The 1153433-nt window shown below is 47.0% G+C and overlaps 5 protein-coding genes, 3 long non-coding RNA genes, 1 other non-coding gene and 3 pseudogenes across 25 annotated transcripts in view; 6 read left to right on the forward strand and 6 right to left on the reverse strand.

Annotated features, from left to right (window-relative positions):
- Positions 1 to 4914: 4914 nt before the first annotated feature.
- gwl (serine/threonine-protein kinase greatwall) lies at positions 4915 to 477677 on the forward strand. 11 transcript variants are annotated; one of them, XM_065444896.1, is made up of 17 exons: positions 4916 to 5185; positions 12306 to 12361; positions 51086 to 51186; positions 68667 to 68781; positions 68887 to 69035; positions 79123 to 79214; positions 98203 to 98342; positions 132576 to 132664; positions 194009 to 194115; positions 231842 to 231998; positions 258529 to 258693; positions 314970 to 315083; positions 320814 to 320927; positions 389063 to 389164; positions 393492 to 393602; positions 464127 to 464167; positions 477406 to 477677. In XM_065444896.1, the coding sequence occupies exons 1-17, from the start codon at positions 5168 to 5170 to the stop codon at positions 477616 to 477618; spliced, it is 1884 nt and encodes a 627-aa protein (XP_065300968.1). In that variant the 5' UTR covers positions 4916 to 5167; the 3' UTR covers positions 477619 to 477677. The 11 variants fall into 11 exon arrangements, with proteins under 11 accessions (XP_065300971.1, XP_065300968.1, XP_065300969.1 ...); XM_065444897.2 differs by lacking the exon at positions 389063 to 389164; XM_065444898.1 differs by lacking the exons at positions 464127 to 464167; positions 477406 to 477677 and adding an exon at positions 418608 to 418853 and having other exon boundaries at positions 4917 to 5185.
- LOC139056954 (uncharacterized) lies at positions 285544 to 290260 on the reverse strand (annotated as a pseudogene).
- LOC135912437 (uncharacterized) lies at positions 335666 to 337866 on the reverse strand. The gene is made up of 3 exons (XR_010567665.2): positions 337502 to 337866; positions 337299 to 337408; positions 335666 to 335803 (listed from the first exon to the last, which is right to left on the reverse strand). It is a non-coding gene; the product is annotated as an uncharacterized lncRNA (long non-coding RNA).
- LOC135912453 (uncharacterized) lies at positions 444937 to 458668 on the forward strand. Its single transcript, XR_010567676.2, has 5 exons — positions 444937 to 447729; positions 448640 to 448745; positions 450161 to 450278; positions 452667 to 452779; positions 458537 to 458668. It is a non-coding gene; the product is annotated as an uncharacterized lncRNA (long non-coding RNA).
- An 11988-nt stretch (positions 477678 to 489665) lies between the features above and the next one.
- LOC135912438 (uncharacterized) lies at positions 489666 to 492162 on the reverse strand. Of its 2 annotated transcripts, XR_010567666.1 has the most exons (5): positions 491986 to 492162; positions 491621 to 491712; positions 491493 to 491547; positions 490660 to 490825; positions 489666 to 489845 (listed from the first exon to the last, which is right to left on the reverse strand). XR_010567666.1 is itself a non-coding variant. In XM_065444885.1 (4 exons), the coding sequence occupies exons 1-4, from the start codon at positions 492056 to 492058 to the stop codon at positions 489775 to 489777; spliced, it is 402 nt and encodes a 133-aa protein (XP_065300957.1). In that variant the 5' UTR covers positions 492059 to 492162; the 3' UTR covers positions 489666 to 489774. The 2 variants fall into 2 exon arrangements, 1 of the variants encoding a protein (XP_065300957.1); XM_065444885.1 differs by lacking the exon at positions 491493 to 491547.
- Positions 492163 to 517539: 25377 nt separating this feature from the next.
- On the reverse strand, positions 517540 to 519010 carry LOC135912439 (uncharacterized). Its single transcript, XR_010567667.1, has 2 exons — positions 518910 to 519010; positions 517540 to 518845 (listed from the first exon to the last, which is right to left on the reverse strand). It is a non-coding gene; the product is annotated as an uncharacterized lncRNA (long non-coding RNA).
- Positions 519011 to 534122: 15112 nt separating this feature from the next.
- Positions 534123 to 536058, forward strand: LOC135912440 (uncharacterized). Its single transcript, XM_065444886.1, has 5 exons — positions 534123 to 534483; positions 534843 to 534905; positions 534993 to 535052; positions 535161 to 535363; positions 535595 to 536058. The coding sequence occupies exons 1-5, from the start codon at positions 534360 to 534362 to the stop codon at positions 535718 to 535720; spliced, it is 576 nt and encodes a 191-aa protein (XP_065300958.1). The 5' UTR covers positions 534123 to 534359; the 3' UTR covers positions 535721 to 536058.
- Positions 536059 to 543619: 7561 nt separating this feature from the next.
- Lamp1 (lysosome-associated membrane glycoprotein 1) lies at positions 543620 to 634406 on the forward strand. Its single transcript, XM_065444907.1, has 5 exons — positions 543620 to 543887; positions 576241 to 576488; positions 589416 to 589629; positions 613615 to 613797; positions 633718 to 634406. The coding sequence occupies exons 1-5, from the start codon at positions 543842 to 543844 to the stop codon at positions 633858 to 633860; spliced, it is 834 nt and encodes a 277-aa protein (XP_065300979.1). The 5' UTR covers positions 543620 to 543841; the 3' UTR covers positions 633861 to 634406.
- Positions 634407 to 797541: 163135 nt separating this feature from the next.
- On the reverse strand, positions 797542 to 803962 carry LOC135912443 (uncharacterized; annotated as a pseudogene).
- Positions 803963 to 818845: 14883 nt separating this feature from the next.
- On the forward strand, positions 818846 to 818920 carry TRNAP-GGG (transfer RNA proline (anticodon GGG)). The gene has a single exon. It is a non-coding gene; the product is annotated as a tRNA-Pro (tRNA).
- Positions 818921 to 840777: 21857 nt separating this feature from the next.
- Positions 840778 to 1153433, reverse strand: part of LOC135912444 (uncharacterized) — an 861485-nt gene continuing 548829 nt past the window's right edge. For 4 of the 6 annotated variants that reach the window (XM_070532621.1, XM_070532622.1, XM_070532626.1 and 1 more), the window contains 2 exons: positions 914463 to 914572; positions 840778 to 841037 (listed from right to left, as the gene is read on the reverse strand). In XM_070532621.1, the coding sequence (XP_070388722.1) occupies positions 840837 to 841037; positions 914463 to 914572 (311 nt within the window). In that variant the 3' untranslated portion in view covers positions 840778 to 840836. Of the gene's footprint in view, positions 841038 to 914462; positions 914573 to 1153275 lie in introns of those variants that run through there. The other 2 variants (XM_070532623.1, XM_070532625.1) reach the window with 2 other exon arrangements.
- On the forward strand, positions 1004416 to 1005423 carry LOC135912429 (uncharacterized; annotated as a pseudogene).

The following is a 1153433-nucleotide window of genomic DNA, read 5'->3' on the forward strand; positions in this document are numbered from 1 at the left end:
AGGAATGTACTTGCACTGTTTTTCTGTGTTTTGGCATACTGTGTGTAGTTTTGCAGAGATGCCTTTTACTTAGCGTCTTTCCTACCTGTTTTATTCCTTCCATTCAAATGTAGGATGTCGGTGGGTCTCATACTCACACATGGGCCTGACGTTCAGGAACACTTCATGATGTAAGTAAAAAAATCACGAATAAACTTAGGTAGTTGCTCGCTAAACAGAACGAGGGACAAATGCTTATCGCGAAAGAAGGTAAACGCCAAGCAGGGAAGCTCTTTGGCTTTGGGCTATGTACGTGCATGTTGTTTTGCTTTCTCTTCTACAACAGCGGCTGAGGAACTAAATGCTTGACGTTGGGTCGCGGATGCCGCGGCCGCTTCTTTATGAATGCGAACCGCAAAAGAAAATGTGCGCACCTGGAATCCGAGTTGGTTTAAATCAATTCGATGTCCTTTACTACGGCGTTATTTGCAGCCAACTTTTCCGTTAGAATAATTTCTGGTTACGTGGCAACGTGGCTCAAAACAACGTTAACGGCTTTACGCCATTACTTCTGTGTCTGCAAAACCTTTGCTGTCAGGTTAATAAATGCGTCTAATGGGCGTTCAAATGCGCTAGGAGTGCACATACAATTCATCTCTTATATGTAGTGAGTTTCGGGGATGCATCTTAACATCCGCCGAGCATTTGCGCGTCTATTTGATTGCAACAGAAAACGATTATCAAAATATCAGCGTGCAGCGCTGGCACTGCGCCGTGCGTTCCGTACAGCCCATTAGGGTGCCTCGATGCGGCGCGGCGGGCAGGCATCGAGGCACCCTAAGGTACCTCGATGCCTCGAGGTACAGTAATAGAGCAGCAACTCCCAGGTTTATTTTATGCAGACGACATTGTGTTGCTCGCAAACAACCAAAGTGATTTGCAACGTCTGGCTAATATTTGTGGACAGGAAGGCAACAATTTAGGTTTGAAATTTAGTGTTAGAAAATCAGGTGTTATTGTATTCAATGAAAACAGTGAACAGACAGTGGAGATACAGGGCCAAGAAATACCTCGGGTAACAGAATATAAATACCTTGGTATATGGATAAACGAAGGCAACGGATATATGGAAACACAGAAAAAAACCATAACAGTCAAGGGGAAGAGAAATGCAGCCATAATGAAGCACAGAGCGCTATGGGGATCGATACAATAGGTACGAGGTCCTCCGAGGTATGTGGAAAGGGGTAATGGTTCCAGGACTTACTTTTGCAAATGCGGTTGTTTGCTTTAAATCAGGGGTACAATCAGGACTCGACGGGAACCAAAGGTCAGTGGGTCGCCTCGCATTGGGCGCTCACGGGAAGACTACAAATGAAGCTGTGCATGCAAGGGGATATGGGCTGGACTAGTTTTGAAGTGAGGGAAGCTCGCAGTAAAATTGAGTATGAAGAACGGCTGAGGAATATGGAGGAAAGTAAATGGGCTGGGAGAGTGTTCAGGTATCTGTACAGGCAAAACATTGATTCACAGTGGAGGAAAAGAACTAGGAAGCTTACCAGCAAGTATGCGGCCTGTGGGGTGGGCAACACAGCAACAAAGAAGGTCAAGCGGAAAGTCAGAGAGGCTGAATTAATCTCATGGGTGGCGGCAATGGAAAAGAAACCTGCCATGAGTAACTACTTAAGGGGAAAAAACGAAATTAGGAAAGAAACCATTTATGATAACTCAAAGGGAAGCTCATTACTTTTCGAAGCGAGATCGGGATGCCTTAGAACACGCACGTATAAAGCGAGATATAAGAAGGAAGAAGAAGCATGTGCTTGCTGCGGTAAAGCTAGGGAAACGACGGAGCATATTTTATTAGAATGTGAAGACATCTATCCAGCGGTCGATTTAGGCACCACTGGCCTCCTTGAAGCCCTTGGGTTCAGCGGGAGCAGTGGAAAAGCAAACAGGTCCGCAATAGACATCAGTAAGAGGCGATTGGAGGATTGGTGGAAGAAAAGTAGGGAAACGACAAAGGACGGAGACGTACAAAAGCACAGTTCGCAATAGGGTATCAGAAAATTTGGACGTGGTAGTTCATAGTGTGTTTTTTTGTTCTCATGGGTTAACCTAGGTAGGATATTAGGCAGCATAGTAGCAAGAGCTTGGTGGCGCAAGCCACCGCCCCGTTCCAAAGGGGACGCTCATAACATCCATCCATCCATCCATCCGAGGCACCCTAAGCCCATAAGCCCATTAGAGTCACTAGAAGCCCATGTTCCTACAGCGCCATCTCGTGTTATCTACATGAAGCGCCTCAGCGGTGAGCGCTTCCTGAACACACTGCCCCTATCTAGTACACTGTACATATACCACGGCCGCTCAATCATTGAGCGGCCGTGCATATACCGTCATTCCCATGACTACAGTGTTTTAGCAGGGGGCAGTGCGCTCACTGTCGTATCCCTGCGCCGCTCCGCCGCGGCGCACTCAGCGTCGACTTCCTGCATGCCCGCCAGGGGCGCTGACGCATGTTTCACCTAGGGTGCCTCGATGCACGCCCGCACATCGAGGCACCCTAGTTTCACCTGAAAAACTTCTCTTGCCTCGTGTTGCGGTTGCGCTGGTGCGCTCGGTTGGTTCGGCGTTGTCGGCGCTCGACTGCAAATACCGCCGGCGTTGTATGCGTGGCAATATCTCTCTGTGCCTGTGCTGTGCTTGGTGCTTGGCTCAATGTGCAGTATGTGACTGGGCTGACTGGACTGGATTGTGACAGCGACTGGGCTGCGTGTCACAATCTCAAGCACTCTTGAGCTTCTTTCGTACCTTACAAATTTAGGTTATTCGTATTTTATGACATCCCGGCTTAGTCATGAGAATTTGTTTGGGAGTGTCAGACAAGCCTCGGGCTGTAACGATCATCCGACGCCCACCCAATTTCTCATTACGATGAACTGCATGTCTTTTTACAGTTTAGTGAAAACCGTGAGATATGGTAATGCGGATCCATGTGCGGTAGCTGCCTTGCTAAACACACAGCAGAGCAGCGCAAGTTGCTCTCCCAGCAACAACTTAATTGTGGGACCAGGTAGATGCTCTGATCATTGTTTCGGGGAATTTACCAGGCGCCTAAGTAGTGTTGTCTTTGGTCGATCACGACCAGCACATAGAGAGCAGCGACTCTCGGATATGTCGCACGAAAGTGCGTAATGAAAACCAACTGCCAGGATTGCATGAATGCGCTAACCGTGTCGTCCGAAGATGAGAATCCTGGGCTTACTGCGTTGACACTGCACAGGGATAGAGGCGGGCTTCTCTACCCACGTGGAACACTTTTTTCGTTTGTAAAAATGCTTGAAGACATGTTTACTGAATGCTTCAGCAAAAAAATGGCTGTGGCTTAGCTAAGGTTAAGCCCAGGATGCGAAGCATACTAGCCTTTATTTTAACGCGACAGCGTTAAGGAGCTCGTGTCGCAGAAAAGCCGGTGTCGTCGGCGTCGGCTCAGGCGTGCGGCGCTTGCTCAGGCGCACATTTCGTTGTCGCGCCGAACGCTGCGTTGCTCGACGCGCACCGCGTCCGATGCGGGGCGCGACGCCGCGAGCGACGGCGGGCGTTGGAGCGCCGGTTCTCCTCTGTCGTGACGTCACGGTGTCACGTGATTTCATGGTCACCGCCGCGCCTGAGGAGCTGGGTTGAGCCCTCGTAATATGCTTCGCATAAAAACAACTACATGCTGATAGCATCTTGGATGTGCTTAGTCTGGTGAAAGCAAAGTGCTCGCACAAAATTGGTTGCAGTCAGCGTTCAGCCGAACTCACCAAGAATGTAATAAGCTTTTATATTACAACGCGGCTCCATTTTTTTACAAAGGGCATTAACTCGGAAAAACACGAGAGAAGGAAAACAGTGCACAGGAAGATCGCGAAAACTTCCTGAGGCGAGTCTGCAGATGCATGTTTATATCGATTTGTAAACATCTCCACTTATAAACGTTCAGCCTTCTTGAGCCTGATTTTTCTGGTCCACATTCCTTCCTCGTTTCTTTGTAAATAAACATTGCATAAATGTACCTGAATTTTATATTTCATTTCTATATGCTGTGTCGTGTTAACAGTGCGAACGATGTCATGCATATAAATCATGAGCTTAACATTCGAAAAAGCGATTATCTAATGTTAAGTGTCGTGGAAAAAAATTTGCTTTGTAGCGTGCATTCCCGCTGCAGGCCAGCGATTACGAAAAAAAAGGCAATGCTAAAATTCTGTCCAATATGACTGCTGCATTAGCAAAGCCACATTGCACATTTTAATAGCAGGAAATAAAAGAGGATCGTCCGTTGCTTCGCGCCCTGTATATGCGTTAATAGCCAGGCGCGTTCATCCGCGCTTCCGGTACAAGACATCACCTACGCTCCGTAGATCAGCCACAGCGACGGTAATTCTTTTCTCTGTACACTGATAAGACGCACCAGAACAAGTATCGCGCATTGCACATCGTGAGTGTTGCATTTCTTTCGGGAACTGCAGCAATGCGCGGTACCCGTTCTACTCTGACATGGCAGCGAGTTTCAGGTGACGCTGCGAACCGCGCCACCTGTCGGCGGCGACACGAAGTGCATCAAGCGCCGCCACCATGTGAGCGCACTACCTCCTTCTAGAACACTGTACACGGAGCCTTTGGGGCTGTGCATAGAGTTTCTCACTATAAATGGGGCTGTGATGCGAGCGTTTTAGCTGTGATGCGAGCGTTTTATGCACGGCGGGCTTTTTTTATGCGAGCGGCGCTCGCAGCGCCCCTGTAGGTCGTTCTCGGGGCTAATAGCAGCTATCTTTTAAGCATGTTTCACGTCTTTTCTAAAACAAAAACAATATGATTTACAAGCATTCAAATTATCAACAAAAATAAGAGTAATAGTGAATAACATTATATAGTTTTATACAACTACGAAACAGCGCCAATGGCGCCAAGTTGTCATCGTCACTATTTTTTCTGCTTATCTTTGAATCCATAGATGTTTGAATCGACTTGTATCGTTCGTGTTTCGATTGAGAAAACCGTGGGATTTGCGAGTGGTGTCATGTTGTTTGTGTGTGTCGTCCAAGCTTCTTGCCGCAAACCTCCCCCGTCACCTTGGCAGCTTACGTGATACGTGAGGATTTTTGCGTTGGAAAACGGCTGCGACGAGCACTACGTACCCATGTCTGCCGTCGTCAAGGTAAGTGGGTTGTTTTGAGCTTGTTCGTTCAATGTATTCGCAGGTGGTAGCCCAGACAGCGCTCGTCTGTCGTCTCGCTTCTCCTGTGTTTTTCTGTGCTACGATTTGTCTATGTTTTACTGCCCACAACGGAACGCGGCCGCTGGAGAGAGACAACTTTATTGAAAGTCCTTGCTCCGGTTGGTGCAGGCAACTCCCTTGGTCGGCCGCTGGAGTCCAGTTATTATGTTGTCAATTGTTATTTTGTGCGAATTTCTGTACAAGAAGTTATATGGACTGTGCTCCAGGGCGCGGTTCTAGGGCAGCTTAAGGACATTACCGGTGCGTATGACAGCGTGGACAGATGGTGGGCAGATTGTTCTAGAAAAACTGGCCACCCTCTATACGCAATGCCTCATGACTTCGAGCGTACCGGAATCTTGGAAGAACGCTAACATAATCCTAATCCATAAGAAAGGGGACGCCAAAGACTTGAAAAATTATAGACCGATCAGCTTACTGTCCGTTGCCTACAAAGTATTCACTAAGGTAATCGCAAATAGAATCAAGAACACCTTAGACTTCTGTCAACCAAAGGCTACTCAACAATTGACCATATTCACACTATCAATGTGGTGATAGAGGAATGTGCGGAATATAACCAACCCTTATAGGCAGGTTGCGAACGTAGTTCCCGCGCCTACTAGGGCGCCCCTCGCGGCGGCGAGCGCGGAACCGGCAGTATACGACTGGCCCGCTTGCGTTCGGAAAGCCTGTCTGCGCACTGTTTCGCACGTAGCTGTTGCCTTTTCTGAGCAATGCCGAAGTGCCACCCGAGCTGTTTCGTAGTGGGCCCCAACAGCACGTACACCAACTGACGAGGAGCAAAGTTTTACAGGTTTCCAAGCCGACTGTATGAAGCAGAATGGCGTCAACACTGTATAGCGCTCGTCCGACGGCATAAGCTGTTTTGTGTTCCGACGTTATGCCAAGTGCGTTACCGCTGAATTCTTTGCTTTTACAGCAATGATGGCAGCAACGGGACACCTGCAGTGCGTACCAGAATATGCAGCAAACAAAGTAGTTTGTTTCCACACTGTACCGCAGTAAAACTGTGGAACTGTTTCCCAATCCTCTCCCATTCAAACAGCGCTAGAGCTTGCTGAGAGATTTGAGAAGTGGTTGCAGCTTGCTGAGTTGGCGTACACCCTTCTGCGTCCAGCATATCAACTAAGGGGCCGATGAGGTCACCAAAATTTTTGACGACGTGGTTTATAGGAACCTCCTTTGCACGCACTGAAAAATCGCAACATAAAAGTATCGCACTTTCAGTAACTTGGGCGAAAATATTTTCCCAGCGTAGCCTAACACAACTGGTAAGTCCCTCACCTTTATTTGTGTTTGGGGAGAGCAACGTTAGAATACGTCGGGTAGGCCTTATGAGTCATTCGTACGACCCACATTCTTGGAGGAGATGTTTTCAATTCGCATTTGCCGTCCTGTATGTACAGGGAAACTACCGCGGCGTCCTTGCACTTCCCTGCGATGCCAGCACGGCAATCGCAGCTCCCCATCCCCGCTAGGATTTGCCTGCTGTCGCCGACCTTCAAGAATCAATGTCACCTATAATTTCATGCGTCCACACCGTAGATAACGAAATAACTTACACTGAGCTTCACGCATCTCGCTGGTGCGTTATTTTTAGTTTGCGGAATACACCTAGCAGTCACTTCCGATCAGTGCGAGTTCAACACTTTCCTCATGTCGTAGACGTGCCCCACTTCAAATAGACGACTTCCTTTCTCTAAATTCTTTTCACGAGAAAAGCTGTCAAAATCTTGTAATTCCCGAAGCCCGGTTAAAGTTAATATCGGCACGCTGTTTCGCGCCATCGCTACCGTTTGACAGGGTGCCAAACAAGCAGCGCGAGCTGCTGACACCGTGAGTAATCCTACCGCATTCGTGCAACTATTCGTCAGATGGCGTTAGGAGTGGGAAAGACAGGGCGCCGCCTAGTTCTTGCAACGTGCCCATATGTAGCTTTCATTGATTACGAGAAAGCGTTTGATTCAGTTGAAACCTCAGCAGTCATGGAGGCATTACGGAATCGGGGTGTAGACGAGCCATATGTAAAAATACTGAAAGATATCTATAGCCGCTCCACAGCCACCGTAGTCCTCCACAAAGAAAGCAACGAAATCCCGATAAAGAAATGCGTCAGGCAGGGAGATATGATCTCTCCAATGCTATTCACAGCGTGGTTACAGGAGGTATTCATAGACCTGGATTGGGAAGAATTGGGGACAACAGTTAAATACTTTAGTAACTTGCGATTCGCTGATGATATTGCCTTGCTTAGTAACTCAGGGGACCAATTGCAATGCATGCTCACTGACCTGGAGAGTCAAAGCAGAAGGGTGGGTCTAAAAATTAATCTGCAGGAAAGTAAGGTAATGTTTAACAGTCTTAGAAGAGAGCAGCAGCTTACGATAGGTAGCGAGGCACTGGAAGTCATAAGGGAATACATCTACTTAGGACAGGTAGTGACCGCAGATCCGTGTCATGAGACTGAAATAAACGGAAGAATATGAATGGGCCTGGGTGCGTTTGGCAGGCATTCTCAGATCATAAACAGCAAGTTGCCATTATCCCTCAAGAGAAAAGTATATAATAGCTGTGTCTTACCAGTACTCACGTACAGGGTAGAAATCTGGAGGCTTACGAAAACGGCTGTACTTAAATTGAGGACGACGCAATGAGCTATGGAAAGAAGAATGATGGGTGTAACGTTAAGAGATAAGAAAAGAGCAGATTGGGTGAGGCAACAAACGCGAGTTAATGACATCTTAGTTGAAATCAAGAAAAAGAGATGGGCATGGGCAGGAGATGTAATGAGGAAGGAAGATAACCGATGGTCATTAAGGGTTACGGACTGGATTCCAGGGGAAGGGAAGCATAGAAGGGGATGGCAGAAAGTTAGGTGGGAGGATGAGATTAAGAAGTTTGCAGGGACAAAATGGCCACAATTAGTACATCACCGAGGTAGTTGGACAAGTATGGGAGAGGCCTTTGCCCTGCAGTGGCCGTAACCAGGCTGATGATGATGACAACAAGGACCGCAACATTTTGTGGGGCGTTCTGGAGCGGGAAGGCTTAGGTGACGATTGTATACAGCCTTTGAGAGCAATTTACCTTGACAATACCATTTGCGTTGAATTGGAATGGAGGAGGAGTGAGGAGAAAGTTAATATCAACAAGGTACTGAGACAGTGGTACCCTTCATCCCCACTGCTGTTTATAATGTACATACATGCTAAGCATGGAAAGGGTACTAGAAGGAATGAAGGTTGGGTTTAATCTCTCATACAAACAGGCGGGTACAATATTATAGCAGCACATTCCGTGTTTGTTTTATACGGACGACATTGTGTTGCTTGCTAACAGGCAAAGTGATATGCAACATCTGGCTGATATGTGTGGACAGAAAGGTGAAAATATAGGATTGAAATTTAGCCTGAAAAAAATCTGGTTTTATGGTATTCCATAAAAACAGTGAACAGACAGTGTCATTACAGGGCCAGGAAATACCACAGGTACAATAATTCAAATCCCTTGGTGTCTGGATAAACGAGGGCAATATATATATATATATATATATATATATATATATATATATATATATATATATATATATATATATATATATATATATATATATATATATATATATATATGGAAATACAGGACAAAACAATGACAGCAAGGGGGAAGAGAAATGTGGCCATAATGAAACTCAAAGTGCTGTACCCCACAGCACTTTGGTACGATAGGCACGAGATGCTCCAGGGTATGTGGAAAGGTATAATGGTTAGGGACTTGCATTTCTATTTACGCCTAAGCCCAGTGCCCGACTGCTATGCCGCTCGCATGTACCATGTTTCTAGGTCTTCTTTCACCAAAGCACTGCGGCACACGCCGCAGATCCTTCTAGGTATTTGGGTTTACGTCCCTTGCTGTGCCTGGGTGGGCAGTCTGGTGAGCCCAGCCCACATTTGCAGAGTTTAGGTGGTGTAGGTAAGTTTTAATTTTAAATGCGTAAGCATTTGTGTGCTTAACCAAGGAGAAAACCGTCCCTACTACCTTGCTGTAAAAAGTCGACTGCAGCAGTGAACGAATTTGCCTTTGCGCAACCTCCTGCCTCAACACCAACGAAGTGGCGAGAACACAGCACTGACGGTGCTCTCAGCACACGCCTCACTCTGCCACTTTCGCAAATTGCTTTCAAGTTATGAGTGTGCGTGTCCCTTGAGCACTAAGTGAGCGGCGAGAACATAGCGCGTGAAGCTATGAGCAATCGGCTATGAGTAGTCTCTTTATAGGTATCGCAGATTGCTTTCAAGGTGTGGCCCACGTGGCAGTGCCATATGAAACCGCCACCTGAGTACGTTTACGGTTCATAATGGTTCAACGTGGATTGATAAGGCGCTAAAGAGCGATAATGGCTTATAATGATCGGAACATTATCAGCGCACCTGGTGCCTCCACCTGCAGTACTTTGTGTCATCAGTGCTCCTTGCGCCGCTGTGAGCAGTAGTTAGTCGCCACTGCGCTGTTGTTAGCACTGGCCTAATCAAGTTACATAAAATTGGTAATGACACCGGTCTGTGTGGAGATGAGCAAGTGGCACAATGCTTATGCTTACTTAGACGACTCCCAGAGGACTTTTCGCAGGACTTTTTTTTTTGTTTTTGGATGTTGTGTGATAGTTGGTTTAATATGTGTTGTGTGTGGTGTCTCCTCCTCGCTATTGTTTCGGCTGGAAGAGAAATAGTGATGTAAGGAAGGAAAGGACGCTTGATTGCAGCGATGGTGTGGCTCATGTTGCAAGAAGCCCTCCAGGCCCTACAATTATTCCAGCTTTTATAGATCGAAGCAGCTCGCACACTGCGACCAGCTTCTTATGGTATCCCTTTATCCCCTTATCCAGACTAAAAAATTTCATCCAGTGTTACTTCAGCTTCCACACGCAACTTTTATTTCGAAATAGCCTAGGTGGCATGTTTTGAAAAACCTATTTTCTCTTAGCAACAGATGGCTGAGTGGATTCTGCACCCAGGCATATGTCCCACCATGTAAATAGAATTTAGGGCACTTGCTGCGGTGCTTCGGGGAAAAAAGTACCTAGAAACATGGTCCACATGAGCAGCGCATGGAGGTGCAGCGATTGAGCACTGGGCTTGGACGAAAATAAAAACATGCTTCTAGGACTTACATTTGGAAATGCGGTTGTTTGCGTAAAGTCAGCGGTACAATTGGGACTCGATGGCAACCAAAGGTCAGTGGGACGCCTCACATTGGGAATTCACGGGAAAAACTACAAATGAAGCTGTGCAGTGTGATATGGGCTGGACAAATTTTGAAGTGAGGGAAGCTCAGAGTGAAATTTATTACGAAGAACAACTGAGGGAATATGGAAGAAAGTAAATGGACTGCAAGAGTGTTCATATATTTGTACAGGAAAAAATTGTCTCAGCCTCTCTGACTTTGCGTATGACGTTTTGTTGCCATGTTGCTTACTATACCAGTCACATACTTGCTTGTAAGCTTCCTAGTTCTTTTCCTTCACTGTGAATCAAACTCCTAGGTGGTGGCAATGGAAACAAAAGCTGCCATGAGTAAGTACCTAATAGGAAAAAACATAATCAGGAAACAACAATTTATAACTTAAAGGGAAGCTCCTTACTTTTCGAAGCAAGATCAGGATTTCTTAGAATGCCTGATTATAAAACGAAGTACACCAAGGAAGAAGAAGTGTGTGCTTGCGGTGGTAAAGCTAGAGATACAGTGGAACATGTTTTATTAGAATGTGAAGCTATCTACCCAGCTGTCTGTTTAAGCTCTTCTGGCTTCCTTGGAGCCCTTTGGTTCAGGGGTAATAGGGAGAAAGTAAACATGTCCGCAGTAGAGATTAGCGAAGGGCGATTGGAGGTTTGGTGGCAGAAAAGCAGGGAGACCAAGAAAAACGGAAGCGTACAAATACAAAATTCCCAATAGTAGTTTGAAAGGTTTGATGCTGGGAATTATTTGTGTGTGAGTGTTTTTAAATATAGGTAGGGCCTTAGGCAAAATAAAAACAAAAGCTTGGTGGTGCAACCCACTACTCTATTTCAAAAGGGGTGCTCATAGCAGCCATCCATCCATCAATCCAAAAAGTGGGGGAGGGGGGGGGGTGCATGTACTTAGATGGTTCTAGGCTTAGACAGCTCCCCCTGCATCCGCCATTTACTTGTAAAGCACTTTGAGAAGTTGAAGTATTGACATGCCGGTACTGTTTGGAAAGTCTGCGCAGTTTTACCAACAAATAAATGCCATTGTCAAATGCTGCTGCAGCCATGCGCATGATACCATGGATCACGCAATTTATTCCAGTATTTCACACGACCACCACCTAGATTTTAATTTAATTACATTTTAGTTAGTTACTGTTAGTAATAAATTGCCAATTTTCTGTGCAATAAAGTATAGATTAATGCTTGTGATTGTGTAGAAATTAGAAGTATGCTGCCAGGGGACGGATGGCAGTCATTTTCTGCCTCGTCGTGCATGCACCCAAGGCCTATAAATGCTCTCAGGTCGTAGTCATCCTTAAAATAGCAAATGTTTGATATCAGTTCTTATGCTTTCAGTGTACTTGCCACCCATTCACTGGCACCCTGAAACTTACTGGTGTGTTTCAGCGATTATGCTGCTGGCTTTATAGGCCATTCATGTTGGCACAAGCAAATATAGGTGTGGCCATCTAGGGTGCTGTAAAGTACTTGTGAGCATGTAATAGACAGAGAATATACATTCTGATTGTGTTCACTTTGGAGATGTGCCACATCATCCACCTTACTGAACGTATAATGGTTTCCAGCAAGTATGGACGCGAGCACAAGTAAGTAGAAACGGACAGGGCAACGCTGGATTACATCTTACTGCCCTTACTTACTTAACAGTAAGTCCTTACAGACTTACTCTTCGTTTCTACTTACTTATGTTGGCGTCCATACTTGCTGGAAACCATTATACGTTCACCATGCACCAACTGGCCCAGCAAACTACTCTACTAAATCCACCTTACTATTTTTTCTCGCTGCAGCTCCCAAGTATCGATGACTTTGTAGTGCTCAAGCCAATCAGCCGAGGTGCCTTCGGGTGAGTTAGCAGTTGCAGGTGGTGTGTCAGCATCGAACATTTTCCCCATACTTGCACAATTGTGGGTTCTAGGCTGTACAGGAGAGGACAAAGACGTTGGCGACAAGATGGCATGAATGAATAAACCTTTTTATTTATTCTACTGACAGGAGGCAGTTACTTGCCTACATTATTCCTGTACCTTGTACTGTGAAACGGGCTGCTCATAATGATGCAAAATGATCATGATTGTATTGCGCTAAGTGTTGAACTGATGGAAAAACTAATGAAAGAACATAAAGAAGCACAATGCAGACGTACATTTCCTTATTTTCTTCCATTAGTTCTTCCATTAGTGTAACACTAAGCGCAATGCAATCATGGACGAATCAAGACGAATTTTTCTTCAACTGCCAAGCTTTTCTTTCGAGGAGCCCACATGGGTTTCCTTTGTACCAATTGCTACAAACAGGTGGATGTCTAACTTTCCCTTTATTAATTACCTGTCTCCACCTTGCAGGTTTCCGCAGAACTATTTCATCAACATCTTTTTTGGGATGCAACGGTGGCGTAGGGGTAGAGCATCCGCCTCGCGTGCAAGAGGACCGTGGTTCGAATCCCGGTGCTGCACAATTTTCCACCAGATTAAAAAAAGAAAAATCCACGTGTTGATAAAATTGCATAAACAGGCCTGGAGTGGGGCCTGATCCCGGTGACCAGAACCAGTAACGCACTTCCTCAGCAGAGCAGGATTGGCCACAACCTCTCTTATGAAAACAACAATCAAACCCCGGCCCTCAGTCCCCAGCAGCTGCGAAGCAACTGACCACGGCGGCGGTCAGACCTGTGACGCAGCAGAGGGTGCTAAGAATACCTGGGTCCGAACAGGCCGCCATTGGAATCAGAACCTGGCAATGTTTAATGCTAGAACGTTATCTAGTGAAGCAACTCTAGCAGTGCTATTGGAGGAATTAGAGGGCAGTAAATGGGGTATAATAAAGCTCAGTGAAGTTAGGAGGACAAAAGAAGCATATACAGTGCTAAAAAGCGGGCACGTTCTGTGCTACCGGGGCTTAGCGGACAGACGAGAACTAAAAGTCGGATTCCTGGTTAATAAAGATAAATAGCTGGTAACATACAGGAATTCTATAGCATTAACGAGAGGGTGGCAGGTCTTGTTGCGAAACTTAAGAGGTACAAATTGAAGGTTGTAGAGGTCTACGCCCCTACATCCAGTCATGATGACCAGGAAGTTGAAAGCTCTTATGAAGACGTGGAATACGCGATAGCTAAAGTAAAAACAAAATACACTATACTGACGGGAGACTTCAATGCCAGGGTAGGCAGGAAGCAGGCTGGAGACGAGGCAGTGGGGCAATATGGCATAGGCTCTAGAAATAGCAGGGAAGAGTTATTAGTAGAGTTTGCAGAACAGAATAATATACGGATAATGAATACCTTCTTCCGCAAGCGGGATAACCGAAAGTGGACGTGGAGGAGTCTGAATGGCGAGACTAGAAATTAAATAGACTTTATACTCTGAGCTAACCCTGGCATCATACAAGATGTGGATGTGCTCTGCAAGGTGCGCTGCAGTGACCATAGGATGGCAAGAACACGAATCAGCCTAGACTTGAGGAGGAAACGGAAGAAACTGGTACATCAGAAGCCGATCAATGAGTTAGCGGTAAGAGGGAAAAAAAGAAGAATTCCGGATCAAGCTACAGAACAGGTATTCGGAAGAGGACTCTAGTGTGGAAGATATGAAAACAATCTTACGGGCATCATCCAATAGAAGATGGTGGTCACTCCGTTAGACAGGATGCCAGTAAGCTGTCGCAGGAGACGAAAGATCTGATCAAGAAACGCCAATGTATGAAAGCCTCTAACCCTACAGCTAGAATAGAACTGGCAGAACATTACACGTTAATCAAGAAGCGTAAGACAGCTGACATAAGGAAGTATAATATGGATAAATTTGAACATGCTCTCAGGAATGGAGGAAGCCTAAAAACAGTGAAGAAGAAATTAGGAATAAGCAAGAATTAGATGTATGCGTTAAGAGACAAAGCCAGCAATATCGTTACTAATATGGATGAGATAGTTCAAGTGGCTGAAGAGTTCTATAGAGATTTATATGGTACCAGTGGGACCCACGACCGTAATGGAAGAGAGAATAGTCTAGAGGAATTTGAAATCCCACAAGTAATGCCGGAAGAAGTAAAGAAAGCCTTTGGAGCTATGCAAAGGGGGAAGGCAGCTGGGGAGGATCATGTTACAGCAGATTTGTTGAAGGATGGTGGGCAGATTGTTCTAGAAAAACTGGCGACCCTGTATACGCAATGCCTCATGACTTCGAGCGTACCGAAATCTTGGAAGAACGCTAACATAATCCTAATCCATAAGAAAGGGGACGCCAAAGACTTGAAAAATTATAGACTGATCAGCTTACTGTCCATTGCCTACAAAGTATTTACTAAGGTAATCCCAAATAGAATCAGGAACACCTTAGACTTCTGTCAACCAAAGGACCAGGCAGGATTTTGTAAAGGCTACTCAACAATAGACCATATTCACACTATGAATCAGGTGATAGAAAAATGTTGGGAATATAACCAACCCTTATATATATTTTTCATTGGTTACGAGAAAGCGTTTGATTCAGGCGAAACCTCAGCAGTCACGGAGGCATTACGGAATCGGGGTGTAGACGAGCCGTATGTAAAAATACTGAAAGATATCTATAGCGGCTCCACAGCCACCGTAGTCCTCCATAAAGAAAGCAACAAAATCCCGATAAAGAAAGGCGCCAGGCAGGGAGATAGGATCTCTCCAATGCTATTCACAGCGTGTTTACAGGAGGTATTCAGAGACTTGGATTGGGAAGAATTGGGGATAAGAGTTAATGGAGAATACCTTAGTAACTTGCGATTCGCTGATGATATTGCCTTGCTTAGTAACTCAGGGGACCAACTGCAATGCATGCTCACTGACCTAGAGGGGCAAAGCAGAAGGGTGGGTCTAAAGTTAACCTGCAAACTAAAGTAATGTTTAACAGTCTCGGAAGAGAACAGCAGTTTATGATAGGTAGCGAGGCACTGGAAGTGGTAAGGGAATGCATCTACTTAGGACAAATAGTGACCGCGGATCCGGATCATGAGACGGAAATAATCAGAAGAATAAGAATGGGCTGGTGTGCATTTGGCAGGCATTCTCAGATCATGAACAGCAGGTTGCCATTATCCCTCAAGAGAAAAGTGTATAACAGCTGTCTCTTACCAATACTCACCTACGGGGCAGAAACCTGGAGCCTTACGAAAAAGGTTCTTCTTAAATTGAGGACGACGCAACGAGCTATGGAAAGAAGAATGATGGGTGCAATGTTAAGGGATAAGAAAAAAGCAGATTGGGTGAGGGAACAAATGCCAGTAAATGACGGTGTAGTTGAAATCAAGAAAAAGAAATGGGCATTGGCAGGACATGTAAGGAGGAGGGAAGATAACCGATGGTCATTAAGGGTTACTGATTGGATTCCAAGGGAAGGGAAGCGTAGCAGGGGGCGGCAGAAAGTTAGGTGGGTGGATGAGATTAAGAAGTTCACAGGGACAACATGGCCACATTTAGTACATGACCGGTGTAGTTGGAGAAGTATGGGAGAGGCCTTTGCCCTGCAGTGTGCGTAATCAGGCTGCTGCTGATGATGATGGTGATGATGATTTTATCAAACCCTTGCCTTTGCTTCAAATTGTTGACAAATTCGACTTTGTCCTGCCATCTGCTAGCCGCCTGGTTAGCTCAGATGCTAGAGTGGCTGCCCTGGAAAGGTGATGGTCCCGGGTTCGAGTCCCGGACCTGGATGAATTTTTCTTCAACTGCCAGGCTTTTCTTTCGAAGAACCCGTATGGGTTTCCTTTGTAGCAATTGCTATGAACGGGTGCAAGTCTTAAGATTTCCTTTATTAATACAATCATGAACATCCACCAACTAGCCCCGTTCATTACTCAACAAAGTTATCTGTAAATTGACTATCAGATAATGTAGAAGAGGCTATCGATAGTATAGGTATTGATAGCACCATTGATGGTACAGTTAAACCTCAATGTAACAGTCAGTAAAATAGGAACTTTAGTTCATTATATTGAAATTCGACCTTTCATGCAAATAAGTGCAGTCGCCAACTGATATTTCTCACATGAAAGGGGCTTTAAAATTTTCAAAATTATTGGGCAATTGTAAAAAAGTGAATTTCAATGATAAAAGATACTGTTTGTTGAATCTGAGACTTGGCTGCTAAAGATACGGTTTCATGCCATTTCAACAATATTTTCACATCAGCGGCACAAAGCAAAGCTTGTGAAACTTTTACGTCCACTCCGCTGTTGTATCTTATAGTGTCACCCACAGTAGAACGACGCTATCGTGAAGAGCGCAGGCAAAGGGGCGCAAACACTTCTGCCTCTTGCCTCAGCGCATCTCTGAAACTCCAGGTTATGCTACTGCTGCAGTAAACACACAGGAAAATAGCACACATGAAGCCACAGCAATCTTGGATCGCCCAACCTGAACATCCACCATAGATTACCTGCAAGATATGGCACATGCTATGTGCTCAGCTGCGCTGACAGCCATGTGCAGCTACAGCAAGGATCAAAGAGGAAACACGTGCTCACCTGCGCCCGTCACATCCCTAGTGCATGCTTGATCATGTACGTCTGCATGCCAGGCTGCTGCTTGCAAGCAGCTCTTGTGCAAGCCGTTCAAGGTCACCTTGCGAAAGTTGAGTGAGAGGTTTTGTGAGCAGTAACAATCCGGACAAGTAAGGTTCAAGCATGGGACTTTGGCACATGTGCATTGGTCAAGGCATGAATGTATTTCTTGTGAATAGTGTATTTATTGACTGCCAACAGATTGTACAGTAAGATGTGAGGGAATAAAGGTGCTCTAGTTGCTTGTCTAGTTGAGCTATCCATTGTGCTTGTAGAAAAATTGAACTTGAGCCATGCTTAAAAGGCATTCTAGGGGATGATTGTCCCATGGTAAGGTGTATGTGTAGCAGGCAGCACGGCGTTTTTAGGGGGATATGAATACGTCTTGTAGTGATAACAAGCCTTATTGGCAACCATAGGCAAATTGTAATAGCTTATTCAATTTTAAGGTGCTGTTGAATTAAACAAAAATCTTAAGCAGAAATTGTGGCATAGCCACGTATAATTGCATGACTAAATCAGTGACATCAGTTTGTTTACAGAAAAAAATACTTTATTTAACGTCCATGTCAACATTATCATAGCAATGCACTCCTTGACACATCTGTTAACATACTAAGGACCAGAGCTACTTTAAAATGCTCTAAGGGCCATGTCTTTGAACACACAGCACACATAAATGCTGTATTATAAATTCTGTATGAAATTATTGCTTGTTAAAATTTGATACAGCCAAATTAGAATCGAAAGACAGCAAACTGAATATGAATTGAATTAGTAAAGGCAAGGGGCAGAAGACAAGCACTCAAGATGAAACGCCATTGACAGGACCGGCGACAAGGTTTCATCTTGAGTCCTCGTCTTCTGTGCCTTGCTTTTACTAATTCAAGCATGAACCAACTAGCCCAAGCAAGAGTTTTACTTGAGCAAACTGAATATGTTACCAGGTGAGGGGATGCTCAACTCTCACCCTCCCCCGTGACGTTTTCCCCGCATGGCTCTCGCATCTATTGTTAGCAGGCTTCTCTACATACGTAAGCGCCGGCGGTGGTTGGCGTAGTTGCAGCATATTGCAAGAGATGGTGCAAGTGTTGTGCTGCTAGCACTACCTAATGGAAGGGTTACTAAGGCGTGAAAGGGAGTTCCTCTTCAGCGAGGGGTCGGCAAGCGGTGTGGACATTTTGCGTGCCATTTGTGGGACCATCCCGCAAAAAGCTTAGGAGCAGGACACCGGAATGGATGAACATGATCGTTCGAATGTGCCACCATTTGCATGATCGTACACGCAAATGATTAGGCATTGGTGGGCAGCATGGGCCTTGCTTAGTAACTCAGGGGACCAATTGCAATGCATGCTCACTGACCTGGAGAGGCAAAGCAGAAGAGTGGGTCTAAAAATTAATCTGCAGAAAACTAAAGTAATGCTTAGCAGTCTCGGAAGAGAACAGCAATTTACAATAGGCAGCGAGGCACTGGAAGTCGTAAGGGAATACATCTACTTAGGGCAGGTAGTGACGGTGGATCCGGATCATGAGACGGAAATAATCGGAAGAATAAGAATGGGCTGGGTTGCGTTTGGCAGGCATTCTCAGATCATGAACAGCAAGTTGCCATTATCCCTCAAGAGAAAAGTATATAATAGCTGTGTCTTACCAGTACTCACCTACGGGGCAGAAACCTGGAGGCGAAAAGGGTTCTACTCAAATTGAGGACGACGCAACGAGCTATGGAAAGAAGAATGATAGGTGTAACATTAAGAAAAGAGCAGATTGGGTCAGGGAACAAACGCGAGTTAATGACATCTTAGTTGAAATCAAGAAAAATAAATAGGCATGGGCAGGACATGTAATGAGGAGAGAAGATAACCGATGCTCATTAAGGGTTACGGAATGGATTCCAAGGGAAGGGAAGCGTAGCAGAGGGCGGCAGAAAGTTAGGTGGGTGGATGAGATTAAGAAGTTTGCAGGCACGGCATGGCCACAATTAGTACATGACCAGGGTTGTTGGAGAAGTATGGGAGAGGCCTTTGCCCTGCAGTGGGCGTAACCAGGCTGATGATGATGATGATGATAAGGGCAAACACATTCGCTTGCTGTCCGTTCGCAATGAGTCTGATGTCCTTGATTTGTTGCATGCTCATTGGCATTTTCTATGGGTAGTCATTTGGCCTGCAGTATGAAAAATTTGGTCATGTATGGAAAATGCAATAAGTTCTCTTGTGATTGTTGTCGTTACTTTGTCCTAAGAGCATGTGTGAGACCCCACACAAGGGAAGGTGGTTTTAATGTTGCAAAAATCAGTGTCCTATCAGAGCACATGAATGCATCTCTTCGGTGATTTCAAGAATGTGACTTTTTTATTCTCTGAGAATGTGCAAAAGCTTAGTGATGCTTGCAGAATGTTTAATCATGTGCCATTGTGTCCAAGAACTGAAGATTGCTCGTACAGTTTGCACAGCTACCTGTATTGACCTCTTCCTTTGCTGGGTCAATTATTTTTCTGGCTATGAATATTGCCTAATTGAACTGAGTGGCTGCTTAGTACAGACTACATCTGAGAAAGTGCCATTTTCTGTGCCACTTGCTGCCTACTTGGCATTCGATTGGTGATACCGAAAGGGACACTAAAGAAAAGTACTGAGTTAGATTGACAAAGTATTCATCTCAGAGTCTATCGTCATTTTCTGTGCACCAATATATCACTTTGTTGCGTGCCGAAAGTCCTGCTGCTGCTCAGTCTAAATCTGCTAGGGTTCAGGATGCGGCCACTTGAGCCTCTGCAGCCCCAGCGGTATTAGATCTTGCCGTTGAGTGCAGTAGTTGGCCGACCTTGAGGCAGATTTTAAGAACTGAAGGTTTATTTACATTATTTACAGTAATAACACAACGTAATGAACAGTCATACAGTCATCGACAGCCGGCAGCAAATCGGACGCTGCCGCCCATGGCAAGAAGGACAAAAAAAAACTCTTCTCCCTGTCTTTTGCTTTTAACCCCTTCTGTCTCTCGGGGTCACGTCATTTTTGGCCAGTCATTGAGCCAGCTCAGGTGTCGTCATTTTTCTCCAACGGCAGGCGCCCATGCAAATGCCGTCACATTTGGCCAATGAGGACCTGCAAGGGCTCCATTGTTCGAGGGTTGACTTGCTTCCGGCATCGCCTCCTCGCCTGGAAGCGCTCAGCTGGAGGAGACTGGTTGTTCTCGAACCACCTTCCAGAGCCGCAAAATAGCTTTGCTCGGGACTAAGATCAAGTACCTGGAACTGTGCCAGCATCCCGTTGCACTTTCGGGAAGAGTCAAGCAAGGGGGAGACAATAGACAATAGCGGCGCATGAGGTGGGGGTTGCCAACCTGTCTGATGGGTCCGTTAACATGGTGGACGGGCCCCGGCACACAATAATTGGAATGTGACGGCGATTGGATGTGGTCGGGGAACTTCAGTGATGCGAGGAAAAGGGTCTGAATCTAACAGCTCCTCCACATCTCGGAAGTTCGGAATGGCCGGTGGACTCAATTCGCTGGCCATGAGGAACGCTGACGGAACATGTAGTGTACTGCTGACAAGCCTCATGTGACGAATTTCTGGATCCCGGGCCCTTGAGAACGTACGTAAAACAACAAATCAGCATAGCGCAGCACCATGTGCATGCGCAGGCTCTTCATCCTTGACTCGCCAGGCTATTAGTATGTCAAAATCAACCCTGCTTTCTTTTTCTTCCAAATTTTTTTAAAGCAGTTCCAACCACATTTATAAACAGCTTTCCATATGTCCCCAAATGCCGATAAGGCCAGAGTGGCGTTGTCGTTGCAAAAGAAATGGGAGAAACGTAAACAATTAACGAAAAAAATTTTTATAACTATACACAAGTAAAGTTTTGAAACTACAAGTATGCCTTTCAGCCCATAATAACACTTCCTACATCGTTAGAAAAAGGCAGGAAGGTAATAAGTCGGTTTACCGAAACAATGGCTCAAACCATCCGCGTTCCATTTAACTTGCCCCTTTTGTAACGGACGGTGAAGTTCTATTCCTGGAGAATAAGACTCCATCTGAGCAAGTGTCCGTTCTTAGGGGACATGTGTCTGAACCAGGTCAGAGAACAGTGGTCGGTCTCGAAAGTGAATTTCACCCCGTACAGATAACAAGATAATTTCTGGACCGCCCAAACTAAGCAGGCGCATTCTTTTTCGGAAGCACTGTACGCCTCCTCTCTGCACGTAAATTTTCGGCTAGCATACAGTGCTGTATGCTCCTCCACGTCTTCGCTCACCTGGTTGAGGATGACTCCCAGTCCTCACTCACTAGCGTCGGGCTGCACGATAAATTCCTTAGAATAATCGAGGGTCTGAAGTACTGGTCCTTAGCTCAGAACCTTTCAGGGGCTGAAATGTGCTTTCTTTGGCCTCATTCCATTGAACTTTTTCGGGATCTGCCTTTTGGAGGGTGTCTGTAAGGGGGCTTGCTACCTGTGAGAAATTTGGAATGTACCACTGGTAATATCCCACGAGTCCTAGAAAGGCTCTGACATCCATCTTAGTTCGCGGTTCAGGAAAGTTATTGATAGGCCCTATCTTTAGTTCGGAGGGCTGCTGCGTTCTTTGTTGTAAGACATGCCCTAGGACATGCCCTAGGTAGGTAACTTGCGAACACCCGAAGTTGCGCTTTTTGGCCTTTACTGTGAGACCCGCGTCTCGTAGACGTGCCAGCACGTTCCTTAATTGCTCCATGTGATCGTTCCAACTGCTAGAAAAGATGGCCGCATCATCTAAAAAGGGGATCGTGTAATCTTGTAGGTCTTTCAAAACAATATCCATCAGCTTGGAAAAGCTAAACAGTGCGTTCTTAAGCCCGAAACCTAACATTAGTGGTCGAAATAAGCCAAGCGGGGAAGTGGATGCTGCGTAGCAACTTGAGCTTTCTGACATGGGCACCAGCCAGTATTCCCTAATTAAGTAGATTGTTGAAATGTGCTGGGCTCCGCCCACCCGTTCAACTCATTCTTCTATGTTAGGTATAGGGTAAAGTTGGTCCCTCGTAATCGCATTCAGTTTCCTATAGTCCACACATGGACGTGACTCTTTCCCGCACGCCTCTACGAGAACCATCGGGGAAGTGTAGTCACTGTCTGCTGGCTCAATGATTCCCAACTCAAGCATTCGTTTGATCTCTACTTCCGTTATTTCTCATTGACAAGGTGAGACACGGTACAGTTTGGATTGGATAGGCTCGTCTGATGTCAACTCCATCTCATGAGTAATAAGCAGGGCCGACTGCTGAAGCATTGGCGAAATACCTCAGAGTTTCCGGAGGTCGCTTACTTGATCGGCCTCGAGAGCCAGTCAGTTTATAGAAGAATTCAGGTTGTCCTCTATGGAGCGTTCCGCATCTGTCACTGCTGTTAAAACTGGAAGTTCGGCCGCTACTTCTTCAGACGTGTTTACCACCATGTTCACAACGTCTTCTTTTCCACAATAAGGTTTCTTTAAATTGCAGTGGTAAATGATTCCTTTATTCCTTTTGCCGGGAACTTCTAGGGTGTAAGTGCCTCATAATCAGAAAGTGGTTTTGGCACGTAAAACCCCAAATATTATTATTATTCTAGGGTGTAATTAGTCTCCGATATCTTCTGGGTAACCTTTACGGGTCCGTCCCACTATACCTCTAGTTTGTTTTTTCGTGAAGGCCTTAGGATCATTACCCTGTCGCCTACCTTAATTGTTCGCCTACGTACATTTCTGTCATAGTATGCCTTCGTTCGGCCGCTACTTTTTCAGACGTGTTTACCACCATGTTCACAACGTCTTCTTTTCCACAATAAGGTTTCTTTAAATTGCAGTGGTAAATGATTCCTTTATTCCTTTTGCCGGGAACTTCTAAGGTGTAATTAGTCTCCGATATCTTCTGGGTAACCTTTACGGGTTCGTCCCACTATACCTCTAGTTTGTTTTTTCGTGAAGGCCTTAGGATCATTACCCTGTCGCCTACCTTAATTGTTCGCCTACGTACATTTCTGTCATAGTATGCCTTCGCGATTTCCTGGGCCTCTTTGAGGTTTTTTTCAACCAGTTCTCGCAAGACACTTAAGCGATCCAGCAATTTTAAAACGTAACCCACCACCGGTGGGATTTCACCTGTTCCTTCCCACATTTCTCTTAACATTCTGGGGGGGGGAGCGGATCATCCGACCTTACACCAGCTGGGAAGGAGTGAACCCCATTGGCTTATGTGGGACTGTTCTCAATGCGAACAGGGTTGCGGGTAAACAGTCCTCTCAGTCTGCTTTGTGTTCATGGCACAATGCACGTAACATTCCCTTAAGCACCGAGTGAATTTTTTCAACGCTGTTTGATTGTGGATGGTACACGGAGCCATGTATCAGTCGCACACCACACCTTTCTAGGAACGTCGTGGTGAAAACACTTGTAAATATTGTCCCCTGGTCAGCCTGAATCTCTGCAGGAAAACTGATTTGCACAAACGCGGACAACAGAGCATCGACTATCTCGGTGGAGCTCAGTTCCTTCAAAGGAATCGCTTCAGGAAACTTTGTCGCGGGACAGAGCATGGTCAAAAGGTACTTGCACCCTGATCAGCTCGGCGGCAAAGGCCCGACTGTGTCGATCACTAGCCGACGGAATGGCTCCGTGATTAAGGGAACCAACTTTAAAGGGAAGCTGAAGAGTCTGTTGAATTCAATAAGACGCTCATATACGGATGCGGGAACCTTATAAACCATGTAGGTAAAATTTTTTTTTTTAATTAGAGAGAGAGAGAGAGTAAACGTTTATTGGAATAGAGACTGTTTGGCTATGGTGGGTGGAGCCCCTCCTCCAGGGCCCCACTGGTTACAGCGGCTCGCCGGGCCTGGTCAAGGGTCGCCAGTTGGCTTCCCAATTCCACTTCCGCGAGTCGCGCCTCCCACGACCAGTTATGGAGAGTGTTGTCTAGCAGCGGCGAGGTGGCAGCCGCCGGACGTGACGCGCACTGGAATGTTATGTGTTCCAATGTCGGTGTTCTTTCGCACCACGGGCATGTGTTGCTGTATTTGTCTGGGTACATTTTGTGTAGCCTGTATAAATGTGGGAAAGTGTTTGTTTGCAGGCGGCGCCAGTCCCGTGCTTGCCTCCTGTCTAGGTCTAGGTGAGGAAGGGCTTTGGTTCGCCTACTTAGCCGTTGTAACTCAAGGATTTCTCTTGGCGCACCGGGTGTCGAGGTGTTCTCCCGGGCGGTGTGGCCCGCGGCTCGGCCTGTCATGCCTCGAGCCAAGCGGTCCGCCCGTTCGTTCCCCGCTATCCCTGTGTGCGCCGGGCACCAGGTCACGCAATGATCCATGGTGAGGTTCGTTCCTAGGATGCGGAAGACGCAGCCCGGCAAAGCCCCCCCAAGGAAGAGGCGGCAGGCGTCCTGCGAGTCTGTCAGCACGTAGGCCGATTGGCCCTTAGCTTCCGCGGCACGTATAGCAAGGGCTATGGCCACAGCTTCGGCCGTTGCAACCGATTTCGTGTGTATAGATGCTGCTACGGTTGTTCGTCCTTGGCTAGTCACGACTGCTGCAAATGTATTGAGGGTGCCTGTATTCTTGTGATACGAACTCGCGTCTGTAAAGTAAGTATCCGGGTCGCTTCGCCGCCTTAGTAAGGTGGCTGCCGGCGCGCGTCTCCGTGCCGCATGATGGACTGGGTGCATGTGACGGGGGATCGGCGCCACGTGGATCCGCTCTCGGATTTCAGATGGCAGTAGGATTGTTTCATCGCCACAATATTGTGGTGTCAGTGGATAGTTAAGTCTTTGTAAAACCGAGACTGCGGCTACGCTATGCGAAATTCGCAACCGGAGACTGCGCGCCGCGTGTAATTCTACTCGGAAAGCTCGTACGTGTGAAGACGTGATACGTAGACGCGTTCGCTTGGTCCTATTTAAGTTCAAGCATTGTAGGATTCATGTCTAGCCGGCGCACCCCAGGACGCTACGCTCCCCCCTTCTCTCGTGCACAGCGAGAAACCAACCGTCTCACGTAGCCGGCGGAATTCGCCGCCTTTACGACTTCGGTTACGAGTAGTGTGCGGATGGTGCACAGATGAAGGTCACCGCACGTACTGCATGAACCGGGAAGCTTTTCACGCATATAAACCATCTTTGTAGATTGCCGACAGCTTTGGACAGCGCATAAATGCCGACGATCGCATCCCCGCTTATGTTCCACGAGGAGGCATGCAGGAACACAACACTACAGTTGTTTGACCGGAAACGAGCTCACTAGATCGGTGAGAGATCGGCGAGATCACTAGATCGCTTTGCAAAAAACATACTCGCCAAAGAGCATTTCCAACACGAGGAGATCCCAAGACTGCGCTTTCATTTGCGTCGAAAGCACTGCTCGCACCAGCATCGTTTGCTTCTTCGAGAGGCCGGCTCTTCGCAATCGGCTCGTACATGTAGGGAGCAACGCCGAACTCTTCAGAAAAACGCAGTCTCTCTAAATTTTCTATTACCTCTTAATTTTCCATTACGGCACCAAACTACCTGGCACCGCTCTTCATGTGTAGCGGCAGCGGTCGGTTCGGACGAACACTAGTGTTGACGTCACGAGGCGCCCGACCAATCACAGGCGTAAACAAGACGCACGAGCTGGGCGTGTCCGCTGCTGCACTTTTCGTCGAAATAAAATATATTTGCACTTTCTTTCGCTCAATTTCGATATGATATTCGAATTCGGAGGGTTGAAAACCATTATGTACAGATGTTCACTCATTTTTTCTGGAAAACCTTTCAGCTTCCCTTTAAAGGTGCCTCCTGTTTATCTGCCGGCTTCCCAACTCGCTGACACGCGTCACAGGACCTTAGATAATTTTCCACATACTTAACCCTTTGAGGGTCGAATTATTTTGAAAAAAACTTTCCCGGATGGTCAAATTATTTTATTGCGGATATTGAATGTACAAGATGTATAACGTCGGGAATAAATAGTAAAAAAAAATTAGGAACAGTATTTTGGTGTCGGCATCACGCAGAACTGCAATATGTTCCATAGTATTTTAGAGTGTGGTACTCCTTGAAACACGAGTCTCCGCGCAGCCGCAGAGAGCGAGAATACCTCATGAGCGGCGGTGATAAACGAGCTAAGAGCCGTGCCAATCAAGATAGAAATCAACTTCCGCCGCCCCTGCGATAGCGTGCTGACAAAGATAAAAATCACGTTTCGCGCGCCTCCGTTGCGGCGGAACTGAAACCGCGAAAGCGCGCTGCCACTGAGAGCGAGAATACCTCGCGAGCGGTGGTTATAAACAAGCTAAGAGCAGCGCCAATCAAGATAGAAATCAACTTCCACAGCATTTGCAAGAGAGTGCCGACAAAGAGAAAAATGACGTTTCGCGCGCCTCCGTTGCGATTACGCGGCGAAACCGAAACCGCAAAAGGGGTGTGGCCGCTGTCTGCGCGACGCGCTGAAGCTTGAAGTCAGTTCTGTTTATCTCCCCAAGAAGGTAGCAGAAATTTCAAACGCTTCTTGTAAGTCCTAAGAGGTGGCAGCACCTCCCAGTAAGCATGCATCGTCATTATGGCGCGAAATTTCAAACGGAAGGTCGAAACCGCACCCGTACGGCGAAGACCTTGCGGGACAGAAAACCGCCGCCGTACATGTACGGCGAAAACCGTCAAAGGGTTAAGGCATCCTGGCCAGTAATATTCTAACAAGAGCCTCTCCTTCGTTTTGTTGATTCGTAGATGGCCAACCAGCCATATCCGTGACACAAAGTCAGAAGATCCGCCCGATACCTCCGGAACTATTAACTAATCGAGGATACGGCCCCTACGATCTTGGTAGTGTCTATACAACAGTCCTCTCTTTTCATGGATGGTAACGTTGCGCCTAGCGTTGCCCTCTTTTGCATTGTAGTGTAAATGTGTCAGAGTCTGGTCCCTCTGTTGTTCCGCGCTGAGCGACTCCCTGTCCACCTGGAGAAGCCTGTCAAAGCCCCCAGAGGCAGGTACAGAGCTGCTCTCCCTTTTTGTTACTTCCACTGACGACCTTGCTTCACTACGGGAGTTTTCTACGGGGATCATTTTAATTGTCATCTCTGCTGTCACACTGTTTTCTTTTTCCTCCATTGGCCAAGGTTCTACTAGGGAATGCGCTGAGCGCATCTCCCTAGTCAACTGAGTGGTGATTTGGCGTGCTCGAGAGCGGGTTAATGCCTGCACCCTTCCTTCTCCAAACTCCTGACCACGCTCCCGTAACAAACGCTCCGAATGGTTTGAAAAGAGATTCGAGTAGTCCATTGGTAGCGTCTTCAAAACGCCTGCCTCTGTTTCTAGTTCTCCGAAAGGACCGGAAATTGTCACTCATGGTATTGGCAGACACATGCTGTGTTCCTCCAGCACTGACTTGATCCAAGTTACCTTCCCTGTATAGTCTTCAGCGTTTACAAAAGAAGAGTGAACAAGGTCTATGGTTGCTCCACGTTCCCTTAATACCTCACAGGGTTTTCATAGCTCCTGGAGGTATGTACAAAGAAGCTCCAAGCTTTCTTTGCGTCCGCCCAGGTAGGAAAGCACTACCGGCTTTTTTTTTGCAATCCGAGGCATAGTGACCTAAGCCCTGGCACTGATAACATCGGTCTGGTTGCCTCTTCTCGAACTCTCGTGTATCAACTTTCTTTGTCCCCTCCTCCACAAGGCTGGTAGCTCCTTTATCGTTGTTCCCTTCCTGAGTTTTTTCATCGGCTTGGCCCTCTCAGTAGCTTTTACCTGTGTCTGTTTTTTGTGGTGGATATACCTTCTCGGATTATCCCTTCCATTTGGACGCTCGTCGCCGGTAGTGAGTTTTTGTTGCATCACGTACTCATCAGCTAGCCGAGCCGCCTTATCTACCGTGACTGTGGAATGCTGTGGTAGAATTTTTTTAGACAAATACACTCTATAATTTTGTCTCTACATTCATAGACTTCAGCACCCTTAAGCCACTCAACAAGCTTTGTTTTCAAACCGTATGAAAACTCGTGAGTAGCCCTCAACGCTCTTTTTGCTCACGTCTCTGAATCGCTGCCTAAATGCTTCCGGGGAAATTCTGTACCTCCTCAACATTGCTGCCTTTACTTGCCCGTAGTCTTCCGCATCATTTGCCATTACTCTGACGACTACGTTCGCTGCCTCACAAGGCAACAAAGACGCTAAACGCTGTGCCCTGAGCGAAATTACACCTTTCACAAGTTCTCTCGAAATGAACCAAGAATAAGGCAATGTCATCTCCAACCTTGTGCAGTTTCATCCACTGGTCCATCCGACATGGCTCGACCTCGCTTGATGTGCTACGGTTGTCCCCATCACTGCCCGCCACTGAACGCAATTTCTGAAGTTCAACCTGTAGCTCTGCCATCTTTCTTGTGCTTTTCCTGTTCTCGCTTACGCTCACACTAACTTTCACATACTTGATGCTCATGACCCCGTGTTTCTTGTATCATCTCCCAAGCAATCTTAATGCTTTCATCATCATTGCCACTATCTTGAATTGCCTTTTGGATAGCTGGCTTTTTCATCTTTTCGTCCGCCTCAACTCCCAACTTGTCGCACAATATCAAGTCTGACCTCGTCAACCTTCTAAGGTCCATGGCAGCTGCCCTGACTTGTGGTTAGAGCTGTTTTCCTTAAATAATTAATGCAAACACAAAATATGCAACAAATTCCTGATTCCTAGAACCACCAAAATAAACCCACAAAATTTGAAGTCTGGCGAATCAAAAGGAAAAAACCATGCGCTCACTCACGCACGCAGCACCACACCATCCGGTTCATCTGTCCGCTGTTTCCGGTTCCTCGGGACTCCCTGGGTTGAAGGTTCTTGCTTCTTTGCTGTTCCTAGTTCCTCAGGACTTCTTTGGACGAAGGTTCATCCTTACCGCTGCCACCAGTTATTAGATCTTGCTGGTGAGTGTGGGAGTTGGCCAACGTTGAGGAGGATTTTGAGAACTGAACGTTTGTTTACATTATTTACAGTAATAACACGAAGTAATGAACAGTCATAAAGTCATCGACGGCCGGCAGCAAATCAGACACTGAAGAATGAAAAAACTCTTCTCCCTGGTTCTCGCTTTTAACCCATTCGGTCCCTCGGGGTCATGTCATTTTCAGCCAATTGTTGAGCCAGCTCAGGTGTCGTCATTATTCTCCAATTGTACGCACCCGTGCAAGTGCCGTCACATTCAGCCAATGGGGACGCTCCAGGGGCTCCATTGTCTGAGGGTTCACTTGCCTCCGGCGTCGCCTCCTCGCCTGGAAGCACTCAGATGGAGGAGACGGGTTGTCCTCGAACGACCTTCCGGAGGTTAGATTTATCAAAAGAATAAGAATGGGCTGGGCTGCGTTTGGCAGGCATTCTCAGATCATCAACAGCAGGTTGCCATTATCCCTCAAGAGAAAAGTGTATAATAGCTGCGTCTTACCTGTACTCACCTACAGGGCAAAAACCTGGAGGCTTACGAAAAGGGTTCTACTTCAATTGAGGACGACGCAATGAGCTATGGAAAGAAGAATGATGGGTGTAACGTTAAGGGATAAGAAAAGAGCAGATTGGGTGAGGTAACAAACGCGAGTTAATGACATCTTAGTTAAATCAAGAAAAAGAAATGGGCATGGGCAGGACATGTAATGAGGAGGGAAGATAACCAATGGTCATTAAGGGTTACGGACTAAATTCCAAGGGAAGGGAAGCATAGCAGGGGGCACCGAAAAGTTAGGTGGGTGGATGAGATTAAGAAGTTTGCAGGGATGACATGGCCACAATTAGTACATGACCGGGGTTGCTGGAGAAGTTTCGGAGAGGCCTTTGCCCTGCAGTGGGCATAACCAGGCTGCTGCTGATGATGACGACCTTCCAGAGCCGCAAAACAGCTTTACTCGGAACCAAGATCAACTACCTGGAACCGTGCCAGCCTCCCGTTGCACTTTTGGGAAGAGTCAAGCAGGGAGTGAGACAATAGGTCGACATACGGTGCATGAAGTGGGGGTCGCCAACCTGACGAGTCCGGTAACGTGGTAGACGCGCATTGGTGCAACATAATTGGAATGCGATGGCGATTGGATGTGGTCGGCGAACTTGAGTGATGCCAGGAAAAGGGTCTGTATCCAACAGCGGGCAGGGCATGTTGCTGCCTCGGCAGCATTAAGCAAAGCAAAGCCATGCTGATTGCAGTGGCAGGACAGGGCTGCTCTCTGTGAATCAGAAGGGATAATATTATGCATCCTTATTTATTTTATTTGGGATCTAGGGCATTCAAAAAGATGATGCAGGTGGGGTTACATAGACACAAAAAGAATTGTCTTTGTTGTTTCATACAGCAGTATAAGCTGCTGTAATTTTACAAATTGAACAAACAACATGAGGTATCATAGTTGGCAACAAATGGTGCCACTTCTATTTTCATTTTCATCATTTTCTTGCTTACAAAAGCCCTGTTTTTATTACAAATGACAAATTCATTATTAGAAGTCTAATCATTCAATCTAGCTCTTCTTAATATTTTCCTTTAATGTCCCTTGAACAACAAAGTCAATTATGTGAAAGGTAATTGTTCAGTTGGTTGGTCTTGCATTACTGACGAGGAAAATTAGTGCAAACATAAAGAACAACTCGTATGGAAAGAAAAGATGGACAGCTTTTTGTCTTCTTTCTGTGTTGGTTGCCGTTTTCTTTGTGCTAATTTTTGTAGTGAGCAAAAGCAATTATGCGAAGCCGAGATAACCCCTTCGGTTTGCATAGGTAATAGGTGATGATTCTTCACTCCAGATTGGGGGTGTGGAGCACCTGATTGTACATGCTTGAAAGCGCCCTTGTGTCACAAGATACGTGAATCTTGGGTTAGCATGTGGAGCTTTGCAAAGTATTCTTGTTCTAGGTGTGTCTTGTTCACAAAGCGCTTCTGTAGCATACTAAAGGCATCTCAGCCCTCGGTTGTTTGAAGGCCTGCAACTCAGTATCTTCTTTTACAGTTGCTTGAAGGTAAGAAAGTTTCTCTGTGGCACTGAGACTTCTGTTATTATACACTATGTGGTCATTGTTCCAAACTTGCTCTGTTTGCATAGGTAATAAGAGAAGGGAGTCATTTTTGGCAGTTTGGGTCCATTCTTGTCTGAGGATGTGGCAACTGCCTGAGTAACCACCAAGCTGATAATCTCTGAAAAGATCAAAGTTTCAGTTGCTTCGTATTGAAACATCATGTCATATTCAGTCTGTAAGTTAATCGGGGACATTTGCAACCACATGGGGAAGGGGGGTGGAATCCAACCGAAAAGAAGCCAGGAAAATCTCGGGGGTAATTTATTGCTCTCTTTAATTTAATTGTAGAAGCAACAAGGAAAAGAAAAATGAAAGTGGATGAAAAACTTCCACAGGTGAGAGCCAAACCCACATCTTCCACATTATGCGTTCTATGATCTACCATTGAGCTTTCACTAGCTTTCTCCGACTTCACTATCTGATTGTCAACTAAAAAAAAGTTTCGCAGTCGCTTTCGCTTACGATAAATAGGATGAAGGCAAAAGCCTGCATGCTCACGAGACATTCATGTAATTACTTGACATTCTGATTAGAATGCTTTGTTACTTTCTATTGTTTCCTCCCACAAAAGGGTGTAGGTTTGGGTGCCTTAATTAACTTCACCTTAACTAACACCAGAGGTTGTGGGTCTGACTTCTACCAAGGGGTGCGAGTTCGAGTGCCTTATTTACTCTATCTTAATTAACTGTGCCTTAATTAACACCAAGGATTGTGGGCTACACACCCACCAAAGGTCGTGGGTTCGTGTGCCTAAATAACTATTTTAATTACCTGTGCCTTCAATAACCTCACTTTAATTAACCCCAAAGGTTGTGGATTTGACTCCCACCAATGGTCGTAAGTTCGACCATCAGTGGTGGCACAATAAATTTTGGTGTCATGGAATTTTAGTCCCACCAAATGTTGTGGTTTCAAGTGCCTTAGTTAACACCAAAGGTTAGGCCACTAATGGTCATGGGTACGACCATCAATGGTGGCACCGTAAAATTTGGTGCCATTGAAATTTGGTCGTGTTATTTGGCACCACCAAAGGCCATGAGTTTGACACCCACAATCGTCGTGGGTTTGACCATAAATGGTGGCACCATCCCCTACTCCTACAGCTCCACCCCTCAATTATGGCCACGTAGTACCTATGTGCAGACCACGAGTCGCCATCCCGTTTCACCTGGTGCAACGGCCACTGAGTCCTGTGATGTGGACTTGACCTGCCGTCGCAAGCTCATGGCGTACATCCGACAATCAGCCAATATTGTTACGTGGTAGTGATGGTGAAGAAAACAGCAAAACTGTCATTGTGAAACTAGTGTTTTATTGGGTGAACTTATGGCCTCAAAACAGGCTACACTTAAAGCACTACGATAACAGCGAACACAGCTGGCAATCATAGAAAATCTGACCTGCCAGTCTAGCGCGTTGGCTTTAATACAAGAGATATCGAAGGTGCCAGAGTAATCGGTGGTGCCCGTATGTCTTCGGGAAAATACTGCACAATTTGCGTCACACATGCTATCCGATTCCAGAAGGTTCGGTAACAACAAAACAATTGATAACATTCAAGAAACTTCTGGTCCATGCGGGTGCGTCCTGTGCTGAGCGATAGCATTTATTAGACGGTAAAAAGCACTCACCCGTAAAAGATAAACAAGTTCATGTGTCAATATCCTTTGCCTGTGGCTACACCGGTCGCATCGCTCGCTTTTGTTGACGTGCTCATTCGACTGCTGCTGCACCACCAGTGACGTCCTGTGATACAGGCATGCCAAGGCCATTTTGCAGCTCAATGGTGGCACCGTAAAATTTGGTGCCATTGAAATTTGGTCGTGTTATTTGGCACCACCAAAGGCCATGAGTTTGACACCCACAATCGTCGTGGGTTTGACCATAAATGGTGGCACCATCCCCTACTTGTCAGTTCTACTTGTCATCCTACTTCAGTTCTATTGTCAGTTCTACTTGTCATCCCCTACTTGTCAGCGTTCTAGTTCTGCTGTCGGCGAGGGTCTTGTTCAGGCGCTCCCCTAAGACCATTCGTCTGCGGGTGGTAGGCAGTTGTTCTCCTGTGGTTTGTCTGGCTGTATTGCAGAATGGCTTGGGTGAGTTCTGCTGTAAAGGTCGTTACTCTGTAAATGATGGACTTCAGGGGCACCATGTTGCAGCAAGATGTTCCAGACAAAGAATTTTGCCACTTCAGCTGCACTACCTTTCGGCAGAGCTTTAGTTTCAGCGCAGTGGGTGAGGTAGTCCGATGCCACGACTATCCACTTATTACTGGATGGTGACATTGGAAAGGGTCCCACTTTTAGGGCACACTTAATCTTTTAAACCTTGACACTAGACGCAAGTTCTTATGTTTGTCTTTTTTCCACTCATTATATTGTCACATGGTAGTAACGTTAAAGAACACAGTAGCAATACTGTGAAAGACAAAACTAACTTTTATTGGGCGAACCTGTGCCCACAAAAACAGGCTACACTTAAAGCACAAAGATAGTGGCGAACACAGTCGGTGATTGGCGAAAATCTGATCAGCGGGTCAAGCACATGTGTCAAGCACATGTGTCAAGCATATGTGTCAATGCCGCCTTCTTAAAAAGCATCATCCCGATGCTACAAACATAACAAGCGAGTGAAACACAAAAGGACACAACAAAGAAACAAAGTCCAAGGCTAACACACTCCAAAGGAAAAGTCCAAAGTTCAGCTATGCAAATTCTCAAAGTTCATTAGCGCTGGTAGACTGGCTTAAGTTGCACAACATGGACTATGTGAGGTCGTGAATGGTGCCACTGTGATAGTCAAATGCCGCCTGGCACGGCCTCGTAGTCGACTGCACCAATACGTCGGACGTTGTAGGATCCGAAATAGTGGCGTAAAAGCTTCTCGCTAAGTCCTCGTAGGCGTATTGGGGTCAAAACCGAAACACGGTCACCGGGCTGGTACTAGACGCAGCGTCGTCGAAGGTTGTAGTATCAGCTGTTGGTCCTCTGCTGGTTCTCGATTCGCAGTTGGGCGAGCTGTTCGGCTTCTTCAGTGCACTAGAAATAGGTGGCCGCGTCAAGATTCTTTTCATTGGCGACGTGCGGCAGCATGGCATCGAGAGTCGTCGTCAGGTTGCTGCTGTAAACCAGCTTGAACCACATGATTTATGTTTCTTGCACCACTGTGTTGAAAGCAGAGGTTACGTACGCCAGGACGGCATCCCAGGTCTTGTGTTCGACGTTGACATACATTTGGGAGTATTTTTCACATCTGACTTAGCTTGGGACATACACGTAGATTATGTAACGAAAAAAGCCTTTAAAAAGCTAGGCCCCCTTAGCACCGACTATCACTTGCAAACTTGGAAACGAAAATGCATGCATACACATCCCTGATAAGGTCTTCCTTAGAGTGCACATCAGTCATATGGCATCCAAATAACGCTAATCTTACAAAATGCCTGGAATCAGTTAAGAATAAGGCTGCTAGGTTTATTTTATCTTCTTACTCAACATACGCCAGCGTTCCCCTTTTAAAGTGCACACTTAATCTTTTAAACCTTGACACTAGACGCAAGTTCTTATGTTTGTCTTTTTTCCACTCATTATATTGTCACATGGTAGTAACGTTAAAGAACACAGTAGCAATACTGTGAAAGACAAAACTAACTTTTATTGGGCGAACCTGTGCCCACAAAAACAGGCTACACTTAAAGCACAAAGATAGTGGCGAACACAGTCGGTGATTGGCGAAAATCTGATCAGCGGGTCAAGCACATTGGCTTTTATACATCAGTTGTCGAATGTCCCAGAGTAATCGCTGGGACCCGCATGCCTTTCACAAAGCTCTACACCATTCACGTCGCGCATACATGCAATCAGATTACACAAGGTTCGGTGACAACAGACAGTGGATAGAAGCATAGATAATTCTAGAAACCTCCAATACATGTAGGCACGTCCTGCGCTGAGTGATAACATTTCTTAGACAGTAAAAGCACTCACCCATAAAAGATAGTTCACCTGTCAATATTTTGGTGACTCTGGATTCGTGGCAATATGCATTGTTCCTGCGCATCATATTTCCACACGGACCGATCACATGCACAAGGTATCGCCTACTTTTGCAAAAACAGTAAAATATCAAACTTCCCCCCTTTTGTTATCAATTAAAGAATGGAATGCGTTACCGGAAAGCGTTGTGACAATAAGAGAACCTGCTTCTTTCCAGAAAGCCTTACTTGCCCCTTTTCAACCAAGAATAGTGCAGTAATTTGAATGTGAAGACTATGACTTCATTCATGTAAGACTTCCATGTTAGCAGAGTACATACTTATCGAATTGTGTTATGCCAAGCCGAATGTTTCATTGCCGTGATGTTTTCTCCCTTTTCAAACTGTACGTTGTACTGGTTTTCTGTGCGTGCCTCTCTTTTTTCTGTTTTATGTGATGCAAATTTGGATTGTGTAAATTCCCCCCTATGTAATGCACCTAGGGACCCCTTAGGGTATGTAAATAAGTAAAAATAAGTAAATAAAATTGCTATCACGTCGGCGAGGGTCTTGTTCAGGCGCTCCCCTAAGACCATTCGTCTGCGGGTGGTAGGCAGTTGTTCTCCTGTGGTTTGTCTGGCTGTATTGCAGAATGGCTTGGGTGAGTTCTGCTGTAAAGGTCGTTACTCTGTAAATGATGGACTTCAGGGGCACCATGTTGCAGCAAGATGTTCCAGACAAAGAATTTTGCCACTTCAGCTGCACTACCTTTCGGCAGAGCTTTAGTTTCAGCGCAGTGGGTGAGGTAGTCCGATGCCACGACTATCCACTTATTACTGGATGGTGACATTGGAAAGGGTCCCAACAAATCCACCCCGCTCTTCTAAAATGGTTGGCAAGGAGATTCGATTGGCTGTAGCAATCCTGCTGGCCTTGTTAGTGGTGCCTTGCGTCGCTGACAGTCTCGGCATGTCTTGATGTAACGGGCGACGTTCGGCGGTCAGGTGCAGCAAGTAATGCCTTTCCTGTATCCTCGATAGTGTCTGGGAGAATCCAAGGTGCCCCGCGGTCGGGTTGTCATGCAGAGCGTGCAGTACTTCTGGACGGAGCTTTGAGGTAACAAGAAGATAGTTGGCGCGGACTGGTGAGAAGGTCTCCTTCATGAGTAGGGGCTTTTGAAGCGAGAACGAAGACAATCTCCACCTAAATGCCCTAGGAACAGCGTTGATGTTCCCTTCCAAATACTTGACGAGGCTTTTTAGCTATAGGTCTGCTCATTGCGGTTCAGCGAAGCCTTCCGCGCTTATATTCCAAGGAAGGCGTCGTCATCCTTGTTGTCCTGCGGCGGTGGATTAGTAGGGTGCGTGATAGGCAATCGGTATCAGTGTTTTCGTCCAGACTTGTAGATTACAGTGATGTCATACTCATGCAGTCTGCGGCTCCACTGCGCCAGATGTCCTGTAGGGTCCTTTAAGTTGGCCATTTGGACATGTCGGCATTCATTTATAAGGGCCACTTGCCCTAACAACTGCTGGTAACCGCTGGACCATTGTCGCAGTTAATCACCTCATGTAATATGCTGAAATGGCCCCCTTACCGGCAGCTACAGTGTGCAACGTTATGTTATTCCTTCTTCGCAGCTTTATTCTCTGACACGGCACACCTCAGAAACTGCTCAGTGATCGCAGGTGCGCTTTTTGTCTGAAGTCATTGAGGCCATCCTCGATCAGTGTCGTGTTCATCAGACAACTAATGCACATCATCCTCAAACCAACATACAATGAGCACCACTGTACTTGACGACATGCTTGCAATGTATGTTGCCTCTGACCATACAGATTGGGTCCCCACTCTACCCTTTGTCACCTATGCATACAATATTGCAGTACAGAGCACCACTGTTTTTTCACCATTTTTCTTATTGTATGGCCGCCATCCATCGCACACTACCGACGCAACTCTTCCATGCTGGCCTGATGCATCGAAGTGTGTGCCCATTTTGCCACTGTGAGGCATGCTGAAGAGTGCTGCGAACTCGCATGGGCCCTAACTTTATATGACCAGGAATGCTTGAAAAGCAGCCGCCCCGATAACACTAATGTGCCCACTTTCCTTCCTAGCTTGTGTGGCTGTCAATTCCTGCCAATGCAGCTGGTCTCTCTTCAAAACTACTGCCCAAGAACGAAGACCCTTACTGCATCATTGAGCACACATCTCCCATTAATTATGTAATCGAACCAGTCACACCGTCTTCAGACTTGTGCTGCCGGGAACCACATATTGTCTATGTGCGATGCCTGAAGACGTACTACTACGTGCTCATCGGGGTGAATTTTTAGGTCACCAGGATGGCTTCTTTTCCTTTCTGGGTAATTGTAGTGAACATGACAAGCGCTAGCCAATCATGATCACCAGCATTGGGAATGAGATTTGCCGCTCTTGCTGGGACTGTTGCTGCTGCTTGATCGCCGTATTAGTTGCTCTCAGTCCGTAGCCAGTAAACCTCTTCATAAAAGGTTTATTGGCTGTTCGCCTGCTGTTAAGTTCACATACTATGCTATGCTAGTGGTTTAAAGGATGTTGCACATTTGCCTTCGTGGTGTTGAGGGGCGCTTGATGTAGTACACAAGCACAAGAAAGCCGACACGAGGATGGCTGCCATGAAAGCATACTGGTAGAGTATCACATGCATAATATAGAATATGAACCCACCAGTTGCCGTTTTTGTCTGCCGTTACTTTTCCTTGTGAAAGGGAGAAGAGCACCACAGCCAGTTGAATAGACAGTGTGCAGCTCAGGAAGGAAACAGTCAGACGCTGTGCAGCTCTTATGCTTTGTACCAGTGGTTCTCCCATACAATAAACCTTATAATTGGCAGAGGTGCGGGGTACTCGCTGCAGGCACCATCCTGGAACTCCGTCCTGGCACTGCGACTACCATGCCCAGTGTCGTTCAGCAGATGTTGTTGACATAGCCCGTCATCTCTGGTGCCCTTCACAAAGAGATCCAGCCAGATTTAGCAATACAGACAGTGACTTCAAAAGCAGACTATCATCATATGGGAGGGAGAGCGCTGCAGCCAGTGGAATGATGCCATAAAGTTAAACAAAACAAACCTGGAGGACCTTGCGAACCTGCAATTTAACCATCACAAGGGAAACTTCCCCTTCAAGGCCATCTTTGCTGATGTGTTTGATTTTCCAGCTGTTTGCAAAGTATATGTTGAACAACATTTGAGTTAACGGGATCAATAGCCGGATGGGACACTGACAAGCTATATTGTCATAGAGGGCAAATGCGGCATTGTGTCGACGCAAAAGCCTGATAATGTCCAACAAGTGATTAAGGGCATTGACAGTGTTTCGCACATGATCCTTTCCAAGGGCCCAGGAACTGTTTCGGAAGTTATACAGCCGTGCCAAAGCTACGATGAGCTGTGAAAGCAACATATTTTGCTGGCAGCACTTTTCTGTATGATGGGTCACTTTCCCAACTGACTGTCACTCCAAATCGGTCTTTGCTGAAGCCAAAGCAATTGTTCAGGAGGAAGTAATATGGCCATCCTTACTGCCTTTTTGTCATTGGTAGCGGGAGAGAGAAAAGATGGCGTAAGAAGGCAAGGAAATGCTATTACTATAGACACACAGTGGTTGCGGTCAAACTGAAGGTGCAGTATGGTACGTTTCTGCTATTTCTGAAAAATAAACACCATGCAAATTTGTCAAGTGGACAACTGATGCAGGGCATGCAACTACAAAGCCTCATTAAAGCATCATAGGATCTAGGCGACACTACGGAAGTGGTCGCATGCCAAATCAACCCTTCTGTACCCACCGCAGTAGCTTTGCGGCTATGGCATTGCTCAAGGTTACGGATTCAATCCCAACCACGGCAGCTGCATTTCGACGGGAGAGAAATGCAATAACTCTTAGATTTAGGTGCACGTTAAAGAACACCAGGGTGTCAAAATTTATCCGGAGGCCATTGCTACGGTGAGCTTCATAATTTGATTGTTGTTTTGGCTCGTACAGCCCCATAATTCAATTAAAGTTTAAGGCTTCTGCCACAATTTGATGTGCCATTTGAGGCAATAACAATGCTCAGCCCTCTCAGAGGTTATGAAAAATGGCGCAGACAAACAGCAGTGGTGCAAGCAAGCTAACGTTTAACATCAACCCACCACTCTTGTATTGGACTACACGCTGAAGAAATTGCACATTCCTCATCAACATGACCTTTAATTATCGCCAATCAAAGCACACAGATCAGAAAGTTTTACTTCGTGGAATCTGCATAATTCTTTTTTCCCTGAACCACCGCTGCTGGTGCAGATCTTTGGTACATACCAGACAATCAGCCTATAGGCTTTGCTTGTGGCTGCCTGGGCATGTTGACCTTGCTTAGAATCGCCTGCTGCCACTTCCAGAATGACTTGCTGCGCTCACGAGCTACAGCCATCATTACTCTGGTGACACACTTCCGACACCTAGTTCTCCATCATCCGTCCCCTGCTGGTCATCCTTACCACATCATCATTCATTCTCTTCAATGCATTGTTGTGCTGCACCTTCCAAACGGGAAAACTAAGTGCTACAGTTTCTGTGGCCAGAGCTGGGTCACCATAAAAATTCTGAAGTCCTCACTTGTTGTCTACAAGCATTGTAAAAGTTGTTGTTGAAGATATTTCTACATTGACATGTGGACACTGTAACTGCAGTTTCATCATCATCATCATCATCATCATCGTCATCATCATTTATTGACCCTTAAGGACCCTTTTCAGGGTATTACATAGGGGGGGGGGGCAAAAGCATCAAGATACGCTATGATCATTATTATACAATGGTTAACTCATTTGTTCAACGGTAAACAAAACTTAATATCCATGCTAGTAGATGACGGGCAAGAAAAAAAAAGAAACAAAGTAAGGTACGAACCGGAAGTAGTAATGGCAACACAACCAGCAATATAACAGAAAAGTGCAAAAAAAAGAACTTAGACGTTAGAGTAACAGCATAGTACTGGTAGGTTAAGGGTTTAGAAAACATGACAAGAGGTGCCTAAATTTATCTGGATTACTTTCATTTACTATGCTGTTGGGTAGCGCGTTCCACAATTCAACAGCACTGGGTAAGAAAGAGTTGTTGAAGGCATTAGAGGAACGAACCATGGAGACGTTGTAGACTCAGGTTGTTAAAGAGATGCTTAGAAAAGCGGTTGGGTGGAAGTAAGAGAGTGTTTCTGAGGTGTGGGAAATTGTAATAGAGTTTGTGCTAAAGGGAAAGTTGTGAAATCTTCCTACGAAGTGTTAGGCTAGGGATGCTGAGGGATGATTTAATGCCGCTTATATTTGTATGTCAGTCATAGTTTGAAGCGATAAAACGTGCTGCGTGATTCTGGTGAGGGTTCCAAATCGCTGAGGCATACTCAAGTTTAGTCCAAATGAATGTGTCATAGGCGAGCTTGCGTATGGGAACAAGAGACAGAAAAATCTATCTTTTGAGTAGGCCAAGTGATTTAGAACAGTCGTTTATAAGTTGAGTTATGTGTGCAGACCACGTAAGCTGATTAGTGATAGTAACGCCTAGATAACGGTAAGTCAACTTTAGTCAAGGGTGTGGAATTAAGAAAGTACTGGTGGTTAATGATGTCCCGCTTGCAAGTTGCACACATGTACTTGCACTTGGAAACGTTGAGGGACATGAGCCAAATAGAGCACCAATTTGCTATTTTGCTTAGGTTTTCCTGGTTAAAAAGAATTACGTTACTTGGACGCGGCATCACACGACACGTAACTATGTTACATGATTTCGCACTTCCTTTCCGTGTAAGCGCATGCGCGATCTACGTGCATGCCATGTATAAAATGACGCAGTGGCACAATAAACTTAGTTGATAGTTTGCGCTTGGTGTGTCGTCTTCCTTCACGTCCGTGTCGTTTTTGTATGTCGCGCAATATCATTTAAACAATGGATTACCAACTTGCCCGGAATGCTGCTCTCATTAAGTTTTCCTGGAGTATTAGTTGGTCATTATGGGAGGATATGTGCCGATACAAGACGCAGTCATCAGCGAATAACCGAATTGATGAAAGAATGCTATTAGGGAAGTCATTTATAAAAATTAGAAACAAAAGAGATCCGAGCACAGAGCCCTGTGGTACACCGGATAAGACTGGCCTACTTGTCGACTTGAGGTTATCGATGACAGTGTGTTGTGAGCGGTTTGTGAGAAAACATTCAATCCAGGAGAATACAAGTGGGTCGAGATTAAGGCAGGCAAGTTTCGTGTTAAGACGTAGATGGGCGACACGATCAAACGCCTTTGCAAAGTCGAGATAGATAACGTCGGTTTGGAAACGGGAGTCAAGGTGGAGGTGAAGGTCTGTGGTGAATTCGAACAGCTGCGTTTCACATGAGTGGCCTCGTCTAAATCCATGTTGATTGGGAAAGAAGAAAGAGTGCTTGTCTAAATGAGTTGCAATGCTGGAGTACAATATATGCTCTGGAATATTACAAGGTATGCAAGTTAGGGAAATAGGGCGGTAATTACTTGGACAAGAACGACTAGAAGATTTATACACAGGTACAATACTGCTAATTTTCCAATAATTCGGAATAGTGGAAGAGGCAATAAACTGAGTTAAAATCAATTTCAAGAAGCGGCTAGATTGATATTTGGTGCCCTTTAAAGCTTTGGTCGTTATGCCGGCTGGGCCTGGCACACTGGAAAGTTTAAGGTTATCGATTAAATTGGAGATTCCTTGAGTATTTATAATAACAGCCGGCATTTCCGAAAAGTGAGTAGATGTCAATGTAGGAATATCACTGGGAGGTTCATTAGTGAAAACCGAGCAAAAATAAGAGTTCATAGCATCAGGACGCTGATTCACTGAAACAGGAGACCCGTCCGAGTTGATTAATGCGATACTATGACATGAAGTACGTTTAAGTGATAATGAGCTCCAGAATTTGCGAGGGTTGACACGCAGAATGCTCAACAGATCCTGGTGGAAATATTTGCGTTTAGATTGTCTCAGCAAACTTGTGTATTCCCGCAATACTGTCAAGTATCTTTCCCATTTTTGCGGATTGTTGCGTCGTTTGAGTTCGCAGAAAATGCGCTTTTTTTTCCTACATAGTTTTTTAAGGTTGTTTGAATACCAGGGTCTGCCGGCATCCCTGCGAATACATACAAGAGGAACATGGGCATCAAGAAGAGACAAAAGTTTATGTTTGTAGAGTAACCAGTTTTGCTCAACTGTTCTGGAAGGGGCTGATTGGTGGAAGTCTACAAAAAAAGATTCTAGCTTATTGTTAATTTCTGCAAAGTTTGCTTTATTGTAATCTCGGATGTATTTAGTAGACGGCTGGCGGCTAGGAAGTTCTATAGCTGTTAAAAAACAAAATGTTGGGATCGCTAACACCTTTAACATACTGTAATGAATTTATTAGTTCATTATTGGTAGTAACCACTAATTCAAGAATGTTGTTACTGCGAGTAGGTCTGGTAACTGCTTGGCTAAGGTTGTACGTAAGAACTGCTCCTAGGAAATCTTTAGACGTGCGGGTTGAAGCCATGCAGCTTTCCCAGTCAATATCCGGAAAGTTGAAGTTGCCGCATAGCATGAGACTAGCACGAGGAAAACGGGAGATTAGGTTGGATATGATGGAATTAAGTTCGTTTGTGAATGTAATGTCACAATCAGGGGGACGGTAACAAGAAATCAGTATGGTAGTGCTTGTCGGCAGTACTACCTTGAGACAAAGGATCTCGTGGTGACTTTCAGTAGATAAGCGAAAAGAGACTAGCCATTGTTTGACAAATACCAGACCCCCCCCCCCGACGACCGGTCCTATCTTGCCTATAAACGGTATACGATGGGTTGTTCAGAAGTTCGTGGTCCTCGATATCAGAGTTTAGCCATGACTCTGTGATAACAACAATGTCAGTGTCATCATCCGTGATGATCATTTCTAGTGTTTCTTTTTTCGGCATGAAGCTTCGAGCATTGGTTACTATAACTTTCATCGCGTGAAACGTGGGGCTCCTTGACGGCGCATAACTGGGTAGGGCAGAGTGGGAAAATGGAAGAAATTTCGTGCCGTAATGCACGAAAACCTTTGTCACTTATTAAGAGAGGTCACAACTTCAGTGGATGGATTGTTGCTCCAAACAGCATGCGCACAAGCCTTTTGACCTCTAGCAGCCTGCATGGCTCCCGTTATGCAGGCTTGCCGCTGTGCCGGTATGCAGGCTTGCCGCTGGCCAAGTGTGCCGCTGGCCCATACCACCTTTGCCACTCACCCTACGTCGCTGCCGCTCAGTTATGCAGCCGTGGTTGCGCGGCCACCTGCACAGACAGCTTCCTTTTCATCGCCCATGCATCTGGCTTCATTTCCAGTTGCCCGACCGTCACCACAGTTTTTGCGTCCCACCGAGATGTGGCGCACTCAAGACAACCGGCCTACCTGCTTCGCCTGAGGCATTGCTGGTCATGTAGCGCGCTTCTGTCGCCGCCGCGCCCCAACTGAGCGTACCAGCTTTGACACGCCCAGCTACGCGCCACAATACGCCGCCCCACCTCCATTTTCACCGTGACGTCTTGACACTGATCGCCGGTCGGAAACTCGGCGCTCTCCTTCTCCTCGTCGGCGTTCAATTTCGCCCCTGCGCCGTCGAGTTTCCACTGAAGAGGGAAACTGACTGCTGCAGTTCCTTAGGCAAGAACTGCAAATACATCGACGTTCTCAAGACCTCAATCTTCGCCGCAAAATGTTATTAGCGTTTTTGTAGAGGGAGTACCCGCAGTCGCACTAGTCGATACCGGAGCAGCCATTTCCATCATTCACGAGAGCCTTTGCCGCAAGCTACGAAAAGTGACTACAGTTCGCTCTGGCCTGGTGCTCGCCACTGCCAGTTCGCAGCGAATTCACCCTTCAGCTGTATGCACGGCCTGTGTCGTCATCAACAACATTCTGTACATTATCGAGTGTTTCGTGCTACCATCTTACTTTCACGACCTCATCCTTGGTTGGGATTTCCTGTCACGTCATCATGCTGTCATTGACTGTTCGCGAGCAGAAGTGTCGCTTTTACCACTATGTGAATCACTGCCGACTAGCTCTCCTCACTTTGCCGACAAACTCGCTGTTGATGCCGACACAACCATACCTCCTGAGTCGTCGACGGCTGTTGTCTTGTCGTCTGATGCCACATCTGATGCCACTGTGCTGTTCACGCCGTCCGATGTGTTTGCTCAACGCAAGGGCATTGTTTTTCCGTTTGTCGTGCTTACTGTAACATCTGGGTCAACTGTGATGCTGGTCACCAACTACTACCAGTACCCGATCGGCCTACTGCGTGGAGAGACCGTGGGATACTTCCAGGCAGTCGACGACGTCGACGACCTCTATGTTCCTACCGACTCCCTCCGTCATGTTGACGCCATCACTTCGGTGTCCGGCTCATCACCTTCAGTGGTTTTTGACAACGCCATCGACCCTGCTCTTTCCCCACCTCGTTGACGCCAACTTCTCGCTCTCCTTCACCAGTTTGTCAACTCCTTCAACTGTAATCAGACGTCACTGGGCCGTGCCACTGGTGTTTCTCACACCATCGAAACCGGTTCCCACTCCCCCTTGTGACAGCGCCCGTATCGTGTCTCCGCCGAAGAGTGCCGACTCATCACGGAGCAAGTGGATGACATGCTCAAACGTAGAGTCATCCGTCCCTTTCAAAGTCCTTGGTCTTCACCTGTCGTATTGTTGAGAAAAAAAGATGGCTCCATTCGCTTTTGTGTCGACTACAGACGCCTAAACAAGATAACGAGAAAAGACGTTTATCCACTGCCTGAAATCGATGACGCTCTCGATTGTTTACAAGGCGCAGAATACTTCAGTTCCTTGGATCTGCGCTCCGGGTACTGGCAAGTTCCAATGGCCGAGCCTGACCGTCTGAAAACCGCATTCGTTACACCCGATGGCCTCTACGAGTTTAACGTCATGCCCTTCGGGTTGTGACACGCGCCAGCTACTTTTGAGCGTATGATCGACACCATCCTTCGCGGTCACAAATGGAAGACCTGTTTATGTTACCTAGACGACATCGTCGTTTTCTCAACCGATTTTCTGACACACCTCGCTCGCCTGCATGAGATTCTGACCTGTCTCGCATCTGCTGGCCTACAGCTTAACCTCAAGAAGTGCCGTTTTGCTGCAAGAAAACTAACTATATTGGGTCACATTATTTCAAAAGACGGCGTCCTCTCGGACCCAGACAAGCTCCGTGCCGTTGCCGACTCTCCAACGCCCACCCACAAAACCCTCAGAAGTTTTATTGGATTATGTCCCTATTTTCATCGCTTCATGCGCAATTTCGCATCCATCATGGCACCTTTGACAAGTTTACTTTCCGCCAGTAACGGCATAGCAGCGTGGTCACCTGAATGTGATGCAGCGTTTCGGCAGTTACGCCACTTGTTGACCTCACCACCGATTCTTCACCACTACGACCCTGATGCTCCCACGGAAGTCCATACTGACGCCAGCGGAGTTGGCCATGGCGTGGTCTTAGCACAACGGGGCATTGTAATAAAGCAGACGCGCCCCTGCATATGTGCCGTCTGAAGAGGAAGACGAAGGGCCGTGCCGTGATCACGAGCGAGCCCCGTGCTACGGACAGCCCTTGCAGTGCTTTGATTTATCTAGCGTTCCACACCATTGTGAACGACAATAAACCTCATCGCAATAGTAAAGCTTTCTCAAAGATTTGCCACCGTGCAAGCTGCGTCGGCCATGTCTACATTTGCACCGCCTTCTGTTGGTCGGCGTTCCAAGTGCTTTTGTATCTAGTTTCCTTTCCTGCCACTCTCCTGTGGGGATGGTCGCGTTGAAACGTCACACATGTCTGCTTTGCTCCCGGGCTGTCGTTTGACCTTGGACCGTTGTTGTTGGACTTCGCTACAAAGGGGCCACTTGACCTAGTGGGAGAGGAAAAGAACTCCACAGGGAGAAACGGGTTGGAGGGACGCCTTTCTCCCTCTGAGAATGCTATCTTGTACGATAATCTTATACAGTTGTCATACAGTGCATTTTTGATGATCGAGCCAGACCGACGTAGAATTTTTCGACAATTGATTCCACCCTGCGGCAAAAAAAAAAAAAAAAACAGTTATGCTGGCGGTTTGCAGCCAATGAACAGTGCCCAGTGGTTGAAACGCGATACTAGGAGTGCATGGCTGCCGGCACTTCTAGTCCCACCAAGAAGTGCCGGCAGGCACATCAATTGTCAAACCAATCCAACCAGTTGTCAAAATGATTGCAGCGCCCGCATCTCCAGTGGTGGGCCTTGCGCCCAATATACGGAGCTTTGGATTAGTGCTTCCACACATGGTACTGTATGGCATATAGTCATTACTGGCACGCAAAAATGGGGTGGAGCAACTTGCATGCGAAAAAAAAAATGTATGGCAAAACACAAATAGAAACCTTGCACGCAAAAAAAAAAAGAAATTGGGATAACCACTGAAAAAAAAAGCACTCCTAAAGCAGGCTCACCACGTGAAGCATCCAAAGCGAAAATGAGGTGAAAGAGTGGTGAAACAAAAGATTTACAATATAGACTGCTTATGAAGTTTGACTTGCATGATGCAACACTCGGCGTAACTAACACTGCTTTGCTGTTCGACCATCTTCATGGAGTGGAAGAGGCAGTGATTTTTTTGTTTTGTGTGGTGCTGCGCTGAACTAAAACTGAACGGAAGAAAAAGGTATTCTGCAGTCCCAGGTTGCTTGACCAGCCTGGTCAGCAAATGTGGAAAGAAGTGAACTAGGGTGGTTGCTTGGGCTAGGTGGTAATTCATGATCAAAAATAACGCACTGCGCGAAGGACAAGGACTGCGAGAGACGACATACACAGCGCTGTGCTGTGTATGTCGTGTAAAGAAGACTGCAAAATTTGAGTTGAGGGCATGCGTCTTTTTTCTTGTATTTTGAAATTTCTTGGCTGGATAACTTAAACTGCATACCCCTATCACTGCCATTCCTTTTGCATAACTGTGGGTCAGCCTAGTTGGAACAGATTCATTTTTAGAGAAACTTTTTGTGTGCAAAACGAACAGGGACAAAGAAAAGGATCAACACAAGGATGAGCGCTTTCTAACAACTGGTTTTATTTCCAAAGAACCACCTGTTTAATACCCACAGATCTGTGCGATCCAGTCAACACAACACGCTAATAGCATGTATAACAACACTTGTGATAACATGTCTTGGATCAGCGCTACCCGGTCAACATAAAAACAGTAAAGCGCATAAAACAAGCACTTCAGATGAAAATGCGTTAAAGATATGATGACAAGAGTGAATTCTCTTTAACAATGAAATAGAAATAGGACTGATACATTTTCCCTTTAGTTTTGCAATACAGTGAGCTTGCACAATTTCTCTCGTGGTTTGATTTCTATGCCTAAACAATATGTCGGTGCTTCTAAGACAGGGTGAGCAAGCATGTTCTTGACAATGCATTGCCAAATGCATACTAGGACAACCTTTAAGACAAGACAAGTGTTCCCTTAGTCTCATGTTAGTGCATCTCGCAGTCTGCCCTATGTAGACACGACCACACGTCATAAGAATCTGATACACAACGTTCTTCGCGCAATCGACAAATTGGTTCTTATGCGGATGTTTAATTCTACATTCTTTCTTTGCATCATCCTTACTTTCGAACTTACTTTTTACCCTAGAACACACACTACCTATATTGTTTTTTGCCGAAAATACCACTTTTACTTCATAACTCCGAGCCACCTTTTTAAGCCTGTGTAAAAGGCCGTGCACATACGGAATCACTCAAACCTTGGAAGCTAAATTTTTCTGCCTTTGATTCTTTGTGCGTAGTTCTTTATCCTGTTTAAGTTTTTTGTTTAGTCTAGCGCATGACACCAGCGTCACAGCGAGCGGGTACCCAGCCTTTCTGAAACGATCAACTTGCTCATGAAATGCAATGTTTACAGTGTGGTAACATGACTTCAACAACACTGACTGGAAACATGAAATGACTATACCATGCTTCACAAGCCTGGATTGGTTTCAGGCATAGTTCATTAGCAGTTTTCCAGCTTTGGGTGAGAATGACCAACACACATGTTTCGGTAGAAATTCTAACTTGACATCAAGAAACTGTAGCTCATTATCTACTGGTACTTCCAAAGTAAATGTCAAGCCCTTGCCCAGAGAATTAAAGGCTTTTACTACCCTATTCCTGAAAGCATCCTTGTCTACGTGACAACCCAAAATCAAGTAGTCATCTACATATCTGTATACCTCATATACTACACCTTCTAAATCTTTTGCCAGCTTTCTGTCTATGCTTCACAGAAAAATGCTACTAAGGATGGGAGCTACCTTTGACCCGATGCACACACCCCTTGCCTTCATATACGTTTCATCACAGAATCCTACGCATGTATTTGCTAAATAAAAATGTAGAAGTTCAAGAAAAGATTCAACAGCCATCCCGCACATGTTGCAGAATGACACCTCGTCGTTCTCATTTGTTATGCAATCACTAACACTGCACATTACGGGCCCATGCCACAAGGAATAGTAGAGATCTTGAACATCTATACTGAATCCCCAGCTGCAACTTTTATGATATGATGCCAGAAAATTCACAAGGCCTTCAGAGCTTTTCAATAAGTACGGATCCTGTACTTCTAAGGGATTCAACATTTTCTGCAGGAACCCCGCGACCAGAATCTGCCAACACCCTCGCTCGGACACAATTGGCCTAAACGGCATAGAAATCAAACCGCGAGAGAAATTGTGGAAGCTCACTGGATTGTAAAACTAAAGGAAAAATGCATCAGTCATCCTTCTGTTTCATTGTTAGATAAAGGGAATTGGCTCCTGTCATCATATCTTTAATGCATTTTCATCTGAAGTGCTTGTTCTATGTGCTTTACTGTTTTTATGCTGACCGGGTAGCACTGATCCAAGACATTTTATCACAAGTGTTGTTATACGCGCTATTAGTGTGCTCTGTTGACTGGATCGCACAGATCTGTGGGTATTAAGCAGGTGGTTCTTCGAAAATAAAACTAGTTGTTATAAAGCGCTTGTCCTTGTGTTGCTCCTTTTCTTTGTCCCTGTATGTTTTGCGCACAAAAAGTTGTTCTAGAAATGGACATTCCTGTTGCATTTATCTCTCAAACCATCAATCCACGTAACCTGCCACCAAAAAACAGTGGCTGGAAAAGTGTTTGACGGGCCCTTTAATAAAGCATGCTACAGTCCCCTGTATGGCGCAGTATAGTGCATGTGCCAAGAAATAAACTGAGAAAGAACCTTGTCAAAGGGGAAGGACACCCTACCTCGATGCAATTTTTCTGGTGTTACAATTTACCATGTGCAGATTGCAAACCATCTATATCAGTGAGACTGAAAATTTAAACAGACATTTGGGAAACAACACTAGAATGAAGTCAAGAAAGGAAACATGTTGACAAATGCCTTAGTGAAGCACATTCAGGCTTCTGAACAGACCATAGATTGGGATAGTGCAAGCATATTGTTATGGGGGTGTTAGTAGTATATAAAGACTGCATTTACTCTATATATACAGGATGAGTCAGCGTAGACAAGATGGCTTACCGCCAACAACGTGCAGCAGCCAGCGTCTCGCGATCTTCTTCTTCTCTTCGTTCATCTTTCCATAACAATATTGGCAAGACCCAAATGTGTCATCACGGCTTCGTCTAGAATCGCTCATCATTCAGACTACTGACAACACAACAGAATCGATGGCAATCTCCACCTCAGCTATGCAAAGTCACTTTGGCACATATTCAAGAGTACATTACTTGTTCCAGCAATGACCATTTTGAATTTCTGTTTTGTAAACAAGGTACTGTTATAAAGAGTTGGGCTTATAAAAAGACGGACACAGGACAGAGTTTTTTTCCTGTGTTCATTCTTTCGTACGTGCACCTCTTCCTAACATAGCCGTGCACCAACACGCCGAGAAAAAGTTCTAAACAAAGTACAGGCATCAAAACTTCAATTTCGTAGTTTTACTGGTCCATAACAGTACTTATAATTCTTCTACTATGACTTTACCTGGCCAGGTTGTTTCCTGTTAAACCATTGACTCCATGTATAAAAGTACAGTTCAGTGCATTTTTGTACAAAAAAGCGTTTCACATTTAAGAACTTAGACTGGCTTGGGTAAAAAGAACCTGACTTGTGTACAACCAAAGCAGTTGAACAGGAAACCACAAAAGCATGAACTTTTTATTGAAAGGATGAATTTTTCTTCAACTGCAAAGCTTTTTTTCTGAAGAATCCGTATGGGTTTCCTCTGCAGCTTCGTGCTACAGTCGGGTGGATGACGATTTTTCCCTTTCGGAAGCTTTCTTCCATCTTGCAGGCTCTCGCAGAACTGCTTTGCCATAGCTATTATTGCCAACAACAATTCAACATTTCAGGAAGCATGAACCACATGAAAATCAGCTTGATAAAAAAAATACACATTTTTTTATGGCTAGGGTGGCACTAATCACCTGCTTCCCATAAATGCCAATGTACAATTGCTGTCGTGCCCACCTGTCACTGTTTGCAGCATCAGCCTGTTTTTGTGTCCACTGCAGGACAAAGGCCTCTCCCAGCGATCTTAAATTACCCCTGTTTTTGCGCTGATTCCAACTCACACCTGCAAATTTCCTCATTTCATCACCCCACCAAATTTTCTGCTGTCATTACAGCATAAGAATGCGTAAAAGCTATCGAGTCTACAAATTGAAAAATTTTGAACAATATTCTATGTCATTCTTCATGTTACCATGGTAGCATTGGACAGTCTGACCACTAAGCTTTCCTTTATTCTAAAAAAAAAAAATGGACATCATAAATGTTGGTTGTTGGCCCCACTAATTACTTGTTGTCTTCATATGATTGGTTGTCTCAAAATGACACATTCATTGTCTCACTCACCGATTAAATATGTTCATGCAGCAAAGTGTACCTGGCACAGAAGAAGGGCAACAAAGATCAGGTTTTTGCCATCAAGGTTGTCAAGAAGAGCGAAATTGTCCACAAGAACATGGTTGACCAAGGTGAGCCCAGTTACTTTGTCTGCTGGCTTTGCATGTCCCATTTAGAAATGAAATTATCTGGCTCTGGGTGCAAATAGATTGGTGGCATGGACAATATTGACACGTGTACTTGTTTATCTTTGCTTCAAAGTGTTGTTTACACTGGCTTTACTCAACAACAAAGTATAACAAAAACATAGACGTTTCGCCACCTATGCGGGTGGCATCGTCAGTACACAATGGCAACAAATGAGAAATACATCCTATTTATGTATGAAAGTGCCGTAAACATCCGGCAGGGGGCCACGGTTAGAGTTACATGAAGATTGATCTTTCTCGGCTGACTGCTTTTCACCGTCTAACAAGTATTGTCATTTAGTACAGGACTCGCCTCCATGTATCGGAAGTTTCTCAACTGTTATTGATGGTTCTATCCACTGTCCGTTGTTACTGAACCTTGTGTAATCTGATTCTATGTGCAATGCAAAAGGTGTGGTACTTTCTGGAAGACACGCGGGCACCAGCGATTACTCTGGAACATGCGATGATTCATGTGTAAAAGCCGACGTGTTTGACCTGCTGATCAAATTTATGGCAGTCGCCGACTGTGTTCGCTGCTATTGTTGTGCTTTGAGTGTAGTCTGTTTTTCTGAGCACAGGTTTGCCCAATAAAGAGTCGGTTTCGCCATTCACAGTTTTGCTACTGTGTTCTTGACCGTCACTACCACATGACATTTGCTACCACACGACATTGTTCAAGTACTGGATGCAACGACTGTGAAGAAAACGCCAATGTCGTCTCCACTGAGCAAGCCGCAGGCTAAAGTACCTGCTCCCTGAACATGGTCTTCTACCTGAAACAACAACAAAGAAGATTGTGGCCAAGTGGCCATGAAGATGGGGACCAAAGAACGCCAACCCCCACGTGTCGGAAGAATTGAAAGTTCGGTTCTTGGTGCGGGGTGTAAAAGAATAACTATTCGCCGGATTGATACACAACCTACCCAAGACTCTCGCAGAATTTCTTTTGAAGGGCACAACGATCGAGAAGACGCTTCAAATGCGCACCAGTCAATATAACTGCCGTGCGCTCACAACAAACTGCACTGAAGCTTAAGTGCTAGGCACTGATGACCTGCACAAGATCAAAGCAGTCATATGAGAAGAGCTGCAGAAGTTATGCCCAAGGTCACAGCCCCAAGTGGCCTCGATTGCCGACATTGTCATAGTGGCGCCTGCCACTATCAGTACGTGATTGGCGAAAGACCGGAGACGACTGTAGTCCAACCCGCAGGTAAGCGACGAAAAGCCCCGTCTTTATTTCCACAGCAGTTTAAGTAGAAGCAGTGCGACGTCAGTGACACGTGGTACTATACATGCGTCAGGCGTAGTGAATCGGCGCATCATGCGGGAGCGTGCTTTCAGCCGCAGGGAAATACATTCCAGCACATCCCCCCTTTTGCAAAATGAAAGAGTGGTTTCCGCGCGTGGCATTTAGAACACCTGCACATGAACAACAAGCAAGAACCCTCAGTGGTAATCGACCACAAACAAAACCTTATTCATCAATCCTGTACCGAACTGGTCGCTTAACCACTCTACCAGACTTGGTCACGGTCACTTAAGCAGAAGGTGCTAAAGTTGAAGTCATAGCCCCTGATGCTAAAGGTAACGAAGCTGTAAAAGTGGCGGGTGACTCCCTATTCATAGAAACCAATTCGGATGAATCACTTTCATTTGGAAACTAGTAGCTGCCTTCTGCCTTCCTCTGTTCTGGCAAGCGGTTGGGCATTCGTCGGTTACGCCGCAGCGTACTCCCTTCCTGGGTGCGTATTATGTAGAACCACAGTGTAGCGGCTGTGGCTAGCACCGTTGCCATGGCCTTCATGTCCGTTACCCAAACGGAATCACCAGCTTTTAGTTTATTCAATTCCCGGGCTCTGTGGCACCTGTTGTAGTACCGTGCTTGTAGGTTCTTGTTCGCACTGTCTTTAGCCCCAAGATTAAGCAGCGGTGGCTGCAATGGACCATGCAGCTGCAGCGCCATTGGAACTCTTGTCCTAAGACGCCAGCCCATGAGGATTTCATTGACTAGAGTCAAGAGCGTCTGGGGTCGCCCTTTAGACAAGCAGAGCTAGCTATGAGTCCTTAGATTTTTATGGATCAGGGACTTAACCTGAGGGTACCTAAGGCTAGTAGTGATGTGACCAAAGCCTAATCGTGTGTACTTATCAAACTCTGTACAAGAAAATTGTGGCCGAGTGTTTGTCACTACGGTCTCCGGGATGCGATGGTGCGCAAAAATGCTTTTTAGTCTTTCTATCATTGCACCACTTTTTGTTGAGGGAAGGAGGGCTACTTTCAGATACCGTGACAGGTAGTCGACCACGAGAAGATAATGACAGTTGTTAATAACGCACAAGTCGATCCCAACTCGTTTCCACGTGAAACTTGGCGTGGGGGTTGAAATCAATGGCTCCGAGTTCTGGGTGACAAAGCACGCACAAGTAACACATTGTTTCACTTGTCGCGCAAGTTGTTCGCCGAGGCCTGGCCACCAGACCTATTCTTTTGCCAAAGCTCTAGTCCTCGAGATGCCTTGATGTCCATCATGTAGTTTCTTTAGTACTTCCTTTCTTAGGCACTCAGGTACCACCAATCTGGTCCCCTTTAGCAGCATGCCATTGCATTTGGCAATTAGTGCTCGTTCCTGCCAGTTCGTAGCAAGGCAGGAACGTAGCAGTTAAGTAGCAAGGAAGCTTTGGTTTCTTTCAGCCAGCCTTGGCGACACGACTTAAGCAAGGCTTGACAAATGACGTCAGTATTTTGCATATCGTGTATTCTGTTAACAAAATTGTCACCCATTTGAAGCCCTTGCACAGATGTTTTGACGAAAGACGACACTTCAGACACGGTCAGTTCACCGGCTAGTTTATCTGCTTTTGTCGGTGCACTTGAAGGAGCGTTTGCCATTATCAAGCTTTTACCGGTATCATATCATTTTTTTTGGTATCCCAAGCTCGCATTCACACGTAATGAGGGCGAGAGTTGGCTCGCCTCCGCACCACAGGCTGGTGCCCACGTATGCGGTGGGGTGGATGGCATGTTTCCAGCGTAAGTGCGGGTATGCATTTGTCCTGCAGGCAGCGTCACTCATACGCTTCCTTTACACCTAACCGAGGTTGGGGTGGAGGCCAGCGCTGTCTTTCGCGAGGCTGGTGTTCTAGGATATCCCAAGGCGTGTGGGACGCTTGGGACGGGAGGAGGGTGTCCAGATGGGGACACTCGCTCGGTGAGTCACAGCTCGATCTTCACTGTCCGCTCTGTCGTTCCCTGTGGCTGTGTCCCGGGCACCACATGATTCTGTGTTTCTTATGTAATGTTGTAATCAAGAGGCAGGCGACACATTCAGGGATGTTGCCGCTGGCGATGTAACGGCATTCACGAGGCAGGGGTCTTATATCCCCACTCTAGAGGACTGGCCAAAAATGTTCGCATACCTTGTATCGCACCCCCAGTTGGGCATACCCAATGACCGAAGTTGTCTATTAAGGCACGTACCTAGTGGTACACATATGGTACACAATATGAAAGTGATACCGCATCAGTTGCATTCTGAAGTGCCGAACCCTTGGTGGCAACACATCAACAGGCATTTTACCAAGCAACGAAACAAGAGGTTTGTGGTCCATTTCAAGCATCACCTCGATACCTCTTATGTATTCGTTGAATCTTTTGGCAGCCTATGTTAACACTAGTGCCTCCTTTTCCACTTGCGCATGGCGCTGCTCAGTTTTAATTAGTGCCCTTGAAGCAAACGCTATCGTCTGGCACTCGCCATTGCGTTGTTTCTGGAAAAGGACGGCACCAAGACCATAAGGCGAGGCGTCCGCTGAAAGAATCGTGGAAAGCGTGGATCGTACATAGCCATGCACTTTGCTGAGCAGATAAGAGATTTCGAGCTTTCAAAAGCCATGTTCTGAGCAGGGCCCCAAGCCCAGTCGGTCTCTTTCTGCAAAAGCTCCTGTAGCGGTGCAGTGGTTTGCGCCAAGTTCGGAACAAAATGGCCTACGTATGCCCAGAACACTGTGTATTTGCGATATATCAGAGGGTGCTTTCAGCTCTTGAATGGCTCTGAGTTTGGCCGGATCTGGCTGTACGCCTTCCTCGCTGAGTAAGTGGCCCAGAAAGCTTATGCTTCGAACACCGAACAAACACTTTGCTTTGTTTAGGGTAACGTTAGACTAGGCTAGCTTAGCTAAGACATTCGATAGTCTAGAGTCATGTTGCTCTTTGTTGTTGCCAAATATGAGAATATCGTCCATCAGGTTAACGACGCCAGGAAGGCCTGTCAAAATTTCAGACATTCTTCTTTGAAAATACTCTGGAGCTGATGTAATCCCGAACGGCAACCTAGTGAAACAGTACCGCCCAAACAGTGTAATGAACATGGTCAGCTCTTCTGAGGCCTTGCTGAGTCGCACCTTATGGAAGCCGGAATTGGCGACCAATTTGGAAAACCATTTTGCACTGGCAAGAGAGCCCAGTGCTTGGTCGACAGGAGGCAATGTGTATCTTTCTCTTAAGACAAACTTGTTCAATTGCATAAGGTCTACACAGATCCTTACATCTCCTGAGTGCTTTTGTACAGGCACAATGCCTGCACATCACTCTGTCGGCTGTTCGACTTTACGAATAACGTCTATTTGTTCCATCTTCTCGAGTTCTCTTTTTACAGGCTCCTGAAGCGGTATAGGAATCCTGCGTGGTGCGCTTATTGTAAAAGGAATAGCATCTGGTTTTAGCCTTATTGTATACTCCCCGGGCATAGTGCCTAACTTGTTGAAAACCTGAGGGCACAAAACTTTGTTGTTGGGTTCCTTGTGAGCCACAGAGTCAACGAACTTGATGTCTCCCAACGCATCCACAGTTGGCAAACCCAGCAGTACATGGTGCAAAGGACTGACCACATAACATGTTTAGCGAGAAGTTTGTCCCTTCCAAAATATATCCGCTTGAAACTTGCCCAGAACATTAAAGTGGTCACCGCTAGTGCCAGTCAATACCTCGTCGGCCTTTTCCAAACTCGTGGAAAGTCCCGGAAATGATGCTGGAATTACGGACACTTTTGCGCCTGAGTCGACCTTTGCGAAAACAGGCACGGAGTTAATAGCTGAACTTAACGCGCCTTGGTGCCAGATGCCTCGACCGTGCCGAAAAAAGCCTCCTTATGTCCATTTGTACAGATGACACTCGTACCTTTCGCGGGTAGCCTGGAGAAGTCCCTTTGAGACACACATTGCCGAAGTGTCCCTTTAAGCCGCAGTTGAAGCACCTATGGTCCCGCGCTGGGCAGGCTGTCCTTGGGTGCGAGTTGCCTCCGCAGAAGATGCACAGTGTCTCGGAACGAGCTGATGTCGGCCGGGTTTCCTTGCTGCATTACGGTTGCCGGCGGTAGTCCACTGCGTCGACATTGACGTCCTCACATGGCTTGCACGGTGTGTATTCGTGGACTTCGTTGCAGTTTCGAAGTTCTTCTTGCTGCTACTGAACAGTCTCTTTTAGGCGGGCCCTCGTCAGAGCTGTTGCGAGAGACAGCTTGGGATCCATTTGGAGCGACTCTGAAAGTTTTTCATCCCACAGGCCCACAACGAACAGGTCCCTGATGAGGCACTGATTGAACTCTACGAATTTGCATTTGTCTGCCAAGATGTGTAGAGCAGTCATAAACTGGTCAGTTCACTCGCCAGGCATCTGGTGCCGCTTGTGAAAGCGAGCGCTGTCGTAGACAATGTTGCTCTCCTTGATGAAGTAATCGTTGAACTTCTCATTGACCAGCTCAAATTTCTTCGACTCTTCTGCAGAAAGATTGAAGGTGGCGAAGGTGTCCCTTGCTTGTCGACCCATGGTATAAAGCAGAGTGTGTACTTGTGCCTCTTCTGAGCACTCGCTCAGTCCTGATGCATAGCGATAATCGTCAAAGTGCAGTATCCACGCTGGCCACTCTGAGGTATTGTCGAAGTCCAGCGGTGGCGGCTGCTGAAGGCCCGGCAGCGATGCAGTGGTGCCTCCTTTCCTGACGTCTCAATCCTCTTTTTCCAATCGCTTTTAAAAGTGGCTAGATCGCATCACTTCTGACACCATGTCGTAGGTGGCGCCTGCTGCTATCAATGCGTGATCAGCAAAAGACCGGAGACGACTGCAGTCCAATCCGCAGGCAAGCGAAGAAAAGCCCCGTCTTTATTTCCACAGCAGTTTAAGTAGAACCAGCGTGACTTCAGCGACACGTGGTTCCATACATGCGTCAGGCACAATGAATGGCACAATGAATGAACGAGAGTTTATGCAAAAACAGGTGGTCTATGGAGTATGCCAAGCTTATCAAAAAACGATTTGGTATGTGCAAGAACAGGTAGGTTACAAACTGCCCTTACGGTTCTTTTTTGCAGCCTATATAGTGACATAAGGTTAGTTTTGGTAGTACTTCCCCAGACCAGAAGGGAATAGTGTAGACGAGAGTGAATTAGGGTGTAATAGAGCTATTTCTTTAAATTCATTGGGATAAGATGCTTTAACATGTTAATCATTCCCGTCGCTCTATGAATGTCGGCTCTGACGGTCTCTACATGAATGGACCAATATAGGTTTTCGTTAAACCTGTGGGGATGCGAGACCCTCGCGCCTCCCCTGATGTTTTTCCCGCATAGCGCATCTCCTGTGGTCCCGCTTCGCCGCGTGGCCTGCGTGACGTCAGCGCGGTCGATGTGGTTGAAGCGCACTCCGAGAGATGGCGCGAGTGTTACGCTGCTAACGCCGTGAGGTTACTTGGACGCCGAAAGGAAGGCGCTTGCTCTCTTTGGGTTCGGGAAGCGAGCGGGACGGACATGCTGTGCCGCGCGCCGACCGATGCTTCGGCGAGACCGTCTCGCGTGGCCGCCTTCGTACGCGCCACGATTCGCGTGACTATACACGCGAACGACCAGGCGTTGGGATCCAGCATGGGGCGAACATATTCGCTCGCTTCCGGTCGCGGTGAGTCGGACTTCTAGATTTGTCGCGCGCCCATCGGCATGTTTTGTGGATAGCAACTCGGCTAGCAGGCATTGATGTATGAAAGGTGCAATAAATGCCCTTGTGATTGTTTGCACTACTGCGTTGTCGTTCCTTTGTCTCAAGAGTACGGTGTGAGAATCCCACATCAGACCCCACAAACCATACACCTAAAAATTTTACGCACTTCGTATTTTCTATAATGCGCCCCCCAAACTTAACTCGTAGTGGCCCATCAGCTGCTTTCCATTAGGTCTAAATATGACATACTTTGTTTTGCGCAGTTCAACTGTATTCTATTTGAATTTAGCCAACAGTTGAGGTCCCCCATTCATCTATTGGCAGCGTTAAATGCTTCTTGAATGTTATGATCAGAGAAGAAAACGCTGGTGTCATCTGCATACAAAGTTATGCACGGTGTATTTGGGCTGTTAACAATATCATTAATATATAGAAGAAACAAAGTTGGGCCTAGGATTGAGCCCTGAGGAACACCGCAGTTTAAATCAAGAAGTTGGGACTTAGAATCTTTTAGGCAAACAAACTGCTTACGGGAGCTGAGATAGTTCTTAATTAAAGCATATGCTTCACCTTTTATGCCATACCAGAGTAATTTTCGGAGCAAAATATAGTGATTAATAGAGTCAAAAGCCTTTAGGAAATCCAAAAACACTCCAATAGTGTAAGCCTGTTTTTCAAAGTTCTTAATTAAGTGGTCTTTCGCATGCAAAAGCGCTTGCTCAGTAAACTTTTGTTTCTGAAACCCGAATTGTGCTGGTACTATTGCTTTGTTTTTTGTCAAATGCCCAAGTATTCTTTTATTTAAAATGCGTTCAGGGATTTTAGAAAAGATAGGAGGGACTGAGATGGGTCTGAAATTATTGAGGTTATCTAACGCACCCCCCTTATGCAGTGCCACTACTTGCACTTTTCATGAGCACGGGAAATTCACCAGTCGATAAGATGAGGTTGCAGATATGCAAAAGCGGGTGACATATTACTTGTGCTACACTCTTTATAGGCTTTTTACTTATTTCGTCCGCATGCGCAGTTATTCTTTAGTGTAGATATGATGTCTGCTATCTCGGCTGGGCTTCTTGGGTACAGGAATGTAGTAGGCATATCAGAACATCTATTGCATGCTTCACATTGACCTACAGGAGCGTTGCAACACTGTGCAGCAGAAACCTGGAAATGCGAGTTGAATTTGTTGGCTAGGCATTCCCCTGATAATGTTATCCCGTCGATACCTATTGACTGAGGACAGTTCGCTTTGTTGCCGGGCATTAATTCTCGAAATGTTCTCCAAAGCAGTAAAGGATTGTTTGCAGCCGCAGTAAACTTATTTTGATAGTACTCGCGTTTAGCCTTCTTCATTTTAGAGTTTGTTTTAATTCGAAGCTGCTTGTAGGCTTGCAGGACATGTGGATCTTTTGATTTAATGAATGTTTCAAATAACTTTTTATGGCATTCAATTTCTTTATATAGTTTGTAGGCGACTCAGGGCTTTCTAATTTTTCGGTGTGTTTTGCGCATTTCTAGTGGGAAACAAGTGTCGTAAATTTCTTTAAAGAGTGCTAAAAAGTTACTGTAAGCCTCGTCAACATTTTGTTCTCTCGCTATTACACTTCAATCGGTGTTAGTTACAAGCTCCTGGAACTTCGTGATGTTATTGTCACTTATTTTTCTACTTGCTCTAGCTTCTTTCCCATTCTGTGAAACACTACGATGGTTAGAGCGCGGTATAATGCAAAAGATTGGTAAGTGGTCACAGATGCCGCTAGATAATATGCCTGAGACCATTTCGTCACTTAAATGGCTCGTTATACACAAGTCTAACAGTGTACATGTTTCGACATTAATTCTTGTTGGCCCCTCAATTAAATTCCGACAGCTATAAGGGTGAATAACATATAGTAGATCATATTTATGAGAGTTCTCAAGAAGGAGGTCAATATTAAAGTCACCAATGAGTAACACTGGCACTTTTAACAACAAGTTGTGCTCCAGGATCTTTTCAAGAGTTTGCAAAAAAATATTCACACTACCTGCAGGTGGGCGGTACAGGACAGCAAGAAGCAGGCCATCACACTCAACCACAAGTGATTCGCAATCATCGTTAACCATACTATACTCTTTTAACTCGTTGTACAATACGGCATTGCGAAAATAGAATGCAACGCCACCACCTCTTCATTTACATCGCGAAATAGACACACAGCTGTAACCTTCAAGTTCGGGAATAAAATAATTAGAATTGATCCAGGTTTCTCTAAAGGCCAAGACATTGAAACTATAATGCAGAGAGTCAAGAAGCATGTTAACTTTGTCAAATTTGTTCCTGAGGCTTCTAGCATTCATGTGAAAAACTGAGAAGCATTGGCAGTGTGTTCAATGGGGCTGGTTGGTTCATATTCAGAATAAAAACAGGAACAGCACAACACAGGACGCAACACTGTCCTGTGTTGCGCTGTTCCTGTTTTTATTCTGATGAGAAGCATTGCTTGTTGTGAACATTGATTGACTATAGTATTGGTTCTCTCTTGGGCTTAAGTAGTTCAGCCATTTTACACCAGTGTCACTGACAATGTCAGCTTCTATTCTATCTTGGACAAGTTATCCTCTGATTGAATTCTAATTGCACGATCCCCATGACGTTTGCTGACAAACAGCTTTCCTTCCTTTATCCATGTAAACACGTAATCCTTCTCAGTTGCCTTTGCTTTCATTAGCCAAAATAGCCTTTTGTGTGTAACTGTAAGGTTCTCACGCAAACCCACACTTGATTTCTTCTCCCTCAAGACAGCTCTCTTTTTGAGCCATTATTCCCTAGTAGTTCGAGACTGAAACCTCACTAGTATTGGCTGTGTTTTTCCTTGTTTTGCTGGAAGTCTATGAACAGCATCGAGTTCCCTTGTAGTGACAGGCTGCAGACCGAGTTCACTAGCAAGGATGTTAACCTTGCTGAGCAAGTTCTCATTCTCGGTGAACCTTATGCCGTGTATTTCCATATTGTGTTGTCGTCCATACTGCTCAAGTTGATTAAGGTCATTTCTTAGCTTTTTTGTTCCTTCACAGTCCCCTGACGCTTCAATGGTGGCGACTCTTTTCTCTAATGTGCCAATTTTGTCTTCGCGAGCTGTCATCTTATCCAGTAGCCTATCATGCTTCTCGGAAACAAGTGTCACCAAGGACTCGATGCCGTCCACAGTGGCCTTCAGATTCAGTAACAACTCTACATTTTTTTTTTATGAAGTTTACTTCAAGCAGCTTTTGATTTATGGCAGCTAGCTCATTGAATACATCAGTGATAGTGCATGCATCTGCTGAGCTGTCAGGTTCAATCGTTGCTTTAGGTTTGCAGGCTTCACAGTTCCATTTTTTTTGCCTTTTTCGAGTCATAGTTATTTCGTTCTCCCCCGAACAACTTCCTAAGTGATACCTGCAACCACAACTCACGCATAAAGTGGAAGGTGCATCGTTGGGAAATGATAGGCTACATGAAGCACACTGAGCAGTATCGGCCATTGCAGAAGATTTGTACACATGCAGCAAGGACACTCGCGGCAGCAGCAGCAGCAGTAGCAGCAGGCGGCAATATCAAGTAGCGGCGGAGGAGGCTCAAGTTGTGGTGTATACTGACCTGTGTTTGCAGAAAGAATTCCCCGGTTAGGAATGTAGCCACAGGACTAGCGCCACGCCGTTGCTGCTGCAGAGTGCAAATGCAGTCGGTCTTCAGTTGACGTGGCCTCTGCCTGTTTGCTCATGCCTATTTGCTGAATAGCCTTTATTCTTGCGTTTACCGCTGTGCATAACATCGTGTTGACCACCGGCTTTAATAGTTGCGTAGTCACCAACCATGATCGCGTCGATAGCTGCTGTGGTTTCTCCTACAGTGGTTGCAGCAAAAAGTAGTTTTGTTTTGACTCAATATGTGTGTTGGCCGCGTGCCTAAAGAACTGCGTTGTGGCCATTCATGATCGCATAGATAGCCACCACGGTTTCGTTCTGATTCGGTGCGTGTGTCGGCCGCGTGTTTAAGCACAGCAAAGTAGCCGTTCCTAATCGCGTCGATAGCGACCGTGGTTTCCTCGGCAGCGGTTGCGGCGAACAGTTGTTGCATATTGACTCAGTACAAAGATATAGAGGATGAAGAGCACTGGCTACATCACGATGGCGTGTGATCTGTTGGTGATGAGCTCACTGGCAAAAAAGTAATTGGGATGTGCGTGCAGTAGTGCAAAGCATGTTGCAAATGAAGGCATGTGCCGCGGCCGTGCTGCGAAGGAAGTTGCAAGAGTCAATGAATCATGATACAATGAGAACTGCAGCATCCGCACTGATTTTGTGCAAACTAGCAAAAAGGACTTGCCCATCCATTCACTAATAAATGCATGTTGATATAGTAAGCATTTGCTTGTTTTCTGGATACTCTCGATAATTCAACATTCGGTTAATTCGGACATTCTTTTTTCGGTCCCCATGAAATCCGAATTAAAGAGTTTTTTTTTTTTGCTTTAATATGAGATATATTCTATTCGGTTCCAAGTTATTCGACCAAATCACTAATTGCTTCGAATTTGCTTCGAACCTCATATTCACTATTCGTCCATCCCTAACCATCAGCTGCTGTATGAATATCCATTTATATATAGAGCATATTCGCTCTGCATCAATAATACATTCTAGTAAAGGTCGCCAGAGCAAACAATGACACTTTCGTGTAGTGATGAGACCATTTCAGTTGAGCTAACAGCCAAATCTCCTTACTACGAACCCCACTATAATGAATTTCTCAAATTTACAAATATTTTAGAAATCCCCGCCACATTGCCTATATTTTCAATGTAAAAATATCTCAAAACTACGCATTTCAATACAGCGCATACTTCACAATAATGCATGCAGTTTATTTTCGCTTTTATAACCAAGGAACATCAGTATTATGAATTTGGCTAAAGGTAACAGTGCCGCAACTTTCGCGTGAAACAGAAACCGTGAGTGCAGTAGCCATCAGCACCACCATGTTGCAATAGCTATCATCATCACCATGTCAAGTGCCGACTGCTTCATCACAAACTGCACCAAGTACTTCACGACAAAGGTTTTGCGATGCACGTGTGAAATCTAACGATGAATGCAGCTAGTGACAGCGCCAAGAAGTGAAAGCATTTTTTGCTGCAGGACAAATTGAACGTATTGCAGGAAATCGTTGCAGTGAAAAAGCAAATCAACGTGTGCAGACAGCGTGACATTGCCTCATTGACCCTTGCAACCATTTTGAAAGACCGAGACAAGATTGTCAAGCTTCACCGGGAATCGCAACTCGCTCCTACGAGGAAACGGCTGCGACTGGGAAACATTCAAAATGTGAACCAAGCTGTTCTCACGTGGTTCAAAGATGCCACACTGCAAAACGTTCCTGTGTCTGGCCCAATGTTCCAAGAAGAAAGCCAGCAAATTTGCTGATGCACTTGAAATAACTGGGTTCAATGCCAGTGCAGGTTGGCTTTTTCATTTCTGCCAAAGGAACAGAATAGCTTGGCAGGTAGTCTCGGGCAAGGAAAAGACTGCTGACCGAGAAGGTGCGTGTTCCTGGCACAATGATTGTTTTCTAGAGGTGGCTGAATCGTACTCTGAAGACAATATATTCAGTGTGGATGAGGCCGCATGTCTTTATTAGCTTCTGCCAGACTGGACGATGCACTTCAAAGGGCAGCAGTCCAAAGGAGGGAAGAAGTCGCACCTTCGCGTGACAGTCCTGTTCTGCTTCAATGGAACAGGCACAAAGAAAATTAAACTGCTTGTTGTTGGCAAGTACACGAAGCCTCGCTGCATGAAAAACGTCGTGTCGTTACTTTACGACTACCGCGCCAACAAAAGAGCCTGGATGACCAGAGAACTCATTTCCTAGCGGCTCATCAAACTCGACGACCAAATAAGGAGGGATGACCTAAGAATTCTACTGGTTGTCGACACGTGCTCTGCTCACACTGTGAATGTTCGCTTGACGCACATTTACTTGGAGTTTTTGCCGCCCAGCAACACGCCCTTGCTGCAACCCCTCGACCAAGGCATTATAAAGAGTGTGAAAGCAGAATTTCGTAAGGTCCTTGTGCAGCGGTTGATCATCAACTTCTGCCTAAAGCAGCCTACTGCAATCAATATTTGTCAGGCAGCAGAAATGCTCACAGGAGCCTGGTGGAACTTAAAGGTGTCCACCCTTAGCAACTGCTGATGAAAAGCAGCGCTTGTCAAAACGCCTGTGCAGCTTGAAGATTACCTGGAGGTGACCGGCAACAACCCAGGAGACCTGTGGACTGAGGTTGTGGAACTGCTGCCCACCATCTCTTCCTTCGACGACTACATGGAGAGAGACAGCGCAGCATTAATGGCGGCGGACCTGACAACTGAAGAGATTGTTAACTGCATTCACAACGTCTACAGTGACAATGGCAACCCGAAGGAAGACAACTGTGGGTCACCGAACACAGGAGATGAGATCGTGTCGAACATCGATGTTTTAGTGCACATGAACAAAGTCCGTACTTCCATCGCTCGGTACAAGGACGTGCCGGATGAGGTGTTGCGCAAAGTGGAAGATGTAGACGCATTCCTTATCGGTCGTGCGTGCTGCACGCGCCAGAAGAAAATATCTGATTTCCTATAAATAAAGCAGCCTTGAAGTGAGTGAAACATATTCATTTGAGAGTATACTTATTTGCACACGCATCTACTGCCAAGGTACATCATTTTCATTCCTAGGTTTGTCCACTGGCTGTCCACGGTATTTATACTGTGGACAGCCATACTGTAAATACTGTCCACAGTATTTCGAAATAATGGAACAATTTTCGGCAGTCCTTATATCGAGATTTGACTATTTTGCAGATGCATCTCAGCTAGTAAACGAACTTTAAAAGCCTTCTGCAAGGGTGAGGGGTACAAAGGAAGTCGGTAGGAGGCCTAGTGCGGGCTGGCTCATTTCAGCGGTCACAGGCACATAATGCAATATTTGCTGGAAAGTTCACAGGTGTCTTAGCCATGAAGGAAGCTACTCCAGACTTTCTGCGGGCCTGTTTCAGTGGTCGCACCCAGTAAAAGTACTAAAGGATCCTCTAAGCAGTTGCAGACACAAACATTACTAGAGAGTTCACAAGTACAAAAGCAGTTACAAGACGATTGCTTCAGCACCAAACCAAATTCATGTCACAGGTGCTAGAAGTTACAAGATACTTGCTGTACTTGAATGGTCACAAACACAAGTTCACCGTATGTGTTCACATGCTCGAAGCCCTCTAAGCAAGTAAACATAAGCAGAATGCGACCTTTCTGTGGTCGCGGCCAAATATTGCTGAAGTCGTCACAGGTACCTTGGTGACTACACGATTACTAAAGGCTTGCAGCATGCTCGCTTGAGCAGTCATAAAGAGAAAAATGCATTATATGAGTTCACCTGTACCAAAAGCTAACAGAGGATTTGTGTGGGCTTGCTTCAGCGGCCACACACAAACACAAGTTCATCCTAAAAATTCACGGGTATTGGGCAGCCTTGATGGAAGTTACCAGAGGCAGAGCGTGGCTGTTATTCCATGGCAGCAGATACAAATACTTCTGAAAAGATCACAGGTATCTTGGTGACTAAGCATTTTACTAAGGCTCACTGCAGGCTGGCTCAGCAGTCGCAGACAACTACATTGCAGTTCACATGTACTAAGAAATTTAGTGGGGCATTTCTGTGGACTTGCTTGAACAGTCCCAGAGACAAAAATTAACCCACAGTTCACAGGTACATCGGCCCAAGCAGCAAGAAGCCCCACTGCTTCAAGGAAAATTGTCGGCTGCCTGTACAATACACCGCGAACCTGAAGGCATGGATGACCCGGGCCATATTTATCAGCTGGCTAGAGGCCTTCGATACCGACATGCGGGAAGGCAGGCAGGTCGGTCTGCCTTTTTTTGGACAGTTGCAGTGCCCGTCATGTTGATGTCGTGGAGCTTGGAAACGTACGCTTGGTTTTTTTACCACCAAGCTGCACTTACATGCTGCAGCCGCTCGATCAAGGCGTCATTCGTAGCGTCAAGTGCGCCTACAGGGAGAGGCTGATTCAACGTCTGCTGCTGAACCTCCAGTTGAAGCGTCCCACCGTAGTGGACATGTTCATGGTGCTTGAGATGTTGGTGGCTGCAAGGGTTGCTACGTCACCAGCCATGATAGCTAATCGTTTTATATATGCTGGCTTCATTGACACTCGGCAAGCATCATGCGCTGATACAGTGGCATCGCAGGAAGATTCGCCTGAAGGCGCACTCGATGACAGTGCTGACAGCGCAGCGCCGCCATCGCTGGCCCATGCATGGGATGAACTTTCTGCCGTGACAGACAGTGTTCCGGATGGCCTCAGCATCGATGAGTTAGTTCGTGCGGATGAAGGTCTTGTCGTGCATGAAAAGATGACCGATGAGGTCATCATAAGTAACGTTTGCGAGGGTGCCAACGACGACCATCACCACCGGATATCTAATCATGAGAAGACTGCGAACCAGCGGGATGTATTAAATGCCTTCAACGTAATTCGTTGATTTTTCAGTGAGCACGATGACAACGTGGCAATGGACCACTTTTTGCAGTGCGAATCGAAAGCAGTAAAATTGCTGCAAGGCAAGGCTCGCCAAAGTAAGCTGAATGGCTTTTGGCCATACATTTTTTTTTTTTGCACGCCAATTCCCTTCCTTGTTTTTTCTGCCTCGTTCTCGCGCAAACTAAATTCCCGCAAAATCGAAATTTCTTGCTTTCGCCGGCGATTTCGTTATTGCGTGTTTCAACTGTTCCATCTGGGCGACTAGCAAGATAGAGCTTTAGGCTTCAAGAGTGTAATATTACTGTCGTATACCGATCTGGGAGGAAACACAGCGAGTCAGACTGCTTGTCATGCGCACCAGTCAAGACAACTGTGTCGGAAGAAGAGGATTTTTCGTTCTTTGGCATTGTTGATGCGTCACAAATCACTCAACAATGAGGTTACCCAGAATTGCTTCCACTTATACAGCACCTAGAGGGACTCGATGTTCAACTCCCGCATATTTTCTCTAGAGGGCTCCCCGCAGGGGCGTCTGCGTCAGCAGGTGTTTGGTTTGTTGCGACACTACGTACCTGAGCACACGAGGGTTGGACCCTCCCGCGTGTAGCCATGCGAGGCTTAGCCGTGTCCGAGGAAAGGGGGATCCTGGGGGTTGAGCCAATGCCGGGTGTTCGGACCGTTAAGGCCCCCCGGCGGAGGCAACATGCCTCTTTGGCCTCTGCTTCACGTAGACGGCACCCCCGGACTGACCCACCCTGGGGAAATCGGCAGTCGCCGTTTCCTGTCCCCCTCTTGAATCTATTTTCTTTCCTATCATCTTTCTTTTACTGTCCTGTCATCTCTTCTCTTCCGTCACTTCCTAATTTCCTAGGGCAGCTAGGGTTAACCTTGTGTATCTGCCCTCCCTTGGGTATAATATATTAGGTTATAGTGGCAATGTACGGTTGGCGCCTGCAGCCTTATGCGTTAAGGCCTGCAGCGTCCCCATGTTGGGCTCTGTGGTGGGTGGCCGCCATTGCTGCCGAAAACGAACCGAAATACCATGGGAACACCTGCATTTCCCCGCCTACTTTATCGTCACCCTCAGAAGAGGGGACGCACCGAAGACTTCAGCAAATGTTTGACCCGCATAAAAGAGAACTACCCAAAATACCAAGTTGTACATAGTGAAAATCCTGAAAAGCAAGCCAGATTCATTTCGCCATTCACAGTAGCAAAATCTTTGACCGTAGCCTTAGGGTCAGGTTATAAGGTAACCAAAATGGCTAGCGGGGACCTTCTCCTTGAGATCCCTCAAAAACATCAGTACGAGAAGCTTGGCTGTCTCGTGACATTTGGTAATATACCAATTTCTGTTACACAACACCGAACAATGAATAGCTCACGGAGAGTCGTGTCAGAGGCAGACCTCCTAGGCTTGACAGAAGCTGAACTCCTGGAAGGGTGGAAAGAACAAAATGTTACTGACGTAAAACGTATTATACTTAGACTAGACAACAAGGAAATCCCCACTAAGCATCTTATCCTAACATTTTCATCCAGCGTACTGCCAGAAACCATCGAAACAGGATACATCAGGTTAAATGTGAGACCATATATTCCAAACCCCAGACGTTGTTTCCAATGCCAAAGATTCGGCCATGGCTTGCAGAGCTGCCGTGGTCAAATAACTTATGGAAAGTGTGGAGTTCAGGGCCACCCCTCTGACAACTGCAGTTGCACACCTCACTGTGTGAACTGCAGTGGTGACCACCCAGCTTACTCACGCTCCTGTCCGAACTGGAAGAAAGAAAAGGACATAATCACCCTCAAAGTACAAAAAAATATTTCGTTTAAGGAAGTCCGTAAGAGGTGCTCACCTTTTCACAGCACACCTTATGCTGATGTGGCGCGTCGGGGGCAGCGTCGCAGCAGCCAATGCCAAGTACCCAGCCCGCGTGCAGCGAGCAGGTACCTTTGGCTCCTGCCCCCATGGTGGAAGCAGGTAAGCCTACTCCATCCAACCAGCAACCAGGCCAGGCTACCCTTGGGTTGCCGGCCCCACAAGAGTTATCTGCAGCAACCTGCTCTACACGCAGCGATCCCGCAGGACCGATAGAGGCCACGAAGGTAGGCGCAGCCGAGGCTGCCCCGGCCTCCCCGGCACCTCCCAGCGCTGGCAACAGCCGTCGCAGCCAAATTCCACAGGGAGCCCCATCGACCTCCGGGCTGGTGGGCATAGGGGTCTTGCCTTCCGAGGTGAGACTCTCCCGAAAAACTTCTCGCTCGCAAGAGCGCGTGTCCGGCGCCTCACAAGAGGCAATGGACGCAACACCTATCCTCACGGCGCACCAAGCGCCTAAGGCGTGGCGAGGCTCCCTAGAATGCTTCAAAAAAGGCAAAACCTCGGTTACAGGGCCTCGAAAGAGCTCTGTAACCTAATGCATCACTTCTGTTTCCGTATACACTGCACCAATTTACATTAAATATGGATACAGAAATCATACAATGGAATATCGGAGGTCTTCTGAGAAACCTTGATGATGTACAAGAACTCATTTACCAACACAATCCAAAAGTGCTGTGTTTACAGGAAACACACCTAAAATCAAAACACACAAACTTTCTCCGACAGTATATAACCTTTCGTAAAGATCGCGATGATGGTGTCGCATCATCGGGTAGTGTTGCCATTGTCATCCATAAAAGCATTGCGTGTCAACATTTACAGCTACAAACTCCTTGTGAAGCAGTGGCGGTTCGAGCTGTTCTCCTAAACAAACTCATCACTTTTAGCTCTCTTTACATACCCCCACATTACAAGTTAACTAAATATGAATTCCAATCCTTTATAGATCAATTGCCAGAACCTTATGTTGTTCTGGGTGATTTCAATGCACACAGCAGCTTGTGGGGAGACTCTCGTATCGATGGGCGAGGTCGACTCATTGAACAATTCCTTTTTTCGTCTGGTGTGTGTCTGCTGAATAAGAAGGAACCCACTTATTACTGTCTCGCAAACAGAACCTTTTCTTCAATTGATCTTAGCCTAGTTTCCCCGTCAATACCGTCTGAACTCGAATGGCAAGTTAACAACAATCCTCACGGAAGCGACCACTTCCCTATACTGCTAAGAACACCTAAAGAAAAGGAATATCCTCCACAGGCTCCTAGGTGGAAGATTGACAAAGCCGACTGGGAGAAATTCCGAACTCTTTCTAGTATTTCATGAGATGACATGCCCTCGCTAGGAATTGATGCTGCTGGGGAGTATTTTACAGCCTTTATAATAGATGTTGCATCTAAATGCATATCACAAGTAAATGGCCTGTCGTGCAAACGGCGTGTCCCGTGGTGGACCGACGATTGTAAGATCGCACGTAAAAAGCAGAACAAAGCGTGGGGTTTGCTACGCGCTTCTCCCACTGCAGAAAATCTTATCAACTTCAAAAAAGTAAAGTCCGAAGGCAGGCGAACCCACCGACAGGCCAGAAGAGAAAGCTGGCAGAAGTTTTTATCGGGCATCAACTCGTACACAGATGAGGCCAAAGTCTGGAACGGGGTTATTAGGATAATAAGGCGACAAGCACAAACACTCCCTCTGGTAAACACAAAAGGCGATACCCTGCAAGACCAGGCAGACTCACCTGGGGAGCACTTTGAGAGCGTCTCGAGCTCAACCAATTATTCTCATTCCTTTCTCAAATATAAACAAACAGAAGAATGTAAGCCAATAATTAGAAAATTCAGACAGAATGAACCCTATAACCGGCCTTTCAGTATTGCCGAGCTGAGAGCTGCCTTGAACACATGCAAAAGCACTGCACCGGGACCTGACAGAGTCATGTATGAAATGATCAGAAACTTACATGCTGACACGCAAGTTACACTACTTACACTTTTCAACACTCTGTGGGCTGCGGGATACCTCCCATCTACATGGAAAGAGGCGATTGTGGTTCCTGTCCTGAAGCGGGGAAAAGAGCCCTCCTTGGCAGCAAGTTATCATCCAATAGCTCTTACCAATTGTCTGTATAAGCTTTTTGAAAAAATGATTAATCGCAGACTCGTACATTTCCTTGAACTCAACAATATACTCGATCCCTATCAGTGTGGCTTCAGACAAGGGCAGTCAACAACTGATCACCTTTTGCGCATTGAAGGATACATTCGCGATGCCTTCGTACACAAACAGTATTTCCTCTCGATATTCCTCAATATGGAGAAGGCATATGATACAACATGGCGCTACGGGATCTTGCGAGACTTGTCGGGAATGGGCATCTGTGGAAATATGTTGAAAATAATTGAAAGCTATTTGTCCAATCGTACCTTCCGTGTAAAAGTCGGCAATGCACTGTCACGTCCCTTTATGCAGGAAACTGGTGTACCCCAGGGAGGCGTGCTCAGATGCACTCTCTTTATCATTAAGATGAACACACTGCATGCCTCACTACCACCTGCCATTTTTTATCCCGTATACGTAGACAATATACAAATAGGCTTCAAATCCTGCAACCTCACAGTATGCGAAAGACAGGTACAGCAGGGCTTAAAGTGTCCAAATGGGCAGACCAAAATGGATTTAAAGTCAACCCCCCCAAAAAGTTCTTGTGTTCTCTTCACAAGAAAGAGAGGCCTGGTCCCAGATCCTTGCGTAGAACTGGGCAGACATCAAATTCCTGTAAACAAAGATCACAAATTTCTTGGTGTTATACTTGGCTCCACGCTTACTTTCATTCCTCACATAAGACATCTTAAAGAAAAATGTCTTAGAACAATGAACTTACTTAAAATCCTATCCCACACAACGTGGGGTAGCGACAAACAGTGTTTATTGAATATTTACAGGAGCCTAGTTCGATCACGGTTAGATTATGGTGCTGTAGTATACCACTCTGCCGCACCGAGTGCGCTTAAGATGTTAGACCCCGTTCACCATCTGGGTATCCGTCTCTCCACTGGCGCATTTGGGACAAGCCCTGTTGAAAGTCTATATGTAGAGTCGGATGAGTGGCCACTCCATCTTCAGCGAACCAACATCAACTTAACGTATTTTCTCAAGGTTCGCTCTAATAAGGAACGTCCATGTTTCACAACTGTTAACGACTTGAGGTGTGAAACACTTTTTCATAACAGACCGTCAATGCGACTTCCTTTCTCACTGTGTGCAAGAGAAGTTAGCAAGGAAAGGGATGTTCTAGTTCTCGCACATCACTTAATGCCTCCAGCTAAGCTAGTACCGCCCTGGGAGTGGCAGGTGATAGACTGTGATGTATCCTTTGTGGAGGTCACAAAGCATGCTCCTGACCACGAAATCGCTATGCATTTCCGTGAACTTGAATTGAAATACTGCTGTTCCAAATTTTACACAGATGCATCAAAATCACACTCTGGTGTATCTTATGCTGCTGTTGGCCCCCTTTTTCTAAATCTGATGTATTGAACCCCTTAACGAGCATCTTCACTGCAGAAACCTATGCTGTACTGTCTGCAGTAAAATATATAAATAAATTAATACTTGACAGAGCAATAGTATTTAGACTCGTTAAGCCTTGTAAAAGCGCTGAACTCTTTACAAAAGCATACAAATCCGGTTTTCATTGAACTTTACTTGCTCTTATGCAATATTTATCTATCACATAGACACATAGTAATATGCTGGGTGCCTGGCCATAGGGGCATCGAGGGTAATGTGTTAGCTGACAAAATGGCCACATCACTCACATCACTAGCCACTTTTCTTGCGGCTGCTGTCCCTGTCACAGATCTGAGGCCTTGGTTAAGAAGGAAACTGCGACAACACTGGCAGCGCATGTGGAGTGCAGAAACAAATAATAAACTGCACCTTATAAAGCCACAGTTAGGTTTTTGGCCCTCTTCAACAAAATCTCGGCAAACAGATGTTTTATTCTGTCGCCTCAGGATAGGGCACACATTTGGTATCCACAATTTTCTGCTTACTGGAGATGAACCGCCAACCTGTGGTCGATGTGGTGAGAGGCTGACTGTCCTCCACGTCCTCTTGGCGTGTCGGAAAGCCGAATCTGAAAGAAAGAAACATTTTCCACCTGCATACCGTTATTACATCCCTCTACACCCGGCTATGTTTCTCGGTAAGGAACCGCTTTGTAACACCAAGGCAGTCCTCAACTTCTTATATGATGTCGTTCTGCACGTTATAAGCCCATTAAATTCGTAGAGCATCCTCGCCCCAGAGGATGCCGCTGCGATAATTATTTTGAATAGCACATGCCTCCAGGCCCTTGTGTTTCAAGGGCTCTAAGGAGGCAGTAGTGCTCTAGCATATCTTATATCACCTGATATCTTTTTAGACATCGTATCATTCTTTTTAAAGGCGTCTTAATGTTCATAGTACACGTCATAAGTCATCGACATAATCTTATTATACAGATTTTACGCACTTTAGCGCGACCATTTTTAAGGCCCCTCTACAGCCACGTCACACCAACGTCATAGAATTCATAATTACACTGCGAACTCATTACCACGGTCATGGTGCTCTTTGGCCATACTGGCCCTTGCGCCATAAAACATCAAATATCATCATCATCATCATTATCTAGAGGGCTATCCTCGTTCTGTCTGCAAGGAAGTGTCCTCTAGAAGAGAAACTTCGAGAACAATGAGACAAAGTTATTACTTGTCGTACCCATAGCTATGTGAAAAGATATTTTGCATGCATGTCACTATGAACCGACATCTGGACGCATGGGCATGAGCCGTACATTCGCCAGGATTCATCTGAAATACTACTGGCCTGTTACTGGCATCAGTGCAGCACTATGTCAAGACTTGCCCCGAGTGTCAAAAGCGCAAAGCTCCATCCGTAAAACCGGCAGGCCTCCTCCAGCCAATAGAGCCACCAAAAGCCCCATTCCAACATATCGGTGTGGACCTCCTTGGACCCTTCCCAACATTATCTTTAGGGAAAAAAGTGGATAGTTGTGGCCATGGACTAGCTGACCTGTTTTGATTCCCTGTACAGTGCAACGGCTGTTGAAGTTGCGAAATTCTTTGTCAGTGATATCGTACTCAGGCATGGCGCTCCCACAGTTGTGATTACCGATCATGGAATAGCCTTTACTGCAGACCTAATGAAACGCTTGTTGCAAATGACACACACTGATCATAGGAGAACCACGGCGTACCACACTCGGACAAATGGTTTAACTGAACGCCTCAACAGAACACTGGCTGACATGCTTTCGATGTATGTTGACTTCGAACATAGGCTGTGGGACGAAATTTTGTCGTACATCACCTTCGCATATAATACGGCCATTCAAGAAACAACACGAGTCGCCCCGTTTGAACATGTATTCGGCCGAGCAGTAACCACAACTTTGGATGCTGTGTTGCCGTTAGATGAAGAAAACAATAACTCATCTGCCCTAGATGATTTCTTGCAAAGAGCCGAGGAGGCACGACAGATGGCAAGGTACCGAATATGCCACCAACAATGCATAGACTCCAGCCGATACAACCAGCGACGTAGTGAAGCTCATTATCAGCCCGGTAACAAGGTGTGGGTATGGACACCAGTGCGATGCCCTGGGCTGTCTGAAATGCTTCTCTGCCGATACTTCGGCTCTTATGAAATACTTTGTCGTATAAGCGACGTGACTTACGAAGTGAAATCTGCTGGACACAAGAGCCCAAGATGGCGCAACTCCACGGAAGTTGTGCGTGTCGTCCGCATGAAACCCTACCACGAGAGGTCATGAAAAAATAAAGTGTGCCCACAGGAGCCCCTACTTCCTCTTGTGCATCGGGCCGATGCGGTAAGGAGGGGGATAATGCCGCAACAACATGGTCACATTCAAGTTGCGCGTCCTTCGTATTGGACACTGTGCATGCCGTACCATGGTGTTGCTTATTTATTTATTTACTTATTTATTTTATTTATATAATAAATACTGCAGACACATAATGAGAGCGCATGCGCGGCATACACCGCTTCCCATTTATAAAATTGAAGCAGTGGCACAATAAACTTAGTTGAAAGTTTGCGCTAGGTGTGTCGTCTTCTCTCGTGCGTGTCGTTTTTTTGTTGCACAATATCATTTAAGTACTGCAGACACGTGGTCCAAGCAGGGAGGGCGGCATACGGTACATACAATGAAAATCAGATTGACAAAACAAAGAGAACCATGAAATTACAAGATTAGGAAGTGGATTCAATTATACAATTCCATTTGGTTACAGTTCGAGGAAAAGAAGAAAACTTATATGTGTTTGGAAACATTCTTTTTGCATGTTTCTCCAGGCGACCGGATGCAAGGCACTAAGAGACGACAGGAAGAAAGCTATTTTACTCAGTAACTTGAGCTTCGAGGGGCAGCGTCTCTACTACGACCTCGCATAGCAAACGGACCTGACAGCTACTACATTCGAAGACATCCTTCGCATCTTCGACCAACACTACGAAGAAAGCACCGATCCCCTGGTGCACCACATTATTTTCTGGGACAGAAAGCAACTACCTGGGGAAACCTTTCAGGACTTCGTCACCGTGCTACAAAGGCTAGTGCCTGCTTGTGTGTTAGGCGCTTGGCACGATGAGTCCCTTCGCGACCAAATCCTGCAAGGTGTCATATCAGCAAGAATACGATAAAGGCTACTCTACGAAGGATCGTCCCTCACGCTCAAGAAAACCGTGGAAATCGGATGAAGCGTGGAGCAAGTTGACAAGGACTTTCAAGTCTTCAGCAGCTCGTCTGTTCAGCACATCTCGATGCAACGCCAAGATGGCGTCGACAGCCATCACCTTTCTCGCCCGGGCGCGCAAGATGGCGGTCTCCGCCACCCTTCTCCCTCGACCTGCTGGTTTCAACATGGTGCGCCACGGCATGGAGCGCAGTCGCATTCTCCGGAGGCCAGCCAATGTGACGCCCGGCCTGAACTCTGCAAAGCCAGTCGAGACATTGCAGCCCATTGCTACTGATGTGGTTCACCTCACCACATCACATCTGATCCGGCCTGTCCGGCAAAGCACGTTACCTGCCGTGCATGCGGAAAAGTGGGACATTACGCTTTGGTTTGCCGTTCGAGGAACCGAATGCAGCGACAGTCTCCTGCTCGAACGTAGCTTGTTTTATTTCCGCTACCACTGATACAGAATCAGCCGCTAGAGTGCCGTTTGAGCTTACAATTCAAGCACCAAATTTCCGTCCTGCAACAATTCATGCCGAAGCTTTCATTGCGAATACTACACTCAAGCTGCTTGTGGATACAGGTGCTATGGTGTCGCTGATGAACAGCTCCCAATACGAAGAACATTTCAAGGTTTTTCCATTATCTCCTTCTAGTCTTAAACTCAAGAATTATTTGTAGCAAGAAATTCTGCATTCAGGACATTTCTCCGTGCTCGTCAAGTACCGCAACAAGGCCGCAGTAGTGACATTTCACATCACGAACCAAGGCACTTCTTTTCTGAGCTTAGACGCCATTCAAGCTTTGGGCATTGACATTCAAGGGTCTTCGCTCACATGTTAACAAGTGTCAGGAGTTCCAGCTGACCCAAGCGTCCAGCGTCCGTCTCTTCCACACAACACTTGAACAGAGTTCACCCATCTGTTGTCAGGACAATTGGGACTTGTAAAGGGCTTCAACCACGGCGTTCGTCTCCGAGCTTCAGTGCAACCAGTCTCAGTGAAACTGCGTCCTCTACCTTTGGTTCTCTGTGAGCTAGTCTCCGCCGAGCTGCAATGGCTGGAATCACCTGATGTCATCGAACGAGTCACTGCGTCTGAGTGGATTTCTCCGCTCGCTGTCGTTCGGAAGAAGGACAATTTCATTCGACTTTGCGTCGATCTTCGAGACCCCAACAAGGCTATCATCATCGACGCCTTGCTGCTACCGACAGCTGACAAACTGTTGCATCGACTCGCTGGTGCTACTGTCTTTAGTAAGTTGGACTTGCAGTCCGCTTATCATCAGGTTTCAACCCTCCCATGCGAATTCGACTCTGAACGCTAAAAGTCTTCCCTTACATGTTTGTTAAGTAAATAGTGCATAAGTAGTATCCTTCAAATGGGGGGATTTCTGGCAGCATAAAGGGTGCAATGGACGATGAGGTTGTGCCAGACGGTATTTGAATTTTTTTATTGCAGAAAGGGGGTGGTTTATGTGATCCCCTTCCCTTGCGGTAAAGCACATGTGGGGCAGTCCGGCAGGTGTGTTAATGATTGACTGGGAACACAGCACATCATTAAAATCCACAAGCTATACTCATCTGTCCATACACTGCAGAAACTACAGCAACGGTGGGTGTAAGCCACAGTTTAGTGACACACTTTATTTTTAAACACAAAGATCAAGCAACTCCTGAAATAGTTGAGGCATACCATATTAGGAAAAGGGGTAATGATTGCATCACTCAAACAATGATTACGCTGCGTGATAAAGAGTGTGTATCTAGGTGGACAACAATCACCATAAAATTTTGAGGGGTCTGAAGTCTTGGCGCTGGTGTCATGACTGTTTCACCTTGCTTTTCCGCACATGTGTGAGAATACTGTAACATCTTTATAAATGTATTTCTGTCCATCAATAAATTCAGTTGTGAGTTAAATGCTGTCCTGTCTACATCCCTATTTGTGTCCCCATATTATGTGCGCTCCAATCAAATTTCAAACATGAGCATCAACCAACTGGCCCAGCTCGCCATCTTGATGCTTTTCCACCTCAACTCATGCCTAGTGATGGGGGCTAATCTCTGCGCCATGATGTGACGTCATGTCTATGTCTTGAAGCGTGCGCACAAAATCTCTCGAACCTCTCCACTAGCTGCCTGGCTGTCGATCCACAGTGAGAACTGCCCAAGTAGCGTGCATTGCAAACATTTTTACGGATGGGTGGATGCGTAAATGTGAGTAGCCTGCACAGTGCAGCCACCTGGTGACACAGATCAACCAGCCAAATACAGAGCTGATATTGGCGTAACCAAGTGCAAAATATTTTGAAAAATTTTAAAAGACCTGTTCACAATTGCACTGTTGCCGAAAATTCACACTAGCAGCAAAGTAGAATACACTTGGTTACTTCTGTATTAGCTCTGTGCCACCAAGTGGCTGCACCCTGTAGGCTGTTCACCTTTGTGCCTCCCCCACTCTGGCAAAACGCCCAGTCCACCTGCATTTACTTAAATACTATGACATGCTAAAGCTCTCTATTGTAATAATCCTCTGGCGTGAAGTGACGGCCACAAACACGCAGATGCTGATGCCCGCATGTTACCTCGCAGAGGGACACAATGTTGCAGCTTGACATGTCTCCGATCACTAGATTTGCAGCTCGCAGCACAACAAGGGCAATTCATAATCCTTGTGAAAAGAAACCTTGAGAGCAACACTGGCCGCATAGCTCGCATTAGCACAGACCATGTTGTAACACAAGCGGATGACACTTGCAGTGTGCCGGAAGTGCTTGAGCGTAATGATAAATTGTCTTTGTGTATTCTCTTTTTGTTACTTTTTCTTTATAGAAAAAACTTGACTGATATTCCAGCTCTTATAAACAACATTTGTTCACCATAACGTTGGAAAAATTGTTACGCAGCATGGGTAGTGAATCGAACAGCTTGCCCGACTGATGTCACATGCAGCCACTATGTAGATGTTGACGTGGTGGCTGAAAATTCAGGGGAGCAGTGCTGCTACGATCAGCAGGGATGCATATTTTTAAAATCCTATAACAAGTTATACACTTCATGTGAAGTGCTTAAATGTGTCACCTAATGATCGGAAAGACCTAATGACCCTGTACACTTGTACAGAATCATCAAAATCATTTCAGGGTCCCTTTAAGATTGCAGGTTTGACGCTGGGTGCAGTGGCTATGTTTTGATGGTGGTGAATTGCAAGAATGCTTGTGTGCTTACATTTAGGTGCCCATTAAAGAACCCCATGTGGTCAAAATTGAGCTAAGGTCCCCCACTGGGGCTTGCCTCATAATCTGATCATGGTTTTGACACTAAAAACCCTAGGATATCTTATTTTTAAATGGCGAAGTGGCATACTTGTTGATGACCGGATGGCACCACAATTTTATCACTCATGAGATTTCGGAAGGCATCACCTGTTTTCCACATCTAATAAAATGGCTGTTGTGCTAGGTGCAGCACGATAAAATAAAATAAAGTTGACTGAAACCTGAAGAAAGGGCACGCAGTATGTTAGATTAACAATAGCCTCCACAATGTTATAGGGTTGCATGCAGAAGAATTATGCTTTACTTGGGCATTTATTGGAGCTTTGTCTAGCAATTAGGCTTGCTTCTGCACTCCTTTAATTTTGCTTAAATGTGTGGCTTTCATATGCAGTACTTGCCGAACGCAATGCCTTGGCTGTCAGTTGCAGCCCCTTTGTGGTGCGCCTGTTCTACAGCTTGCAGACACCCAGCTCCGTCCACCTGGTAAGTAATGGACCACGTGCAGCTCACAGAAACTGGGTGGAACAGGGTTCCAACAGGTCTTGCTGCACTGTGCTCAGAGAGGCAGGCTTGGAATGGATACATTTTGTTGAAAGTTTAAGAAGCTTTTCAGTCAGTAATGTTAACTTCAAATTCACACAGAAAAAATGACTTTAGCTGTCTAATGCCTTTAGTTTTTTTAATGTCATTGCTTTTATAGGTCTGATATCATCGCGCAAAAATTTTTCTATTTTTATTCCTGATGTTATTGTGTGGAAGACTTGTACACTTCAATTTTTTGTGCTTGCATTGACTATTAGTTGAATTTTTATTTGTCTCATTCGGTTCAAATTTCATACAAGATTTCTTTATTCAACTTTCTGAAGAAAAAGAAAAGACGAAAGGAAAATATCACCTCGTCAGGTTTCATTAAACAAGGTATCAGTGGCTTTTGCATGATTTAAGAAATACAGTAAGGCCAACCTCAAGGCTCTGTCTACCATAGGACAAGAGTCTTCAAGGAAGGCTTTCAGAAAAACTCCTCCAAGTGTGTCAAATTTGAAGTCTCGCAACTCTTGTTTTAAGATGGACAGCAATAAGCAACATTAAAATAGCGACACTTGTACTTCTGTACACCTGTACGTCTGTATCGGAAGTTTGTCAAATGTTATCCATCGTTCTATCCGTTGTCTCTTGTCACCGAACCTTGTATAATCTGATTGTATGCACAATGCTAATTGTGTAGTACTTTCTGGAAGACCCGTGGGCACCAGCAATTACGCTGGAACCTTCGATGACGCGTGTAAAGCTCAGCGTGCTTTACCCGCAGATCAGAGATTTCGACGTCCGCTGCTGTTGTGCTTTTAGTGTACGCTGTATTTGTGGACACAGGTTTGTTGTGTGTCACCGATCTCGGGGGCAGGCAGACGCTACGAGCGATTTGGTTGGGAGACACTGGGCAGCACAGCAAACGGATTTTAATTAGGCTCAAAACTCAATTGACTCAAAACAAAACTCAATGAAGGAATGGTAACACTTATGTAACCCAAACGTGTCCTTATCACTGTCTACGATAGTCTTAGGTGTTTTCTATACAAAAATCGAGCAACCCTGGCCTATGGCTGCAACGCTATCAGGAAGGAGCGTTCTTAGACTTTGTCGTTGCACGTTTCTTCAGAGTCCAATGCATGTTGGATTTTCATCATAGTCGGTGTTCTCACTGATGCCATAAATGTTGCTGCCTTGGTGTTAGCCAGTCAACTAGTTCGTCTCTGATGCTGGTGTCCCAAACTCTGTCGGTGACGTAGCACTCCGGCCTCACTGGTTAGGCCTAACTCTAGGTTCAGCCGCGACTTCTTCGAGTGCCGATGAGACGCCTCGGGGACTATCGTACATGCTGGTCTGCCTCTGAAGGGGGATCCTTCCTGTAGTGCCTGGTAGTGCCATGAGAGGCTGCAGCAGGTCCAAGGAGCCTCGCTTGAACGTCGCCGAGGTCGATGGCCACACCCTGGATCGCCAGCATCACGGACTTGACCAAACCTCCATGGCTCCCGTCCCCAGTGCGATGCTGACACTACAACCTTCTTGGCCCAGAGCCATGTCGATAATGCCAGCTCAGCGCTGCTTGTCTATTGATAACAGCTCGGGCCACACGCCTCGAGGGCTCGTGCCACTTGGACCGATACATGCACATCGTCCTCTTCCTTTCTTTCTGCGCTGCATGCCTCTTACATATGACATGGGTGCCGTTTTCAGGATTTTTTTTTTTTCCCAAAGAACTGCCTTCGGTCGGTTTTCTTGGTGGTGAATTTGACTCTCCCGTTGTGACTTGGGTGATTTTTCTTGCGTTGTCGTGGCTTGCAGCACATAACCACCCTGTCACACACATTTCACCACATGCACTGTTTACAACGTTTGCGAGTTCATTGCTCCCACCACTTTACATGTGTACACTTGCTCTGTTCGCGTTACACTCTTAATATTTCATCACTCCATAGCCCTACTCATGAAACTCGCTCCCAGATTCTGTCCTTTAAAGGGCCCCTGAAACGGTTCGGACAAATTTTGTAGACGCGTAGGGTACAGCTTAAGTAGAACATTCGCACCACAATTTAAGTGAAGCGTTACGTATTAATGGAGCTACAAGCGATTATAAGTTACCCTCCACCCCAGCCATGCTTTTCCTCCTCAACTCGTCCGCCGAGCGAGCGGGGCTAAGCTCCGCCTTCACTGGTCCTGCGTCACAATGCGACGTCACATCGTCGACTTCCGGGTGTTTTGGAGCCCGCCCCCGCCCGCGCGAAACCTCTCCGCTAGCTGCTTGGCTGTCGACCCCAAGCGAGAGCTATCGAAGCAGCGTGCGTTGCGAGCATTCTGTCGTCGCGCCGAACGTGTCTGGTATTCCGTTAACCACAGGCAAGCTGGTCATTTCGGCAAATGACTGGAGGCATAAACTCAAGCTGATGACGGAACTTTGGCGTAGACGTACGTGAGCGGTCTGATCGGTCTGCATGGTCCAGACACTTGTTGGCGCAGCGCTTAACCAGTCAAACAAAGCGCTAATATTGCTCTAACGAAGTGTAAAACATTTTAAACATTTATAAAAACAACGTGTTGATGATTACACTCCTGCGAAAAGTACGCACCAGCAGCAAAGAAGGAAACGCTTCGTTGCTGCTACTGTGTATGGTTGAGCTCTATGCCACCAGGTGGCTGCACCGTGCAGACCATTCACATTTGCCCTTCTGCTCATTTCGGCTCATCCCGTTACGGCACAGTCAAGCGGCCAGATCCTGTCCCCTTGCGCTTACGTTTTGCCTTAATACGGGACTCGCGAAACGCTATTGCGTTAGTAATCTTCCGGTGTAAAATGACGGCCACAAACGCGCAAATCCTGCGCAGCAGCCAGTTCGCTCGTACGCTGCTTTGCAGAGGGACACGATGTCGCAGCTTGACAGATTGCCAGTCGCTATGTTTGCAGCCCACAAGGCAACAAAGTCGAATCATAGTGCTCGCGAAAAGACTGACACCAACTCTGACCGCGGAGCTCTCGTCAAAATGGAGTACGTTGTAACACAAGCAGACGACACTTGCTGTGTGCCGGAAGTGCTTAAGTGTACTGAAAAATTGTTCTTGTGCATTCTCTTTATGCTACTTACTTTTTATAAAAACAAATTAACTAACATTCCAACTATTACGAAGATCATTTGTTTACCATAAAGTTGGAAAAATTATCGACCACGCGCCCTGGTCAGCCAATCAGATAGCTCGCCCATGTGACGTAATATGGGTTATTTGCATCATATGGGTAGGGGCGGCTTAGAATTCCGCCGAGCAGTGCGCTGCGATCGACAGCGATGTGCATTTTTAAAACCTCATAATAAATTACACGCTTTACGCAGAGCACTTAGATGTGTCAATTAATGATCAGAAGGGCCTACTCTAACGACTCAGTACGTTTGTAGAAAATCGCCAAAATCGTTTCAGGGTCCCTTTAATGTACTCTATATGGAAACAGTATTCTATATGCAAGGTGAGGCTCCATCTCATTATTCTGCCATTAGTTGGTTTAGCTTTGCTCAAAAACTATAGGGGCTGGTTGTTTGTTTGTACCCTAAATTGTTTGCCAAGTAAATAGATGTGGAATTTCTTTATTGCCCATACAAGGGCGAGACATTCCTTCTCTATGGTTGAGTAATTCCGTTCTGCATTGTTAAGTTGCCTGCTAGAAGAAAATACTGGATGGTGTCTCATCTTTCTCTTGCAGGAGTACTTCTTATGTCTTATCGGAGGCATCAGTGCACAGCACAAACTCATAGTCTGGTGCCAAGAGCACCGGTGGATATGCTAACTTTTCTTTAGCATTTTAAAAGCTCTCTGTTGATGCTCACCCCACTCCACTACATTGTTTGCCCCCTTTTTCATCAACTCTATCAATGGTCCAGCTACTTCAGCATACTTTGGGATAAATTCTCTATAAAATCCTGTAAGCCCCAAAAACAATTGTAATTGTTTCTTTGTCTTAGGCCTGCCTACTGCTTGTATCTTGTCCAGGGTATCCTCCTTGGGCTCAACTTGTCCCATTCCCAATTCGTGCCCCGCAAATTCCACGGCGTTGTACCCTAGCTCATATTTGGTTGGCTTTATCATCAATCCAGCATCCTTTACTCTCATTAGCAGCTTTTATAGGGCCTTAAGGTGTTCATCCCACGTATCAGTGACAACCAGTATCTCATAATTATAGTGTTCAACGTGTGGCATACCATGTAGAACCCGTCTCATCAATCTTGTGAACACTGCTGCTGCTGTTTTTAAACCGAATGGCATATACCTGAATTGAAATAGTTCTTTTGAGCTCGAGAAAGCATCCTTTTCTTTGGATGCTTCTTCCATAGGAATCTGCCAGTATCCTTTAGACAAATCCAGTTTTGAGAAATATCTCTTATTTGCCAATCTTGCTACTACCACGTCTATCCTGGGGATTGGTTCTGCGTCTGTTTTCAATACGTTGTTCAGACGTCTGAAAATTAACGCATGCTCTATTAGAACCGTCGACTTTCTTAACCGTCACTAATGGCATGTTATAAGGCGAATTAGCCCTTTCTATGATTCCTTGCATCAACATCTCATCTATTTCACTTTCAATCACTTCTTGCATTGCAAGGGGTAGTGGATATTGCTTTACATGCACTAATTCTTCTTTTGAACACTGTAGCTCACACCGCACTACTTCTGTCTGCTCGGGGCAATCTGAAAACACATCCTCGAACTTGTGAATCAATCCTCTCAATTTCTCTACTTGTGTTGCCGCGAGGGATTGGTTCAACCTAACACTCTCTACTCCAATGGTCTTCTTATCGACATAAGTGTGCACCTCCTCGTGGTTCTTCTTTTCGGCAATCACCATGCAAACTCTAGTCCTCTCCTCATTTCCCCCTTTTCCATCTCCTTTCTCTCTTCATACTTCAACATTATGAGGTGGAGCACATCCTTATGCTCCTGAACTTCATGAAATCTCATAGTCCAACTCCTTTTCCTTTTGGGTAATCGTAAAAGTTCCCTTCCATTGAATACCTAAGCATCCTATTATTATCTGTGGGCAGTAGTACCAACACATTGTCTCCCGGTTCAAACTTTCGGTGCATTGCTTTTCAGTCATAATATTTCTTCTCTATCTGTTTCGAGGTGCAGCGGTGGCATAGAGGTAGAACATCCACCTCGCCTGCAAGAGGTCCGTGGTTCGAATTCCGGTGCCGGCAATTTCCCACCGGATTAAAAAAAAAAAATCCGCGTGTTGATAAAATTGCATAAACAGGCCTGGAGTGTGGCCTGATCCCAGTGACCAGAACCGGTAACGCACTCCCTCACCAGAACAAAATTGGCCACCCTGGTGCAGTACTTGGCCACAACCTCCAATATGAACACAACAATCAAACCCCCGCCCTCAGTCCACACCAGCTGCGAAGCAACTGACCATGGCGGCGGTCAAACCTGCGACGCAGCAGAGGGTGCTAAGAATCCCTGGCTCCGAACAGGCCGCCATTGGAATATGAACCTGACAACGTTTAAAGCTAGAACGTTATCTAGTGAGGCGAGTCTAGCAGTGCTATTGGAGGAATTAGAGGGCAGTAAATGGGATGTAATAGGGCTCAGTGAAGTTAGGAGGCCAAAAGAAGCATATACAGTGCTAAAAAGCGGGCACGTCATGTGCTAACGGGGCTTAGTGAAGAGACGAGAACTAGGAGTCGGATTCCTGATTAATAAGAATATAGCTGGTAACATACAGGAATTCTATAGCATTAACGAGAGGGTGGCAGGTCTTGTTGTGAAACTTAATAAGAGGTACAAGATGAAGGTTGTACAGGTCTACGCCACTACATCCAGTCATGATGACCAGGAACTCGAAAGCTTCTATGAAGACGTGGAATCGGCGATGGGCAAAGTCAAAACAAAATACACTATACTGATGGGTGACTTCAATGCCAAGGTAGGCAAGAAGCAGGCTGGAGACAAGGCAGTGGGGGAATATGGCATAGGCACTAGGAATAGCAGGGGAGAGTTATTAGTAGAGTTTGCGGAACAAAATAATATGCGGATAATGAATACCTTCTTCCGCAAGCGAGATAGCCGAAAGTGGACGTGGAGGAGCCCGAACGCCGAGACTAGAAATGAAATAGACTTCATACTCTGCGCTAACGCTGGTATCATACAAGATGTGGACGTGCTCAGCAAGGTGTGCTGCAGTGACCATAGGATGGTAAGAACTCGAGTTAGCCTAGACCTGAGAAGGGAACGGAAGAAACTGGTACATAAGAAGTCAATAAATGACTTACTGGTAAGAGGGAAAATAGAGGAATTCCAGATCAAGCTACAGAATAGGTATTCGGCTTTAACTCAGGAGGAAGACCTTAGTGTTGAAGCAATGAACGACAGTCTTGTGGGCATCATTAACGCTTTTGCTGTCAGACCTTTCTGGCCGTGACGCACCCCCAGTGTCGGCTTGGTTTCAGGGAACGAGCATAACAGGGAATGAACATAGCAATTAATTTTTTATCGTAATTGGTATAGAAATAACATAGTCAATGCAATATGAACATTTCAGTGTTCTGCAGCTGTTGTTAGTAAGCATCATCATCATCATCAGCCTGACTATAAAATCCGTTCAACATCCGAATCTGACGATGCGGAACCCTCTTCCTCGCATCCGACTCTGTCCGAGTCCAAATCCGAGCTCGGCTCATATTCTGAATCGGAATTGAGCCACCGCTCCAATGAGCAGACGAAGGTCCCGCGCGCTGAGCCATCCGAAAGTAACCGCGCGCAGGGAGGATGCGCTTTCAGTCGCCCACACAACGGAGATAAACGGGACGTTGCATGATCAAGAAGACAGAGGGAGATGGAAAGAGGCTAAACAAAGTTCGAAGGGCTTTACGTTTACTGCTGCAAGTCGGAAGCGAGGGTGCAGCGAGAGAGCGAAAGCAGCAATCGAGTCACTCTTTTCGGAGAGGCAACGGCACATGCGCCTGAACTTGACGCGCCGTAGCAGGTGCACCAACAGAACAAAAATAAAAACCTTCAAACCAGCAGAGAGGGCAGAACAACCCTTGAACCCATAACCACACACGCGCGACACATGATCCAGCGAACGCGGAGCCACCGCGCCACTTAGCAAAGAGGAAGTGGGAAGTGGCAGTCGCACCGTACTCTTCAATACATAGATTAATGCAGGTCGAGGCGAATATGCGATCTTTTAGAAAGAGTTAACAGATGGCGTGGCCAATCCAGGAGCGCCAGCTTTGCGCTCAGGCGCGAAATTTTGAACGCACGATAGAGAACGTACCGGTACGTCAGTGACACTGTGGGGGGGAAGCGCGATGCCGTACCGGTACGTCCGTGACAGCGAAAGGGTTAAGGAGTGTGCAATAGAAGTCGGTGGTAGCTCCGTTAGACAGGATACCAGTAAGCTATCGCAGGAGACGAAAGATCTGATCAAGAAACGCCAATGTATGAAAGCCTCTAACCCTACAGCTAGAATAGAACTGGCAGATCTTTCAAAGTTAATCAACAAGCGTAAGACAGCTGACATAAGGAAGTATAATATGGATAGAACTGAACATGCTCTCAGGAACGGAGGAAGCCTAAAAGCAGTGAAGAAGAAACTAGGAATCGGCATGAATCAGATGTATGCGTTAAGAGACAAGGCCGGCAATATCATTAGTAGTATGGATGAGATAGTTCAAGTGGCTGAGGAGTTATATAGAGATTTATACAGTACCAGTGGCACCCACGACGATAATGGAAGAGAGAATAGTCTAGAGGAATTCGAAATCCCACAGGTAACGCCGGAAGAAGTAAAGAAAGCTTTGGGAGCTATGCAAAGGGGGAAGGCAGCTGGGGAGGATCAGGTTACAGCAGATTTGTTGAAGGATGGTGGGCAGATTGTTCTAGAGAAACTGGCCACCCTGTATACGCAATGCTTCATGACCTCGAGCATACCGGAATCTTGGAAGAATGCTAACATAACCCTAATTCATAAGAAAGGGGACGCCAAAGACTTGAAAAATTATAGACCGATCAGCTTACTGTCCGTTGCCTACAAAGTATTTACTAAGGTAATTGTAAATAGAATCAGGAACACCTTAGGCTTCCGTCAACCAAAGGACCAGGCAGGATTCCGTAAAGGCTACTCAACAATAGACCATATTCACACTATCAATCAGGGGACAGAAAAATGTGCTGAATATGACCAACCTTTATATATAGCTTTCATTGATTACGAGAAAGCGTTTGATTCAGTCGAAACCTCAGCAGTCATGGAGGCATTGCGGGATCAGGGTGTAGACGAGCCGTATGTAAAAATACTGAAAGATATATATAGCGGCTCCACAGTCACCGTAGTCCTCCATAAAGAAAGCAACAAAATCCCAATAAATAAAAACGTCAGGCAGGGAGATACGATCTCTCCAATGCTATTCACAGCGTGTTTACAGGAGGTATTCAGAGACCTGGATTGGGAAGAATTGGGGATAAGAGTTAATGGAGAATACCTTAGTAACTTGCGATTCGCTGATAATATTGCCTTGCTTAGTAACTCAGGAGACCAATTGCAATGCATGCTTACTGACCTGGAGAGGCAAAGCCAAAGGGTGGGTCTAAAAATTAATCTGCAGAAAACTAAAGTAATGTTTAACAGTCTCGGAGGAGAACAGCAATTTACTATAAGTAGTGAGGCACTGGAAGTGGTAAGGGAATACATCTACTTAGGACAGGTAGTGACTGCGGATCCGGATCATGAGACTGAAATAATCAGAAGAATAAGAATGGGCTGGGGTGCATTTGGTAGGCATTCTCAGATCATGAACAGCAGATTGCCATTATCCCTCAAGAGAAAAGTTTGTAACAGCTGTGTCTTACCAGTACTCACCTACGGGGCAGAAACCTGGAGGCTTACGAAAAGGGTTCTACTTAAATTGAGGACGACGCAACGAGCTATGGAAAGAAGAATGATAGGTGTAACGTTAAGCGATAAGAAAAGGGCAGATTGGCTGAGGGAACAAACGCGAGTTAATGATATCTTACTTGAAATCAAGAAAAAAAAAATGCGCATTAGCAGGACATGTAATGAGGAGGGAAGATAACCGATGGTCATTAAGAGTTACGGAATGGATTCCAAGGGAAGGGAAGCGTAGCAGGGGGCAGCAGAAAGGTGGGCGGATGAGATTAAGAAGTTTGCAGGGACAACATGGTCACAATTAGTACATGACCAGAGTAGTTGGAGAAGTATGGGAGAGGCCTTTGCCCTGCAGTGGGCGTAACTAGGCCGATGATTATGATGATGATGATGATGGTGGTGATGATGATGATGATGATCTGTTTCGCTTGCGCCAACTTGTCGTGGGCCAATTTGCAGGTTGCCTTCAATCGGTTTCGGAGTGCTAGTACATACCTCTCTGTGTCCTTTCCTCATTGTCCGCTTTCCTCTCTGGATTATAAGTCTTTCAGAATGGTTATTGGTCCTCTAACTGCTCTCCCACATAGCATCTCAAATGGGCAACACCCTAAGCTAGCTTGTGGCACTTCCCGGTAAGCGAAGAGTGCTGGCAGATACCTATCCCAGTCTTTTAGTCTTTTTTGACACATCCTCCTTATCATTGTCTTTCATCATCATCATCATCAGCCTGGTTACGTCCACTGCAGGGCGAAGGCCTCTCCCATACTTCTCCAACTTGTCTCCATACTTCTCCTACTTCTAATTGTCTTTAACATAGCATTAAATTTCTTTACCAAACTGCTCGCCATCGGGTGGTATGGAGTGGTTAGCTTTTGATCTATGGACAACAGTGTATTTACCTGCTTCATAACCTCCGATGTAAAATTCAAGCCTCTGTCTCTCAAAACTTCCCTGGGCACACCATACCGGGCAAACATCTCCAACAATGTTTTGGCCACCTGAGTGGTATCAACAGTTTTCAGCACTACAACATCAGGGTACCTGGTAGCTACGTCCACTAGCGTGAGCACTTGCCTATTTCCTTTTCCGGACATGGGACTCATAGGCTCTACAATATCAATCGCCACTCTGTGAAATGGCAGTTCAACAATGGGCATCTTTTCTATAGGCGCCTTTCCTACCCGTCCCTTAGCCACCGTCTTTTGGCATACATCACATGACTTCACATACCATTTCACATCACTCTGCACCCCGATCCAAAAGAACTCTTCTGTGATCCTTTCTAATGTGTTCTTTATTCTTTGGGGACCTGCCATTACACTATCGTGCCCTATCTCCAGTGCTGTATCCCCGAGTTCCTTCGGGATGATCAACTGTAGTACTTCCATTCCTGAACTAAACACAGACTTCCTGTACAATAGGTTATTCTTTTTTATAAACTCCACTACTGTCCTACTCCTTTTTCTTCTCGGCAGTTCCCCTATCTTTAGTTCACACTTTCGTATTGACTCATCCTCATTCTGTAATTCTTTAATTTCTGCAGCAGTAATATTTAATCCAATAATGGCTGTAATCTGCAATGCTGTCAGAGGTTTGGTACTACTACTACTTGCTCGTGTTTGTACTGCAGCTGCTACGTCTCTCTTGCATCCCCTCTTCTTGTGCTTTTGAGTGTTCTTTCTCTTCCATGCCCTTCCCTGTCCTCCTCCAACTTGGGTCTGGGTCGTCTGCCTTCCTCACCCCAGGTAGATTTCCCAAAATCTAATCATAAAGGGGGTCCTCCACACATCTAGCTGTGACTAGCCCTGTAAAAAAAGAGTGTCAATATTTGAATCTGTGCCTCTGGCAGGTATTTAACGGACTTATCCACCAAGATTAAGGTACACGGTCATGTTTTCTGGTGGCACTAGACTCCTCCTTACTAAAATGGTATTGACTCCCGTCTCTCTCAAGACTGTAGCTTTGCGTCCTTGTACCTCACCTTCCACTACAGGCACGTCCTGCTCTCTCCTTCCATCCTCTCTTTACCTCATGATATATGCCGTTTTATCCGCGGATCTAGTCCTGCATTCGTCTGCCTTGTGACCTTTCTTTTGGCACAACTTGCAAACCACCAGTGCTTCGTGACGATTACCTCTCACTCGGCAGTTCACCGCTAAATGACCTGACCGGTTGCGTAGAAAACATCTCTGGGGTCCCCTTTGTCTACTAATTTGCTCCTGGTTCTCCGTCTCTCCTACTGCTGTTGTGTGCGCATCTTTATCACCCTTTCCCAAATTTCTCAATCCTTGTGCCTCTATGAACTGGTCTGTTTGTTCTGCCATCTGCTCCACAGCTTGTAGTTTTCTCTCTAAGGAATATCGTCAAACTGCTGCTACACCTGGCACGACTTTGCCCCAAATCCCTTCATACGTTTTATTCGTCTCAGATAGCTCTATCCACCTCTCAAAATAATTTATCAGATGACATGCGAACTGCTTGCCTGTTTCTGAATCTTCACGCTTACATGACCTAAACTTCTCCTGGAACCCTTCAGTGGTCAACCTGAATCTATGCAATAAAGTTTTTTTTCACCTTGTCATAGTCTAATGACTCTTCTGCTGGCATACGCCTAAAAGACTCAGAACCTCGCCCACTAAACACAGGCTTAAAGCGTTAGCCCACTAGCTCCTCTCCCAGCCTTGCCCAACTGCCATTCTTTCAAACCGATGTAAATACACATCCAGGTCATCCCTCCGCTCATCAAAAGGTAAGATCGATTTCCTAGGGCAAATCTGTCTTGGCCTGGAAGAAGGTGAGTTGCATGACAGCGATCCTGCTGTACTCATGCCATCACGAGAGCCCATGCCAGTCTCTGCTAGTTTTATCTTCAGTTCTAAAATTTCTTTTTCTCTTTTGTGCTCTTCGCACATTCGTTTCTGTTGCTCTTCAAAGGACGCCATCGTCTCGTCCTTCGACAAGTTTAAATCTTTAGCTATCGCGGCCAAATGTTCCCACTCCATCTCTAAGCCACCAAGATCAGTGACAGGGCTGGAATAGAATCTTGGAACGGATCCTGGAACGAATCCTGGGACGCATCCTGGAATATCCTGGCAGGCTCGCCAATTGTGTGTCACTGATCTCGGGGTTGTGCGGATGTTATGAGAGATGGGGTTGGGAGATGCAGGGCAGCACAGCAAATGGATTTTAATTACACTCGAAACTGAAAAACTCGGAACTCATTTGACTCAAAACAAAACTCAATGAAAGAATGGTAACACTTATGTAACCCAAACATGTCCTTATCCTTTCCTAGGTATGCGTTGTGGCGCAAAATACATTTCGTGAAAAGGGACAGAAGAAAGGAAGACAGTGAAGCGCCAAACTACCAACTGTTTAATGACAGCCTGAACTAACGTATAGAAGAAAAGACAACTTCCGCTCATGCGTAGGGAGCCAAGGTGTGACCGAACATGGTTATGATAACATACTTTAGATAAAGCACATTTCTGCAGAATATAATACGATATATGTAGCACTGACGCAATCAGACTCTTTCTTTTTAATATAAAACGCTTCCAACAACTCCCTTGCAGTTTGGTCCCTACTTTTGCCATGAATCAATACTTGTTCAAAGCATGGCGTACAACGACAGGCTTTACAGTGCACAGGAAGATGCTCCTTGTCACACTTACCGATACTATTAGCGTGCTCCCTCAGTCTGTCATTAATAGAACGTCCCATTTGTCTGACATATGACTTGCCGCAATCTAGAGGTATCTCGTAGACCACCCCTTCAACACAGTCCCTGAAATGTTTGGCGTGCTGTTTCTGGCAGCCTCAAGGCCCCTTGTGTATGATCCGGGGGCACAATTGAGCGTACTTGTTGGGAGCCGAAAAGACAACCGGAATGCCATATCTGTGAGCTCTTGAGGTTATGGCTCACACGGTGCACATAAGGTACTACTTCTGCTTTTACTCACTCCCCTTCCTTCAAATGCATTTTCCCACTCGCAGCGGCAGTGTTTAGCTTCTGCAGGAGGGACTCGACCACGGCATTTAAGACAGACTGAGAATAGCCTGCTTTTAGAAGTCTCTCAAGTTGATGGCAAAAACTCGCCTGCATCACATGCACACGACTTGCGCAGAGCCGATCCCAGGCAAAGTAAGGCAGTTCCACGCTTCACAGTCTTAGAGTGCACTGAGTCATATTGTAGCAATTCTTTTTTACCTCGAGGGAGGTACGAACAGCAAACTGCTGTGTGTACCTGTGCGAAGAGATGCTGACGCTACAACCTTCTTGGCCCAGAGCCACATAGATAACGCCAGCTCAGCGTCGCTTCTCTCTTGATCGCAGCTCGGGTCACACGCCTCGAGGGCTCATGCCGTTCGGAGTGATACGTGCACATCGTCCTCTTCCTTTCTTTCTGCGCCGCATGCCTATTACATATGACAAGGTTCAACCAACAAAAACTTAGTTTCCTCGTTCATAGTTCTGCTACTGTGTTCTTCACCGTTGCTACTATGTGACATCTGGTGGAAGTGCTGGATAGGACTAGTCATGAATGGTAACTCTTGCCATGCAGATTCCAGTCAGCGTTATTAGTTGTGCTCCGGGGGTATGAATTTAAGGGCCTTTCCATGCACTCTTAACTTTCTTCAAATGGGCAGCAAGGGTTCCACTCATGGCAGAATAGTCAGCTCCTGTGTCCAATAAAGTGGTTACCTTGGGGACGTTGAGAAGCATGTAGAGGTCGGTGGTTCTTTATCTTGTGTTGCAGTTAGGTCTGGGCGTTTGATCGTGGCTACATCACGTCGACCTGTGGCCAGAATGTCACATAGTCGGGTCTTCTTTTCTTGGCGTATTCTTTGCATCCAGACTTTGTTTAGGATGGTGGCGTCTCGCTAATATGTCATCGAGCTAGTCTTTTCGGCATCTTCTTTGGTGGTGGAGGATCTTTGTCAGTTTAATGAACAGCAAGTGCACCTCCATTGGTTGCGGCTTTTAGTTTGCCGGATGTAGGCTTGCAGACCGGCCCTGGGCAGGACCAGGTATTGCAGTGTGGCCTGGTGACGGCGAACAGGGCGCTCGACAAGGGCTCCACTGAGTGGTGGCAAGGTAGTCGGTGATATCAGGTAGCTGTTCACCTTGCTGTGGGCACGATGCATTGACAACGAAGCCTCACAGTCCCAAGTCGCGGTATGGGCAACAGTGGTAGACATGTCTGGCTCCCCCGCAGTGATAGCAGAGCGAGTGATGGTTGGGGGCACACCAAATCTGTCTTCCTAGGGTAGCTGTGCTGGGCGACGGGCGAGCGTGCTGGCGGCGGTTGACAACAGAATTACGGCGTTATGGGGCCCTGGCGCAGTCGCTGAAGGCAACCTTGATGATTGGCGACAGTGGCATAGACTCATCAGTTCTGACTGGAGTTGCGGCAATGCTGGAACTTCTGGTACTTCTAGTGACCACTGAAGCTCTTCTGTAACTGTCAGCGATCAAGGCCACCTAGGGCTGCTTCCTTGGGCACAACTTCTGCAGCTCTTCCTGTACGACAACATTGATCTTCTCGCACCAGTCGTTAGCGCCTAGGGCTTGAGCTTCAGCCTAATTTGTTTTCAGCGTACGGCAGTTGTATTGCCTGATGCGCATTTCAAGCATCTTCTCAATCGTTGTGGTCTCTGAAACAAATTCAGTGACAGTCTTGGGTGGGTTTCATATCGATCCACCATATAGTTGTTCTTTCATACCACGCATCAAGAACCGAACTTTCTTTTCTTCAGACATCTCGGTGTCGGCGTGGTGGAAGAGGCTAGTCATCTCTGTGAATATTGCGATGTTCTCATTTGGCAGTTACACTCTGGTTTCTAAAGAACTTTGGCCCTTTTTTTTGTGTGACACTTGTGAAGGTCTTCACGAAGTTCTCACTAAATAGGTCCCACATCACCAAACCAGGTCCAAGCAGCATCAACCAACAAAAAATAGACATGGTGCAGCATGTCGTCTCCGCTCTAGTTATTGAACGTCACAGTCCTCTCGTATGTCTCCAGCCAGGTTTCAGAGTCTTCAGCCAATGATTCATGGAAGGTTGGTGGCTCCTGAGCTTCTTGCAGCAGGATATGGGACACTGGGTCTGCTGTTGAGGTCGTTGAATTGGCCTGGATCCCTGTGGTCTTTTCGGGATGAGATTTGTACTTCGGTAGCAGTCCTTGTTGCCTATGGTTTGGGGAGCACACATGCCCATTTCTCCCTGCATACTCGCATTGTTGTGGTCGCACCTTGTGTACCTGTCGAGAGCCAGCGTAGACATGGGAGAGAAGTACTACCTCTCCTGGTTCTCCCTTGCTCTCGTGAAGCGTGCACCTTTCTCCCCTCCAACTCGCGGGAAGCTATCCGAAGGGTAAAGAGGGTATAGGACATTCCCCTCGCAAAGGTAAAAAAGGTATAAAACAGCGTCACCGGGGGAGACTCTTTCTGGCGCCCGACCTCTAACCTGCTGCATTTACCTGCTGTAACCCGTGAGTTACCTCCTTTGCTTGATTGTCCCAGGCCATGAGGCAAGCCTACTTATTACTGCAAGGACTTCCCCCTGCCAGTGTTCTTTATTATTGCTTATAGCAATAAAAGTTGTTTAAGTTGTTGCCGCTAGTTGCCTTACTCGTTCGAACCTGACGTAGCTGCAATTACATGCGCTACGGGATGGGGAGTACCACGGAACAACTGGGTGTTTGGCGAGGTCCGCAGCTCATCTTCAGCCCTAGCCGCATGCGGAGCATACTCTCACATTTGGTGCTGCCAATGTGGACCGAATTTGACAAAACGGTGAGTCTTCTTCTAGGTGTTAACGCTAGGACTACCAATGTTTCAGCAAACAATGGCGGCTGGCTTATCTGACCTCTCAGATTTGTTCATGTCAGATGTTGCTGTGCGAATTCGGAGGCCTATTGCTAACGCAGCGACAGCTGCTGAACTAGCCGGCAGCTTTAGTTTAGAGTGTTTTACGCGGAACCGTCAGGATAACGGAAATTTCACGTTGGCAAGGGTTAGCCCTCATATGAGGTGTACCATGTTGGTCACCTCGCCGCTTTGCAATGCAGACATAAAGGCACACATGCCACTAAATAGCTCGACCCGAGCGGTGGAGGCATCCGAACCTTCGGGTTAAAGTCTGCCGTCCAGCGATACAATCTTGCAGAATGCGCTGCACATCATGCAGAGCTTAGCTGGCACCCTGCTAGGCACAATGCAGGCACCATCGCAGAGCGAGCGACCAAGGATTAAGGTAGACATGCCTACCCACATTGGGTACAATGATCGCACGAGTGTAAATGAGTACCTCAACTGTCTGCAGTATTACCAGCGATCAACAGGGCTTCGACGCCAAAGTTATTGCGTGCGAGGTCCCTTTTTCACTGACTGAGCAGGCGGCTCGATGGTTCCATCTGGGTGGACACCGAGGCCGCACGGTAGAAAAGTTCTGTATGAACCTCCGTGAGAAATTTCTTCTGGCCAACTTCGAATACTGTTTGAGGAGAAAGTTGGAGATTTGTGCCCAGCATGCGGACAAGTCCCTGCTGGAGTATGTATGAATGATGGATAAGCTTTATCATTTCTCCATCCTTCTCGCCACCAATGGAGGAAAAGTTGAGCGCGTTACGTGGCAAGCGCACCCTACTTTCGCGGCCTACTTCAGAGGATGTAGGTTTAAAGACCTAGATGAACTCTGCATGAGACCTGCATGATAGTGAATTTGAATTTTTAAGCCGCTTCATAACGTAGCATTAGATTAAATGGTTTTGCGTGTTTTTTGCCTGCGCACTGATAATGACGCCATGGACAGGAGAGCACGTGGCTATGGGTTGCGTACATAAGTGTATGTATGCCTTCGAATAAAGTTAGTTGCAAGTTCAGCGCTGTCCTGTGTGTTTCCTGCCTTCTGTCATCCTCTTTTTGTTCTGCCCCTTCACGATCTTCAAGATGGGCCCTCTGGGCTTTACTGGTTGGTGATAAGGTAGCCTCGCCCCCTACGGGATTATCTGCCTGAGCTATGTTGAATGCTCGGTTGCCATAGTCGGAAGTTCAAATCCCATTATAAAGGCATTTTTTTTTTGGTGATGGTGAGCTTGAAATTCACCTCCTTCAGTGCACATCTACAGGCTTGGAGTGGTGCCTGACACTCACAAAGGATGCCGAGAGTGAGTGGGGCTATATGTACTAATCCAGGTACAACCAAATTAGGAAGGCTGATTAAGCTTCTACAAATACATGCCCTCACCCAAAGAGGAATTGGCCTCCCTGGGGCAGTATTCGGCCACCACCTCCCAAATGTTCCCTACAATTCACCCCACGACCCTCAGTCCCCAGCAGCTGCGGAGCACCTGACCAAGGTGGTGGTCAGACCTGTAACGCAGCAGAGGGTGTTAAGAATATCTGGGTACGGACAGGCTGCCAATGGAAACTGACCCTGTCAACCTTTAATTGCCAAACACTGTCAAGTGAGGCTAGCTTAGCAGGTTTCTTTGAGGAACTATCAGACATTGTTTGGTATACCATCGGCCGTTGTGAGATTAGAACTGGTGAGGCTTATACATTGCTGAATAACGAACATGTCCTCTGCTATAGAGCTCTCCCAGATGAGAAGGAATACGAGGTAGGATTCCTAATTTATAAGGACATAGCAGGCAACATTGACGAATGCTACAGCATTATTGGGAGAGTAGCTATAGGTGTAATCAAACTTAATAAGAGGTATAGATTAAAGGTAGTACAAGCCTACGCTCCAACATGCAGTCACGATGATAATGAAGTAGATCAGAACCCTGTTAACTCAGCACAGCAGCCTGATGCACTAACCATTCGACTGCAGACTACCCAGTGACCAAGGCAGGCGTGAAAACGATTAGGTACAAACATTCATACGTATAGATAGCCCCCCAGAAAGTGTTGTTAAGCACCCAAAGAATGTTAATGCAATAAAAGGAGGCTTGTGTTATATTTGGGTAAATACCGTAATGAAACATTGTGAGCTACAATGATTGCTTGAAAATCGTCCCACGAGCCGAAAATAGGCACTTTAGACTAGAGATGACGTGACCACAGTGCATTCACTGTCCCCTAAGCTATGCTGCGATATACGCGACCACTAGAGAGGTCTCTATTGGGGTGACCATAGGGGTCAGGCTTATGCATACTGAATGGCCAAGTTTCAATTATACTTTGAATATCAATTGCAGGATTGAAATAGTGAAAGTAAAATAGTGAAAGTTTGGGTACATAGAAATGTATGGGCGCCAGCCGAGACGTTTGGCAGGGATTGAATTAACCAAAGTCTAATTAACCTGCATCAAAATAACAGAAACCTACTATATCTGGAGTTCATTTCCAAGCATGTATACATGCTTTTCAACAGTTCTCCTTAGTTGTGTTTCTTGTTATTTGACTGGCTGTTGTACACCCGTGAGCAAAATTATACAGACCACAGGGCCGCCAAAAAAACAATTTCCTTGTAATTAACACGCATAAACGGGAACTGATGAGTGCACTAGAAAATTCGTAATGCCAAGTTTGGACTGCACTTTTTAATTTCAAGTTGCATTCACAGACAGTGGAGAAAATCAGTTTTATCCCAGGTTCGTATAATTTTGATCATGGGTGTGCCTATCTGTAAATAAGTTGGATGCCAGAAGTTGCATGCAAATCTCATTAATAAGCATCTGCCCGCAATGTTCTAGTGCAATCCTTAGTGTTGCCAGCAGGCACAGTTCTTGCTTTATTTTTTGTTGCTGCATGGTGGCTGAATGACTCGTGTTAATTTTTGTTTACTTTCCATTGGATTCAATTTAATATCCTCTAGGTGTTCATTGCATTCAGGATGACATTTGCAGATTTATTTATTCTCCGAGATCACTCAAAATAAGATGAAAAAATAACCACGCATGTGTTAAATAAAAATCTATTTCAAAGCCACCTAAGGTTGGTCAGAGACTGCACTGTGCTTGTGAATCTCTGGAATGTGCTTTGAAAGGTGCGTTGTAGCCAAATCAAGTTTTCCTGTATATGTGCAGGTGATGGAGTACATGATCGGTGGCGACGTCAAGTCACTACTGCATGCGTTCGGCTTCTTTGAGGAGCCCATGGCACGTTTCTATGCAGCAGAGGCGGCCCTTGCTCTGGACTACCTTCATCGTCGAGGGATCATTCACAGGCACTGTTACGCATCTTGTTTATTGTGTAATGCAGGTGATTGACAGGGAGGTGAACTGGTCAACAGCAAGTATCAGGCAGTCAAATGCCAAGTGAGCAGAAGTTCCACCCAAGGTGTCGAACTGAAACCTTTTCCAGTTCGGTTTATGTTAGAGTTCAAATATTGGTTTAGTTCTGAATGGAAAAAAAAAAAAACATTTTTTTAGTGTTTTCAGCAGTTAAATAAAAGATCAAATTAAAAAAATGTTGCTAACCATTATTCGCTAAGGTGCATGATGATTATACGGCGTTTTTTCTTTAGACATTACAGAGTTTTCATGAGAAGGGTTTGACTGAGACACCTGTCGTCTTTGCAGATGAGCTCTGTGGCAAGCTGTCCGATTATATGGGGAATCTTTTTCAAGTTACATTAAATTCCAGAGGAGTTTCAAGTGACTGGAATAAAGCAAGAGTTGTTGCAGTTTACAAAAAAGTGACTACGCTGCTAGTTTCAAATTACAGGCCTATTTCCATTAGTTCATCCTGCTGTAAATTATTGCAGCATATTGTTGCAAGCCAAATCATATCATATCTTAGTGTTGAGAACATTTTATCACCTTATCAACATAGGTTCTAGGAAGGTGTGTCTACAGCACAGCTGTAGCATGTCTGCTACAGCCAGAACCGCAATCTCAAAATTTTAATCCATGATAATTTCCTCCGCAGCCTTTTTGACGCCTCCGGTAGCAGACGGAGCCGACTTTGAGCCGACTTTGAGCCGACTTTGTGCAGGGATTGGGAGACCTGGGTTACAAGACGAGAACAACCGGATGGCTAGCCTTGAGTTGCCATTTATTTTGACGCATGCCATGACCATTTCCACCTATTCTTTCACTGAGTAGTGTAAACTTCCAGGGACAGCCATTGCAACGCTGACTCCTGCATGCACACAGCACAACAGGTGCCTTGCACCTCTTTTTGCACTTTTGATAAGAAAGAATCAGATAGGCACCAGACATCCCATGCAAGCAGTTCACTTGTGCACTGCACATGACTTGCCTTTTCCCCGATTCTGCTGCAAGGCACCTTCATTAAAATTTTGTCACCCCTTTTGTCATGGGAAGTTTCCATCTAACGTAACAAAGAGGCCACCTTTTTGGATTTATAATTTTTTTGGATTTCTAATAAAATGGGTACGTTATAAATTGTGAAACCCTACAAGTTTTCCATATAAACTACTGCCCTCAAGTTATTATCATAAAAATGTTAACAAATTTTTGTACTTAGTCTTTTCAGAGTAACTTTAGTAGTGACAAGATATTTCCAACTCATCATAGAAGCACATCTGTGAAGATGACAGGTGTCTCAGTCACAGCCTTTTCTTAAAAAATCTGTATTGTTTAAAAAAACACGCTGTATAATAAAGTAACATTAATATTCGAGTGAACTTAAATTTTTGATGAAGAAGAGAGCAACCACCTTTAATTATGATGTACCAACAAGCCAGTTTGCCCACCCTTGTCTCAAACAGGCCCAGCAACACCAATTCTTCAGAACAGAATACAATGGGGTGAGCCTGTCAAAGAATATATTCCTGGAGTTTAAAAGAGAAAAATGATTACACCTGTGTGAGTGTAATGATGTATATTTAGAAACACTACAGTGTGCATTTCCTCTAGCCCGGCCGTCACTGCGCACAGTGTAGATGGGCACACACACTGTCTGTGCGCCTTATCTTGGAAGTGATTTATTTATTTATTTCACTACATTCAAGGCCCGAAGGCATTACAGAAAGGAGTGGAGTCGAAAACAAAAGTAATGCAGTAAAAATACAAACAAAAAGTATTAACCAAAATAATAACAAAAGGCATTCTGAACAGCGGTCTTGAAGTTGGTAGAGTCGGTGATGAGTGCGATTGATGTGGAAAGGCAATTCCAGTCCGTGCTTATCCTTGGGAAGAATGAGTCACTGTACCGGTTTGTAGGACACAATGGCACCCCCACTTTAAGGCTACGGTAGTCAGTGCGGGCCAAAATATAAGATGGAGGTGCAAGAAGGTTTCTTTTAAAAGGGGGCTGAAATGAAAAACGAAAACAAAAAACAAATAGACAGCAACGTTTCCATAGAAGAATATTGCCATGAGACAGACGTCCACAGCTTTAGGCCGGCACCTATGAAGAAGGGGTAGAGGTTGCTCCTTGCCATCTTGGCTACTGTTAGGGCTGTGCTACTCGCTTTACTTGCAAATATTTGTAAATGTATGCTTTTTGGGCAACATTTCTCATAGAGTTGCGGGGTACGCAGCCTGTTCATCACCTTTACCCAAGCACGGAACTCTAAAGTGTTAGCCGCGTTGTCCTCAGCGATGGCCACTAAAGCACATATCGCACCGAAACCTACTGGGCAGCAGCTGTTCCCGCCGTCCGTCATGTATAGTGTGGGCACGTGTGCACGTCTGCGCTAGCTGTAATACAGTCGAACACGGATATATCGAACTCGAAGGGGATCACGAATTAATTCGATATATTAAAAATTCAATATAAAAAATACAGGCCCAGAGGCGACCTGTGGCGGACGATGACCTACCGATCGGCACATTCAAAAATGACAACTATTTTTGCACACACGACGCAACGTAATGCTTTATTTGCCTAAAAAAAAAAAAATCGCTTATGTTGATCTGCTTCTTCGCCTTGCAAATGAAATTAAAGACGCCAACCGATCTTATCGAGGCTGTTCAGGTGCGAAAGCCCGGTTCCTTCCATGTCACCGCAACAACGGCGAATCAAGCTGAACGCGGCCGCCACTTCAGCGGCGGAGTACGAGCGTGTAGCCGCCCTCTCGTCCGGATGATCTTCGTCGCCACTCGAGCTGTCGGCCTGGGTCCCTCCGACTGCAGCTACAATGTTCTCGTCGGCGAGGCTCGCAACAGCCTGAACATTGCTGTCAACGTTCACATAATCGTCAGCAGACACTTCGGCTGGAACGGCAGCCGGGAAAAGGGACGACAACTCGTGAAACGCGTCGTCCATGCACTCGTCGCCGTCTTCGCAGGTTTCGGGAAGTTTGGCCGTCACAAGGCCTGCCTTCCGGAAGCAGTTGGCCACGGTATCCTGCTTCACGTCTCTCCAGGCGCCCGTCATCATTTGAATGGCCTCCAGCAGGTCAACCTTAAGCTCGGTGCCCATGCGGAGGTTCACCAAAAGCCTATCAATGAGTCCCCTCCTGTAGCCGACTTTGAACGACTTAATGATGTCCTGGTCGAGCGGCTGCAACTTCGCTGTCGTGTTCGCCGACAGAAACTTGAGCGCGATGTTTTCGAGCTCATAGGTGGTGTGATGGGCCGAGCAATTATCGACGAGAAGGCAAGCGTGACGCCCCGACTTGCCCAGTTCAGCATCCCACGCTTGCAGCCATTCTGTAAACAGCTGATGCGTCATCCACGCCTTCTTATTGAAGGCGTAGCGAACGGGGAGCTGCTTACAGTTTTTGAAGCAGCGCGGTGCCCTTGCTTTGCCGATCACAAAGGGCTGGAGCTTTTGAAAGCCATCCATGTTTGCAGCGAGCAGAACGCTCACGCGGACTTTGCTCATCTTGCCCCCGTGACTCGTGCTGCCCCGGACGTCGAGCGTCTTGCTGGGCAGCATCTGCCAAAACAACCCGGTCTCGTCGGCGTTGAAGATTTCCGCGGGTGAAAACTTCGCGCAAATTTCCGGCCATTCCTTCGAAATCCACTGCTGGATATCCTGGCTGATGACAGCTCCGCTTTCCCCAGAAATGGTTTTGCCAACTATCTTGTGGCGGTTCTTAAACCTCTGCAGCCACCCTGTGTTGTCGGCGAAGTTGTCATCACCGAGTGGAGCGGCAAACCATTTAGCTTTAGCCATTAGCATTGGGCCATGCACCGGAATGTTCTTAGCCCGCACCTCTAAACCCCACGCATAGGGGGCCTTTTCAACTTTCTCGTGGCAGGAGTGCGCACACGACAAGCTCCCGACGTTCGTTGCTCCGCCGATTTCGACTTTATGTTCGCCTTGTTTTTTAACAAGGTGCTTAGAGTGCTCCGAGGAATCCCGAAGTCGTCTGCCACCGTCGCACTTTTCTCGCCCGCCTCAACACGCTGAATGGATTTCAGTTTTGTTGCAAAGTCCAGGTTCTTCCGCTTCTTGACGATGCTTGTGCTTGCTGCGGCCATTGCTTCCGCGTCAGCCCACCACGATCCAGTCACACGTGTCGTGAGACGCACGCAAAACAATAATGAACACGAAACACAAGAATGCGCACAAAACACAAGAATGCACATGCTCAGCCTCCGCCAACAAAGCGCTCGCGATGGCCACCTCCGAGGGCGACAGCGACGTACGAAAGGCACGAGCTGTGGTTGGCTGAGCAAAACTTGTGAAAAAGCAACAGGAAAAAAAAGGCAAAAGGAGGAGGCCGTCGGCGCCTTCGTTCCTGGCTACCTTTTCCGAGCCGATCACTATGGTTACGCGGGGGAAGGATGAGACATTGGGAGAGAGAAAAAAAAGCAGTTCCGCAAGTTGGAGAGCGTGCGCAGCGGGAGTACGTCCGAGCCTCCCTCTCGCTCTCACATTTTCCGAGCCTTTCGGGGGAGGTGCGGAGCTCGCGGGTGCAGCGAGTGCCGAGATCGCGCGGTGTTCTACATATCCAATGGCGGGTAAAAATATAGTTCGATATAAACGTACGAATTTGTATACTTTAACACAGAATTTTCAAGGGGATAATTTACGAATTCGATACAGACAATAATTCGATATATGTGGGTTCGATATATCCGTGTTCGATCACCCAAAACCACGGTGCTGTCTTTATCAAGATACTCTCTCCTTTCTTCCTGTTTTCTGTGGCAGGATATTAACTGCATTCAATAAACCACGTGGTTCACTCTTCACTTGGTGTCCCAGTGTCTCACATTGGCAGCCTCGATGCCAATGCATGGTTTCAGTAGTGGGATTAATGATGACCAAGCTACAAGCGGCGAAGTACGGCAACGATCAACTGTATCAAGCCCCCAGAACCTCTGCGCTTATCCAGAGATTGTGGAAAGAACTGGAATTCGTTCATGAAATGGTTTGAGCTGTTTCTAAAGACAACCTGCCTTGACAAGCCATGGTTCGAAGAAGCAAAGACAGCAATCCTGCTCACCGTCGCCGGTGAAGATGCAATAGAAGTATGCAACAAGTTTAAGTTTGCTGGAGAAGGCGACAAGCATGACTACAAGATAGTAGTCACGAAGTTCCGGGAGTACGGCGTCGAACAAAAAAACGGAAGTGCGTGAAAGGTATGTGTTCCGAACATGCTACAGGCTGAGACTGAGCTACTCGAGTAATTCCTGTGAAAAGTCGAGAAACAGGATGCACATTGCAACTTTGGTCGTTTGACTGACAGCATAGTTAGGGATCAAGTCACCTTTGGGACGAATTCACCTTGGCTACGGGAGAAAATGCTTGGGATAAAGGCCTCACCCTCGAAAAAGCCATTAGTATGTGCAAGGCATCAGAGACAGCAGCTCGTCAGAACGAGGTATGGCAGAAGGCTAAGGAAGAGCCCAAAGTAGATGCAGTAACATCTAGATGCGCCTCGACGACGACGCGGCAACAAATCAAGACTGCATCTCATCAGAACGAGACATGCAACGAGGTGAGGGAGGAGCCTGAAATAAGCATGGTAACTCAAGGCGCGTCCCAAAATTCCACGGCAACCAGTCAAGTGTTTTCGGTGTAGCTGGCTTCACGCTCCAAGACCTTGTGCTGCGTATGGCAGGATATGTTACCATTGCAACAGACCAAATCCCTCTGCCTCGTGTTGCAGTTATAGGGTCGATATCAGTGAGGTACATGATCCCTTACAACTTCAAGGTATTGGATGTGGCTGTCAGCAGTGTCAGCCACGACCACGATTGGCTGATGAACACCAAGATTGGAGGCCAGGACATAATATTCAAGGTTGGCACAGGAGCCCAAGTGAATGTGAGACCACTATCACTCTATCACAAATTGAATGTTGGTGCTCCCCAGCCTAGTGGGGCTGTCCTATCCACGCTCCTATGGTGGAATCATCATAAAACACTACGGGACATTTTCAACACTGATGGTAATCAATAACCAGCAAAACTTATTTCGGTTCTTTGTCGTCAGAAAAGAGCACCATGCCAGATGCATCATTGGTTTGGAAGCCAGTGAGTGCTTTGGTCGAATCCAACGCATTGTCCAAGGTGTAACCGCAAGGCCTGCCAAAGAGGTGACCCAAAAGTTCCCGTGGCTCTTTCATGGAACCAGGTGCCGCCAGTGACAATGCATCATCATGCTTTGCAATGACGCCCTGCCCGTTCAACTGGCACGAAGACTGCCCCTCTCCCTCCCGCAGCCGCTGAATGCTGAGCTGAACAGGATGGAACACGAAGGCATTATCAAGGAAGTCAGCAGCTCGATGGACTGGGTAAGCCCATTGGGCTTTGTAAAAAACAAAACAAAACAAAAAAGACGAGAGGCTTAGGATATGTCTTGAATTGGGAAGGAACACGCCAACTAAGGCGATCACGAGGGAGAACAACACAGGACAAGCGCCAACCGTTGTCGTTCTCCCTCTCGTGATCATCTTAGTTGGCACTGTTCCTTCCTAATTCAAGTGTGCACCATCTAGCCCAAATGAATGTTGTCCTGAGATATGTCTTGATCCCCAAAAAATCAATGAGAGTTTGTAAAGGGAACATTTTCAAATGCCGCAGCGTGAGGACATCGAAGCAGAATTGGCAGGCGCAAATTTTTTTTTGTCTACTTGCTAATGCCGGCTTTAATCAAATTCCTCCAAGCGAGGAGTCATCAAAGCTGTGCACATTTTCGACTTTGTTTGACTGTTGCCGCTTCCTTAGGCTACCCTTCTGCTTGGCATTGGCCAGTGAGTTGTTCCAGAAAGCTCTAAATGACATATTTGATGGCCTGCCTGGTGTTTGCGTGTATGTCGGCAATGTGCTTATCTGAGAGCCAACAAGAGAAGAGCACAACCAGAGTGTACGAGGCATTCGAACACAGCCAAGATTGCGGGATTAACATTTAACTCCACAAAGTGTGTGTTTGTAGTACAAGAAATGAAGTTTTCCGGAGACATAATTAATGGTGAGGGCATCAAGCCAGACCCATCGTTACTTGCTAGTGTATTTGACTTGCCAGCACCATGAAATAAACAAGCTGTACAGAGGATGCTCAGTTCTATTAACTATTTTAACAAATTCGTATCCAGCCCGACGCAGCAAACTACGCTTTTGCCATCTCTGTAACATACACTTTGAATGGATGCACGAGCACGAAAACGAGTGGTGTACGTATGTAGGTCATTGAGTGCAGCCCCACTATTGGTGATTTTTGATCCAAACGGAACAGAGGTGACGTCGGATGTTTCACAGGATGGCCTGGGTTCAGCTGTGTTGCAGTGACATGATGATGATTGGATGCTGCTAGTCTATGCCTCTAAAGCCTTGACAGTGTTCGAACAATGGTACTCCCAAATCAAAAAAGATGTGCTCGCTTTGGTGTTTAGCTGTGAAAGATTTCACCATTTCGTTTATGGATGCTCAGTGACACTTGAAAGTGACCATTGCCCTCTTATCGACATAGCAAAAGAAAGGCAATATCGAAAATACCTCTGGGGGGTCCAGTTTTGTGAGCTTGTTGCGATGCGATTACTTACTTACATTTCGTTCCCGGCAAACAGCTGACCCTGGCGGAACCTGCCGTGGTTGCTCAGTGGCTATGGTGTGGGGCTGCTGAGCACGAGGTCGCGGGATCGAATCGCCACCACGGCGGCCACATTTTGATGGAGGCGAAATGCGAACACACCCCTGTACTTAGATTTAGATGCACGTTAAAGAACCCCAGGGGGTAAAAATTTCCGGAGTACTCCACTATGGCATGCCTCATAATCAGAAAGTGGTTTTGGCATGTAAAGCCCCATAATTTAATTTTAATGTAATTTTGACCCTGGCGGACATGCTGTCAAGATCACCTGCTCCTGGATATGGTACTGCTGTGGACACTGCCGAAGCTGAGCTACATGCTCTCAGTGTGGTGTCATCACTCGTCTCCAAGAAGACTGTTCAACGCCTTGTGCATAAAACTGCGAGTGACCAGCATCTCAAATTAGTGCTGCAAAGGGTCATGTAAGGAAAAGCGGTGGAAGGGCCGTTAGCTTCAACAACTTCTGAGCTGTCAATAGTATAGAAGAACTTGTTGGGCGAGTTGGTACATATTAGCGAACATTGTTTAACTGTGCGAACTAACGGACCACAGAGACAGCATGGGACAAGGACAAGGCATGGGACAACTGCACCCGTCCTTGTCCCATGCTGTCACTGTGGTCCATTTGTTCGCGCAGTTAAACAATGTTCGCTGTCAGTAGTAAATGGCATACTTCTGAAGAAGATAAAGGTCGTAATCTGAGCAAGAATGTGAGCAGAAATGTTACGAAGAATCCATGAAGGGCATCTAGGCATGGGAAAATTACTTGTACAAAAGTGCACTATCTGTAGGTGGCATGCCTACAGTCAAACAGCTGAGCCACTCATGCTTTGGTTGACGCCATCGCAGGCATGGTATCGAATGGGAGTTGATATTCTTCAGTATGATGGAAAACACTACCTTTGTGTTTACGATGCCATGTCCAATTTTTCAGATGTGGACCAACTGTATAACCTATCAACGACATTTGTCATCGCTAAACTCAGTGGTATGTTTGCAAGATGCGGCGGCATCCTGTCACAGGTATGCACTGACAATGTCCCGCAGTTTGCAAGCCATCAATCTGCTCCGTTCACCGCACAGTATGACTGTGAGCATGTGACGCCAAGTCCACGATGCCCGTGCTCAAACGGATTAGCCGAGAAGGGTGTGAAAGTTGTAAAAAGGACTTCAAAGAGACCACAGAAGTAAAAGAAGACTTTTGGCTAGGTCCATTGAATTATAGAGCAAGTTCTTTGGAAGATGGGTGGTCTCCTGGCAAATTGCTACAAGGAAGACACCAGCGCATCCTGCTTCCCAACTTCACGCATCATCCAGTAATTAGAGTAACGAAACACAGCCAGACCATTCAAAACCACCGGCCACTGCCACTCCTCAAGCGTGACGATATCGTGGGAGTGAAAGAAAAATTGTGGTTGCAAAAAACCGCTGTTACAACGCCAGTGGGTCCATGGTCCTTTATTGTACGAAGGGAAAACGATAGGACCATTAGATGAAATCAGTGCCACCTTCTGGCAACAAGAGAAAGCCAAAGTACCGACTTGTCACTTAGCGACACTGATGACGAGCAAGTTCTTTCATCGGCATCATCAGAGACCACAAACACAGAAGTTGCAGCAGGACAAAGCCCACCAACTTTGGTGCTTAGAAGGTCCCAACGGCAGTTGAGACCCCCCAAGCAACTAATGTATGATGCTAACTTTAAACAAATTATTATACGTTGAGCCATCTTCAGCCGCCTTCTGTAAGGAAGGAAGATGTATCGTATCGGCACATGTGCACATCTGTCTGCGCGCTAGCTATTAGTGGTAGCAGCAAAAACCACAGTGCTGTCCTTATCAAAACACTGTCTCCCTTTTTCTTGCTTACTACGACAGTATAACTTGACGCAAAGCGGAAAAAAAAAAAAAGCATGAGGACAAGAGAAGGATTTTTTTTTTTCACATTGTCTGAAGTTGTGCATTACCACTAGCCCACCAGTCTGTTCTCTTGTATGACAATGTATTAACCGCATTTAAAAAACAATGTGGTTCACTTGGTATGGCAGTGTTTCACATAGGCAACCTTGATGCTGATACAGTCTTATTGCTTCCAAAAGATCCAGGCACCTTTTGTGGCACAGATTACATGGATATTGACGATTTGATTTCATGGTATGACTGTGTCGGCAAACAGAACAGGTTGGACAATACGCTTATGCTGGCACATGTGGTATTTTTATCTTAAAGAAACCGTGCGTCTGGTACTAGATGCATGAGCACGATCTGACCAGTTGGGACCTCTGCAAAGGAAAACTGAATGACTTGTTTGGCAAGCTCTTGGGTCGTCAGCTAGCCACTAAAAAAGAACTTTACTCTCGCACGCAGTCTTCTACTGAATCACACGTTTCATATTTATTTATTTATTTATTTATTGTACCCTCAAGGCATACAAGCATTATAGAGGGGAGGGGGTCAATCATTCAATATAAGTTCAGTTATTTGCACATACACAATCAAAAATTTCAAAAAATGGGAATGAATGTAATTTCTAATAACAAAAATTCACACTGTCATGCACGGCTTTATACAATGATTACGGCAAGAACATACCATCGTAACCGATTGAGACACCAAAAGATGAAGTTTCCAACCAACATAGAGAAAAAAAAAAAAAAGTTAGAATGCGTTAAATTTCGCTGGAAAGAGCATCACGAAAATGGTCACAGTTGGTAATGTTAACTAATGAGGCGGGAAGATTGTTCCAGTCGAGGCTGGTTTTGGGCAGGAAAGAGTGCGAGTATGTTGCAGTGTTTTGGTGAGGAACGTGGACTTTATGGTTGTGATCAAGTCGAGATGAAACAAAATTAGGCGGTTTAATCAGACGCGTCCTAAGAACATGATTATGATGATAGATCTTATGAAACAATGCAAGTCGAGATAGTTTCCGTCTATTTGCAAGCGGGGGCAGATTAAGTGTTGATTTCATGTTAGTTACGCTGGAAGTTCGATGATAGTCACTTAGGATGAAATGTGCTGAGCGATTCTGCATTGCCTCCAAGTTATTGGTAAGAGTTGCAAGGCCAGGGTCCCAGATTGACGATGCATATTCAAGGTTAGATCGGACATAAGTGATATACAACTGTCGCTTGAGTGATGAAGGTGCGAGAGAGAAGTTCCTTTTCAGGTACCCAAGCATGCGATTGGCCTTTGAAGTTACGTGCTCGATGTGGTACTTCCATGAAAGGTCATTAGTAATATGTACACCGAGGTATTTATAGGTAGTTACAGATTCTAACGCCGTGCTGTGAAGAAGGTAGTTTGGGCAAGGCATGTTATTACGCGCTACTCTCATTGATTTACATTTAAGAATGTTAAGCTTCATTTTCCACGTTTGACACCAAGCAGAAATATTATTTAGGTCACTTTGAAGGATTATTGTGTCAGTGTAATTAGAAATGTTGCGGTAGATAACACAATCATCAGCAAAAAGACAGACAGAAGAAGCTATGCTAGTAGGTAAATCATTAATATAAATCAAAAATAGTAATGGGCCTAAGACTGAACCCTGTGGCACTCCGGCGGAAACAGGTGCCTCCAGGGAATCGGTTCCATTCACCGTGACGAATTGAGTCCGGTTAGAAAGAAAGTCGCGTATCCAGTTCAGTACTAAAGGGTCAATGTTTAGGCTGGTTAGTTTTAGTATAAGGAGCTCATGGTTTACACTATCAAAGGCTTTCGCAAAATCCAAGTATATGCAATCAGTAATGAGGCCGGCATCAAGGAACGCGTGAAGGTCATTAGTAAATGTTAGTAGCTGTGTTTCACAAGAAAAATGTTTACGAAAACCATGCTGGGATGGATGGAAAAAGTTATTCGACTCCAAGAAGTTAACTAAGTGAGTAAATATGACATGTTCTAATATTTTGCAGGGAACAGATGTTAGTGATATCGCACGATAATTGCTTGGGTTGTGTGCGTCACCAGACTTGTAAAAAGGCACGACCTTGGCTACTTTCCAATCCTTGGGCAAGCATCCATCGTTGAGTGATTTGGTGAAAATGTAATTCAAAATGATAGAGCTGTACTCATTAGTGTTTTGCAAGAATTTAGCATTGATGCCATCCCGACCACATGAAGATGATCGTTTTAGTCTGTTAATAATAGCACGAATGCCGGCTGGGTCAAGCATGATGGGATCCATAGCTGTAAGATGTGCTCTCGGATAAGAAGGAAGAGTGAATATTGGGTCCCAGCACAAGTTTGTGAAGGTGTCATTAAAGATTGAGGCGCAAAGATGCTTCGGAACTGGTTCACCATTGTTATTGAGAGATACGTCGTTGTTATTGCTGCTTTTCATTGTGTTCCAAAAGCGTTTAGGGTTAGTTTTGAGTAAGGACGGAAGCGTTGAATGAAAAAAGGTAAATTTCGCCGTTTTCAGAGCCTCTGAATATGCCGTAGAAGCGGCTTTGTATACAGCCCATCTCTCTGGGTTAGGCGACTTTTTCGCACTATGAAACAGCCTGCTTTTTTTGTTTGATAACCGCTTGAGATATCTGTTATACCAGGGAGCGTTAGTGTTGTCGTAAACAGCTCGTAAAGGAATAAATTTGTTAGTTAGATCGACTACTTTTGTTCTAAAAGAATTCCAAAGTTCTTCGAAGGACTGCTCATTGTAGGTTGAAATTAAGTTGTCAAGGAAGGAGGAAAGTTCAATGTTAATAGCATCGTAATTGCCACAGTTGTAGTCCCGTATTTGTTTGAGCCGTTTTTGTGCACGTGTAGATGGAATAGACAATGTAAAATGAAGAACATCATGGTCACTTAATCCAGGCACATGAGTAACTAGTGACGTCATATCAGGAGCAGATGTAAGGACGAGATCGAGTAAGGACGAAGTAGTGGGTGTTACACGCGTCGGTAGGTGAACAATCTGTGATAGGTGAAAGTCAGTACATGTGTTAAGAAATGTTACCGCGTCCACGCATGCTGGTTCTGAAAAGGGACACAACTGGGACCATCTGATCGTGGGAAAGTTAAAGTCACCTAGAATAAAAAGTGGTACACCAGGGAAACGCACAACAATCTGGTTTAAACAATCATGAAAATCTGCACAAAAAGTGTGAAAAGTGTGATATATATTCAGGATATTCTAGCGCTTTGCTGTAAAGTTGACGGTAACATGTCGGAAGTGGACAAGATTGGGCACATGTTCAAAGGTATGGCCGATGACGCATTCAACCTCTTGGTAATCAGGAACTGTACTACCGTGGATATAATTGTGGAAGAGTGTCAGCGATTCGAACACGCAAAATCCTACTGTATCGCCAAGCAATTCACCAGGCTCCTCAATACTGCTGAACCGTTGTCATGTGAAGAGCAACCACCGACTTTACAATCATCTGCTTCAGACACTTTGACACATATTGCTCATCGTGCAATACAGTGCCACTTATAACAGTATCAAGAAGAACAAAAAATCCGGTTGTTATAACCTGTCATTGCTATATCTTGACTGCCATAAAAAAAAAAAAGAAGGGTTGCTGAACATACCTTCATAGCTCCAAAACCAAAGTTGCTGCTTACGATAAGGAATCGACGTTGTAGAAAGAAGGCTGTGAAAAATGAAATGTTTATTTATACCTCTAAACAGCAGGTCAAGAGTTCAGTGCGCTGAAATAGTAAGAAAGCTGCACTTGTTTTCGCAGAAGTTTCAGGTTCACAACCACGGTGTGCATCACGTCCAGCGGCTGTGCGAACACTGGCGGCTATAATTTAGCGTACGTGAAATCAGTGAGCGACTCTATTGACGACAGTGTGCTTTGCATGAACATTGTGGTCTATGTCAAAGACGGCCCACTGTCAATCTTGTTTAGAACGACAGAAAGCTTAGCTAGTTGGTAAGGATTCATTATGCAATAAAGAGGTGAGGCGTGCAGACAGGACACAAGAGTAGAGAAGTGGACAACACGAACGCCGACTATGGTTGTCTCTAATGTCAAGAAAGCAAAATCCCTCACCTTAGAACTGTTTTTCTCAGCGAAGAACCATAAGCAAGAAATTCCTTTTTGCGCTATAGTGTCAGAGAAAGGGACGTGGCAGGTCTGTGTCGCTAGTTATCTACAGAACTGCTTAGCTTCACTAGTTTTTCCAGACCCCTTTTGCTTACGTGATTATCAGGCACTGGTTCATTATTTGAGAGAGGAAAATCCTGGTGATTGTGCAGCTTTTAGTATAAATATCGAAGACCTGTGTTATTCCTTGCCGCATGACGGGTTGCTAAATTCTGTAAATGAGTGCATTAAAGAACAAGTGCACGAGTCGGCTTTTATTGACAGATGCGGTGTTTCCATGGCAGCTTTTCTAGAAATTTTTTCAATGTACTTGAAGGCAACGCTGATTGGGTGGAGAGATGGCGTTTTTCTGCAGAAATCAGGCATTTGTATTGGCTCAAAGGTTGCCCCTATTCTTAGCAATATTTACCTGAGTAAGGTTGACAGCTGCTTAGAGAAAGCCTTAGGTGATAGCGTTATCAAGATATATTTCGTTACGTTGATAATTACCCGATTTTCTGCAATACGGAAGAATTCGTTTCTGCTGCTACCTCAATAAGTGAGCAATTTAAACTTTATGGAGGAGGATTAAAGTTTACCAAGGAATTTCCTCAGCAACGCGTAATTCAGTTTCTTGACATTTCCTTGGTCTTCGAACAAAATCACGTTTGTGGGCAGTACTCCCCAAGATCTTCGAAGCCGTTGCTAAACTTTCAATTTAAGCATTCCAAGGTAGTAAAAAACGGAATTGCCATGTGGTGCCTTAAGTCTTCTCTCACCAGATCCTGCATGCACAAAATGAGCGCCAGTTTTAATGCGCAGGTTCGGTGCCTATTTGGTGCCTAGCAGTGGCTGGTGCCTAGCAGTGGCCACTGGGGCTGAGCGCCTAAAGAAGTCGGTTTCGAGGGGGATGGACATTATTACAGAAAGCAGTAATAGCAAAAAAAGAGTAGTGGCTATTCCGTACAGTCATTCAGTGTCACACAGGCTTAAAAAAGTTGCAAGTAGATATGATGTTAATGTTTTCGCTGCTACCAATAAGCTAGGCAAGATATGCACTGCTGTACAGAGGAAAAAGGAGCAGGCAAAAGGCGAAAAAAGAACAGATATTTGTCCAGTGAAGCACAATATGAACAACAGTTTTACTGACTGTTGTATGGGTTTGGTTTATAAAATTCCCCTTAGCTGTGGCCAGTTCTACATAGGGCAAATGTGTCGGTGTATCAATCAGAGGCTAATGGAACATAAAAGGTTGTTAACCGGTGGATCGCCTTCTAATCTTTCCTTACATTGCCAAGATTGTAACAACACGCCAGAGTTCGATGAATGCGCGATATTGTACAGGCATAAGAATGAAGATACACGTCTTATGGTACCCGCCGTGGTTGCTCAGTGGCTATGGTGTTGGGCTGCTGAGCACGAGGTCGCGGGATCGAATCCCGGCCACGGCGGCCGCATTTCGATGGGGGCAAAATGCGAAAACACCCGTGTGCTTAGATTTAGGTGCACGTTAAAGAACCCCAGGTGGTCAAAATTTCCGGAGTCCTCCACTACGGCGTGCCTCATAATCAGAAAGTAGTTTTGGCACGTAAAACCCCAAATATTATTATTATTATTATTATTACACGTCTTATGGTAGAGGCATGGCATATCTATAATCTTGGAAGTGCGTGCGTGAGTCAGCCTTCAATTACTTTACATAAGGAAGAGATTAAGTGCCTTAACGGTTATCTCTCACGTATACCATCACATGTACCCGACTGACACGTGGTGATACCATTCCTGAGCTTGCGCAGATGAGTTTTGTGTCTTCTTTTTTTTTTCGCCCCAGTGCTCCCTTCAGTTCATAGTCGACGTTTGTGTTGTCCACTTCTCTACTCTTGTGTCCTGTCTGCATGCCTCATCTCTTTTTTGCATTGTCAATCTTGTCGTTGCTGCTGCTGTTGTCACTTCCATCGCACATCGCCGCCACCTGTCATGACAGCGATCGCCCTGTTGACGATTCTTTCCAAGACGAGGCAGTGCTATCTGTACTCAGAAACTCCTCCATCGAAGCACCATCTATTTTATCGCCAGTGGCAACATTCTCCCGGAATTTGGTAATGTCAGCGGCTGCTACCATGTTAGTTTCACATGTGGGGGATTCGCCCTGGCACACAAAGTCCACTGTTTTCGTTCATCGGCATGGCCACTGGTCCTAGCCTTCATGATCGTGGCGCTCGCAGTTTTCAGAATCATCGATATTATCGACTGTGGAAGCTGATACTTTGACTTGCAAGATTTGCAGCTTCGTCTCAAGCGACACAGCTTTGTGCTTTGCGGGGCACCTACCGCTGCTTCTGCGGTGCATTTCCGAGCTTGCTGAGGAAGAGAAGGAAATTGCATAGAGGGAGCACAGGCGTAGTTTGCTTCTCGCTTTTACCCCTCTCTCCTCTCTCTGGCGTACAAAGAGAGAGAGATGGGAGCGGTACATATCTGGGATAAATTCGTACAAAGACAAGGCAAAGGTGTGGAATAGGGTGAATAAACTAAAAGGCTGGGAGACGAACCCCCTGCCCTTATTAAGTACCCAAGGACATGGCCTGGAAGACCAGGCAGACTGTCTGGGTGAACACTTTGTGTATATCTCCAGTGCATCTCATTACACGCAATCATTCCTCAAGTTCAAAGAATGTGCAGAGCGACAGCCCCTTGATCGGTAATGTGGCCATTATGAAGATTACAGCCGCCCGTTCAGTTTAGCTGAGCTTAAAACTTCTCTTGCATGTTTCAACAACTCAGCACCAGGTGGTGACCATATCATATATCAAATGATCAAGTCCCTCCACCCTGAAACACAGAAAACACTCCTCTCACTTTATAATGTCATGTGGGCGGCTGGATATATCCCATCATCTTGGAAAGGAAACTATAATAATACCCATACTCAAACAAGGTAAGGACCCGTCCTTGCCTAGTAGTTGCAGACCTATCGCTTTGACAAGCTGTTTCTGCAAGCTTATTGAAAAGGTGATAAACCAGCGCCTAGTATATCTCCTTGAGAGCAACGGACAATTAGATCCTTACTGCAGACCACCTGGTCCGTATTGAGGCAAATATAAGGGATGCCTTCATACACAAACAGTTTTTCCTCTCCGTATTTCTTGATTTGGAGAAAGCATATGACACCACATGGCGGTTTGGTATTATCCGAGACCTTTTCACTATGGGTATCCGCGGCAGTATGCCGAGTATCATCGAAAGTTACTTTTCTAACCGCACATTTCGTGTAAGGGTGGGCCATGCCTTGTCAAGGTCTTTCACCCAGGAAACTGGTGTTCCACGAGGTGATGTGCCAAGCTGCACACTCTTTATTGTGAAAATGAATTCTTTGGGCATGGCTATCCCACGAACGATGTCGTACTCTGTATATGTAGATGATGTGCAGCGAGGTTTTAAATCATGCAACTTGACTATCTGCGAACGCCTTGTCCAGCATGCCTCAAATAAAGTGGCGAAATGGGCTGAAGAAAACGGTTTCAGGTTGAGCACACAGAAAAGTACATGCATTCTTTTCACGAACAAGAGAGGAACAGTACCATGTCCTGCTATTGAGCTCTCGGTTAGCAGATTACCCGTAAGTGCCGAGCACAAGTTTCTCGGCATCATATTGGACTCAAAACTCACATTCATCCTGCATATTAAATACATGAAGGCTAAAAAAACAAAAAAAAAACAATGAACTTATTGAAACTTCTATCAAGCACAACATGGGGCTATGACAGAAAATGTCTTTTGAACTTGTATAGGTGTCTTGTCGGCTCACGTCTTGACTACGGCGCTACAGTATATCAGTCTGCTACACCAAGTGCTTCAAAGATGTTGGATCCTGTCCATCATTTAGGAATCCGCTTCGCGACCGGAGCCTTCAGGACAAGCCCCATACAAAGCCTTTATGCAGAAGCAAATGTATGGTCACTCCATCTTCAGAGATCATATAGCAGTTTTACATATTTCCTTAAAATAAATTCGAACCGCGAACATCCCTCTTATTCATGCATAAACGATATGACCGCTGCCATACTCTTCAATAACCGACCTGCAGCGAGAAGGCCGTTCTCTTTGCGTGCAAGGAACCTTAGTGAGGAAAAGGGTGTTCCGGTGCTTGAATATTGTCTTATGGCTCCAGTGAAACTATTACCGCTATGGCAGTGGCAACTGATGATGTGTGACACATCCTTTGTGGAGGTCACTAAACATGCGCCAGAGACACATATTAAAATGCATTTCTTAGAACTCCAGTACAACTACTCTACACAGAGTTTTACACAGACACTTCTAAGTCGCATGCCGGGGTGTCCTACGCTGCCATTGGTCCATCTTTCTCAGAATCCGGTGTACTGCACCCTGAAACAACTATATTTACGGCTGAGGTCCATGCACTATTGTCGGCTATGAAACATATAAGGAAATCAAAACTTCAGAAAGCAATTATATTTACAGATTCCTTAAGCATCGTAACAACTTTGAAGTCACTCTGTAAACATAAAAACCCGGTACTTGCTGAGCTCTATTCCATTCTCTGTTGATCGTATATATCAAACCAGCATGTGATTATATGTTGGGTGCCTGGCCATAGGGGCGTTGAGGGTAATGTTCTAGCGCACCGGATGGCCACATCAATTGCATCACACGCTATTAATCATATCGCTGCAGTCTCTGTCACAGATCTGGAGCCCTTGTTATGAAGGAAACTGTGGAACTACTGGCAACGCTTGTGGGACCTGGAAACAAATAAGCTGCACGTAATAAAGCCACAATTAGGTTTCTGGCCTTCTGCAACAAAATCACGCCGGACAGATGTCCTATTCTGTTGTCTAAGAAAGGACACACATTTTGCACCCATAACTTTTTACTCACTGGAAATGATCCTCCAAACTGTGGCAGATGCGGGGAGAGGCTGACTGTACTCCACGTCCTCCTGGAGTGTCGGGAAGCTGAAACTGAGAGAAAGAAACATTTTCCCTTAGTATACCGGCAGCACATCCCCCTTGATCCTCTAATGTTACACTCTTAGAAAAATTTACACCATTTGTTGCATATTTTGTCCCACAACAATAATCGCCATCTGTCTTGCCCGCGTTTCCTATCTTTAATGCTGCGAGCCCGGTACTTCCCAGTCACGAACGGCATGCGCGTTATCAGTGTGACGCAGCATTCTCGACAGGAAAGTAGCGAGCGCCGAGTTTTCAAGAAAGGAAACGCAAGCAAGGCAGATGACGATTATTGTTGTGGGACAAATACACACCCCAAAGGGTGCAACCGTTTTAAGAGTGTACTCGGCCCACAACCGCTCTTTGACACAAACACAGTCCTAGCTTTCCTGAAAGATGTTGTTTTACATGTTATTAGCCCCATATATTCGTAGCGCCTCCTCTCTTCAGAGGATGCCGCTGTGATAGCTGTTTCGTATAGCACATACCTTTAAGCCCTTGCGTTTCAAGGGTTCTGGCGAGGCAGTAGTGCTCTAGACAATTTCAGCATCTCTCATATTTTGTATATTGCATCATTCTTTCCTAATACATTTTAGTGGTCATTGTACATCTCAATTATTATTGCCATTATTTTATTACGCATAGATTTTTTACACCAACTCTTTTAGGCCCCTTTACAGCCATGTCACATTAAATTCACAAAACCCATCAGACCACTATGAACTCATAAACACTAGTATGGCGCTCTTTGGCCATACCTGGCCCTTGCGCCAATAAACATCATTCATTCATTCATTCATTCATTCATTCATTCATTCCCCTCTCTCTGGGCGCTCGCCGGCAATGCGGACGCTAAGCAGCTGGCGCCATCTTGCAGCATGCTGTGCCAACTTGCGATGCCCTCCGTGGCTTTTGCAGTCGGTGCGCTGGCAGGACGCGCTGCGTGGCAATGGTGGTAGATACGAACTCGCATAGGCAAACTTTCCACCTGGTCTTGGTTAAGGGGAACTTAGCAAAGCAAATTTTACGATTATTCTGCATGGAAAACACCCCCAAAAAGGCATAATTTCAATCATTATATCCAATATGCAGTGAATAATCTATTGTTATGTATGGGTTTTTTTCTCATAGCCCTAGTGCATAAGTTGATACCCTGCAGTCAACTCATCGTTTTAAGTGGTATATTGTTACATTTGGTATCATTATAAGCGGACGGCATCGTAGAACCAATGTCACCAGCTCCTCTTGTGCCCAATGTCTCGACTGCCAACCAGCCTATGGTTTCCTTGATCCAAGCTATGTTTGAGAGGAGGTCACTAATTAAGACTCTCCTCTGTCTGCACATTGTGCGTTCCACCAGTCACACCACCAGTTCCACCTGTCGCACCAAGGAACTACCCCTTTTACTTGCGATACCGCAATCCAGCTGAGTGGAAGATGCTAGATGTTCGGCCAATATGTTTTGCGTGCTTTTGAGTTGGGCACATTGCATGGCACTGCTGGACATAGCTGACTGGTTGGAGCACCCAGACCCGCATCCTGAAGGCTACTCCCATGCAACATCGTCGCATTCACACCGACTGACACCCCCGATGTCGACACTTGCACCAATGTGTATACGCAGAGTGCACCGCCTATAGTGGTGCCACTGAAGGCCACCTAGCGGGTACTTTCGAAGACATGCCCGGGATGCAGTAGCAGACAAGAGTGCTTTTGCAGCAGATGACTGAAGTTCATGGTTTCGATTTGCCCTTTTATTTATTTATTTATTTACTTATTTATTTATTTATTTATTTATTTATTTGTGATACCCTCAAGGTACATAATTGTACATTGCAGTTCATTCGGTTGCCAGACTGCTGCTTCAGTGGTGATATCTGCAGGATAGGCTTTGGCCACTATGGGAGCGGACGTGCATGTACACAATGTTGCCAGAGTATGGGACAACCCAGTCCGCTGACGTGCTAGGTGCACCCAGCAGACAAGTGCAACGAAGCGCAGTTATATAAAGTGGAGGTTGTGTTAAGTAGCTGCTTTGTTTTGCTGAATAATGCAATGCCTTGAGATATTTTTTAAAATCTTTGCCGTAATATTGTTTCGGCACCTTGATTATAGGCACACATCATTGGTGCAAACATATTTCAAATGACTTCGCACGACACCATGCCAACACATTGTAATGATGTTACTAGCAATGAACCTACATGTCGTCACCTAATAAGTGCTATCAAGGTCACCTGAAGAAGAACAATTATGAATTTCTTAATGGAAATGTGTACGCTAGTCAATGAACTCATGAAACACACCGGTTAATAAAAGTTTGAGTTGGTGCCTGAGTGAAACGTACAAAGCTAAATTGTTACCAACTTCTGAGTATTCTTTTTCGAATGTTACGAAAGAAAGAAACAATATATCTAAAGACGAAGCAGTGCCGGTGAAGGTAGGTAGGCGCTGCTGGTGAGGCCGAGTAGGCCGGATGTAGTTTTTCACACCCTAGGCCGCAAAAGATAAGAAATAATTCAACTGAGTGCACAACGCACATGCAAAAAGGCATTCTGTGTGGTAAGGCTGCTCAGGCAGCATCATGTTGTAACAAATTCACAAACTTGGTGCAAATTTTTCAGTGAAAATCAAACAGCAGTACCATATAAAGCAGCTAACAGCAATCCTCGCCCTGAGCTACCTCTTACTTGCTGTGTTGGTGTAGTCACTTTGGCATTGTGCTGGTAAGACCAAGAGCACGGTATCAAATCCTGGCTGCGGCAGCCACATTTCGATGCACCTGAAATGCAATAACGCCTGTGTGTCGTACACTAGGTGCGCAGTAAAGAATGCCAGGTCAAAATTAACTCAAAGTCCCCCACTACAGCATGCCTCATAATTATCTCTTGTTTTTCGCACATAAACCCACAGAATTAAAAGAAAAGCTGCTTCTTTTTATCACATTTCTGAAGAAACCACAATGTCAAAGATGTCCTTGGGCGAAATGAATAAAGCTGTTAAAGAAGCATTTGCCTGTAATCATTGACAAAATACAGCATGATCTACGGCACTGACAAATGAGGTGAGGTGAAAACCCCGTAGCCCAAAAAAATAAAAAGCAGTTTTGCGTGAAGCAACTAGCAGCAGTTGAACAGGTGCATAGTCACGCATACAACAGATAGAAAAATATGAACTGCATGAGAGCTGGTGCGACGATTTAGCGGGCCATATAAAACCAACGAAATTGGTCCTTGTAAGCCACATGATGCCCTCATATAGTCGCTCACCTTAGCTCGAGCAAGACAGTAAAGAAGTGACAAATGGTAGAAGCGGCCCGTGGCACCCAAAAGCTAAGCGAAGCGCCTATAATCTGCATACTGCACTGCAGGCAAACTGAACCAAACATCATCGCGAACAGCAGCCACGAACAGCATCGTTGCTTGCTCATGTAAACTATTCCGAGTACATCACGGAAATCACAAATGAAGGAACAAGAAATTTCTCGCCAAATGGCGGCAATCCACTGCTGCTGTTGCTTCCGCTCATGAGGCCTCGTGGAGAATGATCAGAACCGTGTCGCCAGCAAGTATTTGCAGGTATTTGAGCACACCATAATGCAACAATTGTTCTTCGACCTGCCTGAAGCTTTGGGTACCATGCACATGTGACGGTGGTTGCGTATTTTGCTCCGAAAACCTGAATCAGACAGAGAAGTGCAAGTAACGATGCACAAAACTACGGTGGACGGCTGCCTCCTTTCTTGAGAGCACTTAGCATGGCTTCCACTAGCGGCAGATCGGTCGGCATGCAGGTCCTCGTTCAGTCTATAATAATGTTGCTGATCGCTGACCACCGAATTTAATGTATGCGGACGATATTGTACTGTTAGCAGACTCTGATCGTTGGCTAGCTGAAGTTCGCGATGCAACTAACGGGGGGTCAAGAAAATTCTGAAACCATATAATCTGGCTGGGTAAAGTGAATCACAGAAAGCAGAAACAGATTTATGATGCCGAGGGAAATTGTTTAGAGGGAGCTGACGCTGTGAACTACATTGGTTCAGTTATAACTGAGTCATTTAAGAAAGACGATAGGGTAATCGCCCCAAATGAGGGAGCAACACAGGATAGCACAATATAAAACAGCTTAGAACTGACCAATCTTAACTGGAAAAAGGTGGACGCAAATGTTCCAAAATGCACGTCCGCAGGGATAGACGAAATTCCAAACAAGTTAATTAATGAACTTGGCCCAAGAAGCAAGGAAACGCTGATAAAGTTACTGGCATTGGAGGCAGTCATAAGAAATAAGCAAATTCCGCACAGCTGGAAACAGAGTAGAATGAATTTGATTTATAAAGGGAAAAGCAATAAGACGAACATAAAATCCTTCCGACCAATTACGATAACATCAGTTATATATAGACTGGCGATGCAGGTGGTGAAATTAAAAATGCAATCATGGGTAGAAAGTAATAGAATACTCGAACTTCAGAATGGGTTCAGAAGTGGTAGGCGCTTAGATGATAGCCTGTTCGTGCTTACTCAGTGCATAGAAAGAGCTAAGGCGGAAAATAGACCTCTGTATTTAGCCTTCCTGGATATAAGCGGTGCATACGACAATGTGAACAAGGAACTCCTGTGGAACATATTAAAAGCTGAAGGTATCGGTCATGAGGTAATTGATTTGCTACAGGAAATATATCAAGAAAGTAATGTTCAAATAACATTGGAATGAATTAAGAAAACGACAAATATCAAGGTACACGAAGGATTAGGGCAAGGTTGTTCTCTATCACCGCTGCTGTTCATGCTTTATGTAAGTAAGGAAAGAAGGCTACAAGGAAGCAATCTAGGGTGTGACCTGTCGTACAGATTAGGCGGAAAGGTTGATGAGCAACGACCACCGGATTTAATGTGTGCGGACGATATTGTACTGTTAGCAGATAGCCAGGAAGATTTGCAAACTCTGGTTAATTATTGTGCAGACGAAGGAGACAGTTTAGGTTTCAGTTTTAGTGCAGCTAAGTCCGGTGGGGTGTTTTTCAATGATACAACTGATCAGGAGCTTACAATACAAGACCATGAAGTACCCCGAGTGGCTGAATACAAATATCTCGGGGTATGGATAAACAAAAGGCAGATGTACATAAAAAAGCACGAAAAGTCTCTTACAGCAAAAGGGCAAAGCGATGCAAGGATAGTGAAACATAGGGCATTGTGGGGGTACAACAGGTATGAGGTACTGAGAGGTATTTGGAAGGGAGTAATGGCGCCGAGGCTTACTTTCGGGAATGCGGTCTTGTGCTTAAAAACAGAAGTTCAGTCGAGACTAGAAGTAAATCAGAGAGCTGTTCGAAGATTAGCACTAGGTGCCCATGGGAAAACCACAAATGAAGCAGTACAGGGGGATAGGGCTGGGCATCGTTCGAAGCATGGGAAGCTCAGAGTAAAATCCTATATGAAAGACTCCTGAGGAAATTGGACGATAACAGGTAGGCAGCTAAGGTATTTAAATACCTATACAAAAAGAATGTTGACTCACAATGGCGGAAAAAAACTAGGAAGCTAACCAGTAAGTATGCCAGACACGAGGACGGAGAAAGACAGAGCATTATACGACAGGTTAAAAACGCAGAAGGTGAAAATTGGATAAATTCTATGGAAAAGAAACATAGTGTATAACTATATAGATACTGGAAATAGCAGATCAGGAAGGAAGCATATTATAACTCAAGAGGCAGTGCCCTACTCTTTGAAGCTAGGTCAGAATGTCTTAGAACATGGAGCTATAAAAAGAAATTTAACGAAGAAGGCACATGTACTGTGTGTGGTAAATCTGTAGAAACAATAGAACACCTCATACTAAAATGTGATGGTGTCCATTCCAATGTCGTTGCGGGCACAGTCATTCTACCTGAGGCCCTAGGGTTCAGAGATAACGATAGTCCTGTAAATAAATATGCGGTGGAAATTGGCAAACAGCGATTGGAGGATTGGTGGCTCAAAAGCAGAAAGGTGACATAAGGCTAATAGGTTAGGAAGACCTATTTAAAGAAAATGGCGAATTTTAATAACTTAAAACACAGTTAAACAAAAATAAAAAGCTGAGCATGGTGGCAACTGCCATCACCCCGTTTCGAAGGGGACGCTCCTACCTTCCATCCATCCATCCATCCTATGCATATAGCAGGTCACCACCATTGCTCGACCGCCAACCTCGCTCGCCGTAAGCCATCCGATTCCCTTCGCCGCAAGCCTGCCATTTGCCATAGCCTGCCAATGCTTTATGCTACGCATCGGAAAACTAATAAGTGCAGCACCCGGAGGTTATGCTGTATTCTTGACCCAGCTTCGAAATCCTCATCTGGCTGCCCTACCCACTCTATTTGCTCCAAGTCCAAGTCAACAGTGTTGCTGTTACGGCCCCTATCGACACCAGTGCAGAAATCTCGGTGATGAGCCCTTGTCTTTGTGAAAAGCTGACGAAAGTCCTGACACCTGCTGTGCAATGTACAGTAAGAGTTGCCGATGGAATCACACCTACCATTGTTGGAATGTGTACTGCCTACATCACTATATCTAACCATCGGACAAGTGCTCTGTTTCTTGTGCTTGAGCAGTGCCTTGGGCATTGACTTTTTGTGCACACATTCATCCCTCATTGACTGTGGCACAAGCGTCTTTCAACTGGAGCTCCCTTCTGTCCCCGAAACTTTTGCTGCTAGGCGCCTATGCAACAATGTACAGTAAAACCTCATTAAATCGTACCCGCTTAAACAGTAGTTTTGTTTTAAAAGTAGTAAAGTCAAATACCCGACTCAGCGGTCATTGAACATTATGTGTTTTGGATCCGCATAAACTGTACCAGCTTATTGCGCACGTATCGGTTAACACGTAGTGTTTCCACTTTTCGTCGCACAAACACGACGGTGAATCGTCTCCATCAGGCGGCCAGCAGAACATGCCTCAGAGATCAGAACGGCCTCCAAGCGTCCTGTGCATTTGCGCGTGAAGCCACATCAACATCAACACCATTTCACCGCCATGCCAGACAGCATTGTGGCGTCATGCAAACATTTCAAGGCTAGATGGCACGCGCCACCGTCGCCTAATTCAAAGGGTTGAGCCTCATCCATCCATCCATTCATCCAACAAGGACTCGCGTCATGCCGAAGCTCGGATATGGTGGCTAGGAGGAGAGGTGTCAGTATCGGTGCGCCGGAGAGGAAGCGAGAATTCATCCGGATGCGCCTTTCGGCTCCAAGATACACCCCCCCCCCCCACACCCACCCCCCCCTCTGCACGCGCGCGCGCGTAGCAGCCGCTGTTGTTGCAGCTAGTTCATGATACCGGGCGGATTACAACAAAAGATAGTTGGCATACTTTTCTGACGGCTCCCTGCAAAGTGTGTATTGGCACTGAAAACTATGTGTGAACTTTTTTCCCTGTATATTAGCTGTGTGCGCTGCTGACCTCCCAAAGCGCTGTAAGATAGTGAATCAAATGACTTGCCGTGAGCTTGTCACCAAAACAACGTTCATGCAGTTTTTGCTTTGATGCCGCAGTGTTCTCCATGACATCTCAATTCAGGTAAAAGCATCAGCAACCATACTTGAACGCTTTAGCTCAATGACTTGCACATCGAAAAGCAATGACTATTTCGTACAACCTTTAATAAGCTAGACATTTATTTTGACACACTCTTACAATTGAACATCAAAACACCATAAAAAAATAAACATAATATATGCATCAATTTAGGGGAGAACTGCAAGTTATGCAAAACTCAGCTAAAGAAAGTAAATAAGGCAAGTAAGAAGAACAGTCAATATGCAATTCCAAGATGGGCATACACACATGGCATTGAGATTTGATTGGCAAACACAGATGCAGTCATACGAAAATTGATTCCTACCTATGTCAAACATAGCCAGATTGTGAGATCAAATTTGCTAATGGGAGCTTTGTAACAATGTGAAAAAGACATTACTAAAGAGTCACAACAGACGACACAATGTGGGTAGTGTACAATAACATAAAAGAGAAAACCTTGTTGGCTGTGTTAACATTATGGAAGTTAAGCAGTACGTCTCAACTTCAAGAATTTCATCTTTTCTCTCTTTTTTTTGGGGGGGGGGGGGGGGGGGCTGGACACATTTTCTCCAGCTACAAGAAAATGCATCCTTGTCAGTGCAAAGAAGCGAATGATTTAATTTGTTACTTCCATTTTGTGCTGCTCACAGCCAACCATATTTAATGTATTCACAGACAGGCAAGACATGAGGTCCATGATGCTATCAGTTTTCAACTTGTTGAAACTGAAGCAATAGGTAAAAGCATCCTCCATAGCTTTGACCAGGCCTGCTAGGGACTAGACGGATACAGGAGGCCACCTCTATCTATGTAACGTGTGAGGCATGACTCTGCCGGAAGCAAGCTGGAGTCCTCTGTGTGACGCAACAGCCTGCTACATTCATTGCACTTTGTTTTTTTCAACATTTTCCGGGCCACATAGCCACTAATTTAAGTGATCCGGGAGTAAATTTTGTGTCCAGCGATTTCAGCGTGTTTAGGGCTCTTAACACCTGATGGTCGAGTTAGCAACAAATATGTAAAGGAGGCCTGCAAATGCGACACTTCAAGTTCAGTGACACTCAGGGCAATGCCGCACATTGCCATGGCTGTTTGCCAGTCTAATGGCTTCGAAAAAATGTGGGCTTGTTTTGGCAAGAGGCCGGGACGACAACCTGAGCAGCGTAGAGTGAATTGTTCTCCAGAGTGAGCTGGTGTCTATGCTCGTAAAAGGGTTTTAGGTCCACTGGTAAATCTTGCCTGAAGGGCCACTCTTATTTCTTGCTCTACCGGCGAAGTTGTGCACAAATAGGGTCTGTTTGTCGGGATGCCTTTAATCATTGAAGGCAGTGCTCCTTTATGGGAAAAGAGGTTTTCAAAGAGCATACGAAAGCTTCCACGTTTTCTTCGAGCTCTGAGACCTGCAGAACTACTGATGGGTGGTCAGCTAAGAACCAAGCTTCCTTTTAGTTCCAACAAGCTAACACCCCAACTGCCGAATCAAGAGAGCCTTTGGAAGTTCGAGGAACAGTACCGTCAAACGTCAAAGGAAAGATCTTTGACATACGTCACGAAGTGCAAGAAGGGGGATCACAGGGCATTCCCAGAACTGTTTTGACAGGTTGATGACATGCTTGTAGCCATGGACGATGATTTCTCGTCGAAATGAGCTTCGCACACAATGCAGTTCTTCTGCAATGGCTTGTCAAGACGAGGAATCGCGCACTGCCAGGCCCTGCGTCGTTCATCGTCGTTGGGAACAGTGAAGAGAGACGCCTTCTTCCCTTGTTTGCGGGCCGAAACATACCCTACTTTGCATCCAGGTGCAAAACGGTGTCTTTGCTATTTAGACATCACTATTGCATGGCCATGTCACTTCGTAGCCAATGCCAAACAAATTCAAACCAGCACACCGCAGACATTGTGAGAACACGTGCCCGTACCTGTCTTTAGGTGACGAAACGTGCGGTGACAGCGGTCGGCGAGTGCTTTTGACGGATATCTGTAGCGACGTACGCACCGCCCTGCGGCGGCATGAAACACCAGCACACCTCCGATCACGGCGCGACCGCGACGATGCTGACACCTCTCCTTCTAGCCACCATAGCTTGGAGAAAAGGCCGTTGGGTTCTCAGCATAGAAGAAAAATTAGACATTGTTCGTGCTATCAAACGTGACATGAAGTTGGCGCAGGCACTCGACAAGGATCTACTGTTGTCTGCGGTGTGTGGCATTTGGAAGGCAAAGAAGTTGCTCAGCAGTGCTGCTGCGACCGCGAAGAGATGTCTGGCTATGAGGTTCGGCTTTTTGCCATTGTTGCCTCTGTTGTTGCCAAAGTGTCGACTAGCAACAATGATGATGACAACACGGAAAGCAACAGCACGGACAATTCAGTCCCGACAGTGGCAGAAGCTGCGCATTATGTCAGCCTCATGAATGTAATCGTCGTGACGAGAACAGCACCCCGCAATAAGAAAGGCACCCCGTGACTTCTGTAGCGTTACCACCCGCATACACGGAGAACACGCATGCCAACAAGGAATCTGCCATGCGAGTGTTTGCCGAGAAGAGAGGGCTGGCTGAAAAGCTGGCTCGCTGCTTCAGTAAGTTTGAGGCTGTTGTCGCTGCTAGGCCACTGTGCCATCAAACGAACATAACACTTTTGTCGTGCGAAGTGAATAAATACTGTATGTCTTTTTGCCTTTTCATCGCACTCTCTCTGAGTTCCGTTTTTGACAGGTAACTAAGCGATTTCATGCTACTTCGGTTGAGCAGTACTACTGTGTAGTACTTACTTTTTCAGAGCTCCGGCCAACTACGGTTTAACGAGGTTTCACTGTACTCTTAGAGTTAGTGTGATTGCAGCCCCAATCCACTACTTATGTTCTTTTGGTGCCCTCTTCTTCTGCCACTGATGAGGCTTGCAACCCCTATTATTGATGTTGTCTTGGCACACAATGTGACCCTACCACACACAGTTGTCGAAATTGTCAATGCCATCATCATCATCAGCAGCAGCAGTAGCAGCAGCGGCGGCGGCGATGACACCTCGACTTATCTGTTCCTATGGAAGTTCGGACAGACGTCAGTGGGTACGAAATTGGAGTCGTCCTTGCCGAGCGCCAGCATGGTCATGACTGCGCCATAGCATATACCAGCCGCCTGCTCTCTGCCCCAGAGCACAATTGTTCAATTAGGGAACATCAATGCCTTGCCCTTCTTTGGGCCAGCTCCATATTTTGTCTGTACTTTTTTGGCTGTCCATTCACGGTAGTGACTGACCACCATGTGTTCTGCTGGCTTTCCTCGCTGAAAGATCCTACATGCCGTCTTGGACATTGGGCCTTGCACTTACAAGAGTACTCGTCTTTCCTTGTGCACAAGTCTGGCCAATTACTTAAGGAAGCGGACTGCCTGTTCCGATATCCTGTTGATCCACCTGAAAGCACCAGCCCTGACACCATTGCCTGTGTTCTTTCTATCACAGAGTTACTTCATTTTGATGATGAACAGCGGTGTGATCCGGCGTGATGTTCCGTCAACTGTCTCAACTCTCGGGGGCGTCTGACCTTACATAGTGGAACTTTTTACCGCCACAGTGCATACCCCAAACGCCCTGAGCACTTGTTGGTGGTACCCTCCCACATGCGTTCTACTGTCCTCCAGTAGCTTTACGAGCCCACAGCAGGCCATCTTGGTGTAACACGCTCTTATGGTCATGTGCGGCGGAATTTCTTTTGGCCTGGGCTTTATCACTCTGACAAAAGTGTTTTGGCAGCTGCGAACTGTGTCAGTGATGCAAGAGGCCACCAAAACTTCCCACTGGCCTTCTTCAGCCTGTTGATTCCCCAGTAGGGCTGTTCCCTACATCAGCATCATGGCACAAATGGGTCGCTGTCGTGACAGACTATGCCACGCGTTATGCTATTACGTGCGCATTTCCAACCAGCTGTGCTACTGATATTGCCGACTTCCTTCTCCATCATGTGATGTTGCATCACGGAGATCCTTGTCAGCTGCTCACTGATTGTGGTCCCTACTTCTTGCCCCGTGTCATTGATGACCTTGTCCGCTCATGTTCCACAAAACACAAGGTCACAACTGCCTATTGCCCTCAGACAAATGGTCTCACTCAATGACTGAATTGCACCATATCCGGCATGCTTTCCATGTGTGTATTTATTAAAATCTAGGTTGATAGTTTCTTTCAAATAATCATATACGAAACTTTAGGGTCAGCTCAGATTCAAGGATTTTAGGAAAATGATAGATATGGTGCATAGCTGGCACCATGTAGAAAAGGCATTGCAGCCGCTATTAGCCGCGCCAGTAGCCAACTGAAGTACACAAGCGACGTTGCTATTTTGACCTGTGTCGTATCGGCGTGCGGCATGGCCCATAGTGTGGCGTTATCGTATTGGCACCAAACAGGTGATGCCACTATAGTGCCGATTTCAAGTGAAAAGTTATGCTAGCCTCAGAGGTACCGTCACACGTACCTTTTTCTCTTTTTCTCAATACATTTTTGCATTGTCAGGGTGTATACCAACCGGGAAAAGCAGGCAGTCTCAGGAATTTTGAGTACCTTTAAAAAACTACAAGAAAACTCGGGGAACTTGTGCTTCTATCAGAGAAAACTAGCCGTAATTTTATTGAAAGGGAATGAAAGTCGCGGGAATGCTGGCTCGAGTAACAGACAGGAATCGTAACGTATCGGCTTTGACGCCCTGTCCTTGGCTGGAGGAGTTGCCAGTGTACAGTCAATGGCTGGCTTTCTGGACGCCCGATAATTCAGATGACTTCGCGGCACCACAACGTACCCATAGAGTCAATGTATGAGAACGTCTGAAATTTCGGACGCAAGAACCCTTCGCCGTCCGATTTTCGAGATTTCTTGCCTTGACCGCAAGTTCAAAACGGCACTAATCAAAGCCACCGTCACCGCCTGGAACTGGCACTTTCGCACGCAGTTCCGCTGGCAGCCGTAGCCACCACTGTGGTAACGCTAGGCCTAGCTGCTTCGACGTTCACTATTAAGCTCCTTACCATTCGGTGCCGGGTTTTTCATTGAAAGAATTCGCCGCTGTCAGCAATAGCACCGACTCTGCCTTTGAGGTCATCGCGATTTCAGGGCTTCAAAGCTCGGAAAGCACGGTGCGTTGGATAATGCCGGCTTCTGAAAGTCAGCTTCGCCTCAACACAGAAATGTTACGTGGTGAACCATATGCGAACATATTGCGGTGAAGCATAAGCGTGGGAAGGGTCAATTGTCACAGGACACAGTATGCAATGCATGCATCCCCCAGCTCATATCACAGTGCAAGCACTGATATGCCTAATAAGTGTACTGGCAGGCCTTGAGAACTTTTTCTTATGTGCGTGTGGCGATTTCAGCCCATAAGGGCAGTTAAAAGACTTGCATTCATTTTTTCGAACTGCCCAACTTTCAGTGGTTTTCGTGGTCCCTAGGTAGTCCAAAAAATCGGACGTTGACTAAGAGGATACATCAAATGGTCCATAGAGCGAACGCGCAGCAGTAGAAGGATGAGAACATAAAGGTCCTATGCATTGAGGAATGAACGAGAAAGGTAGCATGCCACCGCTTTTTTGAAGGAGATTGAGCTCAATAAACAAATTGTTGGCTGACGTGCAGGACAGGACATGAAGGAGGAGAAATTGAAAAAGAATCTATTCGCTATGATAAATTTCATGCTATAAACAACAACACTCAGTTTGGTTTCTTAGCAATTTATTTTCCTTCCTTTTTTTTCCAGCCCGCATGTCAGATGCTGTTGACATGCCGGCTAACACGCGGACGTTGACACGTGATTGTCAGACGGCCGGGTCACTGGCCTTGTGCACAGCACTCCTTTGTTCTCAATTCGAAACGCTAACATACCTTCGCTCATTGCCGCACCCACCCACCTTACACCCTCTCCCCTTTAGAACTCCACCTATGTATACTGTGGCAAAGAAAGCATATGTCGCCTTGAAGAACGCAAATCCACTTGTCGAGACGCTGGCTCCTGCTTTCACCTTGTTCTCGTTTTGTTCATTGTCTTGAATTTCCATCTCCCGTCTTCCCCGTGTTGTTACTGAATCTTGATTCTGGCAATTTATTCGTCTTTTATGAGATATATCTCATTAATAAAAATTTTATATCTGAAAAGTGCAATAATTCTGCCTTTTGTTTAAGTATTACATAAAATATTCTGGCGTAACCTACATAAAAACAATCTGGCGTAACCTAAGAAAAGTACCTATTTTTCCCGTGGTAAAGAAAGAGTTAAAACTGAAATTGGAGCCTGTTGAAGCTGAAACAGAACCAGTATTCCTTGATTCGACACACTGGAAATGTATTGTAGAAATTCATGGGATTGAAGAAAGCATATGGTATCTGTGGTAAACAATAATAATGATAAACAATAATGGGAGTGGACAGGAAGCACAATCACAATTAGTATGGTGGCACTACTGCTTTGTGACACTGGATGCCACCTGCCAGGCAAGTTGAGCACATTGCATGGTGTCACATTGTCGTGATAGTGAATAACTGCAGTGGCACAATGCAAGTCATGAAACGAACTTTATTTGCACAGGGTGAGCCTGTGCCCAGTACACTGATAGCAGTGAGCGCATTTGTCAGCCATAGAAAATATGATCTGTTGGTCAAGCATGTTGGCTTTCATACATGACTCATCGAAGGTTTCAGCATAATCGCTGGTGCCAGTGTACCTTTCAGAAATCACCACACAATTTGTGTTGTGTATACAATCTGGTTACACCCGCCGTGGTTGCTTAGTGGCTTTGGTGTAGCGCTGCTAAGTGTGAGGTAGCGGGATCAAATCCCAGCCACGGCGGCCACATTTCAATGGAGGTGAAATGCAAAAAAACCTGTGTGCTTAGATTTAGGTGCATATTAAAAAACCCCAAGTGGGTAAAATAATCCGGAGCCCACACTACAGTGTGCCTCATAATCAGATCTTAATTTTGGTGCATAAGACGGCACTACTTTTTTTAACAATCTGATTACACCAGGCTCAGTGACAATGGATAGAACCAGTGATAACATTGAAGAAACTTCCTACACAAAAATGCATGTCTTGTGCTGAGCGATAACATCATAACACTGATTGTCTTGTGAACTATGTTCTCCAATATCAAGCAATTTATATGTTTGCAAGTATGTTCTGTGTGCGGCATATGTTGTGACAGCAGCGCGAAAATGTGAGCTGCTGCCAGAACTTTGCAGCTTTAGGGAACAGAAAGCATTGGTTGGATTCTTTATCATAGCCTAACTGAATTACTGTCACCATCCTAACATTGTGTGTGCTAGCTCATTTGCGCAGCACCTATTAAAATATTCTGCGTGAATTAGTTAGTAGGTGCAAGCTGAAAGGGGCTAGTTTGTTGATGCTAATACTGTCCTGCTACGCCTAGTTCAGTAAATGCTTGACACACAGCACACTTGTGTAAGGTGCTGAACTATACTTTGATGATCACGTTCATAACTCCTTTGCAACATGTTTTCAAAGTGGTAGAGCACGTATTTGTCAGTGGATCATGCAGTGTAATGAATATGCATTCTATGGATCCGCAATTAGCCGATGGCTATGAATCTTAATCCGTCTATCACCTCTTATTTTATATTGCATTTTTCTGATGAAATAAACTTTCCATTTCATTCTATCACATGCCTAATAAGCAGGTTGTGGGTTCAGCTCCCATCTGTGATGTCCGCTGTAAATTTCCCTTCTCCTTATTGACCCTTAAATTTGAATAAAAAAGAACAGTTCATTCCTACAATGCTTTCCCTGGCTTTATTGACCGTTGGCTTCTTTACATTATGACAAGCCCTTGGTTCCCCTTATTCTTCTTGCCCACTTTTCAACATGGCTGGTCTTTCTCTTTGAATGAATGGGGGGGACCTTGGTGTGCAGGGATCTGAAGCCGGACAACATGCTCATCTCTGCCGAAGGGCATGTCAAGCTGACAGACTTTGGCCTCTCACAGGTGGAGCGGAAGCACAGTGAGTGCACACTTCTTATTGCGTGTCTGTCACTCATTCCTTTTAGGTTGAAGAAAGAAAGAAATACTTGCGTATCTTGTATGTCAAGTTAAAACATTCAAAAATAGTTTCACACTATCTCTCACGCTAGGATGAAACTCGTGAAATTTCTTGGTTAGACTGAAACAAGTGTCTTGTGTGATATATCTGTACATTTTTTACGGTTCTTTTTTTTTTTACTTGCAAGGCAAACCACCTCGCATCTTAAGAGAGCTTAGGCAGTCAGTATTGCAAGGATCTCTGTGTTAGTGTAGGCAGCCACACAAGTGCAACCTCGTTGCAAACCCTATGTTAAGAGCAATGTGATGAACCAACATTGTCCTTTCCATTTCTTTTACTTGTGCTTGCATCTGTACGTGCTAGATATACTGACACCAACATGCTTTTATTGGTCATTTACATGTGCCGTCAGAATCTAGTCTTCTCTCGTTTAAAGGGACACTAAAGGTAAATATTCAGTCAAGCTAAAGTCATAGATCAGTGCTCGAGAGCATCGATGATGTTAATATAATTGTGACCAGAGCTTTATTAATCTAGAAATTGAGGTAAATGCAGGACAGGTTTAGAGACTCCCCTGGGACATTCAAGTATTAGCCCAATGACAAAGGCGCTCCTCATTATAATTGTGTCAATAGCACTTAACCATTCTTAATAAAAAGATAATTGTTTTAAATTATAAGATAAAAGAAAATGCTACTTGTCTCTTTTTATTTTATATTTAGAAATAAAGAACTCAATGGCGTTACCCTTGGCAACGATGCAGGCGGCCAAAATGTTTCGTTTTCTCCTGTCTGCGCTGGCTGTGATTTCACATTTCAGTAATTTTGTTATCACATAGTGCTGTGCTGGTTTTGCTGACTCGCAAAACTCGCACAAACTGCAAGTAGCAGAGAATGCCACGTCTATGTGATGTCGCGGGATCCGCCGAACAGTCCAGGCTACTTGACTAAGAGCAGCTGCAGTGACCAATCCAACGCTCTATCTTAGCTTGGTTTCCCAATGACTCTGCATTTGCCTTTTGCACAGGAAGCCGTTGCATCATCAGTCAGATGTCATTTTACTCCCTTATGGCAGCAAAGAGCAGTGATGGCATATGCAACATCACCACTCCCTGCTCTGGGCCAAGCGATTTGAATCGCGCTAAAAGTATGCGAACCTTTCAGATGCAGTTTTCTCGTAAACTTTGTCTTTTCTTGGGACGAAACAAGCGCTTGCGAGGGTTCTAGAATGGTATCTTAACAGTCCACATCGACTTAGTATTTGCATTTGGTGTCCCTTTAAGCGCCTTGTGCCACTTTAAGATCTTGGAACTGCCAGGTCGCAGAATTGTGACAGTCGCCTAATACTGTCTGTTTGATGGCATAAATGTATTTGATGTCTGAAATCCTGGTCTGGCTGTTGGAGATGTTAGAGCGAGAAGGGTTTCGATATGATGTGCTGGAACAGAGCAGTGTGTCGTCCAGTGGCCATGATGGGGGACTTTATTGAGGTAATAGCCTTGGATGCTGGAGCACACCAGTTTACTGCAGCACCATCTTTTGCTGCAGCCTGTAGTCATTGATGGCAAAGGTCCTCTGGGATCAGCGTGACAGTTGCAGCAATCACAGAGGCTGTGTTCAACTAGCCTGATGTGTGTGGCAATCAAAGGTGATTGAAACCACAGTTACTGTTTGAACTGCAACTTCTGGTGTCGTCCTTGTACAGTATATATATATGTATATATAAGAAGCCCACAAACAAAGACACCAAGGATAACATAGGGAAAATTACTTTTACCTTATAACTGAAGAAATCATAAATTACTTAAAATGAAAATGGAGGAAAAACAACTTGCCACAGGTGGGGAACGATCCCACGTCTTCACATTATTTATTTATTTATTTATTTATTTATTTATTTATTTATTTCAGTACTCTCAGGGCCAGAGGCATTACAGAGAGGAGGGGCATACAAAATCGGCGGCAGATTTCTTAAATTTGTTGACGTCGGTGATGGCAGCCATGAAGGCAGGGAGGTGGTTCCAGTCATTTCCAGTTCGAGGAATAAATGAATTTATGCAAAGGCTAGTTCGGCATTGCGGTATTCCTACCTTGCAGTTGTGGTCAGTGCGGGAAGATATATAAGATGGAGAGAGGAGTAACTTATGTTTGAGAATAGGGTTGGTATAATAAATTCTGTGAAAAAGACACAAGCGAAAATATTTACGACGCAGAGAAAGAACGGGAAGACCAAGTGCAGATTTCATTGCAGATACGCTTGCTGTTCGGGAATAATTTGAAACAATAAAACGGGCGGCGCGGTTTTGAACAGATTCTAAAGCGTTAATTAAGGTTATCTGATTAGGATCCCAAATGGAGCAAGCATATTCTAGTTTAGGCCTGATTAACGTCCTATATAGATGAAGCTTAATGGTGCTGTTAGAAGCTATGAAATGCATGTGATGCTCATATATTGGCGGCGAGGAGTTACGAAGTCGCCATCTGTCAGAAACGCCTTGCTGGCGTAGTATGAGGGATCACGTGGCGTGCTCCTCATGGGCTTTGCTGTCAGCGCTCACTGAAAACACCACGCGCGAGCTCTCCCGGACATTCCTGTGAGTACTTTCGAAACGAGAGAAGTTTCTTAGTGTCTAAATAATAATCTTGGGCAAACTGAAAGCACACAATCGTTTACAGATGCTATCTCTTTACCGAATACGTACAGTGAACGCCACTGCACGCAGTCGCCGCGATGGAGTCTCCCGAACCGGCTTCTTGCGTGAAAAGTAGGTAAACGCTGAGAGCAAGCTATGTGAAATATGCTCTTATAGTGTTTCTATAACTAAATGGAGCGTAATATAATGAAGCCTCAATGCAGCGATTGCACAGATTCGCAGCGACCGACTGCGCGTCTCCATGTTTGTCCGCGCACTGTTTTGCTTTCGCCGCGTGCATGTTTTCGCACCGTGCATGTTTTCGCACCGTGCCATGAGCTTTAGGCCGCAGAATATGAGCATTTGAAAGTATACAAGCAACCATTGTTGCGTGGGCGCTACCAGAGCTAATGAAAAATAATTTCATTGTAGAGACTTCGACGCCTATGGGGACTATGATGTGCCATCGCGACGATTCATGACATGACCATATGCCATGATTTTTTTTAATGTGCTTCTTACCGCTCCCTTTCAACTCCAGTAAACTTGCCAGTATCTATAGCATCAACAGGTTCATAGACCGAACCGTCATCACATTAGTCGGGCAGCGGACTCGGGCGAGCGTCTCAGTGCGCGTTTTCCGAACTTCGCAGACCCGGCGCCGTAGCAAAAATTTTCCTCGCGGCTGTGCTTGCTGCATACTCGAGTTGTAGCCGATGACTGTTTGCCGGTTTTATGTTTCGCGAGCCAAGTTCCACGCAGTTTCTTGTCCTGCGGCTACGTGTGAATAAGGCTGATACCGGGCTCCGTTGCGTACGTCCGGCACTGCGGCACCGAGCAGTAGCCTACCATGTTGCGCGCCTTAAAAGGCAGCCACTACCTATTGTAGTGCTTTCAGGCGTTGTAACGGAGACACTCGAAGTGGGAAAATTGCGCCACTAAATGAGGACCGCAATGTACGAGGGAATTTAAACTCTCTTTTTCAGCTCGCTTCGACAATCCCGAAGCAGCCGACGCGGCCGCTATGTCCACGTGATCCCTAATAGCACGTCACGGCGACGGTGGCGCCAGCTTTTCCAGTGTTGGAGCTCGAGGCCAATACAAGGTGTGGCAAAAAAGTTACGAGACTGGCAATGCTGGGAGCAATCTGGCAGTGATGCAGGCGCCCCCTTTGCATAGTTTTGTGCATCAAACACTCCCAGATGCTCAGTGAACTTGCGACCTTAGAGAGTGTGAAAAGTGAGCTGGTTGCTACATCAAATATGCATCGGTCAGGTCAGATCATTTTATTTCCTTAAAGGCCTCTTTGTCAAGGGTGTTACCTAAGGGGAGGGGTACATCATACAACATGGAGGGGTACAAGAAACAACATAAGTGTACATTCAGGTACAGCACACATAAAAAAGAAAAAACATTTACAAGAAATTTTTACCGCTCAACAAGGCAGTGTAGTTATCATATGTGAAATTGAACCAAAAAACAAAGTGTGTAAGAATGTGAGGAGCAAGCAACAAATCACAAAGCATCAAAAATATCAATAAAACACACTTAAGAAAACACAACATTTTTAACAGCACGTCACAGTAGTGTAAATTATTTCCTTAAATTTGGCTGTGTCAGTTTCCATGGCTCATAGGGTAAATCACTCCAATCGATGATACTGCGTGGTATGATGGATTGAGCGAAAGTTGATGACCGGCACAAAATGCATTTCACTTTGTTAGGGTGATCGCTGCGAGGAAAGATAATTGGCGTTGACTGAAAAAAAATCATCTCGATGTGAGGAGTGGTGGAAAATTTTATGAAATAGTGATAAGCTAGAGTGTTTGTGACGAAGGCTCAAAGATTGCAAATCAGCACGTTTCTTTAATGATGTAACGCTGGTGAATGTTGAATAATCTGAAAAAATAAATCGAGCAGCACGGTTCTGCAGGGCTTCAAGGTTAGAAGCTAGGTATACCTGATGGGGATCCCAAATTGCCGCAGCATATTCAATTTTCGTGCGAATGATTGATTGTGATATATGCCTGTTTTCGTACGAGTGGTGGCGCTTGCTTGAGGGTTCGTTTAAGTAATCCAAGAGTGCGGTTAGCAGCTGCCAGGGTTAAATTAATATGCAGATGCCACATTAGGTGAGACTGGAAAGGAAGGCCAAGATATTTGTAGGAAGTGGAAGACTCAATCATGCTGTTATTAATGAAGTAAGTGCTTTCAATTCGAGACTTTCGGCCGTTCAATGTCATTAACTTGGTTTTAGAGATATTAAGCGACATTAGCCATTTGGAGCACCATAAGGTAATTGCATCAAGGTCAGATTGCAAGCATTGGTGATCGATATCACAGGAAATTGTGCGGTAAACTACAACAGCATCGGCAAAGAGACGAACCCGGGACATTACGCAAGAAGGAAGATCTTTAATATAGATTAAGAAAAGTAAAGGACCTAGCACGCTGCTCTGGGGGACGCCGAAAGTAACGTGGGCAAAAGAAGAATCGTAGTTGTTAGCGGAAGTAAACTGGAGCCTGGGAGTAAGAAAAGCTTTAACCCACGAGAGGACGTTTGGGTCAATGTTTAGGCATGCAAGTTTGAGAAGTAGTCTGTGGTGTGGAACGCGATGGAAAGCTTTAGATAAATCAAGGAAAACTTCATCTACTTGTAAGCCCGTGTCAACGGGCGAGTGTAGGTCATGAACAAACCCTGCAAGTTGTGTTTCACAAGAGTAGCCCTTTAGGAAACCGTGCTGATAATGTTATACGATGTTGTGCCTTTCTAAGTATTTGGCAATTTGGGAGTGAATGACGTGTTCCATGACCTTGCATATGGTACTTGTTAGCGAAATAGGTCTGTAGTCAAAGTGCAAAGGGCCGTCAGAATACTACAGATGCTGTGGGGTGTATTTTTCAGTACAGTGTTATTGATACCATTATGATCACATGCAGAAGAAATTTTCAGTTTACTTAAAATGGAAAATATGCCCGCTTTGGTTACATCGATTTCTGGCATATCAATGTCAGATATACAATCCTTCATAGGGACGGTAATAATATCCTCGCAGGTAAAGACAGCCGTGAATGTCTTATTTAGAAATTCTGCACATTGTGATACTGGAAGTGAAGTGTTGTTCTGATCATGAAGATTGATATCAGGATGTTGTCTCGGATTCACGATGTGCCAGAATCTTCTAGGGTTATTTTTAAGCATAGATGTTAGGTTATGGCAAAAGAAATGACTGCGTGTGGATTTAAATGATGATTGGTATTCTTTATCGCAGGCTTTGTAATGCAGCCAAGAAACCAAAGTAACGTTTTTATCGGCCCGCTTGTACAGTCGCGTGTTTTTATTGTTTAAATAAGCTACTGCCTGAACCAGGGAGCAGTACGGTTGCATTTTATTGTAATGGTAGGCATAAATTTTTCTATTAGTTCTTTGAGGAAGTTTTTAAACAGAAGCGAATTTTCTTCTACCGTGAATGATAGGTGCCTGTCAAAAAGGTGCTCTGAAAATCTCAATAATTTGGAATTCATACTAGCAAAGTTGGCTCTGTTGTAGCATCTGATTTTTTTGTTGGTGGCTTCTCGTGTGTTAAACGGGCGTGTGAGGTTGCCGGTAATAATAACGTGGTTAGAAAGACCATCTAAGTGGGTGATATCAGAGCAAAGGTCAGGGTTGTTTGTAAGGATCAGGTCGATAATATTTGCCGAGGTTGCAGAGGGCCGCATTGGTTGATCTACTACTTGTGTTAGCAAGTGGCCTAAGCAAGTGTTAACAAATTCGTTTGCTTCGGTATCTTTGCACACATCTGTAAGCATTGACCAGTCTACTGAAGGAAAGTTGAAGTCGGCAAAAATAATTAATACCGAGTTGGCAAATCGGATTACCGCATCATCCAAAACTCTGCAAAATTCGCTCGCAAACGTGCACGTCATATCAGGAGGGTGATAAAATACACAGATAACAAAAGAGGCCAGGCCACACTTGAGCGAAACTAACACGCATTAAAGAAAGGAATTAACAGCAACGGGAATGGCCACTACATCATTTTTTTATGGCAATAAGAACACTGCCTCCCTTTCGATGAAGCCTGTCAGTACGGAAAAAATTAAATTCTGTACTGCTGACCAAGAATACAGTTGTCAGGAACAGTATCATTCAACCAGGTTTTGGTAAGAGCCACTATGGAACCTGAACAGGAATCTATCATTAAGATAGTGGGACAGTTTTGGGGAGAATACTTCGTATATTTGTGTACAAAAAGCCAACATCACTTGAGGCCAATGGCGCGTTGTGTAAAGAAGGTACTAATGTGGTGGCGGGAAAGCATGTATTCGTGCGACATTCGGTCTGGTATTTAAAGCAGTTACATTTTCTGTGCCCCGTTCTTTGGTGTTAAGACGAACTGCGCAGTTGTCCGAGTCCCACACGTACACATCTTTATTGATAAAGAGCTTAGTGAAAATGAACTTAGTGTGATCACCTTCTTTCTTAATACATTTAGCAAACTGTAAGAGATTTTGGCGTTTTTCACGAACAGGGGCTGAGTAATCTGGAGATACTAAATGTCGTGTTCTTTAACTTTATGCCCATGTTTAAAACAGATCCAACCTTTCTCATTAAAAAACTTTGCTACACGTGGTCATTTATTATCTGCCGAAAATGCGCCTAGTCTGTGTGCTCTCACAATGGTGTTCACAGTTAGTTCGAGCTTATTGGAGCAAAATTCACGCACAAGTTTTTCAGATTGCTGCCACGTTTCTGCTTCTTCAGTATCGTCAATTCCAAAGAACCGAACATTGGCATGGCGTGAGTGGTTCTCTAAATCAACAATTTTGTCTTGCATGGCCAAAAAGGTTTTTTCGTAAGACTGGGGAACCTGTGCACAAGCTCCCACACCAGCCTGTGACTCAAACGCAAGAACTCACTTTTTAAGTCTTTCCACTTCATTTGGCACGGTAATCTGCATGGTCAAAACTTTGTTGACAGAATGCAAAAGGTGTGTGTGGCTTGATTCAATGTGGATAACTGCATCAAACACCAAGTTCAATTTCTCTTCTGGCGCTTTGGTCATTGGACCCAGGTTTTCCTCAATATCCCCACTAAGCAATAACATGCTCCAGATACACAGCACTGCTTCACGAGCACGTTTCAAATAACCAGGGGGCCACGACACTGCTATCAAGCATACATCATCACTCCAAAAGTTGCACGACGTGCAATAACTAACCTGAAGATACATAATTGATGAGTGCGCTGATACTGCAGCAGTGCCACAGCCCATTGCGCCGAGCAAGTGAGCGGGCTATTAAAGTGGTATGCCAAGTGATTTGGTGCCGGGTTGCCAGACAATGGGCGAAGGAAAGGCTATTCCTGGCGGTGAAGCACATGGAGCGTCCAAGGAAAGGCTGGACAGTGCCTGGATTCAGTCCATGTAGCATATGTTGTCCAGGGGAGGCCCCAGATTAACCGTTGAAGCTGAGTGGGAAGGCGGATGACCCAGGATAGCCAGCATCAGCACCTGAAAGCACATAATCGATGAGTGCGCTGAAACGGCAGCAGTGCCGCAGCCCCCTGTCTCCTATTCTCTTTTTTCTGGCTGTTGCTTGTTTCTCCTAGGGATTGTGTTACAGTCTTCGACACAACGCCTCAACACAAGTCCGACATTGTGCGCATTATGTCATGAAAGCCCCCCCTTTGGATAGATGCAAAACTTTAATAAGGTCCTGAGGTACGCGACTCAGCGCGCTGCGGGCCGCACCCACGTTGGAACAGTCAGGCCTTGCCCGACCGCCGCATCGTGGGCCCTCTGGACAGCCCATAGTTGCGCCCCGATGCTCTTGATAGCGGAGAGCCACTTGTCCACATTTATTTCTTCTGTGCCTCGTAACGAGGGGCAACGCCAGAGCATATGGTCTAGGCTAGCGATGTCATTGCAGTGCCTGCAAGAACTAGTGGCATAGGTGTCGGGATAAATTTTGTGGAATAAAGCCGGGCTGGGATATGAGCCTGTTTGCAATAATCTGAGGGTCAATGCCTGCGCTCTATTTAACTTCTTGTGTGGAAGGGGAAAGTCTCTCCTGCCGAGATAAAAGTGCTGCGCAATTTCGTTGTATGTGGTCGGTTGATCTCTGTTCTTCACCACTGCGGGCCGGCGTTGGAGTTCTCCATGGTCGCGGAAAGCGAGACCTCGCGCCTTGGAGTGGGCCAGCTCGTTGTGGTTTGTGCAGAAAAAAGTTTTTTCGTCACCTGAGGCCACCACAGCAAGAACTGCCGGACCATTCTTTAATAAATTTTCTTCTTCTTCTTTGCTAAAAAAAAAAAGACTCCTGGTACACACATGCGTGAGAGAAGAAAAAACGTACACATGCGCCAGAGAAGAAAGAACAAGGGTGTTCAGAGTTCAAGCAGATCCCCAATGTCCACAGAGGATAACTGCTCTGATCTGAGTACATGCATTTATAATGAAGTACTATCACACTGGCTCCTGTAGTCGGCACCAACATTTGCAGATTCTTTGATGTGTTCCACACAGAAGGAGTATTTCTGCAAGACTAAGCTCTAATGAAGTACCTTCCTAGCCTGCGAAAGATATTGCAACGGCTGGTGGTCCCTCTGCGCAACGACGTGGTGTGGTGACTCTTGTCTAGCTCATTTGAGATATTAATCGCCTCAATTCCCTTGCTCTGTTCAATTTCAAAACTCGGAAGCGGTGTTTCGCTCTCTGCCTCTTCGACGACGACAAATGCTGAAGCTTGACAAGGTAGGATAGAGCGTGCCTCGTACTGTTTTAACATATTTATGTGGAAGTGCTTCTTACAATGGCCTAAGTCCACTCAATAATCATACTCATTCTTCTTTCCAGTCACCAGGAATGGTCCCTTCCATTGCATAAGCAATTGGTTATTTGTTGGGAGCACGATCAACGCTCGATCTACGACCATCAGTTGCTGGCACTTGGAACCCCTGTCAAAATATTTCTTTTGAGTCTTTTGAGCTTGCAGCAAGTTTGGTGTGCTAGATCCAAGGTTCGTTTGAGATGCTGCCTAAGATCAACAATGTAATGTAGTCTTGATCTCGTCAACAAGGTGTTTAGTCTAAAGCTCCTTTAGAACAGCCAGTGGTCCCCGCACGTGCCTTCCATACATCGTTAAAACAGACGTTTGGGCAAGTTGGTAAGACATATTTGAAACAGAACAGTGCGGTTTTCACGGGGACAAGCAGGGAAAAACGACATGGACGAGCGCTGCTGGCATGGACAGCGCTGGTCCATGTCGTTTCTCCCCGCTTGTCCCCGTGAAAACCGCGCTGTACTGTTTCAAATATGTCCATACATCAATTCGAACGGCGAAAAGCCCAGGCTTGTTTGAGGTACTTCTCTGTAGGTAAAGAGAAGTGGTGCAAGGAAACAATCCCAGGACTTAGGCTGTTCCTGGCGTGACTTGCACAGCATCTGCTTGAGTGTACCATTAAAGCTTTCTATATAGTTGCATATAGGATGGTACGGCATAGAACTCAAGCACTTCATTGCCAGCAATTCATTCAGTTCTCTCAAGAAGTTCGACCTTAAACAAGATGCCTGGTCGCATAATATCTTTTGAGGAAAGTCACTCTGAGAGAGCATCTCCACCAATCCTTCTGCTACGGTGGCTGCATTGATGGGAGGTAGGGGCACAGCATCCGGATATCTTGTGGGAAAATCCACCAGCGTCAATATATATGTTTCCTTTGTTTGAACTAGGAGACAGATGGCCAATAATGTCGACGGCCACTCGCTCGAAAGGAGTACCCAATGGGGCTTTGGCAAATATTCCTGTAGGAGAAGTCCTTTGGCAAACATAGCATAGCGTAACATAGCACAGCATAACAAACATAGCGTATGTATCGGCGGACTTTTTCTTGCACTCCGGGCGAGTAAAAAGAGGCGAGTACTCTGTCCGCCATCTTTTTGATGCTTTGGTGTCCTGACGTTGAGTTTTCTTGTGCCAGAAATAACACCTAGGGTCTCAGACACTTCGGTACCACGGCTTGCTGCACTGATTTACCTGGGCAAAACTGATAACTCCTATACAAGACACCCTTGTTGTAAAAGAACATATGGGTTGTGTTTTTTCCTTCAAACACTTTCTTCCCATCTTTTGCTTTACACCTATCTAGAGATTTGTCCTTTTCTTGTTCGGCACAGAAAGTGGGTTTTAACACTTGTGAAGAATGGAGACCTACTTTTCGGTTTACGCTTGCTTCCGTAGCCCCAACAGAAGGAGCCGCCACCTAGGCATATTTTTCTTGTCGACATATTCGTTCTGGTCTCGGGATATCAAGGGACCTGAAGGTGTTTTCCGTAGGCCATTCGGACGCATTAGTTGACAAGAACTGGGAACGTTCCCTATGATAACATCGTACAAGCAGTTTTCCAAGCACTTATCTACCACAGTACCTGAAAAATATGGCGAACGAATTTGCACTTGAGCTTCTGGGACCTCGATGCTCCGGCCATCCACCAGTAACATTATTGCCATGGAACCCGTGAAAGCAGTATCGGGTATGAGAGCACGGCGCACCACGATGGTGTTGCTGCCAGTATCTCACAATATGGACACTACTTGGCCGTAGAGTTCACCATTACTGTACGGGCATACCGTTGACATTTAAGGGCAGGCTTTTTCCATCTCTGTCTGCGTTACTGTGGAGAGCACACAAGACCTCTTGCTTTTCTTCCTCATTTTCCAGCGACATACAGCAGGCTGAAGTCGAACTTGCGGCGCCTTTCTTCATCCTGCAGTCCCGTGTGTCACATCCTGGCCATTGGCAATAGTCGCAGTAAGGCTTCCTCGAATTGACCTGACAGTCAGAAGGCGTGTGTGCACTTTTATTACAGAGGAAGCACTTGATTGGATTTCTTTCTATGCGCGTTTTGTCCTCCTTTACTGTACTATTTACCGTTTCCTCCTTAAATGTGTGCAAATTGTCTTGCCGCTGCACTTCCAAGAAATGATCAGGGGTTTCTGTGATTGACTCCACTGTTCTGCAACTTCTTTCACGCAACAGCATTAATCGGCTGTGGCAGTTATTCATGAATGGCCCTGGAACAACTAAGTCGCGGACCGCATCGACAGACTTTCCTGCATTGGAGGGTTCAACCTACCGGTCAAATAAACTAAATAGTCTAGCAGCGTACTGCTTACCAGTCTCTCCATCTTGAGGCTTGCTGTGGTTTCGTGGTAACCATCGTGGTACCACGTTTCGTGGTAACCATCCGGCCTAAACCTGAAACGTTGTAGCAATTCTAGTTTGGTCTTGTCATAATCGAGAGAGTCTTCCGGAGACAGCCGACCAAACACTGTCAACGCTTCACCATCGAGACATAAAATAGACTGAGAGCTGTAGCCCATTTCTCATTTGGCCAAACCTGTGCGGTGGCTACTCGTTCAAACCACTTCAGATATGTGTCTAAGTCATAACGGGTTTCGTTGAACAGAGGGCTCATGTTGTGTGGCTTTACGCAAACTGAGGATTCTGCATAGTTACTTGCAAGCAACTGAAAAATATTTGCATGGTGCTCTGCTCCACCCATCTCCACTAGCCTTATGTGGAACTGCAGAATCTTTTCCTCACGCTCTAGACAATTCTTTGCCGCCTCGTGTTCTGCTACACATTCCTCACAGACCCTTCTCTGCTCCTCCTTAATCCACTCTTTCATTTCTGGACCGACAAGACCTATGCATTCAGCTAGCACTCTAAGCTCATAGGTACTCATTTTATAATTACTTGAAGCGCACTGTATCGCAACCGGTTTTGTCTTGTTGCTGATGCCAATTTGTAATGTCAGGTTCTTACGAGGATATTGTGCACGCAAGGGCAACTTTGGTGCAAATATTAAACAGAGCCGTTTGCAGATGCAATGCAATCTTTTCTCACTGCACTCTCATAAGATTGAATAAGCTATATTTACGGCACGTGCAGGAGCACTCAGAATAAAACATGGTTGCAACTGGCAAGAATCAACAGGCCGGGCACGACCACAGCTATAGAGTAACTCTGCACATTTCACTGCTTCGCCCATTAACGACGTGGTAAGTCAAAGTCACAATGATCATATAAATGTTAGTTCACTGAGAGAAATTGCATTGGCCCAGATGTCAGGGTCATTGCCGAGGATGAGGCCATGGATGAAGCACAGGGTCCCTTGTCGCCACTGGCCTCAACGCGACGCTTGGTAGTCGTGGCCAGCACGGTCGATGAACGGGTCCGAGCTGTGTTCGCCGGAAGACCTGAGTAGGTGCTCAGTAGGCCAGGTGCTCAATCAGCACTGAGGAATGATTGGCACACGGGTCATAGCTGAACTCTTGGGGAAGCGTTGGTCAGGCCAGGGCGCAGGAACAGCATTCAGCAATGGTCTTTAGGGCCAAGGTTGTGCGGCAGGCCTGGGTCCTCTTACCTGACCGGCCATTCGGCTCCATCCACCAGGCTCAGCTCGAATGCGGACCATCGTCCGTGGACATCGCCGGAACAGTCCAGTCCCTTGGAAAAGCAGGGCTTCCTCCTGGATCTGCCTAGGCTCGCTTTTCTTTTCCCCGCTCCACGAACTGGCACCGCCTCCTTGTCACCGGTCCTCCAAGCCCCGCAGCGCATGCTCTCCCGCCGCGTGATTTTTTTTCCTCCTTCTCCCTCTTCAGCTTTCTGCCACCTGTCTGCTATTTTCTTTTTCCTGGCTGTTGCTTGTTTCTCCCAGGGATTGTGTTGCAGTTGTCGACACGTCTCAACACAAGTCCGACGTCCAGCACATTATATCACAGGCCCTTAACGAAATCCATGCTGTGCAGGTGAAAGAAATGGTTGGTGTGTAAATGGTCCAGGGTGAGTGAATAAATGACGTGTTCCATTATCTTACAAGAAATCCTCATTAAGGAGATGTGGCAATGTGGTGATAAGTGGGTTATTCCTGTTGCCTGCTTTGTAAATAGGAATGACCTTTCTCATTTTTCAGTCATGAGGGATGCAGCTAGCTGGAAGTGATATAGCAAACACAAGATAAAATAATGCAGCTGATATATCTTTAGTATTTTTTAGCAGTTTCGAATTAATACCATTGATACCAGTGGAGGACGAGAGTTCGAGGTTATCAATTGCATTAAAGATACCATCTGCACAGAATGTTATGCCCAGCATTACAGGTATGTACTATGTTGCTAGACAATAATGGTAGAGGAGCACTAGTATCTTTAGTAATAACTGAGGCGAAGGCATTGTTGAAAGAAATGGCACAGTTGGTATCATTCGTAACATCTCTCAAATCGTCAGCAAGAGTTGTGACGCGAGCTTGAGTGGGGTTTATTACTTCCCAGAATTTCTTGGGGTTTTCTCTTGAGTATTTTGGTAAGTCGCTGTTAAAAAAGTATGCTTGGCACTGTGAACAGCAGATAAGTAAATTTTTTCGCAGAATAATACTTTTCCCAAGTATTAGCATTCGAACTTTGCTTAGCAGCTTGAAAAAGTATTTTTCTTATTTTCTAGTCGCTTTAGATGGTTAGGAAACCGCGGGTTCTGATGATTTGCATAGAATAAAATTTTTGGTATGTTCGTCTGCTAATTAATAATTTTACTTTTAAACACCATGCAATTATTGTGAATGGATCGTTCATAAACTCAAGATTTAAAATTTGGTAGAAAGGCAGTCATTTCATCATTAATGGCTTCGAAGTTTCCTTTTTTGTACAGACTGATAGTTTATTTATATTGACATATGTACTCATTTATCTTTTCCGGGTGACCATTTGTCACTGCCTAACAAATGTTATCGCTCAGCACAGAACGCGCCAGCATGTTTTGGAAGTTTCTGGAATATTAGCGGGTCCCAGCGATTACTCTGGAACATTCGACGACTGATGTATAAAAGCCGACGCGCTTGACTCCCTGATCAGATTTTCGATGATCGCCGACTCTGTTCGCCACTATCGTTGTGCTTTAAGTGTAGCCTGTTTTGTGGGCACCGGTTCGCCCAATAAGAGTTAGTTTTGTCTTTCAGAGTATTGCTACTGTGTTCTTTGACGTCACTGCCACGTGACATCTGGCGGAGGTGCTAGTGCGTTCATGTACCGAACACCTCCGCAAAGCCGCGATCCAAGCCTGAAACCCGAAGACAACACCAACGTCGCCAAGGACCAGCGAGCAAGCCGTAGGCAGCAAGGATTGTGACCGGAATATGGACCTCTTCCCGAGAAGACCAGAGGGATCAAGCCCAAGTCACAAACCCCGATGGCTGCCCCAGTGTTCCCCATTCTGTCGCAACAACGTCGGGACCCACCAACCTTTCATGGATCATTGTCTGAAGATCCAGAAACCTGGCTCGAGACATATGAAAGAATCACGACTTTCAACAACTGAGACTCCGACGACAAGCTGCGGCATGTATACTTCGCCTTAGAACACGCCGCCAGGACATGGTTTGAGAACCGGGAGTCGACCCTGACAACGTGGGACCTGTTCTGTAGCGCCTTCCTGCGGACCTTCACGAGTGTCGCATGTAAGGAAAGGGCTAAAGCTATGCTCAAAGCCCAAGTACAACTACCAAACGAAAACAGCGATCTTCACTGAAGAGATGACGTGCCTGTTCCTCCACGCCGACCCCGAAATGTCCGAGGACATAAAGCTTCGCCTACTCATGCGTGGTGTTAAGCGGAAGCTTTTCATCGGAATGGTACGAAGCCCACCGAAGACTGTCAACGAGTTTCTTCTCGAGGCCACCAGCATCGAAAAGACATTCGAGATACGGAACCGTCAATTCAATCACGAGATGAAACCACAATCACCGCAACCGCAGCCAGAAGTGATGACCTATGCCGCTGTAGCCTGCCTTTGAGGTCCCCCCTCCGCGACCACCCAAGAGCCCTGTAATGCCGCAATTCGGTCGTCCACCGCCGCCGCCGCCAGCATGCTCACCCGTTGCCCAGCGCAGCTACACGAGGAAGACGGACATTTGGCGAGCCCCAGACCACCGCCCACTCTACTATCACTGCAAAGAAGCCGGCCATGTGTGCCGCCAATGCCCATACTGCGATTTGCAACTGAGAGGGTTCGCCGTCAACATGCCGCGCCCACAGCTTGCAGAGCGCCCACGTGGCATCGCTTACTACCTCGTCGCTACTCAGTGGAGTCGTCGACGACCCTCCTGTTAGCCATCACCAAGCCCCTACCTGTCGCCGCCGCGCCGACCATACACTGGCCCAGCCCGCGGCCGCTGTGCGAGCCCATATCCGGAAACATAAAAGCAGCAACCGATGGAGGTGCGGTTGCTGTTTGTCGAACTGATGAAGATCCTCCGCTGGTGATGAAGACGCCGAAGAAACTATCTCGACGACATAACAATGAAATACTGCCGTCCCGACGAAGTCTGGCAGCAAAGAATACGCCTACGAAAAATGACCTGGCGACGCCACGTACCAGCCACAGGTCAACTTGTGCAGCCCCGATCGGATGCCAAGACCTAACTGTAACGCAAGACAAAGAACCACCAACCTCGACGTGTTTCTCGATGGCCACGCAGTCACCGCCTTAGTGGACACAGGGGCCGATTACTCCGTCATAAGTGGACACATCGCCGCCAAGTTGAAGAAAGTTAAGACTGCATAGAAAGGCCCTCAAATTCAGACAGCTGGAGGACTCCTCATAACGCCGATTAGAATCTGCACGGCAAGAATTACCGTTCATGACCGGACTTCAACAGTTTCACGAGACATCATTCTCGGCATGGACTTCCTGAACCAACACGGCGCAGTCATCGACCTGAAGTTGAAATCGATAATGCTGTCGGAAGATCAAGCGATACCGCCGGAGAGCTCTCGTAGTCACCACGCCTTGAGTGTGCTCGAAAGTCAAGTCACCATCCCACCTCGCTCCAGCATTATTATTTCTGTCGGCACCGAAACACCCGCTGACGTCGAAGGCGTCAGCGAGGGCGACTAACGTCTACTGCTCGACCGGGAAATTTGCATTGCAAGAGGGATCGGATCGCTCGACTCCACGGAGGGAAAGTGGAAGTGATGCTAACCAACTTCAGCCAAGAGTTCAAGCAAATCAGCAAGGGCAGGACAATCGCATACATCGAGGAAATTGTGGAAACCAGCAATGCCTTTGTCCTCTCGGATTCTGCCGCATCTACTCCGACGACCATTGTTCCTGAACCAGACTTCAACATAAATCCAAGTCTCCCCATGAGTAAGCAGCAATAGCTCGGAAGTCTTCTCTGACGATACAAAGGCTGCTTTTCGACGTCATCGAGGATTCGACAAACACCAGTCGCGAAGCATCGCATAATAACCAAAGAGTGCGCTCGACCACTCTGCCAGTGCCATTAAGAAGTTTCGACGCGAGAATGTGAAGCTATTAGTCAACAAGTCGACGAAATGCTGCGCGACATCATACAGCCGTCGAAAAGCCCGTGGGCACGTCCTGTAGTGCTGTGAAGAAAAAGACAGAACCCTTCGTTTCTGCGTCGATTATCGTTGACTGAAAAAGATCATGAAGAAGGACGTATACCCCCTTCCACGGATAGACGACGCATTGGATCGGCTCTGCAATGCTAAAAACTTCTCATCGATGGACCTCAAGTCTGGCTACTGGTAAATAGAAGTCAACGAGAGAGATCGCGAAAAGACCGCCTTCATCACGCCAGACGGCCTCTGTGAGTTCAAGGTCATACCATTCGGACTGTGCTCGGCACCTGCAATGTTTCAGCGTGTCATGGACGCGGTGTTAGCAGGACTGAAGCGGCAGACCTGTCTTGTTTACTTGAATGACGTTTTTGTCTTCGCCGGAAATTTCGACGATCACCTTAGGTGGTTTCCGACAGTATTAAACTCAATCAAGTCATCAGGGCTCACTCTGAAGCCAGAAAAGGCCCGCTTCGCATAATGAGCTTCTGTTTCTAGGGCACGTCATCAGCAAATCTGGAGTCTGCCCCGACCCGCAGAAGACAGCTGCCATCGCAAATTTCCCACCCATCGACAAGAAGGCAGTGCGCAGATTCCTTGGCATGTGTGCCTACTCTATGCGCTTTGTCAAGGAGTTTTCACGCATCGCTGAGCCGCTTACACATATAACCGAATGTGATGTCGTGTTCAACTGGGAAACGCCGCAGGCCAATGCATTTCAAGAACTCAAATGACGCATGCAGTCGCCACCAGTACTTGCGCACTTCGACGAAGACGCCGATACCAAAATCCACACTGACGCCAGTGGCCTAGGCCTCGGTGCCGTCCTAGTCCAGAGAAAAGACGGACATGAACACGTGATAGCTTACACTAGCCGGTCGTTGTCAAAAGCGGTAGGCAATTATTCTACAACCGAAAAAGAATGCCTCGCCATCGTTTGGGCTACAGCGAAATTTCGCCCTTGCCTATATGGCAGGCCATTCAAAGTCGTCAGTGACCGTCACGCGTTGTGTTGGCTAGCTAATATAAAGGACCCTTCAGGATGGCTGGCGTGGTGGAGCCTCAGACTGCAAGAATATGACGTCACGGTAATCTACAAGTCCAAACGAAAACACTCTGACGCCGATGGCCTATACGCGCATCCATCGATCCCCCGCCGCAAGATGACGAGGATGACGATGCCTTCCTTGGAATAAGTGTGAAAGACTTCAGTAAACAGCAACGAGCAGACGCGGAGCTAAAAGGCCTCATCGAGTATTTGGAAGGGAAACCCGACACTGTCCCTAGGGCATTTTAGCACGGATTGTCTTCATTCATGCTACAAAACAACCTGCTAGTGAAGAAGAACTTCTCACCAGTCTGCGCCTACTACCTTCTTATTGTTCCGTCAGAGCTGCATCCAGAAATACTGCACACTCTACGTGACGATCTGACTGCTGGACACCTTGAATTCTCCCGGACGCTGTCAAGGATACAAGAAAGGTATTACTGGCTGTGTCTGCTCGCCGACGTCGCCCGTTACATCAAGACATGCTGAGACTGTCAGCGATGCAAGACACCACCAACAAGGCTATGGGGACTACTACAGTCAGTCGAACCTCCTTGCCGACCATTTCAGCAGATTGGAATGGACTTGTTTGGACTGTTTCCGACGTCAACATCCGGAAATAAGTGGATCATCGTGGCAACGGACTATCTCACCCGCTTCGCTGAAACTAAAGCTCTACAGAAAGGCAGCGCAGCCGAAGTGGCGAAATTTTTCGGCGAGAACATCCTGCTGCGACATGGTGCTCCAGAAGTCGTCATCACCGACAGAAGAACGGCTTTTACAGCAGAGCTCACGCAAGCCATTCTGCAATACAGCCAGACAAGTCACAGGAGGACAACTATCTACCAAACACAGACGAATGATCTTAGGGAGCGCCTGAATAGGACCCTCACCGGCATGCTAGCAATGTACGTCGACATCAAACACAAGACCTGGGATGCCGTCCTGCTGTTCGTAACCTTCGCTTACAACACGGTGGGGCAAGTAACAACACAGATCACGCCGTTCAAGCTGGTTTATGGCAGGAACCCGACGACGACGCTCGATGCCATGCTGCCGCACGTCACTGACGAAGAGAATCTTGATGTTACCACCTATCTCCAGCGCACCGAAGAAACCCGACAGCTCACCCACCTATGGATCAAGAACCATCAGCGCACCGACAGCTAACACTACAACCTCCGACGATGCTACGTCAAATACCAGCCTGGCAACCGTATTTGGGTTTGGACCTCGATATGCCGATGAGGACTCAGTGAGAAACTATTGCGACGCTATTTCGGACTCTACAAGCTCATCCTACGTATTGGAGCACTGGACCATGAGGCCGTGTTGGATGGCATTTCGCATTGACAGCGGCGCCGCGCTCAATCTGAAGTGGTCCATGTGCGTCTTAAGCCCTTTTACACTCGCTGATGAGCTTCGAGATTTGTTAATTCTTTGCTACGGGTGTTTTTGTTTATTACTTTCGTTTGTTTGCAGCATCGGGTCAGTGCTTTTTTTAAGAGGGGGGTATTGACACGTGTACTTGTTTATCTTTTCCGGGTGACCTCTTGTCACCGCCTAACAAATGTTAACGCACAGCGCAGGACATGCCTGCATGTATCGGAAGTTTCTGGAATATTATCAATTGTTCTATCCGCTGTCTGTGACCGAACCTTGTGTAATATGATTGCATGTATGCGGGACACGAATAATGTAGAACTTTGTGGAATACATGTGGGTCCCAGCGATTACGCTGGAACATTCGACGAATGATGTATAAAAGATGATGCGCTTGGCCCGCTGATCAGATTTTCGCCGATTGCCGACTGTGTTCGCTGCTATTGTTGTGCTTTAAGTGTAGCCTGTTTTTGTGGGCATTGGTTCGCCCTATAAAAGTTAGTTTTGTCTTTCATAGTATTGCTCCTGTGTTCTTTAACATCTCTGCCATGTGACAATATGTTGCACGTTGCGGTGCGGAAAAGAAAAAAGTAGGGTGAAAAACTTTGTGGTCACTGGTAGCAGCAAGGAATGTTAAAAATGATAAGCTGCATGGATGATTAGTTAGTATAACGTCTAAGATGTTTGCACAGTCACATGAGACATGTGTTGGTTCAGAAACAATCATGATAAGTGAACTTGTTGCTAGCTCAACTACACAACGGTGCAACCTGCTTTTCAAAAGAGATCTGCTGTCGGCTCTCTTCTTTGTTGGGTGAAAAACGTGTGTATAACAGTGGAAGACTGCATGGCAGACAATGCACTTGTATGGCGGGAATATACGGCCTGTGGTTACCTTGAGTAATGCATTGACTCAGTAGGGTGCCAGCTGACTCAAGCAGTACCCACCCACCCAGAACCACCCAAAAAACAGGGTTTGATACCACACATCCTCGGCATAAGTGAGACCGTTGCACAAGTTCTGCAGTCATGTGATATGCAGGCTGCGCACATTCCCTTCTGGAAACGTAGACACGAGCTCATACATGTGAAAGACCCTTTAGAAACGAACAAGTTCTCAGGCGTGGTGTATGTCATTTTGTGTGGACTGTCATTATGTCTATTTCAGAGAAACTTGCAACTTCAAAACAAGGCTGAAACAGCTGAGAAATTATACCCAGAAACGACATGTTGCATCAAATTTCCTGGCCGAACACTGCGCAACTACATCACATACTGGGAAAAACCTGATGTGATTGCAACGGAACGAAACCATTCTACGCTTCTTTGTCTTGAGTCCCTAATCATCCAAATCACGGTGCGCACTCTTAATCGCAATGAAGACACTCTGCCGTCCATGTATGTCAAGTGCCTGAATCATTTCTTGAGCTGCACATAAAAAGGGCGCCAGCTCTGCTGCTTTTTCATTGTGAACAAGGCTCCCATGGGAGAGCCGAAGCATAAATAGTAAACATTTTAAACCATTTTGGTCGGTGTCCAGACCTCTTCCTTCTAAGTATGCATCATCTCGACCAGATAGACTTCTGTCATGTTCTCGAGTTCAAGTTGTGTTTTTGCACTGCGCTATGAAAATGGATCAGCTAAATTCGGAGCAGCGGTGTGGCATCAAATTCTGTGTCAAAGTTGGTGAATGCGTGAGTTTGACCTATGAAAAGTAGCAACGAGCCTTTGGGGAACATTCCTTATCAGGAGCACAAGTTTTTATGGGACACAAAGCATTTTCGGAGGGCCATGAAACAGTGGAAGACGAACCTCGCTCAGGGAAGCCTTCAACATCGAAAACTGAGGAAAATGTGGAAAAAGTGAGGGCTCTTGTGAGGTCAGACCGATGTCTAACGTTGAGACTGATGAGTAGTGTGTTAAATCTGAATTGTTTTACCCTTCATCAAATTTTGACTCAAAATTTAGGCATGAGAAAGGTATGTGCCAAGTTGGTACCAAGAAACCTCTCCATTGAACAGGACAATCAGAAGAATGTGTTCCTTGACCTTCTCAATCAGATAGGAAATGACCCAGGCTTCTTCAGTTGTGTGATCACTGGTGATGAATCATGGATCTATGAGTACAATCAAGAAACAAAATGTTAGAGTGGCCTACTCGCACTTCTCCTCGACCGAAGAAAGCTCTAATGAGCAAATAAAAAATGAAGTCTACGCTGATTTGCTTTTTAATACGGTGGGGATTGTTCACACAGAATTTGTGGCCAAAGGACAAACTGTCAACCAAGTTTTTTATAAAGAAGTCTTTGAAAGGCTCAGAAAGAGGGTGCTTCGCATCAGACTGGCCATTTCAGTCACTTGGATGCTCCACCTTGACAATGGCCCTCATCACACGGCCATCTCCATCAACCAGTCTTTGACAGAAAAAGGAATTACAGTGGCTCCTCAGCCTCCCTATTCGCCTGATCTTAGACCGTGGGATTTTTTTTGTTCCCCAAGATCAAACCCCACTTGATGAAGGGCACCATTTTGGTAGTGTCAAAAAAATTCATTGGAGCGTAACCAAGGAGCTGAAGGCAATTCCAGTTGAAGCCTTCCAGAACTGTCACAGTGACTGGAAACAACACCTCCACCCATGTACGAGGTCTGTTAGAAAAGTATCCAACCTTATTTTTTCTTTTCGTGAACCTGATGGATATAAAACAAGCGTGCTTGCATCAGCCGACCTTGAACCTTCGTGCGCATGCGCAAATTTTTTTTCGCCTACCGATAGCGTCAGTTGCTGGGATGCAGCGTTTGAGTGAGGTGGTGCGCAGTGCTCTCGTTTGTTTTTTATTTCAATGAAAATGGCGGATTGACTGGAGCAGCGATACCGCATCAAATTTTGCTAGAAACTGTGCAATAGCCAAGTGGAAACCATTTGGAAGATTCAGGCGGCTTTTGGTGACGATGCTAAGAGCAGCGCACAGATTAAGGAGTGGTACAACCGGTTTAAAGACGGCGGCCGCCCATTGGTGGAGAGCGAGCCACGCTCTGGTCGGCCATCGACATGCCGAAATGACCAGGTCATTGCCGAAGTGAACGCTGTGGTGATGTGAGACCGTCGTGTGACTATCCGAAAAATTGAGGAAGAGGTGGGCATCAGCACTTTTTCTGCACATTTCATTATGACCAAAGATTTGGCCATGAAGAAAGTTGTGGCGAAATTCGTGCTGAAGCTGTTCACAGTGGAGCAAAAGCAACTTTGTGTTGAAGTCTTACAGGACATGCTGGATTCCACAAACAGAAATTCCGACTTCATGAACATCATAACCACTGGGGACGAGTCTTGGTGCACGGGTATGACCCGGAAACCAAATCCCAGTCGTCACTGTGGAAGCATTCCACGTCACCAAGACCGAAGAAGGCCCAAGTGTGCAGTAACTTCAAAGTGATGCATACTGCTTTCTTTGACTCCCATGGTGTGGTACACGAGTTTGCACCGCAGGGTCAAACAATCACCAAAGAGTGCTAGAGGGATGTCCTTCGTTGCCTACGTGATGCTGTGCGGCGCAAGAGACCGGAGTTGTGGTCAACAGGAAATTGGCGCATCCATCACGACAATGCTCCTGCACATTCCTCGCACTTGATACAGACTTTTTTGGCAAGAAACCAGACTCCTGTAGTTCAACAGGCTCTTTACTTTCCGGATATGGCCCCCTGCAACTTCCGGCTGTTTCCCAAATTCAAGAGGCCATTGAAGGGAGTGCGATTTCAGACAAGAAAGGACATTGTGGCTGTAACGACAGCTGAGCTAAACTCCATTCTGAAAGAGGCCTTCTCAGAATGGCAGCACCGCTGTGAGAAGTGTGTGAAGTCGCAAGGAGACTATTTTGAGGGTGATTAGGTTTTCAATGCTCCAGTTATGCCAGTCTTTTTTCTTTGGCCAAAGATCGGATACTTTTCTAACAGACCTTGTATAGCTTTTTTGAACTATTTTGAAGCGGATAACATTGATGTCTAAAAATAAAACAAATGTTGTTAAAAAGTCAGTCTCATTACTTTTCTGTAATCACGCACACACACACACACTCCTAGCTCCTGTGGCAGACACTACTTTGGATACTTCTCGCTGCTGTTAACACAATCCATGTTCGTGCTTTTGGAGAGGGCACATCTTGCGCTGATTGATCAGGTAAGGTTGTGTGCAGAATTCTTGCCTGTCATTGCGGAGTGAATGCTCAGTAATAATGAAGGGAGTAATTAAACTAATCTTTTTTTTTCTCAGAGCCCTAATGTTGTTTGCATGTGTGTGTATTTGCCAGATGTAGTTGAGATAGTGTCGACTTTGTGACCTATTGTGTCTCGTGTATTTGATGTCTTTCAATTGTGCTTTTCCATTGCGATAGCAATTAAATGGGCACTCGAGGTGCAATATTGCCGTGCTGTGATGTCCCGTATAAAGTCCAAAGGACTTTTAAGTCTAATAGCACTGTCACTGTGCGCCATATGCTGTGTGTGTGGGTGAAAAGCACGTGAGGAGGGCCGACAGGAAGGAAGGAAGGAAGGAAGGAAGGAAGGAAGGAAGGAAGGAAGGAAGGAAGGAAGGAAGGAAGGAAGGAAGGAAGGAAGGAAGGAAGGAAGGAAGGAAGGAAGGAAGGAAGGAATGAATGAATGAAGGAAGGAAGGAAGGAAGGAAGGAAGGAAGGAAGGAAGGGAGGAAGGGAGGGAGGGAGGAAGGAAGGAAGGAAGGAAGGGGGGGGGGGGACAGCTTTCACTTCGCCAGGAACTGCATACATTGCATAGTGGCGTGGGGTCGCAAGCACCATATCTTGAAACCGTTCTGCAGACAGCTCATGCCTTTGTGCACGCTATTTTCTTGTTGCTGTTTGTGTTGAATGGTCAATAGCATTCGCTCGAATTTCTGATCAGCTTCTGAAAAGATGTCGCACCGAAGTAGCTTCCCAGTTCTTTTTGAAACCAAATGAAGACACATTTCTAAAATACCATGCTCTTCTTAGTGAAGGCAACACAACTGTAAGAAATCTCTCACCATTCCTAGTTTCGAAATGCCTTGCAAATACGATTGGACCTAGTTACAAAGCCTCAAAGATGGTTAGTGGAGACCTCCTCCTTGAACTAAGAAAGATCAACTAGAAAAGCTCGTTGAACTCACCAGCATCGGTGACATTAAAATGACACTCTCTCCACATTGCTCATTCAACACAAGAGGGGAGTTATATCAGAAGAAGACTTCCTGAACGTCAGTGGCGAAAAGTTCCTTTTAGGATTTCAGGAGCAAAATGTAATTAAGGTAGAAGGAATCATGCTACGACGAAATGACCAACAGATCCTGACGAAACATGTGATATTGACATTTGGTACCAGCACTGTACCTAGTTCACTTGGCACAGCATATTTGAAAATCAACATTAGACTGTACATACCAAACCCGAAACAGTGTTTCATGTGCCAGAGATTCACGCATGGTTCACAATCATGCAGAGGCAAAGAAACATGCACAAAATATAGTGCCACTGACCTTCCTTCTGATAACTGCAATGCTCCCGCACTATGTGTCAATTGCAAGGGCGATCATCCAGCTTAATTGCGGAGCTGCCCTTGCTGGAAAATGGAAAAAGAAATAATCACAATCACTGTAAATGAAAAGATTTCATTCTATGAAGTGCGAGGGAAAGGCTAGGGCACTTACCTCAAGTGAGCTATGCCAGTGTGGCGGGGCAGGGGGCAGCACCACACTGGTTTCAGGAGTCTACAGGGTCCACGTCCAGTATTCTTTCTGAATTTCAAACAAGCCAAAGCGAAAGCTCGATATATTCGGAGACAAGCCCGAAAATTGTCATGGCAGAAATACATATCTACAATTAATAGCACGATCACATCCATAAGTATGTGGGAACAGGTCGGGAAGTTTAAGGGCTACTACTAATCGTACACGATACCCTTACTTACACCTTCAGGCACTCAGGCAATGCTACAGGAACAAACGAATATACTTGGGCAGCATTTCTATAATGCCTCTAGCTCGGCAAACTATTCAAAAATTTTTTAAAATACAGACTGTCAGCAGAAAAGGAGAATTTACCAACTACTTGTATGTCAAAGGAAGAATACAAGGTTCCATTCACTTCACAGGAACTTAACAGGGTACTCTGTGCTGGCAAGAAAACTGCAGTAGGTCCTGACCGGATCCTTTATTCTGTGCTTGCACACCTGTTTCAAGCATCCATAGATGCTCTCCTTAAATTTTCCAATAAAGCATTTGAATCTGGAATCATGCCAAAAGATTGGAAAAAGCAATAGTTGTTCCTTTCATAAAAACAGGTAAATCCCCCATATCCCCAAGGAGCTTTCGACCCATTGCCCTGACAAGCTGTTAGGCTAGCTTGTACGAAAATGTCGTAAATGCGAGATTAACATTCACTCTTGATATAGGAAACTTAATTGGTTTTCATCAGTAAGGGTATAAAAAAGCTATTCAATCAATGACCACCTTGTGCGACTTGAACATAAAATACGTGAAGCATTCTTGAATAAACAGCACTGTCTGATGGTGTTCAATCTAGAAAAAGCATATGACATCACTTGGGGATTTGGAATCTTATCTGACCTCGCTGCTTTAGGAATCCGTGGCAAAATGCTAAACTGTTGCAGATTTTATGTCCAACAGAACATTCCAAATCTGTCGAGGCACTGTGCTCTCATGCATATTTATCTAGGAAAATGGCGTGCCATAAGGTTGTATAGCTAGTAAAACACTCTCTATAGTAAAACTGAACTCTATTAACAAAGTCATTAGCCCCTCTGTTATGCACTCCATGTACGTCGCTGACTCCAAATAGCGTGCCGTGCCTCAGATTTACCAACGTGTGAAAGGCAGCTCCAGATCACAATAAACAAGCTAATACAATGGGCTGAGAAAAATTACTTCCGCTTCTCTACTCAAAAAATTGTTACAGTGCTATTCTCATAGAAACGAGGATTGTGCTTAGACCTGGTTTTAAAGTTGAATGATGTGGCGCTGCTGGTAAGACAAGAATATAAATTCTTGGGAGTAATCTTCGACAAAAAAAAAAAACAAAACTTCCTGGCCTATGTAAAGACAACAAAAATTCAAGCAGATAATGCGTTAAATATTCTGAAAGTGTTATCGCATAAGCACTGGGTTTCTGACCGAACATGCCTCTTACGTATTTATCAGTCTCTGGTGCATAGCCTTCTAGACTATGGCTGTGTGGTCTACGAGTGAGCCAGGCAGTCTTATACTTGACGACTTAACCCAAGTATAGACAGCTAGGCTAGTTGGTTGTGATTGGCATTATGAAACATCGTTCCAGCGCACTGTTGAACACGGATGAGAAGAGGACAACATGAACGCCAGACTTCAACTGAATTTTATTCACTGAAAACAGAGCTCTATGTACACAGGGGGGAGGGGAGGGAGGAGAGAGAGGGGTGCTGCTATCGCACCGCACCACCCAAAAATATTTCCTTGGTCCAGGCGACAATCATCAGAGGCATCGAAACCAAAAGAAAAAATGAAAAAAATCTAAGAAATAAAAGCAAGACAATGAAAAAGGTGAGAACCCTTCTTTTTTTCACATCACTCAAGTACAATCTTGCTCATCTCCCGCCCTACCTAGCTGATTAGACACTCATGTTTGCCCTGAGATATCAAGTTCTTTTTTCCCGAGCACAACAGAAGGAGCACTGACACAGTGATCGTTTTCATTAGAGATACAAAATGCTTCGAAAATTTCCTGGTTTTTCTGAGTGCTAAATTTGCGCAACACATGTCTTCGTTCGAAAAACGTCTTGCCTTCTGGCTTGTGTGAGTAACGGCGAATGTGGTCGGCTAAATGACCAGCACTACTTAGTGAAGTAGCATTCCTGCTATGCTCTAGCAGGTGTTCACCCAGACAGCGTCCAGTTTGGCCAATATAGCATTTCCCTCAGACGAGGGGAATTGTATGCACAACACCGTCACATTCAACAAGGGCTTTGGTGTGCTTTATTTTGCAGACTGGCTTCTTCTTGGTTTCATTCACTAGGCGACACATTCATCCCAGCTTTTCTGGTGCTGAAAACACAACATGCACCCCGTACCTAACGCCAACCTTCTTGAGGCGTTGAGAAACCTGGTGCCAATAGGGCACAACGACAGGGCGCTGTAGCGGGCGTGTGTCTTTTTTCAGCCTGTGCCTCCCACCAAATTTTACTTTGTGAATCTGGCTCTTTACCACCGAGACCACACCTCTTACCACCGAGACCACCTCTTTACCTTCACCTTTACCTCTTTACCACCGAGACCACAACTTCTTCGTGGTACCCAGCCTCTTCAGACGCCTTAGCTGGGCGTCGACGCTGTCACGAACTTGATGTTCGCATGACTTCTCTAGAGCAGAGCGGATGCAGTTTTTTGCTATAGCTCTTTTTACGAGCTTGGAGTGGGCCGATTGATAATTAAGGATTTGTTTTTTCAACCGTGGCTTGTACTGCCAGCACACGTGCGCTCCGTAAAAAATAAGACGCACATCGAGGTACTGGATGAGACCATCCTGCAGCAGTTCGTACGTGAACTTCATTCCAAAGACGTTGCTAGCAAAAATATTGAGAATGTTGATCATACTATTACCTCTGTCCTGAGCATCACTCGCATTCATTACCATGAGTTAATCGTTGACACATCTAAAAATTTCAGCACGCCTGTGTTGTAAAGGGACGCTTGAATGCTCTTGCGAATACTGGATAAGAAAATATCGCTAAAAAGTGGTGCTAAGCAAGAGCCGATGCACACTCCTTCTGTTTGGATGAAACAGCTATCATGAAAAGGGATAATGGTGGATGAGAGATAAAAGGATATTAGCTCTAAAAAATTGTTGGTTGATAACCCAGTCGTGTTTTGGAAGTTCCACTGGTCCCGTGTCTTCAATGCGACTTCTAATTACGCGGAAAAGCTCAGGACGAGGCAATGAGTCGAACAAGTCTTCTACATCAATAGAAAAAGCGAACCTCATTTGACACGAGGTTCAGAGCCAGAAAAATATTTGATAACCTCGGTAGAATTTTTAACCAAAAAAGGGTCTTCTAAAGAAATGGTACTAAGGTGCTTCTGCAGATACCTTGACAAGATGCCCTGCCAGGAGCCCTCCTCAGCGACAATAGCCCTGAACGGAACAGATTCCTTCTGGGTCTTTACAGTAAAGAAAACACTCAGACACTACGTCAGCAGCGTTGATGCTCTTTCTTAATTTTTCTAGGTCAAGCTCTTCACATAAAGCAATAGCCTTCTTCTTCACCTTAGCTAACGACACATTCACAGGGACAAAGTTTTTTGTGATAGCCTCTACCTTCTGTAGGAACAGAGCTTTTGGCATCACAACAAATCCGCCCTCTTTGTCCCCAACTAATGGGGCAAGGGCCTTGCTCTTCGAGTAGTTAGCAGTGGATCTGACAGGTGATTTTCGAGCAAGAGGCGCACCTCTATGTTGCAGAGACCCTACGCCTTCAGCTATGCATCGCTCGTGTTCACCTGAACTGGCTGCCGCCGCCACATTTCTGACTATAGACAGCATTCGTACCGGTTCTTCTTTAGGCTCGATACAAAACTTAGGATCATGGCTTAGCACTGCTACAACCCTTTCAGGCAAGTCACACTCACCGATACGGGTAACTTGCTTTGGTGCAACTTGCTGTTGCACTTGCACTTTCTTCAATGCACACAGATTTGTAAGACACATGCTCCACAACAATTCGGAAGTTCTTGTAGCCTCATGGGTCAGCGCTCGGAAAAGTGGGTCACCATTCTGTCCAGGCACTAATGAAGCACAGTAAGTGCGCAGGTAGTTCTGCAGGTGCCTGATCTGTCGCCACAGCTCGGAGCACATAATCTTCATTATCCTTCTTGAATGTTGAGCAGACGGGAAGCATGGCGCATACAGGGCATGAACACCAGGTAGAAGAAGGCGATGGTCTAGAGCAGACATGAGTTCTCATGCACAGCAAGGGGTCACTGCTAAAAGGTTGACAAGGGTCGAGGAAGGGTTTGCACACTTAAGAGGAGGGGAGACAGGGCCTAATGTACTAGAAAAAGTATATCGCTAAGTATGGACAGCAGGGCTAGTTGGTTGTGATTGATATTATGAAACATCGTTCCAGCGCACAATTGAACACGGACGAGAAGAGGATAACACAAATGCTGGACTTCAACTGAATTTTATTCACGGAAATAAGGGCTTTATGTACACAGAGGGGGGGGGAGGGTTATAACCAAAGCCCTTGTTGAATATGACGTTGGTGTTGTGTATAGTATTTCCCTCGCCTGTGGGAAATGCTATATTGGCCAAACCGGGCGCTGTCTGAATGAACGCCTGCTAGAGCATCGCTGGAATGCTACTTCACTAAGTGCCGCTGGTCATTTAGCCAACCGCATTTGCCATTGCTCGCACATGCCAGCACGCAAGACGTTTTTTGAACGAACGTGTGTGTTGTGCAAATTTACTGAACATGATTAGGACGCTTGTCCTGCGATATAAGGAATATTGTCGGGATTGTGACATTCCCCCATGAAGTCCTCCAGGTTGCCAAAGAACCACAACATTCCCCACCCTACGGTATGAGTTCACACAGTTATGTGACTGGACATTAACACATCTAAAGAAAAAGACGCTTTACACCAACACATTATACAAGAGTTCCACACTCTCAGGACAAATATCAAAGTTACATGGCATTCTACACTGATGGCTCAAAAACAACAGAACACATGGGTGGGGAGGTTGTAACCGAAAATTGGTAAACAAGTATTCGATTACCAAAACATGCCTTGTCTTCACTGCAGAAGTTTATGCTATATGGGTTGTGGTTAAAAAGATTATCACTGACAAACACAAAAACACAGTCCTATACACTGATACCCTAAGCATACTGAAATCTTACTGTGAACCCCTGACAATGGACATTTTAAACATGCTGGCACTAAACAAATACGGGGGATCCATAGGTGCCGACTACTGGGGGGCTCTGGGGCCTGAGCCCCCTCCAATGTTTTCTGGGGGGGGGGGAGGTATAGGCCCCCCCTCCCCGCCACCTAATGTGTCATTGCCGGAGTTTTCTCACCCACATCATTTGCAGTTTCTTTGGCGTGCCTCGACCTTTTCACTTAACATTGATATTCACTTAATATTTCACTTAATATTGCGGTGCTACCATGTGGGCTCGGTAGCACCGCAAGGCGCACGATGCTAACTTTCGTGCTCTACTATGTACAGGCATTCCTGGGACACGGTTTGCGCGGTGATGCCTCCTTTCCGGCTCCCTTCGGACACACTGCGTCGGTGACATCGAGGGCATCGTATCAAGTTGGCCTGGCCCCTGTTGCAACCATATCGCTCTTGCGGCTTGACTCGGCAACGCCCAACGTGATCCATCTTGATAAATGTTTCGGCAATCCAGCGACTCCAGCGACCTCCGAGGAACTGCATAAATTGGGACAACGCCTGCTACCACCCTTTAGTGGGCTCGGTGGCACCGCAAGGCGCACGATGCTAACTTTCGTGCTCTACTATGTACAGGCATTCCTGGGACCCTGTTTGTGCGGTGATGCCTCCTTTCCGGCTCCCTTCGGACACACTGCGTCAGTGACATCGACGGCATCGTATCAAGTTGGCCTGGCCCCTGTTGCAACCGTATCGCTCTTGCGGCTTGACTCGGCAACGCCCAACGTGATCCATCTTGATAAATATTTCGGCAATCCAGCGACTCCAGCGACCTCCGAGGAACTGCATAAATTGGGACAACGCCTGCTACCACCCTTTAGTGGGCTCGGTGGCACTGCAAGGCGCACGATGCTAACTTTCGTGCTCTACCATGTACAGGTTGGTGAAAAATATCATCTTACGAAGTGTTTCAGAACCAGCTGTGCATGCCTGGTGGTGTTGCCGAGCCCTGCCTGTTTGTGGTCATGTTGTATGAATGTGTCTTGCATGGTTCACTTATTCCTAATTATGTGTGGCGACATAGAGGAAAACCCAGGTCCTGATTCTGATGTAAAGGGTAATCTTGATCGCGATTCTGATGTTCTGCAACAGATTTTACATACCGTCACAGAAATTAAGGCTTCCCAAACTGAACTTCAAATTGGTATGCAGGGCGTCCAAACACGGCTGTCTCTCATTGAGAACACGCTTGCAACACTCAAAGACTGCAAAGAAAAAGTTGAAAAGTGTGAAACAACTGTTAGTGCGGTTAAAAAGCAAGTCGCACATTTATGCAGTAAAATGGACGACTTGGAGAACAGAAGCCGTCGGAACAATATTGTGATATATGGTATTCCAGAAAGTAGCGATGAAGGCTCCGCATCTTTGAAGAAATATGTTGAGAACGAAATCTTCTACAATTTGCTGAAAGTAAAAGTAAAGACTGTGGAGCGCGTCCATCGCGTTGGCAAAAGATTAGCTAATCGACATCGACCCGTCATATTGCGGTTTTTTGATTTTGCCGAAAAAATGACAGTTTTGTGCAACTGTTCAAAGCTCAAAGGCACAGACTTGTCGGTGTCGGAGGATTTTTCGTTTGCAGTTCGTGAAATGCGCAGGAAGTTATGGGAGTCCTCAAAACCAAACCGAGCATGCGGTGATAAAGTTGTGCTTCTTTTCGATAAGCTGAAAATAAATGACACGCTATACGCATGGGATAAGCACGTGGAAAAAAGGATACCTCTTAAACAAGCGCGTTCTGAGATGGCTGGTCACGAGGGTAATAGTTCAAATGCATGATGCCAAGAAAGAAAACCGTTGTTTTCTTTATTGTGTTTCAACGCTCGAAGCATAGTGAACAAAACAGATAAACTAGAGGAGATTTTATTGGCTTACGAACCTGACGTTTTAGTGATTACAGAGACGTGGCTTCATCCCTCTATCCACGACTCAGAAATAATTCCAGAAAACTATAGCCTAATTCGCAGAGATCGTGATAGCCGTGGAGGCAGAGTGGCCATCGCTATAAAGAATGGTCTAAAGTTCCAAGAGGAACAAGGTATACCTAACCACGAGAGTCTCTGGTGCACAGTCACATTTCAAACCACACCTCTACTAATTGGTGGAGTATACAGACAACCTGGGGCACCTGAAACTTACGGAATTACACAACTACCTCCTCGAGAAAATGCATGATCGGACGAAGCTAGTACTTGTTGGCGACTTCAACTTGGCAGGAATTGACTGGGATAACCTGACCGTCAGCAATAGGGAAGTAAACAGCTGCGAACGACTTTTTGATACCATGTTAAGTTTTTCTTTATCCCAACGCGTAACGCAACCGACACGCGTCCAAGGGCTTGTTTCTAATATTTTAGACCTTGCTTTGATTTCCTGCACAGTAGACACTGAAGTTAAGGTGGAAGATGGAATATCTGACCATAAATTGATTCTAATTCATTTTCCTAATCTTAGCCTGGCAAAAAGTAACACTGAAAATTCACATATAGTTATTAAAATTATTGCAGGGCAAACGATGAAAGCATTATTGATTACCTGGAAATGAACTTAGACGATTTTTACGCTGAACCTTCCGATGATGTCGAGAACTTATGGCTAAAATTTAAAGCGGCAATTTTTCACTGTGAAAAAAACTTATATACCTACGAAACGTAAGAGGACAAGGCGAAGAAATCCTTGGATAACGCGAGAAATTATTCATATGAAACGGAGACTGAAAAGAATCCGGAAGCGTAAATGCGATCCAACAGTAGTAAGTAAATATTACCACGAATTTAAAAGCTTGTTACGGCAAGCAAGAAATAACTTTTTTTCACACACTTTAATAGATTTCGTGACAAAGCAACCGAAAAAATTTTGGCGTTACCTTGCTAAGCCGGACAGTCCAATCCGTAAGATGGAAATCAACACCATCATTACTGAAAATACACACACAATAGTTAACTCATTCAATTCTTTTTTCCAGTCCGTATTCACCCAAGCATGCCCAGTCCAACTACCGCTTGTTCAACGTGACTCGGCTATGCCGGAAATCGAGATAACCAAATGAGGTATCTTAAACCTGCTTCTACAACTAGATGTTAAAAAATCCCCGGGCCCAGATAAAATCCCAAATGCATTTCTTAAGCGTTATGCAGAACAACTTACCCCCTTTTTGCATAAAATATTTACACTTTCACTGAAAAATGGTGCAGTTCCGACAGACTGGCTTCGCGCTAGAATAACCCCAATTCATAAAAGTGGTAACAAACGTATCGACCCATATCACTAACATCTTGTTGTTGCAAATCGATGGAGCATATCCTCAACAAAGCCATCATGGACTACCTAGAGTCTAAGAATATACTGTACCCTAAACAGCACGGCTTCCGTAGAGGGCTGTCCACGGTAACGCAACTCGCGGAAATAACTCATGACTTCGCTGGCCTAATTGATTCTAAACTTCAAGCTGACGCAATACTCATAGACTTTGTGAAAGCATTCGATTGCGTACCTCATCCTAAATTAATAGCCAAGCTTGAATCGATTGGCATTAATAGCAAAGTAATAGGATGGATTTCGGCTTACCTTACAAATCGTACCCAGTATGTAAGTTTAGGCAACGTAGATTCTGACTGCCTAAGCGTTTTGTCTGGTGTACCCCAAAGGTCTGTTTTAGGGCCAACATTGTTTCTTATATACGTTAATGACATCTCTTCTTGTGCAGAACCAGGTGTAACATTGCGACTTTTCGCAGATGATTGTGTGATTTATACTGCAATTCGTAGTACTGACGACCAACTAAAGCTTAATTCTTTACAAAACATCGCCCAATGGTGCAATACATGGGGGATGGAAATAAATATCTCTAAAACAGCGTTCATCAGCCTAACCAAGAAAAAACGACCTTTATCATTTACGTACAATCTTAAAGGCTTGAATATTACACTAGTCGACAAAGTAAAATACTTGGGTGTCACATTCTCGCAAGACTTAAAATGGGATAAGCACATCACCGATACATGCGCCAAGGCATTCAAGCAATTAGGGTTTCTACGCAGAAGACTGAGTAAAGCACCTCAGCCCGTAAAATTAACTGCCTATAAAACTCTGGTCCGACCTCTTTTAGAATACAGAAGCATAGTGTGGGACCCTCATCAAAAGTACCTTCGCGATAAACTTGAAAGATTACAGAATAGGGCTCTTAGGTTTATCTAGTCAAAGTATTCTTGGCACGACAGTGTAACGGACATGCGCAATCAAGCGCATTTGGCAACTCTTTCCTGCCGGTGTCATGTTGCATCTATGAAGTTTATTTATCTCCTCTTTAACGGACACATCAAAATAAGAAAAGATGACTATATTCATCTGCCTGGCCGTCGGTCTAGTAGAACAAACCATGATAAGTGCATCCGGCAATTTAATACGCATTGCAATACGTTTAAGTTTTCCTACTTCCCTCGCACTGTGAACGCTTGGATGCGCTACCAAGCGAAGTTGTAAATAATCCAAATTTAGACCAGTTTTGTTCTCTAGTGGAGCAGCTAATGGACCCTGTATAACTACTTTTCCTGTTGTAAAACCCCAGAAAGTATCTTGTAGTGTTGTATTATTTTCGTGTGTACATTTTTCTCATGTATATCATACGATACATAATGCTAGATTTTCTGTTTTCGTGTACGCGAAGCGTAACCATGTAGGTAATATAATATTGATGCACTTGTTGTTGGAAAGTGTTCTGATCTGCCTCATGTTTTCCTGTTGTGTTTTTGAGAACTTGTATCTTATTACATGCCTTTGATGATGAAAGCCCGCTCCCTGTATGGGTCTGCGGAAGACCTACAGTATTGATAAATAAAAATAAATAAAAAATAAATAATATTTTATTGTGGCTAATAGCTTACTGCATCATTGTTGGCAAGGACGTGCTCAGATTTTAATCCATGCTTTGCTTTATTTCTGCTAATCCTGACAATAGGAGAGCAAGCGCATTAGAAGTATCAGCGGCGGCTGCCTCATCCGTATTTTCTCAATCAGCATTGTTTTAAATTTACGCTGCAACCCCATGTACATGCACAATATTGTAACCAATATTGTAACAATAATAACAACCAATATAACCAATAACAACCAATATTGTAACAGCAGCCGTTTCTATGAAAACTTATTTATTCTGGGCGAACCTGTGCCTGTCAACAAAAACCGACTGTACACTCAACAAAAAAGTCCCTTGAGCTTTGCTTCTTTGAACGTCATTCTCCTCTTTGTCACCTCCTGTCGCATGCCAGTCCGATTCTCACGCACGAGCCGCCGGTTTGTCAGCACTGGCCCAGCGTTGCCTTGCGCAGCTTTTCTTGACGCTTGCGATGTGGTGGCTCTTTTAAATGCAGTTGGGATGTGGCGGTCGTCTTTTGTTCGAAATGCTGGCGGCATTAGCCCCCTCCAAAGAAGCAGCGTCCCGATGCGTAGAAAAAGCCTATAGAGAGGCCAACCGCTTTAAAACGACAGTGGTCAGAGGATGGCCGGTGCTGCACTTGATCGTACGTGCAAATTCTGTTAGTCAGTGCCTTTCATGGCAAGGCTAAATTCATACTACGTGTACGACCTCTGGGTGAGTCCTGCATCGTGTGGAGCAGACTTGGCCTTCAGGAGTTACTTCGTAATTTAAGGGACTTAGCCGGCGAAGTACTCTGTAGGGGCCAAATTAATGGCGCAGTAACTTCTCCGAAAGACCGGGCGTACATATAGGCGTCCATACCCACACTTTGTCTCCGGGGTTGTACTGTACCTCTCTTCGCCCTAGGTTGTACTGGTTTACGTCGACGTATTGCTGTTGTACGATACGGTGCCTTGCCAACTGCTGTGCTTTAAATTGCCCTTACGATGTACTCACTAACGTTAGGGTCGTCTTTGGTGCTGTTGTTTACAGGTAACATTGCGTCTAGTGTTGTTGTTACTGTCCGACCGTAAAAAGTTCAAATGGTGTGAAATGTGTCTTCTCTTGTACGGCAGTATTATACGCAAAGGTCGCATATGGTAGAATACTGTCCCATGTCCGATGCTCGATGTCCACGTACATTGAGATCATGTCAACGAGTGTTCTATTGAGCCGTTCAGTCAGGCCGTTGGTTTGTGGATGGTACGCTGTGGTTTTTCTATGAGCAGTATGTGTTAGTTTCATAACAGACTGCATCAAACGGGCCACAAAAGCTGTTCCTTTGTCTGTTATGAGTACCTTAGGTGCGCCATGTTGTAACACTATGTGTGGGCCAAAAAACTGCGCCACTTCAATGGAGGTTCTTTTTTGCAAGAGAAGATGTCTCAGCATACCGAGTCAGGTAATCGGTTGCTACCACAATCCACCGCTTTCCTGAGGTTGATACGGGAAATGGTCCAAGTAAATCCACTCCTATTTGTTCAAATGGTGCTGCTGGTGGCTGTATCGGTTGCAGGAAACCTGCTGGTTTGAGTGGCGGTTTTTTGCGTCTTTGACAACCTCGACACGATTTGACATAGTGCTGCACTGAATTCATCAACTTCGGCCAGTAATATTTCTGGCGGATTGTCGCCAGAGTCCTACTAATGCCTAAGTGGCAAGCTTCAGGATCATCTTGGCAAGCTTCTAAGATCTCAGCTCGCAGCGATACGGTGGTACGAGAAGTAGAAACGTCTCACCACTGTGCTCGAAGTTTCGTTTGTAGAGGACGTTGTTCCGGGGGACATACAAACACAATCCGTGGACGAAAACTCGAGGCACTTTCACTTGTCGACCCTCCAGGTACTCGATGAGCAGGAGTAATTCCAGATCAGTGCACTGATGATGAGCCATTTCTGTCGTATTCACAGCTCCAAGAAATGGGAAATCTTGCTCGCATTCAGGTGACGTAGCTTCTATTGGTGCGTGTGATAAGCAATCAGCATCATTGTGCTTGAGATCGAACTTGTAGACGACCACGATGTCATACTCCTGTAGACGCAAACTCCATCTGGCGAAGTCTTCCAGAAGGGTCCTTGAGGTTCACCAGCCAGCACAATGAATGATGGTTGCTTATGGCTTGAAACGGTCTGCCATATAAGTATGGCTGGAACTTACTGATGGCCCATATAACCACCAGGCATTCCTTTTCTGTAGCTGAGTAATTTGTCTCGGCTTTGGATAAGGTACAGCTTGCGTACACAATAACTTTTTCTTCTCCATTCTGCCACTGAATAAGTATGGCGCCGAGACCAACGTTGCTCGCTTCGGGGTGGATGTCCGTTTCAGCATTTTCATCAAAATGGACAAGTATAGGAGGACTGTGCAAACACTGTCGTAGCTCAGAGAAGGCGTCTTCTTGTTCTTTCTCCCACACAAAAGGGACATCTTCTTTTTCAGTCGCGTGAGTGGTTCGGCAATTTTAGAAACATTTTCTACGAAACGCCTGTAGTAGGCACACAGTCCCAGGAAATGTCTAATAGCTTTTTTGTCTCTTGGATTCGGAAACATTTGTACTGCAGTTATCTTCTCAGGATCAGGGCGGACGCCTTCAGCACTGACAATTTGTTGGAGAAAGCGGAGCTCGCGAAAGCCGAAGTGGCATTTTTCGGGTTTATGGTCAATCCCGCCGTACGAATAGCATCCAGAACTGCTCTCAGTCGCTGCATGTGCTGCTCGAATGTAGTGGAGAAGACCACCACATCATCAAGGTAGACGAGGCACAACTGCCATTTCAGTTTGGAGAGAACAGTGTCCATCATTCGCTGGAAGGTGGCGGGCGCAGAACACAGACCAAATGGAAACACCGTAAACTCGTATAGACTATCCGGTGTCACAAATGCCATTTTTTCGCGATCTCTCTTGTCCACTACTATCTGCCAGTATCCGCTTTTGAGGTCCAGAGAAGAGAAGAAGTAAGCATTGTGAAGTTAGTCCAAGGTGTCGTCGATGCGTGGGAGTGGATAAACATCTCGCTTCGTGACGAGGTTGAGTTTCCTGTAATCAACACAAAATCATAGGGTGTTATCCTTTTCTTTGACCAGGACTACCGGAGATGCCCACGGGCTATTGGATGGCTGTATTACATCATCTCTCGGTCATACAGTTATTACACTCGGTATTACACAGCTCTCGGTCAATGTCAATGGAGGTAAAGACACTGCCTAAGTGACAGAAGCTGGTGATTCTGCATCGAGGGTTGACACATCCGCAAGTTGTGCATAGTCATGAAGAGACGTTGTGGCTGTTCCCTTTGCCACGTGTTGTGCCTCATTGCCAAAGTTAGTTGAGAGGACATCCGCACATCCGCTACGCAGGTGAACTAGGCCTCTTGCCATGCATATTTGCTTTTCCACTAGCAGCCGATATTTCCGTCTGCTATTCCTTCATAGTCACGAAATACGTCACTCCTTACAACAACAGTCACACTGCACCGTGCCGGCACCGTCACGGGTTCATCCACAATACGGAGAAAGGAAATACGTGGCTGTTTTGTATCAGAAATGGTAACAGCATTTTCTGCAAGTGTATTCTTGCAAGTCGACAATTGCGCCATTCGTTTGCAAAAAGTCCATGCCCAGTATCAGCTTATCGGAACATTCAGGGAGAACAATAAAGCTGCTGACGTATGTAAAGCCTCTAATTCCTATTCTTGCTGTGCACATTCCTACGGGGTCGACGAAGTGTCCCCCTGCTGTATGTATTGGAGGTCCGGTCCAATGGGTCAATACCTTTTTCAATTTTCTGGCGAGTACACTGCTAATAACTGAATAGTCCACACCAGTCAATGCTGTCACTTCGAAGTCGTCGATGATGACGCGCAACTCAGAAGTAACGGCATCGTCACTGCATTATTCGTCGTTTTGTCACTGCTGTCAACTTGTTGGATTGGCGATGGAGGGCATTCGGTGTTCCGGGCGTCAGCGGCCTTGCCGCCACAGGTCGCTGGCTCTAGTTTTCCCGTCGCAGACTTTGTGAGCGACGCCTCGGTCAAATGGAAGAGGGACGCGGACTGGACGACCTATAACGCATAGGCGCTGCTGATCGAGGTTCATGTTGCTGGGGATTCTGAATAGTTTGGTGCTTAGACAAAAATGCTTCAATTTCAGCAGGGTGCTCACCATTTTGTGGGCAAGGCGCATTCACAGAAAAGCCACGCAGTCCTATTCGGCGGTACTGGCATTCCCGGTATTAGCCCCGAGAATTAGGAGTGGCGCCCTCTCGTGAGTGACGTCACGGCCAGGACGCCGCTCGCTCGGCTGCCGCGCGCGCTCGTTCCCTTCGTGTATGCTTGGGGCATGGGTGGCTCGAGCCGTACGTATTGAAGAATACGTCGGCTTCTTTCAGCTGCCATACCTTAACCACAGTTTCTTCTTCAAAAGCGTGTGAGTCGAGAAACTTTGCGGCTTGGATATCGCAAGCTAAGTAGCGTTAAAGGGGTCTACTAGGTTTTGCAATGCATATATGCGCCGTGTCTATCGGTAAATTTTGACTAAAAAAAGAATATCTGCAACTTCAACGCGCGAAGTTGTGTATGATGCTTCGCTAAACATTTAACATTCCTTTAGTATTTAGCGACGAGAGGCATTGCATTTTACGTGGAAGAAAAATTTGGTAATTGGCGTCAACATGTTATCTGATTTTAGAAAGACACTGCCCAGCGAAGCTCTCATCATGATTCCTATTACTCTGGTGTGTTGTTCTATTCAAATATGGCCATTCATTAATGCGCAAAAAAATAGTTAGGCGCGCATTTTTTATGAAAAAGTTTGCTGCTACTTTCATCCCCCTCTGAAACAGGCCTCCAAAAAAACGAATTGCTCATGGCTGCTAACACGACGGCGCGTCAGGTAGAGTATTTACATAGTTAATTCACAAACACCATAGTAGCAATCACCTGAGAGAAAAGTTTGGTTGTTAAGATCGAGAGCCACTCAATTGAAAGTGATGAAATGTTTCATAGTGGCCCTCAGTAGCCTTTATCGACAATATCGCACACCCCTGATCACGTAACGGTAGCAATCGACTGTCCGTATGGTGAGGCACGCTATGTTCGCGAAACCCATCAGTTCACTACAACTTCGAATTAAAACCATAAAGCATTTTTTTTACTGCGCCAACTGGAATGGCTAAAGTATTCTCGAGCTACTACACCGCAGCTTAGATTTCCTGTATACAAAAGGAAAATTCAAGCAACTTCTGTCTCACCATGTCTCGATCCAGCGTTATTCAATTATACAAACGGATAACTATTCGCTACGTCGGTACATAAAAGAGAACCTTGCAGGCAAATTAAGTTTGCTCCAATCCAATCGCAAACATTCATAAAGAAAGCACCACAAGCCTTGCATATACTTTCACTTGATTTCTGACCCTCCACCGGGGGAATTTCGATATCTTCAATATGTCCCATACTACTAATCATTGACGCTTCGACTTCTTTCTGGCTGCAGCGATGCGGTCCAGCAGGCATACTTCACTAAAGAAATTGGGCCGAGCAGCCTGTGTCAGTTCGCCAAACAGATTCGTCATGTATATTCCTCAAGCAGCAAGCACCAGTAAATTTCTCAAGTGAGTTTGATTTGATTTAATAATTTCCATTTACACACACACATGTACAGAGGAGTGGTAAGTGGAGGTGGATGAGGGAAAAAAGTCGCACAGACGCGGCTTGAGGTAAAACCTCACCCCCTTAGGTACAATATGGCTGCATGGGGTAACACATCAAGCTCCGTATAAATTACATTTATATAGTGGCCATAAAACATTGCAGTTATATAATATATGAAAGAACAGTGAAATATTTCCACAATAACAATGCAAAACACACTGCGGCATTGAAATAAATAAATGATATACACTAGGTAACATAGACAAAAAAAGAGGAACATAACATACATTATTAATCATTAACAAACACGCTCTAAAGAGGTGAGTCGAACGTGTAGCACGGAAAAGGGAATATATATTGGTACATTCCTATTTGTACTCTGTAAATAGCTGTAAGCTTTCATTAACTTTACTTCAAGTTCCCGCCGTTTAAAAAAAATGAACACGTGAAGAACCGCCTAATGTTGACAAGCAGTGAGGCGTGTAGAATCTAAGCTCCAGTATTAGTCAAGTCCCCGTGCTACTGCCGAGCGTTTCTGTGAGGAAACGCGAAAATTCGATATTATACCATGAACTACTCGTGGTGAGCAAACCTGTTTTAGCGGAATAAAATCAACGTAACTGCTGTAGAAGTCATATATAGCCAGCTTTGTGACATACTTGTTGCACCGCGGCAGGTATGGTATCATAACTGGATTCCTATAGGCTATGCTCTTGCGATTGTCTATCCGCTTATGAAAAACCTGCAATGGGCTGGTCTGCGTAGCTTCGGCTGGCACTGTAGCGTTGCCTTCGAGAGCTGCATTGTTGTCTAAGAAATTAGCTCTTTGAATAAATGTTCGCAAAGGAAGACGTCGTAAAAATACATTTGAGACGACCACCATAAGTATACGAGCAGAGAGAACGAGGGCGAACAAACGAAAACACCGCAGAAAGCGCCCGGACAACGCCCGAACTGTAGCAGACGACAGGCGCGAGTCCGTGCCCTGACGTCACGCGAGCGGCGCTCGCAACGCTGCTCGTGTTCGTTCTCGGGGCTAATAGGTGACCAGCCTCTCCACAGTGGTAGCAGAGGGGATGCCGGTCTGCAGTGTGCCATACATCGCTTTTACGTGGTCTTCCTGCTGCCATGGGCGGCACATTACGAGGAAGTACCTGGGGTATTGTGGCCGTTCATCCTAGGTCCTGACTTAAACTTGGGCATACGATATCTGCGGCTGATGCTCTGGTTGTGTGCGGGGCCGTACCTGAGGCTGTGGCTCACAAATTACTTGCCGGACTTCTTCACGTATGACATCGGCAAGTGAGGACACCGTAGGAGGGCTTTGGGCCAGCTGCAGTTTCTGCAGCTCTTCCCTTACGACGGACCTCACCATTTCGCGTAGGATGTCCACGTTGTTGGGGAGGGCTTCTGACCCAACGTCAAATGATGCGATGCATACATCTCTGTTGTACTGCTGCGCACGCTGCTGCAGCGTCTTCTCCATCGTCGTCGCCTCTGATCGAAATTCGGCTACAGAGCGGGGCGAATTGCGAACCAGGCCGGCAAAAAGTTCCTGTTTCACACCGCGCATTAGGTGCCGCAATTTCTTGTCCTCAGCCATGTTTGGGTTGGTTCGGCGGAAGACGTGGGTCATGTCCTCAATGTACATGGTCACACTTTCATTGTTCCGCTGGTTCCTCGCCTGAAGAGCGGCTTCTGCCCTCTCTGCGGTCCTTGCTCGGGTACGTAGCAAGCAGCTCTTGTCGGAAGTCGTTCCACGATGATAACGGCGCTTCATGGTTTTGAAACCACGTGCATGCAGATTCCTCCAGCGCGAAGTACACATACCGGAGTTCCTTTGTTTAGTCCCAACCGTTACATCTGGCAACACGCTCGAAGTTTTCGAGCCAGTCCTTGGCATCCTTGAATCTGTCTCCGTGAAAGGATTCTGGTGTCTGGGGTGAATCAACGACGACGTGAGGAGGGGTTACTTGAGTAGCCATCGCACTGGTACCTAGGCTGTCTGCCGCCGCTGCCCTTGGTGAATCGGAGAGAGGACCAAACTCGAGGGCCTCACCTCGTATGCGGCGGCTCATGCGTTGGTGGACAGGCGTTAATTTCGTTGACTCCAAACTTCGGGGATCTGGGCTACCTTCCCTGACGCGAGTGGGGCTTGGAATCATACCCTGCACCTCCACCAGATATGTAACCTACAGTTACGACAGCCGTTTCTACGAAAACTAATTTATTCTGGGCGAACCTGTGCCCGTCAACAAAAACCGACTGTGCACTTAACAAAAACGTCCCTTGAGCTTCGCTTCTTCGAACGTCGTTCTCCTCTTTGTCACCTCCTGTCGCGTGCCAGTCCGATTCTCGCGCACAAGCCGCTGGTTTGTCAGCACTGGCCCAGCGTTGCCTTGCGCTGCTTTTCTTGACGCTTGCGGTGTGGTGGCTCTTTTAAGCGCAGTTGGGATGTGGCGGTTGTCTTTTGTTCGCAATGCTGGCGGCAATATATTTGAATATATACACAGCACAAAGTTTATTATATTTTTAAAGAGAAGGAGGTAGCCAATTAACAGTTATTTCTAAAGGTATGGATAGCTTATGCCTAGAGTATGAATATGTTGCTGTATGTTCACCTTGCTTCAATATGCTTTGCATGCTTTTCAGACCCTGGCAAAAAAATTATATAGACTTTAGTGACCCCTTCGGAAGTCTTTTATCATGGCGTGTTAAATGCACGTCAATTATATGTCTCAGTATCATTTCTCTTTCCAGTAAGCAAAGCTAACGACTCATTAAAAGAAACACTTCTAATAATTTACAACATTTATTACAGATAGAAACATCGTCACTTGTATGCAGAGTTCATAAATATATGCAGCGTGTCCCAATTAACTATCATGCACCAAGATTTTTTAAAAATGTAATGCATTATTTGAAGAAAACACAGTGCATATTATTTCCAGTGCAGTGGAGTAGCTGCCAGTGATTTTTTTGTTACTGAGATTTAATTAGGTAATTGTAGTTATCTAACTCTAGATGCACTTTCACAATTATCGAGGTGTCAATGAGCATTTGTAGGCACAGCCGAGGGACATCTAACTGCAGTATTTTCAGCACCGTACTAATCGCGCAGTAATTTTTTCTGACCGATAAGTAAACCCTGCAAAATATGGCGAATATCACATGACTTCACTCCAACCTGCATCATAAAGCAGCACCCTCGAACAGACTCTTTTTGAGTTACCTAGTACGAAACAGCAGAAATAACAAAACAAAAAATCAGCGCCCAAACATTCTGTACAGATAATTAACCAGTGAAGCGGAAATGTGCGGCCGCAGCATTTATCACTGGGTCCAACGGTTCTTTAAACAACGGCTTGGTGGGCTGCCGGATCCTCGATATGCAATTGCTGCTTGTGCTCAGCTGCACAAGCCTGTTCTTGTGCCTGGGCTGCAGCATTGGGACGGCGTAGACGAGCTTGTTCCCGGTTCTGCTGGCGGCGTTGCTGATCGAAAGCTGCCTGCTCCTCAGGAGTACGTGTGACGCGTGGCCTCTACCCATTTTGGAACTGGAGAGAAACTGCTGCACGCCCCCTCGGCTGTAACGGAAAACGACTTCACTACTGGTGCACGCCTCTTTCGCTTTTTTTTGTGTGTGTGCATTCGCATGGGGTTGCACCTCAGGAGTTTTTGGCGTACAGGGACTGATGGACAGACGAATCGGCGAGCCATATACACCTTTGCTGTAAAACATCGTGATCAAGCTAGTGCCTTATCTGCCGGGCCTCGGCCGAAGTAACACGTCGCGTTTGGCATTAGTTGGAAACAAGCTGTGATAGCTGTTGTCTTAGCATAGATAATTTGCACAAATGGTTCTTTTTTTTTTACCAGAAAACCTATCACCACAAAAGCGAATTAACAACGTCAGTGTAAATGTTAAGACTTGTTTTGTTTCGTCCCAGTTGCCATGTCTTGCTTTAATAAGCAGAAGGCAAAATTATCCTTGCCTTCGGAGCTACAAATGACAACAAGAGGAAGGCTGTAAGTATATATCAGTCATGGAAGTGTGGTGGTAGACCAAACGTGTCGACTATCATCAGAAATGATGAAAACCTGAGACAAACCGGCAGCTTCAAAAAACAGTGGTGTAGGACTCCATCTTTGAGCCCTAGCCTATGCATGGATGTTCTAGCATTTATGGCCTCAAACCCTCATGCTAGTGTGCGAGACATGGCTGCCCAGGTACCAATTTCCAAGTCATCAGTTTGGAGGATTCTAAACGACAGCCTTTCACCCATACCATGTTAACGAGTACCAATGCTTGGATGATAAGGACCTTTAGAATCATCTAGATTCCTTGAATTTCATCCTCACAAAAGCTGATGAGTCACCGGACTTCTTGAGCAACTTCATGTGCACAGATGAAGCCAATTTTCACAGAAACGCCCTAGTAAATTTGCATAATGCATACTAATTAAGGGAAAAGAGACATCCGCCCAAAGGTAGCAATTGCTACAAAGGAAACCCATACGAGTTATGCGAAGAAAAGCCTCATAGTTGAAGAAAAATTCGTCCTGGTCCGGGACTCGAACCCGGGACCACCGCCTTTGGGGGGCAGCCACTATACCATCTGAGCTAATCGGTTGGCTAGCAGATGGCAGGGCGAAGCCGAATTTGTCAACAACTCGAAGCAAAGGCAAGAGTTTGACGTAATAGTTCTGCGGAAACTCGCAAGGTGGAAACCCATACTCAGTACTGCGTAGCTGCAGAGGGAGATCTATTCGAACATGTCCTATAGGCAGCAGCTAGTGTTCAACGGCGCTTACAAATTCATAGATAATAAGGGAACATAGAAATCTGATGTATTTCTTTTTTTTGTGCAGGTGTCCCGATTGCCAATTCGGCTCATTTAAAAGTGGTTATTTACTTTCTCGAACACATCAGTTTTGCCTCGGGCTTACATGTGGGTCGCTTCCCAATCTCCTTATTTTGCTTTAGTTTTGTGACATGAACTTGTCTTTTGCAGCATGTATACACTCTCATGAAAACTAAAACCAACACTTTAATGTTTCTTTAGTCCGAAGCAAATTTCCGGCACAAAATATACATGCGTAGGCACTCTGTCGATGCGGTATGAGTAACCGGTACGAGTACAGCCAGGATTTTGAAACATGCTATGCTTATTAGATTGCTTTTCGGGTTTCTTGCGTACTCAGATTGGTGCTTCGGCTGTGTTATCAAGGGGCTTTTGTTATCAATGGGATCAGTCGGCCTTGAGAGACTGATAATAAGTGTGACGTAGAGAGGAAGGGATATCCGCAAAGCCGCAAAACCTGCTGTTGGTGCTCCTTCCGTATCGAGGTTAAGTGCTCTCTCTTTGGGTTTGCGACGGGCACTGCAGTTGCTTTAAGTCAGCTTATTTGAGGGCACTGCTTTATGATGCGGGTGAGAGCGCAGTCATGTGCTATTTTTCGTATTTCGTGAGGTTTGTTTGCCAGTTGGAAAAAATTGCACGCAATTAGTATCTAGCTTAAAACACAGCAGTTAGATGTCATTTGGGGGTGCCTGGGAGTGCTTACAAATGCCGCATTGACACTTCAATAATATAGTACTTCTCGAATTAGATAATTAATTGGAATTGTCAAATTAAATTTCAGGAACAAAAGAATTACTGGCGGCTACTCTGCTGTACTGGAAACAATATGCACTAAGTTTTCTTTGAGTAATGCAACTGCTCTTTCTTTAAGTCTTGGTGCATGATAGTTGGGGCACCATTTATAATTCTCTCAGTAACCGAAATGAGGCCAAGCTGGATTCACTCAATCACAATCAACAGCAGCCATGCACAGGTGACTGTATACTCAAACTCACAGAAAAAAAAAAGACACAGAGAGGCTGCAGTTTTGCCAGAAAGGCAAAGCAGTATTAGTGATAGCAAAGTATACAATTACACGAAGGAAAATTACACCACTGAGAGACGCCAGATTCTTGGTGGTGGGAGAGGACTCGGGCTGTGAAATTCCTACTATAAGGTCTTGTCCTACTATAAGGTCTTGTAAATTCTCATGTAAGACCATCACTTCAGTGAACAATTCTTCAAGGTCACACGAAGTTTCTTAAAGTGCAAGAAACATATATGTCCCGTATAAGTGATTTTAGAGGGAGCAGCCTTAAGGGGAATGACACAGATGGGTTCTGAAGCAACAACACAAGCCAAAGTGGCACCTTTAGGAAGAAGAATTTTCTCGGCTGTTGTGTTCCTTGCGGCGAGAAGTGCGGACCCATTGTCAAATCTAAATAGGCCTGATGCAATGGCTATCCCCCCCCCCCCCCTCCTTTGTGACCCGCCGTGGTTGCTCAGTGGCTATGTTGTTGGGCTGCTGAGCACGAGGTAGTGGGATTGAACCCCGGCCGCAGCCGCCGCATTTCGATGGGGGCGAAATGCGAAAACACCTGTGTACTTAGATTTAGGTGCACGTTAAAGAACCCCAGGTGGTCGAAATTTCCGGAGTCCTCCACTACGGCGTGCCTTATAATCAGAAAGTGGTTTTGGCACGTTAAACCCCATAATTTAATTTTTTTTATCCCCTTTGTTAAACAACATTCAGAAGGTAACACTAACGCATCTCCGTGGTTGATGATGTCGGATGTGACAATCAGAATTTGCCGACAGCCTAGAGGTGGCTTGGTATCTTCTGCAGCGAGCAGATGAAGTGGCTTGTACTTTTCATTGCAAGCAAATAATCAATGTCGGTCATATGCACGACACATTGCCCACAACATATAGCAGCAAAATCAGACGCAAGGAAATCTCGTCCTGGAATGAGCTGGTGGAAGCATGACAACAGCACAGCAAACTGTATGTGGTGCCTAATGCCGTCGATCATTACACGCACAGTACAAGATGCGGAAGGGCGGATAGAGCCCCCTTGAGCTGCAACCAGCAGTGGTCCATCATAAGGCGTTGTAACTTTAGTGAGACGCTTACACAAATCAGAATGCATAACAGATAAAGTCCACCAAAGCTTCAACTTGCACACCCTCAGTAAACACAGACATCATATTACAAGGGCTTTTTGCTAAATGCAGTTTTTCTTTGAAAAACTGTATTACTTAGTTTTCCGGGCAACGGTCAGAGGTGAACGTGGCAGGCTGGAGCAGTGACGAGGAGCGGCAGAAGGGCGAAGGTGAGCGGTGTCTGGTGCTGGGGGCTTGGAGAAGAGGCTCCGCCAGAATATGCATGGCGTTCACACATGTTGTACCGCGACACTCATCTTTTGGTGCCTATGGCAAAAACGTGCTATGTGGCCACAATAATCACAGTAATAGCATATAGGATGAGATGATCGCCAAGGCGAGTAGTAAGGGGCGCTCGATATGCTGGAAGATAGTGTGGTCACATGGGGCGATGAAGGCTCAAGTGGTATTGAGGGGACATTGGCCGGAGGAGCGACATCAACTTGCGTGTATGTGGGTAGAGGCAACGTTGAACAGACACCGTTTGGAGGCACAGTAGCAACCTGGGTGCATATGTTGGTAGGGGGTGAGGAGCAGGAGGGTCAACATGCGCAGATCAAGTCATAGACGTGAGCTCCTCCTTGATGACGTTGCGCAACGCTGCACCAGAAGGCTGAGGAGGAAGAACCATTGGAGATGGAAAGCCAAGTGATTGAAGTTTCTCGTGGATAATCACCCGAATCATTACACGCAGGTCAGGTTCCGCCGTAGAACAGTGTTCACAGTTTGGCTTCAGGCGTATGGACTCGAGCTGGTCGAGGTGCGGGCACATCAAGACAATGTCAGTGACGGTATTCGGGTTCTTCAAGGTGAGTGCGTTGAAGGCCACAGTCCCAATACCTTTAAGAATATCGTGTACTCTGTCCGACTCGGCTACAGTATCATTGGCACGGTGACAGAGTGCAAGCACATCCTCAATGTACGATTTGTAGGACTCACAAAGTGTTGTTTGTGAGCATCAAGAGTTTTCTTCGCAAAGGCGGAGCGAACCGCCAGCATTCCAAATACTTGTCGGAGTTGCCGCTTGAAGGTGGTCCAATCGGAGAAATCAATCTCGCAGTTGAAAAACCAGGCCTTTGCCCCGGACATGGCGGAGCTTCAGGAGGTCATCACACCGATTAGCAGAGCTTATGCGCTCGTAATCGTTCAACCATTCTTCACCTTCTTCACTGCAAAGACGAGCAAACAGATGGAGATCACGCTAATGGCCACTGATAGTCAGAAAAGGCTCGGCTTGCGGTGTCGAGATGGTTGCAGTAGAAGTGCCAGGCTGCTCGTCCTGCGACATGCTGGCGGACAGTCGGCACGAGCGGCGACCTGAACAAAGCTCCAGGGTGTAGGCCACGTATTGTGGCATTCTCACACCCGTCCCCTTGGGACAAAGGAATGACAACACAGTAGTGCAAACAATCACAAGGGCATTTATTGCACCTTTCGTAGATCAATGCCTGTTAGCCGAGTTGCTATCCACAAAACATGCCGATGGGCGCGCGACAAATCCGACTCACCGCGACCGGATAACGAGCGAATATGTTCGCCCCATGCTGGATCCCTATGCCTGGTCGTTCGCGTGTACGGTCACGCGAACAGTGGCGCGTTCGAAAGCGGCCACGCGAGACGGTCTCGCAGAAGCATGGATCGGCGCGCGCGCGGCACCACCGCGCTGCTTGCCCCTGCGCCTTGTATTCCCGCACCCAAGCAACCCCGCCGTGAGGCGGTGCTAGCAGCGCAACACTCGTGCCATCTCTCGCACTGTGCTTCAACCACTCCGACCGCCACGGGCGCCAGGCCACGCGGTGAAGCCGCATTGTAGGAGACGGGAGCTATGCGGGAAAACAAGATATCAGGGGACGACGCATGACAGTCACGCATCCCCACACTATGCAGAGGATGAGGGACCAACAAGCACCTCCCCCACTTGTGACGTCACAGTAACGGCCGGCTTTTATTGGGCTTGAGAGACGCGGCGAAGGACCCTCTACACAGTCCACTATGGTGATGTGCCTACCCGCACGAAGAATAAAAAGGGCACACACATGATGATGATAGTTCTGATGGTTAGGATCGTCGCACTGCAAGGCGTGTGATGCAAGGAAGATGGAGGAGACAGTGCATGATTAGGAAATGCATGACCATTATATCAGACAGCACGTGAACACAAAGAATATCTTCTACTAGAACCACGCCTGCAAGGTTGTTCGTAAACAGGAAAAAAAGGTAGTCTCACGAGGTTGCGGTTGAAGTCCGGGGTGTGGTGAGACTCGTAGAGTTTTTGAGGTAGAACACTCGCTGGTAGAGTGATGGCTGGTGTAAGTAGACACAGCAGTACGAGGCAGGAAAAGGTGGACGGCCCACAGCTCCGTAGATGGAAACAGGCCATACCGAGGTCTCTTGCAAGACTACGGCCCAAGGCGCTCTTTTCGATGACGGACGCCCGGTCTCCTAAACCTCGGGATGCGGGTTATGAGATTTCAGCTGATCGATCTGAGACCTCGTGCAAAGCGACGACCCGAGGCGCTCTTCGTCTCAATGACGGACGCCCGTTCTCCTGAACCTCGGGCGTAGGTGCGGGTTCGAAGTTGCAGTAGGCCGCTTCAAGGTCTCGTGCCGTGCAGCGACCCGAGGCGTTCTCTGTCCCAAAGACGGATGCCTGGTCTTTTGAACTTCACGTGTAGATGCAGGTTCTGTAGACCCTGCGGCCCTAGTCGTACCAGCATTCCAACGATCTGCCCTGCGCGAGCCCTTTTTTTCATTCGCTGTCTTTCTTTTCCTTGTGTTGAGCACAGCCGCACTGTCGTCTGCTCCTGCGTTCCTTACTTTGTGAGTGCTTCTTCACAATAATATGCAGATGATGAAGAAATGCACAGTAAATACCCACAATATACATTTATATATATCGGGTTTGGAAAGCTGCTTGGGCCCCCTCCCCCCCCCCCTCTCGCCCCCCTCCTGGAAAAATTATAACCTTCCGCCTATGGGTAACTCAATTTGTTTCTGCTGGATCCCAAGCCATGTTAGGATACCAGGTAATGAAGCAGCTGATAGATGTGCATCGATGGCAGCGTACAAGGGCATAACAAGCACAGCACTTCATCTGTGCAGTGGGCAGGGGACCAGCGTTGGCTGCGTTGCACATAATCGGCACGTTTTTGCAGTGCAGGCGGTACTATCGCTAGCCCTAGCTTGGCTTTTGTCAGCTCCAGAATTCTGGACTGGCCTTGCCTCACCGTTGTCGAGCTTCGAACACAACCATGGCTTCTACACCAACATATCATTCCTGAATTCAACTTCCATCACACAGCTCCCGCCAGGCTACCCAGCGCCATCGTCATCACTTCGCCCTGCGAATTTAAACAGCTGGCACTCCGACACGCTCTTCAGTGGGCACGGGACCAGCGTTGGCAGCGTTGCACTTGATCGGCATGTTTTTGCAATGCAGGTGCGTACACGGTTCCCGCTATACACTAAAAAAACTTATTAACTCTGCCTGATTGTCTTCCCGTACCCACGAGTATTGTGCGAGTCATTACACCAGTGCTACGCAATGCCTATTTTATTATTATGTGCTGATGACATTGAATCTAACCCTGGACCTAATACACATACTGTCGCTTTAACTGAACTGGATGATTTACCTGATGATCCCGCAGACCAAATGATGATCATGCTTAAGCTACTTAAGGACGCACGCTCTCGTTCACTACAGTCTTCTAAGTGTCAAACCGAACTTGTATTGGATGTCAAAGCCATTAAAAACAGACAGAAAAGTATACAAACTGAGCTAGCAAGTATCAAGAAAAAGCTTGACGATTTAGAAGAAAAACCAAAATTCCTTGACCATTTCGACACTAACCTAACACGCATGTAAGACAATGTAGACAGCCTCACTGCTCAGAACAGCTCCTTATTATTGTGCCTGGGTGATCTGAAAGACAGTCTCGTCATGATAATTGAATATTTCATGGCCTACCTGACTCGAAAGAAACCTGGTAATAGACAAAAAAAAAAAAACTAACCTCAGCACTTAATTTCGCTCTTTGAGCTTTTCCCAGCAATTTAATTCAGTGAGCACACTCGCTCGGCACTTAGCAAACAAATGTCGCCTGATAATTGCTAAATTTACTAACTACAAAGCCAAAGAATCAGTACTTTCATCATGCACGCAGTTAAGACCTAGCAACATCGCAGTTAATGAGGACTTCTCACTCGCAACTCGACTTGCCCGTAAAAAAACTAATTGAGTTTGCTAAATCACAACCAGACTCACCACAGTTTAAACTCAGGTACAAGAAACTGCTACTGAACAATAAATGCTACATGTACCATTCTCACTCGAATAATATTCGGGAGATTCCAGGACGCAGCGTCGGCCTCAACCATGTTTCGGCTGCCTCGCAACATGTTCCTACTTAGGGATGCGTGAGGGGCGGTGGGCATGCGCAAGACAATCAAGTCACCATCCTTTATACTAACATCAGAAGTGTTCTGAAAAACCATGACTCATTATCGTCCGCAATTGGCACATGTTCAGCCAATATAATAGCTTTAACTGAAATCTGGCTCTCGAATGACATTCATAACTCAGAAATGTTTGATAATAGCAAACAATTCACGATATACCGCTGTGACTGAACACAGCACCGTGGTGGCAGTGTACTTCTTGCCATTTCGAAACGCATCCCATCGCCACCCATTCACATCAGCATCTGCCTTGAATCAGTGTGGGCTACAGCAACTCTGAACCATCAAGAGGTAATTTTGTGCATTTGCTATCGTCCACCTTCCTCGTCAGCCGCATTTACCAATGAATTTCATGATGTAATTAGTTCCATTACGACAAAGTTTCCTTCTACACCTCTTTTCTTATTTTGTGACTTCAATTTTTGTAAAATAGTTTGGAACAGCGATATACCTAACTTAATGAGAGCAGCATTCCGGGCAAGTTGGTAATCCATAACTTAAATAATATTGCGCGACAAAAAAAAAAAAAAGACACGGACGTGAGAGAAGACGCTTGGTGGTGTCGTCTGGTGGAAGACGCTTGCGCTTGGTGTGTCGTCTTCTCCCACTTCCGTGTCGTTTTTTTGTCGCGCAATATCATTTAAGTAATGCATACATAACTTTTTAGCTTCTTCTGTTTCAAAAAATTTCTTGGGTATTTGTACTGCATTTTCGTTAACTCAATTAGTCACACAAACCACAAGATTAACATCCAATTCCGCAAACATTCTCGATTTGATCCTAACCAATTGTCCCGATTATGCCTCTGCCATCCATTACTTACCGGGTATCAGTGACCACTTATTGCTAAATATTCCCTTTAATGCTCCGTTTCTGAAACTACCGAAGAGTAAAAAAATAGAGACTCAACATCATCATCATCAGCCTGGTTACGCCCACTGCAGGGCAAAGGCCTCTCCCATATTTCTCCAACAACCCTGGTCATGTACTAATTGTGGCCATGCCGTCCCTGCAAACTTCTTAATCTCATCCGCCCACCTAACTTTCTGCCGTCCCCTGCTACGCTTCCCTTCCCTTGGAATCCAGTCCGTAACCCTTAATGACCATCGGTTATCTTCCCTCCTCATTACATGTCCTGCCCATGCCCATTTCTTTTTCTTGATTTCAACTAAGATGTCATTAACTCGCGTTTGTTCCCTCACTCAATCTGCTCTTTTCTTATCCCTTAACGTTACACCTATCATTCTTCTTTCCATAGCTCGTCGCATCGTCCTCAATTTGAGTAGAACCCTTTTCGTAAGCCTCCAGGTTTCTGCCCCGTAGGTGAGTACTGGTAAGACACAGCTATTATACACTTTTCTCTTGAGGGATAATGGCAACCTAGAGACTATAAGAGAGCTAACTTTGAAGCACAAATTAGTGAGCTCAGTCTATTTCTTAACATATTCTTGAGTGATTTTGAAAATCGTAGTGTTCAGTCAAACTGGAATTTGTTTTCGGCAGAGGCGAATTGCTTAATCAATAAACACATCCCAACATGTACTATAACATGCAACTCGCATGCGCCTTGGTACAATAATAATTTAAAGCGACTATTGAACAAAGAAAAAAAGACAATTTTATCTTTCCGCGAAGCAGTCACCCACTGACTCACGTTGGAAAGCCTGCACATAGCATCTAACACCTATGTAGCCGCACTCAAATACGTTAAAGCATCATTCTTATCAACCACATTACCATCTATTTTGATGACTAACATAAAAAAGTTTTGGCGCGTCATACATCCACCTTCCGTTGATTCTATCACTGTTAACAATTGCTCTGGTAACCCTGTTCCGAAAAACCTATGCGTAACTCTCCTGAATTATAACTTTGTTGAAAATTTCTCGTGCACAGCTGAAATTCAACTACCTGTCTTGAATGACTTTGACTTTTTAACTATGCTTCCAGTGACTGTTGAAGTTCCCGGAGTTATTCAACTAATAGATTCATTGAAGATATATTTGTCACCTGACTTTGATAACATCAGTGCTAAATTTCAGAAAAACACCTGCTGTTATAGTTCCATTATTCTAACCAAAATATTCCAACAATCACTCAACACATCTACTGTTCCGTCAGAATGGAAAATGGGAAAAATAATTCCTTTGCATAAATCTGGCAGCGAAACGTCGCCTACAAATTATCGCCCAATATCATTAACCAGTACCTGTTGCAAACTGCTAGAACATATTATTTTTACTAAACTTGCAGACTTTCTTGAATCTAATTCATTTTTTTCGTCATCGCAACATGGTTTTTGAAAATCATTCTCATGTGAATCACAATTATTAACATTTACTCACAAACTTCACCAAATACTTGACCGTTCTTCTCTTGCTGATTGCATCTTTTTAGATTTTTCGAAAGCCTTTGACAAAGTGTGTCATAAACTTTTACCTTATAAACTAAGCAAACTGAACCTCGATCGTAACATTCTAAAATGGATTGAGTCATTTCTCGCTTACCGTTCTCAGTTCGTAACAGCGAATGGTCATGGCTCACCTAATAGGGACGTTCAGTCTGGTGTTCCACAAGGCTCCATCCTGGGAGCTCTATTATTCCTTATCTGTATTAATGTGTAGCGGCAGCAGCATCGGCGTTGCATGAGAGACGACGTAGACGCTCACGTCTACACGAGGCACGCTCCGGCATGGAGCGTGCCCGCCACTCGTGCGGTCCGAAAGAGATTATTAAAAGAATGCTACGCTAAGAGATCGAGTGTCGGTTCTTCCTCTTCTGCGAGAGCCCGAGACTTTACCGGTCTACGTGGTCGCTCGTCGCCACAAATGACTTACCTTCAGCAATAACTTCTGATGTAGATTTACTTGCAGACGACTATGTAATCTATAGAGAAATAACTAACGAACACAATATCACCCTGCTTCAGGCCGATTTTAATAATGCCAGCAAATGGTGCTGATTGTGGCGAATGGAACTCAACATTAACAAGTGCAAATTTGTGAGAGTATCCCGATCTAACGATAACCTGCCTGTGTACTACTTGAATAATGTTGCTTTAGAATCGACAATTTAATATAAGTACTTACGCCTGCATATAACATCTAAATTAACATGAAATCATCATGTCGGATATGTAATTAACCAAGCCAACCGCTTGCTGTGATGCTTATGCCATAACTTTTCTCGTGCTCCGTCTCCTTTAAAATTACTACATTATAAAACCGTGCTACGGCCAAAATTAGAATACGCTGCAGCTATATGGGACCCTTTCCACGAAAACCTACCATACATTCCCTTGAATTAATCCGAAACAGCGCCACTCATTTTATTCTTTGGAACTAAAATCGTGCTGCGAGCGTATCTTCAATGAAATCGAATCTGGGTCTTCAACCGCTAGCAACATGTCGAAAAATTTCCTGCCTTTTATTTTTTAATAAGCTGTATCACCACCCTACACGTAATACAGAATTCATGTTGTGACCATATAACTTATCTCACCGTACTGATCATCAGCATAAAGTTCGAATTGGTGCATGTAACACGACATATTTTTTACACTCATTTTTGCCACGTACGTTGAAAGATTGGAATGAACTTCCTTCTGACATTGTTTCCATTAATAACAATGATAACTTTCGAAAAGCACGAGCTAACATTGTATAATAGCAAACATTTGTACGAACTACTGTTGGCATTTTCTTTTTTTCTTGTCTAATGTTACTTTTATATGTCACGTTCTATTACTGTATTTATCATACTTTCAGCTAACATTGTATAATTAGCAAATATTGCGTATAAGCTCGTAATTTATTTTCTTCTTATTTGTTGTATAACCTACTCCCCCCTCTAATGCTGAAAGGCCCTGAGAGTATGTAAATAAATAAATAAATAAGGATGGTATCCGCGCGATTAGGAAAGCCTTAACGTGAAAATGGCAACACGAATGGGACCATTGTGCAGACAACAAGCTACATCTTACTAAACCCGTACTTGGTGAGTGGAAGCCACGTAACCACCAGGAGCGGTTCTTCGAAGTAGTTTTATGCCAACTATGCATTGGGCACACACACCAAATGCACAATTATTTACTTAAGAGAGAAGATGCACCAGCATGCAAGAAATGCCATGAACCACTAACAGTTATGCATATATTATTGACATGTACACATGTTGATGTACACAGACAAAACATTTTGCACAACTCGTATCAGCTACACGTACCTTTACACCCTGCTTTAATTTTAGATGATCCGATAGTCCCATTATCTAATGTGCATAAATGTTTAGATGACACTGGCTTTTTACATAAAAATATAGAATAACACAGCCTTTTTCTTCCTAAATTGGATTTTAAAAAATTCGTGTTTGGCGCAGCATAGCCTCAGCTGCTTTTGCACCACTAAACCACATTTAACTAACTAAATTTCTGTCATCTACATTTCCTGATGAAGGCCGGACCCTAGCTGAAATTTTTTTTGGGCGTGCCATCGTTCAAGCACTTGACATCACTGGATGCAAGGGACATGTGACGTCGTATATGTATAAATATTGTTATGAAAGATGTTTATTTAAAGAGTGAAAGGAGGTCCAGGATGAAGTCACAGGGAAGGACCAGCTGACATTCAGTACTGCCGAGATCACGCACGCATGCCCTACTTCTTTCTCTGTCTCAGTTACACAGCACTGCGTCCTCGGAGGCAGACGAAGCTCCCCGAGCGGGCCAAAGGGTCCTGTGGTGGTACTTCTCGAGTCTGGCCACATGAACAACTTGCGTCGCTGACAAGTAAACCTGGCGGGGGTATGCCACGCATCGTAGCGAGTGTTGCTGTGGCCTTTGAGGCCAATGTTCTAAGATGTGCCAGTCAACGTGCTTCTTCAGCATGACACAGATTTTGGGTGATTGAAGGATCTTCGTGACGTGATAAAGGTAGAAAAGCGTCCAGATGACTCTGGGGAGTGCGTGGGCAAAAAGAACTGTGCGTATCCAGTAACTTCATGCATGGCAGCATTGTACGCATATGTTACAAAAGGTGAGACAGCGTCCTAGTTTTTGTGGTCAATCGCGACATTCATTGATGGCATGTTGGTCCACTCCATGAGGCCATTGGTTTGCGGGTAGTAAGGAGTGGAATGATGATATACAGAACCACAAAGCCGTAAAAGTTCTTCAATGACGTTGGCGGTGAACTGCCGCCCACGGTCACTGATGACAACCCGTGGAGTGTCGTGACATGGTATGACGTGATGCAACAAAAAGGAAGAGACATCTGCAGCAGTGGCAGCCATTTCAATGTAGTGAGTAAGATAATCGACACATACTATAATCCAGTGGTAGCCGGTTGAAGTCTTTGGAAGCGGGCCACGCAAGCTTATGCCAACTTTTTCAAAGAGGAATGACGGTGGCCTAACTGGTTGAAAATAGCCTGCTTGAGCCCTGATTGTTTGCTTGTGGAGCTGGCAAACAGTACAGCTGGCACATACTGTTTGATTGTTTTCCAGAGCTTGGGCCAGAAAAATTTTTGGCAAAGTCGGTGTAGTGTGTGTGCGAAGCCAAGGTGCTCAGACGAGATATCATCACGCCTGGAACGAAGGACACCAGGCCACTGGTTTTCTGACAACTAGAAGCAATGGAGAACCGTCAGCTGAGTCTTCTTTTTTTTTTTTGTACAGCGAACCATTACGAAAAGTGAATGGTGTTGTTATTGCTGACTCATGTGCAGCTTCTCGTAGGGATTTCAAGGTAGGGTCGCAACATTGCTCGTTCTCGAAGGTACTCAGGTCTGGAAAATTAGAAGAGATGTCAAATAGATAGTCATTGAAGTCATCATCGTGAGGCTTAGTGTGGGGCAAGGGGAGACGGGATAGGCAATCACCATCCGTGTGAAAGCGTCCACCCTTGTAATGGATAGAAAAGCTGTACTCTTGAAGGTGCAATGCCCAGCGAGCCAACCGGCCAGATGGGTCGCGCAGCCTAAGCAATCAACAGAGTGAACGATGGTCAGTCACTATCGTGAATGTGTGGCCGTGCAGATACGGACGGACTTTCTTAATGGCAAAGGCGACTGCTAGACACTCGAGTTCAGTAATGGTGTAGTTTCTCTCCGCTTTTGTAAGTGTCAACTAGCATAGGCAATGACATTCTGGCGACCACTGCAGATATGAACAAGCACAGCACCAACAGCCACACCGCTGGCGTCAGTATGCAGCTCAGTTGACACCTCCAGATCAAAATGCCGCTGAACTGGTCCAGAAGTCAACAAAAATGTCAACTGTTAAAACTGCAGTCCACAAGTATGGGGCGTCATTGTGAAGGAGCCATGTGAGGGGAGAGGCAATCTGTGCAAATTTCTTATAAAGCGCCGGAAATATGAGCAAAGGCCCCCCAAAAGTTTGCAGGTCTTTCACCATCTGCGGCAGCTGGAAGTCGCGAACTGCTGCTATGCTTTCAGGATCTGGTCGTATGCTGTTTTTGTCGACCAGAAAGCCCAGTGCGAGGGCTTGACGCTCACTGAAATTACATTTTTTGGAGTTTAAAATAAGGCCAGCTTGTTGGATACAGTCAAGACTGGTTACATTGACTGGATACAGTCAAGGTGCTAATTGTGCTCGTGAAATGTCTGGCTGTATATAATGACATTGTCTACATAGCACATGCAAAGCATAAATAGCACTCCTTTCCGTAATAATTCTTCGACCTACTCGGTGATGCCCTTTCTCTCTGGAGGTGAAACACAGTAAGGCTTCTGACAAGTTGGCGTCGCTTGCCCTGTGTGGATGCGGTGTTGCATACGAGACGCCAGTGGTGTATGGGACACTCGTTCGTCTTGTGCAAGATCTAACACTGTGGAATAGCAAGCGAGCACTCCTTGCATGAGACACTGCTCACCAGAAGACAGTGACTTGTTACTCATGCACTTAAAGTCAGCAGAACTATTATGGCTGCAATCGGGGTTGCGTTTCTTTGTGGCAGTTGTCATTTTGACTATTCCGGTCAAAATGTCAGGTCTCGCAGAACTAGCAGGCTTGTTGTAGGAGGGAGGAGCCCGCAGAACAAACCGTTCTGGTGCATCTTGCTGGCATCCTCAACTTGTCGGTTGTGGTTGCAAGTTGCTCCTTTTCGGACGATCTGCATAGGCCCTGCGAGGCTCTCGGTAACTCTGACTTGCCGAGGTGGCCGGTGGCACATTTGAGCGATCGTCCAATGCACACTGATGGCACACATTAGCATTGTCAATAACTTTAAGGCATTCGAGCTCTTCTTTCATGACTTGCCTTATCACAGAGGAGGTGTCGTCATGGGCTGGAATGGACACACTTGCAATATTGGAGACATTGTCCAGGCACCTGAACGTTGGTCCAATCTTTCTCATTTTCAGTGCTTCAAACGCCTGGCAGTGTTTCTTCAAATCAGATGGAGTCCTAAGATCTTCCTTCATTATAAGAAAATTGTAAACATTTTCAGTGATTCCTTTAAGCAGATGTCCTACTTTGTGTTCGTCTGTCATGGTGGCTCTGATGATTCCGCATAGTTTCAAAAAAGCCTCTATGCACGATGTGCAAGTTTTCCCAGGTAACTGAGCTCGTCAAGAAAGTGTCTGCTCAGCCTTCTTTTTCTTAGAGATTGGGTCCTCGAAGCACTTCATGAATTCTTCTACAAAATTATCCCAGCTTGTCAGCACGTTCTCGTGGTTTTCAAACGAGAGAAGCGCGGTTCTAGCGAGAAAGAAAACCACGTTATGGAGCTGCTTCGTCATGGTCCACTGGTTGTGGCAACTTACTCTTTTGTAGTGTTTCAGCCAGTCGTTGACATCTTCGTTTCCTTCCCCGAAAACGTGGGTGGCTCTCACAGTGGTGTCCAGTAGCCAGCCTGCCCTGCATGATTCCTGTCTGGTTCGCCGCCAGTTGGGTTGTCATTGTCTTCTCCGGACTCGGCCATGTCCGCCATTTGTGGTTGTATACTGGCCAAGCGTCTACTTCTTTGGATAGTCGGTAGAGCTGGGTCGTCCAGGATCATCCAGGATCATCCAGGATTTACCCTGCACTTCCACCAAAGATGTTACGAAAGATGTTTATTTACAGAGTGAAACGAGGTCCAGGAAGAAGCCACAGGGAAGGACCAGCCAGCATTGAGTATAGCCCAGATTAGGCGTGCGCACTCTACTTCTTTCTCGGCCTCATTCGCTCAGTGCTGCGACAATATATATACACATAAGCTCTCCCCTCTCTACGTCCACCATGTGACAAGCTTCTTGCACTTCAAACATATATTTTTTTTTCACTTTGACACTCCTGATGCTAATGCATTGAACACACACTGACTAGACTTGCTGGGCATCCAGGCAGAAATGCACTAAAGTTTAAATACACTGAATGCAGTAAAATTTAATTCTTTTACATACTTGTGTAATGGCCGCATTCCTATGTATGGGCCTCAGTTTGCTTGGTTTTTCAGCACCACAGGAACACCGAAATGGTACAGGACTCAAAGTTCACATGGCACCAGACTAGGGCCCTAACCCTAGTCAGGTGCCATGACTCAGGCCAAGGCACTCAACCCTAAGCATACCTTGCAAATACGAGTTACGTGCAGTGTTTGCAGCGGATCATGGAGAACCTTGCCCAAAGCCTCTTGTGCATCATATGTGCCTCCAAGATACGCACTCAGGTCGCACATGCTGCCATTCCTGGCCTGCCTTCATTTTGCCTTTGAGGTTGCCAGCATAGGTTGAAATGTTTCAAGAGCTGTATTTGGTAGCATCTCTGCCTGCAAAAGTGTGCATCACTTGTGCAGTTGAACTGGCTGATGTGCTGGGGACACCTGCAAGCCGTGCATCTTCACGTCCTGTACTGGGCCGCACACCAGGCCAGCTCCTGTCGCTCACGTCAGACTTGTCCTTTGTGAGTTCACTTTGAACTTATCTAAATTTTTGTTGTGGTAAGTGTATTCACCATCTTTTGCAAAAGTATAAATAATATGGCTATGTTCACCGGAGCAGGTGTGCATCTGTGCATATTGGCCTGCCACTTGCATACTAGACTTTGCATTGATCTCCCATCTCCAACGTACAGGAACTAACTCACTTCAGCTGGGATAGTGGACTTTGAACTTTTGCAACATGTTAAAACCATTATGTGACAACATTATGGGGATTTGGCAGCTGCTGAAAGAACTTATACTGATAACGGCCAGATTGTTGCATCGGCGCCAGAGTGTTCTGGCGCCGATTTCTTTTGTTGCAGCTTCTGCACGCTGTACTCGACGATCTGATCCCCTGAACATTGTGCCCTTCAGGTCGAATCTTGATTCTTTTAAGTTTTCCTTCTTTCCGCGGACGGTAGATTTATGGAATAAACTTGATGGGTCTCTGCGCAGACTCGGTACTGAGGATTTTGAAAAAGAATTGTGTAATTATGTATTCTGGTAATGTTTTCTAGTATTCTGGTGAATTTTGTTAAAAGTACTTGAAATTGTATTTTTATTATTCTGTACTCACTCCTGCTATGTCTCAGAAGCTGAGACAGCAGTATTTGTAAATAAAAAAAAAACAAGCAGAGGCAGTTGGGGTGGAAGCTTAGTGGTATGTGAAACAGGCAATCCAAAATAGAAGTGCCGGGCGCATTGCATGCTGTTTTTTGCCATGGTTTTTTAGTGATAACAGTGCTTAAGTGACCTTTTGAGCCTTAATCACTAAACGGCTGCAATGCACTGAGTGATAGTCTGGTTAAACGATCAAGCCGTGGCACTGAATATTGCATCATTGACACATTCAGAACATGAAAGCTGTAGCCCCTCATGCCACCAAGTGCTTATATTATTTACTGTATTTACTCGTTTAAGGCCCACACTTCTAATATTTTACCAAGTGTGGTCCTTGCACAAGGCAAGTGTATGGTTACTCACTAAAGTACAGAAATAAGATCACACTATGCAAATAAATGCAACTTCTGGTGGCCAGCAATGACCACATTTCCATTTTGACACTGACTAATACCATTTTGTAGTGGCTGGATACAATTAATCAGCATGCAAGTGTGCACATAAAGCTTAGTGAAAATTTTTTTTCTGAATTTTCATCTAGCAAAGTGGGGGTGCAGGCCTTATACGAATAAATACAGTATTTTATTATTGATGTACCCTCAAGGCAAAAATATTCCATTACAGAAGAGAGTGGTTTAACAATAAAATACAGTGAATTTTAAAACTTGCAACATGAGCAATAACAGCAAACTTACAACAGCAGATAAAGCATAAAAGAACAGAATAACACAAAATAATGCTAGTTCATTAGTCTATCAAATTGCAAATAGTTGAGTGAAACAATCAAACGTCATTATTTGTGGCAATGGTAGAGAAAAGCTATTCCAATAATAGCATCTGTGAAGGGTGAATGAATCGAAAAAGGTTTTGTTTTTACATTTTATGATGCCTACTTCAATTCTGTGATCGAGTTGTAAGGATATGTATGAAGGCAAACAAGCAGGTTATTACGTAATGTATCACGCTGAATAATTTTATAAGACAGACAGTTGTGCAACTTTACATCTTGCTGAGAGTGATTTAGGCTTAAGTTATATTTTATACTCATTACGCTAGCTGTACATTGATAAAGAAGGTAAATCAAGCCGATATGTTCCTGGCAATTTCTAATTGGTTTGAGAATTTCAAGACTACTACTCTGAGACTGACATTGCACATTCAATCCGTGAACAAACAACCATAATGTAGGAGAAGAGCTTGGCATAGGTAGAGGCTTATAGAAGTTACTTTTTAGATAATCTAGCATGCAATTAGGTTTGTATGTGATATAATCTACTATATTGGTGGTCCAGTTAAGGTTCGCACTGATGTATATGCCCAGATATAACAAAACAGATTCTTGTATACTGTACTGCGATTTAGTTGGTATAGTGGTAATTGAGTGGTAGTGCGTGACATGTGCATGAATACATGCTTGCATAGCATCATATGCCATGTTGATGTAATCATGTTTGTGTCAGTCTCACTTGTTACTTTCTCGTAAGAGAACGCAATCATCTGCAAAGAGATGACGAATTAAAGTTAGGTAAACTGTTTATAAAGATTAAGAGAGTGGAGGCCCAGGAACGATGCCTTGGGGAGTGCCAAGAGTACAGGTTGCAGAGCTAAATTACCTTAACATGGCTGAAATAAACTATTGACATGCAAGAAAGTGTTAGTCACTATAGTATTGTCGTGAGTGAAGAATTAAACTGCTGCACAATGGCGAGTCACAAAACTCTTTATTCGGTGAACTTGTGACCACGATAACAAGCTGTACTAAAGCAGAACAATAGTAACGAACACATGCATTGGTTGTCGAAATCTGATCTACGGATCAGATGCATCAGCTATTTATACATGACTCTGAGTACTTTCAAGCATAATCGTTGGCGCTCGCATGCGTTCTTGAATTTACACCACTATTCTCGTCGTGCATGCAGCCTGAATACATGAGGTTCGACGACAGCATAGATAATGAGTACAACCAGTGATAACACTCGAGAAGCTTCTGTGAAAGAAAGGTGCATCTTGTGCTGAGCGATAACATTGTAACAGAGATTGGTCATGGAAAAAAGATCACGGAAAACATAAAAACGAAGTATATATTGACACGTGTACATGTTTGTTTATCTTTCTCGGGTGATCATGTTTCACCACTTAAAAAATGTTATCACGCAGCGCAGGACGCGCCTGCATGTATAGGAAGTTTCTGGAATGTTACCGATGGTTCCATCCGCTGTCTGTCACCGAAACTTGTGTAATCTGATTGCATGTATGCGGGACGTGAATAGTGTAGAACTTTGTGGAAGACACGTGGGTCCCAGTGATGAGTCTGGAACATTTGACGATTGATGCATAAAAGCTGACGCGCTTGACCCGTTGATCAGATTTTTCGTCGATCGCTGACCGTGTTCGCCGCTATCGTTGTGCTATAAGTGTAGCCTGTTTTTGTGGGCACAGGTTCGCCCAATAAAAGTTAGTTTTGTCTTTCACAGTATTGCTACTGTGTTCTTCAACGTCACCACCACGTGACAATATCTGTCTGTTAGCATCTATAAAGCTTTATCAAATGAATTGGCAATAGTATCTAAAATTGTGCAATCGACTATTGCAACAGTGATAAAAAATGGTGTGAAATTCTGTGCGAACAAAAGAAGTTGTGTTTCACAGGAATATGACTTCTAAAACAATGCTGCAAGGGGTGAGAAAAAGGTAAGTTCGAAGTAATTCACAATGTTTGAAGAGTATGTGTTCTAATATCTTGTATGGAATGCTGGTGATAGATATGGACTGATACTTCAGTGGTGAATATTTATTACCTTCCGTATTTTTCATTCAGGTGGTAAGTCATCCTCATCAAATTTTTTTTCAAATAATTTTAAAGCCATTGAAAAATGTTTTATTACTGTTCAGGAACATTGAATTGATGCAGTCATCACCAGGCATAGAAGATGACTTAAGGTTCTTGATAACTTTACCGACACTGTCTGAGCCAGTCAGCATCAGATACATTGGCATATAGTTAACATTACAAGTTTCAAGCAGATCAGTCAGCAATTGTGAATTAACTTGAAAACACATGGTCAAATACATTTGCAGAATTGCTGTCATATAATAATCCATCATCAGAATTTGTTAACATAAACTTAGATATATCCACGGCATTAGCAAGATTCTAAAATTTCTTTGGGATTGTTTAAAAGTGTGTTTGGTAGTGTATTAGTAACAAAGCAACAAAGAGATTATAACATATGTAAACGATCTGTTATAACAATTAAATCTGGCTACTTGGTGTGTGTGCTGAAAAGAAAAAAACAAAATCTCCGAAGAAAGAAAAAAAAAAATGTGAGCCCCTGCTGCCACACCTTCTTCGCATCTGTCACGCATACGTTAACGCCTGGTACGCTTGCTTGAACGGGCGGAAGGAACACATTAACACAAGGTGCAGCACACACAACATTCATTTAATATGGACTTTTAACAACAGTAACACACGGTAACGTTCGACACTTATTGCACACGGAATGCGTCCTCCCTTGCCAAGCTTTACGCTCGCACTACTGTGTTTACTAATGTCTGTGCGGCGATCGTCTATTCGCTGTAGTAGAGGCGCTTACAGTACCAGTTCTGTTCGAGGCGGGTATCGGCGTCCTCCGGTCTGTGGTCCGTCGTTGCAGTCTGGTCGTCTTCAGTCGTAGCTGGCGTCCGGCGTCACCGATGCCCCGGTCAACGTGACGAAGGCACGGTCGCTGGGGAGCTGTCACACTCCGGCAGAGCAGGGCTCGTGCTGGCTGGCGCTCCCAATGCGCGCCGGCCCAGCTTAGTTCTCTAGACGGGACAGTGACTGGCTGCAGCCAGCCTCCGCGCGTCTACGTTCAGCGGCGTAAACGTTGACGTGTCCTGGCAGGTAGGTCCGGGCCAGTGGTAGTTCCGGGGATGTCGGACATCTGCTCGCCGAGCCTGGTACTCGGGCGGGACGTCGATGTGTCGCTTAGGAACTGGGGCAGGACCCAGAGAGGCGATCTCCAGCCGTCTTCTCCTGTAACGCTGCGCCCTGGCCACCACGTCCTTCCCTGCGCGCGCCCCTTCTCCAAGATGCGGGTCCACTCGCTCGCTCCACTCCTTCTTCCTCGTCTTCTTTCCTTGTTTATGCTTGTCACTCCTGACAGCATCACTTCACCTGCCTCGTGCACCTCTCTCTCTCTTCCACTCTCTGGCCAATGTCGGAGGGTTGGATGGGAGGCTGGAGAGGGCGACAGGGTACAGCTGATGCTTCATTGGTAGAGCCTCAGCAACTTGAGGCTGCGCGGCGACGGATGCGTAAGTAAGTGGTGCGGCGCCAGGGTACAGCTGATGCTTCATTGGTAGAGCCTCAGCAACTTGGTCTTCAATAACCCATCGGAGCGTAGGGGCGAGCTGTGTAGGAGGCTGTAGCGGCAGCGGCTGCTGTTGGGGTAGCTCAGCGAAGGGCAGTAGAGGAAGCTGACGTGCAATTTCCTCCCGCATGAAAGCTTGGATTTGTGTGAGCAGGGGAGAGCAATCAGGGAAGACTGTCATGGAAGAGAGGGCCTCATCAGCCACTGAGGGGCGCCTGGTCAAATCGTGCTGCCTCCTCAACTCGTCGTAGCTTTAGCACAAGTTTATGAGCTCTGCTATGGTGCGCGGACTCTTGGCGATCAACATTTGGAAAATGTCATCGGCGATGGCCTTCAAAATGTGCTTCAATTTGTCATTTTCGGGCATAGAAGCATCTACATGTTTGCATAGGTCGAGAACCTCTTCGATATAACAGGTGAATGTTTCACCGAGTTGTTGCGCTCACTCTCGTAACCGCTGCTCGGTGCACAACTTGTGGACAGCGGGGCGACCGAAAACTTCATCGAAACTGGCCTTGAATGCGGACCACAACTGAAAGTCGGCTTCGTGATTTTTAAACCACAGGTGAGCCACTCCCGCAAGGTAGATGATGACGGCATTTAACTTGGCGGTATTGTCCCATCGATTGTACAAGCTCACCCGTTCGTAGGTGGACAACCAGTCATTGGCGTCCTGCTCATCCGTACCGCTGCAAATCGCTGGTTGGCGTTGCAGGACAGCGCCAGAGCAGGCAACTGAGGGTGGCGGTGACGTCGGCTGGGGAGAGTCGGGCATGACGGGAGGCAGAGTCTGAGATCGGAGTTCCAGGGTGTAGATGTTCTTGAATACCCAGCACCTTCCACCAATCGTAATGGGGTGGGTTGAACAGTTCAGTTGGTAGCGTCTGTTCATAATCGAATACGCAGGTCACGCAGAGCAGGAACAGCTGGTTGCCCGAACGGCTCGCGCTCATGCAGAGCACTGGCGATTAGGCTGGCCCACTGGTTGCACTGCAGGCACAGAATAGACTACCTGGCTGGCCTTGTCCTTGTGCTCTTCTCCTTCATTACAAAACATTAAATGAGACCAAGGACAAAGTCTTCTCTGTAGACCTGATTACAATGCTTTCACTCAAACTCAAACAAATTCTGGCATGTCATCTCCACGAAACAACAAACTAACCAAATAAATCTTGTTGACTCGGATGATGAATTAATAAGCCCAAATAATTCTGCAGCAGTCCTAAATGAATTCCTTACGTCGGTATTTCATGTCCTTAATTCCTGCTCTATGGAACCTTTACCTAGCTTTATGGCAAAAACAATGCCTAAAGTGCAAATAAACCCGGATGGCATATCTAATCTAATTCGCTGTCTTAAAATAGCATCCTCGGCTGGCTGTGACAGCATAAACACCAAATTACTTAAAAGTACTATAACTCTCTCTACTAAATTTTTTACCTTATATTTAACCAAGCTTTAAACACAGGAAACGTGCCCGACGATTGGAAAAAAGTGAAGGTAGTTCCCATTTTTAAAGCAGGAAGGCGCGATAACCCTGCTAATTACCATCCGATCTTCCTAGCCAGTGTCCCCTATGAGCTCCTTGAGCACATTATGGCATCTAACCTAATGGACTACCTGGAATTAGTTTTTTTTACCCTTTACAACATGGTTTTCGTAATCTCTGTTTTGCGAAACTCAACCAGCCGAATTTATGCACGACCTACTACTACACATGGACGATCACCTTCAAATTGATGCAATAGTCCTAGATTTTTCAAAGACCTTTGATCGTGTGTCTCACAATCATCTCCTTGCAAAATTGTCCTCCCTTGGTATCCGCCTCAAGATCATCAAAGGGATAGAAAGTTTCTTACAGGACGCGTTCAGTTTACCTATGCTAATAATTTTCAGTCAACCCTTATCAGTGTAACTTCCGGTGTGCCCCAAGGTGCAGGTTTATCTCCACTATTGTATTTGATTTACATAAATGACCTTCCCACTAAGATATCAACGAAGCTGTGGCTTTTTGCAGACGATTGCATTCTTTATAACCCCCTTCATACATCTAACAACACAATCGGCCTACAACATGACCTTGACACTATCACTTCTTGGTGCGAAAATTTACATATGCCTCCAAACCTCACTAAATGCAAAGTAATATCCTTCACGCGCAAACACACCACCATACACCACACTTATGGCATTAACTCTGTTCCTGTTGACCACACGTGTGCTTACAAATATCTAGGAGTTCATATGACACCATCACTTTCATGGGTGAAACATATTGACACGTGTACTTGTTTGTCTTTATTGGGCGACACGTTTGACCGCCTAACGAATGTTATCGTAAAGCGCAGGACGCGCTTGCATGTATCGGAAGTTTCTGGAATGTTATTGATGCTTCCATCCGCTTTCTGTGACCGAACCTTGTGTAATCTGATCGCTTGTGTGCGCGACGCTAATGTAGAACTTTATAGAAGGCACGCTGGTCCCAGCGATTACTCTGGAACATTCGACTACTGATGTATAAAAGCGGACGCACTTGACCCGCTGATCAGATTTTTGACGATCACCAACCGTGTTCGCCGCTATCGTTGTGCTATAAGCGTAGCCTGTTCTTGTGGGGACAGGTTCGCCCAATAAAAGTTAGCTTTGTCTTTCACAGTATTGCTACTGTGTTCTTCAGTGTCACGACCAGGTGACAATACTCAAACAATTTGCTGTGAAGCTTCACGCACACTTGGGTATTTGCAACGTAACTTAATATTTTATCGTCCGAAGTAAAAAAAAAAAAAAAAAACTAGCATATTTGACATATGTGCGACCCAAACTTGAGTACGCATCATCCATCTGGCATCCCTGGCAAGCTTATCTCGCTGATGACTTAGAAGCCATACGAAACTGCGCTGCTCGCTTCATTACGTTACAATGTTCAAGACATATCAGCATAACCACTTAACCACTCTAAAACAAACTTTGTCTCTTTGTTTGCTTGCTTCACGGCGTGTAACTTCTCATCTTTGCCTTCTTCACACTTTCTTTTACTTCACCCAATCAGGACACGCCCTCTTCAAACGCCCGTTCAGAACATCATCCTGGTTATCTCATACACACCCATTGGCGGCGATAAAGTGCCAGACGACGGCAACGAGCAGCTCATTCTTCCCCTATGCCATAACACTTTGGAATGCAGTCCCAGATAATATTGTTTCGAGCAGCGACCGCAAAACATTTAGCAAAAACTAAACGATTTTGATTATGCCAACATAACTACCTAAATACCACACTTGTCTTATTAATATTTATATATTGCCTCATTGGTAATGTATATATTTACCTTTTACATGTTTTTTTTTAAATTTCTTTTGTACCTATTACATTCAATGCTTATGTTACTTTCTTATGAAGCTGTGCAACTTTGATGTACGTCCCCCCTTATGTAATGCCTTCGGGTCCTTAAGATTGAATAAATGAAATGAGAAATGTATGTCCCAAGAACGAGCCCCCAAAGTCAACGAAAAGCCTTGGCCAAGGCCTCTGCAGAAATGGCCAGGGTGAGTGCTGAATGCGTTGAGGTGAACACCGGTAAGTTTGGCATGTATCACAACCCTTTGCACTCTTAGCGATGTCACCATCGATATCTGCCCACCAGACATGGCTTCTGGTAATCGATTTGCTTTTCTCAATGCCAGGATGCCCAGCATGAAGAAGAGTAAGGACTTTGCCTTGCGTAGATTTTGGGATAACAACTCTGGAACCCCACAGCAAGCAACCTTCATGGAGGCCGAGTTCACTTCACCTTGCTGTGAATGGATTGCTGGTTCGACTGGAAGCCCTTCTCCTCACAAGAAAGCAAGAACTGTGTGACTCAGGAGTGGATCATTTTTTGCAGCCTGTGCTACAGCAGCTTGTTCAAGTATGAAGATTTCAGCAAGTGCTGGCTGATCAACGCTGTTTGTTGCCAGTGGTTGTGATAATATCTAGTACGCGGGAGTGCGAAGCATAAACATATGAAAACAGTGCGCCATGCGGTGGCGAAAAGGACAGCGACTTTTTGCAAACACCTGTGAGAGAGCCATCATCATTATTGACACTGATTTGGGAGCGTCGACAGTGGCACCTCAAAAAGCGTGGCGCGAGAGAGTGTGGCCTGTGGCGTGAGCAGTGCGCGAGGTTCGGCATTCGAGGGCAAAGAGCTTCCTCACTGGGCGTCCAGCTCATAGGAGCTATCGCCGCCTGTGTCACTACGCCACACCCGAGTCAACGCTGTTGCCGGCTGTAAGGCTACCTTGCCCCGCTCTTCCGCTGGGCAACTGGTCCAGGAGGGCTGGTGGTCCTGAACCGGGGTGATCGAGCGTTCGGGTGAGCAGCCACAGCCACAGCCACGTGACATCGTGACTGCGGCCGTGGAATCCCGAGCGCAAACCCCACCGGAGGAAAACCGGGCATGCCGAGGCTCCAGTATATCAACTGTTGCGCAGGGCGCGAGGCGGTCGGACCCTGCTGTCCGACCCTGCTGTTTGACCCTGCTGTCCGACCCTGCTGTCCGACCCTGCTGTCCGACCCTGCTGTCCGACCCGACTGTCCGACCCGGCCGTCCAACACGGCTGTCCAACCCTGCTGGCCGACACTGCTGTCCGACCCCGTGGGCCGACATCGGTTCCATGAGGTCTCCGACACGGCGACATGCGCTTCTGCCTGAACTGTAGGCCGATTATAATTGACCGATACATGTATATATATAGCTGCACGTCGTCTGAGGTATTTTGGGGAACAGTCGCGTGTGTGTGCCGTTTTCTATATGTTATGTGAGTCAATACAAGTCTGATGTGTGTTTGTGCTTCTGAGCGCTGCTTCTGTCTCTTTCTGGAGTGATCCTGCGCCCATTAACATCACAGTGGTAACGTGCTGAGGGCATCAGAATGACCTAAGTCGAGACCAGGCTTGTAGACGAGCTTGTACCTGTAAGCCGAAAGTTTGTGCTCATCTGACTAATCATGGTTAAGCTGGCACAGGGACGGGCTTATCAGCACACTACAGTCCCAGTTGTGGCTTATGATCCATGTCAGCAGTGAAAGGAATGCCCCACAGGTACTGGTGAAACATTTGAACGCCGAATACAAAGGCTACTGCCTCTTTGTCAATTTGTCTGTAGTTTTGTTCTGCATGAGAAAAACTTCTGGATGCAAAAGCACTCGGCAGTTCGTGACCATCAGGTTTTCAATGTGCCAGAAGTCCGCCAATCCCATACGGAGATGCATCAGAACTGAGACGCGTGGTTTCTCTGGATCGAAATATACTAGGACAGGAGTGGATGTTACCAACTGCTTCACTGTAGCGAGTGCATTTTCTTGCTCTTTTGCGCACACCCATTGTTTCTCGTCCATGAAAAGTGAATGCAAAGGGCAGAGGCATCCAGAAATGTTTGGTAGAAAATGTCTGTAGAAATTCCCAAGGCCCAAAAAGCTTTGGAGATTCATGACATCACAACGTGCGGGTGCATCAAGGATTGCAGATACCCTATTCAAGCTTGGAGATAGCCCATTTTTGCTTATGATGTGCCCTAGGTACTCCACCTATGGCACAAAAAAGTAACACTTGTCGAACTTCAACTTGAGTCCAACATCACGAAGTCGAGAGAAGAGCACTGAGGTTGTGAAGATTCTCTGAATCATCCAGGCCAGTGACAAGAATGTCATCAAAATATACTGAAACTTGTGGCAGTCCTCGAAGAAGGTTCTCCATTTCTCTTTGGAACAAGGCTGGCGCTGATGAAACGATAAAAGGAAGGCGTGTATACTGAAATAGCCCCATATGTGTGGAAATAGTAACATACTTCCTAGAGTCTTCATCAAGAACTATTTGCTGGTAGGCATCCCTCAAATCCAGTTTGGTTAACTTTTCACCCCCTGCCAACATGGGCCAAAGGCCCTCAATTTTCGAAATTGGCTACTTTTCTAATGTGGCCACAGGAGTAACGGTAATCTTCAAGTCTCCACAAATTCTGGTGCGGCCATCCTTCTTAGTCACTGGAACAACAGGCGCAGCCCAAGCTGAAGAGGCAACTGGCTCGAGAATGCCCTTCCTCCGTAGGCGCTGAGGCTCTTGAGACACCCCATCCTTCAGGGCAGAGGGCGGGGGACATGGCTTGAAAAACTTGGGTACCGCATCTTGCGGTACATAAATTGTGGCTTTTTGGGCTCTTGAAAGTTCCAAGGCTCTGTGCAAATACCTCAGAAAATGCTTGAATAATGTCCTTAACATCAGAAACAGCACGAACATCTGCTTCCTGGACAGGAGTGTCAATGCCCAGTTCTCAAATCCAATTGCGACCTAGCAGTGTTGGTGAACCTTCCCCAGTCAGGAACATAGGTAGGACAGCTTTTCTGTCGCGGAACTCTACTGCGACGTCTGCTTTGTCTTGAATGTGTGCGAGCTCCCCCAAAGAGCTCTATAGGAGCACATCCGATGGCATGACAGTCACCGATGTTAGTAGCTCCTAAAGGCGTTTTTTGTAACAAGGGAAACACTCGCACCAGTGTCCAGCTTCAAACGGAGCAATTTGCCGCAAACACTGACGTTCATGGTGAAGGGCAGTGAAGGCGCGACAGTGTTGACTGGCCACATGTCAAACATATTGGCAGGCGCATTGTCAACCGTGTCAAGTTGGTGCATTCCACTTGAAGTTTTACGAACTGGTGGCGCGGAACCGTGTAGTTTTGTAGACTTGCCCTTCCACGATGAAGCATGTTTTCTCTTCAAGTTGCACACTCAAGCAATGTGTCCCTGCTTTAGGCAGTAGTTGCACGTAGTGCGGAGATGTTTGTACTCAGTCACGAGGTGTTCCTTCACGCAACCCTAGCATGGGACACGCCCATTTGATGCCACAACTTTATGCATGGGTAGTGAACTTCTGCTTGAACTGGCTATCTCACCAGCATCTTTCTTCACAGCTTACATGGCAAGTGCAGTTTTCATGGCGTCTTCATATCTAAGGTCTGCTTTCTCGAACGGCCTCATCTGCTTGGCTGTGTCGTTGATGCCGCACATGATACGGTCCATCAGCGCATTGTCAAGCTCCGTTCCAAAGTTGCAATATTTTGAGAAGCTTTTAAGTGACGCCACAAAGTTACTGACGAACTTGCCCTCTATGCAAACGTGTGTTGAACCTAAAATGCTGAACAACGGCAGATGGTTTGGGGCAGTATTGGTGACCCAGAATGGAAAGAATTTCTAGCAAGGTTTTGTCATACATCTGGGCAGGTGTAACAAGATCCCACAAGAGAGCACGCATCTTCTGCCCACAGTAACCAAAGAGGACTGACTTCTTTTTCTTACATAGCAGGGCTACACATCTCCATCTCCTCTGTCCAATGCTACGAGGTTGCGGAACATTGGCGTGACGAGGTTCTGTTGCGTCAAATTCACTAGACGAACTATAAGCTCATGTGCGTAGAAGTGGGCGTGGAAGAACGACACACTTGAAAAAACTTGAGTGAGAAACTTGAATCCTTTTTCTCTCATCTCCACTTGTTACGAGTGTAGCCGAACAGTTCCGAGAGGCGGACTGACTTTGCAGGCGCTGTCAATGTTTATGTCCATGGAGGAAGGAATAATATACAAGGGAGCATTACGTCACGTAGCCAGCCTTGGCAAGCAAACGCTCCGTGTAGTCGCAGTGGTGGCCCAACTTATGACCTCCTGCATCGAGGCAATGGAACCAGAATTGAGATTTGCTGAGACGTTTGGTCCCCAGTAGCAGTGCCAGTAGTTCTTATTCAGTATGCGCTTGTTCAGGTGGCCTGCCGTGGTTCTGCCTGCAGAGCAGGAACACTAAAACCAACCATGCACTTTGATGTGCGATCACGTGTTGGGCCACCACTGGCCCAGCAGATTTCAGCTTCAATCAAGCTGCAGTATGCTCCCTCCTCTTCTTTCCTTCCTCCATGGTTACGCCCAATGAACAGAAACTGACGACATTTCGGCTGCTGTCAGGATTGGGGGCTCAATCCCATCGCTCGTGGTCTTTTGCCAAGATTGGAGTACGACATGAATTCGAAAGTAGCTGGCCCATGCCGTCGTCCAACTTATTTACGCTGAGGACGTCGATGAAGTGAAGAACTGCTTCACATCGACAACGAGGAAAATGGGTTTATTTACAGAAATTAAATCAGTCTAACATGACTGCTTGAGAAAAAGAGTATCAGCCCAACATGACTGCATGAGAGAAGTGTGTCAGTCTAACATGACTGCTCAAGAGAAGTGTGTCCAGCATTCGCACAACAACAGTTTTTATACACTCGGTCCGCCGGCCATACGAGGCGGCGACTGTTCGTTCACTCATCACCAACTTGCTGCCGCTCCGCAGAACAGTTTACGTACACAAAGGCACACACATTCCGATGCCCAAACGACGGCGTTGGAGGGGTGCCGTTCCGGGAAGTATCGGTGCCAATTGTGGGTAGCTCGTTGTCTTGCGTCACGCCGAGGCATGAGAAGCACCAAAATACGGCTTTCCCACGGCAGCTTGTCCATGCGTGTCTGATCAGGTCCGCGTTGGGGAACTCCGGAACCATTGTTCGCACACCGAACTCGTTCCGTCACAATGTCGATGGCGCTAGAGGAAGGAGGCGGTTTTCAGCACAAAGGCCGCTTGTTCGAACGCCTCCTAGCTGCAGTGACGGTGAGGGGGAGATGCGCGTCGTGTCGCCCTGTCATAACTGGGTGGCAATCTTGCCTTGCAGCTCGCCATTCTTAACACTGCATGATTGTACACTGCGGATGATGATTTTCTGTGTTGTTTTTTCCACCTTTACACGGTGGCGCAGGTAGCACCGTCTAAAATGCCATCTAATAGCCGTATAAAATGAAACGATAACATTACAATGTTCTGCCACTGTGGCCTCGTTGATAGTGTCATTTTTGGTGCAGTTTTGTAGACTTCATACAAATGTGGCACGGAGCTCCCTCAAGGAGGCAGAGCTTCATACATTGTTCGATGACACATTGTTTAGAGTAGTTGATAGTGGTGCTTTAGAGATAGCTTGTAATATGCCTACTCAAGCGCTGTCTAGGAGGAGGAAGAACGAAGTGGGGAAAGAGGGGGAGCTTAGCAATAATGACATAATGTAGTGCGAAGGCACATTTACAAAGAAGAGAGACAGAACACGCCACAGGCACTACTAACAACTTTATTTGAAAGACCAAGAAGAGTATATATACTGTTCCCAGCACGCAGGCGCACCTGCCACTACTGAGGGCAGGTGCGCCTTCCCTCAGTAGGGATTTTGGTGGGCCCTTAGAGGGCCATTACTTCCTGGTGGTGGTGGACACCTTTTCGATGTGGGTGGATGTTCTGCCTGCCACCACTCCATCAGCAGACGCGACCATTGCAGCGCTATGACAGGTCTTCACCGCCCAGAGGTTGCCGGACATCATCATGTCCGACAATGCCCCTGCTTTCGCCAGCACAGATTACTTGGCCTGACTGATGAAGAATGGAATCCACCAGGTGATGGTTCCGCCGCACCACCCTGCTTGAAACTGTGCAACCGACGGGTGGTTCAAACCGTCAAGGACAAGCTCAAGAAGAGCCAGATTTCTGGACGCAGATTGCCCAGATACTGTTTCAGTACCGGACCACACCCCACGATGTCACTGGCCATGCCCCCTGCGAGCTCCTGCTGGGTTGGATGGTCAAGACACCCATCTTGCATCCGGACCTGCGATCCACAGTGCTCCTGAAGCAGCTGAAGCAGAAGCCGGATGCTGACCAAGGGTGCCCGTCGCAGGCCTTTGCCAGAGTCGGGAGCTCCCGTTTTCACCAGGAACTTCTGTCCTGGCCCACCCTGGTCTGCTGGACAGGTGGTGTCTCCTGCCAGCACCTCATCGCTGCTCGTCCGCATGCCAGAGAGGGCCACGTGGCACAGACACGCCGACCATGTCAGGCCTCGCCTCGGGACCTAGCCAGCACCCTCGACTGCCACTTCCGAGTTCCAGCCTGCAGAAGGACTAGCAGCAGCACCAGTGGCTTTCATTGGAGCACTGCCCACCTCAAAGGTGACAAGCGTTGCAAGTGGTGTGGTGCCCGTTAGGCCGGTGTCAAGCCTCTGATCACTCACAAGGGCGACCACTGCGGATCCTCTGGATGGAGTGAGGCTGGCTCAGGCAGCACCGGGCGTTGTCACAACGCGGCCCGGCAACACTGGTGCCCAGATGGAGTACTCGACGGCGGAGGCCACCGGACTGTTACTCGCCCGGGTAGCAGGCGCTGTCGACCTGGCTAGGGTAGAGGCAGAGCCTCGTACTTTGAACTTATACGTTTTTTTGTTGTCGACAAATAAATTGGGGGAAGGGGGTGTAACAAGCATGTGACGCCCCCTCGGGCATAATCTTCGTTGGCCCGCCAGGCTCGGTGCCCTGCGATGCTCGATAGGCAACATTGGGCCTTACACCCAATAAACACCGACAAGCACAGCTGCTCAGCGGTGAGTCAGCTTTCATCATCACGTTGCAGAGCGTCCATCTAAAGGAGGGTGCCTCGAGCCCTCCCTTGTTCACAAACCCGGGCGAATCGTGACAAGGTTATTAGCATACTCCCTCATTCAGTCATTGACGCAGCGGCCTGTTTGTCCAATATAGGACTTTCCACAGGGGAGGGGGATTATCTTTATTGCAACAAGGCAACATATAGAAACCAAGCATAGCTTCCCCGCAATGCACCGAGCATATCATCAAGGATGAATCTTCAATTTATAAAGGTGATTGTTCCTCAGGAGCGGTCTAAGGAATGCAATTTATTTTTGGCTTATTTTTATTTTTTTGCCTACTTTTTGCTTCTATCCACTTTAGTACCTTGGGGTGTAAATTTAACTAAGACAATTTTAGCAGCAAATGTTTATGAGGAACTGTGTCAAATGCTTTTGCAAAATCTAGGAATATGGCATCAGTCTGAAGGTCAATGTCAAGGTTAACATGCAGGTTGTGAAGGAACATTGCAAACTGTGTTTTGCAAGAATAGCCCTTTCGAAATCCGTGCTGACAAGGGTGAAAGAAAAAAAAAGACAGATTGTGTCTAAAAAGTTGATGATGTGCAAGTATATGCCACGTTCCATGATATTTCAGGGGACACTAGTTAATGATATAGGATATATATATATATCTCTGTTGCCTGATTTGATGACTAGAATGACCTTTCTCACTTTCCAGTCGGATGGTCAGATGCCTGTGGAGAGTGACTGCAAAAACAACAAAGTTAGGTATGCAGCAGATACGTGGTTAATATCTTTTAAGAGTTTGGAATTAATATCATCTACACATGCTCACGATGAAAGCTTGATGTTATCAATGATCGAGGTGATTTCGTCTGCCGAGAATATAATTGGCGGCATACGCACAGTTGAAAATGTCTTCTCATCCACATTTCGCAAACTATGTCTTTTACGGAATAAACTTTCGAAAGCCCCCGCTCAAGTTAAACCATTGGCTTACAATTCATTAATCAGAACTAAGTTCAAGTGGCGAGCTAAGCTAAGCTCAAGCTAAGAGTGGCGCAGCGGTGGCGTAGACGTAGAACACCCGCCTCGCGTGCAAGAGGTCCGTGGTTCGAATCCCGGTGCCGGCAATTTTCCTCCGGATTAAAAAAAAAAGAATCCGCGTGTTGATAAAATTGCACAAACAGGCCTGGAGTGTGGCCTGATCCCGGTGACCAGAACCGGTAACGCACTCCCTCACCAGAGCAGGATTGGCCACCCTGGTGCAGTACTTGGCCACAACCTCCTATATGAATGCAACAATCAAACCCCGGCCCTCAGTCCCCAGCAGCTGCGCAGCAACTGACCACGGCAGCGGTCAGACCTGCGACGCAGCAGAGGGTGCTAAGAATCACTGGCTCCGGACAGGCCGCCATTGGAATATGAACCTGGCAACGTTTAACGCTAGAACGTTATCTAGTGAGGCGAGTCTAGCAGTGCTATTGGAAGAATTAGAGGGCAGTAAATGGGATGTAATAGGGCTCAGTGAAGTTAGGAGGCCAAAAGAAGCATATACAGTGCTAAAAAGCGGGCACGTCCTGTGCTACCGGGGCTTAGCGGAGAGAAGAGAACTAGGAGTCGGATTCCTGATTAATAAGAGTATAGCTGGTAACATACAGGAATTCTATAGCATTAACGAGAGGGTTGCAGGTCTTGTTATGAAACTTAATAAGAGGTACAAAATAAAGGTTGTACAGGTCTACGCCCCCACATTCAGTCATGATGACCAAGAAGTCAAAAGCTTCTATGAAGACGTGGAATCGGCAATGGGTAGAGTGAAAACTAAATACACCATACTAATGGGCGACTTCAATGCCAAGGTAGGCAAGAAGCAGGCTGGAGACAAGGCAGTCGGGGAATATGGCATAGGCACTAGGAATAGCAGGGGAGAGTTATTAGTAAAGTTTGCGGAACAGAATAATATGAGGATAATGAATACCTACTTCTGCAAGCGGGATAGCCGAAAGTGGACGTGGAGGAGCTCGAACGGCGAGGCTAGAAATGAAATAGACCTCATACTCTGCGCTAACCCTGGCATCATACAAGATGTAGACGTGCTCGGCAAGGTGCGCTCCAGTGACCACAGGATGGTAAGAACTCGAATTAGCCTAGACCTGAGGAGGGAACGGAAGAAACTGGTACATAAGAAGCCGATAAATGAGTTAGCGGTAAGAGGGAAAATAGAGGAATTCCAGATCAAGCTACAGAACAGGTATTCGGCTTTAACTCAGGAAGAGGACCTTAGTGTTGAAGCAATGAACGACAATCTCATGGGCATGATTAAGGAGTGCGCAATAGAAGTCGGTGGTAAGGCCGTTAGACAGGAAACCAGTAAGCTATCGCAGGAGACAAAAGATCTGATCAAGAAACGCCAATGTATTAAAGCCTCTAACCCTACAGCTAGAATAGAACTGGCAGAACTTTCGAAGTTAATCAACAAGCGTAAGACAGCTGACATAAGGAAGTATAACATGGATAGAATTGAACATGCTCTCAGGAACGGAGGAAGCCTAAAAACAGTGAAGAAGAAACTAGGAATTGGCAAGATTCAGATGTATGCGTTAAGAGACAATGCCGGCAATATCATTACTAATATGGATGAGATAGTTCAAGTGGCTGAGGAGTTCTATAGAGATTTATACAGTACCAGTGGCACCCACGATGGTAATGGAAGAGAAAATAGTTTAGAGGAATTCGAGATCCCAAAGGTAACGCCAGAAGAAGTAAAGAAAGCCTTGGGAGATATGCAAAGGGGGAAGGCAGCTGGGGAGGATCAGGTAACAGCAGATCTGTTGAAGGATGGTGGGCAGATTGTTCTAGAGAAACTGGCCACCCTGTATACGCAATGCCTGATAACCTCGAGCGTACCGGAATCTTGGAAGAATGCTAACATAATCCTAATCCATAAGAAAGGCGACGCCAAAGACTTGAAAAATTATAGACCGATCAGCTTACTGTCCGTTGCCTACAAAGTATTTACTAAGGTAATCGCAAGTAGAATCAGGAACACCTTAGACTTCTGTCAACCAAAGGACCAGGCAGGATTCCGTAAAGGCTACTCAACAATAGATCATATTCACACTATCAATCAGGTGATAGAGAAATGTGCGGAATATAACCAACCCTTATATATAGCTTTCATTGATTACGAGAAAGCGTTTGATTCTGTCGAAACCTCAGCAGTCATGGAGGCATTGCGGAATCAGGGTGTAGACGAGCCGTATGTAAAAATACTGGAAGATATCTATACCGGCTCCACAGCCACCGTAGCCCTCCATAAAGAAAGCAACAAAATGCCAATAAAGAAAGGCGTCAGACAGGGAGATACGATCTCTCCAATGCTATTCATAGCGTGTTTACAGGAGGTATTCAGAGACCTTTATTGGGGAGAATTGGAGATAAAAGTTAATGGAGAATACCTTAGTAACTTGAGATTTGCTGATGATATTGCCTTGCTTAGTAACTCAGGGGACCAATTGCAATGCATGCTCACTGACCTGGAGAGGCAAAGCAGAAGAGTGGGTCTACAAATTAATCTGCAGAAAACTAAAGTAATGTTTAACAGTCTCGGAAGAGAACAGCAATTTACAATAGGCAGCGAGGCACTGGAAGTAGTAAGGGAATACATCTACTTAGGGCAGGTAGTGACGGCGGATCCGGATCATGAGACGGAAATAATCAGAAAAATAAGAATGCGCTGGGGTGCGTTTGGCAGGCATTCTCAGATCATGAACAGCAGGTTGCCATTATCCCTCAAGAGAAAAGTGTATAATAGCTGTGTCTTACCAGTACTCACCTACGGGGCAGAAACCTGGAGGCTTACGAAAAGGGTTCTACTCAAATTGAGGACGACGCAACGAGCTTTGGAAAGAAGAATGATAGGTGTAACGTTAAGGGATAAGGAAAGAGCAGATTGGGTGAGGGAACAAACGCGAGTTAATGACATCTTAGTTGAAATCAAGAAAAAGAAATGGGCATGGGCAGGACGTGATGAGGAGGGAGGATAACCGATGGTCATTAAGGGTTACGGACTGGATCCCAAGGGAAGCGTAGCAGGGGGCGGCAGAAAGTTAGGTGGGCAGATGAGATTAAGAAGTTTGCAGGGACGCCATGGCCACAATTAGTACATGACCGGGGTTGTTGGAGAAGTATGGGAGAGGCCTTTGCCCTGCAGTGGGCGTAACCAGGCTGATGATGATGATGATGATGGTGATGATGATGATGAAGCTCAAGTATGCATGCGTGGTGTGGGACCCACATATGTCATCATCATCATCATCATCATCATCAGCCTATTTATTGTCCATTGCAGGGTGGAGGCCTGCAATGGTTGAGGCCGCCAATTGCCCCTGTTCTGCGCCAACTGGTTCCAAGTAGCGCCCGCAAATTTCCTAATTTCGTCAGCCCACCTAGTCTTCTGCTGTCCTTGACTGTGCTTCCCTTTTTCTGGTACCCATTCTGTAACCCTAATGGCCCAACGGTTATCTAACCTTCTCCTAAAGTCAATTTTTTCTCCTATAGTCAATTAAAATATCAGCTATACCCGTTTGCTCTCATCTAGTCCACTCTCTTTCTGTCTCAGAACGTTATGCCTAGCATTCTTCGTTCCATCACACTTTGTGCGGTCCTTAACTTGTTCTCAAGCTTCTTTGTCAGTTTCCAAGTCTCTGCCCCATATGTAAGCACTTGTAAAATGCACTGATTAGACACCTTCTTTTTCAATGATAATGGTAAGCTTCAAGTTGGAAGCTGACAATGTCTGCCATATGCAATCCTACCCATTTTGAATCTTCAACCCTACTCTTGCACTCTCTCTGTTAAGGTCCTCAATCATTTGTTGTAACTCGTCTGCAGTATTGCTGAATAGAACAATGTCACCGGCAAACCGAAGGTTGCCGTGATATTTGCCGTCGATCCTTACCCCTAAGCCTTCCTTGTTTAGTAGCTTGAATACTTCTACCATGCACGCAGTGAATAGCATTGGAGAGACTGTGTCTCCTTGTCTGACCCCTTTCTTCATAGCACAAGAAGCCAACAAATGAAGATACAAAGGACAACACAGGGGAAATTATTCATTGAAATAAATAAAAACAAAAATAATGGAATTGAAAGTGGATGAAAAAACAACTTACCGCAGGTGGGGGAATGATCCCACGTCTTTTGCATTATGCGTGCGATGCTCTGCCAATTGAGCTACTGCGGCGCCATTTCTCCATCCACTTTCCGGGGTATTTATGTGTTGCTACTGTAAGTACTATTAACGTACTTCATAGTAGTAGCCATCATCATCTTCCCTGTTCTTCTACTTCTTCGCGCATGAGCTGGGGCGTTGCCTTTTTTGGAATAAAAAGCGCTGGACAGCTTGGTCGCTCTCGGTCTTATAAAGTCGTGGAGGTATGTAGGCCCCGACGTCCTCATGTTCTCGTTCTCCCTGGAGCTACATTCCAGTCGCCGCCTGCGCCCGGCTACCCCTATAACAATAGACACTTCCAACCCTGGCTCTTCCAGTGCCTCTAACCGTACCAAACAGAGAACTCCACTTGCGGCGCCCTCCTGGACTGTGACAAGCCCTCAACGCAATCCCCCTGTCTTTGCGGGACTCCACGGTGATGACGTCGACGATTGCATCGACCAATACGACCACATGAGTTCTTGTAGTAAGTGGAACGATACCCAGAAATTGAGGCACGTCGCATTCTACTTGACCCGTCTTGCAAAGACGTGGTATTTCAGCCACGAATCCAATATGGTGGATTGGTCCACGTTTACCTCCAAACTGCGGCAAATCTTCACTTCCTCGTCTGGCCATGCAGAAGTCATCAAACAGAAGCAGCGCACGCGCCTCCAACTTCCCAAGAGTCTTACACCTCATACCTGGAGGATGTCTTGGCTTTGTGCCGCTGTGCAAACCCTAGCATGACGGAAGCCGAACGCGTTCGACACATATTAATAGGCTTTGTGTCCGTCGTGTTCAACGCCTTAATAGTGCAAAATCCGGCTTCTGTCCAAGACATCACTTCCACATGTCAGCGCCTGGACGAGCTGCAGTCTCTTCGTCTTCAACATGACAGCAGCGATCCTCAGGTTCCCATTCTTCAGATCTATGTGCTCTTATCTGCAGCATCATCCGTGAACACCTTCAAATACAAGACGTTCACCTGCTGCATGTCCCCCAACCCCCACCTTTGACTTGCGCGAGGTCGTAAAGCAAGAGTTGACAGTGATGACTACACCCACGACGCATCTTGCTCTGGTAATGTGTCCCACACCTACCTACACGGATGTTGCTTCGCCACCCACCCCCTGCGTGACCTCCTTGCCTACTGATGTTACCTATGACCATTAGGCTTTGATGGAAACCAGAGCAATAGCTGCACCATCTTACCCTCAGTGGCATCCACCTCATCTGTTTTTATTTTCTTTTACTGTGGTATATGCAGCCATATATCTCACTTCTACCGCCGTCGTCAGCAGGATGAAAGATTTATTTATTTATTTATTTATTTATTTATTTATTTATTTATTTATTTATTTATTTATTTATTTATTTATTTATTTATTATACCCTCAGGGTCAACAGACATTACAGAGGGAAGTGGTTAAAATACAAAAAACTACAAAATTTTAACTACAAGAAGAAGCAGCACAATGTTTCTAATTATCCAATAATAGTTATGAAGAGGCAGAATACATGTTACAAAAATATACTATACATACAAAGAAGTGCCCAGCACAGTACACACAGACTAACACCACGACTCTCTCATCGAGGTTGCATGAGGCTCTGCGGAGCTCCGCCCTCGACGACCAAACCTGGGTGACCCAGCACGCCCGTGAGGTGGCGGCAAGGCAAGCCCTCGACGTCCCTTCATGGGAGGCTTAGGCCCGGCCATCACAAAGTGCTAGTTGTACAATAAAACTTTATTCCTCCACCTCCTACAAAGAAGCAGTCCACTGTTTCTAATTATACAGTAATGGCTATAAAGAGGCAGAATACAACTAGATGTTACAGAGCATTGGTTAATGATGTCACAAATTTTTCATGATCTGAAATTGTTACTACCAATTTGGGAAGGCAATTCCAATCATTTGATGTGCGTGGTATGTAGGACTGTAGGAATTATTCTGTTTTTCACAATGGATTGCCAACTTTATGAGCATGATCCAGACGGCGCGAAACGTAATGGGGAGGAAGTATTAGTAAATCGCGCACGTAGGGATGATGATACAGTTTGTGAAAAAGGCTTAAGCGAAGCATCGCACGTGGAGAAGCAAGCGTAGGTAGTTTAACGTTAGCTTTCGTTATCGCGATGGTCGCATTTCAATTGTAATTAGAGAGTATAAAACGGACCGAATCATTTTGTACCATTTCAAGCGAATGTACCAAATTATTATAATGCGGATCCCAAACTGAATCGGCATATTCTAACTTAGGGTGAAAGAGTGTTTTATATAGCATTTGTTTGAGAGATGAAGGCGATTTTACAAAGTTACAACGAAGATATCCGAGCATGCGATTAGCGTTGCAGACAACATGAGAGATGTGAGTATTCCATGTTAGATTGCTACTGATGTGAACTCCAAGGTACTTATATAAAGATACGCTGTTGAGTAGTGCATCATTTAAGTGACAAAATGGGTAAACTAGTCATCTTTCTAGAGACTCGCATGAATTTGAATTTTTAGTGTTTAGTTCCATAAGCCATCTATTACACCACTCAAAGACTGCGGTAATGTCTGTTTGAAGAAGAGCGGAGTCGTTTGGACCTGGTATTTCTCGGATAATTATGCAATCATTGGCAAACAAATGAACGGATGAGGAAATGCAAGGTGGTAAATCGTTAATATAAATGAGGAAAAGAAGAGGACCAAGGACTGAGCCCTGCGGTACACCAGAATCGACTGTGCAGTCTTCAGAATTCGCTCCGTTAGGTGAAACAAACCGAGAACGATTAGCAAGAAAACTTTCAATCCAGATTAAAAGGCAGGGATCGAGCTTAAGTAGTCGTAATTTATAAATTAGCAGTTTGTGACACACTTTGTCGAAGGCTTTAGAAAAGTCAAGAAAAATGCAGTCAGCCAAGGACCTATTGTAAAGAATGGTAATTAGTTTGTGTACAAAAAGTGTTAGTTGAGTTTCACATGAGTATGATTTGCGAAATCCATGCTTTGATGGCGCAAAAAATGAATGCAACTCCAAAAACGTAGCTAGGGGAGAAGCCAAGATATGCTCTAGTATCTTATATGGTACACTTGTGAGTGATCAAGATGAGGCTGTGCTTGGCACGAGAGAGGCCACACTCGCTGACCAGACACCTACTATCTTGGATTGTACCCGTTCCCTCAGCAGCGTTCTCCGTCTCCTCCAGCTGCACCCAATCTGCCTCATAGTTCACATTCGGCCAGACGTCTTTCTCCTTCACCTTACCGGCGCTTTACATCACCGCTTCGCCCCACATCCCATCTTGCCGACCAGCACTCGGAAAACTAACTGTTGCACTTTTTGGAGGGGAAACTGCTTCCTATTGGTCTTCAAAAATCCTACCTGTTCGCCCAGCCAACATGCTTTATGTAACTGTGGGAGATGTTCCCGCGTCAGCTCTCATCGATACCAGTGCAGCCGTTTCTGTTCTTCATAGTGATCTGTGTTCACAGCTCCGGAAAGTAAAAACGCCTTATCTTGGACCTATTTTGCGTAGTTCTAATAATGCATTAATTCACCCCAACGGACAGTGTACTGCTCATGTTCTCATTGACGGCATTTGCCACCACATCAAGTTTATCATCCTTCCAAAGTGTATCCATGAACTTATACTGGGTTGGTACTTCCTACATTCTGCTTCAGCCATCATTTCATCATGAGGGGATGTTGTCCATATCATGGATACAGCACTTGCACCTGTTACAGGCTCTTCACCTTCATGCGTGAACTTGGCCATCGCTATAGTCTACCTCCTGCGTCTTGATCATGAAGACGTTGTAGCTATAACATCCTCAGATCACCGACGGAGACGCTCTAGTCACCCCTTCTTCCTGCTGTACTTGTCACGGAATTCTCATTGCCGCCGTCTCGTCCGGTTTTCACGTGGCCGCACCCTTCTGTCTGCTTGCAACCCAACCCCATATACTGTGAGGCTGCCCGAAATGATGACTGTGGCAGCCCTCGGCGACACTCAACCCATCTCTATAGTCACGCTTTGCCCTTCATCCCTAGCACCAACCTCAGGCTTGGATGATTCTTTCCTTCCGCCAGCCGTTCTTGGTTCTGACCTAAGAGCCGCGCAGTCCGAAGCCTTACTGGTGGTCATGGCGAAGCACAAAGCTTGTTTTGATAGCTGTTTCTCTTTGTTCAGCCAAACTTCTGTGGCTACACATCGCATCATAACTGAAGGCTCCGCCATAATACGATGACGCCCCTATCGTGTATCGCCGTCCGAACGAAAGGTCATTCAACAACAGGTTGCTGACATGCTTGCGCACAAGATAACACGGTCTTCTTCTAGCCCCTGGGCTTCTGCCATCGTTCTGGTAAAGAAAAAAGATGGCTCTGTTCGCTTTTGCATCGATTATCGAGCGCTCAATAAGATCACACGCAAGGACGTATATCCAACACCTCGCATTGACGATGCTTTGGACACACAACAAGGGGCGGAGTATTTCTCCAGCCTTGATCTTCGATCAGGATACTGGCAAATTCCGATGAATGAGACTGACAAAGAAAATGCCGCATTCGCTACATCAGATGGACCTTATTAATTTAATGTGATGCCTTTTGGCCTTTGTAATGCTCCCGCCACATTTGAGCATATGATAATAACGCACTTTGTGGACTAAAATCAAAGCAAGACAATGTATTGGGCCACGTCGTCTCAAAAGATGGCATCCAGCCAGACACCGAAAAGATTAGGGTTCTCCACTTTCCTCACCCCCAGCAACCGAAAGATCTGCGTAGTTTCCTTGGTTTGGCGTCATATTTTTGTCGATATATATGCACCTTCGCTGCAATAGCGGCTCGTCTACTCAAGCTACTGCTTACCGGGGCCTCTTTCACATGGACTAACGACTGCGAGTCGGCTTTGCAAGCTCTCAAGCAGCGTCTTACTTCCAGACCAGTGCTTCGCCACTTCGATGATTGAGCCCCCACCATACTCCATACTGACGCAAGCGCACAAGGTATTGGTGCAGTACTTCTGCAACCTAATGCAGCCTCTAAAGAGCAACTCATAGCATATACTAGCAGAACATTTTCTCCAACTGAGCGTAACTACACCATTACAGAAGAAGAGTGCCTGGCTATCATTTGGTTGATTCAGAAATTTCGCCCATACCTTTACAGCTCCCACTTCACCATTGTAACCAACCATTATGCTCTGTGTTGGCTGTCAATGAAAAACATGTCGGGACGCTTAGGACGCTGGATATTCTGCTTGCAGCAATATGACTTTACAATACCGTACAAGTCTGCAAAACGTCATCGTGATGCAGACACATTGTCTTGCTGACCTTTCTCGCTCTGTCCCGATAACGCGCTGTCGTCTTCCCCACCACGTCATTCCGATGCTATACCTGCTTCACACCAGCTCTTGATAACGCCCCTGGACCAAATTTCGCTTTCATCATGCTCTGATTTCGTCTTGCTTCAGCCTACTGTCGAGCTCTCATGGATCGCCTTAGTTCGTTCGCCGAATCACCCAACAGCCGCTTGGGACACCAACTTCGACAATTATGCCTTCAAGATGGCGTGCTACATCGCCACGGTTTCCACCCAACAGGTCACTGGTGAATCCCAGTTCTGCCTCGCTGTCTTCGCCTGCGGGTATTAGAGGCACTTCACGACGATGTATCGGCAGGCCACTTAAGCTTCCACAAGACTTACGATCGCATCAAGACCCGCTGCTTCTGGCCTGGCCTATCCACAACGGTGGCCAAATACATTGCCTCTTGTGCATCATGTCAGCACCGCAAACGCTCGACATCCCCTCCTGCCAATTTACTACAACCTCTCCCTTGCCCGGTCACATCTTTTGAATTTGTTGGCATTGATTTATTTAGTCCCTTGCCTTTGCCACCCACCGGTCACCGTTGGATTGTCACTTCAGTCGACCAATTAACAAGATATGCTGAGACTGCCCCTCTGCGATCGGGTATTGCTTCTGAGGTCGCGGACTTTTTGTTGTGCTCCATAGTCTTGCGCCACGGCGCTCCTCATGTTCTTCTGAGTGACCGAGGCAAGGCGTTTATTTCCCAAGTTCTCGAGGAGGTTCTTCGGGCCGCTGATTCCGTCCACAAAGCTACTTCTACCTATCATCTGCAAACCAATGTCCTTACTGAGCGCTTCCACCGTACGCTGTCTGACATGATTTCCATGTACATCCGTCCTGACCACACAAACTGGGATAAAATTCCTTTTGTGACATTCGCATATAATACTGCTACTCAACTGACTACCGGCTACAGCTCTTTCTTCCTTGTGTATGAATGATCTCCTTCCACCATATTCGACAGAGAATTATTTTTAGCACCTTCTTCGCCTAATGCGTCCCTTCCAGAAGATTTTGCTGCCCAAGTTGCACATAGTCGTCAAATCGCCTGGCAAAGCACAGAAGCTACCCAAGCTGAGTGCAAACGTCGCTGCGACAACAATAGCCGTGACCTCCGTTTTCACCCTGGAGACCAAGTCCTTATGCAAAAAAGAGGCGAGCAGACAGGACACAAGAGTAGAGAAGTGGACAACACAAACGCCGACTATCAACTGAAGGGAGCACTGAGGCGAAAAAAGAAAGAAGACACAAAACTCATCTGTGCAAGCTCAGTAATGGTGTCACCATGTGTCAGTTGGGTACATGTGCCGGTCTACGCGAGAGATAACTGTTAAAGCACTTAATCTCTTCCTTATGTAAAGTAATCGAAGGATGACTCACGCACGCACTTTCACCATTATAGATATGCCATGCCTCTACCATAAGACGCGTATCTTCGTTCTTATGCCTGTACAACATTGCGCATTCATCTAACTCTGGCGTGCAGTTACAATCTTGGCAATGTAGGGAAAGATTAGAAGGCGATCCACCAGTTAGCGATCTTTTATGTTCCATTAGCCTCTGATTGATACACCGTCCCGTTTGCCCTATGTAAAACTGGCCACAGTTAAGAGGAATTATTTAAACCACATCCATATAACAGTCAGTAAAACTGTTTTTCTTATTGTCCTTCACTGTTCTTTTTTTTTGCATTTTACCTGCTTCTTTTTTTTCATAGGGAAAACGGGACGGTGTATCAATCAGAGGCTAATGGAACATAAAAGATCGTTAACCGGTGGATCGCCTTCTAATCTTTCTCTACATTGCCAAGATTGTAACTGCACACCAGAGTTAGATGAATGCACGACATTGCACAAGCATAACAATGAAGATCCGCGTCTTATGGTAGAGGCATGGCATATCTATAATGGTGACCCGCCGTGGTTGCTCAGTGGCTATGGTGTTCGGCTGCTGAGCATAAGGTCGCGGGATCGAATCCCGGCCATGGTGGCCGCATTTCGATAGGGTCGAAATGCGAAAACACCCATGTACTTAGAGTTAGGTGCACGTTAAAGACCCTCAGGTGGTCGAAATTTCTGTAGTGCTGCGCTACGGCGTGCCTCATAATCAAGGTTGTTTTGGCACGTAAAAACCCATAATTTAATTTTTTTTAAATCTATAATGGTGGAAGTGCGTGCGTGAGTCAGCCTTCGATTACATTACATAAGGAAGAGATTAAGTGCTTTAACAGTTGTCTCTCACGTAGACCGGCACATGTACCTGACTGACACCTGGTGATACCATTCCTGAGCTTGCACAGATGACTTTTGTGTCTTCTTTCTTTTTTCGCCTCACTGCTCCCTTCAGTTGATAGTCGGCGTTCTTGTTGTTCACTTCTCTACTCTTGTGTCCTGTCTGCATGTCTCTTTTTTGCATAATGAATCTTTACCAACTAGCTCAGCTTTCTATCGTTCTAAGACCAAGTCCTACTTTGGACTCCAGTCGGCACTCCAGGGCTCTGTGAGAAGTTCCTTCAGCGCTACATTTGCCCATACACCGTTGTGCAGCAAACATCTGCAGTGGACTATCTCGTCTGTCCTGTACACTCCATCACTGACCGCTGCCCCCGGAATGCCGAAATTGTTCACATCTAGTGGATGAAGCCGTTCACTTCCCGCTTAGATAATCTCTAATCTGCGGCCAGGCTGGCCACTTCCATGACAGGGGAAGTTAGTGTAAGCACTATTAACGTACTTCATCATTTTCATTTGTACATAGCCATCATCATCTTCCCTGTTCTTCTACTTTTCGGGCATGAGTTGGGGCATTGCCCTTTTTCTAATAAAAAGCGCTGCACAGCTTGGTCAGTCTTGGTCTTATACTACTATAACTAACCCTGGGAGTGCTGGGAGTGTTAGCCAGCGCCACTACTCACAAACCTAGACGGCGGATGTGGAACATCCTTTCTGCTGCAAGCGTCACGAATATGTTATCTTTTTGGGTGAACGCAACAGGTCAATAAACCCCCACATACTACCTGAAGGCATGAATGTTGCCAGATTCGATTTGTTGCCAGTACTAATTTATACAAAGAAATTATAAATAATGGTATTGAAAGTCGATAAAGAAGCAACCTGCCGCAGGCGGGGAACAATCCCATATCTTTCGCATTATGCGTGGAATGCTCTACCGATTGAGCTACCGATGTTCCATGCTGCCACCTAGGTTTACGAGTTATGGCGCTGGCTAACACTCCCAGGGTTAGTTCTTGTAGCAACACATAAATACTCTGGAAAGTAAATGGGGAAATGGCACTAGGGTAGCTTAATTTGTAGAGTATCGCAAGCTTAATGTGAAAGACGTAGGATCGTTCCCCACCTGCGGCAAGTTGTTTTTTATCTAATTTCAATTTAACTGATTTATAATTTCATCCAATTTCAATTTAATTGATCTATAATTTCTTTATTTCAATTATTAAGTACAAGTAATTTTTGCTGTATTGTCCTTGGTGTCTTTGTTTGTTAGCTTATTGTGATGTGATTAATAAAAATCGGGCCCCTCTTTTAACCCCCTTTCTTCTTGTCCCTTTCTTTATAGATATCTTCCTACTTTTCTTGTGTAGAATTAAGGTAGCTGTGAAATCTCTGTAGAGAACGTCCAAAACATTTGCGTAGGCGGTCTTCACTCCTTGTTTGCGTAAAGCCTCTAAGACTGCTGGTACCTCTACTGAATCTACTGCCTTTTCGTAATTTATGAAAGTCATATAGAGAGGGTGATCATACTCTGCGGATTTCTCGCTTACCTGATTAATGACGTGCATGTGATCCATTGTAGAGTATCCCTTCCTGAAGCCAGCCTGTTCCCTTGGTTGGCTAAACTCCAGTGCCGCCCTTATTTTATTGCAAATTATCTTGGTGGATATCTTATATAATACTGGGAGCAAGCTAATCCACCTATGATTTTGAATTCTTTAACATCTCCCTTTTTGTGGATTAGTGTAATGTGTGTTCTTCCAGTTTTCTGGGACCCTTGCAGTCAATAGACACTTCGTATACAGAAGCAGGGCTAGGGTATGGGCTAGTTGGTATTCCATTGTAAACATCACTTGCAGCGCATACATAGACAGGGTACAAAAGAACGACAAAGGCAAGCGATTATCTTCGTCGTTCTTTTGGTCCCTGTCTATGCATGCGTTGTTAGTGATAAGAGAGCTGCCAGTTTTCCAAGCATTCTCTCGCCCATCTTTGATTAAATCGACTGATATTCCATCTTCTACTGCCGCTCTTCCTTGTTTCATGTCTTGCAAGGCCCTTCTGACCTCATCACCAGTTATAGGAGGAGTTTCTGTTTCCTGTTCATTTCTGCTTCAAATGGAGGCATTCTAACTTCTCTGGGTACTGTTTAGGTCAGTGCAGAATTCTTTTGCTGCTGTTACTATACATTCGAGATTGCTGATGATATCACCCTGTTTATCTTTCAGTGCATTCATCTTGGTTTGTCCTGCGCCAAGTTTCCTTCTCACTGATTCCATGCTGCAACCATTTTTTACAGCTTCTTCAGTTTTTCTCACATTATAATTTTGAATATCCCTTATTTTGACAGTTCCGTGAATTCTATCTTATCTCTTGAGTTGCACACTTTCATTCTTTTTCGTTTCTTTATTAGGTCCTGTGTTACTTGGGGGAGCTTGCCTACTGTTTGCCTTGGTGCCTTGCCTCCCACTTCAATTGCTGCCTCTGAAGCCAGTCTAGTTATGGTTTCGTTCATTACCTCTATGTCATCTTCAGCTCTCTGTTCCAAGGCTGCATATTTGTTTGCAAGTACCACCCTGAATTTGTCTGCTTTTACCCTTACTGCCTCTAGGTTCACCTGTTTTTTCTTGACCACATTTACTATTTCTCGCTTCAAATTGAGGTGAATCCTAGCCCTCACTAACCTATGATCACTGGACTTTACCCTACCTACCAATTCTACATTCTGCACTATGCTGGGATCGTCAGAAAGTATGAAGTCAATTTCATTTCTTGTTTCGCCATTAGAGCTTTTCCACATCCACTTTCTGTTGCTATGCTTCTTGGAAAAGGTGTTCATTATACGAAGCTTATTTCTTTCAGCGAATTCTACCAGCATCTCTCCTCTAGCGTTCCTAGATTCGGCACCATAGTTGCCATTTGCTCGTTCCCCAGCCTGCCTTTCCCCCCATTTGCATTGAAGTCGCCCATGACCACAACCTGTATACTGAGTTTGCATTTTTGTCATCGCTAATTCAACATCTTCATAAAACTGATCTACTTCATCATCATCATCCTGACTGGACGTTGGAGTGTAGGCTTGTACTGCCTTTATTCTATACCTCTTATAAAGTTTGACTACGACTACTGCTACCCTCCCATTAATGCTGTAGAATTCGTCAATGTTGCTCGCTATGTCCATATGGATTAGGAATCCTACCCCGTATTGCTTCTTATCTGGGAGACCTCTATAGCAGAGGACATGGCCCTTAGTCAGTGCTGTATAAGCTTCACCCGTTCAAATCTCACTGAGGCCAATGATATCCCAAACAATGTCTCATAGTTGCTCAAAGAGTCCTGCTAAGCTAGCCTCATTCGACAGAGTTCTGGCATTAAAGGTTGACAGGATCAGCTTTTATTGGCGGCCTGTCCAGGCCCAGAGATTCTTAGCACCTTCTGCTGCGTTACAGGTCTGACCGTCGCCTTGGTCAGCTGCTCTGCAGGTGCTGGGGACTGAGGGCCACGGTTTATTTGTTGGAGTCATTTGGGAGAGGGGTGGCCGTGTACTGCACCAGGGAGGCCAATTCCTGTTCTGGTGAGGGAGTGTCTTTGTTGAAGCTTAGTGTGCCTTCCTAATTTGGTTGTACCTGGATTATTATAGACCCACTCGCTCTCGGCATCTTTTGCCGGTGTTGTGCGTCACTCCAAGCCTGCAGATGTAGTGCACTGGAGGAAGGTGAAATTCAAGCTCACTATCGGGGGAAAAAAAGGATTTGAACTTTTGACTATGTGTCACAGACCGGCGCCAACCATGTTATATATATATTTCTTTAGAGTGTGTTTTTCGGGCATCCCGTTCCGAGTCTACGGGAAGAGGCCGCGAGAGAGGGCGGAGAGGACTGCCCAGGGTCGAGGGGCATCTGGAGACGGTCGCCTTTGTGAGCGGCGCAAGCGGCTGCTCTTCGGCGGCGGCTTCGTTGTCCCCTTCGACGGAGTGGGGGCTTGGCCGCGGTGTAAGATTACAAGAGTGGAGCAGGCAGAGCGCACGGTGAAGAAAGTTGTGCGCCCTGTTTCCACTGTTCGGTTGCTTCCGCTGGTCGGGATCGCGGAGACGGCCGGGCCATAAATCGACTGTGCGCATGCTGTCTTCGGTGGCGCCGAGAGAAAAAACGCCTGTAAATAACTGCTGGGCACAGCACTTCTTGTCACCAGCGCCTTCCCGCCGCCAGCTCGTTAGCAGTTCGGTGGGAAGGGGGACAGTCGGTTGGAAGCAGGCAGTGAAGAAGGTTGTGTGAGTCTTTGCGGCGTGCGGGGCCGAATTCCTGACGGCGAGGCGCGCGTTTCATCGCACCGGGCCCGCCGCCTTCGAGCCATCGCCGCAACGACTGCCACACGAGCCGTCCCCGTTCTTCGCTGCGCTACGATATGGTCTGTCCGCCGGCTTGTCCTCTTCTTCTTCTTTGTTAACTCTCAATGACTCGCGTGCCTCTAAACTCCTTTGTTTACTGTTGTTGTAACCCTGCCTGATTGTGTGTTCTGGTCGTGTTTCCAATTGTGTGTGCTTCTCGCCAATTCTGTTCGTACCTAGTTTGAGTTCTTTGTTACCTTATTGTCCGTGATCAGTTTTGTGTATGATTAAATGCTTGTTATTCCCCTTCAACGAGTTGCTTCGTGATTGCCGACGCACCAATACACGGGCGTCTTGCTCGGGCTGACCAACCCTGAATAAATAAATGTTGTACAAGGACCTCTCGCTTGTAGGCCGGGGCGAAGCGTAAAGCGGACCCCCTGTGCTCCGTCGGCTTGCGCCTGGCAGCCGGGATCGGCGAGCGAAGTGTAAGGTTTTTGTGACACTATGGCAACCGAGCATCTGACATAGCTCAGACAGATAATCCCCTAGGCAGCGAGGCTACCTTATCGCCGAAGAGCACAGCCCTCAGGGCCTTACATGCCCAAGAGATCTGTTGATTTATTCAGCCTCTGCGGGTTTTGCTGATCGTTATAGGTTGCATGGTATATTGCCATTTCTCAGTGGTCCTATAACATCGTGATTCGTGAATCTCACAGGCACAAGCAGCCTTGAGCGCGCCTAGGTATACAATATGTTTTCAGTGAATTTGAACTACGCTAAAAACTTGTGTGAAAGAAATAAGAAGGAAAAACTTTTCAGCGCTTACCGAGAAGCCCTGAGCCACGTATTGTCCGCTTATTGTCATGTCTGCCTGCCTCTTGCTGTCCGAAAACTTGTGCTCCCGGGTAAATACTTTGAGTGGTGAGATGGGCCACCCGTACAATACGGCTGTGAGCCTCGCGCAGAACAGATGACCTTGACAGTTCCTAGGTGTCTTCGGCCTTTCTACAGCTTTGGACACCACTTATAGCACAGCTAATGAGAAGGAAGAAATGGGGGAACTGGCCCTTTAGTTTCCTGGGGACGCTGCGGGCCTATATGCTAGGAAGTAAGGAATGCTATGCCTCATTTAAGCTACTGTACTGCCATCTTCGATCAGTCAGACTGATATAGCAAGGCAGACGCACGGAGTCAATGAAGGAATGCTCTTTATTCCAGAGCGCACGCGTGCTTATATAGCTTTTGTCGAGATGCTACCAGCATTTCCGAGACGCTAGCAGTGCTTCGGAGATGCTGTTGGTGCAATGACACTACACTCCCCCCCCCCCCCCCCCTTTTGTTTATTTATAACCCCAACACTCGGGCTGCCGATGCTCTCTTGTCCATGTCTGGTTGACTGAGGTCGGGGGATTGGGATGGAGTTGCTTCAGGTGTATGGCAAGCAGGTCCCTTTTCTTGATGCAGGCGAGTCAGATTCCGTTGGAGGGAGTGTCTGCCGAGTTCTTGGGAATGGCACAGGAAGAGGAGTCATGGGCTGCTCAGGAGCGGGAAATGTTGTCTCTACCAGGTGGTCTGCGTGAACGAACTGCTCTTTGTTTTGTATGTTCACAACATAAGTTGCAGCACTGATTCGTCTGACGATAATAGTAGTAATCCATGCCGGTTCACCTGGTCTAGTTCCCATCACCCGCACCGTGTCATCTCCTTTGAACTTGCACCAGTGGGCAGCAGGCTGCTGGACATGCCGTCGCTTGTCTTTCTCTAGATGGTTCGGAAGCTAGGGGTGCAGCATGGTTAACCATGTCCTTGGACTCCATGACAGGAACGATTCGGCCAGGGTTTTTCCGGCTTCTGCATATGGGGTGTTTCTTTAGTAGAAAAGAAACTGGTCAACCCGATGTTGAATAGATTTGGAAACTCCCTCTCTTTTCGTCATCCTTCAACTGTTTTTCCAGGTTCCTTTTCACAGTCTGAACAAGGTGTTCAGCAGCTCCATTAGGCGCTGGATGATAAGGTGTTGCTGTCTTGTGGCGGATTTCGTTTGATGAGAGGGAAACTGCGAACTCTGACGATACGAACTGTGGGCCGTTGTCGCTGACAACCTCTTCCAGCAGGCCAAAAGATTTGTCTTGCTTTACTTTGAGTCCGTGGAGATCAAACATTGTCAGCCCAGCCTCAACCCGATTCTGGCATTCCTCGATAGATGCTCCGGCTACGAGGATGCCTTCCAGGTAGCACATGAGTCCTTCCAGTCCTTTCAGCATCTTGTCCATAACAGACTTGTGCTCAGGCTTTGGGACGACTACAAGTGGTGTAGCCAGTCGCTCTGCATGACTGGCTGCAAGATCCTTCCGTCCTTGAGTGCAAGCAATTCCTGTTAAACGGAATTTTTCAGTGCATAGACAACAGGACGAGTCTTGCAGAAGACCGGATGAGTCTCTTCTTTCAAAACTATTTTTGCTTCATAGCCCTTTATCAAACCAACTTGCGGACGGAACACATTGGGTACTTCTGCAGCAGGACTTTTTTTTTTTTTTTTTGCTCTGCTTCCACATTGAAATTGGTATTCCAGTTCAATTTGAGCTACGCAAGCCAGTTGCACCCTACTAGGTACGGTTGAGTTTCAGGAACGACAATCACTGGCGAATTTTTCTTTTGCCCTTCATTCTCAACACTTACATGTGTCTGTCCTGTCGTCTTGAGTGGCGTGCCACCGTAACTTTTCAGTTCGAGAAGGCACTTTGTCAGAGCTGGCTTCCGAGGCATTTGAGCATAGATCTGCTCGTTGATAATACATACGGCTGCACCAGTATCTATATGCATGCTCACAGGTTGGCCCGTGATTTTCACTTCCGCCAGATAAGGCCTTTAAATTTGCTTGTTTAACCAACTTGAAAAAGGTGCAAGTGGTCCGGCTCGGTCTGTACCTCGAGTGCATTAACTGCTTTGCCATTTTTCTTCATACAAAGCTTCGCTAGATGGCCTACTTTCTTGCACCAGTGGCATTGTGCCTTACGATATTTGCAATCACTTGCGTAGTGCTTGTCTCCGCATATGTAGCAATTTCTGCTTACACAGAAACCTTGTGGTGTGCTTCGTCATCATCATCAGCCTGGCTACGCCCACTGCAGGGCAAAGGCCTCTCCCATACTTCTCCAACAACCCTGGTCATGTGCTAATTGTGGCCATGTTGTCCCTGTGATGGGCTTACCCTAGGTTTTTCTTGCGGACAGCCTTTTTTGCTGACAGCGTGGATAGTTTTGTCCATTTGTTGATATCCATTGGACAGTCAGGAGCTCTTCTACTCTCTTTTAGCAAGTTCCGCTGCTTACGCCAAGTTGCGAGTGGTTTCGAAGTTGAGTTCTTTCCTCTCTAGCAACGTTGTTTGTGTGGCCGGTTTTGGAGCTCCACAGCAACTTCGTCACGCAGCATGCCGTCCAGAAAAGTCCCGAATGTGCACTTGGCAGCCATGTGTCTTAGTTAAATGGTAAATGCTGAGACAGACTCCATTTCGAGCTGGTGCTGGCGATTGAACTTGAGCCTTTCAGGTATTACTTGGATACCCGGTGCGTAGTGCTCCTTCAAGATGTTGACCACATTGTTCAACTCCTCTTGTATAGCAGGCAACAGCAGGCCCTTGAGGGTCTTGAACGGGCATTTTCCAAGGGGGCAGTGATGAATGCAGTTTCCTTCAAGTTGCCATCTTCAATTTGTGACTCTCCAGTAATGGCCAAAACACTCTGCATACGAGTTGAAGTCTTCGTCACCACCTTCGACGTAGGAATCGAATTCCGAAAACTTCAACATGTTCAGTCACTCTGCCCACTCCGCTTTGCTCGTTGCCAATGGTAGCCAGACAGGCGCTGCTCACAAATGCGGTCCCATCCTCGTCGCCAGATGATATAGCAAGGCCGACACCACTGGAGCCAACGAAGGAATGCTCTTTATTCCACAGCGTGCATGCTTATGTAGCTTTTCCTGAGATGCTGGCAATGCTTCTGAGACGCTGTTGGGCAGTGGTGTGTACATTTTGTGGCCTTGCAGAAAAAAGCTGGGCGAAAAAGTAGTGACCACATGGAGGAAGGAAAACACGGAGGAGACCCTGACATCACTTTTTGTAAAGCCTCCATGATGTTAGAAGTTGGCTTTACTTTGTCATCTTGTTGTGGTAGATTCTCCTCTCTTGTTTACATTTCTCGCTTCCAGCATGCAACCCCACCAAGCCACATGAACATGCATTTTGTAGCGATCTGACCAATGAATCAGCTTGTAATGTACCATTGTGATATTGTTACCAAAGTCACGTCGTCTGAATATTGCATTCTAGCATTGAAAGGAGTTCATTATGCACTTCACATATTATATAGTGAGGCCAGGTCCAACCACTTTTGCCGGCTTTTGTGAAAATAAATTTGCACATTCTCACTGCACTACAAGAATGTACAGGCGATGACCGGCAGCATACTTTACGTGCATCACAACACATTGACCTATGGCTAGCCCATCTGCAGTTTACGGATGCTGCAGTTTACAAATATTATTAAAGGCAAAATCAGACATCCACCCCTTCGTAGCAATTGCTACAAAGGAAACCCATATGGGTTCTTCGAATAAAAAGCCTCGCAGTTGCGGAAACATTTGTCCTCTTCCGGGACTCTAACCTGCGACCACCACCTTTCAGCGGCAGCCGCTCTACCATCTGACCTTTACCCATGAGACATGGATTCCATAGCACCGGTTGCTTGTAAGCCATTGCTACCCCAAGTAAGTTTAAGGTAGCTGGGACCTTGTGTCATTGTAGGCAGTTATCAGAAAAGTAGCAGTGCTGGCAGTATTGTGCAAGGATAGTGAATGAGACTGGTTGCTGCTTGTTACAGGCTGCTGCCAGCAGCAGATGTAGATCAGGGCACGGTATCATCCCATGCCACGAACCAATTGCAGTTTTTTGACAATGTGTGGTGGCAACACATAATAGCATGAACCATCTTTGTGGTAGTATTAATTATCTGTATTGTCTTTAATTTTCAATTCATGCCCCAATGCGTTTCTTGTTTTTGGTGGCAGAAGAAAGTTTCTCACTGCTGAGTCCATCACTTTGCACAGACAGGGGCATGCCTGCAGAGCCTAGCGGTGCAGTCAGCACCGCGACGCCAGTCGTGCCGACGACGTCTGCCACGAGGTTCCTCCTGTGGCTCTGCTGGTAGCAGTCGTGATGTTGTCCGGCACCTGTCTATGAAGCGGTCCCCAACCAGCCCCCTGGGTGAGTGCCTGCTCAGCCATATTAGCACAGCACATTGGCTAGCCCATGTTCCACATCATCATCGCCATCGTCATCATCAGCAACAGCCGATTTTACATCCACTGCAGGACGAATGGTCGCATGTTCCACATGTGAGCATTTGTTTATTTAATTTGCTTGTTTTTTATTTGGGCAATTACAATATTTGCCCATAAGGTGAAGCAAAAGGAGGACATAATCCTCCTGATTAAGGCCTTAGGCCTTGCTAGAGCAGGAGAACTTGCAGTTTCAATGTTCAAGAAAATCTAAATGTCGTAACTAATGTAATATTACTTTATAAATATAGGCAGTTTTCATAAAACAGGAACATACAAAGAAAGTACTAGAAGTAATACAGCACTTTGCTTGAGCATCAGCAGTTTTTCACTCACTCTCTTCCAGGACTTGCATGGAAACATGAAAAGAGTACAAGATTTTATATAACATTAGCTTCTTACACTGTTGTTACTTATGAATCAAGAATCAACAATTGTTTTATTTGTTCCAGAATGAGAAATACAGGTCATGTACTACACAGGAGAAGGTCCCAGAATTAAAGGTTGCACTGGGACCCTCAACAAAAATTGCAAAGAACCAATACATCAGCAACAGCATAATACACTTTATAGCACTTTATACGATTCGTACAAAGCGCGTTTTCTCCACAGCCATCGCCGGGCTCCCGCACTACTTTCTAGAGAACGTGCCAGGAAAGTGGCAAAAAGCGCAGTGCTTCAAATTTCTAAGCGAGTCGAAATTATGCAGACACTTCCCGGCGCCACGTACTGCAGAGAACGGGCTTCGTAAGGCTCGCAATCAAGTTTTTCGACGGTCGCCGGCGTCCCCCCCCTCCCCCCCCCCTGTTGATTCCCAGCCGAGAAAGCTCCAGCGAGGCGGCAGAAAGCGTTGCGAGCGAGACTATAAACTCGCGGACAACTTTCTATGGGGGCGGAGCTTCTGCCCATGTGTTACCGCGCCAACTAGTTCGTCAGCGCTTGACAGTGCTTTCGGTTGCTCGGAGAAGACGCTGAATCGACGCTGCTTCCACGAGCAGCGGTTCCCTTTTGTCCAGACGGGGAAGGGATAAGCCGCAAAATAAGTAACCTTTTACGTTCAGTGGTGTGTTTTGTTTTATTTAACTGTTTCTAATAAGATGTGTGTTTTCTCTTCCCCAGCTTAAACTAACGTGGATGAAAACGCGGGACTCTTCAGAAGGGCTCACTTGCGCGCGCTTTGCCTCCGTAGCTTTCCCTGCAGAGCCACAGAAAGTTGTCGCTACGCTTCCGCTTTCCAGTACGAGTCTTAAACGAACTTTTCCTGCGCAATGCTTCGATGGAAGCGTCCATTTCTACCTTGAGGGGTGGCACGCGCGGGACGCAGGCGGCAAAGCAGAGGGCGATTATTGGCCTCGAGCTCCACCACTGGAAAAGCTGGCGCCACCATTGGCGTGACGTGCTAGGAGGGATCACGTGGACTTAGCGGCCGCGTCGGCTGCTTCGGGCGCGCCGAAGCGAGCAGAAAACGAGTTTAAATTCCCTCGTACGCTGCGGTCCTCATTTAGTGGTGAAATTTTCCCGCTTCGAGTGTCTCCTTCACAACGCTTCAAAGCACTACAATAGGTAGTGGCTGCCTTTGAAGGAGCGCAACATGGTCTGCTACTGCTCGGTGCCGCAGGGCCGGACGCACGTAACGGAGGCCGGTGTCAGCCTTATTCACATGTAGCCGCAGGACAAGACGCTGCGTGAAGCTTGGCTCGCGAAACATAAAACCGGCAAACAGTCATCGGCTACAACTCGGGTATGCAGCAAGCACAGACGCGAGGAAGATTTCTGCTACGGCGCCCGGTCTGCGATGTTCTGAAAACGCGCACTGAGACGCTCGCCCGAGTCCGCTGCCCGACTAATGTCATGATGGTTTGGTCTATGAACTTGTCGATGCTATAGATACTGGCAAGTTCAGTGGAGTGGAAAGGCAGCGGTTAGAAGCACATTTTAAAAAAGCATGGCATATGGTCATGTTTGTGTTATGAATTAATGCACTGGATTACAAAAAAGGAGCAGCGGGAAATTGCACGCTGAGAACACCGATAAACATACAGTGCGACGCAACTCGAGAAAAAATATTGAAAGCTCAAAGAATTTAGAAGAAAGAACGATTGAACCGTCACGACGGCACATTACAGTCCCCGTAGGCGTCGAAGTCTCTACAATGAAATTATTTTTGAACAGCTCTGATAGCGCCCACGCAACAATGGTTGCTTGTATACTTTCAAATGCTCATATTCTGCGGCCTAAAGCTCATGACACGGTGAGAAAACGCGCGTGCGGAGAAATCGAAACAGTGCGCGGACAAGCATGCAGACGAGCAGTCGGTCGCTGCGAATCTGCGCGATCGCTGCATTGAGGCTTCGTTCTATTACGCTCCATTTAGTTATACAAACACTATAAGAACCTATTTCACGTAGTTTGCTCTCGGCGTTTACCTACCTTTCACGCAAGAAGCCGGTTCGGGAGACTCCATATCGCGGCAACCGCGTGCAGTGGCGTTCACTGTACGTATTCGGCAAAGAGATAGCGTCTGTACACGATTGTGTGCTTTCAGTTTGCCCAAGATTATTATTTAGACACTAAGAAACTTCTCTCGTTTCGAAAGTACTTACAAAAATGTCCGGGAGAGCTCGCGCGTGGTGTTTTCAGTGACCGCTGACAGCAAAACCTATGAGGAGCGTGCCACGTGATCCCTCATACTACGCCAGCGAGGCGCTTCCGATAGATGGCGACTCCGTAACTCCTCGCCGCCAATAGCTTCGCGCCCTGCCATAACGCTGCCGCGAGCTGCCGACGCTGGCAGAGATACAAAGTATGGAATCGTGTCACATTTTTTAAGTTTTAGTGACCCCGTTCTGACCCGACTTGGTTTAGTTACAGCAGTGGTGCAGCAGGCAAGCTTTGTTCGGTGTCAAGTATGAGCGCGTCCAAGTGTACTTTCGTCCAGGACTGGACGAATCCGAAACATTGTGAGTTTGCCACCTGGGTTAGGCCCGTTGAAAATAACGCGAACGCGGCGTACTGTACGCTATGCAGAAAGCAGCTTTCGCTGAGCAACATGGGAAGAAGAGCGCTGACAAGTCACGCTGTAAGTAAGAAGCACCGACTTGCTGCAAACGGAGCCAGGCCTGGAGTGTGGCCTGATCCCGGTGACCAGAACGGGTAACGCACTCCCTCACCAGAGCAGGATTGGCCACCCTGGTGTAGTACTTGGCCACAACCTCCTATATGAACACAACAATCAAACCCCCGCCCTCAGTCCACACCAGCTGCGAAGCAACTGACCACGGCGGCGGTCAGACCTGCGACGCAGCAGAGGGTGCTAAGAATCACTGGCTCCGGACAGGCCGCCATTGGAATATGAACCTGACAACATTTAACGCTAGAACGTTATCTAGTGAGGCGAGTCTAGCAGTGCTATTGGAAGAATTAGAGGGCAGTAAATGGGATATCATAGGGCTTAGTGAAGTTAGGAGGCCAAAAGAAGCATATACAGTGCTAAAAAGCGGGCACGTCCTGTGCTACCGGGGCTTAGCGGAGAGAAGAGAACTAGGAGTCGGATTCCTGAATAATGAGAATATAGCTGGTAACATACAGGAATTCTATAGCATTAACGAGAGGGTGGCAGGTCTGGTTGTGAAACTTAATAAGAGGTACAAAATGAAGATTGTACAGGTCTGCGCCCCTACATCCAGTCATGATAACCAGGAAGTCGACAGCTTCTATGAAGACGTGGAATCGACGCTGGGTAGAGTGAAAACTAAATACACTGTACTAATGGGCGACTTTAATGCCAAGGTAGGCAAGAAGCAGGCTGGAGACAAGGCAGTGGGGGAATATGGCATAGGCACTAGGAATAGCAGGGGAGAGTTATTAGTAAAGTTTGCGGAACAGAATAATATGAGGATAATGAATACCTACTTCTGCAAGCGGGATAGCCGAAAGTGGACGTGGAGGAGCTCGAACGGCGAGGCTAGAAATGAAATAGACCTCATACTCTGCGCTAACCCTGGCATCATACAAGATGTAGACGTGCTCGGCAAGGTGCGCTCCAGTGACCACAGGATGGTAAGAACTCGAATTAGCCTAGACCTGAGGAGGGAACGGAAGAAACTGGTACATAAGAAGCCGATAAATGAGTTAGCGGTAAGAGGGAAAATAGAGGAATTCCAGATCAAGCTACAGAACAGGTATTCGGCTTTAACTCAGGAAGAGGACCTTAGTGTTGAAGCAATGAACGACAATCTCATGGGCATGATTAAGGAGTGCGCAATAGAAGTCGGTGGTAAGGCCGTTAGACAGGAAACCAGTAAGCTATCGCAGGAGACGAAAGATCTGATCAAGAAATGCCAATGTATTAAAGCCTCTAACCCTACAGCTAGAATAGAACTGGCAGAACTTTCTAAGTTAATCAACTAGCGTAAGACAGCGGACATCAGGAACTATAATATGGATAGAATTGAACAGGCTCTCAGGAACGGAGAAAGCCTAAAAACAGTGAAGAAGAAACTAGGAATAGGCAAAAATCAGATGTGTACGTTAAGAGACAAAGCCGGCAATATCGTTACTAATATGGATGAGATAGTTCAAGTGGCTGAGGAGTTCTATAGAGATTTATACAGTACCACTGGCATCCATGACGATAGTGGAAGAGAGAATAGTCTAGAGGAATTCGAAATCCCACAAGTAATGCCAGAAGAAGTAAAGAAAGCCTTAAGAGCTATGCAAAGGGGGAAGGCAGCTGGGGAGGATCAGGTAACGGCAGATTTGTTGAAGGATGGTGGTCAGATTGTTCTAGAGAAACTGGCCACCCTGTATACGCAATGCCTCATAACCTCGAGCGTACCGGAATCTTGGAAGAACGCTAACATAATCCTAATCCATAAGAAAGGCGACGCCAAAGACTTGAAAAATTATAGACCGATCAGCTTACTGTCCGTTGCCTACAAAGTATTTACTAAGGTAATCGCAAGTAGAATCAGGAACACCTTAGACTTCTGTCAACCAAAGGACCAGGCAGGATTCCGTAAAGGCTACTCAACAATAGACCATATTCACACTATCAATCAAGTGATAGAGAAATGTGCAGAATATAACCAACCCTTATATATAGCTTTCATTGATTACAAGAAAGCGTTTGATTCAGTCGAAACCTCACCAGTCATGGAGGCATTACGGAATCGGGGTGTATTTTACATATGAGCCATATGTAAAAATACTGAAAGATATCTATAGCGGCTCCACAGCCACCGTAGTCCTCCATAAAGCAAGCAACAAAATCCCAATAAAGAAAGGCGTCAGGCAGGGAGATACGATCTCTCCAATGCTATTCACAGCGTGTTTACAGGAGGTATTCAGAGACCTGGATTGGGAAGAATTGGGGATAAAATTTAATGGAGAATACCTTAGTAACTTGCGATTTGCTGATGATATCGCCTTGCTTAGTAACTCAGGGGACCAACTGCAATGCATGCTCACTGACCTGGAGAGGCAAAGCAGAAAAGTGGGTCTAAAAATTAATCTGCAGAAAACTAAAGTAATGTTTAACAGTCTCGGAAGAGAACAGCAATTTACTATAAGTAGTGAGGCACTGGAAGTGGTAAGGGAATACATCTACTTAGGACAGGTAGTGACTGCGGATCCGGATCATGAGACTGAAATAATCAGAAGAATAAGAATGGGCTGGGGTGCATTTGGTAGGCATTCTCAGATCATGAACAGCAGGTTGCCATTATCCCTCAAAAGAAAAGTATATAATAACTGTGTCTTACCAGTACTCACCTACGGGGCAGAAACCTGGAGGCTTATGAAAAGGGTTCTGCTCAAATTGAGGACGACGCAACGAGCTATGGAAAGAAGAATGATAGGTGTAGCGTTAAGGGATAAGAAAAGAGCAGATTGGGTGAGGGAACAAATGCGAGTTAATGACATCTTAGTTGAAATCAAGAAAAAGAAATGGACATGGGCAGGACATGTAATGAGGAGGGAAGATAACCGATGGTCATTAAGGGTTACGGAATGGATTCCAAGGGAAAGGAAACGTAGCAGGGGGCGGCAGAAAGTTAGGTGGGCGGATGAGATTAAGAAGTTTGCAGGGACGGCATGGCCACAATTAGTACATGACCGGGGTTGTTGGAGAAGTATGGGAGAGGCCTTTGCCCTGCAGTGGGCGTAACCAGGCTGATGATGATGATGATGATTCGTTTTTGTGTGGACTATCGTCGCCTCACCAAGATTACACGAAAAGATGTCTATCCTCTACCGCGCATAGATGGTGCCCTGGGTTGTCTTCATGGTGCCGAGTTCTTTTCTTCTTTAGACTTGCGATCGGGCTATTGGCAAGTGCCAGTGGATGAATCCGACCGCTCGTAGACAGCTCTCATTACGCCTGATGGCCTGTGTGAGTTTACAGTAATGCCATTCGGCCTCTGCAATGCACCCGTGACATTCGAAAGGATGATGGACAATATTCTACGAGGCCTCAAATGGAAGACGTGCTTGTGTTATTTTATTATTTATTTTTTTATTTATTAGAGGCCTTTGCCCTGCAGTGGGCGTAACCAGGCTGATGATGATGATGACAAGAAAGTGTCGTTCACTTCTCTTGTGTCAGTGTCTGCATGCTGTACACCTTCGCTTGCACGTAAAAAGACTTACAAAGAAAGACAGGAAATTTTGCTCCATAACACTAAGTTCAGAAGGCCAAAATAAGATTTCATCAAGTTCAGAAGGCCAAAATAAGATTTCATCAAGAAAACGCTGACAGTGCATGATGATGAGCAAAATTAGAACAAGGTGAAAGCAGGAGGCAACGTTTCGACAAGTGGACCTGTCTTCTTCAAGACGACATATGCTCTTCCTTTTTTTTCTTCTTTCTTAGTTTTTTTTCTCTTTTTTCGGTTTTTATTTTTATTTATTTATTTATACCATTTCAGTATCTTATTTATTGTGATTTTCTTTCACGAGCACAGGTTTCTTCTGCTCCTTCTATTATCTCTTTCAGAGACACGGTAGCTCAGGACTACCAGCGAAACAGGTAATAGAGGGCTGCTGTGCACACCGTTGACATGCTGGCTGACACATGGGCGTTGGCACATGATTGACAGATGGCTGTGTCCCTGGTCGTGTGCACAGCACTTCCTTATTTTCAATTCGATACCCTCGCCGCTAACACACCTTCGCTTGCTGCCACTACACCCGCCTTACACCCTCTTCCCTTTAGAAGAACCCCACCTATATATACCGTGGCGAGCAAAGCATATGTCACCTTGAAGAAGACAAGTCCACTTGTCGAAACGTTGGCTGTTGCTTTCACCTTGTTCTCGTTTTGCTTGTCGTCTTGAATTTCCATCTCCCACCTTCCCCGTGTTTTCCCTGACAGTACATGGGTGATACAATAAAAGAAAGGGAAAACACAGGAAAGGCAGGAGATGTAAATTGAAGACGATGAGCAAAATGAAAACAAGGTAAAAGTAGGAGCCAACATTTCTCTAAGTGGACTTGAGTTTTTCAAGGCAACATATGCTTTCCTCGGCACAGTATATATAGGTACATTGAGAAGACACTCCAGATCCGAAACCGGCAATTCGATCGCCACACGAACTCTACAAACTACGCCGGGGTTCAATCACTGGCTACCGACGATCTACGCGAGACTATCAGAGCGGTCGTACGGGAGGAGCTGCAGAAGTTCTGCCCAAGGACGCAGTCCTAAGTGGATCCAATCGCTGAAATCGTCAAAGAAGAGGTTCAGTGATCGCTTGGAGTCCCTGAGGTGCAATCATGATCTCCGCAACCTCAGCCAGAAGCTATGACATACGCCGCTGTAGCCCGTTGTCACGTAGCCCCTCCGGGTCCACGGCAGGGCCCAGTGACGACACAGTTCCGTCGTCTGCCACCACCCCCGCCGCCATCACGCGAACCTATCACCTATCATGAAGTCAATAACACTGTCGGAAGATAAAGCGATGCCGCCGGAGAGCCCTCGTAGTCGCCACGCCTTGAGTGTGCTCGAAGATCAAGTGAGCATCCCGCCTCGCTCCAGCATTGTTATTTCGGTCGGCACCGAAACGCCCGCTGACATAGAAGGCGTCATTGAAGGAGACCAATGTCTACTGCTAACCGTGAAATTTGCGTCGCGAGAGGGATCGCTCGACTGCATGGAGGGAAAACCGAAGTGTTGCTGACAAACTTCAGCCGGGAGTTCAAGCACATCAACAAGGGCACGACGATCGCGTACATCGAGGAAATTCTGGAAACCAGTAAGGCGTTTGTCCTCTCGGATTCCGCCGCATCTACCAGGGCAACCATGGTTCCCGAACCAGACTACGACATTAATCCAAGTCTCCCCGTGATTAAGCAACAGCAGCTGAGAAGTCTGCTCCGACGATACAAAGGCTGCTTTTCGACGTCATCGAGGTTTCGACAAACACCAGTCGCCAACCATCGCATAATCACCGAGGAGTGTGCTCAACCACTCCGCCAGAGCACTTACCGAGTTTGGCCGCGAGAACGTAAAGCTATAAGAGAACAAGTCGACGAAATGCTGCACGACGACATCATCCAGCCGTCGAAAAGCCTGTGGGCATCCCCTGTTGTCCTGGTTAAGGAAAGGGACGGAACCCTACGTTTCTGCGTCAATTATCGTCGTCTGAACAAGATCACGAAGAAGGATGTATACCCCCTCCCACGGATAGACGACGCATTGGATCGGCTCTGCAATGCTAAATACTTCTCATCGATGGACCTCAAGTCGGGCTTCTGGCAAATAGAAGTCGACGAGAGAGATCGCGAAAAGACTGCCTTCATCACGCCAGACGGCCTCTACGAGTTCAAGGTCATGCCATTCGGACTGTGCTCGGCGCCTTCAACATTTCAGCGCGTCATGGACACGGTGTTAGCCGGACTGAAGTGGCAGACGTGCCTTGTTTACCTGGATGACGTCGTTGTCTTCGCCGGAAATTTCGACGATCACCTTAGGCAGCTGGCAACAGTACTAGAGGCCATCAGGTCATCAGGACTTACTCTGAAGCCGGAAAAGTGCCGCTTCGCTTACGAGGAGCTTCTATTTTTAGGCCACGTCATCAGCAAATCTGGAGTCCGCCCCGACCCGCAGAAGACAGCTGCCATAGCAAAGTTCCCACAGCCCATCGACAAGAAGGCAGTGCGTAGATTTCTTGGCATGTGTGCCTACTACAGGCGATTTGTCAAGAACTTTTCACGCATCGCTGAGCCGCTGACGCAGCCAACTAAATGTGACGTCGAGTTCAAGTTGAAAACGCTGCAGGCCGACGCATTTCAAGAACTCAAACGACGCATGCAGTCGCCGCCCGTACTTGCGCAGTTCGACGAGCATCCTGATACCGAAATACACACTGACGCCAGTAGCCTAGGCCTCAGTGCCGTCCTAGTACAGAGGAAAGATGGAAATGAACACGCAATAGCTTACGCTAGCCGATCATTGTCAAAAGTGGAAGGCAATTATTCTACAACCGAAAAGGAATGCCTCGCCATCGTTTGGGCTACAGCGAAATTTCACCCTTACCTCTATGGCAGGCCATTCAAAGTGGTCAGCGACCGTCACGCGTTGTGTTGGCTACCTAACTTAAGGGACCCTTCAGGACGGCTGGCACGGTAGAGCCTCAGAATACAAGAATACGACATCACCGTAACATACAGGTCCGGACGAAAACACTCAGATGCTGATTGCCTATCACGCGCCCCCATTGACTCGCCGCCGCAAGATGACGAGGATGACGGCGCCTTTCTTGGCATAATAAGCACGGAAGAATTCGCCGAACAACAATGAGGGGACCCGGAGCTAAAAGCCCTAGTCGAGTATTTGGAAGGGCACACCGACGTTGTCCCTAGGGCATTTAAGCATGGATTACCTTCGTTCACGCTTCAAAACAACCTACTCGTGAAGAAGAACTTCTCACCAGTCCACGCCAACTACCTTCTTGTTGTTCCATCGGCGCTGCATCCAGAAGTACTGCACGCCCTACATGACGATCCGACCGCTGGGCACCTCGGTTTTTTTTTTTTTCAGATGCTATCGAGGATACAATAAAGGTATTACTGGCCGAACCTAACCGCCGATGTCGCCTGTTACGTCAAGACATGCCGAGACTGTCAGCGACGCAAGACACCACCGACAAGGCCAGCGGGATTACTACAGCCGATCAAGCCTCCTTACCGACCTTTTCAGCAGATCAGGATGGACTTCTAAGGCCCGTTTCCGACATCAACATCCGGAAATAAGTGGATCATCGTGGCGACGGACTATCTCACCCGCTTCGCTGAAACTAAAGCTCTACCGAAAGGCAGCGCAGCCGAAGTGGCGAAATTTTTCGGCAAGAACATTCTGCGGCGACATGGCGCTCCAGAAGTCGTCATCACCGACAGAGGAACGGCTTTTACAGCAGAGCTCACGCAAGCCATTCTGCAATACAGCCAGACAAGTCACAGGAGGACAACTGCCTACCATCCGCAGACGAACGGTCTCATGGAGCGCCTGAACAAGACCCTCGCCAACATGCTAGCAATGTACGTCGACGTCGAGCACAAGACGTGGGATGCGGGCCTGCCGTACGTAACATTCGCTTACAACACGGCAGTGCAAGAAACAACACCGATCACGCCATTTAAGCTGGTTTATGGCAGGAATCCGACGACGACGCTAGACGCCATGCTGCCGCACGTCACTGACAAGGAAAATCTTGACGTCGCTACCTATCTCCAGCGCGCCGAAGAAGCCCGACAGCTCGCCCGCCTGCGGATCAAGAACCAGCAGAGGACTGACAGCCGACACTACAACTTCCGACGACGCTTCGTCAAGTACCAGTCCGGCGACCCTGTTTGGGTATGGACCCCGATACGCCGACGAGGACTCAGTGAGAATTTACTGCGACGCTATTTCGGACCCTACACGGTCATCCGACCTATTGGCGCTCTGGACTATGAGGTCGTGCCAGACGGCATTTCGCATTCCCAGCGGCGCCGCGCACCATCTGAAGTGGTCCACGTGGTGCGCCTTAAACCCTTTTACGGACGCTGACGAACTTCCTTGATTTTGTTGTTTTCTTGGCTACGAGTATTTTCTTTATTACTTTCGTCTGTTTGCAGCATCGGGTCGATGCTTTTTAAGAGGGGGGTATTGACACGTGTACTTGCTTTATTGGGGGACACGTTTCGCCGCCTAACAAATGTTAACGCACAGCGCGGGACGCGCCTGCATGCATCCGAAGTTTCTGGAAAGTTATCGATGCTTCTATCTGCTGTCTGTTGTCACCGAACCTTATGTTATCTGATTTCATCGCGTGACGCGAATGGTGTAGAACTTTGTGGAAGACACGCTGGTCCAAGCGATTAGTCTGGAACATTCGACGACTGCTGTATAAAAGCCGACACGCTCGACCCGCTGATCAGATTTCCAACGATTGTCGACCGTGTTCGCCGTTATCGTTGTGCTATAAGTGTAGCCTGTTCTTGTGGGCACAGAGTCGCCCAATAAAAGCTAGTTTTGTATTCCACCATATTGCTGCTTTTTTCACCGTCACTACCACGTGACAATTGTTTCTTTCTGCTAGCGTTTCTTTGCGGTCGTTTAGGTGGTGGATATGATTGTTCTCTTCGCTGCCAATTCTTATTATTCGTTTCACTTCTCCGACAAAAATTCTTCGCTTGCAGTGTTGCGGGTGATGATTGGTGTAGTCTAAATATTGCTGGCTATCCGTAGGCTTCCGTTAAAGTGTCGTTCTCAGTCTTCCATTTTTCTATGCAGACCGTCATGTCGAGGAAGCTGATTTGACTAGGAGTAGTTGAAATGGCTAATTATGTCGGTTAGCGCGCTTGTGCCATGTTGCCATTATATAAATAGAGTTAAACCTTGATATAACAAAATAGCGAATTCGGCAATTTGCTTCGGTATATCGAAATTTCATTTTATTAAATTCGACCTTTTATGCAAATAAGTACAGTCGCAGATTGATTTTGCTTACATGGAAAGGGGACGCAGAATTTTCCAAATTATCAGGCAATTGAAAAAAGCAAACTAGAATGAGAAAACAATTCATTTTGATGAATTTGGGTGTCGGCGACAAACGATATGGTTTCATGCCACGTCGACAATATTTTCTCATAGGCGGTACGAATTAAGCGAAGCAGCCATGCTTTCATGTGCACTCTGCGCCCACGACTGATAGTGTCGCCCACACTCGGATGACGCTATCATGAAAAGCTCTGGCAGTGGGGAGCGAATGCTTCATCTGCCTCTCACTCTAACGGGTCACTGAAATTCTAGATTACGCAACCTTCAATACTAAACGCACGGGAAGACAGCTTACATGATGTCATGCCGTCTCAGCATGCCCACTCTTTGCACAGGCGGCAGATTACCTATAAGCAGGGTGCGCGACTCTGCATGCACTCAGCCGTGCTTACAGCCATGCGGAGCCACGGTCGAGACATGCGCCGGAAATCGTGACGCTTGCCAGCTTATCTCTTCCTCCCCTCCACGCTCCACCCCTCATGTGCGCTTTATCACGTTACTGCAATTTCGCTCCCCCCCACCTTTTTCCCTTTGCTGACACGGGGAGGCGGCACTCATGCATGAAGCCTCCATCGCTCTTTCTCACCCTCGCACACTTTCTCTCTCACCTTTAGCACAAAGTATGCGGGGCGTGATATGACCTTATCGCACTTGGACTTTATACGGAACATGATGCGGCTTAACTTCGCAGGTGGCAGGCGCTCTTTTGGTGCAGCCTGCAGTTCGAGAAGTGCGTTTGCAAGCAGCCACTTGTAATTCAATCATTTGACCATCTGCATCTGCGGAGGTTTCGATTTGTTGTGTCGGTGTTCCTTTGCTGCAGAAGCAAAATTTCGTTATATTGAAATCGCGTACAAACACACTTCGTTATATTGAGGTTCTAAATGCATGGTGGCCTGCGGCCTATGAACAAGAGGTTATGAAACATTAAGTATTTCGTTATATCAAGAATTTTGTTATACTGAAGTTCATTATATCAAGCTTTAACTGTATGTCGTCAATTTAACGCAGATAGGTGTGGGGTTGTCAAGGGTATGATTTTATCAAAGTTTGCTTCAAGCTGTCCTGTGAAGCGGGGTGTGAGATTGGGCTAGTTGGTATTCCATGCTGAAATGAATAGTGCATGAGTGGACACGGTACACTAAAAAGGTGACAATGAAAAGTACGCTTGTCCTTGTCGCCTTTTTAGTGTCCCGTGTCCACTCTTGCGCTAGTCACTTCAGCATGTCCTATGAAAATGTTGGTATACGTAGGAGTGAATGGTGTTCCCATGCTTATGTCAAAAGTTAGGGGTAGTGAATACAATTGAATTTGAAATGTAAACTTCAACGTGCGCTTGAAGACTGACTGTGAAGGACTTTGATACTGCTTCAATTCTCTCACTCATGGGTATGTCAGTGTAAAGGGCAGAAACATCTAAAGTGACTAGAATAGCGTGGTCATAAAGAATTTGGTTCTTACGAATGCAGTCAGTAATTCAAAGGAAATGGGGCGTGTCTTGAGCAAAAGATGGAAGGGTGGTCTGGATGTTTGACAGGTGGTGATTTAAGAATTTAGATAGTTGGTGTGTTGTTATTAGGCGCTATAGGCTGATCTGAGATTTCTGGTGTAAATATTTCTTCTATGTGAACCGTATGTATTATAGGAAGAAGATAAAATTGGCCTGCTTTTTCGTTGTTGTGCATCATGAAGCAATCTTCAGATTAGATGATTAGTTCATTGGACAGGATCTCCGCTATTCTACTTTGCACAAGGTTGCTGCAATTATTAAGGGGCAATGAGATGTCTACCCAAACGTACTTAAGTGCTACAAAGGAAACCCAAACGGGTTCCTTGAAAGGAAAGTCTCGCAGTTGAAAAAAAATTTGTCCTGGTGAGGGACTCGAACCAGGGACCACCACCTTTCCGGGGCAGCTGCTCTACCATCTGAGCTAACCAGGTGACTAGCAGATGGCAGGGTGAAGTTGAATTTTGAACAACCTGGGGAAAAGGCAAGAGTTTGACGTAATAGTTCTGTGGAAACCTGCAAGGTGGAGAGAAGTAATTAAATTGCTTCTCTAATGAATCATTTCATTATGTATTTAATTACTTAACAATTCATTACTCCTATCCACCTTGCTAGTTTCCGCAGAACTATTACATCAAGGTTGCTGTAGTCTGAAGTTAGGTTAGAGTCAAGTTTTCTGTAATGGGAACAGTTGCTCAATGGTTTTGAGGCCTTATTTTTGTACTTTTGTATCCGCCAGATTACGATACTGCCACCTTTATATGTTGGTTTTATTACAATACCCTTTATTTCCTCTAGTTCATTAAGAATGAGGTATGAGCAGGGAACAGATTTTCGCGCTTGTGGCAATACTTTGATATTTCCTTTGAGATTAGCTATATCTAACATCTCGCTTAAGCCACAGTCGTCCCATAGCAAACATTAACACCCGATCATCTGCCATGAACACTTCATTCTTTCCCGACGCTATAACCCATTGGAACCATCTCCCAGAAGATATCGTGTCATGCACTGACCGTAAAACGTTCCGCGAAATATTAAATAACCATACTGCTTAATTACCGATCCCACCGACCCTTACTCTAACACGATGTTCCTTTTTTTTCACGATTGTTCCTGGCTTGTATTTGTTTATTATTGTTTCTTTACTGTTCTGTACATTCCTTCTAACGTTTTTACAAGGAATAAAGTCCTCCCTTATGTAATGCCTCCGGGCCTTTAAGGTGAAAATAGTGAATGAAATGAAATGTGTAAATCAAGGTCTGGACACTGCTCAGCTTCCAGTGTCCACGTGATAGGTAGGCTAAGAGAGTCTCTATCCTGTTTTCCTACATGTGACCTATCGAAAAAGAATTCCTTGATGCGCATGAATCTTTAAAACATTGTTATATCTTTGTGCAGTTCATGTTCATTTACTGCATTTTTCGTCGGACAAAACATTAGACCACGTTTGAGGAGATCAACTTCATCAGGATTTAAACTCTGTGATGTCTACTACATTGCTACACTGCTCGGGATGCTCGCTCATAGCACTATAGATGGAGCTATGTGCTGTTAGGGTCATAGTAATTTTCTTGACCACGCAGGGGCATCTGCGTGAACAGGCGTTTGGTGTGTTGCGACACCACGTAAACAAGCACACGAGGGTTGTACCTTCCTGCGTGTAGCTGTGCGTGGCTTAACCGTGTCTGGGGAAAGGGGGATTCTGTGAGTTGAGCCGATGCTGGGTGCAGGGTGTCTACAAAGCGGGAAAATCGGGAATTCTCAGGGATTTTGAGTAGTCTGGAAAAAACTCGGGGAAAACTCGGGGAATTTGTGCCTCTATCAGGGAAAATTAGCTGTAATATTATTGAAAGGGTAGAAAGTCGCGGTAATGCTAGCTCAAGTAAGAGACAGGAATCCTAATTAATCGTCTTTGACACCCTGTCGGCTGGAAGAGTAGCCAGTGTACAGGTTAACGACCGACTTTCCGGATTGCCGATGATTTGGACGACTTCGCTGCACCACCACGTACCCCATAGATACCAATGTATCAGGCGCTCTCATACGCAGATCCGCTTGCAGCGTTGGCCACCGCTGCGGCAACGCTAGGCCTAGCTGCTTCGACGTTCGCTGTGAAGCTTCTTGCCGTTGGATGCCGTGTTTTTTATTGAAAGAATTCGCTGCTGTCAACAATAGCATGGACTCTGCCTCTGTGGTCCTCGCAATTGGCTTAAAAGCTTGGAAAGCACGGTGTGTTGTATAATGCCGGTTCCAAAAAGTCAGCTGCGCCTCTGTACAGAAGTGTTACTTGGTGGAGCGTGCGCAGAAGTATTGCAATGAAGCATAACAAGCATGGGAAGGGGCTATTGCCACGGGACTCGGTATGTATTCCTTAATGATACACGCGTGCACCCGGTATTTCCTGTCACAGTAAGAGTACCGATACGCCTAATATTGTGCCGATAGGCCTTCAGAGCCTTTGGAATGTGCCTGTGGGGGTTGGAGCCCTGAAGGGCAGTAAACAGTGGCATAGCTAGGTCAGCTGGCACCCGGGGCCCATAGATCTTCTGTCACCCCCGCCTTGTGTAGTCAAGGAATGCGAGGATATCGACAATTTCCAGGTTTCAGCACCAGTACAGCCGCCTTGGATACTGCGTACGTCCCCCGGGTCCCCCTCTCTTTCGCTTTCTTTCCCAGAGATGGCGATTGCAGCAGGTATACACACTTTTTTTTTTTTTGCGCCAAATAACACAGGGTGACTATGAAGGGTTTGCTTGCTGCACTGATAACTTGTGATAAGCGCATGTGCGCATCTTCTCGTGGTTGCTCAGTGGCTATGGTGTTGGGCTGCTGAGCACGAGGTCGCGGGATCGAATCCCGGCCACGGCGGCCGCATTTCGATGAGGGCGAAATGCGAAAACACCCGTGTGCTTAGATTTAGGTGCACGTTAAAGAACCCCAGGTGGTCAAAATTTCCGCAGTCCTCCACTACGGCGTGCCTCATAATCAGAAAGTGGTTTTGGCACGTAAAACCCCAAATATATAATGTGCGCATCTTCTGTCAGACTGTAAGACTTGGCAGCCAATACAAATGCGGCATCGTGGCAATACGGCTGATGTCACAAGTAACAAAAAATATCTTTAAAACATTTTAATTACCAATTTTAGCGGCAACATTGCATTTGCAAACTTGAAGGCCGACTTTTATATCTTGCCCAACAACAACTTCACAAAAACCCTCGTAGGCACTATATGGCTCGCAGTATTTTGGCTGTGGGCAGCCCTTAACGAAAACGAAAATTAAATTGTGTGTCAGCGACGCTGATCTCCCCGCTATATCAGAAAAACGGAAAACGCCACCTGCCTCCCTACAGCGCGGGCGTCACTCCTATTACAATTACGAGTTCTCTTCATTGTGATCATTAAAGCCTTGTTTTTATTTGTTGCTATACGGACAAACGTGATTATCTGAGCTGCAGTACCACCAAAAGATTGGGAAAAGAATAGAGCACGCGTCGCAGTGATTTTTAGCGTCACCATAAAAAAGAAATAGACCGCGATGAAGCCCGTGCTAGCGAACGCTTGCACTACTGTTGGTCTGCACTCGCAATGGAGAGGATTAGGGGTTCAACGTCACTGGTCCACTATCTCATATTTCTTCTGCTGCTGCTATATACTGGGCGCCGCCCACAGTGCCAAAGTACTGTAGGTTGTAGAACCCAAAACAATTTTGTTTAAGAAGCTTTTGTTGAGTTAATAATATGACTTTGAGTCCTCAATTCTCGAATTGAAGTGCTTCCTCTATAAGTACTAATTAAGGGATTATTAAGGATATGATTATTACTTATCTGCCATATTTTTCCCGCTACCGAGTTCCTAGTAATCACAAAAACACATAACTTCATAGAATCTCGATCGGGAAATATCCTTAGAAAATTCACCTTTCTTTTTAATAAAATTCTGTGCAGCTGATGCAGACACTGTACTTGTAACATGAAGTCACGCAACAACAAAAGAATTCTAAAACTTTCGAGAGTAAGAAGGAAAGCGTGAAACATAATGGCAGGTTTCGCAGCGGCTTCTCGGAGCGAGCGGGAGAGGGGAAGTAAAAGCGAGCCGAACATTGCGGCGGGCCTGCGACTACAGCCTGTCGAGTCATATGCCACAAAACTCTTCGGCTGAACCGAGTCTGAAGACGATCCAGAGAATCCCATTTGCAACTTTTGATGGTCGCACTTATGCAACATCGCTCTCAACGAACGCTTCGCCATAAACGTGAGCGCCGGGCGCGCTGGTTGAACGCCCTCTTGCTGCTGTCTTTGTTCGCTGCACGTTCTGAACGGAAGAGGGGCCCAAGAGTCTCAACGCCTTACAACGCCTGACTGCACGTTTAGCGACGCCTGCCCCCAGCATGCACGCGCGGCACGAGCGCACCCCACATGAAACGTTCTGCTAAGGCGAGTAGTTTAGCGACCATTTCATGAATTAAATTTTTTTTAGCCCGCACATTCGTGCAGTTATTTCATGGGGTGTTGATAGAGCTGCAGCTAGCAATTCTGCGGTGCAACACATCGGGTGCATGAGCTCGGCCTACTGGATACTGGAGCATTCTTTGCCATTTGCGCCCAGTCAAGCCAACGGAAAAAAGGGTGTCTTCAGGCGTATATGACACCCTCCCCCACTGGCCCCTTGCACCCGGGCCCCCGGCCCCCCTTGTTGCTACGCCACTGGCAGTAAATGACATGCATTTGTTTTTTCCAACTGGCCCATTTTTCGGACGTTTTCATGGCCCCTAGGGAGTTCGAAAAATCGGACGTGGACTGTGTGCAACTGACCAAGAAGATGCTTCAAATAGTCTGTGGTGCTAACGAGTGGCGAAAGGAGGACAAGAACAGAAAGGACCTACGCATTGAGGATTGAATGGGAAAGGAAGCACGCTGCCGCCATTTTGAAGGAGCTTGAGCTCGAAAAACAAAGGGTTGGCTGATGTCGAGATGCAGATGTCCCTCATCCAAACCAAAATAAACTCTTTAAAATAGCGAAACGCAACACTGGGAGGCATCGTGCACGGGCTGAGAGTATGCCAGGACAGTTGAGATTGACTTACGAGCTCTTGAGAGTGAATCTTAATGGTGACGAAGTTCGGGCCCCATACCACTGAGCTTGCTATCAGTTGATAGAAATAGCTCATATTCAGAAATATTTGCTTCTGTATGCATCTCCTTTTTATTAGTATTTGAGAATGTCAAACTCCATTTGCAATGTTTTTAAGACATTTTATTTGCTGTGCATTTTACTAACCCCTCCCTTATAGTCTCCTTTTTAATAACATAAACGGTACTCCTTAGTATTCAAATTGAAATAAGTCGTTTTTATGCGAAGCATATTACGAGAGCTCAACCCAGCTCCTCAGGCGCGGCGGTGTCGCCATGAAACCACGTGACACCGTGACGTCACGACAGAGGAGAAGTGGCTTTGGCTCAACTCTTGCAAGACGGGCTGGGTGGGAATCGAACCAGGGTCTCCGGAGTGTGGGACGGAGACGCTACCACTGAGCCACGAGTACGATGCTTCAAAGCGGTACAAAAGCGCCTCTAGTGAATGCGGTGTTGCCTTAGAAACGAGCTGTTTCTAAGGCGTGCGTCTCTTGCTCAGGCGCACATTTCGTTGCCGCGCCGAACGCTGCTTTGCTCGACGCTCACCGCGTCCAATGCGGGGCGCGTAGTCGCTGCCCTGTAGCCCATTGTCTTACACCCCTTGGCGGGTCGACGGGAACGCTGTCGCGTTCCACTCTTGAAGGCGAAGCAGTAATGCATGAGTTGTTTCTTCGTCTAGCCGAACCAAATATAGCCAAGCAACAGCAGTTCACCAGGCTAAACAGTAGTTCAACAACTAAAATAAAGGCTAGTATGCTTCGCATCCTGGGCTTAACCTTACCTAAGCCACAGCCATTTTTTTTTTATATGCTTACTAGAGAGTGACAGCATCGAGTGATATGGTTTCAGCCCGTCTTCACATAAAACATAGTTCTGCATCACTCAGGGAATTTTGCAAAGGCACTCAGGAAAAACCTGGAAAACTCAGGAAATTTGGAAATGTCACCTTGGTAGACACCCTATGGGTGTTTGAACCGTTAAGGCCCCTCGGCGGAGGCAACACACCTCTTCAGCCTCGGCTTTACATAGAAGGCACCTACAGACTGACCCACCTGGAGGAAATCGGCAGTCGCCTTTTCCTGTCCTCTTCTTCAATCTTCATTTTTCTCTCTAGCCTTTTCATCTTTCCTGCTTTCTTTCACTTCTTCTTACTTCCGAATTTTCTGGTGGCAAGGGTTAACTTTGTGTAGTATATCCAGTCTTGGTTATATGCATTAGGTTATAGTGGCGGTGCATAGCTGGCATGTGCAGGTTGCTGAGAACCTGTAGCGTCCCCTTGTTGGGCTTGGTGGTGGGCGGCTACCGCCGCCACTAAATTTTGAAACCATGTTATGGCAGAAGGTTTCCCGCGACTTCCAAATCGGCCTCTGAAAAAAAGGCCACACCGATGCGCCTTTTCAATTTACCCTCCGAACCAACCTAGACAACTTTCCACGTTACCACGTCTTGCATAGTGAAGGAACACTAAGTATGCGTAAGCTATCCCCTTTCTTGGTGGCGAAATAGCTCATAGAAAAATTGGAAAAGACTACAAAGCCTCGAAAATGACCAGCGGAGACCTGTTAATTGAATTGAAGAACAAAGAACAAGTGCAAAAGCTGTCCGAACTCGCCAGTATTGGTGAAATCAAAGTAACAATTTGTCCTCATCGCTCATTAAACACTTGCAGGGGCGTTATCTCTGAGATTTTCCCAGCTTGAGTGACCAGGAACTCCTTGAGGGGTTCCAAGAACAAAATGTGATCAAAGTGCAAAGAATTACAATCCGGAGAAACAATGAACAACTCCCCACCAAACATGTGACCCTCACATTTGGTACTAGTATTCTCCCCACCTCTCTCTACTCAGGATACCTAAAGATAAATGTCAGACCATACATACCGAACCCAAGGCGGTGTTTTAAATGCCAGAGGTTCGGCCACGCATCACAATCATGTAGAGGCAAAGAAGCATGCGCAAAATGCAGTGCCAACGATTACCCATCTGGAAACTGTAACACTCCCCCTCGCTGTGTAAAGTGCAAAGGGGATCGTCCAGCGTATTCACGATCATGTCCCTGTTGGAAGAAAGAGAAGGAAGTGATTGCTCTCTCAGAAAAAGAGATTTCATTTTTCGAAGCAAGGAAGAGGCTTTCACTCTTACCTCAAATAAGCTATGCCAATGTGGCACGGCAGGGGGCAGCACCAGATCGGTCTCAGGAGTCTACCGGGGTCACAGTCAGTGGTCCTGTAGCAACTCCATCTGCCCCCTCAGTGGCAGCAGCTAGTGCTGCTCTACCATCATCCAAGACGGCCCTACAGACAGCTGTTCCTCAGGTCCCAAGACTAAAGAGTCCGCCACGGCCCAAGGCGTGTGTCTCGGCACCTGGCTCTTGATCGTCCAGCACCTGAGAGAAGGCGATGGATGTTGATACCAAAACCCTGGCGTCATTGACACCAAAAGAACAGCGCTCTTCTGAGCGCTCTAAGAAGAACAAGGTCCTCATAACTGCACTGAAAAAGGGACAGGTAACCAGAACGGTTACCCCCATTAAACGTGTACTGTTCCATACCGCATGTCACCTTTAATTTTTAAGTTCGCAAACATCAGTACATTTTTCATTTTACAACCATGGCTTTCATTCTACACTGGAATTGCAGAGGTCTTATACACAATATAGGTGACATCAACGACATTATCAACACTTTTTCGCCAGCTGCAGTGTGTCTTCAAGAAACGAATCTTGGTCCAAAAAATAGTAAAATTCTCAAAGGGAATTTCACTGTTGTCTGAAGGGACCGCGAACACTCTAGCCGTTTGTCAGTAGGAGTCGCCATAGTCGTTCAGGGTGACACCCCTACACGAGATGCTCAGTTGAATACTTCTTTGGAAGCTGTTGCTGACACCGTTCTATCAGATAAAACCATCACTATCTGTTCATTTTACATCCCACCCCATACTCATTTTACTACAAGACAACTGGAAAATCTAATACACCAGTTGCCGGAGCCTTTTATTTTAGTAGGAGATTTTAATTGCCATTGTACCCTCTGGGGCAGCAATAGAACAGACTAAAGAGGGCAAGTAATCGAAGATTTTATTTAGTCTAACAGCATATGTCTTTTAAACTTGGGTTCACCAACAAATTTTCCCAAGCTCATGGAAATTTAGCTGTCTAGATTTAGCCTTCTGCTCACCATCTGTCTATAGCGGTTTTAAGTGGGAAGTCCTCGACACTTCATATGAAAGGGATCATTTGCCGGCATTTATCAAGCTATCATCCACATTACCTACCATAAACTCTAAGCCACGTCACTGGAAAATACATCTTGCCGACTGGCCGCTTCTTATGAAACATGCAAAACTCGAAGAAGTCTTTTTAAATGAACTCTGCAAACATGAAGTCAATGAGAACTTCACTGCAGTTTTAATTTCAGCGGCAGAAAAGGCAATACCTCAAACATCCAGCCTTGTGCGCAAAAAAATTTTTCCCTGGTGGACTCCTGAGTGCACAGAAACAAAAAAGCTTCAAAATAGAGCCTGGGGTATGTTGCGAAGACACCCCACCTATACCAACCTTTTATGCTTTAAACAGGCCAAAGCCAAGGCACGATTTATCAGAAGGCAGTCAGAAAAATCGTGGAAGAAATACATATCTTCTATAAACAGTTCAGTCACATCTAAACGCATGTGGGAACAGGTTGTAAAGTTTCAGGGAGATAACTCATCTTACACAGTACCGTTACTTACAAATCCAGACACACAAACAACAATACAAGAACAGGTAGATATACTCGGCGAACATTTCTGTGAGGTATCCAGTTCAGGGAATTATACAAAGGAATTTCTACACTACAAACAGTCTGCTGAAAAACAGAAGCTGCCTACTACTGGCGCGTCAAATGAACCGCACAATTCCCCCCTCACACAACAAGAGCTAAACAGAGTTCTTTCTGCGGGGAAAAACACAGCACCAAGTCATAACCGTATTCACTACGCCATGCTGGCTCATCTTTCTATAGCATCTGTAGATGCTCTCCTTAAATTTTTCAAGATAAACTGGGAATCTAGTATAATGCCGGAAGAGTGGAAAAAGGCAATAGTAGTCATTCCATTTCTAAAAGCTGGTAAATCCCCAACATCCACAAGCAGCTACAGACCCATTGCCCTCACAAGCTGTTTGGCAAAATCATATAAAAGCATTATCAATATAACACTCTCATTTATTTTAGAATCAAGAAACCTCATAGACCCCCACCAGTGTAGATATAAAAAGGGGTGTTCAGCAACTGACCATCTTGTCCGTCTAGAACATAAAATTCGATAGGCATTTTTACATAAACAACACTGCCTTGCAGTTTTCTTCGATTTAGAAAAAGCCTATGATACCACATGGAGATATGGAATTTTAAGAGACCTGGCTGACCTCGGCATCCGTGGTAAAATGCTGAATTGGCTAACTGATTTTGTGTCTAATAGAACATTTCAGGTACGTTCGGGTTCAGTACATTCTCATACATTTATGCAGGAAAATTGTGTTCCACAAGGCTGTGTTCCCAGCATGACGCTCTTTATAGTAAAAATGAACTCAGTTAATAAGATTATATCATCGTCTCTTATGCACTCTGTTTACGTAGACAATCTCCAATTGGCTTGCATCGCCTCAAATTTGCCAACCTGTAAAAGGCAGCCTCAAATAACAATAAATAAACTTACACAGTGGGCTAACAAAAATGGTTTCCCTTTCTCCACATAGAAAACAGTTACTGTTTTGTTCTCTTAGAAATGAGGGCTACACAGCGATCCAGTCCTAAAATTGAATGACACCATACTGCCGGCGAAACAAGACCATAAGTTTTTAGGAGTAACCTTGGACACCAAACTTAACTTCCTAACTCACATAAAAGCACTAAAGATTAAAGCAAATAAAGCTCTGAATATCCTTAAAGTTTTGTCTCGTGAGCACTGGGGTTCCGACCAAACGTGTCTTTTACATATTTACTGGTCTCCTGTGCGTAGCCTTTTAGACCACAGCTTCGTGGTTTACGGCTCAGCGAGACAGTCCTACATCCAACAACTTGATCCAGTACATAACCTTGGACTGCAACTGGCAAGTGGTGCCTACAGAACTTCACCTATTCAAAGTTTATACGTCGAGGGTAATGAACCCTCCTCACAGCAGCGCAGAGCATTGCTCACTTTTTCTTACATACTCAGAATTCAGTCATTACCGCAACACATATGCTACAACATCCTCACACAATGCAACTCACGCTTACACTATACAAATAAACCAAACATGATCAGGCCACTTGTCTTACGGTATGAGCAATACTGTCGGGATTGTGACATTCCTCATGAAGTCCTCCACATTGCCAAAAAAACCACAACGGTCGCCCCCGTGGTACAATTTCACACAGTTATGTGACTGGACGTTAACACATCTAAAGAAAAGAGACACCCCACACGAACAAATTGTACAAGAATTCCGTGCTCTTCAGCATAAATATCAAAAGAACATGAAATATTACACTGATGGCTTTAAAACAGAAGAACATGTGGGTGTGGGGCCATAACGGAAAATTGGGAAACAAGTATTCTATTGCCACAACATGCCTCAAAGTCCATGCTATATGGGTTGTTGTTAAAAAAATTAATAGTGATAAACACAAAAATGCAGTCATATACACTGATTCTTTAAGCACACTGAAGGCTCTACATCTGAAATCTGAGTGTGAACCACTGATAGCAGACATTTTAAACATGGTGGCAATTAACAAATACGGGAGATCAATTAGTTTCTGCTGGGTTCCAAGCCATGTTGGGGTACCAGGTAATGAGGCAGCTGATAGATGTGCATCGATGGCAGCATACAAAGGGATAACAAGCATAACACTTCCATATAAATGTAGCATCCGTGCGATTAAAAAAGCCTTAACGGCAAAATAGCAACACGAATGGGACCATTGTGCCGACAACAAGCTACAACTCACTAAACCCATAGTTGGCGAGTGGAATACATGTTATTATCAGGAGTGGTTCATCGAAGTAGTTTTATGCTGACTACGCATTGGGCACACACACCTCACACACAATTATTTACTTACGGAAGAAGACACACCAACATGCGAGAAATGTCAAGAGCCACTAACAGTTAGGCACATATTACTAACATGTACACACATCGAAGTACACATACCAACACCTTTGCACAAATTATATCAACTACACATACCTTTACACCCTGCTCGAATTTTAGGTGATACACTAGTCCCATTATGTAATGTCCGTAAATTTCTAAACGACGCTGGATTTTTACATAAACTATAGATTATTAACACAGCTTTCTCCTTCCTAAACTGGATTTTAAGCTGCTTTTGCACTATTAAACCACATTTAACTAACTAACTAATTTTCTTGAGTGGATCCGCAGCTCCAATACCTTTGCGCTGGTTTTTATCTAGCAAGTTTTCCTCCATAGTTTACATGAATTGTTCATGCTCTCTTTTGTCCGGTAACAAGAGAGGTTGAACAATTCATCTAGAACAATTATGCCCCCCCCCCTTTGTCGTCCAGGCCCTTTCCACGAAAAAAAGATTGTGCAGTGACACATCAACCGGCTGACACCCGGTGCTACCTCACATTCCTCCACTAACGTTGGGTAGCACACCTTTCTATTCAATTCTGCACCCTCGCTGCTAACACTCCCTCATTCATTGCCTCGCTTGCCTGCTTTACCCCCTCTCCCCTTTAGAATAACCATACCTATATAGCATATGTCACCTTGAAAAAGACAAGTCCTCTTGTCAAAGCATTGACTCCCGCTTTTTAGGTTGTTCTCATTTTGCTCATCAACAATAAAGTAAAGTGACTTAAATAGTTTTGGACATATACTATGGCATCTGCGAAGCCCAATTTACAGATAGCAGATGCATACTCAAGTTGAGATCTATTGAATTAATCTAATTAGCTAAATCTAATGGATTGGTGTTTCAGCAAAATTGCAGCATAGGTATGCAAGGGCATGATATGTATTGTTAATAATTCGCAAAGTTTATTGTAAGCATGCCACGAAAGATCATTCATTATACGCATAGATTACGCTGCACAGATATGAGACCCTTTTATAAAATCTAACATCGCCAAACTAGAACAGGTAGAAAGAAGAGCTGTGCGTTTTATTTATAACACATTTACAAGAACTTCATTTACAGAGCTTTTAAAAAGGGCTAATCTTTCTTCTCTGGCACAAAGTAGTTGTTGTTTGCGATTAAAATTCTTATATCAACTAGTGAAGGGGCATTACAAGATTGACATAATGGAGATCATATCCTTGGCAAAGACACAATTTCACTATAACTCCCTTTTCCTGATGTAGCAACTCTTTCAAGTATTCATTCTTCCCGCGCACAATAGTGGACTGGAACCAGCTAAAAAATAATGTCGTCTCTGTGCCAACATTAAATTCTTATCATGTTTACAGTGACATTATTTAGTTTGTATCATGTTTCCAAGACAGTGCTTTAGTTTTTGATATAGCCTTGTGTGTGCCCGACCTGTATGCTTTGTATCTATTTCTATAATATGTAGTTCTTTTATTATTATTAACCTGTGCATCTTTCTGCACATACCGTTGTATTAATTAAACTTACCCTGCTAAACTCACCGCATGGTGATTGCACTATTTATAAAATAAATAAAAACCAGCCACTCCCTAGCAATCTTCTGTGTCTATTCAAATTCCAAAAACAGAGCAACAGATGAGACCTGCTGCACGCGTGTGTTCTGTGCAGTGGTGGGTGCCAAGCGTCTGCACTTTGACCTGGGAACCAGCCCACCCTTGCGGAGCCCCCGGCAGAGCAGCGTTCAGTCGCCCAATGTCCTGAGTCCCGAGTGGGCTGACGGTGTCCACCATAGTGATGAGGTGTTTGCAACAAGACCACCTGGTATCACTCCTGGTAATATAGTCGATTCCAGATTTTTCCAACTCGAAGGGGATCACGAAATAGTTCGATATATTGATAATGCGAAATAAAAAATATGCCTCTAAAGTTTGAGTTCTCACGCCTCGGACAGTTTCCTTGAAATCATGAAAGGGGGGAGGGTAGCAATTTGCTTCTCCAAGGTCATGCTGAATGCTCAAAAGTTGACTAGTTTTTTGCCCACAAATATTGCAAGAAGTTCTCACTTAGTTATGGTCTGAAATAATGATCACAACACTAACCCTAAAAACCTGTGTCACCCAGACACGAGACCATGGTGCACTTCACATTTGTTGAAGTGCTTGTTGCCTGTATTTATCCAAACTAAATTAGAAATGGATGCACCGCAGTAGAAAACTAGCCTGTATGCATATGCACCATGCCGCTATCATCGCACTTGAACCGGGAATTGCACGAGAACGTGCTCGGCCCCATGCATGCGTTAAAATCAATAGGCCATATAAATGGCTTATCATCGTACGTGGGCAATGAGCTAGGTGGACTGTTGTCAGGTTTCAGAACTGACTTCGTGTCCTTACTTCTCACACCTTAAAAACTCCGCATGTCTTTTCACTCAGTGCTTCGACCCCTCACGGCTGGTGCATCCCTTCCTTGACGGCCCTCTGGCCCTTGTGTCAGTTAAGGCCCCTTGATGATTTGAACTCTCCTCCTCGCGGCACTTTCCTCCTCGATTCTCCTCGCCCGCCGGCTGTGCACGGCACGCTTTTTCTCCTGGGCTCCTGCGGACAGGCCACAGCATTCTTTGGAGGCGTGTTATTTTGGGCCAGTTGCACTCCCCAGTGGTGTTGAAAATTTTGAGAAATACTGATAACAGCATTGATAATGCTGAAGGCAACATTTATGAGGAGGTTGGTTCTTTCTTAAAGCCATATGAACTGATGTAAAAGGAGCTCTGAGGGGAGTTCTATACTCCAGACAATTTTTCTGCCGCTGATGAGATGCTTTACTTTGTGTGTCTAATCTAGTATTGCTTGTGGCACATCCCTTTGTGCGTGGCTTATTAAACGAAAGCCTTGGATCTCTGTTTCAAGGTCGCTTTGTGAGCTACAGGAAATATCACGTAACCGAAGCAAAGCTGGAAGCAAACCAAAGCATGTGCAGCCATGTATAAGAGATGATTACTGATTAGCAGTGAAGCAATGATAATTGATTAGTGATTTAAGATGAATTAAGAATTATTAAGGTGGATTAAGTAGAATTAAGATGAATTAATGTCGATGAAGGTGGATCAAGATGCATTAGGGAGGATTAATTTGAATGAAGGTTTAACGTCCATTAAGGAGGATTAGAGTGGTGGAGGTGAATTAGAGTGGATGAAGGTGGAATAAAGTGCATTAAGGAGGATTATAGTGGACTTGGGTGGATTAAAGTGAATGAAGGAGGATTAAAGTGCATTAGGGTGAATTAAAGTCAGTAAAGGTGGATTAGGGTCTATTAAGGAGGATTGTCGAGGATTAGGGTGGAAATGAGGTGCATTGAGATGGACTAAGGTACATTAAGGAGGATTAAGGCTGATTAAGGTGGATGAAGGATTAGTGTGGTTTAAGTTTGTTAGAGTAGGCCTTACAACCTTCATCCACCTTAATCCTCCTTAATACACCCTAATCAGTCCTAATACAGCATATCGTATTGACCGCAAATAAATACAGGGACAGCGGAAGAGAACACAAGAACAACACGGGCGGTAACTCTCAACTGGTTTATTCACGGCAACCCATAGGCATATATAGGCAAATAAAACATGCGCAGAACACACCAAACAAGAACACTGACCAGCCTAGCGGGCAGCCAATTATCGAAAAAATCTATCTCCAATTGAAACAGCCTAATAGATTCTTTATACCTGATGGTAGCGCTAAAAGGGACAAACACGGTAAAAGGACGACACGATGACGAGGGAACGCTAAAAAAGCATTCCCTCATCGTCCTGTTGTCTTTTCGCTGTGTGTCCTTCCCTTTAGCACTACCATCAGTTATAAAGAATGCATCACCAACTAGCCCAGCACCAAGTTTTATTCAACCTAATGGAAGTGTCACTAACACAGGCTTGGCCTTTCCTTTTTATGTGATATGCCTCCATCAGTTTGTGTGCAGTCTGGTCCTGGCTTCTTCCCGGAATCTTTCTCCTTAAAAAGTGGTGCACAGGGGCAGGCATTGCAGTGCACAGGCAAGTGCGCCAATTCATCTTCGTTAACTTTTGTTCATGTTCTCTGGCTCGATCATTCAGGCACCATCCTGTCTGCCCTATGTAGAACTTGCCTCACGCCAGGGGGATTTCATACACAACTCCTACATTGCATTTTGCATACGGCTTGTTGTGGTTCTTGCCACAGCCTGGCCTTCTTTAGGGTCATGGGAGGTGCGAGGGCAGAGCTGCGCCAGCTTAAAAGGGGCTGAAAAGACAAGGAGGACTCCAGACCTGCCTGCCACCTTCCCTAGGTTATGAGTGATCCTGTGAATGTACGCTAACACTTCAGGTCTTACGGCCATAGTAGTCGTCCTCACCCTTGCTTTGCTCCTTCATCCTTTCATAAATACTCCATCAACCCCAATTCACCTTTCGTATTCTTTCATACACCTTAATCCTTGTTCATGCACCTTAATCCTGTTTAATACACCATAATCCACCTTAATAAAACCTAATCCACCTCCATCAATGCTAATCCACCTTAATCTAGTTCACCATAATCAGTCTTAATCCTCCTTTATTAACCGTAATGCACCTTAACTTATCCTAATCTACCTTAATCCTCCCTAATCCTTGTTCATGCACCATAATCCAGCTTAATCCACCATGATCGGTCTTAATACTCCATCAACCCTAAATAACATTAATCAATACTAATCCGCCTTACTCTACCGTAATACTCTTTCATACACCTTAATCCTTATTCAAGCACCTTAATCCTCCTTAATTCACTCTAATCCACCTGAATCCCCCTAATTCAATCACTAATGAATCACTAACTTAGTTAACCATTCTCTTATACAGGGCTGGACATCCTTTTGTGTCCCCTCTGGCCTTCCTTGGGTCACATGATATTGTTGCAGGAAGAAAGCAGGCCCACGTGTGTAAAATAATGTACATATACAACTGGCATATATGGCGTTCAGGCAACTGCCAGACTTCGTCTTCGTCTAATCCAATCCAACTTCTTCATTCCCTTCACCGTAACATCACCCTCCCGGTGGAGTAGCTCCGTCCCGGTGCAAATTATAGAGCCTCACTTAATGGGGGACAAAGGGCTTAAGCCTGGCGACGTGAACAACATCGCTGGTGACGTTGCGATGCACTGAAGGCTGACCGACTGGGGCGATCTCGTATGTCCCATCGGTCATTTGACGTAAAATCTGGTATGGACCAGAATACCGGGAAAGTAGTTTTTCCGACAAGCCGACGCCATGTGAAGGGGTCCAGAGGAGGACAAGGGAACCAGGTGAAAAATGGTAGTCTCGGTACCGAAGGTCGTAGCGTCGCTTTTGAGAAGCTTGCGAGACTGTGAGGCGATGACGGGCGACATCTCGGGCCTGGCCAGCTAAGTCAATAGCATCGTGAGTGTAACCTGTGCTGGGTGATTGTACTGCGGAAGGCAGCAACGTGTCAAAGGGCAAGGTGGAGTCGCGGCCATACAAAAGGTAAAATGGTGAAAATCTGGCAGTGTCGTGATGGGACGAGTTGTATGCGAAAGTGATGTATGGTAAAGCGACGTCCTAGTCACGGTGACCGATGGAAACGTACATGGCCAGCATCTCAGTTAGTGTGCGGTTGAGTCACTCGGTGAGGCCGTTTGTTTGAGGGTGGTATGCGATAGCAATCTGGTTACAGCATAGCAACCTTCGATAGCAACCTTCGATAAAAAGTAGCGGCCGCGATCTGTCAACAACTGGCGAGGGGCGCCGTAGTGCAGGACAACGTCGTATAGTAAGAAGTCTGCGACATCTGTAGCGCAGCTGGTTGGTAGCGCTCGCGTGATGGCATATCTCGTGGCATAATCAGTTGCTACAGCAATCCATTTGTTGCCTTTGATAGAAATTGGAAAGGGGCCCAGGAGGTCTAGGCTCACACGAAAGAAAGGCTCTGTGGGGATATCGATTGGTTAAAGTAAACCAGCGGGATGCGTAGCGGGCGTCTTCCGGCCCTGACACAGGTCGCAAGAAGTGACATAACGGCGCACAGAGCGATAAATGCCGTGCCAGAAGAAGCGGCGCCGCAGGCGATCGTATGTACGAGTGATGCCCAGATGTCCAGCAGTAGGAGCGTCGTGAAGTTGCTGGAGCACGGCTAGTCGAAGGTGCTTGGGAACGACTAGGAGGAGCTCAGGGCCATCAGGACGAACGCTGCGACGGTATAAAGTTCCATCACGCAAGGTGAACATGCGGAGGGACAGGTCATTGGGCGAGGAGCTTAGGCATTCCATAAGTGTTCGAATAACAGGATCTTTGCTCTGCTCGTCGCCAATATGGAGGAAGTTGGAGATGGATAGAACACTGATGTCCGAGTCTGCATCCGTATCGTCCGGTTGATCCACGGGATTGCGGGACAGGCAGTCAGCATCTTTATGCAGGTGCCCTCACTTATACATAATAGAAAATGTTTATTCCTGTAGACGCAGTGCCCAACGTGCAAGTCGTCCAGTTGGGTCCCTCAAAGAGGAGAGCCAGCAGAGGGCGTGATGGTCGGTTACGACGCAGAAGCTCCGAACGAAAAGGTACGGCTGAAATTTCGCGACCGCCCATACGAGCGCGAGACATTGTCTCGGTAATCGACCAATTTCGCTCGGGCGTGGAAAGAAGGCGGCTAGCGTGAGCGAGGACAGTGCCGATGCCATGACCACTCGCGTCAGTTCGTACTTCAGTGGGCGCAGAAGGGTCAAAGTGTGACAGAATTGGGGAAGTTGTAAGCCGCTCAATCAGGGTAGAAAAGGCTTTCTCCTGCAGAGGTCCCCAAGAGAAAGAGACGTCTTTCTTAAGAAAGTCAGTGGGTGAGCGATGTTGACAAAATTTTTCACAAATCGCCGGAAATAATAGCATAAGCCCAGAAAACTACGGACATCATTTGTTGAACAAGGTACAGGAAAATTTCGCACGGCGTGAACTTTCTGTGGATCAGGTTGGATTCCGGTGGCGTTTACAAGATGGCCAAGCATGTTAATTTCACGGCAACTGAAATGGCACTTGGAGGAGTTTAGCTGAAGGCCAGCCCTGCAAAACACGGCGAGCATGGTTGTGAGGCGCCGCAGGGGGCTCTCAAAGTTCGGCGAAAACACAATCACATTGTCGAGGTAACAGAGGCATGTAGACCACTTCAAGCCGTGCAAGAGAGAGTCCATCATGCCCTCGAATGTAGCTGGCGCATTCCATAATCCAAACCGCATGACTTTAAATTGATACAGACCATCCGGTGTGACAAACGCGGTTTTCTCGTGGTCCATCTCATCGACGCTAATCTGCCAATAGCCGGAGCGGAGGTCAATTGATGAAAAGTATTGGGATCCGTGAAGGCAGTCAAGAGCATCATCAATGCGCGGCAGGGGATAAACATCCTTCTTTGTTATCCTGTTGAGGTGACAGAAGTCAACGCAGAAGCGCCACGAGTTGTCTTTTTTCTTTACTAAGACAACCGGTGATGTCCACGTGCTACTGGAAGGTTCAATGATGTCCTTGTCCATCATCATGTCTACTTCCTTCTGTATGATGGCCCTTTCTGTTGCGGAGACACAATATGGCCGCCTATGAATGGGGCTGACGTCACCTGTGTTGATGCGATGCGTGGCAACAGATGTCTGGCCAAGTGGACCGTCGTCCAATTCAAAGATGTCCCTAAAAGATGACAGGAGGTGACGAGGAGCTGTTGTTTGCTCAGAAGGAAAGTCAGGGACGACCATCTTAAAAACATTGTCCGCAGGCGTCGAGTACGGGTTGTGGGTGACAAAAGTCCATTGGTACTGAGGAAGGATTCAGAGATCAAAGAAGAAACCTCAAATTCTTCCAAAGGAGTGATATGCGCTATGGTGATACTGTGTGGCAGCACATGTGACAAAAATCCAAAATTGAGAATGGGCACGCGAGCGCAGTTTTCGCGGATCCGGATTAAGGTGCTTGGTAGGGCAATATTGCGCAACAAAACCACGTCAGTAAGCGGCAACCCAACGTACTCGCCATCAGGTACGGGAGGACAGGGCATCAGGAGGACATTTGTAGCCGCCTGTGGAGAGAGCCTTGGAAACTCAGCAGTACATAAGCGGTGTGAAGCACAAGTTGCTGCATCGGCAGGAAGCGGCAGATCCAACTGTACAGCACCTGCAGAGCAGTCAATTTGGGCAGAGTGTTTCAAAAGGAAGTCGACGCCGAGAATTAGGTCGTGCGGACACTGTTCAAGGATGATAAATCGAACAATGGTATAATGGCCCCCAATGGTCACACGTGCTCTGCACTTTCCAAGGACAGGTGAAGTACTCCCATCGGCGACTCGCACAGTGCACAGTATGGCGGGTGTCAGAACCGTTTTGAGCCTTCGGCGGAGAGCAGCGCTCATAACTGAAAGCTGCGCTCCTGTGTCAACGAGAGATCAAACAGGAACGCCATCAACTTCAATGTCCAGTAGGTTTCCACATGTAGGCAGGGTCAACAGAGGATTTGTGGGCCGGGTCGGAGTTGCAGCTTCACCTCCGGGAGCTGCACCACCTAGTTTCCCGAAGCGAAGCGACCGGTTGCAGAAGGGGACGAAGAGCGGTGAACGAGAGGCAAATGGGACCTATGACCTTGCGGAGACGGGGAGCGGGTGAACCTTAGTGGAGCACTGTCGGCGTTGATGTTCCTAGTCGGCGTATGGGGCGAGAGTCGGCGTATGGGGCGAGAAAGTACTATTGTCTGGTACTTGGCAGCAGTGACTTGGAGACAACTACCAAAGAGGCGACGACCAATGGTTGCGGCAATGACGGGCGATGTGTCCAATACCGGAACAATTAAAACAGATAGGTTTATCATCCACTGTGTGCCAGTCAGCTGGGTTGTGACGAGGGGGCGGAAAGCTTTGTGTCTGGGAGCGAGCGGCCGGAGAAATCTGGTAGGTGTTTATATGGTGGACCGAGCAGAGAGATGGAATGCCCAAACTTGCTATTTCCTCCCGAACGACCGCTTGTATAAGGGAGATAGCGGGCACGCTTTCCCGACAGTCAGAACGGACTGGAGCTGGAGCCATGGCCTCAAGCTCACGGCGAACGATGCGCGTGATTTCTTCCGGTCCTGTAGGCTGAACGAAGCGCTGCTGGTCTTCGCTAGAAGATGTCGCAGCGGTATTGAGCAATCAATTGAAAGTTTGAGCGATGTGGCGGCCCTTCGCTTGTTCGAAGTGCCAGCACTCCTTTATAATTGCATCCACGGTGGCACAATCCTTACACATCAGGAGATTGAAGGCATCGTCTGCAATACCTTTTAGTATGTGACCAATCTTGTCTGCCTTGGTCATGTTGTTATCAGCCTTGCAACAGAGGGCCAGCACATCCTGTATGTACACGACATAGGATTCTGTGGACGTCTGAGCGTGGCGCACAAGTTCTTTCTTTGCTGCCAGCTGACGACTGACAGGTCTGCCAAACAGGTCTCGCTTTTTTTCTTTGCAGACATCCCAGCTCGTTAGGTTAGCTTCATGTGTATCGTACCATTGCTTCGCAGTTCCTCTTGGATAAAATATCACATTTGCTAGCATCATTGTTGGATCCCACCTGTTGTTGTCGCACACTCGTTCGTACATCGTAAGCCAATCCTCGACGTCGGCGTTGTCTGTGCCACAAAATGTCCCTGGGTCCCGTGGATGAGTGAGGATGACCGTTGGCACGGGCTGCTGAGGTGTTGTCGCTTGTGTCGGTTGATTTGCCATTGTGGCAGCAGGTAGATGACGTCCGCTGCAAAGTTCCATGATTGTACCCCACACCTTCCACCAAAATGTTGCAGGAAGAAAGCAGGCCCACGAGTGTAAAATAACGTATATTTACAACTGGCATATATGGCGTTCAGGCAACCGCCAGACTTCGTCTAGTCCAATCCAACTTCTTCACCGTTCACCGTTCCCTTCACCATAACAATATTTTCTGTTCACAACGCGACCTTGAACATAGAGATCTAAAAGGCCTCGGCTTAGATCTAAAAAAAAAATGCAATGTGGACTAGCTAGCGCTCATCACCTGCAATACCACGGGTATACTTGCCATCGATATTTTGAGGGCTTGCATTCATTGTATCTGACTGACACACAGGTCAACGTAAGCTAGAAATAATAGCTCCTCTACAAGCTGCTTTTTCAATTTTCAGTAAAACAGGCAACGGATCCTAACAATCACGAAAAGTGTGATAGAGAGGCTGCATCTTCACACATAATTGTTCGCAGTAGAAAGCAGAATCTATTGGGGGTGAGCTTCACCACTGGAAAAGCTGGTGCCACCATCAGCGTGACATGGCATGAGGGATCACGTGGACACAGCGGCCGTGTCAGCTGCTTTGGAAGCACCGAAGCAAGCTGAAAACGAACGTTTAAGGTCCCAGCTGCACTGCAGTTCTGATTAAGTTGTGAGGCTTTACTGCTTTGGGTGTCTACTTGACAACATTTGAAAGTACTATAATAGGCAGTGGCTGCCTTTGGAGGCATGCAGTGCAGCATGGTAGGCTACTGCTCAGTGCCGCAGTGCCAGACGTACTCAACGGAGCCCAGTGTCAGCTTTATTCACACGTAGCTGCAGGACAAGGAGCTGCGTGAAGCTTGGCTCGCAAAACTTAGAACCGGCAGACAGCCATCGGCTGCAACTCGGCTATGCAGCAAGCACAGACGCGAGGAAGATTTATGCTATGGCGCCGGGACTACAACATTCGGTGAGTAGCAGAAAACGCGTACTGTTCCTTGGGGTGTGCTCAATGAGCAAAGTATTACCTCTCTAAAGAGAACTGCTGGCGTTGAAACCTGCCGAAAAGCACAAAAGAAGTGTCCCTCTAATTACATATGTCATCTTCGATGTAAGGAGCTATGTTAACAAATTGGGAAAACGGCTTTGGGGAAGCTGATCGCGACATTTGCTCACCGCTGGACATAATCTGGATACATTGCAATAAAACACCACCCCTAGCTTCATTACACTTTTGATAGCGCAAATCGACCGATAACTTACCGAAAATAAAAAAATCCAAGCATATAGGGGTCAATTATATCGTATTACCGCTTATAATGAATGTTTTGCCATCCTGCTGACTTCATTATAACGAGCGATTACTGTATACCAAACCTTTTGTTAAACGGAGCTGCTGACTACTAGCGAGGACGATGGATGCCTTGAATGCATAAGGGTTTCAAAGGCAGCATGTGCATAGATACATAGCACAATTCAAACTCATTCTATCTGCAAGAAGCGTTCACTTCCTCATTACCATGCAGCCACAGATGCGCGAAAGCGAGCTTTCTGGTTCTTTTTTTTACCCTGCAAAGCCGGCACAGCGGATGCGATCACTATCTATTGGGGGTATAAGGAACCCAGTGGCGCACGTACTCCACTGCGATTGGTTGGCCTATTCCACAAGAGAACAGCAGGGCCGCAACCACGGTCATGAAACCCAGCGAGGTTCACAAAGAAAAGATTTGTTTTTAAAAATATGATAGGTGTAATGTTAGAAGACGGGAGTATGGGTACAGATCAAATATGGATGTAGCTGTCATTCTACTTGACATTGAGAGAAAGGACTGAAGATTGGCAGGTAATGTAATGCATAGAGCAGGTGGTCTGTTGAAGTAACAGACTGAATGCCAAGCGAAGGACAACACCTGCAGACAGACAGGATCAGTAAATGTAATGAGCATGTGACGTCCCCTCAGGTATAATCTTCGTTGGCCCACCAGGCATGGTGTCCTGCCAGGCTTGGTAGGCAACATTGGTCACCGCACCAAGTAAACCCTAATGAGCACAGCTGCTTGGTGGTCAGTCATCATTCACCACCACCATGCTGCAGAGCGCCTCTCTATCGGTTGGTGCCTAGAATCCCCCTCGTTCACAAACCCGGGTGGATCGTGACACTAAATCTACAACCTAAGAATGGAGTATCCTGATATAAGACGGGTATAACTTGTTGAGATTGGTTTGCGCAAGGCTCACTCTACAAGCGACGGTCAGGAAAGGGCACGACGCTCCTCCACTCCGCAAAGTACAAAGGCGCTATGGTAGGGTTCGTCGACTCTCCGACACGGCACAGAGAAGGCTCCAGAGTCAGATTGCCAACAAACACAGGTTGATTCACCCAGGATACAGCACAGTGCGACAATCACGGTGCTTACGGGCAAAGGCTCATTGCAAGACCGATTGAGTACACGCACTCGCTGCGTTTTGGCTAACTGCGAAGCGGTCCACCATGCGGAAGCAAAGGTCACATGTAACCAACTCGTTGCGGGCCTGTGAGCATCTGCTGCGGAATAAAGCGCTCAGCGGAACAGAGCTCGGGTGGAGAGGGTGCCTGGGGGCCACCACTCAAGAGACAAATCAAGGTGCATCCCAGGGACACTTGCTCCCGCGGCGATTCAACCCCAGACGGGAGTAGCACAGTTTATGCAGGAAATTAGCTCTGGTGTGGTAGCCATGTTGCCATTACAGCAGTGGTTCTCGGAGATCGAGCTAAGTGCAATGCACAAGTTGGGAGATGAGGCAGAGGAAGGCACCTCAGTACCCACATATCCCCCTCCTAAAGACTTAGGCCAGCCTGCAAAGCAGGCTGACTCAGCCAGAGTGGGCCAAGCCAATGGGGCAAAGTCTACGAGGGTGTTGTCGTCATCCTCAGGACCAGGTCATGGAGAAGGGGCCACAGCAGTTCGAAGAGGTGCAGATGTCGCTTCTCTTGATGTGAAGCCGCGGGGGGGGGGGTGCAGCTTTGGTCACAAAAGTCTCACACACCAGGAAGGGCTCACTCCCAGGAGGAAAGATCGGCAGCCCAGGAAGGATTAGTTGGGGAAGCACCATGTGTCAGCCAGCTACGCTTGAGGCCCGCCGGACGGGAGTTGCCAGGGATGCGTGAAGCGTGGCTGCCGTTTCGGCACAACGGCCACAGCGAAAGTCATTGGGCTCCCCGGATTGTGTGCTGACAGCAACGGGAGACCGGGATGACTGGCAGCCAGGCTAGCAGTAGCAGCCGGAGTAAGCACCCTCTGCCAGGAGCTAGGGCTTGAGTGGGCTCAACAGCCACAATGAGTGGCAGCCTAGGCAGTAGGAGGCAAGGCTGGCATAAGTTCGTGGCTCCCCAAGGTAGGAGTCAATCACAGCAGCAGGACCAGGACAGCAGGCCTCATGGTCAGCAAGACTGGTGGCATAGTGGGGCCACGCACTGGGAGAAGACTGGACAAAGCTGGGGATAGGACACGAAAACCCCCCAGCATAGCTGGCTTGCCAAAAAGGTGCCTGCCCGGCTGATTGCCCAAGAGGGGCATTTGCCAGGCTGAAGCTTGGGCAACACTTAAGCGGGTGAACTAGGCCACAAGGGTTTGACACCGCTTCAGTGTGCGCCTCCGTACTGTAGCTGCATTCCTCCGTTCACTTTCCCGATAGGGAATGAAGTCTGGGTACCAGCTGGTGGGACAAAAGCTGCTTGGGTGCGTTTCCACAGGCTGTGCCTGGGTGTGCTGCAGGTGGTGGGGCCTGAGGCCAGTCGTGTCACGGTTTACCTGTGGTTCGTTGATCTCCTCCACGAAAGGTATAATGTCCGAGACGTGGACTGCACCGCTGACTAGACTCCCTTGGGAGTCAGTTAGCTTGTATACCAGAGGAGGCATTTTGTTCTCCACTTGGTACAGGCCCAACCATGGCTGACAGCGTGGCAGAGATGCCTTTGGCAGTGTCACTCAAGACGTTGTTGCACCTGAGGACGAGATGACCGACATCGTAGTGCACGTCCCTATGTGACCTGTCATATTAGGCCTTCTGTCCAGCTTGTGCTTTTGCCAGGTTGGAACGAACCAGGTCAAGGGCTGCGTCTATTCCGCCACAAATCTGGAAAAGCCGGCTTTCGTGGTGCACACCCTGCTGCCCGTCCACAGAACGTAGTCTGTGGGGTTTGGCAGCTCTCTCCTGGAGTTGAAGAAAGCAGGCGTGTACCCAGTCGAACGGTTCACTGTGTACCAGAAGAAGAAGCCTATCTCGTTAACACAGACATCCCAATCCCTGTGTTACTGGGCAAAGGCCACGAGAAAGAACTTAATGTTCCGGTTAATCCGCTCTGTCGGATTGGCCTGTGGGTGATGCGTGGTTGTCTTGTGGTGCTTGATGCCAAAGGGAGAACACGCATCCATCAACACCTTGGCTGTAAAGTAGAATGCATTGTCCGATATCAGCTCCACCGGAAAGCCGAAGCGGTTAAAGACCTAGGTCAACTTGTCCCAGATTTTGCATGCCATTAACTTCTGGAGGGGGAAAAGTTCAACCCATTTCATGAAGTGATTTGTGACAGCCAGGAGAAAAATTTAGCCTTGCTGGCTTCTGGGAAAGGGTCTCATAATGTCACAGGCCGCAACTTGCCAGGGTAGTAGCTGGATGTCGCTTGATTGCATGAGCCCGGGGGTTTGCCCACGTGAGGCTTCACGCATTGGCACACACGGCACGAGCTAGCATGGTGAAGAGCGTCGCGCTTCATGCCTGGCCATGTAGTGGAGCAGCACAACTTTTTGAAAGTCTCAAAGCCAGTTGCATGTTCGGCCAGCCACGCGTCGTAGAAACAGCTCAAGGTGGTTTTCCTTAGACTGCAGTGTATCACCACCATGAAAGATTCCAGGGGAGCCTCCTCAGATAAGGTATAGTGCAGAAGAACTCCATCGGCATCTAGCAGATACGTATCCAACGTGCCCGCAACAGTACCAGCTGCGTCACACTCGACGCCAACAGTAATACCAGCTGTCCATGTGTACCCGATGGCTTTGCCGCCCTGCTCCTCTTGGGGGCTCAGCTCTGTGAGTCCAACAACAATTTGTCGACAAAATGGATCACTCTGCTGTGCCTTAAGTAGCTCTTGCCTGCTGCAGATGATACCTGAGGAGGTAATGGGGTCCACCAGGTAAATGTCCTCTCCTGATGCTGGCAATCTGTAGATTGCTTTGCCATCAGATTCCGTGCCGTTCAAGTCATTGGAGACACAGGCTCCAGCCTCTCCTAAGTGCAAATTGGTGCCTTTCGAGTTGTGGGAGACTGAGGCTCTGGTCTCAACTCGGTGCGAATGCTCATGGGAGTGACAAACCAAAGAGTCAGATGCCGAAAAGGGGAGGTGCACAACAGGGCATCAGCCACCATGTTCAAACTCCCTTTCTGGTAGCCCACAACAAAGTTGTACCGCTGCAGTGTCAACGCCCAGCGTGCGAGGCGGCCTCAGGGCTCGCGCAAGGATTTAAGCTAGGTGAGTGCCATGCAGTCTGCCTCCACCACAAATGGCGCTCCATCAACATAGCAGTCAAACTTTCGGATAGCAAAAACTAAAGCAAGACACTTCCTTTTGGTCATTCTGTAGTTGCACTTGGTGGTGTTAAGTGATGAGCTGGCAAAGCGACTGGTTGGAGAACGCCCTGGTGCTCCTCAACCAGCACAGCTCCAAGTACCAGGTTGCTCGCATAAGCTTGGATAATGAACTCCCTGTTGAGGTCGGGCAGCTTCAGTTCGGTCGTGGCCACTAGAGTTCGGGATAGTGCATAAAAGGCACCCTCCTGCTCAGGACCCCAGCACCATCATGCCTGAAGTGACCACGTACTCCCAAAAAAATCAACCAAGCAAAGAATGTTTATTACGGGTATCGCATGCAATATATAGCACACAGCAAGAAAGAGGGGAAGCGACAAATAGAGAGTAAGGGAAGAAAGTGATTACAGCAGGTGCGCCCAGCTTTATAGGCACGTGCGGTGCCATGACGATACAACAGTCTCCTCTTCTCTTAGGGTGAGGACCTGTCAGGGGGACGTCTCGAACGGGTTGACCTTCGTAGTTCCAGGGTTGTGATCCCATCCGTCATATTAGCACTAGCAGTCTTGTCGACGGCTCTGTTGCCTCTGGCTGAGAGACACGGCTGCACTTGCTCAGAGTCCTGCACCACCACGCCCGGTTGCACTTGGTCCATGTGTCGTCGCATTAGTTCACTCTCCGGTCCCTTGGCAGTCACCATACAACACCCCTCTGTTGTTTGGACATGTGCTTGAGTCCATGGGTCACCGAGGCAACCGTAGTTTCACACCCAAATTGGTTTATCCTTCTGCAAGAAATCTGTGGAAAAAGGGTAGATATCACGCTGTGTTTCTGACTGCAACAAGTTATCTAGTCGGGAGCTTAGCTTACGTCCCATCAGCAGCATAGCCGGCGTTTTTCCGCCCGACAGCAGATGTTCGTCGGTAGTTGTGCAAGATCCTGGCCAGCCGCGTTTGCATTGATCCTTGCCTGTTTCTCTACAGGCTCTGTTTTATCGTATGCACTGCTCGTTCTGCCAACCCATTCGATTGAGGGTGATATGGTGCAGTGCGTATGCACTTTATTCCATTCACCGCAGTGAAAGTCTGGAATTCCCGGCTTGCAAACTGCAGCCCATTATCTGTGACGATTGTGTGCAGCAACCCAAAAATGCTAAAGAAGGTGCACAGGGCATCTACGGTCGCCCCAGTTGTGGAAGTTCGCAAAGGCACAGCTTCCATCCACTTACTGTGGGAATCGACCACAATTAATGGCATGTAGCCATCCACCGGACCCGCAAAATCAATGTGCAGACGAGACCATGGCTGCCTGGTTTCCGGCCACGGGACTGGTACCTGGCGTGGAAGCATTGGTGCAGCTTGTACACATAAGTGGCACATCTTACCAAGCTGCTCAATCTGTTTATCAATGCCGGGATACCAAAGAAGTGAGCGAGCTAGTCTCTTCATCGTGGTGATTCCTTGACGTGTCTCATGAATCAGCTGCAACACCGCGTTCCTGGCTGCTTTAGGCACGACTCAGTGGCCCTAGAACACCAGAACTTCTCTCACAGTTAGCTCGTCCCTCCGGACTAGGTACGGCTTCAGAGTTACTTGCTTCGCGTTGAAATTCCGAGGCCAGCCTTCCTGCGCCCACATCTGCACCACAAGTAACTCCTCATCTTCGGCCATATAGCGGGCCAGTTGTTTGGCTGACAGAACTCTACTGTCCAAACAGACGGTGAGAAGTACGTGCTCACAGTCATCAGTGCCGTCCTCGTCTCTGGACACTTCCTTGGAAGGCGCTGCCCGTGGCAGGCGGCTGAGTGCATCCGCCAGAACAGTCGCCTTGCCGTCCTTGAACTTGATGATGTAGGAGTAGGGGCTCAACTGGAGGGCCCACCGTTGTATGCGGGTGGCCGCCATGGCTGGAACTGGCTTATCCGGATTGAAAATACTGACTAATGGCTTGTGATCAGTCAGAAGTGTGAATTTCCTACCCAACAAATATGCCCGGAATTTTGCCACTCCAAACACTAATGCCAGGGCTTCCTTTTCAAACTGCTGTAGTGGGTAATATGCATGTGGCACTGTGCAGACTGGCACTGCTACGGCGCGAGACCCGAGCTCGGGCTGCTGAAGTGAAGCGCTGGGACTCGTGATCAAGAGCTACCTGCGATCCCTCGAACGAGCTGCAATAAACCCCATTTCATTTGGTGGAGTTGCGGGGTAACCTCGAAAACTGAAACTCCGAAGTCGGACGCTGGCGACTGCTGCGACCATGCCAGACGAAACCACCCAGGAAGATGCACCACATCCTCCGGCAGTCATCGTTTGCACCAGCGTACAAACGATGACTGGTGCACGCGTACAGGCGTGGTGCACGCGTGCACCAGCGTGCAGCGTTGCACCAGCGTGATCCTGCCATCTTTAGCGGCACCGATGATCATAACGTGGAGAATTGGTTGTCATCTTACGAACGGGTGAGCCAGCATAACAAGTGGGACGACGTCACCAAGTTGCACAACGTGCTGTTTTACTTAACCAGCGTTGCGAACCTCTGGTTCCGAAACCACTAACACGATTTCACAACGTGGAGCGCATTCAAGACAAGTTTAGCAAAAGTGTTCGGGCGCCTCGCTGTGCAAGCTTCGTGCAGAACAACGCTTACGGGGACGTTCGCAACATCACGGTGAAACTTTCACAAGTTACATCGAGGATGTCATTGACCTGTGTAAGTGCATGAATCCGTCAATGGCAGAACAGGACAAGATAAAACACATTATAAAAGGCATTGATGAGGAGGCCTTTCAAATGTTGTTAGCGATGGATCCGTGTACCGTGGCCGAAGTTATTAATTTGTAAAAGGAGTTCTTCTTGGGCAAGTTGGTGCTTAGATTTCCTAGGTATACGCTGTGGCGCAAAATACATTTCTTGAAAAGGGACCCTTTTCAAGAAATGTATTTTGCGCCTCAGAGTATACCTCGATTATCAATTTGTGGCAAGGTTTTGACGAGCTACGGAAGCAACGCATCTTAGCTCGGCACCCACCGCCTATGGAAGATTCGTTAGCAGCATTGTTATTATAGCAGCAATGTCACAGGCCGCAACTTGCCAGGGTAGCTGAATGTCGCTTGATTGCATGAGCCCGGGGGTTTGCCCCCGTGAGGCTTCACGCATTGGCACACACGGCACGAGCTAGCATGGTGAAGAGCGTCGCGCTTCATGCCTGGCCATGTAGTGGAGCAGCACAACTTTTTGAAAGTCTCAAAGCCAGTTGCATGTTCGGCCAGCCACGCGTCGAAGAAACAGCTCAAGGTGGTTTTCCTTAGACTGCAGTGTATCACCACCATGAAAGATTCCAGGGGAGCCTCCTCAGATAAGGTATAGTGCAGAAGAACTCCATTGGCATCTAGCAGATACGTATCCAACGTGCCCGCAACAGTACCAGCTGCGTCACACTCGGCGCCAACAGTAATACCAGCTGTCCATGTGTACCCGATGGCTTTGCCGCCCTGCTCCTCTTGGGGGCTCAGCTCTGTGAGTCCAACAACAATTTGTCGACAAAATGGATCACTCTGCTGTGCCTTAAGTAGCTCTTGCCTGCTGCAGATGATACCTGAGGAGGTAATGGGGTCCACCAGGTAAATGTCCTCTCCTGATGCTGGCAATCTGTAGATTGCTTTGCCATCAGATTTCGTGCCGTTCAAGTCATTGGAGACACAGGCTCCAGCCTCTCCTAAGTGCAAATTGGTGCCTTTCGAGTTGTGGGAGACTGAGGCTCTGGTCTCAACTCGGTGCGAATGCTCATGGGAGTGACAAACCAAAGAGTCAGATGCCGAAAAGGGGAGGTGCACAACAGGGCGTCAGCCACCATGTTCAAACTCCCTTTCTGGTAGCCCACAACAAAGTTGTACCGCTGCAGTGTCAATGCCCAGCGTGCGAGGCGGCCTCAGGGCTCGCGCAAGGATTTAAGCTAGGTGAGTGCCATGCAGTCTGCCTCCACCACAAATGGCGCTCCATCAACATAGCAGTCAAACTTTCGGAGAGCAAAAACTAAAGCAAGACACTTCCTTTTGGTCATTCTGTAGTTGCACTTGGTGGTGTTAAGTGATGAGCTGGCATACGCTGTGGCGCAAAATACATTTCTTGAAAAGGGACCCTTTTCAAGAAATGTATTTTGCGCCTCAGAGTATACCTCGATTATCAATTTGTGGCAAGGTTTTGACGAGCTACGGAAGCAACGCATCTTAGCTCGGCGCCCACCGCCTATGGAAGATTCGTTAGCAGCATTGTTATTAGCGACAACCACACAACTTTGCTGACGCAAATAAAATAATTTGTGTGTGAGGAGGTCGCCCGACAGCTCTCGATTTTGCCGACCACGGAGAAGCCTTCTCAATATTTGGCTCCACCGATCCGACAGATCATTCAAGAGCAAGTGTCTGAAGCTCTTACACCTCCGTGTCAGCCGGCTCCCGTGGCCGCGCCTATGACGTATGCTGAAGACGCTGCACGGGCGCCTCGTCTGCCGGGTTCCCTCCTCCGCCTTCAGCGCCTCGCCTGCCAGTGTTCTCTCCACCGACTTCGCCTCGCCAGCCGGCGGCTCCCTATTTCAGTGCACAGCAGCAGGGTGCAAATCTTTGGCGCACTGGTGACAACCGCCCAATATGCTATGCCTGCGGTACCCCGGGTCATGTAGCGCACTTCTGCTGCCAGCGCTTGCCGGCCTTTGTGGGCACCCCGCAACCACCCAGCTCCGGCTTCCGACCATTCCGTATGCCTCAACAACCACTGCCGGAAGTCTACGCTGCTGATATGCCAGCACCGCAGTCACAGCTCTATGGCACGAACTGCGTCATCGTCGGAACATCAAAGTCCTCTTTTTTCCCCCGCTAATGTTATTGAAGTGTCCGTGGATGGCATCAAATCTCTTGCGCTCGTCGATATAGGTGCTGCTGTATCCGTGATTAGTGAGAAGCTTTGTCGTGTATTACGGGAAGTGACCATGATGCCTTCAGTACTATTGCTTAGAACAGCCAGTGCACAACAAGTTCAGCCAGTCGCTATGTGCACTGCCAGGGTGCTGATACGAGACATTTTGTATTTGATTGATTTCTTTGTGTTAACTTGTTGCTCCCACGATGTGATTCTCGGTTGGGATTTTCTGTCGCGCCATCACGCCGTCATTGACTGTGCACGTGCTGAGGTTCAGTTCTCCGTTCTGTGCGATTTGCCATCTCATGACTTTCTAGTTTATGATATCAGCAGGATCTGTGTAGCTTCAGATACTGACCTTCCCCCTCACAGCGCTATATTTGTCCCCTTTCATGCACATCGCTTGCCAAAGTGACGGTCATGTTTTCACCCGCTGCTGTCTTCATTTGCCACCAGCCTATATTGTTGGCTTTCGCCCTCCTCACGGTTCACCATGGTGCTGCAGAAATACTGATTTCTAATCCAAATTCGTACACTTTGGCTTTGCACAGTGGAGAGACTATTGGTACCTTCCAGACTGCGAACGCTGATGTTATTGTGCATTTACCTGTTGCCGATGACATGGATACTGCCAACGTAACAGCACTGACACCCCATGTGCCACCTAACCGAGTATCACCGGATGTTTTTTTTTTTTTTTGTCGGTCTATTGCCGATGGCCTCTAGCCGACACAACATGAGTGGCTAATTACTCTTTTAAATGATTTTCTCGCCTCTTTTGACTAGAACCCAGCATCATTAGTCCACACAAGTATCGTCTCTCACCACACCGATACAAGACAACATGCACCATTACGCCAGCGTCTGTACCGCGTGTCATCCACTGAGCGTCATGTCATCAACAAGCAAGTTGAAGACATGCTTGAACATGGTGTTATCAAGCCATCCTGCAGCCCTTGGTCATCTCCCGTAGTACTCATTAAGAAAGAAGATGGCTCGATTCGTTTCGGACAGGCCGCCATTGGAATATGAACCTGGCAACGTTTAATGCTAGAACGTTATCTAGTGAGGCGAGTCTAGCAGTGCTATTGGAGGAAGTAGAGGGCAGTAAATGGGATACAATAGGGCTCAGTGAAGTTAGGAGGCCAAAAGAAGCATATACAGTGCTAAAAAGCGGGCACGTCCTGTGCTACCGGGGCTTAGCGAAGAGAAAAGAACTAGGAGTCGGATTCCTGATTAATAAGAATATAGCTGGTAACATACAGGTATTCTATAGCATTAACGAGAGGGTGGCAGGTCTTGTTGGGAACCTAAATAAGAGGTACAAAATGAAGGTTGTACAGGTCTATGCCCCTACATCCAGTCATGATGACGACGAAGTCGAAAGCTTCTATGAAGATGTGGAATCGGCGATAGGTAGAGTGAAAACTAAATACACCATTCTAATGGGCGACTTCAATGCCAAGGTAGGCAAGAAGCAGGCTGGAGACAAGGCAGTGGGGGAATATGGCATAGGCACTAGGAATAGCAGGGGAGAGTTATTAGTAGACTTTGCGGAACAGAATAATATGCGGATAATGAATACCTTCTTCCACAAGCGGGACAGCCGAAAGTGGACTTGGAGGAGCCCAAACGGCGAGACTAGAAATTAAATAGACTTCATACTCTGCGCTAACCCTGGCATCATACAAGATGTGGACGTGCTCGGCAAGGTGCGCTGCAGTGACCACAGCATGGTAAGAACTCGAATTAGCATAGACCTGAGGAGGGAACGGAAGAAACAGGTACATAAGAAGCCGATCAATGAGTTAGCGGTAAGAGGGAAAATAGAGGAATTCCAGGTCAAGCTAGAGAACAGGTATTCCGCTTTAACTCAGAAAGGAGACCTTAGTGTTGAAGCAATGAACGAAAATCTTGTGGGCATCATTAAGGAGTGTGCAATGGAAGTCAATGGTAACTCCGTTAGGCAGGACACTAGTAAACTATCGCAGGAGACGAAAGATCTGATCAAGAAACGCCAATGTATTAAAGCCTCTAACCCTACAGCTAGAATAGAACTGGCAGAACTTTCGAAGTTAATCAACAAGCGTAAGACAGCTGACATAAGGAAGTATAATATGGATAGAATTGAACATCCTCTCAGGAACGAAGGAAACCTAAAAACAGTGAAGAAGAAACTAGGAATTGGCAAGAATCAGATGTATGCGTTAAAAGACAAAGCCGGCAATATCATTACTAATATGGATGAGATAGTTCAAGTGGCTGAGGAGTTCTATAGAGATTTATACAGCACCAGTGGCACCCACGACGATAATGGAAGAGAAAATAGTCTAGAGGAATTCGAAATCCCCAAGGTAACGCCGGAAGAAGTAAAGAAAGCCTTGGGAAATATGCAAAGGGGGAAGGCAGCTGGGGAAGATCAGGTATTAGCAGATTTGTTGAAGGATGGTGGACAGATTGTTCTAGAGAAACTGGTCACCCTGTATACGCAATGCCTCATGACCTCGAGCGTACCGGAATCTTGGAAGAACGCTAACATAATCCTAATCCATAAGAAAGGGGACGCCAAAGACTTGAAAAATTATAGACCCATCAGCTTACTGTCCGTTGCCTACAAAGTATTTACTAAGGTAATCACAAGTAGAATCGGGAACACCTTAGACTTCTGTCAACCAAAGGACCAGGCAGGATTCCGTAAAGGCTACTCAACAATAGACCATATTCACACTATCAATCAAGTGATAGAGAAATGTGCAGAATATAACCAACCCTTATATATAGCTTTCATTGATTACAAGAAAGCGTTTGATTCAGTCGAAACCTCACCAGTCATGGAGGCATTACGGAATCAGGGTGTATTTTACATATGAGCCATATGTAAAAATACTGAAAGATATCTATAGCGGCTCCACAGCCACCGTAGTCCTCCATAAAGCAAGCAACAAAATCCCAATAAAGAAAGGCGTCAGGCAGGGAGATACGATCTCCAATGCTATTCACAGCGTGTTTACAGGAGGTATTCAGAGACCTGGATTGGGAAGAATTGGGGATAAAATTTAATGGAGAATACCTTAGTAACTTGCGATTTACTGATGATATCGCCTTGCTTAGTAACTCAGGGGACCAACTGCAATGCATGCTCACTGACCTGGAGAGGCAAAGCAGAAAAGTGGGTCTAAAAATTAATCTGCAGAAAACTAAAGTAATGGTTAACAGTCTCGGAAGAGAGCAGCAATTTACAATAGGCAGCGAGGCACTGGAAGTCGTAAGGGAATACATCTACTTAGGGCAGGTAGTGACGGCGCATCCAGATCATGAGGCGGAAATAATCAGAAGAATAAGAATGGGCTGGAGTGCGTTTGGCAGGCATTCTCAGATCATGAACAGCAGGTTGCCATTATCCCTCAAAAGAAAAGTATATAATAACTGTGTCTTACCAGTACTCACCTACGGGGCAGAAACCTGGAGGCTTATGAAAAGGGTTCTGCTCAAATTGAGGACGACGCAACGAGCTATGGAAAGAAGAATGATAGGTGTAGCGTTAAGGGATAAGAAAAGAGCAGATTGGGTGAGGGAACAAATGCGAGTTAATGACATCTTAGTTGAAATCAAGAAAAAAGAAATGGGCATGGGCAGGACATGTAATGAGGAGGGAAGATAACCGATGGTCATTAAGGGTTACGGAATGGATTCCAAGGGAAAGGAAACGTAGCAGGGGGCGGCAGAAAGTTAGGTGGGCGGATGAGATTAAGAAGTTTGCAGGGACGGCATGGCCACAATTAGTACATGACCGGGGTTGTTGGAGAAGTATGGGAGAGGCCTTTGCCCTGCAGTGGGCGTAACCAGGCTGATGATGATGATGATGATTCGTTTTTGTGTGGACTATCGTCGCCTCACCAAGATTACACGAAAAGATGTCTATCCTCTACTGCGCATAGATGATGCCCTGGGTTGTCTTCATGGTGCCGAGTTCTTTTCTTCTTTAGACTTGCGATCGGGCTATTGGCAAGTGCCAGTGGATGAATCCGACCGCTCGTAGACAGCTTTCATTACGCCTGATGGCCTGTGTGAGTTTACAGTAATGCCATTCGGCCTCGGCAATGCACCCGCGACATTCGAAAGGATGATGGACAATATTCTACGAGGCCTCAAATGGAAGACGTGCTTGTGTTATTTTATTATTTTTTTATTTATTAGAGGCCTTTGCCCTGCAGTGGGCGTAACCAGGCTGATGATGATGATGACAAGAAAGTGTCGTTCACTTCTCTTGTGTCAGTGTCTGCATGCTGTACACCTTCGCTTGCACGTAAAAAGACTTACAAAGAAAGACAGGAAATTTTCCTCCATAACACTAGGTTCAGAAGGCCAAAATAAGATTTCATCAAGTTCAGAAGGCCAAAATAAGATTTCATCAGGAAAACGCTGACAGTGCATGATGATGAGCAAAATTAGAACAAGGTGAAAGCAGGAGGCAACGTTTCGACAAGTGGACCTGTCTTCTTCAAGACAACATATGCTCTTCCTTTTTTTTTCTTCTTTCTTTGTTTTTTTTCTCTTTTTTCGGTTTTTATTTTGCTCTTATTTTCGACGCTTTGTGCGCAATTTTGCCTGCATCATCGCTCCCCTGATGAAGCTCCTGGTTGGCCCTGGTGACCTTCACGACTGGGCTCTGGCATGTGACCAAGCCTTCACCACTTTGCGTTGTCTGCTTACCTCACCGCCTGTTCTATGCCACTACGACCCGAGTACACCGACCGAAGTCCATACATACGCCAGCGGCATCGATCTTGGAGCCGTCCTTGCGCAACGCAAGCCTGGCTTTCCGGAATATGTTGTTGCATATGCGAGTTGTGCCCTCACGAAGGCAGAAACCAATTATTTTGTTACAGAAAAAGAATGTTTGGCTATAGTTTGGGCTTGAAACAAATTTCGACCTTACTTGTATGGCCGTACGTTCGACGGTGTGACAGACCACCACGCGCTCTGCTGGCTTGCGTCACTGAAAGACCCGTCGGGGCGTCTTGGACGTTGGGCTCTTCGACTCGAAGAATTTGACCTTCGCTTCATCTATCGATCCGGGCGCCAACATTCTCATGCAGATGTGCTCTCCCTATCGCCCGTAAGATCCGAGAAAACGCCACCCTCATCCATAGAGTGCCCGGTTGCTACGCTTGCTGTTACTGACATGCCGTCTGAACAGAGAAATGATCTGTGGATTGTGTCTCTCATTAACATACTTAACAGTTCTTCAACGGCTTCATGCCCTCGAGCCCTTCGTCCCAAGCTACCCATGTCGTGCTACGCGCCGCGATCTTGTACCGCCGAAACTATCAGCCAGACGGTCGCAAATGACTGCTAGTCATCCCTCGCCATTTGCGTTCTGACGTATGCACATATTTCCACGCCGACCCACAACAAGCTCATGCTGGCGTCCTGAAAATCTACGAGCAGCTCCACCAGCGGTACTACTGGCGCGGCATGTATTCTATGTTTGCAAATACATTCAGTAATGTGCAGCTGGTCAGTGACGCAAGACATCTCTTCATACGACAGGCCCTCTCCAACCTTTACTGTGTCCTGCACGTCCTTTTGATCAAGTTAGCATTGACCTTTATGGACCTCTTCCATGCACTGCTAACGGAAATCGTTGGATGATTGTCGCAGTAGACCACCTCACAAAATATGCTGAAATTGCTGCACTTGCTTTGGCTCATTCATCTTGCGGCACGGCGCACCGCGAGAACTGCTCAGCAACCGAGGCCGTGTCTTCTTGTCCGAAGTTACTAATGAGCTACTTGCCACGTGCCGCACTGTTCACCGCACCACTACGACGTATCACCCACAAACTAACGGTCTAACAGAATGATTCAACCGCACTCTTGGTGACATGCTCACCATATATGTTGCGTCTGATCATTCCAATTGGGACGATGTTCTCCCTTTTGTGATGTACGCATACCACAGGCTACCACAGGCTTCTCACCATTTTTCCTTCTTTAGGGACGTGAACCATCCATTACCCTCGACACCGTACTACCGTATCATCCGCATGCCTATGAATTCACCCCTCTTTTCGAAGTTGCTCCCCATGCTGAAGAGTGCCGCCAACTGGCTCGCTCATTTAGTCGGATACCCAAGGAATCCACAAAGATAGCCACGACAACGATCAGCCCACACAGTCCTTCGCCGTGGACTCTCACGTCTGGCTTCGGCTGCCCTTCCAAGCTCCAGGCCTTAGCCCAAAGCTTGCTCCGAAATATCAGGGTCGGTACCAGGTCATCGCGTGTACATCGCCTGTGAATTATGTAGTTGAACAGGTGACGCCATCTCCGGACAAACGCTGCTGTGGCCGTGAGACAGTTCACGTCAGCCGCCTGAAGACGTACCACGACCCCCTTATCGTATCAGCTCCTTAGGTTGCCAGGATGGCTCCTCTTTGCCACGGGGGCTATTGTAGTAGGTAATATGCATGTGGCACTGTGCAGACTGCCACTGCTGCGGCGCGAGACCCGAGCTCGGGCTGCTGAAGTGAAGTGCAAGGACTCGTGATCAAGAGCTACCTGCGATCCCTCGAACGAGCTGCAATAAACCCCATTTCACTGAGAATACTTCCGCTCTGCATCTGTGAGTATGCGGGAGCGGAAGCCAATAGGTTGCCTCATCCCCTCAGCTGTGCCGTGAGAAAGGACGGCTCTAATGCCGACTGCTGAAGTATCACGTTCTAGTATCAATGGTTTGTCTGGGCCGTAATGTCGTAATGGGCAAGAAACTCTGCTTTACTTATCAGTGCTTTGACCTCTTGGAACGCCTGCTGCTGAGCAATGCCCCACCTCCACTCCGTCCTGGCATGCAATAGTTCATACAAAGGTGCAAGGATCGTGGCTGCCTGCGGTAGAAACTTTTGGTAATAGGTGACCAGACCCAAAATTGACCTTAACTCGGGCACTCCAGTGGGTGTGCCGACGTCCAGAATAGCCTCAAGATTTTCCCTGTTGGCATGCACGCCCTTATCGGTGATTTTGTAACCCAAAAAATGAACCTCATTCTCACGAAATCTTGACTTCACCCGATTCAGCTGCACCCCGAACTCGCGGTACCTTCCCAGAACTCGGCGTAAGGTGGCGGCATCATTCCGCTTTTCTGCAATGATTACGTCATCCAAATAGACCTGTACTCCGGGCAGTCCTTGCAAAATTATTTCCATGCGTTGCTGAAATACCGCTGGCACAGAGGCTACTCCAAACGGAAGGCGTGTGAAGCAAAAAAGGCCCTTCTGTGTATTCACCGTCGTGAGCAGTTGCGATTCTTCGTCTAACGCAATTTGATTGTAGGCGTCCCGGAGATCAATAGTTGTGTAATGGGTGCCAACGGGGGACAACGAGCGGCGACGTGGGGAAGGTGAACGACGTGTAAAGACCGGGCGCTCGGCTGGTGGCCTGTTCGACTGCCGACTAAAATAAGTGTCGTGGAAAGGCTGCACGTTGGCGTAGGGAGGCGACTGCACAAACTCATCAGAGTGCAGCATGCAGCGGCGGCAGAGTCGTGCAACGTGGCCGGGAGCACCGCAGGCATAACATATGGGCCTGTTGTCTTGCGTCCACCAAGGATTAAGGATTAGTAAAGGCAGGAGCAGGTCGATGAACGGGACTATGAACGGGTGGTGGCGGCCGAGGATGTAGGGCAACGAGTGGTTGATGAGGGGGCTGCGCGGCGACGGATGCGTAAGTAAGTGGCGCGGCGGCAGGGTACTGCTGGTGCTGCATTGGTAGAGCCTCAGCAACTTGGTCTTTAATAACCCGCCGGAGCGTAGGAGCGAGCTGTGTAGGAGGCTGTTGCGGCAGCGGCTGCTGTAGCTCAGCAAAGAGTAGCAAAGAAAGCTGACGTGCAACTTCCTCCCGCACGAAAGCTTGGATTTGTGTGAGCAAGGAGGAACGATCAGAGAAGGCCGTGATGGAAGAGAGGGCCTCGTCAGCCACTGAGGTGCGCCTAGTCAACTCGCGCTGCCTCCTCAACTCGTCGTAGCTTTGGCACAAGTTTATGAGCTCTGCTACGGTGCGCGGGCTCTTGGCAATCAACATTTGGAAAATGTCATCGGCGATGCCCTTCAAAATGTGCTTCAATTTCTCATTTTCCGGCATAGACGCATCCACACGTTTGCGTAGGTCAAGAACCTCTTCAATATAACTGGTGAATGTTTCACCGGGTTGTTGCGCTCGCTCTCGTAACCGCTGCTCAGCGCGCAACTTGTGGACGGCAGGGCGACCGAAAACTGCAGCGAAACTGGTCTTGAACGCAGACCAGGACTGAAAGTCGGCTTCGTGATTCTTAAACCACAGGTGAGCCACTCCCGCTAGGTAGAATATGATGGCATTTAACTTGGCGGTATCATCCCATTGATTGTGCAAGCTCACCCATTCGTACGTAGCCAATCAGTCATTGACGTCCTGTTCGTCCGTACCGCTGAAAACGGCTGGATGGCGTTGCGGGACAGCGCCAGAGCAGGCAACGGGGGGTGGCGGCGGCGGCTGGGGAAAGTCAGGCATGACGGGAGGCACAGTCCGAGACCGGAGTTCCAGGGTGTAGATGTTCTCGAGTACCCCACACCTCCACCAATTGTAATGGGTGCACTGAACAGTTCCGATGGCAACGTCTCTTCGTAACCGAGGAGGCAGGTGACGCAGAGCAGGAACAGCTGGTAGCTCGAACGGCTCATACTCGTGCCAAGCACTGGCAGTCCGGCTGGCCCACTGGTTGCACAGCAGGCATGGAAGAGACGATCTGGCTGGCCTTGTTCCTGTGCTCTTCTTCTTCATTACAGTTGTAAAAATTTCACTGCCGTTCAACATCGCCATGATGTCCTCTATGCGCAAGAGAGGATACTGGATCATATGGCAGGCTTGGTTGACAGTAGTTTTAAAATCGCCGCATAAGCGAATGTTTCCTTTACGCTTTACCACCGCCACCACGGGCGCTGTCCACTCCTAGTGCGAGTCCAGGGCAAGAATTCCAATTTCAACTAACCGATCAATTTCGGCCTCCACTTTTGAGTGCAACGTGTGCGGCACCGGCCACACCTTACAGAACCGAGGAACTGCATCATTCCGCAATGGCAAACGGGCGGGCGGTTCCTTTATGAGCCCTAACTCAGGTCGAAACACGTCGGAAAATTCTTCTAACAAGACTTCAACACCACTGCCAACTTCACAGATGGCTGCACTCTCACCTTCCTGCGTTGCGCTAAGCACCGGCTCCCCAAGAAGCTCCAGCGCTGTCATGACGTCCCAGCCACACAGGTTCGGCCCGGAACAACTCAGAACCGCTAATGTGGCTTTCGTAGTCTTCAAACCCATGCAAACATCGAGCTGTAACTGGCCACGCACCGGCAGTGATCCAAGGAAGCATGACAACTTGAGTGGCGATTCTTGCAGTTTCGGCCAGGCATCTTGATGCTGTACATAGGTGGGCGAAGTGATGATAGAAACCGGGTGCCTGTGTCCAGCTGCCTCTTGATTGCTATTCCATTCCAAAGTAGAGTGCGCATTATTTCCTTTACGATGTGAATGTTTCCAACGAAATTATCTGCCATTTCAACGAGGAACAGAGCTTCTGATTCCGGATCGTTGCAGTTTCCTGCTGACAGATGCACGGCATTAATTTGCTGGTGTGGCCACGTGAACGGTTCCCTCGTTCTGCTGTCTGCTTGTCCGGGACACATCTTGTGAACAATACCGCGCTGCTGGCACTGGTAGCACTTTGCCGAGCAGAACCAGCAGGTCCTGGAGTTGTGCCCTGTTTCTACACACCTGAAGCATGGTGGCCGACTTTCACGTCGTGCATACATGTTCCTTAACATGTGTACGCCTTCGTCTTCAGGCACCTTCATCTTCACGAAAACGTCTTCACATTTTCTTCCGCCATTTCTACTGCTAAAGCGATTTCCTCTGCTTCGCTTCTTCTTAAGGATGCTTTCGAAAGCAGTTTACAACGTACCGAGTTGTCTTGCAAGCCATGAACTATCCGGTCCCGGAGCATTCTGTCAAGTGAAGTGCTGAAGTTTCAGGTATCCGCCAATTGCCGAATGGCTACAAGAAAATCTCTGACTGGCTCTCCTGGCATCTGGTTGCGTGAGAAAAATTTGTAGGATAGGGCTATTTCATTCAGGCTGGGCGAGAAATGCTTCTGCAATATGTAGAGTGCTTCTTTCGGAAAGACCGCGACAGAAGAGGTGGCGGAGTGGCTATACTGTTCAAAAGCACATTTCAGATTTTAAAACTGCCTGACGTTGCCACAGTTGAAGCTGTCTTTTGTAAAGTATATGCTAACGATTTCCAATATGTCCTTGGTGCTATTTATAGGCCTCCCGGTTCCTCTGTCGCCGTCTTAGATGAAGTAAAGAAATATCTTTATTGCTACACGAAACCAGACGATAAGTTAATTTTAGCTGGAGATTTTAACTTACCAAACATAAACTGGGCTACTTTTTCTGTTCAATCTCCGCACACTGTAGGAGATGCTCTGCTTGATATCATGTTTCATTTTGATCTCTTACAAATTGTGAAGAACCCTACTAGAATCCAACAAGATTCTTCATCAATATTGGATTTATTCTTGGTACGAGGCAATATCAAAGAAAACCTTTCATCTAATGTAGTGGCCGGTATTTCTGATCATCAAGCCGTAATCTTGGTAATAGAAGACATATTATTGGGCCGAAGGGGTGATATTCGACACTTTCCGAATTTTGCCCGTGCTGACAATGAATCGATTATTGATATGTTAGATCTTCATTATTATAGTTTTCTGCACAGCACTTGTAGCGTGGATGACCTGTGGCTTGTTTTCAAAAACACTGTTCGTGACTGCATTCAGCGTTTTGTACCAGTGATATGCAAGAAGTCCAACAATCACAATCCTTGGATTACGCGAGAAACTTTGCAATTGCAGCGCAAGCTAAAGCGATTAAAGAAAAGAATAAAAAAATCAAGATCAGCCTTTTTAGAGGCAAAAATTCATGAAGTTTCAGAGAAATTAAAAGAATGCATTCTGAAAGATAAAGAAAAATACTACAATAAAAAACTTCCGGATTTTATAAAAACTGCACCTGAAAAGTTTTGGCGGTCAATTGCACCAGTTTCTCGTTCTACCGATGCATTTATTATAAATGGACAACATGTAAGTGACAATGTCCAGGTATCATCAGCATTTAATAACACCTTTAAGAAAGTTTTCACGAAAGATGACGGGCGTCTCCCACCCTTTAGCATGTCCCTTCCTTCCATGCCTGATATTATAATTTCTGAAGAGGGTGTTTTTAATCTATTATTAAAACTGGATGTTAAGAAATCACCTGGACCAGATGATATTCCGAATGCCTTCCTTAAACAGTATGCAGAGTGGTGTTCAAAGTATTTGTGCGTCCTATTCACTCGATCATTGAAAGAAGGTGTTCTACCATGTGATTGGAAAACTGCTAGAATTAAGCCTTTGCATAAAAGTGGAGAGAAGACGTGTATTGAAAATTATCGCCCTATTTCATTAACTTCGACAACGTGCAAATTATTGGAACACATCATTCATAAGCATCTAACTAATTTCCTCGACGAGCATAATGTACTGGCAGATGTTCAACACGGGTTTAGACGAGGGTATTCCACATGCACTCAACTGGTCGAAACAATCCATGATTTTGCGACAGCAATCAACGAAGGAAAACAAACTGATGTTATCTTTATGGACTTTCGAAAAGCTTTCGATAAGGTTTCGCACAAGAAACTGCTTCATAAACTCAGTTTTATTATAAATAATAAACAGATATTAACATGGATACAATCGTACCTATCTGATCGCCGTCAGTTTGTCAAACTGCATAAAACTTGCTCCAATTACGTTCCTGTCGATTCTGGTGTTCCCCAGGGATCCGTCCTCGGCCCCCTACTGTTTTTAATATTTATTAATGATATTGTTAAAAACCTGTCAGTACGTGTTAAGTTATATGCCGACGACTGCGTGCTGTATGAGAAAATAAGTTCGACTGATGATCAAATTAGGCTGAATAATGATTTTGCAAGAATAGTTTCTTGGTGTGAGAAGTGGCAAATGTCAATTAACTTTGAAAAAACCGTATTTATGAGAATAACACTTGGAAAGCTCCCTCTTCTATATTACTACACTGCTAATAATAATTTTCTTCACGAAGTCACAGAATATAAGTATCTAGGTCTATGGATCTCTGATAACCTTTCTTGGACCAGGCATGTCGACTATGTTTCAGCAAACGCTCTCCGAAAGCTTTTTTTCTTACGACGCTCGCTCAAGCTAGCAACCCCTGGTACACGCCTCCTTGCCTACAACACTATTATTAGACCAATCTTAGAATATGCAGTAATTATCTGGGACCCTTTTACAAAGGTAAACATAAATAAACTTGAAAGAATCCAAAAGAAAGCAGTAAGGTTTATATATAACACTTACGGGCGAGCATCAGTCAGTGACCTCCTCAAGAAAAGCGGTTTACCCTCTATTCCTAACAGAAATCGCTTATGTCGCTTAAAGTTTTTCTATCAATTAATTAATAATAATCTCAAAGTTGACACCTCCAATATCCTTACCTATTCCTCGGGGTACCAAACTAGAAATCGCGATTCTCTTTCTATAACACCATTAAATCCGAGAGTTAATTGTTTTAAATATTCCTTTTTTCCAAGGACCATCACTGATTGGAATAACCTCACGGATGACGTTGTCAGACAGACATCATTACATTCATTTCAAGAGCATTTGAATTGATTGCTGTTAATTGACCTTGTCGCTGTATTCTCTTGTTGAGTCTCTATGTGCAATTTTGTTTTCTTTGTGTCTGTAATTCTGTATCTCACACAATGTTTCCCACCTGCTATGATCTTGTGTACAAGATCGCAGTATTCATAAATAAATAAATAAATACAACAGCTCGTTCACCTTTGTTGGCACGCAGTGTTCACTAACGACGGCCTCCATGTGAGTGCTCAGCCCTGCTACGAGCAATGCTCGCTTTTTCTTTTCTTCCGTGATGCCGTTGCCTTCGAAGAAAGCTTCTAGCCACACTAGATATGCCAGCCAGTGGTCCATAGCTTCCTCGAACTGCGGCGGGCTTGCGTATCCGGCCATGGCTACCGGGGTGTTGCTGGTGGGGCGGGCGGCAGGCTCATCCCATCCTCGTCACCACTGAAGTGGCCACGTACTCCCAAGAAGATCAACCGAGCAAAGAATGTTTATTATGGGGTTCGCATTCAATATATAGCACACAGCAAAAAAGAGGGGAAGGGACAAATAGAGAGTAAGGGAAGAAAGTGATTACAGCAGGTGCGCCCAGCTTCATAGACACGTGCGGTGCCATGACGATACAACAGTGCCGACTTTTTTAACAGTGCGGTCAAGGGTGCTTAGAGAGCAGCACGGTTCGGGATGAACTGTCTGTAGTAGTTCATTCCCAAAAAGTGCCTAAGGTCCTGGATTTTCACCGGCATTGGGTATTTGAGGATTGCTCGCACCTTCTCTTCGCATGGCAGAACACGACCCCTGTCGATCGCAAAGTCCAATAGGGAAATGCGAGTCTCAGCTATTTGGGCTTTCTTCAGGTTTAGAGTGAACCGGGTGGCATGCAACCTTTCGAGGATGTCTTCCAGGTGGCGTAAGTGCTCCTCAAACATTCAAGAGAAGATGATAATGTCATTGAAGAATGCCAGCGCATAGCGCCACTTAGCATCCCCCAGAATGTGGTCAATAAATCTCTGGAACGTAGCTGCTGCTCCAGAGCAGCCAAATGGCATATGGATAAACTGATAAAGGCCTCGGTGACAGGTGAACACAGTTTTCTCCGCATCAGCCTGCTCCAGCTGAACCTACAGATAGCCATGTCTAACATCCAGGGTGGTCAAGTAGCACACATCACCTAGATTAGCCATGATCGAGTCCACGTTAGGCATAGGATAAGCATCCTTTCTTGTGACCTTGTTCAGCCGGCAATAGTCCACACAGAGTCGAAAAGAACCGTTTTCTTTCGGGACTACTGCGACTGGCGAACCCCAGGGACTCTTTGAACACTGGACAATACCAGTCTCAATAAGCTCATCCAATGCCCGGTCGATTGCCTTCCTCTAACGGGGCGAGGATTGCATTTCCATCGCAGTGTGCCGGCTGTACCGATCTGATGTCACACGAGGCAGGTGCAACCAGTCGTTCAGTGAACTTCACGCTGAAACGAGTCAGCAGCGACAACAGGCATGCCTTCTCATGCACTGACAAGCTGTCAGACAAAGGCAGCAGTGAGCATTCTGAGCTGCTGCTTAAAGTGCCCTTTACCAGGCCCCTTAGCAAATTTCGGTTATACACTGGAAGTTGTTACGTGTCCCCTGGGAGTGTTTTGCCACAAAAATTTTTCAAATCTGCTTATTAATAGTCGAGATAAAAATATCTTAGTGCTGTGAACCCATGATTTCAGCAGGCGGGCTTCGCTGTTAGGCAAGGCACACTCTCTCCACTCACCCCGTTTAGCGTTCGCAAGCGAAATACCTTCTCTGCATTCTCCCATACCAGACATTGGAGATTGCGTAACGCATACATCTCAAGCCCCACCTTCATTTTTTTTTCTTCTTGCGTAGTTTTTTTTTTTGCACTACGTATTTCTGCTAACCGCACCACGTGCGAGCTGTTGTCTCATTCGTGCAGCGCAGAATTTTGCCTGCTGTGCACAAGGAAACATGACTGGCGGTATGATCCAGTGGTACACGAATACTAAAGCAGAACAAGCGGATTGGAGAGCATGATCACGCGCTGGAACATGGTAGAAAATAGCATAGTTTCGGTATCTGCGCATGTGACCACACGGCCATGGGAACAAGCAGCAGGCGAAGCGGAAGTGTCTCTATTGCTTTGGTGCGAAGTAAAACAAAAAACACAGACATTCCGTTTGTATGTTTATTATTTCTGTAAACTTCAATTCGTCAATTCAAGCAACAGATCGCACAGATAACAGATGTTGTCATGATTAATTCTCAGTCACGTGTCACCACGAGCGACGTCACACTGCGGACACGATTACGTAGGCGCAAGGGCACGATTACGTCATCGTCCGGCTTGGAGCGTAGCAGCCGCGAGTGAAGATGGAAATGGCGTTCGCATTGAAATTTCAGATCTCTCTGTGGCGTGTAGCAATGCAGTGCTTTGCAGACATGATTCTTATCGTGCAATGTATGCTCTGTGCCTGTCAGCTCAAAATGGCCAGACCTGGTGAGAGGCCCTTTAACGGGGCGTTCACCAGGGTAGCCAGAACCTTGACCGCCATAGCAGTGCAATGCCCGTGAGAAAACGGTTTGCGCCGTCTGTTTCCTGCCATACCAGTCGAGGGGCCAGTATTGGCGGTGGAGTTAGGGACCCGAGCCAAAGGGACTGCGCTAGTTCTCCTCTTATCCTGCTCTCGTGTGGCATCCTGCGTCTGGGGGCCCGCCATGGCCAACAGTAGTGTAGAAAAGGATTGCAGAGGTCAGAAGGGCCTGCCCTGTAACCTCTGCTTGCGATGTCAATCACGATACCTGTGCATGTGAGGAAGTCGCATCCGAGAATCACAGGCACGGCAAGACCCGGGAAATGCACAAAACGCTCACAGTGCACGCGATTCTCCCAGCACACAACCAACCGCACCGAGCCGCATGAGGTGCTGTACCGCTTGCAAGGTGGAAGGCGATGTCGCAGGCTCTAATGCAGACAGAACGCCGGTGCAAATGAGCCATAACCTCTTTGCCGAACAGCGAGACTGAAGCCCCACTATCCAGCAGCACCACAAACTGCCGACCAGTGATTGTAATTGCGATGAAAGGCGCCAGCAGGGGGGGAAGAGTTCCAGCGCGACACGCCATTGGAGCCAGAGGTTGGGTTTCACCACCACATACTCCTACTGTCGCTGCCGGCGAAGGGGAGCTCACCGGGAGCTCACACCGTTTCCCGATGGGTGAGGAGGCTCTTGCGTTGGACGGCGCACTTTGCATGTTCGGGCAATATAGCTTAAACATGTTCGTGACAATGGTAGAAGACAATGCCTCGGTCTGATTGAGGGCGCCTGGGCGCATCTCAAGCGTTAGGTCTCCCAATCACCACAAGCCCATGGACAATAAGGTTCAAGAGAGATGGATGGCGGTGGCAGCAGGCAGTAGGCTCTCGCTGCCCGTATGTCGCCCTGAATCCGCTTTGCATCTGAGGCCAATTCGTTTAGGTCCCGATAATGGGTGGCCCGAAGGTAAGCAGAGAAAGTTGAATGGGCTTGACGAATGGCCTGCTCCAACTTCTTGGCGTCAGATGTCATGGGGTCAGCCAGAAGATAGAGCTCCTGCATCGCCCTGACATACTTGAGCAGAGATTCGTCGGTGTGTTGGTTGCAAAGCTCTAGCTCGCGACACATACAGCGCTCATAGTCAGGAGGGAGGAATTCGCTGTGGAAAATTGTCCTAAGCTCCTCCATTGAACGAGCTTGCTGGCCGACAAGTGGGCACTGCCATGCCATGTGGGTTGTTAGCGAAACGCGCAATACAATGCCTAGCATCGCACTTTCGTCCAGCCACATTGCCTGTTTACAGTAGTGCAATGCCTCGAGGTACTCCGTAGCACTCGTGCACCCCGAATGACCGCCGTACTTCAGAAGTACCCGTAGGCTGCTTGACATGCCTGGCTGAGGTGGTCTCCCTTTAGAGCACCAGGCTGCGAGTGCACCGCTTCCACCAGGACTTGGAGAAGCTGTGCAGCTGTGGTGTTCAGTGGCATTTGCTACAGGCCAGGTGTGGCAGCCTTAGAAGGGCCAACTGTTGTAGCTTCGACGGGGCGGCCAGACGGAAGGGTTACGGCATGAGGCCTAACGGCCGGGGCACGTAGCGCCGCAAGATAAGAGCCGGACTGCTCCAGTCGGGGACCAGACAAGAAATGAATCTTTATTTCTGAGGAGGCAACTTACAGGAGGCACTTACAGCGTTTGGCGCTGAGTGACGCCCTGATGTAAAGACCCAAAACCGAAACCAGAAGTTACGGATACCACACCAACCTGTGCCTGTTCTCCTAAATGCATGCCTAAACCTGAAGGGCCAGTAAGCGACATAGAAGAGAGCTGGGTTGCCATTTCAACAGGAGCCAGAGGCCTCACACGACCGGCAAACACCCCACTCCACCCCACGGTGGAGTGGGGTGGAGTTGGAAATGTCGCTCAGCTGCGCATGAGGCAAGCATTAGTAGGAAAGTGTGGCGACGTTGTCAGCTGAGTGGGGTGGCATGCACTCGACATTGCCTACCAGTTCCACTCAGGACAAGGAGAGGCCAGCGAGCCGTTTTGCACCAACAGCGAGGCAGGGGGGCTCCGCTGGGGCACACCGGACATCGAACTGCGGTTAGGACAAAGAGGGACCAGCGAGCGAGCGTCTATGGCAGAGTGGGAAGTCTGCTCCATGGCGAATTCGTCCGAGAAAGGTGCTTGGGACAAAGAAAGGCCAGCAAGCGAGTGTGCCAGCACCTAAGCAGGTTGGCTCCAATACGGCACATGGGGTACTCAAGTGCACTTGGGACGAAAAGGGGCCAGCAAGTGGGAACAGCACATTGGAGGGGCTAGTAGGCACCTGCTCTGCATGTGTCTCAAACAGTTAAGGGAACTCAAAACTGGCACGGTTAGGACTAGGGTACACATCCAAGCTGTTAACATCACCAATGGCTGTCCAAAGAAGGGATCGCTCCCGGTGGCCGAAAGCAGAGGGTCGCCGAAGCGAACATGTCTCATACTGTCAGTCTCGTCCGCGTCAAAGGACGTTAAGTCCATAGCCAGGGGATCAAGCAGGAACGAGGACCGTGAATGGGCCTGCTCTGATGCCATGCCGAAACCGAGTTGGGCATCAGTTATGTGGAGCTGGGTTTGCACAAGGCTCACCCTTCGAGCAACATTCAGGAAAGAGCACGACACTCATCCAGTTTGCAATGCATAAAGGTGCTATGGCAAGGCTTGTAGACTCTCCGACACAGTGCAGAGAAGGCTCCTGAGCCAGATTGCCAACTAACGCGGGTTTATTCACCCAAGATACAGCACAGTGTGACAGTCATGGCACTTATGGGCAAAGGCTCATCGCAAGACCGGTCAAGTACGCGTGCCCACTGCGCTAGGACTAACCGGGAAGCGGTCCACCAAACGTGAGAATGAGAAGTCACGGGAGCAAAGGACCAAGGACACAGCAGTGTCTTCCATCTACACAAATTTTATTGGACAATCTTAGGTTTATCATTCCACCGTGAATCCCCGCAGGGGCGTCTGCGTCAGCAGGCGTTTGGTGTGTTGCGACACCACATACCCGAGCACACGAGGGTTGGCCCCTCCCGCGTGTAGCCGTGCACGGCTTAGCCATGTCCGGGGAAAGGGGGATCCTGGGGGTTGAGCCGATGCAGGGTGTTCGGACCTTTAAGGCCCCCCAGCGGATACAACACACCTCTTTGGCCTCTGCTTCACGTAGATGGCACCCCCGGACTGACCCACCCGGGGGAAATCGGTAGTTGCCTTTTTCTGTCTCTCTCTCTCCCTCCAGCCTTCGTGTTTCTCTCACTTTCTACCTTTCCTGTCTTCTCCTGGCTTCTTCCAATTTTCCAGGCAGCAAGGGTTAACCTTGTGTGAATAGCCAACCTAGGTTATTTAATATTTGGTTATAGTGGTAACGTACAGCTGCCGTTTGCAGGCCCTGTTCTTCAGGCCCTGCAGCGTCCCCTTGTAAGACTCCGCTGTGGGTGGCTGGCGTTACTGCCGAAATTTCACATATATTTATGGATAGCTCCTTTCCTCCACAACCTGATCGCCCTCAGAAAAGAGGGTGCACCGATGAAGTTTTTCAGTTTTTTGGACGCCAAGTCCACAACTTCCCACGTTTCCATGTAGTTAACTCGGAAAAACCCCGCAAACCAGTGCGCACTATTTCACTGTTCCTTGTATCAAAGACTTTGACTGATGTTTTTGGAGCCAGTTATAAGGCGACCAGGATGGCAAGCGGTGATCTCCTCCTTGAGCTCCGCGTTAAGAAACAATACGAGAAACTGTCTAAGCTTGTGTCATTTCGGGATAACAAACTAACAGTAACCCCGCGCCGTACGATGAACACCGCTCGCAGCATTGTCTCGGACGATGATTTGCTGGAGCTCACTGAGGCTGAGCTCTTGGAGGGCTTCAGTGAACAGAATGTTATAAATGTCAAAAGAATTAAGATGAGGCGAGATGGAAACGAAATCCAAACAAAACACTTGATAATCACCTTCGGTTCAAGTGTCCTGCCCGAGTCAATCGAAGTGGGTACATTAAGCTCCGTGTTAGGCCATACGTGCCAAACCGCCTGAGATGTTTCAAATGCCAACGTTTCGGCCACAGCTCGCAGAGCTGCCGAGGCCGCCAAACTTGTGCGAAATGCAGTGCCCACGAACACACCTCTGAAGCTGGTGAGAACTCTCTCCACTGCATGAACTGTGATGGGGAACAAGCCGCGTACTCGCGCTCCTGTCCATCATGGAAAAAAGAAAAAGAAATAGTTACAATCAAAGTTAAAGAAAACATATCTTTCAAAGAGGCACGCAGGCGGGTAGCGTGCCTGCCAAAGAAAAGCTTTGCCGAAGTGGCGTGTCAGGGGGCAGCGTCACAACGGCCTCCGGCGGCTGTCTGACCCACAAACAGTGAGTCTGCAGTTATGCAATCTGCCCCCATGGCGGTTGCAGCTAGCGCTGCTCCGTCAACCGAGGAGAAGGGACCATCGACCCTGAAGATGGGTGCAGCCGAGGCTGGCTCAACTTCCCAGGTCCCTTCCAGCGCTGGCAACGGCCGGCGCAGCCAAATCCCCCAGGGAGCCCCATCGACCTCTGGGCTGGTGGGCGCAGGGGTCTTGCCCTCCCAGACGGGAAAACTCTGAAACTTCTTCTCTCTCTGAAAACTTCTCACTCGCAAGAGCACGTGTCCGGCGCCTCACAAGAGGCAATGGACACTACACCTATCCCCACAGCGCGCCAAGCGCCTAAGGAGCGGCGAGGCTTCCTCGAACGCTCCAGAAAGAGCAGAACCCCCATTACAGGACCTCGAAAGAGCTCTGTAACCTAAGGCATCACGTCCCGTTCCATACACACAGCACTTATTTACACTAAATATGGGTACACAAATTATTCAATGGAACATCAGAGGTCTCCTTAGAAACCTTGATGATTTGCAAGAACTCATCCACAAACATAATCCAAAAGTGCTGTGTTTACAGGAAACACGCCTAAAATCCAAACACACAAACTTCCTCCGACCGTATGTGTTCTATTTTAAGCAGCAGACAGACGCTTCAATGGCAGCAACGCAAAAAGCTCTTTATTCAAGGCAGCAGCGTACTTTTATAGATAACGCTGCATGCCGGTCAGGCACACGTCATTCGCGGTACAATCTTATCAGACCGCCTGGCCGATACAGAACATTCCTTCCTCCTTAATAAAAGCTACACGCGTTTCTTTCCGCGCTCATAGTTGGAGGCTTGATAGCGACCAGGAGGACGCCTTGTGCGATTACTTCTTCGCACATGGACCTCTTCAGGTGCTGCCATGGTTGACGGGGTGATACTTGCAGGCTGCGCTGCTGAGTGTCTTGCCTCGGGCTGCAATGCCGGTTCCTTAGTTGAAGTGGAGTCATCTAAGCGAACATCCTCAAGCTGTTCCGCAGTAGGACCACCAATCTTGGAGTCAGCAGGGGGATTTTCTTCGGAGGGTGTTGGTAGAAAATCTCGTTGAATACGGGAACTTGGAGAGGACTCAGGATGCGCTTCTTTTGCGACGTCCGGATGGAATGAAGTCTTTGATCCCGTAATCCAGCTGGGTCTTAAGTGGTCGATATGCACAAAACGAAAATGGTCACCGACTTTGACTACAAAAGTAGAGTCGCTAACGCGTTGCACTACGACAGCTTCCTCCCATGACAGGGTTTCCCCTCTCGTAGTCTTGACGAGAACTGTGTCACCGGCTTCCATCTGCGGGTCCCTTCCTCGGCCCTTGTTGCGATGGGTGGTGTCTCTGTCTTGACGGCTGCGCATATCCTGCACAAAACTTGGCTTTAGGAGTGAAAGCTTCACTCGAGGTTGTCGTTTCAGGAACAGCTCAGCCAGCGTTCTTCCTGTTACGGAATTCGGGGTGTTCCTGTAAGCAAGCAAGAAGTCGTTAAGTCGTTGATGCAGAGTTCTGTTTTGGCCTGTTAGGTTATCGTGAAGCACTTGCTTGAGTAGAGTGGCTTTTGTCGTTTGGACTAGCCTTTCTGCTGCCCCGTTCGATGAAGCATGGTACGGTGGCGTACGTGTGTGTCAAATCCCGTGAGAAGAGGTGAAATTGGCGAACTCCTGCGCAGTAAACTGAGGTCCGTTGTCGCTGATCAGTTCCTCCGGGTAGCCATACGCTGCAAATATCTCCTTGAGACAGTCGATTGTTTTTGACGTCGTTGTAGTGCGGAGGCACTTTGCTTCTATCCACTTTGAGTAAGAGTCTACTAGAAGGAACAAGTTGTAACCATCCTTCATGGCGAAATCAACATGGACTCTCTGCCAAACGCGGGTTGGATAAGTCCATGGATGCAATGGCCCTGGTGCCTTCGCAGGCATGGTCGTTTGGCACACTGTACATCGACGGACAGTGTCTTCAATGTTCTTGTCGATCGATGGCCACCGAACAAACGACCTAGCAAGCATTTTCATTCTTTGCATTCCAGGGTGCTCTTCATGCAGCAATGTTAATACTGCTTCTTTAAGTTCGTCCGGAATGATCACTCGCTGGCCCCACGTGACACAGCCTTGCTCGTACGATAGTTCGTTTCGACGAACGTAAAAGGGCTGAAATTTATCATCGTAGTGTGCGGGCCAGCCAGATAAGGTGAACTGCACGACTTTGGAAAGAAGGCGGTCCCGTTTAGTCGCAGCAGCAACTTAGCTCGCAGTGAGAGGCGTTGCCTCAAACACTGCAAGACATTCTTCAGTGTCGTCTTTATGCTTGACCAAAAGTGGAAGCCTTGAAAGTGCGTCGGCAACTTCCATGTTTTTGCCGTTTCTGTAGCGCAGTGTGTACTGATAAGCTGCTAAGGTGATAGCCCAACGCTGAATCCTGGCTGCGGCCAAAGAAGGAATTGGTTTATCCGATGCCAAAATCCCCAACAGCGGTTGGTGGTCTGTATACAGCGTGAATTTGCGCCCGTATAAGTATCTATGAAACCTGCTTAGACCAAAAATTAGGGCCAGGGCTTCCTTCTCGCCTTGCGCATAGTTGCGCTCCGCTGCACTTAATGTTCTGGAGGCAAATGCGATGGGTCTTTCTGAGCCATCGGGCATGACGTGAAAAATTACGGCCCCAAGACCGTAGGCCGACGCGTCGCAGCTTAACCCGATTGGCTTTTTCACGTCGTAAAAAGTCAATACTTGACTGTCGATGAGGCGCTGCTTGGCTTCCGCGAATGATCTTGAGCATGCGTCCGTCCACACCCAAGTCGTGTCCTTTTTGAGCAAGTCATACATTGGTGCAGCTACTGTAGCTAAATCTTTGATGAATTTTGCATAGAAATTCAGCAGGCCCAAGAAGGCTCGCAGTTCAGTTACGTTGCTTGGCTGAGGTGCTTCCGTGATTGCCTTTATCTTTGTTGTGGTTGGAAAAATGCCATCTGATGTCACTTTGTGTCCCAGATAAACAACGGATGGTTTGAAAAATTCACACTTCTGTTGTTTTAGGGTAATATGATGCTGTGACAGTCGTTGAAGCACCTTTTCCACCGTTTCTTGACAGTCGTCTATGTTGTCGCCTACGACGATGACGTCGTCGATATAGCAACCCACTTTTGGAATCCCTTTTAAGACTTCGTCCATTAAAGACTGAAAGATAGCGGGTGCGCTAGAGATACCAAATGGAAGGCGCTGATACTGAAATAATCCGAGATGAGTGTTCACCGTTAGCAGCGCTTTGCTTTCCTCAGCGAGCGGCACTTGTTGATAGGCTTGCGATAGATCCAAGACGCAAAAGATTTTGCCTCCCGCGAGCATGGAGTACAAATCTTCCGGCAATGGCAATGGGTAATGGTCTGTTTTTAGAACAGGATTAACCGTGACCTTGTAGTCACCGCATAACCTTAATCCTGTGCCGCCTTTCTTCGCGACCACCACCAGAGGCGTTGCCCAGTCACTTTTCGTGACCCTCTTTAGTATTCCGGCTTGCTCGAGCTTTTCCAACTCCTTTGCTACTTCGTCTTTGACAGCAAACGGTATTGGCCGTGCTTTTGAGAATACTGGTTGAGCCCCTTCCTTGACAAAGATGCGAGCTTCGAAGTTTTTGACGACACCCGGGGTGCTCTTGAAAACCTCGGGATACTTCTTCCGTAAAGCTTCTACCCTCTGCTCCGGTGTCTTATCCGTGGACAGACTGTATACTGCTTTCCAGTTTATCTGCAGTTTTTCGAGCCAGTCTCTGCCCATGAGAGCGGGCATCGGCGTTCCGTTTCCCTGCACTACCACTATGGGCAAAGAGATCTCGCTTCCTTCCTGTTTGACTAATACTGTCACGTGGTAGTGACGGTGAAGAAAGAAGCAGTACGGTGGGATACAAAACTAGCTTTTATTGGGCGAACCTGTGCCCACAAAACAGGCTACACTTATAGCACAACGAAAGCGGCGAACACGCTCGGCGATCGTCGAAAATTTTATCAGCGGGTCAAGCGCGTCTGCTTTTATAGATCAGTCGTCGAATGTTCCAGATTAACTGATGGGACCCGCGTGTCTTCCACAAAGTTCTACACCATTCGTGTCACGCGATGAAATCTGATAACACAAGGTTCGGCGACAACAGACACGCGGATAGAAGCGTCGATAACTTTCCAGAAACGTCGGATACATGCAGGCGCGTCCCTCGCTCTGCGATTACAGTTGTTAAGCGGCGAAACGTGGTTGCGCGATAAAGATAAGTACACGTGTCATTACCCCCCTCTTAAAAAGCATCGACCCGATGCTGCAAACAAACGAAAGTAACAAAGAAAAGCACTCGTAGCAAAGAAAACAACAAACTAAGGAAGTTCATCAGCGTCCGTAAAATGGTTTAAGGCGCACCACGTGGACCACTTCAGATCGTGCGCGGCGCCGCTGTGAGTGCGAAATGCCGTCTGGCACGACCTCATAGTCTAGTGCGCCAATACGTCGGATGACCTTGTAGGGTCCGAAATAGCGTCGCAGCAGTTTCTCACTGAGTCCTCGCCGGCGTATCGGGGTCCATACCCAAACACGGTCGCCGGGCTGGTACTCGACGAAGCGTCTTCGGAGGTTGTAGTGTCGGCTGTCGGTACGCTGCTGGGTCTTGATCCGTAGGCGGGCGAGCTGTCGGGCTTCTTCGGCGCGCTGGAGATAGCTAGCGACGTCAACATTCTCTTCGTCAGTGATGTGGGGCAGCATGGCGTCGAGCGTCGTCGTCGGGTTCCTGCCGTAAACCAGCTTAAACGGCGTGATCTGTGTTGTTTCTTGCACCGCCGTGTTGTAAGCGAATGTTACGTACGGCAGGACGGCATCCCAGGTCTTGTGTTCGACGTCGACGTACATCGCTAGCATGTCGGCGAGGGTCTTATTCAGCCGCTCCGTAAGGCCATTCGTCTGCGGGTGGTATGCCGTGGTCCTCCTGTGCCTTGTATGACTGTATTTCAGAATGGCTTGGGTAAGCTCCGCTGTAAAGGCCGTTCCTCTGTCGGTGATGAGGACTTCTGGGGCGCCATGTCGAAGCAGGATGTTTTCGACAAAGAATTTCGCCACTTCGGCTGCGCTACCTTTCGGCAGTGCTTTGGTTTCAGCGAAGCGGGTGAGGTAGTCTGTTGCCACGACGATCCACTTATTTCCGGTTGTTGACGTCGGAAAGGGTCCCAGCAAGTCCATCCCGATCTGCTGGAATGGTCGGCAAGGAGGCTCGATTGGCTGTAGTAATCCGGCTGGCCTTGTCCGCGGTGTCTTGCGTCGCTGACAGTCTCGGCATGTTCTGACATAACGGGCGACGTCGGCGGTCAGGCGCGGCCAATAATACTTTTCTTGAATCCTCGATAGTGTCCGGGAAAAACCGAGGTGTCCAGCGGTCGGATCGTCATGTAGGGCGTGCAATACTTCTGGACGAAGTCCTGACGGGACAACAAGAAGGTAATTGGCGCGGACTGGTGAGAAGTTCTTCTTCACGAGTAGACTGTCTTGAAGCGTGAAGGAAGATAATCCGCGCTTAAATGCCCTGGGGACAACGTCGGTGTGCCCTTCCAAATAATCGACGAGGCCTTTAAGTTCCGGGTCCGCTCGTTGTTGTTCGGCGAAGTCTTCCGCGCTTATTATACCAAGGAAGGCGTCGTCATCCTCGTCATCTTGCGGCGGCGGGTCAATGGGGGCGCGTGATAGGCAATCGGCGTCTGAGTGTTTTCGTCCGGACTTGTATGTTACAGTGATGTCGTATTCTTGTAGTCTGAGGCTCCACCGTGCTAGCCGTCCTGAGGGATCCTTTAAATTCGCTAGCCAACACAAGGCGTGATGGTCGCTGACGACTTTGAATGGCCTGCCATATAGGTAAGGGCGAAATTTCGCTGTAGCCCAAACGATGGCGAGGCATTCCTTTTCGGTTGTAGAATAATTGCCTTCCGCTTTTGACAACGACCGGCTAGCGTAAGCTATCACGTGTTCATGTCCATCTTTTCTCTGGACCAGGACGGCGCCGAGGCCTAGGCTACTGGCGTCAGTGTGGATTTCGGTATCGGCGTTCTCGTCGAAGTGAGCAAGTACGGGCGGCGACTGCATGCGTCGTTTGAGTTCTTGAAATGCCTCGGCCTGCGGCGTTTCCCACTTGAACTCGACGTCACATTTAGTTAGCTGCATCAGCGGCTCAGCGATGCGTGAAAAGTTCTTGACAAATCGCCTGTAGTAGGCGCACATGCCAAGAAATCTACGCACTGCCTTCTTGTCGATGGGCTGTGGAAACTTTGCTATGGCAGCTGTCTTCTGCGGGTCGGGGCGGACTCCAGATTTGCTGATGACGTGGCCTAAAAATATAAGCTCCTCGTAAGCGAAGCGGCACTTTTCCGGCTTCAGAGTAAGTCCTGATGTCCTGACGGCCTCTAGTACTGTTGCCAGCCGCCTAAGGTGAACGTCGAAATTTTCGGCGAAGACGACGACGTCATCCAAGTATACGAGACACGTCTGCCACTTCAATCCTGCTAAAACCGTGTCCATCACGCGCTGGAACGTTGCAGGCGCCGAGCACAGTCCGAATGGCATAACCTTGAACTCGTAGAGGCCGTCTGGGGTGATGAAGGCGGTCTTTTCGCGATCTCTTTCGTCGACTTCTATTTGCCAATAGCCAGACTTGAGATCCATGGACGAGAAGTATTTAGCGTTGCAGAGCCGATCCAATGCGTCGTCTATCCGTGGGAGGGGGTATACGTCCTTCTTCGTGATCTTGTTCAGACGCCGATAATCGACGCAGAAACGTAGGGTTCCGTCCTTTTTCTTCACTAAAACAACTGGAGACGCCCACGGGCTTTTCGACGGCTGGATGATGTCGTCGCGCAGCATTTCGTCGACTTGGTGTCTTATAGCTTCGCGTTCTCGCGTCGAAACTCGGTAAGGGCTCTGGCGGAGTGGTCGAGCGCACTCTTCGGTTATTATGCGATGCTTTGCGACTGGGGTTTGTCGAATCCTCGATGACGTCGAAAAGCAGTCTTTGTATCGTCGAAGCAGACTTCTGAGCTGTTGCTTCTTAATCACGGGGAGACTTGGATTTATGTCGAAGTCTGGCTCGGGGACTACGGTCGTCGGGGTAGATGCAACAGAATCCGAGAGGACAAACGCATCGCTGGTTTCCTGAAATTCCTCGATGCATGCGATCGTCGTGCCCTTGTTGATGTGCTTGAACTCCTGGCTGAAGTTTGTCAGCAACACTTCCGTTTTCCCTCCATGCAGTCGAGCGATCCCTCTTGCGACGCAAATTTCACGGTCTAGCAGTAGACGTTGGTCGCCTTCGATGACGCCTTCTACGTCAGCGGGTGTTTCGGTGCTGACCGAAATAACAATGCTGCATTGAGGCGGGATGCTCACTTGATCTTCAAGCACACTCAAGGCGTGGTGACTACGAGGGCTCTCCGGCGGTATCGCTTGATCTTCCGACAGCGTTACTGACTTCGACTTGAGGTTGATGATTGCGCCGTGTTGGTCCAGGAAGTCCATACCGAGAATGACGTCTCGTGAACACTGTTGGAGGATAACGAAGGTGGCAGGGTAAGTCCGGTCATGAATGGTTATTCTTGCCGTGCAGATCCCAGTCGGCGTGATGAGGTGTCCTCCAGCGGTGCGAATCTGAGGGCCTTCCCATGCGGTCTTCACTTTCTTCAACTGGGCGGCGATGTGTCCACTCATTACGGAGTAATCGGCCCCTGTGTCGACTAAGGCAGTGACTGCGTGGCCGTCGAGAAGCACGTCGAGGTCGGTTGTTCTTTGTCTGGCATTGCAGTTAGGTCTTGGCGTTGGATCACGGCTGCGTCGTGTTGAAATGAAGTTGGAACGTCGCGTCGTCAAGTCGTCTTTCGTCGGTGTAGTTTTGGCTTCCAGACTTCGCCGGGACGGCGGCGTGTCGTCATTGGGTCGTCGAGATGGTTTCTTCGTCGTCTTCGTCGGCGGCGGAGGATCTTCGTCAGTTCGACGAACAGCAACCGCACCTCCATCGGTTGCTGCTTTTAGTTTTCCGGATATGGGCTGACGGACCGGCCGCGGGCTGGGCCAGTGTATGGTCGGCGCTGCGGCGACAGGTAGCGGCCTGGTGACGGCGAACGGGAAGCTCGTCGATGGCTCCACTGAGTGGCGGCGAGGTAGTCGGCGATATCGCGAGGTCGTTCGCCAATCTGTGGCCGCGGCGCGTTAACGGCGAAACCTCGCAGTCCCATCTCCCGGTATGGGCATCGGCGGTACACATGGCCGGCTTCCCCGCAGTGGTAGCAGAGCGGGCGGTGGTCAGGAGCGCGCCAAACGTCTGTCTTCCTCGGGTAGGTGCGCTGGGCGACGGGTGGTCGTGCTGGCGGCGGCGGCGGCGGCGGACGACGAAACTGCGGCGTGACAGGGCCCTGGCGCGGTCGCGAAGGGGGGCCTTGACGGCGTGCGACGGCGGCGTAGGTCATTGCTTGCGGCTCGGGCTGCGGCGATTCAGGGGCTACTCCAAGTTGTTGTTGGAGTTCCTCACGCACGACATCGGCAATCGAAGCCACCTGAGGCTGTGATGATGGGAACAGCTTTTGTAGCTCCTCCCGCACGACAGCTCGGATAGTCTCGCGCAGGTCGTCGGTGGCCAGTGACTGAAGTCCGGCGTAGTTTGTCGCGTTCGTGCGGCGGTCGAATTGCCGGTTTCGCATCTCGAGTGTCTTCTCGATGCTGGTTGCCTCGCGAAGGAATTCTTCTACGGTCTTCGGTGGGATTCGTACCATTGCGCCGAAAAGTTCTTCCTTCACACCACGCATGAGAAGGCGGACTTTCTTCTCCTCGGGCATATCCGGGTCGGCGTGGCGGAAGAGACGCTTCATTTCCTCCGTGAAGATGGCAACGTTCTCGTTCGGTAGTTGCACTCGGGCGTCCAGCATGGCTTCGGCCCTTTCCTTGCGCACGACGCTTGTAAAGGTGCGCATGAAGCCGGTACGGAACAGGTCCCATGTTGTCAATGTCGACTCCCTGTTCTCGAACCACGTTCTGGCGGCGTCTTCTAGGGCGAAGTATACGTGCCGCAACTTGTCGTTGGAGTCCCAGTTGTTGAAAGTCGCGATTCGCTCGTACGTCTCCAGCCAGTATTCCGGGTCCTCAGTTGCTGCTCCATGGAAAGTTGGTGGGTCCCGAGGTTGCTGTAGGATAACGGGGGACACTGGGGCAGCCATTTGGGTTGTCTTGATCACTATCTTCTTTGTCGTTTCAGGCAGAAGTCCGTGCTCTGGGGGCAGTCTTTGCAGTCTGCGGCTAGCACGCTGGTCTTCGGCGATGTTAGTTTTGTCCTCGGGCTTTGGGCTTGGATCGCGACTTTGCGGGGGCGTTCGGTACATGAACGCACTAGCACCTCCACCAGATGTCACGTGGTAGTGACGGTGAAGAAAGAAGCAGTACGGTGGGATACAAAACTAGCTTTTATTGGGCGAACCTGTGCCCACAAAACAGGCTACACTTATAGCACAACGAAAGCGGCGAACACGCTCGGCGATCGTCGAAAATTTTATCAGCGGGTCAAGCGCGTCTGCTTTTATAGATCAGTCGTCGAATGTTCCAGATTAACTGATGGGACCCGCGTGTCTTCCACAAAGTTCTACACCATTCGTGTCACGCGATGAAATCTGATAACACAAGGTTCGGCGACAACAGACACGCGGATAGAAGCGTCGATAACTTTCCAGAAACGTCGGATACATGCAGGCGCGTCCCTCGCTCTGCGATTACAGTTGTTAAGCGGCGAAACGTGGTTGCGCGATAAAGATAAGTACACGTGTCAATACGTTTGCTGTTCCAAGTACCTTTAGCTTTTCTCCTGTGTAGGTGCGCAACGACACCTTTGATTCCACACATCTGACATGCGGGAAATACTGCTTATACAACTGCTCTGGTACGATCGTGACCGCTGCACCAGTGTCAATTATCAGCGAAACAGTCTTCCCTTCAATGTTTAGGTCGACGCTGTAGCCCCTTGAACTTTTGCCCGAGTAGAACACAGTGTGACAATTCAAATCTTCAGATTCGTCGTCCGTGGTGTCAACATATCTGACAGCTTTTTCTCCTCTTTTGCAAACGGCTTGCAAATGCCCTTTTTTCTTACAATTTCTGCAGGTGTGGTTCCGATACCAACATTTTTCTCGCGCATGACGCTTTCCGCAATGCCTGCACGCACTTCGTTGCTCTCCCTCTCGCTTATCTTTCGACCACGCAACCGTCGTCGATTGCTTTTGCTTATCACGGTGACGTTCGCCCTGAATGACGCTGACGCTGCATGGTTTTGTGTCAAACTCATGCATTTGCTTCGCCTGTTGCGCAGCTAGCTCTTTTTCTAGCGCTGTTTTGCACGCCAGTTCGAACGTCAAGTCAGCTTGTGCAAAAGGAGCCTGTTGCGTTTCCTCGTCACGCAACCCAGCCACTAGTCTGTCCCTTAAGGCATCATTTAAGAACGTGCCGTAATTGCAATCTCTAGCGAGATGCTTCAGTTCAGTGATGAAATCCTTGACACTTTCATTTTCTTGCTGCATTCGGCGATTAAATTTACAGCGCTCTGCGATAATTGAGTGAGCTGGGCTGAAATGAGCTTCCAGAAGCTGTTTAATTTCCTCGAAAGTCTTCTGAGAAGGCAAATGAGGAACAGTTATCTTCTTCAGCTCTTCATACGCTTGCGCGCCGAGTACGTTCAGAAACAACTTGAGTTTCTTGTCTGCAGGGACATCATTTATGTCAACGTAGTTCTCGAAGCGTTCAAAATACGAGCGTATGCTTTCGATTTTTTTGGTCATATTCAGTCATTCTGCCGAGCTTCGGACCACGTCCGGGTTCTGCCATAATGAGCAAATTTCACTTATCTGCCCAGCCGTATTCCTTGATGTGCCTTATCCGTAGTGTCGGTTCTTGTTCGCTTGCTCCAGCCAGCCGCTGAAGTCCATGCAAGGGCTCCGTGACGCCTTGCTTCTTGACGTTCTTGCGCTGCTCCAGTCGATGAAGTCGTGGCTGCAAGGGCTCCGTGTCGTCTTGCACCGTAGGCGGTTCAGCCTCGTGACTGCTGCTGGCCGGCGGTGGTTTTCTGCGCGCCGGATCCCATCCTCGTCGCCAGATGTTCTATTTTAAGCAGCAGACAGACGCTTCGGTGGCAGCAACGCAAAAAGCTCTTTATTCAAGGCAGCAGCGTACTTTTATAGATAACGCTGCATGCCAGTCAGGCACACGTCATTCGCGGTACAATCTTATCAGACCGCCTGGCCGATACAGAACAGTATGTTACGTTTCGCAAAGATCGCGATGATGCCGTCGCCTCATCGGGTGGTGTTGCGATTCTCACTCATAAAAGTATAGCCTGTCAACCTTTACAGCTATGAACGCCCCTTGAAGCAGTGGCGGTGCAAGTTGTTCTGATAAACAAACTCATCACTATTTGCTCGCTTTATATACCCCCACATTACAAATTAACTAAACATGAATTTCAGTCCTTTATAGATGAATTGCCAGAACCTGATGTTGTTCTTGGCGACTTCAATGCACACAACTACCTGTGGGGCGACCCTCGTATAGATGTGCGAGGACGTCTTGTTGAACAGTTCCTTTTCTCTTCTGGTGCTTGTCTTCTTAATAAGAAGGAAGCGACATACTATTCTCTTGCAAACAGAACATTTTCTTCAATAGATCTTAGCCTAGTCTCCTCGTCACTACTGTCTGAACTTGAATGGGAAGTTACGAGCAATCCTTACGGGAGCGATTACTTCCCCGTACTGCTAAGAACATCTAAAGAAAATGAATTTCCCCCACAAGCTCCTAGGTGGAAGATAGATACAGTCGACTGGGAGAAATTTCGAACTCTATCTAGCATCTCATGGGCTGATATGTCTTCTCTAGAAATTGATGCCGCTGTGGAGCATTTTACAGCGTTCATAATAGATGCCGCATCCAAATGCATATCTGAAGGAAGTGGTTTGGCATGCAGACGGCGTGTCCCGTGGTGGAACGACGAATGTAGGATTGCTCGTAAGAAACAGAACAAAGCGTAGGGGTTGCTACGCGCTTGCCCCACTGCAGAGAATCTTATCTACTTTAAGAAAGTAAAATCTCAAGGCAGGAGAACCCGCAGGCAGGCCAGAAGAGAAAGTTGGCAGATCTTTTATCGAGTATTAACTCATTTACAGATGAGGCCAAAGTCTGGAACAAGGTAAATATAATTAGAGGTCGAACAACGTACTCACTCCCTTTGGTAAATACACAGGGCGATACACTGCAAGATCAGGCAGACTCACTTGGGGAGCACTTTGAGAGCGTGTCAAGTCCAACAAATTATTCAGAATCCTTTCTCAAATACAAACAAATAGGAGAATGTAAGCCACTCATAAGAAAATGTCGTAAGAATGAACCATACAACTGTCCTTTAAGTATTGCCGAGTTCAGAGCTGCCTTGAGATCATGCAAGAGCTCCGCACCGGGTTCTGACAGAATCATGTATGAAATGATCAAAAACCTACACAATGACACCCAAGTTACACTACTCAAAATTTTCAACACCATTTGGGCTGTGGGATACTTTCCAACTGCATAGAAAGAAGCAATTGTGGTCCCTGTTTTGAAGCAGGGGAAAGACCCATCCATGGCGGCAAGCTATCGCCCGATAGCTCTTACAAGCTGCCTGTGTAAGGTTTTTGAAAAAATGATAAATCGCAGACTCATACATTTCCTTGAACTCAACAATATACTTGATCCCTATCAGTGTGGCTTCAGAGAAGGCCAGTCGACAACAGATCACCTTGTACACATTGAAGGATATATTCGGGACGCATTTGTGCATAAGCAGTTCTTCATGTCAGTATTCCTTGACATGGAGAAGGCATATGACACAACACGGCGCTACGGCATCTTGCAAGACTTGTCGGAAATGGGCATCTGTGGCAATATATGAAAATAATTGAAAGCTATTTGTTGAATCGCATCTTCCGAGTGAAAATCGGCAACGTATTGTCGCGACCTTTCACACAAGAAACAGGTGTACCGCAGGGAGGCGTGCTGAGTTGTAGGCTCTTCATCGTGAAGATGAACACGCTTCATGCTTCGCTACCACCTGCCATTCTTTATTCTGTCTACGTTGACGACATTCAAATCGGCTTCAAATCCTGTAACCTCTCGGTATGTGAGAGACAGGTGCTGCAGGGCTTGAACAAGATTTCCAAGTGGGCAGACAAAAACTGATTTAAAATCAACCCCTACAAAAGCCCTTGTGTTCTTTTTACAAGAAAGAGAGGCCTGTTTCCGGATCCTTCCTTAGAACTGTGTGGACACCAAATACCTGTCAACAAAGAGCACAAATTCATTGGTATTATACTTGACTACAGATTCACTTTCATTCCACACATTAAATATCTGAAAGAAAAATGTCTAAAAACAATGAACTTAATGAAACTTCTATCCCAGACTACATGGGTAGTGACAGGAAGTATTTAATGAACCTATACAAGAGCCTAATTCGGTCTCGATTGGATTATGGGGCTGTAGTATATAACTCTGCCGCCCCGAGCGCGCTAAAGATGCTAGATCCTGTTCACCATCTAGGTATCCGGTTAGCCACTGGCGCTTTCAGAACAAGCCCGGTTGAAAGCGTATACGCGGAATCAAATGAATGGTGCCTCCATCTACAGAGAACTTACATCAGCCTTACATATTTCCTAAAAATACAATCCAATCATCAACATTCATGTTTTAACACTGTTAACGATATGACCTGCACTACACTTTTCCATAATCGCCCCTCTGTAAGAAAACCTTTCTCGCTTCGAGTGAGGGAGCTTAGTGATGAAATGCGTGTCCCACTCCTCGAGCTTCGCGTAATGCATCCAACCAAGTTGCTACCGCCTTGGGAGTGGCAGGTCATAGAATGTGACATATCCTTTTTAGAAGTAACAAAACACGCACCAGAGATCGAAATATAAACTCATTTCCTAGAACTCCAGCACAAGCACTCCTGCGCAGATTTCTACACAGACGCTTCAAAGTCTAATGCCGGGGTGTCATATGCTGCCGTCGGCCCATCCTTCTCAGAATCGGATGTACTACATCTGGAAACAAGTATATTTACGGCCGAGGCCTACGCATTACTGTCTGCTGTGAAGCATATAAGAAAATCAAAACTCCAAAAGTCAGTGATATATACAGACTCCCTTAGTGTCGTGAAGGCCCTGATGTCACTCTATACACACAAAAATCCAGTACTTAATGAACCATATTCCGTCTTATGTATAGCATACAGATCTAACCAGCGTATCATTATATGCTGGGTGCCTGGCCATAGGAGCATTGAGGGTAACGATCTGGCAGACAAGATGGCCACGTCAATCGCATCGCAAGCTGTTAACTCTACCGCTCAGGTGCCTGTCACAGATCTGAGGCCTTTCTTGCGAAGGAGACTGCGAGATTACTGGCAACACATGTGGGACGCGGAAACGGATAATAAGCTCCACCTGATAAAACCACACTTAGGATTCCGGCCCTCTACTTCAAAATCACGCCGAACAGATGTCCTATTCTGTCGTCTCAGAATAGGACACACATTTGGCACCCATAATTATCTGCTTACTGGAAGTGTACCTCCAACCTGTGGTAGATGCGGGGAGAGGCTGACCGTGCTCCACGTCCTTCTGGAGTGTCGGGAAGCCGAATCTGAAAGAATGACATTTTTCCTTAGCATACAGGCAGCACATTCCTCTACATCCTGTAATGTTCCTCGGTCCAGAACCGTTTTTTAATACAGACACAGTCCTAGGTTTCCTAAGAGATGTGGTCTTACATGTTATTAGTACCATGCATTTGTAGCGCTTCCTCACCTTAGAGGATGCCGCTGCGATAATTGTTTTGCATAGCATATGCCTCCAGGCCCTTGTGTTTCAAGGGCTCTAAGGAGGCAGTAGTGCTCTAGGATTTCTTATAATCAGATATATTTTACCTATCATATCATTCTTTTTAAATGCATCTAAATGTTCATAGTACAAGTCATACGTCATCGACATAATTTTATTATACAGATTTTATGCACTTTAGAGCCTATATTTTAAGGCCCCTTTACAGCCACGTCACACCATTTTTATAGTAATCATAATTACACTGCGAACCCACTACCACAGACATGGCGCTCTTTGGTCATTCCTGGCCCTTGCGCCATAAAACCCCATACATCATCATTCCACCGCGAAATCACTAAAACTGTCTTGGCGCTCTTTGGCCATATCTGGCCCTTGCGCCACTAAACCACACGCATCATCATCATCATCAATCTTAGGTTTATACAGTAGAAACTTGTTAATCCCGTTACTTATGATTTCCGTGTGTCAGCATTCACAATTGAGAACACAGGAAATGACCTAACACAGTTATGCTTCTTTTTCACCAGTTCATATGTTCCCGGAAAGCACAACTTTTCGGCACCAATGTTCGGTACATTGCCAAATGAGACTGTATATGCTTTCTTTTACTAGATCCTATGTAAACAGGAAATGGCATGAGGCATATGCGATAGAAAGCAGTATATAGCTGCCTGCCACAGCACAGCTTCCCTGCAGTTATTGCCCGCCTGTCTCATGTGAAAACGCCGGTGTGCACTCAGTTTCCTATTCCGGTACCAGCAAGTCTCCTATTGAGTCGTCGCATGGCTCATTCACAGCAATCGCTGCCAACACCCTATTTGCGATAAGCATCTTTGCCTGTCAGTTCCACAGTTCATGTGACATGCCATTGGAAACGTACTGCATGCTTTTAACAGGCAATAACTCAAATGTGCCGCATTTGAGTTATCATTCATCATTGGTGTTCAACATGTGATTGAATGAACAGTTGCTCGGGTGCCACCAGCTCCACATGCATCGGCGTCTCGTGCCAGAACGATTGGGCACGTCAAGACTTGCCGCTGAATGCTCCGCTTGAAAAGCTGCTCACCCAGGCCAGATGAAGAATGCAGATGTAAGCTTGCCGAAGCCATGAAAACGACAATGTACGTCTTGGGCCACTCCAGCCCCACCAGCTCGGCATGCATCAGCGTCGTGTGCTGCAACGATTCATTCAACATTTCACGCAACACTTTGCATTGTGTAGATGACAACTTACTTCAGTTCACCAACTTTTTTGGGACTGTGGATCCTACATTTTCCTGGTTAGTATGTTTCTCCACGCTTTTCTTTTCTCAAAATTTATGAACGAGGTTCTATTGTATATGGGGAGAATGAGAGAAAAAACAAACAGAACTGATGAAGCTTTCCCACTGTGACACACGTGCAAAGAAACGCGTGTGGGAAAGAATCTGAAAGGTGTTGTCACCCAGGCACACCATGAACTCTCCCTGCTTAGACTCTGCCAGATAGAAAAGTTCTTAATTGGGAAGCTGCAAAGAGGGCATACCTGTGCTTTTGTGGCCAGAGCGCATAATGTCCTCCACCTATTTTATTTTCTCTCTTATCTGAACTTCAGGTGAAGTGCATGCAGTTTTCAAAGACTGGCCTACAGCTGCGTATTGCCTTCGTGACTGAACTGTTCAGTCTTGGCCAGACCACCACTCTGTAAAGGCCTGCATTCTGCAGTAGCTGCAAACAGCTATACAGTTGAACCCACTTATAACAATATTCAAGTGCCACGAAAATTATAATCGATAATTGTTATAACTAGGTTGCATGAAAAAAATCAAAACAGGGGGATGGCAGAGCTGATGTGAGAAAACTGCAATGGCGGGGAGGCCAGTGCCTGGCGCCTTCCAGCTGCTGGTTGTGTTCCCTCGTCTAACAGCTTCGTGGGTGCTCCGATCGCGTGTAACAAGCCTCGGCTGTCGGTGTTAAAGAATGGCACTGCTATAACAACTGCAAAAAGGAGTCATGAGTGGCAAGCAATATGCGAGCACCATGGAGGCATCGCTCTGGTGGCCCCAAAAGGGGCCTTACAGAAAATGCGAGAAGGCTGCTGCGGCAGCCTGTCAGCTTGAGAAATCCAGAAGAAACACTGAGGCGAGATCGCCACGAGAATCTCGCCATGTACTTCTCTCTGGCTTGCACGAGAAAACCCTATGTCCGACAGCCTTACATGCTTTACATGAAGCTTGCCAACATCCTCCAAGGCATCCAGGTGCTCCACGTAGTGCAGCGGAAGGTTCTTCTCGAAGAGAAAGCCCAGGGGGGACTGAATTATCTGCCGGCCCTCCTGCGAAGACTACGTTCAGGCAGCCTGCCTTACCGCATCATTGCTGCCATCATCGCCGACACTACCTGATGCAAGCACGTTCGCAATGATCATCTCATTGGTTAGAAGAACTTAGTTTCCAAATCTATAGCTGTGCGCTTTCTTTTCACCGGCAACATCATGCATTGCTGATAATCAGTGGGTAGATCAGCCATCTTCCATTTCAGCGGCAAGTCAAACTGTTGGCCAAGCGAGACTTAGAAACCACATGGCCAGGAATGATTTTGATGCAACCAACAAAAACAAACGCGAGCGAATAAGCTGTTTGCAGAACTGCACTGAATGAGGAGCGAGCAAGCAACATGCGAGCAATCTGCGAGCAGCGCTTTTGGCGCGGCTCATTCATGTTTTGGAGGGTGGGGCAGCTTATAGCTATGGGCGCAGCCCATTCATGTGCGGATGTGCCGAAGGGTGACAGGAGAGAGGCGTGCAGAGATGGCTGGAAAACTAGTGCACGGCGGCTGTTGGACCAGCTGCCCATCTTGCAGTGGCTCAAATTTCTCATTTTCTTTTTTTTTTTCTTTTTAAGGATTTTGCATTTCACTGCCTTTTGGCTCGGACACCCAGCAGCCAAAACCGATAATGCGGCATCGGGGCATTGTAGTAAGCGGGTTATTTCATCACGGAACACATACGAAAGTTGACGGTGCAGCACCTTCTGATTGTCTTAACCGATATATTGTTAAAACCGTTATCTTATAAATGGGCTCGACTGTAGCGTAGATGTTGATCAGTTCAAGATGGCCTTCGTCACACCTGATGGCTCATGTAAATTTGGCACCATGTTTTTGATGCTTTGTAATGTGTCTGCAATTATCTTGATGCTAGGAAGACGAATCAGTGTCATTAGTGTGTCCATGCAGGGTGCAGTGCTAGCAGCCTGGAGCGTCGTACTCCCAAAGTGTCAAGAGGCCAGCACCGCCTGTTGGGCACCCCAGACTATTTGGCACCCGAGCTTCTCCTGGGACAAGAACATGGTGGGTGTTTCTCCACACCCACTGCAGTGCTTTTGGTGTGATCCCTGTGTACTACTTATTGTGACGAACATGTGCCACTCCAGGCTTTGTGTGATAGTACATACGCTCAGAAAAGTTTTGCACTGTGCTGTCATGCGAAGAATAGCTTCTTGCGTCTCAAACAAACAAGCATTTACTATGATAGGGTGGCATAATTGGAACTAAGTGTGGCAGGCTCTGTGTGTCATTGTTTGCATTGGATCTAACTGGTGAAAGGTCTGAAGAGCAGCCAAATGTCATACCACAATGTAACAGGAGATTTGTGAACCAGACTCGAGCACTCAGCCATTCTCCTCCTGTGTTCACTGAACCCACATGCGAACATGGCCATGGGCTGGAGCTTAACTGTGCCCTTTTCGTTCCTGAAAATTCCCACAATACTCGCAGTTTAACCAGTCCTAGCTCAGCAAATTTCAGCAATGTGCCTCATTGTGCAAACAAATTATACCCATTGTTTAACCGTTACCACAAAACTGCTTAAATGATGGTGAACTTGCAAAACATAGAAATGGGAACAAAAGGCATTGCTCTAGGGCCATTCTATGCGAAATGTCCCAGACCCAGAAAGCACCATTGCAGATATTCTTGTAAAAAATTGACATTTCCCAGAATGAGGGTTCCCCAAAGTATTTTTCTGTGAAAAATGTTTTGCTGATATAAGCGCTCTTTGAAGGAGTCTGCAAAAAAGCGAAAGTTGGTTGGAGGCAAACTTTTTGAAATGAAATCTGAAGCTAGCTACAATGACATTATCATCATCAGCCTATTTTATGTCCACTGCAGGACGAAGGCCTCTCCCTGCGATCTCCAATTATCCGTCCTGCACCAACCAATCCCAATTAACGCCCGTAAATTTTCTAATTTCGTCACCCCACCTAGTCTTCTGCCATCCTCTACTGTGCCTTCTCTTGGTACCCATTCTGTAACCCTAATGGTCCAACAGTTATCTAACCTGCACATTACATGACCTGCCAAGCGCCATTATTTCTCTTCATATCAATTAGAATATAGGCTATACAGTGAAACCTCGTTAAACCGTAGTTGGCCGGAGCTCGGAAAAAGTACGTACTAAACGGTAGTACATTGGAACTCCGGTTATACGTCCCCCGGTTTTGCGACGACCCGGGTTTTACGATGGATTAGCGCAGTCCCAGTGAAGTCCCCATAGATGCAATGCATTAAAAAAGCCCAGTTATCCGACGCAATTTTACACCTGACCTGCGTTATACAACGACCCTCACGAAGCCTGCGACGGAACGGTGGACGAAAGAAAAGTCTCATCGTTCGTTTCTCTCTCCCCCAGCAGCAGTCGCCCGCGATGCTCGCTGTGCTAAAATAATGCTTTCTCTTGTCCACAATCACTTTCTCCTTCTCTTGGTGGCGTCAGCTCTCGTCGCACTGGGGAAGCGTTCCTCTACCCCCCAACGAGCAGCCGCCCGCGATGCTCGCTGTGCTGAAATAGTGCACTTTCTTGTCCACAATCACTTTCTCCTTCTCTCCTCGGTGGCGTCGCCTCGCGTCACGTTGAGGAAGCGTTTCTCCCCCACCAGCAGCCGCCCGTGGCTCGCTGTGCTGAAATAGTGCTTTTTCTTGTCCACAATCACTTTCTTCTTCTCTTCCCGGTGGCGTCGCCTCTCGTCGCGTTAGGAAAGCGTTTCTCTCCCTCTACTAGCAGCCGCCCGCGACGCTTGCTGTGCTGAAATAGTGCCTAGAGGACCTCCTCTTGGACATTGCCCAACTCGAGCGAAAGCCCTTGGTTCACGGATCAAACAAGGTCCAAAAGAAACTTACCGACTTTTTTTTAAGTTCGTGCTGGCTGGCGGGAATCGCAACAGTGGGCAGTGGAGTGCCGTAAAGGTTCATTTGAATAAATCATGATTGGCACCTGTACTGCAGCATTAATTCTTATTGCATTTACATTTTTGGTAATTTGGGTTTCCAAGCCCTACAGAGTATGCTAGTAGTTTAAGTTGAAGTTTCTCATAAATTGTCACCCGAAATAAGTTGTATTTTTATAGGCATAATTTATGTTCGGATTTTACGACGCCCACATTTTACGAGGCTTTTTGCAGTCCCGATACAGTCATATAATCGAGGTTCCACTGTACTGCTTAACCGAAATAGCATGAGATCGCCCACTTACCTGTCAAAAACGGAACTCTGAAAGAGTGCGATGAAAGGAAAAAGAACATGCAGTATTTATTTACTTTGCGCAACAAACGTGTTATTTTCGTTTGGTGCCGCCGCGGCCTAGCAGCAACGACAGCGGCCTCAAACTTGCTGAAGCTGTGAGCCAGCTTTTCAGCCAGCGCCCTCTTCTCAGCAAACACTCGCATGGCAAATTCCTCGTTGGCATTGCATAATCTCCGTGCACAGGTGCGGTAGCGTTGCAGAAGTTGTGGGGCACCTTTTTATTGTAGGGTGCTGTTCTCATCGTGACAATTGAATTCCTGAGGGTAGTGTAACGCGCAGCTTCTGCCACTGTTGGGCCTGAATCGCCCGTGCTGTCGCTTTCCCTGTCGTCCTTATCACTGTCGCTAGATGACACTTCGGCAATAACAGAGGCAACGATGTCAAAAAGTTCGACCTCGTAGCCGACATCTCTTAACGATGACTTCAGTGCCGGATTCGCGCAACAACCTCTTCAGTGAGTCGGCCAAATGGCAACAAAATTCATCCAGCACGAGGATGTATGGGAATGGCAACAGAGCACCACGCAGCCTACACCAGACGGATTTTATCCAGTTGAGCACAAGATTCTCATTTATGCAGCCTTTCTCATGGCATCTCGTTACCACATTTTTTGGCAGCTCTTCACATTTAGGCACTGTCTTGCACTTGAAGACGATATAGGGCGGGAGCTTGTGTCCGTCTGCCATGCACGACAACATGACGGTAATAACTTGCGTTTTCTCGTTGCCAGTGGATCGGACATAAACTTGTTTAGAGCCCTTTTTGTGCACGATAAGGGGCGATGGCAAGTCCAGATAAATTGGCGTTTGGTCAGCATTGCCGATTTGCCCTACCTGGAAGTTCTTGGACTTGCGTAGCGAAATAATGTGGCGCTGGAAAGCCACGAGCAGCTTTTCGAACGATTTGGGCAGCTTTTGCGAAATCGAAGTTCGGCGGCGTAAAGAAAAACCAGCACAGCACATGTAGCAATAAATCCAGTGCTTGCTCGCTTTGAAGACGGAGCTCGGTAGCCCTTTTTCCCTTGCAAGCTCCTTAGCTTTTGCCTGCATAAGCTCCACGCTCACAACTAGATGCGTGGCTGACTGTTGGTGTATGAACTCCATCAAGGCAAGTTCGATTTCAGGGAATGTCCCATTCTTCGGGCCGTGAAAGCTTCTTTGCGTTCTGCTACGCATGAAAAGGGCTTCCTTCTGTCGACGCCATCCACGAATGCTTGTCTCGTTGACGCCAAACTGCCTCCCGGCTGTATTGTTGCCATGTCCTGTGCTGCTAAAATAATATTTCTCTTGAAAGCGGCTGAGTACTGTTTTCCTGGTCCTTACGTCTTGGTCATTCAATGCAGAATAAAAAAGATGCACTTCGCGAAGCTTTGCACGTGTGCTGCCAAGGTGCGCACTCAACAATAAAGAAACAATGTTGTAGTCACACAGCAATAACGAAACCAAGCTGTAGCCACGGAGCAATAAGGAAGCCGAAGTCAAGCCATAGCCACGCAGCAATAACGAAACCAAAACTTCTGGCCCAAATTTCTGACCAAAATTTTTGTTTGGATCCGCATATAGTACGAAGCAAAAATTTAAGACACTAAAAATAAGAAAAAACCTCGTATTATGCGTGGGTTTTTACAGTAGTACAGTCAAACATTGATATATCGAACACTGATATATTGAATTATTGCGTATATCGAACACTTTCTACATCACGTGAAAAATCGTATGCATTTTTAATTCTTTATTTCGAACGGGGCCGGATGTAAAATGGATATATCGAACTCCGCCGCCCCAGACCAAGTGCGCTCTGTTGACAGGAGGCGAGCTTTCCCGCAACACTCTCGGAGATAGCGGCGGCGCAATGGGCATTCCAGACTGCTGCGTACGACAGCTGCCCACATCGGTTGCGCCGAGGGCGCTATTTGATTGTAGCGGCGTACACACGGGGCGGCTTGGAGCCAACACGGCCGCCTCGATCACGCGCGCACGGCGGGGCCAAGCCTTGCCGTGCGCGCGTGATGGAGGCGGCCGTGGAGCCAGTTGGAGCGCTTTGTCGGTGCTGAGCCACACAGCATGTGCATTGAGGACTTCGTTGGCGGTGACGACAGCACCGGAACAGTGGCGGAGTTGACAGACGTGGAGATCGCGGCAGAAGCGACTGCTGAGCGGCCAAACGAAGACGCTGCCGAGGCTGATCCAGCAAGCGCTGATGTTGCCCCGCTCCCGACTGCAACTGAGGCTGTAGCTGCTTTGGTGGTTGTACGCCGCTACTGCGGCGCAATAGAAGGCACTGGACTGTCTCTTGTGGACCGTTTGGACTATGTTGAGGACGCCGTGGTCAAGCGGACGCCGTGGTCAAGCGGACGCCGTGGTCAAGCACGCGGTTGCCAATATGAAGCAGGCTACGCTGCTTCAGCACTTTCAGCGAACTAAATAAATACTTTGTTTGAAGCTTCGTGTGAGTATCTACTGCGTCACGATTGGTTCATTGATTGATTTGTGCTAGTTTTTGACGCGTTTTCTACGTGATTTTACATATCGAATTCTGGCTATATCGAACTATTTTGTAATCGCCGCGCTGTTCGATATATCGAGGTTCGACTGTATATGCTCTTAAGCAAAATTACACCCTTTTGCTACACAGCAATAATCGCCATCTATCTTGTCCCCATTTCCTTTCTTTAACGCGGCGAGCCCGGTACTTCCCAGTAATGAACAGCACGCGCATTATCAGCCTGACATAGCACTCCCAACAGGAAAGTAGCGGGCGCAGCGTTTTCAAAAAAGGATATGCAAGCAAGGCAGATGACGATTATCGTTGTGTGGCAGATATACACCCCAAAGGGTGTACCTTTGCCTAAGAGTGTAGCCCCACTTGCTCTTGGCATCTTTTACCAGTATCAAGCGTCACTCTAAGCCTGCAGATGTAGTGCACTGGAGGTGGAAGTTGGGCACATCATCGTCAGATTTTAAAAAAGAAAAAAAAAGAAAGAAATCATAGAAGGATTTGAACTTCTGACTATGGCAACGAAGCATTTGACATAGCTCAGTCAGATAATCCCGCAGGCGGCAAGGGTACCTTATTGCTGGAAAGTACAGCCCAAAGGGGCCTCCATTTATTTATCCGCCCTCTGGGGGTTTTGCTGATCGTCATAGGTTGCACGGTGTAGTGTCAATTCTCAGTGGTCCTAACATCGTGGGTCATGAATCTCACACGCTCATGCGGCCTTAGGCGCATCTAGGTACCTAATGGTTTTGTCGAGTTTGAACAGCACTTAAAACTTTTGTGAAAAAAAAAAGCAAGAAAAATGGAAAAATGAAAAAGTGGGAAAAATGGAAAGTAAGTGAATGGTATTGCTTGTATGTCCCACTTCCTTTTTTTTCATCATGCTGAGTGTTACCTGGATGCTTTATCAAGCACTTGAATGCTTTTTATTTGAATTCTGCATATTTTAAACATTAGAGGTGGATGTTCGTGCATGCAGTTAGTAATATGAGTGTTGTACTGCAGGAGCGCCTGTGGACTGGTGGGCCCTGGGCATATGTCTGTACGAGTTCATGACAGGGCTGCCACCTTTCTGCGACCAGAGTCCAGAGGCTGTGTTTGCCAACATCCTTCATGGAGGTACTTGTGCTTTTCACCACAGCTAGGTCAAGCTTGAGTACGGTTCACTCATCTCTGGTGGAATAATTGTCTTGTTTCACAAAGCAAACAAATTCTTGGCTTTGGGATGATATCTCTGGTGAGATACAGGGTGGGAGGTGGCTGACCGGTGCATTCACCCAAAGGCCTGCATTTGCAAGCTACTTTGCTAGTTATTGTTGCTGGGCGCAAGGCCGGTGACACTGCCGTCTATCAGCCACGTGTCAACAGCCCTGTGTCTACCTGCTTCACTGGTCGCTGTGTCTCTCTGAAAGAGATAATAGAAGGAGCCGCAGAAACCAGTGCTCGCGAAAAAAAATTAAAAAATACTGCAATGTAATAAAGAAATAAATAGAAAGGAAAGAAAGGGGAAAAAACAAAGAAAAACACTAAGCAACCGAACTAAGTGTTGTTGCTTGTAGCTTGAAATTTAGCATAGCAAATAGATTCTCAGACTCCCTTTGAAATGTTTGTGCCAATTGGTTGCAATGTCTTGCACTTATGGATAACGTATGATTCTCTGTATCTTCTTTCTAATTCAGAACTAAAATTCAGCTGTAAGATGTAAAGTTCATCAATGTTATGACCTGGTTGGTTGAAATGCTCGCCGACGGCTTTGGGAAGCTTTTTAGCTGCGTCCGCGTGATGTCCGTTTAATCTGACGTTCATTGATTGTCCTGTTTCACTGATACATTGTTTCTTACCGAAGGAATATTCAAGCATATAGATCACATCTGAACTTGTACAAGTGAAGCTAGTTTTGACTTCGTGTGTACAACTATTTGCGGTGCTTTTAATTTTAATGTCACTTTGAAGGCGCCTGCAGGTCTAGCACCTGGGGCGACAACATGCCTTTATTACAGGGGAATGATGTTGGCTGACTTTTGTGTGCACTAACATGTCTTTAAGGTTTCCGTTGCAGTGATAGGCCTTTATATAAGCCTTTATAACAACATTTTCGTATGCACTCCCAAACATAAACAGCATCCTATGAAAATAACACCCAATATTATCAAGTAACGAGCGTCTGAGAAAAGCATTCCTGGATGTACTAAGAGAGTGGTGAGCAGGTACTGACATATTTATAATATGGGAACATGGCATAATTACATTAACCAACGTAATTGACCATTTCAATCACTTTCACCTGAGTATTAAATTTACTGCTTACCACTCTCTTAGCCATATCAACTTCCTCGGCATGATGGTCTACATAGAAAATGGAAAACTGAGAAAGACACTTCATTTGAAGCCTATGGATAGCCAGCAATATTTAGACTACAACAGTCATCACCCACAAATCACCCACAACAGTGCAGGCAAAGAATTTTGATGGGACAAGCAAAACGAATAGGAAGAATCTGCAGCAATGACACTGATTATATTCACCACCTAAATCAACTTAAAACAACGCTGTCAGAAAGAAACTATCCACAATTTGCTCTCAATAGAGCTTATGATGTTGCATCAAGATTGGAGAGATAGTCGGAATTAGCTAAGAAACAGTCTACACCAGAATCTGACAGACTGGAAGCCTTTATAACAAAATATTCTAATGCACTCCCAAACATAAAGGAAATCCTACGAAAATGCTACCCAATATTATCAATTAATGAGCGTCTGAGAAAAGCTTTCCCGGATGTACCAAGAGTTACCTATTACTGCAGCAGAAACCTTAGACATTTTAGTGCACGCAAAAGTCAGCCAACATCATTCCCCCGTAATGAAAGCATGTTGTTGCCCCCGATGCAAAACCTGCAGGCACCTTCAAAGTGACATTAAAATTAAAAGCATCGCAACTAGTTGTACACACGAAGTCAAAACTAGCTTCATTGGTACAAGTTCGGATGTGATCTATATGCTTGGATGTTCCTTCTGTAAGAAACAATATATTCGCAAAACGGGACAATCAATGAACGTCAGATTAAACAGACATCGCTTGGACACAGCTAAGAAGCTTACCAAAGCCATCGTCGAGCATTTCAAGCAACCAGGTCATGAATTTGATGAACTCAAACTCTACATTTTACAGTCAAATTTCCATTCTGAACGAGAAGAAAATACAGAGAATCATACGTTACCCATAAGTTTAAGACATTGCAACCAATAGGCTTATACGTTTCAAAGGGAGCTTTAGAATCTACTTGCAATGCTAAATTTCAAGCTATGGACAACACTTAGTTTGGTTGCTTAGTGTTTTTTTTTGTTTTCTTTCTTTCCTTTTATTTATTGATTTATTTATTCCATTTCAATATTTTTGGTATGTCTTTTTTTTTTTTTTTTTCACGACCACCGGTTTCTGCCCCTCCTTCTGTTATCTCTTTCAGAGACACGATAACCCACGACCACCGGCGAAGCAGGTAATAGACGGGTTCTGTGCACGCCGTTCACACGCCGGCTGACACACAGCCATTGACACGTGGCTGACAGACGGCCGTGTCACCTACCTTGTGCACAGCCACGGCCGCTCGATCCAAAAGCACTAGGTGCGGCCCACTGCATCGCGCCTGAAAGGCGTCTCGGGCCTAGTTCTCCGTGCGCCCGCTGCGGCGCCACCGCTCGGGGATGGCTGCTGATAGAGAGCGCCTTCACAGCTGCGTCAGCACGCGCGATCTCCACTCCAGTCAAGGCGTAAATCATGCGTTTTATATTTGGAAATTGCAGACAAAATCGTTCAAGTCGTCATTGGAAATGCTCATTACGCCACAAACACTAACAGATTGTCACAGGGGTGGAAATCTGTTCTAGAATACGCCTGAACGCTATTCGTGATGGTTGCCCGTACGGTGCACGACCGGGTGGTGCACTTCCATCGGGAGGTTCTGCTTGAAGCAATATATCAGTGCTTTTATTCACATATCGTGAACACGTACGCAAAGTAAAAGCTTTACATAGGTAGAACTTGTACGAGATTCCCAAGTAATTCAAACTAACTTAGATGAAATAAAAACACTTATCATTGCAAATAATCATCAGTAGATTGTTTCTCATGAAAACGAAGCATATTGTGTGATGCTAGAGGTTATCTAAGGAGTGCGTCCCTTTTAACAAAGCTTCAAAAGGCATCTGCTTCGAACATGCGCATACCCTTTATTTGAGCACGCTCTCCATAAAACACATTCCCGCAGGATTCTTTCATTGTAGGCAGGTTTTTTTCCCCCTGATGTGGCCACTTGGTTGCTGATAAAAACAGCAGCTTTGTCTCCTTTTTCCGCTCTTTGTAATGCCTGAACAAAGGACTGAATTTCGTTGTTTTCATAAACTAAGAGGCAGATTTTCATTTCGTCCCGTTCTGACTGCAATTTTTTCAACTTTTGTCCTTGACGGGCAACCTTTTTTTTTCAATCTCCTGACTGCTTGCTTTGACTGTTCTAGGACGTTCACAATATCTAATGTAGTTTGGCAGGCCTGGTCAACAGAAAAACTACGTTCAGAGCATGATTCTAAGGCAGTCTCTCGAACTAGAGCTTCCACCTCGTCGCTGAGAAACTGCAAGGCACTTTCGATGTTGGGGCTTTCTCCTGAGCTGCCGCAATTATCGCTTGCCTCAACTACTGTGTGATCAGTGAAGTTTCTTCAATAGCGTTTTTTGGGCTGCACATTCTCTTTTTGCAGGTACTGTGGATATTTGCAAAACACGGTCGGTGCCGCATTCGGAAGCAGGAGTCTAAGTTTCGTGTTCGTTTTATAGCCACTTTCTGTAAAGTGCAGGAAATATACCAGAGACCTATCGCTCGGTTCCTACTTGCTTTCTTTTCCCGACACTCCTTGGCGAGAGATATTTTTTAGCCACGCTTCTCAACGCTCCAAGTGGCAGGGAACTCGTGATATTTCACAGACGGCTCCTTTTTGGCATTTGTGCCGCAGAGTGGCACACGACAATTGCGCGGCATCGCGCCACATGAACGAGGCTTGCTATGGCACACACGCACACCGAAGAGCCTTAACAAAGCACAGCAAGCGCAGGCAAACTTGCTAACACACACGCGAAAAAGCACGAGATTAATGCATGTCGCACGAGGCAAACACATTCTGACGCGAACCAACTTTCTCACACACACGCACGCGAAAAAACACGAGATTAGTGCGTAGAGCCCGAGGCAAACACGTTGTGACGCGAGAACCAACGCTCGCTTAGCCCCAGCGCGAAGTCGCGAAAGCATCCCCGACCAGTGGCGCCCTCACCAAGAAAAGCGGTCGCAACTGTAAACTCGGCCGAGACGCGCCCGCCTATTGTCCGCGGCGCGACGTAGCTGGCCTCACCTTGCTTTGCATCGAGCGGCCGTGGCACAGCACTCCTTTATTCTCAATTCTACACCCTTGCCACTAACACACTTTCGTTCGTTGCCGCACCCACCCGCCTTACCCCCTCTCTCCTTTAGAAGAACCCTACCCATATATTCTGTGCTGAGGAAAGCATATGTCGCCTTGAAAAAGACAAGTCCACCTGTTGAAACATTGACTCGCACTTTCACCTTGTTCTCATCTTGTTCATCACCTTGAATTTCCGTCTCGCATCTTCCCCCTGTGTTGCCAGTTAGTTTTTTCCATTTCATTTATTTTCACCTTAAAGGCCCGGAGACATTACATCAGAGAGGGCTTTAATCCTTGCAATGATTTTAGAACAAACACACAGAGCAGTAAAAGAAACAACAATAAACAAAAACAAGCCAGGAACAATTGTGAAAAAAGGAGAACATCGTGTTGGAGTAAGGGTGGATAGGATCGGTAATTAAGCAATGTGGTTATTTAATATTTTGTGGAATGATTTACTTTCATTGCATGAGACAATATCTTCTGGGAGACTGCTCCGATGGGTTATTGCATCAGGGAAGAATGAAATGTTTGATCAGGTGATAATGCATGTTATGGGACAACTGTGGCTTAAGCGGGAGGATGTACGTAAGAGTGGATTTAACATGAAATGCCTGGAGTGTTGATGGTAATAAAAGGTGTGAAGCAAGCACAGACGAGAGATGATTTGAGAGGAAGCAAGTGACAGTAGTTCAAGCATACATTTTAGTGCAGTTATGCTGGTTTCACAAGAGTAATTAGAAGTTATAAACCGAGCAGCACAATTTCGTATTGTTTCTATGCCATAGGTAAGATATGATTTTGAAGGGGGCCAGATAGACGATGCATATTCGAACTGCAGGCATATGAATGTTAGATATGCTAGCTTTTTTATTTCTGGTGATGCACTTTTCAGGCTTTGTTTTAAATATCCAAGGGCACGTGAAGCATTAGAACATATGGTGTCAGTATGAGTTGACCGTGATAGTGCCGATGACATGTGAAGGCTGAGGTATTCTTAACACGGGGCATGATTGATAGGCACTGAATTTATTATGTAGGTGTGACTGGTTAAGCTGTGGTTGCGGGTGATAGAGCTTTGCATGTAGTAAGGTTAAGCAGCACGAACTATTTCTTGCACCGTGCTGCGATGGAATCGAGATACTGTTGTAGTGCGGTGATGTCATTCGAGCCTTTGATAGAGGAATATATTGTTGCGTGTGGAAAGGCACAGACAGAAGAGGCTGTTTACAGGCTATTTACACTGGAGCCAGGACGCCAGGCCGACACTCACTCGCACCAAGCGCACTGACCAACTTCATCGTCGTTCTCGCGGCGGCTCGTTTCTTGAGCATCGCTCAATGTTATCGTAGTACTACCCCCCCCCCCCTCGGCGGCAAAAGCACCGCCACAGTGCTGTTAAATATCCAAGGCACGTGGAGAGTTGTAGGGCTTGAGTCGTGCGACGTGGACAATGTCCCTGGTTGTCACAGCGAAGGACGTAGTGGGCGTGGCTAGAACGATTTCATAGGTGACATCGGTCACTTTGCAGAGCACGCGATATAGACCTGTGCAACAAGAAAGGAGTTTTTCACATAGGCCAACCAACTTTACGCGAAGGTGACCAAAGCAGCACGAGGCTGCCGGGCACAAAATGGACATCACAGTGACGGAGGTCGTAGCGTTGCTTCTGCTTGTCTTGACACACTTGTAGACGAGTGCGCGCAAGTTGACGAGCGTGGTAAGCATGGGCGATTGCATCACGGGCATAATCGCTGGTTGAAGCTGTGGCGGACGGAAGCACAGTGTCCAGTGGTAGCGTTGATTCGCGGCCGTACAAAAGGTAAAACAGGGAAAAGGCAGCAGTTTCAAAACGGAAAGAGTTGTATGCAAAGGAAATGTAAGGTAGGGCCAGGTCCCAGTCACGGTGGTCGTCGGAAAAGTATTTGGATAGCATGTCTGTAAGGGTGCGGTTCGAGCGCTCAGTGAGGCCGTTCGTTTGGAGATGGTAAGAGCTGGTAAATTTATGCCGTATTGAGCAGGCACGCATGATGTCATCGATGACTTTGGCCAAAAACGTATGGCCACGGTCTGTTAGTAATTGACGCGGAGCACAATGCATCAAAATAATATCATGTAGGAGGAAGTCCGCAACATCAGTTGTGCAACTGGTAAGAATAGCACGGGTTACGGCGTAGCGGGTCGCGTAGTCCACTGCGACTGCAACCCACTTGTTCCCTGATGTAGATTCCGGAAATGGGCCGAGAAAGTCTAAGCCGACATGATGAACGGGCTCGGCAGGAATGTCGAGCGGCTGCAGGTAACCAGCGGGGAGCTGGGAAGGCTTCTTGCGTTATTGGCAAACTTCACAAGCGGCGGCATAACGTCGTACGGGACGAACAAGACACGGCCAGGAAAAACGCCGACGTACACGGTCATAGGTTCGAGATACGCCGAGATGTCCGGTCATTGGTGCGTCGTGGAGCTCTTGTATAACGGTGGAGCGGAGGTGTTTAGGTATTACAAGTAGGAACCCAGAGCTGTCCGAATGAAGGTTACGACCGTTCAGAGTACCGTCGCGGAGGACAAAGAGGCGTAGAGTAGCATCGGCCGGAGAGTGTTCAAAACGGTCGATGAGTGCTCTGATGTAGGCATCACAGAATTGCTCGTCGGCAAAATGAAGCAGCTGTGATACAGAGAATACGCAAGCAGCACTGGCAATATTAGAGGAGTCAGAGTCGTCAACAGGGTAACGCGACAAGCTGTCGGCGTCTTGGTGCAGGCGGCCAGACTTGTACACCACGGAATATGAAAATTCTTGTAGCTTCAAAGCCCATCGACCAAGCCAGCCTGTAGGATCTTTTAGCGAAAAGAGCCAGCAGAGAGAATGATGGTCAGTGACTACGGAAAAAGGGCGACCGTAAAGCTAAGGACGGAACTTCGCAACCGCCCAGACTACAGCAAGGCATTCTTGTTACGTAATGGAATAATTCCGCTGCGATGGTGTGAGGAGGCGGCTCGCGTAAGCAATAACGCGATCTTGGCCATGCTGATGCTGGGCTAAGACGGCACCTACGCCATGACCGCTGACATCTGTACGCAATTCTGTAGGGGCATCAGGGCTGAAGTGGGCGAGAATGGGTGGTGAGGAGAGAAGAGTAACGAGATGAGAGAAGGCGGCGGCTTCTGCAGTACCCCACGAGAATTGTACGCCTTTCTTCAAAAGATTAGTGAGGGGTCTAGGAATTGCCGCAAAATCTTGAATAAAACGACAAAAGTACGAGCAAAGCCCTACAAAACTTCGAAGGTCTGCGGCTGTCTTCGGAACCGGAAACTCTCTGACAGCGCGAGTTTTGTCGGGATCAGGCTGTACTCCGGAAGTGTCAACGAGATGGCCCAGAAGAGTAATTTGTCGGTGGCCAAAACGACATTTGGACGAGTTAAGTTGCAGCTTCGCCTTTCAAAATACATCAAGTATAGTTGCGAGACGTTCAAGGTGAGTGTCGAACGTTGGCGAGAAGACGATGACGTCGTCGAGGTAGCAGAGGCATGTGGACCATTTGAAACCTTGGAGCAAGGAGTCCATCATACGCTCGAAGGTGGCAGGGGCGTTGCATAATCCAAACGGCATTACTTTAAATTGGTATAGGCCGTCAGGTGTGATAACGCGGTTTTTTCTCGGTCCATATCGTCAACAGCAAACTGCCAGTATCCCAAACGAAGATCAATAGACGAGAAATAGCTGGAACCATGCAGGCAGTCAAGGGTGTCGTCTATACGTGGGAGCGGGTAGACGTCCTTCTTAGTAATGTTGTTCAGATGACGGTAGTCCACACAGAAGTGCCACGTGCCGTCCTTCTTCTTAACCAACACCACAGGTGACGCCCAGGGACTCGAAGAAGGCTCAATGATGTTTTTATCGAGCGTTTTGTTGACTTCGTTTTGAATTACTCGGCGTTCTGACGCAGAAACTCGATACGGTCGTCGGTGAATGGGCGTAGCATCGCCAGTAAGAATACGATGCTTGACGGCGGGCGTCTGGCCTAAAGGGCGATCGTCGATGTCAAAAATATCTCGGTAGGACGATAATACTTGGCAAAGCTCTTCAGCATGTGCCGAGGACAGGTCCGTTGCAACCATTTTCTTTATATTGGGATTGGCACCCGAGGCTGGGGCGAGAGGCCTGCTAAGCTCGCGAGAACCATCGGTTGATAACGCTGCCACGTATCAACGCTACCACAATCAACGGTGGCAAGGCAAATACCTTGCGGTAGAATTTGCTTTGCCAATCCAAAGTTACAGACAGGCATGCGAGTGCAGTTCCCAGTAATATTAAGTATACTGTGAGGCACTGTAACGTCATTCCTTATTGGAATGTCGGGCAGAGGAGTGACGAGGTACTCGCCATCAGTAACTGGTGGGAAAGACAACAGTTCGATGTAGGCTATTGACTTTGGCTGGAGGCGAAGAAAGCCAGTGGGACGTGAGCGGCAGTGGGGTGCGTAAGAAGGTTCTGCGAGCATAAGCAACTCAAGGCGAAGGGTACTGGAAGAGCAGTCAATAAGAGCAGAATGTGCGGAGAGAAAATTGAGGCCGAGAATGAGGTCGTGGGGGCAATGAGCAATTACGGTGAAGAGGACAGGAGTGTGGCGGCCGGCGATGCTGACGCGTGCCGTACACATGCTGATGATAGGCACAGTACCGCCATCCGCAACGCGGACTACGCGTGCCGACGCTGGGGTGATGAGCTTGTTCAGTCGTCGTTGGAAAGCAGCTCTCATAATTGAAAGATGTGCTCCTGTGTCGATGGGTGCCGTGACAGGATAGCCGTCAACGTCAGCGTCAAGAAGGTTTTGGTTCATTGGTAATGTGAGCAGAGTATTTGAGGGCAGGGTCGACAGTGCAGCTTCACCTCCAGAAGCTGCAGTGCCTAGTTTTCCGGCTGGGTCCGGGATGCGATAGGCGGCAAAGAGAAGCGGCGGGGTTGGGGCGAACGAGACTGACGGTGTCGAGGTGAGGGCGAGCGGCTGTAGTGAAGGTTCGGAGCAGGGGCATCAGCAACAGTGGGTTCATGGCGGGTGGCATAGGGAACAGAAGGTCCAAAAGTACGGGAATAAGTGGCGACGTATGTCCGAGGAAGTGGTGGCCATCGGTTGCAGCAGTGACAAGCGACGTCGCCGATGTGACAGCAGTGGAAGCAGATCAGCCTGTCATCAGGGGTACGCCATTCGGACGAGTTGCGGCGAGATATGGCAGAAAAGGACTGTCGGGGACGAGGACGGCCGGTAGAGAACTGGGGAACGTTGGGTTGAGACGTTGTACACACGGAGTTCAGACCCATGTTCTCAAATTCCTGTCTGGCTACGGCCTGAACCATTGCAATCGTGGTTGCTGGCGGATCGGGAGGTGTCGCGGCAAAAGCTGGCGGACAGGCGACCTGAGGTCGCGACAAACAATACGGGTGACGTCATCACAGGTGGTAGCCTGACATGGTCGACCCTCACATGTCGACGTAGCAGCAGTGGCCGCGTGATGTGGTGTGGTACGGCGGCTCTTAGCCTGTTCAAGGCGACGGCATTCTTTAATGATGGCGTCGATTGTCGAGACGTTGCCGAAAACAAGTAAATTGAAAGCGTCGTCGGTGATGCCTTTTAGGAGATGTAACACTTTATCAGCTTCAGTCATAGCGTCGTCAGATTTTCGGCCTAGAGCCAAGACGTTGAGGATGTATGAAACGTACGGCTCTGTAGATGTCTGAACACGAGACGCAAGAGCCTTTCTCGTGGCAACCTTGTGGCCAATGGGGTCGCCGAACAGTTCCCTGAGCTTTTCTGTAAAATTGTCCCAACTTGTTATCTCATCATCATGTGTCTGGTGCCACACGCGTGGGGTGCCGCCGAGATAAAAGATGACATTGGCGAGGATGATCGTTGGATCCCACCTGTTATTAGTGCTGGCATGTTCATATAGCTTGATCCATTCATCAACGTCCTGTCCCTCCAGGCCAGAGAACACCAGGGTCGCGATGTTGGGCAACCGTGACGACGGGAGCAATCGGAGAAGCTGAAGCCGTTGCAGAGGTGGTCTCGTCACCGGGAGGCATGGTGACAAGCTCGATGTACCGACCACTTCGGAGTTCCGTGGCAAGGACGAGGATCGCTCACCTCCACCAGAATGTTAGGTGTAGAAAGATACAGACGGAAGAGGCTATTTACAAGCTATTTACACTGGACTGGAGCCAGAGCGCCAGGCCGACATTTTCTCGCGCCAAGGGCACAGACCCACTTTGTCGTCGTTCTCGCGGCGGCTCGTCTCTCAGGTATCTACTGATATCGTAATAATATATATCTATTATATATTATCTATATCTATTATTTATTATATTTCCTTTATCTTGTGGTCAAACTTACATAGGCCAGAAAGATTGTTGCATCAATATTAGACTAATGGAGCATGCCAATTCATTGGACAAAAAAGACACTAACCTGACAAAGCATTGCAGTATTTGTAAATGCGTACCTTTCTTTGACGATACACAATTGTTATTTTTTCATAGTGACAAGACTACCAGAGAAGTCGCTGAAGCATTCCATATCATCAAAAAATCTAATAGTTATGTTAGCAAAACATCTTTAATCTTGTCAGCGAAAGAAATGGCATTGCTGCATAAAGGGTAGATTGCAAGGCAGGTACATTGCGTGTGTATGTTTCTGTCCGGAGTTTGTATCTGATCATCGATGTATGACCGGGCACGTGCGTGCCCAGTTTTGTATGTATAAGTTGACTTCTTACTTCAAATAAATCAGTTGTAAGTTCAGCGCCGTGTTTGTCTCCTCTTTCTGGTCCTGTCGTGTAGCGCTGTTTGAATTTTATTGTTCCATGTAGTGGGACTGGGGAAATGCAGAGACGAAGAAGATGTCTTTTTTCTGGTTGTTTTGCAACGGGCTTTTCCGCCGCCTTGCTCAGGGTGTTGTCTCTTGTTCCCGTTGAACCGCGATACTGGTGGAGGTGCGGGTTAACACAACCCGATGCTCCAGACTCCTCCTGGGAGCCGTTCATCCAGCCTGGACACTCTGTCACCCATTGCAACACCTGTGCATTGTTTCAGTCGTCGGTTGCAAGGCCTTGCTCCAGAGCTCACCTCCCCCCTGCGGGAACCTTTGTCCAGGTGCTACCCATCGCCACCAATGGCCAACACCTGCCTGCTACAGCATCCCGAAAGCATCCATTTGTCCAGACTGCCACAGGTAACCCTTCTTCAACTGCTAATTCCGGATCGCTTTCACGGCGGCACCTTTGGAGATATCAAAGACTGGCTTGACCAATTTTAGTGCATCACCAAGATCAATGAGTGGACTTCAAAACAAAAGCTCTCCAGTGTCTATTTTGCTCTTGGCAATAGTGTGAGTACATGGTATGAAAACCGAGAAGGCAGCCTATCGACCTGGAATGACTTCCGCCAGCAGCTCCTTGATACCTTTGAGAGTGCCGACCGACAGGACCGTGCCCAGCAGCTAATTGAGTTGCGGATTCAAAAACCCAACAAATCCATCGCAATGTTTGCCGAAGACATGGCCCATCTGTGTCATAGAGCCGACCCAAACATGACGAATGATAAAAAGTTACGCTACCTCATGCGCGGCATTGGCATGAAAGAGCAGTTGTTCGCCAGACTGGTGCGCAATCCACCAAGTGCCGTGGCTGATTTTATTAAGGAAGCTGCTGCTTTTGAGTGAGCACTTCATTAACGATGCAGGCAGTATGATTGCTTGTCCAGCAGTAACGACGTCAACGCCATAATTTTTGACGCTCAGTGCTCTCTGCGTGATCTGATTAGGGAGATTGTTCACGAAGGAATCTGCAAGCTTGCGACTCCGACAGTGGAACCGCCGTGACGGCTGTCACCGAAGTCATACTTGATGAAATTAGGCAAGCATTGTCATCTCCAAACCTTAGTCCTGAACCGCATTCCATGCACTACGCCGCCGTGGTCTGAAGTTCATCACCTGTTGTGTCAATACTGCCTTACCACCAGTCGTCGACTGCCACACCTTGGTCATCCCAGGAAGAGCCTCCAAGATGTCCGCAGTTTCGGAAAACAGATGTATGGTGGACTGCAGATTGGCGCCCACTCTGTTTCAACTGTGGTGGTACTGGCCACATTTCCCGCCATTGCTGGTATCATGACGTAGCATTTTGCCCTCTCCGCCCATGGTTTTACGGTCGACGTGCCAACGACGACTACTCGCTACGCTGCCAATCTCCTTTTCAAGGATCTCGAGCCACATACTCGTTCTCATTTTGACAATCGCCGAGCCAATGACGAGGAGTCGCTGCCGAGTCAGCGGCCGACATGGGCCATCGCTCGCAATCTGTGTCTCCTACACATTGGTCTGCACCAATACGCCGCACTTTCACTGAACTCAGGGACAGGAGGTCACCTAGCCCACGCCGGTTAACTAAAGGCGGCGACCTCAGATGGTTAAGGTTGCAAGCCGTCACGATGATAAAAAGCCCTCATTGCTTCCACCACAGGACACTATGCAGCCGACGAACCGTAACAGCGACAAAGTTGCAAGTGCAGACCTTATTGTTTTTGTTGATAGGTAGCAAGTGACAGCTTTGGTCGACATTGGTGCTGACTTCTTCATAATAAGTCAAGACCTCACAGCTCGTCTCAAGAAAGTAAAGACGCCGTGCACAGGGCCCCATATAAGGACTGCAGGAGGCCAGTAACTGATGCCGGCCGGATGATGTACGGCGAGAGTCAACATAGGATCTTTCATCACCACTTTCATCATTCTCGTCGCGTGCTGTAAAGACATATTGGAATAGACTTTTTGAGGGAGTATCATGCGCGGGGTGTCTACCAACCGGGAAAACCAGAAATTTTGAGGTCTGGAAAAAGTCAGAGAAAACTCAGGGAATTTGTGCTTCTATCAGGGAAAATTAGCTGTAATTTTATTGAAAGGGGCGAAAGTCGCGGTAATGCTGGCTCGAGTTACAGACAGGAATCGTAACGGATCGTCTTTGACGCATTGTCGTCAGCTGGAGGAGTTGCCAGTGTACAGTCAACGACCGACTTTCCGGATGCCCGGTAATTCGGACGGATTCGCGGTACCACCACGTACCCCATAGAGCCAGTGTATCGGAACGTCTGAAATTTCGGACGCAAGAGCCCTTCGCCGTCCAATTTTCCGGACTTCTTACCGTGACCGCAGGTCCGAAATGGCATTAATCAAAGCCACCACCGTTGCCGTTTCGATTACCTCGCCGTCTCGAACCGGCACTCTCGCACGCAGATCCGCTGGCAGCCGTAGCCACCACTGCGGCAACGCTAGGCCTAGCCGCTTCGACGTTCGCTATTCAGCTTCTTGCCGTTACGTGCCGTGTTTTTCATTGAAAGAATTCGCCGCTGGCAGCAATGGCACCGACTCCGTCTTTGTGGTCCTCTCGATTGGCTTAGAAGCTTGGAAAGTACGGTGGGTTGCATTATGGCCGGTTCCCGAAAGTTAGCTTCGCCTCTGTACAGAAATGTTACTTGGTGAAGCATACGCAAGTGTTGCGGTGAAGCATTACAAGCATAGGAAGGGGCAATAGTCACGGGTCACAGTATGTATTCCTTAATTATGCACGCGTGCACCCGCCAACTCCTGTCACAGTACGAGCACCGATATGCCTAATCCGTGTACCGACAGGCCTTCAGAGCGTTTTCGAATGTACCTGTGGCGGTTTGAGCCCTTAAGAGCAGTAAAAGATTATGCATTTATTTGCGGACCTTTTCGCGGCCCCTAGGTAGTTTCGAAAAATCAAACTTCCTAGGAGCCGAACTCCCTAGGGCCCGCGACAACGTCCGGGAAAACGGACGTTGACTGTGCAATTGACCGAAAAAATGCTTCAAATAGACCGCGGAGCGAAGGAGCTATGGAAGGAGGACGAGAACAAAAAGGACCTATGCATTGAGGAATGAATGAGAAAGGAAGCGTGCTTCCGCCGTTTTGAAGGAGCTTGAGCTCAAAAAACAAAGTGTTGGGTGATTCCGAGATGCAGTTGTACCCCTAGCAAAAATGACCAATAGAAAAACCAATAGGCTATGGGATTATTGAACATATTGGTCTATAGGTATTGTATAAGCCTATTGGTGGCTTACTGGTATATATTGGTGCTCTACTGGCCTATTAGTAATATACTTGCCTATTGGCACTCTATTGGCCTATTGGTAGTGTATTTGTCTATTGGCACTCTATTGGCCTATTAGTAGTGTATTTGTCTATTGGCACTCTATTGGCCTATTAGTAGTGTATTTGTCTATTGGTAGTGTTGCCTACTGGTCTAAGCACATTGTTCATGTATCAAAACAATGGTGCTATACAGCAGTGAGGACTGCAATGTGGCAACCAGTCTATAAAAAGAACAAATTTGATTTGAAAGTAGGCATGTATTTATTTACAAATAATATTTACAAAATTACTTCATCAGATCCGCAATCTTTCCGAGCATGTTGTGCCTCCTTGTTATGTCATCTTCACTGCTGCACCGCTTCTCAAGGTAGTGCCTGAAAAAAACTAAAATGGGAAAGGTCAGCAAGTGAAAACAAAGATTTCGAAGTACTACTGAAAGGACAAGTATGTATGGCATATTAACATGAAAAAAATGTGCTGATCCCACTCACTGTGGAAACAATAAGCAAAATTTGATGAGCCAGCAATAACAAAGAGCTAAACATGGTAAGAAATCCAGAGTGGTCTTATATAACACCTATGCAGAGATGTGACATATGTCACATCTCTGCATGCAGTGAATTCACTGACGAATGTATCTTGCAGTCACCCTTAGTCACAACAGCATACCTTGCAGACATTTGTGGAGAAACACAACAGTGTTATCCCCAAATGGATAACAGCATCTATACCTTCATACATCAGAAAGAAAGCTTCACCAAACAGCCTTCCTACTGCAGCCAGTCTTGTCACACACACACACTTTAATGGGATTCAGCAAAAATGGTTGCGAATTATGGCATGGCTTCATGGGTTTTTTTGGGGGCACTTGCTCCACTACCACCTACCACAATGCAATGTTTAAATTTCAAAAGCAAATTGTATGCAATATGGCATATATGCCATGTGTTTCAAAGTGCTAAATTGCAAGAGGGAAATGAGGGGTAAGGTTGCTATACTGCAGTTCTTTGTGCGTCTATGGCCTAATGAACAGTGCATCTGATGCTGCACTGGAGTACCGAGGTTCAAATCCCACCACAAGACCTATAATTTTTTAACTGACTGACAGCTTGTGCCGAGTCATTGAGGCAATAAATTGGCCAATTTATACAACCATGCCAAGCTTTGGGAGGTAGGCAAAGAAAGCTTTGAATTGAAAACAGTATTGTTAAAAAGTGGCGTACGTCAATCTCGAACACACAAGCCCTGAGCAGCTACAATTGGAATAATACATTGAGAAAATTGCAAAGGAACATGTCGCTGACTTTTGAAAGAACAGACTTATGGCTGAGGGGTGTACAAAAAAAAAATGCTTTCTTCGGGGCCAATCAAGGAACATGACTGGATTAAAGCATACATTTTAGCGCATCATACTTGAATGCGTCCAGAGCAGGCATACTTGTAAAGCCAACAAAAGTTTCCAATGAAATTTGTTGAATATGCAAAACAGTAGCACTGAGGTTTACAGGCTAGGAATATATGAATCAGCTCCACGTGCGTTATGAGCGATTCCTTTCAACAATGAAATTCATCTACGCCACCATTATACATACGTGAACAATTAACCCATGCAAATTGCTAAGCTTGCTTCCTTTTCCCTACAGTTTCTTACAAGTTAGGGCGATGTCATTGAGGGAGAGAGAGCGTTAACATAAATGAAGACATTTTGTTTTCCACACAACAATGTAATAACAGTATTTTCCTTCTCTGCTGTCAAACAGGCTGCATGTTGCATGTTGAGCTCTATAATGTTTGATATCTGTAGAAGCTGGGCACGTGCAGCGCCACAAAAGGCAAAGCAAGACTTATGCGGCCAGACGTAAGAGTGAAATTTTATTACCTCGTCCAATGAATCCGCGCTGGACATTGACATTTCGCTGTCCTCACTGTCCGACGGGCGTGGAGGAAGTGGGACCCGCCTTGTCGGTTGATGTGCAGCCGCTTTTGTCTCTGCGCAAAATCAGAGCACAGCAAAATCAAACGCAGCCTAAATATAAGCAAATATTATAGAAGAACAAATGTATATATTAGAATTTAACTTACCAAACAACCGCAGAATCTGCGCTCGAAGAAAAGCCACTTTGATGGTCGTCCTTCCAGTGCACTTTGTACCACCTGTTGCTTTGGTAGTCTGAAATGCTTTGAGAGCTGAAATTTTTTATATCTCCGATGCTAACGACATCTCGCGCGTCGTCGTCGCGAAATCTGACCGACGCGTACATTGCAGTACAAGCACAAGCGACGAACACTCGCAATTACTAGAGCTACGGATGCAAGCCAACGCCGCCATAGCATACGCCGCCGACGCTACCGTCCAAGACCACGTGACCACGTTGTGTCATGGCAGCACGAACGTGGGCTAGCAATGGCTCTCGTCGGCTCGCATTTTCTTTCCCCCGTGGCTTTAAAAATGAGAAAACGAGCAGTATACTTTTTTTTACTTTGCTATTTTTATTTCTTGCTTTGTTTGCTATGCTTAGAAACGTTTTTGCATTAGGTGCATGAAGACAGTAATGTGAGAAAGCAAAATAATGTAAAACATACAGCGTCACCACGCGACGACTCATCGTCAAATTTTTTGTGCCCCTACACGTTTTTAAATTCTGTCTTTGTATGGTGCTCTGTGATTGCCTACCGTAATTGCCATAATTCTGTGCCTGTTATATTGGGTTCCCGTAGTAGTGGTCACGTTTTACGAGAGTCCTTGCTTGGTGACGATCTCCGCGGCATTCCTCGCCTTCCGAACGTCCGTTTTTCTGCGAGCGATGGAAAATCGGGGCGTCGCCGGTAGCAGTGCACGTGAACCCGAAGAGGAAGCGCAAGTGCTATTTGAAGCCTGAAGCGAATTTCACGGTTCCAGGAAGCACTCTTTTTTATCAGCGTGTGCAGGGAAGCTCTAATCCCGGTACCAATTTGAGCTGCGAGCGGTCTCCGACTGTGGAGCCAGCGAACTCGCCACCTCACTTGGACGACAGCGTGCAACCAGACTACAATTGTTTGCCGGCTGAAGTGGACGACGTCGCCGACAACACAAGAAATGACGATCGCAGCCGGAGATCACCGCAACATATCGTCAATGACCGTGCAAGCGAAGAACCGACAGGGTCTGCACATGCGGATGCGGGCAGTGAAAGCAACTGCGTGGACACAGCGGACGGCGAGGACGACTTCATGAAATTGTTCTCAGGGGAACGTCTGCCAAACCTGAGTGTTGCTGATGCAATGGTTACATTGATGGCGTGCTCAACGTGAGCAGGGCTCAACTGGAGCGACATGGAAAAGCTAGTACATGTGGGAGCCGAGTACCTGAGTACACGAGTACCTGAGTACATGAGTACCTTTTGCTGGGAGCCGAGGTGCTGCCTTCATCTCAATATTTGTTGAGGAAGGCGTGGAAGAATTGGCAGAGGCAATTAGTGAAGCGCTACTACTTTTGTACGACCTGCAGTACGCCTGCTGCCAATGCTGAAGCACACAGTTTTGTTTGTTCAAACTGCAATTCCCGGAATTCGGCGCACAATTTTTATGCAGTTATGAATTTGCAGGAACAAATTGACGTTTTACTTTCGAGTAAGGTGGTGGCTGCGGCACTTCTCGACTCACTTGAGAAGAAGAATCTGCGTGAGGTTTCAAACAAAAATACAGTGCTCACTGACATCACAGATGGAGCACTGTATCGCAAGCGTATGAAGGGAAGTGAGTGGAGCGACATCACTCTCACATTCAATACTGGTGGTGCCAGAGTGTTTAACTGTAACGAAACTTCCTTGTGGCCCATTCAGTGTGTGATCAATGAGTTGCCGGTAGCAATTGCGCTGCTGGCACTAGGAACTAGATTTTGGTCGTTCTCATGTCTGCTCATGTAAACTTAAAATATTTTTCTCTTTTATAAAGGTTCAAGAACTGTTAATTACAAGTTCCCACAACACTCTTGCTCATGTATCTTCTTTTTTCAATGTGTATGAATGCTTCACATTTAAAATAAATGTTTGTTCGAAACCAGCACTTTGTTCTTGTCTGCACTTTCACTATACCTGTATTGTGCTGGTCTGCACGAATGCCTAAACGTTGAAGTGACACGGAAAGACGGAGCTAATTATAAAATCTGTGCACGGAAACTATTAACTGCACACATTGAATTTGGGGTTTAAAAAGAAATATTTCCACACTGAGAAAGGAGACAAGAGCTACATCTAAAAGAATGCAATGAAGGTTGATTCTAGTGGTAACAGGAAACAGTCTGCTTAAGGCACAGTGCCAAAGCACTGTCCAAGTTCTTGGGAAGATTTATAAGGATGAAAAAGGAAACTACAAAAGCCACAGCCATTAAAAAAGCCTGGTAATGTGTAAATGCACGTATTTGTAGCATGTTTATAGCATGTCCTTAATGCCACAAGCCTTAGCAGTGATTTAACAAGGAATGTAATTTTGAGTGATTTTGACAAGATGACGTACTGTCGGGCAGCAACTGCTTTCTGAGCAGCATTTAGGCACGAGTAAATTGCCCCGTACCCTCAATGGGTGAGAAAGATTAAGCTGGTGCATAAAGTAAGCTTGGGTAATCAAAGTCTAAAAAAGAAAGTGGCAGGTGTTAAGCGTTATAGGGGGAACAGTTGGTAGTGCTGCTGTTGGCTCTTTTTGAGGTGGCAATAACTCAAAACGAGTAGGCTATGTGCACATGAAAGCTGCCAAGAAAAGCACTTCCTGCCCTGATGAACACAATTCCATTGTTTATATGCTCCAGCGCCATTCTTTGATCAACCACTAGATCACATGAAGCCTTTCACTTCCTGTGAATCTTAATCTTATTCAACTTTATACAAGTTTATAGCATAAGCATAATTTTGGGCAGAATATCTGCACAAGTTAAATTAATAGAGAATTGTTACTGAGCGACTAAGGCATCAGGTATTAGTAAAATTGCTGCCACATTTTGAAAAATCCTCATTCATATTCGATGCAGTTTCTATTGAATGATTCAAAACTGCCATTTTATTAAGGTTGATCCAAATAAAGCTCTCGGTTCTACAGGAAATAATGTTCTACTGACTAAATTTGAACTAAGTAACTCAAAACTCCTAGCAGTATCCTGCTGGTACCAATGGCAACCACATTAGTCTTTAGGTCGCTGATAACACCTGCCACTTATTGATGCCCATTGGTACCAATACAAGCTCTACTGGCTCTATAGGAGAAGTAGGAGTTGTCATCTATTTCATCCTATTGGTGCCAATACAAGCTCTACTGGCCCCTATTGGTACCAATACAACTTCTGCTGGTCCTATAAGTGACAAATAGCTGGCATCTATTTGACCCTATTGGTGCCAATACAAATCTATTGGTTCTATAAGTGACAAATAGCTGGCATCTATTTGACCCTATTGGTACCAATACAAATCTATTGGTTCTATAAGTGACAAATAGCTGTCCCCTATTGGTACCAATGCAAAGTCTATCGGACCTATAGGCAAGAAATAGATGTCGCCTATTGGAACCTATGGGTACCAATAGAATTCCAATAAAACCGATAGAGTTCCAATCAGTTACCTATAGAACCCACAGCACAGCTCTATTGGACCAATAGAAAATTCTATTGGCATTTTTGCTAGGGGCCCTAATGTAAACCGAAGTAAACTCTTTAAGCAGTGAAACACAACAATAAGGCTTTGTGTGTGGGCTGAGAGTATGTTAGGACAGTTGAGGTTAACTTAGGAGCTGTTGAGAGAGAATCTCAATTGTGACAAAGTTTGGGCTTCATACCACTGAGCTTGCTATCTGTTAATAGAAATAGCTCATATTAGAAAATATTTGCTTCTAGATGCTTCTCCTTTTTATTTGTGTTTGAGAATGTCCTACTCGATTTGCAACTTTTTTTTCAAGACATTTTATTTGGTGTGCAATTTACTAACCCCTCCTTTCTATTCTCTTTTTGAATAACATAGACACTACTACTTAGTATTCAAACTGGATTAAGTCATTTTCTTAAAATTTTTTTCAAATGCTTATCAGAAAGCGACAGCATCGGGATATGGTTTCAGCCAGTCTTGACATAAAAACATAGTTCTGCGTCACTCAGGGAATTTCGCAACGGCACTCAGGGAAAACCTGGAAAACTCTGGGAATTTGGAAATGTCAGCTTGGTAGACACCCTGAGTATGATGCGGTCATCAATATCCCAGACTGTTTGGTTGGTAACATTTTATAACCCTGATCCAGTTGATTGCTTAGAACCACCACGCAACTCATTACGCCTCAGTGATGACGACGTTGTCGTTCCCCCTCGATCGTGCACTCTTGTTTCTGTAACATGCGATGCGCCGTTCGACGGGGAAAGAGTTACAGACAAAATAACCCTGCTGTTATTTACTCAAGGTATTTCAGTCGCACGAGGTACTGTCAATGTCGTCAATGGGCGCACAGATTTGTTGCTGATAAATTTCAGCACGGAGCATCGGCACCTTCCAGGGCACACGGTTGTGGCCTATTTCGACGGTGTTGCAGATGTTCAGGGCTGCTTTTCAATGCTTGAAGAAATATCTGCACAAGATCAGGCTTCTGTTCATGACATCAGCACTACCTTACCGCAAGAAGAACGACGAAAACTCCTTGCATTACTAGCCATGTTCCAGTACTGCTTCGTATCGACATCAGGAGTCAATCGCACGCCCTTAACCAAGCACCTAATAATCACGGAAAAAATGGCCAGCCCAATTCACCAAAACCCTTATTGTGGGGCTCTAAAGGAGCGTGAAGTGATACAGGAGCAGCTAGACTGCTTGAAGACGACATAATTGAACAGTCAAAGAGCCCCTCATCATCGCCTGTAGTTTTAGTCAAGAAGGACGGTAGCCTGCATTTTTGTGTCGACTACCACAAGCTAAATCAGGTTACAAAGAAAGATGTCTACCAACTTCCACGTATGGATGACTCCCTCAACGGGCTTCGAAACTTTCGTTACCTTTTCTCAATGGACTTGAAAAATTGGTATTGGCAAATCGAGGTAGACCCGAGAGACCGTGATCAAACCGCTTTTGTGATGCCAGGTGGACTGTAGGAATTTAAAGTTTTGCCTTTTGATTTGTGCTCTGCGCCCGCCACTTTCCAACGGCTTATGGACACCGTGCTTTCAGGGCTTAAGTGGAAAACCTGCTTAGTCTACCTCGACGATGTCGTAGTGTTTTCCGCAGCATTTGAAGATTACCTTGACCGGCTTAAAGCAGTTCTGCATCAATACGGTCTGCTGGCCTCACACTAAAGCCAGAGGAATGTCATTTTTGCTTTGAGGAGCTAGAGTTTCTTGGCCATGTCGTCAATTACATGGGGGATCCTAACAAAATTGCTGCTGTCGCACAGTTACCTGTACCCACAGATAAAAAGGCTGTCAGGGGCTTTCTCGGCCTCTGCGCATATTATCGGCGCTTTATTGCAGACTTTGCTCGCACTGCGTCGCCGTTAACTCGCCTCACAAGGGATCATGTTGCTTTTGCATGGGGCAATGAACAGCAAGTTGCATTTACCGATTTGCGGAACCATCTACAAATGCCTCCTGTGCTTGCCCACCTTAACAAGACAGTTCTTACAATGCTTCACACTGATGCCAGCAATGCTGGTCTCAGAGCCATGTTTGTGTAGTGCCAGGAGGGCACAGAAAGAGTGATAGCCTATACAAGCAGAACGCTCTCACGCGCAAAAGCAATCTACTCTACAACTGAGAAGGAGTGCCTCGCCGTCGTATGGGCGGTTACCAAATTTCGCCCATATTTGTATGGTCGCCCCTTCAAAAGATATCAGCGACCATCATTGGCTCTGCTGACTCGCAAATCTTAAAGATCCTTCCAGATGATTAGCACGTTGGAGCTCTAGACTGCAAGAGGTTGATATGACGGTCATGTACAAATAGGGGAAACGGCATACCAATGCCAACTGCCTGTCTCCGTCGCCCATAGAGTCGGCTGCTCCTTCAGATGAAGAGGAGACAGCATTCCTCAGTCTTCTCAATATGTCAACCATTGCACAACAACAACGTGACAACCCTGAGCTGCTTGGCCTGATTAATTTTTTGGGACAGACAAACTCAGACCACAGCTAAGGCTTTCGTAAGAGGATTGTCATTGTTTTGCTTAAGGAAAGAAGTCCTGTAGAAAATAAACTTCTCTTCAAGCGGATCCAGCTATTTGCTCGTCGTTCCTACTGCTCTTCGTTGTGAGGTTCTGGAAGCATGTCCCAACAAGATCACGTCTGGGCATCTAAGATACACACGAACACTGAACAGAGTGTGACGAAAATACTATTGGCCAGGACTGCCCATTGCCCTAAAACACCACGTTCAGACCAGCCTAGATTGTCAGCGGTGCAAGTCGCCTCCAACGAAACCAGCCGGCTTGCTACAAGCTGGTCAAGTACCGCAAACATCATTTGACCAGATCGGAACGTACCACTTGGGACCATTTCCTACCTCTGCTACAGGTAACCGCTAGGTTATTGTAGCAACTGACTATCTTACTCGCTACACCGAAACAAAAGCTATTCAGAGAGGCACAGCAGTAGAGGTGGCACGATTTTTATTGTCCTGAGGCATGGCGCACCTACCATCGTCATAACAGACTGAGGCACTGCATTCACAGCCACACTTTTAGATCACGTCCTGATGCTCAGTGGCACGACCCATCGAAAGACAACAGCCTACCATCCACAAACAAATGGACTAACAGAATGCCTGAATAAACCACTCGAAGACATGCTTTCAATGTACGTCAGTATAGAACACAAAGATTCGGGTGAGATTTTGCTTTATATCACGTTTGCTTATAACATGGCTAAACGAGAAACTACACCGATGACTCCATTCAGCCTTGTTCACGGACAAGAAATAAGGACAATGCTCAATGTCATGCTACCACACGAACCTGATGACATTGACACAGATGCCGATGCATTTACACAACGTGCAGAAGAAGCCGGGCAGCTCGCACTCGTGCAAATACACCGGCAGCAAGAGTACGACATGGGTCGCTGTAATGCCCATCATAGACCTGTAACTTACAAACCCAGTGACCAAGTGTGGGTCTGGACGCATATACAAAAACTGTGCCATCCAAGAAGCTCCTCAGGCGATATTTTGGACCCTATAAATTACTGTGACTGCTAAGTGACGTCACATACGAGGTCATTCCAGACAGCCCTTACTGCACAAAGCGCCACCAACACCGTTCTGAACTTGTGCATGTAATGCACATGAAGCCTTATGTCAACGAGTGACTGTACGACGGACTTTCCTGTTCACTGAGCGAACTTTATTGTTTAGCATCAAGGCGATGCTCTTTTAGAAAGAGGGCAAATGACGCGTGCTGCATGTAGGCATGTAGACGACGACGAGGATAGTACCTTAACGGACTCCATGTAGTGGGACTGGGGAAATGCAGAGACGTACAAGACGTCTTTATTGTAGTGGTTTTGCAACAGGCTGTTCTGCCGTCTTGCTGAACATGTTTTCTCTGGTTCACGTTTAACCTTGACAATATGTATAAAAGTAACAAAGGTGTTATAAAATGGGGGAAAAAAGGCATCTGAGCTTATAGATATACAGCGGGGTCTAAGGCAAAGGTGCCCTCTGTCACCTTGTTGTTCGTGTTGTAGCTATAAGGATTAAAGATCAAATTAGAGAGGAGTGGACTTGGCTTCAACCTTTCTTTTTTCAAGCAAGGGGAGTGGATTGAACAGTCATTACTGTTCACTGGTGTATGTGAACGACATTGTATTTATGGCAGACAACAAGGAAGATTTACAGGGATTCATGGACATTAGCAGCAACGTGGGAGATAGGTTAGGTTTAAAGTTTAGTAACGAAAAATCAGCAGTCATGATTTTTAATAGTAATCAGGGTGACGAGAATGGGATACAGGAGGTTACACTGGAGGTAGTGGGTAAGTACAAATGTATTGGCATGTGGATAAACAGTAGGGCTGAGCACCTATTGGAATACGAAAAATATGTAACGACTAACGGTAGCAGGAATGCAGCTGCGATGAAAAATAGGGCACTGTGGAATTACAATAGGTACGAGGTGGTTAGAGAGATTTAAAATGAAGTGATGGTCCCTAGTCTGACTTCTGATGATGCGGTCCTGCGCATGAGATCAGAGGTTCGAGCAAGGTTGAAAATTAAGCAACGAGGAGTAAGTAGGCTTGCTCTGGGAGCACACGCAAATCCACCAAATCAAGGGGTGCAGGGTGACATGAGATGGACGTCATTCGAGGGCAGGGAAGCTAGCAGCAAGATAAAATTTCAGGAACAATTGAGAGAAATGGTGGGAAAGCAGTGGAGGTGCAAAGTTTTCAGTTACTTGTACACGGGGAATGTACAAAATGGAGGAAGCGAACCAGAAAGTTGTCACACTAGCATTTGCACAACAGCAGGGAAGCAAGCCAAGAAACATTGGTTAAGAAAAAAGGTTAAAGAAACAGAGAGGGGTCTGTGGAAAACAGGGATGCAAACGAAATCAGGACTGGGTACAGAACTTTCAAGCAGAAAATTACCAAATAAAATATCTATGATAATTCTGGACTAAGCTCGTTGTTGTTTGAAGCCAGAAGAGGAGTATTGCTGACTAGGACATACCAAGTCAAGTACCAAGGAATAGACACATTATGCGGTGCGTGTGGAGAGGAAGAGAAAATGGCTGGACACCTGATGCTTTTTTGTAAAGGGCTTCATCGTGCAGCCCAAAGCAATGTGGCGGACTTTTTCAAAGCATTGGAGTTTAGGGACAGTGGTGGGAAAGTAGACCTTAAGCAAGTAGAAATAACCAAGCAGACATCTGATTGGTGTCTAAAATCAAGGCGAGAGTGCAATTTCACCCTCCACTAAATACAAAATATATTACTAGTCACAGCTAGGTGGCGTGTGCCACCGCCTGTTTCAAAGGGTCCATCCATCCGCCCGCCCGCCCGCCCACCCATTCATCCATCCATCCTTCCATCCATCCATCCATCCTTCCATCCGTCCGTCCGTCCGTCCATCCATCCAAAGTTTTGCAATCATGAAAGCAGAAAGCAAAAACGACTGCCTCTGGGAGCAGCGCACACATTTTGAAAGATCACAGATCTTGTGATTCCTCTTTGTCTGTGGCTGATTTAATCGATTGATTGAGCAGCAGCGAGTCTGAAGATTCTGCCTTTTTGTTGGACTTTGACTCTGAGAGCGACAACAAAGCAAGCCAGCCTGTAAGATCAGCGACCACAGCCCGGCACGCCAAACTGAGTGCTTGCACTTACATTTTTGGAGTGGAATACCTGCTCACAAAAAAAAATTGGTTTTTTCGAAGATATGACATTGTATTTATGGCAGACAACAAGGAAGATTTACAGGGATTGATGGCAATACATTTTGTATACCAGTACTTTTGCTACATTCTTTTCTTAGTAGGTACAAGCATGTCTTCACAATCTTTGATCAGTTTTATCCCACAATCTTGATTCTGGCAGTATATATCTTTTTTATTACATACATCTTATTAGTAAAACTTTAATGCATAAAAAGTGCATTTATTGTGCTTTTTTTCTTACATAAAATATCGATTTATTTATTTATTTATTTATTTATTTATTTATTTATTTATTTATTTATTTATTTGTTTATTTATTTATTTATTTATTTATTTATTTATTATACATACTTTCAAGGCCCTAAGGCACTACAGAAAGGAGTGGTACATACAAAGCAATGTAATATGCAGACAATGGTATGCAGGCAACGTTAAGCGGATAGCGTGGTAGACTGCTGTTTTGAATGAAGCTACATCTGTGATCTGAACGATGGAAGCAGGAAGGTGGTTCCAGTCAACACTTGTGCAGGGTAAAAAAGAATCATGGTACTTGTTCGTTCGGGAGGATGGGACGGCAACTTTATATCTGTGGTCTGAACGGGATGAAGTGTAGGAAGGTGGGGTGATAAGTTGATTCTTGAGTACCTGGTTTGAGTGATAAACCTTGTGAAATAGGCAAAGACGAGCACATTTGCGGTGTAAAGAAAGGTCTGGCAGATTCAGGGTTATTTTCATACATGTAACACTGGAATGGCGGGAATAGTTAGATAAAATAAAGCGAGCTGCTCGATTTTGAATTGCTTCAAGCTTTAAGGTTAGTGATACTTGATTGTTATCCCAAATGACAGATGCGTATTCAAATTTTGAGCGAACTAGGGTTTTGTAGAGCGTCAATTTTACCGAAGTAGGAACGGTAGAAAAGTTATGACGAAGATATCCTAACATACGATTAGCATTAGCAGTAATATAATTAGTATGCAAATTCCATGAAAGATCATTAGTTATGTGAAGGCCAAGATATTTGTGAGCGTTAACGGATGCTAATGAAGTGTCATTCAGTACATATCGACACTGATTGCTATTGCTGGTTTTACGTGATATGTGCATTGATTTACACTTGTTAGCGTTAAGTTTCATCAGCCATTTTTTAGACCAGAGTGATATGTTGTGAAGATCTCCTTGCAGTTTATCTGAATCATCAGGGTTAGTAATCTTTCGGTATATTACGCAATCGTCTGCGAACAAATTAATTGATGATGACTTTACACAGTTAGGGAGATCATTAATATAAATCAAGAAGAGTAGAGGCCCCAAGACGGAGCCTTGTGGCACTCTGGATGTAACTGTTAACAATGCAGATGAAGAGTTATTGGTTGTGACATACTGAGTTTGATTAGAAAGAAACTGTTTAATCCAAGACAACACATTTGGGTCAATATTAAGCTGATTAAGTTTATGGATAAGTAGGTTATGACATATTTATTTATTTATTTATTTATTTACAGAATAGTGTCAATCCCCCATGGGGATTTTTACAGGGGTGAGCAACAAGTGACAGCAATTAACACTACTAAAACATTCAATAAGTGAGTACGTAATGATTGGAGACTATTCAAGAATAGCGGTAGTACATTCATACATAATAATACACACAACGAAACCAATGTACATCAACCAGCAGGAAAAAAAAAAAAATGCAGGGTAGAAGGCATCATTCAAATACAGAAAGCACAGAACAAACAGGGTAGGCAAGTGCTATCCTAGCACATATGGTATCGAAAGCTTTGGCAAAATCTAAAAAAATACAGTCAATATCGAATCCTTGATCTAAGGCGGCAAACAAATCGTTAGTGAAGCAAAGAAGTTCAGTATCGCATCAAAAAGTTTTTCTAAAACCGTGTTGAGATGAATGGAAGAACGAGTTGCTTTCCAGGAAATCGATGAGGTGAGAATAGATTACGTTCTAAGATAGAATAGAACTCGAATAGATAGGGTTCTAAGAGTTTGCATGGAATGCTGGTTAATGAGATGGGTTGGTAGTTCTCGGGACATAATGCGTTACCTGATTTATGGGCTGGAACCACCCTCGCCGTTTTCCAGTCTGAAGGAAGCGATGAGCACTGTACTGACTGAGTATACAGTTTAGATAGAATAATAGATGAAAATAATGCAGTACATTTTAACATTTTTGAATTAATAAGAGCAGGACCTGCAGAAGCTGAGATCTTTTGATTATCAATCAAACGGTTAATACCAACCCAATCAAATAATATGGGATCCGTAGCACAGAACAAGGAATCAGGAATATTTGGTAAATCGGCAAAGTTATCATCACAAAAGAATGAGGTAAACACTTCATTTAACACGGTGCAACACTGGTTTTCGTCAACATCACTGCCATCTACATGAACTAAATGAATGGAGTCAGCTTTCTTGTCGCCAACAATACTCCAGAATTTACGTGGGTTAGTTAGTAAGAGGGATGGCAATGTGACAATAAAATAGGTTTTTTTGGCATTGCTAGCCGCATAAATGTACTCGGCTTCTGCACGATGGTAAGCATCCCAGCGATCGGCAAGATTGGTTTCTCTGGCACGACGGAAGACACGTTTCTTTTTGTTGCGAAGTCGCTTAAGGTAATTATTGAACCAAGGTGTCCGTGAGTCATAAGGAATCTGCCTTCGAGGTACATGTCGGTTAATTAAGTCGAGCAATTTATTTTTGTAGAGCTGCCAGTTTTCTTCGACAGATCGTTCATCGAATTTGTTAAGGTAATTGCTGGTAAACGTTTCCAGTTCACTGGTCATTGAGGGTATGTCAGTGCGGTTATAGTCAACAATAATTTTAGATCGTCTCTTGGTAGATACATGCATTTTCAACGTGAAATTAATAATGGAGTGATCACTTACGCCTTGGAGGTAAGTTAGTTTACAAACAAGGTCAGGCACAGTGGTGAAAATAAGGTCCAGGATGTTAGATGACGTAGAAGTTTTACGGGTGGGTTCATGTACTAACTGTGACAAGTTAAAGTCTGAACAGATATTCAGAAATTGTGCATCCTCGGATGAGCTTTTTGCCAGGGTATGGAACCCGAAATCACTTCTCCACAAAATATTAGGAAAATTGAAGTCCCCCCAGAATAAACAAAGGTGACGTAGGGTACCGAACAGTTAGATTGTTGAGAACATCATGTAAATCATCGCAGAAAGATTTTGGTGCTGTTGGGGGTCTATAGCAAGCACAAAAAATGCAGTCACGATTATCAATAACAACACATACGCACACAAGTTCTAAAGCAGACACTACTGGAACATTAGATGAAGAAAGTTGGTCATTCACAGCAATTAAAACACCCCCGCCAGCACGAACATCACGGTCGAACCGGTAGATATTGTAGCTTTTTTCACATTCGAAAATCTCAGCGTTTCTTATTTTTGCCGAAAGCCAGGTTTCTGAAAGGACAACTATGTCAGCTGAGCATGCGTCAATGCGAGATGGATGATAAAGTTGTTCGTTTATTGAGAATACTGCGTGCATTGGTGAAAAAGATTGAAGCACCATCTGCAGATAGGGGAGATAGCTACGCCGATCGGTCATGCACTGGGTTAGCAGGTGCTTTGCGAGTGGAAGCTGCACGCGCCTCTCCAGGGGATACCATTTCACAAACAGTGTCAGTGACTGTGCTGTATATGTAGGCTTTATTGTTAATGCCTAGTTTATTAAAACGAAAATTCTACAGTCACGATCTTCTAGAAATATTGCGTGTTAACCCCAAGAAATTTTGGAATTTGCTACAGCCCAACAAAAACAGCTCCTATAACATATCTTTAAAAAGACTAGACGGCACAGACGTTCCGCTTTGCGAGCGATCAGACGCGATGAATTCCTACTTCACCTCAGTTTTCACCCACGAGCCAGCGGATAAGAGCATTATTTTACCGAGCCTAAATTTTATTCCAATGCCACCCGTAACCATCACATCTGAGGGAATTTCAAAGCTCATTGATAACCTCAAGCCGTCCACTTCACCCGGACCTGATAACATTCCTGCTAAAATACTTAGAGGCACGAAACATTTCACAAGCCAAATCCTGCAGCTCATCTTCACGCAGTCCCTCAATACCAGTCAAATTCCGGATGACTGGAAGTCAAGCAAGGTTGTGCCAATTTTTAAGAGCGGCGACCGCGCTGACCCTTCTAATTATCGCCCCATTTCCCTAACATGCATCTCATGTAAGCTCTTCGAACATATACTCTACTCCCATATTGCTAATCACCTCGATCATAATTCTTTCTTCTTCCCCAAGCAGCATGGTTTCAGAGCAGGTTTCTCGTGCAAAACCCAACTTTTCGAATTTACAACCGATCTTCACCTTAATTTAGATTCTTCATTCCAAACAGACGTCATCTACTTAGATTTTTCAAAAGCATTTGACCGCGTTCCTCACCAACGTCTATTGTGTAAACTTGCATGCTTATCACTCGACCCTCTTATCTTATCCTGGATTCGCTGCTTTTTAACTAACCGCTCACAGTTCACAGTCATCGCCAGCCATGCGTCTAAAACTACTGACGTTATCTCTGGAGTTCCCCAGGGTTCCGTCCTTGCTCCGCTTCTCTTCCTAATTTTCATCAACGACCTGCCATCTGGGATTTCGTCATCCGTCCGTCTTTTTGCGGACGATTGCGTCATTTATCGCCGCATCTCCGATAATACCGACCAGGAATCATTACAAGACGACCTAAACAAAATCCAGAAATGGTGTTCTGATTGGCTTATGCAGCTTAATATTTCAAAATGTAAATGCATGCACATTTCTCGTAAACTTTCCACTACCCTTTTCCCATACTCGCTGAACTCCACGGCGCTATCAGTAACTAACTCATACAGGTACCTAGGAGTCGAAATAACTAACAAGCTAACTTGGGTGGACCATATCACGAAACTCTGCGCAAACACTTCCAGAACACTTGGTTTCATCCGAAGATCTCTAGCTATGTCCCCTCCATCCATCAGGCAATTAGCATATGAAACATACGTCCGCTCTAAAATGGAGTATGCCTCAGCCATATGGAACCCTCACCAGGTTTACTTGAGTCAGTCGCTCGAAGCCATTCAGAACCGGGCAGCCCGCTTCATAACTTCCCAGTACTCACCCTGGCACAGCATTACCGACATAAAATTGACTCTCGGACTCGAACCTCTAGCACTCCGCCGAAAACTGGCAATGCTCTGTCTCTTTCATAAACTATACTTTAACTTTCCTGCACTGCGCGAGAACTTATTACATGCTCCGATACGCTCATCTCGCCGTTTGTTTAACTCCCGTAGTATACAGCGTTTGCATGGTTCTTCCAACGCCTTCAATAAATCCTTCCTCCCCATCGCCATAAAAGAATGGAACAATCTTCCCGAAACCGTGGTTTTAGAGTCAAATCCCTCCAAATTTAGACAGTTACTATCAGACCATTTCAACCCAAAATAGCCACTTTTCCTCGCGTTTCCTCTCCCAGCAATCCGTCTTGCTTGTCATCGCCTATTTTTCCTTTTCTTATTTCTTGCCACTTATGTTTAGCATGTTCCACATTTACGTGTACTTTTTTTATTTATCTATTGCTACTCAGTTTTGAGATATTTTCATTGTTCTGTTTATACCTGATGTATTCTACAGTTTATTATTTACTTTTCTATTGCCTTTGTTTGCTTTTTTTTTTGAGCTGATGTATGGCACTTTCACATCGATGTTCCCCCCCCCCCCTTATGTAATGTCCCCGAAGGGACCCTTAAGGGAATAATAAATGATGATGATGATGATGATGAAGTGAAAAAGGCTGGCCGCTAGACTTGCCGAATTCGAGAAGTTTTTTTCGTGTCAATCGCGTTGCCCTGCAGAAATCTTCGCTAATGGAAACACCTGTACTTTTCAATTTAGATTTCTGTGAGAGAATACTTTCCTTGGTTTTGAAGGAAGAAAACTTCACGATGATTGGGCGTGTCTTATTTGCAACATAAGCACCCAACCTATGTGCTCTCTCCACCATGCCATCTGTAATACGCAAATTTAAATGGCGTGAGAGAAGTTCACAGATATGCTTTTCCGATTGTGTCCAAGTCTCGGAAACGCTGTCCGGGATGCCAAAAAACAGTAAATTATGTCGCCGTGACCTATCCTCTAGATCATCAAGACGCGAGGTCAATGCAGTACTTTCAGACTTAACGGCCTAGGCAACAGAACTACTGGAACTGGAACTGGAACTACTGGAACTACATATCTGCTGTAGGTAGCGCTGTTTCAAGACATTCGACAGTAGATTCAAGATTTGCCAATCTGCATGCGAGATCTGCGACTGTATGTGAAAGTTCCTCTTGGTTTTCTTTTAGCTCAGCAAATGCATGCATCACCTCTGAGTGGCGATTGTCGATTTTCGTTGAAAGGGCTCCTATGGCGTCAAGCAATTCTTTGTGCGATTTGCTAGAGTCAGCGTTTAGCGGACCGGGATTTTCTTCTATATTCCCGCAAAGCAGTAAAAGTTTCGCAACAAAAATGCATTCGCACAGAGTATCGTAAAGCACACTGGGGCACGGGAGCAGCAGCAGGCAAAGATTGTTCGATCGTTTAGAATTAAGAGATGAAGTACCACCAACCTGCACATGAAAGAAAAAGGGATTCGTGAGCGACATCATTTTTGCCGCTCTCCCGTGCCCACTGAAGGCGGACAGCCGACGCCAGTCCTTTAAGGGCTCGCTGTGGAGTGATGGCGCTGGTGTTGCCGATGTGCCGCTTGAGTGCAATGCAAAAGCACTGCGCAGGTCACGTAGGGCAAAGCAGTCATCTTCGCTGATTGCAGTCGTGACTGTCAGGGGTGGTCTTGAGTTCAGCACAGGTGACGATAAAGGAACACTTGGTCGACCGGGAAGCAGGGAAAGCCACACGCCGGTTAGGGCCACAAGCTGCACATGAGAGAAAAAGGGATTCGTGAGGGACATCATTTTTGCCGCTCTCCCGTGCCCACTCCTTATTATTAGTATTTTCTTCAGAAAAAAGAATCTAGTGGAACCTACAAAAAACACCTTTTTTCCTCATGGTAGGGAAAGAGTTAAAGGCTCAGTTTACTTTGGAACAGTCAAGTGCTTACTTTGGAGCAGTCAAGTGCTTTTGCATTCATCATTCATGACTAATTAATTTGTTTGGATTCCAACCAGTGATAAAAATCAGGACAACTTGACATATTAATGTGGCTAAATTGGGATGACATTTGGGAGCAACATTATACAGTCAAACCCATCTATTTATTCAAGTACCAAAACAAGCGATTAATGTACTTTTCGAGAAAATCCTTGCGAATCGAATCAATAGCTTTATACACAAATATAACATAATTTGCCCACAGCAACATGGTTTTCGGCCAAACCATTCTACCTCATCAGCGGTGCAGTCTTTAGCCCACATTATAAACAGTGCTTTAAATGACAACAAACTTGTAGCTGTAGTCTTCCTAGATTTAAAGAAGGCTTTCGATACGGTCAACCATTCCATCCTTTTGTACAAACTAAAGCACTACGGTTTTCGGGAACGGATTTTTGATTTATTTTCTAGCTACTTCAATGAACGTCATCAGATAGTCGTCATAAATGATGTCTCATCGTCACCACAACGTATTCATGCAGGCGTGCCCCAAGGGTCTGTTTTGGGACCCATACTTTTTTCTATATACGTTTCCGACCTTCCACGTGTCTTAAAATTCGGAGAAATGCTGATGTATGCAGACGACACTGCTATAATAATTACAGGCAATAGCATCGAGGAAATACAGTCCAAAGCAAACGTAGATTTGGCAAACGTCTCTAAATGGTTTACAGCCAACAAGCTTACTGTAAATATCAAGAAAACAAAATATACCATATTTCACTCCCGCAGAAAACAAGTAGATGCCAACTCTGTAAACATTAGCATTGACAACTCTGTACTAGAATATACCCCGTGTTTTAAATACCTTGGCGTAATCTTTGATAGTAACCTTCACTGGCAAGACCATTTATTAGCAGTTGGGGCGAAGGTGGCATCGGGGTGCTATAAACTGCTTCAAGCACGTGACTTTTTTGACACAAGCACATTACGTATTTTATATTTCTCCTTTATCCACAGTCATCTATCATACTGTCTGGAATCATGGGGATGGACCTACAATAGTTATCTCCAGCCAATCAGAAAATTGCAGAAACGATCATTACGAATAATAACGCAATCTAAGCAGGATCACCCCAGCAACCCATTATTCCACGATCTACGCATATTACCCTTCGATTCACTACGCCTCCTAAAAACAGCAACTGTCGTAAACAGTATCGTAAGAAACAACCACCCCTTCCATATGTCCCTCTTTCATACATCATCGCGTACTACCAGAAATGTATTATTAGGCAACTTTAATCTACCTCCCACGCACAACGTTTATGGAGAACGACGGCTATCATTCACTGGTATTCAGATATGGAACACTCTTCCACAAGAAGTAAAATACGCTCCAAATTTTGCACTTACAGCTAAAAAATTCTTTCAGCGCATGCTTTAAACAAGTTAGAAGACATCTATCTGACTGTTTACATTTCATTTATTATATATAGCGTGCAAGATGTTTTTGAATTGAATCAACTGTTTCTTGTTATGCCTAATTTTTGTCATATGTATTATGTATATATTCCCCTCTCCACTTTTCCAAGTTTTTATTGTTTATGTGACGAAGTGTCTGCATTATGTAATTTCATTTCTTGGACCCATAACTAGCCTACGGCTACGGGTCCAAACAGTACTGGACACACTCTTATTGTATTTTCATGGAAAAATAAAGAATTTGAATTTGAATTTGAATTTGAATCCCATTCTTATAACCCATAGTTGGTATAACTGGGTTGCATGATGAAAGCAGATGGGACAAACACCCAAACATTTTAATTAAACCGAAAATAGTACAATCGAACCCACTTTTGGCATTATTTGCACCACAAGCTGTTGTATGTGTTCGATTTTAAAATAAACCACTTACTGCAGTGTTCCCATGCAGCTGTGGTGGCATCTATGTGCCACCAAAGATGAACTGCGGCAAAGCAGTGCGAGCGGAGGAAGTTGACAATACACGTGACTCGTGTATCAATGTGGGAATAGGCGAAGTGTAAGGTGAACCAATGAAGGTGTTACATGTGGTGTGCATGGCACAAAGGCGAGTGTGGGGCACATAGGCATGTGCTCACAATTTTTGTTTTCCAGAATTTTGTGTTCTTTTTTCTTTTGGTGCACACACCCAGTGTAGCCAAATTTAATTGTTATAACCAATGACGTGGCATCGGAGTATTATAAGTAGGTGGTTTATTTTGCCATAAAATGCATACAAAAGTTAGCGGTGAATCGGCTGCTCATTGGAGATTGTATATTGATTGGATCCAATCAATGTACAGCCGAATTTCGATAATTTGAACTAAAAAAAGCCCCAGAATTTGTTTGAATTAAAAGAAGGACTTGTTTTTGAAGTATTCATGCACCATAGCACAATGCATGAACGGTGCAAGTCGTGAAATATCGTGACGTGCAAGCACACAGCGAGCAAGGACCACAAAACTGCCCACGCCAGCCAATGCTTGCTTCCTGATAATGGCACAAAACAAAACTTCAATAGAATGATAGCGCCTTTCTTAGTGATATTCTTCATCAAGTCACTACATAATCAAAAGCTGCCCGAAGATTGGAAGACAGCCAACGTGACTCCGATATTTAAAGAGGGTGATCATACACACGTAGGCAATTACAGGACAGTATCATTAACTTCTGTTTGCTGTAAGACGCTCGATTAAGTCCTGTACTCTAATCTGATGAAGCATTTTCAAGCAAATAACTTTTTCACCTCGGCTCAGCATGGGTTCCGCTCTGGTTTTTCGTGCATAACACAACTAACCGAATTAACTCATAACATTACACTCGGCCTGGACCATGGTGAACAAAGAGATGCACTCTTTCTTGATCTGCGGAAAGCATTTAATGTCGCCTGCACAATCTACTTTGCTTAAAATTATCGTTCTTGAGCATTCCTGAACATATTTTCAGCTGGATAAAGGATTATTACCTGCGCAAACAGCAAGTTGTTCTTAATGGGGTGACATCGGCCCCAATGCACGTGCTATCGGGAGTGCCTCAGGGCTCTATGCTTGGGCCACTTTTGTTCCTTGTTTATATTAATGATTTAGTAGTAGGCCTTAAATCAACCATTAGACTGTATGCCGACGACTGCGTCATGCATCGTACAGTGACATGCCATGCCGATATGTCTGTCTGACAGGACGACCTTGAAAATGTGTCTATCTGGTGCAGCCGGTGGCAGATGACTCTGAATACCGGTAAATGCTACCATGTGCAGTTAAAAAAAAAAAAGATTCCCCAGTTCCTGTTGCGTAAATAATATTGTACTCAGTACCGCTAAGGATGTTAAGCACCTCGGAGTTACGTTTTCTGAAACACTTGGCTGGTCTAATCATCTTAACTCAATTAGCGCAAATTACCATCTTCACTTTTTCTGACGAAATTTTAGGCATTCTCCTTCATCACTGAAGGCAACCTTGTCTTTAACAAATGTCAGGCCTATTCTAGAATATGCATGCATTACCTGGGATCCTTACACAAAAACTTCACAGACAAAATAGAATGCGTCCAGAAGCAAGCAGCACGCTTCGTAACAGGAAATTATAGTGTTACTATTGGAGGATCCGGAATACAGGAAGAGTTGGGTTGGAAAACTCTTTCTTCGTGCAGGAAAATCCTAAGATTGAAAGTCCTTTACAATATATATAAAAGTAAAACTGGTATCAACAAAACACTGTTCATCAAGGAGCTGCATTACGTTTCATCTAGAAGAGACCACGCTAACAAAATTGGAGCTTATCAGTGCCGTACCAATGTCTTTAAGTATTCATTTTTTTCTAACACGATTAACGATTGGAATGAGCTCCCTAAGGAAGTGATGGCAGCGTCTAGTATTGAAAATGCTATTTAGAGCCATATTCCTTGAATGTTCTGTTATTCATCTCTGCACATACGCTACTTTTCTTTTGTTAGTTACTTTGTTACTTTGTTGGTACTTTGTTAGTTTGTCTTTCGCTTTTGTGAATTTCAGTGCTTAAACAATGTTGTATTTACTGATGTATTCTTTTGATGTTGCTGAATATATTTTCATTGTGACCACCTGTATTTTTTTTACCCCCCTACGATAATGCTGTGCCGGCAATATAGGTATACCAAATAAATAAATAAATAAAGGAGCGGGCTAAGCAGGTGCCAGGCTGGCGTCGTCGAAATCAAGGCGTGCATGCACTGGTGACTGTCGAAGATGGAGTTGAGGGTGAGAGGAGTGTAGTTGCGAGGAGGAGCAGGGAGGAAGTCGGCTTGCTTTCCTGCCAGCTTTCTGGATGCTGCCACCTAAAGCCCCTGGATAATGTGGAAGCAGCGACACTGCCCTCCTCCTCGATTCTCCTCGCTGGACATCTGCGTGCGCTGCACTTGGCACGCTCTTGGCTCCCGCAGACGGGCCGTAGTATTCAACGGAGGTGCATGGTTTTAGGCTAGTTGTGCACTCCAGTAGTGTAGAAAATCTTTAAAAATGGCGATAACAGCATCGAGAATGCTGAAGGTAACATTTATGAGAAGGCTGGTTTCTTCTTAAAGCCATATGAATGGGATACACTTATGTAAAAGGAGCTTTGAGACGAGTTCTACACTCCAGACATTTTTTCAGCCACAAAAGATGCTTTACTTTATGGATCTGTTGTACTATTGCTTGTGGAGCATCCCTATGTGCTTGTATGTTTTTATTCTTGCCTGTGCTTGCATGTGCACCGCAGGTATTATATTTATTGTCCCTTCTTAAAATAAATTAGTCACGAGTGCAACTTCCGTCCATGTGTTTACCTTCTCAATGTGAAAGTAACTTCTGCGCTGTGGTCTCTAAACGGAATAGGACGGTTGTGCAATTTTTTCGAGCAAGTGTGCGCAATCATGTGAACACCCCCGGCACATTGCCTGTATCCGTGAGAAAACCAAATAACAACCGTCATCCACTCATGCATGCATGGCAGCCCAATTCAAAGCAAATTAAAGAACTGAAAAATAATGCAGGAACTCTACTGGAGTTGTATAAGTATGCGTAAGCATACTTCTAGATTTCAGTTGGCCCACCACCAAATTTCACATTGGCCCATCCCAAAATTTCAATTGGCCCATGCCCAAATTTAAATTGAAACACGTCCAGATTTCAACTTGCTCCACTTCCAAATTTAAGTTGCCCCACTCCCAAATGTCAAGTTGGCCCACCCCTACTATAAGCTTCCCCATCCGTTTTCTAGGAGCCCCATGTACCTCTACAGGTATTCTCTATTTTTGTGTGTGTGTGTGTGGGCATGGTTAAATTGTTCCTTATCACTTGTAAAGCTACCAGTCATTTACATTGACACTATTATAACAATTAAATGTCCTAGGATTCCAAATAACCCATTTTCATCCAGATACAAGGCATTACACTTTTTGCGTGATGGGGCTTGGGTACTCGCCAAATAATGCTTACGCATTAACAATGCCATGTAGACTATAGTCTGGTGCAACTTTAGAAAAAAGGGGAGGCCCCGCCCAGATGACCAAAGCATGACAGCCGATTGCCTCCGCGACTAAATAGTCCCGCTTAAAAAATTGTGCTTCTGAAACATGTAATTCTCGGTATAAATAAAGCCTTTTGTATTTTGATGACTGGTTTAGTAGAGCTCTCATGTGCTACAGCACATGCCGGATCACGAGAGAAAAATAACCCCATGCCTTCTACAATGCTGCCCCATTGTCTGCCCTTTAGCTTCATTACAAGTGACAAAAGGCTTTTGCACTGGTTTACATGTACATGGCACATTTACTACTCGTTTTCTAAGCTTAAAATGAATCGGTTCCTATGTAACAAATACTTGTAAAAAAGTATCTGCCCCATATGTCAGCACTGATAAAATGCACTGATTGTATATCTTCCTATAATGATGACGGTAAGCTTCCAGTAAGGAGCTCACGATGTCTGTCATACGCGATTCAGCCCATTTTTATTCTTCTGTGAATTCCCTTTTCATGGTCATGGTTTCCTGTGATTAGTTGACCTAGGTAAACGTAGTCCTTCACAGACTCTAGAGGCTGACTTGCGATGTTGAACTCTTATTCCCTTGCCAGGTTATTTATCATTATCTTTGTCTTCTGCATATTAATTTTGCGCCCCAATCTTACACTCTTCCTGTTGAGGTCCTCAATCATTTGTTGTAACTTGTCCGAAGTGTTGCTGAATAGAACAATGTCATTGGCAAAGCGAAGGTTGCTGATATATTTGTCATCGTTCCTTACTGCTAAGGCTTCCCAATGTAATAGCTTAACTACTTCTTCCATTTCTTCATCCACCCTGTGTGTGTGTTCCTTCTTCGTCCACCGTCGTTTTAGCGCCTTCACTTCAGGTCATACTTGTTCAAGGCACGCAGTGAATACCATTCGAGAGATTGTGGCTCCCTGTCTCACCCCTTTCTTTATAGGTATCTTCCTGCTTTTCTTGTGTAGAATTAAGGTAGCTGTGGAATTTCCGTAGATATATTTCAGGATATTTACATAAGCGGTCTGTACTCCTTGATTACGCAATGCCTCTATGACTGCCGGTATCTCTACTGAATCAAATGCTTTATTTGTAATCTATGAAAGCCATATATAGAGGCTCATTGTACTTTGCGGATTTCTCGATAACCTGATTAATGACACAGATGTGATCCATTGTAGACTATCCCTTCCTGAAGCCCGCCTGTTCCCTTGGTTGTCTAAAGTCTAGTGCTGCGCTTATCCTACTGGAGATTATTTTGTTAAATATTTTATATAATACTGGGAGTACGCTAATAGGTTTATCATTTTTCAGTTCTTTAATGTATTAGTATATTATGTATTTAATTAGTATAATGTTTGCATTCTTACAGCTTTCTGGAATGCTTGCAGTTGATAGACATTTCGTAGAGAGCCGCCAGTTTTTCAAGCATTATGTCTCCTCCATCTTTGATTAAATCGCCTGTTATTCCATCTTCTCCTGCCACTTTTCCCGGTTTCATGTCTTGCAAGGCCCTTCTGACCTCATCTCTAGTTATAGAGGAGTTTCTGTATCCTGTTCATTATCGTTTTGAATGGAGTTCTCCCAAGTCCTCTGGGTACTGTACAGGTCAGTATAGAATTCTTCCGCTGCATTTATTATACCTTTGAGATTGCTGATGATATTACCCTGCTTATCTTTCAGTGCATACATCTTGGTTTGTCCTACGCCAAGTTTACTTCTCACTAATTTCAGGCTGCATCCATTCTTTATGGCTTCCACAGTCTTTCTCACGTTATAATTTCGAATATAACTTTTTTTCGCCTTGTTGATCAGTTTTGACAGTTCCATGGATTCTGTGCGATCTCTTGAGTTGCACACTTCCATTTTTTGTCATTCCTTTATTGGGTCCTTTGTCACTTGGGAGAGCTTGCCTATTGGTTGCCTTAGTGCCTTCCCTCCCACTTCAGTTCCTGCCTCTGAAGCCAGCCTCGTTACGGTTTCATTCGTTACCTCTATGTCATCATCGTCATCTCTCTGTTCTAAGGCTGAAAATTTGTTTGCAAGTACCAGCCTAAATTTGTCTGATTTTATCCTTATTTCCTCTAAGTTGACCTGTTTTTTCTTGGCCAATTTTACTCTTTCTCTTTTCAAATTGAGGTGAATCCTAGCCCTCACTAACCTATGATCACTGCACCTTTACCCTACTTGTCACTTCTACATCCTGCACAATGCTGGAATTGGCAGAAAGCATGAAATCAGTTTCAGTCCTTGTTTCATCGTTAGAGCTTTTCCAGGTCAACTTATTGTTGCTACGGTTCCTGAAAAAGGTGTTCATTCTTCTCAGCTTACTCCTTTGTGCAAATTCTATCAGCATCTCTCTTCTAACGTTTCTAGAATCGACACCACAGTTGCCAATTGCCTGTTCACCCGCCTGCTTTTTCCCCACTTTTGCATTGAAGTCACCCATTGCTACTGTATACCGAGTTTGCACTTTTCTCATCGCTAATTCAACATCTTCATAAAACTTATCTACTTCCTACTCGTCATGACTGGATGTTGGAGTGTAGGCTTGTACTACCTTTAGTGTATACCTCTTACAGTAAACTCTCAGTTGTACGAACGCCGGTTTATCAAATATTTCAGAATAACGAACTTTTTAAATATCCCCGGCAGTTTTTTTATAGATTCTATGCAAAAATCTTTCACTTGAACGAATTTCGGAACAGTCAATATTTCAGTTCAACGAAGTTTTGCACCCTGCACTGCAGGTGCAACCGATGCCCGCTCTCTTCAAACTGCCGCCCCAGTGGCAATGTAACGTTGCTGGCGCTACAATGCCCCTGGGGCAAAGCGGCGGCGCGGAAAACGAACGGCAACGAGGCATGGCGTCCGAGATCGCCCGCCCAAAACGAGCAAGCATGTAATCTCGGTAGCCATGAAAAAGTAACATCGCTGGCGCTTACAACGCTGCCAGAGCAAAGCGGCGATCTGTCACACCACAAACCACATGGTGTGTGATTTTCTGTAGAATCTGGAGATTGTTTTCAGTGTTCGTCCTGAAGAAGAAGAGTGCGACGAAGAGGCAACTGCTGAGCCAGTTTCAAGCCCTATAATTCTACCTGAGGTTGTAGGGTGCATTGGAAAGTTGATAGGCTTTGTGTCTCAACAGCAAGCTGTGCCAGAAGAAGGGTAGAAAAACATTGACTCTTTGGACAGTTTTGTTACTTACTGTGCTTTAAAAGTACAAGTGAAGAAGAAGATTACAGATTTTTTTCTAAGTGAGGAAGGCAGCATTATTACTGTTATGAACCTTGTACTTGTTGATGTGTACAAATTCCATTTCACACATTTTTTACACTATGGATGCCATGTCTTTTGCTCCATGAATTGCACTTCAAACTTTTGACTCCCTATGCCATGTCTTATGTTGGTCTAGTGAATATTCAGTTTAGTGAACTTTCAGTTAAGTGAACTATTTACTTTGGTCCCTTGAAGTTCACTCAAGTGAGAGTTCACTGTATTAAGTTTGACAACGACTACTGCTACCCTCTCATTAATGCTGTAGAATTTATCAATGTTGCCCGCTTTATTTTTATGGATTAAGAATCCTACTCCGTATTGCATCTTATCAGGGCAACCTCTATAGCAGAGACCATGGCTGTTATTCAGCCTCACCAGTTCTTCTAATCTCACTAAGGCCGTTGATATCCCAAGCCATGTCTGATAGCTCTTCGAAGAGTACTGCTAAGCTAGTCTCACTCAACAGAGTTCAGCAATTAAAGGTTGACAGGGTCAGTTTTCATTGGCGGCCTGTCTGCACACAGAGATTCTCAGCAGCCTCTGGTGGGTACAGGTCTGACTGCCGCCTTGGTCAGGTGCTCCGCAGCTGCTGGGGACTGAGGGCCATTGGTTAATCGTAGATATCATCAGGGAGGTTGTGGCCGAATGCTGCACCAGGGAGGCCAATTCCTGTTCTGGTGAGGGAGTGTCTTCGTTGAAGCTTAGTGGGCCTTCCTAATTTGGTTGTACCTGGATTCCTTTTTCCGCAAGCGCATTAGCCGAAACTGGACGTGGAGGAGCCTGAATGGTGAGACTAGAAATGAAATCGACTTCGTACTCTGCGCAAACCCTGGCATCATACAAGATGTAGACGTGCTCGGCAAGGTACGCTGCAGTGACCATAGGATGGTAAGAACTCGAATTAGCCTAGACTTGAGGAGGGAACGGAAGAAACTGGTACACAAGAAGCCAATCAATGAGTTAGCAGTAAGAGGGAAACTAGAGGAATTCCGGATCAAGCTACAGAACAGGTATTCGGCTTTAACTCAGGAAGAGGACCTTAGTGTTGAAGCAATGAACGTTCAAGGATTATGCTTTCGTGGCAGGCCTCCACAGTGCCAGTGACGAGGCCCAGGTACGGCCACTTCTTTACTGCATGGGACCGCAAGCCAGGACCATCCTTTTGTCCTTGGGGGTGTCAACACCGGAATCGCTTTCTTTCACTGTAACAAGCATGTGGCGCTCCCTCAGGCATAATCTTCATTGGCCCCGCCAGACTCGGTAGGCAACATTGGTCACCGCACCCAATCAATGCCCCCTCTTGCCTAGAACGCCGCTCTCTTTTCCATAGGGAGCTCTCTGCCGAGTGTTGCGACCATGCGCCGCAGGACAGCACACGCCACCGTACCGGTCACATGACAACCACTGCCGCTGCTGCCGAGAGCATCGCGGCTTCACGCTGCTCCTGCTGCTTCTGCACTTTTCAGGGAACACCACAGCCACCCGAAGTGAACGGACGTGCCTTCGGCGCGCTCCGGACCCCAAAATCTGCCCGAAGAGAATGTACGTGCTGCCGGCACACACTTCGAAACGATCGGGCTTGAGCTTTGCCCGTCGCCCCCTGCTCCGGTCTCCTGAGGCAGGCCGCGAATCCCCTCCGTGTGCACTGCTGACAACAACGGAGCGTATCAAGGTGCAGTCGCTTACTTCCTGCCTGTTCACCATGCCTCCATGCTACGTGACAGACAACGAAGGCTGGTCTACGGCGGCTCCTTGACTACCAAGATGTAAGTCAACGGAGACTTTCCTAATTTTTTGCGTTCCTCTCCCAGTCTGCAACTTGCCACACTATGGCCCCCATGTGCTCCACTTTGCCGTGAGTCGTGCAGCCCACCTCACGGACTCCGAAACCCTATCAGTTACCACCACAATTCACGCATCAAAGAACCTTGCCAACCTCTGTGTCATGGACTTAAACATCCTCACAAAGCTGTCTGTCATCGATTCAATGGACATTTCCAATGGTTTCTTCCCTGTTAAGATATACGAGCTGCCTCCCCGTGACTCCGGCAAGGGCGTCATCCATAAAGTTGAACCCCACACTTCGACAGACCTTCTCAAGCACCTCAAGGCTGACATCTGCGACATCTTGTCTGCTCGCATGATGGTTTCAGGCCGGCGGTCAGGCGAGTGGCTCGCTGAAACCCGGCTGCTCTGCTGCAAAATTTTGTGCGATGACAAACTAACGGGTGTCAAAAAAGCACATTAATGTTACTCACATGATGCAGTTATTCAGGGATATAAACGACCCGCCGTGGTTGCTCAGTGGCTATGGTGTTGGGCTGCTGAGCACGAGGTCGCGGGATCGAATCCCAGCCACGGCGGCCGCATTTCGATGGGGGCGAAATGCAAAAACACCCGTGTGCTTAGATTTAGGTGCACGTTAAAGAACCCCAGGTGGTCAAAATTTCCGGAGTCCTCCACTACGGCGTGCCTCATAATCAGAAAGTGGTTTTGGCACGTAAAACCCCAAATATTATTATTAGGGATATAAACGATGCATAGTGTTTCGGGCTTTTTTTAAAGGGATTTCGTTCACACGTTTTCCTTCTTTCTTTTTCTCTTTTTTTTTAACGTTTGGCTGCCCATTTAAGATCGGCCATGAAAAAAAAATGGTTACTGATAAATTGTGATACTGTGCTTTATCATGAGCACTTTATCTAGATAGGTAAACGGGGGATTGGCTGCCTTGTTACAAGGAAGATAGGTCACCGTGCATCTATTGACAATACTATTAACGTGGAGAGGGATATCAGCGTTATGTAGGAGGCTTCTGGATAAAGCGATTGAAATAGCTAAGAGCTTGGAGCATGTGCTTTGCGCTGTTTCGTTTCTTAAGGCACCGGGAATTATATTTACTCAGATAATAGCGCACTTAAGCCCATGGTGAAAAAGAAATGAAAGATAGGACATATACACTGCATCTGTATACGTTGATTCGGGGTAGGTTGAATGAAACACAAGACGAAAAAAATAACACTAAGTGCACATAATCATCCTCTTGTGATGTCACGAGAATTTAATGCACAGCCCAAAAATCATTCCTAACAAGAGCGCAGTGCTAGCTCAGCAATTTTTGAAACTCGACCACATTACTCGCACCTGCTTGTCATAAAAAGCACACGTTAATATAGTTCATGTGAGACATTCTTTTCTGGTTCATCACAAGCAGATGATGACGATTCCACGCACTTTGATGCAGAAAGTGGTTGTTGATTAAAGTGTGGCACGGCGCCTCGTGTACTGCCACACAACAAATGCACTACAATTTTAATAGTTTTCTCGACGGGCTTTTTCTCAAGAAACTTGACGACAGCATTCGGGTCGGTTTTTGCTTGCGCATACTTTGCAAAAAGTGGCTTAATGAGCTTTCTTACAATGAGTTCCAACAGGCCCTTGTGGTGGTCTGCATCAGTGCCGCAGGTCAAGATGGGCCATAGCCTCGGAGGCTATGGACGGGCAAACGCAGGAGCTCTTGCACTGCCCTTTGCACGCATACTTCGAGAGGCTTCTCGACTGACCATTGCTGAGAGAGTATGTAATCCGCAAACCTGTGAAGACCTATAAGAACTTTGACGAGCTCCTGCGTCGGATAGAAAAGAACGCCGTGATCCTGGTGAGTGATGAGGTCATAAGCTGGAGCACTGCTCTTTGGTGCCTGAAGCACTGTAACGCAGTCAGCACAGGGAATGCACTCGCTTACAGCTTGTCGAATTCTCACCCGTACTGTTCGGACAACGGAACAACAACACAGTAGTGCAAACAATCGCAAGGGCATTTATTGCACCTTTCATAGATCAGTGCCTGCTAGCCGAGTTGCTATCCCCAAAACATGCCGATGGACGTGCGACAAATCTAGGAAGTCCAACTCACGGTGACCGGATAGCGAGCGAATATGTTCGCCCCCATGCTGGATCCCAACGCCTGGTCATTCGCTCGTACGGTGACGCGAACGGTGGCACGTTCGAAGGAGGCCACACGAGACGGTCTCGCAGAACCACGGATCGATGCACACGCGGCACGTCCGCGGCATACGCCGACCCGCAGCCAAAGGGGAAGCGCCTTCTCCTATTCGGGCCTAAGTAACCCCGCCGCTAGGCGGTGTTAGCAGCGCAACACTCGCGCCATCTCTCACGATGCCCTTCAGCCACACCGATTGCCGCGGGCCCCAGGCCACGCGGCAAAGCCGCACTGCAGGAGGCGGGAGTTATATGGGAAAACAAGATATCAGGGGATGCGTAAGAGTCGCGCATCCCCACAAGCTCGAGCAATGAAACCTCCCATCATGGCCATAATGGCAACGTCAGGGTTTGAGACAAGTGCTCTGTCTGACAAACAGTACTCTCTTAGGCTCATTGCTGCTATGTTCAATATCCACTCGGGGGGTGCCTGCGGTCATATGACACTCATGCTGAATTGGAAGAAGCTGCTGTGATGTGGAAGTTGCCGAACCCTGCACATTTATGCCACTGGAAGCGGCTATGATGCCTGTTTTCAACATCTTTTCGAGACCGCATATTGTGCTCCTGACGTCTAGGGCATCATCACATCCAGCACTATGCCGTAAGAATCCAAACATTGCCTCGATAGGATTTCTCGACATCTTGCAGGTAAGAGCAAAGCTAAATTGCTTCTCAGTCAGCAGACGGCATATGCAAGCAACATTTGATTACGTTGTGAATATCGGAGCATGATACATTTCTTTGCTGAGGAAGTTTTCAGTCTTGCTGGCATCCCTCGGATCTTTGTTGTACGCGACGAAAGCATGATCCAGCCAGTCAAGCCTCAGATCATCCATCACTGAACGGACAGCAATCATCATTGTTACAATGAATGCACTGCTGGCAATTGCTTATGTCCATTAGAGTAAACCATTTCTGCATTGCTTCCAGAAAGTGGATTCTAAGCCTTGCCGATGCAAACTCAATGTCCGCAGTGTACCCTGCTTGGTCTTTCAAATATTTGAGGGCCCCAATTGCTGCAGCTGACAGCAACTGCACGGCTAGTTTTACGCTCATCTTTTCAATATTGGATGGGTAGAGGTGCTTTCACGTGAGGAACCTGATTGGCTTTACTGTTAAGTCCTTCTGCATTTTGTGCACCTTAGGTACTTTGATGACATCTCTTTTTCTCCGCCGATGTCTTTTGCCAGAAACTCCGATCTCACATTTTAATTATACAGCTCTGATCAAAAGCCAGGAAGATATGCTTAGTGAGATCTGCAGATACGCAGGACTCTATCACATACAGTCCTGCCAGATACAGTCCTGTCAGATACAGTCCCGATAGAGTCCTGCAGATACGCAGGCCTCTATCACGTAAAATTTGCATGGCTGTCACATTTATCTTGTGATTATCCGTTAGAAAACGGAAGACAGCGAAGCTGGTCTCCAACGTTTTCTGGACAACAGAGCGCATGACTTCTGCTAGTTGCTCCCCTGTGCACCCGTTTGTGAAGAAATACCAGACAGGTATCTTATATTGACCGTGGAGCCCGTAGAGGAAAAACCAGAGGACCAAGTTTGCCAGGTACTCATTCTGAGTGTTTGGGACAAGGTGTTGCAGCTCCATGCACATGTTGACGTCGCCAATGAATGCGTCCCTTTGTTTGTGATATTGTAGTTTCTGGCGAATTCTCATTTCGTCTATGTTGAGTGAACAAACTTGTGACTGTGGTGTTTCAAGCGCTAATATTTCTGTTTCCAGGCAGCAACGAACGAGCTGAGTAAAGCCAACTTCTCCAGAAACCTCGCCAATGTATTTTTGGAGGGTCTTGTTGCAGGGCAACCTCAGCAGGCCTTCGGAGCGCAAGTACTCATACGCCTTCGCTGAGAAATTTCGGAGTACGATGCTATGTCGCAGCATTGTTTGTGACCACTGTGGCTTTTTCTTTCTGTTGTGCTTTACCTGGTCAACGATTAGGAGTGCCTTTAAATTTCCTTTGTCAGCATCGGACGTCATTTCTAGAAATGTACTAATGTGTGCTGCTTCTTTTAGCTTGAGTAGTTCCTGTTTGTACGATTCTACATTCCTAAACAGCCTCTCAGTTATCGCTTTGAGCGCCCGTTCCTTCTCGCACTTGCGCTGGACAAAGTACGTCAAGGAATACAGCTTCAATGGTGTCTGTGTCTTGTACGAGCGTTTAGCATGCACCATCCCTGTACATGCTGCATTCAAGCTACCGGAATTCTCGGCTGTTAGATCCTCCATGGTGGTTTCCTCTCACCGAGGTTGAATGGCATAGCACGACGGCTCGGTTCCTTCAATGTTGCCCTCGTTACTTTCATGTCCTGGAAGCGGGGCTGGTCCTTGATTTCCTTCATTTGCGCATTCCGGTGGTTCGCAAGGCAACGAAGCACTCGAAGAGGCACGCTTATGTTTTCACGTCCTGCCTTGAGGTTCCGTCATGCTCTCGCTTTGTGCGAGGCACAGTGTCCGTTAGCCAAACACACCGAACACTGTCGTGGTCTCGGTTTGTGCAAGGGACGGTGTCCGTTCAGCGAACACACTGGGTACTGTACCGGGTTTCAGAAGTTGCTTCGTGAAGTTTCCTTGAGATCCGTAGGACAGAAGTGGAGGCTACACACAACAGAGCAGTCTGAGATACTAATGATCGGCAAAGCGTCATTTCTTGATATAGCTCTCAACCACTCTATACGCAAAGCGTTTTTGACTGGCACCTCGGGAAAGGACACCCCCGGTTGCTTCCGTCCCTAACTTGATGGGAAGCCTGATACGCAAGAGCAATGCATCGGTATGCATGCAAATCACTCAGAGTTGCTTAGTAAGGTGGACACACACATACAGTAAACACCCACCGGCTCTGTAACAGAATTTAAGGCCCTGAGGGTACGGAAATAAAATAAAAATATCGGCTTGTAGTTTTTCATTCTTTGCCTTTTGACAACCTGTACATAAAAGAGCACATCGCATTGCTTGCACCAGTCACTCTAACACAGCATATCCCCCACAGGCCCATACCATGACTTTCCAGCAATCATTTTTTCTGCGCACAGCACGAGACTGGAATGGCCTGCCCACCGAAGTTGCCACTATCATCGACCCACTTGCATTCGAGCGACTCATCGAAAATATCCCTTTGTATTTTGCAGTATCTATTTTTGTGATTAACCCCCCACTTCATCATGTAATGTCTCAACAAGAGACCTTTGAGGAAATAAATAAATTAACAGGTGGCAAGCAAGCATCACGCGAATGAAGGCAAAGCTGATGGGCTTAGCAGACGAACTTACCACCATTCGCGTGTGGCTCAGTTTCCAGTAAAAGAAAAGAGTTTCAAGAATGTGAAAGTTACTTCATTAAGCAATTTTTGGAGCAATGCACCAGCCGCTTAGCTTGCCAACGTCGCTCCCGGTAATCGCACCGTCGGCAGGTTTACAAGGGCTGGCCGCGAGAGGCGCTCACCACCGTACCAAAAGGAGGAGATTAGAGGCGAGGGAAGGGCAGCGTGTTTGCTGCTCACATTCCAGGCATAGTATTTATAGCAGGCGTTGACCCAATAAACACGACGAGCGTAGCTGCTCGCTGTTGGTCATCGTTCGTCACCACCACACTGCGGAACATCTGTCTAATGGAGGGTGCCTCGAGCCCACCCTCGTTTACAAACCCGGGCAGATCGTGACACTGGCGACGAGTACCCACAAATCGTCCCACGCCGCCACGATTGGTGAAACACCGCCCTCCGTTGCTGCCGCCATGCTGCTATATGGAAGGCTCGAGCCGTTCGAGGGAGGTGGGTCCGCCTGGCCAATTTACAAGGAACAAGTCCACGTGTTCTTCCGGGCAAACGACACACCCGAGGCCAAACAGCGGGACCCGCGTCTTCAGTCTCCTGCTTGACCTTCTCAAGCCAGCCAGACTATAGAGGCTAGAAGAACCTTTCTAGCCTCTATATTGTTATGTAGGAAGACGCAGACGAAAAGCTATGTACAAGTATATTTACAGGAAAATACGCTGCTCTTGGCCAAGAGGCAACAGCCCGCGCTAGCTTCTAATCGTCGTCGTCGTCTTCACACTGCTCGCCTTTTCGTGATCGCACGTATTGTTCCGGAGCACTACCCCCGGCTGCAAAAGCGCCATCCCGGAACGACTAAAGATCGGACTCGGAAGCAGTGTAGTAGGCCTTGAGCCTATTGACATGCACGACATCACTTGATGCCAGAGGAGAGGACGAGGTTGAACCCACAGGAGCAATTTCATAAGTCACAGGCGTCACCTGGCGCAGCACGTGGTAGGGCCCTGTGTATCGCGAAAGGAGCTTCTCTGAAAGTCTGACGTGAAGGGAGGGCGACCACAGGAGCACGAGCGCACCAGGCGAAAACTGTACGTAACGATGGCGGGCGTTGTAATGACACTGCTGAGTGGTTTGTGAGGCCGTCAGTCGAGCACGGGCAAGCTGGCGTGCATGGTCGGCGAGGGCGATGGCGTTGCGCGCATACTCGGTTGTTGAGGTCGCAGCAGGAGGAAGTACCGTGTCAAGGGGCAAGGTCGGTTTGCGACCGTAGAGTAGGTAAAATGGAGAAAATCCGGCGGTGTCGTGCCGGGAAGAATTGTGCGCAAATGTTACGTAAGGAAGGGCAATGTCCCAGTCGTGGTGGTCTTTGGAAACGTACTTTGACAGCATATCGGTAAGAGTACGGTTTAACCGCTCTGTCAGGCCATTGGTTTGAGGATGGTATGAGGTAGTCAGCTTGTGTTGAATGGAGCAGGAACGCCCAATGTCAGCGATAACTTTCGAGAGAAAGTTCCAACCATGGTCAGTAAGCAGCTGTCGCAAGGCACCATGAAGCAAGATAATGTCACGCAAGAGAAAGTCTGCGACGTCAGTGGCGCAACTGGTAGGGAGAGCCTGAGTGATAGCGTATCGGGTGGCGTAATCAGTCGCGATGGCTACCCATTTGTTCCCAGAGAATGACGTGGGAAAAGGACCGAGCAGGTCTAATCCAACACGAAAGAACGGTTCTACAGGGACGGTGATCGGCTGGAGATGACCGGCAGGTAGCACCTGAGGTGTTTTCTGACGCTGGCAGGGATCACAGGCAGCAGCATAGTGTCGAACAGAGCGAGCGAGACCAGGCCAATAGAAGCGGCGGCGGACGCGGTCGTACGTGCGGGTCACCCCAAGATGTCCTGCAGTGGGTGCGTCATGCATCTCAAAAAGCACAGTCTGTCGTAGCTGTTTTGGCACGACAAGAAGATCAGAGCCGTCAGGGAGGAAGTTCCTTCGATACAGAATGCCGCCCTGGAGCACATATTGGCGAACGGATGTGTCGGTAGGTGTTGAGCGCAGACGCTCGATAAGTGCTCGCAGCGATAGGTCTCGGTACTGCTCATCGGCGAGGTTAGCGAAGGCAGACACAGAGAAAATGCCGTTGGCGCTAGTACTGTCGGCGTCCTCAGGCTCATCAACCGGGTAGCGAGGCAGGCAGTCAGCGTCCTCGTGTAGTCGGCCAGATTTATAGGTGACAGTATACGAATATTCTTGGAGGCGTAAAGCCCAGCGACCAAGTCTTCCTGTAGGATCTTTCAGTGAGCATAACGAGCCAAGCGCGTGATGGTCTCTGACAACGGAAAAGGGTCGGCCATATAAGTATGGGCGGAATTTCGCAACCGCCCAAACTAGGGCCAGACACTCACGCTCAGTGATGGAATAGTTGCGCTCCGCGGGTGAGAGGAGCCTGCTGGCGTAAGCAATAACACGGTCATGGCCACGCTGGCGTTGTGCCAGTACTGCGCCGATTCCGTGACCGCTGGCATCAGTACGTACTTCGGTAGGCGCAGAAGGATCGAAATGGACCAGAACGGGAGGCGTTGTGAGAATGTCGATTAGATGTCAGTATGCAGAGGCCTCGTTATCACCCCACTGGAAAGGGGCGTCTTTTTTCAAAAGCTCGGTTAGTGGTCGTGCAATGGCGGCGAAATTTCTCACGAAACGGCGGAAGTACGAACAAAGGTTGATGAAGCTGCGCACATCCTTGACACACTTCGGAACAGGGAAGTGCGCAACAGCGTGGATTTTGCCTGGGTCCGGTTGCACTCCATTCACGTAAACGAGATGTCCAAGGACGGTAATCTGGCGACGGCCGAATTGACACTTCGATGCGTTGAGTTGCAGACCGGCTCGACGAAAAATGTCCAGGACTGCTGAGAGGCGCTCGAGGTGCGTAGCGAACGTTGGGGAGAATATGATAACGTCATCCAAGTAGCACAGGCACGTGGACCATTTTAAACCTTGACCACCATGCGTTCAAAGGTGGCAGGGGCGTTACATAGACCGAACGGCATCACTTTGAATTGATAAAGACCGTCGGGTGTTACAAAAGAAGTCTTCTCGCGGTCGAGGTCGTCCACGGCAATCTGCCAGTAGCCATAGCGAAGGTCAATAGAGGAGAAATAGCGAGCACCATGAAGGCAGTCAAAGGCATCGTCAATCCGAGGTAGGGGAACTCCAGCGACTGCGACAGTGCCAAGAAATGTGCCCAGTGGAAACAAATGGGCTTGTCGTCAGCAGTGCGCCAGTCAGATGGGTTGCGGAAACGTGGTGGGTAAGAAGATGCGGGACGGGGCGGAATCGAAGAAGCCGGGTGGGTATCAGGACGATGGGCCGAGCAGATGGTGTGAAGACCCATGTTTTCGAACTCTTGGCGGACAACTGCCTGGATAAGTGACACCGTGACTGCAGATGTGTTGGAGGGACTGGAGTAGAAAGCAGCCGGATAGGCAGCCGGATAGGCAGCCTCAATCTCACGCTGGACGATCCTGGTAACATCGCCAGTGTTGTTGGAACGAGGAGTGTCGGCACAGGAAGATGTCGCTGGGGTGTTGGGCAGACAGGCAAACTGCTGGTCAATACGTCAGCTTTTAGCGAGTTCCAGGCGGCGGCACTCTTTTATAACAGCATCCACCGTCGCTACGTTGTTGCAAACGAGCAAGTTGAAGGCGTCATCGGCAATGCCTTTGAGGATGTAGGCTACCTTGTCTGGTACCACGTGGGTGTCAATTTTGCGGCACAGAGCCAAGACGTCCTGAATATACGTGACATAGGGCTCTGTTGACGTCTGCACACGGCCGGAAAGCGCCTTCTGCGCGGCAAGTTGGTGACCGTAGGGGTTGCCGAACAAGTCTCGAAGATGTGTCTTAAGTGAATCCCAACTGGTGAGCTCATCTTCATGCATGCGATACCAAACTCTAGGTGTGCCACCGAGGTAAAAGACTACGTTGGCGAGCATAATAGTAGGGTCCCACCAGTTTGCGGCTGATGTGTTCATACAGGCTGATCCAGTCATCGACGTCTTCCCCATCTTTGCCCAAGAATACGCCAGGATCACGGGGAGCGGGGAGAGTGATGTAGGTCGTCGAAGTGGCAGCAGGTGTCGGAGCCGTGGGAGTCCGGTTGTCGTCGCCGGGAGCCATGAAGGAAGGCTCGACGTACTGTCCACTGCGAAGCTCCGTGACGAGGAACAGGGAAAGTCCACCTCCACCAGATATGTTATGTAGGAAGACGCAGACGAAAAGCTATGTACAAGTATATTTACAGGAAGATACGCTGCTTTTGGCCAAGAGGCAACAGCCCGCGCTAGCTTCTAATCGTCGTCGTCGTCTTCACACTGCTTGCCTTTTCGTGATCGCACGTATTGTTCCGTAGCAATATTAAGACGCTGGGTGAGCTGCTTACCATACTGCGCTCGCATTTCAACCCAGCACCATCCACACTAATGGAGCGTTTCCGCTTCAACAACCGGAGCCGCCGATCAGTTTGTTGCTGCGCTACGAGGGTTAGCCAGTGCCTGCGTTTTCGGGGACCAGCTGGACTCGCTGCGCCGGGACTGTTTCGTTTGCGGCATCAACATCCCCGCCTGCAGACGCGACTCCTGGACCTTCCCAACCCCTCGCTGAATGACGCTGTGAAAGCAGCGCTGGAAATGGAACCTGCTGCCAAAGACGCCGGCGAGATTGCCCGTGCGACTGGCTCACCGTCGGCGAAAGCAGTGGTCAACAAGTTGGCGACAAAGGGCAGTCAGTACCTGCAGTACCTATCACGAACAGTCTCTCATAGCAAAAGGGCGAAGAGATGCCAGGATAATGAAGCATAGGGCATTGTGGGGGTACAACAGGTATGAGGTACTGAGAGGTATTTGGAAAGGAGTAATGGTGCCGGGGCTTGCTTTCGGGAATGCGGTCCTGTGTTTAAGGGCAGAGGTTCAGTCGAGACTAGAAGTAAATCGGAGAGCTGTGGGAAGAGTAGCACTAGGTGCCCTCGGGAAAACCGCAAACCAAGCAGTACAGGGGGATATGGGCTGGGCATCATTCGAAGCACGGGAAGCTCAGAGTAAAATTCTATACGAAAAATGTCTGAGGAAATTGGATGATAACAGGTGGGCAGCTAAGGTATTTAAATAGTTTTACAAAAAGAGCATTGACTCACAATGGCGGAAAAGAACTAGGAAGCTAACCAGAAAGCATGCCTGACACGAGGACGAAGAAAGACAGAGCATTAAACGACAGGTTAAAAAAACGCAGAAGGTAAATATTGGATAAATTCAATGGAAAAGAAGCATAGTGTTGAACTATATTGAGACTGGAAACAGCAGTTCTGGAAGGAAGCGTTTTATGATAACTCAAAAGGCAGTGCCCTTCTCTTTGAAGCTAGGTCAGGATGTCTTAGAACACGGAGCTATAAAAAGAAATTTAACGAAGAAGAAGACACATGTAATGTGTGTGGTAAATCTGTAGAAACAATAGAACACCTCATACTAAAATGTGATGGTATCAATCCCGATGTTGATGCGGCCACAGTCATGCTTCCTGAGGCCCTAAGGTTCAGAGATGATAATAGTCATGTAAATAAATATGCGGTGGAAATTAGCAAAAGGCAATTGGAGGATTGGTGGCTCAAAAGCAGAGAGGTGACATATGGGTAAAAATGTAGGAAGACGTATTAAAGAAAATGGCGAATTTTAATAACACAGCACAGGTAAATAAAAATAAAAGGCAAAATAAAAAGCTGAGCATGGTGGCAACTGCCATCACCCCGTTTCAAAGGGGATGCTCCTACCTTCCATCCATCCATCCATCCTGTGGTCGCTGTGGTGCTGCCCATTCCCCCTCACAGTGCCAGTTGTCTCGAGCACAATGCTTCAATTGCGGGAAAATTGGGCACCTGGCACAGCTATGCCGAAGGGGGAGGACGAACAGCGGACAGCAGCAGCAGCCTGGTTCAAGCCCAGGTAGCACACAAGCCCGCAGCCAGGGTAGCCGTCGCAAGGGTACGCGGCGGGGGCATGCGACAGCAGGCTCGAGTTCTTCTGCGGCCAGGCTCCACATCGTGGCCGAGGATCCGCTGATTTTCGACATGTGGCACACAGGCCTTGTACCGTCGTCTGTGCCGCCGTACACATTAACACATTAAAACGCCTGAACAATAGAAAGAAAAGGCTTTATCGTATCGCCAAGCAATCTAACATGTCGGGCGCATGGGAAAAGTACCGCTGCATTGACAAAATGTTTCAGTCACAAGCTAACAAAACTAAGCGATCATTCTTTTCAACCTCACTTCCTGATATGCTACGTAATAACCCTCGTCAATTCTGGAAGGTTGTCAATCCATGCCCAAAGAAATCGATAAATATACTTGACCAAAATGGCGTCCCTATACCTGATACCGAACTTGCAACAACACTTAATTCAACATTCTGTACAGTTTTTACAAAAGAAGCTGAAGGCAATCTTCCTTATTTCCCTAATCCTCAATATCCTCCCATGCCTGCCATCACGTTTGAACCTCATGGCATTTTCAGACTAATAGAATCTTTGAAGCTAACTTCTTCGGCTGGCATTGACGGAATTAACGCGAAAGTGCTTAAGAATACAAAATATGTCACTAGTGTCATCTTATCACACATTTTTCAACAGTCACTCTCGTCTGGAGTGGTGCCGCAGGACTGGAAGACAGGTAAGATCATTCCAGTCCCCAAAAAAGCTTCTTCAACGTCATGTCTTGACTACCGGCCTATTTCCATTACCAGCGTTTGTTCCAAAATGATGGAGCATGTAATCTTTTCCCACATCATGAGATTTCTAATTTCTAACAACTTTTTTCATCCTAGTCAGCACGGATTTCTTAAGAATTTATCTTGCGATACTCAACTTGCGCTCTTTATAAATAATATCAGTTCCCAATTAGACCTTAATGTACCCGTAGACTCATTGTTTTTAGACTTCGAGAAAGCTTTTGATAAGGTACCCCACAACCGTCTTTTCTTGAAACTTTCAGCCCTGAATCTCAATCCCTTAATTTATAATTGGTTGCGCAGCTTTCTGACCGGCCGACAACAGTTCGTTTTTGCAAATAACTTTTCATCCCCGCTGTCTCCTGTACTTTCTGGGGTTCCTCAAGGTTCTGTTCTTGGCCCCCTCCTCTTTTTAATCTACATTAATGACCTTCCTAATGACATATCTTCTAACATACGCCTATTTGCGGACGACTGTGTTATTTACCGACCCATTAACAATAGCACAGATATCCTTGCCCTGCAGCATGACTTACAAAAGGTTGAAAAATGGTGTAAGACATGGTCAATGTCATTAAATGTAAATAAAACCTCATTAATCTCTTTCAATCGTCGGCACTCTTACGTAGCACCCTCATATCTCTTAGGTAATTCAATAATATCATCTGTGACCTGTTATAAATACTTGGGGCTTATCTTAACTCAAGATCTTTCATGGTCCTCTCACATTGCTAAAATAACTAACGAGGCTAACTGCAGCTTAGGCTTCCTCCGGCGACATCTGAAATTTGCCCCTCCTCCAGTAAAAACTCTTGCCTACAAATCTGTGGTAAGGCCCAAACTTGAATACGCATGCTCAATTTGGGACCCTCATCATGCTAATCTTTCTAACATGCTTGAATCTGTCCAAAACCGCGCAGCCCGATTCATTTTCCATGACTATTCTTCATATACAAGTGTCACAGCACTAAAATCTAATGCGAATCTTCCTAGACTACAAGCGAGACGTCAAGTGTCCAGGCTCATTCTATATCACAAGTTTTATCATGCTCCGATTGGTAACAGCGTCATATCACCAGCTCACCGCCATTCATCCCGGACTAATCATTCAAAGTCAGTGTACCCCCCGCATGCGCGCACATCATCCCATCTTCATTCGTTTTTTCCACGTACAGCGAGAGACTGGAATGATCTGCCTGAAGAAGCAGCGGACCACTCCAGTGTAACTGCATTCAGGACTGCCATCGAACGCATTTTCCTTTGAAGCAGCCCACCCCTCATGTAAAACCCCTCTCCAGGGGCATTTGAGGAATAAATAAATAAATAAATAAACATGCTGACCGTCGAAATCTGCGGGCATCCCATTTCCATGGAGCTGGACACAGGGGCCAGTGTGTCAGTAATGGCCGGGAAACTCTTCAAGCGTACTTTCCCCGGCGTATTCATCGAGGCTTCGGGCGTGATGCTGCGCAGCTACTCCGGGCATCTCTCTCAGCGCCAGGGTCAAGCACAGGTCAGCATTCGCTTTGGCGACACGGAGGCAACCCTTCCCCTTTACTTAACCAAGGGGTCGTCGCCGACGCTGCTGGGCCGAAACTGGATTCGTGCACTGGGCGTTCGTCTGCCAGAGTACCAGGAAGCCAGCCTGCATGTGGGGAAAGACGTCTCCAGCCTCCTGCCCGAGTTCAAGTCCCTGTGCCAGCCAGGGGTGGGCACATTCGCCAGCACGACGGGTGGCATCTACGTACCTGAGGGAGCCCGGCCGCGTTTTTTTCAAGCCTCGCCCACTGCCGTTTGCTGTGAAGGACGAGGTCACCGAGGAGCTGCAACGGTTACAGCGAGAGGGCATGCTGGTGCCCGTCAAGACGTCTGAATTGGCCGCTCTCATCGTACCAGGCTTCAAGCGAGATGGCAGCGTCAGGATCTCTGGGGATTTCAAGTTTACCATCAACCCCCGTCGCTACCGTCGAGAAGTACCCGCTGCCCTGCATTGAAGTTCTCTGGTCAGTGTTGTCCGGTGGAGAGAAGTTTACCACGCTCGGCCTCAGAGATGCTTACCAGCAGCTGATGCTCCAGTATGCCTCCCAGAAGTATGTCACAATATCAACAACTTTGGGGTTCTTCCAGTACACGCGCTTACCGTTTGGCGTGGCCTCAGCCCCAGCCATCTTTCAGAGGGAGATGGACAACCTGTTCAGGGGCATGAGGCACATGGCAGTGTATTTGGATGACATCCTGGTTACTGGCAGCGACGACTAGGACCACCCGCAGAACCTGCACAATGTCCTGGCACGACTCAGGACGCCGGTCTCAAGCTCAAGCTGAAAAAGTGCATTTTCCTGGCATAAAGTGTTGAGTACTTGGAACATGTCATGTTCTAGGCCTGCCTAGCCCCGTCTTCCCGCAAAGTTGATGCTGTGCTCAAGGCGCCTAAGCCCCAGAACAAGGAGCTTCAGAGCTACCTCGGCCTCATCAAGTTCTGCAGCAGTTTCCTGCTGAACCTGTCAGAGCATTGACAGCCGCTGCATTTTCTGCTTCAAGATGGTCAGCAATGGATCACCAAGGCTCCAGTGGTAATACACTTCGATCCTGCCAAGCCTGTCGTCCTGACCGTAGATGTGTTGCCGTACGGCTCCCACTGGGAGCCGTACAAGCATGTGGTGCCCCCTCGGACATAATCTTCATTGGCCCGCCAGGCTCGGTAGGCAACATTGGTCACCGCACCCACTAAACACCGACGAGCACAGCTGCTCGGCGGTCAGTCATTGTTCGTCACCACCACACTGCAGAGCGTCTGTCTAATGGTGGGTGCCTCGAGCCCTCCCTCGTTCACGAACCCGGGTGGATCGTGACATTCACTGTCATCAAAGAAAAGTTGAATTTGCACTTCGTGCATCCAGTAAATGAGATATTATGATAGTCGTCGTTTCTACCACCGCACTCAGCAGCCAGGCAAAACTGTGGATGACTTTTTTTCGTTATTACGCAAACTGTTAAAGCGCTGTAGCTATAGCAGCACGCTCGTCGAGGACCGCCTTGTTCGCGACAGATTCGTTGTAGGCATACGTGACAAGAAACTGTCTAATCAGTCAGAAGGGTTTGGTTGCGAGCTAGTTGGTATGGATCACTCATATTTAAAACAGCACCAGAAAACACTGACAAGGGAGAACACGGGATGAGCACCGACTGCCAACAACACTCTTATTGAAGCCTGCGCAAATATATACAATTTTCAATTGGCATAAAAAGAGTAAAAGAAGAAAGGGAAGACAAGTCATCGTCGGTCAACTCCTGCTGTGGATGCATCAATTACATTAAATACAAATGTAACCATACACATAGTGGACACAGGCCAAACTGATTATCTTCTAAGGAACTTAAGTTTTTATCACAAAGAGCTATGGAAGGGGAACTAGCACAGGTGGCTCCTAACTGACACATAGGAAATGCCTCAAAGATTTCTCTGGCCATCTGATTGCTGTACCTTTTAAACACATGTGCGTCGTCCAGGTGTGGTAAACAGCCACACTTTGCACAATGAACAGCCGATTACTGCTAGTCTTAATCTTGACACAGTGCGCATGCTCACACAAACGATCATTAATACAACGTCCTGTTTGCCCTATATAAGTGCAGCCGCAAGAGGTGGGAATGGAATACACTACATTGGTACTGCAACATACAGGCTTGGCGGCAATATTTGGCAAATATGGCAAGCAATATTTTGTCTCAAGGTTACTTTACTCGCACCAATAATATATACAGAAATATGCTATATAGTAAGAGATAGCGAAAAGTATCTACAAAATTTATAGCTCTCAATTTGGTTATCCCAAAAATCATGTTTCGTGAGAAGAAGAAATGTCAGAAACAAGTCGGAAAAGTCGTGCATGAGCAGTCGCCGTAAGAAGAGACACCTCGCGCAGCCATGCTGGCGAGCCATGCTGAAATCACGATAGCGCAAACCCCAGTGTAGGAGAATACGCTAGCCACAACCAAAGGCAAAGAAGGAGAAAACTTATTAGTATCACTGAACTTCAGCTGCACAGGGCTACATCTAAACTACCAGAAACATGACAGTAGTGGTCGTAAAAAACAGTAGGATCTCCACCCATTGGAAGTAGCAGACAAAGCGCGCATCACCACATAAGCTAGCTCTCAGAGGTAAACAAATCAAGTTGTATGCTCTGGTGAGTGGAAGCACAATTTCAAATTGTGCTTCCATGACTTTTGGCAACTCCATGGAGATGGCAGCACCTCTCAACAACCAGCGGTGTCAAACACGCAGGAAATATCAAACATGAAATCAGCACTGTGCATGTACACCGTAAACCATGCAGGACATTAGGTAGTCGCATTTTTTAAAGTGAAGCTTTCTTTGCCTCTTCCTTCAACTTTTCCACTGCTGCTGCTCTGGCTTCTGCTACCAAGCACACTGCCTCGGAGGGGGTGGTTCAGAGCGTGTGTATACATGACAGGGGTGAGTTAGGGAGGAAAGGCCACACTAGAAACTCATTCTCACCCCACCACATCGATTGTGCACAATGCCCTCTAGAGCTCCCTTGCCGTCGCCACATTAGCTTTTTGACAGCTGTAAATATCCGTGACTCTCCTCAGAAGCATTGCAGAAACTGCAGTGCTTCCCTTTCTACTAACATGCGAGTTCATGGGGGGACGTAGATAGAACCATAGGGAGGGGAAGAGGCAGTTTCGATACAAGGGAAGGGGTTGACGTGAGATGGCAAGCAAGCCCTACTACTATATGATGGCAGTTGTAGGGGAACTGGATAAGCTTAAGTTCAAGGTACAGAACAGTACTTTGCTGCTATTTCTGAAAAATAAACGCCATGCAAGTATGTCAAGCGGACCAACTACACGAGGCGTGCAGAAGCAGAGCCGCATTAAAGCGCACCGCATGGTCCAGGCGATACTACGTAAGCGGTCGACTGTCGCCAACACTTCTGTGCCTGCCGCAGTAGCTCTGTGGCTGTGGCATTGCTAAAGGTCATGGATTTGATTCCAACTGCGGCAGCCGCATTTCAACAGGGGCAAAATAGAAAATGCATGTGCTCTTATATTTTGAGACATGTTAAAGAACATCACGGTGTCAAAATTAATCCGGAGTCTGCCACTACGGTGTGCCTCATAATCCGATTGTGGTTTTGGCACAAACACCCCCACAATCCATAACTGCAAGTCGGCCTAGCTGGAACAGATTCATCTTAAAACTTCTTGTGTGCAAACAAACAAGGACGAAGAATAGGAGCAACACAAGGACAAGCGCTTGTCCTTGTGTTGCTCCTATTCTTTGTCCCTGTTTGTTTGTGCACAAAAAGTTTTAAGATGAACCCATAATCCAATTCAAGTTTAACACTTCTGCCACAATGAGACATGCCATTTGAGGCAATGACTATGCCCTATCCTCTCAGAGGTAATGAAAATGGCACACAACAATGCCTCAAACAAACACCTCTCCTTGCATGTTCTTTGTACTACGCAGACAAACAGCACTGGTGCCCGCAATGTAACGTTTAACATCAACTCATTACTTTCGTGTTAGACTAAACTTTGAAGAAATTAAGCTTAACCATAAACATCGCTGCTAATTATCGTCACTTAAAGTATCCAGCACAGAAAGCTTCGTCTACATCGATTCCCACAATGCATGGGATCTGCATATTTTTTTCTCTCCTTTATTTATTTTCGCATTTTATATGTGCAATGCTTTCAGTTGCATTTATCAAGCTATAAATGAGCTTGACAATGGGTTGGAAACACTGCTACGGGAGCAGATAAAATAGGCAACTGCAGTCACACCTTGATATGACGAACCTTGATATAACGAAATTCGCATCGTAACAAACTATTTTTACTTCCTGATCGTAGTTCCTTTTTTTGCGATTTAATGAATTTTTCGGTCATTTCAAGCATGTACTTGGGTCTCTATGGTTTGTGAATCTACTAAAAGCTATAAAGATGTTGGCAAATAATAAAGTTACTTGCAAGCGTCCTAGCATCTACATGAGAAGTTGAAGCAGCAAAAATGCTGTCGAAGTTCGTGCTGGGATGCATGACATGACATGACATTGAGTCCTGAGGGACTGAGATCTTTGGGAGACAAAACTGAAGGCTCCCGAAGATCAAGTCGGTGGCTCCGCCCACGATGGGACTGGGAGATGAAGTCCCGCCGCAATGTCGACGGACCCTCTGGACAGCCTGGAGTTGAATGTGGAGATTGCTGCTCTTGAGAGATTCCTGCCATTGTTCTTTCGTAATGGGTGGAGAGGCATTAAGGGCTGGGCACAGCCAGAGCATGTGTTCAAAAGAGCATAAGTCATGACCACATTTGGGGCACAACTGTGAGTGGTCAGGATCTATCCTGTTAAAGGACCGAGGAGTGGGATACGAACGAGTTTGCAGAAGTCTGAGTGTGCTAGCCTGAGGTTTGTTCAATTCGGGGTGGAGGGGTGGAAATAGCCTCCTGCCCAGTCTAATAGGAAACAATTTCACGGAAAGTACATAATGGATCTTTGTGGTTGCTGACCTCATTCGAAGCCTGGCTGCCCGCGACAGCATGGTACGTGAAATCGCACGCTCTCCAGTGGGCCTGTTCATTATAATTACATCCAAGCGGGCTAATTGAGCTACCTAGATGGGCTGGGAACCACGAGATGTGGTATCCTCCTTCGCTGCTCTCCCTAGTCCTTTGAAGTGCTTTAATCACAGTACAGTTCGCCTGTTCAGATACAAGGGCGGATGAGAAGGATCTAACCACCGTGTGCGAGTCCGAGAAGACAATAGCGGGAACTTTTGAGCTGTGAAAAGCCAGAGCGATCGCGGCTTCCTCCGCCACATGGGCAAATTTCGTATAAACAGAGGCTGCATTAACCAGGTTGCTCCCCCGCGTCTACCACCGAGACAGCGACCTTATCCCCATGTCATATCTGGCAGCATTGACAAAGAGGGCATCTAGTGTCTGCTGATTGATCTTTTTAAGGTTGGACTTGGCTCTCGCAAATCTTCTACCCTCGTTATGCACTGGGTGGATGTTTAGCAGGACGGGGTCAACCATGATGCGAGTTCTGGTTTCCTGGGTCAAGCTAACTTTGGTCGCCAGTTCATGTCTGGGTTGGATTCCCGCTGCTTCTAAAACCATGATCCCTGGCTTAGGGATGGAAGTCTCATTATTTGAGCCGCTGTGTCAGCTTCTATTAGCTCATCGATGGTGTTATGGAGTCCTAGCTCCAGCAGCTTCTCAGTGCTTGTCGACTGCGGAAGGTCGAACACACGCTTGAGGCCAGTTCTGATTAAGGAGTCGAGCTTGACCTTTTTCGCTTTACCCTAATTAAGGTATGGCGTGATGTAGATAACATGACTCAGGAAGAATGCCGGATAAGCTCTGAGCAAATTGTCCTCTTTGAGACCGCCTCTTTGATTTTGATTTAAGACACAGGCTACAAGTCTTAAGACATTACTAGCCTGTCCAGTGAGCCTGTTGAGGGTCGTCGAGTTACAGCCCTTGACATCAATGAGGAGACCTAGAATCTTGACCGAGTCCATCCTTAGTATGGGATGCCCATTTTTAGCTCGAATTTTTGTTGGCAGAGTTTCCAGAGGCGCAAGGTTTCTGACCCCCTGTCTGGACTGGCGGTACAACAGTAGCTCTGATTTAGCGGGGGAGAGTTCAAGGCCCGTGTTTGAAAGAAAATCTTTGGTAGCCTCTAACGCGCTTTGTAACGAGTGTTCAATCATAGCTAGCGATCCGCGCGGCACCCAGATCGTGATATCGTCCGCATAAATGGTGCGACCCATGTTCGGGATTGCAGCGAGGCAAGTGGAGAGTTTGTGCAGGGCTATATTGAATATGAGTGGGGAGAGGACTGAGCCCAGCGGGGTGCCGCAGGTGTCTAGTTCGTAGGGTGCTCCCGTGACCGTGCCTTGTCGAAGGTGTGCCTTGCGATTCGCGAGGAAAGATCTGGTGTAATCATGAAACGGCTGGCCCAGATTGAGAGACGAAATCACCGTCAGGATGTGTATATGCACGACCCTATCGAAGGCCTTGGAGAGGTCCAATGTGAGGATCCCTCTCACATCGCGAGTAGGGTTATCATAGATTTGAAGCATAGCACTGGGATGCATAAAACAGTACTGCGCCATTTGTTGCGTAACAACTTGCGGAGGCCACAGAGAGTGCAACAACTCGGCGAAACAGAGAGAAGTGGTTTGTGAGAAAAGAAAGGCTGTCGCTATCTTTTGCAGCCTTTGAGGAAGGAACACGGCTCAGTGCCAATCAGATAAACATGAGAGACAAGGGGGGAAGAAGAGGCGCGAGCACGTGACAACATGATCAAGCACGCACTAGTAGAGGGCCAGAGGATGCCCGTTTATCCACCCTCTCCCCCTATCAGTTGCGTCTCCTCTACCCTTGCTGTAGCTGTGCATGGCTGTCCATATGCGGGCAATGCGGCGTATGTTGTAAGTAATCTTTGGCAAGTGCAAATGTCAAACTGAGATGGTTGCTGCCTACATGTGCATTTTGTTTCCACATGTCTAGTGTTGGGGGTCATATAATCTCAAGTTCCTGACGCACGTTGCAAAGCATGAGCTCGCGTTGCAATAGCGTGTTCTTGGTCATCAAATGATCTTTGCCTGAGTGCACGTGACACCGATAAAACTACGAACCTTGCTCTGTGCAGTGTCGTGCGGGTGGGAAGAAATGGAATAGACAGGGCAGATGCTCACTTACAAGTGAAGTTTAATGAAAGGTTTTCCAGGAAGTGGAGGGCCGCACATGCAAAAGTTGTAAAAAATGCTAACGCCCAAGGAGATAACCAATTTATTTATGCATCAGTGAAAGTGATGGGACACTGACACATGTGGCAGATTGTGTGTATATCTGGCCAGCCTGAATTATTTCCCTGGCCAGTCTTTTATTAGACTTGTTTAATATAGTTGCATTTCTAAATAGCAGAGTGTAAACGCACTCTTTGATGTGTGCAGGTAGGTGCATACCACCTGGTACAGCCTTTAAAGATGCCGATTACCCCCCTGAGTTGGTCGTTTATACATCAGCCCACTTGGCCAATGTAAACTTTTCTGCAGTGGAGTGGAATCTGGTAAACGACCTCAGTAGTGCAAATCACAAGGGGCCTTGCATGTCTCTTCTCACAGGCATTTTTTGCAATTTTCGCTCTGATCACGTATTAGGAAGCACAACCTAGAGAGCATACAAGGGGCTGGGAAATCTACATCCACCTTATGCTTGCATCCTACTTTTTTAAATTGTGCAAAACTACATGCATGTATAGCATTACCACAACCGTATTTGGTTTCCACTTTTCCTGTGTGGTTGCGGCGGATGCCATTTTGAGCTTTTATTTTATTATTATTATTTTTATTTACAATACTGTTAGCCCTTGCAGGCTGTTACAGGGGTGGGGGAAAATAATCTGGAAAGCTTTTTTAAAAGCAAGCCTCCCATGGCCACCAACAGACTGGAGGGGAAACCCGAGCTTTACGGATTCAGATTCAGATTCAGATTTATTGGTTTCAAAACAGAAGTAATTACATGACGAATATACAGACGAGGGTCCCAAAGTCAAAGAACTGTAGTGGGACCCAGATGTGACACCTGCAAACTGAAGCTGTGCTCAACCTTGTGCATACAAGACAAAGCCGAATTCAGGCACAACAAAGCAATCGCTCGCTCATTTGACGAGCTTTGTGTGTGAAAAGTTATAAGGTAGAAGGCTTTTCTTAGAGTGTGGTAAATATTCCCAACAAGCATGGTCTTCCAATTTAAAATAGAAAGCGAGGTCTAAAAACTGCAACATGCCATTGGTGGAAAGTTCAAGGGTAAAAGAAAAAGAACAATTACAGTTAAACCTCAATATAACAAAATCCTCGATATGAAGAAATAGTTGAGTTTTCACAACCTCTTGTCCATAGAACACGATGTATTTAGAACCTCAATATAATGAAGTGCTTCTGTGCAATTTCAATATAACGATATTTCACGACCGCCACAAAGTAATGCAAGACAATAAATGTAAACAGGCGCAGATGGTCAAATAAGTTAATCACAAGCGGCTGCTTACAAATGCACCTCATATATTGCCACCGCATGGCAAAGGTGATTGCCGAGCTGCATCATGTTCCGTATAAAGTCCAAGTGTGATAAAATGCTATTGCTCCCCACGCTCTGTGTGCTTTAGGTGCGAATGAAAGTGTGCGAGTGTGATGCAAGAAGCTGGCTTCATGAGTGCCGCCTTCCCGCGTGAGCAAAGGGAAAGAGGGGCCTTAAAAGTACGTCTTGTTGGGCGAGTTGGTCACAATTCATCTTGGGTACTAGGCGCGAACACACACAAGGCACAAGGAAGGAGATGGGATAGAGCGCCAGCTACAACTGCTTTATTCCAAGGCACACCACACACTTATATACCCATCTTAGATGCAAGCAACACAATCAGATCAAGATTGATATAGGAGGAAACTGGTTAAATATTTTTTTTCTGCCACATATATAAAGATATTGACGGATCGCTGACGCACATGCTTCCATTCTTTCCGATCAAGAAAGCTTCAATTACTTCCCGAGCTTTTTTTAATCTTTACTCTTTGCTAGAATCCGAGCCCCTGCAAAACATGCCTCACAAGAGCGTGACGGGCAGGACTTAATGTGCTTCAGCATCTTCATCAAACTGATCTACTTTCTCATCATTGTGACTGGTTGTTGGAGCATAGGCATGTACTACCTTTAATCTATGCCTCTTATTAAGTTCGATTATGACTACTGCCACCCTCTCATCATTGCTGTAGAATTCATCAGTGTTGCCCGCTATGTCCTTATGGATTAGGAATCCTACCCCGTATTGCTTCTTATCTACGGGACCTCTATAGCAGAGGACATGTCCGTTATTCAGCAATGTATAAGCCTCACCACTTCTAATCTCACTAAGGCCGATGATATCCCAAACAATGCCTGATAATTCCTTAGAGTCCTGCTAAGCTAGCCTTGAGAGGGTTTGGGTGTTAAACCTTGCAAGGGTCAGTTTCTATTGGCGGCTTGTCTGGATCCAGAGATTCTTAGCACCCTCTGCTGCGTCACAGGTCCGATCGCCACTTTGGTCAGGTGCTTCGCAGCTGCTGGGGAATGAAGGCCATTGAGTAATTGAGTGATCAAGCCATCTGGGAGGGGATGGCCGAATGCTGTACCAGGGAGGCCAATTCCTGTTCTGGTGAGGGAGTGTCTTAGTGGGCCTTCCTAATTTGGTTGTACCTGGATTAGTATAGCCCCACTCGCTCTCATCATCTTTTGCTGGTGACAGGCGTCACTCCAAGACTGCAGATGTTGTGCACTGGAGAAGGTGAATTTCAAGCTCACCATCGTAAAAAAAAAAAGAAGTAACCTTATAGCGGGATTTGAACTTCCGGACTATGGCAACCGAGTATTCGACATAGCTCAGTCAGCTAATCCCACATGTGGCGAGGCTACCTTATCAATGGTGCACCTTTCTGGAGAAACTGCGGCATTTTTTTTTTTTTCTCTCAGTACGAATACTCATGTGTCTACACTTTTGTTTTTGATTTGATGGTGTTATCTGATGATGGCTGTGGACGATAAGTGCAGTCACTCGTGGTATCCAAGATTTATGGCGCGCACGATGCATAATGCTAACTTCGGGTGCCATAAGTCATGACGATGCATTGTTCTTGGTGCAATCTGCACTGCGTGTGCTAGTGCTCATAACTATGCAATTATAGCCCAATTTTCTTGTGATTTGTTCGTATGTGATTACTGACAAGAAACCATCCACCAGAAATGTTCTAGGAATTTGGGAACTTATTTTTACTGCTGAAACTTTAAAACCTCGAATTAACGAAATTCACGATTTAACAAAGTTTCACGCTGTGAATACAACTTTTTTATATTCAGGTTCGACTGTACAGCATTTCTTTGCACCTCACACATACCTTAGTGCAGCTTACCGAGTGAAGTTGAGTCCCATTGGAAGACTTACTGATATGACCTGGAATCCAGACCAAGAAGCAACACTGATTGTGCATGAACGTCTGTTTCTGCCAGCTGGGAACAAGGCATTCCTAGCCTAGCACTGGCCTTCACCTTCTTGTTGCATTGTCTCTGATACGCACAAATGGAAATGAGATGATTATACAACATTTCCAATCAATGCAGCAGTACTGATTGATGGTAGGCCCACCCACAGATTTATTTTTTCCTGCTGCTTTAGCCTCTGCATGCGTGTGACCCCCTCTGCCCAGAGCTCGAGTGGCCCGTCGGGGAGGAGGCGTTGTCAGCCGCAGCGGAACATGGCGTGTTGGCGCTGCTCACTCGGGAACCAGAAGCACGGCCAGGCTTTCAGGGTGTGTGGTTTACCTTGACCTGTTGTTTCTGCCAAGCTTAGTTGCTTACAGGAATCACTTGTAGCAGCTTTTGGGCTCCTTCATGCAGTTCAATTTCAGTTGTTCTAACTCCAAGGGGCCGAAAATATTTTCATATTATTATATTACACTATTATAAGTATCTACTACTATGCGGTCTAGAGGGTAGCATTTGGAAATGGAAAATGCTGTTCTTTGTCTTTTTTTAAAAATGTATTTTTTTTTTTTTTACTGCCTACACAATCAATATATGTTATATCGGAGCGCTCACTTTTGGTTCAAATACTTCTGTGTTTTAAGAAGTTATTCAGGGTGTTCCACGTAACTTGTGCCAAAATTTTAAAATATGCGAGTGCAACATAGCTGGCAGAACAAAGGTCATTTCTTTGCTGCCGCTTGAAACAAGTCATACAACTTTTAAAGTGAAGCATAGGTAACTGCGAGTCGGCCTAGTTGGAACTGATTCATTTTTAAAAACACTTCGAGAGCGAAAAAAACAGTGACGAAGAAAAGGAGCAGCAACACCAGGACGAGCGCTTTCTAACAACTGGTTTTATTTATGAAGAACCTTCTGCTTAAATACCCACAGATCTGCGTGATCCAGTCAACAGAACACTCCGATAGTGGCATATAACAGCACTTTTGATAAAATGCCGCAAATCAGCGCTACCCGGTCAACATAAAAACAGCTAAGCGTACAAAACAAGCACTCCAGTCGAAAATGCGTTCAAGACATGATAACAGGAGTGAGTTCTCTTTGTCTAACAATGCAACGAAAGGATGGCTGATGCATTTTTCCTTTAGTTTTTCAATCCAGTGAGCTTCCACAATTTCTCTCACAGTTTGATTTCTGTGCCTAAACAATACGTTGGTGCTTCCAAGACAGGGTGAGCATGCATGTTCTTGACAATGCATTGCCAAATGCCCACTAGGGCAAGTGTTCCCTTAGTCTGGTGTTAGTGCATCTCGCAGTCGGCCCTACATATTCTGTGTGTGCACGGCCTTTCACAAAGGCAGTTACACGAAGTAAAAGTGGTGTTTTCGGCTAAAAACAAAATAGGTAGTGTGTGTTTTAGGGTAAAAAGTAAGTTCGTAAGTAGTAAGTAAGTAAGTGAGTAAAAAGTAAGTTTTCATCAAATAAAATGTTTTCCGTAAAATTTCAAGCAAGATTCGTAAAATCGTAAGATTGCTCGAAATTCGTACATATTAGGAATATTCGGAAGCGTTGGCAGGTATGACAATGTGAACATAATGAATACAAGTGAGCAACGCATATAAAAATGGAGTGATATACATTCCTGCAAGGGATATTACATCAAAAGAACACATTCATAATAGAATATTTCCCATACACAGTAAAGGTATACATAGTGAAATGCGTAATACATGTAATGTTGAACTTAAATACATTCGTACAGACAACTTACTTATGGAATTATTTAGTACTTATATTAGGTGTATTAGAGTCAAACATATGGGAGTATTAGTTGAACGAAAGGTACTAAATAACAATTTAATAAGTAAAAGGATAGACAGTTTGGGGAGTTGGTACGGTAACATGATTTGGGCTTCTAGCGCGAAGTGAAACACGGACACAGAAAGGAGCAGACAGGATAGCGCTCGTCCTGTCTGCTCCTTTCTGTGTCCGTGTTTCACTTCGCGCTAGAAGCCAAAATTATATTTAATAAGTGTGGCATTTGAAATGTAAAACTGGGCGTAATCAATTTATGTTCAGAATAAGAGATCTCTTAAACTCTTTCCTAGTAATGGTGCACAAATCAATTCCTTAGCCATTTAAGTATCTTAAGTAAATGGGCCTGCAGTGTTCTAGTCTATTTAATCCATGGTTTGTGCGTGAGAAAGGTACTACCCCCATCGATCTCGGTTCCTAATGTTATATTGTTATTGTTAATGTTATTATTAGTGTTAGGTTTTCTGAGAGTACATAACATTAGGAAAGCTTTATTATTAAATTTAAAACTGTGCTTGTATTTCATGATAAGATTCAACTGGAAAATCTGTTGCAGAGGAAGCACGTTCAGCCTGGCAAATAGCTCGGTCGTGTGAGCGTCATAAGCATTTGCACTGTGGCAAATGGCCTTCTTTTGTAATAAAAGGAGTTTGTTAATGTTGATTTTTTATTCGTTTCACAAGGTTACAATAATATATGTGAGGGGCAAACATAAAGTTATAAAGTAACAATTTAACCTTGAGTGAAAGTACTTGCAGAAATTTACATAGTATACTACGGGCCTTTGTCAAACATTTTGCCACATGATCGACGTGTGTTTCAGTTTATGTGCCGATTAAAAATCACACCCAATGTCTTGACCTCCTGTACAAGTTCTACATTTTCTGATCCAAAGTATAGACTGAGGTTACGATTTACTAGGTTTTGCACAGGTGTAAACAAAAGAGCTTTAGTTTTGGAGACATTAATTTCTAAGCAATTTAGGTTAGTCCATTCCAGTAATGTTTGTAATTTAATATTTGCTAAGCAAGTTCGTGAACATTAGTAGACTGGAAAAGGATGGCAGCATCATGTGCATACATGACACACTCGGCATGTTTATTCAGCCTGGTTATGTCATTTACGTAAATATTAAATAGCAGTTGCTCCACTGTGCCTCCCTGCAGAAGGTATTTCTAACAACGTATAATTTCTGACTGAAAAAAAAGGAAGGGCTTTTGTGTACATGCAATGTGATTGCACAGTCTGCAGGCTGATCTGAAAAGGACATTTCTGTGTATGCAAATTGTGCAACTCAGAATTGATAGTGCTAGGGCTGATGTTTCTTCATCAGCAGCCATTTCTTGCAAGCCAGATAAGATAAAATGCTTAACAAGCATGCATCAGAACCTACTCAACAATAAGTGCAAATGCTCACTCTGGTGAACCAGTGTGATGCAAGGCGCACACTGCAGCTGTTTAAGGGCAGTGTGCCAAAAGAGGATGCACAGATGGAGCAATTTTTGCATAGAAAACCGGTCATCATTACTGCAGCACTCTGCTTTGGTACAGGTACGCCAAATTGTGCATGGTCATTAATGGTACCTGTAGCACCTTGATATAATGAAATTCATGATATAACCAAGTATTTAACTTTTATAACTTCTTATAACTTCTTGTCCATAGAACACCATGTATTTTCAGCCTGACCATAACAAAGTGTGTTTATACACGATTTCAATATAACGAAATTTCACTGCCACTGTGAAGGAATATTGAGACAATAAATGAAAGCTTCCACAAACATAGATGATCAGATGATTGAATTACAAGTGGCTGCTTGTGAACGCACCTGTCAAATCGCACCCCGTGTAGGAGCGGCCGCATGAGGAGGAGATTTCGTACACGACACCTTCGGCACACTTCATAAACGGTCGCCCATGCTCGGTGCCGCATTCATTTTTATCTTCTCGTATTCTTTCGATACGAGAACAAAGGCTTCCCAGCCTTTTGGGGGCTGAAAAGACAAGCGGCACCCCATGCCTGCTAGCAACCTTCTTTACCTTCTACATAGGGCAAACTGGGCGCTGTGTTAATGACCGAATTAGGGAACACAAAAGAAATGTAGAGCAAGATAAAGAAGGGCCAAATATTCCCAAGCACATTAAGTCCTGCCCGTCGCGCTCTTGTGAGGCATGTTTTGCAGGGGCGCGGATTCTAGCTAAGAGTAAAGATAAAAAAAAGCTCGGGAAGTAATTGAAGCTTTCTTTACCGGAAAGAAAGGAAACATGTGCATCAGCAATCCATCAATATCTTTATATATATGGCTGAAAAGAAATATTTAACCAGTTTGCTTCTATATCAATCTTGATCTGATTGTGTTCCTTGCATCTAAGACGGGTATATAAGTGTGTGGTGTGCCTCGGAATAAAGCAGTTGTAAGTGGCGCTCTGTCCCATCTGCTTCCATGTGTCCTGTGTGTGTTCGCGCCTAGTACCCAAGATGAATTGTGGCCAACTCGCCCAGCAAGACATACTTTTAAACTGTGTCACTTGTGCATATCGGTGCCTATAGTAGGCGACACACTATGTTCTGGTCGGTAGTGCTACTGATGCTCATTACTTCACTCATTTTGTAGTAAATAGGCTTAGATCTCGGACATCTTTTATCTAATAAATACGTCATATTTCACAACATAGAGCTACAAGACCTAATTTTTCATTGCATTACATGGTGTGTACCTGCATAACTTTCTTTCATATGCAAAGGACTAGTTGTTGGTGACCTTCGTAGCATTGCTTGCTCTATGTGGCCTGGAGTGTAGTCCGCTGAATGTGAAGATGCAGACTCTGTATGCAGAACTCTGCTCGCTGCCGTTTTTTGAGAGCGTCACATGGGGCAGCCTGCTGGACCAGGAGCCTCCTTTTGTGCCAAGCCCAGACAACGACACTGACACGGGTTACTTTGATGGTAAGTGCATTTTTCGTTGTCCACGAAAAGTTGGATGCCTTTGCTCACTTTATTTAGGTGACATCTTATTGTGGTCAAAAGGAACATTAAAGGGACCCTGAAATGATTTTGATGAGTTTGTACATACATATTGATTCGTTAGGGTAGGCCTTTCTAATCAATAAGCGACACATTGAAGCAATCCACGTAAAGCATGTCATTTATTATAAGGTTTTAGAGATGTGCATTGCTACTGATTGCAGTGGCGCTGCTCCCCTGAGCTTTCAGCTGCCCTGTTACAGTCTACGTATCTGGCACATGTGACGGCAGTTGGGCAAGCTATCCGATTGGCTACCCAGGTTCTGTTCCGCAATAATTTTTCCAATTTAATGGTGAACAAATGTTGTTTGTAATAGTTGAAATGCTGGTAAATTTGTTTCCTTTAAAAAAGCTTATTGGAAAGAGAATACGCAGTGACAATTTATCACTATTCCCAAGCACCTCTGGCACAGAGCAAGTGTCGTCTCCCTGTGTTACAACGTGCTCTGTGTTGATACAAGTTGCACGGTCACTGTTGGTTTTGAGCTTTCTTTTCATGTGCACCATCGATCGCCCAGCGATTGGTGACGTATCATGAATCCAACGATTGGTGACGTGTCAAGCTGCAACTTTGTGTCCCTCTGCAAGGTAACATGCGAGCGGAGTGGCTGCAGCACATTAGGCTGTCGGTTTCCAATCAATGCCAGCACCTATGTGTTTGTGACTGTCACTTCAAGTCGGAGGATTACTACCACAAAAGAGAGTTTTAGCATGTCTGGTAAATGCAGGCAGACTGGGCATTTTCTGCAGATGGGCAGAAGCGCAAATGTCAGCAGCCTGCAGGTTGCAGTCATCTAGAGACACAGAGCTCAACCAAACATGCAGCTAATATAGCAGTGACCAACTATATTCTACTTTGCAACTGGCATAAATTTTCGGCAACAGCGTAATCGTGAATACGCTGCCTTTTTAAAGGTTTAAAATGCTTTACGTTTGGCTACAGCAATATTACCTGTGTTTAGCTGGTTAAGCTCTGCTCCACCAGATGGCTGAACTGCACAGGCTGTTCTAAAGTCACTGGAACTCTGAAAGTACCGCAATCAGCGGGCGACACGCTGGTAACATTGGGCTGTTGTTGCCAGAAATGGTCAAACGCAGCGAGTGCGTCGTCTGCTAGGTGAAGAAAGTCTCCCTTGCGGCTGAATTGTTCATCATTCTTGAGCAAAAATAACCAATGAAAGTATTAATGATTGAGACCTTAGATGAAACTACGGTTTACGAAAGCTTTGAAATATCGTACGAAAGCTGCGCAACCTCTGCTTTTCTTGAGTCCCCAGGATTGCGCAGACAACGCAAGAAGCAGGCTTGTTCTAACGCTTTTGTGAGAGGCTCTAACGTGTTATCGTGAGAGGCTCGCAAACACATGTTTTCGGGAACTGGAAAACTTTAAAGCGGGAAAGCTGGGTACATACAAGCGCGATATAGCAAAATGCGTAGTAAATCTGTTCGCTTAGAAGTGTAATGCGTCGAAAATGTTCCCTTTATGCTTGCTGTTTCCTACCCGCCTGTTCTTCCCTATGTGCTGTCAGTCGCCATTCGGAGGCTTGCGGGAGGTAATTGGGCGACCCCAAGGTCGACGCATGGGCCAATGCTCTCCGCGGTCACATGGACGCCCGATAAAATCCTTTTGCGACTGCTTATGGGCGGTGGAGGAGATGGTGAGGGATATGCAGCCTGTCGGCAAAAGAAACACAAAGCCGTGGATAGTGTTTGGGGAATAAGTGTGTGTTTTGGCGTGTGTACGCGTTGTGCGAATGGAAATGGTCAGCTAATGGAAAACTCCAGCCAGAGCACGATTTGTCGACCGCAGGGAGTTTACGCTCCCGAAGTCACTGAAAAGACCAGTGCGTGTTCCGTGCTAATCAGCATCTTTGACAGCGCATTTGTCCCACAGCGAGTGACCGGACCATCGTACTCATAGTAAAATAGCTACTTGTTGCTAATTGCTCAGCTCTCCCTTCTCTCAGCAACTATTCTTTTTTTTGCGTTCTCCTGTAGGTACGTACCTCGCCTTCTCTTGTTCCCTTATTCACATAATACTTTGTAAACTCTTTTACTTCAGCATGCAATCCCTGCCCACAAGCTTTTGAATTAGTATTCATGTATTCTTTGATCTTCTATTTGTCAATTTTGGCATTTTGGAAGCTTACACTGCTTCATGTGAACAGTTGTTTCTTGTAAATATTTTGTGGGCTACCTTGTTCTGGAAACTGCTTGTTTGAAATTTCTCCTTCCGCCAGCTTTGGCAGGAGGCTATCAGGTGGGCTGCAAAAGTAGCATGCTCAAAAGTGTTAGAGCCGAGCAGGTAGGTGGAGGTTCTGGAATTACGTACAGTGAAACTGACAGATATGCGAGCACAAGGGCAGGAGTTTGTATGTCTTCCCTTTTGTCGCTTGTGCTGTGAGCCCAGATCAAGCTGTCGATGTTCAGCATTTGCGAAGAGCATTTGTTTTGCGCGGCGCAGAACTGCTTGTTCTCCACCCCACCTGCAGGTGACAACAGACGCATCCGTTCTGCTGCTGCGTTCCTATTTTCTAGAGCCATAATGAAGTGCACTTGGGTAAATAAACCAACAGAGGTTTTATTGGTTTTACCAATATTGCTTATTCCCAGAAAATATAATTTTAGTGCTCTAATTCGGTTGACGCCTGCCTTTATAATGGCATACCTTCAACTTGAAAGGGAGTTTTACAATCATCAGTGCTGGACATATATCCCATCTCTATGTAGCTCCTGTTCCAAATCTGTAGCATGCTTAGAATTCATAAAAACTTACCACAATCTCATATAAGTTTAGCCACAATAAAAGCCGAATCTACACAAAAATTTTGAACCATTTATTTTCATACTCGCATAAAGATTACGTACAGTGAACCATAAAAATGTGTAAAAAAGTGTAAGGAACAGAGGCAACATAGCCTGAACAAACATGCAAGCTGAACTCCAACCGTCACAACCACACCTCAGACATAAACAAGCAATGTGGATGAAATAAACCTATAAAATATGCATAAAATAGACCAGATTGTTTTAAATAAGCACAAAGATAAGCACTGCATGTCTTGGTGTTTTATATTTTATAGGTGCTATGAGGAAGGCTGCAAGCTGCATTTGCACTGAAATAACTGGTCCGCCACCAACTACCTATTAATGTAGTAGGCCAATAAACATTTGATTGGAATTTTGGTGCTAGCCTTGAACCACTCTGACTGGAACTAAATAAACAACTGTGGTCTGTGCATTCTAAGATCTACCAAGTAGCAATTCTACCCGTGTATGGATCACATGCAACTTTACACACACGTGTCAAAGTCTGCTGCATGTGCAGAATCCTATGGACACAGTTATTTTAGTTAGCTATATTGTAGTTGATACATCCCAATCATAGCATACTAGTCATCTCATCCCAGTCTACACCTTCCTCTAGTATTTAGACTAGTTAAATAATCAGATTAATTGCACTAGAATGCTGATTAAAGTGCTGGTCACTTTGTTACAGCTAAAGAAGTTCCATAGTTCAATACCATGCAGCAAGAATGCAGTTTTACACACCATAAGAAACCGCACCACAAAATTGAAGAAAGAGAATCTGCTGAACATGTTATCACACAATTTTGGTGACAGCAGCTTAAGCATTTCAATATTTCTTTTTCTGAGAGAGAATCTTAATCTGCACAAGAAGAACCCCCCAGTAACCTTTTCCATTACTTTGCGGCAAGAAGGGAGTTGTGTGTTACATTCAAGTTTTTTGATGACGACTTGCTGCAGACCCTCAACAGTCATTTTGCCTTCAATAAGCTGCTTCTCATTGCTAGGAAAATATCCATCTGCTTCCTGAAGAAGACCTGTTACAGGTCGTGACGAGATACACAGGGACTCCTTGCCTTCCACATAGTTTTTCATTTTCAAGAGCCGTCCACTGCCAAGGCAGCACTGCACGCACCGCACAGCTTGCCTCTCCGGAGAACGCAGCCTGCCAAGTGGTGAAGACTTTCTGGCTCCTCAGCTGGAAGGCTTACATCATTTTGCTCAACTCCTTCTTTCCAGAGAGGCTCAAGGACATTAGGTTTTGTGGAAACAAACTGAGCCAGCTGCACTCCATCACCAATTTGATAAGATTCTTTTTTACTTGGTTGTAAAACCTGAGGCAATATAATCATGCGCAGAGCATACTTCAATTCACGTGCCCTTGGCACTGGGGATTTGAGACATATGGTACTGAAAAGGTTTCCCAGAGCATCTTGGGCAAAGCGGCTTAACAAAAGATATTTAAGGCCTCTCTCTTTTATCATGAGTTCTCTCAGTGCTGTACATGTTGCGATGATGACACCAGACTGTACTGGTTTCCATACTGAGGAAGATTTGCCTGCATCAAATATCTGCAGCTTCGGGAACACTTCAATGACACCTCGAAGAAAATTTTTCTGGGCAAAGGTCACTAAGGGCCATTTTTGAGGTGCGCGATGACATGAGAGCAAACCACTGGTGTACAAACTGCAACAACCAAGCTGTTGTGCGAGCTTCTTTCGGCAATTTGTCTTGCTCAACAAGAAGCTTAATTGCTGAAGCTACGCCATGGTCAAATATTGCGCAAGCGGGGCCTACATTCATCTTTTCATAATGGTTTGGGGACTTTGGCTTGCTGTGTGGGGCAAGCTTGAGGTCGTGTTTCTCGTCGGCCTCACACAAGCGCTTAATGTAATCAAGCCACACCTGCACATAAACAGAAAACAAGGTGCAATACCAGTTAGCATACCGCATAAAATAAAATGTAATGACAGTTGCTACATCTTCTCGATACTGTTGATCTATTCTCCCTTCTGCAGTATGCAAAACAGCCTTATATTGAAGTATAACTTATAAGGTTTGGTAATGGAGTATCTCGGCACAATGAAAATCTTACTTCATTACATGGAAGCCTGTGCTTCCGAACAGTCTCAGCATCCAAGCAGATTTTCTATTCTCGAACCAGGTGTCCATGCAGATTGTTTAGAAGGTGTGGAGCATCTGCTAAAAAGTGCAGGCCATTTCCACATGGCTGCGGGCTTGTTTTCGGTCGCCCATATCTTGTGGCGACTATACCACACAACCGCCATACTGCTTGGTTCCCAGTGCCCGTGTCAGATGTAACGCAGCCTTACACAGATGCCAATTTGCTCACTTCTGCGGATGACATCAAAGAGAAGCTCAAGCACTTTGGATGCATTGAATGAGCTAGCTGAAATGAAAAGCAAAAAATTAGTGTTGTTAGCTTGAGTCCTTGCATCTATTTTAAGTTTTAATTCTACTCCTGTGAATAAGATAAGATATATGGATTACACCTTGTCATGGGTGAGTAATGGGCTTTTTGGTATTGCATTTCTTGTTGTGTGGAAATATGGCTTTGTGGCTACCGGTACTTATAAGAACAAATCAGACACACAGTATTAGCTGCACTCACTTGTGCATTCTCTAAGCTATATAACATGAGCTTACCAATAAAGTGGTAGGCAAGAGTCTGTTTCCACCTTGAGGTCACTCCAGCAAGCACCATGACAATACCTTGCGTCATGCTATGGCAGGAGATGCACTTGGTTCTGGTGGTACAATTGTAGCGTGGCCTGGAGATTGTAGCATTTAGTGTAAGCATCAGCCGCATTAAGTTAACTTACCAATAACTGTCCTAGTAGAGTTGTCATAATCAAGCCCTGGAGTCAGCTGAATTTCATCGATCAGCATTGCTGCATAACGCTCTTCAACTTGAAGTGTGGCCACTTTTATTGCAAGGGCCGAAAACACCTCTTCAAGGATTCCTGGGTGACAAAACCACTCAGTTAAGGTATTTAAAGGTCACGCAAATAATACATATTTAGCTGGAGGCATTTTGACGTCCTCTATGTGGCTTTGCAGGGTCCTTTCCGCTGGAAGAGGCCAGCCAGTTTCCCACAGATACTCGTAGCCACGAGAGCCACATGCAGGTCGCAGCTTCAGTGCGCCTTCCAGCGTAGCTTTGGTCCAGGAAGAACCTCTCATGGTGCCCTTTTCCAGCATATAGATCTGGTCTTCTGCAAGAAGGCGTCCTAGGGATTCTCTTAGCTGGTCCTGTTCGGCCTTTCTCCGTCTCCATGCCTCCAAGTCTAGTAGGCGTTTCATTGCATCTAATTCATCGCAGTCAGAATTACCCAACTCATTTCTTTCTGATGAAGTAGCTTCAATGGCACCTGAAAAATAATCCATTGGCACACTGTTATTCAGTGTGTAAATCTTTCCACAAAACTTGCAAGCCAGTCTAGTACATGTTCAGAATGCTTTTCTTTTAACCAACGCTGCAAAAGACAACCAGCACAAACCTCTCTCTTCCAAAAGGTGAATGTCGCCTTGGCTGCCAGTGTCACAGCCTGGCTGCACTTCATTCCCTTCCAGTGAGGAGTGGTTAATATTGGGGCCTGCAGAAAAAAAGAAGAGACCCTCGAATTTTATGATCAAAATTGTTTGAATAAGACAATAATAATATGCTTACTCAGGTGATCGTCTTGCTGTTCAGCTGTTGCAGTAATAGTAGATGATAGAGCAGGAGGTGCACGAGGGAAAGGCGGTTTCCGTTCGCATTTTGGTAGTGCATAAGCGAAAATGCTGGGAACTGCATTCCACTTCAGCATTTTTTTTTTCCATCAGCACGAACCTTTTCAAGTCAGTCTGGAGCAAAATGGTCCTGCCAATGAGGAAGAACAAAGAGCAGCAACTGAAGTATGTTGCCTCAAAATATGGAAATGTATGTTGGCGTTTTGCAAACCCCTAAACAAATGCTGAATGACATACAGTATCTTGCAGTGAAATTACAGATTTTTCAAGAGATGCGTTTCCTAGAATACGTCAGCACTCTCTGAGCGTACTTATTCAAGGTAAACCAGCTTCGGTGGCTCAGTTGCTTTGGCATTCGGCTACTAATCCCAAGATCTCGGGCTTGATCCCGGCCACGGTGACCGTATTTTGATGGAAGTGACATACAAAAACACCTGTGTGCAGTGCATTGTTAGTGCGAGTTAAGGAATCCCAGGTGGTCTAAATTCACTCAAAGCCCTCCACTTCAATGTCCCTCACAAGTAATGTGTCGTTTCAGGATGTTAACTCTACGATTTGTTGTTTTTATTTGAGCCTCATTACCAAGATCGATGACCAGCGGAGAAAGAAAAAATCTCGTACAGCAACATCTCCGAAAACACAGCTGTCACACACACATGTGCGAGCACACACGCACGTATGCAAGCACACAAACATGCGCGCAATCAACACAGGCATCATACGTACATGCACACTCACCCTCGCGTGCACAAAAACATCGAGAACCTTGCAATGCAGACCACATAGGGATGTCAACTGGTGAAATGCAGGATAAATGAAAACTGGTTGTGGTCACAGCTGATGAGTTTGCACAATGCTTACCTCGCTGAGCCGGGTGTCCTTTGTTGGGACAAATTTGTCGCGCCAAATGCGGTGCAGCCATACAGCCCTTCATTCGCTGTCAGACTTCCCGCTTTGGATCACAAATAGAGCTTTGCCACATTCTCTTCGATTGCTGCATCCGAAGGCGCAACATCCCGGCATCCACGGAGACCTTTGTGCCTGTTTCATGCACAGAGCGCGATACTAAGAGAGCTACTTCATAAACCACGCCTGCCAACCACCTCAGAAGCACTGTGCGATTGCGCCCCGTCTGCTGCGGGTGGCCCATCCATGGCGGCGCCTAACCACGTGAACGAAACTGGCCAATAGGCAGCGCCGCCGCAAAGAGAAAACAGCTGCATTACTTTCAGAGTTCTAGTGACTTTAGGCTGTTCAGGCCGCAGCTCATGTATATGCTAAAGCCCCTTCATTACATGAATACCTTGTTTAGCGCATAACAACAGACACAAGATAGACGACCAGGACACGGCACTACTCTCAACTGACATCATTTTATTGCATTACTCTTCTATAGACAGCTGAAACTAGAGGAACATGCGCAGTCAGCACCATGTGGTGGAACCACCAACATACGATCACAAGAGCGCACTCATGCGACAGAATCCAAAAAACCATATTCCGCACTGTACAAGGTTAAGGAAGGCACACTAATGCACTGTGACCCCAGTGAGTGAATGAAGAAGGCTTCCAATAACTCTCGGGCAGTGGTGTCACGGCTCTTTTTCAATATTGTGGTATCACAAAACATGGGTTTGCACTGGCACATTTTACAATGCAGAGCCAAATTGGAACCTGTGCCTGTTGGTATGGATCGCTCATGTTCTCTAAGGCGCTCGTTAACACAGCGGCCTGACTGCCCTACATACACTTTGCCACATGACAAGGGAATCTTGTACCGCATTTCGATGGGGGCGAAATGCGAAAACACCCGTGTACTTAGATTTAGGTGCACGTTAAAGAACCCCAGGTGGTCAAAATTTCCGGAGTCCCCCACTACGGCGTGCCTCATAATCAGAAAGTGGTTTTGGCACGTAAAACCCCATATATTAAGGGAATCTTGTAAACTACACCGACACTGCAATCAACAAACTTCGCATGGTTCTTTTCACAATCTGGTTTTTTACTTGTTTTAGAAATACGGCTGCACAATATTGACAGTTTCTGAGGAGCAGAAAATAATACCGGAATTTGGTATCTAGTGGCGACATTCTTTCGATTGTGAGCCACTCTATGGCAATATGGCACAACTTCAGGCCTCTTCTTTTGTGTAATACAGTTACTTTTGTACGGCTTCCCTTTCAGTTTCTGACGCAATACCTCCGAGACTGACGTCACCACCACACTTGGGTAACCAGCAGCCTGCAGCCTATTTAACTGTGCAATAAAACTCAGGTTCGCAGAGTGATGACAAGATTTCATCAACGAAGATTCTAGACACATCAAAGCACTGGCACTTTTCACAATCTTTGAGTGTGCAGACACGTGAGGTAAAAGTTTCTTACGTGCACGTGGCAAGTACATCCAACAGGCATGGCCTGTTTGTAAGGATAGCTGCAAATCTAAAAACTGGAGTGAATGTTAAACCTTTGCCATTGTCATTGAACAGAGTTAAAATGTCAGCTATCGTAACGGAGCATTCGTTGTTAGTCTGTTTTATCACAACCATAAAATCATCAACATATTTAAAAATTTGAACCGAGTCATCGTTTAAGGCACTCTTAAGAGCGCGGTCGACAAACGATAAAAAAATATCACAAAGAGCAGGCGCCACACATGAATCAATACACACACCATTTTTCTGAATAAAAAGGTTATCTTCGAACCGGATAAAAGTTGCACTTAGATGATATTCAAGAAGGAACATGAAATCTTCCGATGACAACCCGGTCGCATTGCGAAAATCTACCTCACCACTTTCTTTGATGCACGTCATCACACTGTGAAATAGCTCATCAGGCGGTATTGAGTAGTAAAAATCTTTGATGTCAACAGAAAAAAATGTGCTAAACAAAGTATTCATGGATTCGCACCAACTAGCCCGCCAACGCATTGTGCTGAACTATCCCCTTCATTACAGTGGTGGTAGTAGTATGGAGGGGCTTGAGATCACGCCTCCATCCATCTGTCGAAACGCCTAACTTGCCGGCGTTTACTGGAATACCAAACAGGCTGAGCGCTGCGACAGAACACTCTAAACGCATGCCGCTTAAATAGCTCTCGCTGTGGATCGACGGCCAGGCAGCTAGCAGACAGGTTGGAGAGGCTTCACGCAGTGGCTCCAAGACAGTGGAAGTAAACGGCACAACATTGTATCATGATACAGAGCCAGTGTAGGCAGATCTTTGCCCCCATCTGTCAGCGAACAAGTTGAGAAGAAAAAGCATGGCTAGGGAGGAGGGTAACTTGCAATTGTCTGCAGCCCTCTTAATATGAGGCGCTTAAATTGTGGCACGAATGTTTTCTTGCAGCTGTACCCTAAGCATCTACGAAATTTGTCCAAGCCCGTCAACCCTCTCTGGCCATGTGATTCTATTTGGTGTCAGAAGATTTAGCCACATGAAAAACTTTACTACTCAAATTTTCTAAGACAGAACTGCTCCAATTCGAAAGATTAAAGGGACACTAAAGGGATACAATAAAGGGCTCATTAATTCGAATTCCACAGAGATGGTACGAAAATTTGAAGTATACAAAATTCTAACTACTGAAAGTTAGAGAAAAAGTTGCTTGGTTAAGGCGTGTATGTAGTCCAACGTGGCGTGAGCACACACGCACACACACTACGTCATGTTCACATGAACAACGTCTATACTTCTAATCACTGGCACAGCCAACGTAACCGGATGCGGCCAATGCTTTCCGACGTGTCCGACGTCGAGATGGCTCTTCTCAATCTGCGCGTTCATCGCACCGACTGGCATGGAGAAAAAAAAATGTCGCAGTTTTGCCCGAAAAGCGAAACATCGATCGCGATAGTAAATTAGTAGATAGCTATACAAAGTAAGGATAGTAGTTTTATCGGCCCTATAAACTTGTGAACATTCGCTTGCTAACTAAATTAACAAGTACAGCGTCACGGGCGCACAAGTAAACATGAACACATCTCGCTTGATGACAGTGGAAACTCACTGAAAAACACTGGGGTGAGAAATCGCAGCAACAACGAATTGACCTTCGTACAGCTCTCACGTCAGCGCAAACGAAACGTAGAAAACACATTGCATACGAAGCTACAGGCACTACACGCACTCTGCAAACATCCTAGATCGCTTTGAAGATGCAGCTCATGCGGGGGCACACTTTGGCCACGTCGGAAATGGCTTTCAAGATAAGGCGGCTCACATGACCGCGCAGTAAGCAGCAGCAGCCACTGGAGAAGAATGCCTCCTCCACCTCACCCCCGTGCCTCATGCGTGACAGGAGAGGGCACGCATCCATCCTGCCTTTCTCGCTTGCGCACGCAAGATTGGGCCATGTTCGCCAGCTCACCCTCGCATGCTTTCTCTCGCACATACAGCATATGGTGCACGGCGACGATTTTATCGCCGTTGAGCTTTGTACAGAACCTCACGCAGAGAAGCGGACTGCAACAGAGGCATTTGCCATGCCATGGCCAGGCGTAAACACCTCTCTCTCCAGTCAGGTCTAAACAAAGGGCTGCAGATGAAAAAAGCAAAGCTGCGCGGCCCGTGTATTGACGTCAGCATTGCCAACGTGCTCCCACGCACTAGCAATCTCCCCATCCACGATGGTGTGGAGTTCGAATTATCGATGGTGGTGCGGATTTCAGTGTGAATTAGTGGGATGTGTTACATATTGCTTTCAATACATTGCTAGATTGACCGTGGCTGCTACTTAGAATTATCCGAAATTTCAAATTAATGAGCTTTTACTGTACATTTAATCAGTTTGAATTGATCAAGTATTTTTGACGAACTCTAGTTCTGTTAATTTTGTGGTATTAGGTTGAACACCACGCTTCGCACGTGGCATCCTTGGACACGCGGCTAAGCCTTTCAGCATTGGTGCTTCAGAGTTCGTGACCAAGCATATTGCACATGTAATACTCAGACCTGCAGCTAAGCATTTCACGCATTGGCGTCTCCGACTCGTCAATCAAGCACACCACGCAAAGCCTCCTCAGACCTGGGACCATACTCACCGTGTGCACAATCTTTGAACTCCAAAGCATTTCGCACATTGGCACCTGAAACTTTGTAATCAGGCACATCCCGTGCGGACTTCTAGGACCCGTGGATAAGCACTTTGTGCATCAGCACCTCAGGCTGCATGAACTAAGCGCATCGAGCGTCGACTCCTCGTATCCATGGCTAGACATTTCGCGCATTGATGCCTCGGACTGCACATCCAAGCACATCGATCGTCGACTCCTCGGACTCGTGGCTAGGCATTTCACGTATCGGCACCTCGGACTGTCTGACTACCTAAGCACATAGACTGTCAACTCCTTGGACCCACAGCTAGGGACTTCGCGCATCAGCATTTCAAGCTGCCCAGCTAAGCGCTGAAACCTTAGGGCCAGTTGGTCAGTCTGTCGTCATAAATGACAAAGCAATTTTCTAATTTTGGCCTTTGAGGTTCAACAAAAGTTCTTGAAATTTGCTAAGTTCAGTCTTTGTATGTATAAGAAATACAACGTAATGCATTTTTAATGAGGGTGTATGAATACCGAATAGTAGATTTTGAATCGAATATTGAATCACATCAAGAAAAAAATCCAACTTTTGAATCAACAGGGCATGGCAGCACCTTCGCCATGCGGTTTCCAAACCTCATCAGTTGTGCACTGACACTACCGGAAAGCCATTTGCTGTCGCCCATCCGGAAGGACAAAATGAAATGAACAGCCATGTGCCAAAGGTAGCATACATCTTCTCTATCAACTATCGTCAACACCCCTCTGCGCATGTGGCCACCCACGGTTCCGCTGCAGCAGCTGCTGCATACAGTGCGGCCTGTCTTTAAAGTGATCTGCAATGGAGACCAGAGTGGACGCATCTAGTTGCACCGCGCAGTGCTCTCGCCATTAGTTCGCGTCGAAGTGAGCGGTTGTACGAAGGTCAATTCGCTCGCTCCTGCTTCCACGCTCCTGCATTTTCATAAAGAGTTTCCGCCGTTATTGAGTGAGACATGTTCATGTTTGCTTGTGCGCTCATGACACCATGCTTGTTAATTTAGTTAGTAAGAGAATGTTTACATGGCTGATAAAACTACTATCCTTACTTTTCGTCTAGCTGCCTACTAATTTGCTCTCAGAATCAATGCTTTGCCTTTCAGGCGAAACTGCAACTTTTTTTATTTGTCAAAACTTTAGTGCATTGGGAATAAATCTTTGTTTTTCCAAATGAGAGAATGAATTTCTGTATGAAAGAATGGGGTTCTGTAAAGGACTTTTTGTTTAGGTCACGGCAAATGGGTGTGCTTTACAATTGAGGGCACTTTTTTTCCTTTTGGTCACGGAAAACAGGTGTGCGTTACAATCAAGGGCGCATTAGAATCGAGTATATATGGTAATCATTAGTGCCCGCACGTCTTCCAGAAAGTACTACACAATTCGCATCGTGCATACATGCAATCAGATTACACAAGGTTCAGTGACAACAGACAGTGGTGAACCTTCAATAACATTCGAGAAACTTCTGATACATGCAGGCGCATCCTGCACTGAGCAATAATATTTGTTAGACAGGGAAATGCAGTCACTCAACGAAAGATCAACAACTATATGTGGCAATGTCAACAACAACATGGGCGCTCTAGGCGCACTCAATGAATAAGTTGTTCTCTGCCAAAGTCAGATGTATTCTATGAGTACTCTATTCACTTGAGCAGAGAATTGAGGAACTTGAGAATCACAGCCATCGGTCAAAGCTAATTATTTACGGCTGAGAAGAAATGAAAGAAGAGATGTGTGAAAAACTCTAACATGCCCTGAACAAAGACATTATAGAAAGTATTCTTAAGCTGGAGCCAGTTCAAATAGAACAAATTAATAGACTGGGCAGATAACCCCAAGCAAAACAAGGCCAGTCATTCTGAAGTGTGATGAGCATGCGACACTTCCTCGGGCGTAATCTTCGTTGGTCCGCCAGGCTCAGTGGTCCACCAGGCTCAGTGGTCCACCAGGCTCTGTGGTCCGCCAGGCTCGGTGGTCCGCCAGGCTCGGTGGTCCGCCAGGCTCGGTGGCCTGCCATGCTCGTTGAGCAACATTGGTCACAACACCTAATAAACACCAATGAGCATAGCTGCTCACGGTCAGTCATTGTTTCACCACCACCACGCTCTGGACCGTCTCTCTGATGGAGAGTGCCTCGAGCCCCGCCTTGTTCACGAACCCAGGCGGAACACTGGTGACGAGTACAGCCCATGGATCAACCTACACCACCGCAAGCGGCGAAACATCACTTCCATTCCTGCCGCCATGTCGCTGTAGGGAAGGCTTTAGAAGAGCCACCGGTAAGGACAGACCCTCGGGCAGTTCGTCACTGCGCTACGAGGGTTAGGTTAGGTTAGGTTAGGTTAGGTTAGGTTAGTTATTCATGTTATTATTCATCAGTTAGTTATTCATCAGTTATTCCTGTTATCTCATGTGCCTTCGGGGACCAGCTGGACTCGCTGCTCCGGGACCGTTTGGTCCATGGCATAAGCCAACCCACCATGCAGACACAACTCTTGGAGCTTCCCAATCCCTCACTGGATGACACTGTGAAGGCAGCGCTGGTGATGGACGCTCGTGAGATTGCGCATGCGGCCAGCTCACCGTCAGCGAAAGCATGGTCAAAAAGTTAGCGACAAAGGGCAGCACCTGCAATCGCTGTGGTGGTGCCCACTCCCCCTCACAGTGCCAGTTCTCCCAAGCACAATGCTTCATATGCGGGAAAACAGGGCGCCTGGCACAGTATGCCAAGGAGAGAGGACAAGCAGCAAACAGCAGCAGCATCAATCCATCCCAGGTTCAACACAAGCCCAGGGCCAGGGTAGCCGTCGCAAGGGTATGGGCAAGGACCTGTGGCAGCAGGCTCAATTTCCTCCGTGGCCATGCTTGTGGCTGAAGACCCGCCAATCTTCAACATGTGGCAAACAGGCCTTGTTTTGTCATCTTTGCCACTGTACATGCTGACCATCGAAGCCCGCGGGCACTCTATTTCGATGGAGCTGGACATGGGCCAGCGTGTCGATCACGGCCGGGAAACTGTTCAAGTGTACCTTCCTTGAGGTGTCCGTCGGGGCTTTGGCCATCACGCTGCCCAGCTACTCCAGACAGGTCTCCCAGGTCAGCGTTCACTTCGGCAACAGGGAGGCAATCTTTCCTCTTTACTTAACCAAGGGGGCATCGCCAACCTTGCTGAGCCAAAACTAAATTCACACACTGGGCGTTTGTCTGCCAGAGTACCAGGAAGCCGTCCTGCATGTGGTGAAAGATGTCCCAAGCCTCCTGATCAATTTCAAGTCCCTGTTCCAGCCAGGAATGGGCACATTCGCCCATTCTATGTCCCTCAGGCATCTATGTACCTGAGGGAACCCGGCCTTGTTTTTTCAAGCCTCACCCACTGCCATTTGCCCTGAAGGATGGCGTCACCCAGGAGCTGCAATGGTTACAGCGAGAGGGCATCATGGTGCCCCTCAAAATATCTGAATGGGCTGCTTCCATTGTTCCAGTCTTCAAGCGAGATGGCAGTGTCGGGATCTGAGGGGATTTCAAGTTTACTATTAACCCCATCGCTACCCTCGAGAAAATCGCTGCCCGTCAGAATTAGAGCTACCTCGAGCTCATCAACTTCTACAGTGGTTTCCTGCCGAAACTGTTGATGCATCTACAGCCGCTGCATTTTCTGCTTTGAGATGGTCAGCAGCGGGTCTGGAAGAAGGAGGAGGGTGTGGTCTTCCAGCACAGCAAGTAGTTATCACCAAGGGTTCAGTGCTGGTACACTTTGATCTGGCCAAGCCTGTTGTCCTCACCGTAAATGTGTCACCATATTGTCACGTGGTGACACATTTACTTGCCGCCCGATAAAGACAACTACACGTGTCAATATGGTGCGGGAGCCATCCTGGCGCACCGGGACAAGGATGGCCAGGAACGCCTTGTGTCATTTGCTTATCATGGCTTCGTGCTGTAGAGCAACGTTACAGCCAGCTGGACAAAGAAGGCTTGGCCCTCATGTTCATGGTCGAGCACTTTCACCCGTACCTGTGGGACTGGAAATTCGAGGTTGTCACAGACCACAAGCCGCTGTTGGGGCTGCTGGAGCCTAACAAGGCATTTCCCATGCAGGCATCACCTTGAGTGGTACACTGGGATTAAGGCTGGCAACCTACAGCTACCGGCTGGTCTATCGTCCGGGAAAGGACAGAGGTGCGTGCTGAAGTGTCCATGCTGGAGCACACATACCCGGGTGTACTTTCCAGATCTGCGGTGTCACAGGCAACCAGCCGGGACTCAGTCCTGTCCCGGGTGACCAAGGCGTTGTCCCAAGGGGAGGAGTTGGTTCAGCAGGCCTATAACCACAAGGCAGCCGAGCTGAGTCTGCAGCAGAGTTGCCTACTGTGGAGTTCCAGGGTGGGGATGCCACAAAGTCTCCAGTCCAGGGTCCTGTAGTTGCTGCACCTGGGTCATCCTGTTGTGGAAAAGACCAAGATGGTGGCCCAGTCCCACATTTGGTGGCCTAGCCTGGACGAGGACACTGCTCACATGGTGCAGCACTGCCAAGTCCACCAGGAGCATCAACGGGCCTCACGTCGTGTGGAGAACACCACATGGCCATTCCAACAGAGACCCTGATCCCGCCCGCATGTGAATTTTAGGGGGCCCTTTAAGGGCCATTACTTCGTAGTGGTGGTGGATGCCTTTTCAAACTAGATGGAGGTTCTGCCTGTCACCATTCCATCAGCAGGCGTGACCATTGCAGCGCTGCGACAGGTCTTTGCCGCCCAGGGGCTGCCAGACATCATCGTGTCCGACAATGGTCCTGCTTTCGCCAGCAGAGAGTACCTGGCCTGGCTGACAAAGAATGGAACCCTCCCAATGACAGTTCCACCATACCACCCTACTTCAGACGGTGCAGCCAAGCGGGTGGTACAGACCATCAAGGACAAGCTCAAGAAGAGCCAATCTGGGGATTTCCAGGTGCAGGTTGCCCAGGTACTGTAGTACCGGACCATGCCCCACGATGTCATTGGCCGTGCCCCCTGTGTGCTGCTGCTGTGCCAGATGGTCAAGATACCCTTGGTCGTCTTGCATCCGGACATCTAATTCACAGCGCTCCTGAAACAGCTGAAGCAGAAGCAGACGAGCACAGATGCTTGTCGTCAGTCATCGTTTCACCACCACAAGCTGCGGAGCATTTCTCTGACGGAGGATGCCTCGAGCCCCGCCTTGTTCACGAGCCTGGGCGAATCGTGACTGGCTTTTAGGCAGAAGGGAAAATACTGAAGAATGGCTTGGAGCTCAAGGATACTAAGCTGGCTACAGGGGAAGATTTTTCTCGTAAGACTCCTGAGGCATGGAAAATGCTTTGGGACCGCACCAAACCCAATCGAAACAAAAAAGAAGTTGCATTAGCAACACCAAGCTTTATATTAACAATATCGCTTTTGTCTGGGACAATAACAAGGATGAAAGGTTTCCCTTGCAAAAAGCAATGACAAAGTAAATTGGCCAAATGCTTGACGAAGTGTTAAATCGAAGAAATGACTTCACTAACAATGAATGCTTGAAGCATAGTAAATAAAACAGGATACCTTGTAGAACTACTGCTTGATCAAGAACCAAACATAGTGGAAACGTGGTTTACGCCTGATACTTTTAGTGAAGAAATCGTGCCCCCAGAGTACACAATAATTCAGAAAAATCAGTCTATGCGTGGTGGGGGTGTGGCCCTGCTTATAAACAAACCTATTCCTTTTGTCCTGCTTCCTGATGTTATGGGAGCTGAAGTGGTATTCTGTAAGATTAATTGCGATGGCGTTAACATAGTCACCAGGCATGCTTACAGAAGCCCCTCATCGGGGCATGGATGCATAATAGCCGTTCAAGAATATCTTCTGAGCCAAGCCCATAATTCTCGTCTGATCATCATGGGTGACCTTTCCGACATCGATTGCAATAACACGTATTTCCTGTTACATTCATCAGAGACAATAATTGATTTAATGTTAAATTTCACTCTACACCAAATTATTCTAAACCCGACACGTCTAAAAAATGAAAAAAGAACCTCAACCTTATATTGATTAGCGATCAGTTTACATTAAATAAAGCGATCATTAGTATTATTCCAGGGATGCGAAAGGATGGAAAGTTGGGCGAGTTGGTGCGGTAACATATTCTCGGATTGTAGCGCGAAATGACACGCACACAGACTAGAAGACAGGACAAGCACTTATCCTGTCTTCTTGTGGTCTGTGTGTCTGTCACTTCACACTACAATCTGAGAATGTTCCAGGGATGTCTGATCACCACATACCAATCTGTCAGCTGCAACTTGGATTTGGCTTAACACCACGACCATGAGTACCACTGTACGAAATTTCCATAAAGCTGATGATGCTAGCATTCTACCTACTTAGCTCACAAATTTGAAATCTTTTTGGACCTCGCCATTGATCCAACAACTGATGTTAACAGCCTATGGTTGGGCTTCGCGGCTACTGTTACATATTACGTGACGAATTTCGTACCACTCAAGAATAATAGGCCACAAGAACATAACCCTTGTATAACACGTGAAGTAATACGTGCAAAGCACGAAGTGAAGAGGCTGCGTCATGCAATCAAAGAGCAGTAATCCTGCAGGTGCATCTAACCTGGTATCTGCTGTTGTAGATTTCAAACGAAAAGCAAAACTTGAAAAAAAGCAATACTTTACTGTAATGATTCCAGGTTACATCAAAAACAATCCTCGCCATTTTTTAAAAAACATTTTTGGCCTGGCAGGGAAACAAAGTCCTCTCTAACAGACAGTGAAAATATGAATTGGGCCAATATGTTCAACAATTATTTTCAATCTGTTTTTACTGACGATGATGGTGCCACTCCTCCAGTCATTCCTGTTTTCGTTAGGCCTACTGAACCATTAGTAGTAAATAACTCAGGAATTCTTAACCTTCTTATAAGTCTAGATCTCAAGAAAGCATGTGGCCACAGTGATATTGCAAACAACTTTCTGTTCCATTATGTAGAATGGTGCAGTAAATACCTCAATATGATTTGTTGCAAATCTATTGAAACAGCTAGACTGCCATTGGAATGAAAAATAGCAAAAATAATACCAATCCACAAAGCAGGAGATGCTGCAGCCCACCGTAATTTCTGCCCCATATCACTCACCATGCAAGTTACCCAAGCACATAATTTATAGTATTTCACTTTTTTTTTAACAAAATAACAACCTTCTGTCTCCCCATCAACATGGCTTCGGGAAAGGATTATTTACCATAACTCAGCTTGCCGAAGCAGTCCATGATCTTGCACATAGTGTCAACAATTGTAGCCAAACAGACATAATCCTGCTTGATCTATCGAAAGCCTTTGATTGGGTGAGCCATGACAAACTCTCTTCAAAACTACAAAACACTATTGGAAATGAAGAAATTATTAATTGGGTGAACAACTTCCTAAGTAACCCAACACAGTTCGTGGTTTTCGAAGGTGCGTCATCAAGGACAGCTTCAGTTAACTCACATGTCTCCCAAGGATCTGTCCTGGGGCCATTATTATTCGTTATTTTTATAATGACATCACGGCTGACATCGACTGCAAAATTAAACTTTTCGCAGATGATTGCATACAGGGAAATTAACAATTGTAATGATCACTTGATATTAAATCTTTCACTGGAGCTGTGAGCAGTGGCTAATGTCTATCAACATATCAAAAACATTCTGTATGGCAATTACAAGGAAAAAAAGAACCATCTGAATTTACTTACATAACGAACAACACATCATTGCAAAGAGTTACGCAACAGAAATATCTTGGTGTCACTTTTGACTTCGGATCTGTAATGGGATAAGCATATTAACAACATCACAGCGACGGCTCTGCATAAACTGCTTCTCCTATAAAGGTGCCAACCATTCACACATGCTAAGCTCTTAACCTACACAACATTTGTGTGCCCAACCTGTAGAGTATGCTAAGGCACTGTATAATTTCTGCATACTGTCACTAATTTAGCCAATATTGAATGGGTACAAAGGAAGGCTGTTATAACGACAGAAAGCTGAGCTAGATGGTAAGGATTCATTATGCAAACAGAGGTGAGGCGTGCAGACAGGACACAAGAGTAGAGAAGTGGACAACACGAACGCCGACTATCAACTGAAGGGAGCACTGAGGCGAATAGCCACTACTCTTTTTTTGCTATTACTTCTTTCTGTAATCACGTCCGTCCCCCTCGAAACCTCCTGCTTTAGGCGCTCAGCCACAGTGGCCACTGCTACACTTAGATAACCTGCTTCTAATAGGCACCAGATCTGTGCATTAAAACTGGCACTCATTTTGTGCATGCAGGATCTGGTGAGAGTTGACTTAAGGCACGACATGGCAATTCCGTTTTTTACTACTTTGGAATGCTTGAACTGAAAGTTTAGCGACGGCTTCGAAGATCTTGGGGAGTACTGCCAACAAAGGTGATTTTGTTCGAAGACCAAAGAAATGTTAAGAAACTGAATTGCGCGTCGCTGAGGAAATTCCTCCCTATTGCAGAAAATCAGGTAATCATCAACGTAACGAAATATCTTGATAACGCTATCACCCTAAGGCTTTCTCTAAGCAGCTGTCAACCTTACTCAGGTAAATATAGCTAAGAAAAGGGGAACCTTTGAGCCAATACAAATGCCTGATTTCTGAAGAAAAACGCCATCTCGCCACCCAATCAGCGTCGACTTCAAGTACATTGAAAGAATTTCTAGAAAAGCTCCTGTGGAAACACCGCATCTGTCAGTAAAAGCCGACTCTTGCACTTGTTCTTTAATGCACTTATTTACGGAATTTAGCAACCCATCATGCGGCAAGGAATAATACAGGTCTTCGACATCCATACTGTACAATCACCATCCAGCTGTACAATCAACAGGATTTTCCTCTCTCAAATACTGAACGAGTGCCTGAGAATTACGCAAGCAAAAGGGGTCTGAAAAAACTAGTGAAGCTAAGCAGTTGTGTAGGTAACTAGCGACACAGACCTGCCTTGTCCCTCTCTGACACTATAGCACGAAAAGGAATTTCTGGCTTGTGGGTCTTGGCTGAGAAAAACAGTTCTAAGGTGAGGCATTTTGCTTTCTTGACATTAGAGACAACCCTATCAAGTTATGATTATCAAGAACAGGCACCGGTCCTGTCATTTGTGTTTTTCTTGAGTCCTGGTCTCCTCCACCTTGCCTTTGCTAATTGAAGCAGTTGTTCATGTCAAAAATGTTGGAGTAGGAGTCAAGGTCACGGAGCTTTGTGACTTGCCAGGGCGGGAGAAAGCACCCCCTCCCTTTTTCTCATCACTTCATGCATTTGCACCGAACCACCTGGCTACAGTTTTTTGTCAAGCTTTTACAAAATTGCATATTAAAAACATAAAGATACACAATTTAGTGAAAAATATTTATTGTTTAGCCACACTTATGCCAAGGCCCGATAGTTCACCATAGCCAGGAGTCACCATTTTAATCAAACTTGCGAAGTGTCACACATGGTGTGATCTTGCATGAGATCAGTCGCACGACGCAGTCAAGTCAAACTTGTGGCATACTACGATTCAGGACGCATGGTACAAATGAGCGAGTGGCGCGTAGCTCCACCCGAAACCGGCGCACCTGCATGGATGCTCGGAATGTCTTCGCAAATAAAGTGAAACCGAACGTGTTTGCACAGCTCCCTCGTCTTAAACAAAAGATGGCATTATAAACACGACTATGCGAGCAGCGTAGAACGGTTTCGGCAAGGCCACAACTGCAGTGTCGGCTCCATTGACAGCCACCAGACTAGGCGCCAGCAAGCCTAGCTCGCTGGGCTGTCGAATCGGAGACTGGTGGCACTTGCGACACGACTGCATGTGGCTTGTAATAAAGCACCTATTGGGGCAAGGACTTGGGAAGTCGCCATCTGTTGCAAGCACCTCCCTTGCATACTATGAGGGTTAACGCGGCGCGCTTCCCATGGGTTTGGCTTACGGCGCTCAATGAGAACACCACGCGGCAACACTCCTGGAGATTTCTGTAAGTACTCTCAAAACGAGAGAAATTTTTTACTGTCAAACAATAATCTTGGGCAAACTGGAAGCACAGAATAGTTTACAAATGCTACCTTTTTATCAAATATGTAGTGAACGCCACTGCACGTGGTCGGCAAACGCTGAGAGGAAACTGTGAAATATGGTCCTATAGCGGGCTGTCTGTATAACCAAATGGAACATAACAGAATGAAGCCTCAAATCAGCGATGGCACGAGTTCGCAGCGACTGACTGGGCTTCTGCATGCATGTCCGCACACAATGTTTTGCTTTCCCTGCGAGCACGTTTTCGCACTGTGCCGTGAGCTTCAGGGCGCAGACTATAGGCATTTGACAGTACACAAGCAACCATTGTTGCGCGGAGGCTATCAGAGCTGTTCAAAAATAATTTCGTTAGGGAGACTTTGACGCCTACAGTGACTGTGATGTGCTGTCGCGACAACTGAGATCTTCTTTTTTTATTCTAAATTCTTAAACGTTTCAATATTATTTCTTAAGTTGCGTCAAGCGGTATGTTTATCGGTCTTCTCAACGTGCGATTTCCCGCTGCTTCTTTTTCGTAATCCAGTACATTAATTCATAACACATACATGACCATGTGCCATGCCTTTTAATGTGCTTCTTACCACTCCCTTTCCTTTCAAGTGAACTTGCCAGAATCTAGCATCAGCAAGTTCATGGACCAAATAAAGCGTCATGACATTAGCCGGGCAGTGTGTGCGGGAGAGCATCTCGGTGCGCGTGTTGTACTACTCACCAAACATCGCAGGTCTGACGCCGTAGCAGAAATCTTCCTCGCATTTGTGCTTGCTATATACTCTAGTTGTAGCCGATGTATCTTTGCCGGTTCTAAGTTTTGCGACCCAAGCTTCACGCAGCTTCTTGTCGTGCGGCTACGTGTGAATAAGGCTGACACCGAGCTCCATTGCATACATCCAGCACCGCGGCACCGTGCAGTAGCCTACCATGCTGCACGCCTCCAAAAGCAGCCACTACCTACTATAGTACTTCCAAAGGTTGTCAAGGCAACCTAAGGCAGAAAAACCTCACCACTTCATCAGAACCACAGCGCAGGTGGGACTTTAAACATTTGTTTTCAATTTGCTTCGGCACTTCCAAAGCAGCCGACACGGTCGTTGTGTCCACGTGATCCCTCATGCCACGTCACGCCGGCGGTAGCACCAGCTTTTCCAGTGGTGGAGCTCGCCCCCAAAATTCGTCACCACAACGTGTACAAAATTATGTCGCATTTATATTGCAATACATTTGATTTTATTGACGTCACCGAAAGCGAACAAGCCATTGAGCCATGTGAGCTTGCGATCGTTGGGACACGCTATAGGCCTAGCTCACTGGCCAGCTTGTGATATGACTACATGTGGCTTGTAATAAAGCACCTATATTGTTCAGCACAACGTGTACACAATTATGTCGCATTTAAATTGCAATACATTTGATTTTATAGACGTCGACGAAAGCGAACGAGCGGTTGAGCCATGTGAGCTTTCAATCTCTGGGACACGGAATAGGCCTAGCTCGCTGGCCGCCGGATCTGGGGCCAACAACCCTTGAATTTCAGTTCGTGATCAAGCAAGGGCCCCCTGCAAACTTACTTGGATAATTTTTCACTTTAAGGGAATGCTTGGTTGGAATTTTATGGTAGTCTCCATCAGGTACAGGTGGATAGGCTAAAACAATGATGGAGGTTGCTGCTAGAGAGAGGAGACGAATAAAATACACAGAACAAAGCTGCAATGGCAGCTTGAGCAGGAAGGTCAATAGGAAGGGGTAGGTCAAGTTGGACAACACCAGCTGAACAGTCAATGTTAGCAGAATGGGAGGTCAAAAAGTCAAGTCCAAGGATCACATCGTGAGGGCAGCATTTAAGCACACTAAACAAAATGGACATGTAGCGATCGGCGACACTGACACGTGCAGTACACATTCCAAGCACAACTGGAGTTCCACCATCAGCGACCTAGAACAGTCGAGTTGGAGCAGGAATAAGTACTTTCTTCAACTGCATTCAAAGCTTTGCACTTGTGATGGAAATTTGCACTCCAGTGTCTATGAGTGCTGTAATGGGCAAACCATCCATGTCCACGTCCAGAAGGTTTCGATCAGTAGGCAGGGTCAGCAGAGGAATTTCAGGCCGGGATGCCAGAGCAGCGTCACCCCCAGGAGCTGCCCCAGTTAGTTTCATATCGGAGAGCGCTGACAGTAAGCTGGGGATGGGGAGTGCTGCAGCTGGGGTGAACAAGAGTGATGAATGTGTGATGATGGCTTGAACGTTGTCAGGTGCATCTTCAAACTCAATGGAGAGTGCAGGCAGGTGAATATTCAGTGGGGAGCGGCAGTAGGCAGGAAAGCTAGGTCCAGAGTGGGCTGGTCCAAAACTTCGGCAGTGGCAAGAGATGCGGCCCACATGTCCACAGTAAAAGCAGATGGATCTGTCATCACGTGTGTGCCATTTGGCTGTATTGGGATAGCTCGGGTAGGCACCATGCTCGCTCCAGTGAACAGGTGCAGAGGCTGCAGATGAAGCAAAGTCAGAAAGGTTGGTGGAGCAGATGGACAGCAGACCCACATTGGCAAGTTCTTGGCGAATCACCAATTGAATGAGAGAAACGAGCGGCCGGGAATCGTCAAAGCACTGCCTCACTGGTGTGGCAGGAGACGCTGCTTCAATTTCTCACCGGACAACACGTACAACGTTCTCAGAGGCGGTGGGCTTACACAGTAGACAAATGTCTTCGCACGTCGACGAAGCTAGTGTTCCGCAGAGGCGTCAGCTGATGCACTATGCAGCAGCTCTTCGCACCTTCAAAGTGGCGACATTCATTAATGATCTCATTGACCGTTGTCATGTTCTTGTAAACAAGAAGGTTAAACGTGTCATCCGTGGTGCCTTTTAAAACCTGGCTGACTTTGTCTGCCTCTGCCATAATATTCTCCACCTTACAGCAAAGAGCTAGGTCGTCCTGAATGTAGGCCACTTAAGATTCAGTGGGTGTCTGTGCACGGGTCCCAACGACCTTGCCAAACAAATCTCGAAGCTTCTGTTGGCACTAGTCCCAACTTGTAATCTCTTTTTCACGTGTCTATAACCAGACCTATGCTGTTTTCTTTAGGTAGGATATGATGTTAGCCAGCATAAGTGTGTTATCCAACCTGCTGTGTGTGCTGACCTATTCATAATTCTGCAACCAGTCATCAATGCCCACATTGTCAATCCCAGAAAACGTCCCAGGGTTGCAAGGCTTGGACAGGATGACCATTGGTGGCGTCGACGGGGCCACAGTTGAAGACTCTCCTTCGGATGACATGGCGGCCACTGCGAAGCTCCCTCTTTCTCAAGTGACTGCCATGCACGTCCACCAATAATGTCACGGGAAGGAAGAAGCAAACGTCTATTTACAAATGGCTTTTAATGGCAAAGCCAACATTCGTAGAGAAGCAATAGCCAAAAATCTTCTTTGTCGTCTCCAAGGCTACCATTCATGTCCTCTTCTTCCAAAATTACAGACTGTGACACTATCTCGATGAAATTGCACATTTGCAATGAACGAAACAATCGAGAATAGCATTTTAGCATACTTTTAAATGTACCACATTGGTGAACAAAAAAGGCACTATATTACACAACAGTAACCCCTAGCATATGGCAAGACCGAGTGATAAAAATATGTTTGCCAACTTGAGAAGAGCAATACAATTATACCAGATGAGCACAATATATACAGCACAATAAACATGAAACTTACAATATGCACTATTATCATTTTAAACAAACATAGGAAGGGCTCGGCCTCTAAATTCCTAATTATACAGCCTCATGAGCAGTAGAAGCATACATAAAGCTATGGCAGTACATAAAGGCATCAGTCCTGCGGTACACACAATTCTTGGATAATATCTGCAGCTTGCAGAGCATCCTCCTGTACCATTGAATATGATGCTATCATACCAACTTTTGCTGCCGTGTCACTTAGCAAGCTCTTCATCATAAGCCTGGTTACGCCCACTGCAGGGCAAAGGCCTCTCCCACACTTCTCCAACAACCCCGGTCATGTACTAATTGTGGCCATGCCGTGCCTGCAAACTTCTTAATCTCATCCGCCCACCTAACTTTCTGCCGCCCCCTGCCACGCTTCCCTTCCCTTGGGATCCAGTCTGTAACCCTTAATGACCATCGGTTATCTTCCCTCCTCATTACATGTCCTGCCCATGTCTATTTCTTTTTCTTGATTTCAACTAAGATGTCATTAACTCGCGTTTGTTCCCTCACCCAATCTGCTCTTTTCTTATCCCCTAACGTTACACCTATCATTATTCTTTCCATAGCTCGTTGCATCGTCCTCAATTTGAGTAGAACCCTTTTCGTAAGCCTCCAGGTTTCTGCCCCGTAGGTGAGTACTGGTAAGACACAGCTATTATATACTTTTCTCTTGAGGGATAATGGCAACCTGCTGTTCATGATCTGAGAATGCCTGTCAAATGCACCCCAGCCCATTCTTATTCTTCTGATTATTTCCGTCTCATGATCCGGATCCGCCGTCACTACCTGCCCTAAGTAGATGTATTCCCTTACGACTTCCAGTGCCTCGCTGCCTATTGTAAATTGCTGTTCTCTTCCGAGACTGTTAAGCATTACTTTAGTTTTCAGCAGATTAATTTTTAGACCCACTCTTCTGATTTGCCCCTCCATGTCAGTGAGCATGCATTGCAATTGGTCCCCTGAGTTACTCATCATCATCATCATCAGCCTGGTTACGCCCACTGCAGGGCAAAGGCCTCTCCCATATTTCTCCAACAACCCCGGCCTGAGTTACTAAGCAAGGCAATATCATCAGCGAATCGCAAGCTACTAAGGCATTCTCCATTAACTTTTATCCCCAATTCTTCCCAATCCAGGTCTCTGAATACCTCCTGTAAACATGCTGTGAATAGCATTGGAGAGATCATATCTCCCTGCCTGCCGCCTTTCTTTATTGGGATTTTGTTGCTTTCTTTATGGAGGACTACGGTGGCTGTGGAGCCGCTGTAGATATCTTCCAGTATTTTTACATACGGCTCGTCTGCACCCTGATTCCGTAATGCCTCCATGACTGCTTAGGTTTCGACAGAATCAAACGCTTTCTCGTAGTCAATGAAAGCTATATATAAGGGTTGGTTATATTCCGCACATTTCTCTATCACCTGATTGATAGTGTGAATATGATCTATTGTTGAGTAGCCTTTACGGAATCCTGCCTGGTCCTTTGCTTGACAAAAGTCTAAGGTGCTCCTGATTCTATTTGCGATTACCTTAGTAAATAGTTTGTATGCAACGGACAGTAAGCTGATCGGTCTATAATTTTTCAAGTCTTTGGCGTCCCCTTTCTTATGGATTAGGATTATGTTAGCGTTCTTCCAAGATTCCGGTACGCTCGAGGTCATGAGGCATTGCGTATACAGGGTGGCCAGTTTCTCTAGAACAATCTGTCCACCATCCTTCAACAAATCTGCTAATACCTGATCTTCCCCAGCTGCCTTCCCCCTTTGCATATCTCCCAAGGCTTTCTTTACTTCTTCCGGCGTTACCTTGGGGATTTCGAATTCCTGTAGACTATTTTCTCTTCCATTATCGTCGTGGGTGCCACTGGTACTGTATAAATCTCTACAGAACTCCTCAGCCACTTGAACTATCTCATCCATATTAGTAATGATATTGCCGGCTTTGTCTCTTAACGCATACATCTGATTCTTGCCAATTCCTAGTTACTTCTTCACTGTTTTTAGGCTTCCTCCGTTCCTGAGAGCATGTTCAATTCTATCCATATTATACTTCCTTATGTCAGCTGTCTTACGCTTGTTGATTAACTTCGAAAGTTCTGCCAGTTCTATTCTAGCTGTAGGGTTAGATGCTTTCATACATTGGCGTTTCTTGATCAGATCTTTCATCTCCTGCGATAGTTTGCTGGTATCCTGCCTAACGGAGTTACCACCGACTTCCATTGCACACTCCTTAATGATGCCCACAAGATTGTCATTTATTGCTTCAACACTAAGGTCCTCTTCCTGAGTTAAAGCCGAATACCTGTTCTGTAGCTTGATCTGGAATTCCTCTGTTTTACCTCTTACGGCTAACTCATTAATCGGCTTCTTATGTACCAGGTTCTTCCGTTCCCTCCTCAGGTCTAGGCTGATTCCAGTTCTTACCATCCTGTGGTCACTGCAGCACACCTTGCCAAGCACGTCCACATCTTGTATGATGCCAGGGTTAGCGCAGAGTATTTCTAGTCTGGCCGTTCGGGCTCCTTCACGTCCACTTTCGGCTATCCCGCTTGCGGAAGAAGGTATTCCTTATCCTCATATTATTCTGTTCCGCAAACTCTACTAATAACTCTCCCCTGCTATTCCTAGTGCCTATGCCATATTCCCCCACTGCCTTGTCTCCAGCCTGCTTCTTGCCTACCTTGGCATTAAAGTCGCCAATTAGTATAGTGTATTTAGTTTTCACTCTACCCATCGCCGATTCCACGTCTTCATAGAAGCTTTCGACTTCCTGGTCATCATGACTGGATGTAGGGGCGTAGACCTGTACAATCTTCATTTTGTACCTCTTATTAAGTTTCACAACAAGACCTGCCACCCTCTCGTTAATGCTATAGAGTTCCTGTATGTTACCAGCTATATTCTTATTAATACGGAATCCGACACCTAGTTCTCTTCTCTCCGCTAAGCCCTGGTAGCACAGGACGTGCCCGCTTTTTAGCACTGTATATGCTTCTTTTGGCCTCCTAACTTCACTGAGCCCTATTATATCCCATTTACTGCCCTCTAATTCCTCCAATAGCACTGCTAGACTCGCCTCACTGGATAACGTTCTAGCGTTATACATTGCCAGGTTCATATTCCACTGGCGGCCTGTCCGGAGCCAGTGATTCTTAGCACCCTCTGCTGCGTCGCAGGTCTGACCGCCGCCATGGTCAGTTGCTTCGCAGCTGCTGGGGACTGAGCGCCGGGGTTTGATTGTTGTGTTCATATAGGAGGTTGTGGCCAAGTACTACACCAGGGTGGCCAATCCTGCTCTGGTGAGGGAGTGTGTTACCGGTTCTGGTCACAGGGATCAGGCCACACTCCAGGCCTGTTTGTGCAATTTTATCAACACGCGGATTTTTTTTTTTAGTCCGGTGGAAAATTGCCGGCACCGGGATTCGAACCACGGACCTCTTGCACGCGAGGCGGGTGTTCTACCTCTACGCCACCGCTGCACCGACGCTATATTCATATTTATTTATTTTAGCCTCCAGAGCCCATCACACATACTTCGTAGCACATTTAGTCTGTCAATGTCCAACCTACTACAAGGCTTGCTCTTCACAATCCTCATATCACAAAAGCATCTTTCTACTCCAGCGTTTGAAAAAGGCAATGTCAGCGCTCTCATGGCGAGCATGGCCAGCTCGGCAAAAGGCTTTTCACCTTACGCATCCCTATAGGAAATGACTGCTGCCCAGAAACCATTGGTTGCATTCATAGAGCACCATTTTACATGCCGCAAATTCCTCCAATGTGTTTCGCAAGCGAACATGGCTTCTAGGAGAGCAATTGTGACACCAATTCTGTAATTGGCTCCTGTATAGCTTTCAATGCATGCTCTACAGAGAAAAAAGAACCCTTTTGCAAGCACTGGATGTTTTTGTGAAAGCTGGTTGAAAAGTTCCACAATGAAACATCGAGAGGGAAGGCACAGCTCCTTTTCATCATCGCATGGCAAGCATGAGTCTCAAGAGGGCTCTTTCAAACTGGTGACCGAAGTACGGATTTGGGTCGAGATGCCCTTTGATATTGTTATGATATGATCGAGCGATGCTCAAGAAACGAGCCGCCGCGAGAACGATGACGAAGTTGGTCGGTGCGCTTGGCGCGAGCGAGTGTCAGCCTGGCTGCCTGGCTCCAGTGTAAATAGCCTGTAAATAGACTCTTCTGTCTGTGTCTTACCACACGTAACATTATGGTGGAGGGCAGCGATCCCCGTCCTCACCACGGAACTCAGAAGTGGTCGGCACACCGAGCTTGTCACCATGCCTCCCGGTGACGCGCCCACCTCTACAACGGCTTCGGCATGTCCCACTGCTCCAATCGTCACGGTCGCCCCACATCGCGACCCAGGTGTGTTCTCTGGACTGGAGGGCCAGGATGTTGACGACTGGATCAAACTCTATGAACACGCCAGTGCTAATAACAGGTGGGACCCAACGATTATGCTCGCCAATGTCATCTTTTATCTTGGCGGCACCCCACGCGTGTGGCACCAAACGCATGACGACGAGATAACCAGTTGGGACAATTTCAAGGAGAAGCTACGGGAACTGTTCGGCGACCCCATTGGGTGCAAGGCTGCCGCGAGAAAGGCTCTTGCGTCTCGTGTACAGTCATCTACGGAGCCGTACGTTTCCTACATCCTCGACGTCTTAGCTCTATGCCGCAAAGCTGACAATGGTATGTCCGAAGCCGATAAAGTGTCACATATTCTAGAAGGCATCGCCGACAACGCTTTCAATTTGCTTGTTTTCGGCAACGTCTCGACTATCAACGCCATCATCAAAGAATGCCGTCGCCTTGAGCAAGCTAAGAGCCGCCTTTTTACACACCACATCACACGGCTACTTGACACTGCTGCTACGTCGACATGTGAGGGTCGACTACGTCAGACCACCACCTGTGACGACGTCACCAGTATTGTTCGCCGTGAACTCGAGGCCACCTGTTTGCCAGCTTTCTCCACGACGCCTCCCGATCCGCCAGCAACCACAATGGCAATGATCCAGGCCGTCGTCCGACAGGAATTTCAGAACATGGGTCTGAACTCTGTGTGTTCCACCTCTCAACCCAGCGTTTCCCAGTTCTCTAGCGGCCCTCCTCGTCCTTGGCAGTCCTTTTCCGCCACATCTCGCAGCAACCCGACCGATTGGCGTACCCCTGATGACTGGCCGATCTGCTTCCACTGCTGTCGCATCGGCCACGTCGCTCGTCACTGCCGCAACCGATGGCCACCAACTCCTCGGACATACACCGCCGCTTATTCCCGCACTTTTGGACCTTTCGTTCCCTATACCAGCCGCCATGAATCCACTGCCGCTGATGCTACTGCTCTGAACCTTCGGTACAGCCGCTCGCCCTCACCTCGACGCCATCAGTCTCGTTCGCCCCAACCCCGTCGCTTCTGTTCGCTGCCTATCGCCTCCCGGATCCAGCCGGAAAACTAGGCACTGCAGCTTCTGGAGGTGAAGCTACATTATCGACCCTGCCCTCAAATCCTCTGGTCACGTTACCCACGAATCAAAACCTTCTTGACGTTCACGTTGACGGCTATCCTGTCACGGCACTCATAGATACAGGAGCACATCTTTCAATTATGAGTGCTGCCTTCCGACGACGACTCAAAAAGCTCCTCACCCCAGCGTCGGCCCGCGTCGTACGCGTTGCGGATGGCGGTACTGTGCCTATCATCGGCATGTGTACGGCACGCGTCAGCATCGCCGGCCGCCACACTCCTGTCCTCTTCACCATAATTGCTCATTGCCCCCACGACCTCATTCTCGGCCTCGATTTTCTCTCCGCACATTCTGCTCTTATTGACTGCTCTTTCGGTACCCTTCGCCTTGAGTTGCCGATGCTCGCAGAACCTTCTGACGCACCCCACTGCTGCTTACGTCCCATCGGTTTTCTTCGCCTGCAGCCCAAGTCCATAGCCTACATCGAACTGTTGTCTTTCCCACAAGTTCCTGATGGCGAGTACCTCGTCACTCCTCTGCCCGACATTCCAATAAGGTATGACGTTACAGTGCCTCACAGTATACTTAATATTATTGGGAACCGCACTCGAATGCCTGTCTGTAACTTTGGATTGGCAAAGCAGATTCTACCGCAAGGTATTTGCCTTGCCACCGTTGATTGTCTCGGCGACCAATACGTGGCAGCGTTATCGGCCGATGAGTCTCGCGAGCTTAGCAGGCCTCTCGCACCAGCCTCGGGTGCCAATCCCAATATAAAGAAAATGATTGCAACGGACCTGTCCTCGGCACAGGCTGAAGAGCTTTGCCAATATTATCGTCCTACCGAGATATTTTTGACATCGACGATCGCCCTTTAGGCCAGACGCCCGCCGTCAAGCATCGTATTCTTACTGGCGATGCTACGCCCATTCACCGACGACCGTATCGAGTTTCTGCGTCAGAACGCCGAGTAATTCAAAACGAAGTCAACAAAACGCTCGATAAAAACATCATTGAGCCTTCTTCGAGTCCCTGGGCGTCACCTGTGGTGTTGGTTAAGAAGAAGGACGGCACGTGGCGCTTCTGTGTAGACTACCGTCACCTGAACAGCATTACAAAAAAGGACGTCTACCCGCTCCCACGTATAGACGACGCCCTTGACTGCCTGCACGGTTCCAGCTATTTCTCGTCCATTGATCTTCGTTCGGGAAACTGGCAGATTGCTGTTGACGATATGGACCGAGAAAAAACCGCGTTCATCACACCTGACGGCCTATACCAATTTAAAGTAATGCCGTTTGGATTATGCAACGCCCCTGCCACCTTCGAGCGTATGATGGACTCCTTGCTCCAAGGTTTCAAATGGTCCACATGCCTCTGCTACCTCGACGACGTCATCGTCTTCTCGCCAACGTTCGACACTCACCTTGAACGTCTCGCAACTATACTTGATGTATTTTGAAAGGCGAAGCTGCAACTTAACTCGTCCAAATGTCGTTTTGGCCACCGACAAATTACTCTTCTGGGCCATCTCGTTGATGCTTCCGGAGTACAGCCTGATCCCGACAAAACTCGCGCTGTCAGAGAGTTTCCGGTTCCGAAGACAGCCGCAGACGTTCGAAGTTTTGTAGGGCTTTGCTCGTACTTTTGTCGTTTTATTCAAGATTTTGCGGCAATTGCTAGACCCCTCACTAATCTTTTGAAGAAAGGCGTACAATTCTCGTGGGGTACTGCAGAAGCCGCCGCCTTCTCTCGTCTCGTTACTTTTCTCTCCTCACCACCCATTCTCGCCCACTTCGACCCTGATGCCCCTACAGAATTGCGTACAGATGCCAGCGGTCATGGCATAGGTGCCATCTTAGCCCAGCGTCAGCGTGGCCAGGATCGCGTAATTGCTTAAGCGAGCCGCCTCCTCACACCATCGGAGCGCAACTATTCCATTATGGAACGAGAATGCCTTGCTGTAGTCTGGGCGGTTGCGAAGTTCCGTCCTTACCTTTACGGTCGCCCTTTTTCCGTAGTCACTGATCATCATGCTCTCTGCTGGCTCTCTTCGTTAAAGGATCCTACAGGCCGGCTTGGTCGATGGGCTTTGAGGCTACAAGAATTTTCATATTCTGTGGTGTACAAGTCTGGCCGCCTGCACCAAGACGCTGACAGCTTGTCGCGTTACCCTGTTGACGACCCTGACTCCTCCAATATTACCAGTGCTGCTTGCGTATTCTCTGTGTCGCAGATGCTTCTTTTCGCCGACGAGCAACGTCATGACGCCTACATCAGAGCACTCATCGACCGTTTTGAACACTCTCCGGCCGACGCCACACTACGCCTCTTCGTCCTCCGCGACGGTACTCTGTTCCGTCGTAACCTTCATCCAGACGGCTCTGAGTTCCTGCTTGTAGTACCTAAACACCTCCGCTCCACCGTTATAGAAGAGCTCCACGACGCACCAACGGCAGGACATCTCGGCGTATCTCGAACCTATGACCGTGTACGTCGCGTTTTTTCTGGCCTGGTCTTGCCCGTTCCGTACGACGTTACATCGCCGCTTGTGAAGTTTGCCAACAACACAAGAAGCCTTCCCAGCTCCCCGCTGGTTACCTGCAGCCGCTCGACATTCCTGCCGAACCCTTTCATCGTGTCGGCTTATACCTTCTCGGCCCATTTCCGGACTCTACATCAGGAAACAAGTGGGTTGCAGTCGCGGTGGACTACGCGGCCCGCTACGCCGTGACCCGTGCTCTTCCAACCAGTTGCGCAACTGATGTTGCGGGCTTCCTCCTACATGATATTATTTTGATGCATGGTGCTCCGCGTCAATTGCTAACAGACCGTGGCCGTACGTCTTTGGCCAAAGTCATTGACGACATCATGCGTGCCTGCTCAATACGGCACAAATTTACCACCTCCTACCATCCCCAAACTAACGGCCTCACTGAGCGCTTGAACCGCACCCTTACAGACATGCTATCCAAATACGTTTCCAACGACCACCGTGACTGGGACCTGGCCCTACCTTACATTACCTTTGCATATAACTCTTCCCGTCTCGAAACGCTGGCTTTTCCCCGTTTTACCTCTTGTATGGCCGCGAACCAACGCTACCACTGGACACTGTGCTTCTGTCCGCCACAGCTTCAACTAGCGCTTATGCCCGTGATGCAATCGCCCATGCTGACCACGCTCGCCAACTTGCGCGCAGTCGTCTACAAGTGTCTCAAGACAAGCAGAAGCAACGCTACGACCTCCGTCACCGTGATATCCATTTTGTGCCCGGCAGCCTCGTGTTGCTTTGGTCACCTTCGCGTAAAGTTGGCCTATGTGAAAAACTCCTTTCTTGTTACACAGGCCCATATCGCGTGCTCCGCAAAGTGACCGATGTCACCTATAAAATCGTTTTAGCCACGCCCACTACGTCCTCAGCTGTGACAACCAGTGACATCGTCCACGTCGCCCGACTCAAGCCCTACAACTCTCCACGCGCCTTGGATATTTAACAGCACCGTGACGGTGCTTTTGCCGCTGGGGGGTAGTGTTACGATATGATCAAGCGATGCTCAAGAAACGAGCCGCCGCGAGAACGACGACGAAGTTGGTCGGTGCGCTTGGCGCGAGCGAGTGTCCGCCTGGCTGCCTGGGTCCAGTGTAAATAGCCTGTAAACAGCCTCTTCTGTCTATGTCTTTCCACACGCAACAATATAAACCGTTAACATGTCATATCGGGAAGCTACCAAAAATACTTTTGCGGCTGTTTACTTCGCAAGGATCATCAGATCTTCAAACGCTGGGTTTTGTTTTTCCGCTTGATAGGATTTGTTGACACACTGAGCTTCCACTAAAATTTTGTCCAGCAACAGTATGTAGCATTTGTTTTTGGTCTCACTGTATATAAAGCATCATTTCCGCGTAGCTCATTTTGTCTCTCCGTTCTTTTCCAAAAACTTCCTTCAGTTTAGTTCATTGGGCAAGTATCCTATTTCCTGCTGTGAGTATTGATAACCAACGTGTGACAGGCTAGGAGAATAGTAAGTGGAGTCTCTGCGCCTTTTATTTCGCGGTATAAGCTATGGTATTGCAGTTTCCCTGTTTAGGAGTGAGCAAGCCACCGGTATGTCTCTCTCACCATGTTTTGCGGCAAGGTCACCAATGCATGTGAAACTGCAAGCTGAAGAGAATGGCAGACGCATTGCACCATAACAAAATGAATTTCGTTTCTTAGTCTAGTGTAGATGCCACTATTCACGCCCGTCATGATGCTTGGATTGTCTATTCGAATGGCAACAAACGCAACGATTTTTCAAAAATGTGGTCCAAGGATGTGCTTGACCTATTAGTAGTACACTTTGTGTGGTGAATCTTGACCTTGAATGCGACCTGGTTATCTTGAAAAAATTCGCTTGCAAGCTTCTCCCAAGTGGTTGATGGTGTTCATTGCACAATGCTCAGCATCAACAAGAGTGGCTTCTGCTTGACTGCACAGGACTTGGCATCACATGACCGCAGTTTCAGTCGGCTGCTGAAGTCCTTTGCATGGCCCACATTCCAAGTGCTTTGCAGACGTGGCATGTTTATCGGTGCTCGCTTTCTTCACCTCAGTAGAACATTTGCAAAATTTGCAAAAAGCCTTGACGGGGTCCTTGGATATCGCCATGAGCCACTCCTTGTACTTATCCTCTTTAAGCCAGCAATCACTGAAGTGCTGTTCGCACGCTCCTGTCTGCCATGTTTTCTGAGTCTCTCATAATCATGAATATATATATATATATGCCACACTCTCGAATTACTTTTCGCAATCAGAGCAATGATAAAGAGGAATAACCAACCACACATAAAAAAGCCAAGTGTTGAACAAAGCACTGCAACACATACAAAACAGTATCTGGAGTCAGTGGTCCCAGAGACAGTCGATTGACCGCAGGACCACGATGTGGCCATCGCTGATGAATGAAGCAAGGTTGATCTCCCTACGCTGGCTCGGCAACAGTAGCATCAAAATGCCGGAAGTTGCACAGTAGCGCTTCTCGAACGAAATCCCGAAGAGCGGAGCATGGACCGCCACTGATTGGGCAATCAGTCGCGTCGAAACTCCGGAGGTCGTATAGTAGAGCTTCTAGCGCTTCTTGAAAATGGAACTAAGGCGTGAGTTGATAACTGGTGATCATCATCATCAGCCTGGTTACGCCCACCGCAGGGCAAGGGCCTCTCCCATAGTTCTCCAACTACCCTGGTCATGTACTATTGTGGCCATATCGTTCCTGCAAACTTCTTAATCTCATCCGCCCACCTAACTTTCTGCCGCCCCCTGCTACGCTTCCCTTCCCTTGGAATCCAGTCCGTAACCCTTAGGATCATCGGTTATCTTCCCTCCTCATTACATGTCCTGCCCATGCCCCAGGCACGTACCCAGGATTTTTTTTCGGGGGGGGCCCACCACCTCTATCATCATCATCATCATCATCATTAGCCTGTTTTATGTCCACTGCAGGACGAAGGCCTCTCCTTGCGATCTCCAATTACCCCTGTCCTGCGCCAACCGATTCCAACTAGCGCCCGCGAATTTCCTAATTTCATCGCTCCACCTAGTGTTCTGTCGTCCTCGATTGCGTTTCCCTTCTCTTGGTACCCATTCTGTAATCCCAATGGTCCAACGGTTACCTAACCGGCGCATTACATGACCTGTCCTGCTACATTTTTTCCTCTTGATGTCAATTCGAATATCGTCTATACCCGTTCGCTCTCTGATTCAAACCACCATCTTTTTCTCTTAATGTTATGCCTAGCAATCTTAGTTCGATCGCTCTTTCCGTGGTCCTTAACTTGCTCTCAGGTCTCTGGCCATATGCACTGGCATAATGCACTGGGAAATGCACTGGCAAATGCATTGGCACTGGACATATTTCACTGGCAAAATGCACTGATTGCACACCTTACTTTTCAATAATAATGATAAGCTTCTAGTCAGGAGCTGGCAATGTCTGCCGTATGCGATCCAACCTATTTTTATTCTTCTGTGAATTTCCCTCTCATGATCAGGGTTCCCTCTGATTAATTGACCTAGGTGAACGTACTCCTTCAGTCTCTAGTGGCCGACTGGCCATCCTGATCTCTTGTTCTTTTGTCCGGCTATTTATCATTATCTTCATCTTCTGCATAATAATATTCAACCCCACTCTTACACTCTCTCTGCTAAGGTCTCCAATCATTTGTTGTAACTCGTCTGCGTTGTTGTTAAATAGAACAATGTCATCGGCAAATCGAAGGTTGCTGAGATATTTGCCGTCGATCTTTACTCCTGAGCCTTCCCAGTTTAATAGCTTGAATTCTTCTAAGCACGCAGAAAATGGCTTTGGAGAAATTGTGTCTCCCTGTCTGACCCCTTCCTCTATAGGTATCTCCCTGCTTTTCTTGTGTAGAATTAAGGTAGCTGTAGAACCTCTGTAGATATTCTAACGCGAAAGACGAGTCAGTAAGATGAGAAACTATTTACAGATTATATTTACAACAACGGTTGCAGCACTGACCGGTTAGATTCACAGCGCGAGCCCAGTTCGTTCTTCCTCCTCTTTTCTGGAGTGATGGCGCCTACGCGCCTCGTTCAAACAAACAAATACCTCACGCATCTAGCAATATTTTCCAAGCTTTTTACGTAACCGTTCTGTACTCCTTGATTACGTAGTGCCTCTACGATTGCTGGTATCTCTAACTGAATCAAATGCCTTTTCGTAATCTATATAAGCCACATAGAGAGGCTTATTGTACTCTGTAGATTGCGCGATAACCTGATTGATGACATGGATGTGATCCATTGTAAAGTATCTCTTCCTGAAGCCAGCCTGTTCCCTTGGTTGACAAAATCTAGTGTTAACCTTATTCTATTGGAGATTATTTTTGTAAATATTTTATATAATGCTGGGAGCAAGCTAATGGTCCCACAATTGTTCAATTCTTTAACGTCTCCTTTTTTTGTGGATTAGTATAATGTCTGCATTCTTTTAGTTTCCTGGGACCCTTTCAGGCGATAGACACTTCGTATAAAGAGCCGCCAGTTTTCCAAGCATTATGTCTCCTCCATCTTTGATCAAATCGACTGTTATTCCACCTTATCCTCCCGCTCTTCATCGTTTCATGTCTTGCAGGGCCCTTCTGACCGCATCCCTAGTTATAGTAGAGTTTCTGTATCCTGTTCATTAATGTTTCTAAGTGAACTATCGTGACTCCTCTGGGTACTGTACACAGGTCAGCTTAGAATTTTTCCGCTGCTTTTACTATATCTTCGAGATTGCTGATGATATTATGCTTCTTATCTTTTAGTGCATACATCATGGTTTGTCCTATGCCAGGTTTCTTTTTTACAGATTTCAGGCTGCGTTCATTTTTTACGGCTTCTTCAGTCTTTCTCATGTTATAGTTTCGAGTATCAGTTATTTTCGCCTTGTTGATCAGTTTTGACAGTTCCGCGAATTGCGTAACGCTGTGCGGCCGCCAGTCCCATACAACCACGTAGAGCGCAGGACTCTGCGATTCTAGATGTACTGCGCTCACCGCGAAAGGTTAGAAAAACACCCACATAAGCACAACAGAGAAGTGGCTACGTGAGGTGGTTCGACCGATAACTGTATAAGCGTCATTCAAAACAAGTAATTGTTCTCCCCTTCCGGTGGCGTTTTCTCTACTTCCTTTTTAAATAAAAAGATGTTGATCCATAAATATTCTCATAAACAACGGTTAACTTTTTTATTATTCGCTTTTGCTTGCAGTTTGGTTGTTGCCTTGGCTTCCTCCCTTAGTAGATCGCCTAATTTCTCAACTCCTTGCGATTTTTGTTTCCAGTTGCCAATTTTGCACGAAAAGTGCTATACAGTTAGGGAAAAAACAGACGAGGTAACGGGCGACAGTCATCTTGCTTATGGGTTTAAGGGTTATTGCAGGGTTCCATGATGGACACTCTTTAACATCATTTTATTTCCCACCTTATCTAACCCATATCACGTGTATATGGTTCCGGGCGTCTGCCAGCGTCGCGGCGAGCCGTAACTCAAGGAAAGAATGAAGCAAAGGGAAAAGTTAAACTCATTGGCGTTTTCTCCGGCCGCAACTCGTTCCATGAGAGTACAGACCAGCTGAGTAACAACCGCATCCCTCTCCTGGTCCCAGGATCAGCCTAAACAAAGAAGGTTGAACTAACAAAAGCAACAGCTATGCGCGTGACGGTTGAATAGATGGTGACAGAGTGTGAGAGGGGTTGAGTGTACCCCACCTGCACCACTAAAGTATGGTGACAGTTGAACGCATCTCGAGTTAATCGCGCGGGTGCGGAATCTACGAGAAAACTGTCCTTCACATGGCAAGAGATGCCGATAACTACCGCCATCTAAAAGGAGTGAAAAAGGCAGCATAATGCTGACCGATGAACAGCTGCGAAGTCTCAACATTGATCTGGCGGCGCTTTAGGAATGTGTGATGAGTGGTGGCGTGGGTGGGGAAGGGGGGGGGGGGGTTTATGCCATTTGATTTCGGGGGGGGCCCGGGCCCCCCCGGGCCCCCCCCTGGGTACGTGCCTGCCATGCCCATTTCTTTTTCTTGATTTCAACTAAAATGTCATTAACTCGTGTTTGTTCCCTCACTCAATCTGCTCTTTTCTTATCCCTTAACGTTATACCTACTTGAAGAAAAAAAAAGTAAAAAAACACAAAGGACAAGAGGAGAGGTTCACACCACAACACCTATCATTCTTCTTTCCATAGCTCATTGCGTCATCCTCAATTTAAGTAGAACCCTTTTCGTAAGCCTCCAGGTTTCTGCCTCATACGTGAGTACTGGTAAGACACAGCTGTTATAGATTTTTCTCTTGAGGGATAATGGCAACCTGTTGTTCATGATCTGAGAATGCCTGCCAAACGCACCCCAGCCCATTCTTATTTTTCTGATTATTTCAGTCTCATGATCCGGATCAGCGGTCACTACCTGCCCTAAGTAGATGTATTCTCTTACCACTTCCAGTGCCTCGCTACCTATCGTAAACTGCTGTTTTCTTCCGATACTGTTAAACATTACTTTAGTTTCCTACAGATTAATTTTTAACCCACCCTTCTACTTTGCCTGTCCAGGTCAGTGAGCATGCATTGCAACTGGTCGCCTGAGTTACTAAGCAAGGCTATATCATCAGCGAATTGCAGATTACTACGGTATTCTCCATTAACTCTTATCCCCAATTCGTTCCAATCCAGGTCTCTGAATACCTCCTGTAAACACGCTGTGAATAGCATTGGAGAGATCGTATCTCCCTACCTCACACCTTTCTTTATTGGGATTTCGTTGCTTTCTTTATGGAGGACTACGGTGGCTGTGGAGCCGCTGTAGATATCTTTCAGTATTTTTACATAGGGCTCGTCTACACCCTGCTTCAGTAATTCCTGCATGACTGCTGAGGTTTCGACAGAATCAAACGCTTTCTCGTAATCAATGAAAGCTATATATAAGGGTTGGTTATATTCCGCACATTTCTCTATCACCTGATTCATAGTATGAATGTGGTCTATTGTAGAGTAGCCTTTACGGAATCCTGCCTGGTCCTTTGCTTGACAGAAGTCTAAGGTGTTCCTGATTCTATTTGTAATTAACTTAGTGAATAGTTTGTAAGCTGATCGGTCTATTATTTCTCAAGTCTTTGGCGTCCGCTTTCTTAAGGATTAGGATAATGTTAGCATTCTTCCAAAATTCCAGTACGCTCGAGGTCATGAGGCATTGCGTATACAGGGTGGCCAGTTTCTCTAGAACAATCTGCCCACCATCCTTCAACAAATCTGCTGTTACCTGATCCTCCCCAGCTGCCTTTTCCCTTTGCATAGCTCCCAAGGCTTTCTTTACTTCTTCCGGCGTTACCTGTGGGATTTTGAATTCCTATAGACTATTCTCTCCTCCATTATCGTCGTGGGTGGCACTGGTACTGTATAAATCTCTATAGAACTCCTCATCCACTTGAACTATTTCATCCATATTAGTGATGATATAGCTGGCTTTGTCTCTTAATGCATACATTTGATTCTTGCCAATTCCTAGTTTCTTCTTCACTGCTTGTAGGCTTCCTCCGTTCCTGAGAGCATGTTCAATTCTATCCATATTATACTTCCGTATGTCAGCTGTCTCACGCTTGTTGATTAACTTCGAAAGTTCTGCCAGTTCTATTCTAGCTGTAGGGTTAGAGGCTTTCATACATTGGCGCTTCTTGATCAGATCTTTCGTCTCCTGCGATATATATATATATATATATATATATATATATATATATATATATATATATATATATATATATATATATATATATATATATATATATAACTGAGTTACCACCGACTTCTATAGCACACTCCTTAATGATGCCCACAAGATTGTCGTTCATTGCTTCAACACTGAGGTCCTCTTCCAGAGTTAAAGCCAAATACCTGTTCTGTCCATGACATGACTGGGGTAGTTGGAGAAGTATGGGAGAGGCCTTTGCCCTGCAGTGGGCATAACCAGGCTGCTGCTGCTGCTGCTGCTGCCGCCGCCGCCGCCGCCGCCGCCGCCCTGTTCTGCAGCTTGATCTGGAATTCCTCTATTTTCCCTCTTACCGCTAACTCATTGATAGACTTCTTATGTACCAGTTTCTTCCGTTCCCTCCTCAGGTCTAGGCTAATTCGAGTTCTTGCCGTCCTATGGTCACTGCAGCGCACCTTGCTTGGCACATCCACATCTTGTATGATGCCAGGGTTAGCGCACAGTATGAAGTCTACTTCATTTCTAGTCTCGCCATTCGGCCTTCTCCACGTCCACTTTCGTCTATCCCGCTTGCGGAAGAAGGTATTCATTATCCGCATATTATTCTGTTCCGCAAACTCTACTAATAACTCTCCCGAGCTATTCCTAGTGCCTATGCCATATTCCCCCACTGCCTTGTCTCTAGCCTGCTTCTTGCCTACCTTGGCATTAAAGTCGCCGGTTAGTACAGTGTATTTAGTTTTCACTCTACCCAGCGCCGATTCCACGTCTTCATAGAAGCTGTCGACTTCCTGGTCATCATGACTGGATGTAGGGGCGCAGACCTGTACAATCTTCATTTTGTACCTCTTATTAAGTTTCACAACAAGACCTGCCACCCTCTCGTTAATGCTATAGAATTCCTGTATGTTACCAGCTATATTCTTATTATTCAGGAATCCGACTCCTAGTTCTCTTCTCTCCGCTAAGCCCCGGTAGCACAGGACGTGCCCGCTTTTTAGCACTGTATATGCTTCTTTTGGCCTCCTAACTTCACTAAGCCCTATGATATCCCATTTACTGCCCTCTAATTCCTCCAATAGCACTGCTAGACTCGCCTCACTAGATAACGTTCTAGCGTTAAACGTTGCCAGGTTCATATTCCAATGGCGGCCTGTCCGGAGCCAGTGATTCTTAGCACCCTCTGCTGCGTCGCAGGTCTGACCGCCGCCGTGGTCAGTTGCTTCGCAGCTGGTGGGGACTGAGGGCGGGGGTTTGATTGTTGTGTTCATATAGGAGGTTGTGGCCAAGTACTGCACCAGGGTGGCCAATCCTGCTCTGGTGAGGGAGTGCGTTACCGGTTCTGGTCACCGGGATAAGGCCACACTCCAGGCCTGTTTATGCAATTTTATCAACACGCAGATTTTTTTTTTAATCCGGTGGAAAATTGCGCGGCACCGGGATTCAAACGATGGAACTCTTGCACGCAAGGCGGGTGTTCTACCTCTATGCCACCGCTGCAGCTCATGGTGCAGCGGTGGCGTAAAAATATCCAAGCAGTGGCACAATGCGTTGGCGGGCTAGTTGGTGCGAATCCATGAATACTTTGTTTAGCGTAAAACAACAACCAAGAAAGACAACAGGACAAGGTGCTTGTCCTGTCGTCTTGTGTCTGTTGTTTTGCGCTAAACAGAGCATCCAAGCAGTGGCATTCCAGTGTGCACAGTTGGCAAAGGAGGTGTGTTGGGCATTTCCCCGGCTGGTGTGCTTTCACTTTATCTACAGAGCCGTTCCCACTGCACCAATAGGCTCTTTGTTGACTGGACCCAATCGACTTGGACCTCATCCATTTGACCGAACATGCCCAAGAGTTCAGTCAAACGTGGCAGTGTTCGGGATTTATCATGCAGGTGCTGGCAAGACCTGGGCAGCTGTTTCTTCGGGGCCCCGCACAAATGGCATGAAGGGTCTGAGTCTAACAGTTCATGTCGTCAGTGGCCAAAGATCCTGTGGGAACTTGGAAGAGTAGTGCGCTCAGTCGGTCCCCCCTGTAGTATGGCTCACTTCTAGGTTCCAGTTTATGTCCCACATAGCACAATATACTTATTTATTTATTTTTTTGCAGTCACTGTGCACCAGAGATCTGTGCTTGTCTTGTGTTATCCATTTGCTCTCTTCTCTACGCCATTCACTTTCACTTTTGGTTTCCTGGAGCTTTGGGCTTAGGCCGAATTTTGTTTCTATAGAGGCAAGCCATTGCATCCAGAGGGTCTTTATGCCCTTGTACTGCAGATGTAGGTATATTCAGCAGCTGTAATTGGCTTCGGCCATAAATTTCAACCTGCCCATCTTTGGTGATTTTTACCTTGCTTCTCGAATTTTGAACAGGGACCAGCCCATCTCAGCTGTTATCGCGGCATTGGCCGTGAAAACATTTCCTCCCAGCAGCCATCACCCTAGCTGGTTCTGGTGCCGGTTTAGGCATTTTATTGTCTGGGTCAAGTATGTTAGTGTGTCAGCTCAGTATGTTGCGGCTGGGACTGCGATAGTTTTCCACAATGTGCGATCCACTTAATAAAGGTTGTATGAATGTCAGGATAGGTGCCATACTCGGCCTTTTAGATGGTTCAACTTTCTGATTATTGAATCAGTTTGTTTTTTTAAGATTCTGGTGGGAAAGAATCCTTGCTACACATTATACTACACATGTTCTTGAAAAGCTACTAGATAGCGCTATATGCCTAATGTCAGAACACGCACGTATAAAGCGAGATATAAGAAGGAAGAAGAAGCATGTGTGCTGCGGTAAAGCTAGGGAAACTATGGAGGATGTTTTATTAGAATGTGAAGACGTCTACCCAGCGGTCGATTTAAGCACCACTGGCCTCCTTGAAGCCCTTGGATTCAGCGGGAGCAGTGGAAAAGTAGGCATGTCCGCAGTAGAGATTAGTAAGAGGCGATTGGAGGACTGGTGGAAGAAAAGTAGAGAAATGGCAAAGAAAGGAGAAGTACAAAAACGCAATTTGCAATAGGGGATCAGAAAATTTGGTTGTGGGAGTTCATAGCTGTTTTTTTTTCTTTTTTTCTTGTTTAACCTAGGTAGAACATTATGCGTAATAATAACAAGAGCGTGGTGGCGCAACCCACCGCCCCGTTCCAAAGGGAACGCTCATAACATCCATCCCTCCAGTTCTTTCATGTGTAGCATATGCTTAGCTAGTATGTTTTTCTCACCAGAATAGTGATTCCGAAATGTCCCTAGACTAAAGCTAGACTTGGCTAAAATAGCTATATTGGGAGCTAGATTTTCAGAAAAGGAGCTAAAAAAGCTACTCATGGCTAAATTAAATCTTTCGTAGCTAGCTGAGTCCAAAAGTAGCTCGATCTAGCTACAAAATAGCTGAATTGGCAACACTTGTTGCAACAGACGACAGTGATGAATATCGTCGAGGCTGTGCACGTGGTAGGGCTCTGATTGGCGGGTGATTCAACAGATGGCGCACAATAGGAGTGGCGCCACTGTCGCTGTAGAGCCTTTGTCGTTCACAGCCGCTCGCAGCTCGGTGATGCCAACTCTAGGGATTTATCCCTAGATCTAGGGGTTTTTGGGTGGATTTAGGGATTCAGCATCTTTCTCGAAGTATCTAAAGATTTTTAAAGATGCAGTTACCTCTCTATTTACACCGCTACGCACATTGATAAGTACCAGCGCTGACTGGAGCAAGGTTACTGAAACCAGCTGCTGCTTAACTCTCTAGCACTACCAGTGGAGGTGCAGCGGCGTGCCCAAAATAGTGGTCGCTAGAACTAGCAGTGCTGTAGTCGGTTGCGACTTCTTTCAATTCTGGCATCATAATTAGAGGGTCTAGTGGGTGTGACCAGTCTCTTAACAGCCATATGGGTCATGTCTTCCGGTGTCCCTGTAATTGAGGTGGCTCTAGTGACATGGTGTTTCTTTTTGACCAGAAAGGGTGTTCAGTGCTGCTGCCTATGCCTTTGTTTTGGAAGTCGTTGTTTGCACCTCTTCACTAATGAGGGCGAAAAATTATTGCAGAAGGGTATTACAGCTGCTCCACAGTGCGTGTAAAAGCGGAACCTCTGAAGCTTGGCCAGTGTTATCTTTTGCACGCTCGAGAACATATGCTTGGCAGTTCACAATATTTCTACTTTCACAACACCTCATATTTTCATGGTTTCAAGAGTTCTGTACAGTAGACACATTACCAAAGTAAATGGCAACTTGTAGCATTTGCCTTTAAGCGCTCGTCTTGTCTGGTCTCCTTTTCTTGTGTCCTTGTGTTTTCTTGCGCTGTAAGTCGAATTTGAATTTTTACAAATGCACCCAAATTTCAGTTCTTGTAGGCGATATGCAGAACAGGCAGTGACAAACAAGGTGAGCTGAGTAAAAAGAAACCAGTTTACTTTGTCATTCAACAAGACATATAAAGGTGTGACCGAAGTGCGCACAAAGCTCTGTGGCCCCATGAAGCACAACGTCACTGTATAACAATTTTTTAGATTTTTTTGCACACTGAGTTTGCAACACTGCGCTTGCTCAGCCTTTTGAGTTGTTGGGGGCTTGGGAGTGCATGTTGCCTCTCTGAAGCTCGCCCTGCTCGCTCCGCAGAAACTCGTTCTGCCTTTCGCATTGTTGGGAGCTTGGGTGGCGAACATTCTTTCGCTGCAGCTCGCTTCACACGTTTCACACATGTTGCGATGGTCTCGTACTTCATCGGTGACATAATTCAGCGACAAGTACAGTATTTGTTCGAATCTAATGTGCATTTTTTTCCTATAGAATGGGTCCAAAAATAGCCTGCACGTTAGAATCAAGTATGACCCTAAATCTGCATTACCATATCACCATCGGCATTTCAAAATGGCAGCCTTGCACGCGCTACAAGCCTAGCTGCTGTAGCTTTCTCCATGCGCTGTAGTACGTGTGCTTGGTTAGTGCACCATCCATCTTCCCAGCATTCCCGTTTTCTGCGTTTGCTCTATCAGTATGGAAGTGCCAACTGTAAAGATATTCCAAGCTCTTCTTGATGCCGCAGTTAAAAGGAAAGTCATCACATGTGCAGAGACGGGCCGAAATTGGGCCGCATCACAGGCTTTCTGAGTCACCGAAACTTGCACACAGGACTGGGCCAAACAGGAGAAGTTTTCTACTCGGGTACCTGCTACGTACGGCACGGCTGCACAGCCCCTATCTTGAAAGCGATCTGCAATGGAGACAAGAGTCTACGCATCTAGGCACACCGCGCTGTGTTCTCATCACTTAGTGCGCATTGAAGCGAAAGACCGCACCAAGGTCAATTCGCTCGCTCCTGCTACCGCACTTCCACACTCCAGCGTTTTCATAAAGAGTTTCTGCGATCATTGTGTGAGGCGTGCTCACGCTTGCTAATGCGTGCGTGACACCATGCTTGTTAATTTTGTTAGTAAGCGAATGTTTAAAAATTTATACAGCCTGTAAAACTGCTGTCCTTACTTTTCATATAGCTGTCTACTAATTTAATACATCTTAATCGATGCTTCGCCTTTCGGGTGAAACTGCAACTTTTTTATTTATCGCAACTTTAGTGTACTAGGAGTAGTATCTATTTGTTTTTCCAAATGAGAGAAAGTTGTATTCCTGTATGAAAAATGAGGTGCGTGGTACTGTAAAGGACTTTTCTTTCTTTAGGTCGCGACAAACGGGTGCGCGTTACAATTGAGGGCACATTAGAATGGAGTAACTATGGTAATGCTCTCGCATTTACACATAAGAATTCCTTAGGTGCACCCATAGTTCTCTTTTTTTATCAATGGAATATCTGTCAAATAGAATCAAGTGCTTTTTTCCCTCTGAAGATGAAGAAATAGCAAAGTTGTCCCAAATAATATACGAATGGGGTTTTCAGTTAATAGTGGGCCATAATGTGCCTAATGCATAATAGTTGTTGCACACACTGAAGGATGAAGAACTTAATGGCGATCTTCTGGTGCTTATAAAGTATTGCCTTCCCGGGTTTTTTTTGTTTTTTTTTCTAGAAAGCAGGATAGTTTCTGTGGGTTATTGTCTGCTCCTAAGGCCAATCTGCGCAGCAGACAAAAGGCGGGAACACGCATCGTGTCACTCGGCACCGCCCTGCGCTGTCATCAGCGCCTCACAAGGTGACTGTGGCCAACGCCGACAGTAGATTTCCATCATCAGGAGGCCCACAGCAAGTTCGTGTGACGTCGCCCCCTCCCCCCCCCCCTTTTTTTTCTTTTTTTTTCTGTGTCCATCTGGTGTCTACGTAGATACGTCTACAGCCGAGGGTCAGCACACTGTCAAATGATATTATTTCATCAATACTTGTTGCTGGGCTAGTTGGTTTGTCTTATTCCACGAAGTTAAAATGCAACTAAGGGCAGAAAAAAGCTCAGGACAGGAAAGAGTGTGACTTGCAGCTGGTCTATTGAGAGCAGGCGGGTCACACATTTATAGAAGGTGGGCATGTGCGCACTTACGTTCACGCTCAAAGTGTGCATCAGCATCCAATCACACAGTGCAGAAACTGTCATTCAGTGCTGCATTGGCTGTTGATTGAGACTTGGTTTTTGCGTTTAATTATGCAAAACTGCAAAAAGGTTATAGGTATGTGGATGATATTTTGGTGATTTTAAAATCTAACCTTTCTGCAATGACCGCTATACAGTAGAAGAACATTTAGCTCTATTTGCACAACATGCAAAGAGCTTTTCTTTACGCACGAGCTTCCTTTACATGAGAAGCTGCATTTTTTAGATTTAAGTCTATTCTTTTCTGAACAACACATTTGTTGGGCGTACTGTCCACGCTCATGCAAAAAGCTTTTACTGTTCTAATTGGTGCATACTAAACTTGTTAAAAAGGCAATAGCATCCATGTGTCTTGAGGTGGCATTGGTGGTCTTGTTCTCACGTAATGCAGGAAAGCTTTGACTGTCAGGTTGCACGGCTGCAATCAGCCAGATACCTATGTTCTGTCACAGTGGCAGTAGCAGAAACCCTCCTTCAAAAATTGAAGGTTAAGTGGAAAGCAAAGCCGCAGGTTGTTCTGTGCATGCATAAAGTGGCCCGCAATTTAAAAAAAGTTGCCAGCAGGTACCCGGTTTTTTTTTGTTTTTTTTTCGCCTCCATGGAAGCTTGCTCGCCTGTGCCCATGCATCTCAGACCTGCGAAAGCTGAGCCTTTATGGTAAAAATCATGCAAGGCTATATGTGACTTGCACAGTTGGTCACGTGCATGAAACTCCACTTAATTGCGGCAGGGTATATATCGGCCAGACAGGCCATTGCACCAACGATAGAGTAAGTGAACAGAACACGAGCTGTTTGTTAAGAATAAGATTAATGCACATTTACCTATGCACTGTGATTCCTGCACGTGTGAGCCAGATCTTTCCCATATCCACATTCTTGGTAAAAGAAAAGATTCCTTGGCACAGGAATTAAGAGAGTCCTACTTCGTCAACATGTGTCAGCAATACGCCTGTAGCTTTCTGCAGCACTGAACGACAGTTCCTGCACTGTATGATTGGATAACAATGCAAACAGAAGTGAGAAAGAAGGGAGTGATGCCACATCGCCTCTGCTAGACAGATGTTCAGTCTATGCCAGGCAACTTTGTTCTATTAATTAGCCAGTTAAATATTGTTAGGATGAAAGGAAGTTGAATTGGACTAGAGGAAAACTAAGTCTGGCAGTTGCCTGAACGCCATATACATCAGTTGTAAATATACATTATTTTACACTCGTGGGCCTCCTTTCTTCCTGCAACATTTTGGTGGAAGGTGCGGGGTACAATCACGAAACTTCGCAGCGGACGCCATCTACCTGCCACCACAATGGCAAATCAATCGACACAAGCGACAACTCCTCAGCAGCCCGTGCCAATGGCCATCTTCACTCATCCACGGGACCCAGAGACATTTTGTGGCACCGACAACGCCGACGTCGAGGACTGCCTTACGATGCACGAGCGAGTGTGCGACAACAACAGGTGGGATCCAACAATGATGCTAGCAAATGTGATATTTTATCCAAGAGGAACTGCGAAGCAATGGTACGACACACATGAAGCTAACCTAACGAGCTGGGATGTCTGCAAAGAAACAAAGCGAGACCTGTTTGGCAGACCTGTCAGTCGTCAGCTGGCAGCAAAGAAAGAACTTGTGCGCCACGCTCAGACGTCCACAGAATCCTATGTCGTGTACATACAGGATGTGCTGGCCCTCTGTTGCAAGGCTGATAACAACATGACCGAGGCAGACAAGATTGGTCACATACTAAAAGGTATTGCAGACGATGCCTTCAATCTCCTGATGTGTAAGGATTGTGCCACCGTGGATGCAATTATAAAGGAGTGCCGGCACTTCGAACAAGCGAAGGGCCGCCACATCGCTCAAACTTTCAACTGATTGCTCAATACCGCTACGACATCTTGCAAAGACCCGCCGCAGTTGGTTCAGCCCACAGGACCAGAGGATGTCATGCACATCATTCGCCGTGACCTTGAGGCCATGGCTCCGGCTCCAGTTCGTTCCAACTGTTGGGAAAGCGTGCCCGCTATCTCCCTTATACAAGGAGTCGTTCGGGAGGAAATAGCAAGTTTGGGCATTCCACCTCTCTGCTCGATCCGCCATACAAACACCTTCCAGATTTCTCCGACCGCTCGCTCCCAGGCGCAAAGCTTTCCGCCACTCCGTCGCAACCCAGCTGACTGGCACACAGCGGATGATAAACCCATCTGTTTTAATTGTTCCGGTATTGCACACATCGCCCGTCATTGCCGCAACCACTGGTCGTCGCCTCCTCGGTGGTCATCTCTGAGTCACTACCACCAAGTACCAAACAATCGTACTTTCTCGCCCTAAACGCCAACTAGGAACATCAACGCCGACTTTGCTCCACCAAGATCCAGCCGCTCCCCCGTCTCCGCAAGGTCATAGGTCCCATTCGCCTCTCGTTCACCGCTCTTCGTCCCCTTCTGCAACCGGTCGCATCGCTTCGGGAAACTAGGTGGTGCAGCTCCCGGAGGTGAAGCTGCAACTCCGACCCGGCCCACAAATCCTCTGTTGACCCTGCCTACATGTGGAAACCTACTGAACATTGAAGTTGATGGCATTCCTGTTAGATCTCTCATTGATACAAGAGCGCAGCTTTCAGTTACAAGCGCTGCTCTCTGGCAACGGCTCAAAACGGTTCTGACACCCGCCATACTGTGCACTGTGCGAGTCGCCGATGGGAGTACTTCACCTGTCCTTGGAAAGTGCAGAGCACGTGTGACCATTGGGGGCCATTATACCATTGTTCGATTTATCATCCTTGAACACTGTCCGCACGACCTAATTCTCGGCGTCGACTTCCTTTTGAAACACTCTGCCCAAATAGACTGCTCCGCAGGTGTTGTACAGTTGGATCTGCCGCTTCATGCCGATGCAGCAACTTGTGCTTCACACCGCTTATGTACTGCTGAGTTTCCAAGGCTGTCTCCACAGGCGGCTACAAATGTCCTCCTGATGCCCTGTCCTCCCGTACCTGATGGCGAGTACGTTGGGTTGCCCTATTGAAAAATTTGTGTGAGAAATAGAACGAGATGTATGCATGTCGCACAGATTTGACGAGAAATAGAACGAGATGGATGCATGTCGCACAGATTTGACGAGAAAAGAACGATATGAAATGCATATTGAACGAACTCGCAGAGAAAACGGGCGAGATCTGTGTGATGTGCTACGCAGACATTTACGAAGTGCACGAGATTTATGCGATGTGCGATATGAATGCATAGAGCTTGAGTGACATGTGTGCGATGAGTTGTGTAGACCTGACGAGATTATGTATGACGTGTGTGAGGTGGCATGTGATGTGTACGCACTGTAGTCTTATGAGCAACTTGATCTTTGAAGATGACTGAATTGTATAAAAAGTGTGTGCACTTAAGTCGTAGTGCATACAAAAGCTCATTAATGACAGTCAGATTTATGAGCTGTTCGTAGTAAATGCAAGAGCGTGATCAATGTGCTGTATGATCACATTGAATCATTATGACACATATATACCAGCATAAACTACAGAGCAAATAAGACGTTCAGAGCTCAACTTCTGGAATTTCATCCCCATCAAAGCTGGTGTCGGTACTTTTGATGCAATGATTTTCACTTGGGGACATATTCTCGGATGAACACTTATGGCGATACTACTGCCTTTGCATGACGCATTCCTCGACCAGCCAGTAAGCACTGGATAGCACAATGATATTGTCAAAAGCTATCAGCAGAGTTTGAATCCCTAGTACAGAGAGTAGATCTGCCTAAGATTTTATTGCAATATAGGAGTCAGGTACCATAAAAGTTTCATAATAAAATGTTACATGTTTGTTTGTGCACGCAATAAAATAATCTGGCAATGTGATTATAGCACTTTGGAGATGCTTCAAACAAGGACGAGTTGGCAAAGTTTATTGCAAGCAGTTTGATCAGTGATAAATTATGTATGCACTTTGTCACATCCTAATAATATTGCTTGCATCAGATATATCAGTCAGAGGTAGTATAAGGGCGAACTTGAACCTGCATATTTTCCAAATAGCCAAGTGCGTCAATCACAATACTGTCAAATACAAATCTGCTAAGAGCATGTTAGTGCCTGTTTATGTCCAATTGTAGAAGGCAAGCGTGCGATTGGCCATGCATGCCCACATATAAAAATAAAAAGCAGAACCACAAGACAGTATAAATAGGTTGGTGAACAGATAGCCAAAATAGCAGTCAAAATCCATCGCACTTTGTCACAAATAAATTAAACATATTGTAATTAAATAACAATCCCTAAAAATGTCATGTGATCAATTGTGGTAATGATCACAGTTACTGCTGTGAAAAATTATTTGCACTAAGTGTTTCACAACTTGCTGAGAGGGCTTGACCTAGTAAAAAATCCTCATATGTGCACAGCAGTGGCAAAAAACGAGATGAGCGTCGCATCTTGGTGACCATTATCTCCCTACATACTACACAAAACTGAATTTGAAATTAAAGGAGAAATAACAAAGCAGTTCATGTGCCAATGATGGTTAAGCGCACTGCAATGCCTTGCCATGCGTTGAAAGCTGACCTCTAAGCAACCAAAATGTAAGTGACCCTACATTGAAGCAGCGTCTCTAAATGACGAACGTGTATCACATCCTGGCATTCGCAGACGCAGTCACCAAATGAAAAACACCTTTGCAAATCGCAATAACGACGAATGTCACACGCGTGCGCACACAGACAGAATGCGAGCAGTTTCCGAAAGCACTCGCGAAAGACTGTACGGACGTTCCTACGCGTTCCACGCATATCAGAAGCGCGCGCGCGCGCGCACACATACACACACACACACACGCACGCACAAAAGGCGAGCAGTTTCCGGAAGCACTCGACAAAGACGGCACGGATGTTTTTACAAAAAAGCAAATCCCACCGGCGTGGCACCATTTCCCGATGCACAAACAGCACCACTCATTAACAGTACACATCCGTAGAACGGCGCACAAGCCGGAACAAAGCGCACACCACTCGACGCCAAATCCGTCGTCGATTACGCCGCTGAGAAACGAACACCTTCTAACATTCACAAACCAAACGACGATGTGCTGCGAACTTCAAACAGATTTTACGGCCCTGTCCGGTTGATAGGGCTGCTCCACAGGCTGTCCTCACTGTTGAAAGCAATGTCAGCAAAGTTGTTGAAAAAGGCCGCCTAAAACACGCAAAAACATGGAAATAATACGCCTCTACTACCCACGCTACTCATGCGATCACAGTTACCGGAACCACAGACGGCGAAGTAAACAAACGACGTCATTTCCCTTCATTTCGGACCGAAGTAGTCTCTCAGTTGCACGAGTCTTCCTTTCGAGCAGGGCGCGACTTGTTCCGGGGACTGTGAGGGCGCTGCGGTCGAGCTCTGCACCAAGTGAGCGGCGCTGCTCTGCTGACATGTGCACGTTACTTGCGGGTGTTTGCGCTTCTTGTGCTGTAGCCGATTTTATTTTCTCATTGCGTGTGCCTTGTAACTGTCCTCGGGCACGTGGCTGGCGGTCGAGGTCTTTTGCGTCCGGTCCAAGTTTTGCGCTCATGGAGACGCCAGTACCGGCGACGTGTGGGTCACTAAGCGTTAACATTGCGTGTGCACTTTGGTTTGTAGGCCCACCTTATTTTCCATCTCACTTTCTTCGGACGTGCACTCTCAGGTATGGTGTCTGTAGAATATTATACTTCAGCTTAAACAACAACAGAAAGAAATAACGGCTGCTTTATTCAGCGAGCACCATGTAAATGCCGAGTGCCGCGACTAACAACCATAACTGTGCCAGGCTATAGCAGACGACGCTCGGATGCTTGGCGCGGAGGTCGATGGCAGTGCTGCGGTGGCGGGAACGGCAGCGGGCTGCATGGTGCGCATAGCCGAGGAATTGGCGTACTTAAAGAGGACTATAGGCCATCGCTCTATAGGCGTTGTTGCGGCGGGCGGCCGATGTGGTGCTGATCGTTTGATCATATTTACGCGGTGCTTAGAGAACATGTGCTCCTTTTTTTGTGTGAAATAACGATCACTAAGCCCTGGGGCCTGTGCAACGCTATTAGCTCGCTGTATGTTTCTTGCGGTGCGCCGTTGTTGATTATCGTAGTGCGGTCAATTCGCGCTTCTTTGTCTCGCCGCTCCCGCATCGGGTCACAGTGCACGGAAGAATGTGTTGATAGTTGTGCTATCGCGTGCTGTAGTTCACCGCAATTCAACACTACGCTGGACGGACTGTTGGTGCAGTCGATGCGCGTGAACGGACACGAAGGAGCGCTCGCCTCAGACGGTAAGTCCGGCGCCTTGCACATTCTTATGGTTCATGTAGTGTACAGTGCTCACGGAATGAAACGCGTCAATTTAGGGCTTAGTAATGCGCATATATTCGTTTTCACCGGCTGTAGTTCGTGTCACATCGACGTAATTTTGGTGCGTACACGTACATCGGAGTCCTCGTCACCTTTGGTCACCAAATTCCTTGCGACATGACATGGTTCTCTCGCGCACTTTGCACGTTTGCAGGGCTTTACTAAATGCTCCGTGTCGCGTTTCATTCCGTGAGCACTGTACCTTGTCATGCGCAGCAGAAGATGATTAGTACAGCTGCAAGAACAATAACAGTGATTTCCTAATGTTCGTTCGATATCGGAGTGCACATTTAGCAAAAAGTTTCACGAAAATTACCGCGAGGTTAATGTTCTAAGTGCTTCATCTATTGTTTATTTTCTTTTTGTTATGAAGTATGCTAGCGCCGGGTCATCGCTTCGTCTGAACGGGCAAAAAAATTCAAGCAGGAAATGTTACTGCTTCTATACGTAATTTCTCAGCAAGAAATCGTATAGACAATTCTAGAAGTACGTTGATGTGTTGCGCAAATGTTTTCACAGCTAACGTTAACGCGCGACGGCATCCAAATGATCTGACTCGTGAGAAGATTTTAGCTTGGATGCAAACTTTGATGCTTATAGGTTGTCGCCAAGGCAACCTGTATTTCTTGTGTTTAGTGTTGTTTGTTTTCGTGCCTTTGACACGTTGAATAACCGCCTGTGATGTAAGAATGAAATATTTAATTTCTCTAAGCGGATGCAGCTTCATGTAGCTGGCTGTACGAGAGCTTTCCCCAATTTGACGCGATGTTGTCAAATCACAAGTTTGCAGTTTCAGCAGTGATCACAATAAACTGAACATTTATTGTTTAGGGATGTCACAATTTCCTGAGACGGAGGCATCTCTGCACCACATAGGCTGCGGCACTATGCAGCTTGAACAGCACGACAAAGCATCTGATCTGCCTGCTTTGACAAGGTACGTACTAAACGGTCACAGCCATTTATGTGTTCTAGGGTCTGTTCGTGTATTTGGCACCTGTCAACTTTTCTGAGTCTCTCATGCAATTTATAAATTCTTGCTATTCTACAATTTTACTAATGTTCCATTAAGTAATGAGAACGAAGTTTTATTAGTGAAGATGTTCTAAAGCTGCTGAGAAATGGGGTGGCATAGGATTGCGAAAATGCACGTAAAAAATAGTCCTGGCGCTTTGCTTTCTTAATTGCTAGCAATGAAAAATCCCTAATAAAATTAGCAAAGGGACACTTGCTTTAGGTAAGTTCATTAAGATACGTTCCAGAAGCAGGCTAAGTTTGCAGCAACAAAAGCACTGAGAAAAACTCACTGATCTAAAAACATGTTAGTTTCTGCTTTTCCAAGTGTGCTGCTTGTGTACAGTGTGTCAAGGTAAATAATGGTTAATAATGTATGCATAGAAAAGTGTGGATGCTGAGAGAAAGCTTTAGGAAAGTGCGTGCTGTCTTTCCAACACAGGATTTCTGTCTAGAATTTTTGTAAAATATGAAGTGCACAGGCTGGCAAACAATGTTCAACACTTTTGCTTTAGATTTTAATGTAGCCAGTTCATTATGTGTCCCTAGTATAGCTTAGCGTCAAGCTTGAAGCTGATCTCTGATGTCACATCAGTTGCAGGATGCAATAACGTGGTATCACATACTGCTTGTTACGCATGTCAGTAAACCTGGTGCAGTTGTCACAGGTGAGAGTATAACTGAAAGCTGCGCATTCTTTGCCCTTCTGCACATGATGTGGGATAGAGTTTGAACTATGCTATAGTGGCACCATCTCCCTCACCTTCTCTTCCTCATTATTCTGTCAACTTGCAATAATATGCACAACTTCTAGAGGCTTGATTATGGTGTTGTCTGCTGAACTTGGCTGATGTGAATTTCAGTAGCTTGGGGTACCCTCAAAGCTATGCTGTACTTTTCATGCATTTTAAAATGGTCAGTTTGACATATGTGATTGGCTGTGGCATTCTGAGAGAAACAAGGCCTCTTGTGAATAATGCATATATGCATTATTTGCATTTTCTAATACTCTTTCAAGAAGCAGCCTACAGGCTGCTCCTCGAAGAAGTGACCACCTTTGCTTACGCTACGTGGCAGTCTGGTCCAGTTTACTTAACCTGTCTGCCATCTATGCACGAAAACGAGGAGAGAAGCGAAAAAAGGGACCTTCGATTTATGTTTTTGCACAGATGGCTCATACATTGCACTTTTCTTATCTCGCATGCTTTGTTAACTCAAAGCTTTCTATGGGCGAATATCATTTCATTCCTATTTATACCTAATAAGAATTACTTAGTTCACAGTGTCACTTTTTATATTATACTTTTGTGAGACTAAGCTCACTTGTTTTAATGCAAGTGTGGCTGGGCCTGCAGAAAGAGTAAGCAGACTACTGTGTTGCTGATCAGTGCTGATCTCCACGTCCGAGCTGGTCCCACAACATCCAGGCACCACTGTGCTTTGCTTCATTGACAAGGTAATATGATATAGACACCTTGCACCTCAGTATCAGTTTTGAGAAATATGCTAAGACACAAGGGTTGGCCTTGGTGATAAATACACTCGTGTTCTTTTTTTTAAGCGTTCTTCTTGCAGTGTTCCTCATGTACATGTTTTCAGAGGATGCTTAAATGCAAACTGCCATGGAACTTGTTTATGCCTTAAAGTAGCACTCTTTCACCAAGAAAAAAGCCTTATTTAATGCACAATTCATAAGAAAGGTGAGGAGGTGACAGGACATAACAGTCTAACAGCCATCCAATTTTACTGCTTGCAGAGCAATATAAAGTGAGAGGTGAAAGGGCAAGAACAGATAAATCGACAATGTATGTTGCTCACACAACTGCGAAAAGAAGCATGGCTACTATGACACTTGTTTTACAATGATAAATAAGCAGTCTTGCTATCTGATAATCCACTGGAGGGCAAGCCAACTCGCAGATTCTCTGTAACACATGTAAGGAAAGGCTCACAAATCTTGCCAGCCCTATGCTCGTAACACATTGCCACAGTTGCATAGTTTTCAAACAAAATAATGCAAGTGAGCTTTGCACCACCAAATGACCTGAGCATTCAGTTGACATGGTTGCAGATCCAGTCATTTATACATTGGCCTGTTTTGTTGACGTGGTGTCTACTGCACGACAGTGGTATTTAATATCCATCAACACCCCTGTGCTCGACGTACTCTTTCTTGCATGCTTTTTTTTCACAGGTAGTGGAAGATTACTTGATTCCAGAACAATTTGGCTTGTTCTGCACATGATAGTGAACTTTCCAGTCTTATGTTAAATATGGAATTCGGTAGGAAGATGTGGTATTTTCTATAGTGCCCTGGTGCATTCAGATTGTGCAGAGGCTTCAAGCTTGTATTGACAAAAATTGGGATGAAGCCATAAGAGGAGAATTGTAAAAGTGTAACGAAAGCCTCCTGATAGATATGCTGAGTTGTGATGCTGTGGACACTTATTGGTTATCCCTACTGGGTAACGCTGTTAAAGTTATGGATGCTTTGACACTGTAGGGCCTACAAGGTGGCTAGCATTACGGAACACATTAAAACAACTGTAGGGATGCATGTTGTGCTATTGTATCATAATTGGCCCACAAAGTGACCACCTTTGCTTACACTATGTGGCAATCTGGTCCAGTTTACTTAACCTGACTGCCATCTATGCATGAGGAGGAGAAGGGACTAAAAAATGAAGGGACCTTTGATTAATGTTCTTGTACAGATGGCCCATACATTGCATTTTTCTTATCTTCCAGGCTTTGTTACTTAAAGCTTTCTACGGGCGAATATCAGCATTTCATACCTAATAAGTATTGCTTTGTTCACAGTGTCACTTTCTATATTTACCGTATTTACTCTCATAATGATCGCACTCACGTAATGATCGCAGCCCTGAATTTTGTCGTCCAAATTCGATTTTTTTTATTTCCTGTGTAATGATTGCACCCCTAACTTGCTGCAGCGATATGTCATGTGCCAAGTCTAGCTATTAATGATCGCGCTTACCATCTGCCGAATGCTACGCGAACAACTCTTCAAGATAAACCAAGTGGTCTGCACGCACCAAACATTTTTAAGCAGATGCTCGTTTTCATTCCTTTCATTACTTTCCGCACTTCCATGACAAAAAAGCTACAACCAAAATTGCCTTTATTATGTGTAGGCTTTGTAATGGTTGTGGTCAACAGCAACAAAAAAGATGCCTTTCGATTCTTCTCATCTGCACTCGTGGGCACGCAACAAATCACGAGCGGCAACAATAGCAGCCACGTTTACACTGATACGTTAGAAGTGTACCCTATCCATACGCCGACACTTGTAACACAGCTAAGATATTTGCCCACCCTTAGCACAAACGTGCTGTATTAGGATAGTAGTGAAGACAAATGCCGCAGTTTCTGCAGCATGCCCGCCGTGTCTTTCTATGTCACTGGCAGCTAAGCGTGCCCATCTGTTTCTGCCCCCTCATAGTGGACATGGTGACGTTATTGCCACAAACTTACCGATATTAACGATATTATTCATTACTGATATGGAAGAAACTTTCAATGCAAGTAATGTACTCGAGAGAAAAAAAAATCGCGTTCGGCGCATTTGGTGTTTTCAGCTTGCTATGCTGGCCGCCACTTTTGTTTCGGTGTCCCGCACTACATACAGTGGCAGCCACTTATTTCTTGACCTATTGCCATCCCGCAGCAAACGCGGGATGAAAAAAATTCTTTTTGCGGGAAATTTAACCGGCATATTGATCACACACCTGAATTTGTGACCATTTTTTTTTACAAGAAAATGCGATCATTATGCGAGTAAATACAGTACTTTGTGGCACCAAGCTCACTTGTTTTATTGCAGGTGTGGCTGGGCCTGCAGAAAAGCTGTAAGGAGACTGCAGTGTTGCTGATCAGTGCTGATCTCCACGTCCGAGCTGGTCCCACAACATCCAGGCACCACTGTGCTTTCACAAGGTAATATGTTGTGGACACCTTGCACCTCAGTACCAATTTTGAGTTTGACTTGATAAATATTTAAGAAGACACAAGGTTTGGCCTTGGGGATAAATACACTCGTGTTCTTTTTTTGAAGTGCTCTTTCTGCAGTGTTCCTCATGTACATGTTTTCAGAGGATGGTTACACTCCTTAAATGCAAACTCCCTTGGAGCTTGTTTAGGCCTCAAACTAGAACTGTTTCACCAAGAAAAAATCCTCATTTAATGCACAATTCATAAGGAAGGTAAGGAGGTGACAGGCAGTGTCTAACTATCCAGTTTGACTGCTTGCCCAGCAATATCAAGCGAGAAGCGAAAGGGCAATGCTAACAGATAAATCGGCAATGCATGTTGCTTGCACAACTGCGAATGCGACACATGGCATGGCTACTATGAATGCTGATATGACGATAAAAATATTGTAGTTTTTACATTAGCCGGTAAGCTTATTAATATTTTGCACCAGCAAACAACCAGTTTGGTTGCTGTAGTTGTTGCACTGCTTCAGGAGTAAGATATTCTTTTTAATGAAAATTGAGTAGTGCTGCGGTTAGCGAAGCTATTTCTGCCTGTACAATAAATTAGGCATTTTTAAAGAGGCGGCATATAACAATTGTGTTGCTGTGCCACATAATTAGTAAAGTGAGGGGAGGTTTAAGTAAGAAAAAGAGGAAGATTAACCTTGTCGTACAAACAGATCCTTGTCTCAGCTGTCGTCACTGTGATGCAACGGCTCCCAGATAACTGGGGGGGGGGCTAAAATTAGCCTTAAAAGCTGACGCAATAATACAAAAAGCCATTGAAGAGTGTGGTTGCACCTATCTTTGACCAGTGCAGTATCGGGAGCAGGGCCAGACAGCAGCTGAAATGTTATGTAATAGAAGCTGGTCATATTGAGTGCTCTAACATGCTAACAAAAACTCATTTAGTTTCTATAGTGGTATTAAAGGTGCATTAATCTTTCCTATAAACAATTCTGCACTGGCATCTATGCAGTGTTTTCCATCTGCATATTCCGCAGTGCGGTAGCAAAAAGCTGTGAAATCTGTGTATTCACTTGCATGAGCTGGTTATGCTTCATGAATGCTTTGTTTAGCGCAAAACGACACACACAAGACGACAGGACAAGGCGCTACTCTCAACTGACATCATTTTATTGCGTCACTCCTTTATAGACCGCTCAAACCAGAGGAACATGCGCAGTGAGCACAATGCGGTGAAGCCACCACCAACATCCGATCCAAAGAGCGCACTCATGTGACAGAATCCAAAAAACCAAATTCAGTGCTTTACTAGGTTAAGGAAGGCACACTAATGCACTGTGACTCCAGTGACTTAATGAAAAATGCTTCCGATAACTCTCGGGCGGTGGTGTCACGGCTCTTTTTAAAAATCGTGGTATCACGAAACATGGGTTTGCATTTGCATGTTTTACAATGCTGAGCCAAATGGGAACCTGTGCCTGTTGGTATGGATCGCTCATGTTCTCTAAGGCGCTCGTTAACACAGCGGCCTGGCTGCCCTACATACACTTTGCCACATGACAAGGGAATCTTATAAACGACACTGACGCTGCATTCTACAAACTTCACGTGGTTCTTTTCACAATCAGGTTTTTTACTTGTTTTAGAAATACGGCTGCACGACATTGACAGTTTCTGAGGAGCGGAAAACACTACCGGAATTTGGTATTTAGTGGCAACATTCTTTAGATTGTGAGCCACTCTGTGGCAATACGGCACAACTTCAGGCCTCTTCTTTTGTGTGATGCAGTTACTTTTGTGCCGCTTCCCTTTCAGTTTCTGAAGCAATACCTCCGAGACTGACGTCACCACCACCCTTGGGTAACCAGCAGCCTGCAGCCTATTTAACTGTGCAATGAAACTCATGTTCGCAGAGTGATGACAAGATTGCATTAAGGAAGATTCTAAACACATCAAAGCAACGGCGCGTTTCACAGTCTTTGAGTGCGCAGACGCGTAAGGTAAAAGTTCCTTACGTGCGCGTGGCGAGTACATCTGACAGGCGTGGCCTGTTTGTAAGGATAGCTGCAAATCTAAAAACTGGAGTTTACCGTCCCTAGATAGCTCATGTGTGAAAGTTAAACCTTTGCCATTGTCATTGAAAAGTGTTAAAATATCAGCTACCGTCACGGAGCATTCGTTGTTAGTCTGTTTTATCACAACAAGAAAATCGTCAACATATCTAACAATTTGAACCGAGTCATTGTTTAAGGCACTCTTAAGAGCGCGGTCGACAAAAGATAAAAAAATATTACAAAGAGCAGGCGCCACACATGAACCAATACACACACCATTTTTCTGGATAAAAAGGTTATTTTCGAACAGGATAAAAGTTGCACTTAAATAAAATTCAAGAAGGGACATGAAACTTTCCGAAGATAACCCGGTGGCATTGCAAAAATCTACCTCGCCACTTTCTTCGATGCACATCATCACACTGCGAAATAGCTCATCATGCGGTATAGAATCGTAAAGATCTTCGACGTCAACAGAAAAAATGTTGGCTAATGAATGGTTGTCTTCCAGAAAGGAAACAACATCGAAAGAATCCTTTATGCCATAAGGATCGTCAATAGTTAAATGATTAAACTGTTTTTGCAAAAAGCGGCTAACCAAAACCTGCGAACAGTTGTTTTCACTGACTATTGTACGGAAAGGCACATCCGGTTTGTGCGTTTTTGCAGTGAAAAAACCTCTAAAGCAAGTAGCTTACATTGTTTTACATCTTTCACAATCTTGGTGAGGCCTATGACACAGACACACAAATATCAGGGCCCACTGATATTTGTCTCCTGATCCTGCTGTTCTGGTCAGTCACATAGCTTTTGCTGTGTGCCGTGCAAGGATGCTTACGTTCTGCATGAAGAATGGACATGTTCCTCAAGATGTGGCGAGTCTCTTCGGGAACGTCAGGCCTTCCGTCGGTCACGTGCGGCGAATGTGTCGGATTCTTCGTTCTGAAATTTGGGGGCAGGTACGCCTTCTGTACGACTGGTTGAGAGCTGTGTGCTACTCGCGCGATGCACCTATTGTGGCCTAGAAGAAGTTTCGTTTCTACAGACTTCTATCAACTTGGACTACAGAATTCTGGTGGACAAAGCTGCTGTTACTCCTCCGGTCCAGACTACCGTGCAGAAAAGAAAAAACGCAACCGGTCACCGCTGGTTTCCAGGTACTCGGTGACGTCAGGCTTCCTGACGAAGTTGCTGCATTGCTAAAGAATGGGCCGAAGTACAGCACGGAACCAAGAATTCCTGCACATGAGCTACTGGCTTTGAACAGGCGCATCGCAAGGAAAGCAGAACTAGAGGACCAGGAGCGGTGCCTCCTCGATAGGGTGGACAACCTTCGTAGGACCGCCACTGGGAGCGCGCCACCTTCGACAGCTGTGATCAAAAGGACAGTATCTTTCTTTAGAGACAATGAACTGCGGCTGTTACTGAGTGACAAAGAGGGCGGGTTTGTGATAGCTCCGTCTGCTGTCTTCAACAAAAAAGCCATTGAGGCTGTCAACAAACACTTCATTCTGGCAAATGAGAAAGCTCAGAAGGTAAAACGCAAAGCCATTTCTTTGTTGGAAAATATAGGCCTCACCAAGATTGTGAAAGATGGTAAACAATGTAAGGTACTTGCTTTAGATGTTTTTTTTTCACTGCAAGAACACACAAACCGGATGTGCCTTTCCGTACAATAGTCAGTGAAAACAACTATTGGCAGGTTTTGGTTAGCCGCTTTTTGCAAAAACAGTTGAAGCATTTCACTATTGATGATCCTTATGGCATAAAGGATTCTTTCGATGTTGTTTCCTTTCTGGAAGACAACCATTCAGTAGCCGACATTTTTTCTGTTGACGTCGAAGATCTTTACTATTCAATACCGCATGATGAGCTATTTCGCAGTGTGATGACGTGCATCGAAGAAAGTGGCGAGGTAGATTTTTGCAATGCCACCGGGTTGTCTTCAGAAGGTTTCATGTCCCTTCTTGAATTTTATTTAAGTGCAACTTTTATCCTGTTCGAAAATAACCTTTTTATCCAGAAAAATGGTGTGTGTATTGGTTCATGTGTGGCGCCTGCTCTTTGTAATATTTTTTTATCTTTTGTCGACCGCACTCTTAAGAGTGCCTTAAACAATCACTCGGTTCAAATTTTTAGATATGTTGACGATTTTCTTGTTGTGATAAAACAGACCAACAACGAATGCTCCGTGACGGTAGCTGATATTTTAACACTTTTCAATGACAATGGCAAAGGTTTAACTTTCACACATGAGCTATCTAGGGACGGTAAACTCCAGTTTTTAGATTTGCAGCTATCCTTACAAACAGGCCACGCCTGTCGGATGTACTCGCCACGCGCACGTAAGGAACTTTTACCTTATGCGTCTGCGCACTCAAAGACTGTGAAACGCGCCATTGCTTTGATGTGTTTAGAATCTTCCTTAATGCAATCTTGTCATCACTCTGCGAACATGAGTTTCATTGCACAGTTAAATAGGCTGCAGACTGCTGGTTACCCAAGTGTGGTGGTAACATCAGTCTCGGAAGTATTGCTTCAGAAACTGAAAGGGAAGCGGCACAAAAGTAACTGCATCACACAAAAGAAGAGGCCTGAAGTTGTGCCGTATTGCCACAGAGTGGCTCACAATCTAAAGAATGTCGCCACTAAATACCAAATTCCGGTAGTGTTTTCCGCTCCTCAGAAACTGTCAATGTTGTGCTGCCGTATTTCTAAAATAAGTAAAAAACGTGATTGTGAAAAGAACTATGTGAAGTTTGTAGAATGCAGCGTCGGTGTCGTTTATATAAGATTCCCTTGTCATGTGGCAAAGTGTATGTAGGGCAGTCAGGCCGCTGTGTTAACGAGCGCCTTAGAGAACATAAGCCATACATGATCCATAGCAACAGGCAAAGGTTCCCATTTGGCTCAGCATTGTAAAACGTCCAAATGCAAACCCATGTTTTCTGATACCACGATCTTGAAAAAGAGCCGTGACACCACCGCCCGAGAGTTATCGGAAGCATTTTTCATTAAGTCATTGGAGTCGCAGTGCAGTAGTGTGCGTTCCTTAACTTTGTACAGCGCTGAATTTGGTTTTTTGGATTCTGTCGCATGAGTGCGCTCTTTGGATCGGATGTTGTTGGTGGCTCCACCGCATGGTGCTCACTGCGCATGTTCCTTTGGTTTGAGCGGTCTATAAAGGAGTGACGCAATAAAATGCTGTCAGTTCAGAGTAGCGCCTTGTCCTGTCGTCTTTCTTGTGTGTGTCGTTTCGCGCTAAACAAAGTATTCATGGATTCGCACCAACTAGCCCGCCAACGCATTGTGCTGGTTATACTTGTTCATTTAATGTAAAATACTTGTGTAAAAGTATTAGACTATTTCAGTGGTCTTGTATTGCAATTCTGCAGCCATTTCTATTCTTTGTGAAACACGAACATTTAACAGAGACGAGAACAAGACAATGCGAGGACGAGCACTTGCTTTCAACTGCTGTGGTTAATCTTGAAATATCAATTTACGTAGGTAGAAAACTCATGAGCCTCCGTGTTCTCTTTCTCCTGTTTCTCTGTGAGATGTTCACGCTTTACACACAATATCATGCAAGAACCAGCCAAATCAGTTATGCAGTGGAGCTACCTATTGTGCATGTCAGTTCCAATGGCTTGTTGTAATCTAACAGGGCCGGCTGCTTTCTTTACATTTTTGTGCAGATGCATACAAGCACTGTTTCAAAAACGCCGAACACTGTGGATACGGAGGCAAGGAGGCTGAAGGACCTGAACAAGCACCTGGCCACGATGCTTCGGAATACAAAATAAAGATGGTTTGTGTTAATTGTGGGCCCTAAAAAGTGTCCTCTTTGTCTCTGAGCTGGCACATCGGCCAACTCACGTGATCGAAATTAATCGCTGCAATGTTGGCAGAATGTGTTACTGTGTGGAACTTCACCAAAAATATTGCATGAACAAAAGAACTCATTCAACACAAATGCGAACACTTGTAGAATGCAGCTAAACAAGAATGGTGTCATTTTGCATAGCTGAATGAGAACATTTTCATGTAGCACACACAAACGAGAACGATATCGTTTCGCATCGCCGTGCGAGAACTATCTCGTCAAGCACAGCTATGCGAGAATAATCTCGTTTAATATACCCACACGAGAACGATCTCGCTCATTGACGATGTCCACTCGTACACATGTGATGTACGACGTCGTCGAGTCTACGGAGCAATAATAGCGTACAGAAGTTCTCGTGAAATTCTCATACATATTTTTTCAATAGGGTGCCGCTTACTGACGTGGTTTTGTTGCGCAATATTGCCCTACCAAGCACCTTAATCCGGATCCGCGAAAACTGCGCTCGCGTGCCCATTCTCAATTTTGGATTTTTGTCACATGTGCTGCCACACAGTATCACCATAGCGCATATCACTGCTTTGGAAGAATTTGAGGTTTCTTCTTTGACCTCTGAATCCTTCCTCAGTACCAATGGACTTTTGTCACCCACAACCCGTACTCGACGCCTGCGGACAATGTTTTTAAGATGGTCGCCCCTGACTTTCCTTCTGAGCAAACAACAGCTCTTCGTCACCTCCTGTCATCTTATCGGCGCATCTTTGATTTGGACGATCGTCCACTTGGTCAGACATCTGTTGTCACACATCGCATCAACACCGGTGACGCCAGCCCCATTCATAGGCGGCCATATCATGTCTCCGCAACAGAAAGGGCCATATACAGAAAGAGGTACACAGGATGATGGACAAGGACATCATCGAACCTTCCAGTAGCTTGTGGGCATCACCGGTTGTCTTAGTAAAGAAAAAAGACAACTCGTGGCGCTTCTGTGTTGACTACTATCCTCTCCACAGGATAACAAAGAAGGATGTTTATCCCCTGCCTCGCATTGATGACACTCTTGACTGCCTTCATGGATCCCAATACTTTTCACCAATTGACCTCCGCTCTGGCTATTGGCAGATTAGCGTCGATGAGATGGACCGCGAGAAAACCACCTTCGTCACACCGAACGGTCTGTACCAATCTAAAGTCATGCCCTTAGGATTATGCAATGTGCCAGCTACATTCAAGCGCATGATGGACTCTCTATTGCACGGCTTGAAGTGGTCTACATGCCTCTGTTACCTCGATGATGTGATTGTGTTTTCGCCGAACTTTGAGAGCCACCTGCGGCGCCTCACAACCATATTCTCTGTGTTCCGCAGAGCTGGCCTTCAGCTAAATTCCTCCAAGTGCCATTTCGGTCACCATAAAATTAACATACTCGGCCATCTCGTAAACGCCGCCAGAATCCAACCTGATCCACAGAAAGTTCACGCCGTGCAAAATTTTCCTGTACCTTGTTCAACAAACGATGTCCGTAGTTTTCTGGGCTTATGCTCTTATTTTTGGTGATTTGTGAAAAATTTTGCCGACATCGCTCACCCTCTCACTGACCTTCTTAAGAAGGATGTCTCTTTCTCTTGGGGATCACTGCAGGAGAAATCCTTCTCTACCCTGATTGAGCAGCTTACAACTTCTCCAATTCTGTCACACTTTGACCCTTCTGCGCCCACTGAAATACGAACTGACGCGAGTAGTCATGGCATCGGCGCTGTCTTCATTCAGCATCAACAGGGCCAAGACCGTGCCATTGCTTACGCTAGCCGCCTTCTTTCTATGCCCGTGCGAAATTACTCCATTACTGAGAGAGAATCTCTGGCACTCGTATGGGCAGTTGCGAAATTTCGGTCGTACCTTTTCGGTCGGAGCTTCTGCGTCGTAACCGATCATCACGCCCTCTGCTGGCTCTCCTCTTTGAAGGACTCAACTGGATGACTTGCACGTTGGGCATTGCGTCTACAAGAATATACATTTTCTATTATGTATAAGTCAGGGCGCCTGCATAAAGACGCTGACTGCCTGTCCCGCAATCCCGTGGATCAACCAGACGATACCGATGCAGACTCGGACATCAGTGTTCTATCCCTCTCCGGCTTCCTCAATATTGGCAACGAGCAGTGCAAAGATCCTGTTCTTCGAACACTTATGGAAGCCTAAGCTCCTCGCCCAATGACCCATCCCTCCGGATGTTCACCTTGCGCGATAGAACTTTACACCGTCGTAGCATTCATCCTGACGGCCCGGAGCTTCTCCTAGTCATTCCCAGGCACCTTCGACTCGCCGTGCTCCAGCAACTTCACAATGCTCCTATTTCTGGACATCTAGGCATCACTCGTACATACGACTGCCTGCGGCGCCGCTTCTTCTGGCCCGGCATTTATCGCTCTTTACGCCGTTATGTCGCTTCTTGCAACCTGTATCACCACCGGAAGACGCCTGCTCTGCCCCCCGCTGGTTTGCTTCAACCAATTGATATCCCTACAGAGCCCTTCTTCCGTGTGGGCCTAGACCTCCTTGGCCCCTTTTCAATTTCCATCAAGGGAAACAAATGGATTGCTGTAGCAACCGATTATGCCACGAGATATGCCATCACTGCGCTACTGATGTCGCCAACTTCTTACTATAGGACATCATCCTGCACCGCAGCGCCCCTCGCCAGTTGCTGACGAATCGCAGCCGCTACTTTCTATCCAAGGTCGTCGATGATCTGCTCCCTTCCTGTTGTACAGAACACCAGATTGCTACCGCGTACCACCCTCAAACGAACGGCCTCACCGAGCAACTCAACCGCATGCTAACTGAAATGCTGGCCATGTACGTTTCCGACGATCACCGCGAATGGGACGTCGCTTTACCATACATCACTTTCGCATACAACTAGTCCCGTCACGACACTGCTGGATTTTCACCATTTTATCTTTTGTATGGCCGCGACCCTACCTTGCCTTTGACACGTTGCTACCTTCCGCAGTACAATCACTCAGCGCTGGTTACACTTACGATGCTATTGACTTAGCCGCCCAGGCCCGAGATGTCGCCCGTCATTGCCTCACAGTCTCGCAAGCTTTTCAAAAGCGACGCTACGACCTTCGGCACCGAGACTACCATTTTTCACCTGGTTCCCTTGTCCTTCTCTGGACACCTTCACGTCGCGTCGGCTTCTCAAAAAAACTACTTTCCCATTATTGTGGTCCGTACCAGATCTTACGCCAACTGTCCGACGTGGCATACGAGATCGCCCCAGTCGGTCAGCCTTCAGTGCCTTCTAACGTCACCAACGATGTTGTTCACATCGTCAGGCTCAAGCCGTATGACCCCCCATTAAGTGAGGCTCTATAACTTGCACCGGGACAGAGTTACTCTGCCGGTAGGGTGATGTTACGGTGAAGGGAAGGAAGAAGTTGAATTGGACTAGAGGAAGACAAAGTCTGGCAGTTGCCTGAACGCCATATACATCAGTTGTAAATATACATTATTTTGTACATTCGTGGGCCTGCTTTCTTCCGGCAAGAATATCATGCCACCTTCTTGTGGGTGATGTCATTAGTGACGCCATTACTTCTGCTTTCTACTTCTGGGTTTCCAGGAATTTCACCAAGGTTGTGCTCATATGATGGGTCTCTAAAGTCTGCGATACTGTGCTTTGGTGTGCAGTAATCAGTGATTTCTAATTCATTCTAATTATTCCAGACACTTCAGTTACACAACTTGTAACTAAACTTATGCTCTGATACCATATCTATATAATGAAAGCCATGAATTTTCTACTGTGCTGTCCTTTTTCTATTTTTTCTGATTTATTTTGAATTTTGTCCTCGGTCGTCTCAGGAGGTGAACCAGAAATTCTGCTTAAGAAACAAGAATGTCACTCGATGCTCATGCCACTAAAAATAATTGTTTGACATATATAAGAAAGGACATCCAGTATAATTTGCTATTTAATTCACGCATGCGTTTCTGTCTTAAAACATGCCATCTCTGCAGGCGAGCGCTTTGGTAATAAGTTATCACTACAGTTGATTTTTCACCAAGTTTTATTGAACTAGTACAAACATGACAGAAATTAGAAAGCTCTGTTGCGAAATGTTGTATTAGCAGGTAGGTTAGTGGTTAGGTTAAACTTAAAATAAGCAATGACAGCTTTGTATGTCCATTTGAAAATGTCTATCTTGAAGTGCATTAGCCCATTCACCAGAGAACTGTGTAGCCAAGTCACTGCAGTGCTTCTGCAATCGTCCCACTCTGGCATCTTAAATAAGGACATTTCATTTCATTTATTTCATTTATTTTCACCCTAAAGGCCCGAAGGCATTGCTTAAGGGAGGGCTTTAATCCTTGTAACAATGTTAGAACAAATGTACAGAACAGTAAAGAAACAACAATAAACAAATACAAGCCAGAAATAATTGTGAAAAAACAGGAACATCGTGTTAGAGTAAGGGTCGGTGGGATTGGTAATTAAGCAGTATGGTTATTTAACATTTTGCGGAACGTTTTACGGTCAGTGCATGACACGATATCTTCTGGGAGATGGTTCCAATGGGTTATAGCGTCGGGAAAGAATGAAGTGTTCATGGCAGATGATCGGGTGTTAATGTTTGCTATGGGACGACTGTGGCTTAAGCGAGAGGATGTACGTAAGGATGGATTTAACAGGGAATGCCTGGAGTGTGGATGGTTATAAAAAGTGTGAAGCAAGCAGAGATGAGAGATGATCCGGCGGGAAGCAAGTGATAGAAGTTCAAGTGTACGTTTTAGTGCGGTTATACTGGTATCACGAGAGTAATTGGAAGTTATGAACCGAGCAGCGCGATTTTGTATTGCTTCTATGTCATAGGTTAGATATGATTGGGAAGAGTGCCAGATAGATGACGCATATCCTAACTGAGGGCGTACGAATGTTAGATATGCTAGCTTTTTTATTTCTGGTGATGCGGCTTTCAGGTTGCGTTTTGAATATCCAAGGGTGCGTGAAGCATTAGAACAGATGGTGTCAGTATGAGTTGCCCATGATAGTGTCGATGTCATGTGAACGCCGAGATATTTCTAAGACGGGGCATGATTGATAGGAACTGAATTTATTGTGTAGGTGTGACTGGTTAAGCTGTGGTTGCGGGTGAATGACAGAGCTTTGCATTTCGTAAGGTTAAGCGGCATGTACCATTTCTCGCGCCATACTGCGATGGAATCGAGATCCTGTTGTAGTGCAGCGATTTCATTCGAGCCTTTGATTGGGGAATACAGGACACAGTCGTCTGCGAAGAGATGCAATTTATTCTTAATGTTAGCAGGTAAGTCATTGATGTAGATGAGGAAAAGTAGAGGCAATAAACCAGTGCCCTGTGGCACACCCGATGTTACGCTGCTAAAAGATGAATTATGGTTATTTGCAGAGGTAAACTGTGTGCGCCTTTTCAAGAAGTGTTCAAGCCAGGTAAGCAAGCTATTTGGGATTCCGATAGAAGTGAGTTTTTGAAGTAGGTGATTGTGGGAAACGCGGTCGAATGCTTTTGAGTAATCCATGAAAATGGCATCATTCTGCAAATGAAGGTCCATGAAATTTAGAATGTCATGGGTGAACTTGGCGAGTTGGGTCTCACATGATAATAGTTTTCTGAAGCCGTGCTGGTGAGGGTAAAAGAAGTTGATAGATTCCAGGTGAGATATTAGGTTGGATGAGATTATATGTTCTAGAAGTTTAGAAGGAATGCTGGTCAGAGAAATTGAGCGATAATTTATAGCACGGGAGCGGTCGCCAGTCTTGAAGATTCGTACGACATGGGCCTTTTTCCAGTCGTCGGGCAAGCAGACTCGTCAGGCAAGCAGACTTTCAGTCTTTAAGGATTGCGTAAATATTAGATGTAGTAGTTGGCTAGAAATGTTACTGGTGTTAACTAGTATTTTGGCATTAATTCCATCACACCCCACTGAGGTGGTTAGTTTTAGTGAATTAATGAGGCTACATATTGCCGCCAGCATTGCAAGAAGAAAAAGACGACCGACATATCCCAACTGCATAGCCGCCACACCGCGAGCGTCAAGCAAAGCAGCGCAAGGCAACGCTCGGCCGATGCTGACAGGCTGGCGGCTCGTGCGCGAGAATCGGACGATTGGCATGCGACAGGAGGCGAAAGAGGAGAATGACGTTCAAAGGAGCGAAGCTCGAGGGACGTTTTCTTGTTGTTGTTGAGTGCTCAGTCAGTTTTTGTTGACGGGCACAGGTTCCCCCAGCATAAATCAGTTTTTGTAGAAACGGCTGGTGTAACTGTTGGTTACATATCTGGTGGAGGTGCGGGGTATGATTCCAAGCCCCACACACGCCAGGGAAGGTAGCCCGGATCCCTGAAGTTTGGAGCCAACAGAATTAATGCCTGTCCACCAACGCACGAGTCGCCACATACGAGGTGAGTCCCCCGAGTTTGGCCCTCTCGCCGATTCACCAAGGGCAGCGGCGGCAGCCAGCCGAGGTACTCGCGACACCACGCACTCCGAGCCAAACAACCACGCACGCCATAGCGAGATATTCAGCCGAGGTACCAGTGCGATGGCTAGTCAAATAACCCCTTCTCACATTGTCGTTGACTCAGCCCGGACCCCAGAATTCTTCCACGGAGACACATTTGAGGATGCCGAGGACTGGCTCGAAAACTTCGAGCGTGTCGCCAGGTGTAACGGTTGGGACGAGACAAAGGAACTCCGGTATGTGTACTTCACGCTGGAGGAATCTGCACACACGTGGTTTCAAAACCACGAAGCGTCGTTATCATCGTGGAACGACTTCCGACGAGAGCTGCTAGCTACGTACCCGAGCACGGACCGCAGAGAGAGGGCAGAAGCCGCTCTTCAGGCGAGGAACCAGCGGAACAACGAAAGTGTGACCATGTACATTGAAGACATGACCCACCTCTTTCGCCGAGCCGACCCAAACATGGCTGAGGACAAGAAATTGTGGCACCTAATGCGCGGTGTGAAACAGGAACTTTTTGCCGGCCTGGTTCGTAATCCGCCCCGCTCTGTAGCCGAATTTCGATCAGAGGCAACGACGATGGAGAAGACGCTGCAGCAGCGTGCGCGGCAGTACAACAGAGATGTATGCGTCGCATCATTTGACGTTGGGTCAGGAGCCGTCCCCAACAACATGGACATCCTACGCGAAATGGTGAGGTCCGTCGTAAGGGAAGAGCTGCAGAAACTGCAGCTGGCCCAAAGCCCTCCTACGATGTCCTCACTTGCTGATGTCATACGTGAAGAAGTCCGACAAGTGATTTGTGAGCCAGAGCCTCAGGTACGGCCCCACGCACAGCCAGAGCATCAGCCGCGGATATCGTACGCCCAAGCTTTACGTCAGGACCTAGGACGCGCCGACTTTGGACGAACGGCCACAATACCCCAGGTACTTCCTCGCATTGTGCAGCCCATGCCAGAAGGAAGCCCACGTAAAAGTGATGTATGGCGCACTGCAGACCAGCGTCCCCTCTGCTACCACTGTGGAGAAGCTGGTCACCTATACCGGGAATGCCAGTATCGCCGAGTAGGACTGCGTGGCTTCTCTGTGAATGCGCCTTGCCCTTGTTAGATATGGAGCTGTTTCCTGCGATTACTTCGAGTTCCCCAAACCACTTCGAGTCGCAGCACAGCTAATTGAGGAATGCCGAAGCAGGAAAGCACATTCCAGAGGAGCGGCCGAGCAAACAAGTTTAAGGCAACAAGTTCACGTGCCAACAAGTTCGTGCGCCGCCGGGATTAGCAGGTGGGCCTCCGACAATGGGGCATGAGCAGCCCTCCCCTTCTCCTCGTTAGAAGTGCATTGCCAGTCTGCGAGGCAAGACCGCAGAGAGCCGCCAGGTGCGACACCGCGACACGGGCGCCGACCATTGGCTGAAAGTGGCGTCATCGGAGCGGACTCTCCCATTGGTCAAACATGACGTGACTTACAGTGCTCGAAGGGTTTATAAGAAGCCTTCCAGAGAGACCTGAGCATTCTGGGACATGCCCTGATTCCCTGTTTCACCTCTCTCGAACTTCTTGCCGCGGGCCGCAGCGTCCGAGTTGCTGCCGGCCCGTAATGACTGTACGAATGTTACTTGACGTCTCACCTCCTTGTACATAATGTAGAATAAATCTCCCAAGTTGTTGGTCTTCATCCTGAAGTCCGTCCTTCAACCCCTACATCTGGTTGGCAGCGGTAAGATCGCCTCCGAATGCATCAGCTGGTGGCAGCGCTACGAATCAACCTTCGTCGAGAGAGATCGTAAGGAACCGGGAAGAGCGAAGAAGAGTGAGCCTTCGTCGAAAGAGGTCCGAAGAAACTGGGAGTAGCGAAGAAGGAGCGAGCCTTCGACCCAGGGAGTCCGGAGGAACCGGATACAGCGGACGAATGAACCGGATGGCAGGGTGCTGCAACCGTAAGTGAGCGCGTGGTTTTTTTCCTTATGATTCGCCAGACTCAAAGGTTGTGTGTTCAATTTTGATAGTTCTGGGAATCGGGAGTTTGATGCATTGTGTGTTTGCACAAATTAATTAAGGAAAACAGTTTTAACCACCTGTCGGGGCAGCTGCCATGGATCTTAGAAGGTTGACGAGGTTAGACTTGTTGTTGGTGTGCGACGATTTGGGAGTTGAGGCGGACGAACGGATGGAGACGCCAGCTATCATAAAGGCGATTAACGATAGTGGCAATGATCACAAAAGCATTGAGCTTGCTTGGGAAGTGATACAGGAGCCACGGGAGCGAGAGCGTCGTGTACGTTTGCGAGCGCGTCGTGAACTTAGGAGTGAGCTTAAGCGTGAAGAACGCGAGAATGAACGGAAGCAGGAGCTTCAAGAACTTACTCTTAGGTGTCAGCGTCACGAACGTGAGAAGGCACGCGAACGTGAGAATCAACGTAAGCTTGAGCAAGAGGAAAAGTATGAGAGAGAGAAGGCAGCACTGATCAAAGAGATACAGTATTGTGATCAGTTATTGGCACAGAGACAACGGCTGTCTGAGAATTCTGTAGGTAGTACAGAGCGAAAGAATGAGGAAGTGTCTAGCGGACTTTCGCCAAAAGCCGACGAGAAGTGTAGTGCCTGTGAGATTGGCTGCCGATTCATAAGTGAAGGGAAAAGGCTAGCTGCTAACGATGCCTTAGTGGCAACAGAGGCCGTTAAAGGCCGTAGTGAGAGCGACGAGGTGCTGTGCCAACAGATGACTGTGGAGACAGCTAGGCCAGCTGCGAACAAATTGGCACAGTTACCGAGTGTGTGCGTCGCTGGTAATGTTAGCGAGGTTGCTAGCGAAGAAAAGGGTACTTCTGACCCGACAGAAGCGAGCACCCATGTAGAGCCAGATTTGCATGCAGAAGGGAAGTGCGAGCTGGACGATGCAGTTGAGAATAGTTCTCGGGGTGGCGAGCTCCGTAGCTCACGAGAGAACAACTGCATTGTTCAGGGAACGGTGCGGCTCTCCGCCAGTCTATATAGCCTAGGTAGGGATGATTCAGTTGTTAATCATTCGGACTGTGCGCGTGAGACAGCGATCGATACCGACGGGCTGTGTGCCGATTCACAGCGTGAGCTGGGCAATGTAGTAGAGGGCAGTTCGCAAGAGTGCGAGTTGTCTTACTCGAGTAAAGCCTGCTGCATTGTGCCAGAGTCGGTTGGGCTGTCCGCCAGTCGAGGCAAAGTGAGAGTAGATTTAAATGTAAATCACTCAGACTGTGCGGGTAAGAGACCGATCCGGGCCGACGAAATGTGTACCGGCCAGCACGAGGCACGAGGCGACATGAAAGCGAGTGCAAAGAGAAAGCGCCGTAAAAAGAAGCGCGGTAAAGACCGAAAGACGGTAATTAATGTAGCGCCGCCAAAAATGGCGAGAAACCCAAAAGGGCAGCGCGCGAGGAAGAAGGTGCGGTCGTCTAGGACGATGTTGACGCATCCAGAACGTTCGAGCCACCGGTCAAAGGGGGACCGCGAAGAATGTTCTGCACGGACGCGGACAGAGGGCACGAGGCTGTTAAACTCCTCGTCGTTCCGTAGTTCTTTTCATAGCTCAGCCTGCAGTTCGAAGAAACGCAAGGTGGCAGGACGAGACCAGGTGGGGAGTAGCGACGCGGTCAATCGAGTTTGTGTTGAAAGCGGGGCGCGAGGACGCAAATTGGCAGGAGACCGTAACGTCTTGGGGGAGCTGGTAGTTAGTCAGCCCTTTTGTTGTCTCTCGGCAGCCAGAGTAGCTTTGACACCGCGCCCACCGCGAGGACGGCTCAGAGTATGAGTCAGACATAAGCGTTTGGAAAGGGAGGCGAAGAGCCTTTCCGTAGAAATGGAGTGTCTTGTTTTTTTATTTTGAGCATCGGAAAGTTTTTCGCGATTTGAGACTATGATTTCTTTCAATGTGTAAGGTTTGAGCTTTGTTTGTGTTTTCGTTTGAGAAGCTCCGTGATTTGAAAGATGAGGTTTATGTAAACATGTAGCCTCGCGAGATGCTCATTAATAAGTAGATAGGTTTTTTTTTTGTGTGTGTGTGAGTAACCTGAGGGTCAAGGTTACTGTTGAGAGGCCTATCGTAACGCGCGTGTGTTTTATTTAACATTCTTTCTTTTTAAGTGTTGAATTTTCTAAGGTTAAGCGCGTAGATTTTCAGTGAGTGCATGATTTGCACGGAGAAGCGTTCTTAGTTCCATTAGCGCACGTCCTGTGTGGACGGAAGGAAGCAGATTTATGACTGGGTTGCTAGTGTGTGTTGAGGGCAGCCGTATTCTGACTTCTTTGATAAGTATGCGTGGAACGAGTTATTAAAAGACGCATTATTTTAAGGGTTCTGCGGAGTGTGTAAGTCCCGCAAGTTTAATTGTTCGTTTAAGTCACGTGGCCTAGAGGGACTAAAGGAAGAAACGTGAGTAAGCGTAATGAAGAGTTTGCCTACGACACAAGTATGCGTTCTGGATAGTGACCACAAGGCTAGTGCGCTTGTGATTACGTACTTGTGAGGTTGACCAGATTGTTCAGTGGCACCAATACGTGCGATAAGTACGCCACTGCGATAGATTGGAAACATGCTGTTCGTGTAGTCAGGCCACTTAAGTATGTTCGGCTGTTTTCATTTGTTGTTTGCATCGTCGACGACCCTTTTGTTTTGCAACAACAATAGTACTCTGGTCTTGTCGGCATTCGAGGAGAAATGGATAGCTGTTTGGAAGGGTGGTTGGAACTGCTTTGTCAAAATTGGGGAACTAAAAGATCAGGGTTGATTTTGATTCAGTAATAGCCTGGCGAGTCAGGGGTGAAGAGCCTGCGCTTACGCGTGGTGCAGCGCTGTGTTGTTTGGTTTGTTTGACGTATGTTCTCCAGGGCCCAGGATCCCGAGGGTTGTCAAACGAGGCTCGACCCCAGTACCCTGCAGCTTCTTTCAGCGTTCCTCATGGCCAGCGAATTGAGTTCACCGGCCATTCAGAACAACCGGGGCGAGGACGAGCTGTTAGATATGGAGCTGTTTCCTGCGATTACTTCGAGTTCCCCAAACCACTTCGAGTCGCAGCACAGCTAATTGAGGAATGCCGAAGCAGGAAAGCACATTCCAGAGGAGCGGCCGAGCAAACAAGTTTAAGGCAACAAGTTCACGTGCCAACAAGTTCGTGCGCCGCCGAGATTAGCAGGTGGGCCTCCGACAATGGGGCATGAGCAGCCCTCCCCTTCTCCTCGTTAGAAGTGCATTGCCAGTCTGCGAGGCAAGACCGCAGAGAGCCGCCAGGTGCGACACCGCGACACGGGCGCCGACCATTGGCTGAAAGTGGCGTCATCGGAGCGGACTCTCCCATTGGTCAAACATGACGTGACTTACAGTGCTCGAAGGGTTTATAAGAAGCCTTCCAGAGAGACCTGAGCATTCTGGGACATGCCCTGATTCCCTGTTTCACCTCTCTCGAACTTCTTGCTGCGGGCCGCAGCGTCCGAGTTGCTGCCGGCCCGTAATGACTGTACGAATGTTACTTGACGTCTCACCTCCTTGTACATAATGTAGAATAAACCCTCCCAAGTTTGGGTTTTCATCCCGACGTCCGTACCCCAACCCCTACACCCTCGAAACGGTGAGCGCCCTTATGAGATTGAGGATTTTTATCTACGCGCCAAACTGTTCGGAACCCCCAGCAACATGAACCTCGATCAGCAGCGCCTATGCGTTATAGGTCGCCCAGTCCGCATCCCGCTTCCATTTCACCGAGGCGTCGCTCCCAAAGTCCGCGACGGGAAACCTAGAGCTAGCGACCTGTGGAGGCAAGGCCGCTGACGCCCGGAACACCGAAGGCCCTCCATCGCCAATCTGACAAGACGACGGCAGTGACGAAACGACGGACAAGTGCAGTGATGACACCGTTACTTCCGAGTTGCGTGTCATCATCGACGACTTCGAAGTGACTGCATTGATGGACACTGGTGCGGACTATTCAGTTATTAGCAGTGTACTCGCCAGAAAATTGTAAAAGCTATTGACCCATTGGACCGGATCTCCAATACGTACAGTGGGGGAATGTGCACACCCAGTAGGAATGTGCACAGCAAGAATCGGAATTAGAGGCTTTACATACGTCAACAGCTTTATTGTTCTCCCTGAGTGTTCCCATGATCTGATACTGGGCATGGACTTTTTGCGAACGAATGGCGCAATTATCAACTTGCAAGAATCACGCGTGTTGTTTTCCACAGAAAATGCTGTTACCATTTCTGATACAGAACAGCCAAATATTTCCTCTCTCTGTATTGTGGATGAAGACGTGACGGTGCCGGCACGGTGCAGTATGACTGTCGTAAGGAGCGACATGTTTCATGACTATGAGGGACTTGCAGACGGAAATATGGGGCTGCTACTGGAAAAGCAAATATGCGTGGCAAGAGGCTTAGTTCACCTGCGTAACGGATATGCGGGCGTCCTTTTGACTAACTTTGGCAATGAGGTACAACAAGTGGCAAAGAGAACAGCCTCAGCGTCTCTTCATGACTATGCACAATTTGCAGATGTGTCAACCCTCGATGCAACATCACCAGCTTCTGCCACCTTAGACAGTGTCCTTACCTCTATCGACATTGACCGAGAGCTGTCATCACTACAAAGAGATGAGATTGTGAACTTGGTCACAGAGTTTGCAGAATGCTTTTCGACTTCATCGAAAGTCCGTCGTACTCCCGTCGCAAAACACCGCATTGTGGTCGAAGAACCTGCAAGACCAGTTCGCCAACACCCGTACCGAGTAGCTCCAAAGGAAAGAGAAGCGACAAGAAGTCAAGTACAGGAGATGCTCAAGGACGATGTAATACAGCCATCCAATAGACCATGAGCATCTCCGGTAGTCCTAGTCAAAAAGAAGGATAACACCCTACGATTTTGTGTGGACTACAGGAAACTCAACCTCGTCGCGAAGCGGGATGTTTATCCACTCCCCCGCATCGACGACACCTTGGACAAACTACGCAATGCTTACTTCTTCTCTTTTCTGGATCTCAAAAGCGGATACTGGCAGATATGATATGGCATCAGGGTTGATCTTGATGTCTGGCATTAATTTTACTGGTACTGGTGGTATTGGTTCAATGGGAGTGTCATTAGTGTTGGATAAAACTGAGGTCAAGTAGTTGTTAAGAGCTGATGCGCATTTCTCAGAGTTAATGAGAAAACCATTCGGATCTGTTACGTAGTTCAATCTGTCTAGTATGGGTCTTTACTGAAAGTAAGCGCCAGAATTTATTGGGGTTTGATAGTAGAATCGCCAAAAGGTCATGATTAAAGAAGTTATTTTTGGCTATCGTCAGCTCCTGAATATATTGGTTAGCGCACAGTTCGTATTTTCCCCATGTTTCTGAGTTATTTGTAAGTTTGGCTTTTCGGTAAAGCCTTTTCTTTTTAGTAAGGAGAGCTTTGGGCCGTTCGTTAAACCATTCATTGTTAGAGTCAGATTTCACAAGAACTGTTGGTATGTATCTAGCTTCCAGGTTGAGCAATACATTCTTATAAAGTTCCAAGTTGCTGTCGACAGTTCTTGATAAGTAAGACTGCTGAAAATCATTTTAAAAAGTTTGGAGTTCGTTATTTGCGGCGTCAAAGTCCGCTCTTTTGTAATCTTTTATTATTTTTGTTGTGGGTGACTTTTTCTTAAGTTGCTGAAATTAAGTGTTGCTGAAATTTTTCTTAAGCGCTATTGTCATGCAGATAGGGATGAGGTTTTGATCGCTAAGACCGGGTAGTGTGGTAACGCTCTCTAAGCTATCAGGGCAAGATGTGAGCATAAGGTCAAGGGTCTTATCCCCTCTTGTAGGACAGGATATCACCTGATGCAGGTTGAAGTCTAGAATAAGATCAATAAATTGTTTAGCTTCGGATAACGGTGACCTGTTGGTTACAGAAAGGAGAGGCCAGTTAATGTTAGGGTAATTGAAATCGCCAAAGAGGTGAATAGGTGCGTTAGGGAATTTGTCAGTGATGTCGGTTAGTGCTTTATGGAGTGAATCGCAGAATGACGAATGGCTGTCCGGCAGGCTATAGCACACGCCAAAAATTGTCTTTCCAGCACCGTTTTAAGCGCAAGTCCACAACACCTTGAGATTATCATCCCGACTGATCAGGGAAGATGAGAAGGTGTTTCTGATAGCTAATAACACAGCCCCTCCTCTCCGGTTGCTCCAATCATGGCGATGCAGAGCATAGCCGGAATTTGGAGGGAAAATTTTGCTATCTCTTACGTCTCCGTTTAGCCACGCTTCAGTTAATACTATGATGTCAGCATCGATGTCGTGACTGAAGCTGCGAAGTTGTTCTTGTTTGGGCAGCAAACTGCGCATGTTAGTGAAGGCTATGTTAAGGTGTGGGGGTTCCACTCTGCATGCGGCTAGGGCTGAAGGCGAGCTCCGGATCTAGCCCCACGCAGTCGCTCTGTGGTACTCCCAACCCGTAGCGCGGGAATCGCGGCTACGCCGGGTTCGGACGAATAAGGCAACCAGCGGCGTCAACTGTAAGAACGTTTATTGCTACCGGCAATAAAGAACACTGGCAGAGGGATGTCCTCTCTGTAATAGTAATAAATAGGCTGGCCTCGTTGCCCGGGATAGTCAGGCAACGTGGTTCGCTCACGGGTAGCGGCAGGTACTGCAGTCCGGCAGGTTATGGGTCCGGCCTCAGAGAGAGCGGGTCTCCCTCGGTCGCGCTGTTTTGTACCTTTTTACCTGGGCGAGAGGAATGTCCTCCTCGCCCGTCAGCTACCTGCCCGTGAGTCGGGGAGGAAGGGCGCGTCGCGAGAGCGAGGGAGAATCGGGAGAGGGCATAGTGCGCCTCTCCCCTGTCTATGCCGGCTCTCGAGGAGACGGCGCGGGGGAAGATGGGCGCGTGTGCTCCCCACAAAGGAGAGGTAAAGATGAGGAACGATTGTGGGATGGAGGTTGGAGTGATAGGCTTCGTTGTCCGTCATTGCACATTTTCGTGTCTTGTTATTTGGGATGCGCCATTTCCATGCGCCTTTATGAATGGTCTCGTAGCCTCAATCACGCTGTCAGAAGTAGTGTCATAGCGATAGCACTTATTGTTGACAAGCAACTTGTCTACGTGTAGTTTGAACGCACATTTGCGTGGTCATATGAAATCTAACAATTTAGAATGTGCGATGCAAGTAGTAGGAGCGAAGTCTTCACGTATAGCGAAGCTTGTTGCCTTTAGTTTCCGCCCACAGGCCAGAATGTTTTCCTTTGACTTGAAATGAGCCAACTTGATAATTATCGGACGTTTTCTTTCAGGACGGTATTTCCCTATGCGATGAGCATGTTCAATAGCACTTGGTTCTAGATGCATTTCCAGCTTGCTAGCGCAGAAATTGATTATTTTTTCCTCAGACTCTTTCCATGCTTCTTTTTCATTGTCTTCCAATCGGGGGAAAAGTAAGTTATTATGGCACATTCTGTTTGTGTCAGTGCTCTCGGCTTTTAGCAGCGCTCTGTCTTTGATGGCATCATTCTGTCGAGTCGCAATTAGTTCGTCCTGATGGTCGTTTTCTAGCACAGAAATATGTTTTGTCAGTGCAGCAATTGTGTTGCCTTTGAGAACGTTGGCTTCTCTGAGCTCACTTATATTGGTACGTATTTCTGAAATTATTTCTTTTAGTTCTTTGATCGTCTGGGAAAGGGAAAAATGGTGTCTCTGTCGGGGCCTGGGTTAAAGCACAAAGGCAACAGCTTTATAGTACAGACGCACAACTCTACACCATTTCAAGTCGCAGGGGCACGACACCGCGAAGACACGATTGTCGCTATGAAATTCCTTAGTATTTTGTCTGGAAGGTTAGGAAAGCGATGAGCATCCTGGTGCTCAACGGTGTCGTGCCCCAGCTGATCAGCTTTGCCACGCCGATTAAATACTGCCTGGCTTGACCTTGCGACTGGTGACGCCGCCTTCGTAGGGTGTTGCCAGGTGGACGAAGCTTCTGCTGCTAAAACTGGACTTGTCTTCACGGCTTCGGTGACGAGAGGCGGACGGGTAGCCCCGGGTAGTCATGTATTCAGGGAAGGCGATCCGGTTTGCAGAAGGGGTTCTGGGGTAGGGCATGTACCAACACAAGACCAGTATGGCGGCAGCATCTGGAAGGTTAGGAAAGCAATGAGCATCCTGCGTTCAACGGTGTTGTGCCCCCAATTTAAGAAATGGGAGATGTTTAATTGTTGCTTGGTTTTTATGTTTCATGGTTTTTTTAAAACCGTTTAAGCATTGTACATAGGAACAAGTTTTGATAAATTCGTGATTTCTCGTTATGAACACTAAATACACATTGCATATGCTGTAGAGGCAGTGGCTATCTTACATTTGCAACCGGATTAATGCGTTAGCTCCCCTTCAGTTTGTCATGCAAAAAGAACTGGGGTTTCTTGTCATGTCAGTCCTTTGTTGCATTCTTCTATGTGTGTTTTTTTGTGCCATCATTTCCACGAATGAGCGGTTTTGTTGCCTTTCAGGCTTCTGATGTTGGGTTTCAATCTCTTCCATGTGTTATTTATTTATTTTGTGTTGCTCATGTTTATGTGGTATTCATTTCACTTTGTGTTGCTCACTCTCAGCTTTTCCATTTCCACATGTATGCAGTTGTTTTTAACCTTCCGAGAAAATTCTACTATTTTCTTTTTTTTTGTCTTTTACTTCATCTTGTTTACTATTGGTTGTCAGGTTACACATGCCATCTTCTATAAAAGCCATGCTGATTTTCAATAAAAATTCAGTTGCTAGCGCCGCCCTGTGTTGTATCCCTCTGTCCTGTATCTGTAGCGGTTTTTTATTCACAAAGTTAAGTGTAATGTCCGATGAAACTATCATCAGACATTGATTACATCCATTGCAAATAATTACGTAACCTTCCCAACCCCCCTTTCTTTTGCTTTATACAAGGTACATAGTATGGTTCCTCAATGTGCTCAGTGAAATAAGAAAGGCACCTTTTATATTTGGTAATATTAAGGGCAGTTTATAGGTAATATGGAGAGAAATTGCAGCTTTAACGGAAATTTGTTCATGCTTGCTATCCACACTGTCATAAGCACATTTTACTATCAATGCAGAAAGTAATCTGCTTCCCCAGAGAAACAGCAAACACAATCAAAATCACATTTAGTGAAAATGCGGTGAACATTATGGCTAATGCTTTTTGATAAGTAAAATGTGTATGCTTGAATTACTGCTTTCATAAAGCCACTGAACCTCTTGAGGGTAAAATTTTGTGCAAAATTCGTGCCTCTGTTTTCAATTTTTTTAGTGAAGTTTCCAGCAGTATGAAATAAAAGCTCATGATTCAGCAAAATATTATCGCAAGCAATACTTTGTCTCAAAAACACATTTCTTGCACTGACAGTATAACACAATTACACTATACAGTAAGAGATAGCGAAAAATGTGCAGCAAAATTTATGGTGAATAATTTGCTGCCCCCAAAACACATTTCATCATCAGAAGAAACACATCCGAAAGCAGTGAGCAGTTACTCCAAGAGGAGGCATGCGGCCATGTCAAAGTCACGACTGTTCAGTGCTTGAGAATTCACAAGCCACAACCAAAAGGGGAATCAAAAGCAAAAATGAGAGAACCTATTAGTACCTCTGAGCTTCAGCTTTGCAGGGCTCTATCTAAGTTACCGGAAACATGATGTCGGTGGCAATAAAAAGGAATCTCTTCTCCTCCACGAACCCTTTGGAGGTAGCAGATGGCACCCGCACAACCACATAAGCGAGCGCTCCAAGATAAACAAGCCGAGTTCTGCACCCTAGTGAGAGGAAACGCAATTCCAAAAGACTTTGGCCGACTCCATGGAGATGGCAGCACCTCTCAACAAGTGGCAGCAAATACGCATGAAATACCAAACATAAGATCAGCGCCATACATGCACGTCAAAAACTATGTGAGACAGATCGGCTGCACTGTACGTGTATGACACAAATCCTCAAAGGGTCAACATGTGCTGGAAAGCGTTATATGCGGGCAAGGTTTCAGGCAAGCTAGTCATATGCAGACAACACTTTAAAGTGTGTGGTTTAATTACAGACAGCTGAAATTCTTATTGCAATTGCTCTAAAGAAACAGCTTCGCTGGAAATTGGATTATAATTCTGCAAGGTTGCATAGGTGCACAGTCTTTTTATGTTTTAGAATTGGGGGTGATTATATTCCTCTCCTGTGCAGCACGCAACCAGATGCAGCACCTGCAGCTCTCCAGCTTTGGCAGCTAGCCTGCTTGGCCACCGCACCTCTGTCTACTACTGGCTTGCCAGCTTCTGGACATGTACCCCACTAGCCTGGTTGGCCACCGCACCTCTGTCTACTACTGGCTTGCCAGCTTTTGGACATGTACCCCATGGTGCATTGCTGATTTTAGTGTTTTATATTAGTTCGTAGCTTTTATTCATTCTTAGTTAATAAAAATGTAACCCTTATGGGCAATGAGTCATGCCTGATCAGCCCTTTCTGTATGATTACTGTCTCTGGTTGCCTCTCATTGAGACTTGTCTGTACGGAATCAGTGATCCATGGCAATGGTAAGAATTGTGAACAAGGCTCCCGTGCGGGAGCCGGAACATCTTTCTTTTTGTAAACTTTGGGGTCAGCATCCGCTTTGAACTGTTAAAGAATGCAGTGCCAATCTGTGCTGACTGGAATTTATTGCTTTAGGATACTTCACGCACCTTCCGAGGGCTATCGATGTATGTATGTATGTATGTATGTATGTATGTATGTATGTATGTATGTATGTATGTATGTATGTATGTATGTATGTGTGTGTGTGTGTGTGTGTATGTATGTATGTATGTATGTATGTATGTATTATGTCTCAACGTGGCCAAGGGCATTAATTAGACGTTTGCCATGAGGCAAACCTCAGTAAAAAAAACCAGAACTAAAACTAAAAACTAAAGTAATGTTTAACAGTCTCGGAAGAGAACAGCAATTTACAATAGGTAGCGAGGCACTGGAAGTGGTAAGGGAATACATCTACTTACGGCAGGTAGTGACGGCGGATCCGGATCATGAGACGGAAATAATCAGAAGAATAAGAATGGGCTGGGGTGCGTTTGGCAGCCATTCTCAGATCATGAACAGCAGGTTGCCATTATCCCTCAAGAGAAAAGTGTATAATAGCTGTGTCTTACCAGTACTCACCTACGGGGCAGAAACCTGGAGGCTTAGGCAAAGGGTTCTACTCAAATTTAGGACGACGCAACGAGCTATGGAAAGAAGAATGATAGGTGTAACGTTAAGGGATAAGAAAAGAGCAGATAGGGTGAGGGAACAAACGCGAGTTAATGATATCTTAGTTGAAATCAAGAAAAAGAAATGGACATGGGCAGGACATGTAATGAGGAGGGAAGATAACCGATGATCATTAAGGGTTACGGACTGGATTCCAAGGGAAGGGAAGCGTGGCAGGGGTGGCAGAAAGTTAGGTGGGTGGATGAGATTAAGAAGTTTGCAGGGACGACATGGCCACAATTAGTACATGACCGGGGTTGTTGGAGAAGTATGGGAGAGGCCTTTGCCCTGCAGTGGGCGTGACCAGGCTGATGATGATGATGAAACCTGAGTCAACGCAGCACTGACACCGACTGTTGGTGGATCCACAAAAGGCCCCTACCACTACTCGACAGCCTGAACTAATGATAAAGAGGGCCAAGGTCAAATGCTACCGTGGGAACGGCTTCAATCTTGGATTCCCAGGTTGCTATCCTGTCCCCAGTTCCGTACCATCGGAGGTGGAGCGTTGCGGAACGATGCGATATCACGGGCGGAGTTTGCGACCGATTCGATAATTGTGATTGGCCACAATGCAGTCATCAGATTCCCTAGTCGAGCCACCTAGAGAAGACAATGGTATTAAAAGCGGAGACCTTTCGTGTAAGGGAGTCGACGTGTCCTGATGTGAACTCGGACATATAACATGCTCCTGCATAGAGTGTACTGCCGTAACTGGAGCTGTGTAATGTCAAATGCACCCTTTTTCCTTGATTCCTACTACCGAACACATTCGTTGATGGGCTTGGTGGATTGCTTGTCCTAGCGCCACATCGAGCAGCAACAAACTGGTGGTAGGACTTTCTGACGGGCTAGTTGGTTCATAGCTTTAGATGTTTCTTTTAACTGCACAAACAAAAAATGAGGACACAAGAAAGAAACACACACCACACCATGAGCAAAGACTGCCAACTATTTATCTTTTGAAAAGCAAGCAACAAACGTACATTTCATTCAAGAAACTACGCGTGTCCGCATAGTCACTCTCACATGTACCGATAAGCATAAAAATGTAAAAGTTATCTGCTGGTTAACAGTGTAGACCAAGATTGCGAAAAGGGATCACCAAAATAACCGTGAGTCATTCTTACAGCATCATCAAAAGAGGGAGAGATAACATAAAAAAGAAAAAGAAAACGGAAAGAGTGCATGAGCATGTGAAGGAAATAGATATGGCACTTAACAAATAACCAATGCAAAGGCGAAGCATGAGGGCATAAGTTAGTTTGAGAAAAGCAAAAAGGCATAAAAACAAGAAAAGCAAAAAACGACATAGCAACAGACAATATCACACCGATCACCAAATGTGGCAATGAAGTCATGAAAGAATGAAGGCTCAAAATATGGCTTACTGAAAACAACCATGTTTCGAAAGTGGGGGTGACGGCAATGTTTTGAATTTACAAACTTGACTATGGAAAGAGTGAAACCTGGTGAAATTAATGCTCAGCTGTATTCACAGTGCAAAGCACCCGCAACAAACGAAACCAAAGGACAAAAACCAATAAAACCTTAGACCGCCAAAAAGGAATATTTTAAAAGGCATATTCCAGAAAATTTACTTCTTCTGGAGGGATTGAGACAGATGGCATGCTGATACATTTGTCGCCATTTTTTAGTGTGTAGAACTCTTCGACAATCTCCCTTTCAGTCTGATCCCTCAAATGGAATGTTGTGTTATTAAAAATTGGTTTACAAGGGTTTCTTCTGCCTTCTTCTTTTTCTCTGCATCTGTCACAGTGTAGGGCCAAAGTGCGTCCTGCCCTGTTCTTTACTTGCTCCTGGTGTTCCCATGCCTTTTCATTATAACACCAGCCCGTTTGTCTAATATAAACGTCACATGTCAAGAGAATCGAATACCCTACCCCACAAACACAATCTGTGTAGTGCATTTTGTGCGTGGTTGAACACTGTGGCCTACTATCTTGCCTGTCACCATGGGGCACACTCTACGTGTGCCCCATGGTAGCTTGCACGCAGCTTGGTAGCTTTTCGGCCCCCTGCAGCTTGCACGGGGCCGAAAAAACGACCTTGATCTCGTAGTGGCTCGCTACTTTCTTAATGTTATGCGAAACTCGTTGAATATAGGGCATGATCTGCAGTTTATTCTTTCTTGATACCCTCTTTCTGTTGCTTTAAGTTTTTGCAATGCATAACCAGAACGTGAACAATCTGCTGCACCAGATGGCCGGGTGGCATGCAAATCTTTCGTGAAGACAGGCACCTCTCCCACATTTATTTCAGCATATTTGTAGAGTAAACATGCAACGGGCACTTTTGGCAAAACAATTTAATGGGTGCTGCGTTTGTTTTTAACAAAAGACTTTCGCAGGCGCCTGTGATTAAACTTTGAGGGTAACCAGCTGAGAGGAAGCGCCTAACTTGCTGATTGAAACTGGTTTCTAGCTTATGCTTGCATGATTTTTCCAGGGCGAACTTACAAGTTAGGGTTATGTTGGCTCTCTTAACTAGTTTGGAATGTGCACTTTCAAACGGGCCTTCTTTGTCCTCGGGTTGTAATACCAACAGATGTCTTTTGGGTCAACATGAAGACTGAGGTCCAAAAAGTGAACTGAGTTATCCCTGGCTTACTCGTGGGTGAATGTGAGCCCCCCCTCCAAAGCTGATTAGAATACCTTCAATGCACAATCTACGGCATTATTAAGCTTATCTTGTGTGGACACGTGGAGTATCGCTTAGTAGTCATCGACATAATGAAAAATGCGCATGACGTGTTGCCTGGAAATTAGTTGCTAAGCTCGTTGATCAAACGCCGACAGATAGATATCGTAAAGAATAGGTGCAACTGAAGAACCTATACATATTCCAACCTTCTGTGCATAGTAATTTCCATCATATGCAATGGCTGTGGAACCTAAATAAAAGCTTAACAGTTCAAGGAAATTCCCTGTGCTCACCCCTGCCGTATTCTGAAAGGCTGCTTCTCCGGTCTCTTGAATTTGTTGTCTAATAGCGGGGAACAGACCGTCATGCGGGATTGAGTATAACAGGTCCTCGATGTCAATCGAGAACCCCGTAGTAGCCATCGGAAGACCTTCCAGGTGTCCGACGACTTCCATTGAAGATCAGACTAAAAAGTGGCCCTTGCCGACTATCGTCTGCAGGTTTGATTGAAGAAAGTTCGCGAATGTCCTTTGCCAAGTGTCTTTTTCTTAAACGATGACTCTCGTGGGGCAGTCCGGTTTATGAGTTTTTCCAATGAAGAAGATCTTGAGGTGGCTTGTTACTTTGCACTCAACTACCTTCCTTAACGAATCCAGGTGCATGCTTTTTAGAAACTTGACGGCATAACATAACACTTGATGTAGGGGTGACAATGTGCCACATTCACAAAATCAGGGTTTCAGGCTGGGACCATTTCTGTAATGCACATGAGTCTGCAGAATGTGAAGGTGTTGAAGAATTGCTAGCAACACGCATCCTTTACAAACTGCAAAGAGCCATGCGAACTAGAGCTTACTGGGGCAACATCTAGCCCTGACAAGCACCTGCTGCAACTTTGGGGTGAGGAAGTCAAGCTGCATACTGTGTACTTAAATCGTGGCTGCACGCAACATGCCCTGACAAATGTTCTGCACAAGACTGAGCAGGCAAGATGTCATAGTAAGAAACATGCCAGAGACTAGTGGATGGACCACTGCGTGTCATTTGAACGCATAGGTGTCGATAAGCTGCGACACATTCTCGGCTATAACAGGATGAACCAAATACTGTAAAACTATTGAAAACGCGCTGCTCGATCTTCCATGCACATCTGAGCAATTTGAGGAACAAGCTGCAGATGCTTTCCCCGACCACCTCTCAGTGACTGACTGCCACCGGAGTTGTACACACCTTAATGACCACTTGCCAAGGAAGGAATGGAAAGCCTCTTTACGATGGCAGAACCTGTTGTTGCTCTCGAACATGTCAACACTTAAAGTGCACATGGCAAGGATGGAGTCATTTTGCAGATGTTGAGGAATCTTGCTGAAACGAGAAAGCAAGCACTATTGCTTGTAATCATTGAAATATGGAATATTGAAATTCCCCACAGAGTGGAAACACTTGATCATGATGCCACTACCGAAACCAGGCAAGCAGCCTGACACCATAGCCAACCTTTGATCAGTCTCACATTAACAGTGTGCAAAGTGACTGAAGGAATATGCCTCACGAGGCTGAACCACCATATGGGAAAGACAAAACCATTTCCGCCTGTGCCAGATTGGTTTCTGGCCTAAGGTTGACACTTGCAACAATAGCCTCTTTCTGCATTAAAGCGTCGCCAATACCAGCCGCTTTGGAGGAAAGATATATGGGTTCATAGTCACAGTCGCACCAAGAAGAATGTTGAGCAGTCTGCAACAAGTGCAACAAGGCCTTTCGTGAAGCCTGCCTAGGCATTAGGGTTGCCAGTGTTGCCAAAGCCTCTTATCCAACCAAATGTTTGAAATATGAAGTTACAGTAAACAGCCAAAAACTTTTACCAACTGCACAGGTGAAAATGCAGGTAAAACCCGGAACAGCACGTTTGGTTGCAGGAGTGATTCGCTGGTGAGGTAAGGTGACTTAAGAGTTGCTGATAAGGTATACTGAATGCAAGTATGTGCAGTATGTATATGTACTGTTGGGCTGAAACAGATGAATTTTCTCCAAAGCAATATCAAAACCTCATTTTTTTTTTCAGGATGCCACTCGTGTTTTAGGCAAGTGTGGACAGGGTTATATAAAGCTGCATAGTCAAAATGATACAACTAGATACAGCTGTTAAGCGTAATATTTTTTCTGGGCTAAATTCTTGCTCCTTTAACTCATTTGAGATCATGAACTGTAGCACCAAAGTTGTGGACCACTACCAGAACAAAGGCATGTAGTGTGCCCATCTCAATTCTTATGCCAGTCTTCTTTTTTACACCAATAGCTGCTATGGGCCAACTCCCCTGGTTCTGACGTCTACTGGTGTTGTCACTCTAACTCCCAAATTGTCACTCTAACTCCCAAATTAATTGCTAGAATATTGCAGATAAAAGTCTCATTGTGATGCGTGGATTCAAACATACAATCAAAAGATTGGCAGTCCACAATCCTACATTTCAGCCACTCTGCTGAAGGTACAGTCGTGGTGAATACTGATCCTGGAGAGCGCAATCAAGCCAACAGGTGCCATGATTGGCTAACCCCTGCTCAATGTCCTCGTACTGTATACAGAGCTGGCGTCCATGCCTTCAAGTTCTAGCTGACACATCACCTTCCCACTTGTGAAGGCAGTCCTATGTTAAATTTTCTTCTGACACGTAATGACAGTGATTGGGTGCATCTGCTTCATTAATCTTCTAGTGCTTGGCTTCTCAGATTTACTGGACGGGGCTTTTGGTGTCTCGCTTTTCTCAAGCACAGCGCGAGACCTAGCAATGGGTAGCCCAAATATAGATTTGAGAAAACCAAAACAAATTCAGCAGTAAGAAGCTAAAGGGTTGTTTTGTGGGAGACCAGTGGCCAAGTCCGGACATGAAAGAAGAGGAAGAATAGTAAAGTCTTTCCACTTCAACACTGGGAGGCACAACTCCCACAAATAAATACGACTCGTACTTATTTTACTTCTCTAAAGGAGATTACTGACTTGCATTGGCAAGTGGCATGAAGCAACCTTCCTGCGCATATTTCACCAGCTACTGCATCATTGTTTTGCGTTATTAGTGAAGCTGCAATTTTCTTTATTCTTTATTCAGACATATCCCCGCTTAGCCCGAAAGCGTTACAGCAGGGGGGTTACAAGCATGAAAAGAATACATCTTGATTCTCACTGCACACCTGTTCACATGACAGTCTATTCCACTGAGCGATAGTTTTTACAAAAAAAGAGTTGGCATACAGGCCCGTCCTAGCCCGGTATTCTCTAATTTTGCACTGGTGGTCAGTGCATGCCGATATATAGTTTGGCGGCTTTAAGTACATTTCCCTATCAATTCCAGTTTTGTTATGATAGATTTCATACAGAAGCTTTAGCCGCAGCCTCTTTCGGCGAGACGACAGGGACTCCCAGTTGAGCTCTGTTTTCATTGCTGTGCAACTGTGCCTCCTCCCGTACCTACTCAAGACGAACCTGGCTGCTCTGTTTTGTATTTTTTCTAGTTTATTTATCAGACATATCTGTGACGGGTCCCATAGCATACAAGCATATTCCAAAATAGGTCGTATACAAGTTAGGTACGGCGTGCTTCTAAGGTTGGAATTTGCGCATTTTAAATTTCTTTGAATGTAATTCAGAGAAACTGCCGCTTTGCCAACTACATAGTCCACGTGTGCCCGCCAAGAGCAGTCGCCCGACAGCATTACGCCCAAATATTTAGTCTTGGATTTAGTACTTAATATATTATTCATTAGACTGTAGCTGGCATCGATTACTTTTTTCTTCTTAGTAAACCGCACATGGACGCACTTTCCGGTATTCAAATTCATTTTCCACTTTGAGCACCATTCGCAAATACGATCTAGGTCGGCCTGTAGTTTGAGAACATCGTCTTCATTATCGATTTTTCTATACACAATACAGTCATCTGCGAAGAGCCGCATGTTAGAGTCAATACCTAAGTTAATATCATTAGTATATATAAGAAAAAGAAGAGGCCCCAGAACTGATCCTTGCGGGACACCTGATGTGACCTCAAGATAATCTGAAGTAGTGCCATTTAGGACCACACGTTGACGGCGACTTGACAAATAGTTCTTTATCCAGCTAAAAACACTAGAATCTATACTTAGCATTCGAAGTTTATGAAGTAGTAAAGAATGGCAGACAGTATCAAATGCTTTGCGGAAGTCCAGAAATATGCAGTCTATTTGTCCACCCATATCAACCACTGACGCCAGGTCATCATAAAATTCAATCAGTTGTGTCGAACATGAAAACCCCTTGCGAAATCCACAAGCTGCTCAATTTTGTGTTTTGCAGTAGGATGTTAGCTGTGCTATTAAGGCACTTAAATACTCATGAATAGTAGTAGAGAAAAAAATAAAAGTAAGAAAGCAGTGGCTTTTTGTGTGTAGACTATGCATACAACTGGTGCTCTCATGGCCATTTCTTCCCTATCTGCTAAACCATTCTAAACAAGAAAAGCCTATACACAATTATTGTGCAAAGTCAGACCACAACTAAACCGGAGGCATCCTTGGTAAGCAAAGTATATTTATTTGGTGACATTTTCTGCGGCCCTCTTATTGGGCTTTCTTTCCTGTTCAGCTGTGCAGGTTCATTAAGAAGTGACGAGACAGATTGACAATTTTAATCATTGAAAGACTTAGTGAAACCTTTCTTGGGTTGTTTTTTCTCGGTTTCAAACTCTGCACATTGCATTTTCAGGAATGTTTTTGCTTTAGTTAGTTTATGGGCAGGACATGTAAACATATATTTTACACCATGTCAAGTATTTGGTGCCATAGAGTGTTCTTGGATGGAGTGTTGCCCTTTCATTCAGTACAATATGATGTCGGTTTTTTGTGTCCAAGGCTGTTTTACATTTGAGTGTGATTGCAGCATTTTGCTAAGTTTTGCCTCAGTCACCCAAGCATGAAAGATTGCTACCCACTGCTGGTGGCATGACACATCTGACATTTTTTCTTTTTTCAATAAAAGGAAGTTTGTCACTTATCCTGTGCACTGGTTGTCTTTTTGAATTACAATTTGTTGCCTATATTTGCTCAGTTGTTGCATTTCAGGTTAGGAATGGCTATCATAGTTATTATTTAACCATATTGCACACAATGTGGATATGTACTTGCAATATATGGCCACCATAAATATGATAGAAGTTAATAATTCAAGAATAGTGCCTTTGCATGGTGGTGCAGCCATGAATTGTAGCTATAAGGTACCAGCACTGCAAGTAGCACTGTTTGCGCAGAATATAGTTCGACTCTGCTTCTTTCAAAAATCATTGTTTTTATCTGCATTTGTACCTGCAAAACACATCTGGTGCAAGAGCGGCTTGCATCTGCAGTTGGGTCCCATGAATAGCCAAATGTTTGCTCGTTTTCATGTTATTAGCATCTTTTTGTTTCTTTTTATTGTTTCACGGATTCTCTCCGTGTAGGGGGCAGAGGTAAAGGCAAAAGTAATATTAGTAAGGCAATCGTTTTTATTGTAGCCTGTTTGCCCAGTGTAGAAGCCACTGCAGGGTGTCAGGATCTCATACACATCTTCAGCTCTGCAGGGGACGCAGCATCTGGCATATAGTTTGTCGCAGGCCATGTCTTCAGGGCAATTGAGTTTACTCACTTGCAAAAGGGAGAACCAAGCTTGTTGGATATGATGTAAACCGCCTGTACACTCAGTGGCCTTCTTTATTTTGTGTGAAATATGTGGTTTTAGTGACCCTTGTTTTATACACTTGTCTGGCAGCAGTCTTTTGCATTTGAAACACTCAGGATAGCTTTCAGCAAGCTGGACAGGAATAACTGAAAAACCAGCAGATGTTAATCATTGCACTTATCATGCAAGGCTTCGTACAGTAAGATGAGGGCATAAATAAATGAGGGTGTTCCTCAAGGCCTTATAGCACATGTCATGAGTTTCGAGCAACATGATGTACAGCACTTTTTTGATCGCATGCTATAGATCCAGCAGGTGTGGCCATGGTTAAGTGCAGCGCAAGGTCAAGAAAACAGATATCTATGAGCAGCACCCTGGTAAAGGAGAGGCTGGGAAAACTAGTGGGAAGCCTGTTGAACATCTGGTTGACCCTCTTGCTGGCTTCGTCAGGCAAAGTGTGAAACAAGAGAAGGAAGTCATCGACACATCAGAAGGTTTTTACATATGTACACTGTGCTAAGGTTCCCAGGCAGGTCTCTGTCATAACACATCAAGGTCAGCCTGCAGGGTACGCATGACCAACTACATGTGCCTTCTGTTTGGACAAAGAACTGCTCATTGTAACTTACGAGGATGGAGTGGGCAAAAAACAAAAACAGCAGCTCCATTAATCTGGTTTCACTGGTATCACGTGTTTTGTAAGTGTGCACCGCCATACTCCCCAATGCTTTCTTGGGTGACACCAGCAAGGACCAGCTTGAGGCAAGGTGTAATAGACGTCTTTACAAGCTAAAAATGCATGCATGCATGCAGAGCACATTGCGTCCAAAAAGTAGGCCCTTCACAGGGGCACTGGAGAAGGAACAGACTATTGACAGTGGGCAAAGGCAAGCTTCTCTGCTACAAACACCCAACACTGTTGCCATGTAATAACCTCTGAAACAATCCCTCTGAAAGAGGAAGTCATCGTTGTGCATCCATAAAGAGGACAGACAGGCAAAGCCCCTTCAGCAATGCTGCCAGCTTTAAAATGCCCACTTGGCACCATCCTGAATGCTTCCTTCTTAGACTTTGCTGGGTGCAAGCATTCTACTCTCCAAAAGTTGTGATTGAGAGCACTGTTGGCATGGTGGCAATATAGTTCAGATGCAATTGCAACAAACCTCTTCCTAGTTGGTCTGGAGGTTAACGGCGCTCGTGGAGCGACACCATGAGACAAGCAAGGCGAATGGATGCCTCCGAGCCCTTGTTCGTTTATCACATTGTTCTGTTAGTAACAACCATGAGACTTCAAAACCAACATGCTCAAGTTCGGCACTAGTGTGGTAACTGTGGAGGATCCATAATAAAAAGCACAAAAAAACAGAAAAATCAGGCTAAAGGACAAAGCACCATTTAACACTTAGTATTGCTGCAGCCCATCCCCTTGTTATATTTTCTCTGATAGTGCTACATTTTTTTTACTGTATACATGAACTTCTCCTCTGCACAGCTTACTACAGAGAGCATAGGTGATGTTCCCAATCAGCCTCCGATATTTATATACACTATGTGCTGGCTCAAAGAGGCTCGAAACACTTTAATGGAAACTTGTAGTACGTAGAAAAGGTGCCTGGAAGAAAAAAAAAGAAGCTGTGCTGCAACCATCTTGACAACTTCTTGTCTCCTTAATAAAAATTGTGCTTCCATATCAACTTCAGCCTTCCAGTTTAGAGTAAAGTAGCAGTGGACTTATAAACAATGAATTAATTCTCAAAGAGCATGTGCAGTCCAACCAAAAGCATGGGCGTGAATCTGCATTGAAGGTGAATAATGCGTTCCGTAATGGTGAATGTGTTTTAGTAAGCTTCTATGCAATATGAATTTGCAATGTACAAAGAATTGTCAATAAAGCTTACCACGAGCACAGATGCACTTGCAAATTATATCACAATTAAAAATAATGAGCACAGTGCACGTCCACATGTGCACTTCCACTCTTAGTGTGCTTTACTGCATGATGCTTATTCCCCCCCCCCCTGTGTTGCAGTGTAGCAAGCAACAAAATAAACGTTGAATTGGGATTTTTTAAAGAGTACCTTTCTCGCAATACACCGATGTGTCGCGGTGAAGCCTAAGCAATGTACTGCGGTGAAGCATACTAAAAGTGGAAACGGGCCACAATCACTGGACATAATGAGTTCTTTAATTATACCAGAGTCCTTCCATGACAAAACATGGAAGGACTCTGATTATACACACGCGCACCCGCCGCCTCTCAGGTCGCCTAAGTGTACATACTATGCTTGCATGGTGATAGTGGCCCCCCAAGCAACAAAAAGTCCGTGGCAAAAAGTCTGGCCGACGTCTCCAGCCGACTGCAAAACGGTTGGCCCGACTTCGGCAACCAAGGGCGGCCCAGCTTTGGGGATTGACATTGACCTAACTTCGGCTGGTCGTCGGCAATCGATGTAGGCCCGACCACTGTGGCCGACTTGACCGTCGGCGTCCCATACGAGGGCCTACCCAGGTTTTAGGTACGTAGTCAGTCGGCCAGCCGTAAGGCCATTCTATTTGGCCAACGCAGCCGAGCGCATGCCATACGCGGGCAAGCCATGGCCCTGACGACAATAATTGTCGGCATTGCATCGGCCCGGTGCTGATAGCCGACCTTGCTTTTGACGCTCCGAATAATCGTAGCATTTGCATGATGCACTTACAACAGCATGCGCATCATGCTTGTGTGGTGGCCGGCATAGAAGTAGCACACGAAAGCGAACGCTAAATTTTTTGTGCTTTTCATGCCACATAAATACCAGGCAAAATATTCTCATACAGGTCTTTATTTCTTGTATTTGTCGTGGATATATACACCCACACGTTCACATAGGTCAAACGCTGGTTCATGGGTGGGCTTGAAGCGGGGTCACGGCGCCTTCTCTCGTTCCGGCCTCCATCCCTGTCAGCTGCTCCGACTAACCAGCGTTTCGTGACTCCAGCCACTGATGCCAGTGAAGCGTCTGGGAAGGCATGCTCCTCACAGATGCTGCAATAAAGCGGCACATATAAGCTGCCCCCGCTTTATAGTTCAGTTGGTTAGTTTCATTCCATTTGGAGAAGTGAAACAATCAAGAAGATCATAAGCCAGATATTTACTAAACATTAAAGAAACGATAACAAAGCAATATTAGGGACGTGCAAATCAGTATCGAAGCTGTCACGACGAGTGGCTGGACGACACAAATCGTTTAAGTACCGGATAGTTGGTAATTTATATGTCGTTAGCAATAGGGGGAACTCAACACGGAACCCTAACAAAACACGCATACACAATGGCTACTGTGTCTATAGGTAGCGCGGCTATTTACACCACGATCGGTCTTGTTGCTTCCGGTGAGCACTACATGAAACAGCCAAGTTGAAACGCTGAGACAAAAAACGCGCCGGAGCCCGGAGCGCCAAGCGGCACAAGGAGGTGAATAGGTAAATGTCTGGAGAGGCAAGAGGGGAAGTTTATGGCATGATACATATACTTGCGGACATGATGGCAACGATGATAGGTCTATGTTTTGCAGAAAACAGTTTGCATACATGGGCTAAAGGAGAAACAGCATATACAGCTTATATTATATGGTGAAGCAAAACAAACACCTCAAAAGCAGTGACAAAATATGGACGCCGCAAGTAGAACTCACTTATTACGGAATTATTTTATTAAAGAAAGTGCTAATACTGGACGCAGCAAGATGCAATAAGCAGCAGCTTGTTTGAATGAAGAAAAAAAAACGAGGCATGCAGTTGGTACCGATCGATGTTCGCAACGTGCACAAGAAAGCTGATTGTTATGCCATATTTCTTACTTGGAATGAGATTCGTGATGGCCGTGAGCTTCACGAAGGCGTGCTTCCTCCCCTGGGACCCTTTCCAGCTGAACTGCAGTGCAGCTTCATTTGTGAGTATGCCCCGCAGAAGAGTGCGCACGGCATGACCGGTGTCCGTTCCTCCGTATCTGGAAAAAAAGTTCACCTGCACGAACCAGCGCATGTAGAGTTAAACCAGATATCCAAATACGTGGTTATCGTGGTCTGTAAAAAATAATGGGCAGGATAAGAAATGTGATCGCTCTCGTTTTAAATGTTTTAACCACATAAAACAAATATATCTAGAAACAACGTTCTATGACAGAACGGCATATGGCTGCGGTATTGTATGAATGACAAAATGAAAATCAACCAAATATTAAACATGAATACATAGTTTCTCTAAAAAGAAAACAGCATGTCACTCACCATCTGTTCCATGCGGGAGTCTGAAGCTAAATATTCCTCTAAGATACGCTTTAGAGCCGCACAAGGAAACATGAGGACAGGAAGGATAGATTTACTGACTTGGCTCAGCGTATCATTGCAAAAAAATAACATCCAGGCAGCGCGATAAATGAATAAAACACAGCTACAGAAACAAAATAGCACGCAGACTGCCACGAGACAAATGTATAGGTATACATAACGTCGAGACCGCGGTGACAAAGTATTACACGTAAACTACGAAAATGCAACAATTAACAGAAGAATTGAGGAACAACTTACATATGGGCTATCCGCAAGGTTTCACATACGTGGCTTCTTGTCTGATGTTCCTAGATCTACTCTAGTCCACATGCAGAGATGTGCCACACACAATCCATTCTTACCTGCAATATGCACCAGACGTATATCGTACAGGCATTTACAGTTTTGTTTTTTCATCTGTGGGAAGGAACGAAAGCAACTTCTAATTAATTATGACTTTTCCGCAATGACAACCAGACAATCGTCATACCTGATTTCTTCCCGAATGGTGATAACAGTTCCGAGCGTAGCAGGTCATTCGCACACTGTGCTTCAATTTAAGCAGTGTCGTTCCAGTGTTTCCTAGAGAAAAATTAAGACAGATGCAAGACGAGAAAATAATATTAGAAATATATGCATGAAAGTACGTCTCAGATTTCCCTGTCCCAACTCTCGTACGCTTGATCCATTCTAGCTCATATAAAGCTTTTTTTTTTCTTCCCGTCAAAAAAATAAGCCCAAAAAACAAGGAGTTTATCATACGTTGCAAAACCATTTACGCAATACAAAGCGAGTTTTGTTCACTTGAAAAAGACAGTCATGCATTACACAACGTGAAATTAAAATGCCACTTACGAGTACGCATATCTTGAACGGCGAGATACGGCGGCTCCATTGCATGGAAAGGGCTTGCGCTGTTCTTGTCCATGTCACTTTTGTGTAGTTTGCGTTTCTATGCGCAGTCCATGATAACAGAAATGCACCAACTAGTCTACCAAGAGACGCGGAACGAGCTGGCATCCAGAGCTAGCATTTGGCGTCAACTCACGCCCCCGCGCCATTTGGCGGGAACTCGCCTGCGCCCCTGCGAGCAGGTGGCGTTGGCCTGACGAAGAAAAAATAGACAGCAAGGAAAGTCCCGTTTCGCTTTCTCGCCCCGTCCTCGCTGACAGAGAGAATCGCGCGTCGCTGCTTTCCAAGAACCTCTTCATTCCTTCTGGGAGAGGGAATGCCACAGAGCAATGCGACCTCGGTTCCCCACACTTTTCCTTTTTTTTCTTTTTTTTCCAGGCGCTTCCTGTGAGCGCGTCACCGTTTCCTTTTGGTGTGTGTGCTGTGCACGTGCGTGCGTGTGTGTAATGAAAATCTGCGTTCTATATTTTGCAGGGATTGGTAGCTCTATACGAATATGTATATAGCTTATGTAAACAGTAATTTTCACCTCTTCAATGCGTCGAACAGTAATTCGGGTGCTATGTACGTTAGCACCCAAATTGGGAGTATTGTATAAATATTGTATTGACTTGTTTTGTTTCCTTTTGTACTTGTTAATTATTGTATACCTGTTATTACCGTGTGCAACTGTATTTGTTTTAAAAGTCTCGCTGTAAAGGCTCTGCCAAGCGAAAGGGGGCTTCGGCTTTGTCAATCTGTATCTGACAGCTTTTTCTGCGCCTCCGCTCTCTGTACCTTTACAAGGCAGAAATAAATAATTTGAATTTTAATAAATATTTATCGTCAAAGCATCACGTCTATACGTGCACGAAGTTCGATAGGTGCATGCATGCATACACAGTCAATACGCTTTCCAGGGAGCTTTGCTAGAAAATGGTAGATATGCTTCACAGGAGACGGCGCTTGAAAAAACACTCATGATATACCATGAATTTATTAATTCTTAACTGCTTGATTGTTGAACGTCATTAGTTAATTGAGCAAAAATTGGAAGAACTTGATCTAACTCTAGTTCTTCCCAACCAAATCCACGTCGACAGCAGAAATGCTCCATTTTATGATTTACATTGATTGGCATGCAGCCTTAATTTTTCTTAGACGAATCGACAATAGCTACAAAAATTGCAGATTTTGACATCTCTTCACAATTCGGCTTCGTATAATCGCTTCTTTCACCCTCCCCAGTGAAAACATCTAACTGAAATGTCCCCTAGAACTGTACAGTCCACGAGTCGCCTGCGCTTGGATCGTTTGACGATTTTTGCTGTGCTGCGACAGGGCCATTTACAATTAACACGCCGTTCGCAAATAATTTTGCTTGACTCTTTCCGCAGTTCAGACGAATATTACGAGAACTGTCTAATGCAATATCCACTTGATTAAATTTTGTTCCCCGTTAAATAGTTATTTTCTCGATAGTTTAACTACAAAAGAAGAAAGCAATAATGAACGACACAATAGTGTTGCAAACATATCCGTTTTTGAAGTATTGAAATCTTGTGCTTTTTGGTAAAGCAAATGTAATAATTACGCGATATGTCTTCTTCTTGCGACTAGCACACTGGTATCCATGTATTCTTGCTCTCACAATAGTGGTCGTTGCATGCGCACCCGAATATATGGCGAAAATAAATTTGATTCTAATTTCATTATTCACTCTAATTACTAGAGTTCGATCAGTCCAGAATAAAGCACAGAACCATCCTTTAGCCGGAAAGTGATCTAACTGCCAGGTGAACTGTCACTAACGTCTTTATGTGATGGTTGCTGTTTATCCCCGTGTGATGAACCGCCGTCATCGCTTTTGTATAGCTGGTATATATTCCGTCATTATATATATTCGTACGTCAACATTTGTTACGCAAAAGCAACAACATTAAAAAATTGCTGCCTCTCACTTCTTCAAAGCACTGCGCAGCCTGTCGGAACGCACTGGCGCGTGTGAACGCATGGCCTGAAGGCTCAATTTCAAAGTGTTGTGCAATTGCTGCCTGGACCACCCGTGAAGACCTTTCGTGCCACGTTACTTTATTATGCTCGCTTTTCTTGTGACCGATGACAAGACATTAAATTTAGCGGCGTCTGCAAGACTAAGCTGCATCAACACAGCTTCTTAAATATACGAATTCGCCCAGCGGCTGTCGGACAGTGTGCATGGTCCCTTGCGGCACGTCACTACAAAACCAATTAAACACTTAGCCACCACTAATATACGTGCGAGGGGACTTTCGGTCTCACAAAAAGAATATATATATATGTACATTACACGAAGTGATGCCTCAAGAAAACAGGAAACGACGTATAAAAGCGGTTGCCCGCAAAGCGCAATTTATTCCTCGTTACTGCGAACTGCCGTCGCAAAATGCCGTGAAAGGACGAGTGCCTGCACAATATTACTCGTTGTTACGGCTGACTTCTTTGTCACCGTCGGCGATGACGGTTTCTGCACTCCATGCGACCAAAGTTATTTGGCAGGCAGCACTTCAGAAATACCCGTAATAGAATCGAATACGGCGAAGGCACTGTGCGACGATTCACCGGGCGACTTCGAAGGCCGCTCGCTTGGCGCGCCTGCACATCACCGCCGATCGTCTTGCACAAGGTTTCGATTAATACGCCGTAACCATATTGATGCGGCACTAAGAGCGTTTTAAACCGGGAGGATAAAGGTGGCGCGAAATGAACAGTGCGAACTTTCAGCTCGCGCGCTCTTGCGCACAGTGAAATGTCAGCGTTATAGATAAGGTAAAAGAAAAATAGCACACGTTATGTTCATGTCAGGAACTCGAATATAATGCGAGGCGCGTTCCAAGGCTCGAAATTTCGGGGGAAAAGCTCGCGCTATATTCTTGCAAATATTAAGTGCGTATCTCTCGTGTGTTGCCTCTTCTCTGGCTCACGCTGGTAGCAGCAAGTAAAGAACACCTCCTTTTATAGTAATGTTATTTCATTATTTCAATGGTCGACTCACCAGCATTCAGGCACTCCAGCTACGTGTGTCTCTGTGTGTGTTCTACCCATTCGCTGTCATTAATTACAAATACTCATTTAGGCGCAAACCTCGTTTATGCATTATGGTATATGTCTTTATCAATTAGACGTCATTTCGGACGTTCGGTGGTCTCGATTTGTCACGTAAGTACATCAGAGCCCCATATAAAAGCCAGAAACGACGTATATTCGAACGTAGAAACCGAAAGTTCGATCACGTCAAACGACTGTTTTTTTTCCATATATGTGCCAGCTAGAAGAAGTGCGGGATATCTACCGGACGTTCATATGTAAAATATCTGCAATGAGACTTCTGACGGATGCGATTTCGTATACTGAGGCAGTGCATGCATGAGTCATATATTGTAATGACGAAGCTTTATTTTAGATGAGAGCTATAGGTTACGTGGCCGCCTGCATGCAGCGCGCATCTGCCATTTGGGAAGTGGTGCCATTGTCGAGAAGGCCCTTCCTCTTGCGCAAGAGCGATATATGAAAGCGCTATACGTGAAAACGTATAAAGTTGACAGCAGCAATTGATGGACAAGAAAAAAGAAACCTACATAACATTGCCTAATGTAAGCCGTTACATGTTTTCAGCCAGAAGCTTATAACTACATATTGGGCAAAGCTGTATAGGTAAAACTATACTGATAAAAAATATATTACAATTAAACTGTACATTTGTTGCGACGCACTATAGCGTATGCATCCATGTTAATTCTTCCGCATGCAAGTGCTTTTGTGGTGCTGCCTTGGGTGCGTTTCTGAATTGCTCATCTTGGGCTCAGACAGATCGCACCGTTTATTCAAAATTTATTGACAACAGACACCACTGGCTTCTCGGCCGCAAGCGCAGCCTACAGCACCCGAAAAGTTTCCCGCGCTTCTTCGCCTGCAGCATGCCTTCCCTGGTTGCGGACGTTTTGTATTTTCCCTTCTTCTTTTTCTTTCCTCTCCTAGCTCAACACTGCAGTTACCCGGCCACGCTACTCGGCCATGGGCTCGGTCCTGCCTTCTTGCCCGCATTCTTCCCCGCCTCTGGACTTTTTTTTCCCCTTAGTCCGAATCGCCAGAGCCTACATCAGCTTGTCGTTGGAAGTAGGCATGCGCGTTGACATTGCTTGTTCGTGCGCGCTCGAATTTCGCAATGAGGTCGGATTCTTTCTTCTTGCATTTTTCACAGAGTGTTTAATTAGTACCTCTGCTTGCCACGGTTCATGCGAAAAAGACACCTCCTACCCAGTCGAACCGAACCAACTGCGAACGAACCAGTTTAAAAGCAATGCAAAGCGTTTTACCAATGCGGAGAAAAAAAAATGCCGCTTTTTAGCGAAACGTGAGTTGAAACCAAGCAGCAACACGAGCAAACTCATAAAAAAAATAAAAAAGGTCCAGAGTTGCAGTCTCGTGCTTCGGCAGTGTGCATCAATTGTGGCAGCATGCAAAATGCTTATCAATTATTGTAGTTATCTACTTAGTGCAATACATTTTATGCTGTCTAACAAAAAAAATACGTGGAGCCAAAGTTAAGTCGGCAACTAAAGCCGGCCCGATGCATCGCCGGCTTGTCGCACCGACGAGCGTTTGGCGCGCTCGGCGTTCAGTCGTGCTCTGACGGAGGCCCAGCCCGCGCGGCCGGCCGCGTGCCGATGTAGCTGGAAGGAGACGTCGGGCCGACTGTTTTCGGAAGTCGGGTGGCCAGTGAAGCCGGCTGCCGACTATTTCCCAACAATCGGCCAATCATTGGCAGTCGGCTAGGGTTGCTTGGGCCCCTCCCACTTTAGTATGCTTCACCGCGTAACCAAAATGTACTGCGGCGACGAAGCAGTGAATAAACAAATTGTTTTTACAACAGTACAGAAAAAACGTCCATCATGCCACACAGAACGCTCTTCTGTGTCTACCACACAGAAGAGCGTTGCAGCAAAAGGTAGCTGATTCACACAGGCTGTGTAGCCCACTTATCGGCGTAAAGGGTATTATGGGTAATTCAAAATTTGTTACAGAAATATGTTTACATTCGTACTCCTTGCGTAATAAGACTGCCAGAAGTTCCACAATAGAAAGTAATTTACAACACACAAACGCAAAGAACACAGACATATGCATCATTTTTGACTCTGTCGTCATGCATATGTGTTAGCATCGCAAACTTCATACTAGGCAAGGAGCACACCACAATCCCACGACAGCCACTAATGAGACCAAAATGGGAGCACATGTCTGTGAACGCGCCAATGGAGCACCTAAGCCACTCTGCTCCTCCACCACCCCTGCTGCATGGCTGCACCACTCGTTTCAAGCACAGCAGACCAAACACACATTCAGCGCTGAACAGTGGGCGTTCGACGCTGTCGCATTTACAAGACTCGTAGCGAGCGTAGCAGCACATGCTTCAATGTCTGTTAAGCAAAGTCGTGCAGCGGTGGCGTAGAGGTAGAACACCCGCCTCGCGTGCAAGAGGTCCGTGGTTGGAATCCCGATGCCGGCAATTTTCCACCGGATTAAAAGACAAAAAAATCCGCGTGTTGATAAAATTGCACAAACAGGCCTGGAGTGTGGCGTGATCCCGGTGACCAGAACCGGTAACGCACTCCCTCACCAGAGCAGGATTGGCCACCCTGGTGCAGTACTTGGCCACAACCTCCTATATGAACACAACAATCAAACCCCCGCCCTCAGTCCCCACCAGCTGCGAAGCAACTGACCATGGCGTCAGTCAGACCTGCGAAGCAGCAGAGGGTGCTAAGAATCACTGGCTCCGGACAGGCCGCCATTGGAATATGAACCTGGCAACGTTTAATGCTAGAACGCTATCTAGTGAGGCGAGTCTAGCAGTGCTGTTGGAGGAATTAGAGGGCAGTAAATGGGATATAATAGGGCTCAGTGAAGTTAGGAGGCCAAAAGAAGCATATACAGTGTTAAAAATTAAGCGGGCACGTCCTGTGCTACCGCGGCTTAGCGGGGAGAACTATGAGTCGGATTCCTGATTAATAAGAATGTAGCTTGTAACATACAGGAATTCTATAGCATTAACGAGAGGGTGGCAGGTCTTGTTGTGAAACTTAATAAGAGGCACAAAATGAAGATTGTACACTAGGTCTACGTCCCTACATCCAGTCATGATGACCAGGAAGTCGAAAGCTTCTATGAAGACGTGGAATCGGCGATGGGTAGAGTGAAAACTAAATACACTATACTAATGGGCGACTTTAATGCCAAGGTAGGCAAGAAGCAGGCTGGAGACAAGGCAGTGGGGAAATATGGCACTAGAAATAGCAGGGGAGAGTTATTAGTAGAGTTCGCGGAACAGAATAATATGAGGATAATGAATACCTTCTTCCGCAAGCGGGATAGCCGAAAGTGGACGTGGAGGAGCCCGAACGGTGAGACTAGAAATTTATTTTTTATTTTTTATTTACAATACTGCCAGTCTCTACTGAGACCATAGCAGGAGGGCACTATATATATGCACATAAAGAAAGAACACTGATAATTTTAAGTATCAATACATGTATAACGTCAGTTTTGCACCTTAAAACATAAACAATTTTTACCATAAAATGTATACACCAAACACAAGTACATGCGAACTTTCAAAAAAAAAAGTTAGAAATGGAAATTAAGGTATTCTACGCTGCATACCCGACTGCATACACAGGGCACAAGTACATGGTGGTTTGCACGATCAATAATAGCACTAGCAATTTTAACCTGCTAAACAATTGTTTCAATTTCTAATTCAAACTGAGACAGTGACTCTGTGTTAGTGGTGAGAGGCGATAACATATTCCATTCACGGATGTCAACCGGAAAAAAGGAATATTTAAACACATTATTATTACATTAATATTCTACTAAGGTGTTTGTGTGTTTGTGCCTGGTAGGTCGTGTTTGTGAATAAGAAATGTAATTTGATATGTCAATTTTGAAAGAATTATGCGGAAGTTGATAAAGAAATTTCAAACGTGCCTGTTTCGCTCGTGCTTCGAGCGTAAGGAGCCCAGAAATTGCTCGAAGGTTATAGGGAGAGTATTCACGTCTAAATTTGTTATGGATAAATCGAATGACCTTCCTTTGTATTGTTTCTATTTTCTTTATGTTAGTTTGGGTGTGAGGGAACCATAGAATGTTTCCATATTCGAGGATCGGCCTAACGAATGTTTTGTATGCTAGGAGTTTTGTTGACAAGGGTGCGAGTTGAAGTGATCTGCGAAGGAAAAATAACTTTTGCATAGATGAGGTAATGTGGTGAATATGCTCGTCCCACCTTAGGTCTGACGTTATTGTTAAGCCTAGATATTTATATTTTTGTACTTTAGTCAAAACTGTACCATTTATGGTGTAGCAAAAGTCTGAAGATTCTTTCTTCCTCGTTATGGTCATACATGCTGATTTTTTTACATTGATTATCATCTGCCAGTCTGAGCACCATTTCGTAATACTACTAAGTGATTTGTTAAGGGAGTAGTGATCCTGATCATTTTTAATTTCTGTATAAATGATACAGTCATCCGCGAATAACTTTGTTTTACAGTCTATGTTAGTGGTTATATCATTAATATACACGAGAAATAACAAGGGCCCAAGCACGGAGCCCTGTGGAACTCCTGACGTAACTGATACTATATCTGATGTTGTATGTTCGAAAATAACAAACTGACACCTATTAAACAAAAACCCACGAACCCAAGCAACAATTTCTGTGTCTCCGATAATGCTTTTTAGTTTATTTATTAGTTTGGTGTGACAAACACAATCAAACGCCTAAAAAAATCAAGTAGGATTAGGTCCGTTTGGCCGTGATTGTCAATACCCAGCGCGAGATCGTGTATGACTTCTGTTAATTGAGTTATGGTCGATAAACCCCTGCGAAAACCATGCTGGTTAGGGGACAGGATGCCTTCGTTTTCAAAAAAAAAATTTGTTAAATGTTTTAGAATTATATGTTCGAGTAGTTTGCATGCCGTGCTCGTTAACGATATTGGTCTGAAGTTTGATTCAACGGATTTATCTCCCGACTTGTAGATCGGAATAATTTTAGCTATTTTCCAATCTTTGGGTAGTTTTGATGTCGATAGGGATTTACGGAAAATAAGGCCGAGGTATCAGCTGCACCACTGTGCGTATCTTTTAAGAAATTGGTTGGGTATATTGTCCGGACCACATGCCTTTTTAGTGTCTAGGGCAAGCAGAAGGTTAAGAACACCAGCGTCTGTGATAACGAGTGGGTCGATAGTGCAAACAGTCCGTGGAACTAAGTCCGGCATGACGCCATTATCGTTTGTGAAGACCGAACGAAAGAATTGGTTATATCTGTTGGCTTTATCCACTTTTTCACTTGACGAGAGCTGAGTTATGAGTGTGTTTTTTTGGCGAAAGTGGTTCCAGAATCTATGTGGATTGTTCTTTATAAAGCTGGGGAGTACGGTGTTGAAGTAATGGTGTTTCGCTTCTGTGGATTTCTGTTTGAAATTTTTTGCTGCAAGCGCTAGCCTAGGGGTCTTAGATGGAGTATTGCCTGTAGCCTTGCTAGCTTTGCGTAACCTTTTGAGTTGGCGTTTTGCATGTGTTACTTCCCGAGTAATCCATGGGTTATTTTTCAAGGGTTTTTTCGATTTAACAGGAATAAAATGGGTTACACAGTGGGACACTATGTCTTTAAAACGCATCCAGACAACATTTATATCTGACAAAGGATCTGAGGCCAATGCCGAAAACTCTTGGAATTCGTGAGATAAATAGTTTTGTATGTGGGCGTCATCTGCTTTGTCGAAATTGATTATAGTTTGGGCTGTGGTTTGCACTGATATTTTGTTATCTAGTGGTAAGATACACATCGGAATATTGTGATCGGATATTCCTTCTATTACTTCTAACTTCACTTGTTCTAAGAGAAAGTAACTACTTAGTAAGATCAGGTCAAGTATACTCCGAGACTCGTTTTGCACCCTTGTGGGGTATTCCACAATTTGGCGCAAGTTGAAATTTAACATCATATCGAGAAGGGCTTCTGAAGCCTTTGTTGTGTACTGCATGGTAGACCAGTTAAGGTCGGCAAGGTTAAAATCACCCATAAGAATAACACGACAATTTCGAGCATGTTGCTGCAAATATTCTTGTATGGCAATTATGCATTCGTGTCCACATACGGGGCTTCGATATAGGCAACCAACAACTATACTTGTGCCTTTAGTGTTAATCTTACAAAAGATTGCCTCGGCATCAGCTACCCCTGGAAGAATGACCAGTGGGATTGATTTCTTTATTGCTAGCGCCACGCCTCCACCACGTGATTGCCTATCTTTGCGAACCAGTACGTAGTTTGGGGGAGTGACTTCATGACTTCAGACAGACAATGATAACCATGTTTCGGTGACGGCCACTATATCTGGTTCACGATCGAGCAATAATTTTTCAAATGGCTGCACCTTATTTAAGATACTTCGAGCGTTGACGTGTAACAACGTTAATTTTTCTTGCGCTGGTATTGGCGTGTTGCCGGGCGGTTTACTTCGTTTTTTTTTCTTTTTTCCACGTTCGAATTCTTTTTTTGCTCCGTTTTGTCGTGCTTCTTTATTTCTACCCTGTCATTCTTTTCGTCATCCCAGATGAAAATACGATTGTTAATGAATAGTTTGTTGTACGCTAACGACACCTTGTCTTTATTTTCGCGGTTTGCCTGTGCACTGTTCCAGAGTTTCTTTCGGGTCTCTCTAACTTTTCGCGAAAAATTTTCCTCTATTGAGAGGTCTGATTTCTTTAGTTTAAAGCAGTTTTTTAGTATGACACTTTTATCTCTTGCGTCTAGTAATTTAAATATCACTGGCCTCGTCTTGTTCGGTCCTCGTCTTCCTAAACGATGTATGCGCTCAATGGCCACAGGTTCGAGTTCAAGGATTTTTGTGATTATTTCCTCATTTACGGCCTCTTCAAGCGCTTCGCTTGTTTCTTCTTCCATTTCTGGTAGGCCATAAACAATTTAGTTTGACCTTCTGCTATGGTTTTTGATGTCGTCTATTTTTTCTTAAACAATCTTAATTACCTTATTCATAGAAGCCGTTTCCGTATGACACGCGGTCACTTCAGCTTCGAGTTTCGTAATGAGGTCAAGCTTGCTCCTTATATCCGCTAGTCGCTTTTTTTGATATCTTTAATGTCGGAAGCAACTTCGGTAAGTTGTTTGGCGGTTTGCTCGAGGTCAGGGACGGGGTTGCTTTCAATATCTCCGCCCATCAACAATAGCTTCTTAAAGTATGTCATGCATGATTCACACACAGCGATATACTGCCATGGGCACGGCAACACCAACAAGAAACGGTCACTTGAACGGAGGCATTTCCCAAAGCGTATTCTCACCCGCAAAATGTAGACGAACGGGCAAATTGTGAACCGCATGTCGACGGTGCCACCATGCCCAGTGACAGGGGGTCCCTTGTGGAACGCATATATAGCCGCAGATTGTGCAGACTCCATGTGGCGCTCTACAGCAGATGGGTAGGCGCATGTGCCGGTAAGCTGATGTAGCTGATAGTCGAAGATCCGTGTCGGCAGCGTCGGTGCGTAGTCATTCCTTGCATGCCGGTCCAGCGCAGTCGCAGCGGTCCCGGTAGTTCCGAGCCGCACATCGCCTCCGTCGAGTAGCAGGCCGAAGACGAACTGCAAAATGTAGACGAACGGGCAAATTGTGAACCGCATGTCGACGGTGCCACCATGCCCAGTGACAGGGGGTCCCTTGTGGAACGCATATATAGCCGCAGATTGTGCAGACTCCATGTGGCGCTCTACAGCAGATGGGTAGGCGCATGTGCCGGTAAGCTGATGTAGCTGATAGTCGAAGATCCGTGTCGGCAGCGTCGGTGCGTAGTCATTCCTTGCATGCCGGTCCAGCGCAGTCGCAGCGGTCCCGGTAGTTCCGAGCCGCACATCGCCTCCGTCGAGTAGCAGGCCGAAGACGAACTGCAAAATGTAGACGAACGGGCAAATTGTGAACCGCATGTCGACGGTGCCACCATGCCCAGTGACAGGGGGTCCCTTGTGGAACGCATATATAGCCGCAGATTGTGCAGACTCCATGTGGCGCTCTACAGCAGATGGGTAGGCGCATGTGCCGGTAAGCTGATGTAGCTGATAGTCGAAGATCCGTGTCGGCAGCGTCGGTGCGTAGTCATTCCTTGCATGCCGGTCCAGCGCAGTCGCAGCGGTCCCGGTAGTTCCGAGCCGCACATCGCCTCCGTCGAGTAGCAGGCCGAAGACGAACTGCAAAATGTAGACGAACGGGCAAATTGTGAACCGCATGTCGACGGTGCCACCATGCCCAGTGACAGGGGGTCCCTTGTGGAACGCATATATAGCCGCAGATTGTGCAGACTCCATGTGGCGCTCTACAGCAGATGGGTAGGCGCATGTGCCGGTAAGCTGATGTAGCTGATAGTCGAAGATCCGTGTCGGCAGCGTCGGTGCGTAGTCATTCCTTGCATGCCGGTCCAGCGCAGTCGCAGCGGTCCCGGTAGTTCCGAGCCGCACATCGCCTCCGTCGAGTAGCAGGCCGAAGACGAACTGCAAAATGTAGACGAACGGGCAAATTGTGAACCGCATGTCGACGGTGCCACCATGCCCAGTGACAGGGGGTCCCTTGTGGAACGCATATATAGCCGCAGATTGTGCAGACTCCATGTGGCGCTCTACAGCAGATGGGTAGGCGCATGTGCCGGTAAGCTGATGTAGCTGATAGTCGAAGATCCGTGTCGGCAGCGTCGGTGCGTAGTCATTCCTTGCATGCCGGTCCAGCGCAGTCGCAGCGGTCCCGGTAGTTCCGAGCCGCACATCGCCTCCGTCGAGTAGCAGGCCGAAGACGAACTGCAAAATGTAGACGAACGGGCAAATTGTGAACCGCATGTCGACGGTGCCACCATGCCCAGTGACAGGGGGTCCCTTGTGGAACGCATATATAGCCGCAGATTGTGCAGACTCCATGTGGCGCTCTACAGCAGATGGGTAGGCGCATGTGCCGGTAAGCTGATGTAGCTGATAGTCGAAGATCCGTGTCGGCAGCGTCGGTGCGTAGTCATTCCTTGCATGCCGGTCCAGCGCAGTCGCAGCGGTCCCGGTAGTTCCGAGCCGCACATCGCCTCCGTCGAGTAGCAGGCCGAAGACGAACTGCAAAATGTAGACGAACGGGCAAATTGTGAACCGCATGTCGACAGTGCCACCATGCCCAGTGACAGGGGGTCCCTTGTGGAACGCATATATAGCCGCAGATTGTGCAGACTCCATGTGGCGCTCTACAGCAGATGGGTAGGCGCATGTGCCGGTAAGCTGATGTAGCTGATAGTCGAAGATCCGTGTCGGCAGCGTCGGTGCGTAGTCATTCCTTGCATGCCGGTCCAGCGCAGTCGCAGCGGTCCCGGTAGTTCCGAGCCGCACATCGCCTCCGTCGAGTAGCAGGCCGAAGACGAACTGCAAAATGTAGACGAACGGGCAAATTGTGAACCGCATGTCGACGGTGCCACCATGCCCAGTGACAGGGGGTCCCTTGTGGAACGCATATATAGCCGCAGATTGTGCAGACTCCATGTGGCGCTCTACAGCAGATGGGTAGGCGCATGTGCCGGTAAGCTGATGTAGCTGATAGTCGAAGATCCGTGTCGGCAGCGTCGGTGCGTAGTCATTCCTTGCATGCCGGTCCAGCGCAGTCGCAGCGGTCCCGGTAGTTCCGAGCCGCACATCGCCTCCGTCGAGTAGCAGGCCGAAGACGAACTGCAAAATGTAGACGAACGGGCAAATTGTGAACCGCATGTCGACGGTGCCACCATGCCCAGTGACAGGGGGTCCCTTGTGGAACGCATATATAGCCGCAGATTGTGCAGACTCCATGTGGCGCTCTACAGCAGATGGGTAGGCGCATGTGCCGGTAAGCTGATGTAGCTGATAGTCGAAGATCCGTGTCGGCAGCGTCGGTGCGTAGTCATTCCTTGCATGCCGGTCCAGCGCAGTCGCAGCGGTCCCGGTAGTTCCGAGCCGCACATCGCCTCCGTCGAGTAGCAGGCCGAAGACGAACTGCAAAATGTAGACGAACGGGCAAATTGTGAACCGCATGTCGACGGTGCCACCATGCCCAGTGACAGGGGGTCCCTTGTGGAACGCATATATAGCCGCAGATTGTGCAGACTCCATGTGGCGCTCTACAGCAGATGGGTAGGCGCATGTGCCGGTAAGCTGATGTAGCTGATAGTCGAAGATCCGTGTCGCCAGCGTCGGTGCGTAGTCATTCCTTGCATGCCGGTCCAGCGCAGTCGCAGCGGTCCCGGTAGTTCCGAGCCGCACATCGCCTCCGTCGAGTAGCAGGCCGAAGACGAACTGCAAAATGTAGACGAACGGGCAAATTGTGAACCGCATGTCGACGGTGCCACCATGCCCAGTGACAGGGGGTCCCTTGTGGAACGCATATATAGCCGCAGATTGTGCAGACTCCATGTGGCGCTCTACAGCAGATGGGTAGGCGCATGTGCCGGTAAGCTGATGTAGCTGATAGTCGAAGATCCGTGTCGGCAGCGTCGGTGCGTAGTCATTCCTTGCATGCCGGTCCAGCGCAGTCGCAGCGGTCCCGGTAGTTCCGAGCCGCACATCGCCTCCGTCGAGTAGCAGGCCGAAGACGAACTGCAAAATGTAGACGAACGGGCAAATTGTGAACCGCATGTCGACGGTGCCACCATGCCCAGTGACAGGGGGTCCCTTGTGGAACGCATATATAGCCGCAGATTGTGCAGACTCCATGTGGCGCTCTACAGCAGATGGGTAGGCGCATGTGCCGGTAAGCTGATGTAGCTGATAGTCGAAGATCCGTGTCGGCAGCGTCGGTGCGTAGTCATTCCTTGCATGCCGGTCCAGCGCAGTCGCAGCGGTCCCGGTAGTTCCGAGCCGCACATCGCCTCCGTCGAGTAGCAGGCCGAAGACGAACTGCAAAATGTAGACGAACGGGCAAATTGTGAACCGCATGTCGACGGTGCCACCATGCCCAGTGACAGGGGGTCCCTTGTGGAACGCATATATAGCCGCAGATTGTGCAGACTCCATGTGGCGCTCTACAGCAGATGGGTAGGCGCATGTGCCGGTAAGCTGATGTAGCTGATAGTCGAAGATCCGTGTCGGCAGCGTCGGTGCGTAGTCATTCCTTGCATGCCGGTCCAGCGCAGTCGCAGCGGTCCCGGTAGTTCCGAGCCGCACATCGCCTCCGTCGAGTAGCAGGCCGAAGACGAACTGCAAAATGTAGACGAACGGGCAAATTGTGAACCGCATGTCGACGGTGCCACCATGCCCAGTGACAGGGGGTCCCTTGTGGAACGCATATATAGCCGCAGATTGTGCAGACTCCATGTGGCGCTCTACAGCAGATGGGTAGGCGCATGTGCCGGTAAGTTGATGTAGCTGATAGTCGAAGATCCGTGTCGGCAGCGTCGGTGCGTAGTCATTCCTTGCATGCCGGTCCAGCGCAGTCGCAGCGGTCCCGGTAGTTCCGAGCCGCACATCGCCTCCGTCGAGTAGCAGGCCGAAGACGAACTCCAAAATGTAGACGAACGGGCAAATTGTGAACCGCATGTCGACAGTGCCACCACGCCCAGTGACAGGGGGTCCCTTGTGGAACGCATATATAGCCGCAGATTGTGCAGACTCCATGTGGCGCTCTACAGCAGATGGGTAGGCGCATGTGCCGGTAAGCTGATGTAGCTGATAGTCGAAGATCCGTGTCGGCAGCGTCGGTGCGTAGTCATTCCTTGCATGCCGGTCCAGCGCAGTCGCAGCGGTCCCGGTAGTTCCGAGCCGCACATCGCCTCCGTCGAGTAGCAGGCCGAAGACGAACTGCAAAATGTAGACGAACGGGCAAATTGTGAACCGCATGTCGACGGTGCCACCATGCCCAGTGACAGGGGGTCCCTTGTGGAACGCATATATAGCCGCAGATTGTGCAGACTCCATGTGGCGCTCTACAGCAGATGGGTAGGCGCATGTGCCGGTAAGCTGATGTAGCTGATAGTCGAAGATCCGTGTCGGCAGCGTCGGTGCGTAGTCATTCCTTGCATGCCGGTCCAGCGCAGTCGCAGCGGTCCCGGTAGTTCCGAGCCGCACATCGCCTCCGTCGAGTAGCAGGCCGAAGACGAACTGCAAAATGTAGACGAACGGGCAAATTGTGAACCGCATGTCGACAGTGCCACCATGCCCAGTGACAGGGGGTCCCTTGTGGAACGCATATATAGCCGCAGATTGTGCAGACTCCATGTGGCGCTCTACAGCAGATGGGTAGGCGCATGTGCCGGTAAGCTGATGTAGCTGATAGTCGAAGATCCGTGTCGGCAGCGTCGGTGCGTAGTCATTCCTTGCATGCCGGTCCAGCGCAGTCGCAGCGGTCCCGGTAGTTCCGAGCCGCACATCGCCTCCGTCGAGTAGCAGGCCGAAGACGAACTGCAAAATGTAGACGAACGGGCAAATTGTGAACCGCATGTCGACGGTGCCACCATGCCCAGTGACAGGGGGTCCCTTGTGGAACGCATATATAGCCGCAGATTGTGCAGACTCCATGTGGCGCTCTACAGCAGATGGGTAGGCGCATGTGCCGGTAAGCTGATGTAGCTGATAGTCGAAGATCCGTGTCGGCAGCGTCGGTGCGTAGTCATTCCTTGCATGCCGGTCCAGCGCAGTCGCAGCGGTCCCGGTAGTTCCGAGCCGCACATCGCCTCCGTCGAGTAGCAGGCCGAAGACGAACTGCAAAATGTAGACGAACGGGCAATTTGTGAACCGCATGTCGACGGTGCCACCGTGCCCAGTGAAATAGACTTCATGAAATAGACTTCATACTCTGCGCTAACCCTGGCATCATACAAGATGTGGACGTGCTCGGCAAGGTGCGCTGCAGTGACCATAGGATGGTAAGAACTCGAATTAGCCTAGACCTGAGAAGGGAACGGAAGAAACTAGTACATAAGAAGCCGATTAATGAGTTAACGGTAAGAGGGAAAATAGAGGAATTCCAGATCAAGCAACAGAACAGGTATTCGGCTTTAACTCAGGAAGAGGACCTTAGTGTTGAAGCAATAAACGACAATCTTGTGGGCATCATTAAGGAGTGTGCAATGGAAGTCGGTGGTAACTCCGTTAGGCAGGACACCAGCAAACTATCGCAGGAGACAAAAGATCTGATCAAGAAACGCCAATGTATGGAAGCTTCTAACCCTACAGCTAGAATAGAACTGGCAGAACTTTCGAAGTTAATCAACAAGCGTAAGACAGCTGACATAAGGAAGTATAATATGGATAGAATTGAATATGCTCTCAGGAACGGAGGAAGCCTAAAAACAGTGAAGAAGAAACTAGGAATTGGCAAGAATCAGATGTATGCGTTAAGAGACAAAGCCGGCAATATCATTACTAATCTGGATGAGATAGTTCAAGTGGCTGAGGAGTTCTGTAGAGATTTATACAGTACCAGTGGCACCCACGACGATAATGGAAGAGAAAATAGTCTAGAGGAATTCGAAATCCCCAAGGTAACGCCGGAAGAAGTAAAGATCGAAAGCCTTGGGAGATATGCAAAGGGGGAAGGCAGCTGGGGAAGATCAGGTATTAGCAGATTTGTTGAAGGATGGTGGACAGATTGTTCTAGAGAAACTGGCCACCCTGTATACGCAATGCCTCATGACCTCGAGCGTACCGGAATCTTGGAAGAACGCTAACATAATCCTAATCCATAAGAAAGGCGACGCCAAAGACTTGAAAAATTATAGACCGATCAGCTTGCTGTCAGTTGCCTACAAACTATTTACTAAGGTAATCGCAAATAGAATCATGAACACCTTAGATTTCTGTCAAGCAAAGGACCAGGCAGGATTCCGTAAAGGCTACTCAACAATAGATCACATTCACACTGTCAATCAGGTGATAGAGAAATGTGCGGAATCAGGCACGTACCCAGGGGGGGGGGCCCGGGGGGGCCCGGGCCCCCCCCCCCCCCGAAATCATGTGGCCTACCCCCCCCCCCCTCCCCACCCACGCCACCACTCCTCACACATTCCTAAAGCGTCGCCAGATCAATGTTGAGACTTCGCAGCTGTTCATCGGTCAGCATTATGCTGCCTTTTTCACTCCTTTTAGCTGGCGGTAGTTATCGGCATCTCTTGTAATGTGAAGGACAGTTTTATCATAGATTCCGCACCCGCGCGATTAACTCGAGATGCGTTCTGTTGTCACCATCTACTCAACCGTCACGCACATAGCGGCTGCTTTTGTTTGTTCAGCCTTCTTTGTTTAAGCTGATCCTGGGACCAGGAGAGGGATGCGGCTGTTACTCAGCTGGTCTGTACTCTCATGGAATGAGTTGCGGTCGGGGAAAACGCCAACTTCGTTTAACTTACCCCTTTGTTTCAATGTTTCCTTGAGTTACGGCTCGCCGCGACGCTGGCAGATGCCCGGAACCATCTACACGTGATATTGGTTAGATAAGGTGGGAAATAAAATAATGTGAAAGAGCGTCCATCATGAAACCCTGCAATAACCCTTAAACCCATAAGCAAGATGACTGTCGCCCGTTACCTCGTCTGTTTTTCCCTAACTGTATAGCACTTTTCGTGCAAAATTGGCAAATGGAAACAAAAATCGCAAGGAGTTGAGAAATTAAGCGATCTACTAAGGGAGAGAGTCAAGGCAACAACCAAACTACAAGCAAAAGCGAATAATAAAAAGTTAACCGTTGTTTATGCGAACATTTGTGGATCAACATCTTTTTATTTAAAAAGGAAGTAGAGAAAACGCCGCCGGAAGTAGAGAACAATTACTTGTTTTGAATGACGCTTCTACAGTTATCGGTCGAACCGCCTCACGTAGCCACTTCTCTGCTGTGCTTATGTGGGTGTTTTTCTAACCTTTCGCAATGAGCGCAGTACGTCTAGAATGGCAGAGTCCTGCGATCTACGCGGTTGTATGGGACTGGCGGCCGCACAGCGTTACGCAATTCCCGGAACTGTCAAAACTGATCAACAAGACGAAAATAGCTGATATTCGAAACTATAACATGAGAAAGACTGAAGAAGCCGTAAAAAATGATCGCAGCCTGAAATCAGTAAAAAAGAAACCTGGCATTGGACAAACCATGATGTATGCACTAAAAGATAAGAAGGATAATATCATCAGCAATCTCGAAGATATAGTAAAAGCAGCGGAAAAATTCTAAGCTGACCTGTACACAGTACCCAGAGGAGTCACGATAGTTCACTTAGAAACAGTAATGAACAGGATACAGAAACTCTCCCATAACTAGCGATGAGGTCAGAAGGGCCCTGCAAGACATGAAACGATGAAGAGCGGGAGGATAAGGTGGAAAAACAGTCGATTTAATCAAAGATGGAGGAGACATAATGCTAGGAAAACTGGCGGCTCTTTATACGAAGTGTCTATCGACTGCAAGGGTCCCAGAAAACTGGAAGAATGCAGACATTATACTAATCCACAAAAAAAGGAGACGTTAAAGAATTGAACAATTGTGGGACCATTAGCTTGCTCCAAGTATTATATAAAATATTTACCAAAATAATCTCCAATAAAATAAGGTTATCACTGGATTCTGTCAACCAAGGGAACAGGCTCGCTTCAGGAAAAGATACTTTACAATGGATCACATCCATGTCATCAATCAGGTTATAGCGAAATCTGCAGAGTACAGTAAGCCTCTCTGTGTGGCTTATATAGATTACGAAAAGGCATTTGATTCAGTAGAGATACCAGCAATCGTAGAGGCACTACGTAATTAAGGAGTACAGAACGCTTACGCAAAAAGCTTCGAAAATATTGCTACATGCGTGAGGTATTTGTTTGTTTGAACGAGGCGCGTAGGCGCCATCACCCCAGAAAATAGGAGGAAGAACGAACTGGGCTCGCCCTGTCAATCTAACCGGTCAGCGCTGCAACCGTTGTTGTAAATATAACCTGTAAATAGTTTCTCGTCTTACTTACTCATCCTTCGCATTAGAATATCTACAGAGGTTCTACAGCTACCTTAATTCTACACAAGAAAAGCAGGGAGATACCTATAGAGAATGTGGTCAGACAGAGAGACACAATTTCTCCAAAGCTATTTTCTGCGTGCTTAGAAGAATTCAAGCTATTAAACTGGGAAGGCTTAGGAGTAAAGATCGACGGCAAATATCTCAGCAACCTTCGGTTTGCCGATGACATTGTTCTATTCAACAACAATGCAGACAAGTTACAACAAATGTTTGGAGACCTTAACAGAGAGAGTGTAAGAGTGGGGTTGAATATTATTATGCAGAAGATGAAGATAATGATAAATGCTGATAATGATAAATAATGAATAATGGTCATTATGTAACAGCCTACAAATAAATATAAAAAAATCAAAGGTCGTTGTTTTTTCTGCAAAGAACAGATATGTGTCATGCATCGATTTAAACATAGGTTCCCATTCGCTTCAAGTAGTACAGGAACACAAAATTTTGGGTGTTGTATTTTCTAGTCACATGATGTGGAACTCGCACATAAACCTTGTTGCAAAGAAACTGTCTGCTGCTTTATCTGTGTTATTTAGATGCCGTCATATGTTCCCACCTCGTGTAATGTTCCAGCTTTATCATTCCCTTTTTCGGTCGCATATAAACTATTGCACCTTAGTATGGGCTACGACTACACAACGTAACATTAACAGGCTGTTGCTGCTCGCAAAGAAAGCTATTCGTTGTATTCACAATGTTCACTATTTGCACCCTACAAAACCATTATTTCAAGAAAGCAGAATAATTAACGTCAAAAATCTTTACGCATACCGTCTTCTACACCAATTACAATTTGCAGATAACAAAACCATACAATTCCTAAAAAATGTGTCAGCCCTCGTAGAACGACCCAGCACCCGTGTAACACGAGGATCGGAAAAATGGATGATAAGGCACCATCGAACAAACTACTTTATGCAAACCCTGATATACAACGTACCCGCGCAATTAAATCAACTGCAGAAATGTGTAAATGGAGATACGGTTCTATCACGCACGCTATTTCGCGATATCTTTGTCTTTGATAAATTTCACCTGACTGTTTAAAATTTGCAAATTAGTTGGTTTTCATACCTAATCACAATGTACGCATCACATGTATATTCATTTCATTTCTTTTAAGTTGCACGTGCACATTCTTCACTGTTGTTTAACTTCCTTTTAATTATTGCTTTTAATAATGTTCATTTTTAAAGTGTAACAATATATATTTCCGTGGCGCTAACATTAACCACCCGAATTTCAATGCGCTCTTAATGATTATGTATGTATAAAGATCTATGCATGCCCAGGGAAGTGGATATGTACCACGTGTTGTACTACTGCAGCTACTTACGAAAGCTTATTGTTTGCACTGCGGATGTGTGCGATGCTGATGTTGCCTGGTGGTGGCCCCCAGGCCTCGTCAAGCTGTATGTTTACAGCTTTCTTGCCAGGGTGGCCTTCAACACTGTACCTTGTAGATGTTGTAAATAAACTTGACTTGACTTGACTTGACTTGAAATAGCCGGGCAAAGGAACAAGAGATCAGGATTACCAGTCGGCCACTAGAGACTGTGAAGGAGTAAGTTTACCTAGGTCAATTAATCACAGGGAACCCTGATCATGAGAAGGAAATTCCCAGAAGAATAAAAATAGGTTGGAGCGCATACGGTAGACATTGCCAGCTCCTGACTGGAAGCTTACCATTATTATTGAAAAGTAAGGTGTGCAATCAGTACATTTTGCCAGTGCAGTATGTCCAGTGCCAATGCATTTGCCAGTGCATTTCCCAGTGCATTTTGCCAGTGCATATGGGGCAGAGACTTGAGAGCAAGTTAAGGACCACGCAAAGAGCGATCGAATGAAGATTGCTATACATAACGTTAAGAGAGAAAGAGAGTGGTTTGGATCAGAGAGCGAACGGGTATAGACGATATTCTAATTGACATCAAGAGGAAAAAATGTAGCTGGGCAGGTCATGTAATGCGCCGGTTAGATAACCGTTGGACCATTAGGGTTACAGAATGGGTACCAAGAGAACTGAAACGCAATCGAGGACGACGAAACACTAGGTGGAGCGATGAAACCAGGAAATTCGAGGGCGCTAGTTGGAATCGGTTGGCGCAGGACAGGGGTAATTGGAGATCGCAGGGAGAGGCCTTCGTCCTGCAGTGGACAAAAAGCAGGCTGATGATGATGACGACGACGACGACGACGACGATGATGATGATGATGATGATGATGATGATGATGATGATGATGGGGGTGGTGGGCCCTCCCCCGAAAAAAAATCCTGGGTACGTGCCTGTGCGGAATATAACCATTGCAACCCTTATATATCGCTTTCATTGATTACGAGAAAGCGTTTGATTCTGTCGAAACCTCAGCAGTCATGGAGGCATTACGGAATCAGGGTGCAGATGAGCCATATGTAAAAATACTGAAAGATATGTATAGCGGCTCCACAGCCACCGTAGTCCTCCATAAAGCAAGCAACAAAATCCCAATAAAGAAAGGCGTCAGGCAGGGATATCTCTCCTATGCTATTCACAGCGTGTTTACAGGAGGTATTCAGAGACCTGGATTTGGAAGAATCGAGGATAAAAGCTAATGGAGAATACCTTAGTAACTTGCGATTCGCTGATGATTGCCTTGCTTAGTAACTCAGGGGACCAATTGCAATGCATGCTCACTGACCTGGAGAGGCAAAGCAGAAGAGTGGGTCTAAAAATTAATCTGCAGAAAACTAAAGTAATGTTTAACAGTCTCGGAAGAGAACAGCAATTTACAATAGGCAGTGAGGCACTGGAAGTCGTAAGAGAATACGTCTACTTAGGGCAGGTAGTGAGGGCGGATCCGGATCATGAGACGGAAATAATCAGAAGAATAAGAATGGGCTGGGGTGCGTTTGGCAGGCATTCTCAGATCATGAATCGCAGGTTGCCATTATCCCTCAAGAGAAAAGTATATAATAGCTGTGTTTTACCAGTACTCACCTACGGGGCAGAAACCTGGAGGCTTACGAAAAGGGTTCTACTCAAATTGAGGACGACGCAACGAGCTATGGAAAGAATGATAGGTGTAACGTTAAGGGATAAGAAAAGAGAAGATTGGGTGAGGGAACAAACGCGAGTTAATGACATGTTAGTTGAAATCAAGAAAAAGAAATGGGCATGGGCAGGACATGTAATGAGGAGGGAAGATAACCGATGGTCATTAAGGGTTACGGACTGGATCCCAAGGGAAGGGAAGCGTAGCAGGGGGCGGCAGAAAGTTAGGTGGGCGGACGAGATTAAGAAGTTTGCAGGGACGGCATGGCCTCAATTAGTACATGACCGGGGTTGTTGGAGAAGTATGGGAGAGGCCTTTGCCCTGCAGTGGGCGTAACCAGGCTGATGATGACGGTGGTGATGATGATGATGAAGCAAAGTCGGACATGGCGACGCCACATCGCGGTTCGCAGAACTTCGCTGCCGAGGCGGTAGACCACTATGACATTTCAGTTGTCACCACCACCGGGTTCTCAAGGAAGCACGGGTCACACAACGCAGATTCTGTACTGACAGAGCTCACCGAGGCCAAAGCCGCACTGCCGCACCGCCACTACTCACGGCTTTCCGCCAAGTAACACAGAACCTACAACCAACACACAAGCAACGCAAGCACGATTACATAAGCAACGTTGAACAACGCGCGGTCCGCTCGAGCCGGAGAACGATCACGCCGAGAACGAACAGACGAACACGCCACGGCGTCGCTCGGCGCCACCATCATGCCTTCTCAAAGATCCCTAAACGATGCTGTGCCTAGGCACCTAGGATCAGGTCACGTGAGGGATTTTTGTACGACAAATAGACGTGCGTCTTTGGTGGCAATACAGTTGAAAAGCGATTGCAAGAAACCTCCCTTCCTAGTTGGCCTGGATGCTCACAGTGCGTACGAAGCAGCACCATGAGGCAAGCAAGGTGAACGCATGCCTCCAAGCCCTTGTTCGTTTATCACACTCTTCTGTTAGTAACAACCATGAGACTTGAAACCAGCAAGCTCAAGTTCGGCACTCGCATGGTTACTGCGGAGGATCCATAAAAAGCACAAAAACAGAAAACTCAAGGGAAAGGATAAAGCACCATTTAACACTTAATATTGCTGCAGCCCACCCCCTTCGTTTATTTTGTCTGGTCGTGCTACATCTTTTTACTATAGATAGGCATGAAATTAGGTGATGTTCCCAATCGGTGTCTAATATTTATATACACTATGTGCTGGTTTAAAGAGGCTCGAAACACTGCAATGGAAGCTTCAAGTAGAAAAGGTGCCTGGAAGAAAAAAAGAAGCTGTGCTGCAACCATCTCATCTGGTCCCCGTAATAAAAATTGTGCTTCCATATCAACTTGAGCCCTCCAGTTTAGAGTAAAGTACCAGTGCACTTATGAACAATGAATCAATTCTCAAAGAGCATGTGCAGTCCAGCCAAAAGCAGGGGCAAGAATCCGCATTGTGCTCCTGCATTGAAGGTGAATAATGTTACAAAATGGCGAATGTGCTTTAGTAAGCTTCCCTGCAATATGAATTTGTAATGTACAAAGAATTTTCAATGAAGCTTACCACGAGCACAGATGCACTTGCAAATTATGTCACAATTGAAAATAATGAGCACAGTGTAAACCTATGCGCCCTTTCCACTCTTGCGTTACGGCACGATGTTTATTTACACCCCTGTATTGCGGTGAAGCATACTAAAAGTGAAAAGGGGCCACTGTCACTGGACCCATAATAAGAGTACTTTAATTATACACTCGCGCACCCGCCGCCTAAGTGGACATGCTATGCTGGCTGATAGCAGCCCCCTCCCACTTTTAGTATGCTTCACCGCGTAACTAAAATGTACTGCGGCGAAGAAGCCGTACAATTGAGTGAATAAACAAATGGTTTTTACAACAGTACAGAAATAAACGCGCACCATGCATCAGCCTACCACACTGAAGAGCGTCGCAACATACGGTAGCTGATTCACACAGGCCGTGTAGCCCGCTTATCAGTCGTAAAGGCAGGGTGTCTACCAAGTTGACAATTCCAAATTCCCTGAGTTTTCCAGGTTTTCCCTGAGCACCTTTGCGAAATTCCCTGAATGAGCCAGAACCTTGTTTTATGTCAAGACAGGCTGACACCACGTTGCCCGATGCTGTCACTCTCTAGTAAGCATGCTGAAACAAAAAATTACTTAATCCAGTTTGAATAGTAAGGAGTAATATCTATTTTATTTAAAAAGAAAACAGAAGGAAGGTTTTAGTAAAATGCACAGCGAAAGAAATGGTAAAGCCCACTCTAAATTGCGTCGAACATTTTCAAATACGAATGAAAAGGAGATGCATACATAAGTAAATATTTTCTAACATCAGCTATTTCTATCAACTGATAGCAAGCTCATCTGTATGAGGTCCTGAACTTTGTCACAACTAAGGTTCTCTCTCAGCAGCTGGGAAGTCAACCTCAACTGTCCTGACATACTCTCAGCCCGTACACAACATCTCAGTGTTGGGTTCCACTGCTTAAACAATTTATTTTAGTTTGGATGAGGGACACTTGTGTCTCAGCGTCAGCCAACACTTTAGCTCAAGCTCCTTCAAAAAGGCGGCGGCACCCTTCTTTTCCAGTTAATTCCTCAGTGCGTCGGTCCTTTCTGTTCTCATCCTCCTCCTACCACGCTTTCACCACATGGATCATCTGAAGCATCCTTTTGGTCAGTTGTACAGTCAACATTTCATTTTTCGGACTTCCGAGGGGCCGCAAAAAAAAATTGAAAAAAAAAACGGGCAGTCTGCAAAAAATTAATGCATGTCTTTACCCAAGTAACCACGGATATCCGGGCGACGTCCGACGGACGTCCTTTCTGGATATTCGGGATGTCCGTGGGATATCCATGAATGTCTGACGTACGTCCGAGGGACGTCCCTGGGAAATCCAAAGGTAATCGCTTTGGCATCCGTAGTACGTCCGACGCGGACATCCAGCATGGACATTCAGGGGACGTTCAGGATATATATATATATATATATATATATATATATATATATATATATATATATATATATATATATATATGTGTGTGTGTGTGTGTGTGTGTGTGTATGTGTGTGTGTGTGTGTGTGTGTGTGTGTGTGTGTGTGTGTGTGTGTGTGTGTGTGTGTGTGTGTGTGTGTGTGTGTGTGTGTGTGTGTGTGTGTGTGTGTGTGTGTGTGTGTGTGTGTGTGTGTGTGTGTGTGTGTGTGTGTGTCTTCCCGGGGATATTCCAGATATGCACATGCCTTGAAGCGACAATAGTGGCCGGGACACATTCAAGCACCGGACCATTTTATATATTACATTGGTCTAATGCTTGAATGCATTTTTGTTTTAAATAAACGAGAAATGAACTTACACCAACTTCCACATACAATTAAACGTTTATTGTCACCTTATACATATACATAAAAAGACCAATAAGCAGATATATGCGTACTGTTCAAAGAACAAATAAATACACGGATAAAGAAGAAAACTAGCAATTTCAATAACACAACACAAGGTAGAGAACAGCAGAACAAAAATACTTATTGCCCACCCTGCTTTGACATTTGAGTTTGCAGCATGGAATAAAAAGAAAGAGCAAAAATAGATCAATTAGCATTATTAAGCAGCGAAAGCAACAGAAATGACAAGAAGGAATTAATCTTGACTACATCACTTCACTAGCACTCTGCGACACGGGCACAAAAAATGACATTAACTGGCTAATGCCTTAAACTTTAATGTCATTCGCGGGGTGCCACACGGACATGCTTAATGGTATTGCAGCTTAAATGTTATTCGCGACGTAGTGCGTTCTCGTAAGTCAACTTGCCGTCAAATGCGTACTCTCGTTCCCAATGTCTCCACATTCTGACGTGGCTAAACGAACTATTAGTGAAGAACAATCAATATATTCTTCACTTTCTTTAAACAATAGCTCTTTCTCGTGGCGTAGTGCGTTCTTACAGTTATTAAAACTCACTTGGCCATCGAATGCGTACTATTGTTTACAATGTCCCCGCCGTGGCCGAAGTGACCATATTCTCACGATATTAAACAAACTTGTAGATAAAAACAACTAATATATTCTTCAATTTTTTAAAAGGAGCTTTTTATTTTCGTAGAGATCAGCAGGCGATCTTGCCGCTACTGACGGCTACAGCTCTGATCATGAGCGCATTAGCCAGGAGAAGCTGTTTGCCAGGATAATCAAAGGGCGCCGATGAAGAGTCCGCGGTAGCTAAAGCAAATTACTCCGGGGTCCTGCTTACCAGAAAACCCGCATTGACTTGTGCGTACACCTCTCCTAAGGGATCCTGTTCTGTTCTCACAGCGAAGTGAACCATCCGAAGAGTCATGTAGAGTATATCCATCAGGGAAGCAAGGCACATTGTCCTTAGTGCGCGCAGTCTCACAACCACCGTCCTGAACTTCCGATGTCGCCTCGGTGCAGCGACCAGCATCACAAGGCGTACAAATGTTTGCAGGGACAGCCCGACCGCACATGTTAATGCATGCGTGCGGGGTATACGCGCCACTGCACAGTTCTAGACTTGCGAATTCTCGAGCTGTTGACTGCTGGCTGCCGGTGCGAGATCCGAAGTCCTCGAATATCGTCTTTGTTTCCAGCGACGCTCGTTTTCGCGCGTGCGGCTTCTCCTGCAGTCTAGGCATCCTGGCACCTGTGAAGAAAACACATTTCAATACCCAAACGAATTAAAAAAGAAATCGATGTAGCTGTCATACCTTGGTAGCTGAGTAGGAGACTTCAGCAGGCACGGAAGGTGACAAACGCTGCTCCGCCCTTAAAACGATCGCAGAATGAAAAATGGCGTGGTGATGATGGCTAGAGCTTGGATTGGATTGGATGAGTGCAGCGTTCTGCTTTGCCAAGGTTCTAACACTTCCACGTGCATCTACGCAAACATAAATAGGTTTTTAAAATATTCTATTATTACACAGTGAAATATTTACTTATCCTGGGAATATTAGGTATCTGATTTTCGAGTTTTTAGTTTCTGCTAAGCTGTCGGCGCCAGAAAAACATAGCCTTTGAGATTACTGTCAATGCATGGCGGCTCTGACGCATTATAGCTTTCGTAATCGCTTTCAACGCACGCAGCCACCAAAAGCGTAGCCTTTGAGATTTGTTTTTGTTACCTATAATGATATTATTGTATGCACAATTGAACACTGCAGACAACTTCCTGTTTTAAGAAACCAGCCAAAAACAGGCGCACACAGGAAACATACGAGAAGACAGAAAAGAGGCTGGAAGAGGCCTGTCTTGTGTATGTTTCCTGTGTCCGTCTTTTTTTTTGCTGTTTTTTTCTTAATACAATGCACCAACTAGCCCAACAACGTGTTTTACTTCCTGTTTCAATGATAAACTTGAACCTACATAGCCTAAGTCCAAGTTACATGTTCGGAGGTCAGGACCAAAACTCTATGATCAGGAACTTTTCATAATGAGGGGTAACTTGAGTGCTTGGCTCTAGGTCGAATAAGTGGCTTCAAATGGGCGCTTATATATTCTGCTAGTCATCCACAAGCATTTTTTTAAAGCAAACTACAAATTGTTTGTATGACCCACCGATAGAAAAAAAAAATCGTATTTTAATACTGCGATGTTAAAGTGGGCAGAATTTATATCAAGTTTGAAACATATTTATTTTGCTTTGAAAAAAGAATGAACTGTGTCCGATAGAGAACAAAAATAAACAAATATAATATGAAAAAACTAAAATTTCCGGCAATATATTTATGCTAGTTTATATATAACTCACTAGTGTATATCCTGGGCATGCCTATTTATGGACAGCCAGCGGACGTTCAAAATGGGATGTCCCATGGACATCCCGGTGGGATGTCCGTCGGACATCCAAACAGGATATGGACTTCTCCTGTACGTCCCACGGACGTCCATGTTGGATATCCGGATGGATGGACGTTGGGACGTATGGTGGACGTCCCACGGATATCCGTGGTTACTTGGGTAACTGCCTTTAAGGGCTAAAATTACCACAGGCACGTCTGAAAAAGCTCTGAAGGCCTGCCAGTACGCTTATTAGGCATATGAGGACTTGTACTGTGACAGGAGACGGGGTGCACGCATGTGTAATTAAGGAATACATACTGTGTCCCGTGACAATTGCCCCCTTCCCACGCTTGTTATGCTTCACCGCCTAACAATAGTGTACTGAGGCGAAGCTAACTTTCGGAGACTGGCATTACGCAACGCGCTCTGCTCTGCGAGCTTCAAGGCCAATCGCGAGGATTACAAAGGCGGAGTCGGTGCCATTGGTGATAGCGGCGAATTCTTTCAATGAAAAACACGGCACCGCACGGCAAGAAGCTTAATAGCGAACATAGAAACAGCTAGGCCTAACGTTGCCACGATGGTGGTTACGGCTGCCAGCGGATCTGCCTGCGAGAGTGCCGGTTCGCGGCGGCGAGATAATCAAAATAGCGGCGGTGGCGGCTTTGATTAATTCCATTTCAGACCTGCAGTCAGGGCAATATACGTTGACTATATGGAGTACGTGGTGGTGCCGCAAAACCGTACAAATTATCAGGCGTGTCCGAAAAATCGGGCGTCTAGAAAATCGGTCGTTAACTACTCTGGCAATACATCGTGCCGATGACACGGCGTCAATGACGATTCGTTGCGATTCCTCTGTTACTGGAGCCAGCATTAACACGACTTTCGTTCCCTTTCAATAAAGTTACAGCTAATTTTCCCTGATTGAAGCACAAATTCCCTGAGTTTTCCCTGAGTTTTTCCAGACTGTTCAAATTCCCTGAGAATTCCCGGTTTTCCCGGTTTTCCCGGTTGGTAGACACCCTGAAAGGGTATCATGGGTAATTCAAAATTTCAGACACACAGGTGTGTTTGTTTACGTTCGCACTCCTTGTGTAACAAGACTCCCAGAACTTCCACAATACAAAGTAATTTACAACACACAAACGCAAAGAACACGGCCATATGTCTCGTTGTCAACTCGGCCGTCATGCAAATGACATATAGCGCGGGAAAACGTGAACATGCTGTGTGTTAGCATCGTAAACTTCATACTAGGCAAGGAGCTAGCACACCACAATCCCGTGACAGCCGCTAATGAGACCAAGACGGGAGCACATGGCTGTGAACGCGCCCCAACCACTGGCACGCGCCGCAAGCTTCGGCGCGCGCTGGCAAGCGAACGCGTCGCTTCGCTTCGGCTGGAGGGAAAGGGCGCGCAACCACTGGAGACAAGCTCCGACGGGCGCCGAAGTATAGTCACTGTAGCCGAAGCTCGCTGGATGGATGGATGGATGGATGGATGGATGGATGGCGGCTATACCCTTTGTAACGGGCGGCGGCTAGCGCCACCTAGCCTTTTGCTCCCCCCTCCTATTTTATTATTATTCTTTTTTTTCCCCAACCTATTTTTTACTCCCCTCCCCCCCCCCCCAAGATAACTATCTAAAACAGTAGAGGAAACATTTTGTCCCCGATTTATGTTATTATCTATCCCTTGACTTCCTCCACCAATCCTCTAGCCTCCCCTTCGTTACTGCCACTCTTTTCTCATCTATTTGCCCTCGTTCCCCGGGAAAACCTAATGCCCCTTCCATATCTGCCTCTGTTCCCTCTGCCTGGGTCGGGCGAAGGGCTGTGCATCTCAGCACTATATGTTCAGTGGTCTCCATTTCTGCTCCGCAAGCTGCGCACCGAAGGTCCACGTCTTCAAATTTATCCCTGTATGTTTTCGTCCTCAAAACCCCCGTCCTAGCCTCGAATAATAGTGAGCTGCCCCGCGAGTTATCAAATAAGAGCTCTCTCTTAATCTCCTGTTTTTGTGACCTATACATTGATAGCGATGGCTTTCCGAGCATTCTTTCTTCCCACATTTTTCTTTCCGTCTCCTTCACCTCCTTTCCCACACTAGAACCACTTTGGATCCCCTCCCTCGGCTGTAGGTATCTATTCCTCAGCTTCCTCGTTCGGAGTGTCCACTTTGTGTTCAAACTTTTCATGTACAGATATTTGTACACTTTTCCTGCCCACCTTTTTTCCTCCAGTGCTGAGAGTCTCTGCTCAAATTTTATTTTACTTATTGCCTCTCTACCTTCAAATGACGTCCATCCCATGTCCCCCTGCACTCCCTCATTAGGGGTGTTCCCGTGTGCTACTAAGGCCAACCTGCCTACACTTCTCTGTCTCGTTTCCATGCATGCCTGAACTTCCGATTTCATGCACAGTACTGAATTTCCGAATGTGAGGCCAGGTACCATAACCCCTTTCCATACGCCCCTAACCACCTCGTACCTATTATAGTTCCAAAGTGCCTTGTGTTTCATTACAGCCGAGTTCCTTTTCACTTTTTCAATCATGATTTTTTCCTGTTCTTCCAAGTACTTTTTGCCCTCATTTAGCCATATGCCCAAATACTTGTATTTTTGAACATGATCAATCTTAGTGCTTTGTATTTCCAATGGCTCCCCCCTTTCTGCATTGTATACTATTACCCCTGACTTCTCTCTACTGAATTGGAGTCCCAATTTTTCTCCCTCCTCTCCACATATGCTCATTAGTTCCTGTAGTCCTTCTCGGGTGTCAGCAAGCAGTACTATATCATCTGCATACATCAGTCCGGCTAGTACTTGAACTACCTTCTGCCCTTCCAGCATATAGCTTATGTCGGTTCCTATTGTGCTCTGTTCTAGTCTCTTTTCCATTTGGCTCATGTAGATCATAAAAAGCAGAGGTGACAATGGACAGCCCTGTCTGAGACCGCTTCTTATTTTAGCTGGCTTTGTAGTTTCCTCCTCCCATGTTATCTCTACCTCATTATCTGTATAAACTTGTTGTAGGAACTCTATCATCTTTCTCTCTAGACCATATTCCCTCAACTGGCTCCATAACTTTTCTCGGTTTACATTATCATAAGCTCCTCTAATGTCTAAAAAGGCTATCCATAGTGGTTTCTGCCTGGCTGTCGCTATCTCTATGCACTGTGTTATAACAAATAAATTATCATCTAGCCTTCTGTTCCTTCTAAATCCATTCTGCAGTTCTCCCAAGATCTCTTCTCGTTCTGCCCATTCCTCCATTCTCTCCTTCGCCATCTGCATTGCTACTCTGTATATGACTGATGTGATAGTCATTGGCCTGTAGGATTTAATGTTGTCCTTGCTTCCCTTACCTTTGTAAACTAATAACATTCTGCTTGATTTCCAGTCCTGTGGAACATCTCCCCCTACTACTATTTGTTCAATAAGTTGTCGTAATTTTAGTTTACTTTTCTGGCCTAATATGCTTATCAATTTCATAGGTATACCGTCAGGTCCTGTCGCTGTTCCCACTGGGACCTTGTGTTCAATTCTGTCCCATTCCTTACTTGTCATCCTTCTGTACTCTTCCTCTAATTCTGTCCTGCTGTTGTCATTATTCTCCATTTCGTTACCCACTGGCTCTGCAAATGCTGCCTCTATTGTTAACCTAATATATTCCTGAGCTTCCTCTCCCTCTACCTTTGTTCCATCTGGCCTGGTCAGTGAGTGCTGAACCACCTCTGTCTTCTTATTCTGTTGCCTAATGTGTTCCCAAAATTTCTTAGAGGCATTCCTGTCTTTTTTTCGTATCTCTATCATCCACTGTACCCCAACTTTTGCTATCTTGGCTTGAATTAATGCCATTGCTTCTCTTTTCATTGCAAGGTATTCCTCCCATTTAGTCTCCACCTCTTCTGGTGTGGCTCCCCTTTTCTTCGCTGCTCTGTGTTTTCTGCACGCATCTTTGCGTTGCTCTACGGCTTCCTTAACTTCTCGGTCCCACCAGCTTTTCGGTTTATATTTACCCTGCTTACTTCCTAGTTTCCTAATCTGTCCCTTCTCTAGCTCTCGTTTAAAAATACCTATTAACTCGTCGTATGTCCATGCCCTTTGTGGTTGCTTGGATACCATGCTTTCAATGTTTTTCGCCACTTCTTGTAGCTGCCTGTCATTCAATTTGCTCATACCTTTCCTTTCTTTAGTTTCTACCAGTGGTACTGTCCTTCCAAAACTGATTTTGATTCGTTTGTGATCACTCCCCAGGCTTTTTGTACCTTCCTCATCAATTTCCATACATCCCAACCGTTCATACAGCTTGTGGGACATTAGGCAGTAGTCGATTGTCGAGTGGGTGTTATTTCTTTCCCATGTTATTTTCCCATCACATTTAATTTCAGTATTAACTATCACAAAATCATGAGCCTCACAAAAATCTACTAACATCTGCCCTGTTGCATCTGTCGCCCCGTCAAAGTATTCCAAATGTGCATTCATGTCCCCTAGGATGATTATCTCCCGTTTCATAGCTACCTCCCTGATGTCCTTGGCCATACATTTGAAATGTTCTGCATTCTCCTCTTTCGACCCATTCCCCGTTTTCAGATACACAACTCCCAGGATTGTCTCAACATTCCCTACGGTGCCCTTGAGCCACATGTGCTCACTGCAGCTCTGTCTTACCCTTTCCCAGTCCTGTCCCTTCACTAGCGCCCCAAGGCCTCCTCCTCTGCGTTCTTCCCTTTTTCTGTTGCAACCAACCCAGGTGTATCCCGCAATGAATGGTGGCTCTTCCTCATCTCTTAAATGGGTTTCGGCAACTCCATATACCTGAAAATTTTCCGTTTGTAACTGTTCTTCTATTTCGTCCCACTTAATGCGATTTCTTCCCCCTTGCATGTTGATGAACCCCACATTTACTGCCTTCTTCCTCTTCCTCCTCCTCCTCCGTGCTCCTGTCCTGCCCCCCCTCCCCTGTCCTTCATCTTTTAGGTTTTGGCTTGCAGGGCCGCCCTGCGCACCTGCAAAAAAGCCTGAGCCCTACGACCCACCCTCGTTCCTACCTGCCATCCCGCTGGTGTAGTGTAGTGGATGCCATCCGGGCCGAAAGGGGGGAAGTTTTTCCCTCCAATCATTCGGTTCACCTCCACCACATCACACTTCAGGGCTCGCCCCAACTCCCTAATCACTACATTTGCCGCCACTACCTGCTCTTCAATGAAAGGGCCCTGTCCCCTGATCTCTGGGACAGTACACAGGGCAATGTGCACCGCCTCAGAGGCCGCCCTTAATTTTGCGACTCCCTCTTGAATCTGCCTGCCCAGCATTCGCCCCCTATTCTGTAGGACGTCATTCACCCCAGCGTGCAAAATTACTAGGTTTCTTCCCTCCTCGGCTGCGGCGCACTGTTGCTGGACTATTCCGTCTTCATCCGTCAAAGTCCGGCCTGAAACAACCTGCTGTAAACTAAGCTTGAAACAATAAGTTAGTGATCTGTATGTGCTTTTATATATAAAAAACATGTTTGAATAATGAATATACACCTGCCGCAACAGTTTTTTATTTTTGAAGTAACCATAGTGTACAAAATATCGACATCAGCGCTCGCGCGTCGTCTGTCTGCAAGATCGCTTTGCAAACACCTGCACGGCGAAAACTGTTGCACCATTTCATTTTTTTGGTAGCTTATTGCACAGCCAACTATGTAAGAATTGGGCGTGCAATGTATAACTGAAAAAAATCTGTGTTGGAAATATTGCCACGTAGTAGTGACGGTAAATAAATAGTGCCGGCTCAATCGCAACGATAGCGGCGAACAATGTCGGCAATCGTAGAAAATCTCATCTGCGGGTCAAGCGCGTCGGTTTGCATACGGCAGTCGTCGAAAGTTACAGCCTATTCGCTGGTGCCCGCGCGCCTTCCAGAAACTACAACACAATTCGTGTCGCGTATGCAATCAGATTAGCAAGGTTCGTCGACAACAGACAGAACCATCGATAACATTCGCGAAACTTCCGATACGTTCAGGCGCATCCTGCACCGAGCGATAACGTTTAACATTTTTTAGCCGGTGAAATACGGTAACCGGATACAGATAAAGCATCCGTGTCAATATAATTATGCTGGTTGGTGCATGAGAGAACCGTGGAAAAGTGGGTTCTGAGAAAATCAGCAAAACAGAATAGAAACACCTGTAGCACTCGCACACACACACAAAAAAACTAGAATAGCTAAAATGTATGTAATTCGTATCTTGTCTCCCCCCAATTCTAAATCTAGCCCATGGAGCACCTCTATTATTCTAGGTTGTTTTGATGCATCAACACCGCATCCGGAGGCCTTCACATTGAGTGTATTGCTACAAAACATTTTCACAGTGCAAGGGCCATGTTTTATTGTAACTGGTTTCCACATATCAAGTTTGCCTTTCTTTACATTAATGAAATGACATACCGTCAGATAATACAAGCTTGAGAATTAGAGGGTTTTAATAGGAGTCTTTCGTTGCCCTTTGCCAAGTCGTACTATTGAAGCACTTATTCGAATGTATGGGAGCAGCTCATTTGCAAAGTATAAGAAATATATAAACAGGTTATTTTCACAATTTATACACTTCGTCACCATAAAAAGAAAAATTGCAGTTTATTGTTTTCAGCCTGCTATGATGTTTTGACTGAGAAAGATATATTCAATTTGTTCTGCGAGGCACGCAATAATTGCTGTGGCATATTATTTTATTGCACAACACTGCATACAGTAGCCAGCCACTATTAAAACTCAGAAGAAATTAATAGCACAATGCATATGATCAGGCACATAGCATATATTATTGCACTTTCTTAATTCATGCCAGAACGACGACCACAGGCGTCCTTCTCCAACAAGGTCAGCATCCATCGTGCCTCCTTACCATCGGCCTTCACACCCTCAGCACGTTCAACCTCAGCTTTGTGGTGTTTTAAACAACCTCAAGTGCGTCTTACGGTTCCAGGGATAAGAAAGAAGACCGTCCTGCCTACCTCAACCTTGAAGCAAGCAGCTCTGGATTGTTTGCACACTTTCTACTTTGATCAAGTCCACATATATACGGATGGTTCTTCCACTCAGACCAGCTCCACCAGCGCAGCGGTTACACCATCACGATCACTAAGCATCCAATACAAGATTCCTCACTTGACAACATCGACCGGTTCGGAGCTTGTTGCCCTCCGAGGTGCCGTTGATTATATTAATAACCAACCGGCTAATCGGTGGGCAATTTTCTGCGATTCAAAGGCGGCCTTACAATGTCTTCTGTCATCTCTTCGTCGTGGGTCATGTGAACAACTCGTGTCAGAGATACGAGAAATGCACCATCACATGATCATGAAAGGACACGACGTCGTGTTTCAGCGCCTGGTCATTGCGGTATCTCCGGCAACGACCTCGCTGACGAAGCTGCTAGGAAAGCCCACAAAGGAGCAACCCTTGTTTCTGTACCTTTATAGCGGACCGAGGCAGCCCAACACGACCTCTAGCGCCCTCTTTTGACATTGGAAAAGTGGCACACACCTGAATTCACTCAACATCGATTGCATTCCCTCAATCCCTCTATGCAACTGCGGCTGTTACCAGGTCTTCTGCGAAATGAGGAAACAGTGCTGTGCCGCTTACGTTTGGGCGTCGCATTCACCAGTGCATATGCATTTTTGATTGGAATGGCTGATAGCTCCGAGTACAATGCCTGCGGTGTCGAGGAAACCATATAACACCTAATGTGCTACTGCCCATCTTTTGAAGATGAAAGGCAAGACCTCTGCAGAGCTCTCAGTCAGCTAGATGGAAAGCCGTTCACCTTGAACAAGATCTTGGGACCATGGCCTCGCATATCGCAGCTACAAAAGGCCACAAAAGCGCTGCTGCGATATTTGAAAGATACCGGATTGAGTCAGCGTCTGTGATCCAGACTGAATGACCGACTGATATCCCCAGTGGACTTTCTCTTCTTTTAAGCTTTCCATCCCCCTTTCCCTTTCCCCAGTGTAGGGTAGCCAACCGGGCTCAGTCCTGGTTAACCTCCCTACCTTTCATTTATCATTTTCTCTCTTTAGTTCGCGCGAGCGTGCATCCCGTTCCTTCTGTGACATCACCAAGTGTAGAAAGTGCAAAATGTGCAAAAAGAAATTCAATAAGCAAAATGACACAGCAAGTTGGCAGCGGTGACAAATAATAAAAAATAAAAATAAAACGCGTCTGCAACAGACAGAGAAACAGCACCAACGTGTAGTAGAACGACCACTCTGATTAGTCCTGCGCCTACTGGCTGTCACCGCTGCCAAATGCTACGATGAATGTCGAGCGCTGCCTTTTCTATTCTTGCTGATGCACTGTGGGTAGCTTCCGGATGATGCCGATGCGTTGCCTTTCGTAAACCCTCGGTGAAGGGCACATTGCACCTAGCGGTTCGTCGCGGCAAGTCTCCGGGGTTAATGGCGCAGTGGATAGCTGCAGGGCTGCTTCCGATGCTGCGCCGCTTTCAAGCTTCCAGTGAAGGACACCCTCGTGCTAGCAGCTCCTTGCGGTGAGTCCCAGGTTACCTGTAGTAGAACAACCACTCTGATTAGTCCTGCGCCTACTGGCTGTCACCGCTGCCAAATCAGTCATGGTGGAAGCAGTATGAAATTGCTGTGAAAGGTTTGTTTGGTAAGCGCATTTCAGTCACCTTAAGTCTTAAGCCAGGGGTGATTATATTGACCATATTTTGCACTTTTTCAGTTACCTATGAACACGCCCGGAAAAAGCTAAATGACAGTCAGTTCCATTCAGACCTGGCCAGTGAAACTGACATGCCCCCATTGAAGAGGCGTAGACGGCGACCAGCAGCCTGCAGCAACTCTGACAGTGAAGAGGAGGAGGAAGAAACTGCTACAAGCCAGCCAGGACTCCTTAAGTCAGACAGAGACCCTAGAAAAGCTCTGTGGCTGGAGTAATTGCTGTTTACCGGTGCAACAGAATGGTGGACAATACACGCGTCCCTACTGAGTCAGTAATTGCCACGTTTGCAGGTACGTCTTGCCCTACAGAGATAAAAGTCTGACCTCTAATATTCAGAGTGGACCCGCTTGCCTCGCGCCCATTACAATGTCGGAATTGTTGGCGCTATGGTCACAGCATGGGTGGTTGCAAATCCAGCCTTCGTTGTTTCGTCTGCGGCGGGAGCCATTCCGCTACTAATTGCGCGGCCGAGTCGGACACTTGCTGCCTCTGCGGTGGAGCCCACAAAGCTGATTGCTCAAACTGCCCTGCGAGAACTCAAGAAGTCCAAATAATGGAGGTTATGGACAAAAGGCGCTGCTCACGCCAAGAGGCAACTGCGGCGGTAAAAGAAAGAGCCCATGGTTATGCCAGTGTGACAGCACGAACCCAAGCTGTCGTTGATGGAAGCCTGTCAGAGGTAATCGCACAAGCTATTGAAAAGTCTATGGCGAAAATTATGGAGCGCATAGTAGAAAGCGTCACGGAATGCTTCAATGGACTGGTTACCTCAAAGTTAGAAAAATTATTACCCAGTGTTACTGCCCTGCCACCATGCTCTGACGTGAGTGCTTGTTTAACCCACTCTCAGGAAAATGGAGCAATTGCGTCCGCAACCCATATAGAACAAGTCAGGTCTGTCCCAGGTACCTCAGCCAAGGCAACTAGCCCAGACAACCCTGATTATCCAGATACCTCAAACATGGAAATTGACGTGAGGGCACATAAAAGGAGGTGTTCTCCCCATGAGGCTACCACTTCACACTCAGTTAGTAAATCCAAGAAAATCCTCCTTGAAGTCAACCCGAAAGGTAATATATTGGAGGAGGCTGTGGCCTCTGCGGTGCTCTCATCACTAGAAGGTAGATGAGGGTATTGCAGTGGAACTGCAGATCAGTATTCACTGCTTCTACAGATTTAAACGTTCTATCGTCTCAAATGTCTCCAGATGTAATTTTACTGCAAAAAACCTGGTTATCCCCTGAAAAACAATTTTCTCTGCGCAATTTTAGGTCCTTTCGCCTAGATCGCCCGTCTAGAGGTGGGGGACTAGTAATTATGGTCTCAAGCAAGTTTTGCCACAGGGCAAATATGTCATTCCAGCTGATGTCTCCAGAATGTGAAATTCTAGCAGTAGAAATTACTCTCCCTGGCAGTAGGCCTTTCTCGTTAGTCAATATATACTTTCCCTCGGGTGTGCAGGATACATACCCACTAGACTCGGCTATGACGAAATGCGGTAAAGATATAATTTTGGCAGGTGACTTCAACTCTCATCATGTATTATGGGGGTCCAGGACAGACCTGTGCGGAAAGCATCTATGGGACTGGGCAATCACAAATAACTTTTCGTGTCAAAATTCGGGATCAGTCACGTTTCTTCGCGGACAGTTCAAATCTGTGCTGGATCTTACATTTTCAGGTCCAGGTATTCCCACATCCGCATGGGAAACGGTGAATGTCGGGACGACCAGCGATCATTTGCCTGTTGTGTTTGAAATGGTAGATCCACAGTCCACCGTGCAGGGTCGAATCCACTCTTTTGTGGATTACCGTACATTTAAAAATTGCTTGCGGACTACTTTCAAATCAATGGAAAATTCTCCATTGAAAGCCGAGGATATTTGCGCAATCATTGATACTTCGCGCAAAAGATCAGAGTTCCAGCTAAAGGCATGTAAAAACTCTACTTCTACAAATTGGTGGAATGACGATTGCTCGCGTGACTACAAGCGACGCAAGGCTGCATGGAAACAACTCATGTATAACCAATCTCCGAAAAACTGGAAAAACTAAATTTATTGCTGGAACATTTAAAAGAACGGTAGGTAAGGCAAAAGACGATTACAATGTCCGACATTTCGAATTCCTTTCGAAAGCAAATAATAATTAAGCGTGCATTATTTTGGTTTTTAACCCAAAAAATGATTCCACGCCCCTTGAACAGGGAGTCCGTAGTTTTAACCACAAGTGAAAAAGCTGATTCTCTAAATGCAATCGCGCAAGGGTTAGAGACCCGCTTCGCTACCTCTCTTCCCTTCTCTCCTTACGCGCAGGGCACTTCAGAAGATTTCGAAGGGTTTTCCATGGCAGAATTGCCCCAAGCCGTTTCCTGTTTACCAGCTGCAGCCCCACGTCCCGATGGAGTCACTACCAAGATAATTAAACTTCTCCTTGTAGTCGCTCCTAACGGCTTGTTAGATGCCATAAATTACTCAGTACAATATGCATGGTTCCCTCCTGTGTGGAGAATTGCGAAGGTGATTCCTCTGCGGAAAGACCAAACCAAAGGGTATGTCCTAGACAATATTCGGCCTATTTCTCTAACATCAAATTTCGTAAAATTAATAGAAAGATTATTAAACGCACGTATGGTTCAGTTTGTGACCACAAAAGAATTATTGAGCCCCTGCCAAATTGGATTTAGACCAGGGATGTCCATTTGGTGCGCACATATCGACCTAGAAAGCCGAATTAATTTCAGTTCATCGGGAAAATTCAGACAAACACACGGGTATCCCCAAGGGGCAGTTTTGTCCCCGCTGCTGTTTAACATCCTACTCAGCTCCATTCCTCATCATCAAAATGTAAGCACGTCCGTTTACGCTGATGATATACCGTTTTTTGCATCAGCAAGTGATATTCAGTCACTGTACGAATGCTTACAGGAATACTTATGCGAGCTAGAAGCATGGCTGGACAGTATTCGCTTGTCCCTTAATGTACATAAGAGTGCCGTTATTGTCTTTCCCCTACAAGACCTAGTTACTATATCCCTTTCATACCGTCATTCCACTATCCCACAAGTGGAAAAGGTTAAGTACCTTGGAATTACTTATGATGGTAATCTTGATTGACGTCAGCATATTGAACATATAACTTCAAAAGCTTCTCGTGGAATGGGGATATTACGAAGGATAATTATCGATGAGGCATGCGCAGAGACACACTCATAATGATTTACCGCATGTATATTCGACCTATACTAGAGTTCGGTTGTGTGTTATTCTCCGGCGCCGCGGCTTACAAGCTACGCCCACTACTTTTGCTGGAACGGGAAGCGCTTCGCTTATGTCTGGGGCTACCAAAGTTTGTAGCCAACGCTGTGCTCTACAAGGAAGCACGATTACCATCCCTTGAAATGAGATTTAAAATACTTACCGTTCAAACATTTATAAGGCTCCATGAATCCCCACTAAGAAGATCCCAGTCCATCTTCATCAAACAACGAGTCCAATTTTTTGGAGTCAGATGGCCACAGTTTCACACGCCACAAGTCATTGTATCGCAATCGTTATTGAATCCGTTAGACGTAAATATAAATGATATAATCACGGAAAACAGCATCTCAAATTCACTAGTTATTACTTATGATGACCTATACCCAAATAATGCAAAGCAGCTTCCCTCGCATATTCTTAACGGCTTACTCCAGGATCACTTGAATCAACTCCACACTAACGTAATTATAGCAACGGATGCTTCGCAGAGTGAAGAAAAGGCAGGAGTTGGAATTTTCTCATCATAATTGGAATGGTCTTTTTCTATTAGGCTTCCCGACTTCACTCCAATATACCTAGTGGAATTCCTAGCTGTTGTCTTAGCTTTACGAAAGCTACAATCTTCCAAGAAAACGGCGGTAATAATCACAGATTCTTTGTCGCTGTGCACCTCACTTACTGCTCCCGGCGAGTCACACATATTGAAAACTTTGTACTCACTGGCTCCAAGTCATTTGAGAAGTTTACGATTAATATGGGTACCGGGGCACAAAGGCATACTTATGAATGAGGTGGCAGACAGCTTGGCCAAGGCTTCTATCAGCGGCCCAGTGCTTCCCCTTCTTCCAACGATGGGTTTTATCATGTCCGCCAGGTTCGGAAGATGCATCCTTTTAACATCACAATCGAACCTTAAATCATTCTTGGAACTACGCCACTTACAATTCCCTTGGAGCAGGAAGTTTTGCAAAACGAGACAAACGGAAGTTACATTAACGAGACTACGTTGTCGAGTCCCATCTCTAAATTTTGACATGCACCGATCTGGTCTGGCAATATCCCCATTGTGCCATTTTTGCAATGCATTAGCGACGATTGAGCACTACCTGCTGGAATGCCGGCGTTTCTCCTCCGTGAGGAAAATGAAATTAGAAATGACAGTGCGACAGCTTGGCCTGCCATTGAACACTCCGGTACTACTGTCTTCCGGAGCGTCTGTGCTAGGGCACTCACACAGGAATGTGTGCTTCGCCTTAGCAAAATTTATTATTGAATCAAGCCGATTCCATTGATGACCGTATTATTCTATTCATTCCTCCTCTATTGCCTCATTGATATATTATAGATAATTATTTTTTTCCTCTACGTAGCATGACAGTCTACTGAACCGTTTCGATTTTCTCTCGCCTAAATTCATGTAACAAAATTTTAGATTTTTACCTCCATTTTCTGAACACATAAGCAAAGTCTGTCCGACTCTTGGCCAATCCCTGCGAGTGGGTAAGCGCCAAACTCATCAAGGACATTATCATCATCATCACTGCCAGCCATTCCAAATAATTTTCCATCTGGTATTGTAAAATGTTTTTGCCATTACTTCTCAAGATGCAGCTGTGATTTGCATTGCGTTAAGGACGTAGCATTAGCCGTGCAAGCACTCAGTTGGTGCATGAGGCCAATTTTTTCTCAGCCCTCCGATGTTACAATGTACCACCTCCTTTCTTTCATCTGCATTGAATATTTGCATACCAGCCATGAAGAACTGCTCGTTCGAAGAGAAAAGCAGGCTGGTAGCTGCATTCGTACCTAGCCTGTTCTTAACAATGCTCATGTGCCATTATGAATACAATTTTTAAGTTTACAAAGCGCATTTCCAAACAGCAAAATTAAAATGACGGGCTAGTGGGCATGTTAGTAATAATCCATAACGAAGGTGGCAGCGCACGGATGAAACGCACAAGGACGAGATGGGACGAAGCGCTTCGTCCATCTCGCCCTTCCCCTGTGTTTCATCCGTGCGCTGCCACCTTCATAGTAAAATAGAAGCAAAGCTTGGAATGCCTCCTGATAATTTCACATTGAATGTCTAGTCAGCATTTGTTTTCAACAAGTGCGAACAAGGTACCTTGCATATACACCGAAACTTTGCTAGTTGCCCCTCTCACATTTATTCACTTGCCAGAAATGTTTATCATGGAAGATAGCATGAATAGAATTGTGACATTCATGCAATTGTAGCAGATTGCTACAATGGAAATTCATCCTGCAACACTGAACTGCATAATTGCAACTTTGAAGTTCAGTATAAATACTGGAGCTTTTGAAAGTTTGTTTTATATAGGAGTATACTGCGCTTCACGGCCAGTGTATGGCTGTGGTTAATGCTAATAGGAATCATTACCTAATGGACTACATGTGTTGCTTTCTAGGAATAACCTCAAATGAAGCAACAAGTGTGCCCACATTTGGCCAGGGAGACAAAGGCACACCAGGTATTCTGACACATATACAGCTGTCTCATTACAAAATTACGATTTATGTGCGCATTTATTATTTTTTGTGTGTAACAAATTTAGTAACTTTCTGTGGTTCTAACCTATAGGTTAGAACCACAGATAGCTGTAAAGCTTCTTACGAGGCATGCATAGATGACTTCTCAAGCGTTGTAGAATTAAGATGAAGCAAAATATGTTAACCTCCATAATTCAGTTTTATAATTGAACTAGTAAGCCTTTGCTATTGGTAATTTTCGTTGCTTTGCTAGGCTCTTTGTCACTGTATGTTGCATATCAGATTTTTCAACAAGTGGAGCGGCTCTTGCGGCTCACTGCTCTCTTCTTTCACACTGCAGGGACCCAGTTGTCAGAGACAAACTCGCCACAAGGCATGTCTGGTAATCACTCTGTTGATGCAGGTATGTGCCAGATAAGGGAGGTCAAAGTTAAATAAATCCTTAACCATTTACTCCAAACTACTAATGAATTGAAATTGTGCTTTTCAGGTGAACAGATAGAGCAAGAGTGGCCACAAAACACACCTCATCATTGTTGTGTAGAGAAGAGTACGCACCTTTTGAAAGATATGAATGCACTTTTCAGTAAAATGGTTTGCTTAAAATGTTCTTCAATCCCACTACATTTTAATGGCGTTTATTTACTGTATTTTTCAGACTTCCAGCGGCACGTACTACACCTGCTGAGCACGCTTCGCTTCATGCTAGAACAACAAGCAGGCACCCTGAACAAGTTGTGCGATATGCTACCTACTTCTTCAGTCACCGAATGCGGAGATCTCTTAGGCCATCCACTTAGCAGTCTTGGTGAACTACAAGAGTTTGATGACAAGCTCGATGCTGGAAAATTTAAGATCCTGGTAAGCTATGTTTCTTTTTTGTTTTCATTGTTTTCTTCTTTCAGTTCATCGAACTCATAATGAATATTCAAAATGTTTAAACACTGAAGTTTTAAAACATCAAGAATGTCATGCGTTTTTCGTACATTGCTTACTTGCTTTATGATTTAATACTCTTTTTCATATTCTAAAACATTCACATCATCCAACACGTTTCTTTGTTGAAAAGAATTTCTTCTCTTTTGTACACAGGTTCATGAGTTGACACAGCTCGGTGGGAAAGATGCCTACTGGGCAACAAAAAGAATCTTGTCATACTGCATATCATGGACGAGGTTGCGGCACAATTTTTCTGGATGGGTCGAAAAGGAAAACTGAGCTTCTCGGCCTTGAAGATTGCTAAAGCCATAGCAGGTGTGCTTAATTCCTTTCGTGTTTTACACAGAATTAGCCTTCCTCGGGAAAAACGAAAACATGCTCATTGTTCTGATTTTTGCCACATACATATAGGAAGCTTAGAACGACAGGAAGCTGAGCTAGTTGGTAAGGATTCATTATGCAAAAAAGAAGTGAGGCGTGCAGACAGGACACAAGAGTAGAGAAGTGGACAACACGAATGCCGACTATCAACTGAAGGGAGCACTGAGGCGAAAAAAGAAGACACAGTATACTCATCTGCGCATGCTTAGGAATGGTAACACCACGTGTCAGTCAGGTACACGTGCCGGCCTACGTGAGAGATAACTGTTAAGACACTTAATCTCTTCCTTATGTAAAGTAATCGAAGGCTGACGCACGCACTTCCACCATTATAGATATGCCATGCCTCTACCATAAGACGCGTATCTTCATTCTTATGCCTGTACAATATTGCGCATTCATCTAACTCTGGCGTGCAGTTACAATCTCGGCAATGTAGCGAAAGATTAGAAGGCGATCTACCGGTTAACGACCTTTTATGTTCCATTCCTCTAATTGATATACCGTCCCGTTTGCCCTACGTAGAACTGGCCACAGCTAAGGGGAATTTTATGCACCACACTCATACGACAGTTAGTAAAACTGTTGTTCTTATTGTGCTTCACTGGACAAATGTCTGTTCGTTTTCGGCCTTTTACCCACTCCTTTTTATTCTGTATGGCAGCACATATCTTACCTAGCTTATTGGGAGCAGTGAAAGTCACATTGACATCATATCTACTTGCAACTTTTTTAAGCCTGTGCGACACTGAATGAATATACGGAATAACCACTACACTTTTTCGCTACTACTGCTTTCTGTAATCACGTCCGTCCCTCTCGAAACCGACTTCTTTAGGCGCTCAGCCCCAGTGGCCACCACTACACTAGGATAACCTGCTTCTAATAGGCGCCGGACCTGCGCATTAAAACTGGCGCTCATTTTGTGCATGCAGGATCTGGTGAGGGAAGACTTAAGGCACGACGTGGCAATTCCGTTTTTTACTAATTTAGAATACTTGGATTGAAAGTTTAGCAACGGCTTCGAAGATCTTAGGGAGTACTGCCAACAAACATGATTTTGTTCGAAGATAAAGGAAATGTCCAGAAACTGAATTACGCGTCGCTGAGGAAATTCCTTGGTAAACTTCAATCCTCCCACATAAAGTTTAATTTGCTCACTTACTGAGGTATCAGCGGAATCGAATTCTTCCCTATTGCAGAAAATCAGGTAATCATCAACGTACCGAAATATCTTGATAACGCTATCACCTAAGGCTTTCTCTAAGCAGTTGTCAACCTTACTAAGGTAAATGTTTCTAAGAATAGGGGCAACCTTTGAGCCAATACAAATGCCTGATTTCTGCAGAAAAACGCCATCTCTCCACCCAATCAGCATCGACTTCAAGTACATTGAAAGAATTTCTAGAAAAGCTCCCGTAGAAACACCGCATCTGTCAATAAAAGCCAACTCTTGCACTTGTTCTTTAATGCACTCATTTACGGAATTTAGTAACCCGTCATGCGGCAAGGAATAACACAGGTCTTCGATATCCATACTCAAAGCGTTTAGTATGGATATCGAAGACCTGTAGGCGCCGGTCCTGTCATTTGTGTTCTTCTTATTGAGTCCTGGTCTTCTGCGCCTTACCTTTACTAGTTCAAACAACAGTTTTACTGACTGTCGTATGGGTGTGGTGTATAAAATTCCCCTTAGCTGTGGCCAGTTCTACGTAGGGCAAATGGGACGGTGTATCAATCAGAGGCTAATGGAACATCAAAGGTCGTTAACCGGTGGATCGCCTTCTAATCTTTCGCTACATTGCCGAGATTGTAACTGCACGCCAGAGTTAGATGAATGCGCAATATTGTACAGGCATAAGAATGAAGATACGCGTCTAATGGTAAAGGCATCGCATATCTATAATGGTGGAAGTGCGTGCGTGAGTCAGCCTTCGATTACATTACATAAGGAAGAGATTAGGTGCCTTAACAGTTATCTCTCACGTAGACCGGCACGTGTACCCGACTGACACGTGGTGTTACCATTCCCGAGCATGCGCAGATGAGTATTGTGTCTTCTTTTTTCGCTCAGTGCTCCCTTCAGTTGATAGTCGGCGTTCGTGTTTTCCACTTCTTTACTCTTGTGTGTTGTCTGCACGCCTCACTTCTTTTTTTGATAACATATACGAATATGTTTTTATTAAATGCTGCCCGTTTATCTATTTTGTAAGTTTGTGGTGTCAGTTATCACCATTGCTATATATATAAATATATATAAATATATATATAAATAAATATATATTGTTGTGGGTCGTGGCCAACGCCGTGACGAACTTTTTGACGTGGCTGGCACCCAGACGCGGCTACGTGAAACTGGCGTAAAACTGTGTGCTGGCGCGGTCGCGAGCCGAGGGTGACGCGACTTTCCGTCCCATCCATCGAGGCGCCCTCTCCGCCCTGCCGATTGATACGAATCGGGACCTGCGCCGGTGCGACAGGTTACGCTGCGAGGATCGCTGGGCGAAACCCATGCCGACAAGATCGGAACCTGTGAGATGGAGTCGTATTCCACCACTACTACTAATGATACGCAGCGCGATGCCCTCAAGTGGAAACAAAACGCCCTTGCGATTACTGTGCTGCTCACGTCCTGTTAATGCGATTCGGCATACATCGACACGGCGTGAAAGCACTGAACAGTGTTTTAACGTATGTGCGCTGGCACAAAACGTTATAAACAGTCCCGAAAGAGCCCATATTGTGTTGGATGTTAAAGTTCACTCTAGATATCAATAAATGTTGCAGGTATGTGCCAATTTCTTCATCTAATTGCAGAGAACTCTCTCGGGCCGTTATTGCATTTTTATGGCTTCCTCCATGTCCCAATATGCTGAATTTCAAGTACATTGAAGTTGTTGCAGATGCGAAATGCCACTTTTATGATGTATTTGGTTCGCCTGTTAAATATAGTTTAAGAAGTTCTGTTGAAAAAGAAATTCCCATCTTTTTACAACTGGGATAAAAAATATTAGAGGAGGAAAGCTGTTATAATGGCATTGTGCAAGCTAATACTTTAATTTAAGAGCACTGCTTTAAGTGAATTTCTAAAGCACAGCAATTTTGCTTGCCGTTTTCTGTTTTATAAACTAAAATGTACATCTTTGAAAGGCAGCCTGACTCTCTTTAAATTCGAAATATTGGACACAGACTGGGAACACTGCTTTCCAATGCACTTGCTGAAACTGCCTTATCAGAACACCCTAGTACACATGCAGATCCATTAGGAAGTGACAAGACAGTTTGACATTTTTTAATCATTGAAAGACTTAGCGAAACCTTTTTTGGGTTGTTTTTTCTTTCTTTCAGACGCTGCACATTGCCTTTTAAGGCATGTTTTCAGTGTTTCTTTTTTTTATGGGGAGGGCGTGTTAACATCTTTTACACCATGTCAATTATGTGGTGCCATAATGTGTTCTTGGATGGAGTCTTGCCCTTTCATTCAGTACAATATAATGTCGTTTATTGTGTCATAGGCCGTTTTACATTTGAGTACGAGTGTAGCATTTTGCTAAGTTTTGCCTCTGTGACCCAAGCTTGCAAGTTTGCTACCCACTGCTGGCAACGTGTGACACATGCGACTTTTGTTCAATAAACGGATGTCTGTCACTTATCCTGTGCACGGGTTGTCGTTTTGAATTACAATTTGTTGCCTATATTAGTTCTTTTGTTGCATCTCAGATTAGGAATGGCCATCATAGTTGACACCATTTAACCATATTGCACACAATGTGGATATGTACTTGCAATATATGGCCACCATAAATATAAATAGAAGTTGATAATTCAAGAATAGTGCCTTTGCATGGTGGGACAGCCATGAATTGTAGCTACAAGGTACCAGCACTGCAAGTAGCACTGTTTGTGCAGGATATAGTTCAACTCAACTACTTTCAAACATCATTGTTTTTGTCTGCATTTGTATAGCTCCAATTTCTGTGAACAACACACATCTGGTGGAAAAGTGGCTTGCACTTGCAGTTGGGCCCAATGAATAGCCAAATTTCTGCACGTTTTCATGTTATTAGCATATTAGTAGAGGCGGTCGTTCTTATAGTAGCCTGTTTGCCCAGTGTAGAAGCCACTGCTGGTGTCAGGATGTTGTACATATCTTCGGCTTTGTAGGGGACACAGCATCTGGCACATAGTTTGTCACAGGCCATGTCTTTGGGGCAAGTTGGGTTTACTCACTTGCAAAGGGAGAACCAAGTTTGTTGGATAAGAATTAAGCCGCCTGTACACTCAGTGGCCTTCATTTTGTGTGACATATATGGTTATAGCTACCTTTGCTTTATGCACATCTTGTCCGGCAGCAGTCCTGCTTTTGAAACACTCTGGATAGCTTTCAGCAAGCTGGACAGGAATAGCACTGAAAAACCAGCAGATGTTAAGTGTCGCACTTGTCATGCGAAGCTTCATACAGTATGATGAGGGCGGAAATTAATGAGTGTGTTCCTCAAGGCCTTGTAGCACATGAGTTCGGAGCAACGTGATATATAGCACTTTTCTGATCACATACTATAGGTTCAGCAGGTGTGGCCATGGTTTAAGTGCAGTGCAAGGTCAAGAAAACATATCTATGAGCAGCACCCTGGTAAAGGAGACGCTGGGAAAACTAACGGGAAGCCTGTTGAACATCTAATTGACCAAGTTGCTGGCTTCATCAGGCAAAGTGTGATAAAAAGAAGGAAGTCATCAACACATCAGAATGTTTTTGCATATAGACACTGCTAAGGTTCTCAGGCATGCCAACAAGTCTTAGTGCGCAGGCTATGCATGACCAACTACATATGCCTTCTGTCTGGACAAAGAACTGCTCATTGTAACTGGATGAAGATGGAGTGGACAGAAATAAATGGCAGCTCCATTAATCTGGTTTCACTGGCATCAACACTGATATGCAAGTCCGCATCGACATACTCCGCAATGCCTTCTTGGGTGACATCAACAAGGACCAGCTTGAGGCAAAGGGTAATAGACGTCTTTACAAGCTAAAAATGCATGCATGCATGGAGAGCACTTTGTGTCCAAAAAGTAGGCACTTCCACAGGGGCACTGGAAAAGGAACATATTATTGACAGTGGGCAAAGACAAGCTTCTCTGCTACTATACACCCAGCATTGTTGCCATGTAACGACATCTGAAACAATCCCTCTCAAAGAGGAAATCATTTTTGTGTATCCATAAAGAAGGCAGCAGGCAAAGCCCCTTCAGCAATGATGCCAGCTTCAAAAGGCCCACTTGCACATCCTGAATGCTTCCTTCTTAGACTTTGCAGGGCGCAAGCATTCTACTGTCCAAAAGTTGTCATTGAGAGCACTGTTCGTTTGGTTGCAATACAGTTCTGAAGCGATTGCAACAAATTTCCCTTCCTAGTTGGTCTGGAGGCTCACGGTGCTCATGAAGCAACACCATGAGATAAGCAAGGTGACTGGACGCCTCCAAGCCCTTGCTTGTTTATCACACTGTTTTGTTAGTAACAACCACGAGATCCGAGACCAACAAGCTCACGTTCGGCACTCTAATGGCTACTGTGGAGGATCCATAATAAAAAGCACAAAACAGAGAAAGAAAGGATAAGGCACCATTTAACACTTAGTATTGCTGCAGCCCATCCCCTTTTATTTTGTCTGGTCATGCTACATTTTTTTTCTATAGATAGGCATGAACTTATCCTGCGCGCAGCTTACTGCAGAGAGCATAGGTGATGTTCCCGATCCGTGTCCGATTTTTATATACACTATGTGCTGGCTCAAAGAGGCTCGAAACACTGCAATGGAAGCTTCTAGAAGAAAAGGTACCTGGAAGAAAAAAAAACTGTGCTACAACCACCTTGGCAACATCTTGTCCCCTTAATAAAAATTGTGCTTCCATATCAACTTCAGCCCTTCAGTTTAGAGTAAGTACCAGTGCACTTATGAACAAATCAATTCTCAAAGAGCACGCACAGTCCAGCCAGAAGCATAGACATGAATCCGCATTGTGCTCCTGCATTGAAGGTGAATAATGCATTACAAAATGGCGAATGTGCCTTAGTAAGCTTCCTGGCAATATGAATTTGTAATGTACAAAGAATTGTCAATAAAGCTTACCAAGAGCACAGATGCACTTGCAAATTATATCACAATTGAAAATAATGAGTAAACCTATGTGCCCTTTCCACTCTTAGTATGCTTTGCTGCACGATGCTACACCTCTGTATTGCGGTGTAGTAAGCTACGAAAGAAACGTTGCATAATTGAGCTTTTTAAGATTACCGTTTTCGCAATACAACTATGTACTGCGGTGAAGCATACTAAAAGTGGAAAGGGGCCACTGTCACTGGACATAAAAAGAGTTCTTTAATTATACACTCGCGCAACCGCCACCTTTCAGGTCGCTTGAGTGGACATACTATGCTGGGTGATAGCGGTCCCCTCCCACTTTTAGTATCCTTCAGCGCGTAACTAAAATGTACTGCGGCGAAGAAGCAGTAAGTTTGCATTGGGTGAATAAACAAATGGTTTTTACAACAGTACAGAAATAAACGCGCACCATGCATCAGTCTACCACATCGAAGAGGGTCGCAACAAAAGGTAGCTGATTCACACAGGCTGTGTAGCCCGCTTATCAGTCGTAAAGGTTATTATGGGTAATTCAAAATTTCAGACACACAGAAATATGTTTATATGTTTACGTTCGTACTCCTTCGTACGTACTCCTATATGTTTACGTTCGTACTCCACTGTAATAAGACTGCCAGAACTTCTACAATAAGAAGTAATTTACAATACACAAATGCAAACATCGCATTGTGGAACATCGCATATGCCTTGTTTTCAACTCGGTCGTCATGCAAATGACATATAGCACGGAAAAACGTGAACATGCTGTGTGTTAGCATCGTAAACTTCATACTAGGCAAGGAGCACACCATAATCCCGCGACAGCCGCTAATGAGACCAAAACGGGAGCACATATCTGTGAACGTGCAAATGGAGACCCCTAAGCCACTCTGCTCTTCCACCACCCCCCACTGCACGACTGCACCACTCGTTTCAAGCACAGCACACCTAACACACATTCAGCGCTGAACAGTGCATGGGCGGTCGACGCAGTCGCATTTACATGACTTTTAGCGAGCAGCACATCCCTCGATGTCCGTTAAGCAAAGTCGGACACGGCGACGCCACATCGCGGTTCGTAGAACTGCGCTGCCGAGGCGCTAGGCCCGGGTCACACAACGCAGATTCTGTACTGCCACAGCTCACCGAGGCGAAAGTCGCACTGCCGCACCACCACTACTCGCGGCTTTCCGCCAAGTAACACCAACACACAAGCAACGCAAGCACAATCACATAAGCAACGTTGAACAACGCACGGTCCGCGCGAGCCGGAGGACGATCATGCCGAGAGCGAACACGCCACGGCGTCGCTCGGCGCCACCATTATGCCTACTCAAAAATCCCTAAACGATCCTGTCCCTAGGCACCTATGAACAGGTCACGTGAGCGATTTTTATACGGAGAGCACCGGTAACGAGAGTTATCGCTTGGCACCATTGCTAGGAGTGACATCACGGCGTCCCGCAGGCTCGTAAGCCAATAGCGTGGTGCTGCGGTTGCCATGCGTTGTAGTTTCTGGATATTCCAAATACGCGTCCAATCGCAGCAACGCCGGCCAAGTAAAAAAAAAACCTGCATTTTTTAGTTTTACAAAACATGTCGGGATATCTAGCGTAATTTTTGGGTGACTAAGTTCAATTGTCGCAAACATTTGCTACCACTGAAGGCGCTGGCAAATGCGCTGGCCTAAGGGGGGTATGACAGAACAGCCCAGGGAAGAGCAGCGATCATATGTTCGCTAGCAGCAGCCGCAAGCAGGGTCGCAGTGCGCGCTTGTAACACCAGTTGCATAAGTCTGCAGTCCGCTGTTGTAGCGTTGTCGATAGCATAGTCCCAAGCTGCTGATACATTCGAGCGGTGTACTTGAAGAATAACCATGAAGTGGACGGTCGCCTTTGCTACCTGCCTCGCAATTGTTTCAGGTGAGCTCGGCTTAATTTCGCTCAGCAGAGCGAGTTTTCACAACACGTCCGTTTACAAGTCTCAATGTCGGGCGACGTCTATTTGCCCCTGCCCATAATGCGCCGCCGTATATATGGCGAGTATTTGGCGCGGTGTGAAGGCCACCGTCGTATCCCTAATCAGACGGATGCGTCATGCGACAAGGGCAAGTCATAGCCAGCGGCTGACGTCCCCGTGCAGACCGCAGGCGCCAACTTGCGCGTGACAAACAATGCGCACTTTGGCCGACGCGTGAAAGCGGCGCGCGTGCGTTTTATTCCGCCTCCGTGCAGAACCCCTGCTCGAGGGGCGTTCATTGGTGGCCGTCTTTCGATAGTCGGTCGCGACGAATCGGCAGCGCGTGCCTAGTGCTTTCATTCTTTCTACCGCATCGTGATGCCTACGCTCGCGTCGGTGCCTCCACCAAGCTTGGTTTTAGTGCTCGCACTTCTGTTCCAAGCTATCGCGATCAGGGCGGGCGGTATCCGAGTGTCGCTCACGTGGCGGCGGCTATCGGCGTGTGCCGCCCCCATTCCTGTGCAGGCAGCGTGCGTTAGATGCCTTCACACATGGCTGTCCTGCTAGGTCACTTGGCGTTGTCATCGCGTCGTTTTGGAAGCTCGACGGTCGTTCAGCTCGTTTCCGCAGTGGTTAATTATCGGTTAAGGCAACGCCTCTAGGAACTTCATTAGCATTTCGTTGGTGCAGTGACAATCACAAATAACTGGCAAATCTGCGTTTCCAAAACTTAACCGTTGCAACACAGCTAGTTTCATTTTAGTGTTACTTTGGCAGCTTCCTTGAGAGCACATTGTAATGCACCGAGCGTGTACTATTGAGCGTGGTCACAACTAGCTTTTAAGTTTCGCAGATTATTACGGGACCAGCGGGTATATTTGGAGCACGAGTATGCTAGGTGTACAATGACCAACTGGCTAGACCGAATGCTGTCAAAATTAATGCCGTTTTTGTCGCAAGTTTCAACATGCTGGCAGCTTTACTGTTGCCGAAGCATATTCCTTATTTTGAAATGCCAACCTTTCCTTGTCATATCATGAAAATGCAGCCAGGAAGCCCAACTTGACATCTATAAAATGATCAAGGACAAAAAAGCCGGTGACTCAACAGTGCGGGCCAGTTAAATGAAAGCTTGCTCAAAAGTTACTTACAGTCGAGGAGCTATATTGCCTCCCTTGTCAGGACCATTGCACATGTAATGCAAAGGCATGGGATACTTCTCCACCTGTGGCAAGTTGCTTTTTAGCCACTTTCATTGCCATTAATTTATCATTTCCTTAATTCACTTAGTAAGTACAGGTAATTTCCCCTATATTTTATTTATTTATTTATTTATACATGCTGCAGCGCAATTTGCGCTATAGCAGGAGTGGGTTAAGAAAATGTACAGAAAATGCATTGGAGTATACAGCAGTAAACACAGGTGAACACTTTTACAAAAGAGCACTGGTTAAAGATACGCAAGAAGTTATACAAATGCTGCCAGGCATACCCATGCCTGATTATGCCCATACCCATACCCATGATTATGCATCTGGGATGGCGGTTGCAAAAATGTGGGATGAGCATGAGCGAATGGATCCAGGTAATGAATTCTAGTCTTTGAGCGGGGAAAGAAGCTGAATTTGGACATGTTAGTACGTGCGTAGTAGGGTATCAAGTTTAGGTCATGATGTCTTCTCGTTGATTATCCCTGCGCGAAGTTAATGTAATTATCATTTGAGAGCCTAATTAAAGAATTGGAGTGCAAGAATTTTAATGAGTCGACACGGCGACGAGAAGAGAGCGTGTTTAGGTTCAAGGAAGAAAGTGCTGAAGAGGGCGAAAAGTCTAGATCGTAAAGATGACATATAAATCGCACAGCTTTTTTCTGTATAGCCTCTAGTTTATTAATCTCTAACTGCTTATGCGGGCTCCAAACTACAGATGCATAATCAAGAACAGGGCGGATTAGAGATTTATACATTAGTAACTTTGTCTTTAGGAGATCGGGTTAGCGTTCGCCTCAAGTAACCTAATTTTTTTAGTGCTTTACTGCATATGTAGTCAATGTGTTTGGACCATGACATGTTATGCGTAAAAATGACACCAAGATACTTATACTCAGAAACCTTATCTACTCTACGGCCATTGGACGAGTAACTAAAAAGGGAGGGGGAAGATTTGTTGCAGAAAGACATCGGAACGGTTTTATTGAAATTAATGTTCATTTGCCAAGTGTTACACCAATCGCAAAACCTAGAAAACGACTCTTGAAGGCGATAATGATCATTAGAAGATTTAATCACTTCATATAAGACGCAGTCATCAGCATAGACGGATGTTGGAAGAGCAGTGAAGTGGCAAATCATTTATCTATAAACGGTTGGTTTGTTGGCTTCTCATGATGATTAATAAAAATCGGGCCCGTCGGTCAACCCCGTTTCTTCCCTTTCACGCCCTTGTCAAATATGCCCTAATCTTTTCCAATTCAATATGCTTTTTGTGCGTTGGTCTGTCTGTGCCTGAGGATAGTGGGGATTGACTGCTCTACATCGGCAGGGACGGCTGGACCAATGGGATGTACCTCTGCGCTTGAACTAGTCATTTTCTTTATTTGCCCTCGTTTTGCCGTTTGCTGCCATCACAAGTTCCCACTCGCCCGATTCGCCATCATTGTGCAATCCCAACAAGTCTTCAATTGCCCATTGACATGGCTTTGTTACACTATAGCACGACAAGAATGATTTCAATTGCACGCGTAATGTGACGACATGGGATCGTTGCTCACCTGTGGCAAATGGTTTTTTCTTCCACTTTCATCTCCATCAATTCGATTTCTTTAATTCAATTGGAAAGTGGAATTGGAAATTGGAATTGGGAAGAGCGCTAAAATAATCCTAATTCATAAGAAAGGAGACGCCAAAGACTTGAAAAATTATAGACCGATCAGCTTACTGTCCGTTGCCTACAAACTATTTACTAAGGTAATCGCAAATAGAATCAGGAACACCTTAGACTTCTGTCAACCAAAGGACCAGGCAGGATTCCGTAAAGGCTACTCAACAATAGATCATATTCACACTATCAATCAGGTGATAGAGAAATCTGTGGAATATAACCAACCCTTATATATAGCTTTCATTGATTACGAGAAAGCGTTTGATTCTGTCGAAACCTCAGCAGTCATGGAGGCATTACGGAATCAGGGTGTAGACAAGCCGTATGTAAAAATACTGAAAGATATCTATAGCGGCTCCACAGCCACCGTAGTCCTCCATAAAGCAAGCAACAAAATCCCAATAAAGAAAGGCGTCAGGCAGGGAGATACGATCTCTCCAATGCTATTCACAGCATGTTTACAGGACGTATTCAGAGACCTGGATTGGGAAGAATTGGGGATAAAAGTTAATGGAGAATACCTTAGTAACTTGCGATTTGCTGATGATATTGCCTTGCTTAGTAACTCAGGGGACCAATTGCAATGCATGCTCAATGACCTGGAGAGGCAAAGCAGAAGAGTGGGTCTAAAAATTAATCTGCAGAAAACTAAAGTAATGTTTAACAGTCTCGGAAGAGAACAGCAATTTACAATAGGCAGCGAGGCACTGGAAGTGGTAAGGAAATACATCTACTTAGGGCAGGTAGTGACGGCAGATCCGGATCATGAGGCGGAAATAATCAGAAGAATAAGAAAGGGCTGGGGTGCATTTGGCAGGCATTCTCAGATCATGAACAGCAGGTTGCCATTATCCCTCAAGAGAAAAGTATATAATAGCTGTGTCTTACCAGTACTCACCTACGGGGCAGAAACCTGGAGGCTTACGAAAAGGGTTCTACTCAAATTGAGGACGATGCAACGAGCTATGGAAAGAATAATGATAGGTGTAACGTTAGGGGATAAGAAAAGAGCAGATTGGGTGAGGGAACAAACGCGAGTTAATGACATCTTAGTTGAAATCAAGAAAAAGAAATAGACATGGGCAGGACATGTAATGAGGAGGGAAGATAACCGATGGTCATTAAGGGTTACGGACTGGATCCCAAGGGAAGGGAAGCGTAGCAGGGGGTGGCAGAAAGTTAGATGGGCGGATGAGATTAAGAAGTTTGCAGGGACGGCGTGGCCACAATTAGTACATGACCGGGGCTGTTGGAAAAATATGGGAGAGGCCTTTGCCCTGCAGTGGGCGTAACCAGGCTGATGATGATGATGATGAATTCAATTGGGAAGTACAAGCAATTTCCCCTATGTTTTCCTTGGTGTCTTTATTTGTTGGCTTCTCATGATATGAGCAACACGGTTGGTTATTCCCCAAACTAATTCAGTTGCATGCAAGCATGAGGATTTAAGCATGCAGTTTGCACCATTAGTATTGAAGCACACTGGTCAGGCAGTGCTAACCATAAATGGAAAGCTTATCGTGATAAGTGTGAAACAAGGTAGTCGTAAGAAAACAGAATGCGTGGTTTCTTGTAACCACAAATCCTATTGTTACATCCTATTGCAAGCAAGATTTTGCTCCAAGGCAGAGTTGGGAATGTATGCTTGGGGTACATACTGCTAGTCAGTTTCAGTTTGGTTAGAAGCTAGCGCCTGTCTGTTTCGTAGTTTAGCACTTGTTGGCCGAGTTGGTGCAGCTTGGCACATTTTTTTAGCTTCGTGAACTAATGACCACAGAGCATGGAACAAGGACAGATGTGGACTTGCAACTAGCTTTTATTCCACAAAGACTACATGAATGTACTGTCGCAAGCAATAGTTTAGAGACCACGGCATCAGCAAAAAATTGAAATATAATGAAGCACAGCTCCGCGACCTAGGCCGGTATTACGTAAAACTATTCCAATCTATTTTTAATTCCAATCTACAAGTAGCACTCTGTGATAGGGCCAAATTGCTGTCTTCACCCATATAGGTGCCGGGCCTGCCTATATAGGCTGAACCCCCTTCAATTTTGACTTGCCACAGAGGGCTAATGTTGGATTAGAAGAACGACTAATTGGACTAGCATTACCTAATACCGGCCCTGTATTTAGTTTAATACATTCGATTGGTCAAACATGCGTATGTTGGCATATGCTCTTGATTTCAGCTGAAATGCCTTGGCTGCAAAAAAAAAAGTGCGGCACCTTTGGTCCCCGCCACTGCAGGCATGTGCGGCAAAAAACAATCTCAAACTTTCTGTTCATGCAAGCTAACTATGCTCGTCAATAAACTTCATCTCGCTGTTGTGCAGATAAAGAAGGGACGTAATTGTCATCAATACCTCAATTTATCTGCACAGCAGTGAGATGAGGTTTATTGAAGAGCGTGGTTAGGGTTGCATGAACAGAAAGATGTTTTTGATGTTTTTGCTGCCCACGTGGAGTGGTGTATTTTTGGGACGTCATTATGTGGTCTATGTGGAATAAAAGTTTGTTGCAAGTCTGTGCCTGACCTTGTTTCATGCTTTCTCCATGGTCGTTAGTTCATGCAGTTAAAAAATGTTTGCCCCTTAAATTTGTCTGCTCACCTTAAAGCATGCTTGATGCCTCAAGGCTGTTAAGGCACTGGGTCTTCTCCATTTAAGGGCAGATTGAGTTTGTTCAGAGGCCAGCACCTCTGGGAAAAAATGACACCTCAGTCGAAATTTGAGGCCCTTCGTTAGCAGCAGTTGTGTTCTGCACATTTCTCCACAAGAATGTGTTAATATAGGCATTTTATACCTCAACATTTAGTTGTAAAACATGCTTAGCTATTAATCTCTACAGAGTGTTCATTTGGGCTGGCTGGTACATGTTCTAAACAAAGTTTAGGAGACAGGAGACACAGCAGGAGAACCATAGGACAGAGTGCTGGCTATAACCAAGTGTTTTATTTCTACGAGTACCCGCCGTGGTTGCTCAGTGGCTATGGTGTTGGGCTGCTGAGCACGAGGTCGCGGGATCGAATCCCGGCCACGGCGGCCACATTTCGATGGGGGCGAAATGCGAAAACACCCGTGTGCTTAGATTTAGGCGCACGTTAAAGAACCCCAGGTGGTCAAAATTTCCGGAGTCCTCCACTACGGCGTGCCTCATAATCAGAAAGTGGTTTTGGCACGTAAAACCCCAAATATTATTATATTATTATTATTATTTCTACGAGTGGTAGATGAAGGTAGATATTAAAAGGAAAAAAATATAACCCTCCCCTACCGGGAACAGTGGTGCAAGCAAAGCACGAGATCTGCGGCTCTTCGTTGTCGTAACACCTCGGCTTCGTGTTCCCTCGCGGCGAGGTCGGCACGTCGACAACCAGCCCTTTCTCAACCAAGTTCATGAAACGCCGCCTGTTCTGTGGTTGAACACGTGGCACGCTCCCGCTGGCGTTTCTTCAAAGCAGCCTTCTCTTTGGCAGAACGAACCAAACGGGGCCTCCCCATCTGCCGGACCTGGTGGGCATGAGGCGAGCGAACACACAATCGCACCCTTTCCCTCCTCTAGAGAGAGGGGATGCCTGTGATTGGCTAGCACCTTGCGATGAGTCTACTTCGTGCATATAAAATCCTGCATGTTAAACTGACAGTGTCTGAATCGGTTAGTGTGGTGGTCTCGCAACCCGGAGGTTGGTGATTCGAATCTGCAGCCTAACAAGGAATTTTTATTTTTGCATGGCTTGAGTTTTTTTCATTAGTAAGATCTTGATGAGGGCTAGTTGGTTCATACTTAGAACTGAGGTGAAACAACGCGAAAAAGACGAGGACACAAGGAAACAAATACCACAGACAAGCGCTGTCTGTGGTATTTGTTTCCTTGTGTCCACGTCTTTTTCGCACTGTTTCACCTTGGTTCTGAGCTTTTTTTGTACGGCAATACCGATGCCTATGTGAGTGAGGCAATACAAGCTTCGCTTGAAAAGCAGTTGGCACGACAGATATTCTATTTAGTTTGTTTACATGGACAGCTGCCACAGAGAACTGTCTCCATGTGTAAAGGTGCTGAAGGCTTCAAAATTCTCGTGTCTGCGCTGTTCGCTCAGGGTAGTTAGCTTGTTTTGTTATTTTGCTTTCTTCATAGCTAATAGTGCAACCACACATCTGAAAACGGGTAGCAGGATGTGAAGCTCCATCTTCAATTAAGCAGTCATTGAAAAACCTTCTTGCTTAACCGATGTCACAGCGAATGTGTGTGAGCAGAATTTCGTAGACAACCTGGGCGCAACAGTCCACAAGATAAAAGTGCTTGTAAGAGCAGGGCTCTGTTATGCTTTGTTCTTGATTTACTCTCCTGCATAGTGCACCAAGCTCGTTAGGTGTACAAGAACGTACTTCAGTATGAAGCAGTTTGCGAAGGAGTCTGGTCAGGAGTGGCCGTTAGTGAGCGCACACTGGCAAGCGCACGTGTGGTTTGGTCTTAAGTTTCGCTTATTTCGAGGTTAGTTCAGTGTTTAAAACTACTTGAAATTAGTGAGACCTGATGGCTCTGACACCGATAAGCAGTGTGGCCGCGGCTGAGTGTGAGCACATGATAGTCGGCTTTTTCCGGAAAGATGCATTATTGAAATTCGAAAGCAGATCTTTGATTGACCTTTTTGATCTTTCCCGGGTGACCGCTTTTCACTGGCTAACAAATGTTAAGTTATCACTTGGCACAGCACGCGTCTACATGCATCAGAAGTTTCTCAAATGTTATTCATGGTTCTATACATGGTCTGTTGTCACCGAACCTTGCGTAATCTGGTGGTATGTGCGGCGTGAATTGTGTACTACTTCCTGGAAGACAAGTGGGCACTAGCGATTACTCTGGAACCTTCAATGACTTGCTTATAAAAGCTGATGCTCCTGACCTCAATAATTCAATACGTCAACACGAATGCCCCCCACATATCCCCCCGGTGGAAACTAGCCTCCGCTGAATGGGATTTTAATGAATCAACTTGCTTATCGCGGCATGTTATCACCGATTTTAGCATAGATGAAGCAGTAGCGTATTTTACTTGTGTTATACTCGACGTAGCAGAGAAATTCATTCCACGAACACAAGGACTCTCATGTAAAAGACTGGTTCCTTGGTGGAATGAACAGTGCAGACTGGCACCAAAGAAACAAAGCGTTGGGTCTGCTGCGTCGCTCTCCGACTGCAGAAAACCTCGTAGAATTTAAACTGGCAAAATCGCAGGCGCACGCGGAGACAGGCAAGGAGGGCTAGCTGGGAGAAGTTTCTCTCGGGCATCACTTCCTACACCCAAGAGTTCAAAGCATGGAACGGTGTAAGAAAGATAAAGCGGCCACAAATCCACCCTTCGCCCTTAGTGGACGACCAAGGGACTACCTTGCAAGATCAGGCCAACGCTCCGGGTGAACACTTCAAACATGTATCAAGCTCCACACATTGCACAAAATCATTCCTCAAATATAAACAATTAGCTTAACTTAAGACACTGAATTGTAAATGCTGTCCGGATGAACCATATAAGCGTCATAACCATTTTTTTAATATTGCCGAGCATAAAGGGAAGCTGAAGAGTCTGTAGAATTCAATAAGACGCTCGTATACGGATGCGGGAACCTTATAAACCATGAAGGTAAAATTTGGGGGGGGGGGGGGGATTTTTCACTTAGGAGTGACGCAATCGTCAGTTAAAATTGCGCTGTAGCTCCGCCCCCCGTCGAGCGCCGCGCGCTGCTGCTGACGCTGACGATGCGAGCGGAGACCGGAAACTGCGGCTTAGTGACGTCAACACTGGTGTTCCGCTCCTTCGCAGTCTCCGCAACCGTGCCTGACCGGGCTTATTTCTGCGTGCGTGCCATCCTAATCTGCTTCGCTTGACCCTACATTCCTTTATTTGTGTGTATATAGGAGTGGTAGTTGACGTGCGCAGCATCAATTGAACTTGTAGGCCGATCATGCCGGCGTTGTGTGCAGCCTATGCTTGCACGAACACCAGCGGCCGCGACGATGTTCCATTAGTTCCTGCAAGAGAAGCTTTCAGCTAAGTGGGAGGCTGCTGTGAAGTGCAACAACTTCAAGCGCTCAAGAACAAGTGTTGTGCTCTAACCACTTCCGTGACGATTACTACCGTAGTTTATCAATAATGCGTGCTTTGGGTTCTCCTAAAAAAAATTGTTGAACGGAAGGTGCATGTTTATCTCCCACCCTTGACGCAGGTTTCATCGCCAAGCGCCTCGAATTTTTTATTCGCACGTGCGTTGTGAAACAGCCTGCATGCAGCTACCATAACGCAGTGCAAGCGTAAAGTTTGCATGTGTTGGAAAGCCTGCTCGCTCCAAGACGCTGCACTCCCCCTTCTCTCGCACATGTAAGAAACCGACCATCTCGCGTAGCCGACGGAATTCGCCGGTTAGGAGTAGTGTGCGGATGGCGCGCTGATGAAGGTTCTATACTACACGTGCTACAACAGCCGGTAAACTTTTCCCGCGTTTAAACAGTCTGTAGATTGCCGACAGCTTTGGGGCAGCGCACAAATGCTGAAGATCTCATCACCGCTTATGTTCTACGAGGAGGCATGCAGGAACATAACACTACAGTTGCTTGCCCGGAAACGTACTCACTGGAACGCTGAATGGAGCTTAGCAAAAAACATACTCGCCAAAGAACATTTCCAACACAAGGAGATACTAACACTTCGCCTTCGTTCGCGTGGAAAGCAGTGCTTGCACCAGCATTTTTTGCTTCTTGGAGAGGCCGGCTCTTCGCAGTCGGCTCGTACATGTAGTATGTACAAGTATGTGTAGTATGTACCAGTATAAACCCCTTACAACTGATCTTGCACGCGACAGCGCTGCAAGCGAGGCGATGGCTGTCGCGTTCACTCGTCGTCTGCAAGCCGAACCATTGTTGACGTCACGAGGCGCCCGACCAATCACACGCAGAAACGAGGCGCGCAAGCTGGGCGTGTCTGCTGCTGCACTTTTTGTCGAAATAAAATATGTTTGCACTTTCTTTCACTCAATTTCGATGCAATATTCGAATTCAGAGGGTTGAAAACCACGGCGTACTGCTCTTCACTAATTTTTTCTGGAAAATCTTTCAGCTTCCCTTTAAAGCTGCATCGAACACATACAGGAGCTCGGCACCGAGAGCTAATGGAATCGTGTATGACATGATTAAGAACTTACACAGACACACAAATGACACTTCTGGCACTTTTCAACTCTATCTGGGCTGCCAAATACCTCCCATCCTCATGGAAGCAAGCTATTGTTGTTCCCATCTTGAAGCTGGGTAAAGACCCTTCCTTGGCGGCAAGTTATCGCCCAATAGCTCTTACAAGTTGTCTATGTAAGCTAAAAAAATGATTAATCGTTGACTAATACATTTCCTTAAGCTGAACAATATGCTTGATCCCTATCAGTGTGGCTTCAGAAAAGGGCAGTCCACAACTGATCATCTTGTACACATTGAAGGAAATATCCGCGATGCATTCGTACATAAACAGTTCTTATCGATATTCCTCAATAAGGAGAAGGCGTATGACACAACGTGGCGATACGGGATCTTGCAAGACCTGTCAGGAATTGGCATTCGTGGAAATATGCTAACCATACTAAAAAGCTATTTATCCAAATGTACCTTTCGCATGAAAATCGGCACTGTATTTTCGCGACCTTTTATACAGGAAACTGGTGTGTACCGCAAGGTGTGCTTAGCTGCACGCTCTTTATCGTAAAGATAAGTACACTTCGGGCTTCATTACCGCCAGCCCTTTTTTATTCTGTTTAGGTAGATGATATACAAATAGGTTTCAAATCTTGAAGTCTGTGAGAGGCAAGTACAACAGGGCTTGAACAAAGTGTCCAAATGGGCAGACGAAAACGGATTTAAAGTGAACCCCAACAAAAGTTCTCGTGTGCTTTTCACAAAAAAAAAAGGGCTCATTGCAGATCCCCATATCAAAATGTCTGGTCAGCAAATCCCTGCAAACAAAGAGCACAAGTTCTTAGGCATCATACTTGACTCTAAACTAACATTTATTCCACACATAAAGTATCTCAAAGTGAAATGCCTAAACACAATGAACTTACTGAAAATTTTATCCCATACAACATGGGCAGCGACATAAAATGTTTGAATCTGTACAAGAGCCTCATTCGACCACAATTGGACTATGATGCTGTGATTTATCATTCTGCCGCCCCAAGCTCACTAAAGATGCTAGATCCGGTCCACCATCTAGGAATCCGACTGGCCACTGGCACCTACAGAACAAGTCCGATTGAAAGTTTATATGTAGAATCAAATGAGGGGTCACTCCATCTGCAGAGAACATACATCAGCCAAACATATTTTCTGAAAGTTCGCTCAAATCCTCAACATTTGTGTTTTAATACCATTAAAGATATGACACATGCTACTCTTTCGCAATCGTCCCTCTGTAAGACAGCCTATTTCACTGTGTGTGAGGGAGCTTAGCGCTGAAATGGATGTCCCACTCCTCATACATCGCTTAATGCCTCCAACTAAGCTGCTACCACCTTGGGAGTGGCAGCTGATACAATGCGATATATCTTTCATGCAAGTTACAAAACAAGCTCCAGAGATTGAAATCCAAATGCATTTCCTGGAACTCCAGTACAAGCACTCCTGCACGAAGCATTGAAGTCGCACGACGGGGTGTCCTATGCAGCCGTCAGCCCATCCTTCTCGGAACGAGATATACTGCATCCGGAAACTAGTATATTTACGGCTAAGGCCTATGCACTATTGTCGGCTGTGGAGCATTTAAGGAAATCAAAACAAAAAATCGGTTATATATATATGGACTCCCTAAGTGTTGTGAAGTCTGATATTGTTACGTGGGAAGACGCAGACGAAAAGCTATACAAATATACGCTGCGCTTGGCCAAGAGGCAACAGCCCGCGCTAGCTTCTAATCGTCGTCGTCTTCACACTGCTTGCCTTTTCGTGATCGCACATATTGCTCCGTAGCACTACCCCTGGCTGCAAAACCGCCGTCCCGGAGCGACTAAAGATCGGACTCGGAAGTAGTGTAGTAGTCCTTGAGTCTACTGACATGCACGACATCACTAGATGCCAGAGGAAAGGACGAGGTTGAACCCACAGGAGCAATTTCGTAAGTCACAGGCGTCACCTGGTGCAGCACGCGGTAGGGCCCTGTGTATCGCGAAACGAGAGAGGAGCACGAGCGCACCAGGCGAAAACTGTGTGTTACGATGGCGGGCGTTGTACTGACACTGCTGAGTGGTTTGTGAGGCCGTCAATCGAGCACGGGCAAGCTGGCGTGCATGGTCGGCGAGGGCGATGGCGTCGCGCGCATACTCGCTTGTTGAGATTGCAGCAGGAGGAAGTGCCGTGTCTAGGGGCAAGGTAGGTTCGCGACCGTACAGTAGATAAAATGGAGAAAATCCGGCAGTGTTGTGCCGGGAAGAATTGTACGCATATGTTACGTAAGGAAGGGCAATGTCCAGTTGTGGTGGTCTTTGGAAACGTACTTGGACAGCATATCGATAAGAGTACGGTTTAACCGCTCTGTCAGGCCATTGGTTTGAGGATAGTATGAGGTAGTCAGTTTGTGTTGAATGGAGCAGGAAGGCACAATGTCAGCGATAACTTTCGAGAGGAAGTTTCGACCATGGTTAGTAAGCAGCTGTCGCGGGGCGCCATGAAGCAAGATAATGTCACGCAAGAGAAAGTCTGCGACGTCAGTGGTGCAACTGGTAGGGAGAGCCCGAGTGATAGCGTATCGGGTGGCGTAATCAGTCGTGACGGCTACCCATGTGTTCCCAGAGGATGATGTGGGAAAGGAACTGAGCAGGTCTAATCAAACACGAAAGGACTGTTCCACAGGGACGGTGATCGGCTGGAGATGACCAGCAGGTAGCACCTGAGGTGTTTTCCGATGCTGGCAGGGATCACAGGCAGCAACATAGCGTCGAACGGAGCGGGCGAGACCAGGCCAATAAAAGCGGCGGCGGACGCGGTCGTACGTGCGAGTTACCCCAAAATGTCCTGTAGTGGGTGCGTCATGCATCTCGGAGCACAGTCTGTCGTAGCTGTTTTGGCACGACAAGATCAGAGCCGTCGGGGAGGAAGTTCCTTCGATACAGAATGCTGCCCTGGAGAACATAGCGGCGAATGGATGCGTCGGTAGGTGTAGTGCGCAGACGGTCGATAAGTGCTCGCAGTGCTAGGTCTCTCGATAAGTGCTCGCAGTGCTAGGTCTCGGTAGTGCTCATCGGCGATGTTAGCGAAGGCAGACACACGAGAAAATGCCGTTGGCGCTACTACTGTCGGCCTTGTCAGGCTCGTCGACCGGGTAGCGAGACAGGCAGTCAGCGTCCTTGTGTAGTCGGCCAGGTTTATAGGTGACAGTATACGAATATTCTTGGAGGCGTAAGGCCCAGCGACCAAGTCTTCCTGTAGGATCTAGGATCTTTCAGTGGGTATAACCAGGAAAGCGCGTGGTGGTCTGTGACGACGGAAAAGGGTCGGCCATATAAGTATGGCCGGAATTTCGCAACCGCCCAAACTAGGGCCAGACACTTGCGCTCAGTGATGGAGTAGTTGCGCTCCGCGGGTGAGAAGAGCCTGCTGGCGTAAGCGATAACACGGTCGTGGCCACGCTGGCGTTGTGCCAGTACTGCGCCAATTCCGTGACCGCTGGCATCAGTACGAACTTCAGTAGGCGCAGAAGGATCGAAATGGGCCAGAACGGGAGGCATTGTGAGAATGTCGATAAGATGTGAGAATGCAGAGGCCTTGTTATCGCCCCTCTGGAAAGGGGCGTCTTTTTTCAAAAGCTCGGGTAATGGTCGTGCTATGGCGGCGCCAGGGGCGTAGCCAGGGGGGGGGGCTTATGGGGCTTCAGCCCCCCCCCGAAATTTTTTCGTGCTGTCATGTGCCGCCGACCAAAACAACTCCTGGCGCCAGAAATCATGCTCGATTTTGTCTAGAATGTCCTTAATTCACGCTCGAAAAGACATTTTAGCGAGAACATTGCTAAATCGGGCTGGATTTTGGGGCAACGCCCATGCATAGGGAGTCACATATCGTAACGAAAGGAGCCCCACCGGGCACAAAATTCAAAGGCCTTTTCGAAGGCGAGCGGGGTCGTCTCGGCATCTCGCGGAGGCCGCGGAATCTACGGAGCGCTTGGATTTCAATTCTGAAACGTGGGTGCAAAGTTCTCATAACATTTTGATGCGAAAGGTCCATTGACATTTTCAAAGTCGTGCTTTAGATTTTCGATTCCGGAACTTTTTGGGTTTAATGCTGTTGTAAACATTTGACGCCAAAGGTGCATCGACTTTTCTAAAGTCGCACATCGGGCCATACAACTAGACAAGCCAAATCAACATACTATCACACAAGTTGACAAAGCACGCAGTGAGGTCCGATGAGACAAAGCGTTCTGGTGGTTCATTTGTGCCATCAGGTCACAGAAAAGAATATAAACATTTTTTTTTTGCACCTGCGCCAAAGCATCCATGTCAAGACACTAAAGCCACCATTGTAACTAAGTTCTTATTTATTTTTCTACCTAGACTTTTATTCGCGAGGATATATTGAGCCTCTTTCTCCTTTCTTTTTCATTCTTTTTTTTTTCGTTCTCGCAACCCGCGGGCTGCCGATCCAGCCAGAGCGCATGCGTTTTTCTCGTGCTGCATCGATAACCGCGCGGCGCACTTGGATGCGCGTTTGTTTTTCTCTGGCCGACTGCATTTTCGCCTGGCAGAGTTTTGGACGCTTTCTGGCTAGCAGACGAGAAAGAGAAACAATGCATAGTCGCTCGCCGCCAGCACTGCGGGGACTCGAGGGATTGCAACGCGTTCGCTTGAGCGCAACCTCTCCGGAAAATTTTGTCTCGCCGGTGTAGGATACCGAGCAGTACGCGTATGGTTTGCTGTGGACCAAGCTTTACACGTTTTCTTCGATAATCGTTCGGTAACGACACTAGGTGCCCAAAGTAGGCATTCGATTGTAGCCAACATGCTTTCCTTTGCGTTATACTATTTCGCCGCCCCCCACCCACAAAAAAAAAAGACATTATTGCGGCGCAGCGAATTTTCGCATGGTGAAAGTTCGATTTTGTTACTTCTTTTGCGGAAAGTAATGGGCGACGGGACGCTTCAGTTGCCGGATACTATTTTATTATTGCGATAGCAGCTCTATGAAGACTCCAGGCGCATTCCTGTCGTTGCCCTCATGTTCCGTATAAATAAAGGCCAAGGGCGATAACATCGTGACCGTGCGCCGCATGCTCTATGTGCGAGTGAAAGCGTGCGGGGGGGAAGGGGAGGTGGTGAGCCGACGATGGTGGCTGAGTCTTATGTGCGCAAGGGAGAAAAGCGGGGAGGAAGCGTGCCACCTTCCGTCGCACGCGATACATTTTGGGAGTGGAGGGAGGGTGGGGGGGTGCTGTGATCTGTGAATCTGTGGTTGCGCAACCTGCTTATTTGCCTTGTTTGACGCATTATACATAGTGACTTTCTCTTAGGTACGTAGATTTATTGGTTATTTATGCGTATATTTAAATATCTTGTTGCGAGGTTTTGTGCATATGCGCAGTGAACATTGTTTCCAGTTACAATTTTTTGCCCTGTATCAAGCTGTACCTTCACATTTGTGTATTCCATTGTATCTTCGGATTTCTAATGTACGAAGGCGAGTCAAATGAAAGTGAGACAACCCACCCGGCGCAATAATGGTTCGGTTCATTATTTTCGATACATGCGCGTAGCACATACACATCTCATTTACAAGTGACATGCAGAGGTGAGGTTAAATGTTCTTTAATGCTCTCATACACGGGGTTTAACATGGTTGCGTGACATTATGGACACTTTAAAAGTTGAACAGCTTGGTGTCGTGAGGTTTTTGACAAATGAAGATGTTTCCCAAAAAGAAATTATTCGCCGTATGGCTGCCGTATGCGTTGAACATTGCTTTTCATTGGCCACTAAGAAGCGTTGTAGCAAACTGTTCAAAGAATCACATGAAAGTTACAAAGACGATCCATGGCCGGGCCAAAGCCACCGGGCAATCACCCCCAACACAACTGAAAAGACCTTGGTCGCTCAGTGGCTATGGTGTTCGGCTGCTGAGCATGCGGTCGCGGGATCGAATCCTGGTCACGGCGGCTGCATTTCGATGGAGGCGAAATGCGAAAACACCCGTGTACTTAGATTTAAGTGCACGTCAAAAAACCCCAGATGAGGGTAACGACTTTTTGTCTGCAATTGTTACCGGGGATGACTCATGGTGCTACTACTTGCCTGAAACACTACGGCAAATGTTACAGTGGAAACATTTGAATGCACCGCTCCCAAGGAAAACAAAGGCCTTCAGTTATGCCGGAAAAGCGTTGACTTCTTTTTAGATCGTTAGGGCCACTATCGATCGAATTTTCTAAACCTGGAGAGACTCTAAATCGTTTCAGATATTGTGAAAGATCGGATCGGCTGCGTGTCGCAATTAAGAACAAACGACGTGGAAAATTGAGCATTGGGGACATCTTGCTTCACGACATTGCCTGTTCCCACGTCGCTGATGTGGTTAATACAAAACTGGTAAAGTTCAAGTGGGAAACGCTGCGGCATCCCTCATGCAGCCCAAACCTGTTGCCTTGCGTCTTCCACATTTGGTAAAACTTGAAGAAACTGCTCAAGGGAACCAGATTCGTGTCGAAAGATGACGTGTAGTCATTTACATATTTTTGAGGCAGCAACACAAGGAGTTTTATGAGACGGGAATTACGCGACTCGTTTGTAGAACAAGTGTCTAAATACTCATGGTGACTACTTTTAAATAAAGTACCCCGTTTGTCATATATTCGAATTGGCTCACTTTCATTTGACTCGCCCTCGTATATGCTGCAGAACTCCTGCTCTTTATATGTGCTCTCTGTTGCGACTATAATTTCGGAGCAATCACTCGCAATGAACAACCGGTGACTGCTGCTCCTGCGCAATGCATTCTAACAGAGGAAAGCGTCATTGAGATTTTCCCGTGGTCGTTGCATATGTACAAAAATGTAAACAAGGTTGTTGAATGCCAGACTATATATATATATATATATGTATATATATACATATATATATATATATATTTATATGTATATATATATATATATATATATGTATATATATATATATTAGATCCCTCGACTAATTTTATAAGGAGCAGGCCGAGCTGCAACGTGAGCCCCCCCCCCCCCGAACGAAATTTCTGGCTACGCCACTGGGCGGCGCAATTTCTCGTGAAACGGCGGAAGTACGAACAAAGGCCGATGAAGCTGCGCACGTCCTTGACACACTTCGGAACAGGGAAGTGCGTGACAGCATGGATCTTGCCTGGGTCCGGTTGCACTCCGTTCGCGTCAGCGAGGTGTCCAAGGACGGTAATCTGGCGACGGCCGAATTGACACTTCGATGCGTTGAGTTGCAGACCGGTTCGATGAAAAATGTCCAGGACTGCCGAGAGGTGCTCGAGGTGCGTAGCGAACGTTGGGGAGAATACAATAACGTCGTCCAAGTAGCACAGGCACGTGGACCATTTGAAACCGTGGAGAAGGGAGTCCATCATGCGTTCAAAAGTGGCAGGGGCGTTACATAGACCGAACGGCATCACTTTGAATTGATAAAGACTGTCGGGTGTTACAAAAGCAGTCTTCTCGCGGTCGAGAACGTCCACAGCAATCTGCCAATAGCCGGAGCGAAGGTCAATAGAGGAGAAATAGCGAGCACCGTGGAGGCAGTCAAGGGCGTCGTCAATCCGAGATAGGGGATACATGTCCTTTTTGGTAACCCTGTTAAGGTGCCGATCATCATCATCATCAGCCTGGTTACGCCCACTGCAGGGCAAAGGCCTCTCCCATATTTCTCCAACAACCCCGGTCATGTACTAATTGTGGCCATGCCGTCCCTGCAAATTTCTTAATCTCATCCGCCCACCTAACTTTCTGCCGTCCCCTGCTACGCCGATAGTCCACGCAAAAGCGCCATGAGCCATCCTTCTTTTTGACCAGTACAACAGGTGACGCCCATGGACTATATGATGGTTCAATAATGCTCTTGGCAAGCATTTTGCAAACTTCTGTGTGAATAACTTGACACTCAGCTGGTGACACTCTATACGGGCGGCAATGAATAGGAGGGGCATCGCCGGTATTAATGCGATGTTTGACAGCTGTAGTTTGGGCCAAAGGACGATAGGTAAAGTAAAAAATATCGTGGTAAGAAAACAGAACGCGGTAGAGTTAACGAGTGTGCTTGGACGGCAAGTCGGGTGCAATCATTTTCTGTAAGTCGGCGATGGTACAATTTGCGGACTGCGATGGTAGAGGAGTATCGGATGAAGTGTCGTCTACTGCAATGGATGCTACTTTGTGATCCTCGAATGAGCAAAGCTGGGCTAGATACATCCCGCGTGGCAGCACTTCTGTCGTCAAGCCAAAGTTGACCATTGGCAGGCAGACGCAATTCGCCGTAATAGATAAAACTGTAAGAGGTACTGTGATACCGTGTGTAAGGAGGACGTCTTGCATAGGAGCCGCGATGTAGCGACCGTCGGGGACTGGTGGGGATGACACTAGGTCAACGTAGGTCAGTGCCGAAGGCGGCAAGCGAACGAAGTCGACAGAACTGAGGCGATTGGGGTGTGGTTCAGCAGGATCCAGAACAGGCAGGTCAAGGCGGAGAGTATTGGCGGAACAACCGAGAGCAGAATGTGCGGAGAGGAAGTCTAAGCCAAGGATGATGTCGTGGGGACAGTGGGCGATGACTGTCAATAGCACGATTGTTGAGCGATCGGCGAATGATACGTGGGCGGTACACATACCAATTACGGGGGCTGTTCTGCCATCGGTGACACAGACAACAGCCGTCGTGACGGGCGTGATAATTTTCTTGAGCCGGTTACGAAGGTCAGCGCTCATTACGGACAAATGCGCCTCAGTGTCTATGAGTGCAGACACAGAAACACCGTCGACTTGCACGTCAAGAAGGTTCGGATGAGTCGGCAATGTCAGTAGAGGATTTGGCGATGTAGGGAGCAATGCAGCGTCACCTCGAGGCGCTGCATCGTCTAGTTTTCTGGCTGGGAGCGGCGTCCGAAGGAAGTCGGCGAATAGGAGAGACAAGGTTGGGGAGAGTGAGATTGGCGTCGTTGGGGCGAAGGCGAACGAGAATAGGAGCGGTTCGGTGCAGGAGAATTGGCGGTGGCATTATCGGAGCATGCGGCATAGGGACGAGAAGGATCACCTGGGGGGCGAGAGTAGGCAGTATAAGTAGACCGGGTCGGGGAACTCCAGCGACTGCGACAGTGCCGAGAAATGTGCCCGATTCGATGGCAGTGGAAACAAATGGGCTTGTCAGCAGTGCGCCATTGAGATGGGTTGCGGAAACGTGGTGGGTAAGAAGATGCGGGACGGGGCGGAATCGAAGAAGCTGGGCGGGTATCAGGACGATGGGCCGAGCAGATGGTGTGAAGACCCATGTTTTCGGACTCTTTGCGGACAACTGCCTGGATCAGTCAGACCGTGATTGCAGATGTGTTGGCGGGGCTGGAGTCGAAGGCAGCCGGATAGGCGGCCTTGATCTCACGCCGGATGATCCTGGTAACATCGGCAGTGTTGTTGGGACGAGGAGTGTCGGCACAGGAAGATGTCGCTGGGGTGTTGGGCAGACGGGCAAACTGCTGGTCAATATGTCGGCTTTTAGAGAGTTCCAGGCGGTGGCACTCTTCTATAACAGCATCCACAGTCGCTACGTTGTTGCAAACGAGCAAATTGAAGGCGTCATCGGCAATGCCTTTGAGGATGTGGGCAACCATGTCTGACTCAGTCATGTGGGTGTCAACTTTGCAGCACAGAGCCAAGACGTCCTGAATGTACGTGACATAGGGCTCTGTAGACGTCTGCACACGGCCGAAAGCGCCTTCTGCGCGGCAAGTTGGTGACCGTAGGGGTTGCCGAACAAGTCTCGAAGCTGTCTTAAGTGAATCCCAACTGGTGAGTTCATCTTCGTGCGTGCGATACCAAACTCTAGGTGTGCCACCGAGGTAAAAGACTACGTTGGCGAGCATGATAGTAGGGTCCCACCGGTTATTGGGGCTAACGTGTTCATACAGGTTGATCCAGTCATCGACGTCTTCCCCATCTTTGCCCGAGACTACGCCAGGATCACGGGGAGCAGGGAGAGTGATGTAGGTCGTCGAAGTGGCAGCAGGTGTTGGAGTTGGGTTGTCGTCGCCGGGAGCCATGAAGGAAGGCTCGACGTACCGCCCACTGCGAAGCTCCGTGACGACGTACAGGGAACGTTCACCTCCACCAGATATGTTACGTGGGAAGAGGCAGACGAAAAGCTATGTACAAGTATATTTACAAGAAAATACGCTGCGCTTGTCCAAGAGGCAACAGCCCGCGCTAGCTTCTAATCGTCGTCGTCTTCACACTGCTCGCCTTTTCGCGATCGCACATATTATTCCGTAGCAATATCATTCTGTAAGCACAAAAATCCCGTAATTATTGAGCTTTATTCAGTCTTGTGTAAAGTGTATATATCTAACCAGCATGTTATTGTATGCCGGGTGCCTGGCCATAGGGGCATCCAGGGTAACGTTCTAGTGGACCAGATGGCCACATCGATTGCATCGCCCACTGTTAATTCTAACGCTGCAATCCCTGTCACAGATTTGAAGCCCTTCTTACGAAGGAAACTGTGAAACTACTGGCAACACTTGTGGGACGTGGAAACAAATAAGGTGCACGTAATAAAGCCACAATTAGGTTTCTGGCCTTCTGCAACAAAATCATGCCACACAGATGTGATACTCTGTTGACTAAAAATATGACACACATTTGGCACCCATAACTTTTTACTCACTGGAAATGAGCCTCCGACCTGTGGTAGATGCAGTTAGAGGCTGACCGTCCTCCACGTCCTCCTGGAGTGTCGGGAAGCCGAATCTGAAACATTTTCTCTTAGCATACCGGCAGCACATCCCCCTTTATCCTGGAATGTTACTTGGCGCAGAACCGCTCTTTGACACCAATGCAGTCCTAGGTTTCCTGAAAGATGTGTTACCCTTTAATGCGGAATTAGGTCGAGGTTTTTTCCAAAAGAACATTACTAAAAGTTCACCCCTCGACTTATATACGGGCCCTTGGCACAACATGAAATGTCGTCTGGCAACATGTAGGAGCGCAGACCTTTCGGCATCCGCGTCATTATCGCCTCTTTTGTGACCGACGCGACCCAACGTTAATGCCGCCTATGCAGTTGCACCGACGCCATCTTCCCTTTTTGTGCAGTGATCGTTCCTGGCATTGCTAATTTCCCGACAACCCACAAGATGAGTACAAATACTCGACGTCGGTTCACCGCGGCGTTTAAAAAGAGTCATCGAATATGCTGAAATGTATGGGAACCTGCCAAATAGCCACTGGGCAGACGTCTCGGAAAAAGCCGTCCGGTACTGGCGAACGCAGAATCGAGCTGTTTGCCTGCAACGCGCGGAAGACGTCCTTCTGCGGGCGCCGCGCGGTGCGCTCGAAGGCAAGGTGGTGGATTCCGTCCGCGAGCATCGTGCCAGAGCTTTGCCAGTGACAGCGCATCAAAGCTATTGAGATCGCCCGAGAATCCGGACTGCCCAAGGAACAATTCAAGGGCTCCATTTATTGGGTTCATTGCTTCACGCGACGCAAGGGATTTGCACTTCGACGGTGCACATCAATCTGCCAGAAGCTGCCAGAGGCATATGAGGACAAGCTGGTCGAATTCCAGCGCTATGTTATCCGTTTCCAGCAGCAGCATGGCTACATGTTGGGACAGATTGGCAACGCTGATGAAACGCTGGTGTGGTTCGACATGCCGTCGCCCACCACAGTGTGTGAACGCGGCGCAAAAGAAGTCAAGCTCCTTTCTACGGGAACGAGCATTCGCGCTTCACGGTGATGCTCGCGTGTACTGCAGATGGCAGAAAACTGCCCCCATACATAATATTTAAGAGGAAGACTCTGCCGAAAGAGGCTTTCCCGTGGGATGTTGTCGTTCGCCTGAATGAAAAGGGCTGTATGGACGAGGCCCTCGTGCTCAATTAAATTAAGACAGTCTGGAATCGGCGACCTGGCGCACTCCTGCAGTGTCCGAGCATGCTCGTCTTGGATGCCTTTCACGGGCACTTGACCGCAGGTGTGAAGCAGGCACTCCACAACAGGAGGACAGAACTCGCAGTCATTCCAGGAGGCATGACGTCAACAATTCAGCCACTGGACGTCATGCTCAACAAGCCCTTTAGAGACTGCGTCCGTGAACAATATAATCAGTGGCTGGCCAGCGACAACCCGACGACCCCAACCGGCTGGCTGCGCAGGCCGCCTCGCCACTGTGGCCACATGGGTGTCGCAGGCTTCGCGCTCGCTGCCCGACGATATGGTGGTGCGGGCATACAAAAAGTGTTGCACTAGCAACTCCTTGGATGGCACCGAGGATGACATTGTTGTAGCTTCGACGGGGCGGCCGGATGGAAGGGTTACGGCATGAGGCCTAAAGGGCCGGGGCGCGCAGTGCTGCAAGAAAAGAGCCGGACTGCTCCAGTCGGGGACCAGATAAAGAATGCACTTTTATTTCTCTGAGGGGAAGCAGGAAGGCAGCTTACAGCGTTTGGCACTGAGTAGCGCCCTGATGTAAAGACCCGAAACCGAAACCAGAAGTTAACACAGGATACCACAGACATGTTGTGGGATGCAGCCAGTGAAAAGCAGTAGTCTTCGGACGAGAGTTCAGACAGCTCAAACGAATGAGCAGATGACGAGTCTGGCGGCACCACTAAATAAAACGAAGTTTTGTGCCTTATAATGTTTATGTTGACTTCTTGGCGTCGATGTAAGGGGGTCGACCTATATTCCGCCTCAACCAATATTCTGCATTATACGGTACATGTTATTAGCCCCATACGTTCATAGCGCCTCCTCTCTTCAGAGGATGCTGCTGTGATATATTGTTTCATATAGCACATGCTTCTAGGCCCTTGTGTTTCAAGGATTCTGGCAAGGCAGTAGTGCTCTGGGCAATTTTAGCATTTCGCAAATTTTATGTATTGCATCATTCTTTCTTAATGCGTTTTAGTGATCATAGTACACGTCATTAATTATTGCCACAATTTTATTAGGTGTAGATTTTATGCAATTTACACCAGCTTTTAGGCCCCTTTATAGCCACGTCATTAAATTCACAGAACCCATCAGACCACTACAAAAACATTAATACTAGCATGGCGCTCTTTGGCCATACCTGGCCTTTGCGCCATTAAACCTCAAACATCAATCAGTCGATCTGTTACTTCGTAGGCAATCTTTAGGCCATATGCAAAATATTGACTTCCTGCGCTCTCTGGAGTTTGCTGAAACCAACCCAATCTTTAACTGAATGCCATGACTACACCTGTTCCCAAACCTTCAGCTTCTGCAGTTTCCGCCCTTCTATTGTCACTGATCTATTGTCAACACGTCGTAGCGAACTCCTGGCCCTTCGATCCTTCCGCTCCTCCAATTGTGCTCAACCATCTTTGGGTCGTACGAATGTCGCGCACCACATTGAGCTACATAGGTGATTTGTAGTGATTGGGCTACATAGGTGACATAGGGGAACGTTGTCGTGCGCCCTTACGCCAGCGAGCGTATAGTTTCAATGGCAGAACGGCACATTGATGGTCTCGATTGTTTGCAAGGAGGAGGAAGGAGTAGAACATTTCTCGTCTTTGGATGTACGCTCGGGTTATTTGCTAGTTCCAATTGCCGACCTTGACCGACTGAAGACTGCTTTCATCACTCCTGACGGACTGTGAGAGTTTAATGTCATGCCGTTTGGATTGTGCAACGCCCCAGCTACTTTCGAATGGCTGATGGGTAACGTCCTTCGTGGCTGCAAGTGGAATAGCTGTCTTTGCTACCTTAAAGACATCGTTTCTTTCTCGAGATTTTCCAACTCGCCTTGTTCGTCTTCGCGCCATTCTCCTGTGCCTCACCTCTGCTAGCCTTCAACTGAACATAAAGGAGTGCCATTTCGTTGCACGCCAGCTCGCGATACTGGGTCACGTCGTCTGCAAGGAGGGTGTTCTTTTGGACCCCGCGAAGCTCCTTGCTGTAGCCGAATATCCCAAGTTAATTCCATGAAAATGCTTCCAAGTTTCTTTGTGCTCTGCTCGTATTTTCATCAATTTGTGCGCAACTTTGCTTCTATCATGCTTCTTACCAACCTTCTGACATGTAGCGGCCTGTCTGCTTGGTCACGAGCGTATGAAGAGTCCTTCCTGATGCTACGGTGCTTACCAAAGTCGCGACCACTTCATCAATTTGACCTCAATGCGCCCACAGAGGTCCATATTGACACAAGTGGTGTTGGCCTTGGTGCAGTATTGCCTCAAAAAAGAAAGCAGGATACCAAGACTGTCATTGCTTACGGCAGTCGTACCTTCAAGAAAGCAGTGCAATTATTCCGTCGCTGAGAAAGAGTGCCTCGCCATCATTTGTGCTTTGGCTTTGGTCCGTACCTTTATGGCCGCTTTTTAATATAGTCGAGGAGTATCGTGCTCTGTGCTGGCTCTCATCACCGAAAGATCCCTTGGGACGTCTCGGTCATTTGGCTGAGACCTGCGAGCCGCAAACACTCGGACGCCAATGCGCTGTCGCGCTCACTGCTAGCATCCGACACGGCTTCTCCGTCGGTTTCTTCAGCTCCCTTGTTGCCTATTAACTTTGCAGACATGTCGTCGGAGCAATGCAAGGATGCATGAATTTGTCAACTCCTTAACTTTCTAACTGATCCATCAGCTTAACCAGCTTCAAGAACTCTGTCGTCAAGTTGTCCATTCCAGTATTCGAGACGATCTCCTCTATAGGCGACATTATGCATCTGATGGCTGGAAGTGGCTGCTGGTGGTACCCCGCCACATGCGAACGGAAATCTGCGCTGCTTTCCATACCAACCCTCAAAGCGCTCATGCCGGCGTTCTCAAGACCTACAACCACCTGCATCAGCAATACTACTGGTGTGGAGTGTGAATGTATACATTCGTGTGCAAGTACATAGGCGCTTGCACTGCCTTTTGGCGGCGCTTTTTAGCCTCTCCCTTGCTCAGCCCAATGATTTGACCGCATCGGTATCAACTTATACGACCCGCTTCCCTGTACCATTTCTGAGAATAAGTGGATAATTGTCGGCGTGGACCATCTCGTGCATTATGCAGAGACTGCAGCTTTGGCCACAGCCACAGCGAGAGATGTTGCATTTTTCATGTTATGCATCCCCGTGCACTCTTGAGCGACAGAGGACATGCTTTCCTGGCTGCTGCCATTCAAGCCTTGCGCGTTCAGTGCAACATCGTTCATTGCATGACATCCGCATACCATCCTCAAAACGAATGGGCTAACTGAACAATTTAATTGCACTCTCAGTGATATGCTGAAAATGTACACCGCATTGGACCAAACCATTTGGGACACTGGCCTTCCATTCGTCACATATGCTTATTGCACTGCTACACACGTAGCCACAGGATTCTTGCCGTTCTTTCTCTTCTATGGACCCGAGCCATCATGCATGCTGGACACTATGCTTCCCTACACACCCGACTCCTCTGAATACACTCCCATTTCTGATGTTGCCAGGTATGGCGAAGATTGTCGACAATTGGCCCGTTCAAGACAACTGGGATCAATGTCACCAGCAGCTAAGGCACAGCACCGACTGACCTCTCTCTGCTTTTGTGACCGGTGTCCTCATTTGGCTATGGATTCAACCGAGTGCTCCTGGTCTCTCCTCTAAATCACTGGCCCAATACCATGGGCCCTACCGCATCCTTGCTCGGATATCTCCAGTCCATTATGACTTTTAACACTGTCCGAAGACTTGCGTCGTCGTGGTCGAGAAATCGTCCATGTGAGTTGCCTCAAGCCCTCTTATGACCCTGCTATACTGTCAACACCTTAAGTTGCCAGGATGGCTATGCTATTCCCTGGGGGCCAATGTAATGATGATTGCAAGACAATGACGAAGCAGCCAAGCAAGCAAGCCAGTGTTGGTAGTAGCCACGCGACACGAGCTTGCACTTGCCTAGATTTTTGGCTGCTTAACGCCTGGCATTTCTTGACGCTTGCCTTTGATGCTCCTTGTCATTCCTCAATATCTAGACGTCAATAAATCATGTGACAATATATATGCCCTCCCTGCAACAATCTCTTGTGGGATCGGCATTATTCCTAAAAAGCTACGTGAAGTCCATTCACCTGCTTGAGCGCTTTTAATCCGCACTTCTTTCGCTACAGGAAAGGAAATATTTTTCCACCTTTGATCGCCAATCGGCCGCCGGGAGGCGTGCGTGCGGTGAGGGCGTTGGTCGTAGTCATGGTTCATGGATCTTGATAGCTTATGGTGCCTCTCGTTTGTGGGGTAGACCTATACTTGACGGTCGCTGAATGAACCGTGGGTTGACATGCGGTCGAAATGGCCGTTTGTCATCTCGTGTGGTAAGTACGCACCAGCGATACTGGGTGTGCAACGGTACATCTCTTCTCGATGGAGCAACTCTTCACGAACAATCTGCCGTATTGTTGATGGAAGGTCAACACATGAACTCGGGTCTACGCTTGCCACCATTGTGACGTTAACCAGGCGTCCAAACTTTGGTATTATTCGTCGCATCTTCAGCGTCTCCAAGGTCCTGCAGTGGCGAATGACGTCACACACGGAATCCAAGCTTTCCTTGCCGATCAAAAAATTGTAGACGTGTTCGGCTATTCCTTTCAACAAATGTCCAACTTTGTCATCTTCAGACATTCGAGAGTTGACTATTTTACCGTTTCAGAACTTCTTCTCCAAGTCGTACAGGTCTCGCCGGGAATATGAGATCTTTGCGAAAGCGTCTGTTCAGCGCGTTTCTTTTTTGCGCTAGAGTCTCCTAAACACGCTCTGAGCTCCTCTACGAAAAGCTCCCATAAAGTGAGCGTGTCTTCGTGATTCTCATACCAGACGAGTGCTGTGTCGGTAAGGGAAAACACAACATTGGACAACTGTGCGGTCGAGTTCCAACCGTTGGATCGGCTCACCCTTCGGTAGTTTGTGAGCCACTCGTCGACATCTTCTCCCGCTTTTCCTCCGGTACCCGGTAGTATTGCCACGGAACGCCAGGTGCTGGCCTTGAAGCTGCGTCAGAACCTTCGGGAATCTGGCAGGCGTATTCAGGCATGTCAGGTGAGGGTGGCGGAAGTCCGGCAAGTCGATGGCTTCGGCGAAGTTGTAGCAGTGTAGGCTCTGTGGTTATGAGGTGTACCCCGCACCGTCCACCAATGTGTTACAAGCACGAGGAAAAGGGGTTTATTTAGGCGTGCGAGAGCAGGAACGGCAGGCTACGAACAACAGGAATGGCCGCTGCACAATCTTCGTTCTCCTCTTCTCTTCTCTTTTTGATCCCCGCGTCCCTTTTACGTGCTTGGACGTAACAATATTGCTAAGAATAGGGGCAACCTTTGAGCCAATACAAATGCCTGATTTCTGTAGAAAAACACCATCTCTCCACCCACTCAGCCTCGACTTCAAGTATATCGTAAAAAATTCTAGAAAAGCTCCTGTGGGAACACCGCATCTGTCAATAAAAGCGGACTCTTGTACTTGTTCTTTAATGCACTCATTTACGGAATTTACCAACCCGTCATGTGGCAAGGAATAATACAGGTCTTCCATATCCATACTAAAAGCTGTACAATCGCCAGGATTTTCCTCTCAAATACTGAACTAGTGCCTGAGAATTACGCAAGCAAAAGGGGTCTGAAAAATCTAGTGAAGCTAAGCAGTTCTGTAGGTAACTAGCGACACAGACCTGCCACGTCCCTTTCTCTGACACTATAGCACGAAAAGGAATTTCATGCTTATGGGTCTTCATCGAGAAAAACAGTTCTAAGGTAAGGGATTTTGCTTTCTTGACATCAGAGACCGCCCTTTCAAGATTGTCTTGACAGGTCAACCGCATGTTGCTTAACTGCCAAAGGCTTGCGTTTTACTGGCTGTAAATTCTTTTCTATGGCTGAAATTGCTTTTTCTGAAAACATGTCATCTGGCATAATTACAAAATAACATTCCTTGTTTCATATTACTGGCCTAAGTTTATGCTCCACAAGGTAATTATCTAACGATCGGACAGGGTCAGACGTCCTAAATGAGAATTTGATTGTTTAATGCTAGCACTGCAATCTAAAATAAAGCGCAAGAGTTCTTCTTCCGGGACGAACCTGGTTATGCAGCGCAGTATATTTAAAATGTCAACGGGTCTTATGTTAGGCTTAAAATGTGCTTAAGACTTGAAGCAAGGGTGTTTCTATGAGTATCACTTACGATGGCGTCTCCAAGAACCAGTACTCCAACTTCATGGAGGAGGATTAGTTTACCAATGAATTTCCTCAGCGACGCGTAATTCAGTTTCTTGACATTTCCTTGGTCTTCAAACAAAATCACGTTAGTTGGCAGTACTCCCCAAGCTCTTCGAAGCAGTTGCTAAACTTTCAGTCCAAGCTTTCCAAATTAGTAAAAAATGGAATTGCCATGTCGTGCCTTAAGTCTTCCCTCACCAGATCCTGCATGCACAAAATGAGCGCAAGTTTTGATGCACAGGTGCGGCGCCTATTAGAAGCCGATTATCCTAGTGTAGCAGTGGCCACTGTGGCTGAGCGCCAAAAGAAGTTGGTTTCGAGGAGGACGGACGCGAATACAGAAAGCAGTGATGGCAAAAAAGAGTATTGGCTATTCCGTACATTCATTTGGTGCAGCACAGGCTAAAAGTTGCAAGTTCTGAAGATGTTAACGTTGCTTTCACTGCTCCCTATAAGCTAGGTAAGATATGCACGGCCGTACAGGGGAAAAAGGAGCAGGTAAAAGGCAAAAAAAGATTTGTCGAGTGAAGCACAATAAGAACAGGTTTACTGACTGTTGTATGGGTTTGGATTATAAAATTACCCTTAGCTGTGGCAAGTTCTACATAGGGCAAACGGGGTGGTGTATCACTCGGAGGCTAATGGAACATAAAAGGTCGTTAATCGGTGGATCTCCTAATCTTTCCCTACATTGCCAAGATTGTAACTGCACGCCAGAGTTAGATGAATGCGCGATATTGTACAGGCATAAAAATGAAGATACACCTCTTATGGTAGAGGCATGGCATATCTATAATGGTGGAAGTGCCTGCGTGAGTCGGCCTTCGATTACTTTACATAAGAGATTAAGTGCCTTAACAGTTATCTCACGTCTGACAGTACCCGACTGACATGTGATGCCATTCCTGAGCTTGCGCAGATGAGTTTTGTCGTCTTTCTTTTTTCGCCTCAGTGCTCTCTTCAGGTATTAGTTGGCATTAGTGTTGTCCACTTCTCTACTCTTGTGTCCTGTCTGCACGCCTCGCCTCTTTTTTGCATAATTTATCCTTCAAGCACAAGCGAAGTTAGAAAATGCGAATGAGCCAGACATGTAGGTGCTGTACCAGTGCGAATGTTGCACAAAGAGAAATGTAGCTTAAAAACATACACAATAATGAAATCAAGTAAAAGAAAGTCGGGACCACGTTGCGAATAGATGCCTACAACGACGACAACAGGAGCAGACCTCTTAAGCGTGAGCAGCACTATTTGTATCGGCACTCCAGCTCATATCTGATTACGGGTGTGCTGTTCTGCACATTTGTTGAGATCAGCCATATTGTCCAACTCAAGGTCTCCTTATCCGATAGGTTGAGAGCGGGCTCTTGGCCTGCTCTTGGCCAATCAGATTTGCGTCCTTGAGATTTCAGAAAGTGTCCAGAATAGTACCACAATCATCCGTGATTACCGCCAGGTTCCTGGCCTGTTTCTGGCTCTTGAGCAGGTGTGGCTGCTCCCCACCAGCATCCATGCTTGCCTGTAACGGTGTGCTTGTGGAAGTCAGCCCTTTGCGCTCATAGCTTCCGCTGCATAGGCATACAGTTGTCCAGAGTACGGCAAACTTGAAGTCCGAGAGGTGGGCGGGGGTTGTAGAGGTGGATGGTTGGCCAGGTTGGTGCCTGTGAAAACCACTGCTGCCCGCTGCGGGGAGAACCCTGTACACTTCTCATGACACGAAATCGGCCAGTAGCTGTTGATGGATCTGGCTGTTTGTGATGTTGCATGATGACATTGCGAAGGAGAGAGCAATTGTCGTGGCTTTTGACATGAGATAGTAAATTCCCTGCTGCTTGCAGTGCAATATTTGGCTCATGTTCACAGCCTTGTTATTAGGTTGTCAATGTTTTCTTACTATGTTCAGTGTGTTTCAGGGCCCCTTTTATTAACTTGTACAGTGTACAATTTAGATTATGGCACTGTGGTATATCGCTCTGCTGCACTGAGTGCGTTAAAAATGCTGGATCCTGTTAACCATTTAGGTATCTGCCGCGCCTTGGGCGCCTTCAGAATTAGTCCTATACAAAGTCCATACATAGAATCGAATGAGGGTCGCTCTATCTGTAAAGAACATACATCAACTTCCCATATTTCGTCAAAGTGCACCCACTCTCAACCACCCACAAACAACCTCAACCCACAAACTATTTTGTGTGCTATGTTGGTCCATAAAAGACCCTCGGTGAAAGCCTTCCTCACTGTGTGTGAGGACACTTGGCGAAGGAGTGGGTGCCCTGCCACTCGAAAACCACCTTATGCCTCCACTGAAGCTACTACCACCGTGGCAGTGGCAGCTGGTAGAATGTGACACATTGTTTATCGATGTGACAAAACTCGCTTCAGAGGCACAGATTCAAATGCACTTTTTAGAACTTCGTTCAAAGTATTCTTGCACTGAATTATACTGATGCATCAGTCGTGCTGGCGTACCCGTGCTGCTGTCTGTTTCTTCCTTTGAATATGCCATTACAGACGAGGCATGTGTAGCGCTGTTGGTGATGAAACACATTAAGGAAGTCAATAATGTTAGGCTCTGTAATCATTGTGAAACTTTAAGGCCACTGCAAAAGCATAAAGATGTCCTGTAAATGTTAATTCCCTCTTGTGCACTATTTATGCATCTCGCCAACATGGCTTAATTTGCTAGGTTCCTGGTCATCAAGGGTAAAGTGCTTGCCAACAAAACTGCCACATCCATTGCAAACAATGCTATTAATGCTTCCACAGCTTTTCCTGCTACAGGAATCAAGCCAATCCTGTGCAAGAAACTGTGAAGCTGTTGACAATGCTTGTGGGACGCTGAAACCATTATGAAGCTCCATGCAGTTAAGCTACAGTCCTCTACAACGCAAACACTACAAACTCGTGTCCTTTTCTGTCTGTTCGGGATATGGCACACATTTTATGCTGCCTGGTGGTGAACCTCCAACCTGTGGTCTATTGATGAAACGAGAGGCCAACTGACCTCAATGTTTTGCTGGAATGTCACATTCAAAGTATTTCCTTTTAGCCTACAGACGCATTCCTTTTCATCTGGCAATGTACCGTGGTACAGATACATTTTTTAAAATGAAATCAGTTTCTAACTTTTTACACGTTACTACATTGCGCGTTATCAGCCCAGGAGATCCATAGCACACCCACTTGCCTGCATTCAAGTGTGCTGGTGAGGCTACTGGCACTGAAATATTTTAGTGTATCACCCTTCGTAGCATACCTTTTATGTCCATAGCACACCTCTCACATGTCATCATAGCTTGAATACATATACAGCATATTTTATGCAATTTACAATGAGTACTTTTAGACCACTATACAGCCACTTTACATCTAACCGTTGTCATTGACTGCATCATCAACTAAACCATTCCATTTCTTGGCACCGTTTATCCATAACTGGCCCTTGTCAAAACCCCATACATTATCATTTTCACTTCAGCCTTTTAGTTAACTGCATCAAATCTGCATTAGTGGGAAACAAGCGCACTGATCCAAACATCTTGCTTGCTTAATGTCAACTCTCGGCGGCTCTCTATGGGGATTGGCCTTCAAATGGGTGAGAAGCAGGCCTCTATTTGAAAAGGGGGTTTGGAGAGAGGTACTAAACTTTGGACTCTGCTTGTGAACTGCGCTCACCGCACGTGACTACAAAATTTAGTCGAAGTTCACAGCTGTAATACTATTTGCAGAATGTATTCTCTCGCCAAGCCACCACAAACCAACAAACCCATAAAAACATATGGTAGAAAAATGTATCTGATTTGCTGTAGCAAATTTGTCTCATATTGTGTCTAGTACTCTGTCCGTATTTGAATACTGAAGTTTATGTGAATTTGTGACAATTGTGATTCCAAGCTCCTTTTTAAGATGTCCTTGCCCTCTGAAAGTTTCTACTAAATTTTGCTTTTAGCTGTGAATTTCTGCCTACCTCCTTGCAGCACAAAATTCAACACTACCAGACTCTCAACAAAGCATGACTTCCCACTCTGAGACTTCAGCAGCCGGCAATACCACGCCAACGGCTTCACCAAATACTACCACTACACCGGCGCCACCAGCACCTCCGGCACCCAAGGAGGCCACTTTCAACAGCTACAATGTGACTGTGCCAGGCACCAACAACACCTGCATCCTGGTCAAGGCAGCCATCCAGCTCAGGGTTGCCTACGTCGCAACTGACGAGCAGGTGAGTGTCTAGCAACCTGGAAAACATTCACATTTGTTCGAGCAATATCTTGTTAGAATATGAGCAATGTCAAGGAGGAAATACCCAAGTAAACAGCCCAATTTTTATATTCCTGTAGGTCAAGTGTGCCACAACCTTTCTCAACTGCCAATTTTGGAGGGATTTATTCATGCATTGTGTGCAGTACTGGTGCAACACAAGTTTACTAAGCTGCTGCTCACGGGCAGTCTACGGCACTGCTTGCAAGCGTGTTTGGCAGTTTAGCATATTGCGGGGAAGTGCGCTGACAGGGGTGAATTTGGAGGCTGGCTTTAATCTGCTGCGGAGCAGTTTTGCGAATAGGGTCGAGGCCACATTGTGGTTGTATATAAAGGTGCACTGTTGCTAGCAGCTCCATTGGTGTATTTTGCTACTGCACCGGTAGAGCGGCGAGGAGCACTATTAATGCACTTTGCTGGTGCACTATCAGTTGCTAATTGTCTTCATTTGCTACTTGCCAGGTGGCACGAAGGGCTCTGTTAGTTTCCCAAGAGGTTCGCTCCCTCAAGGAAACGCCCATTTAGGTAAAACCATACCTGCCAACTCTTCTGAATTTTCCGTAAAATGCACGAAATGTCGAGGACGGCAGAAGACTAGGTGAAGTGATGAAATTGTTGGAATGGGTTGGTGCAAAACAGGGCTAATTGAAGATCGCAGGGAGAGGCCTTTGTCCTGCAGTGGACATAAATTAGGCTGATGATGATGTACGAATTTCGAGCAGTCTTACAATCTTGGGAATCTTGCTTGAAATTTTACTGAAACATTTTATTTGTGAAAAAGAACCCCATGAAAATGTAGTAAAACTACACTCTGGGCACTTCGCACCGCCACGAGACGGCAATACGTATGCATGGTATCATCAGCAGCTGCAATGTTGTAGTGAATTGTCATCTACTAAAGGGGGTCACGAAATTCAAAGCTCGATAGTGCCTCTAGCACCTCCACAAACCTGTTGCCATGTTGTTGCCTTTCTTCGCGCGGGTTTGGACTTCAGTTGGCTTCAGTCACTGCAGTGTTGGCCTCGCCTTTTGTGCGACTAGCTGCCGCGTTGGACGCAGTGCTTCTCTGGCCTGTAGTGGCTTCGCAGTGCAATGGCAGACTCAAAGCCCCAACAGTATTGAAATTGTGCACGGCAGGATTTCTGTGTTTCGTGCCCTCGAAGAAAGAAGTTTGGATTCTGCACGTGTGCCTGTGATGTGAGCATCTCGCGTGGCGGCAAGTCTAACATCAAGGTCCACATTGCTTCGAAAAAGCATCGGGGATACATGCGAGCCACGGACAGCCAGCCAAGCCTAGCAAGTTTAGTTCTCAGCGACAGTGATCCGTGATTCCGGCGGAATGCCTCTTCACGGCGTTTCTAGTTGAACACAACAACCCGCTGAGTGTCAGTGATCATGCTGGACCACTTTTCTGGAAGATGTTCCCCAAGTGCAAAGAAGCGAAACGCTACGCCTGTGGATGCACAAGGACGTAATTTGTTCGGGAACCGGCCGCCAACGTGGAGACTCCTTTGCTGGATGCCCTAAAATGGCAAGTATTTTCTATCACTGTGGATGGCAGTAACAATAGGGATACGCAGCTTTACCCTATTGTTGCAACATATTTCGTTAAAGAAATGAGTCGAAAGCTGCCTCGGGGCAATCCAAGGGGAAGTGACGGGTCACAAGATTGCAAATGTGGTTCTGGACGAGATGAAGTCTCGGAATTTGCCTGTTGGAATCCTATTGGCTATGTGTTCGGACAGTGCAAATGTCATGATAGGCAAGAAAAAGTTTTCGTACTGTATTGTGAGGCTCAACCAGGTTTGATAGGGATTGGTTGCCCATGCCATCTCTTCAACCTGGCCGCTCAAAAAGGAGCTTGATCTCTTCCTGTAAAGGTTGATGAGGCTTCGGTTGACATTTCTTTTTACCTATAGAAAAGCTCAAAATGGAAAGATCGACTTAGAGTTCCAAAACATGCATGACGCTGATGTTGGAAAGATGTTGAAGCATTCGCTGACACGTTGGCTGTCGTTGGGAAAGTGTTTCAAGAGGCTGCTTGACCAGTGGAAACCACTACTCAGCTTTTATTTATCTGAAACAAAGCAGTGCAACAAGCAGAGCTTGTTTTTGGAGTCGTACCAAATTCCGAAGACTTCCTCACAAACCTCCAAGAACCCTGCCCTGACCCCAAAGCCTGCTACACATCTTCACAAGACTGCTGCAGGCCTTGGGGAAAAATATCAGACAGCGATGAACTCTCGCTAAGAGGAAAGGAGCTCATTCTGGACCTCAAGTAAAAAAACAAACTTCATATCAAGGATTCTGGGGAAGCTAGCCAAGTGACCCGTGAGGAGTGACTGTTTTATTTTTTGTAACGGAGCTAAACAGGGCATGCTGTCTTTTTCTCCGAAATGTTCTACCACTTTTTGAGAAGGTGAACTGCCTTCAGGCACAGGCTCTTCAGAGTCATGCACTGAGGGACCTCTTGAACCACCTTTTCAAGGATCTCCAGACTAGATTTGTGTGCCCAGGTGTCGTCAAGGCATGTTGCTCATTGCTGGAAGTTGACTATGGAGCTGCAAAGAACCAGAAAGGGATGAAGACAGTCATTGGCAGCCCAACCTACTCTGTGGTTGAGACACTGAGCTGCATTGAGAGTTCCCTGCTGTACGTCTGTACTTAACAGTAGCATGGGATTACATTTGCCAAATTTCCACTAGAAGACTTCAATCTCAAGATGGCTGAAGTTGCTCAAGTAGAAGCTCTGGAAAGTGCTTCAGTCAACAGCGTACGTCTCTTTATAATGGCATTCCCTGCTATCCTACCCCAGCAGAGTGCCGAATCAAAAGAAGCAATCAACGCATTAGAACTTTAGTTTCACAACTTGCAAGTATATCAGGTTCCACCCGACATATTGAATGAGCCAAGGTGCAACGTGCAGTGGTCGTAATTAGGAAGTGTCGACGGATCACTCAGGTTCCACAGAAATTCAATGGTTATGCTGGGTATTCTCCATTGCCCACAGCAATGCTGATTGTGAGAGTATATTCAGCACTGTGAACAATACTTCGAGTTCTGCTCATCTGTTTGTGAGAAAACACTCGAAAGTCTGGTGATGGGCAGGGGGCACCAGAGTCATATTGGCTTTGAGCAAAGCTACACGGGGAAGTTTCTGAAGCAGGCAAAGTTGGCAACAGCGAAATCATTGCAAAAGTAAATTGTGCCCCAGTGGAGTTCTTGCTCTTTATTCTCCAAACATGAATTTCAACTTGTGGTTGTAAAAATGTAAGCTTGTCAAAAAGGTAAATCCCTTAAAAAACAGTGCTATAGTTTTACGAATTTACAAATATTCAGATTGGCAAGTATGTTAAAACAGACTGAAGTGGAAATTTGGGGTCATTGGTCTGTGAATGGGAACTGGCTGCACATTTCAAACAACCCTGTTCATGGAGACCAGCGTAGAACTGTTTCTGCGTGGTTGGCTAGCCTGCAGCATGTGGTTCACAAGATAAATCGTAAAAGGCTATGTATACTGTTTCTGCATATGCAGCCAGACTGGAGTGTCCTCTTTTGAATGTCTGTGCTATCGCAGTGCTCAAAACTGTTCAAAGATTGGCTGCTTTTATTACAAAGGAGATGTAGTGAAGGCGTATTTGTGCACTTTACAGAAAAAAAATTACAATTCTTTCAAAGATCTAATTGATTAGTTACTAATAACAGTTAATTAGTTACTGTCCCATGGAAGTAATTGGAATGTTATTGAAAGGTAATCGCTTACTTCAACATTACTTAGCATTGTATGGAAACCGTAAATAAAGGGAGGTGGCTTGACTTTATCAGTGCATCCTCTCCAGCCCTTCACACATTGATCTTCACTAATAAAGAATTGCTTTTCAAATTTTTATTCCATGCTCTTCTCACATCTTCTTGTGAAGACATCAACAGTGACAGTGAAAACTTGCTCGATGTGCACGCACGACAAGAGGGCTGTGTACTAACGTACAAACATTTGCCCAAAAGATTCTGGCTACAGGCATAGCTACAGGACTTATTGTGGGAAGGATGTCACCCATGTATTTATTGTCATCCCTTTGAACACTAGTTCTTGCCAAATTTGTGCTAAAAGCTATGTCGCCTGTTGGCGCTTGTTTCGAAAAAAATAACTTTGAAACAGAACAGCGTGGTTTTCACGGGGACAAGCAGGAAGAAAGGACACCGACAAGCACCGACTTGCAAATGAAGTTTATTGCTTGGAACGAAGAATATATAAAAGCTTTAACCAGCAGTCTTACCAACTTAGCCCAAACGTCTGTTTTAAAAATAACTGGTTACTGAATAAGTAAAAAAACTATGTACAATGAGCATTGCAAAGTAAATAAAGTAATTGTTAAATTACCAAATTGCCAAACAATTTAAAGCCTATCTCACAAGTTGGTTGCAGCATGGTGTAAGTTGGCTGGATTTCAACCAATCTGGAAGGTGAGCTCCTTTGTGTGGCTAGTTAGCGCTCACTTTCTTATGTGGCCTAATTGGTCGAAGCCCGTACCATGGTATCATGCGACAAGTCTCAGTGGATGCAAGTTTGAATCTGGAAAGGTAGAGCTTAAAATTTTTTTTTACAGTAATATTTTTTCGCTGCCCAATGCCAAATACACTACACCACACTGTTTCAGTAGTACTTTCATTTGTTTGCATTCTGTAGGGTGCTTACCAGGTATCTGCAACCAACGATTTAAAGACACCTATAGGTAGCTTATTTCTTGTAAAGTTGGTTGTGTTTTTATGAGTATTTCGTTTTACAGCCAAACCATATATAGCTCGCACTTTAGGATTTCTTTGTGGCATGGTCAGTCAGAATGCGCTATGCAGCAAAGCCAAATTTTTCACGAATAGGAGAAAACTATCTATATCTTAGAAAAAGTAATTCTGCAAGAGCCCGCTAAGATGTCTAACATTGTGAGTTTCATTTGCTTGTCATAATCTAATTTACCATGGAGTTGTAATCTTTCCGAAATTCCCGTCAGTACATGGGCTTCTATGGGAGGAGCAACGTTACAAAGAATGGATGTAACTTGTGCTTCACTGAAATTATCCAGAAAAAATTTTATGCTTCGTTGCTTTGACATCTATATTACCATGGAGATATTTATCTTAGCTGGTGTCGGGGATAATTATCAGTCGCAGCTTTAATTCAGATAGCATGATGTGCTGCTATGTAATTCCAGCAGCATCACAAAGCCAATATGCAACAGGCAGCCCCATGTTTTCGTGATGCCTCTTTATTGTGCAAGAAGGCTTATTCTGCAAGCATCACCATGTCACAGCACGAAAGAAGACAAAAGAAAATATAACAGTCGTCTAAAATATGCAGAGATGTAGAATGCCTGAAAGGGCAGGTTTTCATTTGTGCATATCGGAAGGATAGACATTAAATTATGCACATAACCAATTTTTACGTAAATGTCAGACGCCTAATGTTGTACACGTACAACCTCCTGTCATCGCCCCTGGTGGAGTTAAGAAGCAAGATTGTTCAACTACCAAGCCACTGCAGAAAAAATCATTCCACTCTGTGAAGGTGGATGACCAAGAAAGCTGTGTAGCATGCAACACAGGTGACAGAATTTTGAACATGGATATACTAATTTACTGTTCTTTTTACACATAATTCGCGTGGACGACAGGGCTGCCACCCCAAGGAGCCGAAGGAAACTAGACACGCGTGACGTCTGGACAGGACCGCCACCACTGGAGAGTGGTCCACTCTCCAGTGGATCGCCATGAAAGAAACGGAGAATACAATCAGGGTGTCTACCAACTGGGAAAACCGGGAATCCTCAGGGAATTTGTGCTTCTATCAGGGAAAATTAGCTGCATCTTTATTGAAAGGGGACGAAAGTCATGTTGATGCTGGTTCCAGTAACAGAGGAATCGCAATGAATCGTCATTGACGCCATGTCATCGGCATGATGTTTGCCAGAGTAGTTAACGACCGATTTTCCGGACGCTTTTTCGGACATACCCGATAATTTGCACGGCTTTGCGGCACCATCACGAACTCCATATAGTCAATGTATGTTGCCCTGACTGCAGGTCTGAAATGGCATTAATCAAAGCCGCCACCGCCGCTATTTTGATTATCTCGCCGCCTCGAACCGGCACTCTCGCAGGCAGATCCGCTGGCAGCCGTAACCACCACCGCGGCAACGTTAGGCCTAGCTGCTTCTATGTTCGCTATTAAGCTTCTTGCCGTGCGGTGCCGTGTTCTTCATTGAAATAATTCGCCGCTGTCACCAATGGCACCGACTCCGCCTTTGTAATCCTCGCGATTGGCTTTGAAGCTCGCAGAGCACAGCGCGTTGCGTAATGCCAGTCTCCGAAATTTAGCTTCGCCTCAGTACATTAGTGTTAGGCGGTGAAGCATAAGCGTGGGAAGGGGGCAATTGTCACGGGACACAGTATGTATTCCTTAATTACACATGCGTGCACCCAGTCTCCTGTCGCAGTACAAGCCCTGATATGCCTAATAAGCGTACTGGCAGGCCTTCAGAGCTTTTTCAGTCGTGCCTGTGGTAATTTTAGTCATTAAAGGCAGTTAAAGACATGCATAAATTTTTTTCCGACTGCCCGTTTTTTTTTTCAATTTTTTTTTTTTGCGGCCCCTCGGAAGTTCGAAAAATCAAATGTTGACTCTACAATTGACCAAGAGGATGCTTCAGATGATCCATGTGGTGAAAGCGTGGTAGAAGGAGGATGAGAACAGAAAGGACTGACGCACTAAGGAATTAACGGGAAAGGAAGGGTGCCGCCGCCTTTTTGAAGGAGCTTGAGCTAAAAAAACTAAGTGTTGACTGACGCTGAGACACAGGTGTCCCTCATCCAAACCAAAATAAATTGTTTAAGCAGTGAAACGCAACACTGAGATGTGTACGAGCTGAGAGTATGTCAGGACAGTTGAGGTTGACTTCCCAGCTGCTGAGAGAGAACCTCAGTTGTGACAAAGTTCAGGACCTCATACAGATGAGCTTGCTATCAGTTGATAGAAATAGCTTATATTAAAAAATATTTACTAATGCATGCATCTCCTTTTCATTCGTATTTGAAAATGTTCGACTCAATTTGGAATGGGCTTTACCATTTCTTTCGCTGTGCATTTTACTATCACCTTCCTTCTGTTTTCTTTTTAAATAAAATAGATATTACTCCTTACTATTCAAACTGGATTAAGTCTTTTTTTTTGTTTCAGCATGCTTACTAGAGAGTGACAGCATCGGGCAACGTGGTGTCAGCCTGTCTTGGCATAAAACAATGTTCTGGCTCATTCAGGGAATTTCGCAAAGGTGCTCAGGGAAAACCTGGAAAACTCAGGGAATTTGGAAATGTCAACTTGGTAGACACCCTGTTCTTGTTTACTGCTGGTGTAAATTTGTGGCAGGAGGGTAATCGTTAACATGTTGTTTTTGTAAATTTCAGAATGTTTTACACTTGGTTAGAGGAATATTAGCACTTCGTTTGGCTAGTTAAGCTCTGTGCCAACAGGTGGCTGGACCATGCAGACCGATCAGGCTGCTCACGTATGTCTACGCTGAAGTTTCTTTATCAGCTTGAGCTTATGCCTCCAGCCATCAGTCGAAACGCCCAGCTCGCCTGTGGTTTACTGGAGTACCAGACATGTTCAGTGCTGCAACAGAATGCTCGCAACGCATGCTGCTTCGATAGCTCTTGCTTGGGGTCAACTGCCAAGCAGCTGCGAGTTTGGAGAGGCTTTGCGCGTTCGCTCCTCTAGAACCGGAAGTCGACGACACTACGTGCCATCATGACAGAGCCAGTGAAGGCGGAGCTTAGCCCCGATCATTCGGCGAACGAGTTGAGGAGAAAATGCATGACTATGGAGGAGGGTAACTTGTAATCATCCGTAGCTCTTTTTATATGAGACGCTTCACACAAATTGTGGTGTGAATCATTAACTTTAGCTGTACCCTATGTGTCTACAAAATTTGTCTTTACCATTTCAGGGGCCCATTAAAATAGGTTGATGATGATGATGTGACTCTCCTTAATAGACCCTTACTGCATAGGGAATAGATTGGCTATTCTTCAGACTCTTAAGTTAGCTTATCACTTCTCCTCACAAGACGAAGAAATTGAGTTTCTTAAATTTCAATAATCACTGCATATATCTACTTATTTATTTATACAAAATACCCCTAAAGGCCCTCCCGCCTGAGGGTATTACGTAAGGGGGAGGGGTACAGGCAATTGATAAAGAAATAGAATACTCCAAACATCATGTGACACTAGAATATAAGTACCAAATACTGTTAATTCCGACAAGCACAAAGAATATCCAAAGAAACAATAACATGAACAGGACAGTAGTAAAAAATTCTACCAACTGTACATCTTCCAAACAACAGCATAAAATGAATCAAGATCTAAACCCTTAGAAATACAAAGTAAAAAGAAACAGTACAGATGTAATCTACACATCATGTCAAGCAGTAGTTAAGGCAGACAACACTGCAAAACTTATCAGGATCAGTGGCAGTAGCAACACATGGAGGCAGAGCATTCCAGTCAGATATGGTGTCTGGCATGAAAGAATGTGCGTAGTTAAATGTACAACAAGGCAAGCGCTGAACTTTAAACGGATGGTCGCATTTGTCAAAGCTTGAAGAGGGCGAATAAAAAGTATTAAGTGTTGAGTGATGGCACAGCTTATGAAAGTGATAAACGTGCAGTTTTTCGGTAGTTGCACAGTTCTTGCAAACCTGCGCATTTCTTTAATGCTGTGATGCTGGCATGACATGAGTAGTCGGAGTAAATAAAACAAACTGCATGGTTCTGCAGTGATTCAATGTTATTTACTAAATATGCTTAAGGAAGATCCCAGATAGCCGAAGCATATTCAATTTTAGGTCTGATTAGTGTACAGAAAGCCTATAATTGGAGGGGAGAAGGAGCATGCTTCAAGTTATGTTTTTGGAGACCTAATGAACCGATTAGCAGATGCAAGAATAAGGTTAATATGGTGGTTCCATGTTAGGTCTGAATGAATGCGAGTACCCAGGTACTTATATTACCAATTCGACTGTAGCATTAGTTAAGATATACGTGGTTTTGGTTTGAAACTGACGGCTAGTAAAAAACATATTGTTTTCAAAAGGTGAGCTTGCACGAGCCAGGCAGAGATTGTAGGGCTAAGTGATCATCATTAGAATGAATGTTGCGGTAAAAAACATTTGTCAGCGAAAAGTCTGATTTGGGAAGAAATGGAGTTAGGTAAATCGTTAATAACTATCGGAAAAAGCAAAGGGGCAAGCACGCTCTTGTGGGACGCTGGAATGTACTTGGCTGAAAAATGAATCCTGGTTATTAACAGTGGTGAACTGGTACCTGGAAGAGAGACAATCTTTTATCATCATCATCCTGGTTACGCTCGCTGCAGGGCAAAGGCCTCTCCCATACTTTTCCAACAACTGCGGTCATGTACTAATTGTGGCCATGTCGTCCCTGCAAACTTCTTAGTCTTATCCGCCCACCTAACTTTCTGCCGCCCCCTGCTACGCTTCCCTTCCCTTGGAATCCAGTAACCTTTAATGACCATCGGTTATCTTCCCTCCTCATTGCATGTCCTGCCCATGCCCATTTCCTTTTCTTGATTTCAACTAAGATGTCATTAACTCGCGTTTGCTCCCTCACCCAATCTGCTCTTTTCTTATCGCTTAACGTTACACCCATCATTCTTCTTTCCATAGCTCGTTGCGTCGTCCTCAATTTAAGTAGAACCCTTTTCTTAAGCCTCCAGGTTTCTGCCCCTTAGGTGAGTACTGGTAAGACACAGCTATTATAATATACTTTTTCCTTGAGGGATAATGGCAACGTGGGGTGCGATCGGAGATGGTTGTTCGGCGTGTTCGTCCGGTTACCGGCGTGCGCGATTGGTCTACTCCGCGCCGATGTTGCCAGCCGCAAGGCACAGCCACGTTTTTGGTGACGTCAAAATGACGACACGCACCTGTCAATCACCATCCCACCAAGCATTTCGTCTGCTAGCTGCCGAACCAGACGGGAGCTGGGAAGTTTGGAGCGATCATACGGCTTCGCATGGCACGTCTGGTGGATTGGATTGGATCCAACAGGCGGCTGCAGCAATGGCGCTCCCGTTGGGAACTTTGGTTGTTGCGCTGACCTTTCTAGAGGAAGGAGGAGAGCGGGTGGCGGTGCGAAACACGTTTGAATAAATGGCAGTAAGTGAATTCCAGTGTCTTTTTTGTTTCTCGAAACAAATAATTCGTTGATGGGGTCAATTTTTCTGTTCAACCATCGGTGCCAGCGAGCCACTGGAATTTAGTCGCTGCCTCTTGAAAAGTGTGCCACTCTTCTCGTTGTTTTTTTCTTCTTGCTGTGCACAACAACACCTAGGGACGACGCAAAGAAACTAATAGTTATAAATTGCAGTAGTCCCTCGTACTACTATTTGAATACGTGTTTGGGCTTGAGAAAAAAAAAATTTAAAGATTTCATTCATTTGGAAGACGTATCGTAGTATACTGTCTGCAAGCAGACTACAAACGACGGAAGTAAACTTCCGGGGAGGTCGCCGCTTCCTGATTGGCTGCTCTCTCCGCCCCGCTGTCACAAATTTTGCATACTGCAACTTTGTGACGTTGCACAACTGGACAGAACGCGTATCGAACAAAATATCTCCGATCCCGCCCCTGCTGTTCACGATCTGAGAATGCCTGCCAAACGCACCCCAGTCCATTCTTATTCTTGGGATTATTTCAGTCTCATGATCCGGATCCGCCATCACTACCTGCCCTAAGTAAATGTATTCCCTTACCACTTCCAGTGCCTCGCTACCTATTGTAAATTGCTGTTCTATTCCAAGACTGTTAAACATTGCTTTAGTTTTCTGCACATTAATTTTTAGACCCACTCTTCTGCTTTGCATCTCCAGGTCAGTGAGCATGCATTGCAATTGGTCCCCTGAGTTACTAAGCAAGGCAATATCATCAGCGAATCGCAAGTTACTAAGGTATTCTCCATTAACTCTTATATAAAATTTTTGTTCATTGATGATGAATTTAGGTGGACTTTTTTACGTACTTATAGTAAGAATAAAAAGTAAACGCACTGATGTGAATATATTCTGCTGGACTCGCAGCAGAGCAACCACCCAGACTGAGTGATGTGAGAGTCAGGAACTTGCCCTAATCCTTCGTTTCGTTGCCAACGAAGAGCAATCTGTTTTCGTGAGCAGTCTCCAGAAAAGAAATGCAGGCATGGCAGCATCGTTTTTATACGGCGGCATCATCCACCATATACCGTCGTCCGCCTATAAACAGATCTAATCATGCCGCTGTTGCGTGAGCATCTTAGGGTTACCCTTTGAGAGGTTAGAAACCAGGTAGACATTGGTTTTTACGAGCGCAACAAACGGAAACTGCCTGCAAGACTGCAATTCAAACTAACCATTGCACGCACTATTTGTTGCTGAAACCCTAGGTTGTGGAATGAAAACCAAGAGATTACGAAGTGAAAAAAGATCCCTTGTATTCACACAGGTTAACGGCAGTTGCTGGGCAATTGTTGAAAAATATGTGCATTTTTCACACATACAGATGATGCCGTCAATATGACATTTACTAGACTTGCTCACAGCGCAGTATACTTGTGGCGTTGACCGTCAAAAGGCTATGATTGTAGCATTATTTTGCTGGGTTTTAAGCGGGAAGTTAATTTTTGTAAGGCGAAAGGAAAAATTTGTAAATGGCCTTCCGTGACGTTGCCGCGAGGTTCCTATAATGCTTCACATTAGACAGAGCTCGTTCGGTAAACCCACGCGGTTCTTCGGCTCTGGCATATGAGGAGGGGAAGGAACTTAAGGCAGAGGGTGTTTGCAGTTGCGCGCGACTCCTGGCAGTATAGTAACAGGGCATTCAATTTCTTCCACCTCCTCGAATAACAAGCTTGTTTAAAAAATGTATTATTTCGGTAAAACTATCCATAGATAGCATTTCAGAACGTCCAGTGTAAAGTAAAATTTGAAATTGGGCCTTTTAATCTGATTTGAGCAGAATTGAGGTTACCATTTTGCATTAAATTTACAAAGAAAGTGAGTCGTACAAAACTAAATTCTGGAGTTTTAGGTGTCAAAGGCACCATGTGATTATTATCCATGGCCCAGTGGGGGACTCTGGATTAAGTTTAGTGACCACCTAACTAATGTCCACGTAAATCTAAGTTTAGAAGTGTTTTTGCAATTCACCCCCATCGAACACTCAACCTCGGCAGCAGTGCAATACCATAGCCAGCAAGGGTGGCGAGTCATGTCATAACAGTGGGCAACAATGGCGGCGACCGTGGGTGCATTCATAACTGCACCCACGGTTCTGCATAACAAAGCAGAACAGCACTCGCCTGCATTTAAATTTGTGTGATCGTAGGTGCAGTGATGTCGAATTTCCTTTTGAGGAGTGGAACGCACCATGGTCCTAAATAGGCCTATCTACCTTCGAGCCTTGCAGAATATCCCCCTGGTGTGGATAAGCAAAACTTTTGACAGTGTTCCAATAATGGCACCTGCATGCTCAATGCTTTGTTTACTGCATGTAGGCAAGTGGGAATGACTTTGCATTCATTGAAATAGACAGGGCAAAGTGGGAGACAACGGTTGTAGCTTCGCTGAACAATACAAGACATGGAAATTGTTCATCAACTTGTGTGGTAGTTATGGCCCCTGCTGGTGCATGTCATAAATGGCGAAAGGTTTCTTCGCAATTTTATTAAATTTCCTAATGCAAACGAGTTTTGCCGGGCGGCATTAGTTCCACGAGATTGCATGCAATTTGGGACGTTTCTGTGGCGCACCACGAGCTGCTTTTTTTGCTTCTCCCAGGTGATGGAAGCTGTCCTGGCCCTGGATAATGAAACGGTGGTCGACCGTGAGCGCAGCAGCTGCAGCTCTCCTCTTGGCGAGCAGTCCCTTGTGCTGCGCTTTGGCAACAACAGCCTCTCCTTGGTGTTTGCCAAGAATGGCACGGTCTACCTGCGCGAAGTTGCCGTCGACTACTACACCAGCCCGGCCCTCTTCCCGCATGCTGCAAAGCCTGGTAGGTGGGCAGCAGTGTTTGCAGTGTGCGGGACTACACGTGAGACAGCCACGACACGTTTTGTGTGAGGGCATGAACAGCTGCAGTAACGGGGGCAGGCCACAATGTTTTGTATGTAGAAAAGCAACACTACGGGCAAGTCCACACATACATTTGCCGGCGGGTGCAAGCAGACGCCTATGCAGCTCGCAACAAGTGGCAGTTTGCATCTAAAAGAGACGCGCACCTTGGCAGACAGTTTCACATAATCTTATTGACAATGCTTCAGATTGCTTAAATATTTATAAGCATAACTGTTTTATTTTAGTAATGTAGATCAGCACAAAAAGGAAAGAAAAAGCACTTTCTCGTGTGACATAAATCGGCCTCATCGAGAGTTTAACTGCAGCGTAGCTGTGCGACTCGAGGCAGCTCAAATGCTGATATTCGTTTAGAACAGATCTTCACATTTTGGTGTGCACGGCCTGTCCTGCATTATCTGGGCATATGCAGGGGCACAGATGTGAGCTTGCACATGCTGTCAAGTGTACACATGCTCTGGCCTTTAGACCGGTGCTTCTTTTCCATGCTTCAAAGCCATCGGCAAGCAGTGCAGTGGAAGAGCCTGCGCCACTGCTCAGGGCGGCAAATCCTTTGAATGAAGAACACTGCTCTGAAGAACAGGAAGCTTGGTAGCAAATGTTGAACTATGCGTAGCATAGAAGAGCGCACAACAGCACAAAAAGCCGCACACTAAACATAAATATGGCTATGATGGCTGCAGTGGCTACGGCTGACATCTGATCAGTGCTTGAATGCTGGTTCGAGGATGCAAAACAATGAAAATGGCGGCAGTGGTGGCTTAGATTAATGCTGCTTTGGACCTGCGGTTGCAGCAAGAAGTTAAAAAAAAAATCACATGGTGAAAGGTTTCAGCGTCTGTGAAATTTAGGATATCCTTATATATTGGCTCTGTCGCGTACTGTACTTCCCAGAGTCTTAATGTGCCCCCGATTTTAACACGCACCTGATGTCTACGACCAAAAAAAACTAAAACTTCAAACCCAGATTCTAATGCGCGCAAAACTTCCGTGACTGAAATAAATGAACTCTTCAAAATTTTAATTTTGAAGAATGAACAACCTCTTCATTAGTCACATACTGCATTCACCATCGTTCTCAGAAAGCTTTTTCACTGTCAGTCTTCAGTGCTGTCCACAGTTTGAAATGCCGAATTTTTTTAAGGACTTCACAACCCTGGCCGATAGAGCCCCAATCTAAGCTTCCACCACCCACCTTGCCACTTCCCACGCTTCAGCGTGTTGCTGACTGTGGATGTGTGGCTTCCATTCATCAATCACTAAGTACCCGAATGTGGTCCTTGACTGGCTTGTTAATGCACATGTCTAGTGGCCGGACCTGGGAAGTCATCCTGCCCGGTATTACCACCATGTCTGTGTGGCAAGCTGCAGGCTTGTTGATATCCTTGTCCAGGTGGCACTTCGCCTCTTGCTACCACCGGGCCTCTTGTGCCACACAGTCTATCCAATCAAGGATGAGGTCAGTGTCCATCCAACCTTTCTCATTGGTGCGCACTCATCATCGTCATCATCAGCCTGGTTACGCCCACTGCAGGGCAAAGGCCTCTCCCATACTTCTCCAACAACCCCGGTCATGTACTAATTGTGGCCATGTCGTCCCTGCAAACTTAATCTCATCCGCCCACCTAACTTTCTGCCGCCCCCTGCTACGCTTCCCTTCCCTTGGAATCCAGTCCGTAACCCTTAATGACCATCGGTTATCTTCCCTCCTCATTACATGTCCTGCCCATGCCCATTTCCTTTTCTTGATTTCAACTAAGATGTCATTAACTCGCGTTTGCTCCCTCACCCAATCTGCTCTTTTCTTATCCCTTAACGTTACACCCATCACTCTTTCCATAGCTTGTTGCGTCGTCCTCAATTTAAGTAGAACCCTTTTCGTAAGCGTCCAGGTTTCTGCCCCGTAGGTGAGTACTGGTAAGACACAGCTATTATACACTTCTCTTGAGGGATAATGGCAACCTGCTGTTTATGATCTGAGAATGCCTGTCAAACGCACCTCAGCCCATTCTTATTATTCTGATTATTTCGGTCTCATGATCCGGATCTGCCGTCATTACCTGCCCTCAGTAGATGTATTCTCTTACCACTTCCAGTGCCTCGCTACCTATTGTAAATTGCTGTTCTCTTCCGGGACTGTTAAACATTAGTTTTCTGCAGATTAATTTTTAGACCCACTCTTCTGCTTTGCTTCTCCAGGTCAGTGAGCATGTATTGCAATTGGTCCCCTGAGTTACTAAGCAAGGCAATATCATCAGCGAATTGCAAGTTACTAAGGTATTCTCCATCAACTTTTATCCCCCATTCTTCCCACTCCAGGTCTCTGAATACCTCCTGTAAACACACTGTGAATAGCATTGGAGAGATCGCATCTCCCTGCCTGACACCTTTCTTTAATGGGATTTTGTTGCTTTCTTTATGGAGGACTATGGTGGCTGTGGAGCCGCTGTAGATTTATATAGATATTTTTATACGGCTCGTTCACACCCCGATTCCATAATGCCTCCATGACTGCTGAGGTTTCAACTGAATCAAACGCTTTCTCGTAATCAATGAAAGCTGTATATAAGGGTTGGTTATATTCCGCACATTTCTCTATCACCTGATTGATAGCGTGAATATGGTCTAATGTTGCGTAGCCTTTATGGAATCCTGCCTGGTCCTTTGCTTGACAGAAGTCTAAGGTGTTCCCGATTCTATTTGCAATTACCTTAGTAAATAGGTTGTAGGCAACGGACAGTAAACTGATCGGTCTAAAATTTTTCAAGTCTTTGGCGTCCTCTTTCTTATGGATTAGGATTATGTTAGCGTTCTTCCAAAATTCCGGTACGCTCGAGGTCATAAGGCATTGCGTATACAGGGTGGCCAGTTTCTCTAGAACAATCTGCCCGCCATCCTTCAACAAATCTGGTGTTACCTGATCCTCCCCAGCTGCCTTTTCCCTTTGCATAGCTCCCAAGGCTTTCTTTACTTCTTCCGGCATTACCTGTGGGATATCAAATTCCTCTAGACTATTCTCTCTTCCATTATCGTCATGGGTGTCACTGGTACTGTATAAATCTCTATAGAACTCCTCAGCCACTTGAATTATCTCACCCATATTAGTAATGATATTGCCGGCTGTGTCTCTTAACGCATACGTCTGATTCTTGCCAATTCCTAGTTTCTTCTTCACTGATTTCAGGCTTCCTCCGTTCCTGAGGGCATGTTCAATTCTATCCATATTATACTTCTTTATGTCAGCTGTCTTACGCTTTCCCGGCCATGGCGGCCGCATTTCGATGGGGGCGAAATGCGAAAACACCCGTGTACTTAGACTTAGGCGCACGTTAAAGATCCCCAGGTGGTCGAAATTTCCGGAGTCCTCCACTACGGCGTGCCTCATAATAAGAAAGTGGTTTTGGCACGTAAAACCCCATAATTTAATTTTTTTTTGTCTTACGCTTGTTGATTAACTTCGAAAGTTCCGCCAGTTCTTTTCTAGCTGTAGGGCTAGAGGCTTTCATACATTGGCGTTTCTAGGTCAGATCTTTTGTCTCCTGAAATAGCTTACTGGTATCCTGTCAAACGGAGTTACCGACTTCTATTGCACACTCCTTAATGATGTCCACAAGATTGTCGTTCATTTTTTCAACACTAAGGTCTTCTTCCTGAGTTAAAGCCCAGTACCTTTTCTGTAGCTTGATCTGGAATTCCTCTAGTTTCCCTCTTACCGCTAACTCATTGATCGGCTTCTTATGTACCAGTTTCTTCCGTTCCCTCCTTGGGTCTAGGCAAATTCGAGTTCTTACCATCCTATGGTGACTGCAGCGCACCTTGCTGAGCGCATCCGCATCTTGTATGATGCCAGGGTTAGCGCAGAGTATGAAGTCGATTTCATTTCTAGTCTCGCCGTTCGGGCTCCTCCACATCCACTTTCGGCTATCCCGCTTGCGGAAGGAGGTATTCATTATCCGCATATTATTCTGTTCCGCAAACTCTACTAATAACTCTCCCCTGCTATTCCTAGTGCGTATGCCATATTTCCCCACTACCTTGTCTCCAGCCTGCTTCTCCTACCTTTGCATTGAAGTCGCCCATCAGTATAGTGTATTTTGTTTTCACTCTACCCATGGAAAGCTATGGGGTGCGTTTTTGCTTGTGCTCAATTCTGACGCGCATGCAATTGGACCTTTTTTCTTCAGATAAAGGTGCGCGTTAGAATTAGGTAAATACATTACGTGGCAGTGACATGAAGACATCACGAATTTTCAGGAAAGTCAGAAAAATGCTTCTACAGCAACATCACCGATAAACATAGCATGTGGCACAACTAGGCAAATATAATGAAACAGTAATGGTATACAGTGCAGTCCACTTAAAACGATACCACATATAACAATATATCGGTTATAATGATGGGTCGACATGAGAGTGTCATTTTATGCATTAGGTCTATGGGGAAAACAAACATTTATAACGATAGGTTGTTCACCGCATATCGGATATAACGATAAAAATTTTGCCCGGCGTTTTCCGTGCCAAATAATCGTAACGTTTGTGTTGCTTAGTTTCCTGAAACGAACGATGTCGAGAAGAGGCGATGTTTACCTCCTTAAGTTCGTATCTGCCGTCATTACCGCGCAGCGCTTCTCATGGCTCGCCCCGCCCGCGCACCGGAGAATAGCTGAGTAGGCGCAGCGCGCCACAAGATGGCGCTAGCTGCTTCATGCGTATCAGCCACAGCCGCTCCGAAAGAGAGAGAAAGAAAAAAAAAAGCGACAAGCAAAGTGGTGCGGTGGCGCCCATCCCGCGTCTCTCTCGCGATAGCAGGCTGACGCCACCAAAGTAGCGTGCAACCAACGGTTCAACCCAGTTCGAAGATTGCGCCGACATAGCGCAAAGCTGTGTCGCTTGACACAAAGATGGATATATTGCAGGACTCTCGATGCGGCTTCAAGGTGAGCGCCCTCGTGAAGAAGTATGAGCTCGTCCAGTTAACGATATCAACCATCTTGAAAACCGGGAGCACCGCGATTGTGAAGGCAGGAGCTATCAGCGGCCATGCCGATCAGCGGAAAAGGGTTAGAGACCCTTTGTACGCTGATGTTGAAGAGGCGCTTTACCATTGGTTCATCACCAATTGCTTCAAAAAGGTGGGCTTTGTGCGTAAGGACAAACTTCCCCAACGCATTGAGACCAACACGGTGGAAGTCGCTGACATAACCGAGCTTTGGGAGCTCATTCCTACTGGTGACCCAGGTGGTGCGTCGGAGTTTTTGACTGCAGACAGTGCTGCCTCGTTCTGCGATGAGGTCACCGACGAGGCGATCGCCGAAGATGTGCCGTCTCGACAGACGGCAAAGACGGCAATGAGCAGGGACAGCCAGCGACGGCAGGAAATTGAAGGTGAAGGGCGGCTCTTTCAAACGAGACCAGACGGCCATGATAACCTGTGTGCGACTGCAACCGTTCAACGCAGAAAAAGTGCCATTTTTGCTTAAATTTGCGCTCAGATCCAACTCACAGGCGTGCTACAAATTGAATTTGCTGCGAAGATATTGATAAGTGAAGCTAGAAACTTCGCAAATTGTGCAAAAATGGTTCTAGATTCCGAAAATGTCAGCTTCAAAAAGTCATTTTTTTTTGTGATTTTCGGCCTTTTAAGACTCGTGTCTCCCCTTAATGGGAAAACAAATCATTTGGATGAATGCTGGAGTCTTCTACGAGTGATAAGAGGTGGGTGCTTGAGTTCTTGGAGCATACAGCTGAAATCGGACATGGCGGGAAGCCTGCCTGTTGTACCCGTTGCACTTGAGCGCTGAAGCTACTTGACACCAAATAGAAACAAGACTTAATTAAAGCAGTTTGCAGAGAATTCATAGCAATTGCACACTTTACAATCTTGGAATGGGCGGTCTCAAAGTTAGCAGGCCTTTGAAAGAATGCAGATTGTACATCCAACAGATGCCTTCCTTTGAAAACACTATCCAAAAACAAGTGTTGACCACTGTTTGTAACTTCCTTGGTAAACCTGAGACCCTGGCTGGGGTTTGAGAAGTCATGGTTCTCTCAACCATAGACTCTAATTCGTGCTTAGGGAGATCCTTCAAAATGACCAAGAAATCATGTCTGTAAATGGACACTACATGAGGATCACGAAGATTATTACTGATCTCAGCTTAGTGTCCCAGTTTCTATTAATATAGACATGGTCAGTTTCCTGTGCATCATCTTGGGCAGCTGGGCAGCAACAGGGATAACCGGGATTTCTCGGGGATTTTGAACAGTCTGGCAATACTCAGGGAAAACTCGGAGAATTTGTGCTTCCGTCAGGGAAAATTATCTGGCATTTTGTTGAAAGGCAGCAAAAGTCGCTCTAATGCGGGCTCGAGTCACACAGAGAAATCGTAACAAATCGTCTGATGCCATGTCGTCGGCTGTGGAGGAGTTGCCAGTGTAGTCAACGACACTTTCCGGTCACCCGATAATTCAGACGGCTTTGCGGCACCGCCACGTACCCGATAGAGGGAATGTATAGGAACGTCCGAAATTTCGAACGCAAGAACCCTTCGCCATCCAATTTTCCGAACTTCTTGCTGTCACCGAAGGTCTGAAACGGCATTAAACAAAGCCACCACTGCCGCCATTTTGATTATCTTGCTGCCTCGAGCTGACGCGCTCGCACGCAGATCCGCTGGCAGCCACAGCCACTAATACTGCAACGCTAGGTGTAGCAGCTTTGATGTTAGCTATTAAGCTCCTTGCCATTCTGTGCCGTGTTTTTTCGTTAAAAGAATTCGCCACTGTCAGCAATGGCACCGACTCCGCCTTTGTGTTCCTCGTGATTGGCTTCGAAGCTCGGAAAGCACATTGCATTGCATGAGCCGATTCCCGAAAGTCATCTTCGCCTCAGTACAGAAATGTTACGTGAAGCATACGCAAAAGTCTTGTGATGAAGCATAAGCGCGGGCACGGCACGCAGTATTACCCTTTAATTATACACGCATGCACCTGCCATCTCCTGTCGCATTTTTAGCACTGATATGCCTAATAAGTCTACTGGCAGGCCTTCAGAGTTGTTTCGGATGTGCCTGTGGTGACTTGAGCTCTTAAAGGCAGTGAAAGACTTGCATTAATTTTTTCAAACTGCCTGATTTTTTTGGTCGTCAGGCAGTCCAAGAGGATGCTTCAAATGGTCTGTGGGGCGAACGTGCGGCGCAAGGAGGGCGCGAACAGGAAGGACCTACATTGAGAAATGAACAGGGAAGGAAGCGCGTGCCACTGCTTCTTTGAAGGAGCTTGAGTTCAAAAAACGAAGTGTTGGCTGAAGCCAAGATGCAGGTGTCCCTCTATCCAAACTAAAACTGTTTAAAGCAGTGAAATGCAACACTGAGGCATTGTGCACGGGCTGAGGATATGTCGGGGCACATTGTTCTCTTGGTAACAGTGCAAAGGGACACGTACAAAGGGAAGAAACGCGACAACACGGGTGCCCGTGTTGTCGTGTTTCTTGCTTTTGTCAGTGTCCCTTTCCGCTGTTACCAACAGTATCGTGAATCCTAACCAACTCGCCCACCTTGCTATCTTGCTTCAGCATATGTCAGGACAGATGAGGCTAAGTTACCAACTGTTGAGAATCTCGCTTGTGACAGTTTGGCCTTTGCCAATGAGCTTGCTATTAGTTAGAAATAGCGCATGTTAGAAAATATTGTTTTCTGTATGCCTATCCATTTTATTCGTATTTGAGAATGTTACTCGATTTGCAATGGGTTTTACCATTTATTTCCAAGATGTTTGCTGTGCATTTTACTAACCTTTCCCTTATGTTTTCTTTTTGAATAAAATAAACGCCACTCCTTAACGTTACAATTGGATTAAGTCGTTTTTATTTTTCAACATGCTTACTAGAGTGAAAGCATTGGGCGACGTGGTGGAAGCCCGTCTTAACATAAAACAAACTTCTGTGTCACTCGGGGAATATTGCAAAGGCACCCAGGGAAAACCTAAACAACTCGGGGCATTTAGAGATATCAACTTGGTAGGCACCCTGAATTTTAGCAGGCCTTTCCACCCATGTGGCTATCAGCTTCATTCACTTTGAACCAGATAAGTACATATGCTAGTCTCTATTCACTACACATCACAACCGATAAAGGCAACAATGGCTGCAGCAGGAGAGGACAAACTGGGAGCACCAATTAGGGTGCGTGTAAATTGGAGGTCTGTCGCTGTGCAGACTGCAGGAGCATCTGCTTACCTCGACAGTCTGCTTCCCAATGCAACTGACCAGGCTGCTGCATCTGAGACATAACACGGCGACCATGATCAAGTGAGACCGCAGAGAAATTAGGTTTGGCATTTGATCGCTGCATAAGGTTCAGACAGGCGCTCTGTCCAGTGTCCTTGTTTCTTGTGCGTGTTTGCGCCTAGTACCCAAGATGAATTTTGACCAACTCGCCCAACAAGACGTCCTTTTAAGTACACTATCCACATGACAACAACACAAGACAGCATCCACAAGATGCACATAATGGTGAGCATTCACGTACGCGGGCCGCTTAGGCACATTCAGCCATCCATCTTCAAGCAGTGTTTGCCTTCATCGCACGTGGCAATCTGGTAACAAGAGACAACCAGCAGTGCAAACAGATTAGACAGTGTCCCACCTGTTTGCAGCAACAGTCGCTGTTAAATTACGAGCTTCCATTGCAAAGCATTTGGGTGACTAAGGCATCTGCCACCGCAGCCAACATAGTTACATGGACCAGTCGGCATTTTTTTGCATCCTTTCGAACCTGCACATTTCTTTTTGTTCTTTCGGGGCCACTTATGTGTTGCTCACACTTGATGACCCACATTCTATACATATAGACATCGCTGGTTTTGTAGGCATCACCATTTTTCAGCCACTTCTGCAGGCCTTTTCACCCATGCGGTTATCAACTTCATACACTACGGACCATGTAATCATGTATGCTAGTCTCAGCTTGCACCAAATCACTGCCACCAAAGGCTGCAAGCAAAATTTGCACATGGCTTCAGCAGGAAAGGATGCAACAGGGAGCAGCAATCGTGGTGCGTGTATACAGTCGCCGACCGTTTATTCGTCCCTCACGGGGACTGCGCAAATGTCCGGATAAACAGGTGTCCGAAAAAGCAGACGATAAAGAAAAAAAAAATCCTTTATTTCCATGCACTTATTCGGGCTCGGCAGTAGGTTTGAAGAAATCTTGAATGCGCCGTTGCACGCTGTTCCATTTATGCGCGCAAACAGATAAGCCTGAACCTCTGAGAGGGTCGTACGGTCACTGTAGGCAGCTGAAAGCACAGTCACTGCTTGTGTACGCTCTGCATGCGGCGGCAGCGTAACACGTGGTGCATCATCTTCCGACTCGGAGTCATCGTTCGGCGGTGCAGCAGAAACCTGACGAATGATCTCGCTGTCATAGAGTTCTGCGCATGTCAGTACAGCGTGTGAGCACCTGTGCAACTGTCAAATGAGACAGTGTCCGGAACCACTGCACAGGTCTCGACAGAACACTTTCGGCATCAGTAGGGTGCACATCGGAAGGCGATAAATGGAGAAACTCCTAATACAGTCGCCGACTGATTTTTCAGACTCCAAAAATTCGGACATGCTCGATTATTCGGTCTGCTTCGCTGCACCGCCAACTGCCGGCAAGCGGGTGCCTCCTGGCACCCACTTGCCGGCATTCCCCAGCGCACTCTGCGCGGGCACTGTCGGGGCCATTAGACACTTGACGCGATGTTTCCGTACGCCACGTTGCATCACCGCAACCTCCACACAGCACACAAAGCAAACATCACCACGCCGTCACGCAGATACCAGTTGCACAAACGAAAAACGTGGCCTACTCGCAGTGTCATGAACGAAGAAACAAACAAATCAGCTGCTGGATTGTCTTGACATGGCTTAATAAGCTGAGACCAGAACTGCTGTAGCCACGAACCAGGCAGAAACGATGATGATGAGCAGGGAGCTCATCATGATGATGACGTGCAAGGAGCTTCGTTCAAAACAAAATGGCGTTCAGCAAGTCGAACCATGCACCGGTCAGTCAGTGCATGGTGCTTTCGATCGAGTTGGCTCAAGGAGTGTCCGAAAAATCGGACGAGAGGTTGCAAGGTGTCCGAACTTTCGGCAGTTGTTATACATTATGGGCTATGGGGAGAATGGCGGTGCAGCGAAGCAGACCTAATAATCGAGCATGTCCAAATTTTTGGAGTCCGAAAAATCAGTCGGCGACTGTATTAGGAGTTTCTCCATGCGGAGTGCAGGAGCAGGTGCTAACCTTGAGACTGCAGCATTCACAGCGCAGTCTCAAGTTCCCAGTGCAACTGACCAGGCTCCCACATCCATAAATCGTAACACGGCGGCCACGACCAAGTGTGACAGCAACGAAACCAGGCTGTGCCAGTTATCACTTTTTATTTCAAATACTGTTAACCGTCTTGGCCGTAACAGGGTGAGTACAGAAAGTTTGCACAGAGCATAAAAAAATGTAAACACCTTACGAACGTGCATAAAACATGAAGCAAAGAATGTTGAAAATACAATGCAAAACAAATAACCAAATACAAATACAATATTTTGGCTAAGAAATACATGTAACATTGTGAGTGATATCGGAAGCCGCATAAAAGAAAGACTATAGTATGTATTCTAGAACAGTGTGACAATGTTTGCACGACACCACTAAGATTCAATTTCATAAAAGGTTGTTAACATGTTCCTCAAAGATTTTAATGCTACTCAACTGCAAAACACACCGGCAAACTGCTCCATTCCTTAATCTTTCGCGGAAAAAACGAATAAGCGTACATGTCCAGATATGCTTTTGGAATCAAGAACATGCAATGATTGCTTGACCTGATTTTTGTAGCCAGCCTGGGAGCAAGATAGTGTGGTTTCAATATTGAAGTGGTCTTTTGATAACAAAAAAAATTTAGGTACAGTGAAACCTCGTTAAACCGTAGTTGGCCGGAGCTCGGAAAAAGTACGTACTAAACAGTAGTACTGGTAAACCGAATAGCATGAGATCGCCCACTTACCGGTCGAAAACGGAACCCAGAGAGAGTGCGATGAAAGGGGAAAAAAACATGCAGTATTTATTCACTTCGCGGGACAAAAGTGTTATTTTTGCGTGATGCCGCGGCGGCCTAGCACGACGACCACAGCGGCCTCAAACTTGCTGAAGCTGCGTGCCAGCTTTTCAGCCAGCCCCCTCTTCTCAGCAAACACTCGCATGGCAGATTCCTCGTTCGCGTTACGTATTCTCCGTGCACGTGCGCAGTAGTGCTACAGAAGTCCTGGGAGCGCCTTTTTCATTGCCGGCTGCTGGAGTTTGGAATACTTTTCATTTGGAATAGTTACATTATCGAGCCCCTGCTCTCGTCGCGACGATTGCATTCACGAGGCTGACGTAACGCGCAGCTTATGCCACTGTCGGACCTGAATCGCCCGTGCTGTCTCTTTTCGTGTCGTCCTTATCACTGTCGCTAGTCGACACTTCGGCAACAACACAGGCAACGATGGCGAAAAGTCGAACCTCGTAGCCGACATGTCTTCGCGGTCGCAGCAGCACTGCCGTGCAACTTCTTCGCATTCCAAATGCCACACATTGTAGTCAACAGCAGATCCCTGTTGTGTGCCAGCGCCGACTTCTTCGTGTCACGTTCGATAGCACGGACGATGTCTAATTTTTCTATGCTGAGCACCCGGTGTCTTCTTTATCCGAGCTTCGGAACGACGCCATTATGCTTTCTGGCACGGTGTCGAAATGATGTTGATGTGGCTTCTCGCGCAAACGCACAGGGCGCTTGGAGGCTGTTGTTCCGATCTCTGAGGCTTGTTGTTCTGCCGGGCCGCCCGATGGAGACGGCGCACCGCCGTTCTTGCGCGACGAAAAGTTGAAACGCTATGTTTTAACCGATGCGTACGCAATACGGTGGTACGGTTTATGCGGACACAAAACACATTATGTTCAATGGCCGCTGAGTCGGGGATTTGACTTTACTACTTTTAAAACGAAACTACTGTTTAAGCGGGTACGGTTTAACGAGGTTTTACTGTATAGCCAACTTCCACCGTTGAGCCAGTAGAGGCAAATCAAAGAACCAAAGCATTTCAGAAACATCGTCAGTACAGTAATGCCGAGAAATAATGAACCTTGTGGATTTTCTCTATCTTCTCAATGCGGTGTATTAATCCCGATTGAAACGGATCCCAAATGACACTGGCATACTCTAACGTAAGTTAAATGTGCAAGTAGTTTGACGGGTGTAGTTGCTAGCTTTAATTTTCAGCGAAGGAACCATAACTTTTTTCTCCAGCTCCACAAATTCTGTCTACGTGTGATTTCCAACTTAAGTCTTTCGAAATTGTTAAACCTAGGTATTTTATCGTTCCAGCTTCAGGTAGAATTGTTGAATTCATCTCGTAATTACACTCAATAACATGCTTTGTTTTGTTTGCAACTCTGGCATGACTGATTTAGATTCGTAAATTTTCACTTGACTTTTAGCGGCCCAGACTTCTACAGCTTTCAGGGCTTGACTCAGTGACACGTGATCGTTTTAGTTATTGATTCCACTATATAAGTCATCTGCAAATAACTGGATGGTTATGTCATTACTTATGTGATGAGCAATATCATTTATGTAAACTAGAAAAAAAGTGGTCCTAAAATGAAAAAGTGGTCCTGTGGAATGCCAGAGATTATATTGAATTGGTTAGATTTTGTTACCATTTATTTCAACGAATTGTCCGATCTGTAAGATATGAGCGGATCCACATAACATCACAATTTATATTTATTTCCATCAGTTTGTTAATTCGTTATGTATGACCAAATCTAAAGCCTTCGTGTGATCTAAAAATATAGTGTCACATGGTGGTGACGTAGAACACAGTAGCAATACTGTGAACGACAAAACTAACTTTTATTGGGCGAACCTGTGCCCACAAGACAGGCTACACTTATAGCCTAACGATAGCGGCAAACACGGTCGGTATGCTGGCCTCGCGGATCGCACTTGACGGGATCAAAGCGTCCGCTGTCCAGCTAGATAACGGGTCGAACGCAGTTGAACATTTAAAACAAACTTTAATTACGCTGAGAAGGTCAAAAAAGCAAGTCAAAAATACACAAAACGTTCAGTTTTAGCCCCGTAAAAAAGTGGTCCGGTCTCTAGGGCTGGTGGGGCGAGTCTGCCCGTCCCGCGCTTTTCCAACTGTGGTTTCCATCCCCGTCGACGCCCCCGGGCGCGGGAAACAACAGCCGACCACCCCGAAGCGTCGTCACTGGGTTTCTTTCAGGAACCGAACGGAGGGAGCGGGGTCCTTTCTCTCGCGCACAGCTTGGAGTCCGCGGGGGGCCAGTGAAAGAGAAAGCCATAAAAGTAAGGGAGGCCCGCTTCCCTCTTGAAAGAAAAGTCTGGCCGTGCATTCGCGACGCGCACAGAACAGTCGGCGATCGTCGAAAATCTGATCAGCGGGTCAAGCACGTCTGCTTTTATAGAGCAATCGTCGAATGTTCCAGACTAATCGTTGGGACCCGCGTGCCTTCCACAGAGTTCTACACCATTCACGTCAGGCGATGAAATCGGATAACACAAGGTTCGGTGACAATAGACAGCGGATATTTGTTAGGTGGCGAAACGTGGTCGCCAGATAAAGATAAGTACACGTCAATACCCCCCTCTTAAAGAAAGCATTGACCCGATGCTGCAAACAAACGAAAGTAATAAACAAAAGCACTCGTAGCAAAGAAAACAACAAAAATAAGGAAGTTCGTCAGCGTCCATAAAAGGGTTTAAAGCGCACCACGTGGGCCACTTCAGATCGTGCGCTGCGCCGCTGTGAATGCAAAATGCCGTCTGGCACGACCTCATAGTCCAGAGCGCCAATACGTCGGATGACCTTGCAGGGTCCGAAATAGCGTCGCAGTAGCTTCTCACTAAGTCCTCGTCGGCGTATCGGGGTCCATACCCAAACACGGTCGCCGGGCTGGTACTCGACTAAGCATCGTCGGAGGTTGTAGTGTCGGCTGTCGGTCCTCTGCGTGTTCTTGATCAGCAGGCGCGTGAGCTGGCGGGCTTCTTCGGCGCGCTGGAGATACATAGCGACGTCAAGATTGTCCTCGTCAGTGATGTCCGGCAGCATGGCGTCGAGCGGCGGCGTCGGGTTCCTGCCGTAGGCCAGCTCAAATGGCGTGATCTGTGTTGTTTCTTGCACCGCCGTGTTGTAAGCGAATGTTACTTACGGCAGCAGCACCGTATCCCAGGTCTTGTGCTCGACGTCGACGTACATCGCTAGCATGTCGGCGAGGGTCTTGTTCAGGCGCTCCGTGAGACCATTCATTTGCGGATGGTAGGCAGTTGTCATCCTGTGGCTTGTCTGGCTATATTGCAGAATGGCTTGGGTGAGCTCTGCTGTAAAAGCCGTTCCTCTGTCGGTGATGACTTCTGGGGCACCATGTCTCAGCAGGATGTTCTCGACAAAAAACTTCGCCAGTTCGGCTGCGCTGCCTTTCGGTAGAGCTTTAGTTTCAGCGAAGCGGGTGAGATAGTCCGTCTCCATGACGATCCACTTATTCCCGGATGTTGGCATCGGAAACGACCCCAACAAATCCATTTCAATCTGCTCGAATGGTCGACGAGGAGGTTCGATCGGCTGTTATAACCCTGCTGGCCTTGTCGGTGGTGTCTTGCGTCGTTGACAGTCTCGGCATGTCTTGACGTAACGGGCGACATCGGCGGTCAGACGCGCCCAGTAATACCTTTCCTGTATCCTCGACAGCGTCCGGGAGAATCCGAGGTGCCCAGCGGTTGGATCGTCGTGTAAGGCGTGCAGTACTTCTGGACGCAGCGCCGACGGAACAAGAAGGTAGTTGGCGCGGACTGATGAGTTTTTCTTCCCGAATAGGTTGTTCTGAAGCGTGAACAAAGAAAATCCATGCTTAAATGTTCTAGGGACAACATCGGTGTGCCCTTCCAAATACTCGACGAGGCCTTTTAGCTCAGGGTCCCCTCGCTGCTAATCGGCGAAGTCTTCCGCGCTTATTATTCCAAAGAAGGCGTCGTCATCCTTGTCACCTTGTGGCGGCGGGTCAATGGGGGCGGGGCGCATGATGGGCAATCGGCATCTGAGTGTTTTTATCCGGACTTGTATGTTACAGTGATGTCGTATTCTTGTAGTCTGAGGCTCCACCGTGCCGGCCGTCCTAAAGGGTCTTTTAAGTTAGCTAGCCAACACAACGCGTGATGGTCGCTGACCACTTTGAGTGGCCTGCCATATAGGTAAGGGCAAAATTTCGCTGTAGCCCAAACGATGGCGAGGCATTCCTTTTTCGTTGTAGAATAATTGCCTTCCGCTTTTGATAACGACCGGCTAGCGTAAGCTATCACGTGTTCATGTCCATCTATTCTCTGGACTAGGACGGCACCGAGGCTTAGGCTACTGGCGTCAGTGTGGATTTCGGTATCGGTGTGCTCGTCGAAGTGCGCAACTACGGGCGTCGACTGCATGCGTCGTTTGTGTTCTTGAAATGCGTCGGCCTGCGGCGTTTCCCAGTTGAACTCGACGTCACATTTAGTTAGCTGTGTCAGCGGCTCAGCAATGCGTGAAAAGTCCTTGACAAATCGCCTGTAGTAGGCACACATGCCAAGAAATCTACGCACTGCCTTTTTGTTGGTGGGCTGCGGGAACTTTGCGATGGCAGCCGTCTACTGCAGGTCGGGGCGGACTCCAGATTTGCTGATGACGTGGCCTAGGAACAGAAGCTCATCGTAGGCAAAGCGGCACTTTTCTGGCTTCAGAGTGAGCCCTGATGACTTGATGGCCTCTAGTACTGTTGCAAGCCGCCTAAGGTGATCGTCGAAATTTCCGGTGAATAAAACGTCATCCAAGTAAGCGAGACAGGTCTGCCACTTCAGTCCTGCTAAAACCGTGTCCATTGGAACGTTGCAGGCGCTGAGCACAGTCCAAATGGCATAACCTTGAACTCGTAGAGGCCGTCTGGGGTGATGAAGGCGGTCTTTTCGCGATCTCTTTCGTCGACTTCTATTTGCCAATAGCCAGACTTCAGGTCCATCGACGAGAAGTATTTAGCGTTGCAGAGCCGATCCAATGCGTCGTCTATCCATGGGAGGGGGGTATAGGTCTTTCTTCGTGATTTTGTTCAGTCGACGATAATCGATGCAGAAACGTAGGGTTCCGTCCTTTTTGTTGACTAAAACAACTGGAGACGCCCACGGGCTTTTCGACGGCTGGATGATGTCGTTGCGCAGCATTTCGTCGACTTGTTCTCTTATAGCTTCATGTTCTCGCGGCCAAACTCTGTAAGGGCTCTGGCGGAGTGGTCGAGCGCACTCCTCGGTGATTATGCAATGCTTGGCGACTGGTGTTTGTCGAATCCTCGATGACGTCGAAAAGCAGCCTTTGTATCGTCGGAGCAGACTTCTCAGCTGCTGTTGCTTAATCACGGGGAGACTTGGATTAATGTCGTAGTCTGGTTCGGGAACCATGGTCGTTGGGGTAGATGCGGTGGAATCCGAGAGGACTAACGCATTACTGGTGTAAGTGAATGCTCACGCCTTTGGGCTAACTCTAATTGCTGTCGCCTTTGGACGACTCCGCTAACTTCTGCTGCGTGATAACTAAGGTGGACGGCGTCGGCCGTGCACGCAGGAGCCTCGAAGGAACTGCACTCGTTGGGATCCGTTTCGAGACTGGTTTATTTACAAAAGATAGATCGAAGAAAGGTGAAGGGAAAGGGAGAAGTTACAAAGTCCACATTCTCTTTTGGCCGCACCGAGGCCTTCGCCCTTGTCGGGGGCGCCCGCGCCTCGCACTGAGTAGGCGGTTCGCCGAAAAAGCGGTGGAACGGATCAGGTTGTTTGTAGATGCGCCGGCCAGCACGTGCTGCAGTAGGGCGCTTCTCGTCCGTTCGCCGGCTCCCTCTTTCTCTTGTGTCGTCGGTCCCCCAACCACGGGTGCAACAATGTATGGTGCTCGTTTGCGACTTTCAACAACTGGTTTCCAGAATTTCCTCGATGTACGCGATCGTCGTGCCCTTGTTGATGTGTTTGAACTCCTGGCTGAAGTTTGTCAGCAACACTTCAGTTTTCCCTCCATGCAGTTGAGTGATCCCTCTTGCGACGCAAATTTCACGGTCTAGCAGTAGACATTGGTCGCCTTCGATGACGCCTTCTACATCAGCGGGTGTTTTGGTGCCGACCAAAATAACAATGCTGGAGCGAGGCGGGATGCTCACTTGATCTTCGAGCACTCTCAAGGCGTGCTGACCACGAGGGCTCTCCGGCTGTATCGCATTATCTTCCGACAGCGTTATTGACTGTGACTTCAGGTCAATGATTGCGCCAAGTTGGATAAGGAAGTCCATACCGAGAATGACTTCTTGTGAACACTGATGGAGGATAACGAAGGTGGCAGGGTAAGTCCGGTCATGAATGGTTATTCTTGCCGTGCAGATTTCAGTTGGCGTGATGAGGTTTCCTCCAGCGGTCCGAATTCGAGGGCCTTCCCATGCGGTACTAACTTTCAACTGGGTGGTGATGTGTCCACTCCTGACGGAGTAATCGGCCGCTGTGTCAGCTAAGGCAGTGAAGTGACTGCGTGGCTGTCGAGAAGCACGTCGAGGTCGGTGGTTCTTTGCCTGGTGTTGCAGTTGGGTCTTGGCGTCGGATCATGGCTGCGTCGTGTTGAACTGAAGCTTGAACGTCGCGTCGTCAAGTCGTCTTTCGTCGGTGTAGTCTTGGCTTCCTGAGTTCGTCGGGACGGCGGCGTGTCGTCATTAGGTCGTCGAGATGGTTGCTTCGTCGTCTTCGGCGGCGGCGGAGGATCTTCGTCAGCTCAACAAACAGCAACCGCACCTCCATCGGTTGCTGCTTTTAGTTTTCCGGATATGGGCCGACGGACCGGCCCCGGGCTGGGCCAGTGTATGGTCGGCGCTGCGGCGACAGGTAGCGGCCTGATGACGGCGAACAGGAAGGTCGTCGAGGGCTCCACTGAGTGGCGGCGAGGTAGTCGGCGATATCGCGAGGTCGTTCGCCAATCTGTGGCCGCAGCGCGTTAGCGGCTAAACCTCGCAGTCCCATCTCCCGGTATGGGCATCGGCGGTACACATGGCCGGCTTCCGCGCAGTGGTAGCAGAGCGGACGGTGGTCAGGAGCGCACCAAACGTCTGTCTTCCTCGGGTAGCTGCTAGGTGAACGATAGCGGCGAACACGGTCGGCGATCGTCGAAATTCTGATCAGCGGGTCAAGCGCGTCGGCTTTTATAGAGCAGTCGTCGAATGTTCCAGACTAAGCGTTGGGACCCACGTGCCTTCCAGAGTTCTACACCATTCGCATCAGGCTATGAAATCAGATAACACAAGGTTCGGCGACAATAGACAGCGGATAGAAGCATCGATAACTTTCTAGAAACTTCGGATACATGCAGGCGCGTCCCGCGCCGTGTGATAACATTTGTTAGGCGGTGAAACGTGGTCGCCCGATAAAGATAAGTACACGTGTGAATAGCGTCGACCTGCTTTCTATTGTTCAAGGAAGCTAAAAAATCGTTAATTGTTTCTATCAATTGTGTGACAGTCGAAAGGTGCTGTCGAAATCTGTACTGGTTGGGAAAGAAGCTCTCTTGTCGTCAAGGTAGGTGTAGATTGACTTTGAGACTGTGTTCAAGTAGTTCGCAGCATTCATATGTGAGTGAAATTGGGCGATAGTTTCTAATATGTTGCCTTTCACCAGACTTGTGAACCGGAACCACTTTTGCAACTAGCCAGTCACCTAGGGTGCGATCGGAGATGGTTGTTCGGCGCGCTCGTTCGGTTACCGGTACGCGCGATTGGCCTACTCCGCGCCGACGTCGCCAGCCACGGGGCGCGGCCACGTTTTTGGTGACGTCAAAATGACGACACGTTCCTGTCAGTCATCCTTCCACCGAGTATTTCGTCTGCTAGGTGCCGAACCCGACGGGGAGCTGGGAAGTTCGGAGCGATCATACGGATTCGCATGGCGCGTCTGGTGGATTGGGTTGGATCCCACCGGCGGCTGCGGCATGGCAAGTTTGGATCCAATCCATAGTTCAGTTTGAGAAAATGGCGCTTTCGTTTCTGGAGGAAGGAGGAGAGCAGGTGGCGGTGCGAAACGCGTTTGAAGAAATGGCATAAAGTGAATTCTGGCATTGTTTTTGTTTCTCGAAACAAATAATTCGTTGGTTATACAGAGAAATTGACCCCATCATTGATGCCAGCGAGCCACTAGAATGTTGTCGCTGCCTCTTAAAAAGTGCGCCACTCTTCCCATCATTTCTTTTTCTTTTTTCTTCTCGCTGTGCGCGACACCACCTAGAAACGACGCAAAGAAACTAATCGTCATCGGCTCTATCAAAACACAAAACATGTCTAGTACTACCAGCTTTCAGGTATACATCGGTACACTTTATCTCCACATAAACTAGCTTGTGATCAGACAGGACAGTTCCAGCCAGTACGGCAATCTTCAAATCGCCCATCCAGGAACAGCAAATCTAATATAGATCTTGATTTCTCAACTACGCGTGTGCACTTGTGAACTACCTGTTGTAAATCCTTGCTGAAAGCTATTTCTAGAAGTAGTTCATAATGGGCATCTTCGCGAGGCTGAGTGCTAAGCGTGGACCAATCAATCCCTGGCAAATTGAAATCCCCAGCAATAATTATGCGACAGCTGCGCTTTCTAAAGCTTTCCAAGTAAAGCTGCATATTTGCAAGATAGGAAATGGATGAATGAGGCGGTCCATAAACATTCCCAAGGCTCATCCTTGTTTTATCTAGCTTAATTTCACACCAGATGTTTTCATGTGTTGGAATGCAAGTAATTTGCACACGGTTAATATCAGCTTTGAATACAATAGCAACTCCGCCCCAATGAGCATCGCGGTCTCTGCGTATAATTTTATAATTGGGTGGTACAAGCTCTTCGTCTTTAAACGACAGAAAGCTGAGCTTGTTGGTAAGGATTCATTATGCAAAAAGGTGAGGCGTGCAGACAGGACAAAAGAGAAGTGGACAACACGAACGCAGATTATCAACTGTTGATAGTTGATAGTCAGCGTTCGTGATGTCCACTTCTTTTCTTTTGTGTCCTGTCTGGATGCTTCACCTTTTTACTCTTGGTCTTGTATTTCGGGCCGCAGCATAATTAGCCAGGATGTATTGTCTCCAATTTTGTTTGCTAAACTTCTAGCATTTAAATTGATCAAGCGGAAGGCATTTGAACCACATTCTTTGTTTTGTCAGTCACCCCTACCAACAGCAGGGCATCTGTTAGAATGTGGAACCTTCACACGGCGGCGCTTTCATTGATCCCTCATCTCCATGTCAATCCACATGTAGTTTGTTATAATTTAAAACACATGACACCGGTCCTCCCTTTCTTGTTTCGTGGAATCCCAGCGCATTTTACGCTTCGCCAGTGTTTCTTTTGAAAAATCATCAGAAATGGAGACGCCTCTGCCCTTCAGCTTAATGCACTGCTTTTAAATTTCGGCTTTTTCCCTGTAGTCATACTACCTGAGAATTACAGGTCGAGACTGGGCGCTCCTTTTTCTTATCCGATGTATTCGTTCCATGGTACTCAAGCTGACGCAGAGTTTTTATTCGAATACACCTACTAACACTTTCGCTTCTAGGTCAATTAAGGATTCTCTCTCGCCTTCTGCTATTCCAAATACCACTAGGTTATTCCGCCTACTTCTGTCCTCAAAGCTGTCCATTCTTTCCGTTGCTACCGAAGTGTACTCTATAACTGTTTGACTTTTCTAGACAATTGAGCAACTATACTCGCTTATTCTTTAAATATTTTAAGGCTGTTTTCAGCCACCTTCAGTCGCTTGCTCATGCTCTGTAGATCTGATTGTATTGCCTTTTGGCCATCGCACAATTCCTTCAACATCACCTTCGTTTCTGGCCCAGGGTTCATTTCTACTTCGCCAGACAGCCACAGACACAAAGATGCAAAGCTGGAAAAAATCACTTCCAGGCATGGCAGCACAACAGCAAAACGATTATCATTCTTATAGCCATAACAATTAAAACTAACCTGTTCAAGGAACAGAAGGCGGCTAGACGACATTGCATACGCTGTGCCACAGTGCCCACTGAAGCCGTAGGTTGACGGCCGATCTATACTGTCAGACGCGATTCCCATCACCTGCCGTTGGTCTCCGTGTCCAAGAGTAACGTTGATAGCATGGTCCAGCTGGATGCCGGTACAGTCCAAAGACGGTCCGATGGCCCACTGGTTCCACGCATGCAGCTGGTATGATGCGGCGATCAGCATCACCTGTTCAAGGAACAGAAGGCGGTTAGACGACATTGCATACGCTGTGCCACCGTGGCCATGTAGCTTGCACAATAATTCACGCTATAGAGCAAGAGCAACCCTGAACGCGACTATGAATTACATGTGGGAATGAGAAAGCTTGCATTCAAGAAGCCACTCTGCTCTGCAAGCACTGAAGGCCAAAAAACTTCTGAAAGAAGTCAAATGCTATATAGCAGACGGCGCAAAGGTTTAATACAAGACACGTGCCAATGCTGCAGCAGCAATTCTAGGAGAGGCAACGTACACTAGAAAATACTGCTACAGATGTTATGCTATTAAACAGTGACTGGTAATAAGTATGACCAAAGAATCAGTTGACCTTTATGTTTGGATGTGGAAGAAGAACGATCGCTAACAAAGAGTGGGGAATGAAAAAGCTTGCATTCATAGAAAAAAAAAGAATTTATGCTTTGCACATATAAAATTTGACGAGGCCAGGAAGCTGATTATGGAAGTGCAAACTGAGAGAACTCTTTTGGCCAGTGTTGTCCGTGCTTGTTCAGAGGTGGCAGGTGCATCTGAACACAAATTTATTTTGTTGAGGTACCTGGATGACTCGGCCAATGCTTGTGCGGATGCTGGTGGAATGATGGTGGAGGCTTTTTTCATTGTTGACACAGTGCTCCATAGACTTTGTATCTCATCCAAATACTACGGCACCTCTAGCGGGAGATATTGCGCTCATGGGTCATCTTTTTAATTGACGTACTATGCTTGTTTTATGAGCAGTGCCGTGGGGTCGATTTTTTTTTTCTCCCTCTATGGCTATTTGTTGAACTTGAGTGTGTGGGGCCTGACGTTCCTGTGATGTCCACGTGGATCCTGTTTTGACACTCGTCGAGTTCATGGAGAACAGACTGTCAATGGCCAGAGCAATGGCGAACAGTACTGGAGTCACGTGGCGGGCATGGCCGATCAGACTTCGGCACAAAACCTTCAATCAGTTCCTTTTTGTGCACTTGTTAATCTACTCGCGTACGGTACTCGCGTACGGGGCAGAAACCTAGAGGCTTACGAAAACGGTTCTACTTGAATTGGGGAAATCGAGGACGACGCAACGAGCTATGGAAAGGAGGGGTGTAACGTTAAGGAATAAGAAAAGAGCTTATTGGGTGAGGGAACAAACGCGAGTTAATGACATCTTAGTTGAAAAAAAAAAAAGAAATGGGCATGGGCAGGATATGTAATGAGCAGGGAAGATAACCGATAGTCATTAAAGGTTACGGAACCCAAGGGAAGGGAAGCGTAGCAGGGGGCGGCAGAAAATTAGGTGGGTGGATGAGATTAAGGTTGCAGGGGCAACATGGCCACAATTGGTACATGACCGGGGTAGTAGAAGTATGGGAGAGGCCTTTGCTCTGCAGTGGGCGTAACCAGGCTGATGATGTTTATGTACGGAGGAGGTAGCTGAAGCAGCATGTTTGAAGCCGAAGAAATGCGCTTTCCAACAAGACTAAAATCGTGGCATTCAGCTGCACTGTTCCAGAGATATTGTGGCTTGAAAAACTGTTCTTTTGCAGTTTTCGTGAAATTTTTTTCCACCTTGGCTGATAAAAATTCAGAGCACTTCTATATGGTTTTCAGTGCTGATATTTCAGAATCGGATAAAGAGCTATAGAGACTAAACATTGTTTTCAAAATCTATATTTCTCAACGCCGTCCACAGCTTTGTTGAGTGCAGCAGTGGTGACTTTCTTTATATGCTACATGTTATGAGCCAGTGAGAACGTGGCACTGGGGCGGACTACTGTGCCAAGCTATCCTGCATTAGTGATTACTCCAAGTAATCATTCTTGGACATGAAAAATAAAGGCAGTTTCATTTTGCAGCAAGTTCTTGCTTTTCTTTTTTTTCTTCATCATTTCGGCTAATTTGAAAACCCACTTAATTAGAAGAATGTTCCTGGTTCGGCGGCCTTCAGATCGTCAAGGTTTTACTTTATTTAATCATTGCAGTTCTATTTTTCTAACTGTCCGATTATTCGTACATTTTCACAGCATTGTCCCAGTCATAAAAATCTGTTGGCAATTGTTAGGTCGCAGTCTGTGATTTTGCATAGCGGTCCAAGTGCAGCACAAGGATTCGGTGAGGATCTATAAGCCCACCTTGTGCAAGGCCCACACGCAGTAAAACATGAAAACTGTGAGCCTTGTATATGTGAATATGGTCTATAACAATTTTCAGTCATTTTCAGGGTGCCTGTAGAAATGCCCGGGTGTTTATACTAAGCGCTGGCTGCCAAATATGAGGAGAATGCAGTGGTATCCCTGCAGTGGTATCCCTCATTCTGAAAGTGCCTATGCTTGCCCTAATGTCCATTATATGGCATGAACAGGTTGTGTTGTGATGCACCAACCTTCCTGCGACCAACAAGAAGCTGCTGGCATGTAGGCATGTGTCACTGTCACCATCATGTGTTATTGTTTGTCATGGGCTTTGGTGATGCACCATGTCTTCTCCCCCTAAAGTGCAGAATGATACCCTCTAGCTGGATATTGTTGCGTCCATGCAGCGGAGCACGTCACTGTGAAGAACAACACGCTGGTGCTGTACAGTGTTCCCGAGGATCGTTCCTACCACTGTAATGTGAAACAGCCTGTCTACATGGGTGCAAATGTCACCCTGGATGTGCTCAGCGTTCAGCTGCAGGCTTTCATGAACACTACTGCGGAGACAACAGGACAGTTTGGCGACGGTGAGTGTCTTTTCTAGCGCATGTATTACGAAGCGTCCTCCAGAATTGTTGGTCATCATGTGCTATGCCACCTGTGTCCTAGCTCACCTGGGAGGGGGGTCGGTTTTGAGCCAAATGGGGTTAACCACATAGGCTATTTCATTCATACTGGATTGAATGAGTTTTTTTTTATTCTCGTGACACAACATGGAAAAGGACTAGAACAAAAAAGTCGCAAAACGTGTCTTGAAAGTGTTCGAGGCCCGCCATCAGGCACGGCAAACCAGTGTATCTGCACTAAAAAAATAGATAAATCCAAGCAAGAAAATCGCATCTGTACCCATCATACAGATGAGGTCATGATCTGCATCTTGTTTGCAGACAAAACAAATTAGTTGAACCTACTTTGTGATAATCGACTTGCAGGAAGAAACTGACAGCTATCGGAACATCTTAATTAAAACTACAATTCTACATAGTACTTCTAGTTAGGGATGTATGCGTACTCAATAGATTTTGGATCGAATATTGAATCAAGAAAGCCGAATATCAAATAGAATATAAGAAAATTTAACAAACTTTTATGCTTCCGAATGTTGTGCAAAGAACATCACATTGCACATGCTCCAGAGGCTAATCACGTTACTTAACGAAAATTTTGCAAGCTATCTAACTTAAGAACCTATGAATCGAGATGTATAGTATGCTCTACTTTTATTAAAAGGAACACAAATTAGTATGCCAGCGCTGATAACTACTTGGTTCTGGAAAATATTTATCGATAGAATGTCTGTTAAATAGAACAAAGTGCTTTATTCCATCTGAAGATGAAGAAATGGGAAGCTGTCCTAAATGCCAATGAAGTTTTCAGTTTAAGTGTCCCTGAAAGTTTCGATGAACAGGTACAAATGGCACAAGTGGCACGAATGTTTTAGTGTAGCTGTACCCCATGCGTCTACAAAATTTAAGTGATGTGTCTCATATTAAGAGCACTACGGAAGATTGTTACACTAATTCATAGGCATGCTTTTTCTCCTTCAATGATGCAGAGCCATCAATGGCTCTGCGTCAGATGAGATGTCGTCTTGTAGCCAGTGTGCAAAGCCTCTTCGACCTCCCTGCTAGCTGCCTGGCTGTCGATCCCCTGCGAGAGCTATCCAAGCAATGTGCGTTGCGAGCATTCTGTCTGTGCGTAGTGAGTGCTGGTAGGTGTCCGGTATTCCTGTAACTGCAGATGGGCTGGGTGTTTCAACAGATGGACGGAGCTGTAAACTAAAGCCCCTCAGTACCGCTGTGATGAAGGGGCTTTAGCATAAACGTGAGTGGCCTGAGCGGCGTACACAGTGCAGCCACCTGTTGGCACAGAGCTTATACTGCTGTTGCAAAGTGTAAAACATATTGAACATATGACATGTTCATGATTAAGCTGCTGCCAGAAATTTACACCAACAGCAAAGTAGAATACACTTAGTTACTGCTTTATTAGCTCTGTTTGTCTAGTTAAACTCTGTGCCACCAGGTGGCTGCACCCTGCAGGCCATTCACATTCGTGCTTCTGCTCTCTTGCAAAACACCCAGTCGGCCTGCGTTGACTGGAATGCCCAACACACAAAACACTATTGCGGTACAGTCGAACCTGGATACATCAAACCCACACATAATTATTGTGTATACCGAACAGCTGTAAAATCTCCTTGAAAATGCTCAATAATGTTATTTTATACATCAAATTACTTATATATTGAACTTTCTTGTGATCCCCTTCAGATTGGATATATTTAAACCACGATTAATGAACTTCAATATAAGGAAATTCTCGATACAATGAAGTATATAATTTTTCATGACCTCTAGTTCATAGAGCACCATGTGTTTAATGAAGTGGTTGTATGTGATTTCAATATAACAATTTCACTGCTGCCGCAAAAGAATGATGAGAAATAAATGGAAACTTCCATGGATGGAGATGGTCAAATGATTGAATTACAAGCAGCTGCTTGTAATTCACCTCTTAGTGCACCTCTTAAATCATGTGACAAGAGTGACTGCTTAAGTGAAGCATCATGGCTTATATGAAGTACAAGTGCAATAAGATCCTATCGCGCCCTGCGCGATGTGCGTTTTATGTGCGAGGGAAGGTGTATGAAAGTGCGACAAGAAGGCAGCTTCACAAGTGCCGCCTTCCCACGCGAGCAAGGGCAAAGAGGGGAGCAGGTGGTTTCTGTATGATATCGTCAAGCCAATCTGTGCGACAAAAGCAGGGAATGCATCGCAACTCACACGGCACCGCTTCGGGTGGACAATGGTGCCACATGAATCGACTGTGGTTGGGCTCCATATATATACATATATATATTGTCACGTGGTAGTGACGGTGAAGAAAGAAGCAGTACGGTGGAATACAAAACTAGCTTTTATTGGGCGAACCTGTGCCCACAAAACAGGCTACACTTACAGCACAACGAAAGCGGCGAACACGCTCGGCGATCGTCGAAAATCTGATCAGCGGTTCAAGCGCGTCGGCTTTTATAGATCAGTCGTCGAATGTTCCAGATTAACTGATGGGACCCGCGTGTCTTCCACAAAGTTCTACACCATTCGTGTCACGCGATGGAATCTGATAACACAAGGTTCGGCGACAACAGACACGCGGATAGAACCGTCGATAACTTTCCAGAAACGTCGGATACATGCAGGCGCGTCCCTCGCTCTGCGATTACAGTTGTTAAGCGGCGAAACGTGGTTGCCCGATAAAGATAAGTACACGTGTCATTACCCCCCTCTTAAAAAGCATGGACCCGATGCTTGCAAACAAACAAAAGTAATAAACAAAAGCACTCGCAGCAAAGAAAAGAACAAAAATGACGAAGTTCGTCAGCGTCCGTAAAACGGTTTAAGGCGCACCACGTGGACCACTTCAGATCGTGCGCGGCGCCGCTGTGAATGCGAAATGCCGTCTGGCACGACCTCATAGTCCAGAGCGCCAATACGTCGGATGACCTTGTAGGGTTCGAAATAGCGTCGGAGTAGTTTCTCACCGAGTCCTCGTCGGCGTATCGGGGTCCATACCCAAACACGGTCGCCAGGCTGGTACTCGACGAAGCGTCGTCGGAGGTTGTAGTGTCGGCTGTCGGTCCTCTGCTGGCTCTTGATCCGCAGGCGGGCGAGCTGTCGGGCTTCTTCGGCGCGCTGGAGATAGCTAGCGACGTCAACGTTCTCTTCGTCAGTTACGTGCGGCAGCATGGCGTCAAGCGTCGTCGTCGGGTTCCTGCCATAAACCAGCTTAAACGGCGTGATCTGTGTTGTTTCTTGCACCGCCGTGTTGTACGCGAAGGTGACATACAGCAGGACCGCGTCCCACGTCTTGTGTTTGACGTCGACGTACATCGCTAGCATGTCGGCGAGGGTCTTATTCAGCCGCTCCGTAAGACCATTCGTCTGCGGGTGGTAAGCCGTTGTCCTTCTGTGCCATGTCTGACTGTATTTCAGAATGGCTTGGGTGAGCTCCGCTGTAAAGGCCGTTCCTCGGTCGGTGATGAGGACTTCTGGGGCGCCATGTCGCAGCAGGATGTTTTCGACAAAGAATTTCGCGACTTCGGCTGCGCTACATTTCGGCAGTGCTTTTGTTTCAGCGAAGCGGGTGAGGTAGTCCGTCGCCACGACGATCCACTTATTTCCGGTTATTGACGTCGGAAAGGGTCCCAGCAAGTCCATCCCTATCTGCTGGAATGGTCGGCGAGGAGGCTCGATTGGCTGTAGTAATCCGGCTGGCCTTGTCGGTGGTGTCTTGCGTCGCTGACAGTCTCGGCATGTTCTGACATAACGGGTGACGTCGGCGGTCAGGCGCGGCCAATAATACTTTTCTTGTATCCTCGATAGTGTCCGGGAAAATCCGAGGTGTCCAGCGGTCGGATCGTCATGTAGGGCGTGCAATACTTCTGGACGAAGTCCTGACGGGACAACAAGAAGGTAATTGGCGCGGACTGGTGAGAAGTTCTTCTTCACGAGTAGACTGTCTTGAAGCGTGAAGGAAGATAATCCGCGCTTAAATGCCCTGGGGACAACGTCGGTGTGCCCTTCCAAATAATCGACGAGGCCTTTAAGTTCCGGGTCCGCTCGTTGTTGTTCGGCGAAGTCTTCCGCGCTTATTATACCAAGGAAGGCGTCGTCATCCTCGTCCTCTTGCGGCGGCGGGTCAATGGGGGCGCGTGATAGGCAACCTCCACCTCCACCAGATGTCACGTGGTAGTGACGGTGAAGAAAGAAGCAGTACGGTGGAATACAAAACTAGCTTTTACTGGGCGAACCTGTGCCCACAAAACAGGCTACACTTACAGCACAACGAAAGCGGCGAACACGCTCGGCGATCGTCGAAAATCTGATCAGCGGTTCAAGCGCGTCGGCTTTTATAGATCAGTCGTCGAATGTTCCAGATTAACTGATGGGACCCGCGTGTCTTCCACAAAGTTCTACACCATTCGTGTCACGCGATGGAATCTGATAACACAAGGTTCGGCGACAACAGACACGCGGATAGAAGCGTCGATAACTTTCCAGAAACGTCGGATACATGCAGGCGCGTCCCTCGCTCTGCGATTACAGTTGTTAAGCGGCGAAACGTGGTTGCCCGATAAAGATAAGTACACGTGTCAATATACAGTAAAAGCTCGTCAATTTGAACCGCAAGGGGACGCCATCTCAGTTCGAATTAAACGAAGTTCGAACTAACGAAAGCAATGAAGAAAAACACGACACCGCGACCAGGAAGCAGCAGGGCATGGCGCCAGTTCAATTTAATGTTTGAAAAAATCCGTAGAGCCTTGTAGGACCTCGGAGCGCCAACTTTCACATGTTTCAAAGTTAACAGCCTTCATCTCCCATGACACCGCACGAAACACAAGGTCGTACCTTTCACGGAAGGTCGGGGTACTTTGCCAGCCGCATCCTCTTCCTTTCCCTGGCAACTTCTGCCTCTAAGGCGTCTTCAATCGCCCTCTTATTTTTTATATAAGTGGACAACGTGCTCTTCGGTATCCCATGCTTCTTGGCGATTTCTTGTTTCGACAAGACTCCGGCGTCCACTTCCCGTAAGATGTCGCATTTATCCTTCAGTGTTTTGGCGCAGTATTTACTGCGGGCGCACGCCATTCTGAAACCGCACGTCAGCACGGCAAAGCACACCACCGAGGCCTAACTTTTCAAGCGATCCGCACAACAAAGGTCGTAAGCGCACCGAAAACCAGAAAACTCGAGGCTGCCGAAAGCGGCCGAGACCACCGCGAGTTCAGGACAAAGACGTTGACGAAGGCTCCTCCTATTCGTTCAATTCTCGAGCGCTAGTGGCGCTGCGATGTACTGGATTCGCTGTATTTTTTGTGCTGGTTGCGCCATCCATCGGTTAACAACTGCAGCTATATGACAAGATTCTTAGGCCTCTGGGATCGGTGGCTCAAAACCGGAAACCGCAGTTCTCAGAGGTAGAGAGAGGGCGTAGCTGTTGCCACAGCTGTCACCCCTTGCCCTCCAGCCTCTGCGCTGGGTGCTGGCACCGGTTTTACCCGCTTTTTCCTTCTCTCCCCATTTTGGAGGCAACTCAGCCGCTGCAGCCTCGCGACAAGGCCTGCTCTGGCCAAGTGCCAGGCGGCACGCCGCCCAGGCGCGGCGGCGCGTAGTTCGAATTAACCGTGCAGAACCAACTCACGTCCGAATTAACGGGCTTTTTTATACATGCACTTCTATGGAGCTTGGCCGGACCAAATCGTACAGTTCGAATAATCCCGAAATTCGAATTACTGAAGTTCGAATTAACGAGCTTTTACTGTATATATACACACAGCCAACGACCGATTTTTCGGACCCTCTAGGGAACGTAAAAAGTCAGAAAATTCAAGCAGTCCGAAAAAATGAATGCATGCAAAAGTCCGCATCTTTTTTCTTTTTTTCTCAGATCTAGAGGTAAAGGGCGAAGTACCAATCTTCCGAAACCCTGCCAAAGCATCAATGAAGGTGCTATAAAAAGAGGCGTTCAAAAACTCTGTATGCAGCCGACTGCCGGTTTATTATCTACATGTGCATCGTCGGGCAGCCAGTGTTATTGCTGCAGTGGCTTAAAGAACTTATTGATTGTTGTTTGGACAGCGTTCCAGTTGCATGCGATCATATTCGCCTCGATCTGAGCAAGGGTCAGCACTGTACACTGATGAAAAAGTCAACAGTGCTCGCGTCAACTCGGCACTGGTAGGCGGCGCAGGCATTTGCTCCTCATTTTCAACATCGGAGTCTTCTGAATCCCCCACAACGGACCGGCCCTGGGCTGGGCCATTGTATGGTCGGCGCTGCGGCGACAGGTAGCGGCCTCGTGACGGCGAACAGGAAGGTCGCCGAGGGCTCCACTGAGTGGCGGCGAGGTAGTCGGCGATATCGCGAGGGTGTTCACCTTGCTGTGGGCGCGGAGCGTTGGCGGCGAAACCTCGCAGTCCCATCTCCCAGTATGGGCATCGTCGGTAGACGTGACCCGCTTCTCTGCAGTGGTAGCAGAGCGGGCGGTGGTCAGGAGCGCGCCAAACGTCTGTCTTCCTCAGGTAGCTGTGCTGGGCGACGGGTGGGCGTGCTGGCAGCGGCGACAGAGGTCGACGGAATTGCGGCGTTACAGGGCCCTGGCGCGGTCGTGGAGGGGGACCTTGACGGCGGGCGATGGCGGCGTAGGTCATCGCTTCTGGCTGGTGCTGCGATGATTGTGATTGTATCTCGGGAACTCAGAGCGATCGCTGGACTTCTTCTTTGACAACTTTGGCGATTGAGGCCACTTGAGGTTGCGATGAAGGGAAGATCTTCTGAAGCTCCTCTCGTACGACTGCCCAGATGGTCTCGCGCAGGTTGTCGGTGGCCACTGATTGAACGCCTGCGTAGCTTGTTGGCTTGGTGCGTCGGTCGAATTGCCGGTTCCGCAATTCCAGTGTCTTCTCAATGTTCGTCGCCTCACGAAGAAACTCGTCGACAGTCTTCGGTGGGCTTCTTACCATTCCGGCGAAAAGTTCCTCCTTTACACCACGCATCAGTAGGCGGACTTTCTTCTTCTCTGACATTTTCGGGTCGGCGTGGCGGAACAGACGGGTCATTTCCTCAGTGAAGATCGCAGTCGTCTCATTCGGCAGCTGCGCTGCGGTCTCCAGTAGAGCTTGGGCTCGCTCTTTTCGCACGACGCTTGTAAATGTTTGCAGGAAGCCGCTTCGGAACAGGTCCCACGTCATCAAGGTGGCTTCTCGATTCTCGAACCACGTCCTGGCGGCGTCCTCCAATGCGAAATAGACATGTCGCAGCTTGTCGTCGCTTGCCCAGCTGTTAAATGTAGCGACCCTCTCGTACGTTTCCAGCCAGCTTTCCGGGTCTTCAAATGTGGAACCGCGGAACGTTGATGGTTCCCTGGGCTGCTGCAGCACGATGGGGGACGCTGGGGCTGCCCTTGGGGTTGCCTTGGCCACAATCTCCTTGGTCTTCTAGGGTAGAAGTCCGTGCTCCTAGGGCAGCTGTTGACGACGGCGGCTTGCTCGATGGTCCGGGACTACGTTGGTGTTGTCTTTGCGGTCGGGGCTTGAATTACGGCTTGTCGGGGGTGTCCAGTACATGAACGTAAAGCACCTCCACCAGATGTCACGAGGTGGTGACGTAGAACAACACAGTAGCAATACTGTGAACGACAAAACTTTTATTGGGCAAACCTGTGCCCACAAGACGTGCTATAAGTGCAGCCTAATGATAGCGGCGAACACGGTCGGCGATCATCTAAAATCTGATCAATGGGTCAAGTGCGTCAGCTTTTATAGAGCAGTCGTCGAATGTTCCAGACTAATCGTTGGGACCCACGTGCCTTCCAGAGTTCTACACCATTCGCATCAGGCGATGAAATCGGATAAAACAAGGTTCGGCGACAATAGACAGCGGATAGAAGTATCGATAACTTTCTAGAAACTTCGGATACATGCAGGCGCGTCCCGCGCTGTGTGATAACATTTGTTAGGTGGCGAAACGTCGTCGCCCGATAAAGATAAGTACACGTGTCAATAGCGTCGACCTGCTTTCTATTGTTCAAGAAAGCTGAAAAATAGTTAATTGTTTCTATCAACTGTGTGACAGTCGAAAGGTGCTGTCGAAATCTGTACTGGTTGGGAAAGAAGCTCTTGTCTTCAAGGTAGGTGTAGATTGACTTTGAAACTGTGTTCAAGTAGTTTGCAGCATTCATATGTGAGTGAAATTGGGCGATAGTTTCCAATATGTTGCCTTTCACCAGACTTGTGAACCGGAACCACTTTTGCAACTAGCCAGTCACCTAGGGTGCGATCGGAGATGGTTGTTCGGCGCGCTCGTTCGGTTACCGGTACGCGCGATTGGCCTACTCCGCGCCGACGTCGCCAGCCACGGGGCGCGGCCACGTTTTTGGTGACGTCAAAATGACGACACGTTCCTGTCAGTCATCCTTCCACAGAGTATTTCGTCTGCTAGGTGCCGAACCCGACGGGAGCTGGGAAGTTTGGAGCGATCATACGGATTCACATGGTGCGTCTGGTGGATTGGGTTGGATCCCACCGGCGGCTGCGGCATGGCAAGTTTGGATTCAATCCATAGTTCAATTTGAGAAAATGGCGCTTTCGTTTCTAGAGGAAGGAGGAGAGCAGGTGGCAGTGCGAAACGCGTTTGAAGAAATGGCACAAAGTGAATTCTGGCGTCGTTTTTGTTTCTCGAAACAAATAATTCGTTGGTTGTACAGAGAAATCAACCCCATCGTCGATGCCAGCGAGCCACTAGAATGTTGGTGCTGCCTCTTGAAAAGTGCGCCACTCTTCCCGTCGTTTCTTTTTCTTTTTTCTTCTCGCTGTGCGCGACACCACCTAGGAACGATGCAAAGAAACTAATAGTTAAAAGTTGCAGTAGTCACACGTGCTACTATTTAAAAACGTGTTTGGGCTTGAGAAGAAAAAATACATCTTTTTAGAGAAAGATTTCATTCATTTGGAAGACGAGAAACATATAGTTTTGTAGTATACTGTCTGCTTGCAGACAGTAGACAAACGACGGAAGTAAACTTCCGGGGAGGTCACCGCTTCTTGATTGGCTGCTCTCTCCGCCCCACTGTCACAAATTTTGCATACTGCCACTTTGTGACATTGCAGCAAGCGAACAGAACGCGTATCGAACAAAATATCTCCGATCGCGCCCCTGGGACCTGTTTTTGTTAGCAAAGCATTAAAAATGAGCTCTACATAGTGGGCTACCCATTCCGCATATCTGCGCAGAAAGGCATTTGGTATGCCGTCTGGACCCACAGATTTCTTATCGTTAATATTAAGCAAAAGACCTACAGTGCTTCATGCGAAACTTGAATCTTCGGCATTGGTGATGTGTACGGGGATTTTAGTGAGAGGGAAGAAAAACCATCTGCAGAAATGTCGGTGAGACAGATTGAAAAAAATCATTAAAACATATTGTCATACGCAATTTGTCGAACACAAGTTCGCCATTAGCGACAATGTCACTTGGACCTTCGTTATTATGCGACAAATGGAGCAAAAAACTGTGCGGATCGTGCTTCATAATATTAATGTCACGTCATAGTAATTTGTTTCAGCAGCAGCCATATTTGTGTGCAGTGTAGAGCTTAGCGCGGAAATTTTATTGCGATCTTTTTTTACTTTCTCTCGGGGTTAATTTTCCGCTATAAATGTATGATTTCGCATGTTATCCATGGGTTCTGTTTATTTTCTTCGGAGTTGGCACAAAGCTGTTGACGTTTGCTGGCATTTTCCTAGTATATTACAGGGTGTCTACCAACCGGGAAAACCGGGAATTCTCAGGGAATTTGAACAGTCTGGAAAAACTCAGGGAAAACTCAGGGAATTTGTGCTTCCATCAGGGAAAATTAGCTGTAACTTTATTGAAAGGGAACGAAAGTCGTGTTAATGCTGGCTCCAGTAACAGAGGAAGCGCAACGAATCGTCATTGACGCCGTGTCACCGGCACGATGTATTGCTAGAGTAGTTAACGACTGATTTTCTAGACGCCCGATTTTTCGGACATGCCCGATAATTTGCACGGTTTTGCGGCACCACCACGTACTCCATATAGTCAATGTATATTGCCCTGACTGCAGGTCTGAAATGGCATTAATCAAAGCCGCCACCGCCGCTATTTTGATTATCTCGCCGCCTCGAACCGGCACTCTCGCAGGCAGATCCGCTGGCAGCCGTAACCACCACCGCGGCAACGTTAGGCCTAGCTGCTTCTATGTTCGTTATTAAGCTTCTTGCCATGCGGTGCCGTGTTTTTCAATGAAAGAATTCGCCGCTATCACCAATGGCACCGACTCCGCCTTTGTAATCCTCGCGATTGGCTTTGAAACTCGCAGAGCACAGCGCGTTGCGTAATGCCAGTCTCCGAAAGTTAGCTTCGCCTCAGTACACTAGTGTTAGGCGGTGAAGCATAACAAGCGTGGGAAGGGGGCAATTGTCACGGGACATAGTATGTATTCCTTAATTACACATGCGTGCACCCCGTCTCCTGTCACAGTACAAGCCCTGATATGCCCAATAAGCGTACTGGCAGGCCTTCAGAGCTTTTTCAGACTTGCCTGTGCTAATTTTAGCCCTTAAAGGCAGTTAAAGACATGCATTAATTTTTTTCGGACTGCCCGGGGGGGGGGGGGGGGGGGTCGTTTTTTTTTTTTGCGGCCCCTCGGAAATCCGAAAAATCAAATGTTGACTGTACAACTGACCAAGAGGATGCTTCAGATGATCCATGTGGTGAAAGCGTGGTAGAAGGAGGATGAGAACAGAAAGGACCGACGCACTGAGGAATTAACGGGAAAGGAATTGCCGGCGCCTTTTTGAAGGAGCTTGAGCTAAAGAAACTAAGTGTTGGCTGACGCTGAGACACAGGTGTCCCTCATCCAAACCAAAATAAATTGTTTAAGCAGTGAAACCCAACACTGAGATGTGTACGAGCTGAGAGTATGTCAGGACAGTTGAGGTTGACCTCCCAGCTGCTGAGAGAGAACCTTAGTTGTGACAAAGTTCAGGACCTCATACAGATGAGCTTGCTATCAGTTGATGGAAATGCTGATATGAAAAAAATATTTACTTATGTATGCATCTCCTTTTCATTCGTATTTGAAAATGTTCGACTCAATTTGGAATGGGCTTTACCATTTCTTTCTCTGTGCATTTTACTAACACCTTCCTTCTGTTTTCTTTTTAAATAAAATAGATATTACTCCTTACTATTCAAACTGGATTAAGTCTTTTTTTTTGTTTCAGCATGCTTACTAGAGAGTGACAGCATCGGGCAATGTGGTGCAGCCTGTCTTGACATAAAACAAAGTTCTGGCTCATTCAGGGAATTTCGCAAAGGTGCTCAGGGAAAACCTGGAAAACTCAGCGAATTTGGAAATGTCAACTTGGTAGACACCCTGTATTAATAGTATTAGATGGTTCAGTTTCACAGCCCGAGTCCTCTCTTGGGTGTAATTTTTCTTCTTGTCATTGTCGCCTACTTGGCTATCACTAATACCGCTTTGCCTTTCTGGCAAAACTGCAGCCTCTGTGTCTTCATTTTTTTTCTTTTTCTGAGAGTCCAAGTATAAGCCCTCCTGCACATGACTGCTATTGATTCTGATTTCGAGTGAATCCGGCTTGGCCTCATTTCAGTTACTGAGTGAATTATAGTGTGCCCCAACTATCATGCACCAGGACTTTAAGAAAAGAGAAGTTGTGCCACTCGAAGAAAACTTAGTTTCCAGTACAGTGGAAACTCCAACAATTCTTTTGTTATTGAGACTTATTTCGGTAATTGCAGTTATCTAACTCGAAGTACTGTCCTCATTTTCAAAGTGTCAATGAGGCATATGTAGGCATCCCAAAATAACATCTAACTGCAGTGTTTTAAGTGACGTACTAATCGGTGTTTAAGCGACGTACTGACCCCCCTAATTTGACAAGAGCCTGAGGGGCCAGGCCACATATGCCTGCTGGAAGCTGTTGAGCACCCTCCAGAGAGTGCAAGTCAAGTGGCAGCATTCACCTGGCGTGATCCCTTACTGTCGCAAGTGGGGCAATGGATCCTTGAGGACTGGCCATGAGAATAGGTAGCCCTGACGTAGTTCGCGTATGGGGTAAGACAAAACGGGTCGTCCGTGAAAAGTGACTGGTTTCCCCGGGGAAGCCGGGTAGTAATTCCTGAGGCATTGCAGAAGCAAGTTCTAAGTCTTATGCACGCTAACCATCTGGGAGTGACTGCCATCAAGGCAATTGCTAGATCGTATGTGTGGTGGCCTAAGATGGGTGAAAAGATTGTCAAGTTTGTCAGGCACTGCACGCCATGCCAGGAAAACGGGCAGTGAACCCAAGGCACCAACACATTTCTGAACTAAGCCTGAATGGCCATGGAGTGGAATCCACATGGATCTTGCAGACCGACCCGGGGTGTTTTTCTTTTCTGGTGGTGGCAAACGCCCTGTTGAACTGGGTGGAAATCAAGTGATGCCATCTCTACAATCATCTACGGTAAATGAAAAGTTGCGAAAAATGTTTGCCTTAGTCATGTCTGATAATGGCACCCCTTTTGCGAGCAGGAAAACCCAAGCATTACTGAAACTAAATGGTATACGCTTTATGTATACAGCACCGTATCACCAGTCAAGCAATGGAAGGGTGGAGTGTATGGTTTGGGAACAGAAGTGTATATTATGGAAACAGAGGCAGGGCACCATATTATGCTAGGCTTCATATTGTTCAAACAGCTCTCCATGCCGCACTCCGAGACCAGGAAATTGCCAGCCGCAGTCATGCTGGGCCGAAATTTCAGGACCGCCATATTGAGCCTTCACCTGGGTGAGAGTGATGCAAGATGCCTTCTTTAGCTGCTTCAAGGAGGTTTTCAGTCTGGCAACTCCATGTATGCACAAAACTCAACCGCCAAGTGTGCCGATACCCGCCACCACCGTAGCTATTTAAGCAGTGGTATTCCTGGAATAAAACACTTTTGATTCCATGTAGTCATGGCTCGTGCGTCAGTTATAACAGAAACATGCATTTATAACTTTATCTTGTGGAGTAGTGTATTCCCGAAAGCTATGAAACAAGCTAGAGTTCAAGATATAAAAAGTAACTATTGTTCGATCTTGATTTTGCCATTATTATTAAAAGGTATTCAAAAAGTAATGTATGGCAGGATTTCCTCGTATCTTACTTTCCACAAAATGCCCCACGACTTCCAACACTATTTAGAAAAAAAAAAAAATGCACGTCCACCGAAGCAGCACTTCTTGCTCAAAAATAAATAAAATGGCCTTTTGGAAGGCTTTTGATCCGGTGAGTCCTTCAGCTATTTTTTCGAAGCTTAAGCGATAAATCATTTGTAGAGTGGCTCATGAAATACAATACAATACAATCTTTGTTGTGCATAAAGAAAACAGTACATATCGCAGGCCTTCCGAAGCCTCAGAGGGCGTGACTGGCAGTGCCTGAAATGCTGGAATCTTACCCATGTGCAGAGAACTAGATAGACAGATGCAAACAATGCCGGGTCATCCGTGTAGTCTGTGCATACTAGTGTGCTGCAAGGCAGCATTTTGGGGCTGCTTCTCTTTACCATTATGAGATGGTGTAGTATTCCGTGAAGTTTTTTCCTGCGCTGAAGATACATCTGTTTTTGTTACAGGTATGTCGGCAGCTGATTAGAACTCAAAGCCAACTGTACACTTGCCAATATAAGAAAGTGGGCAGATGCCAATTGCCTCAAAATAATTTAAAGCAAAACAAAAGTGGTCTTATGTGCCAGTAGAAAAACAAGACATGATTACAGTCGAACACGGATATATCGAACTCGAAGGGGATCGCGAATTAATTCGATATATCAAAAATTTGATATAAAAAATACAGGCCCAGTGACTTTACCTGTGGCGGACGATGACCTACTGATCGGCGCATTCAAGAATGACAACTATTTCCGCACACACGACGCAACGTAATGCTTTATTTGCGTGAAAAAAAAATCGCTTATGTTGGTCTGCTTCTTCGCCTTGCAAATGAAATTAAAGACGCCAACCTCGATCTTATCGAGGCTGTTCAGGTGCGAAAGCCCGGTTCCTTCCATGTCGCCGCAACAACGGCGAATCAAGCTGAACGCTGCCGCCACTTCGGCGGAGTAAGAGCGTGTAGCCGCGCCCTCGTCCGGACGATCTTCGTCGCCACTCGAGCTGTCAGCCTGGGTCCCTCCGACTGCAGCTACAATATCCTCGTCGGCGAGGCTCGCAACAGCATGAACATTGCTGTCAACGTTCACATAATCGTCAGCAGACACTTCGGCTGGAACGGCAGTCGGGAAAAGGGACGACAACTCGCGAAACGAGTCGTCCATGCACTCGTTATCGCCGTCGCCGTCTTCACAGGTTTCAGGAAGTTTGGCTGTCACGAGGCCTGCCTTCCGGAAGCAGTTGGCCACAGTATCCTGCTTCACGTCTCTCCAGGCGCCCGTCATCATTTGAATGGCCTCCAGCAGGTCAACCTTAAGCTCGGTGCCCATGCTGAGGTTCACCAAAAGCCTATCAATGAGTCTCCTCCTGTAGCAGACTTTGAACGACTTAATGATGCCCTGGTCGAGCGGCTGCAACTTTGCTGTCGTGTTCGCCGGCAGAAACTTGAGCGCGATGTTTTCGAGCTTGCAGGTGGTGTGATGGGCCGAGCAGTTATCGACGAGGAGGCAAGCGTGACGCCCCGATTTGCCCATTTCGGCGTCCCACATTTGCAGCCATTCTGTGAACAGCTGACGCGTCATCCACGCCTTCTTATTGAAGGCGTAGCGAACTGGGAGCTGCTTACAGTTTTTGAAGCAGCGCGGTGCCCTTGCTTTGCCAATCACAAAGGGCTGGAGCTTTTGAAAGCCATCCATGTTAGCAGCGAGCAGAACGCTCACGCGGACTTTGCTCATCTTGCCCCCGTGACACGTGCTGCCCCGGACGTCGAGCGTCCTGCTGCGCAGCATCTGCCAAAACAACCCGGTCTCGTCGGCGTTGAAGATTTCCGCGGATGAAAACTTCGCGCAAATTTCCGGCCATTCCTTCGAAATCCACTGCTGGATATCCTGGCTGATGACGGCTCCGCTTTCCCCAGAAATGGTTTTGCCAACTATCTTATAGCGGTTCTTAAACCTCTGCAGCCACCCTGTGTTGTCGGCGAAGTTGTCATCACAGAGTGCAGTGGCAAACCATTTGGCTTTAGCCATTAGCATTGGGCCATCCACCGGAATGTTCTTGGCCCGCACCTCTAAAAACCACGCATAGAGGGCCTTTTCAACTTTCTCGTGGGCAGGAGCGCGCACACGACAAGCTCCCGACGTTCGTAACTCTGCCGCTTTCGACTTTATGTCCGCCTTGTTTTTTAACAAGGTGCTTAGAGTGCTCAGAGGAATCCCGAAGTCATCTGTTACCGTCGCACTTTTCTCGCCCGCCTCAACACGCTGAATGGCTTTCAGCTTTGTCGCAAAGTCCAGGTTCTTGCGCTTCTTGACGCTGCTTGTGCTTGCTGCAGCCATTGCTTCCGCATCAGCTCACCACGATCCAGTCACACGTGTCGTGAGACGCATGCAAAACAATAATGAACACGAAACACAAGAACGCGCACAAAACACAAGAATTTACGTGCACAGCCACCGCCAACAAAGCGCTCGCGATGGCCACCTCAGAGGGCGACAGCGACATACGAAAGGCACGAGCTGTGGTTGGCTGAGCAAAACTCGTGAAAAAGCAACAAGAAAAAAAAAAGAGAAAAGGAGGAGGCCACTGCCGCCTTCGTTCCTGGCTACCTTTTCCGAGCCGATCACTATGGTTACGCGGGGGAAGGATGAGACATTGGGAGTGAGAAAAATAAAAGCAGTTCCGCAAGCAGGGTGTTGCCGCAAGTCGGAGAGCGTGCGCAGCGGGAGTACCGTCTGAGCCTCCCACCCTCTTGCTCTCACATTTTCAGAGCCTTTCGGGGGAGGCGCGGAGCACGCGGGTGCAGCGAGTGCCGAGATCGCGCGGCGTTCTATATATCCCATGGCGGGTAAAAATATCGTTCAATATAAACGTACGAATTTCTATACTTTTACATAGAATTTTCAGGGGATAATTTACGAGTTCGATACAGACAATAATTCGATATATGTGGGTTCGATATATCCGTGTTCGACTGTATTAGGTATAAGCATGGGAAATGACAAAATAGAAGTTGTTCGCACTGAAAATTCTGGGAGTTTTTTTTTCTGTAGACTCAATTTGTAACAAACACGCAGAGTACCTCTGTTTCAATGTTTCTTCGGCTGTCGTCATAATTACCAGATTGAGACGTTTACTCCCCGTAAAAGGTAGTTATGCTCTATCATTCCTTGCTACTTTCACTGCTTCAGTATAATTGTCTTGTTTGAGGTACGACTGGTATTACTAATGCAGTAAACTCTCATTTCAGTGAACTGCAAGGGAGCCAAGGAAATAGTTCGCTTAACTGAAAGTTCACTAAACTGAATATTCACTAGAGTACAGAACAGCATAGGTTGTCAAGTCAAAAGTGTGAAATGCAATCTATGGAGCTATGTACATCACTGTGTATGAAGTGCAGAACAGTTACAGCCTGTCTCCTTTTGAAAAAAAATCTGAAATTTTCATTTGCACTGAACTAACAAAGCTGTCCAGAGATTGTTTTTGTGCTCTGGCACAGCTTTTTGCTGAGACCTGAAATCTCTCAATTTTCCAGCGCATTCTACAATCTCTGCTGGAGTAAAAGATTTGAATTCTTCCTCATTGCACTCTTCTTTAGGATGAACACTGGAAACAATTTCCAGGTTTGATAGTTCAGCACCGGTAACGAGCTCACTGTCTCACCTCGCATAGTCTACAAACGAAGTGTTGCCAGGCTCCACTGTTCAAGTGCGTTCAACTGAAATATTGTCTATTCAGAAATTTGTTAGCATAAAGTTGTTTGCACAGAATGCATAGAAAACCTGGCGGGGATTTTCTAAAAGTTTGTTCTGAAATATTCGTTCAAGTGATGTTTGTACAACTGAGTTTAGTGTATGTTTAAGTTACGTCTGCTTCTAATAAAGGTGGTGCCATGTGTAGCTACTTTATCTTGTAGCGAGCCCTCTAAAGAGTTTATACACATTTCTCCGGTAAGATAACATTAATACTGTGCTACAGATCATCTTACAAGCGAAATGAATGATCACGCAACTCTCAGAACTGCGTATAAATGAAAGTATTCCACTTACCAAAACTAAAGAACTATTGGAAATACATTTACTCGCATAATCACTTTTTTGTCAGAAAAATTGACGCGAAATCAGGGGTGCGATCATTACGCTAATTAAATTTCCCGCGAAAAGAAAAAAATTTATTTCGTCCAGTGTTTGCTGTGGGACATCAAAACAAAAATAATGGTTGGCGGAGCAAGCCGAACGCGCCGAGCGTGATTTTTTTCTTGCGAGTACATTACGTGCATTGGAACAATTTCTTCAGTATCAGTAATGAATAATATCGTTAATAACGTAGCCATGTCCACTTTGGGGGGACAAACAGATGGGCGCGCTTAGCTGCCAGTGACATAGAAACACATGGTCGGCATGCTGCGGAAACTGCGGCATCTGTCTTCACTACTATCCTAATACGGCATGTTTCCGGTAAGGGTGGGTGAATATCTTACTCTGTTACAAGCGTCGGTGTATGAATAGGGTACACTTCTAACGTATCAGAGTAAACATGGCTACTATCGTTGCCGCTCACGATTTGTTGCGTGCCCACGAGTGCAGATGAGAAGAATCAAAAGGCACTTTTTTGTTGTTGACCACAACCATTATAAAGCCTACACATAATAAAGGCAAGTTTGGTTGCAGCTTTTTTTTAGTCATGGAAGTGCAGAAAGTGATGAGTTATGAAACGAGGCATCTACTTAAGAATGTTTGATCCGTGCAGGTTTTTGGTTTTTGAAGAATCGTTCGCGTAGCATTCGACAGATCATAAGCGTGATCAACGTTAGCTAGACTTGGCACACGGCATCGCTGCAGCAAGTTCGGGGTGCGATCATTACACGGGAAATAAAAAAAAATCAGTTTGATGAAAAAATTCAGGGGTGCAATCATTACGCGAGTGTGATCATTATGTGAGTAAATGCGGTACTTCAGTCTTTATTCTGTACCCTTCTGAAATTACGGAATCCTTTGACCTGTTTTCTTTTTTGACAGCGAAGTCTGATTGTTTTGGTTGCGACTGTTTAAGGGACTTGTATGTTTCCCCATGTATTTGTGCTATCTCACAAGCAGTAGTTACCGAATTTGTTTGCAATATACCTAGGAAATGCAGGCTTGCATGCAGTGGTGGAACAGCTGTGCCAAATTGTGCCAACAGCAGTTCTCTCTGCCTTCCTGCTCCAAAATGGCATTTTAACTGAAAATCGTGCCTTGCCTGCACCAATGAAAACATAACGAAGGCTTCATTTTTCTTGATGCTGCCTCTGATAGAACTGAAACCACAACCTAAAGCAAGCTATCGTCATTGTCCTGATAGTAGCCATAGCCGACAGATGACTGTTTTCTCCAGTTTTCACTGTTGTTGCATTTCACTGAAGTGTAGTAGGTTGCATTGTACTGTTATTTGTGCTCTAGTTGGCTACTCTTCGTACTAGCTATCCATGGAGCTTGCTCAACCACTGCACATAATTTTCCTATTAGGGGGACCTTTACAACTCTGCATGACCGGAAAAGCAGATTCCATGGTTCTAATTTAAACTCACGGGATCATTGGCAAAGTTATGCAGAAAATATTTTGCATGTTACCTCTAAAGAAAACCATTTTAACTCATAACTTCGGTTTAGTAGCGCACCACCAAGGACATGGTCCTCGTGTGACCTTATTCCAGTTTTTTTCTTGCACACTTGAAGCGCGGCTGATGCGCAAATGCCTGTGGCAAGTGAAAATGGCAGAAGCAGCTTTATACTGTGAAATGCGTACAGGGAAAGGAATTCAATTGCATAATATCGAAAATAATACATTAATAATTATTTCAAATGTCTTTCATGTGCAAAAAGCTAGCTCCGCTATATTTACTTACTATTTCAATTAAGATTGAGGCTATCTCGTGTATAGATGTACGTTCATCACAGCACTAGAAATGCTTTTTGCTGCACCAACTCAGCATTTTGCCTGCGCCAGGGCGAGTGCGAGAAGGTAAAATCGCTGTTCCACCATTGTATGGCATCTGTATTGCATGTATTTTGTGTTAAACATACAGCACACAGATTATGTGTGCTAAACCCTCTGTGTATGCGAAACAAAGGGGGCAGGCAGCTTTTGTCAAGCTCCTGTGCCTTCTTTAGTCCCGCCTCTTCCCGTTAAAAAAGGAAAAAAATTGAGCTGCTTTAGCATACGCTAAAGAGGATGATGCCCGCATGCTCACAAGACAGTCATTAAATTACTTGACATTCTCATTCAAATGTTTTGTTACTTCTTATTATTTCTCTTGCTCTACTGTGAATGCATTATATGGATCATGTGGCGGAAAATCGAAAAATCTAAAGTTTGAGGCTCTGACTGCCACCAAAGGTTGAGGGTTCCAGTGCCTTCACTAACTCTATCTTAATTAAGTGCGCTTTGCCTATTAACACCCAAAAGTCGTGGGTTCGACTCCCACCAAAGGTTTCGCTCCCAATTTTGGTGCCCTAATGCCGGTTGGCGAGTTTTTCGACCCATGACCCATCTGGGGCCTTAATAAAAGTATTGTGTAGCCCATGCTTTATATTTGTGTTGTTAATCTGCTTATTCTTAGCATAATTGCTAACATTGCCTTTGAGGTTATTCCAAGCTCTTTCAAGTGTGCCCCGTGCTGTTTAATATGTAGAGGTGGACAAAACAAGCTTTCTCTGTTGCAGCTGTGGAATGCTCGGCAGGCGACATCAGCAACATCGTGCCCATTGCGGTTGGCTCTGCACTGGCGGCCCTGGTGATAATTGTGCTCATCGCCTACCTCATTGGCCGCAGCAAGAGCCGGCAGAAGGGATACCAGTCCGTTTAGGAGTGTCCTCTCAAATGACCTTCCTGGCACTTTCTTTTCATTTTCACTTCTGTTGCTCTGGACACTCGCTGAAAATGGAGATGCTGTTCCTTGTTCCTCAGAGGCTCCTTTCTGCTTTCCCGCTTCTTCCCTGTTGTTTGTAATGAGGCATGCAGTAGTGTGTGTTTTGCGACAGTGGAACATTGGTGCCCAGCTGAATTGCACCCACAGTTGGCACCTGCGGCATGAGACACTTATCGGCATTGAAGAGAGGCCTCATGTGTGCAGTTGATCTGTGCGGCTACAGATATTTTTTTTCAGTTGATGTACACGTTTCTCTCTGGATTTGCAGAGTGTACATATAGGGAAGGAGCCACAAGCGTTGGTTCCTATGTGTAGTAGATTAATTTCCTAGGTTTTTAACTGAGGGGAGGGAAAACATTGCTCCCGACTGGCGGCTGCTGTAGTATGCCACAATTGATATGCTGAAGTGATATCCTCTCTGGCAGAAGTACTTCTTGGGTGTTTGAGTGTTTTTACTGAGCGTTAATAAACAACTACTTTCTAGGCGGTGTGCTTTCTCAGAATTCCCAACTGCAAATTATTCTGGTGCACAACCACATGAAAACAGATAGTGAAGCCAGGAAAAGTGTAGAACAAATGAACTGTTTGTGCAGTTAGAACACCCAAAAATCTTTTAATCATTCAGAGTTCATATGTTGAACAAATAGAAGGCACATTAGAGACATTGTGCCAGCCAATTTTCAAGTCTGTGCATTATTTGCGGGCTAGATAAAACTTGCCAGACTCTTGTTTTTCGCTTGTTTATAGGCGTTAGTCAGCACCTGATTTCTTGGGCACCCTAGGGGCTGCCCAAATGTCTGAAAAAATGAATACATGCCTTCTACTGCCCCAAGGGCTGAAATCTCCACAGGCACATCCAAAATGGCTCTGTAGGTCGGCCAGTACACTTATTGGGTGTATCGTAGCTCATACTATGATAGAAGACGGCGGGTGCATGCATGTACGATTAAAGGGACTCTAGAGGCTAATACTAATTTGACATAGTCTTTAAATACCATTCCAGAAACCTCTCAACACTTGTTTTGTGCCAAGAAAAGACTTGGTTTACGAGAAAATTATTGCCTTTTCGAAATTCAAATCTCCCGCCACCCAACCAAGAGAGTGATGACGTTGCATATGCCATCACTGTCCTTTGCTGCCGTCGGTGAGTAAAACTGCACCTGACAGACAGCGCTACCAAGCCAAGGCAAATTCACAGCGGCGGATTCGCCGCTGCAGCTGGTTTTGGCCAAGTGGCATAGACCGTTCGGGCATCTCGCAACATCACATGGAAGTTGACTTCTCTGCTACTTGCAGTTTATGAGAGTTTCGCGAGCCAGCAAAACCAGCGCAGCACTACGCGATAACTACTGAAATGTGAAAGCGTGGGCCGTGCGGAGTCGAGAGAAAATGAAACGTTTTGACCATCCGCGCCATTATCAAGAGTAATTTCAATGAGTTTTTTTGTCTAATCAGGAAATAGAACTGGACAAGTAGCATCTTATTTTGTCTTGCAATACAAGGATGTTTCGTGCAACAAGTGGTTGATTACTAGAGACAGGATTTAACTGAATGCTATCGTCATCGAGCAAGTACTTGAATTTCCTGGGGAGTCTCTAATCATGTCCTGCATTTACCTAATTTATCAATTATCAGGGCTCTGTTTGCGATTTTCAATGGCTCATCTATCACTTTAGCTTGTCTTAATATTTGCCTGTAGTGTACCTTTAAGTAATACGTGGTGTCCCATGGCAATTGCCCCTTCCTACTATAGGTATGCTTCACCGCGTAACATTACCGTATTGAGGCGAAGCTGGCTTTCAAGAACTGGCATTATGCGACGCGCCTTTCTTTCCGAGCTTCAAAGCCATTGGCGAGGATTACGATGGCGGAGTCAGCGCCATTGCTAACAGGAGCGAATTGTTTTAATACAAGACACAGCACCGAACAGCACGAAGCTTGGTAGAGAACATCGAAGTAGCTAGGATTAGCATTGCTGCGGTGGTGGCGCTACAGCTGCTAGCAAATCTGCGTTCGAGGCAGCGAGGTAATCAAAATGCAGGGGTGGTGGCTTTGATGCTGTTTCGGACCTGCGGTCATTGCAAGAAGTCCAGAAAATCGGACAGCAAAGGGTTCTTGCGCCTGAAATTTCATAAGTTCTTATATATTGACTCTATGGCATACGTGGTGGTGCCGTGAAGCCATCCAATTGTTGGGGGATGTCCCAAAAATCGGGCACCTGGAAAATCTGTTGACTGTACAGTGGAAACTCCTCCAGCCAACGATACGGCGTCAAAAACGATTTGTTACGCTACCTCTGTTACTTGGGCCAGCATGAGTGCGACTTTCGTTACCTTTCAATAAAATTACTTAGCTAATTTTCCCTGATAGAAGCACAAATTCCCCGAGTATTTCCAGACTATTCAATATCGCTGAGAATTCTCGGTTTTCCTGGTTTTCCCGGTTGGTAGACACCCTGATACCATTAAAGCTTGGCCTGGTTTTGTGTTGGCCTGTGTGGCAGTGATGAAAAGGAACTGCATGGCTCTTGAAGATCCATCCAGCTGTCCAATAAGGCGGCCAAACATTTTTGTCATGCAAAAGCTGAAGTACCAGGAGACGGGCCAGGAATGCAGCCCACTACAACTCGAAGCATGCCCAAGAAGACTGCAGTGCAGCTAAGCATTGTGTACATAATTCCCTGGTACGGTAAGCAAATACATTACATACAACTTGATAAAACTGCAATAAATCAAAACATATAGACGTGCAAGCTCTTTCTTTAGGCTAGCAGCAACGAAGCTACAAAACTGCGTTCTGCAGGATGCTGAATCATTGCACAATCTCGTTAAACATACAGCATTTATTTCAATAAAACAGTTGCAGGAAACATCACTAGTTCAATTCTGAAATGGACAAGCTCAGCCATTAGGAGTTATTTATACCCCACCATGGTTAGTAAAAGTGCACATAAATCACTGTTTTCAAATACTCTTTGGGTAGCTAGAAAATTTAAGAATTCGCAGTGGGGCCGCTACAGAACTTATCGCGAAGCTTGCTGAGGGCTCGCTTCAGTGGTCGCAGGCACATCAGTGCAAAATTTGCCGAAATGTTCAGGCATGTTGGCCACTTTAAGTTGCCAGAGCCTTTCCCTAGGCCATATTTCAGCAGTTATATACACCAACACGAGTTATGCTAAAGATGTCGCAACTACTACACAATTTACTAGTCCTGCAGGATCTGCTCCAGTGGTCGCAAACACTAAAACACAGTTAAGGTCGGAGGTACTAAGAAAGATTTCTGTGGGCTTGTTTCTGTGCTGATCATAAACGAAGAATGATGAGGACCCAAAGTGACACCAAGCTCATGGCAGGAGCACAGTATGGCTGTAAAGTGTGGAAGAAAAATGTATGAAAAATATGTACGAAAATGACTATTCACTATGTGCATGTTAACTATCTTCACTTTTTAACAGCATCTCCTGGTTCTGACAGCAACTTTGCTTCCTTGCGACTTTATACAGGCTTGCTGAGCTACAGTCATCAGAAAAGGAGTAATAATTTCAACTCTGTGCAAAGATAAAAGGAATTCTCGAAGTCTCTGTCGACATATCTTTGTCAAACGAGCTCATAACAGTAAAAAAATGTTGAAATTTCGCCCGAAAATCGAAGCAGTGATTTCCAAACAGCTATAATTAAGCAGCTGTAGGTGCCATTGTCAGTGTACATTACAGTAAACCTTTGCTTCCTTGTTAAATTAAAACTTGGTGTTGTGCGCAAAGCCAAACATGAACACATCTCGCTGACAGTAAACTCTTCGTAGGAGCGCTGGCATGATGAAGCAAAGCAGGAGCGACAAGCGATCGCTTCTTGCTGTTTCCAGCCACAGTGAGTTTCCAGAGCCAAGTTTACACGACCTTCGACACTACAGCTGTTCACAAAGCCACAACCCACCGCCGCGCATGTTCGCATCAGCGGAATTTCACTGGGAGTGCCCCTACAATTTCTCTCGCAATAAAAAAATCGGGCAAATGTCAACATACAGATTCACTTAGAATTCAAAAGCAATATGGGGATGCAACAGTCTCGTAACCTTTTCCAGTGCGTTGTGCACACATGTCGGCACATATGCTGGCCTAAATGGTAGAAAATGCGAGAGGAAAGAAAACTGAAGCAGCACGGTTGGTCAGCCGCCCTGTGTGAGAGGTGCTGCCAATGAAATACAAATGCCTACAATAGTTCTGTTATTCTGCAGTTTTACGTTTGCTCTTGCAATCATGTTTACGCAAAGAAAACTGAAACGGAGACTAAGCTTAAGCAACACGGTAAATCACCTGACAGAAACTTAATGAACAGTCAACAGAGACAAACGCTCTCCATTACTAAAATATTGGGTTTTACGTGCCAAAAACACGGTCTGATTATGAGATGCACCATAGTGGACTCCGGAATAATTTGGACCACCCAGGGTTCTTAACGTGCACCTAAATCTTAAGTACACGGGTGTTATCGCATTTCCTCCCCATCGAAATGTGGACCCCGTGGCCGGGGGCACCATTACTTAAGATACAACTCGGAAGGGTTGAAATCCGGGCCAGTTGGTACATAGTTGAAGTGAAAAAACGTCGCAAAAGACAAGAGGTTCGTACCACAACGACGAGTCGTGGTGTGAATCTCTCTTCTTGTCTCTTGCGATTGTTTTTTTCCCCCTTCAAATACAACTGCGAAGGAGCGATAGTCTAATGAGCGTACACATTTTCAATCGTTACAGAGAGCTGAGACGTAAGCTTGACCCTCACCATTGCTCTAGCATGCACCTGAGAATGTGTGAATAAGCAGCATTTTCACAATTGGCCAAAAGTTTCATTATCTCTAGCAATGCAAGTGTACAATATTCTTTGGCATGAGCAACATACCAGCCTAGATTTAACGTGAGAATTCAGCAGCTTGGCCGCCCAACCATCGTGTGCAGAAAGCTCTCGGATCCTGATAAAAGTAAGTTTAGTTACCAACCTTGTGTTGTTTTATGATTGCTTTCGCAATTGCGTGGGTATGCAAAGGAAACTCAAACAGGCGAAGCTTAAGTGACACACTTAACTAAACAAGTCGCATGACAGAAATTTAACAGTCAACACAGATAAACATTCCTTATTAATATGACAGTTTGTCAACGAGCAAGTCTAATAAATAATGTACACATTTCAATCGTAACAAACAAGAGAGACTTAAAAGCTCGACCTCGCAATCATACTATCTGCACCTGACAACACGTAAATAAGCAGCAGTTCACAGGTAGCCCAACAGATTTATTATTCCCAGAAACGAATGTGTACGACATTGTTTGACAGAAATGCATGGAAAATTCAGTAGTGCTGCTGCGATCGTGCTACAAGTGCTGCGATCGTGATACAAATGCCCACAAATGTTGAGTTATTTCAACCGTACGCTGTTTACAATCGCTCTTGCAATCGCAGTTACGCAAAGAAAATTCAAACGGCAGACGAAGCTCAAGAGACATGGTTAATCAGCGAGGGTGGGCACGTGGCACAAATTCAGCAGTCAACACAGATCGACAAACATTCCCCATTACAAATACTAAACGATATGACCACGTGCGAACGAGCTATAGTTTAAGTAGTGTAGTGGCCCAACCACATGCGGCTAATTGTGCACGCCTGTCCTACACATGTAGAGAGGGTAGACGCACAGGCATCGCGCGCGTCAGCTCTTGATTTTGGGCTTCATTTTGAGTGCATGCGAAGAAAGTGGCAGCTTGTGCACAGACGTCGCGTGGCCCGCATGTACACTTATGGTGGTTCGGAAAGGTTGTTGAAGCTTCAAAATTGTACGAAGACACTGGGAGTTGCTGCTGGTTTTGTATCTCTAGAGCACAGAGGCTATCTAGGCAATCAGCAACGAAGTGCTGATCGCCTGCGTTGAGGCTCGAGCTGCGCTTTGGTGGCAGGCGAAACACAAGCACCACAAGAACAAGCACGTACATGGTGAGGTGCTTGTGGATTATCATGCCCAACGCTGCAGTATCAGGTGAGTGCTCGGAATTTTATACGGGCATCATACCGGAACAGTTTCAGTTGCAATTGAGCCCGATCGGGATCGGATTTTGTGATCATGATTGCCTGTACTGCGCAATCTGCGTAAACGACCGCGATCGAGAAATTTTGTCGTGCTCGAAAACCTGTGTGGAACTGGTATAAGCTGCCTGTCTTATATCGGCTGTCAAACCTCTCTTATCAGCTGTCAAAAACTTATTTCAACTGTGGAGGTGACATTATCACAGTGCTGCAGAAGTGATGGAAGTCCTTGGGGGATAACTTTCGGTGCCTTTCGAAGACTTCAAGAAGAAAAGAGCTGCGCTGTGGCAGACGACATTCAGGATGATGTCATCTGGCTGTTTATTGAGCAGATGATGTTTCTGCACTACACAATGGAGTGTAGACCGTAAGTGATATTGAAGTTTCGACCTTAGCCGGCTTGTTAAAAATGAAAGTGGAATCCTAGTGCTTTCCCTTTAGCGCATAGACAGGTAATGCCGTATGTTTGTACAGTAAAAGCTCGTTAATTCGAACCGCAAGGGGAAGCCGCTTCAGTTCGAATTAACGAAAGTTCGAACTAACGAAAGTGAAGGAGAGCAACAGTACACTGCGATTTGGAAGCAGTAGGGAATGTCAGAAATTTGGCGTGTCAGAAAGTGATGGCGTGTGCCGCGGGCACACGCCATCTTCAAGTCGAAGCTCTGGGTCCGACAGTGCCACACCACCGATGTCCACCAAAACGAACGTTAGCCGAGGCTTAACACCATCACAATGAATCGCGACGGCCGATACCTCCTAAGCTGAAAACAGAGGTACAGAACCGATGAAGACTGCCGAGACAAAGACGCCGAACATGCGAAGGTGGCGAAGGCCCTGATTCGTTGGTTCTTGATTGCAAGCGCAGCTGCGACGTACTTGATTCGCTGTGTTTTGGCGCTTGCCGTGCCATCTCCGCACAACATTAGCAGCTGTACAAGATTTGCAAAGCCTCTGAGATTCGCAACGGGCAAGAAGTCCCGGAGGTTACGTAGAACGGAGAGGCGGCAGCCGCCGCTGCCTTCTGGCTGACCCCGCGTCGATTAGATTTTTTTCCGATTTTGCCTTCTCTCGCCGTTCTCTCCGTTTAGGAGGCAATACAGCCTTGTGCGTAGGCAGTAGGCGCGTTTCTCTGGCCGTGTGCCAGGCGAGCGTAGTTCGAATTATCCGTGAGGGAACCTTCTCGCGTTCGAATTAACGGACTTTTTTATACATAGACTTCTGTGGAGCTTGGCCGGTCCAAATTGTACAGTTCGAATTATCCATAATTTCGAATTATTGAAGTTCGAATTAACGAGCTTTCACTGTATTATAGCTGGCAATGCGCCGCATTTAGGGGATCAACTCAACGTTGTGCTTACCTGAGTAAATTGACGCACTGTATGCATTATATTCAGCTTTGTCTAATTGGCGATAAAAGATTTGTGCGGCGTCGCTGCTCCGTTTATTGCATATTTCGTTAAATGTGATCCGGTAAGGGGACATGTATGTGTACAAGGATAGCTTTGTATATTTATTTAGGTACCCAAAAAGCCAGCTTGACTTTGTAGTGGGGAGCAGAGAAAGCAGAAATACAGGCACAAAATAAGTAATACAGCACATAAACAATTGCATAATAAAGCATAAGACAGAAGTGCAGAGAATATCGCACACAAACTAACAGTATGAATAAGAAAAGGACTTCCATGATGTACACACAAAATGAATGCACAGATGATGCAAGTAATTTCCTTTGATTTTATGCACTGAACCTAGAATGCAGCGTGCAAGTCAATGGGCAGTATTTAGCCGAGTATTGAATGTTGCCATATTCATGCATGTCTTGGGCACTGCAATGAACAGCTTCAATTTTACATTTTGTTGCTTGCCAGCACTGTGAAAATCTGTGCTCCATCACAAACCCTCAAGTTTTACCTAGCTTGCTCAAGGGTTCATTCAGAGCCGTTGTGCTGTAGGAATAAATGAACAATAGTACAGACGACATTGTCGGCTGTGTAATTGATGTTTGTTTTTGTGTCTGCTCTGCAGTGTCCTAACCTAATTATCAGCAGGCGGTTATTCTGGGGATCCCAAGCGCTGTGGTTTCTGGTTTAAGCAAAGCTTTCGCGATGTTTATGGAGAACGCTGTTTCTGCTTAGCAAAATTTCCAAGGAATGACTAGACGTTCCAGTTGTACACATTTTCACTGTGCAAAAAATTATTACTGGAATTTTACTTGCCAAAACCACAATCTAGTTACATTATTATATCTGGTATTTTCACTGTCCGGTACTGGTCACTCGTGCAAGACCGTAGCTAGCAGTCCGATGGGATGATAATGGTTCAACGACTTCATTAATATCAGCATGAGGCATTCAGCAGCAGCAGTGGGAAAGTCCAAAGAGGCAAAAAAAGCTTAGCTTGAAGAAACTTCTGGAAGGGTTTGCTCGGTAAAATCAGCTACTCTTTACAAGGCAGATGGCAAGAAGAAAAAACATGATTATACATAACTTCCTAAATACGAACAACAAATGCACTGACTGCTGTGTACACTGCTTCACACTGTGTAGCAAAAATGCCAATAGAATTTTCTATTGGTCCAATAGAGCTGTGCTACGGGTTCTATAGGTAACTGATTGGAACTCTATCGGTTTTATTGGAATTCTATCGGTACCCATAGGTTCCAATAGGTGACATCTATTTCTTGCCTATAGGTCCGATAGACTTTGCATTGGTACCAATAGGGGACAGCTATTTGTCACTTATAGAACCAATAGATTTGTATTGGTACCAATAGGGGACAGCTATTTGTCACTTATAGAACCAATAGATTTGTATTGGCACCAATAGGGTCAAATAGATGCCAGCTATTTGTCACTTATAGGACCAGCAGAAGTTGTATTGGTACCAATAGGGGCCAGTAGAGCTTGTATTGGCACCAATAGGGTGAAATAGATAACAACTCCTACTTGTCCTATAGAGCCAGTAGAGCTTGTATTGGTACCAATGGGCATCAAAAAGTGGCAGGTGTTATAAGCGACCTAAAGACTAATGTGGTTGCTAATGGTACCAGCAGGATACTGCTAGGAGTTTCGAGTTACTTGGTTCAAATTTAGTCAGTAGAACATTATTTCCTGTAGAACCGAGAGCTTTATTTGGATCAACCTTAATAAAATGGCAGTTTTGATTTATTCAATAGAAACTGCATCAAATATGTATGAATGAGGATTTTTCAAAATGTGGCAGCAATTTTACTAATACCTGATGCCTTAGTCGCTCAGTAACAATTCTCTATTAATTTAACTTGTGCAGATATTCTGCCCAAAATTATGCTTATGCTATAAACTTGTACAAAGTTGAACAAGATCAAGATTCACAGGAAGTGAAAGGCTTCATGTGATCTAGTGGTTGATCAAAGAATGTCGCTGGAGCATATAAACAATGGAATTGTGTTCATCAGGGCAGGAAATGCTTTTCTTGGCAGCTTTCATGTGCACGTAGCCTACTCGTTTTGAGTTATTGCCACCTCAAAAAGAGCCAACAGCAGCACTACCAACTGTTCCCCCTATAACGCTTAACACCTGCCACTTTCTTTTTTAGACTTTGATTACCCAAGCTTACTTTATGCACCAGCTCACCCATTGAGGGTACGGGGCAATTTACTCATGCCTAAATGCTGCTAAGAAAGCAGTTGCTGCCCGACAGTACGTCATCTTGTCAATCACTCAAAATGACATTCCTTGTTAAATCACTGCTAAGGCTTGTGGCTTTAAGGACATGCTATAAACATGCTACAAATACGTGCGTTTACACTTTACCAGGCTTTTTTAATGGCTGCGGCTTTTGTAGTTTCCTTTTTCATCCTTATAAATCTTCCCAAGAACTTGGACAGTGCTTTGGCACCGTGCCTTAAGCAGACTGTTTCCTGTTACCACTAGAATCAACCTTCATTGCATTCTTTTAGATGTAGCTCTTGTCTCCTTTCTCAGTGTGGAAAGAAATATTTCTTTTTAAACCCCAAATTCAATGTGTGCAGTTAATAGTTTTCGTGCACAGATTTTATAATTAGCTCTGTCTTTCCGTGTCACTTCAACGTTTAGGCATTCGTGCAGACCAGCACAATACAGGTATAGTGAAAGTGCAGATATGAACAAAGTGCTGCTTTCGAACAAACATTTATTTTAAATGTGAAGCATACATACACATTGAAAAAAAAAGATATATGAGCAAGAGTGTTGTGGGAACTTGTAATTAAGTTCTTGAACCTTTATAAAAGACAAAAATATCTTAAGTTTATATGATCAGACATGAGAACGACCAAAATCTAGTTCCTAGTGCCAGCAGCGCAATGCTACCGGCAACTCATTGATCACACACTGAATGGGCCACAAGGAAGTTTTGTTACAGTTAAACACTCTGGCTCCACCAGTATTGAATGTGAGAGTGATGTCGCTCCACTCACTTCCCTCCATACGCTTGCGATACAGTGCTCCATCTGTGATGTCAGTGAGCACTGTATTTTTGTTTGAAACCTCACGCAGATTCTTCTTCTCAAGTGAGTCGAGAAGTGCCGCAGCCACCACCTTACTCGAAAGTAAAACGTCAATTTGTTCCTGCAAATTCATAACTGCATAAAAATTGTGCGCCGAATGCCGGGCATTGCAGTTTGAACAAACAAAACTGTGTGCTTCAGCATTGGCAGCAGGCGTACTGCAGGTCGTACAAAAGTAGTAGCGCTTCACTAATTGCCTCTGCCGATTCTTCCACGCCTTCCTCAACAAATATTGAGATGAAGGGAGCACCTCGGCTCCCAGCAAAAGGTTCACCACATGTACTAGCTAGCTTTTCCATGTCGCTCCAGTTGAGCCCTGCTCACGTTGAGTACGCCATCAATGTAACCATTGCATCAGCAACACTCGGGTCACAATTTGGCAGACGTTCCCCTGAGAACAATTTCATGAAGTCGTACTCGCCGTCCGCCGTGTCCACGCAGTTGCTTTCACTGCCCGCATCCGCATGTGCAGACCCTGTCGGTTCTTCGCTTGCACGGTCATTGACGATATGTTGCGGTGATCTCCGGCTGCGATCGTCATTTCTTGTGTTTTCGGCGACGTCGTCCACTTAATTCAGCCGGTAAACAATTGTAGTCTGGTTGCACGCTGTCGTCCAAGTGAGGTGGCGAGTTCGCTGGCTCCACAGTCGGAGACCGCTCGCAGCTCAAATTGGTACCGGGATAGAGCTTCCCTGCACACGCTAATAAAAAAAGAGTGCTTCGTGGAACCGTGAAATTCGCTCCAGGCTTCAAATAGCACTTGCGCTTCCTCTTCGGGTTCACGTGCACAGCTACCGGCGACGCCCCGATTTTCCATCGCTCGCAGAAAAACGGACGTTCGGAAGGCGAGGAATGCCGCGGAGATCGTCACCAAGCAAGGACTCTAGTAAAACGTGACCACTACTACGGGAACCCAATATAACAGACACAGAATTATGGCAATTACGGTAGACAATCACGGAGCACCATACAAATACAGAATTTAAAAACGTGTAGGGGCACAAAAAATTTGACGATGAGTCGTCGCGTTGTGACGCTGTATGTTTTAAATTATTTTGCTTTCTCACATTACTGTCTTCATGCACCTAATGCAGAAACGTTTTTAAGCATAGCAAACAAAGCAAGAAATAAAAAATAGCAAAGTAAAAAAAAGTATATTGCTCGTTTTCTCATTTTTAAAGCCACGGGGGAAAGAGAATGCGAGCCGACGAGAGCCATTGCTAGCCCACCAGGGGCGTAGCCAGGGGGGGGGGGGGAGGGGCTTATGGGGCTTCAGCCCCCCCCGAAATTTTTTAGTGCTGTCCATGCACCGCTGACCAAAGCGACCCCCGGCGCCGGAAATCACTCTGGATTTTGTCTAGAATGTCTTTTTCACGCTCGAAAAGACATTTAACCGCGAAGATTGCGAACTCGGGCTGGATTTCGTGCCAACGCCCATACACCGGCAGTCGCATAACGCCGCAGTCCCATCCGAGCACAAAGTTTCAAGGGCGCTTTGATGGTGAGCGGGCTCGCCGCGGCATCTCACTGAGGCCACGGAATCTATAGAGCGCATGGATATCAATTGCGGAACTTTATGGGTATAAATCTCATAAGCTCTTGATGTGAAACGTGCATTGACATTTCCAAAGTTGTGCCTTAAATTTTCAATTGCGGAACTTTGTGGGTTTAATGTTGTTATAAACATTTGACGCCAAAGGTCCGTTGATCGACTTTTCTAAAGTCTTACATCGGAACATACAACGGGACAAGCCAAATCAACACACTAGCAGACGAGTTGACAAAGCACGCAGCGAGGTCCAATGAGTCGCGATGCGTTGGGGTGGTTCATTTGTGCCGTCATGTCACATAAAAAAATATCAACACTTTTTTAACCTACGCCAGAACAACCATATCAAGGCACTAAAGCCAGCCAAAGTAACTACGTTCTTATTTATTTTTTCTACTTTGACTTTTATTCGCTGAGAACACATTGAGCCTCTTCAATTTTTTTTGTTCTCGCTACCCTACCCGCGGGCTGCCAGAGCGAGCCAGAGCGCATATGTTTTTCTCGTACGACCCCGACCACCGCGCGGTGCACTTCGGTGGGCGTTCGGTTTGCTCTGGCCGAGCGAATTTTCACCTGACAGAGTTTTGGAAACTTTCTGGCTAGCAGACGAGAACAAAAAACAATGGTCGCTCGCTGCCATCACTGTGGGCACTCGAAGGATTGCACCGCGTTCCTTGAGCGGAACCTTTCCGGAAAGTCTTGTTTCGCCGGTGTAGGATACTGAGCAATATGCGTATGGTTCTCAGTGGGCCAATCGTCTCATGTTTTCTTCGGTAATAATTCTGTAGCCCCATTAGGTGCCCGATGTAGGCATTCGATTCTGGCCAACATACTTTCCTATGCGTTTTTTTTTTCCATTTCGGTGCCTCCGCCTCACAGAAAAAAAAAAAAAATACATTGTTGCGGCGCAGCGAATTGTCGCATGGTGAAAGTTCGATTTTGATACTTCTTTTGCGGAAAGTAATTGGCGACGGGGCGCTTCAGTTGCCGGATACGTTTATTATATTATTGCGAAAGCAATTATATGGCGTCGCCGTCGCCCTCATGTTTCGTATAAAGTCCAAGGGTGATAACATCGTGACCACGCGCTGCATGCTGCATGTGCGAATGAAAGCGTAGGGGGGGAGGTGGAATGGGTGAGCCGACGATGGTGGCTCAGTCTTGTGTGCGCAAAGGAGAAAAGCGGGGAGCAAGCGCGCCGCCTTGCGTCGCACGCAATACATCAGGGGGAGTGGATGGAATGGGGGCGGAATCTAGGATTCTGTGATCTATCATTGTGCAACATGTTTATTTGCCTTGTTTGACGCATTACATACAGTTACTTTTTCTTATATACATATACTCATTGGAGACTTATACGTATATGCGATGTTTTGTGTATACATGCAGTGAACTATGTTTCCAGTGACACTTTTTTTGTCCTTTATCAAGCCGTATTTTCACATTTGTATATCCCATTGTATCTTTGCATTTCTAATGTACGAGGGCGAGTCAAATGAAAGTGCGCCTACCCTAACCACGCAATAATGGTTCGGTTCATTATCTGCGAGGCATGCGCGTAGGAGAACGACATGTCTCATTTACAAAAGTGACACGCAGGTGTGAAGATAAATGTTCTTTAATGCTCTCATACACTGGGTTGAATATGGTTGCGTCACATAATGGACACTTCAAAAGTTGAACAGCTCGGTGTCGCGAAGTTTTTGACAGCTAAAGGTGTTTCCGAAACAGAAATTATACGCCGTATGGCTGCCGTTTACGTTGAACACGGCATTTCATTAACCACTGTGAAGCGTTGGAGCAAACGGTTTAAAGGACGTTGTAAAGACATTCGAAGACCGGGCCAAAACCATCGTGCAATCACCCCCCACACAATTTCAAAGGTTCATGAGCTGATGAAACAAGAACGGGGGATAAGCATCGATGAACTGGCAGACCGTCTGAACATCAGTCACGGTTCGGTTCACGCCCTAATTCATGAGCTTCTCGGTTATCGGCTCTTTGGTGCGCAATGGATCCCCAAGATTTTGATCCATAGCGAGAAGACAGAGTAGTTTCGCGCTGTCTTGACTCATCTGATCGGGTATCACAATGAGGATGACGACTTCATGTTTGCAATTGTGATCGGGGACGAACCTTGGTGCCACTACTACGAGCCTGAAACACGACGGCAAAGCTTACAGTGGAAACATTCGAATTTACCACGCCCAAAGAACGCAAAGGCCATCATTTCGGCTGGAAAGGTGTTGTTGACTTTGCTTTCGGTCATCAGGGTCCATTACTGATAGAATTTGCTAAATCTTGACAGGCTATCAATTGTTTCCGATATTGTGAAACGCCAGAACGGCAGTGTGTCGCAATCAAGAACGAACAACGTGGAAAATTGACGAATGGGGTCATCTTGTTCCACGACAATGCCTGTCCCCACGTCGCTTATGTGGTTAATACAAAACTGGCAAAGTTCAAGTGGGAAACGCTGCAGCATCCGCCATACAGCTCAGACCTGTCGCCTTGCGACTTCTACATTTTGGGGCAACCGAAAAAACAGCTCAAGGGAACCAGATACAGACTTTTTGAAGCAGCAACCCAAGGAGTTTTATAAGACGGGAATCACGCGACTCGTTAGTCAATGGGACAAATGTCTAACTTCTCATGAAGACTACTTTTAAAAGAAGTACCCCGTTGTTGGCTCACATTTATTTCACTTGCCCTCGTATATCTTGCAGAATTCCTGCTTTTTATACGTGCCCTCTGTTGCGATTGATTTCGGTGCAGTTGCTCACGATACACGACCGGTGACAGCTGCTTCTGCGTAATACATTAAAACAAATTACAGCGTCATTGAGATTTTTCACTGGCCATTGCATATATACACGAATGTAAGCACGGTTCTTGCATGACAAAGTTTCATTAACATATTTGTCCTCAACTTGTTCAGTTCATTGCCTTTTAATTTTTCATATCAGTGGCATGCACTGCTTTCCTGGTTTCGAACTGATATAGTTCTAAAGTTCGTGTGATATTTTCTTTACTTAAATAGACAAAAATATGGAAGCATTGATATCAGTTATTTTGGGCAATATTTTTGGCGCATACGAGTACATTCTTTTATGAAAAAATACATATTTTATTGTTTTGACTGTGCGTAGCGTTCAAGAATTCGTTTGCAGCATCTTTGGCAATGACAATGCAGTTATTCATGGATTTGATCCCTTGACAAATTGTTTAAGAGGAAGCTTTAGCTCGGGCCCAATCCGACGCGGCCTATTCAAATACTTGTAAAACGCAGAAACCCTTTTCTTAGACAATCCTGCGAATCGCTTTTATTGAAATTCGTTGCATTTGAGAGAGAAAGTTAAATCCTAGTTCTGTTGGAAACACAACTTCGATTTAGGGCCTGAATGTTGTTTAAAATACTTCGAAAAATTCTAAAGTTTGAAAATATAGAAGCACGACGTTTACAAACTAATAGCTATGCATGAATAACAGACATTGTGGTTCTGTAAACCGCATCTATTATAACAGTCAAAGCGGGCAAGTTTGCTATGTCAAGTTGTATCTTACGTGAATTGGTTACGTTATGTACAAGGGTTCTGCACAAGCCGTATTTGGACAATACTAAATTTTTTTGAGATTCATGTGTAACATATCCATTTTGTCCGCTGTAGATGTCCTATATATATATATATATATATATATATATATATATATCTATATATATATATATATATATATATATATACTCATGGGGCCAGTGGTGTAGCCCCCCCCCCCCCCCCCCGAACGAAATTTCTGACTACGCCACTGTAGCCCACGTTCGTGCTGCCATGACACAACGTGGTCACGTGGTCTTGGACGGTAGCGTCGGCGGCGTTGGCTTGCATCCGTAGCTCTAGTAATTGCGAGTATTCGTCGCTTGTGCTTGTGCTGCAATGTAGTACGCGTCGGTCAGATTTCGCGACGACGACGCGCGAGATGTCGTTAGCATCGGAGCTATAAAAAATTTCAGCTCTCAAAGCATTTCACACTACCAAAGCAACAGAAAGTGCACTGGAAGGACGACCATCAAAGTGGCTTTTTTTTTTCGAGCGCAGATCCTGCGGTTGTTTGGGAAGGTAAATTCTAATATATACATCTGTTCTTCTAAAATATTTGCTTATATTTAGGCTGCGTTTGATTTTGCTGTGCTCTGATTTTGCGCAGAGACAAAAGAGGCTGCACATCAACCGACAAGGCGGGTCCCACTTCCTCCACGCCCGTCGGACAGTGAGGACAGCGAAATGTCAATGTCCAGCGAGGATTCATTGGACGAGGTAATGAAATTTCGCTCTTACGTCTGGCCGCATAAGTTTTGCTTTGCCTTTTGTGGCGCGGCACGTGCCCAGCTTCTACAGATATCGAACATTATAGAGCTCAACATGCAACATGCAGCCTGTTTGACAGCAGAGAAGGAAAATACTGTTATTACATTGTTGTGTGGAAAACAAGATGTCTTCATTTATGTTAAAGCTCTCTCTCCCTCAATGACATCGCCCTAACTTGTAAGAAACTGCAGGGAAAAGGCCGCAAGCTTAGCAATTTGCATGGGTTAATTGTTCACGTATGTATAATGGTGGCGTAGATGAATTTCATTGTTTGTTGAAAGGAATCGCTCATAACGCACGTGGAGCTGATTCATATATTCCTAACCTGTAAACCTCAGTGCTACTGTTTTGCATATTCAACAAATTTCATTGGAAACTTTTGTTGGCTTTACAAGTATGCCTGCTCTGGACGCATTCAAGTATGATGCGCTAAAAGGTATGCTTTAATCCAGTCATGTTCCTTGATTGGCCCCGAAGAAAGCATGTTTTTTTTATACACCCCTCAGCCATAAGTCTGTTCTTTCAAAAGCCAACGATATGTTCCTTTGCAATTTTCTCAATGTATTATTCCAATTGTAGCTGCTCAGGGCTTGTGTGTTCGAGATTGACGCCACTTTTTAACAATACTGTTTTCAATTCAAAGCTTTCTTTGCCTACCTCCCAAAGCTCGGCATGATTGTATAAATTGGCCAATTTATTGCCTCAATGACTCGGCACAAGCTGTCAGTCAGTTAAAAAATTATAGGTCTTGTGGTGGGATTTGAACCTCGGTACTCCAGTGCGCGTCAGATGCACTGTTCATTAGGCCATAGACGCACAAAGAACTGCAGTATAGCAACCTTACCCCTCATTTCCCTCTTGCAATTTAGCACTTTGAAACACATGGCATATATGCCATATTGCATACAATTTGCTTTTGAAATTTAAACATTGCATTGTGGTAGGTGGTAGTGGAGCAAGTGCCCCCAAAAAAACCCATGAAGCCATGCCATAATTCGCAACCATTTTTGCTGAATCCCAATAAAGTGTGTGTATGTGACAAGACTGGCTGCAGTAGGAAGGCTGTTTGGTGAAGCTTTCTTTCTGATGTATGAAGGTATAGATGCTGTTATCCATTTGGTGATAACACTGTTGTGTTTCTCCACAAATGTCTGCAAGGTATGCTGTTGTGACTAAGGGTGACTGCAAGATACATTCGTCACTGAATTCACTGCATGCAGAGATGTGACATATGTCACATCTCTGCAAAGGTCTTATATAAGACCACTCTGGATTTCTTACCATGTGAAGAAACTGCCAACTTTAGCCTCATTCTTTTCGTCAACGGGCAACCCTGTACTCCTCCGAACTCGCTCGGCGACGGGCATCCCTATCGAAATAAAGTTTAGTTGTTTTGTTCACCTCAAACGAAGCAGTCGGTTCTTTTTTGACCTACCGTAGTTTCCTCAATATTTGGTGCCGAAATCCGGGAGAAACGATCGAACTTACCATTGAGGCAACGAGGTCAACAGACGTCGACACCACAGCGAGCTCGGGGAAAACCAGCAACGATCCTTGGGCAGAAAACGGTCGACGAGGCGCGCCTTCAACAACAAGGCCTAACGACGCCACACCCAACCGAAACCGACACCACGACTCAAGCCCCATCGCGGTAAGCGAACTGTAAACATTGATGCCACGATGGAACGGCTCAAACTGAAAAGAAGTGCATTGAGAGCTCAAGTCACTAAACTTATTTCTGAAGCGGACTTGTTCTTGGAGAGTCATGCAGACGAAGGAGCGCCCTCCAAATACAGCTAAACGAGGTGGACGCCGCCATCGAGCCCCTAGTGCAAGACCAAGACGCAGAGCTAAATTATGAGCAGACCATAGAATACAACGACCGTATCGTCGCACACATGGCAAAACTCCGCCAAGAAGCAGAAAAAGACCTGCTAACAAAACAAGCAGAAATGGCGGCGAAGCGGGCGCAGACCGACGGCCCTCCGGCGGGGGCAAAGTGCAAAGTGAAACTGCCGAAGCTCGAGTTACAACGATTTAGCGGCGCCGCCACGGAGTGGCAGTCCTTCTGGGAGCAGTTCGAGCAAGCGGTGCACGGAAACGACGGCCTCTCCAACGCGGAGAAGTTTCTGTACTTGCGATCGGTGCTTTCGGGAAAAGCCGCAGCGGCCATTGCCGGCATTCAAGTGACTGGGGCAAATTACACCACTGTCATCGAACTTCTGAGAGAGCGCTTCGGTCGACGAGACGTGCTGATTCAAGAACACCTGACTCAGTTACTCGACTTGCCAACTGTACAGAACGAAAAGGAGCACATCGGCCTACGTCGGCTCTATGACCACCTGCAACGCAATATCGCTGGCCTCACGGCGCTCGGAGTCAACACAGTTACGGCGCCCTGCTCTCCTCCGCACTCCTGCGAATGCTGCCAACCGATCTTGTTGTCGGATACCATAAGGGACTTTCCGCTGCAAGCAAAGATGACGCGATCAGCATCAAGAGTTTGCAAGCTTTTCTTAAAACAGAAGTTGAGAGCCGGGAAAAGGCACTGCAACCTCGTAATCTCGCAGCCAGAGAATTAAAACATCGAGACAAAGAAAAGAGCAAACCTCAAAAAGGGTCAGCAGCTTCTCTTTTCTCTGCGGGTACTTCGAAGCAGTTCGATCCATGTGCATTCTGTGCCGCAAAAGATCATGCGACTCAAAATTGTCAGGCGAAGATCTCATTGGATGAAAAGAAGAAAAGGCTCATTGCAGCTGGCCGGTGCTTCCGATGCTGCATAAAAGGGCACACTTCAAGGGAATGCCGCAACAAAAGAATAAAATGCAAGGAATGTGGCAGAAGACATCTGACTCAGATGTGTGACCCGACATGGAAGCCACCCGAGAATAAAGCTACAGAGTTGCATTCTCGGACAGAAAAGAAATCTGAAAAGGTACCAACTGTGCTGCTCCAAACCGCTCAAGTGTGGGCAGAGGGACGAAGAAGAGCACTCACTCGTCTACTTTTTGACGGAGGTAGCCAACGAAGCTTTGTCACTAAAAGACTTTCACGTGAACTGCAACTAGAGGTCCTAGGTGAAGAGGACATCACGATCTACCCATTCGGAGGAGCAGGAAACATTATCAAAGAGAAGCGCAGAAGAGTAAAAATTTGGCTACGAAGTCAATACGACCGTAAAGAGCACTCTATCAAAGCTCTGGAAATACCGGAGATCTGCTCTGATCGGCTTCACGTTCCTGAGGACATCCTAAAGGAAGTGCAAGCGGACATGGATGAACTGGCAGATATGACTGTTGCGTCAGCCCATTTAATGGGAAGCGGGATCGACATTCTTATCGGTGCTGACTATTACTGGACTTTGGTGTGTGGTAAAGTCAAGAAGCTGCAAGGCGCATTAGTTGCGGTAAAGACCGAATTTGGCTGGACTCTACAAGGAGCGATTCCCAGCAGTAGCTCAGCTGCCTACTGCTCAACCGTGGCAGTGCTTCGTGCCGGAGTGTTCGCCGACACCACCAGCTTGTCCATGGAGCTTAAATCGTTCTGGGAACTTGAGAGCGTTGGAATTATCGACTCTTGTACCCAAACGAACGAAGAAAGCAGAAAAGTCATGAGCACATTTTCGGCATCGGTAGAGAAAATGGACAAGCGCTATGAGGTAGCACTGCCCTGGAAACCCTTGAACATGCAACTCGCCGGCAACAAAGCTGTTGCAAAGAAGCGCTTGACCAACCTCACGAAGAAGTTAATGAAAGATGAAACGACACTGATCAAGTATGACGAGGCTATCCGTCAGTACCTGGAACAAGGGTTCGCAGAACGACTTCCATCGCAAGAAAGCAACAACGATGTAAACAGATTATACTACATGCCTCATCGTGCAGTTTTTAGACCTGACAGCCTTTCGACTAAGATTAGAGTCGTCTTTGACGCATCTTCTCACGATGCAGGTTGTATATCTCTGAACGAAGCCCTAGAACCAGGACCGAACTTGAATCCAGATTTACTTAAGGTTTTGCTGAACTTCAGAATTCATCGTACTGGATTAAGTGCAGATATTGAAAAGGCATTTCTGCAAATTTCGGTGCAACCGGCGGATCGCGATGCCCTCCGATTTCTCTGGTATGCACATTTTCCAACGAAGGAAGACCCAGAACCTCCTATTGAGGTCTGGAGAATGACACCTGTCCCTTTTGGCGTGACAAGTAGTCCATTCCTCCTCGCAGCCACCGTGCGCCACCATCTGTCCACGACAGAAGATTATCCAGAAATAAGAAAAACCATCAGCGAAAGCCTTTACGTGGACGACCTCATAACAGGAGTGAACACAGTGGAGGAGGCTACAGATTTCTACCGAGGGGCACTAGATGTCATGAATCGAGCAAGCATGACACTGCGTAAGTGGAACTCAAATTCCAAGAAGCTGCAACAGCTGTTCAACGACGAAGGAACCGGATGCGCCCTTGGCTACGTGGAATGTCCAACAACAAGTGTCTGACGGGTCCTCGGACTTGTATGGGATAAGGACAGAGATCACCTAGCATTTTCCATGGAGGCCATCTTAGATTTCCTAGACCGAAACAGCAACACAAAACGATTAATTCTTCAAGCATCGGCTCGTATATATGACCCACTTGGTCTCATTTCTCCGGTCACAGTTACAACCAAGTTGATGTTTCAAACACTGTGGGAATCGGGTATTGAGTGGGACGCCCCTCTGCCTGAAGAAGTCAGAGCAGCTTGGACGCAGTGGCACACCCAGCTACTCCATTTAACGGACATAACGGTGCCAAGACGATATGGTAGCTCACCCAACGATAGCTGGAATGAAGTACATGTCTTCACAGATGCCAGCCCCAAAGCTTACGGCGCAGTTGTATATTTGCGCATATCCGGGGTCAAGGAAGCAAAGGTTACTCTGGTCCTCTCAAAGTCCCGAGTAGCGCCAATTAAGAGAATTTCTCTTCCAAGACTGGAATTGATGGGCATGGTGATAGGTGCTCGACTGAGGGAATATTTGGAGCGGTCACTGAGCCTTCCAATAGCCAAATGGTATCTGTGGACTGATTCAGCTATTGCGCTGCATTGGGTGCGAGGTCCCGCACAACAATGGAAAGCCTTTGTCGCCAACAGAGTGTTGGAAATTCAGCAGCTATCGGATCCAGACATCTGGAATCACTGTTCTGGGATTGAAAATCCCGCCGACCTTTTGACAAGGGGAGTCACACCTCAGGTACTCAAGTCGAGCTCACTTTGGTGGAATGGACCTGCTTGGCTTTCGAAGCCATCTACTTGCTGGCCAAGGCATGAAGGCACCGCTGACATGATCATCGCAGAGGAGGAAAGAAGAACCCTTCGCGTTCACAACGTGACTGTAAAGGAATCTGTCTTGCCTCTGCAGAAATATAGCTCCCTCTCTAGACTGGTTCGAGTGACAGCCTGGGTTTTGCGATTTTTCCACAACGCCAAGCACCCCGGCCAGAAATACGAGGGACCTATTACGACCGAGGAAGTTCAAAATGCGCATACTTGTTTGATTCTTCAAGTACAATTCGAGGCCTTCCAGGAGGAACTCCAGTGCCTTCGCCGCTCGACACGCATGCCGAGCGATTCTCCGATACGTGATCTCAGCGTCATCCACGACGACGATGGAGTGCTGAGAGTGGGAGGAAGGCTTGGTGCAGCCGATTTGTCCTACAACGTGAAGCATCCTATTATCCTACCGTCAAGACATCCCTTCACAGAGCTAACGATCAGCGCAACCCACCGCCGTCTCTTGCATGCAGGCGCACTGGAGACTCTTACCGAACTGAGGGAAATGTACTGGATCGTGCGGGGAAGGCAAATGGTGGAAAAGGTGCTTAAGAAATGTGTGACTTGCAACCGTTTCAACAGCCGAGCTACTACTGAGCCAGTCGCTCCTCTGCCTCGTGAGAGGGTGACACAAGCTCCACCCTTTGATGTTACCGGTGCAGATTTTGCTGGCCCACTGAACACAAAGGATCAAGGAAATAACCGGAAGTCTTACATCGTTATTTTCACATGTGCAGTGACCAGGGCAATACACCTTGAATTGGTGGCCGACATGTCCACCTCAAACTTCCTGATGGCGTTCCGAAGATTTATCTCGAGCAGAGGAGTTTGTCGAGTGATCTTTTCTGACAACGCGAGGACATTCCAGCGCGCTTCTAAGGATCTAAAGCGACTATGGACAACAATAAGAGGAGAAGAAATTGACAACTTTTTCGCTAGCCACCAGATCCGCTGGAAATTTATAGCTGAGAAAGCTGCTTGGTGGGGACGATTCTGGGAAAGAATGGTTCGGTCCGTGAAAACATCGTTGAAGAAGGTCTTGGGAAACAGCTACTGCAACTTCGAGGAGCTCACAACAATCCTAACTGAAATCGAAGCTGTCATCAACTCTAGACCCTTGACCTACGTCTACACGGAGGCGAGCGAACCCGAACCTCTAGCACCATCGCACTTTCTAGTGGGAAAGCGACTGACCACTCTTCCTGACAGTGGTTCCGCTACGGAGATGGCTCAGCCCCCTGGTCAACTCACTCGTCGCTGGCACTACCGACAAAGGATGGTCGACCAATTTTGGCGTCGCTGGCAAAAGGAGTATCTGACGAGTCTCCGGTCAGCACATTTCGCTGTTCCAAATTCGTCAAGCGCACTGAAGAAAGGAACTCTCGTTGTGGTCCATCAACAGTATCTACCAAGGCAACTCTGGAAAACTGGACAAGTGTCAGAAGTTCTTCTCGGACGAGATGGAAGAATCAGAGCTTGCATGGTGCGCATGCCTAATGGAACCACATTGAGAAGACCGATTCAACTGTTGTACCCCATGGAATACATGGATGAATGACCTGAAGCTCATTCCGGGGGGAGTATGAAGAAACTGCCAACTTTAGCCTCATTCTTTTCGTCAACGGGCAACCCTGTACTCCTCCGAACTCGCTCGGCGACGGGCATCCCTATCGAAATAAAGTTTAGTTGTTTTGTTCACCTCAAACGAAGCAGTCGGTTCTTTTTTGACCTACCATAGTTTCCTCACCATGTTTAGCTCTTTGTTATTGCTGGCTCATCAAATTTTGCTTATTGTTTCCACAGTGAGTGAGATCAGCACATTTTTTTTTCATGTTAATATGCCATATATACTTGTCCGTTCAGTAGTACTTCGAAATCTTTGTTTTCACTTGCTGACTTTCCCATTTTAGTTTTTTTCAGGCACTACCTTGAGAAGCGGTGCAGCAGTGAAGATGACATAACAAGGAGGCAAAACATGCTCGGAAAGCTTGTTGCTGGAAAGATTGCGGATCTGATGAAGAAGTAAGTTTGTAAATATTATTTGTAAATAAATACATGCCTACTTTCAAATGACATTTGTTCTTTTTATAGACTGGTTGCCACATTGCAGTCCTCACTGCTGTATAGCACCATTGTTTTGATACATGAACAATGTGCTTAGACCCATAGAGTTTCTCACTACCTTACCTAGAGGGAAATCTGGCGCTGCTGCGCTGTGGTATGCATGGGAATGCCGGTATATTGTAACTTCGGATTGGCATCGTTCTCGTAGAGACAGGACACCTTGAAGACGCGCTTGGCAAGTACCGTTCCGTCTGTCACAATGATTCATTTTCAACTAGAACAGCACGCGAAAAGCTGTTTTAGCTTTATTATTACGCGAAAACATGTTTTGTTTAACTATGAGAACTTGTTATTGTGTGTGCGACTACATGTTACGTAAAAAGTATCGGCGGGCCGCTAAAGTTGGAGGACAGACGACAAGGTTCGAGCTCGCTTTGAAACAGTTGGTCGTCTGTTCTTGCTTTTCTTCGCTTGGTCATGCATTGTGGGTGAGTAAAGATGTAATATGCGTGAATGGAAACATTTTATGAAGATCTTACTTTGAGAACGCGTTATTTGCGTAGCCATATCCACGTTTTAGACGAAGCCTGTTACAACACCAGACGAGCCTCGCAGACACATATACCGTCATTCCCATGACGGCACGGTGCCCCCTTAAGAAACTCTCATAGACGGTGGCGCCAGATTACCCTCTAGGTGTTATAGTGAGAAACTCTATGCTTAGACCAGTAGGCAACACTACCAATAGACAAATACACTACTAATAGGCCAATAAAGTGCCAATAGACAAATACACTACTAATAGGCCAATAGAGTGCCAATAGACAAATACACTACTAATAGGCCAATAGAGCACCAATATATACCAGTAAGCCACCGATAGGCTTATACAATACCTATAGACCAATATGAATAAAGGGAAAATGAGACATCCACCTGTTCGTAGCAATTGCTACAAAGGAAACCCATACGGGTTCCTCGAAGGAAAGGCTCATAGTTGAAGAAAAAATTCGTCCTGGTCCGGGACTCGAACCCGGGACCACCGCCTTTCCGGGGCAGCCGCTCTACCATCTGAGCTAACCAGGCGGCTAGCAGATGGCAGGGCGAAGTCGAATTTGTCGACAACACGAAGCAAAGGCAAGAGTTTGACGTAGTAGTTCTGCGGAAACCCGCAAGGTGGAGAGAAGTAATGAATAAAGGGAAAATGAGACATCCACCTGTTCGTAGCAATTGCTACAAAGGAAACCCATACGGGTTCCTCGAAGGAAAAGCCTCATAGTTGAAGAAAAAATTCGTCCTGGTCCGGGACTCGAACCCGGGACCACCGCCTTTCCGGGGCAGCCGCTCTACCATCTGAGCTAACCAGGCGGCTAGCAGATGGCAGGGCGAAGTCGAATTGGTCGACAACACGAAGCAAAGGCTAGAGTTTGACGTAGTAGTTCTGCGGAAACCCGCAAGGTGGAGAGAAGAGATAGACCAATATGTTCAATAATCCCATAGCCTATTGGTTTTTCTATTGGTCATTTTTGCTAAGGCTATAGACATACATCCAATTAAGAAAACCAGTTTAGAATCAGGTGAAGTTTAAAAAATAATGAAAGGAAAACAAAGTTAAAAGCCAAGAACATTTCAGCTACAGAAACTGTAACAAGAAAGAGCCTTATGTTAAAGGAAGACATAATACCACAAAACACCTATACAAACTTAGAGAAGGAAAACTGCACCTTCCACAGTGCTACGGAAATAAGCGTAGCGGTGGCGTCGTGAACTAAAGTATGTGACCACGGGTGGCGCTGTACAACAGGAAACGGAAACGGGGTTTTGCACACGCTTTACCAGGTGTTCTGTGGTTTTACTGGGTTTCTGGCTGCTGCGCCTCGATCGTGCTCCCGCCAGTTTAGTTGCTGTGTAGCAAACGTAGCGCCTATATTATGTAGGCGCTACGTTTGCCACACAGCAACCAAACTGGCGGGAGCACGATCGAGGCGCAGAATACATGTAGCGCTGAGTCATATCGAGTTAAGGCACACTCTGAACTGACTTTTAAGGGCATCCCGAGCGGTTTTTCGTTTATTACGCCGCCGTTACGCCGAGTTGTGCCGCCGCGCTCCAGCTGTTGCATTTCGTGTAGGGCTACTGACAGAATGCGGTTTCCAGGTGGCACGATGGCCTCGACTGGAATAAACGCACACGACACCAAAGATTGAGTAAGCCTGAAAATATTTTATTTGCATTTTACAAGTACAACAAGAAGCACACGTCTACGCATCCACACAAACGCGGTTACATAGTCAAGAACATAGGCAAGAAATGGCTCATTAATAAGGGTAGCACAAACGCACAAGAAAGACGACCTAAGCTACAAAACGTACGGTCGGCTGCTAAGTATAATAATTTCCCTGTCACCGCGTGACAGCATCTTTACAGCACTGCCAGGCCGGGTAGTTTGGCGGAAAGAACGCAACAGCTTACGGCCGTCAGCTGCCTCTGTCATAATTATCCTAATCTCCGCATCAACGTCGTGCAAGTCCGCATACAGGCATCTGTATCTGAACCATATATGTGCCAGCTTAATACATGTGTAGTGAAATTATGACAACCACTGCGTCTTATCAAACGTATTGGTTTTGCAAATGCGCATTACAGCTGATGGAACGACATACTGTAAGTGAAGCACAAGAGAACAAGGACAAAAGGAGGATACAACACTTGAAGAAATGAAGAATTAGTAGGCGTACAGCAAACAAGCGATGACGGAGAACACACAATGATCGGGTGTTCTGTGACATCGCTTTGCGTATTTACGGTGTTATGGAGATCAACGGCATAAAAACGTACCTTCAAGCGTACACCCTCAACCTCCGCCGCATTGATTATGATAATCAACGCCTAAACAAAATGAGGCACTATTTTTTGCCAAGAGTAGACCTCTTTACAGCAAGTCTATGTAATGACTCGCAGACGAAACCAGCATGCTTTCGAAAATGTTTTACCGCCGTAGTATTCGAACGCCAACGGCCAGGAAACACATCGATGCCAATAGGCTGTCGGCTGACGGTGGTTAATCAAGTACAAAAACCTTGACGCTATGACTAAAAAGCAGCTTCAACAATCAAATTTAAAAAAAAAAATCAACTGCCTATTTGCCTGAGGTAACAAAACATCCTTAACACCTCGATTGTTTATGTCAATGGTTTGTGTAAAGTAAAAAATTCAGCATGTTCAGCGCCCCTAGCAGAAAAAGCACAAAGTAATGTATTCGACCAAATTACAGTATCTCCACTTGCGCGCTTACGCTGAAACACGCCTCGATTGATTTTTCGCCCTCTGTGGCCATTTGTTGAACTTGAGAGTGTGCGGGGCCTGATAATACTTCTACTCCATGTTTATAAAATGTAAGCATGGGTCTTTCAGCATGAAATTTATTAAGTGGTTGTACTGATTAGATGTAATGGAATGCTTGCTGCTAATTATGACGGAACTGAAACAGTCCAGATATGTACTGTTTCGAGTACAGTGAAACCTCGTTAAATCGTAGTTGGCCGGAGCTCGGAAAAAGTATGTGCTAAATCGTAGTACTGTTTAACCGAAATAGCGTGAAATCGATCACTTACCTGTCAAAAACGGAACTCGGAGAGGGTGCGATGAAAGGAAGAAAAAAATTCAGTATTTATTCACTTCGCGCAACAAGTGTTATTTTCAATTGCTGCCGCGGCTACAGTGTACTAGAATAGGGGAAGTGTGTTCAGGAAGCTCTCACCGCTGAGGCGCTTCATGTAGATATCGCGAGATGGCGCTGCAGGAACATGGGCTGTAAAAATCCCTTGATGATTTGAAAGTAGCGACACTCTTTGAACTCTGCCGCCGCAGCGCGACCTCCTCGCCTCCTCCTCGCCCCTTGTGCGTTCCCCCCGCGGTAACCAATTTTGCCCCCGTTTTTCTGCACGACGATTGGTCTCCCTGCCGTTGCCCTTGGAAACGCGCGGATCTTGAGTTTTGCTTGTGTTTTTCTTTTTCGTTCGCGCCATTTTCCTCCTCAGCACGGCTGGCTCGGCGCTTTAGCTCGGCGTAGCGAACGTTGTACGCCGTGTTTCCTGCTATATGTGCTAGCGCTATGCCGGGCTGTTGCGCATATAACTGCAGCAAGAAGCCTGAAGATGGTTACGCCGTTTTTATGATACTACAAGGAAAGCGTGACGGCTTGCGCAGGAAGCAGTGGCTGCATGACATTGGCCGAAAGAACTTTGTTCCGACAAAGAACAGCGTTGTTTGCGAGCTGAGGCGTCTTTCTTATAGCTCGTAGCAAAGCATCCCGTAATGCTGCATTTTTTTAGAGCGGAGCTCTTTGGCGTCCGTTCCTGGGTTTCGCGTCGTCGTCGGCGTTGTCGTCGGCCTCGTAACCAGCTCCGCCCCCCTTTCATCCCCCCAGCGCTAGCAGCGACCGACTGATACCGCTGGATGCCGCTGACGCCGCTAGAGAGTCAAGATAACGTGACTGCATAGAACACCGTCGCCGCCATGCAGAAAGAGGAGGAAAGGGTACCCCCCCCCCCTGTTCTTGTGTGGCGGATAGGGTGCTCTTCAGTTGCCGACGCGCCGGTTATTTCACGTAGGCCCCGGCACGTCGACGAATACGTGACCACCTTCCCACGGCTAGACCTGGTTCTTAGCGCTGCGGAAGCGAGGGTATCATATTGTTTGTGTCGGCATCGGCGGCGTTCTCCCTGAAACCAACTCCGCAGCTGGGGTTGACTCGTCCATCGATCCACACCGATATTAGTAGTGGGGGACTTTAATGTTGACATAAAGACAAACAGCAATTTCCTAACACTTATGCGGGAGAACATCCCGTTCCTCTCGCTCGTAACGCGTCCCACGGCTGTGACAACCTCGCGAGGCACTTGTATAGATCTCGTCTTTGAGAATCAAGCATTGGTGTACCAAGTCGAACATATATCAGTCTATTTCTCCGACCACAAAGCTTCCTTCATGACTGTCAAGAACTGTTAGTGGAGTCTTTGTTAAAGGAATACGTGTGAAAAAAAAATTCTGTGATAGCGCATACATGTGTTGCTCGATTTCTTTGCCTCAATCTATCGAAAAGGTGAAACAGCTTATTTGCTGCGCTCAAATTTCGCATTGGGAAGTAACGTAATCGTCGGTAATTTTTTCATTCTTCCGCTCACCACGCCCACTACGCTCACCACGCTCATAAACGCTCACCAGCGTTTATGTTGCGGTTGTCCTCAGTATGCTTAATATTCCCCTCACACGTCGCGAACTGTTGTTATTGACTCGGAAGTGCAGCCTTATAGATTGTGCTTTGCGCCCTGAAAAAATTAGTGGCAAGTATACCCGTGTTATTGCAGGTGATGAGCGTTAGCTAGTCAACATTGAGTTTTTTTTGAAGTTTTAAGGCGAAAGCCTTGAGATCTCTGTTTCAAGGTCGCCTTGTAAACTGGAGGTATCACGTGACCCAAGGAAGGCCAGAGGTGACCCAAATCATGTCCGCGCCTGCATAAGAGAATGATTGCCCAAGTTAATTAATGAATCATTAGTGATTGACATAAAATGGATTAGGGAGGATTAATGATTCGCGTGTATTAAAGAAGATTAAGGTGTATTAGAGTGCCTTAAGAAGGATTAAGATGCATGAATAAGGATTAAGGTGGGTGGAGGAGGATTAAGGCCGATTAATGTGGATTAAGGTGAATTATGGTTGCTAAAGGAGAATTAAGACCGATTAAGGTGGATTAGGGACCATAGAGGTGGCTTAGGGTGTATTAAGGTAGATTGGGACTATTAAGCAGGATTAAGGTGGATGATGGAGGATTAAGACGGATTTTAATGGATCGTGGTTGATAAAGGAGGATTAAGAACGTATATGGTAGGTAAGGTGCATTAGGGGCGATGTAGATTGATTAGGTTGTATTACGGTGGATTGGGAGTATTAAGCTGGATTAAGGTGGATGAAGGAGCATTAAGGTGGATTAGGGTGGACTAAGGTGAATAAGGGTTCATTGAGTATTAAGCCCGATTAGTCTACCATAATCCCCCTAATGCACATTAATCCACCGAATCCACATTCACCGACCTTAATCCTCCTTCATTCACTTTAATCCACCATAATCCACGAGAGTCCGCCTTAATGAACCCTAATCCAACGTCATCGACCTTAATCTGCTCTAAGTCTCCTTAATGCACTTTAATCCTCCTTAACCAACGCTACTACTTCCTCATCCACTTTAATCCACCCTAATCCGCTATAATCGTCCTTAATTCACCTTAATCCACATTCATCTACTTTAGTCCACCCTTATCCTCCTTCATTCACTTTAATTCACTTTAGCCCACCATAATCCTCCTTAATGCACCTTAATCCTTCCTAATCCATCCTCATCCTTCTTCATGCACTTTAATCCACCCTAATCCACTATAATCGTCCTTAATGCACCTCAACACATCTTCATCCACCCTAACCCACCTTCATCGAACTTAATCCAACCTTGTCCTCCTTTATGCACCGTAATCCACTTTCATCAACTTTAATCCACCTTAACCCTCCTTAATACACCCGAATTCATCTTAATCCAATCCTAATAAATCATTACTTTACTAATCATTAATCATCTCCTATGCGCGGCTGCACATGCTTTGGTTCGCTTCCCGCCTTCCTTCGGTCACGTGGTATTTTCTGTAGCCCACAACGGTACCTTGATAGAGAGGTCTAAGGCTTTCGCTTAATAAGCCACACACAAAGGGATGTGTCACAAGCAATACTATATCAGACGCACGAAATAAAGCATCTCATCATGCGGCAGAAAAATTGTCTGGAGTATAGAACTCGCCTCAAAAGCTCCTTTTACATCGGTATACCCCGTTCATACGGCTTTAGGAAAAAACCAACCTCGTCATAAATGTTGCCTCTAGCATTATCGATGCTGCTGTTAGCATGTCTCAAAATTTTCAACCCCACTGGGGCGCGCAACTGGCCCGAAATAACACGCCTCCATAGAATCCTGCGGCCCGTCCGCGGTAGCCAAGGAGGAATAGCGTGCCGTGCGCAGCCGGCGGGCGAGGAGAATCGAGGAGGAAAGCGCCTTGAGGAGGAGAGTGTCGCTACTTTCAAACATCAAGGGGGGCTTTAATGGGCTGTACGGAACGTACGGCGCAGCGCCAGCGCTGCATGCTGATATTTTGATATTCATTTTCTGTCGCAATCAAATAGACGTGGAAACCCTCGGTGGGTGTTAAGATGCATCCCCGAAACTTACTTCATATAAAAGATGAATTCTATGTGCACTCCTAGCGCATCTCAACGCCCATTAGACGCATTTATTAACCTGACAGCAAATTTTTTGTAGACACCGAAGTAGTGGCGTAAAGCCGTTAAATTTGTTTTGAGCCACGCTGCCTCGTAACCAGAAATTATTCGAACGGAAAAGTCGGCTGCAAATAACGCCGTAGTAAAGGACATCGAATTGATTTAAACCAACTCGGATTCCAGTTGCGCACATTTTCTTTTGCGGTTCGCATTCGTAAAAACGCGGCCGCGGCATCCGCGACCCAACGTCAAGCGCTTAGTTCCTCAGCCGCTGTTGTAGAAAAGAAGGCAAAACAATATGTACGTACAGTCGCGTTCATAAATTTGGAGACCATGCGAGCCCGTGGCCGTGTGCATGCGCGCGCCATCTGGTGGCTCGGTGCCTGCTGTCGAGAGTATCGCAGTGCGCATGCGCGTCCATCCTATCTCGCTGGCCTGCGTGTTCGCTCGCGGCGCACCGGCGCGTGGGCCGATTATCGTAATTTGCGTTCGTTGTCACCAGCGGCGCGATCGGAGATCTTTGTTCGTTTAGCGCTCTGTCCAGCTGGCGGCATGCTTGCAGAAGACTAAGCGGCAATGCGCAAGATGCGCTTGTACACTTTCACAGTGTAAGGCTTCTCAAACAACGTCTGTGTCCGCCAATAGGAAGGCGCGATAACGCAGTGGAAATATCTGAGCATAGCAGCGTGAAAGCCTGACAATGAGTAGCGCTTCTTCGAACATGGTATTCTGCCGACGATAGCACTTTGTGCCGGGAACGGCCCGCTCCGCAGAAAGCGCGAGTGGTGTGTATCGGCCACAGTGCAAGATATGTACTCCTTAGGTGGGGAAGATTCTCGGCTTGCTGAGACACGATCGACCAGCTAAAGTTGCAACGGCGCACTTCCATCGGCCCGGCGACGGCAGCGGATACCTATCGGTGCGACGACGCAACTTCAGTTAGAACGCAGGCGGTGGCTTGCGCGGACAAGGAACGCGCGCATAATGCAACCAACGAAAGAACGGCGTCTGCAGGCGGCGACGTGTCGCCGTATCTGTTCATTAGCCCGGCGATGCCCTCTCCCCTCACCATGGTGACCTATAAATATATATAATTATACTTTCGCGCGTCAATCACTTCGGATTGTCCGCGAAGCGCCTATGCCCTACCAACGGGACATAAAACCAATGAAGCATCTGTCTTGAAGTTGCGTCGTACCGCTGATAGGTATTCGCTGCCATCGATGCGCGCGTTTAGACCTAAAGAGTATATATCTTGCATCGTGGTATCGGCCGGACAGCCGGGACAGAAGCGGGGAAAACAGGCGCTTCCGTTGTTGAAAAACATCGCCGAGGTCGGACCAAGGGGATCGAAGATGTTGCGCCGCTGCTTCGCGAACACTACTGGCGGCGGCGGCTGCAAATTCCTGTCAACTGTGAAATTCCTGCGCGCTCGCGGGTGCGCAGCGAGCGAGCGAGCAGGCCAGAGAGATATGATGGACGCGCATGCGCACTGCGATACTCTCGACAGCAGGCACCGAGCCGCCAGACGGCGCGCGCATGCACATGGCCACGGGCTCGCATGGTCTCCAAATTTATGAACGCGACTGTACATAGCCCAAAGCCAAAGAGCTTGCCTGCTTGGCATTTACCTTCTTTCGCGATAAACATTTGTCCCTCGTTCTTTCAATCTGTTTTGCGAGCCCCGCGCAACTACATTTCCACAGTTTACTCGTGAATTTTTTTTATTTACATCGTGAAGTGTTCCCGAAAGTCAAGCTCATGTGCGAGTATGAGACACACCGACATCCTACAGTTCTATGGAACGGATAAAACAGGTAAAAATGACGCCAAGTAAAAGGGATCTCTGCAAAACTACACACAGTATGCCAAAACACAAAAAAACAGTGCAAGTACATTCCTACCCAAACAATGGAGACCTACAGCGGAATTAATATGCGCAAATAAGTTACTTAGTTCATTTTTAATTATATTCACAAAATTAGCTTATTGAATACACCAGAAAAAGTTGTGCATTCAGACGAAAAAGACAAAGAAGGGTCAGCATACATATGTTGCACCGGCCTGCTAAGAACAGTATAGCTAACTTTTAAGTGCAATTTCTTTTTTCGTCGTGCTTCTCTTCACTGATTGACATCTTTAACGTAAAAGTGCAGCCTTGTTAGGACATAAAACGCACAACTGCTGATGTGAAATCATCAGCATGTAATTTGTAGCCTATATGGCATAAGCAAATTTAAAGCTTTCACTTGAATCATGACATAAACTATGATGTCGCTGCAAAGCTCCTCTTTGCTGAAGAAGGTTGTAAATATATTCGCTCAAGTTTCTTTAGTGCTTCGAAAAGCAGCTTGGAGGCATGCAGCGCAATCCTCCCCTGTCACAAATTTCGTGAATTTTGATACTGCTACTGACACTAGAGTTCTGCAAAAGAAGAGAGCGGCAGTCCTCACATTTCTTGCGAATAAAAAATTTCTGCGCGACATACCCTACCATATATAATGGATGAGGCGGTCATCGCTCCTTTCCTCCACATAAGCCTGGTGCTCTGCCGAAGTATTGTTTAGCCTTTGCTCTACCAGCGTCAGACTTCCAGCTTCAACTAACTCGTCAATTGTGACGCAACGTCCCCTTCCTTGTCAGAATTATCAGGTGAGTGAAGTAGCGATACCAAATCTTTACTGACCTCTGTGTTTCCTGTTTCCCTAGCAAAAATTCTAATACAAAAACTAATAGCCTATGAGGTTATTGGCACTAATACAGTCTATTATGTCTATTAGTGTATTAGTCTAATAGACCTATTGGTGTATTGGCCTATTAGTCTGATAGGTCTATTGGTGTATTAGTCTAATAGGTATATTGGTGTACACGGAGGAAGGAAACTAAGGAGAGGCCCTACCCCCTCCGTGCGCTAGGAGAAAAGTGTGGCGGAAATGACGTATAGGTTCTCATTTTTTTTGCTGCATGGCCACGCCTTTTGGGCCACAATGGCGGCGTTGTTCTGATTTTTTTGAGCGCTCATACGTGTTGCTCTGGTAGGTTTCGTGCCGTGGCAAAGGCGCTGTGTGGGCGGGTTTGCGTTAGTCACCGTGTCTTGTTGCGCTGTGTTATCTGCACCGTGCTCTGCCGGATGTTGCGCGAGCGCGCGCGCTCCGCGCGCGACACCACGCGCAGCGCGGCGTGGTTTCGCGAAAGATGTAAACAAGAGAGGAGGGTGGCACAAAAGGCGGAGCATCGCCATGAGCAACGCCAACTTCCGGCTTCAGTTTTGCTTCACAAAGAATGATGTCAGGGCCTCTCCTTAGTTTCCTTCCTCCGTGTTGGTGTATTAGTCTAATAGGTATATCGGCGTATTAGCCTAATAGGTCTATTGGTGTGAAAGAAAAGGTTTCAATGCACCAGTTACAGAATGAAAAACAGGCATAATTGCTTGGAGGATTTATTAGCACACAGATATTTTTAGATTTCTCTTTCGAGATCTTCGTCAGGTCAGCAATTTTGATTGCCAGAGCTTTTACTCCACCACTTCGACCAGAGAACGTCCTTTTGGGGTGGTCAGAAAAACCTGGGTTGAAACATACACACATGTAGAAACATTTAAAAGCCGGGGTGCTAGTTCTACCAATAAATGTTTAAGCAGGCAATATTTGCTTCTAAATTGGAATAATATGGCCCCGTAATTTCCACACTAATTTTAGGACAAAGTTTGATATGCTTAGTTCGATATGTTTATCACAAAGAAAAATGACGCCATCTGATATGACAAAACAATAACACAGCACACAAAATGCACCAATAATGTTCTGTGTGTTACATCGAAACTGTAGGCAGATAAAGAACAACTCTAGACAGAAATCTTGCACAGCATTGTCGGAAACATGCACGTCACTGCTGCTATGCGCACAACAATCGGCCCAATCACACTGTACTGAAGTGCATCCACCATTGGGATAAAAAGAAACAACTTTATACTATACTATAGAAGCATAAATAAGTACAATAGTTACCTCCAAATGGAAAGGAAACGGCGCCGGCGAAGACACATCACATCGATGCACGTTGATAGATCCACGAAGCAGAGGGGTAAAAACAGTTGCCTTCCGTTGTTTTGAAGTCGCACAACACCCATATCCAAGTATTATATTGCAGGAATAAGATTGCGCAGACGCCAGCACCTCGGGTTCCTTAAAAACACATCGTTAATTCACTAAAAATCGCGCACACCTCGCCTTGACATGGCTACAGTACACGGCAACATGGTAGCCGCCTATGCACACGTGCTGTGCGCAACTACGGCTGACTACGGCGGTACTTTTGCGATCTTCCCGCCTGCCGTGTTCCCTTCTCTGCGATACTGCTCATTGATGTCAATAAATATTACGGCCTTTTATATGCGGTATTAAGTTATCAATTTAGGTTACAAGTTTAACACTGCTTTATGCGCACTTCAACAGAAGATACGGGACTAACGCAACTTCAGTGGCAAACAACTATGGTTGCTGCGATTGCACCATCGTTCGTAAACCCACCGGGCATCGCGACTCTGCCTTGCAGGTCACGGCTGGTTGTTCGTTGTGCTTTTTTTTTTTCGTGGCGAAGTATTTGCTGCGTTGTAAACATAGCTGTTTCCACACGACTCATCGCGACGAGGCTCAACAGAGGCCTAGTTATGAGACGTCGCCAGTGAAACAAAATTAGCAAGACCATATAGGCGCGCGTCGATCGCTTTCGTGTATATCGCTGAGAGATAAGCTTAGTGCGATGAAACTAATACAAACGTGCGAATGCTGTGTGCTGCACATTTTGTTCTTTATTATTTAGCGAATAATCTGAGACCTCTCTGCAAATGGTCCCCAATACAGACTTAATTTTTCATAAACTTTCAACCTCGCATTAAACAAGCACCAAAAAGGGGCAACAGAATTCAACAATGCATGTTGCATAACAGACCAGCAACAATCTGTATAAAGTCAATAGGACGTATCAGTCTAATAACAAAACTAGCAGACATGCAACACTGTTCGTATAAGACTAACACGCCTAATACATAGGCTCTATTGGTCTTATAGGTCAATCAGTACAACTAATAGAAATTTCTATTGGTCTAATACAAAACTTATACAACTAATACAAAACTGTATTAGACTAATACAAACTTCTATTAGAATTTTTGCTAGGGATTGCCTTCGCCAAGATATATAAAGGCAATTCCCAACAATAAAAAATTGAGACGGTGTTGAGTGATCGTTGGATGCGCGCACGACTACCTCACAAGAAGTTCTCCAACTTTTATTGGCTTAGTCTAGATGTCAATAGGTATTTAAAACCCTCTCCTTCCAAGTATTCTAACAGAGCCTAAGTGCTGCACAATGCCACACGGAGCCTATCTGTCGTCGACTGGCTCAAGCCGCAAAGTCCTTTTGCAATGGAAAGCATATTTAGTGTCAGCGAACAAGGACAGAAGCGAGACGACACCACAATGCGCTAACTTCAGCAAGTTGATATTCAGGAAACACCCACCTATTTAACACATGCACAGGTAAATAGGTGGGTGTTTCCTGAAAATCAAGCTGAAGTTAGCGCATTGTGGTGTCGTCTCCCTTCTGTCCTAGTTCGCTGGCGCTAAATATGCTTTCCAAGTCAGTCTACCAACACGCCCAACAAATGGCAATCCTTCTGCATGTGACTCCCAAGGAGACAGAAACTCTAGGAATTCCTTCAGAGCCCTTCAGAGCAAACACATGGCAAGCACGCTGCAACTGGCTGCAATACACGGAGAACGCGTCCGTACAGCCCGTGCGACTGCAGCGCCGCCGCACACATCCGGGACCTGTCTACGCTCCCGGCTTCAAAGCGGTGCGTGGCGCGCACCACCGTCTCAACACACTGCCCCTGTCTAGTACACTGTACCGCGGCGGCCGAGCAGCGACGACAGCGGCCTCAAACTTACTGACGCTGCGAGGCAGCTTTTCAGCCAGCCCCCCCTCGGCAAACACTCACATGGCAGATTCTTCGTTGGCGTTACGTATTCTTTGTGCACGGGTGCGGTAGCGCTGCAGAAGTCGCGGTGCGCCTTTTTCATTGTGGGGTGCTGTTCTCGTCGCGATGATTGCATCCATGAGGCTGACGTAACGTGCAGCTTCTGCCACTGTCAAGCCTGAATCGCCCGTGCTGTCACTTCCTGTGTCGTCGTTATCCCTGTTGCTAACCGACACTTCGGCAACAACAGAGGCAACGATGGCAAAAAGTCGAACCTCGTAGCCGACATATCTTCGCGGTCACAGCAGCGCTGCCGAGCAACTTCTTCGCATTCCAAATGCCACTCATCATAGTCAACAACAGATCCCTGTCGCGTGCCAGTGCCGACTTTGTGTCACGTTCGATAGCACGAACGATGTCTAATTTTCTTCTATGCTGAGCATCCGGCGTCATTTTTATCCAAGCTTTGGCATGACAAGAGTCATCGCATTCACGACGCCACTACGCCTTCTGGCATGCCGCCGACATGATGTTGATGTGGCTTCCACGCGAACGCACGGGGCGCTTGGAGGCCGTTGTTCCGATCTCTGAGGCTTGTTCTGCCGGGCCGCCCGATTGAGACGACGCACCGCTGTTATTGCGCGACGAAAAGTGGAAACACTACGAGTTAACCGATACGTGCGCAATAAGCTGGTACGGTTTATGCGGATACAAAACACAATATGTTCAATGGCCGCTGAGTCGGGGATTTGACTTTACAACTTTTAAAACGAAACTACTGTTTAAGCGGGCATGGTTCAACGAGGTTTTACTGTACACTGTAAACACAAGTGAGCCCATATGGGCGTTTTAACAGTTGATATGCCATTTTTCCCCCTAGCCTAAAATGAGTACTCCCACGAGAAGTAAAATAAGCTAGAACCATTATTATACCACCGACCCCGTTAGAAGGTGCATTGCGGTTGTAAAATGGGGGTTTTCAAGGAATAACGGTGGCGTACGGGAAAGTGGGAGTGTTGAAATACACCCACATCTGAGACGAGCCAAATAGAGAAAAGAATAACTCAGCTGTGACCAACAAGGCAATGAGCCGCAGCTACAATTTCAGTAGGATTATTTCTGCAGTGAGATTCGAAATATCCCGCGCAATGTGTGTCGGCGCTGTTTTTCTGTTCGGAGTAGCCGCGCCTTGGCGCTGCACAAGACGCCGAAAGTCGGAACGGTCGGAACTGCACGCGGAGGAGCACAAGCCTTCGGAGCGCGCGCGCGTGCGTTGAAAGCCGCAAAGCAGCAGCCATTGTCAGCGACGGCGCTTTCTTCTACCATGGTCAGGCACGTACCCAGGGGGGGGGGGGGGGGGGCGGGGGGGCCCGGGCCCCGCCCGAAATCAAGTGGAATACCCCCCCCCCTCCCCACCCCCACCACCACTCCTCACACATTCCTGAAGCGCCGCCAGATCAATGTTGAGACTTGGCAGCTGTTCATCGGTCAGCATTATGCTGCCTTTTTCACTCCTTTTAGATGGCGGTAGTTATCGGCATCTCTTGTAATGTGAAGGACAGTTTTCTCATAAATTCCGCACCCCGCGATTAACTCGAGATGCGTTCAGTTGTCACCATCTATTCAACCGTCACGCGCATAGCTGTTGCTTTTGTTAGATGAACCTTCTTTGTTTATACTGATCCTGGGACCAGGAGAGGGATGCGGCTGTTACTCAGCTGGTCTGTACTCTCATGGAACGAGTTGCGGCCGCGGAGAAAACGCCAATTGCGTTTAGCTTTCCCTTTGCTTCATTATTTCCTTGAGTTACGGCTCGCCACGACGCTGGCAGGTGCCAGGAACCATATACACGTGATATGGGTTAGATAAGGTGGGAAATAAAATAATGTGAAAGAACGTCCGTCATGAAACCCTGCAATAACCCTTAAGCCCATAAGCAAGATGACTGTCGCCCGTTACCTCGTCTGTTTTTCCCTAATACTATAGCACTTCTCGTGCCAAATTGGAAACTGGAAACAAAAATCGCAAGGAGTTGAGAAATTAAGCGATCTACTAAGGGACAGAGCCAAGGCAACAACCAAACTGCAAGCAAAAGCGAATAATAAAAAAGCGAACCGTTGTTTAAGAGAATATTTATGGATCAACATCTTTTTATATAGAAAGGAAGTAGAGAAAACGCCGCCGGAAGTGGAGAACAATTACTTGTTTTGAATGACGCTTCTACAGTTATCGGTCGAACCGCCTCACGTAGCCACTTCTCTGCTGTGCTTGTGTGGGTGTTTTTTAACCTTTCGCGGCGAGCGCAGTACGTCTAGAATCGCAGGAGTCCTGCGCTCTGCGCGGTTGCATGGGACTGGCGGCCGCACAGCGTTACGGAATTCGCGGAACTGTCAAAACTGGTCAACAAGGCGAAAATAACTGATATTCGAAACTATAACATGAGAAAGACTGAAGAAGCCGTAAAAAAATGAACGCAGCCTGAAATCAGTAAAAAAGAAACCTGGCATAGGACAAACCATGATGTATGCACTAAAAGATAAGAAGGATAGTACCATCAGCAATCTCGAAGATATAGTAAAAGCAGCGGAATAATTCTAAGCTGACCTGTATATAGTACCCAGAGGAGTCACGATACCTCACTTAGAAAGAGTAATGAAAAGGATACAGAAATTTTCCTCTAACTAGCGATGAGGTCACAAGGGCCCTGCAAGACATGAAACGATGAAGAGTGGGAGGAGAAGGTGGAATAACTATCGATTTATTCAAAGATGGAGGCGACATAATGTTTGGAAAACTGGCGGCTCTTTATACGAAGTGTCTATCGACTGCAAGGGTCCCAGAAAACTGGAAGAATGCAGACAATATACTAATCCACAAAAAAGGAAACATTAAATAATTGAAAAATTATAGGACCCTTAGCTTGCTCCCAGTATTATATAAAACATTTATCAAAATAATCTCCAACAGAATAAGGGCAACACTCGATTTTGTCAACCAAGGGAACAGGCTGGCTTCCGGAAGAGGTACTTTACAATGGATCACATCCATGCCATCAATCAGATTATCGCGAAATTTGCAGAGTACAATAAGCCTCTCTATGTGGCTTATATAGATTACGAAAATGCATTTGATTCAGTAGAGATACCAGCAGTCATAGAGGCACTACGTAATCAAGGAGTACAGAACGCTTACGTAAGAAGCTTGGAAAATATTGCTGCATGCGTGTGGTATTTGTTTGTTTGAACGAGGAGCGTGGGCGCCATCACTCCAGAAAAGAGGAGGAAGAATGAACTGGGCTCGCGCTGTGAATCTGACCGGTCTTCGCTGCAACCGTTGTCGTAAATATAATATGTAAATAGTTTCTCGTCTTACTGACTCATCCTTCGCATTAGAATATCTACAGAGGTTCTACAGCTACCTTAATTCTACACAAGAAAAGCAGGAAGATACCTATAGAGAAAGGGGTCATACAGGGAGACACAATTTCTCCAAAGCTATTCACTACATGCTTAGAAGAAGTCAAGCCAATAAAGTGGGAAGGCTTAGGAGTAAAGATCGACGGCAAAACTCTCAGCAACCTTCGGTTTGTTGATGACATTGTTCTATTCAAGGACAATGCAGACGAGTTACAAGAAATGATTGGAGACCTTAACGGAGAGTGTAAGAGTGGGGTTGAATATTAATATGCAGAAGATGAAGATAATGATAAATAGCTGGGCAAAGGAACAAGAGATCAGGATCGCCAGTCGGCCACTAGAGACTGTGAAGGAGTACGTTTACCTAGGTCAATTAATCACAGGGAACGCTGATGATGAGAAGGAAATTTACAGAAGAATAAAAATAAGTTAGATCGCATACGGCAGGCATTGCCAGCTCCTGACTGGAAGCTTACCATTATTATTGAAAAGTAAGGTGTGCATGCAATCAGTGCATTTTGCCAGAGCTGACATATGGGGCAGAGACATGAGAGCAAGTTAAGGACCGCGCAAAGAGCGATCGAACGAAGATTGCTAGGCATAACGTTAAGAGAGAGAAAGAGAGCGGTTTGGATCAGAGAGCGAACGGGTATAGACGATATTCTAATTGACATGAAGAGGAAAAAATGTAGCTGGGCAGGTCATGTAATGCGCCGGTTAGATAACCGTTCGACCATTAGGGTTACAGAATGGGTACCAAGAGAAGGAAAACGCAATCGAGGACGACAAAACACTGGCTGGAGCGATGAAATTAGGAAATTCGCGGGCGCTAGTTGGAATCGGTTGGTGCAGGACAGGGGTAATTGGAGATCGCAGGGAGAGGCCTTCGTCCTGCAGTGGACATAAGACAGGATGATGACGATGATGATGATGGTGGTGATGATGATGGAGGTGGTGGGCCCCCCTGAAAAAAATCCTGGGTACGTGCCTGACCGGGGTTGTTGTTTCTCACAGCTTTGAACCCCCAAGACTCCACGGTAAGTGACTTTGAACGATTATTACACGTTATATGAGTGTGCATGTGTTCAAAGTGAGGAGACGCGCTGATATGACTTATTGAAGGTCTCAGTACAACATGGCGCGACAAGTGGCCGTCCAGCCACTTGTCGCGCCATGTTGCACAGTGATCGTGCAAAATGCACGATCACTGTGTTTCTTCGAGCTTTGTCGTAATCGAGGCGACTTGAGTGCTTAGAGTCAAGCGAGTGTACTTAAAAATGAGTATTTTACATGCTGACGGGCCTTGCCGCGTCTTTAATTGGGTGGATGTGAGCATTCGACATGTTCCCCGAAGCGCAAGCCACTACCATAATAGTTACGTGCAGTGCGAGGTGAGCTAAGCTTCGCCGCCTTACCGAGGCCTGAAAATGTGGCGGCTCGTTAAGGGTTTACTGCGGTGGGCGTGTCTGAGTGTTTGTACAGCGATCATTTGAGCGAGAACCGGCGGCGCTTCTTTGTGCGCGGTATCTGCTAGCTGGCGCGTACGTGGCGCCAATCCCCTAGCTCGTGCGATTGTGTGCAGTAGGTCGCTCACTAAGCGCGCATTGTGCAGATTTGCCAGTACGCTCCGTGCTATCGTCTGTCTCTTCGCGCCCACATCGCTGATTGTGCAGGCGGTGCGCGACTGCGGCGCGTAGCATGTAGAGCCTGCGCCCGTCGAATACGATCTGCGGGCGTGAAATGTCGGCTGCGCGATTGTGGTATTAAAAGCGTGTGGTGAGCTTCCAACGGCACTACGGGTCAACGCCGCATGAGCTGCCGGTCAGAGTATAAGAACCTCTTTATTGTTAGCGTACTGCTTGGCGGTAACAGGTGTCCTGCTTGTGTTCAGATTACTGGATACGCCGTCACTTGAACGGCGACGGCCGGAGCAGGTGTGTATCAGTGGCGCCGGCACCTCGGCGGCCAGAAAACGATGCGTGTACCGTGACGAGATATATCAATTTACGCGATAGAATTGTCGGCGATGGCTCATACGGGCGCGTCGCTCCATGGCTGTGTTCTTTGCTGAGGCCGCCACTACGCCTGCCGTGCACATACTACGATATATCTATATAGTCGATGCTTGTGCAATGTTATTCAACAGCTGGCGCTGTGCACTGGATACCTAGACTTGTTTAATGTTGAATTACTTTGCTGCTGTGCCATTGCGTATTGGGTACAGATATTCAGTTTTGAATTCTAGGTGCCAAATCAGGATTATATCAGATCATATCATATCAACTCAGGATCTTATCACACATCACAGCGTCATCGTATATTGCACGAGTATTAATAACAAAATTATCGCTGCTGGTGAAAAATTAAGGCAGACCGATCAACCTGTATCTGTGAGAAAAATGTGCTTGAAGTCCACCATTATTTATTATAAAGAGGTACTACCTTGGTGTTTAATGTCAGTAACACTCTTAAGTTATGCATCCTTTTGTGTAAAATAATTTGTCTTAGAAGCCATTCATTGTAAGGGACCAGTAAACATCTCGTAGCTTAAAGGGCCCCTGAAACGGTTCGGACAAATTTTGTAGACGCGTAGGGTACAGCTTAAGTAGAACATTCGCACCACAGTTTAAGGGAAGCGTTACGTATTAATGGAGCTACAAGCGATTAGAAGTTACCCTCCTCCCTAGCCATGCTTTTCCTCCTCAACTCGTTCGCCGAGCGAGCGGGGCTAAGCTCCGCCTTCACTGGTTCAGCGTCACGATGCGACGTCACATCGTCCACTTCCGGTTGTTTTGGATCCCGCCCCCTCCCGCGCGAGACCTCTCCGCTAGCCGCTTGGCCGTCGACCCCAAGCGAGAGCTATCGAAGCAGCGTGCGTTGCGAGCATTCTGTCGTAGCGCCGAACGTGTTTTGTATTCCGGTAACCACAGGCAAGCTGGTCATTTCGGCAAATGACTGGAGGCGTAAACTCAAGCTGATGAAGGAACTTTAGCGTAGGCGTACGTGAGCGGCCTGATCGGTCTGCACGGTCCATACACTTGTTGGCGCAGCGCTTGACCAGCCAAACAAAGCGCTAATAATGCTCTAACCAATTGTAAAACATTTTAAACATTTATAAAAACAACGTGTTGATGATTACACTCCTGCGAAAAATGCACACCAGCAGCAAAGAAGAATACATTTCGTTGCTGCTACTGTGTATGGTTGAGCGTTGTGCCACCAGCTGGCTGCACCGTACAGACCATTCACATTTGCCCTTCTGCTCATCTCATGGCTCATCCCGATACGGCACAGTTAAGCGGCCAGACTCTGTCCCCTTGCGCTTGCGTTTGCCCTTAATACCGGACTCGCGAAACGCTATTGCGTTAGTAATCTTCCGGTGTAAAGTGACGGCCACAAACGCGCAAATCCTGGCGCCGATCGGATAGCGGCAGTCCGATGCGCAGCAGCTAGTTCGCTCGTACGCTGCGTTGCAGAGGGACACGATGTCGCAGCTTGACATATTGCCAGTCGCTACGTTTGCAGTCCACAAGGCAACAAAATCGAGTCATAGTGCTCGCGAAAAGACTGAGACCGACTCTGACCGCGGAGCTCTCGTCAAAATGGAGTACGTTGTAACACAAGCAGACGACACTTGCTGTGTGCCGGAAGTGCTTAAGTGTACTGAAAAATTATTCTTGTGCATTCTCTTTGTTACTTTCTTCTCATAAAAACAAATTAACTAACATTCCAACTATTACGAAGATTATTTGTTTACCATAAGGTTGGAAAAATTATCGATCATGCGCCCTTGTCAGCCAATCGGATAGCTCGCTCCACTGACGTCATATGGGTAATTTCGGTCATATGGGTAGGGGCGGCTTAAAATTCCGCCGAGCAGTGTGCTGCTATCGGCAGCGATGTGCATTTTTAAAACCTTATAATGAATTACACGCTTTACGCGGGGCACTTAGATGTGTCAATTAATGATCAGAAGGACCTACTCTAACGACTCAGTACGTTTGGAGAAAATCGTCAAAAGCGTTTCAGGGTCCCCTTAAGTAGTGCATAAGTGCATGAGTTGGGCAAAGCTTTTAGTTTGTTAAGAGCAAAGCCATTAAGATATAAAATTTTGGCAAGCTTAGTTTAACAATAAGCTGACCAATACAAAAACTTAATGTAGCAGCAGATGTTCTCCAAGATAAACTTGCGACCAGTTTTTTCGTGTTCTGTGTGATCATTGTAGTGTCAAATTTTTCTCTTTTATTTCAGGACTGCGGCTGCAGCCGTTTCATTGCCAGCTGTGAGGAAGAAGCAGCTTCATAGGCGGAGATCAGACGCCTCCCATCAGTTTCTCTTTTCAGCAATAGAGGCCTTGGTATGCTCTTACCTAGAGTTTACTTTTTTTGCCCTGTATATTTTAAGTGCAATGGCTAGTTTAGTGGCATCACTTAGAGTGATTGGTGTGACACCTGTTCCATGGGACGTATGCAGGTTATGCCATGTAACTTTAGCAAACTTAAAAAGATATGCAAATGCCACCTAGCTGCACAGAACCTAGGTAATCTTGTTTCCCATCTCTTGGGAATACTTGGATTTTCTGCATTTTGCCTAATTACCTAATTAGCCTTAATCAGTTAATCAACTTATCAAATATTTTAATGAGATAAAAAGTCGCAATTATAAAATTGTAGAGCAACGTGAAAATTTCCTAGTACAGCTTTCTGTGGCTCAATATGTGCTACATAATGTTTTTAGGAGCTTGAAAGAAGCCTGAGAATCTCGCAAAGTGCCTTGAGTGTGTGTGACAGCGCCTGTGTTGTGTTCTTCCTTCAGTCCTCGTCTTTAGCGCTGTACAATCATGTCGACCTCGAGTGGCCAGTCCCGTGGCAGTTTTGCATATATTTGAGTGCTTGTCCTGTATAGGCATGTGTGTTCGAGTAAGAAAAAAAATACTGAAGGTGCCCAGCGTGATGCATTTCAGGAGAAGTGTATTATGTAAATTACTATGTAACAATAAAATAAGAAACTGAAACAAGACTTCACAGTAGAGGTATGCAGGTGTGTGCATCAGCATAATGACGAAAACTTCGTGCAAGTTTAGAAAAATAATAATTAGATTGGTTTCTGCCATTCTTCTCTATGACATAATCATTGCAAAAATGTTCTCTCTAGTACTGCACGATTAAAGATACAGTTCAAATACATCATTTGCTGGCACCTTCACATTCATAGCAACACAGAGAGGAATGGTTAAAAATTTGCTTTGCCTCTCTGACCTTCATTTTAGGTCCTTCTCATGTTTGCTGAGCTTCTTAAAGTATCATAGATACCTTCCAAGGTTTACAGGCAGCTTGAGTACATTATGCCAGATTGTGGAGAAGCCGCAGAGGTCGCAGCGTCTATAGTGGTGTCCGGTAAATGCAAGTTTCTTGTATGATGCATTATGCTCAGTACCAATTAGATGAAGTTATCATTTTAGCAAAAATTTTTGTTTTACAGATGTATATAAATGCGTGTCCAAAGAACTGCACTTTTTATAAGAGTTGCTCATTCTCTAACTCTACTGTTCGGTGTTGTAAAATGCATGTTTGTTGGACATCATAGTGTTTGGCCTTCAGCTGAAGGTAGTAGTGGCCCATTTGCATGTGCATAAAGCTGCAGTAAGCCAAATGTGAAAAGATAAGGGCTAATACAATACAGCCATGTAGCAAAATTTACACGTAAGCAAACTGTTTGATGCGATCCCTAGGAAAGTAAGCAAAAATATAATAATGTGCTTATATGATAAACAGTACCTATGTTTTCAGGCGCATGGTTTTCTAGCGCCACATTCCATAACAGTTCATTATTTAACACTTTAAAACTATTTGCCCTGTTTATGGCTAACTGCTCTAAATTCGAAAAGTTTTATTGATTGCACTGTGAAGGTTTTGGCCGTGACTTAAGTCACTGCCAGAATTAAATTTATAGTTGTGGCCGTCCTATATGTGATAACAAAAACCAATTTGGAACCAAGTGACTGTTATGCAGTATGCTAAGTGTGTGTATTAGAATAGTCATTTATATTTTCATTGTAACCATTGTGAAGAAGAAGACGCGCCTCGCGGCACAGCCGCATCGCCAACGCGCGGCTCGTCTCGGCTCGCGCTGTTCATTGCTGGCGTCCGTTTGGACAGTGCTTCGGGCTGCTTCGCCGTTCCCGGTTGCTGTGCCGTTACATTAGGAGCCGCCAATAAACCTTTTCTCAATTGGTGGAGGTGCTGGGACTCAAACCCCGTCGCTTGAAACCCTGGAGCTGCGATCACGAACGCTACCACCCGCCATGACCGACAGCTCCTCCCAAACGGCACCGACGCCACAGTCCGTCACCTGCACCGGCGTTCCACGACAACGGGACCCCAAGGTCTTCAGCGGTGCAGACGACGAAGACGTAGAAGACTGGTTTGCGTCGTATGAACGGGTGAGCGCACACAACAAGTGGGATGATCCCGCAAAGTTAACTCACGTCATCTTTTATCTGGCTGGTGTTGCCCAACTGTGGTTTCACAACCACGAAAGTGACGTGCCCACATGGTCAGTCTTCAAGACAACCTTTACGGAAGTGTTTGGCCGACCCGCTGTTCGCAAGCTCCGTGCCGAACAGCGCTTGCGCGCCCGAGCACAGCAGACGGCGGAAACGTTCACAAGCTACATAGAAGACGTCGTGGACCTTTGTAAACGAGTCAACGCCGCAATGCCCGAAGCTGAGCGCATTCGCCATATACTGAAAGGCATCGATGACGGCGCATTCCAGATGCTCCTAGCCAGGAATCCGCGCACTGTGTCTGAAGTTGTCAGCCTGTGCCAAAGTTACGATGAGTTAAGGAAGCAACGCGCTTCGACTCGGCGTCCTTTGGGAAGCGACGACTTGTTGGCGAGCCTTGACAACATGTACGACCCATCCTCATTCTTTCAGCGGGTCAAGGACTTTGTGCGTGAGGAAGTTGCCCGCCAACTTTCTTTAGTCCCTTTCACTCAGGAGCCCACCTCCCGTCTTCCAAACACGCTCCGCACCCTCATTTCCGAAGAGGTCGCCCAAGTTGTCCCTTCCGCACCACATCAGCCGCCTGCAGCCGTGAATCTCAACTCTACGCGGGCAGTGCAGCCTGTCGCCACGCCTCTCACCTATGCGCAGCCAGTCCTGCCTGTGGCCGCGCCTCTTACGTACGCCCAGGCAGTACGCAGGCCTCCACCGGCGTCTTTCACGACCCAGTCCCAACCGCTGCCACCGGAAGCCCATGCTACACCTTGGACCGCACCGCGAGCTAATCCTTGGCGGACCCCTGACAATCGACCCATCTGTTATTCTTGCTGCACTCCCGGACACGTCGCCCGATATTGCCGCCGTCGTCCTCAAGCGTTCAGCGACGCCTCGCGGCCCTTCCAGTACGGCAGCCCGCCATTTCGCCAATACGCCGCTCCTTCCCCCCAACCGTATGCTCGTGCAGACATCCCAGAATTTCCTTCGCGTCGCTCGCCATCCCCTCGCCGACGCTCGCTCTCCCCAATGCGTCGGCGACCCGCACCACCTGACCAGGAAAACTGAACGTCGCAGTTCAAGAGGCAAGAACTGCGCCCCATTCGAACTGTCAAAGTCCTCGCGCCTCTCCTGCTAACGTGGTCGAAATTTGTGTAGAAGGTGTTCCTGCATTCGCTCTTGTGGATACCGGCGCAGCCGTTTCTGTGATAGCCGCCAAACTGTGCCGTTCGCTGCGCAAGGTGACCACGCCGCTTTCTGGACTGTCGCTTCGTACGGCAAGCGCGCAGCCCGTCACTCCGCACGCAGCCTGTACTGTACGTGTGCTTATTCACGGCATTGTTTACATCGTCGAGTGTATTGTTCTTCCCACCTGCTCGCATGACGTCATCCTCGGATGGGACTTCTTATCCAGTCATAAAGCCGTGATCGACTGCGCACGCGCCGAAGTTGAATTTTCCCCTTGTGACGCACCCTTGGACGAAGATTGCGACCGCCCTTCTAAACTTACCGTGCGCGAGGACACAGATATTCCACCTGGCTCCTTCGCCCTCGTCCCCGTCTTTTGCGATGCCATCGCTGATGCAACGGTCCTCTTCACGCCGTCCGACGTCTTCATGAGCCGTAAATCTCTCCCACTACCCTTCGCGACGCTTGACATGGCTGGCGGCTGCAGCAATATCTACTTTTACAATCCCCTCTGTGCGCCTATTACGTTGCTCGTTGGTGAATGCCTTGGCTTCGTGGAACTCCTCGACTCTTCGTCTTTGGTTGACGTCCCTGGAGACTCTTTTGACGTCGAACCCGGCCAAGCATTTTCGATGTCCGCGCTTGAGGAAACGTCCAGGGTTGCGTTCTCGCATGCCATCGCCGATACCCTCACACCTGCCGAACGCGCCGACCTTCTTGATCTCCTGCACAAATTTAGAAGTTCATTCGACGTTTCCCAACCTCACCTGGGCCGCACGTCGGAAGTGCAGCACTACATTGACACCGGTTCACATCAGCCGTTACGTCAACGACCATATCGCGTCTCTGCCGAAGAGCGTCGTGTCATTACCACCCAAGTCGAAGATATGCTGCGCCGTGATGTTATTCAACCTTCGCACAGTCCCTGGGCATCTCCTGTCGTTCTCGTTCGCAAGAAGGACGGGTCTATTCGCTTTTGCGTCGACTACCGTCGGTTAAATAAGGTAACGCGCAAAGACGTCTATCCTTTGCCGCGCATCGATGACGCCCTCGACAGTCTTCAGGGCGCAGAATTTTTCTCGTCCCTTGACTTGCGTTCAGGGTACTGGCAGGTCCCCATGGCTGCGGCCGATCGCCAGAAAACCGCGTTCATTACGCCTGACGGTTTATATGAATTTAAGGTGATGCCTTTCGGGCTTTGTAACGCCCCTGCCACCTTTGAACGACTCATGGACAACACGCTGCGTGGCCTCAAGTGGTCTATATGTCTGTGTTACCTCGACGATGTCGTGGTTTTCTCGCCTGATTTTCCTACTCACCTGCTCCGCCTTAGACAAGTTTTGACCTGTCTAACGAACGCTGGCCTTCAACTCAACCTCAAGAAGTGCCGCTTCGCCGCGCGAGAGCTCACCATTTTAGGCCACGTTGTGTCCAAGCACGGCGTTCTACCCGATCCCGCAAAACTTCGAGCAGTCGCCGAGTTTCCGAAGCCTCAGACCATCAAAGAACTTCGAAGCTTCGTGGGCCTATGCTCATATTTCCGGCGCTTTGTTCGAAATTTCGCATCGATCATGGCGCCATTGACTCAGCTTCTACGCGGTGACGCCGCCCTCTCCTGCTGGTCCCCTGCATGTGACTCCGCCTTTGCTACGCTGCGTCGTCTTCTCATCTCCCCACCTATTCTTCGCCATTTCGACCCGTCAGCTGCAACTGAAGTACATACAGATGCCAGCGGGGTCGGTCTCGGCGCCGTACTCGCCCAACGAAAGGCGGGCTCCCCCGAATATGTAGTCGCCTATGCGAGTCGCACACTGACGAAGCCTGAGGCCAATTACAGCGTGACCGAAAAAGAGTGCTTGGCTTTAGTATGGGCACTTGGCAAGTTCCGACCATATCTGTACGGGCGCCCATTCGACTTGGTCACAGATCACCATGCGCTTTGTTGGCTCGCCAACTTGAAAGATCCCACTGGCCGCCTAGCCCGTTGGGCACTACGCATCCAGGAGTACGATATTCGCGTCGTCTACCGCAGTGGACGCACACACTCCGACGCAGATGCCTTGTCTCGTTCACCTTTACCTCCAGATTCGGCCTGCGCAACAACTTCCGCACATTCCGTGTCATCTCTCGACATGGACTCCTTTGCAACCGCACAGCGTCGTGACCCGTGGGTCGCTTCTCTTTTCGGCTATCTTTCTGGATCGTCGACCATCCCTGTGTCCCGAACCCTCCGACGCCAAGCAGTTCATTTTGCCATTCGTGACCAGCTGCTGCACCGACGCAATTACACTCCTGAAGGTCGTCGGTGGCTTCTGGTGGTTCCCCGCAGCTTAAGGTCTCAAATATGTGCCGCTTTCCACAACGATCCCCAGTGTGGCCATGCCGGAGTCTTCAAGACGTACGAACGAATTCGCCACCGCTACTACTGGCGCGGCATGTACAATTTTGTACACAAGTTTGCTCGGTGCTGTCTTGACTGTCAACGCCGCAAATCGCCGCCTTTACGCCCATCTGGTGCCTTGCAGCCGCTCCCGTGCCCTGCCACACCCTTCGATCGCGTCGGCATCGACCTATACGGCCCGCTTCCTATGACACCAGACGGCAATCGGTGGATCGTCGTTGCTATTGATCATTTGACACGCTACGCCGAAACTGCTGCTTTACCAAGTGCTACAGCGCGGGATGTAGCCTCTTTCGTCCTACATCGCTTCGTGCTTCGACACGGCGCCCCTCGGGAACTCCTCAGCGATCGAGGTCGCGCCTTCCTCTCCGAAGTCGTCGAAAATTTGCTTTCAGAATGCCATATTATTCATCGGACAAGCACGGCATACCATCCACAGACTAACGGGCTCACAGAGCGATTTAACCGCACACTTGGTGATATGCTCTCTATGTACGTGGCATCTGATCATGGTAACTGGGACCGCATCCTTCCATTCATCACGTTCGCGTACAACACCGCGATCCAGGCCACTACGGGATTTTCACCTTTCTTCCTCCTGTATGGCCGCGAGCCCACGCATACCATCGACACGATCCTTCCATACCGTCCTGACGCCTCCGAGTGTCTACCTGTTTCCGACGTCGCCCGACAAGCCGAAGAATGCCGCCAGCTAGCGCGCTCCTTTACGGCAGAGCAACAGCAGCGCCAGAAAGAAAACCGCCTCGACACGCATCCAAGCACGACCTACGCTCCAGGCGTTCTTGTGTGGTTGTCGGTCCCTTTCCAAACGCCGGGGTTTTCCTCGAAACTCGTCCCAAAATTCGAAGGGCCTTACCGAGTCTTGGAGCAAACATCCCCGGTGAATTTTCTCATTGAGCCCCTGTCACCACCTGAAGACTTGCGCCGGCGTGGACATGACATTGTCCACGTCTCGCGTCTCAAGCCCTACCACGACCCTCTGCCTCCCGATTCTTAAGGCGCCAGGATGGCTCTTTTTGTCCGGGGGGAGATTGTGAAGAAGAAGACGCGCCTCGCGGCACAGCCGCATCGCCAACGCGCGGCTCGTCTCGGCTCGCGCTGTTGATTGCTGGCGTCCGTTTGGACAGTGCTTCGGGCTGCTTCGCCGTTCCCGGTTGCTGTGCCGTTACATTAGGAGCCGCCAATAAACCACCATGTATAAATTCTCACCATGTATAAAGTATGTATGTACACATCTCGGAAGCCATAGACTGTGTAATCTTAATTGAAGGTGTTATTGTGTGGAGTAGGTTTTTTTGTAAGCATTGTCTAGAATTTGCACTACATTAAGGTGTAGTAAAGCCGAGCGAAAAATATTGTTAAGACAAAATGGCTGAAGTACATCCTTAAGAGTCTTAAGCGCATTTAGATGACTTTACAGCATGTAGTAAAACAAGAATGGGAACTGAGGTGCTTAATTTTTGTTTATTATTACCATATGGCACCAGCATGCAATGAAGACAAAAGAGGAAGAGAAGCGAAGTACACCAAAGGGCAACTCGCTCCTTACGGGAGCTGCATTCACATCTGCATGATGCATGCAATCTTTGAGTAATAGCAGCAGCTATCCACCTGTTCACTTTGTTGCACATTTGTATTGTTTATGTGCTAAGTCTGGCCCTGGAAGTGTTAGGCAGTGCCACTCATGGCATTGGTGTTGCATGCAACACATCCTTCTAACCACAGATGTCATGTATTATGTGAACCTAAGTTCTTTTGAATTCATGTAACCCACTAAAGTTCCACTTGAAAGGATGTGCCATATTTGACACCATTGCCACGAGTAGCACTGGCTGACAGTCACAGGGCGAGACGTTAACCTTGCTCAGCTGTTATGGAAAACTATTTTACATACAAATGTGGTAATTAGTACACATGCCAAAAGCCTCACAGAATAAAATTTTTTACCCCCATCTTACAATGATTGTTATTTTGCTTTAACTCAGGATGCCTTTCCACCTGCGTTGCATACTGTGGCTGACCACTCCAACGATCTCGGCAGAATCGTTACACAGGTGCGTTCTTTTGTGATTCTCAGTAGTGATATTTTGTAGTTTACGTTCGATGTAAATGCACAGATCGAATGAAAAACAGGTTAAAAGATGAGCTCACAGGCACTGTATCCAAACGTTTGTTAGGAAGGAAAATCTTTGTTACAAGTTGTCATTATAGCAACACAAGAGAGTGTGCTCGTCAAACCACCAGTGCCTAGCAAGCAACAGCATTATACCATGGAAGAAGCCAAAACATCAGACGATAACCTGTACTAAACTAGGGACTGCTTGAAGACGTTTTGGAGGCTCAAACTATTTCTTGGGTTACTCTGTCTAATTGCTTGAACTGAACTAACATGTCCTGCAAAACAGTTTGCATTCGCATTTGATACAATCTGCAGCAAAATGCGAACAAAGGGCTGCAATACTCTAAGGGCCTACCATTGAAGTAGCAACCAGTCTTCCCAGAGTACTGTAGCCTCAGGAAAATGTTATGTGGTACACTGCACCACATGCACACACAACAAATTTTAATCCATAAGCATCTGTACACTGTGCTTGTGCAGGACTGGGCAACTGGCTGTTTGTTCATGACTGAAACAACTACATACTTCAAGACTGTATTGGGAAGCCATCATCTTTTTCAGTCAGTGTAACAGTCCATAAACATATGGATTTTCATGAACATTTTGTCTGCCACGCTATTCTTTGTCGTTTTTTTGCACTCCTGCTTTGATGGCTGCGAGACACTTCAGGCTGGCTGAAGAGACAGTGGTAGCCTAGTAGCTGGCCTCGCAAAGTTATTTTGATTTGTAAGAGCCAACTTGCTTTGGACAATGTTGAATAGCACATCAAAAGGCACGGGAATATTGACAAGGTTAGAATGACTTTGAAAGAAGTTTATGAGGGTTCTTTTTTAACTCTGATCTGTCTGCTGAGACCAAATCATCAGCTTTTAAGGAAACAATGTTCAGGTTGGAAAACTGCAAGGCTGTGTGGATACTCAAACACCATCATTGCTTCATATAGCTGAAGTTGCTCCATGACATCAAGGCAGAAGCAAATGACATGGCAAAGGAAAGGTTGGCGGAATAAGGACTCTTGGTGGCAATTATGTAGGTTCAAAGGCTATCGGACTGAGTAAGAAAATGTGTTCCCGATACAGTGTAAACATAGTGTTAATGCTGAAGAACAAACTGGCACCATCTGCCTAGTCCTACACAAGCATGTGCACAGAAAGGGATGCCTGTTGGCCTTGAGAGCCACCACTGCAGGGATCAGCTGCTATCGCTATGACATAAAATGTGACACCAGGTAACTATAGTTCACACCTTTGCTGCAGCTCGATCGCTGGCTGGGCCATTGAAGCCTTGATTGTAAGGTTGAAAAGTTTCAATCACAAGGTGGCAATTTAGTCGCCAACTCTTACAGCATGGTTCACTACTCTGTGCTGTACATATTCGACCAAGCCTGGTGCGAGTTCTCATAGTTCATAAAATCACTGAAAATGAAATTTGGTCATTGAAGGAGTCATGAAAACGATGCACACAAGGCTTGTAGCGTGCTCACTTGGTATGGCATCAGTCAAAACACCCTGTGTAGAGATGCTGGCAGAAGTGCCGCAGAAGTGTGGATTGAGGAGAGAAAAATATAAGCTGTTCAAGTTCCACATGTAACAGACCGATAATAAATCGTCGTTCAGCAAGAGCTCTGGCAAAGGGGGCAAGCCGCACTCCCCACGACGAATGCTATAAAAACAGTACTGTTATTCCAGCAAAATTGCCTATAGCTCTTTTGTGAAAGAGCATGCCAACTGAATAACCAATATAAAAGCATCAAGTTGCTCCAATAAAAGCCTCTGTTACGCTAGACACCAGACTGGGATGTAAGGTCTAGGTTGTTTTGTAGCCAAGATGCCCACAAGCAATGCTTAAAACATGTAAACACTTGGAATTTACTGTGATTAAACTGCTGATTAAACTGATTAACACTTCACAGCTGGTATCACAATGTTGTTTTCTATGCCACTGAAAAATTCCAGCACGTGGGGGCCACAATTCTAGAGGCCAATACAGACACAGGGTGCCAGCAAGCATGGACTAAAGATTTTTCCATATGCATTGATGTAGTCTACCACATTTGGTTTTCTTGGGGGCACAGTCATGTTTAGGGTAACAATTTTCTGCCTGAATATTCATCGCAAGGAGCACTGCAGCCAGCTAAAGCGAGTTTCTTGTTCACACCTTGCCACACATGTAGACTTGGCCCATTTTTCTAGGCACATTTGTTGGATTCAAGAAAGAACACAGAGTAACTTAAGAACTTTATTCCTTCTAGATTTAAGGCGTATGCCAGGTGTTATTCATTGTTTTAAAAATTTTACCAAACCGGGAAAGATTCTTACTTGAAAGTCTTCTCATATCAGCTTGATACAGTCCCTGGCTTTGTATGGGTGCATGTGCTGTGGCTTTTTTTAGTCTGTTTAAAAGGTCGTTTTCCTTTTGAGTGTTTCAGTTGCAAGGAAATCACAAATATATTTTCATTTCAGCAACCCTTGTGACATTACAGAATTTCTTTACATATTGCAACCAAGCTTATTTTTTAAACACATGCCTTTCTTTCGGCATGAAAAAAACATCTTAGATGAAACAAGGCAAAAATGGCTGCTTATACATTTGTGCGATATTCCATCTGAGAGGGGTGAAAAGTAATAAAATGTTCTACTTTCATAATTTTTTCACCATGTGTACAAAATTTCTTAATAGGAATGAAGAAAATTCAGTTTTTGCACTAGCCTATTACAGAAACAAAAATGATGAACAGCTCTTAGGGGGCCCTCAGAGGAGCCCAGTCCGTGCGTGTCTTCTTTTCTAGCGCAGCCGTCGCTGCACATGGCTGTGAGTACAGCTGAGCACATCTGCAGCCTGTGCACCCTGTTCTATAGGTGAACTGCTGCGTGTGAAAAGGGTGGATGTGCTGATATGGCGTGGTACTATGTGCACAGTCTTCCCATATGTTTAGTACTGGGGGTTGCATAATCTGTAGTTTCGGAGATGCATTGAAGTGAGAGACAGACAAACTGTTCGCCTCTACTGCCAGCACTTTTCATGATGGTGTGTCCCACTGCGTGTGGCAGTATCAAAGAGGACAGAGTGGATGCAAAAGCAAGGCTAGGTTTGCTTCACACTACCTATGCGAAGGTATCATTGACACACCGTGAAACCATATCTTTGGTCGCAGACTCCCAAATTCAATTTTTTTTTCTCATTCAGATTGAATTCTTCTTACTGCGGCCCTTTTCGTGGGAAAACAATCCATTTGCAACTGCACTTATTTGACTAAAAGGTGGAATCGCAGTACAACAAACCAAATTGCTGATTTTAGTGGATTCGTTATGTTGGGGTTCCTTTGTACATGCCTCCAGAAAAAACCGACCATTGTCTGCTCACACTCCGCCGTGCCCGCCCGTGTAGGAATAAAATTAATTTTGGTTGGCCACGATGCTTATTGGTGTAGTAGCTGTCGTGTGTTCACCCATACACATTTTGTCAGCGACCCGAATACCTCAAAGAACAGCTGTATTTTGCTTATGTGCATTCACTAATCAAATAAGTATGTGTTTGCTAGGATCCGCATAATATTGAGTTAGCTGGTATGCTTGAAAATGTTCAAAATATTAGAGTCTAAAAATGCGTCCGGGAATGCGTCCGGACGTCTTCATGCCCCCAGCTGGTGATTCGAAAAGACCATCTATGTGTCAATGCTCCTGGATACAGGTGAGCTCACCCGCCGTGGTTGCTCAGTGGCTATGGTGTTAGGCTGCTGAGCACGAGGTCGCGGGATCGAATCCTGGCCATGGCGGCCGCATTTCGATGGGGGCGAAATGCGAAAACCCCCGTGTACTTAGACTTAGGTGCATGTTAAAGAACCCCAGGTTGTCCAAATTAATCCGGGGTTACTCGCTACGGCATGTCTCATAATCAGAAGGTGGGTTCTGGTTTGTAAAATACGATAATTTTTAATAGCTTGCTCTGAAATACAGCCCAATAACTACACTAAATTATGTAGCTTGTGTGTGTGACGAGTCCCAATTTCTTAATTTAGTATTTTGACATTTATCATATTTGTGTGCTAGTCCACGCAAAATGCCACTGATCGGCCTCATTATACAAGCGACTGTTAATTTGGAATGGCTTATTCAAGCAACTTAAACTTACAGCACAAACACCTAAGATGGACCACAAAAGGAAGATACGACACGCACTGGCGCTAACTTCTTTATTTCTTCGCCGTCGATGCAATATAAACACTAGGCCACACAACCGCGCAGACACTAAGATTACATTACAGAGATCTGCCAAATTATCACGTACGCAAACGTCAAAGTCAAATTCAGATGGGTGCAGGGACAAAGATATCTCACTGATGCAATTATCGCCTTGCCTTCTTATGTGGTAGGCCTCTAAGGCAAGCCACGTATGCTCATTCTTGCTTTTGCCAAGAATTGACGTCCCATAAAGTTGTGCCTCACAATTGTTGCAAGAGTTTATATGCGCACCAAGGTGCGCTCCTCTATCTACATTTTTGTTTACTTTTGCGCATGTTCCCCGAGTCGCTCATTGACGCAATGCCCTATCTAGCCAAGGTATGTCTTACCACATGGGAGTGCAATGGTATAAACCACGCCGACAGCACGCGACATGTATGGATCAACATGCCGAATTTGGCATCCTCCTCTGCTCTCTCCGCAGATACTGACGCATACCGTATTTACACGATTGTAAGTCGACCACTTTTTTAAAATTTGAAAGTCTGAAGTGGGGGGTCGACTTACAATCGAAACCAAATCGTGGCCCCGCCAAAAAAAAAGCGATACCAACAAGAGCTACAACGTAGTTACAATTTTATTTTTGTTCTATGGCCCTACCCGTATCTTTTTGCTTTCCCGCGTGTTTGTTCGCTTTTCGGAAGGGTTTTTTCAACATTTTTGAGAGTCTTACAGTGCATGCAACACTCATGGGGGGGGGTATTGATAGTTGATGGAAGCGCCGCTGTTCCCATTTGCGGCGGCACCCTCAGAACGGCGGCGCTTGCGGGGGGTATCGGTAGTTCATGGAAGAGCAGACGCGGCACGCGAGTTTCTCTTTCCACGGCCGCTCAATGGAACGCACTTGGTGCGGCCCGTCGCGTCGGCCGAGAGAGGCGTGACGCGCCTAGTTCCCATCGCCACCGTCGCAGCGCCACTGCTCCGGGACAGTTGCGGGAGGGGGCAGCTGTGCTCCGCCCGCCGCGGCCGCGCGGTCAGCGCTTGATTTGTTCCGATTATGAGCTGTGTAGCGGTGTTTCACAAAATATGAATGGTAATGTCAACTGGCGATTTGCTACTGATAGCAGTACGTCAGCATCGCTGCAGTTGTCAGCGACAGTTTGTGTCGGAAGTCATCTATGTTAGGTGCGCTTCTTCGAGCGTTCGACACACACGAAGCCGGTTATCCGCTATATTAATTTGTTGCATATAATTAGTTGGTTAGCATAAAAATGCTCGTTTTAAGAAGTCCGAACTCTGATAAGTCTGGTCCACAATTAGAGCCGATCATTAACGCTGTTTTACGTTTCTGGACATGCAGAAATGTACTGCATTATAGTTCAGCCGGTTCACAGGTATATGCGGGAAATATTTTGCAAATGGGCACTACTAGCCTACATCAATGGTCGGAAAGAAAACAATAAAGCCAAAAGTCAGTAGGTTGAGTCCAGTTTTTCTTTTCATTTCAAAGTTCATGTACACAGAATCTGAAAGCGTTACAGGCGCAGAACTTTCCTCGAGAGAGGTTTATGTGTAAGCAAAATTTTTTCCACTGTCGAATTCAGGCTGCTAACCCAGTTCGTCAACAAGGGTATTATGAGCTTGCTCAAAAATACTCTGCAGAGGTCCTCAGCGTGGTTGCGATCCTCTTTTTCGCAAGTCAGCGCCGGACGTTGTGTGAAATGAGGAAGTACTGCTGACATCAAGGTGTTGCATAGCCTGCTGGTTCGTCTCACGTCTGAGCACTTCATGACCTTGGTGACGAAGGTGCATACTAGCTTACACAGGCCAACTGCTTCTATTGTTGGGTACCTTAGCCATCCATTTTCAACGTTGCGAATTAATCTATAAATTGCTTCGGCTGGCCTCGCTGCTTGAAAAAGGAGTTTGCAGCAATTGCAAGCCACATGAATACGAGCATAACAATTTAGCTTGAAAAACGGTACTAAAAGAACATAATGTAATATACTCGTAATGAAATCGACCACGTGCACACACACACACACACACACACACACACACACACACACACACACACACACACACACACACACACACACACACATATATATATATATATATATATATATATATATATATATATATATATATATGTGTGTGTGTGTGTGTGTGTGTTTGTGTGTGTGAATTAGTCGCTTAAACCCAGGACAAAAGAATGCACGCCTAATCAAAATTTTTAAACTGGTCAAACAACAGTACCTTTTCCTCACACGCACGTGCAACGTAGCCGGCCATGTGTTCAATTGGTGCTAACTCTATGTCCGCTACCAGCTCACTCCACATAGTGATGAATTCAAGCTCACTCGAGAGCTCACTGACTGCAGATGAGATGGCAGCTGGCAAGACAAGTATCACCGTCCTGAATGGGAAGTTTAGCGGCTGTTTTCGCCAAACCTGGCGAAACCATGTTCTTCAACCATGCTGCCCGCCGTTGAGGATCGCACGGAAATTCATAATGTCGGTTCTTTCCTTACGTTGGTGCTGCACAGCGGCACACAGCAGTTGCGCGGCATGCCACCGTCTGTGCTAGCGTCAGTTCACACCGTACACGATCACAGACGTGCGCAGATCCAGTAGGGCAGTCGTATATCATCAAGAAACCCGCTGCGTCGCGTGAGACCCACTGGCTCTGCGGCGCTCGGGCGCTCTTCCTCCTGCAAAGCGTCCCGGAGCAGTGGCGCCCCGACGGCGGAAACTGTAAACTCTCGCATCACGCCCTCGCCCAGCAAAACCGGCGCGACGCGACGGGCCGCACCAAGTGCGTTTCCATTGAGCGGCCGTGCTCTTTCTCTGGTTATGGTGGCTAGAGGGGGGTAGTGTGACGGGCGCCTCATCCGCGCCATGGAGGAGGAGCGCGCGGAACGCGGTGAAAATTTAGCCACCGCTAGGGGCACTGCTGTATTCACAGGTGCCACGCTTGCGACGGCCGGGCACTGACAAGGCTTCGCCGGCTGCGTTGACGCTTCGCTGTCGCCGCTGTCGTCGTCTGTGAAATTTGTCTGCAGTGTTGGGTCAGCGCGTTGCCACACGAGGAATGGACTCTTCAGATTCAGACTCTTGGATGTAATGAACCCTGCCGTCAAGCCGCTCAAGCACGTGCTTTATACCTGCATGCAAAGGCGGGTATCGATCTTGCTCGCAAAAGCTTTCTGTGTTTAAAGCCCCAACTGATGTCTTGCGAAGGGAGCAGTGCGCCTGAAATATTAAACGGGCTGAAAAAGAGCTTACTAACGACAGCAGGGTTTGTGAACGGCACTTCGACGAAAGATTCGTCGAATGGACCTACCGGTACACAGTCAATGGTGAGGTTGTGGAATTGCCACGCGATCGTCCGCGTCTGAAAGAAGACTTTGCCCACTGTGTTCACTGAGGCACCTAAGTATTTCACGAAAGAGGCTCCGATGAAAAGGAAAGAGAGAAATATATGCGAGCAGCTTGGACCTGCTGCAAAACGGCAAAAGCTGAACGCAATCAACAGGCAAAACCCCCAGCAAGAAAACACCGTAGCGCACACACAGCTACGCCAGGGGCTAGATATACCAGATAAGCAACACGCCGTGCAACTGGAGTGTGCGTGTCATAATGTCTGCTTACCTGATGCAACATGGAATAAGGTAACGTTTCCAAGTGAACGTTACAGTGAGTTTTTCGGAGCCAGTGAGCTCGAGGGCGAGCAGGTTGACCACATCTTGGTACCGACTTTAGTGAAATTCAAGTCAGAAAGCAACCAACCGGAATCGTTGTGTTGCTCTGTATTCCTCAGGGGCCAATTGCGCTCACAGTACAGTGCACTGTTTCTTCGCCGGAGGAAGCGCAGTTGGCGCAGTCGGTGCTCTACAGCACACATGCACTTATATTGTGTGGAGGCTGCGGCATGAAACCAGAGAAGCAAGGAAGATATATATCGTTTGCTGAGTGTTACTTTTCCATCAAGTGCACTTAAGTATGTGAAAGTAACGGCCCCTGCATTCATTGCAAATACTAGAAAAAACTGCTGCAGAATCAATTTTCACGAAAGCGACGGAACGGGAGAGAAACAGTTAAAAAAATAATGAATGAAAATGTTCGGTGCAACAGAGCCCTGGCTACCAGCATTGCCATTTCTACTCTAAAAATATAAGCTCTCCAAGGAAAAGGAAAAAGGAAAATTAAATATAAATGATTTCAACAGTGAACAAAACCTTCGAGAGCGAAAAATAAACACGCGAACTATTGCTTCTTATAAGAGAAAATATTAAGCAGTTTACACTCCAAACAAAGCCTATATAGAAAAAAACACTCAATACACAGTTTGACTGTGCGCTCACGTAAATGGATTAATTCACATGAAGTTGGCGAAAGATGTGAAATCTGGTCAATTCTGAGAAACATTCAATTATAAACTAAACGCCGCTTGCCAGTTGCGTCCCAAGTAACCACGGATATCCGTGGGACGTCCACCATAAGTCCCAACGTCCATCCATCCGGATATCCAACACGGACGTCCGTGGGACGTACAGGGGAAGTCCATATCCTGTTTGGATGTCCGAAGGACATCCCATTTTGAACGTCCGCTGGCTGTCCATAAATAGGCATGCCCAGGATATACACTAGTGAGTTATATATAAACTAGCATAAATATATTGCCGGAAATTTTAGTTTGTTCATATTATATTTGTTTATTTTTGTTCTCTATCGGACACAGTTCATTCTTTTTTCAAAGCAAAATAAATATATTTCCAACTTGATATCAATTCTGCCCACTTTAACATCGCAGTATTAAAATACGATTTTTTTTCTATCGGTGGGTCATACAAACAATTTGTAGTTTGCTTTAAAAAAAATGCTTGTGGATGACTAGCAGAATATATAAGCGCCCATTTGAAGCCACTTATTCGACCTAGAGCCAAGCACTCAAGTTATCCCTCATTATGAAAAGTTCCTGATCATAGAGTTTTGGTCCTGAATTCCGAACATGTAGGTTCAGGTTTATCATTGAAACAGGAAGTAAAACACGTTGTTGGGCTCGTTGGTGCATTGTATTAAGAAAAAAACAGCAAAAAAAAGACGGACACAGGAAACATACACAAGACAGGCCTCTTCCAGCCTCTTTCCTGTCTTCTCGTATGTTTCCTGTGTGCGCCTGTTTTTGGCTGGTTTCTTAAAACAGGAAGTTGTCTGCAGTGTTCAATTGTGCATACAATAATATCATTATAGGTAACAAAAACAAATCTCAAAGGCTACGCTTTTGGTGGCTGCGTGCGTTGAAAGCGATTACGAAAGCCATAATGCGTCAGAGCCGCCATGCATTGACAGTAATCTCAAAGGCTATGTTTTTCTGGCGCCGACAGCTTTAGCAGAAACTAAAAACTCGAAAATCAGATACCGAATATTCCCAGAATAAGTAAATATTTCACTGTGTAATAATAGAATATTTTAAAAACCTATTTATGTTTGCGTAGATGCACGTGGAAGTGTTACAACCTTGGCAAAGCAGAACGCTGCAGTCATCCAATCCAATCCAAGCTCTAGCCATCGTCGCCACGCCATTTTTCATTCTGCGATCGTTTTAAGGGCAGCGGAGCAGCGTTTGTCACCTTCCGTGCCTGCCGAAGTCTCCTACTCAGCTACCAAGGTATGACAGCTACATCGATTTCTTTTTTAATTCGTTTGGGTATTGAAATGTGTTTTCTTCACAGGTGTCAGGATGCCTAGACTGCGGGAGAAGCCGCACGCGCGAAAAAGAGCGTCGCTGGAAACAAAGACGATATTCGAGGACTTCGGATCTCGCACCGGCAGCCAGCAGTCAACAGCTCGAGAATTCGCAACTCTAGAACTGTGCAGTGGCGCGCATACCCCGCACGCATGCATTAACATGTGCGTTCGGGCTGTCCCTGCAAACATTTGTACGCCTTGTGATGCTGGTCGCTGCACCGAGGCGACATCGGAAGTTCAAGACGGTGGTTGTGACACTACGCGCACTAAGGACAATGTGCCTTGCTTCCCTGATGGATATACTCTACGTGACGCTTCGGATGGTTCACTTCGCTGTGAGAACGGAACAGGATCCCTTACGAGAGGTGTACGCACAAGTCAATGCGGGTTTTCTGGTAAGCAGGACCCCGGAGTCTACATTTGCTTTAGCTACCGCGGACTCTTCATCGGCGCCCTTTGATTCTCCTGGCAAACAGCTTCTCCTGGCTAATGCGCTCATGATCAGAGCTGTAGCCGTCAGTAGCGGCAAGATCGCCTGCTGATCTCTACGAAAATAAAAAGCTCCTTTTAAAAAAGTGAAGAATATATTAGTTGTTTTTATCTACAAGTTTGTTTAATATCGTGAGAATATGGTCACTACGGCCACGGCGGGGACATTGTAAACAATAGTACGCATTCGATGGCCAAGTGAGTTTTAATAACTGTAAGAACGCACTACGCCACGAGAAAGAGCTATTGTTTAAAGAAAGTGAAGAATATATTGATTGTTCTTCACTAATAGTTCGTTTAGCCACGTCAGAATGTGGAGACATTGGGAACGAGAGTACGCATTTGACGGCAAGTTGACTTACGAGAACGCACTACGTCGCGAATAACATTTAAGCTGCAATACCATTAAGCATGTCCGTGTGGCACCCCGCGAATGACATTAAAGTTTAAGGCATTAGCCAGTTAATGTCATTTTTTGTGCCCGTGTCGCAGAGTGCTAGTGAAGTGATGTAGTCAAGATTAATTCCTTCATGTCATTTCTGTTGCTTTCGCTGCTTAATAATGCTAATTGATGTGTTTTTGCTCTTTCTTTTTATTCCATGCTGCAAACTCAAATGTCAAAGCAGGCCGGGTGGGCAATAAGTATGTTTGTTCTGCTGTTCTCTACCTTGTTGTTGTGCTATTGAAATTGCAAGTTTTCTTCTTTATCCGTGTATTTATTTGTTCTTTGAACAGTACGCATATATCTGCTTATTGGTCTTTTTATGTATATGTATAAGGTGACAATAAACGTTTAATTGTATTTGGAAGTTGGTGTAAGTTCATTTCTCGTTTATTTAAAACAAGAATGCATTCAAGCATTAGACCAATGTAATATATATAATGGTCCGGTGCTTGAATGTGTCCCGGCCACTATTGTCGCTTCAAGGCATGTGTATATCTGGAATATCCCCGGGAAGACACACACACACACACACACACACACACACACACACACACACACACACACACACACACACACACACACACACACACACACATATATATATATATATATATATATATATATATATATATATATATATGAATATATATGTTTATATATATATATGAATATATATGTTTATATATATATATATATCCTGAACGTCCCCTGAATGTCCATGCTGGATGTCCGCGTCGGACGTACTACGGATGCCAAAGCGATTACCTTTGCATTTCCCAGGGACGTCCCTCGGACGTACGTCGGACATTCATGGATATCCCACGGACATCCCGAATATCCAGAAAGGACGTCCGTCGGACGTCGCCCGGATATCCGTGGTTACTTGGGGTCTATCAGAAATATTGTGGTTTTCGTTTTTGTTAAGTAGCACCATTTAAAATTTCAAACGCACGCTTTTCAACGAACTAACAAAATTACTAGTTCATGTCCTGTTAACACGGACGTGGCGTGTATTTATTGGAAACAAGGTGAAAGTAAAAACATTACGGCCCAACGCGAAACCGGCCAGCGCCGCTGGCACCTGCCGCGCAGCCAGCGCCATCTACTGGGGCCGCCACCTTTCATCACAAATTTGTGCACCCCTCCGCTCCCGCCCGTCACACTACCCCCCTCTCTGGTTAAGGCCGATCTATGGAGCCGATCCACACGACCATAGAGTTTCTAAATAAATACCCTAGAGGGAAATGTGGCGCTAGTGTCTACGGGGGTTCTCATGAGCGTTGCCTCAACCTACATGGGAATGATGGGAAGTACAGGCTTCGGATTGACTTCGGTCTTTAAACTAGTGGCGTTTGCTTCCGGCGCAGTAAACAAAGCTATACTCAAATATATTCGCGTGAAATCTAATTTTATTTCTGCAGTATGTTATATAATGTATAACACACTACTTAAACTTTGTATGACTTTGAGATGTAAGCATGGTTTACTATGGTTCGTCACCAGGACACACCAGGGTATGCATACTTGTGCGATTCTGTTCCCAATTTAACGCCAAAGAATAATTATTTATTCATTTTTGCAACAGCAAAACAACCGTGCATGTACTTATATAAAAATACTCATCAAGTAATTCTGGAAATAAAAATATTGTATTGTGACAAAGCGTTGCGCCCTTGAGCGGAATGCTACAAGTGTCGTCTGCTACGACGCCTGCTCGGTGCAAACGCGAGACTTTCCTCGCAGACGACAGGCACTTGCGAGCTCTCTCGCTCTTTCGAAAGGTTGCGTCGGCTGTCACGATTGTTGAACGTCTTCAAGTACTTTTAAGCACATCTGCTGCAGTGCTAGCTAGGACGCTAGTGGCCTCCTACGAGTATGCTTCATCATATTTTATATTGGCGTACTGCTTCCGAAGCGTTACAACGTGGCTTTGCGGGTACCCATTGTGCGACACTAGACTACAGCTAGGAAGCAGCTGTCTTTCCTACCACAAGTAAGTTTGTGTTCTTAAAGTCCTAAAACACGCATTTCAATGAGCACATAAACGAGCACATAATGAAGCCCTCAATAAAATTTGATTGTCAAGCCACTAGAAGTACAGCTGTATATGTCTTGTATCAGTAGTGCCTTCTTTGTGCTATTCTGAAGTTTCATAAAGCACGTAACGCTACAGTGCCAACCTAATACACTTAACAAACAAAGGTACAAACGCTCAAAACATGTTCTTTCAACGTTTACGATGCCGCCGCTTTCTCGTCACGGCTTCGACGCCACACCGCGACACAGGCATCGTCCCAGTCGCTGACCCAGCTCGCTATCGCCACTCCGAGCAACATAACAAAGGCAGAGAGCTTTGCGTTGCACTGTCCCACTGCAGGTTATAGCCATTGCGCTTTGAGCGAAACCAAAACTGCCAAAAAAATACTTGTAGGCTAGTTCGCCAGTCAATAGAATGCCAATCCGAAGCCTGTACTTCCCATCATTCCCTAGAATATACTGGCTAGTGTGCCGTCCGCGGCCTCTGGGGTGGCACCAAATGCAATGAATGCCGGCGGCTGTCACTAGGGGCGCTGCAGTGCAGGTGGGTGCCGCGGCACCATCCGGTCTTCGTAGCCCGCCGTGTTTCCACAGCATCGGCAAGCGGGCTGCTGCGCTTTTTGTTTTTATTAAGCTGTAGCAGCAGCACAGTTCAAATGTGGGCAGCTGATTCATAAATCGGGGTTTGTTTCGATTACAACAGGCTTCTCTAGCGCTTGTCGCTTGCGTGTAAAGCGTGTGCTAGCTCAGCTGGGCTTCGAGCGGGGAACCTGATGTGTTTCTATGCTGGCGAAGAGAAAACGTAATTTCTAAGGCAAATGCCTTGATCTCCATGTTCCAAGGCCGTGTTGCGAGGTACAGAACATATCACACGATCCAAGGAAGGCCAGAAACGAACCAAAGCATGTCCAGCCGTGTATAGGAGATGCTAAATGATTAGCAAATGTAATTATTAATTATAGTGATTGGATTAAGGGGATAAGGCTGAATTAGAGGGATTAAGGTGTATTAATTAAGGATTACAGTGAATTAGAGTAGGCTTTACAAGGCTTTCGCCTTCGTACGTGTATATCTTCGGCGATAGCTAAGGACACTTGTTTTTTTTTATTCTAGCGATGATGGCAGCGTAATTTTTTAAGGGTACGTTTCAGGTTACATTTTTCATTCTAATAAAGTAAAGGAATTCTAAGGTTACACTACTGTTCTATTGATGTTATAATAATGCATAACCATTCAAAACCGCTGTAACCGATCATCTTTTGAAATGACTTGAATTTCCGTGTTCTTTCTTTTTATTTTATTTGCTGCTATTTCTGCCTATAGTAACTATCTTATTGTTGTCCTCATAGGTTTGAATGTTTGTGATGGTTTGTAAACCATGTACCCATCTCCTCATAATTCCCATTGGGCCCCGAGGATAGGATAATAAGCAAAAAAAAAATGCCTGTCAAATGGACTGCACGTGGTGTTCCGTGTACTATACATTTTTTTTATACCTGGTAAATACGTGCAGATTTATTTTTATGTCTGATATACGTGAACAAAAATAGGAAGCAGATATTTCATTTAAGCGTAACAAAGATTTTATTCATGCGTAACAACAGTCAATTGCAGGCATATAAGACAGCCCTAGATGAGATAACGCACACATACATGAATAGATCGCGCAGTGACGCAGTTTCAGGAGCTTCTGCCGTTGCCTTTGCGCTTCCCTCTCTTTGTTGATGCCTTTTACAAAAAAAAAAAACGAAACCTCAAGAGAACAAAGAACTTTGCAACTGCTGTCAAAAGCTGGTTTTTCATGCTGTGGGCACCCTGGTTGAGGAAAGGCCAGCTGTCTGCAGCTGACCTGAAAAATCAGCTATACTCGCTTCATGTAACTTGTTTTTGCTGAAGAACACAGTAAAAGCATCTTCCCCGGCCTTCACAGCGGTTGACGTCTGGCTAAGATAGACAAGCAAGGCCTCCATTGTCAAAATGGGAAGTGCAATAGTGAATGCTTTACTTACGCAAAGGAAGCCTGCACAATGTGGTCAAGAATTTTGGGCAGTAATCTATCGTGCAACATAACCTGCAGTATAGTAGATCAAAACACTACTGCTTGTTTTTTCTTCATTTTTTCCCCCTGGTACTCAGGAAAAGTAAGCTGAATGCTTAGCAAACTCAGGAAATATCATGGGTATAGCTAAGGGTTTCAGGCGTGGTCACGATGGAAGAATACTTCCACCGTGGGCGTGTTTTATCGCGGGTAATCTCGTGGACAACGTCGTTCACGGTGATAGAGAACGCGCGCTCGACTAAGCTGTTTTCGAACTGCTTTTCACAAACCGCAGCAGTTGGTGCCGGCCTTCTGTCCGTTCTCCTGATCATTCTTGCCCATTCTGCTGCCGCTTCGTATCAGATGGTAGAGTGAACAAGGATACACGCCCTTTGTTCGAGCGGTAACGGCTTCCACACAACGGCACAAAGCAGGTCCTCTCCTTGCACTGTCTCAGCTTCGGCATTTTTTCACCGCCGCCGCATAGTTCTCGCAATGACAGGCACACGAACATAACAGCCATGCACTCACTCTTTGACAACACCAAGCACAAACACGCAACGATGTAATAACACTGAAAACGCAAACACAGAAACCGACGCAACAACTGCGAAATTGATATGCGAAGCAGACGACAGGCGCAGTCTGCACCCACCCGTGTGGCAGCGACCTCTGCCGGCCATCGTGGGCATTCATTGCAGGCGGCGCCACGCTCGTCCATTGAAAAGAGCTGGTGCACGGCACACTAGCCAGTATATTCTAGGCACTATACCCATGGTGGTTGAACGATCGCAGCGTCAGATTTGCCTCTAGGGGTTCTATTCTGGACACGCATGGCGGCTGCACTATAGAGGCTAGAAGGTTTTCCTAGTGACACGACCGAGCCAGCGCAGGTGAAATAACTTGCTATGCGCAAGGCAGATGGCGCCACCGCCCGCTGGCGCGCGGGCGGGCGCAAGAAGCCCTTATGGGGGTAGTGCTCTCTGGTTCAGTCGGTTCATCGTGTGTGTGCTGCTGTCACTACCTTGACAAGGCGTTAAAGTGCTAAAGACAGCGCAAACTCTGCCACAGGTTCTCTTGTCATTTAGATTCGACCCGGACTAGCCGTAACACCGACAGCGTGCCGCGGTGGGAGCAAATGCAAGCGTCACGTCGGGCCCGACCTACTGCGCCGTAAAGAAGCGTAAAAACACAGCTTGTACATGAGACTGAAGCGAGAAAATGAAGCGGGACAAATTGCAGGGTGGAATGTCTTTATTACACAAGGTTCCATGGCAACAATATACTAATGCCTTTCCTTGTGCGAAGTGCCCTGTGCGAGGCTACCGACAGCGCCTCATTTTCAGCAGCTTTTTTCTTTTATCGCTGCGCTCTTTGTTTACTGACTTTACAAGAAAATACATCCTAGTCAAGGCGTAAAACTTTATCACTTCTGTCATAATTCGACGTCCATGCTCCTCGCAGCTCACACCTTGAAGCTCACGTCCCTGAAGAAAATGCAGAAAGCTGACCATGCTATCTGCGTGTAGAATGTTGCGACTGAAAAACACCGTAAATGCGTCCTCAAGCTTTGCTATGAGCTGTTCAATTGGCCTTGATGGATGAACTAAGCCTCCATGGTCAAAATTTCGAGTAAGCGAGGCATTGTTGTTTAACTCGGCTTGCAAAGAAAAAGTGCTGAAACAAGTTGCACATTCAAGGCAAGGAAATCTTTTAAGGATTTTTCTGACAACATACCCAGCTACATAAAAAAAATTAGTCTGCTGTCACTTTTTTTTTTGTCTACACAGCCCTGAGGATCGCTCAGGCTGCTGTGCTCCTCGAGCACCTGTGCATGCAGAAGAAGCCAAGTTTCCGCCATCCAGTAAATTATCGACAAGTTCAGGTATTCGCGCATTTTTTTTTTCTTTGGGGACGTAAGATGGTTGCAAGAGGGCAGTCACTACTTCTGCAGGTACCTTTGCTCCTTTTGGAGGCTTTGCGAGGCTGTAGAAAGCCAGGTTGTTGATAATTATCGAAAACTGCCCCACCATTAGATGATCATTGCAACCGAAGCACTGGCACGCAATACCAAATACATTCTCCATCCTGTCTTGGTTTAGGTTTGCTGTCAACAAGTACTTGTATTGCAGGGACGTGGTCAGGTATTTTACAAGCGGCAGTGTGCTTTGCAGCGTTACACGCAGCCCAAGAGCAGTTCCTGCACTTAAAAAGCCGTCACCATGCTGTGCAGCATATTCCTCTCATTCGTTGAGAAAAACAATAAACTCATTCAAAAACTGTCCACTACCTTGAATCAGCACGAAGGCCTTTTGATGAAAAACTTTATTTTTTTTCATCAAAAGGCCTTTTGATGGGATTCTAGACGACATTATAAAAATCAGTCTTTCCATTAGTTTTACAAACCGTTCTGTCATGTCGATATTTCTGACGTTGTTCCTTTGCAAATGCGGATCAGGAGCTGTGGGCTCCTCATCCGCATGAGGATACATTCCAACACCCACAGCTGATCGAACCGCATGCCCCGGGTTGACTTTCTGGAAGCTGCCTCGAAACATATGCCTTCACACCAAGGCGCTGCTTTGGAAGAAGGCCTCCGATTTTCTCCTTTGACTTTGACTTTATTGAAATTTAGACAATATACAGTTGTCCGGGTGAAGAGGGCTAAAGGTGACACACGTGGTCACCTGACTAGGCCCTAGACACCCTGAATTCACGCAGGCACAGTTTCGGCATGGTAAGTTGCGAAGTACAATTTTTTTTACAGGAAGATTATAACAATTCACATACAGCAATATACATACACTGTACATTCAAATCAATCTAATTAATTATGTGTAATACCTACAAACATGTTCACTTGACCAAGAAAAGAAAAAAAAAACAAAGCAAGGAATCCTAACTGGATCTCCTATACGACAATAAAAGAAATGTTCACATGACAAATATGTTCACTTGACAAAAAAGAACAAAGGAAACAAATTTCTAACTGGTTTATACTCGACTTAAGAAAAATCTCTTTGCCTGGTTTCGCAAAGCAGCACAATAGTTGGCATGGACTGCGTGAGTGCCCGGAGGTCTTTGACGGTCTTATTGATAGTTGATAGGTGCGGTATAAGTCAAGGGATTTTCGCTTCCTTGCATTTAATTTGTTTTAAAGTCGCTAGTCGTTTCTTATGCTGCCTGCTGAACTGGTTCAAGATAAGCTTTCTTGAGTATTTGCATCGTAGGCAAGTATTGCATGTCGGACGTCGTCACAGTCCAGGTTTTCGAGAAGTACGCTTTTCCATACTGTGTATGTTGGCCAGGTGAGAGAGGCTCAATCGAACAGCCGGGACAAAGTAGCAATTTATCTCGTCCTTTGAGCGTAGCGTTCGTCGAAATGCCTTGAGCACACGCCACAGGTTTCGTCGAGAGCCTTGTCATCTCGCGTTATGTTTCGAGCCCATTCTTGCAACCGATGAGAGTCGGACGGGGCGTGGAACGACACTTTTTCTTTCGACGTCTTGTAGCCACCTTTGCAGAGCGGCACGAAACACGTGCGACCTTTTTTGTCGTCATTATCACACGTGCATCGAGAGGCACAAACAAATCACGCACAAATCCCAGCCCGCGCGCATAGAACAGCCCGGCCAAAGCCACTCGCCTGGTAGCTGCAGCGCCACCTCCGCAGTGCATCCAAACTGGTTTCACAGGGGCCCCTTGTAATGGCGGCCGCTCACGACACTAGGAAAACCTTCTAGCCTACGGCCGCCATTATCCGCCATGTTTACTCTCTGATTGGCTGTAGAGAGGTCACGTGTTTTGAAATTTGTGCCGGGAAGCGGAAGTATTGCAAAATGCAATTTTGCGTTTTCATCAAGATGACGAAACGTGACGTGGAGCTGCAAATTTTATGGACTAATATATTTTTGTGGTCCTTGGCAGATATATTGTGATGTTAGCGCTTCAAAAAGAATGTGAGCGGTAGCGTGCAGAAGCCAGTGCAATGCATCTGAAATTGCGCGAATATGTGGTGGCGATCCAAGATATGCGCCATGCCAGCTTGCTGATTGGCTGAAGAAATATCTCGTGAGGAGCGTCACAGGAAGGGCTGTTTCGTAATCGTCATTTTGACGATGCGTGACGTTGCGCTGGGCCACCATTGCTGAGATTTTCCGCCATAATGTTTACTGCGACGAGCCGCGCGAATTATGCTAATGGGCAGCCATATGCAATGGCAGCCGAGAGGAATGCGTATCGCCACATTTTCCCCGTCGTTTGGCGCCACGAAAATCTTTTGTTCATAACGCGTGCTCATAGTATTCGCATCGCTCTCGGGTGGTGTTGGCATTTGTGTTTGGGGCCATCGTTTTTTAAAAGAACGCGTTTATACGAAATAATATTGGTTGAATATAGCAAACTTTCAGCAATGTTGTCCACTTTTCACTGCTGCATCTGTATTGTAATCGAGATTAATGCCTTTTCGCACAATCAGACGTTATGACAACGGCCTCTCTCTAATTTTTAAAAAGAAATGCATGCAAGCCGGCGCCTTGCAGTTTCCTCCCGTGGTGCGAGAAACCAGCGAAATGAACAAGAGATGGCAGCGCCGGCGCTTGCGTCGCTCTAGTGGATATCTCTGGCGCGCGCAACGCTATCGGTGATATTCGGCCGTTTCTCAGCCAGCTGAGTCGGGCTGAGTCACTTGCGTTTCACGAGATAGCGATAACGTGGCCTAGAACGTGCGCGCATCACCACTGGTAGGTCGCGTATGTTGTCTCAAGCAAGAAAACAAGCGCGTTGGCGCCAACATGCGATGACTCATTGCATTTCCCGGGGATACGCATCCTAGCTATTGAAGCAGACGACGGCTTGTACGCAGCAGATGACGGAAGCGCGATGCGTTTTCGACGGAACAATCATACGCTTTGAGATAGCTGCTTTATTTGTACTGCGGAGGAAAACTGTTTTGCTTTACCGATAACGCTACATTCAGTGTCTTCATTTCAGTTTCTTGGGCGAAACGTCAAGTTGGCGTCACGTTACGTAAGCAAAACTGGGCCACCAGCGCCATTTTGTTTGCGTCGCGCCTACGTCACGCGCCGAAGAAAATGGCGGAATGTCCAGAATAGTGCCCTAGGTATACTAATATGAAACTCTATGCACACGACGGACCAAATTGCTCTTTTGGACCGCGGTCCGCGCATCACGTGATAGGACGTCACCAGTTCGTACGTACCGCCGTTGGCTCGCGCAAGACCGCGGCCCTCGCGGTCTAACAAATCGCCGAGGCTTTTCCCGCTTCCGTTTTGGCGGCGGACCGCATGCAAACCGCAGCGATTTTGGCGTAGCCAATGAATGTTGTCCGGCAACAGAGTGTCGTCAGCCAAATCCAATCTAGTTTTCGGCTCAGCAAAAGCTAGTCAAGCCAGTCATTTCATGTCCGCCGTTCCGCCTACACGTGCGGGCAGCAGATATGTTTTTTAAACACCGTGTCCTCTTGAAGTGACGAGTAGGTTTTTTTTTCATTTTGTATGCCTCGTTGAGCAGTTCCCGGCTTTGTGGGACTCGAGCCGGAATGATAACAATGATAACACTCTGGCCGAGAGTGTAGCTGGTTGGTCTGCTCCGCCGTCTGCTATGGCGGTCCGCCGTGTGGATGTGCTCTGCGCCGGTCCGGTACGTGACGTCGCATCACGTGACCGAGCGGCCCGCGGACTTGGTCCGTCGTGTGGATCGGCCTTTAAAGGCATTGGAATGTTCGACCAACTTTTCGACGCGTTACACTTGACTGCCGGCTACGCGCTACTTCTATGCTTCCCCAGTCGTCATGAGTGCTGCAGGCCCACTAATCGTTCGGCACTCGTTTACAGCAGCTTTCAAGGGGGCTGCCATCCTTTACGCGGAAGAAACAAATCACTGCGCAGCGAGCCGCAATTTCGATGTTTCTAAATGGGTGGTGCGAGAGTGGCGACTGCAGCGAAGCGAAATTTTCACCCTGTGACGGCAAGTGACAAATTTCCCACGTGCCGAAGTCTGGACGCTTTCCGGAGCTGTAGGCTAAGCTTGCGGCGTACGTCGCTGAAATGCGTGATCGGTCCCTGCCATTGAAGTGCGACGTGGTCATGAAACAAGCCCGGACCTTCGCCTTAATTTTATGGTTCTGCTCCGCCGTGAGTACAACGAGTGGCTGGCGGCAGAAGACTGCGAAATTACGCCAACCGGACCTGTCAAAAGAGCCTCCGTGATGGCTGCGTGTGGTTGGGTGCATTTGGCGTGGGCTGCTGTTTTGCAAGATGTCCTGGTGCGGTCGTTTGCCAAATTTGAAATTTCGCTGGACCACGACGCGCTGTGGGACCGCAGCAATGATGAGGATGGCAGCACTAGCGAAGACGAGTAGTCGAGTGACCATGTCAGCTACTAAGAAATTTTCGTTATCGAATGCGCCCTCGGGTATGCTCTCTTACTTTTTTTTTCGGTCAAGCGATATGGGGGGGTCGACTTACAATCGTGTAAATACGGTAGCTTTAAAAGCTTGTTCGGCGGAGAAAATGCCAAAGGAACACTATGCCTGCAAGCAGCTTTCTTGAGTTGATAGATGACCTTATGTGTTTAAGGGACCACGCAGGGAACATGCGCAAAAAGTAAACAAAAATGTAAATAGAGGAGTGCACCTTGTTGCGAATATAAACCCTTGCAACAGTTGGGAGACACGACTTGATGGGACGTCGATTCTTGGCAAAAACAAGAATGAGCTTGCGCGGCTTGCCTTAGAAGCCTACCACATAAAAAGTCAAGGTGACAATTGCATCAATGACATATCTTTGTCCCGGCACCCATCTGAATTTGACTTGCTATGTTTGCATATGTGATAATTTGGTAGATCTGTGTATATGTAATCTGTGCGCCTGTGCGGTTGTATGGCCTAGGGTTTATATATGGATCGACGATGAAATAAAGAAGTCAGTTAGCGCCAGTGTGTGTCATATCTGCCTTTTGTGGTCCGTCTTAAGTGTTTGCACTGTAAGTTTAAGTTCAGACTTACGTACCAACTAGGCTCAAATGAAGTTTTACTGTTAGTCAAGCAAGCTCAATATGTAGTCTGTGCAAAAGTGTGGAGTGGCAGAACAAAGTAACAATTCAAATACATGACTCTGTAGTTACAGTCCAGTATGAAACGAGGTAAGATTTCTTAGCATTTATTTCATTTACTAATTTCACTGTGTTAGGACATGTAGAATACTAGTAACTGGCATGCTTACAATGTACACTGTTCTGTTTTAAAATCCAGAAAATTGTTTTACTGGGGCAGAAATGTGCTTTCTTTTGGGCCCGGAAGTAAACATATGATGTTTCTTACATTTTTATGTCTAATAAATTTTCTTCACTGTCAGTGTGTGTCTCGTGCATTTTTCCTTCCAGCAAGTAGCAACTGTTCTCGAGGGCGTTTGCTGGCCTCGGAGGCACTGCCGATAAGTAGCAGTTTCGCTAGGACGACTGTATAAAAGCTTTGCAAAGAGTGATCAGCGAAAGGAAAAAATGAAGACCTGCGGTGACGGATTCATTCGCCATTGGACCACGTGTGCGCGTGACTTGGTCGATTCTGCGGTGGCCCTGTGCCGTCGATTGGACCACGTGTGGCGAGCCCGCGGCGAAATGCTTCGTGGCGGTACGCCGCGCCTATGCAGCAGCAGACGGAAAAAATTGGAGGACGCTTAAGCTTCGCCTTCAAGAGTGGAACGCGATAGCGTTCCCGTCGACCCGCCAATGGGTGTAAGACAATGGGCTAGAGGGCAGCCATCACTTACGAGGCGCCCCGCATCAGACGCGGTGAGCGTCGAGCCATATGGTCGAGCAACGCGGCGTTCGGCGCAGCAATGAAACGTGCGCCTGAGCAAGCGGAGCGAACCAAAGAACTCGGTATCCCGGAGGGGGAAATGATGCACGCCAGCCAAACGCCGTGATCGGCACGGGCAGAGAGATAGAGAGATAGTGATCTAAAGAAAGGAAGGACGCTTGATTCTGCGGAGGGAGCGAGGCGAAGCGTTGTCAGGGGAGAGAGTCCGAACCGCGACAGCTCCAATGCGCGCGTGGCGCGCCATCTGTCGGGGCAGCGCCGTACATGGAGAGGAGGGGCTCTTCTGTGTTTGCCGCAAGATGGCTCTCCGTGTGCGGAAAGCGCAGAAGAAATGCAGCGAAACGCACTTCGCTACTCGTGTAATTGCGACTTCTGTAAGTTACATGTTCATAATTACCTATATACACCACAGTATAACTTTCCACGGCTCGTTTCGAAGGCAACACCGCATTCACTAGAGGCGCGTTTGTACCTTTTGGAAGCATCGAAATCGTGGCTGAGTGGTAGCGTCTCCGTCTCACACTCCGGAGACCCTGGTTCGATTCCCACCCAGACCATCTTGGAAGTTGCTTTTTATTTCTGGAGTGCCTGCCGTGATTAATCGCTCACGGTCAACGCCGCAAAAACGCTGACGCCGACGCCGACACCGACGCCGACACCGACGCCGACGACACCGGCTTTTCTGCGACACGAGCTCCTTAACGCTATCGCGTTAATACCGCAGGCCAAAGTGTCGGACGCCGGCGTTCGCTCCGACCAGGGGCGACGCCTGCGCGGGTGGCAGCTCACGGACGGCCGAGTTCCCTTGAGCCTTGATCGCCGGTGTTCGACATTTCGGCTTGCGGTGTTCCGTCTGGTGCTGCGTAAGCGCGTGACCCGCGCCACCATGCATTTCGCTACGTGCTTGCCGCACCTAAACTTAAATGCCTTTAATTCCTTCACAAAATTCCCATTGTACCTCCCAGTCAAACGGGGGTGAAGTGGGCGTATTACGGTATTCTCGTTGTGTGCCCAAATTATGCCCACGTCAATGGGAGTTTTATCGTACGCCCTTTCAATGGGAGCAAAAAGATGTACAAAAGGGAATGCGCTAGAGGACAAGCAAAAAATGCCCATCTGGGTGTTTTTTGTTTACAGTATACAAGGTATCGCTAGGCTTTAGGCATGCAGATCTCATCAGAACTGCTTAAACGCATCAAAAGCAAAAAAAAGAATACAAAAGGTACATTTCAGCACATGCAGAAAATGTTCATTCTGGTGGTGTATGCAAGCCACTTTTGTCCCTACAGAACTGACTCGAGCTTGATCCTTGTTCTCTAATAAAATGACACCTTAAAACAAATGTGGATGGACTTGAGCCATTACATATTTTTGTACTCAGACCAGCACATTATTTGTACATTGACTATGTGCAAACCTTATTACGCTCACATGCAGGACGTCTTCCAGCCTTTCACCAGTGTCCCGCTTGAAGTGCAGTCACCATCAGGTGAAGAGTCACAAGTGCCAGCATCGACTCTGTTTTCGGTGTCGCATGAGTCTGTGGAGTCCCTAGGCATTTTGGAATAACTTGAATCACCGGTGCTTCAGGAAAAGTGCTGGTTCCTGAGGCTTCCAAGGCACACCACTGCAGGCTGCAGTCACAAGCGTCGCTGGCTTCAGCAGGCAGTTGCGAGCTGAACACATCGGGAAGCATTGCTTCTGAAGCGACAAACGTCAAGATGGAGGTGGGCTCAGTGGCTGTGCCTCTAGCATGTCCACTAACCCGCTGCTCTTCGCCATGCAGGTGTTTACCGAGGCAGTCATCCTGACGCTTCGTGTTCCGGCCGTCCCCGTTCCTTCGTGCATGCCAGTTGCGTGCGCATCATGGCCCCGCTCAAACGATGACCCGCTAGCGATTACGACGCATCTTCGTGCATCTGCTATCAACAGAACTATACAATCAGTATCGCCCTCGCTGTTCCTGGACCTCGGTCAAGCCAATCAAGCACCATCGTCACCGACAGCCGCCTTCACGGCAGCTATGAATCCTCCGCATATGTGCGACTCGTTTCGTGGGCTCAGCGGCTGTGCCTCTAGCATGTCCACTAACCCGCTGCCATAGAGTTTCTCACTATAACACCTGGAGGGTAATCTGGCGCCACCGTCTATAGGAGTTTCTTAAGGGGGCACTGTGCCGTCATGGCAATGACGGTATATGTGTCTGCGAGGCTCGCGTTGGCTGGTGTTGTAAGAGGCTTCGTCTAAAACGTGGATATGGCTAGGCAAATAACGTGTTCTCAAAGTAAAATCTTGATAAAATGTTTCCATTCACGCATATTACATCTTTACTCACCCACGATGCATGACCAAACGAAGAAAAGCAAAGAACAGACGACCAACTGTTGCAAAGCGAGCGCGAACCTTGTCGTCTGTCCTCCAACTTTAGCGGCCCGCTGATACTTCTTACGTAACATGTAGTCGTACACACAGTAACAAGTTCTCATAGTTAAACAAAACATGTTTTCGCGTAATAATAAAGCTAAAACAGCTTTTCACGTGCTTTCCTAGTAGAAAATGAATCATTGTGACAGACGGAACGGTACTTGCCAAGCGCGTCTTCAAGGTGTCCTGTCTCTACGAGAACGATGTCAATCCGAATCCACAATATACCGGTATTCCCATGCATACCACAGCGCAGCAGCGCCAGATTTCTCTCTAGGTTATGTAGTGAGAAACTCTATGCCCGCTGCTCTTCGCCATGCAGGTGTTTACCGAGGCAATCATCTTGACGCTTCTTCGTGTTCCGGCCGTCCCCGTTCCTTCGCGCATGCCAGTTGCGTGCGCATCATGGCCCCACTCAAACTATGACCCGCTGGCGATTACGACGCATCTTCGTGCATCCACTATCAACAGAACTATACAATCGGTATCGCCCTCGCTGTTCCTGGACCTCGGTCAAGCCTATCAAGCACCATCATCATCGACAGCCGCCTTCACGGCTGCTATGAATCCTCCGCATCTGTGCGACTCGTTTCGTGGGCTCAGCCATAGAGTTTCCTACAAGAATTTTGTAGGAAACTCTATGGGCTCAGCGGCTGTGCCTCTAGCATGTCTACTAACCCACTGCTCTTCGCCATGCAGGTTGGTTCACCACGCAATTTATTTGCTAAAAGGACGAGCAATTACCTTTTGGTACAGCTGCCGAGCCCCCAGTGTTTGTTTTCTATGGCGTGTGAGTGCTTTGCTGTTGCGCGTTTCCTGTTGCTGCAATCAGGCGATATTGAGCTGAATCGTGGACACCACACAGCGGCAGTCTTAAGCCCCAACCAGACGTACGCGTTGGAACGCGTCCGAACGCCCCGGGCTCACTCGACGTCGCGACGCGCCCGGCGGAGGAAGAGGGCGCGGCGCGCACCCAAACGATGCATGAGTTGCCGCGCGTTTCGTCGCGGTGGCGAAGTGTTGATAGGTTTCAGGGCAGCCCACCCTTCGCTAAATGGCCACGTTAAGCAATGTGTTAAAGATGGCAATAAAACACAATAAGCTTTAACTTAAAATTTGTTTATACATATGAAAGAAGGATCGATATTGCAGGACTCCTAGTGGTTCAGTCAGCTCAACTGCGACTTACTACCCGGTATTGCGAACCCAGTGAAACTTGCAGCAGCGTCGGCATAGCATCACTGACGTGCTTTGTGCCTTACGCGTGCTGCACGCCGTGTCATGTCCCGAACTTCGGTGATGAACATTTCGTTAACAGAGCGGTTCAGCTTGTTCGGTATTCGGGTAAACGCAAGCGGACGGGGCGGAGCCGTAAACGGGAGCGGCCTGCATGGTGCCGCCACCTGGTGGCGCAGAGCTCAAACAGACCAAAAACAGCTAATATTGCCTTGATCAAGTGTATTCTACTTTGCTGCTAGTGTAAATTTTCGGCAATGGCGTAATCGTGTTGCTGCCCAAAAATTTCACACAGACAGCAAAGTAAAATACACTTGCTTACTGGAATATTAGCTGTTTCTGTCTGTTTGAGCTCTGCACCACCAGGTGGCTGCACCTTGCAAGCCGCTCCTGTTTACACCTCCACCCCGACCGATTGCGTTTACCCGAATATCGGACAAGCTAAACCTCTCTAGTAATGCACCCGCGGCTGAAGACTTCAGCGGCTGCCGTCATAAAATTCCAAAACCCGCGCGGAACTCCAGTCATAACGCACGCAGCTTGCCCGGGTTTGCCCGCACGCTGCGCGAAGAATCGTTCCGGAAGTCACGTTGGTTTGCCGTCGTCACGTGAGACTCGTCGGGCGGGTGACGCGAGCGGCAGCTTCCGGTGCGGGCGCAAAAAACCTAGCAATGCAAGGTCTCCACGCCGCCACGCGTCAACATGCGATGCAGCCTCCGCGTCTGACGCCGTACGCGTTCAGACGCGGCGCTGCGCGTGTGGCCGCGTACCAGCGCGTACGTCTAGAGAGGAGCTAAAGAAACTATCTTCTGGGCAATCTAAACTTCTCTCGGAAGTCCAGGATCTTAAACATCAGGTGCTGGCAACTAATGACGGCCTGGTCGAACTCAGTAGATGTTTAACAAGCGTTGAAGCAAACTGCCAGCAAATTGAGCCCTTGAGGCAGCAGCTCGGAACCGTGCAAACCGACACCGCTGAGACGGTTCATCGGGTTTGTAACCTTGAAGCTCGCCTTGATGATGCCGATAATAGAGAGTTTTAGAATAGGGGCCCCAAACGTTTTGGGGCCCCAAAAAAATAGCGTCGAAGCCACTGCGCATGCGCTAGACGCAAACTGCCTTTGGGTTTTGCGTTGGGAACGCTATTTCACCGATTTAGCGGGAGCCCAAATAGCGGCCCCAAAAGTTTTGCGTCGGCAAACATGGCGGCACCCATCGAAGCGACGGCTCTGACCTAGCACCAAACTGGGTTCGATTCGCGGTAACGCGTGAAGTTCGCAAGCTAGGAGAAGTGACTGCGGTTATCGCTTTCTCTCAACTAGCGTGTGTTATGAAGATTGACTCATTAGACGCCGCTGATTTTGAATTCGATTGTGGATTTCATGGCTCGTAGGCCTAACACGGCTAAGCTTGGCTGGTGAAGGCTAGTAAAGTTGGTTTGCTCAAAACTAAACGCAACTAATTGTTTGCTACTTACAGAATAGCCTCTAAATTGTAATTAAATACGAATACACGCAAGTCAAAATTATGATTCCTATCATAAAATGGTATACTTTATTTAATTATTTGTAATAGCTTTTCTTTGACGCCATAGTGGCGCTGTCAACGCAAGACGCTATCCGCAAACGTACAACCCTATTCTAAACTCTTCACTCCTACGTGCCCCAACGCTAACACCCGCAAAGCTCTTTGGGGCCCCAAACTATAGGGGCCCCTATTCTAAAACTCCCTAATCGCTCTCGGCGCAATAACTTGATCTTTACGCATTACGGATACTAACAAATCTGAATCATTTGCTCAGTTAGAAGAACTGGTCATTCGACTGTGTTCTGACGAGTGAAATGTTTTCTTTAGAGCCAAGGGAAATCGAGCGAGCGCATCGCCTTGGTCGATACATTCCCAGTCGTAACCGGCCCACCATTGCCAAACTTTCCTGCTTTAAAACAAAAGAATCCATCTTGTCGAATGGCCGCAAGCTTGAAAACACTTCATGCAGCATGGGTGTGGATTTTTCTAAGCCGGTATAGAACGCGCGAAAACATCTTGTCGCTTTTGTACGAAACCAGTCAGTTCCTTTTTATCTTCGCTTTAGAACACTATTCATAGGTTCAAAACGCTACATTTTTGATCCAGCTTCCCAATCCATGAAAGAACTTCGGTTGATACACGAATTGATACACAATGCATTACGAATAAATACTTCGTTGTATATATCCCTAGCTGACACCAGACCTTCCCGCCATAAGCATTCATTAACACTTAAAGAATATGCATTTCGCACTGACTGTTTTAGATATTCGTTCGTTCCTTTTGCAATAAGACAATGGAATAGCCTGGACCCCTTCATAACGTCTAACACATCGTTGCCGAAATTTATAACCCTTGTAGAAGAGCTGTTGTGCAATAATTAGATTATGTTAGCCGGAAATAACACCACTCAAGTCATTGTATAAAATGAAATCTGTATGAGCATTGTATTTGCCTATGTAATGTCACCCCCTTTTGCCAAATGAAATGTACCCTTGTTTTATTTCCTACCATATGTGTATATCTGCTTCGTGTCGATTCCAAATATTGTTGAAATCATGTAAACATGTTTTTATCGCTATTTGTGAGTGTATAATAGATGCCCAACCTGTAAAAATCCCGCTGGGATTGACAGTATCTGAAATAAATAAATAAATAAATAAATAAATAAATAAATAAATAATAAACTATAGCTATCGCGTTGTCACCAGCATTCATCCCGACGTGCTCTGCCTGTCCCCCGAGAACCTTTTTCAATCTCTGTTATTTTTACTAACATAAGAAGCTTTCTTTCGAAAAGACAAGTATCAGATCTAGTATCTTCGTCTGGCAGTGACCTACTTATACTAACTGAAACATGGCTTACCAATGATATAACTGACGGTGAAGTTCTGAGTGAACTACTGAATTTCGATGTTTTTCGTAAAGATACTCAGGGTACTCGGGGCAGTGGCGTTCTTATTGCAGTAAAAAAACATCCAATGTGCTCCACAGTTAATGTGGCCACTGACCTAGAAGTTGTGTGGCTTATCATTTGCGCTAATCCGCAGCTACTACTTGGCGTCTGTTATCGTCCCCCCAACGCTAATCCTGACTTCCCCCGCCATCTGAATAACACCTTGAACCAATTAACAAAAACATTCCCGAATGCTTGCATCTTGCTCTTTGGGGATTTCAATTACCCACATATCAATTGGTCAAATTATTCTAGCACAGTTACTAGCACGACAGGAGCTAGAGAATTCTTAGGTATCTGCCTTAATTTTAACCTTTCCCAGATGATAAAAGAGCCAACGCGTGCAACTCATGTCTCGGCTAACATACTAGACCTCATACTAACCACTCATCCTGAAAGCATGTCCTCCATTAGCTACCTACGCGAAATAAGTGATCACAAAGTAATGCACGCTGTTTTCTCATTTTCACCTACAGTACGTCTTTCAGATCAGAAAACAATCCACCTGTATGAAAAAGGGAATTATACCACCGCAAACAGCGAACTAATCGCATTCTATCAATCATTTGAATTAGGTTTTCAAAATCGCTCAATACAGGAAAACTGGTTACTCTTCCAAAATAAGATGACTAACCTCGTTGCGCAGTTTATACCAACTATCTTACTTCGCTCTAATCGCAATAAACCATGGTTCACTAACGCCCTGAAGAAACTGGAAAACAAGAAGAAACGTCAGTTTCGCTTCGCTAAACTGAGGCCAAGCACTAGCTCCGGGGAAAAATACTATGTATCTGAACGCGCCTACCTGATAGCTATGCGGCAACAGAAGCACTCATTTTTTCATTCAGACCTACCCCGCATGCTCAGCAGTAACCCCCCAAAATTTTGGCAGGTTATCAATCCCCAGTCATCCCCTGGTGTCAGAATTTCGAAAGATGGTGAAATTTTACCTGATATTGACTGTGCGAAACTGTTTAAAAATGCATTTTCATCTGTGTTCACTACCGAACCACACGTGCCTCTTCCTGTTTTCACTGTTGCTGTTATGTCTCCGATGCCGCATATTATTTTTTCGCCAGATGGAATATCCGCACTGATTAATAATCATAAATTACCTTCATCAGCTGGTGTTGACGATATCACGTCAGAGCTTTTAAAAAGCACGAAGCGCATTTCTGCCATGTATTTAACCCTGCTGTATTCCCAATCACTATCATCAGGCACGCTTCCTAACGAGTGGAAAAAGAGCAAGGTCGTTCCAGTCTACAAATGAGGTAACCGTAATTCACCCTTAAATTGTCGTCCAATATCCATAACTAGTATCCCTTGCAAAATAATGGAACACGTCATATACTCACACGTAATGAATTTCCTAGACAGTAATAACTTTTTTCATCCGTCGCAACATGGCTTCCGTAAAGGGCTGTCATGTGACACTCAATTAGCTACATTTCTTCACGACCTACACTCAAATCTCGATACTAACACTGTGACCGATATAATTTTTCTTGACTTTGCAAAGGCATTTGATAAAGTAGCTCATCAACGCTTATTATTAAAACTTTCTCGCTTGAACTTCCACCCCAATGTCCTAGCATGGATAAAATAATTTCTTAGTAACCGATCACAGTCCGTCAGTGTTAACAATACTACCTCAGAATTTCTTCCCGTAACATCAGGCGTACCCCAAGGTTCAGTCTTAGGTCCCCTCCTGTTCCTAATATACATTAACGATCTTCCATTGCGCTTCCTCTCAGATTCGTATGTTTGCTGATGATTGCGTTGTCTATCGAACTATCACTAATAGTAATGGCTGTATTTATCTTCACTATGACCTGAACAACATTACAGCCTGGTGTGATCAATGGTTAATGGTACTAAACAATAATACATGTAAATGTATGTCAATTTCCCACAGCCGTAATCGGCATGACTTTATCTACACAATTAATGACATCCCAATCGACACTGTAAACTCTATTAAGTACCTAGGCATTACGATCACGCATGATTTAAACTGGTGCTCACATATAACTAACATCATATCATCTGCTAACAAAACCTTGGGATTTCTGAAACGCAATCTCAGCAACGCTCCTCAACAAGTAAAAACTGCTAGCATATAAAACACTGGTTAGGCCAGAACTCGAGTACGCATCACCCATATGGCACCCTCACCAGATTTACCTCAGCAACGCATTAGAATCCATACAGAACCGCGCCGTAAGATACATTCACTCGACATACTCATATGATATCAGCGTATCACGATTAAAAGTAGAGTCTGGTTTGGACACACTAGCGCAGCGTCGCCGTATCGCGAGCTTATCATTATTCCATAAATTCTTCACCAGCTCGCTTCGCCACACTCCTTACATTGTACCACCTTCACGCATATCGCTGCGCACAGGCCACCCACTAAATGTTGCTCCCCCTAGCGCGCGCACTGTCACCTGCTCGTCATCATTTTTTCATCGCACAGCTAAAGACTGGAACGGCCTTCCCCCCCCACGTCGCTGCCATCACCACCTCATCTGCCTTCGTGGATGAAGTAACGAGTATTCTGTCTTTAAAATAAGATAGTGGGCAACCTCCTGTATTTTTGTACCACCCACCCCTTATGTAATACCCCGCAAGGGGTCTTTAAGGTAATAAAATGAAAATGAGAAGAAAGATGAGTCAGTTAATAGAGAAATTGGGCAACGTTTCAACTGCAATCAAAAGATGCAAACTACAGGAAGAACTCGAACTTTTGCTGACTCTCTGCTCAAGCACATGAGAGGCCAGTGAGCATAAGCATCTCGATATGAAAATGAAATTGATGCAAGTACTAAGGTAATTCAAAGATTGTTCTTTAATGCATACCTTTTGTACAATAAAGCCAAGATACTCTGAAACAAAAGAAATCATTGAGCAATTTAATTACTTTATCTTGAAATGGAGAAATTAGGAAAATGAAAGTGGATGAAAAGATGACTTGCCATTGATTGGAGATGAACCCACAACCTTTCAATTATGCCCGCGTTGCTCTACCAATAGAGCTGCAGCAATGGCTATCCCCATGCAAACTTTCTTGAGCATATATGAGCAAGTACAGTCGGACCCGGCTATATTGAACTCGAAGAAAAACGCCTATCGGTTCGATATAGAGCGTAATTCGATATAAGCCTGCTAAATAATTTGATGTCATAAAAGCACATTCCATGTATAAAAGCACTTTATTGATAAAACTAGCTCAGTTTCGCATGAGATAGTCCTGCATTTTCTTCTGCTTGGGCAATTTCGCTGCCTGCGACGCACGCACTTCGCCACGTTGTCTATGGAGTCGGGGCAGCTGAGGCCGCAACCTTCCGCATTCGCGCAGAACCACCGGGCTAGTGCGAGGACACCAATCACTATGGAGGGTGTGGGCAAAGGACTGTCGTTGCTTTTCTCATTGTGCCCACTTTCGCTTGTGCTCGGTATGCTGTTGGCAATGTAGTCTTCATTTTCGGGCTCTCCCGTGGTCGTGACACCATCATTTGCACTCACAAACTCGTCTACCGTCGACTCGTCAACTTCCGGAAATTCTGACAGCTCGCTCCAAACTTCAGCAACACCGCCAACGGGCGTCGTCACATTCATGTGCATCCTTCGGTGCGCCGTTTGAGCTCGCTACACGTATACATGGCGTAGTGCCTCAGTTTAAATCACCCTAAGAATACTCGGGCTGATTTCTTTTCGCAGTCGCTTATGGTTGCAAGTACACTCAACGTTAGACTCTCACTGCATAGCTTGCACAAAATACGGAGTCGCTTCTATATTGCCGCACTTGCGTTCCCATGCCTCACCTTTACTAAATATCCAACGTTGTCAACCAAGCGAAGTTAAAGCACGGCCTTACCGTGTTGAGCACTTCAGGGACGCGCGTTCAAGACTGATGCTGCTGCCGGAAGTGAAGGCCCTCGGGGCTTATCAGATGAATCATGTGTGGGCCGTAACTTTTTCGAACGAGGCGGCAAAAAAGAAGATACTTGACGCTGAAGCATTTCTTGTTAAAGAACATCGATGCGTGGTCATTGACCCGTGCAATCAGGGTGTCAGGCTCAAGCTCTTCTGGCTGCTGCACGGTGTTCCTGATGAAGACGTCCGAACAGCGTTGGCACCGTTCGGGAGAGTGACCGAAGTGACGAGGGAGAAGTGGAAAGTACAAGGCTGCAACGACAAAGGAACCACGACACGGTCTGTGGTCCTTAAACTCAAGCCCGGAATGACAGCTGACGACCTACCACATCAGCTTCGGGTCGCGGAAGACCTGGCTCTCGTCATTGTCCCGGGCAGAGCACCCCTCTGCCTCCGGTGCCGTGGCACCGGACACATTAGACGAGAATGCCGGGTTCCACGCTGTGGGCTGTGTCGTCGCTTCGGCCACGACGAGACCCAGTGCGTGAGAACGTACGCCAACGTTGCTGGTCCAGGCTGGAGCGAAGACACATCGGAGCTCCTTATGGATCAAGAGGATGCCGAGGAGGCCGCTAAGGAAGCAGCTGAAGGGGCGGACGCTCAGCCTACATCTCTGGAGATGAAGACCGAAAATGTGAACTCGGAGGGGACTGATAAGGGCAACGTGCCCAATTCGACCCCTCCACCTGCCAAGGTTCAAGTCAAGGAAAGTGGTGTTGAGGCGACGAGTGCGTCTTCAACTATCCAAGCAACCCCAACCACCGCGGTTGACGAGACAGTCAGCATCTCCGAGAGCATGGACATGACTTCCAACGCTAAAGGTGCCGGAAAACGGTTGCGCGACGATGTTGAGGACCGCAGCCGAGACACCGACGGCGCGGGTACCGAAAGACCGCCACAGAAAACCCAGACAGGCCGAAGGTCGACGTTGAAGGTCAAACTCAACGTGCCGCCAGACAGACGGCTGCTACACGGGTCACTTCCGCCTTAGCGGAGGTTGTGTCCCGGGAAGAACTTCCAAAACCCGATCTTTGATCGGGAATGGGCCTGCGACTACGTGGATTGGCAGTCGTCGGCTCGAAAGGGAGGGCCATGTTCAACGAGCATCACTGCATACCATAGTCCGTATGTTTCCTAAGAAAAATTGTGTAGGGGCGTACCCTAAATCTAACTAAAACAATGGCAGACGCTATTAACCTCACCAGTCCGCTTCGTTTGGCGACATTAAACGTCAGAGGGTTGTCGCAGAGGCGAAGACAGTGTCAGATAAGTCGCATGTTACTAGAAAAAGACATTGATTTGATGGCTGTACAAGAAACAAAAATTGAATCTGAAGAAAAAACGGCTCGTTTGGTTGACATTTTCAGAAATAAGTACAATGTATGCGTTTGCCACGCGAGTGGTACTTCTGGGGGCTGCCTTTTGTTTATTAGAAATAGCATTGGGATAATAGAGCAACAAGTTACTTCATGTGAAGGGGGTCGTTTGCTTATTTGTGATTTTTCTTTTTCTGGATTGCTGTGGCGGGCGGTTTGTGTATACGCCCCCAATAATGCTCGAGAACGTGAACAATTTTTCGTTTATCTGAGGTCTTTCTTGCGGTGTGAAAGACAAGTTCTAATGTTTGGCGACTTCAATTGTGTATGCCGGCCGATAGACCGATCGAAAAAGCAACTTAGCCACGATAAAAGTGCCGCACTTCTGCATGAAATTTTGTGTGATGTTGATCTAGAGGATGTTGGGAGTGTTCTTGGTTCTTACAGTCATGTGCAATATACGCATTTTCAAGGAGACAGCCACTCAAGGTTAGACCGCATCTATGTTCCTGTTCACTTAGTTCCACTACTTTCTGAATATGGTGTAGAATGTGTCAGTTTCAGTGATCATTGTTTGGTAACGGTTACGATAGGTATGAAAAAGAAAGAACAGAAATTTAATTGGCACCTATGGAAACTTAATGACAACCTTATGCAAGATGAAGTATTTCTTAAAAGAATAAAAGAGAAATTAGACGCTGTTCTCCTTGGGGATGCAAAAAATGTTGTAGAAGCTTGGGAGATGTTCAAAACCGAAGCGAAAACAATTGCTTTAGAGAGAGCATGCGTGTTGCGGCAGAAACAAAAGCAAGAAGAAAAGCAACTGCAATGCACGTTGGCATACCTGTTGAACATGGAAAGCGGCGGGGCTGGTATATTTGCACATGATATTAAACAAATTAAAGCGAAACTTGAAGTGATTGATGAAGAGAGATATCGCGGCGCGGTTTTAAGAGCACGCGCTGAACGTGTATGGCTGGGTGAAACCCCCACCAAGCGAGCTTTAAGTGAAGAGGAGAGGTACGCTATGACCAAGGAAGTAAAAGAAATCGTTTTTCAAGGGCAGCTTACAAATGACGGGGAAATGATAGAACGTGCTTTCGTTGACTACTATAGCACGCTGCTAAGCAAGAGGACAAGCGAGATGAATAGGCGAGAGTGAATATTTACCTCTTATGCCGAAAATTGATGGTCAACTCAAGGATGCCCTTGAGAGGCCGATTTCTGTAGCAGAAATTGAAAAGGCTATAGATGACCTTAGTGTAAGGAAATCGCCTGGACCGGATGGACTTGGGGCAGCGATATATAAAATTTTCAAGGTTGAAATGGCTGAGGCTCTGCACCGCGTCATAACCAAGTGTTACGAACAAAAATGGACGCCTCCTTCTTTCCGACAGACACACGTAGTACTGATACCTAAATCAACAGACCCCATTAAACTTCAATCCGTAGAGACCTACCGGCCAATAAGCTTAGCAAATATTGATTATAAAGTATTTATGAAGGTACTCGCCCATCGCCTTCAAAGTGTAGTCAAATCCCTAGTAGGTACACATCAGACATGCCGTATAAAAGGCAGGACTATATTCACAAATATACATATAGCGCGAAGCATACTTGAATGTTGCGATACGATGGGAGATCATGTAGCTATGCTACAACTAGATTTGGCCAAAGCTTTTGACAGGGTGTCCCACGAAATCCTGTTTATACTTCTTGATTATGTTAATGTCGGATCAGTCATTTTGGACGGGGTAAAAATGATGTATGATGGTTGTACCACAAACTTAATTATTAACAACAAACTGAGCAGGCGGATTGCAGTAATGTCTAGCATAAAGCAAGGCTGTCCGACCTCGGCCTTGCTCTTTGCACTTTATTTAGAACCTTTCTGTTTAAAGTTACTACATAACCATAATATTCGCGGGTACATATTCCTTGGTAGAGAAATAAAAGTTTTAGCTTATGCCGACGACATAGCAGTGTTCTGTCGCGATAAACAGAGCATTGCAGAAGCTGTGAGGGAAGCCCAAGCTTTTTGCAAGGCTTCCGGTAGTGCCATAAGTTGGTCAAAATGTTTAGGGCTTTGGCACGGGAATTGGCCAGATGCACCAGAGGTCTTTTGCAAAATGCAATGGAGTGTATTACCCGGTACCTATCTTGGGGTTCCACTCAGTGCCTACCGTGAGCCAATCGAATACTGGACGAGCGAGAGAGACGGAATGAAAGAGCAAACTAACAAATGGGGAGGCCACAACTTTTCGATGTTTGCTAGGGCCAAAGTATGTAATATCTTTTTAGTAGCTAAGGTGTTCTACGTCCTGCAGGTGCTCTGCATGAGCCGATCTTCAATTCAAAAAATACATAGAGTGTTTGCAGAGTTTATTTGGGGTTCGGTGTGGGAACGCACGAGCAGAAGTAATTTGTTTCACACATTGCGCAATTTGGTTTTGATTGCGCAATTTGATTTGGACTTGGTTTAACGCATTTGTTTTTCAAGCAACTTGTATCGAGATTTGTTTTCTTCCGCGACCAAAGCGATGGGTTTCTGCGGACGGTAATCCAAGTGAGATTGCGCGACGCTTTGCCCGATTTTGTTGTATCGTCGCACGCAATCAAACCGATGGCACTAAAGGGCTATCTGCGTGAAGTTTCCATGGCGATACGTCTTCTAAACGCTCGTTTTTCGAAAGACTACTTGTTTGCAGTGTCACGAAAACAATTGTATAAGGATCTTGTTGAAGTATTTATACCTACACCAGTGTATCGTTCTATGTATTACTTAGGGCCTGAACGAGATGTTTTCAAGCGAGTCAATAATATGCCTGTACGAGCTAACACAAAATCATTCTTTTTCAAACTGCATACCGGCACACTGCCTGTTAAGCCATGGCTAAGAAGCAAGGGCTTGTTTGTCCCATGGTCAGACAACTGTCTTATATGTAACAAGGAAGAAACTGTCGAACATATTTTTCTTGACTGCCACGATGCCCGCTTTCTTTGGGACATCCTGCAAAGAACATTAAAAAAGGAGCTTCCTATCACTGCGTTCGGAATAAGGTTTTTGCCATGTGCTGAACCTGACGGTGTGCCGGTGGACATGTTGATGCTATTGTGTATGCAAAGTGTGTGGCGAACTCGTATGGCTGTACGCAATGCTGATGTTGATGCAAGGCCAGCAATGTATTATTTTACCGAGAATGTTAATTATACAAGCGAAGTGTTGAAACTGCTAAGTGATCCGCCAAATTGGCTTTCAGTGTTGGACAGTTTGGCTTCGATGAAGCCATTTTAACATGACACGTCAGTATTAGTAACGACTAGACGTTTTAACATTCGGTTTTATTTGACAATATTTGTATGTACTTGCCAAGCCGGTAATAAAGAAAAAAAAAGCGGCATGGTGGAGTGGTTAGAGTACTTGACTTGTAAGCGAGAGGGCGTGAGTTCGAATCCTACTCTCGGGCACGTTTTTTTTTTTCAGCTCTTAATTTTTTTATTAGGGTATAATTGCCTAATTTCATTAATTCCACCTTTGCGGAGCATCGGAACGAATTACCGTTACTCCCTTGAGGAGCATCGGGCAAGGGCAACTGTTAGACCCCGAAGGAGTAAGTGCATGGGGAGTAACAATTCATCCCATGTCAGTTCGTCCCCAAAAGGACTAATGGTTGTGGCAAATCAGTTAGTCCCCAAAAGGACTAATCTCCCTACCCCTTTTAGTCCTTTTTTTCTTAGAGTGTACATAATGGTGCGTGCGTTTTCCCAGTCCTAGTTCACCTACTCTATCTAGTATCGTTGCATGTGTTACGTTATCGAAGGCGTGTTTTAGGTCCAACCCGAGAATTGGCTTTGTCGATCTGCCCGAATCGTCTATGATCTGACATTTTAGTTGTAACAGAGCGTCCTGCGCTGAAAGGTTTCTCCTGAATCCTATCATCACGGTCGGGAGCGCGTCGCAGTCTTCGAGGTAGGTGGTTATCCTCGCTAGGACCACGTGCTCCATGTGTTTCCCCACGCAAGAAGTGAGAGATATCGGTGTCAAATTCTTAATTTGCAGTCGCATGCCAGGTTTAGGTATTAACACGATTTGTGCCGTCTTCTATTGCTGCGGAATTCGCCCTGCCTCCCAGCATTCGTTAATATATTCGGTTAACTTAGTTATAGACTCATCGTCCAAGTTCCTTAGCGTTTTATTCGTTACACCGTCTAGTCCGGGTGCCGATTTGGTATTGAGTTTCTATAGGGCTGCCCTGACCTCTGACTCGCCGATTTTGCTGCCTAATTCGTCATTTACCTGCCCTGTGTAGTCAGGGTGTATGACGGGCAGCGCTTGCGAGATGTATCTTTTCTCGATTTCCTTGAGGAAGTCCTGCTCTTTCCCTCGGTACGTTTGTATTAGCCGATTTATATTCTGCCTATGTGCCGACTTTGTCCCGTCCGGGTCTATCAAATATCGAAGGATGTTCCCCGTTTTTGCCATTCCTATCTGACTGTCCATGTTGTTGCATTTTTCCTCCCACTGTTGTTTGCATAGCTGCCGGGCGTACTGTTCTATGTCCCTGTTCAATTTGGCTATCTTTCTACGAAGCGTCCGGTTGTGTTATTGTTTTTTCCATCTCCGTTGCAACCCTGCCTTAGCTTCCCACATGTGTAGAAGCTTACTGTCTACGTTCTCTAAATGCGCCTCCGGCGGGACCGTTTTCGTAGCTGCCGCCACATCTCCCTTTAGTTTTTCGGTCCATTCCTCAGTACCTTGTGTCGTGTCGTCGGCCTCCTCCCTTATTTTCCTGAATTTGTCCCAGTCGACAATCTTAAGTGGTCTACCCTTTGTCTTGCGCGGTCCTGCCCTTACCGTTATTTCTAGTATATTGTGATCGCTCCCAAAGTCGTGTTGCGTATTTGTCCACTGTGCGTCCCGTATGTTCTTCGTGAATGTTAAATCTGGCGTAGTATCCGCGCAAACGCTGTTACCTATTCTCGTGGGAACAGATGGGTCGGTCACGAGGGTCAGACCTTCCTGCTGCGCGTCTAGCCATAGGTTCCTGCCTTTTTGAGTTTCGATTTTGTAACCCCACGCCGCGTGTTGGGCGTTAAAATCGCCTCCGATCACTACCGCTCGGTTGTCCGCTATGGCTAGGGTTTTTTTAAAGAGCGATCGAAATTTATGGTGTCTGCACTTGGGACTGCTATAAATATTTAATACAAAGAGGCTGCCCTTCGTTTTCCGCATGGGTATGAGTTCTAAAAGAATGTGATCGATTGACTTAACTTCCGTGTCGTGTTGAACGACCGAGTGATTTCGCTTTATCGACGTCGTTAGCGCCTTCGTCTGCCTATCGGCAGTACCAAAGGACTTGTAACCCGACAATTTTGCCAGCCCATTTGTTTCCTGCATCATTATAATATGCGGGTTTTCTTTGTCTTTAAGGTGTTTGTTACATCCTTTATTGCCCACGTTGCAAAATGTATCGTTTTCGATCATATCCTCTACAATTCCATTGCCAAATCGTGTATCTAATTCGTCTGTCCATGGCGGCGTTATAGGTTCTCCAATCCCTCGGAGGGTACCGGGGGTATAGTGTGCGGCTTAATGGCCGTCTTAACCGGTCCCCTCCTACTTGTTTGCGGTCCCCATATTGCTAGTTTCGCTTCGAAGTCAGCCATCATTTGTTGCACTTGCTGTAGTATCGCCTTTCCAAGCGCCTCTATCTTTGCCTCTATCTTTGCCTAAAGCCTCACTTCCAGTTGTTCTAGTTTAGTTTCAAATTTGGTTTCGTTCTGTTTGATGCTGGTTTCGATTTTCTGTTCAAATTCATCCGGTCTTCGTTGGAGCGTCGTGGCTGGTTTCTTTACTCCGGTTTCAATCGGAGCGTTCTCGGTTTTACGTTTAATGTGGGCGAGTGCTACGCCTTCTTCCATTGCTGTCTCTTTTTCCTCCCTTATAACTCGCGAGGTTTGCTCGTTGCGTGGCACTTTCCCGCTCCTCAAACGGTTGTTCTCTTCACTGAGTTTTTTAAATTTCATCCATAAACGCAACATTGCTCTGCCTGATCTGCGCCAATTCTTTCTCTAGCGTCTGAACTCTATTTCGAAAAGCAGCCTCTGCCTCCGCACGCGCCCCGGAAGCCGCGTCCGCCCAGCTCACCTGTAAGGGTCCCGCGGCGCCGATGACTTTGCTCTTTCCTTTTGGGCTCTGAGATCCTCCTTCGCCATGTGCTCATGGAGATCCGGTATTACTGGTTTTAGGTCTGGATCTCGATCTGGACCGCGATCTCGATCTGGTTCTGTTCTACGTCGAGCGGCCCCTTTCCCTTGCCTGGAGCTTGGGGAAATCTTCTAGTCCAGATCCGTCCCTTGCCCGATGTTCCGACCGCTGTCTCCAGTCTTCCCGTCCTGGCCTGTACAGTCTTTCAGCTTCCCTCTCGTGGTACATCGCTTCTTCTTCCTCTCGTCTGACTCGCTCCCAGCGGCGCCTCTTTACCAAGTACGGTAACTTGTATCCTGACGTTACATCGGCGATCCGCCGTAGGGTGGTCTTTGCCGCAGAGCTGGCACTTCGCTTCGCACTCGTGGTCCTGTGGCGGGTTCTCCATCCCGCAACCTCTGCATATCCTGCTGTCCGGTTCGGGCAGACATCGGCTCTGTGTTCAAGGCGTCCGCACTGGTAGCATATGTCTATTTGCTTCCGGTAGAGTGAGCACTTGAACGGTGCCCTTCCGCATCTCACGTAGTTTGGGACGTGATGCCCGTCGAAAAGGATGATGACGTTCGTGGTGTTTCCCATCCTTTTGGCCATGAGGATCGTTGGATTTCTTGGTGTTACAAGCATCTCCACTATTTCTCTAGGAGAAACCTCGTGCGTAACTCCTCTTATCACTCCCTTAGATGTAACCTCCGGAGCCGACTTGTACGCGTTGGCTTCGAACTCCTTGTCTCCCATCCTCAGTCGAGTGATAGTCCTGTATTTTTAGGCGCGCTCCTCCGATGGCGTGCTGATAACTAGAATGTTCTGTTTGTAGTTGGCACACACGGTGTCATCTCCCGATTCCTTTCTGGGGATTCCCGCGGCGTTGGCGACGCAGCATTCTAGGCGACTAATCCCGTAGTCGGTGACATTGAAGCTGTCACGTGGGCGCACTATTATCTTGTACTCTGCCTTCGGCAAACTGGACATCCTGCTTGCCGCCATGATTAGTCTTGCTTTTTGTCCCTTGTTCCACCTATTATTGAATGCATTCTCGCTGGAGAAGCGCGCTGCCTGGTCCTTGGTTCCGTGAGATTTTGTCCGCTCATTGGCACATCCTCCTCTCTTCACAACACGCCAACCTGCTTCGTCCTCATACTCTTCTCTCGTTATATCATCTCCTTCGACGCTCACCGCTGCCATCTTGCAGCTCTAACCCGAAAAGAGGCGGGGCTCCAGCCACCGGGGCTCCAGCCACCAGCTTCGTTGAGTCAGGCTTAGCGACCGTGTCGGCGTGGTGCTGTATAAAGTGGTCGATGTGCCGAAAATAAACGGTCCACCTACTTGAGAATGATATCAGGGTGGTCCGTGGAACTTGCACTTCCTTCTCGATAATAAGGCGTCGGTGAATTCTTCGAATGTACGCCGAGAATCATTCAAAATCTGCGGAGCCCACGCGACACACATCCGCGCTTTGCGTCTTCTTCTTCCCCATGCATATAAAAGCAAATATTTTTTTATATGAGCTATTTCTATCAGCTAATAGTGTGCTGATTGGTATGAGGCCCGAACTTTGTCACAAGTGAGATTCTCCCGCAACAGCCAGTAAGTCAACCTCAACTGCCCTGATATACCTTCAGTCCGCGCACGCCTCAGTGTTGCGTTTCACAGCTACAAAGAGTTCATTTTGGTTTGGATGAGTGACAGCTGCACCTTGGCATAAGCCAACACTTTGTTTTTTGTGCTCAAGCTCCTTCATAGAAGTGGCAGCATGCTTCCTGTCCCATTCATTCATCAATGTGTAGGTTGTGTTCTTGTCCTCCTTCCGCTATGAGCAGTGGCGTAGCCAGAAATTTTGTTCGGGGGGGGGGGTGGTTAGGGCTTCACGTTGCAGCTCGGCCTCCTCTTAAGAGGAAGCTTTAGCTCGGGTGCTCGTATCTAAATACATGTAGAAGGAGAATTCGTTTTTTCTCAGCAACCACTGCACCAAATTTGACGAGGTTTATTGCACTTAAAAGAAAAACTCAAATTCTAGTCACTGCTGGTGTTGAATTTTTCATTTGGGTTTTATATTTTTCATAAAAATTTGGCATAAATCGCAATTTTTCAGAAAATAAAACTATCAAATTTTAATCTCTGTAACTCAACAATGAAAAATGATATCAAAATTCTGTGAATTGCATCTAATAGTACATCTACAGCGGACAAAATTGTTATGTTATACATGAGTCTAAAAAAATTTGTTACTGTGGAAATATTCCTTTTGCAGAGCCCTTCTACACAACGTAACCAATTCACGTAAGATACCAATTGACGTACCGAATTTGTTCGCTTTGACTGTTGTAAGAGGTGCCGTTTACAGAACCGCAATATCTATTCTTGGTGCAGAGCTATTAATATGTAAGCGTCATGCTTCTTTGTCTATCGAAATTTCGAATTTTTCAAAATATTTTACACAAAATTCAGTCCCGAAATCGAAATTCCGTTTCCAACAGACACTACAATTTAACTTTCTCTCTCAAATTCAACAAATTTCATTAAAAGCGATCCAGGTGTTTTCTCAGAAAAGCGCTTCTGCATTTTACATTTATTTGAATAGGCCATGTCGAAGTTGGGCCCAAGCTAAAGCTTCCACTTAAACAATTTGACAAGGGATCAAATGCATGAATTCATGGATCAAATACATACTGCATTGCCGTTGCCAAAGATGCTGCAAACGATTTCTTGAACGCTACGCACTGTCAATGCAAGGAAAATATGTATTCTTTTCATAAAAGAACATTTTCGTATGTGCCTAAAATTGCTCCCAAATTAACTTATACCAATGCTTCCATATTTTGTGTCTATTTAATAAGTAAAGAAAATATAACTTTAGAACTATATTGGTTCGAAAGCAGCAAAGCAGTGCATGGCTTTGATATTAAATGTAAAGGCCATGAAAGGACAATTATGGCAATGAAACTTTGTCATTCAAGAATCTTGTTTACATTCTTGCACATATGCCACGGATAGTGAAAAATCTCAATTACGCTGTTATTTCTTCCAATATATTATGCAGGAGCAGCTGCCCTTGGTCGTGTATCGTGAGTAATTGCACCGAAATTGTAGTTGCAACAAAGAGAGCGTATAAAAAACAGGAGGTCTGCAAAATATACGAGGGCCAGTCAAATGAAAGTGAGCCAATGCGACCGTATGACAAACGGGGCACTTTATATAAAAGTAGTCTAGACATTTGTCCTATTGACTAACGAGTCGCGTGATTCCCGTCTCATAAAACTCCTTGGGTTGCTTCTTCAAAGCGTCTGCAACTGACTCTTTCACGTCATCGTCCATCACGAATCTGGTTCCCTTGAGCTGTTTTTTCAGTTGCCCCAAAATGTGAAAATGGCAAGGCGACAGATCTGAGCTGTATGGCGGATGTTGCAGCGTTTCCCACTTGAACTTTGCCACTTTTGTATTAATCATATCTGCGATGTGCGGACGGGCATTGTCGTGGAACAAGATGACCCCATTCGTCGATTTTCCACGTCGTTTGTTTTTGATTGTGACACGCAGCCGATCAAGTGTTTCACAATATCGGGGACAATTGATACTCTCTCAATATTTGGCAAATTCTATCAGTAATGGCCTCTGACGATCTAAAAAGAAGTCAACAGCACCTTTCCAGCGGAAATGACGGTTTTTGCATGCTTTCTTTGGGGGTGGTGAATTCGAATGTTTCCACTGTAAGCTTTGCTGTCGTGCTTCAGGCTTGTAATAGTGGCACCATGGTTCGGCCCCGATCACAATTGCAGACAAGAAGTCGTCGCCCTCATTGTCATACCAGATCAGATGAATCGAGGCAGCGCCGAAATTCTCTGTCTTCTGGTGGTGGTTCAAAATCATGGGCATTGTTAAGAACGGCCCGATGACGTGCAAGGTTTGCCTGCCAGTTGCGACAGCAGCGGAAACCATGTCTCGGAATGCCACCGTTACGCTCTAGCCTCGTCGCTATTGTGACTAAAAAGGCTCGGCGGACCAACTATTGTTACTGAGCCTGCGGGAACGTCTACTGAGGCCCCTTCCCACGCGCCGACCAAGACGCAAGACAATGGGCAGCCGGCGCGTGCTGCGGGGGTCAACTCGGGGAATTAAATACCCCTACGGTGCCTGGTCGTCTCCCCTACGGTGGCTCGTCAACTCGCCTACGGTGCCTGGACGGCCGTTTCCATCACCTGGGTATCGGGGGAGGACCGAATGTTTATAAACCGCAGTTATGCGGCTGCTCAGGACACTCTCTCTCAAGCAGTCATGTTAGACTGATGTATTTTCTCAAGTAGTCATGCTAGACTGATGTAGATCCTGTAAATAAACCCATATTCCTCGTTCTCTATGAGAAGCAGTCCTTCCCTTATTCAACGTACTCAGCGTGGATAAGTTGGACGACGGCATGGGCCAGCTACCTTCTAATTCATGCCGGACTCCAATCTTGACAACGGGTTACGAGTGATTGGATTGAGCCCTCAATCCTAACAACTGGCTGACAGCGGTGGGATGGACATTGCGACGTGGTGCTGTGTCTGCTGTGAGTGCTTGGTTCTTGCTTTGACTCTCTAGGCTTCATTTTGTGGCTGTTCGGTTTAGAACTGTAGGGAAGCTAGATTGTTGATTGTTAGCTAGGTTGTGTTTTCCTAGCTAGATTTAGCGAGCAGGACCAGGGCAGTAAACCAGCAATCATGGAGTTAAGGCCACTGCTGAGAGACGAGTTGTTAATTGTTCGTGAGGAACTTGGCCTAGATGTACGCAAGGAAATCCTAAAATCGGAATTACTGAAGCTAACTTCTGAACAGGCCAGTGAGGAAGAAATTGAAATGGGGTTGGAACTTCTGAAAAAAAGAGAAGAACGGGACAGAGAGAGAGAGAGGAATGCGAGTTAAGAAAAATGCAACTTGAACTTGAAAGCAAACGTTTGGAGTTGTGTCAAGGTAGTGAAGGGGCTCTGGGACAATCAAGTGAGGCAGAATCATACCGCATGGACCGGCTATTAAAGCCATTTGAGGTCGGGACCGACATAGGCTTGTTCCTTTGCAATTTTGAAAGGACTTGCGAGAAGATGAACTTCGGTCAGAGTACATGGCCACAGCCGTTGCTGTCTATGTTGCCGTGTGAGGCAGCGGAAGCAATCGCCAGACTCAGTGCACAGGATGCATATGATTATGCGAAAGTTAAGGCTAGTCTCCTGAAGAAATACCGCCTTTCAGCCGAAGCTTTTCGGCAAAGGTTTAGGAGCACAGGCAAGAAAGATAGTGAGGGGTATACGGAGTTTGCATACGGCTTAAAGGCCAACCTAGTCGAGTGGCTGAAAAGCGCGAAAGCGTACGACAGCAGAGACATGATGATTGAATGCATGTGTCCAGAGCAGTTTTACAAAAGCATCCCCCAAGCTGTGAAACTGTGGGCGCAAGACAGAGGGAATGTAAACACTGTGGAAAGGGTGGCTGAATTAGCCGAAGAGTACGCAATGCGTAGAAAGTTGAACGCCAAGGACGGAAATTGGGATGGTCGAAATGGACCGCGGAAACCATTTTCGTTCAAGAAGGGTTCACAGACTAGACGAACGGAGCCTGTAGACGTGGAAGAAAAGCCCTCAAAAAAGAACGAGGAGAAATCAAACGGCGAAACAATACCAAAAAAGCAGAAAAGAAAATTAGAATCTTTCAGACCAATCCGCTGCTATAAATGCCACAAACTGGGACATATAGCTGTGAACTACGGAAAGCCTAGCGTAGTTTTTTCCTACGTAGAAGAAGAAGACGAAGATATGGAACTTTTAAGCCCATATCTTCACGACGTGCAAGTTAATGGCAAACCATGCCGAGTGCTAAGCGACAGTGCCGCCACGATGGACATTGTCCATCCGTCTTACGTGACGGTAGATGACTTCACCGGAGAAGTAGCATGGATCAAACAGGTTGTAGAAGAACACAGAGTGTGTCTGCCCATGGCCAAAGTCAAAATCAGTGGACCATTCGGGGAGCTATAGACTGAGGATGCAGTTTCCGAATTTTTGTCACTGCAGTACCCTTACATCTTTTCGAATCGTTCGAATCAGTTACTGCGTGACATAGGGCTTAAATTGGGATAGGGCGTATTACAGGCATTGACGCGAGGCGAAGCTCGTAAGATATCGTCGTTTTCGGCTGAAAATGCACAAGCTGCTCCAGCGGAAGCAGAAAAGGGGATAACTTCAATACCCGAATCCGAGCTAGGCCCGATGAACAAAAAAAAAAACAGTTGAGGAGAGCCTGCCAGCTGACCAGCTCAATGAGAGCATAGCACTAGAGTGTCAAAGTTCAAGCCTGCAGGAAGAGCAAGCTGACGCAATCGCAAGCGAGGCAGGGTCGTTATTATCACCGGCCTCAAAGAACTTTGATAAGCTCTTAGGTGTGGACAGAGAGTCACTGGCAGCTGAGCAACAGAAGGATGACAGCTTAACTAAATTACATCACACAGCTAAAGAAGGCATTGCTAGGCGCAACGTGACGGTACATGAGAGAGGAGGATTGTTGTATCGACACTACATAGATCGAAAGGGTAGGATTTTAGATCAGTTAGTCGTACCCACTATGTACAGGGAGGACCTTTTGAGTCTCTGTCATGGAAATGGATGGTCCGGCTACTTAGGCATAAACAAATCAAAAGAAAGATTGCTTATGGAATACTACTGGCTTGGCTGTTTGAAAGACGTAGAAAACTTTGTAAGATCATGCGACGCCTGCCAGCGCTCGGGTAAACCAGGAGAGACATGGAAAGCTCCACTAAAGGTAGTGCCCTTAATAACAGAGCCTTTCAGACGACTTGTTATAGACACGGTAGGGCCTCTGCCAAAAACGAAATCGGGTTACAGGTACTTGTTTACCATGCTGTGTCCGGCTACAAAGTTTCCAGAAGCAATCCCTCTGAGAGAGCTCAGCTCCAGTGAAGTAGTAGACGCGCTTTTGACAGTGTTTGCACGAGTTGGGTTTCCAGCCGAAATTCAGGCGGATCAAGGGTCAGTATTCACCAGTGCAGTGACTTCCACATTCTTGCAAAAATGCGGGGTAAAGTTAATACACAGTTACGTCTATCACCCTTAGTCAAACAGTGTAGAGAGGTGGCATTCAGTGCTTAAGCGAGTTTTGCGTGCGCTCTGTTACGAGCACAAGGAAGACTGGGAGAACTGTCTGCCGGCTACTTTCTTTGCTTTGCGAACGGTTCCACATGAAGCGACAGGGTTCTCGCCAGCAGAGCTAGTGTATGGGAGGACACTGTTCTCCACTGAGAATGTTAAGAGAGATGTGGGAGGAAAAAGGGGAGAGTCCAGCAGTGGTTGAATACGTGCTAAATCTGCTGGAACGGCTAAGCGCAACCCAAGAACTAGTAAAAAAGAACATGGGAGTAGCTCAAAAGAACGCCGAATTCTATTACAAGAATCAGATTTATATTCAATAAATATCGGCGGACGGACTCCCCTTCTCAACTTTGTGTACAGGCAAACCTACCGACTTTACAGGCTAGATCTAAATATGAAAGACTTAAATATATTTACCTGATCATTCATCATCATGTTGATATAAGGCATACAGACTTTTTTGAAATTCTTTCTGGTGAAACCACTAGACATCGTCATTCAATGTTTATTCGTCCCCCTGTTATACATACCGATTGTTTCAAATACAGTTTTTTCCCAAGAGCTATCAAAGAATGGAACTCCCTGTCGGAAGAAGCCGTTTTATCCTCATCCATTAATTCTTCACAAAACACATTGGAAATATCCTAGTTTGTAAATAATATACTTAACTTTGTGTCCTTGTTATCTTCAGCGGCTTACGCTGTTACCTCTTGGTGTTATTAATTTTAATTTATTGTCCCTTTTTTGTGTTTCAATGTACGATTTTCCACGTGCAAAATATGTGATGTATAATTGTTCATATTCCTCTCCTGCTATAGCCCTGTGTAAGGGCTGGCAGTATCTGTAAATAAATAAAATAAATAAAGAATGCGAGGCTTCGTACGTTTAATGCCGGAGACCAGGTAATGATCCTCAAACTTTCAAGAAAGAAGAAGCTTCAAGTTCACTGGGAAGGGCCCGTTAAAATGTTGCACGAACTTTCAGATACTAACTATCCTCTGAAAATGCCCGGTAGCAGGAAGGAGGTGAGGATATATCACTGCAATTTGATGAAGCCGTATATAGAGTGGAGCGGAGTCGTTAACTATACCACCAAAAAGCAGGATGGCACTAGTAGCAAGTTTAAGGAGTATAGGGCGACCTCCAACTCTGAAAGCGGCCTAGAAGAAGTAGTAAAGCATTCGGTAAGCTCACACGCTCTAAGACCCGAGCAGCTAGATGAGCTAAAAGAGGTGTTAAGGGAATATCTCGACAGATTCAGCGGTCGGCCAGGTAGAACCGAACTAATAGCGCATGATGTATAGCTGACATCAACCGAACCCGTAAGATCCAAGCCTTACAGAGTGTCTCCAAGACAGAGAGAAATTATGGAGGCAGAGATACAGCGCATGCTAGAGTTGGGAGTTATTGAGCCCGCTGAGAGTGACTACACGTCACCGCTAACACTGGCAGAAACCCCTAACAAGGACTCTCGTCCATATGTGGACTACAGGAAGTTAAATGCCATCACTAGGGACCAGCTGTACCCGATACCCAAAACTGAGGAACGAAGTGAAAGATTTAACGCTGTTAAATACATTTCAACTATAGATCTCGTGCGGGGGTACTGGCAAGTTCCCCTTTCAGAAAGTGACAGCCGCTATGCCGCATTCATCTCACTTGTTGGCACTTTTCACCCTCTAGCACTCATATTCGGGCTGAAGAACGCGCCGTTTAGCTTCTCTAAGTTAATGGATATTGTCCTAAAAGACTTTCAGCGGTTCGCCTTGCCATATCTTGATGATGTAGCAATTATTTCGGACAGCTGGGAACAACACGTATCGCACGTCAAACAGGTGTTCTCACGGTTGAGGGAAGCCGGCTTAACGATGACAGCGGAAAAGTGTAGATTTGGTTGTTCACAGGTAACTCATCTGGGCCATGTTGTCGGCCAGGGCACAAGACGGCCGGCCGAACTGAAAATAGCTACGATTGGAGAATTTTCTCAGCCGCGCACGAAAACAGACCTTCGTTCATTTTTTTGGACTTGTGGGGTACTATCAACGGTACATTCCGAATTACTAGCAAATGGCAAGTCCATTAACGGACGCCCTCTGAAAGGGAGCACCGAGTAGCGTACACTGGGATACAGACAAAGAGAATGCTTTCCAAAGTTTGAAAACGCTATTGGTTTCTTGTCCTGTGCTTCGTGCGCCAGATTACACAAAGGAATTTATAGTTCAATGCGACGCAAGCGAAAGAGGTACGGGCGCGGTACTTAGTCAGGTCGGCGACGATAACGAGGAGCATCCTATCCTCTATGCCAGCCATAAACTAAACGTAAGAGCGGAAGCCTACAGCGCTTCAGAGAAGGAATGCGCTTGTTTAGTTTGGGCCACCCAGAAGTTGTCGTGTTACTTGTACGGAGCGAAGTTCATCTTCGAGACCGACCACTGTCCTCTTACGTGGCCCAATGAAATGTCGCACAAAAATGGCCGCTTGTTCCGATGGAGCCTCACTCTCCAAATGTACAACTTCTCCGTTAGATATAAAAAGAGAAAGTTGCATAGCAATGCGGATGGTTTGAGCAGGCTAATACGAATTCTGCGTTTGAGGGTCCCGCCAAAATTTTAGGGTTATTATTGGTAATTTTGTTAAGCCAAGAAGATTCCCTCTCATTTAGCAGGATTCCCTCCATAATTGCTGAATTTGTCAGCACGAAATTGCTTCAAGAATTGGCTTAGCGAATTGCAGCATTTTTTGTTTCTGCACTTATGTTTTCTTTGAAGCCTAGCGGGTCTAAAGTGATAGCCAAGGTATGTCATCTGGCACAGAGCCGTGTTGTGGGGTTCGTTTTGTAGTTGCCTGTCCTGGTTGGATGTTTTGGGGCGGTGGCATCATTCACATGTGGTCGCTGCGAGCCAAGGCATCTCCCCCTGGCCACCAGGCGTTCTCATCCTGCCCAGCGGTTGACAGCACTGGACAGTGGAGATTTTCCAGGCCATGGAGGCGCTGTTAAGAACGGCCCGATGACGTGCACGTTTTGCCTGCCAGTTGCTACAGCAGCGGCAACCTTGTCTCGGAACGCCACTGTTACGCTCTAGCCTCGTCGCCATTCTGACTAAATGGGCTAGGCGGACCAACTATTGTTATTGAGCCTGCGGGAACGTCTGCTGAGGCCCCTTCCCACGCGCCGACCAAGACGCAAGACAATGGACAGCCGGCGGGAGTGCTGCGGGGGTCAGCTCTGGGAATAAAATGCCCCTACGGTGCCTGGTCGTCTCCCCTACGGTGCCTGAGCGGCCGTTTCCGTCACCTGGGTATTGGGGGAGGACCGAGTGCTTATAAAGCGCTGTTGTGCGGCTGCTCAGGACACTCTCTCTCAAGCAGTCATGCTAGACTGACGTAGATACTGTAATAAACCCATATTCCTTGTTCTCGATGAGAAGCAGTCCTTCCCTTCATCAACGTCTTCAGCGTGGATAAGTTGGACGAAGGCATGGGCCAGCTACCTTCTAATTCATGCCGGACTCCAATCTTGACAACGGCTTACGAGCGATTGGATTCAGCCCCCAATCCTAACTGCATCCATTGGGCACACAAGATCCGATAACCGAGATGTTCACGAATAATGGCGTGAACAGGAGCGTGGCTGATCTTCACATTCTCTGTCAGTTCCTCGATGCTTATCCTCCGTTCTTTTCTAATCAGCTCATCAACCTTTGCAATTGTGTTGGGGGTGATTGCACAGTGATTTTGGCTCGGCCTTGGATTATCTTTGCCACTTTCACGTCCTTCTTTGAACTGTTTGCTCCAACGCTTCACAGTGTTCAATGAAATGCAAATGTTCAACGTACACAGCAGCCATACGGGGACAAATTTATTTTAAGGGAACACCTTAGCTGTCAAAAACCTCACACACCACGTTGCTCAACCTCTGGTATGTCCATTACGTCACGCAACCATGTTCAACCCAGTGTATGAGTGCGTTAAAAAATATTCATCCTCACACGTGCGTGTCACTTTTGTAAATGAGAGATGCCTGTGTGCTACGCGCATGCCTCTCAGATAGCGAACAGAACCATAATTGCGCGGGGTGGGTGAGCTCACTTTCATTTGACTCGCCCTCGTACATTAGAAACACAAAGATATAATGGAATATACAAATGCGAAGACACAACTTGATAAAAGGCAAAAATTGTCACTGGAAGCAAAGCTCACGGCACGTATACACAAAACCTCGCTGCCAGATATTTAAATATACGTATAAGTCTTCAATAAATCTACGTATCTAAGAAAAAGTCAGTGTATATGATGCATCAAACAAGGCAAACAAACATGTTGCGCACTCAGATTCACAGAATCATTGATCCCGCCCCCATTTCATCCACTCCCCCTGATATATCGCGCGCGATGGAAGCCGGCGCGTTGGCTCCCCGCTTTTCTCTTTTGCGCACACAAAACTGAGCCGCCATCGCAGGCTATCCCTCTCCCTCCTACGCTTTACCTCGCACGTACAGCATGCTGCGCGTGGTCACGATGCTATCGCCCGTTGACTTTATACGAAACATGAGGGCCACGGTAATGCAGGAATGGGCCTGGAGTGTCAATGTAATTGCTATCGCCATAATTTAAGAGTATCCGGAAACTGAAGCGTCCCGTGGCCCATTACTTTCTGCAAAAGAAAAAGTTACAAAATCCAACTTTCACCACGCGACAATTCGCTGCGCCGCAACTATGTATTTTTTTTCCTTTTCAGGGGCGGGGCGACCGAAATGAACGAGTGCAAAGGAAAGTATGTTGGCCACAATTGAATGCCTACTTTTGTGCACCTAATGTTGCTACCTTAGCAATATCGAAGAAAACGTAAGACGCTTGGTCCACCCAGAGCCATGCGCATACTGCTCGCTATCCTACACCGGCGGGACAAGACTTTCCGGAGAGGTTGCGATCAAACCAATGCGGTGCGATTCATTGACACCCCACAGTGATGGCGACGAGTGACCAATGTTTCTATTGCAGCGTCCAAAACTGTGCCATGCGAAAATCCATTTGACCCGAGAAAAACGAACGCAGGGGCACCGCGCGGTGGTCGGTGCAACACGAGAAAAGCGCATGCCCTCTGGCTGGCTCTGGTAGCCCGCAGGTAGCGAGAACAAAATTGAAGAGACTGAATCTGTCTTCGTGAATAAAAGGCAAAGTAGAAAAAATAAATAAGAACGTAGTTACCTTGGCTGGATTTAGTGTCTTGACATGAATGCTTTGATAGGCGAAAAATATGTTTATTTTTTATGGGATGTGATGGCACAAATGAACCACCACAACGTTTCGTCGCATCGAATCTCGTTGCGTGCTTTGCCAACTTGTCTGACAGTGTGTTGATTTGGCTTGTCTCGTTGTATGTTCTGATGTAAGATTTTAGAAAAGTCAATGTACCTTTGGCATCGATTGTTTAATACAACATTAAACCCACAAAGTTCCGCAGTTGAAAATCTAAAGCCCAACTTTGGAAATGTCAACGCACCTTTCACACCAAAAGTTTGGGAACTTTATGCCCATAAAGTTTCGGAATTGGCATCCATGCGCTCCGTAGATTCCGCGGCCTGCGCGAGAAGCCGCAGGGAGCCCATTCGCCATCAAAACACCCTTGAAACTTTGTGCTCGGGTGGGGCTGCTTGCGTTATGTGACTCCCGGTGCATAGGCGTTGCCGCGAAATCCAGCCCTAGTTCGCAATGTTCGCGGTGAAATGTCTTTTCAAGCGTGAAAAAAGACATTCTAGACGAAATCCAGAATGATTTCTGGCGCCCGGGTCTGCTTTGGTCGCGGTGCATGGACATCATGAAAAAATTTGGGGGGGGCGGGCTGAAGCTCCATAAGCCTCCCCCCCCTGGCTACGCCCCTGGCTATGAGTTCACTACACGAACCATTTGAAGCATCCTCTTGACAGTTGCACAGTCAGCGTCCGATTTTTCAGACTCCCTAGAGGCCACAAACACGTTCAAAAACCGGGCAGTTCGAAAAAATGAATGCATGTCTTTTACTCCCCTTAAGGACTAAAATCGCCGCAGGCACATTCGAAAAAGCTCTGCAGGCCTGCCAGTACAGCACGCAGCGCTGTCTATGTCGTCTCTCGCTGTCCTTGTCCTTCGCGCTGTACGTTATTTTTGATCATGAATTTCCAACTAGCCCAAGCAGCCACTCTAGTACAGTACAGTCGTTAGGCATATTGGTGCTCATACTGTGACAAGAGACGGTGGGTCACGCATGTATAATAAAGAAATACATACTGTGTCCCGTGACAATTGCCCCTTCTCACGCTTGTTATGCTTCACCATACTCTTGCACATGCTTCACAGCGTAACACTGATGTAGAGTGGCAAAGCTGACTTTTGGGAACTGGCATTATACAACGCTGCGTGCTTTCTGAGCTTCATGGCCAGTCGCGGGGACCACAAAGTCGGAGTCGGGGCCATTGTTGACAGCGGCGAATTCTTTCAATGAAGAACACGGCACAGAATGGCAAGATGCTTAATAGCGAGCGTCGAAGCAGCCAGGTTTAGCGTTGCCGTGGTGGTGGCTGCGGCTGCCAATGGGTCCACATGTGAGTGCGGCAGTTCGAGGTGGGGATGTAATCAAAATGGCAGAGGTGTTGGCTTTGATTAATGCCGTTTCGTACCTGCGGCAAAAGGTCTGGAAAATCTGGCGGCCGATGACTTCTCGCATCCGAAATTTCAGGCGTTCTTATACATTGACCTGATGGGGTGCAGAAGTTATAGAAGTGCCGCGAAGCCGTTCGAATTATAGGGTGTCCGGAAAGACAGTCGTTGACAGACTGGCAACTCCTTTAGCCGACGACGCGACATCAAAGACCATTCGTTACGATTACTCTCTGTTACTTGAGCCAGCATTACCGTTACTTTCGTTCTCTTTCAATAATTTTCCCCGATAGAAGCACAAGTTCCCTGAGTTTTCCAGACTACTCATAATCCCTGAGAATTCCCGGTTTCCCAGTTGGTAGACACCCTGGACGAAAGCTTGATCTTATTACCGTTATAATAGCATGCATCCGATCACGTGCAAACAGGCAGCATCCCAACAAGTCGCTCGAAAGTTTAGTTATCCCAAGAAACGTGCATGGTACTGTTTGCAAGAAAAATATAGCACCTCTGAAGAAAGGCGTGTTATAATACAGCTGCGCGGTCGGCCATAATGTGCAGCAAGTGTCCCTACCTTGATACAAATGCGTATGACATTCCGGCTATTCCAACCTTACACAGTTGTACGAACGAGACGTTGATTTGAGGGATCGCTGGCCGTAAGTGCGCAGGCGCGAGTAAAAGCGGGCACGAGAGAGAAAATTTGGGAGCTCCTTGAATATATGACTTTGTCTAGGCACTAAGGAAAAGGTTTCTTAGCGCATGTTGTAGGCGTTCGTCCCTAGGCGTGCCGGCATTGTGGAGTGGGATTAAGTTACGCTCGGATGCTGGCTGCCGGCGCAGTAGAATAGGGTAAGCAGCGGGCCCTGATGCCCAATCTGGCGACCGCTGTGTTGGACAGACGGTCTCACACCTGCGACACGCGTGCTAAGTAAGTCGTGGCAGATCATAGCTTGTGACCGTAGTAGAGCCCAGGCCGCATATATTGAAAACCTAGAAGGCCGAGCGGCGCCTTAACAAGTCTGTCCGATGTACCTTCGCAGGCAAAGTACTGACTGGTGTTGCAGAAGTCGCGGGTGCTGAACTTCACATCACAAGTCAAGTTGGCAGCTTGACGTAGTAATATTTATTCAATTGTGTTTTTTACGAATTGTAACAACGTGTCATTATTTCGCATTATTGGTGTCGCCTCCAGGACACCAAAGTCGGAACGTACACACCAAAGCTAGAACCCGCACTGGTTCATGGGTTGGGGCTCGCCGAGGCCTGCGCGTGCCAGGGGTGTATAAGATCGCCGGTCTGCTATCTATCGACAGCCAATTTTTTTTTTATGCGAGCACCCCCTGGCACGCTTCGGCCTCCGCGGCCCCAACCTATATACGGGCTGCCCTGCTTCCAGCTTTGATACCCCTGCTATCCCTTAGGTGCCCCGGAGATCCTGCGCCACCTGCTTTATTATAACCTCAGGTGCTCTCCTGAGGCCTCCGTTTGCCGGTTACATGTGCCCTCCTGGAGCAGTGCTTGTAAAAAATCCAATCTATCGTCGCGACGAAAAAAGTGACCCGTGACTTGCATAACACCAGTCAGAGCCTTACCCCTTCAGAAACAGCGATCATCAAATGGGCGTCCATGCTCACTGTCTCACCACGTGGGCAGCTAGCGGTGGAGCGTAAACAAACTCCACAATGCTGGTATGTCTAGGGGACAAAAGCATACAACACGCGCTAAGAAACCTCCTCCGTAGTGCCTAGGCAGAGTCATATATTCAAAAAGCTAAAGCCCCCACATTTTCTCTCTCACGCCTGCGCACAAACAGCTGGCGATCCCTCAAATGAATGTCTCGTGTTGTACGATTGCTCTTGCAATCGCGGTTACGCAAACAAAAAGCAGACGAAGCTCAAGCAAATTGTTCCGGATAGTGCGTGTCGAGAATAGTTATTATTATTATTTCAGCATTGCCATTTGTTGGGCGTGTTGGTAAACTGAAAGCACATTTAGCGCTAGCAAACAAGGACCTACGGAAGGGGACGACACCACAAAGCACTAACTGGTGTCGCAGTTAGCGCATTGTGGTGTCGTCTCCCTTCCGTCCTTGTTTGATGGCGCTAAATATGCTTTCAGCTTTATTATTACTTGTTATTATTCCCCACTGTTCAAGAAATACACTACGAAGACTCTCGCGTACCCATCCTGTGGGCTACATGGGAGTTAACTTTTAAAGTTCTGAATTCACAAATTTCATTTTAGCGGACCCAGTGCTGTACAGAAACAATATAGGACTGAGTAAGCTTGGAAGTTTGCAGAAAAGCAGTACGATGCGACCAAATGCGGCACAACGAATGGTCATTCACTGTGTAACACTGAACTTAGTGTCACAAGTTGGCGGTGGTGCACTCCTCCCCCTCCTTCTATGTTTTTCTGGATTGGATTGGTGTGGCTCGCTACTTGCTTGCACGTGCTTTTCCGAGCGCAGATTGGTGTGCGCCTGGTTTCTGCACTGGGCTTTTATAAGATCGCATCTCGTTCCTTCTCTTTCCTCTGGATTGAATTGGCGCGGCTCACTACGTGCTTGCGCTCGCATTTCCGAGCACAGCTTTGTGTGCCTTCTTTCAACAGATCGCTCGCTGCTCGCGCTTATATATAAAGATGATGTGAGCGTCGGTTAGCACGAAAGTGCTGTGCCGCGGGCGTACCGTGTAATAAGCACGCAGGAATGCCGGAAAAGGTAATGCAGGTAATTCCTGCATTGTTAAATTACTAATAGGAGGTCCCCCTGGCAGTTCTTGTAACTCCGGCACCTTTTTCTGTACTAATGATGAATGATGAAATAAAGCATTCATACAAGGAAAGGGTCAGAAAACTACGCTTCATTTTCCTTTACTTTGTGATGTACCTTCCCACTGGGTAGCACCGAGCAATATGGTTTCTAACAAACGCAGAAATGAGTCTTTGCAGGGCATGTGGCCATTAATTGACTGCCACCATAGCCATGTGAGGTGTGAGCTATGTCAGGTGTGAGGTGCACCACAGCCATGCTCCAACAGTGGTGCAGTTACCCGGCAGCCAGCGGAGAGGGGGTGGTGCTTCACATTCTGCCAATAAGTTTTTATTTATTGCGTGTGAACGCCCGTAATCGAGTTCACAAACTACACGCTGTGGTTTGCTGTCTCCCATTGCAAATTGAGGCTCGCTCCGTTAGCATCCACAAAATTTGGGATACAGTTGTATGCGGCCCATTCATGATGGTCCCCGGTTGAACATTGGCTGCAAGAATGGTGCCTAGCGTCGCCGCGTGCCGTCGGTGGACCTTGCGAAAATTGCAGCTCCCCTGTGGTCGCGCAGACCATGCCGAATACCCATGGTTCACGATCTACAATGCCGCTGTAATTATGGCGGCTGGGCGGAACGTCGTCGCCTGTCATGAGGTGGTCTAGATTCTACTTTCGCTTGCCGCAAAGGAGGCACCCGTCAATTTGCGCAATCTTCCCGGGGCCACCGAGTGGCGGTTGCGCCAGCAGCTCGTCACGCACGACCTCACGAGCGTAGTTCCTCCACTCGGTGATGACGTGGTCCGACAGATTAAACAAGTCACTGGTCATCTCCTTCAAAAGCCACGTGTCTATGTGTTTGCTCACGGAGTACGTGAGCCAAATCACTTGCCGCCTGGAGACGTGGACCTTGGGACGGCCGAGGTGGAGGTGTTGGCGAAGTAACTTCCTTCACCTCTCTGCCCGTGCGGTGAAGCGGTACCGTGTAACCGCGACAGTTGCTGTCGGCATCTGTTGCATCGGAAGGCAGCCTGCCATCTATTCTGAGTCTTAAGAGTCAGAATGGATGGCGAAGTCGTCACATTGTATAGGAATTAATTCCTTAAATATGATGACTTCGCCCTCGCAGATTGGCTGGGTCAGGGTGGAACCTCAGGTCCTTGCAGGTGCCCCAGTACTCCTATGACGCCCTCGGACCTGGCCTGGCACTGGGGCACGGTGGGCAGACAGCACCTGAAGCCGGAGCGAGCCGAAGCAATAATAATAATAATAATAATAATAATAATAATAATAATAATAATAATAATAATAATAATAATAATAATAATAATAATAATAATAATAATAATAATAATAATATTGACTTATTTATCTCCATGAGTGATGGAGGAGACTGCGGGTAAAAGTCGCTTTAGAGGCAAGCGACTTCACTAGAGCCCACAGCCTCCTTTACAAGACAAACAGCGATTGAACAGGAGACATATATATACATAGCAATTGACTACATGTGAAATATGCACAGAAATAAACGCAAAAACACAAATTACCTGAAAAACGCACTTCAACTATTCAAGAAAGATTGAGTGACAAAATGTTCACGTAAAGCTCGTACATCAGCTATATAAATATGAAGACTTGATTTCAGAAACAAATTCATAAGTGTTGATAGTGTGTGATATCTTTTTATTTATTTATTTATTTATTCAAAATACCTTACAGGCCCGAAGAATGGGCATTGGGTAAGGGGGGAAAAATTGACACAGTATAAAGAGCAGCAAACAATTATACAAAATTATACAGTTATACAATGCTTTGTTAATAAAAACACAACGAAGAGTCAAGTTTACACCAAGTAAATAATTCTAAATAACAAGAAAAAAAAAGCATACAAGAAGCAACACAGACAAGTTTTTTTTTTTAAAGTATGAAATGAATGTTTATGACGTGACGGAATTTTTCTTTGTTAGCTTCAGCTACCAGGATATCGGGAAGGTCGTTCCACAAGCGGATGACACGTGGAAGCGCAGATGAGTTAAAAGCGTCTGTTTTGCCGTAGATGCGCGTGAAAGAAAGATGATTATGCAATCTGCGTGAGGTGAAAGGAGAAACTTGAAGAGCTATTGGTGATAGCCTCGGTCCGTGAACGTACTTGTGAAAAAGCAATATAAGTGCTACATCACGACGAGTGGTCAAAGAAGGAATTGATAGATTGTTTTTAATTTGCGTTATACTTTCGCTCCAGTTGTAATTTTGTGAAATAAATCTAGCGGCTCTATTCTGAACTGATTCTAGCATAGTGGTTAAATAAATGTAATGAGGGGACCATACTGAAGAAGCAAATTCAAGTTTAGGGCGAACAAATGTAAGGTAGGCTAATTTGCGGATATTTTTCGGCGTCTTACGGAGGTTCCGGCGTAAATATCCCAAGGATCGGGAGGCATTTCCGCAGATATTGTTTATATGTGTAGTCCAGGAAAGGTTTGTTGTCAGGGTTACGCCTAGGTATTTGTAAGAAGTAACTACAGACACAGGATTGTTATTAATATAGTATGGAAAGCTGGAAAGGAAATGTTTGCGAGTGAAAGACATTACTTTACATTTATCTGGATTAAGCGACATTAGCCAGGTCCTACACCAGCTGCTAATAAGGTCAAGATCATTTTGAATTTTTACGTGGTCATCAGTACTAGTAATTTCTCGGTAAACTATACAATCGTCAGCAAAGATCCGCACATGAGAAGAAATGTTATTCGGTAAGTCGTTAATATATATAAGGAAAAGAAGTGGACCGAGGACACTACCCTGTGGCACACCAGAAGACACGTACGAGAGCGGGGAGGAAAAATTATTAACCACGGTGAACTGCTGCCGATTGGTAAGAAAGTTCCGAATCAATTTTATGTAGAATAATTGGCACGCGGAGTGACTACCTTCCACTGTTCCGTAAACCTTGTGATGTAAGAATGTGTGTTCCTAGTGAGATTAAATAACTCATGAAGAAAATTTAAGTTCTTTTTTATCTCCCGTTTGAAAGCTTTACTTAAGTTGTAATTATAAAGGTTAAACACGGGTATTATATTTGCTTTCGGAAATAAGTCTGATGTGTGGGCATTGTAAGGCAGGATAAATAGTACTCGCAAAAATGTTTTTTGAAGTGTATGTATCTTTGCTAGATTCGCACGTAATGTGGTACCCAACACGAGCATACAGTAATAAAGTGTAGAAAAAATAGGGTGTTATAAACAAGAACCTTGATTCTGTAAGGTAAAAGAGGTCTCATCCGCACAATCATGCCAACTACACGAGATAATTTGCGCAATATCCATTCTATGTGCGTGTCCCAAAGCATATATTGTGTGAAAATAACTCCAAGTATTTTAAAACTATCCACAATTTCTATGTTTACATCGTCGTAAACAAGGTTGTCGGAATTAATTATTTGCTTAGATTTGGGCCAAAAGATTATTGCTTTTGTTTTGTTTATATTGATTTGTAAACAGTTTTGTTTTGACCATACATGAAGAACTTTCAGAGCAGTGTTAGCTTTATTCTCAAGGCTACTAGAGTCAGGTGATGAAAAGAATATACTGGCATCGTCTGCGTACATTACGTATTTCGCATCTTCATAGATATTTACTAAGTCATTTATATATACGATAAACAGGAACGGGCCAAGCATACTACCCTGAGGAACGCCTCTGGTGATATGTTTCAAACTTGAGCGGCTATTGTTTATTTCAACATATTGATAGCAATTATCAAGATTAGATTTTATGAGGCTTCCACAGTGCCCTCGAATACCGTTGGTTTCAAGCTTATCAAGTTGAACCGAGTGAAGGATGCAATCAAATGCTTTAGTAAAATCAATATAAATTCCAAGGACAATGTTCTTAGTTTCAAATTGCGATAAAATAAATTCTTTTTGATGGAGTACTGCTAATTCTGTAGACCGTTGTTTTCTAAATCCAAACTGGGCTGGCGAAATTAGGCTGTGCTTGTCAAAAAACTTCGAAACCTGCATTAGTACTAGTTCTTCTAGACCCTTCGAAAAAACAGGTAATATAGAAATGGGTGTGTAATTTTAGTATCATTAACGTCGTATGAACTCGTAATAAATCGTATGAACTCTTCCTCTGCAGCTGCATCGCTGATAATTTGGCAGATGGTGACCATGTTGGTATCAGTTCACTTGACGCCCTTGACAACGAGGGCAGCGAGAGGCATGGCTCGTCTTTTATAGCCCCGGGATCTGTTGCAGCAGAACCCTCTTTTAAGGACAGTGCACCCAGGAACGTTCAGGTAGCGTGGATTTGGCGGTCTGGAGCTTCAAGAAGGTGGAGGGGCCTAGGCACAGATGCGAGATGATCTACATTCAAGCTTCCTCACGCAAAGAGACACGCAGTCGAGCTTGCTTAAAAGCTGAAGCTTGTTGGCGGGGGCATGCTTTATAGAGCCTCGAATGCCCTCGCTCAAGAGAAGAGAGAGCGAACGCTTTCCGCCCTTGTGACCCCCGTTTGGGACATAGGAGAAAGTTCAACAGATTCTTTAACCCGCTTGGGCCAGCACAGGTAAAGGCACTGATATGCACTGACGCACACCCACCCACCAATGTTTACCCTGCCGAGAAGGAGGAGAAGGAAGGAAAGCGATTTATGTTATCGTCGCCGCAACCATGGGGATGTACAATGCCCGTCATTCGATTACATGCAGAGACGGCGGCACTTCAGTCGAAAAAGATTCCAGGGCTCCTAATAGAAAAGCACTGACTTCATGAACTGTACTTGCCTCTTGATAGGCGTAAGATGCACAGGTGCCGCGGGGATGAATATCACCCCCATTGGAATGTGGCCGCCGTGGCCGAGATTTGATCCCACGACCGCGTGCTTAGCAGCCCAATATCATAGCTACTAAGCAACCACGGCAGGTTCATTTCAATTTCTCCATTTACCGTCTGCATTGGAAATTGCATCCTGACTGCAGCAGCCTCATGTTGCTGGATGACATTGTCTTTCAGAAAAGCGTACGCTAAGGAGCCGAGGAAGAGACATAAAGGGACACTAAAGCCAAATCTTAAGTGAAGCGAAAGTGATAGATTAGTGCTCGAGAATCTCTAAGGTGTTCATATGATCGCAAACAGAGCCTTAATAATCAAGACATTAAGGGTAAATGCAGGACATGATTAGTGACTCCCCCGGGACATTCAAGTGGGCAAGGGACCAAGCAGAGGATGCAGACGCGGCTAACCTGGCTCGTCTTTTTCGCGCAGGTTTTTGCTGCATGCAACGAACCAGTGCCCCTTCAAGAAAGCGACATCGGGAAGACCACGACCATTCGCAGGCTCCACTCGCAAGTGGAAGTTGTGCCGCTTGACAACCTTGATATCTTGCGGACTGAATGAATTGCCTCGCATTTTATGCCTTTTCATTTTCTGCAAAGAAACATCAGAGCAACGTCATCATCAACCGATGTGACCGGCACCGCCCCTAAAGTTTTCTTCAGTGGGCAAGGGACCAAGCAAAGGATGCAGACGTGGATAACCTGGCTCGTCTTTTTCGCGCAAGTTTTTGCTGCATGCAACGAACCGGTGCCCCTTCAGGAATGCGACATCGGGAAGACCATGACCATTCGCAGGCTCCACTCGCGAGTGGAAGTTGTGCCGCTTGACAACCTTGATATTTTGCGGACTGAAAGAATTGCCTCGCATTTTATGCCTTTTCATTTTCTGTAAAGAAACATCAGGGGTGCTATGCAGGATGCGCCGAGTTTCTCGTTCACCCGAGTTTTACCCGAGTTTGCTCGACGGCAGTCAGTGAACGGAGATAGCGCGGAACGCGCCGAAGGTGCAGCCAAAAAATATGTGGACAAAAAGCCGCCTATGACAACATGAGCGCACCCTGCGCGGCACGCTGCTTCCACGTTTCAAGCGCAGAAGGCTGCACAACGAAACGCGCCAGCGCCGCGTATTGTTATCAACGGATTATCACAGCTTAGCGATACCGTGACTGTCCCGCTGTCTGTCTGCACACTTGACGTGAGCCGCTTGCCACGCCTTTCCCGGGCGCGTCAAGGGCGTGCCTCCTCTTTCGAGCACTATCTGTCTTTCCTCCATCGAATGCGAACAGGGTACATGCGGCGCATTATTGCACCTACACTTTCACTCAAACGAATACGTTAAAATACAACAAATAAAATAACGAACATTTTTATTTCTTTAAGTATCTGTTTTTCGTTTTGAACGCTAGAAATTTGTGATGAGAAATGGAGATCGAGCAAATTATTAAATTTTGCACTTCTTGCCGCGAGTGGCGACAGTGAGGCGAAAGCTTAAAAGCGGTACATGTAATCGGGTCGCACGCACGAGGGCATTCATACGGTGATAAGTCGGCTAGGGGCGCTGCAGTGCTATTCTCAATAAAGTCGGTCATGATCCATGGAGGGTCATGGCCACTCTTTCTCTATTAGGGGAATAAAAACGCAGCGCCGCGGTACGGCTGTTCATCGCAGGCGCTTCACTAGGCTATTAAGGCCCCCGCTTTACCGACTAAAAACGACACAACGGCTGTCGCTGCAACATGGCGGTATGTTATTTTAGAGTTCGTAGTGACGCAGTTCAGTGAAAATGTACCAGTTTATCTTTGTGCGCGAAGCCTCAGCGATACATTGCGAAAAGTGCGTGCTTCCCCAGCGACACAATTCATCGCTTGTCATCGCTTGCCCAGTGAAGGTGCCTTTGAGCGCATGTACGCAGTATACGAGTGTGTTGTGTGGTCGAAGGTGCTTGCGGATTACGTCTGCTGGAGCCAGCAGCGATCGCAGGTGGATATCGTAACGACACCGCAGCACTCGCGTTTTGGCAGGTGAGGGCTCTTGTGTGCAGTTATGAAATCAGATTTCGAACGGAGAGAGGTGTTGGAACTGTTGAGTGCGCAGTGCTTGTGATGAAGAAATGCCATTGCACTGGATCTAGAAGAGCGAGCGGTTCTCGGACGCTGATCGTGTTTACGACGCTGTGGCTCCGTTTCATCACCGATGACAGAGCAGGCATCTCAAACGACTGCTGCAATACGCACACCTCAGCATCGTCGTCCCCCTCGGCGCAATGACGCCTTGCAAGCAGCTACAGTGACGTGCCGATAATTATTTACTGTGCGCTACGCGCCACATTGCAGGCAATGAAACCGTGTTGTGCGGCCATCTCAGCCCGAGAAGATAAGCCAGCGACAGTCAACGCTTTGTTTTTGATAGTGGTGCTCAGTACATCAGCGATGACAGTGTGTTGTGCGTGTTTTATGTCGGCGTTGAAGATTGTTGATGCCTCTCAGCTCGACACCGCGTCGCTGTTGCCGGGAGATAAGTTGGGCGTGGCTTAACTGTAGTGGGCGCGCGCACAAGAGTTACATGCCTCGCGCGGGGCGTGACCTCTGGTTTTGATTGACAGGCGAAGTCGTGCTAAACTCGTACATCGCGAAACGCCCTCCGAGTTCAACTCGGGAACATGGCGGCGGCAGCAGCAGCCTGTATCATTGCATCCAGCGGCAGCAAGGACCCGTTCACCTACATGACCGACGGGGAGTTTCAGCGTCATTTTGGCCTGTCGAAGACATCAGTGCGCTGGCTGTGTGACGAGCTAGGTGAAGACTCTCGTCTGCGGAGACAGCGTGGTGGGCTTTATTCGCTCACCGTGGTAGAGCAAGTCATCTGTGCCCTCCGTTTCTACGGGACTGGGGGTTTTCAGGGAAGCGTCGGCGACGAGCGTTACATTAGACGCCATCGTGGTGCCAAAAAACGTGCACTCGCCAAGAATGAAATAAAAATAAAAAGAAAGAACCGACGTTTCAGGTCCCGTACGGGTCCCTTGATCACAATGAAGATGTAAGCATGGGCGCGCGGCTATTTATGGGTGAGGTGGCGCAGTGTTCGTGTGTATATCTCGGGAAGATTACCCCGCGTCCTGTTTATCGTGTGTCTAGTTGATTGGATGTGAAATGATTCTAAAAGCAAACGGGCAGATATGTGTTTTTCTTTTGCGATGATCGCTGCCGAGTCCCAGTCAATGATGTGTCCGGTTAGTTTGTGATGCTCCGCCAGGGCGTTCGCGGTTGTGTGACCCTTGGCGACGTCATTCATGTGTTGTCTCAAGCGCCGTTTAAAATTTTTGCTCCGCTCACTTTATTGAGCTAATAAGTAGCACTTGCATTGACGATGACGAAGTCATGATCTCCTTTGACGTAAAGTCAATGTTTACATGTGTGCCTATTGAGTACGCGGTCGAGTGCTGCAGGAAACTTCTCGAGGCTGACTCTTCTTTGCCTGAACGCACGCCATTGGAATCCCACGACATTTGTCGCCTTCTAAAATTTTGCCTTGAGAATGCGTACTTCGTCTTTAACAAGCAGTATTACAAGCAAGTATTCGGCACAGCAATGGGAGCCTCTGTTTCCGTCGTTTGCGCAAACATTGCTCTAGAGGATCTGGAAAGTGCCGCCTTATCTTCATTCGGAACGCGGCCAAAGCTATTTCTAAGATACGTGGACGACTGCTTCTGCATTATCCCTCGCCGGCACGCAGCACATTTCCTCGAGCACCTAAATTCCTTTAAGCCGAGTATACAGTTCACGGCTGAAGAGGAAAACAATGGGCGAATTCCCTTCCTGGATGTCCTCGTAGAGAAAACTTCAGGCGGCTTGAAGACTAGTGTCTACAGGAAACCAACGCACACCGGAAAGTACCTGAGCTTCGACTCGGCGCACCCAATTGGGCAAAAACAATCCGTCGCAGCAGCACTTTTCTCCCGGGCCTTCCGCGTCTGCTCTAGCCCCACGAAGCGTCGGCAAGAGCTACAGGTTGTAAAAAGAGACCTGCTGAGCAATGGCTACCCTCGACAACTGCTCAGAACGCAGGAGCGCAAAGCAGCGAAGCCCCGCCGTGAAACGGCGAAAGAAACAGGGAAGCGCGTAGCGATACCCTACACAGTGGGAACAAGCGAAGCCCTGGCACGAATTTTTAAGGGCTACGGTGTTCAGATCGCCCACGTGCCTTCCCGAAAACTTGGCCAACAGCTGGTACGCGCAAAAGACCCTTTGCAACACGCGGACTACCCGGGAGTGATCTACAAGATACCCTGCAAGGAGTGTGACGTGTCGTATATCGGCGAGAGCAAACATTTTAAACGGCGCTTGAGACAACACATGAATGACGTCGCCAAGGGCCACACAACCGCGAACGCCCTGGCGGAGCATCACGAACTAACCGGACACATCATTGACTGGGACTCGGCAGCCATCATCGCAAAAGAAAAACACATATCTGCCCGTTTGCTTTTAGAATCATTTCACATCCAATCAACTAGACACACGATAAACAGGACGCGGGGTAATCTTCCCGAGATATACACACGAACACTGCGCCACCTCACCCATAAATAGCCGCGCGCCCATGCTTACATCTTCATTGTGATCAAGGGACCCGTACGGGGCCCGAAACCTCGGTTCTTTCTTTTTATTTTTATTTCATTCTTGGCGAGTGCACGTTTTTTGGCACCATTATGTTTCCTCGCCAGACGAGTTTTCGTCGAACACTTGACTATATTGGACGCCATCACACTACTGTTAACAACTGTGTCAGAGATGTGTCTGACGCGCTTATCGATGCGGCAGTGCGTAAGCGGTGGCTAGCTTTCCAGAATACTGCGCCTGAGCGGGCATATATAAAATAACGCTTCCTACTTCGTGGGAACATTACGAACGTAGTCGGATGTGTCGACGGAGCGTACGTAGGAATTAAGGCGCCTTGAATGTCAGTGTTACTGTGATTAACATTGAAGCAATGTTTAGACACTCCATATTGCCAAATTTGTGACTTCTGATTAGCCGACTTAAATTTTGTGTTAGCGACATCTCACATGCGGCTGCTTATGATACTGACTTTTTCGCTGGTTGATGACTTTTTGCCGATTGTTCAACTTGTCTGTTAGGGTGCCTTCTAAATGGCTCACTTTCCTGGGAAAGAAGTTAAGTATAAATAGATAAATGGATATCAGAAATTGTGTGAAGTAACCTATGAATCCTAATACCATAAAAAACTTGGGGTTCTTCATTGGCGAAGTTACTTAGTATGCACAATGCTGAATTTTGGTCATGCTTAATCTATCGGCAGCACTAGGAAACAGCGAGGCACTGCACAATTTGTTGCAGCGCGAGATGTGGATATTGCGCCAAGCCGGTTGTGCCTATGCATTTGTGGCGAAATGAAAATGCATTGAGAATCTTAGTGTGTTGGCTTGCATGAAGAAAATACTTCAGATTGTTTGCTATGTTCACTGTGGATGCATGTGCCAGAGTTTCAGTGTATCTTCTTTTTTTGGGGGGACGGCGTTATTCTGGATGGATAAATTGTATATTTTCGTCTCATAATAGGGCTCTAATTCTTAAGCAGTAGAACAATGCACATCCAATGCTCTGCAGAACTCTCTGTACGTGAAGATGTCATGAACCAGCAAGGCAAAATTACATATTGGAAGAAATGTGGTGCAGATGCCTATGAAGAGTGGGTCTTTAACCCACCACGATAAAAATAAAAATTGCAGAGCAAATAGACCATTTGTACAGCTTTAGAGCAATGATTACACAAAACGTGATATGCTCAAACCAATAAAGGCTTGCCGCAATGCCAGAGTAGGCTGAGCGACATGCAGCATATATTGGCATTGAACATGTCTCGTAACCGTTATTTTTATTGTAAGCCCTCGCTGTCACACCTTTCCCTCCGGCACTCCCTTTACCGAAACGTGGCACTGTCTTTCCATTGGCGTCATGATGATAATGGTAACGGCAGCAGCAAGGCTGGTTAATGCTTGCCCCTTTAATTCCTGTGAGTTTAGTGGTAAAGAGTATGGTACGTGCATGCATACACCTTTGCTGCAAAATTTAACATTTGTGGTTTTTTGGAGAGCTAATTTGTTTTGGGAAATTTCAAAGATGTGCGCCATTGTGGCCTAATAACTAGAGCATTGGTGATGTTGAAGACGGTGTACACTCTAAGAACAGTTTACAACCTTTGGCTTGCCCCTTCTGCCACACAAAAATAACCGTCATCTGCCTTGATGCGTTTCCTTTCTTTATCGCTGCAAGCCCGGAACTTTCCAGTGACGAACGGCACGCGCGTTATCAGAAGAGGCACTCCAAAGGGTGTAAACTGTTCTATGCTGATAACGCGCGTGCCGTTCGTTACTGGAAAGTTCCGGGCTCGCAGCGATAAACAAAGGAAACGCATCAAGGCAGATGACGATTATTTTTGTGTGGCAGAAGGGGCAAGCCAAAGGGTGCAAACTGTTCTTAGAGTGTATTGGTATAGAAGCTTGAAGTTTAATTGCACAACAATTCGACGGGACACAAAGAAGAGAAATACACACAGCAGAATGCTTTGCTGTGTGTGTTACTCTACTTTGTGTGCCGTTGAATTGTTGTGCGATCCAACTTCAAATAGAGCATTGGGCTTGTTTGGTGCAGGACCGAGGAAGTGTGAGCTATTCGACAACATGCCAGTGCCTTGCCACACAATTATGGAAGTCGGCAGGTTTGCAAACAAAGCTTTGCTTTCAAATCCACCTGCTCATGTAATACAAGCACCGATTGAAAGAACCATCATACAAAAATAAAGGTGAAATCAATGGCCTGTGAAAAGTGTAATTTGTATATAGACACTGTTGACATAATAGGTGCCATACCGGCCTCAAAATTGTACTGGACAGAGCAGTTTGTTTCCTATGTGAAGCACAACCTCCCATTACATGCTGTGCAGATAACCAAGCTCAGTTTGTTTTGATATGCTACGCAACATTCACTGTAATCTGTTTTTGATTCTAAAGAAGTGCCAAACCACCTCTTTTTCAAGGACGTCATGGGAATATTTGGCGAGACCTTTTTACAGCCCCCCATAATGGAAGTGTGGCCAGCCAGCTTTGCTTGGATGCCATTATAGATTTCTGCTCCTAATCATTGTGTGCTATCAAGTTGCAGAAGTCTATGCAACTGGTGCAAGGTATTACATGTTTCTATAGTCGGATACAACTTTAGGAGGCTGCGGAATCTGCACATTAAGGCAGGTGAACACAAGCCTGCACCAATGGGCACGCACTCTAGACTGACATCGTGCCGCAGGACAGATAGTCGCTCTCCAACCTGCTCGTTGAAGAGGGACTATTTCTTTAGACGTGGAGGCAATCGGCTGCTGCGCTCTGGTCATCTGGGCGGGGCCTCTCCTGTCTTCTGAAGTTTTACCCGACTGTAAAGGATGCTGCTTTTCATAAGACACAAAAGGACAAAGTGTACAATTATTTGGCCTATGAAATGGATACATGAGAAGTGTGCTGTGCAAGCGCTTAAGATGTGTGAAATATAGTACATGCAATTATAAGACAATGTCAAAGAATATGTGGTATCGAACATGCATGTAATGGCACATTTGAATCGGGGAGTGTTGCAGTCATATGCACAGTCTGTAGGTGATAGCATTATTAAGCTCCTGCTGTTTCCTGTCTTCATAACGAATTACACACACCGTTCATCTTGTGGCTAATCAACACGCACTGTATTCTTGCACATAAAAAGAACAAACAGCACAGTGACGTGTATGCTGCATTAGTGTATTTTTTATTTACATAGTCCAAGAGTGGCACAGGTTGCCTTACGTTTTTGCCTATTTTGAAGTGACACGAAGTGCATGTTGCAAGTCTCCTAATATGCACAGCACAATGTTTACTGCAATAATTTTATTCATGTTCTTGAATAATAAACAAAATATTAAACTGAAAGCTCCTTTATAAGGTGCCTTCTGTGACCAGTGAGGGCACCGATACAACTGTTGCAGAGCAGCCCTCTGGACCTCTGCCACACTCTCAAGAGCACGTGCCTGGCGCTCGCCTACTGCCACCAGGCGGTTGAGTGCCTCCAGCAGCAGAATCGTTTGCTGCAAAAAAAGTGTATTAGAATGAATCAGCCGCATACAAATCATTATTTACAAAGAAAAATGCTCGTTGCACTATTAGTACTAAGTGCCCTTAACTGTGGAAGCCTCTAGTGTAGTGTGAATAATAAAACAATGCGCTGGGACAACGTTGCTTTATTTTTCATAACTGGGGTTTTTTTTTCAGGGCCAATTGTCATGTTGATTAGTGTGCCTGCAGCTGAGGTGGCCCCGCACCTTCACGAGTCTCTACTGTAAGCACCACACACCTATTTTGTTCGCTGCAAAACAAATGCCTCACCCTACAATCCTGTCTTATACGAGCTGATTGCATTCTACGCCTACAAACATATTTTTGTCCCATTATGCAATTTTCTACCATCCTCGGCTGTAGTTCTCTCTCCTTGACATCCATTCTGTCACGCTTATGTAATCACCTGTTATGAATGGGCAACAAGTGCTCGAATACGTGCATGGCCTGCCTGCCGATTCCCTTTTTTTTCTTAATCTCAACTAGCATATCAGTTGCCACGGTTTACTACGCCACTGTCTTCCTGCCTTAATGCTATCTCCAACAATTTTTGTTACTTCGCTTTCTGCACAGTCCTTGACATATCAAGTTTCTTTGTTAACCTCCAGGTTTATGTCCAATATTGCATAACCGGTAGAATGCAATGATTCTAGATTTTTTTAAGGATATCGGTAACGTGGCGATCACGATTCAGTAATGCATTCCATGTGCTGCTCAACCCATGAAATTTTTGTATAAGTTTCCTGCTTTATATCAGTACCTGCTATTGATATTTCACCTGGATAAAGATACTGTTCCATAAATTTTGCGGGCTTAATGTCACTCATGAATTTCTGTTATCTCGCCAAGTTAGTGAAGGTCACCTTCATCTTTTCCATATTTTCGCGGCCCCACTTGCATGTAAGAGCACGAACACTCATTGGTTCTCACTGCCTTCTTTAAACTGCTGGGCATTCAGTTCGTTACTACGAAAGTGACTTAATCCGTGCACTCTTTTTATGCTAAATAAGAAACAGTAGAAACATACTTATCTACAGCTTGTCGATGTCTCCTTCACTATGTTGGTAGCGAGATCCATCGTCGGTACCACCTCCTTGTCGCATCGTAGCTATATAGGCCGTCTTCCTTTTGCACACAGTATGTAATATTCGTGACGCTCGCAGTCACGCAGAGTGGAGGAACTCAGCGCACTCGCAGAAGCAGCACCGGACAAGTTGTTTCTTCAGCATTGCGCCGTGAATAGTAGGTGCGCGTTGCGATCTGTAAAATCGTCGAAGCTATTGGCAGTCTTTTGGGGTGCACGGAAAGATTGCTCACGGAGGAACAGAAATATCCAAGAAATAGAGGTCATCGTTGAGCCTGATCACTACGTCGCGCACTGCAAGCTCGTTGTACGAATTTGTTTACACCAGGCGCCTCCGATGCTTAGCCGCCATGCTCGCCCGGTGAATCGATGTGATGACGCCACCACAGCGTTCCCTCGTGGTATAATGCGAAGCATACTAAATTAAAATTAGTCTAATGCACATTCAGTGTACATGTTGTAAGGTTTAAAATGCTTCTAAAGCACGTCGAACTAACTAATAATATCGTACTAAATGCGTTTGTTTTATAACTCGCTTGTGCATGTAATGCACTCGATGCAACGACAAACAAGTGAAAGAAGGCACGCCCATGCACCGACGGTATGATCACGTGAGCCCCAGTTTGTCGACCGCCCAGGAGGTAACGCCCAAGGAATGATAGCCAGCCAGAGTGAATCTGGATAAACCAATGAAACTGGAGGCTTGTCGAAAGATAAACTGTGTCTCGGTACCATTCGTTCTTTCATCTTGGGGTGTCGTCAGAGCTCGTGAAGATCCCGAGTTTCGCCAAGCTCGGCGCATCCTGCATAGCGCCCCAGAGCAACGTCGTTATCTACCGATGTGACCGGCACCGCCCCTCAAGTTTTCTTCAGTGGGCAAGGGACCAAGCAAAGGATGCAGACGCGGATAACCTGGCTCGTCTTTATCGCGCAGGTTTTTGCTGCATGCAACGAACCGGTGCCCCTTCAGGAATGCGACATCGGGAAGACCATGACCATTCGCAGGCTCTACTCGCGAGTGGAAGTTGTGCCGCTTGACAACCTTGATATCTTGCGGAGTGAAATAATTGCCTCGCATTTTATGCCTTTTCATTTTCTGCACAGAAACATCGGAGCAACGTCGTCATCAACCGATGTGACCGGCACCGCCCCTCAAGTTTTCTTCAGTGGGCAAGGAACTAAGCAAAGGATGCAGACGTGGATAACCTGGCTCGTCTTTTTCGCGCAGGTTTTTGCTGCATGCAACGAACCGGTGCCCCTTCAGGAATGCGACATCGGGAAGACCATGACCATTCGCAGGCTCCACTCGCGAATGGAAGTTGTGCCGCTTGACAACCTTGATATCTTGCGGACTGAAAGAATTGCCTCGCGTTTTATGCCTTTTCATTTTCTGCAAAGAAACATCAGAGCAACGTCGTCATCAACCGATGTGACCGGCACCGCCCCTCAAGTTTTCTTCAGTGGGCAAGGAACTAAGCAAAGGATGCAGACGTGGATAACCTGGCTCGTCTTTTTCGCGCAGGTTTTTGCTGCATGCAACGAACCGGTGCCCCTTCAGGAATGCGACATCGGGAAGACCATGACCATTCGCAGGCTCCACTCGCGAATGGAAGTTGTGCCGCTTGACAACCTTGATATCTTGCGGACTGAAAGAATTGCCTCGCATTTTATGCCTTTTCATTTTCTGCAAAGAAACATCAGAGCAACGTCGTCATCAACCGATGTGACCGGCACCGCCCCTCAAGTTTTCTTCAGTGGGCGAGGGACTAAGCAAAGGATGCAGACGCGGATAACCTGGCTCGTCTTTTTCGCGCAGGTTTTTGCTGCATGCAACGAACCGGTGCCCCTTGAGGAATGCGACATAGGGAAGACCACGACCATTCGCAGGCTCCACTCGCAAGTGGAAGGTGTGCCGCTTGACAACCTTGATATCTTGCGGACTGAAAGAATTGCCTCGCATTTTATGCCTTTTCATTTGCTGCAAAGAAACATCGGAGCAACGTCGTCATCAACCGATGTGACCGGCACCACCCCTCAAGTTTTCTTCAGTGGGCAAGGGACCAAGCAAAGGATGCAGACGCGGATAACCTGGCTCGTCTTTTTCGCGCAGGTTTTTGCTGCATGCAACGAACCGGTGCCCCTTGAGGAATGCGACATAGGGAAGACCACGACCATTCGCAGGCTCCACTCGCAAGTGGAAGGTGTGCCGCTTGACAACCTTGATATCTTGCGGACTGAAAGAATTGCCTCGCATTTTATGCCTTTTCATTTGCTGCAAAGAAACATCGGAGCAACGTCGTCATCAACCGATGTGACCGGCACCACCCCTCAAGTTTTCTTCAGTGGGCAAGGGACCAAGCAAAGGATGCAGACGGGGCTAACGTGGCTCGTTTTTTTCGCGCAGGTTAGTAGAAAATCGAGTATCCACGACTTTAAGAGTAATTTCTTGGAGCTGGTTATGGCCCCTTGCCCCGGGGTGTTCTGCGAATTTGTCGCGAGCTGTTTTGATTCTTTATGCTTTATTGTTCATTTAACTGAGGTCATAGAAATGAACCCTGGCCCTACGGTTCCTGAGCAACTGGCAGCGATTCTAGATAATACAAAAGGCATCTTCAAATGAACTTAAGTCTATCCGGTAAAGCTTAGAATGTCACGTTGTTGAAACTAATAAAACGCTGGGTTCAATTGAGCAGAAATTGCTGTCATTGCCAGAGACCGTACTTAGTGTAGAAGAGTGTGAACGTCTTGTTTCACACTTAACTGGCCAAACTGATTTCCTCCAAAAAATATCGGTGACATTGAAAACAGACACAGACGCAATAACTTGATTATATATGGAGTCGAGGAGTTAGAAACCGAGACAGACGATTCACTGAGGGATGCTGTTTTGGCTGAAATATTTGAAAGGAAATTGGGAATAAACGTAAATAGCCTTGAGCGCATACACCGCTTGGGCAGAAAGCGAACAAATCGAACGCGCCTAGTGAAAATGCGCTTTTGTGATTTCAACGAAAAAAAGCAGCTTCTTAAAAATGCAAAGAAACTAAAGAACACTGAGTATTCGCTATCGGAGGGCTATTCACTCAGAATCCAGAAAATAAGGAAGCAGCTATGGTCGTCTGGTAAAGACTGTCGCACGCCTGAAGATTAAGTGTATATGAAATACGATAAGCAAGTTTTCAACAAGGTGACGTACGTGTGGGATAAGGATAAAAATGAAAGACGCAGGCTTGTGAGGTCTGGCTCAGACTTGAGTGGCGGCACAACACAGGACAGGGAAGTGAGGCTTCACCCAGCAATGATCGAAAGATCACCCGGTGAAGTGCCACAAATGGGGCATCGAAGTAACAGGAATATAAAACTTGGCATTTGCGGTTGCTATCTTTTAATGTGAATAACTTCGTGAATAAAATAGCCGAATTTGAAGCGCTCCTTTATGACCTCGACCCACAGATTACGTTGCTGACAGAGACCTGGTTACATGCTGAAGTGTTCGATAATGAAATCGTTCCGCCGTCATACAGAATATTTTGGCGTGACAGACAATCCCGAGGGGGTGAAGTTGCTATTGTAGTTAAGGAGAGCATAAACGTGACAACTTTGCCGGCTATTCCAGAGCACGAAAGCCTTCTGTAAAAGTGATTTTTATGGCAATTTTATTGTTATCGGTGTTGTATACCGTCCTCCGACGGCCGATCCTGGATTTCTTGAGCAACTCCACGATTATGTACAGCGTTTCCGTGGTGAGAACGTAGGATTTGTCTTAGCCGCTGATTTTAATTTACCTTATATTGATTGGTCAACCATGACGAGAATGCACATGAGTGCTAGGCACTCCGAGGTTCTTATAAACATCGCATTTTCATGTGGTCTAGCTCACATTGTTACTGCCCCTACTAGAATCACTGCTACTGCCAGACATATTGTTACGTGTAGCGCCGCGATCCTTCATTACGAGCCCTCATCGACCATCTGGAGTCAACGTCTGGCGACGCCTCTCTCCGGATGTTTCTCCTTAAGGAAGGGACACTATACCGCCGCAATCTCGATCCACACGGCCATGACCTTCTGCTCGTAATTCCATCACACCTGCGTTCGACTGTCCTCCAACAACTTCACGACGCTCCCGTGGCTGGACACTTGGGCGTCTCGCACACATACGACCGTGTACGCCGTCGATTCTTTTGGCCAGGCCTCGCCCGCTCCGTCTGGCGCTACGTTGCCGCTTGTGAGCCCTGTCAGCGCCGGTAGAAGCCCTCCACACCTCCAGCTGGATGTCTTCAGCCGATCGACATCTACTGGAACCCTTTTTCCGTGTTGGTCTAGACCTTCTTGAACCGTTTCCTCTCTCGGGCTCCGGAAATAAACGGGTCGCCGTCGCTACTGATTATGCTACACGGTACGCAATCACCAGAGCCCTCCCGACAAGTTGTGCTACTGACGTTGCTGATTTTCTGCTCTATGACATCATTTTAGTGCACGGTGCCCCGCGCCAATTACTCACTGACCGTGGCGGCAGCTTTCTGTCGGCAGCCGTCGAGGACATCCTCCGCTCCTGCTCGACTAAGCACAAGTTCAGCACGTCCTACCACCCAAAGACCAACGGCCTCACGGAGCGCCTCAACCGGACCATCACCGACATGCTATCCAAGTACGTCGCGACCGACCACCACGACTGAGATCTTCACTTACCATATGTGACGTTCGCGTATAATTCATCGCATCACGACACCGCCGGCCCTTGGACACTTTGTTGCCTTCGGTCACACGTTCAACTACTGAATACGCCCGCGACGCGATCGCACACGCCGACCACGCGCGCCGGGTCGCCCGCACCCGTCTCGAGGCCTGCTTGTTTGTTACCCTCGTCTCGAGGCCTGCTCCTATGTCGTGACCACTGGCATCAGTTCGAACTTCCGTTGAAGCAGACGGGTCAAAATGGGCCAGAATTGGAGGCTTGGTAAGGAGAGTAGTGAGCTGCGAAAAAGATGCGGCATGGTCAGGTCCCCAAGAAAATAGAGCGTCTTTCTTCAAGAGGTCGGTAAGGGGACGGGCGATGGTCGCAAAATCCTTCACAAAGCGTCGGAAATATGAGCCCAGCCCTACGAAACTACGAATGTCCTTGGTAGACTTCGGAACAGGAAAGTTCGTAACGGCGCGAATTTTGTCCGGGTCAGGTCGCACGCCTCTGGCGTCCACGAGGTGTCCAAGGACGATGATTTGGTGGCGAGCGAAGTGACATTTTGATGAGTTCAACTGGAGACCGGCGCGGCGGAACACATCAAGAATCGCTGAAAGGCGGTCTAGATGCGTGTCAAATGTGGGTGAATAAACGATGACGTCGTCCAGATAGCACAAACAGGTGGACCACTTGAACCCCTGAAGCAAAGAGTCCATCATGCGTTCGAAGGTGGCGGGCGCGTTACAGAGACCGAAAGGCATCACCTTGAACTGATAAAGGCCATCAGGGGTAACAAAGGTAACGCAGGTGACGTTGGTAAACACCAGTAAATTGAAAGCGTCGTCAGCAATTCCTTTGAGGACGTGATTTACCTTATCGTCCTCAGACATGGTCGGGTCAGCCTTGGCACAAAGGGCCAAGACGTCGAGAATGTAGGTCACGTAGGACTTGGGCGACGTCTGTACACGTGTGGCTAGGGCTTTCTTGGCATTGACTTGACGACCGAAGGGATTGCCAAAAAGGTCGCGGAGCTTCTCTTTGAAGAGATCCCAGCTCGAGATCTCCTCTTCGTGAGTCTGGAACCATGCAAGTGGAGCTCCGTCGAGGTAGAAAAAACGTTCGCGAGCATAATAGTCGAATCCCACCTGTGACTGGTGCTGACACGTTCGTATAAGCGGAGCCAGTCGTCAACATCAGGACTGCCGACACCGTTGAAAACACCAGGATCCCGAGGTGGGGTAATGGCGACGCAGGTCGGAGCTGCAGGCGGAGACGGTTGCGTAGATGAAGTGCCGCCAGCAGGAGCCGAAGTTGCACTGTCGCCGTTGCGACCGCTGCGAAGCTCCATGACGGGTACGGGGAACGTCCACCTCCACCAAAATAATGTTACGTGTAGCTGACGTACGAGTCTATTTACAATATATTTACACGTAGACAAACGGTGGCAATGATGGCGACGCTATATCAAGCGGTGGCCACGTCGTCTTCCTTCTCCTCAGTGCAGCCACACTGTGGCGGCTGTTCCGTAGCATCATTCTTGATTTATTGCTTGTAAGTTCTACTATTACATTTGACTTTCTTCATGTCATGCATGGGCTGTCTGATCACGAGTTGATATTTGCTAATTTTTTCTTTCAAAAGTGTTCTGGCAAAAGCAGTCCTGAGATTGTTGTAAAAAACTTGAACAGGGCGGAAGATGGCAGTATATTAGACTACTTGGAATCGAATCTGGACGGTTTCAATGTTGAAGACAACGTGAATGTTCTGTGGGGCAAACTCAAACAGGTTTGTCTTCATTGCATTGCCATGTTTGTTCCCGACAAGGTTAAGAAGAAAAAAAGAGAACCCCTGGGTTACGAGACATATAATTCACATGAAAAGAAAGCTTAAGAGATTGAGACGCTCAGGAAGGCCCCGAGACTCCGCCATTAAGGCGCTAAGTGGAGCACTGAAAACTGAGGTTAAAAAAGCTAAGGACAATTTCTTCACTGTCACCTTAGGCAATTTTCTCAAGGAAGCACCGGGAAAATTTTGGAAGTATATAGGGTGCAAACAATCTAGTAGTATATCATTAATGATCAACGGCTCACCAGTCTCGGATGCAAAAGGAATAGCCGATGAATTTAATAGATACTGTCAATCTGTATACGCCCGTAAAGATACTGATCTTGTTGCCGAGCCAGAAGGGTTTCTTTTTTTCCATGACCGACGTCATTGTGATTCGAGAAGGTATTCTTAATTTGTTTCTTAACCTTGATCCCAAAATGGCCAGCGGCCCTGATAACATTCCTACAGTTTTTTGCACCGTTACGCAGAATGGATTTCGCACTTCTTGTTTGTCATTTATAATGCGTCCCTAGCTCAGTGTTCTCTTCCGTCAGACGGGAGAGGAGCTTGTATCATTCCCATATTCAAGTCAACTGATCGCTTGCGTGCATCAAATTACCGCCCAATTTTCTGACCTCAACAAGCTAAAAACTATTAGAGCATATAATCTGCCCACACCTGACCGTATTTCTCGAAGATTACAGACTGTTATCAGATGCCCAGCACGGGTTTAGGCGCGGTTTGTCGACGGTGACGCAGCTGCTTGGCACGTGTCATGATTTCGCCCTCGCGTTAATAATAAAGAACAGATCGATGCTATATTTTTAGACTATGCGAAAGCATTTGATATAGTGCCCCATAAAAATTTTTACAGAAACTGTACGCCATCGGATTAAATAACAGACATTGAATTCATTAGGGCTTATCTACAAAATAGGTATCACTACATCCAAGTTGACAAATACTGCTCGGAGACTACAGGTGACATAAGGGGTACCGCAAGGGCAAGTTCTGGGACCGATCTTATTCCTCATTCATGTTAACGACATTGTGAGAGTCATACACAGTGGTATTAAGATAAAGCTCTTCGTGGACGACTGCACTCTTTATACCTCGGTTAAATCTGTAGACGACCAAACTACGTTTAATAAAACACTCGCAGAAGTTTCAGGCTGGTGCAAGAAATGGGACATGTTCTTAAACGGTGACAAGTGCTTAGTCCGCCGTGTATGCAGGAACAAAACCGTTTCACAACATTCTTATTCTGTGGATGGCATTGTGCTTTAGGAATCACCTGCTGTTAAGTATCTCGGGATCACTATTACAGAAAATCTCAGTTGGGACCTTCATATTGATACAGTCTTCACTAAAGCTTTTAAATCTCTCTGGTTGATTCGACGAAAGCTTTCGGAAACCCCTATGAACGTAAAATTAGTAGCATACAAAGCGCTGGTCCGGCCATGTCTTGAGTATGCTTCGTGTATATGGGACCCTTATACAGAAAGAAAACGTTGCCAAATTAGAAAGAGTTCAGAGAACCGCGGCTCGATTAATTTGCAACCAATATAAGCGCACTGAAAGCGTGACAGAAATGATTGCTTATCTTGGTATCGATACACTTAAAGCTAGAGGTACCGAATGCAGATTAAAATGCTTGTATTTAATAAATAACAACATAATACAAATCAACAATTCCAATTTGATTACTCCTCATACTTTGCGCACAAACTCGCGTTTTGATAATGGGAAAACGTTACAGGAATACAATGCTCGAAATGATACTTTTAAATAGTAATGTTTTCCGAAAACCATACGCACCTGGAATTAATTACAGAAGCATATTGTTGACAGTACAAGTGTCGAAGGGTTTCTTACAAATTTGAAAATGCATGGGTAAAGGGTACTTACATTATGTTATATGCAGTGTTTCGTGTCTTGATTTATTGTATTTGCTTTTTATTGCTGTTGTGGATTTCTGATGTATTTCTATTTGAGCCAGCTGCGTTGTGTTATAAGCAGTGTTTTGTGTCTTGATTTATTGTATGTTTTTTATTGCTGTTGATTTGGATTTTTGATGTATTTCCATGTGTGCCTACTGCATTGTGTTATACGCACTGTTTCCTGTCTTGATTTATTGTATTTGGTTTTAATTGCTGATGTGAATTTCTGATGTATTTACATTTGTGTCTGCTCCTGCTTAGATTCAAGAGACTCTGCAGTATTCTTAAATAAATAAATAAAGTACTTGCCCGATGACAAAAGCACTCCTCAGTCTCTAGTACTGAACTACTCGTTGCAAAAAAACATCCTTTGTTATAAGACGAAATAAGCTGCTACTTGTACAGTTCTAGTTCATTTTTAGAAAAAAGAACTGATTGAAATTACCCTTGACAACGACGCGGGTGGTCGAAGGGTTTCGTTTTCGCTCGACTCCACGCCGCCCACGCTTTCGCGGTTTAGTTCTTTTAGTATCGCGTAGTGCTGCGCTGGTGTTGCTGGCTCGCGAAACTCGCACAAACTGCAAGTAGCAGAGAATTCAACTTCCATGTGATGCCGTGGGATGCCCGAATGGTCTTCACCACTTGACCAAAAAGCAGCCGCCGTGGCGAATCCACCACTCTGGATCGATGGATGTTATGAGTGTCCCCTTTGCAACGGGGCGGTGGGTTGCGCCACCAAGCTCGTGCTACTATACGGCCTAATGACCTGCCTAGGCTAAGGAACAGAGAAAAAAAAACACGATGAACTCCCACAACCAAATGTTCTGACCCCCTATTGTGAACTTTGCTTTTGTACACCGTTGTTTGCCGTTTCCCTACTTTTCTTCCACCAATGTTCCGATCGCCTCTTACTAATCTTTATCGCGGAGATGTTTACCTTGCCCTGCTCTTGCTGAACCCAAGGGCTTCAACGAAGGCAGTGATTCCTAAATTGACTGCTGGGCAGATATCTTCACATTCTAACAAAACATGCTCCATCATTTCCCTAGCTTTGCCGTAGCAAGCACATGCTTCTTCCTTCTTATATCTTGCTTTATAAGTGCATGTTCTAAGGCATCCTGATCTCGCTTCGAAATGTAATGAGTTTCCCTTTGAGTTATCATAAATTGTTTCTTTCCCGATTTTGTATTTTTCTTCTTATGTAGTTACTCATGGCAGGTTTCTTTTCCATTGTCGCCACCCATCAGATTATCTCGGCTTCTCTGACTTTCCACTTGACGTTCTTTGCTGCTGTGTTGCTCACTCTACAGGCCGCATACTTGCTGGTAAGCTTCCTAGTTCTTTTCCTCCACTGTGAATCAATGTTTTTCCTGTACAGACTCATCAGCACTCTCCCAGCCCATTTACTTTCTTCCATATTCATCAGTCGCTCTTCATAATCAATTTTACTGTGAGCTTCCCTCACTTCAAAACTAGTGCCCCATCGCGACATGCGACATCGGGAAGACCATGACCATTCGCAGGCCCCACTCGCGAGTGGAAGTTGTGCCGCTTGACAACCTTGATATCTTGCGGATTGAAAGAATTGCCTCGCATTTTATCCCTTTTCATTTTCTGCAAAGAAACATCAGAGCAACGTCGTCATCAACCGATGTGACCGGCACCGCCCCTCAAGTTTTCTTCAGTGGGCAAGGGACCAAGCAAAGGATGCAGACGCGGATAACCTGGCTCGTCTTTTTCGCGCAGGTTTTTGCTGCATGCAACGAACCGGTGCCCCTTCAGGAATGCGACATCGGGAAGACCATGACCATTCGCAGGCTCGACTCGCGAGTGGAAGTTGTGCCGCTTGACAACCTTGATATCTTGCGGATTGAAAGAATTGCCTCGCATTTTATCCCTTTTCATTTTCTGCAAAGAAACATCAGAGCAACGTCGTCATCAACCGATGTGACCGGCACCGCCCCTCAAGTTTTCTTCAGTGGGCAAGGGACCAAGCAAAGGATGCAGACGCGGATAACCTGGCTCGTCTTTTTCGCGCAGGTTTTTGCTGCATGCAACGAACCGGTGCCCCTTCAGGAATGCGACATCGGGAAGACCATGACCATTCGCAGGCTCGACTCGCGAGTGGAAGTTGTGCCGCTTGACAACCTTGATATCTATTCTTGATATCTTGACAACCTTGATATCCTATTCCTAATATATATCAATGATCTGATAGCAGACCCATCGATACAAGTCAAATTATTTGCAGATGATTGCGTTATTTTCACTGAAGTAACCTCCGCACATGACCAACTTAAACTTAATTCTTACTTATATCAAATACATGAATGGTGTAGAAAATGGCAAATGTCACTGAACTTGGATAAAACTGTATGCATGACAATATCGCACAAACACGCCCCATTACAGTTCAACTACTCCCTATCGGGTACCCCACTAACTCGAGTGACAGAATACAAGTACTTGGGTGTAACTTTGACTGCAAATATGAGTTGGACTACCCACATTGACAATATAGTAGGCAAGGCAAATCAAAGATTAGGATTTATTCGGCGGACTTTCAAACAAGCATCCGCAGAATCCAAGCTTTATTTAATTATTGTATATAAAATGCTAGTGCGTCCTATAATGGAATATGCATGTGAAGTCTGGGATCCTTACGACCAAAAGAACACACTAAAATTAGAAGGTGTGCAACGGCGTGCCTTGCGCTTCATTTTTTCCAAATATCGAAGACGAGACTCGGTGTCACCGCTTTATGAAAAGGCAAACCTTCCATTGCTTAAAATGCGAAGGAAACACAAAAGGCTGAGCCTTTTTTACAGCATTATGAATCAGATGGTGCTGGTAAACAAGGAACGCTACATAACCGAGACAACGTCACGGGTAGTAAGGAATAAACATTCAAAGCACGTGAAAGAAGATAGATTTTCTAAGGATTGTTTTAAATATTCGTTCTTTTTGCAAACTGCGAGAGAATGGAATAAACTGCCGGAGAGAATGATAAGCGCGAGAGACTGCGAGCAGTTTCGGTCCCAACTTCAAGAATACTCTTCCTAGTTTGCTGGTGATTTCAGTTTTTGTTACCCTATAGTGCTGTACTAAGTACCACAAGCTGCTGCACTAAGGGTCACGAATTGTTCTTAATATTGTTTGTGTATACCTGATCATATGCACTGCTGTGTGTTTAGTGTTTGTTGTTGTACAGTATGTAATACGTTATTGTACTCATTCCTATCTTGGCCCTGTAAAGGGCTGATAGTATGTTCAAATAAAAAAAAAAATCTTGCGGACTGAAAGAACTGCCTCGCATTTTATGCCTTTTCATTTTCTGCAAAGAAACATCAGAGCAACGTCGTCATCAACCGATGTGACCGGCACCGCCCCTTAAGTTTTCTTCAGTGGGCAAGGGACTAAGCAAAGGATGCAGACGTGGATAACCTGGCTCGTCTTTTTCGCGCAGGTTTTTGCTGCATGCAACGAACCGGTGCCCCTTCAGGAATGCGACATCGGGAAGACCATGACCATTCGCAGGCCCCACTCGCGAGTGGAAGTTGTGCCGCTTGACAACCTTGATATCTTGCGGATTGAAAGAATTGCCTCGCATTTTATCCCTTTTAATTTTCTGCAAAGAAACATCAGAGCAACGTCGTCATCAACCGATGTGACCGGCACCGCCCCTCAAGTTTTCTTCAGTGGGCAAGGAACTAAGCAAAGGATGCAGACGCGGATAACCTGGCTCGTCTTTTTCGCGCAGGTTTTTGCTGCATGCAAAGAACCGGTGCCCCTTCAGGAATGCGACATAGGGAAGACCATGACCATTCGCAGGCTCCACTCGCGAGTGGAAGTTGTGCCGCTTGACAACCTTGATATCTTGCGGACTGAAATAATTGCCTCGCATTTTATGCCTTTTCATTTTCTGCAAAGAAACATCGGAGCAACGTCGTCATCAACCGATGTGACCGGCACCGCCCCTCAAGTTTTCTTCAGTGGGCAAGGGACTAAGCAAAGGATGCAGACGTGGATAACCTGGCTCGTCTTTTTCGCGCAGGTTTTTGCTGCATGCAACGAACCGGTGCCCCTTCAGGAATGCGACATCGGGAAGACCATGACCATTCGCAGGCCCCACTCGCGAGTGGAAGTTGTGCCGCTTGACAACCTTGATATCTTGCGGATTGAAAGAATTGCCTCGCATTTTATCCCTTTTCATTTTCTGCAAAGAAACATCAGAGCAACGTCGTCATCAACCGATGTGACCGGCACCGCCCCTCAAGTTTTCTTCAGTGGGCAAGGGACTAAGCAAAGGATGCAGACGTGGATAACCTGGCTCGTCTTTTTCGCGCAGGTTTTTGCTGCATGCAAAGAACCGGTGCCCCTTCAGGAATGCGACATAGGGAAGACCATGACCATTCGCAGGCTCCACTCGCGAGTGGAAGTTGTGCCGCTTGACAACCTTGATATCTTGCGGACTGAAAGAATTGCCTCGCATTTTATGCCTTTTCATTTTCTGCAAAGAAACATCGGAGCAACGTCGTCATCAACCGATGTGACCGGCACCGCCCTTCAACTTTTCTTCAGTGGGCAAGGGACTAAGCAAAGGATGCAGACGTGGATAACCTGGCTCGTCTTTTTCGCGCAGGTTTTTGCTGCATGCAACGAACCAGTGCCCCTTCAGGAATGCGACATCGGGAAGACCATGACCATTCGCAGGCCCCACTCGCGAGTGGAAGTTGTGCCGCTTGACAACCTTGATATCTTGCGGATTGAAAGAATTGCCTCGCATTTTATGCCTTTTCATTTTCTGCAAAGAAACATCGCAGCAACGTCGTCATCAACCGATGTGACCGGCACCGCCCCTCAAGTTTTCTTCAGTGGGCAAGGGACTAAGCAAAGGATGCAGACGTGGATAACCTGGCTCGTCTTTTTCGCGCAGGTTTTTGCTGCATGCAAAGAACCGGTGCCCCTTCAGGAATGCGACATAGGGAAGACCATGACCATTCGCAGGCTCCACTCGCGAGTGGAAGTTGTGCCGCTTGACAACCTTGATATCTTGCGGACTGAAAGAATTGCCTCGCATTTTATGCCTTTTCATTTTCTGCAAAGAAACATCGGAGCAACGTCGTCATCAACCGATGTGACCGGCACCGCCCCTCAAGTTTTCTTCAGTGGGCAAGGGACTAAGCAAAGGATGCAGACGTGGATAACCTGGCTCGTCTTTTTCGCGCAGGTTTTTGCTGCATGCAACGAACCGGTGCCCCTTCAGGAATGCGACATCGGGAAGACCATGACCATTCGCAGGCCCCACTCGCGAGTGGAAGTTGTGCCGCTTGACAACCTTGATATCTTGCGGATTGAAAGAATTGCCTCGCATTTTATCCCTTTTAATTTTCTGCAAAGAAACATCAGAGCAACGTCGTCATCAACCGATGTGACCGGCACCGCCCCTCAAGTTTTCTTCAGTGGGCAAGGAACTAAGCAAAGGATGCAGACGCGGATAACCTGGCTCGTCTTTTTCGCGCAGGTTTTTGCTGCATGCAAAGAACCGGTGCCCCTTCAGGAATGCGACATCGGGAAGACCATGACCATTCGCAGGCTCCACTCGCGAATGGAAGTTGTGCCGCTTGACAACCTTGATATCTTGCGGACTGAAAGAATTGCCTCGCATTTTATGCCTTTTCATTTTCTGCAAAGAAACATCAGAGCAACGTCGTCATCAACCGATGTGACCGGCACCGCCCCTCAAGTTTTCTTCAGTGGGCAAGGGACCAAGCAAAGGATGCAGACGCGGATAACCTGGCTCGTAAGCTTCCTAGTTCTTTTCCTCCACTGTGAATCAATGTTTTTCCTGTACAGACTCATCAGCACTCTCCCAGCCCATTTACTTTCTTCCATATTCATCAGTCGCTCTTCATAATCAATTTTACTGTGAGCTTCCCTCACTTCAAAACTAGTGCAGCCCATATCGCCCTACACAGCTTCATTTGTTGTCTCCCCATGGGAGTCCAATGCGAGGTGTCCCACTGAGCTTTGGTTGCAATGGTTTTGTTGCCATCGAGTCTTGATTGTAACCCTGATTTAAAGCAAATAACCGCATTTCCAAATGTAAGTCCTGTAACCATTACACCTTTCCACATACCCCGGAGCACGTTGTAGCTATTGTATCCTCATAGGGCTCTGTGTTTCATTATGGCTGCATTTCTCTTCCTCTTTACTGTTATTGTGTTTTCCTGTGTTTTCACATATATATTGCCTTCGTTAGCTCACATGCCAAGCATTTAAATTCTTTTACGTAAGGCATTTACTGACCCTGTATTGTCACTATGCGTTCGCTATTTTCGTTGAATACCATAACACCTGATTTTTTAACGCTAACTTTTATATAACTTGTCACCTTTCTGTACACAGATGACAAGGTGCTGTCCTGTGTCACTGTTCTCTCTTCGTTAGTGTGCTGTCTCTGTTGGCGATTCATCTTTTGAAAACTGTGAACCAACTAGCCCCACCACGTGTTCTACTGCATTGCTAACCTGTATATTACCGATGTAATGGTCAACGGTCTATGCGAGTGAATTCTATCTTTCTCCCCTTTACCTTTATCAATTAAATTCATTCTACTTCGTCGCCAACTGTCTGGTATTCGTCTATATTTTAGACTTTTTTCTACTGCTTTCAACAGAGCTTCCTTACTTTTTGGTCCTAGTTCATAAATCTGCCTAACGGTAACCTCGTCTAGCCCTGTGGCTGTGCGCTTCCGAATTTTCTCTTTGGCTTTCTTCCAGATGAAGTTTGTCAGCATTAGCTTTTTTTCCATCTGGTTCTCTTTCATGGCGCTTTTTTCCTCAACTACAACTTAGTCATTGCTTTGAAAAGATTCGGCTGTTATTTTTCGGATGTAATTTAAGGCCGCGTTTCCTTTCAATTTGTTTCCATCTTCGTCTAGGATATGTTGCCTTGTTCTAGACCTCATCTAATAACTTTATGTGGTTCCAAAATATTCCAGGTGCGGCCTTCTTTTTCTCACGCATTTCTGACAACCAGCGTTCACTTTCACCTTTTATCTTTGCTTGCACCAGTACTTGAACCATAGACTTTTGTCCTCGTATACTTCCCGTTAACTGGCTGCTTATTCTGCGGTAACTGCGTTTTCTTTTTGCCTGCCTGTGTTCTCGGGATACTTGCTGCCATTCGGCGATCGCTTCCCTTATCTTCCTGTTCCAGCCGCTTTATGGTTTCTTTTTTCATTTCCTTCCAACAAACATGTTTCTCTTTCCGTATTTCTGTCAATATTACACTCAAAAGCTCACTATTTTTCCACTCTTTACTTGGCCATTCGCCAAGCTCTTCCTCGACTCTTGTGACTATATTTGTTATTTGTTCAGCGTTCAAATTTGGACTGGCCATTTTGCACTCCTTGCTCTCTTCCCCAACTACATATCCCATTTTCAAAATGATGCGTTTATGGTCACCCCAAGCTATGCTGCTAAACCCTTCCTCATCTATGACCATTATTCTCAACTTATCATGAATTTCTTTTGTCAATTCCTTCTGTCAGGCTGGCGGTTTGCCAAATTCTGGTGTAGACTGTTTCTTCGCTAATTCCGACTGCCTTTCCAATCTTGACGTGACATCGTAAGCTCACAAAGTGGTGGAGCTCATAAGGTGGTTGATATAATCCTAGTCACCGCTGCAGATTCTGCTTATTCGTTTTCCTTGTCCGACAAAAATTTTTGCTTGCAGTGTTGTGGGTGATGACTGTTATAGTCTAAGTAGTATTGCTGGCTGTCCTTTGGCTTCCGGTAAAGTGCCGCTCTTAGCCTTCCGTTTTCTCTGTAGACTGTCGTGTCGAGGAAGTTTATTTGACTAGGAGTTGTGAGCAGGAAATTTAATACTCGGGTGAAAGCGATTTAAACGGCTAATTAAGTCAGCTAACGGTTAATTAGGATGGACCCAGCTAAAAAGCTTCCCGAAGCCATCACCAGGCATTTCAACCAACCGGGCGATAGCTTTGATGCTTTGACAGAAGAAAGAAAAAGAAAGAACTGTATCAAAAAGCCCAGAATCAATCATCGTTCGTCGCGATAACGCCGGCGGGACAAGCATTATGGCGAAGTTCAATGCACAAGGATAGCTTTAAGTTATTTTTCTTTTTTTTGAGGTCATCACGCATCACCGCCGGAAGTTTGAAACGTTCCAGGTCAGTACGCCACGTGGTGGCACTGGCGCGAACTATACGCTCGTGTACAGAAAATCTGGATATGACTAAGGCCTGTAGCTTGAAATTTAGCATATTGAATAGATTCTACCCTTTGAAACATTTATGTCCATTGGTTGCAATCTCTACAACTTATGGATAAGGTATGATTCTCTGTATTTTCTTTCTCGTTGAGAACGGAAATTTGACTGTAAAATGTAGAGTTCAACTTCATCAAAGCTATCGCCTGGTTGGTTGAAATGCCTGGTGATGGCTTCGGGAAGCTCTTTAGCTGTGTCCATCCTAATTAACCATTAACTGACTTAATTAGCCATTTAAATCGCTTTCACTCGAGTATTAAATTTCCTGCTCACAACTCCTAGTCAAATAAACTTCCTCGACACGACAGTCTACAGAGAAAACGGAAAGCTAAGAACGGCACTTTACCGGAAGCCAAAGGACCGCCAGCAATACTACTTAGACTACAACAGTCATCACCCACAACACTGCAAGCAAAGAATTTTCGTCGGACAAGGAAAACGAATAAGCAGAATCTGCAGCGGTGACTAGGATTATATCAACCACCTTATGAGCTCCACCACTTTGTGAGCTTACGATGTCACGTCAAGATTGGAAAGGCAGTCGGAATTAGCGAAGAAGCAGCCTACACCAGAATTTGACAAACCGCCAGCCTGACAGAAGGAATCGACAAAAGGAATTCGTGATAAGTTGAGAGAAATGGTCATAGATGAGGAAGGGTTTAGCAGCATAGCTAGGGGTGACCATAAACGCATCATTTTGAAAATGGGATATGTAGTTGGGAAAGAGAGCAAGGAGTGCAAAATGGCCAGTCCAAATTTGAACGCTGAACAAATAACAAATATAGTCACAAGAGTCGAGGAAGAGCTTGGCGAATGGCCAAGTAAAGAGTGGGAAAATAGTGAGCTTTTGAGTGTAATACTGACAGAAATACGGAAAGAGAAACATGTTTGTTGGAAGGAAATGAAAAAAGAAACCAAAAAGCTGTTGGAACAGGAAGATAAGGGAAGCGATCGCCGAATGGTAGCAAGTATCTCGAGAATACTGGCAGGCAAAAAAAAAACGCAGTTACCCCAGAATAAGCAACCAGTAAACGGGAAGTCCAACGCCATAGAGGCTAACCATATCCTCAATGACCTCACGCACAACCCCTGACACTTACTTGTATTCAAGAGTTGTGTGACTGTCAAGGTCGTCTTTAACAAATGGTACATAGCACATTATGGGGTGTTACGTGTCAAAACCACAATCACATTATGAGGCACGCCGTAGTGGAGGATTACGCAATAATTTGGACCACTTGAGAATCTTTAACCTGCTTCTAGTCCTAGGTACACAGGTGTTTTCGCATTTCACACCATTGAAGTACGGGTGCTGTGGCTGGGATTCGATCCCACGACCTCGTGATTAGCAGCCGAACCCAATAAAACTAAGCAACTATGGAGCGAAAGGAATGTTGGCAGTTCGAGGAAGGTGACAGTCGGCCCGTGAGACAATTTGTTCCCATCCTCATTGTGCGAGAATTGGTACCAGCCGTCAATGAATGACACCGTAGAATGCACTGTATTTAATGTGATAGAGTCCGCGTCCAGTATTTCAGACGCGAATCACACTGTAATGACTGACGACCAGGCATCTCGCTTATATGTGCAGTCTCCTGACAGCTGCCGGGTGCTGGCGTCGGCCCAAGGACCTACGTACTTGACCTCTCCAACACTTGCCGACATTCCAATCTTATTTCGCACCATCGGGTTTCAGCTGAAATGCTTCAACAGCGAATTTATTTGTCCAGAAATTCGGCCGCCCTGTCAATGTTATGTTTTTTTATTTTTACGTCATCTTTTATATTTAAGCTAGAGCTGTCCTGAGATTTACAGCTGTTTGCCCGTTCCCAAAATGCCTGCATATTTCTTGGCCTTTGTTCGTATTTTGGGGAATTTTTAATAGACGTTGAAACCATAGCACGGTGGCCTGACCACGCTGCTAAAGAAGTCATTTTTTTTCCTGAGGTCTTGTACAAGTTTCTGCCTTCTTGCCCTTCATCAACCTCCTGATTTCCCTGTCACTGTATTCCTGTATCCCATTTTGACAGCAATCCCATGGAAATTGGCAGTAATGTAATGACCGTGGAATTGAAGCGATTTATCAGTTCTACCGTGGACACGACAGCCGCTTTTGCTCACTGCGAATGAAAACATTGCATTAATGAGCGTCATTATGAAGCACAAATACACAGTGTAAAAGATTATGCGATGCCACGCATTGTGCGAATCTATGCAATTGAAGCTTCCTGTGTCGTTTCTTTTTATTGATGTTAATTAGTGGTAATGCTGACTGCGAATGTATGATTTTTCAGTGTATAGTGCAATGTGAGAGTAGTGAGTTGATGGCAACTCTTACCTTGTGCGCACTACTGCTGTTTGTCTGCGTAGTACACAGCATACAGCGAGCCGTGTTTGCTTGAGGCGTTGTTGTGTGCCATTGTTTGTAACCTATGAGAGTGTCGAGCATTGTCATTGCTTCACATGACACATCGCATCACGGCAGACGTGTTGGCAGAACTCTGGGACTCAACGTGCAAAGCCACAATCGAATTATGAGGCACGTGGTAGTGGCATTATCTTTGATAGTCTGGTGTTCTTTAGCGTGCTCCGAAATCAAAGTGCACGACCGCTTTTGCATCCCGTCGAAGTTCAGCTCCCGCGGCGGGGATCGAACCCGCGACCTCGAGAAATGCCACAGTTGTCAGTCAACCGCAGCAGTCACAGAAGTGTTGATTTGATGTGCGACCCCTTTAGTAGTGTCACCTTACCCTATGGCGATTAACTGCGGATTTGCGTCTGCACACTTTGCGTCAGTTCTCCACATAACAAATTTGCATAGTGCTTATTTTTGAGAAATAGCAGAAACGTACACAACCGTGCCTTCAGTTTGCCTGCAACCGCTGTCATGTCTGTAGTAGCAGCGTTTCGTTATCTTATGTCGCTTTTTCCATGTGCTGCCTTTCCCCCCTGTATGAGAAGTGCAAGCGAAGAATGGCAAGGCTCTTATTCACTTGTTTCACGAATACCCCGGTTTTGCCCATTCTCCACCTCTTCTCCCTGCCCCATCTCTACCATTCTATATACCTCTCTTCAGGACTTGAATGTTAGCATAAGGGTAAGCGCATTGACATTCAATATGGCTATCCTCAAGTACTTTTCGCAGACTTCGCAAACCGCATTATCTCCTGTGTCATCTCTTATATTGCTCGCTTGTGCGAGACACAACAGAAACACGCAACGACCTTATTGAAGCATAAATTTTGTTTGTTTGTTTATTTATACTTTCAGTCCAAGAAAGGACCATTACAGGAGTGGATTGAAATACAACGAAGAAAAGATACAAAATATTGGTACATATAGAACGCGACACGAAACGAAAAGACAAACAAACAATACAATAGCAGTATCTGCAAAAAGTGACATGGGGTGATCAAATATTAAAACACCATCGCAGTATGGGCATCAGAAACGGAAACAGTTGCTATGACGCATTCATATCCGGAAAGATAAGATTCTCCAAACCAGCAGCAAAAGCACTGACAGAGGAACATATGACAAGTGTATTGAGTAATTCCTTCCATTTTTTTATTGCCCTCGAAAAAAAAACTATACTTGAATATATCGTTCCGTGTAACTGGCAGCTGTATGTACAAACTGGGCTTGTGCTTTGTCACGCGGATGTTGCGGGGAGCGATGGAGTCGGGAGACGCAGGCGAGCACAGCAAACAGATTTTACTAAGAGCAAACTCAGAATAAAACACACTCAAAATGTAACTCAAAGCTCAACTGACAAAGACAAAACTCCACACTTTTGTAACCTAAATATGTCCTCATTCTCTCCTACGTTCATCCTTAGCACGTTCCGTGCGAAAGTCCGGCAACCATAGCCTATGGTCGCACGCGTACAAAAGGAACGGTCTTACAAAGTCGAATCGTGGTGCGCAGCTCCAAGTCCGATGTGCGTCGGCTCTTGGTCACCGTCAGTGCTCCCGCCGACTCCGCAAGTTTTGCTTTCTTGGTATCGGCCGGCCAGCTCCTCCGCCTCGCGTGCCGGCGTCCCGAGCTACGTTGGTGACAAAACACTCAGGCCTGCCTGGCAAAGCCTAACACCGGGCTCCGCCGCTTCTTCTCCGAGTGCCGGCGGGACGCACCGGGGACTATCGTCCGTGCTTCTCTGCCGAAGACAGGGGATCCAATTCCTGGAGGGCCCGGCACGGCCGTAGGAGGCTGCAGCAGGTCCGGGGAGCCTCGCTTGAACGTCGCCGAGGTCGGTGGCCACACCCTGGGTCGCCAGCGTCACGGACTTGTCCGAACCTCCATGGGTCCCGTGGCCAGTACGAAGCTGGTGCTCCAACCTGCTTGGCCCAGAGCTACGTCGATAATACCACCTTGGCACCGCTTCTCCTCCGATCACACCTCTGGTCACGCGCCTCGAGGGCTCGTGCCGTTAGGACCGGTCGGCGCACATCGTCCTCTTCTTTTCTTTTTGTGTCTCCTGCCTCTTACATATGACATGTCTGGAGCGTTGATCTGGTGAAATTGCACAGAAATCAGCTAAATTAATTTAACCTGGTTATGAATAATTAGGTGTAAAAATTTAAGCCGGTCAAACTTAGTCCTTAGTTCCAAAGCGGAGAGGTTTGCACGCCTGCATAGTTCAGTAGGATAGTGCACGTGCTGATATTTAATAAATATGAATCTGGAGGCAAGTCGTTAAACTCTGACCAATTTAGGATGTTTGGGCGCAGTGTGTGGGTCCCATACAATCTCAAGCGTATTCAATAATTGGCCTTACTAATATCTTATATGCCAGGCTTTTCACTTCAGGAGTTGCGCTGTACAGTGTTCGCCTGAGGCCCCATAAAACTTTATTTGCCCTGCTACAGACCTGATTGAAATGCGTATTCCACCTCAAGTCTTGAGTAAATGTTAATCCTAGATATTTATATTCGGTTACTCTTTTTAGTTTGTCTGGACCAATGCTGTATTTGTACCGCAAGGTCACCTTCTTTCTTGTTATGGTCATACAAACTGATTTTACTGGGTTCAGTGACATTTGGCATTCATTACACCACTTTAAAATTCTTTGTAAATTGTTGTTAAGATCTAATTGGTCACTTAAAGATTCGATCCTATTGTGAATAGCACAGTCATCTGCCAAGAACCTTAGTGGAACAGTTATATCAGAAGGCAAATCTAATAAATATAAGAAATAAAAGAGGACCCAAGACACTGCCTTAGGGTACTCCAGACAAGACCGGTTTGCACATGGAATTAATTTTATTTATTTCGACATAGTGCTCACAAGACTGAAAGTAGGATTTAAACCACTTACTAATATGTGGATTTCTAAATATTTCATTCATTTTTAGCAGGAATTTAGGATGCGATACTTCATCAAATGCTTTAGCAGCGTTTAAAGAAATGGGTCAACCTGTCCTTGGCAATTTATTGTTTGTAAAAGATCGGGAATGGCTTGAACAAGCTGCGTTATTTTAGGCAACCTTTTACGAAAACCATTTTTATACTGGTGATAATAAATTGCAAGCTTCCTGATAATTTGACAGATGTTTGCAAACTATATGCTCAAGCAGCTTGGAGCAGGTACTCGTAAGAGAAATAGGCCTGTAGTTTCCTACCTCAGATGTGCTCCCACTTTTGTGAACTGGAAATATTTTAGCTTGTTTCTAGCCTATAGGAAATGTTCCCTGGGTAAGCAATGATTGAAAAACTATGATAAGATATTTAGCAACCCACGGAGAATATCTATATAGGAACTTATTCGAGATGTTGTCGGGGCGAGGGGATTTCTTAGTGTTAATGCGCAGAAGATGGTTCAGGACTCCTTCCTCGTTGATGAGAAGTTCAGATGCTGAAGGGTGATCAGAGGAGTCATGAAAGTACGGAAGTGTGCCATCATCATGTCGAAACGGAGGAAAAAAAGTAATTGAAATTCTCTGTACGTTCTTGAATAATCCCATCATCCTCATATTTATCTTGTTTTTTAGAAGGGTTTACATATCTCCAAAATTTACTAGGTGCTTTATGAAGGAATTTTTTTTGCGTTACATTAAAGAATCTCTCTTTGGATTTCTTGATAAGATGGTTTAAGTATAGCTTCATGTTATGAAGCAGTCTTGTTCTTGGCGCTAGGATCTCGAGAACAAGCTTTTTGTTTGCTTTTTATCTTCCGTTTGACATGAATTATTTCCCTTGTACTCCATGGGCTTTTATGTTTGCATTTTTTGACGCATATAGGGATAAATCGTGTAATGCAATGCATCCCAACCTTGGAAAAGAAGTCCCAGAGATCGTCAGTGCCACCATTGAATTCATAGACAGTTATCAAATGACATTTCAAGGTAATCTAAGACACTAACATGATCAGCAGCTTGAAAGTTTAGAATTGGATGCTTGAATCCTGGTGCATGGAGTACAAGGACATGTTCAAGGACATTATAATCATTTTGTGGTCAGATAACCCTTCATCAACAAGACAGTGAATCACATGCGGTGTCAAAGCATTTGAGATTAAGATCAAGTATAGATGACCTTGTTGCACACAGCCTAGTAGATTGGTTAACAAGCTGGGTTAAATTGTAAGCATATAATTAATCCAAATACATCTCAGCGGATGTAACATTTATGTCTCCAGCCACATATAATCCCAATCAGTAGGCGGGAAATTAAAATCGCCTAGTAAGAGTATGCTATCTTGCTCTTTCCCATACGTTTCTATGAATTCTCTTAGCGGCAAGATATGTTCTACAGGAGAGTTAAGAGGCCTGTATATTCCCCCCCTTGATGAATACAGTGGAATTATTCAATTTTGTTGTAATGCATACAGCCTCAATATCTGCTGGTACTTATAAGTGGAAAATATGATGTTTCGTTTCACCAGGAGGGCCACGCCTCCGACTCTTCCATCTCGATCTCTCCTAACCAGCGAATATCCCGGTGGCGCGATTTCGCTATCGAGTATATATTTATGCAACCAGGTTTCGGTAATTACAGAAATGTCAGGTTCGTGATCAATAACTGGAGCTTTAAGCATGTGCGCTTTGTTTACTAGGCTTCTTGAATTTAGATTGATTATTTCGAAGCCAGCATGTTGGTCCTGCATGCATCAGTTATCACTTGCTCCTGAATCAGTTCGTAGTTCGCACCTTTCCACACGCTCTTCATTCTAACTGTACGACATATTGTTTACCTTTAATTTCTCAGAAACAAGCGTTACTTTCTTTCCTGCCTTCTTTTCTTCACTTGCCGAGTCCCATGGCTTTTTTCTTATTCCTTCTACTCTTTTAGAGAAATCTTCACTTACGCTGTAATCCGTGTCTTTCAGTTTTGTGCAGTTTTTCAAAACTTTCGTTTTATTCCTATAATCTGCCGGCCTCAGGATGACTAGTCGAGTTCTACTAGAAATTTTCTTGCCTAACCTATGAATTCTTTCAATATAAGATACATTCACTTTTAGAGTAGCGCTGAAGATTCCATCTTTTACTTTGCTTAATAGGGCCTCTTCGTTTTCATGTTCATCTTATTTTATTCCTCTAATGATAAGATTATTTCGCCGTAAACGGCTGTCCAGATCATCCAGATGTTTGACCAGACTTGATGTTTCAACACTGTGGTCAGCTACAATTCCCTCAAGAGTTGCGAGCCTTTTTCGAGACTCCTCTAAGCTTTGTACCTTAGTCTCGATTACAAGAAGCCGGTTCTGCATGTCTAGGATCCTTGTTTCAAACGAGTCTTGCTTGTCTTGAACCGCAGTGAGTTCAGACAAAATTTCGTTCAGATTATAGAGCAATTCCTTGCAAATTTCTTCTCTTATTGGTCCTGGATTTTTCTCCACGTCCCCAGAGACTCAACAACAGGCCTGCAATAGAAAAACAGTTGCATATACAGTCAACGACAACCTGTTGACACGGCAGCACTATAAGACCAAGCAACATCACTATGGAAGCCATTTTTTCAGTCACCAACCTGCATGAAGAGTAGCACTTCAGGCGACATTGTCAAGGCGGTGCCGCCATGCCCACTAAAGGTGGTAGGTGATGGGCACGCTTTTATAGTATGCGGCTGATCCCTTCTGGGAATGCGTCCGGACGTCTTCATGCCCCCAGCTGGTGATCCAAAAAGACCATCTATGTGTCAATGCTCCTGGATACAGGTGAGCTCACCCGCCGTGGTTGCTCAGTGGCTATGGTGTTAGGCTGCTGAGCACGAGGTCGCGGGATCGAATCCCGGCCATGGCAGCCGCATTTCGATGGGGGCGAAATGCGAAAACACCCGTGTACTTAGATTTAGGTGCACGTTAAAGAACCCCAGGTGGTCGAAATTTCCGGAGTCCCTCACTACGGCGTGCCTCATAATCAGAAAGTTGTTTTGGCACGTAAAACCCCATAATTATTAATTAACAGGTGAGCTCAGCAAACTGGCCGAAGTAACCACCCACACAGAAGTGTCGCAGTAGGCCGACATCGTAGCGAAGTGTGATGTTTCCAGCGTCGAAGGATTTCGCAGTGCCTCCAGAAATGAAGCTAAGGCATGCGCAGAAAAACTGCATGAAGAGCGGCACGTCAGGTGATATTGTCATGGCGGTGTCGCCGTGTCCACTTGTGGTGAACACAAATATGCCGCGGATAAGCCGCGGTGCTGCCAGCGTGGAACAGAGCCGACCGCAGTCGACCGTAGCCAGCCGGCCACCGAGAGAGGGCCGGCGCACAAAGAATAAAGATTAGTTGGCACCGAGACTCCAAGCCCCACGCCTCGTCTCTGCTTTCCTCGCGCGTGCCAATAATTGGTGACCCGGACGTGATTGCCAAGAACCAGCCAAGCGACGCCGACAGCCCCACGGTAGCCGTACTTGATGTCAACCTCCGTTTGGGACTGGCGACCCAGAACTTCGGTTCGTGCAAGTTGAGTCACAGTTCGCTGCATGCCGCATCATTGCTGACAGGACCAAATACCACCACGTGGTGGGCAGCCTCCCGCCTGCGACGGCCAGTGAGGTGCGGGACCTACTGCTAACACCACCCGCAGAGAACGCCTACCAGACGCTAAACGAGACACTTATTCGCCGTGTCACACCTACAGAGCCGGAGCGTCTTCAGCAGCTACTGCGGGAGGCCGAACTTGGCGACCGCCACCCAGCCAGTTGCTACGCCACATGCAACAACTGGCCGGCGACGCGACAGCAAGCGACGGTCGTTTAGTGCGGGAAGTGTTCCTGCAAAGGCTTCCCACAAGTGTACGGATAGGCCTCAAGGCGTCGGGCGAGAAAGACCTTGCCAAGATGGCCGAGCTCGCTGACAAACTCATGGCTATGGCCGTGCCCATAGTCGCATCGGTGCACGCAGGAAATTTCTCGCCTCGCAGACACCATCACAGCGCTGCAGTCGAGCGGAAACCAGCGACCACGACAGCGCACCCCATCACAACCACAAAAACGTAGGGTGTGCTAGTACCACCGCAAATTCGGCAACGCTGCACGGAACTGTGTGTCGCCCTGTGAAAATTCGGGAAACGCCCCGGGCAAGCAGTGAGGGTGACCAGTGGCCCCGCCCCGCCGGACGGTCGCCCATCGGTTTTCTTCCTGACGGATCGTGAAAGAGGTGCTCGTTCCCTAGTCGACACGGGGGCGGAAGTTAGTGTCGTGCCGGTGTCGACAGCCGACGGCAAACGAACATGCGCAGCACCGTTGCAAGCTGTCACCAATACGACGATACCGACGAACGGGCAACGCTCCCTCTCGCTGGACCTGGGCCTCAAGAGCACGTTTCGGTGGATTTTCGTCATGGCTGACGTAAAATTTGCCATCCTGGGAGCGGACTTTTTGCGCAACTTCGGACTGCTTGTCGATGCCCGCAACCAGCGTTTACAGGACCCCTGTCACAAGCAGAAGTGCGCGGGAAGCCATCCAGGCATCCACCCCTCAGCCCCACGCTCGTAGCACCGCCGGGCGCTACACGATTCACCGGCATCCTCGGCGATTTCCCCGAGCTGACGCGGCCACCACAGGCCAGCGCGGCCGTGAAACACAATGTATGCCACCACATTGTCACCACAGGAGCACCAGTTTACGCACGCCCACCTCGCCTGTCCCCGCAAAAGCTGCAAGCAGCTCGACAGGAATTCGACCACATGCTCGAGCTCGGCATAATCCGCCCATCCGCTAGTCTGTGGGCGTCTCCACTGCACATGGTGCCGAAGTCTACACCAGGAGTCTGGCGACCCTGCGGCGACTATCGAGCCCTCAATCGAGCAACCGTGCCCGACCGCTATCCGGTACCTCACATTCATGATGTCACGTCCAGCCTACATGGTGCGGCGATTTTCTCTCCAAGGTCGACCTCGTGCGGGCATACCATCAGATCTCCGTGGCTCCAGAGGATGTATCGAAGGTGGCGATAACCGCGCCCTTCGGCCTGTTCGAGCGGCCTGCAAAACTCCGGACAGACATTCCAGCGTTTTATCAACGGCGTTTTGCATGGCCTCGACTTCTGGCATGCATACCTCGACGACCTACTCATCGCAAGTACTTCACCGGATGAGCATGGGGCGCATATGCGATCCGTGTTTCAGCGCCTGGCGGAGCATGGCTCCTGGTGAACAGGGACAAGTGCGAGCCGGGTGCCGAGAAGCTGACTTTTCTTGGCCATGTTGTTTCAAGCTCTGACATTCAACCTCATCCAGACAAGGTTAAAGCTGTCGAGAAGTTTACACGACCCACCACTAAGCGCCAGCTCCGCGAGTTCCTTGGCCTTGTAAATTGCTACCGACGTTTCGTACCTCGGTGCGCGGCCGTTCTACACCCTCTCCACCTCCTGCTGTCGACACATGAAGGTGCTGCTAGGGAGCTGCTCTGGACGGACGACCCTGAAGCGGCTTTTCAAGAGATCACGAGACACCTCGCCGACGCCGCACTTCTCGCCTACCCGAAACCGGCAGTCCCACAGTGCGTCACGGTCGACGCCTCGGATGCAACTGTGGGTGCTGTCCATCAACAACTCAACAAAGGAGTATGGCAACCGATCGCTTTCTTTTCTCGGAAATTGACACCCACCGAGCAGCGTTACAGCAGTTTTGGACGAGAGTTGTTGGCCGTCTACGCAGCAATCCGGCACTTTCATCATTACTTAGGGGGGACGGAATTCTTTGTAATGACTGATCACAAGCCTCTCACCTACGCCTTACGCTCCCTCAAATCTTATGGCGGCACGCACACAGCCCGCGAGCTGCGGCAGATGTCCTACATATCGGAATTCACCACGGACATTCGCCACATAAAAGGAGTAGACAACGCTGTCGCCGATGCTCAGTCGCGCAGCCCAGTAATTGCCATCACTCACACGGGAATAGACCTCGCAAAAGTGGTGGCAGCTCAACGCGACGATGACGAACTGCGCCGTTTGCAGAAAACATCGACGTCACTCATCCTACAGTGGTTTCCTTTGTCCGGAGCAGGAGACATTCGTTGCGATACATCTACAAGTAGCCCTGGACCATTCGTGCCGCTTGCCTCCATCGGGAGGTATACGCTTCGTTACACGAGCTTTCACACCCAGGAATCCGGGCGACCCAGAAGCTGCTCACGGCACGTTTCGTATGGCCTGACATTAACCGCGATTCCCGGCAGTGGACTCGCGAGTGTCTTAGGTGTCAATGGTCCAAGGTTCAGCGTCACACGGTGACGCCGTTGGAGACTTTCCAAGGGCCAGATGCTCGATTCGACCGCATCCATATGGCCATAATCGGACCATTGACACCTTGCCAGGGCCAAACTTACTTGCTCACTTTGGTCGACCGTTTCACGCAGTGGGCAGAAGCTATCCCCATTCCCGATAGTACAGCCGAAACTGTTGCTCGCGCTTTTGTCAACCACTGGCTATGTCATTTTGGTGCACCTTCCTCCATTACAACGGACAGGGGAAGCCAGTTTGAGGCTGCGTTGTTCGCCAGTCTGACGAAACTCATCAGCGCCTCGCGCATCAGGACTACGGCCTACCAACCGATGAGCAATGGAATGGTCGAGAGGTTTCACCGGCAGCTGAAAGCAGCACTTATGGCAAGTGAACATGACTCTTGGGTTGAAGCATTGCCTATCGTGCTCTTGGGCATACGCACAGCGTGCAAGGCAGATATCGGCTGCAGCGCTGCGGAACTTGTCTACGGCACGACGCTACGTCTGCCCGGTGATTTCGTTGCATCTGGCCAACAGCAAGCTCGCATTTCCGCCAGCGGCTACGCATCTCGCCCCCGTGACATTATGAACGAGCTCCGAGCTACACCTCCGCGACAGCCCACAGAGAGGAGGACACACGTGAGCAACGAGCTTGAGTCATGTAGTCACGTCTTTCTGCGGAACGACGCTGTACGACGACCACTACAAGCACCGTACGATGGGCCATTCAAGGTTCTCCGGCGTGGGCGGAAGACGTTCCCTATCGAAATGCGGGGGCGGCGGGAAATTGTCTCGTTGGACAGATTTAAACCTGCGTACATGGAAACGCAGTCCATGACACCCACCTCCACCCCGTCGCCTGGAACCCATACAAAAGTGTCTGGTCCCATGGCAGCGGTTTCCACCAGGGCGGAAAATGCAGCCAGGCCTGATACTCGCACCTACCACACGCGCAGTAGCAGACGTCTAAATGCGTCAAATCGCCTCAACCTCTAATCACACGAGTGTTTTGTCGTGTTGGTTCCGTTCGTGCTCGCACTAGGGGGGGGGGGGGTGCTGTGGTGAACACAAATATGCCGCGGATAAGCAGCGGTACTGCTAGCGCGGAACAGAGCCGACCGCAGTCGACCGTAGCCAGCCGGCCACCGAGAGAGGGCCGGCGCACAAAGAATAAAGATTGGTTGGCACCGAGACTCCAAGCCCCACGCCTCGTCTCTGCTTTCCTCGCGCGTGCCAATACACTCACGCTAGTTGACATGCTGTCGATGTACATTTCCGCTGATCACCGGGATAGAAACATGGCCCTGGCATTGGTTACATAGCTGTCTGCAGCCTCGCTCAGCAACACCGCTCGTTATTCATCACCTTTTTTGTCAACAGGTGCGCGCGCACACACACACACACACACACACACACACACACACGTGTATATATATATATATATATATATATATATATATATATATATATATATATATATATATATATATAGACACTGTATTTCCTCTCTGAATATACTTTCGCGTTCGGCTATAGGTGTGATCTTAAAAGCCCGCTTAATCTGTTATGCTGATGGCGGCCGTTGTCGTCAGGCCGCCGCCTCATTCTGAGCTTCGCCGTCACCAGAGAGTACAGAAGGCTCTCTTCACAAACAAGCCTCCAGGATTCGAGCTCATATATTTGCAGCATTCTGCATTTGGGAGCTGGGTACGCTAACCATTATGCTACCGCCTCCCCCGCTGTTGTATATATTTTTTAGATTTGGACCAAGAACGCTCATTTCTCACTTTAGAACAGCAACAGCTTCATCATCAGTCACTTGAACGCTCATTTACACAAATAGGGATTTTTTGTTGAGAAACGGCGTAAGGACACCATATGTCGAGGTCATGTCGCTGTCAATACGGGCCGGCATAACGTATCGACAGGGCATCGCACTGCCGATGCAGAGGGCAGGTTACTGAATGATGAAAACAGAAAATACGATTGTTTTTCAGTTCTCGCAACTTATTATACACACAACACAAGGCACCTGCCACCATGACAATTTTTTTAGACAACAGCGGATTGATATACTTTTTAAAGGGGTTTAATTCTACCACAAGCACGCGGAACGCGTGTACCGCGGCCAGCACTGTTCGATGCCTTTCAGCTTGCAAGCTGCCCCGAGACCCCCTTTCGTTTCCTTTCACCACACGGTCGGCCCGAAGCTGCTGCGAGAGCCTTCTCCGTCGGCCTTTTCTGAGCTGTCCCGTTGAAACTTGAGTCTCATGGTTACAGAGTTGTTTTCGCCTGCGCGGTAAGGGTGAGATAAAGAGCAGCCTAATGCAAGATCCTGAAGAACTGATCGTTTAGTTTCTTCGCGCTTTGTTTATCGTACGCGCTTCTGACTTTTACCCTGAACATTTTAGTGTTTGTTAGTAATACTTATTTGGAAGAATGCACAAAACAATATGAAAAAGCTATAATTATGTAGCTATGTTCCGTTTCAAGTCCACAGTCATGAAATTACACGCTCTGTTGTCGACAAGCAGATCATCGCAGACTAGAGCAGGGTTTTGCATATTAATTTTTGGAATGGCAATTTCAGTCAACACAAACAAGCATTATATTCTTCAAAACTGATGATAGCGCTAAAAAGGACGGACAGACGGTGAAAAGACGACACGACGACGAGGAAATGCTACTGACAACTGGTTTATTTTTTGAAAAAGGATCAATCAATGAGATCAATCACAACACATGCGCACAACCGAACTGCGCCAGCCTTCTTTATCGCAATATCGCAAACAGTCACGAGAAGTGAAATGATGAAACACCCAAGCAGCAAGAAGTCAACACATGACCCATGAAGAAGAGCCATATGTTACGGTTTTTCAAATCTCTCCAGAAGTGTGCGCTCAGCCGAGTACAAATCTATTGAAACAACGCTGATGCACAGACTCGCCTTTTTTGTATGTGGAAAGCTTTCAGCAAAACTCTAGCTTTAGCGCTTGTACTTCTGCCCAGAACCTTCGCTTCTTTGAACCGTGGCACGCACTCGCAAACTATCACATGTCGTCTTTTCACCGTTTGTCCGTCCTTTGTAGCGCTGCCATCAGTTTTAAAGAATGCATCACCAACTAGCCCAGCAACAAGTTTTATTGAAGCATTATATGAAGACAAACTTAGTTGAAATCATGGAGGGAATAGCTACAGAAGAACTTTTATTCGCAATAGTGGCCTTTTCTCTGTTTTCCAGCCGGCGATTCATGTCTCTCACATAAAAATGCATGCGAGTCACAATGACGAAATGACGCACCTGGCATGCAAAAGTGGCCATATGCTCTGCACATCCAACTCGAACAAAGTTTAGGAATTCCAGCTCATCTAGCACGTCCCAAAAGATATCCCCTAAAACGGGACCTTCTTTTAAGGACATAGAAACTTTGCTTGCAGTATTTGTACACTGTGGCATGTTTTTGGCGGGATGCTTTAGGCACCCATGCTTGAACCTCTTGTACACCGTAACGTATGAGTCACTGCCAATGGGCACTAGAGAGCTGATATCTTCCATACATGAAGGGCAAGTTGTGCTCTGAGAATTAGTGCACCAGATATCCGAAAATTGGACGAGATGCTCTCATCCACTTCTCCCTTGGAGTAAATGTGGTCACTGTCACTGATCTTGGGCGAGTCAGCTTCAGAAGTTAACTCGAGCATTCTGGACTCGATCAATTCATGCAGGCAAGCTTGCTTCCAACGGTGTGCTTCTCTCGATGTATTCAGTGTGTCTTGAACACCCACAAGCACAGATCTCGGTGCCCCTTCCACACTTCCACGCAGACCTCTCTTTAGAGGCATGTAGGGACTAAGCAGTCAGAATATTTGAGTAAGGTTCACACGTGCAAAAGTACAGCTCGCTACTTCGATCAAGTGGCGGCGACAATGGGAAGCATAGAATAAAGAGCAAACTTTAGAGAAGGGAAACTACCTTCTGCAGTGGTACGAAAATAAGCAGCGGCAGCGCATGGAGCTTGCTTGGGTAGACGCGAGATGGCGCTGCTCAATCCGGAAGCAGAATTGAGTTATTTACAACAAAATCAGATATGGTCGTTCTTTGCCTGTAGCGTGCGCGCCGTGCTTGCCCTGCCAGCTATGCGGCATGCCTCAATGCCTTGGCTGCCGCGTAGCTGGTGCGTTCTAATTGCCAGGAGAACAAAGAGGCTCTACTGACGCCCATACAAACAAGCCACAAGTGAGTGAATTGAACTTGCAACTTTATTGGCAGAAAACAAGCAGTGTACATTCTCGTGCAATAGCAGAAATAAAATTTGCATGTCGAGATACGCTGGAATCATTGACGCGAGCTCGTAAACGGCTCACCATCGTCGTCGCACATGGCGGTTTGGTAACGAGCGACAACCAGCGGCTCAAGCAGATTGGACAGTGTGCCTTCTGTTTGCAGCGGCAGTTGCCGATAAAGATGAGCAACTTGCATTGCACAGCAATCGGGCGATGCCGGCATCTGCTGCCGGAGCCAACACAGCAAGATGGACTACCCGGCATTTTAGCATTAACTGTTTTCCTACCTGCACGTTTCTTTTCTTTCGGAGGCCGCTAATGTGTGGCCAACACTTGGTCTCCCACTTTGTCTCGATATAGACAAGTCGCTTTCGTGGGCGTCACCTTCGGCAGCCATTTTTTCGGGCCTTTCCACCCACACGGCTATCAACTTCATACACTTCGAGCCATGTATATATATATAAGCACGTATGCTGGTCTCCGTTCATGCTTAATCGCGGCCGAAAAAGGCCACAGGCACAATATGGCCATGGCTGCATCAGGAAGGGGTGAAAGGGGAGCACGAATCACGGTGTGTGTAAATTGGGAGTCTATGCCGCTGTGCAGACTGCAGGAGCGAGTACCTAATTCGAGAGACTGCTTCCCAATGCAACTGACCAGGCCGCCACATTCGAGAAGCAAAACATGGTGACCAAGTGAGATAACAGCAAAATTAAACAGCAATCAATCACCGCATAGGGCTCAGAGCTCATTATACATTGGCTACGAACCATATGGCAACAGTGAGCATTCACATACACGGGTCTCTTAGGATACATTAAGCCACTTACAGGTATAATGCTTGCCTTCGTCGCACGTGGTGGTCTGGTAATGAGGGACAACCAGCAGCACAAACAGATTGGACAGACCACCGCACCTGTTTGAACCGACAGTTGCCGTTGAAGATGAGCAACTTGCATTGGGAAGCTATCAGGTGATGTAGGCATCTGCTGCCGCAACGAACACAGCGACATGGACACCCGGTAATTTAGAGTTAACTCCTTTTCAACCTGCACGTTTCTTTTTGTTCTTTTGGGGGCCGCTAAAGAGTCGCTCCCACTTCTTACCCCACTTTATCTCAATATGTGCATCATTCGTTTCGTGGGCATCACCTTAGGCAGTCACTTTTGCGGGCCTTTCCACGCATGTGGCTATCAACTTCATACACTTCGAACCATGTAAGCACATATGCTGGTCTGCGTTCACAGAAAATCACGGCCGAGGAAGGCCACAAGCACAATTTGCCCATGGCTGCAGCAGGGAAGAATGAACGGTGAGCACCAGTTGCGGTTCATGTATACTGGGAGTCTATGTCGCTGTGCGGACTGCAGGAGCAAATGCGTCACATTACGAAAGCGAAATCGGGCCATCGGCGTCATTTTATTCGCGTCGGGTCTACGTCACGCATTGAAGAAAATGGCGGAATGTCCAGAATAGCGCCGGTGCTATTCCGCCAACAAACGCCAACTTCACGTTTTGCCTAAGAAACTGAAATGAAGGCGCTGAACGTAAGGTTCTCGGTAAAGCAAAACAGTTTTCCTCCGGCGTAAAAATAATGCAGCTAGCTCAAAGCGCATAATTATTCCGTCGCAAACGCTTCTCGCTTCCGTCGTCTGCTGCGTTCAAGCCGTCGTCTGCTTCATTTGGTAAGATGTGTGTCCCCGGGAAATGGAATGAGTCATCGTACGTTGGCACCAACGCGCATGTTTTCTACCTTGAGACAACATACGCGGTCCACCACTGGTGATGCGCCGGCGTTCTAGGCCACATTATCGCTATCTCGTGAAACGCAAGTGACTCAGCCCGACTCGGCTGGCTGAGAAATGGCCGAATATCACCGATAGCGTTGCGCGCGCCAGAGAGATCCACTAGCATGACGCAAGCGCCGGCGCTGCCACCTCTTGTTCACTACGCTGGTTACTCGCACCGCAGGAGGAAACTTCAAGGCGCCGCCTTCCGCACATTTCTCTTTATAAGTTAGAAAGACGCCGTTGTCATATTGATATTGATTACAATACAAATGCAGCAGTGAAAAGTGGACAACATTGCTGAAGGTTTGTCATGGTCAATCAATGTTATTTCGTATAAACGCGTTCTTTTAAAAAATGATGTCCCCAAACACCATTGCCAACACCACCCGAGATCGTTGCAAACACCATGAGCACGCGTTATGAACAAAAAATTCTTATGGCGGCCAACGACGGGGGAAATGTGGCGATACGCATTCCTCTCGGCTGCCATTGCATATGGCTGCTCATTAGCATAATTCGCGTGGCTCGTCGCACCACAAATTATGGCGGGAAATCTAAGCAATGGTGGCCCAGCGCAAAGGCACGCATCGTCAAAATGGCGTTTAAAAAACAGCCCTTCCTGTGACGCTCCTCACGGGAGATACCTTCAGCCAATCAGAAAGCTGGCACGGCGGCTATCTTGGATCGCCATCACATATTCGCGAAATTGCAGATGCATTGCACTGGCTTCTGTAGGCTACTGCTGACTTTCTTTTTGAAACGCTAACGTCGCAATATAACTGCCATGGACCAAAAAAATGTGTTAGTCGATAAAATTTGCAGCTCGACGTCACGTTTCGCCATTTTGATTAAAACGCAAAATTGCATTTCGCAAAACTTCCGTTTCCCGGCACAAATTTCAAGGCATGGGAGCTCTCCACAGTGAATCAGGGGCCGAATCTTATAACGGTTTGGTTGGGGAACGGTTCGTTTGGCCTCACATGATTGGCCAAAAGTTCGGTTACGTCACAGGTCGTCAGAGGCAGCGGGGCGGTATCGCAATTTATGAACACGTCAAGCATCCGTCAGTTGTCTTCAAAATGAACCGGTCGTAGGAACCGGCGAAGGGGTAGTCCGCTTTAGCTGAACATTGCCCCCGAGGGCTCTGTGGTCGCTGCGCATGCGTTAGCTGAGAGAAGGCGAGTAAGGAGGACAAGTTTGCTTTAGCAGATGAGACGTCACATAGTTGTTTGTTTTTGCTTTTATGAAATAACTACTCTCGAACTCAGACCACAGAACACCTATACAAACTTGCTCAGACATGCAAGGCTCGCGTCTCGTTCGCGCGCGTACAGTATGCGTGATGTGGCTCGCTTTTCGTTTTTGGCGAATGCTCAAAAGCTTTAAGTTGCGGACACTGTGGTGGGCCAGGGCTTGGTGACACTTGCTGCCCCGCTGCCGGTGCCACCGTGACGCACTTGCAGCAAGCGTCGTTCTCGTGTTGACACGTACAAAACCGGTGGCGCATTCGAGCTGTGGTCGATGTGATCTCGAAATTCGAAGGAACACGAAACGGTTGTCGCAGCTCCCCCAGTGATCGCAGGACAATTGATTCGTTCGTGCCTTCAACAATGACTTCTGCAGTTCCTACGTGTTGCACCGATGTAAATAAATAAACGGTGTCAGCTTCCACGCGCCAGCAATGCATGTACTCAACTAGTGTGGATGTCGTCCTGTGATAATTATCGCGTTCTTGAGTGTATTTTTCTCCATCTCTATAGGATGACTGCGGTATGTGCCTCTTATTTACCTATGTAGCGCATGGCTGCGTTTAATTATCTTTCTCACTGCTTGCAATGACCGCGGTAGGGGCGTCAGAGGCTTTCATTCGTTGCAGTGAGATAACGAAAGCGTATTGCTTCTTAGTGGCTCCTTTGTGAGCCTTGGAGTTAAATAATACAATGCGTACGTTGTGAGCGAGCTGGTAAACGAAAGCACTTTACTGCTGCTGCTGCTGCTGCTGCTGTCGCTTTTACGGGAACTTTCAAAATTAAACATATAGGAGTATGAATCGCCTCACCAATCTTTATATGCACGTCCGTTGCTCTCGTTCATAGATCATGTGCGTAGCTTTGCATCGTGACCGATATTGTAAAAACAGCAAGAAGGCAGATGACACAAGTGGTGTGTCTGCTTTAATTGTTGTCTGTGCTGTTTTTAGAATATCAACTAACTCCACGCACTCGTGCTGTTTACAGCTAAAACGTGTTTCTTCTTGTTGCATGATGAGCATTTGTTTCTCTATATGGCAGTAACGTTGTGAATTGTCCTCGGCCCAGATCGCTGACTGTGTGAACATTTCTCTAACTTGCTTCACTTTGCTGCTGTCTTCACAGCTTCTGCTTATTTCCTCTGCCTGCACCTTATATTTGTTGTGTTTATCGAGACCTGGCCTGCCCCTGCCTCGTTGAAGACAAATGGACGCATGTACTGATCGTTGTTGGTTTATTTGGTTTGCTCAGTCTGAGCGTAGTATGTATATTCATTTGCTAAAAGGGTATGTTGCTGCGTCGAATGCAGGTACTGCTAATCTAAAGGTAGATTTAATTAGTAGTTGTTTGAGGGACGTATCACACCAGAGAGCTATTGTTCTAGGAAGGTGACAAAGCTGCTCCACAAATTTAAGGTATGGCGATGCTTAGCCATTTAAGTGTTCTAAGTTTCCATGAATTATTACACACATTTAAAATTTCAGTTGCAAAAGACATAGTAGAAGGATCCAGAAGATTTGCTGCCAGATGTCTTGAGACAATAAATTGCAGAGAAAGCATAAAGCCCAGACAACACGTACGCTCGCGTTCACGCGCCCACGCATGCGCAGACAGTGCGGCATGGCGCGTACGCGTCGAAACGCGGCGTGATCTCGGGGAACAGCTCCGCTCTGTTTTCACGCGCTCGGCCTGCGTCGCGTCGGCGCGCTTGGCCAGGCATGGCTACGCGGCTATGGCTTGGTACATGCTACTCTCAGTGAGGCCGATTTATGTCATGCAAGAAAGTGCTTCTTTTTCGATTTTGTAATGATATAACAGCTCTCAAAACAAAACAATTACGTTTACAAATATTGAGGCTTCAGCGTGGTACAGAAAAGCTTTCTTCTGCAAGATTTTGTTTGCTAGACCGGAAGTACATTTTCCCGCAGGGACCAATCACAAGGTGCTGCTTCCTAAACATCCGATGGGTTGTAACTTTTGGCGCCAGTTTTGATAGCACCGCAATAGATTCGCGTACAAGTTGGTTCTTCATTCTGTGCGCGTACTACACAAGAAATGGCAGCAGCGGAAGATATATACATCGATAACGAGCGCCTAATCTCCGCTGTAGAGGCCCGGCCATCTTTGTGGCTCTCTCGCCACAGGGACCACAAAAATCGACAGAAGAAAGCTGCCCTGTGGAGGGAAGTGGCAGCGATAGTTCTGCCCGGTGTGCAAGGAAAGCTTGCTTGAATGCAGCGCTGTTGCTTGAGAAATTTTCGTAAAATGGAACTACTCTTTTGCACAGACGGTGTCACCGCCGTACAGAAGCGGTGGAAGTCGCTTCGCGACAAATTCCGTCGCTGTTACAATGACGCGACGTCCCAGAACAGCGGAGTGGGAGCCGAGGAAGAGAACGAATGTTCGTGGCCCTTCTTCGAGCTCCTGATGTTTCTCCGCGACACAATGGAAACGAGACCGTAAGTTTAATGGCGTGTTATTTTGTCGCTTAGAGGAGTAGAACTCGTGCATCGCCTCACTATGTTAAACTGTCCTATTGGACTGCCGTTGTTGCGAAATTCACAATTTCATAAGAACTACATGGATGATGATCAACGCAGTGTTGTTCGGTCCGCAAAACTCGAACGAATTTCTAGCTCGCGTGTAGTTTATAAGCATGCCGAACCGTGCATTTCACTGATTGCCAAGAAATTCAAAACACCATCCACGGCCTTCTAACATGAATTCTTCCATATGGTGCTTCTCACTCAGCCCAGTAGCTCTAGCGAGTGCCCACATTCAGTCCACTTGTACTAAAGCTGCAACAATGTAAGCAGTCGCGCAGACTCTTGGAAATCTCCCGAATTCCACACCTAGTGTGGAGAATCTCATTTGACTCGCTTCCCCAGCCAAATGTTTTTCTACGACCAGCCAATCTTTTAAAGTGCGATGAATTCCATGTATTTTGTAACATCGGCTGTTAATGGATCAATTAACCTCAATGGATGGGACCTATGGCTATAGCTAGGTTGTAAAGCATATAATTTCATCAAATGGCACTGTAATATTTGTTTAGCATGCATAAAATAATTCAGTGTACCATTTTCAGATACAAATGTTACTGCACACAGCACATTTCTAAAAATTCAAGGACTCAGGTCACTCTAACATTGCATTTGCCAGCAGTGTAATCTAGCCTATTTATGGGATAACAAACATTAGTTCTAAAGCATTAACTTTTTGCAGTAAGGGAAGAGTCTTGTGTTCACTGAAATGTAGAATGTGCTACTATATGGAATGGCAATGTAAACTAGAATAAAAGTAAATGACGACGCTAAAGTGTTATGCGTATCCATGTGTTATTGATATCTTTGGGTGACCCCTTCAGATAAGGAGCACTTGTACAATTTAATTAATGAACTTTATTTTCACATTGCTTTTTGCATTATTTGAAATATTTACAGCCAAAAGTATCTACAATGAACATTTCTTTCTTCAGATGTATCAGCACATCAGGGAACTTCCAAATGCTGAGCCAGGAGGAGGAACCTGTCGGAGCAAGCCATAACAACCTGGAGGAAGGGCCCACTGCTGCAGAGCTCTTTGACGACATGTGCCACTTTCCCAATGAGGAGTACGTGCACGTGTACGAGTTGGAGGGGCAGGAGAAGGAGGCGGAGGATGTGGTGCTAACAGAGGTGTCGGTGCCGCCAGCGGCAACGCCTGCACCTCGTGCACAGGCGTCTTCAGTGACGTCGTCCGGCACGCCTACGAGCAGGAAAAGAAAGGTAAATTCAGAAGACTTGTTGGCGCAGCAGCTTCAGCGTGTCACCGGTGCTCTCGAAACAACAAAGCCGACAGATCACATCGAGCTGTTTGCAATGTCACTTGTTCCACTCATGAAACGAGTGAGAACGGAAAAACAAACGGACATGTATATAAAGATTTTGAATGTCATTAAGGAAATAGCTGATTAATTTTTTTTCTTTTTGTCATACTCGGCACCTTCTCACTGCAGCTTCAGAGTGCCGATCACACATCGGCAAAGAAAAGAAAAAAAGGAGCAATGTTTATGCTATCTGTTCATTTTGTTCGTCCATGTGCTGTCTGCACCATGAAGGCATAGTGATACTACAAACCAGCACATCAAGGCAGCATGTTTTTCAAGTTTATTTGTTTTCTTACTTTTGTATACATACTTTTACTTTTAAATTTAATGTGTTGTCGACCCGTGCAATAATCTTCTCAATAGCCAAGTTATGGAAACCAAGAAAATGTCAGAAGTTGCTCATACTGCATTCCACCAAGTACTCATACTATTATTCTTTATTTTCTTTTTCAATGTGTTCAATTCTATATTACAGTTTGTTGATCTCTCACTTCTCATATATTCACTCTTTATGTTCCGACTTTTATTGTGATGCTGCATACTGTAAACTAGAATAAAAGTAAATGATGACGCTAAAGTGTTATGTGTATCCATGTGTCATTGATATTATATTATATATATTATATTATATTATATAACACATTATATGCTTGTCACTGATACTTCATAAATTTTTTTTAGTTTTCATGTGTTCATCTTCATCATCATCATCAGCCTGGTTACGCCCACTGCAGGGCAAAGGCCTCTCCCATATTTCTCCAACAACCCCGGTCATGTACTAATTGTGGCCATGCCGTCCCTGCAAACTTCTTAATCTCATCCGCCCACCTAACTTTCTGCCGCCCCCTGCTACGCTTCCCTTCCCTTGGAATCCAGTCCGTAACCCTTAATGACCATCGGTTGTCTTCCCTCCTCATTACATGTCCTGCCCATGCCCATTTCTTTTTCTTGATTTCAACTAAGATGTCATAAACTCGCGTTTGCTCCCTCACCCAATATGCTCTTTTCTTATCCCTTAACGTTACACCTGTCATTCTTCTTTCCATAGCTCGTTGCGTCATCCTCAATTTGAGTAGGACCCTTTTCGTAAGCCTCCAGGTTTCTGCCCCGTAGGTACTGGTAAGACACAGCTATTACACACTTTTCTCTTGAGGGATAATGGCAACCTGCTGTTCATGATCTGAGAATGCGTGCCAAACGCACCCCAGCCCATTCTTATTCTTCTGATTATTTCCGTCTCATGATCGGGATCCGCCGTCACTATCTGCCCTAAGTAGATGTATTCCCTTACGACTTCCAGTGCCTCACTGCCTATTGTAAATTGCTGTTCTTTTCCGAGACTGGTAAACATTACTTTAGTTTTCTGCAGATTAATTTTTAGACCCACTTTTCTGCTTTGCCTCTCCAGGTCAGTTGGATGCATTGCAGTTGGTCCCCTGAGTTACTAAGCAAGGCAATATCATCAGCGAATCGCAAGTTACTAAGGTATTCTCCATTAACTTTTATCCCCATTTCTTCCCAATCCAGGTCTCTGAATACCTCCTGCAAACACGCTGTGAATAGCATTGGAGAGATCGTATCTCCCTGCCTGACGCCTTTCTTTATTGGGATTTTGTTGCTTTCTTTATGGAGAACTACGGTGGCTGTGGAGCCGCTATAGATATCTTTCAGTATTTTTACATACGGCTCGTCTACACCCCTATTCCGTAATGCCTGCATGACTGCTGAGGTTTCGACAGAATCAAATGCTTTCTCGTAATCAATGAAAGCTATATATAAGGGTTGGTTATATTCCGCACATTTCTCTATCACCTGATTGATAGTGTGAATGTGATCTATTGTTGAGTAGCCTTTACGGAATCCTGCCTGGTCCTTTGGTTGACAGAAGTCTAAGGTGTTCCTGATTCTATTTGCGATTACCTTAGTAAATAGTTTGTAGGCAATGGACAGTAAGCTGATCGGTATATAATTTCTCAAGTCTTTGGCGTCCCCTTTTATATGGATTAGGATTATGTTAGCGTTTTTCCGATACGTCATGAGGCATTGCGTATACAGGGTGGCCAGTTTCTCTAGAACAATCTGCCCACCATCCTTCAACAAATCTGCTGTTACCTGATCCTCCCCAGCTGCCTTCCCCCTTTGCATATCTCCCAAGGCTTTCTTTACTTCTTCCGGCGTTACCTGTGGGATTTCGAATTCCTCTAGAATATTTTCTCTTCCATTATCGTCGTGGGTGCCACTGGCACTGTATAAATCTCTATAGAACTCCTCAGCCACTTGAACTATCTCATCCACGTTAGTAACGGTATTGCCGGCTTTGTCTCTTAACGCATACATCTGATTCTTACCAATTCCTAGTTTCTTCTTCACTGTTTTTAGGCTTCCTGCGTTCCTGATAGCATGTTCAATTCTATCCATATTATACTTCCTTATGTCAGCTGTCTTACGCTTGTTGATTAACTTCGAAAGTTCTGCCAGTTTTATTCTAGCTGTAGGGTTAGTGGCTTTCATACATTGGCGTTTCTTGATCAGATCTTTCGTCTCCTGCGATAGTGTACTGGTATCCTCCCTAACGGAGTTACCACCGACTTCCATTGCACACTCCTTAATGATGCCCACAAGATTGTCGTTCATTGCTTCAACACTAAGGTCCTCTTCCTGAGTTGAAGCGGAGTATCTGTTCTGTAGCTTGATCTGGAATTCCTCTATTTTCCCTCTTACCGCTAACTCATTGATCGGCTTCTTATGTACCAGTTTCTTCCGTTCCCTTTTCAGGTCTAGGCTAATTCGAGTTCTTACCATCCTGTGGTCACTGCAGCGCACCTTGCCGAGCACGTCCACATCTTGTATGATGCCAGGGTTAGCGCAGAGTATGAAGTCGATTTCATTTCTAGTCTCACCGTTCGGGCTCCTCCACGTCCACTTTCGGCTATCCCGCTTGCGGAAGAAGGTATTCATTATCCTCATATTATTCTGTTCCGCAAACTCTACTAACAACTCTCCCCTAATATTCCTAGTGCCTATGCCATATTCCCCCAATGCCTTGTCTCCCGTCTGCTTCTTGCCTGCCTTGGCATTAAAGTCGCCCATTAGTATAGTGTATTTAGTTTTCACTCTACCTATCGCCGATTCCAAGTCTTCATAGACGCTTTCGACTTCCTGGTCATCATGACTGGATGTTGGGGCGTAGACCTGTACAATCTTCATTTTGCAGCTCTTATTAAGTTTCACAACAAGACCTGCCACCCTCTCGTTAATGCTCTAGAATTCCTGTATGTTACCAGCTATATTCTTATTAATCAGGAATCTGACGCCTAGTTCTCTTCTCTCCGCTAAGCGCCGGTAGCACAGGACGTGCCCGCTTTTTAGCACTGTATATGCTTCTTTTGGCCTCCTAACTTCACTGAGCCCTATTATATCCCATTTACTGCCCTCTAATTCCTCCAATAGCACTGCTAGACTCGCCTCACTAGATAACGTTCTAGCGTTAAACGTGGCCAGGTTCATATTCCACTTTGCACTTTGCACTTATTTATGTGCTTTTGATGTTTATTGCTTAATTTTATTTTCTTGTTTCTAGTCGTCCTTACATAATGTCATACATTTTAACTGGTCAATGATTGCATGTGCCTTTCACCTGTGCAATGCTCTTTTTGACAGCCCAGTTGTGGAAACCAAGAAAAGTGTACCTCCAGATACTCGTACAACCATAGTTATCATATTGAATTGTGTATTACTGTACTTTGATGCCTTATCTCTTATATGCTTGCTTTTATGTCCTGTTTGTTACTGCTTTATTGTGATGCTGCATTATGCATTTTTAACACGCTAGCTGCTTGTCACTGATACTTTTATTTCAAAAAATTAAATTATGGGGTTTTACGTGCCAAAATCACTTTCCGATTATGAGGCATGCCGTAGTGGAGGACTCCAGAATTTTTGACCACCTGGGGTTCTTTAACGTGCACCGAAAGGTACGTTCACAGGTGTTTTCGCATTTTGCCCCCATAGAAATGTGCACGCCATAGCCGGGATTTCATCCCGCGGCCTCGTGCTCAGCAGCCCAACACCATAGCCACTGAGCTACCCCGGCAGGTACTTTTATTTCGGTTTTTTTATGTTCTGGATAAGTTTTCATGTGTTCAATGTGCACTGGTCAGTGTTCAATTTTTATTTTCCCATTCCTAGTCCTCCGTACATGACGTGATACATTTTAGCTTTTCAATGCATGCACGTGCCTTTCACCTGTGCAATACTCTTCTTGACAGCCAAGTTGTGGAAACCAAGAAAAATGCGTACCTCCAGATACTCGTATGGCTGTTTTTACCATAGTCCTTTGTGTATTACTGTACTTTGATGCCTCACCTTATTTGCTCGCTTTTTATGTCCTGTTTTTTACTGCTTTACGCTGCATTCTCCATTCTTTAACATGCACGTTGCTTACCAATAATATTTTTATGTCGTTGTTTTGTGTTCAATTTGCACTTATTTATAGGTGCTTTTATTTTCCTATTTGAAGCCCTCCTTACATAATGTGATATGTTCTACCTCATCAATGCTTGCACATGCAATACTCTTTGCAACAGCATAGTTGTGGCCTGCCACTTCAGGCGAACTGCAATGGAGCGAATGGGGAGTGACAGTTGCATTCGCGGCAGCTTGGCTGGCCAGTACGGCCCTACCTGAGCCAGCAGTAGCTGGGTATGCTTAAATAAATGTATTTTTTTGTGGTTGGAAATAAAATGTTTACGGTTTCGACAGTCATGAATACCACAGTTCAAGCCTATTTCTACTCCACATCAAACATCCAGTTACCATCAAGTAAGTGGACTACACACTTCACAACATGGATGAACAAAGTAATAACACAAACATTTTTTTCTTGCACAGGTGCCACAAAATTGACACGTAAACAGCATGATTGGTAAGCCACAGTGAACAGCAATTATGAATGACTGTTATGAAGTCACATTGTGGCTTTTGCTCTTTCGAGGAAATGCTCACCATCATTGCAGCTGGTAGAACTGCTGCTCACGTAGACGCTTCAAAGCGCCTTCTTTGGAAACATCTGGTTGGTGCCACTGCCATGGAACTTCACCTACTTTGCTGCAAAAATAGGCTGCGAAGAGGTTCCTGGCATGTGCAGCTTCACTGTCGTAATTCCTTGATCGTGTTGACTGAAGGGGGGAAAACTGCTGAATTCTGTCGTCTCCCAACGCAGCTTGGATGCTTTCACGCCAGCGTCCTGCTACAAAGTTTCCAAACTTGTCCTCTTGATCTCTGTAATTATCAGACTGTGGATTGAGTGCAGTTAGGAAGTTATGCAACACACAGGCAGCCTTGACAACAAAGTCCACGTTTGTGGGGAGCAAGTTAATGGTCCGCAGTAGGATCCGCCACCTTGCTGCTGTGAGCCCGAACGCGTTTTCAGCACACCGTCTGTTGGAATACAGCAAACAAACATTAAAATTCAAACTTCAGAAACATTTATTTTTAAAAAATGGTTAGAAGAACCTGTTCCCTTAGTCTGCCTTCTTGAGAAGACATGTTTACAGTAATGATACAAACAGACTGCAAGAAACCCAGTGTCAGAAGTATCATACACCTATTTTTCTTGCGGTATATTCATTCTTTGCGCAGTACTTGTGCCCTTTAAAGGACACCAGAGAGAAACTCTGAAGCAGTTGAGATTGTTCAAGTATTCTTCAAGACCTCTACATTCATTGATTTTGCAATAAAAGGTTGATTATTAAAAGAGAGAATGAGTGTCAGTGTCTCATTTTTGAATTTCACTATCTTAGTGCACCAAATCTTGCTCAGCTCAACCTGTAGTTGAAGACTCTTCTTTCATCCTCAAGGTGCTTTGAAGGAAATGGGCGCATGAAGTCTTTTCTTAACTGAAAAGCTTCATCCCTAACGAAGACGTGGGGTACAGCTGTTGTAGTTCCTGGGAGCAGGCCAAGTGAGGGTATATTGAGGTCTCCGTTGACAAGGGCCTTGCCAAATGCTGAGTGTTTAAATACGCCTCCGTCACTCACGCGACCTTCAGCCCCCACATGAACAAGCACATACTTGCAACTGCTGTCAACGACAGCCATGAGGACAATTGAACATGTTCCCTGAAATAAAGCATCAGAGCAAGTGTCGACATTCACATGCAAACAGCAAATTTACGGCCACTGTCAGGCAATTTGAGTGGCCTGTTTAGCAAGCAAGGCTTGGTATTATTGTCACCTGCGTACTATCGTATAAGAAAGTTTACTGAAATGGCAGCAGAATGCAGGCAACTGCAAAAGCATCAAAGGATGCTCTGGATGTTAGTGAGTTGTCAATCGTTAAACTCAATAGTCTCCTTTCATACGCATACCCCTCATATGCTTGAAGGTTAAGGAACCACAATACCTCATTTTATAACCATATGCCCATTTGCATTTGAGTTCTTTTTGTACAGCACTACAATGCACTGTACATGGCACCTGACTTGTACTGCATGTAAATTGTAACATCTACAAAGCACCTTCCTGGCAGAATTGCAAATACCAAAAGAAACAGTATCCTTAGTACATAAAGCAAATAAAATGAAAGCATAGCAGTTTACCTTGTAGTTGAAGTAATTACTCCCAGAATTTGGTGGGCATGTGATTGCTACATGTTTTCCATCGACAGCCCCCAAGCAATTAGGGAATTGCCATCGAGCTGAAAATCCTTCAGCAATCTTCTCGCACTCCTCTTGGGTTGGTGTCTAGAATAGTACGGCACTTGCCATTACTACTGACTGGAAAAATTAGTGGCACACAATGCCCATATTGCTAGAAAGTGTGCAGTGTCATTTCAAGTGATAAACGTAATTGCTATGTCCACAGGACCAAGCTCGGTGTAACACACACTTATGCAGTAGAAGAAATGCTTTGCCTCTAATGTACCAAGGCAAAGTTGATTACCTAGTGTTTTCGTACTGCTTGAAGGCTGATCATTTTTAAATTAATTGGCAAACATTTTGCGCGAACTACCAGCAATCATCACAGTGCAGCAGTTATAAGTGAAGTGTAATGGCATACTTACTTGCATGAAATGATCCTTGAGGCATGCCCATATTGCTCGACATGTGCCGTGTATGCATTGCCTGGCAGTTTCAAGACCTACACGATATAACAGCGCTACTTGGCATATCTCCTGCCCTGATGCCAGGTAACTGTAACATGGCAAACAGAACGAAAATTGCCCTCACACAACAATCTAACTGAGGGGTTTTACGTGCCAGAACCATGATTTAATTATGGGCACGTGCCCCCAATGCACTGGACATCTGCATATTTACATTTTGCCCCTCATGAACCAATACAAATAAAAATCATCCCATTTCTGCAAGCAACCCCATAGTACATAAGAGATGTAAAATAGCAGGAAATTGCTGTTCCACACACAAACTGTGGGCCAGCATTCCCTAGCCTGAGAGACTGGGCCCTAGTCTGATAACTACCATGCTATGATTAACCTCTGTAACAGAAACACTTCATGGCAGCAGCCTATGCAGTTTCTTTAAAATATACAACAAAGTATAATGTTAAAAAATCTAATATTATTACGACTGTAGCAGCATATACATGGTACTCCACTGGTAAATAATTTTACTCACAATGTGGATTGTACTTCTACGAACCTCAATGTCATCGCCAGTCGCTCTGCAGGCTCCAAGGGCTCCTTGATGAACTGCTGTCGGGTCAGGTCCGCAGCCACAAAGTTTAACAGCTTATCGAAAAGGTGCGTCGTCATTCTGTAGTACTTGCAGAAAAATCCGTGATCTCCTTGTCGCATGCGGCACATCTGCAATTGCCATGAAGAATGTAAACAATCATCCAGACATAATAGACGTGGCTGCGAATGGTCGTCTCGTGTTAATGCATCGTATGTACCTGATCGCCAAGAGGGTGACCAGAGGTCATTTGCATCACTAAAACAACAATGAACGTGCTAAGCGATATAAAGGCGAGCAGAAAGCCTTACAGATTAACGACAATGGGGGCGAAATGACACAAAAAGAGCGCGTGCATATCGTCTTTTCAGCGCTGCACGTGTTTCTTAGCAATTACAAATTCAACCAAGGTCAGATACTGAATAGCGACATGACAAAACACTTCTGCGTAAAATGAGCAGAGTACCTACAGCTATGCGGTAAAGTCCTTCTTGCTTTCGGGCCAAAAACACAGGTCGCACCCACCAGCGTCGCCGCGGCCTGCACCGTCGTTGGTCTCGTCTCCTCTTCATTATCATGAGCAAGAGTATCTGTTCCAGCAACGGTAAAAGCCTCGTACGAGTAGAGACTGCGGGCATAATGTCGACGGGATGGAGCCAGGGAGACAGCGATGACGTCTGATCGCACACACGAAACGCACGAAATCTGATGATGCAGTGCGCGCCGGTTCACGGAATAAAAAACGCAGACGACGCGGAAAGGCGGGAACGCGGAGCCGTTGATAGCGTGCCAGTGCTGCTGCCACTTCATGCGAAGCTGATTATGTCGTGTAAGACAGCGCATTTTCATTTTTTCACGTTGGTTTATTAACTGTAAAATTATAAAAATGACGTTTATCACTATTTAAGCATTTTGCAGCACCGTCAGTATTTCTGTTCGAAACAATGTCTTCTCAACCGATTATGTGTGAGCGCGCAGGAGCGCGCGCTTCTACGCGTACTTGTGGATGCAACTCGCGAGGCGCGGCAGGCGCAAGCGTACGCGTGGTCTCGGCTTTACAGTGCGAGCTGCCAATGATTGTCGTCAGCTCTAACCCATTTTGCTGTTGCTTCATTGTCTGTAGCATTACATGGTTGTTATAAACAAAAAATTGAGCCGCGTGGTTCCCCTGATTTTTCTCGCTCATAAGATACAAGTGTCTTGATTTTGGCCGCCTTGGTGCCTCAATGTAGAAAACGAGTGTTTATTAGCCAGTTGCCCAATCTTAACAGTGCTAGGAAGATGTGGTACATCCGCTCGCCATCGCCGCGCGCACACCAGTCTTGTTCACCGCAAACACGTCGCCTATCTTCCCGTTCGCCACAGCCACGTCGCCTTTGGGCCTCTGTGGCGTTTGGCCGCACCCGTTCCTAAATCTAAGTAGACCTCGGAGGTGGTGCTGCGTTGCCTAATACTGCAGCGAATCCTTTGTCTATGTCCACAAGGAGAAGTGTAATTGACGTTAAAATAGACAGCGTGCCTGTCCAAGCACTCATCGATACTGGAGCCCACATACCTGTGATGAGTGCTAGCGTGCGTGAAGGTTTAAAGAAGGTTCCCACCCCATCAGCTGCCCAAGTGCTTCATATGGCTGACAGTGGCATGCTGGTTGTTCTTGGAATGTGTACTGCAAGTATAGCTGGCCGCCCTACTTCTGTTCTCGCTGCTGTGATCAACATCTGCCCTCACGATGTTATTCTTGTATTGGACTTTTTATCCACTCATTCTGCTCTCATCGACTGCCCGACCGGCGTTCTTCAGTTAGAACTGCCTCAACTCGCCGATGCTCTGAGCACCGCCCCACCGCACTTATGCTCATTTCACGATGTGCGTCTGTCACCCGAGGCAGTTACTTACGTCACTCTGACCGCCAAGTCACAGGTTCCTGATGGTGAATATGTGCTTTGCCCCATCATCGATGTGCTTTTGAACCGGAACATTATTGCTCCACATACACTGGTCACGGTTACTACTAACGACGTCGTTTTACCTCTTCTGAATTTCAGCCTGTGTCCTCAAGTGTTTCCGGCCAGCATGTTCTTGGTCAGCGTTTTTAGTTGTTCCAAATTCGATATTGAGTCTGAATTCTGAGAGTGGTTTATTGGTGCCAATTGCAGCTCCCAGCTCTGGTTCCCTAACGGATGACTTTGCGAAAATGATTGCACTTGACCTCACCTCTGCACAGGCGAGGGACATACGTCTCCTGCTTGAATCGTACAGTCGCACCTTTGATTTCGGCGACAGGCCTTTAGGCCGAACATTTGTTGTTCACAACCGTATAAACACTGGAGGAGACACAAATGCTATTTGTCGGTGTCCCTATCGTGTACCGCATGCTGAACGTCGATTCATCCAATCAAGTGGACAAAATGCTCCAAAAAGGGGTCATCGAGCCATCAGCCAGCCCTTGGGCTTCGCCTGTCGTCCATGTCAAAAAAAAAGATGGTGCCTGGTATTTTTGCGTCGATTATTGCCACTTAAATGAGGTCACGCGAAAAGACGTCTACCTACTACCATGCATCGATGACGCCTTGGACTGCTTGCACAGAGCGAAATGCTTATCGTCCATCGATCTTCGATCCAGCTACTGGCAGATTTCAGTTGATGAAATGGTTGAAGACAGCCTTCATCACACCGGATGGCTTATATCAGTTCAAAGTCATGCCCTTTGGCCTGTGCAATGCTTCTGCGACATATGAACGTGTGATGGACTCTCTTCTGCAAGGCTACAAATGGACCACCTCTCTTTGTTATCTTGACGAAGCTGTTGTTTTTTCTCCCATGTTCGGCAGCCACCTTACCCGACTCGCTGCCATTATTGGGTCCTCTGAAAAGCCGGCCTCCAACTGAACTCCGCGAAGTGACAATTCGGGCGCCGTCAGATTACCGTGTTGGGACACCTCATTGACGCATCCAGTGTCCAACCAGATCCGTAAAAAGCTTCTGCCGTTCACAGTTTCATTGTGCCACATTCTGCTTCTGACGTGCGCTGCTTCGTCGGCCTGTGTTCTTACTTTCACCATTTCGTCAAAAACTTTGCCAACATCGCTCCGCCTTTGACAGATATTCTAAAGAGCACGTCATTCTCATGGGACCCGGAGCAGGCTCACGGGTTTGCCGCTCTCATCAGGTTTTTGACCACCCCTCCCATACTTGCTCACTTTGATCCATTTGCACCGACACAGGCGCAAGCGGCAATCGGCGCTGTTCTCGATCAACAACAGATTGATACCGAGTGCGTGATAGCTTACGCCAGCCGCCTGGTGTCACCTGCTGAGAGAAATTACCCCATCACCGAGTGGGAGTGCTTCGCTTTAGTTTGGGTGGTCGCCAAGTTCCGGCCCTATTTGTACAGCCGTATGTTTTCGGTGCCGCGGTGGCGTAAAGGTAGAACACCCGCCTCGCGTGCAAGAGGTAGGTGCTTCAAATCCCGGTGCCGGCAATTTCCACCGGATTACAAAAATCCGCGTGCTGATAAAATTGCACAACCAGGCCTGGAGTGTGGCCTGATCCCGGTGACCACAACCGGTAATGCACTCCCTCACCAGAGCAGGATTGGCCACGCTGGTGTAGTACTTAGCCACAACCTCCTATATGAACACAACTGAACAGCAGGTTGCCATTATCCCTCAAGAGAAAAGTGTATAATAGCTGTGTCTTACCAGTACTCACCTACGGGGCAGAAACCTGGAGGCTTACGAAAAGGATTCTACTCAAATTGAGGACGACGCAATGAGCTATGGAAAGAAGAATGATAGGTGTAACTTTAAGGGATAAGAAAACAGCAGATTGGTTGAGGGAACAAACGCGAGTTAATGAAATCTTAGTTGAAATAAAGAAATGGGCATGGGCAGGACATGTAATGAGGAGAGAAGATAACCGGTGGTCATTAAGGGTTACGGACTGGATTCCAAGGGAAGGGGCACGTAGCAGGGGGCCGCAGAAAGTTAGGTGGGCGGATGAGATTAAGAAGTTTGCAGGGACGACATGGCCACAAGTAGCACATGACCGGGGTTGTTGGAGAAGTATGGGAGAGGCCTTTGCCCTGCAGTGGGCGTAACCAGGCTGATGATGATGATGTTTTCGGTCGGTACAGACCACCACGCACTCTTCCAGCTGTCGTCCCTCCGGGACCCAACAGGACGGCTTGGTCACTGGGCTTTGTGGCTCCAGGAAAATCAATTTATTGTCAATTACAAGACTGAATGCCTCCGCAAGGACACTGACTGCCTTTCTCGTCACCCCATGGATCCACCTGATCCTTCTGCGCATGATCCGGTGACCTGCGTGATGGCTTTCACTGACATGATATGCGCGCCATAAAGTCCATCATCGCCGGAGTGCAATCACTCCGGCAGCACTGACGGCACATGCCGCATGTACGTGCTGCACAACGGCATCCTCTACCGGTGCAATATCAACGCTGATGGCCCTGAATTGTTTCTTGTCATCTGCAATCCGTTGCTTTCGAACAACTTCACGATACACCGACGGCGGGACACGTTGGAGTTTTGCGTACATACGATCACGAACGACGCTGGTTCTTTGGCCGGTTCTATACTGCTTTGTACGCTGTTATGTCGCAACTTGCGAATTGTGTCAGCGCCGGAAGAAACCTTCCCTACCACCTGTCGGACGACTCCATCCAATTGAAGTTCCCTCTGAAACGTTCTTTCGCTTAAGCCTTGATCTGCCTGGCACTTTTCCGACGACGACTTGAGTTAACAAGTTGATTGCCATCGCTACTGATTACACGACATGCTACGCGATAGCAAAGGCGTTGCCGACTAGTTGTGCAACAGGCGTTGGCGATTTTCTCCTCGACGACGTCATCCTCCACCACGATGCACCTCGACAGTTACTTAGAGACCACGGCCGCTCATTCTCGTCTCGAATTGTCGACAACCCCCTCCGCTCTTGTCCCACTGAGCACAAGCTATCCTTCGCCTAACGCCCACAAACAAACGGTCTTATGGAATGTCTCAACCGAACAATCACAGAGATGCTGTCGATGTAGGTCTGCAACGATCACCGCGACTGGGATGCCACGCTGGCCTTCGTGACTTTCGGATATAAATCGTCCCGACGTGAGACCGCAGGATGTTCACCCTTTTATTTTTCGTATGGTCCCAACCCCACTTTGCCCTTTGGCACCATCCTCCCTTCTGTGCCACGTGTTGCAACTGAGTATGCTCGTGAAGTCATTGATCGCGCTCACATGGCACGTCAAGTCGCCCGATCTCGTTTATTAGCCTCGCAGCATATACAAAAAGAGTTATGACCGGTGCCACCGGGATGTTAAGTTCGCGCGAGGTGCTTGGGTGCTCCTTTGGTCGCCATGTCGTCGGGCACGTTGGCTTCTCCCAGAAGCTTCTCTCTAGCTACACAGGGCCTTATGAAGTCCTAAGTCAAGTTAAGGACGTAAATTATGAGATTTTGCCACTTCAGTTTGATGCATCCTCAAGTCCGACGCCTGTTGACGTCGTGCATGTTTCGCAGCCGAAGCCACACTTCGCTCGCAATTCTTAGCCTACCATGAGCCGGGACGGCGCTTCACCACCCGGGGGTCCTGTTACGGAAGGATGAAAGAAGAGAGAGAAAGACCACAGGACGCTGGCTGCTGCGTGTTGTTGGTGGTCAGCCATATTGACTATTCTGACTCATCTTGTATATATATTGAAATACAGTCCTTCTATACTCCCAACAGCCCTGTAACAATATGCTTCAGCTCTGGCATGTTTATGATTACCGATGGTACATGAAACAGTGATGCAGACTAAGCTTCACAAAGAGTAATTGTTCCCTCTCTTCCTTACAGGCTGCTGTGTTTCAACTGATGCTATGTTCAGACTACGTGCGCTACGTACGGATCGTTCGCACGGAACGTAAGCGTAAACGCAATAAGCGCAACTAGTTTGTTCACACTACTGTTGCAATGAGCGGAAAGTACGCAACAATCGCAACTAGCCTGGGCGCAAATGTTGGAGCACCCGCTACTTTTACGACAGGCACAGATACGACTGTTACGACGCCGCCAATGCGCGAAGCAGTTCCGATTTGCATCTTCCGGTCACGGAGCTTCCGGCCTCCCCATATTCCGCGTTTTCACCCGGTGACCGCCTTTCCAGCCATCCGGCATTGCAACACTGTTCCTTGTTGCTGCTGCCGACGCCAACCACGTTTTCCTGGGTTCGCGCCGAACGCGCGCGGTGTCCCTGAGTGCAGTGCGGTTTTCCGGTCTCATTGTGTTATGTACATTGCCCGTGCCTAGTGATGATGCTATGTGCGGAAGCTTCTTCGCTGTGCAGCGATGAGTAACTAATTGAAGAAGTGTGACAGAGGCCGATACTCTATGACCAGCGCCTGAAAATTTTGGGCTTGAAGAGCCTCGACCTGCGCTAACAGCCGCTTGCTGATTGGCGCCATGTAAAAACTGCGAAACGCGGCTGTCCCAGAACGGTGATTGGACAGTCGTAAAAAACGTATCTTATCGAAAGGCTCAATGTGAACGTAGGCGGTTGCTAGCTGCGTAAACAGTCGTTCCAGCAGTTTGCATAAATTGCAATAAGTACGCCACTTATAGCGGATGCGACTGTAGTCTGAACGCGGCATAAATCTGCTTTTCTTGTGTCCAGTGGCCTTGTTGCTGAATTAGTGCTTGCCTATTTCTGTTACACTGCAACCCACTGATGTTAAAACGTGATACCTCTCCTCTCTTCCCTGGTCCTGCTGTCCTTTTACTCTGCTGCAAACTTTTGTATTTCGATGCTCGAATGATTAATACAGAGATTGATGCTTTCATATTATGTGAGAGCTGTCATGACGGCAATAATTTCGATGGACCTGAAACTAAATGAAAAAAATAAAACAGACATGTGTGAGTACGAATAACTGTTTCTTGTGAACAAACTGGCTCCATGCTGAACATGAGGTCTTTGTCTCAAGGAAATTGGTCTTAAAGGTCTCTAACCCTTTTTGTGCTCTCATGACTGTCTATTACACAGTCACGGAAGTGGCATAAAAACGTGTGCCTTTTTCTTGGGGAACTGTTTTTATCACAAGTATGATATACAGCGCCAGTTGTGCTATGAGCACATAAAAACTATAGCCTGCATTTTAAAATAATTTCGTACCTATTTGTGAGCTTCCCAAGCCACTTCACAACTGCAAGCTGAATCTGATGCATGCTGTCTCAGGGTCATGACCTATATATTGGGGAAGACTAAGAATGCAGCATGTGACTGAAGTTTGAGCATGTTGAGCCCACCATTTCGAAATGCTTTTCATGTGCACTCAGCAGGAGACAGTTCTCCAAGCTTCTTGACATGATTTTCAGTGATACTAGAAGGAACACTTATTGAGTTGAGATCTATTATATTACGCTTTCATATTTTCTCTCATATACTGTGGTCACAATAATACCACACTGTTTAACAGGCATTGAGAATAAAAAGCTACTTATTTGCCCTCGTATAATGCAGAAATGGGCATTCTGCGAAAAGTGAAAACAAAAACATTATCGTTGCGACATCCGCAACCACTTTAGCTGCTAATACAACCATTGAAGTGTATGTAAATAGCCTCTATGTTGTGTCTGTTAAAGACATGCTCCATGATGCTGTAGCATTATGCAAATTAGCTTTGTGTGGAAGCCACAGCTGTTGCAATGCGCTGCACCGCAATGCACCTTGGTTATGTGGAAAAGCTACCATTGTTGCTACGCTCTTTGCTGTTATACACGTCAACCTTGTGGCGAAGCCACAGCAGTTGCAACGCGCTGCACCTCAAAACATTTCAGGTATGTGGGAATGCACACTTGCATATACTAGATTTAGGCATTTTTAATGCAAAGAATGATTTCTTTATACCATGCACTTTGCAGTAGGCAATTTTACGTCCCAGTTCGGTTCGGTCTTTGCATTGAAAACAAAAATATGTTGCAGTAGCCCGAACCTGTCTCCCAGCATAACAACCTGACACTCTAACCATTTGACCACTGTCGTGCACATACTTCTTGCTCGCCAATGCATATCTGTGCGTATGGGATAGTGGCCCGTGTATAACAGTGCATAATACGTGTCAGAGCATGTGTGCATATACAAGTTGCTTATCAAACTGAGAGCATGTCAGTCTCTCCCATTCTTCCTTTGTGGCTGGATTTCGAGGTGCTTTGTTAGAATGCAACACCTTTGGGATTCGCTCACATTTCTAAGTCCCGCTCACTGTAGCAGCTAGCACAACATGGACACTGTGCAACATAGTACTACCTTTATGCTGTAATGTTTCTTCACTGGAGTACAAAACGGAATCATGTAGATCCAACATACATGTTAAAATCTATGTAAAGTGGTTAATCACAATCTATGAAACATTCATATTTAATGCATTGTTGCAATCCAAATGATGAAAAGCGTATTTGCCTTGGCAAGCTAGCAGTAGCAGATGTCACAGGCATGTTATGCAGGGAAGCCACCTTATTACCTGTAGCTGTTCTCAGTGCAGTGAGGATGAAGGTGACATGTGCTTGTTTAGTGAAGAACGTTGACAAGAGGTGTATGCACAGAGACATATGACACTTATCTTAATACTACATGCAAGGCTTGTATACTTGTGTCGCAGCGACACATACCCGTTCTACGAGATGGCCCTAGAATAGGCACGTGCCCATTTGCGCATACTGCATAAGCCAAGTTTTCCACTCGTCAAAACAGCTGCCACCACAAAGTGTTAGGAAAGAGGCAAAGAAACCATGCCTTTGCATTCGCACTGCCATTGCAATGTTTGGCAGAACCAGAACCAATGCTACGTAGCCATTTACCTGCGATATGCTTCCTGTAACATAAATCCCCACTGTGTTTGGAATCTACATATTTTTTTTTAAATTTCTCAGGCATTTGCTGTTAGAGGCTAGTGCATTAGACAGATCCTGCTAGACTGCAGCAATGTTCAGAATGTAGTACGAGGTACTCTGGCTGGCTGGAAGTTGAATATAAAAATTACATTAGTATTTAAAATATAGTAGCCATTATTGAAACTACACATGCACTCAAGGCTGAGCCGCATCATGAGAACAGGGAAGAGCTGGTGGCATTGTGTAGCTTTACCAACAAGCCCAGCTGTACATTGGAGTAAGGCATGTTGTTGGGCTAGTCAGTCCGTAGCTTCAGCAAAATTTTAAACTGTGCGAGGAAGACAGGACATGGACATAGATGCATGCACAAAGTGTAGCCTTCCGCCTGGTTTCATTTGGTGAAGGCAGAGATTTTATAAGGTTCTTCAAAATGGCAAAACAAAGAACATTCGCAAAGAAATCGTGCATGAGGTAGCGACGAAAAATAGCAAGGCCACCTGTGCAATAGGAGCGCAGTAGAGTCCGAATATCCCCATCTAAGAATTCTATTTCTTTCCTTGATAGGGATAAAGAAGGTGAGCTAACTTAGTTGTCACACCTTTTAGTGATGTGGAATGCCTTGATGACTTCTGTTTCTGTTTTTGATTTTGCCTTCGAAAGGATTTTTTTTCTGTTCCAGATAAGGTAGGCAGCTTTGGCTGTCGCAGCTCTTTCACTGCGTGAGGAGATTCTCAAGGAAAGAAATAAAATTCTTAGATGAGCATATTAAGACATTCCTGCATTCCTAATACATACATGGCCTTGATATTTTTTGTCACTGCCTCGCGCACGATTTCTTCGCAATTGGTCCTTGTTTTGTTATTTTGAAGTACCTTATATATTCCCTGCTTTCACGAAATAAAAGCAGTTGGATGCCTGTGCTTTGTGTGCGTCTATGTTTCAGTTCACGTCCTGTATTCTTCGCACAGTTCAAAGTTTTGCCTAACCAGCTGTATAGCTTGTGTATATGATGAGTAATTAATAATATGATGACTGCAGCACAGCAATAGTCTAGTGGCATAGTGTCGACATCGTATAGAGATGGTACTAAGTTAAAGATCTGGAAATGCCATAAATTGCGCAATCAACCCTTGTCCGTCGGTTACCTACAGCTGCAGAGCACTTGACCACTGCACTTGTCAAGCATGCTGTGTATTCGGGAGTGCCAGGAATTGCGAGATCGAGACAGGCTGCCACTGGAAGTTCCTTAGGCCAGGTGATAACTCAAATGCATCCAAATATTTCTATATTTCACTATATAAACCTTTGGAGAATGAGGAACTTTTCAAGGGTCAAGTTGTTACACACAAAAGAAAACTATTACTAAATACTGACCAGTTTCTTTTGTTTTGTTAGCCAGATTGCATGTATTTGACATTGCTTATTTACTCTTACTTATTCTCGCTGTCTGATACAAGCATATGCACTCACATATATATGTTTTCAAACATAACTATTGTGTGGGGCCTTGTTTGTGGTGGAATAAAACTGGTCCCAATACAGAGTTGTGTGGCATCCCGGATCCTACTAGCGATCATGTAAAAGAAGGAATTAGTTGTTACAAATGGGTACCGGTTCGTAAAAAATTTGCTTATCCAATTCGAAGCTTACTGTCATTCTGGTATTCGACCAAGCCGATGTCCCCTGATCTGGGCGGGCCCTGGCGCTTCAGCTAGTGGTGACCTTTGAAAATAGCAGCATGGCACCAGTGGTTGCGTCTGGATCTAGGCTCATGAAGATAGACAGCAACGTGCGCACGGCAAGGAGTTTCATGGCCTGGTACTCGTCGCAGTTGTGAAGAATACTATAGCTTGTGCGTCCTAGATCGTACCCTACCTAGGGTACAATCTATATATACATATAGCTCATGTCATAAGACGCCAACAAACACTGACACCAAGGACAACATAGAGGAAATTACGTGTCCCTAATAAATGAAATAAGGAAACGATAAATAATGGAACTTAAAGTGGATGAAAAAACAACTTGCCGCAGGTAGGAACCGAACCGACAACCTTCGCATTTCGCGTGCGATGATCTACCAATTGAGCTACCACGGCGCCGTTTCGCCATCCACTTTCTTGTGTGTCCTAGTAGAACTCTGGGAGTGTTAGCCAGCGTCACCACTCACAGATCTTGGCGGTAGACGTGGAACGTCCTGTTTGCCGCAGGCGTCACGAGAACGTGATTTTTTTGTGTGAAGGCAATTGGTCAATAAACCCACATATGCTACCTGAAGGCATCAAAGTTGGCGGATCTTTATTAGTTTATATATATATATATATATATATATATATATATATATATATATATATATATATATATATATATATATATATATATATATATATATATATATATATGTATATACATATATATATATATATGCAATATATATGTATATATATATATACATATATATTGTTACGTAGGAAGACGCAGACGAAAAGCTATGTACAAGTATATTTACAAGAAAATACGCTGCGCTGGGTCAAGAGGCAACAGCCCGCGCTAGCTTTTAATCGTCGCCGTCGTCTTCACACTGCTCGCCTTTTCGTGCTCGCACATATTGTTCCGTAGCAATATATATATATATATATATATATATATATATATATATATATATATATATATATATATATATATATATATATATAGGTTGTGCAGGATTGCTCGTTGGCTGCGCGTGATCATGCGGCTGCTGATGGGCCTTCGATGCGTTTCCCACTGCTGGTGCGGTGGTATTTCTTGTTCTAGAGCTGCGCTGGCATTGCCCCAAGAACAGCATGTATCGGCATGGTGCAGAATTGCAGAGTGGGGGCGCTCCATTCTCTTTCCACTCCATTCCTTCGGAGTTGTGGTTTATGTGATTCCAGTCCTTTTAACTCTTCGGATTTCTGACAGTTGGACCATTCCCACTCTTTGAGTGGTCGAATTATTCTACTCCAACCCTCCAATTTCAGTAAATCATACGCTTACTGTAAAATTACTGCGTGCGCCCCGACGCAGCGATGACGTAGAGCATCCGCCTCGCGTGCAAAAGGACCGGGGTTCAAATCCTGGTGCCACGCAATTTTCCCCCAGATAAAAATAAATCCGCGTGTTGATAAAATTGCACAAACAGGCCTGGAGTGTGGCCTGACCCCGGTGACCAGAACAGGTAACGCATTCCCTCACCAGAGCAGGATTGGCCACCCTGGTCAGTACTTCGCCACAACCTCCTACACGAACACAGGAATCAAACCCCGGCCCTCAGTCCCCAGCAGCTGCGAAGCAACTGATCATGGTGGCGGTCAGACCTGTGACGCAGCAGAGGGTGCTAAGAATCTCCAGATCCGAACAGGCCGGCATTGGAATCTGAGCCTGGCAACGTTTAACGCTAGCACGTTATCTAGTGAGGCGAGTCTAGCAACGCTATTAGAGGAAGTAAAGGGCAGTAAAAAGGATATAATAGGGCTCAGTGAGGTTGCGAGGACAAATGAAGCATACACAGTTCTAAAAAGTGGGCACATCCTGTGCTGCCGGGGCTTAGCGGAGAGACGAGAACTAGGAGTCGGATTCCTGAATAATAAGGATATAGCTGGTAACATACAGGAATTCTGTAGCATTAACGAGAAGAGGGCAGGTTTTGGGAAATTTAATAAGAGGTACAAATTGAAGGTCGTACAGGTCTACGCGCCTACATCCAGTCATGATGACCAGCAAACAGAAAGCTTCTATGAAGGTGTGGAACCGGCCATGGGTAAAGTCAACACAAAATACACTATACTGATGGGCAACTTCAATGCCAGGGCAGTCAAGAAGCAGGCTGGAGACAAGTCCGTCAGGGAATATGGCATAGCATATATGAATAGCAGGGGAGAGTTATTAGTAGAGTTTCCAAAATGGAATAATTTGCGGATAATGAATACCTTCTTCCGCAAGCGGGGTGGCCCAAAGTGGACATGGAGGAGCCTGAAGGGCGAGACTCGAAATGAAATAGACTTCATACTCTGCGCTAACCCTGGCATCATACAAGACGTGAACGTGCTCGGCAAGGTGCGCTGCAGTAACCATAGGATGGTAAGATCTCGAATTAGCCTAGAATTGAGGAAAGAACGGAAGAAACTGGTACATAAGAAGCCGATCAATGAGTTAGCGGTAAGAGGGAAAATAGAGGCATTCCGGATCAAGCTACAGAACAGGTATTTGTCGTAGTAGTTCTGCGGTTTCCACTGTAGCAATCGCTACGAACGGGTGGATGTCTCATTTTCCCTTTACTTCTCTCCACCTTGCGGGTTTCCGCAGAAATACTACGTCAAACTCTTGCTTTGCTTCGTGTTGTCGACAAATTCGACTTCGCCCTGCCATCTGCTAGCCGCCTGGTTAGCTCAGATGGTAGAGCGGCTGCCCCGGGAAGGTGGTGGTCCCGGGTTCGAGTCCCGGACCAGGACGAATTTTTCTTGAACTTTGAGGCTTTTCTTTCGAGGAACCCGTATGGGTTTCCTTTGTAGCAATCGCTACGAACGGGTGGATGTCTCATTTTCCTTTTACTCAGAACAGGTATTTGCCTTTGACTCAGGAAGCGGACCTTAATGTTGATGCAATGAGTGACAATCTTACGGGCATCATTAAGGAGTGTGCAATATAAGTCGGCGGTAAGTTCGTTAGGCAGGATACCAGTAAGCTATCGCAGGAGATGAAAGATCTTATTAAGAAACGCCAACTATGAAAGCGTCTAATCCTATAGCTAGAATAGAGCTGGCAGAACTTTTCAAGTTAATCACCAAGCGTAAGACAGCTGAGATATGGAAGCATGATATGGATAGAATCGAACATGCCCCCAGGAACGCAGACAAGCGTGAAGAAGAAACTAGAAATAGGCAAGAATAAGATGTATGCATTAAGAGACAAAGCCGACATTATCATTACTAATATGAATGAGAGTTCAAATGGCTGAGGAGTTCTATAGAGATTTATACAGTACCAGTGGCACCCACGACGATAATGGAAGAGAGAATAGGCTAGAGGAATTTGACATCCCACAAGTAACACGGGAAGAAGTAAAGAAAGCCTTGGGAGCGATATATAGGGGGAAGGCAGCTAAGGAGGATCAGGTAACAACAGATTTGTTTAAAGTTACTGGGCAGATTGTTTTAGAAAAACTGGCCACCCTATATACGCAATGCCTCATGACCTCGAGCGTACCGAAATTTTGGAACAGATTCTGGTCGGAACAGGTCAACAAGTACCTTTTCCTGTCATGTCAAGATACTAGAAGTTGTTCTGTGAAGTTCTCTTTGAAACCCTAGCAGCTAGCTTGATAAAACCACATGAATTGAGAGCACGTGTACGTGATACAAAATAGTTCATTGCCGCCTGCCCTCTTTGTTTTATAACTGGACCCCTGTTAAAAAGGTAGCAATGAACAGATCCACAGCTTCCTGCTCACAGGCAAGTAGATAGACAGCAGCAGACTCTGTGATGGTTGATATCTCCCTTTTTGTGAACGACGATGTAAGCTGCTGATTATGCAAGCATTGCGCAAATGTAGCTCGCTTTTGAGCACCCATTTATATTTCTTAAAAAAAACAGAAATAAACATCCAGTATTATTTTATCATTGTTAACATACAGCGTTTACAGGTGAGGTTACAGAAATCAGCAATAATTGACAGTAAACACTGCTTGGATGTTGAAAAACATGGGAATCAGGTCATTTTATTTTTGGCAACTTTTTTGGCATATGAGGCTAAGCAAATGGTGATGTAGCAACACTGTAAAGACTGAATAAGGTGGATGTGGAATGCCTTGATAACTTCTCTTTCTGCTTTTGATTTTGCCTTCATAAGGAATTTATTCTGTTCCTGATAAGGGAGGCAGCCTTTGCCTCTGTAACAGAACATATGTGGATGTTGTGTGAAGCACTTTTTCCATGCTTTTTCGCTACCTGAGCAAGGTAACTTTCTTGGGGCTTCGTCATGTGATTTGTACAGTCAACTTCCATTAATTCTACCCTCACGAGACCGACGGGTTGAATTAAGATGCAAAAACCTGCCGAAGCAGTGTTGATTCATTTGGCAGTATGTGCTTGATTAAGACGCCTCCGAAACGAATGCACATCGACTTTCTATTTGTCCAAAGTATAAAACTAAAGTAGAAATGACTTAAAACTCCAAACCAAAGTAGAAACGTAGCGTGTACCTGATTTTTTAGAATGGCAACCGATTTTGTAAAGTCACCTTCGCCGTATCACAGCCATGATATGTGGTAAAGCATATGAATGCTACAGCCATGGTGTTGCGCAATCGATGGCACAGCTAGGCACTGTCCTTTGAAAACAAAAAGTGTTTGTTAGAATCAGATACGTACCACAATCGGACATTGTCAGCTACCGTCAAAACTTGAAAATCTTTCTTGGGTGGGTAAAAAATAGGCATTTTAGACAGGAGATGGCGTTTGTTTAACGCATTGAGTGTCGCCTAAGTTCTGCTGAGACAGACGCTGACACTAAAAGGGGTCGTTATTGGGGTCTGGTCAAGTTCGCATTATCTGGCGAAACCAGTTTTAGGATCAGAATAATGAATGTTTAGCCCCATAGAAATGCATGGGCGCAAGCCAGGGCCTTCGGCCGGTATCAAATTAACTGAAAAATGAAATTAACCAGAGTTGGATTATTGGAAGTTTACTGTACACCCTTCTCTGTTCTACAAGGAGTTGCCATTTTATTATGTAGTTTTCTACTATCAGTGTGGCAATGGTGCCAAATTTAGCATTTGTTCAAACCATTCAGTGTTCCAGAGACAAGGTACAAAGTAGGGGCATAATTTGAGACTTGAAACATTTGCACATATAAAGGCAGGACACATTAACAGCTGTCCAATTAACTTAATTTGGCTGTATTGTCTGCATAGCATGTGGTTGCTTTTTTGGAATGTGGTCATTCTGTAAAAGAGTTGCATTTGTTTCAAATAAATTGCTACAACTATTGCTTGTGTGTCTTCCTGGGCTCTCTGTGCTGACTGCGCTTTTGAAAGTGCAAAGACCAACTGCAGACTGAAATTCACAAGGCTTCACTTATCATGCAGGAAGCATTTTGGCTTGACAAAGGAGCCTTAACGCCTTCCACGCACACACACGTCTTTTTGTATAAACATGAAAGGAAAGAGAGGGACCTCTTCTCATGTATTTTAGAGCCTGACATTGTTAAAGACAGATTGAAGTTGTACAAATACAATTTACTGTTAAGTATCGCTGCTAAAACCTCGTGCTTGTGCATAGTACGTGCATGCAGTGCTGACTCTGCATGCACATGATTCCCGAGAATTGGGTGGCTTCGCAGCACGACCACGTACCCCATAGAGTCAATGTATCAGGATGTCTGAAATTTCGGACGCAAGAACTCTTCGGCGGCCGACTTTCCGGACGTTTTGCCATGACCACAGGTTCGAAACGGCTACAATCAAAGCCACCGTTGCCATTTTGATCACCTCGCCGCCTCGAACGGGTGCTATCGCACGCACATCCACTGGCAGCCGTAGCCACCAGTGCGGCAATGCTAGGCCTAGCTGCTTCGACATTCGTGATGAAGCTTCTTGCTGTTGGCTGCTGTGTTTTTTATTGCAAGAATTCGCCGCTGTCAGTAATGTCATGGACTCCGACATTTTGGTCCTCGCGATTGGCTTAGAAGCTCGGAAAGCACGTAGTGTTGCATAATGCCAGTTCCCGAAAGTCACCTTCGCATCTGTACAGAATTGTTACTTGGTGAAGCATACGAAAAATATTGCTGTGAAGCATAACAATTCATATTTAAAACAGCGTCCAAAACACGGACAAGGGAGGATACAGGACAGCGCTCGTCCTGTGTCTTCTCTTGTCCGTGTTTTTTGGCACTGTTTTAAATATGAATGACCCGTACCAACTAGCTCGCACCCAAACCCTTCTGAAGCATACCAAGCATGCGAAGGGGCTATTCCACGGGACACAGTATGTATTCCTTAATTATACACGCGCGCACCCGGTATTTCCTGTCACAGTACGAGCACAGATATGCCTCATACGTGTACCTACAGGCCTTCAGAGCATTTTCGAATGTGCCTGTGGCGGTTTGAGCCCTTAAGGGCAGTAAATGAAATGCATTTTCGGACATTTTCGTGGCCCCTGGGAAGTTCGAAAAACCGTACGTGGACTGTGTAACTGTCCAAGAAGATGCTTCAAATGGTCCGTGCGGCGAACGAGTGGCGGAAGGAAGACAAGAACAGAAAGGACCTACGCACTGAGGAATGAATGCGAAAGGAAGCATGCTGCCGCCGGTTTGAAGGAGTTTGAGCTAAGAAAACAAAGTGCTGGCTGATGCCGAGATGCAGGTGTCTCTCATCCAAACCAAAATAAACTCTTTAAAGCAGTGAAACACAACACTGAGGCGTCGTGTGCGGGCTGAGAGTATGTCAGGACAGTTGAGGTTGACTCACGAGCTGTTGAGAGAGAATCTCAATTGTGACAAAGTTCGGGCCTCATACCACTGAGCTTGGTATCAGTTGACAGAAATAGGTCATATTCAAATTATTTCCTTCTGTATGCATCTAGTTTTTTATTCGTATTTGAGAATGTCCGACTCGACAGGCTTACTAGAGAGTGACAGCATCGGGTGATATGGTTTCAGCTCATCTTGACATAAAACATAGTTCGGCATCAGTCAGGGAATTTCGCAAAGGCACTCAGGGAAAACCTGCAAAACTCAGAGAATTTGGAAATGTCAACTTGGTAGACACCCTGGTCAGTCAGATGCGAATCACGCAGCACAGGATAATTACTTACAACAATGCACATCCTATTGCTGCGTTGTGCACTGGTTTTTCTCTTTAGGGGGCGCATTTCGGTAAAGGCGAAGTGCGAAAATGGCGGTTTACCATGCATGGAGTTGACATGGGAGAACCACAGCTGGGTCCACAGGTGGTCGAAGCTTGCAAACACATTTCCGTTTTCCTGCGCAGTGTGCCTGTGATGAGCGCGTTAGTTTTCAAAACACGTTGTTCAATCTCAGCAAGTCGTAGAGCACTAAAAAACGATAAGCCGAAAATTGGCTTATTACAGGCCAATGTCCTCCAAAGAAAGCCAACTAGTAACCAATATTGGCAAATGCGTACGAAAGTTGGTTCAATAATTCCCGCCTTGTTGAACGGCAGTGCCAATATTGTTTACTGACTGTGTAATGTGGCGGCCAACTTTGGATCTCTGTCAGAATGGCACAACCAATATTGTTTACTGACTGTATTGTGACCCAACGTTGGATCTCTATCAGAATGGCACAGCCAATATTCGCGCCATGCTATTAACCTTAGGCCACCATTGGGCCAGGAATCAGAATGGCACTGCCAATATTGGAACCACGCTGGTAATCTTAGGCCGTCATTGGGCCAGGAACTGCCAATACGTTTACAACGCTGGCCCGACCTGACGTGCCGCCTGGGAATCTTCTTGGCCTTCTAAAGTAGAAGTACGTGCTCCGGGGGCAGCTGTTGAAGATGGCGGCTTGCTCGATGGTCCTGGACTACGTTGGTGTTCTCTTTGCGGTCCGGCCTTGGATCACGGCTTGTCGGAGGCGTCCGGTACATTAACGAAAAGCACCTCCACCAGATGTCACGTGGATTGACCGTATGAAGAACAGAGTAGCAATACTGTGAAAGACAAAACTAACTTTTATTGGGCGAACCTGTGCCCATAAAAACAGGCTACACTTATCGCACGACGATAGCGGCGAACACGGTCGGCGATCGTCGAAAATCTGATTAGCGGGTCAGGCTCTTCGGCTTTTATAGATCAGTCATCGAATGTTCCAGAGTTTTTCTGGGACCCGCATGCCTTCCACAAAGTTCTACGCCAGTCGCGTCGCGCATACATGCAATCAGATTACACAAGGTTCAGCGACAACAGACAGCGGATAGAAGCATCGATAAAATTCGAGAAAATTCCGATACATTTAGACGCGTCCTGCGCTGAGCGATAACATATTGTAGATGGTAAAAGCGCTCACCCGTAAAAGATACCCGTATTCAGGGGTCAATATACTAGTTCTCGTGGTATACGGAAGATCATAATGTAGACATCGTACACGATAAATTGCCCGACCAATCGAAAATAATGATATACGATATGGTCTTATCCCTCCACGTCTCCGCTGACATCTTTCATCGGCTTTCTGGAATGGTCCTGATGGCAGAGTGAACACGGATGCCATACTGGCAGAGCACTCGGTAAGATGGGTCAGGAGCGGAAAGGGGAGTGTTTTCGTCAATAGCGGTGCTTCGTTGTTGTATGTTGCCTTTCCTCATAACGACGGCATTCCCTAATTCCTAACGAAACGCGACTCCATAGACTGTAGGGAACGCGACGTTTTTTTTGTTAATCTTCCTTGTGACTTCGTTACGACCATTTTATGTCTTCTGTCGGACAATTTTACAAACTTCCTTGCATCTTCGGCTATTGCAATGAGTTGTACGGGTGCTCCTCTCTCTCAAAGGCCCAATCCACCTCATCCTACCCAAAATTCAAGGCGATATGCATCGCAGGTCCTAACATGAGGTAATGTACACATGATGAGGCAAGCAAGGTTTACAGTACCTCTTCACTCTATAATAAGCCCACAACACACGGCAATGATATGAATAACAGAATGTACAATCTCGCGATGAGAGCGAGCTCTGCGAGGCATTTCGCAGGTGATCCTTTGCGTTAACGCTTCCTTCTCTCTCCGAATCGGGGCACGCATACGCATCGAATACGTGTTCAAGTCCGACCTCGGCGCGGGTCCTCGCTTACTAAGCGCGTATTTGTAACTCCTGCTCGGCGCCTGGAAGCTGGGTTGCTGGCGTTGTCCTTGAAGTGCTAAGTCAAGCAGGAGCTCAAAAGGTAAGCTAAAGGGAGTTGCTGTTATCCAACTGGGAAGGGAGGGCGGCTGCGGGGCCTCACTGATGGGGACTCTCGCTCCCTGTTGTCCTTTGCTGCAGCAGATCCGGTGCCGGAACCTGGCGCAGTTTGTTCAAGTGAACAATCATCTCGCGCGACTGCATATACGCATCGTGACGGCTGAAAGGCGCTCGATGATACGGTGTGGGCCATTTCATGCCTGATTTCTTCGATGTTCCCTGGAGCTTTGATCAAAAGGTATACTCCATTCCCGACCTGGCATTGTGGGCTAGACGGCACGCGTCCCTCGCTTCGCGATTCCGCCATGGAACGGAGAATGCCCGCTTTGTGAGCGCGCTGCAGCCTCTGTGTGAGCTCTGCCCGGTGATCGTCAAGTGTGCCGAAGTGGCATTTAGGTTCCTCGAAAGCAAAGTTTGGGTACGGGCTAGTTGGTATTCCATGGTATACATCGTCACAGCGCATACATAGACGAGGGAAAAAAGGACGACGTAGACAAGCGCTGACTTCCAACTGATTTTTGTTTGGAGAAACAAGCATATATATACTGAGACCACCAAGACAAAAGCGCCCCCGCATCAACCCGGCATGAGTATGCATTCAAAATTCATCACCCAAGATGAATGAGAGCGCATGTGCGACCTCAGAAAAAAAAGTTCTTTGTCTGTCAATGCAATTGATGGCTTACTAACTGAGGCACCATCGGCAATCGCTGCTGCTTCAAAGGTAAGTCTGGTGCATCCATCAGAATGCCTAGCTCAGATAGCGGTTTCTTCAAAAAGCGGGATGCAGCCACATTTTGCGCAATGAACACCTAAAAACCCTTCCCGCCCTTTGCGCACTTTATTGCTATGTTCTTGTAACCTAACGTTAAGACATCTACCAGTCTGCCCTATATAAGACCGACCGCATTTTAGAGGTATCTTATACACAACACTTTTTGAACAAACTGCTTACTTTTTTCTATGATTGATACTTCAAATCTTACGTTCCTTCGCAACAGAATTACTTCTGACAAAAACTGGGCAAGTTTTATTTGGAGCAGAGAAAACAACGTCGATACCTGCTCTTCGTCCTATTATTTAAGCTTGTGGGAGATTCCATGAATGTACGGGCTAACAGCTGTTTTGTTTCTTGAGTAATGTACCTGAGGCTCAAAACTGTGAGGATGGGTGCTAAACTTACTACGCAAGTTCTCCGAGACTGAGACAACAAATATGCTCGGGTGCCCTGCCGCCCTCAACCGAGCTATCTGCGAACTGAAACTAGGTTCTATCAAATGATACCATGATTTTGTTAGTGCATTATTTGAAGCAAGCCTGAACAGTACCTCTCTTAACGAGTTTTGAATGGGCAGCTGCATAGAATAACAGAGGCTTATTAGCTCGCGGCTTGTACATCCAGCATACATGTTGCCAGGTAAAAGATAACTTCAAATGTAAAAACCTCTTGTGCCAAAGAGGACAGCTGTGTGAGGACAGCTGTGTGGCGACTTCTGTTCGTCAAATGTTAGTTCTGTTTGAAGAATGCTTATCTCCGCTCACACTGACACGTGAGCTTCAGGTGAATGGGTCACTCGGGTTTTCAGATTTGAAGAAATCTAAAAAGTTCTTGGGCCATCTTACAAAAATTTTAGTAACATTTTATAAACCGTCTTTAGACAACTGTTACTAGAACCTATCGACATTCTATAAACCGTCTTGAGACACCGTAACAACTTCCTAGTAACTTCCTACCGACTATTGACCACCGATATTGAATTGAAAGTATAGATGTAAAATGTCGATAGAATTCTTACAACCGGTTTATTATCTTATGTCGGTAGAAAGTGTCATCTGTGAAGCGACTATTTATTAACCACCCTTATACACCGTAACAACTTGCTAGTAACATCCTGTCGACTATTCGCCACAGAGATAGTTGACAGGATGTTACTAGGAAGTCGTTAGAATGTATAAAGGTGGTTAATAAATAGTTGTTTCACAGTTTTTAGGAAGTACATGAAAATTTTATTCATAGATAATTAGTTTTGCAATTATATATTGCAAAAATACCCTTTCATTATCTCTGAATAAAATTTTTATGTACTTCCTAAAAACTGTGCAGCGACTATTTATTAACCACCTTTATATATCCTAACGACTTGCTAGTATCCTAACGACTTGCTAGTAACTGTCTGTGGTGAATGGTGGTTGCCAAGTGGCTAGGTGTGGCATGCAACAGAAGAAGACAGGTTTATATTTGTGCTTGAACACATCTATTTAATATCCTTGGGCTAGTAATGAGGACGAGTTCTCCAGCTGCCCTGGAAGTACGCTGAAATGTTGCGTTGTGCAGTCTAAAAAAGAGAAGAAAAAAGGCAATATATTAGTTTTGCTACAGTGACATTGCAACACACCATGCACCTGTTTCTTAAAAAGGAAGTGCGCAAGACACAAGTTTTCAACCCTGTGAGCTCTAAACATCTCCACCTGTTCTGTGCAAAGTCCTAAAACGCATGAAATGGCTGAATTAATGCATTAGAGCTGGGAGCATGATGGATGTGCGCAACACCAACAGATGCACAACACATAAGCTCTATCATACCAATTGTCATCTACAAACAAAAACTGTGAATCAACTACAGTTTAATGAACTTCGATATTCGTATTGTGACCAGTACATTGAAGTTTCATGTGTGAATTACCTTAGGAAAGGCAAGGTGCCAGTCAGAACTGTGCTGCTGCTTTGCTTGAGCACCGGTACACAGAGGAGTTGACTTTTGTATTGCACTTAAGAACCACGAAACGATACAAGCAACATGTAAACAGTTGAACAGGCATTATGGACATTCTAAAGCAACATTAGAAAATGCCTTTGCTGTGCAGGCAGACATTGTCAAAGTGAGCTTGTTACTAAACATGTTAGCTTTCCACAAGACAGGATATTATAGTATCAGTACATTCATATGACCAGGGCCTCTACCACAAAAATACATATGCCAACAGTAACGACAATTTTCTAGTTATGGTGGCAAAGCTTGCATTATAATATGCTATTATAATCAGGTTAATAGCTATTTTAGCAGCAAAGAAAGGAGTATACCCTAACATAACCCTGAAATTGCCATGAAAGGAGTTTGTTGAAAACTGCATAAAGAATATTAAAATGCTTCTTTGTGACTTACGTACCTAGTATGGCGTTGACCTTCTTGGAATCCAACGAATCCTTCTGTGGAAGGCATTTGACAGCCGCCCAAAGAAGGGCCTCAGCGAAGTGAACGCCTGAGTTGTTAGCATCCAGGCGCAGCCTCTTCAGGAGGACTTTTTCAACATATACACCGTCACCGATGTCTACCTGTGAAAGAATACAACAAGCACAGATTCATTTTATACACGTTTGATCAAGGAATGGTTAGGAAATAGGGTAAGGCTTGCAAAAGCGGAAGTAGCTGCTTCTTGTTGATTCCGTTTAAAGAACAAAGCAGCTTTACGTATAGCACACATGCATTGTACTGAGCTGTGTACTTTCACGTAAGACTAGAAAGTATTGGGAACTTCAATGCGAAAGAAAGACATGCATCTGCCCAGATCTAAGCAAATGTCTGCCACCCCTTGACACAGAGTGATATCTGGTGCTGTTCTAGTGATTAGCAGACATTGAAAGCTTCAAGCCTGATTGAGTACTGGGCCAAACTGTGCTCGATTAGTGACTCACAAGTGCTCGAGAACTATCAAACAAGATGCAATTGTCTTCAAATACAATTCTGACTTCCCCTTGCAGACATGCAGTTTTCAATTTACTGTCTGCACTTGGGTGTAAAGATTTTGTCTGACAGAGTGAGTAAACCACATACACAAGCAGCATTTTCCTAGTTAGCATAGTCTTTAATAGGTACTGATACCTTCAATTTAGAAAGCCCTGTATATTGGGCCTCATCAAACTGATTTCATAAAAGGTTTGGCAAGGTAGAAGCATAGAATTTTAGTCATTAGAAGACAGGTGAAATGAGGTAATTATTGCAATTATTACTGAAAATTAAATTTTAGGCAGCTCATCCCAATGAGAAATTGATGCAAGCAGTTTGTACATGCCACATAAGCATTTAGGTATCAAAAATAGTGATTAGAGTGATCCGCTTGCAGGTTCATTAGTGCAAGCAGCCATGCCCTCGAGGAGACATAATTTCTTTTTCTATAGGCAGAAATAAGAATGTCGTTATTGTAATATAGGTCTATATCTGCTCTGTAACATAGAAGAAAAATACGCGATGACACTCAGGAACATAAACAATAAATATACACAGGTTCTCGCGACGCGGACCTTCAAACCGAACTGTATACATACAAAAATCTTCATACAAGCTTCTAGCTTCTTCAGCGTCAAACATAGCAAACTGTGTGCCAACGCGCGAAGACCATGATACATCGACGTATACATTACACATGTACTGTACTTGCGGGAATGCCTATATGTCGAATAACTTCTTGCCAGGGAACTACCGAACGAACACAGACTTTCAGTGTTTTCATAACTGTGTGCCCAATCAGGCATAGAAATCAAAGCGGGTAGCAGAATGCAAGTACGCTGTAACATCAGAGGAAGCTTTCGTGAAATTGCTTGCTAAATGTGCACAGCAACATGGCTAGCCTACGATCAGAAAGCGCTTTGCTCTAGGTAGTTACACAACGCTCATTACGTAAATCATAAGCTTCAAGAATGCGCGCAAGCGCCAAACTTGCTTACCTTGGCAAAAGCTCCTTCGTCTAACAGGTACAGAGGCACCGAGGTTTTTCTGGCGCATGCACTGTAGAACTTCCGATGAACACCAGCTCCACAAAAGCACAACCTTCAACATTCTTCCACACTCCGATTCGAAGCCCCAGTACCAGACTTTTCACGAGAGCGCGGGCAGACAGCTCGGCAGAACAAAGGCAGCTCCGACGGGCGCTGTACTAGGGCACTCACTGTCGACACTGGCGCATCGCACGAAACACACGGCGAACTGATGGCGTTACACGAGTCCGGAGGGTTTGCGATGGTCACTGCACACGACAAGGAGCACATTTCGTCTAGGCACTTCTAAAATATAACTCAAATACCGCCTTACTGCAAGGAACATTCACTACGATCAACGTAGTATCATAGAATAAAGAACCAAATTAGAGAAGGGAAACTGTACCTTTCGCAGTGGTTCGAAAATAAGCAGCGGCAGCGCATGGAACTTACTTAGTCGGACGCCAGATGACGTTGCTCAATCCAGAAGCGGAAGTACATTTTTTTACAACAAAATCCAATATGGCCGCTTTTCGCTGGTCGCGCACGCTGGTACGCGCCGTGCTTGTCCTGCCGGCAGGACTTACCGTAGGAAATGTGTTGTTTGATTTTAGTCAGGGGTACAATCAGGGCTCAATGACAACCGTAATTCACTGGGACGCCTGTTATTGGGCAATCACGCGAAGACTGCAAATGAAGCCGTGCAGAGTGATATGTGCTGGACAAGTTTTGAAGTGAGGGAAGATCACAGAGGAATTAATTATAAAAAACGACTGATGAATATGGAAGAAAGTAAATGGGCGGGGAGAGTGTTCAGGAATTCGCACAGGAATACCGTTGATTCAGAGTGGAGAAAAAGAACTAGACGCTTACTAGCAAGTATGCGACCGGTATATAGTCAGCAACATGACAACAAAAACGTCAAACGCAAAGTCAGAAGTTCTGACGAAATCTCATAGGCGACGATAATCAAAAAGAAACCTTTTATGAATAACTTGCTAAGAGGAAAAATGAAATCAGGAAAGACACAATTGATGATAACTTAAAAGGAAGCTCCTTACTTTTCCAGGTGAGGTCATGATGCCCTTGAACGCTTGGTTATAAAGCGAGGTACACCATGGAAGAAGGAAACATGTGCTTACTGCGGTAAATCTAGGAAAGCGATGGAAGATGTTTCATTATAATGTGAAGATATCTGCCCAGCGGTCGATTCAGGAATCACTGGCCTCCTTGAAACGCTTGGGTTCAGGGAGAGCAGGGCAAAAGCAAACATGACCGCAATATAGATTAGGAAGGGACTGATGATAATGATGATGATGATGACAATGATGATTGGAATTTATTGACGCAAGGGTCAGGAGGGGCCAAAGAGCGCCAGTTTTAGTAAGAGGCGATTGGATGTTTGGTGGCAGAAATATATGGAGACTACAAAGAACGGAAGCGCACAAAAAGAAAGTTAGTAGTGGTTCGAGAAGGATGATGCTGGTAATTGTTTGTGCTTTTTTTCTTCAACAACTAGATTGGGACATTAGGCAAAATAATGACACGCGGTATTGACCGTCCAAAACAGTTCAAAACTGCCAGTAACAAAACTGACTTTCATTCGGCATGCTTGTGCCCACAAAAGTGAGTTACACGCTAGGCATAACGAAAGCGGCGAAAACAGTCGGTGATCGTAGGAATATGATCTGCAGATGAAGCGCAAGGTAAATATACCTGGTAGCGAAGCTTCCATAGGAGCCCATACGTTCAAAACATGGCGGTCCATCGCCGGTTCATGGGGCCTAGCGCCATCTGTATGTGGTGGGAACACTTCCGGCGGAAAAAAAATAACGTGACGCCATGTCCGTTAAAAGCAGAAGTGACGTCATTTTGTTTTCGAAGGCGCGAAATTTGTTTTGTTGTTCTTCCCCGCCATTCGACTTGATGGGCGTTTCAAGCTTTCAGCGTGGAAAGCGATGCAGGAAAAGGCCAGCCGTACGTTGTCGAAATCGCATCCCTGCAGAGAACATACTTTCTTTGGAGGTCGACGAAAGCTTTAGGATTAGGGTGCTGATCCTATTGTCGGATGTCAAGCCCGTCGGTCAGCGCAGTCGCACGAAAACAACTACACAAGTATCTGGCGGTCGTAACTCACTGCTTTTGACTGAACAGATTAAGAAGCAATGAAGTTACCCGCGTCACCAATTTCAGACAAACCTCGACAAGCAAGAAAGCACAAATTGAGAGGGGGGCGTATTTCAACAGGTGACACGAGTTGACCTTTCTGCCCATTTCAAGACGTGCATTGCACTGCGAGTGATAGTGGCGTCAACGCCCCCTGTAGCGATGGGCGCTGAAAAGAAATGCATTTATTAATAATAATAAAATAAACGTATTTTCTTAACTCATCACGAATATATAAAATTGACTAGGAATCTTATATTCGTTGAATGAATCTTATTTCGTTGAAATGAAAAACGCGTTTTTATTTCCCAATGTTTGTGCCCTCCGAACATAGTCGCGCTTCAATCGCTGCTCCCATAACCCCCCATGCTGATGTCGGTGACAATCTGTACTGAACCGCTTTTCGCCCGAAGCTTCGCGACCTATTTGAATCGACCTTGCGAAGCGCGTCAGCTTATATAAATCAGTTATCGAAGGTTCCAGATTAATCGCTGGTGCCCGCTTGTCTTCGAGAAAGTACTACACAATTCGCGTAGCTCATACAATCAGATTACACAAGCTGCGGTGACAACAGACAAGTGATAGAACCATCGATAATATTCTAGAAACATCCGATACATGCAGGCGTGGCCGGCGCCGAGCGATATTATGGCATATTATGTACTGTACTGTATACTGTATTCCTGTATCTTACTGATAAATCCACTCCTGTAACAGTCTCATTGGGACTAACAGTATGTTAAATAAATAAATGAATAATGTTTGACATTTCTTAGCTGGTGAAAAGAGGACACCGGTGAAACAAACAAGTACACGTGTCAATAACAAGGGCTTGGTGACGCAACCCACCACCCCGTTTAAAAGGGGGCGCTTTCTAACATACATACATACATACATACATACATACAAACATACATACATACATACATACATACATACATACATACATACATACATACATACATACATACATACATACATACATACATACATACATACATACATACATACATACATACATACACACATACATACGTACATACGTCCATCCGTCGATTCATCCACCCACACATCATTCGTCAGATCTTGATGAGGGCTAGTTGGTTCGTATTTAGAACTGAGGTTAAACGACGCGAAAAAGACAAGGACACAAGGAAAGAAATACCGCAGACAAGCGCTGACTGCCAACTGGAAGTTTATTTGGAATTCACCGGACATTTACACCTTTTTCAGCATAGGCATGCGCACAGCAGTCGCAAAAAACATCTGCAAAGCACCAACATTATAATCTTTCATCCAAAAATGTTATTTCTTTTCCCGACAAGGCAAGAGAGGGAGGGCTTACACATTTATCTCCTTTCTAATGTGATAAGCCTCTACTATTTCCCTTTCCCTATTACCTTTTCCTTTCCCTATGAATGAGTTCTGCATAAGCGCGATTACGGAATGCAGGCTTTAACAGTTCTGTGATCACTTCAGTATGCGAAGCCATTTTCCAGAAAGAGAAAAGAAGTTCCGAAACTTTCCAAAAAGAAAAGAAAGACAAAAGACAAGTGCACGTGGTGCCATACTTACACAAATTGTCACACAATCTAAAGAAAGTTTTCAATAGACACAATATTAATTTGGTTTTCAGTGCCCTGTGTAAGCTGTCCTCGATATGTAATCGTATGAACAAGCGCGAAAGGCACCTGTGCACCACAAATCATAAAACTAATTTCACTGAGTGCAGGCCAACGTTATCTATCAGATACCGCTCAACTATGGAAAATCTTATACAGGTCAAACGGGACAGTGCTTCAACGAAAGAGCTCGTCAGCACAGCAGTAACCTAAAGAATGGTTATGGGAGTCATTTAGCCGGACACTGTAACAAGTGTCACTGCACCCCCATATTTGAAGACAAAATTCATAGGGAAAGAAAAAGGTAAGAGGGAAAGGCAAATAGTAGAGGCTTATGACATGAAAAAGGAAGGAGATAAATGTGTAAACCCTCCCTTTCTCGCCTTGTCGGGAAAAGAAATAAGATTTTTTGATGAAAGATTATAATGTTGATGATTTTCAGATGTTTCTGCGACTGGTATCCACATGCCTATGCTGAAATAGGCATAAAGGTCCGGTGAATCTCAAATAAACTTCCAGTTGGCAGTCAGCGCTAGTCTGGGGTATCTGTTTCCTTGTGTGCTTGTCCTTTTCGCGCTGTTTAACCTCAGTTCTACACATCATTCATCCATCCATCCAGCAGGAATAGTACTGCATCCGGTACAGGCATAGATAGCGGTACTAGATAAATAGAGAAGTTTTGAGGTAGAAAGATTAAGGAAATGTATACAAACCTGCTAAAAATAAAAGCACGCACATCATACATGATTGACTCAGCCAGGCTAAGTGACTATGTGTGACTGCCCCGTTCCAAAGGGGAAGCTGTGTTGTCCGAGCTGACCTCCGAGCCGAGACAGGCATACGGCACCGAACAACGTTATTTTATTCCGGCATAGCTGCTGCCGGTAGATACACCGCCTCCTCGGCGTGGCTACGCTATCCTTTTTAACACCCGCCGTGGTTGCGCAGTGGCTATGGTGTTGGGCTGCTGAGCACGAGGTCGCGGGATCGAATCCCGGCCACGGCGGCCGCATTTCGATGGGGGCGAAATGCGAAAACACCCGTGTGCTTAGATTTAGGTGCACGTTAAAGAACCCTAGGTGGTCAAAATTTCCGGAGTCCTCCACTACGGCGTGCCTCATAATCAGAAAGTGGTTTTGGCACGTAAAACCCGAAATATTATATTATTATCCTTTTTAACAACCTCGCCTTCACAAAGAAGAGGGAAACACAACCCTCCTGCCTGTAGCAACCACGCGCAACTGCATATTATCACGCTGACAGGCTCGCCGGGATTCGGCACATGGTGAAGGCAGACGCATGCGCGTGAGCGCAACAATGCCAGTAAATCATCATCCTTGCAGGACGTGTGGGTTTCCATGGCAGTTTTGCTACCATGCATGCATATACGTTGTCGTTGACGTCCTAGCTTCACGAAGGGCCCAGCGTAACGACAAGGAAACGTTTAGATGTGCGTTATCATCATCATCATCAGCCTGGTAACGCCCACTGCAGGGCGAAGGCCTCTCCCATACTTCTCCAATTACCCCGGTCGTGTACTAATTGTGGTGATGTTGTCCCTGCAAACTTCTTAATCTCATTCACCCACCTAACTGTCTGCCGCCCTCTGCTACGCTTCCCTTCCCTTGGAATCCACTCCGTAACCCTTAATGACCATCGTTTATCTTCCCTCCTCATTACATGCCCTGCCCATGTCCCATTATTTTTCTTGATTTCAACTAAGATGTCATTAACTTGTGTTTCTTCCCTCATCCAATCTGCTCTTTCCTTATCTCTTAAGTTACACTCATCCTTATTCTTTCCATAGGTTGTTGCGTCGTCCTCAATTTAAAGGGACACTAAAGTGAAAAATTATTTCTTCTGCCTAAGTAAATTACCGTTCTACAAAGCCAAAAACACCACTCTTACAACGATCAGACGTTTGGTAAGCCAGAAAAAGCACAAGAATGAAATACGGGTGGTGACGCCTACTTAAGTTCCCGCACCTGGGGGCTGTGACGTCTTGAATTTTGATGGAATGTTCAAGGGCCTACTAATTACATATAGCGGTACAGATTTACTACATTGTGTTCTAAAGGAACCATATTTTAAACACGGCAAGTTTCGGGAACCTTTATTCAGCCAACGCGACATAAATTCGATAACATACTTTGGAATCCCTGACGTCACGCTGACGTACCGGCGCCGGGGTTTCGGCACCAACTTCAAATACTGATACTTGGACCTTCATTTTCTCATCTAATAATCAAACTATTCTTTTGAAATGACTGCCTGCAGCTTTTAAAAACAATACTTCATTAGTCTAAACTGATTTATTGTTTCGCTTTCATCATCATCATCATCATCATCATCATCATCATCATCATCATCATCATCATCATCAGCCTGGTTGCGCCCACTGCAGGGCAAAGGCCTCTCCCATATTTCTCCAACAACCCCGGTCATGTACTAATTGTGGCCATGCCGTCCCTGCAAACTTCTTAATCTCATCCGCCCACCTAACTTTCTGCCGCCCCCTGCTACGCTTCCCTTCCCTTGGAATCCAGTCCGTAACCCTTAATGACCATCGGTTATCTTCCCTCCTCATTACATGTCCTGCCCATGCCCATTTCTGTTTCTTGATTTCAACTAAGATGTCATTAACTCGCGTTTGTTCCCTCACCCAATCTGCTCTTTTCTTATCCCTTAACGTTACACCTATCATTCTTCTTTCCATAGCTCGTTGTGTCGTCCTCAATTTGAGTAGAACCCTTTTCGTAAGCCTCCAGGTTTCTGCCCCGTAGGTGAGTACTGGTAAGACACAGCTATTATATAATTTTCTCTTGAGGGATAATGGCAACCTGCTGTTCATGATTTGGGAATGCCTGCCAAACGCACCCCAGCCCATTCTTATTCTTCTGAGTATTTCCGTCTCATGATCCGGATGCACCGTCACTACCTGCCCTAAGTAGATGTATTCCCTTACGACTTCCAGTGCCTCGCTGCCTATTGTAAATTGCTGTTTTCTCCCGAGACTGTTAAGCATTACTTTAGTTTTTCGCAGATTAATTTTTAGACCCACTCTTCTGCTTTGCCTCTCCAGGTCAGTGAGCATGCATTGCAATTGGTCCCCTGAGTTACTAAGCAAGGCAATATCATCAGCGAATCGCAAGTTACTAAGGTATTCTCCATTAACATCATCATCATCATCATCAGCCTGGTCACGCCCACTGCAGGGCAAAGGCCTCTCCCATATTTCTCCAACAACCCCGGTCATCTACTAATTGTGGCCATGCCGTCCCTGCAAACTTCTTAATCTCATCCGCCCACCTAACTTTCTGCCGCCCCCTGCTACGCTTCCCTTCCCTTGGAATCCAGTCCGTAACCCTTAATGACCATCGGTTATCTTCCCTCCTCATTACATGTCCTGCCCATGCCCATTTCTTTTTCTTGATTTCAACTAAGATGTCAATAACTCGCGTTTGTTCCCTCACCCAATCTGCTCTTTTCTTATCCCTTAACGTTACACCTATCATTCTTCTTTCCACAGCTCGTGGCGTCGTCCTCAATTTGAGTAGAACCCTTTTCGTAAGCCTCCAGGTTTCTGCCCCGTAGGTACTGGTAAGACACAGCTATTATACACTTTTCTCTTGAGGGATAATGGCAACCTGCTGTTCATGATCTGAGAATGCCTGTCAAACGCACCCCAGCCCATTCTTATTCTTCTGATTATTTCCGTCTCATGATCCGGATCCGCAGTCACTACCTGCCCTAAGTAGATGTATTCCCTTACGACTTCCAGTGCCTCGCTGCCTATTGTAAATTGCTGCTCTCTTCCGAGACTGTTAAACATTACTTTAGTTTTCTGAAGATTAATTTTTAGACCCACTCTTCTGCTTTGCCTCTCGAGGTCAGTGAGAATGCATTGCAGCTGGTCCCCTGAGTTACTAAGCAAGGCAATATCATCAGCGAATCGCAAGTTACTAAGGTATTCTCCATTAACTTTTATCCCCATTTCTTCCCAATCCAGGTCTCTGAATACCTCCTGTAAACACGCTGTGAATAGCATTGGAGAGATCGTATCTCCCTGCCTGACGCCTTTCTTTATTGGGATTTTGTTGCTTTCTTTATGGAGGACTACGGTGGCTGTGGAGCCGCTATAGATATCTTTCAGTATTTTTACATACGGCTCGTCTACACCCTGATTCTGTAATGCCTGCATGACTGCTGAGGTTTCGACAGAATCAAATGCTTTCTCGTAATCAATGAAAGCTACATATAAGGGTTGGATATATTCCGCACATTTCTCTATAACCTGATTGATAGTGTGAATATGGTCTATTGTTGAGTATCCTTTACGGAATCCTGCCTGGTCCTTTGGTTGACAGAAGTCTAAGGTGTTCCTGATTCTATTTGCGACTACCTTAGTAAATACGTTGTAGGCAACAGACAGCAAGCTTATCGGTCTATAATTTTTCAAGTCTTTGGCGTCCCGTTTCTTATGGATTAGGATTATGTTAGCGTTTTTCCAAGATTCCGGTACGCTCGACGTTATGAGGCATTGCGTATACAGGGTGGCCAGTTTCTGTAGAACAATCTGCCAACCATCCTTCAACAAATCTGCTGTTACCTGATCTTCCCCAGCTGCCTTCCCCCTTTGCATATCTCCCAATGCTTTCTTTACTTCTTCCGGCGTTACCTGTGGGATTTCGAATTCGTCTAGACTATTTTCTCTTCCATTATCGTCGTGGGTGCCACTGGTACTGTATAAATCTCTATAGAACTCCTCAGCCACTTGAACTATCTCATCCATATTAGTAATGATATTGCCGGCTTTGTCTCTTAACGCATACATCTGATTCTTGCCAATTCCCAGTTTCTTCTTCACTGTTTTTATGCTTCCTCCGTTCCTGAGAGCCTGTTCAATTCTATCCATATTATACTTCCTTATGTCAGCTGTCTTACGCTTGTTGATTAACTTCGAAAGTTCTGCCAGTTCTATTGTAGCTGTAGGGTTAGATGCTTTCATACATTGGCGTTTCTTGATCAGATCTTTCGTCCCCTGCGATAGTTTACTGGTATCCTGCCTAACGGAGTTACCACCGACTTCCATTGCACACTCCTTAATGATGCCCACAAGATTGCCGTTCATTGCTTCAACACTACGGTCCTCTCCTTGAGTTAAAGCCTAATACCTGTTCTGTAGCTTGATCTGGATTTCCTCTATTTTCCCTCTTACCACTAACTCATTGATCGGCTTCTTATGTACCAGTTTATTCCGTTCCCTTCTCAGGTCTAGGCTAATTCGAGTTCTTACCATCCTGTGGTCACTGCAGCGCACCTTGCCGAGCACGTCCACATCTTGTATGATGCCAGGGTTAGCGCAGAGTATGAAGTCTATTTCATTTCTAGTCTCGCCGTTTGGGCTCCTCCACGTCCACTTTCGGCTATCCCGCTTGCGGAAGAAGGTATTCATTATCCTCATATTATTCTGTTCCGCAAACTCTACTAATAACTCTCCCCTGATATTCCTAGTGCCTATGCCATATTCCCCCACGGCCTTGTCTCCAGCCTGCTTCTTGCCTACCTTGGCATTAAAGTCGCCCATTAGTATAGTGTATTTAGTTCTCACTCTACCCATCGCCGATTCCACGTCTTCATAGAAGCTTTCGACTTCCTGGTCATCATGACTGGATGTGGGGGCGTAGGCCTGTACAATCTTCATTTTGCATCTCTTATTAAGTTTCACAAGACCTGCCACCCTCTCGTTAATGCTATAGAATTCCTGTATGTTACCAGCTATATTCTTATTAATCAGGAATCCGACGCCTAGTTCTCTTCCCTCCGCTAAGCCCCGGTAGCACAGGACGTGCCCACTTTTTAGCACTGTATATGCTTCTTTTGGCCTCCTAACTTCACTGAGCCCTATGATATCCCATTTACTGCCCTCTAATTCCTCCAATAGCACTTCTAGACTCGCCTCACTAGATAACGTTCTAGCGTTAAACGTTGCCAGGTTCATATTCCAATGGCGGCCTGTCCGGAGCCAGTGATTCTTAGCACCCTCTGCTGCGTGGCAGGTCTGACCGCCGCCGTGGTCAGTTGCTTCACAGCTGCTGGGGACTGAGGGCCGGGGTTTGATTGTGTTGTTCATTAACTTTTATCCCCAATTCTTCCCAATCCAGGTCTCTGAATACCTCCTTTAAACACGCTGTGAATAGCATTGGAGATATCGTATCTCCCTGCCTGGCGCCTTTCTTTATTGGGATTTTGTTGCTTGCTTTGTGGAGGACTACGGTGGCTGTGGAGCCGCTATAGATATCTTTCAGTATTTTTACATATGGCTCATCTACACCCTGATTCCGTAATGCCTCCATGACTGCTGAGGTTTCGACTGAATCAAACGCTTTCTCGTAATCAATGAAAGCTATATATAAGGGTTGGTTATATTCTGCACATTTCTCTATCCCCTGATTGATAGTGTGAATATGGTCTATTGTTGAGTAGCCTTAGAGGAGTCCTGCTTGATCCTTTGGTTATATGGTTATTTGGTTGGTTAGATGTGCGTTATATTGTGATGCTATTGTGCGAACTTGAGCTTGTCATAAGCGCTCAGGTGGGAAGCGTATAGACAGCCACATATTCCTTTTATGCCTGTAATACTGTGTACAAATTGTTTGATAGCAATTAAACCTCTTTCATGACCTCAGTTCACGAGTAGCACGCGTGACACTTTGGCCAAGTGCTGGTAGCGTTAGCGCGGGAGCCATCGTCGCCGGAGACACGAATAATGCCGACCAGGAAGTTAATTTGACGAGCTACGAAGGCTTTGTGAGTGCAAAGGTATGTATCTAATCAAACTCGCAAGTAATAATTGAATACAGACATTTATGACTTTCAAGAATGCTGACAAAAATCGGGCATCGGTCACTGCGTGTAAGAGACAGCACGTGGCATGCTGGACAGGCGTCTCGCGTAGGGTCCCGCCTGGTCTCCGCTCTGGTAGACGCTGGACATAAGCGGCTGCCTGGGTATCATGGAACCATACGTGTCCACGAACTCGCTGTAGGGGCCCTCGGACCACGAGTCTACCTTGCGACTCCGGTAGGCACGCTCCTCTTCCAAGGCCTGCGTCACCACAATCGCTGTGTCATGAAAACGCGCACTCTACATTTGATCACAAGAAGTCACAGCTAGCAGTGCCGCACTACACGTGAAGACCGTGAATGACACATGCAGGTTTATGCTGGCGGACGTATGTGGTAGAGAGGCGACGGCTGCTAACCAGCAGGGCTTTCCGGCCTGATCACTTCACAGAATGGCATAAAGACCCGGACCAACAAAGTTTTGCAGCAATAGATGAGCGCACAAAAAGTGCTCCACGTGAGCTTCAAGTCACAGCATATGATAAAATGTCGTGTCCACAGCCACAAAAGCCAAACCTTTCGCGCTGCGGTTATGACAGAATGGGATAATGTTGAGGTTATATGATGTCCTTTTGCGCAAGGACCAAGAGAACGCGATGAAGTTGCGGAAATTATACACATGCGAAATCAATATCGTTTAACATTGCCATCAAATCACTAGTTATTTAATGGTTACGCCACATCCGAATTTAGGATGAACTTATAGGTCAAAAAGCAAATGAACTGCACTATTTCATCTACAGACAATATGCTGCACGATTACATGTTATCCGCTGCATATATATTGAAGAAGGGGACAGCAGAACACCTGAAGCTCTCTGCCTATTTGAGCTCATCTCCGCAAAAAGCATGTTTCGGAGAGGATACATGTTCAGTTCTTCGAAGGAGTATCCGACACCCAGAATTATAACATAGTAAGGTTTATTTCCCATCGATACAAAACGTGATGAAGGAGGGGATGTGAATCGAAATTGGAGCATGCTTAAACATGGCCCATAAGTGTGGAACGTGATAGCATTCGAAGGTCTCTGACTGTCTCTCCCGCTTCCCGGTAGCTGCGGCATAGGCGACCTTAATGGTTAGCGGGAAACGCTGGCAGCGAATTATACGCACGAAGGCGAGCTTTCCGGTGTAAACGCGACCTCTTGCGTGGGCCCATCCCAGACGCTGTGCACAGCCTTGCAAAAAAAAATAATAATTACATCATTTTCAACTTCCAACTATTGTTTCACAATTTTAATATTCAAGTCAGCGAAGATTTAATATAAAAGGCATGAGCTCTAGGTGTTTTCTTGCATAACATTTGTTTGTGGCGTACCATTTTCAATATTCCGAAGAATAATGTTGTAGAGAATGCAAGACAAGGTATGAGCATTCTTACTGATACAATGGTGTAGCGATGTAACTCACCTATGTCCCATCTCATATAGCAACTGAGCATGTGCTGGTGGGCGAGTTGGTTATGCATGATTACAACAAAGTTGTCAAATAAAACAACGGACGAAGGAAGGAGACACGAGACACCACGTAGGCGCACACGGATGCGTGCGCCTACGTGATGTCTCCTTCCTTCCTCCATTGTTTTATTTGGCGGCGTCGTTGTTATCATATAGCAAGGCGTGGCATATACATATACCCAAATATATACGAAAACGTTCGCTCATGGTCAACTTCGCCGACGCCAATGCCAGATTTTGGTGACACGGGCCCTTCCCGCTGTCGCGTTAGAAGGGACAGCCGGTTTGACGGTTCTCATAACAGGCAGCAGAAGTGAGCGTGCAGAAACGGCTTGGTGCACATACGTAGTAATGTTGGTTCTGCAGGTGAACCAACGAAGCAAAACGATTAAACTCAGAACTGACGTATTTGTTCATACTGGCAAAAAGGAGCCAAAACAAGGAAGTCAATGTAAGCATGTACACATACATCACACATCATACATCATGCATACATGAACACCTATCTATATTCCAGATGCACACACACACACACACACACACACACACACACACACACACACACACATACTCGCAAATATATATATATATATATATATATATATATATATATATATGTATATATATGTGGGGGGATTCTTCAAAGTTCAACACGCAGGACTCGACGTAACATACGCAGGAAAAGGAAAGAGACGAGGCAATTTTTAGACGACTTATTTACTAAGCGTTCCCGGCTGGTTGACCAGCCTTCATCAGAGTACAGTAACTGTACTCTGACGATGGCTGGTCCACCAGCCGAAGACGTTTAGTAAAGAAGTCATCCAAAAAGTTCGTCGTCCCTTTCCTAAGTATATATATATATATATATATATATATATATATATATATATATATATATATATATATATATATATATATATATATATATATATTGCTACGGTGAAGGGAAGGAAGAAGTTCAATTAGACGAGAGGAAGACGAAGTCTGGCAGTTGCCTAAGCGCCATATACCTCAGTTGTAGATATACATTATTTTACACTCTTGGGCCTGCTTTCTTTCTGCAACATTTTGGTGGTAGGTAAGGGGCACAGTCACGGAACTTCACAGCGGACATCATCTACCTGCCGCCACAATGGCAAATCAATCGACACAAGCGAAAACGCCTCAGCAGCCCGTGTCAACGGTCATCCTCACTCATCCGCGGGACCCAAGGACATTTTGTAGCACGGACAACGCCGACGTCGAGGACTGGCTTACGATGTACGAGCGAGTGTGCGACAGCAACAGGTGGGATCCAACAATGATTCTAGCAAACGTGATATTTTATCTAAGAGGAACTGCGAAGCAATGGTACGACACACACGAAACTGACCTAACGAGCTGGGATGTCTGCAAAGAAAAAAATGCGAGACCTGTTTCGCAGACCTGTCGGTCGTCAGCTGGCAGAAAAAAAAAAGATCTTGCTTGCCGCGCTCAGACGTCCACAGAATCCTATGTCATGTACATACAGGATGTGCTGACCCTCTGTTGCAAGGCTGATAACAACATGACAAAGGCAGACAAGATTGGTCACATACTGAAAGGTATTCCTGACGATGCCTTCAATCTCCTGGTGTGTAAGGATTGTGCCACTGTGGATGCAATTATAAAGGACTGCCAGCGCTTCGAACAAGCGAAGGGCCGCCGCGTCGCTCAAACTTTCAACCGATTGCCCAATACCGCCGCGACATCTTCTTGCGAAGACCCGCCGCGGTTCGTTCAGCCCACAGGACCGGAAGATATCACGCGCATTGTTCGCCGTGAGCTTGAGGCCATGGCTCCGGCTCCAGTTCGTTCCGACTGTCGGGAAAGCGTGCCCGCTATCTCCCTTATACAAGCGGTCGTGCGGGAGGAAATAGCAAGTTTGGGCTTTCCACCTCTCTACTCGGTCCGCCATACAAACACCTACCAGATGTCTCCGGCCGCTCGCTCCCAGACGCAAAGCTTTCCACCATTCCGTCGCAACCCAGCTGACTGGCGCACAGCGGATGATAAAGCCATCTATTTTAATTGTTCCGGGGTTGGACACATCGCCCATCATTGCCGCAACCACTGGTCGTCGCCTCCTCGGTGGTCATCTCCGAGTCACTACCGTCAAGTACCAAACAATCGTACTTTCGCGACCCCCCCCCCCCCCCCCCCCCCGATTAGGAACATCAATGCCGACAGTGCTCCACCAAGATCCAGCCGCTCCCCGTTTTCGCAAGGTCGTAGGTTCCGCTCGCCTCTCGTTCACCCTCTTCGCCCCCTTCTGCAACCGGTCGCTTCACTTCGAGAAACTAGGTGGTGCAGCTCCCGGAGGTGAAGCTGCAACTACGACCCGGCCCACAAATCCTCTGTTGACCCTGCGTACACGTGGAAACCTACTGAACATTGAAGTTGATGGCGTTCCTGTTAGATCTCTCGTTGATACAGGAGCGCAGCTTTCAGTTATGAGCGGTGCTCTCCGCCGAAGGCTGAAAAAGGTTCTGACACCCGCCGTACTGTGCACTGTGCGAGTCGCCGATGGGAGTATTTCACCTGTCCTTGGAATGTGCACAGCACGTGTGACCATTGGGGGTCATTATACCGTTGTTCTAGTTATCGTCCTTGAACACTGTGTGCACGACCTAATTCTCGGCCTCGACTTCCTTTAGAAACACTCTGCCCAAATTGACTGCTCCGCAGGTGTTGCACAGTTGGATCTGCCGCTTCCTGCCGACGCAACAACTTGTGCTTCACACCTGCTTATGTTCTGCTGAGTTTGCAAGGCTGTCTCCACAAGCGGCTACAAATGCCCTCCTGACGCCCTGTCCTTCCGTACCTGAGGGCGAGTGCGTCGTGTCGCCGCTTATTGACGTGGTTTTGTCGCGCTATATTGCCCTGCCGAGCACCTAATCCAAGTCCGCGAAAACTGCACTCGCATGCCCATCCTCCATTTTTGATATTCGTCGCATGTGCTGCCACACGGTATCGCCATAGCGCATAACACTCCTTTGGAAGTATTTGAGACTTCTTCTTTGACCTCCGAATCGTTCCTCAGTACCAACGGATCTTTGTCACCCACTCCTTCGTACTCGACGCCTGTGGACGATGTTTCTAAGATGATCGCACCTGACCTTCCTTCCGAGCAAACAACAGCTCTCGATCACCTCCTGTCATCTTATCGGGACATATTTGAATTGAACGACCATCCACTTGCCCAGACATCTGTTGTCACGCATCGCATCTACACCGCTGATGCCAGCCCCATTCATAGGCGCTCATATCGTGTCTCCGCAACGGAAAGGGCCATCACACAAAAAGAGGAAGGCAGGATGATGGACAAGGACATCATTGAGCCTTCCAGTAGCCCGTGGGCATCACTGGGTGTCTTAGTAAAGAAAAAAGACAACTCGTGGTGCTTCTGCGTTGACTACCGTAACATCAACAGAATAACAAAGAAGGATGTTTATCCCCTGCCTCGCATTGATGACGCTCTTGACTGCCCTCACGGATCCCAATACTTTTCATCAATTGACCTCCGCTCCGGCTATTGGCAGATTAGCATCGATGAGATGGACCGCGAGAAAACCGCCTTCGTTACACCGGACGGTCTGTACCAATATAAAGTCATGCCCTTTGGATTATGCAATGCACCAGCTACATTCGAGCGCATGATGTACTCTCTCTTGCGCGGCTTGAAGTGGTCTACATGCCTCGGTTACCTCGATGATGTGATTGTGTTTTCGCCGAACTTAGAGAGCCATCTGCGGCGCCTCACAACCATACTCTCCGTGTTTCGCAGGGCTGGCCTTCAGCTAAACTCCTCCAAGTGCCATTTTGGTTGCCGTGAAATTAACATGCTTGGCCATCTCGTAAACGCTGCCAGAATCCAACCTGATCCAAGGAAAGTTCACGCCATGCGAAATTTTCCTCTACCTTGTTCAACAAACGATGTCCGTAGTTTTCTGGGCTTATGCTCTTATTTTTGGCGATTTGTGAAAAATTTTGCCGACAACGCTCACCCTCGCACTGACCTTCTTAAGAAAGACGTCTCTTTCTCTTGGGGACCACTACCCTGATTGAGCGGCTTAGAACTTCTCCAATTCTGTGACACTTTGACCCTTCTGCGCCCACTGATGTACGAACTGACGCGAGTGGTCATGGCATCGGCGCTGTCCTCGCTCAGCGTCAACAGGGCCAAGACCATGTCATCGCTTACGCTAGCCGCCTTCTTTCCACGCCCTAGCAAAATTGCTCCATTACCGAGAGAGAATGTGCCGCGCTCGTATTGGTGGTCGCGAAATTTCGGCCGTACCTTTTCGGTCGGAGCTTCTGCGTCGTAACCGATCATCACGCCCTCTGCTGGCTCTCCTCTTTGAAGGACCCAACTGGACGACTTGCACGTTGGGCATTGCGTCTACAGGAATAAACATTTTCTATTATGTATAAGTGAGGGCACCTGCATAAAGATGCTGACTGCCTGTCCCGCAATCCCGTGGATCAACCGGACGATACGGATCCAGACTCGGACGTCAGTGTTCTATCCATGTCCATCTTCCTCCATATTGGCGACGAGCAGCGCAAAGATCCTGTTATTCGAATACTTATGGAATGCCTAAGCTCCTCGCCCAATGACCTGTCCCTCCGCATGTTCACCTTGCGCGATGGAACTTTATACCGTCGTAGCGTTCGTCCTGATGGCCCGGAGCTCCTCCTAGTCGTTCCCAAGCACCTTCGACCGGCCGTGCTCCAGCAACATCACGACACCCCTACTGCTGGACATTTGGGCATCACTAGTACATACGACCGCCTGCGGCGCCGCTTCTTCTGGCCCGGCATTTATCGCTCTATGCGCCGTTATGTCGCTTCTTGAGACCTGTGTCAGCGCCGGAAGACACCTGATATGCCTCCCACTGGTTTGCTGCAACCATTTGATATCCCTACAGAGCCCTTCTACCGGGTGGGCCTCGACCTTCTTGGCCCCTTTCCAATTTCCATCAAAGGAAACAAATGGATTGCTTTAGCAACCGATTATGCCACGAGATATGCCATCGCACGAGCGCTACCAAATAGCTGCGCTACAGATGTCGCCGACTTCTTACTGTACGACGTCATACTGTAACACGGTGCCCCTCGCCAGTTGCTGATGGATCGCGGCTGCTACTTTCTATCCCTTCTGCTCCCTTCCTGTTGTACAGAACACCAGATTGCTACCGCGTACCACCCTCAAACGAACGGCCTCACCGAGCGACTCAACCGCACACTAACTGAAATGCTGGCCATGTACATTTCCGACGATCACCGCGACTGGGAGGCCGCTTTACCTTACATCACTTTCGCATACAACTTGTCGCGTCACGACACTGCCGGATTTTCAACAATTTACCTGTTGTATGGCCGCGACCCCACCTTGCCCTTTGACACTTTGCTGCCTTCCGCAGTACAATCACCCAGCACTGGTTACGCTCGCGACGCTATTAGCCGCCCAGGCCCGAGATGTCGCCCGTCATCGCCTCACAGTCTCGCAAGGTTCTCAAAAGCGACGCTACGACCTTCGGCACCGAGACTACCATTTTTCACCTGGTTCCCTTGTCCTTTTCTGCACGCCTTCACGTGACGTCGGCTTGTCGCAAAAATTACTTTCCCGTTATTCTGGTCCGTTCCAGATCTTACGCCAACTGTCCGACGTGACGTACGAGATCGCCTCAGTCGGTCAGCCTTCAGTGCTTCCCAACGTCACTAGCGATGTTGTTCCCGTCGCCAGGCTCAAGCCCTTTGTCCTCCCATTAAGTGAGGCTCTATAACTTGCACCGGGACCGAGCTACTCCACCGGGAGGGTGATGTTACGGTGAAGGGAAAGAAGAAGTTGAATTAGACTAGAGGAAGACGAAGTCTGGCAGTTGCCTAAACGCCATATACCTCAGTTGTTAATATACATTATTTTACACTCTTGGGCCTGCTTTCTTTCTGCAGCAATATATTTATATATAGAGTACTGTTATACGGAAGCGATAGCAGGTGGGCACTGCATATATGTACAGGTAAAAATAAGTAATAAGTAATAATGTAATAATAATAAGAAAGCTTCTATGAAGACGTGGAATCGGCGATGGGTAGAGTGAAAACTAAATACACTATACTAATGTGCGACTTTAATGCCAAGGTAGGCAAGAAGCAGGCTGGAGACAAGGCAGTGGGGGAATATGGCATAGGCACTAGGAATAGCAGGGGGGAGTTATTAGTAGAGCTTGCGCAACAGAATAATATGAGGATAATGAATACCTTCTTCCGCAAGCGGGATAGCCGAAAGTGGACGTGGAGGAGCCCAAACGGCGAGACTAGAAATGAAATAGACTTCATACTCTGCGCTAACCCTGGCATCATACAAGATGTGGACGTGCTCGGCAAGGTGCGCTGCAGTGACCACAGGATGGTAAGAACTCGAATTAGCCTAGACCTGAGAAGGGAACGGAAGAAACTGGTACATAAGAAGCCGATCAATGAGTTAGTGGTAAGAGGGAAAATAGAGGAAATCCAGATCAAGCTACAGAACAGGTATTAGGCTTTAACTCAAGGAGAGGACCGTAGTGTTGAAGCAATGAACGGCAATCTTGTGGGCATCATTAAGGAGTGTGCAATGGAAGTCGGTGGTAACTCCGTTAGGCAGGATACCAGTAAACTATCGCAGGGGACGAAAGATCTGATCAAGAAACGCCAATGTATGAAAGCATCTAACCCTACAGCTACAATAGAACTGGCAGAACTTTCGAAGTTAATCAACAAGCGTAAGACAGCTGACATAAGGAAGTATAATATGGATAGAATTGAACAGGCTCTCAGGAACGGTGGAAGCCTAAAAACAGTGAAGAAGAAACTAAGAATTGGCAAGAATCAGATGCATGCGGTAAGAGAGAAAGCCGGCAATATCATTACTAATATGGATGAGATAGTTCAAGTGGCTGAGGAGTTCTATAGAGATTTATACAGTACCAGTTAATCAACAAGCGTAAGACAGCTGGCATAAGGAAGTATAATATGGATAGAATTGAACAGGCTCTCAGGAACGGAGGAAGCCTAAAAACAGTGAAGAAGAAACTAGGAATTGGCAAGAATCAGATGCATGCGGTAAGAGACAAAGCCGGCAATATCATTACTAATATGGATGAGATAGTTCAAGTGGCTGAGGAGTTCTATAGAGATTTATACAGTACCAGTGGCAACCACGACGATAATGGAAGGGAAAATAGCCTAGACGAATTCGAAATCCCAAAGGTAACGCCGGAAGAAGTAAAGAAAGGCTTGGGAGATATGCAAAGGGGGAAGGCAGCTGGGGAGGATCAGGTAGCAGCAGATTTGTTGCAGGATGGTGGACAGATTGTTCTAGAGAAACTGGCCACCCTGTATACGCAATGCCTCATGACCTCGAGTGTACCGGAATCTTGGAAGAACGCTAACATAATCCTAATCCATAAGAAAGGGGACGCCAAAGACTTGAAAAATTATAGGCCGATCAGCTTACTGTCCGTTGCGTACAAACTATTTACTAAGGTAATCGCAAATAGAATCAGGAGCACCTTAGACTTCTGTCAAGCAAAGGACCAGGCAGGATTCCGTAAAGGCTACTCAACAATAGATCATATTCACACTATCAATCAGGTGATAGAGAAATGTGCTGAATATAACCAACCCTTATATATAGCTTTCATTGATTACGAGAAAGCGTTTGATTCTGTCGAAACCTCAGCAGTCATGGAGGCATTACGGAATCAGGGTGCAGACGAGCCGTATATAAAAATACTGAAATATATCTATAGCGGCTCAACAGCCACCGTAGTCCTCCATAAAAAAGCAACAAAATCCCAATAAAGAAAGGCGTCAGGCAGGGAGATACGATATCTCCAATGCTATTCACAGCGTGTTTACAGGAGGTATTCAGAGACCTGGATTGGGAAGAATTGGGGATAAGAGTTAATGGAGAATACCGTAGTAATCTGCAATTCGCTGATGATATAGCCTTGCTTAGTAACTCAGGCGACCAGTTGCAATGCATGCTCACTGACCTGGACAGGCAAAGTAGAAGGGTGGGTTAAAAATTAATCTGTAGGAAACTAAAGTAATGTTTAACAGTATCGGAAGAGAACAGCAATTTACAATAGGCAGCGAGGCACTGGAAGTCGTAAGGGAATACATCTACTTAGGGCAGGTAGTGACGGCGGATCCGGATCATGAGACGGAAATAATCAGAAGAATAAGAATGGGCTGGGGTGCATTTGGCAGGCATTCTCAGATGATGAACAGCAGGTTGCCATTATCCCTGAAGAGAAAAGTATATAATAGCTGTGTCTTACCAGTACTCACTTACGGGGCAGAAACCTGGAGGCTTACGAAAAGGGTTCTACTCAAATTGAGGACGACGCAACGAGCTATGGAAAGAAGAATGATAGGTGTAACGTTAAGGGATAAGAAAAGAGCAGATTGGGTGAGGGGACAAACACGAGTTAATGACATCTTAGTTGAAATCAAGAAAAAGAAATGGGCATGGGCAGGACATGTAATGAGGAGGGAAGAGAACCTATGGTCATTAAGGGTTACGGACTGGATTCCAAAGAAAGGGAAGCGTTGCACGGGGCGGCAGAAAGTTAGGTGGGCGGATGAGTATAACAAGTTTGCAGGCACGGCTTGGCCACTATTAGTACATGGCCGGGGTTGTTGGAGAAGTATGGGAGAGGCCTTTGCCCTGCAGTGGTTGTAACCAGGCTGATGATGATGATGAAAAATAAGTGCAACATATGGAACCACAAATGTCTAATGAGCTTGCACTTTTTCATAGGCAATTTACACTACATAATATTGTCACGTAGTAGTGACCGTAAAGAACATGGTATCAGTACTGTAAAATACGAAACAAACTTTATTTTGGTCGAACCTGTGGCCACAAAAACAGGCTACGCTCAAAGAACGGCGACAGCGGCGAACACAGTCTGCGATCCATAGAGAAAGAAATTCAAGAAGAGCGGACACTCAGCAAAAACTGACAACAGAAAACACGTCACGCCTAGTTTCAACTCCATTCGGTATTTGACGCGAGCATCGTCAAAAAAAGAATGTGAAATAAACTTACAAACAACGTTTATTTTTTTATGCTTTCCCAGTAAACCTAAAAAAGTTTTGGGTGTAAATGAACTTATGCTTTGCGACAAATTTTGCTTGCGTTGCCTAGCAACAAGCTAGCGGCACGCCAGACGCGCGTGCATACGTCATGCGCCAGACATGCCACAGGAGCGAGCGAGGCGGGCGGCGCATGTGAAGCTCGCGTTCTCGGCGACCCGTCTCTTTTGGGTGCAGCCCGTTTTTTGGGGATCCCGGCGTTCTCTTGAGTTCCGTCTGCATTTCGACACGGCACCGCTGCACTACTGGACTACAGCAAGGTGAGGAATTTTGTTTGGCTGTCAGCGACGCACTTCAAGCACATTTAGGCTTACTGCACAATCTCCACCGTCCATGCCTAGTTAATTTCAGTACACTACTCGTACAGGGAGATGTTTGCGACGCTTTCTATGAACCCAAGCGTAATTAAAATTTATTTGGATAGTTTTTGGGCACGCTCGCCGCACCTGGCTTTTTGACGAAAAGCACCTCGGCCGTGTGACGCAATTTCGCGTGTACTGAATCTTACCGGGACACGTTGTGGCGCTTTCTCTGACCCCAGATATAATTGTAACTAATTTCGCTACATTTTGTGGTACTCTTGAAGCACAGTGGCCGCGCTCGGCGTAGTGGTGCAGTTAGCGAAAAGCAGCTCGGGTGTATGCCGCAGTTACAGCTTCGCGTGTACTGAATTCTACTGCGAGAAGTTCGTGACGCATTCTCTGATGCCAAAAGTTAATGTAGTTAATTTCGTACCTTTTCCGAACACTTTTGAGGCATGCTCGCTGCGCCTGGGGTTGTGAAGCTGCTAGCAAAAAAGCCAGCCCACCGTGGTGAGTAAGTTTTGGATGTACTGAATTTGAATGGGACAAGTTTGTGACGTTTTTATGGCCTTGCAACAACACATACCTTATTTAATTTAATTATGGGGTTTTACGTGCCAAAATCACTTTCTGATTATGAGGCACGCCGTAGTGGAGGACTCCGGAAATTTCGACCGCCTGGGGATCTTTAACGTGCACCTAAATCTAAGCACACGGGTGTTTTCGCATTTCACCCCCATCGAAACGTGGCCGCCGTGGCCGGGATTCGATCCCGCGACCTCGTGCTCAGCAGCCCAACACCATAGCCACTGAGCAACCACGGCGGGTATACCTTATTTCTGTACTCACGCTTGTGGAAAACGCGACGATCGATTGCCGAGAGTGATAACACTCCAGTGTGTTGCATGCGCCGGCAGGACGCGTAAAAGATAACGCTAAGGAGCTCAACATTTCTGTCTTCCGAGCGTCTGAAAACAGAATTTCTACCCACAAATGTGTCTTGAGTGCGACTAGAAGGCATTCGGCAAGCATGTAACATGGTCTGGCTGAGAGCCTGTGTTGTAGCCACCTCTGTGTACTTGTCGTACCATCGTGTCGACTGAGGCCATGTTGTTTTGGAAACGCAAAGCCACCCGAGTATTCGCGCTTCTAAAGGGAAGGAAGTAATGCCCGGGAACGGAGGGATGCTTGAAAATCAGATGTTTTCTTCAGATCTTATGGCATCGTTTGGGAGGAGTCTGTGGCGACACAATGACGTGTCTCGTACGCTGCCCAGATTTTTTCAAGCCCTGAAGGCTCTCCACTCCGCGGGGGGTGATGTGGCGACACACTCTGCGCATATTTCTGCGCACCTGCCATCTTATCATCTGACCAAGCATACCACAGCTGCACGCTGGATTGCATGGTCGATAAAGCATAGCGCCACCGCCATCTCACCCGAGGTATGCGTCACCGACGGTGGCTATAAGAACAGGCTGCCTGGCTGATAAAAGCCGCCTTCTACCACCAGCTACGGTGACGAACGTAGCGTTGCTATGCCCGTCCGCTGGCATCGTTCACCGAATAAAGAAGCGTTACGTTTTGATGTTGGGATTCGTCCTTCGCTAGCCGCGACATCCCCACAAGTCTATTTGCTACGAATTGTTTGTAAAAGTGCATTTACCTGTAATGCCGCTCATTCACCACACACGCACGTTTCGCCTCTACACGCAATATTTTTGTTCGGTCAATATATCAAAATGATACATGCTTGTAATTTACTTTCTTTCAGCTGAGGGCATCCGGTGGCGCCTCGTACGGCAACGACTGCTGCTTACCTGGTGCCACAACTGTGGATGAATGAACAAGAAGGCCGGAACGAGCATTTATATAGAGCAAAATAAACATTTAATCTTTTCAGAAGACGTCTTGCATTTTCTTTATGAAATTGCACGTGACACAGATTTGGTGTAGGTTTCTAAAGATCTTTCGCAATCATTTTTACAAAATAATAAAACGATTCCGCGCCAAGGCCGCGCGTGGTTCAGCAATAGAAGCGGAAAGAAAAGTGCTGCGCCGATCAGCGGAGCCGGTGTGGCTTGTGCCAACTGGTGTTCAAAACGCGCGCGCCCAAAACCGAAACAGGAAGGTGTTAATGCCATCCACTTGGTGCGCTATCGGCAATTCAGCCGCTGCGCTCTGTGGCAGTGTCCGCTCTTGTTGAAATTTCTTTCTTTGTGGGCGATCGTCGAAACCTGATCAGCGGGACAGGCGCCTCTGCTTTTCTACATATGTCGTCGAATGTTCCAGAGTAATCGATGGGACCCGCGTGCCTTCCACAAAGTTCCACACCATTCGAGCAGCTCATACATGCAATCAGATTGCACGCGGTTTGGCGACAACAGTCAGCGGATAGAGGCATCGATAACATTCTAAAGACGGTAAAAGCGCTTACCCGTAAAAGATAAACGATTTCAGGTGTCAATTCCCCGTTCTCCAAAGGCATCGTCCCGATGATACAAAACATAACAGGAGAGTGAAACACGAAAGGACACTTCATAAACAAAGAAACAAAGTCCATGGTGACATAGTCCAAGGAAGCCCAAAGTTCAACTACGCGAAGTCCCCAAAGTCCATTAGCGCTGGGGTTCGGAACGGCTTAAGTCGCACTTCAGGTCGTGAGCGGCGCCGCTGTGAATGCGAAATGTCGTCTGGCACGACCTCATAATCGAGTGCGCCAATGCGTCGGATGATCTTGTATGGTCCGAAATAGTGGCGTAAAAGCTTCTCGCTCAGTCCTCGTCGGCCAGGGGCGTAGCCAGGGGGGGGGGGGGGGGGGGGCTTATGGGGCTTCAGCCCCCCCCCGAAATTTTTTCGTGCTGTCCATGCACCGCCGACCAAAGCGACCCCCGGCGCCGGAAATCACTCTGGATTTTGTCTAGAATGTCTTTTTGACGCTCGAAAAGACATTTAACCGCGAAGATTGCAAACTCGGGCGGGATTTCGTGGCAACGCCCATACACCGGGAGTCGCATAACGCCAAGCAGTCCCATCCGAGCACAAAGTTTCAAGGGCGCTTTGATGGTAAGCGGGCTCGCCGCGGCATCTCACTGAGGCCACGGAATCTATGGAGCGCATGGATATCAATTGCGAAACTTTATGGGTATAAATCTCATAAGCTCTTGATGTGAAAGGTGCATTGACATTTCCAAAGTTGTGCTTTAGATTTTCAATTGCGGTACTTTGTGGGTTTAATGTTGTTATAAACATTTGACGCCAAAGGTCTATTGACTTTTCTAAAGTCTTACATCGGAACATACAACGAGACAAGCCAAATCAACACACGAGCAGACGAGTTGACAAAGCAGGCAGCGAGGTCCAATGAGACGAAGCGTTGGGGTGGTTCATTTGTGCCGTCATGTCACATAAAAAAATATCAACATTTTTTTAACCTTCGCCAGAACATCCAAGTCAAGACACTAAAGCCAGCCAAAGTAACTACGTTCTTATTTATTTTTTCTACTTTGAATTTTATTCGCGAGGACACATTGAGCCTCTTCAATTTTTTTTTTGTTGTTCTCGCTACCCTACCCGCGGGCTGCCAGAGCCAGCCGGAGCGCAAACGTTTTTCTCGTATGGCCCCGACCACCGTGCGGTGCACTTCGGTGCGCGTTCGGTTTGCTCTGGCCGAGTGGATTTTCACCGGACAGGGTTTTGGACGCTTTCTGGCCAGCAGACGAGAAAAAAAAAACAATGGTCGCTCGCCGCCATCACTGTGGGGACTCGAAGGATTGCACCGCATTCCTTGAGCGGAACCTTTCCGGAAAGTCTTGTTTCGTCGCTGTAGGCTACTGAGCAGTATGCGTATGGTTCTCAGTGGACCAAGCGTCTCATGTTTTCTTCGGTATTCCTTCCGTAGCCCCATTAGGTGCCCGAAGTAGGCATTAGATTCTGGCCAACATACTTTCCTATCCATTTTTTTTTTATTTCGGTGCCTCCGCCTCACAGAAAAAAAAATACATTGTTGCGGCTCATACATTGCTGCCCCGACTTGGACGCGGCCAGCGGCTTCCGCGGGTCCCCGATAGGGGCCTCCGCTGAAGCTCCTCAGGATCAAATAAAGTTCGTTGTCTGTCTGTCTGTCTGTCTGTTGCGGCTCAGCGAATTGTCGCATGGTGAAAGTTCGATTTTGATACTTCTTTTGCGGGACTTAATGGCCGACGGGACGCTTCAGTTGCCGGATACGTTTATTATATTATTGCGAAAGCAACTATATGAACACTCCAGGCGCATTCCTGCCATCGCCCTCATGTTTCGTATAAAGTCCAAGGGTGATAACATCGTGACCACGCGCTGCATGCTGTATGTGCGAGTGAAAGCGTTGGAGGGGAGGTGGAATGGGTGAGCGGACGATGGTGGCTCAGTCTTGTGTGCGCAAAGGAGAAAAGCGGGGAGCAAGCGCGCCGCCTTCCGTCGCGCGCAATACACCGGGGGGAGTGGATGGAATGGGGGCGGAATCTAGGATTCTGTGAATCTATGATTGTGCAACATGTTTATTTGCCTTGTTTGACGCATTATATAGAGTTACTTCTTCTTACATACATAGACTCATTGGAGACTTATACGCATACTTAAATATCTTGTTGCGAGGTTTTGTGTATACATGCAGTGAACTTTGTTTCCAGTGACACTTTTTTGCCCTTTATCAAGCCGTATTTTCGCATTTGCATATCCCATTGTATCTTTGCATTTCTAATGTACGAGGGCGAGTCAAATGAAAGTGAGCCTACCCTAACCGCGCAATAATGGTTCGGTTCATTATCTGCAAGGCATGCGCGCAGGAGAACGGCATGTCTCATTTACAAAAGTGACACGCAGGTGTGAAGATAAATGTTCTTTAATGCTCTCATACACTGGGTTGAATATGGTTGCGTCACATAATGGACACTTCAAAAGTTGAACAGCTCGGTGTCGCGAAGTTTTTGACAGCTAAAGGTGTTTCCGAAACAGAAATTATACGCCGTATGGCTGCCGTTTACGTTGAACACGGCATTTCATTAACCACTGTGAAGCGTTGGAGCAAACGGTTCAAAGGACGTTGCAAAGACATTGCAAGACCGGGCCAAAACCATCGTGCAATCACCCCCCACACAATTTCAACGGTTCATGAGCTGCTGAAACAAGAACGGAATATAAGCATCGATGAACTGGCAGACCGTCTGAACATCGGTCACGGTTCGGTTCACGCCATAATTCATGAGCTTCTCGGTTATTGGCTCTTTGGTGCGCAATGGATCCCCAAGATTTTTATCCATCGCGAGAAGACGGAGAAGTTTCGCGCTGCCTTGACTCATCTGATCGGGTATCACAATGAGCATGACGACTTCTTGTTTCAGGAGAACATTCATTTGGGCTAGATGGTGCATACTTGAATTAGGAAGGAACAGCGCCAACTAAGACGAACACAAGAGGGGAGAACGACACAGGACAAGCGCCAACTTCATCTAACTTTATTGACCGAAAATTCAGCCAATATATAGGAAAAACACAGACATGCGCACAATGACCATCATGCGTCATCTGCCAAACCGCTCCAGATATGACATTTCGCTTTTGAAGAGGGTCACGGAAGTATCACTAACACAGTTTTTTCCTCTTTTCTTTATATGGAATGCTTCTAAAACCTCACGTGCCTTAGTTTCCCTACTTCTGCCAAGAATCTTTATCGCTCCGAACCGTGGTTCACACTTCTTGCAGAACTGGCATTGTCTTTGTGGCGAATGTTCTGCCGCTTGGTCACACACGGTGCAAGTTGCGCAATGTTGCGATAGATGCGCACCTCCTTCTTTCAGCGACCTCACATGTTCAGCAGCACGGTCGTTCACGCATCTGCCCGTTTGGCCCACATTGGTTTTCCCGCACGTCAAAGGTATTTCATATACCACACCGGTGAAGCACTTTACAAACTGCTTTCCATGTTTTTTGGTGCAGTTGCTCCTCGTACCCTCGCTCGCGACGCGGGCGCAGAGCTGAGCTTGTTTTCGAGGAGCCGAAAACACGACTGGGACGCCGTGTCTGTTTGCCACCTTTTTCATATTGTGGGCTATCCTATGTACATACGGAACCACTTCCGGCTTTGCAGCTAGTCTTTCTTGTGCGCACGGTCTCTTGACCATGGCACCTTTGATATTTTGCAAGATCACTTCAGCCACTGCTGTGATAACCGTGCTTGGGAACCCCGCCGTAACCAACCTAGCAACCTGCTTGTCAAAGCTCGCACTCATTGCGTGGTGACACGATTTCATGAGAGCAGACTCAAGACAAAGTTTTGCAATCGAACGTTTTACGGTTTTTGAATGCGCCGACGCATAAGGAAGAAGCTCCTTTTGTGCTCTAGGTGCGTACTGCCAACATACATGATCTACACCCAAGGTAATGTTAATGTCTAAAAACTGTAATCGCCCCTGCAAGGGTAGCTCATGCGTGAAAACCAACCCCCTTCCCTCCTCTTTAAAGCTGTCTAGGACAGTGCTTACACCATCCGTGTAAGTCAACACGTTCAGTTTGTTAAAAAGAATTAAAAAATCGTCAACATACCTGAACACTTTCAGTACACCCTTTCCTGTTAAAATTGGCTCCAAGGCGCTGTCAATACAGGTTAAGAAAATGTTAGTAAGTACCGGGGCTACGCAGGATCCAATACAAATCCCTTGTCTTTGTCGATAAAACTTGTTCTCGAAAGAGAGAAACGTCACATCAAGGTAAAATTCTAGCATTTTCATAAAATTGTCTATTGACACGCCAGAGGAGTTCTGGAACTCTACTGCACCGTTACATTCTATAGCTTCTCTGACAGAACGAAATAAGGCAACGTGGGGCACAGAGTAAAACAAGTCTTCAACATCTACTGAGAACACATAACCAATGGAAGTACCTTCCTCAAGAAACCTAACAACGTCTTTTGAACTCTTTGTGGCGTACGGATCTTGAACTTTAAGGGATGTAAGGTGCTTTTGAAGAAACTTGCTTAACACAATCTGCCAAGTTCCATTTTCGCTGACCACTGTTCTGAATGGTACAGACATCTTGTGCGTCTTGGCCGTAAAGAACACGGAGAGGGCATTCCTTTTGCTGTTACCAATGTCATTAGCCAGCCTGCTCAGCTCTAATTCTTTGCACATCGCAGCCGCCTTGCCTTTCACTCGCGTCGCACCAGCTTTCAGCGGGATGAAGTTCTTCGCAATTGCTTCGCCGGCTCTTTTTTGAAACTCTTCCTCGGTGAGCACCACGAACCCACCATCCTTGTCAGCTTGAAGAAGCCGGAGTCTATTCTTCCTGAAATACGACACGACTTTTCCCATCGAATCTTTGCTAGGCAACGTGGTAGTGCTGGTCGTAGATCTTATAAGCGTATCCACGCCATCTAGTAGGCATCTTTCACGGTTTTCTTCTAACGCCTTTCCTGCTATGCGTCTATTAAGCGCCAGGAACTCATGCGCTTCTATCAGTGGCTCATGGCTGAATTTCGGACCTTTGTTCAACACATGCCTGACATCGTTGGGAAGATCCACGTCTCCGATAACCGTCACCAGCCTTTCCGGGGGCTTCTTATCCTTCTTCGGAGAAGACAACTGTAAACACTGGTTCAGTGTCTGAGCCCACCAAAACTCAGTCATACTTCCTATAAGGCGTCGAATTGCACGAAGCTTCTTCTCCGCCTGCCATCCCGTATCCACCTTGTAACAAATCGCACGCAGATGGTCTTCACATCTTCTAATCTGCCGCCACAACTCTGCTTTCAAGAACCTGCAGATGCGTTTTAGCAGCCCGACGGGTGGTCGCATGTAACCAAAAAGGGCACTCACGTCCGCTGGAACGAGTCCCTTTCGAAGGCAAAACGAAACATATCTTGCACGGCATGTTGATGCAACGATGATGGAAACGATGGCATTCAGTTGAAAATCCGACGAAAGGTTGTCACATAAGAAAGGGCCCTGTGTTTTCGAAACATAGTTCAGGAGAACATTCATTTGGGCTAGATGGTGCATACTTGAATTAGGAAGGAACAGCGCCAACTAAGACGAACACAAGAGGGGAGAACGACACAGGACAAGCGCCAACTTCATCTAACTTTGTTAGTGATACTTCCGTGACCCTCTTCAAAAGCGAAATGTCATATCTGGAGCGGTTTGGCAGATGACGCATGATGGTCATTGTGCGCATGTCTGTGTTTTTCCTATATATTGGCTGAATTTTCGGTCAATAAAGTTAGATGAAGTTGGCGCTTGTCCTGTGTCGTTCTCCCCTCTTGTGTTCGTCTTAGTTGGCGCTGTTCCTTCCTAATTCAAGTATGCACCATCTAGCCCAAATGAATGTTCTCCTGAACTATGTTTCGAAAACACAGGGCCCTTTCTTATGTGACAACCTTTCGTCGGATTTTCAACTGAATGCCATCGTTTCCATCATCGTTGCATCAACATGCCGTGCAAGATGTGTTTCGTTTTGCCTTCGAAAGGGACTCGTTCCAGCGGACGTGAGTGCCCTTTTTGGTTACATGCGACCACCCGTCGGGCTGCTAAAACGCATCTGCAGGTTCTTGAAAGCAGAGTTGTGGCGGCAGATTAGAAGATGTGAAGACCATCTGCGTGCGATTTGTTACAAGGTGGATACGGGATGGCAGGCGGAGAAGAAGCTTCGTGCAATTCGACGCCTTATAGGAAGTATGACTGAGTTTTGGTGGGCTCAGACACTGAACCAGTGTTTACAGTTGTCTTCTCCGAAGAAGGATAAGAAGCCCCCGGAAAGGCTGGTGACGGTTATCGGAGACGTGGATCTTCCCAACGATGTCAGGCATGTGTTGAACAAAGGTCCGAAATTCAGCCATGAGCCACTGATAGAAGCGCATGAGTTCCTGGCACTTAATAGACGCATAGCAGGAAAGGTGTTAGAAGAAAACCGTGAAAGATGCCTACTAGATGGCGTGGATACGCTTATAAGATCTACGACCAGCACTACCACGTTGCCTAGCAAAGATTCGATGGGAAAAGTCGTGTCGTATTTCAGGAAGAATAGACTCCGGCTTCTTCAAGCTGACAAGGATGGTGGGTTCGTGGTGCTCACCGAGGAAGAGTTTCAAAAAAGAGCCGGCGAAGCAATTGCGAAGAACTTCATCCCGCTGAAAGCTGGTGCGACGTGAGTGAAAGGCAAGGCGGCTGCGATGTGCAAAGAATTAGAGCTGAGCAGGCTGGCTAATGACATTGGTAACAGCAAAAGGAATGCCCTCTCCGTGTTCTTTACGGCCAAGACGCACAAGATGTCTGTACCATTCAGAACAGTGGTCAGCGAAAATGGAACTTGGCAGATTGTGTTAAGCAAGTTTCTTCAAAAGCACCTTACATCCCTTAAAGTTCAAGATCCGTACGCCACAAAGAGTTCAAAAGACGTTGTTAGGTTTCTTGAGGAAGGTACTTCCATTGGTTATGTGTTCTCAGTAGATGTTGAAGACTTGTTTTACTCTGTGCCCCACGTTGCCTTACTTCGTTCTGTCAGAGAAGCTATAGAATGTAACGGTGCAGTAGAGTTCCAGAACTCCTCTGGCGTGTCAATAGACAATTTTATGAAAATGCTAGAATTTTACCTTGATGTGACGTTTCTCTCTTTCGAGAACAAGTTTTATCGACAAAGACAAGGGATTTGTATTGGATCCTGCGTAGCCCCGGTACTTACTAACATTTTCTTAACCTGTATTGACAGCGCCTTGGAGCCAATTTTAACAGGAAAGGGTGTACTGAAAGTGTTCAGGTATGTTGACGATTTTTTAATTGTTTTTAACAAACTGAACGTGTTGACTTACACAGATGGTGTAAGCACTGTCCTAGACAGCTTTAAAGAGGAGGGAAGGGGGTTGGTTTTCACGCATGAGCTACCCTTGCAGGGGCGATTACAGTTTTTAGACATTAACATTACCTTGGGTGTAGATCATGTATGTTGGCAGTACGCACCTAGAGCACAAAAGGAGCTTCTTCCTTATGCGTCGGCGCATTCAAAAACCGTAAAACGTTCGATTGCAAAACTTTGTCTTGAGTCTGCTCTCATGAAATCGTGTCACCACGCAATGAGTGCGAGCTTTGACAAGCAGGTTGATAGGTTGGTTACGGCGGGGTTCCCAAGCACGGTTATCACAGCAGTGGCTGAAGTGATCTTGCAAAATATCAAAGGTGCCATGGTCAAGAGACCGTGCGCACAAGAAAGACTAGCTGCAAAGCCGGAAGTGGTTCCGTATGTACATAGGATAGCCCACAATATGAAAAAGGTGGCAAACAGACACGGCGTCCCAGTCGTGTTTTCGGCTCCTCGAAAACAAGCTCAGCTCTGCGCCCGCGTCGCGAGCGAGGGTACGAGGAGCAACTGCACCAAAAAACATGGAAAGCAGTTTGTAAAGTGCTTCACCGGTGTGGTATATGAAATACCTTTGACGTGCGGGAAAACCTATGTGGGCCAAACGGGCAGATGCGTGAACGACCGTGCTGCTGAACATGTGAGGTCGCTGAAAGAAGGAGGTGCGCATCTATCGCAACATTGCGCAACTTGCACCGTGTGTGACCAAGCGGCAGAACATTCGCCACAAAGACAATGCCAGTTCTGCAAGAAGTGTGAACCACGGTTCGGAGCGATAAAGATTCTTGGCAGAAGTAGGGAAACTAAGGCACGTGAGGTTTTAGAAGCATTCCATATAAAGAAAAGAGGAAAAAACTGTGTTAGTGATACTTCCGTGACCCTCTTCAAAAGCGAAATGTCATATCTGGAGCGGTTTGGCAGATGACGCATGATGGTCATTGTGCGCATGTCTGTGTTTTTCCTATATATTGGCTGAATTTTCGGTCAATAAAGTTAGATGAAGTTGGCGCTTGTCCTGTGTCGTTCTCCCCTCTTGTGTTCGTCTTAGTTGGCGCTGTTCCTTCCTAATTCGACTTCTTGTTTGCAACTGTGATCGGGGACGAACCTTGGTCCCACTTCTACGAGCCTGAAATACGACGGCAAAGCTTACAGTGGAAACATTCGAATTTACCACGCCCAAAGAACATAAAGGCCATCATTTCCGCTGGAAAGGTGTTGTTGATCGATCGACAGGGTGCAGAACGGCAGCGTGTCGCAATCAAGAACGAACAACGTGGAAAATTGACTAATGGGCTCATCTTGTTCCACGACAATGCCTGTCCCCACGTCGCTTATGTGGTTAATACAAAACTGGCAAAGTTCAAGTGGGAAACGCTGCAACATCCGCCATACAGCTCAGACCTGTCACCTTGCGACTTCTACGTTTTGGGGCAACCGAAAAAACAGCTCAAGGGAACCAGATGCAGACTTTTTGAAGCAGCAACCCAAGGAGTTTTATAAGACGGGAATCACGCAACTCGTTAGTCAATAGGACAGATGTCTAAATTCTCATGAAGACTACTTTTAAATAAAGTATCCCGTTGTTGGCTCATTCATTTGACTTGCCCTCATATATCTTGCAGAACTCCTGCTTTTTATACGTGCTCTCTGTCGCGACTATAACTTCGGTGCAATTACTCACGATACACGACAAGGGACAGCTACTCCTGCGTAATACATTGGATCAAACGACAGCGTCATTGAGATTTTTCACTGGCCATTGCATATACAAGAATGTAAGCACGGTTCTTGAATGGCAAAATTTCCATAACATATTTGTCCTCAACTTGTTCAGTTCATTGCCTTTTAATTTTTCATATCAGCGGCTGCACTGCTTTCCTGGTTTCGAACTGATATAGTTCTAAAGTTCGTGTGGTATTTTCTTTACTTAATAAATAGACAAAAAACATGGAAGCATTGACCTCAGTTATGTTGGGCACAATTTTTGGCACATACGAGTATAATATTTTATAAAAAAATACATATTTTACTTGTATTTACAGTGCGTAGCTTTCAGGAATTCGTTAGCAGCATCTTTGGCAATGACAATGCAGTTATTATTCATGTATTTGATCCCTCGATAAATTGTTTAAGAGGAAGCTTTAGCTCGGGCCCAATCCGACGCGGCCTATTCAAGTACTTGTAAAACGCAGAAACGCTTTTCTGAGATAATCATGCTAATCGCTTTTATTGAAATTGGTTGCATTTGAGAGAGAAAGTTAAATCCTAGTGTCTGTTGGAAACAGAACTTCGTTTTAGGGCATGAATTTTGTTTAAAATATTTTGGAAAATTCGAAAGTTTGAAAAAAATAGAAGCACGACGTTTACAAACTTATAGCTATGCATGAAGAAAAGATATTGTGGTTCTGTAAATGGCATTTATTATAACAGTCAAAGCGGACAAGTTTGCTGTGTCAATTTGCATCTTACGTGAATTGGTTACGTTGTGTACAAGGGTTCTGCAAAAGCCGTACTTCCACAATACTAAATTTTTTTTGAGATTCATGTGTAACATATCTATTTTGTCCGCTCTAGATGTACTATTAGATGCAATTCACAGAATTGTGATATCATTTTTCATTGTTGAGTCACGGAGTTTTAAACTTGATAGTTTCGTTTCCTGAAAATTTTCAATTTTGGCCAATTTTTAATAAATAATTGACCACCTAAACGAACAATTCGAAGGCAGTAGTCACTGGAATTAAACTTTTTCTTTTATATGCAACAAACGCCCTCAAATTTTGTGTAGTGGTTGCAGGGAAAAACGAATTCCCCTTCTACATGTACCTAAATAGGAGCACCCGAGCTAAAGCTTCCTCTTAAGGAGGAGGCTGAGCTGCAGCAACGTGCAGCTATATATATATATCTTGGGCCAGTGGCGTAGCCCCCCCCCCCCCCCCCCCCGAACGGAATTTCTGGCTACGCCACTGTCGTCGGCGTATAGGGATCAAACCCAAACACGGTAGCCGGGCTGGTACTCGACTTAGCGCTGTCGAAAGTTGTAGTGTCGTCTGTCGGTCTTCTGCTGGTTCTCGATACGCAGACGGGCGAGCTGTCGGGCTTCTTCGGAGCGCTGGAGATAGGTGGCCACGTCAAGATTCTCTTCGTTGCAGACGTGCGGCAGCATGGCGGTAAGAGTAGTCGTTTGATTCCTGCCGTAAACCACTTTAAACGGTGTGATCTGTGTAGATTCTTGCACCAGCGTGTTGTAAGCGAAGGTTACGCACGGCAGGACGGCATCCCAGGTCTTGCGTTCGACATCCGCGTACATTGCTAGCATGACGGCGAGGGTCTTATTGAGGCATTCCGTGAGACCATTTGTCTGCGGGCGGCAGGCAGTTATTCTCATATGGCTTGTCTGGCTGTACTGCAGAATGGCTTGGGTTAGCTCTGCTGTAAAGGCCGTTACACTGTCGGTGATGAGGACTTCCGGGGCACCAAGTCTCAGCAGGATTTTCTCGACGAAAAATTTCGCCACATTGGCTGCGCTAGCTTTGGGCATAACTTTAGTTTCAGCAAAGCGAGGTGAGGTAGTCCATCGCCACGACGATCCACTCATTTCCGGATGTTGACGTCGGACAGGTCCCCAACAAATCCATCCCGATCTGCTGAAAAGGTCGCTAAGGAGGCTTGATCAGCTGTAGTAATCCCGCTGGTCTTGTTGGCGGTGTCTTAAGTCTCTGACAGTCTCGGCATGTCTTCACATAACGGGCGACGTCTGTGGTCAGGCGCGGCCAGTAATACCTTTCCTGTATCTTCGACAGCGTCCCGGAGAATCCGAGGTGCCCAAGCGGCCGCATCGTCATGTAAGGCGTGCAGTGCTTCTGGACGCAGCCCTGACAGAACAATAAGAAGGTACTTGGCGCGGACTAGTGAAAAGTTCTGCTTACCAGCAGGTTCTTTTGTAGCGTGAACGAAGACAATCTGCGCCTAAGTGCCCTATTGACAACGATGGTGTTCCCTTCAAAATACTCGATAAGGCCTTTTAGCTCCGGGTCTGCTCGTTGGTGTTTAGAGAAGTCTTCCGCACTTATTATTCCAATGAAGGTGTCGTCATCCTCCTCGTCTTGCAGTGGCGGGTCAATGGGGGCACGTGATTGGCACTCGGCAACAGAGTGTTTTCGTCCGGACTGGTAGAGGACAGCGATGTCAAATTCTTGCAGTGGGAGGCTCCACCGCACTAGCCCTCCCGAAGGGTCCTCTAAATTAGCTAGCAAACACAGCGCGTGATGGTCGCCGACGACATTGAATGGCAGGTAAAGGCGGAATTTTGCTGTAGCCAAAATGATGACGAGGCATTCCTTTTCAGTCGTAGAATAATTGCCTTCCGTTTTTGACAGTGACCGATTTGCGCAAGCTATCCCCCATTCAAGTCGATCTTTTCTCTAGACTAGAATGGCACAGAGGCCTAGGCTATACGTGTCAGCATGGATTTCGGTATCGGCGTCCTCGTCGAAGTGCGCAAGTACTGGCTGCGACTGCATGCGTCTTTTGAGTTCTTGAAATGCATCGGCCTGCGGCGTTTTTCACTTGAACTCGACATCACATTTAGTTAGATGTATCAGCGCCACAGCGATACGTGAAAAGTCCTTGACAAAGCGCGTGTAGTAGGCACTCATGCCAAGGAAACTGCGTACTGCTTTGTTGTCGATGGGCTGCGGAAGTTTTGTGATGGCAGCTGTCTTTTGCGGGTCGGGGCGGACACCGCATATGCTGAGGACGTGGCCTAGAAAGAGAAGCTCATCGTAAGTGGAGCGGCACTTTTCCCGCTTCAGGGTAAGCCCTGATGACTTGATGGCCTCTGGTACTGTCGCAAACCACCTAAACGTACGTTCTTCATTTTTATTTTATTCTTGGTGAGTGCGCATGTTTGGGCACCGAACTGCCTAAGGTGATCGTCGAAACTTCCGACAAAGACAACGACGTCATCCAAGTAAACAAGACACGTTCGCCACTTCAATCCTGCTAACACCGTGTCGATGACGCGTTGCCTCGTTGCAGGCACCGAGCACAGGTCGTCTCGCGTGATGAAGGCGGTGTTTTCGCGATCGCTTTCGTCGACTTCTATTTGCCATTAGCCAGACTTGAGGTCCATCGACGAGAAGTATTTATGGTTCCAGAGCGGATCCAATGCGTCGTCTATCCGTGAATGGCGCATACGTCCTTCTTCGTGATCTTGTTCAGTCGACGATAATCGACGCAGAAACGTAGGGTTCTGTCCTTTTTCTTCACCAAGACTACAGGAGCCTTTCGGCTCGCGTTGATGCCCTGGAGAAGATTGTCCAGTCGACTCAGTCAAACGAAATAGGTTTAAAGGCGGACGTGAATGGTAGCCTTGCAAAACTTTCCACTGAAATCAAAGTTCTTACCGAAAAATGCGATGATGCAGAAAATCGCATGCGTCGTTCAAACTTACTTTTCTGTGGAATTCAAGACACAAAGGGTGAGACCTGGCTTGAGTCTCAGACCAAAATAGTATCATTCTGCTCCGAGCAACTCGGCTTATCCGTTAGTACAGACGACTTGGAGCGTGCACACCAACTTGGTCGTTACCAGCAAGACAAAACTAGGCCTATTATTGTAAAATATGCAAGATTTAAAGATAAATCAAGAATTCTTGCAGTGGCTTCTAAGCTCAAGGGCACGAATTTTTCGATTCGCGAGGACTACTCAGCCAGAGTTCGACAGGCGCGAAGGAAACTTTATCTTCATGGACAACAGAGCGGCAGATCACTTAAACTTCGCTTTGACAAGCTGCTGCTTGATGGCAAACAATTCACGTACAATGCTGAATCTGATTGTATAGTTGAACTTAGGGCATAGCGGTCACTGCGTCTCTCCAGGCATGCGCGCCCCTCCTCTCCCCCCCAGACCTGCCGCGCCTCGGTTACTGTCCATGTTTATCAAAGTATGTCGGTCTTGCTTGCAAACATGCGTAGTTACCTGCCTAAGAAAGACGCTCTAGAATCTCTCTTGAAAGACAACAATACTGACCTTGCTATACTTACGGAATCTTGGCTGCATCCAAATATTGCTGACCACGAGCTACTAAATGATAGCCACACATACGCTGTTCACAGGCTTGACAGGTTGGGGTGCAGGGGAGGCGGCATTTTGATTTTTGTGAAAGAAAGTGTTCCTTCATATGTCACCAAATTGAACTGTCAACATGAAATTTTGTGTGTAAATATATCACTTCGGTCAAGTATGACTGTGATTATAGCTTGTTATCGCGCTCCTGACTGTGATGTTTCTTTCAACCATGAACTAAATTCTGTACTAGCGAATCTTTACTCACGCTTCCCGTCTGCGAACTTTATGCTCTGTGGCGATTTTAATTTTCCGGACATTAACTGGGCAAATCTAGACGCACATTACCAGCAATCCAAAGATTTTCTTGACACAATCCTTACATTCAACTTTACTCAGATGGTTAATATGGCAACCCGTGGGGAGAACATTCTAGACCTTGTCCTTGTCTCTAACCCCAAAATAATAAAATCGCTATCATCCGTAGCTGGTCTAAGCGACCACAAATTACTGCTATTTAATCTCTGCATCCCAGTTCCTTTCAGACAGCCCTCGACCAAATACATTAGGGACTACAACAAAGCAGATTTTAGCAAAATTAACACTGAACTGAACACTTTCTCACATTTTTTTCGTGAGACTGCTCCTTCTCGTACAGTAGATGAAAACTGGTTGTTATTTAAGAATAAATTATTGCGGTTTGTTGAGAAACATGTACCTCTTGTTCGCATTCGCGGTGACTTAGGAAAACCCTGGTTTTCCAACACACTTCGGAGGCTGTCGGGAAGGAAAAAACGTCTGTTTCGTGATGCGAAACGCTCTAAATCTTGTTCAAAGTGGGACAAGTACTTCAAATGCCTGCGCAAATACACTAGCACTTTGAGACAATCCAAAAAGAAGTTCTTCCACCACGATTTGCCTAACATCATACGTGTCAAACCCAAGAAATTTTGGAATATTTTGAAACCAAACAATAGCTCCAATAACATTTCCTTGACTTATCCTGACGGTTCAAACGTGCGCTTGATCAGCGGTCAGACGTAATGAACTCATATTTTTCTTCTGTTTTCACTCGTGAGCCTGCACTGAAGGACTTTGATTTGCCCATCCACAGTTTTCCCCTCATGTTTCCCATTACAATTACTTCTCAAGGCATTATGAAACTTATTGATAACCTAAAGATTTCTAGTGCCCCCGGGCCAGATAACATCACTGCTAAGGTACTAAAAGGTACGAAAGAAATTTCCAGTCATATATTACAAATAATTTTTACCCAGTCCATTACTGACAGTTCACTTCCAAATGACTGGAAGATTAGTAAAGTGGTACCGGTATATAAGTCAGGCAGCCGCTCTGATCCTTCCAACTATCGCCCCATTTCCCTAACGAGTATTCCCTGTAAACTATTACAACATATAATATATTCGCAAATAGCATGTCATCTCGGTGATCATTCCTTCTTTTTTCACAATCAGCATGGTTTCCGGCCTGGTTTGTCATGCGATACACAGCTTTTTGAATTTATTACTGAACTTCACCTGAATTTAGACTCATCACTTCAAACTGACGTCATATATCTAGACTTGGCCAAAGCATTTGACTGTGTTCCCCATCAGCGGCTTTTGGCCAAACTTTCATGCCTCGGTCTCGACCCTCTCGCACTGTCATGGATCCGTTGCTTTCTTACTAATCGATTCCAGTACACAGCTATCGGAAATCATTTCTCAACCACTGCTAGCGTCATCTCCGGAGTACCACAGGGGTCCGTCCTCGGTCCCCTTCTGTTTCTCATCTTCATAAACGACCTTCCCAACGGCATATCATCCAATATCCGACTTTTTGCAGATGACTGCGTAATCTACCGTCGCATTACAGACCCAGCCGACCATGCAACGCTCCAAAAAGACTTACATTCATTAGAAACCTGGTGTTCCAACTCTTTAACGAAACTTAACATCTCCAAATGTAAAGTTATGCAGGTATCCCGTAAACACTCTAACAAGAATCACTCGTACTTTTTAAACTCGACAGCCCTATCCACCGTTGAGTTGTATCGTTATCTCGGTAATACTATTAATAGCAAGTTGACCTGGTCCGACCATATAACAAAATTGGCTACCGACACTAATAAATCACTTGGTTACGTCAGACGTACCCTTGCGCTGTGCCCCTCATCCACAAGAAAACTAGCTTATGAAACTTTTATTCGAAGTAAACTTGACTATGCCTCAGCTATTTGGAGCCCGCACCAAGCTTACTTAATTAATATGTTAGAATCAATACAAAATCGTGCCGCTAGATTGATCACTTCCAGATACAGCCGTGAAGAAAGTGTCAGTGCGATTAAATCATCTCTAGGACTCGAACCATTGGTGTTGCGTCGGAAAATTGCGAAACTGTGCCTTTTCCAGCGACTTTATTATAACTTCCCCGAACTGCATGGAAGGCTTCTAATCCCACCAACCCGTACATCTCGTCGCCTTTTTAACTCTTGCAGCATCCAGCGCTTGCATGGTTCAACAGCTTCCTTTAATCAATCGTTTTTGCCTAGCGCCATTATAGAGTGGAACAATTTACCAGATAGAGTTGTCAATGAGCGCAACCCCATTATCTTCAAGCAGCTGCTTACTGATCACCTTAAACCCTAACCTTACAATGACCGTACTGTGCCTTCATTCTTTTGCGATTGCCGTCTCACATTGTGACTGTTCTGCTGATTTGCTTTTGCATTCTATTCAGTGTGCCTCTTGTTGTTGTTGTTGTTGTTTTATTATTTTTTTTATTTTTAATGCGAATCCACAGGCTGAGTCTTGTAAAAAATTGTAACCATATCTTTGTTTCTATCCTTATCTTCTGTAACCCCCCCTTATGTAATACCCCGACAGGGGTCCTTAAGGAAAAATAAATGATGATGATGATGATGAGGAGATACCCACGTGCTTTTCGACGGCTGGATGACGTGGCCACGCAGCATTTCGTTGAGTTGTTGTCGTATAGGTTTACGTCCTCACGTCGAAACTTGTCAAGGGCCCTGGCGTAGTGGTCAAGCGCACTCTTCGGTTATCATGCGATGCTTTGTGGCTGCGGTTTGTTGAATCCTCGACGACGTCGAATAGCAGTCTTTGTATCGTCGGAAAAGACTTTTGAGCTGTCGCTGCTTGCTCATGGGGAGACTTGGATTTTTAGACCCACCCTGGTTCTGGTTTGCCTCTCCAGGTAAGTGAGCATGCATTGCAATTGCTAAGAAAACAACGAAATAAGGAAGTTCGTCAGCGTGCCTAAAAGAGTTTAAGACGTACTACGTGGATGTCAGATCGTGTTACTTCAGATCGTGCGTGGTGCCGCCATGAATGCGAAATGCCGTCGGGCACGACCTCATAGTCCAGCGTCAATACGTCGAACGACCTTGTAGGGTTCAAAAGAGCGTCGCAATAGCTTCTCACTTAGTGCTCGTCGGCGTATCGGAGTCCATGCCCAAACACGGTCGCCGGGCTGGTACTCGACGCAGTCGATGGAGGCTGTAGTATCGGCTTCATCCGTAGGCGAGTGAGCTCTCGGGCTTCTTTGGCACGCTGGAGATAGGTGGCGACGTCTAGAGTTTCTTCGTCAGTGATGGGCGGCAGCATGGCGTCGAGCGTTGTTGTCGAATTTCTCGCGTAAACCAAATTAAACGGCGTAATCTGTGTTCTTTATTCATGGCGAAACATGGATTTATGTTGATGTCTGGTTCGGGAACTATGGTCGTAACGGTAGATGCGGCAGAATCCGAGAGGCCAAATGCATTGCTGGTTTCCGCAATTTCCTCGACGTACGCGATTGTCGTGCCTTTGTTGCCATACTTGAACTACTGGCCGAAGTTTGTCAGCAACACCTTCGTTTTTCCTCCGTGCAGTTCAGCGATCCCTCTTGCGACACAAATTTCATGGTAGAGTAGCAGAAGTTGGTCACCCTCAATGACACCTTCTACGTCAGCGGCTGTTTCGGTGCCGACCGAAATAATAATGTGGAGTGAGGCGGGATGCTCATTTGATCTTCGAGCACACTCAAGGCGTGGTGCCCGCGAGAACTATCCAGCGATATCGCTTTATCTTCCGACAGCGTTATCTATTTCGGCTTCAGGTCGATGACGGCGCCATGCTGGTTCAGGAAGTCTATGCCGCGAATGATATCTCGTGAACACTGTTGGAAGATAACGAACGTGGCAGGGTAAGTCCGGTCATGAATGGTAATTCTTGCCGTGCAGAGTCCAGGTGGCGTTATGAGGTGCCCTCCAGCGGTCCGAATTTGCGTGCCTTCCCAAGCAGTCTTAGCTTTCTTCAACAGGGCGGCGATGGGTCTAATCATCACGGAGTAATCGGCTCTTGCGTCCACTAAGGCGGTGGCTTCGTGGCCGTCGAGAAGCACGTCGAGTTCGGCGGTTCTTTGTCTTGCGTTGCAGTTAGTTTTTGGCGTCGGATCATGGCTCTGTCGTGTTGAACTGAAGCTGGAATGTCGCGTTTTCAAGTCTTTCTTCGGTGTATTCTTGACTTTATGGCTTCGTCGGCATGGCGCCGTCTCATTGATATATCGTCGAAATCGTCTTTTCGGTATCTTCATCGGCGTCGGAGATCTTAGCCAGTCCGACGAGCGGCAACCGCACTTCCCTCGGTTGCTGGTTTTAGTTTTTCGGACGTGGGCTGATGCACCGGCCCCGGGCTGGGCAGTGTATGGACGGCGCTGCGGCGACAAGTAGCGGCCTGGTGGCGGAAAACAGGATGGTCGTTGAGGGCTTCATTGAGTGGCGGTGAGGTAGTCGGCGATATCGCGAGGTCGTTCGCCAAGCTGTGGTCACGGCGCGTTAACAGCGAACCCTCGAAGTCCCATGTCCTGGTATGGGCATCGACGGTAGACGTGACTAGCTCCTCCCATCGGTAACTTAGCTGGCGGTGGTCAAGAGCGCGCCAGATGTTTGTCTTCCTTGGAATACTGCACGAGGCGATGGTTTGGCGTGCTGGCAGTGGGGGTGGTGGACGACGGAACTGTGGCGTCACTGGGCTCTGCCGGGGGCGCAGAGCGTGAACGTGACGGCGGGCTACAGCGGCCTACGTCATCGCTTGCTGCTGACTCTGCGACGATTCAGGGGATACTCCGAGTGATTGTTGGAGCTCCTCGGGTACGACGTCGGCAATCGAAACCACTTGAGTCTGCGCCGAAGGGAACACCTTCCGAAGCTCCTCCCGCACGAGCGCTCTGGTAGTCTCGCGCAGATCGTCGGTGGTCAGTGATTGAAATGCGGCGTAGTTTGTTGAGCTCATGCGGCGGTTGAATTGCGCGTTTCGCATTTTCAGTATGATCTCGATGCTGGTGGCCTCGCGAAGAAACTCGTTGACGCTCTTCGGTGGGCTTCATATCATTCCGCCGAAAAGTTCTTCCTGCCCACCACGCATGAGCAGGCTGACTTTCTTCTCCTCGGGCATTTCCGGGTCCCCGTGGCGGAATAGACGGCACATTTCTTCCGTAAAGATGGCAACGTTCTCATTAGGTAGCTGCACTCGGGTGTCTAGTAGAGCATGGGCTTGCTCTTTTCGCACGATGCTTGTAAATGTCTGCAAGAAGCCGCTACGGAACAGCTCCCACGTCGTTAAGGTGGCGGCTTCTCGATCCTAGAAAAATGTCCTAGCGGCATCCACCAATGCGAAAAAGACATGGGGTAGCTTGTCGTCGCTTTTCCAGTTGTTAAACGTAGCGACCCTCTCGGACGTCTTAAGCCAGCTTTCCGGATTTTCGAATGTTGAACGGCGGAAGGCCGGAGGCTCCCTGGGCTGCTGTAGTCCTATGGGGGACACCGGGGCTGCCATTGGGGACGACTTGGCGACGATCTTTCTGGTCGTTTCAGGCAAAGGTCCGTGCTCGGGGGGCAGTCCTTGAAGCCTGCGGCTTCCTCGCTGGTTCTTGGCGGCTTTGGTGTTGTCTTCCGCGTTCAGGCTTGGATCACGGCTTTGTGGGGAAGTCCGGTACGTGAACGCAAAGCACCTCCACCACATGTCACGAGTGATGGTAAAAAACACAGTAGCAATACTCTGAAAGGCGAAACTAACTTTTATTGGGTGAACCTGTGCCCACAAAGACAGGCTACACTCAAAGAACGGCGACAGCGGCGAACAGAGTCGGCGATCTTCGAAATCTGATCAACGGGACAAGCGCGTCCGCTTTTCTACATCAGTCGTCGAATGCTCCAGAGTAATCGCTGGGACCTGTATGCCTCCCACAAAGTTCTACACCATTCGCGTCACGCGTACATGGAATCAGATTACGCAAGGTTTGGCGACAACAGTCAGCGGATAGAAGCATCTATAACATTCTATAATGTTCCGATGCATGTACGCGCTACCTGCGCTGAGCAATAACATTTCTTAGATGGTAAAAGCGCTCACCGGCAAACAATAAGGAGTTCGCGTGTCAATATATGCGCCGGATACAAATACATGCTAATTTTCATGATATTGTTGCAGGAAGAAAGCATAAAAAGAATAAAATGGCATTAAAAAATTGTACGCTGCATACACGACTACATACACAAGGTACAGGTACACGGTAGTTTGCATAATCAAATAACAGCGCTAGCAATGTTGACATGCTAGGAGATTTTTTTTCGGTTTTCATTTCAAACTCAGACTGGGACTCTGCGTTAGCGGTGATAGGTGCTAACATATTCCATTCACGGATGGCAACCGAACCAGAGTAATATTTAATATTCATATAGCCCTAATAGTAATATAGCCTCGCAATCTTTTTTTGAAAATGCTGTGTGACGCCTTTTGTTGAATTAACTTTTGTTGAATAAATTTTTTTGCGTTATGTTGTGCGTTTTCGAATTTTTTGTATACGCTTGTGCATATGACAATAATTGCGTCTTTCTTGCTTTTATGGTTTTTTTTGTTATCAGTTTGCTCTGTATTGGAATGCGTTGTATTTTTATTGTTTGTTGCTTGTTTTTTATACAGTGCCATCTGCATGACTATGTATGTTTTGCAACTGTATCCCCCCTACAAAAGTGCCCTCAACGGGCGCTGTAGATACCTGAATAAATAAATAAATAAATAAATAAATAAATAAATAAATAAATAAATAAATAAATAAATAAATAAATAAATAACCACATCGTCGTTACATTTACACTCTGCTAAAGTATTTGTATTTTTGGGGCTAGTAAGCCGTCTTTGTGAATAATAAATGTGATTTCAAAGGTCAATTTGGAATAATTATGCAGCAGTTGGTAAAGAACTTTTAAACGTGCCTGTTTCGCAGTGCTTCTAGCGGAAGGATCTCAGAAATAGCTAGAAGGTTAGTAAGATATTCATCACATTTAAACTTTTTATGGATGTACTGAATGGCCTTTCTTTGTACTGTTTCTATTTTCTTTATGTTGGTCTGCCTATGACGAAACCATACAGTGTTCCCGCGTTCGAGGATCGTCCTAAATAATGTTGTGTATGTTTGGAGTTTTATAGACAAGGGTGCCAAATGATGTGATTTACGAATAAAAATAATTTATGCACAGCAGATGAAGTAATCTGGTCAATATTTTCGTCCCACCTTATGTCTGACATTATTGTCAGGCCTAGATATTTATGTTTCTGTACTTCAGGCAAAGCTGTGCCATTTACGGTGTAGCAAAAGTCTCAAGCTCCGTTTTTCCTCGTTATCGTCATATATGCAGATTTTTTACATCGATTGTCATCTGCCAGTCTCACCACCTTTCTGTAATAACACTAAGTGCTTTATTTATTTATTTTTATTATTTATTATCCTACCCTCAGGGGCATTACAGAGGGGGTGGATACATGGTTTACAAACAAAAAGCATTCAAGCCTATAAGGACAAGGATAAGATAAACAGGCAGTAAGAGCAGCAAATTAAAAGAAAAAAAACCAGCGAAATTCTAGTCATTTAAAGATATGATGTGTCACAGCGGTCTTGAATGATGACGCATCGGCTAAGGTGGCGATATAAGAGGGAAGGTGGTTGCACTCAGAACAGGTTTTCGGCATAAAAGAATGCACGAACATGTCAGTGCGCTAAAGAGGAACAGCTACCTTATTGTTGTGATCGATACGGGAGGATAAGTACACTGGCTGCGAAATGAGTTGCTCATCCAATGAACGGTGATGGAAGACATTGTGGAATAAACAAAGGCGCGAGATGTTGCGCCGAGTTTGAAGGCACATCTGCGAGACACTAGCGGTACGTGAATAGTTCGACATAATAAAACGAGCTGATCGATTCTGAAGGGATTCAATGGATTGAATGAGGGTGCGGTGTGCCGGATCCCAAACTGCAACGCGTATTCGAGTTTCGGACGAACGAAAGTGTGATAAAGTCTGACATTTGTTAAGGGAGTAGTGATCTTGATCATTATTAATTTCTCTATAACTCATACACTCACCACCGAATAACATTATTTTACTGTCTGGTTAGCAGCTATTTAATTAATATACACGAGAAATAACAAGGGCTGAGAATGGAACATTGGGGCCCTCCTAACATAACTGATGTGGTGTGTTAAAAAATAACAAAGTGATAGCACCTATTAAACAAAAACTCACGAACCCAAGCAACAACTTTTCCGTCTCCGATAACGTTCTTTAGTTTAGTCAGTAGACCCGCCGTGGTTGCTCAGTGGCTATGGTATTAGGCTGCTGAGCACGAGGTCGCGGGATCGAATCCCGGCCACGGCGGCCGCATTTCGATGGCGGTGAAATGCGAAAACACCCGTGTACTTAGATTTAGGTGCACGTTAAAAAACCCCAGGTGGTCGAAATTTCCGGAGTCCTCCACTACGGTGTGCCTCATAATCAGAAAGTGGTTTTGGCACGTAAAACCCTATAATTTAATTTTTTTTAGTTTAGTCAGTAGCTTCGTGTGACAACCAGACTCATATCCTTTAGAGAAATCCAGTAGGATTATGTCCACTTGGCTGAGATTGTTAATACTTCGTGCGAGATCGCGGATGACTTCGGTTGATTGCCTTAGGGTCGATAGAGCGCTGCAAAAACCGTGCTGAATAAAGGACAGAATGCCTTTATTTTCAAAAAAAGAAGACAAATGTTTTAAAACGATTTGTTTGAGTAGCTCGCATTGCGTGTTCGATAGCGATATTGACGTGCGTACTGTTTCTCTTTATCGGGCGACACGTTTCACGGCCTAACAAATGTTATCGCACAGCGCAGGACGCGCTGGCATGTATCGGAAGCTTATGGAATGTTATCGACGGTTCCCTCCGCTGTCTGTGACTGTGTAATCTGATTGCATGCGCGCTCGACACGAATAGCGTAGAACTTTGTGGAAGGCACGGGGGTCCCAGCGATTACTCTGGAACATTAGACGACTGATGTATAAAAGCCGACGTGCTTGACCCGCTGTACAGATGTTGACGATCGCCGAGTGTGTTCGCCTCTACCGCAGTTATTTCAGTGTAGCCTGCTTTTGAGTGCACAAAAAAAAGTTCGCCAAATAAAACGCTAGTTTCATTAATCACAATTTTGCTGCCTTCTTCACCGTCATGCTACGTGACATCTGGTGGAAGCGCTTTATGTGCAGGTACCGGACGCCCCCGACAAGCCGTAATCCAAGCCCGGGCCGCAAATACAGCACCAATGTCATTTCGGAATATCGAGCAAGCCGGCGGATGCAGCAGCTGCCCCAGGAACACGGACTTGTACCATAGACGACCAAGACGATTGTCCAAGAAGATCGTCCAGAGACGACCAAGAAAGCCCTAATGGCAGCCGCAGCGGCCCCAATATCAGCAGCCCAGGAAGCCACCGACGTTCCGCTGTTCCACATTCGAGGACCCGGAAAGCTGGCTGGAGACGTACACTCTAAGAACAGTTTACACCCTTTAGCTTGCCCCTTCTGCCACACAAAAATAATCGTCATCTGCCTTGATGCGTTTCCTTTCTTTATCGCTGCGAGCCCGGAACTTTCCAGTAACGAACGGCACGCGCGTTATCAGCATAGAACAGTTTACACCCTTTGGAGTGCCTCTTCTGATAACGCGCGTGCCGTTCGTCATTGGAAAGTTCCGGGCTTGCAGCGATAAAGAAAGGAAACGCATCAAGGCAGATGACGATTATTTTTGTGTGGCAGAAGGGGCAAGCCAAAGGGTGTAAACTGTTCTTAGAGTGTATGAGGGGTCACTACGTTTAACAGCTGGAACAGCGATGACAAGCTGCGACATGTCTATTTCGCAATGGAAGATGCGGCCAGGACGTGGTTCGAGAATTAAAACACCACCTTAACGATGTGGGACCTGTTTCGAACCGGCTTATTGCAAACATTCACAATCGTCGTGCGTTGAGTGGGCGCGGGACCATCACTGTCAACATGTCTCACACTCCGAGATTTTGCGCACAACAGGTGTTCCTGCCGCTTTTCCTGCTGTCAACCACAGCCTTGCCTCCTGGTGAAACCGAATGCCCTTCCAGCCCGATACCATTGACGCCGCTCTGCTATCAACCGCACTACCCCTACCGTACTGCTCCGCTCGTCATCTCCGCCTTCTGCGCATCATCCAAGTCTACGATGACGTCACCAACCACAGTCGATATAAGAAGGCGCCAGTGCGACAGTTTCTTCAGTGGGCGCGGGACCATCACTGTCAACATGTCTCACACTCCGCGCTTTTGCGCATTACAGGTGTGTAACGTTTTTTCCATGTATGCCAGAAGAAGCGACGACCGTTTCCTATTATTGTTCCCGCGCCCACAAGTGCTCCGTGATATTGCTGTTGATTGTTCGTCAATGGGTGTTTTATTACTATGCTCTGGAGATATTGAGTCCAACCAAGGACCCCCGACTCGTTCTCAGTCCTTGGCTGAACTGCAGTCCTTGCCTGACGAGCCAGGCGAACAGATGAAAGTCATATTTCATATTCTAAAAGATCTTCATGCTGGATCCGTGCAAGCAGCAAAAAGCCAGTCCGATATGGTCACTGATGGTCACTGACATTAAAGCCATCAAAGCCAGTTAAAAAAATATCTAAATCAAAATTGGCGCCATCGAAAAAAGACTAGATGACCTAGAAGATAAAACGGACTCACTTGACCAAATTGATCACGAAACAGCCACCATCCAGACCTCGGTACACTCGCTGTCAATCAATTCTGCTTCTTTGCAATCACGGCAGACCGAACTTGAAGATCAATCACGACGCTGCAACCTCATTTTTTATGGATTAGATGACCACCGGGAATCGTGGCCTGAGTCGGAAGAAAAAATTAAAGTAGTTTTGGCTGACGCACATGACATCCTTCCGGATTGAGCCATTGAACGCGCTCATCGCCTAGGTCAATATTCGCCAGGTAAACAACGTCCGATCACTGTCAAATTTACTAACTTTAAGATAAAAGAGATAGTCCTCTCTGCCCGGAAAAAGCTGAAGGACAAAAACGTCACAGTTACTGAAGATTACTCACCTGCTACACGTCACGCTCGAAAGAAATTACCCGAGTTTGCCAAAAGTGCATCCGATGGAGGTTCGTATCAGCTCCGATATAACAAATTACTAATGAATAAGAAATACTACATGTATGATCCCGAATCTAATTGCGTAAACGAGCACACGAAGCAACCGCCATCACATGATAGTCATCCTACTAACTCTGTTAAACAGCACGCGCAGAAACCGCCCTCAGCTGATAATCCCGCCAGTTCGGCTCACGGCAGTCCGTACGGACGCGCGAGGGGATGTGGACGCTCTTTTTCGCAGATATCCGTTTTTTTATTAACATCCGCAGTATCATCAGCAAACGTGACTGCCTTAACTCCGCCATCGACACCTGCAGCGCTGATATCATAGTACTAACTGAAACATGGTTACGTCCTGAAATTCGAGACCGCGAACTTTTTCTTATTGCTAATAATTTCTCTATCTATCGCTGCGATCGCATTGGGCGACAGGGAGGAGGCGTACTGCTCGCTATCACGAAAAACTTCCCTTCACAGTGCATTCACGTCAACACCCCTTTAGAAACTGTCTGGGCATGCGTCGCCCTAAATCATAAGAAAGTTATTATTGGGGTCTGTTATCGGCCCCCTACCTATACACAGAACTTCGTAAATGAATTACACGACGTTGTTAACATCGTTCATGCCGTTACCCAAACTGCCCATTACTTTTGCTTGGTGATTTTAATATGCCAAAGAGGCCTCGTTATCGCCCCACTGGAAAGGGGCGTCTTTTTTCAAAAGCTCGGTTAGTGGTCGTGCTATGGCCGCGAAATTTTTGACGAAACGGCGAAAGTACGAGCAAAGGCCGATGAAGCTGCGCACATCCTTGACACACTTCGGAACAGGGAAGTGCGTAACAGCATGGATCTTGCCAGGGTCCGGTTGCACTCCGTTCGCGTCAACGAGATGTCCAAGGACGGTAATCTGGCGACGGCCGAATTGGCACTTCGATGCGTTGAGTTGCAGACCGGCTCGCCGAAAAACGTCCAGGACTGCTGAGAGGCGCTCGAGGTGCGTAGCGAATGTTGGGGAGAATACTATAACGTCGTCTAAGTAGCACAGGCACGTGGACCATTTGAAACCGTGAAGAAGGGAGTCCATCATGCGTTCAAAAGTGGCAGGAGCGTTACATAGGCCGAACGGCATCACCTTGAATTGATAAAGACCGTCGGGTGTTACAAAGGCAGTCTTCTCGCGGTCGAGATCGTCCACGGCAATCTGCCAATAGCCGGAGCGAAGGTCAATGGAGGAGAAATAGCGAGCACCGTGGAGGCAGTCAAGGGCGTCATCAATCCGAGGTAGGGGATACACATCCTTTTTGGTAACCCTGTTAAGGTGCCGATAATCCACGCAAAAGCGCCATGAGCCATCCTTCTTTTTTACCAGCACAACCGGTGACGCCCATGGACTACATGACGGTTCAATAATGTTCTTGGCAAGCATTTTGCGAACTTCGGTGTGAATCACTTGACGCTCAGCCGGTGATACTCGATACGGGCGGCGATGAATAGGAGGAGCATCGCCGGTATTAATGCAATGTTTAACAGCTGTTGTTTGGGCCAAAGGACGATCGTTAAAGTCAAAAATATCTTGGTAGGAAATCAGAACGCGGTAGAGCGCACGAGCGTGCTCGGAGGGCATGTCGGGTGCACTCAGTGTCTGTAAGTTGGCGATGGTACAAGTTGCCGACTGCGATGGTAGAGGAGGATCGGTTGAATTGTCGTCTACTGAAATCGATGCTACAGAGTGATCCTCAAATGAGCAAAGTTGGGCCAGAGACATCCCGCGTGGCAGCACTTGTGTCGTCAAGGCAAAATTGACCACTGGCAGGCAGACGCAATTCGCCGTAATAGATAAAATAGTATGAGGTAGTGTGATCCCGTGTGTAAGGAGGACGTCTTGCATAGGAGCCGCGATGTAGTGATCGTCGGGCACTGGTGGGGATGACACGAAGTCAACGTAAGTCAGTGCCGAAGGTGGCAAGCGAACGAAGTCGACGGAACTGAGGCGAGGAAGGTGTTCTTCAGCGGGGTCCAGAACAGGCAGGTCGAGGCGGAGAGTACTGGCGGAGCAATCGATGAGAGCAGAATGTGCGGAGAGGAAATCGAGGTCGAGGATGATGTCGTGGGGACAGTGAGCGATGACTGTGAATAGCACGGTAGTGGAGCGATCGGCGAAGGAGACGCGGGTGGCACACATACCAATTACGGGGGCTGTTCCGCCATCGGCGACACGGACAACAGGCGTCGTGGCGGGCGTGATTATTTTCCTCAGCCGGTTACGAAGATCCGCGCTCATTACCGACAAATGCGCCCCAGTGTCTATGAGAGCTGATACAGGAACACCGTCGACTTGCACGTCAAGAAGGTTCAGATGAGTGGGCAACGTCAGGAGAGGATTTGGCGGCGTAGGGAGCAATGCAGCGTCACCTCGAGGCGCTGCATCGTCTAGTTTTCCGGCTGGGAGCGGCGTCCGAAGGGAGTCGGCAAATAGGAACGACGGGGCTGGGGAGAGCGAGATTGTCGTCGTTGGGGCGAAGGCGAACGAGAATAGGGGCGGTTCGGCGCAGGAGAATCGGTGGTGGCATTATCTGAGCGGGCAGCATAGGGACGAGAAAGGCCACCTGGGGGGCGAGAGTAGGCAGTATATGTAGACTGGTTCAGGGAACTCCAGCGACTGCGGCAGTGCCGAGAAATGTGCCCAATTCGATGGCAGTGAAAACAAATTGGCTTGTCGTCTGCAGTGCGCCATTCAGAGGGGTGGCGGAAACGTGGTGGGTAAGAAGGTGCGGGACGGGGTTGAATCGAAGATGCCGGGTGGGGATCAGGGCGATGGGCCGAGCAGATGGTGTGAATACCCATGTTGGCGAACTCCTGGCGGACAACTGCCTGGATCAGGGAAACAGTGACTGCGGGTGCATTGGAGGGGCTGGAGTCGAACGCAGCCGGATAGGCGGCCTCGATCTCACGCCGGACAATCCTGGTAACATCGCCAGTGTTGTTGGGACGAGGAGCGTCGGCACAGGAAGATGTCGCTGGGGTGCTGGGCAGACGGGCAAACTGTTGGTCGATACGTCGGCTTTTAGCGAATTCCAGGCGGCGGCACTCTTTTATAACTGCATCCACCGTCGCGACGTTGTTAAATACGAGCAAGTTGAAGGCGTCAGCGGCAATGCCTTTGAGGATGTGGGAGACCTTGTCGGACTCAGTCATGTGTGCGTCAACTTTGCGGCAGAGAGCCAAGACGTCCTGAATGTACGTGACGTAGGGCTCCGTTGACGTCTGCACACGACCGGAAAGCGCCTTCTGCGCGGCAAGTTGGTGACCGTAGGGGTTGCCGAACAAGTCTCGAAGCTGTTGCTTAAGCGAATCCCAACTGGTCAGCTCATCTTCGTGCGTCCGATACCAAACTCGAGGTGTGCCGCCGAGGTAAAAGACGACGTTGGCGAGCATGATAGTTGGGTCCCACCGGTTATTGCGGCTGACGTGTTCGTAAAGGCTGATCCAGTCCACGACGTCTTCCCCATCTTTTGCCGAGAATACGCCAGGATCACGGGGAGCGGAGAGGGTGATGTAGGTCGTCGAAGGGGCAGCAGGTGTCGGAGCCGGTGGAGTCGGGTTGGCGTCGCCGGGAGCCATGAAGGTAGGCTCGACGTACCGTCCACTGCGAAGCGCCGTGACGAGGTACAGGGAACGTCCACCTCCACCAAATATGTTACGTAGGAAGACACCGACGAAAAGCTATTTACAAGTATATTTACAAGGCAATACGCCGCAGTTGACAAAGAGGCAACAGCCCGCGCTAGCTTCCAATCGTCGTCTTCGTCTTCTTCCCGCACGGCTCTTTGTCATTGGGAATACTATCCCGTAGCAATATATAAGGTACTTCAAATTAGGAAAACAAGGAGCAATTGCAAATAATTCGTGCATGAGGCAGTGACGAAAAATATCATGGCCATGTATGCATTAAGTGTGCAGGAGAGTCTTAATGTGCCCATCTAAGAGTAACTCTTTCCTTGAGAATATCCTCTTGCAGTGCAGGAGCTGTGACAGCAAAAGCTGCCTTCCTCATCTGGAAGGGAATAAATTCCTTTCGAAGGCAAATTCAAAAGCAGAAAGAGAAGTTATCAAGGCATTCCACATCGCTAAAAGGTGTGACAACTAAGTTAGCTCACCTTCTTGATACCTATCAAGGAAAGAAATAGAATTCTTAGATGGGCACCTTGGGACTCTACTGCACTCTTAATGGACAGGTGGCCTTGCTATTTTTCATCGCTGCCTCGTGCACAATTTCTTTGCGAATGTTCTTTGTTTTGCCATTTTCAAGAGCCTTATAAACTCTCTGCCTTCATCAAACAAAGCCAGTCGGAAGTCTACACTTTGCGCATGCATCTATGCTTTTGTTCATGTCCCGTCTTCCTCGCACAGTTTAAAATTTTGCTAAAGCTACGAGCTGACTAGCCCAACAACATGCCTTAGTTGAGTGTACAGCTCGGCTTGTTGGTAAAGCTACACAATGCCAGCTCAAGTGACCACCATGTGTGCCTGCTCTTCCGTGTTCGCATGTAGCTCAGCCTTGAGTGCATGTGTAGTTTCCATACCGGCTACTATATTTTAACCAATAATATAACTTCTATCTTCAACTTCCAGCCAGACAGAGTACCTCATACTATATTCTGAACATTGCTGCAGTCAAGCAGGATTTCTGTCTAATTCACGGGCCTCTACCACCAAATCCCTGAGAAATTAAGAAACATTATGTAGATTCCAAACACAGTTGGGATTTGTGTTGCAGATAAATGGCTATGTAGCGTTGGTTCGGATTCTTCCAAACATTGCAGTGTTGACCAATGTGTTTGTGTATGGCGAGTGATTGTATATATTGTCACGTGGTGGTGACGTTAAGAACACAGTAGCAATACTGTGATAGGCAAAATTGGGTGATAGGCAAAATATTGGGCGAACCTGTGCCCACAAAACAGGCTACACTTTTAGCACAACGATAGCGGCGAACATGCTCGGCGATCGTCGAGAATCTGATCAGCGGGTCAAGCGCGTCGGCTTTTATACAGCAATCATCGAATGTTCCAGATTAAACGTTGGGACCCGCATGCCTTCTAAAATGTTCTACACCATTCGTGTCAAGCGATGAAATCAGATAACGCAACGTTCGGCGACAACAGACAGCGGATAGAAGCATCGATAACTTTCCAGAAACTTCGGACACATGCAGGCGCGTCCCGCGCTGTGCGATAACATTTGTTAGGCGACAATACTTGTCGCCCGATAAAGACAAGTACACGTGTCAATATGACACAAGCTTTGTGAGGAGCGTATGTATGCAAAGGCATGGTTTCTTTGCCTCTTTCCTAACACTTTGTGGTGGCAGCTGTTTTGACGGGTGGAAAACTTGGCTTATGCAGTATGCGCAAATGGCACCGTGCCTATTCTAGGCCCATCTCGTAGAACGGGTATGTGTCGCACCGACACAACTATGCAAGCCTTACGTGTAGTATTAAGATGTGTGTCATATGTCTCTGTGCATACACCTCTTGTCAACGTTCTTCACTAAACAAACACATGTCACCTTCATCCTCACTGCACTGAGAACAGCTACAGGTGATAAGGTGGCTTCCCTGCATAACTTGCCTTTGACATCTGCTACTGCTACCTTGCCAAGGCAAATACGCTTTCCATTATTTGGATTGCAACAATGCATTAAAAATGAATGTTTCATAGATTCTGATTAACCACTTTTAACATGTATATTGAGCTACATGATTCCTTTTTGTACTCCAGTGAAGAAACATTACAGCATAAAGGTACAGTGTCCATGTTGTGCTAGCTGCTACAGTGACGGGGACTCAAAAATGTGAGCGAATCCCAAAGGCGGTGCATTCTAACAAAGCACCTGGAAGTCCAGCCACAAAGGAAGAATGGGAGAGACTGACATGGTCACAGTTTGATAAGCAACTTGTATATGCACACATGCTCTGACACGTATTATGCACTGTTATACACGTGCCACTATCCCATACACACAGCAATGCATTGGCGAGCAAGAAGTATGCGCACGACAGTGGTCAAATGGTTAGTGTGTCAGGTTGTTATGCTGGGAGACAGGTTCGGGCTCACTGCAACATATTTTTGTTTTCAATGCAGAAGACCGAAACGAGTGGGGACGTCAAATTGCCTATTGCAAAGTGCTTGGTATGAAGAAATAATTATTTGCATTAAAAACGCCGTAATCCAGCACATGCAAAAGTGCATTCCCACATACCTGAAATGTTTTGAGGTGCAGCACATTGCAAGTGCAGTGGCTTTGCCACAAGGTGGACGTGTATAACAGTAAAGAGCGTAGCAACAATGGTAGCTTTTCCACGTAACCTAGGTGCATTGCGGCGCAGCACATTGCAACAGCTGTGGCTTCTACACAAAGCTAATGTGCCTAATGCTGCAGCATGATGGAGGATGTTTTTAACAGACACAACATCGAAGCTCTTTACATGCACTTCAATGATTTTATGAGCAGATAAAGTGGTTGTGAATGTCGCAACGATAATGTTTTTGTTTTCACTTTTCAGACTGCAGAATGCCGATTTCTACATTATACTAGGGCAAATAAGTAGCTTTTTATTCTCAGTGCCTTTTAAACAGTGTGGTGTTATCGTGACCACAGTTTACTAGAGAAAATATGAAAATTTAGTATAATACAACTCAATAACTCAGCTCAATAAGTGTTGCTTCTAGTATCACTGAAAATCATGTCAAGAAGGTTGGAGAACTGTCTCCTACTGAGTGCACATAAAAAGCACTTCGAAATGGTGGGCTCAAAACACTGAAACGTCAGTCACAGGCTGCATTCTTAGTCTTCCCCAAAATGTAGGTCATGACCCCTAGAGTGCATACATCAGATTCAGCGTGCAGTTGTGAAGTGGCTTGGGATGTTCACAAATAGATATGAAATTATTTTAAAGTTCAGGCTATAGCTTGTATGTGCAGTTGTGCCTGCTCATAGCACAACTGGTGCTGTATAGCAAACTTGTGATAAAAACAGTTCGCCAACAGAAAGACACTCCTTTTTGTGCAACTTCCGTGACTGTCTATTGGACAGTCACGAGAGCACGAAAAGGGTTTGAGACTTTTAAGACCAATTTCCTTGAGGCAAAGTTTAGCACGGAGCCAGTTTGGTCACAAGTTATTTCTACTCACACATGTCTGTTTTTTTTCATTTAGTTTCAGGTCCATCTAAATTATTGCCGTCATGACAGCCGTCACATAATATGGTAGCATCAATCCCTGTATTACTCATTCGAGCATTGAAATCTAAAAGTTTGCAGCAGTGTAAAAGGACAGGGCGACAAGGGAAGAGAGGAGAAGTATCACGTTTTAACATTCGTGAGTTGCAGTGCAACAGAAATAGGCAAGCACTAATTGAGCAACAAGGCCACTAGACCAAGAAGAAGCAGATTTAGTTGAAACACAGCAGCCTGTAAGGAAGAGATGGAACAATAATTCTTTGGGAAGCTTAGTCTGTATCACTGTTTGATGTACCATCAGTGATCATGAACATGCCAGAGGCGAAGCATACTGTTATGGGGATGTTGGCAGTATACAAAGACTGTATTTACAATATATATACAAGATGAGTCACAGTAGTTAAGATGGCTGACCACCAACAACACGCAGCAGCCAGCGTCCTGCGGTCTTCTTCCTCTCTTTTTTCATCCTTCTGTTACAGGACCCCCGGGTGGTGAAGCGCCGTCTCGGCTCATGGTAGGCAAAGAATCGCGAATGAAGTATGGCTTCAGCCGCGAAACATGGACGACATCAATAGGCGTCGGACTTGAGGATGCATCAAAGCGAAGCGGCGAAATCTCGTAATTTACGTCGTTAACTTGACTTAGGACTTCATAACGCCCTGTGTAGCGAGACAAAAGTTTCTGGGAGAGGCCAACCCAGCAACATGGCGACCAAAGGAGCATCCAAGCACCTGGAGCGAACTTAACATCACGATAGCACGGTCATAACTCTTTTTGTATATGTTTCAGGGCTAGTAAACAAGATCGGGTGACTTGACGTGGCACGTGAGCGCGATCGATGACTTTACGAGCATACTCAGTGGCAACACGTGGCACAGAAGGGAGGATGGTGTCAAAGGGCAAAGTGGGGTCACGACCATACAATAGATAAAAGGGTGAATATCCTGTGGTGTCACGTCGGGACGAGTTATACACGAATGGCACGTAGGCCAGTGTGGCATCCCAGTCGCGGTGATCGTTGGAGACCTACATCGACAGGATATGTGTGATTGTTTGGCTGAAACATTCCATAAGACCGTTTGTTTGTGGGGGGTAGGCGGTAGACAGCTTATGCTCAGTGGCACAAGAGTGGACGAGGTCGTCGACAACTCGAGACAAGAATGAGCAGCTGCGGTCTGTAATAACTGTCGAGGTGCACCGTGGTGGAGAATGACGTCGTGGAGGAGAAAATCGACGACGTCTGCTGCATAACTATAGTCGGTGTGATAAGAGTTTGGACTGTTTGAATGTCATGGCCGAATACGCGTGATTGCTGTGCGGCGGCGACGGACGAAGAGGAAGAGAAAAGCCGGTGTCTGGGCGGAGACGGCAGCCATGCGAACTGCCTGAGCTGGCCTTCCGAATGAGCCGAGCAGTTCGTCTACCCAAGGCCGGTGTTCTTGGGTGTGCTGGCAGAACAGGCCGGGCAGTCCTTGGGCTTCAACCGGCCTGCTCCACTGCTGGGCGAGCATCCGACGCCGGCATGTTCCGGTGCAGCTAAGCCTTCCGAACGGTCTACCTTGTGGCGGGCAGACTTCCCGACCCAGCTGTTGCGTGAGTGGCTCGTCGTGTGCCGGGCATCCGCCCCGGCCTCCAGCCCCTGCGCCACTCGCTGCTCCAGATTCATCTTTGCACCTCTTCGTGCCGTGAGTCTGTGATACCGACGCACTATCGGACGCCTTCCTATATTGACGTTGAGCTTGACTATACCTAAGCGACAAACACTCATGAAGGGAACTGTGTGTGTGTTATCGTCTACGTTATCCTAGTCCCATTTCCGTGTAAATAAAGCCTCTCTGTGTTCATTGTGAAATCCCTGTGTGTTTGAGGCCTGGGCCCACATCTTCCTATCACATCGGCAACACCTTTGTTATCGCGTAGCGTGTCGTGTAATCAGTAGCGACGGCAATCGACTTGTTAACTCCAGTCATCGGAAAAGTGCCAGGCAAGTCAAGGCCTAAGCGAGAGAACGGTTCAGAGGGAACTTCAACTGGATGGAGTCATACGACAGGTGGTCGAGGAGGTTTCTTCCGGCGCTGACACAATTCGCAAGTTGCGACATAACAGTGCACAAAGCAGTAGAGACCCAGCAAGAAGAACCGGTGCCGTACGTGATCGTATGTACGCTAAACTCCAAGGTGTCCCGCCGTCGGTGCATCGTGAAGTTCAAGAGCAACAGTTTGCAGATGACAAGGAGGGACAAGGAGCAACTCAGGGTCATCAGCGTTGATAGTGCTGTTGTAGACGATGCCGTTGTGTGGCACGAACATGCGGCATGTGCCGTCAGTGTTGCTGGAGTGATTGCATTCCGGCGATGATGGACTGTAAGCACTTGTCGCGTTGTTGTTCGCGGCGCATGTCAGTCATATCAGCGAACGCCATTACGCAGGTCATCGGATCATGCATAGAAGGATCAAGTGGATCCAAGCGGTGACGAGAGGCAGTCAGTGTCTTTGTGGAGGCATCCAGTCTTGTAATTGACAATAAATGAAAATTCCTGGAGCCACAAAGCCCAGCGACCAAGCCGTCCTGTCGGGTCCCAGAGGGAAGACAGCCGGCAGAGTGCGTGGTGGTCTGTAACGATCGAAAATGTACGGCCGTACAAATATGGCCGGAACTTGACGATAGCCCAAACTAAAGCGAAGCACTCCCACTTGGTGATGTGGTAATTTCTCTCAGCAGGTGACAGCAGGCGGCTGGCGTAAGCTATCACGCACACCGTACCATTCTGTTGTTGATCGAGAACAGCGCTGATGCCATGGCCGCTTGCGCCAGTGCGAACTTCGGTCGGTGCAGATGGATCAAAGTGGGCAAGTATGGGAGGGGTGGTCAGAAACCTGATGAGAGCGGCAAAAGCGAGCCTGCTCCGGACCCCATGAGAATGGCGTGTTCTTCTTTAGAAGATCTGTCAAAGGCCGAGCAATGTTGGCGAAGTTTTTGACGTAACGGCGAAAGTAAGAACACAGGCCTACGAAACAGCGCACGTCAGAAGCAGAATGTGGCACAATGAAACTGTGCACGGCCCAAGCTTTTTACGGATCTGGTTGGAGACTGGATGCGTCAATGAGGTGCCCCAACACGGTAATCTGACGGCGCCCGAATTGTCACTTCACGGAGTTCAGTTGGAGGCCGGCTTTTCAGAGGACCGCAATAATGGCAGTGAGTCGGGTAAGGTGGCTGCCGAACATGGGAGAAAAAACAACAGCTTCGTCAAGGTAACAAAGACAGGTGGTTCATATGTAGCGTCGCAGAAGAGAGTCCATCACACGTTCAAATGTCGCAGAAGCATTGCACAGGCCAAAGGGCATGACTTTGAACTGATATAAGCCATCCGGCGTGATTAAGGCTGTCTTCTCCAACCATTTCATCAACTGAAATCTGCCAGTAGCTGGATCGAAGATCGATGGACGATAAGCATTCAGCACTGTGCAAGCAGTCCAATGCGTCATCGATTCATTGTAGTGGGTAGACTTCTTTTCGCGTGATCTCATTTAAGTGGCAATAATTGACGCAAAAATGCCAGGCACCATCTTTCTTGTTTCACATGGACAACAGGCGAAGCCCAAGGGCTGGCTGATGGCTCGATGACCCCTTTGCGGAGCGTTTTGCCCACCTCTGGTTGGATGACTCGACGTTCAGCATGCAATGCTCGATAGGGACGCCGACAAATAGTATTTGTGTCTCCAGTGTTTATACGATAGTGAACAACAGATGTTCGGCCTAAAGGCCTGTAGCCGAAATCAAAGATGCCACTGTACAATTCAAGCAGGAGACGTATGTCTCTAGCCTGTGTAGAGGTGAGGTTAAGTGCAGTCATTTTTGCAAAGTCATCCGTTAAGGAACCAGAGCTGGGAGCTGCAACTGGCACTAATAAACCCTTCTCAGAATTCAGACACTCGACATCAAATTCAGAACCACTGAAAGGCTGTCCAAGAAAATGCTGGCCGGAATCAGTTGAGGGCACAGGCTGAAATTCAGAAGAAGTAAAACGACGTCGTTATTAGTAACCGTGACTGATTCAAAGCACATCGACTACGGGGGAGAAGAACATATTCACCATCAGGAACCTGTGGCTGGCTGGTCAAAGTGATGCAAGTAACTGCCTCGGGTGACAGACGCACATCGTGAAGTGAGCACAAGTGCGGAGGGGCGGTGCTCAGAGCATCGGCTAGTTGAGGCAGTTCTAACTGAAGAACACCGGTCATGCAGTCGATGAGAGCAGAATGAGTGGATAAAAAGTCAAATTCTATGATGACGTTGTGAGGGAAGACGATCACAGCAAAGAGAACAGAACTAGGGTGGCCAGGTATACTTGCAGTACACATTCCAAGAACAACCAGCATGCCACCGTCAACCATATGAAGCACTCGGTCAGCTGCTGGGGTGAGGAACTTCTTTAAACGTCTACGCAGGCTAGCACTCATCACAGATATGTGGGCTCCACTGTCGATGAGTGCTTGGACAGCTATGCTGTCTATTTTACCGCCAATTACACTTCTTCTTGTGGGCATAGACAGAGGATTTGCTGCAGCATTAGGCAATGCAGCACCACCTCCGAGGGCTGCATTTCTTAGTTGTACGAACGGGCGTGGCCAGACGCCACAGGGGACGAAAGGCGACATGGCTGTAGCGAACGGGAAGATGGGCGACATGTTTGCGGTGAACGAGACTGGTGTCCGTGCGGCAATGGTGAGCAACTGTACCACATGTTCCTAGCAGAGTTGGCGCTGTTAGATTCGGCGGTGGGCGAAACATTGTGGGCATTTTCATAAAAACGGCGCAGGTTGGTCGGCGTGCGAAGTGTTAAGGGCCACGAGTTGTGACAGTACCAGGCGACATGACCAATGTGGCGGCAGATGAAACATATCGGGTTGTCGTCCGCAGTTCTCCACTCAGTCGGGTTGCGATAACGCAGAGAGAAGCGTCGGGGTGGAGCAAAAATAGTAGAAGGGTGTTTGTAAGCTGTGGTATTCGCAAGAGCACAGACAGAACGTAAACCAATGTTTTCAAGTTCCTGGTGAATTATAGCTTGTAAGAAGGGGACTAGAAATGTAGTAGCATTAGGGATACGGGAACAGAAATGCAGGCGCCATCACATCCAGTTCAAGTCAACGATTCACACCACGTCCTTCAATGGCGACGCATGCTGCTGTGTGGGTTGATCTTCACACGTCCGCGATGCAGCTGTATTGGGAAGTCTGGCGAATGGTTGCAAGACGCATTGGCTTTTGGCCAGCTGGAATTGTCAGCACTCTTTAAAGATAACATCAACTGTAGGGCAGCTTTTGCACATGAGTAGATTAAAGGCGTCATCAGCAATGCCTTTAAGCACATGCCCGACCTTCTCAGCTTCTGTCATGTCGTGATCGGGTTTGCTTTACGACAAACTGCCAGCATGACCTGGATGTACAAGAGACAGAAATGGCCTAAACAGGAACAGGAAAAGGCCTAAACAGGAACTGGCCTCCTGTGCCCAATCCCCCTCCATGGGGGATTGGGCGCAGGAGGCCAGTTCCTGTTTTGCATCAATTTTACGGCCGGCTGGTTTGCCAAACAACTCTGTCAACTTCTCTTTGCGTTGTTCCCAGCTGGTTAGCTCCTCTTCGTGGTTCTTGTAACAAACTTTTGCCATGCCTCTTAGGTAGAACAACAGGTTAACTAGCATACGCGTGGGGTCCCATCTGTTGATTCCACTCATGCGTTCGTATATAGCCACCCACTCTTCAACATCGGCGCCATCGTTACCGCAGAAAGTTCCAGGATCCTTATTTATCACTGCCGCTACTGCGTTGGGGTTATAAATAAGGATCCTGGAAGTTTCTGCGGTGCCGATGGCACCGATGTTGAAGAGTGGGTGGCTATGGACGAATGCATAAACTCGGACATGCGAGAAATTGTCAGCGCATCTCTACGGGACTGCACGTTAGTCGAGGCTGAAGAAGCGGCCGTCGCTCTAGCGGCAGCGGAGGGCTATCGGACTAGGCGGTCCTTAACAATACTAACCAACTCCCAAACAGCATGCCGAAACTACATGTTAGGCAGAATAGGTCACAGAGTGCTCCACATACTCCGCTCTGAAGATAACACACAAAACCCAGAAAAAGAACAACCAATTAGACACACGATAGTGTGGACGCCGGGTCACACGGACGTGGAAGGCAACCGTGAGCTCGACAGGGTAGCTCGAGGATACACTACATACTGAGCACCCTCCACCAATGACCTCGAGGAAACTGAGCCAGTCCCCAGAGAATACTCGGCTATCCTAAACCACTATAAGGGCAGCAGGAAGTGGTACCCCCCACCGCATAGCTCTCTCACTAGAGAGGACTCCGTAGCTTGGAGGCTGCTACAGACGGGTGCATATCCGAGCTTAAACACACTCAGTAAAATACAACCCACAGAGTACACTGACAAACGCCCATGGTGCCAGGAAACACCCATGCTCTACCATATAACGTGGGCCTGCCATAAACAAATGCGGCACCAATAAAACCTAACCCGAGTGGGGAGCAATGGAAAGGAATACTCTCTAGCGACCATCAGGACATCCAACTAGGGCTGATCCGACGGGCGCAGTTGGCGGCATCCAGCGGAGCCCTGGACTAGGGGCAGATGGTCATTGCTAAAAAGATGGAAGGCACCATCTGACTCCACGAAATTCATTAAATTTTTCTAGAGCTAAATAAACGTTTTTGCTACTCCTCCTCCTCCGGGATCCTTGGGTTGCACAACCACAACCTTGGCTACGCCCGATGACAAGGGACAGCAAGATGCTACTTTACGTCCAGATGTCACCTCTTATGACATTTCAAGGCAGCGAGGCTGAGACTGCACTATATTCAGCGGCACTGACAACCATGATGTAGACGACTGACTTTCCCGCTATGTAAAACACATCAGCAGAATAAGAACAAGGAAATGCCCCACACAGGTGCATGGCACTAAACTGGACGCACTACCTGCTGTATGCAAGAGAGAATGAGGAAGAATGAGCTTCCCATTACTCCTGAGCACCTACCTACAACTGTTGTTATAGGCACAGCATTGAAGCTGCAATTGAGGTAATGCCTAACACCACATGAAATACAAAGCACAATACTTTAACACAGAGAAACCAAAACAACTGCACGCACAACTTCTCACCGAAATAGACACAACACACTCTTTTGTTGCATCTGAGCTGAAACGGGAGAATCCCAAACTCTGTGTCACATAACATCTGAAAGAATCAGCTGCTATGGGAGAACCAGTGAGATTAATCTGGCGCGCTATGCATGAATCTGTAGCCTAATGGGTAAGGAATTGGGCTACTGCACTAAGGACCCAGACTAACGACCCACCATCAACCACGTTACTATTATTGAGCCTATCTGGCTGGGTGTACGAAGCCAGGAGACAGATCATGAAAATGCTTTGCACAAGAGACAACGAAGCTGAACCGACGTTTTCTGCCTTGTGCTTGCTATTCTCTACCAAGTGAGCTTCAACGGCAGTTGTCCCGATGTCAATTTTCTTGGATAGCTGCGCATGTGTACTAAGCATAGCCTTAAGAGTGCTAGACAGCAGCACTCACAGTCATGATGGCAGATGTGAAGTATCCTTTAAAACACCCACATTACAAAGCACGTGATGTTAGAAGCTGGTAACTGGCTAATAAACACTCGTTTTCTACCATGAGGCACCAAGGCAGCCAAAGTCAAAACATTTGTATCTTATCAGCGAGAAAAATCAGGGGAGTCACGCAGCTCAATTTTTTGTTTATAACAAACAGACTATGAAGCAACAGTGACTATATAGAAAAATGGGTTAGAGCTGACGACAATCATTGGCAGCTCACACTACAATGCTTTCTCTACAATTTGTTGTCTCAAGACATCTGGCAGCAAATCTTCTGGATTCTTCTACTGTCTTTTGCAACTGAAATTTTAAATGTGTGTAATACTTCACGGCAACTTAGAACACTTGAATGGCTAAGCATCTCCATGCCTTATATTTGTGGACCAGCTTTGTGACCTTTCTAGAACAATAACTCTCTGGTGTTATACATCACTCAAACCACTACTAATTAAATCTACCTTTAGATGAGCAGTACCTGCATTAGATGCAGCAGCATACCCTTTTAGCATATGGATATACATGCCACGCACCGACTGAGCAAACCAAACAAACCATTTCTTGTGTCCATTTGTGTTCAACGAGGCAGAGACAGGCCAGGTCTCAATAAACACAACAAATATAAGGTGCAGGCAGAGGAAATAAGCAGAAGCTGTAAAGACAGCAGTAATGTGAAACAAATTATACAAATTGGCAGACAGTCAGCGATCTGGGCCGAGGACAATTCACAACGTTACTGCCACAATTAGAAGCAAATGATCCTCATGCAACAAGAAAAAAACAGGTTTTAGCTGTAAACAGCACGAGTACGTGGAGTTGGTTGATATTCTAAAAACAGCACAGACAACAAATACAGCAGACACACTACTTGTGTCATCTGCCTTCTTGCTGTTTTTTAAACGTCGTTAACAGTTGCAAAGCTACGCACATGATCTATAAACGAAAGCAACGGACGTGCATATAAAGCTTGGTGAGCCGATTCATACTCATATGTTTAATTTTGAATGTTCCCGTAAAAGCGATAGTAGCAGCAGCAGTAAAGTGGGTTCGTTCACCAGCTCGCTCACAACGTACGCATTGTATGATTTTACTCGACGGCTCGCAAAGGGGCTACTAAGAAGCTTTAAGTGAAGGAAATACGCTTTCGTTATCTCACTGCAACGAACGAAAGCCACTGACGCGCCTACCGCGGTCAGTGCGAGCAGTGAGAAAGGTAATTAAATGCAGCCATGCGCTGCATGGGTAAATAAAGGGGCATAGCGTAGTCATCCTATGGAGATGGAGAAAAATAGACTTAAGAACGCGATAAATATCACTGGGCGACATCCACACTAGTTCAGTGCATGCATTGCTGGCGCGTAGAAACTGTCACTGTTCTTTTTTTTTTACATCGGTGCAACGCGTAGGAATCGCAGTAGTAATTGTTTAATTAAATTATGGGGTTTCACGTGCAGAAACCACTTTCTGATTATGAGGCACGCCGTAGTGGAGGACTCCGGAAATGTCGACCACCTGGGGTTCTTTAACGTACACCTAAATCTAAGTACACGGGTGTTTTCGCATTTCGCCCCCATCGAAATGCCGCCGGCGTGGCAGGGATTCGATCCCGTGACCTCGTGCTCAGCAGCCTAACACCATAGCCACTGAGCAACCATGGCGGGTCAGTAGTAATTGTTGAAGGCACGAACGATTAAAATATCCTGCGATCACTCCGGGACCTGCGACAACCGTTTCGGGTAATCGCACGACACTTACCGTTGCTCCAAGTACGTCGCGGTAGCACCAGCAGCTGGGCAACAAATGTAATCATGCCCTGGCCCACCGCACTGTCCGCAAATTGAAGCTTCTAAATACGGTACGTGCGCGAACGAGAAGCGAGCTATGCCGTCTGAGTTCGAGAGCAGTTATTTCATAAAAGCAAAAACAAACAAAAATGTGACGTCACCTCCGGTAAAGTCAACTTCTCCTCCTTTCTCACCTTCTCTCAGCTAACGCATGCGCAGCGACCACAGAGCCCTCGGGGGCGATGTTCAGGTGGCGGCGTACGCGCGACGCGCGGCGGCGCAGAAAACGTCGTTCACCGCCGATCTAGCTTGCGCAGAAAAGTTCGTCGGGCGTCGGCGATACCGGAAGCGGCAAACGAGCGGCGCCCCAAAGCGAGCCAATCAGGTCTCACTATCCGCCTCTACGACGCAAATTTACGGTCTAGCGGTAGACGTTGGTCGCCTTCGATGAGGCCTTCTACGTCAGCAGGTGTTTCGGTGCCGACCGAAATAACAATGCAGGAGCGAGGCGGGATGCTCACTTGATCTTCGAGCACACTCAAGGCGTGGTGACTACGAGGGTTCTCGGGTGGTATCGCTTTATCTTCCGACAGTGTTATGGACTTCAATTTCAGGTCGATGATTGCGCCGTGTTGGTTCAGGAAGTCCATACCGAGAATGACGTCTCGTGAACACTGTTGGAGGATAACGAAGGTGGCAGGGTAAGTCCGGTCATGAATGGTTATTCTTGCCGTGTAGATTCCAGTCCGCGTGATGAGGTGTCCTCCAGCGGTCCGAATTTGAGGGCCTTCCCATGCGATCTTAACTTTCTTCAACTGGGCGGCGATGCGTCCACTCATTACGGAGTAATCAGCCCCTGTGTCCACTAAGGCGGTAACTGCGTGGCCGTCGAGAAGCACGCCGAGGGCAGTGGTTCTTTGTCTGACGTTGCAGTTAGGTCTTGGCGTCGGATCATGGTTGCGTCGTGTTGAACTGAAGTTGGAACGTCACGTCGTCAAGTCGTCTTTCGTCGGTGTAGTCTTGGCTTCCTGACTTCGTCGGGACGGCGGCGGGTCGTTATTATGTCGTCGAGATGGACTCTTCGGCGTGTTCGTCGGTGGTGGAGTATCTTCGTCAGTTCGACGAACAGCAACCGCCCCTCCATCGGTTGCTGCTATTAGTTCTCCGGATATGGGCTCGCCTAGCGGCACCGTCGTGTTGGCGAGTGTATGGTCGGCGCTGCGGCAACTGGTAGCGGCCTGGTGACGGCGAACGGGGCAGTCGTCGAGGGCTCCACTGAGTAGCGGCGAGGTAGTCGGCGATGTCACGAGGGTGTTCACCTTCCCGAGGGCGCGGTGCGTCGACGGCGAACCCTCACAATCCCAGGTCGCGGTATGGCCATCGGTGGTACACATGGCCGGCTTCGACGAAGTGGTAGCAGAGCGGTCGGTGGTCGCGGGCTCGCCAAATGTCCGTCTTCCTCGCGTAGCTGCGCTGGGCGACAGGTGGGCATGCTGGCGACGGTAGCGGTGGACGACGGAATTGCTGCGTTACAGGGCCCTGGCGTTGTCGTGGAGGGGGACCTTGACGGCGGGCGACGGCGGTCTAGGTCATCGCTTCCGGCTGAGGTTGCGGTGATCATAGTTGCACCTCAGGGACTCCAAGCGATCGCTGAACCTCTTACTTGATGATTTCAGCGATTGAATCCACTTGGGACTGCGACCTTGGGTAGAACTTCTTGAGCTCCTCCCGTAGGGCGGCTCTGATAGTCTTGCGTAGATCGTCGGTAGCGAGTGACTGAACCCCGGCGTAGTTTGTAGAATTCGTGCGGCGATGATCGAATTGCTGGTTTCGCATCTTGAGTGTCTTCTCGATGCTGGTGGCCTTGCGAAGAAACTCGTCGACGGTCTTCGGTGGGCTTCGTACCATTCCGGCAAAAAGTTCCTCTTTCACACCACGCATGAGTAGGTGGTCTTTCTTCTCCTCGGGCATTTCGGCGTCGGCGTAACCGACCAGACGGCTCTTTTCCTCCGTGAAGATCGCAGTTGTCTGATTAGGTAGCTGCACCCGGGATTATAATAGCGCTTGGGCTCGTTCTCGGCGTACGACGCTCGCGAATGTCTGCAGGAAGCCGCTTCGGAACAGGTGCCAGGTCGTTAAGGTTTCTTCTCGGTTCTCGAACCACGTCCCGGCAGCGTCTTCCAATGCGAACAAGACATGTCGCAGTTTCAGGAGAGCACGTTGTTGGGCGAGTTGGTCGTACATACTTAAAGAAGGGAATTGCGCTAAAAAAGACACGGACGAGTAAGGACATGGACGGGCGCACGTCCATGTCCTTACTCGTCCGTGTCTATTTTAGCGCAATTCCCTTCTTTAAGTATGTCGCAGTTTGTCGTCACTGTTCCCGCTGCTAAACGTAGGGACCCTCTCATACTTTTCAGCAAGCTTTCCGGGTCCTCAAATGTGGAACCACGGAATGTCGGTGGTTCCCTGGGCTGCTGCAGCACGATGGGGGATACAGGGGCTGCCATTGGGGTTGCCTTGGCCACAATCTTCTTGGTCTTCTCAGATAAAAGGCCGTGTTCCGGGGGCAGCTGTTGAAGACGGCGGCTTGCTCGATAGTCCGGGACTACGTTAATGTTCTCTTTGTGGTCCGGGCTTGGATCACGGCTTGTCGGGGGCGTCCGGTACATGAACAAAAAGCACCTCCACCAGATGTCACGTGGTAGTGACGGTTAAGAAGGCAGCAAAACTGTGATTAACGAAACGAGCGTTTCATTGGGCGAACATGTGTCCTCAGAAACAGGCTACACTCAAAGAAAGCGGTAGCGGCGAACACACTCGGCGATCGTCGAAAATCTTATCAACGGGTCAAGCGCGTCGGCTTTTATACATCAATCGTCGAATGTTCCAGACTTATCGTTGGGACCCGCGTGCCTTCCACAAAGTTCCACACCATTCGCGTCAGGTGATGAAACCAGATAACATAAGGCTCGGCTACAACAGAAAGCGGATAGAAGCATCGATAGCTTTCCAGAAACTTCGGATACATGCAGGCGCGTCCCGCGCTGTGCGATAAGATTTGTTAGGCGGCGCACCGTGGTCGCCCGATAAAGAAAAGTACACGTGTCAATATCGTTATGTAGTAGTGACGGTTAATAATACAGCTGGAGAAGAGCGAATGATATTACTAACATTTTATTGTGCCAATTTGTGGTCTTAAAAGCGAGTTACTCTGAAAGCACAGCAATAGCGGCGAACATGGTCGGCGATCATCGAAATCTGATCTGCCGGTGAAGCACTTCGGCTTTATACACGAGTCATCAAATATTCCATCTCAGTAACCAAGTAGTTCGCCTGGGCTTTGGTAAGGATGCGGCTGGCATACGCGACGACGTACTCTTCGAAGCCATCCTTGCGTTGTGCAAGAACAGATCCGAGCCCGACACCACTAGCGGCCGTATGGATCTCAGTTGGAACAGAGGGATCGAAGTGTCGCAGTACTGGAAGAGAGGTGAGAACGCGTCGCAGTTCTTGAAATGCGTCGTCACACGCCGGGGACCAGGCTGATAGGTCAGAACTGCCGGTGAGAGGCAGCGTCAAGGGGGCAATTATAGAGGCAATGTTACGGATGAAGCGTCGGAAATATCACCACAGGCCGATGAAGCTGCGAAGCTTCTTCATGGCGGTTGGTTCAGGGAACTAGGATACGGCGCTAAGTTTTGTGGGGTCCAGGAGGATACCGTCTTTTGAAACTACATGGCCGAGAATAGTAAGCGTGCGAGCGCCGAAGTTGCATTTCTTCAAATTTAGTTGCAGTACTGCAGTGGAGAGGCACCAAGGACTTCTACTTCAGCCCTCGGACAATGGTGTCCATCATTCACTCGAAAGCGCCAGGCACGTTGCAGATGCCGAACGGCATGCCGGTAAACTCATTTAGCCCATCAGAAGTTCGCGATCGGCCTCTGCCATTGGCACTTGCCAGTACCCGTAGCGTAGATCCAGCAAGCAAAAGAATTCCGCTCCTTGCAGACTGTCCTAGGCACCGTCGATGCGCGGCCGAGGATAAACATCTTTGTGCGTTGTTCGGTTAAGGTGGTGATAGTGGTTGCAGAACCGAATAGAGCCATCTTTTTTTACGAGAACAACCGGAGATGCCCAAGGACTGTTAGAGGGCTGGATGATGCCACGCTCCAGTATGTCGCCAACGTGCTCGTAGATGATACGGCGTTCAGCGAACGACACACGATACGGACGCTGTCCCAATGGTGTTTGTTGACCGGTGTCGATATGGTGAACGACGGCGGACGCTTGGCCCAAGGATGGTTGGTCAATGTGAAATGAGGAACAAAACCTTGGAGGAGCTTGATTTCTGTGTGCTGTGCAGGTGTGAGTTCTGCGTCGACAGCACGAGCGAAGACGTCTACAAGGGCAGCGATTGCGGTGGGAGGACTGACGGCACGAATCGGAAGTGATGCCGTATCACCAAACATGGTGGCTGGGAGAACGCAATAGAAAGCTTCAGACTTACCTAGGCACTCGCGGCGGAGTGGGGATGGTGGGCAGGTGGAAGGATTGCACATGTAATGAGCAGGAAGAACCGTCGCAAAAAGTGACAGCAAACGGAAGCAGAAAGTTCCGGCGGCGCGCACAAGTGGCGGACGGCGTAAACAGAACAGATGACTTCGCAGCAGGGTTATATGACAGAAGAACCAGAGCGGCGGAGAAAGGTGCGATATCGATGTCGGAGGCGGCAACAACTTTAGGAGAATAATAGTCATCAGGGTCAAAGCACGGCACCGATAACGTGAGTTCGGTACGAGCGCAGTCGATAAGTGCTTGATTGATAGATAGGAAATTCCAAACATAACGCTTTGAATGACGACCCAGGCTGTGCACGACGCTCAAGGACGAATGCGATGCGAGGTTGCCTTACGCGGAGAAAAGGAGGTAAGGCGAATGGTCACTCTGTCCAAATTGCGGTAAAGCTTCTCACTATTAATAGAAACGGCGGCTCCGGTGACGATAGTGCGTGTACGGTGACGCCGTCTACGGACAATTCAATTTCGTTCGCCGGGGCAGAATGAGGCCTTGAAATGTTCGATATATAAATTTAGTTCTTGCCTCTCGAACTACGACTGCTAGCTTTCCCCTCGGGATGGGCTGGGTTGGCGAACCATCGGGGAAATGGATCGGCAACGTGGGGAAGGCGACCGGCGTGAATTGAAGAGGAGACCACTGTAAGACGAGTCTGGAGGAAGGTTAGATGGGTCCTGACGCGGAAGTGGAGCAGGCCTGTAGCTTGAGGCGCCCCCACCTTCAGGTAAATGGGGGCTGCGACGGCGGCAGAATTGTGCTACGTGGCCGGAAAATGGCAGGAATAGCATATTGGCCGCTTATCAGGTGTACGCCATGGGTTGACGACAGGGGCTCCAGCGGACCAGTAAAGGACAATAGGAAGCGAAGGTAATGGCGGCACATGGAAGGTGCCAGAGGCCCGGTAGGCATCAGGAGCCGGATGAGCGTAAGGCCGAGCGACAACGTCAGCGCAAGTTAGCGGTCCAGCTGCAGACTGCGGAGAAGGGGCAGATGGCAGCGCCCCGGCGACTTGCGTCTGAATGACGTGACGAAGCGAAGGAGCCAAGGTTGTCGACGGCTGGGGTGCGCCATTCGCCAGAGAGAGTTGGCGTGCGACTTCCTGACGGATGAATTGCTTTATCTCCAGCATTAAAGCAGAGATGTCGGCAGCGCCGCAGCCGAACTCCAACGGAGATAGATCGGCGGTGTCCAGCTGAGCAGAACGTGTTGATGCACGCTGCTTGCACAGCTCGTCGTACTGCTGACAAAGCTCTATGACCTTGGCACTCGTCCGGGGACTCTTCGCGACGAGCATCTGGAAGGCATAGTCATCAATGCCTTTTATGACGTGCTTGATCTTGTCAGCTTCATCCGTAGAAGAGTTGACGTGCTTGTAGAGAGAGAGCACATCTTCTACGCAAGCGCTGCTCAGCGCGAAGCCGGCGAACGGCTTCGCGCTGAGCACGACGTTCGCTGAGCACGCTGAGCCACGCCGCAACTTCATCGCTTGAGTGGGCAAGGCAGCAGCAACATTGGCCACATGTTCAAACGTGTTCTCTTCTTCACGCAGCTTTTCACTGGCTTGGCTGTTTTCCCGGATCATACTACGAAGGCCTTCCTGGATGCATCACCGCTCACAAGTCATCATGCCCTGATATTTCCGCATGCGCGCGATGACTGCCCTATCGCCGCCCTGGAAGGTAGTCATGGTCTATTCACCGCTGCATTCGACAAGATACTGGCCTCTGCCATCGGTGACGTCAACCTAGATTGCCCGCTGATGCCAATCACGACGATGGCTCCGTTCAGTAATGCCACACCACGGCTTCATCGCTTCAGTGGGCAACGCAGCAGCAATATTGGCCAGAGGGTCAAACGTTGTCTCTTCTTCACGCAGCTTTTCACCGGCTTGGCTGTTTTCCCGGAGCATACTACGAAGGTCTTCCTGGATGCATCACCTCTCACATGTCATCACGCCCTGATGTTTCCCCATGCGTGCGATGACTGCCCTATCTCCGCCTTGGAAGATAGTCATGGTCTATTCGCCGCTGCATTCGACAAGATTCTGACCTCTGCCATCGGTAACGTCAACCTGAATGGCCCTCTAATGCCAGACGCACCGTTCAGTATAAAAGCCCCGCCACAGCTTCATCGGTTCAGTGGGCAACGCAGCAACAATACTGGCCAGATGTTCAAACGGTTCTCTTGTTCACTCAGGTATGTTTACTTAAGAACGCTTATTGTATTCGATCTGGCAACCACTTCTCATTGCTGATGCCTTGCCCATGCGAATGTTTTTCTACATGTATTTTTGTATGAGCTGAGCTTGTTTACTGCATGAGCAGCCTCCTACTGAGTGGCGATATTGAAACAAACCCGGGCACTACAAAACGCTCTATGACTCAAACGGATGATCCTGGCTCTAGGGTATCCGAAATGTTCGCTCAGCTTCCTGCCGGGCAAATTTAGATAACAAAGGATATAGCAGACATGCGAAAATCTATCGACGCTCGATTTGATGCCATTGAAAAACGGATAGATGATCTTGAGCAGCAGGCACCCACGTTTAGCGCAGCACACTACGATAAGCTACAGAGCCAGATTCAAAAAATGTCATCCACTATTAACCCACTTTCTTCCCAAAATGATGATTTAGATAATCGCTCGCGTCACAACAACCTTATTTATTATGGTCTAACAAAATCTGAGCATGACAGTAATGAATCACTGCAATCGCAAGTTAAAAATTCTTTTACTGACCTACTACAGGTTGATTTTCCTCATGTTGAGCGATTGCATAGGCTTGGTCGACCTATAGGTGCGACACCTCACCCCGTCATTATGAAGCTCCTAGATTTTTGTCGAAATATTAGTGCTCTAAAGAATGACTATAAACTAGGAAGGTCCCAGTGGCGCAAATCCGAAGATTTTTCTTCGAACGTGCGCTCCATCCGTAAAAAACTTTGGGACGCTTCAACACAAATCCGTAACAATGGTTCAGTGGTACACATCAGGCACGGCCAATCGTTTGTTGATAATCAGCTCTGGAATTGGGATGTCGTTTCCAACTCTCTTGTAAAATCACGTGATGGTACCACTCACCATCATTTACCGCTCTCCCAGGGGAACAATCCTTGACTTAACAATGACATGCAGGATTAACTTTGCATATCTAACAAATATTCCAGCTTTCCCTTTTTGGTGGCATCACATTGCCCGCACGTTATCGGCGTTACTGAGACCTGGTTGCATCGCGACATCTATAACTGCTAGATAACCCCCCCCCCCCTCCCAGGATATCGACACGTGTACTTATCTTTATCGGGCGACCACGTTTCGCCGCTTAACAACTCTAATCGCACACCGAGGGACGCGCCTGAATGTATCCGATGTTTCTGGAAAGTTATCGATGCTTCTACCCGGCTGTCTGTTGTCGCCGAACCTTGTGTTATCTGATTTCATCGCGTAACGCGAATGGTGTAGAACTTTGTGGAAGGCACACGGGTCCGAACGATTAGTCTGGAACATTCGACGAATGCTCTATAAAAGCCGACGCACTTGACCCGCTGATCAGATTTTCGACGATCGCCGACTGTGTTCGCCGCTCTCTTTGTGCTTTAAGTGTAGCCTGTTTTGTGGGCACAGGTTCGCCCAATAAAAGCTAGTTTTTGCCTTTCACAGTATTGCTACTGTGTTCTTTGACATCACGACCACGTGACATCTGGTGGAGGTGCTTTTCGTCCATGTACCGGACGCCCCCGACAAGCCGTGATCCAAGCCCGGACCGAAAAGAGAACACCAACGTAGTCCCGGAGCATCGAGCAAGCCGCCGTCTTCAACAGCTGCCCCCGGAGCACGGACTTCTACCTGAGAAGACCAAGAAGATTGTGGCCAAGGCAACCCCAATGGCAGCCCCAGCGTCCCCAATCGTGCTGCAGCAGCCCAGGGAACCTCCGACGTTCCGCGGATCAACAATCGAGGACCCGGAAACCTGGCTTGAGACGTATGAGAGGGTCGCTACGTTTAACAGTTGGGACAGCGAAGACAAGCTGCGGCATGTCTATTTCGCACTGGAAGACGCCGCCAGGACCTGGTTCGATAATCGGGAAGCCACCTTAACGACGTGGGACGCTGTTCCGAAGCGGCTTCTTGCAAACGTTTACAAGCGTCGTACGAAAAGAGCGAGCCCAAGCACTACTAGAAACCAGAGTGCAGCTGCCAAACGAGACAATCGCGATCTTCACGGAGGAGATGGCCCGTCTTTTCCGGCATGCCGACCCAGAAATGTCAGAGGAGAAAAAAGTCCGCTTCCTGATGCGGGGTGTCAAGCAAGAACTTTTCGCAGGACTTATCCGTAACCCGCCGAAGACCGTAGCTGAGTTTTCTGCAGAGGCATCGACGATCGAGAAAACTCTCGACATGCGCACCCGGCAATATAACCGCCAGGGGCTCACACCGCAGTACGCCATCCAAGGACTGGATTCCGACAACCTTCAGGATTCCATCAGGGCCATTGTGCGCAAAGAACTGCGCAAGGTCTTGCCTTCGTCGCAGCCCCAAGTGGCTTCGATCGCCGACATCGTGAAAGAAGAGGTGCACCGATCGCTTGGAGTTCCTGAGGTGCAACCAGAACCGCCGCAGCCTCAGCCGCAAGCGATGAGCTACGCCGCCGTCGCCCGCCGTCAAGGTCCCCTTCCACGACCGCGCCAGGGCCCCGTAACGCCGCAATTCCGTCGACCACCACCGCCGCCGCCAGCACGCCCACCCGTCGCCGAGCGCAGCTACCCGAGGAAGACAGACGTTTGGCGCGCTCCTGACCACCGCCCGCTCTGCTACCACTGCGGAGAAGCAGGTCACGTCTACCGACGATGCCCATACCGAGAGATGGGACTGCGAGGTTTCGCCGTCAACGCGCCGCGTCCACAGCTTGGAGAGCGCCCACGTGACATCGCCGACTACCTCGCCGCTACTGAATGGAGCTCTTCGCGTTCGCCATCACCAGGCCGCTACCTGTCGCCGCAGCGCCGACCATACACTGGCCTAGCCCGGGGCCGGTCAGCGAGCCCATATCCGGAAAACTAAAAGCAGCAACCGATGGAGGTGCGGTTGCTGTTCGTCGAACTGACGAAGATTCTCCGCCGCCGACGAAGTCGACGAAGAAACCATCTCGACGACCTAATGACGACACGCCGCCGTCCCGACGAAGTCAACAAGCCAAGACTACACCGACGAAAGACGACTTGACGACGCGACGTTCCAGCTTCAGTTCAACACGACGCAGCCGTGATCCGACGCCAAGACCTAACTGCAACGCCAGACAAAGAACCACCGACCTCGATGTGCTTCTCGATGGCCACGCGGTTACCGCCTTAGTGGACACAGGGGCTGATTACTCCGTCATGAGTGGACACATCGCCGCCCAGTTGAAGAAGGTTAAGGCTGCATGGGAAGGCCCTCAAATTCGCACCGCTGGAGGACACCTGATTACGCCGACTGGAATCTGCACGGCAAGGATAACCATTCATGACTTGCTTACCCTGCCACCTTCGTTATCCTCCAACAGTGTTCTCGAGACGTCATTCTCGGTATGGACTTCCTGAACCAACACGGCGCAGTCATCGACCTGAAGTCGAAGTCAATAACGCTGTCGGAAGATAAAGCGATACCGCCGGAGAGCCCTCGTAGTCACCACGCCTTGAGTGTGCTCGAAGACCAAGTGAGCATCCCGCCCCGCTCCAGCATTGTTATTTCGGTCGGCACTGAAATACCCGCTGACGTAGAAGGTGTCATCGAAGGCGACCAACGTCTCCTGCTAGACCGTGAAATTTGCGTCGCAAGAGGGATCGCTCGACTGCATGGAGGGAAAACTGAAGTGTTGCTGACAAACTTCAGCCCGGAGTTAAGGCACATCAACAAGGGCACGACGATCGCGTACATCGAGGAAATTGTGGAAACCAGTAATGCGTTTGTGCTCTCGGATTCCGCCGCATCTACCCCGACGACCATGGTTCCCGAACCAGACTACGACATTAATCCAAGTCTCCCAGTGATTAAGCAACAGCAGCTCAGAAGTCTGCTCCGACGATACAAAGGCTGCTTTTCGACATCGAGGATTCGACAAACACCAGTCGCCAAGCATCGCATAATCACCGAGGAGTACGCTCGACCACTCCGCCAAAGCCCTTACCGAGTTTCGCCGCGAGAACGCGAAGCTATAAGAGAACAAGTCGACGAAATGCTGCGCGACGACATCATCCAGCCGTCGAAAAGCCCGTTGGCATCCCCTATTGTTCTGGTGAAGAAAAAGGACGGAACCCTACGTTTCTGCGTCGATAATCGTCGTCGGAACAAGATCACGAAGAAGGACGTATACCCCCTTCCACGGATAGACGACGCATTGGATCGGCTCTGCAACGCTAAGTACTTCTCCTCGATGGACCTCAAGTCTGGCTATTGGCAAATAGAAGTCGACGAAAGAGATCGCGAAAAGACCGCCTTCATCACCCCAGACGGCCTCTACGAGTTCAAGGTTATGCCATTTGGACTGTGCTCGGCGCCTGCAACGTTCCAGCGCGTGATGGACACGGTTTTAGCTGGATTGAAATGGCAGACCTGTCTCGTTTACTTGGATGACATCGTTGTATTCGCCGGAAATTTCGACGATCACCTTAGGCGGCTTGCCACAGTACTAGAGGCCATCAAGTCATCAGGGCTCACTCTGAAGCCAGAAAAATGCCGCTTCGCTTACGACGAGCTTCTGTTCCTAGGCCACGTCATCAGTAAATCCGGTGTACGCCCCGACCCGCAGAAAACAGCTGCCATCGCAAAGTTCCCGCAGCCCACCGACAAGAAGGCAGTGCGTAGATTCCTAGGCATGTGTGCCTACTACAGGCCCTTTGTCAAGGACTTTTCACGCATCGCCGAGCCGTTGACACGTCTAACTAAATGTGATGTTGAGTTCAAGTGGGAAACCCCGCAGGCCGACGCATTTGAAGAACTCAAACGACGCATGCAGTCGCCGCCGGTACTTGCGCACTTCGACGAGTACGCCGATACAGAAATCCATACTGACGCCAGTAGCCTAGGCCTCGGTGCCGTTCTAGTCCAGAGGAAAAACGGAGTCGAACAGGTGATATCTTACGCTAGCCGGTCGCTGTCAAAAGCGGAAGGCAACTATTCTACGACCGAAAAGGAATGCCTCGCCATCGTTTGGGGGTCAGGTAAATTTCGCCCTTATCATTATGGCAGGCCATTCAAAGTCGTCAGTGACCATCACGCGTTGTGTTGGCTAGCGAGTATAAAGGATCCCTCAGGACGACTGGCGCGGTGGAGTCTCAGACTACAAGAATATGACATCACAGTACCCTACAAGTCCGGACGAAAACACTCCGATGCCGATTGCCTATCACGCGCCCCCATTGACCCGCCGCCGCAAGATGACGAAGATGACGACGCCTTCCTTGGCATGATAAGCGCGGAAGACTTCGCTGAACAGCAACGGGCAGACCCGGAGCTAAAAGGCCTGGTGGAATATTTGGAAGGGCACACCGACGTTGTCCCCAGGGCATTTAAGCGCGGACTATCTTCCTTCACGCTTCAAAACAATCTCCTCGTGAAGAAGAACTTTTCACCAGTCCGCGCCAACTACCTTCTTGTTGTCCCGTCAGGACTTCGTCCAGAAGTATTGCACGCCCTACATGACGATCCGACCGCTGGACACCTCGGTTTTTCCCGGACACTCTCGAGGATACAACAAAAGTATTATTGGCCGCGCCTGACCGCCGACGTCGCCCATTATGTCAGAACATGCCGAGACTGTCAGCGACGTAAGACACCGCCGACAAGGCCAGCCGGATTACTACAGCCAATCGAGCCTCCTTGCCGACCATTCCAGCAGATCGGGATGGACTTGCTGGGACCCTTTCCGACGTCAACAACGGGAAATAAGTGGATCGTCGTGGCGACAGACTACCTCACCCGCTTCGCTGAAACTAAAGCACTGCCGAAAGGTAGCGCAGCCGAAGTGGCGAAATTTTTTGTCGAAAACATCCTGCTTCGACATGGCGCCCCAGAAGTCCTCATCACCGACAAGAAGGCAGTGCGTAGGCAGTCTCATCACCGACAGAGGAACGGCCTTTACAGCGGAGCTCACCCAAGCCATTGTAAAATACAGTCAGACAAGGCACAGGAGGACCACGGAGACCATTCGTCTACCACCCGCGGACGAATGGTCTTACGGAGCGGCTGAATAAGACACTAGCCGACATGCTAGCGATGTACGTCGACGTCGAACATAAGACCTGGGATGCCGTCCTGCCGTACGTAACATTTGCTTACAATACGGCGGTGCAAGAAACAACACAGATCACGCCGTTTAAGCTGGTTTACGGCAGGAACCCGACGACGACGCTCGACGCCATGCTGCCCCACGTCACTGACGAAGAGAATGTTGACGTCGCTAGCTATCTCCAGCGCGCCGAAGAAGCCCGACAGCTCGCCCGCCTACGGATCAAGAAACAACAGAGGACCGACAGCCGACACTACAACCTCCGACGACGCTTTGTTGAGTACCAGCCCGGCGACCGTGTTTGGGTTTGGACACCGATACGCCGACGAGGACTCAGTGAGAAACTACTCCGACGTTATTTCGGACCCTACAAGGTCATCCGACGTATTGGTGCTCTGGACTATGAGGTCGTGCCAGACGGCATTTCGCATTCACAGCGGCGCCGCGCACGATCTGAAGTGGTCCACGTGGTGCGCCTTAAACCCTTTTACGGACGCTGACGAAATTCCTTATTTTTTTGTTGTTGTTTTCGTTGCTACGGGTGTTTTTATTTCGCTTGTATGTAGCATCGGGTCGATGCTTTTTAAGAGGGGGGTATTGACACGTGTACTTATCTTTATCGGGCGACCACGTTTCGCCGCTTAACAACTCTAATCGCACAGCGAGGGACGCGCCTGAATGTATCCGATGTTTCTGGAAAGTTATCGATGCTTCTACCCGGCTGTCTGTTGTCGCCGAACCTTGTGTTATCTGATTTCATCGCGTAACGCGAATGGTGTAGAACTTTGTGGAAGGCACACGGGTCCGAACGATTAGTCTGGAACATTCGACGACTGCTCTATAAAAGCCGACGCGCTTGACCCGCTGATGAGATTTTCGACGATCGCCGACTGTGTTTGCCGCTCTCGTGGTGCTTTAAGTGTAGCCTGTTTTGTGGGCACATGTTCTCCCAATAAAAGCTAGTTTTTGCCTTTCACAGTATTGCTACTGTGTTCTTTGACGTCACGACCACGTAACATCCTTCCGTGACATCCAACATCCGTGACATCCAACGCCTTAAGAGTAGACAGAAAGTGGGCAGAGATGGAGGCTTTGCTTTATTTTTGCGTTCTGACCTATAGTTTTCTGTACTACAATCCCCACTTGAAATCCAGGTGATCTGGTGTAAGGTGCAGATTAATAAAACAAATGTAATCATTGGTGAGTTTTATCTCACCTCTCAGACACGCCTTAAATGAAATAACGATCATTACCGCAATTATCCAAGAGCGTGGTTTTGGCTCTTAATGTTTCATCTGCATGGGGGACTTCAATGTACCTAACGTTTCGTGGGCTTCATTATCGGTAACTGGTGATAACGTCCCTCTTCCTAGAGAGTTGCTTGAATTTTCACTATCCCTTGGAATGAAACAAATTGTATCTGATCCTCATCCTCTCCCATACTAGATTTGATTTTCCTAAATGCAACGCTCTTTACAAATGGCTTTGAGTGTAAGATTACCGACGGCATTTCCGATCACAACGCTGTTATTGCTACTATTAGTTTTCAGATTCAAGGCGCCACTACGAATATACCAGCTTTTACGATTTTAATCAGGCAGATGATACGTCCATACTTGATACATTAAACATTTCATTCGACAGATTCTCCTGGTTATGCACTACGAGTGATATGGATACTTTATTCTCCCACTTATAAAACATTGTTCATAGTAGCATAGTGCGCTATGTGCCATTAATAGCAAAAAAGAAATATCTTGACCTTCCTTGGATGACAAGGTAAATACTGCATTTGAAGGGTCGAGTAGCCAGAGCACGTCTGAAGCATCACATGAATGTGGAAACAAATGACCAGTTTCGCTTTATGAAGGAAGAACTCCGTCAAAAAAGTGATGCATTTAAGAACTTTTATCAGTTCACTCTACCTAACCTAATTAAAAATAACCCACGAAAATTTTGGAGATGGATTTCGCCTATGAAAAACTGCACGCATACATTTCTATTAGATGATTCCGAAGTAAGTGATCCTGGAGCTATTGCTAGAGAATTCAATGAATATTTTTAGTCTGTATTAGCACAGAACAATGGCGTAATTCCTCCCTATTCCACGACAACTAGCATGTCCTGTGCCATTAACAATGTTACAATATTAAGCGAGGAGTTCTGAACCTCATTTTAAATCTTGTCACCAAATAAGGCTGCAGTCCAAGCAATGTAAACTATGTGTTCCTTCATCGTTATGCGCTTTGGAAGTGTCAATACCTCACATTGATTTTTGAGCGATCAGTGTCTACTTGTACATTTCCTTGTTCATGGAAAAGGGCCAGGTTCATTCCATTGTTCAAATCTGGGCAGAAACAATCTCTTCTAAATTATAGTCCCCTTTGTTTAACTTCACATGCATGCAGACTCCTTGGACACATAATTTATAAGCACATTATCACTTTTCTCGAGTCTAATAACCGTTTATGCAGTGCTCAGCATTAATTTCCTAGTGGTTTTAGCACAGTGACTCAAGTAACTGAATCTAAACATGACATCAGCTCTGCTCTTGATTTAGGTCATCAAGTAGATGCGCTCTTCATTAATTTCTCCAAGGCATTTGAAGCTGTACCACATCCTAAACTATTACATAAGCTAAGCCTTATCCTTAATAACCCTCTTCTCGTTGACTGGATCTGCAGTTTTCTTTATGATCGTCCACAGTATGTTTCTTTTAATTCATTCAACTCTCCTGAAGCATCAGTATCTTCCGGAGTACCCCAAGGTTCTATTTTTGGGCCATTGATTTTTTTGCTTTAAATTAACGACATTGCAAACTCTGTTTCAGTAAAAATTCGGCTTTACGCTGACGACTGCGATCTCTAGGATGTCATTTCTGTACCTAACGATAATAACGCTCTGAATCAATCTTTTATAAGTTTTTGTGAGTGGTGGGAACTCTGGCAAATGGGCATTAACTTAAAAAAAAAGAACAGTCGCCATGTCCTTTCACAAGCATGCTATTTGCTCATACTTCAATTATTCCTATAAACCCACTTTTCTGCAGCGCGCATATGAATATAAGTATTTAGGCCTCCTTTTCACTCCAAGGTTATCCTGGTCTGAACATATTCTAACAACTTGCCACAAAGCACTAAAGAAACTTGGTTACCTAACCCGAACCGTACGTGCTGCCCCCAAAGAAAGGAAACTCATTACATACAAAACATTTGTAAGACCTATTCTTGAATATGCGGCTACCATATGGAACTGTTACAAAATTTCGGACAACCACAAAATTGAATATGTTCAGAAAAACGCGGTTCGTTTCATATACCGCCGTTATGACAGAATGTTTTCACCGTCATCTCATCTGCATATGCTCGGTTTAACCCCTCTTTCCCACCATCATCACATTGCTTCTCTGAAACTTCTACACTCTCTAGTTAACTCTCCACATTATGCTTCACCTAACACATATCGGATCCGTGGAAAGCCCCTAATAATTAGAAACAGAAATGACTTAAACTTATCAGTCTTTTTTGCTCGCACAAATGCTTTTAGATAATTTTTTTCCTAGGACAGTTGAATTCCGGAACGGCCTGCCTGGTTCCATCCGCAGTTTACTACATACAGAATTTGCGGATGCTATTGAGTGGTCCCCTTAGCCATGTTGCTCACATATGCTTCTTTTGTATGGTGATTTGTATTTTCCACATTTTGTATTCACCCACTCCAGCAATAGCCCTTCTGGGCTGCAGTATTTGTAAATAAATAAATAAAACAAATAAATTACCGATCTTGTTTCTGCATTGCGCCTAAAACTTTGTTGATGTTTTACTTGTGATAATTATAATTTACGATACTTTGTTGAGCAGGTGGACAACAGTAACCCGACTTGACACTGCTTTGTTGCTTACGATATTCAAAAATACCGAATAGTTCATTTTCGGATACCAACAAACTATCACACACCAATTACTCTTATTCGAAACGTGGCATTTCGGCCACCCTATAGCAAATACATTACTGAAGCTAAATACGTCTATGACCGGCTCGTGAATTTACAGTTTTCCTTCAGCTGCGGGAATATTAAACCATGACCCGCCTAGGTAAATTATTTTCTTCACGTTAGCTTCATGTTAGGTAATTTAAACACGCTAGAGTTTTTCAGAACACCTACCTTCTTAAATTACTCTTGACAATTCTGACGACAATTTTATATAGATTTCTTTGTGTCACTTCAGCGGCGCGCTTCAGAAAATATGGGCAACACTAGTCTGTAATGGTTCATAATGTGCGATGGAAAACCAGGTCTGTAGATGACAAAGATAAGTGACGAATGTCTAGCCTTCTTCATTACAATGGGAATCGGGTTATCCGCAAGCGACGCGATCTTTACACCACGCGCACCAGGGCCCGGTCTTAGTAGGCATCACCCAGTCATGAACATTAGCGTCTGTATGACCTCCGGTGAACATTTCACAATAAAACATGTCATTAACACATTACATGAAAGAACCAGCCATTATTTATTTGTCTGCGGCCGCTAGAGCAGCATCTACCTAACCCCTCCCCCCCCCCTCCCCGGCCTCCCACCTGCGCGGGCTCATTCCTCTTGGTAGGATCCCTCCGTTTCAGGCTTTGTGGTAAAGCATACGAAAAACGAACATTTACTGCAGGAGTCCAAGTCTATGTACAGGTTTATATTAGTGTAGCTTCCGGGCCGACCGGAAAGCTGCGGCAGAGTGGCGGCAAGCACGCCATTCCGCCAATTCACGTCTGTGTGGAAACAAAGAGGAGGTCTTCGGTGGTTGCTGTGTCCACGCGTGACCCACGCGCTGCCTCTCGCGATCTCCAGATTAGCGAGGCAATCGCGCCACAATTTGCTCGCTCTGCAACGTGCCGCCCGAAACAGATTGTCCACTCAAGCGAATATATCGCGAAATGAAAGCAAGTATAGAGCTGCGCTCGAATTTTTCATTAAGGAGTATCGTAATTGTCGGTGAATATGTCACAAATTATATGCCACCCTCGAACTCATGCGGTGTAGTGCTTCCGAGGCACCACAGCAGGAACTCTTGAACTGGCACTGCACGCACGAGCTACAGGCCGACTGCACCGAGGCACTGATGTGGTCACGTGGGCTCTTTCTAGCGTAGGTAGTGGCTTACAAAACTATGCGTCACTTTTTCGAGGAGTAGGGTTTCGCCATTCGGCTGCTCTATGTGATCTGATGGTGCCAGTGTGTGGGTCCGGGTGGCAAACTCTAACGAGCAACAAGTCCCTCTACGAGCGAACTGTGGGCAACTCTGACCATTTCTGCCTATGTAAATCACATTCCGTTCTTTGCTCCCTGTTATCCCCTCCCTTTGCTTCGCTCCCCTAATCCCACTCCATGGCTCACCGCTGTTCTGGTGTCAGCCGTTTGCGCTAAACAGTTACTGTGCGGTCAGCAGTAAATCCCATTTCGTTCTGTTTCCTTGTATTTTGTTATGTAGTAGTTAAATAATTATTAACACCAAAAGTTAATGACAACCAATTAATACCACTAAGATTATTGCCAAATGTTGGCGTTAATTGCAATGAATCGGTTTGTCCAAGAGCACTCCTAAGCGATGCTACTTAGATGCTTTACAGCAGCATTGCTGCCTTGAAAGTGCCGGTTATGCACCGTTTATGCTGGGCTTTGCAAAACTGGGTCAATAGTAGAAGGGTAATGCGAGGCTGCGCACCCTCTGTAGCTGAGTCCGCAGGCGAGCCATGCAGTAGCAGATCATGATGAGCGATGCCAGAATGACTGCGATGCCACTCACGATCAGGACGAGCGCTGTCATGGGCATTACTGTCGGCAGAGAGAGACCAAAGCGGAATATTAGACATAGGTTTAAACTAATGTAGTCTTTCTTAAATTAGCAGGAAAGTAAAGCTGAGTTGAAATAGTTAAATCAAATATTTCAAATAACGAATTAGTAAGCTATACAGATGGCTGCGCAAATTAAATCAGAGAGAATGTGCTGATACTCACAACCAGATGTATATCACAAACAGCATAAACAAAAGTTGACCGCTTCAGTAATTTCATAGAGTGTGTTAACCGTGAATAAGGATAATATTGTTACGTAAGAAGACGCAGATGAAAAGCTATATACAAGTATATTTACAACGTAATACGCCGCACTTGGCCAAGAGGCAACAGCCCGCGCTAGCCTCCAATCGTGGTCTTCGTCTTCTTACTGCTCGCCTCTTCGTCATCGGTAATACCATTCCGTAGCACTACCCCCGGCGGCAAAAGCGCCGTCCCGGAGCGACTAAAGGCCGGACTCGGAAGCAGTGTAGTAGGCCTTGAGCCTATTGACGTGCACGACATCGCTAGATGCCACAGTAGATGACGAAGTGGAGCTCACAGGAGCAATTTCGTACGTCACAGGCGTCACCTGGCGCAGCACGCGGTAGGGCCCAGTGTATCGCGAAAGGAGCTTTTGTGAAAGTCCGACGTGGTGAGAGGGTGACCACAAGAGCACGAGTGCACCAGGCGAAAACTGTACGTCACGGTGGCGGGCATTGTACTGACGCTGCTGAGTGGTTTGCGAGTCCGTCAGTCGAGCACCGGCAAGCTGGCGTGAATGGTCGGCGAGGGCGATGGCGTCGCGCGCATACTCTCTTGTTGAGATCGAAGCAGGAGGAAGTGCCGTGTCAAGCGGCAACGTCGGTTCGCCACCGTAGAGTAGATAAAAGGGAGAAAATCCGGCGGTGTCGTGCCGGGAAGAATTATATGCAAATGTGACGTCAGGAAGGAGAATGTCCCAGTCGTAGTGGTCCTTGGAAACGTACTTGGACAACATATCGGTAAGAGTACGGTTTAACCACTCTGTCAGGCCATTGGTTTGAGGATGGTATGAGGTAGTCAGCTTGTGTTGAGTGGAGCAGGAACGTACAATGTCGGCGATAACTTTCGAGAGGAAGTTACGACCATGGTCAGTGAGCAGCTGTCGCGGGGCGCCCTGAAGTAAGATAATGTCACGCAAGAGAAAGTCCGCGATGTCAGTGGCGCAACTGGTAGGGAAAGCCCGCGTGATAGCCTATCGGGTGGCGTAATCAGTTGCGACGGCTACCCATTTGTTCCCAGAGGATGACGTGGGAAAGGGACCGAGGAGGTCTCATCCAACACGAAAGAACGGTTCCACAGGGACAGTGATCGGCTGGAGATGACCGGCAGGTAGCACCTGAGGTGTTTTCCTACGCTGGCAGGTATCACAGGCAGCAACATAGCGTCGGACGGAGCGAGCGAGACCAGGCCAATAGAAGCGGCGGCGGACGCGGTCGTACGTGCGGGTTACGCCAAGATGTCCTGCAGTAGGTGGGTCATGCATCTCAAAGAGCACAGTCTGTCGTAGATGTTTTGGCACGACAAGAAGAAGATCAGATCCGTCAGGGGGGAAGTTCCTTCGGTACAGTATGCCGCCCTGGAGAACATAGCGGCGAACGGACGCGTCGGTAGGTGCAGAGTGCAGACGCTCGATGAGTGCTCGCACTGGTAGGTTTCGGTACTGCTCATCGGCGATGTTAGCGAAGGTAGACACAGAAATATGCCGTTGGCGGTACTACTGTCGGCGTCGTCACGCTCGTCTACCGGGTAACGAGACAGGCAGTCAGCGTCCTTGTGTAGTCGGCCAGATTTGTAGGTGACAGTATATGAATATTCTTGGAGGCGTAATGCCCAGCGACTAAGTCTTCCTGTACGATCTCTCAGTGAGCATAACCAGCAAAGCGCGTGATGGTCTGTGACAATGGAAAAGGGTCGGCCATGGAAGTACGGGCGGAGCTTTGCAACCACCCAAACTAGGGCCAGACACTCATGCTCAGTGATGGAATAGTTGCGCTCCGCGGGTGAGAGGAGCCTGCTGGCGTAAGCGATAACACGGTTGTTGCCGCGCTGGCGTTGTGCCAGTACTGCGCCAATTCCGTGACCGCTGGCAGCAGTACGGACTTCGGTAGGCGCAGAAGGATCGAAATGGGCCAGAAAGGGAGGCGATGTCAGAACGTCGATTAGATGCGAGAATGCAGAGGCCTCGTTATCACCCCACTGGAAAGGGGCGTCTTTTTTCAAAAGCTCGGTTAGTGGTCGTGCTATGGCCGCGAAAGTTTTCACGAAACGGCGGAAGTAGGAACAAAGGCCGATGAAGCTGCGCACATCCTTGACACACTTCGGAACAGGGAAGTGCGTAACAGCATAGATCTTGCCTGGGTCCGGTTGCACTCCGTTCGCGTCAACGAGATGCCCAAGGACGGTAATCTGGCTACGGCCGAATTGGCACTTAGATGCGTTCAGTTGCAGACCGGTGCGACGAAACACGTCCAGGACTGCCGAGAGGCGCTCGAGGTGCGTAGAGAACGTTGGGGAGAATACTATGACGTCGGCCAAGTAGCACAGGCATGTGGACCATTTGAAACCGTGAAGAAGGGAGTCCATCATGCGTTCAAAAGTGGCAGGAACGTTACATAGACCGAACGGCATCACTTTGAATTGATATAGACCGTCCGGGGTTACAAAAGCAGTCTTCTCGCGGTCGAGATCGTCCACGGCAATCTGCCAGTAGCCGGAACGGAGGTCAGTAGAAGAGAAGTATAGCGAGCACCATAGAGGCAGTCAAGGGCGTCATCGATCCCAGGTAGGGGATACACTTCCTTTTTGGTAACCCTGTTAAGGTGCCGATAATCCACGCAAAAGCGCCATGAGCTATCCTTCTTTTTTACCAGTACAACAGGTGACGCGCATGGACTACATGATGGTTCTATGATGTTCTTGGCAAGCATTTTGCGAACTTCTGCGTGAATAGCTTGACGCTCAGCCGGTGACACTCGATACGGGCGGCGATGAATAGGAGGGGCGTAGTCTTTTACCAACGAGGTAAAAGACTACGCTGGCGAGCATGATAGTAGGGTCCCACCGGTTATTGTGGCTGACTTGTTCGTACAGGCTGATCCAGTCGTCGATATCTTCCCCATCCTTGCCCGAGAATACGCCAGGATCACGAGGAGCAGGGAGAGGGATGTAGGTCGTCGAAGTGGCAGCAGGTGTCGGAGGCGGCTGAGTCGAGTTGTCATCGCCGGGAGCCATGAAGCTAGGCTCGACGTACCGTCCACTGCGAAGCTCCGTGACGAGGTACAGGGAGCGTCCACCTCCACCAGATATGTTACGTAAGAAGACGCAGATGAAGAGCTATATACAAGTATATTTACAACGTAATACGCCGCACTTGGCCAAGAGGCAACAGCCCGCGCTCGTCGTCGTCGTCTTCTTACTGCTCGCCTCTTCGTCATCGGTAATACTATTCCGTAGCAATATTATGACGTAAGCTCACTAGATACACTCTGTGGCGCGAACTGCAAGACAATAAGATGCGACACAAGGGAATTCGTACCAATGCATTTGTACACCAACTCGTCCAGCTGTTAATCCGTGACGCACGCATCTGTGACCTTCTTTAAGCTGCATCGAGGTAACGACGTGTCCTTCTGCCCCTTCTTTTCACCCGTGTCACTTCTTCAGAGGCGTGTTTCATGAACTCGTGACGATATTGACATATGTACTTGTTTGTAATTTTCGGCTGACCGCTTTTTCCCGTCTTACAAGTGTTATTGCTCCCGCATCTATGAGAACTTTGATGAATGCTACCGCGGTTCTATCTGCTGTCTGTTGTCACTGAAGCTTGTGGAATCTGATTGCATGCGTAACGCAAATTTTGTAGACCTTTGAGGACCCACGGGCACCAGCAATGACTCTGGAACATTCGACGAATCATGTCTAAAAGGCGAAGTCCTCGACCGGCAGATCAGACTTTCGACCACCGCCGAATGTTCGCTGCTATTGTTGTGCTTGGTTTGTAGCCCGCTTTTTTGCGCACAAGTTCTCCAAATAAAGATTACTCATGCCATTAACACTATTGCTACTGTATTATTCACCATTGCTACGTGAAAATTTGGTAAGCGGTTCTTGTCTCTCAGCTGTCGCCGAACTTAGATAGAGAGGCAAAGTGTTTGGAAATAGGGAGCGGCAGGAAAAAGAAACATTTTTGTAAACCTTGCGAAAATTGTGAAAAAACTGTCACTAGAATAACTTTAGCCCATATATATATATATATATATATATATATATATATATATATATATATATAAACGAGAAGAAATGGGGTTAACCGAGGGGCTCGATTTTTATAAGTCATATCATAAGATGCCAACAAACACTGACACCAAGGGCAACATAGGGGAAATTATTTGTGCTTCATAAATGATATGTAGAAACGATAAGTTAAAGGAAATTAAAGTGGATGAAAAAAACAACTTGCCGCAGGTGGGAACCGAACCCACAACCTTCGCATATATATATATATATATATATATATATATATATATATATATATATATATATATATATATGTATATTGCGGTGAGGCTTATTGTCGTTCCCAACGGTGTTGAATGCTAGATAACTCAAAGCACTGCAAGGGCTGTCCGTAGCACGGGGCTCGCTCGCGATCAGGGCACGGCCCTTCGTCTTCCTCTTCAGACGGCAGATACGCAGGGGCGCATCAGCTTCATTACAATGCCCCGGGAGCGAAGCGTAGCCATCCTGGCGACTCGGGGCGCGGAAAAGATGAGGTGGTCGTAATACGGTTTCAGGCGGTTGACATGTACTGTCTCGCGCCCACGACGACGCAGGTCTGGTGACACGGTGGGCGGCTCGACGATGTAGTTTACCGGTGAAGTGGCCTCGATGATACGGTACGGACCGTGATAACGGGCCAGGAGTTTGGAAGAAAGGCCTGGAATGTGGGCTGGTATCCAAAGCCACACAAGCGAACCAGGAGCAAAGTTGTGCGGTGGTTGATGATCACGGTCATGTCTTGTCTTTTAACGTTCTTGAGTTTCACTAGGCAGGGTACGTGCCAGCTGACGGCAATCTTCAGCATATTTGGCGACTTCGGAAAGCGGAGTATACTCTGTAGCGTCAGGTTCGTACGGCAGTATGGTGTCCAGAGGGCATGAAGGCTCACGGCCATACACAAGGAAAAAGGGGGAATAGCCGGTGGTCGCTTGCGTCGCTGTGTTGTACGCGAACGTAACAAAGGGAAGTACAGTGTCCCAGTTAGAGTGGTCGGATGAAATATACATCCGCAACATGTCGCCAAGTGTGCGATTGAAGCGCTCAGTCAGACCGTTGGTGTGGGGATGGTACGCGGTCGATTTGCGATGAATTATTCTGCACTCAGCGAGAAGGGCTTGGATACCCTCCGACAGGAAGACACGGCCCCTGTCACTCAGTAATTCTCGGGGAGCACCATGGCGAAGAGCAAAATTGCGAAGAATGAAAAAACGAACGTCACGGGCAGTCGCTGCTGGCAGAGCTGCAGTCTCAGCGTAGCGAGTAAGGTGATCTACGCCGACAATAATCCACAGATTTCCACGCCCGCTGCATGGAAACGGGCCGTAGAGGTTGATGCCGACGCGGTCGAACGGACGGGACGGGCATGGTAGCGGCTGCAACGGTCATGTGAAACGCTGGGTAGGTGTCTTGCCTTGTTGGCATGTAGTGCAAGACTGAATGAACTTTTGCACAAAGTTGTACATTCTCTCCAATAATAAGGCTGACGCAACCTTGTGTACGTTTTGAGGATGCCGGCATGGGCGCTTAGGAGATTAGAGTGAAAAGACGTGCAGACGTCAGAGCGCATATGACGAGGTATAGCGAGGAGCCATTTGCGTCCGTCGGGCATGTAGTTGCGACGATATAGAATGTTGTCCCGCACGGAAAAGTGGGTTGCTTGGCGACGCAGTGCTCGTGTCGAAGGGACGTCAGACGGAGCGGCAAGGTAGTCAAGTAACTCTGCGAGGGTTGGGTCCTTGCGCTGCTCTGTGAGCATGTCAGTGATGGTGAACGGTGACAGGTTGGACGAGGAAGCTGACAAAGACGCCAAATCAGGCGTCAGTGGAGAGCGAGAGAGCGCATCAGCGTCGGAGTGCTTGCGACCGGAGCGGTACATGACGCGGATGTCGTACTCTTGCAAGCGAAGCGCCCAACGTCCCAAGCGTCCATTCGGGTCTTTCAAAGAAGAAAGCCAACAAAGGGCATGGTGGTGAGTAACAACGGGGAAAGAACGGCCGTGAAGGTATGGGCGAAACTTGCTATGGGCTCAGATGATCGCTAGGCACTCCTTTTCTGTGACGGAGTAATTTAATTCTGCTTTCTTTAGAGTACGGCTCGCATAAGCGACGACGTATTAATTATAGCCAGCTTTCCGTTGCGCTAAGACCGCGCCAAGGCCAACTCCGCTGGCGTCAGTATGGACTTCCGTGGGAGCATCAGGGTCGTAGTGGCGAAGAATCGGTGGTGAGGTCAACAAGTGGCGTAACTGCCGAAACGCTGCATCACATTCAGGTGACCACGCTGCTATGCCGTTACTGGCGGAAAGTAAACTTGTCAAAGGTGCCATGATGGATGCGAAATTGCGTACGAAGCGACGAAAATAGGAACATAATCTAATAAAACTTCTGAGGGTTTTGATAGACGTGGGCGTTGGAAAGTCGGCAATGGCGCGGAGCTTGTCTGGGTCCAGGAGGACGCCGTCTTTTGAGATAATGTGACCCAACATGGTTCGTTTTCTTGCAGCGAAACGGCACATCTTGAGGTTAAGCTGCAGGCCGGCAGATGCGAGACAGGTCAGAATGTCTTGCAGGCGAGCGAGGTGTGTCGGAAAATCGGTTGAGAAAACGACGATGTCGTCTAGGTAACAAAAACAGGTTTTCCATTTGTGACCGCGAAGGATGGTGTCGATCATACGCTCAAAAGTAGCAGGCGCGTTGCACAACCCGAAGGGCATGACGTTAAACTTGTAGAGGCCATCGGGTGTAACGAATGCGGTTTTCGGACGGTCAGGCTCGGCCATTGGAACTTGCCAGTAGCCGGAGCGCAGATCCAAGGAACTGAAGTATTCTGCGTCTTGTAAGCAATCGAGAGCGTCATCGATTCGAGGCAGTAGATAAACGTCTTTTCTCGTTATCTTGTTTAGGCGTCTGTAGCCGACACAAAAGCGAATGGAGCCATCTTTTTTTCTCACCAATACGACAGGTGAAGACCAAAAACTTTGAGAGGGACGGATGACTCTACGTTTGAGCATGTCGTCCACTTGCTCCGGGATGAGTTGGCGCTCTTCGGCGGAGACACGATACGGGCGCTGTCTCAAGGGGGAGTGGGAACCGGTTTCCATGGTGTGAGAAACACCGGTGGCACGGCCCAATGACGTCTGATTACAGTCGAAGGAGTTGACAAACTGGTGAAGGAGAGTGACATGTTGGCGGCGATGAGGTGGGGAAAGAGCAGGGTCGAAGGCGTTGTCAAAAACCACTGAAGGTGATGAGCCGGACACCGAAGCGATGGCGTCAACATGACGGAGGGAGTCGGTAGGAACATCGAGGTCGTCGACGTAGTCGACCGCCTGGAAGTATCCTACGGTCTCACCACGCAGTAGGCTGATCGCGTACTGGTAGTAGTTGGTGACCAGCAGCACAGTTGACCCAGATGTTACAGTAAGCACAGCAAACGGAAGAACAATGCCCTTGCGTTGAGCCAACACATCGGATGGCTTGAACACCACAGTGGCGTCAGATGTGGCATCAGACGACAAGACAACAGCGATCGAGGACTCGGGAGGTATGGTTGTGTCGGCATCAACAGTGAGTTTGTCGGCAAAGTGAGGAGAGCTGGTCGACAGTGGTTCACATAGTGGTAAAAGCGACACTTCTGCACGCGAACAGTCAATGACAGCATGATGACGTGACAGGAAATCCCAACCAAGGATGAGGTCGTGAGAGCAAGATGGTAGCACGAAACACTCGATAATGTACAGAACGTCGTTGATGACGACACGGGCCGTGCATACAGCTGAAGGGTGAGTTCGCTGCGGGCTGGCAGAGGCGAGCACCAGGCCAGAGCGAACTGTAGTCACTTTTCGTAGCTTGCGGCAAAGGTTCTCGTCAATGACGGAAACGGCTGCTCCGGTATCGACTAGTGCGACTGCGGGTACTCCCCCTACAAAAACGCTTATAACATTTTGCGGCGAAGATTGAGGTCTTGAGAACGTCGATGTATTTGCAGTTCTTGTCTCAGGAACTGCAGCAGTCAGTTTCCCTCTTCAGTGGGAACTCGACGACGCAGGGGTGAGATCGAATGCCGACGAGGAGAAGAAGAGCGCCGAGTTTCCGACCGGCGATCAGTGCCGAGACGTCGCGGTGAAAATGGAGGTGGGGCGGCGTATTGTGGCGCGTAGCTGGGCGTGTCAAAGTTGGTACGCTCAGTTGGGGCGCGGCGGCGACAGAAGCGCGCTACATGACCAGCCATGCCGCAGGCGAAGCAGATAGGCTGGTTGTCTTGAGTGCGCCACGTCTTATTGGGATGCAAAAACTGTGGTGACGGTCGGGCAACTGGAAATGAAGCCGTATGCATGGGCGATGAAAAGGAAGCTGTCTGTGCAGGTGGCCGCGCAACCACGGCTGCATAACTGAGCGGCAGCGACGTAGGGTGAGTGGCAAAGGTGGTATGGGCCAGCGGCACACTCACAGGATTGGGTAGGGATGTTGTAGGAGCTGCAGGAAGCGCTTCAGATATCTGAGTTCGGATGGCTTGCTGCAGCGTTGGAGGCATAGCTGCCGTAGCTGCGTCGCTGTGAGGGAGCAGCGAGAGCTGCCTGTCCACCTCTTCACGAGTAAGATCTTTCATATTGTTTCGCCCACAAAAGACGTTACTTTGAAGCCGGGTAGAGTTAGAAGCGATGGCCTTGATCAGGTGAGCGCCTGTCGAGATTCAGCCAGCCAGCCACACGTCGTCTTCGTTCACCACTCTTCGGTGCCCCCGCACACTGTTTGTTGAGGCGTGAACCTACTATGCACCTAAGAGTGTCACATTCGTGAAAGCACTATGCACCTAAGAGCGTCACATTTCCCTCCGCGCTGACGAAGCCCAACGGGCAAGTCAAACAGGCTGTCGAGAAATAAAGGGCTTTAAACGGGATACATGCGTAACTTCAGTCTTTGCTGACCGTCGGCCATTTGATGTGAGACATGCTATGCGGTAGGTTAAGTCACTGATGCGCTCTGTAATAACATGGGGTCCAACATAGTGGGCCAGCAGTTTTTCACATAGTCCACGCTTCCTGGTTGGTTTCGAGAGCAACACTAAATCACCAGGGTCAAATATCACGTGTCGGCGTCGGCGGACACAGCGTGCCTTCGACCGGTCTTGTGAAACAAGAGTGTGTAAAGAAGAAAGTCGTCGGGCTTCTTCAGCAAGACAGACTGTCTCTGATATAAAAGATTATCGTGGCTGGAAAACGGGAAGATAGTGTCTAGTGTATAACGAGGCGGACGAGCGTAAAGAATAAAGAAGGGACTGTAGCCCGTAACTTCATGCTTTGAGGTGTTAAATGCGTATGTAAGGAAAGGTAGCACGCTGTCCCAGTTCTTATGATCTGACTCGACATACATAGACAGCATGTTCGTAAGAGTTCTGTTCGTGCGTTCCGTACGGCCATTTGTTTAGGGATGATACGGGGTGGAAAGTCGAAACCTTGAAGCACATAGACGAAGCATCTCTTTGACCACGTCTGCAGTGAACTGCCGCGCACGATCGCTGATGATGACTCTGGGAGGTCCATGTCGGAGAATGACAAAACGCAGCAGAAAAATACACAATTTGGTTCCAGTAGCCGATGGTATTGCAGCTGTCTCACAGTAGCGTGTCAAGTGATCGGCACACACGATAATCCAGCGATTCCCATCGAATGAACGCAGGAAAGGACCGAGGAGGTCGATGCTAACTTGCTCAAAGGGAGTGCTTGGGGGTGGTAGAGTGTATAATCGCGACTGAACGAGGACGAAGAAAGAAACAGATAGAACAGCGGAGGGCTTAAGCAAAAAATGCAAAAACGCGTCGAATGCAAGTAGTACCAATGCTAGAGCAAAGAAAGTTGCTGTAGTGCCATACATTCATTGCATTTCTCATAATCTCAGAAGAATAGCGGCGAAATCGGGAGTAGATGTAGTTTTCTCTGCATCTGAGCGTCTACAGAAGCTATGCAAACAGGTTAACACAGAAAATAACAAAGGCCCTCATGTTTATTTATTTATTTATTTTAAATACTTTCAAGGCCCGTAGGCGCTACAGAAAGGAGTGGTACATATACATAGAAAAAATGCAGATGAATGAATAACACATTTGTTAGATGGCTTGGAGAACAGCAGTCTTGAACCCCGATGAGTCTATAATAGTAGCGACCGATGCGGGGAGATGGTTCCAGTCATTGCAGGTGCGAGGTAAAAAAGAGTAATAGTACGCGTTCGTGCGACAAGATGGCACGAAAACTTTATAAAGGTGATCGCTGCGGGATGAAAAGTAGGAAGGACGAGTAAGAAGTTTTGCTTTTAATACCGGGTTGTGGTAAATCTTGTGGAAAAGGCAGAGGCGACTGTATGCACGACGTACTGAAAGGTCCGGTATGTTAAGGGTTTGCTTCATGAGTGTTACGCTAGCATGACGAGAATAATTAGATAGAATAAAGCGGCACGCGCGGTTCTGAATGGCTTCGAGGGAGAGGGTTAGTGATATTTGAGGGGGATCCCAGATGGCCGAGGCATACTCTAATTTTGATCGAACGAGTGTTTTGTAAAGCGTCAGTTTTAAAGATGAAGGAACCGCGTAAAAGTTTCTGCGTAGGTAGCCTAGTGTGCAATTAGCGTTGGAAGTTATAAATTCAACATGCTTGTGCCATGATAGATCGTGAGTGATGTAAAGGCCGAGATACTTGTAAAAATTAACTTGACTGAGAGGAGCGCTATTCAGAAAGTACATGCGTGTGTCAGTATTGTTAGAGCGGCGTGATATGCGCATATATTTACATTTATTTACGTTTAGTTTCATGTTCCACGCATTGCACCATTTAGATAAATTGTTATGGTCTTCTTGTAGTTTAGTGGAATCGGCGGGGTCACTAATCCTATGATATATTACGCAGTCATCAGCAAAAGGTTAATTTAAGACGATTTCACGCAATCGGGGAGATCGTTAATATAAATTAGAAAGAGCAGAGGCCCGAGGACGGATCCCTGCGGGACCCCTGATGTAACTGATGAATAAGCAGAGGAAGCGTTATTGGCAGTTACGTACTGAGTTCGATTGGAAAGGAAGTCCTTAATCCAGGCTAATACTAAAGGATCAATGTTAAGCTGATCGAGTTTAAGGTTTAGTAGATCGTGTGTTACGGTATCAAAGGCCTTAGCATAGTCCAAGAAAATACAGTCAACGTCAAAGTTATTGTCAGATGCAGCAAAAAGATCATTAGTAAAGCAAGTTAGTTGGGTTTCGCACGAGTACATTTTTCTGAAGCCATGTTGACAGGAATGAAAAAATGAATTGGTTTCCGAAAATTCAACAAGATGAGAGTAAATGATGTGTTCCAAAAGTTTGCATGAGATGCTTGTCAATGAAATGGGACGGTAGTTCTCGGGAGCATGCGCATTGCCTGATTTTGGGACTGGAACCACCTTTCCTTTCTTCCAGTCACGCGGGAGCGAAGAATACTGCGTTGGCACGGGAGTGGGTGGGCACGGGAGAGCAGCGACGATGTTGTTGCTCAAAATCCCCTTCTGCTTTCATATGCAGTTCATCGCCTTATTCTTCGGATGGCTATCCGCGCCTGCGCTTGGACCAACTGCCCCTGCATCGACGCCGTTGCCGTTATCATCACCGCTCTTGATACCTTCGGCGACAGCGAGCGATTATGTCCAGTACGAGCTTTGCCCTGGTGCCACCTCCCCATCATGGTCAAGCACGGCATCTGCATTGCCACCGACAGCATTTTACCGCCAGGATTTAAAGGACTTGCATCGGCTTTCCGCCTTCAGTGGGCACGGGAGAGCAGCGACGATGTTGTTGCTCAAAATCCCCTTCTGCTTTCATATGCAGTTCATCGCCTTATTCTTCGGATGGCTATCTGCGCCTGCGCTTGGACCAACTGCCCCTGCATCGACGCCGTTGCCGTTATCATCACCGCTCTTGAAACCTCCGGCGACAGCGAGCGATTATGTCCAGTACGAGCTTTGCCCTGGTGCCACCTCCCCATCATGGTCAAGCACGGCATCAGCATTGCCACCGACAGCATTTTACCGCCAGGATTTAAAGGACTTGCATCGGCTTTCCGCCTTCAGTGGGCACGGGAGAGCAGCGACGATGTTGTTGCTCAAAATCCCCTTCTGCTTTCATATGCAGGTTGGTGCAGCCCCATGTCTTTATTGTAAACGTTCAAGCAACCGATGTCTCTTGCTCTTCCCGTGCCCAAGTGTTGTTTGTGATACCTTGAATGACTGTATATTTGTCGTTAAACTTCTGATGCTAAGCGGTGACGTAGAACAAAACCCTGGTCCTCCCCAGCCTGACCCTAGCAAAGCGCACAAGGAACTGCTTGACGCCATTACTGCCTTGTCGACAAAATTTGACAAGCGTCATGCGGAAGTAATGGAATCCTTGGCCGAGTTAAAGGAAAACCAAGGGGCACTTACGCAAAAAGTTTCAGATCTTACAGAAAGATTGGTAACGTTAGAATCTGTTGTTGAATCTATTGAAAATGCGTCGGCGCCAACTGAAATTAACCGCCTTGTTCATGAAACTGTTCGGACTAAAGGTGCCGTACTCAACTCAAGGCTCGACGAATTGGAAGATCGGTCTCGAAGGGACAATTTATTATTTTACGGCATAGCTGACAGTGCTAACGAGACGTGGGCACAGTCCAAAGACTGTATTAAAGATCTACTGTCGCGTCATCTAAGCTTGAACATTACTGATAATATGATCGACAGAGCGCACAGGCTGGGTTCCTTTGTGCAACTAAAGACACGCCCAGTTATCGTCAAGTTTGCGTCCTTTAAAACCAAAGAGCTTGTTCTTTCTCAGAAAGCGAAGCTGAAAACAGCTGGCATCTCTGTAGGCGAAGACTTCTGCAGATCAACACGCTTGTCACGAAAAAAATTAATTGAATATGGAAAATCTAGCGGTCAACCTTTTTCACTGCGCCTTAACAAACTTATCATCAACAAAAAGCGCTACATCTACTGCGCATCCACAGATAACGTTTGTGAAGTTGACTCCCCTCGTGAGTCACATGGTAATCGCAACCCACCCTTAAACAATACTGGCAATTCGTCCGCGTAGCTATCTTCCCGCCACGCAAATGATGTGTCTCTTCTTTTTACCAATGTACGTAGTGTGCTCAACAAGCGAGCAGCGCTCTCGGCTCATATTGATTCATGTTCCGCTGATATTGTTATTCTATCTGAAACATGGCTTTCTGCAAAAGTTCAAAGCAGTGAAATCTTTGACTGTGAAAAGAAATACGCTATTTATCGATATGACCGCGATGTTCGTATCGGTGGGGGTGTCTTGATCGCTGTCAATGAAGAGCTTCCTTCCTCAAGTGTCCCAATCGTGTCAGCTTTAGAAGTGGTGTGCGTGCGTATTACCATTGACAATAGGGATTGCATTTTTTGCGTGTGTTACAGACCCCCAACTGCACCCCGTTCTTTCTGTGACGAACTTCATGACGTCTTAAATAATATAGTTACGCGATACCCCACGTTGCCTCTTTTTCTGTTAGGAGATTTCAATCTTCCAAACATATCATGGCACAGTGGTAACGCCACTATCACAAAAAATTCTTCGGAATGCGCACAGTTTCTTGGTGTTTGTTCGGATTTCAACCTCTCACAACTTGTTGATGAACCTACTCGCACTACTGCAGTTTCCGCTAATATCCTTGATCTCGTTTTCACGACTACACCTGATCTGGTTTCTAAACTTACATATATCCCTGGTTTAAGTGACCACTTGATTATTCATTTCACTTTGCGTGCCCATGTTTCTACTAAAAAGAGCTTTAAGGTTGTTCGCGATTACAAGCACGCCGATACGGCTTCTATCACGGCAGAAATGGAATCATTCACAGCCGCTTACATCCTCGGTTTCGACGAACGCTCAGTTGAGGATAACTGGCAACTTTTCAAAAATAAACTACTATCTTTAATTGACAGTTATATACCTCAACGAAAGATACCCTCAAACACTAGATCACCATGGTTTAACAACTCTCTTAAACGCCTGCGCAACAAAAAGAAACGGTTATTCCGCCGGGCTAAGCAATCAAACCTCCCCGCTCATTGGTCAACGTACCGTCAAGTGGAAACTGAGTACATCCAAATGTCTAGTAACGCTAAAACTACCTTCTTGAATGTTACACTGCCCTCCTTTCTTCAAACGAGTCCGCGCAAGTTTTGGAGTGTTGTTAATGGCACTAAAACAAACATTGTACTCTTAACTTACCCTGACGGCACCAGAACATCACTACTGCGATGTTCTACCGAACATCGCCAACAATTTGTAACCTGTACTCATAACGTTGTCTATGCCATCCCACTTTCATGCGGAAATACGTATATTGGTCAAACCGGCAGATGCATCAACGATAGATTAAGGGAGCATCAATACAATGTCAATAAGGTAATCTCGGGTCACTTGGGCATTCACTGCCGAGATTGTTCCTGCAAGCCCATGTTTGAAAGCACTTCCGTTCTGTATAAGGCTCATAGCAGGATGACGAGGGAGATTGTAGAGGCATACGAGATAGCAAAAAACAGCAAAAGTTCGTAAGCAAGCCTTCGGTATCACTTTCGGAAAAGGAGATACGATTCCTTGGTTTGTCTTCGGGACAATTGTAGTAGATGTTTTTTTCTCTTTTTTTCCCTTGCCTTGCACACGTGTCCGGTTCAACGAAATGTACCAATCAATGTTCTTTTTTGCTGTCACGTTTGTTTCCGCTCGCACGGTATATATTTATCGATGCGTGCGAAAATAAAATATATAGTTGAAAGTGAAGCGCTGTGTCTGTGTATCTGTTTCTTTCTTCGTCCTCGTCCAGTCGCGCCTATACACTCTACAATGGATTCTAACCAACTAGCCCGCCAGTGTGTTTTAACCAAGCTTGGGGGTGGCACTGGATGGAGTTGACCAGGAGGAGCACTCGTCGGACGCTTATAAAGTTGACACTCGCTGCAGCTGGACACACACTGGGCGGTCGTCTGGCGCATTTTAGGCCAGTAGAACCTTGCTTGAAGGCGGTAGAGAGTTCGCGCAGAACTCAAATGTCCAGATGTTGGATCGTCATGCATAGCGCGCAAGACGGAGACACGGAGACTCGCCGGGACCACCAGAAGATATTGTCACGTGGTGGTGACGTTGAATAACACAGTAGCAATACTGTGAACGACGAAACTAACTTTTATTGGGCGAACCTGTGCCCACAAAACAGGCTACACTTATAGCACAACGATAGCGGCCAACACGCTCGGCGATCGTCGAAAATCTGATCAGCGGGTGAAGCGCGTCGGCTTTTATAGAGCAGTCGTCGAATGTTCCAGACTGATCGTCTGGACCCGCGTGCGTTCCACAAAGTTCTACAGCATTCGCGTTACGCGATGAAATCAGATAACACACGGTTCGGCGACAACAGAAAGCCGGGTAAAGCATCGATAACCTTCAAGAAACGTCGGATGCGTCCCTCGCTGTGCGGTTACAGTTGTTAAGCGGTGAAACGTGGTCGCCCGATAAAGATAAGTACACGTGTGAATAACCCCTCTTAAAAAGCATCGACACGATGCTGCAAACGAACGAAGGTAATAAACAAAAGCACTCGTAGCAGAGAAAAGAACAGAAATGACGAAGTTCGTCAGCGTCCGTAAAAGGGTTTAAGGGGCACCACGTGGACCACTTCAGATCGTGCGCGGCGCCGCTGTGAATGCGAAATGCCGTCTGGCACGACCTCATAGTCCAGAGCGCCAATACGTCCGATGACCTTGTAGGGTCCGAAATAGCGTCGGAGTAGTTTCTCAGTGAGTCCTCGTCGGCGTATCGGGGTCCAGACCCAAACATGGTCGCCAGGCTGGTACTCGACGAAGCGTCGTCGGAGGTTGTAGTGTCGGCTTTCGGTCCTCTGCTGGCTCTTGATTCGCAATCGGGCGAGCTGTCGGGCTTCTTCGGCGCGCTGGAGATAGCTAGCGACGACAACATTCTCTTCGTCAGTTACGTGCGGCAGCATAGCGTAAAGCGTCGTCGTCGGGTTCCTGCCGTAAACCAGCTTAAACAGCGTGATCTGTGTTGTTTCTTGCACCGCCGTGTTGTACGCAAAGGTTACGTATGGCAGGACCGCGTCCCACGTCTTGTGTTGGACGTCGACGTACATTGCTAGCATGTCAGCAAGCGTCTTGTTCAGGCGCTCCGTGAGACCATTCGTCTGTGAATGGTAGGCAGTTGTCCTCCTGTGGCTTGTCTGGCTGTACTGCAGAATGGCTTGGGTGAGCTCTGCTGTAAAAGCCGTTCCTCTGTCGGTGATGAGGACTTCTGGGGCACCATATCGCAGCAGGATGTTCTAGACGAAAAAGTTTGCCACTTCGGCTGCGCTGCCTTTTGTTAGAGCTTTAGTTTCAGCAAAACGGGTGAGATAGTCCCTCGCCGCGACGATCCACTTATTCCTGGATGTTGAAATCGGAAACGGCCCCAACAAATCCATCCCAATCTGCTGGAATGGTCGGCGAGGAGGTTCGATCGGCTGTAGTAATCCTGTTGGCCTTGTCGGTGGTGTCTTGCGTCGTTAACAGTCTCGGCATGTCTTCACGTAAAGGGCGACGTCGGCGGTCAGACGCGGCCAGTAATACCTTTCCTGTATTCTCGACAGCGTCCGGGTGAATCCGAGGTGCCCAGCGGTTGGATCGTCGTGTAGTGCGTGCAGTATTTCTGGACGCAGCGCTGTCGGTACAACAAGAAGGTAGCTGGCGCGGACTGGTGAGAAGATCTTCTTCACGAGCAGGTTGTTTTGTAGCGTGAACGAAGATAACCCGCGCCTAAATGCCCTAGGTACAACGTCGGTGTTCCCTTCCAAATACTCAACGAGGCCTTTTAGCTCCGGGTCGGCTTGCTGCTGTTTACTGAACTCTTCCGCGCTTATTATCCCAAGGAAGGCGTCGTCGTCCTCGTCGTCTTGCGGCGGGGGATCGATGGGGGCGCGCGATAAGCAGTCAGCGTCGGAGTGTTTTCTTCCGGACTTGTATATTATCGTGACGTCATATTCTTGTAGTCTGAGGCTCCACCGCGCCAGCCATCCTGAAGGGTCCTTTACGGTTGCTAGCCAACGCAATGCGTGATGGTCACTGACGACTTTGAATGCCCTGCCCTAGAGGTAAGGGCGGAATTATCGAATTATCGCCGCTATCGTTGTGGTATAAGTGTTGCCTGTTTTATTGGGCGAACCTGTGCCCACAAAACAGGCTACACTTATAGCACAACGATAGCGGCGAACACGCTCGGCGATCGTCGAAAATCTGATCAGCGGGTCAAGCATGTCGGCTTTTATAGAGCAGTCGTCGAATGTTCCAGACTAATCATTTGGACCCGCGTGCCTTCCACAAAGTTCTACACCATTCGCGTTACGCGATGAAATAAGATAACACAAGGTTCGGCGACAACAGACAGCCGGGTAGAAGCATCGATAACTTTCCAGAAACGTCGGATGCGTCCCTCGCTGTGCGATTACAGTTGTTAAGCGGTGAAACATGGTCGCCCGATAAAGATAAGTACACGTTTCAATATCGTGAGCGTGTAGTAGAATAGTTCTTTTTCTAAAGAACCCCATCACGAACACAGAGACGAGTGGATGGTGCTGATTGCCTTGCAGTAATGAGTAGTGGTTCTAAAGTTCGGTCTTTTTGTTGCTCGACCTTGAAGGTATTTATATCAGGAAATCCCGGCTCCAGTGATGCGATATAGCAGTCGAAGTTGTACGCGTCGTAGTCCGTCGTTGGAAGCGGCATGCGCGAGAGGCAGTCAGCGTCGGCGTGTCGGCGGCAGCTTTTATAAGAAACGGTAAAGTTATATTCCTGTAAACATAATGTACAACGCCCAAGCCGGCCCAACGGATCACGGAGATTAACCAGCCAGCAGAGAGAATGATGGTCTATCACCACAGTGAAGGGGTGCCCGTACAGGTATGACCGGAAGCGCTGTACTGCGAAAATAACGGCAAGACATTCTTGCTCTGTAACGGTGTAGTTACGCTCGGACTTAAAGAACGACTCGCATAGGCGACGACGTGTTCTTTGGTGTTGACGCGTTGAATAAGGACAGCGCCGATGCCAATACCGCTAGCGTCCGTATGAACTTCTGTGGGAGCCGCATGGTCGAAGTGTCGGAGAATGGGATGAGACGTCAGACGAGACTTCAGCTCACGAAAACTACCTTCACATTCAGGAGTCCATTCAAAGGGAACGCCCTTCTGGAGGAGGCATGTCAGCGGATACGCGATGTTGGTAAATCCACGAATAAACCAGCGAAAGTACGAGCAAAGCCCAAGGAAACTGCGTAGCTCTTTTACATGGCGAGGTTGCTTGAAGGCTTCCACCGTAGCAGTCTTCGCTGGATCAGGTCGTATACCGTCCTTATCCACTAGGTGTCCCAGAACGAGTGTTTGGCGCTCTCCAAGATGGCACTTCTTCGAGTTGAGGACCAAACCCGCTTTGTCCAAGCAGTCTAGCACAAGATCGAGACGAGCGTTGTGCTCACTGAACGTGCGCCCGAAATTCACTACAAAATCTAGATAGCACATGAATACTTCCCACTTCAAACCACGCAGGATGCTGTCCATGAAGCACTCGAAAGTGGCAGGCGCATTACAGAGCCCGAACGGCATCACATTAAATTCAAAAAGTCCATCTGGTGTTACAAATGCCGTTTTCTCCTTGTCTGCCTCGTGCATAGGAATCTGCCAGTACCCCGACCTGAAGTCAACAAACGAAAAGTAAGACGCTGATGAGAGGCAGTCGATAGCATCATCAATACGCGGAAGAGGATATACGTCCTTTTTAGTGATGATGTTGAGGCGGCAGTAGTCAACACAAAATCGCCATGTACCATCTTTCTTTCTAACCAGGATCACTGGCGCTTCCCACGGACTACAGGATTCTTGGATTACATTATTTTGCATTTCGTGGACTTGGTCATTGATCACCTTGAGTTCCGATGGTGAGACTCTGTATGGTTTCCGATCGCAGCTTGACACCACCACCCGATCCTCGTGTAAGGTAATCGCCCTCTCCGCGGCGTCGATACCAGTCGCCACCTCCGGAAAACTAGCCAGCGCAGCCGTTGGAGGTGAGGTCACCTGACAATCTTCGATGTCGACAGAGATACCTCCAACCATTTGTATGTTTAAGAATAAGGTGTTTGTATTAATTGACGGGGTTTCATCCATGGCCTTAGTGGACACGGGAGCAACCGTTTCAGTGATGAGTCTAGGGTTTAAAAGCCTCCTAGGACGACAGGTGATGTTTCCTTGGGACCGTGCCGATACGTTTCGCGGAGTCAGTGGGGAGTTGTATCCTGTGGGCGTGTGTAATGTAATATGCTGCGAGAGGCTCGAGTTGGTTATTTCGGTAGAAACCGCGATGCTCGAGATGAAATAGGCGTGCTGAATGTTCTGGCGGGTGATGGAACGTTGGCGGCGCAGCTCATTAAAGCTCTGGCAGAGGTTAATGAGGACTGATACGCTAGTTGGGCTTTCGGCCAGCAACATCTGGAATGTGCTGTCCTCGATGCCCTTGAGGATGTGTTTAATCTTGTCACCCTCTGACATGCTGGGATTTACCCGCTTACACAAATCGAGAACATCCTCGATGTAGCTGGGGAATGTCTCTCCAGGCTGCTGTGCGCGCTGGCGTAGACGCTGTTCAGCGCGTAGCTTACGCACAGCTGGGCGATCAAAGGCTTCGGCAAACAGTCTTAAACGCGGCCCAGCTTGTAAAGTCTGATTCGCGGTTAAAAAACCAAAGTTTGGCTCCGTCGGCTAGGTAGAAAGGCACGTGGGTCAGCTTAGACTGGTCATCCCATCTGTTATGGGCACTTACACGTTCGTACGATGACAGCCAGTCTTCCACGTCGTTTTCGGCGGTCCCACTGAAAATGGGTGGGTCGCGTTGACGAGGGACGCCGGCGCAGATGACAGTGGCAGCCGGGGGTGCAGGCAACAAGGTGGCAGGATCAGACATTGTGCTGGGCGATCTTGTTGGCAGGGTTGGAGTGCGCAGCTCCAGGACGAGGCGAAGGATCTCAGCCACCTCCACCAAATGCCATGAGGTTTATTGTCGTTCACAACAGTGTGGAACGCTAGATAAATCAAAGCACTGCAAGGGCTGTCCGTAGCACGGGGCTCGCTCGCGATCACGGCACGGCCCTTCGTCTTCCTCTTCAGACGGCACATACGCAGGGGCACGTCTGCTTCATTACAATATATATATTGTACTGAGGGCGCTGGGCAGTGGGCATGGTGCTAGTGAATCAGGAGAAGACGACGAGGAGTGCTTGCTTGCCTGTTGCAATATAGCACCGACCTGTTTTAAGCCTACCGCTGCAACCTAGAGCTAGCGCTGCTAGGCGAACACCCCCGTTGCAATATATATATATATATATATATTGTAGTGGGTAATATGCATGTGGCACTGTGTGGACTGCCACCGCTGCGGCGCGAGACACGAGCTCGGGCTGTTGATGCGAAGCGCTAGGACTCTTGATCTAGAGCTACCTGCGATTCCTCGAACGAGCTGCAATAAACCCCATTTCATTTGGTGGAGCTGCGAGGTAATCTTGAAAACTGGAACTCCGAAGCCGGACGCTACCGACTGCTGCGACCATGCCTGACGAAACCACCCAGGAAGATGCACGACAGCCTCCGACGGTCATCGTTTCCGGTGCATTGCGCCAGCGTGGTCCTGCCATCTTTAGCGCACCAATGATCATGACGTGGAGGATTGGTTGTCATCTTACGAAAGGGTGAGCCAGCATAACAAGTGGGACGACGTCACCAAGTTGCACAACGTGCTGCTTTACTAAACCGGCGTCGCAAACCTCTGGTTCGGAAACCACGAACACGATTTCACAACGTGGAGCAGATTCAAGACAAGTTTCACAGAAGTGTTCGGGCGCCCCGCTGTGCGCAAGCTTCGCGCAGAACAACGCTTACGGGTGCGCGCGCAACATCACGGTGAAACGCTCACAAGTTACATCGAAGATGTCATTGACCTGTGTAAGCGCGTGAATCTGTCAATGGCGGAACCGAACAAGATAAAACACATTATGAACGGCATTGATGAGGACGCATTGCAAATGTTGTTAGCGAAGGATCCGCGTACCGTGGCCGAAGTTATCAATTTGTGCCAAAGTTTTGACGAACTAAGGAAACAACGCATCTTAGCTCGGCGCCCACCGCCTACGGAAGATTCGTTAGCAGCATTAGTTATTGGCGACAACCACACAACTTTGCTGACGCAAGTAAAAGAATTTGTGCGCGAGGAGGTCGCGTGACAGCTCTCGATTCTGCCGACCACGGAGAAGCCTTCTCAATATTTGGCTCCAGCGATCCGACAGGTAATTCAAGAGCAAGTGACCGAAGCTCTTCCACCTCCGTGTCAGCCGGCTCCCGTGGCCGCGCCTCTGACGTATGCTGAAGACGCTGCACGGGCGCCTCGTCTGCCGGGATTCTCTCCTCCGCCTTCAGCGCCTCTCGAGCTGGGGTTCTCTCATCCGCCTTCGCTTCGCCAGCAGGTGGCTCCCTTTTTCAGCGCACAGCAGCAAGGCGCAAATCCTTGGCGCCCTCCTGACAACCGCCCAATGTGCTATGCCTGCGGTACACCGGGACATGTAGCGCGCTTCTGCCGGCGGCGCTTGCCGGCCTTCGTGGGCACCACGCGACCACCCAGCTGGGGCTTCCGATTTGGAGCCGGCACACTTGCCGACATGACGCTAATGCCGCTGTTGCTGGTGCAGGTACCTTTGGTCCTTGTCTCGGTGGTTCGTCTCGAAGCAGCGGAACACGGCACACGGCCTTTTTCGTCGGAGCCTTGGATAACATCTGCAATATCTCGGCTATCGTCCACCCGTGTGCATGAATCGTCATCTATCGTTGGCAGCATGCGCGGTGCGAACGCTGGATGAATCAGCGAGGACCGACCAATCAACTTCGACCAACAGGACCCACGTGATGCCGATCAAGGCTATATAGACACTCGGCACGATGGCTTCGTGGGATGTGGAGCCGGCACACTTGCCGACATGACGCTAATGCCGCTGTTGCTGGTGCAGGTTAGTCATTACTATCCATCTGAATAGCAGAAGCTAGTGTTTGCGTTGCCGGCTCCTCCCGCGATGCCAAGTGTTTGTAACAAAAATTGCGGATGCAGCACGCACAGATTGCGTCTGAAGGGATTCCGTTTATTTTCCGACAGAGTGCTCTACTTGATTTTGTTGTTAATACTCGCGGGGGACGTTGAACTAAATCCAGGGCCTACTAACACACCGGAGATGGAACTGCTGCAATGTTTGCGCAGTGGGCAGGAAACATTTATTTCAAAGTTAAACGGCATCGATGCCAGGTTCGAAAGGAATGAGAACATGCTTATGGAAGTGAAAAATAATCTTAGCCAAACTCAGAACCAGATAAAGGACATCAGTATGATTGCTACAGAACAGGCAGCTATATTACGGCATCTCATGCAACAGGTAAACGATTTGCAGAAGAAAACAAACGACCTAGAGAACCGAAGTCACCGGAAAAATCTTGTTTTCTATGGTGTTGAAGATAAACCCTCAGAATCATGGGATGAATCCGAAGCTATGGTAAAGAATATTTGTAAAACGAGCTTTGGGGGGGGGGGGGTGAATTGAACTCGGGTCTCTGGAAAGGGCACACCACTTAGGACGCTATAAAGAAAATAGAATAAGACCGATTATTGTTAAACTTTCCTTGTACAAAGAGCGTCAGGCAGTGCAATTTAAGGATTCGCAGTACAGCGTCGGCGAAGATTACTCACCTGAAACAAGAAGTACTAGGAAGAAGTTATGGGAATACGCTAAGGCAAAAAGAGGGGATAAGAACAATAAACTAAAACAGAATTTTGACAAACTGATTATCAACGGCAGTGCTTTCAGGTGGGATGAAGACAAAGAAGAGGTCGTGCCATTGCGTAGGCAGTGACAGTCCAGAAAAAAACAGGAGTACCAATGTCGACGACTCGTTGCTGTCGTCGTGAACTGCTGAAGCGTAGTTAATAAAACAGCCGAGCTTTCTGGGTTGATAGAAAGTGCTGACGCTGACATATTCCTTGGCACCAAATCTTGGTTAAAGCCTTCAATTGCTGATAGTGAGGCGTTTCCAGAAAACTACGTCGTCTATCGCAAAGATAGGCCCACTGCAGGTAGGGGTGTCTTTTTGCTTCTTCGTTCATCACTACAGTCTTCAGCAATTGATTACAAGTGCAATGCGCTGGAGTCTGTATGGTGCAAGATAGTCCTATCTGATAATTTCACGTTCATTGTTGGGGTGGTTTATCGCCCGCCCAGCTCGGATATCAGCACAGTGCAAACATTATATGAAATTCTCACAGAGGCGTCAGCTCAGACGATACTTCCTGGGGGGATTTTAATCTGCCTGGGTTATCTTGGTGCAAAGATACGTGCATAAGTTCTGGCAGGCGCATGAACCTTGCGATGAAAAATATCGTAGACACGTTTGGTCTAGCGCAGTACGTTACCGATCCTACTCGCAATGGCGCTGTGTTAGACTTGCTGTTTTGTAACTCGCCGGATTTCATAAGGAATGTGAATGTCATTCCGGGAATTAGCGACCATCCTGCTCTTGTTGCCGGTATCCATAAAGAAAAAAAACCGTGCGAAGTTATCCACGAGTAGAAGGGTCTACTTTTATGAAAATGGTGACTACGATGCAATTTCTCAGAAACTTCGTAATTTATTTTCTGTTTTCGAGTGCTTATCTGAGCAGCGTAATGTGCACGATATGTGGAAGAATTTTAAGAATATGTTACTCGAGCTGGTAAGTGTACCTATCCCCAATGTTGATTCTTCACGGCTAAAAACGCACAAACAGCCATGGGTAACAACACATATACTAAACCTTATCAAGAAAAGGATAAGGGCATTTAACGCATGCAAGAAAAGCAAATCAGCTGCTCATTTTACAAAACTACATACGATTACACGCGAATATAAGCTAAAGATAGGAAACGCTAAAGATGACTACTTCAGCGAGATGAGCAACAAAATGAAATCAAACCCTAAAATGTTTTGGAAGTACTTAAAACAGTGTGGATCAGATTCCTTCGGAATACAGGAGTTAAATAATAAAGGTAAGATTATTATGGAAGACGAAGATAAAGCTGCCTGCCTAAACATCTTTTTTCGTTCGGTATTCTTACCCTACCACACCTGTCGTATTCATCCACCTAGAAATAATATTTCGCCTATGCTTCCTGTTGAGCTTAGTGTTAACGGAATTGAAAAACTATTGAAAGATATTGAGAGTAAATCTAGTGGTCCGGATGGAATTTCTCCACGTGTACTCAAACGTTGCGCGGGGCCAATTTCTATGTACCTTTATTTAATTTTTCAAAAATCTTTATCGACAGGTATTTTACCCCATGACTGGAAAATTGCACATGTTGCACCGATACATAAAGGTGGGTCTAAAAAAGACGTTGGTAACTACAGGCCAATATCACTTACGTCTAGCCCGTGTAAAATACTTGAACATATCTTATATAAACAAACACTAAATCATCTAAGTAAGCATAAGGTACTAATTAACGAGCAGCATGGATTTCGTAGGGGACTATCTTGCACAACACAACTAGTTGAGTTTTATCATGACATAATATCCAGCGTAGATGCAGGAGGACAGGTAGATGGTGTGTTCCTGGATTTTCGGAAAGCCTTCGACACGGTGTAACATTCACTCTGGTTGTTTAAGCTTAGTACCCTACACATTGATGCAACTGTTTTTAAATGAATTGAATGTTGCCTTTCCCAAAGAAGGCAATGTGTAATACTGAACGGAAAATGCTCTGAATATGCAAATCTTACGTCAGCAGTCCCACAGGGCTCCGTTCTGGGTCCGCTATTATTTTTGGTGTACAATAATGATATCTCTGCCGGAATTTCATCTTCTATACGGTTGTTTGCAGACGACTGTGCTGTGTACAAAAAATTGCCCATCACAATGATACAATTGAACTTCACAACGACTTATCAATCATTCATGATTGGTGTAGTAAATGGAAAATGACTTTGAACATAACAAAGTGTGTACACCTCTCATTTACTAAAATGAAGAAACCAATACAGTCACGGTATCACCTGAACAATGTACTATTGAAACAAGGCAGTACGTATAAGTATTTAGGTGTGCTACTGTCGTCTGAATGTTCGCGGAAACCACAGGTAGACAGTATCATAGCCAAAGCTGGTAAAACTTTCAATTTCATTCAGAGAAACCTGCGATGTTCACATTCGGATTTAAAACGTATGGCATATACAACTTGTGTTCGACCACTCTTAGAATATGGCTGTGTTTTGTGGGACCCCCGCGAGGTAACCTCCATTGCCGCTCTAGAAAAAATACAAAACCGTGCTACCAGGTTCGCCTTGGGGCGGTACGGAAGAAGGGAGAGCTGCACTGCAATGAAGGCTGAGCTAGGATGGGAATCACTTTCTGCCCGCCGCAATAAACTGAGATTAAAATTTCTATATTCGATGTACTATAATAAAACAGGAATTAATAGGGAAATTGGCCTACACAAACCTTATTACATTTCTAAACGAACTGATCGTAGTTGCAAAATCCTCGAGTACCCTGCCAAAACGAACATGTATGCCAGCTCATTATTTGCTAGAACAAAGAAACAGTGGAATAGGCTGACTGAAAAGCAAGTGCATTGTGTGAATGAAGATGTATTTTATTCCATGTTGTAACCCCCTGCTCTAACGCCTTTGCGCGCGGCGGGGTAATTGATGAATAAAGAAATAAATAAAGACCATTGCGTATGCCTCAGCGACCACCACCGGAAGTCTACGCTGCTGATGACATACCAGCACCGCAGTCACAGCTCTACAATACTCGTCGCTCGCCTTCCCCTCGTCGGCGCTCACTCTCACCCATGCGTGGCAGGCCCAGTGCCAGTACTACTGAGGCAGAAAACTGATTTCCGCAGTTCCTGAGGCACGAACTGCGTCATCGTCGGAACATCAAAGTCCTCGTTTTTCCCCCGCTAACGTTATTGAAGTGTCTGTTGATGGCATCACATGTCTTGCGCTCGTCGATACAGGTGCTGCTGTATACGTGATTAGTGAGAAACTTTGCCGTGGAGAACGGAAAGTGACCATGATGCCTTCGGTACTATTGCTTAGACCAGCCAGTGCGCAACAAGTTCAGCCAGTCGCTATGTGCACTGCCAGGGTGCTGATTCGAGGCATTTTGTATTCGATTGATTTCTTTGTGCTAACTTGTTGCTCCCACGATGTGATTCTCGGTTGAGATTTTCTGTCGCGCCATGACGACGTCATTGACTGTGCACGTGCTGAGGTTCAGTTCTCCGTTCTGTGCGATTTGCCATCTCACGACTTTCAAGTTCATGATGTTACCAGGATCTGTGTAGCGTCAGATACTGACCTTCCCCCTCGCAGTGCGGTATTTGTCCCTCTTTCATGCGCATCGCTTGCCGAAGCGACGGTCATGTTTTTACCTGCTGCCGTCTTCATTTGCCGCCAGCCTATATTGTTGGCTTTCGCCCTCCTCACGGTTCACCATGGGGCTGCAGAAATACTGATTTCTAACCCAAATTCGTACACTTTGGCTTTGCACTGTGGCGAGACTATTGGTACCATCCAGGCTGTGGACGCTGACCTTATTGTGCATTCCCTGTTCCCGACGACGTGGATACTGCCAACGCAACAGCACTGGCGCCCCATGTGCCATCTAACCGAGTACCACCGGATGTTTTTTGTCGCTCTATTGCCGATGACCTCGAGCCGACACAACGTGAGCGGCTTATTACTCTTTGAAATCATTTTCACGCCTCTTTTGACTTAAACCAAGCATCATTAGGTGCACAAGTACCGTCTCTCACCACATTGATACGGGACATCACGCACCATTACGCCAGCGTCCGTACCGCGTGTCATCAACCGAGCGTCGTGTCATCGCCGAGCAAGTTGAAGACATGCTTTAACGTTGTGTTATCAAGCCATCCTGCAGCCATTGCTCGTCTCCTGTAGTATTCATTAAGAAAAAAGATGGCTTGATTCGTTTCTGTTTAGACTATCGTCGCACCAACAAGATTACAGAAAAAGATGTCTATCCTCTACCGCGCATAGATGACGCTCTGGATTGTCTTCATGGTGCCGAATTCTTTTCTTCTTTGGACTTTTGATCGGGCTATGGGCAAGTGCCAGTGGATGAATCCGACCGCTCGTAGACAGCTTTCATTACGCCTGATGGCCTGTGTGAGTTTACAGTAATGCCATTCGGCCTCTGCAATGCACCCGCGACATTCGAAAGGATGATGGACAATATTCTACGAGGCCTCAAATGGAAGACGTGCTTGTGTTATTTAGACGACGTGGTAGTTTTCTCCCCTGATTTCACCACTCACCTCTCTCGTCTACGCGAAGTCCTTACCTGCATTACGACCACCGGCCTTCAAGTTAACTTGAAAAAGTGCCGCTTCGGAGTCTGCCAGCTGACCATACTTGGCCATGTCGTGTCCAAAGACGGCGTCCTTCCCGACCCTGACAAACTTCGTGCTGTCGCAGAATTTCCGCGGCCGGCTACAGTGAAAGAGCTCCGAAGTTTTGTCGGTCTATGTTCTTACTTTCGACGCTTTGTGCGCAATTTTGCCTGCATCATCGCTGCCCTGACGAAGCTCCTGGGTGGCCATGGTGACCTTCGCAACTGGACTCCGGCATGTGACCGAGCCTTCACCACTTTCCGTCGTTGGCTTACCTCCCCACCTGTTCTACGCCACTACGACCCGAGTGCACCGACTGAAGTTCATACCGACGCCAGCGGCGTTGGTCTTGGAGCCGTCCTTGCACAACGGAAGCCTGGCTTTCCAGAAGATGTGGTTGCATATGCGAGTCGTGCTGTAACGAAGGCAGAATGCAATTATTCTGTCACGGAAAAAGAATGTTTGGCTATAATTCGGGCCTTAAACAAATTTTGCCCTTACTTGTATGGCCGTCCGTTCCACGTTGTGACAGACCACCGCGCGCTGTGCTGGCTTGCGTCACTGAAAGACCCGTCGGGGAGTCTTAGACGTTGGGCTCTTCGGCTTCAAGAATATGACATTCGCGTCATTTATCGATCCGGGCACCAACATTCTGATGCAAATGCGCTCTCCCGTTCACCCATGCGATCCGACGAAACGCTACCTTCATCCATAGAGTGCCCGGTTGCTACGCTTGCTGTTACTGACATGCCGTCTGAACAGAGAAAAGATCTGTGGATTGTGTCTCTCATTGACATCCTTAGCAGTTCTTCAACGTCTACATGCCCTCGAGCCCTTCGTCGCCAAGCCACCCACTTCGTGCTACGGGACGTCATCTTGTACCACCGAAACTATCAGCCAGACAGTCGCAAATGGCTGCTAGTCATCCCTCGCCATTTGCGTTCCGACGTATGCACGTATTTCCATGCAGACCCACAACAAGCTCATGCTGGCGTCGATTCTCCGCTAGGGGGTCGTGGAGTACTGACGTGCCTCACATGGGCTCCTGCGTCCTGCGCTCATTTCTGCAAGAAAGGCCACCCACCCCTTACATTTTGCACCGATAGAATCGGCAAGATTCAAGGAACCAGCGGATACCACCTACATTAAATGTGAGTGCGTTTTGGTCAAGATTTCAAGCTTCATCTTCACCGACCACCTGAAGCCTTGCTACGCCTAACGCCTCGCGAGACCACGACGGTCCGCCGGGGAGAACACCTGTGGCACGTGCAGCAGGCACACGGCTCGTGAAAGGAGTCCGACACCGCTCGATGCCGCACGAGCAACAGGGGTTGCACGTGCACTGTGAGCCGAAGCCGACGCGTCCAACGCCCGAGGTTCGTTTCGCGGAAGATATGCTAGGCTGCGTGCCGTTCTGAAGTCTCGGGCCACGATGGTTTTCGCTTCGCCCGGAAAGCGCCAGCCACGCGTTCGCCACCGTCGCCATGCCAGTTTGAGCTTGGTGACACTCGGCCCTGCATCGCTCGACGAACTCCGGGCAAGGGAGGACCTGGAACTTCGTGCCACTCGTATGCTGGACCAGTGGCTCAGTCAACGGGCCACTACCATCGATCTCCCTGTTGATCCCCCCTGCCTACTACCGCTTCGAAGCCTCTCCAGGACGGCCCCCCAATACAGAAGCCCCATGCTTCGGTCCCGTCCCCCCTTTCGACGACGAGGACATGCATATGTCGAGCTCCCGGAAACGCGCCCGCGAGACGGAGAGCGACGACGAGGAACCAACCGGGCGACGTAACAAGCCGTCGAGCTCTCCCCCCAGCCCGGACCAGCACACGGCAGCCAGCTGCCACGTGCAGCAACCAGACCACGGCAGCGCCATTTCGCCATACTCGGGCGAAACAGCCGCCACCTCCTCTCCGCCTGCCGCCCAAGACGGAGGCCCTCCAAAGAAAAGGGCAAGCGCCACCTCTCGACATCCCGCCGAGTCTACAGCCGCGTGCTCCGCGTCCCCTCCGAGCAAGGGCGCGCCAGGCACCATCCTCGACGCGCCGTCTGCTCCTGATGGTGGCGCGTCCACTGCAGCGCCTGCTAGCGAACCAGCTGCAAACGAAAGCGCTGCCGACGCGATGGATCTGACGGACGCAACACCCACTGTTTCTTCGCACCAGGGCCCTGATAACCCCGCGGCCCAGTTTCTGAAAGACCCACCATGCCAACCTTCTTCGCGGCCGAAGCCAAAGGGGAAGAAGAAGCAGAAGAGGAAGGAGCCTGTCCATGTTTCCCGTTCGTCTCCCGGGGCAACGGACGACTCGCGGCGCCCACCCGCTACCCTGGTCACGCACAGCTTGCCTACAGCCGCAGTACAGAGAGCAACGCCATCCGCCCGCGAGTCCACCACGTACGACTTCACGCTGGTGCAGTCAAAGAGGGACCGGCGGCGTGCACGAGCCCTGGAGACTGCTGCACTCCCGGTTGACCCTGCGGTCGTCGGTACGGTGCTCTTCCGTCCCTCGGCGCCCGATGGAACCTTCCGAAGAGCACCGCGCCTCTCACTCGCTGCAACTCTCTCTTCGCGGCCCGGTGTTGCAGTGGTTCGCGTTAACCATAAACGCAACATCGTGGCAGCCGATACTACCACCCGGGAGTGCCTGGAAGAGCTGCTGGCAGTCACTGAGCTGCACGGAATCCCAGTGACTGCCCGACTGCCAGCCGAGCGTGGCAAGAGCACCGGCTTCCTGCACGGGGTAGTCGGGTTACCCGCGGACACAGACCTGCTGGGATCCATCGAGTCGAGCGTTCCCGTGCTGTCGGCAACGAGGGAGGAGAGCACCATCACTATCCGATTCGCGGGCCCGGTCCCCCCTGAACACGTGCGCCTTTTCAAGCTCGGGTTCAGGGCGAGGCCTGCCTGGCCCCGTCCGGTGCAATGTCGGCAGTGCGGCCGCTTCGGGCACGTGCTGGAGTCGTGCAGATGGCCGACCGACAGCATCTCATGCGGCAAGAGCCACGCGGAGGGCGCCTCCTGCCAGAAAGTCCGCTGTAGGAACTGCGGTGGCCCTCATACGGCCGACACTTCCGCCTGCCCCAAATGGCAGGAAGAACGGGAGGTGGCCACCATCATGGCTTTCTCCACCTCGGCATTGTCGAGGCGTGCTGTCAGGGCAGCAGACTGGGAGGAGAAGCAGTCACACCAGCCCTCCTCATCTCCGGCGCGGTCCTATGCAAGCGTGCTGAAGGGCCCCAGCCCTGCACCCAGGCATCCGGTACCAGTTCTTCGTGCCTCTCAACGCCAGCAGACGCACGATACTGCTGCTCCACCCGCCCAAACTACTATGGATCAGATAGTAGAAAACCTGCTGCTCACCATGCAAGCAGTCAGCATCATGCTGCCAGCTGACCATCCGCTCCGGGACATCTGCCTGCAGGCAGTGGCATGTCAACAGCGACACAATCACCATGGCTAGTCGCCCAGCCAAACGTCAGCCGCGCCTCCTGCAATGGAACACGCGCTCGCTGCGCCGGCGACACGCCGAACTGTCCGAACACCTACTACATGAGTACGACGTGCTCGCGTTGCAGGAGACATACACGCGCGACGGGGAGTGCAACTTTCCGGGATTCGTGGTATGCCACAGTGCGACCACCTGCGAGTTACGGGCTTGCGCCAACGTGCAGTGCTGTGATCCGCTCCATCCACCCGCTCGTTCCCGCGCGTCTATTTACGTCCGTGCGCGTCTTGTCCAAGCCGTCGTTCATGTGGCCGACGTCGTTCCCACCTCCGTAGAGTGTGTGGCTGTGACTGTGCGCGTTGAGGAGGCCGACACTTGTGTCGCCAGCGTGTACGTGCAACGTGCGCAGCGATGGGATGCGTCTTTCGTGGAGAGCCTTACCGCGCGCATCAATGGTGACTGTGTTGTGTGCGGCGACTTTAACTCTCACCACACGGCATGGGGCAGCTGCCGCTGTGAGCCTAATGGCAGGAACCTGCTCAACTCAATCCACTCCTCTGGTCTGCTGATCATCAACACCAGCAGTCCCACTTTCGTGCGTCGGAAGGTGCGCGGGAGTGTGATTGACTTCTCGCTGGTTAGCGAACGGTGCCACTATGAGTGGGTACGCAGCCCTGACACTCAGGGGTCGGATCATTATCCGATCTCGCTTGACCCACTCGGTCTGAGCCGCGACCGAACCTGCACCTATCGCATCACCGACTGGTCTCTGTTCAGGACGCTCTGTGCCACGCCCCCTCTGGCGAACACCGACTTCCTCACGCACATTTCGAGGTGCGTTGTCGCCGCGACCAAGTCATGTATGGTGCGCGCTGGAACGCCGGCGCCCGACATCAAACTTCTGAACTTACGTGCGGCACGCCGACGCGCAGAACGCCGCGCCATCAAAAGCGACAAGGTGGAGCACTGGACAATTTACAACCGCCTTGATGCCGCGTTGCGTCATCATGCCAGGCAGCGTCGCAACCAGAGCTGGCAGAGTCTCTGCCTCTCCTTGGAGGACACTCGCGACAAAGCATGCCCCTGGCGCATTCTCGCTGCCCTACTTAGTCCCAAGATCCCCCGCCGCCCTGCACTCTACATTGCAGTGGCCCGGGGCTTGAGTGCCGAGCAATAAGCCGAACTCTTCGCGGATACGTTCGCTCTGCCATCTGTGTGCCCTGTCACAGCTGCCGTCGAACTTCCGCCACACAACATGGTTGAACGCCTCGCTCATATGCGCTATGTAGAAGTGCTGTGTTCTGCTGAGTTCACGCTCAGCGAGTTGCGCATCGTCTTGAACAGACGCAAACGTCGCTCCGCTCCCGGTTCCGATGGCGTTACTCATCAAGTCCTGAGGAAGATAGACGCAGCTCAGCCTCCGTCACTTCTCGAGGTCTTTCACTCGGTCTGGCGCAGCGGCATCATTCCCGCCGACTGGAAAGAGGCGATCGTCGTTCCCATTCTCAAGCGTGACAAACCAGCCTCGAACATCAACTCCTACCGCCCAGTATCGCTAACCTCGGTACCCGGCAAAACTATGGAGTCCATGGCTTTGCACCGCCTTGAATGGATTGCCTCCGCCCTAGATGCCTTTGCCCCTGAAAAAAGCGGCTTCCGCCGTCTGCGCTCGACAGCTGATTGCATCGCGGACGTTGTCGCTACGCTCGAGGACGCGGCAAGCCGCCACGAAGCCGGATACCTGGTGCTGCTCGTTGTGGAACGCGCGTTCGACGGCCTTCCGCATGGCATCATCATTCAAGCGCTTCGTGAGCTGCGTATCACCGGCCGCCTACTGGACTATGTCTCGGCCTTTCTTAACGACCGAACGCTCAGAGTGCGCGTGGGTGACGCGCTCAGCACCCCCCGTAGCGTGACCTCTGGTGTTCCTCAGGGCAGTGTCCTCAGCCCATTCCTCTTCAACTTGGCGCTGGCAAAGCTCCCTGATTTCATCCCGAAGCTGACAGCCTTCGAAGTCCGTGTGGCGATTTACGCTGATGAGATCGCTCTTTTTACTTGCGGGCCCACGGACCATGGCTACCAAGTGCGTCAATCACTTCAGTCGACAGTCAACGCCGTGGACGAATATCTCGGCAGCATAGGGCTTCAGCTCTCGGCGTCAAAAACCGGGGCGCTAATAATTGACCCCCGTGCGAGCCGTGCACGCTTCGAAGTGCTGTTGCATCTGGGTCGCAAGCCCCAAGGGTAGCGTTGGCCTGGTGGCCTGGGGCACAACTGGAAGCATCCGAAGGTCCTGGCAAAGCATGAGTCGACTGCTAACAGAACAACTTGTTTATTCTAGCATCGCAAAAGAGCGACCGGTCATGTCGACCGAAGTGGAGAGACGTGAGAGCACGCTACTCGACGGAAGAATTCGGAGCCTCTCTCTAGGCGTCCGGGGGCAGCTGCTTTCATACTCTCGGAGTCGAGGGCAAGAAGGAACGCCTCGTCAGAGGCGCACGTGACGGCGGGGCACGGACACGCTGAGAGACACGTTGAGACGAGTGTAGTGACGCATCCGCTGGGCCGGCGCCGGTCAGACCTCCTCACTTCACACTTGGGGAGCTCCTCTCCCCGGCTGCCGCGCTTTGACAAGCGTGGGCACCAACATGCACACACACACACACACGCACACACGAATACACGTGGCATTCAAACATGCCTGGACGCGCTTGGCGGGGAGGCGTTGCGGCAGCGCTGAACGGGCCAAAATGTCCGCCGCTTTGAACGAAGCCACGGCGTCCGTTGAATCCGCGCCGGCTATACCGCGCGTCGTAGGCGAAACGTAACAGACCGCCTCGCAGGGGGAAGGAGATCACGATGGACAGGGGACTGCATCCGCTGTCCCGAGGGATGTGGCTCGATGATGCTCGTAACCGAAGTCGGTCGTCCCTCGGCGTTTCTTGAGCGCAGCGCACCGAGAAGGCCTCGTTCTCACGTTCAGGTTCACGCAGGACAATGCAAAGTGACTTCGGGAGAGTTGCCATTTTTGTTCTCGTTCTCAGCAAGCGTTAGAACTACGCCGAAACTCAACCGCTCAGTCAGCAAGCACGACACAACCCTCACTAAGCCCTGCCAGGTTCTTTCCCCTTTTATACTACTGCTTAGTTCCTTACCGTAGTCTAGCAGCACTCAGAACGCGTCCACAAAGTGGAAAATTGCACTAGAAAGCACATCATGACTTTGAAACACTAAACAAAAGCAATATGTTAAAAATCCTGCTTCAGGAAGAAAAACACCAGTAAGAAATAACTTTGAGGCTGATTCCTACGTTAGGGGCCTCGATTTAAGCCATCGGCATTACCGTTGAGACTCCCCTTTTTGTAACGCACCTCAAAAGAATATTGCTGCAAAGTGAGGCTCCAACGCAGGCGGCGGCCATTTGTGGAAGAGATGGAGAGGGCAGTGATCCGTCTCGAAGTATGCGAAGCGGACATCATCATCACCCCAGGCAGACACAGCTCCCAGTCAGTTTTTTGTTCAAAACACAATGCTCTCAACACGCGCTTCATGACGGAGTGGAGCTTCTCAACGGAATTCGACTGTGGGTGGTACACTGAGCTGTGTAACAGCTTTACCCCACACCTTTCGAGAAAAGCTGTCGTCAAAGCGCTAGTAAACACTGTGCCCTGATCAGATTGGATTTCCGCAGGAAAAGCAACTCGCCCAAATATGGACAGTAGTGCATTGACTATCTCAACTGAGCTGAGTTCTTTAAGCGGCACTGCTTCAGGGAACTTTGTCGCTGGGCAGATCACAATCAAAATGTGTCTGTACCCCGTGGCTGTTACCGGCAGAGGTCCCACTGTATCAATAACGAGCCGTCTAAAAGGCTCCGTAATGAAGGTACCAACTTCAACGGCGCCCTCGATTTGTCCCCTGGTTTGCCCACCCGCTGACAGGTGTCACATGTCTTCACAAAGTGGTCTGCGTCACGAAAACACCCTGGCCAATAGTACTCTTGCAAGAGACAGTCCTTAGTCTTCTTAACTCCTAGGTGTCCGGACCACGAACCTCCATGCGACAAGCGCCACAGATCCTTACGGTAGTACTGAGGCACGATCAGCTGATCGAACTCCACTCCCCTGCGGTCTAGATACTTCCGGCACAGGACCCCACCTCTTTCCACAAAACGAGCATTTTTCTTGGCGATACCTTCGTTGACATTGCAGCGTATGTTTTCTAGGCTGCCATCCTTTTTTTGCTCGGCTATCAAAGCCGTCCGGCTGACTTTTAGCATCCTATTAAGTCCGTCTGACGTAGGCGCGATGAGCAAATCTGCAGATAGCTCTTCTAACTTTCCCGTGTCGGGCATTTCCTCTCCAGTATCTGGTGCCTTCAACGCTACAGGCTCAATTGTATTTAGTTCGGACGTGCTCAGAATATCAGCTTGCTGCGCCTCCAACCCTTTTTCATTGTTCGACAACGTCGGCCCCGCAACTACCGCCTTTGCAGCGAGCTCCCAAACTTTCGATCTGGTTAAGGCCTGAACGCTAGTCTCACCAAACAAAAGCCCCTTCTCGCGCAGAAGGTGATCGGAGCTGTTCGAAAATAGGTACGGTTACTGGGGCGGCAGCATAGATGACACTGCGGCGTCCGTGTCAAGCGCTCCGAAAGGTCCTTCAATAAGCACTTTTGCTACGGGCAGACACACGCTATGAGCTTCCACGGCTTGCTTGATCCATGCGCACTCGCCCGGGGACATATCGGGTTCTACGTAAGAGGGGTGAACTACATCCATCGTAGCTGCGGAATCGCGAAGCACTCGGCACTCTTTCCCGTTCACGAGGAAGTCTCGCATGTAAGGCTTGAGAAGCTTCATGTTCTCGTCAGTGCTGCATAATGACAAAAACACGACTTTTGTTTTTGTTTCCAGACACTTCGTCGAAAAGTGACCCGGCTTCTGGCACGTATAACAAACACGCGCTTGCCTCGTCTCGAATCGCTTTCTGCGTTCGGCTTCCGCTGCCGCCGTCTCCTTAGGTTTGGTAGGACTGCTTTCACTCGCACCCGCACTACGTTTGTTCCTCCTTGCTCTCATGGGTGTGAACGTCGGCATGTCTAACTTGGAGCCAAATTCACACTTTTGACCGTCTTTAGCTCCGCGAGCCCGACGCGTCACAAACTCCTCGGCTAGCTGAGCGGCTTTAGCCACCGTACTAACGTCTGGCCTATCCAAGACCCAGTACCGCACGTTCTCAGGTAACCGACTATAAAACTGTTCCAGCCCGAAACACTGCAGAACTTTCTCGTGGTCACCTAACGGTTTCTCTTCTTTGACCCACTCCTGCATGTTTGATGTTAGCCTGTAGGCAAACTCTGTATATGACTCACTTCTGCCTTTCTCATTTTCCCGAAACTTCCAACGGAACGCCTCCGCTGACAGCCTGCACTTTTTTAGCAGACTCGATTTCACTTTGTCGAAATCCTCTGCCTCCTCTCTCTTCAAGCGAGCGACTACGTCGGCCGCCTCGCCGGGTAACAAAGTGAGCCAGCGCTGTGGCCACGTTTCCCGAGAGAACCGCTGCTTGTCGCACGTTCGCTCAAAATTAACCAGGAACAAACCAATGTCCTCTCCAAGCTTAAACGGCCGCATCAGGTCAGTCATTTTGAACAATACTCGTTCTCCAGCACCGTGTGCCTCACTTCCATCACGAGCGCGTTCCATCTCTATCTCGAGCCGCTTCATTTCCAAAGCGTGTTGATGGTCGCGCTCCTCTTTTTCTTTTTGCTCTTTAAGTTCGCGCTCCTATTTCTCTTCTTGCTCTTTAAGTTCGCGCTCCTGTTTCTCTTTTTGCTCTTTAAGTTCGCGTTGCCGTTTCTCATTTTGCTCTTTAAGTTCCCGCTCCTGTCTTTTTGCCGTCTCCCTCTCCTCAGTGGTCTCAAGGCATTCCGACAGCTCGTCATCCTCAGCGTCTAACTCAAGGATAGCCCTTAGCAGTTCTGGTTTTCTGAGTTTGTCTGAGACATCCAGACCCAACTCTCTTGCAAGCTCCAGCAATTTCGGTTTGCGCAACGACTTCAAATCCATGGCTGCTCTGAATGCTGCTTTCTCTACTGCCTACTACTGCCTTGCCGCAAACTAACCCGGCAGCAACGACAACCACAATTAGCAGCTCTGTTTCTGACACTAACAAAAGCCTGGCAAAACTCAGAAGAAAGTCCCGCACTCACCAAACCTCGCAGCCAAGAATTCAGCGCAGTCGTTCCGCTGCAGGCAACCAGTCATCACACAGGGCTGGTTGCACTGCTCCCGGATGGTCGTTGTGCTGCTCAGCATACAGTCAACCGCATATCTTCGCTGCTGGCCTCCGTTGTCGCGATCTCACCGCTGGCAACCAGCTGTTGCAATCTCACCGCTGGCACCAGTTGTCGCAAATGGGTCGCAAGCCCCAAGGGTAGCGTTGGCCTGGGGCACAACGGGAAGCATCCGAAGGTCCTGGCAAAGCATGAGTCGACCGCTCGCTCTTTTGCGATGCTAGAATAAACTTGTTTATTCTAGCATCGCAAAAGAGCGACCGGTCAGGTCGACCGAAGTGGAGAGACGGGATAGCACGCTACTCGACGGAAGAATTCGGAGCCTCTCTCTTGGCGTCCGGGGGCAGCTGCTTTTAAACTCTCGGAGTCGAGGGCAAAGAGGAACGCCTCGTCAGAGGCGCACGTGACGGCGGGCCACGGACACGCTGAGAGGCACGTTGAGACGAGTGTAGTGGCGCATCCACCGGGCCGGCGCCAGTCAGACCTCCTCGCTTCACACTTGGGGAGCTCCTCTCCCCGGCTGCCGCGTTTTGACAAGCGTGGGCGCCAACATGCACACGCACACGCACACAGACACGCACACACGAATACACGTGGCATTGAAACATGCCTGGACGCGCTTGGCGGGAGGCGTTGCGGCAGCGCTGAACGGGCCAAAATGTCCGCCGCTTTGAACGAAGCCCCGGCGTCCGTTGCATCCACGCCGGCTATACCGCGCGTCGTAGGCGAAACGTAACAGTGACAACTCTCTCGCTGCGCGGAAGCCCCCTCCCGCGGCAGAGAAAAGTCCGATACCTCGGCCTCCACATCGACTGCCGCCTCAACTTTAACGCGGCCACCACACAACTCTGCAGGGACTCCAGGAAAGTCGCAGGCGCCGCACGCTCCCTGCTCGCCCGAGGCAGCGGCTGCACACCGCATCTTGCGCTCCGAGTTTACAACTCGATCGCAAAGTCGCGAGCGCTCTACGCGCTCCCACTCACCAACGCCCTTGCAGCCAACTGGAAGGCCGTCGATTTCGAGCACCGCACCGCAGTTCGCCAAATGTACGCGCTTCCCCGCTTCTCGCAAGTGGGGGCAACTCTCGCAGAAGCGGGAAACTGGCCGCCCTTACTTCGCGCTCGGAAACAAGCGCTTCACCACATCGAGCGTCTGCAACGCTCGCCACAGGATCAACGTCTCGTGTGCCACCTCCACAACCTCGAGGGCTCGGACATGGGCCAGCGTGCCACTGAGTTCAGCACTCCCATCGCCTCTTTGCCTCAACTCCTCCCCCTGCCGCCTTCGCCACACGCCTCCCCGCTCCTCGACGTGAAAATCACCGTCCCGGGCGTCAAGAGCAAGCGACAAACAGCACTGTGTGCCATGCAGCAGGAGACGGCTGCATTGATCTTCGAACAACTACGCGACAGACTCTTAATGTACACTGACGGATCCGTGTCCAGTGACGGTTCCGCCAATGCCGCCTGCACGGCACCGGACATTTCTGCGTCTCGACAGTGCCGCCTTCGTTTTCCTGCCTCGTCGACAGTCACCGAACTCGCGGCGATTGATCTCGCTGCTGACCTACTTCTTCAGCAGTGCGGTGTCTCGTCTGCCGTGATACTGTCGGACTCGCGTGCGGCTCTCTGAATGCTGGGGACGGACTATGCCGGTCTTCTGCTTGTGGAGCGCGTGGGATCCAAACTGCGCCATCTCGTAAATCAGGGCTGCGATTTGGCATTGCACTGGGTCCCCGCGCACATCGGCCTGCCCGGGAACGAAGCGGCCGACGCCCTCGCGAAGCAAGCTCTTTCGACTCGCTTCCCCCTCGCCAGCTGTCACCCATTTCGACGTGGCCAAGATGGCGATACTGCGCATACTCCGCGCGCAGCATCCGGATCCGCGCGCTGCTGTAGGTACGCCCCCTCGCCTCCTGCCCCGCGCGGGTCTCTCCCGCTGGGACCGCTCGTTTCTCCTTCGGCTGCGCATCGGCTGCTACAACACGGCCGCCAGAATGCACAGACTGAAGGGAAGAGGCAGCCCCGCGTGCTTGGATTGCGGCGAGGAGGAAACGCTTGAGGACCTTCTGCTCCGCTGCCCGGCCTTCGATGTTGAGCGCACTGCGCTCTTCGCATCATACCGTCGTGTGGGACTGCCCTGTGACTCGGAGGGAGCACTTCTCTTTCCGGCAGCCCACCCTTCCATTGTCAAGAAAGTGCTTCCTGTCCTACTTGACTTTTGTTCTGACACGTAGCTGAGAGCGCGGCTGTAAGCCCCGCATTGATTCTTCAACCTTCTTGTTATTTTTTTCCGCTCTGCTTTCCTTCTCTCCCTTATCTTTTTCTCCCCACTACCCTTTCCCTGTGCAGTGCTGTTGAGATGTCCTCCTCTGAGAGACGGTTACGGCACTGCACGTCTCTCTTCCTATCCTTCAAAAATCACTACACACACACACTACACACATGCTGGCGTCCTGAAAACCTACGAGCGGCTCCGCCAGCGGTACTACTGGCGCGGCCTGTATTCTTATGTCCGCAAATACATTCGGTCATGTGCAGCCTGTCAGCGACGCAAGACATTTCGTCATACGACAGGCCCTCTGCAACCTTTACCGTGTCCTGCACGTCCTTTTGATCGAGTTGGCAACGACCTTTATGGGCCTCTTCCATGCAGTGCTAACGGAAATCATTGGATAATTGTCGCAGTAGACCACCTGACAAGATATGCTGAAACTGCTGCACTTGCTTCAGCTGCTGCTGGCAATGTCGGCGCATTCATCTTACGGCATTTCTTCTTACGGCACGGCGCACCGCGAGAACTGCTCAGCGACCGAGGCCGTGTCTTCTTGTCCGAAGTTATTGATGAGCTACGCGTCGCGTGCCGCACTATTCACCGCACCACTACGGCGTATCACCCACAAACTAACGGTCTAACGGCATGATTCAACCGCGCTCTTGGGGACATGCTCACCATGCATGTTGCGTCTGATAATTCAGATTGGGACGATGTCCTCCCTTTTGTGACGCATGCATACAATACCGCCGTTCAGGCTACCACAGGCTTCTCACCATTTTTCCTTCTTTATGGGCGTGAACCATCCACTACCCTCGACACCGTAGTACCATATCACCCGGATGCCGCGGAATTAACCCCTCTTTCCGAAGTTGCTCGCCATGCTGAAGAGTGCCGCCAGCTGGCTCGCTCGTTCACGTCGGATAACCAAGGAATCCAGAAAGATCGCCACGACAACGATCAGCGCACATAGTCCTTCGCCGTGGACTCTCACGTCTGGCTTCGGCTGCCCTTCCAAGCTCGAGGCCTTAGCCCAAAGCTTGCTCCAAAATATCAAGATCCGTACCGGATCGTCGCGCGTACTTCGCCTGTGAATTATGTGGTCGAACCGGTGACGCAATCTTCGGACAAACGCCGTGGTGGCCGCGAGACCATTCACATCAGCCGCCTGAAGCCGTACCACGACCCTTTTATCATATCATCACCTTAGGTCGCCAGGATGGCTCTTCTTCGTCGCGGGGTCAATTGTAGTGGGTAATATGCATGTGGCACTGTGCGGACTGCCACCGCTGCGGCGCGAAACACGAGCTCGGGCTGTTGATGCGAAGCGCTAGGACTCGTGAACTAGAGCTACCTGCGATCCCTCGAACGAGTGGCAATAAACCCCAATTCAATATATATATATATATATATATATATATATATATATGTGTATATATATATATATATATATATATATATATATATATATATATATTACAACTATACAGACATGCTACCCCAAACTACGTGCAATAATTGCGTAAGCATTTCCAACAACGTGGAATGAACGCCTTGCTTTCTTCTACGAAAGATTCCTAACCAGATAATCGATAAAAACGGCACTCAGTGTCTGAATCACTCTCGCTGGACGTACTCACTATAACCGGCTGCTTCCACAATCAAATCTGGTTGAGTTTACGACGAGTTTTCAAACACGTTTGCTTGTAAGCTTGTTAAAAAGTATTGATCACCATTTACAAACAAAAACCAGTTTTGTTCCCAGCTGGTAGATAGCGAAGGCCTCCGCGTAAAAGCTGTAGCTCCTGAAATCACCCGCCAAAATAGGGCGTCCTGTGGGTAGCGCCGTCGCAAGACTGCCATCTACTCAAAGTCTATGCGGCTCTTTCCCAGACCTCGGTTGGAGAAGCTGGGCTAGAGCCGCAGTTTAACGCCAAAATCAGTTCCGTCTTTCATGAGTGCAAGGGAAGGCAACCACGTGCTTGACCACCTGGCTGTGCTGTGGTCTTGTGTGCTTGTGGTAGGTTCCGACACACAAAAAACGCAACGTGCACCTGAGCGTCACAATGTACGTGGCAGCCCTTGCCACGTTCCCCTGCTCGATCGTAGGCTGGAAGCAGCCGTTGTAACGAACAATTCCATGCTCCATGCCTGTGGACTCTTGACTCCTCTCCCTCTCTCTCTACACACACACAGTGTGTATATATATATATATATATATATATATATATATATATATATATATATATATATATATATATATATGTTGACACGTGTACTTATCTTTATCGGGCGACCACGTTTCACCGCTTAACAACTGTAATCGCACAGCGAGGGACGCATCCGACGTTTCTGGAAAGTTATCGATGCTTCTACCCGGCTGTCTGTTGTCGCCGAACCTTGTGTTATCTGATTTCATCGCGTAACGCGAATGGTGTAGAACTTTGTGGAAAGCACGTGGGTCCAAACGATTAGTCTGGAATATTCGACGACTGCTCTATAAAAGCCGACGCGCTTGACGCGCTGATCAGATTTTCGACGATCGCCGAGCGTATTCGCCGCCATCATTGTAGCCTCTTTTGTGAGCACAGGTTCGCCCAATAAAAGTTAGTTTTGTCTTTCACAGTATTGCTACTGTGTTCTTTGACGTCACGACCACGTGACATCTGGTGGAGGTGCTTTGCGTTCATGCACCGGACGCCCCCACAAAGCCGTGACCCAAGCCCTCACTCGGAAGACACCAACGTCGACAAGAACCAGTGAGGTAGCCGCCGGCTGCAAGGACTGCTCCCGGAGCACGGACTTTTGCCCGAGTCGACTAGGAGGATGGCCACCAAGTCCACCCCAATTGCAGCCCCAGCGTCACCCGTCGTGCTGCAGCAGCCCAGGGAGCCTCCGACGTTCCGTGGTTCAACTTTCGAGGACCCGGAAAGCTGGCTTGAGACGTACGAGAGAGTCGCTACCTTTAACAACTGGAACAGCAACGACAAACTGCGATATGTGTTCTTCGCTTTGGAAGACGCGGCCAGGACGTGGTTCGAGAACCGAGAAGCCACCTTAACGACCTGGGAACGTTTCCGAAGCGGCTTCCTGCAGACATTCGCAAGCGTCGTACGCCGAGAACGAGCCCAAGCGCTACTAGCTACCTAATGAGACGTGCAGCTACCTAATGAGACGACCGCGATCTACACGGAAGAAATGAGCCGTCTCTTCCGCCACGCCGACCCTGAAATGCCCGAAAAGAAGAAAGTCCCCCTGCTGATGCGTGGTGTGAAGGAGGAACTCTTTGCCGGAATGGTACGAAGCCCACCGCAGACCGTCGACGAGTTTGTTCGCGAGGCCACCAGCATCGAGCAGACACTCGAGATGCGAAACCGGCAATTCGACCGCCGCACGAACTCGACAAATTACGCCGGAGTTCAATCACTGGCCACCGACGGCCTGCGCGAGACTATCCGAGCGGTCGTGCGGGAGGAGCTACAAAAGCTGTTCCCACCATCACAGCCACAAGTGGCTTCGATTGCCGACGCCGTGCGTGAGGAGCTCTAACAACAACTTGGAGTAGCCCCTGTATCGCCCCAGCCTGAGCCGCAAGCGATGACCTACGCCGCCGTCGCACGCCGTCAAGGTCCCCCTCCGCGACCGCGCCAGAGCCCTGTCACGCCGCAGTTCCGTCGTCCGCCGCCGCCCCCGCCAGCACGACCACCCGTCGGCCAGCGCACCTACGCGAGGAAGACGGACATTTGGCGCGCTCCTGACCACCGCCCGCTCGGCTACCACTGCAGAGAAGCGGGTCACGTTTACCGACGATGTCCATACCGGGAGACGGGACTGCGAGGTTTCGCCGTGAATGCTCCACGCCCGCAGCAAGATGAACGCCCCCGCGATATCGCCGATTACCTCGCCGCTACTCAGTGGAGCTCTCAACGATCATCGCGTTCGCCATCACCAGGCCGCTACCTGTCGCCGCAGCGCCGACCATACTCTGGCCCAGCCTGGGGCCGGTCAGCGAGCCCATATCCGGAAAACTAAAAGGAGCAACCGATGGAGGTGCGGTTGCTGTTCGTCGAACTGACGAAGATCCTCCGCCGCCGACGAAGACTCCGAAGAAACTAGCTCGACGACATAACGACACGCCGCCGTCCCGACGAAATCGGGAAGCCGAGACTACACCGACGAAAGACGACTTGATGACGCACCGTTCCAGCTTTAGTTCAACCCGACGCAGCCGTGATCCGACGCCAAGACCCAACTGCAACGCCAGACAAAGAACCACCGACCTCGACGTACTTCTCGACGGCCACGCAGTCACTGAGTTAGTCGACACAGGGGCCGATTACTCCGTAATGAGTGGACACATCGCCGCCCAGTTGAAGAAGGTTAAGACTGCATGGGAGGGCCCCCAAATTCGGACTGCTGGAGGACACCTCATTACGCCGACAGGGATCTGCACGGCAAGAATTACTGTTCATGACCGGACTTACCCTGCCACCTTCGTTGTTCTCCAACAGTGTTCGCGAGACGTCATTCTCGGCATGGACTTCTTGAATCAACATGGCGCAGTCATCAACCTGAAGTCGAAATCGATAATGCTGTCGCAAGATCAAGCGATACCGCCAGAGACCTGTCGTAGTCACCACGCCTTGAGTGTGCTCGAAGATCAAGTGAGCATCCCGCCGCGCTCCAGCGTTATTATTTCCGTCGGCACTGAAACACCCGCTGACGTAGAAGGCGTCATCGAGGGCGACCAACATCAATTGCTCGACCGTGAAATTTGCGTCGCAAGAGGGATCGCTCGACTCCACGAAGGGCAAGTGGAAGTTATGCTAACCAACTTCAGCCAAGAGTTCAAGCACATCAACAAGGGCACTACAATCGCATATATCGAGGAAACTGTGGAAACCAGCAATGCCTTTGTCCTCTCGGATTCAGCCGCATCTACCCCGATGAGCATAGTCCCCGAACCAGACTTCGACGTGAATCCAAGTCTTCCTATGAGTAAGCAGCAATAGATCAGAAGTCTTCTCCGACGATACAAAGACTGCTTTTCGACGTCATTGAGGATTCGACAAACACCAGTTGCAAAGCATCGCATAATAACCGAAGAGAGCGCTCGACCACTCCGCCAGAGCCCTTACCGGGTTTCGACGCGAGAACGTGAAGCTATTAGGCAACAAGTCGACGAAATGCTGCGCGACGACATCATCCAGCCGTCGAAAAGCCCGTGGGCCTCTCCTGTAGTCCTGGTAAAGAAAAAGGATGGAACCCTACGCTTCTGCGTCGATTATCGTCGACTGAACAAGATCACGAAGAAGGATGTGTACCCCCTTCCACGGATAGACGACGCATTGGATCGGCTCTGCAACGCTAAATACTTCTCGTCGATGGACCTCAACTCTGCTACTGGCAAATAGAAGTCGACGAGAGATATCGCGAAAAGACTGCCTTCATCACGCCAGACGGCCTCTACGAGTTCAAGGTCATGCCATTCGGACTGCGCTCGGCGCCTGCAACGTTTCAGCGCGTCATGGACACGGTGTTGCCGGAATGAAGTGGCAGACGTGCCTTGTTTACCTGGATGACGTCGTTGTCTTCGCCGGAAATTTCGACGATCACCTTAGGCGGCTTGCGACAGTATTAGAAGTCATCAGGGCTCACTCTGAAGCCAGAAAAGTGCCGTTTCGCCTGGGTTGAGCTTTAGTTCCTAGGCCACGTGATCAGCAAATCAGGAGTACGCCCCGACCCACAGAAGAAAGCTGCCATCGCAAAGTTCCCGCAGCCAACCGACAAGAAGGCAGTGCGCAGATTCCTTGGCATGTGCGCCTGCTACAGGCGCTTTGTCAAGGACTTTTCACGCATCGCGGAGCCGCTAACACATCTAACCAAATGTGATGTCGCGTTCAAGTGGGAAACGCCGCAGGCCAAGGCATTTCAAGAACTCAAACAACGCATGCAGACGCCGCCGGTACTTGCACACTTCGACGAGGACGCCGACACCGAAATCCACAGTGACGCCAGTAGCCTAGGCCTCGGTGCCGTCCTAGTCCAGAGGAAAGAAGGACTTGAAAGGGTGATATCGTATGCTAGCCGGTCGCTGTCAAAAGCGGAAAGCAACTATTCTACGACTGAAAAGGAATGCCTCGCCATCATTTGGGCTACAGCTAAATTCCGCCCTTACCTCTATGGCAGGCCATTCAAAGTCGTCAGTGACCATCACGCATTGTGTTGGCTAGCTAACTTAAAGGACCCTTCAGGACGGCTGGTGCGGTGGAGCCTCAGAATACAAGATTATGACGTCACGGTAATATACAAGTCCGGAAGAAAACACTCCGACGCCGACTGCTTATCGCGCGCCCCAGCGGTCCCCCGCCGCAAGACGACGAGGACGACGACGCCTTCCTTGGGATAATAAGCGCGGAAGAGTTCAGTAAACAGCAGCAAGCCGACCCGGAGCTAAAAGGCCTCGTCGAGTATTTGGAAGGGAACACCGACGTTGTCCCTAGGGCATTTAAGCGCGGGTTATCTTCGTTCACGCTACAAAACAACCTGCTCGTGAAGAAGAACTACTCACCAGTCCGCGCCAGCTACCTTCTTTTTGTACCGTCAGCGCTGCGTCCAGAAATACAGCACGCCCTATACGACGATCCAACCACTGGGCACCTCGGATTTTCCCGGACGCTCTCGAGAATACAGGAAAGGTATTACTGGCCGCGTCTGACCGCCGACGTCGCCCGTTACGTCAAGACATGCCGAGACTGTCAACGACGGAAGACACCACCGACAAGGCCAGGAGGATTACTACAGCCGATCGAACCTCCTCGCCGACCATTCCAGCAGATTGGGATGGATTTGTTGGGGCCGTTTCCGATATCAACATCCGGGAATAAGTGGATCGTCGTGGCGACGGACTATCTCACCCGTATTGCAAAAACTAAAGCTCTACCAAAAGGCAGCGCAGCCGAAGTGGCGAAATTTTTCGTCGAGAACATCTTGCTGCGACATGGTGCCCCAGAAGTCCTCATCACCGACAGAGGAACGGCTTTTACAGCAGAGCTCACCCAAGCCATTTTGCAGTACAGCCAGACAAGCCACAGGAGTACAACTGCCTACCATCCGCAGACGAATGGTCTCACGGAGCGCCTGAACAAGACGCTTGCCGACATGCTAGCAATGTACGTCGACGTCCAACACAAGACGTGGGACGCGGTCCTGCCATATGTAACCTTTGCGTACAACACGGCGGTGGAAGAAACAACACATATCACGCCGTTTAAGCTGGTTTACGGCAGGAACCCGGCGACAACGCTTGACGCCATGCTGCCGCACGTAACTGAGGAAGAGAATGTTGACGTCGCTAGCTATCTCCTGCGCGCCGAAGAAGCCTGACAGCTCGCCCGCTTGCGAATCAAGAGCTAGCAGACGACCGACAGCCGACACTACAACCTCCGACGACGCTTCGTCGAGTACCAGCCTGGCGACCGTGTTTGGGTCTGGACCCCGATACGCCGACGAGGACTCAGTGAGAAACTACTCCGACGCTATTTCGGACCCTACAAGGTCATCCGACGTATTGGCGCTCTGGACTATGAGGTCGTGCCGGACGGCATTTCGCATTCACAGCGGCGCCGCGCACAATCTGAAGTGGTCCACGTGGTGCGCCTTAAACCCTTTTACGGACGCTGACAAACTTCGTCATTTTTGTTCGTTTCTTTGCTACGAGTGCTTTTGTTCATTACCTTCGTTTGTTTGCAGCATCAGGTCGATGCTTTTTAAGAAGGGGGTATTGACACGTGTACATATCTTTATCGGGCGACCACCTTTCGCCGCTTAACAACTGTAATCGCACAGCGAGGGACGCATCCGACGTTTCTGGAAAGTTATCGATGCTTCTAGCCGTCTGTCTGTTGTCGTCGAACCTTGTGTTATCTGATTTCATCGCGTAACGCGAATGGTGTAGAACTTTGTGGAAAGCACGTGGGTCCAAACGATTAGTCTGGAACATTCGACGACTGCTCTATAAAAGCCGACGCGCTTGACCCGCTGATCAGATTTTCGATGATCGCCGAGCGTGTTCGCCGCCATCGTTGTGCTATAAGTGTAGCCTCTTTTGTGGGCACAGATTCGCCCAATAAAAGTTAGTTTTGTGTTTCACAGTATTGCTACTGTGTTCTTTGACGTCACGACCACGTGACAATATATATATATAACGAGAAGAAGGGGATTAACCGAGGGGCCGGACTTTTTTTATTGACCATATCGTCAGAAGACAAGGACACCAACGACAACATAGGGCAAATTACTCGTGCTTACTTATTGAAGTACTGAAATGTTAAATTAATGGAAATGAAAGTGGATGACAAACGTCTTCGCATTACACGTGTGATGCTGTGAAAATTGAGCTGCCATTGCGCCGTTCTCCAATCAACTTTCTTGGGTATTTATCTTTTACTGCTAGAACTAACCCAGGGAGTGTTAGCTAGCTCTACCACTCCCAAACCCTGGTGGCGGATGAGCTAATCACTAAGGCTCCAGTGCTGGTACACTTCGATCCTGCCAAGCCTGTCGTCCTTACCGTAGATGCGTCGCCGTAGGAAATGGGAGCCGTCCTGGCGCACAAGGACAAAGATGGCCAGGAACGCCCTGTCGTTTGCTTCTCGTCGGCTGCACGCTGCAGAGCAACGCTGCAGCCAGCTGGACAAGGAAGGCCTGGCCCTCATGTTCGGTGTCGAACGCTTCCATCAGTATCTGTGGGATCGGAAGTCCGAAGCGGTTACGAACCACAAGCTGGGCTTGATGCTACTGGGGCCTGAAAAGGCAGTTCCCGTGCAGGAATCACCTCGAGTGGTACGCTGGGCCTTGAGGCTTACATTTATCACCTGGTTTACCGTTCGGGAAAGGACTTGGCACCTGCTGATGCCCTGAGCCACCTGCCCCTGCCAGAGTTGCTTGATGCTGTTCCGGAACCTGTTTAAGTGTTAATACTGGAGCACGCGTACCCGGAGGTGCTCTCCAAATCTGCGGTATCGCAAGCGACCAGCCGGGACCCAGTCCCGTCTCAGATGATCAAGGCGTTGTCCCGTGGGGAGTAATTGGTTCAGCGGGCAGCGGACCAGGGCCCTGCACTCACTGCACGCGGGTCATCCGGAGGTAAAAAAGACCAAGGTGGTGGCCTGGCCTGGAACAGGATATCGTTCACATGCGGCAGAGCTTCCAAATCTGCCAGGAGCATCAGCGGGCCTCACATCATGTGGAAATCGCCCCCTGGCAGTTCCCACAGAGACCCTGGTCCCGCCTACACGTGAATTTTCGGGTACTCTTCAAGGGCCATTACTTCTTGGAAGTGGTAGACGCCTTTTCGAAGTATGTGGAGGTTCTACCTGTCACCAGTCTAACAGCAGGTGCGACCATTGCAGACCTCCGACAAGTCTTCTCTGCCCAGGGGTTGCCGGACGTATTCGCGTCCGACAATGGTCCTGCTTTTTCCAGCGCAAAGTACCTGGCCTGGCTGACGAAGAGCGGAATCCGCCGGATGGTGGTTCCGCCATACCACCCTGCTTCAAACGGGGCAGCCGAGCGAGTGGTGCAAACCATCTGGACAAGCTCAAGATGAACCAGACTGGGGATTTCCACACGCATAATGCCCGAATACTTTTTCAGTACCGGCCCACACCCCGCAATGTCACTGGCCGTGCTCCCTATGAGCTCCTGCTGTCCTGTGTGTTCCTGCCTTCTTTCATCGTCTTTTCGCGCTGCCCCTTCAAGATATCACTTCAACACAGAACGCGGAAACCGTTCTTTTTTGTCGGTACGGACACAGACATTGAAATCATCAACAACGCCAACAGGGGTAGTGTCACGGCAGCTAATTCACGCAAATTGAGTATTACAGTCGCAACTGCAATCATATTCTTTGATAATGTGAAATCGATGTCCGTACGCCACTGGGTGGTCGCTCGGGTCGGATCGGTGTTGCATCACAACAGGTAAGTCTTCAACACGGAACACATCAACCGTTGCCTTTTCGGTACCGACACATCCACGTTGATATCACTGATGACGACAACAGAGGTAGCGTTTTTTCAACTAATTCACGCACAGTGAGTATTTCACTCGCAACTGCAATCATATTCTTTGATAATGTAAAATCGATGCCCGTACACCGCTAGGTAGTCGGTTGGCCCCGGCTGGAATGGCATCGCTTGGGATATGATTTCAACACGGAATGCGCGAACCTCTCCCTCTCGTTACTCACACTTCCACGCTGAAATCACTGATGACTACAACAGGGGTAGGGTCATTGAATATGATTCATGGAAAGTGAGTATTTCATTGAAACTGCAATCGTATTCTTTGATTACGTCAAATCGATGTCCGTACGCCGCTGGGGGGTCGGTTGGGTTGGATCAGTGTTCAATCACAAGAGGTAATGTCTTCAACACGGAACACATCAACCGTTGCCTTTTCAGTACCGACAAATACACATCGAAATCACCGACAACGACAACAGGTGCAGTGTCATCGCATTTAATTCATGCAAAGTGAGTATTTTACTCACAACTGCAATCACATTCTTTGATAACGTCAAATAAATGCACGTACACCGCTTGGTGGTCTGTTGGGCCGGATTGGTGTAGCATAGCAAGAAATATGTCTCCAACACGGAAAGCCTCAACCGTTGCCTTTTAGGTACCGACACATACTCATTGAAATGTCCTACCATGACAACAGGAGCAGTGTCATCGCAGCTAATTTATGCAGAGTATTTCACTCGCGACTGCAATCATATTTCTTTACAGTATCAATTAGATGCACGCACGGCTCTGGGAGGTTGGTTGGGTTGGATCGGTGCAAGATCGCAAGAGATATGTCTCCAACACGGAACGCGTAAGCCACTCCCCTTTTGTTACTCACACATCTGCGTGGAAATCACTGACAATGACAAAAGGGGTAGTGTCATTGCAGCTAGTTAACGCAAAGTGAGTATTTCACTCGCAACTGCAATCATAATCATTGATACTGTGAAATCGATGCACGTACGCCACTCAGTAGTCGGTTGGCCCCGGTTGGTATGGCATCGAGGGGATATGAATTCAACACGGAACGCGCAAACCTCTCCGTCTACGCTACGCACACTTTCACATTGAAATCACTGACAACGACAACAGGTGGAGCATGTTTGCAGCTAATTAACGCAAAGTGAGTATTTCCCTCACCACTGCAATCATATTCATTGATAGCGTCAAATCGATGCATGTACGGCGCTGGGTGGACGGTTGGGCTGGAATCGTGTAGCATCGCAAGAAATATGTCTCCAATACAGAAAGCATCAACCGTTGCCCTTTCGGTACCGACAAATACACATTGAAATCACCGACAATGACAACCGGGGTAGTGTAATCGCAGCTAATTTATATTTCACTTAATTTAGTATTTCACTCGCAACTGCAATCATATTGCTTTATAATATCAATTCGATGCACGTACGCCTCTGGGTGATTGGTTGGGCTGGATCGGTGCAGGATCGCAAAGGATATGTCTGCTACACGGAACGCGTAAACCGCTCCGTTTTCGTTACCCACATATCCGCGTTGGTATCACTGACTACGACAACAGGGATAGAGTCATCGCAGCCAAATCACGGAAAAGTGAGTATTTCGCTTGGAACTGTTGCTTTTATTTTATTTATTTTTATATACCATAATCCCTGGTCGGGATTTCAGCATGGCGGGAAATGAGTGCTACATGATCTGATACTATAATATTAGCAGACAAGAAAGAGAGAGAAATAAAAAAAAGAAAAACAAACATACATACAGCGCAATCCATATACTCATACTTATACACACATGTACGCAGATATATACCGAAATGACATATGCATAAACACCCACGTAGACACATACATACGGTATGCACACCCTCAGTTCATATAAAGCAATAACGTTACAAAGAAGGTTAGCGAAGCACAAAAGCAAAATATATATAAAGAACAAGATTTATATGCACACGCTTGAGACAAAGTCTGCCAGGGAGGGCTGTAACACTTGGTAGTTTCTAAATAAGTTCCAATCACTAATCATTCTTGGGAAAAATGAATATTTAAAACAATTGTTATGTGTTTAGTACAGTGCTAGTGTTCGATCATGCCGTTGTCTGGTGTTCTAACCTGAGGAAAATTGATGCAGATGAATGTGGTGTTTTGTGGCGCAAGGGCAAATGTGGCCAAAGAGCGCCAGGCCGGTGGTAATGCGTTCGCAATGGAGGTATGAATAACGAAGGGCAGATGTTACGGTGGCTATAAATGGGCCTAAATACAGCCACTTGAAAGTGCATAAAACCTATACAAGATAAAACTATACCGACGGTTAATGGGCTGTACAATGGACACGAAATACACATTGTGAAATAATGATGATTTAGTGATATACCTCACAGATATCCTTTTTCCAATAAGCACTACTGCCTTAATAGAGTCTTTGGAATGCAAGGTCCTGTAGGCATGTGCTAAGCTAGACTACCATCACAGCGGCATCCTCTAGAAAGAAGATGTGCTATGAATTTCTGGGCCTGAACCTTGCCAGTCTACATCGTTCAAGAAATTTAGAACTGCTTTGGTGTCAAAAAACGGTTCTTCACCAAGAAACATTGCTGGATGGAGAGGGGTATGCTGGCGATATACAAGGGGAGAATGTATCTTTCTCTCAGCTTCGGCTTCCCGGCACTCCAGGAGGACGTAGAGTACGGTCAGCCTCTTACCACATCTACCAAACGTAGGAGGTTCATTTCCGGTCAGTCAAAAATTGCGGGTGTCATAGGTGTGTCCTATCCCGAGTCGACAGAACATGACATCAGTTCGCCGTGTTTTCGTTTTCGGGGGCCAGAAACCTAACTTTGGCTAAATCAAGTGAAGCTTATTCGTAGCTTCCATGCCCCACAAGCGTTGCCAGTGACTTTGCAGATTCTTCCCTAAGAGAGGCGTCGGATCTGTGACAGAGACAGCAGCCGTAGGAATAATAGCTTGCGAGGTGATTGATGTAGTCATTTCGTCAGCTAGTTGATTCCCCTCGATGCCTCTATGGCCAGGTACCCAGCATATAATGAAATGCTGGATAGACATACACGCTCTACAGAGAATGGAATACAGCTCAGTAAGTACAGGGTTGTTGTGTTTACAGAGTGACTTCAAGGCTTTTACGATGCTTAAGGAGTCTGTAAATATAATTGATTTTTGAAGATTTGATTTTCTGATATGTTCCACAGCCGACAACAATGCACGGGCCTCAGCCGTAAATATACTTGTTCCAGGGTGCAGTACACCGGATTCCGAGAAGGATGGACCAATGGCTGCATAGGACACCCCGGCATGCGTCTTAGAACCGTCTGTGTAAAACTCCGTGCACGAGTTTTACACAGACTGGGTACTGGAGCTCCAAGAAATGCATTTTGATATGTGTCTCTGGCGCATGTTTGGTGACCTCTACAAAGGATCTGTCACACTCTATCAGCTGCCACTGCTAGGGCGCTAACAGTTTCGCTGCAGCCATAAGACAATGTTCAAGTACCGGAACACCCATTTCGTCACTGAGGTTTCTTGCGCGCAAAAAGAACAGTCTTCTCGGTGCAGGTCGGTTATTGAAAATTATAGCATCGGTCATATCGTTTATGCATGAATAAGAGGGGTGTTTGCAGTTAGAATTTACTTTGAGGAAATATGTAAAACTGCTATATGATCTCTGAAAATGAAGTGACCATACATTTGTTTCTGCATAAAGGCTTTGTACAGGGCTTGTCCTGAAGGCTCCAGTCGCGAGGCGGATTCCTAAATGATGGACAGGATCCAACATCTTTAAAGCACCTGGTGTAGCGGACTGGTATGCTATAGCACCATAGTGAAGACGTGAGCCGACAAGACACCTATGCAAATTCAAAAGGCATTTCCTGTTACTGCCCAATGTTGTACTTGATAGAAGTTTCAATAAGTTCATTGTTTTGAGGCACTTAGCCTTGAAGTATTTAATATGCGGGATGAATGTCAGTTTCGAATCAAGCATGATGCCGAGAGACTTGTGCTCGGCGCTTACAGGTAATCTGCTACCAGAGAGCTCAATAGCTGGATGTGGTACTATGCCTCTCTTATTCGTGAAAAGAACGCAGGTACTTTTCCGTGGGCTCAACCTGAAACCATTTTCGTCAGCCCATTTCGCCACATTATTTAAAGCATGCTGGACATGTCGTTCGCAGATAGTTAAGTTGCATAATTTAAAACCAAGCTGCACGTCATCTACATATACAGAGTGTGAGATCGTTCGTGCGATAGACATGCCCAACGAATTCATTTTCACAATAAAGAGTGCAGCTTAGCACACCATCTTGTGGAAAATCAGTTTCCTGGGTGAAAGGCCTTGACAAGGCATGGCCCACCCTAACACGAAATGTGCCGTTAGAAAGGTAGCTTTCAATGATGTTTAACCTACTCCCGTGGATACCCGTAGCGGAAAGGTCTCGAATAATACCGAAGCGCCATGTGGTGTCGTATGCTTTCTCCACATCAAGAAATACGGATAGAAAAAACTGTGTATGAAGGTATCCCTTATATTTGCCTCAATGCGGACAAGGTGGTCTGCGGTCGACCTGCCTTCCCTGAAACCCCACCGGTAAGGATCTAGTAGTCTATTACTCTCAAGGACATAGATTAGGTGCCGGTTTATCATCTTTTCAAGGAGCTTGCAGAAACAGCTTGTCAAAGCGATAGGCCTGTAACTACTAGGTAAGGACGGGTCCTTACCTTGTTTGAGTATGGGAATTATTACAGCTTCTTTCCAAGAAGATGGAATATACCCAGTGCCCCACATGACATTAAAAAGTGAGAGGAGTGTTTTCTGTGTTTCAGGATGCAGGTACTTCATCATTTCATAAATGATACGGTCACCACCTGGTGCTGAGCTGTTGCAACAAGCAAGAGAAGTTTTGAGCTAAGCTAAACTGAACGGGCAGTTGTAATCTTCGTTTTGGGCACACTTCCTATCAAGGCGCTGTCGCTCTGCGAGTTCTTTGAACTTCAGGAATGACTGTGAGTAATGCGATGCACTGGAGATATACTTAAAGTGTTCCCCCAGACAGTCTGCCTGGTCTTCCAGGCCATCTCCATGGGTACTTACTAAGGGCAGGGGGTTCATCTCTCGGCCTTTTTGTTTATTCACCCTGTTCCACACCTTTTCTTCGTCTTTGTAAGTATTTATTTTAAATGTGTATGGCTCCCAGCTCTTTCTCTTCGCGCGTCGACGTATTCTCCTGCCTTGAGATTTGACTTGTTTGAAATTAATAAGGTTTTCAGCTGTTGGAGAATTGCGAAGCAATCCCCAAGCTTTGTTTTGATTTTTGCGTGCATTTCGACATTCGTCATTCCACCATGGGATGCGACGGTTCTTTGCCAGTTCGTTAAATTGTTTAATGCATTTTGTTGCAGCGTCAATAATAAAACCAGTTAGGTATGCCACAGCATCGTCCGTATTAAAATCAGAAATGTCGTCCTCGCCTAAATATGTGAGTTCTCGAAACAGTTCCCACTTTGCTGATTCGACGTTCCATCGAGAGAAATGCGGCGAGCACGCATCTGGTTTGGTTAGGTTTAATGTAATTGAGAAGTGGTCACTCCCATAGGGGTTCTTGAGAACAGACCACTCCAGGTAAGGAAATAGTGAACTCGAAACCATGCTCAAGTCTATGAACGAATATGTGTTATGTGTAACATTGTAATACGTTGGTTCTTTTAGTTCAATTCACATGCACCTGAAGAAAACAGAAAATTTTCTATCAGGCGCACATGCGCATCGCAACGCGAGTCGCCCCACAGGGGGCTATCTGCGTATAAATCACCAACGACTATGTATGGCGGAGGAAGTTCATCGATAAGGCTTTGAAACTCTGCTTTAAAACATTTACAGGAGGGGGAGACGTATATCGAACAAACTGTGATTAACTTACCAAACAGCACAGCTCGGACTGCAACTGCCTCAAGGAGAGTTCGGAGTTTGATTTGCTAACATGCAACGCCTTTATCGACTATTATGGCTACACTCCCTGAGGAGGTGAGTGCATCTTCCCGGTCTTTGCGGAAAGTGGCGTATTGCCTTAGAAAGTTGGTCTGTGTTACTTTTAGGTGTGTTTCTTGCACACACAGCATCTTTAGAGTGAATTTGCGAAGTACTTTAACATCATCAAGATTGTGAAAAAGTCCTCCCACGTTCCATTGTATTATTTGGGTGCCCATAACGAGAACGAGGTTACAGGACCCTTTTCCGGTCCTCTAATGCGATGTTTCTCTTTTTTGGAGCGGTCGAACGATTCTCGCCGCTCCTTAGGCACTAGTGGCGCCCTTTGGCTTGGTGTCGTGTCCATCACCTCCTGCAAAGCGCTGGACACCCACTCATGTGAGCGGTTTGTTTGTTGAGAAAGCCTCCTCTCAAAGGATGAGGCCCTTGAGGCCACCAGCCCGGAGGTCGACGGCCCCTTCTCGGATGACGGAGCAGCGCTAGCCGCAACCGCCGAGGGGGCAGGTGACGTCACTGCCGGCTCACTAGGTGTGGGCCGGACAGCCGCCGGAGGCAGTTGTGGCGCTGCCCCCTGACGCGCCACTTCAGCAAAGCTATTCTTCGGTGAGGATATGCGCCTGCGTGCCTCCTTAAACGAAATGTTCTCTTTGGTTTTGATTGCCACTATTTACTGCTCTTTTTTCCAAGGTGGGCAGGACTGCGAGTACGTGGGGTGCTCCCCTTCACAATTTACACAGTGTGGAGTGTTCTTGCATGACTCGGACGGATGTTCATGGTCGGTACATTTGGCACAGGTTAGTCGGCCACGGCAGTTCTGGGAACTGTGGCCGAACCTTTGACACTTCAAACATCGGAGGGGATTTGTGATATACGGCCTCACTCTGATCTTCACATAGCCTGCCTCGATTGTTTCGGGAAGAACACTTGAACCAAATGTAAGAATAAGATGCTTAGTCGGAATTTCTTTACCATCGCGCCTCATTTTGATTCGTTTTACACTGATCACATTCTGGTAACTCCAGCCTTCAAGTAGTTCAGCCTCTGTCAGATCAATCAGGTCACTATCTGATACAACACCACGGCTGGTGTTCATGGTGCGATGCGGTGTCACATTCACTGGAACGTCCCGAAAAGAGGCAAGATTCGGCAGCTTTTCAAACTGAGTTTTATCTCGGAGTTCCAAAAGGAGATCTTCACTTGCAAGTTTGGTTACTTTGCAGCCTTGGCAAGAATATCGGTTATTGACTTAGACACTAGAAAAGGAGAGATCATTCTCGCTGGCTTTGCGGTTTTCTCCGAGTGGATGACGTGAAATTCAGGAAAGTTTTAATTATGACGACCATCGAACCTAAATACTTCTTCGGTGCGCCCTCGTTTATAAAGGCGATCAGGAAGGGGTGGAAAAGAACTTGCCATAGATATATGCGGAAATTAGGCAGCACCGCCAGCCACCCACCATGGAGCCCAACAAGGGGACGCTGCAGGACCATGAAAAGGCACGACCTGCACGCGCCAGCTGTACGACATTACTCTAACCGTCTTCAAGGGGAGTATGGTAGCGCTAGCCCACAAGCCCACATTGCAACCCTCGTGTACTCTAACCGAATCTGTTGTAACCAAGGTTGGCTATACCACACAAGGTTAACCCTTGCTGCCTGGGAAAAGTGGAAATGAAAAGGAAGCTAGGAGGAGACAGGAAAGACCGAAAGTAAGAGAAAGACGAAGATTAGAGGGGAGGATAGGAAAAGGCAACTACCGATTTCCCCTGGGTGGGTCAGCCCGGGGGTGTTGTATACGTGAAGCCGAGGCCAAAGGGGTGTGATGGCGCCGCCGAGGGGCCGTAAAGGTCGAAACACCCGGCATTGGCTCAACCCCCAGGATTCCCTTTTCCCCGGACATGGCTAAGTCGCGCACGGCTACACGCGGAAGGGTCCAACCCTCGTGTGCTCGGGTACATGGTGTCACAACGCACCAAATGCCTGCTGACGCAGACGCCCCTGCGGAGCCTGAGGAAAATTGAATATGTGTAGATGCATCAACCTTAACATGTCCCGCTAGTATTTGATGTAGAAATTTTAAATGTGAATGATGGTTTCTCGTGGCTAGAGGTTTTACATTAGCTCTGGTTAACATGTCTTTTGCAGATGTGCGCTCGTAGCGATTGTATATAAAGCGAACTGCTCTTTTCTGAATCATTTCCAGCTTTTCAATATTTGTTTTTGTGAATGGATGCCACATAGTAACGGCATAATGTAAGCTAGGCAGAATGGCAAATTTATACTCCAGAGACGGACTGTAGGAGTGGACAAGCCGCCTTGGTTGCGCAGTGGCTATAGTGTCGGGCTGCTGAGCACGAGGTCGCGGGATCGAATCCCGGCCACGGCGGCCGCATTTCGATGGGGGCAAAAACATCCGTGTTCTTAGATTTAGGTGCACGTTAGAGAACCCAAGGTGGTCGGAATTTCCGGAGTCCTCCACTACGGCGTGCCTCCTAATCAGAATGAGGTTTTGGCATCTAAAACCCCAGAATTTAATCTTTTTTTGTAGGAGGGGACAGTTTTAGAGCCCTGCGAAGGAAAAAAATAGTTTGCGCTGCGTGTTGGCTGTGACTTGATCGATGTGGTTGTTGCATGTTAGATAACTTGTTATGAAGAGAACTAAGTATTTATACTCTGTAACTTCGGTAAAACATTGGTATTGATGCCGTATTAATAGGTGAGGGGTAGGTTTTGTGAGTAATTGTCATTGCTACTGTTTTTTTTTTCAAAATTGAGGGACATTTGCAAATTTTCATACCATGACGCAACTCTTTGAAACGCTTGATTTAAGTGTAGCTGGTCATATGTGCATTTAATCTCGGAGTATAAAACACAGTCATCTGCGTATTGTCTTATTTTAGCTGGGATGTTGTCAAGAATATCGTTTATAAAGTTGAGCAAAATGAGGGGTCCCAGCACCGAGCCTTGAGGGACACCGGATCACACGAAAACTTTACCTGAGCTAAGCTGGTCAAAACATACAAATTGTTGGCGGTCATTAATGTACGGTGAAATCCAGAATATTAGCTTAGAGTTTTGTAGTGCCAAGTTTATTTATAAAGCAGTTTATTGTGAGAAACCATATCAAAAGCTTTATGAAAGTTGAAAAACATTGCGTCAGTTTGATTTCACTAATTTATAGAAGCCGCGAAATCATGTATAGTTTCTATTGAGTTTGTGCTGACAAGCCCTTGCGAAACCCATGTTCTTTGGTGAAGAAGTTCTGCCACTCTAGAAATACTGAAATGTCCTTATCTATTACGTGCTCCATCAGTTTGCAAGTGGTTCAAATTAATAATATGCGACGGTAATTCTTTACACAGCATTTGCTGCCATTTTTGTGTAGCGGTATAACCTTAGCCATTTTCCAGTCTCTTGGAACCTTTCCCTCCTGTAGCGACTTCGAAAACGACACGTGAACGTAATCATCATACCTTGCTGGTGAAGCAGCGCACTGACACAGACACAAAAGACACACAAGACGACACACGTACTTTGCCACTAACTCAGCATACCGCTTTAAAAATTCATTAGGGATGTCATCGGGACTGCACCATTTTTCATATCAATATTTAGTAGCACATGAAGTATGTTCATGTTCGCTAGTGTTCGCTAGTGTTCTGTTCGCTAGAGACCATATCGGGTATGGGCGGAAGGAAGGAGCTGAACTTGGGCATGATATCATTGTCTTTACTGTAAACAGACTGAAAATGATCATTAAATGCGTTTGCTATTTTTGAGCGGTCTTGGGTAATGCAGCCCCCAATATTAAAAGCGCTGCAGCTGCAGGATGAAGGAGAAACCGGGCGCCCAAATTTTTCTGGGGATGATGAAATAACATGCTACAATAGTACCCAATAGTCATCATGTTTATCTTTCGCAACCTGATCTCTAAGTTGAATGGTTAAGGTGGATATTTCTTGTATATGGAACTTTGTTCGACATCTTTTCTTCTTTTTTGTCTTTTCAGTTTTCTTCTGAGATGTAGTGTAGATCGAGCTATCTAGGGGTTCTTATGTTTTTTTTAAATACTGGGCCCAAAACGATCAATAAATTCTTTGATAATATGCTTTAGATGGTCCCAGATAATAATAATAATAATAATAATAATAATAATAATAATAATAATAATAATAATAATAATAATAATAATTGTAGCGAAGAGAGACGCTAGTGGGTCGAGCGCTCCTGCTCAGCAACGGCTCTCGTGCTTGGAAGCTGTGGCTGCCCTGCGCGTCGACGTTGCGCTGCTCCGAGCTCTGCCAAATAAACACCTTTAGAATTGGTGGAGGTGCGGGGAAGCAGACGCCAGGCCCATGGAAGGTTGCCCGACATCGAAAGAAGAACGAAATTCTTCTAAGATGCGCAGAAGCTGCGAACGTTGAGGTGGGGTGAGGCCATAGGCAATAGATGAATCGAACACACGTGTGGGCAAAGGGTCCGACGTAGAGAGAGAGCCGAGCGTGTTTTAAGTGGCGCAGGACGTGCCTTGGGGAACATCCGTAATTGGTACGGCGTCGATCACTTCCACCTGGCCAAGACATTCGCCTTGGAGCAGCATCACAGGGTGTGAGAAGGGGTTACAGACAAAAATAGCTGTGGAGCCCTGTTTCACGTTCACAGTCGCAAAAGCCAGCAGCAGACCTTTTCGAGTATAAAAGTGGCCCGACGTGGAAAGTAGTGCGATGGCGTCAGAGAGGCTGCTGCAATGCATTGATGCAATCACTGACGAGTTGGGAGGAACGTTTGTGTCGTGTCTGACGAGTAGTTTGTTCGCAAAAGAAGCATTATCGGCAAGCGTCATTTCTGAAATCGGCGACAGTTCTAGTTCGGCCCGTGTGCAATGAATGACGGCATCGTGGCGGGCGAGAAAGTCCCACCACAGGATAACTTCGTGGGAGCACGAGGAAATCACAATAAATTCGACGGCGTATACAACGTCCTCGATAAGAAGACGAGCGGTGCACGCCGCAATCGGGTGAATACGCTGTGCGCCTGCTGTTCGGAGGGCGAGTCCAGCAATGGGCGTCGTAACCTTTCGAAGGAAGCGACAAAGCTCTGCGTCCATAACTGATACAGCGGCTCCTGTATCCACGAGGGTATATGTGCGCACACCGTCAACTAACACGTCTATCACATTGGTCGGGCTACGTTGAGAACTTCCGCGTTTCTACGGGGTCGCAGCCCTTGCCTCATGGTCTGCGACGATTAGTTTTCCTCATCCCGAGCTTCGGGACGAGGCCGTATCGGCGATGGGGAGTGTCTGCGTGGAGAAGTTGAGCGGCGGATGTTGGCGGACCGGCGGAACGGTGGATACGCAGCCCGAGGTTCGTCGTCGTAATAAGGGTGCGGAGAACCCGCCATAGAACTTAGCCCTTATGGTGTAGCGCTGGGCGACTGCACACGACTATAGTGGCGTGCGACGTGGCCTGCATAGCCGCACGCAAGACATATCGGTCGATTGTCCGCTGTACGCCACCGAGTCGTTGCGGCAGGTCCCATCCGCGTGCAAGGACGCTTTGGACGTGGCGGCTGGTGAAGTGATTGCATAGCAGGCTGTTGTCGGGGCATAGCGAGGACTTCGGCGTACGTGAGAGGTCCCCTTTGAGGGAGTTGTTGAGGCTGGGTGACGACTTCCGCATAGCTGAGTGGCACAGCTGTCGGAATTTGTTGGGGCCTGGCCATGACTTCGGCGTAGCTGTGAGGCACAGCCGCAGCTACGCAGTTCTTGCGCTATGACGCGGCGAAGTGGAGGCGCAGAACTTGGCGTAGGCGCGTGTACCGACCGCGACTGTGCAAAATCCCTGAACGAGAGTTGCCGGGCAACTTCCTCGCGGACGAACGCCTTCATTCCTGCGAGGAACGCTGCCTGGTTGGACATGGCAGCCAAACCAGCGAGGGATTCGTCATGCGGTAGAGATCGACGGGTCAGTGACCGCTGCCTGCGGAGTTCTTCATAGCTCTGATACAGTGTGACAATTTCAGCCACAGAGCGTGGACTTTTGGCCAGCAACATGTTAAAGGCGTCGTCTTCTATGCCCTTTAGGATGTTTCGGATGCGATCAGACTCCGCCATGGTCGAATCGACTTTCCTGCATAGGTCCAGGACATCTTCGATATAGCTGGTGAATGTTTCGCCTGGCTGTTGAGCTCGTTCTCGCAAACGTTGCTCGGCACGCAGCTTGCGAACTGCAGGGCGACCAAATACATCGGCGAGGGAAGTCAAATTCCGACCACGTTTGGGACTCTACTTGATGGTTGTTATACCACAGGCTGGCCACTCCAGCGAGGTAGAAGAGAACATGGCTCAGTTTGGCAGCTTCGTCCCACTTGTTATGGTTGCCTACCCTGTCGTACGCCGTGAGCCATTCCTCCACGTCAGTGTCGTCACGCACCATATTGACACTGGCTCCCAACTGCCATTACGGCAACGACCTGATCGCGTATCTGCCGCAGAACGCCGTGTGAATAATGAGCAAGTGGACGATATGCTTCGCCGCGAAGTGATCCGACCCCGGAACAGTCCATGGGCATCCCCTGTTGTCCTTGTTACGAAAAAAGACGGCTCGGTACGGTTCTGTGTAGACTATCGGCGTCTGAACAAGATCACTCGCAAAGATGTATACCCGCTGCCGCGAATCGATGACGCCATCGATAGCCTACATGGAGCAAAATTCTTTTCATCTCTAGATTTACGCTCCGGCTATTGGCAAGTACCCATGGCTGACGTCGATAGACCGAAGACAGCCTTTGTCACACCGGACGGTTTATACGAATTTAACGTCATGCCGTTTGGACTTTGTAATGCGCCAGCAACCTTTGAACGCATGGTGGACACATTCTCCGCGGTTTGAAGTGGCGCACGTGCTCATGTTATCTCGACGACGTTGTTGTGTTTGCCTCTGACTTCACCACGCACCTTCAACGCCTACGGCGTGTTCTGATGTGCTTAGCAAACGCTGGCCTCCAACTGAACCTAAAGAAGCGCCGATTTGCAGCGCGGCAGCTCACGATACTCGGTTACGTCGTCTCGTAGGATGGAATCCTCCCCGATCCAGACATACTTCGTGCCGTAGCTGAATTTTCTAAACCGACGTTCGTTAAAGAACTGCGCAGTTTTGTAGGTTTGTGTTCCTACTTCAGGCGCTTCATTCGCAATTTAGCCGCCGTCATATCGCCCCTGACGAAGCTCCTTGGCAGCAACGGACCTCTCCATTCGTGGTCGTCCTAGTGCGGCGAGGCTTCACTAAGCTCCGTCGTTTGCTCACGTCTCCTCCCATTTTGCGCCACTACGACCCAACGGCACCTATTTAGGTACACACAGATGCCAGCAGTGTTGACCTCGGCGCTGTCCTAGCGCAGCGCAAAGAAGGGTTTCCTGATTATGCTGTGGCATACGCAAGCCGTATTGGCCTCGAGCTCCACCACAGGAAACGCTGGCGCCACCGTCGGCGTGACGTGCTAGGAGGGATCACGTGGACATAGCGGCCGCGTCGGCTGCTTCGGGCGCGCCGAAGCGAGCTGAAAACGAGTTTAAAGTCCCTCGTACGCTGCGGTTTTCATTTAGTGGCGAAATTTTCCGGCTTCGAGTGTCTCCTTTACAACGCTTGAAAGCACTACAATAGGTAGTGGCTGCCTTTGAAGGTGCGCGACATGGTCTGCTACTGCTCGGTGCCGCAGGGCTGGACGCACGTCACGGAGGCCGGTGTCAGCCTTATTCACACGTAGCCGCAGGACAAGAAGCTGTGTGAAGCTTGGCTCGCGAAACATAAAACCGTCAAACAGTCATCGGCTACAACTCGGGTATGCAGCAAGCACAGACGCGGGGAAGATTTCTGCTACGGCGCCCGGTCTGCGATGTTCTGAAAATGCGCACTGAGACGCTCGCCCGAGTCCGCTGCCCGACTAATGTCATGACGGTTTGGTCTATCAACTTGTCGATACTATAGATACTGCCAAGTTCAGTGGAGTGGAAAGGCAGCGGTAAGAAGCACATTTGAAGAAAGCATGGCATATGGTCATGTTTGTGTTATGAATTAATGCACTGGATTACAAAAAAGGAGCAGCGGGAAATTGCACGCTGAGAACGCCGATAAACATACAGTGCGACGCAACTCGAGAAATAGTATCGAATGGACAAAGAATTTTGAAGAAAAAAAAGATTGAATCGTCGCGACGGCACATCACAGTCCCCGTAGGCGTTGAAGTCTCCACAATGAAATTATTTTTGAACAGCTCTGATAGCGCCTACGCAACAATGGTTGCTTGTATACTGTCAAATGCTCATATTCTGCGGCCTAAAGCTCATGGCATGGTGCGAAAACGCGCGCGTGGAGACAGCGAAACAGTGCGCGGACAAGCACGCAGACGCGCAGTCGGTCGCTGCGAATCTGCGCGATCGCTGCATTGAGGCTTCATTCTATTACGCTCCATTTAGTTATACAAACACTATAAGAACTTATTTCACATAGTTTGCTCTCAGCGTTCACCTACCTTTCACGCAAGAAGCCGGTTCGGCAGACTCCATCGCGGCGACCGCGCGCAGTGGCGTTCACTGTACGTATTCGGTAAAGAGATAGCGACTGTAAACGACTGTGTGCTTTCAGTTTGCCCAAGATTATTATTTAGACAGTAAGAAACTTCTCTCATTTCGAAAGTGCTCACAGAAATGTCCGGGAGAGCTCGCGCGTGGTGTTTTCAGCGAGCGCTGACAGCAAAAGCTATGAGGAGCGCGCCACGTGATCCCTCATACTACGCCATCCAGGCGCTTCCGATAGAGGGCGACTCCGTAACTCCTCGCCGCCAATACTTACTAATGCCGAGACCAATTACACGGTCACGGAAAAAGAATGCTTGGCGATCATCTGGGCGCTTACCAAGTTCCGGCCCTCTTTGTATGGTCCATCTACAATTTGATGTCGTCACGGACCACCATGCGCTATGCTGGCTGTCGTCATTGAAGGATGCCTAAGGCCGTCTCGCCGACTGGGCGCTTCGCTTACAAGATTACGATATCCGCGTCATCATCATCAGCCTGGTTACGCCCACTGCAGGGCAAAGGCCTCTCCTTTATTTCTCCAACAACCCCGGTCATGTACTAATTGTGGCCATGCCGTCCCTGCAAACTTCTTAATCTCATCCGCCCACCTAACTTTCTGCCGTCCCCTGCTACGCTTCCCTTCCCTTGGAATCCAGTCCGTAACCCTTAATGACCATCGGTTATCTTCCCTCCTCATTACATGTCCTGCCCATGCCCATTTCTTTTTCTTGATTTCAACTAAGATGTCATTATCTCGCGTTTGTTCCCTCACCCAATCTGCTCTTTTCTTATCCCTTAACGTTACACCTATCATTCTTCTTTCCATAGCTCGTTGCGTCGTCCTCAATTTGAGTAGAACCCTTTTCGTAAGCCTCCAGGTTTCTGCCCCGTAGGTGAGTACTGGTAAGACACAGCTATTATACACTTTTCTCTTGAGGGATAATGGCAACCTGCTGTTCATGATCTGAGAATGCCTGCCAAACGCACCCCAGCCCATTCTTATTCTTGTGATTATTTCTGTCTCATGATCCGGATCCGCAGTCACTACCTGCCCTAAGTAGAGGTATTCCCTTACGACTTCCAGTGCCTCGCTGCCTATTGTAAGCTGCTGTTCTCTTCCGAGACTGTTAAACATTACTTTAGTTTTCTGCAGATTATTTTTAGACCCACTCTTCTGCTTTGCTTCTCCAGGTCAGTGAGCATGCATTGCAGTTCTTCCCCTGAGTTACTAAGGAAGGCAATATCATCAGTGAATCGCAAGTTACTAAGGTATTCTCCATTAACTTTTCTCCCCATTTCTTCCCAATCCAGGTCTCTGAATACCTCCTGTAAACACGCTGTGAATAGCATTGGGGAGATCGTATCTCCCTGCCTGACGCCTTTCTTTACTGGGATTTTGTTGCTTTCTTTATTGAGGACTATGGTGGCTGTAGAGCCGCTATAGATATTTTGCAGTATTTTTACATATGGCTCGTCTACACCCTGATTCCGTAATGCCTCCATGACTGCTGAGGTTTCCACAGAATCAAATGCTTTCTCGTAATCAATGAAAGCTATATATAAGGGTTGGTTATATTCCGCACATTTCTCTATCACCTGATTGATAGCGTGAATATGATCTATTGTTGAGTAGCCTTTACGGAATCCTGCCTGGTCCTTTGCTTGACAGGAAGTCTAAGGTGTTCCTGATTCTATTTGCGATTACCTTAGTAAATAGTTTGTAGGCAACGGACAGTAAGCTGATTGGTCTATAATTTTTCAAGTCTTTGGCGTCCCCTTTCTTATGGATTAGGATTATGTTAGCGTTTTTCCAAGATTCCGGCACGCTCGACGTTATGAGGCATTGCGTATACAGGGTGGCCAGTTTCTCTAGAACAATCTGCCCACCATCCTTCAGCAAATCTGCTGTTACCTGATCCTCCCCAGCTGCCTACTCCCTTAGCATATCTCCCAAGGCTTTCTTTACTTCTTCCGGCGTTACCTGTGGGATTTCGAATTCCTCTAGACTATTTTCTCTTCCATTATCGTCGTGGGTGGCACTGGTACTGTACAAATCTCTATAGAACTCCTCAGCCACTTGTACTATCTCATCCATATTAGTAATGGTATGGCCGGCTTTGTCTTTTAACGCATACATCTGATTCTTGCCAATTCCTAGTTTCTTCTTCACTGTTTTTAGGCTTACTCCGTTCCTGAGAGCATGTTCAATTCTATCCATATTATACTTCCTTACGTCAGCTGTCTTACGCTTGTTGATTAACTTCGAAAGTTCTGCCAGTTCTATTCTAGCTGTAGGCTTAGAGGCTTTCATACATTGGCGTTTCTTGATCAGATCTTTCGTCTCCTGCGATAGTTTACTGGTATCCTACCTAACGGAGTTACCACCGACTTCCATTGCACACTCCTTAATGATGTCCACAAGATTGTCGTTCATTGCTTCAACACTAAGGTCCTCTTCCTGAGTTGAAGCCGAATACCTGTTCTGTAGCTTGATCTGGAATTTCTCTATTTTCCCTCTTACCGGTAACTCATTGATCGGCTTCTTATGTACCAGTTTCTTCCGTTCCCTTCTCAGGTCTAGGCTAATTCGAGTTCTTACCATCCTGTGGTCACTGCAGCGCACCTTGCCGAGCACGTCCACATCTTTTATGATGCCAGGGTTAGCGCAGAGTATGACGTTAGGATGGATAGTTGGGCGTGTTGGTTAAGCATGATTTCTGAAGTGAAGGCGCTAAAATGACGGAGGACAAAGAAGAAACACACACACACACACGGCGCCTTCTGAAGTGAAGGCGCTGTGTGTGTGTGTGTTTCTTCTTTGTCCTCCGTCATTTTAGCGCCTTCACTTCAGAAATCATGCAGAGTATGAAGTCTATTTCATTTCTAGTCTCGCCGTTCGGGCCCCTCCACGTCCACTTTCGGCTATCCCGTTTGCGGAAGAAGGTATTCATTATCCTCATATTATTTTGTTCCGCAAACTCTACCAATAACTCCCCCCTGATATTCCTAGTGCCTATGCCATATTCCCCCACTGCCTTGTCTCCAGCGTGCTTTTTGCCTACTTTGGCATTAAAGTCACCCATTAGTATAGTGTATTTAGTTTTCACTCTACCCATCGCCGATTCCATGTCTTCATAGAAGCTTTCGACTTCTTGGTCATCATGACTGGATGTAGGGGCGTAGACCTGTACAATCTTAATTTTGGTACAGTACAGTACAGTACGGTACGGTACAGTACAATATCCGCGTACTGTACCGCAACGGATGCCAGCATGCTGATGCTGATGCCCTCTCATGTTCTCCCTTGCCAGATGACAATGCCTGCTTCGCAATATCCCAGCTTGACGTTTCTTCCGTCGACATTGGGACCATCGCTTCTGAGAAGCGCAAGGACCCCTGGATTGCCTCCATCATAGACTGCCTTGCTGATCCGTCATCGCAGCCAACCACTCGTGCATTGCACCGTCAAGCTCGCCATTTCGCCATTCGCGACGACCTGCTTCACCGACGCAATTACGCCTTTGACGGCCGCCTGTGGGTATTAGCTGTACCTCGAAGCCTGCGTTCTGAAATCTGCGCATTGTTCCACTCTGATCCACAGTGTGCTCACTCGGGACTTTTCAAAACCTACCAGCGCCTCCGACGACGCTACTACTGGCGAGGAATGTACAACTACATTCAAAAGTTCGTTCGCTGATGCCGCGACTGCTAGCGCCGAAAATCTTCACCCCAACACTCGCCAGCTGGTCTGCAGCTGGTCTGCGTCACTGTGTGAAAACTGTATCAACATGAAAGGACATGTCTATCATTGAAACGTTATCTGCTCGCGAAAAGTTTGGAAAATGACAGTTTGTTTTTTTGCGTTCACAGATACACGAGAGAGTGTTAGTAGTACCATCTAGTGATGAGAGATGCCCGGATAAATTTGACATTTAGCATTAGAAGCAGGAATGACACGTATAACAACAAGTCAAAGATGAATATCAAGTATGACCATGCATTCTAGTAAAGTCATCAACAATCTGCAATAGGGCGAAAGCAAATACGAAGTCAATAATTCGTTCGCCTGCTCTATCGCATTGCTTCTGAACTGTCAACGAGTTCAAGTGAGTGTTGGGTACGTTGAAGTCGCCGGATAAAATAATCCAATCACCTTGTTTAACATGAATGCTCATAAATTTTTTCATTTCAACAAGATCGGTAGGTTCGGAGGAGGTTAGCCACTATAGAACACCAATAATGTACTTGACATTTTCGTGATAAGCTTTACAGAAAAAGCACTCGACGTTAGGTACATCAGGCATTTGAATAATGTTCAAAGAATTTAAAAGAAAAGGATGCGAACTCCGCCTCCTCTAGCCCTGCGGTCCTTTCTGAATACATTGAAGCCAACTGGTACAAATTCACTGTTGAAGACTGAATCATTCAACCATGTTTCGGTTAGTAATACAATGTGGGGATCGTGAGAAAGTATATTACCTTCCAGTTTAGGTTCAGTGGTTTTTTAATATGCTTCTGCAGTTTATGTTCAGGATTCGTAATGATGAGCAGGGTTGTGCATTTTTATTCATCGGACTGTTTATTTAGTAGATAACGTTGGCTTTTCTCGTCATTCCACGCATAAAGAGTTCCGTCAACACTAAGTTTGTCATAAACGAGTTTAACTTTGGCACCCCTATTTCTCTCTTCACTTGCGTTTACCTATAGATTTTCACGCAGCTCACGCACCCGTTTGGAGAAGTCCTCAGAGAGAGGCAAATATGTGCCTTTTAGTTTGCAGGAATGGTTCAGAATAGTTGCCTTTTCACGATAATTCAGGAATTTAAGGATTACAGGACGATTTTTTTTTACCCTTTGAGCCCAGCCTATGCATTCTTTCTCTAGATTGAGTTGGTATTGCAATGTTTCTAGGAATACCTCTTTCCCAACTTTCTTTTCTAGTTCTTCGGAGGTTTCTACAAAAGACCCCTCCGAGCCGCATATTATTAAATTATTCTTGCCACTTCTGTTTTCCAAGTCATTCAATTTTTTAATGACCGAAGCTAATGTATCGTTATGATTTGAAATCGCTTTTCCTACATCAGTTACTTGAATCGTTCATTTCTTAAAACAGGAAAGCTGCTGTTCTACCCCGTCAATTCTTTCAGTTAAGGCCGTGATCTTCTTTCCATTTCTGTTTGGTTGACTTGGATATTTCCTATGGTAGAAATGATATTATTCTGACCAAATAGCAGCTGCATCAACAGCTTTTTTTCAGTCTGCCCAGAGTTAGACTCAATATCACCACATACCAACAAATTTTTCACATTAAAAGAAAAAATAGTAAAACGGACTTAGCGAGAAATGGGCAGGGCATCAGCAATAAGAATCGGTCATCACTGTGGCAGGAATAAGCTAATGTCTAATCACTAACCTGCAGTACAAAGCAGAAATTCCGCCTGGTTTGCTGCTGCCAAGCCCACTGGTGCAGAATGGCGCTGCGAAGCCATTTATAAGTGTTCGAGCGTTAATGTGACATGATGTCACTGATGTTCGGTACGATGCAGATAGCGTGGAAAAAGGGAGAGATACCACGTCATCAATGCACACATTTGCATGTGCAAGGATTTTGCATTGTAGAAGCATGTCCCCTCGTTGCTTCGCTCAGTCGTTGAAACATAGCCGATCGCTGTAAGCTGCCATCCGAGAAAGACTGCAGTACATCCTGCAGTACAAAGCAGAAAGGGTTGCTCAGCATTCCGCCTGGTTTTCTGCTACCGGGCCCACTGGGGAAGAATGGTGCTGAGAAACCATTTAAAAGTGTTCAAGCGTCCACGTGACATGATGTCACTGATGTCCGGTATGATGCACGTGTAGAGCTTTCGGTTTCTAGGGCGCATGCCCAATTGTTGCTAGGCTCAGTCGTTGAAACATAGCCGATCTGTGTAAGCTTCCATCTGAGAAAAACTGCTGCAACCCGCAGTGCAAAGCAGAAAGGGTTGCTCAGCATTCCGCCTGGTTTGCTGCTGCCGAGTCCACTCGGTCACATTCTGCAAATCACATTCTTCGAGAACGTCAAATCGAGGCAAGAAAGCCACAGGGTGGTCGGTTGGGCCTGATCGGTGTAGCATCGCAAACAACTTGTCTGCAACATGGAACGCGCATTCCGCCCCATTTCGGTACCGACACATCCACGTTGAAATCAATGACAACAGGGTTAGTGCCATTGCAGCTAATTCACGCAAAGTCAGTATTTCACTCGCCACAACATATTCTTCAATAGTTTCCAATCGAGGCACGTACGCAGCAGGGTAGTCAGTTGGGCCTGACCGGTGCAGCATCGCTAGAGATATGTATGCAACACGGAACAAGTAAACCGCTCCATTTTTGTTACCCACGCATCCACATTGATATAATTGCGAGTGACAACCGGGGTAGTGTCATTGCAGCTAATTCACGTTAAGTGTGTATTTCACTGGCCACAGCATATTCTTCGATAGTTTCGAATCAAGGCACGTACGCCGCAGGGTAGTCAGTTGGGCCTGATCGTGGTAGTATCGTAAGGGATATATATGCAACACAGAACGCGTAAACCACTCCCTTTTTGTTATGCAGATGTCCACATTGATATAACTGAGCACGACAACTGGGGTAGTGTCAGTGCAGAGCTAACTCGCGCAAGGTATTTCACTCGCCACAGCATATTCTTCGATAGTCTCGAATGGAGGCACGTACGCCACAGGGTAGTCAGTTGGGCCTGATCGGTGTAGCATTGCAAGCGATGGTATGCAACACAGAACACGTAAACCGCACCCTTTTTGTTACCCACACATCCACATTGATATAACTGAGAACGACAACAGGGGTAGTGTCTCTGCAGCTAATTCACACAGAGTCATTATTTCACTCGCCACAGCATATTATTAGATAGTGTCGAATCGAGGCACATATGCCGCAGGGTGGTCAGTTGAGCCTCATCGGTGTAGCATCGGAATGAATATGTATGCAACACGGAACAAGTAAACCGCTCCCTTTTTGTAACCCACACATCCACGTTGATATAATTGCGAGCGACAGCAGGGGTAGTGCCATTGCAGCAAATTCACGCAAAGTGAGTATTCCAGTCGCCGCTGTAAGCACATTCTTCGATAGTATCGAATCGAGGCACATGCGCCGCAGGGTGGCCGGTGGTGCCAGATCGGAATAGCATCGCAAGGAATATGTATTCAACACAAAACGCGCACACCGCACCCTTTTCGTCACCCCCCACCCCCATACACACTGAAATCAATGACAACGACAACAGGGGTAGTGTCATTGTACCTAATTCACGCAAACTGAGAGTTTCACTCGCCACAGCAATCGTATTCTTTGATAATGTGAAATCGATGCACGTACGCTGCTGGGTAGTCGGTTGGGCAGATAGCTGTAGCATCGGAAGAGATATGTCTTCAACAAGGAATGCGCAAACCACTTCCCTTTCGTTACGCACACATACACATTGACATCACCGACAACGACGTCAGGGCTAGTGTCATGGCAACAAATTCACGCAAGTGAGCATTTCACTCCCAACTACAATCATATTCTTTGATAATGTCAAATCGATGAACGTACGCCACTGGGTAGTCGGTTGCGCCGGATCGGTGTAGCATCGCAAGGGATACGTCTTCAACATGGAATGCGGAAACCGCTTCCTTTTTGCTACCCGCACATACACAATGAAATCACTGACAACTACAACAGGGTTCGTGTCATTGCACTTAATTTGCGCAGAAATGAGTAGTTCCCTTGCCACTGCAGCCATAATTTTTGGCAACGTCAAATCGAAGCACGTGCGCCGGTGGGTAGACGGTCCCGCCGGATCAGGATAGCAACGGAAGGGATATGTCTTCCACACGGAACGCCCTAACCACTCTCTTTTCGTTACCAACACATATACAAGGATATCACTGACAACGACAGGAGGGGTAGTGTCATCGCAGCTTATTCACACAAAGTGAGTATTTCACTCGCAACTCCAATCATATTCTTTGATTATTTCTAATCGGTGCACGTACGCCGCTGAGTAGCCGGTTGGGGCGGATGGGTGTGGCATTGAGAGGGATATGTCTGCAACACAAAAAGCATAAACCGTTGCCTTTTCGGTACCGACATATGCACATTGAAGTCACCGACAACGACAACAGGAGTGGTGTCATCGCAGCTAATTCACACCAAGGGACTATTTCACTCGCCAGTGTAATCATATTGTTTGATGATGTCCAGTCGATGCACGTACACAGCTGGGTAGTCGGTTGTGCCGCGTCGATGCGGCTTCGGAAGGGATGTGTGTTCAACACGGTGCATGCAAACTGCTCCGTTTTCGTTAACAACACATAAACATTGAACTCGCCGTCAAGGACAACCGGGATGTGTCATCGCAGGAAGTTCTCCTAAAGTGAGCATTTCACCAGCAACTGCAATCATATTCTTTGATAATTTCAAATAGATGCGCGTATGCCACTGGGTATTCAGTTGCGCCGGATCGGTCTAGCATCGAAATGGATACGGCTTCAACACGGAACGCACAAGCCGCTCCCTTTTTGTTACCCACACATACACATTGAAATCACTGAACACGACAACAGAGGTAGTGTCATTGCACCTAATTCACGCAAAATGAGTATTTAACTCGCCACTTCAATCGTATTCTTTGATAATTTCAAATAGATGCGCGTATGCCACTGGGTATTCAGTTGCGCCGGATCGGTCTAGCATCGAAATGGATACGGCTTCAACACGGAACGCACGAGCCGCTCCCTTTTTGTTACCCACACATACACATTGAAATCACTGAACACGACAACAGAGGTAGTGTCATTGCACCTAATTCACGCAAAATGAGTATTTAACTCGCCACTTCAATCATATTCTTTGACAATGTCAAATCGATGCATGTACGCTGATGGGTGGTCATTGGAACTGGATCGGTGTAGCATCGCAAGGGATATGTCTTCAACACGGAACGCGCAAACCGCTCCCTTTTCGTTACCTACACATCCAATGTGAAACCACCGATGTCGACAATAGAGGCAGTGTCATGACACCTAATTCACGCAAAGTGATCATTTTTCTCGCAACTGCAAACATATTCTTTGACAATGTAAAATCGATGCACGCACGCCGCGGGTAGTCGGTTGGGCCGGACCGGTGCAGCATGGCGAAGGATATGTCTTCAACACGGAACGCGCAAACCTCTCCCTTCTCGGTACCGACAAATTCACATTGAAATCACCCACAAGGCCAACAGATGTAGTATCATCGCAGCTGCTTCACGCAAAGTGAGCATTTCACTCGCAACTGCAATCATATTCTTTGATATTGTAGCAGGAAGGAGACACGTCCACGAGTGTAAAATATAGTACATTTACAACAGGTGTATATGGCGTTCAGGCAACTGCCAGACTTCGTCTTCCTCTAGTCTAAATCAACTTCTTCCTTCCATTCACCGTACGATCACCCTCCCGGTGGGGTAGCTCCGTCCCGGTGCAAGCTATAGAGCCTCACCTAATGGGGGTACATAGGGCTTGAGCCTGGTAACGCGAACAACATCGCTGGTAACGTTGGTAGGCACTGAAGGCTGACCGACTGGGGCGATCTCATATGTTACGTCGGTCATTTGGCGTAAGATATTGTATGGACCAGAATAACGGGAAAGTAGTTTTTCCGACAAGCCGATGCGACGTGATGGCGTCCAGAGAAGGAGGCGGGAACCAGGTGAACAAAGGTGGTCTCGGTGCCGAAGGTCGTAGCGTCGGTTTTGAGAAGCTTGCGAGACTGTGAGGCGATGACGGGAGACATCTCGGACCTGGGTGGCTAAGTCAATAGCATCGCGAGCGTAACCAGTGCTGGGTGATTTTACTGCGGAAGGTAGCAAGGTGTCAAAGGGCAAGGTGGGGTCGCGGCCGTACAAAGGTAAAATGGTGAAATTCCGGCAGTGTCGTGACGGGACGAGTTGTACGCGAAAGTGATGTATGGTAAAGCGACGTCCCAGTCGCGGTGATCGTTGGAAACGTACATGGTGAGCATTTCAGTCAGTGTGCCGTTGAGTCGCTCGGTGAGGCCGTTCGTTTGAGGGTGGTATGTGGTAGCAATCTGGTGTTTGTAGAACAGGAGCGGAGCAGATCATCGACGACCTTCGATAGAAAGTAGCGGCCGCGATCGGTCAGCCACTGACGAGGGGTGCCGTGGTACAGGATGACGTCGTACAGTAAGAAGTCGGCGGCATCTGAAGCGCAGCTGGTTGGCAGCGCTCGTGCAATGGCATATCTTGTGGCATAATCAGTCGCTACAGCATTCCATTTGTTTCCTTTGATGGAAATTGGAAAGGGGCCAAGGAGGTCGATGCCCACACGGAAGAAGGGCTCTGTAGGGATATCAATTGGTTGAAGCAAACCAGTGGAAGGAATCGCGGGCGTCTTCCGGCGCTGACACAGGTCGCATGAAGCGACGTAACGCGACCAGAGCGATAAATGCCGGGCCAGAAGAAGCGGCGCCGCAGGCGGTCGTATGTACTAGTGATGCCCAAATGTCCAGCAGTTGGAGTGTCGTGATGTTGCTGGAGCACGGCCGGTTGAAGGTGCTTGGGAACGACTAGGAGGAGCTCCGGGCCATCAGGACGAACGCTACGACGGTGTAAAGTTCCATCGCGCAAGGTGAACATGCGGAGGGACAGGTCATTGGGCGAAGAGCTTAGGCGTTCCATAAGTGTTCGAAGAACAGGATCATTGCGCTGCTCGTCGCCAATATGGAGGAAGCCCGAGAGGGATGGAACACTGATGTCCGAGTCTGCATCGGTATCGTCCGGTTGATCGACGGGATTGCGGGACAGGTAGTCAGTGTCTTTATGCAGGAGCCCTGACTTATACACAGTAGAAAATCTATATTCTTGTAGACGCAATGCCCAACGCGGAAGTCGTCCAGTTGGGTCCTTCAAGGAGGAGAGCCAGCAGAAGGCGCGATGATCAGTTACGACGCGGAAGCTCCCACCGAAAAGGTACGGTCAAAATTTCGCGACCGCCCATACGAGCGCGAGACATTCTGTCTCAGTAATGAAATAATTTCGCTCGGACGTGGAAAGAAGGCGGCAAGCGTTAGCGATGACACGGTCTTGACGCTGAGCGAGGACAGCGCCGATGCCATGACCACGTGCGTCAGTTCGTACTTCTGTGGGCACAGAATGATCAAAGTATGACACGATCGGGGAAGTTGTAAGCCTCTCAATCAGGGTAGAGGTGGGTTTCTCCTGTAGTGTTTCCCAGGAGAAAAATACGTCTTTCTTATGAAGGTCAGTGAGAAGGTGAGCGATGTCGGCAAAAGTTTTCAAAAATTGCCGGAAATAAGAGCATAAGCCCAGAAAACTACGGACATCGTGTGTGGAACAAGGTACAGGAAAATTTCGCATGGCATGAACTTTCTGTGGATCAGGTTGGACTCCGGTAGCGTTTACGAGATGGCCGAGCATGTTAATTTCACGGCAACCGAAATGGCACTTGGAGGAGCTTAGCTGAAGGCCAGCCCTGCGAAGCAAGGAGAGTATGGTTGTGAGGCGCCGCAGGTGGCTCTCAAAGCTCTGCGAAAACACAATCACATCGACGAGGAAGCAGAGGCATGTAGACTACTTCGAGCCGCGCAAGAGCGAGTGCATCATGCGCTCGAATGTAGCTGGCGCATTGCATAATGCAAAGGGCATGACTTTAAATTGGTACAGACCATACGGTGTGATGAAGGCGGTTTTCTCGCGGCCCATCTCGTCGACGAAAATCTGCCAATAGCCGGAGCGGAGGTCAATTGATGAAAAGTATTGGGATCCGTGAAGGCAGTCAAGAGCGTCATCAATGCGAGGCAGGGGATAAACATCCTTCTTTGTTATCCTGTTGAGGTGACGGTAGTCAACGCAGAAGCGCCACGAGTAGTCTTTTTTCTTTACTAAGACAACCGGTGATGCCCTCGGGCTACTGGAAGGTTCAATGATGTCCTTGTCCATCATCCTGTCTTCCTCTTTCTGTATGATGGCCCTTTCTGTTGCGGAGACACGATATGGGCGCCTATGAATGGGGCTGGCATCACAGGTGTAGATGCGATGCGTGACAACAGATGTCTGGCCAAGTGGATGGTCGCTCAATTCAAATATGTCCCGATAAGATGACAGGAGGTGATCGAGAGCTGTTGTTTGCTCGGAAGGAAGGTCAGGTGCGATCATCTTAGAAACATCGTCCACAGGCATCGAGTACGCAGGAGTGGGTGACAAAGGTCCGTTGGTACTGAGGAACGATTCGGAGGTCAAAGAAGAAGTCTGAAATACTTCCAAAGGCGTGATATGCGCTATGGCAATACCGTGTGGCAGCACATGCGACGAATATCAAAAATGGGGGATGGGCATGCGAGTGCAGTTTTCGCGGACTAGGATTAGGTGCTCGGCAGGGCAATATAGCGCGACAAAACCACGTCAGTAAGCGGCGACACGACGCACTCGCCCTCAGGTACGGGAGGACAGGGCGTCAGGAGGGCATTTGTAGCCGCTTTCGGAGACAGCCTTGCAAATTCAGCAGAACATAAGCGGTTTGAAGCACAAGTTGTTGCATCGGCACGAAGCGGCAGATCCAACTGTACAACACCTGCGGAGCAGTCAATTTGGGCGGAGTGTTTCGAAAGGAAGTCGAGGCCGAGAAGTAGGTCGTGCGGGCAGCGTTCAAGGACGGTAAATAAAACAGCGGTATAATGGCCCCCAATGGTCACTCGAGCTGTGCGAATTCCAAGGACAGGTGAAGTACTCCCATCGGCGACTCGCACAGTGCACAGTACGGCAGGTGTCAGAACCTTCTTCTGCCTTCGGCAGAGAGCACCGCTCATAACGGAAAGCTGCGCTCCTGTATCAACGAGAGATCTAACAAGAACGCCATCAACTTCAATGTTCAGTAGGTTTCCACATGTAGGCAGGGTCAACAGAGGATTTGTGGGCCGGGTCGTAGTTGCAGCTTGACCTCCCGGAGTTGCACCGCCTAGCACTTGGCAGCAGCGAGGGCAGCGAAAGTTCGTTCCTCACACGCCTGTTTTCGGTTATTGCAGTTGACGGCGCGCTGGCAAAATCGACGCATTGACACGTGGTCTACTGACTGTACCGCCACGATTGCTGACTGCACCACACCTATCGAGAGGCAAATCGACGCATCGACACGTGCCGAGGCACGAACACTGCCTGACGAAGCAGGGACACTACCGACGCAAGGCACCGCCGCGGGCACCTTCCTATAAAACCTGCTGCATTGGAGCCCTGAACTTCACTTGGCAGCAGCGAGGGCAGCGAAAGTTCGTTCCTCACACGCCTGTTTTCGGTTATTGCAGTTGACGGCGCGCTGGCAAAATCGACGCATTGACACGTGGTCTACTGACTGTACCGCCACGATTGCTGACTGCACCACACCTATCGAGAGGCAAATCGACGCATCGACACGTGCCGAGGCACGAACACTGCCTGACGAAGCAGGGACACTACCGACGCAAGGCACCGCCAGGGGCACCTTCCTATAAAACCTGCTGCATTGGAGCCCTGAACTTCACTTGGCAGCAGGGAGGGCAGCGAAAGTTCGTTCCTCACACGCCTGTTTTCGGTTATTGCAGTTGACGGCGCGCTGGCAAAATCGACGCATCGACACGTGGTCTACTGACTGTACCGCCACGATTGCTGACTGCACCACACCTATCGAGAGGCAAATCGACGCATCGACACGTGCCGAGGCACGAACACTGCCTGACGAAGCAGGGACACTACCGACGCAAGGCACCGCCAGGGGCACCTTCCTATAAAACCTGCTGCATTGGAGCCCTGAACTTCACTTGGCAGCAGCGAGGGCAGCGAAAGTTCATTCCTCACACGCCTGTTTTCGGTTATTGCAGTTGACGGCGCGCTGGCAAAATCGACGCATTGACACGTGGTCTACTGACTGTACCGCCACGATTGCTGACTGCACCAGACCTATCGAGAGGCAAATCGACGCATCGACACGTACCGAGGCACGAACACTGCCTGACGAAGCAGGGACACTACCGACGCAAGGCACCGCCAGGGGCGCCTTCCTATAAAACCTGCTGCATTGGAGCCCTGAACTTCACTTGGCAGCAGCGAGGGCAGTGAAAGTTCGTTCCTCACTCACCTGTTTTCGGTTATTGCAGTTGACGGCGCGCTGGCAAAATGGACGCATCGACACGTGGTCTACTGACTGTACCGTCACGATTGCTCACTGCACCACACCTATCGAGAGGCAAATCGACGCATCGACACGTGCCGAGGCACGAACACTGCCTGACGAAGCAGGGACACTACCGACGCAAGGCACCGCCAGGGGCACCTTCCTATAAAACCTGGTGCATTGGAGCCCTGAACTTCACTTGGCAGCAGGGAGGGCAGCGAAAGTTCGTTCCTCACACGCCTGTTTTCGGTTATTGCAGTTGACGGCGCACTGGCAAAATCGACGCATTGACACGTGGTCTACTGACTGTACCGCCACGATTGCTGACTGCACCGCACCTATCGAGAGGCAAATCGACGCATCGACACGTGCCGAGGCACGAACACTGCCTGACGAAGCAGGGACACTACCGACGCAAGGCACCGCCAGGGGCGCCTTCCTATAAAACCTGCTGCATTGGAGCCCTGAACTTCACTTGGCAGCAGCGAGGGCAGTGAAAGTTCGTTCCTCACACGCCTGTTTTCGGTTATTGCAGGTTAGCAATCATTTTCTTACTACACAAGTATGATTCAATTGCTGCCTCTCTGCTGCCAAAGTGATAATTTGGTGTTGGGAATATGAGCGAATTAGCAAAGTTTGGAGAAGAGATCAGAAAAGAAATGCTTGAATTCAAATCTGCAATTGAGAGAAAACTATGGAAGGAAATAAGAGACCTAAAAAGAGTGGGAGCTTTTTGAATGAGGATGTCGAAAAATTAAAGAGAGGAAACGTTGATCTTGAGAGGGACAACAAGTCTCTAAGGCGCATCAATGAAAAGCTAACAAGTGAGTGCGAAGCTTTGAGGAAACAAATGTCTCAACAGGATCAGATGATCACTGCCTCAGAACAATATTCTCGCAAATGTAACCTTGAAATTAAGGGAATTCCCAAACTTGCTGATGAGGACCTTCCTAGTACCCTTCATGGGATTGGCGCACTGTTAAATGTTCCCATCTCGAAAGATGATGTTGAAAAGTGTCACCGCGTACCTGCAAAAAATTCCACTTGAAACCCCAACATAGTAGTCCTATTCAAGAGCCGCTCCAAGCGCGATTCGGTGCTTCAAAAAGCAAAAAAACGCGCATTTCGCCAAAGGATCTTGGCCACTCCTCTAACACGCCTGTGTTCATCAATGAACACCTATGCCCAGTTTTAAAGCAACTTCTTGGCATGGCAATAGCTAAAAAGAAAACAGCAAACTGGAAGTTTGTGTGGACGAATGATGGGCGTATTCTTGCACGGAAAGATGAGAACTCGCGTGTTCTGCACATTCGTGAAGCACGTGACATTGAAAAGATTGCTTAGAATCGCTGTGCGCTGTTGTGGTGCATCTTTTCTTTCGCCATGGCGATATCATCTCGTGACGTCAAAAATCTTGTAGCGAGTCGCTTTCGCGTCAAACTGTGCTGCTTTCATCTAAAAATTCGTTCAGCACGACACAAGGAAGATGAACAATCTGCTTTTCTTAACACCTTTTCTTTTACTTTTGACATCACAATGATTACGGAAACTTGGTATACTATAGAAGACCAGGTTTACAGGCACGATAACTATAACACTTACTTCCTCAACCGTACGAATAAAAAATGGGGTGGACTTGCTGTTTTAGTAAAGAACGACGCAGACTTTCGAATAGTATCAGAATTTTCTTTTATTAATTCCGTCATTGAATGCTTAACTCTAATGTCACGAAATTACGTTTATTCTGTCATATACAGACCACCTGGTTCATCTGTAAATAATTACACCAGTGTTCTTGAACAAGAATTCAATTACGTAAACGACAACAATTTAAGACTAATTCTTGGTGGCGACATCAACATCAACGTACTAGAGTCTTCTCCCCTCGTAACTGAGTTTGTGGCTATGGTTGTGTCAAATGGTTACGAGATTGTAACAGAGACTCCTACACGTATCACACCAAATTCAGCAACTTTAATTGATATTTTTATTACCAACATAAACAAAGATAACGTGGAGTCAGGTGTATTGTACTGCGATATAAGTGACCATCTAGAACTTTATTTTATGACAGACCGTACTACCAAAAAGCCGACGGAGTTACCGACTAGAACAGCTCAAGACATCACGCCTCTTACCTTGGCTGATTTTAGCACAAGTCTTTGTCAAACAGATTGGAGTACAGTCTACCTTTCATTAACTGCAGATTCAGCCTACGAGACATTCATAGCTATCTTTAAACAAATTTATTTGAAGCATTTAAAAGAAAAGGTTGTAAAAGAATGCCGTAAAAATCGAAAACCATGGATAAATTATGAATGTTTAAAGATGATCAAAAGGAAAACGAAACTCTTTAGTAGGTTTTTAAGAACTAAAGACATATCAGACCTTAAAACATTTAAAGAATTCCGAAACAAAGTAAATACGTTTATTAGGAAAGAAAAAAAGAAATTATTTAAGTCAACAATTCGATCCAGACTTCTGTAATGGGAGTGCAAACATCTGGAGGAAGCTTAATACGTTACTTCACAGGACCCCTAATTGGTCAGGAATTACGGAAATAGAAATAGATGGCCGCATTGTTAAAGATCTAGAGCTTGCTGAAAAATTTAACCACTTTCTCATAAACGTTGTACAGCCAACGCAACAATTACAGCTAACGGTAACTCGTGCACAGACTACAGAAACGAACAGCATCTTTTTCGCACCAACCGACGATCAAGAAATAGTCTTAACGTTCTCTACGCTAAAGAACACCAGCGCACGTGACATAGATGGTTTTCAGATATCTCCGATCAAGCATGTAATCCATGTTATAGCTCCTGTGCTCACTCACATTTATAACCTGTCTTTGTCGACAGGCTGTCTTCCAAAACAAAATGCAAACGTCTGTTGTCACTATGGTAGATAAAAAAAGGAGACAAAAAATGACCTTGGGAACTACCGACCCATCTCCATATTACCGATACTTTCAAAGGGTTTTGAAAAAATTATTTTTAAAAGAGTTATAAGCTTTTGCACCAAATTTCACATAATAACAAAATCGCAATATGGTTTCATGAAAGGCATGTCGACTGAGACTGCTATACTAGCCCAAAAAGAAATGATTCTAAAATCTTTTGAAGATAGGAAACTCTGCATTGGAATCTTTATAGATTTTTCAAAGGCCTTTGATTGCCTCTGTCACTACACTTTAATTGAAAAACTAGAAATATATGGTATTCGTGGCATCCCACTTTCACTCTTGAAATCATATCTTAAGTGCTGATCGCAATGTGTAAAAATTAACAATTACTGCTCTTCTCTTCAGCCAATAATCACTGGGGTACCACAAGGTAGCATTTTAGGGCCGCTGCTTTTTAACTTATACATCAACGACAATGTAAAAATTAATGATAAACTTAAATATATAATCCATGCCGATGACACTAGCATTTTCTTCACCGGTAACGATATGGGTGCATTGACTACACTTATCAACACTACATTAGAGAACCTATATGCATGGAGTGAGCAAAATTCATTAGTCATTAACGCATCAAAAACAAAAGCTGGTATTTTTCACTCGCGGATGCAGCTTACTTCTCCACGCGATGCCTTACGCTTAGGTAGCGCGACTATTGAAATTGTAGAGACGGTTAAAACTTTAGGAGTGTTTTTTAATTGTATAATGTCATGGGAAGCACAACTTAATAAACTCATAACTAATATTTCCAAATGTGTAGGTATACTTGCACGACTGCGTTCCTTGCTTCCAGTTTCCGTTAAGATAACACTTTATAACAGCTTGTTTTTATCGCATGTCAGTTATTCTTTTTTGGTATGGGGAAGTACAACAGCAACGAACAATAATAGCCTATACAAACTACAGAAAAAAGAGATTAGGCGCATTGCTAATGTTGACTACTATGCACATACGGGTGAATTATTTAAGCGGTTTAACATTATCCCAATTCATCAGCTTTACGAGTATTACCTAGCAATAAGATATAAAAAATCCGTGCTCACTAGCAATCGGGCTTTTTTGGATTTTTTTCAGCTTGAACCATACACTATCCCATACCCTACTCGTCACCAACAACACTGCATCATTCCATTGTGCAGAACACACTTTGGCCGACAAATGCTTCGCTTCACTGTTCCTGTTTTATTAAACAAATTAATTAAATAAAGATTATAATTGAAGAATGTGGCATACGTGTTATTAGGGAAGCCCTTTTATCATGAAATCAACGCAATATTGTTTATCACTAACTAAACTTTCAGTGTGTATTGGAATTTGTCTTCATGTATTATACTGTATAATTTAACCGTAAAGGAATCTGTATATCTATATTTTGATTTCATGTTGAATCTATGTGTATTACGACTTGTAAATATTAACCCCTTCTTGCTATGAACGAATTTTGTTCGTCTGTCCTCAATGCATTCCATGTATCAGGGAGGCTCGGGTTCCCCTCAAGTGACTGATGTCACTTTTACCCCGAGCCTGCCCTCATCCTTGAGATGAAAAATAAACTGATTTGATTTGATTTGATTTAGTTACCCGATGCGACGCGACCGGTTGCAGAAGGGAAAGAAAAGCGATGAACGAGAGGCGAACGGGACCTACGGCCTTGCGGAGACGGGGTGCGGCTGCACTTTGGTGGAGCAAGGTCGGCATTGATGTTCCTAGTCGGCGTATAGGGCGCGAAACTACGATTGTCTGGCACTTGGCGGTAGTGACTCGGAGACGACCACCGAGTAGTCGACGACCGGTGGTTGCGGCAATGACGGACGATGTGTCCAATACCGGAACAAACAAAGCAGCTGGGTTTGTCATCCACTGTGCACCATTCAGCTGGGTTGCGACGGAGTGGCGGTAAGCTTTGCGTCTGGAAGCGAGCGGCCGGAAAAATCTGGTAGGTGTTCGTATGGCGGACCGAGCAGAGAGATGGAATGCCCAAACTTGTAATTTCCTCCCGAGCGACCGCTTGTATAAGGGAGATAGCGGGCACGCTTTCCCGACAGTCTGAACGAACTGCAGCCGGAGCCATGACCTCAAGCTCATGGCGAACAATGCGCGTTATATCTTCCGGTCCTGTTGGCTGAACGAACCGCGGCGGGTCTTCGCAAGAAGATGTCGCGGCGGTATTGGGCAATCGGTCGAAAGCTCGAGCGACGTAGTGGCCCTTTGCTTGTTCGAAGCGCCGGCACTTTTTAATTGCATCCACAGTGGCACAATCCTTACACATAAGGAGATTGAAGGCATCGCCTGCAATACTTTTCAGTATGTGACCAATCTTGTCTGCCTCGGTCATGCTGTTATCAGCCTTGCGACAGAGGGCCAGCACATCCTGCATGTACACGACTTAGGATTCCGTGGACGTCTGAGCGCGGCACGCAAGGTCTTTTTTTTTTTTGCTGCCAGCTGACGACGGAGAGGTCTGCCAAGCAGGTCTCGCATTTTTTCTTTGCAGACATCCCGCTCGTTAGGAAAGCTTCATGTGTGTCGTACCATTGCTTCGGAGTTCCTCTCAGATAAAGTATGACGTTTGCTAGCATCATTGTCGGATCCCACCTGTTGTTGTCACATACTCGCTCGTACATCGCAAGCCAGTCCTGGACGTCGGCGTTGTCCGTGCCACAAAATGTCCCCGGGTCCCGCGGATGAGCGAGGATCACCGTTGGCAAGGTCTGCTGAGACGGTGTCACTTGTGTCGGTTGACTTGCTATTGTGGCGGCAGGTAGATGACGTCCGCTGCGAAGTACCGTGATTGTACCCCGCACCTTCCACCAAAATGTTGCATGAAGAAGGCAGGCCCACGAGTGTTAAATATAGTATAATTACAACGGGTTTATATGGCGTTCAGGCAACTGCCAGACTTCGTTTGCCTCTAGTCCAAATCAACTTCTTCCTTCCTTTCACCGTAACAATATTGCCAAATTGATGCACGTACGCCTCTGGATAGTCTGTTGGGCAGGACTGGTGCAGCATTGCGAGGGATATGTCTTCAACATGAAATGCGCAAACCACTCCCTTGTCAGTACCAGTACATCCACATTGAAATCACCGAGGTCCAGAACAGAGGTAGTGTCATTGTACCTAATTCACGCAAAATGAGTATTTCACTCGCCACTGCAATCACATTCTTTGACAATGTCAAATCGATGCACGTACGCCGATTGGTGGTCGGTGGCACCGGATTGGTGTTGAATCGTGAGGGATATTTCTCAAACACGGACCGCGCAAACCACTGCTTTTTTGTTACCCACACATGGACATTGAAATGACCGAAGACGACAACAGAGGTACTGTCATTTTACCTAATTCAGGCAAAATGAGTATTTAACTGGCAACTGCAATCATATTTGTGATAATGTCAAATGAATGCACGTACGCCGAAGGGTGGTCGGTCGCAGCGGATCGGTGTAGCATCGCAAGGGATATGTCTTCAACACGGAACGCGCAAACCGCTCCCTTCTCGTTACCCACAGATCCACAATGAAATCACCGAACTCGACAACAGAGGAAGTGTCATTCCACCTAATTCATGCAAAGTGAGCATTTCCCTCGCTACTGCAATGATTTTCTTTGACAATGTCAAATCGATGCATGTACGCCGCTGGGTAGACGGTGGCGCCGGATTGGTGTCGCATCGCAAGGAATATGTCTTCAACAATGAACGCGCAAACCGCTCCCTATTCGTTACCCATATATCCACAATGAAATCATCGAAGTCGAAAACACAGGTAGTGTCATTCCAACTAATTCACGGAAAGTCAGCACTTCACCCGCAACTACAATCATGTTTTTTGGTAATGTCAAATCGATGGATGTCCGCCAATGGGAGGACAGTAGCGCGGATCGGTGTAGCATCGCAAGTTATATGTCTTAACAACGGAACGCGAAACCACTCCGTTTTCGTTACCCACACATCTGCAATGAAAGTGTTCAGTGGCACCGGATCGGTGTAGCATCGCAAGCGATATGTCTCCAACACGTAACGCGCAAACCGTTCCCTTTTTGTTACCCACAGATCCACATTGAAATCACCGAGGTCGACAACAGAGGTAGTGTCATTCCATCTAATTCACGCAGTGATCATTTGACTTGCAACTGCAATAATTTTCGTTCACAATGTCAAATCGATGCATGTACGCAGATGGGTAGACAGTGGCGCCGGATCGGTGTAGCATCGCAAGGGATATGCCTTCAACACGTAACGCGCAAACCGTTCCCTTTTCGTTACCCACAGATCCACATCGAAGTCACCAAAGTCGACAACATAGGTAGTGTCATCGCACCTAATTCACGCAAAAAAAGCATTTCACTTGCAACTACAATCATATTCTCTGACAGTGCCAAATCGATGCACATACACCGATGTGTGTTGATTGGTGGTTGATCTGGTGGTACCGGATCGGTGTAGCATCAAGGGGGATAGTTCTTCAACACGTAACGCTAAAACCGCTCCCTTTTCGGTACCCACGCACCCACATTAAAAGCTCTGACAATGACAACAGAGGTACAGTCATAACACCTAATTCACGAAAAGTGAGGATTTCACTCGCAACCGCAATCATATTCTTTGAAAATGTCCAATCAATGCACGTACGCTGATGGATGGTTGGTGGCAGCGGATCGGTGTAGCGTCGCCAGGGTTGTGTCTTCAACACGGAACACGCGAACTGCTCCCTTTTCGTTACCCACACATCCACAATGAAATCACCGAAATCGATAACAGAGGCACTGTCATGACACCTAAGTCACGCAAAGTGAGTATTTCACTCGCAGCTGCAATCATTTTCTTTGACGATGTCAGATCGATGCACGTACGCCGCTGGGTGGTCGGTGGCGCCAGATCGGTGTAGCATCGCAAGGGACATGTCCTCAATACGGAACGTGCAAGCTTCTCCCTTTTCGTTACCCACCGATGCACATTGAAAGCACTGACAACGACAGCAGTGGTAGTGTCATTGCACCTGATTCAAGCAAAGTGAGCGTTTCACTCGCAACTGCAATCATTTTCATTGACAATGTCAAATCCACGCACGTACGCTGATTGTTGGACGGTAACACCGGATCGGTGTAGCATCGCAAGAGATAAGTCTCCAACACGGAACGTGCAAAGCGCTCCCTTGTCGTTACCCATACATCCAGACTGAAATCCCCGAAGTCGACAACAGAGGCAGTGTCATGACACCTAACTCACGCAAAATGAGCATGTCATTCGCAACTGGAATCATACTCTTTGACAACGTCATGTCGATGACGGTACGCTTATTGGTGGACGGTGGCACAATCTCAGTGTAGCATTGCAAAGGATGTGTCTTGAACAGGACGCTAGATGGCGGCGTGACGTGCGGACGTGTCTGCATCAGCTCCGCCAACCGAAGTTGACCGACTTGTTCCAATGTACTTTTTCCTCACAATTTCTACTGGAACGACTCCGGGAAGTTACAAGGAGCAATTGGATGGCGCGTCTATCACGGTAGGTCCACTGAAACCTTTTTTGTGGGTGCTTTCTCCGACACCAAGGGTTAAGCCTATTTTGGCGTAGCACGACTCGGCTCCGCCGTAGCGCGGCAAGGCGCGGCCGCTCGCTTAGCCGACGCCCAAGAGCGTTCTAGAACATTTCGCCGTGCCTTACGAGGCAATGGTAGAGGGAGAGCAAATCTCCAATGAAGACGCCGAGTCCAACGGCTGGATTACCGCTCACAGAAAGCGGAACGCGGACAAGACCTGCGTCAAGAACGAGACGCGCAAGGCAAAGCAAAAATTGGAGGACGCTTAAGCTTCGCCTTCAAGAGTGGAACGCGAGAGCGTTCCCGTCGACCCGCCAAGGGGTGTAAGACAATGGGCTACGGCGCAGCGACTACGCGCCCCGCATCGGACGCGGTGGGCATCGAGCAGTGCCGCGTTCGGCGCGGCAACGAAATGTGCGCCTGAGCAAGCGACGCACGCCTGAGCCTTAGAAACAGCTAGTTTCTAAGGCAACACCGCATTCACTAGAGACGCTTTTGTACCGCTTTGAAGCCGCTGTAACCAGTGGGGCCCTGGAGGAGGGGCTCCACCCACCATAACCAAACAGTCTCTGTTAGAATAAGCGTTTACTCTATCTCTGTACCGCTTTGAAGCATCGAACTCGTGGCTGAGTCATTTGCAGTGTGACAGGAAAGTCGTATTGCTAGGAGATTTTAATTGTGTATGTTACGTGGCCGATCGAGTGAAAAACCTTCCAGTGCGGGACAAAAGTGCTTTACTTTTAAACACACTAGTGAAAGAATCTAATCTGGATGACGTCGGTAATTTCCTGTGTACTATCGGCACGCCTGCATTCACACATTTTCAAGGGGGAAGTCACGCAAGGCTAGATAGAGGGTATGTCGCACTGGAGCTTGTTCCGATGTGTGGCAGCTATAGTGTGAAACACGTCTCGTTCAGCGATCACAGCCTCGTGACTTTTAGTGTAGGTACCAAAGAAAGAAAATCGAAGTTTAACTGGAAGTTGTGGAAGTTCAACGATGGGCTGTTAATTAACGCATCCTTTTGCGAAAGCGTGAAGCAAAAGTTAGATAATTTGATCGAAGCCGAAGATGGCAACGTGCTAGAATTACGGGAGAACTTTAAACAAGGAGTCAAGATCAGTGCTATAGAAGAATCCAGTAAAGAGAAATTTATTAAAAGGAAAAAAGAAAATGAAATGCAGCGTGAGCTTGATTTTTTGTACACCGTGGAAAGCGAGAGACCCGGGAGCCGAACAAAGGAGATAAGAGAACTGAAAAGCCAGCTTGAGCTTATCGAAGAAGAGAAGTTCAAAGGAGCAGTTATAAGGGCACAAGCTGAAAGGGTTTGGCTAGGTGAGACACCGACTAAACGAGCCTTATCTGACGAAAAGGCATACGCGAGGCGAAATGAAATCAGAATGTTTAATACGAGAACGACATCATGAGCCAACCTCAAAAAATTGAAGAGGCGTTTCTTGACCATTATAGCAAATTATTCGGGACTGTTGAAGACGTCAAAGAAGAATTGAAGACGGAATTTTTGTCAAACATGCCGCAATTAGAGGAAGACATTCAAAAGCGTCTGGAGTGGCCTCTGAGCATCACCGAAGTGGAAGGAGCCTTAGATGATTTAGTTGTAGGCAAGTCTCCGGGACCTGATGGACTCGGAGCGGCCTTTTATAAAGCCTTCAAAAGTGATGTCAGTGAGATCCTGTTACGGTTGCTTAAGGAGGCCTATGCGCAAAAACAGGTTCCTCCTTCTTTTCGGACATAGCACGTAGTCCTGATACCGAAATCAGAGGACCCAGAAAAATTGTTAGCTGTTGACGCTTACCGGCCGATATCACTAATGAATGTAGACTATAAGATATTTACAAGAGTGCTGGGAAAGCGATTACAGGGAGTGGAGACCAGAATAGTAGGGTCGCATCAAACATGCGGCATTAAAGGAAGGTCTATCTAAACAAACATTCACATTGCCAGAAGCATTTTAGAATACTGTAATGACCTAGGTGAACACTGTGCCAAGTTACAGTTAGATATGCAGAAGGCTTTCGACCGTGTGGCCCATAAAATTCTTTTCAGTATTGTAGAACACATAAAGGTAGGGGATTTGATCTTAGATGGGGTAAAGATGTGCTATCAAGACTGTACCGCCAGCCTCATTATAAACAAGGAGGTTACCAAAACCTTTAGTGTCCGGTCATCTGTGCGCCAGGGGTGTGGTTTGTCGCCTCTTTTATTCGCAATTTACCTAGAGCCGCTTTGTAGGAAAATAGAATATCGGGTTTCAGAGTGCAGTCCGCGGAAGTGAAAGTGCTGGCATACGTGGATGACATCGCGTTGTTTTGTCGGGTTAAAGAAACCATCGAAATCGCGGTCGCAGAGGCTTCATCATACTGCAGAATGACAGGCAGTGCTATCAACTTTGATAAATCCCTAGGGGTATGGATCGGCAACTGGGAAGACCATCCGAGTACGTTTGCAAATATCCGCTGGACAGTCACGCCGGCAAAGTACCTGGGGGTGCCGCTTGAGCACTACCGTAACGCCGTTGATTACTGGAATGCCGAAACTGAAAGGGTTCGTGAAGGTACACTTGAATGGGGAGGCCACAATTTCTCTATGTTTGCTCGTGCGACAGTGTGTAACCTGTTTGCCGTTGCCAAATTTTTTTACGTGCTCCAAGCGTTGTGCATGTCAAGGGCTAACATACAACGTTTACACAGAGTACTCGCAGTGTTTGTATGGGGTTCAAGCTGGGAGCGCACCAGTCGCACTAATCTCTTTCGTTCGGTTAAAAATGGAGGATTAGGTCTGGCACATTTGTTCATTAGGCAGATTGTGTCGAGGTTTGTTTTCTTACGGGACCAAAATGACCCATTTTTATTAACTATGTTTCAAACAAGGCTGAGCGAAGCTATACCTGAGTTCATTGTATCGTCACATCGGTGCTGTCAAGGCAGAGCGCATGGTTTCCTAAAAGAGGTAGTCTTGGCTTTTCAGCTGTTAAAGGTTCGGTTCTCCATGGAATACCTAAGTAGGGTACCACGAAAGCGCTTATATAAGGACCTGGTAGACACAATGTTGCCGGTGCCATTGTATCGCTCGATGTTCTGCATTGGACCTGAAAAGGACGTACCAAAAAGAGTAAAACGAATGCCAGTACGCCCGTCGGTAAAGTCCTTCTTTTTCCAGCTCCACACCAATACTTTACCTGTGAAACCATGGCTAGATGAAAAAGGTCTTTGCGTGCCTTGGAGCGTCAACTGTTTACTATGCCGGAAACCCGAAACAATAGAACACATTTTTCTTGACTGCTGGGATTCTGTGTTCCATTGGGACATCTTACAGAGAACACTAAAGAAGGACTTGCCGATTACACCATATGGCATTCGTTTCTTGCCTACTCTAAATGAAGACAAAGTACCCTATGACATGTTCATGCTGGTGTCCTTACATAGTTTATAAAAAACTAGAATGGCCGTGAGACATGCCGAAGTAAATGCCCGGCCTGTTAGAGAATACTTCATTGAAAGCATTTGTCATATTATGGAAATGTAGAACTTGCAAAAAGAAAAACCAACATGGCTCAGTGTGATGACTGAGCTAGCGAATTTCAAGCGTTTTTAGCCCTGTGACTGCCAACCAATGGCAGAGATGTTGTCGTAACCGTTGTCTATTGTTAAAATGTCTTGTTTTGTAGCCTTGTTGCCATGTCGGTAATAAAGAAAAAAAAAACTCTGGCTGAGTGGTAGCGCCTCCGTCTCACACTCCGGAGACCCTGGTTCGATTCCCACCCAGCCCATCTTGCAAGTTGTTTTTTATTCATGAAGTGCCTGCTGGGATTTATCACTCACGGCCAACGCTGACGACGCCGACACCGACGACACCGGCTTTTTTGCGACACGAGCTCCTTAACGCTGTCGCGTGAAAAGGCGCCCGCGTTGGCGCGAAACAAGCCAGCCAGCTAAGAAAGGTTGCCGCAACCTCCAGGTTACCACGCCTGCGTAAATCTCACTTTCGAGTTGTCGTCCGCCGGGGCGAGGGCTGGACGTGCGAAATTGCAGTCAGATCAAAGTCACGAAAGCCATTTTAATGGCGGCCAAGCTGCCCCCGGTGGTAGCCGAGGAGGATATCGTGTGTGCGAATGCAATGCAGAATATCTTTGTTATAAGCACACCCTCCGAATTGAACGCCTATGCATACTCCCAAGTCCGGGAGATTATCTTGGCGGATAAACGGCACCATATCGCGGCATACATTACGTCTCCGGGTAATACCTGCAGAGGCGTGGTCAGAGGCGTCGATGCCGATCTGCCCGAAGCAGCACTGCAAAGCCTTTTTGTCAATCAATCAATCAATCAATCAATCAATCAATCAATCAATCAATCAATCAATCAATCAATCAATCAATCAATCAATCAATCAATCAATCAATGAAGTTTATTATTACACAATACAATACAATTACAAAGAAAATGTAATACAGAAGGAGGTCCCAAAGTAAAAACTGTCAGGGGGACCTCCTGTTACAACATGCACAAAATATGTAATATAGGATTAGCAACGAGGGTAAGAACAGCGTGAAAATACAATCAACATATTAGAAGTTATTACTGAAACATCGGGTAGTTGAAGATTATACAAAAATTAGCAAGAATAATGCCATATTGAAATATACTTGAAGGTACTATCATCACAGTAATTGAATAGAAGTATAATGATTATGAACAAAAGTGGGCAATCCAACAGTGCAACAAAATTAATTTACAAACGACTGATAATCTATCAACATAAATCGAGAAAAATAATGAAACATGGCTACACAGTAATAAATGAATACACACACGCACACATAGATACACACCTATATATAGACACACATATAAAAGTATCTACACTTGTCGAATAATCAGGTAAGGTATGTTGTTAATAAGAACTTTTTTAGAAGCCGCCGGAAACAGTGTAATGAAGAGCATGATTTAATATTTGATGGCAGTGAATTCCAAAATGAAATTGCGGAAAAGAAGGCTGTCATTTTACCGTAGTTAGTGTTGACTTTAGGAAGCAAGAGATTATTATTTTCAGAAAACCGCGTGTTATTTGTATTGAAAAGTTGCGTTGAGGGAAGTAACTCAGCTGGAATGTCACTGTTTCTACTTCTATATAATATAAGACATAGTTTCAGTTGAAATGTGCAAGTTAAGGGTAGAATCTCAGGAGTGCGAAAAATGGGCGCTGCTGATGTGATGTATGAACTGTGGGTAATTATTCGGACCGGCCGGTTCTGAAGGTGAATGAGGGTTGTCAGATGTGCAGGATATGTGTTGCCCCATGATGAAATGCAGTAAGTAAGGTGACTGTTAATGAAAGCGTAGTAAAGTGATTTTAGTATATATTGCTGAAAACAGTGTCTTGTTCGAATGAGCACGCGGATGCCGAAAGCAGTCTTCTTAATGACAGAGTTTACGTGAATGTTACACTTAAGTTGGGGGTCTAATGTAACACCAAGGAAAGTTACAAAATTAGATGGGGTAATGACGTAGTTATCAATGTATAGTTCAGGGGTTCTTGTAGGCGTTTTTTGGGACGAGTGAAATAACATAAACTTTGTTTTAACAGGGTTTACGTTTAGCAAGTTATTTTTACACCAAGACACAAGATTCGTGACATCGGTGTTTAACTTTCTGAGTAGACTGTTAATGTCTTTATCACTAGTGAATATCGTTGTATCGTCAGCATAGAGGATGCACTCAGAACTGTTAAGCGATGATGGTAAGTGATTAATGTAAATGAGGAATAGCAGAGGACCCAAAATTGATCCTTGTGGAACGCCCTGGTTCGTTGTTATTGGGGTGGATAAAACGCTTCCATATCTAACAACCTGGGTTCTATTAGTAAGGTAGCTTTGCAAAAGAGCTAAAGCAGGTCCACAAATTCCAAATGATTCAAGTTTAGCGTACAAAATGGAGTGGTTAATAGTGTCAAAAGCTTTAGTTAAATCAACAAATACCGCTCCCGCCCATAGCCCATTGTCGATAAACTGCTTTAGGCTGTCAGTTAGTTTTATCAGTGCTAATTCAGTTGATAAGTTAGCATGAAAACCAAACTGCTTAGAAGTTAAAAGGTTAAATTTTGTTAGGTAGTTCGTTAGGCGATCAACAAGGAGCTTCTCAATTACTTTACTAAAAAATGGCAGTATCGTTATAGGGCGATAATTAGAAAACATATTTCGATCACCTTTTTTAAATACTGGAGTGACTTTTCCTTGTTTGAGACTCGTTGGAAAAACGCCGGTACGAAATGCAGTGTTAATAATATCAGAGAGGACAAAAGATAACTCACGAGCAACAAGTTTGATTTTTGATGGATGAATTGAATCTAGGCCACAGCCTGTTGTCTTGAGCCCTATTATAGTGCGATGAACTTCATTTGGCGATGTGGGTTTTAAGAAAAAGGAGTGAGGCACGTGGGGCAACTTGGGCAAGTTAGGGACACCGGCTGCAGAGCTCCTGAAAAATGATTCATTAAATGAATTTGCGACATCTATAGGATCAGTTAGAGTGCTGGTGCCGTCCGTAAACCCTGTCACAGGTGTGTCTTGCTGATTAAGATTTAAAAATTCTTTAATTACATTCTAATTCTTTCTCCAGTCATTCCCATTTTCGAGCACTTTATTTTCATAGTAGGTTCTCTTAGCCTGTTTAAGTAAGACGGTGAGAGTTTGTGAATATAATTTGAATCGAGCCTTAAGGGCGAGGTTAAATGGTTGGAGTTTTAATTTTTTGAAGAGGTTATCTTTTTTATTTATAGAGCGCAGTAGTCCTCTAGTGATCCACGGATGCCTGGGGGTGGAATACCAACGTGATATGGAGAATACAGACGTACAAGTATTTATAATATCTGTTAGTTTCTCATTTAAAGTGCTGAATGCTTTGTTAACACAAGATTCCTCGGATAATAGGCCCCAGTCAGAGCCGGACACCAAATCCACAAATTTTCCTGAATCAAAAGAACTCTTAATCACCATTTTATTTTTATAAGTAGTTTGAGTATTTAATAAGAGAAAAATTGGATAATGGTCTGTCAGATTAAAATGGACCACACCAGCTTTTTGATTAGTCATGATATTACTGAGTACATGGTCAATAAGCGTATTTTGACCGGAAGAAGCACATCGTGTTGGAGGATCTAGCAAAGATTCCAAACCATGTCCAATGAAGCACTTGGTGTACTGGACACAAGAACTATCGTTAATATTTGTAATGTTATTGTTAATGTCGCCGACAATGATTACATTATAATTTTTGGTAATGAACGAGTTTAATAAACTATCAAGTTCACCACAAAAATCATCGTAAAATGACGATGGGGAACGGTAAATTGAACCAATGATAGTTCTTTTGTTGGTTGGTAGAAAGTGATTGTCAAATTCAAGCCAAACTGATTCGCATTTGGCCATGGAAAATGAGATATCTGCACGCCGTTTATAAGATAATGTATTGGAAATAAATATTCCCGATCCACCGTGGCGATCAGCCAGACGATGAAAATATTCCGAATGATAGCCCGGTATGGAAAATAAGGTATCGTCAGCTGCAGATAGCCATGTTTCCGATAGACATATGAGCGAAAAGTGGTGATTGGTTAAAGTAAGAAAGTTGACCATATGATCAAAGTTTTTGGGTAAGCTTCGGACATTAAAATGTATGATAGAAATCTGAGAAGTGGACAAAGAACTAAGTAGTTGCTTCAGCTCATGAACAGTGTGTGACGCCATGGCGATTCCCAGTCATTAAGGCACAGGAATAGTGCTTTTCAGGTAAAAATGGATAGATCATCGACTCCAGAGATGCGGTACACCCTACTGTCTGTAGACTTTCTTGCTTTGATACGGCAGTTGTCGACCCAAAGGAACTGCCACTGCTTTTCCCTTTTAAGAGCCAGTGCTTGGGCAAACAGCCGCTTGTTCTCTTTAGTCAGGTGATCGTCGACGAATATGGGCTTATCCTGATTCGTTATGCCAATGGACCTGGTTGACAGACGCGCCTTCCTAGCCTTTGTAGCGAACTCGGTCTTCTTTTGACGAGAACAAAAACGCGCAATAATGTTTGAACCACCTTTAGCCGGGACCCTGTGCACAACATCAATTTCTGCAGGACTCACAGGACAACCAATTTTTTCTGCGATATGATGCAGAATTGCTTCACAGCTTTCGCCCTTTGTTTCTGGTACACCTTTGATTTCCACATTGTTCATGCGGGAGTATTGCTGCAACTCAGCAACCTGTTTTGTTAGCTGCTCGTTCGTTCGCGAGAGCTCCTTATTTTCTTTGACCAGGCCTTCCTGCTTTGTCTTCATCGTTTCAAACGTTTCATTAAATAGGGCGATGCTGTTACGCAATTCCTCAACTTCTTTTCGCAACGAATCCATCTCTCTAGATAACTCGGCACACGTTGGCATTATGATTTGGCAGCAGTGGGTACGGCAAAAAAATGTGAAAACGAGTTCCTATGCAGCGATACAAATGAAACCAACCTGCGTAGGCGACAGAAAACGTTCAGCAGAATGCTCCGCTGCCGCGACCTCAGCTGCCAAGTGATGAATTCTGCGGTGATCCAACTTTATATGGTTTCCGGGTGCCGATGGTTCCTGGGGTGATGTACAGGTGGCGTTCGTCACGGGCGGCACGTGGCGCTTCGCTGACGCAGCCAGTCCTGTTAAATCTTCAAGAGATAGGGCACACGTGCGTTAAATAGGATGGTCGAAGCACTGCTGACGCTGGTTCACGGTAGTACTGCGCCCGATCTGTGAAAACCTGCGTAGGCGACATAAAACGTTCAGCAGAATGCTCCGCTGCCGCGACCTCAGCTGCCAAGTCCCAGAAACACCCAGAAACCCGATGGTGCTCGGAGTCAGGCGCATAAAAGAGTCGACTACCGTGATCATACTGTTCAACGGCATGAAAGTGCCCAATCATGGCCGCTGCGGCCCCAACATGGTGCGCTGCACGCTGTACAAGAGGCAAATAGACACTTGCCGCAACTGCGGACGAGTCGGTCACAGGCACGACGTTTGCCCCAGACCGACCGAAAAAGTGTGTGAAAAGTGCGGAACTTTGCAAACCACAAACGGACACGAATGTGTGCAACCCAAGTGCGCGCTTTGCGGAGACGCTGACCTCACCGGCGACCGAACTTGCAAAAAAACTGGAGGACGCTTAAGCTTCGCCTTCAAGAGTGGAACGCGACAGCGTTCCCGTCGACCCGCCAAGGGATGTAAGACAATGGGCTATGGCGCAGCGACTACGCGCCCCGCATCGGACGCGGTGAGCGTCGAGCAACGCAGCGTTCGGCGCGGCAACGAAATGTGCGCCTGAGCAAGCGACGCACGCCTGAGCCTTAGAAACAGCTCGTTTCTAAGGCAACACCGCATTCACTAAAGGCGCGTTTGTACCGCTTTGAAGCATGGAACTTGTGGCTCAGTGGTAGCGCCTCCGTCTCACACTCCGGAGACCCTGGTTCGATTCCCACCCAGCCCATCTTGCAAGTTGTTTTTTATGCGAAGCATATTACGAGAGCTCAACCCAGCTCCTCAGGCGCGGCGGTGTCGCCTTCCATGACCTTTGACCCCATGTCATACCACGTGACACCGTGACGTCACGACAGAGGAGAAACGGGGCTCCAACTCGCGCCGTCGCTCGCGGCGTCGCGGCGGTATATAAGCTGCGCTTGTTTGTAGGTGGCGTTGGCTCAACTCTTTCAAGATGGGCTGGGTAGGAATCGAACCGGGGTCTCCGGAGTGTGAGACGGAGACGCTACCACTGAGCCACGAGTACGATGTTTCAAAGCCATACAAAAGCGCCTCTAGTGAATGCCGTGTGGCCTTAGAAACGAGCTGCTTCTAAGGCTCAGGCGTGCGTCGCTTGCTCAGGCGCAGATTTCGTTGCCGCGCCTAACACTGCGTTGCTCGACGCTCACCGCGTCCAATGCGGGTCGCGTAGTCACTGCGACGTAGCCCATTGTCTTACACCCCATGGCGGGTCGACGGGAACGCTGTCGCGTTCCACTCTTGAAGGCGAAGCAGAGTAACGCATGAGTTGTTTCTTCGTCTAGCCGAACCAAATATAGCCAAGCAACACCAGTTCACCAGGCTAAACAGTGGTTCAACAACTAAAATAAAGGCTAGTATGCTTCGCATCCTGGGCTTAACCTTAGCTAAGCCACAGCCATTTTTTATTCATGAAGTGCCTGCTGGGATTTATCGCTCACGGCCAACGCCGCCGACACCGACAACGCCGGCTTTTCTGCGACACGAGCTCCTTAACACTGTCGCGTTAAAACAGGTATCAAGTTGCTTATGCTTCGAGGAGACGACACAGAAGAGGAAGGAAGCATGGCAACAAGAAGAACAACGCAATGAGCAACGCTGGGAGTCGAGGAACCCCAGCTCCAGCCACAACGCCAACTACGAACGCTCCCAGGAACGCCACCGCGGAACGTTCTAGATCGAGATCCAGGAGCAGATCCCGGGTCCGGATCAACTCACAGCCCATCTGGGCGGACAAGGCAGCCAAAACAGGTGAGACCTGTGCTCCGGCACAACTAGGGCAACTCCAAGAGCAAACGCTAGGCGAAATTCAATCACTCGAGCGCGAAAACGCGTCTCTTAAAAAGGAACTATCTGAAATTAAGTCATTATTGCAGGAAATGCAGCAGAAAGAACGCGCGATCGGCGGCCAAGCTGCCGCAGCAGCCGCCTCTCTTTACAGAGGCGCTAAACGCAGGGCAAGCCCCGAGACCATGGACGAGGAGACGCTTAACGTCTCGCGCATTAAGCAACTGCTTGACCATCTAAGATCGGACATAGTTGCCGAAATTAGCCCCATCAAGCTCCAATTGAGCGAGCACACAGCGAGGCCCCGAATTTTAGAATCCGACAGACAGCTTGCGCTGCTCGGTACGCCCCCACTACGTAAGTAAAATGGCTAATTTAAGCAATCTAGTTATCTGGCAATGGAATTGCGCCAACTTCCGCAAAAGGAAGGCAGTCTTGCAACAACAACTTAGCTCTGCTAACGAAAGGCCGTCAGTAATCCTCCTCCAGGAAACACTCACCGATGTGATCGCTCTTCGTGACTACCATGCAGAAGCGCACTTTTCGGAGGGCAAAAGAGGTATAGGGACACTCGTCTCAAAGAGTCTCGCCTATTTACGTCACGACGTTAGGCCGAACTTAAAAGTGGAACACACCATGATCGAGCTCATCCAAAACGCTAAAATCAACCAATCCGTTTTCATTCTGAACGTGTACAGCTCGCCAGCCGACAGAAGGGAGACGCTTAACGTTCTCTTCCAGAAGGCATGTCAAATTGCAGGAGATCATCCGCTTATCATAGCAGGGGACTTTAACGCACAACACCAAGATTGGGGTTACATCAAAGATACGGCCATGGGCAAGGCCCTCGCGGCACAGATAGCAGCCTGCGGTCTCACCTTGGTCACCGATCCAAAATACCCCACCAGAATTGGCAACTCAGTAAGCAGGGATACCACGCCAGACCTGACCATGGTTAGGAAGGCGGAGGAACCGGTATGGACCAATTTACAAGAGAACCTCAGCAGTGATCACTACATCAGCAGCCTCGCGATAAGAGTGTCATCACCGCCTCTCAGAAAATTCAGAGTAACGGATTGGGATCTCTTGAGAGCCATGAGAAAGAAGGACGAGACTAAATACAGCTCGTTAGAGGAATTATTCGCCCTCCTCCGAGAAGACGTTCCTGCTTCCACAAAGGAAATAGAGACGGACAAAGAGGTAGAGCGCATGGACAGTAGATTAGCACACCTGCTAGAAGCCAAAAACGCCCTACAGGCAAAATGGAAAACGCAAAAGTTAAACAGATGCCTACGCAAAAAGATTGCAGAACTTAATAGGCAAATAGAAGAACATAGCCAAACCCTTGCTCGGCAACAATGGGACGAAGTATGCAACGCCGTCGACGGGCAAATCAGGAGCGGAGCAAAATGAAACATCCCCAAGCATCTGCTTGGGGACAAACAATCCAAAGCCAATCAGAGGCTCATTATTGATAGGCTCGTCCACAACTTAAAAAACTCTGGCATGACCGAGAAACAAATTACAGACGAGTTGGCCTCGAGGTACCTCTGTATCAAACCCGGCTCAAACAATGACTACCTCTCTGCGACGCACGAGAACGAAACCGACCATCTGGGCTCCCCGTTCACGTACGCGGAGGTGAGAGAGGTATTCTACGAACTCAATTGCAGATCAGCACCGGGTCCAGATGGGATCACAAATAAGCTCTTAAAGTATTTGGATGATGGGGCCATCGAGCTCCTCACAAATAAAATCAACGAGGTATGGGAGACAGGCGAGGTACCACTGGAGTGGCGTAACGCGACCGTAATCCTCATCCCGAAGCCAGGGCAAGCCTTAAAGCTTGGCTCGCTCCGGCCGATTTCACTCACTTCCTGTGTGGGAAAGGTCGCCGAGCACGTCATTCTCAATAGGGCCACTAAATTCACAGAGGAAAGGAATCTATTTCCGTTTAATCAAATTGGATTCAGACCATCCATGTCCACACAGGACGTAATGCTGCTTCTAAAACACAAGATTATTGACAAGGCCTCCAGAGACACCAGAGCCGTCCTGGCACTGGACCTAGAAAAGGCCTTCGACAAGGTACTGCACTCTCACATACTCGAGTCGATTAAAGAAGCAGGTCTAGGAGAAAAATTCTACAAGTACGTCAGCTCCTTCCTAAAGGATAGAAAAGCCACTATTCGCCTAGGAGCTCTGGGCTCGAGAACATTCGATCTCGGGCCCAGAGGCACCCCGCAAGAGGCAGTCCTCTCCCCGTTTCTATTTAACTTATCCATGAGAGCTCTTTCCCAAAAGCTGGCCGAGATTGAGGCTGTCGGTCACGCCTTCTACGCCGACGACATCACAGTCTGGTGCGAGGGAGGTAGCGGCGGGTACATCGAAGAGAAATTGCAAACAGCGATCACAGTCGTTGAGGAGTTTCTCGCGAAGGCAAGACTCTGCCTGTCGGCTAAGAAATCGGAACTGCTACTATGCCGACCCACAATCGGTGCAAAGAAAGGGACACCTCCCGATATCTCTATCACCACCGAGACCAGATCCGTCATTCCGGTAGTACACAGAATCAGAATCCTGGGCATGTTCCTGGAGGAGGACGGCAGTAATGACTACACCTTAGAGCGCATCGCAACCAAAGCCGGTTCCATGACAAAGTTAATCACGAGGGTGGCCAACAAAAAAGGGCGGCTATCGGAGGATAATCTTAGGCCACTCTTCCACGCCTTCCTAATTAGCCACATTAACTATATAGCCCTGGCCCACAAATGGAGCAGAAGGGACGCGGACAGAGTAGAAACAATCACTCGCAAGAACATAAAAAAAGGCACTGGGTCTCCCACAGAGCACCAGTACGAAAAGGCTGTTGGAGCTAGGTGTCCACAACACCTTTGAAGAGGTAGTCGAGGCGCAACAGATGGCACAAGTTGCAAGACTGGCTTCCACGGAAGCCGGCAGACAGCTACAAGCGAATATCGGTCAAGGTTCGTGAATCACCAAACAGAGGGAGTGCGCGCTCCCCGTCAAAGTCAGAGAAATGTATTCAGTATCCCAGATACCTAGAAATATGCACCCTCAGCACAATTACGGCAGACGTAAAGCGAGGGCCAGAGCCCTTCTTAGCGTGGCGGCTAAGATTGAGGACAACGTCGGCTTCGTCGACGCTGCGCAATACGCTGCTTCCAATCATTTTGTTTCGGTGGCTACATCGCTGCGGGGGGAGCTGCTGACGTCGCTTACGCATAAACATATGAACGCCGACAAAGCCGAACAGGTGGCTGTAGCCATCGCCATGGCCACCACGAACCGTTCCACTATCTTCACAGACTCGCGAGCTGCCGTTAGAGCATTCAAGAAAGGCTCGGTATGCAAGGAAGCCGCTCGTGTTCTCTCTGCAGCATCTTGGACAGGCAAAAAACGCTTAATCTGGTTCCCCGGTCACATGGGCAGCGATGCTCATGAAGCCGTCCCCAACGCCAACGAACTTGCTCACTCCCAGGCGCGAGATCTCACCCACCGCTTCGGAAGCGGGCAATCGGAGGCTGGGGTATGGCAATGGCACAGGGACCCTCTCCTTACATTTAACGAGGTCTGCAAGCACTATCAACTAGGGCGTCGGAAGTTTCCACTTCCACAACCACACCTAAACAGACCACAGGCAATCACCCTGCGAATGCTGCAGACGGAGAAGTATCTGTCTCCATTTATTTGCTCAAAGTTCCTAGGCGGCCTCAACCCGGGCTGCCCGCGCTGTGGACATCCCAGATGCACTCTTAGGCACATGCTCTGGCAGTGCCTCGACTTGTGCGAGGGCTCAGGGTCTCCTTCTTCGGAGGAAGACTGGCTTCGGCTCCTCACCAGCTCCGCCATGTAAGAGCAACTCAGGGCTCTCCAGAGAGCCCGCGATATCGCCGAGAGTCTCAACCTCCCGGCTCCATCGTGGGTGTGGCCCGAGATGCTGCCCCCTAACAGGCACACTCATTGACTTCTCAGGACCAAATAAAAGTTATTTGTCTGTCTGTCTGTCTGTCTGTCTTCAACACGGAACGCTCCACCTGCTCCCTTTTCGTTACCCACACATCCAATATGAAATTACTGAAGTCGATAAGAGACAGTGTGATGACTCCAAATTCACGCAAAATGAGCATGTCACTCGCAACTGCAATCAAATTCGCTGACAATGTCAAATCGATGCACGTCCACCGATGTGTGGACGGTGGCAGCGGATCGGTGTAGCGTCGCAAGGGTTGTGTCTTCAACACGGAACGCGTAAACTGCTCCCTTTTCGTTACCCACACATACACAATAAAATCACCGAAATCGACAACAGAGGCGCTGTCACGACACCTAAGTCACGCAAAGTGAGTATTTAACTTGGAGCTGCAATCATTTTTTTTACGATGTCAGATCGATGCACATACGTCGCTGGGTGGACGGTGGCGCCAGATCGGTGTAGCATGTCAAGGGGCATTTCATAAACACGGAACGCGCAAACTTCTCACTTTTCGTTACCCACACATGCACATTGAAAGCACTGACAATGACAGCAGAGGTAGTGCTATTGCACCTAATTCAAGCAAACTGAGCGTTTCACTCGCAACTGTAATCATTTTCACTGACAATGTCAAATCCACGAACGTACGCTGATTGGTGGACTGTAACAACGGATCGGTGTATTATCGCAAGGTATATGTCTTCAATACAGATCGCGCAAACCACTCTCTTTTCGTTACCCACCCATGCAATATGAAATCACCGAAGTCGACAAGAGAGGCAGTGTCATGACGCCTGACTCACGCAAAATGAGCATGTCATTCGCAGCTGCAATCATACTCTTTGACAACGTCAAATCGATTGCCGTACGCTTATTGGTGGACGGTGGCACAATCTCGGTGTAGCATTGCAAGAGATATGTCTTCAAGACGGAACGCGCCAACCGATCCCTTGTCGTTACCCACACATCCAATATGAAATCACCGAAGTCGACAACAGAGGCAGTGTTATGACTCCAAATTCACGCAAAGAGAGCATGTCACTCGTAACTGCAATCAAATTCTTTGACAATCTCAAATCGATGCACGTCCGCCGATGGGTGGTAGGTGGCACCGGATGGGTGTTGATCGTTGTGTTGTTGTTGTTGTAACGCGCAAATCGCTCCCTTGTCGTTACCCACACATCCACATTGAAATCACCGAATTCGACAACATAGGTAGGGTCATTGTGCCTAATTCACGCAGAATGAGTATTTCACTCGCGACTGCAATCATTGTCTATGACAATGTCAAATCGATGCACTTACGGAGATGGGTGGACAGAGGCGCCGGATCGGTGTAGCATCGCAAGCGAGATGTCTCCAACACGGAACGCGCATACCGCTTCCTTGTTTTTACCCACACATCCACATTGAAATCACCGAAGTCGACAACAGAGGTTGTGCCATTGCACCTAATTTACGAAAATTCAGCATTTCTCTCGCACCTGCAATCGATTACATTAACAATGTCAAATCGATGCACGTACGCCGATGGGTATACAAGGGCACCGGATCGGTGTAGCATCGCAAGCGATATGTCTCCAACGCGGAACGCGCGAACCGTTCCCTTGTCGTTACCCACAAATCCAGAATGAAATCCCCGAAGTCGACAACAGAGTTAGCGTCATTCCACCTAATTCACGCAAAGTGAGCATTTCACTCGCAAATGTAATAATTTTCATTGACAATGTCAAATCGATGCATGTGCGCCGCTGGGTCGTAGGTTGCACAGGATTGGTGTTGCGTGGCACGGGATATGTCTCCAACATGGAACGTGCAAATCGCTCCCTTGTCGTTACCCACACATACAGAATGAAATCCCCGAAGTCCACAAGAGATAAGTGTCATTCCACCTAATTCACGCAAAGTAAGCATTTCAATCGCAACTGCAATCATTTTCACAGACATTGTCAAATCGATGCACGTACGCCGCTGTGTGGTATGTTGCACCGGATGGGTGTTACATCGCAAGGGATATGTCTCCAACACGGAACGTGCAAACCACTCCCTTGTCGTTACCCACACATCCAGAATGAAATCTCCGAAGTCGACAACAGATAAGTGTCATTCCACCTAATTCACGCAAAGTGAGCATTTCACTCGCAACTGCAATCATTTTCACAGACATTGTCAAATTTATGCACGTACGCCGCTGTGTGGTAGGTTGCACCGGATGGGTGTTACATCGCAACGGATATGTCTCCAACGCGGAACGTGCAAACCGCTCCCTTGTCGTTACCTACACATCCAGAATGAAATCCCCGAAGTCGACAACAGGTTAGTGTCATTCCACCTAATTCACGCAAAGTGAGCATTTTACTCGCAACTGCAATCATTTTCACAGACATTGTCAAATCGATGCACGTACGCCGCTGTGTGGTAGGTTGCACCGGATGGGTGTTACATCGCAAGGGATATGTCTCCAACACGGAACGTGCAAGCCACTCCCTTGTCGTTGCCCACACATCCAGAATGAAATCCCCGAAGTCGACAACAGATAAGTGTCATTCCACCTAATTCAAACAAAGTGAGCATTTCACTCGCAACTGCAATCATTTTCACAGACATTGTCAAATCGATGCACGTACGCCGCTGTGTGATAGGTTGCACCGGATGGGTGTTACATCGCAAGGGATATGTCTCCTACACGGAACGTGTAAACCGCTCCCTTATCGTTACCCACGCATCCAGAATGAAATCCCCGAAGTCGCCAACAGATAAGTGTCATTCCACCTAATTCACGCAAAGTGAGCATTTCACTCGCAACTGCAATCATTTTCACAGACATTGTCAAATCGATGCACGTACGCCGCTGTGTGGTAGGTTGCACCGGATGGGTGTTACATCGCAAGGGATATGTCTCCAACACAGAACGTGCAAACCGCTGCCTTGTCGTTACCCACACATCCAGAATGAAATCCCCGAAGTCGACAACAGATAAGTGTCATTCCACCTAATTCACGCAAAGTGAGCATTTCACTCGCAACTGCAATGATTTTCACAGACATTGTCAAATCGATGCACGTACGCCGCTGTGTGGTAGGTTGCACCGGATGGGTGTTACATCGCAAGGGATATGTCTCCAACACGGAACGTGCAAACCGCTGCCTTGTTGTTACCCACACATCCAGAATGAAATCCCCGAAGTCGCCAACAGATAAGTGTCATTCCACCTAATTCACGCAAAGTGAGCATTTCACTCGCAACTGCAATGATTTTCACAGACATTGTCAAATGGATGCACGTACGCCGCTGGGTGGTAAGTTGCACCGGATGGGCGTTACATCGCAAGGGATATGTCTCCAACACGGAACGAGCAAACCGCTCCCTTGTCGTTACCCACACATCCAGAATGAAATCCCCGAAGTCGACAACAGATAAGTGTCATTCCACCTAATTCACGCAAAGTGAGCATTTCACTCGCAACTGCAATCATTTTCACAGATATTGTCAAATCGATGCACGTACGCCGCTGTGTGGTAGGTTGCACCGGATGGGTGTTACATCGCAAGGGATATGTCTCCAACACGGAACGTGCAAACCGCTCCCTTGTTGTTACCTACACATCCAGAATGAAATCCCCGAAGTCGACAACAGATAAGTGTCATTCCACCTAATTCACGCAAAGTGAGCATTTCACTCGCAACTGCAATGATTTTCACAGACATTGTCAAATCGATGCACGTATGACGCTGTGTGGTAGGTTGCACCGGATGGGTGTTACATCGCAAGGGATATGTCTCCAACACGGAACGTGCAAACCGCTGCCTTGTTGTTACCCACACATCCAGAATGAAATCCCCGAAGTCGACAACAGATAAGTGTCATTCCACCTAATTCACGCAAAGTGAGCATTTCACTCGCAACTGCAATGATTTTCACAGACATTGTCAAATGGATGCACGTACGCCGCTGGGTGGTAAGTTGCACCGGATGGGTGTTACATCGCAAGGGATATGTCTCCAACACGGAACGAGCAAACCGCTCCCTTGTCGTTACCCACACATCCAGAATGAAATCCCCGAAGTCGACAACAGATAAGTGTCATTCCACCTAATTCACGCAAAGTGAGCATTTCACTCGCAACTGCAATCATTTTCACAGACATTGTCAAATCGATGCACGTACGCCGCTGTGTGATAGGTTGCACCGGATGGGTGTTACATCGCAAGGGATATGTCTCCTACACGGAACGTGCAAACCGCTCCCTTATGGTTACCCACACATCCAGAATGAAATCCCCGAAGTCGCCAACAGATAAGTGTCATTCCACCTAATTCACGCAAAGTGAGCATTTTACTCGCAACTGCAATCATTTTCACAGACATTGTCAAATCGATGCACGTACGCCGCTGTGTGGTAGGTTGCACCGGATGGGTGCTACATCGCAAGGGATATGTCTCCAACACGGAACGTGCAAACCGCTCCCTTCTTGTTACCTACACATCCAGAATGAAATCCCCGAAGTCGACAACAGATAAGTGTCATTCCACCTAATTCACGCAAAGTGAGCATTTCACTCGCAACTGCAATGATTTTCACAGACATTGTCAAATCGATGCACGTATGCCGCTGTGTGGTAGGTTGCACCGGATGGGTGTTACATCACAAGGGATATGTCTCCAACACGGAACGTGCAAACCGCTCCCTTGTCGTTACCCACACATCCAGAATGAAATCCCCGAAGTCGACAACAGATAAGTGTCATTCCACCTAATTCACGCAAAGTGAGCATTTCACTCGCAACTGCAATGATTTTCACAGACATTGCGAAATCGATGCACGTACGCCGCTGTGTGGTAGGCTGCACCGGATGGGTGTTACATCGCAAGGGATATGTCTCCAACACGGAACGTGCAAACCGCTGCCTTGTTGTTACCCACACATCCAGAATGAAATCCCCGAAGTCGACAACAGATAAGTGTCATTCCACCTAATTCACGCAAAGTGAGCATTTCACTCGCAACTGCAATGATTTTCACAGACAATGTCAAATGGATGCACGTACGCCGCTGTGTGGTAGGTTCACCGGATGGGTGTTACATCGCAAGGGATATGTCTCCAACACAGAACGTGCAAACCGCTCCCTTGTCGTTACCCACACATCCAGAATGAAATCCCCGAAGTCGACAACAGATAAGTGTCATTCCACCTAATTCACGCAAAGTGAGCATTTCACTCGCAACTGCAATGATTTTCACAGACATTGTCAAATGGATGCACGTACGCCGCTGGGTGGTATGTTGCACCGGATGGGTGTTACATCGCAAGGGATATGTCTCCAACACGGAACGAGCAAACCGCTCCCTTGTCGTTACCCACACATCCAGAATGAAATCCCCGAAGTCGACAACAGATAAGTGTCATTCCACCTAATTCACGCAAAGTGAGCATTTCCCTCGCAACTGCAATCATTTTCACAGACATTGTCAAATCGATGCACGTACGCCGCTGTGTGGTAGTTTGCACCAGATGGGTGTTACATCGCAAGGGATATGTCTCCAACAGGGAACGTGCAAACCGCTCCCTTGTCGTTACCCACACATCCAGAATGAAATCCCCGAAGTCGACAACAGATATGTGTCATTCCACCTAATTCACGCAAAGTGAGCATTTCACTCGCAACTGCAATCATTTTCACAGACATTGTCAAATCGATGCACGTACGCCGCTGTGTGATAGGTTGCACCGGATGGGTGTTACATCGCAAGGGATATGTCTCCTACACGGAACGTGCAAACCGCTCCCTTATGGTTACCCACACATCCAGAATGAAATCCCCGAAGTCGCCAACAGATAAGTGTCATTCCACCTAATTCACGCAAAGTGAGCATTTTACTCGCAACTGCAATCATTTTCACAGACATTGTCAAATCGATGCACGTACGCCGCTGTGTGGTAGGTTGCACCGGATGGGTGTTACATCGCAAGGGATATGTCTCCAACACGGAACGTGCAAACCGCTCCCTTGTTGTTACCTACACATCCAGAATGAAATCCCCGAAGTCGACAACAGATAAGTGTCATTCCACCTAATTCACGCAAAGTGAGCATTTCACTCGCAACTGCAATGATTTTCACAGACATTGTCAAATCGATGCACGTATGCCGCTGTGTGGTAGGTTGCACCGGATGGGTGTTACATCGCAAGGGATATGTCTCCAACACGGAACGTGCAAACCGCTCCCTTGTCGTTACCCACACATCCAGAATGAAATCCCCGAAGTCGACAACAGATAAGTGTCATTCCACCTAATTCACGCAAAGTGAGCATTTCACTCGAAACTGCAATGATTTTCACAGACATTGTCAAATGGATGCACGTACGCCGCTGGGTGGTAAGTTGCACCGGATGGGTGTTACATCGCAAGGGATATGTCTCCAACACGGAACGAGCAAACCGCTCCCTTGTCGTTACCCACACATCCAGAATGAAATCCCCGAAGTCGACAACAGATAAGTGTCATTCCACCTAATTCACGCAAAGTGAGCATTTCACTCGCAACTGCAATCATTTTCACAGACATTGTCAAATCGATGCACGTACGCCGCTGTGTGGTAGGTTCACCGGATGGGTGTTACATCGCAAGGGATATGTCTCCAACACAGAACGTGCAAACCGCTCCCTTGTCGTTACCCACACATCCAGAATGAAATCCCCGAAGTCGACAACAGATAAGTGTCATTCCACCTAATTCACGCAAAGTGAGCATTTCACTCGCAACTGCAATCATTTTCACAGCCATTGTCAAATGGATGCACGTACGCCGCTGTGTGGTAGGTTGCACCGGATGGGTGTTACATCGCAAGGGATATGTCTCCAACACGGAACGAGCAAACCGCTCCCTTGTCGTTACCCACACATCCAGAATGAAATCATCGAAGTCGACAACAGATAAGTGTCATTCCACCTAATTCACGCAAAGTGAGCATTTCACTCGCAACTGCAATGATTTTCACAGACATTGTCAAATCGATGCACGTACGCCGCTGTGTGGTAGGCTGCACCGGATGGGTGTTACATCGCAAGGGATATGTCTCCAACACGGAACGTGCAAACCGCTGCCTTGTTGTTACCCACACATCCAGAATGAAATCCCCGAAGTCGACAACAGATAAGTGTCATTCCACCTAATTCACGCAAAGTGAGCATTTCACTCGCAACTGCAATGATTTTCACAGACATTGTCAAATGGATGCACGTACGCCGCTGGGTGGTAAGTTGCACCGGATGCGTGTTACATCGCAAGGGATATGTCTCCAACACGGAACGAGCAAACCGCTCCCTTGTCGTTACCCAAACATCCAGAATGAAATCCCCGAAGTCGACAACAGATAAGTGTCATTCCACCTAATTCAAGCAAAGTGAGCATTTCCCTCGCAACTGCAATCATTTTCACAGACATTGTCAAATCGATGCACGTACGCCGCTGTGTGGTAGTTTGCACCAGATGGGTGTTACATCGCAAGGGATATGTCTCCAACACGGAACGTGCAAACCGCTCCCTTGTTACCCACACATCCAGGAATGAAATCCCCGAAGTCGACAACAGATAAGTGTCATTGCACCTAATTCACGCAAAGTGAGCATTTCACTCGCAACTGCAATGATTTTCACAGACATTGTCAAATCGATGCACGTACGCCGCTATGTGGTAGGTTGCACCGGATGGGTGTTACATCGCAAGGGATATGTCTCCAACACGGAACGTGCAAACCGCTCCCTTGCCGTTACCCACACATCCAGAATGAAATCCCCGAAGTCGACAACAGATAAGTGTCATTGCACCTAATTCACGCAAAGTGAGCATTTCACTCGCAACTGCAATCATTTTCACAGACATTGTCAAATCGATGCACGTACGCCGCTGTGTGGTAGGTTGCACCGGATGGGTGTTACATCGCAAGGGATATGTCTCCAACACGGAACGAGCAAACCGCTCCCTTGTCGTTACCCACACATCCAGAATGAAATCCCCGAAGTCGACAACAGATAAGTGTCATTCCACCTAATTCACGCAAAGTGAGCATTTCCCTCGCAACTGCAATCATTTTCACAGACATTGTCAAATCGATGCACGTACGCCGCAGTGTGGTAGGTTGCACCGGATGGGTGTTACATCGCAAGGGATATGTCTCCAACACGGAACGTGCAAACCGCTTTCTTGTTACCCGCACATCCAGAATGACATCCCCGAAGTCGACAACAGATAAGTGTCATTGCACCTAATTCACGCAAAGTGAGCATTTCACTCGCAACTGCAATGATTTTCACAGACATTGTCAAATCGATGCACGTACGCCGCTATGTGGTAGGTTGCACCGGATGGGTGTTACATCGCAAGGGATATGTCTCCAACACGGAACGTGCAAACCGCTCCGTTCTCGTTACCCACACATCCAGAATGAAATCCCCGAAGTCGACAACAGATAAGTGTCATTCCACCTAATTCACGCAAAGTGAGCATTTCACTGGCAACTGCAATCATTTTCACAGACATTGTCAAATCGATGCACGTACGCCGCTGTGTGGTAGGTTGCACCGGATGGGTGTTACATCGCAAGGGATATGTCTCCAACAGGGATCGTGCAAACCGCTCGCTTGTCGTTAGCCACACATCCAGAATGAAATCCCCGAAGTCGACAACAGATAACTGTCATTCCACCTAATTCACGCAAAGTGAGCATTTTACTCGCAACTGCAGTCATTTTCATTGACATTGTCCAATCGATGCACCTACGCCGCTGGGTGGTAAGTTGCACCGGATGGGTGTTACATCGCAAGGGATATGTCTCCAACACGGAACGTGCAAACCGCTCCCTTGTTTTTACCCACACATCCAGAATGAAATCCCCGAAGTCGCCAACAGATAAGTGTCATTCCACCTAATTCACGCAAAGTGAGCATTTCACTCGCAACTGCAATGATTTTCACAGACATTGTCAAATCGATGCACGTACGCCGCCGTGTGGTAGGTTGCACCGGATGGGTGTTACATCGCAAGGGATATGTCTCCAACACGGAACGTGCAAACCGCTCCCTTGTCGTTACCCACACATACAGAATGAAATTCCCGAAGTCGACAACAGATAAGTGTCATTCCACCTAATTCAGCAAAGTGAGCCTTTCACTCGCAACTGCAATCATTTTCACAGACATTGACAAATCGATGCACGTACGTACGCCGCTATGTGGTAGGTTGCACCGGATGGGTGTTAGATCGCAAGGGATATGTCTCCAACACGGAACGTGCAAACCACTCCCTTGTTGTTACCCACACATCCAGAATGAAATCGCCGAAGTCGCCAACAGATAAGTGTCATTCCACCTAATTCACGCAAAGTGAGCATTTCACTCGCAACTGCAATGATTTTCACAGACATTGTCAAATCGATGCACGTACGCCGCCGTGTGGTAGGTTGCACCGGATGGGTGTTACATCGCAAGGGATATGTCTCCAACACGGAACGTGCAAACCGCTCCCTTGTCGTTACCCACACATCCAGAATGAAATTCCCGAAGTCGACAACAGATAAGTGTCATTCCACCTAATTCAGCAAAGTGAGCCTTTCACTCGCAACTGCAATCATTTTCACAGACATTGACAAATCGATGCACGTACGTACGCCGCTATGTGGTAGGTTGCACCGGATGGGTGTTAGATCGCAAGGGATATGTCTCCAACACGGAACGTGCAAACCGCTCCCTTGTTGTTACCCACACATCCAGAATGAAATCCCCGAAGTCGCCAGCAGATAAGTGTCATTCCACCTAATTCACGCAAAGTGAGCATTTCACTCGCAACTGCAATGATTTTCACAGACATTGTCAAATCGATGCACGTACGCCGCCGTGTGGTAGGTTGCACCGGATGGGTGTTACATCGCAAGGGATATGTCTCCAACACGGAACGTGCAAACCGCTCCCTTGTCGTTACCCACACATCCAGAATGAAATTCCCGAAGTCGACAACAGATAAGTGTCATTCCACCTAATTCACGCAAAGTGAGCCTTTCACTCGCAACTGCAATCATTTTCACAGACATTGTCAAATCGATGCACGTACGTACGCCGCTATATGGTAGGTTGCACCGGATGGGTGATACATCGCAAGGGATATGTCTCCAACACGGAACGTGCAAACCGCTCCCTTGTCGTTGCCCACACATCCAGAATGAAATCCCCGAAGTCGACAACAGAGAACTGTCATTCCACCTAATTCACGCAAAGTGAGCATTTCCCTCGCAACTGCAATCATTTTCACAGACATTGTCAAATCGATGCACGTATGCCGCTGTGTGGTAGGTTGCACCGGATGGGTGTTACATCGCAAGGGATATGTCTCCAACACAGAACGTGCAAACCGCTCCCTTGTTGTTATCTACACATCCAGAATGAAATTCCCGAAGTCGACAACAGATAAGTGTCATTCCACCTAATTCACGCAAAGTGAGCATTTCACTCGCAACTGCAATGATTTTCACAGACATTGTCAAATCGATGCACGTACGCCGCTGTGTGGTAGGCTGCACCGGATGGGTGTTACATCGCAAGGGATATGTCTCCGACACGGAACGTGCAAACCGCTGCCTTGTTGTTACCCACACATCCAGAATGAAATTCCCGAAGTCGACAACAGATAAGTGTCATTCCACCTAATTCACGCAAAGTGAGCATTTCACTCGCAACTGCAATGATTTTCACAGACATTGTCAAATGGATGCACGTACGCCGCTGGGTGGTAATTTGCACCGGATGGGTGTTACATCGCAAGGGATATGTCTCCAACACGGAACGAGCAAACCGCTCCCTTGTCGTTACCCACACATCCAGAATGAAATCCCCGAAGTCGACAACAGATAAGTGTCATTCCACCTAATTCACGCAAAGTGAGCATTTCACTCGCAACTGCAATCATTGTCACAGACATTGTCAAATCGATGCACGTACGCCGCTGTGTGGTAGGTTCACCGGATGGGTGTTACATCGCAAGGGATATGTCTCCAACACGGAACGTGCAAACCGCTCCCTTGTTACCCACACATCCAGGAATGAAATCCCCGAAGTCGACAACAGATAAGTGTCATTGCACCTAATTCACGCAAAGTGAGCATTTCACTCGCAACTGCAATGATTTTCACAGACATTGTCAAATCGATGCACGTACGCCGCTGTGTGGTAGGTTGCACCGGATTGGTGTTACATCGCAAGCAATATGTCTCCAACACGGAACGTGCAAACCGCTCCCTTGTCGTTACCCACACATCCAGAATGAAATTCCCGAAGTCGACAACAGATAAGTGTCATTCCACCTAATTCAGCAAAGTGAGCCTTTAACTCGCAACTGCAATCATTTTCACAGACATTGACAAATCGATGCACGTACGTACGCCGCTATGTGGTAGGTTGCACCGGATGGGTGTTAGATCGCAAGGGATATGTCTCCAACACGGAACGTGCAAACCGCTCCCTTGTTGTTACCCACACATCCAGAATGAAATCCCCGAAGTCGCCAACAGATAAGTGTCATTCCACCTAATTCACGCAAAGTGAGCATTTCACTCGCAACTGCAATGATTTTCACAGACATTGTCAAATCGATGCACGTACGCCGCCGTGTGGTAGGTTGCACCGGATGGGTGTTACATCGCAAGCGATATGTCTCCAACACGGAACGTGCAAACCGCTCCCTTGTCGTTACCCACACATCCAGAATGAAATTCCCGAAGTCGACAACAGATAAGTGTCATTCCACCTAATTCACGCAAAGTGAGCCTTTCACTCGCAACTGCAATCATTTTCACAGACATTGTCAAATCGATGCACGTACGTACGCCGCTATGTGGTAGGTTGCACCGGATGGGTGATACATCGCAAGGGATATGTCTCCAACACGGAACGTGCAAACCGCTGCCTTGTTGTTGCCCACACATCCAGAATGAAATCCCCGAAGTCGACAACAGATAAGTGTCATTCCACCTAATTCACGCAAAGTGAGCATTTCACTCGCAACTGCAATGATTTTCACAGACATTGTCAAATGGATGCACGTACGCCGCTGGGTGGTATGTTGCACCGGATGGGTGTTACATCGCAAGGGATATGTCTCCAACACGGAACGAGCAAACCGCTCCCTTGTCGTTACCCACACATCCAGAATGAAATCCCCGAAGTCGACAACAGATAAGTGTCATTCCACCTAATTCACGCAAAGTGAGCATTTCACTCGCAACTGCAATCATTTTCACAGACATTGTCAAATCGATGCACGTACGCCGCTGTGTGATAGGTTGCACCGGATGGGTGTTACATCGCAAGGGATATGTCTCCTACACGGAACGTGCAAACCGCTCCCTTATGGTTACATACACATCCAGAATGAAATCCCCGAAGTCGCCAACAGATAAGTGTCATTCCACCTAATTCACGCAAAGTGAGCATTTTACTCGCAACTGCAATCATTTTCACAGACATTGTCAAATCGATGCACGTACGCCGCTGTGTGGTAGGTTGCACCGGATGGGTGTTACATCGCAAGGGATATGTCTCCAACACGGAACGTGCAAACCGCTCCCTTGTTGTTACCTACACATCCAGAATGAAATCCCCGAAGTCGACAACAGATAAGTGTCATTCCACCTAATTCACGCAAAGTGAGCATTTCACTCGCAACTGCAATGATTTTCACAGACATTGTCAAATCGATGCACGTATGCCGCTGTGTGGTAGGTTGCACCGGATGGGTGTTACATCGCAAGGGATATGTCTCCAACACGGAACGTGCAAACCGCTCCCTTGTCGTTACCCACACATCCAGAATGAAATCCCCGAAGTCGACAACAGATAAGTGTCATTCCACCTAATTCATGCAAAGTGAGCATTTCACTCGCAACTGCAATGATTTTCACAGACATTGCGAAATCGATGCACGTACGCCGCTGTGTGGTAGGCTGCACCGGATGGGTGTTACATCGCAAGGGATATGTCTCCAACACGGAACGTGCAAACCGCTGCCTTGTTGTTACCCACACATCCAGAATGAAATCCCCGAAGTCGACAACAGATAAGTGTCATTCCACCTAATTCACGCAAAGTGAGCATTTCACTCGCAACTGCAATGATTTTCACAGACATTGTCAAATGGATGCACGTACGCCGCTGGGTGGTAAGTTGCACCGGATGGGTGTTACATCGCAAGGGATATGTCTCCAACACGGAACGAGCAAACCGCTCCCTTGTCGTTACCCACACATCCAGAATGAAATCCCCGAAGTCGACAACAGATAAGTGTCATTCCACCTAATTCACGCAAAATGAGCATTTCACTCGCAACTGCAATCATTTTCACAGACATTGTCAAATCGATGCACGTACGCCGCTGTGTGGTAGGTTCACCGGATGGGTGTTACATCGCAAGGGATATGTCTCCAACACAGAACGTGCAAACCGCTCCCTTGTCGTTACCCACACATCCAGAATGAAATCCCCGAAGTCGACAACAGATAAGTGTCATTCCACCTAATTCACGCAAAGTGAGCATTTCACTCGCAACTGCAATCATTTTCACAGACATTGTCAAATGGATGCACGTACGCCGCTGTGTGGTAGGTTGCACCGGATGGGTGTTACATCGCAAGGGATATGTCTCCAACACGGAACGAGCAAACCGCTCCCTTGTCGTTACCCACACATCCAGAATGAAATCATCAAAGTCGACAACAGATAAGTGTCATTCCACCTAATTCACGCAAAGTGAGCATTTCACTCGCAACTGCAATGATTTTCACAGACATTGTCAAATCGATGCACGTACGCCGCTGTGTGGTAGGCTGCACCGGATGGGTGTTACATCGCAAGGGATATGTCTCCAACACGGAACGTGCAAACCGCTGCCTTGTTGTTACCCACACATCCAGAATGAAATCCCCGAAGTCGACAACAGATAAGTGTCATTCCACCTAATTCACGCAAAGTGAGCATTTCACTCGCAACTGCAATGATTTTCACAGACATTGTCAAATGGATGCACGTACGCCGCTGGGTGGTAAGTTGCACCGGATGCGTGTTACATCGCAAGGGATATGTCTCCAACACGGAACGAGCAAACCGCTCCCTTGTCGTTACCCACACATCCAGAATGAAATCCCCGAAGTCGACAACAGATAAGTGTCATTCCACCTAATTCACGCAAAGTGAGCATTTCCCTCGCAACTGCAATCATTTTCACAGACATTGTCAAATCGATGCACGTACGCCGCTGTGTGGTAGTTTGCACCAGATGGGTGTTACATCGCAAGGGATATGTCTCCAACACGGAACGTGCAAACCGCTCCCTTGTTACCCACACATCCAGGAATGAAATCCCCGAAGTCGACAACAGATAAGTGTCATTGCACCTAATTCACGCAAAGTGAGCATTTCACTCGCAACTGCAATGATTTTCACAGACATTGTCAAATCGATGCACGTACGCCGCTATGTGGTAGGTTGCACCGGATGGGTGTTACATCGCAAGGGATATGTCTCCAACACGGAACGTGCAAACCGCTCCCTTGCCGTTACCCACACATCCAGAATGAAATCCCCGAAGTCGACAACAGATAAGTGTCATTGCACCTAATTCACGCAAAGTGAGCATTTCACTCGCAACTGCAATCATTTTCACAGACATTGTCAAATCGATGCACGTACGCCGCTGTGTGGTAGGTTGCACCGGATGGGTGTTACATCGCAAGGGATATGTCTCCAACACGGAACGAGCAAACCGCTCCCTTGTCGTTACCCACACATCCAGAATGAAATCCCCGAAGTCGACAACAGATAAGTGTCATTCCACCTAATTCACGCAAAGTGAGCATTTCCCTCGCAACTGCAATCATTTTCACAGACATTGTCAAATCGATGCACGTACGCCGCAGTGTGGTAGGTTGCACCGGATGGGTGTTACATCGCAAGGGATATGTCTCCAACACGGAACGTGCAAACCGCTTTCTTGTTACCCGCACATCCAGAATGACATCCCCGAAGTCGACAACAGATAAGTGTCATTGCACCTAATTCACGCAAAGTGAGCATTTCACTCGCAACTGCAATGATTTTCACAGACATTGTCAAATCGATGCACGTACGCCGCTATGTGGTAGGTTGCACCGGATGGGTGTTACATCGCAATGGATATGTCTCCAACACGGAACGTGCAAACCGCTCCGTTCTCGTTACCCACACATCCAGAATGAAATCCCCGAAGTCGACAACAGATAAGTGTCATTCCACCTAATTCACGCAAAGTGAGCATTTCATTGGCAACTGCAATCATTTTCACAGACATTGTCAAATCGATGCACGTACGCCGCTGTGTGGTAGGTTGCACCGGATGGGTGTTACATCGCAAGGGATATGTCTCCAACAGGGATCGTGCAAACCGCTCGCTTGTCGTTAGCCACACATCCAGAATGAAATCCCCGAAGTCGACAACAGATAACTGTCATTCCACCTAATTCACGCAAAGTGAGCATTTTACTCGCAACTGCAGTCATTTTCATTGACATTGTCCAATCGATGCACCTACGCCGCTGGGTGGTAAGTTGCACCGGATGGGTGTTACATCGCAAGGGATATGTCTCCAACACGGAACGTGCAAACCGCTCCCTTGTTTTTACCCACACATCCAGAATGAAATCCCCGAAGTCGCCAACAGATAAGTGTCATTCCACCTAATTCACGCAAAGTGAGCATTTCACTCGCAACTGCAATGATTTTCACAGACATTGTCAAATCGATGCACGTACGCCGCCGTGTGGTAGGTTGCACCGGATGGGTGTTACATCGCAAGGGATATGTCTCCAACACGGAACGTGCAAACCGCTCCCTTGTCGTTACCCACACATCCAGAATGAAATTCCCGAAGTCGACAACAGATAAGTGTCATTCCACCTAATTCAGCAAAGTGAGCCTTTCACTCGCAACTGCAATCATTTTCACAGACATTGACAAATCGATGCACGTACGTACGCCGCTATGTGGTAGGTTGCACCGGATGGGTGTTAGATCGCAAGGGATATGTCTCCAACACGGAACGTGCAAACCGCTCCCTTGTTGTTACCCACACATCCAGAATGAAATCCCCGAAGTCGCCAACAGATAAGTTTCATTCCACCTAATTCACGCAAAGTGAGCATTTCACTCGCAACTGCAATGATTTTCACAGACATTGTCAAATCGATGCACGTACGCCGCCGTGTGGTAGGTTGCACCGGATGGGTGTTACATCGCAAGGGATATGTCTCCAACACGGAACGTGCAAACCGCTCCCTTGTCGTTACCCACACATCCAGAATGAAATTCCCGAAGTCGACAACAGATAAGTGTCATTCTACCTAATTCAGCAAAGTGAGCCTTTCACTCGCAACTGCAATCATTTTCACAGACATTGACAAATCGATGCACGTACGTACGCCGCTATGTGGTAGGTTGCACCGGATGGGTGTTAGATCGCAAGGGATATGTCTCCAACACGGAACGTGCAAACCGCTCCCTTGTTGTTACCCACACATCCAGAATGAAATCCCCGAAGTCGCCAACAGATAAGTGTCATTCCACCTAATTCACGCAAAGTGAGCATTTCACTCGCAACTGCAATGATTTTCACAGACATTGTCAAATCGATGCACGTACGCCGCCGTGTGGTAGGTTGCACCGGATGGGTGTTACATCGCAAGGGATATGTCTCCAACACGGAACGTGCAAACCGCTCCCTTGTCGTTACCCACACATCCAGAATGAAATTCCCGAAGTCGACAACAGATAAGTGTCATTCCACCTAATTCACGCAAAGTGAGCCTTTCACTCGCAACTGCAATCATTTTCACAGACATTGTCAAATCGATGCACGTACGTACGCCGCTATATGGTAGGTTGCACCGGATGGGTGATACATCGCAAGGGATATGTCTCCAACACGGAACGTGCAAACCGCTCCCTTGTCGTTGCCCACACATCCAGAATGAAATCCCCGAAGTCGACAACAGAGAACTGTCATTCCACCTAATTCACGCAAAGTGAGCATTTCCCTCGCAACTGCAATCATTTTCACAGACATTGTCAAATCGATGCACGTATGCCGCTGTGTGGTAGGTTGCACCGGATGGGTGTTACATCGCAAGGGATATGTCTCCAACACAGAACGTGCAAACCGCTCCCTTGTTGTTATCTACACATCCAGAATGAAATTCCCGAAGTCGACAACAGATAAGTGTCATTCCACCTAATTCACGCAAAGTGAGCATTTCACTCGCAACTGCAATGATTTTCACAGACATTGTCAAATCGATGCACGTACGCCGCTGTGTGGTAGGCTGCACCGGATGGGTGTTACATCGCAAGGGATATGTCTCCGACACGGAACGTGCAAACCGCTGCCTTGTTGTTACCCACACATCCAGAATGAAATCCCCGAAGTCGACAACAGATAAGTGTCATTCCACCTAATTCACGCAAAGTGAGCATTTCACTCGCAACTGCAATGATTTTCACAGACATTGTCAAATGGATGCACGTACGCCGCTGGGTGGTAATTTGCACCGGATGGGTGTTACATCGCCAGGGATATGTCTCCAACACGGAACGAGCAAACCGCTCCCTTGTCGTTACCCACACATCCAGAATGAAATCCCCGAAGTCGACAACAGATAAGTGTCATTCCACCTAATTCACGCAAAGTGAGCATTTCACTCGCAACTGCAATCATTGTCACAGACATTGTCAAATCGATGCACGTACGCCGCTGTGTGGTAGGTTCACCGGATGGGTGTTACATCGCAAGGGATATGTCTCCAACACGGAACGTGCAAACCGCCCCCTTGTTACCCACACATCCAGGAATGAAATCCCCGAAGTCGACAACAGATAAGTGTCATTGCACCTAATTCACGCAAAGTGAGCATTTCACTCGCAACTGCAATGATTTTCACAGACATTGTCAAATCGATGCACGTACGCCGCTGTGTGGTAGGTTGCACCGGATTGGTGTTACATCGCAAGCAATATGTCTCCAACACGGAACGTGCAAACCGCTCCCTTGTTGTTACCCACACATCCAGAATGAAATCCCCGAAGTCGACAACAGATAAGTGTCATTCCACCTAATTCACGCAAAGTGAGCATTTCACTCGCAACTGCAATGATTTTCACAGACATTGTCAAATCGATGCACGTACGCCGCCGTGTGGTAGGTTGCACCGGATGGGTGTTACATCGCAAGGGATATGTCTCCAACACGGAACGTGCAAACCGCTCCCTTGTCGTTACCCACACATCCAGAATGAAATCCCCGAAGTCGACAACAGATAAGTGTCATTCCACCTAATTCACGCAAAGTGAGCATTTCCCTCGCAACTGCAATCATTTTCACAGACATTGTCAAATCGATGCACGTACGCCGCTGTGTGGTAGTTTGCACCAGATGGGTGTTACATCGCAAGGGATATGTCTCCAACACGGAACGTGCAAACCGCTCCCTTGTTACCCACACATCCAGGAATGAAATCCCCGAAGTCGACAACAGATAAGTGTCATTGCACCTAATTCACGCAAAGTGAGCATTTCACTCGCAACTGCAATCATTTTCACAGACATTGTCAAATCGATGCACGTACGCCGCTGTGTGGTAGGTTGCACCGGATGGGTGTTACATCGCAAGGGATATGTCTCCAACACGGAACGTGCAAACCGCTCCCTTGTTGTTACCTACACATCCAGAATGAAATCCCCGAAGTCGACAATAGATAAGTGTCATTCCACCTAATTCACGCGAAGTGAGCATTTCACTCGCAACTGCAATGATTTTCACAGACATTGTCAAATCGATGCACGTACGCCGCTGTGTGGTAGGTTGCACCGGATGGGTGTTACATCGCAAGGGATATGTCTCCAACACGGAACGTGCAAACCGCTCCCTTGTTGTTACCTACACATCCAGAATGAAATCGCCGAAGTCGACAACAGATAAGTGTCATTCCACCTAATTCACGCAAAGTGAGCATTTCCCTCGCAACTGCAATCATTTTCACAGACATTGTGAAATCGATGCACGTACGCCGCTGTGTGGTAGGTTGCACCGGATGGGTGTTACATCGCAAGGGATATGTCTCCAACACGGAACGTGCAAACCGCGCCCTTGTCGTTACCCACACATCCAGAATGAAATCCCCGAAGTCGACAACAGATAAGTGTCATTCCACCTAATTCACGCAAAGTGAGCATTTCACTCGCAACTGCAATCATTTTCACAGACATTGTCAAATGGATGCACGTACGCCGCTGTGTGGTAGGTTGCACCGGATGGGTGTTACATCGCAAGGGATATGTCTCCAACACGGAACGTGCAAACCGCTCCCTTGTTGTTACCTACACATCCAGAATGAAATCCCCGAAGTCGACAACAGATAAGTGTCATTCCACCTAATTCACGCAAAGTAAGCATTTCACTCGCAACTGCAATGATTTTCACAGACATTGTCAAATCGATGCACGTACGCCGCTGTGTGGTAGGTTGCACCGGATGGGTGTTACATCGCAAGGGATATGTCTCCAACACGGAACGTGCAAACCGCTTCCTTGTCGTTACCCACACATCCAGAATGAAATCCCCGAAGTCGACAACAGATATCTGTCATTCCACCTAATTCACGCAAAGTGAGCAATTTACTCGCAACTGCAGCCATTTTCATTGACATTGTCCAATCGATGCACCTACGCCGCTGGGTGGTAAGTTGCACCGGATGGGTGTTACATCGCAAGGGATATGTCTCCAACACTGAACGTGCAAACCGCTCCCTTTTCGTTACCCACACATCCAGAATGAAATCCCCGAAGTCGACAACAGATAAGTGTCATTCCACCTAATTCACGCAAAGTGAGCATTTCGCTCGCAACTGCAATCATTTTCACAGACATTGTCAAATCGATGCACGTACGCCGCAGTGTGGTAGGTTGCACCGGATGGGTGTTACATCGCAAGGGATATGACTCCAACACGGAACGTGCAAACCGCTTTCTTGTTACCCCCACATCCAGAATGAAATCCCCGAAGTCGACAACAGATAAGTGTCATTGCACCTAATTCACGCAAAGTGAACATTTCACTCGCAACTGCAATGATTTTCACAGACATTGTCAAATCGATGCACGTACGCCGCTATGTGGTAGGTTGCACCGGATGGGTGTTACATCACAAGGGATATGTCTCCAACACGGAACGTGCAAACCGCTCCCTTGTCGTTACCCACACATCCAGAATGAAATCCCCGAAGGTGACAACAGACAAGTGTCATTCCACCTAATTCACGCAAAGTGAGCATTTCACTGGCAACTGCAATCATTTTCACAGACATTGTCAAATCGATGCACGTACGCCGCTGTGTGGTAGGTTGCACCGGATGGGTGTTACATCGCAAGGGATATGTCTCCAACAGGGATCGTGCAAACCGCTCGCTTGTCGTTACCCACACATCCAGAATGAAATCCCCGAAGTCGACAACAGATAACTGTCATTCCACCTAATTCACGCAAAGTGAGCATTTTACTCGCAACTGCAGTCATTTTCATTGACATTGTCCAATCGATGCACCTACGCCGCTGGGTGGTATGTTGCACCGGATGTGTGTTACATCGCAAGGGATATGTCTCCAACACGGAACGTGCAAACCGCTCTCTTGTCGTTACCCACACATCCAGAATGAAATCCCCGAATTCGACAACAGATAAGTGTCATTCCACCTAATTCACGCAAAGTGAGCATTTCACTCGCAACTGCAATCATTTTTACAGACATTGTCAAATGGATGCACGTACGCCGCTGTGTGGTAGGTTGCACCGGATGGGTGTTAGATCGCAAGGGATATGTCTCCAACACGGAACGTGCAAACCGCTCCCTTGTTGTTACCTACACATCCAGAATGAAATCGCCGAAGTCGACAACAGATAAGTGTCATTCCCCCTAATTCACGCAAAGTGAGCATTTCCCTCGCAACTGCAATCATTTTCACAGACATTGTCAAATGGATGCACGTACGCCGCTGTGTGGTAGGTTGCACCGGATGGGTGTTAGATCGCAAGGGATATGTCTCCAACACGGAACGTGCAAACCGCTCCCTTGTTGTTACCTACACATCCACAATGAAATCCCCGAAGTCGACAACAGATAAGTGTCATTCCACCTAATTCACGCGAAGTGAGCATTTCACTCGCAACTGCAATGATTTTCACAGACATTGTCAAATCGATGCACGTACGCCGCTGTGTGGTAGGTTGCACCGGAGGGGTGTTACATCGCAAGGGATATGTCTCCAACACGGAACGTGCAAACCGCTCCCTTGTTGTTACCTACACATCCAGAATGAAATCGCCGAAGTCGACAACAGATAAGTGTCATTCCACCTAATTCACGCAAAGTGAGCATTTCCCTCGCAACTGCAATCATTTTCACAGACATTGTCAAATCGATGCACGTAGGCCGCTGTGTGGTAGGTTGCACCGGATGGGTGTTACATCGCAAGGGATATGTCTCCAACACGGAACGTGCAAACCGCGCCCTTGTCGTTACCCACACATCCGGAATGAAATCCCCGAAGTCGAAAACAGATAAGTGTCATTCCACCTAATTCACGCAAAGTGAGCATTTCACTCGCAACTGCAATCATTTTCACAGACATTGTCAAATGGATGCACGCACGCCGCTGTGTGGTAGGTTGCACCGGATGGGTGTTACATCGCAAGGGATATGTCTCCAACACGGAACGTGCAAACCGCTCCCTTATTGTTACCTACACATCCAGAATGAAATCCCCGAAGTCGACAACAGATAAGTGTCATTCTACCTAATTCACGCAAAGTGAGAATTTCACTCGCAACTGCAATGATTTTCACAGACATTGTCAAATCGATGCACGTACGCCGCTGTGTGGTAGGTTGCACCGGATGGGTGTTACATCGCAAGGGATATGTCTCCAACACGGAACGTGCAACCGCTCCCTTGTCGTTACCCACACATCCAGAATGAAATCCCCGAAGTCGACAACAGATAAGTGTCATTCCACCTAATTCACGCAAAGTGAGCATTTCACTCGCAACTGCAATGATTTTCACAGGCATTGTCAAATCGATGCACGTACGCCGCTGTGTGGTAGGTTGCACCGGATGGGTGTTACATCGCAAGGGATATGTCTCCAACACGGAACGTGCAAACCACTCCCATGTTGTTACCCACACATCCAGAATGAAATCCCCGAAGTCGACAACAGATAAGTGTCATTCAACCTAATTCACGCAAAGTGAGCATTTCACTCGCAACTGCAATGATTTTCACAGACATTGTCAAATCGATGCACGTACGCCGCTGTGTGGTAGGTTGCACCGGATGGGTGTTACATAGCAAGGGATATGTCTCCAACACGGAACGTGCAAAACGCTCCCTTGTCGTTACCCACACATCCAGAATGAAATCCCCGAAGTCGACAACAGATAAGTGTCATTCGACCTAATTCACGCAAAGTGAGCCTTTCACTCGCAACTGCAATCATTTTCACAGACATTGTCAAATCGATGCACATACGCCGCTATGTGGTAGGTTGCACAGGATGGGTGTTACATCGCAAGGGATATGTCTCCAACACGGAACGTGCAAACCGCTCCCTTGTCGTTACCCACACATCCAGAATGAAATCCCCGAAGTCGACAACAGATAAGTGTCATTCGACCTAATTCACGCAAAGTGAGCCTTTCACTCGCAACTGCAATCATTTTCACAGACATTGTCAAATCGATGCACGTACGCCGCTATGTGGTAGGTTGCAACGGATGGGTGTTACATCGCAAGGGATATGTCTCCAACACGGAACGTGCAAACCGCTTTCTTGTTACCCGCACATCCAGAATGAAATCCCCGAAGTCGACAACAGATAAGTGTCATTGCACCTAATTCACGCAAAGTGAGCATTTCACTCGCAACTGCAATGATTTTCACAGACATTGTCAAATCGATGCACGTACGCCGCTATGTGGTAGGTTGCACCGGATGGGTGTTACATCACAAGGGATATGTCTCCAACACGGAACGTGCAAACCGCTCCCTTGTCGTTACCCACACATCCAGAATGAAATCCCCGAAGTCGACAACAGACAAGTGTCATTCCACCTAATTCACGCAAAGTGAGCATTTCACTGGCAACTGCAATCATTTTCACAGACATTGTCAAATCGATGCACGTACGCAGCTGTGTGGTAGGTTGCACCGGATGGGTGTTACATCGCAAGGGATATGTCTCCAACAGGGATCGTGCAAACCGCTCGCTTGTCGTTACCCACACATCCAGAATGAAATCCCCGAAGTCGACAACAGATAACTGTCATTCCACCTAATTCACGCAAAGTGAGCATTTTACTCGCAACTGCAGTCATTTTCATTGACATTGTCCAATCGATGCACCTACGCCGCTGGGTGGTATGTTGCACCGGATGTGTGTTACATCGCAAGGGATATGTCTCCAACACGGAACGTGCAAACCGCTCTCTTGTCGTTACCCACACATCCAGAATGAAATCCCCGAATTCGACAACAGATAAGTGTCATTCCACCTAATTCACGCAAAGTGAGCATTTCACTCGCAACTGCAATCATTTTTACAGACATTGTCAAATGGATGCACGTACGCCGCTGTGTGGTAGGTTGCACCGGATGGGTGTTAGATCGCAAGGGATATGTCTCCAACACGGAACGTGCAAACCGCTCCCTTGTTGTTACCTACACATCCAGAATGAAATCGCCGAAGTCGACAACAGATAAGTGTCATTCCACCTAATTCACGCAAAGTGAGCATTTCCCTCGCAACTGCAATCATTTTCACAGACATTGTCAAATGGATGCACGTACGCCGCTGTGTGGTAGGTTGCACGGGATGGGTGTTAGATCGCAAGGGATATGTCTCCAACACGGAACGTGCAAACCGTTCCCTTGTTGTTACCTACACATCCACAATGAAATCCCCGAAGTCGACAACAGATAAGTGTCATTCCACCTAATTCACGCGAAGTGAGCATTTCACTCGCAACTGCAATGATTTTCACAGACATTGTCAAATCGATGCACGTACGCCGCTGTGTGGTAGGTTGCACCGGAGGGGTGTTACATCGCAAGGGATATGTCTCCAACACGGAACGTGCAAACCGCTCCCTTGTTGTTACCTACACATCCAGAATGAAATCGCCGAAGTCGACAACAGATAAGTGTCATTCCACCTAATTCACGCAAAGTGAGCATTTCCCTCGCAACTGCAATTATTTTCACAGACATTGTCAAATCGATGCACGTAGGCCGCTGTGTGGTAGGTTGCACCGGATGGGTGTTACATCGCAAGGGATATGTCTCCAACACGGAACGTGCAAACCGCGCCCTTGTCGTTACCCACACATCCAGAATGAAATCCCCGAAGTCGAAAACAGATAAGTGTCATTCCACCTAATTCACGCAAAGTGAGCATTTCACTCGCAACTGCAATCATTTTCACAGACATTGTCAAATGGATGCACGCACGCCGCTGTGTGGTAGGTTGCACCGGATGGGTGTTACATCGCAAGGGATATGTCTCCAACACGGAACGTGCAACCGCTCCCTTGTCGTTACCCACACATCCAGAATGAAATCCCCGAAGTCGACAACAGATAAGTGTCATTCCACCTAATTCACGCAAAGTGAGCATTTCACTCGCAACTGCAATGATTTTCACAGGCATTGTCAAATCGATGCACGTACGCCGCTGTGTGGTAGGTTGCACCGGATGGGTGTTACATCGCAAGGGATATGTCTCCAACACGGAACGTGCAAACCACTCCCATGTTGTTACCCACACATCCAGAATGAAATCCCCGAAGTCGACAACAGATAAGTGTCATTCCACCTAATTCACGCAAAGTGAGCATTTCACTCGCAACTGCAATGATTTTCACAGGCATTGTCAAATCGATGCACGTACGCCGCTGTGTGGTAGGTTGCACCGGATGGGTGTTACATCGCAAGGGATATGTCTCCAACACGGAACGTGCAAACCACTCCCATGTTGTTACCCACACATCCAGAATGAAATCCCCGAAGTCGACAACAGATAAGTGTCATTCAACCTAATTCACGCAAAGTGAGCATTTCACTCGCAACTGCAATGATTTTCACAGACATTGTCAAATCGATGCACGTACGCCGCTGTGTGGTAGGTTGCACCGGATGGGTGTTACATCGCAAGGGATATGTCTCCAACACGGAACGTGCAAAACGCTCCCTTGTCGTTACCCACACATCCAGAATGAAATCCCCGAAATCGACAACAGATAAGTGTCATTCGACCTAATTCACGCAAAGTGAGCCTTTCACTCGCAACTGCAATCATTTTCACAGACATTGTCAAATCGATGCACATACGCCGCTATGTGGTAGGTTGCACAGGATGGGTGTTACATCGCAAGGGATATGTCTCCAACACGGAACGTGCAAACCGCTCCCTTGTCGTTACCCACACATCCAGAATGAAATCCCCGAAGTCGACAACAGATAAGTGTCATTCGACCTAATTCACGCAAAGTGAGCCTTTCACTCGCAACTGCAATCATTTTCACAGACATTGTCAAATCGATGCACGTACGCCGCTATGTGGTAGGTTGCAACGGATGGGTGTTACATCGCAAGGGATATGTCTCCAACACGGTACGTGCAAACCGCTCCCTTGTCGTTACCCACACATCCAGAATGAAATCCCCGAAGTCGACAACAGATAAGTGTCATTCCACCTAATTCACGCAAAGTGAGCATTTCACTCGCCACTGCAATCATTTTCACCGACATTGTCAAATCGATGCACGTACGCCGCTATGTGGTAGGTTGCACCGGATGGGTGTTACATCGCAAGGGATATGTCTCCAACACGGAACGAGCAAACCTCTTCCTTGTCGTTACCCACGCATCCAGAATGAAATCCCCGAAGTCGACAACAGATAAGTGTCATTCCACCTAATTCACGCAAAGTGAGCATTTCAATCGCAACTGCAATCATTTTCACAGACATTGTCAAATCGATGCACTTACGCCGCTATGTGGTAGGTTGCACCGTATGGGTGTTACATCGGAAGGGATATGTCTCCAACACGGAACGAGCAAACCGCTCCCTAGTCGTTACCCACACATCCAGAATGAAATCCCCGAAGTCGACAACAGATAAGTGTCATTCCACCTAATTCACGCAAAGTGAGCATTTCACTTGCAACTGCAATCATTTTCACAGACATTGTCAAATCGATGCACGTACGCCGCTGTGTGGTAGGTTGCACCGGATGGGTGTTACATCGCAAGGGATATGTGTCCAACACGGAACGTGCAAACCGCTCCCTTGTCGTTACCCACACATCCAGAATCACATCCCCGAAGTCGACAACAGATAAGTGTCATTCCACCTAATTCACGCAAAGTGAGCATTTCACTCGCAACTGCAATCATTTTCACAGACATTGTCAAATCGATGCACGTACGCCGCTATGTGGTAGGTTGCACCGGATGGGTGTTACATCGGAAGGGATATGTCTCCAACACGGAACGAGCAAACCGCTCCTTTGTCGTTACCCACACATCCAGAATGAAATCCCCGAAGTCGACAACAGATAAGTGTCATTCCACCTAATTCACGCAAAGTGAGCATTTCACTTGCAACTGCAATCATTTTCACAGACATTGTCAAATCGATGCACGTACGCCGCTGTGTGGTAGGTTGCACCGGATGGGTGTTACATCGCAAGGGATATGTCTCCAACACGGAACGTGCAAACCGCTCCCTGGTCGTTACCCACACATCCAGAATGAAATCCCCGAAGTCGACAACAGATAAGTGTCATTCCACCTAATTCACGCAAAGTGAGCATTTCACTCGCAACTGCAATCATTTTCACAGACATTGTAAAATCGATGCACGTACGCCGCTGTGTGGTAGGTTGCACCGGATGGGTGTTACATCGCAAGGGATATGTCTCCAACACGGAACGTGCAAACCGCTCCCTTGTCGTTACCCACACATCCAGAATGAAATCCCCGAAGTCGACAACAGATATCTGTCATTCCACCTAATTCACGCAAAGTGAGCAATGTACTCGCAACTGCAGCCATTTTCATTGACATTGTCCAATCGATGCACCTACGCCGTTGGGTGGTAAGTTGCACCGGATGGGTGTTACATCGCAAGGGATATGTCTCCAACACGGAACGTGCAAACCGTTCCCTTTTCGTTACCCACACATCCAGAATGAAATCCCCGAAGTCGACAACAGATAAGTGTCATTCCACCTAATTCACGCAAAGTGAGCACTTCACTCGCAACTGCAATCATTTTCACAGACATTGTCAAATCGATGCACGTACGCCGCTGTGTGGTAGGTTGCACCGCATGGGTGTTACATCGCAAGGGATATGTCTCCAACACGGAACGTGCCAACCGCTCCCTTGTCGTTACCCACACATCCAGAATGAAATCCCCGAAGTCGACCACAGATAAGTGTCATTCCACCTAATTCACGCAATGTGAGCATTTCACTCGCAACTGTAATCATTTTCACAGACATTGTCAAATGGATGCACGTACGCCGCTGTGTGGTAGGTTGCACCGGATGGGTGTTACATCGCAAGGGATATGTCTCCAACACGGAACGAGCAAACCGCTCCCTTGTCGTTACCCACACATCCAGAATGAAATCCCCGAAGTCGACAACAGATAAGTGTCATTCCACCTAATTCACGCAAAGTGAGCATTTCCCTCGCAACTGCAATCATTTTCACAGACATTGTCAAATGGATGCACGTACGCCGTTGTGTGGTAGGTTGCTCCGGATGGGTGTTACATCGCAAGGGATATGTCTCCAACACGGAACGTGCAAACCGCTCCCTTGTCGTTACCCACACATCCAGAATGAAATCCCCGAAGTCGACAAGAGATAACTGTCATTCCACCTAATTCACGCAAAGTGAGCAATTTACTCGCAACTGCAGCCATTTTCATTGACATTGTCCAATCGATGCACCTACGCCGCTGGGTGGTAAGTTGCACCGGATGGGTGTTACATCGCAAGGGATATGTCTCCAACACGGAACGTGCAAACCGCTCCCCTTTCGTTACCCACACATCCAGAATGAAATCCCCGAAGTGGACAACAGATAAGTGTCATTCCACCTAATTCACGCAAAGTGATCATTTCACTCGCAACTGCAATCATTTTCACAGACATTGTCAAATCGATGCACGTACGCCGCTATGTGGTAGGTTGCACCGGATGGGTGTTACATAGGAAGGGATATGTCTCCAACACGGAACGAGCAAACCGCTCCCTTGTCGTTACCCACACATCCAGAATGAAATCCCCGAAGTCGACAACAGATAAGTGTCATTCCACCTAATTCACGCAAAGTGAGCATTTGACTTGCAACTGCAATCATTTTCACAGACATTGTCAAATCGATGCACGTATGCCGCTGTGTGGTAGGTTGCACCGGATGGGTGTTACATCGCAAGGGATATGTCTCCAACACGGAACGTGCAAACCACTCCCTTGTCGTTACCCACACATCCAGAATGAAATCCCCGAAGTCGACAACAGATAAGTGTCATTCCACCTAATTCACGCAAAGTGAGTATTTCACTCGCAACTGCAATGATTTTCACAGACATTGTCAAATCGATGCACGTACGCCGCCGTGTGGTAGGTTGCACCGGATGGGTGTTACATCGCAAGGGATATGTCTCCAACACGCAACGTGCAAACCTCTCCCTTGTCGTTACCCACACATCCAGAATGAAATCCCCGAAGTCGACAACAGGTAAGTGTCATTCCACCTAATTCACGCAAAGTGAGCATTTCACTCGCAACTGCAATCATTTTCACAGACATTGTCAAATCGATGCACATACGCCGCTTTGTGGTAGGTTGCACCGGATGGGTGTTACATCGCAAGGGATATGTCTCCAACACGGAACACCCGCCGTGGTTGCTCAGTGGCTATGGTGTTGGGCTGCTGAGCACGAGGTCGCGGGATCGAATCCCGGCCACGGCGGCCGCATTTCGATGGGGGCGAAATGCGAAAACACCCGTGTGCTTAGATTTATGTGCACGTTAAAGAACCCCAGGTGGTCAAAATTTCCGGAGTCCTCCACTACGGCGTGCCTCATAATCAGAAAGTGGTTTTGGCACGTAAAACCCGAAATATTAAAAATTATTATTATTATTCCAACACGGAATGAGCAAACCGCTCCCTTGTCGTTACCCACACATCCAGAATGAAATCCCCGAAGTCGACAACAGATAAGTGTCATTCCACCTAATTCACACAAAGTGAGCATTTCACTCGCAACTGCAATCATTTTCACAGACATTGTCAAATCGATGCACGTACGCCGCTGTGTGGTAGGTTGCACCGGATGGGTGTTACATCACAAGGGATATGTCTCCAACACGGAACGTGCAAACCGCTCCCTTGTCGTTACCCACACATCCAGAATGAAATCCCCGAAGTCGACAAGAGATAACTGTCATTCCACCTAATTCACGCAAAGTGAGCAATTTACTCGCAACTGCAGCCATTTTCATTGACATTGTCCAATCGATGCACCTACGCCGCTGGGTGGTAAGTTGCACCGGATGGGTGTTACATCGCAAGGGATATGTCTCCAACACGGAACGTGCAAACCGCTCCCCTTTCGTTACCCACACATCCAGAATGAAATCCCCGAAGTGGACAACAGATAAGTGTCATTCCACCTAATTCACGCAAAGTGAGCATTTCACTCGCAACTGCAATCATTTTCACAGACATTGTCAAATCGATGCACGTACGCCGCTATGTGGTAGGTTGCACCGGATGGGTGTTACATAGGAAGGGATATGTCTCCAACACGGAACGAGCAAACCGCTCCCTTGTCGTTACCCACACATCCAGAATGAAATCCCCGAAGTCGACAACAGATAAGTGTCATTCCACCTAATTCACGCAAAGTGAGCATTTCACTTGCAACTGCAATCATTTTCACAGACATTGTCAAATCGATGCACGTATGCCGCTGTGTGGTAGGTTGCACCGGATGGGTGTTACATCGCAAGGGATATGTCTCCAACACGGAACGTGCAAACCACTCCCTTGTCGTTACCCACACATCCAGAACGAAATCCCCGAAGTCGACAACAGATAAGTGTCATTCCACCTAATTCACGCAAAGTGAGCATTTCACTCGCAACTGCAATGATTTTCACAGACATTGTCAAATCGATGCACGTACGCCGCCGTGTGGTAGGTTGCACCGGATGGGTGTTACATCGCAAGGGATATGTCTCCAACACGGAACGTGCAAACCTCTCCCTTGTCGTTACCCACACATCCAGAATGAAATCCCCGAAGTCGACAACAGGTAAGTGTCATTCCACCTAATTCACGCAAAGTGAGCATTTCACTCGCAACTGCAATCATTTTCACAGACATTGTCAAATCGATGCACGTACGCCGCTTTGTGGTAGGTTGCACCAGATGGGTGTTACATCGCAAGGGATATGTCTCCAACACGGAACACCCGCCGTGGTTGCTCAGTGGCTATGGTGTTGGGCTGCTGAGCACGAGGTCGCGGGATCGAATCCCGGCCACGGCGGCCGCATTTCGATGGGGGCGAAATGCGAAAACACCCGTGTGCTTAGATTTATGTGCACGTTAAAGAACCCCAGATGGTCAAAATTTCCGGAGTCCTCCACTACGGCGTGCCTCATAATCAGAAAGTGGTTTTGGCACGTAAAACCCGAAATATTAAAAATTATTATTATTATTCCAACACGGAATGAGCAAACCGCTCCCTTGTCGTTACCCACACATCCAGAATGAAATCCCCGAAGTCGACAACAGATAAGTGTAATTCCACCTAATTCACGCAAAGTGAGCATTTCACTCGCAACTGCAATCATTTTCACAGACATTGTCAAATCGATGCACGTACGCCGCTGTGTGGTAGGTTGCACCGGATGGGTGTTACATCACAAGGGATATGTCTCCAACACGGAACGTGCAAACCGCTCCCTTGTCGTTACCCACACATCCAGAATGAAATCCCCGAAGTCGACAACAGATAACTGTCATTCCACCTAATTCACGCAAAGTGAGCAATTTACACGCAACTGCAGCCATTTTCATTGACATTGTCCAATCGATGCACCTATGCCGCTGGGTGGTAAGTTGCACCGGATGGGTGTTACATCGCAGGGGATATGTCTCCAACACGGAACGTGCAAACCGCTCCCTTTTCGTTACCCACACATCCAGAATGAAATCCCCGAAGTCGACAACAGATAAGTGTCATTCCACCTAATTCACGCAAAGTGAGCATTTCACTCGCAACGGCAATCATTTTCACAGACATTGTCAAATCGATGCACGTACGCCGCTGTGTGGTAGGTTGCACCGGATGGGTGTTACATCGCAAGGGATATGTCTCCAACACGGAACGTGCAAACCGCTCCCTTGTCGTTACCCACACATCCAGAATGAAATCCCCGAAGTCGACAACAGATAAGTGTCATTCCACCTAATTCACGCAAAGTGAGCATTTCACTCGCAACGGCAATCATTTTCACAGACATTGTCAAATCGATGCACGTACGCCGCTGTGTGGTAGGTTGCACCGGATGGGTGTTACATCGCAATTGATATGTCTCCAACACGGAACGAGCAAACCGCTTCCTTGTCGTTACCCACACATCCAGAATGAAATCCCCGAAGTCGACAACACATGAGTGTCATTCCACCTAATTCACGCAAAGTGAGCATTTCCCTCGCAACTGCAATCATTTTCACAGACATTGTCAAATCGATGCACGTACGCCGCTGTGTGGTAGGTTGCACCGGATGGGTGGTACATCGCAAGGGATATGTCTCCAACACGGAACGTGCAAACCGCTCCCTTGTTGTTACCCACACATCCAGAATGAAATCCCCGAAGTCGACAACAGATAAGTGTCATTCCACCTAATTCACGCAAAGTGAGCATTTCACTCGCAACTGCAATGATTTTCACAGACATTGTCAAATCGATGCACGTACGCCGCTATGTGGTAGGTTGCACCGGATGGGTGTTACATCGCAAGGGATATGTCTCCAACACGGAACGTGCAAACCGCTCCCTTGTCGTTACCCACACATCCAAAATGAAATCCCCGAAGTCGACAACAGATAAGTGTCATTCCACCTAATTCACGCAAAGTGAGCATTTAAGTCGCAAGTGCTATCATTTTCACAGACATTGTCAAATCGATGCACGTACGCCGCTATGTGGTAGGTTGCACCGGATGGGTGTTACATCGCAAGGGATATGTCTCCAACACGGAACGAGCAAACCGCTCCCTTGTCGTTACCCACACATCCAGAATGAAATCCCCGAAGTCGACAACAGATAAGTGTCATTCCACCTAATTCACGCAAAGTGAGCATTTCCCTCGCAACTGCAATCATTTTCACAGACATTGTCAAATCGATGCACGTACGCCGCGGTGTGGTAGGTTGCACCGGATGGGTGTTACATCGCAAGGGATATGTCTCCAACACGGAACATGCAAACCGCTCCCTTGTCGTTACCCACACATCCAGAATGAAATCCCCGAAGTCGACAACAGATAAGTGTCATTCCACCTAATTCACGCAAAGTGAGCATTTCACTCGCAACTGCAATGATTTTCACAGACATTGTCAAATCGATGCACGTACGTCGCTGTGTGGTAGGTTGCACCGGATGGGTGTTACATCGCAAGGGATATGTCTCCAACACGGAACGAGCAAACCGCTCCTTTGTCGTTACCCACACATCCAGAATGAAATCCCCGAAGTCGACAACAGATAAGTGTCATTCCACCTAATTCACGCAAAGTGAGCATTTCACTTGCAACTGCAATCATTTTCACAGACATTGTCAAATCGATGCACGTACGCCGCTGTGTGGTAGGTTGCACCGGATGGGTGTTACATCGCAAGGGATATGTCTCCAACACGGAACGTGCAAACCGCTCCCTTGTCGTTACCCACACATCCAGAATGAAATCCCCGAAGTCGACAACAGATAAGTGTCATTCCACCTAATTCACGCAAAGTGAGCATTTCACTCGCAACTGCAATCATTTTCACAGACATTGTAAAATCGATGCACGTACGCCGCTGTGTGGTAGGTTGCACCGGATGGGTGTTACATCGCAAGGGATATGTCTCCAACACGGAACGTGCAAACCGCTCCCTTGTCGTTACCCACACATCCAGAATGAAATCCCCGAAGTCGACAACAGATATCTGTCATTCCACCTAATTCACGCAAAGTGAGCAATTTACTCGCAACTGCAGCCATTTTCATTGACATTGTCCAATCGATGCACCTACGCCGTTGGGTGGTAAGTTGCACCGGATGGGTGTTACATCGCAAGGGATATGTCTCCAACACGGAACGTGCAAACCGCTCCCTTTTCGTTACCCACACATCCAGAATGAAATCCCCGAAGTCGACAACAGATAAGTGTCATTCCACCTAATTCACGCAAAGTGAGCACTTCACTCGCAACTGCAATCATTTTCACAGACATTGTCAAATCGATGCACGTACGCCGCTGTGTGGTAGGTTGCACCGCATGGGTGTTACATCGCAAGGGATATGTCTCCAACACGGAACGTGCCAACCGCTCCCTTGTCGTTACCCACACATCCAGAATGAAATCCCCGAAGTCGACCACAGATAAGTGTCATTCCATCTAATTCACGCAAAGTGAGCATTTCACTCGCAACTGTAATCATTTTCACAGACATTGTCAAATGGATGCACGTACGCCGCTGTGTGGTAGGTTGCACCGGATGGGTGTTACATCGCAAGGGATATGTCTCCAACACGGAACGAGCAAACCGCTCCCTTGTCGTCACCCACACATCCAGAATGAAATCCCCGAAGTCGACAACAGATAAGTGTCATTCCACCTAATTCACGCAAAGTGAGCATTTCCCTCGCAACTGCAATCATTTTCACAGACATTGTCAAATGGATGCACGTACGCCGCTGTGTGGTAGGTTGCACCGGATGGGTGTTACATCGCAAGGGATATGTCTCCAACACGGAACGTGCAAACCGCTCCCTTGTCGTTACCCACACATCCAGAATGAAATCCCCGAAGTCGACAAGAGATAACTGTCATTCCACCTAATTCACGCAAAGTGAGCAATTTACTCGCAACTGCAGCCATTTTCATTGACATTGTCCAATCGATGCACCTACGCCGCTGGGTGGTAAGTTGCACCGGATGGGTGTTACATCGCAAGGGATATGTCTCCAACACGGAACGTGCAAACCGCTCCCCTTTCGTTACCCACACATCCAGAATGAAATCCCCGAAGTGGACAACAGATAAGTGTCATTCCACCTAATTCACGCAAAGTGAGCATTTCACTCGCAACTGCAATCATTTTCACAGACATTGTCAAATCGATGCACGTACGCCGCTATGTGGTAGGTTGCACCGGATGGGTGTTACATAGGAAGGGATATGTCTCCAACACGGAACGAGCAAACCGCTCCCTATTCGTTACCCACACATCCAGAATGAAATCCCCGAAGTCGACAACAGATAAGTGTCATTCCACCTAATTCACGCAAAGTGAGCATTTCACTTGCAACTGCAATCATTTTCACAGACATTGTCAAATCGATGCACGTACGCCGCTGTGTGGTAGGTTGCACCGGATGGGTGTTACATCGCAAGGGATATGTCTCCAACACGGAACGTGCAAACCACTCCCTTGTCGTTACCCACACATCCAGAATGAAATCCCCGAAGTCGACAACAGATAAGTGTCATTCCACCTAATTCACGCAAAGTGAGCATTTCACTCGCAACTGCAATCATTTTCACAGACATTGTCAAATCGATGCACGTACGCCGCTTTGTGGTAGGTTGCACCGGATGGGTGTTACATCGCAAGGGATATGTCTCCAACACGGAACACCCGCCGTGGTTGCTCAGTGGCTATGGTGTTGGGCTGCTGAGCACGAGGTCGCGGGATCGAATCCCGGCCACGGCGCCCGCATTTCGATGGGGGCGAAATGCGAAAACACCCGTGTGCTTAGATTTATGTGCACGTTAAAGAACCCCAGGTGGTCAAAATTTCCGGAGTCCTCCACTACGGCGTGCCTCATAATCAGAAAGTGGTTTTGGCACGTAAAACCCGAAATATAAAAAATTATTATTATTATTCCAACACGGAATGAGCAAACCGCTCCCTTGTCGTTACCCACACATCCAGAATGAAATCGCCGAAGTCGACAACAGATAAGTGTCATTCCACCTAATTCACGCAAAGTGAGCATTTCACTCGCAACTGCAATCATTTTCACAGACATTGTCAAATCGATGCACGTACGCCGCTGTGTGGTAGGTTACACCGGATGGGTGTTACATCACAAGGGATATGTCTCCAACACGGAACGTGCAAACCGCTCCCTTGTCGTTACCCACACATCCAGAATGAAATCCCCGAAGTCGACAACAGATAACTGTCATTCCACCTAATTCACGCAAAGTGAGCAATTTACACGCAACTGCAGCCATTTTCATTGACATTGTCCAATCGATGCACCTATGCCGCTGGGTGGTAAGTTGCACCGGATGGGTGTTACATCGCAGGGGATATGTCTCCAACACGGAACGTGCAAACCGCTCCCTTTTCGTTACCCACACATCCAGAATGAAATCCCCGAAGTCGACAACAGATAAGTGTCATTCCACCTAATTCACGCAAAGTGAGCATTTCACTCGCAACGGCAATCATTTTCACAGACATTGTCAAATCGATGCACGTACGCCGCTGTGTGGTAGGTTGCACCGGATGGGTGTTACATCGCAAGGGATATGTCTCCAACACGGAACGTGCAAACCGCTCCCTTGTCGTTACCCACACATCCAGAATGAAATCCCCGAAGTCGACAACAGATAAGTGTCATTCCACCTAATTCACGCAAAGTGAGCATTTCACTCGCAACGGCAATCATTTTCACAGATATTGTCAAATCGATGCACGTACGCCGCTGTGTGGTAGGTTGCACCGGATGGGTGTTACATCGCAATTGATATGTCTCCAACACGGAACGAGCAAACCGCTTCCTTGTCGTTACCCACACATCCAGAATGAAATCCCCGAAGTCGACAACACATGAGTGTCATTCCACCTAATTCACGCAAAGTGAGCATTTCCCTCGCAACTGCAATCATTTTCACAGACATTGTCAAATCGATGCACGTACGCCGCTGTGTGGTAGGTTGCACCGGATGGGTGGTACATCGCAAGGGATATGTCTCCAACACGGAACGTGCAAACCGCTCCCTTGTTGTTACCCACACATCCAGAATGAAATCCCCGAAGTCGACAACAGATAAGTGTCATTCCACCTAATTCACGCAAAGTGAGCATTTCACTCGCAACTGCAATGATTTTCACAGACATTGTCAAATCGATGCACGTACGCCGCTATGTGGTAGGTTGCACCGGATGGGTGTTACATCGCAAGGCATATGTCTCCAACACGGAACGTGCAAACCGCTCCCTTGTCGTTACCCACACATCCAGAATGAAATCCCCGAAGTCGACAACAGATAAGTGTCATTCCACCTAATTCACGCAAAGTGAGCATTTAACTCGCAAGTGCTATCATTTTCACAGACATTGTCAAATCGATGCACGTACGCCGCTATGTGGTAGGTTGCACCGGATGGGTGTTACATCGCAAGGGATATGTCTCCAACACGGAACGAGCAAACCGCTCCCTTGTTACCCACACATCCAGAATGAAATCCCCGAAGTCGACAACAGATAAGTGTCATTCCACCTAATTCACGCAAAGTGAGCATTTCCCTCGCAACTGCAATCATTTTCACAGACATTGTCAAATCGATGCACGTACGCCGCTGTGTGGTAGGTTGCACCGGATGGGTGTTACATCGCAAGGGATATGTCTCCAACACGGAACATGCAAACCGCTCCCTTGTCGTTACCCACACATCCAGAATGAAATCCCCGAAGTCGACAACAGATAAGTGTCATTCCACCTAATTCACGCAAAGTGAGCATTTCACTCGCAACTGCAATGATTTTCACAGACATTGTCAAATCGATGCACGTACGTCGCTGTGTGGTAGGTTGCACCGGATGGGTGTTACATCGCAAGGGATATGTCTCCAACACGGAACGTGCAAACCGCTCGCTTGTCGTTACCCACACATCCAGAATGAAATCCCCGATGTCGACAACAGATAACTGTCATTCCACCTAATTCACGGAAAGTGAGCATTTTACTCGCAACTGCAGTCATTTTCATTGACATTGTCCAATCGATGCACCTACGCCGCTGGGTGGTAAGTTGCACCGGATGGGTGTTACATCGCAAGGGGTACGTCTCCAACAGGGAACGTGCAAACCGCTCCCTTGTCGTTACCCACACATCCAGAATGAAATCCCCGAAGTCGACCACAGATAAGTGTCATTCCACCTAATTCACGCAAAGTGAGCATTTCACCCGCAACTGCAATCATTTTCACAGACATTGTCAAATGGATGCACGTACGCCGCTGTGTGGTAGGTTGCACCGGATGGGTGTTACATCGCAAGGGATATGTCTCCAACACGGAACGAGCAAACCGCTCCCTTGTCGTTACCCACACATCCAGAATGAAATCCCCGAAGTCGACAACAGATAAGTGTCATTCCACCTAATTCACGCAAAGTGAGCATTTCCCTCGCAACTGCAATCATTTTCACAGACATTGTCAGATCGATGCACGTACGCCGCTGTGTGGTAGGTTGCACCGGATGGGTGTTACATCGCAAGGGATATGTCTCCAACACGGAACGTGCAAACCGCTCCCTTGTCGTTACCCACACATCCAGAATGAAATCCCCGAAGTCGACAACAGATAAGTGTCATTCCACCTAATTCACGCAAAGTGAGCATTTCACTCGCAACTGCAATGATTTTCACAGACATTGTCAATTCGATGCACGTACGCCGCTGTGTGGTAGGTTGCACCGGATGGGTGTTACATCGCAAGAGATATGTCTCCAACACGGAACGTGCAAACCGCTCGCTTGTCGTTACCCACACATCCAGAATGAAATCCCCGATGTCGACAACAGATAACTGTCATTCCACCTAATTCACGGAAAGTGAGCATTTTACTCGCAACTGCAGTCATTTTCATTGACATTGTCCAATCGATGCACCTACGCCGCTGGGTGGTAAGTTGCACCGGATGGGTGTTACATCGCAAGGGGTACGTCTCCAACACGGAACGTGCAAACCGCTCCCTTGTCGTTACCCACACATCCAGAATGAAATCCGCGAAGTCGACAACAGATAAGTGTCATTCCACCTAATTCACGCAAAGTGAGCATTTCCCTCGCAACTGCAATCATTTTCACAGACATTGTCAAATCGATGCACGTACGCCGCTGTGTGGTAGGTTGCACCGGATGGGTGTTACATCGCAAGGGATATGTCTCCAACACGGAACGTGCAAACCGCTCCCTTGTCGTTACCTACACATCCAGAATGAAATCCCCGAAGTCGACAACAGATAAGTGTCATTCCACCTAATTCACGCAAAGTGAGCACTTCACTCGCAACTGCAATCATTTTCACAGACATTGTCAAATCGATGCACGTACGCCGCTGTGTGGTAGGTTGCACCGGATGGGTGTTACATCGCAAGGGATATGTCTCCAACACGGAACGTGCAAACCGCTCCCTTGTCGTTACCCACACATCCAGAATGAAATCCCCGAAGTCGACAACAGATAAGTGTCATTCCACCTAATTCACGCAAAGTGAGCATTTCACTCGCAACTGCAATCATTTTCACAGACATTGTCAAATGGATGCACGTACGCCGCTGTGTGGTAGGTTGCACCGGATGGGTGTTACATCGCAAGGGATATGTCTCCATCACGGAACGTGCAAACCGCTCCCTTGTCGTTATCCACACATCCAGAATGAAATCCACGAAGTCGACAACAGATAATTGTCATTCCACCTAATTCACGCAAAGTGAGCAATTTACTCGCAACTGCAGCCATTTTCATTGACATTGTCCAATCGATGCACCTACGCCGCTGGGTGGTAAGTTGCACCGGATGGGTGTTACATGGCAAGGGATATGTCTCCAACACGGAACGTGCAAAGCGCTCCCTTTTCGTTACCCACACATCCAGAATGAAATCCCCGATGTCGACAACAGATAAGTGTCATTCCACCTAATTCACGCAAAGTGAGCACTTCACTCGCAACTGCAATCCTTTTCACAGACATTGTCAAATCGATGCACGTACGCCGCTGTGTGGTAGGTTGCACCGCATGGGTGTTACATCGCAAGGGATATGTCTCCAACACGGAACGTGCAAACCGCTCCCTTGTCGTTACCCACACATCCAGAATGAAATCCCCGAAGTCGACAACAGATAAGTGTCATTCCACCTAATTCACGCAAAGTGAGCATTTCCCTCGCAACTGCAATCATTTTCACAGACATTGTCAAATCGATGCACGTACGCCGCTGTGTGGTAGGTTGCACCGGATGGATGGTACATCGCAAGGGATATGTCTCCAACACGGAACGTGCAAACCGCTCCCTTTTCGTTACTCACACATCCAGAATAAAATCCCCGATGTCGACAACAGATAACTGTCATTCCACCTAATTCACGGAAAGTGAGCATTTTACTCGCAACTGCAGTCATTTTCATTGACATTGTCCAATCGATGCACCTACGCCGCTGGGTGGTAAGTTGCACCGGATGGGTGTTACATCGCAAGGGGTACGTCTCCAACACGGAACGTGCAAACCGCTCCCTTGTCGTTACCCACACATCCAGAATGAAATCCCCGAAGTCGACCACAGATAAGTGTCATTCCACCTAATACATGCAAAGTGAGCATTTCACTCGCAACTGCAATCATTTTCACAGACATTGTCCAATCGATGCACCTACGCCGCTGGGTGGTAAGTTGCACCGGATGGGTGTTACATCGCAAGGGGTACGTCTCCAACACGGAACGTGCAAACCGCTCCCTTGTCGTTACCCACACATCCAGAATGAAATCCCCGAAGTCGACCACAGATAAGTCTCATTGCACCTAATTCATGCAAAGTGAGCATTTCACTCGCAACTGCAATCATTTTCACAGACATTGTCAAATGGATGCACGTACGCCGCTGTGTGGTAGGTTGCACCAGATGGGTGTTACATCGCAAGGGATATGTCTCCAACACGGAACGAGCAAACCGCTCTCTTGTCGTTACCCACACATCCAGAATGAAATCCCCGAAGTCGACAACAGATAAGTGTCATTCCACCTAATTCACGCAAAGTGAGCATTTCCCTCGCAACTGCAATCATTTTCACAGACATTGTCCAATCGATGCACGTACGCCGCTGTGTGGTAGGTTGCACCGGATGGGTGTTACATTGCAAGGGATATGTCTCCAACACGGAACGTTCAAACCGCTCCCTTGTCGTTACCTACACATCCAGAATGAAATCCCCGAAGTCGACAACAGATAAGTGTCATTCCACCTAATTCACGCAAAGTGAGCACTTCACTCGCAACTGCAATCATTTTCACAGACATTGTCAAATCGATGCACGTACGCCGCTGTGTGGTAGGTTGCACCGGATGGGTGTTACATCGCAAGGGATATGTCTCCAACACGGAACGTGCAAACCGCTCCCTTGTCGTTACCCACACATCCAGAATGAAATCCCCGAAGTCGACAACAGATAAGTGTCATTCCACCTAATTCACGCAAAGTGAGCATTTCACTCGCAACTGCAATGATTTCCACAGACATTGTCAAATCGATGCACGTACGTCGCTGTGTGGTAGGTTGCACCGGATGGGTGTTACATCGCAAGGGATATGTCTCCAACACGGAACGTGCAAACCGCTCGCTTGTCGTTACCCACACATCCAGAATGAAATCCCCGATGTCGACAACAGATAACTGTCATTCCACCTAATTCACGGAAAGTGAGCATTTTACTCGCAACTGCAGTCATTCTCATTGACATTGTCCAATCGATGCACCTACGCCGCTGGGTGGTAAGTTGCACCGGATGGGTGTTACATCGCAAGGGGTACGTCTCCAACACGGAACGTGCAAACCGCTCCCTTGTCGTTACCCACACATCCAGAATGAAATCCCCGAAGTCGACCACAGATAAGTGTCATTCCACCTAATTCACGCAAAGTGAGCATTTCACTCGCAACTGCAATCATTTTCACAGACATTGTCAAATGGATGCACGTACGCCGCTGTGTGGTAGGTTGCACCGGATGGGTGTTACATCGCAAGGGATATGTCTCCAACACGGAATGAGCAAACCGCTCCCTTGTCGTTACCCACACATCCAGAATGAAATCCCCGAAGTCGACAACAGATAAGTGTCATTCCACCTAATTCACGCAAAGTGAGCATTTCCCTCGCAACTGCAATCATTTTCACAGACATTGTCAGATCGATGCACGTACGCCGCTGTTTGGTAGGTTGCACCGGATGGGTGTTACATCGCAAGGGATATGTCTCCAACACGGAACGTGCAAACCGCTCCCTTGTTGTTACCCACACATACAGAATGAAATCCCCGAAGTCGACAACAGATAAGTGTCATTCCACCTAATTCACGCAAAGTGAGCATTTCACTCGCAGCTCCAGTCATTTTCATTGACATTGTCCAATCGATGCACCTACGCCGCTGGGTGGTAAGTTGCACCGGATGGGTATTACATCGCAAGGGGTACGTCTCCAACACGGAACGTGCAAACCGCTCCCTTGTCGTTACCCACACATCCAGAATGAAATCCCCGAAGTCGACCACAGATAAGTGTCATTCCACCTAATTCACGCAAAGTGAGCATTTCACTCGCAACTGCAATCATTTTCACAGACATTGTCAAATGGATGCACGTACGCCGCTGTGTGGTAGGTTGCACCGGATGGGTGTTACATCGCAAGGGATATGTCTCCAACACGGAACGAGCAAACCGCTCCCTTGTCGTTACCCACACATCCAGAATGAAATCCCCGAAGTCGACAACAGATAAGTGTCATTCCACCTAATTCACGCAAAGTGAGCATTTCCCTCGAAACTGCAATCATTTTCACAGACATTGTCAAATCGATGCACGTACGCCGCTGTGTGGTAGGTTGCACCGGATGGGTGGTACATCGCAAGGGATATGTCTCCAACACGGAACGTGCAAACCGCTCCCTTGTTGTTACCCACACATCCAGAATGAAATCCCCGAAGTCGACAACAGATAAGTGTCATTCCACCTAATTTACGCAAAGTGAACATTTCACTCGCAACTGCAATGATTTTCACAGACATTGTCAAATCGATGCACGTACGCCGCTATGTGGTAGGTTGCACCGGATGGGTGTTACATCGCAAGGGATATGTCTCCAACACGGAACGTGCAAACCGCTCCCTTGTCGTTACCCACACATCCAGAATGAAATCCCCGAAGTCGACAACAGATAAGTGTCATTCCACCTAATTCACGCAAAGTGAGCATTTCACTCGCAACTGCAATCATTTTCACAGACATTGTCTAATCGATGCACGTACGCCGCTGTGTGGTAGGTTGCACCGGATGGGTGTTACATCGCAAGGGATATGTCTCCAACACGGAACGTGCAAACCGCTCCCTTGTCGTTACCCACACATCCAGAATGAAATCCCCGGAGTCGACAACAGATAAGTGTCATTCCACCTAATTCACGCAAAGTGAGCCTTTCACTCGCAACTGCAATCATTTTCACAGACATTGTCAAATCGATGCACGTACGCTGCTATGTGGTAGGTTGCACCGGATGGGTGTTACATCGCAAGGGATATGTCTCCAACACGGAACGAGCAAACCGCTCTCTTGTCGTTACCCACACATCCAGAATGAAATCCCCGAAGTCGACAACAGATAAGTGTCATTCCACCTAATTCACGCAAAGTGAGCATTTCCCTCGCAACTGCAATCATTTTCACAGACATTGTCAAATCGATGCACGTACGCCGCTGTGTGGTAGGTTGCACCGGATGGGTGTTACATTGCAAGGGATATGTCTCCAACACGGAACGTTCAAACCGCTCCCTTGTCGTTACCTACACATCCAGAATGAAATCCCCGAAGTCGACAACAGATAAGTGTCATTCCACCTAATTCACGCAAAGTGAGCATTTCACTCGCAACTGCAATCATTTTCACAGACATTGTCAAATCGATGCACGTACGCCGCTGTGTGGTAGGTTGCACAGGATGGGTGTTACATCGCAAGGGATATGTCTCCAACACGGAACGTGCAAACCGCTCCCTTGTCGTTACCCACACATCCAGAATGAAATCCCCGAAGTCGACAACAGATAAGTGTCATTCCACCTAATTCACGCAAAGTGAGCATTTCACTCACAACTGCAATCATTTTCACAGACATTGTCAAATCGATGCACGTACGCCGCTGTGTGGTAGGTTGCACCGGATGGGTGTTACATCGCAAGGGATATGTCTCCAACACGGAACGTGCAAACCGCTCCCTTGTCGTTACCCACACATCCAGAATGAAATCCCCGAAGTCGACAACAGATAACTGTCATTCCACCTAATTCACGCAAAGTGAGCAATTTACTCGCAACTGCAGCCATTCTCATTGACATTGTCCAATCGATGCACCTACGCCGCTGGGTGGTAAGTTGCACCGGATGGGTGTTACATCGCAAGGGATATGTCTCCAACAGGGAACGAGCAAACCGCTCCCTTGTCGTTACCCACACATCCAGAATGAAATCCCCGAAGTCGACAACAGATAAGTGTCATTCCACCTAATTCACGCAAAGTGAGCATTTCCCTCGCAACTGCAATCATTTTCACAGACATTGTCAAATCGATGCACGTACGCCGCTGTGTGGTAGGTTGCACCGGATGGGTGTTACATCGCAAGGGATATGTCTCCAACACGGAACGTGCAAACCGCTCCCTTGTCGTTACCTACACATCCAGAATGAAATCCCCGAAGTCGACAACAGATAAGTGTCATTCCACCTAATTCACGCAAAGTGAGCACTTCACTCGCAACTGCAATCATTTTCACAGACATTGTCAAATCGATGCACGTACGCCGCTGTGTGGTAGGTTGCACCGGATGGGTGTTACATCGCAAGGGATATGTCTCCAACACGGAACGTGCAAACCGCTCCCTTGTCGTTACCCACACATCCAGAATGAAATCCCCGAAGTCGACAACAGATAAGTGTCATTCCACCTAATTCACGCAAAGTGAGCATTTCACTCGCAACTGCAATCATTTTCACAGACATTGTCAAATGGATGCACGTACGCCGCTGTGTGGTAGGTTGCACCGGATGGGTGTTACATCGCAAGGGATATGTCTCCATCACGGAACGTGCAAACCGCTCCCTTGTCGTTATCCACACATCCAGAATGAAATCCACGAAGTCGACAACAGATAATTGTCATTCCACCTAATTCACGCAAAGTGAGCAATTTACTCGCAACTGCAGCCATTTTCATTGACATTGTCCAATCGATGCACCTACGCCGCTGGGTGGTAAGTTGCACCGGATGGGTGTTACATGGCAAGGGATATGTCTCCAACACGGAACGTGCAAAGCGCTCCCTTTTCGTTACCCACACATCCAGAATGAAATCCCCGATGTCGACAACAGATAAGTGTCATTCCACCTAATTCACGCAAAGTGAGCACTTCACTCGCAACTGCAATCCTTTTCACAGACATTGTCAAATCGATGCACGTACGCCGCTGTGTGGTAGGTTGCACCGCATGGGTGTTACATCGCAAGGGATATGTCTCCAACACGGAACGTGCAAACCGCTCCCTTGTCGTTACCCACACATCCAGAATGAAATCCCCGAAGTCGACAACAGATAAGTGTCATTCCACCTAATTCACGCAAAGTGAGCATTTCCCTCGCAACTGCAATCATTTTCACAGACATTGTCAAATCGATGCACGTACGCCGCTGTGTGGTAGGTTGCACCGGATGGATGGTACATCGCAAGGGATATGTCTCCAACACGGAACGTGCAAACCGCTCCCTTTTCGTTACTCACACATCCAGAATAAAATCCCCGATGTCGACAACAGATAACTGTCATTCCACCTAATTCACGGAAAGTGAGCATTTTACTCGCAACTGCAGTCATTTTCATTGACATTGTCCAATCGATGCACCTACGCCGCTGGGTGGTAAGTTGCACCGGATGGGTGTTACATCGCAAGGGGTACGTCTCCAACACGGAACGTGCAAACCGCTCCCTTGTCGTTACCCACACATCCAGAATGAAATCCCCGAAGTCGACCACAGATAAGTGTCATTCCACCTAATACATGCAAAGTGAGCATTTCACTCGCAACTGCAATCATTTTCACAGACATTGTCCAATCGATGCACCTACGCCGCTGGGTGGTAAGTTGCACCGGATGGGTGTTACATCGCAAGGGGTACGTCTCCAACACGGAACGTGCAAACCGCTCCCTTGTCGTTACCCACACATCCAGAATGAAATCCCCGAAGTCGACCACAGATAAGTCTCATTGCACCTAATTCATGCAAAGTGAGCATTTCACTCGCAACTGCAATCATTTTCACAGACATTGTCAAATGGATGCACGTACGCCGCTGTGTGGTAGGTTGCACCAGATGGGTGTTACATCGCAAGGGATATGTCTCCAACACGGAACGAGCAAACCGCTCTCTTGTCGTTACCCACACATCCAGAATGAAATCCCCGAAGTCGACAACAGATAAGTGTCATTCCACCTAATTCACGCAAAGTGAGCATTTCCCTCGCAACTGCAATCATTTTCACAGACATTGTCCAATCGATGCACGTACGCCGCTGTGTGGTAGGTTGCACCGGATGGGTGTTACATTGCAAGGGATATGTCTCCAACACGGAACGTTCAAACCGCTCCCTTGTCGTTACCTACACATCCAGAATGAAATCCCCGAAGTCGACAACAGATAAGTGTCATTCCACCTAATTCACGCAAAGTGAGCACTTCACTCGCAACTGCAATCATTTTCACAGACATTGTCAAATCGATGCACGTACGCCGCTGTGTGGTAGGTTGCACCGGATGGGTGTTACATCGCAAGGGATATGTCTCCAACACGGAACGTGCAAACCGCTCCCTTGTCGTTACCCACACATCCAGAATGAAATCCCCGAAGTCGACAACAGATAAGTGTCATTCCACCTAATTCACGCAAAGTGAGCATTTCACTCGCAACTGCAATGATTTTCACAGACATTGTCAAATCGATGCACGTACGTCGCTGTGTGGTAGGTTGCACCGGATGGGTGTTACATCGCAAGGGATATGTCTCCAACACGGAACGTGCAAACCGCTCGCTTGTCGTTACCCACACATCCAGAATGAAATCCCCGATGTCGACAACAGATAACTGTCATTCCACCTAATTCACGGAAAGTGAGCATTTTACTCGCAACTGCAGTCATTCTCATTGACATTGTCCAATCGATGCACCTACGCCGCTGGGTGGTAAGTTGCACCGGATGGGTGTTACATCGCAAGGGGTACGTCTCCAACACGGAACGTGCAAACCGCTCCCTTGTCGTTACCCACACATCCAGAATGAAATCCCCGAAGTCGACCACAGATAAGTGTCATTCCACCTAATTCACGCAAAGTGAGCATTTCACTCGCAACTGCAATCATTTTCACAGACATTGTCAAATGGATGCACGTACGCCGCTGTGTGGTAGGTTGCACCGGATGGGTGTTACATCGCAAGGGATATGTCTCCAACACGGAATGAGCAAACCGCTCCCTTGTCGTTACCCACACATCCAGAATGAAATCCCCGAAGTCGACAACAGATAAGTGTCATTCCACCTAATTCACGCAAAGTGAGCATTTCCCTCGCAACTGCAATCATTTTCACAGACATTGTCAAATGGATGCACGTACGCCGCTGTGTGGTAGGTTGCACCGGATGGGTGTTACATCGCAAGGGATATGTCTCCAACACGGAACGAGCAAACCGCTCCCTTGTCGTTACCCACACATCCAGAATGAAATCCCCGAAGTCGACAACAGATAAGTGTCATTCCACCTAATTCACGCAAAGTGAGCATTTCCCTCGAAACTGCAATCATTTTCACAGACATTGTCAAATCGATGCACGTACGCCGCTGTGTGGTAGGTTGCACCGGATGGGTGGTACATCGCAAGGGATATGTCTCCAACACGGAACGTGCAAACCGCTCCCTTGTTGTTACCCACACATCCAGAATGAAATCCCCGAAGTCGACAACAGATAAGTGTCATTCCACCTAATTTACGCAAAGTGAACATTTCACTCGCAACTGCAATGATTTTCACAGACATTGTCAAATCGATGCACGTACGCCGCTATGTGGTAGGTTGCACCGGATGGGTGTTACATCGCAAGGGATATGTCTCCAACACGGAACGTGCAAACCGCTCCCTTGTCGTTACCCACACATCCAGAATGAAATCCCCGAAGTCGACAACAGATAAGTGTCATTCCACCTAATTCACGCAAAGTGAGCATTTCACTCGCAACTGCAATCATTTTCACAGACATTGTCTAATCGATGCACGTACGCCGCTGTGTGGTAGGTTGCACCGGATGGGTGTTACATCGCAAGGGATATGTCTCCAACACGGAACGTGCAAACCGCTCCCTTGTCGTTACCCACACATCCAGAATGAAATCCCCGGAGTCGACAACAGATAAGTGTCATTCCACCTAATTCACGCAAAGTGAGCCTTTCACTCGCAACTGCAATCATTTTCACAGACATTGTCAAATCGATGCACGTACGCCGCTATGTGGTAGGTTGCACCGGATGGGTGTTACATCGCAAGGGATATGTCTCCAACACGGAACGAGCAAACCGCTCTCTTGTCGTTACCCACACATCCAGAATGAAATCCCCGAAGTCGACAACAGATAAGTGTCATTCCACCTAATTCACGCAAAGTGAGCATTTCCCTCGCAACTGCAATCATTTTCACAGACATTGTCAAATCGATGCACGTACGCCGCTGTGTGGTAGGTTGCACCGGATGGGTGTTACATTGCAAGGGATATGTCTCCAACACGGAACGTTCAAACCGCTCCCTTGTCGTTACCTACACATCCAGAATGAAATCCCCGAAGTCGACAACAGATAAGTGTCATTCCACCTAATTCACGCAAAGTGAGCATTTCACTCGCAACTGCAATCATTTTCACAGACATTGTCAAATCGATGCACGTACGCCGCTGTGTGGTAGGTTGCACAGGATGGGTGTTACATCGCAAGGGATATGTCTCCAACACGGAACGTGCAAACCGCTCCCTTGTCGTTACCCACACATCCAGAATGAAATCCCCGAAGTCGACAACAGATAAGTGTCATTCCACCTAATTCACGCAAAGTGAGCATTTCACTCACAACTGCAATCATTTTCACAGACATTGTCAAATCGATGCACGTACGCCGCTGTGTGGTAGGTTGCACCGGATGGGTGTTACATCGCAAGGGATATGTCTCCAACACGGAACGTGCAAACCGCTCCCTTGTCGTTACCCACACATCCAGAATGAAATCCCCGAAGTCGACAACAGATAACTGTCATTCCACCTAATTCACGCAAAGTGAGCAATTTACTCTCAACTGCAGCCATTCTCATTGACATTGTCCAATCGATGCACCTACGCCGCTGGGTGGTAAGTTGCACCGGATGGGTGTTACATCGCAAGGGATATGTCTCCAACAGGGAACGAGCAAACCGCTCCCTTGTCGTTACCCACACATCCAGAATGAAATCCCCGAAGTCGACAACAGATAAGTGTCATTCCACCTAATTCACGCAAAGTGAGCATTTCCCTCGCAACTGCAATCATTTTCACAGACATTGTCAAATCGATGCACGTACGCCGCTGTGTGGTAGGTTGCACCGGATGGGTGTTACATCGCAAGGGATATGTCTCCAACACGGAACGTGCAAACCGCTCCCTTGTCGTTACCTACACATCCAGAATGAAATCCCCGAAGTCGACAACAGATAAGTGTCATTCCACCTAATTCACGCAAAGTGAGCACTTCACTCGCAACTGCAATCATTTTCACAGACATTGTCAAATCGATGCACGTACGCCGCTGTGTGGTAGGTTGCACCGGATGGGTGTTACATCGCAAGGGATATGTCTCCAACACGGAACGTGCAAACCGCTCCCTTGTCGTTACCCACACATCCAGAATGAAATCCCCGAAGTCGACAACAGACAAGTGTCATTCCACCTAATTCACGCAAAGTGAGCATTTCACTCGCAACTGCAATCATTTTCACAGACATTGTCAAATGGATGCACGTACGCCGCTGTGTGGTAGGTTGCACCGGATGGGTGTTACATCGCAAGGGATATGTCTCCATCACGGAACGTGCAAACCGCTCCCTTGTCGTTATCCACACATCCAGAATGAAATCCACGAAGTCGACAACAGATAATTGTCATTCCACCTAATTCACGCAAAGTGAGCAATTTACTCGCAACTGCAGCCATTTTCATTGACATTGTCCAATCGATGCACCTACGCCGCTGGGTGGTAAGTTGCACCGGATGGGTGTTACATGGCAAGGGATATGTCTCCAACACGGAACGTGCAAAGCGCTCCCTTTTCGTTACCCACACATCCAGAATGAAATCCCCGATGTCGACAACAGATAAGTGTCATTCCACCCAATTCACGCAAAGTGAGCACTTCACTCGCAACTGCAATCCTTTTCACAGACATTGTCAAATCGATGCACGTACGCCGCTGTGTGGTAGGTTGCACCGCATGGGTGTTACATCGCAAGGGATATGTCTCCAACACGGAACGTGCAAACCGCTCCCTTGTCGTTACCCACACATCCAGAATGAAATCCCCGAAGTCGACAACAGATAAGTGTCATTCCACCTAATTCACGCAAAGTGAGCATTTCCCTCGCAACTGCAATCATTTTCACAGACATTGTCAAATCGATGCACGTACGCCGCTGTGTGGTAGGTTGCACCGGATGGATGGTACATCGCAAGGGATATGTCTCCAACACGGAACGTGCAAACCGCTCCCTTTTCGTTACTCACACATCCAGAATAAAATCCCCGATGTCGACAACAGATAACTGTCATTCCACCTAATTCACGGAAAGTGAGCATTTTACTCGCAACTGCAGTCATTTTCATTGACATTGTCCAATCGATGCACCTACGCCGCTGGGTGGTAAGTTGCACCGGATGGGTGTTACATCGCAAGGGGTACGTCTCCAACACGGAACGTGCAAACCGCTCCCTTGTCGTTACCCACACATCCAGAATGAAATCCCCGAAGTCGACCACAGATAAGTGTCATTCCACCTAATACATGCAAAGTGAGCATTTCACTCGCAACTGCAATCATTTTCACAGACATTGTCCAATCGATGCACCTACGCCGCTGGGTGGTAAGTTGCACCGGATGGGTGTTACATCGCAAGGGGTACGTCTCCAACACGGAACGTGCAAACCGCTCCCTTGTCGTTACCCACACATCAAGAATGAAATCCCCGAAGTCGACCACAGATAAGTCTCATTGCACCTAATTCATGCAAAGTGAGCATTTCACTCGCAACTGCAATCATTTTCACAGACATTGTCAAATGGATGCACGTACGCCGCTGTGTGGTAGGTTGCACCAGATGGGTGTTACATCGCAAGGGATATGTCTCCAACACGGAACGAGCAAACCGCTCTCTTGTCGTTACCCACACATCCAGAATGAAATCCCCGAAGTCGACAACAGATAAGTGTCATTCCACCTAATTCACGCAAAGTGAGCATTTCCCTCGCAACTGCAATCATTTTCACAGACATTGTCCAATCGATGCACGTACGCCGCTGTGTGGTAGGTTGCACCGGATGGGTGTTACATCGCAAGGGGTACGTCTCCAACACGGAACGTGCAAACCGCTCCCTTGTCGTTACCCACACATCCAGAATGAAATCCCCGAAGTCGACCACAGATAAGTGTCATTCCACCTAATTCACGCAAAGTGAGCATTTCACTCGCAACTGCAATCATTTTCACAGACATTGTCAAATGGATGCACGTACGCCGCTGTGTGGTAGGTTGCACCGGATGGGTGTTACATCGCAAGGGATATGTCTCCAACACGGAATGAGCAAACCGCTCCCTTGTCGTTACCCACACATCCAGAATGAAATCCCCGAAGTCGACAACAGATAAGTGTCATTCCACCTAATTCACGCAAAGTGAGCATTTCCCTCGCAACTGCAATCATTTTCACAGACATTGTCAGATCGATGCACGTACGCCGCTGTTTGGTAGGTTGCACCGGATGGGTGTTACATCGCAAGGGATATGTCTCCAACACGGAACGTGCAAACCGCTCCCTTGTTGTTACCCACACATACAGAATGAAATCCCCGAAGTCGACAACAGATAAGTGTCATTCCACCTAATTCACGCAAAGTGAGCATTTCACTCGCAGCTCCAGTCATTTTCATTGACATTGTCCAATCGATGCACCTACGCCGCTGGGTGGTAAGTTGCACCGGATGGGTATTACATCGCAAGGGGTACGTCTCCAACACGGAACGTGCAAACCGCTCCCTTGTCGTTACCCACACATCCAGAATGAAATCCCCGAAGTCGACCACAGATAAGTGTCATTCCACCTAATTCACGCAAAGTGAGCATTTCACTCGCAACTGCAATCATTTTCACAGACATTGTCAAATGGATGCACGTACGCCGCTGTGTGGTAGGTTGCACCGGATGGGTGTTACATCGCAAGGGATATGTCTCCAACACGGAACGAGCAAACCGCTCCCTTGTCGTTACCCACACATCCAGAATGAAATCCCCGAAGTCGACAACAGATAAGTGTCATTCCACCTAATTCACGCAAAGTGAGCATTTCCCTCGAAACTGCAATCATTTTCACAGACATTGTCAAATCGATGCACGTACGCCGCTGTGTGGTAGGTTGCACCGGATGGGTGGTACATCGCAAGGGATATGTCTCCAACACGGAACGTGCAAACCGCTCCCTTGTTGTTACCCACACATCCAGAATGAAATCCCCGAAGTCGACAACAGATAAGTGTCATTCCACCTAATTTACGCAAAGTGAACATTTCACTCGCAACTGCAATGATTTTCACAGACATTGTCAAATCGATGCACGTACGCCGCTATGTGGTAGGTTGCACCGGATGGGTGTTACATCGCAAGGGATATGTCTCCAACACGGAACGTGCAAACCGCTCCCTTGTCGTTACCCACACATCCAGAATGAAATCCCCGAAGTCGACAACAGATAAGTGTCATTCCACCTAATTCATGCAAAGTGAGCATTTCACTCGCAACTGCAATCATTTTCACAGACATTGTCTAATCGATGCACGTACGCCGCTGTGTGGTAGGTTGCACCGGATGGGTGTTACATCGCAAGGGATATGTCTCCAACACGGAACGTGCAAACCGCTCCCTTGTCGTTACCCACACATCCAGAATGAAATCCCCGGAGTCGACAACAGATAAGTGTCATTCCACCTAATTCACGCAAAGTGAGCCTTTCACTCGCAACTGCAATCATTTTCACAGACATTGTCAAATCGATGCACGTACGCCGCTATGTGGTAGGTTGCACCGGATGGGTGTTACATCGCAAGGGATATGTCTCCAACACGGAACGTGCAAACCGCTCCCTTGTCGTTACCCACACGTCCCGAATGAAATACCCGAAGTCGACAACAGATAAGTGTCATTCCACCTAATTCACGCAAAGTGAGCATTTCACTCGCAACTGCAATCATTTTCACAGACATTGTCAAATCGATGCACGTACGCCGCTGTGTGGTAGGTTGCACCTAATGGGTGTTACATCGCAAGGGATATGCCTCCAACACGGAACGTGCAAACCGCTCCCTTGTCGTTACCCACACATCCATAATGAAATCCCCGAAGTCGACAACAGATAACTGTCATTCCACCTAATTCACGCAAAGTGAGCAATTTACTCGCAACTGCAGCCATTTTCATTGACATTGTCCAATCGATGCACCTACGCCGCTGGGTGGTAAGTTGCACCGGATGGGTGTTACATCGCAAGGGATATGTCTCCAACACGGAACGTGCAAACCGCTCCCTTTTCGTTACTCACACATCCAGAATGAAATCCCCGATGTCGACAACAGATAACTGTCATTCCACCTAATTCACGGAAAGTGAGCATTTTACTCGCAACTGCAGTCATTTTCATTGACATTGTCCAATCGATGCACCTACGCCGCTGGGTGGTAAGTTGCACCGGATGGGTGTTACATCGCAAGGGATATGTCTCCAACACGGAACGTGCAAACCGCTCGCTTGTCGTTACCCACACATCCAGAATGAAATCCCCGATGTCGACAACAGATAACTGTCATTCCACCTAATTCACGGAAAGTGAGCATTTTACTCGCAACTGCAGTCATTTTCATTGACATTGTCCAATCGATGCACCTACGCCGCTGGGTGGTAAGTTGCACCGGATGGGTGTTACATCGCAAGGGGTACGTCTCCAACAGGGAACGTGCAAACCGCTCCCTTGTCGTTACCCACACATCCAGAATGAAATCCCCGAAGTCGACCACAGATAAGTGTCATTCCACCTAATTCACGCAAAGTGAGCATTTCACTCGCAACTGCAATCATTTTCACAGACATTGTCAAATGGATGCACGTACGCCGCTGTGTGGTAGGTTGCACCGGAAGGGTGTTACATCGCAAGGGATATGTCTCCAACACGGAACGAGAAAAACCGCTCCCTTGTCGTTACCCACACATCCAGAATGAAATCCCCGAAGTCGACAACAGATAAGTGTCATTCCACCTAATTCACGCAAAGTGAGCACTTCACTCGCAACTGCAATCATTTTCACAGACATTGTCAAATCGATGCACGTACGCCGCTGTGTGGTAGGTTGCACCGGATGGGTGTTACATCGCAAGGGATATGTCTCCAACACGGAACGTGCAAACCGCTCCCTTGTCGTTACCCACACATCCAGAATGAAATCCCCGAAGTCGACAACAGATAAGTGTCATTCCACCTAATTCACGCAAAGTGAGCATTTCACTCGCAACTGCAATGATTTTCACAGACATTGTCAAATCGATGCACGTACGTCGCTGTGTGGTAGGTTGCACCGGATGGGTGTTACATCGCAAGGGATATGTCTCCAACACGGAACGTGCAAACCGCTCGCTTGTCGTTACCCACACATCCAGAATGAAATCCCCGATGTCGACAACAGATAACTGTCATTCCACCTAATTCACGGAAAGTGAGCATTTTACTCGCAACTGCAGTCATTCTCATTGACATTGTCCAATCGATGCACCTACGCCGCTGGGTGGTAAGTTGCACCGGATGGGTGTTACATCGCAAGGGGTACGTCTCCAACACGGAACGTGCAAACCGCTCCCTTGTCGTTACCCACACATCCAGAATGAAATCCCCGAAGTCGACCACAGATAAGTGTCATTCCACCTAATTCACGCAAAGTGAGCATTTCACTCGCAACTGCAATCATTTTCACAGACATTGTCAAATGGATGCACGTACGCCGCTGTGTGGTAGGTTGCACCGGATGGGTGTTACATCGCAAGGGATATGTCTCCAACACGGAATGAGCAAACCGCTCCCTTGTCGTTACCCACACATCCAGAATGAAATCCCCGAAGTCGACAACAGATAAGTGTCATTCCACCTAATTCACGCAAAGTGAGCATTTCCCTCGCAACTGCAATCATTTTCACAGACATTGTCAGATCGATGCACGTACGCCGCTGTTTGGTAGGTTGCACCGGATGGGTGTTACATCGCAAGGGATATGTCTCCAACACGGAACGTGCAAACCGCTCCCTTGTTGTTACCCACACATACAGAATGAAATCCCCGAAGTCGACAACAGATAAGTGTCATTCCACCTAATTCACGCAAAGTGAGCATTTCACTCGTAACTGCAGTCATTTTCATTGACATTGTCCAATCGATGCACCTACGCCGCTGGGTGGTAAGTTGCACCGGATGGGTATTACATCGCAAGGGGTACGTCTCCAACACGGAACGTGCAAACCGCTCCCTTGTCGTTACCCACACATCCAGAATGAAATCCCCGAAGTCGACCACAGATAAGTGTCATTCCACCTAATTCACGCAAAGTGAGCATTTCCCTCGCAACTGCAATCATTTTCACAGACATTGTCCAATCGATGCACGTACGCCGCTGTGTGGTAGGTTGCACCGGATGGGTGTTACATTGCAAGGGATATGTCTCCAACACGGAACGTTCAAACCGCTCCCTTGTCGTTACCTACACATCCAGAATGAAATCCCCGAAGTCGACAACAGATAAGTGTCATTCCACCTAATTCACGCAAAGTGAGCACTTCACTCGCAACTGCAATCATTTTCACAGACATTGTCAAATCGATGCACGTACGCCGCTGTGTGGTAGGTTGCACCGGATGGGTGTTACATCGCAAGGGATATGTCTCCAACACGGAACGTGCAAACCGCTCCCTTGTCGTTACCCACACATCCAGAATGAAATCCCCGAAGTCGACAACAGATAACTGTCATTCCACCTAATTCACGGAAAGTGAGCATTTTACTCGCAACTGCAGTCATTCTCATTGACATTGTCCAATCGATGCACCTACGCCGCTGGGTGGTAAGTTGCACCGGATGGGTGTTACATCGCAAGGGGTACGTCTCCAACACGGAACGTGCAAACCGCTCCCTTGTCGTTACCCACACATCCAGAATGAAATCCCCGAAGTCGACCACAGATAAGTGTCATTCCACCTAATTCACGCAAAGTGAGCATTTCACTCGCAACTGCAATCATTTTCACAGACATTGTCAAATGGATGCACGTACGCCGCTGTGTGGTAGGTTGCACCGGATGGGTGTTACATCGCAAGGGATATGTCTCCAACACGGAATGAGCAAACCGCTCCCTTGTCGTTACCCACACATCCAGAATGAAATCCCCGAAGTCGACAACAGATAAGTGTCATTCCACCTAATTCACGCAAAGTGAGCATTTCCCTCGCAACTGCAATCATTTTCACAGACATTGTCAGATCGATGCACGTACGCCGCTGTTTGGTAGGTTGCACCGGATGGGTGTTACATCGCAAGGGATATGTCTCCAACACGGAACGTGCAAACCGCTCCCTTGTTGTTACCCACACATACAGAATGAAATCCCCGAAGTCGACAACAGATAAGTGTCATTCCACCTAATTCACGCAAAGTGAGCATTTCACTCGCAGCTCCAGTCATTTTCATTGACATTGTCCAATCGATGCACCTACGCCGCTGGGTGGTAAGTTGCACCGGATGGGTATTACATCGCAAGGGGTACGTCTCCAACACGGAACGTGCAAACCGCTCCCTTGTCGTTACCCACACATCCAGAATGAAATCCCCGAAGTCGACCACAGATAAGTGTCATTCCACCTAATTCACGCAAAGTGAGCATTTCACTCGCAACTGCAATCATTTTCACAGACATTGTCAAATGGATGCACGTACGCCGCTGTGTGGTAGGTTGCACCGGATGGGTGTTACATCGCAAGGGATATGTCTCCAACACGGAACGAGCAAACCGCTCCCTTGTCGTTACCCACACATCCAGAATGAAATCCCCGAAGTCGACAACAGATAAGTGTCATTCCACCTAATTCACGCAAAGTGAGCATTTCCCTCGAAACTGCAATCATTTTCACAGACATTGTCAAATCGATGCACGTACGCCGCTGTGTGGTAGGTTGCACCGGATGGGTGGTACATCGCAAGGGATATGTCTCCAACACGGAACGTGCAAACCGCTCCCTTGTTGTTACCCACACATCCAGAATGAAATCCCCGAAGTCGACAACAGATAAGTGTCATTCCACCTAATTTACGCAAAGTGAACATTTCACTCGCAACTGCAATGATTTTCACAGACATTGTCAAATCGATGCACGTACGCCGCTATGTGGTAGGTTGCACCGGATGGGTGTTACATCGCAAGGGATATGTCTCCAACACGGAACGTGCAAACCGCTCCCTTGTCGTTACCCACACATCCAGAATGAAATCCCCGAAGTCGACAACAGATAAGTGTCATTCCACCTAATTCACGCAAAGTGAGCATTTCACTCGCAACTGCAATCATTTTCACAGACATTGTCTAACCGATGCACGTACGCCGCTGTGTGGTAGGTTGCACCGGATGGGTGTTACATCGCAAGGGATATGTCTCCAACACGGAACGTGCAAACCGCTCCCTTGTCGTTACCCACACATCCAGAATGAAATCCCCGGAGTCGACAACAGATAAGTGTCATTCCACCTAATTCACGCAAAGTGAGCCTTTCACTCGCAACTGCAATCATTTTCACAGACATTGTCAAATCGATGCACGTACGCCGCTATGTGGTAGGTTGCACCGGATGGGTGTTACATCGCAAGGGATATGTCTCCAACACGGAACGTGCAAACCGCTCCCTTGTCGTTACCCACACGTCCCGAATGAAATACCCGAAGTCGACAACAGATAAGTGTCATTCCACCTAATTCACGCAAAGTGAGCATTTCACTCGCAACTGCAATCATTTTCACAGACATTGTCAAATCGATGCACGTACGCCGCTGTGTGGTAGGTTGCACCTAATGGGTGTTACATCGCAAGGGATATGTCTCCAACACGGAACGTGCAAACCGCTCCCTTGTCGTTACCCACACATCCATAATGAAATCCCCGAAGTCGACAACAGATAACTGTCATTCCACCTAATTCACGCAAAGTGAGCAATTTACTCGCAACTGCAGCCATTTTCATTGACATTGTCCAATCGATGCACCTACGCCGCTGGGTGGTAAGTTGCACCGGATGGGTGTTACATCGCAAGGGATATGTCTCCAACACGGAACGTGCAAACCGCTCCCTTTTCGTTACTCACACATCCAGAATGAAATCCCCGATGTCGACAACAGATAACTGTCATTCCACCTAATTCACGGAAAGTGAGCATTTTACTCGCAACTGCAGTCATTTTCATTGACATTGTCCAATCGATGCACCTACGCCGCTGGGTGGTAAGTTGCACCGGATGGGTGTTACATCGCAAGGGATATGTCTCCAACACGGAACGTGCAAACCGCTCGCTTGTCGTTACCCACACATCCAGAATGAAATCCCCGATGTCGACAACAGATAACTGTCATTCCACCTAATTCACGGAAAGTGAGCATTTTACTCGCAACTGCAGTCATTTTCATTGACATTGTCCAATCGATGCACCTACGCCGCTGGGTGGTAAGTTGCACCGGATGGGTGTTACATCGCAAGGGGTACGTCTCCAACAGGGAACGTGCAAACCGCTCCCTTGTCGTTACCCACACATCCAGAATGAAATCCCCGAAGTCGACCACAGATAAGTGTCATTCCACCTAATTCACGCAAAGTGAGCATTTCACTCGCAACTGCAATCATTTTCACAGACATTGTCAAATGGATGCACGTACGCCGCTGTGTGGTAGGTTGCACCGGAAGGGTGTTACATCGCAAGGGATATGTCTCCAACACGGAACGAGAAAAACCGCTCCCTTGTCGTTACCCACACATCCAGAATGAAATCCCCGAAGTCGACAACAGATAAGTGTCATTCCACCTAATTCATGCAAAGTGAGCACTTCACTCGCAACTGCAATCATTTTCACAGACATTGTCAAATCGATGCACGTACGCCGCTGTGTGGTAGGTTGCACCGGATGGGTGTTACATCGCAAGGGATATGTCTCCAACACGGAACGTGCAAACCGCTCCCTTGTCGTTACCCACACATCCAGAATGAAATCCCCGAAGTCGACAACAGATAAGTGTCATTCCACCTAATTCACGCAAAGTGAGCATTTCACTCGCAACTGCAATGATTTTCACAGACATTGTCAAATCGATGCACGTACGTCGCTGTGTGGTAGGTTGCACCGGATGGGTGTTACATCGCAAGGGATATGTCTCCAACACGGAACGTGCAAACCGCTCGCTTGTCGTTACCCACACATCCAGAATGAAATCCCCGATGTCGACAACAGATAACTGTCATTCCACCTAATTCACGGAAAGTGAGCATTTTACTCGCAACTGCAGTCATTCTCATTGACATTGTCCAATCGATGCACCTACGCCGCTGGGTGGTAAGTTGCACCGGATGGGTGTTACATCGCAAGGGGTACGTCTCCAACACGGAACGTGCAAACCGCTCCCTTGTCGTTACCCACACATCCAGAATGAAATCCCCGAAGTCGACCACAGATAAGTGTCATTCCACCTAATTCACGCAAAGTGAGCATTTCACTCGCAACTGCAATCATTTTCACAGACATTGTCAAATGGATGCACGTACGCCGCTGTGTGGTAGGTTGCACCGGATGGGTGTTACATCGCAAGGGATATGTCTCCAACACGGAATGAGCAAACCGCTCCCTTGTCGTTACCCACACATCCAGAATGAAATCCCCGAAGTCGACAACAGATAAGTGTCATTCCACCTAATTCACGCAAAGTGAGCATTTCCCTCGCAACTGCAATCATTTTCACAGACATTGTCAGATCGATGCACGTACGCCGCTGTTTGGTAGGTTGCACCGGATGGGTGTTACATCGCAAGGGATATGTCTCCAACACGGAACGTGCAAACCGCTCCCTTGTTGTTACCCACACATACAGAATGAAATCCCCGAAGTCGACAACAGATAAGTGTCATTCCACCTAATTCACGCAAAGTGAGCATTTCACTCGTAACTGCAGTCATTTTCATTGACATTGTCCAATCGATGCACCTACGCCGCTGGGTGGTAAGTTGCACCGGATGGGTATTACATCGCAAGGGGTACGTCTCCAACACGGAACGTGCAAACCGCTCCCTTGTCGTTACCCACACATCCAGAATGAAATCCCCGAAGTCGACCACAGATAAGTGTCATTCCACCTAATTCACGCAAAGTGAGCATTTCACTCGCAACTGCAATCATTTTCACAGACATTGTCAAATGGATGCACGTACGCCGCTGTGTGGTAGGTTGCACCGGATGGGTGTTACATCGCAAGGGATATGTCTCCAACACGGAACGAGCAAACCGCTCCCTTGTCGTTACCCACACATTCAGAATGAAATCCCCGAAGTCGACAACAGATAAGTGTCATTCCACCTAATTCACGCAAAGTGAGCATTTCCCTCGAAACTGCAATCATTTTCACAGACATTGTCAAATCGATGCACGTACGCCGCTGTGTGGTAGGTTGCACCGGAAGGGTGTTACATCGCAAGGGATATGTCTCCAACACGGAACGTGCAAACCGCTCGCTTGTCGTTACCCACACATCCAGAATGAAATCCCCGATGTCGACAACAGATAACTGTCATTCCACCTAATTCACGGAAAGTGAGCATTTTACTCGCAACTGCAGTCATTTTCATTGACATTGTCCAATCGATGCACCTACGCCGCTGGGTGGTAAGTTGCACCGGATGGGTGTTACATCGCAAGGGGTACGTCTCCAACAGGGAACGTGCAAACCGCTCCCTTGTCGTTACCCACACATCCAGAATGAAATCCCCGAAGTCGACCACAGATAAGTGTCATTCCACCTAATTCACGCAAAGTGAGCATTTCACTCGCAACTGCAATCATTTTCACAGACATTGTCAAATGGATGCACGTACGCCGCTGTGTGGTAGGTTGCACCGGAAGGGTGTTACATCGCAAGGGATATGTCTCCAACACGGAACGAGAAAAACCGCTCCCTTGTCGTTACCCACACATCCAGAATGAAATCCCCGAAGTCGACAACAGATAAGTGTCATTCCACCTAATTCATGCAAAGTGAGCACTTCACTCGCAACTGCAATCATTTTCACAGACATTGTCAAATCGATGCACGTACGCCGCTGTGTGGTAGGTTGCACCGGATGGGTGTTACATCGCAAGGGATATGTCTCCAACACGGAACGTGCAAACCGCTCCCTTGTCGTTACCCACACATCCAGAATGAAATCCCCGAAGTCGACAACAGATAAGTGTCATTCCACCTAATTCACGCAAAGTGAGCATTTCACTCGCAACTGCAATGATTTTCACAGACATTGTCAAATCGATGCACGTACGTCGCTGTGTGGTAGGTTGCACCGGATGGGTGTTACATCGCAAGGGATATGTCTCCAACACGGAACGTGCAAACCGCTCGCTTGTCGTTACCCACACATCCAGAATGAAATCCCCGATGTCGACAACAGATAACTGTCATTCCACCTAATTCACGGAAAGTGAGCATTTTACTCGCAACTGCAGTCATTCTCATTGACATTGTCCAATCGATGCACCTACGCCGCTGGGTGGTAAGTTGCACCGGATGGGTGTTACATCGCAAGGGGTACGTCTCCAACACGGAACGTGCAAACCGCTCCCTTGTCGTTACCCACACATCCAGAATGAAATCCCCGAAGTCGACCACAGATAAGTGTCATTCCACCTAATTCACGCAAAGTGAGCATTTCACTCGCAACTGCAATCATTTTCACAGACATTGTCAAATGGATGCACGTACGCCGCTGTGTGGTAGGTTGCACCGGATGGGTGTTACATCGCAAGGGATATGTCTCCAACACGGAATGAGCAAACCGCTCCCTTGTCGTTACCCACACATCCAGAATGAAATCCCCGAAGTCGACAACAGATAAGTGTCATTCCACCTAATTCACGCAAAGTGAGCATTTCCCTCGCAACTGCAATCATTTTCACAGACATTGTCAGATCGATGCACGTACGCCGCTGTTTGGTAGGTTGCACCGGATGGGTGTTACATCGCAAGGGATATGTCTCCAACACGGAACGTGCAAACCGCTCCCTTGTTGTTACCCACACATACAGAATGAAATCCCCGAAGTCGACAACAGATAAGTGTCATTCCACCTAATTCACGCAAAGTGAGCATTTCACTCGTAACTGCAGTCATTTTCATTGACATTGTCCAATCGATGCACCTACGCCGCTGGGTGGTAAGTTGCACCGGATGGGTATTACATCGCAAGGGGTACGTCTCCAACACGGAACGTGCAAACCGCTCCCTTGTCGTTACCCACACATCCAGAATGAAATCCCCGAAGTCGACCACAGATAAGTGTCATTCCACCTAATTCACGCAAAGTGAGCATTTCACTCGCAACTGCAATCATTTTCACAGACATTGTCAAATGGATGCACGTACGCCGCTGTGTGGTAGGTTGCACCGGATGGGTGTTACATCGCAAGGGATATGTCTCCAACACGGAACGAGCAAACCGCTCCCTTGTCGTTACCCACACATTCAGAATGAAATCCCCGAAGTCGACAACAGATAAGTGTCATTCCACCTAATTCACGCAAAGTGAGCATTTCCCTCGAAACTGCAATCATTTTCACAGACATTGTCAAATCGATGCACGTACGCCGCTGTGTGGTAGGTTGCACCGGATGGGTGGTACATCGCAAGGGATATGTCTCCAACACGGAACGTGCAAACCGCTCCCTTGTTGTTACCCACACATCCAGAATGAAATCCCCGAAGTCGACAACAGATAAGTGTCATTCCACCTAATTTACGCAAAGTGAACATTTCACTCGCAACTGCAATGATTTTCACAGACATTGTCAAATCGATGCACGTACGCCGCTATGTGGTAGGTTGCACCGGATGGGTGTTACATCGCAAGGGATATGTCTCCAACACGGAACGTGCAAACCGCTCCCTTGTCGTTACCCACACATCCAGAATGAAATCCCCGAAGTCGACAACAGATAAGTGTCATTCCACCTAATTCACGCAAAGTGAGCATTTCACTCGCAACTGCAATCATTTTCACAGACATTGTCTAATCGATGCACGTACGCCGCTGTGTGGTAGGTTGCACCGGATGGGTGTTACATCGCAAGGGATATGTCTCCAACACGGAACGTGCAAACCGCTCCCTTGTCGTTACCCACACATCCAGAATGAAATCCCCGGAGTCGACAACAGATAAGTGTCATTCCACCTAATTTACGCAAAGTGAACATTTCACTCGCAACTGCAATGATTTTCACAGACATTGTCAAATCGATGCACGTACGCCGCTATGTGGTAGGTTGCACCGGATGGGTGTTACATCGCAAGGGATATGTCTCCAACACGGAACGTGCAAACCGCTCCCTTGTCGTTACCCACACATCCAGAATGAAATCCCCGAAGTCGACAACAGATAAGTGTCATTCCACCTAATTCACGCAAAGTGAGCATTTCACTCGCAACTGCAATCATTTTCACAGACATTGTCTAATCGATGCACGTACGCCGCTGTGTGGTAGGTTGCACCGGATGGGTGTTACATCGCAAGGGATATGTCTCCAACACGGAACGTGCAAACCGCTCCCTTGTCGTTACCCACACATCCAGAATGAAATCCCCGGAGTCGACAACAGATAAGTGTCATTCCACCTAATTCACGCAAAGTGAGCCTTTCACTCGCAACTGCAATCATTTTCACAGACATTGTCAAATCGATGCACGTACGCCGCTATGTGGTAGGTTGCACCGGATGGGTGTTACATCGCAAGGGATATGTCTCCAACACGGAACGTGCAAACCGCTCCCTTGTCGTTACCCACACGTCCCGAATGAAATACCCGAAGTCGACAACAGATAAGTGTCATTCCACCTAATTCACGCAAAGTGAGCATTTCACTCGCAACTGCAATCATTTTCACAGACATTGTCAAATCGATGCACGTACGCCGCTGTGTGGTAGGTTGCACCTAATGGGTGTTACATCGCAAGGGATATGTCTCCAACACGGAACGTGCAAACCGCTCCCTTGTCGTTACCCACACATCCATAATGAAATCCCCGAAGTCGACAACAGATAACTGTCATTCCACCTAATTCACGCAAAGTGAGCAATTTACTCGCAACTGCAGCCATTTTCATTGACATTGTCCAATCGATGCACCTACGCCGCTGGGTGGTAAGTTGCACCGGATGGGTGTTACATCGCAAGGGATATGTCTCCAACACGGAACGTGCAAACCGCTCCCTTTTCGTTACTCACACATCCAGAATGAAATCCCCGATGTCGACAACAGATAACTGTCATTCCACCTAATTCACGGAAAGTGAGCATTTTACTCGCAACTGCAGTCATTTTCATTGACATTGTCCAATCGATGCACCTACGCCGCTGGGTGGTAAGTTGCACCGGATGGGTGTTACATCGCAAGGGATATGTCTCCAACACGGAACGTGCAAACCGCTCGCTTGTCGTTACCCACACATCCAGAATGAAATCCCCGATGTCGACAACAGATAACTGTCATTCCACCTAATTCACGGAAAGTGAGCATTTTACTCGCAACTGCAGTCATTTTCATTGACATTGTCCAATCGATGCACCTACGCCGCTGGGTGGTAAGTTGCACCGGATGGGTGTTACATCGCAAGGGGTACGTCTCCAACAGGGAACGTGCAAACCGCTCCCTTGTCGTTACCCACACATCCAGAATGAAATCCCCGAAGTCGACCACAGATAAGTGTCATTCCACCTAATTCACGCAAAGTGAGCATTTCACTCGCAACTGCAATCATTTTCACAGACATTGTCAAATGGATGCACGTACGCCGCTGTGTGGTAGGTTGCACCGGAAGGGTGTTACATCGCAAGGGATATGTCTCCAACACGGAACGAGAAAAACCGCTCCCTTGTCGTTACCCACACATCCAGAATGAAATCCCCGAAGTCGACAACAGATAAGTGTCATTCCACCTAATTCATGCAAAGTGAGCACTTCACTCGCAACTGCAATCATTTTCACAGACATTGTCAAATCGATGCACGTACGCCGCTGTGTGCTAGGTTGCACCGGATGGGTGTTACATCGCAAGGGATATGTCTCCAACACGGAACGTGCAAACCGCTCCCTTGTCGTTACCCACACATCCAGAATGAAATCCCCGAAGTCGACAACAGATAAGTGTCATTCCACCTAATTCACGCAAAGTGAGCATTTCACTCGCAACTGCAATGATTTTCACAGACATTGTCAAATCGATGCACGTACGTCGCTGTGTGGTAGGTTGCACCGGATGGGTGTTACATCGCAAGGGATATGTCTCCAACACGGAACGTGCAAACCGCTCGCTTGTCGTTACCCACACATCCAGAATGAAATCCCCGATGTCGACAACAGATAACTGTCATTCCACCTAATTCACGGAAAGTGAGCATTTTACTCGCAACTGCAGTCATTCTCATTGACATTGTCCAATCGATGCACCTACGCCGCTGGGTGGTAAGTTGCACCGGATGGGTGTTACATCGCAAGGGGTACGTCTCCAACACGGAACGTGCAAACCGCTCCCTTGTCGTTACCCACACATCCAGAATGAAATCCCCGAAGTCGACCACAGATAAGTGTCATTCCACCTAATTCACGCAAAGTGAGCATTTCACTCGCAACTGCAATCATTTTCACAGACATTGTCAAATGGATGCACGTACGCCGCTGTGTGGTAGGTTGCACCGGATGGGTGTTACATCGCAAGGGATATGTCTCCAACACGGAATGAGCAAACCGCTCCCTTGTCGTTACCCACACATCCAGAATGAAATCCCCGAAGTCGACAACAGATAAGTGTCATTCCACCTAATTCACGCAAAGTGAGCATTTCCCTCGCAACTGCAATCATTTTCACAGACATTGTCAGATCGATGCACGTACGCCGCTGTTTGGTAGGTTGCACCGGATGGGTGTTACATCGCAAGGGATATGTCTCCAACACGGAACGTGCAAACCGCTCCCTTGTTGTTACCCACACATACAGAATGAAATCCCCGAAGTCGACAACAGATAAGTGTCATTCCACCTAATTCACGCAAAGTGAGCATTTCACTCGTAACTGCAGTCATTTTCATTGACATTGTCCAATCGATGCACCTACGCCGCTGGGTGGTAAGTTGCACCGGATGGGTATTACATCGCACGGGGTACGTCTCCAACACGGAACGTGCAAACCGCTCCCTTGTCGTTACCCACACATCCAGAATGAAATCCCCGAAGTCGACCACAGATAAGTGTCATTCCACCTAATTCACGCAAAGTGAGCATTTCACTCGCAACTGCAATCATTTTCACAGACATTGTCAAATGGATGCACGTACGCCGCTGTGTGGTAGGTTGCACCGGATGGGTGTTACATCGCAAGGGATATGTCTCCAACACGGAACGAGCAAACCGCTCCCTTGTCGTTACCCACACATTCAGAATGAAATCCCCGAAGTCGACAACAGATAAGTGTCATTCCACCTAATTCACGCAAAGTGAGCATTTCCCTCGAAACTGCAATCATTTTCACAGACATTGTCAAATCGATGCACGTACGCCGCTGTGTGGTAGGTTGCACCGGATGGGTGGTACATCGCAAGGGATATGTCTCCAACACGGAACGTGCAAACCGCTCCCTTGTTGTTACCCACACATCCAGAATGAAATCCCCGAAGTCGACAACAGATAAGTGTCATTCCACCTAATTTACGCAAAGTGAACATTTCACTCGCAACTGCAATGATTTTCACAGACATTGTCAAATCGATGCACGTACGCCGCTATGTGGTAGGTTGCACCGGATGGGTGTTACATCGCAAGGGATATGTCTCCAACACGGAACGTGCAAACCGCTCCCTTGTCGTTACCCACACATCCAGAATGAAATCCCCGAAGTCGACAACAGATAAGTGTCATTCCACCTAATTCACGCAAAGTGAGCATTTCACTCGCAACTGCAATCATTTTCACAGACATTGTCTAATCGATGCACGTACGCCGCTGTGTGGTAGGTTGCACCGGATGGGTGTTACATCGCAAGGGATATGTCTCCAACACGGAACGTGCAAACCGCTCCCTTGTCGTTACCCACACATCCAGAATGAAATCCCCGGAGTCGACAACAGATAAGTGTCATTCCACCTAATTCACGCAAAGTGAGCCTTTCACTCGCAACTGCAATCATTTTCACAGACATTGTCAAATCGATGCACGTACGCCGCTATGTGGTAGGTTGCACCGGATGGGTGTTACATCGCAAGGGATATGTCTCCAACACGGAACGTGCAAACCGCTCCCTTGTCGTTACCCACACGTCCCGAATGAAATACCCGAAGTCGACAACAGATAAGTGTCATTCCACCTAATTCACGCAAAGTGAGCATTTCACTCGCAACTGCAATCATTTTCACAGACATTGTCAAATCGATGCACGTACGCCGCTGTGTGGTAGGTTGCACCTAATGGGTGTTACATCGCAAGGGATATGTCTCCAACACGGAACGTGCAAACCGCTCCCTTGTCGTTACCCACACATCCATAATGAAATCCCCGAAGTCGACAACAGATAACTGTCATTCCACCTAATTCACGCAAAGTGAGCAATTTACTCGCAACTGCAGCCATTTTCATTGACATTGTCCAATCGATGCACCTACGCCGCTGGGTGGTAAGTTGCACCGGATGGGTGTTACATCGCAAGGGATATGTCTCCAACACGGAACGTGCAAACCGCTCCCTTTTCGTTACTCACACATCCAGAATGAAATCCCCGATGTCGACAACAGATAACTGTCATTCCACCTAATTCACGGAAAGTGAGCATTTTACTCGCAACTGCAGTCATTTTCATTGACATTGTCCAATCGATGCACCTACGCCGCTGGGTGGTAAGTTGCACCGGATGGGTGGTACATCGCAAGGGATATGTCTCCAACACGGAACGTGCAAACCGCTCCCTTGTTGTTACCCACACATCCAGAATGAAATCCCCGAAGTCGACAACAGATAAGTGTCATTCCACCTAATTTACGCAAAGTGAACATTTCACTCGCAACTGCAATGATTTTCACAGACATTGTCAAATCGATGCACGTACGCCGCTATGTGGTAGGTTGCACCGGATGGGTGTTACATCGCAAGGGATATGTCTCCAACACGGAACGTGCAAACCGCTCCCTTGTCGTTACCCACACATCCAGAATGAAATCCCCGAAGTCGACAACAGATAAGTGTCATTCCACCTAATTCACGCAAAGTGAGCATTTCCCTCGCAACTGCAATCATTTTCACAGACATTGTCAGATCGATGCACGTACGCCGCTGTTTGGTAGGTTGCACCGGATGGGTGTTACATCGCAAGGGATATGTCTCCAACACGGAACGTGCAAACCGCTCCCTTGTTGTTACCCACACATACAGAATGAAATCCCCGAAGTCGACAACAGATAAGTGTCATTCCACCTAATTCACGCAAAGTGAGCATTTCACTCGTAACTGCAGTCATTTTCATTGACATTGTCCAATCGATGCACCTACGCCGCTGGGTGGTAAGTTGCACCGGATGGGTATTACATCGCAAGGGGTACGTCTCCAACACGGAACGTGCAAACCGCTCCCTTGTCGTTACCCACACATCCAGAATGAAATCCCCGAAGTCGACCACAGATAAGTGTCATTCCACCTAATTCACGCAAAGTGAGCATTTCACTCGCAACTGCAATCATTTTCACAGACATTGTCAAATGGATGCACGTACGCCGCTGTGTGGTAGGTTGCACCGGATGGGTGTTACATCGCAAGGGATATGTCTCCAACACGGAACGAGCAAACCGCTCCCTTGTCGTTACCCACACATTCAGAATGAAATCCCCGAAGTCGACAACAGATAAGTGTCATTCCACCTAATTCACGCAAAGTGAGCATTTCCCTCGAAACTGCAATCATTTTCACAGACATTGTCAAATCGATGCACGTACGCCGCTGTGTGGTAGGTTGCACCGGATGGGTGGTACATCGCAAGGGATATGTCTCCAACACGGAACGTGCAAACCGCTCCCTTGTTGTTACCCACACATCCAGAATGAAATCCCCGAAGTCGACAACAGATAAGTGTCATTCCACCTAATTTACGCAAAGTGAACATTTCACTCGCAACTGCAATGATTTTCACAGACATTGTCAAATCGATGCACGTACGCCGCTATGTGGTAGGTTGCACCGGATGGGTGTTACATCGCAAGGGATATGTCTCCAACACGGAACGTGCAAACCGCTCCCTTGTCGTTACCCACACATCCAGAATGAAATCCCCGAAGTCGACAACAGATAAGTGTCATTCCACCTAATTCACGCAAAGTGAGCATTTCACTCGCAACTGCAATCATTTTCACAGACATTGTCTAATCGATGCACGTACGCCGCTGTGTGGTAGGTTGCACCGGATGGGTGTTACATCGCAAGGGATATGTCTCCAACACGGAACGTGCAAACCGCTCCCTTGTCGTTACCCACACATCCAGAATGAAATCCCCGGAGTCGACAACAGATAAGTGTCATTCCACCTAATTCACGCAAAGTGAGCCTTTCACTCGCAACTGCAATCATTTTCACAGACATTGTCAAATCGATGCACGTACGCCGCTATGTGGTAGGTTGCACCGGATGGGTGTTACATCGCAAGGGATATGTCTCCAACACGGAACGTGCAAACCGCTCCCTTGTCGTTACCCACACGTCCCGAATGAAATACCCGAAGTCGACAACAGATAAGTGTCATTCCACCTAATTCACGCAAAGTGAGCATTTCACTCGCAACTGCAATCATTTTCACAGACATTGTCAAATCGATGCACGTACGCCGCTGTGTGGTAGGTTGCACCTAATGGGTGTTACATCGCAAGGGATATGTCTCCAACACGGAACGTGCAAACCGCTCCCTTGTCGTTACCCACACATCCATAATGAAATCCCCGAAGTCGACAACAGATAACTGTCATTCCACCTAATTCACGCAAAGTGAGCAATTTACTCGCAACTGCAGCCATTTTCATTGACATTGTCCAATCGATGCACCTACGCCGCTGGGTGGTAAGTTGCACCGGATGGGTGTTACATCGCAAGGGATATGTCTCCAACACGGAACGTGCAAACCGCTCCCTTTTCGTTACTCACACATCCAGAATGAAATCCCCGATGTCGACAACAGATAACTGTCATTCCACCTAATTCACGGAAAGTGAGCATTTTACTCGCAACTGCAGTCATTTTCATTGACATTGTCCAATCGATGCACCTACGCCGCTGGGTGGTAAGTTGCACCGGATGGGTGGTACATCGCAAGGGATATGTCTCCAACACGGAACGTGCAAACCGCTCCCTTGTTGTTACCCACACATCCAGAATGAAATCCCCGAAGTCGACAACAGATAAGTGTCATTCCACCTAATTTACGCAAAGTGAACATTTCACTCGCAACTGCAATGATTTTCACAGACATTGTCAAATCGATGCACGTACGCCGCTATGTGGTAGGTTGCACCGGATGGGTGTTACATCGCAAGGGATATGTCTCCAACACGGAACGTGCAAACCGCTCCCTTGTCGTTACCCACACATCCAGAATGAAATCCCCGAAGTCGACAACAGATAAGTGTCATTCCACCTAATTCACGCAAAGTGAGCATTTCACTCGCAACTGCAATCATTTTCACAGACATTGTCTAATCGATGCACGTACGCCGCTGTGTGGTAGGTTGCACCGGATGGGTGTTACATCGCAAGGGATATGTCTCCAACACGGAACGTGCAAACCGCTCCCTTGTCGTTACCCACACATCCAGAATGAAATCCCCGGAGTCGACAACAGATAAGTGTCATTCCACCTAATTCACGCAAAGTGAGCCTTTCACTCGCAACTGCAATCATTTTCACAGACATTGTCAAATCGATGCACGTACGCCGCTATGTGGTAGGTTGCACCGGATGGGTGTTACATCGCAAGGGATATGTCTCCAACACGGAACGTGCAAACCGCTCCCTTGTCGTTACCCACACGTCCCGAATGAAATACCCGAAGTCGACAACAGATAAGTGTCATTCCACCTAATTCACGCAAAGTGAGCATTTCACTCGCAACTGCAATCATTTTCACAGACATTGTCAAATCGATGCACGTACGCCGCTGTGTGGTAGGTTGCACCTAATGGGTGTTACATCGCAAGGGATATGTCTCCAACACGGAACGTGCAAACCGCTCCCTTGTCGTTACCCACACATCCATAATGAAATCCCCGAAGTCGACAACAGATAACTGTCATTCCACCTAATTCACGCAAAGTGAGCAATTTCCTCGCAACTGCAGCCATTTTCATTGACATTGTCCAATCGATGCACCTACGCCGCTGGGTGGTAAGTTGCACCGGATGGGTGTTACATCGCAAGGGATATGTCTCCAACACGGAACGTGCAAACCGCTCCCTTTTCGTTACTCACACATCCAGAATGAAATCCCCGATGTCGACAACAGATAACTGTCATTCCACCTAATTCACGGAAAGTGAGCATTTTACTCGCAACTGCAGTCATTTTCATTGACATTGTCCAATCGATGCACCTACGCCGCTGGGTGGTAAGTTGCACCGGATGGGTGTTACATCGCAAGGGATATGTCTCCAACACGGAACGTGCAAACCGCTCGCTTGTCGTTACCCACACATCCAGAATGAAATCCCCGATGTCGACAACAGATAACTGTCATTCCACCTAATTCACGGAAAGTGAGCATTTTACTCGCAACTGCAGTCATTTTCATTGACATTGTCCAATCGATGCACCTACGCCGCTGGGTGGTAAGTTGCACCGGATGGGTGTTACATCGCAAGGGGTACGTCTCCAACAGGGAACGTGCAAACCGCTCCCTTGTCGTTACCCACACATCCAGAATGAAATCCCCGAAGTCGACCACAGATAAGTGTCATTCCACCTAATTCACGCAAAGTGAGCATTTCACTCGCAACTGCAATCATTTTCACAGACATTGTCAAATGGATGCACGTACGCCGCTGTGTGGTAGGTTGCACCGGAAGGGTGTTACATCGCAAGGGATATGTCTCCAACACGGAACGAGAAAAACCGCTCCCTTGTCGTTACCCACACATCCAGAATGAAATCCCCGAAGTCGACAACAGATAAGTGTCATTCCACCTAATTCATGCAAAGTGAGCACTTCACTCGCAACTGCAATCATTTTCACAGACATTGTCAAATCGATGCACGTACGCCGCTGTGTGGTAGGTTGCACCGGATGGGTGTTACATCGCAAGGGATATGTCTCCAACACGGAACGTGCAAACCGCTCCCTTGTCGTTACCCACACATCCAGAATGAAATCCCCGAAGTCGACAACAGATAAGTGTCATTCCACCTAATTCACGCAAAGTGAGCATTTCACTCGCAACTGCAATGATTTTCACAGACATTGTCAAATCGATGCACGTACGTCGCTGTGTGGTAGGTTGCACCGGATGGGTGTTACATCGCAAGGGATATGTCTCCAACACGGAACGTGCAAACCGCTCGCTTGTCGTTACCCACACATCCAGAATGAAATCCCCGATGTCGACAACAGATAACTGTCATTCCACCTAATTCACGGAAAGTGAGCATTTTACTCGCAACTGCAGTCATTCTCATTGACATTGTCCAATCGATGCACCTACGCCGCTGGGTGGTAAGTTGCACCGGATGGGTGTTACATCGCAAGGGGTACGTCTCCAACACGGAACGTGCAAACCGCTCCCTTGTCGTTACCCACACATCCAGAATGAAATCCCCGAAGTCGACCACAGATAAGTGTCATTCCACCTAATTCACGCAAAGTGAGCATTTCACTCGCAACTGCAATCATTTTCACAGACATTGTCAAATGGATGCACGTACGCCGCTGTGTGGTAGGTTGCACCGGATGGGTGTTACATCGCAAGGGATATGTCTCCAACACGGAATGAGCAAACCGCTCCCTTGTCGTTACCCACACATCCAGAATGAAATCCCCGAAGTCGACAACAGATAAGTGTCATTCCACCTAATTCACGCAAAGTGAGCATTTCCCTCGCAACTGCAATCATTTTCACAGACATTGTCAGATCGATGCACGTACGCCGCTGTTTGGTAGGTTGCACCGGATGGGTGTTACATCGCAAGGGATATGTCTCCAACACGGAACGTGCAAACCGCTCCCTTGTTGTTACCCACACATACAGAATGAAATCCCCGAAGTCGACAACAGATAAGTGTCATTCCACCTAATTCACGCAAAGTGAGCATTTCACTCGTAACTGCAGTCATTTTCATTGACATTGTCCAATCGATGCACCTACGCCGCTGGGTGGTAAGTTGCACCGGATGGGTATTACATCGCAAGGGGTACGTCTCCAACACGGAACGTGCAAACCGCTCCCTTGTCGTTACCCACACATCCAGAATGAAATCCCCGAAGTCGACCACAGATAAGTGTCATTCCACCTAATTCACGCAAAGTGAGCATTTCACTCGCAACTGCAATCATTTTCACAGACATTGTCAAATGGATGCACGTACGCCGCTGTGTGGTAGGTTGCACCGGATGGGTGTTACATCGCAAGGGATATGTCTCCAACACGGAACGAGCAAACCGCTCCCTTGTCGTTACCCACACATTCAGAATGAAATCCCCGAAGTCGACAACAGATAAGTGTCATTCCACCTAATTCACGCAAAGTGAGCATTTCCCTCGAAACTGCAATCATTTTCACAGACATTGTCAAATCGATGCACGTACGCCGCTGTGTGGTAGGTTGCACCGGATGGGTGGTACATCGCAAGGGATATGTCTCCAACACGGAACGTGCAAACCGCTCCCTTGTTGTTACCCACACATCCAGAATGAAATCCCCGAAGTCGACAACAGATAAGTGTCATTCCACCTAATTTACGCAAAGTGAACATTTCACTCGCAACTGCAATGATTTTCACAGACATTGTCAAATCGATGCACGTACGCCGCTATGTGGTAGGTTGCACCGGATGGGTGTTACATCGCAAGGGATATGTCTCCAACACGGAACGTGCAAACCGCTCCCTTGTCGTTACCCACACATCCAGAATGAAATCCCCGAAGTCGACAACAGATAAGTGTCATTCCACCTAATTCACGCAAAGTGAGCATTTCACTCGCAACTGCAATCATTTTCACAGACATTGTCTAATCGATGCACGTACGCCGCTGTGTGGTAGGTTGCACCGGATGGGTGTTACATCGCAAGGGATATGTCTCCAACACGGAACGTGCAAACCGCTCCCTTGTCGTTACCCACACATCCAGAATGAAATCCCCGGAGTCGACAACAGATAAGTGTCATTCCACCTAATTCACGCAAAGTGAGCCTTTCACTCGCAACTGCAATCATTTTCACAGACATTGTCAAATCGATGCACGTACGCCGCTATGTGGTAGGTTGCACCGGATGGGTGTTACATCGCAAGGGATATGTCTCCAACACGGAACGTGCAAACCGCTCCCTTGTCGTTACCCACACGTCCCGAATGAAATACCCGAAGTCGACAACAGATAAGTGTCATTCCACCTAATTCACGCAAAGTGAGCATTTCACTCGCAACTGCAATCATTTTCACAGACATTGTCAAATCGATGCACGTACGCCGCTGTGTGGTAGGTTGCACCTAATGGGTGTTACATCGCAAGGGATATGTCTCCAACACGGAACGTGCAAACCGCTCCCTTGTCGTTACCCACACATCCATAATGAAATCCCCGAAGTCGACAACAGATAACTGTCATTCCACCTAATTCACGCAAAGTGAGCAATTTACTCGCAACTGCAGCCATTTTCATTGACATTGTCCAATCGATGCACCTACGCCGCTGGGTGGTAAGTTGCACCGGATGGGTGTTACATCGCAAGGGATATGTCTCCAACACGGAACGTGCAAACCGCTCCCTTTTCGTTACTCACACATCCAGAATGAAATCCCCGATGTCGACAACAGATAACTGTCATTCCACCTAATTCACGGAAAGTGAGCATTTTACTCGCAACTGCAGTCATTTTCATTGACATTGTCCAATCGATGCACCTACGCCGCTGGGTGGTAAGTTGCACCGGATGGGTGTTACATCGCAAGGGGTACGTCTCCAACACGGAACGTGCAAACCGCTCCCTTGTCGTTACCCACACATCCAGAATGAAATCCCCGAAGTCGACCACAGATAAGTGTCATTCCACCTAATTCACACAAAGTGAGCATTTCACTCGCAACTGCAATCATTTTCACAGACATTGTCAAATGGATGCACGTACGCCGCTGTGTGGTAGGTTGCACCGGATGGGTGTTACATCGCAAGGGATATGTCTCCAACACGGAACGAGCAAACCGCTCTCTTGTCGTTACCCACACATCCAGAATGAAATCCCCGAAGTCGACAACAGATAAGTGTCATTCCACCTAATTCACGCAAAGTGAGCATTTCCCTCGCAACTGCAATCATTTTCACAGACATTGTCAAATCGATGCACGTACGCCGCTGTGTGGTAGGTTGCACCGGATGGGTGTTACATTGCAAGGGATATGTCTCCAACACGGAACGTTCAAACCGCTCCCTTGTCGTTACCTACACATCCAGAATGAAATCCCCGAAGTCGACAACAGATAAGTGTCATTCCACCTAATTCACGCAAAGTGAGCATTTCACTCGCAACTGCAATCATTTTCACAGACATTGTCAAATCGATGCACGTACGCCGCTGTGTGGTAGGTTGCACAGGATGGGTGTTACATCGCAAGGGATATGTCTCCAACACGGAACGTGCAAACCGCTCCCTTGTCGTTACCCACACATCCAGAATGAAATCCCCGAAGTCGACAACAGATAAGTGTCATTCCACCTAATTCACGCAAAGTGAGCATTTCACTCACAACTGCAATCATTTTCACAGACATTGTCAAATCGATGCACGTACGCCGCTGTGTGGTAGGTTGCACCGGATGGGTGTTACATCGCAAGGGATATGTCTCCAACACGGAACGTGCAAACCGCTCCCTTGTCGTTACCCACACATCCAGAATGAAATCCCCGAAGTCGACAACAGATAACTGTCATTCCACCTAATTCACGCAAAGTGAGCAATTTACTCGCAACTGCAGCCATTCTCATTGACATTGTCCAATCGATGCACCTACGCCGCTGGGTGGTAAGTTGCACCGGATGGGTGTTACATCGCAAGGGATATGTCTCCAACACGGAACGAGCAAACCGCTCCCTTGTCGTTACCCACACATCCAGAATGAAATCCCCGAAGTCGACAACAGATAAGTGTCATTCCACCAAATTCACGCAAAGTGAGCATTTCCCTCGCAACTGCAATCATTTTCACAGACATTGTCAAATCGATGCACGTACGCCGCTGTGTGGTAGGTTGCACCGGATGGGTGTTACATCGCAAGGGATATGTCTCCAACACGGAACGTGCAAACCGCTCCCTTGTCGTTACCTACACATCCAGAATGAAATCCCCGAAGTCGACAACAGATAAGTGTCATTCCACCTAATTCACGCAAAGTGAGCACTTCACTCGCAACTGCAATCATTTTCACAGACATTGTCAAATCGATGCACGTACGCCGCTGTGTGGTAGGTTGCACCGGATGGGTGTTACATCGCAAGGGATATGTCTCCAACACGGAACGTGCAAACCGCTCCCTTGTCGTTACCCACACATCCAGAATGAAATCCCCGAAGTCGACAACAGATAAGTGTCATTCCACCTAATTCACGCAAAGTGAGCATTTCACTCGCAACTGCAATCATTTTCACAGACATTGTCAAATGGATGCACGTACGCCGCTGTGTGGTAGGTTGCACCGGATGGGTGTTACATCGCAAGGGATATGTCTCCATCACGGAACGTGCAAACCGCTCCCTTGTCGTTATCCACACATCCAGAATGAAATCCACGAAGTCGACAACAGATAATTGTCATTCCACCTAATTCACGCAAAGTGAGCAATTTACTCGCAACTGCAGCCATTTTCATTGACATTGTCCAATCGATGCACCTACGCCGCTGGGTGGTAAGTTGCACCGGATGGGTGTTACATGGCAAGGGATATGTCTCCAACACGGAACGTGCAAAGCGCTCCCTTTTCGTTACCCACACATCCAGAATGAAATCCCCGATGTCGACAACAGATAAGTGTCATTCCACCTAATTCACGCAAAGTGAGCACTTCACTCGCAACTGCAATCCTTTTCACAGACATTGTCAAATCGATGCACGTACGCCGCTGTGTGGTAGGTTGCACCGCATGGGTGTTACATCGCAAGGGATATGTCTCCAACACGGAACGTGCAAACCGCTCCCTTGTCGTTACCCACACATCCAGAATGAAATCCCCGAAGTCGACAACAGATAAGTGTCATTCCACCTAATTCACGCAAAGTGAGCATTTCCCTCGCAACTGCAATCATTTTCACAGACATTGTCAAATCGATGCACGTACGCCGCTGTGTGGTAGGTTGCACCGGATGGATGGTACATCGCAAGGGATATGTCTCCAACACGGAACGTGCAAACGGCTCCCTTTTCGATACTCACACATCCAGAATAAAATCCCCGATGTCGACAACAGATAACTGTCATTCCACCTAATTCACGGAAAGTGAGCATTTTACTCGCAACTGCAGTCATTTTCATTGACATTGTCCAATCGATGCACCTACGCCGCTGGGTGGTAAGTTGCACCGGATGGGTGTTACATCGCAAGGGGTACGTCTCCAACACGGAACGTGCAAACCGCTCCCTTGTCGTTACCCACACATCCAGAATGAAATCCCCGAAGTCGACCACAGATAAGTGTCATTCCACCTAATACATGCAAAGTGAGCATTTCACTCGCAACTGCAATCATTTTCACAGACATTGTCCAATCGATGCACCTACGCCGCTGGGTGGTAAGTTGCACCGGATGGGTGTTACATCGCAAGGGGTACGTCTCCAACACGGAACGTGCAAACCGCTCCCTTGTCGTTACCCACACATCCAGAATGAAATCCCCGAAGTCGACCACAGATAAGTCTCTTTGCACCTAATTCATGCAAAGTGAGCATTTCACTCGCAACTGCAATCATTTTCACAGACATTGTCAAATGGATGCACGTACGCCGCTGTGTGGTAGGTTGCACCAGATGGGTGTTACATCGCAAGGGATATGTCTCCAACACGGAACGAGCAAACCGCTCTCTTGTCGTTACCCACACATCCAGAATGAAATCCCCGAAGTCGACAACAGATAAGTGTCATTCCACCTAATTCACGCAAAGTGAGCATTTCCCTCGCAACTGCAATCATTTTCACAGACATTGTCAAATCGATGCACGTACGCCGCTGTGTGGTAGGTTGCACCGGATGGGTGTTACATTGCAAGGGATATGTCTCCAACACGGAACGTTCAAACCGCTCCCTTGTCGTTACCTACACATCCAGAATGAAATCCCCGAAGTCGACAACAGATAAGTGTCATTCCACCTAATTCACGCAAAGTGAGCACTTCACTCGCAACTGCAATCATTTTCACAGACATTGTCAAATCGATGCACGTACGCCGCTGTGTGGTAGGTTGCACCGGATGGGTGTTACATCGCAAGGGATATGTCTCCAACACGGAACGTGCAAACCGCTCCCTTGTCGTTACCCACACATCCAGAATGAAATCCCCGAAGTCGACAACAGATAAGTGTCATTCCACCTAATTCACGCAAAGTGAGCATTTCACTCGCAACTGCAATGATTTTCACAGACATTGTCAAATCGATGCACGTACGTCGCTGTGTGGTAGGTTGCACCGGATGGGTGTTACATCGCAAGGGATATGTCTCCAACACGGAACGTGCAAACCGCTCGCTTGTCGTTACCCACACATCCAGAATGAAATCCCCGATGTCGACAACAGATAACTGTCATTCCACCTAATTCACGGAAAGTGAGCATTTTACTCGCAACTGCAGTCATTCTCATTGACATTGTCCAATCGATGCACCTACGCCGCTGGGTGGTAAGTTGCACCGGATGGGTGTTACATCGCAAGGGGTACGTCTCCAACACGGAACGTGCAAACCGCTCCCTTGTCGTTACCCACACATCCAGAATGAAATCCCCGAAGTCGACCACAGATAAGTGTCATTCCACCTAATTCACGCAAAGTGAGCATTTCACTCGCAACTGCAATCATTTTCACAGACATTGTCAAATGGATGCACGTACGCCGCTGTGTGGTAGGTTGCACCGGATGGGTGTTACATCGCAAGGGATATGTCTCCAACACGGAATGAGCAAACCGCTCCCTTGTCGTTACCCACACATCCAGAATGAAATCCCCGAAGTCGACAACAGATAAGTGTCATTCCACCTAATTCACGCAAAGTGAGCATTTCCCTCGCAACTGCAATCATTTTCACAGACATTGTCAGATCGATGCACGTACGCCGCTGTTTGGTAGGTTGCACCGGATGGGTGTTACATCGCAAGGGATATGTCTCCAACACGGAACGTGCAAACCGCTCCCTTGTTGTTACCCACACATACAGAATGAAATCCCCGAAGTCGACAACAGATAAGTGTCATTCCACCTAATTCACGCAAAGTGAGCATTTCACTCGCAGCTCCAGTCATTTTCATTGACATTGTCCAATCGATGCACCTACGCCGCTGGGTGGTAAGTTGCACCGGATGGGTATTACATCGCAAGGGGTACGTCTCCAACACGGAACGTGCAAACCGCTCCCTTGTCGTTACCCACACATCCAGAATGAAATCCCCGAAGTCGACCACAGATAAGTGTCATTCCACCTAATTCACGCAAAGTGAGCATTTCACTCGCAACTGCAATCATTTTCACAGACATTGTCAAATGGATGCACGTACGCCGCTGTGTGGTAGGTTGCACCGGATGGGTGTTACATCGCAAGGGATATGTCTCCAACACGGAACGAGCAAACCGCTCCCTTGTCGTTACCCACACATCCAGAATGAAATCCCCGAAGTCGACAACAGATAAGTGTCATTCCACCTAATTCACGCAAAGTGAGCATTTCCCTCGAAACTGCAATCATTTTCACAGACATTGTCAAATCGATGCACGTACGCCGCTGTGTGGTAGGTTGCACCGGATGGGTGGTACATCGCAAGGGATATGTCTCCAACACGGAACGTGCAAACCGCTCCCTTGTTGTTACCCACACATCCAGAATGAAATCCCCGAAGTCGACAACAGATAAGTGTCATTCCACCTAATTTACGCAAAGTGAACATTTCACTCGCAACTGCAATGATTTTCACAGACATTGTCAAATCGATGCACGTACGCCGCTATGTGGTAGGTTGCACCGGATGGGTGTTACATCGCAAGGGATATGTCTCCAACACGGAACGTGCAAACCGCTCCCTTGTCGTTACCCACACATCCAGAATGAAATCCCCGAAGTCGACAACAGATAAGTGTCATTCCACCTAATTCACGCAAAGTGAGCATTTCACTCGCAACTGCAATCATTTTCACAGACATTGTCTAATCGATGCACGTACGCCGCTGTGTGGTAGGTTGCACCGGATGGGTGTTACATCGCAAGGGATATGTCTCCAACACGGAACGTGCAAACCGCTCCCTTGTCGTTACCCACACATCCAGAATGAAATCCCCGGAGTCGACAACAGATAAGTGTCATTCCACCTAATTCACGCAAAGTGAGCCTTTCACTCGCAACTGCAATCATTTTCACAGACATTGTCAAATCGATGCACGTACGCCGCTATGTGGTAGGTTGCACCGGATGGGTGTTACATCGCAAGGGATATGTCTCCAACACGGAACGTGCAAACCGCTCCCTTGTCGTTACCCACACGTCCCGAATGAAATACCCGAAGTCGACAACAGATAAGTGTCATTCCACCTAATTCACGCAAAGTGAGCATTTCACTCGCAACTGCAATCATTTTCACAGACATTGTCAAATCGATGCACGTACGCCGCTGTGTGGTAGGTTGCACCTAATGGGTGTTACATCGCAAGGGATATGTCTCCAACACGGAACGTGCAAACCGCTCCTTTGTCGTTACCCACACATCCATAATGAAATCCCAGAAGTCGACAACAGATAACTGTCATTCCACCTAATTCACGCAAAGTGAGCAATTTACTCGCAACTGCAGCCATTTTCATTGACATTGTCCAATCGATGCACCTACGCCGCTGGGTGGTAAGTTGCACCGGATGGGTGTTACATCGCAAGGGATATGTCTCCAACACGGAACGTGCAAACCGCTCCCTTTTCGTTACTCACACATCCAGAATGAAATCCCCGATGTCGACAACAGATAACTGTCATTCCACCTAATTCACGGAAAGTGAGCATTTTACTCGCAACTGCAGTCATTTTCATTGACATTGTCCAATCGATGCACCTACGCCGCTGGGTGGTAAGTTGCACCGGATGGGTGTTACATCGCAAGGGATATGTCTCCAACACGGAACGTGCAAACCGCTCGCTTGTCGTTACCCACACATCCAGAATGAAATCCCCGATGTCGACAACAGATAACTGTCATTCCACCTAATTCACGGAAAGTGAGCATTTTACTCGCAACTGCAGTCATTTTCATTGACATTGTCGAATCGATGCACCTACGCCGCTGGGTGGTAAGTTGCACCGGATGGGTGTTACATCGCAAGGGGTACGTCTCCAACAGGGAACGTGCAAACCGCTCCCTTGTCGTTACCCACACATCCAGAATGAAATCCCCGAAGTCGACCACAGATAAGTGTCATTCCACCTAATTCACGCAAAGTGAGCATTTCACTCGCAACTGCAATGATTTTCACAGACATTGTCAAATCGATGCACGTACGTCGCTGTGTGGTAGGTTGCACCGGATGGGTGTTACATCGCAAGGGATATGTCTCCAACACGGAACGTGCAAACCGCTCGCTTGTCGTTACCCACACATCCAGAATGAAATCCCCGATGTCGACAACAGATAACTGTCATTCCACCTAATTCACGGAAAGTGAGCATTTTACTCGCAACTGCAGTCATTCTCATTGACATTGTCCAATCGATGCACCTACGCCGCTGGGTGGTAAGTTGCACCGGATGGGTGTTACATCGCAAGGGGTACGTCTCCAACACGGAACGTGCAAACCGCTCCCTTGTCGTTACCCACACATCCAGAATGAAATCCCCGAAGTCGACCACAGATAAGTGTCATTCCACCTAATTCACGCAAAGTGAGCATTTCACTCGCAACTGCAATCATTTTCACAGACATTGTCAAATGGATGCACGTACGCCGCTGTGTGGTAGGTTGCACCGGATGGGTGTTACATCGCAAGGGATATGTCTCCAACACGGAATGAGCAAACCGCTCCCTTGTCGTTACCCACACATCCAGAATGAAATCCCCGAAGTCGACAACAGATAAGTGTCATTCCACCTAATTCACGCAAAGTGAGCATTTCCCTCGCAACTGCAATCATTTTCACAGACATTGTCAGATCGATGCACGTACGCCGCTGTTTGGTAGGTTGCACCGGATGGGTGTTACATCGCAAGGGATATGTCTCCAACACGGAACGTGCAAACCGCTCCCTTGTTGTTACCCACACATCCAGAATGAAATCCCCGAAGTCGACCACAGATAAGTGTCATTCCACCTAATTCACGCAAAGTGAGCATTTCACTCGCAACTGCAATCATTTTCACAGACATTGTCAAATGGATGCACGTACGCCGCTGTGTGGTAGGTTGCACCGGATGGGTGTTACATCGCAAGGGATATGTCTCCAACACGGAACGAGCAAACCGCTCCCTTGTCGTTACCCACACATCCAGAATGAAATCCCCGAAGTCGACAACAGATAAGTGTCATTCCACCTAATTCACGCAAAGTGAGCATTTCCCTCGAAACTGCAATCATTTTCACAGACATTGTCAAATCGATGCACGTACGCCGCTGTGTGGTAGGTTGCACCGGATGGGTGGTACATCGCAAGGGATATGTCTCCAACACGGAACGTGCAAACCGCTCCCTTGTTGTTACCCACACATCCAGAATGAAATCCCCGAAGTCGACAACAGATAAGTGTCATTCCACCTAATTTACGCAAAGTGAACATTTCACTCGCAACTGCAATGATTTTCACAGACATTGTCAAATCGATGCACGTACGCCGCTATGTGGTAGGTTGCACCGGATGGGTGTTACATCGCAAGGGATATGTCTCCAACACGGAACGTGCAAACCGCTCCCTTGTCGTTACCCACACATCCAGAATGAAATCGCCGAAGTCGACAACAGATAAGTGTCATTCCACCTAATTCACGCAAAGTGAGCATTTCACTCGCAACTGCAATCATTTTCACAGACATTGTCTAATCGATGCACGTACGCCGCTGTGTGGTAGGTTGCACCGGATGGGTGTTACATCGCAAGGGATATGTCTCCAACACGGAACGTGCAAACCGCTCCCTTGTCGTTACCCACACATCCAGAATGAAATCCCCGGAGTCGACAACAGATAAGTGTCATTCCACCTAATTCACGCAAAGTGAGCCTTTCACTCGCAACTGCAATCATTTTCACAGACATTGTCAAATCGATGCACGTACGCCGCTATGTGGTAGGTTGCACCGGATGGGTGTTACATCGCAAGGGATATGTCTCCAACACGGAACGTGCAAACCGCTCCCTTGTCGTTACCCACACGTCCCGAATGAAATACCCGAAGTCGACAACAGATAAGTGTCATTCCACCTAATTCACGCAAAGTGAGCATTTCACTCGCAACTGCAATCATTTTCACAGACATTGTCAAATCGATGCACGTACGCCGCTGTGTGGTAGGTTGCACCTAATGGGTGTTACATCGCAAGGGATATGTCTCCAACACGGAACGTGCAAACCGCTCCCTTGTCGTTACCCACACATCCATAATGAAATCCCCGAAGTCGACAACAGATAACTGTCATTCCACCTAATTCACGCAAAGTGAGCAATTTACTCGCAACTGCAGCCATTTTCATTGACATTGTCCAATCGATGCACCTACGCCGCTGGGTGGTAAGTTGCACCGGATGGGTGTTACATCGCAAGGGATATGTCTCCAACACGGAACGTGCAAACCGCTCCCTTTTCGTTACTCACACATCCAGAATGAAATCCCCGATGTCGACAACAGATAACTGTCATTCCACCTAATTCACGGAAAGTGAGCATTTTACTCGCAACTGCAGTCATTTTCATTGACATTGTCCAATCGATGCACCTACGCCGCTGGGTGGTAAGTTGCACCGGATGGGTGTTACATCGCAAGGGATATGTCTCCAACACGGAACGTGCAAACCGCTCGCTTGTCGTTACCCACACATCCAGAATGAAATCCCCGATGTCGACAACAGATAACTGTCATTCCACCTAATTCACGGAAAGTGAGCATTTTACTCGCAACTGCAGTCATTTTCATTGACATTGTCCAATCGATGCACCTACGCCGCTGGGTGGTAAGTTGCACCGGATGGGTGTTACATCGCAAGGGGTACGTCTCCAACAGGGAACGTGCAAACCGCTCCCTTGTCGTTACCCACACATCCAGAATGAAATCCCCGAAGTCGACCACAGATAAGTGTCATTCCACCTAATTCACGCAAAGTGAGCATTTCACTCGCAACTGCAATCATTTTCACAGACATTGTCAAATGGATGCACGTACGCCGCTGTGTGGTAGGTTGCACCGGAAGGGTGTTACATCGCAAGGGATATGTCTCCAACACGGAACGAGAAAAACCGCTCCCTTGTCGTTACCCACACATCCAGAATGAAATCCCCGAAGTCGACAACAGATAAGTGTCATTCCACCTAATTCACGCAAAGTGAGCACTTCACTCGCAACTGCAATCATTTTCACAGACATTGTCAAATCGATGCACGTACGCCGCTGTGTGGTAGGTTGCACCGGATGGGTGTTACATCGCAAGGGATATGTCTCCAACACGGAACGTGCAAACCGCTCCCTTGTCGTTACCCACACATCCAGAATGAAATCCCCGAAGTCGACAACAGATAAGTGTCATTCCACCTAATTCACGCAAAGTGAGCATTTCACTCGCAACTGCAATGATTTTCACAGACATTGTCAAATCGATGCACGTACGTCGCTGTGTGGTAGGTTGCACCGGATGGGTGTTACATCGCAAGGGATATGTCTCCAACACGGAACGTGCAAACCGCTCGCTTGTCGTTACCCACACATCCAGAATGAAATCCCCGATGTCGACAACAGATAACTGTCATTCCACCTAATTCACGGAAAGTGAGCATTTTACTCGCAACTGCAGTCATTCTCATTGACATTGTCCAATCGATGCACCTACGCCGCTGGGTGGTAAGTTGCACCGGATGGGTGTTACATCGCAAGGGGTACGTCTCCAACACGGAACGTGCAAACCGCTCCCTTGTCGTTACCCACACATCCAGAATGAAATCCCCGAAGTCGACCACAGATAAGTGTCATTCCACCTAATTCACGCAAAGTGAGCATTTCACTCGCAACTGCAATCATTTTCACAGACATTGTCAAATGGATGCACGTACGCCGCTGTGTGGTAGGTTGCACCGGATGGGTGTTACATCGCAAGGGATATGTCTCCAACACGGAATGAGCAAACCGCTCCCTTGTCGTTACCCACACATCCAGAATGAAATCCCCGAAGTCGACAACCGATAAGTGTCATTCCACCTAATTCACGCAAAGTGAGCATTTCCCTCGCAACTGCAATCATTTTCACAGACATTGTCAGATCGATGCACGTACGCCGCTGTTTGGTAGGTTGCACCGGATGGGTGTTACATCGCAAGGGATATGTCTCCAACACGGAACGTGCAAACCGCTCCCTTGTTGTTACCCACACATACAGAATGAAATCCCCGAAGTCGACAACAGATAAGTGTCATTCCACCTAATTCACGCAAAGTGAGGATTTCACTCGTAACTGCAGTCATTTTCATTGACATTGTCCAATCGATGCACCTACGCCGCTGGGTGGTAAGTTGCACCGGATGGGTATTACATCGCAAGGGGTACGTCTCCAACACGGAACGTGCAAACCGCTCCCTTGTCGTTACCCACACATCCAGAATGAAATCCCCGAAGTCGACCACAGATAAGTGTCATTCCACCTAATTCACGCAAAGTGAGCATTTCACTCGCAACTGCAATCATTTTCACAGACATTGTCAAATGGATGCACGTACGCCGCTGTGTGGTAGGTTGCACCGGATGGGTGTTACATCGCAAGGGATATGTCTCCAACACGGAACGAGCAAACCGCTCCCTTGTCGTTACCCACACATCCAGAATGAAATCCCCGAAGTCGACAACAGATAAGTGTCATTCCACCTAATTCACGCAAAGTGAGCATTTCCCTCGAAACTGCAATCATTTTCACAGACATTGTCAAATCGATGCACGTACGCCGCTGTGTGGTAGGTTGCACCGGATGGGTGGTACATCGCAAGGGATATGTCTCCAACACGGAACGTGCAAACCGCTCCCTTGTTGTTACCCACACATCCAGAATGAAATCCCCGAAGTCGACAACAGATAAGTGTCATTCCACCTAATTTACGCAAAGTGAACATTTCACTCGCAACTGCAATGATTTTCACAGACATTGTCAAATCGATGCACGTACGCCGCTATGTGGTAGGTTGCACCGGATGGGTGTTACATCGCAAGGGATATGTCTCCAACACGGAACGTGCAAACCGCTCCCTTGTCGTTACCCACACATCCAGAATGAAATCCCCGAAGTCGACAACAGATAAGTGTCATTCCACCTAATTCACGCAAAGTGAGCATTTCACTCGCAACTGCAATCATTTTCACAGACATTGTCTAATCGATGCACGTACGCCGCTGTGTGGTAGGTTGCACCGGATGGGTGTTACATCGCAAGGGATATGTCTCCAACACGGAACGTGCAAACCGCTCCCTTGTCGTTACCCACACATCCAGAATGAAATCCCCGGAGTCGACAACAGATAAGTGTCATTCCACCTAATTCACGCAAAGTGAGCCTTTCACTCGCAACTGCAATCATTTTCACAGACATTGTCAAATCGATGCACGTACGCCGCTATGTGGTAGGTTGCACCGGATGGGTGTTACATCGCAAGGGATATGTCTCCAACACGGAACGTGCAAACCGCTCCCTTGTCGTTACCCACACGTCCCGAATGAAATACCCGAAGTCGACAACAGATAAGTGTCATTCCACCTAATTCACGCAAAGTGAGCATTTCACTCGCAACTGCAATCATTTTCACAGACATTGTCAAATCGATGCACGTACGCCGCTGTGTGGTAGGTTGCACCTAATGGGTGTTACATCGCAAGGGATATGTCTCCAACACGGAACGTGCAAACCGCTCCCTTGTCGTTACCCACACATCCATAATGAAATCCCCGAAGTCGACAACAGATAACTGTCATTCCACCTAATTCACGCAAAGTGAGCAATTTACTCGCAACTGCAGCCATTTTCATTGACATTGTCCAATCGATGCACCTACGCCGCTGGGTGGTAAGTTGCACCGGATGGGTGTTACATCGCAAGGGATATGTCTCCAACACGGAACGTGCAAACCGCTCCCTTTTCGTTACTCACACATCCAGAATGAAATCCCCGATGTCGACAACAGATAACTGTCATTCCACCTAATTCACGGAAAGTGAGCATTTTACTCGCAACTGCAGTCATTTTCATTGACATTGTCCAATCGATGCACCTACGCCGCTGGGTGGTAAGTTGCACCGGATGGGTGTTACATCGCAAGGGATATGTCTCCAACACGGAACGTGCAAACCGCTCGCTTGTCGTTACCCACACATCCAGAATGAAATCCCCGATGTCGACAACAGATAACTGTCATTCCACCAAATTCACGGAAAGTGACCATTTAATTCGCAACTGCAGTCATTTTCATTGACATTGTCCAATCGATGCACCTACGCCGCTGGGTGGTAAGTTGCACCGGATGGGTGTTACATCGCAAGGGGTACGTCTCCAACAGGGAACGTGCAAACCGCTCCCTTGTCGTTACCCACACATCCAGAATGAAATCCCCGAAGTCGACCACAGATAAGTGTCATTCCAACTAATTCACGCAAAGTGAGCATTTCACTCGCAACTGCAATCATTTTCACAGACATTGTCAAATGGATGCACGTACGCCGCTGTGTGGTAGGTTGCACCGGATGGGTGTTACATCGCAAGGGATATGTCTCCAACACGGAACGAGAAAAACCGCTCCCTTGTCGTTACCCACACATCCAGAATGAAATCCCCGAAGTCGACAACAGATAAGTGTCATTCCACCTAATTCACGCAAAGTGAGCATTTCCCTCGAAACTGCAATCATTTTCACAGACATTGTCAAATCGATGCACGTACGCCGCTGTGTGGTAGGTTGCACCGGATGGGTGGTACATCGCAAGGGATATGTCTCCAACACGGAACGTGCAAACCGCTCCCTTGTTGTTACCCACACATCCAGAATGAAATCCCCGAAGTCGACAACAGATAAGTGTCATTCCACCTAATTCACGCAAAGTGAACATTTCACTCGCAACTGCAATGATTTTCACAGACATTGTCAAATCGATGCACGTACGCCGCTATGTGGTAGGTTGCACCGGATGGGTGTTACATCGCAAGGGATATGTCTCCAACACGGAACGTGCAAACCGCTCCCTTGTCGTTACCCACACATCCAGAATGAAATCCCCGAAGTCGACAACAGATAAGTGTCTGTGATGACCCACTTATGGGGCAAAGGTTCGTGTTCTCGATGGTTCGGTTGGTTCTCCTAGGCGGAGCCTCCGAGAACCCAATCGAGGATAAAGCCGTTGGTTTGAACACACACAAAGACTTTTAATCAAACTAAAAAGAGGCATAAACTAAATAGAAGGAAATAGAAAAACATGCATAAAATAAACACTCAAGCGGACATTGCGGTAAGGAACACACATAGGCCTTGCATGAGGTTAGCGAGGGCGTGAGTCCGGGCTTGCCACGAGGGCGGGGACGCGTCACAGTCTCGACGCGGCAACGCGATGAGAAGCTGGCAGAAGGAGTGGCGCCGGTCTCACCAAAGGTCGCGGCGTAGGCTGAGCGACCGGGCGCCGGGAGCGCGCCAGCTCCGGCTAGGCGAGGTAACGCTGGCGTCTGGGTGGCAGGAGTGGACGAGGGGGGCGTTCTGGCCGGGCAGAGAGCTCGGGCCCGTAGCCCGACTGCTCCCCTCTCGCCCACGGCGCGGAAGCTCGAACGCCGGCCTCGGGGAGCAGGCGGCACGGCAGACGGGGTGGCGTCCTGGCCGGGCATCTACGTAGAGCTCGGGCCCGAAGCCCGACTATACTCGCCCTGCCCACTGGCGCAGAAGCTCACCGCCGGCCTCGAGGAGCTGACGGCACGCTCAGGTAGACGGGCAACGCCCAGGAACAGGTTGGCAGGAGGCCCCAGGCGGGTGAAGTCCTGGTGGGCTCGGGTCCGGAACCCGACGGCCCGTCTTCAACGCCCGCTCCGGTGGTTGACCTCCTCCTGCCGTCGCTTCCTGGGACTCTCCTGGCGTCTCCCTGCGTGTCCTCTTGCGTGTGCTCTTCCGTGTCGCCCTGTTCTGCCAGCGCACAACGCTTTTTCTTCTCGTCTGGCCGATTTGGCATTCTTGGATTGGCTGCCTGACGCCCCGTGGTCTTTTCTGATTGGCTGTTTTTCTTCTTTTTGTTGTTTCATGCGCCGCGCGTTCTCGTGCCGGACGCTCTTCGGCGTCGTTGTCTTCCTTCTTCCACCTCGGCTCGCGTGCACTCAGCGTCGTCTGCTTCGAACCATCCCGGACACCGCACTATGTCGCGCACCACACATCACAGTGTCATTCCACCTAATTCACGCAAAGTGAGCATTTCACTCGCAACTGCAATCATTTTCACAGACATTGTCAAATCGATGCACGTACGCCGCTGTGTGGTAGGTTGCACCGGATGGGTGTTACATCGCAAGGGATATGTCTCCAACACGGAACGTGCAAACCGCTCCCTTGTCGTTATCCACACATCCAGAATGAAATCCCCGAAGTCGACAACAGATAACTGTCATTCCACCTAATTCACGCAAAGTGAGCAATTTACTCGCAACTGCAGCCATTTTAATTGACATTGTCCAATCGATGCACTTACGCCGCTGGGTGGTAAGTTGCACCGGATGGGTGTTACATCGCAAGGGATATGTCTCCAACACGGAACGTGCAAACCGCTCCCTTGTCGTTACCCACACATCCAGAATGAAATCCCCGAAGTCGACAACAGATAAGTGTCATTCCACCTAATTCACGCAAAGTGAGCATTTCACTCGCAACTGCAATCATTTTCACAGACATTGTCAAATCGATGCACGTACGCCGCTGTGTGGTAGGTTGCACCGGATGGGTGTTACATCGCAAGGGATATGTCTCCAACACGGAACGTGCAAACCGCTCCCTTGTCGTTACCCACACATCCGGAATGAAATCCCCGGAGTCGACAACAGATAAGTGTCATTCCACCTAATTCACGCAAAGTGAGCCTTTCACTCGCAACTGCAATCATTTTCACAGACATTGTCAAATCGATGCACGTACGCCGCTATGTGGTAGGTTGCACCGGATGGGTGTTACATCGCAAGCGATATGTCTCCAACACGGAACGTGCAAACCGCTCCCTTGTCGTTACCCACACATCCAGAATGAAATCCGCGAAATCGACAACAGATAAGTGTCATTCCACCTAATTCACGCAAAGTGAGCATTTCACTCGCAACTGCAATGATTTTCACAGACATTGTCAAATCGATGCACGTACGTCGCTGTGTGGTAGGTTGCACCGGATGGGTGTTACATCACAAGGGATATGTCTCCAACACGGAACGTGCAAACCGCTCGCTTGTCGTTACTCACACATCCAGAATGAAATCCCCGATGTCGACAACAGATAACTCTCATTCCACCTAATTCACGGAAAGTGAGCATTTTACTCGCAACTGCAGTCATTTTCATTGACATTGTCCAATCGATGCACCACGCCGCTGGGTGGTAAGTTGCACCGGATGGGTGTTACATCGCAAGGGGTACGTCTCCAACACGGAACGTGCAAACCGCTCCCTTGTCGTTACCTACACATCCAGAATGAAATCCCCGAAGTCGACCACAGATAAGTGTCATTCCACCTAATTCACGCAAAGTGAGCATTTCACTCGCAACTGCAATCATTTTCACAGACATTGTCAAATGGATGCACGTACGCCGCTGTGTGGTAGGTTGCACCGGATGGGTGTTACATCGCAAGGGATATGTCTCCAACACGGCACGAGCAAACCGCTCCCTTGTCGTTACCCACACATCCAGAATGAAATCCCCGAAGTCGACAACAGATAAGTGTCATTCCACCTAATTCACGCAAAGTGAGCATTTCCCTCGCAACTGCAATCATTTTCACAGACATTGTCAGATCGATGCACGTAAGCCGCTGTGTGGTAGGTTGCACCGGATGGGTGTTACATCGCAAGGGATATGTCTCCAACACGGAACGTGCAAACCGCTCCCTTGTTGTTACCCACACATCCAGAATGAAATCCCCGAAGTCGACAACAGATAAGTGTCATTCCACCTAATTCACGCAAAGTGAGCATTTCACTCGCAACTGCAGTCATTTTCATTGACATTGTCCAATCGATGCACCTACGCCGCTGGGTGGTAAGTTGCACCGGATGGGTGTTACATCGCAAGGGGTACGTCTCCAACACGGAACGTGCAAACCGCTACCTTGTTGTTACCCACACATCCAGAATGAAATCCCCGAAGTCGACAACAGATAAGTGTCATTCCACCTAATTTACGCAAAGTGAACATTTCACTCGCAACTGCAATGATTTTCACAGACATTGTCAAATCGATGCACGTACGCCGCTATGTGGTAGGTTGCACCGGATGGGTGTTACATCGCAAGGGATATGTCTCCAACACGGAACGTGCAAACCGCTCCCTTGTCGTTACCCACACATCCAGAATGAAATCCCCGAAGTCGACAACAGATAAGTGTCATTCCACCTAATTCACGCAAAGTGAGCATTTCACTCGCAACTGCAATCATTTTCACAGACATTGTCTAATCGATGCACGTACGCCGCTGTGTGGTAGGTTGCACCGGATGGGTGTTACATCGCAAGGGATATGTCTCCAACACGGAACGTGCAAACCGCTCCCTTGTCGTTACCCACACATCCAGAATGAAATCCCCGGAGTCGACAACAGATAAGTGTCATTCCACCTAATTCACGCAAAGTGAGCCTTTCACTCGCAACTGCAATCATTTTCACAGACATTGTCAAATCGATGCACGTACGCCTCTATGTGGTAGGTTGCACCGGATGGGTGTTACATCGCAAGGGATATGTCTCCAACACGGAACGTGCAAACCGCTCCCTTGTCGTTACCCACACGTCCCGAATGAAATACCCGAAGTCGACAACAGATAAGTGTCATTCCACCTAATTAACGCAAAGTGAGCATTTCACTCGCAACTGCAATCATTTTCACAGACATTGTCAAATCGATGCACGTACGCCGCTGTGTGGTAGGTTGCACCTAATGGGTGTTACATCGCAAGGGATATGTCTCCAACACGGAACGTGCAAACCGCTCCCTTGTCGTTACCCACACATCCATAATGAAATCCCCGAAGTCGACAACAGATAACTGTCATTCCACCTAATTCACGCAAAGTGAGCAATTTACTCGCAACTGCAGCCATTTTCATTGACATTGTCCAATCGATGCACCTACGCCGCTGGGTGGTAAGTTGCACCGGATGGGTGTTACATCGCAAGGGATATGTCTCCAACACGGAACGTGCAAACCGCTCCCTTTTCGTTACTCACACATCCAGAATGAAATCCCCGATGTCGACAACAGATAACTGTCATTCCACTTAATTCACGGAAAGTGAGCATTTTACTCGCAACTGCAGTCATTTTCATTGACATTGTCCAATCGATGCACCTACGCCGCTGGGTGGTAAGTTGCACCGGATGGGTGTTACATCGCAAGGGATATGTCTCCAACACGGAACGTGCAAACCGCTCGCTTGTCGTTACCCACACATCCAGAATGAAATCCCCGATGTCGACAACAGATAACTGTCATTCCACCTAATTCACGGAAAGTGAGCATTTTACTCGCAACTGCAGTCATTTTCATTGACATTGTCCAATCGATGCACCTACGCCGCTGGGTGGTAAGTTGCACCGGATGGGTGTTACATCGCAAGGGGTACGTCTCCAACAGGGAACGTGCAAACCGCTCCCTTGTCGTTACCCACACATCCAGAATGAAATCACCGAAGTCGACCACAGATAAGTGTCATTCCACCTAATTCACGCAAAGTGAGCATTTCACTCGCAACTGCAATCATTTTCACAGACATTGTCAAATGGATGCACGTACGCCGCTGTGTGGTAGGTTGCACCGGATGGGTGTTACATCGCAAGGGATATGTCTCCAACACGGAACGAGAAAAACCGCTCCCTTGTCGTTACCCACACATCCAGAATGAAATCCCCGAAGTCGACAACAGATAAGTGTCATTCCACCTAATTCACGCAAAGTGAGCATTTCCCTCGAAACTGCAATCATTTTCACAGACATTGTCAAATCGATGCACGTACGCCGCTGTGTGGTAGGTTGCACCGGATGGGTGTTACATCGCAAGGGATATGTCTCCAACACGGAACGTGCAAACCGCTCCCTTGTTGTTACCCACACATCCAGAATGAAATCCCCGAAGTCGACAACAGATAAGTGTCATTCCACCTAATTCACGCAAAGTGAACATTTCACTCGCAACTGCAATGATTTTCACAGACATTGTCAAATCGATGCACGTACGCCGCTATGTGGTAGGTTGCACCGGATGGGTGTTACATCGCAAGGGATATGTCTCCAACACGGAACGTGCAAACCGCTCCCTTGTCGTTACCCACACATCCAGAATGAAATCCCCGAAGTCGACAACAGATAAGTGTCTGTGATGACCCACTTATGGGGCAAAGGTTCGTGTTCTCGATGGTTCGGTTGGTTCTCCTAGGCGAAGCCTCCGAGAACCCAATCGAGGATAAAGCCGTTGGTTTGAACACACACAAAGACTTTTAATCAAACTAAAAAGAGGCATAAACTAAATAGAAGGAAATAGAAAAACATGCATAAAATAAACACTCAAGCGGACATTGCGGTAAGGAACACACATAGGCCTTGCATGAGGTTAGCGAGGGCGTGAGTCCGGGCTTGCCACGAGGGCGGGGACGCGTCACAGTCTCGACGCGGCAACGCGATGAGAAGCTGGCAGAAGGAGTGGCGCCGGTCTCACCAAAGGTCGCGGCGTAGGCTGAGCGACCGGGCGCCGGGAGCGCGCCAGCTCCGGCTAGGCGAGGTAACGCTGGCGTCTGGGTGGCAGGAGTGGACGAGGGCGGCGTTCTGGCCGGGCAGAGAGCTCGGGCCCGTAGCCCGACTGCTCCCCTCTCGCCCACGGCGCGGAAGCTCGAACGCCGGCCTCGGGGAGCAGGCGGCACGGCAGACAGGGTGGCGTCCTGGCCGGGCATCTACGTAGAGCTCGGGCCCGAAGCCCGACTATACTCGCCCTGCCCACTGGCGCAGAAGCTCACCGCCGGCCTCGAGGAGCTGACGGCACGCTCAGGTAGACGGGCAACGCCCAGGAACAGGTTGGCAGGAGGCCCCAGGCGGGTGAAGTCCTGGTGGGCTCGGGTCCGGAACCCGACGGCCCGTCTTCAACGCCCGCTCCGGTGGTTGACCTCCTCCTGCCGTCGCTTCCTGGGACTCTCCTGGCGTCTCCCTGCGTGTCCTCTTGCATGTGCTCTTCCGTGTCGCCCTGTTCTGCCAGCGCACAACGCTTTTTCTTCTCGTCTGGCCGATTTGGCATTCTTGGATTGGCTGCCTGACGCCCCGTGGTCTTTTCTGATTGGCTGTTTTTCTTCTTTTTGTTGTTTCATGCGCCGCGCGTTCTCGTGCCGGACGCTCTTCGGCGTCGTTGTCTTCCTTCTTCCACCTCGGCTCGCGTGCACTCAGCGTCGTCTGCTTCGAACCATCCCGGACACCGCACTATGTCGCGCACCACACATCACAGTGTCATTCCACCTAATTCACGCAAAGTGAGCATTTCACTCGCAACTGCAATCATTTTCACAGACATTGTCAAATCGATGCACGTACGCCGCTGTGTGGTAGGTTGCACCGGATGGGTGTTACATCGCAAGGGATATGTCTCCAACACGGAACGTGCAAACCGCTCCCTTGTCGTTATCCACACATCCAGAATGAAATCCCCGAAGTCGACAACAGATAACTGTCATTCCACCTAATTCACGCAAAGTGAGCAATTTACTCGCAACTGCAGCCATTTTCATTGACATTGTCCAATCGATGCACCTACGCCGCTGGGTGGTAAGTTGCACCGGATGGGTGTTACATCGCAAGGGATATGTCTCCAACACGGAACGTGCAAACCGCTCCCTTGTCGTTACCCACACATCCAGAATGAAATCCCCGAAGTCGACAACAGATAAGTGTCATTCCACCTAATTCACGCAAAGTGAGCATTTCACTCGCAACTGCAATCATTTTCACAGACATTGTCAAATCGATGCGCGTACGCCGCTGTGTGGTAGGTTGCACCGGATGGGTGTTACATCGCAAGGGATATGTCTCCAACACGGAACGTGCAAACCGCTCCCTTGTCGTTACCCACACATACAGAATGAAATCCCCGGAGTCGACAACAGATAAGTGTCATTCCACCTAATTCACGCAAAGTGAGCCTTTCACTCGCAACTGCAATCATTTTCACAGACATTGTCAAATCGATGCACGTACGCCGCTATGTGGTAGGTTGCACCGGATGGGTGTTACATCGCAAGCGATATGTCTCCAACACGGAACGTCCAAACCGCTCCCTTGTCGTTACCCACACATCCAGAATGAAATCCGCGAAGTCGACAACAGATAAGTGTCATTCCACCTAATTCACGCAAAGTGAGCATTTCACTCGCAACTGCAGTCATTTTCATTGACATTGTCCAATCGATGCACCTACGCCGCTGGGTGGTAAGTTGCACCGGATGGGTGTTACATCGCAAGGGGTACGTCTCCAACACGGAACGTGCAAACCGCTACCTTGTCGTTACCCACACATCCAGAATGAAATCCCCGAAGTCGACCACAGATAAGTGTCATTCCACCTAATTCACGCAAAGTGAGCATTTCACTCGCAACTGCAATCATTTTCACAGACATTGTCAAATGGATGCACGTACGCCGCTGTGTGGTAGGTTGCACCGGATGGGTGTTACATCGCAAGGGGTACGTCTCCAACACGGAACGTGCAAACCGCTCCCTTGTCGTTACCTACACATCCAGAATGAAATCCCCGAAGTCGACCACAGATAAGTGTCATTCCACCTAATTCACGCAAAGTGAGCATTTCACTCGCAACTGCAATCATTTTCACAGACATTGTCAAATGGATGCACGTACGCCGCTGTGTGGTAGGTTGCACCGGATGGGTGTTACATCGCAAGGGATATGTCTCCAACACGGCACGAGCAAACCGCTCCCTTGTCGTTACCCACACATCCAGAATGAAATCCCCGAAGTCGACAACAGATAAGTGTCATTCCACCTAATTCACGCAAAGTGAGCATTTCCCTCGCAACTGCAATCATTTTCACAGACATTGTCAGATCGATGCACGTAAGCCGCTGTGTGGTAGGTTGCACCGGATGGGTGTTACATCGCAAGGGATATGTCTCCAACACGGAACGTGCAAACCGCTCCCTTGTTGTTACCCACACATCCAGAATGAAATCCCCGAAGTCGACAACAGATAAGTGTCATTCCACCTAATTCACGCAAAGTGAGCATTTCACTCGCAACTGCAGTCATTTTCATTGACATTGTCCAATCGATGCACCTACGCCGCTGGGTGGTAAGTTGCACCGGATGGGTGTTACATCGCAAGGGGTACGTCTCCAACACGGAACGTGCAAACCGCTACCTTGTTGTTACCCACACATCCAGAATGAAATCCCCGAAGTCGACAACAGATAAGTGTCATTCCACCTAATTTACGCAAAGTGAACATTTCACTCGCAACTGCAATGATTTTCACAGACATTGTCAAATCGATGCACGTACGCCGCTATGTGGTAGGTTGCACCGGATGGGTGTTACATCGCAAGGGATATGTCTCCAACACAGAACGTGCAAACCGCTCCCTTGTCGTTACCCACACATCCAGAATGAAATCCCCGAAGTCGACAACAGATAAGTGTCATTCCACCTAATTCACGCAAAGTGAGCATTTCACTCGCAACTGCAATCATTTTCACAGACATTGTCTAATCGATGCACGTACGCCGCTGTGTGGTAGGTTGCACCGGATGGGTGTTACATCGCAAGGGATATGTCTCCAACACGGAACGTGCAAACCGCTCCCTTGTCGTTACCCACACATCCAGAATGAAATCCCCGGAGTCGACAACAGATAAGTGTCATTCCACCTAATTCACGCAAAGTGAGCCTTTCACTCGCAACTGCAATCATTTTCACAGACATTGTCAAATCGATGCACGTACGCCTCTATGTGGTAGGTTGCACCGGATGGGTGTTACATCGCAAGGGATATGTCTCCAACACGGAACGTGCAAACCGCTCCCTTGTCGTTACCCACACGTCCCGAATGAAATACCCGAAGTCGACAACAGATAAGTGTCATTCCACCTAATTAACGCAAAGTGAGCATTTCACTCGCAACTGCAATCATTTTCACAGACATTGTCAAATCGATGCACGTACGCCGCTGTGTGGTAGGTTGCACCTAATGGGTGTTACATCGCAAGGGATATGTCTCCAACACGGAACGTGCAAACCGCTCCCTTGTCGTTACCCACACATCCATAATGAAATCCCCGAAGTCGACAACAGATAACTGTCATTCCACCTAATTCACGCAAAGTGAGCAATTTACTCGCAACTGCAGCCATTTTCATTGACATTGTCCAATCGATGCACCTACGCCGCTGGGTGGTAAGTTGCACCGGATGGGTGTTACATCGCAAGGGATATGTCTCCAACACGGAACGTGCAAACCGCTCCCTTTTCGTTACTCACACATCCAGAATGAAATCCCCGATGTCGACAACAGATAACTGTCATTCCACTTAATTCACGGAAAGTGAGCATTTTACTCGCAACTGCAGTCATTTTCATTGACATTGTCCAATCGATGCACCTACGCCGCTGGGTGGTAAGTTGCACCGGATGGGTGTTACATCGCAAGGGATATGTCTCCAACACGGAACGTGCAAACCGCTCGCTTGTCGTTACCCACACATCCAGAATGAAATCCCCGATGTCGACAACAGATAACTGTCATTCCACCTAATTCACGGAAAGTGAGCATTTTACTCGCAACTGCAGTCATTTTCATTGACATTGTCCAATCGATGCACCTACGCCGCTGGGTGGTAAGTTGCACCGGATGGGTGTTACATCGCAAGGGGTACGTCTCCAACAGGGAACGTGCAAACCGCTCCCTTGTCGTTACCCACACATCCAGAATGAAATCACCGAAGTCGACCACAGATAAGTGTCATTCCACCTAATTCACGCAAAGTGAGCATTTCACTCGCAACTGCAATCATTTTCACAGACATTGTCAAATGGATGCACGTACGCCGCTGTGTGGTAGGTTGCACCGGATGGGTGTTACATCGCAAGGGATATGTCTCCAACACGGAACGAGAAAAACCGCTCCCTTGTCGTTACCCACACATCCAGAATGAAATCCCCGAAGTCGACAACAGATAAGTGTCATTCCACCTAATTCACGCAAAGTGAGCATTTCCCTCGAAACTGCAATCATTTTCACAGACATTGTCAAATCGATGCACGTACGCCGCTGTGTGGTAGGTTGCACCGGATGGGTGTTACATCGCAAGGGATATGTCTCCAACACGGAACGTGCAAACCGCTCCCTTGTTGTTACCCACACATCCAGAATGAAATCCCCGAAGTCGACAACAGATAAGTGTCATTCCACCTAATTCACGCAAAGTGAACATTTCACTCGCAACTGCAATGATTTTCACAGACATTGTCAAATCGATGCACGTACGCCGCTATGTGGTAGGTTGCACCGGATGGGTGTTACATCGCAAGGGATATGTCTCCAACACGGAACGTGCAAACCGCTCCCTTGTCGTTACCCACACATCCAGAATGAAATCCCCGAAGTCGACAACAGATAAGTGTCTGTGATGACCCACTTATGGGGCAAAGGTTCGTGTTCTCGATGGTTCGGTTGGTTCTCCTAGGCGAAGCCTCCGAGAACCCAATCGAGGATAAAGCCGTTGGTTTGAACACACACAAAGACTTTTAATCAAACTAAAAAGAGGCATAAACTAAATAGAAGGAAATAGAAAAACATGCATAAAATAAACACTCAAGCGGACATTGCGGTAAGGAACACACATAGGCCTTGCATGAGGTTAGCGAGGGCGTGAGTCCGGGCTTGCCACGAGGGCGGGGACGCGTCACAGTCTCGACGCGGCAACGCGATGAGAAGCTGGCAGAAGGAGTGGCGCCGGTCTCACCAAAGGTCGCGGCGTAGGCTGAGCGACCGGGCGCCGGGAGCGCGCCAGCTCCGGCTAGGCGAGGTAACGCTGGCGTCTGGGTGGCAGGAGTGGACGAGGGCGGCGTTCTGGCCGGGCAGAGAGCTCGGGCCCGTAGCCCGACTGCTCCCCTCTCGCCCACGGCGCGGAAGCTCGAACGCCGGCCTCGGGGAGCAGGCGGCACGGCAGACAGGGTGGCGTCCTGGCCGGGCATCTACGTAGAGCTCGGGCCCGAAGCCCGACTATACTCGCCCTGCCCACTGGCGCAGAAGCTCACCGCCGGCCTCGAGGAGCTGACGGCACGCTCAGGTAGACGGGCAACGCCCAGGAACAGGTTGGCAGGAGGCCCCAGGCGGGTGAAGTCCTGGTGGGCTCGGGTCCGGAACCCGACGGCCCGTCTTCAACGCCCGCTCCGGTGGTTGACCTCCTCCTGCCGTCGCTTCCTGGGACTCTCCTGGCGTCTCCCTGCGTGTCCTCTTGCATGTGCTCTTCCGTGTCGCCCTGTTCTGCCAGCGCACAACGCTTTTTCTTCTCGTCTGGCCGATTTGGCATTCTTGGATTGGCTGCCTGACGCCCCGTGGTCTTTTCTGATTGGCTGTTTTTCTTCTTTTTGTTGTTTCATGCGCCGCGCGTTCTCGTGCCGGACGCTCTTCGGCGTCGTTGTCTTCCTTCTTCCACCTCGGCTCGCGTGCACTCAGCGTCGTCTGCTTCGAACCATCCCGGACACCGCACTATGTCGCGCACCACACATCACAGTGTCATTCCACCTAATTCACGCAAAGTGAGCATTTCACTCGCAACTGCAATCATTTTCACAGACATTGTCAAATCGATGCACGTACGCCGCTGTGTGGTAGGCTGCACCGGATGGGTGTTACATCGCAAGGGATATGTCTCCAACACGGAACGTGCAAACCGCTCCCTTGTCGTTATCCACACATCCAGAATGAAATCCCCGAAGTCGACAACAGATAACTGTCATTCCACCTAATTCACGCAAAGTGAGCAATTTACTCGCAACTGCAGCCATTTTCATTGACATTGTCCAATCGATGCACCTACGCCGCTGGGTGGTAAGTTGCACCGGATGGGTGTTACATCGCAAGGGATATGTCTCCAACACGGAACGTGCAAACCGCTCCCTTGTCGTTACCCACACATCCAGAATGAAATCCCCGAAGTCGACAACAGATAAGTGTCATTCCACCTAATTCACGCAAAGTGAGCATTTCACTCGCAACTGCAATCATTTTCACAGACATTGTCAAATCGATGCGCGTACGCCGCTGTGTGGTAGGTTGCACCGGATGGGTGTTACATCGCAAGGGATATGTCTCCAACACGGAACGTGCAAACCGCTCCCTTGTCGTTACCCACACATACAGAATGAAATCCCCGGAGTCGACAACAGATAAGTGTCATTCCACCTAATTCACGCAAAGTGAGCCTTTCACTCGCAACTGCAATCATTTTCACAGACATTGTCAAATCGATGCACGTACGCCGCTATGTGGTAGGTTGCACCGGATGGGTGTTACATCGCAAGCGATATGTCTCCAACACGGAACGTCCAAACCGCTCCCTTGTCGTTACCCACACATCCAGAATGAAATCCGCGAAGTCGACAACAGATAAGTGTCATTCCACCTAATTCACGCAAAGTGAGCATTTCACTCGCAACTGCAATGATTTTCACAGACATTGTCAAATCGATGCACGTACGTCGCTGTGTGGTAGGTTGCACCGGATGGGTGTTACATCACAAGGGATATGTCTCCAACACGGAACGTGCAAACCGCTCGCTTGTCGTTACTCACACATCCAGAATGAAATCCCCGATGTCGACAACAGATAACTCTCATTCCACCTAATTCACGGAAAGTGAGCATTTTACTCGCAACTGCAGTCATTTTCATTGACATTGTCCAATCGATGCACCTACGCCGCTGGGTGGTAAGTTGCACCGGATGGGTGTTACATCGCAAGGGGTACGTCTCCAACACGGAACGTGCAAACCGCTCCCTTGACGTTACCTACACATCCAGAATGAAATCCCCGAAGTCGACCACAGATAAGTGTCATTCCACCTAATTCACGCAAAGTGAGCATTTCACTCGCAACTGCAATCATTTTCACAGACATTGTCAAATGGATGCACGTACGCCGCTGTGTGGTAGGTTGCACCGGATGGGTGTTACATCGCAAGGGATATGTCTCCAACAAGGCACGAGCAAACCGCTCCCTTGTCGTTACCCACACATCCAGAATGAAATCCCCGAAGTCGACAACAGATAAGTGTCATTCCACCTAATTCACGCAAAGTGAGCATTTCACTCGCAACTGCAATCATTTTCACAGACATTGTCAAATCGATGCACGTACGCCGCTGTGTGGTAGGTTGCACCTAATGGGTGTTACATCGCAAGGGATATGTCTCCAACACGGAACGTGCAAACCGCTCCCTTGTCGTTACCCACACATCCATAATGAAATCCCCGAAGTCGACAACAGATAACTGTCATTCCACCTAATTCACGCAAAGTGAGCAATTTACTCGCAACTGCAGCCATTTTCATTGACATTGTCCAATCGATGCACCTACGCCGCTGGGTGGTAAGTTGCACCGGATGGGTGTTACATCGCAAGGGGTACGTCTCCAACACGGAACGTGCAAACCGCTACCTTGTCGTTACCCACGCATCCAGAATGAAATCCCCGAAGTCGACCACAGATAAGTGTCATTCCACCTAATTCACGCAAAGTGAGCATTTCACTCGCAACTGCAATCATTTTCACAGACATTGTCAAATGGATGCACCTACGCCGCTGTGTGGTAGGTTGCACCGGATGGGTGTTACATCGCAAGGGATATGTCTCCAACACGGAACGAGCAAACCGCTCCCTTGTCGTTACCCACACATCCAGAATGAAATCCCCGAAGTCGACAACAGATAAGTGTCATTCCACATAATTCACGCAAAGTGAGCATTTCCCTCGAAACTGCAATCATTTTCACAGACATTGTCAAATCGATGCACGTACGCCGCTGTGTGGTAGGTTGCACCGGATGGGTGGTACATCGCAAGGGATATGTCTCCAACACGGAACGTGCAAACCGCTCCCTTGTTGTTACCCACACATCCAGAATGAAATCCCCGAAGTCGACAACAGATAAGTGTCATTCCACCTAATTCACGCAAAGTGAACATTTCACTCGCAACTGCAATGATTTTCACAGACATTGTCAAATCGATGCACGTACGCCGCTATGTGGTAGGTTGCACCGGATGGGTGTTACATCGCAAGGGATATGTCTCCAACACGAAACGTGCAAACCGCTCCCTTGTCGTTACCCACACATCCAGAATGAAATCCCCGAAGTCGACAACAGATAAGTGTCATTCCACCTAATTCACGCAAAGTGAGCATTTCACTCGCAACTGCAATCATTTTCACAGACATTGTCTAATCGATGCACGTACGCCGCTGTGTGGTAGGTTGCACCGGATGGGTGTTACATCGCAAGGGATATGTCTCCAACACGGAACGTGCAAACCGCTCCCTTGTCGTTACCCACACATCCAGAATGAAATCCCCGGAGTCGACAACAGATAAGTGTCATTCCACCTAATTCACGCAAAGTGAGCCTTTCACTCGCAACTGCAATCATTTTCACAGACATTGTCAAATCGATGCACGTACGCCGCTATGTGGTAGGTTGCACCGGATGGGTGTTACATCGCAAGGGATATGTCTCCAACACGGAACGTGCAAACCGCTCCCTTGTCGTTACCCACACATCCAGAATGAAATACCCGAAGTCGACAACAGATAAGTGTCATTCCACCTAATTCACGCAAAGTGAGCATTTCACTCGCAACTGCAATCATTTTCACAGACATTGTCAAATCGATGCACGTACGCCGCTGTGTGGTAGGTTGCACCGGATGGGTGTTACATCGCAAGGGATATGTCTCCAACACGGAACGTGCAAACCGCTCCCTTGTCGTTACCCACACATCCATAATGAAATCCCCGAAGTCGAGAACAGATAACTGTCATTCCACCTAATTCACGCAAAGTGAGCAATTTACTCGCAACTGCAGCCATTTTCATTGACATTGTCCAATCGTTGCACCTACGCCGCTGGGTGGTAAGTTGCACCGGATGGGTGTTACATCGCAAGGGATATGTCTCCAACACGGAACGTGCAAACCGCTCCCTTTTCGTTACTCACACATCCAGAATGAAATCCCCGATGTCGACAACAGATAACTGTCATTCCACCTAATTCACGGAAAGTGAGCATTTTACTCGCAACTGCAGTCATTTTCATTGACATTGTCCAATCGATGCACCTACGCCGCTGGGTGGTAAGTTGCACCGGATGGGTGTTACATCGCAAGGGGTACGTCTCCAACACGGAACGTGCAAACCGCTCCCTTGTCGTTACCCACACATCCAGAATGAAATCCCCGAAGTCGACCACAGATAAGTGTCATTCCACCTAATTCATGCAAAGTGAGCATTTCACTCGCAACTCCAATCATTTTCACAGACATTGTCAAATGGATGCACGTACGCCGCTGTGTGGTAGGTTGTACCGGATGGGTGTTACATCGCAAGGGATATGTCCCCAACACGGAACGAGCAAACCGCTCTCTTGTCGTTACCCACACATCCAGAATGAAATCCCCGAAGTCGACAACAGATAAGTGTCATTCCACCTAATTCACGCAAAGTGAGCATTTCCCTCGCAACTGCAATCATTTTCACAGACATTGTCAAATCGATGCACGTGCGCCGCTGTGTGGTAGGTTGCACAGGATGGGTGTTACATCGCAAGGGATATGTCTCCAACACGGAACGTGCAAACCGCTCCCTTGTCGTTACCCACACATCCAGAATGAAATCCCCGAAGTCGGCAACAGATAAGTGTCATTCCACCTAATTCACGCAAAGTGAGCATTTCACTCACAACTGCAATCATTTTCACAGACATTGTCAAATCGATGCACGTACGCCGCTGTGTGGTAGGTTGCACCGGATGGGTGTTACATTGCAAGGGATATGTCTCCAACACGGAACGTTCAAACCGCTCCCTTGTCGTTACCTACACATCCAGAATGAAATCCCCGAAGTCGACAACAGATAAGTGTCATTCCACCTAATTCACGCAAAGTGAGCATTTCACTCGCAACTGCAATCATTTTCACAGACATTGTCAAATCGATGCACGTGCGCCGCTGTGGGGTAGGTTGCACAGGATGGGTGTTACATCGCAAGGGATATGTCTCCAACACGGAACGTGCAAACCGCTCCCTTGTCGTTACCCACACATCCAGAATGAAATCCCCGAAGTCGGCAACAGATAAGTGTCATTCCACCTAATTCACGCAAAGTGAGCATTTCACTCACAACTGCAATCATTTTCACAGACATTGTCAAATCGATGCACGTACGCCGCTGTGTGGTAGGTTGCACCGGATGGGTGTTACATCGCAAGGGATATGTCTCCAACACGGAACGTGCAAACCGCTCGCTTGTCGTTACCCACACATCCAGAATGAAATCGCCGATGTCGACAACAGATAACTGTCATTCCACCTAATTCACGGAAAGTGAGCATTTTACTCGCAACTGCAGTCATTTTCATTGACATTGTCCAATCGATGCACCTACGCCGCTGGGTGGTAAGTTGCACCGGATGGGTGTTACATCGCAAGGGGTACGTCTCCAACACGGAACGTGCAAACCGCTCCCTTGTCGTTACCCACACATCCAGAATGAAATCCCCGAAGTCGACCACAGATAAGTGTTATTCCACCTAATTCACGCAAAGTGAGCATTTCACTCGCAACTGCAATCATTTTCACAGACATTGTCAAATGGATGCACGTACGCCGCTGTGTGGTAGGTTGCACCGGATGGGTTTTACATCGCATGGGATATGTCTCCAACACGGAACGAGCAAACCGCTCCCTTGTCGTTACCCACACATCCATAATGAAATCCCCGAAGTCGACAACAGATAACTGTCATTCCACCTAATTCACGCAAAGTGAGCAATTTACTCGCAACTGCAGCCATTTTCATTGACATTGTCCAATCGTTGCACCTACGCCGCTGGGTGGTAAGTTGCACCGGATGGGTGTTACATCGCAAGGGATATGTCTCCAACACGGAACGTGCAAACCGCTCCCTTTTCGTTACTCACACATCCAGAATGAAATCCCCGATGTCGACAACAGATAACTGTCATTCCACCTAATTCACGGAAAGTGAGCATTTTACTCGCAACTGCAGTCATTTTCATTGACATTGTCCAATCGATGCACCTACGCCGCTGGGTGGTAAGTTGCACCGGATGGGTGTTACATCGCAAGGGGTACGTCTCCAACACGGAACGTGCAAACCGCTCCCTTGTCGTTACCCACACATCCAGAATGAAATCCCCGAAGTCGACCACAGATAAGTGTCATTCCACCTAATTCATGCAAAGTGAGCATTTCACTCGCAACTCCAATCATTTTCACAGACATTGTCAAATGGATGCACGTACGCCGCTGTGTGGTAGGTTGTACCGGATGGGTGTTACATCGCAAGGGATATGTCTCCAACACGGAACGAGCAAACCGCTCTCTTGTCGTTACCCACACATCCAGAATGAAATCCCCGAAGTCGACAACAGATAAGTGTCATTCCACCTAATTCACGCGAAGTGAGCATTTCCCTCGCAACTGCAATCATTTTCACAGACATTGTCAAATCGATGCACGTACGCCGCTGTGTGGTAGGTTGCACCGGATGGGTGTTACATTGCAAGGGATATGTCTCCAACACGGAACGTTCAAACCGCTCCCTTGTCGTTACCTACACATCCAGAATGAAATCCCCGAAGTCGACAACAGATAAGTGTCATTCCACCTAATTCACGCAAAGTGAGCATTTCACTCGCAACTGCAATCATTTTCACAGACATTGTCAAATCGATGCACGTGCGCCGCTGTGTGGTAGGTTGCACAGGATGGGTGTTACATCGCAAGGGATATGTCTCCAACACGGAACGTGCAAACCGCTCCCTTGTCGTTACCCACACATCCAGAATGAAATCCCCGAAGTCGGCAACAGATAAGTGTCATTCCACCTAATTCACGCAAAGTGAGCATTTCACTCACAACTGCAATCATTTTCATAGACATTGTCAAATCGATGCACGTACGCCGCTGTGTGGTAGGTTGCACCGGATGGGTGTTACATCGCAAGGGATATGTCTCCAACACGGAACGTGCAAACCGCTCGCTTGTCGTTACCCACACATCCAGAATGAAATCCCCGATGTCGACAACAGATAACTGTCATTCCACCTAATTCACGGAAAGTGAGCATTTTACTCGCAACTGCAGTCATTTTCATTGACATTGTCCAATCGATGCACCTACGCCGCTGGGTGGTAAGTTGCACCGGATGGGTGTTACATCGCAAGGGGTACGTCTCCAACACGGAACGTGCAAACCGCTCCCTTGTCGTTACCCACACATCCAGAATGAAATCCCCGAAGTCGACCACAGATAAGTGTTATTCCACCTAATTCACGCAAAGTGAGCATTTCACTCGCAACTGCAATCATTTTCACAGACATTGTCAAATGGATGCACGTACGCCGCTGTGTGGTAGGTTGCACCGGATGGGTTTTACATCGCATGGGATATGTCTCCAACACGGAACGAGCAAACCGCTCCCTTGTCGTTACCCACACATCCAGAATGAAATCCCCGAAGTCGACAACAGATAACTGTCATTCCACCTAATTCACGCAAAGTGAGCAATTTACTCGCAACTGCAGCCATTTTCATTGACATTGTCCAATCGATGCACCTACGCCGCTGGGTGGTAAGTTGCACCGGATGGGTGTTACATCGCAAGGGATATGTCTCCAACACGGAACGTGCAAACCGCTCCCTTGTCGTTACCCACACATCCAGAATGAAATCCCCGAAGTCGACAACAGATAAGTGTCATTCCACCTAATTCACGCAAAGTGAGCATTTCACTCGCAACTGCAATCATTTTCACAGACATTGTCAAATCGATGCACGTACGCCGCAGTGTGGTAGGTTGCACCGGATGGGTGTTACATCGCAAGGGATATGTCTCCAACACGGAACGTGCAAACCGCTCCCTTGTCGTTACCCACACATCCAGAATGAAATCCCCGGAGTCGACAACAGATAAGTGTCATTCCACCTAATTCACGCAAAGTGAGCCTTTCACTCGCAACTGCAATCATTTTCACAGACATTGTCAAATCGATGCACGTACGCCGCTATGTGGTAGGTTGCACCGGATGGGTGTTACATCGCAAGGGATATGTCTCCAACACGGAACGTGCAAACCGCTCCCTTGTCGTTACCCACACATCCAGAATGAAATCCCCGAAGTCGACAACAGATAAGTGTCATTCCACCTAATTCACGCAAAGTGAGCATTTCACTCGCAACTGCTATCATTTTCACAGACATTGTCAAATCGATGCACGTACGCCGCTATGTGGTAGGTTGCACCGGATGGGTGTTACATCGCAAGGGATATGTCTCCAACACGGAACGAGCAAACCGCTCCCTTGTCGTTACCCACACATCCAGAATCAAATCCCCGAAGTCGACAACAGATAAGTGTCATTCCACCTAATTCACGCAAAGTGAGCATTTCCCTCGCAACTGCAATCATTTTCAAAGACATTGTCAAATCGATTCACGTACGCCGCTGTGTGGTAGGTTGCACCGGATGGGTGTTACATCGCAAGCGATATGTCTCCAACACGGAACGTGCAAACCGCTCCCTTGTCGTTACCCACACATCCAGAATGAAATCCCCGAAGTCGACAACAGATAAGTGTCATTCCACCTAATTCACGCAAAGTGAGCATTTCACTCGCAACTGCAGTCATTTTCATTGACATTGTCCAATCGATGCACCTACGCCGCTGGGTGGTAAGTTGCACCGGATGGGTGTTACATCGCAAGGGGTACGTCTCCAACACGGAACGTGCAAACCGCTACCTTGTCGTTACCCACACATCCAGAATGAAATCCCCGAAGTCGACCACAGATAAGTGTCATTCCACCTAATTCACGCAAAGTGAGCATTTCACTCACAACTGCAATCATTTTCACAGACATTGTCAAATGGATGCACCTACGCCGCTGTGTGGTAGGTTGCACCGGATGGGTGTTACATCGCAAGGGATATGTCTCCAACACGGAACGAGCAAACCGCTCCCTTGTCGTTACCCACACATCCAGAATGAAATCCCCGAAGTCGACAACAGATAAGTGTCATTCCACCTAATTCACGCAAAGTGAGCATTTCCCTCGAAACTGCAATCATTTTCACAGACATTGTCAAATCGATGCACGTACGCCGCTGTGTGGTAGGTTGCACCGGATGGGTGGTACATCGCAAGGGATATGTCTCCAACACGGAACGTGCAAACCGCTCCCTTGTTGTTACCCACACATCCAGAATGAAATCCCCGAAGTCGACAACAGATAAGTGTCATTCCACCTAATTCACGCAAAGTGAACATTTCACTCGCAACTGCAATGATTTTCACAGACATTGTCAAATCGATGCACGTGCGCCGCTATGTGGTAGGTTGCACAGGATGGGTGTTACATCGCAAGGGATATGTCTCCAACACGAAACGTGCAAACCGCTCCCTTGTCGTTACCCACACATCCAGAATGAAATCCCCGAAGTCGACAACAGATAAGTGTCATTCCACCTAATTCACGCAAAGTTAGCATTTCACTCGCAACTGCAATCATTTTCACAGACATTGTCTAATCGATGCACGTACGCCGCTGTGTGGTAGGTTGCACCGGATGGGTGTTACATCGCAAGGGATATGTCTCCAACACGGAACGTGCAAACCGCTCCCTTGTCGTTACCCACACATCCAGAATGAAATCCCCGGAGTCGACAACAGATAAGTGTCATTCCACCTAATTCACGCAAAGTGAGCCTTTCACTCGCAACTGCAATCATTTTCACAGACATTGTCAAATCGATGCACGTACGCCGCTATGTGGTAGGTTGCACCGGATGGGTGTTACATCGCAAGGGATATGTCTCCAACACGGAACGTGCAAACCGCTCCCTTGTCGTTACCCACACATCCAGAATGAAATACCCGAAGTCGACAACAGATAAGTGTCATTCCACCTAATTCACGCAAAGTGAGCATTTCACTCGCAACTGCAATCATTTTCACAGACATTGTCAAATCGATGCACGTACGCCGCTGTGTGGTAGGTTGCACCGGATGGGTGTTACATCGCAAGGGATATGTCTCCAACACGGAACGTGCAAACCGCTCCCTTGTCGTTACCCACACATCCATAATGAAATGCCCGAAGTCGACAACAGATAACTGTCATTCCACCTAATTCACGCAAAGTGAGCAATTTACTCGCAACTGCAGCCATTTTCATTGACATTGTCCAATCGTTGCACCTACGCCGCTGGGTGGTAAGTTGCACCGGATGGGTGTTACATCGCAAGGGATATGTCTCCAACACGGAACGTGCAAACCGCTCCCTTTTCGTTACTCACACATCCAGAATGAAATCCCCGATGTCGACAACAGATAACTGTCATTCCACCTAATTCACGGAAAGTGAGCATTTTACTCGCAACTGCAGTCATTTTCATTGACATTGTCCAATCGATGCACCTACGCCGCTGGGTGGTAAGTTGCACCGGATGGGTGTTACATCGCAAGGGGTACGTCTCCAACACGGAACGTGCAAACCGCTCCCTTGTCGTTACCCACACATCCAGAATGAAATCCCCGAAGTCGACCACAGATAAGTGTCATTCCACCTAATTCATGCAAAGTGAGCATTTCACTCGCAACTCCAATCATTTTCACAGACATTGTCAAATCGATGCACGTACGCCGCTATGTGGTAGGTTGCACCGGATGGGTGTTACATCGCAAGGGATATGTCTCCAACACGGAACGTGCAAACCGCTCCCTTGTCGTTACCCACACATCCAGAATGAAATCCCCGAAGTCGACAACAGATAAGTGTCATTCCACCTAATTCACGCAAAGTGAGCATTTCACTCGCAACTGCTATCATTTTCACAGACATTGTCAAATCGATGCACGTACGCCGCTATGTGGTAGGTTGCACCGGATGGGTGTTACATCGCAAGGGATATGTCTCCAACACGGAACGAGCAAACCGCTCCCTTGTCGTTACCCACACATCCAGAATCAAATCCCCGAAGTCGACAACAGATAAGTGTCATTCCACCTAATTCACGCAAAGTGAGCATTTCCCTCGCAACTGCAATCATTTTCAAAGACATTGTCAAATCGATGCACGTACGCCGCTGTGTGGTAGGTTGCACCGGATGGGTGTTACATCGCAAGCGATATGTCTCCAACACGGAACGTGCAAACCGCTCCCTTGTCGTTACCCACACATCCAGAATGAAATCCCCGAAGTCGACAACAGATAAGTGTCATTCCACCTAATTCACGCAAAGTGAGCATTTCTCTCGCAACTGCAGTCATTTTCATTGACATTGTCCAATCGATGCACCTACGCCGCTGGGTGGTAAGTTGCACCGGATGGGTGTTACATCGCAAGGGGTACGTCTCCAACACGGAACGTGCAAACCGCTACCTTGTCGTTACCCACACATCCAGAATGAAATCCCCGAAGTCGACCACAGATAAGTGTCATTCCACCTAATTCACGCAAAGTGAGCATTTCACTCACAACTGCAATCATTTTCACAGACATTGTCAAATGGATGCACCTACGCCGCTGTGTGGTAGGTTGCACCGGATGGGTGTTACATCGCAAGGGATATGTCTCCAACACGGAACGAGCAAACCGCTCCCTTGTCGTTACCCACACATCCAGAATGAAATCCCCGAAGTCGACAACAGATAAGTGTCATTCCACCTAATTCACGCAAAGTGAGCATTTCCCTCGAAACTGCAATCATTTTCACAGACATTGTCAAATCGATGCACGTACGCCGCTGTGTGGTAGGTTGCACCGGATGGGTGGTACATCGCAAGGGATATGTCTCCAACACGGAACGTGCAAACCGCTCCCTTGTTGTTACCCACACATCCAGAATGAAATCCCCGAAGTCGACAACAGATAAGTGTCATTCCACCTAATTCACGCAAAGTGAACATTTCACTCGCAACTGCAATGATTTTCACAGACATTGTCAAATCGATGCACGTGCGCCGCTATGTGGTAGGTTGCACAGGATGGGTGTTACATCGCAAGGGATATGTCTCCAACACGAAACGTGCAAACCGCTCCCTTGTCGTTACCCACACATCCAGAATGAAATCCCCGAAGTCGACAACAGATAAGTGTCATTCCACCTAATTCACGCAAAGTTAGCATTTCACTCGCAACTGCAATCATTTTCACAGACATTGTCTAATCGATGCACGTACGCCGCTGTGTGGTAGGTTGCACCGGATGGGTGTTACATCGCAAGGGATATGTCTCCAACACGGAACGTGCAAACCGCTCCCTTGTCGTTACCCACACATCCAGAATGAAATCCCCGGAGTCGACAACAGATAAGTGTCATTCCACCTAATTCACGCAAAGTGAGCCTTTCACTCGCAACTGCAATCATTTTCACAGACATTGTCAAATCGATGCACGTACGCCGCTATGTGGTAGGTTGCACCGGATGGGTGTTACATCGCAAGGGATATGTCTCCAACACGGAACGTGCAAACCGCTCCCTTGTCGTTACCCACACATCCAGAATGAAATACCCGAAGTCGACAACAGATAAGTGTCATTCCACCTAATTCACGCAAAGTGAGCATTTCACTCGCAACTGCAATCATTTTCACAGACATTGTCAAATCGATGCACGTACGCCGCTGTGTGGTAGGTTGCACCGGATGGGTGTTACATCGCAAGGGATATGTCTCCAACACGGAACGTGCAAACCGCTCCCTTGTCGTTACCCACACATCCATAATGAAATCCCCTAAGTCGACAACAGATAACTGTCATTCCACCTAATTCACGCAAAGTGAGCAATTTACTCGCAACTGCAGCCATTTTCATTGACATTGTCCAATCGTTGCACCTACGCCGCTGGGTGGTAAGTTGCACCGGATGGGTGTTACATCGCAAGGGATATGTCTCCAACACGGAACGTGCAAACCGCTCCCTTTTCGTTGCTTACACATCCAGAATGAAATCCCCGATGTCGACAACAGATAACTGTCATTCCACCTAATTCACGGAAAGTGAGCATTTTACTCGCAACTGCAGTCATTTTCATTGACATTGTCCAATCGATGCACCTACGCCGCTGGGTGGTAAGTTGCACCGGATGGGTGTTACATCGCAAGGGGTACGTCTCCAACACGGAACGTGCAAACCGCTCCCTTGTCGTTACCCACACATCCAGAATGAAATCCCCGAAGTCGACCACAGATAAGTGTCATTCCACCTAATTCATGCAAAGTGAGCATTTCACTCGCAACTCCAATCATTTTCACAGACATTGTCAAATGGATGCACGTACGCCGCTGTGTGGTAGGTTGTACCGGATGGGTGTTACATCGCAAGGGATATGTCTCCAACACGGAACGAGCAAACCGCTCTCTTGTCGTTACCCACACATCCAGAATGAAATCCCCGAAGTCGACAACAGATAAGTGTCATTCCACCTAATTCACGCAAAGTGAGCATTTCCCTCGCAACTGCAATCATTTTCACAGACATTGTCAAATCGATGCACGTACGCCGCTGTGTGGTAGGTTGCACCGGATGGGTGTTACATTGCAAGGGATATGTCTCCAACACGGAACGTTCAAACCGCTCCCTTGTCGTTACCTACACATCCAGAATGAAATCCCCGAAGTCGACAACAGATAAGTGTCATTCCACCTAATTCACGCAAAGTGAGCATTTCACTCGCAACTGCAATCATTTTCACAGACATTGTCAAATCGATGCACGTGCGCCGCTGTGTGGTAGGTTGCACAGGATGGGTGTTACATCGCAAGGGATATGTCTCCAACACGGAACGTGCAAACCGCTCCCTTGTCGTTACCCACACATCCAGAATGAAATCCCCGAAGTCGGCAACAGATAAGTGTCATTCCACCTAATTCACGCAAAGTGAGCATTTCACTCACAACTGCAATCATTTTCACAGACATTGTCAAATCGATGCACGTACGCCGCTGTGTGGTAGGTTGCACCGGATGGGTGTTACATCGCAAGGGATATGTCTCCAACACGGAACGTGCAAACCGCTCCCTTGTCGTTACCCACACATCCAGAATGAAATCCCCGAAGTCGACAACAGATAACTGTCATTCCACCTAATTCACGCAAAGTGAGCAATTTACTCGCAGCTGCAGCCATTCTCATTGACATTGTCCAATCGATGCACCTACGCCGCTGGGTGGTAAGTTGCACCGGATGGGTGTTACATCGCAACGGATATGTCTCCAACACGGAACGTGCAAACCGCTCCCTTTTCGTTACCCACACATCCAGAATGAAATCCCCGAAGTCGACAACAGATAAGTGTCATTCCACCTAATTCACGCAAAGTGAGCACTTCACTCGCAACTGCAATCCTTTTCACAGACATTATCAAATCGATGCACGTACGCCGCTGTGTGGTAGGTTGCACCGCATGGGTGTTACATCGCTAGGGATATGTCTCCAACACGGAACGTGCAAACCGCTCCCTTGTCGTTACCCACACATCCAGAATGAAATCCCCGAAGTCGACAACAGATAAGTGTCATTCCACCTAATTCACGCAAAGTGAGCATTTCACTCGCAACTGCAATGATTTTCACAGACATTGTCAAATCGATGCACGTACGCCGCTGTGTGGTAGGTTGCACCGGATGGGTGTTACATCGCAAGGGATATGTCTCCAACACGGAACGTGCAAACCGCTCGCTTGTCGTTACCCACACATCCAGAATGAAATCCCCGATGTCGACAACAGATAACTGTCATTCCACCTAATTCACGGAAAGTGAGCATTTTACTCGCAACTGCAGTCATTTTCATTGACATTGTCCAATCGATGCACCTACGCCGCCGGGTGGTAAGTTGCACCGGATGGGTGTTACATCGCAAGGGGTACGTCTCCAACACGGAACGTGCAAACCGCTCCCTTGTCGTTACCCACACATCCAGAATGAAATCCCCGAAGTCGACCACAGATAAGTGTTATTCCACCTAATTCACGCAAAGTGAGCATTTCACTCGCAACTGCAATCATTTTCACAGACATTGTCAAATGGATGCACGTACGCCGCTGTGTGGTAGGTTGCACCGGATGGGTTTTACATCGCATGGGATATGTCTCCAACACGGAACGAGCAAACCGCTCCCTTGTCGTTACCCACACATCCAGAATGAAATCCCCGAAGTCGACAACAGATAACTGTCATTCCACCTAATTCACGCAAAGTGAGCAATTTACTCGCAACTGCAGCCATTTTCATTGACATTGTCCAATCGATGCACCTACGTTGCTGGGTGGTAAGTTGCACCGGATGGGTGTTACATCGCAAGGGATATGTCTCCAACACGGAACGTGCAAACCGCTCCCTTGTCGTTACTCACACATCCAGAATGAAATCCCCGAAGTCGACAACAGATAAGTGTCATTCCACCTAATTCACGCAAAGTGAGCATTTCACTCGCAACTGCAATCATTTTCACAGACATTGTCAAATCGATGCACGTACGCCGCAGTGTGGTAGGTTGCACCGGATGGGTGTTACATCGCAAGGGATATGTCTCCAACACGGAACGTGCAAACCGCTCCCTTGTCGTTACCCACACATCCAGAATGAAATCCCCGGAGTCGACAACAGATAAGTGTCATTCCACCTAATTCACGCAAAGTGAGCCTTTCACTCGCAACTGCAATCATTTTCACAGACATTGTCAAATCGATGCACGTACGCCGCTATGTGGTAGGTTGCACCGGATGGGTGTTACATCGCAAGGGATATGTCTCCAACACGGAACGTGCAAACCGCTCCCTTGTCGTTACCCACACATCCAGAATGAAATCCCCGAAGTCGACAACAGATAAGTGTCATTCCACCTAATTCACGCAAAGTGAGCATTTCACTCGCAACTGCTATCATTTTCACAGACATTGTCAAATCGATGCACGTACGCCGCTATGTGGTACGTTGCACCGGATGGGTGTTACATCGCTAGGGATATGTCTCCAACACGGAACGAGCAAACCGCTCCCTTGTCGTTACCCACACATCCAGAATGAAATCCCCGAAGTCGACAACAGATAAGTGTCATTCCACCTAATTCACGCAAAGTGAGCATTTCCCTCGCAACTGCAATCATTTTCACAGACATTGTCAAATCGATGCACGTACGCCGCTGTGTGGTAGGTTGCACCGGATGGGTGTTACATCGCAAGGGATATGTCTCCAACACGGAACGTGCAAACCGCTCCCTTGTCGTTACCCACACGTCCCGAATGAAATACCCGAAGTCGACAACAGATAAGTGTCATTCCACCTAATTCACGCAAAGTGAGCACTTCACTCGCAACTGCAATCATTTTCACAGACATTGTCAAATCGATGCACGTACGCCGCTGTGTGGTAGGTTGCACCGGATGGGTGTTACATCGCAAGGGATATGTCTCCAACACGGAGCGTGCAAACCGCTCCCTTGTCGTTACCCACACATCCAGAATGAAATCCCCGAAGTCGACAACAGATAAGTGTCATTCCACCTAATTCACGCAAAGTGAGCATTTCACTCGCAACTGCAATCATTTTCACAGACATTGTCAAATCGATGCACGTACGCCGCTGTGTGGTAGGTTGCACCGGATGGGTGTTACATCGCAAGGGATATGTCTCCAACACGGAACGTGCAAACCGCTCCCTTGTCGTTATCCACACATCCAGAATGAAATCCCCGAAGTCGACAACAGATAACTGTCATTCCACCTAATTCACGCAAAGTGAGCAATTTACTCGCAACTGCAGCCATTTTCATTGACATTGTCCAATCGATGCACCTACGCCGCTGGGTGGTAAGTTGCACCGGATGGGTGTTACATCGCAAGGGATATGTTTCCAACACGGAACGTGCAAACCGCTCCCTTTTCGTTACCCACACATCCAGAATGAAATCCCCGATGTCGACAACAGATAAGTGTCATTCCACCTAATTCACGCAAAGTGAGCACTTCACTCGCAACTGCAATCCTTTTCACAGACATTGTCAAATCGATGCACGTACGCCGCTGTGTGGTAGGTTGCACCGCATGGGTGTTACATCGCAAGGGATATGTCTCCAACACGGAACGTGCAAACCGCTCCCTTGTCGTTACCCACACATCCAGAATGAAATCCCCGAAGTCGACAACAGATAAGTGTCATTCCACCTAATTCACGCAAAGTGAGCATTTCACTCGCAACTGCAATCATTTTCACAGACATTTTCAAATGGATGCACGTACGCCGCTGTGTGGTAGGTTGCACCGGATGGGTGTTACATCGCAAGGGATATGTCTCCAACACGGAACGAGCAAACCGCTCTCTTGTCGTTACCCACACATCCAGAATGAAATCCCCGAAGTCGACAACAGATAAGTGTCATTCCACCTAATTCACACAAAGTGAGCATTTCCCTCGCAACTGCAATCATTTCACAGACATTGTCAAATCGATGCACGTACGCCGCTGTGTGGTAGGTTGCACCGGATGGGTGTTACATTGCAAGGGATATGTCTCCAACACGGAACGTTCAAACCGCTCCCTTGTCGTTACCTACACATCCAGAATGAAATCCCCGAAGTCGACAACAGATAAGTGTCATTCCACCTAATTCACGCAAAGTGAGCATTTCACTCGCAACTACAATCATTTTCACAGACATTGTCAAATCGATGCACGTACGCCGCTGTGTGGTAGGTTGCACCGCATGGGTGTTACATCGCAAGGGATATGTCTCCAACACGGAACGTGCAAACCGCTCCCTTGTCGTTACCCACACATCCAGAATGAAATCCCCGAAGTCGACAACAGATAAGTGTCATTCCACCTAATTCACGCAAAGTGAGCATTTCACTCGCAACTGCAATAATTTTCACAGACATTGTCAAATCGATGCACGTACGCCGCTGTGTGGTAGGTTGCACCGGATGGGTGTTACATCGCAAGGGATATGTCTCCAACACGGAACGTGCAAACCGCTCGCTTGTCGTTACCCACACATCCAGAATGAAATCCCCGATGTCGACAACAGATAACTGTCATTCCACCTAATTCACGGAAAGTGAGCATTTTACTCGCAACTGCAGTCATTTTCATTGACATTGTCCAATCGATGCACGTACGCCGCTGTGTGGTAGGTTGCACCGGATGGGTGTTACTTCGCAAGGGATATGTCTCCAACACGGAACGTGCAAACCGCTCGCTTGTCGTTACCCACACATCCAGAATGAAATCCCCGAAATCGACAACAGATAAGTGTCATTCCACCTAATTCACGCAAAGTGAGCATTTCACTCGCAACTGCAATCATTTTCACAGACTTTGTCAAATCGATGCACGTACGCCGCTGTGTGGTAGGTTGCACCGGATGGGTGTTACATCGCAAGGGATATGTCTCCAACACGGAACGTGCAAACCGTTCCCTTGTCGTTACCCACACATCCAGAATGAAATCGCCGAAGTCGACAACAGATAAGTGTCATTCCACCTAATTCACGCAAAGTGAGCATTTCCCTCGCAACTGCAATCATTTTCACACCCATTGTCAAATCGATGCACGTACGCCGCTGTGTGGTAGGTTGCACCGGATGGGTGTTACATCGCAAGGGATATGTCTCCAACACGGAACGTGCAAACCGCTCCCTTGTCGTTACCCACACATCCAGAATGAAATCCCCGAAGTCGACAACAGATAAGTGTCATTCCACCTAATTCACGCAAAGTGAGCATTTCCCTCGCAACTGCAATCATTTTCACCGATATTGTCAAATCAATGCACGTACGCCGCTGTGTGGTTGGTTGCACAGGATGGGTGTTACATCGCAAGGGATATGTCTCCAACACGGAACAAGCAAACCGCTCCCTTGTCGTTACCCACACATCCAGAATGAAATCCCCGAAGTCGACAACAGATAAGTGTCATTCCACCTAATTCACGCAAAGTGAGCATTTCACTCGCAACTGCAATCATTTTCACAGACATTGTCAAATCGATGCACGTACGCCGCTATGTGGTTGGTTGCACCGGATGGGTGTTACATCGCAAGGGATATGTCTCCAACACGGAACGAGCAAACCGCTCTCTTGTCGTTACCCACACATCCAGAATGAAATCCCCGAAGTCGACAACAGATAAGTGTCATTCCACCTAATTCACGCAAAGTGAGCATTTCCCTCGCAACTGCAATCATTTTCACAGACATTGTCAAATCGATGCACGTACGCCGCTGTGTGGTTGGTTGCACCGGATGGGTGTTACATCGCAAGGGATATGTCTCCAACACGGAACGAGCAAACCGCTCCCTTGTCGTTACCCACACATCCAGAATGAAATCGCCGAAGTCGACAACAGATAAGTGTCATTCCACCTAATTCACGCAAAGTGAGCATTTCCCTCGCAACTGCAATCATTTTCACAGACATTGTCAAATCGATGCACGTACGCCGCTGTGTGGTTGGTTGCACCGGATGGGTGTTACATCGCAAGGGATATGTCTCCAACACGGAACGAGCAAACCGCTCCCTTGTCGTTACCCACACATCCAGAATGAAATCCCCGAAGTCGACAACAGATAAGTGTCATTCCACCTAATTCACCAAAGTGAGCATTTCCCTCGCAACTGCAAATTTTTTCACAGATATTGTCAAATCGATGCACGTACGCCGCTGTGTGGTTGCTTGCACCGGATGGGTGTTACATCGCAAGGGATATGTCTCCAACACGGAACGAGCAAACCGCTCCCTTGTCGTTACCCACACATCCAGAGTGAAATCCGCGAAGTCGACAACAGATAAGTGTCATTCCACCTAATTCACGCAAAGTGAGCATTTCACTCGCAACTGCAATCATTTTCACAGACATTGTCAAATCGATGCACGTACGCCGCTATGTGGTTGGTTGCACCGGATGGGTGTTACATCGCAAGGGATATGTCTCCAACACGGAACGAGCAAACCGCTCCCTTGTCGTTACCCACACATCCAGAATGAAATCCCCGAAGTCGACAACAGATAAGTGTCATTCCACCTAATTCACGCAAAGTGAGCATTTCCCTCGCAACTGCAATCATTTTCGCAGACATTGTCAAATCGATGCACGTACGCCGCTGTGTGGTACGTTGCACCGGATGGGTGTTACATCGCAAGGGATATGTCTCCAACACGGAACGTGCAAACCGCTCCCCTGTCGTTACCCACACATCCAGAATGAAATCCCCGAAGTCGACAACAGATAAGTGTCATTCCACCTAATTCACGCAAGGTGAGCATTTCCCTCGCAACTGCAATCATTTTCACAGATATTGGCAAATCGATGCACGTACGCCGCTGTGTGGTTGGTTGCACCGGATGGGTGTTACATCGCAAGGGATATGTCACCAACACGGAACGAGCAAACCGCTCCCTTGTCGTTACCCACACATCCAGAATGAAATCCCCGAAGTCGACAACAGATAAGTGTCATTCCACCTAATTCACGCAGTGAGCATTTCCCTCTCAACTGCAATCAATTTCGCAGACATTGTCAAATCGATGCACGTACGCCGCTGTGTGGCAGGTTGCACCGGATGGGTGTTACATCGCAAGGGATATGTCTCCAACACGGAACGAGCAAACCGCTCCCTTGTCGTTACCCACACATCCAGAATGAAATCCCCGAAGTCGACAACAGATAAGTGTCATTCCACCTAATTCACGCAAAGTGAGCATTTCCCTCGCAACTGCAATCATTTTCGCAGACATTGTCAAATCGATGCACGTACGCCGCTGTGTGGTAGGTTGCACCGGATGGGTGTTACATCGCCAGGGATATGTCTCCAACACGGAACGTGCAAACCGCTCCCCTGTCGTTACCCACACATCCAGAATGAAATCCTCGAAGTCGACAACAGATAAGTGTCATTCCACCTAATTCACGCAAAGCGAGCATTTCCCTCGCAACTGCAATCATTTTCACAGACATTGTCAAATCGAGGCACGTACGCCGCTGTGTGGTAGGTTGCACCGGATGGGTGTTACATCGCAAGGGATATGTCTCCAACACGGAACGTGCAAACCGCTCCCTTGTCGTTACCCACACATCCAGAATGAAATCCCCGAAGTCGACAACAGATAAGTGTCATTCCACCTAATTCACGCAAAGTGAGCATTTCCCTCTCAACTGCAATCATTTTCACAGACATTGTCAAATCGATGCACGTACGCCGCTGTGTGGTAGGTTGCACCGGATGGGGGTTACATCGCAAGGGATATGTCTCCAACACGGAACGTGCAAACCGCTCCCTTGTCGTTACCCACACATCCAGAATGAAATCCCCGAAGTCGACAACAGATAAGTGTCATTCCACCTAATTCACGCAAAGTGAGCCTTTCACTCGCAACTGCAATCATTTTCACCGACATTGTCAAATCGATGCACGTACGCCGCTGTGTGGTAGGTTGCACCGGATGGGTGTTACTTCGCAAGGGATATGTCTCCAACACGGAACGTGCAAACCGCTCGCTTGTCGTTACCCACACATCCAGAATGAAATCCCCGAAATCGACAACAGATAAGTGTCATTCCACCTAATTCACGCAAAGTGAGCATTTCACTCGCAACTGCAATCATTTTCACAGACATTGTCAAATCGATGCACGTACGCCGCTGTGTGGTAGGTTGCACAGGATGGGTGTTACATCGCAAGGGATATGTCTCCAACACGGAACGTGCCAACCGCTCCCCTGTCGTTACCCACACATACAGAATGAAATCCCCGAAGTCGACAACAGATAAGTGTCATTCCACCTAATTTACGCAAAGTGAGCATTTCACTCGCAACTGCAATCATTTTCACAGACATTGTCAAATCGATGCACGTACGCCGCTGTGTGGTTGGTTGCACGGGATGGGTGTTACATCGCAAGGGATATGTCTCCAACACGGAACGTGCAAACCGCTCCCTTGTTGTTACCCACACATCCAGAATGAAATCCCCGAAGTCGACAACAGATAAGTGTCATTCCACCTAATTCACGCAAAGTGAGCAACTGCAATCCTTTTCACAGACATTGTAAAATCGATGCACGTACGCCGCTGTGTGGTAGGTTGCACCGGATGGGTGTTACATCGCAAGGGATATGTCTCCAACACGGAACGTGCAAACCGCTCCCTTGTCGTTACCCACACATCCAGAATGAAATCCCCGAAGTCGACAACAGATAAGTGTCATTCCACCTAATTCACGCAAAGTGAGCATTTCACTCGCAACTGCAATCATTTTCACAGACATTAGAGTGTTTTAGCAGAACGTTTTTGACGGTCCGCTCCACACTCGCGTACCCGCTTACAGTTAGCGGAGCGGCGGACGAAGAATCAGTTTTAGCGGAGTGCCCGGCTGCGTCCGAAAGGCATGTGCTTGCCTGACGCGCCACCTTGCCGCAGAAGGTAAAACCGCTATGAACATATTATTCAAGTTGTAAGAATTGCCGCAATAAAATAATATATTTGGAATTGCTCAAGTGTCTGAAGGCATTTCACGCAACACATTGCATTTTCATTTCTTATCTATATAATCCTTACATTAACAAAGCCGTTACGCTGTGCTGTAGCCAAGACAAGGTTCTTTTCTCTTTCAGTACACCTAAAACCTGGTCCGCATAAACAAACTTGCACACATGGCATGGTTCTGAAACGGGTTCATGGCCACAACCTCCCGAATAGAAGAAGACCTTCGTGTCTCCTAAAGTGTACTCTAGGTTTGCGCTTTACAAATCTTGATTCAAGCGACCTCGTGGACGGGCCAGCAGCACTGGGGGCAGCCATTTTGCTTCGCTAGACCCGCTTGACGCGCTCGCCGCGCTCCGCTGAGAAAGCTTTCTAGCGGAGAGGGGGCTCCCGTCCGCTCGCCCGCTCACTGCTGAACGGGTCGCGCATGCGCACTTGTGCTTCCGTTAGCCCGCTGAGCGGAGCGGACCGTCAAATCGCTCTGCTAAAACAGCCTATTGTCAAATCGATGCACGTACGCCGCTATGTGGTAGGTTGCACCGGATGGGTGTTACATCGCAAGGGATATGTCTCCAACACGGAACGTGCAAACCGCTCCCTTGTGGTTACCCACACATCCAGAATGAAATCCCCGAAGTCGACAACAGATAAGTGTCATTCCACCTAATTCACGCAAAGTGAGCATTTCACTCGCAACTGCAATCATTTTCACAGACATTGTCAAATCGATGCACGTACGCCGCTATGTGGTAGGTTGCACCGGATTGGTGTTACATCGCAAGGGATATGTCTCCAACACGGAACGAGCAAACCGCTCCCTTGTCGTTACCCACACATCCAGAATGAAATCCCCGAAGTCGACAACAGATAAGTGTCATTCCACCTAATTCACGCAAAGTGAGCATTTCCCTCGCAACTGCAATCATTTTCACAGACATTGTCAAATCGATGCACGTAGGCCGCTGTGTGGTAGGTTGCACCGGATGGCTGTTACATCGCAAGGGATATGTCTCCAACACGGAACGTGCAAACCGCTCCCTTGTCGTTACCTACACATCCAGAATGAAATCCCCGAAGTCGACAACAGATAAGTGTCATTCCACCTAATTCACGCAAAGTGAGCACTTCACTCGCAACTGCAATCATTTTCACAGACATTGTCAAATCGATGCACGTACGCCGCTGTGTGGTAGGTTGCACCGGATGGGTGTTACATCGCAAGGGATATGTCTCCAACACGGAACGTGCAAACCGCTCCCTTGTCGTTACCCACACATCCAGAATGAAATCCCCGAAGTCGACAACAGATAAGTGTCATTCCACCTAATTCACGCAAAGTGAGCATTTCCCTCGCAACTGCAATCATTTTCACAGACATTGTCAAATCGATGCACGTACGCCGCTGTGTGGTAGGTTGCACCGGATGGGTGTTACATCGCAAGGGATATGTCTCCAACACGGAACGTGCAAACCGCTCCCTTGTCGTTACCTACACATCCAGAATGAAATCCCCGAAGTCGACAACAGATAAGTGTCATTCCACCTAATTCACGCAAAGTGAGCACTTCACTCGCAACTGCAATCATTTTCACAGACATTGTCAAATCGATGCACGTACGCCGCTGTGTGGTAGGTTGCACCGGATGGGTGTTACATCGCAAGGGATATGTCTCCAACACGGAACGTGCAAACCGCTCCCTTGTCGTTACCCACACATCCAGAATGAAATCCCCGAAGTCGACAACAGATAAGTGTCATTCCACCTAATTCACGCAAAGTGAGCATTTCACTCGCAACTGCAATCATTTTCACAGACATTGTCAAATCGATGCACGTACGCCGCTGTGTGGTAGGTTGCACCGGATGGGTGTTACATCGCAAGGGATATGTCTCCAACACGGAACGTGCAAACCGCTCCCTTGTCGTTATCCACACATCCAGAATGAAATCCCCGAAGTCGACAACAGATAACTGTCATTCCACCTAATTCACGCAAAGTGAGCAATTTACTCGCAACTGCAGCCATTTTCATTGACATTGTCCAATCGATGCACCTACGCCGCTGGGTGGTAAGTTGCACCGGATGGGTGTTACATCGCAAGGGATATGTCTCCAACACGGAACGTGCAAACCGCTCCCTTTTCGTTACCCACACATCCAGAATGAAATCCCCGATGTCGACAACAGATAAGTGTCATTCCACCTAATTCACGCAAAGTGAGCACTTCACTCGCAACTGCAATCCTTTTCACAGACATTGTCAAATCGATGCACGTACGCCGCTGTGTGGTAGGTTGCACCGCATGGGTGTTACATCGCAAGGGATATGTCTCCAACACGGAACGTGCAAACCGCTCCCTTGTCGTTACCCACACATCCAGAATGAAATCCCCGAAGTCGACAACAGAGAAGTGTCATTCCACCTAATTCAAGCAAAGTGAGCATTTCACTCGCAACTGCAATGATTTTCACAGACATTGTCAAATCGATGCACGTACGCCGCTGTGTGGTAGGTTGCACCGGATGGGTGTTACATCGCAAGGGATATGTCTCCAACATGGAACGTGCAAACCGCTCGCTTGTCGTTACCCACACATCCAGAATGAAATCCCCGTTGTCGACAACAGATAACTGTCATTCCACCTAATTCACGGAAAGTGAGCATTTTACTCGCAACTGCAGTCATTTTCATTGACATTGTCCAATCGATGCACCTACGCCGCTTGGTGGTAAGTTGCACCGGATGGGTGTTACATCGCAAGGGATATGTCTCCAACACGGAACGAGCAAACCGCTCTCTTGTCGTTACCCACACATCCAGAATGAAATCCCCGAAGTCGACAACAGATAAGTGTCATTCCACCTAATTCACACAAAGTGAGCATTTCCCTCGCAACTGCAATCATTTCACAGACATTGTCAAATCGATGCACGTACGCCGCTGTGTGGTAGGTTGCACCGGATGGGTGTTACATTGCAAGGGATATGTCTCCAACACGGAACGTTCAAACCGCTCCCTTGTCGTTACCTACACATCCAGAATGAAATCCCCGAAGTCGACAACAGATAAGTGTCATTCCACCTAATTCACGCAAAGTGAGCATTTCACTCGCAACTGCAATCATTTTCACAGACATTGTCAAATCGATGCACGTACGCCGCTGTGTGGTAGGTTGCACCGCATGGGTGTTACATCGCAAGGGATATGTCTCCAACACGGAACGTGCAAACCGCTCCCTTGTCGTTACCCACACATCCAGAATGAAATCCCCGAAGTCGACAACAGATAAGTGTCATTCCACCTAATTCACGCAAAGTGAGCATTTCACTCGCAACTGCAATAATTTTCACAGACATTGTCAAATCGATGCACGTACGCCGCTGTGTGGTAGGTTGCACCGGATGGGTGTTACATCGCAAGGGATATGTCTCCAACACGGAACGTGCAAACCGCTCGCTTGTCGTTACCCACACATGTGAGTTAGAGTTAGAAATAGACTTTATTTGGGCAACATAAATACAAGGTTTGCCCGCAAGGTAAGGCAAAAGGAGGGCGTAATCCTCCTGACTAAGGCCTTTGCCTCGCTGGAGCAGCAGAAGTAGCAATCAACTGATAACAAAGTACAACTAATATGACACACAACTTCAATACTATTTACAGCAAAATTTTAAACACAATGAAAAGCATAAACCGTTTGCCAAATAGCAAGTAACTGAATAAATACTGCACAGGAAAAATAAGAACATTCTGTTATTAACAAAAATTATACATTCAGAATAGAACATTAATAACATTACTATTGATATTGATATTAAACAAAGAAAACATTATTAACATTCGTTAAACACACAGTGATCAGAAAATATTATGTTTTGTATTGCATGTTTAAATTTGTGAATTGTTCTAGAATTTATAGCTTCGTCAACAATGTTAGGGTACATATTACATAAAGAAATGGTTTCATATTCGATCGTTTGCGTGCCATATTTTGTCCTTGGTTTCTTTATGACTATTGATGTGTGACGTAGGTTGTACCCCGTGTCTCTACTCAGGTAGAGAGTTGAAAATAGTTCCCTGTTGCTGGAGATCTGCTTAAATAGCCGTATGCAGATCTTTGTTTTGTAAGAGTTTCTAATATTAGAAACTCTTACAGATAAATATTAGAAACTCTGACAGATAACTGTCATTCCACCTAATTCACGGAAAGTGAGCATTTTACTCGCAACTGCAGTCATTTTCATTGACATTGTCCAATCGATGCACGTACGCCGCTGTGTGGTAGGTTGCACCGGATGGGTGTTACATCGCAAGGGATATGTCTCCAACACGGAACGTGCAAACCGCTCCCTTGTCGTTACCCACACATCCAGAATGAAATCCCCGAAGTCGACAACAGATAAGTGTCATTCCACCTAATTCACGCAAAGTGAGCATTTCCCTCGCAACTGCAATCATTTTCACCGATATTGTCAAATCGATGCACGTACGCCGCTGTGTGGTTGGTTGCACAGGATGGGTGTTACATCGCAAGGGATATGTCTCCAACACGGAACGAGCAAACCGCTCCCTTGTCGTTACCCACACATCCAGAATGAAATCCCCGAAGTCGACAACAGATAAGTGTCATTCCACCTAATTCACGCAAAGTGAGCATTTCACTCGCAACTGCAATCATTTTCACAGACATTGTCAAATCGATGCACGTACGCCGCTATGTGGTTGGTTGCACCGGATGGGTGTTACATCGCAAGGGATATGTCTCCAACACGGAACGAGCAAACCGCTCCCTTGTCGTTACCCACACATCCAGAATGAAATCCCCGAAATCGACAACAGATAAGTGTCATTCCACCTAATTCACGCAAAGTGAGCATTTCACTCGCAACTGCAATCATTTTCACAGACATTGTCAAATCGATGCACGTACGCCGCTGTGTGGTTGGTTGCACCGGATGGGTGTTACATCGCAAGGGATATGTCTCCAACACGGAACGAGCAAACCGCTCCCTTGTCGTTACCCACACATCCAGAATGAAATCGCCGAAGTCGACAACAGATAAGTGTCATTCCACCTAATTCACGCAAAGTGAGCATTTCCCTCGCAACTGCAATCATTTTCACAGACATTGTCAAATCGATGCACGTACGCCGCTGTGTGGTTGGTTGCACCGGATGGGTGTTACATCGCAAGGGATATGTCTCCAACACGGAACGAGCAAACCGCTCCCTTGTCGTTACCCACACATCCAGAATGAAATCCGCGAAGTCGACAACAGATAAGTGTCATTCCACCTAAATCACGCAAAGTGAGCATTTCAGTCGCAACTGCAATCATTTTCACAGACATTGTCAAATCGATGCACGTACGCCGCTATGTGGTTGGTTGCACCGGATGGGTGTTACATCGCAAGGGATATGTCTCCAACACGGAACGAGCAAACCGCTCCCTTGTCGTTACCCACACATCCAGAATGAAATCCCCGAAGTCGACAACAGATAAGTGTCATTCCACCTAATTCACGCAAAGTGAGCATTTCCCTCGCAACTGCAATCATTTTCGCAGACATTGTCAAATCGATGCACGTACGCCGCTGTGTGGTACGTTGCACCGGATGGGTGTTACATCGCAAGGGATATGTCTCAAACACCGAACGTGCAAACCGCTCCCCTGTCGTTACCCACACATCCAGAATGAAATCCCCGAAGTCGACAACAGATAAGTGTCATTCCACCTAATTGACGCAAAGTGAGCATTTCACTCGCAACTGCAATCATTTTCACAGACATTGTCCAATCGTTGCACGTACGCCGCTGTGTGGTTGGTTGCACCGGATGGGTGTTACATCGCAAGGGATATGTCTCCAACACGGAACGAGCAAACCGCTCCCTTGTCGTTACCCACACATCCAGAATGAAATCGCCGAAGTCGACAACAGATAAGTGTCATTCCACCTAATTCACGCAAAGTGAGCATTTCCCTCGCAACTGCAATCATTTTCACAGACATTGTCAAATCGATGCACGTACGCCGCTGTGTGGTTGGTTGCACCGGATGGGTGTTACATCGCAAGGGATATGTCTCGAACACGGAACGAGCAAACCGCTCCCTTGTCGTTACCCACACATCCAGAATGAAATCCCCGAAGTCGACAACAGATAAGTGTCATTCCACCTAATTCACGCAAAGTGAGCATTTCCCTCGCAACTGCAATCATTTTCGCAGACATTGTCAAATCGATGCACGTACGCCGCTGTGTGGTAGGTTGCACCGGATGGGTGTTACATCGCCAGGGATATGTCTCCAACACGGAACGTGCAAACCGCTCCCCTGTCGTTACCCACACATCCAGAATGAAATCCTCGAAGTCGACAACAGATAAGTGTCATTCCACCTAATTCACGCAAAGCGAGCATTTCCCTCGCAACTGCAATCATTTTCACAGACATTGTCAAATCGAGGCACGTACGCCGCTGTGTGGTAGGTTGCACCGGATGGGTGTTACATCGCAAGGGATATGTCTCCAACACGGAACGTGCAAACCGCTCCCTTGTCGTTACCCACACATCCAGAATGAAATCCCCGAAGTCGACAACAGATAAGTGTCATTCCACCTAATTCACGCAAAGTGAGCATTTCCCTCGCAACTGCAATCATTTTCACAGACATTGTCAAATCGATGCACGTACGCCGCTGTGTGGTAGGTTGCACAGGATGGGTGTTACATCGCAAGGGATATGTCTCCAACACGGAACGTGCAAACCGCTCCCTTGTCGTTACCCACACATCCAGAATGAAATCCCCGAAGTCGACAACAGATAAGTGTCATTCCACCTAATTCACGCAAAGTGAGCCTTTCACTCGCAACTGCAATCATTTTCACCGACATTGTCAAATCGATGCACGTACGCCGCTGTGTGGTAGGTTGCACCGGATGGGTGTTACTTCGCAAGGGATATGTCTCCAACACGGAACGTGCAAACCGCTCGCTTGTCGTTACCCACACATCCAGAATGAAATCCCCGAAATCGACAACAGATAAGTGTCATTCCACCTAATTCACGCAAAGTGAGCATTTCACTCGCAACTGCAATCATTTTCACAGACATTGTCAAATCGATGCACGTACGCCGCTGTGTGGTAGGTTGCACAGGATGGGTGTTACATCGCAAGGGATATGTCTCCAACACGGAACGTGCAAACCGCTCCCTTGTCGTTACCCACACATCCAGAATCAAATCGCCGAAGTCGACAACAGATAAGTGTCATTCCACCTAATTCACGCAAAGTGACCATTTCCCTCGCAACTGCAATCATTTTCACAGACATTGTCAAATCGATGCACGTACGCCGCTGTGTGGTAGGTTGCACCGGATGGGTGTTACATCGCAAGGGATATATCTCCAACACGGAACGTGCAAACCGCTCCCTTGTCGTTACCCACACATCCAGAATGAAATCCCCGAAGTCGACAACAGATAAGTGTCATTCCACCTAATTCACGCAAAGTGAGCATTTCCCTCGCAACTGCAATTATTTTCACAGATATTGTCAAATCGATGCACGTACGCCGCTGTGTGGTTGGTTGCACCGGATGGGTGTTACATCGCAAGGGATATGTCTCCAACACGGAACGAGCAAACCGCTCCCTTGTCGTTACCCACACATCCAGAATGAAATCCCCGAAGTCGACAACAGATAAGTGTCATTCCACCTAATTCACGCAAAGTGAGCATTTCCCTCTCAACTGCAATCATTTTCGCAGACATTGTCAAATCGATGCACGTACGCCGCTGTGTGGCAGGTTGCACCGGATGGGTGTTACATCGCAAGGGATATGTCTCCAACACGGAACGTGCAAACCGCTCCCCTGTCGTTACCCACACATCCAGATTGAAATCCCCGAAGTCGACAACAGATAAGTGTCATTCCACCTAATTCACGCAAAGTGAGCATTTCACTCGCAACTGCAATCATTTTCACAGACATTGTCAAATCGATGCACGTACGCCGCTGTGTGGTTGGTTGCACTGGATGGGTGTTACAATGCAAGGGATATGTCTCCAACACGGAACGTGCAAACCGATCCCTTGTCGTTACCCACACATCCAGAATGAAATCGCCGAAGTCGACAACAGATAAGTGTCATTCCACCTAATTCACGCAAAGTGAGCATTTCCCTCGCAACTGCAATCATTTTCACAGATCTTGGCAAATCGATGCACGTACGTCGCTGTGTGGTTGGTTGCACCGGATGGGTGTTACATCGCAAGGGATATGTCTCCAACACGGAACGAGCAAACCGCTCCCTTGTCGTTACCCACACATCCAGAATGAAATCCCCGAAGTCGACAACAGATAAGTGTCATTCCACCTAATTCACGCAAAGTGAGCATTTCCCTCTCAACTGCAATCATTTTCGCAGACATTGTCAAATCGATGCACGTACGCCGCTGTGTGGCAGGTTGCACCGGATGGGTGTTACATCGCAAGGGATATGTCTCCAACACGGAACGTGCAAACCGCTCCCCTGTCGTTACCCACACATCCAGATTGAAATCCCCGAAGTCGACAACAGATAAGTGTCATTCCACCTAATTCACGCAAAGTGAGCATTTCACTCGCAACTGCAATCATTTTCACAGACATTGTCAAATCGATGCACGTACGCCGCTGTGTGGTTGGTTGCACTGGATGGGTGTTACAATGCAAGGGATATGTCTCCAACACGGAACGTGCAAACCGATCCCTTGTCGTTACCCACACATCCAGAATGAAATCGCCGAAGTCGACAACAGATAAGTGTCATTCCACCTAATTCACGCAAAGTGAGCATTTCCCTCGCAACTGCAATCATTTTCACAGATATTGTCAAATCGATGCACGTACGCCGCTGTGTGGTTGGTTGCACCGGATGGGTGTTACCTCGCAAGGGATATGTCTCCAACACGGAACGAGCAAACCGCTCCCCTGTCGTTACCCACACATCCAGAATGAAATCGCCGAAGTCGACAACAGATAAGTGTCATTCCACCTAATTCACGCAAAGTGAGCATTTCCCTCGCAACTGCAATCATTTTCACAGATATTGTCAAATCGATGCACGTACGCCGCTGTGTGGTTGGTTGCACCGGATGGGTGTTACCTCGCAAGGGATATGTCTCCAACACGGAACGAGCAAACCGCTCCCTTGTCGTTACCCGCACATCCAGAATGAAATCGCCGAAGTCGACAACAGATATGTGTCATTCCACCTAATTCACGCAAAGTGAGCATTTCCCTCGCAACTGCAATCATTTTCACAGACATTGTCAAATCGATGCACGTACGCCGCTGTGTGGTTGGTTGCACCGGATGGGTGTTACATCGCAAGGGATATGTCTCCAACACTGAACGAGCAAACCGCTCCCTTGTCGTTACCCACACATCCAGAATGAAATCCCCGAAGTCGACAACAGATAAGTGTCATTCCACCTAATTCACGCAAAGTGAGCACTTCACTCGCAACTGCAATCATTTTCACAGACATTGTAAAATCGATGCACGTACGCCGCTGTGTGGTAGGTTGCACCGGATGGGTGTTACATCGCAAGGGATATGTCTCCAACACGGAACGTGCAAACCGCTCCCTTGTCGTTACCCACACATCCAGAATGAAATCCCCGAAGTCGACAACAGATAAGTGTCATTCCACCTAATTCACGCAAAGTGAGCATTTCACTCGCAACTGCAATCATTTTCACAGACATTGTCAAATCGATGCACGTACGCCGCTGGGTGGTAAGTTTCGCCGGATGGGTGTTGCATCGCAAGGGATATGTCTCCAACACGGAACATGCAAACCGCTCCCTTTTCGTAACCCACACATCCAGATTGAAATCACCGAAGTCGACAACAGAAGTAGTGTCATTCTACCTAATTCACGCAAAATGATTATTTCTCTCGCAACTGCAAGCATATTCATTCATTCATTCCATTCATTTACTGATACTGTCAGCCTTTCGCAGGCCATTACAGGAGTGGAAAATCTATTAAATTCCCATTCTAAACAAGGTACATATCACAACTACGATATTAACACAAAAGACAAAGGAAAAATCAAACAGTAGATAAGAAAACGCATGCAAGTGCTGAGGCACAGCTATTACATTGGTGTACTACGGTTCAGTTAAGATTTCAAGCATTCTAGCAAGGCGTTGAGGGAGTTAATATTTACGAAGGAATCAGGCAGAATGTTTCATTCTTTAATAACACGAGGAGAAAAACTATACTTAAAACAATCGTTATGAGAACGCGGCACAGGAATGAACATGGAATGGCGATGTCTGGATGTCTCATTAGTGTGTAATGTAATATATAGTGATTTGTTGATATTCAAGTGACCATGAATTAAAAGGTAAATGAACTTCAGCCTATCTACCTTAGTGCAGTATTCTAAACTTTTAAGGTTTGTTAATTCACATAATGCGGTTGGTGATTCAGTTCCCCGATATTTATTGAAAATAAAACGGGAAGCAAGTTTCTGAACTTTCTCAATTTTTAGTTTGTCAGACGCAGTGTAAGGATCCCAACAATTTTGTCATATTCAATTACAGGTTTTAAAAGGGTGTTATAAGTGAGTGTTTTTACATCGGGAGTTTTATTACAGATTTTGCGTCTTAGTGCCCAAATTGCTTTGCGTGCCTTTGAGCATACATTATCTAAGTGTGTGTTCCAGTATAGGTCAGAAGTGAAGGTTAAGCCGAGATACTTATGCGGATGGACTCTATTTACTGGTCTACATGCAATGGAGTAAGGGTATGTCATTATATTTTTCTTTCTAGTAACAGATTTGTCAGAGTTAAGCACCATCTGCCATTTAGCGCACCAATGTTCTATTGCATGCAGATTAGCGTTCAGTTCTTCTTGATCAGTTAGGGTACTAATTGTTTTGTATACGACACAGTCATCAGCGAAAAGTCTGATTGGGACCGTGATGGCTTTTGGGAGGTCATTCTTGAAAACTAAAAATAAAAGGGCGTCCAAGACACTTCCCTGTGGAACACCTGAAACCACAGGGGAAGAAGACGATTGAAAACCTTCGAGGTGTACAAACTGTTCACGGGAGGTGAGGTAGGAAGAAACCCAGTGTGTTATTTTGGAGTTCCTGAATATAGCCTTAATCTTTAGCAGCAACTTTGGATGGGATACCTTATCGAATGCTTTTGAAAAGTCCAAGAATAATATGTCAGTTTGGCCACGGCTGTTTAGTCCCTCGGAAAGATCGTGAACGGTTTCTATGAGCTAGGTAATTGTAGAAAGGCCTTTTCGGAACCCATGTTGAGAAGGATGAAGTATGTTATTATTTTCAAGATATTCCATAAGGTGTTTAGATACAATATGCTCAAGCAACTTAGAACATGTGCAAAGGAGAGAAATTGGTCGGAAATTATTGGCAACGGTTGAAGAAACACTCTTATGGACCGAAATAACTTTGGCATATTTCCAAGCGGACGGGAAAGAACTCGAGGTAATGGATATTTGAAACAGTTTTGTGAGGTACTTGGCAACCCACTCCGCATATCTGAGCAGGAATTCATTGGGGATTCCATCAGAGCCTGGGCTTTTCTTTACAGACAATTGAAGCCGCAAGTTAAGCACTGCTTGCTCTGTGACTTCTAAGTCTTGAACTGGAGGGCAGCCAGGCGCGTCTGCTACTTTTGGTGACAAGCCGTCGTCAGAAGTGAAGACGGATGAAGAAAACTGGCTGTGGCTTAGCTAAGGTTAAGCCCAGGATGCGAAGCATACTAGCCTTTATTTTAACGCGACAGCGTTAAGGAGCTCGTGTCGCAGAAAAGCCGGTGTCGTCGGCGTCGGCTCAGGCGTGCGGCGCTTGCTCAGGCGCACATTTCGTTGTCGCGCCGAACGCTGCGTTGCTCGCCGCTCACCGCGTCCGATGCGGGGCGCGTAGTCGCTGCGCCGTAGCAAAGCCACCTAGAAACAGTCTCTGTAGCACGCCGCAACCTTCGCAGCTGCTTATACACCGCCGCGACGCCGCGAGCGACGGCGCGAGTTGGAGCCCCGTTTCTCCTCTGTCCTGACGTCACGGTGTCACGTGGTATCGAAGGCGACACCGCCGCGCCTGAGGAGCTGGGTTGAGCTCTAGTAATATGCTTCGCATAAAAACGAGTGAAGGTTTTCAGCTCTTTCTGCATTATTTTTGTGTCCACTTTTTCGAGGCTTTGAAGGAATAACATAGCGCCAAAATTTGGTAGGTGCCTCTATTAAAATTTTTTTTAGTGTTACACTGTAGAACTTGTCCTTAGCCACCTTGACAAGATGCATGAGTTGCTTACTCATTTGGCTAATGGCACTGCTATCGCCAGGAACAAAATTAATCCTGTTTGCCCTTCTTTTTAATTTCCGCTTCATGTGTATGATTTCTTTTGTTATGCAGAGATTCTTCTTCCTTGTACATTTTGAAAGCTTGGGAATAAAGTGCGTAATACAATGTTCTACCATGTTTGAAAAATAGGCCCATAATTTGTCTACGGTAGCACCATCATCGGCAAGATGCATAAAATCATCAAATGAACCCTGGAGGTATTCCAACACACCAACGTCGTCAGCGGCTGCAAAGTTTAGAAATGTCTTACGTTTACTATGTGAACGATCTGGCACCATATCTAAAACCATTATTGCAATTTTGGGATCAGATATACCTTCGCAGGGTTCGCAATAACAAAGATGTGGTAGCAGTTCTGAAGATATAAAGACTAGGTCTAGAAGTGATGATGTTGTTTCGCATACTCTGGTGTAACCTTCTACAACTTGAGTTAGGTTATAACAAAATGCAAGCTCAATTAGTTCTCCAGAGTTAGGCATATCCGTTGCACTAAACGAGAGTGTATTTCAGTCAATTCCGGGCAAGTTAAAATCACCTAAAAGTAGGATTGAGTCGTCCTGTTTTAAATTCCTGTCCATGAAATTCCTTAAGCTAACAAGCATGTCTACGGGGGAGTTTGGGGCTCTGTACACACCACGTACTGTCACCAAGCGGTTATTTAACCTAACTTTTCTCCATACTGATTCAATGTTCCTTTGACCATCTAAAACAGAAAATACTATACCGCTTTTGACCATTATTGCCACTCCACCCTCTCTTTCTATCTGATCTCTACTTACTACTAAATAATTTGGTGGCGTGACTTCCTCGACCGATACTTCCTGATGAAGCCAAGTTTCAGTTATTTCTAGTATATGTGGTTCATGTTCCAAGATAATGCTTTCAATGGCGGTTGCTTTGTTTACAATGCTTCTGGCATTGATATTTATCGCCTTAAAGCCTGCTTTGGGAGAATTATTGAGTCACACTTGATCGTTTTCTGCAGGGGTATGACACTTCACTCTCTGAGCGGTTACTTCATCCCAAATGTAAAGGTCGTCGCCAATTTTAGTCTTATCGAAAAGTAATTTAACTTTCAGGCCATTGCTCCTCTCCACATCTGACGAATTCCACGGCTTTTTGCGGATATCAGCAACTCTTTTAGAATAGTCATCTGATATGCTTGTTTGACTACCTTTGAGCTTGTGGCAGTTCTCCATAATGTTCATCTTATCTCTAAAATTATTTAGCTTCAAAATAACAGGACGGTGCTTGCCTGGTGTTTTCTTTCCTAGTCTATGAATTCTTTCGATAGAGTTAAGTTTGTGTAAGAGTTTTTCTCCAAATATATTGTCATTTACCTTCATCAGCAAGATCTCTTTAGATTCGCGCCCGTCCACTTTTACACCTCGAATTATGAGGTTGTTGCGACGAGATTGGTTTTCTAAATCGTCAAGCTGCCTGGAGATACTATTCATTGTCAAGCCGTGACCTTCACGTTCCTAAGCAGTTTCTAAGTCGTCAAGCCTTTTGTCCGTTCCGTCAAGGCTCTGCAGTTTGTTTTCAAAAGCCTGAAGCCTGGCTTGTATGTCAAGAATGCGTGACTCAGACGATGTTTGGTTTTGCTGAATTTCCGATATTTTGGACAATATTTCTTTCTGTGTGCTGATTATTTCAGTAAACATTTTTTCAGTAACAGGGCTGGGATTGGATTCAATGTCCCAGCCAGCTTGAGTAAAAGAAGTGAAATCAAAAAACAGTCACACAATAATT

The sequence above is a fragment of the Dermacentor albipictus genome, chromosome 1 (assembly GCF_038994185.2).
Source record: "Dermacentor albipictus isolate Rhodes 1998 colony chromosome 1, USDA_Dalb.pri_finalv2, whole genome shotgun sequence".
NCBI classification, from domain to species: Eukaryota; Metazoa; Arthropoda; class Arachnida; order Ixodida; family Ixodidae; genus Dermacentor; species Dermacentor albipictus.

Excerpts from the sequence above, each read along its gene's own strand:
- gwl (XM_065444896.1), top strand. Across the intron at positions 68,782-68,886 it reads TGCCCCCATGGTGGAAGCAG|GACCGATAGAGGCCACGAAG; the intron begins GTAAGCCTACTC and ends GCGATCCCGCAG. Across the intron at positions 231,999-258,528 it reads GTCCCCAACCAGCCCCCTGG|TGGTGGGTGCCAAGCGTCTG; the intron begins GTGAGTGCCTGC and ends TGTTCTGTGCAG.
- LOC135912438 (XM_065444885.1), bottom strand. The coding sequence starts at position 492,058 with ATGGACAAGAACAGCGCAAGCCCTTTCCATGCAATGGAGCCGCCGTAT. Across the intron at positions 491,713-491,985 it reads CGTTCAAGATATGCGTACTC|GAAACACTGGAACGACACTG; the intron begins GTAAGTGGCATT and ends ATTTTTCTCTAG. Across the intron at positions 490,826-491,620 it reads ACCATTCGGGAAGAAATCAG|GTGAACTTTTTTTCCAGATA; the intron begins GTATGACGATTG and ends TGGTTCGTGCAG.
- LOC135912440 (XM_065444886.1), top strand. The coding sequence starts at position 534,360 with ATGGCTGTGGTTAATGCTAATAGGAATCATTACCTAATGGACTACATG. Across the intron at positions 534,484-534,842 it reads GGGAGACAAAGGCACACCAG|GGACCCAGTTGTCAGAGACA; the intron begins GTATTCTGACAC and ends TTCACACTGCAG. Across the intron at positions 535,053-535,160 it reads TCATTGTTGTGTAGAGAAGA|ACTTCCAGCGGCACGTACTA; the intron begins GTACGCACCTTT and ends TGTATTTTTCAG.
- Lamp1 (XM_065444907.1), top strand. The coding sequence starts at position 543,842 with ATGAAGTGGACGGTCGCCTTTGCTACCTGCCTCGCAATTGTTTCAG. Across the intron at positions 589,630-613,614 it reads CCCGCATGCTGCAAAGCCTG|CGGAGCACGTCACTGTGAAG; the intron begins GTAGGTGGGCAG and ends GCGTCCATGCAG. Across the intron at positions 613,798-633,717 it reads AACAGGACAGTTTGGCGACG|CTGTGGAATGCTCGGCAGGC; the intron begins GTGAGTGTCTTT and ends TCTCTGTTGCAG.